The sequence below is a fragment of the Schistocerca piceifrons genome, chromosome X (genome assembly GCF_021461385.2).
Source record: "Schistocerca piceifrons isolate TAMUIC-IGC-003096 chromosome X, iqSchPice1.1, whole genome shotgun sequence".
Classification (NCBI taxonomy): domain Eukaryota; kingdom Metazoa; phylum Arthropoda; class Insecta; order Orthoptera; family Acrididae; genus Schistocerca; species Schistocerca piceifrons.
In genome coordinates this window covers 209,699,709-210,577,521 of record NC_060149.1, presented here as the reverse complement: position 1 = coordinate 210,577,521, position 877,813 = coordinate 209,699,709, and the positions used below count along the sequence as shown (strand labels likewise).

The 877,813-nt window shown below is 42.0% G+C and overlaps 1 protein-coding gene and 3 pseudogenes across 1 annotated transcript; all 4 read right to left on the bottom strand.

The window, feature by feature from the left end:
* Positions 1 to 2,623: 2,623 nt before the first annotated feature.
* LOC124723106 (collagen alpha-1(XI) chain-like) lies at positions 2,624 to 546,123 on the bottom strand. Its single transcript, XM_047248286.1, has 29 exons — positions 546,046 to 546,123; positions 307,293 to 307,493; positions 271,893 to 272,049; positions 210,100 to 210,262; positions 203,883 to 204,110; positions 199,423 to 199,650; positions 195,904 to 195,978; positions 191,477 to 191,587; positions 183,181 to 183,316; positions 179,835 to 179,959; positions 174,430 to 174,627; positions 173,070 to 173,375; positions 128,697 to 128,858; positions 125,027 to 125,071; positions 124,346 to 124,399; positions 122,591 to 122,743; positions 113,483 to 113,734; positions 111,430 to 111,591; positions 107,645 to 107,806; positions 100,674 to 100,890; positions 88,373 to 88,533; positions 81,387 to 81,656; positions 63,090 to 63,251; positions 61,522 to 61,737; positions 52,582 to 52,805; positions 51,595 to 51,791; positions 36,937 to 37,121; positions 21,407 to 21,622; positions 2,624 to 4,389 (listed from the first exon to the last, which is right to left on the bottom strand). Exons 1-29 carry the CDS (start codon positions 546,116 to 546,118, stop codon positions 4,246 to 4,248), a joined length of 4,983 nt encoding a protein of 1,660 aa, XP_047104242.1. The 5' UTR covers positions 546,119 to 546,123; the 3' UTR covers positions 2,624 to 4,245.
* On the bottom strand, positions 327,437 to 327,554 carry LOC124723494 (annotated as a pseudogene).
* Positions 546,124 to 583,663: 37,540 nt separating the features above from the next.
* LOC124723356 lies at positions 583,664 to 583,781 on the bottom strand (annotated as a pseudogene).
* Positions 583,782 to 779,203: 195,422 nt separating this feature from the next.
* LOC124723536 lies at positions 779,204 to 779,321 on the bottom strand (annotated as a pseudogene).
* Between the last annotated feature and the right edge of the window lie 98,492 nt (positions 779,322 to 877,813).

Genomic DNA, 877,813 nt, shown 5'->3' with positions numbered 1-877,813 from the left:
GCTACGTGTTCTTTTCACGTGGTGTCAAATGGTGAGTGACAAGCAAGTTAGAAATTCATGTGACTATAAAAAAATCAATGTAGGAAATACACAACTTCCTGCAACATATGTTGGTGAAACATCTTGTTGGGAATTCTAGTGAGTTCTGGTCCTATGTAATATCATTAAATAGGTCAAAGGCTTCTAGTCAGTCTGGTGTGGCAATAGATGACAAGAAGAGGAAGACGTAGACGGAGGAGGAGGAGTAGGAGGAGGAGAAGGAGGAGGAGGAGGAGAAAGAGAAGAAGGGAAAGCAAGAGTTGAAGTTTTAAATTCTGCATTTAAAAAAATTTCATTCCCACAGGAGAATACTATGGACACACAGACTCCTATATGGACGACTGTTCTTGTTCTCTATGCACATAAATGATCTAACTGATAGGGTGAGCAGCAGTCTATGACTGTTAGCTTATAACATTGTAGTGTACAGGTAATTGTTGTGATTGAGTGACTATAGGAGGATACAGGATGACATGGACAGAATTTCTATCTGGCATGAGTCCGCAGTTTGTGGTCATGTGGTAGCATTCTCGCTTCCTGCGCCTGGGTTCCCGGGTTCGATTTCCGACGGGGTCAGGGATTTTCTCTGCCTCGTGATGACTGGGTGTTGTGTGATGTCCTTAGGTTAGTTAGGTTTAAGTAGTTCTAAGTCCTAGGGGACTGATGACCATAGATGTTAAGTCCCATAGTGCTCAGAGCCATTTGAACCATTTCCATCTGGCATGAGGAAAAAAAAAGTGAGTTCTAAATGTGGAGGGAAATAAGTTAATGCAGACGAATAGCAAAGAGAACACTATACTGTATGAATAAAGCATTAGTGGTGTGCTGCTTGACAGACACTTCTATTAAATTACTGGGAAGAACACTGCTAATTGATATGAAATGGAATGAGCATGTAAGTTAGATTTTAGGGAAGCTCATCTATAAAAGAAACTGTGTACATAACACTTGTGCACTCCATTTGTGACTACTGTTCAAGTGTTTGGGATCACCACCAGGTCATATTAAATGACACTGAAGGAATTGAGAAGTGTGCTGCTAGATTTGTTACTGATATGTTTGATCTACATGTGAGTGTTAAGGCAATGCTCAAGGAACTGAAATGGGAATACCTAGTGAGAAGATGATGATCTTTTTGCAAATCACTATTGAGAAAGCTTAGAGAACTGACATCTATGGCAGTCTGCAGAACGATCCCACTGGCATCAACACACATCTCGTGTATGGACCACATAATAGAAGACAAGAGAAGAGAAATCAGGGCTCATACTGGAACATACAATGAGTCATTTCCCCCCAGCTGCTTTTCAGAGGGGAACAGGAAATGGTATGACTGTCAGTGGTACAAGGTACCCTCTACTACGCAACTTATGATGGCATGCAGAGTATGTTTGTAGAATAACTGCCAAGCTGGCATTGAGTGAGTCTGTGTTCAATGAAACTGGTGGATGTTTTACATGGAGAAACATTGGAAACCTTAAGTTTTGCATGGTTTAGTGAATACAGTGGCTACAGTAATGAAATGTTCTGTGCTGCAGTGAATAGAAATATAGCCTTAAGTACCTATGCTATAAGGAAAGAAGAAATCTTAGGTTTAAAGAGAGCTGCAGGTGAAGATGACAACGGAGTGTTGATATGTAATGCAATAGTTCGTAACCTGTGGGGATGCTTGCTGTGTCCCAGTTCTACTGGGCTAGTGGAGGCATATGTGGCTGTACTTGAATATACTGATATTTTGTAGAAGCATGCAGGTACAAAGCAATCCTTGGGATTGAAGCAACTGACTCTGCAAGTGTGTTAGGTGTTCATTCACGAAATGACAACACCTGCTAACCATAACGAACCATTAATAGCCCAGCAAGATAACTGTTCAAAAGTTATCATGGATTCAACAACTATTGAATCATTCTAAGGATTATTTGTGTTCAAAATATTTAAAAGGAAACAAACACTGTAAGGAGTCACTATTAGGCTTTTTTTTCCATAGAACATTTTGGAAAGTGATCTCGTTATCCATGTGGTATGTTTGGATTATTTTATGTATGTAATTATCTGCCATGTCAGATCAATATTAATTATGACCTCTGCTATCATGTCTATTGCTGCTGAGGTTGGACCCAGATTTATTCGTGTTACTCCTCCCCCTTTTCTGTTTTCCCTGTCACTATAAACTACTGAAGCTTCCACACATGATTTTGTGCTGCCTCAGTTCCAGAAGAGGATTTTATGGTTCATTCTGTGGCTGAAAATACTGTAGTATGAGGAACATTAACCTGCATACTAAATGTCGTTACGTCAACATCATAGTTCTCTGACAGTTATGAAATAAGATTGAACTGAACTTATTATGTCTGCCAGAGAGTTGAGCTAACTCTAAGGTTATTGGTTTTCAGCCAGGTGAGCTCATTGAAAGATGTGATGTTTCTATGAGCTTGCTGGCTAGAAACAAAAGACCTATTTGTTTGTGGTCCTCCCAAAGCCCACACAGTCAGGTATACTTGAAATATTTATTTAAAGAAGTTTGTTGTGTTGAAATTCGTCAACTTAAGAAGACTCCTGGTATTTACACAGACAATAATTGTGGTACAGCTAGTATCATATTAAGTTTAAATTATGGTTAGAATTGCTTGTACATGTAGTGGAGCACTATTCCTACTCCGAGTTGGTTGTTACTTGTATATTTCATTTTACTGTTACAACATAACAAAAAGTGCAAGTATGGAACATTTCACCATATCCAACATACAAATGTTGTTTGAGAGATGAACTTGGCAATATACGTTCGAACATTTTAGTCAGTTGTCATTCATGAGAACTGCTGTCTGCAGCTACATTTCTATGTCTGTACAAAATGTGTGTGTTTACAAAGGATAATTATTCCACTTATTTCCTAATATGTTTTATAATTAATTTTTATTTACAAAAAGGAAAAAATCAAAAACATATACATTTGTCTAAGAGTTACAATCTTAAAACTAATAAAAATACAAATAGTTTGAACAAAATGGCAGTGCATTTGAAGTAATTCAGTGATCGTTATTACATATAACTGGAATAAAAGTTTTCTACTAGTCAGTAAAATGGGAGAAACTTGTCTTTTCCACCTATGATGTAATTGCATTAGTGGCTGCAGTATCCATTCAGTTTTTAAATAACTCCAGTTATAGGGATAGTATTACCAATCCGTTGTTACATAATGTGGCTTTAGTACAATATGTCTTAACAGACTATAACTTTCTACGCATAATATGATGTTACATAATCGTATCATTATGAACATAAAAATTTCATCAGGTGTATATTGTATTATAACATTATGCATTATATTCACAATGCGTCAAGATGCAGAAGTCTAGAAATGTCACTGTCTTAAAAAAGATTACAAAGAGTTTTCATGATATATCTACAGAAAACCTCACTGAGGCATATTCACTGTGTACCTTCTGGGTATCTGCATATTGACAGCTTTATCAGTGCTATTCCTCATATGGAAATTTAACAAATATTAAAAATTGTATTGTGGATACATATTTAATATTATCATTATTTAACTAAAACGTGGTGATGAGAATTTAAAGTATTACTTCCAGGTCTCATGTTCAGCATCACTTTGTGATGAGAACACCAAATTGGACAATTCTGACACTGACTTGGGATGTAGTACTTGATGCAAGTTATGATATACGAGTCATAATGAATGTGAGCATTATAACTTTACTCTCCCTTAACTCTACATTGTGATCACACAAATGACAAATTGAGTAGTAAATACTGTATCTAAGTAGCAAAATTGCATTTGAAGTATGACTTACGGAATGCAACAATGAGTTTAAACATTACAAACACACACTCTGAGCTGCGTTGAATACGCTTCAAAAGTTTCTCAAGGTAATTCAGTTCTAAGTCTAATATCAATAAATAACTTAAATATTAAATATAATGATTTACTTTTTGGTGCTTCTTTAAAATATATCACCCATTTACTCATTTCTTATAGTTTACTTTGTAATTCAGGCACACTTTCATCTGTTTCAATATTGTAATCTGTTTTTAATGTAATATAAACATCACAATATAATTTCTATTGCATCTGATAAGTTTCACATCACACAAGCAATACAGTTGAACACTACATTTAAATTTATTTCAACATTCATTCAGATATTATGTTCAGTCAATTATCTCCGGAATACACCTATGATCACATCATATGAAGCATACTGGGCCCACCTCGAAGCCAAATGCTTGATGTGGTAGACCATAGTCCACAGGATAGAAATCTATTATGGGAACATTCTCAAGTTTTTTAGTTCTTACTTCAAATACAGTCTCACTTTTGCTTTTCCGTGTCTGAAAATAGATAGAAGTGTGCGTGTTATAACTAACATTACAGTATTGTGGACAGTTGTGCATTTAAAACAAAAGTGCTATAAATTCTGCTCTATGTGCAACATTCAGGTATCAGTAATGTAATATGTGTAATTTGGAACATGAAGGAACCCACTGCAGAAAGATGTGGGTGATTAAAATGAACTTACATTACACTCTACTCAGCTACTGATTAGTGCACACACCCAATTTCAACATCTACAAAGATAGTGAAACAACCCTTTTCTTTGGCCGTGATACATGTTTGGCTTCAAATGCATCTACACAGTAAAGGGAAAATTTTATATAAATGATGAGAAAACTACTTATTGCAGCCTCTTTTTTTTTTAGATTTGTTAATACCTTGCATTATACTGAGTGCAGCAGAAATAAGTTTAACATTTTGTAGTGCAATAAGAATATAAATAAACAAAAAATTGTTTTATTTATTTAAAAAAGCAAAAATAATAATAATAATAATAATAACAATAATAATAATAATAACAATAACAATAAAAATAATAATAATAATAATAATAATAATAATAATAACAATAATAGTAATAACAAAAAATATAAAATATAATAATAATAATAATAATAATAATAATAATAATAATAATAATAATAATAATTATTATTATTATTATTATTATTATTATTATTATTATTATTTCATGTGCTCAACAGCCTGGTGCAAGTCTTTCAATTGGCTGCCACTTCAGCAACTGTGTGCCCCTAACCTTCCCATTTATCCCACCACTCAAAGGGGACCTACATTTTAATGCGGAATCCAAACCACATGTTATTTCTCTGGAACCCTCACATCACAGAGGTGCAGGCTAGGTTAAAGGCAAACTGAAAAACTAGATTGTTCAACTGGGATTTGAACCTGCAACCTTTCGGTATCTGCTAGACTATGAGGCCCAACAAAAAAGCACTTGAGATGAGATTACTTCAGTCAATTCAAGTGACAACCTTTATTTATGCCCCTGATTAAGCCATTCATACGAGGTGTCCACAGTTTTGGGGACGATTATGGAATGGGGACAGCATCATGTCATATTGATTCTTATAATGGTTCAGTTATATTCAGGATATTGTGTATAAATCTAAAGTGTCGAGAGAGAGAGAGAGAGAGAGAGAGAGAGAGAGAGAGAGAGAGAGAGAGAGAGAGAGAGGGGGGGGGGGGGAGGGGGAGGGATAGATAGGTGACCTCATACGAATGAGCAGGCTAGCTATGCAGCTGCAGAAAGGTATCTCATGAACATGTAACTTAAAATCAAGAACAGGTTATGATTCACATTTGAATCAAGGGCAACTGCCAACAAGAACTACTTAGAGGTATAGATAGATATCCTCAATGTAGTGAATCAGCTTGAAACACTTACGGAAGGCAAGGCTTCCAGTCCAGATTGTATACCAGTCAGAGTGTGCTGATACAATAGCTCCGTAGTTAGCAATCATATACAACTGTTTCCCCATAGAAATATCCGAACCCAAAGAGTGGAAAGTTGCACTAGTCACACCAATACCCAAGAAAGGGAATAGGAGTAATCTGCTGAATTACAGACTCTATTCAGTTACGTCAATTTACAGTAGGATTTTGGAACACACATTGTGTTCAAGCATTATGAATCGCTTTGAAGAAATAGCCAACACAGATTCAGAAAACATTATTCTTGTGAAACACAACTAGCTCTTTATTCTCAGGAAGTAATGGGTGCTGTAGACTGGGGACATCAAATTGATATTTTTAGATTTCCAGAGGTCTTTTAATACCATTACTACCAAGTGACTTCTAACTAAATTGCATGCCTATGGAATATCATCTCAGTTGTGTGTGATTGGATTCATGTTTTCCTGTTAGAAAGGTTACAGTTAATAATAACTGAGGAAAAGTCAACAAGTAAAACAGAAGTAGTATTTGGCATTCCCCAAGGAAGTTTTTTAGTCTTTCTGTTGTTCCTGATCTACATAAACAACTGGGGATACAATTTGAGCAGCTCTCTTAGATTGATTGCAGATGATGCTGCCGCCATGTACCAAACTTCATGTAAAGACATCAGATGATCAAACTGATTTGCAAAATGATTTAGGAAGGCATATGAAAGATGCAAAAAGTGGCAATAACCTCTAAATAATGAAACATAGGAAGTTTTCCGCATGAGCACTACAAAAAATTCACTAAATTTTAGTTACATGATACATCATACAAATCTAAAGGCTGTAAACTCAACTAAATTCTCTGGGATTAAAAATTACAAATAAATTAAATTGGAACGAGCATACAGATAATGTTGCTGGGGCATGCAACTTCCTCAACCACCGGCATGGATGCCGGCCTGCACCACCTAATTCAGAACTTGGCTGCATGGTTGGCAACATTTAGCATGCATGTTGACCAGCTGGCACACTTGTGGAAAAGAGGGCAGCAGGTGCTGTAGTGGCAGCAGATTCTGCTGCCGTCAATCCATCTCGTGCAAGTAGTAACGCAGTACCAGCTGTCAGAACGGCACCCCACTGGCACCAGAGAAGCAGCCAAGTGGCTTTCGCTAGTATCATTCCCACTTTGGTGATGAAAGGATGGTGTTGGCCTCCCTTCTTGCACCCAAAAGCCAGCTGCAATCTGGCATAGACACCTCCAGCTGCAGTGCAATATTCAGGCATCCATATGTAATGTAACGAGCTGGAAGTGTGAAGTACTTTGTCAACACAGGTTCTGATCTGTCTGTCTTTTCCCCCAATCCACACTACAAGACTGCCAGAAGGCAGAGGCACTATCTCTTATGGTGGCAAACAATTCAAAAATAAAAACATGTGGCACACATCACCAAAATTTGGACCTCAGACTGCACTGCACATTCTTGTTGAGGTTCACTGTAGCTGATGTCAATGAGCCAATCCTGGGTGCACATTTCCATGACCACTGCAACTTATTAGCCAAAATCATGAATGCCCAGCTGATGGATTTGACAACAAATTTGAAAATAGTGAGACAGTGATGGCTGGTTGCTTTCTTCAGCATTAAACCACTGAGGTATGCAGACATACTGGGCAAATTTCAGAACTGAGTCACCTAAATGCAGGAATGGTGCTGGACTGATATCCAGTGCTACACCTGTAGGACTTTAGTCATACCTTGGTGGATTTAGTTATATTCAGCAAAACTGACAGTGTGAAGGTGTTCATGCAGATCCGTGAGGCACCTGGAGATGTTCAGAAAACAGTGCAATTATCCCACTCTTTGGTCTTTTCGAAAGGATTTACATGACGTTCGGCCTTTTGAATGGTGTCCAGACCTGGAAGCTTCCTCTGGATGGTGTTTGCCTATGCTTACTGTGGTGTTTCGCACATCTCGACAATATCTTGGTCTATTCAAAGTCACCAAAATTTCATTGTCACCACATAATGACCATCTTTTGGTGCCTGAGTGAGGCCAGCATCATCATTAACTCCTCAAAAAGTATACTTGGGGTCACTGAAATTGAGATTCTACGGCATTTAATCAACTCTAGCGGATCCACACACTTACTGGAAAAAGGCACAGGCGATCTTGAACACGCCGCACTGAAAGATCCACAAAGACTCACAGTACTACCTTGGAATGACAAATTTTTATCAGCACCAACTGCCCAATGATGCCACAGTACTGGAAACCTTGACCGTGGCTCTACACAGACCCACCTCGAAGGGAAGAACTCTCACAGAATCAGCAGAGAAAAACTTTACTGAGTCCAAATGGAGCCTCTCAGAAATGACGCTGTTTGCTCACCCTATGCATGATGGTGAAATGACCATGGTCATGGATGCTAGTTTGACAGCCATAGGTGCAGGGCTTCAACAACGTGTCAGTGGTAGCTGCCAGCCACTTGGTTTCTTCTCATGTAACCTATCAGAGTCATAGCACACTGGAAGTGCATATGATCATGAGTTGCTTGCATTGTTCAACGCAATGAAATACTTCTGCCTGTCTCAAGAAGCCTGTCCATTTATGATTTTCACCGACCACAAGCCTCTAACTCACGTGTTTTGGAACAACAGTACCAAGTGTTTGCCACACCAATTCCGGCAGTTGGAGTATATGCCACAGTTCTCCATGGACATCTGCCATATTTCCAGAATTGACAATATCATTGCTGACTGCTTGTCCCATGCTTGTGCCATTCTCTCTCCTCCTGTGAACTTTGAAGACGTTACCCAAGAACAGGTGACTGACAAACAGCTGGACAGCTTCTGGCACAACACTTCAAGTGGCTTACAACTCAAGCTAGTGCCCATTCCCAGCTCTGCCTGCAAGACTTGGTGTGACATTTCAACAGGCACTCACTGCCTGTTTCTCCTGGAGAAATTCTGACACAGTGCTTTTGATTGTGTCCACGGACTTTCTTACCCTGGCATCAACAGCATTGTGTCACTTGTGGCCTTGTGGCCTTGTGTTTCATCTGGGCAGGACAAATAAAAGACTGCTGTTGATGGGCACACACCTGCACTGCACGCCGGCATGTCAAAGTCGGGAGGAACACCTACCCTCCCTTCGGCAACTTTCCTGGCAGCAAACTCCATTCCACACACATCCATGTGAACATCACGAGTCCGCTGCCTCTCTTGTAAGGCAAGCGTTATCTGCTGACAATGGTGGACCACTTCACACACTGGCCGGAAGCTATGGCCATAGTAGACATCACCACTGAGATCGTTGCCACTGCCTCTGTCGAAACCTGGGTGGCATGCTTCAGCTTCCCAGTCATGTCACAATGGATCGTGACTGCCAGTTTGACTGTGCACTGTTCATACACATGATTGTGTGGCATGCAGTTACACATAACTACTAGCTACCACCTGAGGTGTAATGGCATGGTCGAGCGGCTCCATCGAACACTTAAAGCCTCCGAAACTTGCCACGCCACCACCTGGGCAGAAGCTCTCCTACTGGTACTGCTCCCCCTCGAGTAACACAAAAGTAGAGATTGACATTTCACCTGCCGACCTTGTTTACGGACAATCCCTCACCATCCCTGGTGATTTTGTGGAGGAGGTACCCCATGATGCATTGGCTCCTATGGAAGAACGTCTCTGCAGCCAAATGGCCCACCTCCAACTGCATGCACCACCATTGTATTTGTACATGCCAGTGTACAGTGTTGTACACATGTCATGCTGCGTACCAACATGGTACAGTCATCACTTCGGCCACCCTACCACATCACATCAGCATCCATAGCAAAAGAGAACTCGACACTGAGTGCAATGGCAAGCAGATTGAGGTGTCACTCAACCAAGTCAAGCCGGCTTATGTCTTGACTGCTCCTGCTGCCATTCACTTCTTTGACCCAGTGGAAGATTTGTCAATGGACGACACTTTCTCCACCATCAGCCTGTCACGAGCCTGCACCCGTGTCTGCCCAGGACACACACATGTTGCGATCTGCCATTGCTGTGCCACATGCTGCTCAGCCCCACCCAAACTTCTGCAGCCAGCCATCACAGTCACTCAGGCTGTGCACTACAGATGGCTGGTCCAGCCCCAGCACTGCTCCCAGCAGACTATGTCACACTGTCTGCTGCCACATCCATTGCAAATGGCCGTGCTGCATCATAACAACAGTCCAGCCACCGAGTGCTGTAGACACCCTGTCTCCTGTAGGACATGTTGTGAGCACATCTTATCCAGTTGAGGTCTGGCCATCACCTCCCGTGTACCTGGCTGCTTGTCCATTGTAGCTCCAGAACTCATGTTTGTGTCCATATACTTCTGCAGCTTCAGGCATTGAGACCAGATTAATTTCTGTAAAACATGGACCACATGGGTTGAGCTTAAGGGGAGATCCCCAGCAACATATACAAAAGTCTCTTTGGTGCTTTCTGTTCATTTCCACTTTAGCTTCATCACATCCACAAAATACACAGTGCCCCATGATCATGAAGGAAGTGTGCTTCCTTCTGGAGACATGCCAGACATTCTCCTGCAGTCACGTGATTGGCCAGTGAAGTCATCACTGTATTTTGTTAACGCTCCAGGACAATGTTTGCTGGCTGCTGTGGCCAAGCAATTCTAGGCACTTCAGTCCAGAACTGAGCTGCTGCTACGGTTGCAGGTTCGAATCCTGCCTCGGGCCTGGATGTGTGTGATGTACTTAGGTTAGTTAGGTTTAAGTAGTTCTAAGTCTAGGGGACTGATGACCTCGGATGTTAAGCTCCATAGTGCTTAGAGCCATTTTTGACAGTGTTTGAGTGGAACCATTGTGTAAAGGTCTTACTGCGACTGGCAGTTAAGAGACATTGCAATCAGACTTTGTTTTGTCACCTGTTCATTTACCCTTTTGTGTAGAATAAATACATTTATGGCAAACTAATACTTTATCAGTACCTGTCACAACACCATTACCATAGCCTATGTTCTGAACATAGTGTGCGGATGTGACAGTAAGGTTCACTCACTGTATGATTGACATGTAAGTGGCAATACCAACATGTTCCCGCTTTAGATTCAGTTTCTGAACAGGATACTCCAGGTAAACATCCTGGTTGCAAAGGCGCTGGTATGTGTGGACTATGAGGAACAGAACTTAAAAACATCAGCAGATTTGGATGGATGGTGTTCTTTTTATTCTTTACTTTGAAACCATTGAATTAAAGTAACAATCATCATTATGATCAGTGGTTCTCGCCAGACCATGAGAGCACCAAATCTGGAAGCATGTTGTTCACCTTTTGACCATTGTCTCTGTCCTTCAACGCACATGTAGCAAACTTAATGGGGTCCCAAAGTTTTGTCTTGATATCCTACTTTCACACTGAAATACGTGCGAGACATTTTCTGCATAAATGTCAGCTTTTTTTTATAACAAAAATGAATCTGCAGTTTTTTTACAGTCTCTTGATGCCATTTACAACCTGTATGTTTGCCTTTTAGCATACATCTGCCAACACAAACACTTTTGATCGCAGAGGATATGTATGAACAGTTGTGAAACACTGACAGTTGAGATTGTGACGTTACTTCCTCTCTTGTTTTGCCATCTGCCTCCTTAAAATTCATTTTTTCACTTTTAACTAATTACCATTAACATACAGGAGTATAATCTGCATTTTCATAAGAGACAGGTTGGTCCTCAGTTTTAAAGAATATAACACCAGGTCTAATTTTGTGCTTAGTTTTACGTATCTATTTGATTTTCTAATTTATTTTGACTATTCCTAGTTAGTATCTTTTGTTATAGGGTGAAATCAGTAATTGTTTTGTATCTTAAATTCTATTGTTGACTTATAAACATTAACATTTGGAGGAACAGCTAATAGTGTTCCTTAAAGGATCTTTTTGGCTCTATTCAAAAAAAGTTAGAAAAGCCAGCCCCTAATTATTTCCAGAGTAATTAACAGCTTTGTCAAAAGTATTGTTTGCATAATGATATCTGTTAATTTCATCATTTAAACAAATAATTTGGCCTAACTCTTGTAGTAGAAGAAACTGTTAAAAAGATGCAATTTTTTGATGTATTCATTTAATTTAATGAGTTCACTTTTAATTGTAATTTCCATAAATTAAACATCAACAATGTGTAGTTTCAGTGCCTATTATTGTGCAGATACATAAGGGCCCAAATTTTGGTCCCAAGACAGTCAGTCCACAACCCGAGTTTCAGACGCGGAACCAAATTGGTTAGATCAACACCAATGCATCAACTTAACTGTGAAATAAGAGTTACACCAATAGGCTGTGTGTTAAAGCAATGACAGTATCTGTTCAATTATTGAAAGACTGTGAAATATGTGGTAAGGTTTTTACTGCTCGTAGATGTCCAGCAGTAAACTATTGTAGCAGTATGTGGATGTGTGCCTGGAACCTATTAATGAGACTTATCAAAAGGTTAAACAATAGTGCACTGGCCATATAACTGTGTATTATTGGGGGGATGTGAACAGTGAAAGTAAAGAGCTGTGAAACGCAAATGTGCACCTGTCGGCTACAACATTTAAAGTAGTCAGTGTTCATCTTCCACCCCCCCCCCCCCCATTTTTTCAGCCAGTGTAGCAACGCAGTGCATCAACATTAAGGACAACCAATAATGAAATAAAACAGGAGAATGCCCCAAGATGTACAAGACATTTAATAATGAAAGTGCTGCCATCTGCTGGTTTATGATGTCAAAGATTTGTTTTCAACATAAACTGAGTGATGACAGCGTTTCCTATGTATTGAAATGTGTCAGTACATCTTATATTTGTGATTTTTTGTTGATACATAACACATTAAAAAAAAAAAAGATCTCAGGTCATTTTTAGATTCAGTAGACAAACATACATGGTGACAATTATTGATCTATATGAAGTAAAGTCGTCATAACTTCTGAACAGTTCACATTAGGACGTTCAAACTGCACGATTGGCCATTGAGCATGATGGGAATTAGTATGGTTCAGTTTAGTGATGAAGCCCATTTTTCATTTGGATGGGGTTCATCAACAAACAAAACTGGTGCATTTGGAGGACTGAGAATCCCGATTTCATGATTGAGAAGCCTCTCCAATGGATGATTGTGTGATGTGCAATGTCCAGACACAGAATAATCGGTGCAATATTCTTGATGGTGCCATGACTACTGAACAGTATGTGAAGGCTCTGGAAGATGATTTAATCCCCATTATCCAAGGTGATCCTGATTTCAACAAGATGTGGTTCATGCAAGATGGATCTCAACTGCATCGAAGCAGAAGAGTGTTTGATATCCTGGAAGAACACTTTGAGGACCACATTCTGGCTCCGAGGTACCCAGAGGCAAATGGCACGGCCTCGATTAGCTGCCATATTCTCCAGGTCTGAACACATGTGACACCTTTTTGTGGGGCTATATTACAGACAAGATATACAGCGATAACCCCAAAACCACTGCTGCACTGGAAACAGCCAATTAGACGGTCATTGACAGCATCGATGTCTGACCTTCAACAGGTCTTGCAGAATTTTGCTATTTGTCTGCACTACAATATCGCCAATGGTGGCATTCATATCAACATGTCATAACCTAAATCCGAATATCTGTAGTGACATTTACATGTTGAATAAAGTATGTGCACACAGTAATTTGTAACTAATTGCATTTTTTTTTCTTTATATAGTTCAATAATTGTTACCCTGTACATAGGGCTTCCATCATCAAAATTTGAAAAAACATGACATAACCAAAAAAATGCATGCCTGTGCTGTCATCATAGCTGTAATTGTGCAACTGCATGCAGTCATATTGTGGCCAACAAGGTTATGATATTGTGTAGTTGCAAACATAATTGTGAGCAAGGTAGCATGTAAACCATAATCTTGCAAAGTGGCAGTAATGAAATTTCTAGTTGGTGTGATAAATGGCAGCTAGCTCTAATGTAGAAAAATGTAAGTTAATACAGAGTAGTAGGAAAAAGAAGCCCATAATGTTTGAATACAGTATTAGTAGTGTGCTGCTTGACACAGTCCCACTGATTAAATATCTAGGCATAACACTGCAAAGCAATGTGAAGTGGAGTGAGTGGCATGTAACAACTGTAGTAGGGAAGGGGAATGGTCGACTTTGGCTTACTGGGGAGAATTTTTGGAAAGTCTGGTTCATTTGTAAAGGAGATCACACGTAGGACACTAGTGCAAACCATTCTTGAGTACAGTTCAAGTATGTGGGATCAGCACCAGGTCAGATTAAAGAGAGACATAGAAGCAATTCAGAGGCAGGCAGTTAGATTTGTTACCAGTAGATTTGAACAACACGCAAGTATATGGAGATGTTTCAGAACTCAAATGGGAATCACTGGAGGGAAGGTGGCATTCTTTTCAAGGAACACAACTGAGAAAATTTAGAGAACTGCATTTGAAGCCAACTCCCGAATGATTCTACTGCTGCCAAGATACACTGCGCGTAAGGAGAATGAAGATAAGGTATGAGAAATTAGGGGCTCTAGGCAGTCGTTTTTCCCTCACTCTGTTTGCGAATGGAACAGAAAAAGAAAGACTAGTAATGGTACAGGATACCCTCTGACACACACCATACAGTGGCCTTGTGGAGTACGTGGATGTGGATGTGGACATAGATGTAGATATAGAAATGACCAGTTACATTAGTAAAGATTGAATCAAAGTCCATTAATTGCAATTGTACAGCAGGTGCTATAGTGAGAACAGCGTATGCAACAGTTACAAGAATTGTTAGCTGCTCCATGACCTGGGTTACACAGGAGTAACCCAGCTTGGTGTATTTCATCTTCATAAAATTTGCACTGGTTAAAGAACAGAGGTGAAATGTCAGATGCCCAACCAGCCTGGTACAACATATCCCATTGGGCTTCTTGCATTTCACTTTTATTCTTCAACTTGAGCAAATTTTATAAAGATGACTATTTTACATGTCAAGCTGGGTCACTCCTATGTCAGCCAGGCTATAGAACAGCTGACAATTCCTGTAATGTTGCATAAACTGTTATCACTATAATACCTGCTTGTACTATTGCAATAATGGGCTTTGATACAATTTTTACAAATGCAACTGACCATTTGCCTTCCTTATTACTGTCAAATTGTGAGATTATCATTTATAACCTGGCTTGCTAAAGATAATGTTTGAAATTACATAATATCATAACCTTGTTGCTCCACAATACGAATGCATGTAACTGCACAATTACAGTTAGTGAAGATAGTTTTTATGGTTTGTGCAATCAGAAGATGGTTGTAGAAAGCAATAGAAATTAATTATTGTGCTTTAATTGTTTAAGGAAAAAAACTGTGTTCTAGGAATTAAAAAAAAATTAAATTAACTCCCCATCACACTCCTCTCGGATTTAGTGGTTAAAATGGCTCAGTGGATAGCCTGTCAAAACTGAACACATATCAAGCATGAAACCAGGAAGAAGATGTACTGAACTGTGAAAAAGAAGCAAAATTGAAACAGTGAACAGTTCACGCTCAACATATGCAACATCAAGCAAATGCCAAGAACCATAGTGTTGTGGTTATGTGGTCACGGTGTTGGAGTATGAAGTCGGAGATCCATGTTCAAATCTCCCTCCTCCCAATTTTTTTATTCACAAAATTATAAACTTTCTATCCAGTCATTGATATGTCTGTTATCTTTCTGTAGTCATACTATACATTGATTATAGAATATGAGTCATGTGGTAAGAATATATTACCTTCACAAGTAAATGTGATGAATAGCGAGAGCAGGCAATGTGTCACATAGACCTCCCACAGAAATAAAGACAACAAATAAACAGGTGTGAACTATGTTACAACAAAGGAATTTCAGACTGAAAACTTCCAAAATGGAATGCAAAAGTCATAATTTGTGGTTCTTGTGTAGAACAAATAGGAGGTTCCTTCTGTACACCTCGCTTTTGGCAAACAGATGTTAAACCATGACACAGACACAAATTTGAATACAGTGAACACACACATCATGACTGCTATAGACAGTACATAATTTTGAGGGGGAGGGGAAGGGGAACGAGGGAGATTTGAAGACGGATCTCCCCCTTTGCAGTCCAACACTGTGACCACATAATCACAATGCCACTGCCTATACAACTGACGCTCATTGTTGCACATCTTGAGCTTAGGCTGCTCAATGTTTTGATTTTGCTTCTTCTTTCACAGTTCAGTACACTTTCCTCCTGTTTTCATGCTTGATCTGTGTTCAGTTTTTGACGGGCTATCCACAGGGGCCATCTTACCACTAATCTGAGGACAGTGCGATGGGGAGTTTCCGTTGTGAGAATGCTGCCCATATTGTCAGAAATTATTTGAAAAATGTTTCAAGAAATTGTTTGATTACAGTTTCAGATTTGTTTCAAACATTGCTTGCTTTTCCAGTCTGTGCAGGTAATGAGGCACTCTAAATACACATCAAAACATTTGCCACTTGAGAATAGCTTTTTCCTTATCACCTAACTTTCTTAGCAGAGTTTTTCTCTGTAAAATTAAAATAGTTTAAACACTTGGTATACTTCTGTACATAATGTTTTTGAATTTATTTTTGTAAAATGAAATGAACCATTTCTCACAGCTGATGTGCTAAGGAACATGCTGATTCTTTGCATAGACTGGAATAGCTGCAAACTATTGTTAATTATACACTGCTGTGCATAAAAACTGCAAAATCAGGAGGGATAGCAAATAATGGAATTTTAATTGTTCCGTATTGTGGGAAGAATATATAATGAGATTTGTAGGTGATTGGGGCATACTGGGTGTGCAATTTAGTACACAGAGAAGACCTGTCAAGAAGATCATGGCTCTAAGACAGCTGAGCATCTAGTCAAATTGACCTTGGATGACAGATATGGATACTTCATTCAGCAATTGGCCCCAAATACATAAAAAATGTGAGAGCTGCTGTCCTATTTACTGGCAACAGGAACCAGAGGTGATTGTGTTACTTAGCTAATGGCATCCCATACCATCAAGCTAGATAATAATAATGGCGTGTGACGAGGGCCTCCCGTCGGGTCTAGACCGCTTGCCTTGTGCAAGTCTTTCGATTTGACACCACTTCGGTGACTTGCGTGTCGATGGGGATGAAATGATGATTAGGACAACACAATACCAAGTCCCTGAGTGGAGAAAATCTCCGACCCAGCCGGGAATCGAACCCGGGCCCTTAGGACTGACAGTCCGTCGCGCTGACCACTCAGCTACCGGGGGCGGACGTCAAGTTAGATGATGACCCCATATGGTGGTGATGAATGCAGTGTTCATTCTTCTTAGATCCTCCACAGAAGAATAAGTTTATCATGACACTGTATGCAGAACTGGTACTCATCTGAAAAGATGATGTGGTGCCACTCCTATGTCCAGCATTAGCATTGGTCAAACTGCTAATGGCACTCCTCTCTCTGTTGCTGCATCAGTGAAAGCCTCAACAAGGGTCATTATCAAGGAACAAGGGAATTAAAAACATTGGCTTCCAGTGGGCACTGATTTATACCAGTGGGACAAATCGAAAATTTGTGCTGGACTGGGATTCGAACCCAGGTCTCTTGCTTATTAGGCAGATGCACTGGTCCCTTTGCCGCCAAGACACAGTGATCACCACAGCCAAACAGACTACTCTAGCACACCTCTCATCAGACCCACACACTACTGATGTAGTGCTCCTGTTCCTTAGCCTCATTACTCATGACATCTTGTTGATTCCCATAAGAGTTCAAGCTTGGTGTGCATCTGCACTCGGGGGATCATTGGCCATCTTCATCTTAATCATATATATGTGGTGTCTGACATGTGTGAAAGAACAAGCCTGATATATATGTACAGGGAGAACATTAATAAAACCGACAAAATGCAGGGATGGATTTCTGATTGGAAATTGAGGAAAAAAGGTCCTATGAACACGTGTTGGGAAATGGGTCATTGCCATGGTAGATGGCACTGATGAATGAAAGTTCCTCTGACCACGTGTCATGTTTGCAGCCCACAGATGACAATTATGTAGGCTGATGATGTCAGTTCTGTTACAGATCACTTTGTTGGTAAAAGGGACTGATGTCAGAAATCCCATAATTGTGATGGTCTGGTGTAAAAACCATTGACATTATCCTTTCCATAGAGGGAAATCCATTGCTGATAATCTTTGCACTTTCTAGCAGTTGTCATGTAGGATACACATAGTCGTACTTTGGCTTAGACCATGTTGGTGGGCAACTTTCTTGTAACTTATACTAGGGTTCATCTCAATATCCTTTAGAATCTGGTCCTTCAAATCTGGTGTAATCTGGTGTATATACAGACCACTGCCTCCCTGCATGTTCGTCTGTCTGGAAGGATCCATGATCACACAAACACCCAAAAAGGGCTTGAAATTTTGCTTGATGTGGTTAGTGTCTGTGAGGGTATTTGTTGTGGTACAGACGTCCTGCCTCTTGACCATTTCCATATGCATGGCCCTACATGAACATTGTCTCTGTTTGTTGCCAACATGAATAACAGACCATTCTGCTGCGTACAGTACAATGTATCAATCACACAGCCTGCAACATACAAGGAACACACAGCACATGGTCAGAGGAACTTTCAGTTGTCAGTGTCAGCTACTGCGGCAATGATGCATTTCTGGACAAATGTTTGTAGGACCTTTTTTCCTCCATTTCCAGTGAGGAATCCATCCCTGCAGTTCATTGGTTTTATTAATGTTCACCCTGTATAACTAAGATGAAGACGGGCAATGATTCCTTCAGTGTAGATGCACACTGAGCTTAAACTCTTACAGGGATTGGTGAGATGTTGCAGGGGCACTACATCAGTAGTGTGTGGTACAAGTTGAGACTTTGGGTCTGATGGGATGTGGGCTAGGGTAGTCCATGTGGTTGTTGTGACCACTGTGACCGGACGGCATAATGGTCACGATATCTGCCTAGTAAGCAAGAGACGTAGGGTTGAATCCCAGTCTGGCACAAATTTTCGACTTGCCCAATTGATGTAATGCCCACTGGCAGCTAATGTCTTCAGTTCCTTTGTGTCTTGATTCACAGTGGCTGCAGGATAAAAATGGTATCTGTTCTTCCAGACATGTCCAAAAGAACAGGCACCACATATATAAATGATCACTATGCTGACAATCAGTGATGCTCCAGACATCATCACACTATTTGTGTGACTATTTGTCTTGATGCAAATGCCCATTTCCTGACTAACGTACTTGAAATGGCTGCACGATCCTGCACAGCCAACTGAATAGTATGTTTGTCCTCTTGGGTACTACCGTATTTACTCGAATCTAAGCCGCACTCGAATCTAAGCCGCACCTGAAAAATGAGACTCGAAATCGAGGAAAAAAATTTTTCCCGAATCTAAGCCGCACCTGAAATTTGAGACTCGACATTCAAGTTGAAAGAAAAGTTTAAGCTGCACCTCCAAATCGAAACAAAGTTGGTCCATTGTAATATGAGACACAATTTAGGTCGAATGAATGACAATACAGCTACAGTAGTTTGGTTCGAGTCTTAAGCTCAGCAGTTAAGCTTTACCAGGTAGCCATTGCTATGCGTCAGGTGCTCCGTCCGTATTTATATGAGTACCATTCCTTTTTCACGTGCTTCGTCTGGTTTGAATTGACTGCTTATTTTTCTTTGATCTGATAAGTGCCGTTCTCTTTGTTATAGGTGTTTACATCACTCTAAGCTGAAAATGCATTACTGTTCTGTGTCGTGCATTGTTTGTCACATTCTGATAATGAGTGTTTACGGCCTGTCGCCACTCGCGGCTTTTGTGCACGCTACCGCAGCTATCAATTAAAAAAAAAAAGAAAAAAAGAGGAATCGTCTCCTTAGTGAAACAGTGGCAAGAGACTGCTATTTGTTGTTACTTACACTGCAGCTTTCTTTGATAATGATCAACAAGAACCAAATAATAGACTGCGTATGATAGAAGACGTTCTGAACGAGAGTTTAGTGAAAATTTTTCCCCGTTTGAAAATCTTTGCAGATGCCTCTTTAGTACATTACATTCTGCACATAAATTAGAGTCATCTTAGATTTAAAAATCTAGTCAACTGCCGTGCTTCATTTCTGACTGTATCACTATTAGGCATAAGAATAATACGAATAGAAACACGACATGATATGTATATTCTTCCGCGTTTACTGTTGTCTCACTCTAGTTTCGTAGTTTATTAGGCAGACAGGATTTAAATGAGATATCAGCAAACACGAAAGAATACATGACAAAATGTTTATATTCGTATTATTCTTATGATGAAGAGAATAGTGCATGTGATTCACAATTCATAAAAGTTCCTATTAGCAACCATCTCTTCTCACAGGTAGGAAAAAATTCAGAACATAGAGTAATGTATGAAAATGCAGTGGTCGAAACTCGGGGTGGAAAAAAAAAAAGCTCGTCTTCCACCTTTTTTTTTTTATTAAATTTGCTGACGCAGAGGTTTTGGTGCCAGTATTTATCTTTGTGCCTGCAAAGCATGCCTGTGTAGCGCTACATATATTCAACGGCAGAAGTTAATTGTGATGGCACCTACCAACATTTTTCAGAACTTCCGCTTACTTTGCACTCGATTCTAAGCCACAGGTGGTTTTTTGGATTACAAAAACTGGAAAAAAAGTGCGGCTTAGATTCGAGTAAATACAGTATTTGTGTGTGGTGACTGAGATTCTGCATGGCATCGAAAATGGCCCACTTGAACCCACTGGTTCCCTGTTTGCATGACACTCATGGGATCCCAACCTAAACAAGCAGCATTATCAAACAATGATAAACCACACTCTCGATAGGCCACACTCTTGCTGCTGTCCATTTCCAACACATGCTGATAATTGTCTCTCCTCCTAAAACAAGCTGTTACATGACCTCACAAACAACCATCATTTCAATGCAATTTATGAATGAGAAACCCACTGTGTTATCTTATCTCATACTCAAATTGCACTTGGCATTACTCCCACCCACTTTGTGCCATTGTGCTGATATGCTAATCTAAGTATGTTGTACATTTAATGACAATTTGATGTTTGTGGCTTGCCATCTTCATAGTGTTGCAATAGCTGCAGTGTAGTTTACAGTTAATTTTTAACAATGGAAAATCCAGGATGGAATATTGACAATATTATGAAAAGGATAAATGGCTGCTCACCTCACCTCCCCCCCTGTTCACCATCCCCAGCCCCTAATCTGCTATTCCTGTGCCTTCCCACCCCAGCCTTCTCCTTACCCCCATCACCCAGACTGCTTCTCCCATCATGCGCTGCTGCTCACAGTCTGGCCTTGGCAGCCAGAGACTGGTCATGTGTGCATGAGTTGTATTTGTGTGAGTGTACGTGTGTGTGTTGCCTATTCTAATGAAGGCCTTTTTGACTGAAAACTTACATGTTTGACAATATTTCTGTTGTGCCTATCTGCAACTCAGCATCTCTGCTATATTATGAGTAGCAACCTATCCTTTTCATAATATTATTACAGTTAACTTTAATATAAATTTAAGGTGCATTACTGAGATTACTGTTATACTAACCTTGCAACCATCACTAAGGATGTCTGGCTTAATACCATCAAAACTATACACAACCTCATTTTCTCCCAGTAGTTTGATAGCCATGTCATGATTTTGACTTTTGAGACTATACCAAGCTGCTGAATTGATGCATGTATAGGTGAAGTTTTGATATGCATCCTGACTGAGCAGCCTCAAGAATGTCATCTGGACTACTCCAACAGTCTCATAAGTTATCTGTAAAAATAATTTAGCACAGTTTTCAGAATCATTCATACCACTGCTTGATACCATACATTTTTGAGTAAATATAAACTAAACTTTAAAATTATTTCTGAAGGAACAGGTGTATTTTCTATTAAAACATTATCTCAAATTAGAGAAATATTAAGCGGAAATCTTTCAAGACTACTAATAACAACTTTCTGAACTCATCAAGCATGCAATTTTTAAAAATTATGGATTTAATAAAGTGGTAGAAAATGCAGTGATTTGACATTGCCTCATAGAAAAACATTGGGAGAACATGTAGATGTTGGCTATTTAACCAGTACATTGTTCTCAAAAGTTGACAATGCTGCTTACTCAACAACACAGAATTTTGGCCATACTACAACATGTTGGAACTAGATGTTGGTGGAACCAGCATCTGGCACTATGTACAAAAGTTCTACAAGTGTGCTATGCAGAAATAGTTGATAATTTGGTCCAGTGAAACATATTGGCAGAAGTACAGGTCCTAGAAGATTTTTACGGATAATTCTACTCTAAATATACATATAGGTTCCCATAGCCCCAGACGTAACTATTCAGATTGTTAGGATAAATGTTGTGCATGGAGTAGGCCTAATTTGTGAATAAAATTTGTGTGGAGAACAGCGTCATTATCATACTGATGAATAAACCACAGCACAAATTATATATAATATACAGAATTTGGTAGTCATAGTGTTGGGCGTTCTGAAGGTTGTGTACAAATAGTTTGTAGTCCTGCAGCACCCCTAAATGGTTGTGGACCTGGTTGAAGCTGACTCTCTCAATATCACAGCATCCTAAAAATTTTGTGCACTACTAGAAAAAACACTGTATATATAATGAATATCTTTCCATTGCCCTTTGTCTCAGTATAACACATAGCAAGTGAAAGCAACAGTAGCTATCAATGAGATCACAACCAATGAGCCTGACTCATTAGCATAACTCATAAACTAGGTCAAAATGTATATATTCCACAGCAAAAATTTGTCCTCTACCATCATAGAAAGTTTATTGTGGAAGTCCTAAAACACACTGTACATGAAAAAGAAGTTTTATTTTTTTGCTTAGGTAAACTATCATTATTATCATTATCATAACTTTTTATATCACAGTTAGAAAGTAATTTAAATAACTGTTAATCAGTTGCATGTGATGTATAAGCTATTGTGCTTATATGCAGAAATCTCTTGAATAAATATCTAATTTAAAAAAGAGCCATTGTGGGAAATTAATCTTCCTAGAAGAGCAGGTAGATGAATTAAGTTGCAGAGCTCAAAACCTTAATCAGAAAGTCAAACACAGCCATATTTGATGAGTCTCCAATGTTAAATGTCAAAATCATGAATGATTACAGAAAATGCAAAGTAAAAAGAGGCAGTGAAAGAAAAGAACTGGAAAGACCTGACTTATTGACCGTAAAAGCTAGGGTGAATATAACTAGGCAACTTAGTGATGGCAATATAATGGTACATATTTTCATAATTAATCATGTGGAGAGAGAAATCATGTCTGTCTCATAAAAGAATTACATCAAATTCTGAAATATGAGAATAAATAAATTGACCTGACACAATTCCCTAAGAGTAGTATTATTTACTACTATTAGTATTAAGTATTATTTCCTTATTTTTGTACATTTTGCCCCATTAAGTTCACTCTAAACATAGGTTGTTTCCCGTCTAATTACATTACTACTGTCTCTATTTAACATATCTTTATTATGTAATGGAAAGTGCTGGTGGAATGTAAATAATTTAAGAAGTAAAGACAGGTAGACATGCTGAGTCACTTGAAGGCACATAAACAAGAGTGGGAACATTTTTTGCTAGCTTTAAAAGTGCTCTCTCTCTCTCTCTCTCTCTGTGCATAGCTACACTGTGCCAGCACTGGAGCTCAACTGCAGGGGTTGTGTCAAGTAGAATATGAGGGAAGAAAGAAGGCAGGGGGTGGGAGAAAGGGTTCGGGGTGGGGGCGTTCTGACAGCTGGGAGGGAGAAGCAGTAGGTGCACGGGAGAGGAATGTGGGAGAAACAGGCATCGCTTGCACAAGATAGGAATGGAGCAACAACACCAGTGAGTTCCTTCTGGCCACATGCAAGGGGAGTTGCACGCAATGTACAGGGAACTACAGGTCAAAAAGTGTATTCTTTTTGGACTCTCCACAGATGGGTGTGCCTATCATGATGCCATACGCAGAACTGGGACTCATGTGAAAAGATGATGTGGCGCCACTCCTGTGTCCAGTGTTGGATGAGTGCAGCACGAGTGAAATTAGGGTCAAAGGGCAGGAGTGGAGGTGAATGTGGGGCATGGGGTAGTGGAGATTGAGGCCATGAGGATCACAGGATCTAAGGAAGTGTTGCAGAAACAACTTTCATCTATGTAATTCAGAGTTGGAAGCTAGTGCTGATGGGAGGGGGGTGGGGGGGGGGGGGAGGGAGAAGGATCCAGATGGCACAGACTGTATAGCAACTACTGAAATCCAGCATGCTGTGCTAAGCAGCATATTCCATCACTGGGTGGCCAACTCTACTCTTGCTCACATTTTGGCAGTTTTAATTCATTTGGGTTAACAGCTGGTTGGTGGTCATACTGACATACAATGCTATGCAGAATTTACAGTAGAGCTGTATATGGCATGACTCTTTCATAGGTGATCCTGCCTCCGATGGGACAGGACAAGCCAGTGGTGGGACTGGAGTGGAATGTTGTGGGTGGGAGTACTTGACAGACCTTGTACCTGGGTCTTCCAAGAGGATGTGGGCCATGTAGCAAGGGGTTGGGAGTGTGTATGCCATAGGACTGGATAATGGGCAAAATATTTTTCATCACTACAGATGCTCAGTTCATGGGAGGCAGAATTACACTGATGGAAAAAATGCAGCACCAAAAAATAATTAATGTAGAGTAAAGAAATTTCTGAAATGCATATGTCTAGGTAACATATTTAAATCATTAGTATTGCAAGATCACAAGCTAATGTAGATGTGAAATGCTGGTACATTAATAACCAGTGTAAGTGTCAATATGTCGAATACAAGCATTTGCATGCATTGTGTTGTACTGACAGATGTCAGTTTGTAGGATGGAGTTCCATGCCTATTTCACTTGGTAAGTCTATACTGTGATGCTTAATGCTTTTTGTGCATGCAGCTGGAGTTATCGTCCAATGATGTCCCATATTTGCTCAATTTGAGACAGATCTGGTGATTCAGCAGGTCAAGGCAACATGTTGACACTCCCTAGAGCATGTTGAGTTACAACAGCAGTATGTGGACAAGCATTATACTGTTGGAAAACACTGCCTGGATTGATGTCTATGAATGGCAGCACAACAGGTCAGATCACCAACTTGATGAACACATATACAGTCAGGGTGCTTGAGATAATCGAGAGAGGGCTTCTGCTGCCTTATGAAATTGTACCCCAGACCATAACTCCAAGTGTAGGTCCAGTGTGTCTAACTTGTTGGTTCCAGACCCTCAATTGGACTCCTCCTAATCAACCCGGCCATTACTGGCACCAAGACAGAACCATGTTTCATCCACCTTGCCTTCAATGAGCTCTTGCCTGACACCACTGATGTCACAAATGGTGGCGGTTTGGGGTCAGTGAAATGCACACTGCAGTGCATCTGGCTCACAGCTGTTCTCTAAGTAACTGACTTGTAACAGTTCATTGTGCACAGTGGTGCCAACTGCTGCTCAAATTGCTGCTGCAGATGCAGTACAATGTGCCAGAGCCATAAGCTGAATATGATGGTCTTCCCTCTTGGTAGTGCCATGTGGATGTTGGGAGCCAGATTATCTTGCGACTGTACATTCTCATGACCATCACTTCCAGCAATCACGTACAGTGGCTACATTCCTGCCAAGTCTTTTTGCAAGATCACAGAAGGAACATCCAGCTTCTCGTAGCCCTATTATACAACCTCATTCAAATTCAGTGAAGACATAATGATGTCTTTGTAGCCTTAAAGGCATCCCTGACTAAAATCAGCTTACCCACTCCAATCTAGAAGGCCATGATGATTTAAAGCAAACCTAATTTGTATCCTCACAGTGGCGCTACTGGTGCCACTATTACATGACAGGTGCAAAATTTGAATAGATATCATCAAACAGATGTAAAAACACACCTACCATCTTTCGTTTATCAACTCCTCCTTGGCGCTGCAATTTTTTTCATACAGTGTATGTGGACATGAGTTTAGTTTTCATGTGAAAGGTATGGCAGCTATCAAAATGCAAGTAGTGTTGATGGTTAGCAGGCTTGATAAGGACAGAAGTTGCTAAGCAACCATCAGTTGGAGGCCAATGTCCAAGGAGCAGGTGAAGTGGACAGGAGACAAAGTGTTGTGGTTGTGGAGGAATGGGGATAGAGTGTTTTGTCCCTAGCACTAGATCATGAAGATAGAATCAATGAACTGAACCAGAAAAGGAGTTCAGGACTTTGGATAGCTAAGGTGGTTTCCCATGCAGTTGCCCATGGCAGTGCTGTGGATTTATTTGTTTATCTTCCTGTCAAAACAATAGCAGTTAGGTGTCAGGATGCAATTACTGAAATGTATAAGGAATGAGATGATGGTTTGGGACTCAGTAGGATGTTGGAAGAGAGTGTTTGATAGTGGCATGGACATTGACATAGGGGATGTTTGTTTATAGGAAGGTGGCATCAACAGTGATGGATAGGGATCTTGGTGATGATTAAGGGGTGGGAATGGTCGAAAGTTGGTGAATGAAGTGATTCATATATTTAATACAGAAGGTTAGGCTGTGGGTAACTGTTTGAGATGTTGATCCACAAGAGCAGACATTCCACAGGAGGTAGCACAGCAACCAGATACAATGGGATATCCAGGATTGTTGGGTATATGAATTTTGGTAAGGGTATAGAAGGTGGACATACAGGGGCATGGGTGTCCAAAGAAATTTATCAGGGGGAGGGGGGTGCCAAGACTGTAAAAAAGTGCTATTTTGATTATAAATGAGTTGGTCAGTTTCAAGAAGCTACATTACTGTCTCACTGCAATCAGCCACCTGATTTTAAAATTCCTAAACAAGAGGTTTAGCTGAATCAGGGGAGATCATTTCTAAAACCGTGTGAGAATTCCGTAATGAATAAATCTCTCTACTCTACAGGGAGATATGGTTTTAGAGGAGAGATTCTGGGATGGGGTTAAGGATTTGAGTAGCAACTGGAGATTATGCTGGTCTTCTGGGATAAGCTTGCAATGGCTGGACTTGTAGGTGGAAGAGTTGGACAGTTGGTGGATGCCATCTTCCAGATAATCACTGTGGCTCATAGTAACAGTGGTGAGGCCTTTGCCTTCTGGGAGGATTATTAGATCAGGGAATTTTTTGAAGTTGTAGAAGGCTGTTGTTTCCTATGTTGAGAGGTCTGTGATTCTGGAGAGGAGCCTTGAGAAGGAAGATAAGGCCAAGTTGGATATAAGGAATTCCTCGAAAGTAACCAGTGGCTGATTAGATGGGAGTGGGATACAGTCACTGCTGGATGGTGGTATGAAATGGAAGAGGTAAAATTCAATGTTGGGATTTTGGTAGTGTTGATTGGAGGGACTGGTGGAAAAAAGATGTTTATCAGGTTACCTTCCATTAGGAAAGTTGGTGCGCTCAGCGACTGTGATATTATTTATAAATTATAGAGTGCAGCAATCAGTCATCCTCTTTTTTTGTAGGTTTTATTTGGCAAATGCAGATTTTAGCTAGTGCCTAGCCATTATCAATGCACTATTTTCTAGTCTCAATACATGTCAGTTGATCATGGCTAGGCACTAGCCTAAATCTGGATTTGCCAGATAAAACCTACAAAAAAAGGACGACTGAGTACTGTGCTCTAAAATTTACAAATTTATAAAAACGGTGTTTCCCATGTAGGGAGAAGGGGAGTAGATCTTTGACAAGTCCAGCATGATTGAACTTTGATGGGGGGCTGCATGTGAGGCCTTTGGATAGGACTGAAACAGTTGTTGATGCAGGCAATTGCTGAAACTACATCTATTACTACAGTTGACATAATACCACTTGCTATTGACATAGAGCTCTAAGGACCTTGCTGCTGTATGCCCACACCACCTAGCATCATCGTCACTTGGCACATGTGTTTCTGCTGCTATTAACATTACTTCTCCTACAATAATTAAATGTAACTGCTGCTACTACTACTACTACTACTACTACTACTAATAATAATAATAATAACAACAGTAATCATAGTAGTAGTAGTAGTAGTAATAGTAGTAGGCAAACCCTCTTTTGTCATCATGCCTGTTCCAATTTGTCATGGTATAAACCCCACAAGAACCTGGATGTTTTAAAGAATCATGGTTATGTGCATGACCTCTTAACAACCACCCACAACACAAAGAAAGAGAATTAACTGAGATTGTGGCATGCATATCTCTCTTAACATCTTAAATGTGCTCAATAGGATTGAAATCTGGTGGCTCTTGTGACCAGAAAATAGTCCTTATGTCTGCAAAGTGTCCATAAAACCATTCTGACAAAATTCGTGACTGATAAGATGCTGAATTGTCACATTGTAGATAAATGAATCAAAATGATCTGACAGTTTGTGTTTGAAAGACAAATGAAAGCTTTCACATGTACTGTAAGACTTAGTGTTGTATCCCAGGAGGAAACAGAAGACATAAATATGGAGCTGGCTCTAAAGACACATCACAACTTCAAAAAGGGCACCACTGAGGCAGATATACAGCCAGCAGATATAAACAAGGACATGGAGCTGATTAGGGAAATTGCTGATGACAACTTGGAGTGTGCATCCAATTAGTGTCAGTTTGTGAGCTATCGAATATAGCTGAGAAGGCAACACTGGCCTTCACATGATCTCTAAGATATATCAGAGGAACCATGTAACTTAGGCAATCCTACTCAACCAGGGCTGTAAATAAGGCTGTTCAGAACCAGGTACAGGCACTACTCACCATGCTCCATCTGCCTCAAGTTTAATACATAGTTATTGACCTCACTGCGATCTGGACTCTGCTTAAAGATTAACCTTCAGGCTAATTAGTGAGTACTGTGTACAGACTCTGCCCTGGATTGCCCCACAGACTCTGCTTATGGACAAACTGTCTGTGAGTGCTGCCCATGGTTTCTGCTCTAGATAACCCACAGACTCTGTAAGTGATTGTGCTATGGTGAATGTGGGGTAATGGCTTGTGTCACTTGGAGTGGGTGAGGGAAGAGACAGGAGGCAGAGACCTAGAGTGAGGATTGGGTAAGGGTGGCTGAAAGTTGAGAGGGAGAGGCACCAGGTGAGAAGATGGGAACATGGAACCAGAGAGCTCATTGTGCCCCCTGGCAGGGAGAGGTGTGAGCAATGTGCAATAACATGGAGGATTGGATTTGGAGTGGGGGTGCATGAGGGAGGGGGTGGGAAGGGTGCGGGAGTGGGGGGAGGGGGCAACAGGTGCCTCCTGGAATCTGGGAGACAGACTTTTGTTTTATTAAAGAATTCTCACATATTTCTACAGATGATTGTCTATGATTAAACTAAACTGTACATTTAGTATATAATGAGAAACATTCTAGCTTTGGCAAAGACTATGTAACTTGGGTTTGTTCAGTTGGCAGGTAAGTCTAGACAATTATGACTTTTCCCCTGCAAAGTAGTGGTTTCAGCACAGTCATACAATGGTGGTGAATGTGAATATTTACAGTGTGGTGTCACTGCCAGACACCACACTTGCTAGGTGGTAGCCTTTAAATCGGCCGCGGTCCGTTAGTATACGGCGGACCCGCGTGTCGCCACTGTCAGTGATAGCAGACCGAGCGCCACCACACGGCAGGTCTAGAGAGACGTACTGGCACTCGCCCCAGTTGTACAGCCGACGTTCATAGCAATGGTTCACTGACAAAGACGCTCTCATTTGCCGAGACGATAGTTAGCATAGCCTTCAGCTAAGTCATTGGCTACGACCTAGCAAGGCGCCATAGCTTTGATAATTAATATTGTGAAGCATGTATCATCAAGAGCGATGTTCTACAAATGTGGATTTAAGTTAAGTATTACAGCAGCTGCGTCCATTTTCTAAGTTCTTATTTCCTTTTAACTGTTCCAGACCTCACGCCAATCTGCATGAGCTTAACGCGTGCCTTTCGGCTTCCTCTCATTGTGACTTGGCTGTCTTGCTAAGTCACAACATACAGAACATTTCTTAAATAGTTCACAATTATTTTTCTGCCAATTCCTCATAGAACCTGTATCAAGCTGCAGAAAGGGACCAGTCCAACACTACGGCACATGGATTCTGGTGCATATTCCCAGCACAAAATAAATGTGGCTTTCACTATACCTGTCCAAAATATGTTCCCAATTTCCACAAGGATACGTTCTGCTGTTGCTGCTACTACTGCTGCTGCTCTGCTTAATCACAACCATGGCTTACCATTTGTCTGCAGTGAAAGAAGACCTGCCACTCATTGCTGACACCACATTGTGTTTTATGAAGCACAGTTTCACAGTATTCTAGGTGTATTCATCTATACTTCATCGACATACCCAAACGCAACAATGAAAAAGAGAAAATATAATTTTATGTGCCAGGCGAGAAGAAACAAATGAGAAATTATAAGGCAGAAAAGTATTCCACTCCAGCAATTTTTCTTGCCTCATACAAACTATGAACAGAATGAGAAGTTAGATGATGGATAGTAGTTTGATACCCTAGCCCTGTGGGACTCAGACTTTATGGAGTGCAACACAGCTCGAGACACAGTTTAGCAATCCAGTTTCATTGCTGCATAGTAATGTGTCAAACTGGGAACACAAGGATAATGTCAGTTCAGTCCTCGGCTGTTAGGCTGTTAAGAATCAGTAGTACTGGCCAATTCGAGATTTTCTTGGTAGGTTCCCCTACATTCATTACTTTGAATGTTGGCCTGAGTTACATTTCACCCAAAGAACCCACAAAATGTAGCTCTGAAAACAGATTTTGTTAAACTTTAATTATGCTAGCCAATGTTGATAAATAGAAGGCATGAAAATAACTCAGTAAATAAATTAACTTGAGGTGATGTCTAGTTTTGTGAGCAAACAATGTGTTATAGCTGGTATCTGAGTTCAATTATCATTTTTAAAACTTACATCCTTTTCCTGTACTTTGAAGAGTAGTAATTGGTGACATTTATGTGGATTGTTTTTCTTAACATCCAACAGGATTTTCCCCAATCTCCAGATGTTTTTTGGATTTATAATTTATATCTTTTTGGGTTAAACTGACATTTTTGGTGTATGAACAAGACTATCTTTTGTGACTATTTCCTGATTTATTTTCTGTATTGTTGGATGTGTAGGAGTTTATCATATGGGGATGCTAATTTTATACTGTTAAATCAAAGAGGTGGAATTTTAATAATGTATGTTTTCCTTTTAAGTATCAAAGTAATCCATCTTCCAAAAATACTGAGTGAAACCTATGAATTGTTTGAATACAATACATTCAGTATACTTCCCATCTAATTTAGTTCTTAAGCTCACCGAATCAGTTCCATCAAAAATGGCTACTTTGGAATCTTGCCCCTTCGTGGACACTCATGTATGCAAATATGAAATGGTTTTGAGGTTACAAAACATTTTAAATTTGTTAATGTTCAAGGGCAGTATTACAGTTATTATTGCTTTTGTTGATTGTAAATTTATTGTGGATTACAATGAAACTGAAATACTAGGAACAAAATAAAATTTATATTATTTTGTATGAAGACTAAGCAAGAAGTCGTTTAACTCTTATTGATAATAAGACATATTTTTGGTCAGAATTTGTTTAAGGTGATCTTTATTTTGGTATCAGGAAGGGCTGTGACATATTTCTTCATATAATTATGATCTCTACTGCACAGTTCAGATTTAATGATACCAATGCATAATCTGTTTTCACAACATATATATCCTTATGCTGTTTTCTTATCATAATATAATGTTTATTCAGTCATTTGTATTGCAGTGTTTATGACCTATTTCAACAGACAGGTCACTGAAATGTCTGATTTTAAGCTTTTCTGGTGAATCAACTAATTTCAATGCTCTTGGGCTTTCAGCTTGGTGTAGTAATTCATGAAATATCATATTTAGACAGCATACTTTGCAATAATTGTGATTTCTTTAGAATGAGCCTCTTTGCATTCTATATTATATTATAATTGCTATCTCTTGCAACAGTGATAACAACCTTGCCATCATGTTCCTGTTTTCTGCTAAAGACAGAGCAAAAACTCACAGAGAGAGTCTGAAATACACTAATTAGCTCTATGTATATGCTGTATCTTTCAAGTTTCAGTATTCTGCAGTGATCATTATATTTATTTTGGTTCTGGACACTGTCTATGGTGTGAACAGCTTTGTGATTATTCGTTCTATATTCACAATCTTGCTGAAAATGTCATCTAGGATCTAACTGATAAGGTCATGAGACCAGGAAAGATGCTGCAGGTGATATCATGCTGTTAGCAAAGCCACTCATGTCAGTCGTCTGCTGCCATAGACATTAATGCCAAATTAACTGCACTGTCCTGACATATACACTCATCATACTTCAACATTGATTTCTGCCATTATGTCACACAGTATTGCTTGTCTGTTAGCACTGACAACTCTATAAAACACTGCTGCCCTTGGTTATTAAGTGAAGGCTATTGGCTACTGCGTTATCTGTGGTGAGAGGTAATGCCTGAAATTTGACATTCTTGGCACACCTTGACACTGTGGATCTCAGAATATTGAATTCCCTAGTGACTTCTGAAATGGAATGTCATATGCATCTAGCTTCAACTGCAATTCCATGTTCAAAGTCTGTTAATTCCTGTTGTGCAGCCATAATCACATCAGAAACTTTTTCAACTGAATCGCCTGAGTGTAAATGGTAGCCCGACAAGTGCACTGCCCTGTCGTAACTTGTGTACACGATACTGCCACCATCTGTGTATTTACATATCACTATCCCATGACTTTTGTCACCTCATTGTATTTCTCATCACAGTCATCCTGACAATGAACACATTTCTTCCAGTGAGAGTTCAGTTTACTGCTACTGTAACCATAGAATGTTTGACTTCGTTAATGGAGCCACAATCTCATCTGTGCTTTCATTGCTTCATCACTATCATCTACATCTAGATTTACATCTACAAAGGTACTCTGCAAGCCACCGTATGGTGTGTGGTGGAGGGAAGTCCCCAAAGGTGGTCTTTAAGTTCTGGAAACAGGTGAAAATATGATGGGGCCAAGTTGGGACTGTTGGAGGATGATCGGTGAAAGTGAACACAAGGTGTCAGATTGTTGGAGATGTCACAGTGCTCGTGTGCAGTCTGGCACTGTCATGCTGGAGGAGAGACTGTTCCCACGTGTGGAGAAACTCTTTGAATCTGAAGCTCGATAACAGAATGCTGTTTCTCATGCACCAACATAGTTATACACTGCCATGTTACACCCTACTATTCAGACCCTTCTAGTGACAGCAGGCCACAAAAATGTAGACATGAACTATAAAGATATATAATGCTAATAACACTTGAATTATTTAGAAATCTTTATGAGTTTTCACATAAAAAATTTGGGAGCGTTACCTTTTTCCATGCCCTCATAAATTATTCTCTGAAGAAGTACATGCTGAGTAAGTATATTAAGGATGGGAAAGGCCTGTTGTGGTTTAATAAAAGAAATTCAGAAAATGCTGTTGAAGCAGAGAGTGTTGATCCATCTTGGTTCAAAAAAAGGTCAGGGAGGTGTCAACAGGCAACAGTTTGCAAAAATTTGTACATCTATAGAGAGATTGATGTGTGAAGCATATAACAACTTCCAGCATCATACATTAATCAAAGATCTTGCCAATGTAATAGAAGATGAACGATGAGTATCTCCTCAAACACAGCAAACTGATATTCAGACTGGAGAACAGTAATGTAAGGTATCTATCTATCAAGGCTCTATTCTATATTTTCTTTTTTATCCTATGTTAGTGCTCTGGCCATCAACTCTTCATCCGTTTGTTAATAATACATCAGTTTTAATTCAAATTGTAAAGAAAAAATCATTACTGCATCATTAATATACACTAGATAGCTTAGGAAAATGGCTCTAGCCAAATACTTTGAACATCTCAAAAATGCTTACAGTATAGTTCAGGAACCACTATTGAGAAATGCCAGAAACTTAAAGTAAGCCATATAAATAAGCATATAGCAGAATTGGAATTTGTCAGATTTCTAGGACTAAATCTAGATAAGAATTTAAGCTGGAATATATGACTGAACTAAACTGAATTTTAGTTGGAAGATTACATTGTGCACAGCAAGTGTACATGTAATATTGGACATGCCAAAGTCAGAAAACATTCAGTATCACTTATTACCTATGGAGCAGCCATTGTAATTACACATTAATGCCACTGATTACATTTAATGTAATAGGTATTCCTTAATGCTGTAAAATTTATTTTCCATTGGGTAGGCTTTTAATTTCTTAGGAACGTTATAAAGTTATCGTCAAGTGTACTATCATGTAGGTTTTTTGGCAGACTTCTTAATAACTTGATACTTGAGTACCAACGCTCTTTTTGAAGAGTTGTAGGTTGGTGGTGTATGTGTTGTACCTGCCTTTTTCTTCCACCACGTGTTCTGGATGTGGGTATTAGCACTAGTAATCCAATCTGAACTATCTTTTGTGATATATACCGAGGTGACAAAAGTAATGGGATAGTGATAGACACACATGCAGATGGTGGTAATATCATGTACACAACATATAAAAGAACAGTGTATTTGCAGAGCTGTCATTTGTACTCAGGTGATTCATGTGGAAAGGTTTCTGACATGATTATGGCTGCACAACTGGAGTCAACAGACTTTGAGTGCAGAATAGTATTTTGAGCTAGAAGCATGGGGCATTCCATTTCAGAAACAGTTAGGGAATTCAGTATTCCAGGCTCCACAGTCAAGCATGTGCCAGGAATACAACATTTCACGTGTCAGCTCTCACCACGGACATCACAGAGGCCGACAGCCTTCACTTAATGAATGAGAACTGTTGCATTTGCATAGAGTTGCCAGTGCTAACAGACAAGCAATACTTTATGAAATAACCACAGGAATCAATGTGGGATGATGAACATATCCATTAGGACAGTGTTAATGAGCTATAGCAGCAGATGACCAACACAAGCTACTTTGCTAACAGTGTGACATCACTTGCAGTGCCTCTCCAGGGCTCGCGACCATATCAGTTGGACCCTAGATGATCGGTAAACCATGGGCCAGTCAGGTGAGTCCTGATTTCAGTTGGTAAGAGATGACAGTAGGGTGCAGCCATTCATGGACTTCATGTGCCCAAATAATAATGAAATTTTTATGGATGACAGTGCACCATGTCACCAGGTCACAATTGCTTGCAATTGGTTTGAAGAACATTCTGGACAATTTGAGCAAATGATCTGGCCACTCAGATCACTTGACATGAATGCCATGGAACATCTATGAGACATAATCAAGAAATCAGTTCATACACAAAATCCCACACCAGCAACACTTTTGCAATTATGGACAACTATAGAGGCAGCAAGACTCAGTATTTCTGCGGGGGACTCGTTGTTGAGTCCATGCCACATTGAGTTGGTGCACTATGTCAGGCAAAAGGAGGTCTGATATGATAGTTGGAGGTATCCCATGACTTTTTTCATCTCAGTGTAAATTATTGTTTAATATTTGCCCAAAGAAGTAAAAGTTTAGATATCTAGATTTTTGAAGCATTTTGTACATTTTTCAAAAGTTGATCATCTTAAAATTACCCTAACTTCTGACTGGCATTTGTTCTTTACTAATACATACTGTTTAATGTTGTGTAGGCATGATTGTATTCATTCACCTGATTGCCCTCAAATGCCATAGTTTTCCAGCTTTTGTATCAGTATTTCATGGACAGATGACTGAATACTATATTGTACTGGATTGACAGTAGCCAATTCTGTGGATTTACCCTTTTTGGAACCATACTGTGATGGTACAAGGATGTTGTGTTTGTCCAGATGAACAACTAATCTATTATAATTCATAAGTATTTCCAGTTTTCTTAGAAACCTGATATCAATGAAACTGGATTGTACTTGTGTAGGGTCCTTCTTATCCCTTCTCTTGTGTTCTGGTACAATCCTGATTAACTTTAGTTTTTCTGGAAAAATTCCATCTCTGAAGGAGCTGGTTGCTATGCCCAACAATGATGTAATTACTTATTCATTCACGTAATTCATTATTTCGTCACCATCAGCTGATTTATTTGGTACATAACAAATACAATATGTAATTTAATATTTTTAATGAAAATGGTATCAATTGATACTCATTTCATACAGAAAACCAGGCCATATTCTGACCATTCATGTACTGTGAGAAATAAAGATAGTTTATGCTTCTTGTTCATAAATTAAAGCTATATTCTCAGCTATCATAATATGTTGGATTGCAGATCTTCAACATATGGAAAGATAAATAAGTTCTGAACATGAATCGAGACCTACCAAGGAAGAAGCTACATGATACTCTGATACAAAGATGTTACTACCCAGTGGAAGAGCTCATGAAAGACAAGCTGATAATTTAGTCAGGAAATCATTGAATATCAACTTTATTATATAAATATCACTGTTCATTCACAGGAGAACTATGAACTTTAGAATATTGCTCCATCTCATCAGCTATACTTTTTATAAGTGAACTATATAAGTAATTTTTAATGTAACAACAATAATTAATAAGTGTACATTATGATTTGAATAAATTGCTATACACTATTTCCTATAATTTGTTTTTGTAGTATCACGAAGAATCGTGTTTTTGTGTTAATTTTAAGTCCATTTAATCCTGAAATTCTACAGAGTTACAATTTAAGGTTAAAAGGCAAAAATTCATGCTAAATTTTGAAACTGTTCTATTCACAGAATTAACTCAGTCAAGGATAATAGAGCTTCTGTTCTAACTGCATGAGAGAACCAAAAGTGCTCAATAAAACAACAATGTCATCTGTGATTGTCATAGAAACCTTGAGAATGAGGAATATTGGAAGGATGTACAACTTAATAGGTCAACTCTCTCAACTTATGTACTTGTGTATCAGCAATATGCATACATCTTATAAAGTATTTCTTTTTCTGATATTGTACTTCTAGCTATGTAGAATGTGCCACTTTGTCTGGAAATAATAATGAAAATAAAAAATCTCTTATGAAGATGAAGAGATTGTGTAGATTTTGGCAGTCCTTACCCGGAATCCTCCTCGAAGATTGGAATACCACTCATTTTTATCACTTTCCTTCCTCCACTGGATATTTGGCATCTGACGAGAATGTATGTCAGGAAAAACACAGGTTTCCCCACTTCCAGTCATATTGCAGTACACATATATGGCATCATCGGGCATTCCTAAATTGGGATCAATCCAGTACCATCCTAGAAAAAACAGCATTATTTTGTTATTACACTATGAGAGACTGATAATCAACAAAAAGAAGTACATACAGCAAGGTTAATGGCTTATTCTTCCATTCTGTAAAACAGTATTCTATTTCTCATATTTCCTGATGCTTGAGATTAATATTATAATGTCTGGTAAAGCAACAAAACTAAATCAGAAAAACTTCCTGCAAAGGACATACACTTACAATTTCCACCTCTCTTTTTATGGATTTAAAGAAAATTCTGTTAAATGAGTTAAAATGTATTTAAGTAATGAAAAGTCGAATGTTGAAATGAACGTTACAAAGTCTAGGAACTTTACTGGACACACAGGTGATTTTCAAAGTCTGGTTGAGTCTTATATGTTATTCATACCTTACAATAAAATGAGATCATCTACTTGCAATTGATCGCTGCTAGCATGAATGTATGTTGAGAGAATTAGGGGCACTATTAAACCTCCTTGGGACACAATTGGAGTTACTTTCATTTCTGTAGAACGTTTATCATCTAATAAAACATACCAGGTTCCAAGATGAGGAGCCATGATGGCATTTGAAAAAGGTGACTAGGGTGACTGATCCATAGGATATTGGATGGAAGGTGTGCATACTTTCGTTGACTTTACATATTACCAGAGCTTCGTAAGATTTTCTGATAGAGCTTTCGTGAGGATCTGACGGTGAAAATTATTGCACACTTCATGGATATGACACACAAGCTGCCTTAAAGTTTTCTTAATCAATTTCCATGCTAGAATGTAGCAGGGATGTAACAGTCTTTGTTTTTACAACATTAAATTACTGGTACAATGAAACAAATGTGAATCGTTGTCATTTGTTATTACTATACATGTTCAATGCTATTCTACATTTGTTTCATTTGAATCAAGGAATCAAAATTCATTTCTTAAGTGAGTTGTTAATGACTAACATTTCTACCAGACATATATTTTCTTATTTCTTGATGACCTTTTCACTTTTAATGACAATTGTTCCTGTAATAGCATAATTGCTGTTAAACCCTCACTTTTCATTGGAATCAAAACTTTAACTTGTAGTAGTAGTAGTAGTAGTAGTAATTGTTCCGGTGTAATGGCAAGTGCCAGCACGACAATGAAGAATGGAAGAGCAGAGAGCAAACAAATTTTTTTGGATGCAGAGTCCTTACAGCAATACACCACAACTCTAACTTCAGCCTTCACTGGACATAATTATCCCAACAGCATAGTTCAAAAGCAGATTTCATGCGCCATCACACCCAATCTAGGCACTGCTGATCCCTCCAAAAAACAACTTCGAAGCACACCACTTGTCACCCAACATTATCCTAGTCTTGAATGTATTAATCAGCTACTTTGACAAGGCCATGACTTCCTAAAATCATTCGCTGAAATGAGATCCATTCTGTCTGAGATTTTGCCCACCACACTTCGAATAGCTTTCTGTCACCCTTCCAATCTCCACAATTTCCTTGTCAGACCCTATGCTCCTTCTGCACCCATCTGCCTACCCTATGGCTCCTACCCCTGTGACTGGCCCTGCTGCAAGACTTGCCCTATGTACCCTCCTACCACCACCTATTCCATCCCTGTAACTGGCAGAACATATCCTATCAAAGGGAGAGCCACCTGTGAAACAACACATGTCCTATACCTGCTGTTATGTAAATACTGTTCAGCCTTTTACATTGGCATGACTACCACCCAGTTATCAGTCAAGATGAATGGATATAGGCAGAGAGTGTATACAGGCAACACAGAATACCTTGTTGCAGAGCATGCTGTACAACATGATAGCCATGACCTTGGTGCCTCTTACACAATACGTGCATCTGGATTCTTCCCACAGGCACTAGTTTCTCAGAACTCCGCAGATGGGAACTAGCACTACACCATGCCCTTGGTTCTTACCACTCACTTGGCATTCATTTACGTTAATTCCTTCCATCTCAGCAGTTTTTCACAATAACTACTCATTTTTTCACTCCATTTTAGTTTTCTACATCTTTCATTTTCTGACAAGTCTATTTTTCGCCGTCCCCCATCCCACCACTATTACATGCAATGCACTTACCTCTTCACTCTTATTAACTTGTGCACGATGTTTTAGTAGTAATCCCTGTCTTGCATATTACCCTGTCTTCCAGCTTTAAGCTCTCAGGTTTTAAAATCTCATCCAGTGCAGTCTCCAGCAATCAGTCTTTCCTTCTCATCCCATCTGGTTAGTCTCCCTCGACCCAGGGCTCTCAGTGACTTTTCCAAACTGTACCCCTTTCCTTAAACCTCTCCAGTACTTTCCTTCACCAGTGTGTGTGTGTGTGTGTGTGTGTGTGTGTGTGTGTGTGTGTGTGTGTGTGTGTGTGTGAGTGTGTGTGTTCCCCTAACACCGCTTGGTGAGTATATTTTTTATTTATCCATTTCCATTATATAAGCAGTATAAATGGATATTTACAATGTCTAATTGCATATTGTAGAAAAGTGTGGTCTGGAGCAGTAGCAATTCAAACAAATTTTCAGGAGGGCAAATGTCTAGTATTAGGGATATATCACTCTCTAAGCTGTAGGATAAAAGTTTTTCTAACAAAACTTGAAGTATTACTTGACAAAGTCATTAAAAAATTCTTGTACTTAACAGTAGTTGGTGACCCAAATATAAATACATTGAAACAGAGCAGCTGTGCACAATATTTTTCAGGTGTTATAAATACTCTGCCTGACAAAAAAATGTGAAACAATCAAAAAAGGGAGTAGGAAATGAGAAGAAACTCCATGGGTTGAGACAGTATGTGGTGTCATTTTATTGATTACAAAATCAAGTCAAATCTACAAAGAACTTGACAAAATGAGCCCTCTTATTAGTATGATGTTGCACTCCTTGTGGCCTAAATACAAAGTGTGTCACACAGCCACTACTGTTTCCTTTCCTGGCCCACAAATTATGTAACTAGTTCTCGATATCCTGGATACTTGCAATGGGATGGAGGTGATGCCCAAGCTGGTCTCAAACATGTTCTATCGGAAACAGATTTGGGGTTCTTGCTAGCCACAGGAGTACCTCAACATTGTTCTGACAGTTCACACAGACATGAGCCACATGTGGATGGGTATTGCCTTATTGAAAAATGGTGGACAACTATTACCCTGTTGAAAAATGACACCACAATACTGTCACATGAGAGGAAACACATGAGGGTGTATGATGTCTTTGATGAACCACTGTGTCATCAGAGGTCTCTTAGTCACCACCTGTCATGACCTGAAGTCATACCTGATGGCTTTGCACAACATTTATTAAAAAGTTGATTGTTATGTTAATGATGTTGTCCCATACAAATGTGATCTTGTCAAATATTCTGGAGAGATTTGATCTGCCCGACTGGTTGTGTGTGAACCGAGAAATCTGATCTACAAATAAAAAATTAAAACATTTCTGCTCCAGGTTAAAAAATGTGAGACTGCTGGACCTTAACAGTTATCAAAGAAGCAGCTTCACTGTACATGGACTACATCTTAATCATCTGGGTAAGAATACTCTAGCAACTGACATCAACAGAGCTATTGAGGAAACAAAAAGCGATAATTCAAATCTGCTACCTTGTACCTCAGATGTCATACACACGAAAGACAGAAGTGATAATTATATATGCCTGCAGAGCAAGCAAACGGAAATAATTCCTCACTGCAGTGTCAAGACTGTTGATTTTTTAGGATAAAAAAGTCCCCCAGTGTTCCCAATTTAGAAACTATCAATTTGTGTGATAATGTTAACCTTGAGAAGGATATATCCTCTCATGATTGTACTAATGTATCATTTTTACATTATAATGTTGAGGGCTTGGGTAACAAAATCAATGTATTTGAGGCCTTAGTTACAGATCTAGCTCCACATGTAATCATGGTTACAGAGCATCAAAAAGCTAACCATAATATTCAGTATTATAAGTTACAGGAGTATAATCTTACATCGTTTTTTTGTAGAACAGAACATAAAGGAGGGGGTGTTGCTACTTACGTAAGGAAATGTAACCTAATAAGTTCTGTAGAAGAAGTATCATGGGTTAAGGATTATTGTATCGAGAAAGACTTTGAAGCAGTGATAGTTAAGTTAATGATTGTATCTGTCCCACTTATTGTGGTAGGTATATATCAAGCCCCTTCTGGTAATCTCGAGGTTTTCCTGGAAGCACTGGATAGTGTATTGGGGAAGCTAAGCAAGGGTGGCAATACAGTAAATATTATAATGTTAGGAGACTTTAATATAAACACACTAAGCAACAGCCAGGAATGCAAAGGTTTACAAGACTGCATACGATACTATGATATTAAAGATCTACTTGGTCATGTGCCCACTAGAATAACTGAGTCAAGCAGCAGTTCCATAGATCATGTAATGACCAATTATGAAAATGTTGTGTCGGCACAGACTGTAAACGGGCACATATCTGATCATCTAGGACAATTATTAGTGATTGGTTGTCTTAATAAACTTAAACAAAACAAAAAATATGAGAATAGAAGATTATTTTCTGAATACAACATCACCTTGCTAAAGAAAACTTTGGGTCAAGAATCTTGGGAATCAGTTTATAGAGAAAGGGGAGTTGACAGCAAATGGGAAGTATTTGTAAAAATTTTAACTAGACATATTGATATTACTATCCCGGCAAAGAACATCAATATAAATAAAAATAAACCTCCAGTAGTCAAACGTGTAAAACTGGATGAAAAAACGAAAAGACTCAAAGAAGGAATGGAGTATATGTATAAGCTACACAGAGAAACCAGTCTCATTTAAAAAGGATTATAAAAAATATAAATAAGAGTATTGCAAGGAAGTAAGGAGAAGGAAAGTAGAACGTATTAGTAAACAGATCCGAAATTCTGACTGTGTCTCAAAGTCGTGCTGGGCAGTAGTTAATGATATGAGGAACGCTGATTAAAAACTAAAATTAATAATATAGAGTTAAATATACATAATGATAATTTTTCTGATCCTTATATAGTTAGCAATATATTTAATGATTACTTTATAGATGCTATTGAAAATGATACTTGCATGAAACAGGAGAGGCAGTTTAAATATAATAAGGAAAAGGAATGGGACTCTTGTATGCTACCTACATTAACCATCAAGGACGTAACAGAGCTAATTGACAACCTAAAAAAATAAAAGATCAGCTGGATGGGATGAATTCTCTCCTTTTCTACTGAAAAAATGCAAGGGTGAGTTAGCCAGACCATTAGTCCATCTAATAAATTGTGTACTTGAAGAAGGTGTGTTCCCGAAGAAACTGAAACTTGCTATAGTTAAACCTTTATATAAAAAAGGGGAAAGAAAACAACCACAGAACTACAGACCAGTTGCCTTAACCTCAGTGTTTGGTAAATTAATTGAAAAAATAATGCTAGAAATCCTAATTGAGCACTATAATATGAGTAACTTAATAGGAGATTTCCAACACGGCTTTAGAAGTGGTCGGAGCACCATGTCTGCAGCAGTACAGTTTGTACACTGTCTGATGGAGAAAATAAATGAGGGTTACGAAACGGCAGGAGTGTTTATAGATCTTTCCAAAGCGTTTGACTGAGTCCATCATGGCGCTCTTTTAAGTAAACTTGCTTATAATGGTGTCAGTGGGAAACTGTTGCTTTTAATAGAATCTTACCTTAAAGATAGACAACAATGCACAGAAGTTGTGTATGATAATGGAGAGGTAATTGCAAAAAGAAGATCAAAGATAAGGAATATAAATTTTGGTGTGCCACAAGGCTCTATCTTGGGCCCCTTCTTGTTTATTTGCTACGTAAATGATTTCCCAAAAGTATTAGACACCAGTCATCGTATTACTATGTATGCTGATGACACCTCTGGGGTTTGCTGGGCACGTAGTAATGATGACCTAAATTCAGTGGTACAGAATTTTGTTGAAAAAGCCCAAACACATTTTGAAAAAGAAAACCTGAGGGTCAATAGTAACAAAACTAATTTAATTTATTTTGAGACAAGTAGTTCAAATAAAAATACTGTTCTAAATTAGGACATTCAGGAAAATACCTGTTCAGAATGTAAATTTCTGGGGATATATATAGATGACAGACTTTTGTGGAATCAGCAAATAGATCATGTCTGTGGTAAAATAACATCTAGTCTGTATTTACTAAGGAGATTAGTTCAATATTTAGATATTGAAGCAATAAAAATAGCGTATTTTGGGTTGGTGTATCCCCATCTATCTTATGGAATTGTATTGTGGGGTGGGTGTAGTCAATACAATATAAAAAGGGTATTTGTATTGCAGAAAAGAGTAATAAGAACTATGGCAAAAGTAAGACCCAGAACTTCATGTAAAAACCTGTTTATTAAGTTTAATATTATGACTATCTATGCAGTATATATGTTTCAATCAATATTATTAGTGAAAAAAGACAAATAAGTGACAAACAGGAATATGGAAATCCATGATTACAATACAAGACAAAAATCAGACTTTCATATTGTGAGCAGATGATTGAATCTAACAACAAATACCCCATTCATTAAGGGAGCAATATTTTATAATTCTCTGCCAAACAACCTGAAACAGCTTTCTGGTAGAATTTTTAAAAACGAGTTAAAAAAATGGCTTGTATTGAAGTGCCCATACAGTATGGTGCTGACATGATTTGACCTCAGGAATGCTATGTTAAATATACTTAAATGATATTTTACTTAGTAGCATGTAATCTATTTATATTGTGTATCAATAATCTAAATGTAATTATTATAACATTGCCCATAGCCACCACACTTGCCAACAATGCTCATCTGGGGTAGTGCAGACACATGACTGACAGCTGAATACAATGCAGCACCATTACTCAGCTGTCTAAGCTTTCTGGTTGTGGCACAACTCCAAACACAACCATTTGCATTGTGGTGTTAATGGCAACCTATGTGTGGAATGGTAGTTCCCTAGTCCAGCTGCTGCTAATCCCTGATCAATGGTACAGGATGACATAGCGTGTTGTAGGGAGTCTATTATTGTTCATAGATGGCAGGCACATATGTGAAGAGGTTATGATGTGCTTGGTGCACAATACAGTGGTCACACGTGGCTGACTGGAACCTGACAATGTGTGGGCCCGCCTTCATGTTCCCATGCTGTCCAACACTGGTTCATTGTCATATCTGAATGCTCCACAAATCTAGATATTCCATGATTAAATCAGCTGGTCAAATGGAGACCCACAATGTTGCCACTTTCAAAGTCTGTCAGATACTAATAACACCATCCCACTTGAATATGCAGAATCTTATGCCACACAACGTTTGGTGACAACACTAAATACACATTCTACATTCCTAGATTTTCAGAAGGCATTAGACATGGAGCCCCACTACAGACTGTTGACGAACATACAAGCAAAATGCACTAGGTTTGTAGATATGTGAGTGGCTCAAAGATTTCTTAAGTAATACAACCCAATAAGTTGTCCTTGATGGCAACTGTTCATCAGACACAAGGGTATCATCATCAGTAGCCTAGGGAAGTGTGATAGTACCACTCTTATTCTTTATAAAAATAAATTATCTGATGGACAGGTTGATGATGTGTTTGCTGATGATGATGTGGTGTACAGGGATGTGCTGTCATTGCGTGACTGTAGGAGGATGCAAGATGACTTAGACAAAATTTTTATTAGTGTGATGAATGTCAGTTTTCTTTAAATACAGAAAAATGTAAGTTAACGCAGATGAGTAGAAAAACAATCCCATACTGTTCAGATACAAAATTGGTAGTGCACTGCTTGACACAGTGACACTGATTAAATATCTATTTGTAGCATTGCTGCAAAGCAATAAGAAATGCAACGAGCATGTAAGGATGGTAGTAGGGAAAGCAAATGGTCGACTTCAATTTATTTGGAGAATTTTGGGAAAGTGTGGTTCATCTGTAACAGAGGATGTAGATAGAATGCTAGTGCAACACATTCTCAAGTACTGTTAGAGTGTTTGGGATCAACACCACATCTGATTAAGGGAAGACATTGAAGCTATTCAGAGGTGGGCTGCTAGGTTTGTTACTGGTAGGTTCGAGTAACATGTAGGCATTATGGAGATGCCTTGGGAACACAAATGGGAATCCATGGAGGGAAGACTATGTTCTTTTGATGGAACATTATCAAGAAAATTTAAAGAGTCAGCATTTGAAGCTGACTGCAATACAGTTCTACTGCCACCAACATACACTTGCATAAGGACCACAAAGATAAGGTAGAGAAATTAGGGCTCATATAGGGGCATACAGACGGTCATTTTTCCCTCATTCTATTAGCCAGTGGAATGTGAAAGCAAATTACTAGTAGTGGTACAAGTTACCTTCTGCCATGCACCATATGGCGGCTTGTGAAGTATGTATGTAGATGTAGATGTAACATGAGCAATCCTAGTGCAGTCTGGTTGCTGTTACATTCATCACAGAGAACTGCAACACTAATAATTTACATACTCAACAATGGTACATGTGTGTAAGAAGTAACAATGAGATCTGACCATGTCTTCTGGGTGCTCCAATTTTTTTTTTTTTTTTTTTTTTTTTCAAGCAGTGTATGCGTAACATGAATCTGGATATAAAGAGCCCAACAAAGAGCTCAGGAATACCATACACAACAACAGATCATGTTTTTACATACTTACCTTTACATAAACTGAAAGTAAATATAACTAACACAGTCATTTCAGATCATCATGATCAGTTAACTGAGCTACAGGACAAGAAAAGTGAAACTGAGAATGTAATTGTAGAGTAAGGACTGACAAATGCTGGAAATCTCAATATATTGGAAGTGTTACTCAGATAAGATGACTGGAAGGCTGTCTATGACAATAAGATGAAAAGAAGCTGGGAAACTTTCTTTGCAACCTTAATTCACCATAGAGAAATAGCTTGTCCAAAGTTTAGAAGAAAGATAAATGTATGACACAGTTAGAAATGGACCATCACAGAGAGATTGAAGAGACTGAAGAGATTGATGGAAGAGACAGAAAAGTTTTGTATGAAAATTATTAGAAGTATAATAGCCAATCAGACTGTGAAGTTTACAGATGTAGCAAGAAACAATACAGCAGGATTATTAGGCATACAGAATCCAAATATTATGTATTATGATAATCAAAACAGAACCTCTTCGAACACTTCCAAGACATGAAACTCTGGTCACGTGTAAACACAGGGATGAGTCAAACAGGACAGGAACTTGGAATAGGGAAATAAGTGAATGATCCATGTAAAGTGTGTTCCACTTTAAATAATTATATGTGAACATAGTTCAGAAACTAATGACATAAAATCAAGCATTGGCTAAAATGAGAAAAGGTTAACCAAAAATGAAGGAAACAGAGGAAAGAAAAGTTAAAAATATAATTAGATCACTGAAAAATAAAATGACAGAGGGTACAGATGGAATATCTACAATAGTAATCAAATACCAATCACAGTATCTAGAAATTCCTTTAACATCCTGATAAATTCTTTGATAGAGTATAGGGGGAAAGTATAGATTTATAGTGATTACACCCACCTCATCAAAAATAAGAGTAGGAGGAGGAGATAGTGTTTAATGTCTCATTGACAACAGGTCATTAGAGATAGAATACAAGCTCAGATTAGAGGAGAATGAGGAAGGAAATCAGCAATGCCCTTTCAAAGGAACCATCGTGGCATTTGCCTGAGGCGATCTAAGGAAATCACAGGAAACCTAAATAAGGATGGCCGGACATGGGTTTGAACTTTCATCCTCCCAAATGTGGGTCTAATGTGCTAACCACTGCACCCAGTGGAGTGCAGGGTTGGGTGGGAACCTCATCAAAAGTGAAAATATCGCAATTAATCATAGAATGGATCTAGGAAAGGGAAGTCCACCTAAAACATTAGTTGTGAGCTTTGTGATATACACAAACAAAGAATTAGAAGAATGGGAGAAAGTTTGTAATGTATTTCTGGGCCCCTCAAGAGCCTTTGACTGTATATGCCATACTACCAGCTTAGATAAATTACCTAGATATGCTATCAGAGGGAATGCAGCCAGCCTAATAAAATAATTTGTAGAAAACAGAGAACAAAGTGTAGAATTAAGATGCAGGATGAACAATATGGGGTAAACTTTTTATTCTGATTTTGAAGTGCTAAAGTATGTGGTAGCATAAGGATCGATACTCGGCCAACTATTGTTTGTACAGTATATGAATGATATGTCAGCATCAGTAAAAGAAAATACAATAATGTATGCAAATGATAGAACATCCATTGTAACTAGCATTTAATAAATGATTTAGAAATAAGAATTATCATGGACAGAGATAGGGCAGATTAATATTTAAGGAATACAAAATACTTTTAAATTAAAAAAAAAAAAAAGATCTACACGAAAATACTGCCAAAGAGAACAACAAATGAAGAGAGACCAAATATAAAACTTAAGGTTGTGTAGATAATAGAAGTTAACAATAACAATTTCCTAGGATTGACAATAGATTGAGTTATGACTTGGGAAAATCATATTCAAAAGATCTGTTAAATATAAAAAGCAATGTACTTTTAATAAGGAAAATACCCCACACAGTTGATGTAGATACACTATTAACAATGTACTATATAGCAATTCATCCACATCTGTCATGTTGTTGTTGTTGTTGTTCTTATTGTTTTTGTTATCGTGGTCTTCAGTGCGAAGACTGGTTTGATGCAGCTCTTGATGCTACTCTATCCCATGCAAGCTTCTTCATGTCAGAATAACTACTGAAATCTACAACCTTTTAACCTGTTTACTGTATTCATCTCTTGGTCTCCCAAATACTGTATAATAATACAGAATAGGGAAGCAAACATGTATATAAACAGACTGCTAAAGCTGAAAACAAGACAGTTAGATGTATTGGAATATTATCACCAATACAGCCATGCAAAGTCATATTAAAGAATATAAAATTTATAACAGTCCCCTCTATGAATGTGTATGAAAAATTAATGTTTCTCTAAGTAATTTGTGTTCCTACGCTAAATAGATGGTTCAAATGGCTCTGAGCACTATGGGACTTAACATCTATGGTCATCAGTCCCCTAGAACTGAGAACTACTTAAACCTAACTAACCTAAGGACATCACACAACACCCAGCCATCACGAGGCAGAGAAAATCCCTGACCCCGCCGGGAATCAAACCCGGGAACCTGGGCGTGGGAAGCGAGAATGCTACCGCACGACCACGAGATGCGGGCTACGCTAAATAGAGAACTGCACAATTTCATCACAAGAGTCAAAGATGTATATCACATCAACAATACCCAATTAAAACTGGCTGGTAAAGAGCCTGATGAAGCTAGGTGCTTATAATACAACAGATTACCTTGAAGTTTAAAAAAATGTAAAAGTGCAACTGATCCTCAAAACAAAACTAAGAAGGTACTTCAAAACATGTTTGTACTGAGTTAAGAAATATTTTAAGGCTAGTACCAAAGAACTTGGAAGAAACTATGGCAATAAAATAGTATCCTGAGAAATATGCTACATTCACTGTGCCAGTGAGATGCACACGTTCCATTTTTCATATTTAATTGCATTCCAAGCATTGAAATTGAAATTGGGTCACTAATCTAGTAAATTGCATTAATATTAAGGTCTTGTTTTCTATGTTTATTATCTGCACATCATATGTACACTGAAGCACCAAACAAACTGGTATAGGCATGCATATTCAAATAGAGAGATATGTAAACAAGCAGAATATAGTTTTGTTGTCAGCAATGCCTATATAAGGCAAAAAGTGTCTGGTGCAGCCGTCAGATCAGTTACTGCTGCTGCAATGACAGGTTATCAAGATTTAAGTGAGTTTGAATGTGATGTTACAGTCAGCACATGAGCAATGGGACACAGCAAGTGTGAGGTAGTGGTGAAGTGAGAATTTTACCATATGACCACTTGACTAGTGTACCATGAATATCAGAAATCCGGTAAAATGTCAAATCTCCGACACTGCTGTGGATGGAAAAAGATCCTGCAAGAACAGGACCAACAACCACTGAAGAGAATTGTTCAATGAGACAGAAGTGCAGCCCTTCTGCAAAATGCTGCAGATTTCAATGCTGGGCCATCAACAAGTGTTAGTGTGAAAACCGTTCAATGAAACATCATTGATATGGGCTTTCAGAGCCAAAGGCCCACTAATGTACCCTTGATGACAGCATGACACAAGGCTTTACACCTCGCCTGGGCCTGTCAACTCTGACATTGGACTGTTGATGACTGAAAACATGTTGCCTGGCTGGACAAGTCTCATTTCTAATTGTATCAAGTGGATAGACATGTACAGGTATGGAGACAACCTCATGAATCCATGGACCCTGCATGTCAACAGGGGATTGTTCAAGCTGGTGGAGGCTCTGTAATTGTGTGGGGCATGTGCAGATGGAGTGATATGCGAGCCCTGATACATCTAGGTATGACTCTGACAGGTGACAGATACGTAAGCATCCTGTCTGACCACCTGCATCCATTCATGCCTATTGTGCATTCTGACAGACTTGGGCAATCCTAGCAGGACAATGTGACACACCACACATCCAGAATTGCAACAGAGTGGTTCCAGGAACACTCTTCTGAGCTTAAACACATCCGCTAGCTACCAAACTCTGCACACATGAACTTTATTGAGCGTATCTGGGATGCCTTGCAACATGATGTTCAGAAGAGATCTCCACCCCCTCATACTCTTACAGATTTATGGACAGCCTTCAGGATTCATGGTATCTGTTCCCTCCAGCACTACTTCAGACATTAGTTGAGTCCATGAGATGTCATGTTGTGGTACTTCTGCATGCTCATGGGGGCCCTACACGATATTAGGCAGGTGTACCAGTTTCTTTGACTCTTCAGTGTACATCCGTATGTATAAATTAAATGATTTCTGAGGTTTGTTTTATATCCAATTCTATTATACATTATTATTTAAAAACTTGTAAAATATAAGCAAAGTTATTGTGCATTACTGTTATGTTTGCAGAAATCTAAAAATATTTTAAATGCTCAAATTTCAATTTACCCCAGACCTTTAAATATACACTGGCATAGCTAATATTGCTCTGAACAGCAATCAAAGGGTGAATGAAAAAACAAATAAATAAATAAAGTGTAGACTGTGTTACATATTTTTGGGATACTGGTTGCCTTTTCCTCACACTTTCCTTTTTTGTTTCTTAACTGCTCTACCCATTAGCTCTATTTCCACCTGCATCTATACTTTGCAAACAACCATGAACTGCATGGCAAAGCATAAATCCCATAGTGCCAATTATTAGGGCTTCCTCGCATTCCATTCATGTAGGGAGTGTGGGAAGAAAGATTGCTTAAATGCCTCTGTGCATGCAGTAATTAGTCTAATCTTGTATTTGGGACCCCTATGAGAGTGATACACGGGGATTGTAATACATTCCTAGTTTCATAACTTAAAGCTGGTTCTACAAACTTGCTAAGTAGGTTTTCATGGAATAGTTGGTGTCAGTCTTCAGGTGTCTGCCAGTTCAGTTCTTCAGCATCTTTGTGACACTCTCCTGTCCGTCAACAAATCTGTGGCCATTAACGCAGCCATTCTTTCCATCCATTCAATATCTCCTGTAAGTCTAATTTGTTATGAGTGTTGCACACTTGAGCAAAATTCTAGGATGGGACACACAAGTATTTCGTATGCAGTTTCCTTTGTAGACTGGCTTTACCTATAACATAGCCTATGTGATTGTTCCATTTCATATCCCTGAAAACTGTCACACTCGTGTATTTTTATCAGTTGACCAATTCTGACTGTGACTCATTTATATTGTGGTCATAGGATACTACGTTTTTTCATTTTACGAAGTCCACAGTTTTGCATTTCTAATCACTCAAAGCAAGTTGCCAGTCTTTGCACCACTTTGAAATCTTATGAAGGTCTTACTGAATATCTGCATAGATTCTTTCAGATAGTACTTCATTATAAATAACTGCATTGTCTGCAGAAAGCTGAGATTACTATTAATATTGCCTGCAAGGTACTTAATATACAGCATGAACAGCAAGGGTTCCAACACACTTCCTTGGGGTACACCCAAAATTACTTCTACATATGCCAATGACTCTCCATCCACAATAACTTGCTGTGTGTTCCCTGCCAAAAATGTCCCCAGTCTAGTCATAAATTTTGGCTCACACCACATACAGTCATACAATTGGGGTGATTGGCTTCTCTCTGAGCACATTATTAGATTTTTCGGAGCTTTGATTAAGATATATTTTTCGTCTAAGAACTGGGACTAACATAAGAGCCCTTTTATTTGTGGGTACCATTTCTAACAGTCTTCTGCTTTATTATTTTGTTTATCATAGCAAAAAATGTTAACTAGATCCTACTTTTGCAGCATATCTGAAGCGACTGTGAGAATGACATTAATACTACTTACCATCCTTAAACTGAGGATGCCCATAGAAGAGATCCTTGCAAGTTCGTACTGGGTTTTCACGTGTACCAACAGGCTTTCTTATGCGATCCAGGTCTTGTCTCATTGTATATATTGAGCTATACATGTCCAAGAATTTCCCGCCTAGGTCTTCCTTTGGCTCAGCAGTCATTTCTTCCAAAACCATGTCTTCTAAATCCCTAAAAATATTTGAGAGTACCAGTATAGCTACTGATGAATTGACATGAAAAGATATCTTGAGATCATGAATTGAACTGATCAGGTAACAACATGTTATAAAAAGTTGAAATTCCTACCATTTTATGCTCTTTCTAGTGCAATGTATTTATTAATTATCTGTTGATTAATGAAGCAAATGAAAAATATTGACAACATTTTATTGTTTGATTAAGAAGTGTAGTGTGTCAAAGTAGCCTACAAATTATTACAATGTATCATGGCATGAGTGATAAATAGTGTCTCAGGCTATGTAATACATGAAATGCAGTCAATGTATTTACAAGGATAGAGGGAATGAAGGAGGATAAGAGTTTACAACATCACTGACTGTCGGAGAAGAGTGAGATAAGCTAGCAGCTGTGATCTGTTTAAGGAACTAAACCAGCATTCATCTCTATCCATTCTGGGAAACCATAGGTAACATAAACCAGAATTTCTGTATAGGGATTTGAACCCCACACCTTACAGATGTTTCTCCCAAAACTGAACCAATGTCACACCTCACTCAGTTTCTTGTCAATTGTCATCACTCACGTAGCAACAATCTGTGTGTCACAAAAACTGACATAGAGGACCAGCACTTATATGTGAAAACAGGAGTGACTCTTATGCTCTGGATGCTTTAATCAACCACTTCACTTTACCATGACTTCATGTTCATTTTGTTACATTAGTATGTACATAATTAGCATGTGATCTTAATAAAAAAATCCTTTACACTGATACAAGTAAATGATATTGATGACATACTTAAGTGCTCTCTTTTCCCTGCCAGCTTCTCGGTGGAACAGTAGCTCTGGAGGTAAGAGTGGCAGTTCCCCTGGAGGCCCTGGGGGCCCCGGGGGTCCTGCCGGACCTGGCTCTCCCTTCATTCCTGCTACTCCTTCAGATCCTTTTGGACCTGGAGGGCCTTCCATTCCTGGCAGTCCTTGAGGTCCATCACTTCCTTTCTGACCAGCAGGACCCGAGGGACCCTGAAAGAAAGATAATGAAATGGTATTATATGTAAAATAACTAGAAGAAAAACAGGCATATAAAATGCTTGTTAAACTGGTACACATTTGTTATGCTTTTTTGATGCTCTTTATAGAATTAACATGTTTCAACTAGCATCAAAAGGAGTACAGGTTACAGAAAGATTTAAAACAATATGTATCAATACAGACCTGCTTTATGCACAACACAACATACTTTCAACAACAATAGACAGAGCTTGTGCAAGAGCAAAGATCGAGGATTAAACTTGTTAGTTACTTCCTTAGTTAGTTATATTCATTTTCTTCTTATCATAATTGTGAGCTCTGTCTGTGATGTAGAATGAGTCAGTTATCCAACTGCAGTAGGCTACACTCTCTCAGTGAAAAATATGGCTACATGCTGACCATTTACATGATTTTTTTCATTTTTTGATTGGTTAATAAGTACATAAGCATGTTATTTCATTTGAGAGGATAGAGCTTTTCATAATTAACACACAAAAATCAGTTGCTAATAAACAGCAACAAAAATTTTACTGTAATTCTTCTCCTAAAACTGTGAATTACAGACACCATAAAAGTTTTACATTTGCAGCATGCCAAGCAAGAAATACAAACATTCATGAGTTACACACTTTATTGGCTTTGCAAAGATGTATGTCATTTGAGATTCACTTGATAAAAAGTATGTACAATATACAATTTACATTCTATGTAGAAATATGCATCAATATGCTTTGAGATTTTCTTAAACTCAGTTCCTGCCCAACCACAGTCAGTTTGCATTATCCACTCCAGGAATGTGTACAGTTTTCAGTGGTGCATTTATCCTGAATAAACATGCCAGCCATAGAGTTACTTAACAGCTTAACTTAGACCTAAAAACACAATTTTAGCAAATAATGACACATAGGTGTGTCATCTTATGACTACTCCACTGCTGTACATATACAAGGACATGTGCTTGGCTCACTGCAACAATTTGCATCAATAAATGCCTACAGTTCACCTGAAAGTTCAGCAGCTAGATACCTAAGTTCAAGTGAGAATGTACCTTTGAAACATGCTGAAGTATGCTCAACCACTGACCAGTGGCTACTGTCTAGGTTTCCCAGAATTTGTGAGACACAGTTTACAGTGAAACAAATGTGTGAGTGTTACACAACTGTCATATAGACCAGTGGTTCCCAACAGGTCGCCCGTGGACCCCCAGGGGTCCACGAGCTTTGCCAGAGGGGTCCACAAGATGCTATTAGAATAAAAAATATATTTCGTATGATAACAGATTTTTTGTTTTGGCTGCTTCCTGCATGGGCAGAGCTTTAGCGAACACTAACTTCTGTGTCTAGCATCTTCCTAGAGCAAACTCACACTAGCACACTCTAGCGCAAAACTAGAATTAGATAGAGGCAAATAGTTCTGCTGTATGCTGTTAGACTTTGCACGCTGCCTCTCTGCAGCTGATTTTTCAATAATGAATATGTCAATGTTTTTTCTAAGTACCAGAAATAGAAAACGTATAAAAAGATTCTTAATTAGGCTTTTTTAGGTACTTGATACTGTGATATGACAAGGTACCAATCATGCTCGATGAGAGGGTCCTCGAGAAAATTTTGTTGGGAACCTCGGATATAGACCAAGCATCCCACTGCATTTCCTTGGAGAGATGGAGTTACTAATTCTTCCACCTATACATGCGCCTCAGATGGTGTTGAGACAGTATTTGCTTCTGCTGTATGAATCAAGGAATCCATGTAAGCCTTTTGACTGACGAAAACCAAACCTTGCTCATTATGTTCACTTAGTAAATAAATTAAAAAAATTCAACAATTGCATCACTTATCTTCTACAACTACATCTAAAGTTTCATACATACTCTACAAACCACCATACGATGAGTGGCAAGGGGTACCTTGTACAGCTACTGTTCATTTCCTTTCCTGTTTCATTTACAACAACTGTCTCTATGCCTCTGTTTGCACATTAATTTCTCTTATCTTATCATCATGGTCTTTACGCAAAATGTACATTGGGGACAGCAGAATGGTTCTGCAGTTAGCTTCCAATACCAGATATCTAAACTTTCTCAACAGCAGTCTGTGAAAAGATTGTCATCTTCCCTCCAAGGATTATTACTCGAGTTCATGAAGCATCTCCATGTGTTGATCGAACTTACCAGTAAAAAATCCAGCAGTGCACTTCTGAACTGCTTTGATGTCTTCCTTTAATCCAACCTGGTGGGGATCCTAAACACTCAAGCATTACTCAAGAAGGCATTTGCACTAGTGTTCTACACACTGTCTCCTTTACAGAGTCTTCCAATAAACTGAAATCAATCATTTACCTACCCTGCTACTGTCTTTACATGCTTACTCCATTTCAAATTGCATTACACTGTTGTTGCACCTAGATATTTAAATGATGTGGCTGCTCAAGCAGTGCACCACAAATGCTGTATTCCAATATTACAGAATTGTTTTTCTTACTCATCTGCATTAAATTATGATTATCTGCATTTAGAGCTAGCTGCCATTCATCACACCAACTAAAACTTTTGTCACATCATCTTGTATCCTTTTACAGTCTCTCAACGATAATACTTTCCAACATACACAGCATCATCCACAAAGAGCCATACATTGCTGCTCATCCTGTCTGTCAGATCATTTATGTACTGGGAGAATAAGAGCAGACCTATCACACTTCCCTTGGGCACTCCTGATGATACCCTCATCTCAAACACTTGCCATTGGTGTCTTCAAGCCACTCACATGCCTGGGAATGTATTCTGTAAGCTCATACCTTCATTAACAGTCTGTAGCGGTGCACCATGTCAAATGCTTTAAAGAAATATAGAATCTGTGCATCGCCCTTCATCTATAGTTTGCAGGATATCGTGTGAAAAGAAAGGCAAGCTGAATTTTCCATGAGCAATGGTTTCTGAATCCATGGTGATTTGTACACAGAAGCTCTTCCATCTCAAGGAAATTTATATTTTTGAATTGAGAATATGTTTAAGAATTCTGCAGCAAAATATCATTAATGTTGTTGTTGTTGTTGTTGTTGTTGTTGTCTTCAGTCCTGAGACTGGTTTGATGCAGCCCTCCATGCTACTCTATCCTGTGCAAGCTTTTTCATCTCCCAGTACCTACTGCAACCTACATCCGTCTGAATTTGTTTAGTGTACTCATCTCTTGGTCTCCCTCTACGATTTCTATCCTCCACGCTGCCCTCCAATACTAAATTGGTGATCCCTTGATGCCTCAGAATATGCCCTAACAACCGATCCATTCTTCTAGTCAAGTCGTGCCACAAATTTCTCTTCTCTCCAATTCTATTCAGTATCTCCTCATTAGTTATGTGATCTACCCATCTAATCTTCAGCATTCTTCTGTAGCACCACATTTTGAAAGCTTCTGTTCTCTTCTTGTCTAAACTATTTATCATCATGTTTCACTTCCATACATGGCTACACTCCATACAAATACTTTCAGAAATGACTTCCTGACACTTAAATCTATACTCGATGTTAACAAATTTCTCTTCTTCAGAAACGCTATCCTTGCCATTGCCAGTCTACATTTTATATCCTCTCTACTTCAACCATCATCAGTTATTTTGCTACCCAAATAGCAAAACTCATTTACTACTTTAAGTGTCTCATTTCCTAATCTAATTCCCTCAGCATCACCTGATTTAATTTGAGTACTATTTTCTAAGATAAGTCATAGGGTCAGTATTGCCTCAAGTGTTCCAACATTTCTGCGAAATCCAAACTGATCTTCACTGAGGTCGGCTTCTACCAGTTTTTCCATTCGCCTGTAAAGAATTCGCGTTAGTATTTTGCAGCTGTGACTTATTAAACTGATAGTTCGGTAATTTTCACATCTGGCAACACCTGCTTTCTTTGAGATTGGAATTATTATATTCTTCTTGAAGTCTGAGGGTATTTCACCTGTCTCATACATCTTGCTCACCAGATGGTAGAGTTTTGTCATAACTGGCTCTCCCAAGGCCGTCAGTAGTTCCAATGGAATGTTGTCTACTCCCGGGGCCTTGTTTCGACTCAGGTCTTTCACTGCTCTGTCAAACTCTTCACGCAGTATCATATCTCCCATTTCATCTTCATCTTCTTCCTATTCCATTTCCATAATATTGTCCTCAAGTACATCGCCCTTGTATAGACCCTTTATATACTCCTTCCACCTTTGTGCTTTCCCTTCTTTGCTTAGAACTGGGTTTCCATCTGAGCTCTTCATATTCATACAAGTGGTTCTCTTTTCCTGAAAGGTCTCTTTAATTTTCCTGTAGGCAGTATCTATCTTACCACTAGTGAAATAAGCCTCTACATCCTTACATTTGTCCTCTAACCATCCCTGCTTAGCCATTTTGCACTTCCTGTCGATCTCATTTTTGAGACGTTTGTATTCCCTTTTACCTGCTTCATTTACTGTGTTTTTATATTTTCTCCTTTCATAAATTAAATTCAATATTTCTTCTGTTACCCAAGGATTTCTACTAGCCCTCGTCTTTTTACCTACTTGATCCTCTGCTGCCTTCACTACTTCATCCCTCAGAACTACCCATTCTTCTTCTACTGTATTTCTTTCCCAAATTCCTGTCAATTGTTCCCTTATGCTCTCCCTGAAACTCTGTACAACCTCTGGTTTAGTCAGTTTATCCAGGTCCCATCTCCTCAAATTCCCACCTTTTTGCAGTTTCTTCATTTTTAATCTACAGTTCATAACCAATAGATTGTGGTCAGAGTCCACATCTGCCCCTGGAAATGTCTTACAATTTAAAACCTGGTTCCTAAATCTCTGTCTTACCATTATATAATCTATCTTCTAGTATCTCCAGGATTCTTCCATGTATTTAACCTTCTTTTATGATTCTTGAACCAAGTGTTAGCTATGATTAAGTTACGCTCTGTGCAAAATTCTACCAGACGGCTTCCTCTTTCATTTCTCTCCCCCAATCCATATTTACCCTCTATGTTTCCTTCTCTCCCTTTTCCTACTCTCGAATTCCAGTCACCCATGACTATTAAATTTTCGTCTCCCTTCACTACCTGAATAATTTCTTTTATCTCATCATACATTTCATCAATTTCTTCATCATCTGCAGAGCTAATTGGCATATAAACTTGTACTACTGTAGTAGGCATGGGCTTCGTGTCTATCTTGGCCACAATAATGCATTCATTATGTTGTTGGTAGTAGCTTACCTGCACTCCTATTTTTTTATTCATTATTAAACCTACTCCTGCATTACCCCTACTTGATTTTGTATTTATAACCCTGTATTCACCTGACCAAAAGTCTTGTTCCTCCTGCCACCGAACTTCACTAATTCCCACTATATCTAACTGTAACATATCCATTTCCCTTTTTAAATTTTCTAACCTACCTGCCTGATTAAGGGATCTGACATTCCATGCTCCGATCCGTAGAATGGCAGTTTTCATTCTCCTGATAATGACGTCTTCTTGAGTAGTCCCCGCCCGGAGATCCGAATGGGGGACTATTTTACCTCCGGAATATTTTACCCAAGAGGACGTCATCATCATTTAACCATACAGTAAAGCTGCATGCTTTCAGCCGTTTGCAGTACCAGCACAGCAAGGCCGTTTTGGTTAGTGTTGCAAGGCCAGATCAGTCAATCATCCAGACTGTTGCCCATGCAACTACTGAAAAAGCTGTTGCCCCTCTTCAGGAACCACACGTTTGTCTGGCCTCTCAACAGATACCCCTCCGTTGTGGTTGCACCTACGGTACGGCCATCTGTATCGCTGAGGCATGCAAGCCTCCCCACCAATGGCAAGGTCCATCGTTCATGGGGGTAGGATCATTAATGATATTGGTCTGTAATTTTGTGGGTCTTTTCCTTTACACTTATTATGTACAGAAGCAACATACACTTTTTTTCCAGTCACGTGGGGCTTTGTGCTGGGCGAGAGATTTGCGATAAATGCAAGCTAAGTAAGGGGCCAACACCATAGAGTGCTCTCTCTAAAATCAAATTGGGATTTCATCTTGACCTGGCATATTATTCATTTTCAACTTTTTCAGCTACTTTTCAGGTGGGACACTTGTTCTGAAATGTACATGTATTACAAAAATTAAATTTGTAGACAATGTATGGAAAATTGTTCATAATATTCACAGGGGAAAAAGTTGTACCTTGGGACACTTTCAGACTTTTGCCTGTAGAAGTTTAATATAATATTTTCTTACTCCATTTTTTAATGATGACATTCACTTTTTATGTGCTGCAGTTGTTTTCTAAATTTACAAAAATTATTCTAGAAAATTAAGGTTTTTCTAAATGCAAAAACATGCTCCAAAGCACAACATGGTCATTTACCTAGGAACAAATATTCTATTGAAATGTAAAAGCATTGCAAGTGAGAAAATCTTGTCATCTATCTGTTATGTTATTACTCCACTATACACCAATAATCAGTAAGTGAAATCAAATTATGCAGAAGTAATATCAAAAAACAGTTTAAAATTGAAGCTATTGTAAATTAACATTAGTTTCCATTTTTAAGACACATAAATATGTTAATAAATTAATTAAACTCAGTTAACTGGCAAATATGCTAAGCTCCATGGTAAAATACTTTCTGTTTCTAGGTATAAGATGACACAAGACTGGCAAAGTATGGTTTTACTTTCCCCACATTATGCACTGAAGAGCCAAAGAAACTGGTACACCTGCCTAATATGATGTAGGACCCCTGCAAGCTAGCAGAAGTGTCACAACATGACATGGCATGGACTCGACTGTTGTATGTTGTAGTGCTGGAGGGAATTGACACCATGAATCCTGCAGGGCTGTCCATAAATCCGTAAGAGTACGAGGGGGTGGAGATCTCTTCCCAGAGATGTTCAATAACGTTCAGGTCAGGGGAGTTTGGTGGCCAGCAGAAGTGTTTAAACTCAGAAGAGTGTTCCTGGAGCTAGTCTGTAGCAGTTTGAGATATGTGGAGTGTCACATTGTCCTGCTGGAATTGCCCAAGTCCATTGGAATGGACAATGGACATGAATGGATGCAGGTGATGAGACAGGATGCTTACATATGTGTCACCTGTCAGAGTCATATCTAGAAGTCTCAAGGGTCCCATATCACTCCAAACGCACACCTCCATACCATTACAGAGCCCCAACTAGCCTGAACAGTCCCCTGCTGACGTGCAGGGTCCATGGATTCATGAGGCTGTCTCCAAACCTTTACACATCCCTCCACTCACTACAATTAGAAACGAGCCTTGTTCAACCAGGGAACATATTTCCAGTCATCAACAGTCCAATGCCGGTGTTGAGGGGCCCAGGTGAGGCATAAAGCTTTGTGTCGTGCAGTCATCAAGGGTACACAAGGGGGCCTTTGACTCTGAAAGCCCATATTGATGATGTCTCATTGAATGGTTTACACACTGACACTTGTTGATGGCCCAGCATTGAAATCTGCAGCAATATGCGGAAGGGTTGCACTTCTGTCATGTTGAATGATTCCGTTCACTTGCCGTTGGGTTGCACTTCTGTCATGTTGAATGATTCTGTTCACTCGCCGTTGGTCCCGTTCTTGCAGGATCTGTTGCCAGCCACAGCAAGGTCGCAGATTTGATGTTTTACAGGATTCCTGACATTCGCAGTACACTCATGAAATGGTCATATGGGAAAATCCCCACTTCATCTCTACCTCAGATATGCTGTGTCCCATCGCTTGTTCGCTGACTATAACACCACATTCAGACTCACTTATATCTTGACAAGCTGCAGCAGTAACAAATGTGCCAGACACTTGTTGTCTTTATAGGCATTGGCATTTGTGGCACCATATTCTGCCTGTTTACATGTCTCTGTATGTGGATATGCATGCCTATACCAGTTTCTGTGGTGCTTCAGTGTATAACTAGTTTTAAAACATATCAAACAATAGGAAGTCCAGGACGGAATAATGACAATATCATGAAAAGGCTAGATTGCTACTACAGAGTACATGCTGATCTAAAGATAGGTACAATGAAAAAGACTGCACACACACACACACACACACACACACACACACACACAAATTCATGCAAGCACAGCTCACACACACACATGACCAGTTTCTCTGGCTGCTTCGGGCAGAATACAACTGTGTCACATCAAATGGAAGCAGGATCTGTTTTGAGGTTGTATACGGGTGACCTTTCTTCTTTCCAATCACACTATCAATAGACGAAGATTCCACCACTGTCATAATCTACAGCAGTGACCACCTGGTGGAAGGTCTCTACCAATTTTCTGACTCCTCTGCCTACAAACTCTGCCAGTGTGATCTCACCTATCCTTTTCATAACATTTTTGATACTAAAATTAGTCACTAGACTAAAATACTGACCAAAAAACGTCATGTGTTCCTAGGCACACCATCCTTGAGGTACAACACTCTCCCCTATAAATTTTTCTGTTTACCATAGTTAAAATAATGCATACTGTATTCTAATAATGAGTGGCGAATATTTTTAGTAGATTTGTGACTATAAATGTTACTTAAGTTTGGTAAAGAACAGTAAAATGAAGTGGATGTACCAGTCTTACATAAAATCATAATTTAAATTCCATACATGAGAAACAGCATTATTTGGTAAATTACACTAGCTGAACTGCTGAAATATTTATTGACATTGTAATATTTCAACATTATGTTATTAAATACTCACAGGATTTCCTTTGGGTCCCTGAGGTCCTCTTGGTCCCTTGTCTCCTTTTTCACCTTTTTCGCCCTGTGAACCTTTGTGTCCAACCAAACCAATATCACCTCGATGTCCTTTTGGTCCACGTCGACCTCTCTCACCTTTAGGTCCTCTGGCACCTGGTTCACCAACCTTTCCTGGCTGCCCGTCTGCACCAGATTTCCCAGGTGGACCTACATCACCCTGTAATTGGAAATAAAGCTGGTTATGGGCATAAAAACTTTCATGTAACTCTCCTGTCTGAGACATGCATAAGACCATCCATATTCTCTGCAACATTTATCTCTTAGGACAGACAGATGAAACAAACATGGCAGGAGTGTCAAGGTGTATGTAAAAACTGATATATCCAGAGTCTTAAGCACATCAAACCCTACTGAAGAACGGCAGGCTGAATTCATGTTCCTTGAAATAAGTGTGTAGACAGAAGTGCTTAACTGATGTTGTCTACAAGGCACCAGAAACGAGCTCAATGACCTCCTTTCAGTCAGAATTTCATTCACTACAGTGTCAAGACAAATGTGTTGTTGTAATAGGAAACTCGAACATAGACTTGTTGAGAGATACTCCCTCCACAATAAATCTAAGAAGATGGTTTAACTGCAACAACATGAACATTCTTCAATTAGAACCCACACACCATATAGTGCACAGTCACACTCTTATAGACGTGACTGCAACAAAAAAGGTCAACAAAGTAACAGATATAGGTCAAACTTTGGCTCCAGGACTATCAGCACACAATTTAATATTCATGGCCTAATCTGTGCAGCCCCCAATTAATACCATACCAGAAAGCAGTGAAGAACTTATATGTAATTCTGGATGAGCATTTAAACTGGGCAGAGAATACTGTTGCCATATGCTGGAAGACTGCTGTTTGCCTCTATGCCCTCAAAAAGTTTCAGAACATTTTTCCACAGGATGTGAAATGCAGACTCATGCAATCACTCATTCTACTGAACCTCCACTATTGCGATGAATTGAACATTGTACCAAGTTGTGAAAACACAATATATTTAGAACTAACCATTAATGCTTGTGTGTATTATATATGCAACATTTATCAATATGATCACATCATCAGTACTTCATACCCCCAGTTAAGATGGCTGCAGCCAGACAAATTACAGGACCACCACACACTATGTCCTGTCATCCTCATAGTACTTCCCCAAAATTAATGTATGTGGCCAACTCCCCAATGTCAGACAGAAAAGCCAATGCTCCTATCTTCTCCCAGTTATGCTCCATCTTCTTTTTCTTCCCTTCCCTTATATTCTTTAACTATGTGTTACCACATTTACGTTTTACTCCTTTCTCCTCTTCATTAAAACACTAAGCAAAGTCTGCAGACAGTGCTGATGTAAAGAAAAGGCATCAGTATTTAAATTGTAATTTCTCTAATATATTTCTAGCTATAATGACTGTACACAAAGAAATTTTGAGGAAATCAGCAAAAAATTTATCTCTCTTCGCATAATTTGTAACTGCATTAGTCTGTAACATCTTTTCACTTACAAATGTTTACTTACAGCAGGTCCTGGTGAACCTCTGACTCCCTGGGGTCCTGGAGGTCCTGGGTTTCCTTGAGGTCCCACAGGTCCTTGTAGTCCAGGAGGGCCAGGAATTCCTCTGTCACCTTTCTCCCCTGGGCTTCCTGTACTCCCCTGTTGACCTGCAGGACCTTCAGGGCCCTGTAACAAAGACAATACAGATGGAATTCAATGTGTTTTCACAGTACTTTTGTCTTCGTAGTTCATTACAGTATTTTAAGAGGCAAATCTCCCAAAAAAGTCTCTCTCTCTCTCTCTCTCTCTCTCTCTCTCTCTCTCTCTCTCTGTGTGTGTGTGTGTGTGTATGTGTGTGTGTGTGTGTGTTTTAGTGAAATTAAAATATCTGCATTAATATAAACATACATACACAGAATACTTTTTATGATTTTCAGTACTATTTTCCAATTTTTACTGAGATTACTAAGCCCACTCTCTTCCTCTTGGCACTAACTTTTCATATAACGAATATTTTTCCCACAACACATGAAAAATTGTTTATATTTCTTTCTGTTGATGAAACTGGTCTTCTCACAGTAACTGTTTCTTGTTACATCTTTGACTAACAATATGCCATAATTCTTGCTTGGTATTTGATACATCAGTTATGGTTCTTGTAATTAGATTTTATGTATCACTGTCTCAGTCACAGTTATATTGTTTCTTCTTTGAGAAGCTTGTTTTGGAAAACATGTTTCTTGACAATTGATAGTGGAAGCTAACTAAAGTATCTACATTAACATTTGTTATTTGATGTTCCATAAGAAAATTTGTGACTTCTACACAGTTTCTTGTTATGTGCAATTTATCTGTTACAATTAGCTATCATTCTGCTGTTCCATAAAACTGTCAACAAATATAGGTTAAAGATAAACTATTTTCAAGTGGTTGAAAATTTGTTGTGAGGCAATCATTGGAGAAATATGCCTCCACATCAGCAGAGATTGGACAAAATTATATGAACACACACCATCAATGGGTTAAAACAATTTTTTCAATCCAAACAGCCTGAATAGGGCCTACTCCATGACATTTGAATATGATGGAAGATGATAACTAATTCTCAATTAGTTTTACAATGTTGTTGTGGTCTTTAGCAGAAAGACTGGTTTGATGGAGATTTCCTTGCTAGGCTATCTTCTGCAACCTATTTCCACTTCACAACAAATATTCTGTCATTAAACCTCTCAAAAAACAAATTTAATGCAGTTTGAGACAGCAAACAACAAGCTAAAATCTCTTGAAATAGATATCAATGGTCAGAAAATATATGAAACTTCACATATGAGATTCCTAGTAAAACAAATGGATAATAATTTAAGAGGGAATGAACATATTGATTACCTGCTGAAGAAACTAAGATTAACATGCTTCGCACTAAGAGCTATTTCACCCTGTGTTGACAGGTATGTAATTATGTTGTCATATTTTGCATATTTCCACTCTCTGATCTTGTATAGTATAATATTCTGGGTAAATGCTGCAAAACTAGAAGAAAATTTAAAATACAGAAAAGAACTGTGAGGTTGAACTGTGGTGTTTCGAATTCAACATCCTGTAGATGACTATTCAAGAAACTTGTGATACTACCGCTCACAAGTCAGTACATATACTTATTAAAATGATATTTGTATTCAAAAATTAAAACTTTTGCAAACTAACTGTGATACTCACAACCGTGATGCAAGACGGAAGCCAAGCCTTCACAAAGACCTAGTAACTCTCAATATAGTACAAAGAGGAGTTATCCAGAATGGAATAGGAAATTACAATAACCTTCCAATTAACATAAAGAAGGACACTGACAAGCCTCATGTATTCCAGAGGAAACTGAAAAAATTCCTCATAAACCATACAGCGTATATTTTAAATGAATTTTTAGTGCTATAAAATTTGTAAAAGGTGTATTATATTATAAATTATGTAATTTGTATTCCAATGTATGTAATAATGTATATGTTGTTTGTATATTGTTTGCAGTATTGTTACTTTTCTTGAAACCTTGAATGAGATATTGTATATATTTTATTTATGTTATATACAATATTGTTTGCTTTTCTTCTTTTTGGCAGTTTAACACTGTATTCATTGACTTGTTCTACATTACAGTACAATCTTTGTACAAAATGTAATTTAAAAACATCCAATCTACATACTCTGATCAAGTCTTGGTCTCTCTCTAAATATTTATACCTCCAAGCTTCATCCCCACTAACAAATTAACTATTCATTGATGCTTCAGGATGTGTCCTATCAACCTGTCTCTTATTTTAGTCAAGTTGTCCAACTACACTCTTTTCTCCCAAATTTCATTCTGTACTACTCTTTTAGTTACTCTACATACTCAGCTATTCTTCAGCATCTTTCTGAATTAACATATTTCAAAAGCTTCTATTCACTTACTTTTAGTAGTGGAAAGGCCTTGGTGGAATATAAATAATGGAAAGAGTAAAGACAGCAGATGATGTCCTCCTCCAGTGCTCACAAGCACAGAAAATTCACTCTTCTCTCTCTCTACACCTACATCTACATCTACATCCATACTCTGCAAGCCACCTGACCGTGTGTGGCGGAGGGTACCTTGAGTACCCCTGTCAGTTCTCCATTCTATTCCAGTCTCGTATTGTTCATGAAAAGAAAGATTGTCGGTATGCCTCTGTGTGGGCTCTAATCTCTCTGATTTTGTCCTCATGGTCTCTTCGCTACATATAAGTAGGAGGGAGCAATATATTGCTTGACTCCTCGCTGAAGGTATGTTCTCAAAACTTCAAGAAAAGCCTGTACCAAGCTACTGAGCATCTCTCTTGCAGAGTCTTCCACTGGAGTTTATATATCATCTCCGTAATGCTTTCGTGATTACTAAATGATCCTGTAATGAAGTGCGCTGCTCTCCGTTGGATCTTCTCTATCTCTTCCATCAACCATATCTGGTATGGATCCCACACCAGTGAGCAGTATTCAAGAAATGGGTGAACAAGTGTACTGTAACCTACTTCCTTTGTTTTCAGATTGCATTTCCTTAGGATTCTTCCAGTGAATCTGAGTCTGGCATCTGCTTTACCGATGATTAATTTTATATGGACATTCCATCTTAAATCACTCCTAATGCCTACTCCCTGATAATTTATGGAATTAACTGCTTCCAATTGCTGACCTGCTATAATGTAGCTAAATGATAAAGGATCTTTCTTTCTATGTATTTGCAGCACATTACACTTGTCTACATTGAGATTCAATTGCCATTCCCTGCACCATGTGTCAATTCGTTGCAGATCCTCCTGCATTTCAGTACAATTTTCCATTGTTACAACCTTTGATATACTACAGCATCATCCTCAAAAAGCCTCAGTGAACTTTCAGTGTTATCCATGAGGTCATTTATATATATTGTGAATAGCAACGGTCCTACGACACTCCCCTGCGGCACACCTGAAATCACTCTTACTTCGGAAGACTTCTCTCCATTGAGAATGACATACTGCATTCTGTTATCTAGGAACTCTTCAATCCAATCACACAATTGGTCTGATAGTCCATATGCTCTTACTTTGTTCATTAAACAACTGTGGGGAACTGTATCAAATGCCTTGTGGAAGTCAAGAAACACGGCATCTACCTGGGAACCCTTGTATATGGCCCTCTGAGTCTCATGGATGAATAGCATGAGCTGGGTTTCACACGACCGTCTTTTTTGAAACCCATGCTGATTCCTACAGAGTATATTTCTAGTCTCCAGAAAAGTCATTATACTCAAACATAATACATGTTACAAAATTCTACAACTGATTGACATTAGAGATATAGGTCTATAGTTCTGCACATCTGTTTGACATTTCTTCTTGAAAACGGGGATGATCTGTGCCATTTTACAATTTTTTGGAATGCTACGCTCTTCTAGAGACCTATGGTACACCACTGCAAGAAGGGGGGCAAGTTCCTTCACGTACTCTGTGTAAAATCGAACTGGTATCCCATCAGGTCCAGTGGCCTTTTCTCTTTTGAGCGATTTTAATTGTTTTTCTATCCCTCTGTCATCTATTTTGATATCAACCATTTTGTCATCTGTGCGACAATCTAGAGAAGGAACTACAGTGCAGTCTTCCTCTGTGAAACAGCTTTGGAAAAATACATTTAGTATTTCAGCCTTTAGACTGTCATCCTCTATCACAGTACCATTTTGGTCACAGAGTGTCTGGACATTTTGTTTTGATCCACCTACTGCTTTGACTTAGGACCAAGATTTCTTAGGATTTTCTGCCAAGTCAGTACATAGAACTTTACTTTCAAATTCATTGAATGCCTCTTGCATAGCCCTCCTCACACTACATTTCGCTTTGTGTAATTTTTTTTTTGTCTGCAAGGCTTTGGATATGTTTATGTTTGTTGTGAAGTTCCATTTGCTTCCATAGCAGTTTTCTAAATCGGTTAAATTACCATGGTGGCTCTTTTCCATCTCTTACAATCTTGCTTGGCACATACTCATCTAATGCATATTGTACAATGGTTCTGAACTTTTTCCACTGATCCTCAACACTATCTGTACTTGAGACAAAACTTTTGTGTTGAGCCGTCAAGTACTCTGAAATCTTGCTTTTTGTCACCTCTCTCTCTCTCTCTCTCTCTCTCTCTCTCTCTCTCTCTCTCTCTCACACACACACACACACACACACACACACACATACATACACACATACACACACCTTTCAGTATAGTTACATTGTCTTGACTAACTATGAGGGGCAGTCAGATGAAAAGTGAACACCAGCCACAACAGGGCCATGGAAGGGTTCCATTCAAAAGTAATCGCCACATGTGTTAAGACATTCATCCCACTGGGAGACGAGATGATCAACACCTGTTTTGTAGAACATGGTTGGTTACTGACAGATCCACAACTGTACCCACTCTTGCATCTCCTCAGTGATGTCCACACACATCTTTCTTCAGATTACCAAAGATATGAAAATCACACAGTGAAAGATCTGAGCTGTACGTAGGATGTTGCAGTGTTTCCCATCCAAATTGCTGAAGCATAGTGCTGTATCCTGCTATTAGTGGGTGTGAGTGTGAGTGTGCAGAGAGTAGTGTTGCCACACATGTTTACTTAAATCAACTGCCACCTGTATGAGCATGTGCTGCCCCACTAGAGGCCACCTGTAGGAAGTGTGCACACGGCATGGTCTCTATCATGCCATCTACTGGTGGTCATGACTATACACACCTGGAGCAGCACTGACTTGCTCTCACTATGTTATTTTGGTTTGTACCACTCACCACTAACTGCTAAAAACCTGTGTTGAATGTGCATCACACTAAGTTTTCAAAGAACCTCGAAGACTATCTCATGGTAAAGGAATTTTACAGTGTTGAAGAGTACTTACCACATTAAATTTGTATGTATTTTACTTACAATCACTGAGGTTAGAATGTAACAAAAATTATTGGGAAGTATGTGATCCTGAATGTTTTCTACTTTTGATGTGTACTGTACATTCACTGTACACCATGTAATCCTACAGGATCAAATAAAATCCAATTAAATTCTATTCAGTTCAATCAGTTGTTCTGTGTATCTCTTACGTTGCACCTTCTGTATGATTCTTTTGTCTTGTTACGTGTGTAGTCATGAGAGGCTTATTTCCATTATTGTTCACAGGTTTATTAATAAAGCAATATTTGTGTTACTTGGATCAGTTTCATTTATTACTTGGTTAGTACATGACTGGTGATGAGCTTTGAAGGTTTTCCACATGTGCAGTCTTTAATTGTGGTTTCATCAGGTTTTGTCATCATTGACACCATACTACTGGCCCTGATTAAACAGCTTACTTTGGCAGTGACCACTTTGTCAGCTTCCATTAACAGACAGGTACCATTACATCAGTCTGTCCACCCAGTTTTTTTCCAAACGATGATTCAGCTGAGGATTGGGAATCTTATGAAAAATGACTCAGATAGAATATTTTGGCTTTGGTGTGACAGACTGGAATTTGTGCAAAGCCTTATTCCTCTCATGCGCAAAGGCCTTGCCACAGTGGTAACACCGGTTCCCGTGAGATCACTGAAGTTAAGTGCTGTTGGGCGCGGCTGGCACTTGGATGGGTGACCATCCAGCCCCCATGCGCTGTTGCCCTTTTTTGGGGTGCACTCAGCCTTGTGATGCCAATTGAGGAGCTACTTGAATGACTAGTAGGGGCTTTGGTCAAGAATACCATCATAATGACCGGGAGAGTGGTGTGCTGACCCCACTCCCCTCCTATCTGCATCCTCCTCTGAGGATGACACGGCAGTCGGATGGTCCCGGTAGGCCACTCGTGGCCTGAAGACCGAGTGCCTGTGCTTATTCCTCTCATGGATTTCACCTAAGGTGTATCAATTACTGGGTCAGCTTGCTCCTTTACAGGAACCAGTAGGTATTACTTTTGACCATATGTGCAGCTTACTGTCCAACTGCCATCACAAATTAACGCATGTCATAGTGGTACAAGTTGAATTCTGCTGATGCCGTAGGAAACCAAACCAGTCATACAAGGCCTGGGCATCCAAACTTCATGGCCTTAGCCGTAAGTGTCAGTTTGTTACTGATCCCCATAATGACTCTTATGCAGACTCTATGGTGCACAACACAATTATCTCTTTAGCTCCAGATAAGGAGGTATGCCAGAAGGCTTTACTCTGTGAAAAGCTACTGTTGGTAGAAGTTTTGCAAATAACACAATATTTTGAAGTTTCTTGGGCAGCCTTTTAGCAAATAGAAGTGTGGGGCAATGTGGCTGTAGTGTCACAAGATGTGCTCACTAGAATGAACAAGGCAAAGGTGGTGGTAAACATGCAGGCCCAGCACCAAGCACCATCTGACAACATTCCTGGGCATTTTGACTTTACAGAGCACTGAGATTTCTGTAAAGTGCCTTCATAGCACTTCACTCTGATTGTGGTTCCATATTTGAGGAACACATTGATCAGACTCCACAGTCATCACTGGAGGTCATCATGACCTTACTGGACATTGTGTGAATTGATTTGGAGTTTTTCGGTAGGGGAGACATGGGACGTCTCCACTGTTGGCTTTGGCATTTGCCCTTGGTCTGTTGGAATGTTGTCAGATGGGATAATTCTGATGCATGATAATGCCTTCCACTTCAGATAATGCCTTCCACTTCACTGCCTATTGGACAAAGGCTATGCTTTAGCAGTTTCATTGGAAAACACTGCAACACCCTCCATACAGCTCAGACCTTTCACTGTGTGATTTTCACATGTTCGGTGACCTGAAGAAAGACTTGCATGGACATTAATTTCAGTCAGATGAGGATGTGCAAGAGTGGGTACAGTTGTGGATTGGTCAGTGGTTGACCACATTCTATGAAACAAGAATTGATCATCAAAGCTTTCAGTGGGATAAATGTCTTAATGCATGAGATGATTATTTTGAATGGTACCATTCTGTTGTCCCATTGTGGCAGGTGCTTGGTTTTCATTCAAATGTCCCTTAGATGTTGTACTGGCACTGCAGCTTAGTTGGGAGAGGATTTGTATGAGGGAGGTTGGTTGACAGCTGGAAGGGGAAAGACAGCAAACCACAGGATAAAAATGTGGCACTGGAGAGCTTCCGCTGATGTTGCCAGGGGTAGTCGTGTGTGGCACACACTGATATGGAGCAGTAGACTGGGAGTCAGAGAGAGAACAGAGGAAATGGCAGACTACAGCAGGAGGGTGTGAGTGTAGAATGAATGAAGTGGAAGACTTGGGGACAAGTGTGGATGTTGTTTCTTGACAGAGGTTAGTGGAAACTAAGGCTATGAGGATTGCGAGGTTCAAGGATATGTTGTAAGTGTATTTTGCCACTGGGTGATCAACTCTACTCATAACCTAGTTTGGTGGAATTCACTTATTTTTGCTGACAGCTGGAAGGTGGTCATACCCACGTAAAATGCTGTGCACAAGTCATAGCAGAACTGGTATGTGATATGACTGCTTTCATAGGAAACCCTGCCTCTAACAGGATAGGATATACCTGTGACATGACTGGAATGGTACATGCTGGGTGGGTGCATGGGTCAGTTCTTCAATAGGGGTATGACCCATGTGCTACGTGGAGTAGGTAGACCAAGATATTTTTCAGATGAGTTGATAGCAGAATACCACTTGGGAGGAGTGGTAAAGATTGTAAGAATGATGTTTTACATTCACAGACACAAATATATGTAGTCGAAGTCCTGGCAAAGCACATGGTTATGTTCTTACAGTCTGGGAAGATATTGGGTAATGAGGGCATTGCTGCTATGAGCTGCTTTGCAGTGGTGGTTGGAGGACTAGGGACATGTATGGGGATGGCATTAAAGATACGTTTGTTAGCTAAGTTCAGAGATAATTTATACCGTCAAGACCTTAGAAAGATCTTCGACATACTGGGAAAGGGACTGCTCATAAATGCAAATGTGCTGTCTGTGGGTGGTTAGATGGTATAGGAGAGAACTTTAGTGTGGATGGGATGAGAGCTATCAAAATGGAGATATTGTTGATGGGTGGTGGAGTTGATATGGATAGAGGTTTTCATGAATCCATTGTAAAAGTGGAGGTCACGGAAGTTGGCATGCTGCTCTCAGTAGGACAAGGAGAAGGGAATGAGAGAGAATGTGTTGAGGCTGTGGAGGACTGAGCATAGACTATCATGCTACTTGCTACAGATCATGAAGAAATTATCAGTAAACTTGAACCAGACAAGGGGTGTGTGACTTTGGGTGAAAGGAAGGTTTTCTCTTAATGGATCACAAACAGAATGGTATAGGAATTTGCCATGTGGGTGGCCATGGGCATGTCATAGATTTGTTTGTATAGCTGCCCCTCAAAGGTAAAACAATAAAGGGTAAGGATGTAATCTGTTAGCTGTATAAGGATTGTTGTGGTTTATCTGGAATCAACCAGGTGTTGGAAGAGAGTGGCAAAGCTATGGGGAATGCTGATGTATATGTAGGAGGAATCAACAGTGATGTGCAGATATCCAGATGGTAATGGGATGTTGGTGATTGTGAGATGATGCAGTATGTGATTTGTGACTTTAATTTGGGTAGCTAGGCTGAGGGCAATAGGTTGGAAATGTTGGTAAACAAGAGCAAAGATTCTTTCCATGTTGTTGTTGTGGTCTTCAGTCCAAAGACTGGTTTGATGCAGCTCTCCATGCTACTTTATCCTGTGCAAACCTCTTCATCTCTGAATAACTACTGCAACACACATCCTTCTGAATCTGATAAATGTACTCATCTCTCTTGGTCTCCCTCTACAATATTTACCCCTCACACTTCCCTCCAGTACTAAATTGGTGATCTTGATGTCTCAGAATGTGTCCTATGAGCCAGTCCCACCTTTTAGACAAGTTGTGTCACATATTTCTTGTCTCCCCAATTTTATTCAGTACCTTCTCATTACTTATGTGATCTACATATCTAATCTTAAGTATTCTTCTGTAGCACCACATTTCAAAACCTTCTATTGTCTTCTTGTCTAGACTGTTTATCATCCATGTTTCATTTCCATACATTGTTACACTCCAGACAAATACCTTCAGAAAAGGCTTTCTAACACATATGTTTATATTCAACCTTATCAAAATGTCTCTTCTTCATACATGACTTTTTTAGCATTGCCAGTCTACATTTCATATTCTCACTACTTCAGCCATCATCTGTTATTTTGCTCCACAAATAACAAAACCTATCTATTACTTTAAGCATCTTGTTTCCTAATCTAATTCCCTTGGCACCACCTGGTTTAATTCAACTACATTCCGTTATACTTGTCTTGCTTTTGTTGATGTTCACCTTATATCAGTCTTTCAAGACACTGAGCATTCCATTCAACTGCTCTTCCAAATCTTTTGCTGTCTCTGACAGAATTACAATGTCATTGTTTAACCTCAAGGTTTTTAGTTCTCATTCCTGAACTTTAATCCCTACTCCAAATTTTTCTTTGATTTCCTTTACTGCTTGCTCAGTGCACAGAGTGAATAACACCAGGGATAGGCTACAACCCTGTCTCATGCCCTTCTCAACCACTGCTTCCCTTTCATGCCCCTTCGCTCTTATAACTGCCATCTGGTTTCCACAAAAGCTGTAAATTGCCGTTTACTCCCTGTATTTTATCCCGGCTACCATCAGAATTTCAAACAGATTATTCCAGTCAACATTGTCAAAAGCTTTCTCTAAGTCTACAAATTGAATAAACTTATGTTTTCCTTTCCTTAACCTATCTTTTAAGATAAGTCCTAGGGTCAGTAGTGCCTTGTATGTTCCTACATTTCTCTGTAATCCAAACTGACCTTCCCTGAGGTTGGCTTCTGCCACTTTTTCCATTCTTCTGTAAACAATTTTTGTTAGTATTTTGCAACCATGATTTATTAAACTGATAATTTGGTAATTTTCACATCTGTCAGCAACTGCTTTCTTCAAAATTGGAATTACTGCATTCTTCTTGAAGTCTAAGGGTGTTTCGCTTGTCTAATACATCTTACACACTAGATGGAAGACTTTTGTCATGGCTTGCTGTCCTACAGTAATCAGTAGTTATGGTGGAATGTCATGGAGAGATATTTGATATGAAGACACAGATGGATTTGAGGCAGAGGTTATGGGATGGGTCTACAGGTTTGAGTATGGTTTAGAGGTTACACAACATTTCTCACATGGGATCATTGTGGCAGGGATTGTAGGTGGAAAAGTTTGCAGTTGGCAGATAAATTCTGTGAACTAATCACTTTCATTCATCACAGAGGAAGTGAGTCATTGTATGTCAGGAGGATGTTCAAATTATGCTCTTTTTCAAGTTTGTGGATAACTGCCATTCCTTTGATTGAGATGCTTGTGTTATTGAAATTTGGTAGACCTATCATGGGTATATCAACAAACATTGGCAGAAACAAACTGCCCTCATTGGAAGTATGTACATGATGTTGTAGAATGAGATATTAAAATAACATTACAACGTTTTTAGAAGTTCTGGAATCTCAGAAAACTATCAGAAATGTTATATTACAATGCAAGAAGAAGAGGGAAAATCAGTTTATTACAGATAAAATACAAAATATGCTCTGGTACTGAAGTTTTACTAGGCAATTGCTACTATGTCTGACAACTGGGTTCTCTGCACATAATTAAAGTACATGATGAAGGATAATTTTCTTTATACACCATACTGATTGTTCCTCCAGTGCCCTATATATATGGGCAATGACAAAAAAGAATGATGCTATATCTTTGTACTTGGTATCAAAAAGTCTACCATCAGAGTTCCTATGCCATATCCTCACATATCCCATAATCCTCCTACCATCCCCAAGAAACAGCCATAAAGGAGGCCCCATCATCCAATATCGCCCTGGACTGGAACAATTAAACAATGTTTTCATCAGGGCTTCGACTATCTATCATCACCCCCAGAAATGAGGGACATCTGACTCATGATTCTTCCCACCCCTCATAAAGTGGTATTTAAGAGTCCACCCAACCTACACAACACCCTGATCCATCCCTAAGCCACCTGAAGCCTTTGCTATAAGGATCATATATCTGTGAAACACCCAGGTGCAAGACCTACTCAATTCACCCACCCAGTACATCCTACTTAGTCCTCTCACTGGCTTACCCTATCCCACCAATGAAAGCCACCATGTCATGTGCCAACTCTTGCAATTTCTTCACAGTACATTACGGGGGCATGACCACCAACCAGCTGTCCACCAGAACGAATGCCCACTGCCAAACTCTGGCCAAGGGTTGATCACCTAGTGGCAGAATATGCTGCTGAGCACAACATGCTCAACTTAAATGGCTGCTTCACAACCCATTCCAACTGGATTCTTTCCCAGAGCACCAGCTTTTATGAACTATGTAGATAGGAATTATCCTTGCAAAACATACTTTGCTCCCATAATCCTCCTGGCCCCAATCTCCACTAACCCACTGCAGTCACACCCTCTACCCAACATTCTCCCCTCTGTCTGTCCTGTCACACCCTGCCAATCCATACCTCTATGTCACTATCATTGTGCACTGCATGAAATCACCGCCTCTGGTGCCCATATGTTATACTCATATTCCACCCACCTGCAACATCTCCCTCCTCCAATCCTGCCTCATACATGTGCTGTGTCCCTCTGAGCTGTCAGCAACCCCTACCCAAATCTTTTTCCCACTTCCTTCTTCTCAGCCATCCTGACACAACACCTCACCCCAGTCTACCTGCTGATCAGCAGTTCCTTTCTTTTTTGTGCGTGTTCGTCAATGACTCAGTGCTTCTAATATATGGTGAGAGGTCTCCTGTATTATATTTATATCACCTACTGGTTCCCTAATGTCGTAAGCCTCATATTGTCCATCCTTTGTTACTGTCTCATAATTTACATATACTTTGTCTCTCCCATACTGTACATCCAAATCTTTTTCTATAATTCTCTTCTTGACTTTCTTATGCAGATGCATCACAGGTCTTTAACAACTATGTTCATGCCTAACTTTTGCGACAACCGGTGGTATGGGCATTTTGATCATAGCCCAAGCTATCCTCTGAACCTGTGTCACCCAGATTATGGTAAAACATTATCCAAGCAACAAATTACTACATTTCATCTGCAAATCAATTCACCGCTCCTCACATGTTGCTCCCATCATAATTTCATGTCTGTTTTCATCCCTAGCTAAAACCCAGTCCCACATCCTCTTTCTTAAATATTGTCTAAGCCATGGGATTCCTTCACTCCCCTTCAATAACCTAATTATAAAAATTTTCCTTCTCCAGATGTCACCCCCCCCCCCCCCCCCTGCTTTACAGTGACCTTCAGATCTTCAGATTCTGCCAGTTCCTACATCTCACAAAGCTGGTACTACAGAAACAAATCTCAATAGTCCAAGAATCCCAGAACTGTCTCTCCTCCTTCCACAGGATAGTTTTGCTGTGCAGTCCCAACTACCTACCCTACATCTCCCAAATTGAAATGCTGGCTGGTCCTCCAACATCATGGAAGAGCATTCCAGACACCAACTCCAAAAATTATTAAATTTAAAGATGTGCTACTCCCACCTCAAAATACCACTGTCCATCATAACCTAACCTACTCCCAGTCAACACTCTCATCAACCACTCATAGAATCTCTGCTCTTGTTGAGCAACACATCCAATCAATTTCTCATAGCGTAGCCTTGCATATCAGAGATACAAACCACTTCATTCAAGTCTTGGCCATCCCCACCTCATTATCACCTGGTTACTTACTAATTACAGTTGATGCCACCTCCCTATACACCAACAGCCCTTATGCTCATGACACTGCTGCTATTAAACAATACTCTCCCAATATTCTTTTGACTTCAAGCCCACTGTCTCATTCATTATATATCTAAAACTTACATCCACATACACAACTACTTCTTCTTTGAGGGGAAGACACTTAAACAAATCTGTGGTGTGGCTATGGGCACTCACTTGGCACTTTCCTATGCCATTCTGTTTATGGGTCATCTAGAGAAAATCTTCTTAGTCTCCCAGAGCCCCAAATTCCTTGTTTGGTTCAGGTTCATTTGTGATATATTCATGATCTGAACCCAGGGCCGAGACACCTTGTCCTCACTCTTACCAAAACTCAGCATCTTCTTTTCCATGTGCTTCAGCTTGTCCTCCTGAGCCCAGTGTACCACCTTCCTGGACATTCACTTTCACCTCTCTGATAGCTCCATCCATGCCCCAGTTCAGATCAGTTCCATAAATCATGAACAGTACCAGCATTTAGATAGCTGTCACCTGTTCCACACCAAAAATTGCTCCAATTTAGCCTGGCCACCCAGGAATGGCATATCTGCAGAGACAAGAATTCCCTTGCCCAGTGTGCCAAAGGTCACAAAAGCCTTCATAGACAAATACTACCCCCAAACACAGTCCACAAACAGATTTCCTGTGACAAATCCTCAGACAACCCTAATCCTCCCATTACCCCAAGAACCAACCTCAACACCTTCTTGCCCATCTGCTTCACCTTGTCCTCCTCAGCCAGTGTGCCACCTTTCTGGACATTCACTTTCACATCTCTGATGGCTCTATCCATACCCCAGTGCCATCTCAGACTGGAACATCTGAATTATACCCTTTGCCAGGGCTCAGCTATGTTATCATACCTAGAAATTAGACATCATATCCAGAATGCTTCTCAGCCCTCCTAAAATGGTATTCCACTGCCCACCCAGCCTAAACAATGTCTTGGTCTATACCTACACCAATTACACTCCCAGTCTCTTGTCACAAGGGTCATATCCCAGTGGGAGACCCAGGAGCAAGACCTTCCAGATTCACCCAATTAATACATCCTGATCTAGTCCTCTCACTGACTTGCCCTATCTCATGAGAGGCATGATCACTTTTAAAATCAGCAATGTCATTTGCTATCTCTCCTGCAATTTCTGCGGAACATTTTGTGTGTGCATGACTATTAATCAGCTGTCCACCAAAATGAATGGTCACCACAAACTCTGGCCAAGAGCAGCATTTACCAATTGACCACTCAGTGGCAGACCACATTGGTGTGCACAAAATGCTTGAGTTCAATGACTGCTTTCCAACCCATTCCATTGGCATCCCTCTGATCCAGCACAGCTTTTCTGAACTGTGCACATGGGAGTTATCCTTGCAACATATCCTTTGCTTCCATAATCTTCCTGATCAATCTCTGCTAACCCACTACAGTCACATCGCCTATCCAACAGTCTCCGTTTCCTCTGACATGCCAACCATTCCCAATCCATACCTCCATGTTGTCATCATCATGCACTACATGAAGCCACCGGCTCTGTTGCCTGTGTGTTGGATTTGTATCGTGTCCTATCCCACACAACAACTACTGCCTCCCTCTTAGCCATTAGTTACTCCTCACCCAACCCCTCCTCCCATTTCCTCCCTCTTTCTCCCTCTAGCCATACCACCTGATATAACTCCTCACTTCTGTCTACCAGCTGATCTATAGCCCTGGTATTATGGGTCCAGCAAGTGTAATGTACCTGCTCATGTATGAGTATATGAGTATTTGTGTGGTCTCTGCTATTCAGTGAGAGGTCTCCTTTATTCCTGAAGTATTTAAAGCCTTCCAGAACTTTCGTTTGCATATTAATACTAGGTGTATTTAGAGAAAAATTACGGATGATAAATGCCCGTACAAAGAGTAATATTTTTTCCTATTTTCAAGCTACTTTCACCTGGAACAGTATCTCTTCTGGATAGCTTCATGTCTTCTCCATGCCCATAAAAGTTGTAATTAGTGGTTTAGAGGCAGAATTATTCTTTTTAAGACTGGTAAAGCTTATTCCAATAAAAACTGTGTTATAAATGTGGTGCTTGTTTTTCAGACATGTCTGAAAGAACATACACCATTTTTAATTCAGTTGCCACAGACACACACGAGGGCTGTTTAATAAAGAATGATCATAATTTTTTTGACAACATACCTTTACTCATCCTCATAATTTTGATGGTCCTTCTCAAAGTAGTCTCCCATGAATGTGATGCACTTGTCCCAGCATTTCTGCCAGTCTTCAAGTACATGCTGGAAACCATTTTTTGAGGGGTCCTTCAAAATAGCCTCCGCAGCCTTCACCACTGTGTCTGATGATTGATAATGCCTCCCAAGAAGGCGTTTCTTCATGTTAGGGAATAGAAAAAAGTCACCTGGGGATAAATCCAGACTATAGGGAGGGTGAGGGATGCAATTCACGTTGATTTTTGCAAGATATTCAGCAACAACATTGGTAATATGTGGCTGTGCATCATTGTGGTACAGCATCCAGTCTGCTTCACAGAAATGTGGTCTTTTGTATCTAATATGGACATGCAATGTTTTCAGGACATCCCTGTTGTATTGCCTAGTTACTGATGTGTGTGCAGGTACAACATGCTGATAAACCATTCCATGAATATCAAAGAATGAGATGACCATAACTTTCCCAGCAGAAGCAACCACTTTTTGTTTTTAGGGGGTTGGTGATGAAGGAAACTTCCACACTGAGCTTTGCTGTTTGCTCTCAAAATGATGTAGCCAAGTTTCATCAGCAGTGATTACATTTTAAAGAAACTCCAGATCTTCCTCTAACATCAATTTTAACTGCATGCAGACCTGCATGCGAGTGTCCTTTTGTTCAGAAAACAACTGTCTTGGAACCAATCACACACAAACACGTGTCACGTGTAATTTTTCTCTCACCAACATGTAGGTGGCACCCAATGAAATGTTCAGTATTTCAGAAAGTGATCTTAAGGTAATTCGTCAATCCTCTCTTACAATGACAGCAGCAGTGTTGATGTTTTCTTCTGTAAGAGGAATAACTGGAGCACTGGGCCCACCTCCCTTTGACATTGATTGTCTCCCTTCTTTAAACATTTTGAACCACCTTTGAGCTGTGCCGTAGGGAAGAACAGACTCTCCAAAGGCCTCCTGTAGCATTGTATAGGCCTCAGCTGAAGATTTGTTGAGATGAAAGCAGAATTCAATGCCACATATTGTTCCTCACGAGTTACCTCCATTGCAGCGGTAGATGATACTGAACATATCTGACCTTGCCTGCCTCTCACCACAGACTGGAACCAGGAGTCCCAACAATGAAACTACTAAGGTGTGTTTGCTGCACATTAAGCAAACAGAATATTATAATATAAAATTTTAGCATAAGAAATTATGACCATAAAGAAAATTATGATCATTCTTTATTGAACAGCTCTCGTAGATGAAATAAGAGAAGCTCAGACCTCAGCTGCAATCAGATACTGTAATGGGAGTGGTTGCCTTAACAACTTTGGCTCTTCAAGAACACTTCCCATTCAGACCAAATTCTCAACTTGTCACCTGACAGCTAATGATATCTTCATTGTGGATGCACACTACATGTGAACTGTTGAGGGAATAAGATGGAGCTGCAAGCAATGAGGATAGCTGAAATGGACACTACAGGTATAGTGTGCAAAAAGTTGTGAATTTGGGCTGGAAGGGAAGCAAGCTGATGCAGGTAAGGTGACCACTTGCATAACATGGGAAATTCAGGTTAGAGTCCCAGTCCAACACAAATTTTCACTTTTTGCCATTCGATTTTTTTCAATGGCCAATTGCAGCTGAGGACTTAGTTTCCATTATGTCATGTATATACATGAATGTTGAATCAAAAACGGACCCTGTTCTTTCTGACAAGTCCAAAAGAACAGACAACACACATATAATGGTATATGCACCTCATGGTGAATAACGTTTTAAATGTGGGTGCATACTATGTCCAAACTCTTGCAGGAATCAGGTTAAGCCAAGAACAGTGATGATAATGGACAGTGGATGCTACATGTGTAGTGTGTGCATTTGGGCTGGACAGAAAGCATGCTTGGATACCCAAAGTTGTTTAGGCGACTGCTTGCATAATGTGGGAAATCCAAGTCTGAGTCCTGGTCTGATACAAATTTTCACTTGTTGCCATAGGATTTATTTAAGTGCCCAATTGTGGCTGTTATAACTATTGTTTTATTTGTTTATTTATCCAAAAAATAATACCATGCATTAAAAATTTTGCCTTTTGTAGGTGAAACTCTACCAAGTAAGCTATCTGTGAATGTAACAGGGAGCAAATGGAAACTTCAATTTTCCAATACTTTTCTCCTACTATTCCAATGTTCCAAGCTTAGCATAGGCTCTTCTGCATACCTGTCCCTACTAGCACTTCTGAAAGAGTAGTTTAACCAGTGTAGAGGTTTGTTCTAGAATCAATATTTAATTTTGCAGTTGATTTAATGCTGAAATTTGTAATACATGCAGGAGATTCTTTGTACAATTTTGGTAATTAAGAGAGAGGTAATGACTGACTGAAGCTACAAGCCAAATCAAGAAGTATTCTCTTAGGACACAGTATAGCAGCCCGTAACTTGGTCTTTCTCCATTCAAGAACATAGCTTTAACATGTCATGGAGTTTCACTTTGGTTACACTGCATTGTTTTAGTGAATATATATATATATATATATATATATATATATATATATATATATATATATATATATATATATATATCTGTGTGTGCATGTGTGTGTGTGTGTGTGTGTGTGTGTGTGTGTGTGTGTGTGTGTGTGTGTGTGTGTGTGTGTGTGTGTGTGTGTGTGTGTAGTTCACATATCACAGTTATCTTAATACTTGTACACTGCAAGCACTATAAATTTATAATATTTGAAGCTAAATGCTTCATTTCATGATGTGGCTCACACAAGAAGTACATACCACCTTTCCAGGTGCTCCCACGGGGCCCATTTTTCCTGGTGGCCCAGCTTCTCCTGGAGGCCCAGGAGATCCTGGTCTGCCATCTTCTCCATCTTTCCCAGCATCACCCTTTGGCCCAACCAATCCTGGCTCACCTGCAGGTCCAGGGAAGCCTGGTGGTCCAGGATTGCCCTTTGGTCCTTCAGGACCTATTGGACCTCGAGGACCAGGAGAACCCTGTACTCCAGCCTTGCCTTCATCTCCCTTTGGTCCTGGTGGCCCCCTCTCTCCCTGAAATGAGGCATTTGTAAATGAAATGCTATGTTTGGAACATAATGTATCACAGAAATCTGGTTCTTTTGTACTAAGCCACACACACACAAACACACACACACACACACACACACACACACACACACATACACACACACACATATTACATTTGCTTTTATTTTAAAAAGGAATTGCTTTATTTTTTGTGCCAGAGTAGCAGATTTGTATAAGAAAAATTCAGAGATCTATTACCAATATGAAATTACAGAGTAAAAGTACATTCAATATAGTAATTTTTGTGGTCACTGTAATGGGGCATTACCTGGAAGTTTATGCCACACTCTTCAGGAACAATAATGCCACCATGGCAAGCAATAAATGCTTCTGCCACTCCTGATAACAAGTGGGAGTAAACTTCCAGATGGTACACCATTCAAATGAATGCAAAATCTGCACAAAAATTCCCATATTCAATTATTTTCACTGTGTTGTTTCTTTGCAGAACCAAAGACAGTAATACTGCAGAAACTGCCCAATTTGTTACAGTGAAATAAAAAAGAATAACATATTTCCTAGAAAAAATTCAAACTAATGCTTGTATCTTGGTGACAATTTGCAAAATATGTTGTCTTTATTTCATGAGCCTCTGGACACAATTCATATATGTGAAAAGAGATTAGAAATATCTTAGTAGGTCAAAAGTTATATGTGGTAAAAGATTCAGGTATCTCAATCTTTATACTCATACTCAACCCTTGGTGTGCTGCATAATGTACTAAAAGTGGGAAGCACATGCCATCCTTTTTTACACTTATACATTCACATCCTTATAACTACTCTGAAAACCATTGTGAAGTGCACAGCAGAGAGTACTTCTCATTGTACCGCATATTAGGTTTTCTTCCTGTTACACTCATATATGAAGTGTGGAACCGACAAATGCCTCTGTGTGTACTGTAATTAGTCTAGTATTTTTTTTGTGGTCCCTATGGGAGTTATACACAGGTGGCTGCAGTATATTCCTAGATTCCTCACTTAATTTTGGTTCTTAAAAGCTTGTAAGTATGCTTTCAGGTGATAGCTAGGGTCTATATTCAAGCATGTGCCATTTCATGTTTTTTCAGCTTTTCTGTGATGTTCTCCCCGACATCAAACAACGTCTGACCTTCATGCAACCCTCCATTGTATTTGTTCAATATTTACCCTTGGTTTTAATTGGTAAGAGTCCCACACACTTGGGCAATGTTATATGATAGGTAGCATGAGTGTTTTGTGTGCACTCTTCTTTGTAGCCTGAATGCATATTCCCAGTTTCTGGCCTATGATCCAAAGTCTACCACCTGCTCCATTTGCAACTGAGCCTATGTGATCATTGTCTTTCATAACCCTTCAAATTGGTACAGCCAGGTATCTGTATGAGTTAACTGATTTCAACCATGATTCACTGATGTTTCAGTCATAGGATACTACATTTTGCATCTTATGAATACACAAGTTTACATTTCTTAGCATTTATTGCAAGTTGTCAGATTTTGTAAACTTTGAAATCTCATCATGCTTAGACTGAATGTTTGTGTAGCACTTTTAGACAATTCTTCATTACAGATATCTGCTTCATCTGCAAAAAGTCTGAAGTTATCATTAATATTATATACCAGGTCACAAAGACACAACATAAGCAGTAAGTGTCCGTGTATACTTTCCTGGGACACTCCTGAAGTTATTTAAACTTCTGTCAATGACTCTCCATCCTACTTGCTTCCTACCAAGAAATCCTCTATCCAGTTACAAATTTTGTTTGTGTGCCATATGATCATACTTTCATTAACAAGCAACACTGTGGTACTGAGCCAAATGCTTTTTTAAAATAAAAAACGCTGCATTTGCTTGACTGCCTTGTCCACAGCTTTTAGGGGGTCATGTGAGATAAAGCGGGAGTTGGGTTTTGTGTGATTTATGTTTTTGGAGTCCATTCTGGTAGGCGTGGAGGAAGTAATTCTGTTCAAGGTATGTCATAAGGTTTGAGGCCAGAATATGTTCTAAATTTATACATCACATGGATATGGGATGATAGTTTTGTAGATCATTTTTGCTACCCATTTTATAGGTGGGTGTGATTTGTGTTTTCTTCCAAATACTGGGCACAGTTTTCTGTTTATTCTGTATAGAACCTGATAAGGATTCTAGTAGATTCTGACATTTTGTTCAGTTTTACTGATTTCACATGTTTCTCAATGCTATTGATATCAACATTTCTATCAGTCATATTTACAATGGTGCGAGAATTAAATTGGGGAATTACTCTCCCATTTTCCTTTGCAAAACTACATTTGAAACCAGAGTTCTACACTTCTGCTTTTGCTCTGTTACTTTCAATTTCTGTTCCTGTGTCATCCATGAGTATCTGGACATTATAGGGCTTATGTATTGTATTTTTGATAGTCAAATTTCTTTCCTGTAGCTTCTCTCTGTCTGTTCTCCCATTATTTATTATACACTTACAGTGTAGTAAGTACTCACTGTTTCTTTAGAAGTTTCATAACAGAGACTATATACAATGGAGGGTCCTTACATTACAAAGTGTCCTACTATATACATATGTATCCAGTGCTCAGTCATTTATTCTTCTAAACTATAATCACAATTCTCCTACATGCGCCTGCTCTGATTTAAAAGTTTCAAGTTCCTTTTTGAGTTATGGTGCTGCCTCTTTAGCTATTTAACTTAATATGTGAATCTTTCTGTTTGTTCTACTTGTCTACTGTAATTTGATAACCACTGTTGCTGCAACCTCTTCATGGACACAGGTACCAATTTGTATGTGGACATCCTGAAAGTGGTCAGCTATATTTATTGCCATTAGATCCAGTATATTTCCATCATGAGTGAGCTTCTGGACTATCTGTACTAGAAATGTCTTATGATACCCACCACTCATAAAATACTAACTTTTCCAAACAGTTGTTGAATGATGAAGTCGCCTCCGATGACAGTATGATTGGTGAACATATGTGCTAGAGAGCTAAGACTTTCTTGAAAGTTTTTTGTTACATCTGAGGGAGAGTATACTGGTTGATAGAATGATCTAACTAAAAATTTATCCCCACCCTTGACACTGAATATTAACCAAACAATGTCACATGCAGTTTCAATTTTTATCTCAATGGATTAGAGTTTTTCCTCTACTGTAATGAACATTCAACCTAAATTTCTTGCTCACCTATGCCTTTGACATACGATTAGATTTACCCCAAAAATCTCACTGCTGTCAGTTTTAATTTTAGCCAGCTTTTTGTGCCTAATATTATGTGAGCTCCACTGTTTTTAGGAGCATTCAAACTCTGACACCTTTTTGCAAAATCTTCAGCAGGATTTTCATTGTCTAATAAGGGGGTGGGAGAAGGCATTTCTTGGGAACTTACAGCAATGCTTTGAGGCATCCTACAGCTGTCAGTGTCTGTGTGTGATGAATAGTTGCCTAAACCAAAAACCCTCATTTGCACCTCATGTGCAGCACACCCATGTCCTATTTAGAATATACTAACAGTGTGGAATCTATGACACAAGTCAGGGAACTCACAGTCTAGCTTGTCACAGAACCTGTAAGGCCTTTAGTTTAGGCTTTTCATCTGTCTCAAAACCAAGAGGACATGATCATTTCTTGGGATAATGCTGCAGACTGCAAGCTTTACTGAAATTCCATGAGCAATGTTGGTCTTCTAGACATTTTCTACCTGTTGCTGGGATGATCTTAAAGTTCCTACTCATGTAACAATGAGTAATGAGAGTCCTCCTAGACTCTTCAGTATCTGAGTTCAATAAAAAATAAGATACTGTGATGGATTCACTGCTTGCTGTCAAAAAAAATATTGAGTGACAAAATAACATTTAAACTAAACAAAAAGTAATTTGGATTGCTACAAAACAGACAACTATAAAACAGACAAAACGAACACAGTAGCATACAGAACAGGGAAGTGTTAAGAGATGATCCATAGAAAATTTAATAAATAACAGTGTTTAACTTTACTGCAGGAAAATTGAAATAATACTTGCCAGAAAAACAGATGTGAAACTTATAAAAAAGTACAGTTTCTAGATTTCCAGAATGCATCTGACAAAGTGTTCTACTGCAGACTATTAACAGAGGTCCAAGCATATGGATTAGGTTCCCAGATATGTGACTGGCTTGAAGACTTCTGAAGTAATAGAACCCAGTATACTGTCCTTGACAGTGAGTGTTCATCAGAAATAAAGGTATTGACAAGATCGACCCCATGGAACTGTGATAGGACCACTCATTCTCTATGTACACAAATGATTTGATGGACATGGTGAGAAACAATCTGTGGGTGTTTGTTGATGATGCTAGGGTGAACAGGAAGTTGTTGTCATTGAGTAACTGCAGGCTGGTACAAAATGATTTACACAAAATTTCTAGTTGGTGCAAATCAATGCAGACGAGTAGGAAAAACAATCCTGTAGTGTTCAAATACAGCATTGGTAGTGTGCTGCTTGACACAATCACATTGATTAAAAATCTAGATGTAATGTTACAAAGTGATATGAAATTGAACAAACACATAAGTATGGTACTAGGGAAGTTGAAGGGTTGACACTGGTTAATGCAGATGAGTAGGAAAAACAACCCTGTAGTGGTTAAATACAACATTAGTACCGTGCTGCTGAACACAGTCACATCAATTAAATATCTATATATAACATTGCAAAGCGATATGAAACTGAACAAAGACATACAGATGGTAGCACAGAAGATGAAGGGTCAACTTTGATTTATTGAGAGAACTTTAGGAAAGTGCAACTTGTCTGCACAGAAGAATATGTATAGAATGCATGTGAGGCCCATTCTTGAATACTGATCAAGTGTTTGGTATTGCCACCAGGTCAGATTAAAGGAAGGCATTGAAGAAATTCAGAAGTGTGCTGCTAGATTTGTTACTAGTAGAGTCAATCAATATGTGAGTATTACAGAAATGCTTCATGACCTCAAATAGGAATCCCTGGAGGGAAGTTGATGTTCACTTTGCAAAACACTACTGAGGAAGTTTGGAGAACTGGCATTTGAAGCTTAATGCAGAACAATGCTGCTGCTGTCTATGTACAGTTCACCCAAGGGCCATGAAGACAAGAATGTAGTGTTGATATGGAGGCATAGAGACAGTTGCTTTGACTCTGCTCTACTTGCAGATGGAACAGGAAAGGAAATGACTAGTAGTGTAACAAGATACCTCTGCCATGTTCCATACTGTGGCTTACAGAGTATGTATGTAGATGTTGGTGTAGTACAAAGAATTTAATAATTAAAACTCAAGAGACCTAGACAAAGTGTCAGTCAGAGTGCTAAGGAAATGCATAGATTGTATAAAATATTCGTTAGCAAACAAAATAAATAAGTCATTCAGGCCTCGTACCTAATGTATTGTGTTTTGCAGTCATGTTATGTCTTGTGGGCATAATAGTGTCATCTATAGTTGAAGACCTTTAATGAGTTTTAAAGATAACAGCTTTTAGCATAAAGAAAACACATTTTTCATATAAATTATGGGACTGCAGGCAGGTGATGTCACTGACAACCACTGATATTTGCAAAGATCCACAAAGAAGAAGTTCCTCTTCATCTGAATGTGAGTAACATTGGTGCTCCGTTGAGCCCACTAGTTGATCAATGTCAACATCACATTATGAACTTGGCAAATTTCTTATGTTGATTAGGTGGAATGCATTTGAATTACTCTGATATTCTAGTAACTTTTGATGTGGTCTCTCTCTTCAGCTGTATTCCTCTGTATTCATTCATTACAGTTAACTGAGATTAGGTTTGTTGTTGAATTAATGAACTTATTTCAAGATGTGTTGATTTCCACTTGCTTTTCACTCAATGACTAGCATGAACAGACAGATGGAGCTGCAATGCGAAGCCCATGTTCATGCATTGTTTCAAATTTACTTATGGAAAACTTTGAAGAATGTACATTGGAGTCAGTGGCTTTGAAACCTATTTTTTTTTTCTCCGCCAGATATGTACATGATACTTTTGTTGTTTGGCCTCATGTCACTGAGAATTTTAATGAGATTTTAGAACATCTGGATTCAATCTACCTGAATAATGGAGGTGCAAAAGGATGGCTGTCTTCCCTTTCTTTATATGTCGATGGTTGATGGTATATTGAGACTTGCTGTTACTAGAAAACCTACTCACATGACTTATATCAACAGGTTGATAGTTTTTACCATTCAGCTCAGTGTGACGGGGTACTTTGTACCTTGGTTCACAGGGCCCACATCATTTCACACCCTGAGAGTTTGTCAGCTGAGTTAAATCATCTTGAGGTCACCTTTCATCAGACTGGATATAGAGGAAAAACAGATCAAACACATGTTAAGCTATTGACCAACCATGTGCTGGCTGAGTGATGACAATACTGAGTTGGTACCAAGGTTTACAGTCTTTCTGCCTTACACAGGGAGCATCTCCAACAGGACTGGTTGTATGTTTCAGAAATATGATGTGAAATGTGTTTTCAGATCTCCATCTAAGATTAAGGTCCTTTTAGGTTCCATAAAGGATGATCTTGGTTCGCATAAGGTGGATGTCTATCGTATTCCTTGCAGTTGTGTGCTATGAGTTGTGAAGAAACCTATTTTATACAACAGATTTTAAAAGTAAGTATGTGCATTTAAGTGTTACATAAATATGAACCTCAACATCTTACATGTTTCCCATCAATACCAGGGGGCCCAGGAGGTCCTGGATTGCCGGGTTCTCCTTTGAGACCCTGTAGCCCTTCAGGGCCAGGCGGTCCTGGCATTCCATCCCCACCCTTGCTGCCTCGAGGCCCTGGCTCTCCTGGAGGTCCTGCTGGTCCTTCTGGTCCTGAAACATTATGTTAACTGTACATAAGATTCCAATTTATAATGCCAGTCTAGTTACACAATGTATTGCATATAATGAATAAAGAAGCTGGGTTGAATGCTGACAGTCCTCAGGAAGTTATTGCATTTAATGCACTAAAAGCCAGATAAATAGCAGTAAAATTCATGGTAATTTCCATAGATATGTATAGAATATGAGAAGTTCAGCTCAGATATAGGGTGTCCCAGGAGGAGTGGTCAAGATTGGGGAATATGACAGGAACCATTATTCGAAGCAAAAGAGACTAGTAAACATGAACTCTTATATGCATACCATAAGAGCTATGAGCAGTTATTCATCTTTGATACTGTGAAACAAATCTCTTTTACTGCAAGGTCTTTGATTTCCATATTCTGAGAGTTGCTAGTATGGACCAAAACAAGAAAGAAAAGTCCACTAAACATCAGCTCTAAAGTGCATATCTTAATATTTATGAGTGCTTGTTCATCTTAGCTACTGTGAAACACATCTTTTCTAGTGAATAAGTCATCATAGCTGTTGACGTATGCATTTTAGAGCCTATATTTAGTAGACTTTGTTGCTCTGAATGATTATTTATCCCATATCCACAAATACTGACCATTCCTCCAGTGATACCCTGTACATGCTGAAATCCATCTTTTCACAAATGTTGTTGGAACTGACTTATACTTTGATGTAATGCTTCTGCACCATGAATGGACATGAAATTTGCATTTAAAAGTATGGACCTTATAGAATTACAACATGTCTGTGTATTAAAACACAATTTAAGTGGACTCTGGTTGCGAAGTATTTAAAAATGTTTCTAATAGTGTTTCCAGTTGTCCATTTTTGTCATTAAATAATAGTAATATTCAGTAGTTCTATTGCAGATGAATTTAAAAATGAAATTATTTAAATAGCTGACACTCAGTGTGATATATGATCTAAGCTGGAAGTTATACTTGCAAAATGTTTCCATTTGTGTCTTTCCAACAATACAAAATAAAGTTAGAAACTAAAATTAAATTATTGAAATGTGTTAAATTTTTTCCACATTTCAACAGTTGCATACAGAATGAAAAATTATCAAGGTCACTCCGAAAGTTATGCCTCCTATTTTTTTGTGGTGACTTTGGATGTCTGCACCAGATGTCGTTGATGTAGTGCTAATGCTTGAACCTTCCTCTAACATTTTTATGTGGTTCTGTCACTCAGTGGCAGTTGGCACCAGCAGAGGAGTTCCAAAATGAATTCTGATTTGAACAGTTGTATAAAACAGCAATATGTAATTGAATTCCTCATTGCTGAAGAAATTGTGCCAATTGAAATCCATCGATGCTTACTAAAGGTGGATGGAGATGATACAATAGATGTGAGCAATGTGATGCAAAGGGTATGGCATTATAAAGGTGGTGAAAAGGGTGTGCATGACAAGCCATGCCCTTGCCGATCCTGCACAGGTGTCGTCCCTCACAATGAAGAACTTCTTGATCAACTCATCTCTGCTGATTGGTGCATAATGACCAGAGGATTGTCTGCAAAGGTGAATGTCAGCTGTAATGCCTTGGAAACAATGTTGGAACATCTTGGTTATTACAAAGTCTGTGTGAGATGGGTCCCATGGATGCTTAAAGAAGAACAAAGAACACATTGAATGGAAATTTGTCAGGACCTCCTGGACCAATATGAAGCTGTGTGTGATAATTTTCTGAACAGCATCATCACCAGAGATGAGACATGGTGTCACCACTACAAGACAGAATCCAAAAGGCAAGCCATGGAATGGCAACATGCAAACTCTCTGTCAAAGAAGAAATTCAACACACAGCCATCTGCAGGCAAAGTGATGTGCACAGTCTTCTGGGATAGCCAGGGTTGTCCTGGAGCCTGGAGAAACTGTCAATTCAGCAAGCTACAAGAAGACACTGACTAAGCTGAAAGCTCAAATTTCAGGGTAAGACCAGACAAGAAGACCAACTCTCACCTGAAATATGATAATGCCAGGACCCACATCAGTTTTGTGACCACGCAACTCATTGCAAAATTCAGCTGGACTGTCCTACTTCATCAACCATACAGTCCAGATCTAGCACCTTTGGACTTCTATCTCTTTGGGCATCTGAAAGATGATCTATATGGTGAACATTTTCAAGACTCAGATGCTGTTGTCAAAGTTGTAAGGAAGTGGTTAGCCACAGCTGGTTCCAATTCTACAAGGACGGCATGCAGGTTCTGGTTCATCATTGGCAGAAGTGTCTAATGAATGGAGGTGACTATATGGAAAAATGACAGTCTGTAATCAAAATATTGCTCTATTTAGCTGTGCTGTTGTGATTTATGTATTTTCAATAGTTTACATGAATAAAAATTGGAGGCATTGCTTTCAGAATGACCCTCATATATCCACATTAAAACACAATTATCAGAAACTGAGCTAAATTAAAGGTTGCAGCAACATTTTACAAGTTTCTATATAAAAAAAGACAAGAACATTAACATTCTACTAACAAGTACCGAAGCCTTATTGGGTATAGCTGAATCAGGAGATGCCACAATTATACAATAATGACTGACTTTTTTAAATTTCAATGATCATTTTACCAATGCTGAGAGAATGATGAGATAAGAATATGCTGCATTGTGGTACTTGCTTGACTGTGTACAGCACAGGAGGTTATTTCAGTGCTCATGTAACAGTTTGTACTTTGGTTTTTCATAAAAGTTACAATGGTGTCACTGTTATTGCTGTCTAACAGATATCAATGCTTGTCTTTATTTTTGTGTGTTTATTATTTGTAGATTTTGAGTGAAGTAGTCAGAAAGTTAATTAGTTAGTTACATGTTCCATTGATCAATCTGACAGTAACTATTATGATGTGGAATGTGTCAAGTGCATCAGAAATTCACACATGAATCAAGCATTTTTTTAAAAAAAAGCTTGAAATTTTTATTACCTATCCCATTCCCTTAAATGGCACAAAATGCATATATTATACCTACAGATTTATTCATTTCTATTCAAGAATTCATCTATATTATAGAAAGAGTTGTCAAAGAGATATGATTTCAATTTATTTTTAAAACTATTACTGCTGTCCATCAGACATTTTATTTCATCTGGTAGTTTATCAAAAAGTTTTACTGCAGCACATTTTACCCCTTCCTGTGCCAAAGATAGGTTAAGCAGATGATCGTGTAAGTCTTTCTTCCTTCTGGCATTATAATCATGATTTTCACTGTTGTTTTTAAACTGGTCAATATTGTTCAGAACAAATTTCATTACTGAGTAAATGTACTGTGGGGCTGTTGTAAGAATTTCTAACTTTTTAAACAGATGCCTACAAGATGTGCAACTATGAGTCCCACACATTATTCTAACTACCTTCTTATGAGCAGTGAATACTTTTTGCCTATGTGTTGAGTTACTCCAAAATATTATTCCATATGACATCAGAGAGTGAAAGAATGTAAACTATGTTAGCTTGCTAATTTCTATTCCCTCAAAATTGGCAGTTATTCTGATTGCAAAAGTAGCTGAACCTAGTCGCTTTAGGAGATCCAAAATAAGAATTTTACAGTTGAGATTCTCATCTATATGTACACCCAAAAACTTAGTATGCTCTGCCCTGGCTACTGACGTCTGTTGATGTGTTATATATATTGGAGAGAGTTTTGTATGGAGTACCACAGGAATCTGTATTAGGGCCATTACTGTTTTTAATATTTATCAATGACCTACCAAGTCAACTATCTGAAGCAGAGGCAGTACTCTTTGCTGATGATGCAAGTTTGTTTGTTAAAGCAAATAGTGAAGCTGACTTACAGGAAAAAGTCACATTAGCAACAGACGAAGCAGACAGATGGTTTAATGAAAACAGACTCATTGTGAATGCCAAAAAAACAACGTGGATCAACTTCAGACATATTACAAATAAAATATAAACTAACCTTACAGTAGAACTGGGTAAGTGTAAGATTGAGCAAGCATCATACACTAAATTCTTGGGAGTATGGTTTGATGAACACTTAAGATGGGAAAAGCATGTAATATCATTGAACAAAAAATTAAGTCAAACATGTTATATACTTAGAATGCATAAAAGCTCATGTAATATTAAAACAGTGTTATATGTTTATTTCTCATTCATGCTCAGTTTATTAAAACATGGTGTACAGTTTTGGGGGAACATCAGTCTAACAAAACACTCATTTAGACTACAAAAGAAGGCAGTCAGAATAATAAAAGGTATAGGATATAAAGACTCTTGTAGGCATGCTTTCAAAGAATTAAAAATCATGACACTACCATCTTTATACATATATGAAAGCATATGTTTATTAAAAGAACACGAGGAATTTTCTATATTAAACAGAGAATTTCACAACTACAAAACAAGGAATAGGAATGATTTCCACAGAGAAATTCATAAAGCAGCTATGTATCACAAAAGTGTACTATACCAACCCAAAATCCTCTACAGTGCTCTCCCCAAAGAACTAAAAATAATACCAAAACTGCACATATTTAAAAGAGAATTAAAAAAACATGTTATTGAGCAATAGTTTTTACAGTATTGAAGAGTTTATGAATCATTGACAATAAAAGCGCAGTTACTATTTCCCTGACATAATAAATATGTGTAATTGCTCACATTTAAATACTTGCTGCTTCTATGTTTCTATGAAAGTGTGAAACAGTGTTAATGTAAGAATGTAAATAATCTTTGATGTGAGAATCACAAACTTTTTTTTTTTTGTTCATTGTTATCCTACTTGTATATTTTTATGTTAATGTTCTAATAGTTCTATTAAAATTGTAATGTCTAAGTGACAAGTAAATTCAATTATAAATTTTCATGTACATGTATTTTAAATTGTAATGTTTATTGACAAGTCCTATGTCATTTTGATGATGTACTACAAGGACGCTAATAAATTGAACTGAATTGAATTGAATTGAATTGAATTGGAGGAACTGTACTCCTTGCAGTAGAAAGTTCAATGTTCTGTGTTTTTTCAAAGTTCAGAGCAAGCCCATTTGCAGAAAACCAATCAATAACTTTTCCAAAGACATTATTTGTATCATTTTCTATTGGACTTTCTTTTGCTGAATGAATAATGATGATTGTACCATCAGCAAACAGTGTCAGTTTAGCTTTTTGTTTCAAATAAGAAGGCAGGTCATTCACATATATCAAGAACAGAACAGGACCCATGATCAAACCTTGTGCAACACCTAATGAAATTTCACTCCAGTTAGATGAAGTGGGAAAATCCTTTAAATCACTTAAATCATACACAGAAACTTTTTGCTTCCTGTTCTTTAGATATGACTTAAACCATTCATTTTCTGTTCCATTTCTACCATACAATTGCAATTTCTGTAACATAATGTCATGGTTCACACAATCAAGCACTTTGGATAAGTCACTGAAAATTCCTGTTGGTGTCATTTTACTATTTAAAGACTCTATTATGTTGGCAGTGAAATTATAAATTGGAACAGAATTTTTGAAATCCAAACTGTTATTTACTTAGTATCCCATTACTGTTGAGATGGCTAACCACTCCTGAGTACATTACTTTCTCAACAATTTTTGTAAATGCTATAAGCAATGATACTGGCTGGTAATTATTGACATCTGTGGTGTCCCCTTTTTTTGTGGAGAGGCTTGACAATGACATATTTTAACCTCTCTGGGAAAATACATTGAGTTAGTGATGCATTACAGATGGGACTCAGAACATCAGCTGTAACTGCTCCACATTGTTTTAATATCCTTTATTTTTCAAAGATTTAACGATTTTCCTTATTTCACAAGAGGTTGTTAGATGAAAATTAATCTGACCAGTATTTCTCAAAACTGACTCTTCCATGTACTGCTTGGCATTTTCTTTTGAACTATTCTCACCAATTTTTTCACCAACACTTAAGAAATAGTTAACTACATTGGCTACTTGTGTACTGTTGCTTAAGATGGTTTCATTGTCTTAAATAGTAACACCACCTATGCCAGTGGTTACTTTTTCTGTCTCTTTTCTAACAACATTACAAACTGATTTGATTTTATTGCCCGAGTTGTTAATTTCATTTCTAACATATACATTTCTTGGTTTTCTGACAGCTTTTCTCAGTAAGTTACAATAATTTTTATAGTGTAAATTTACTTCTGGGTCTTTACTAATTCTTGCTGCCTCATACTAATTTCTTTTCTTTCTGAAGACACTTTAATACCTGTAGTATTCCAAGGTTTCTTTGAAAACTGTTTCGTGTTACATTTGGTTATTTTTTTGTGGCAACAATGTTAAAAAAGGGATATAAATTTAACAAGAAATACGTTGCATTTATCATTGGCATTTGGATCATTATATACATCTCCCCAGTTAACATTACTTGAACTTTCTCCAAAGTGTTCAATAGATATCAGATTGACCATCCTTACACATTTACTTTATGGTTTCTGAACTGTACACTCTGCTAGATTTTGTAAGTTAATCAGTTGTGCATCATTGTCTGATAATCCATTTATCACAAGGAAAGTATGTTACATCCTCTTGCTGTACAAATGCATTATCTATTAGAGTGCTACTGTCTTGGGCTTTGAGTGTAGGGAAATATATCACTGATTCTGAGTTATATGTCATTAAAAGCACTTCTAGTTCACTTTTCCTATCAGAATTGCTTAGAAAGTTTACATTTAAATCACGACAGATTATTAACTTCTTCTTTTTGTCTGAGAGACAGCATAATAGGGAGTCAAACATTTTTATGAATAACTCCCAATCTCCTAATGGGGACCTGTACACTCTTGTTGATATCAGCACTACATTATATAGCTGTAGTTCATATGCACAAACTTCAAAGTGCTGATTGACACAAAATTTGTAACATTGTGCCAACAGTAGTGTTGCAGCCATGATGTGCCATTGTTGCACTCCTTATTTAGCTTCTCATTTAGTCTCTGGCTGCCTGGGTTAGTACAATATTTTGTGTTATTATATAATTCTATGCTTGTTTTTTGCAGACACAAGGGGAATTTGTCATTGTATGGTAATGAAAAAAAGCTTCATTGGCCCACTGCCAGGTCACTACCCTGGGCTGCAGAATGCTACAATATCTCTTGTGCCTCCAAAACCCCTGGAACCCTGGTGTTTGTTGTATAATTGTCCTAATAATCCACATCATCACATAAAAACAGTCAAATAAAAAATGAGATTTTCACTCTGCAGTGGAGTGTGCGCTGATATGAAACTTCCTGGCAGATTAAAACTGTGTGCCGGACTGAGACTCGAACTCGGGACCTATGCCTTTCATGAGCAAGTGCTCTACCAACTGAGCTACCCAAGCATGACTCACGCCCCATCCTCACAGCTTTACTTCCACCAGTACCTCGCCTCCTACCTTCCAAACTTTACAGAAGCTCTCCTGCGAACCTTTTACTCGGCATGTACCTTTCTAAAACACATTTTATTATTGCCTTGAACTTTTTCCATAAACGCTCAACATTGTCAGTGTCAGAACAGAAATTTTCATTTTGATCTGTTAGGTAGTCTCCGGCGATTGTGTGGTTGAAGACATATGTGACACACATTGGGGAAGAGTACATGTGGTCCATTTGGCATGTTGTTGGGCCCATCTGTACTGTGCTGCATGGTGTTGTGGTTGCAAAGATGGACATCACCGTGGATGTTGGGAGTGAAGTTGCGCATCATGCAACCTATTGTGCTCAGTTTGAGCTGTAACACAACATCCTGTGGCTACACAAAAGGCATTATTCAACATGGTGGCATTGCTCTTAGGGCTCCTCTGAGCCATAATCTGTAGGTAGTGGTCATCCACTGTAGCAGTAGCCCTTGGGCGGCCTGAACAAGGCATGTCATTGACAGTTCCTGTCTCTCTTATCTCCTCCATGTCCGAAAAACATTGCTTTGGTTCACTCCAAGATGCCTGGACACTTCCCTTGTTCAGACTCCTTCCTGGCACAAAGTAACAATATGGAAATGATCGAACCACAGTATTGACTGTCTAGGCATGGTTGAACTGCAAACAAAATGAGCCGTGTTCCTCCTACCTAGTGGAATGACTGGAACTGATTGGCTGTCGGACCGCCTCTGTATAATAGGCGCTGCTCATGAATGGTTGTTTACATCTTTTGGCGGGTTTGCTGACATTGCCAAACAGTCAAAGAGACTGTATCTGTGATACAATATCCACAGTCAATGTCTATCTTCAGGAGTTTTTGGAACCAGGGTGATGCAAAACCTTTTTTGATGTGTGTATTATCACTTCTTATAAAAAAAAAGCACACTGGTCACTTTGAAATACTCTAGTTGGTGCAGAACATGTACCAGGAGGTCATGTGGCCCTCCACTGCAGACATACAAGGTCTGATAAAAAAAGTAAAAGGAATTTTTTTAATGTTGTGGACTTTATACATTTGATTTTCAAACTTTTTTTTATCTTGGTGATACACATGTTCCTGATGTATGTTTGCATTTTCAAATGTTCTAAATATTTAGTTTATTGTTGACTGTCAAAAAGGTAGTATGTGTTTTCGAATGCTTGGTGAATTTTTACTTTCGAAAATGGTGGATCAAAGAATTTGCATTACATTTTGTTTGGAAAATGGAATAACGTGCAGAACTACTACAAGTAGGACAAGGCTTTAAAGTAGCATAAACATTTCAAAGTGGGCTGAGATGTTGAAGACAATGACCACCCTGGATGCCCTAGCACATCAGTTACTGATGACATTGTTGAAGAAGGAAAATTGGCAAATCACCATCAGAAAGGTTGATGACAGTTGACTTGTCCTTTAGCTCATGCCAAGCAACTTTTTGGATGATGTGAGCATGAAACGTGTAATAATAAAGTTTGTTCCAAAATTGTTGAATTTTGACCAAAAATGACATTGCATGGATATCGCTCAGGAATTGCTGAATGAAGTCAACAATGATCCAGAACTTCTAAAGAAGGTTATAACAGGTGACAGAACATTGGTATATGGGTATGATGTTGAAACCAAAGCCCAATCATCCCAATGGAAACTACGTGAAGAGCCAAGACTGAAAAAAAAAAAAAAAAAAAAAAAATGAACAAGCTTGATCACATGTGAAGGTTCTTTGCACTGTTTTCTTTGCTTACAATAGGATAGTGCATCATGAACTACTTCGAAGTTATGCACCATTTGTGTGAAGCAATCCAAAGGAAATGACCAGAACTGTGGCAATAACCACTCAAGGAAACTGCATGAAGATAATGCTCATACTCAGGTGTCAATGCTTGTTCATGATTTTTTGGCAAAAAAACAAAACTGTTATGTTGCCTTGCCATCATTTTTGCTGGAAATGGCCCCCTGCAACTTCTTCCTGTTCCCAAGGCTGAAGAGAATCATGATAGGTCATTGTTTTGCCACCATTGGTGAAACAAAAACAGGATCACCGAAGCAGCTGAACATCATAATGACAACATAATGACAAGCAAGTTCCAGAAAGGCTTCCAAGACTGGAAAAACTGCTGGCACAAGTGTATTATATTTGAGGGGGATTATTTTGAACAGGCCAAATTTAAAAAAAAAACCATTACTTTTTGGTCACACCTTGCACATCATCACAGTGAAGTGGTGCACATGTGCCAATCAGCTGTATGGAATCAGCACAGTGAGAGAGTACCACGTGGAGATATGACAACAAAAAGAAACTACCATCTTTGGACATAACCATGACAACACCATGAATGAAGTTTCCCTGTTTGTGGTGTATCAGTGAGGAACTGCTCAATGTGTCTGCAAGGCAGAGTGGACCACCTGGAGCCATGCAATACACACAAGACAAGTGGTACTGACAGGACCAAAGATAAATGTCACACCTTGTTTGTTTTAAAACCCAACATGAATGCAGGTCCATCTCAGTCTCTTTCTGGGTGAAGATTAGAAAGGAAACTGTATGCAATATGCATTTGGAGTTATGTCCCTCAGAAAATGTTGTTCCTTGCAGTGGTACATATGGCCACACATCTTCAGTGGGCCAAACAACACAGAAACTGGACTGCAGCTGAGTGGAGGTATATAATGTGGTCTGACAAGTCACCATTTTTCTTCGCTTTCCAGAATGTGTGGAGGGTATAGTGGTTTAGGTGCTGTAACTGGGCCCACTCATTCAGGTTACCATGAATGTGAACCCAAATGTTTATTTCAAGACTCTTGGTAACAATATGTTGCCATTTCTTCTACATCTTTGTGATGACTATGCTGTGGACACCTCTGTCTTCCAAGATGACAACAGCTTTGTTCACAGGGGTGATTACATTCCTAGTTTGGCAAACACTCTGGCACCCTATTACACCTCAACTGGCTCACTAAATCACCTGACCTTAATCCCACAGAAAATATCTAGGACTATCTCAAAAAGCAGGTGAAGCATAGCAATCAACATGCCCAGAATTTGGTAGTTCTATTGCATCTAATCATCAAAGAGTGTCTTCAGCTCTAAAACTTATATGGTATACCTGGAGAAGCTTGTGGACCCTTTTCTTTGCCTAAGTAAACCCATTATCAAGGCTAAGGGTCTGGTGTACTTACTAAATCATAAATGGTCTTTCTAGTCCATCACTCTACTGTATGTCACATACCTATCTAGCATATGTCCAACAATGAATATAAATTTGATTCACAAACCTCCATAATTTCACAACTGCAGCCAACTGGTTTCTTCTGACAATGTAAGTGACAAGTACTCAGTCATGGGGTAGCGTTCTCGCTTCCCGCGCCCGGGTTCGATTCCCAGCGGGGTCAGGGATTTTCTCTGCCTCATGATGACTGGGTTTTGTGTGATGTCCTTAGGTTAGTTAGGTTTAAGTAGTTCTAAGTTCTAGGGGACTGATGACCACAGATGTTAAGTCCCATAGTGCTCAGAGCCATTTGAACAAGCACTCAACATTTATTTTGAGTTTGCTGATCAAAAGTATATTTACAAATACGATTCCTTAAGATTCCATCTCTTGAATCAGTATGCACTGATGTAGCAACAGCTCTTTGGTTGTTTAATTTTCATTCGTAGGATACAGGTAAAAAATATGGGGTATTTTTCTAGCCATGAGATATAAGATGTTATATTTATGAGTTGTTATCTAGTTAACTATCGGAGATAATCTTTGGAAAACATGTTTACTACAATACCATGCATATCTTGTCTTTGCCACAAGTACTAAATGTACACTTTTATTTGTGTTTACTAGTAAACTGAAATCAATTATGAGTGGCTTGACTGGAGGGTCCCAAGATATAACCTGTAAAAATTTATGAAACCTTTTTAATATTTACTTTTAACTAAATTCTTTCACAATCTGAAGGAAGGTTGTAGAAACACTCTGTCAACAACAAGGTCATTAAAGACAATGACACAAACTTGTGTTGAACAGCTATGCAGAGCTGCAGTCCTGGCACAATGTAGTCACTGGAACAATGTAGCTACACAGGTGCACATGTGTGTTTGTCACTGGAACAATGTAGCTATACACTTGCACGTGTGTGTGTGTGTGTGTGTGTGTGTGTGTGTGTGTGTGTGTGTGTGTGTGTTTGTGACTCTGAAAAGGATTTGTACAAAGGCTAGCAAAGTTCTTAGTCTCCTTTGTGCATCTTTCAACAGTTCAGCATGCCTCTACAGTATTGTTTGTTGAGTTATTATCTTCACTCATTAAATTTTTTCTTATGTTTATTTAATTCAAATTATGTATTTTTGCTTCATTTGCTAGATCTTTTAGGAAAATTTTTTCTAGAAAAATGCTTATCTGTAAACAGTAAGGGTGTCATAGGAATAATTTTAAAACAAGGCTGGACTTTTGTAGCCTGTCAGATTACACAACCTCTTGATATAACACATAAGCTGGGATACTACCAACAGTGTAGTCATTGTAAAAAGAGTTAAGGAGCCAGGTACAGCCAATATGGATGTAAATTCATAGATTAATACCTATGCTTAGAGCCCACCCATGTTTTTTCACTGTGGTACTGTAATTACTTACTTACATCCATCTTGCTATGATATTTATAAAGTTTCAGGTAATTCAGAAGACTCTTTCCAACTGCATGATTTAGTTTTTGACAAGGAATGATACACACTTTCAAAAGGTATCTTACCTCTGGCTCCATCATCTCCCATCTCTCCTTTGATTCCTGGGGGTCCGGGAAGGCCTTGAGGTCCTGGAGGACCAGCTGGCCCAGCCACACCTGGTGGGCCATCTTCTCCTTTAGCACCCTGTCGGCCTATTTCTCCTGGGGGACCTTTATCTCCTGCTGGCCCTATAGGCCCTGGTTCTCCACGTGGGCCCATAGGACCTGGTGGACCTGATGGGCCCTTAACAAGTAATAGTATGATTAGCTCATTCCTGCACATTTCAATATGTTATTTGACAGATTTATTTATCCACATACATAATTTACAGCAAGAAAATGAAGGGAAAACTATGTATACCATATTTAATGAAATATAGGTGCTGCATGATAAAATTAGTTTTCCATCATTTTATATCTGTATTAAGCAACTATCTCAGTGCTCTGTGTATGATTTTGTTAATGATTTCAATACAGAAGCAATGGACACTTATAAAGTATGTAAACTGTTATACTTCATTTGTGGAACTGTATCATGAATAAAGTGATGGCATAACAAAGAAATCTTCTGGAGAGTATCAAACATTGGAATCTCTAGGTTGGAATATCAACAACACCAGGAAAAAGATAGGTTGCTATGCACCATAAAGATGACACTTTGAGTTGCAGACAGGCACAATGAAAAGACTGTCACACATTTAGTTTTTGGCCAAAGCTTTCTTCAGAAAAGAAAACACACATGCATTTACACAAGCAAGCACAACTGAAGCACACATGACTGCCATCTCTGGTAGCTCTGGTCTCAAATAACATCTTACTGACATATTACAGTGGAATCTAATCAGACTGGTGTCTAACACAGCATTTCAGTGAACCCTGAAGTACACATGGGTACAAAGCTTCACTCACACTAATGATGTGAATTAATTAAAAAACTTCAATTTGTTTGTCATCATAAAAATTGGATTGCTCATTATTGGTAATGGGTAGCCCTCTCTGTTAAGATTTGTTTTCTACTTTGTAGGAAAGCAGCTTGGGCCAGGGCTGCCAGAGATGGTCATCTTACGTGTTTGAGGTGTGCTTGCTTATGTGAATGTGCGTGTGTTATTCTTTCTGAAGAAGACTTTTGGCCAAAAGCTAAATGTGTAATTCTGTCTTTCTGCAACTAATGTGTCATCTTTATGATAAGCAGGAATCTATCCTTTTTCTAATATTGTTCGTATTCCTACTAGAAAGCATGATACTTCAGGTTTCATGTGTGTCACCCATGCCAATGTACAAAGAACGTCTTACTGACATACCACAATGGAATATAATCACTCTAATGGAGTTCAAAATCATTTGGGCGCCTGCTCCATTCTTCATACTAATAGCAATATTATCAGTAGCTTTATATACTGTGAGGCACCAACACCTTTTCCTCCTATAATAATGTAGCATCACTAGTCTGTGTCAATGCTGCTCCAAGTGTGGCTGCTTGACGACTGATGCTGCCATAACAGAAACGTCACTTATATAGCACTTCCTTATTTAATCACAGTGCGGCTTACGCAACCTACTGGAAGTGAATTTTAGCCCAGCAGAGTTCAAGTTATAGCCAATGGCCTTGCCACAGTAGTAACACCTGTTCTTATCAGATCACCGATGTTAAGTGCTGTCGGACTGGGCTAGCACTTAGATGGGTGGCCATCCAGTCTGTTGAGTGCTGTTGGCAAGCTGGGTGCACTCAGCTCTTGTGAAGCAAACTGAGGAGCTACTTGATTGATAAGTAGCAGCTCCGGTCTCTTAAACTGACATATGGCCGGGAGAGCAGTGTGCTGACCACATGCCCCTCGATATTCGCATCCATTGCTACCTGTGGGTTGAGGATGAGACAGCATCCAGTTGGTACCATTGGGCCTTCAAAGGACTGTTCAGACAGAGTTTAGTTCAGTTTAGTTTTAGAGCTCAAGTAATAACTAGGACCTCTGCCTGCCGGGCTCCTTCTTTAATGCTCTTTCTTAATTATCACAGATAAGCATATTACACTGTTCTATGGCACATATACATCAAAGTATGTTGCAGTGGCAGAGAGACTCACAGAGATGCGCAGAGGTGCCTCACACAGAGAGAATCCCAGGGTGCCCCTGAGAGCTACAATACCAAGAAGAATCACTTCTCGGCTATATAAGTGCTATATAACTGACTTTTATCTTAAGATGGCGTCAGTCGTCAAGCAGCCACACTTGCAGCAGCATTGACACAGACTAGAAATTTTGCGTTATTATCGGTGGAGAAGGAGTTCACACCTTACAGTATATAAAGCTATTGATAATATTGCTCTTAGTACAAAAAGTGGAGTAGGTGCCCAACTGATTTTGCGTGGCCCTTCAGTCTTTTGCGGATGCATATTGAATTTCACGCTTACGAATGCAGACGCTAACAGACATGGTAATAGTTGGGTTACTGCGGCTGTAGTATGTGGTCCTAAAGCATGCCCCGTAGCAGGGCTGGAGACTTTAAACAGTTGAGAAATTATTGCTTATTGGACATTCAATGAATCCTGGAGCACATGAAGCAAATAGACTATGTCTCCATTCATGCTAATGATATGAATTAATTAAAGAAACTTCAGTTTGTTTGTCAGTATTGAAACTGGATTGCTCATTATTGTCAGTATTGTAACTGCATTGCTCATTATTGGTAATGAGTAGACTTCCCCAGTAGAACTTGTTTTCTAATTTGTCAAGACACAGTGACATCAGCATGTTGATGAGAAATGTTAGACAATTAAAACTCTACAATCACATTTCAAAGAACACAAAGTGATTAAGTGGTCAGTGTTATGACCTCGATAATGTTTTATAACATTATCTAGAATATTAATTAAAGTGAAAGGTACTATTCACTGATCTAGTCACAAATTCATCTTCTAAAATCAAATTCAACCACAATTTTTCCAGGTGGAGGATGGAATCGTTCAACAAGATAACATGCATTGCAATGGAGTGAGAGGTGTCTTCAGTTAGCTGAAAGAGCATGACCAAGACTTCAAATTATTTCCCTGATCTCATACTGTTGCATATTTGAGAGTAATTTGAAAATTTCTCTGAACTGAACAGAAAGAAGCAACTTAGCTCAGTGAAACTTTTTTATTTTTCAGTTTAGTCCCTCTGTACAATAATGCACCTGGTTCAGCAATGTTCCAGAGCCTTGTTCCTATCTTGAAAATTAGATTCCTCCAAACCTGAAAAATACCCCTCAAATTTGTCTGCTAATTCTTGGTTTGAAGGGAATTTCCATCCACTGAGGAAAATTTTGAGTTTGAGGAAGAGATGGAAGTCTGATGGAGCCAATCTGGTGAATAAAGTGGGGTGGCAATGAGGTTATCACCGCACTGTCCTGTAATTGCTTGACCTGTGGGAAGATAATCTGTCAGCAGAATCCCTTTCACATCCCAGAAAAGTTATGTCATGACCTTTCTAGCTGACTGCATTGTCTTGGATTTCTTTGGTGGTGGTTGTGGTGGTGGTGTTGATGGTGTTGTTGTTGGTGTTGGTTAATCAACATGTTTCCATTGCTTTGAGTGTGGTTTTTTCTTCTTTTTTTTTTTTTTTTTTTTTTGAGCATATTAGTGGCCTCAGGTTTCGTCTGTGGTCACAGACCAGCACAAAAATCTTGTTCATTGCTTTTAAAATGGGTCAAAAATTGTTCAGACATTCCCACTCTGGTGTGTTTCTGATCCTGCATTAAGAGTCTTGGCACCCATCTAGCAGATACGTTTCAAATATCCAATAACACTGTTAAAATCTGATATGCCCATTCTGATGACATCCCTATAGCTTCAGCACTTTCTTGCACTTCCAGTTAGCAGTCCTCCATGACCATTTTGTACACTTTATCAATAATTGTTGGGTAATGGCTCATCTTGGTTGACCACTAGGGTCATCATCTAAGATGTCCCAACCAAATTTAAACTCATTTATGCACTTGGCAACAGTTAAATATAAAGGAGCTGAGTCCCCAAGCGTGTTCTGGAAATTGTAATGCATTTCCTTTGCTTTCATACCATTTTTTATGAAATACTTAATAACTACTTGAATCTCAATTTTTCCATCTTCACAAATCACTACACAGGAACAACAAGAGAGGGATGTCTGTGCCACAAATCCCTACCCAGAGCATTGCTGCATCATACGGTTATTCATAATGGATGACCTACTGCTATTATGCGGGAACCTTGTTGCACTAGCACTGACGTCTGGTGGTGATACCGTGAACTTTTCAGGCTACTCTCATATATTTAGAGTGAATGGCAGTTGTCAAGTAATCTGTGGAATCCTGCTTCCCACAACTTTTAACATCTGTAGGAGGCACTACAGATAGAATGACTTAGGACACTCATGAAAGTATGTCAGGAACTGACTGAGTCACTTCCAGTTCATCTACTTGCAGTATGAGATGCAGCAGTAATTTTGGATAATAGCGTGTGGTAATAAGAGTGAGAAGTCTTTTGTGTTTGTGAAATGGACTTGATGCTTGTATGCAACTGTGATACCAGCAAACTTTTCAATGATGCTCCAAGAAATAAATCTGGATCACAGTGAAGACAGTTGAGCTGTTCATGTTCAGAAGCACTGAAGTAGCGGTAGAGATGTGCATTTTTGGTTTGGAGAGTGGAACTGTGGAGAACATACTAATGACAGGGTTGATACTCACTATCAAAATATTTGCAGGCTGAATCATAACCAAAGTAGAAGCCACTTAGTTGTAACCTAAGTTGAGAATCAAAGAGCAAAGTCCATAGCATACATAAAGGAGAGCTGGGTTGAATACGGGTATCTGAATGCTGCTTACTGATGGCTTCAAATACACACTTCTGTGAGTGTTTCAGTGCTGGGGCAGCCTCTTATTATTCCTGATGCGTCACAGGCCCTGCCTATTATGTTTGCCTTGCATGCCCTGTGTGAAAGCAACTGAAAGTATTGACATGTAGGTTAATAGCATCTGTGCTACCTCATCCAAATGAATATTGCCATTACAGGGTGTTCAGCAATTATTTTTGGTATATTTTTCAATGAATAATCAAAATACATTGTCATAACATATTTCACTAAATATGAGGTAGAAGAGAAGTTGCACATAGCAACCATACTAATGCCTTCTTCTGTAATGTGGATGTTAGTGACATTTTTCAGTAAAGGCAGATTTATAAATATTTTCATAAGAAAACATATGCAATAGATAGCTTTTGTCACAATCAGTCTCCAGCAAAGAACAATGTATATATGTTGTACATTATTATCAGCTTTCACTTCACTCCAATAAATATTTTTAATTAAATGAGTGAGTTAATTGACAGTAGTACACCTTGAATGACTAGAGACTGGACGTTCATATTCACAGCACAAGAACATTAGTGTGTTCTGCATTTCAGTTGTCCCGATAACTTGTTCCATGCATGATGGCACTGACGCAAATAAGGCACAAATGGAATCCTATGGTATAGCCATCCATGCTGTATTCATCTGGTTCCAAAGTTCACCTGTGATGGTGGATGTTGGGTCACAACAATGTACACATCATTGCACAACATCCCACACATTTTCGATTGGCGACAAGTCTGGTGATCTGGTAGGTTAAGGGAAAAGGCTGACACCAAGAATACATGTGTTCATGCAGCAACAAGTGGTCGTGCACTGTCTTGCTGAAAGATGGCATCTGCGGTGTCGTGCAGAAAGAGTATGGCTACGGATCACTGGATTTCATTCACACAGGTCACACTGATCACAGTACTCTGGACATGCACAAACTGCAATTTGTAGTTGTACCCAATAGCAGCACACACCATAAGGCCTTGAGGTGGTGCTGTATGTCTTGTGTGAATGCAGTCAATGTGATGCTGCTCCTTCTATCTGTGGCGAACCCATAATTTTCAAACAAATGGAGCTTGGATTTGCCTGAAAACACTATCTGACACCATTCCTGTCCCCAGTGATATCGTTCCATGCACCACTGCTGTCTAGCATGTTTCTGCACATTCGCCAACGGAAGGCAGAGAAGTGGATGACGCACATGTAACCCATGCCGTAATACACTGCAACAGACTATTGCCCCTGATAGTGTACAGTGTGTTCCACTGTTGTGGTAGAGCCAAGGAGGATGGAAATCTGTCCTGCAATACCATTCGGATGAGGTGTCAATCTTCTCAGGGGGTGGTGTTGATGGTGTGACCTGATCCATCTTGTTTGTTCTATGGCCTTCTGTGAACCATTCTGCACATACCTGTTGCACTGCCAAAATGCTTTGTCCCACATGAACAGCAATATCCCAGATGGAATCATCATATTCTCTCATGCCAATAATGTGCCCTCTTTCAGACTCACCTATTTGACAGCACATTCCACACATATGTCTGGAAGGCATCCTGCACAGCTGTTCAAGTCACATTGATCCATGACCTTTGGTTTATAGTGACAATGAGAATATCTCTAGTCATTCAAGTTGTTCTCTTTTTCCTGAACATGTGTGTATTACTAGATGATAAAGTGTAAAATGATGCAGCATGCTAATGTGTTCCTTTATTTTTTCTCTTGAGATTTTATAAAGTTGTAGATCTGTCAGATTAATACTATTAACAAAATGCTGTTCTAGAATAATGACAAAATGGATGATATTCAAAAATTTCTTATTGTAGGTATAAAATGAATAGTCAAAGAACTGTGGGACAAAAATGTAAAAAAAAAAACCACTGAAATTAAAACGTAAAATGGATGGAAATGAACTTAGTTTCAGTCTAGCAATGACTGGAATATTCAACATAAAAACTGATGAGCAATCACAAATGTGAAAAAAATGAATGCCACAAGCATTTACCTATGCATCTGATAGCAATATATTAAAAAACAGTGATGCAAAGTGGGAAGAGAGAACTAATAACTCTTGATGCAGGCTAAGTGTTCTGTATTATGGCATTCTAAGTGGCAGAATGAATGCTGCCCGATAATCACAGTACTTACAGATTCTCCTCGGGCTCCTTTGAATCCCTTCTCTCCTGGTGGTCCTGTTTCACCTTTGTCACCATCTTCCCCAGGAGGACCCATTGGTCCTGGAGGTCCTGGCAGCCCACGCTGCCCAGGCAGTCCATCCCTGCCTGTAGGGCCAGGCCCCCCTGGTTCCCCCTAAAAATTTAAAAATCACATTTTAGATAGTTCTGTAATTTAGATCCCAAATAATCTCAGTAATTTTGGCCTGTACATCTTCAGTGCAGTAGAGTGATCAATAAAAATAACTGTTGTAAACTGAGTTTTCTCTCTGATGATTCATGACTATAATAGCCAAAGAATTATAATATGCAGCCTTGTGTGTTGTACATTTACATGTTTTGTGACAAGATTCTTATTACTCTTAATGAAAATACGTTAAAAATTTTTTGACTTATTCCACAGTCATGAGGACCATTTTACTTGGGATCTGTGGAAGGTATATTAGCATATATTTTCTTCTTGGTAAATATTTATTGTGTATTCTTGTTTTCTGGCATGTTCTACATCCTTGAGGATCTCCTTGCTATGGACTTATGGAGTGAAAAATACATCTAATCTAATCTAAAAGCAATGCTCCATGTCATCAAGCCAGATTTAAATCACTTTTCTGCCACTTAATTGATAATTTCTTGGAGAGTGCTTTCTTGAAAGTCACAGTAAATGTTGTTATTCATTCACTTAACTTAAATAACAACAGTAATTTCCATGAGTCAGAAAATATCCCAGTTAAATTCCTCAATTGATCCTCAGAATACACATATAAATTCAGCTTCTGATAGTTGCCATCAGCAACTACTTTCGGTGGTAGATACATCTTTTCCTGTCATATTTATGTTTTGATGCATAGAGTATTTGGTGAATACAATAATAAATTCTGCTCCCAGCTTCATCACAAGGTGCAGGAACAAGTAAAATCTTTCATTTATTGATGAAGTTCAGTGAATAAAAATGGAAGCTGTATGGAGGTTATGTCTATGTAAGTACGTAAGGGCAAAACATACTCCTTGATTAGTTAGTTAGCTTCATGTTCCAGGGATCATTTTGAAGATAAATCATAATGATATTAAATGAGTCATTTTAAATTCACATCACAAATTAATTTATAAGTATGACTACATGCTGAACATTTATAAGTGCCTTTTTTATTTTTGTTTTTTAAATGCCTTGGTTATATTTTAACTTACTACCTAGCTGGAACCCAAAGAATTTTACACAGTGTCCCAATTAGTATATGACCATGAAAGTACTTCAGGTACTAACAAATCATTTACACTTGTTTGAAATCACATAACATGAGCCTTTGCAAGATTAAGACTTAAGCTATTTGCTCTGAACGAGTTATAGGCCTGTTCATATATCAGCTGAGTTGTGCCTGGTAAGGTTGATTTTGGATTCTTGATTACTGTGCTTGTCTCATCAGCAAGTATTATAGTCTTTGAACACTCTTTTAAGTCATTAAAAGATCATTATGTAGGTTGAGATCAAAAGTGGTCCCATATTATGTATTTGCAGAACCTTACATATCATGTTCATTTCTATTCTAAGATTACTTTTATGTCCATGGCACAACCTATCAGTATGACCCCTTTGCTTTCTGTCATGAAAGCATGCAAAAGAGATGCTTTTAATGCCATAACACTTTAGTTTTCCAGTTTGAATTTTGTGATCCACATAATCAAAGGCTTTGGCAATGTTACAAAATATACCAATGGCATAATTTTTCTAGTTTTGCTCTGTAAGGACTTTATTTGTGAGATCTTCTACTGATTCCACAAAGGAGAATTATTAATGAAAGATGAACTGAGAATACATCAACAAGTTTTAATCAGATAGAAAAAGTCAGTTCTCCATCCCAGGTCACTTTTTCATAAAGTTTTGAAAAGAGTGGAAGGAGTGACATGGGCCTGAAACAGAAAGTCATTTGCATATCTCCAATTTTGTAGATGGATGTTGTTGAAGAATATTTACGCTTCCAGAATGAGATTTTCACTCTGCAGCAGAGTGTGTGCTGATATGAAACCTCCTGGCAGATTAAAACTGTGTGCTGGACCGAGACTCAAACTCAGGACCTTTGCCTTTCACGAGCAAGTGCTCTACCAACTGAGCTACCCAAGCAAGACTCATGACCCACCCTCACAGCTTCAATTCTGCCAGTACCTCATCTCCTACCTTCCAAATGTCACAGAAGCTCTTTCATATTTAAGTTTGCTAGCTAATGTGCCCTAAGTCATTGATTGCACAGATAGCATAGTCCTGTGAAATTAGTATAAGATTACAATATTCTGCTACACATGTCATCATAGCCAGCAAAGTCTGCCCCGATAGCTGAGTGGCCATCGTAATGTATTGGCGTCCTACGGACCCGGGTTCAATTCCCGGCTGACTTGGGGATTTTCTCCACTCAGGGACTGGGTGTTGTGCTGTCTTCATTATCATTTCATCCCCATCCGGTGTGTAGGTCACCCAATATGGCGTCAAATGCAATAAGACCTGCACCAAGGTGGCTGGACCTGCCCTGCAAGGGACCTCCCAGCCAATGATGCCAAACACTCATTTCCATTTCCATAGCCAGCAAAATCATTAATTTTTAATCATCTGATGAAATTTTAACCTCCTTATGATTTGTATTTTTATGTTTCAAGCACTGTGTGAACAATTCACTCTAATACATCTCCGTGTCTATTAGTGGGTGCAATAATTGCTGACGTGGTGAAGAAGTAATCACTGAATTTGGTGGCCAGTGATTTGAATGTCTCACTATTTGTGCCAGAGCTATTTATAATTGTTAACATCTTTTATAAGCAATTTCTACTATCAGCTGATGGAATTCTGGGTTTAGAAAGCTATGTTAGTATCATAGTAAATAACTCCTCAGTAAGACAAATGGTTCAAATGGCTCTGAGCACTATGGGACTTAACTTCTGAGGTCATCAGTCCCCTAGAACTTAGAACTACTTAAACCTAACTAACCTAAGGACATCACACACATCCATGCCTGAGGCAGGATCTGAATCTGTGACCGTAGCGGTCTCGCGGTTCCAGACTGTAGTGCCTAGAACTGCTCGGCCACTCAGGCCGGCCCTCAGTAAGATAAGACCTCATTCTTTAGTACACTAGTTTCCTGTGCCAAGTAACCAAGTCATTACAATTAACTTACGTGACATACTCATTGATAAATAAGCAGGATATGGAGAAGCTGTTAATCAGTTTTGAATCAGTTCCTCTATATTATCTTGAATTTTTACACCCCTTTTAAAAGCTATAGAGTAAAGAAAATTCCCTTTATTAATTTAAGTTGGAATGTCACACGATGTGTGAATGATAGATACCATTATCAATGTTCACAAAAGCTAAATTATCCCAAAATCAGTTATATTATAGAAGAAGCTAAAGCAAGATATTAAAAAGAAGGAGCCACGCCAGGTAGCTGCACGGTCTAAGTCATCTTGCAATGTTTTGCGTAGCTCCCGCCACCGGAGGTTCGAGTCCTCCCTCAGGCATGGGTGTGTGTGTTGTCCTTAGCGTGAATTAATTTAAGTTAGAAAAAATAGTGTGTAAGCCTAGGGGCCAATGGCCCCCAGCAGTTTGGTCCCACAGAATTTACCACAAATTTCCAAATTTTTAAAAAGAAGGATGAAAAAAACACTAAGATAATCTATAAATGACTTAGCCAAATGTGATTTGCTTAGACTCAATGTTACACATACTCTATATGTAATTTAGCCAAATTCAAATTAAGTAGATTGAATGTAACTTACTCTGTCTCCTTTGGCTCCTGTTGCTCCTGGTGGACCCTGTGGGCCTTTTCTTCCTTCTGGACCAGGTGGTCCCTCCTTACCAGGTTCACCTTGTTGACCTTTGTCTCCTGCGGGACCTGGGGGACCAATTGGCCCAGTGTCACCTTTAAGGCCAGGCATACCCTGTATTTTGAAAGTAGTATTAATACTAAATTTGTAAACTGTAAGATATTTCATATTGTGAAAAATATCAATAGTAAACTTATTCAGTAATATGTTATGTAATATTGTATATTGCCCACATGGGTGAATGGGGTATGTACATGGATCAAGGAAGAAATAAAGGATATTCTAATACTTTTTATTACAAATTTATTTGCAAATATGACCATAAAAAGTATTACAATAGTAACTCAGTTGTTGAGGATTTATTTCCCCTACATACACCACTGGCCATTAAAATTGCTACACCATGAAGATGATGTGCTACAGGTGTGAAATTTAACTGGCAGGAAGGAGATGCTGTGATATGCAAATGATTAGCTTTTCAGAGCATTCACACAAGGTTGGTGCCGGTGGCGACACCTACAACATGCTGACATGAGGGAAGTTTCCAACCGATTTCTCATACACAAACAGCAGTTGATTGGCGTTACCTGGTGAAACTTTGTTGTGATGCCTTGTGTAAGGAGGAGAAATGTGTAACATCACGTTTCTGACTTTGATAAAGGTCAGATTGTAGCCTATCGTGATTGTGGTTTATCGTATCGCGACATTGCTCCTCGTGTTGGTCATGATCCAATGACTGTTAGCAGAATATGGAATCGGTGGGTTCAGGAGGGTAATACGGAACGTTGTGCTGGATCCCAATGGCCTCATATCACTAGCAGTCAAGATGACAGTCATCTTATCGGCATGGCTGTAATGGATCGTGCAGCCACGTCTCGATCCCTGAGTCAGCAGATGGGGACGTTTGCAAGACAACAACCATCTGCACGAATGGTTCGATGACGATTGCAGCAGCATGGACTGTCAGCTCGGAGACCATGGCTGCTGTTACCCTTGACGCTGCATCACAGACAGGAGCACCTGTGATGGTATACTCAACGGAAAACGCCATTTTTTTTGGATGAATCCAGATTCTGTTTACATCATCATGATGGTCACATCCGTGTTTGGTGACATCATGGTGAATGCACATTGGAAGCGTATATTCGTCATCGCCATACTGGCATATCACCCAGCGTGATGGTATGGGGTGCAATTGGTTACACGTCTCGGTCACCTCTTGTTCGCATTGACAACACTTTGAACAGTGGATGTTACATTTCAGATGTGCTACGACCCATGCTCTACCCTTCATTTGATCCCTGCTAATCCCTACATTTCAGCAGGATACGGCACGACTGCATGTTGCAGGTCCTGTATGGGCCTTTCTGGATACAGAAAATGTTCGACTGCTGCCCTAGCCAGCACATTCTCCAGATCTCTCACCAATTGAAAATGTCTGGTCAATGGTGGTGAGCAACTGGCTCATCACAATACGCCAGTCACTACTCTTGATGAACTGTTGTATCATGTTGAAGCTGCACGGGCAGCTGTACCTGTACACGCCACCTAAGCTCTGCTTGACTGAATGTCCAGGCGTATCAAGGCCGTTATTATGGACAGAGGTGGTTGTTCTGGGTACTGATTTCTCAGGATCTATGCACCCAAATTGTGTGAAAATGTAATCACATGTCAGTTCTAGTATAATATATTTGTCCAATAATACCCATTTATCATCTGCATTTCTTCTTGGTGTAGCAATTTTAATGGCCAGTAGTGTATAATGTCAAGCTTTCTTAAAAACAGTGGTGACTTATTTGTCAGCAGTTTTTCTTGTACCTTTCTCTCTGAGTGATGCCTTTGCTCTTATGATGGTAGTTATAGTAAGTGCAGATGTTGACCAACAGGTTACTGAACAGTTAGTCACACTGTTGATGCCTTCCATACTTACTAATAAGTATTGGAATCTCCAATGTATTTCATCTCAGTAAGAAGAAAAAATAGTAAATGATTGTTTCATACTTACCGGTAACCCAGGAAGTCCTCTTTCGCCAGGGAACCCTGGCAGTCCTGGGCCACCTGGAGGACCAGGCTTTCCCTGTGGACCAGGAGGACCAGATGGTCCTTCCTTTCCTGCTTCTCCAGGATGTCCTGGCTCACCTGGCAATCCAGGGTGCCCGGGGTTTCCAGGCTCACCCATAGGTCCAGGCTCTCCCATTGGGCCTGGTGGTCCAACTACGCCAGGTGCACCTGCTGGCCCTGGTGGTCCAGGCTCGCCCTGTAATAATGAATTCTTATTGTAGTGCATATTCACATTACATTCTACAGTCAAAAGTGCTTCCTCAGACAGCAATTACATACAATAGTGCTTGCGTTACCTGCTTTACAATAATGTAGGAAGATTTCCTGAATACCAGGAACTTATGTAGTACTTTTAATAGCCTAGCCATGCAATGCAGTCTGTATAAATGGTTTATTTTGTTACACAGAAATGAGTGTTATGTTAATAATGGAAGATATTCATTGTACATTCAGTGTCTATTAAATGAAGTTACAAAAATGGAATGCTTACTGTTGGTGGTACCAGCAACTGAGTTGTTGCCAGTGCTATTTCTCGCAAATTCAAGAATGTTTAAAATCTTTGTTATATATGCAAATTACAAATTGCTAAGGTGGAAACAGTTGGTGGGAAGGCAACAGACACACACACATTTAGAATCACAATTGAATATAAATTTTTTAAAGAAAAAGTAATTCACTGCAGAATAGGAAAGTATGGGAAACAGGAAATTTAAAGCTAAACAAAAGTGTACCACATTCAACAGTATTACTGCCAACAACAAAGGAAGAAGTCTACAAAGTAGTTAGCAAAGTGAAAAATAAAAATTCAGCTTGTTTAGGTGTAGTTCCAATTTTCTAATTAAAGACTGTATAGAGAGCCTGTTATCACCTTAGTTAATATTATAAACCAGTCTTTCAAGCAGGGTTACTTTCCTGACTACTTAAAATATGCTAAAGTACTGCCTTCAAAAAAGGAGACACAGGAAATGTAGAAAATTATAGGTCACTCTCACTGCTCTCGTGCTTTGCAAAAATAAACCACTCCATCTTCAGGCCACAAGTGGCCCATCGGGACCATCCGACCGTCGCGTGTCATCCTCAGTGGAGGATGCGGATAGGAGTTAGGAGTGGCGTGGGATCAGCACACCACTCCCCCGGTCGTTATGATGGTATTCTTGACCGAAGTCGCTACTATTCAGTCGAGTAGCTCCTCAGTTGGTATCACGAGGTGGAGTGCACCCCAAAAAATGGCAACAGGGCATGGCAGCCTGGATGGTAACCCATCCAAGCACCGACCACGCCCGACACCGTTTAACTTCGGTGATCTCACAGGAACTGGTGTATCCACTGTGGCAAGGCCGTTTTGCAAAAATAATAGAAACTATTGTGAAAGAGCTACTTAAATAAGCACAACCTCCTAGCCAAGGACCAGTTTGGATTCTGAACAGGGAAAGGCACAGAAGCAGCAACAGCATATCTCACTAAATATATCCTAGAAGCACTCAATAAAGGAAACTATACAACAGGTGTATTTCTCGATCTAACCAAAGTGTTTGACACAGTGGATCACAAAACACTGTTGGTTAAGCTAGATGAACTGGGAATAAGGGGGATTGTAAAAAAATGGTTCCAATCGTATCTAGAAAATAGAATACAGATGACTGGAATAACACATTTATCATGTAACTCCAACTGTATTGAAAAAACATATTTCTTTTATTTATTTATTTTATTTATTTATTTATTGTTCCGTGGGACCACATTAAGGAGAAGTCTCCATGGTCATGGAACGAGTCAATACATGAAATTATAACATGATTGTAGAAACAGATAAAATGAAATATAAGAAACATATTCAGTTGTAGATTGTAGAAACAGATAAAATGAAATATAAGAAACATATTCAGGCGACACGTCGTTAGTTTAAATAAAGAAAATCAAGAATGTAACACTGGAATTTGCTTAATTTTTTAGCTCTTCCAGGAGCTCCTCGACAGAATAGAAGGAGTGAGCCATGAGGAAACTATTCAGTTTAGACTTAAAAGTGTTTGGGCTACTGCTAAGATTTTTGAGTTCTTGTGGCAGCTTATTGAAAATGGATGCAGCAGAATACTGCACTCCTTTCTGCACAAGAGTCAAGGAAGTGCATTCCACTTGCAGATTTGATTTCTGCCTAGTATTAACTGAGTGAAAGCTGCTAACTCTTGGGAATAAGCTAATATTGCAACAAACGACATTAAAGAAAATATATACTGTGAGGGCAATGTCAAAATTCCCAGACTATTGAATAGGGGTCGACAAGAGGTTTTTGGACTTGCACCACACATAGCTCGAACAGCCCGTTTTTGAGCCAAAAATACCCTTTTTGAATCAGAAGAATTACCCCAAAAAATAATACCATATGACATAAGCGTATGAAAATACGCGAAGTAGACTACTTTTCATGTTGAAATGTCATTTATTTCAGATACTGTTCTAATGGTAAATAAAGCGGCATTTAATTTCTGAACAAGATCCTGAACATGGGCTTTCCACAACAGCTTTCTATCTATCCATACGCCTAGGAACTTGAACTGTTCCGTCTTGCTTATAACATGCCCATTCTGTCTGATTAAAATATCAGTTCTTGTTGAATTGTGAGTTAGAAACTGTAAAAACTGAGTCTTACTGTGATTTAGCATCAAATTATTTTCCACAAGCCACGAACTTATTTCATGAACTACATTATTTGATAATGTTTCAATATTACACACAAGATCCTTCACTACCAAGCTGGTGTCATCAGCAAACAGAAATATTTTTGAATCACCTGTAATACTAGAAGGCATATCATTTATATAAATAAGAAACAGCAGTGGCCCCAGCACCGATCCTTGTGGAATGCCCCATTTAACAGTGCCCCATTGGGACTGAACATCATTACCACTCTAGATATTGCGGAGAATTACCTTCTGCTTTCTGTTCTTAAAGTAAGAGGCGAACCAATTGTAAGCTACTCCCCTTACTCCATAATGTTCCAACTTCTGCAGTAATATTTTGTGGTCAACACAGTCAAAAGCCTTCGTTTAATCAAAGAAAACACCTAATGTTCACAACCTTTTATTTAATCTGTCCAAAACCTCACAGAGAAAAGAGACTATAGCATTTTCAGTTGTTAAGCCTTTTCTAAAACCAAACTGTACATTTGACAGCAAATTATGTGAATTTAAATACTGCAGTAACCTTGTATATACAACCCTCTCGATAACTTTAGCAAACACCGATGGCATAGAAATAGGTCTATAATTATCAACATTATCCCTGTCTCCCTTTTTATAAAGTGGCTTCACTACCGAGTACTTTAATCGGTCAGGAAACCGACCACTCCTAAAGGAAAAGTTACAGATATGGCTAAGTACTGGGCTAACATACATGGAACAATACTTCAGTATTCTGCTAGATACCCTGTCATATCCATGAGAGTTCTTGGTCTTTAGTGATTTAATTATTAACTCAATCTCCCTCTTGTCAGTATCATGGAGGAGCATTTCAGGTAACAGTCTTGGAACACTTTTTTCTACGAGCGCTATATGATTCCCTATTGGGACTAAGTTTCTATTTAGTTCACCTGCTATATTCAGAAAGTGATTATTAAATACTGTACATATATGCGACTTATCAGTAACACAGACATTCTCACTACGCACTGATTCTATATCCTCGACCTGTCTCTGCAGACCAGCCACTTCCTTTACGACTGACCATACGGTTTTAATTTTATCCTGAGACTTAGCTATTCTATTTGCATACCACATACTTTTTGCCTTCCTAATAACTTTTTTAGGCACCTTACAATACTGTTTGTAATGGGCTACTGCATTTAGATTGTGACTGTTTCTAACGTTTTGATATAATTGCCACTTTGTTCTACAAGATATTCTTATACCTTTAGTCAGCCACCCAGGCTGCCTGTTTGTGCTAGTACCCTGTTTTGAACGTTCTAATGGAAAGCAACTTTCAAAGAGCACGAGAAAAGTCTTGAGCAAAGCATTATATTTATCGTCTACTGTATCAGCACTATAAACATCTTGCCACTCTTCTTCCTTGATAAGGTTTACAAAAGTCTCTACAGCAACTGGATCAGCTTTCCTAAAAAGTTGGTAACTATATTTAACATGTGTTACAGCACAAAAATCTTTTAGGCTTAAAATTTGTGCATCATGATCTGAAAGGCCATTCACCATTTTGCTAACAGAATGCCCTTCTACTAATGACGAATGAACAAAAATATTGTCTATGGTTGTTCTACTGTTCCCTTGCACTCTCGTTGGAAAGAATATGGTTTGCATAAGATTATATGAATTATGGAGGTCTACCAGCATCCTTTTCCTTGCACAATTACTTATACAATTTATATTGAAGTCACCACATATAACTGACCCCAAACATATAAATATAGGCGTACCACAGGGTAGTGTCCGAGGTCCAGTACTATTTCTAATTTATATTAATGATTTTCCACAAAGTATAAGGCATGGGCATACAATATTGTTTGCAGATGACCCTAATGTGCCAATCAGTGACACATCACATGTAGATCTAAGATAGAAAGCTGAAGAAACACTAAAAAGTGTATATGAGTGGGCAGTTAACAACAAAGTCATGCTTAATATTAAGAAAACAAGTGCTATGAACTTTTACATAAATAAAAAACCATATTATAATAACCTGAAGTTAGGTAATGAAACCATATGATGGGTGGAAAGCACAAAATTTCTTGGCATGCAAGTTGTTAGACAGTTGAAGTGGGAAGACCATGTAAAAATACTTCGGAACAGAATCTCTACAGCATTCTATGCCCTCAGAGTTCTTACTTCAGCATTTGATATTTCATGTATTAGATCAGTATACTTTGCATATATCCATTCTGTTATTAGTTATGGGATAATATTCTGGGGAGTGAACAGGTAAAATATCAAAGCTATATTGAAATTGCAGAAAAGAGCAGTACATATAATGACCAAGAGTGGCAGCATGGCTTACTGCCTTGAACTTTTTAAAATGCTGGAAATCTTAACTGTCCCATGTGAATATATTTATCAGAATGTTATGTACATTAAAAAAAATATTGGACACTATGTTAATAATCGTTCTGTACATGGTTACAAAACTAGGAACTGCAATAATTTGCATCTGGATAGAAAAAATAAAGTTAAAACACAACAGAGTCTACTGTACAATGCCATCAAATTATATAATAAATTACCACAAAACATAAAAGACATAGAGACAATCTCCTCCTTCAAAGAAAAACTATAAACGTTTTTACAAAATAAAAGTTACTATACAGTAATGGATTACTTGAATTAAAAAAGGCTACTTAAAATCTGAAAGTTCTGTGTTAAACTATAAGGAGAAATAATAATTATGTAAGACTGAAAAATGTAAATTAGATTATAAGAAAATTTCACTGTCAGCTATTGTGTAAGAAACAAATAAGGAAATTTCACTGTTAACTACTGTGTCAGAAACAAATTTAAACTGTTAAATTGTCTATTATTCAATGATAAAAGCCATACAATGTAAATTGTTTCAGAGATTAATAAGGAAATCAAATCAAATCAAGTCAAACCAAGAGGAAGGAAATCTTGTTCCAAATCCTGGATCAGTAGACACACAATATGAAGCATACATAATGTCTACAGCAAAAGGTTAGATTAAAAATACTTTCTGACTGGAATGTATGTCTTCAGTCAGCCACTGTGCATATAAAAAGAGATGGACTGAATCTCTGACTCTTACCACTCACAACTCTCCAGTGCAGTTTAAGAGACCTTAAAAGTAGCTAGAAGATAATCATGTCAACAAATTACAAGAATGTTTGTAAATTGGGAAATTGTATTACAATATTCTGAGTGGGCATTCAGAGTCTTTTGACACAATTTAGCAGATTGATCTTGGAGAGACTGAAGTTTTCTATCATGCCTCTCCCTATGTAGGGCCTCTGAAGCCGTTTTTCCAAAAACTGCTTTGGTTTCAACTATGCCTTCATCTTATTACCCTTTAATTCACTACCTGTCCTGTCACCCGCACTCATAACTTGCACTTACTGTACAAATGGTAATACATCAGTGGTAATATACAGTACATCTCAGTACAGTGTGATAGATAGGAACCTAGCTATTATCTGCTCAGAATAAGACAGTCAGAACAGAGTTGACATATACAGAAATTATAAATAAAATGAAATGAGACACAAAGTAACTTTTCAGAACTTTAAAAGCGTTCAGTCATCAAAATGTTTAACAAAATGTTTCCCCACAAGCACCCTACCCCTCACTCCCACAGCTCTTAATTAGCTTTCCTTAGGGTCTTGGTAAGACCATTTTCATTTTAAGATAGACACTATACTGTTCAATTAAATTACACAAAATTCAAAATGATGCATATAGTACAGAAAGAAATCCTCACTTTTCGTGGTGCATCAGAGATTTGCACATGGTATGTTGGTGGACTGAGGCATATGCCCATTTGCAATGTATTGACAAACCTGCATTTTTATCAAGGCTGTATACTGTGGTATGGAGGGCTGGATAGTAATGAGTGAGATGGTCAAGACTACTGTATTCATCATTTTTTTCAAAGATCATTTTACTTTTACTTCTTTGATTATAAATAATAATAAAGGGTTATACTAATAAACTCAATTTTTCATATAAAATTAGTAATTCTCTAGAAATTAAATCTGGCAACAAGTATATAAAATAAGCTCTTACATGTGCCAGTGATGGTTCACCTCTCAAAGAGACAGTTGTAGCTGTAGGGGGGTGTTCACCTGTGCTCACAATACTTCTATTTGGATAAGCAACATCTTTATAAGATTTTTTGCTTTTCATAGAAGGCAGCAGTGTCAAAAAAAATGAAAGAATAATAAATAAATCAATCAAAAATAAAAATAAATTGTAGCCCTAGCTTGCTTTTCATTTTCTTTCCTTTACTTCATTCTCCTTTTTTGATGATATGCATCAGACAGCTTATTTGGTATCTTGCAGATACACATTTCCATTAGTTGGATTGCCAAGACAGTAAAAATAAGCTTAAGTTCACAAAAGAGTGAACTAGCAGACACATAATAAAGTGTTAGCATGGAACAAGACCACTCTAGGAGAACAACTGAACACCGCATGCTGGAAGGAAATGTTTCTACGACATTGTTTGGATGTCATTGTCTGCTATGCAGTGGCAAAGCTTAGGAGGAAGGTGCATCAGCTGGTTAAGGTGCATGACTCTGTGTCCATAAACAGTTTATTTCTGATCACTGAGAATTGGCAAAGCAGTTCATATGTTGCTGTGAAGAGCAATTGGAATATATTAGTCAAAATGCTCTGAATTTAATAATATTCAGTTAGAACAATTTTACTCACATCATAAATATTACAACCCCTTTTCACAGCTGAAAGATAGCATCCACACATACATGCAGTGGACCTGGATTCAATTGCTGGTGACAGCATCAATTGAAACTGATGTGCCTGTCACTGAAATGGTGTCAGATGAAAAAGTTTGCACCAAGCTGTGAGCCACATGAGATTCATTTATCTATAAACATTATAATAAATATCTTGTTATTTTACATACAGGGCAGATCACAATAAACAGCAAAATATGAAACATTTTCTTTAAATTCCCATCTAATTAGACTTCAGTTTCACCCATGGCCTGACTTACCTTGCACAACATTGGGGAAAGTGTATATGCATGATGGGGCAGTGGACATTTTTCAGCTGAGATAAAATGACATCTAATGTGCCAATGTGGGCCAAGATGGATAGTCAAGTACAACCTGTACCGTGGCCACCAAGGTCACCTGACCTTAATCTTCTGGATTTTTCTGTCTGAGGTCATCTCAGAAGTGAAGTGTACAGCACTTCCATTAATAAAGTTGAAGAGCTGGAGTGGTAAACTGTACAGTCTTGCCGTGATTTACGAGATGATCTGGGGGTGTTTGAAAGGTTTCATAATTCACTACTAAGATGATTGCAGTATTACCTCCAAATGTGAGGATGTCTTGTGAAACACTTCCTATAACAGGTAAAACTGTACAGTAAATTGCATTGAGAAATGTTTTCCGGAATGAGGTTTTCACTCTGCAGTGGAGTATGTGCTTATATGAAACTTCCTGGCAGATTAAAACTGTGTGCCAGACCAAGACTTGAACTTGGGACCCTTGCCTTTCGCGGGCAAGTGCTCTACCAACTGAGCTACCCAAGCATGACTCACGCCTCGTCCTCACATCTTTACTTCCGCCAGTACCTCGTATCCTACTTTCCAAACTTCACAGAAGCTCTCCTGTGAATCTTGCAGAACTAGCACTCCTGGAAGAAAGGATATTGTGGAGACATGGCTTAGCCACAGCCTTGGGGATGTTTCCAGAATGAGATTTTCACTCTGCAGTGGAGTATGCGCTGATATGAAACTTCCTGGCAGATTAAAACTGTGTGCCAGACTGAGACTTGAACTTGGGACCTTTGCCTTTTGCAGACAAGTGCTCAACCAAGTGAGCTACCCAAACATGACTCACACCCTGTCCTCACAGCTTTACTTCTGCCAGTACCTCGTCTCCTACTTTCCAAACTTCACAGAAGCTCTCCTGTGAACCTTGCAGAACTAGCACTCCTGGAAGAAAGGATATTGTGGAGACATTGCTTAGCCACAGTGTTGGGGATATTTCCAGAATGAGATTTTCACTCTGTAGTGGAGTGTGCACTGATATGAAACTTCCTGGCAGATTAAAACTGTGTGCTGGCTGCTAGTTCTCAAAGGTTCGCAGGAGAACTTCTGTGAAGGCAACAAAAAGTTTTTGCTGCTTATCACTAATGTGTTACCCACAGTTCCTAAACAAATTCGGATGATGCCTCAAAAAGGTGAAATGTGTAAATAAATCTTCTGCTGTCATTGCAAGCTAGACTGTTTCTTCCCACTGATCGTCACATAGTGATAAAAATGTGTGTATTTCTTTTGCTGGCAATTAATTGTAGTTGAAATCTCTTGTTTAAACAATAGTGTGGAAAGATTATAGAAGTTGATAACTTACTGGAGGGCCCCTTTCTCCAGGAGGTCCTTGGATACCATCCTTGCCATTTGGTCCTGGGGGACCCTGTGGTCCAATAAATCCTCTCATTCCATCTGGTCCTTGTGGTCCAGGTTCTCCAGGAGACCCAGGGGGACCAGGTTGGCCAGTGTCACCCTGAAAGTATAAGAAGTATACAAGCAGTTATTGCCAGTTGGTCCACATTTATATACAAATTTATAGATTTTGTAACAGCTTCTGTGGTTGATAAACCAGATAGCTTTTCTTTGATAGAATATCTCTTCTTTTCCCATTTATATATGTTTCCATCAACGGATAAGAATTACTACTGGAGACAAGGATAAGAAATTAACTAATGGCTGGAGTAAAAGATGGAAAATCAATCAAAATTGTCTGATTACTAGAGTTTTCATAGAGGCTGTTGCACGACTAAGAGAATATTATACAAAAAAGATAATACACATCCTTCTGGGATGGTAGACAGAGCTTTAGGTGAAAAATCAATTAACATGGGTAGCAAAGGATCTAGTTAATTATCACATTTTTATTACATTATTTGGTAAGTGATATGATAGTAGTGACACAGTAAAGTCATTCAGCATCACAGTTTTTATTGGATTTACAAATATAAAATCTGAGATATATTTGGTTAATATATCTAATATAGATAAATCAACAAGTGAAATCACACTTAACTTCATTTTCTCATTCCCAGTGTCTATCACATTTAGCCTCAAATGCATGAGAGTTAAAGTAATTAACATCTCCTGTAATTTAAAAGACACTTATAGGACAGTAGGTATAACTGTAGCCAACTGATCATTTACAAAATGAATGGATGAACCAGCCACCCAGAGAAAACACTTAGATTTCTTACTAGAAATTTTGGTAAGAGGTCAAACACCACACAATGAATTCAGTTCATTGGCAGGTAAATCAGGGAAGATCAGACAATAAGTTGCATCCCTCTTGTGACATCATGAAAGATATTCCATTGCAATTTGGCATACAAAAATCTGAACACTACAACCCCTGCACACTGCTAGGGTACTTGAGAAGAAATCCATGCATTGTAAGTCAGCGGTGTCCTGTTTGAAGATGCAATAACATCACACTGTCATACTCAAATAACCTGCAGAAGGAATTCCAAGTGGCTAATAGGACATTACTCCCAGTCATTTTCCCCCCTCCTGATGAATGCTCGAAAGACTCAATAGCAATGTTATAAAATACAAGGAAATGAAGCATTGTGCCATACACTGTTCTATGCAGACATATTTAGCTGTTGTGTTCATGAACACATTTTCTCCAATCCCAATGTACCCTGATACACAGAAGAATGATGCCCCCCTTGCTGTTTGTGTTCTGAACTTGATTCCCTTCACAGAATGGATGCTGGAAAGCTGCTCCAAAGCTATAAAAATTGCATGAAACTCTGCACTGAATGTTGTGAATTTATTTGGTAAACAGGCCTTGGGAGTTAGGTGCAGGGGTATCTTGGAGCAACCAACAAAGTACACCAACTTAGTTAGGACCATCACCATAATATATTAAATGGTGTTAGAGCACAGATAAAATACAAGGAAATGATGATTTAGTAACTTCATCAATGAGTAGGATGATATGCCATTTTCACAGTCAACAATTATTCTGTGTAAAGGGGCTATTAACATTGTTAATACAAACTATCTGACATTTACTACTTGTAATGTAATTGCTCCTTATAAAACTCAGTTTAAAGCTTTTTTTTTTACTTACCTTTGGTCCTGGAATACCTTCTACACCTCTTCTTCCTCTTGATCCACGGAAACCCTGTAATTATTTTAACGTGTTAGAATATGCATATGCCACAACAGCAAAAGAAAAGGGTAAAATTCAAATAAACATTGCAAAAGTTATTTTTCTCTTCAAATGACCATAGAATGAAGTGTGAGACATCAAAAGGATATTACATTGGAGATATTCAGATTCAATTCATTAGATTACAACTGGCTGCAAACAGATCTCATAAGACACAATTTATTTCCGAAGTGACTTTATTAGCACAATTATTCAGTAAGAAAATATAAAATAAAAGGCTGAAAGGCCACAAATGGTTTGAAGATGCAGGATGAGAAAACTCATACATCATTCATTCAATCTTTTCATGACATAATCGATCAGTTCACTTACAAGTATTCAAGTAAATCACTGACAACACACATCTGATTACAAAAAAATATGGAAATAGACCTTTTAAAAATTTTGTTAATGATTATATTTAAGAACTAGTCTATAATATAGGAGATGCTATCAAGAAGTTGTTAAAAAGCATTTAGCTTCATCTCCACTCTGAGATGTGTTTCAAGTTAGTCACTGCTTTAGGAAAATTGTTGAGTAGGTGAACTGAAGGATGGACTGCTTCATGCAGTCCTCTCATACAACAAAATGACTACTTACTCTAGGACCAGTTTCTCCTCTCTCCCCAGGCTGGCCAGGATTTCCCTGCAAATGCAAAGATTAGTTATTGCTAATATTATAATGCTGTCATAGGGAGACTCTGTTTTCAGAATAGTAACACAAACTTAAGATTTCTTCCGTTAATTGTAATTAATGACAGAGATAAGCAATGTCCCTGCTGCTACAGTAATTTTAAAACATACTTGTTGATACAAAACACCGTTATTTGTCACAAACCTGAAGTCTGTGACATTATCATTACAATAAAACTAAGTTAAGTAAATGGGGATTCTTGAATTTAACCTATTTATGTGCACCTGTAAAACTGGAGACTTTTTTATTTTTGTTTGTAATGTTGTTGTTGTGGTCTTCAGTCCAGACACTGGTTTGATGCACCTCTCCATGCTACTCTATCCTGTGCAAGATTTTTCATCTCCCAGTACCTACTGCAACCTACATCCATCTGAATTTGTTTAGTGTACTCATCTCTTGGTCTCCCTCTACAATTTTTACCCTCCACGTTGCCCTCCAATACTAAATTGGTGATCCCTTGATGCCTCAGAATATGCCCTAACAACCGATCCCTTCTTCTAGTCAAGTTGTGCCACAAATTTCTCTTCTCTCCAATTCTATTCAATATCTCCTCATTAGTTATGTGATCTACCCATCTAATCTTCAGCATTCTTCTGTAGCACCACACTTCGAAAGCTTCTGTTCTCTTCTTGTCTAAACTATTTATCGTCATGTTTCACTTCCATACATGGCCACACTCCATACAAATACTTTCAGAAACAACTTCCTGACATTTAAATCCATATTCGATGTTAACAAATTTCTCTTCTTCAGAAACGCTTTTCTTGCCATTGCCAGTCTACATTTTATATCCTCTCTACTTCAACCATCATCAGTTATTTTGCTCCCCAAATAGCAAAACTCATTTACTACTTTAAGCATCTCATTTCCTAATCTAATTCCCGCAGCATCACCCGATTTAATTTGACTACATTCCATTATCCTCTTTTTGCTTTTGTTGATGTTCATCTTATACCCTCTTTTCATGACACTGTCCATTCCGTTCAACTGCTCTTCCAAGTCCTTTGCTGTCTCTGACAGAATTACAATGTCGTTGGCGAACCTCAAAGTTTTTATTTCTTCTCCATGGAAATTAATTTCAACTCTGAACTTTTCTTTTGTTTCCTTTACTGCTTGCTCAATATACAGATGTAATAACATCAGGGATAGGCTACAACCCTGTCTCACTCCCTTCCCAACCACTGCTTCCCTTTCATGCCCCTTGACTCTTATAACTGCCACCTGGTTTCTGTACAAATTGTAAATAGCCTTTTGCTCCCAGTATTTTACCTCTGCCACCTTCAGAATTTGAAAGAGAGTATTCCAGTCAACATTGTCAAAAGCTTTCTCTAAGTCTACAAATGTTAGAAATGTAGGTTTCCCTTTCCTTAATCTATTTTCTAAGATAAGTCGTAGGGTCAGTATTGCCTCAAGTGTTCCAAAATTTCTGCGAAATCCAAACTGATCTTCGCCGAGGCCGGCTTCTACCAGTTTTTCCATTCGCCTGTAAAGAATTCGTGTTAGTATTTTGCAGCTGTGGCTTATTAAACTTATGGTTCGGTATTTTCCACATCTGTCAACACCTGCTTTCTTTGCAATTGGAATTATTATATTCTTCTTGAAGTCTGAGGATATTTCGTCTGTCTCATACATCTTGCTCACCAGACAGTACAGTTTTGTTAAGCCTGGCTCTCCCAAGGCTGACAGTAGTTCCAATGGAATGTTGTCTACTCCCAGGGCATTGTTTCGACTTAGGTCTTTCAGTACTCTGTCAAACTCTTCACACAGTATCATATCTGCTACTTCATCTTCATGTACATTATCTTACCCCTAATAATATATGCCTCCACATCCTTACATTTGTCCTCTAGCCACCCCTGCTTAGCCATTTTGCACTTTCTGTCGATCTCATTTTTGAGACGTTTGTATTCCTTTTTGCCTGCTACATTTACCGCATTTTTATATTTTCTCCTTTCATTGATTAAATTCAATATCTCTTCTGTTACCAAAGGGTTTCTATTAGCCCGCATCTTTTTACCTGCTTGATCCTCTGCTGCCTGCACTATTTCATCTCTCAAAGCTACCCATTCTTCTTCTACTGTATTTCCTTCCTTCATTCTTGCCAATCGTTCCCTAATGCTCTCCCTGAAGGTCTCTACAACCTCTGGTTCTTTCAGTTTATCTAGGTCCCATCTCCTCAAATTCCCACCTTTTTGCAGTTTCTTCATTTTTAATCTACAGTTCATAACCAATAGATTGTGGTCAGAGTCCACATCTGCCCATGGAAATGTCTTACAATTTAAAACCTGTCTTACCATTATGTAATTTATCTGATACCTTCGGGCATCTCCAGGCTTCTTCCATCTATACAACCTTCTTTCTTGATTCTTGAACCAAGTGTTAGCTGTGAATAAGTTGTGCTATGTGCATAATTCTGCCAGGCGGCTTCCTCTTTCATTTCTTCCACCCAATCCATATTCACCTACTACATTTCCTCCTCTCCCTTTTCTTACTGTTGAATTCCAGTCACCCATGACTATTAAATTTTCATCTCCCTTCACTGTCTGAATAATTTCTTTTATCTCATCATACATTTCATCAATCTGTTCATCATCTGTGGAGCTAGTTGGCATATAAACTTGTACTACTGTGGTAGGCGTGGCCTTTGTATCTATCTTGGACACAATAATGCATTCACTATGCTGTCTGTAGTAGCTTACCTGCATTCCTATTTTCCTATTCATTATTAAACCTACTCCTGCATTTCCCTTATTTGATTTTGTATTTATAACCCTGTATTCACCTGACCAGAAGTCTTGTTACTCCTGCCACTGAACTTCACTAATTCCCACTATATTTAACTTTAACCTATCCACTTCCCTTTTTAAATTTTCTAACCTACCTGCCCAATTAAGGGATCTGACATTCCACACTCCGATCCATAGAACGCCAGTTTTCTTTCTCCTGATAACAACATCCTCCTGAGTAGTCCCCGCCCGGAGATCTGAATGGGGGACTATTTTACCTCCAGAATATTTTACCCAAGAGTATGCCATCATCATTTAACTATACAGTAAAGCTGCATGCCCTCGGGAAAAATTATGGCTGTAGTTTCCCCTTGCTTTCAGCCGTTCGCAGCACCAGCACAGCAAGGCCGTTTTGGTTAGTGTTACAAGGCCAGATCAGTCAATCATCCAGATTGTTGCCTCTGCAATTACCGAAAAGGCTGCTGCTCCTTTTCAGGAACCACACGTTTGTCTGGCCTCTCAACAGATACCCCTCCGTTGTGGTTGCACCTAAGGTATGGCTATCTATATCACTGAGGCATGCAAGCCTCCCCACCAAAGGCAAGGTCCATGGTTCATGGGGGGGGGGGGTTGTTTGTAATAGCATGACAAAATCATTCATATCTCTCATATTCTATTCACTACTGCATATAGTTAAAATACACTCTTCTCACATGAAATAAGTAAAGTAAACAAATTAATGTGTGTGTATGTGTGTTTGTTTGTAATTGTGAGAGAAAGAATATGCCTGTATGTGCACATGCACTTTTGTGTATGTACACATGATTAGGTGTGGCTCAGTTTGTCCTTACCCTGTCACCTTTGTCACCAGGTTGCCCTGTTTTTCCTTCAGCGCCTTTGTCACCCTTCTCTCCAGGAGGTCCAGGATAACCTGCAAATCCTGGCATACCTATCTTGCCCTTCTCCCCTGGGAAACCAGGTGGACCTGCCTCCCCTCTTGGTCCATCAAATCCCTACAACAGCAATTTCCAGTATCTGTTACTGCAAATTATGAAACAATATTTAATAAAGTAACATATCTTACCGTCTGATGTCATCACTAACTATACCTAAAAAATACAAAAAGTTACAATATTATGATGTTTGTTAAAAGTAGAAATAATGACTTATCAGAACTGTAAACTTGTTGCCAAAAATTATATTTTCTGATACAACACAACCAGAAAATTTTGGTCTTAGGCACCATATTCTTGTGAAACATGTACACTTAAGAAAATGGACATCAACAACAATTCTGCACAAATGCAGTTTTTAAACATACAAAACAAATATGATAAGTGAGATAATTCATGAAAAGTGAACAGTTTTAGCTAGATGGAGTTCGCTTTTAGTCTTTACTGAACAAACGGTACAAAATTAAGAAAGTTGCAGGCTCTTATTAGTTGTAGTCTTATACTAATTACGTTATGTTGTTCATCTGATGTGCCTTCTTTACGCTAAGTCTCTGCTTAGTAAATGTGTATTAGGATATCAGTAATTTACAATCCACTTTGAGGAGCAGACTTGGGAAGATCAATGGATGTATCAGTGTAACAGAGCACTAATTAATACTACAATGTTGTCTAGTGACAATCACACATATAATGCCAGAAAAGAAATAGCTCACCTGCAAAAACTACACTGATTTTGATCTGATGATGGCATATGACATCTCGGGTATAGTAGATGCACTGTTAATGATTTCAGTTTCATCTGCCAACAGGTAGCATTGTGGCATAGCTACCAGAATGCCATCTGTGTCAACCCTTTAATAGAGAATGTCCACAGCCAGAAGGCTCAGTGTGGTGCAAACGTGTGAAGCAAGCAGGCAACCATGCCACTACAGCCAACTGAGTGAGTTTGAAAGTGGACATATTGTGGCCTTCTGAGTGGCAGGATGGTCTTTTTGCAGACTTGCTACAAAAGTTGGACATGTTGTGTCAATTGTGCATTAGTGGTCATGTGAACATTCTTACACCCATAGAAGAGGCTCTGGACATACATGCAGCACAGATGCCCCCCAGAATCATCATACAGTAAGAGCAGCTGTGGCAGATTGTATAGCTACCACACCACAGACAAGAGGGCTTGTGAGTCCAGACATGTCAACATGAACTGTTAAAAACTGTTTATTAGAAGTGGGACTATGAGTACACATCTCTACTCCATCTTTCACTCTCACTAGAACATCAATGTGTACAGCTCAACTGGTGCCATCATAGTATCACTTGGGAGACAGAAGGGAGTGCTGTGGTCTTCAGTGATGAAAACATTCTGCCTTCATGCAAGTGAAGGTCATTTGCACATGCAATGTAGACATGGTGAGTGCTGTCTCATAGAGTGCATTCATCCAAGATACATGAGCCCCATCCCAGGCCTTACGCTCTAGGGTGCAACAAGCTACCCTCTTGTTCACCTTTGGCATTTCTGGAGGGGGCACTAACGTGCACTTGGTATATGCAGAATGTTGTTTGACCCATTCTTTTGCAGTTCTTGGAGCAGGAAGGTGATATGTTGTTCCAAGAGGATAATGCTCATCCACACACTGCCATGAAACTCAACATGCTCTGCAAGACATGCAGCAACTTCCCTGGCCAGCATGATCTCGAGACTTGTCTCCAATTGCACACTTGTGGGTTATGATGGGACAAGAAGGGACTCATGCAACTCGTCAACCAACAACTCTTATAGAACTGCTTGAACAGGTCAGGCAAGCATGGCATAATGAATCCCAGGACAGTATTTGCCATCTATATGATTGACTGGATCCCTGAATGGAGCACCTCATTGGCACCCGTGGATGCTACACCACATGCTGATATGGGTATTTCAGCATGGGTTAATAATACCTAGTACCTGAGAGCCACCTGTGTTATTGATCTGCAAATGCAATAATTTCATTTTAATTGAATCTACTATGGGTCTGGGGGACATAGAAAAGCACAGAGAAACCATTTGGCTTCAAAATGTTACTTATCCTGTTTAAGATTTTTCTTATAAAAGGTAATCTGCACTATTTCATTTCCACTTTGGCTGTGTTGTTAACTGGGACCTAGCTTGTTTCTTCATCTTTTCACTTAGAATTTTGTCAATGATGTTGTGGTCAGATTCATTATTTATGACTATTGTTTTCATTGTATTACATTCTTGGTCAAAATCTTCTTGGGACATGGAGATAGAAAGGAGGCAGTGGCTCATGTGGTGGAATGCTACATGTTTATAGGCTGTAGGATGTTGGGAGGAAGCTGAGATAAATGTCAGTGAAGGAGCCTTTTTGATAAATTTTAAATGTATGGTTGCTGTCTGCTGTCTTTAGGCTGGAAAAAAGAGCAGGTGATGCCCGTATATAAGAAGGGTAGAAGGACGGATCCTCAAAATTGCAAACCAATATCCTTAACATCAGTTTGTTGCAGGATTCTTGAACACATTCTCAGTTCGAATATAATGAATTTCCTTGAGACAGAGAAGTTGCTGTCCATGCATCAGCACGGATTTAGAAAGCATCACGCCTGTGAAATGCAACTCGCCCTTTTTTCACATGATATCTTGCGAACCATGGATGAAGGGTATCAGACAGATGCCATATTCCTTGACTTCCGGTAAACATTTGACTCGGTGCCCCACTGCAGACTCCTAACTAAGGTATGAGCATATGGGATTGGTTCCCAAATATGTGAGTGGCTTGAAGACTTCTTAAGTAATAGAACCCAGTACGTTGTCCTTGGTGAGTGTTCATCGGAGGTGAGGGTATCATCTGGAGTGCCCCAGGGAAGTGTGGTAGGTCCACTGTTGTTTTCTTTCTACATAAATGATCTTTTGGATAGGGTGGATAGCAATGTGCGGCTGTCTGCTGATGATGCTGTGGTGTACGGGAAGGTGTTGTTGTTGAGTGACTGTATGAGGATGCAAGATGACTTGGACAGGATTTGTGATTGGTGTAAAGAATGGCAGCTAACTCTAAATATTGATAAATGTAAATTAATGCAGATGAATAGGAAAAAGAATCCCGTAATGTTTGAATACTCCATTAGTAGTGTAGCGCTTGACACAGTCATGTCAATTAAATATTTGGGCCTAACATTGCAGAGTGATATGAAGTGGGACAAGCATGCAATGGCAGTTGTGGGGAAGGCGGATAGTCATCTTCAGTTCATTGGTAGAATTTTGGGAAGATGTGGTTCATCTGTAAAGGAGACCACTTATACAACACTAATACACCCTATTCTTGAGTACTGCTCGAGCATTTGGGATCCCTATCAGGTCAGATTGAGGAAGGACATAGAAGCAATTCAGGGGCAGGCTGCTAGATTTGTTACTGGTAGGTTTGATCATCACACGAGTGTTATGGAAATGCTTCAGGAACTCGGGTGGGAGTTTCTAGAGCAGAGGAGGCATTCTTTTCATGAATCGCTACTGAGGAAATTTAGAGAACCAGCATTTGAGGTTGACTGCAGTACAATTTTACTGCTGTCAACTTATATTTCGCGGAAAGACCACAAAGATAAGAGAAGAGAGATTAGGGCTCGTAAAGAGGCATATAGGCAGTCATTTTTCCCTCGTTCTGTTTGGGAGTGGAACAGGGAGAGAAGATGCTAGTTGTGGTACGAGGTACCCTCCACCACACACCGTATGGTGGATTGTGGAGTATGTATGTAGATGTAATGTCCAGGAAAGACAGAAGACAGCAACCATGAATTTAAAATTTATCAGAAAGGCTCCATCACTGACACATTCATCCCAGCTTCCCCCCAACATGCTACAGCCTACTAACATGGAGCATTCCACCATGTGAGGCACCGCCTCCTTTTTATCCCCATGCCCCAAGACTTTGACCAGGAATGTAATACAATAAATACAATAGTCACAAATAATGAATCTGACCCCAACATCACTGACAAAATTCTAAGTGAAAAGATGAAGAAGCAAGCCAGGTCTCTGCTGTCTTCAGTTAATAACACAGCCAAACTGGAAAAGAAATGGTGCAGATTATCTTTTGTATGGAAAACGTCAAACAGAATAAGTAACATTTTGAAGCAAAGGGTTTCTCTGTGCTTTTCTATATCCCTCAGACAATAGGTAGTTGCTTGTTCAATGCAAAAGATAGACAACCAGCCATCACAAGAAAGTAGGGTTTATAAGATCATATGCTGGGAGTGTCAATCTTGCTACGTTGGATACACTGGGAGGTCAATCTGCAGCAGGCTTAAGGAACATAATAGAAGCTGGAGACTGAAGAAACCTGATTCAGCTTTTACAGAACATTGCCTTAACAAAAACAAAAAACACATAATAGATGTAGAAGCCTTACACATAGAGGAATAGGGGGCAAAACTCAGTCAGTCAGAAATTCTAAAAACAGATGTGTATATTCCCACATCCATTATTAAATGAGAGAACCCCATTCAATTATTCACCTCTTTTAGATAATATCACAACTCCTACATAGAAGTAAAACTTTGGACCTCAGTCAATGAGTAGATAAAAAGCTCTAGGCTGACGCATAACATTATTCCTAGGTATGTTTAGTCACTTTAGTGTAATATGTAATTTATAACAAAAAAAATGCCCACTGAAGTAATTTTACACTTAACCAAGGACTGCTACGTTAAGAAGTTGAGATGTTTATCTTTGCCTTATCATCTTGTTAATCTTTGATTTTTCATATATTTATTAAGATGGTATCTGTTCTTTTGGACATGTCCAAAAGAACAGATACCATCCGTGACCAAGCAGCTCGTTTGAATGAAATTACAATGAAATCAAACCCTTAGCTGCTTACAGGCACTGACATATGAGTATAATGGGCAGGGACACTACGAGTGTAGTGCGGGACAATACATTGAGAATGTGGGTTTCGCAGGAGGCGTGCCAGAGATAAATCCCTGCAGTTGCGCTATCCTCTGTGTCCTCGGTGGCTCAGATGGATAGAGCATCTGCCATGTAAGCAGGAGATCCCGGGTTCGAGTCCCGGACAGGGCACACATTTTCATCTGTCCCCGTTGACATATGTCAATGCCCATAAGCAGCTAAAGGTGTTGATTTCATTGTAATTTCATTCAAACGAGCTGCTTGGTCCCAGTGGTATCTGTTCTTTCGAACATGTCTGAAAGAACAGATACCATCTTAATAAATATATAGTTAAGGCTAACCGGCCACATGACCATCTTCTTCTTCTGTGCGAAGGGGGCACTACGAGTGTAGTGCGGGACAATACGTTGAGAATGTGGGTTTTGCGGGAGGCGTGCCAGAGATAAATCCATGCAGTCATGCTATCCTCTGTGTCCTTGGTGGCTCAGATGGATAGAGCATCTGGCATGTAAGCAAGAGATCCCAGGTTCGAGTCCCAGTAGGGGCACACATTTTCCTCTGTCCCCGTTGACATATGTCAATGCCTGTAAGCAGCTAAGGGTGTTGATTTCATTGTAATTTGATTTTTCAACTCTGGAATCAGTAATGTACTTGAAAATTGGCTTATAACCAGAAACATAGGTTGTGCAATAACCATAATAAAATTTGCGAAACAAGGCAAGAAACAATGTCTGTTTAGTAATAATTTCATCTGTTCCATATGCACTGTTGCAGCAATAAATCTTGAGTGAATTGGAAAGCTGTAAAAGAAGTTACTATTTTTTTTCTGGCATTGTATTTAGTGGACAGGCATTCTCAGAGTCAAAATATGAATGTGACAGTTCATTTACAGGATGTTTAAGGATGCTGTATAACAAATATTTGTATTAATACTAGTTCAGATTACAAATCATTTTGAAGAATGAGCTATTGTACTCTTATAAACTTGTATTACTTGTTTGAAAGTAAAACTTTAACTGCAATTTGGTGATGATGTAAAAAGAACTGTCATCTCTTTGGGTATGTTGAGTCACTTGAATACTAATTTATCCATCGGGCAAGTGCGTCTGTGTGTATAGAATGCCAACCACAAATAACATTGTCTTGTACCATTCCATTGTTGTTTCACAATTCTGAACCCATACCTACCCCTTCATAAATGCTTCAGCTAACATAGTGATAAGCTGCATTGTCATATGTCCAAGTGGGCAGCAGTAATATAAAATAAACAGTCTGCTGGGTGAGAGAAAAACTTAAGATCTGTGGAAGAAAATGATCCTAATTCCAAGCTAGCAGCACAGTCCCACAATGAAGCAGTTGTCTAAGAGATAATTAGTAATTGAATAAGTGTTTGGCAGGGATTTGATGCGACTTTACTGTTTACTGCTCTGAGGGTGTCATTAAAGTGGGATAACACTTGTATGAGGCAACAGAATGGAACATGGATCCAAGAAAACCTAAAGTGAGATGAACATGTAAGTTTCATCAATAAGAAATTAAGCACCACCTGCTATTGCATGGAAATTCTTGCTGGCTGGATGACACAACGAATGATAAAACATATATATTATGCACAGGTGGAATCACTGTTGACATATGGCATAATTTTTTGGGGCAACTCAGCCAGAAATAGAAGTTGCTTTATTGTCCAAAAAGAGTTATAGGGACCATAGGAGATGTAACTACTAGGAGCTCATGCAGGCCATTGTTTAAGAACCTACAAATTCTTCCAGTACCTTGCTTATACATTTTGGAAGTTACATGTTTCATTGAGAAAATAATGGACATTGAAGACCAACTGGTGCAAAAAAAGAAACAGTTCATAAATAAAATACATGACAGAAAATGGAACTGCATAGTGAACATGCAAAAACAAAACTTAGACACGATGGTTTCCTACTAGTAGGAAAAAAACTTTAGAACAAACTTCCACACCACATTAAACAACAAAAAAATTTATAGAATTTTAAAATGGCTCTAAAAACGTATATTTTAAATAAACTGTATTGTAGTGTCGATGAAAATATAGAATCTCACACAATGTAGAAGCTAGTGAAGCTAGCTGCTTCCTAAAATCTGATCAGTGTTTAGTGCATGTCATATAAATTGTAAATATTTTCTAATCTTTAAATTTCTGTCATTTGTACAAATGCAGAAACAATAAACTATAGTCATGAAGATGCCACAAAAACTCTAAATATTACTCTGCTTAATTAATAAGATTAATTGTTATTAGTTCATGATTCAATGTAAATTTCAAAAATTTCAGTAATCTGCGTGTGTACATTTGCTTACAGTTTTATGTACATGTAAACTTATTTATGTTGTAGTAGATATGAAATTCATAGTCATCACACATGAATTCACAGTGTCTCATCTCATAAAAATTGACTTGTCTGATATCAATTTGTAACTATGTACAAAAATGATGAAACAGACCAATAAAACAATCAATAAATCAAAATGAAAGTTTATTATATTACTGTGTAATTAAATACTGATTTAGTTAATATTTTATAGGTTTATTTTATCATTGTTTAATTAAACTGTGATTTTGCTCATACATGTTTACCTTGGTAACTTAAAGACAGCTATTTTTTACATGTGTAAAAAGTATGCCGTGCACCAACTTGTCTTATGAAAATCAGTGCACCCGCTTGGGTGTAAGGAAATAGAATGATATAAAGCTACACAAACTTTTCAATCCCAACTTTTGTGTGTACCCAGGTTATGGCATGGTAGGATTTGATGATTTAATTTTACAAAGTAGTGAATTTTAGGAAGATAAGAGAATTTTTTATTATTATATTAAAATAACATGCCAGCTGATATATTTATTGGTTAGACTAACTGTGGCTGCAGTGGAAGATCTGAAAATAATTTCATAAATAAATAGAACTATTAATTGCCAGAACATCTGTACTGTGATCCTGGCATGTAACAAAATTTCTAATGAAACTAGTAGTGATCATGGTGTTCTCCTATATATGAGATATTTTTGTACCAAAGGGAATATGTTTTAGTTGAATAAAAGCTCAATGAATTGTGTTTTTGCATTCCATTCAGTGAAAAAAAAGTGCATTAATGTGCTGTGGTTGATGTGGTGAAATATCATTATATATGGTGCAGAATGTTAAGAGTGGCAATTAGTGCGATAATCTGCAACAAATACATTTAAGAATTTAAGCTTTCTACTAAACATAATTTACTCACAACATACAGTCCAAAAAATTCCAAGTTGGTAACACACTGGTGAAAATCAACATTATGACCATGTGCTATATAGCATGTTGCTCCACCTTTAGAACCCAACAAAGCAGCAATACTGAGTGACAGGGGTTTGACAAGTCCTTGGTAATTTTCTGGAGGTTTGTTTCATGTCCTGCAGTGGTAGGCACACATACAATGATCGACAATTCCCAGGTAGCATGTAAGTAATACTTTATTGGCACAAGACTTGAAAGCAAAGTTCAACATAATGTAGATTCTGATACACACAACTAGAAAGATCCTCCTGATCTGATATGAACATGGTGAAGATAAAATCCATCATGACATTGGTCATAATGGTCACTACTAGGCACAGGTTTGCAGCCTAAGGTCCACAGAAGAATACCAATCAAGGGACACAAGTCCAGGGAGGGCCAGTGTCAGACGAGGTGAAAGCTCCGAGGGTGATGGATGGTAGCTCAGTGTGGCTGCTGTAGAGTATCTTCCATGGTGGCTGCTGAAGAGGCATTATGGTGTGGTGTAGATCCAGAGGCTGTGCTTGGTTGGGCAGAGTCACTGGCTGTGACTGTAGTGAGCTTGGTGAGAGTTCTGATGGATGGGTCTCTGGGTCCAACCATTATAAAGCACAGATAGTGAGTGTGAGCTGCCTACTAGCAATTGAGCAGTGACTTAGATAGGCAGCAGGTGGAAAGATACCCACACAGTGCTGGGTGAGCATACCTGTAGATGTAACATAGTGCCATAATTGCACTGTCACTATTATCAATGTGCATGCTGCTGGCCGCAAGGCTGGCACTTCTGGTGGTACCTGTTAGAGGTGAGCTCACCAACAGACATGCTTATGTTTATTGGCTACAATGTTTCCAAAACATGTGGTTTATTTATATTGCTCAGCATGTGTACTGTCTCCAGAGTAGAAGAAACTGTGTCAGTGGAGCCTGCTACCTGCTAGTTGTGGGTACTGTGCCAGGTGCCAAATAGTCAATGAATGGCTGTATATAATAGTATGTGGCACAAGATGTCTAAACACAGGTCATATGATTTTCCTAAATTATGGGCAAGTGGTTCATTGGTGTGGTGCTTGTGACCAATAGTGACCCAGATATGTTTCATTGGGCTTCAGTCAGGCAAATTTGGTGGCCAAGTCAACAATGCTAGTTCACTGTCTTTCTCCTCTAACAACAGTAGCTTGATTATGTCATTGTGATATGGACAGTTGTTCTACTGGAATACTCCATCACCATCAGGGAAGGCATCATGCCTGAAGGGATGTAAGTGGTCTACAATTATATTAATATAGTCTGCAGCTGTCATAGTGTCTTTGGCCCCATGGAAGCCCATGTGAATGTCCCTCATGGCATAATACTACCCCCACCAGTTTGTATCCATGGCACAATGCTTGTTTTGAGCAGCCATTCACCTGGATGACAGCAGATCTGGTCATGACCACCAATCTGGTGTAAGAAAAAACATGATTCATTTGACCAGTTAACATGTTTCCACTGACCAGAGGTCCAGTTTTGTTCTCTGCTGTAGAACCCCATGCTCAATAATGTGCACTGAGCAGTGCACTCCAAAACACTTCTTCCTACAACAGCACAATACTCTGTCATTATATCTGCCACAGTTTTCTGACTATTCTGCTGTACAGTGTGGGTAGCCCCCAACTTCCATGTTCTGCAATGAGGCATGGATGTCCAACACCTTGTCACCTACTCCTATTTTCACTGCCCTTCAACAACTTTCCATACCCTCTCACAACATTAGTGAGTGAACAGCTGAACAGATTCATTATTTCTGAGATGCTATTTCCCAAATGCTGAGTAAAAACAATCTGTCCTTTTGCCACCATCATCACTAGAATGATTCCCCATTCATCTCTGCCCTGGTTACATACTTTCCCTATTGTGTCACATATCTGCAACACCACCAGGTGACATTCAGTCTTTTGGCTGGCAATGGTTCTAATGCTTTGGCTCATCAGAGTATGTTGTAACTAACTAACAATGTGATGAATTATTTGTTGATGATGCAAAATACGAAGTTATCAAGAATCTCAGCATTGTGTTACATAATCTAGTAACATGTTTCACACTGAATTGTGAAATCTTACATTTCTCAACATTCAAAGCAAGTTTTCAATCTTTGTACCACTTTTAAATCTTACCAAGATCTGACTGAACATTTGTGGAGATTTTTTCACACAGTAAGTCATTATAGATCATTTTGTACCAAGGTACCCTCAATCTAGTCACAAATTTAATTTAATGTGCAGTACGATCATATTTTCATTACTAAACATTACTGAGGCACCGAGTCAAATGTTTTTTGCAAGTTTTCAGGATGTCATGTGGACTGGGTTTCAGTTGCACAGTATTTTTTGAATTCATTATGGTTGCTGGGGCATATCAGCCATATGCTGACCACATTATTCTCCTGCACGTTTCACCCTGCAGGTTTGCCTACCCTTGGCTCACAGGCATTTCTCTCCTGGAGACTGTTTACAAATATAACAATGGTATCACATATTGTGGATGTGATATTGCTTTTTAAAAATCTGTTGACACACCAATTGTTATAACCATTATCAGGGGGCAGCAGCTATGATCCCAAGCAGCACATGCATCAGCAAGATGATGGTACTGCTATTGAGGAACCAATTCCCATCTGCTGGTCATGTGGTCTTCAAACTCCCACAGATATCCTTCCACCTGTTGGATATTTAAGGTAGAGAGCAACATCCAGCAGGCAGCTTCCCATTGCCCACTCAGTTCTAGGCCAGGAGTCAGCTGCACACTTAATCCCATCAGTCGGAACCTCACCAAGACCATCCTGGATGCTTGCATCTACACTGCTACACTGCATCATGCCATACTCATCTCCACACTGCCTATGTGTTGCGCCATTTGTGAAACGTGATGTCACACCACACCACAGTGCAAGCCCAATAGCACTCACTGGACTGACAGGATTGCTTTTAAAGCAGCAGACTTTTTTTCTGTTACTCTTACATGATCATGGACAGTCTGTCAGCTTTTAGTCAGAATCAGTTTTTGTGAACTTGTGCTGTGAATAAAAGGGTTCTTAACTGCAACCTGGGAAATGTCACTCACTGTAGTGTGCATCACTCACAATAGGCTTCAAGAGTGGCAATGAAGTACAATCATATTTTCTGCTGCACTCTCACCTAAACAGTGGCAATGAATGTTAATTTCTTCAGTACTGATTGTTTTGGTTCCAGGACTTCATTCCCTGTGCCCTTGGGCTCAACTGGGCTACCTTCCACTCTACATTGTGTGTCTTTTTTCTTACGTTCCACAGCATTGTGGCTAGTTGGTTTCACAATCTGTTTCTTCTGAGCTTCAAGTGATCATTGCATATTTGTGCTTTACAATTCTTGTTAAGGTACTGGAGCTAGTTGGTTTCACTATATGTTGCTTCTGAGTTGCAAAGTGGTCATGCATATTCATGCTTTCCAATTCTTGTTAATGCTCTGTGTACAATTTTTACACTTCTGTGGACTGTGTGGACATGGGCTACTGATTGTTTATGTTCACTTTCAACTTTGTGTTTTTGGAGGTCATTTCATGTGGTGAAACAATATTACAAGAAACGATTTGTCACTGGCAGGTGGTATTATTGCTCATTTTTCATGGTTGATCCAGTGTCAGACATGGCTCCAGTGCCTCTACTGGCTCCAGCACCAGTTAGAGATCTCATTCATCATACGGTCTCCACCCTCCTCCAGCTCTGCTTTATGCTCCCACTAGCATGACTTATCCTCCTGTCAGGGGTGGCTCTGCCTGGTTCCAAGCTGGTTACTAGACTACTTTCTATCCTCAATGCAACTCATCTCATCCACTCCCCACCTCCAGCAACATCCAATGTTGCTCCACACACTGTAGTCATGGTCAGGCCTTCTCCTGAGGTTGGTGTCACCTGGACATCAGTTCGTGACAAGGTGTACATCCATGTGCCACTGCTCTGGGGATAACCTGCCATTATTGTCCTGCCCAATTTTGATGCCTCCTCCTTTCATCCATGTCCTACACTGCCCTGCCAATTTGCACCCTTGTCAAAAAGATGCAGCCATGGCCAACCTTCCATGCTATGTGGCACAGTCCAGGACACATCATCTGTCCCCATGCACACCACTTTGTTCTTGCTGTACCTGACCTCACTCGCTCCCCACTCTGGCTGTAAGCCTGACACTCCTTCTGTCTTCCTGCGCCTTCATCAGGATGATGCAGCCACAGCCAGACAACTTCACATGGGTGGTGCACCATGTCACTGACATCCCTGCTTACATTCCTTCCCACCATGTCCAATGCTGCACCAATGCATGGCTTTGCCATGATGTTGCAGCCATGGTTAGCCCTCTTCACACAGCACTGCAAGTTGGCTGCTGCTTAGATGCTGCCCTTTCCTGGACACACTCTAAGCTGCTTGCCTTCTGCTCCTCTGCCATCCCCCTTATTAAGTGAGGAGGGGTTTGGCGTATCAGCCATGCATCAACTACATTATGCTTTCAACAAAACATCTTCACCCTGCAGGTTCGCCTACCCTTGGCCCACAGGTATTTCTCCCCCTTGACCATTTACAAATATCATAAGGGCATTGCATATTGTGTGCACGATATTGCTTATGAACAGTCTGTTGACACACTGACCACCACAACACCAGCCATTATCATGAGCAGTATGCTCATCAGCAGGATGGCAGTGGACAAATTTCTGTCCATAGGTCATGTGGTCTTCAAACTCCCATGGATATCCTCCTGCCTGCTGGACATATAAGACAGAGTACAACCTCAAACAGGCAGCATTCCATTGCTTGCTCATTCCCTGGCCAGGAGCCAGCTGTATCTTGCAGCCCATCAGTTGGAACTTCACAGAGACCAGCCCAGATGCTAGCATCTACATTGCCACACTGCATCATACTGCATTCACTTCTGCACCATCTACATGCCATGCCATTTATGTGCCATGACACTGAACCACACCACACTACTGGCCCAACAAGAATCACTGCACTGCAGTACAGACATCACTCCAACAATCACTCTGGATAGGACTCCACAACAGGATTGGTATTTGTTTGTGTTAATCTTATGTGATTAAGGACAATTTTTCAGTCAGCCAGAACCAAACTTTGCTGTGAACCTGTGCTGTAAATAAAAGGGTTCTTAACTGCAACCTGGGAAACATCACTCACTGTAGCATATGTCTCTCACAACATGTTTGAACAGCACACATGGAGGAAGTCACTCTAATTGAGATACATCATTGTGTCTGACCTCAGTATACACTGAGGTGACAAAAGTCATAGGATACTTCTTAATACTGTGTCAGACATCCTTTAACATAGTGTAGTGCAACAACTCGATATGGCATGGACTCAACAAGTCATTGGAAGGCCCCTGCAGAAATATTGAGCCATGCTGCCTCTATAGCCATCCATAATTGTGAATGTATTCCTGGTGCAGGATTTTGGACATGAACTGACCTCTTGGTTATGTCCTATAAATGTTTGATGGGATTCATGTTGGATGATTTGGGTAACCAAATTATTCACTCAAACTGTCCAGAATGTTCTTCAAACCAATCATGAACAACTGTGGCCTGGTGACATGGTGCCATCCATAAAAATTCCATTGTTGCTTGACTACAAATGGTCTCCCAGTAGCTGAACATAATCATTTCCAGTGAATGACTGGATCTGTTGAACCACAGGACCCAGTCCATTCTGTATAAACACAGCCCACACCATTATAGAGGCACCATCAGCTTGCACAGTGCCTTGTCAACAACCTCAGTCCATGACTTTGTGGGGTCTGCATCACACTCGAACCCTACCATCAGCTCTTACAAACTGATATATCTGACCAGGCCATGGCTTTCCTGTTGTCTAGGGTCCAACTGATATGGTCATGAGTCCAGAAGAGGCAATGCAGGCAATGTCGTGCTGTTACCAAAGGCACTTGTGTCAGTCATCTGCTGCCATAGCCCATTAAGGCCAAATTTTGCCACACCTCTTAATGAATGTGTTTGTCATACAGCCCACATTGACTTCTGTGATTATTTCACACAGTTTTGTTTGTCTGTTAGCACTGACAACTGTGCAAAAATGCTGCTGCTCTTGGTTGTTAAGTGAAAGTCTTTGGCTATTATGTTGTGTGTGGTGAGAGGTAAAGCCTGATATTTGGTATTCTCAGCACGTTGAATTCCCTAATGATTTTCAAAATTGGAATGTCCCATGCATCTTGCTCCAACTACCATTCCATGTTCAAAGTCTGTTAATACACATCACACAGCCATAATCACATCAGAAACTTTTCCACATGAATCACCTGAGTACATATAACAGCTCTGCCAATGTGCTGCTGTTTTATACAGTATGTACATGATACTACCACCACATGTATGTGTACATATCGCTATCTCATGACTTTTTTGTCGCCTCTGTGTATGTTCTATATTTCTACAACAGACTGTTGTTTCAAAGACTGTACAGTAGTTTTGTGAATGACTATTGTTGCCCTTCTGGTTGACATGTGTCATGTGTGCTTTCTGCCAACCTCTGGGCACTGTTTTTTGTTTGAGGGATCTGATATACATTATGGTTGAAAGAAAAGCTGATTTAGCTGCAAATTTCTCACAGAACCTGCAGGGGTTCAGTTAGGTTGTGTAGCTACTGATTTAAGCTGCTTCACAATGCCACTTACATTAGTATCTATATCCCTCATACCTGTAGTGGTGTGAGAATTAAACTGGAACAACAATCCAGTTTCAAACATTGCAATACAAAGGTGATACAGGAGTTTAGGATTTTTTAATTTTTATTTGCAAGCATCAGTTTTTATGTTGTATAGTCATGGACAGCACAGTTTTCAGCTTGTGCAGCCTGCGTGTTGCTTGCTGGCCAATACAGTCTATGGCCAGGCCAGCCAGGATGAGGGGCTGAATGCAGCCTGCCATGCCACAGACAGTGAGGTAGGAAGCCAATCCATCAATCTACCAGCTTGCTAATGCACTGTGTTGGTCTCTCTGCTTGTAGTAATCATCATACCCACTTGTTTATTATTCTGCGGTGCACTGTGTATCTGTCAGCAGTGTACTAAACCTTGTACAAAGGAAATCTGACTCTTTGGCATCATGTACTATGTGATTAATATTGAGAATCAACGGGCTCTTTCATCGTGATTATCAGCAATTTCATCCCAAAAGTATGAAGTGCCTTTAATTACATCAATTTATGGTTGATCTGCTGCATTTGGAAATTAATAAGTTGATTAGAAGAATCTGTAACTAGTTGGAGGTAAAACAATGGATGAACTGGCACTATAGTGAAGCATGCAATCTCTTAAATTCAATGAAACTACTGCCAATGTCTCCTGCATAGTTAATTGATATGGCAAGAAAGGAGTATAAATTCAGGGCTTTGCAGATGAAGGCAGAATATAACACAACAGAGGCAAGAGGTTGGCCCAAAGCCAAAACCTGGCAGGCTAGAGAAGAGACAAGTCAGTGTGGTGCATCAGTATGGCCAAGTTGGCCCAGTGTGTTACCCTCAGCTACAGGGTCTGGTGCACCACTTGTGCTGCCCCATATGGTATGCAGCACAGGTGAGATGGTGAGACAGGGGCTTGTCAGGCTGAAAATTGCAGTGTGCAAGACTCTAATGTCATACATGAATGTCTGGACATTAACTTTGGTACCACTGACAGCCTTTACATATAGTTGGGATTTGTTTGGATTTTATGAGATGTCTCTCCATAAGATTCTGTTGCAGTACTTGTTACAGGCTTTATGCATTGCTCTTTTGATAATCAAAGATATTTCATTTAGCACCTCTCTATCTATTCTCCTATGATTCATTTCATGCAGTAGACATTAATTCTTTTATAAGTTTCTTTGTAGAGACTGTATACCATGGGGCATACATGTAAATTGTGATTTTACACTTTCAAACAATTCCTTAGATCAAACTGTTCAATGAGTGGAAAAAAGATGGAAATATTGCACCAATTCCATAAATAGCTACATTACAAATAAGGAAAAATGATTATCCAAACCAGATGTTGATGCTTAAATTTGCACACTGTGCAAATGTAACTCACAACTATTTTACTGTGAAATACACTGACTCACAAAAAAAGTGAAGCATCCAGAAGAAATGGTTAGATGTCAATGTAACTTCATACACATACATACCATTGGCTAGTATATAAATGATTAGAGATGTAATTCTCAGTGACAGGTAGAACTGTCACCAGAGTGTGTTAGTATTGTTCCTATTTAGTGTTGCTACCATCGCTGGTATGGCATGGCATAAGGGGGTGGGAACAGTGCCAGATGTTGATCACTATGAAGGACTTGGAGATGCCACATACTTGTGTGAGACAGCATTATCAGCACCAGACAGAGTTTGAAATGGACCTCACTGTATACCCCCATTAGGCCAGCTGGTCAAATTGTGCAATATCCAGATTTTTAGGGCATCCTGATGTGACACTGGTCTGATATTGGACTGCATGGGAACATAAGGACAGACATACTACTGGTCAGCCACATCTGACCATTAAAAGGGAAGATTGCCTTTTTTTGCACCAACCATACCATAAACTCTTCAAATCTGCACCTGCCATCCACATCAAGTAATGAACTCCCTGCACCATTTTGTCTTATCACACACCATTGGTCAGAGACTGGTAGCTGGACTATGTAATTACCATCCGACGCTTAGGCTGTCTTGAATACCACAAGACAAGCAACTGCATTTGGAGTAGTGTCATGACTAGCAGCTGATGAATGCAATCACACTGTGTTCAACAATGAATCATGGTTGTGCACTACCCCATATGACCATACTCGGTGAGGATACCCGTGACCTGGGGAAGTCCCACCTTTCCAATGTTTTGGAGAGGTACAGTGGTATAATTGCTGGAATCATGTTGTGGGGAGCCACTGAGTATAATGTCAGGTAATGGCTGGTACTGATTGAGGGAACTCTGAATGTGAACCAGTACATCACAGACATCTTGAGTTGTCTTCTGTTACTTCTCATGGGACAGTATCCCAATGCCATTTTTCAACAGGACAATGCTTGTCAACACGGGACATGTGTCTCTATGAACTGTCTGTGTAATGTTGACTTACCCCCATGACCAACAAGAATCCCAGATCCGTCCCTGACAGGCCACATGTGTGACCATCTAGGACATCAACTCAATCTCAGTCCCTGTATCAAAGATATCAAGGACCAGTTATGACAGTTGTTGGCCAGCTTCCCCCTGCATAGGCTTCATGACACCCTTCAAAATTGAGTCAGCGTATGCATCCAGGCCAGAGGGGATGCAACATCATACTGATAAGTGAGCTCATAGTACCAAGTTATTTGTAAATTTCATCTGATATTGTAATCACAGAAGTAAAATCACATACCAGTACCCTCATTTCCTCCTCTCCTTATGGGTGCTTCATTTCTGTTGTCAGTCAGTATATGCTATCCAATACATTGAAAAATCTCCAAAAATTCTAAAAATAAAACCTTTATTTATGCAGATATATATTTAAATTAGGTAGAGTGGTTGTCTGAACAACAATACTACTGTGGAAATTGTATAAAGTACAACTGAAGATTGCAACTAGTATTATGAGATTCATTTTTCATAGCACTCAACATTTGTTAATACACAACATATAACAACAAAATACACAAGTTTTAATACAATCAACATAAAAAGTGTGTTTAAATTTCTTCTTTATCACAGTAATCAATATATTTGTCATAATCATAATCAACTCCAAATCCAAAAGCAGTGAAGTACGACACTTAGCACTGAAAGAATGTTATTACAGACAACAACATACAGACAGAACTGAACTCCTGGATAGAGAGTGCTCTCTTTAGAACAAACACAGAATATTCCACAATATGCAAGTTTCAAAAGCATGCAGAAACGATAAACACTCAGTAAAAAAATATTTGCTGGTGGTTGAGTTGGAATGGTAACCCACAGCATTCAAGAAAGTGATGCTAAGTACTACAACAGATGGTATGCAGCACAGCTTGGGCTCTGCTCTCCCTCTCCTGGAGAAACAGATTTGCCATTTAAGAAGTTCTCATTCAAGCAGACTACAGCACCCTGGATATAGATCTTGTCAATGATCTTCTGTATGGCAGCACTGTTGCATCTTTCTGTTCTGGTCATGTAGTCACAACCTCCTCACTATGATGAGCATTGAAAGTAGTTTTGCTATGATTTTGCAAGGTTTTGTGGTTCCGCAGTCAGTCTCTTTGAATAAGAAGCCCTCATTATCAATCTGTGCTTCAGCACTGCAGTAGGGCTTCATATAGAGGATATGGACAATGTCTCTGCAAGTTTATTATTTTGATGTATGGTCATAATCCGTGACTTTGTATGTGACATCTGACTAGCAACAAAGTAAATGACACAGACAAAAGTAGCACTTTAGTAACTTTTCTGATAATCTCACTTTGTGCATAAGTGTAAAAATCCATGCATGACTCCCTGGCTGTATCTTACTGACTGGTGTTTGGCATCACATCATAGTGCTTTTGGTCTTTCTACTGAGTGTCCAGGGTCTGTATGCTGACCACTCGGGTTGGTTCTTCAGGCCTGGGTGATGAGGTGTTTCGCGTAGCTATCCTGAGTATCATCCAGTTGGTAATAAACTGTATTTCATTACAACTGCAGAGTAGATAGAATGGTGTGAAACCTGTAGCATCTCACTTTGCAGTGTTGTATGTGAATGTCATGACAAGCAGTACTGTATCTCAATCAGTGTTCAACATCAATGCATGCTGAGAGTGTATCTGCCAATGTCTTATTGAAGCATTCTGTGAGACCATTTGTCTTTTAGTGGTAGGCTGTTGTCTTCATGTGTATGAGGCCATAATGTGAAATTACTTCTGATACTAGTCTCAACTAGGAAACTTTTCCATGATCAGACACCGTCATATGAGGCATTCAGTGCTTCAAAATGATGTCATCTACAAGGAATCTTGCAATTTCTGGAGATTCAGCAATTGTCACAGCTTTGGTGACAGCGTAGTGAGTGAGGTAGTAAGTGCAGACTGTAATCCATTGATTTCTGTTCACTGAATCTGACTTCTTCACACTGGCCGGGGTGGCTGAGCGGTTCTAGGCGCTATGGTCACAGGTTAGAATCCTGTCTCGGGCAGGGTGTGATGTCCTTAGGTTAGTTAGGTTTAAGTAATTCTAAGTTCTGGGGGACTGATGACCACAGCAGTTGAGTCCCATAGTGCTCAGAGCCATTTTTTGACTTCTTCCCCAAGAGGTCAATTGTAATTCGATGGAATGGCATTGTTGCAAGCAGAATGCCACAGAGGTAATTGTGGCACATGCTTCCATCCCTTAAATTTCTTACATTGACTCACATTGTGTGTAATGGATTAGTAGAGGCCTGGACAGTGACACCTGTTCTGATTCTATCCAGAGTCATCATTAATCCCAAGAGGCCCCATGTTGGAGGAATGTGTAAATACTTTATAATAGCTGCTGTAGATGAGCTGGGATGATGAGCAACCATTTCCATCCCATTGGATCATAGCTCCTCTGTACAACATTCCATTTATTAATTGGAATGCTCCTTTGATCAGGTCCTCATCCTTCAATTCTTCTATGTTTTTCAGCAATTCTGGATCTTCCTTCTGTTCAGCAGCAACATCATTTAATGCAGTGATGACTGAGATTTTGTCCACACTGCTGTGTTCCAACAAAGGATTACTTGAAAGGCAGTTGGCATCCTTGTGTTCACATCTGTTTTTCTATGCCTCCCAACATCATACTCCTGAAGCCTCAGTGTCTATATCATCAGTCAACATGAAGCATCCTTCAGGCTAGTCAGTCAGAATTGACAACGGCAGCCCACCACAGTGGTGAATGGTTTGCCAAATAAATACAACTGGAACTTCATGATGGCTCAAACAACTACAATGCATTCTTTCTGGGATGTAGGATAGTTCCTCCTGGACCTGGAGAATACACTGGAAGAATAAGCTATCTCCTTTTCAGCACCATCCTGAATTTGCACTAGAGCTCCACATATCCTATAACCACTAAGATTGGTGCAAACTTATGTCTCAGCATTCCCCTCATACAATACAAGCACCAGAGAAAACATTAGCACCTCCTTAACAACAAAGAAATTTTTTCTTGCCCCTCAGTCCAGGAAAAACTGGCATCTCCCTGCAGTAGTTTTTGCAGTGGATGTATTTAATAAAGACGTCCTTTATGAATTGCCAGTAGTACTACCACATTCTGAGGAAACTACTCACATCACATAGTGTGCTGAGGAGTCAGAAAATCTCTGACTGCTCTTATTTTCTGTGGACTGGGATTGACTCCACTGACATTCACTAAGTACCCAAAGATTTTTATTTTTTGGGGGGCAGACAGCAACTTTTTCAAATTCAGGTGGAGGGCTGCAGCATGTTCAGACGTCAAGATGGTTATCAGGCATCTCAGATCTTCTCTAAATATCTTACAATGAACAACAACATTATTCAGATTACAAAGACACATTGGCCTTTTAAGATGTCAAAGCATGTTAACCATCATATGCTCAAAGGTGTAGGGAGCTATCACAGTCCAAATGGCATACCTTTTAATTCCTAGAGGTCATCTGATGTTATGAAATCAGTCTTTTTCTGGTCAGCTTTGTCAACCTCACTTTGCCAGTAACCTGTCTACTTATCTATAGTTGAGAAATACTTTGCTCCTTTCGAGCAGTCTATGTTGTCATCAATGTGTCACAATATATAGACATATTTCTATATGAGTTTCTTCAGCTGTCAGTAGTCAACACAGAAACACCACATACTTGCCTTCTTCTTCACAAGGATCACAGGAGACGACCAAGGGCTCTCTAAAGGTCCAATGCCATTATTTTGCAGCATATTTTCCACTTCCTCCTGGGCTGAGTTTCATTCAGCCAATAACACCCTATAAGAGCATTGGCTAATTGGTGGATCATCCCAAGTGTTGATACAGCATTTTACAATTGTCTGCTTGGTGTGTCTATTCTCAACTCTGGATTTGAAAGCACCCAAGTACTGGTGCACACATTTGTCGACACCATTCTTCAGTCAGGCCAGATCATACTGGCAGTTGGATAGTAGCTTCCTCCCTTGCAATGTCTGTAGTGGCAGTGGACCACAATTCTTCATTGATGGCATTAAGCTGCCCTTCTTAGACTGGTTCAGCAACTGCTATGCGCATAGGGATGAGTGAGCCATGGTTGCTCATGGCAGTTAGTCATCCAAAGTTCTCCTTGACCATCTACAATAAATATGATCATCACCAGCATGTAGATCTCTTTTGTGAGCATGAGTAGCTTTTTAAAATCAATAAATGCTTCATAGCTTAACTGGGCATCTAGATTGATTATTGGAACTCATCTCATAGACGATGGTGTTATAACAACATTTTCAGAGACAAAAAACTGCCTAGAGCAATTTTTGTTGTGTTCACTTACTGGAAGAGTTTCATCAGTGTGGAGCTGTGCTCTTACACAGTCTATGATTGCTATCATTGGGGCCAGAAGTTCTACCTGAAAATAAAATTATGACCACATTCTATTAAAACAAAAAATTCAAAAGGCTGTGTCCTGTCATTGATAGCTATTCTTGCAGCACATGTTCTGGTTGATTGAATGTATTTTTCATTTGCAAACATCAGTACAATCACTTCCATATCACAGAACATAGTCTTCTTTAGGTGACAATGTTAAGCATTCAATATTACAGAAAGTGAAGCCCAAGCCAACTAGTGCCCAGAGAATTGGCCTTCAGTCATGATGTCAATGAGATATCCTGACATATTGGTGAAAGTTCTCCAAGGAGGATTTTCATCTGTAGTGGCCTCACCTTTTTCGATAGTTGCCTCACTTATCTTTCTTCTAGTAGGAGGCTATACAATTGGCTGGTACTTCTGTATGATCACTGGGAGTGGCTATGTTGTGTTGGGGACTGACTCATCCATAGTACGGCAGTGAAACGTGTCCTATTGGTTGACTGTAATCATTTGCAGCTGACTGGCATGAGGAGGACTGTTGTGATGGTTGGTGTCCTGTGGTGAAATAGTTGTTGAACACTCATCTTCTACAATGTGTCCAGGGTGTCCACAGTGAAGACATACTGGCATGTTGTCATCCATTCTCCAAATATCTGTTTTTCTGTGGGGCATTGTACCTGATGGAGGAGTGGGTTGTACCTTTGTCTGTCTGATGCTGGGTTGTTGTTTGATTGCTGCAGCACAAGTCCAAGTTGGCTGAGTTCATTAGTAATGACACAGTTATTTAAAGACATTAACATAATTTAAGACACACACTTTCAAAATGTAAAGGCACAGCGTATGTTTCATTTGTTGATTTTTAAAATTTCATTTAGTAATTAAGTGTGAGGTATTTTAATGTGGTCACAGAAGTTACATAATTGTAGTAAGTAAAGCCATGTTAGTGGTGTAGGGAACTGTTTGCATAAATCTTTTCATTTTTATTCTGAGAGAAGTTGTAATTGCAAATAATATCATTTGTGATCCATTCTCTCAAAACTTAAACAACACAGAAACAGTAGTATTTATAGTAAGAAAACCAAAAAACATAAATATTTTTTGTGACATCTGAAAGAGAACGGCACCTGTTATGCAAGGACTATTTACTGTAACATCAGTGAGTAGTGTGTCTGTGGTGGCTGCCATGTGATGCTATACAAGCATAGTAAAAAGATATGGCCAGACTTTGACGAAGCATTTCTCATATGTAGAGGAAGAAAATATGTTAGATGGACTTTTGTCTAGAAATGTTTTGTTTCCATGTTAGAGCTGTTTTCTACTTATCTTCATATTCACATTAATCATGGGAAATACACAGGAAAAGAATGTATCATCACAATATGAAATACTTTCCTAAATAAAATGTTTGAAATGACCTCCTTTAGCAAGAATACATGCATCAAGCCATTATTGCATTGAAACCCTAATGCACTGCTGCATGTCTAGAGAAACGCATATTGTTACACTGCCTTCCACAGTATGGGCACAAAGACTCTGTACATCTTGTTCAGGAGTTCTGTACACAAGAGCTTTCAAATGCTCCCCACAAACATAGGTCAAGTGAGTTTAAGTCTGGAGGGTATGAAGGCCAAGGAATTGGTCCACCTCCACATACTCATCTGTCACAGAACCTGTTATTTAGAAGTCTATGAACTTTAATACTGAAATAAGAAGAAGTCCATCATGCATGTAGTACGTGTTTTGTCACATTCATAAAGGCAAATGTTCTAGCAGAACAGATAGAGTATTGTGTAAGAAAGTGTGGTAGGTTTCTCTGTTGAGCCTGGGTGGAAGAACATGAGGCCCTAACAAACAGTGACCAACAACAATGGCTCAAATATTCACAGAAAATCTTTGTTGATGATGTGATTGCATTGTTTTATGAGGATTTGCAACAGCCCATACATGCTACATGTGAAAATTTAGAATCTGATCATGTTGAAATGAGGCCTCATCTGTGAAGAGCACATTTGCACTAATGCGAGGGTTGACATGTTGTTGAATGAACCAATTGTAGAAGTGTGCCCAAGCAAGAAAATCAGCTGATGATAGTGCTTGCACACACTGTACATCATGTAGATACAGCATGTTCTTATGTGGCACTCTTCAGTCATGTGGCCAACCTAAGAATTAATACTTACCATGCATTCTAACCAAGTGTAAGTAAGAGTGTAGTTTCAGCATTTCATGTAATAAAATGTTCCATATAATGCTGTTATGTTCTCTTTTTTTCATGCTTTCCATGATAAATGTGATTATGAAGAGAAGTAGAAAATTAGCTCTAACATTGAAATAAAGTGTTTCTAGACCAATGTCCATCTAATACATTTTCTTCCTTATGTGTGAGGAATGTTTTCTGAAATTATGATCATACCTTTTAGTTACATCCTATACATTGTCTGAAGTGCAGTGGAATGAAAACCTGTTATACAGAAGAAAAATGTGGCTTGTTATATTTGCAGAGGTGTTATACTAATGAGGGGAGAAGTAATTTATTGCCCTGGATGCAAAAACACACCACAGAAATGCCACAAAATAAGCAATGTCTACCTCAACAAAGCAACAATCCATCCAAGTTTGAAAAGCTGTAGAGTGCAGTTTCTCAATGAATATGTCCATGTTTCTTTCAATATATAATTCCCTAAACTCAGAGTGATGAAGTGGCTTCCTTTTATTCTGCAACCCATCACCATAAAGTAGTAGTAAAATTGGCACTTAAAAGGCTTGCAAAGTCACTTCATGGAAATATCACCAACACTGCAGTTCAATGTAGTATGTTTCATTAGCTGCAAAGGTATCTATTTTATTAATATCAATGTTGCTTAGTGGATGAGTAATTGAGTAGTTTTTACAAACAAGTGTGTGAATGATTACTTTTGATATTATAGTGTCATATTACTATGTGATTCAGTGCTACAGTAAATTAGCAGTGCCTCTGTCAACCATCCAATTCTCATCAATGTTTATTTTCTCTTTAAAAATTCAAATTTCAAAATTCTGCAAACACACACAAAAGCAAGGTTCTACAACTGTATGTGACTGCAACTATTTTACAGTAACACAGCATTGGGTACTTGGCTGCATTCACAGTCATATCTTTTAATTACTCATGATAATTAAATAGTAAATTCTGCCAACAAAGTTATACATTCCTCATGGTAGGTATAGCTGGTGGTGGAAGCTGGTGTTAAAGGTTGATACAACTCTTCTTCCACATTCTCTATTACCTCCTGACATATATTGGCCTGAAAATCATGACTGCTATCTCTTGTGTACTTGGTCCAACTTTTCTGGCTGTATCTCTTCTCTTACTATCTGGGAAATGAGAGAGGTGGGGTAATGGTGGTCTTCAACAATTGCTGTAAGGACCACATATGACAGTTGGTATTACTTCTTTTGTCTGATTCTTTTCTGTTACATTACCTTGATGTGCTTGCAGCACATGAAGAATTCCAGTTATGTTTTAACATACTTCACCAGAAGAGCTTGGTACATGTCTTCTGCTGCTCCTTTCATCAAGTGTGAGATTTTGTTAGCTTTTTTTCATATTTGGATTCACAATGTGGCACAGGGCCAAAACATTCTGTATGTAAGACTGTGTCATTTCCTCATGATGTCATGATGTTGGGCCCTGTCCTACAATTGTGCTTCTGCTAAGCAGACATGCTGCTGATCATCACCAAATGTTTTTTTCAGCTCATCCTGGAATTTGTTCTGCTATCGATTTTTTCTGTATTATTCTTGAACCACTGTTGAACTATGCCATCCAAGTAAAGGTACATATCTTCCAAACACATCATGTAATCGCACTTGATTTATTTGTTGGTCAGTCAAATCCTTTCACCCATTTTGATGGGTCCTGACCAGCATCTCTGGAAAACACCGTTGGATGCTTGATGTACAACTGACTTGCTCCAGTTCTGGAATACATTTGTCTCCCAAATATATGGGCAGCAGGAACAATGTGCTGCTTGTATTCTGGTTCCTGTCCATGTAGGCAACAGATTTTATGTTGTGTAACTGGAGCCATAGTGATGTAGAAGTTTTGAAGTATCTGATGTCTCCACCAAGCAATGCCATTTTACAGCCACAATCAAGTGAAAATCTGAAAACTGAATTATCAGTGAAGTATAGCACTTAGCACTAAATGCATGTTTATTATGGACACCAATTGACAGACAGAACTGCACTTGTCTGTGAAGAGTGCCATCATTTATACAAACATAAGAAATTTTGAGAGCCTTCCAGAAATAACAAACACTACATAACAAATAACTGCTGCTTGTCAGGTTTGAACTGGCAAACCACCACATGTCAGTAATTAGTGCTTACTGCTGCATCACAGCGCATACACCACAGCTCAGACATACACATACCATAAGCACCCCAAAGAGGTTGGTAGCTAGAATAAAAAGCCACTGGTTAGCAGGTAAAGGCCTACAAAGAAATAAAAGGTTGTGCCATTGTAACATTACGAGTCAAGACAGCTGTAACGGAACTTGAATAGCGTAAAGTTATCGTTAAAAACGCACGCCGCACGATTTGTTACGATTTGGTCGGCCATAATAGTAGTAACATGCTTTTCAATACAATTAAAATGTAACGGCGATACCTGTTTAGCGTTATTGGAAATAATATGTAATAAATTAATGAGTAAGGTAGCCGATCCTATAAGAAGAGGTAAAATTGGGCATATTAAGGTGTTTTGCTTTATATCGACTAAGCCGATGATATGGCGTCTTTTTTTTTCCGTTTACTCTTAGAAGAAAAAAAAAAGGAAAACAAGTAACGAAGTGCTAATTGTGCGTTGTGAAAAATATAGGGGCGAATTTTAAATAGCTACAGTGTATAATCAGACTAACAAATGGACATTCAGTTACGTGAAATAGCGAACAGTGAAGTGTGGTCATTAAATTGAGTACACCTACAGGGCGGTCAATTCCGGGATAAGTCTATTCGCATCTCACGAGGGATGCGGTATTGAGACCGGTTTTTTTTTATTATATCACGGAGAGCGGGCTTCAATTTATAAAAAGGAGAAAAGCTGTATCATTATCATTGACTGTTGGTGTTAAGCAACCAAAACTGTTCAACAAAGGGTTATTCTCGTTGTACGAAGCCTTTATAGACAATCGTTATGACAATTTGCTTTGAAGGGATCTCGTTACGAGTTAAGTTTTGGGGACCTGGTCAACAAGGTATAGTTCGTAGATCTTAACTACTGCAGCTATTCTGGAATCAGGTGCTACCGTGACCGTTGTGTGTTGTCAATGGCTCTAAGATTGACGCGCCTTTCCTCTTGGTATAACGGTGTCTCACGGTAACCACGACAACGCCGACGGCAAAGGAAGATACGGTAGAAGTGGCGCCCAACGTGGGGCTCGATCGAGGAGGATTGCTGCATCGAGTCGAGTGTCATCCGGATTCACGAACTCTTAGAGTTGGAAAATATTGTAGCAGCCAGTGAGTCTGTCCAGTGAAAGAGGTATTCTTCAATAATCGCTAAAAGTGAGCAATACTACCAGGTATGATTAAAATAACTGTATAATTATAAAAAAAAGGAAGTTGAGACTTGTGATTTCGGTAGATAAATATATATAAATACATAGTGAAAATAAGTGTATGTCTTGGTAGTGAATAATCATGTCAAAACGAACGAAAAGAATACATGATAATGTGCAGTTGAGTAGAGTAATGAGTAGAGAGAGAGAGGAAAGTGAAGAGGATAGGGATGATGTATTCCATGAGCTCAATGTGGGACAGGAGACATGTACAGATAATAATACAGTTATTGATTTAGAGCCGTTAGGAGATTCAAATACAATGATAAGTAAGGTAAGCAGCGTGGGAGAACATAAAGATCTTGAGGTTTCGGAAGTAGATCAGCAAGTTGATCCTCAAAATGGAAATATTAATCAAAAAATGTTTGATATGCTGGTATCAATAAATACTCAAATGGGTGTAATGAATGGAAGACTTGGTTCACTAGAAAAAGATAATAAGCAATTAAAAGAGGACAATCAAAAGTTAAATGAAAAATTTGAGGCCAAATTTGGTTCATTAGAAGTTAAAATGGATTCTTTGCAAAGCAAACTGAACACCTTTGATTATAAACTGGAAAATACTAAGAAAGAATTAAAGGCGGACTGGGAGACTCAATTAAATGCGAAATTTGGAGAACTAGATGTAGAGTTTTCTAACACCTTAGAAAGGCAACATAATAATTTAATGGGAAAACTTCATGACGTAGAAAAGAAATATGAGGTAGTTTTGAAGAGTTATGATGGCCTGTCCAATAGGATGGTTAAGTGTGAAAGCAGCTGCTTCAATGCTAGCGCACAGATAGAAGAGCTTTCGAAACAAATAGTCGAGTTTGAGTCTGATGCTCGTAAAGGGATTGACAAGTATTTAGTAGATCAAACTAAAAGACTTGACGAAGATCTAACTGAATGGATAGAAATAAAAGGAAATGAAATTGTAGACAAGGTTAAGACTACTATTGGATCCCAGCCAAATGAAAATATCAATGAGCACCTAAGTAGAAATGATGAATTAATTAAGCTCTTCACTAGCAAAATTCAGAAAATAAAAGAGAAAATAGTTGATGAGTTACCTAAATGGCAAAAGGAAACCAATCATAAATTGGCGGAGTTAGAACGAAAGTCATCACAAAATTTGTTGACAGAGGACGAACGTTCGGAGAATAGGTCGAAAAACAACCGAACATGTGATAATACGAAGTACAATTGTGGTGAAAATTTGCATTGGGAAGTTGATGATTCGGTTGGTAAAGATGATGATTCTTTTGGTCAGCGAGGATATTTATCTTCTTTAAAGGTAAAGTAGACAATTCCCAACATTCTTCACTGAAAAGAACAACCTGCATCCGAAAATCTTTATCAATAATTTCAAAAGAATATTTCCGCGTAGCTGGTCAGAACACGACCGACTTCAATTTATAGTATCCAAAATTACCGGAGAAGCCGCATTATGGGCCGCTGAAGTAAGTGAAAGTTGCCATACTTGCGCTGAGTTTGAACAACTTTTTTTGGCTAAATACTGGTCGTCGAGTAAACAAGAGAAATTAAGAAAAGAGGTTTACCAACCTGAGTATTTTAACAGTAGAAGGAGTACTTTAAGGCAATATTTTGAAAAGTACATAAATAAGACACGTTATTGGAGTGATCCAATTTCTCACAAGGAAGTGATCAGAATTTTGAAGGGAAGGTTGCCCATAAATATACGTGAAAAGTTAATAAATGTTCCTGACCACGATGTAGAACAATTCTTGTCAGTGATTGACTCTATAGATATGATTATGGAAGACGCAAGACAAATGAGTAGTAATCAAATGTCGACTCACACTCATAGTAATATGAATAATTATAATTATAATTTAACGTATGATAATAATAATACCAAAAACCAGGTCAAACCCGCATCACAGGAGCGTGGACAATCTTCATCCTATGGTTGCAATAAAAACAATGATTATAATAAATATAGAAGAGATACTTACTGTGCTAGAGGTAAACCTCGATGTGGTGACGTGAATGTGCATAGTAGTGATATTAATAAGAGTAACAGGTACCCAAGTGATGAACCCAATTGCATTCGACCTTGGGAAGATAATTCGAAGCATAATGTTCATCGGCAGGATGGAACAAATGCCTCGAGTCCTCATCCAGCACAAGGAGTTATACCAATGGGCAAAGGAGCCTCCAATGTGCGACGGGGTGAATACCATAACTCGGATCATACTGTACGGATTGTGGAAGTTCATGAACCCCCACCGATGACTCAACGAGATAGATTAAACTAATACCAGTCACCAAATGCCTTCCTAGGATGACTGGAAAGGAGAAGGAAGGCAGGCATCAATTTGAAGTGAGAGTATTAAGGTACAATAATGATCAGGATATAAGGAATGAATTAATTCAAGAAAAACCTGAAGTTTCTAATAAATGTCGACAAATTTTACAGGCAATAATTCCAACAAGTATAAATAATGTTGATGTTGAAATATTAATTGATACTGGAGCAACTATTAGTGTCATGACATTGGACTGTTTAAAACAGATAAGCCGAGGGGTAAAAATGCCCACTTTTCCTATCACAGGATGTACCGTGTCTGGCGCATTCAGCGCAAAAATGCAAAAAGTTGTGAAACAGGTACGTGTTGACGTTACAATACAGGGTGCTCAAATAGAAAGTACATTCCTGGTTGTTCCTATAATGACAGTACCATGTATCTGGGGTTTGGATTTTTTATGTGAGACCGGTGCAATCATTAATTTAGAGAAAGGTGAATGTATATTTAATTCCAATGGTAATGTTTTGACAACCACCTTGAGAAAGGGCCGAGTAATTCCAAATCAATTGTGTATGAATCTAATGGTAAAATATGTCAGTATTGATGATGAAAATGTGTATGATATATGCCTTATTGAATGTTCTGAAGAAATGATGGATAAAATGTCATTGCAGGAAAAGGTGTTAGAATCAGAATATTTATCTGTTATCCAAAGGGATGAACTGTACTACTTGTTGGAAGCATATCAGTCAAGTTTTAGTAAACGTCCGGGTGTAATAAAAGACTTTGAATACCATATAAAGACGTATGCACATAAACCCTTTTGTCGTACTTCCTATTCTATCCCATGGACAAAGAAAGAAGTAGTCAGAAAGGAAATCAATAAAATGTTAGAATGGGGTATTATTGAGCCCTCAGATTCTGAATATTGTAACCCTCTTGTGGCGGTAATTAAACCCAATGGTGACATCAGATTGGTGTTGGATGCCAGAGAGATCAATAAGATCATTATACCTGTACAAATGCGACCAGAGAACCTAGAAGAGTTAGTACAAAAGTTTTATGGTGCCCGCTTCTTAACTTCTTTGGATATGCGTAGTTCATATTGGCAAACTAGAATATCGAAAGAATCTAGAAAATATACTGCATTCGTTTTTCTGGGCCGAAGTTACCAGTTTACTGTCATGCCATTTGGGTTGAAAATAAGCGGTGGTGTTTTCATATCGGCATTAGATACCGTACTGGGCAGAGACCTTTTGAATGAAGTTACTTTATATGTGGATGATTTGCTAATTGCTTCTGAAACTTGGGAGGAACATTTGGACTTATTAAGAAGAGTTTTTGCGAAATTTTTGGAATACGGAGTTACTGTAAATTTGAGAAAATCCAAGTTTGCTCATAACCAATTGAAATTTCTTGGACATATAATCACTCCTGAAGGGATAAAACCAAATCCTAAAAAGATGGATCCGATTAACAGATGTGCTTATCCAAAAAATAGGACAGAATTAAAGTCATTTATCGGCTTAGTTTCATTTTTTCGACGATTTTTACCCAATCAGTTAGGAAGCCAAGACTGTTTGTTATGGCTGTTAAGAAAAAATGTCATGTGGGAGTGGAATTCCGAATGCACGCAAGCTTTTGATAACATCCGCAATGCTTTAACTAATGCTCCACTGTTACATCATCCGAGACTTGATCAAGATTTTTATATTGCTGCGGATGCTTCTGAAACAGGATTGGGTGCCACTCTTTTCCAGATGGACAATCCAGAAGATATCAGTACCATCAAGATAATTGGGTTTGCCAGCAGAACACTCTCTAGCTGTGAACGTGCATATTGTACTACTGAATTGGAAGTACTGGCCGTGGTCTGGTCCCTTAGAAAGTTTCGCTATTTTGTATATGGAAAGAAGATCATTGTATTCTGCGACCACAAAGCTTTATCTTTTATTTTAACAGGAAGGATGTTCCATTCACGTTTAACCCAGTGGGCCTTGCTACTGCAAGAATATGATATTACGCTCAAATACATCAGAGGGAAAGACAACATCATAGCCGATGCTCTTTCAAGACTACCGAAAAGAAAGAATGATGACGAGTGTGAAGAACGGACTATTGACTTTAAAGTCATGAATTTATCAAAGCAATATTGTGAGAGGCAGATTTCACAGCTATCTCGAAGTCTTCCACAACTGCAAGAAGATGATAAGTTGTGGAAAGCCATTAGGCATGCTGTTGAAAGCAAAACGCTAAGTCACTCTCAAGAACAGTATCAATTAAAATCCGGAATATTGTATCGGAGGAAGAATGAACAAGATGTTTGGAAAGTTTGTGTTCCAAATAAATATTTATTATCACTAGCATGGTACACTCACTTGAATTGGGGTCATTTTGGTTCCGCTAAATGTACAGCCAAAATAGCACAATACTGCTATCATCCAAATTTGGGACGTATAGCTACAAATATTATTAAGAAGTGCAAAATATGTCAGAAGGCGAAACCCATAAACTATTGTCGGAAGATAGAATTACATCCTATCATCCCACAACAACCTTTAATGTTGGTGTCATGTGATGTCTGTGAGCCATGTCCCATGACACGTGGACGGTTCAAATATGTATTGGCTTTCTATGATCTCTTTTCAAAATATGTGAAATTATATCCTTTGAAAAATCTCCAAGTTCGACCCATGTTACGCAAATTTATCAACAACTATATAACTGAGCTTGGCAAACCTATAATGATCTTGATAGACAACACTGCTTATTATACAAGCAAAGTATGGAGAGACACTATGAAAGAACAAGGAATCCAGCACATTTACATCTCAAGATTTTACCCTTGTGGAAATCCGGTCGAGAGAATCTTCCGAGAATTGAACCAATTTTTACGGACGTACATACCCAAACAACATTATAAATGGATCGATTGGATTTATGAATTTGAGAAAATGTATAATGACTTACCACACTTATCGACAGGTTATTCACCTAACCAAATAGTATTTGGTGAAAGTACTGTGCCAGAATGGATGAAGAAATTACCTGTGATAGAACAAAAGATTACCAAGAAAGAAGATATGGTGAAGAAGGTCTACGAAAACCTGCAGCATCAAGCACAATTGAGAAAAACCCGTTTTGATAAAAATGTGAAGAAAGTAGTCACATATGATGTAGGGGAAGAAATTTTATTGAGAAATCACCCAAAAGCATCAACCAGGAAAAGACTGAATAAGAAATGGCAATATTTATATACAGGTCCATATAAAATAATGAAAATACCTCATGAAGGGAGCTACCTCCTGGCAGATTGTAATACTGATGTAATTAAAGGCTTGTTCCATCACATAGACCTGAAGAAGTATTATCAATAATGAGCAAAATATAGATTCAAGAAACACTGAATGATACCAAGACTACACTCAGTGGACTAAATAAAAGCACCAATGGATAAATACGTACTTATACTAACTTACAAAGAAAATTAAAAAATGTACCGATGATTTCCATGAGATACCTTCTTGGTATCAGTAACAATGACGACGCTGAAATACGATTTATCCTCTCACCGAACAGCGAGGATGGATGATTTAAAAGTGGAATTAAGAGGAAAAGAAAAGGACCAAATCCTCTCTGGTTAAACAAGTGGCCTGATAAGGGTTTTGGCCTAGGATGCCAATCGTCGAACCTGGCGGTGATCACTGCCTTGCACAGTCGGTTGAAGAACTGGGGGCTTCATCCAATAAAAAAAAATGTGGTGTGAATATGAAGTGATTAGTGCGAAGTGTTTCTAAGACAACCTATAAACAAATGTGGAATTTAGTTAAGGGCATTTTGTCTAGGCCCATTAACTCAACTTAAATATTGTAGAATGTATGTACTGACTTGTTGAGTGAATCTGAGAGTGAGTGTATTCGCCGAAACAAATACCCTCTCCTGTCACAGTACACAAAAAAAAAATAAGCCTGTTCTGTCTGGAACCCTCTTCAAGACATCACAGTCTGGGGGGCTGTGTAACATTACGAGTCAAGACAGCTGTAACGGAACTTGAATAGCGTAAAGTTATCGTTAAAAACACACGCCGCGCGATTTGTTACGATTTGGTCGGTCATAATAGTAGTAACATACTTTTGAATACAATTAAAATGTAACGGTGATACCTGTTTAGCGTTATTGGAAATAATATGTAATAAATTAATGAGTAAGGTAGCCGATCCTATAAGAAGAGGTAAAATTGGGCATATTAAGGTGTTTTGCTTTGTATCGACTAAGCCGATGATACGGCGTCTTTTTTTTCCGTTTACTCTTAGAAGAAAAAAAAAGAAAACAAGTAACGAAGTGCTAATTGTGCGTTGTGAAAAATATAGGGGCGAATTTTAAATAGCTACAGTGTATAATCAGACTAACAAATGGACATTCAGTTACGCGAAATAGCGGACAGTGAAGTGTGGTCATTAAATTGAGTACACCTACAGGGCGGTCAATTCCGGGATAAGTCTATTCGCATCTCACGAGGGACGCGGTATTGAGACCGGTTTTTTTTTTATCATATCACGGAGAGCAGGCTTCAATTTATAAAAAGGAGAAAAGCTGTATCATTATCATTGACTGTTGGTGTTAAGCAACCAAAACTGTTCATCAAAGGGTTTCGGTGAACGAGTGGTGAATGCGAAATGAAACTGTGAACGAAGTTATGTTTAATAAAGCAGAAGAGACAAGACAGTTTGGTCGTATCTGTTATTATTCCATAGACCGTAACATTTATTCTCGTTGTACAAAGCCTTTATAGACAATCGTTATGACAATTTGCTTTGAAGGGATCTTGTTACGAGTTAAGTTTTGGGAACCTGGTCAACAAGGGATAGTTCGTAGATCTTAACTACTGCAGCTATTCTGGAATCAGGTGCTACCGTGACCGTTGTGTGTTGTCAATGGCTTAAGGTCATCATATCTCATGCTCTAAGATCGACGCGCCTTTCCTCTTGGTATAACGGTGTCTCACGGTAACCACGACAACGCCGACGGCGAAGGAAGATACGGTAGACCATGTATCGTCTCTAGTAGACTCCCTTGGCTACTATTCCAGTTTGTTCATCTTACATTATTTCTGTGTCATGATACCACCCTCTGCTTTTGATGTGAGAAAAGAGAGTGCTTTTTTTTCTTTTTTTTTTTTTGAGGGGGGAGGGGGGGGAGGGGGAAGGGTTGCCAAAGGTATCAGAGTATATGAGAAAATTGTTCTCGCAGTCACAATTCATCAATTCATCTGCTCCAGTGCCTTCAGAAAGGTAGAGAGCTTAGCAACAAAAACTATAAGTTCACTGATGGTTGGAAATCATGGATGCAAAACAAAGAAATAGATTGGACAATAAAGGTACACACCTCCACACTCAGAGGGGATTATACAGGATGGTCCATTGATAGTGACCAGGCCAAATATCTCATGAAATAAGCATCAAACAAAAAAACTACAAAGAATGAAACTCTTCTAGCTTGAAAGGGAAACCAGATGGCGCTATAGTTGGCCCGCTAGATGGCCCTACCATAGGTCAAACGGATATCAACTGCATTTTTTAAAATAGGAACCCCAATTTTTTATTAAATATTCATGTTGTACATAAAGAAATAGGAATGTTTTGGTTGGACCACATTTTTTGGTTTGTGATGGATGGTGCTGTAATAGTCACAAATGTGTAAGTATGTGGTATCATGTAACATTCCACCAGTGCAGACGGTATTTGCTTTGTGATACATTACCTGTGTTAAAATGGACCATTTATCAATTGTGGAAAAGGTATATACCGTGTTTATGTATGGCTATTGTGATCAAAATGCCCAATGGGCATGTGCTATGTATGCTGCTCGGTATCCTGGACGACATCATCCAAGTGTCTGGACGATTCACCGGATAGTTACGTTATTTAAGGAAACAGGAAGTGTTCAGCCATATGTGAAACATCAACCACAACCTGCAACAAATGATGATGCCCAAGTAGGTGTTCTAGCTGCTGTCATGGCTAATCCACACATCAGTAGCAAACAAATTGCATGAGAATCAGGAATCTCAAAAACGTCGGTGTTGAGAACGCTACATCAACATCGATTGCACCCGTACCATATTTCTATGCACCAGGAATTGCATAGTGACGACTTTGAATGTTGTGTACAGTTCTGCCACTGGGCACAAAAAAAATTAAGGGATGATGACAGATTTTTTGCACACATTCTATTTAGTGACGAAGTGTCATTCACCAACAGCGGTAATGTAAACTGGCATAATATGCACTATTGGGCAACGGAAAATCTATGATGGCTGTGACAAGTGGAACATCAGCGACCTTGGTGGGTTAATCTATGGTGTGGCATTATGGGAGGAAGGATAATTGGCCCCCATTTTATTGATGGCAATCTAAATGGTGCAATGTATGCTGATTTCCTACGTGATGTTCTACCGATGTTACTACAAGATGTTTCACTGCATGACAGAATGGCGATTTACTTCCAACATGATGGATGTCTAGCACATAGCTCACGTGTGGTTGATGTGGCATTGAATAGCATATTTCATGACTGGTGGCTTAATCGTTGAAGCACCATACCATGGCCCACACTTTCACCAGATCTGACATCCCCAGATTTCTTTCTGTGGGGAAAGTTGAAGGATATTTGCTATCGTGATCCACTGACAATACCTGACAACATGCATCAGCACATTGTCAATGCATGTGCAAACATTACGGAAGGCAAACTACTCGATGTTGAGAGGAATGTCGTTACACGTATTGCCAAATGCATTGAGGTTGATGGACATCATTTTGAGCATTTATTGCATTAATGTGGTATTTACAGGTAATCATGCTGTAACAGCATGCGTTCTCAGAAATGATAAGTTCACAAAGGTACATGTATCACATTGGAACAACTGAAATAAAATGTTAAAACCTACCTACGTTCTGTATTTTAATTTAGAAAACCTACCTGTTACCAACTGTTTGTCTAAAATTGTGAGCCATGTGTTTGTGACTATTACAGTGCCATCTATCACAAAGCAAAAAAAAGTGGTCCAAATAAAACATTCATATACATGTACGTACTACATGAATATGTAATAAAAAATGGGCGTTCCTATTAAAAAAAAACCACAGTTGATATCCGATTGACCTATGGCAGTGCCATCTAGCGGGCCAACCATAGCGCCATCTGGTTTTCCCCTTCAAGCCAGACAAGTTTTGTTGTTTGTAGCTTATTTGTTTGATGCTCATTTCATGAGATATTTGGCCTGGTCATGGTCAATGGACCACCCTGTATATACAATGCTAAAATCATTGTTCATGTATGAGAAGCATTATAAAACAAAGAACTAAATCCTAAGAGGGAGAATTTTTATGTAGTGAAACCTACAATAATTCTGAGACTCTTTAAAATCTAAGAATGTAATTAACTCAATCATTATTATAAAATGTTACTAATAGCCAGACCTATTCAAAAAATGCAAATGATTGCACAAATCCCGAATGGCTTCACTGCTGACAGGCAATTACTAAAAAATCATTCAATGTGTGAACAACAATATAGCATAACACTGCCTGTGGAAGGGTATATGCTAAACATAGCAAATGTTCTGGAAATAGGAACTGATCTAGTCCTTATATCCAGCCTAACTCCCTCTAGAAGGAATGCACCAAATAGTTTTATGTATGATGCCAAGAAGATCCATGAAATTAATCCCCTTAATTAAGCTGGGTTAAAAAAAGACTTTGTATGTTGGCCATCATTAAATAAGCAACAAACAAAAATAAAATTGTGTGAAAAGAAGAAAATCTGATGTAGAAGTTCTATTTAATAGTGAAAAAAACATTAAAGCAGCGCAATATATTGGTATAAACAATGAACTCTAAGAAGAGATTTTTTCAGAGAATTGTTTCTTATTACAAACTTGACTAGTACAAAAATCTTGAAGTTAAGCTCTAATACAGAATATGATCTGTCTTCAAACTGAATTCATACACAGTTCACAAGGGTGCAAAACATCTATAGCTGTGTATATGTATCTAGTGCCATTGCAGAATGCTTTGTAGCTCTTGTGGTATCTATAGAAGGATTAATTCCTGCCTGATATCAAATGAAATCATCTTATAAGTGATTTATGTGACTGAGATCCTGGGTATCTGCTCATTTCTTTAGGCATTCTCCTCTTCAGTTTATTGGTATACAATATACTCTGTGCGGACAGCAATCATGATGTTGAAAAACAAATCCTCTTGATTCATGCATTAACAGCTTAACACGACATTCAAAAATGTTACTCTAATGCACCTTGAGAAACGTTTCTCCCATGCTAGAGCAAACAGTGATCTGTGCATTTTTAATGTAGATATCTACAACTATGCATACCTAGAACTCTGTGCTGATCTATTTCAGTGATCATGTACCAACAAGGATGCAAAATATCTGAATACAGTTGTTTTGGTATGATGTATTTCTTCAAATGGTTCAAATGGCTCTGAGTGCTATGGGACTTAAATGCTGTGGTCATCAGTCCCCTAGAACTCAGAACTACTTAAACCTAACTAACCTAAGGACATCACACACATCCATGCCCGAAGCAGGATTCGAACCTGCGAGCATAGCGGTCGTGCGGTTTCAAACTGTAGTGCCTAGAACTGCCCGGCCACTCTGGCTGGCTATATTTCTTCAAGAACTAGCATGAATGCATTAAAAAGAAGTGACCAGTTTACTCTATGAGCATTTTATGTGAACCAGAAAATGTTTCGTAATACAGACAACCAATTACAAACAATGATCTTACAATACTGGTTTTCTTTCTACAGGTTCCTGTCTTGTAACTCATACCATCACATTTTATCAAAGAAATACTGGTCAGCTAGAAACTCTAATGTTATTACTCAGTAGTTCTGTGTGGAACATGGTGGAAACAGTGTCAGAACTGCTGTGATTGATGCCACACATGTCTTCCAAATGGTTATTTTAGGTTAGTGTCAATGTTTCCATTAACTCTCTTATTTTTACAAATAGACACGGATTTGTTTGTGTCTTAGTTAGAGCTGAATTTTGTAATTACATTATTTTATCAGTGACAATTTGAAAAATCCATAGATAAATAACAAAATTACAAAGAAAAAATATTACAATCTGGCATGGATAAGTACATCAGTCATTATATGAAACTGTGGCTTTTGAAGTTCAAATGGTTCAAATGGCTCTGAGCACTATGGGACTTAACATCTATGGTCATCAGTCCCCTAGAACTTAGAACTACTTAAACCTAACTAACCTAAGGACAGCACACGACACCCAGCCATCAGGAGGCAGAGAAAATCCCTGACCCCACCGGGAATCGAACCCGGGAACCCGGGCGTGGGAAGCGGCTTTTGAAGTATTTTCCCATTGTTGTATTGTATTTACAGGTGCAAGAACAGGCAAGAGCAGCAAAAATATGAAGTTGTTACCATACTTTCCAAAAGTCAGTTATACCAAAAGTTGCACACATTATGAACATTGAAGAATAGTAGTATTATTTCAGTCCCTTGATTCTACATCTGAAATACAATGATATTGCAATGGCTATCCAAAGACTTAGTTACTCAGTGACTTAAGGAACTGCAGGGGGGGGGGGGGAGGGGGGAGGAAGAGGGGGTGGAAGAGGGAGGGGGGAGTAGAACACATCTGGAAAGAAGGCTTTGATTTTGATCTGATGATGGAATATGCCACATGGGGGATATTAGATATACTGGAAATAGTTTCCAACGTTGTCTGCCAACAGATAGAGTAGTGGCATAGCTACCAGAGCACCATCTGTGTCTTCCCTTAATATGGAGTGATCACAACCAGAAGGCTCAGTGTGGTGCAAGCGTGTGAAGCAAGCAGTCAACAATGCCACAGAGATGCACTCCTGCTTCCTACAGCCAACTGAGCAAGTTTGAAAGGGATGAAATTGTGGCCCTCTATGTGATGAGTTGGACCTCTTTGAGAATTGCCACACAAGTTAGAAGTGCTGTGTCAGTTGTGAAATGATGATGATATCAGTGATCACGTGAATGTTCTCACACACGTAGAAAAGCTTCTCGATGTCCACACAGCTGAGATGTCCCCAGGAGTGCTGTATTGTAATGGCAGCAATGCCAGATTGAACAGCTACCACAGTGCAGTTAAGAGGGCTTGTGAGCCCAGATGTGTCAACGCAAACTGTTGTGAACTAGTTATTAGCAGTGGGACTATGGGCAAAGACACATATAACCTGCCTTCCACTCACACCGCAGCACTGACGTGCAGAGCTCAACTGGTTTCATCAAAGGATCTCTTGTAGAATGGAATGGGATGCCATGGTCTTCAGTGATGGAAACAGATTCTGACTGCACACAAGTGATAGTTGTTTGTTCATACAGCATAGACCTGGTGAGTGCTGTCTTGTAGAGTGCATTCATCTAAGACATATTGGCCCCACCGCAGGCCTTATGGTCAGGAGTTCACTAAGTACAATTCTTGTGCACCTTTGATGTTTCTGGAGGGGACTCTAACTAATGTTTGTTATGTGCAGAAAGTCGTTAGACCCATTTTGTTGCCATTATTGCAACATGAAGGTGATGTGTTGTTACAACAGGATAATTCTCACCCACACACTACCTGTGAAACTCCCTGTGCTCTGCAAGACATGGAGCAATTTTCCTAGCCAGCACAATCTCTGGACTTGTCTCCATTGAGCACATGTGGGGCATGATGGGAGAAGAAGTGGCTCATGTGACCCATCAGTTAACTCTTACAGAACTATGTGAACTGCTTGAGCAGGTGTGGCATAATGTATCCCAGGACAGTGTCTGTCATATGTATGACTGACTGGATGCCAGGGTCAGTGTCTGTATTGCTGCCTGTGGAGCCTACACCATGTACCAATATGGGTGTTTCAGCATGGCTTGATACCTAGTACCTCAGAACCAATTATGCTATTGATCTGTAAATGTAATCGTTTCATGACCTCCATGTGCACTGTTGCAACAATAAATTTTGAGTGAATTGGAAACCTCTGAAAGGATATACAATTTTTATTTCTCTGGCAGTGCCATGTTGTCTAACTTTGCACATACTCATGATACATACACGTGGACTATTCTACGTGGTGCTGCAAAAAACTCTTTTTCTGTATCATACGGACCCTAATTTTGGATGCTCATCAGCATTAATGTGATCATGCTGTTAATTAAGTTAGTCTCTATCCCCCAGTATTGTCTTCAGTCTAGGATTGCTGAAGCATTGGTACATCATAAAACAATTCTCTCTGTAATGACTTTGATCCATTGAGTTCTTATTCTGCATTCTTTGTTGTGACATAATTCTAGTCAATTAATAACTGCACCAGCAGACATAACACTTGATACCATTAAATCTGCTATCAAGTATTGCACCAGGAAAGCCATGCTGTGGCCTCACATACAATATTGCCTAATTTATTTACTCCAAGAGACCAATGATGTTGGTGTATTATGCATGATCAGAGTCATGCTCTAACAAAACTATGGTTCAGCAGTTTTGGTACACTACATAAATCATGCAGTAAATGATAGGATTAACAGTAGTACTGGTAGCATTGATAGGAAAAGAAACATAAATGAACATGTAAGGGAGAAACCGGGCACCAATGACTTGTCTTTGTTTTTTGTTTGTTTGTTTGTTTGTTTTGCACATAATTAGAGCTGCACATTATTCAGTGTAAATTCACTGTGTGTTTATTTCCTTAAAGACTACAAATTGCCTTTTATAAGCAATAAAAATTAGTTATATGCATAACTTCTGCACTTTTATTTAATTAAAGCAATTACTTTTGATGCAAGAACAGTTTACATGCACAAACATAAAAAACATAGTTTTTTGTTATTTTGTACTTAACAGAACATTCTTTATCATGATCGAAGGCAATATCAATAAATGCATTAGTAGTTTATGAATAACAGGAATATGTGTAACATAAGTCCGATGCAGTACTGACACAATGTTTGATATATTTTTGTTTTGTGACGTTTTTTATTTTACCTTTTTGTTGAGGAAATTGCATTTTCCAGTGCCATATGTAATTTATTTATTTTCACTACAACATCCCTCTGTTTCACATTAAAAATCAACAATTTTCAAATTCTACACCCAGAATTCCAAATTTTGTATAAAATCATTTTTAAATAACAGAAAGGAGGATAACTACACTGATGGAAAAAGTTGCAACACCAAGAAGGAGTTGTAAGATATAAATGAACATTAGTAGATATGTTCTACATCCGAAAGATGATGTACATTCCAATTTCGTGCCAGTCACATATGAGTGGTGCTACTAGTGCCACTATGAGGATGCAAATCAGGTTTGTTTTAAATACACACTGTAATGTTTGTCAGCATTAGCTAACTTTGAGATTGGACATGGTGAATTGACATTAGTCAGGACAGCATTTACGGCATCGAAGATACTACTATCAGCAACTCACTGCATTTGAATGAGGTTGTGTAATAGTGCTACAAGAAGCTGGATGTTCCTTCTGTGATACTGCAGAAAGACTTGGCAGGAATATAGCCACTGTACATGATTGTTGGCAGCAATAGTCATAAGAATGTATGATCACAAGAAGACTGGGCACTGGATGGCCACATGCTGTGACCAAGAGGGAAGACCATCATGTCTGGCATATGGCTCTGGTGCATTGTATTGCATCTGCAGCAGTAATTTGAGCAGCAGGTAGCACCACAGCTCCATATGAAACTGTTACAAACTGGTTACTTCAAGGACAACTCTGAGGCAGATGCCCTGTAGCATGCGTTCCACTGACACCAAACCACTGCCATGTGCAACTTCAAGCCAACGCTCACTGGAGTGCAGGGTGTAGGTCTGTTGCATTTTCTGATGAAAGCTGGTTCTGTCTCAGTGCCAGTGATGGCCGTGTGTTGGTTAGATGAAGGCCAGCTGAGGGTCTGCAACCAACCTGTCTGTGTGCTAGACACACTGGAGCTACGCCTGGGGCTATGGTCTGGGATGTGATTTTGTATGACAGCAGGAACACTCTTGTGGTTGTCCCACGCACCCTGACTGCAAACGTGTACTTCAGTCTGTTGATTTGACCTCCATTCATGAACAGAATTCCAGGGGCATTTTCAAACTGAACGACTCTCTCACGTACTCAACAGTCTCTTCACTAACTCTTGGTCATCCTGTTCTCTTCCCTTTACAAAGGCAGCCAGTATCTTCAAATTGATGATACCATCTACGAATGTTATTATCTCTTGTAGGATCACAACCAAACTTCAGCTAGAATGCACATTGCACAGTAACTACAGATTCGGTCTTTGCAAACTGCAAAACACAAAATGCTTTCTGTTCTCTATTCGCCATCTTCACTACTACTGCTGTCTAGTGGATTGTGGCAGAAACATTACGCACTGCGCATGTGCACTGACACCAAACACGACTGTTTGAGTTGCCCTTTCATTTGACATATCATTTTTAACTGTAAGTTTAATTTAATAAATATTATAAAGTGTTAAAGCCCCAATATTCATTTATAAACACCCTGCATATCCTCATTCAGTTTCTAGAAGGTTCACCATTTCCAGATTTTCGTAGAATCTAGTATGACATTAGCCACATACGTAAAAATAGTTATCTTTATCAGGTAGTATGCGATAGGTAGGTAATATCCCTTATGTATGGGTACTATAGATATGACCTTAATTGACCAAGCTACCAGGAAAACTACCATAGTCTAGGCTTACTTATGACAGTCTGCAATAGCCTAAAGAAGTTTTACAACTCTGTGTATGAGTCATGAATAAAGTGGCATCCTCGGAGTAAGGTAGTGCAGTTACATGACCTTGAATCATGGACTGTAATTGGTTAGTATAGACTGAATGATAATCTCATAGATTTCACTCATCACATTCATTACTAAAATTACACATTACCTGTCTACACTGATTACCTCAGACCACAAATTACTGCTGCTGTGTATGGGTGCTTCATAGAAATATATTCTATAGGTAGTAAAGGTACTGTATTTCTTAAAATGAGTATAGAATGTTGCCATATTTATTCTTGTATAATATTCAAATAGCAAGGGAAAAACAATGAAAGAAAAACTGAAAATGCCTGGTATGTTGTATTTAATTGACACGAGTGCTGTAGAGAATTGCAACTGTAGCTGAGATGTCAATTAGCCAATTTTGTGTGATTAAGTGTTCATTATACAATTCTCTGTAATTACAAAAGCAGCTTATTAGTCACATATACAACGTTAATGTTTAGGAGAGTTATGATTTCAAATACTTCCTCTAGTATATGATAATGGTAATTTTGTAATGCAGAACATTGATTACTCCCCTGGAATGCTACTTGTGAAGCACAAAACACTGGCTTATTGTTATACTTGATGAGTGTTCAGAGTCAGTCTTTGTGAGGAACTGTTTAAATGCTTTAAAGTATGTGTCTAGATTCTTCCTGTAATATATCTGAATACTTACTTCAAAGTAAGTGTAATCCAAATTACTTCATGTGTGGCAAAGTAAATATACTTAATACAATGAAATTATGCATGTTGTAGGTGCCAGTATACTGTACTATAATGTTTTGTATTATACTTTTCTTTACCTTACCTTATCTGAAAACAACAATATCAGATCATAATTAATGTTTGAACCAACCTTTGGACCTTCAGGCCCTTCAAGTCCAGGTATACCTTGTGGACCAGTGGCTCCTCTTTCTCCTTTCATCCCCATGTCTCCTTTCTCACCATCAGCACCCCTATCTCCTTTGTCTCCTTTGTCTCCCGTACTTCCTCTCTTTCCTTCATCTCCTTTCACACCTCTTGGTCCTGGAAAACCAACAGGACCCTGAGGTCCTTGTGGACCTGTGTCCCCCTTTGACCCTGGGCTGCCTGGATTTCCTGGATGTCCTGGGGACCCTTCTGATCCTGGCAGACCTGGTATTCCAGGCTTACCTTGAGGTCCCTGAAATTGGAAATGAAAAATGGAAATGACGTCCCATGCTTCTTTACAGAGTGTATGGGAACGATGCGGGAGACCCGCACCGCCTTACTAGGCGAGGTCCTAATGGAGGTGGTTTGCCGTTGCCTTCCTCCGACCGTAATAATAATTTATAATTTGTGGGATGATTGTTACTGTTCCTTTTGCAGGAATAAACAGAAAAATTAAACACTGCACTTTCCTCAAATTATTTTCATTAACCAAAGTATTCAGGCATAATAATCTGTATTTACAAATCACAAAAACAATAACAGCTATGAATAATTTCCACTAACCAAACTACTTAGGCTTAGATTAAGCAGCCAAAACTCTCCAAAGAGCATTTTTGGACAAATATTTATCCTTAATCAACTATTTAGCCCAAATAAGTGACATTAAGTTGTTCCACACAGTAAGAATGAAAGTGTTTTATCAACCCTCTGCAAAACACTTTGTGTGAATTGCACTCTAATCACGTACATATAAATGCCTAGATACCTTCAGTAATCTAGTGCTTTGAAGATTATGAGCAAAAATCAGAAAGAGTCTCAGGAAGAACAGAAAATTAAGACTAAGTTGGGAAGCCACAATTCCTAAATCAGAAACAACTGTTTTATTTTAGAACATCATTTCAAGAGAGAGGAAGAGGGAGGGAGGGAGGGAGGGAGGAAGGAAGGGAAGGAGGGAGGGGGGGAGGGAGAGAGAGAGAGAGAGAGAGAGAGAGAGAGAGAGAGAGAGAGAGAGAGAGAGAGCAACTGGGTAACTCAGGAATGAGTTAAAATAAATTTAATAGAAGCATATATCTGGATGAGGAATGGAGATATAAATGAACACTGTTAGTATACCATATTTCATGAAAACATTAGAAACATCACAAACAATAGTTAATAATTTTAACATCAGCAGAAAAATGTACCAATGATCATCCATGAAAACATCTATGTAAACATTCATTACTTATTAGATTAACCCTGGATGAAAGAACAACCCATTTCACACATAGAGTTTATGGTCCTTGTAATGTGCTCTTCTTACTTACAGCCAGTCCTGGAGGTCCAAGTTGTCCTTGTGGCCCTGGAGGTCCTACTGGACCAACAGGACCAGTCTGCCCTGGGGGTCCAGGCTGACCAGGTGGTCCATTATTTCCTTTCGGCCCTATAGGGCCTTCACTGCCAGGAATACCTGGAGGACCGGGAAGACCCGGAAAACCTCTAGGCCCTGGAAAACCCCTTGGTCCCTGAAATCACATATCATGAAGAAATACAAATTTGAATCATTTGTTAAAAAATATGTAATGTCTGTCTAAACAAAGAAATTTAATTTTTAAACACTTAAGAAATTCAGTATAACTGCACATATTAAGTAATTCTTCCAATATTTATTTCTTCTACTTTAAATTTTGAGGTCTTTGTGTAAAATATATGTGTGAAATAATAAAACTGAGGCATATATTTAGTGATTAATCAATTAAATAAATTTGTGATATATGTACTATATGGTTACAAAGTCTTGATAATGAAACAAAGGTAAATTTTGCTTAAATGATTTTATTATGTCAATGGAAAATCATAATTATTTGTGTACTCATAAAGCTATAAGCTCCATGATTTCATTCACTGTAAAAGAAGTAACTAATTTTTAAATTACTGGCAACTTTACAATATGAGAAAGCAATTGCTTTGATATTAACAAGTATTTTTTTCCATGTCAGTAGAATGTTACACAAGAATACGGACCCTATTTAATTAGTTTTGACCTCATGAAACAGAAACTGAAAAAGGATGAAGTATGTACAGATTTAAACAGGAAGTTATACAGTTTACTAACACAGGTTTGTGTGTCCTTCTTCTGCTGCATGACAACCATCTACGCAGCAGCTGCCCTCATCTGTTGTGTTACCAAATTTACCATAGCTGAGATGCACTTCTGCTGGTCAGCTATAGTTATTAAAAAAAGTTACAGGGTGTGAGATCAGGAGATCTTATTGGTAGCAACATAAGAGCCAGGTTTTTTCCCAGTGTGGCCTGTCCATCACTGATAAAGGGATTGATTCAAAAATTCTTAGACATCAAGGTGCCAACAGGGTGGTGCTCCAGCCTGTTCAAATAATGAACTCTTTTGAATCTCTGTTAAATTGACAAGGGGAGGCCACAATGTTTGGATCACAGATTTACTTCAGACTTTGTACACTTTTTGTAGCCCATGAGAACAAAATAATGAACAAGTAGCAAGGTGTATTATTTAGGTGATTTTGAGAAAATTGCAAGAGAATTTTATATGTCAGTGATTTATTGGTGTGTTGTGGCTCCCTTAGCATGAGATGATGGCAGTCATGTGGTTAGGATTCAAGCTCTGTAATCAGTAGATTGCTGGATCGAGTCCAGCTCATATGTATACATTTTAATACTAGTCACATTATTTCATACATATTAAGTTAGAAAGGTAATATGATGAAAAGATCCATTTATTTGCATGGAATTTTATTGAAGTTCCAATGGTAATTGATTGTTTTCTAAATTATATTATCGCAACAATTATTACTAGGTGGTTATAATTACACTTTCCCTATCTAACATGTTATAAAATGGAAACTAATTACCATATGAGTACAAAACTTGGTGTATCAGTGTCAAGGACATGGGGAAGAGAAATTAAGCAGAATCAGTTCAGCTGAAACAATTTTAATGTGCTGCCATGGTATGTCATACCAAAAGGTGAATAAGGCACCCACCAGTGTCCAGAAGAGTCTGAAAGTGCAGGATTACATTCTGCACACAGAATGAAGCATGTCTGTAGATATGCTGGCTACTTCTCTTGATATGTTGCACTACAGAACAGCACATAGCCCCACAACCAGAAATCACAGGGAGTGAGATTAGGTGATTGTGCTGGCCAAGCATTTTGAAACAATCGGCTAATAATTCAATCATTTCCTAATGTATTTCAGAGAAGCAGGTGAACTTCATGAGCGATGTGTAGTGGGGCCACATCTGGCATGGAAACTGTTGAGTTCAATGCATTTCTCTCCTGTAGGGCAGGTGTGACATGCTAGTGAAGCATATCAAAGTAATGGTGGCCAGTCACACTGCACATCTTTGGTCCCTGAGTGCCAACCTATTCAAAAATGAATGGGCCAATGATGAACATAGCCATGAAGCAACACCATATGGTGATACATTCACCATACAGAGGAACTTCATGCACAGTGACTGGAGGTGAAGATCCCCACACTTGGCAATTCTGTATGTTCACCTCATCCATCAGAGAAAACTGAGCTTCATATGTCCATAGGATAGTCCAGAGCCAGCCATTGTGAACTTCAGTCCTAGGGAGAAAGTGGAGAGCAAAGTCAACACGTCGTGCGTTGTGTGCTGCAAGCTGCTGTACAATATGGATCTTGTAAGGATACCATTTGAGAATGGTTTGAAGCACCTTTTGCAGTGTGGACTATGGGATGTTCAACTGCCGTGAAACAGCACAAGCACTACCTGATGATCAAGAATTGCACACAGTGTTGCCTGCCATAATAACAGCACCTGTGGTGCAACTGGTCATTGGCCTCTTTCCGGAGGGATGCCCAGTTCTCCAGTTGATTCGAACTTCTTCGAAAAAATGGTTCAAATCGCTCTGAGCACTATGGGACTTAACATCTATGGTCATCAGTCCCCTAGAACTTAGAGCTACTTAAACCTAACTAACCTAAGGACAACACACAACACCCAGCCATCACAAGGCAGAGAAAATCCCTGACCCCGCCGGGAATCGAACCCGGGAACCCGGGCGCGGGAGAACTTCTTCATCATGCCCCGCACAGCAATACCCTACTCCTTTTGTCCAAGCTATGTTGACATGTCAACAAGTGCACTGTGGCTGATCAGGCATGTGAGGCTATGAATCATGAAGGCTGATCATGGCACCTGGTGTCCATAGATGGAACTGGATGCTGGTGCTGTGATGCATCAAAATCAAGAAACCCTCTACTCTGGACATTAATGCTACCATGTTTGATACTAGTATGGTAATTAGTTTCCATGTTATAACATGTTAAATAGGGAAAGTTCAATTATAACCATGCAGTATGTTTATAATTATAGACAAGTAAACAACCAAACACATGAAGTTTTCATGAAAATGTATGCCGTCATGATTTCTAAAATCCTCCATACCTGCAATCAAGGCAGGTACCAGAACTGCTTAGCAACTGGACTCTTTGATCTGCAGATACAGGTTTCAAGGATGATGGAAAGGCTTGGAAACGCCAAGTCAAACACCAATAAATAAAGGTGAAAATAATTTCATTCAATAATAGAATGAGTTACAATGTGCCAGAATATGGTGGTAATTTATGATTAATCATCAGATGTGCTTTTGACATTACAAGTTGTAGGATGATATGTTTCATACAGACATGGAAAACATAAATTAAAATGGCATCTATTACACTGAACAAATACAATTTTCCTGAATGCACAAGGAATTTTCAGATTTGCCGCAGAAAAACAAAGCTTATTGTCATTTTTAAAAATCTTGCTTTCTTCCATCAAATTAGATGTGAACCATGTGTGACATTTTCATAAATATTGTTGTTGGAAATTGATGATATACAATTGAATGTATTTTAATAGCTTCTTCATGCTTCATGTGAAGCAATTTCTCATTTGTTGTCAATAAAATATGAACTGATTTGAAGCTGCTTGATAAAGTTTTTAACTTGCCTATAGACATAAAAGTCGCATAATATTTGTTGTAATAATAAAAATTAGTAAATGACCAAATAACATTGGAAAGTCAATAAAAGTTTGTGGAAATACATGTGTCTTTTCATCATATTACCTTTGAAATTTAATGTGAACAAAATAATGTAGCAAGCGTTGAAAAAAACGTAAATTCAAAAAACTAGATGAGTGGACTCAATCTAGCAATCCACCAAATATGGAGCTTGAATGCTAACCACATGACCACCACTCATGGTTGTAGTGCATCAATACATCCCTGACACACATAATTTCTCTTGCAATTTTCTCGTTATTATGTAAGTAATACACCTTACCAATTGCACATTATGTTGCCCTAATGTACTATTAAAAGTGTACAAACTTTGAAGTAAATCCATGATCTGATCGTGGCCTCCCTTTGTCAGAAAAATCCCACTGTTCTAACATGTCCGGGTATGTTATTCTACCAGTTACCTATGCAAAAATGAATGGCCCATGAAATTTGTTCTGCAGTAAGGTGTAAACATGCTTAACATCACTGAATCTTTGTTATGTGGCAATGTTTAAATGGGATTTCACAGACCCCCAGACCCCATATGCAAATGTTGTGTCTGTTCACTTTGACTGAGATGAAATATCATTTTTCTGCTAAAAATTAAGTGTCGTAGTAAGATTTCTCCTCCATATTTCTTACAATGCCACAAAATTTAACAGGTCTACACTTTCTTCACCATTTTTAACAAGAGTTGCAAAAGTTGTAAGTGGTACAGCTTCTTCAGCAAACGCCATCTTAGACATCATCATATAGTTAGTTAAGATATTTGTAGTTCTCTGCTAACTCTAATGGTTGACGTATTTGGACTATTCACAAAACATTTTTGGACTTGTGTAGCATGCTCATCTGACACATGTGATCAGAATATATGTAGTCCCTTCCAACTTCATCCAATTTGTTGAAATTACTTAAACCAATGACTTATCATTTTCCTAATTGTTGGTTTGATCCTGAATAAGAGACAAAATGCACTCTGTGTACAGTCATCCACAAATGGGGTTGTATCACCTATAAAAGTTAGTTCTTGTGGCATGAAACATTTCAAAATTGACCAACTCATTTACATAAAAAATGACAATTTCAGAGTCTTGGCACTCGCTCCCTCACCCCAAATCAATATCTGCAGACAATCATATCCCTGCGCTGGAATTGCCAACCCACTTCTGCTGGACTCAGGAATGCAGAATACCTTGGTAGCCATGTTATTCAAAACTGGCATGAACTGTCTGTCTGCCAATGTTGAGTACCCCAGAGATTGGTTACACAGCTATCAGCATTCTATCAATGGTAATAAAAACTTTAGATCCCCTTCTTTAGAATGGTGTGTAGAGCATACATATACAACTTATATTTAATGAATAAAAATTTATTAAATCAGGTTCATCTTTTTGAATAACCTGTAAATGTGCTCATCGATATTATGGTGGAATAATGTAGGAATTTAGAGTTTGGTGACTTTATCTTGGCATAACATGATGTCATATGGGAAAAATTTACATAACTATAAAATATGTCCTGTATAAGTCAAACAAAATGGGCCTTGCATTTAACATCATATGTATGAAGGCAGATGTTATCACTACTGGCTGATAATCAATAAATAAGTTTTAATCTGTTATTTATGGGTTCATGGAAATATGAAGTTATGTGAACAATTTCACATGGACTACTTACCAGTTCACCAGGCAGTCCTGGTAAGCCACTAGGTCCTTCTTCACCCTGCATTCCATCATGTCCTGGAAGACCAGGTGCTCCAGGACTACCAGGATAGCCTCGATCACCTTTCTCACCAGGTAAACCTGTTTTTAATATAGGAAGATTAATAATAAACTATATGCAAATATTTTAATGTAATACATACCAAAAATATGAAATCAAGATTTAATTACAGAGATAATGAATAAATTGGTACATAGTGCCAATATTTTTTGAATTTTGGACAGGTCTATATTATCTCAGCTGTTCTTCTGAAAAATTTCATACAATTTTATACACAATATGTTATATTGCCAAAATTTATGAAAAGGAATTACTTTATTTTCATTGTTACAATTGACATGTACTAGCTCTTAATGTACAGTTAAAATTTTTTTTTTCTTTTTTAGAAACATTTGAAATTATGAAATATTTGGTACACTTAAAATTTCTATTACTAATTATACAATTGAGTATTGTTTATTATGTTTATTTCTAGATTCACTTATAAAATAATAATCTAAACTAACAGAAATTAATTTGTCAAGAAAAATCATAAGTCCTTTGGAACATTGTTATTACCATAGAGTGAGGGAGTAGTAAGTCTGCCTCTGATGTGATCAGACATATTTTTGTATTTTGGATGAAGAATGTAATTTCAGCTTTGTTAATGTGAAAATTCAAAAGACAGTGCAATATAGTAAAATGAGAGACAATAAATTATTGTAAAAAACAAAGATTCTGCAATATTCTTCAAAATTATTTTGATCAACTGAACAGTGAGAATTTCAGCTTCAAGAATCAGACCCCTAGACATGAAAAATTGGAGCCAACTGTGTGAGAAAAGATAAGTAACAAGTTTATTGTAAACCTTACTTCTCTCAATTTTTTTGAAAAGACTTTACCATAGTGGACAGTAACAACAACAAAGAAGGGAGGGGTAAATTACAACACTCAAGTACTGTCAACTGAACCACATTGGGGTAGTACAACAAACACAAGTTAAAAAAATTGTCATACAAAGAGGTTGATGCCAAATTATTGTTCCAAACATAAGTACAATGGCCATCACATGGCAAGGTCAAATTTATTTCTCTGACACAGTGGTTTTAGCAAGATCTATAATGACTACACTAGGATGTAGATAGAGGCCACAGAAAAAGGAGGACTGAAATTTGACAAATTGTGGACCTATTGCTAAATGAAAAATGCAGTGTCAAGTCTTCCCTCTACAAGTTCCATTTGTGCAACTCCACAATCTTGGGCAGTGATCACATGACATCACAAACTGACCATTGTGTGGATACTTTGTATACTATTGCCAGAGGGGAGGGGGGAGAAGGAAGAGGGCATGGGGGGGGGGGGGGGGGGGCAGGAGGTAAGGAAAAAATTCTCAACTTGTGATAGGTACCAAAGAGTTAAAGTCAGTAATCAGACGTGCACAGGGTTCATGCAAAATATCACATCAACGCGACAAATAGATCTTGTAGCTATGGATATTTATGGACTCTTACCAAAGGCTAAGAGTTTTTTAAACTACAGATAAGGGCCATAAGAATATCAGGAGTGATTACTCTGGGAATAAACTGAATGATGTTCCACTTTTGACAAACTGGCCTTGTATTCAGGAGTGTGGAAATCCATATCCTCATCCAGCCATACTGATTTTGCTCTAAATTACTTCAGGCATATACCAGGGTGGTTCCTACTACAAGAGCACCCAGTGTCAAAAGCTACTTAGAGAAAATATAAAACTTACATAAAGGACTGGGACAGTAGAAAGGAAAGTATAATAAAAGTGCTTAGAGAAATTTGAGGTATGGAGTTACTGTTAATTCAAGCATATTGACTAACAGATGAATCCAATTACAAAGTGTAACTTGAATATTAATTATACTGCTTGCCATTCTTAAGGCCAACAGAAGAAAAGAATGTATTATGATAGCACAATTGATTTTAAAAAAAAAAGAGACATGATTTTTCTGAAATTTTGTTAAGCTCGATGATTCAAAATCATACGAAACTCTTAGATCTGTTATGAAGCTATTTTCCATGTATTATAAAAGGCTTCTACCAGCCCAAGATCACTTATAAGTACACAGTAAGCCAAGTAACAAAAGAACTGAAGTCAGTAACATCTCAGTGTGACACACACACACACACACACACACACACACACAGAGAGAGAGAGAGAGAGAGAGAGAGAGAGAGAGAGGAAGGGAAGTAAGAGAGAAAAGAGAGAGAGAGAGAGAGAGAGAGAGAGAGAGAGAGAGAGAGAGAGAGAGAGAGAGAGAGGAAGGGAAGTAAGAGAGAAAAGGAGGGAGCTACCTTCTACTGACACTGCAGTAAAATAACCTGACAACAAGAAAGAGTGTGAGTGTGAGTGAGTGAGTGTGTGTGTGTGTGTGTGTGTGTGTGTGTGTTTTTACATGTGTCTGTAGCAATAATGAGCTTCATGTAAGTCACCAAAGTTGCTTTAGATGATCAACCAGGTGCGTTAATAAATATCATTTAAATTAAATGCATCACACTTCTGTAATATTTGAAAGAACTTGATATTTGCATTGCCCACTGTAACAGGAGTATGTGTGTGAATTCCTAAGGGACCAAACTGCTGGGGTCATCGGTTGTAACAGGAGTAATAAGACATGCAGTCTTAATGTGTCTTGCAAGCATTTACCTTTCCTGTATCATACTTTACAGTATTATGTAAAAACATATGAGTAATTTGATAAATGAATAGTGCTGTCTTACCTATACAAATTATCAGCTTCTATGACATTTGGTCACCTACAGTAAACAAAGCGCATGAGAACTGAGTAGTGACTATAATTTTTCAAAACAAATTCATGAAAGAGTATCCACTGAGTTCATTAAAATGTTGGTATTTATTGCGCATCCACTTTTAGCCGCTACAAAACGTTGTATGAAAGTACTCCTTTGATATCATATTGTGCAGTCTGATAATCTATTGTGGAAAGGACTTAACTTGATATGTAAATAACTTGAAAGACTGTAACAGATTTATTGGGTCTGTGGCATACATTAAGAAATGTGGTCAATCCCCAACAACCAGAATGGAAGAAAATATGTTTGTGAGGGAAATGCATAGAAATTCAACTATCTTAAAGAGCAACATTCCTTCCACTCCATCAACAAGATATTAGTACTAGCTATGCAGAACTATGCAATTTTCAAAAGAATGTGAATGTTAGCTTACTATTATGCTGCAACTCTCACTTGTTTCAATGCGTAGTGTATTTCAAAAGAATATTTTTGAATTATGTCTTGTGGGTTGAGATTGTTTGAAAGATGGATTACTCACCTGGTTGCCCTTGTATCCCTTGTTCACCCTTCATGCCCATTGGTCCTGTGATACCACGTTCTCCATCCCTGCCTGGCCTTCCTCTTCTTCCCTCTCTCCCTGGTAGCCCCATCATTCCCCGCAGACCGCGTGGACCCTAAAATGAAATGATGTGGAGGTGATTATCTATCATCTATTTCAGTAGTTTACATAAAACATCAGGCTATGTGCATCTGAATCTACATATAATTTCTGAAAATCAGTCCTGTTGTTCAGTTTAAGATAGAAATAGGTTTTATAGGTATTATGACTATCAAATGTGCTTCTCATTCCACAGAGAGATGAGTTCTTAGAACACTAAATTTGTTTATATGATCCTGTACATAGTGCAATTTAGGCTTGTTCACCAGTCTGCTGGTATGAGCTGGCTCATGCTCACACCTTAGCAGTGAGCATCTGGCCAGCTCACAGTGAATAATGGTAGGGGAAGAAGGGGGGGGGGGGTGGGAGAGGAAGGCAAGGAAGAAATGGAACAAGGCAACACAGCACGATGAACTGTTGCCAATGACTCTATTGTATGGCCACTAATGTTAGTTCTACGTAGACGCATTTCTTCATGGTGGTTAATTAATGCCTTTCATGGCAAATTTTTTTCCTACGACTGCTGCATTGATGATAAATAACAGTGAAATGAAACTTAAATTTCTTTTAATTGATGAGGTGAAGAACATGGGGCAGGTAAGTATGAAAAATGATGTTTCTTATGACTGGTGAAGTCTTATGATGAATGTTGTATTTGGACAAAGTTTAAATTGACATCAATTCTCTGCCTAATTCTGTAGTAAATAGATATTTGATATGTACATACAAATGTGTGTGGTTATCTATACTAGATGAGCAGTTTGGGAAAATTGACTAGTTTGTTATTTGTTCATGGAAATGATGCTGGAAAAACATCAAAATTTCTGCAGGAGTTGTTGGATATGTTGGATGGATTAAATCATGAAGCCATGAAAGGAAACAGCTTGTAGAGATAACTCATGTTGTAACTGGTACATTTAGCAACCATCAGTCAGATTTATTAGTGATCAGACATGGAGTTCCCCATGGTTCTATATTGATTTCAATCCCATTGTTACTATGTGTACATTATTTAGATACAAACAGTAGTAACAGAAAACTATATCAATTTGCAGACAACACCAACATCTTAATTACAGGAATTGCCAAAGAAGTGTTTGGAAGCAATATAAGGCTGTCGCAAAGAATATAGTAATGAATGTAGTAGAGTACTTTGATTCAAATAGTTTGATAATATATCTGGAAAACGACTGTAACAATGGTCATTATCACCACCTGGAATAGGACACAAGCTAATCCTCATACTGAAATAGGTGAATAAACAATCAGAAAAACAGAGAGTACATAATTTCTTGGGGGAATGGATGCCGTAATATGGGGTAAAGTGATACAGTTTGTAAATTAAAAACGTATTAACACATATAATTTTTTTAAAAAATCTATTTATACAAATGGCTGATTAGATCTATGTTAGGAGTATCTGTCCATATAATTCTATTTAATTTTCTTATTTTCTTTACTTATTATTTTTTTTTAAAAAAACCCTTGCATCACTTCACCCCAGGTAATGGCTGTTGTATCATGGTCTAACAGAGCCAGGGTGAACTGAAATATATAGTACCGGTATAACCAAACATAAAGGATCGTTTGTATGTACCTCCTCTACCAGCTGATCTACCTGACTTAAGAAATAGGATTGAAGCAGTTGTTGCAATAATTACTTCAGACACACAAATCAAGATTTGGGAAGACCTTGCCTATCAACTCAATGTGCACCTGTGTGGTGAATGGTGCTCACATTGAACACTTGTAAGGAAAACTGTTTGAGCTGCTCTCTCATTTGATGTATTATTTGTTATTGTAAGTTGAATGTAATAAATGTTACAAAGCCTTAAAATCCGGATATTCATTTTGAAACACCCAGTACAAATACTAAGAAACTACATATTATATGATAATCTCAGGGCCATATATTTTGCTTATGTTCACTTGGTATTGAAATATGGTGTTGTATTTTGGGGAAAATGAGGAGCAAGTCTGAAATCATTTAGATGACAGCAACATATTAATGGACTAATGGAAGGGGTAGACCAAAGATCATCATGCAGGGAAGTACACTGGTGTGCAAAAGTTAATGAACGGATGAAAAAACGTCTGTAAATGAGTCTGCGATCATGTTATAGCACTTTATTTGTAAAGGTTGTCTTGATCACAAAAATTTTACAATTCACAGTTACTTGTTTTGGCTACTGCCCTCTTCAGATCACAAAATACTCTGATGTAGGAATTAACATCAAAATCTATATACACCGAAGAGCCAAGGAAACTGGTACACCTGCATAATATTATGTGGGCTCCCTGCGGGCACCCACAAGTGCCACATCACTACATGCCATGGACTCAACTAATATCTGAAATAGTGTTGAATGGAACTGACAACATGAATCCTGCAAGGCTGTCCTTAAATCCTTAAGACTACAAGGAGGTGGAGATCTCTTCCGAACAGCATGTTGCAAGGCATCCCAGATATGCTCAATAACGTTCATGTCTGGGGAGTTTGGTGGCCTATGGAAATGATTAAACTCAGAAGTGTGTTCCTGGAGCCCCTCTGTAGCAATTCTGGACATGTGGTGTGTCACATTGTTGTGCTGGAATTGCTCAAGTCCATCAAAATGCACAACGGGTATGAATGGATGCAAGTGATAAGACAGGATGATTATGTACACATCACCTATAAGAGTCGTATCTAGACAAATTGGGGTCCCATATCATACGGGAAAATACCCACTTCATCACTACCTCAGAGATGCAGCATCCCATCGTTCATGTGCCGACGATAACACCACCTTCAAACTCACTTCAATTTTGATAACTGCCATTGTAGCAGCAGCAATGAATCTAAAAACTGTGCCAGACATTGTTGTCTTATACAGATGTTGCCAACTGCAGCACTATATTATGACTGTTTACATATCTCTGTATTTGACTATGCATGCCTATACCAGTGGCCGAGCAGTTCTAGGCGCTTCAGTGTGGAACCGTGTGATTGCTACGGTCGCAGGTCTGAATGCTGCCTTGGGCATGGATGTGTGTGATGTCCTTAGGTTAGTTAGGTTTAAGTAGTTCTAAGTTCTAGGGGACTGATGACCTCAGCTGTTAAGTCCCATAGTGCTCAGAGCCATTTGAACCATTTGAAATAGGCACTGACACAAACAGAGACAACACTTTTAATCAAAGACAATAATTACTCTGACACCACTATGATTTTTATAATCCTCTGGAAATTAAAAAAGCAGGGTGTGGTTCTTAATGGGGTGTGCAATCACCACAGATAGCAATGTACACTCTGCAATGTTTTCCCATGCTGGCCACAAGGTTGATATGCTGCATTACCAAAATCCACAAAAACAAAAACTGAGAGAAATAATTTCAAATCAACCATGGAGGATTACTTGGTCAAGTACCTATACAGTAAGGGAGTATCTATAAAAGTAAAACTGTAGCACCAGTGAACATCATATTTTTAAAATGTGTAGGGTAATAAAATACAGCATAATATTGCTTTTTGTTAAAGTGAGCTGTGTAAAAAATGTCAAGAAATGTATATATAACTTAGGAATGGTCTCATATGTTTTGCACTCTGTGCAGTCCTAGATCCGCAGGAATAGTAATTTAGAAAAAATAAATTACTTACAGTAAATATAGAAAAGTATGAATTACACTCTAAACTTTCAAACAACAACTTCACTGTGATGGAAGCTTCATCTTTAGTATAAAGTAATATTGGTCTAAACCATTAGTTATTAAACAAAGTGAAAGATTTTGGAACATCAGCTATAGAAATATAAGCATTCTAAATAACTGTGGTATGCCCATAGAAGTATCCTGATGAAGGCACAAAAATCTTCCTTCAAGGCCTCAAAATTGCACATAGTGCAAGAAATAAGGTAATGAATCTATTATTGTCTGAGAACTGAGAAATCACAGTATGTTACCCTACATGAGAAATTTCTTGTACAAAGTCAACTATAGATCACTTAATAAATACTACCTATCAGAATCAGTATGAATCATTAGTACCGGTACTTAAGATAGGAGTGATAACTTACACAATAACAAAGCATCAATCTACAAAAGTGGAACTCAAGGCATTTAGACATAATTTAAATGAAGAATCATAGGAGCACATTTACAATCCAGGTAGCGCATTTGGAAAATTTACAACATCCATGGACATAGTTAAAATGTAAACAATATTTTGATACAGATTTTTCACTTAAACTCAGAAAGTTAAAATAACCTACAGAAACATCTGCATCACTACTGGTATAAGAAAATCATGTGCTCAAAAACATTTCCTCTGCAGATTTTCTAAAACAGGTGTTGTGTTATAACATCTCAGTTTGATAGATAATTTGGAAAGTACAAAACCAATACTCAGGAGAGTTATAAAAAGTACCAAAATGTAGTAAAATGACAGTCATAAAATGCACCTTATAAAATGAAAGCAACAAATTAAATGCAACTGCACAACAGCTGCGTTTTACATCATCCATCCACTGCCAAAGATGATATAGTGATGCAAATGCGTGTTATGAATCTTGTACGACAGACAATTTGTTGCTGTTTGCTTTATTTAGCTCTAAGCTTCATGACTTGTCTAGTTTCAGTCTTTTTTCTTTTCTGTTTAAAATTGATTTTGTATTTGTGTAGCTTTTCTGTACATCCAACAATAGTAATCATTTGATCTTGGTAAAGCTATGATACTGGAGACTTGTGTTTGGCAGGTCTGCAGTCCCAGTGCTTTATCTACAACTAGTTACTGATTTGTGTTGTCCAGATGATAGTGGCTGTTGGTCTTCAAGTCAGATGTTGATGCTTCTTTTAATATTTCCTATCCACACTTGCCCACATGTGCAGGGGATTTTGTATTCTGTTGCTGTTGCAAGCAAAGAGCATAGATCCATTATGGTCTTCAATAATTCATGCAACTTTTTTGTCATTTTAAACACTGTGTCAATACCATGTCTTCTAATCACTCAGGTGATGCATTCTATGATTGTGTTTATGAATGGGCAACATGGATAAATAATGTGTTATGATGAACACTAGCATACTTCTAGTTCACCTGATACAACTTGTATTGCTATATTAAAATATATTTTTGTTTTTACATGATACTTTATAAGTTTTGAAAACTATGAAACTCAATATTGTCAATATTACCCTAATAGATTAGTAGCCCCAGTTTTTCTATTTACAGTAAGTTATTTTATTTTGTTCAAAATCTTGATACAGAGCATATGTGGATTAACTAATTTTTTTATGTTAAAAAAAAAAGTTCAAATGTGTGTGAAATCTTATGGGACTTAACTGCTAAGGTCATCAGCCCCTAAGCTTACACACTTCTTAACCTAAATTAGCCTAAGGACAAACACATACACACCCATGCCCGAGGGAGGACTCAAACCTCCGCTGGGACCAGCCGTTTTATGTTCAAAATACAGAAATTAAGATGGAAACTTAAAACCCAAGCACACAAATAAGACCTATTTTTTGTAGTTGCTTTGTAAGTACTGTTCAACGTATAAGAAGGAATTTACCTCCAGCATGTGTGACCTAATTTGCAGTTTTAACCATATTTCATGTTACAAATAATTAAGTAGGTTAGGAATGAATCCAATGCTTCATCAATATTTGTGCATTCCCTCTAAACTGTTACCATTTAATGCACAGGTGCCTTAATGGGAGAAATGTTGCAATGGAGAGCAAGATGTGTTGCCCCATCTATGTTGGAAGAGTCATGAAATATGAAGTTTTTGCATCAAAAGACATGTTACAATGCAGTTTGTCATGTTTTATTTCATAGTTTTGGAATTGTGCAAACTTTAATGAGGGTTTAATGATTGTAAAGGTGATATTTTGAAGTAGCTAACAGAAACTTGTCCAGTTATATGTGAAGTCTGTCATCCCTTGTAACATGAACCAAATCTGTTATAATGTTATTTATTATGATTTTTAAATTTTTTAGCAGATTTTAAATGCTTATAGATGTAAGTAGCCAGGTGAGTTCCAAGCCTCTTACTGTAAATGTCATCCTGTCAGTATCAATAGTCTGACAAGATATCAGTGACTTAAGATTGAAGAGAATGATAGTAGATGCAGGACCATTAAAAGAGTGGAAGAAATCCCTTGGAGAATGTTGTAATATACAAAAATAAATGATAAAGTGTACAAACAAAATTTTGTCAATAAAATAAATATAATCTGAATATTGTAATCTTTATTTTAATTTTTGACTTCATATTTTAATTTTTGTCTTGACAACCCCTTTAACTAATTTAATTGCACATAACTACTATTTACTTCAGTATAAAACCAGAAAGAAACCACCTAAACACACAGTAGTAAATGGAGACAAAGAAAGGAAGAACAATAATATTATCCTGGATAACAAGAAAGAATTTCAGGGAAGGGAAGACCATTGACTGGAAAAATAATTTGACACCAACTGTTCTGGCAACCCTCAGATCTTATTGGGAAAACAGAAGGGCAGATCATATTAGTCAAGGAGCACTACTGTGTGAACACAAGTTAGAATACAGCGTGCCACAGGGATTGGAAATGGACGCGCTCCTGTTTCTAGTTTTTGGAAACGACTCAAGCTCTCATGAACAGTTCTTGCAATTTTCAGGTAACAACACTGTACTGAAAGGGCATCAATGCCAGCAGGGCTCAAGAAGAAGCAGATGCTTTGTTTGATGTGACAAAAAAATGATCTGTTACAAGCAAAATGAAAGCCAATGAAGAAAAAACACAAAAATTGGTATGCAGCCTCAGTGATAAAGGGTGCCTAAACTGTGCAGGGGTTGTAGACTTCTGGGGTTCATGATAGACAGCAATCTCACTTGGCAAGAACACACTGCACATGTGTGTGATAAACTGTCAGGTGTCACATATGTCCTAAGAAAACAGAAACATGTAATACCTGACCAGTATCTCCTAATAGCGTATTACCCATTGTTTCACAGCCATACTGGCTCTGGCCTGTTACTATAGGGTCAGAATCGGAATCACAATCTTATTATCTCATGATGTACATACATAAATTATTTATTTAAAGTACGGGAGACTCATCAAGATAGATAATGTGCCAGATATATATATGATGTGTGGCACAAAGAACAAAAACAACCTTAATGTACAAAAATCACTACACATTTGTTTATTACTCTACAGAGAAATCTCCATCCTCATTATAAATTCCATGAGTGAATAATAACATTTTTGCACTAGAATGGCACATAATCTTATCTTCAGTAAACATAGTTCAATACTGTGGAAGTTTTTCATTTTTAATTTATTATAAATTTTCGTAGTAATGTAATGAGTAGTTTGGGAGTAGAGTTTTAATTTATGAGATGGAAACATGAAACTGTCATTGTTTCTTGTGTCATACATTTGTTGAAAATGGTTTTCTGTAAATAATTCTGGAGTGGTACAGATAAAAACAAACAGTTCATAAATGTAAATACATGGAGGAGTTAAACTTTTTAGATTCCTCAATAAAGGTCACTCTACAGACTGCATGGAAGTATTACTACTAAAAATAAAAGCAATAATGATCATAACATCAAGCAGGAGGCAGGAACACTGTAGGCCATTATTCACAACAATGGGAACAATAACTATTTATAGTCATTAAGCATTGTTGTGTCTTCTTGATGTTAAGGAAAATCTAAAGTTCTTCAGCAAGAGGCATGAGATACATGACTACAACACGTGCAAAAAAGAGAGCATAAATGTACCAATCTGTCAATTGTCCAGAAAATTGCACTGAAAGTGTTCAGATCACTACTAGTGGAAGTGCAGATCCTGCCACTGGAGAGGTTCAAAACAAAATTTCTACAAACATAAAAATACATACACTATACTCCATTCACGTTTTTTGACTGTGAAGAAGGTGACCGAATTTACAGAATTTTCTCCAAAACTAGTAAATCTGTCAGAGGAGTAAACTGTCGACAGTGCATTAAACTTATCTATCTTAAAAGGATTAATCTGTTCAAATTTTTTGTAATACTATGTGTTATTTATATAGTAATATACCAGTTTCAAAGCTTTTGATGCAGCCTAGTCAGCCACAGCTAGTGAATGACACAGACTTGTAATAAATGGTAAATAAATAATGCACAAATATGCAAAATATATTGTTTATATGTTTTTGTAACCTCACCGGTTCTCCAATGTCCCCAGGTTCTCCCTTCTGTCCTTCTGGACCAACAGGACCTTCAGGTCCTGGAATGCCTGTTAATCCCATTGGACCTTCAGATCCTCTCATAGCCATCTGAAAAGATGAAAAGGCACAGATCATTTGGTTTGTAGAATGGTTATTCTTGAGGTGTAGTGTATATGTTTTGAAGGTCCATTTTCTTTTTAGCAGTCAATTAAATGAAATATAATACTCCAGACATTTAATGAAACTGAACTATCCTCTTCTCTTTGTTCTTAAAAAAACTACAGTGTATTTGTGGAATTAAATACTTTGTCATTTTAAGTACAGATTTCTGTCCATTGTATCTATGTAAATTTTTTTGTGCTTTGCTCAATATTGTGCCTGAAGGAAATACGTATGGTTATGCCTAATATGTTCAGAACAGCAATTCTGAGGAAAAAATGTTATAATCAAAATTGAATAAATATATGTTTGTGTACTTAAGCTACTAAATATTTTACTGAAAACATATATGCAACAGATTTTGATCTGGCAACTGTGACTTTAAGCTGTGGGTTTAACTCAAACTGTTCAGCAGATATAATTCAAGCAAATATTAAAAAAAATATCTGAACAAACTTTTTAGCCAGCAGTTACTATTCATACAGGAAAGGCCTAACATAATGATTATTAATACAAACTCAGTGTTTTGTTGGTACTTTATAGTTATCACCTTAACTTTTTTAATTTCAGAAGAATGGAAGACCAAAAAGATGGCACAAATTGACTGTGAAAAATGCAGGTTGATTTCTGAAATTGTTACTTAGTAAATATAGACAATAACATAGAAAATAGCGTGATTATATTCAAACAAAACAAATGAAATGTGAATAATGTGCTGTAAACTGTTTGTCTGCAGCTGGCTGTTGCAAATGTAGCATTGGGTTCCTGTCTGCTTTCATTGTCTTCTTTCTCTTGGGGTTCAAAATAGTTTTTATACATTTCACACTTTTGTATAGTTTTGACTTCCTTTCACTTTTATTATATTTCATGATGAAGCAATGATTTGTCATTATTGTCAGCAGATACCTGGTCATATTAGAACATTAAAATCAGTTTGTTGTCAATATCTAGAGCACAGTTGTCAGTTACAACACTCACTCAAATGTTTAATGTGGTTATACTGCAATGCTTGAAGCTGAAAACTAAATTATGTATGTGTAACTCAGGTATCAACTGAAAGTTACTCGGTCACTGAAATCAGCTGTGATTTTCTTTTGATTTGGTTATCATTTTTGTGACTAAATAAAGAGATTTTGAGTGACTGCAAATGAAGGAGGAAAGTTCTGGTAGAAGTAAAGGATTTAGGAGTGAAGGTGACCACTCACTGAATAGCAGAAGTATTGAGTCAGACAGGCACAAACAAAGGAGAAAGAAAACTTGCTACCATTTCGAATTACTCCCTTCTTGAGCTATAGCACACACATAAGCCCCCCCCCCCCCCCCCCACACACACACACAAACACACACACCGGCACCCATATATAGTGCTGCTTCCCTCCGAGCTGCTAGCTACTACTCACCCCAACCTGTCTTCCTGCCTCTCACTTCTCCCCTCCTCTACCTACCCAACCCACCACAAACCCATCTCATCCACCACAACCCCAACCCCAGTTCACCTGCTGAAACGCAGTCATGACACTGTGCATCCAGCTGCCACTATGTAGGGGCACAGAGGTGTATGTGCATGCATGTATGCATGCATGTGTGTGTATTTCTACTCTTGCTCAAGAAAGGACAGACTCTGAAAGATAGTAAGTTATCTTTCTCTTTTGTGTGTGCCTGTTGATGACTCAAAGCTTCTGTTATTCAGTGAGTGGTCTTCTTTATTCCTAAATTATTTACATTTTAAGTGTCTGTTATATACACTCCTGGAAATGGAAAAAAGAACACATTGACACCGGTGTGTCAGACCCACCATACTTGCTCCGGACACTGCGAGAGGGCTGTACAAGCAATGATCACACGCACGGCACAGCGGACACACCAGGAACCGCGGTGTTGGCCGTCGAATGGCGCTAGCTGCGCAGCATTTGTGCACCGCCGCCGTCAGTGTCAGCCAGTTTGCCGTGGCATACGGAGCTCCATCGCAGTCTTTAACACTGGTAGCATGCCGCGACAGCGTGGACGTGAACCGTATGTGCAGTTGACGGACTTTGAGCGAGGGCATATAGTGGGCATGCGGGAGGCCGGGTGGACGTACCGCCGAATTGCTCAACACGTGGGGCGTGAGGTCTCCACAGTACATCGATGTTGTCGCCAGTGGTCGGCGGAAGGTGCACGTGCCCGTCGACCTGGGACCGAACCACAGCAACGCACGGATGCACGCCAAGACCGTAGGATCCTACGCAGTGCCGTAGGGGACCACACCGCCACTTCCCAGCAAATTAGGGACACTGTTGCTCCTGGGGTATCGGCGAGGACCATTCGCAACCGTCTCCATGAAGCTGGGCTGCGGTCCCGCACACCGTTAGGCCGTCTTCCGCTCACGCCCCAACATCGTGCAGCCCGCCTCCAGTGGTGTCACGACAGGCGTGAATGGAGGGACGAATGGAGACGTGTCGTCTTCAGCGATGAGAGTCGCTTCTGCCTTGGTGCCAATGATGGTCGTATGCGTGTTTGGCACCGTGCAGGTGAGCGCCACAATCAGGACTGCATACGACCGAGGCACACAGGGCCAACACCCAGCATCATGGTGTGGGGAGCGATCTCCTACACTGGCCGTACACCACTGGTGATCGTCGAGGGGACACTGAATAGTGCACGGTACATCCAAACCGTCATCGAACCCATCGTTCTACCATTCCTAGACCGGCAAGGGAACTTGCTGTTCCAACAGGGCAATGCACGTCCGCATGTATCCCGTGCCACCCAACGTGCTCTAGAAGGTGTAAGTCAACTACCCTGGCTAGCAAGATCTCCGGATCTGTCCCCCATTGAGCATGTTTGGGACTGGATGAAGCGTTGTCTCACGCGGTCTGCACGTCCAGCACGAACGCTGGTCCAACTGAGGCGCCAGGTGGAAATGGCATGGCAAGCCGTTCCACAGGACTACATCCAGCATCTCTACGATCGTCTCCATGGGAGAATAGCAGCCTGCATTGCTGCGAAAGGTGGATATACACTGTACTAGTGCCGACATTGTGCATGCTCTGTTGCCTGTGTCTATGTGCCTGTGGTTCTGTCAGTGTGATCATGTGATGTATCTGACCCCAGGAATGTGTCAATAAAGTTTCCCCTTCCTGGGACAATGAATTCACGGTGTTCTTATTTCAATTTCCAGGAGTTTACATTGCATTTCTTTCGTATCTTCAGCAACCTATAAAGCACGATTGGATACGTATCATGGATTACATGCCATTGATGAAACTTCTAACAGTATGTGTGAGCTATGTATGATACATACTGGTACTACTTAAGAAGGAGCTTGTTTAGCCACAGAGATGATAATGATATAAAAAGAAAACCAGGTTCTTTGTAACTATTTTACATGACTTACCTTGTTAATGACTGACACTAAGTTTATACAGAATGTCAAATTACACACATTTAAGCCATCTAGTTTCTAAGCCTATTTTATCTGACAACCAGTTTCACCATTTTACTATGCCATCTTCAGGCCCCTGACTGATGTGTAGGTAGATTCTACCTTGGTTGTGATCAAAACAGGGACCAGCAATAATGGTATTAGTAGAGTTTTGCTATAGCCATCGGCAGATGGTGGTTGAAGTGATTGCTATAGCAAAACTCTACTAATATCAGTATTGATGGCCCCTGTTTTGATCACAACCGAGATAGAATCTTCCTACACATTGGTCAGGGGCCTGAAGATGGTGTAGTAAAACACTGAAACTGGTTGCCAAATAAAATAAGGTTGGAAACTAGACAGCTGAGAGGTGTTTAGTTGGACATCCTGTATCAAACAGCCAAGTCCCGAACCATCTCTAAAAATATGGACATATAGAAACTTAAGTTTATACAGTGTGTTTAAAGACAAAAAGTTGTCAACATACACAATGCATATGTAGTAATAGAAATAAAGAACTGTTAATTGTTTCTGAAAATTAATAATGTTTTTAAATTTTCATCATATTAGGCTGTAATGATCTCACTTCAGTCTGTCTGTCAGTGATATGTAATTTCACAGAGAAAAGTCACAAAGAAATCTCACATTTTATTGTAAGTAGGGAATACAATTACTTCAGAAAATCAATTAAAAATCAGTGTACATTTTGTTAAATGAGGTAAGAACTGTGGTAGTCAGTCCCTACATTGAAACGGATATAATTATTTGCAATGCATATTGTTGTTCAGAGAGCTCACAATGTTACTTTGTTTTATAGTTTCACAACAGTAAGGTTCCTGATAGCAAAATTGTAAATACTTACCATATGTTGTGATAACATTTGTCGAAACTGCTCTGCTTGGTGATCTGGACCCTTTTCATTACCTTGAATGTTCATCTACAAGAAAATGAAATACTAATTTGAAAAAATTACTTCCTGTAATATATCTTGAAAAATATTTGGAGGGAACTGAAGAAAATATAATCAGTCCATAACAAGAACACAAGCAGCTTTTTACCAATTAGGGAAAAACTCCCAACTTTATGAATATAAGAGACTGATGATAACTACTTTTGATGATGCTACTTGCAATTGACTCACCACAGCTATTCAACAAGTTAACAGTTGATCATATAGACAGAGTCTACAATTAATGCTCCAGTTATATTTGATTAGTCAGAGGTAACACAGACATAATTTTTCTGGTTGGCTTTTCGGTGACATGTGCTTAAAAAAAAAAAAAAAGTATTTGAGTTGATAAACAAACCACAGTTCTTCCAGATATAAACCTAATGTCTTAGTCTTGTTTCATGTTACTTAGCACTACAACATGTATGTTACCATAGCTGTAAAACTATATGACATTATCAGTGATACACAATTTTGGATATCTTATAAATTGTTTGCAGAATTACTGGAAATTTATAACGAGTATTATCTGCAAAATGGCATTTATAAGAAAGTAAGTGGTACTAAAGTATTTTAGAGTAACCACAACATGGAGTCACAGCAAAACATTAGTAAAATGAATGTATTACTTAACTGATAATGTTAATACAGTGCACATTTCCTTCTTTTTTTTAGGATGTCTTAAATCTTGACTTATACAGTAGCTGTGCATATCTGCATCTACGGACATACTTTGCAATCTATGGAACTGTGCATGACAGAGGGTATGTTGTACCACTACCTGTCATTTCCCTTCCTATTCCACTCGCAAACAGAGTGAGGGGAAAATGACTGTCTATATGCCTCCATATGACCCGTAATTTCCTTTGCCTTATGTTCATGGTTCTCACTTGAAATGAACAATCGCAGTAGTAGGATCACTCTGCATTCAATTTCAAATACCAGTTCTCTAAATTTTGTCAATAGCTTCCCTCAAAAAAACATCGTGTTTCCTCCAGCGTTTCCCATTTGAGTTCTCAAAGCATTTCTGTAATACTTGCTTGTTGACTGAACACACTGGTAACAAATCTAGCAGCTTGCCTCTGAATTGCTTTGAACAAGTGTTCTATAAGTGGTATCTTTTACATATGAACCACTCCTTCCTAAAATTCTTTCAATAAACTGAAATCAATCATTTGCATTCCCCACTACAATCACCGAGCAAGTCAATGCATCACTTAGCACACAATCCTTACATGATCAATCCATTTCATGTTACCTTGAGGCATAATGCCTTGATATTTAATTACTCTGACTGAGTCAAATAGCACACAATTAATGCTGTGTTCAAAAATTCCAGGGTTGTTTTTTCTACTTATCTACATTAACTTACAATTTTCTACATTTAGAGCTAGCTGCCAATCATCAAATCAACTAGAAATTCTATCTAAGCCATCTTGTATCCTCCTACAGACACTAAATGATGACATCAGCAAACAGCTGCCCAATTGCTACTCACCCTATCTGTTAGATCATTTATGTATGTAACTATAGAATAACCATGATCCTCTCACACTTCCCTGGAGCACATCTGAGGATACCCTTGTCTTTGATGAACATTTACCATCGAGGATAACATACTGGATTCTATTGCTTACGACATCTTCAAGCCACTCACATACCTGGTAACCTATTCCATATGCTCGTGCCTTCGTTAGGTAACCTATTCCATATGCTCATACCTTCATTAACAGCCTTCAGTGGGGCATTGTATCACACACTTTCTGGAAAGTTTCTTGGTGGAGTTTGGGTTATGTCACAGTGTTGACAGTTCTCTGCAACTTTACAAATCCCATGGAGGTATCATGCTTTTTATTTATTCCTGCCACTAATCAGCATTTCTGAATATTTTAAAATTGTTGCTATGGTGTCTGTTTCTTTTCTGAAACCAAAGTGATATTTGTGCAGTGCCTCTTCATTTTTCCTTTCAATTCTTTTGCATATTATACTAATAAGAAATTTAGAAGTGTGAGATCCAAATGTTTTCACATGTACCTGGTAATGCATTCTTTGGTAATATAATGATACTGGTCCTCTGGAAATCAGATAATGATTATTCTGTTTCATAGATTTTGACATCAGATGACAGGTGTCTTTACCTCCTACTAATTTTAGTAATTCTGAAGGTATGTGACTGTCTTCTGCCAGCTTGTTTGAAAACTTACTATTCAGTCTTCTTTCAAAATTTCACCTCATTACTGAATAACCTACTTCATCTACATCAAGCTTCTCTTGCCCTGCTATCATCATTTCCATCATGAAGTCCTTTGACAGTGACATATGTGAAGGAGTTGTTACAGTGCTTCATCTTCTATTTGCTTACTCTTGCACAACAGTTCCTTATCACCTGCTCTTCTTATGAGGTGTTATCCAGTGTCACAGTGATTAGAAAATTTTATTGACTTCTCTGTTTTTGAAAACACTTTTTTACAGATTCAGCTAGACTATTTTGCAACAAATATTTTACATTTACTATAATGTCTATCTCTCTGACATTTAAAGCACAAAATGACTGATGTCTCAAGCACCCAAAAGATAAAAGGAGCCAGTTTCTGAATAAAGCACATCATAGTGTACTTTTAAAATCTGAGCAAAAGTACAAGTGATTCTAAGAATTTCAATATTTAGTAGTATTTCTTAAGAAAATTCAGATTTATATCTTCTATTCATTTTTTGTGTTATTTCCAAAATTTCCACTTTGATTCCTCATCATCAGTTCCTTTGTCTCCTTTCTATAATTCCCTGTTTTGTTTAAATTGCTTTTTCTGTTGATGTGTTTAATATATAATGATTTGAGACCTGTGAAATAGGATGGATACAATGCAATTTTACAGTCTCTGATGATAGTGCTTACCTTCCTTGCTTTGTAAGTTATTCCAATCTTTTGGGTTATCATTTTCTTAGTGGCTTGTTTCATTTTATTTATTAGCTTCTGGGACCACCTCTTTCTTCATTTTCTACCACTGTTCCATTTACTGGAGGTATTCAGTGTTTTTGGAAGCAAACTATAGTTGACCCCTTATTAGTGTCCCATATTTTCCAGACTAACTTCCTCTGCTTTCAGACATCCAAAAACCCCTTTTTTCTATGACTAAAGACATAGTGCAACAGGTTACTACAAAACAGATACATGAATCACAGTAATTTATAGTATGGTTTCAGTGTACATTTTATTAACATCTCACTGGATTATTTTGCAGATTTTTTTAAAAAACTATGGTTATTACTAAGAGTGAAGCTGGTCACCATATTAAAAATCTGCATAGGATATTCCCTAGTAAGAAGTCTTAAAAAAAATTTTTATGCCAAAATTATCCTTTATCCTAGCAGATTAATATGGCAAGACCCACGAAAGTCAAAGTTATTTAAGAACATATGTGGCGCATAACTCACAGGAATTAGGAATACATGTCCTGGAGGCCCTGGAATGCCATTTGTTCCTCCTAGTCCATCTCTTCCAGGCTGGCCCTTGGGGCCTGGTGGTCCTGGGGGCCCAGGTGGTCCCATGTATCCCCTCGGCCCTGGTGGGCCACGCACAGGAATGACGGTACCGTAGCCACTGTAGCTTGTTTGTGCATCATAGTCTACTCCTGACCAGTTTTCTTCTCCGGATCCTTCAGACTGAGACAGACAATTAAACATGTGCAAGATCTACATAAAAAAGGTCTACAGCATGATAACAAGTGGTATGTCGAACAAATAAAACTAGGTTAAGAAGTTTGAATCACTCACAAATTCTGTCAGGTTATTGAACATGAAATGTTAGACTTCATAGTGAAACATCAAGTAATAACTTGATTTAAAGGAATTTATATTGCAAACAAATAGTAGATTTTAATGCTAAAATTTACAACCAATGAGATACTTTTCAGTAACACACTTCCATTTCACTGTTCCAGATTACACTTAAAGAAATTGAATCTGCCTCTGTGATGAAGTCTTTCCATGTTGAAAATATGCTCTGAATACATTAGCTGTACTCTGTCAGCTTGAGATCTGGTGTGTGTCATGTTTGTTTCAAGCTTTGTAGTTATCCCACTGTTCCCCTCATTATATGACATCTGATATTGCTGTGAGGCTCTAAAATGCCATCACCATTGATTGGTTTTATCCAGTAGGTGTAATGTGATTTCAGTTTTTATTGGTTGATTAAATTTCCAGAACAACTAGTGCAAAGTATTAGTAACAAATAAAGGCTTCTTTTCATTTCCAGGAAGAGACGTAGAGTTCAGCATCTAGCAATTGGTGTTGGTGATCATTGAAAGTAAGTTCTCTTTTATGTCAGAGTTTTTGCATAAAAAGGAAAGTTTTGCCTTCCATGTTATAAACAAAAATTATGTGCTGCCTATTAGTGTACAGTCCACTGAGTCCAAGTGGAACCTTATTGACAAGTCTGTGAAAGTGCCAGGAAACAGCAAAGTGTTCAACAGTGCCACTGGTGCTATGAGTCTGCTAGCATTCATAGTCTGTCACTGAGGAAGCTTGCTATGGCTACATCTACACCCCACAAGTCAACTTACAGAATTTGGGAGAAGGTACTTTCGGCACCACTATCATTGCTCATCTTTCCTTTCCATTCACAATGATTAAGGAAATTGTAAAAATACACTTATTTAAAACGGCAGCTAAAAAGTACCTGTTATGCAATACATTTTATACATTGAAAGATTACTTAGCTAAAACAGAGTAGAGGTTTGTTATACAAATAAATAATAATAATAATAATGGTTATAAAATATCCAGTATTCCACATAACACCTTCACTTTATGTTTTTTTCCTTCTTTTTTCCTTTCTAGAAATATATACTCCCAAGCTATACATAGCACAATACTAACACCTCTTCCTCTTTCTGAGCTCAACATCTCACACATTACACAGGGATGCTTACTCAGTTTTTCAGGATAGCAAATGGGAAGTTGCAGTATAGAAAATAGGCCAGAGATTACACCCCAACTATATTGTGTGTGTGTGTGTGTGTGTGTGTGTGTGTGTGTGTGTGTGTGTGTAGTGAGTGAAGTGTTATGAAACAATGTGTGTATAGTGTGTGCAGTGACTGATAGTGAGATATGAATGAAGAGTGTGGCATTACATTATTTAATACATTATTTGTAAAAAAATGTATTGTATACCAGGTGTAAATCTAATGATTGTCTCAACTAGAAGTCTGTAAATATATGTGTATATGAATTAGCTTATTTTAAATTGATCTAAATTTGTAAATACTTTGACATGTTCTAACTCCTTTTAAAAAGAGATCAACAGATGAATAAAGCTTCTACTACTACTAATACTACTACTATCAGTAAGCATCCATTTGAGTTTGAAATGCTCTGATTCTGTCTACATGGTCATTTCATCAGGTACGTAGGAGGAAATAATATGTTGCCTGACTCTTCTCGGAATGAGAACTCCTAGACGATTAACTTTTTGTTCCAATAGATCCATTATGAGGATATCCTCCAAGATATAGAACATGCTAGAAAACAAGAATGCACAATGAACATTTACAAAGAAAAATGCTATACTAGTGTACCTTCCACAGATCTGTCATGGGCATGGAATAACTCAAAAAATCTCATACATATTTTCGTTTAAAAGGTAACAGCAAGCTTGTCAAAACATATGTACTGGTAAATGTTCTAAACCCCTTGGTGCTTATTATAATTTAGAATTTTACCAGCAAATTCATCCATGATGCATAACACCTCTCTGGTAGTAGGTTTGTTGAAAACTGCTCCAGTGTTCTCATTCTGATGCACTACAGTTTACTTTGAAGACTCATATTACTAAAGTGCCGTTTGTAATGTTGCCTTATGAACTTACTTGTTTGCCTTGTTACTTATGCCATACCTTTTCAATCAGACAAACTAACCCTCAGCTGACATATACTGCCCATGGTTGCATGGGGATGCCCATTGTACACAATATCAGTCCCATAGCCTTTCAGGTTTTTGTACTAGAGACCTACTGACAAACTTTACAATTCCATTCATATTCTTCAGACCACATGAAGTTATTGATAGATGAATTCCACAGTAATTTGATGAAGATCCTCATTACCAGTGAGATGTAGCAGAAAGGACCATTTTTCAAGAAATTACATGAACATTGGCTCACATGTAGCAAAAATTCTTGAACATTGCTTGTTGTTGTTGTGGTCTTGAGTCCAGAGACTGATTTGATGTTGCTCTCCATGCTACTCTGTCCTGTGCAAGTTTCTTCATCTCCCAGTACCTAATGCATCCTGCATCCTTCTGAATCTGCTTAGTGTAGTCATCTCTTGGTGTCTCTCTATGATTTTTACCCTCCTCGCTGACCTTCAATACTAAATTGGTGATGCCTTCATGCCTCAGAACATGTCGTACCAACCGATCCCTTCTTCTAGTCAAGTTGTGCCACAAATTTCTCTTCCCCCCAAATACTATTCAATGCCTCCTCATTAGTTATGTGATCTACCCATCTAATCTTCAGTATTCTTTTGTAGCACCACATTTCGAAAGCTTCTATTCTCATCTTGTCTAAACTATTTATCGTCCATGTTTCACTTCCATACATGGCTACACTCCATAAAAAATACATTCAGAAACGACTTCCTGATATTTAAATCTATACTCGATGTTAACAAATTTCCCTTCTTCAGAAACACTTTCCTTGCCATTGCCAGTCTAAATTTTATATCCTCTCTACTTCGACCATCATCAGTTATTTTGCTCCCAAATAGCAAAACTCATTTACTACTTTAAGTGTCTCATTTCGTAATCTAATTACCTCAGCGTCACCCGACTTAATTCGACTGCATTCCATTATCCTCGTTTTGCTTTTGTTGATGTTCATCTTATATCCTCCTTTAAAGACACTGTCCATTCCGTTCAACTGCTCTTCCAAGTCCTTTAACATTGCTTATCAGAGATTAAAAGAATTTATTTACAGGATGATCGTACACAAGAACTATTAATTAAAATTTTATTAATACCTTCAGCTGCCAACAGGCGTCGACATATATCAACGAGGCAGGTGAGAATGTGTACCCCGACTGGGACTCGAACCCGGGATCTCCTGCTTACATGGCAGATGCTCTATCCATCTGGGCCACCGAGGGCACAGAGAATAGCGTGACTGCAGGAACTATCTTGCGCACGCCTCCCGAGAGACCCACATTCTCTCCTTGTATGTCCACACGCTACATTCGTAGTGTCCCACCCCAACACACTCAATACTCGTGGAAGACATTCTTATCAGGTCCTGTAAGAGTTCGAGGAATATGTGTGCATCTGCACAGAAGAAGAAGGTCATGGCCGGTGTTGCCAGAACTATATACTTATATGGGTATTGTGTCTGTTCATTTGGACATGTCTGAAAGGACAGACACTATATCCATTTAAGTACATAGTTCTGGCAACACCGGCCATGACCTCCTTCTTCTGTGGGGATGCACACATATTCCTCGAACTCTTACGGGACTTGGTAAGAATGTCTTCCACGAGTAATGAGTGTGTTGGGGTGGGACACTACGAATGTAGTGTGTGGACATACAAGGAGAGAATGTGGGTCTCGCGGGAAGCGTGCACGAGATAGTCCCTGCAGTCGTGCTGTCCTCTGTGCCCTTGGTGGCTCAGATGGATAGATCGTCTGCCATGTGATCAGGAGATCCCGGGTTCGAGTCCCGGTCGGGGCACGAATTTTCACCTGTCCCCAATGATATATATCAACGCCCGTTGGCAGCTGAAGGTATTAATACAATTCTAATTTCGTTCTAGACGGCTGCAGATCATCAATGGACAGACACCATAGCCATATAAGTATATAGAACTATTAATGGTTATTTTCGGCATTTAGCTCTGTTGATACTCACGTATGGGGGCGAGGGTGGGATGGTTGTCTGATCCTCGCCAGCATCGTTGAAGTCAGCGTCCCCCTCCCCTTCCGCGTCTGAGTCGCCTTCGCTGTCGCCGTCGCCGTCATCATCAGCGTTGCCCTCCAGAGCGCTGTACCGAGATTCTTCGCAGTCCACGGAGTGGTCGCGGCACAGTTCGTACGCCTCGTCCGGCACTGGTGCTATGGCCAGCAGCTCCACGTCCCCCTGCACACCAGGACACGAGTCACACACCGTACTTTTCTCTCCTAAGATGATACAAGGCGTAGTACCAAAGACTTAAAGGACAGCAATCACGAGGTAAAACTAGTCTTTCGAGATAATGTAGCAAACTGCGTTTAGGTTGCAAGACGAAAAATATTTGCTAAGATACAAAGCGAAAAGCTACCAGCACTGCAACTAACACTAAGAGCAGAAGGTATGTCACAAATGACGGCAGACATTCGTGCTTTCACTTACCAAGCGCGACGACGCATTATTGGTAAGACGTTTTTAAGTAGGGGAAAGTGGGGCAAGGCAGCCAGGGTTGTTAAAGTATCCATTACATTTTTTTTTCGCTGAACATTGCTGCTGCCTGCTGAGAAGTGATCATACTACTACACTTTTGCCTCGCTCCTGAGCGGATGACGCTGGGAACGGATGTATGCAATCGCCTCGTAGCACTGTGGCTGCTGAGACAAACCCCACCATCTTCCACATCTACATCGTTACTCTGCAATGCACACTTAAGTGCCTGGCAGAGGGATCATCGAACCAGTTTCATATTACTTCTCTGCCATTCCACTCTCGAATGGCGCGTGGGAAAAAGGAACACCTAAATCTTTCCGTTCGAGCTCTGATTTCTCTTATTTTATTATGATGATCATTTCTCCCTACGTAGGTGGATGTCAACAAAATATTTTCGCATTCGGAAGAGAAAGTTGGTGATTGCAATTTTGTAAATAGATCTCGCTGCAAAGAAAACCGCCTTTGTTTCAGTGACTGCCACCCCAACTGGCGTACCATATCAGTGACACCCTCACCCCTATTGCGCGATAACACGTAACGGGCTGTCCTTCTTTGCACTTTTTCGATGTCCTCCGTCAATCCTACCTGGTAAGGGTCCCACACCGCGCAGCAGTATTCCAGCAGAGGACGGACAAGTATAATGTAGGCTGTCTCTTTAGTGGATTTGTCATATCTTCTAAGTGTTCTCCCAACAAAGTGCAGTCTTTGTTTCGCCTTCCCCACAATATTATCTATGTGGTCTTTCCAATTTAAGTTGCTCGTAATCGTAATTTCTAGGTATTTAGTCGAATTGACAGCCCTTAGATTTGTGCGATTTATCGTATACCCAAAATTTATCGGATTTCTTTTAGTATCCACGTGGATGACCTCGCACTTTCCTTTGTTTAGTGCCAATTACCACTTTTCGCACCATACAGAAATTCTTTCTAGATCATTTCGTAAATGGAATTGATCGTCTGATGATTTTACTAGACGGTAAATTACAGCATCATCTGCAAACAATCTAAGGGGGCTGCTCAGATTATCACCTAGATCATTTATGTAAATCAGGAACAGCAGAGGGCCTATGACACTACCTTGCGGAACGCCAGATATCACTTCTGTTCTGCTCGATTATTTACCGTCTGTCAGTACGAACTGTGACCTCTCCGAGAGGAAATCACGAATCCAGTCACACAAATGAGACGATACTCCATATGCACGCAATTTGATTAATAGTCGCTTGTGAGGAACGGTATCAAAAGCCTTCTGGAAGTCGAGGAATGTGGAATCGATCTGAGATCCCTTTTCGACAGCACTCATTACTTCATGGGAATAAGAGCAGCCTGCTTACACCTTATAAGAGAAACAAATGTGTAATCGGTTAATGCGATGCACAAGTGACTCGGAAGTGTATGCCGAGACGCCAGAAGGATCAGATACAGCCTCTTCGGTCATTGGTGTAAGCAATATTAACAACCACTACGCTCAACACCGCACGCAGATCAACACTATATTCACACCAGTTACTTATTATTACGCTACACAATAGTGTATCGTGTAGTTTTAATGTTGGCAACAAAAGTTAATATTCCAGAACGGTACGAAGGCAGCCGACTTCCACCGAGCACAGTGGGGCCAGTAGAGATGGGCAAACTGAAACACGTTGCTGTTTCGAAACAAATGAAACAGTACAATGTAATGTTTCGATACGCTGTTTCTAAACAGTGAAACAGTTTGTGTTTTGTAATCTAATATACCTAGACATTTTATCATCTTGAATGTCTACTGTATAGGTATGTCCATATAAACACAAATGAGGTGCGAGAGCGCTAATCATATCGCAGAAAGTATGAAACTATCACTTAGGCCTCTTGGCAGTTTCGTATTTCATGCAGCAAATGCGCTGCTTTCGTGTCGTGTGACTTTCATACTTTTCAATTGGCTGAGGACAGCCATAGCTGAAGACAGAAGAACCACAACGAACGGAACTGGAGGTGGGAGCGAACTGCAGAAACAACGGATATGGTACTGGGATTCCCACATTCCGCTAGTATGGGAATATACCCATCCTGCTAATTCCCATGCACACAAAGGGAACCATTGAGGATAATAGGCACAGTGACTATAGACTCACAAATAATGCCAAATAATTCGAATAAATAACAAAATATAACAGAAAAAATTTTGTCTTTCAAGGTGTTTCGAACCGTTACTATAAATTCACCATGCTTCCCAGCCCTTCCCGTTCACCATTACACTATCAGTGATATGTCAAACAGATTGCTTGCAATTATACCTACATTAAATTTATGTATATGTATAATAACTGTCACTCTACGCCTTTTTTTTATTCAAAATGTTCTAGGCTTACTTGCGTTTCTTAATATGATTACTGTACTTGAACAGAGAAACGTATTTTATAAAAAAAAGTGTAATTTAACTGAATGATTTTCACATATTTATTATTGTGAATGTGAATAGTATGCGTTGTTTTATTGTTTGGTTAATGTTTATGAAGCAAATGTTACGGCATTTCGGAATAGGACAGTCATCTAGAAACGAAGCTTTATTTTCGGATATCTTAAGCTTCATGCTATTGCTTGTCAAAACGATTTCGACACTCTTGAAAGTGTTTCACGAATTGGTATGTTGTGTTTCAGTACCTGTGCCGAGCCCGAATCTCGTACGACACAGAGCGGAATGAAACATCACTGTTTCGATACAATCAGTCCGTTCCAAGCACAGGTGTACTGAAACAGCCTTATTTTGAAACAACGAAACAGTTTATGTGTCTGGCTCGAGATCGAATCTAGTCCGGATATCCGAGACAGGGGCGGAATGAAACACCTTCCGAAACACTGAAACAGTTCCACGTATCGATACACTGTATCGAAATATAGAAACAGTGGTCAAGTCTAGGGGCCAGGATAATGTGTGCTACCATATGTATAGTTCTCACATACACCATCGTTGCTGTCAACGAGTTTCACAGTGGAAGATCGTTCTGTAATTTCTTTTTCGAAGAACTTTTCTGATTTTCAGTCGTCTGATGTAAGGTAAGTCATTTACGATATTCTTGTTACGTCACTCACACACAGAGTTGTGCTTTCTTACAATTTCAATGTTTAAACAAAGTATTTGGCCTACAAATGTTGTTCCTTGTTATTTATTTCAGTTTGATAGCTTCATCTGGGGACCACTAATGCGGACATGGCGTCCTATCGGGAAAAGTGGACAGACCGTTCATCGGGAAAGGTGGCCAAGGTGTTTACCCGAAAAAGAGTTGTTTACTTCCATTTATCACGCATAATACTACAGATCATATTAACTTCTAAACCCTTTTATACAAAAGTCTATCACACATTCTATCCCTTTGTGACGATTTTGAATTAATTAATTTATATTATTTAAAACCATGTCTGCTCTGTCATATTTGACCTAACACAAAAATATGATTCAAAATGGTCTGTTGTAATTGCTTGGCATTGTTTCAGATAGTATAAGCATCAAGATGCCTAGAAAATATCTCCAGAAATCAGAACAACAAACATGGGATCCTGTTGTGATCGCACTGGGCGCGTTATCCTCTTAGGCGAGGAAAAATTGTCCCTCTTACACCCGAGATAATGCTTTGCGTTTAATCACCTCGCTGTCGTCGGAGTAATTAAATATAGAACAGATAAGCATCTGAGATCAGGTTGGAAGACAGCGATGGACAGGCTCCTGGGAATCATTTCCGACTGCTGTCTGAAGTAAATCGAGTTCCAAGCAGAGAAATACATTAAATGCTCGTACTCAACGCAATGCAATGTAAAACGAGAGCTCGACTATCTTAATCTAGCAGCGCAATTTAGTACTTACTTCTCAAGCTGGTGGTTAATCGTTAAAACTTTTGCAGTCATCTTGAATAATGTTGAAGTTCTAAAGACGACCTGAGTAGGCTCCTTATGAAAACTAATCTGGTGTATCTGCGAGTTAAAATGAAGCAAAAGAGCGCACTACCACATCATACTTTAACTACTACTTACTTTCAGCCGAGACAGTGAATAACACGAAACTGAGATACATAAAAAAGGAAGCGTCCACCCTAATTCAGCCACAAAGAAACAAGCGAAACTCTATCAATGTAAAAGTTGCGATAACGTATTTTTTCTCTTTGACGGAGTGCACATTGCGAGAAACATCCGAGACAAAATAATGCTGTGTTATGGACCTAGATTCGAACCCAGATCCCTGAGTAGTGCACTACTGACAACACATCCTAGTTCATTAGTGTAGAACAAGCACTTGTATGAGAAACAACATAGCAGAAATATTCTGTAGAGTTTTGAAGGTATACAGAGGGGCAATAAACTGACCCTTCTAAGGGTTCTATTAGGCATGCTGGGATAGAGAAATTGGTTGTGCACTGCACGCGAAATTCAGAGATCGAGTTGGTGTCCGGTTCGGACACTCAGTTTTAACTTCCTACAAATGTTCAATAGAAAGAATGTTGATCTTCACCGACTATCAAATACTGCAGCAAGACTGTGTAGGTCGTGTTTTTATGCACAGCTCTGTGAACTGCTAATACTGCAAAGAAAATGCCGTGGTTTGGCAGTGGAGGAGATACGCAATTCACTAAGTGTGACACTATGGGACAGCGGCTACAGGAATACATCTGTCAATCTAGAATTGAAAACTTTGTTTCCTCGATTCTCGCGTTGCGTGATAAGCGTGTTAAAGGCACCTACGTAACACTTCTTTTTCACAAATCAAGCTGTCGACTTAATGGAAAGCTCATCAATAAATGTAACATGTACCAGATAAATTATATTTTTGAGATTATCGGTCTCAGCTATGATTTTTTTACCTTTAGTGCCACAAAAACTGCAACATGATAGCCATTATGCAACACTATACGCAAGCCACTGTATGGTGCATGGCAGAGGGTATACTGCACCGCTATTAGTCATCTTCTTTTCTATTCCACTCGCAAATAGAGAGAGGGAAAAACGACTATCTATATGTCTCAGTACGAGCTGTAGCCTCTCTTATCTTGTCTTTATGCGCGTTGGTGGCAGTAGAATCGTTCTGCAGTCAGCCTCAAATGCTGGTTCTCTAAATTTTCTTAATAGTGCTCCTAGAAAAGAAAGTCGCCTTCCATCGAAGGATACCCATTTGAGTTCACGTAACAGAAATATCCGGAATGACGTCGTGAAATGAAATCATCGCATTGGTTTACGTAAGATGCTCAGATGTGGCGGGCACAAACCCATGTCAATTAGCAGATAGATTATAAAATTAGCTATTCTGGGATGGTACACACTATCATATCTCAACCCAGCCACCACTTCAGGTGACTTTCCGCTCTCCGTACAGAGGTAACCCGCTTACACAACCGTCCAATCTGAAAGGTAACTAACACTCACGACAGTACAATTCTTTAAAGCAAACCTGATTTGCATCCTCGCAGTGGCGCTATTAGAGCCACTCTTATGAGACTGGCGCGAAATTTGAATAGATATCATCTTTCAGAAACACACCAATCAACTTTCGTTTACGTCGCACAACTCCTTCTTGGTGTTACGAAATGTTTTGGTCACTTTATATTCGTGTATATCGCCCCTTGGCTGTCAGCAACAGATGCAGAAGTAAGGTCTAGTTACAATGTGATTGAGATACAGAACATTGGTGTTCGGCTTGGCGCACGCAAATAGCGACTCACCGCGTAGAAATCCTCGTCCTGCAACTGCTGTCCCAGGAAGAGAACGCCGTCGTTGCTGATGGTGGAGTCGAGCGAGCGGCGCAGCTCGCGGGTCACCGTCTGGCCGCAGTCGGTGATGAGCGTCGCCGCGTCGCCCTTCACGCTGAAGCCCAGTCGGTGCCACCTGCAGACACGCGTTCACAAACCTGCTAACGTTCCGTACAAGCAAACACAAATACTTTTATACGTAATTTATAGTTGAATCTCAGCTAAATACCACACCTGGAGTATAGTAATGTAACAAGGAAACTTTTGTACGAAGAAAGTTGTTTTTGGTATGTTGCTGTTGTGGTCTCCAGTCCAGAGACTGGTTTAATGCGGCTCCCCGTACTACTCTATCCCGTGCAAGCTTCTTCATCTCCCAGTACCTACTGCTCCCTACATCCTTCTGAGTTTGTTTAGTGTATTCATCTCTTGGTTTCCCTTGACGATTTTTACCCTCCACGCTGCCCTCCAATACTAAATTGGTGATGCGTTCATGCCTCAGAACATGTCCTATAAACCGATCCCTTCTTCTAGTCAAGCTGTGCTACAAATTACTCTTCTCCCCAATTCTATTCAATACCTCCTCATTAGTTATGTGATCTACCCATCTAATCTTCAGCATTCTTCTGTAGCACAAAATTTCGAATCCTTCTATTCTTTTCTTGCCTAAACTATTTATCGTCCACGTTTCACTTCCATAAATGGCTACACTCCATATAAATAGTTTCAGAAATTACTTCCTGACACTTAAATCTATACTCGATGTTAACAAATTTCTCTTCTTCAGAAACACTTTCCTTGCCATTGCCAGTCTACATTTTATATCCTCTCTACTTCGACCATCACGTTATTTTGCTCCCCAAAAACTCGTTTACTACTTTAAGCGTCTCATTTCCTAATCTAATTACCTCAGCATCACCCGATTTAATTCGACTACATTCCATTATCCTCGTTGATGTTCATCTTATATCCTCCTTTCAAAACACTGTCCATTCTTTTCAGCAGCTCTTCCAGGTCCTTTGCTGTCTCTACCAGAATTACAATGTCATCGGCGAACCTCAAAGTTTTTATTTCTTCTTCATGGATTTGAATTCCTACACCGAATTTTTCTTTTGTTTGCTTTACTGCTTGTTCAAGGTTTTTGGTACAAGGTGAACGAATATTTTGATCTTTTTACGATATCAACACATACCTCATTATCTCATAAGGTTAGAACGTAATTCTCGTAGGGGTGCACTTTGTCCGCATTCTAATGTTAAACTTTGAACAGAAACAAATGTACACTACTGGCCATTAAAATTGCTACACCACGAAGATGACGTGCTACAGACGCGAAATTTAACCGACGGGTAGAAAATGCTATGATATGCAAATGATAGCTTTTCAGAGCATTCACACAAGGTTGGCGCCGGTGGCGACACCTACAACGGGCTGACATGAGGAAAGTTTCCAACCGATTTCTCATACACAAACAGCAGTTGACCGGCGTTGCCTTGTGGCTCTGAGCACTATGGGACTTAACATCTGAGGTCAACAGTCCCCTAGAACTTAGAACTACTTAAACCTAACTAACCTAAAGACATCACACACATCAATGCCCGAGGCAGGATTCGAACCTGCGACCGTAGCGGTCTCGCGGTTCCAGACTGACGCGCCTAGAACCGCTTGGCCACACCGGCCCGCCGTTGCCTTGTGAAACGTTGTTGTGATGCCTCGTGTAAGGAGGAGAAATGCGTACCATCTCGTTTCCGACTTTGATAAAGGTCGGATTGTAGCCTATCGCGATTGCGGTGTATCGTATCGCATTGCTGCTCGCGTTGGTCGAGATCGAATGACTGTTAGCAGAATATGGAATCGGTGGGTTCAGGAGGGTAATACGGAACGCCGTGCTGGATCCCAACGGCCTCGTATCACTGGCAGTCGAGATGACAGGCATCTTATCCGCATGGCTGTAACGGATCGTGCAGCCACGTCTCGATCCCTGAGTCAGCAGATGGGGACGTTTCCAAGACAACAACCATCTGCACGAACAGTTCGACGGCGTTTGCAGCAGCATGGACTATCAGCTCGGAGACCATGGCTGCGGTTACCCTTGACGCTGCATCACAGACAGGAGGGCCTGCGATGGTGTACTCAACGACGAACCTGGGTGCACGAATGGCAAAACGTCATTTTTTCGGATGAATCCAGGCTCTGTTTACAGCATCATGATGGTCGCATCCGTGTTTGGAGACATCACGGTGAACGCACATTGGGAGCGTATATTCGTTATCGCCATACTGGCATATCACCCGGCGTGATGGCATGGGGTGCCATTGGTTACAGGTCTCGGTCACCTCTTGTTAGCATTGACGGCACTTTGAACAGTGGACGTTACATTTCAGATGTGGCTCTACCCTTCATTCGATCCCTGCGAAACCCTACATTTCAGCAGGATAATGCACGACCGCATGGTGCAGGTCCTGTACGGGCCTTTCTGGATACAGAAAATGTTCGACTGCTGCCCTGGCCAGGACATTCTCCAGAGCTCTCACCAATTGAAAACGTCCGGTCAATGGTGGGCGACCAACTGGCTCATCACAATACGCCAGTCACTACTCTTGATGAACTGTGGTATCGTGTTGAAGCTGCGTGGGCAGCTGTACCTGCACACGCCATCCAAGTTCTTTTTGACTCAATGGCCAGGCGCATCAAGGCCGTTATTTACGGCCAGAGGTGATTGTTCTGGGTACTGATTTCTCAGGACCTATGCATCCAAATTGCGTGAAAATGTAATCACATGTCTGTTCTAGTATAATATATTTGTCCAATGAATACCTGTTTATCATCTGCATTTCTTCTTGGTGTATCAATTTTAATGTCCAGTAGTGTAACATCGGGTTTGCTCAAAGGAAGCATAATACAACCTTTAATGTCTTCATTATCTACTATCTGATCGGAAGCATCCAGACAACTATCAGAGGACGTAAATATGAGATGTGTCCACCCTTCGCCTTTTTGATTGCTTGAACTCTGCTGGGGATTATTTCAGTGAGGTATCTGAATATCTGCGGAAGAATGTAAGGCCATTCTTTCTCGAGAGCCGAAACCAGACAAGACAGTGATGTAACGATGTCGACGTACTAACTCACTCCATAGGTGTTCCATTGGATTCAGGTCGGGACTCTGGGAGGACAGTCCATCCTAGGAATGTTATTATCCACAAACAATTGCCTCACAGATGCTGTTTTATGAAAGGGTGTATTGTCTTAGTGATACAATCATCGTCTACGAACTGTTCTTCTACTTTAAACGGTACACAAGACTCTTACAAGTATTCATTTCCTTCCGCACTTACCGTTTTCTTAAGTGCAATAAGGAGCCCAAACCCTAACCGTGGAAAACAGCCTCTACTGCAACACTCCCTTCTCCGCCCTTCACTGTTGTCACTACACATGATTGCGGGTAACGTTCACCAGGCATTCACCAAACCAGACACGTCGTCAGATTGTCATACGGTATTGTGTGACTAATCACTACAAATCTCTCGTTCCCAGTCATCCACTGTCCAGTGGCCTTGCTGTTCACATCACCTCAAGCTTCGCTTAGCATTGACTACAGAAATGCGTGGTTTATGGGGGTCGTTCGACAATCTTTTAACTCGCCATGCACAGTGCTAGCTGGACTGCTGGTAGCACTTCGGAACTCAAGTGTGATTCCTTCCGCTGATTTCATGGGATATTTTGCAACAACCCTCCGTAACACCATGAGGTCTGTCTGGTCGTGATTTACCTGTGGTCGCACGCTTTGAGGCGTCATGTCACGGATTGCGCGGCCCGTCCCGCCGGTGGTTCGAGTCCTCCATCGGGCATGAATGTATGTGTTGTTCTTAGCATAAGTTAGTTGAAATTAAGTAGAGTGTAAGTCTAGGGACCGACGACCTCAGCACTTAGGGATTCACACGCACATTGATTTACCTATGATTGTTCCTTCGCATTTCCACTTCACATACACATCACCAACAGTAGTCTTCGGGGAACCGTTAAAACGGTTGAAATGTCCCCGATGGATTTGTTACTCAGGTAACATCCAATGACTAGTCCATGTTTGAATTCACCGAATTCCTCTGACTGACCAGTTTTCCTGTTACTGCTTCTCTACTGGTAACACAAAACTCCGTGTCTCCTTTATGTTGACGGATCCGGCTCTCGTGACTTCTTGTGGTCAATTCCACATTACTTACGGGTGGCCGGATACTTTTTGCTCAGGTACTGTATATAAGTGATTTATCAGACAGGGGCAGCAGCACTCTAAAATTTTTCTTTGTCGATGGTGTTGTGTATAGGAAAATATTGTTAGACGATTGTAAGGAATAACAGAAAGACTTGGACAATATTTTCTCTTGGGATTGTGAATGGACAGTTCCCTTTAAATGTGGATAAATTTAAGAAGATGCACACACCAAAGAGAAGAAAGCATGTGGTATTTTATAACGAGATTATAGATGAACACAGCACATCACATGGCGCAAGTATTTAGTGGTAATGCTAAGAAGCGACGTCAAATGGGATGATGACGTTAAAATCAGTATTAGGGTAGTCGAATGGAAGAGTTAGATTTGTTGGAAAGATTCTGGGAAAGTGCAGTGCATTTGTAAAGGAAATATCACAAAAGACGCTAGTGCAACTATTTCTAGATTATTGTTCGTGTGTTTGAAGTCCTTAACAAGTAGGTATGACAACAGACACCTAAAGAATTCAGAGATGTGGTGTTAGGTGGGCATAGGCAACAAGAAGGTGTAACAGAAATGCTTGGAGAATTTAAACTGCAAACTTTGAAAGAAAGATGAGGCAGTTCTCACGAAACCGGGTCAGGTAAATTTAGAGAATCCGTAACCGAAAAGACTGTGGTACCATTACGTTGCCTCCATCCTTTATCTCGCGTAGGGAGCACGAGAACAAGAGAGATTTGGGCACGTATAGAGACATTCAGACTGTCCTATTTTCCTTATTCAGTATGTGAATGGAATAGGAAAGTTAATTATTGGTACTGTATGTCTTCCGCCAAGCACTGTACTTGCTGGTATTAAGTATAAGCTGCTCAGTGCCGTTTCTAGAACCTACTTTTACAGGGTGGTCAGAAACAGTTTGAAAAGCTTGTAAGGGTGTTGCAGGGTAGGTTGTGCTGAGTGATAATTGTTAAGAAAAAATTCCGGCGTTTCCGAGCTAATTAGCATCGAAGTTAGGCAATCAGGCTGTTGAAGGCGCAAATTCAAGCGGCCCGATAGATACGATTAGTCTTTTGTTCTCACAAAGTGGATGATAGTACGCAAGACTGCTCAGCCTTTGGATCGGATTCGATCCTTACTACCGGCCAATGTGCAACTTTTGTATTGCTCTCTTGTTCGGTTTCAAGAAAACAAACGAAGAACACGTTTGGTGACACAGTCTCTTGAGGGCCGCTATAATTGGCGCGCTCAACGACCTGATTGGCTAACTTCAGTGTTAATTAACTCGGAAACAGCATAACGTAAGGATTTTTTTTTCTTAACAATTATTTCTCACCACACTCTAACCTGTAGCACCTTTACAAGCTTTTCGGACTATTTGTATTTCAAATGTTAACATATTTTTGGTTCACCTTGTACTTTGTCTTACTGTTGGTCTCTTCACATTGAGACTGCACCCTCAGGCATGAACCTTGACAACAACACAGGGAAATAAAATTTCCAAATATAGATGTAGATCTGGTTGTTCTATACAGGGTGTTACAAAAAGGTACGGCCAAACTTTCAGGAAACATTCCTCAGACACAAATAAAGAAAAGATGTTATGTGGACATGTGTCCGGTAACGATTTATGTCCATGTTAGAGCTCATTTTAGTTTCCCCAGTATGTAATGTACTTCCTCGATTCACCGCCAGTTGGCCCAATTGAAGGAAGGTAATGTTGACTTCGGTGCTTGTGTTGACATGCGACTCATTGCTCTACAGTACTAGCATCAAGCACATCAGTACGTAGCATAAATAGGTTAGTGTTCATCACGAACGTGGTTTTGCAGTCAGTGCAATGTTTACAAATGCGGAGTTGGCAGATGCCCATTTGATGTATGGATTAGCACGGGGCAATAGCCGTGGCGCGGTACATTTGTATCGAGACAGATTTCCAGAACGAAGGTGTCCCGACAGGAAGACGTTCGAAGCAATTGATCGGCGCCTTAGGGAGCACGGAACATTCCAGCCTATGACTCGCGACTGGGGAAGACCTAGAACGACGAGGACACCTGCAATGGACGAGGCAATTCTTCGTGCAGTTGACGATAACCGTAATGTCAGCGTCAGAGAAGTTGCTGCTGTACAAGGTAACGTTGACCACGTCACTGTATGGAGAGTGCTACGTGAGAACCAGTTGTTTCCGTACCATGTACAGCGTGTGCAGGCACTACCAGCAGCTGATTGGCCTCCACGGGTACACTTCTCCGAATGGTTCATCCAACAATGTGTCAATCCTCATTTCAGAGCAAATGTTCTCTTTACAGATGAAGCTTCATTCTAACGTGATCAAATTGTAAATTTTCACAATCAACATGTGTGGGCTGACGAGAATCCGCACGCAATTGTGCAATCACGTCATCAACACAGATTTTCTGTGAAAGTTTGGGCAGGCATTGTTGGTGATGTCTTGATTGGGCCCCATGTTCTTCCACCTACGCTCAATGGAGCACGTTATCATGGTTTCATACGGGATACTCTACCTGTGCTGCTAGAACATGTGCCTTTACAAGTACGACACAACATGTGGTTCATGCACGATGGAGCTCCTGCACATTTCAGTCGAAGTGTTCGTACGCTTCTCAACAACAGATTCGGTGATCGATGGACTGGTAGAGGCGGACCAATTCCATGGCCTCCACGCTCTCCTGACCTCAACCCTCTTGACTTTCATTTATGGGGGCATTTGAAAGCTCTTGTCTACGCAACCCCGGTACCAAATGTAGAGACTCTTCGTGCTCGTACTGTGGACGGCTGTGATACAATACGCCATTCTCCAGGGCTGCATCAGCGCATCAGGGATTCCATGCGACGGAGGGTGGATGCATGTATCCTCGCTAACGGAGGACATTTTGAACATTTCCTGTAACAAAGTGAAGTCACGCTGGTACGTTCTGTTGCTGTGTGTTTCCATTCCATGATTAGTGTGATTTGAAGAGAAGTAATAAAATGAGCTCTAACATGGAAAGTAAGCGTTTCCGGACACATGTCCACATAACATATTTTCTCTCTTTGTGTGTGAGGAATGTTTCCCGAAAGTTTGGCCGTACGTTTTTGTAACACCCTGTATATGGAACTTGTGATCGCTAACGGCTAATTACAGAGTATATCCTGTAGAATGTTTTCCAGTGATGTTAGCTGCATAACAGTGCAGACATGAGTAATACAGAATGCCGCGCTAACTGATCTGCATTTTTATATGCTATCCTAAACGGTAACAAAGTCGTAGTATTAATCTGTGTTTTGCAAGGTTTCTTTGGCTGTATTGTTGTCAAGGTTCATGCCTGAGAGCGCAGTCTGAAGGTGAAGGGACCGAGAGCAGTAGCAAGTACAGGGTGACCCAAAAGTACGTTAGAATACTGCTGCGCGGTGTGGGATCCGTACCAGATAGGAATGACAGAGTACATCGAAAACGTTCAAAGAAGGGCAGCACGTTTTGTGTTATTGCGAAATATGCGAGAGAGTGTCACAGAAATGATACAGGATTTGGGTTGGACATCATAATAAAAACAAAGGCGTTTTTCGTTGCGACAGGATCTTCTCACGAAATTCCAATCACCAACTTTCTCCTCCGAATGCGAAAATATTTTGTTGACACCGACCTACATAGGGAGGAACGATCACCACGATAAAATAAGGGAAAAATCTCAAAAATTAAACTACTGATTTAATTCAATTTTTTACACGTTACTATAATAAACGTTTGGACAAACATAGGCTATGTATTTTTAGTGTGCAGTGTGTATCCAAAAGAATCATCCTATTTGGCATGTCTATATTTCTGTAACTAATAAACATATGCAATGAATTTTGTTTTTTGATGAACGGGAACTCAAAATGTTTTTTTAATACATTTTCATAGGTGTTTTATATGCTCCCCTTGAGATGCACGGCACATGTCAATGTAATATTCAAATTGTAGCGAGCATGTTTTGAGTTAAAGCTTCCACAGCTGCTGTTATGCGATGTCTCAGTTCATTCATTGTTGTCGGTAACGAAGCACATAAACAGAGCCTTTATAAACCCTCACAAGAAATAATCACATTCAGTCAGGTCCGGTGACCTTGGAGGCCAGTAATGTAAGGCTGAACAGTTTGGTCCAGTGCGACAGATCCATCGTTCAGTAATCCCTTGATTTAAAAATTCCCGCACTTCTAGATGCCAGTGTGGTGGTGCCCCATCCTGCTGGCAAATGAAATCGTTCGAATCAGTCTCCATCTGTGGGAAAAGAAAGTTCTCATTCGAGTCCTCCCTCGGGCATGGGTGTGTGTGTTGTCCTTAGCATAACTTAGTTTAAGTAGTGTGTAAGTCTAGGGACCGATGACCTAAGCCTTTTGGTCCCTTAGGAATTCACACACATTTGAACATTTGAAAGTTCTCAAGCGCCTCGAGATATGTGCTTCCTGTAAAAGTGTTCTCGGCAGAGAAAAATGGACCTTTTCCCGTGTAACTGCACAAAATACATTAAATTTTGGAGAGTCTCTCTTGTGTTGTACAACTTCATGTGGTTGCTCCTTACCCCATATTCTCACATTATGACGGTTCACCTTTTCATTTAAATGGAATGTTGCCTCGTCAGTAAACACTAAGCGTGGAAGAAAACTGTCATCCTCCACCTTGCCAAAAACGAAATTACAGAACTCCACACTTTCTTGCTCGTCACCTTCACGAAGAGCTTGCAGTAGCTGAATTTTGTATGGTTTCATGTGTAAACATCGACGCAACACAAGCCAGACGGACATAGGGCACGTTGGCCGTCGAGCTGCCCGGCGAACGCATTGCTGCGGATTCCTTGTGAAACTATGGGTGATGCGTTCGACGTCTATGTCAGACACTCGGGGACGGCCCGGCGATTTGCCTTTACACAGACAACCTATTTCTCGGAATTGTTCATGCCATCGTCTAATGTCTGTGCTGTAGGAGGATCCACACAATACCTAGTACGAAAGTCACGCTGAATAGTTATTACTGACCCGCACTGCACGAAACGTAGACCACAAAACGATTTCTGCTGTCCGGATACCATTTTTACTACAAATATCAAAAAAAGTTTTGCATCACCTCGGTTCCGAGAGTTCCGAAACCTGTACAGAAAATTAGAATAGAGATCAACATAAACATCATTTCAACCTTTTTTATTGCTCATGAAAACCACATAGTGCATGTTGTACCACCATACAGCGAGACCTTCAGAGGTGGTGGTCCAGACTTCTGTACACACTGGTACCTCTAATACCCAGTAGCACGTCCTCTTGCATGGATGCATCTCTGTATTCGTCGTGGCATACTACCCACAAGTTCATCAAGACACTGTTGGTCCAGATGGTCCCACTACTCAACGGCGATTCGGCGTACATCCCTCAGAGTGGTTGGAGGGTCACGTCGTCCATAAACAGCCCTTTTCAATCTATCCCAGGCATGTTCGATAGGGTTTCATGTCTGTAGAACGTGCTTCTAGTCGAGCGATGTCGTTATCCTGAAAGAAGTCATTCACAAGATGTGCACGATAGGGGTGCGAATTGTCGTCCATGAAGACGAATGCCTCGCCAATGTGCTACCGATATGGTTGCACTATCAGTCAGAGGATGGCATTCACGTATCGTACAGCCGCTACGGCGCCTTCCATGACCACCAGCGGCGTACGTCGGCCCCACATAACGCCATCCCAAAACAGCAGGGAACCTCAACCTTGCTGCACTCGCTGGACAGTGTGTCTAAGGCGTTCAGCCTGACCGGGTTGCCTCCAAACACGTCTCCGACGATTGTCTGGTTGAAGGCATATGCGACACTCATCAGTGAAGAGAACGTGATGCCAGTCCTGAGCGGTCCATTCGGCAAGTTGTTGGGCCCATCTGTACAGCGCTGCACGGTGTCGTGGTTGCAAAGATGGGCCTCGCCATGGACGTCGGGAGTGAAGTTCCGCAACATGCAGCCTACTGCTCACAGTTTGAGCCGTAACACGACGTCCTATGGCTGCACGAAAAGCATTATTCAGCATGGTGGCGTTTCTGTCAGCGTTCCTCCGAGCTATAATACGTAGGTAGCGGGCATCTACTGCAGCATGTCATCGACAGTTCCTGTCTCCCTCTCTCTCCTCCATGTCCGAACAACATCGCTTTGGTTCACTTCGAGACGCCTGGACACTTCCCTTGTTCAGAGACCTTCCTGGCACAAAGTAACAATACGGACCCTATCGAACCGCGGTATTGACCGTCTAGGCATGGCTGAACTACAGACAACACGAGCCGTGTACCTGCTTCCTGGTGGAATGACTGAATGACTGGAGCTGATCGGCTGTCGGACCCACTCCGTCTAATAGGCGCTGCTCATGCGTGATTGTTTACTTCTTTAGCGGGTTTAGTGACATCTCTGAACAGTCAGAGGGACTGTGTCTGTGATAAAATATCCACAGGAGTTCTGGGAACTGGGGCGATGCATAACTTTTTTTGATATGTGTAGAACCGAAGTGGGCGCACACTGCTGCTCCCTAGCGGGAACCATGTAAAACTCGAGAGTTTGCTCTTTCGAACAGTACGTTGTTCATGCACATATCTAAAATAACATAATAGTTTTGACTTTTTAAGTCGGATGATTCTTTTTGATAAACCCTGTATAAATAAACATAAAGCATATAATAGTAAAACGCCGTCAGCAAACAAAAATGTTGTATTTATGAGTTATCGACTTAAGTTTAGAATATTACTACAGCATCTGAGTTTGCAAAAACAGTAAACAAGACTCGAGGTCAGAAGAGGGGGGAGGAGGAGATTGACAGAGAGGTTGGAGGAAATGGACACAGAGAGTGGAAAGGACGAGATGGACAGAGAGAGGGGGCAGGAGCAGATAGATAGAGAGAGTGGGGAGGAGAAGATGGACGGAGAAAGTGGGAGAGAGGGAAGGAAAAGATGAGGAGTGGGAGAGGTGATGGACATAGAGAGGGAGAGGAGGAGGAGATGGATAAAGAGAGAGTGAGGACGAGGTGGACAGAGATAGGGGAGAAGGAGATTTGGACGTATACCCACTTCCCATACATATTTAGCAATTTTCGTTTACCCAGACTGAGTTACAGGAACTTGTGGCCGGGTACACCTAGTATGTAGTAAAATAATAACCACTGTTTGCAAAAATCGAAGAGTAATTAAAAGAAGACCATCTCTTGGTAGTACTGTTTGTCGCATTTTTGTGTCCTGTGTCCGACTGTATAATACACAAAAGATGCTCGAAACTAGCATACGACATTCTCAGAAAGTTTTAATCGGAGCGAAGTCCTCTGATTTTATTTCATTCAAAGAAAGCAGGTGTTGTCAGGTGTGAAAATTATCGATCTATCAGTTTAATATGTAACGGCTGCAAAATACTAACACGAATTCTTAACACACTAATGGAAAAAACTGGTAGTAGCCGACTTCGGCGAAGATCAGTTTGGATTCCGTAGAAATGTTGGAACACGTGTGGCAATACTGACACTACAACTTATCTTAGATGATAGATTTAGGAAAGGCAAATCTATGTTTCTAGCATTTGTAGACTTAGAGAAAGCTTTTGAAAATGTTGACTGGAATATTCGCTTTCAAATTCTAAAGGTGTCAGGGGTCAAATACAAGGAACGAAATGCTTTTTACAATTTGAACAGAACCCAGATTTCAGTTGTAAGAGTCAGGGGGCATGAAAGGGAAGCAGTGGTTTGGAAGGGAGTGAGACAGGGTTGTAGCCTATCCCTGATGTTATTCAATCTGTATATTGAGCAAGCAATAAACGAAACAAAAGAAAAATACGGAGTAGGAATTAAAATCCGTGGAGGAGAAACAAAAACTTTGAGGTTTGCCGATGACATTGTAATTCTGGCAGAGACAGCAAACGACCTGGAAGAGCAGTTGAACGGAATGGACAATGTCTTGAAAGGAGGATATAAGATGACAATCAACAAAAGCAAAAAGAGGATAATGGAATGTAGTCGAATTAAATCGGGTGATGCTGAGGGTATTAGATTAGGAAATGTGACACTTAAAGTAGTACATGAGTTTTGCTATTTGAGGAGCAAAATAACTGATAATGGTCGAAGTAGAGAAGATATAAGATGTAGACTGGCAATGGCAAGGGAAGCGTTTCTGAAGAAGAGAAATTTGTTAACATCGAGTATAGATTTAAGTTTCAGGAAGTTTTTACTGAAAGTATTTGTATGGAGTGTAGCCATGTATGGAAGTGAAACATGGACGATAAATAGTTTAGACAAAAAGAGAATAGAAGCCTTTGAAATGTGGTGCTACAGAAGAATGCTGAAGATTAGATGGTTAGATCACGTAACTAATGAGTAGGTACTGAACAGAACTGGGAAGAAGAGGGATTTGTGGCACAACTTGACTAGAAGAAGGTATCGGTTGGTGGCACATGTTCTGAGGCATCAACGGATCACCAATTTAGTGTTGGCGGGCAGCGTGGAGGGTAAAAATCGTAGAGGGAACCAAGAGATTAATACACTAAACAGATTCAGAAGGATGTATGTTGCAGTAGGTACTGGGAGATGAAGAAGCTTGCACGGGATAGAGTAGCACGGAGAGCTGCATCAAACCAGTCTCTGGACTGAAGACCACAACAACAACAACAGTGTTTCTTGATGACTTAAATATGTACATCTCTGTATCCATTTCTTCACCTAAACATTTCGTCTCTTCTTCATTTTTCGCAACAGTTTCTCTTCAATAATAAAAACAATAATAATAATCCAACAACAGTAGTGGCTGCTCTGTTTTTAACCACGACACTATACACTTCCACTTCCCTATCTCACTACGCAACTGTAGTGGAAACGCTTCTGCAAGTACTCGTAGCAAGTTCCGGAAATTAACTTTCCGAAGCGACTTGCAGAAATGAACTTGCGAATCGATCATAATGATGAATCCGGGGCTCTGAGTGTCTCTGTCACGATTTCTCGCTCCTCTCAAGAAAGTAAACAGGAGGAACCGATTGAATATATCAGTAACCTCAATTTGCAGTAGGACTTTAGAGCATATACTGTACTCGAACATTACGAATCACCTTGAAGAAAATGACTTATTGATACATAACCAACACGGATTCAGAAAACAGCGTTCATGTGCAACACAGCTAGCTCTTTATTCCCGTGAAGTAATGAGTGCTGTCGATAAGGGTTCTCAGATCGATTCCATATTCCTATATTTCCAGAAGGCTTTTTATTCTGTTCCTCAGCCGTCCGTGGTGGCCGAGCGGTTCTAAGCACTTCAGTGCGGAATCGCGCGACTGCTACGGTCGCAGGTTCGAATCCTGCCTCTGGCATGGACGTGTGTGATGTCCTTAGGTTAGTTAGGTTTAAGTAGTTCTAACAAGGGAACCTCCCCATCGCACCCCCCTCAGGTTTAGTTATAAGTTGGCACAGTGGATAGGCCTTGAAAAACTGAACACAGATCAATTGAGAAAACAGGAAGAAGTTATGTGGAACTGTGAATAAATAAACAAAATATACAAACTGAGTAGTTCAAGGGAAGATAAGCAACATTAAGGACGAAAAGAACGTAGGAGCGCCGTGGTCTCGTGGTAACGTGAGAAGCTGCGGAACGAAAGGTCCCAAGTTCAAATCTTCCATCGAGTGAAAAAGTTTAGTTTTTTATTTTCAGTTTATGTGACAAACTCTTATGTTTTCATCACTTTTTTGGGAGTGATTATCACATCCACAAGAAAACCTAAATCGGGCAAGGTAGAAGAATCTTTTTACCCATTCGCCAAGTGTACAAGTTAGGTGGGTCGACAACATATTCCTGTCATGTGACGCACATGCCGTCACCAGTGTCGTATAGAATATATCAGATGTCTTTTCCTGTGGAGGAATCGGTTGACCTATGACCTTGCGACAAATGTTTTCTGTTCCCATTGGAGAGGCACGTCCTTTCGTCTACTACTAGCACGGTTTTGCGATGCGGTCGCAAAACACAGACACTAAACTTATTACAGTGAACAGAAATGTCAATGAACGAACGGACAGATAATAACTATGCAAAAATAAAGAAAGTAAAATTTTCACTCGAGGGAAGATTTGAGCCAAAGACCTCTCGTTCAGCAGCTGCGCACACTACCACGGGACCACGGCGCTCCTAATCTCGCGTACTCCATTATGTTGCTTATGTGGCCCATTGACTACTCAGTTTGTATATTTTGCTTATTTTTTCACTGTTCCACACAACTTCTTCCTGTTTTCTCGATTGATCTGTGTTCAGTTTATCAAGGCCCATCCACTGTGCCAACTTATAACTAAATCTGAGGGGGGTGCGATGGGGAGGTTCCCTTGTAAGTTCTAGGGGACTGATGACCTCAGATGTTAAGTCCCATAGTGCTCAGAGCCATTTGTACCATTTTGCCATCTGTTCCTCACAAGTGGTTATTAATCAAATTGCGTGCGTATGGAGTATCATCTCAGTTGTGTGACTGGATTCGTGATTTCCTCTCAGAGAGGTCACAGTTCGTAGTTGTAGACGGTAAATCATCGAGTAGAACAGAACTGATATCTGGCGTTCCGCACGGTAGCGTCATAGGCCCTCTGCTGTTCCTGATTTACATAAATGATCTAGGTGATAATCTGAGCAGCCCCCTTAGATTGTTTGCAGATGATGCTGTAATTTACCGTCTAGTAAAATCATCAGACGATCAATTCCATTTACGAAATTATCTAGAGAGAATTTCTGTATGGTGCGAAAAGTGGTAATTGGCACTAAACAAAGAAAAGTGCGAGGTCATCCACATGGGTACTAAAAGAAATCCGATAAATTTTGGGTATACGATAAATCGCACAAATCTAAGGGCTGTCAATTCGACTAAATACCTAGGAATTACAATTACGAGCAACTTAAATCGGAAAGGCCACATAGATAACATTGTAGGGAAGGCGAAACAAAGACTGCGCTTTGTTGGCGGATCACTTACAAGATGCGACAAACCCACTAAAGAGACAGCCTACATTACACTTGTCCGTCCTCTGCTGCAATATTGCTGCGCTGTGTGGGATCATTACCAGGTAGGATTGACGGAGGACATCGAAAAGGTGCAAAGAAGGGCAGCTCGTTTCGTGTTATCGCGCAATAGGGGTGAGAGTGTTACTGATATGATACGCCAGTTGGGGTGGCAGTCACTGAAACAAAGGCGGTTTTCTTTGCGGCGAGATATATTTACGAAATTTCAGTCACCAAATTTCTCTTCCGAATGCGAAAATATTTTATTGACATGAATGGCAAATGCAGCCCATATTGCTGAAGAAAACCATTCAGTGGGTAACATTGAGGACAACTTCAAGATTTTACATCTAACAGAAAAAGGGGCCACTATGAATATATTAGAAGAATTAGAAATACACACACACAAAAACAGCACCCCAGACTATATCCTTAACGAACCAACAGAGTTGGCTAACGCCCCTTTCCTGAAAAATTTCCAAAAATTACTTTCCAGCCTCCAAAGCAAATAATATTAACACACCTATCTGCAGATCAAGTAGAAAATTTATATGTTACTATAATTCTCATGCTGCCAAATGTAATAAAATAGTGTACTATATTACCTATACAGCTCTAAATATATATAAAAAACTTTATAATTAAATTAGCAATAACAGATTTATATATATATATATATTTTAAAAAAATTCAATCTCTCTACACTAATGTAAAAGACATTACAGTTTTGTAAAAGAATATATGATCCTTTCCAAACATAGGACATCATCGTCAAATGTTACGATATAACATAGCATCTGTGACACCCATATGTTTGTAAGCTCTTTGGATGTACCAAAACATGTGGTGCGTGGTTGGAATGAACTCAGTGACAAATCTAAAGTGTACAGTGAGAACTATTACGTGTGCAACAACGAGGATGCAGTGGGAATGCATTTACATCGACTGGATGAACGTTATAGAAACAATCACTCGAAACCGACGCTTCACGTAAGTCACATGCAACGAAAATCTGCAACGCAACCATCTGTGTGTGGCGTGTTTGTAATTGTGTTTTATTTATATTTTAGGACAATTAATTTGTAAAAAAACACACCAAATGTAGAAAGAAAGCGTGTAAACCGTCTGATGATGAATCGCAACGATTCGAAACCGGTAACGGTTTCCTTTGAATAAAGGAACTCAAAGTAAATTTGTGGCTGGTTGCTGTCCTAACACGATCAACATTTGCCATATGTTTGTCTGGCCCCTCAACAGATAGCCCTCCGTTGTGGTTGCACCTATGGTAGTGCTGTCTGTATCGCTGAGCACTCAAGCCACCCCACCAACGGCAGGGTCTTTGGTTCATGGGGGGTGATACTTGTATGAATATCAATTTGTGATGGATTTGCATAACCCCTTCGTGGTGCTTCGGTATTTCTTTTTCGTATAGTGTACATACAATGCAGTCACTGAGTCAAGAACTCCAACGAAATGCTTTGTAACGACCCAGAAAAATCCGAATGTTATTCGTGTGAAAACACCCCGAAAAACACTTTGGCGATCATGGTCTACTTTAAATGTAATTAATTAAAGATATATAAATACCGCAGAATGCCAGGAGATGTCTATGGACACAAAACAGTAATGCACATTAAATGATGACTTTTCTTTAACTATAAAAAATCGATTGTTGGTGGTGTGTCGAAGGGAGGGAGTCCGACGGTATAAAAGGATGTGAGGAGCATGGTGATCGCGTGCACCCAACTACAAGCATAATTTCTACCCCTATAGAAACACTAAGTGTTCACAAAGTTCAACAATGAGATATAAGATAACCAGTGAAGGTCAACGGCAAATCACACCCAGATGACTGCAGGAACAGTGCGGCAGCGATAAACCTGCAACACCACCGAGACCACCTTCATTAGACGTCAGTTTTCGAATCGAAAACTGTGTCAATTTGTACGGCAATTTTGCCATGTCGCCTAAAGGTAGTGATAGAAAAATTTCATGAAAATTACTGCGTAGGGACCTTAATCAAGCTGAACTTTGAATATGTTCTGTAGGTGCAGAAATTAGAACTTTCCTTGATTGCGCGTGTGATGGTCGCAGAATAGTGCAGAAATTATTATATGTACAATTTAGGATTTAATACGCGCATGGGTATTTGGTCTGAGGCTGCGAATGAACTATACTTACTTCATTTTGGTTAGACATTGTCAAGCCACGCGGAGAGACCGCGGGGTTAGAGGCACCATGTCCCGGATTGCCCGACCCCACCCGCCGGAGGTTCGAGTCCTCCCTCGGGCATGGGTGTGTGTTGTCCTTAGCGTAAGTTACTTTAAGTAGTGTGTATGTCTAGGGACCGATGACCTCAGTAGTTTGGTCCCTTAGGAATTCAAACATTTTATACACTGTCAAACGTGGCGAGCAAGTCCGAGTGTTGAGGCAAGGAACTAATCAAACGGCAACCAGATAAGTGTAGCAGGATTTCGCTGGTGAAGCTATCCACAGAACAAATTCATCTGAGGGTACAGTACAATACTGACAGGTATTCGTGAAAATGTGTAAAAGTGAATATCGTCTTAAAATACTCTATTTATCCAAACGTTTTCCAAAACCCCACTAAACGTCCTCTGTGTGGCGTCATGCTATGCAATCGGCGACGTATAAACGTGGACACAGTGCGTCAACGTCATAGGCTTGCGCAATATAGCAAAAGATCGACAGAGAGAATGCTTATGAAAGACGTGTGTTAGTAGCGCCCATGTTTCGATACTCCTATAGAGAGATTTTACCGGAGGTATATCTGTTTGGTCCAGTGTCAACGTTGTTAGTGTCAAGTGGAAAGATGAAGGCATCACGGAACCCAGCAATTGTTCGGTCTTGTCTATGAGATAAACTGATAGGCATCGCCGAACATTAAAGCGTTCTGTGCGGACTATTCGTCAGACATCCTTCTAAACTACAGAAGAGGGATTACATTCCTTGTCAGGCACAGATGTCATTGACAGAACGATTCGACTTAACTTACTCCGTGTCCACTATTACGCTCCTGTCCAGGGTTCACTGACTACAAGAATAAAAACAAAAGGTCGCTTATAATGGTGTAAACATCGCCATTTTGTGTCTGGCGCAGTGGTAAAATGTTTTGTGGAGTGATGAATTACGGTACCTTGTGAAGAACTCATAGGACTCAGATGGGCGTGTGCTGACGTGGCCTATGCCCGATGCACGGTGTGTGTTGTTTACCCGATTGTATTGCGGAGACAGTGAAATTCTGTGGAGGTGGTGCGTTTCTATTGGGCAGTTCTGTTTATATCGGGCTCGGCCCATTAGTTTTGGTAGACACCAACAGTAAAACAGGTGTTTATGAAAAGGAAAATTAGAAATGTAACATCCTTTCGATGCTAATTTCAGTGGAGCCGGAACATAAGATCGATCTCAACAGGGATGGCTGGAATCGGCGACAGCTTAATCGAAGGAGTTACCCCGGTTTAAAATGAGTTGCACAAATAATGCAAATCTAATTCAGGATGACCGAACTGGAATGTGGGTCGCGCTCTTCCGAAACAGAAGTCCAATACGTCAACCTCTGCGCTGCTTCGCTAGATGCAGGTGTTTATGGAAACATTTTGCATTACTGCGCGCTTCCCACTTTTGACAACAGTTTAGAATCGGGTCTTTCCCGTATGTGCGTGACAATACCACTGTCTGTGAAGACATTTACAGCATGGTTCGAAGAAAATTGGGTAGGATTTGTGGACTGATCTGTTTATGTGTGATGTAATATGTAAATTGAAAATAAAGAATAGAATTTTCAAACGTATCAAGTCGTCTTTTATTTATTTTTCGTTCATACTGGGCCAAAAGCTGAATAATGTCGTAGTAATTTTATTTTACTCTAAATTCTTGTCACGTATTATAAATACAGAATTTTTATAATTTATTTACATTTTTCGTGTGTATATAGTGCTAACAGGGTCACAATACTTCAGTTTCTTTGAAAAAGATCAGAATGGCCGAAAAATGCCACTCTTCTGTCAATTTTAAAAATATTTGGCTCAAAATATTTTTGTGAATACATTACGTGATAACCAACAACTCCATGTGTGGGCTTGAAAAAATATTGATATTATTTCAAAACTTAAAAATCAAATAGTATGAAAAAATTTTGTTTAGCAAATTGGATTTACCCACTGAACTCAACATGCCAAGACATGTTACGAAACAAATTTTCAGTCCCCTGCGACTTTTTTGCATCTAGGTTGAAATTTCCTCCTCAATGAACTGATCTAAAGCAAGTACAACTTTCGCACAGCAATCATACTTTGCACTAATCTCTTAGCCGGAAATTAATGATTTCTTTCTGGATATCACTCCAACTATTTTACATAACTGTAAACAATTAGTAGTACGTAAGTGGAAATTCTTATAGTGAATCCATTTTTACATGAAACCTTAGGTTTTCTATGATGATATATTTCTGTTTTTCTCAGGTCATTAAAACCGAATGTCAAATCGGCACAAAAGAGCATTTTCGACACCTTCTAATTTTTGCGTTTAATCGAAGTGCCAAAGCCACAGAAGCTGCTCGAGAAATTTATGAAGTGTATAGCAAAGAAACGATGCCTCTTAGGACGGTTCAAAGTTAATTTTAGTGACTCCAAGACAGAAATTTCGATTGCACAGACATGCATGATCCACCACGATCTGCCTGATCGGACCCAAACAGTGAAACAGAGAATGCAGAACTATATGTCCAACAATTGCAACGACTCAGCAACGCTGTCCAGAAGAAACGGCCTGATCGGCCACATGGCGTCCTTCTGCCCCCACATCAGCAACGAAGCCATTCAAACGCTTGGGTGGGACGTGCTGCCATGTCCTCCATATTCTCCCTAATTGGCACCTACGGATTTTCATCTGTTCCGATCTCTCTTGAACCCGTTGCGTGATATTTCGCTTAGTAAGTGCGTGGAATTGAAAACTTGGCTGAACAATTTTTTCGAGTGAAAACCAAATGATATCTACCGTCGAAGCATTGAACAGAATGTTGAAAGTTGGGAAGAAGTTATAAAAGCAACGGAGAATGCATTATTGATTTATGTGTTATTTATTTCCTGTTTATTTTTGTGGAAACCTAAACGATAAAAAAAGCCAGGATTTAAGGGCCAACCCAGTACAATAGCTGAACACGAATTATAACAGGCGACACGTCTGCTAACAAGAGTTGAACCTGAAATTGTTCTTTTTTATTGAACCTAGGCTCGGAAAAATAATTCAAAAATCTCTAGTAAATCTGATGTTGGAGCATCTTAAGCATTCAAACCAGACTGAATGTTTTTCCGGAGCGAGGTGGCACAGTGATTTTAAGAGTGTGGCTTAAATCCCAACTGGTTATCCAGATTAAATGGTTCAAATGGCTCTGAGCACTATGGGACTTAACATCTGAGGTCATCAGTCCCCTAGAACTTAGAACTACTTAAACCTAACTAACCTAAGGACAACACACACATCCATGCCCGAGGCAGGATTCGCACCTGCGACCGTAGTGGTCGCGCGGTTCCAGACTGAAGCGCCCAGAACCGCTCGGCCACCCCGGCCGGCATCATCCAGATTAACTATTCCCGTAGTTTCCCTAAGTAAATGCCCGGATGATTCCTCTGGAAAACAACTCGGACGATTTCTTTCCCCATCTTAGCTCATTCAGAGCCAGTGATGCGTCTCAAACGCCTTCGTAATCGAAGGGACGTTACACTGTAAGGTTTCATCCTTCTGAACTCTCTTAGTGATCAGTATACAGGGTGGTCAGAAACAGTCTAAAAAGCTTATAAGAGTGTTTCAGGGTAGGTTTTGTTGAGAAATGATTGTTGAGAAAAAATTGGATACATTGCGCCGTTTTCGAGTTAATTAGCATTGACGTAAGCCAATCAGCCGTTGCATGCTCAAGTTCAAGCGGCCCGCCAGAGACGATATCGCCAAACGTGTCCTCCTTTTGGTTTCCTAAAACCGAAAAATAAAGCGATACAAAAATTGGATATAGAAAGGTAGTAAGGATTGACCACGATCAAAAGGCTGAACAGTCTCGTGCGCTATCATTTACACTATGAGAGCAACTGACACTAATTGTATCTGATGGACCGCTTGAATTTGCGACCACAGTGGCCTGATTGGCTAACTTTAGCACTAATTAACTCGGAAATGGCGCAGAGTATAGAATTTTGTTGTTAACAATTAATGACGATCAATGAGATATTGTCACTCCTCGCAATGAAACTGTTTAAGTTGATTGAGGTATGTTGGAAGTGAGTAACGGAACATTTTTCCCCCTCTTTGTAGATTACAATGGTACCATAATATGCAAAAATGGAATATTCTGTACACGAAATATAATTTGTGCGCCTTTTGCTATTAAAGTATCTTCTTTCCGTTTATCTGGCATTCAAAACGTTTGGCGGTGGTATCCCCTACAATGAACATTTTCCAGAATGAGATTTTCACTCTGCAGCGGAGTGTGCGCTGATATGAAACTTCCTGGCAGATTAAAACTGTGTGCCCGACCGAGACTCGAACTCGGGACCTTTGCCTTTCGCGGGCAAATGCTCTACCATCTGAGCTACCGAAGCACGACTCACGCCCGGTACTCACAGCTTTACTTCTGCCAGTATCTCGTCTCCTACCTTCCAAACTTTACAGAAGCTCTCCTGCGAACCTTGCAGAACTAGCACTCCTGAAAGAAAGGATATAGTGGAGACATGGCTTAGCCACAGCCTGGGGGATGTTTCCAGAATGAGATTTTCACTCTGCAGCGGAGTGTGCGCTGATATGAAACTTCCTGGCAGATTAAAACTGTGTGCCCGACCGAGACTCGAACTCGGGACCTTTGCCTTTCGCGGGCAAGTGCTCTACCATCTGAGCTACCGAAGCACGACTCACACCCGGTACTCACAGCTGTACTTCTGCCAGTATCTCGTCTCCTACCTTCCAAACTTTACAGAAGCTCTCCTGCGAACCTTGCAGAACTAGCACTCCTGAAAGAAAGGATATAGTGGAGACATGGCTTAGCCACAGCCTGGGGGATGTTTCCAGAATGAGATTTTCACTCTGCAGCGGAGTGTGCGCTGATATGAAACTTCTTGGCAGATTAAAACTGTGTAGCTCAGATGGTAGAGCACTTGCCCGCGAAAGGCAAAGGTCCCGAGTTCGAGTCTCGGTCGGGCACACAGTTTTAATCTGCCAGGAAGTTTCATATCAGCGCACACTCCGCTGCAGAGTGAAAATCTCATTCTGGAAACATCCCCCAGGCTGTGGCTAAGCCATGTCTCCACTATGTCCTTTCTTTCAGGAGTGCTAGTTCTGCAAGGTTCGCAGGAGAGCTTCTGTAAAGTTTGGAAGGTAGGAGACGAGATACTGGCAGAAGTAAAGCTGTGAGTACCGGGCGTGAGTCGTGCTTCGGTAGCTCAGATGGTAGAGCACTTGCCCGCGAAAGGCAAAGGTCCCGAGTTCGAGTCTCGGTCGGGCACACAGTTTTAATCTGCCAGGAAGTTTCAATGAACATTTTGTTTATGCAGTTCCATTACACTGCGCTGTTTAGAAGCACATTGAGTTCCTTACGTTCTTTCATGGCAGTTGGCTTCTTATTAAAAATAATAAGCGACGAGTGAATAACCTACATTGAAGAGATTCGTATTGTGACACAGTTTATCGCTTGGGCAGTCTTACTACAATGTACGAAAACAATGAACTAGAAAGAAAACAACGACGAGCCTATAATCCATTATTGTGTACAGCTGACGACAATTTCCTGTGAACGTTGTATGCCGTCATGAAACTAGAAACTGTAATGTGTCTGCCCAGGAATGGGCTCAGAAAGTGGGGTAAGACCCATCTCATCAAACAATAGGTACTTTGAGCACGCTTCATTTACCTGGGAAAGGGACTATTACGACCGGTAGAGGAACAGAAAATGGATGCAATAGTCATTCGGAACTCGACGACCTGTAACCAAGCAGACTGCAACTTTTATAGCAATGTCCCCAGGTCGATATTGAGTTGATCTTGGGAAGAAACCTTAGTGCAATAAATTTTCGCTGTAGGATGCTTTTCGAGCAGGATGTCACAATGTTAAGGATTTGTAGCGAAATTCAGGAACACCTGCGGAGGATTCACGGCTGTTGTAGAGATTGACAGCTGATCGTTAACGTAAAGGAATGTAATGTATTACTTATAGACATGCGTAAAGGTCCGATATTGATTGATTACACGATTGTCTAACAGTCACTGGATATCTGAGGATAGGGGTGTGGAGTGATTTAAAGTGGAATGTTTACATAAAACTAATCGTGGGGAGGACAGACATCAGACTGACAGGGCTACGGCGCCTACTCTTCACCACCGATTTCGTCCAAATTTATTTTGCGTGTAGAACTCGCTCAGGAATGAAAGTGATAGAAGTGGGAGCTCCAGATGACCAAGAGTTTTTTTAAGCATTTTGGCGCGGGAAGGGCGAGGCATAAGCCATTTATGCTAACGTAGTTCCAAGGCGGTGTTCGGCAATCTAAGAGTCTTGGGGTCGAATCCCTATGGAGACGAGGTACTGGCAGAAGTAAGGCTGTGAGTACTGGGCGTGAGTCGTGCTTTGGTAGCTCAGATGGTAGAGCACTTGCCCGCGAAAGGCAAAAGTCCCGAGTTCGAGTCTCGGTCGGGCACACAGTTTTAATCTGCCAGGAAGTTTCATATCAGCGCACACTCCGCTGCAGAGTGAAAATCTCATTCTGGAAACCTCCCCCAGGCTGTGGCTAAGCCATGTCTCCGCAATATCCTTTCTTTCAGGAGTGCTAGTTCTGCAGGTTCGCAGGAGAGCTTCTGTAAAGTTTGGAAGGTAGGAGACGAGGTACTGGCAGAAGTAAAGCTGTGAGTACCGGGCGTGAGTCGTGCTTCGGTAACTCAGATGGTAGAGCACTTGCCCGCGAAAGGCAAAGGTCCCGAGTTCGAGTCTCGGTCGGGCACACAGTTTTAATCTGCCAGGAAGTTTCAGTGTTTTTATTTATTTTTCTTAATTTTTAATTTTTACGTTATGTACTCTGCAAATAAGCCGAAATAACTATCGATATATTGTATTTAAGAAGAAGACGAGAACTTCATATACAAAATCAAATACTTTATTATTTTACAGCTGATGATTTTTATATGCTGAGGTGCAGGGGAAGCACTAATTTTCTCGGCATCTTGCACACATTATAAACGCCGTATTTTTACAGTTACATGGGTGTCTTAAGGTTTCTATAAAAAAGGTTTACATTTATAAAATATTCTCTCTCACTGCACAGTTTCGTACCAAATCACGTGTAGTGCATCATTTCGCCAAATATTGGTGAGGATAGCTGTTGACATAAAGTGGAACGTATTTTGATGCAGTCTTCTTGGGATGCGATTTATTTTGCTCTGTTGATGAGATAAGGGCAGTTTTGAAGCTTTCTGATCAAATTATTTACCCGACTATAAAGACAAACATGGCAGGTTTCCACTTGCTGAGCGCGTTTGAGGGGAATCCTACGTTGGAAATCCACTTATAATCCCACTTTTTCCTTTGTCTTTCCCTTTCAGGACTTTTATGAAAGACATTAATAACCACCATATATTGAACACTAATTTGGTTTATCTACAGAATACTTAATGTTAAAAAGGTTCTATGTAGGGACTCGCTCCCACGACCATCAGATTACGGTTGTGTCATGTTCAAAAATGGCTCTGAGCACTATGGGACTTAACTTCTGTTGCCATCAGCCCCCTAGAACTTAGAACTACTTAAACCTAGCTAACCTAAGGACATCACTCACATCCATGCCCGAGGCAGGATTCGAACCTGCGACCGTAGCGGTCGTGTGGTTCCAGACTGTAGCGCCTAGACCCGCTCGGCCACTCCGGCCGGCTGTACTCTGTTCGCTGTGCAAATCACTGCCTGGAATCCAGGATTACATAAATGCCTCATGCCTCGTCCGACCCGCGCTAAAAATGTTACTTTTTCTAAACGATTGCCCATCTGAAGTTCCCGCATCTGGTGCCAAGCGCAACATGTTACATAAATTTTGACGAAATTGGTGACGACGAGTAGGCACAGTCCCCTTGTGAGATTAACTTGCTCCTCAGAATGGGACACTTACCAGGTAGGATTGAAAGTGGAAATAGTGAAGATCCAAAGAACAGTAGCACATTCAGCCACACATTCGTTTAGAAAGCATGAAAGCGTCAGGGAAGTACTCATCTAGCTCCAGGGTTCAAAAGGGGCGTAGTGCACCACCGTGTGATTTTCAGCTAAAATTCATAGATCATACTTCCTTAGGACAGTCAAGCTCATTCTGCCAAAGCGGAGCGGCCATGAAGGTATAATAAGAGAGATTCGAGATTACACGGAGGCTTCCCTACAGTTGTTCTTCTCTTGCATTATTCGCGTCTGGAACAGGAAAAAGGGGAGGGACGCTAGTGATAGCGGTTCACATTGTACCGCGATGTTCACCATCACATGCCATAAGATGGCTTGAGGAGTATATACAGATTTAGATATACATGAATAGTGGAAATGTCAAACGCTGTAGGTTCTAAATCTCTCATTTTTCAGGAGACCAACAAACAAAAGTATATCTCCAGAATGAGATTTTCACTCTGTAGCGGAGTGTGCGCTGATATGAAACTTCCTGGCAGATTAAAACTGTGTGCCCGACCGAGACTCGAACTCGGAACCTTTGACTTTCGCGGGCAAGTGCTCTACCACCTTTTTTTTTTTTTTTTTTTTTTTTTTTTTTTTGTAGTGCGGACGTCGCAAGACACCCGTTTCAGTTCGGAGTTGATCCATTAACTCAGTTTTTTTATTGCAGAGGGCAACTAACCCTCTGACCGAACACGCTGAGTTACCGTGCCGGCTAACCGTCTGAGCTACCGAAGCGCGACTCACGCCCGGTCCTCACAGCTTTACTTCTGCCAGTATCTCGTCTCCTACCTAGTTTCAAAAGTATATCTGTTTGTAAGTACTTATTTGTATCAAAAAAATTGAGAAGGTATTCTGATAACACAGAATTATAATGCTCACCTCATCACTAAAAAAATAATGAGAGAAATAATAAAATAAATAATTTATTGCCGGCCGGGGTGGCCGAGCGGTTCGAATCCTGCCTCGGGCATGGGTGTGTGTGATGTCCTTAGGTTAGTTAGGTTTAAGTAGTTCTAAGTTCTAGGGGACTGATGACCCCAGAAGTTAAGTCCCATTGTGCTCAGAGCCATTTTTTGAATAATTTATTAAGAACGCTTTTAGTGCCATACCAAGGAACTGACCGGTTCTAAGTGCCAATAAGAAAGCTTTTGTTTCAAATGCCAGTAATAGTGATGTATTAGGTTTTATTTGCGATAATTCAAGTGTAGAAATACGGCAGTAATCTTTTAACTAGCAGAACATAGACAATAAACGTCATTTCTCAACTTTCTTAAAATTTTTACAACAGAATAATAAAATTAGCTACATGAACAAATGTCTCAGTATTGAATTTGTTTTTTATACAAGTTCATTCTTCATATTAGATGCGAACTTTACTGCAGTACTCCTTGTGCTTCTGAGGAAGAAATAACATTGTCAAGAAGCCTTTTACGACTGATAAACATGGCTGGTCTTTCAGATAAAGTGGGGCACGGTATACGTCAGCCATGGTGTTCCCTCTACTGATCACGCTGAATTTTTTCCATTCTTCTCTTTCAGAAAGAGAAATTTCAACAGCTGTTTGAGGTGGAAGATTATGAGACACTTTGATCACACTGCATTTGGAGATCTTACGCATCTGCATTGACAACAGTGTTTCAGCAGTGTCTTTAAAATCAAGGAAGTCAATTGTAGGCACTGGAATTACATGGATTGGGTTCACAGTTTTAGCTGATTCAACACGCTTGTGTAAATCTTACGGAACAAAGGCCCTGCTGACCTTTCTTCCTTTCTCTGTGATTTCAGAATCTGTGACTCAACGTAAAAAGCTGAGCCCACTCACCAAAAACTTATGTGTTTTCTCCTCAGATCTTCTCAGGCTAAATGGAGGACATTACACATGGCACTTGGAACTCCACAGTGAAGCACTGCTTGTCACTAAGACCATGCGCCACCTAGTGATGCATATTTCAAACATTTTATCCATGATCTGACATTTGGAAAAAGTCTAGGGACATTCAACAGAGTACAGAGAACACAATAACACTGAAAATTCGTTTTGTGAAAAATTACATGTAGAACCTTTGAGACTTCCACGGATTGGTATGATGGGCATTAGGTGGCGAGGTTTTAAAGTGTAACTTTATTGACTTAGTGGCATGTCCTGTGCAGGGGGCCGGCCAGAGTGGCCGTGCAGTTCTAGTCGCTGCAGTCTGGAGCCGAGCGACCGCTACGGTCGCAGGTTCGAATCCTGCCTCGGGCATGGATGTGTGATGTCATTAGGTTAGTTAGGTTTAAGTAGTTCTAAGTTCTAGGCGACTGATTACCTCAGAAGTTAAGTCGCATAGTGCTCAGAGCCATTTGAACCATTTTGTGCAGGGGTTTGCTAATGCCAGTACAGGAGACAGAGAATCACGTCTATTTACTTTCTGTTACAGTTGGAAGGAAGAAAGATTACGGTTTAACGTCCCATCGATATCGGGTTCAGTCCGCAGCTCGTGTTCGTGCGGTAGCATTCTCGCTTCCCGCGCCCGGGTTCCCGAGTTCGATTCCCGGCGGGATCAGGGATTTTCTCTGCCTCGTGATGACTGGGTGTTGTGTGATGTCCTTAGGTTAGTTAGGTTTAAGTAGTTCTAAGTTCTGGGGGGCTGATGACCATAGATGTTAAGTCCCATAGTGCTCTGAGCCATTTGAAGCATTTGAACGATATCGGGTTCATTAAAGACGAGCACAAGCTCTGAATGGTTGAAGGATGCGGAGGGAAAGTGGTCTTTCCGGTTCAAAGGAAACGTTCAAACGTAGCTCAAGAGATCGTGGCCAGGATTACTTACGAAGTGGCTATGAGACAATGGTGACAGAACTGGTTCTAACAGCCGCGGCCGTTCTGAGGGCCATCTGAACCGACTCACTGGCTCTGCCGGCCCACCCGCCCGGATAGCCACAGGTGTTAACGCAACCGCTTCAGCAACGGGGAGGTCACGGATCAAATCCATCTGGAGGATCAACGACGATGGGCGGGTGTGCTGACCAACCATGATGTGGTTTTAGGTGGCTTACTGCATCCAAGTAGGTGAATAACGGGCTGGTTTCCATGTCCCTCTTCAGATACACGTCACGCAAACATTTAGAAAACTTTCTCACGCTTGTGCACAGCATTTATTCTGTACACAGGTAGATAGGGGACATTGCTTTTGTCCTGGGAGGATGTGGAAGATGAGTAGGAGAGTGAAGATATTAACGGTTTGGTCTCCTTGAACACTCAGCCGGCATCTGCACCTGCCGGTCAACGTTGTCAGCAAGCATGTAGCTGCGTTCCGCCGGGTACCACACGTCGCCCTGTGGTGCAGTGCACTAACCGTTGTTGTTGTTGTGGTCTTCAGTCCTTAGACTTGTTTGATGCAGCTCTCCATGCTACTCTATCCTGTGCAAGATTCTTCATCTCCCAGTACCTACTGCACCCTACATTCTTCTGAATCTGCTTAGTGTATTCATCTCTCGGTCTCCCTCTGCGATTTTTACGCTCCACACTGCCCTCCAATACTAAATTGGTGATCCCTTGATGCCTTAGAACGTGTCCTACCAACCGATCCCTTCTTCTAGTCAAATTGTGCCACAAACTCCTCTTCTCCCCGATTCTGTTCAATACCTCCTCATTAGTTATGTGATCTACCCATCTAATCTTCATCATTCTCCTGTAGCACCACATTTCGAAAGCTTCTATTCTCTTCTTGTCCAAACCATTTATCGTCCATGTTTCACTTCCATACATGGCTACACTCCATACAAATACTTTCAGAAACGAATTCCTGACGGTTAAATCTATACTCGATGTTAACAAATTTCTCTTCTTCAGAAACGCTTTCCTTGCCATTGCCAGTCTACATTTTATATCCTCTCTACTTCGACCATCATCAGTTATTTTGCTCCCCAAATAGCAAAACTCCTTTCCTGCTTTAAGTGTCTCATTTCCTAATCTAATTTCGTCAGCATCACCCGACATCATTCGACTACATTCCATTATCGTCGTTTTGCTTTTGTTGATGTTCATCTTATATCCTTCTTCCAAGACACTGTCCATCTGCTCTTCCAAGTCCTTTGCTGTCTGTAACACAATTACAATGTCATCGGCGAAACCCAAAGTTTTTATTTCTTCTCCATGGATTTTAATACCTACTCTAAATTTTTCTTTTGTTTCCTTTGTTGCTTGCTCAATATACGGATTGAATAACATCGGGGAGAGGCTACAACCCTGTCTCAGTCCGTTCCCAACCACTGCTTCCCTTTCATGTCCCTCGACTCTTACAACTGCAATCTGGTTTCTGTACAGATTGTAAATAGCCTTTCGCTCCCTGTATTTTATCCCTGCCACCTTCAGAATTTGAAAGAGAGTATTCCAGTCAACATTATCAAAAGCTTTCTCCAAGTCTACAAATGCTAGAAACGTAGGTTTGCCTTCCCTGAATCTATCTTCTCAGATAAGTCGTAAGGTCAAATGGTTCAAATGGCTCTGAGCACTATGGGACTTAACATCTGAGGTCATCAGTCCCCTAGAACTTAGAACTACTTACACCTAACTAACCTAAGGACATCACACACACCCATGCCCGAGGCAGGATTCGAACCTGCGACCGTAGCGGTCGCGCGGTTCCAGACTGACGCGCCTAGAACCGCTCGGCCACAATGGCCGGCTCGTAAGGTCAGTATTGCCTCACGTGTTACAATATTTCTACGGAATCCAAACTGCTAGCCGTAAAGATTTAAAACATGTGAAAAGCGACTCTAATAAATGAATGGAATGGGCAATAATTTTATCAAATGATAACTAACTACGATTCGTGTAAGAGGAGACGTCCCGGCCGTCGTCACTGTCAATAAAATTATTCTAAGCTGTTGACCGTATTGTCAATATATAAAATTGTCCGACGTTTCAGCCAATAGTGTAAGTGGCCTACTTGAGGAGTTTGTGCTAAGCTGACTGCTGAATGAGACTTTAGATTTTCTATAGTAGCGGAAGAAGCTGTTTATGTAATTTGATAGGGTACATGAGGATAGGAGGAGGGCTGTTAGGCGTTCTTTATTGGTCTTTATGTTGTTCCTTGTCATTGGTGGGTAGCTGTGACGTAGTGCTGTTTACTTGTTGCCAGGTGCGGCCTGCGGCTTGCCTGCGCTCTGTGTACGTACGACCACCGCGGTCTCCAGCGCGCCTGTGAGAGTTGCTTTGCGGGCGCATTTATTTCCTACTGCCGAAAATGAGCTTCAACTCTATTTCATGAAATATTTTCTCCGAGAGGCATCAAACTGTCCTCCGGTAGCGTTGTCACTGCTGGCAGCCAGGATACCGGGAGTCTACACCCGTCCTCTCTGTTCACGTTGGCGGGTCGCTTCACTATTCCTATCGCTTGTCTAATCTTCCTCTTCAATGTGAATAGCTGTTTCGCCAGTACGCTATTCACAATGCGGTCAACAGCCCAGAATAATTTTATTTACTATGATACAGTTTTTAATGGCTTAAATACTGTTGAAGTAATGAGTGTAGTATTGATTTCTTACGCGGTTAACTATAATACACTACTGGCCATTAAAATTGCTACGCCACGAAGATGACGTGCTATAGACACGAAATTTAACAGACGGGAAGAAGATACTGTGACATGCGAATGATTAGCTTTTCAGAGCATTCACACAAGGTTGGCGCCGGTGGCGACATCTACAACGTGCTGACATGAGGAAAGTTTCCAACCGATTTCTCATACACAAACAGCAGTTGACCGGCGTTGCCTGGTGAAACGTTGTTGTGATGCCTCGTGTAAGGAGGAGAAATGCGTACCATCACGTTTCCGACTTTGATAAAGGTCGGATTGTAGCCTATCGTGATTGCTGTTTATCGTATCGCGACATTGCTGCTCGCGTTGGTCGAGATCCAATGACTGTTAGCAGAATATGGAATCGGTGGGTTCAGGCGGGTAATACGGAACGCCGTGCTGGATCCCAACGGCCTCGTATCACTAGTAGTCGAGATGACAGGCATCTTATCCGCATGGCTGTAACGGATCGTGCAGCCACGTCTCCATCCCTGAGTCAACAGATGGAGACGTTTGCAAGACAACAACTATGTGCAGAAACAGTTCGACGACGTTTCCAGCAGCATGGACTATCACTTCGGAGACCATGGCTGCAGTTATTCTTGACGCTGCATCACAGACAGGAGCGCATGCGATGGAGTACTCAACGACGAACCTGGGTGCACGAATGGCAAAACGTCAGTTTTTCGGATGAATCCAGGTTCTGTTTACAGCATCATGATGGTCGCATCCGTGTTCGGCGACATCGCAGTGAATGCACATTGGAGGCGTGTATTCGTCATCGCCATACTGGCGTATCAACCGGCGTGATGGTATGTGGTGCCTTTGGTTACACGTCTCGGTCACCTCTTGTTCGCATTGACGGCACTTTGAACAGTGGACGTTACATTTCAGATGTGTTACGACCCGTGGCTCTACCCTTCATTCGATCCCTTCGAAACCCTACATTTCAGCTGGATAATGCACGACCGCATGTTGCAGGTCCTGTACGGGTCTTTCTGGATACAGAAAATATTCGACTGCTGCTCTGGCCAGCACATTCTCCAGATCTCTCACCAACTGAAAACGTTTGGTCAATGGTGGCCGAGCAACTAGCCCGTCACAATACGCCAGTCACTACTCTTGATGAACCTTGGTATCGTGTTGAAGCTGCATGGGCAGCTGTTCCTGTAGACGCCATCCAAGCTCTGTTTGACTCAATACCCAGGCGTATAAAGGTCGTTATTAGGGCCAGAGCTGGTTGTTCTGGGTACTAATTTCTCAGGATCTATGCACCCAAATTGCGTGAAAATGTAATCACATGTCAGTTTTAGTATAATATATTTGTGCAATGAATACCCCTTTATCATCTGCATTTCTTCTTGGTGTAGCAATTTTAATGGCCAGTAGTGTATATACTATCTGTTCAGTCCGCCCCGGTAGCTGAGTGGTAACGGCACGGTAGCTCAGCGTGATCGGTGAGAGGGTTAGCTGCCCTCTGTTATAAAGAAACTGAGTTAATCGATCAACAACGAACTTAAACGGGTGTCTTACGACGTCCACCCCGAGCAGATGCAACGAAAAAAAAAGGGGGGGGTCAGCGCGACGGAATGTCAATCCTAAGGGCCCGGATTCGATTCTTGGCTGGGTCGGAGATTTTCTCCGCTCAGGGGCTGGGTGTTGTGTTATCCTAATCATCATCGTTTCATCCCCATCGACGCGCAGGTTGCCGAAGTGGCGTCAAATTGAAAGACTTGCACCCGGCGAACGGTCTACGCGACGGGAGGCCCTAGTCACACGACGTTTCTTTTACTATCTGTTCAAATGTATCCGGAAACCTGTTATTGGACAACCAATAAATCCCCGATTCTTTAAGGAATAGAACTTCCTTGTAAACCGACGGAAAAAAAATCGTACTACCAAGAAGGCGTTGTGCGACATAAACGAAAGTTGGTAGGCGTGATTGTACATCTGGAAGATGATGTATATTCAAATTTTGTGCCAGTGGCATGATCGTGGCGCTAGTAGCACCACTATGAGGATGTAGATCACGTTTGTTTTAAAAACACGCTGTAATGGACGTGAGCGTTAGTTACCCTTGAGACTGTACACGATGAGTTGATGGAGGCAACAAAGACGCCATTATCCACACCACACTGAATTTGAACGAAGTCGCCTAATAAGGCTACGAGAAGTTTGATATTCTTTCTGTGATGCCGGCCGCTGGTGCCCGAGCGGTTCTAGGCGCTTCAGTCTGGAACCGCGCGACCGCTACGGTCGCAGGTTCGAATCCTGCCTGGGGCATGGATGTCTGTGATGTCCTTAGGTTAGTTAGGTTTAAGTAGTTCTAAGTTCTACGGGACTGATGACCTGAGATGTTAAGTCCCATAGTGCTCAGAGCCATTTGAACCATTTTTTTCTGTGATACTGGAGAAATACTTGGCAGGAATTTAGCCATTCTACGTGATTACGAACAACTTAAATTGAGAGGAACACATAGAAAATGTTGTTGGGAAGGCTAACCAAAGACTGCGTTTTATTGGCAGGAAACTTAGAAAATGTAACAGACCTACTAAGGAGACTGCCTACACTAGGCTTGTCCGTCCTCTTTTAGAATACTGCTGCACGGTGTGGGATCCTTACCAGATAGGACTGAAGGAGTACATCGAAAAAGTTCAAAGAAAGGCACCACGTTTTGTATTATCGCGAAATATGGGAGAGAGTGTAACAGAAATGATACGGGATTTGGGCTGGACATCATTAAAAGAAAGGCGTTTTTCGTTGCGACGGAATTTTCTCACGAAATTCCAACCACCAACTTTCTCCTCCGAATGCGAAAATATTTTATTGACACCGACCTACATAGGGAGGAACGATCACCACCATAAAATAATGGAAATCAGAGCTCGTACGGAAAGATACAGGTGTTCATTCTTTCCGCGCGCTATACGAGAGCCGGCCGTTTTGGACGAGCGGTTCTAGGCGCTTCAGCCCGGAACCGCGCTGCTGCTACGGTCGCAGGTTCGAATCCTGCCTCGGGCATGGATGTGTGTGATGTCCTTAGGTTAGTTAGGTTCAAGTAGTTCTAAGTTCTAGGGGACTGATGACCTCAGATGTTAAGTCTCATAGTGCTTGGAGCCATTTGAGCTATACGAGATAGGAACAATAAAGAATTGTGGAGGTGGTCCGATGAAGTATCTGACAGGCATTTAAATATGATTTGCAGAGTATCCATGTAGATGAAGATGTAAATGTAGATTGCTGGCAGCGGTGGTCACGAGAATGTACAGTCGCAAGAAGCTCGCGTTCCGGACGTCCACGTGGCACTACCGTGAGGGTAGACCATCATGTTCGGCGTAGGTCTCTGGCGCATCGTCCTGCATCTGCAGTAGCAACTTGAGGAGCACTTGGCACCACAGTGACCCAACCAACTGTCATAAATTGTTTAGCCGGCTGTTGTGGTGCAGCGGTTCTAGGTGCTTCAGTCCGGAACCACGTGGCTGCTATGGTCCCAGGTTCGAATCCTGCCTCGGGCATGGATGTGTGTGACCTTAGGTTTGTTAGGTTTATGTAGCTGTAAGTCTATGGAACTGATGACCTCGGATATAAGTCCCGTAGCGCATAGAGCCATCTGAACCATTTGAAACATAAATTGTTTACTTCAAGGACACAGCCCAGGAGCGTCATTTCACTGACTCCAAACCACCGCCATTTGCGACTTCAGTGGTTTCAAGCGAGAGCTCACTGTAGGGGGAGGGTGGGGATCTGTTGTGTTTTCTGATGAAAACTGTTTCCGCCACGGTGGCAGCGATGGCCGTGTGTTGATTAGGAGGAGGCCAGTTGAGGGCCTGCAACCAATCTGTCTGCATGCTAGGCGCACCTGGAGTTATGCGTTAGAGTAAGGTTTCACATGACACCAGGAGCACTGTCATGATTATCCCACACACCCTGGCTGCTCATTTGTAAGTCAGTATTGTAATTCCACCTGTTGTGTTGCCATTCATGAACAGCATTCCACCGGGTGTTTTCCAACAGAATAATGCTCGCCCACATACTGCTGTTGTAACCCAACATGCTCTACAGAATGTCGACATGTTGCTTTGGCCTACTCGATCACCAGATCTGTCTCCAGTCTAGCATATGTGGGGCATCATCAGACGACAACTCCAGTGTCATTCACAACCATAATAACAGTCCCTGTTATGAACGACGAAGTGCAGTAGGCATGGAACCCCGTCCCACAAACTGACATCCGGCACCTGTACAACACGATGCATGTGCACTACTGGCCATTAAAATTGCTACACCAAGAACAAATGCAGATGATAAACGGGTATTCATTGGACAAATATATTATACTAGAACTGACATGTGATTACATTTTCACGCAAGTTGGGTGCATAGATCCTGAGAAATTAGTACCCAGAACAACCACCTCTGGCCGTAATAACGGCCTTGATACGCCTCGGCATTGAGTCAAACAGAGCTTGGATGGCGTGTACAGGTACAGCTGCCCCTGCAGCTCCAACACGGCACCACAGTTCATCAAGAGTAGTGACTGGCGTATTGTGACGAGTCAGTTGCTCGACCACCATTGATCAGACATTTTCAATTGGTGAGAGATCTGGAGAATGTGCTGGCCAGGACAGCAGTCGAACATTTTCTGTAACCAGTGGCACTCCATACCATCACGCCGATTGATACGCCAGTATGGCGATGACGAATACACGCTTCCAACGTGCGTTCACCGCGATGTCGCCAAACACTGATGCGACCATCATGGTGCTGTAAACAGAACCTGGATTCATCCGAAAAAATGACGTTTTGCCATTCGTACACCCAGGTTCGTCGTTGAGTACACCATCGCAGGCGATCCTGTCTGTGATGCAGCGTCAAGGGTAACCGCAGCCATGGTCTCCGAGCTGATAGTCCATGCTGCTGCAAACGCCGTCGAACTGTTCTTGCAGATGGTTGTTGTCTTGCAAACGTCCTCATATGTTGACTCAGGGATCGAGACGAGGCTGCACGGTCCGTTACAGCCATGCGGATAAGATGTCTGTCATCTCGACTGCTAGTGATACGAGGCCGTTGGGATCCAGCACGGCGTTCCGTATTACCCTCCTGAACCCACCGATTCCATATTCTGCTAACAGTCATTGGATCTCGACTAACGCGAGCAGCAATGTCGCGATACGATAAACCGCAATTGCGATAGGCTACGATCCGACCTTTATCAAAGTCGGAAACGTGATGGTACGCATTTCTCCTCCTTACACTAGGCATCACAAAAACGTTTCACTAGGCAATGCCGGTCAACTGCTGTTTGCGTATGAGAAATCGGTTGGAAACTTTCCTCATATCAGTACGTGGTAGGTGTCGTCACCGGCGCCAACCTTGTAGGAATGTTCTGAAAAGCTAATCATTTGCATATCACAGCATCTTCTTCCTGTCGGTTAAATATCGCGTCTGTAGCACGTCATCTTCGTGGTGTAGCAATTTTAATGGCCAGAAGTGTACGTTTGCATGCTCGGTTTCAACAATCCGGTGGTATACCGATTATTAATGTGTCAGTCTTTCACATTTGCAATGGCTTATCTCGCGCTTACATTAACCTGTGATCTTGCAATGTCGATCACTTAGATAAGGTACCCAGAGAAATGTATTTCCGAAATTTCATTACTCAACATTAATTACTTTTGGTGTTGCTATTTTTTTCGGTCAGTGTATAAAACAGCTTCAAATATTTGATTACTTTACAAGTATGGTAATGAGTTAAATATTTCACGTTAAGCATGTAAGCGAGATGAAGTTTAGGAAAGGTTTGTAATTATGGTTAAAGTTTGTTGAAGAGGAGTACAAGAAATGCGTTTCACATTAGCGAAGATGAAAAAGTGCTCATAGCTCTTAAGGCATGCCCTGTAGAGCCCATGTTTGTTGCTGGTCAATTTTTCCTTGTTTTGGTCCATATTACCTCCTCCCAAACTATGGAAAGCAAAGAGTTTGCAGTATTAGCGATTTGTTTCACAGTATGGAAGATGAAGCAGCGCTCACAGCTCTTGAGGTATGCATTTTAGTACCCATGTTTACTAGACATTTTTGGCTTCGTATGAGCGTTCCTCTCAAACCCCTGAATATTGACCATTAACCCTGGGACACACAATATGTCTACCTTTACTGCAGCTGACACAACTTACCTTGTTTATACATTTGACTATTAATGACACACCCCAAGTATTAATTAAGTACTGATTAATATTTAAAGAAAGCATATTGTAGTTTAGAGAACTGAATGTGCATGTACAAGTGGAGCAGTCTTCACGGCCGGCCGCGGTGGCCGAGCGGTTCTAGGCGCTTTAGTCCGTAACCACATGGCTGCTACGGTCGCAGGTTCGAATCCTGCCTCGGGTTTGGATGTGTGCGATGTCCTTAGGTTAGTTTGGTTTACGTAGTTCTAAGTCTAGGGGAGTGATGACCTCAGATGTTAAGTCCCATAGTGCTTAGAGCCATTTGAACCAGTCTTCACGAGGATGCAGTGCAACAGAGAGGTGAGTAAAGTTCGCATAGGTCAGCGGACGTTACCGAAAATACCGATCGCCCGATCTTGTTGTTAACAAGTCACCGTGTAAGCTGGTGGTGGCTCCATAATGGTATGAGCTGCGTTTACATGGAATGGACTGGGTCGTCTGGTCCAACTGAACCGATCATTGCCTGGAAGTAGTTATATTCGGCTACTTGGAGACCAGTTGCATTCATAGACTTCACGTTCCCAAACAGTGATGTCACTGCACCACAGTTGTTCGCGATTGGTTTTAAGATAATTCTGGACAATTTGGGAGGATAATTTGGCCACCCAGATCGCCTGAGATGTTTTTTTTTTCCTTTATTGATTTTCAATTCCCCCCGAAGGGGGCGGGCTGGCAGCAGCTTAGTACGCTGCTCTACAGCCTACAGAATTTTATTTAAAAAAAAAACGGAAGAAGAAAAGAAACAAGAAAAACAGGCGACAAAACGGTGACGTCAAGTGTAAAATGGCAGAAAAATGCGGAAAGTTAAAACAGAAACCAAAAGGGGTTGGCAACGTTAATAAAAGACACAGGAATCAGACAAGTAACATAGCGCACACACAATTAAAAAAACATGGCGACAGTCTGGTTTCTGTTCGCAAGAGATAAAAGGCACACTCAGCGACAGTATGATGGCTGTTCGCAACACTTCCCAAAAAAACACAACACGGAACACCCACTGTAAAACACTCACTGTAGAACACTCAATGTAGAACACTGCACGAAAGTGGCGGCACAAAGATGACACTCCAGAGCCAGAGGCAGATGGGGGGGGGGACCTGGAGGAGGGGGAAGAACAAGGAGGGAGGAAGGAAAAAAACGAAAAATGGGGGGGGGGGGACCAAGGAGGGAGAGGACTAATAAAGGGGGAGAAGGGCAGACGTGAGAGGGAATGAGAGGAGGCAGAGGAGGGAAATGTAAAAGGACTCGCGGGAGAGAAGGGGGCAAAGAGAGGGGAGGTGGGGAAGAAAGAGGATGGAAGGGGGGAGAGGGAGCCCGGGAAAAGGACAGAGGAAAGGAGGGGGAGTGAGGATCAGAGTTGATAGGAAGGTTAATGGAGGGAGAGAGGGCATCATCCGGGAGGGGGAGCTGATGGAAGCCACCTTGGGAAAGGGGATGTAGGGTGTAGAGATGGAGGGTAGGGGGGACACAACAGTGAAGACGTGGCAGGGGGCGGGGATGGGAGAGGAGAGGAGCAACCAGGAGGTGAGGGGGTTCAAGGCGGCAGGAGGTGTAGAGGATGCGGATATGTTCGAGGGATAGGAGCAGATGGTGGAAAGGAATGAGATCATAGAGGATCCGCATGGGGGACGGGAGGTGTATATGGATGGCGAGGCGGAGTGCATGACGCTCAAGGATCTGGAGGGACTTATAGAATTTGGGGGGGCCAGATATCCAGGCAGGACTGGCATAACAGAGGATGGGACAGGTTAAGGATTTGTGGGTGTGGAGGATGGTAGAGGGGTGCAACCCCCATGTCCGGCCAGAGAGGTGTTTGAGGAGTCGGAGGCGATTGTGGGCTTTGGATTGGATGGATTGGAGATGAGGGATCCAGGCGAGGTGACGGTCAATGGTGAGGCCAAGGTAGGTGAGCGTGGGGGTGAGGCGGACAGGACGGGCGCAGACAGTAAGGGAGAAATCCAGGAGCCGGAAGGAGCGAGTGGTACTACCTATGATGATTGCCTGGGTCTTGGAAGGATTGATTTTCAGGAGCCACTGGTTACACCATGCAGCAAAAAGGTCAAGGTGATTCTGGAGAAGTCGTTGGGACCGTTGGAGGGTAGGAGCAAGGGCGAGGAATGCGGTGTCATCAGCATATTGCAAGAGGTGTACTGGAGGGGGGGGGGTTGGGGCATATCTGCCGTGTACAGGAGGTAGAGCAGAGGGGAGAGGACAGAGGCCTGGGGCACACCTGCAGAGGGGTAGAAGGTGTGCGAATTGGCATTATGGATGGTAACATAGGAGGGGCGGTGGGAGAGGAAGGAGGCCATCAGACGGGTGTAGTTGATAGGAAGGACGTAGGTTTGGAGTTTAAACAGGAGACCGGGATGCCAGACATGGTCGTAGGCCTTTTCGAGGTCAAGGGAGACAAAAATGGCTGAGCGACGGGAGTTAAGCTGGAGGGAGAGGAGGTGAGTGAGGCAGAGGAGTTGGTCATCAGCAGAGAAGGAAGGTCGAAAGCCACACTGGGTGTTGGGGGGGAGGTGGTTTTGGCGGAGGTGGTGATATTCGCGCTGGGAAAGGATGGATTCCAAGAGCTTGCTGAACACCGATGTGAGACAGATAGGACGATAGGAAGAGGCATCAGATGGAGGCTTGTTGGGTTTGGAGAACATCAGGATACGGGAGGTTTTCCACAGGTCGGGAGAGAAGCCAGTGGCAAGGATGACATTGTAGAGGGTGGCAAGGATTGAAAGGAAGGAGGGAGGGCAGTGTTTGAGGTGGCGGTAGGTAATGCAGTCGAGGCCGGGAGCAGTGTTGCGTTTAGTGCGGAGTGTGAGGCTGATTTCCTGTGTAGTGATGGGAGTGTTAAGTTCAGATGGTGGTGTGTGGCCCAAGTACTGGAAGCTAGGAGCAAAGGGAGGAACAGAGGTATTCGTACGGTCCATGACGTCAGGGAAGAGGGAATAATCAAAGTGGGGATCATCTGGGATGGAAAAAACATCGGAGAGGTGAGAGGCAAAGTGGTTGGCCTTACTGTGGTTGTCAGGAAAGGGAGGAGAGGGTACTGGGGGGTGGGGCGGTTCCCAGTAAGGCGGTGGAAAGCAGACCAATACTTGGAAGAGTTTATGGGGAGCGTGGTGTTGAGTTGTGTACAGCCCGAGATGAATCATATTGAAAATTTATTGGACATAATCAAGATGTTAATTCGTGCACAAAATCCCGCATCGGCAACACTTCCGCAATTATGGACGACTATAGAGGCAGCATAGCTCAATATTTCTACAGGCGACTGCCAACGACTTTTGATACCATGTCACAAACAGGGTGGTCCATTGATCGTGGCCGGGCCAAATATCTCACGAAATAAGCGTCAAACGAAAAAACTACAAAGAACGAAACTAGCCTAGCTTGAAGGGGGAAACCAGATGGCGTTATGGTTGGCTCGCTAGATGGAGCTGCCATAGGTCGAACGGATATCAACTGCGTTTTTTTTTTTTTTTTTTTTTTTTAATAGGATATCCATTTGACCTATGGCAGCGCCATCTACCGGGCCAACCATAGCACCATCTGGTTTCCCCCTTCAAGCTAGACGAGTTTCGTTCCTTGTAGTTTTTTCGTTTGATGCTTATTTCGTGAGATATTTGGCCCGGTCACTATTAATGGACCACCCTGTATAGTTGCTGCAGTACGCCGCGGAATAGGAGGTCCGACACGATATTAAGAGTTATCCCATAACTTTTGTCACCTCATTGTCTGTGCACAATGATATATCAGATGAGTTTATATTCTGTTCCCTTCTCAGTACCTCAATCTTCCCAGTAGGTGTCTTGTTTACAGTTTATTGAAACTCATGGCACTGCCTAAGATGCTGTGTAATGTACCTCGAGTCTAAGCTGTTTCCTTGATCATAAACATAATTATTTAGCGCAAGATGGATAGTTACAGTCTGTTGTCACGTTCTTACTTGTTACACCAAAGACAGTGTGATTTTAGTTACAGTTTGAGAGTGATTACATCATATATTCATTTACTGAATGTTTGTAGTTTTACCGTTAAATCAATGATCTTCAATAACACTGTGTATTCATTAATCATTTTAATATTAGTGACATTCAGCCTTATCCAATCACCGTGGAAATGCTTAATGGATCTCAACGATACAGCATATAATTTCTCCACAGAACATTTGGAAAGTCCACGTCTAAAAAGGAGTCCCAGTTTGTGATGTATTTCTGCGCACGCTAGGTCCACGGATGTGGCTGCGCCCCACACCTATTACCTGGCTCGCCCGTATGACTGCTCGCCCGCGTGAAAGCTACTGAGGTGAAGGAACTCGCGAGCCCCCGTGGAAGGCGGGTGATGGATGGGGGCGACGGCCGTGCGCACGATGATGCAGTGCTCTCCCGTGATCTCACAATCTACCACTCTTTAATTAGCTCCCCAAGGCGGAGTGCATTAGGTAATAGAGTGTTCCAGAATGGGGCTAATAAAATGGCTACTAGATAAATAATTTTCTTCAGGAAGGTATTTGAGACAATTCCGTATTGTCGTTTAGTGAACAACATACGAGACCACCGATTATCGGATCAGACCTCTGACTGGATTCGCGACTTCCTTGTCGACAGAGCTCATTGCATGACTCTCAGCGGAACAAAGTCTGCAGATGTATAGGTATTTTTAGGAGTATCTTTGGAAATGTGATAGGACCATTAGTACAGTGACGGAAAATAAATCGCAAAGCCAACATGGAGTTGTGCTACATAAATAAAAATTTGTAGACGTCTTTTTCCATATGAAAGATGATCTATATTCAGATTTGGCGCCAGTCGCGTGAGAGTGGCGCTAGTAGCACCACTATGAGGATGCAAATCACGTTTGCTTTAAATACACTCACAAACGGTCGTGAGCGTTAGTTACCTTTCAGATTGAACTTGGTGAATTGATGTTAGTCAAGAACGCCTTTAAGGTGACAAAGACGCCATTATCATCAGCTCACTGAGTTTCAGTGAGGCCGTTTAATAGGGCTACGAGAAGCTGGATGTCCCTTCTACGATATTGCAGAAAGACGTGGCAGGAAAGTAGCCACCGTACCTGGTTGCTAGCTGCGGTTGTCACAAGAATGCACGATCGCAAGAAGACCGGCCTCCATACGGCCACGTGACGCTACCGAAAAGGAGGACCAACGTGTTCCGTGTACAGGGTGGTCTTGATAGTGACCGGACCAAATATCTTACGAAATAAGCATCAAACAAAAAAACTACAAAGAACGAAACTCGTCTAGCTTGAAGGGCGAAACCAGGTGGCGCTATGATTGGCCCGCTAGATGGCGCTGCCATAGGTGAAACGGATAACAACTGCGTTTTTTAAAACAGGAACCCCCATTTTTTATTACATATTCGTGTAGTACGTAAAGAAATATGAATGTTTTAGTTGGACCACTTTTTTCGCTTTGTGATAGATGGCGCTCTAATAGTCACAAACGTATAAGTACGTGGTATCATGTAACATTCCGCCACTGCGGACGGTATTTGCTTCGTCATACAGTACCCGTGTTAAAATGGACCATTTACCAATTGCGGATAGGCCAGTATCGTATTGGTGTATGGCTATTGCGATCAAAATGCCTAACGGGCGTGTACTATGTATGCTGCTCGGTGCCCCGGACTACATCATCCAAGTGTCTTGACCGTTCGCCGGATAGTTACGTTATTGAAGAAAACAAGAGGTGTTCAGCCGCGTGTGAAACGTCAACCAGGACCTGCAACAAATGATGATGCCCAAGTAAGTGTTTAAGCTGCTGTCGCGGCTAATTCGCACACCAGTAGCAGACAAATTGCGCGAGAATCAGGAATCTCAAAAACGTCGGTGTTGAGAATGCTACATCAACATCGACTGCACCCGTACCATATTTCTATGCACCAGGAATTGCATGGCGACGACTTTGAACTTCGTGTACAGTTCTGCCACTGGGCACAAGAGAAATTACGGGACAATGACAGATTTTTTGCACGTGTTCTGTTTAGTGACGAAGCGTCATTCACCAACAGCGGTAACGTAAACCGGCATAATATGCACTATTGGGCAACGGAAAGTCTACGATGGCTGCGACAAGTGGAACATCAGCGACATTGGCGGGTTAATGTATGGTGCGGCATAATGGGAGGAAGGATAATTGGCCCCCATTTTATCGATGGCAATCTAAATGGTGCAATGTATGCTGATTTGCTACGTAATGTTCTACCGATGTTACTACAAGATGTTACACTGCATGACAGAATGGCGATGTTCTTCCAACATGATGGATTTCCGTCACATAGCTCGCTTGCGGTTGAAGCGGTATTGAATAGCATATTTCATGACAGGTGGATTGGTTGTCGAAGCACCATACCATGGTACGCACGTTCACCGGATTTGACGTCCCCGGATTTCTTTCTGTGGGGAAATTTGAAGGATTTTTGCTATCGTGATCCACCGACAACGCCTGACAACATGCGTCAGAGCATTGTCAATGCATGTGCGAACATTACAGAAGGCGAACTACTCGCTGTTGAGAGGAATATCGATACAAATATTGCCAAATGCATTGAGGTTGACGGACATCATTTTGAGCATTTATTGCATTAATGTGGTATTTACAGGTAATCACTCTGTAACAGCACGCGTTCTCAGAAATGCTAAGTTCACAAGGGTACATGTATCACATTGGAACAACCGAAATAGAATGTTCAAACGTACCTACGTTCTGTATTTTAATTTAAAAAACCTACCTGTTAACAACTGTTCGTCTGAAATTGTGAGCCATATGTTAGTGACTATGACAGCGCCATCTGTCACAAAGCGAAAAAAGTGTTCCTACACCTGGAGTTATGGTCTGGGGTGCGATTTCACTTGACAGCGGGAGCCCTCTCGTGGTTATCACACGCACCCTGACTGCACGTTTGACCATTCCACTGGGTGTTTTCCAACAGAAAGACACTCGTCCACATACCGTTGTTAGACCCTAACATGCTCTACAGTGTGTCTACATGTTGACTCGGTCTGCTCGATCACCAGATCTGTCTCTAATCGAGCACATATGGGGTCATCAACGGACGACAACTCCGATTTTATCATACTCAACCAGTATTAACCGTCCCTGTACTGAAGGACTAAGTGCAACAGGCATGGAAATCCATCCCAAAAACTGACTTCCGGGACCTGTACAACACAATGCATGTACGTTTGCATGCTTCCATTCAACATTCTGGTGGTTACACCAGGTTATTAATGTACCAGCACTGCATCAGCATTTGCTACGGGCTATCTCGTGCTTATACAGGGTGGTCGGAAATCCCGTTACAAACTTCTAGCACCTGTAGAGGGTAGTGTGAACATAACATTTTGAATAGGAACCTATGTCCGGAAATGTATCGTTTCCCTTCTACGATAGTTTCAATGCACATGATTATCTCATCCACACCCACGTGAGGAATGTACTTGGGCGTGACCCAGTACAATTGTTGCAATCCATTTGAAAAGACTACTGACTCGTTCCGTTATTACTTACGCATTTGCATTACAACTTACACCTTATGGTTTACATTAGTCGACAACAAAAAGAACCCAGCATCTGCGACACCAGCCGCAACGTACCGATGCATTACAACAGCGGCTAGATGTGGCGACCACCATCGTTGTTACACACATTGTACCTCCGAAGCATGTTCTGGTACACTCTCTCCATCCCACCTGGCGTCTCTTTAATGCCTTGTGCAACGGCCAGAACTCGTGCCAGCAGATCTTCCTCTGTCTCTACAGGTGTCTCATAAATTAGGCTCTTCATACGACCCCACAAGAAGTATTCCATAGGGGTTAAATCCGGCGATCGTGGCGGCCACGCGGTTGGACCACCACGGCCTATCCATCTTTCACCATACCGTCTGTTGAGACAGCCAGTGAAAAGTGAGGTGGTGCTCCATCATGCTGAAACTACATTTCCTGGCGGACACTCAAGGCCACAGCTTCCAAGAACGGGTCCATTACGTGTCGTAGGAAGACTAAGCATGCGGGACCCGTGCGCTTGGATGGAAGGAGGTATGGTCCAATCACATGACCGTCCAGAATAACAGCCCACACATTAATTCCAAACCTGTCTTGAAATCCCTGAACATGCGTGGCAATAGGGTTTTCGTCCGCCCAGACATGGCTATTTCGAGCATTCAGAACACAATCCCTTGTGAATCTACATTCATCTGTGAAGAGGACTCGACGTGGAAACAGGGGCGCATCGATGCAACGGTGCAGGAAACATGTGCAGAGGGCGACGCGTGGTGGAAAGTCTGCTGGACCCGTAGCGTGTACCCTTTGTTAGTGGTACGGATGTAATTGTTGCTCATGCAGGGCGTTCAAGACGATACTGTGACTAACAGCCATTGCACGCGCAATTGTTCGCGAACTCGTTGACGGGCTATCTTCTATGCGACGCAGTTAACTTTCTTGAAATTCGGGAGTGTGGCATTGCAGTGGATCACCACAATCCTCCCTCCTTACGGTGAAGGTACCCGTTTCTCGTAGCCGTTCTATAACTTGGGCAAACAGTTTGTGCGATGGAGTGTGAAGGTGCGGAAAACGTTCGTGATACAGCCGACTAGCAGCTCTTCGGTTACCTCCAGCTTCGCCATACACAAGGAGCATGTCTGTGTATTCCGCAAATGTGTACTGCACCATGCTTCCTCTACCGGTGATGCACGGGTATTGACTTGGCCTGACAACAAAGCGGACAATAAGTGACATCTGGGGATCGTTTGACGTAGTACACGTCATCGTGTCTACCCTGTTGCATATCAAGACAGGGAACTCTGAGACGTTTCTCTTGCCCTAAGTAGACGTTGACGAGGTACACATCTGAATTGAAACTGTCGTAGAACGGAAACGATACTATTCCGCCGGCCGGAGTGGCCGAGCGGTTCTAGGCGCTTCAGTCTGGAACCGCGCGACCGCTACGGTCGCAGGTTCGAATCCTGCCTCGGGCATGGATGTGTGTGATGTCCTTAGGTTAGTTAGGTTTCTAAGTTGTAGGGGACTGGTGACCTCAGATGTTAAGTCCCATAGCGCTCAGAGCCAGTTTTGATACTATTCCGAACATTCCTATTCAAAATGTTCTGTACTCACTACCCTCTACATATCCTAGAAGTTTGTAACGGGAATTTCCGATCACCCTGTATTACCCTGAGATCTTGCAATGTCAATCACTTAGATATGTTACGTAGAGAAATGTATTCCCGAAGTTTAATTACTTACGTTAATTATTTTTTGGTGTTGCGATTTCTTTCCGTCAGTTTATTTACAATATACACAAGTGATCTAGTGGATAAAGTCGGAGGCTCCGTGATGTTCTCCGTAGTTGATGTGGTTGTCTATAAGAAGGTGGCAACGTTGGAGGACAGTAGTAATTGCACGGAGACCTGCAAGGTTTGGCAGTTGAACCTAAACATAAATACACTGCCTGTGCAAACAAGTGCAGCTCCCAGAAGTGGAGAAGGAAACAAAAAGAAGCATCACAGGTTGTGAGGGTGTGTGATGTTATGACAGTGGTTACTGAATGAAGTGAAATTTGCAGAAAACTTATCAGTATGACGCTGCATGCCTTGTGGCTTGAATGTATGCACTGATTCTGTTTGGAAGGGTGTCAAAAAGCCGTTGTATACTGCCATGAAGCAAACTGACACACAACTGTTGTAACTGGTCTTTGATATCCTTGATACTAGCACTGGGGCGTCTGAGCTCGTCCCATACATATTTTATCGGGAACCGATCAGGGAACTCGCCGGTCGCAGTATCACGTGTCATGGGTGGAGCAGCCCTGCCCTTTTCAAAAATGGCACCAGGTTACTGTCGCATGAGAGGTGACACATGAAGACGCATGAGGACGTTGGCGTACCGTCGTGTCGTTAGAATTACCTCAATCACTACCAGCTGTGACCTGAAGTCATGTCCGAAGACTGACCACACCTTGGGCCCAGGATTAACACCGCTGTTCCGCTCCAAAATATTGGAAGAATGTGATCTCACCCCAGGTCTCGCCATACTAGCCGACGATGGTCATTTGGGTAGTGCAGCACGGCGATTCATCAGTAGACACATGCTTCCCGGTTACGGCACCGCCCTAGGCGCATCCGTTTGTGTTGTGGTGTTGATGGCATCCTTAGCATGAGACAAGTCCGTAGTCCATCCGTTGCTAATCTCCGACCGATGGTGTGCGGGTGACACAGAATGATTCAGGGAATCCTTTACTTGCTCTCGGATGGCACGCGTAGTTGTGAAGGTTTTACGCTGCTCGTGGTATGTAATACAGCTCTCCTCGCTTGAGATGGTCAGCCGGCCGCAGTAGCCGTGCGGTTCTAGGCGCTACAGTCCGGAACCGAGCGACCGTTCCGGTCGTAGGTTCGAATCCTGCCTCGGGCATGGATGTGCGTGGTGTCCTTAGGTTAGTTAGGTTTAATTATTTCTAAGTTCTAGGCGACTGATGACCTCAAAAGTTAAGTCGCATAGTGCTCAGAGTCATTTGAACCATTTTGAGATGGTCAGTAGTTGTGTACCAGGATCTTGATGACAAGTATACCAGCTCTTTAGTTCCTAAGCAGTCAAACATCGGGCCAGTGTCACATCTTAATGTATGACAAATCTGGATATTGGACTAATCGACCAGCCAGCCAAATCGAGACCGACAATGAACCCCCTGTCAGGTGTTGATAACACACTCTCAGGGGATTACGTGGCATCTCTATGCGCTTCAAAGTGATTTCTCAACATGTGACGATGCCCCTTATATACCCTACCAGGCCCAATAACAGCACTAAACACGAACACCACTATTGCACTTTGGTTGCTGTGCTACCCGTCACACAGAATTGCAGCTCCAATCATATACAAACCTGCCGTGATATCTACGTGTATGAAGTTATGCTGATATCCGATGATGCCTTTTTATTGCTTCACCTTTGTCAGGCAGAATAAATGTACCCTACCGAACATAAATAGGTGAAGGAAATAACTACCACTGGAGTCATGACAAATCAGTGGAAATAAGAGATTATCGTAAAATATCAAGGAGCAACCATCTGGAACGACCGGAAGTGGAAGTACTACATACAACAAAGTGTATGTCAGGCTGACATTTATTGGGAGAACCTTAAGGAAATGTGATTCATCCACGAAATAAGTGGCTTGTAAAACACTTTTTCGACCAATTTCTCGTCAGACTGGGATCCTTGCCAGGTTGGTTTAACAGAAGAGGTAGAGAAGATCCAACGAAGGACGGTGCTCTTCTTCACAGCGTCATTTATTTGGCGTTACAACATGAAAGACGTGCCCAACAAACTCCAACGGTAGACGCTTCGAGGCAGCCGTTGTGCATCACAGAGAGGTTTACTACTGAAATTTCGAGAAAGTACGTCCTAGGAAGAGCTGGAAGACATATTACTTCCTCCCACATACGTCTCGCGAAATGACCACAAAGAGAAACTACAGCTAATACGGAGGTTTAGCATCATTTTCCCACGCGCCATTCACAAATGCAACGGAGAACTGGGGACACGATAATGCTATCGGAAGAACCCTACGCAACGCACAGTATGATGGGTTACGGAGTGTAGATGTAGATGTGGATTACTTAAATAAATGAACATTACAATACAATAGCTCAAGTCTCCTCTATTGTCGCGGATGTGTCAATTAAATTGTCACTGACAGTTTACCTTCATTGGCAGTTTGTAAGTTTCTCTTGACAGTAGATCAACACAACATTACAAAGTTCACCGATTTCATACATATTAAAATACAAAGGGGAACTAAGAGACGTCGATGCTCAAAGTTAGCGTAAGGAGGGCTATGCGTGAAGCGTTCAGTGAATTCGAAAGTAAAATTCTATGTACCGACTTGACAGAAAACCCTAGGAAGTTCTGGTCTTACGTTAAATCAGTAAGTGGCTCGAAACAGCATATCCTGACACTCCGGGATGATGATGGCATTGAAACAGATGATGACACGCGTAAAGCTGAAATACTAAACACCTTTTTCCATAGCTGTTTCACAGAGGAAGACCGCACTGCAGTTCCTTCTCTAAATCTTCTCACAAACGAAAAAATGGCTGACATCGAAATAAGTGTCCAAGGAATAGAAAAGCAACTGGAATCACTCAACAGAGGAAAGTCCACTGGACCTGACGGGATACCAATTCGATTCTACACAGAGTACGTGAAAGAACTTGCCCCCCTTCTAACAGCCGTGTACCGCAAGTCTCTAGAGGAACGGAAGGTTCCAAATGACTGGAAAAGAGCACAGGTAGTCCCAGTCTTCAAGAAGGGTCGTCGAGCAGATGCGCAAAACTATAGACCTATATCTCTGACGTCGATCTGTTGTAGAATTTTAGAACATGTTTTTTGCTCGAGTATCATGTCGTTTTTGGAAACCCAGAATCTACTCTGTAGGAATCAACATGGATTCCGGAAACAGCGATCGTGTGAGACCCAACTCGCTTTATTTGTTCATGAGACCCAGAAAATATTAGATACAGGCTCCCAGGTAGATGCTATTTTCCTCGACTTCCGGAAGGCGTTCGATACAGTTCCGCACTGTCGCCTGATAAACAAAGTAAGAGCCTACGGAATATCAGACCAACTGTGTGGCTGGATTGAAGAGTTTTTAGCAAACAGAACACAGCAGGTTGTTATCAATGGAGAGACGTCTACAGACGTTAAAGTAACCTCTGGCGTGCCACAGGGGAGTGTTATAGGACCATTTCTTTTCACAATATATATAAATGACCTAGTAGATAGTGTCGGAAGTTACATGCGGCTTTTCGCGGATGATGCTGTAGTATACAGAGAAGTTGCAGCATTAGAAAATTGTAGCGACATGCAGGAAGATCTGCAGCGGATAGGCACTTGGTGCAGGGAGTGGCAACTGACCCTTAACATAGACAAATGTAATGTATTGCGAATACATAGAAAGAAGGATCCTTTATTGTATGATTATATGATAGCGGAACAAACACTGGTAGCAGTTAGTTCTGTAAAATATCTGGGAGTATGCGTGCGGAACGATTTGAAGTGGAATGATCATATAAAATTAATTGTTGGTAAGGCGGGTACCAGGTTGAGATTCACTGGGAGAGTCCTTAGAAAATGTAGTCCATCAACAAAGGAGGTGGCTTACAAAACACTCGTTCGACCTATACTTGAGTATTGCTCAACAGTGTGCGATCCGTGCCAGATCGGGTTGACGGAGGAGATAGAGAAGATCCAAAGAAGAGCGGCGCGTTTCGTCATAGCGTTATTTGGTAAGCGTGATAGCGTTACGGAGATGTTTAGCAAACTCAAGTGGCAGACTCTGAAAGAGAGGCGCTGTGCATCGCGGTGTAGCCTGCTCGCCAGGTTTCGAGAGGGTGCGTTTCTGGATGAGGTATCGAATATATTGCTTCCCCCTACTTATACCTCCCGAAGAGGTCACGAATGTAAAATTAGAGAGATTCGAGGGCGCACGGATGCTTTCAGACAGTCGTTCTTCCCGCGAACCATACGCGACTGGAACAAAATGGTTCAAATGGCTCTGAGCACTATGGGACTCAACTGCTGTGGTCGTAAGTCCCCTAGAACTCAGAACTACTTAAACCTAACTAACCTAAGGACATCACACACATCCATGCCCGAAGCAGGATTCGAACCTGCGACCGTAGCGGTCGTGCGGTTCCAGACTGTAGCGCCTTCAACCGCTCGGCCACTCCGGCTGGCGCGACTGGAACAGAAAAGGGAGGTAATGACAGTGGTACGTAAAGTGCCCTCCGCCACACACCGTTGGGTGGCTTGCGGAGTATAAATGTAGATGTAGATGTAAACACGTCGAAAACAAACTTCTGGACTGAAATTTTTAGTTAGTAAGACAGTTACTTGTTCTGAAGGCCATATTCATGATATACATTATGATGTCAACAGAATGAACATAGAAAACACACACACACACACACGCACACACACAAACACTTCAAGAACTTCCTTTTGGTAAAGAAGAAGTTGTTGAAGAGAAACATCTTCAATCTACATTTGAAAGAACTGCTATCTGTCAGACATTTTATTTCCATTGGTAGATTGTCAAAGAGATTTGCAGCTGTATATTTCACACTTTTCTCTGCCAAAGTTAGATTCATTCAATCGAAATGCAAGTTAGTTTTTCTTGTAGTGTTGTACTTGCGGATATCTCTGTTAGTTTCAAACTGAGATTTATACCAGGCTGATCGTATTATTTCGTCCAATCGCTGTACATTTAATGGACTTTATAGCGAAGTAAAATGGATACGATGGAGGTATATTACTTTCGAATAGTGTACTCGCTGGAACAGAACGATGATTTACTCCCTACACATACATGTGTTATCAATTGAAGACATAAAGTCTGTAAATCAGTCCGCGATCATTTTATTTATAGCACTTTTTTTCACAAGTCCGTCTTGCTCACATAGATTTCTTTACACTTTATGACCGGTTTCGGCTTTATATCAGAATCTTTTAACGATCTGAAGATGGCGATAAGCCGAAATCGGTCATAAAGTGTAAAGAAATCTATGTGATCAAGACGGACTTGTGAAAATAAAAGTGACATGCATGTGTTTCGAACCCCGATAACGTACGCCTGCTGTATCTACAGTTTGATGAAAATATTCCTGATTCTGTGCCTACTCAAAGTATCTCTTGATTGATGTGCTTCAAACGCCTCTTGCAAGTAAAGTGTTAAAGCACCGAACGTACTGCCTTCACGTAATTGGGAGCCAAAGCAGTTACGCAGCATTTGAAGCAACAGGTTGGCGGCTCAGTCTTGCAACTGTGAGGTCTGATCTATGTCAGCAACAGTTCTGCATGAAGAACTCCAGAGGAGTTGTGATGTTAAGATTTTCATGTGCGTGCTCATGAACGTCAACGGTAGTTATGAAATTATAACATTATGAACGAAGAACTGCAGTGGAATGTAATGTACAGGGAATAGGCAAAATAATGTGAACAGTGATAATAATGGGATGGTTGTGTTTGACGATCAACAACGCAGTTAAGGCACGTGTCGCGCTGGACTGTGCGTGTTCAGTACATCAGTGCAGGTTGTTTAACAGTAGTGCACACTTCGTATTTGTATTCAGAGACCGAGATCGAAGTGCAATGAAAGACTTAATAGAGTTCCAACGAGGGCAGGTTGTGGGGGCCCGATTAACTGCAGCATCAGTAAACAAGACAGCCAAGTCACTGAATGTTTCAAGAGCAACTGTTTCAACAGTCATGACAGCCTTCACAAAAATGGAAAGACATCATCGCGTAAACGTAATAGTTGGCGCAAATCAAAACTAAATGATAGAGAGCGTCATACGCTAACACGAATTGTGTCAAAACAACACAAAAAGACGGCGGCAAAAGTGACTGCAGACCTCGACAGCCATGTTCGAGACCCCGTATCTATCGACAGTGTCCGCCGAGAATTCCATATGGTTGAACTGCTATACCGAAACCATTAATGATGACGACCAACGCAAAGAAGAGTAAAACATGGTGTCAGGGGCATAAATCCTGGACGGCTGATCAGTGGAAACACGTCATATTGTCAAACGAGTCAACGTTTTCGTTATTTCGAACATAGGGCCGGGTTTACGTCTGGAGAACGCTACAAGAAGCCCACAATCCTGATTGCTTGATTCCAACGGTTAAGCATGGAGGTGGAAGTGTGATGGTGTGGACAGCCATATCATGGTATTCTGATGGTCCCATCATTACTCTCAAAGGCCGTGTTACAGCCAACGATTATGTGAACATTTTAGGTGAACTGGTGCACACCACGATTCAAATGTTGTGCCCCAACAATGATGCCATATTTCAGGGCGGTAATGCACCGATTTACACAGCCAGGAAAGTACAATCGTGATATGAGGAGCATACAACTGAAATGCAGCGTCTTCCCTGGCTAGCACAGTCCCCGGATTTGAAGATTATCGATCGAACCCTTGTGGGCCGCGTTGGAGCGCAGACTCCGGAGCATATTTCTGCCTCCCTCGTCACTACAGGAGTTATAAGAGGTTCTGATCGAAGGGTGGCAAAACATTCCGCTGGAGACTATACAATCATTATATGCCAGTATTCTACGAAGAATCGCAGCTGTATTACGGGCAAATAGGGGTCCAACCCCTTATTAATGAAACATTCCCAAGTACAAGTGTTCACATTATTTTTCCTATCCCCTGTATATTGACGTTGTCAGTCAACACATAACGGAATATAACAGTGTCACAAACAGCTTGAGGAGAAAGCTATATTAACCCCTTAGTGCCGAATGTCGTAAATTCGCATCATACCAATGCTGTGCTAATAATTGGAAGGTTAACTGTTTTAGAGCGGCACTCTCTCTGCATAAAGCTACCAACGCTTTTGAAAAATGCTGCTCTCTCCAGAGTATTTCGAGTACCTCTAAAGCGCCAAGATATTTGATTTTTATCTTTTATCTAGAAACTTACACATGTGTTACGGGATTAAAAGAGCGTCTTTGTTGGAACCATAGGTCTTCTTTGTCATTCCAACATAACGAAGAGAAAATAAACGCCCCTTTACACGGGTGCTAAGGAATTCAGCAGCAGCCAGTTTAACAGACACGTTTTATCATTTTAGAGTCACCATGTAAACGTTAGCGCAAGCAGCTATACGGGTGTTCAGCGCATAGACGAATATCTGTACTGCTCATTTGATCGAATTCATGTAGTGCTGGGTATTTGCCAAAAGCTTCAAACATTGCTTCGTATAGTATTGAAATCATTGTATTTCGCTACTGGATTGAAGTCTGCCTTAACAACGCACCTAATGGCACCACTGAAGAATAAATACCTTTGTGCGAAAAAGTGGCTAGCTACACAGTCGTGCTTTGCTCACAAAAACAGCCTTCATAACAGTGAGACCAAAACACGAAGCTTCCTTGTATCTGTATAATTATAAAATCATGGCGTGAGACCACGAAGTTAAAGGTGACTCTCCCGTCTCTCTATAAAAACGATACCACAGGTCTTGTGCAAGTTAATGATGAAAGAGAAAGTGTTTTTTTTTCATTTTTCATGTTTTACTTTTCGTCCTTGGAGTGAAAGAGAGACATCAGTCTCATTTAGTTTAGCAGAAGGCGACAGCGATTTCTATCGTCGATTAGCATTACATATAGTGGCCTACTTGCGTTTTATGATACGACGCGTAATCTGTATGCTAAACAGAGGACTAGGGGAAGGGGCCTTAGTTTGACAGAAGACTTGTGGAAGCTGTATGAAGTCGTTCTCAAGTTTGTTTAGACGTCACCGTCGGAATATTTCCAAGCCATGGACTCGAACAGTGTAGCAACAGTATGCCTTCATATTCCTGTGAATAATTAAACATGTCCACGGGTAGGATCCGAAGGGTGGAACCAGTGTTATGACCTTCAGGATGCAGAATTTATTTATTTATGTATTTATTTATTCTTTGCTTTTAAGCCTATTATATGGGAATCTAACAGAACCGATATAAATCATATCTTCGCGGATAATAACAAATTTATGTACAGTATTAATGATTTATTCCTAGTACTTACACAGCAAATAACGGACAGCTGAAAGGTGGAAGGAATGTGCAACAGGTTAGGAAATACCCTCAAAAGAAGAAAACCGTAGGTATCGGGCAGGAGATCTGGGTGGCGTTTCTGTTGCCCCTCGACGTCCAATAACTTTCCCCTCCAAATACTTCGCCAACGCAGTTTCGCACAGCTGTTGCGTAATGCGCCGGGGCATCTTGTTGAGAGTAAAGTGAGATGAAGTCGTCGTAGGTTATTTGTAGTCCCAGAATGGGATAGGTTGTCAACATTTTCAGGTAGTTCTCTCCAATTGCTCTTACATCAGACAACAGAGGCTCAGTTGCTCCGGACGTGAGATACTATCCCATACGTTAACAGTTGGCTGATTTAACTGCCTCTAAAAACAAGTCTTTCGTTCTCTGTATACCAAGACGTACAATTTCCTGTTGAAATGACCTGATAATCTGAAAGTTAAGTTGCCTCATCACTCCAAATTATCTTACAAAACAACTCATTATCACCTTCTCTAAATTCATGTAACACTGTCTCGCAAAACTGAAGCCTACGATCAGGATCGTCGTCCAATAGCCCATTTATGAGATGAGGTACGTAATGTTCGAATTTGGGTTTATCTAAAACTCTCGGCGCAGAACTTCTAGAAATATCCTGTTCGAGAGACAGACTACGAGTAGACTTCTAGCGCTCTGGATAACAGCTTCTACAACTTTCAGCTTAGTTCAATCACTTGTGACGGCATACCTAACCTGTGGCAATACACTGAAGCTCCACTTTCCGCAAAATATTTCCGTAAATTGAGACAGCCTTCCTTGTAGGTGGAACAGTGTTGAAATTATAATTCCACTCATTTATTATTAACTGATACCACGTTCTTAAAGCAAAACTCTTTCTTCATTAGGAAACATATTTACAATAGGCTAGAACCAATAACGAACAATGTCAATGATGTTTGATCAGGTAGCAGTAAACTTTGGTGTTTCTAGCAATAATTACGAGGGGCGTTTGAAAAGTCCGTGCAAAGATAAAAACTACTTACGTGTTTGGGTATACCTTTATTTTTCGACAGTCTCCTTTTAGGCTTATACACTTCGTCCAACACTGTTGTAATTTGATGATCCCTTCCGAATAATAGGAATTGTCCAAGTCTGCAAAATAGCTATTAGTTGTTGCAATCACCTCCTCGTTTGAATAAAATCTTTGTCCCGCCAGCCATTTCTTCAAATTGGGAAACAAATAGTACTCCGAGGGAGCCAAGTCTGGAGAATAGGGGGGATGTGAAATGAGTCTGAATCCTATTTCCATTAATTTTGCAACCACATCTGCTGAGGTGTGTGCTGGTGCATTGTCATGATGGTAAAGGACTTTTTTGCTGTCCAATCGCAGGCGTTTTTCTTGCAGCTCGGTTTTCAAACGGTCCAATAACGATGAATAATATGCACCTGTAATAGTTTTACCCTTTTCCAGATAGTCGTTGAGAATTATTCCTTGAGAATCCCAAAAGACACTCGCCATAACCTTTCCGGCCGAAGGAATGGTCTTCGCCCTTTTTGGTGCAGATTCTCCCTTGGTAACGCACTGCTTAGATTGTTGTTTGGTCTCAGGAGTATAGTAATGTATCCATGTTTCATCCACAGTGACGAAACTACGCTTAAAGTCCTGCGGATTCTTCCTGAGCAGCTGCAAACCATCCTTGCAACACTTCACACGATTCCGTTTTTGGTCGAGCGTGAGTAATCGCGGAGCCCATCTTGCGGATAGCTTTCTCATGTCCAAATGTTTAAGAAAAATATTATGTACCCGTTCATTCGAGATGCCCACAGCACTAGCAATATCACGCACTGTAACTCTTCTGTCGTGCATCACCGTATCATGGATTTTATCAATTGTTTCTGGAGTCGTAACCTCCACAGGGCGTCTAGAAAGTTCAGCATCACTTGTGCCCATATGGCCACTCTGAAAATTTTGAAACCACTTATAAACTGTTCTAATCGAAGGTGCAGAGTCGCCGTAATGTTTATCAAGCTTCTCTTTAGTCTCCTGAAGCGTTTTGTCTTTCCTAAAGTAATGTTTAATCACCACACGAAATTCTTTTTCGTCCATTTTTTGACAATCACTCGACTACCTTGAATCACACGAATGCCAAACACAAAGAAATGGACCAATACGTATGAAACTTGGTATGCGTTCTTTCCAAAGATGCTACTAACTAAACATGATCTCGATACGCGCCGGTGGTGCCATCTCTCGGACTTTGCACGGACTTTTCAAACGCCCCTCGTATCTGGCAAAAAAAAAAAAAAAAATTATAGCAGTGCACTCTGTAGTTTCTATATCAAAAAATGATTACCTTAATGTTGTCAGTGAGTTACGATGGGTAATGACTTTTGGACCACCCTGTATATATGCTCTAGGGTACTGTGTGCTCCGCGATACATCACTGCCGCTTTCTAACATTCAAGGAATAATTTAGTATTTATTCATTTATGACACACTATCAAACATAAACAAGGATTTTTAACGAACTTGCTGCTTTTCTCTAAAATAAAGTATCGATTGTCCCTCCTAAGAGTTGTCAGGTGCATTTTATCACTACTCATCACGTCTTTCATGTGATATCAAGTGCCGACGGAAAGCGTCAATTTGCCGTTTTGTTTCCCATTACAGACAAATTATTTTTAAAGCGGATGTACCTGTTTGATACAGCTGTCAGAAATTAGTCTGGGGCAACATTTGCCCTATCGAGATGTATTAATACGGAAGTAAAACACGAAGAATAACTAGTACTCCAGCAGCGATCGAGCAGTATTGCTGCATGACGGTAACAGTCACTGCGGGACATTGCGGTACTGGTTATTCTTCTTGGACCACTGTCCCTGTTAATGCGTATCGATGAAACGAATATCGCACTAGACTAATTTGGGAGAGCTCAACTGTACGGGCACGTAAAATTCCGCTTTTAAAAATAATGTTGCTTCTAACGGCAAACAAACCGACTCTTTTCATCGATATTGGGCGTCGCATGAAGGACACGATGGGCTGATTCCAGCTACAAACTACAAAAACTAAGTTGCAATTATCTGACGAAACACCAGAGGAAATGCACCTTTCTCTCAAAGGGATGGGGGTGGGTGTGGAAACGAAGCGTAACTCACGACATGCAAATCATTCATCCAGTATATGAAAATGAGAGCATATGTACAGTGTAGTCACAAACAGTCTGAAAAGCTTGTAAGGCTGTTGCAGTGGCGGTTGGACCGAGAAATAATCGTTAAAAAACTCGATACGGTGCTCCGTTTCCGAGTTAATTAGCACTGAAGTTAGCCAATCAGGCCGTTGTGGGTTCAGATTCAAGCGGCTCGCAAGATAAAGTTAGCGTTAGTTGTCCTCATAACGTAGATGATAGCGGACTGTCCAATTTTTGTATCGCTCTCTTGTTTGGTTTAAGGAAACCAAACCAAGAATACGGTTGGTGACACCATATCTGGCGGGCCGCTTGAATTTGCACACGCAGGGGCCTGATTGGTTAACTTTAATGTTAATTAACTCAGAAGTAGCGAGACGTATCGAATTTTTTTCTCAACAATTATTTCTCAGCACAACCTACCCTGCAACACACATACAAGCTTTACAGACTGTTTCTGACCACCCTGTACATATAGACTGGGTGATTCAGTTGCCCGTACTGACTCGTTTTACGTAACCTGCAGTACGTCAATATCAGGAACGTATCCGGGCAGGCGAAAGCCATGCAATCGATACAAATTCCCTCTCAAAGCTTTGGCCGACTGTTAGCAAATGGAATTATACTGTAAAAAATATATGTGAAGACTGGCCGTGACTTACTTTTGTCATTCTTACCCAAGTGTCTCCAATCTTTCTTTGTGTAATTAACAGTGTAGTCATACAGGTTTTGGATGTCTCTGTAAGTTTACTCCATTTGCAGCGCTTAAGCTTTCGTAAATGATTCAGAATTTATATACCGGGTAGTTATTAATTGCACTCTTCCCATTTTTATACCTCCTTTTCATTTCGTTGGTTCTGATGGTGAAACGCACTTTATAAGGCGACTTTTCCATCTACGAAAGGTTAAGTGCAATAAATGAAATAAACTGAAAAAGACATGCGAGACTTGTATGACTACTCCCATAATTACAAAAATAGTTTATTGGAGACACTTGGATGAGTGCGACAGAAGTAAGATATCTTGATCCAAAAATACCGTGCAACCCATGGCCAAACCTTAATTGTATATTTTACATTGTGATTCCGTTTGCTGACAGTCGCCCAAAGCTCTGAGATGGGAAGTTGTGTCGATTACGAGGCTGTCGCCTGTCTGCATACCATTCCTTTAAGCCACTCATCGATTTCAACCAAACAGCGGAGGAAAAATCCCATTTAAAGGTTAAATAACTTCTGAAGTAGTGTTAAACGATTGTTCCCCTAACTAACATTCCTTTTAGTAGCTAGTAGAGAATCAATGCATATTACAAAAGAATGGATGTAGGTACATGTATACGTATGTTTCACACCTCCTCTTAAACCACTGATTTTACAAAATTTGGTACACACAGCACTCACTGTCTGGAAAGAACGACTGTGGAGGTAAGAAACACCTACCTCTCAAAGAGGCGGGGGTGCAGGTGGAAAAGAATCTCAGCTCACGACGTGCAGATGGCATACTACGTTCATCCAGTATTTGACAATGAGAGCACTTAGTGACTTGAAATGAGCTTTACACAAATTTTCGAATCTTTGCGACAATTTTTCTCGCTTCTACCTTCCACAAAATGATGAAAAAAGGTCTTCGCTTACTACATTTTCGCTGTTCATGCAGTAAAACTGCTGCGTCAGGCATGACCTTTTAATTTATTGCTTCTTCACTAATAATTATACTTACAATATATTTTGCAGATAGTATTCACACGTACTACTGGACGTACCTGCAAATTATGGCATTGTACGATGCATAGTTATGAAGATATGATGTCACAAACATTGAGCTGCATGAAAACAAAACTGCAGGGCGAAATTCGCTAAAGATGTAGGTGGAATACGTGAACAAATATGTGTAGAAAATTTTAATATATGTTTAGTAAATGTGACATGTGAGTATGCAGGCAAAGCCATGGGCAAAATGCTCCTTCTATACCCATGGCTCGATTTCAAACAAACTTTGTACAAATATTACTTAGTACACGGAAGAAATACTGTCGGGGTAAGAACCAGGAACCCCCTACAGGGGTGGAGGTAGCAACATAGAGAGAGAAGGGGAAGGAATAAATCGACAGAGAGGGGGAAGGAGATGATGGATACAGATTTGGGGGAGGAGGAGAACGGTAGAGAGAGGGGGAGGAGGATATGGGCAAAGAGAGCGGGAAGGAGAGGATAGACTAATGCAGTCGGAATAAATGCAAACATAAATACATACCTGGGCAACTACAGGTACGGAATTGACACCATGAATCCTGCAGGGCTGTCCATAAATCTGTAAGACTACGAGAGGGTGGAGATCGATTCTGAACAATACGTTGCAAGGCATCCCAAATACGTTCAATAATGTTCATGTCTGGAGAGTTTGGCGGCCAGCGGAAGTGTTTAAACTCAGAAGAATGTTCCTGGAACCACTTTGTGGCAATTCTGAATGTGTAGGGTGTCGCATTGTCCTGCTGGAATTGTCCGGGTCCATTAGGATGCACAATGGACATGAATGGATGCAGGTGATCAGACAGGATGCTTACGTACTTGTCACCTGTCAGAGTCATATCAAGACACACCAGCAGGCCTATATCAATCCTACTGAACATGCCCCAAACCATAATAGAGCCTCCACAAGATTGAACAGTCTCTTGCTGACACGCAGGGTCCATGGATTCATGATGTTGTCTCCATATCCCTATACGTTCATCTGATCGATACAATATGAAACGAGACTTGTACAACCAGGCAACATATTTTCAGTCATCAACAGTCCAGTAGTCTTTTTTAGCCTTTTCCCATTGGCTCATGTATGTGTTTAACTCATAAGACACCTCATCCCTCTCCTCCCTGTGTCCACTTCTTCATTCCACTGTCGACATCATCCTCTGACCTCTCTCTGTCTATCTCCTGTGCCTCATTCTCATTCTCTCTTCATCTCATCCTGTCCCTCTCTTTGTCCATATCCTCCACTCCCTCTCTCTGACAATATCTTACTCCTCCTGTCTCTAATGATATCCTCTACCTCTCTCTTTCCATCTCCACCTCCCCCTCTTCCTGTTTTACCTGCCCACTACCCCTCTACACCTTCCATATGCCTCACACATTTTCCCCTCCTCTCCTCTTTCTGTAGATTTCCTCCTCCCTGTCGCTCTGTCATTTCCCTCCTCTGTCCATCTCAACCTGTACCCACCCATATTCATATCATAAAGCAGGTCAATACTACCCCCACAACAGTCCTGCCATGCAGGGTAGGCTACCCATAAGGGGCCTGAAAATTATTTATTTGCCAGTGACATACAGGCCACCATACAAAGCATGCTGAAACCATTCCAACAAAATATGCTTCTATATAACATACCTGTCATGCAGGGCAGCCTATATGCCAGAGACTGAGCAAAACCCTTTGTTTTCCCCTGTCTGCACTACTATTGGGGCTAGGAGTATATGAACCCCACAGTGCTGATACTTGTGAGGCTCCGCAGCCCGTGGTCGTGCGGTAGCGTTCCCGCGCCCGGGTTCCCGGGTTCGATTCCCGGCAGGGTCGGGGATTTTCTCTGCCTCGTGATGACTGGGTGTTGTGTGATGTCCTTAGGTTAGTTAGATTTAAGTAGTTGTAAGTTCTAGGGGACTAATGACCATAGATGTTAAGTCCCATAGTGCTCAGAGCCATTTTTGAACTTGTGAGGCCTGCTGTTTGCCAAGTTTGGTTGAAATCGATCCAAAGGTTTGAGAGGAGAATTAGGTCGCTAGTTTAGTACTAATGATAGGCAACCATAGTAAACTTAGTAGACTTACTCTCCATCGGCAGTGGAGACTCCGAAGCTGATGGAGTTGTTACTGCCGTCAGCACCGTCGTCCTGGTAGAGCAGTGTCACATCCTTGCCCAGCGACACACTCAGCTGCTCGTCGCCCATGTCGTCGTAGATGGTGAACAGCACCGCATGCTCCATGCCTGCAGCACAGTGCCCTTGTCTCAAATGCTGAACTGTGTACTCCATGGCACAACACAGCTGCTTTCAAATAGTCAAGATATAATTTCTCACTTACTCATTTACTGTACACTATAAAATGTAAAAGCAAAATTTTAACTAATGCTCTATTTTTTTGTAAGTAAGGTTGTATATATTGATTAATACACTCCTGGAAATGGAAAAAAGAACACATTGACACCGGTGTGTCAGACCCACCATACTTGCTCCGGACACTGCGAGAGGGCTGTACAAGCAATGATCACACGCACGGCACAGCGGACACACCAGGAACCGCGGTGTTGGCCGTCGAATGGCGCTAGCTGCGCAGCATTTGTGCACCGCCGCCGTCAGTGTCAGCCAGTTTGCCGTGGCATACGGAGCTCCATCGCAGTCTTTAACACTGGTAGCATGCCGCGACAGCGTGGACGTGAACCGTATGTGCAGTTGACGGACTTTGAGCGAGGGCGTATAGTGGGCATGCGGGAGGCCGGGTGGACGTGCCGCCGAATTGCTCAACACGTGGGGCGTGAGGTCTCCACAGTACATCGATGTTGTCGCCAGTGGTCGGCGGAAGGTGCACGTGCCCGTCGACCTGGGACCGGACCGCAGCGACGCACGGATGCACGCCAAGACCGTAGGATCCTACGCAGTGCCGTAGGGGACCGCACCGCCACTTCCCAGCAAATTAGGGACACTGTTGCTCCTGGGGTATCGACGAGGACCATTCGCAACCGTCTCCATGAAGCTGGGCTACGGTCCCGCACATCGTTAGGCCGTCTTCCGCTCACGCCCCAACATCGTGCAGCCCGCCTCCAGTGGTGTCGCGAATGGAGGGACGAATGGAGACGTGTCGTCTTCAGCGATGAGAGTCGCTTCTGCCTTGGTGCCAATGATAGTCGTATGCGTGTTTGGCGCCGTGCAGGTGAGCGCCACAATCAGGACTGCATACGACCGAGGCACACAGGGCCAACACCCGGCATCATGGTGTGGGGAGCGATCTCCTACACTGGCCGTACACCACTGGTGATCGTCGAGGGGACACTGAATAGTGCACGGTACATCCAAACCGTCATCGAACCCATCGTTCTACCATTCCTAGACCGGCAAGGGAACTTGCTGTTCCAACAGGACAATGCACGTCCGCATGTATCCCGTGCCACCCAACGTGCTCTAGAAGGTGTAAGTCAACTACCCTGGCCAGCAAGATCTCCGGATCTGTCCCCCATTGAGCATGTTTGGGACTGGATGAAGCGTCGTCTCACGCGGTCTGCACGTCCAGCACGAACGCTGGTCCAACTGAGGCGCCAGGTGGAAATGGCATGGCAAGCCGTTCCACAGGACTACATCCAGCATCTCTACGATCGTCTCCATGGGAGAATAGCAGCCTGCATTGCTGCGAAAGGTGGATATACACTGTACTAGTGCCGACATTGTGCATGCTCTGTTGCCTGTGTCTATGTGCCTGTGGTTCTGTCAGTGTGATCATGTGATGTATCTGACCCCAGGAATGTGACAATAAAGTTTCCCCTTCCTGGGACAATGAATTCACGGTGTTCTTATTTCAATTTCCAGGAGTGTATATACTCTGTGATTAAAAAAAGAAGCACCCAGAAGAGGGGGGGGGGGCGAAGGAAACAAAATTACACTACATGGGTTGAGAGGGTATGTAATATTATTTCAGTAATTACAAAATTGACTCAAATTTACAAATAACTTGGCAGTATGAGCCCACTTATCAGTATGATGTTGCACCCATGTGTGAAATTGGTCCACAACTGTTGTAACTGCTACTTGAAATCTTGGATACTGGCATTAGGACGGAGCTGACGTTTGAACTGGTACCATTCATGTTCTGTTGGGACACATTGGGCTCTTACTGGCCACAAGAAGACCTCATCATTGTGCTCACAGTTTTTAACGACATGTACCATGTGTGGATGAGCATTGTCCTGTTGAAAAATAGCACCAGGATACTGTCGCATGAGAGGTGACACACGAGAATGTAGAATGTCCACGATGTATCGTTGTGCTCTCAGAGCTGCCTTAGTTACTACCATCTGTGACCCGATGCCATACTCGAGTGTGGCTGTGGTGCTTAGATAGTTGGCTTTTCAAGCCGGCTATCTGGGCAAGCACCCACGCCAGCAAAAGGTTGGCGACAGAAAGAAATCGCGCGTAATCGGTCACAGCCATTTGCGCCATGCACTATATAAAGGGGTATGTTAGGGTCTTAGTAACCATGTCTTCTGACAACTTACTGAACACTGAGTCTACCTCTGACCTCGCCGAAGCTGAACTTAGTGAATTTTTCGGAAGTACACTACGAAATGGTTTCTACTTTGTACAAATTGAGCAGATTTGTAATAAAAGGACACCTGGACAATGCTCTCCATTCAATTGACAAATATTCCGGATCTGTTGAAATAGGATATTATTTTATATTTTAGAAATGAAAAAATCAGTTATATTCTTTCACGTTATCGTTTATCACCAGATTATATTTTTCACAACTCAGAAAATGTACCTATGTTGCGAGAAATTGTAATAGAAGCTTCTATGTTTGGAAGAAAGTTTCATAGTTCAGAAAAGAAACCTTGGAATGAATTATGTGTATTAGCAATGAGTGATATTGAGCCTTTCAATTTCTTTAACAGTGTTTTCAAAATAAGTGTGCAGTATTATTGTATTAAGATCAATAATTCATACTTGAAGAATTCAAGATAGAGAATAAATATTTGTGAGCGGTGTGTAAATGAAATGCTTTCTGTACGACCCAGAGATCTAATTTATAGAATGTTTTGTGTCGACATCATATCACTAGTTGTTAATCCTTTGGAAGTTGTGGAAGGTGTATTTGCACCACCCATTGTAACTAAATATAATTATTGGTGCTCATTTTGTGCAAACACCCCACTATTTCGTAGTGTACATTGTGGAGGTTGTCTAGGTGCAGTTTCCGATTCTGATGTAGATGATGAGTTAATGTTTGATAATTTGTTTGCAGAATTCTGAAAATGGAACACATAGTGGAATTGATAACCTTGATGTGGACGATGCTGGAAGCCGAAGTGAAGAAACCATCCCTGAAGCTCCTCACATACCTGGTAACGAGTATCCTGTCATCACTGGGAGAAGACGACCTTGGGACCAGGGGACCCAGGGGGGGGGGGGGGGGGGAGATCGAGTGTATGATCAACATGAATCATGACGCACGTGCGGCCGCACATGTGCGTCGATTCGTTGACCATACTCCTCATACCATGACACAATGAGTAACACTACTGTGCCTCATCAAAACATTACAAGAATGTGACCTAGCTCTTGGTTGCCAGCACTTGTCATCTAGGTTAGTGCAGAACCATGATACATCGCTAAATACAATACGACGCCATTCATCAGTAGTCTATGCTTGCCAGTCGGGGCACCACTCCAAATGTTGTGGTGTTAAGGGCATTCTTAACACTGGACAGTAATTCCCTATTATTGCTGCTGCTAGTCTCTGACTGATGCTGTGGGATGACACAGACCGTTGCAGGGAGTCCTTTACTTGTAATCTCTTAGACTTTCTTGGTGATTTGTTGTCATACCGTTAAGATCAAGTGTTCTGCCAGTTTTCCTAGTCGTAACTACACGATATTTCGACACCGTAACTCGATGTCTTCATCAGATGTTCCCTGATCTGTCTGCGTGGCTGCCCGGGTCCAATATTTATGCCTGGGCGGTGCCTGGAACACTGTCTGCTGCCTGCTCCGGATCAGGTATTCCATCTTCGATCTGCGACCACAAGGCGCGTATCCGCACTGCTACAGGTGCTCCCTATTCCATCCGCGCCCAAGGCGGCTGTCTCCCGCAATGGCGACCGTCTCCTGGTGTTCCGTACTCGGTCCACTTCCACTGCAACAGCCTATTGCGGTGGAGACCGCCGTCCGGTGGTCTGTATTAGTTCTTCTCCCTAAGGTGGAGTCCCTGAGGTCTCAGGTTGTTGATGTTGCTCCGTATCTCGTCCTCACCCGCTGTGGCTATCTTTTGCAGCGGTGGCCACCACAAGGTGCTCTGTGTGTGTGGTATGATCCTTTCATTTACACTTGCAGTTGTCTGAGGTTCATTACTGGAGTTGGGAACTTTTTCATTGATGACACTATTTCGGAATCTAGGCTTCTGGGACATCCTGATTTTATCGTAATCCGTGGTGCGTTCATGCTCCAGGCAGTGTTCTGCTAATGCTGATTTTGAGGCTAGCCCAAGCATCGGATGTCTTTGGTGTTCTTCACGCCTTGTGTCCACTCTTCTGGTGGTCTGGTCGATATAAGACATACCGTACTCACTAGGCGTGTTGTAAATGCCGGGTTTTCTTCAACCCAGATCATCCTTGACCATTGGTGATTTTATAGGGTGGGTAGAACACGCTTTTGGTTTCATGTTTTTTCATGATTCTGATGATCTTGGCAGAGATAGGCCCTGCATGCAATAAAAAATCTTCCTCCCTGGCCTCTTCTTCTTGTTCCTTTTCCATTGTATCAGGTCGTCTGGTGGATGTAACATATCTGAAGAAACACTTCAGCTGGTAGGTGGCAGCTGTAAGGGACTCATTCTCGAACTTCTCCATAAACAGATTCAGCACTACCAGAGACAAGTGGCTACCGATCGCCACACCTTCAGTCTGCTCACAGAATTGGAGTCCACATAGGATGACAGTCTACGTTAAAATATCATTGAAAAGATCCAGGATAGGCCCGTCAAACTTCTCATTGATCAAATCGAGTGGGTCTTGGAATAGTAGCCTGGTGAACAGGGACACCACATCAAAGGGACAGATTGGACGCTGTAGGAGGGGGAGTTGACAAAAATATTGTCTCTACGGCTTTTACGAAGCGTTAGGCGTAGTAATGTGTTGTGTTTTCAGTGTTTCCGCACTTCTGGCAACCCTCTGACAGCGCCCCACTTGTAAGAATACTGGAATTGACACTGTTCTTACCTGCCTTCCTTATCTTTCGGGTTGAACACAGTGAAGCGGCCACGCGGGCCAGGTCTTCAGTTTGCTTCTCCGGTTGACACCTATCAGGTTAAGGACAGAGGGGGGGGGGGGAGGGGGGGTAACAGAGGACTAGAGCCAGAATCTGAGAAGCTAGTTCCACAGCGAACTTCATAAAGACGTAAGTTACACAACGAAAAACATGGCATTTCTGACTGATGCACGAGAGTTCTTTCATGAAGTATTGGCGAACGCTATAGAAAAATGTTTTAGTGTGTTTCACACTGTACTCGTTGTGAAAGTGCGATGGGAAGAAGCAGATACGGTCTCTAGGTTCACAAACGGTTTCTGAAGTGCCGAAGATCTCACGGTCGAGTCTGTTAGCTCGGCACACTTCTCACTGCTCGCCTGGTAACGTAAACAAATCAGGCACTTTTGTAGGAGCGAATACGCAGGTCGTAAAGGCTTTGAGTCCTGGGAAGAGACGCGACCAGCTGGTGCGGTCCGTTTGTGTTGTTTTTATCGCGAGTAGAGTAATAAACACGCAGATGGCTAGACGACCGAGTCACGGCCTCTGAAGATGCATCGCACGAAATACGGCCGCGGAGGCTTACGAAACACCCGGGGACACTCGCAGTGGCCGAGTTTGTTTTTGTAGCGCTTTCAGTGTCTGCAGGGCTGGACAGGCCTACCAGCGGAAATGTCACTCGCTCCAAAACCGAATGAAACCGACATATTGGCATATTACAACTTACTTTTCATCACGTGTGTCTTGGATCTTTGTCGTCAGTTGTATTATTTCACATACGTTATTACATCAGTGTAAAGAGTAAGGGTAATGATAACATGTTAATGGGTGTGTCTAACTGATAAATGATCTGAATTGTTCCCATGGAGCCGGACGGTGTGGCCGAGCGGTTCTAGGCGCTTCAGTCTGGAACCGCGCGACCACTACGGTCGCAGGTTCGAATCTAACCTCGGGCATGGCTGTGTGTGATGTCCTTAGGTTAGTTAGGTTTAAGTAGTTCTAAGTTCCAGGGCACTGATGACCTCAGATGTTAAGTCCCATAGTGCTCAGAGCCATTTGAACCATTTGTTCCCATGGAAGAAAACACAGGGAGAAGTGAATGAACCGAAATTTAAGAAATTAACATGTATGAAAAACGCAATTAAAAAGAACATTTCCTGTTTATTCAACTCTGATATAGATTACTACTAAAATGATGGAGTGTTTAAAGGGTCCTAAGCCAAAAAATATTTTCGTAAACCCTATCTGCAGGAATAAAAGGAAATGCATGTAGAAATTTAATTTAGAGGTACTTCATGTCTTGCTATATTTCAATTAATTGTTTACAATAAATTCTGAATAAGATAGAAATCGGTTTTATATCCGAAACAGATAACTCCTAAGTGTAAATACTGTAATTTACCCCAGTATAGTTATCGAATTTCGAAGAGTGAAATGCGACTGAATTTGTCTCTGGAACCAACTATACTAACAGCAGAATTTACGAGTCACTTCTGGAGAGGGAAGTTGATGCCCGATATATGTACAATTAACATAGCAATGACGAGAGGCTGTATGCCGTTTAGAGACGAGTTTCTTAAAACTGATTAAGGTGAAAAGGGAAATGAGATTTGTAAATGGTTATGGTGAACGAATTAGATAAATCATTTTGTATAATGCACAAACGCCTGACACTGACGTCAGTTGTAAAGTACAGAATTTTGTTATTGTTTGTGAACCTTCACAATCAATAACCCTTCGCGATTGGTTTGAAGAAGATTCTGGACAATTCGAGTGAATGATATGACCGCCCAGATCACCAACATGAATCCCATAGGTCATTTATGGGACATCGTTCCATAAATTCTACTCCGGCAGCACTTTCGCTATTATGGACGGCTATAGAGGCTGAATGGCTCAATGTTTCTGCAAGGGACTTTCAACGAATTGTTGATTTCATTCCACTTCGAGTTGCTGTACTACGCCTGGCAAAAGGATGTCCGACACGATATTAAGATGTATCCCTTGATTTTTGCCACCACAGTGTACATGCCCAATACGGTGTAGGGATACCCGCACGGATAGCCGTGAGTGTTGAAGCGCGGGGACCTCATCAGACTCCGGATCCACTCCGCCTGGCGGATTAACGATGAGGGAACCCGGATGTAGTTTTTAGGCGGTTTCCTACAACGCATGAATACAGTGGCACACAATCTACTCCTCTAGACCTGCACCAAGAATGTGGCTGTGTCGTCATTAGCGACCTCGGCCTATGGACGCCTCACGTCAGTAGGGCCATCCCTTGAAACACATGAAACACAACAGAAAGATATGGAACTTAGCATCCAAATGGTTCAAATGGCTCTGAGCACTATGGGACTTAACATCTGAGGTCATCAGTCCCCTAGAACTTAGAACTACTTAAACCTAACTAACCTAAAGACATCACAGACATCCATGCCCGAGGCAGGATTCGAACCTGCGACCGTAGCGGTCACGCGGTTCCAAACTGAAGCGCTTAGAACCGCACGGCCACACTGGCCGGCGAACTTAGCATCCATTCTGGTAATAAAGAACTGTAAAACACCACTTTTTGCTCCGTTTCCAGTTAAATCTCGGCAGTGAAAGTGTCACACAACCGGAAGGATATGAACTAGCTACTTTCGGGTCGAACTGTACCGCAGTTAACCATTCAGGTAATAAGGCCAGTTGTTGACAAGAGGCACACAACTGTTTCGGACGGGCCATGGGGACACCACGAAGAATTTAACAGAATGGTAGAAGTATCGTCAACGTCCTGATGCCGGTGGTGTGTGTGTGTGTGTGGGGGGGGGGGGGGCGGGTATGAGACAATTTTGTAAATGCTCAGTGGATGAATAAACAATTAACAAACGAAGGTAGTCAGCAAGAAAGTATGTTTTTTTTTAATTGTTTGGCAGCGTAGGAACCGAGAATACCGCAAAATATGAATGGTACGTAGGTATATATGTTAGAGTACAAGCTCAAACTGTGAAAGGACGTGGAAGGATATTGGTCATACTTTGGGAAAAAAACCACCTCGGCACTCGCCTTACCAATACAGGAAAATTATGGAGAATCGTAAACTGGCTGATCGGAGGGGGATTAAACTGCTTCCCTCTCGAACAGGTGTCCGTTGGGTTGCCATTACGCCACTTCGTTTGGTAAGATGCCTGGTCCAGCTTTCACTGTCGGCTACATCCATAGATCAATAATGACAGGGAGTGGAGCGAGCATGGGACAGTATCTGCAAGGACAGCATGTAACACCTATGTCCGCCTCACTACACAACAACAACATGTCTTATTTATAGCTGAACACGAAGAACACATAATTTATTACGTTCATTTATCAGTTGAGAGAAGTTCATCTTTGATCAATGGCCTCCCACACAGGCTCAGTAGAATCGACAACAGGCACATTTAGAAGCCAAAACACCAGTTTGAATCTGCTCCATCGTGGTTCTTTACTGGTGGTACTGACAACTTCCCGACTGGGAAATGCCATTTGTAATGAAGAAGTCGACGGCCATGAAAGGATGGAGGTCGTTCTCCATAATATTAATGTAGATCACAGTTTTCATTGTGTCTTTTGTGCAACCGCAAGCACCGTCAACTGTCACCACCGGTCAATAAATGAAGAGCGTTCAATACGTAATGCAACACATCTTTTGCCCGCCAATTTTGGATGATAAAATGTGGAATTTCTTGTGGGACATCGTGAAATATTCCCGGTTCAGTTCCTATAGTTTCATGAAGTTCCAGTAAATGGCGGCGTTGTACGTAGCTTTCCAAATGGCGTCTGAACCGGAGGTGCGTTCCAAACAAAGAGCTGCCATTGAGTTTCTTTCGGCGGAAAACAAGAGTATGACTGTTATTCACAAGAGCTTGCAGAATGTCAGTGGACAAAAGCACTGGGAGTCGTTGGGCGAGGCGTCTGTTATCATCGCAACAAGGCCGAGCAAACTTGTCCGATCACCTGCGTGCCGGCCCGCCGCCCCGCAGCTGTGACTCCTGCATCGTTGAAATGTGCGGACACTCTCACTCGAGATGATCGACGGATAACAATGAAACACCTCGCTGCTCAACCGGTCGTCTCTGTTGGTAGTGCTGATACACGTGTCCACCAGTTAGGATACTCAATAGTGTGTGCCCACTTGGCTCCTCACCCCCTAACAGAAGAACATAGCGATTTCTTGCACGTTACGCAGCTGATCGTGATAATTTTTGGTCGAACGTCGTCACAGGCGATGAAACATGGCTCCATCACTTCGGACTGAAAACAAAACTACAATCCATGGTGTCGTGGCACGCCACCTGCCCTCCGAAGAAAAAGTTCAAAGCCGCAGAGTTCTGCAGATGCTGGAGTATCACTAGTGCAATAAGAGACCTTTACATTATTTCTCACACGATTTTGATGTATTTGTGTTTGTTCGAGCCCAAGTACTTTCCTGGTAAGTCCAACCCATGGGATGCTGTGCTCTAAGACGACATGACCTCTATTCACACAGCCCGCATCGTGTAGAACTAATTTTGTGAGTACGAGGATGAACTGTCGCATCTCTTCTGGCCACTATAGTCGCCAAATGACAATATTATTGAGCCTTTGTGGTCCACTTTGGGGAGAAGTGTGCGTGATTGCTATCCATCTCCATCGCTGTTTCTGTAACTTGCCACTATTTTGATGGAAGAATCATACAAAATCTGTATTTATCCATTCCGAGACGATTGTAAAGCATGGTTAACTTGAGAGATAGCCAGATACACTTCCTTTCGTCGCCCCCTTACTCCACGGAAATAAATATGTGTACACGAACTGTCTGCGTGTAGTGTTACTGTATTCATGGGAAAGAGAGCGAAAGTTTTCAAATCGTGGAACTGAGGCGGGACTTGTGTACCATCCCTGTATTTATCCACTGGGTTGTGGGAAACCGCCTAAAAACAACATCGAGGCTCCTTTGTCGTTAATCCGCCGGACGGATTGGATCCGGGGTCAAAGCATCTCCCCAGCGCTTTAATACGCAAGGTTATCCGGGCGGGTGTTTCTACGACGTATTAGGCATGTACACTGAGGTTACAAAAGTCATGGGATACCTCCTAGTATCGTGTCCGCCTCCTTTCATTTGTATTTTAGTCCACCTTCTGTATTTGTATATTTCCATTGATACTTTTGATTATTATATGTGTAGTACATCGCATACGACCGTAATCATATGGTCATACACTAACCGACAGATTGCTTCTGACAACAATTTCAGTATTTTGTACAGCTTTGTTCAGCTATAAATAAGACATGTTGTTGTTGTGTAGTGAGGCGGACATAGGTGTTACACGCTGTCCTTGCAGATACTGTCCCATGCTCGCTCCACTCCCTGTCATTATTGATCTATGGATGTAGCCGGCAGTGTAAGCTGGACCAGGCATCTTACCAAACGAAGTGGCGTAATGGCAACCCAACGGACACCTGTTCGAGAGGGAAGCAGTTCAATCCCCCTCCGATCAGCCAGTTTACGATTCTCCATAATTTTCCTGTATTGGTAAGGCGAGTGCCGAGGTGGTTTTTTGCCAAAGTATGACCAATATCCTTCCACGTCCTTTCACAGTTTGAGCTTGTACTCTAACATATATATCTACGTATCTACGTACCATTCATAGTTTGTGGTTAGCACACTGGACTCGCATTCTGGAGGACGACGGTTCAATCCCGCATCCGACCATTCTGCTTTAGGTTTTCCGTGATTTTCCTAAATCGCTCCAGGTAAATGCCGGGATGGTTCCTTTGAAAGGGCACGGCCGACTTCCTTCCCCGTCCTTCCCTAATCCGATGAGACCCATGACCTCGCTGTTTGGTCTCTTCCCCCAAACAACCCAACCCCAACCATTTATAGTTTGCGGTATTCTCGGTTCCTATGCTGCCAAACAATTAAGAAAAAAAACGTACTTTCTTGCTGACTACCTTGGTCTGTTAGTTGTTTATTCATCCACAGATCATTTACAAAATTGTCTCATATATGTCATCTTATTCGGATCAGAAAATTTTGGAAAGTAGCTACTTCATGCATATGTATCAATCTACTGATTGCTGAGGCGTGTGAACAATCGAGGAAATGAGTAAGAGGAGACAGCAGGGAAGAAGTCCACCAGGGATCACGATGTGACACAGTGTACCAATTCTTACGGGCATATACCCACACAAATAGCGCTCAATTCCTAACTTCCTCGTCGGAGGTTCGAGTCCTCCCTTGGGCATGGGTGTGTGTGTGTTATCCTTAGTGTAAGTTAGTTTAAGTTAGATTAAGTAGTGTGTAAGCCTATGGACCGACGACCTCAACAGTTTGGTCCCATAGAACTTACCACAAATTTCCAATTTTTCCTAACTTCCTAGAGGAGTTCACCAGTGATCAATGGCTTCTCACATGCGTTCTACAGAGTCGGTGACTGGCAGATTTAGATGTCAAAGCATTAAATGGAATGCGCTGCGTCGGTGTTTTTTTGCTTGTAATTTAGGAAATGTTCCTACTGGAAAATGCGTTCCGTAACGATGAAGATGACAGCCACGAAGGGATGTAGCTCGAAACCAAGTTGTACAGCCCACTACACGATTGTGCTCTGATAGGGGTAACGATTCACTGTTTTTGTACTGACTTTTTTATATTCACATCCCTTAAGTCAGATTTCATAGTTGTCTAGACTTCAAATGGCTCTAAGCACTATGAGACTTAACATCTGAGGTCACCATTCCCCTAGACCTAGAACTACTTAAACCTAACAAACGTAAGGACATCACACACATCCATGCCCGAGGCAGGATTCGAACCTGCGACCGTAGCAGCAGCGCGGTTCCGGACTGAAGCGCCTAGAACCAGTCGGTCACAACGGCCGGCTTGTCTAAACTTCCATTCAGAAAAGGGAAACGAGAAATTTTTATTCCGTTATTTGGACTTTACAGCTTCTTACGTAGGTTTTACAGAGCAAAAACATGGCGTCTGAAGGAGGCCGCAACATAAAATAATGGACGATGTTCTGCAGAAAAAATATTTTGTGGTAAGTTCCAAACTGCTGAGGTCATCGGTCCCTAGGCTTACACACTACTTAATCTAACTCAAACTAACTTTCGCCAAGGACAATACACACACCCATGCCCGAGGGACGACTCTAACCTCCAACGAGGGGAGCCGCGCGAACCGTGGCAAGGCGCCCGAGACCGCGCGGCTACCCCGCGCAGCAAAGGAAAAAAAAAGAATTCTTAATAATCAAGAAATAAAACGAGCAGTATAAAGCAGAGAAGATGGCTATAGCAACAAGGCACAGTTTTTGCAAGAACAAAATGACGAGAGACGAGATTACGTTGTACAATGAGCGTCTTTACATAATTCGTATGACGTATCATTGTTTTGAAAAGTATATGAGTTTTCAATATGTGAATAACCTCAATGACAGAACAATGTCTGATACCTGTGCTTATAGCCGTAGTATCCTGATCTGATAAGCTGGCAGGCGGCTCTGGCGCCCATACAAGTAAGAGAGTGTGCTGGAAAGGAATGCCTCTGAACTTCTTATGTGAAGACTCTTAAATCTCTTTAAATAAAACATACTTTATTAACATTCTTTATGTCTACATATTTACTTCTCAACATAGGCATACTGGCGACGAACACATTGCTCGCAATGAGAGACCATTTTGTTGATACCATCACTGTAGAGTGTTTGGCATTGTTGACGGAGCCACAATCTCACCTCTGCTTACACCGCCTCATCACTATCAAAGTAAAATCCTCGAAGGTGTTCTTTAAGTTTTGTAAACAGATGAAAATCGGAGGGGGACAAATTGGGACTGTGTGGAGAGTGATCGATGACAGTGAACCCAAGGTGTCAGACTGTTGTAGCTGTCGCAGCGCTCGTGTGTGGTCTGACATTGTCATGCTGGAGAAGAGGGTACTCCATGTGTGGACGAACTCTTCGGATTCGAAACTGGATTACAGCATGCTGTTTGTCACGCACCGACATAGTTACATTAGACACCATCATGTTACACGCTACAATTCCGAGACCTCTAGCTGCAGAGGGCTGCAAATATGTAGACACGAAGAATAAAGATATGGAACGTTAATAACCTTTGTTTTATTTAAAAATCTTTCAGAGTTTTTACGTAAGGATTTCTGAGGCATTACTTTTCATAACGCCTTCGTATATTGTCAGTTGCCTTTGACAGTTCTACATCTACATCTACATCCATACTCCGCAAGCCACCTGACGGTGTGTGGCGGAGGGTACCTTGAGTACCTCTATCGGTTCTCCCTTCTATTCCAGTCTCGTATTGTTCGTGGAAAGAAAGATTGTTGGTATGCCTCTGTGTGGGCTCTAATCTCTCTGATTTTATCCCCACGGTCTCTTCGCGAGATATACGTAGGAGGGAGCAATATACTGCTTGACTCCTCGGTGAAGGTATGTTCTCGAAACATCAACAAAAGCCCGTGCCGAGCTACTGAGCGTCTCTCCTGCAGAGTCTTCCACTGGAGTTTATCATCTCCGTAACGCTTTCGCGATTAATAAAAACTGGAAAATCAGTCGGTGAAGATCTAGTGTAATACAGAAGAAGAACGAAAAGGTTGAGTCACCTGCTCTGCTAAACTCTAAAAACTCTAGCCTGACAGATAACACTGAGGTGACAAAAGTCAAGGGATAACGATATGCATATATACAGATGGCTGTGCTGCGTGTGGTAGCCGTGCAGTCTCAGACGCCTTGCCATGGTTCGCACGTCTCCCCCCGTCGGAGGTTCGACTCCTCCCTCGGGCATGAGTGTGTGTGTTATCCTTCGCGTAAGTTAGTTTAAAGTTGGATTAAATAGTGTGTAGGCCTAGGGACCGATGACCTCAGCAGTCTGGTCCCGTAGGAACTCACCACTAGATGGCTGTAGTATGGGGTACACAAGGTATAAAAGGGCAGTGCATTGACGGAGCTGTCATTTGCACTCACGTGATTTATGTGGAAAGGTTTCCAGTGATTCTGGCCGCACGAGGGGAATTAACAGACTACGAACGCGAAATAGTTGTTGGAGCTAGACGCAGGTGATATTCTATTTCGGAAATCCTTTGGGATTTTAATATTCCGGGATCGACAGTGTAATGAGTGTGTCGAGGACACCAAATTTCAGGCATTACCTCTCACCACGTACATCACAGTGGCCGACGGGCATCAGTTAACGACGGAGAACAGCGATGTTTGTGTAGAGTTTTCACTGCTTACGTGTAAGCAACACTGTGTGAAAGAGCCACAGAAATCAATGTGATACGTACGACGCCGGCCGGAGTGGCCGAGCGGTTCTAGGCGTTACAGTCTGGAACCGCGCGACCGCTACGGTCGCAGGTTCGAATCCTGCCTCGGGTGTGGATGTGTGTGATGTCCTTAGGTTAGTTAGGTTTAAGTAGTTCTAAGTTCTAGGGGACTGATGACCTCAGATGTTAAGTCCCATAGTGCTCAGAGCCATTTGAACCATTTTTTGAACGTACGATGAAATTACCCTTTAAGACGGTGCGACTAAATCTGTCGTTAATGGTCTATGGCATCAGACGACCGACATTAGTGCCTTTGATAAAAGCACGACATCGCTCGCAGCGCCTCTTCTGGACTCGTGACCATATCGATTGGACCCTAGACGACTGGAAAACCGTCGCCTAGTCGGATGAGTCCCAATTTCAGTTGGCAAGAGGTGATGGTAGGGTTCGAGTGTTGCGCAGATGGCGGCCGATGTGGCCGAGCGGTTCTAGGCGCTTCAGTCCGGAACTGCGCTGCTGCTACGGTCGCAGGTTAGAATCCTGCCTCGGGCATGGATGTGTGAGATGTCCTTAGGTTAGTCACGTTTAAGTAGTTCTAGGCGACTAGTGATCTCTGGTGTTAAGTCCCCTAGTGATTAGAGCCATTTGAACCATTTTTTGTTGCGCAGATCCAGCGAAACCATGGACCCAAGTTGTCAAAAAGGCACTGTGCAAGCTGATGGTGGCTCCTTAATGGTTTGGGCTGTGTTTACGTGGAGTGGACTGGGTCCTCTGGTCGATCTGAACCGTTCATTGAGTGCATATGTTTATGATCGGCTACTTAGAACCATCTGCAGCCATTCACGGACTTCATGTTCCAAAACATGTCACTGGGTCACAATTGTTCTCGAATGGTTTGGAAAACATTCTGGATAAAGGGGGCGAATAATTTGGTCACCCAGATAGCCAGCCATGAATTCCATCGAACATTTGTGGGGCATAAACGGGAGGTCAGTTCGTACACAAAATACTCCACCGGCAATGCTTTCGCAATTATTATGGAGGTCTATAGAGGCAGCATGGCTCAGTTTTTCTGCAGGGGACGTCCAACGAGTTGATGAGTCCATGGCACGTCGAGCCGCTGCACTACGCCGGGCAAAAGGTGGTTCGACACGGTATTAGGAGGTGCCCGTGACTCTTGTCACTTCATTGTAAACAGAAGTCTCCAGGAAACAAAGAATCTAAAAGTTCGGCCGTACTTATCGTTATCTAATATACACGACAGGTTCCTACTTAAGTCTGCTTTTCCAATTAGTTTAACCTACCACAGCATATTCTCCTAGACCATGGGCCCCTCGTCGACCCATAGTTAAACAGCTCTTTCACCGTACTGTTAAATGACAGCCTGCAAGGAATGGCATATTGTGTCGCATTGCGTTCTTTGACGATCTTTTCTGCTTCCATGCACAACTGCTCATTTCCTTGGATAACTACATGCCCTTGTGATCAGCAGAATGAAACAGGATAAAAATAAGTATCCTGTATATTTTAGATAATTATTCCTCATAGAGCAATAATCGAGTATTTGCATGACGCTGATCGAACTGGAGCATAGTTTTCTGCATTATATTAATCCTAATATAAACTCCACAGTGGAAAAAGAGAAAGAAGGTTCAGAAATGGCTCTGAGCACTAAGGGACTTAACATCTGAGGTCAACAGTCCCTTAGACTTGGAACTACTTAAAACTAACCAACCTAAGGACATCACACACATCCATGCCCAAGGCAGGATTCGAACCTGCGACCATAGCAGCAGCGCGGTTCCGGACTGAAGCGGCTAGAACCGCTCGGTCACAACGGCCGTCAGAAAGAAAGTGAAATTTATTTTTGGAACAATTGACATTTTTCGGGCGGGAAGTCTACAAGAAGTCCATTTACACAGAGAAACACCTTCATAAAAAATCCAATCACCGCACCGAGCAGAGAAGAAGAGTAATTAAGACACTGGTAACTAGACTAAAGAAACATGTGGACCACGGTACTAAGATGAAGATTTGATTATTTATGAATTACTTTCAGAAGATATGGCAACTCTGACAAAGAGATAAAAAGAGCACACATAATACCAGCAGAGTGCTAGAAGACAGTACTGATATAGTGTTTAAGCCGACTAGGACAACGAGTGAATATTTATGAGGTATCGCGTATCGGTACCACCCCACAGGCATCAAAGTTGGCAACGGAATTGCAAGTTTCCGTCAGATGTCGATAGAGGGCGTGTGGGCTCATTGAGTCACGCCTCCAGCCACTCAGGACTACGATTACACTCTGCCGCCATAATATACTGCGGCTATCGGTAGCCACACGGCCCACTAACACGTAGGAGCCACTTCGCTATGTGATGCTACGCCTAGTCGCCGCTCTGACACATTGTTCATGCTTTAGTTCAGGGAGTCTCATTCTTGTTGACGTTGAGAGCGGGACTCTATTCCCTGCTGCATTGTTTGTAATAAGTCTCTGTGCACAGGGAGAAATACCTGTCAAGTACTTTTTCTGTTAACTGTGATAATTCGTTCGTTAATCATTCCTGCTCCTGTCCAGCTTTAGTACAACGACAGTTGACACACCACTCTATACCCCACCTCTCCTTACAGTTGTGTACAAAAGCGTGCACAACAATTTCAACAATGCAAAAGATCCAGCCCACTGCTTGTCACGGCAGAAATGTACAGAATTCGTTGCACATACGAACAAGAGTAAATAAGAGTTACAAAGAAACAACAATACTCAGATTAGAGAACAGAAGAGTAATTTTCATTTGATTGTGAGCAACATGCATAAATAAGCAGTAGCAGTTAATGCACTGGAACCAAGCAACCACCAAATTCGATTACCCAGTAGAATAACTTGATCAACGACCAGTCATTAGTATACTAGAAGAAACATAAATGTCATAGAAATTCAAAATCAGAAAAAACGTTTCAATACTGTTTTTGTAAAAATAAAACTGACCCGGGAAATACATTGGCTCAAAAAAAAGTGTAGTACTCAAAAGGCATAGTCCGATGTCAGTGTCACTTCGTAGACGTACACACCATAGACAGACATGTAAATGATGTAGAGTTGCATCTCACTGAGACAGGTAGTGTGGCCACGAGGGTGCAGTAGTGTTCTTAGTCAGTAGTGTTGTTACCAGGCCTGGTAGTGTATACAAGGACCGTGAACAGCGTCAGATATTGGGTGAACACTGAATGGCGTGGAGACGCCATGTACTCGTGCAAGACAGCGTTATTAGTATATGACAGAGTTTGAAAAATGCCTCATTGTGGTTGGCCGTCTGGTCGAATCGTGCAATATCCATATTTGTGAGACATTTGGTAGTGACAGCAGCCCAATGTTGGCAGAATTGAAAAGTGAGGGCAGGCATAATCGTCGTCAAGGCTACAGTCGACCAACTGATGAACCCTCTGCCAGGCACTTACATGTGATTTGCAGAGTATCCATGTAGATCTAGATGTAGATTGCAGCTGTACAGTAAAGGATTCCTTCTCCTATATACATGCTGTTCTTTATATTTACTTCCATCCAGTCTCTGTACAACTGGCGATCCTCTTCAGTTCACTACTGCCTTCAAGCACTGCTATCTCCTTATCGTCAGTGGCGTTGTCTGTGAACAGCCTACATCTACATGTAAAAACATATTCCATAAGCCAATGCACAGGGCATGGCGGAAAGCACATCGTAATAGTATTACAGAGCTCTACAAAATTCAACTATGTAAAATCTTCGAGCACCAAAATAGGTTATCCTTTTATATTTCTCCCTGATGAACACGAATCTGTCATTGGTTTTTCCATAACATACAGAGTTTTTGTGTAAATTGTACTAGTCACTGTCTAATTGTATTCGGCTTTTGTGTTGCTTAAACAATACGGTTTTGTCTGTAAATGCTAATTTATCAACAGAAAGATCATGAACTGCTAATGATATATGTTTTCACACATATCTAAATTATTTTTGGGGTACTTTGCTGCGCCTCTTATGTGCGGCACTACTATCCTGCAGTAGTGTCCAACAATACTCAACCACCATACCTTTTGCACATTGCCCCTGATAGCGTTGCTCAAATGTAGGAACGGTCTGGTGAAATCTTTCCCCATGTTCATCGGAGACTTGTCCAAGAGCACCACAGAAAAAAATCCAAGTGTGTGTGAAGAACGTGCAGTGTTAACAACATGTCACAACCGCGACTGAGGTAAAACTGAAGTAATTCGTTGACTAACACAACACTATTGTCTGCTCTCTAGTTTCCAAAGAAATCACAACACAGTTTCTTGAAAGAATTCCAGCAGTCCAGTTCAAGAGAGCCCAAAGCCGTGACAAAATCAGGATTGTGAATAAGCTGTCTAAGTTGAGGGCCAAGAAACGCTCCTGCTTTCGCTTTGGCTTCATTCGATGCAGGGAATTTCTGACGTAAGGACATAAAAACAGGTCCATCGTTATCCACTGCAACAACGAAAGACTTCATAAATTCAAGTTTTATATGAAGTGATGGTAATAAAAATCTTTGAAGATCACCAATAGAAAGTTTTCTACGTTCTTCCGACCAGGTTGTGTGCGGGCACACTAAATCCGTCTGTCATAATGACTTTTCCGATCACGGCTATCCCACTCGCAAAGATAACAGCAATGCTTAGTATACCCAGATTGTAATCCTGTAAGTATCCCAGTTACTTTGAATTCAACACAGATTTGCCACTTGCTTTATTCAACAAAAGTTCCGTACTGCTGTGTGTTTCATTCAAAATGTGGTATAAGCTACGGGAACAGGAGGATACAGATTGTGAAGGAGTACCTCTCTGAGGCTAGTTTTTGAGTCATCAACGAATAATCGCCATTCCGCTGATATATGTTTAATTTCCACAGCATTAAACAGATCATTCACGTCATTGCAGTAACAGAGTGAGACTTCCAGATGAAAGAATGGTGCAAAGGCAGCCTGACGACTTCGCGAGAAACAAACCCTAGCATCTTTGGCTAGTAAATTCCACTGTCTCAGACGCGAACACAAAAGTTCAGCTTGTGTCTTAGAAAGATTCAGGACTCTAACAAGATCATTCAAATCATTTTGTGTCAGGAGATGTGGCGTAATGTAATCGAAATAAGAACTTGCATTCCTCACGTCTGTTCTAGATGCAACCTGAACTTCAGCTTCCGATCACCAGTGTCTGGAGGAACGGGGACAGGCAAGAAAGAACTGCGCGGTGCGGGTAAAATAGCTGACTTGATGGAGGGATACTTTATCGTCTTTCTATCCTTACCGTTCATCCCTGCTATTTTAACTATTCAGAAACAGCAATCGTCTACGTGATTGCTCGGTTCCTTCCATACCATGCGAATAGCAAAGGGCATTGCAACTTTACCTTTCTCCTTCATGCAACCATTGAGACGAGACGAACAGTTCACACAGACAATATATGGTACCCATTTTCGGTCCCAATCACCTAACTTGCACCCGAAATAAAGATCATACAATTCTTTCACTACAGGTGACACATGTCGCCTGCATGATTTAGTAGTGTACTCCCCATAGGTGTAGCAAAAATTATTTGGGTGATTTAAACATACCTGTGACACTGTACAAACACTAACAGAAATGCACCACTAAAACAAAAAGGAGCACTCAGCACAAGGTATATTTAGATTGCACGCACGAATGAACAGCCAAACAAATGAAGCATTTCCTCACAACTGGTAAGAAGATGATATTAGGGATCAACAGACAAAGAGTCGCACGCACTGTTTCCATGTTCAAAAAATTAATTATAAGAAAACTTTTCGGCAGTCGTGACATGAAGGCGACCTTAATAGATTGCATTTCTTAAAAAATCTACCTATTTACTTTTTATAGCCCTTCTTACGTAATGAAGTATTTTTAAAACTGAGAGTGCTGAAAAAAAAAAACAAATAAGTTATTCGTGCTTGGGGGGTCAAAATACATAAGAAAAAACCATGTATATTTTTGAAAATTCTTCATTGTTGATCAGTGTTACGATTTTTTCCCTGTTCCACTCTCACATACTGATTGAGAACAGTATTATTGTCTAGATGCCCATAATCTCTGCCTTATCTTACTCTTATGATCGCTACGTCAGATAGATGGTGGTATCACAGTCTTTGTTGAATGTAGTTTTTCTGTTACATTTTTCGAATGAGGTGTACCAACTTGACACGATTCTAACAGCCTGTTGCAGCTTCCATCAGTATACAGCGGGTTATTTATATTGCTACTCTGGCTTCATGGGTCAACCACAACAAAACCAATGACAGTGCCATTTTATTCTTGATCAGAGATCTGCAAACATCATTACAATAAGCAGCCTATGCTTTGTACACATGCCGTTACTCTCCACACCAAAACATCCACATAGGCAGGAACTTTAGTATACATATTCAAGTATGCCAGCTATATTGCATTCTTGTGCTGTAAGGTGATACCCCCAGTCTATTGGCAACGTATTTGATTATTACGATCCCATACAGGTACCACTGACTGACTGGCAAAGTTACCCTGACATTGCCCTCATTACAAAATGCATGCTGTGTGGAGTTCTGGGTCGCAGACCTATGTTTGGACTGTGTACCGCTTTCAACTTGTCCAACAAGAACCGACTGGTTTTAACTTGCTCACAGCATCCTATCAGCCTAGACTGACATGTCTGAGCAAGTTCTAACTTGTCCACTTTGGGGCAAGTAGTTTAAACTTGGTAGCCGTCCTTACCACAACAGAATAACGTGGGAAGTAACCAGTGTGTGGAGAGGTTGTGTGTATATAGACCCACCAGTTTACACATCTAGTTAGCTGTCAAAGCACAGTTTCCATTCACAGGTACATTTTATTTTGCTTTGATCGATATGCCTCAATGCTGAAACTACGCCAGTCCTCGAGTTTGCGGCCATAATTGAACTGAAGATTGTACAACAATGTAGAAAAGTTTGGTTCAAATGGTTCAAATGGCTCAAATGGCTCTGAGCACTATGGGACTTAACATCTACGGTCATCAGTCCCCTAGAACTTAGAACTACTTAAACCTGAGGACATCACACAACACCCAGTCATCACGAGGCAGAGAAAAATCCCTGACCCCGCCGGGAATCGAGCCCGGGAACCCGGGCGCGGGAAGCGAGAACGCTACCGCACGACCACGAGCTGCGGACAGAAAAGTTTGGTTCAAACAATTATAGTGGAGGAGCTTGTGTGGCAATCAACCGACATCGAAAGTCATCCTACCACAGGATACAACCTACATGATGTAGGAAACATTGTATTCTTGAGCAGAGGCGTCAACACCAGCAGCAGACGTAACAGCAGCAGTTGCTGAGATACCCATCGATAGTAACAGTGTTTGGCGGTATAGAACTAATAGTATTGGAATATGAGACTGCAGATAGCGTGTGTTTAAAAAAGCCAAGTTGTTCAAACAAACAAAAAATGTATGATGCTATATACACTCCTGGAAATTGAAATAAGAACACCGTGAATTCATTGTCCCAGGAAGGGGAAACTTTATTGACACATTCCTGGGCTCAGATACATCACATGATCACACTGACAGAACCACAGGCACATAGACACAGGCAACAGAGCATGCACAATGTCGGCGCTAGTACAGTGTATATCCACCTTTCGCAGCAATGCAGGCTGCTATTCTCCCATGGAGACGATCGTAGAGATGCTGGATGTAGTCCTGTGGAACGGCTTACCATGCCATTTCCACCTGGCGCCTCTGTTGGACCAGCGTTCGTGCTGGACGTGCAGACCGCGTGAGACGACGCTTCATCCAGTCCCAAACATGCTCAATGGGGGACAGATCCGGAGATCTTGCTGGCCAGGGTAGTTGACTTACACCTTCTAGAGCACGTTGGGTGGCACGGGATACATGCGGACGTGCATTGTCCTGTTGGAACAGCAAGTTCCCTTGCCGGTCTAGGAATGGTAGAACGATGGGTTCGATGACGGTTTGGATGTACCGTGCACTATTCAGTGTCCCCTCGACGATCATCAGTGGTGTACGGTCAGTGTAGGAGATCGCTCCCCACACCATGATGCCGGGTGTTGGCCCTGTGTGCCTCGGTCGTATGCAGTCCTGATTGTGGCGCTCACCTGCACGGCGCCAAACACGCATACGACCATCATTGGCACCAAGGCAGAAGCGACTCTCATCGCTGAAGACGACACGTCTCCATTCGTCCCTCCATTCACGCCTGTCGCGACACCACTGGAGGCGGGCTGCACGATGTTGGGGCGTGAGCGGAAGACGGCCTAACGGTGTGCGGGACCGTAGCCCAGCTTCATGGAGACGGTTGCGAATGGTCCTCGCCGATACCCCAGGAGCAACAGTGTCCCTAATTTGCTGGGAAGTGGCGGTGCGGTCCCCTACGGCACTGCGTAGGATCCTACGGTCTTGGCGTGCATCCGTGCGTCGATGCGGTCCGGTCCCAGGTCGACGGGCACGTGCACCTTCCGCCGACCACTGGCGACAACATCGATGTACTGTGGAGACCTCACGCCCCACGTGTTGAGCAATTCGGCGGTACGTCCACCCGGCCTCCCGCATGCCCACTATACTCCCTCGCTCAAAGTCCGTCAACTGCACATACGGTTCACGTCCACGCTGTCGCGGCATGCTACCACTGTTAAAGACTGCGATGGAGCTCCGTATGCCACGGCAAACTGGCTGACACTGACGGCGGCGGTGCACAAATGCTGCGCAGCTAGCGCCATTCGACGGCCAACACCGCGGTTCCTGGTGTGTCCGCTGTGCCGTGCGTGTGATCATTGCTTGTACAGCCCTCTCGCAGTGTCCGGAGCAAGTATGGTGGGTCTGACACACCGGTGTCAATGTGTTCTTTTTTCCATTTCCAGGAGTGTATTTTGCCATAGAATATGCCAAAGAACTGAAAGTGTAAAAATGCATTCAGTGAAGAGGCAGAATGTATAAGTTAACATAATGTTCTTGTAGGCGTTGAACTGGATGACTGCATAGCTGCATGTGAACATAATGACATACATGCAGAATTTGACATGTGAAAAGGGCAATTATTTGCTAAATATTGCCTTATGGCGAATGGTTATGATGAAAGATGTATAAGCATTTATTAATAAGTGTCTATGTATAGGAAAGTAATGAAATTAATATTGTTTTTATGAGTTACAACATATGTCTAATCTCCAGTCATGCATTTCACTGTATTTCCATTTACTGATTTCCTGTACGTGACATAACTCCAATTGGTTACTACAACATGAGAGATGCACAAAAGTATTTGTGACCTAAAGCATAAGAATGGCTGCATTCAGCATTAACAGAAATGTGTGTACACAGATCGAACTAAGCTTGTTAAAAGTGCTGCTTAACCTGTAAGTTATACCAGTAGTGTCAATATGTGCGCCATGTGCATTTTTTTAATACTATGGAACAATTCAATGTGTTTTATACTTGAAATACAATTTTTAAAATACATGATAGAATTTTTTCATATGTGATCATAAATCTATAACCATAGTTGCCTATTGCAACAAGCAACATGCATGTGGTTTTTTTTGTACGCATAGTGTTATTCTGTTCACCAAAACACCTGCTTCGGGAAGAAAGCCAAATAGGCGCTTCAGTCTGGAACCGTGCGACCACTACGGTCGTACGTTCGAATCCTGCTTCGGGCATGGATGTGTGTGATGTCCTTAGGTTAGTTAGGTTTAAGTAGTTCTAAGTTCTAGGGGACTGATGACCTCAGATGTTAAGTCCCATAGTGCTCAGAGCCATTTTTTTGGTTTCCTCTTGTTTCCATTGAGTTTTTGTTTGGTTTAAAATTATGGCGTTTTTGTATTTAGTGGCTTGTACATTGGTTGTCCTGTCCGCCTCCGTTGCTGCGTGGTCATTGCGGCTGAATGCCATGCGGAGGACCCGCGTTCGGCTCTCGGTACTGCCACAGATTTTTCGTTTCAACGAGTATTGGTACTGGGTGCACTCAGCCTCGTGAGTTTAACTGAAGAGCTACTCTACTGATTAGTAGCAGTTACAAGCTCAAGAAATCCGACAACGACCGGGAGAGCGGTGTGCTGACCACATGCCCCTCCATACTGCATCCAATGGCCCCATTGGCAGCGGATGACCCGGCGGTCGGTCAGACCCAACTAGCCCGTCTAGGGTTGAACGCGGAACTATGCCTACCTTCACTGATCGACCAATGTGTGTCTGTATGGTTGAAATAATGGGCTGTTGTTGTTTAAGGAATACCTTATATTCCTTGCATCAGACAGTGGATGCATTTGGTGCTGTGCAAAAGGTTTCTGCCTCATGTGTCTTCTCTGCGCTTTCTGCAGTAATCTGTCTCTTATGTGTAATGTTAGTGTCCCTGTCGTGCTGACATCAGATTAGAAATGTGAAGGTGATGAAACTACCTGTTAAGATTTACGAATTAGATGTCAGTGTAAATCTAGCAACTGTCTCAAGATCCTTCTGACTTTCATCAGTATATTTAAAACATCAGTGGTGCCTTACCCCTCACCCCTTAACTTTTAGATTTCTATGTGCGTCTCTTCTCTGAACGTTAAAACACTCTTGCTACACTATGTGATCAAAAGTATCCGGACACCCGAAAAACATAAGTTTTTCATATTAGGTGCATTGTGCTACCACATACTCCCAGGTACTCCATATCTGCGGCCTCATTAGTCATTAGACATCGTGAGAGAGGAGAATGGGGCGATCCGCGGAACTCACGGACTTCGAACGTGGTCAGGTGATTGGGTTTCACTTGTGTCGTACGTCTTACGCGAGATTTCCACACTCCTAAACATCCCTAAGTCCACTGTTTCCGATGTGTAAACATGAAGGGACACGTACAGCACAAAAGCTTACAGGCCGACCTCGTCTGTTAATTGACAGAGACCGCCAACCATTGAAGAGGGACGTAATGTGAAATAGGCAGACATCTAACCAGACCGTCACACAGGAATTCCAAACTGCATCAAGATCCACTGCAAGTACTATGACAGTTAGGCTGGAGATGAGAAAACTTTGATTTCATGGTCGAGGGGCTGCTCATAAGCCACACATCACGCCGCTAAATGCCAAACGACGCCTCGCTTGGTGTACGGTGCGTAAACATTGGACGATTGAACAGTGGAAAAACGTTGTGTGGAGTGACGAATCACAGTATACAATGTGACAATCAGATGTCAGGGTGTGGGTATGGCGAATTACAATGGTTCAAATGGCTCTAAGCACTATGGGACTTAACATCTGAGGTCATCAGTCCCCTAGACTTAAAACTACTTAAACCTAACTAACCTAAGGACATCACACACGTCCATGCCCGAGGCAGGATTCGAACCTGCGACCGTAGCAGCCGCGTGGTTCCGGACTAAAGTGCCTAGAACCGCTCGGTCCCGGCGCCGGCTTATGGCGAATTCCCGGTGAACTCATCTGCTAGCGTGTGTAGTGCCAACAGTAAAATTCGGAGGCGGTGGTGTTATGGTGTGGTCGTGTTTTCCATGGAGGCGGCTTGCACCCGTTGTTGTTTTGCGTGGCACTATCACAGCACAGGCCTACGTTGATGTTTTAAGCATCTTCTTCCTTCTCACTGTTGAAGAGCAATTCGGGAGTGGCGATTGCATCTTTCAACACGATCGAGCACCTGTTCATAATGCACGGCCCGTGGCGGAGTGGTTACACGACAATAACATCTCTCTAATGGACTGGCCTGCACAGAGTCCTGACCTGAATCCTATAGAACACCTTTGGTATGTTTTGGAACGCCAACATCGTGCCAGGCCTCACCGACTGACATCGATACCTCTCCTCAGAGCAACACTCCGTGAAGAATGGGCAACCATTCCCTAACAAACCTTCCAGCACATGATTGAACATATGCCTGCGAGAGTGGAAGCTGAATTCCAGCATTACCGATGCACTTGTAAGTCATTTTCAGCCAGGCGTCCGGATACTTTTGATCACATAGTGTATAGTTCAGACTATATTGAAGTCCATGGTTATTATATAGGGTGGTCAGAAACACTCTGAAAAGTCTGTAAGGGCGTTGCAGGTTTGTATCTTACTGAGAAATAATTGTTATGAAGAAAGTTCGACACGTCGCGCCGTTTCCGAGTTAATTAGCATTGAAGTTAGCCAGTGAGGCTGTTACGAGCGCAAATTCAAGCGGCCCGCCAGAGACGGTGTCACCAAACGTATTCAACATTTGGTTTATTAAAACCGAACAAGAGAGCGATACAAAAATTGTACATGAGACACTAGTAAGGATTGAGCCCGATTAAAGGCTGGGCAGTCTAGTGCGCTATCATCTAAGCTATGAGAACAACTGGCACTAAGCACATCTGGCGGACCGCTTGAATATGCGTGCGCAACGGCCTGATTGACTAATTTCAATGAAATTAGCGCGGAAAAGGCGCAACGTATCGAATTCTTTTCCAAACAATTATTTCTCAGCACAATCTATCCTGCAACACCCTTACAAAATTTTCAGACTGTTTTTGATCACCCTATATGCTCACCCAATATTTTTACCTTCTGTATCTGCGTGGCCTGACGGCAGCCTTCTACCTATACTAGCATTATACCATTTCTTGAACGTTTCACCGACTTCCAAGGGCTACTATTAATAGGAGACCTTTATTAATATGAGAGAGTGAAACCTTTTCAAACAATTCCTCCTTTATTTTACTTATCAAGAAGCTATTTTCGGTAAAGCTTCGTGTTGACAAACGTTTTCTGAGGTCATGGTCTCGCTGGGCAAAATACTGCCTGCTTGGATGAGTAAGTGTTGTTGCTCCCAGACCGTTAAACTATCCAACTGAGTGAGTTTTAATTATAACAACTGGAATATACGGCGTTACCACGTGCAGCTAGGAAATGCGGTACATCCATCGGGTATAGGAAGACATTTTTAACTGTTAACAGAGCTTTCATATATGCTGTGAACATCTCTGTCTCTGATGTTCTACTGTACCTTATACCATACACAACACAATACTCTGCGTTTGTTTCTAAAAGCCATAAGCAGAAGGAATTGTATTTATGCTACTTTTTCTACAGCTGCATCTGTATAAATACCCCGCAAGCTACCATACGATGCATGGCGGAGGGTACGTTTCAACATGACTAGTCATTTCCTTTCCTGTTACACTCGAAAATTTAGCGAGGGAAAAACGATTGTCTATGTATTTTGTTATAAATCCACAAAAAATTTTATTAATCAGCTAGTTCATTTAGAACAGCAACGACCGTCTTCAGACCGAAAAAAATAATACACAAAGGTAGCTTGATGTACATTGTCTCCAAATTAAATAAAATATAGAATCAGAAATGATTATTATCAAAAATGACAGCATTTTCGTATCTGAGTGAAGCCAGTACATTAGATAATCCGTGTACTGGATTCACCAGCTACGGAAATGCTGTCATGCTTGCTAATAATGATTCTTGATACTGTAATATGGAATCAGAAATCATATTAGCAAAAATGAAAGCATTTCCCTGCCTGATTGACTCCATTACTTTACATAATTAGTGTACTAGATTAATTCAGGTACGGGAATGCTGCCATGCTTGCTAATAACGATTTCAGGTTCTATATTTTATGTAATTTGGAGCCATTGTACATCAAGCTGCCGTTTTATGCTATTCTTTTGGGTGTGAAAATGGTCACAATGACCTAAATCAGCTACTTGATTAATAATATTTTTGTAGTCCATGACTAGGTCTATAACAAAATAAATATTTCCTGGATGGCTGTAAATCGGTCTTGCGAATATTTTTACAACTCGTGGACTGTCTATGTGCCACTGTACGAGCCGTAATTTCTTTTATCTTGTCCTCGCCCTCCTTATGCGAGATGTTGTTGGTAGTAGAATCGTTCTGCAGTTAGTCGCAAATGCTGGTTCTCTAAACTTTGGCAATAGTGTTCCTCGAAAAGAACGTCGTTCTCCAGGGATTCCCATTTGATTTCACGAAGCATTTCCGTAAATACTCGCATGTTGATCGAACCTTCCGGTAAGAAATCTAGCAGCACGCATCTCAATTGTTTCCACTACCTCCTTTAATTAGATCTGGTGGGAATCCCAACCACTCGAGCAGTATTCAAGAATTGGTTGCACAACTGATCTGTTTGTGGTCTGCTTTATAGATCAGCTACAAACACTCGAGCAGTACTCAAGTATGGGTTGCACAACTGCGCTATTTGTGGTATCCTTTAGAGATCAGTCATATTTTCGAAGAATTCTCCCAAAGAACAGAAGTCGACCATTCGCCGTACCTACTACTGACCTTATGTGCTCGTGCCATTTCATACCGCTTTGCAACGATACGCTCAGATATTACATCGAAGTCACTGCTTCAAACAGCACACCACTAATACTTTAATCGAACGTTGCACAATTGTTTTTCCTGCTCGTCTTCATTAACATACATTTTTAGCAAGCTGCTATATACCACACCAAGAAAAATTCTGTCTTAGCCACTCTGTATCATTCTACCATCACTCAACGGCGACACTTTCCCGTACATTCCAGCGTCATTATTGCAGCAGGCACTTGTGCTTAGGATGACAACTTGGAGTCATCATAGAATATTTAGCTCACAATAATAGCCAACAATAATAGTAATATTATTAGCATTAGCAACAGCTGCTAGAGTTGTCGTTGTAGGTGGTGTGCGAGTTTGAATTATATCAGTAGTTGTAGTTGCAGGTACTGTAATACAAATAATAGCTGACGTATCAAGAGTCAACTGCAGCGCAAAACACAACTTAAGGGGATAGTCTAGTAAAAAATGAAACTTTTCCCTAATTAATCAACTGGGCTCAAATTTTCAACATATAATTTTTGCATGTTGTTAAATATAACTACAAAGTTATAACTCAATCTATCCAACCGTTTTTGAGAAATTATTATTTTATTTTGAAGGTTTTTTAAAAAATCTTCTTTTATACAGTAAATTTACTTGAATGAGCTTGAAAAATTTTACTCTGTATTTAGTAATATAGACAAACAGTTCTGTGTAAGTTTTAGTGAATATCTTTTACGGCGTCATTAAAATTAATTTTCAAAGTTCTGAATATTTTTATTGAAATAATCAAGATATTCACATATCAATATTTTCTTTTCTAAACTTTTTTTCATAATTATACTCAAGACTGTTACTACTGATAGTAAGAGCTATCTCAAAAAATTTCATTACATTTAGGGAATATTTACTATGAAAAACTTATATTTGAATGCTAAATTTCACAAATTAGAGAGACTTGCAATTAAAGCTACGCAACAGAATCATTCCCAGGCCCTTGCACTTCAGTACGCCTGGGCTGTAATTTGTTCTTTTTTGAGCTACCTCAGCTTGTATGGTCGTCAATTTTAATGCATGTCGTCGTCTTTTTTCAGATTCTAGGAACCGTTTGGCCTTTTGCTTCCTTCTTCGCTCGTCTTTCATTTCACCGCTTCAAGTCCTTATTGCTGGCAGTGGAGTGGTCTCTGTTGTTCTTGTTGCTTCTGTCAGATAGCACATTTGATTGAACTGTGAAACGGCTTCTGTCACAGATAGTTCTACTTTTCTTTTCGATATAAATACATTCTTTGGACACTTTCGTCAAATTATACTATGTAAACACTCATTTGCATTTTGTGTCTTTCCAGCAGTGCATCTGGAGAGAACTATATCAGATGCCAGTCTCTGATAAACATTTATCATTGTAACAACAACAGCTGGTCTCAGAGCACTATGGATAGCAGTTTTATGTGTTTCTGTTTGTTCTCCTTTGGCTAGAGCACGATTAAAGAAACACCAAGAATTCTCGCCTTTTGGATACTTCATGTTTTGCGGTTTCTCATCAGTGCTTATGCAGTGGTACAATGTTGCGTAGACTGCACTTTTCATTGCCGTAGTCTCTGGAGCATTTTCAACAATGGCTCTTCTACACACATAAAAAAAGTTTGACATCAGCTCGGTTCCGAGAGCTCCGGAACTTGTAGAGAAATTTGGAATAGAGATCAACATAAACATCATTTCCGCCATTTTTATTGTTCACGAAAACCACACATTGCGTGTTGTACCGTCATACAGCGAGACCTCCAGAGCTGGTGGTCCAGATTGCTGACACACCGGTACATCGAATACACAGTAGCACGTCCTCTTGCCTTGATGCATGCCTGTCTTCGTCGTCGCATACTATCCACAAGTTCATCAAGGCACTGTTGGTCCAGATTGTCCCACTCCTCAACGGCGATTCGGCGTATATCCCTCAGAGTGGTTCGTGGATCACGTCGTCCATAAATAGCCCTTTTCAATCTATACCAGGCATGTTCGATAGGATTCATGTCTGGAGAACATGTTGGACATTCTAGTCGAGCGATGTCGTCGTTATCCTGAAGGAAGTCATTCACAAGATGTGCACGATGGGGGCGCGAATTGTCGTCTATGAACACTAATGCCTCGCCTGTATGCTGCCGATATGATTGCACTATCGGTCGGAGGATGGCATTCACGTATCGTACAGCCATTACGGCGCCTTCTATGACCACCAGCGGCGAACGTCGGTCCCACATAATGCCACCCCAAAACAGCAGGGAACCTCCACCTTGCTGCACGTCTACGACGATTGTCTGTTTGAAGGCATATACGACACTCATCGGTGAAGAGAACGTGATGCCAATCCTGAGCTGTCCATTCGGCAAGTTGTTGGGTCCATCTGCACCGCGCTGCATGGTGTCATGGTTGCAAAGATGGGCCTCGCCATGGACGTCGAGAGGGAAGCTGCGCATAATGCAGCCTATTGCACACAGTTTGAATCGTAACACGACGTCCTGTGGCTGCACGAAAGCATTATTCATCATGGTGGCGTTGCTGTCACGGTTCCTCCGAGTATATTCCGTAGATAGCGGTCATCCACTGGAGTAGTAGCCCTTGGGCGGCCTGCGCGAGGCACATCATCAACAGTTCCTGTCTCTCTGTATCTCCTCCATGTCCGAACAACATCGCTTTGGTTCACTCCGAGACGCCTGGACACTTCCCTTGTTGAGAGCCCTTCCTGGCACAAAGTAACAATGCTGACGCGATCGAACTGCGGTACTGACCGTCTAGGCACAGTTGAACTACAGAAAACACGCGCTATGTACCTCCTTCTTTGTGGAATGACTGGAACTGATCGGCTGTCGGACGCCCTCCGTCTAATAGGAGCTGCTCATGCATTGTTGTTTACATCTTTGGGCGGCTTTAGTGACATCTCTGAACAGTCAGTGTCTGTGATACAGTATCCACAGTCAATGTCCATCTTCAGGAGTTCTGCCAGAACCGGGGTGATGCAAAACTTTTTTTGATGTGCGTATAATAATGAGTCAATTTCACAATTGTTTCTTCTTTCAAACTTCCATGTGCTTTCCCACCGAGAGTCACGTTTTGTGCCCGATTTCCCTTCACCACATTTCTCAGTCCTGTCTCAAGTTGTTTTGCAATATGATTCACGCACTCTTCCTTCAATATTTACATTCAGTTGAACTAATTATATGTTTTCTACATTTATCTTTTGAATTTCACGAAACCCTTTCGTATTATAACAGTGCGTATACGAAACAACATATTTAGGATGTTTTTTTTTACGAAATTCAGTATTTTATCCCTTTAAGTCATCATCTTCAGACGTTTGACAACCACTGTTGGATATAGACCTTCTACAGACTTTGTAAACCTTCTTTCTCAGACACGCTGGGAGCTCGATACTGAAAATTCCAGGCCTTTTTACTCTCCAGTTGTGCTTCTCATACGGTCGTCCTCTTCAACTGCCCTAAATACAAGAACTCATCAACTGATTCTGGGACTTCTTTCCTCATTTATACTATTTTATTTTCCATATCTTGGTCACATACTGAGTAATTCTGTTAAATTAACATTCAAGCTTACTTTCAAATTTGCTGTATCAACTTCTTCGCTATTTGCACTACAACAAGCAGTAGGATGTCATCCTCAAGACGAAGGTGGTTGAGAATATTTTATTAACTCACATTCAGCCTTCCTATTTCCAGTTTAATGAATGTATTCTTCAGTGTAGTAACATAGGTTGAATGAATGCCTTCTTTCTCTAGGCCTGTTAGTACAGATTTTGTTCGCTCTGAGTCAAAAGCTTTATCTAAAACTATAAATCCCAGACAAAGTGGTCATTCATATTCAGTTATCTGACCCATTATTTCGTTGATGGCTTGCATATAGTCCACTGAATACACACTTCTAAAGCCAGCTTGATCTTATTTGCCAGCCGGAGTGTCCGAGCGGTTCTAGGCGCTACAGTCTGGAACCGCGCGACTGCTACGGTCGCAGGTTCGAATCCTGCCTCGGGCATGGATGTGTGTGATGTCCTTAGGTTAGTTAGGTTTAAGTAGTTCTAAGTTCTAGGGGACTGATGATCTCAGAAGTTAAGTCCCATAGTGCTCAGAACCATTTTTTGATCCTATTTCCGATTAACATCTAATGTGTTTTTACTATATGGTTGGCGACAATTGTAGCTAATATCTTAAGCTTCACTGACAGGAGGGTAAAATGTCTACACTTTTTAATGTTTCCTTTCTCGTGACGTCGAACTGTCTTCCTCGGGAGACATTCTGCAGACAGTTTTACAAGTTCCTTTTGTAGTTAGTTTGGTTGTTTCAAGTTACAAGGATCAATTTGCACGATAGATCTTAATGATGTGAAACGAGTCATTTTAGATTCTCATCGCAGACCTATTTGAGCATGTGGCTACATTCTGGACGTTAGTAAGTCCTAAGCCCCACCTTTTACACCTTACAGTAATAGAAATTCTTCTACGCTATAGAAGATGTCAAGGAATACCTTTCCTCCGGCTTTAATCATGTTGAAATTCCGTCATTTCCAGCTGCATTTTCCTTTTCTCATAACGGGAATGCCTTTGTATATCTCATCAGGCATAATTTCTAGCATGACTTTATATTCATTATTGACCATGTCTGATTCTAACTCATCTCTTGCACGATGTGAACATTACAAGAAGATTTGGAATGCTTGTACAATTGTCTCTATTACTAATTATTCTCCTGTTTCTATCTTACTGATGAAATGTGCTGTCTTCTTCGTGTTCTTGTTTATTGCTATTCCACTTATCATATTTTCATTGATTGTTCTCACATCTCCTTGAAGACATTTCAATATGATCTTGTTCTATTATCGTCTTCGTGAAACTCTCTATGTTTAATAGCCGCCTCGGTCGGTTTGAGATTTTCTTTCCTTTAGCTATTTTCGATATCACATCCACGATGTACCAGAAATTGTATAATTATGATTTATGTGGGAAAAAGAGGGGGTGGGTACTAGATTCGATCCAAATGTGGCTCAGTGCTCTCTCTTCATTTAACGTAACTTCTACGATGTGATCATTAGTGGTCGGAGGTGTAAATGCAGGACATATGAGAAATCTTTCCAAAGTAACCTTTTCTGTCTTCAACTTAAGCGATTTATCATATCTACGGAAAACCTAAGTTAGGACAGTTGGACGGGATTTTAAGCCTTGCACTTCCCGCATGTGAATATAGTGCCTTAACCAGTCAGTTATATGTGCAGATCTGTCTCGATATATGCATAATACGCTGAATTATCCTCTATGTTTTCGATATGAGCCTAGAAGGACTTCGGCGAAAGATGGGATGTCCGTATAGTAATGAAAAAAATGAGAATCATACGTGTAGCTATTCAGAAAAAAAACACTGTTTTGAGAAATTTATTTTAGGTTTCTTCGATAAATTAGAAAACGTCTTCTAACAACGCTACCACAACAAAGGTCAAAATTTAATAATGATTGTGGTGTTGCTCATGCTGCTGAATACTGCATTTTCGGGCAACAACAAAGTTATTATGTGGCAGGTGTCATTAGAGCACAGTTAATAAAGTAATTTCTTGTAATAATGAATAAACTAGGCACTCATCTTTTCGTGTTTCCCACGCTGGTCTCGTTGTAAAATAGTGGCTCAATCGTCAAAAATGTAGGTGGTGATGATTGCAAGCTCGGATGCAAAGAGGCCTAGGTTTTATTCTGCTATATTCAAAAGTTTTATAGATGTGTTTCACAAACCATTCTTGAAAATTACATTTTTGCAGGACAATGGTGATGTAAAAAAGTAATTAGCACTCCGAATTTAAGTTACACTTCCTTTTTATTGCTTTTGTTGCAATATCACGTAACACAAAAAACATCACTTCACAATACAAAACATACTTGAAAACATCTTCCTCACTGTTAACGTTCACATTTTATAAACTGACTATAATATGTGTCTTTCCAACATGACGTCCAAGACTTGACTTTTTCAAGGTCCGACTCCCTAACTAACTAATAATCGCTTACGCGCCCAAAAATCAGAGTTACAAGTACGTCAAAGATCATAGTGACAAAAGAAAGAATACACACAAGAATAATATCACTGCAATTTAAACATATCGATGAATCAAAGTACTTCTACATTAATGAAATCAAATCTGAATGTTGTCTGAGAAATATGTCAACTACTTTACAGAAACACAGTAGAATATTACTGGCATCGAGAGGTTCAGGTGAGGTGTCGTAATGGTTACGTAATTCAAGTACCATTACAGTCTTCAGATACTCTTATCAGACGAATGGGGAATAACGATGAAATTAAGCAGTGGAGGTGAAACAGAGAAGACGGCTGGGCAATAAGGTGGAATATACGCCTAGTGCAGGGATGGCTATAGCGCGCGGTCCACAGGGTTCCTAAACTGAAGCATTTGTCGTACTATATTAGTAACAGTTGTCCTCTGTGGACACAGGGGCATATAACCGTGACGTGTGTGTACGTGTGTTTAGTCGGACGTTGCACTGCGCCAAATAGGCGTGTTATTAGGAAAAACAGCGAACATTTAGGAGAGTGAGACTCACCGGGCTGCAGGCGTGTGGTCATGAGGATGGAGAAGTCCTTGGGGAAGCCTTCCGGGAAGAGCTCTGCGGTGTGGACGCTGCTGAGCGCGTGCTTGCTGATGTGGTAGGCTTCCGCGCCCGGGCACCTGCCCTCCGTGCGGTTGACGCCTCGCGGCAGAGCGCTCAACAGCGCCGCCTCCAGCACGTCCACCACGCCATTGCCTGCAACACAAAGCACGCTTTTCCCTCTAACATTCGTCACGTCTATAGCTATATACAATAATTTCACTAAAGCACATTGTGTGATGCATATGTACCTCACAGTATACAGGGCATCCCATTTATCTTGCCTCCCAATGACTTTGTCCAGAAGGTAAATAAAACAATTGTTTACATAAAAATAAATTTTTGATATACCACGTTTTTAAATCGGACTAGACAAGCAATAGAGAACATGTTCTCTTCCTCCCTCACTTTGCTCAGCCGTGCCCGTCCGCTAGAATTTAGTTTAAAATCAATCGCAAAATTTCTGCCTAACAGACATAAAGGCATGAAAGCGAAGTTCCATGCGGCTTTTCGACGGATGATGCTGTAGTATACAGAGAAGTTGCAGCATTAGAAAATTGCAGCGAAATGCAGGAATATCTGCAAGGGATAGGCACTAGGTGCAGGGAGTGGCAACTGACCCTTAACATAGCCAAATGTAATGTATTGCGAATACATAGAAAGGAGGATCCTTTGTTGTATGGTTATATGATAGCGGGACAAACACTGGTAGCAGTTACTTCTGTAAAATGCCGGCCGAAGTGGCCGAGCGGTTCTAGGCGCTACAGTCTGGAACCGCGTGACCGCTACGGTCGCAGGTTCGAATCCTGTCTCGGGCATGGATGTGTATGGTGTCCTTAGGTTAGTTAGGTTTAAGTAGTTCTAAGTTCTATGGGACTGATGACCATAGATGTTAAGTCTCATAGTGCTCAGAACCATTTGAACCATTTTTAAGGCGGGTGCCAGGTTGAGATTCATTGGGAGAGTCCTTAGAAAATGTAGTCCATCAACAAAGAAGGTGGTTTACAAAACACTCGTTCGGCCTATACTTGAGTATTGCTCATCAGTGTGGGATCCGTACCAGGTCGGGTTGACAGAGGGGATAGAGAAGATCCAAAGAAGAGCGGCGCGTTTCGTCACAGGGTTATTTGGTAAGCGTGACAGCGTTACGGAGATGTTTAGCAAACTCAAGTGGCAGACTCTGAAAGAGAGGCGCTCCGCATCGCGGTGTCCAAGTTTCGAGAGGAGATCACGAATGTAAAATTAGAGAGATTCGAGCGCGTATGGAGGCTTTCCGGCAGTCGTTCTCCCCGCGAACCATACGCGACTGGAACAGCAAAGGGAGGTAATGACAGTGGCACGTAAAGTGTCCTCCGCGACACACCGTTGGGTGGTTTGCGAAGTATAAATGTAGATGTAGATGTAATAAAAACGTGACTAACAGTATATCAAACAAATGTTGTTTGCCTACCAGCAGGATATTAACCAGCACGATTACCTTTCTTGCAACTTCGTTCGTTACGAAGATACGAACAGCAGTACGGGAAAGTCGGATGAAGTACTCACGGCAGCAAAAGCGACCTTTGCCTATTTTTTTGCTCTGATCAGTGTTACTGTGCGGTCAGAATAGTTATAGTGTTCACTATTATTGTTGTCAGTCAGTTTTAGAGAGGCAGCTCGTTCCGACATTTTATAGTAAAAACGTTTCTGATCTTTTATCGTCTGAGACAAGGCAATTGATTTATATTATTCTTGTTACTTCACTTATACGTAGAGTAATACTTTGGAACAGCGTCTTTTGGATTAGAAATTCAATTCCTTTTTGTTTCTTTCGGTTTCATAGGTTCATGTGTAAACCGCTAATACCGACAACGTGCCCTATGGGGTAAAAATAGCGATACTACTCGTCGGAAATAACAGTTAGATACTTTCTATTTATCATACATAGTTCTACAGATCGCACTGACTTCTAACCCTTTTATATACAAAGATATCATCCGTCACTTTATCCCTTTGTGACGATTTTGAGTTAATTAATTCATATTATTCAAAACTTTTCCGTTCTATTTGGTGTAAGGCAAAATCCGATTGGAAACGGGCTGCTGCAAGCAGCTTGATATTATTTCAGAAACTTTGACATCACGATGCCTCTAAAATACATGCCGAATTCAGAACAAGGTGATGTAACTCGTCCACTTGTTGGAGTTTCCAGGGTACTAGAACCCTATATAGTACTTTAAGGAAATGGTCCGTCGGAAACAGTATTCGGACGCACAGTATGATCGACCAGGAACTGGTACGGATTTGTATCTCAAAGTTGCAATGCCGAATTCAGTGTAGAACCACAGTTGCAGCAAGAAATATGAAGGAAGTATAAGCATTTGAGGGAGCTTTACAGGAATTAGGATACTATAGGGATATGGAATTGCAGGAGCCCATGTGATTTGTGCAGAACGGTCCGCCCGCCCCCCCCCCCCCCCCCTCCCCCCCTGCCCACCCTTGGAACAGCGTGAACTCGACAGTCAAAATTGGTGAGACAGGCACACTCCAAGGCTTGACGGTGGATGATGGAAAAGCCATGCGAAACGTGAGCATTGGCTACCACGCAACAGGTGAGACGAGCGTCGGCACGACAGTAGGAGAAATGATGGAGGTCATTCCTATCGAGTGGGAACTGTGGAGATCCACAACCCAAATTCACAGCTAAATAACAACCAAAATGATACCATGTGAAGCTCACTAGCGGAGAGCGTTCCAGACATGCCCATCGAATACACAGACTTGCCATGAGTATTTCTCATTCATTTTGACAAGAAGCTGTGAAGGACGCAGTCAGGGGAAGAGGATAATGAAGGAAGTATGTCCGATACTATAATTGATAATGAAGTGAACACGTCCTATCCGATAACTGATATAGAGATGAATGGAAATGTGATAGCGTGTATTTTAGACTCAGTGAGTCAGGTATCCGTGCGGGATAAAATGTGTAGGAGACGAGTATGGCCTATTTTCAGCATGCGGATAATGAAGGTGCACGGAGCCATTATATTTTTAAAGGAGCAGTCATAACGGAAAGAGTTTAGGTCGAATTCGTGTAGACGCTATCTTGGGAACGGATTTCGTGTGGTGTGGCGTTTTTGTGAAAGGTTCTCGTCAGTGAAATTTGAAGGTCAAGACATCCGGTCGAAGTTAAAGAAGATTCGAAGAGAGCTAGAAAGAGGGAATTTGAATCGCTAGGTTTTCCGATTGCCATAGAGACCGAGACAGGCGTGTTTGGTCACGAAGAGGAGCCGCGAACAGTCAATGAAGAGACAAAAGCAGAGAAAGGTCCAATCATGGATTATGTGAGTTATGATGATGGGCGAAAAAGGCAGAGGCAATAGCAAGTGTACTCCGCGATCTGTTGCACACTGCGGAAAAGAATGTTGCGGCAACAGAAAATTGTGAGGGTGATAGTGAGAAAAAGGAAAAAGGACAAAAGCGAATATGAAGACGACTGTGAAGAGTGGGAAGATGTTACTCGGGCGAATCGGACACCGAGGAAATGGAGTACACGAGCTATAATATGGGTATGAATTTGGTCCAGTCTCTCATATATTTGATTTCAGTGGATTTTTAGCTGCGCGTTGCGGTTACCAAATGGAAATTTGTGGTAAGTGCTGTGAGACCAAACTGCTGAGGTCATCGGTCCCTAGGCTTAGACACTACTTAATCTAACTTAAACTAACTTACGCTAAGGACAACACACACACCCATGCCCAAGGGAGGACTCGAACATCCGACGGGGGTAGCCGCGCGAACCGTGGCAAGGCACCTTAGAGCCGCGGTTACGGTCAGAGAATGGGGGAGTAATCCCGCAAAAGCGTAGAGAAAATGATAAAGAAGATTGGAAAGGAATATCCACACGTAATTCTGACAATAAAGAGACGATATATGTGGCGTGCATTGCGCTCTCGAACGGATGTCAGATTTATGGATGCGTTGCTGGCACACCCAGAAAAGGACTAGGATAGTGAATCTGGCGGAAAGTGGCGACACAACCGTAAGAACAGGAAGAGGTAATCCGGCACCACTGTTTATAACTGTGAAGAAGAGGAGAGGCCTTCGCCATGAAGAATGAGACAATGATGATCAAGATGACCCATGGGGTAATCTATTTGAATTGTTGCACAAGCGCAGTATTTTTCAGTTTTGTAGATGGTGAAGCTATTCAAATTAGAATGTATAACAAAGTAAAAAAGAGTGCAGTGTAGATAATAACATGAACAGAAGACTAGTGTGGGCACCACAATGTAAAATTTGAAGAGAGAAGAGGTAAAAACGATGAGAGATCAGACAAATTCAAAGTTGTGTGTAAGTCAATTAAAAAAAAAAATAATGTTTGCAGTCGAAGAGAAAGTACTTCTGTATTCAAGGAGAAACCAGAGTAGTAAAATTTTCAGAGACGTACCAACTTGCCTCGTGATCCGTTATCATATACGTTTAAGCTCTATATTAATGGTACAGAATAGTGTACCCGTGTTAATTTTACTCGGGGTTACATGTTAGTGGTTTTTGTGTGAGGAGAGCTCCGGTAATGTAGGTTTAATTCGTGGAGACAGTGTGGACGACATATGAAATAGAATAGTTAAGTAAACCACTTGTGGCGAGTACCTAAAGTCAACGTGAAGCGTAGGTATATTGATGATTCTTTGTTGATGTAAATTGTTGCATTTATTTTGTGTCACGTGATATGCGTGATGAAGAAGAGAGAATTAGTGGCTGCCAATACCGAAGGAGCGCTGAGACTATGGCGACAATGAAGCGATTTAGGGATCTTATATGACGAAGCGAGCTATGAAAATTATATGATGAATCGAAACTGAAGCTAAATGATCCCAATGGCAAATTAATATCATGTGGATTTGTATCTAACCATGTCTGTTGGCAGGAAAAGTATCTGCGAGATGAAGGATTCCAAGTGGAAAATACATAAGAAAAAAATGGCTCTGAGCACTACGGGACTAAACATCTGTGGTCATCAGTCCCCTAGAACTTAGAACTACTCAAACCTAACTAACCTAAGGACATCACAAACATCCATGCCCGAGGCAGGATTCGAACCTGCGACCGTAGCAGTCGCGCGGTTCCGGACTGAGCGCCTAGAATCGCTAGACCACCGCGGCCGGCCATAAGAAAAAGACAAGTTTTGGATACATAGTATTACGCACGACAAACGGAGGTCTGTTAATGAAGCAGTGCAATGTTGATGAACCGACAAATGATCAAAGATATACTGCAGGAATGAAAAATATTAAGTAAGGAGAAACACACTAAGGTAAATCAAGGGTAAAATATGCTGTACCTTATGTGAAATGAGTTATTACAAGGAGTTTTTGTGAAAAGATGTACGGGGAAGAGAAAATATTGAAATATTAACAGGAAGGCGAGAAAAGGAGATATGATGGCAACTATTTCCCAAACAGGTAGTATGAACACTTTTAGCGTAGAGGGCCATTTTTTATGAAATAAATTTATCCTTTGCACTCAATTCAACTAATGCATATGAGCATAAGGAAGTTTAGTGATGTCTCAAACGACCGACCTCTAGTACCATCACGTACTCAGATATAAAAAAAGTACGTTAAAATTCTATGAGCGTGTTGAAAAAATGGAACCAATAAGATTAGCTAGGCAAGTTGTGGAAATCTACGACCTCGGCGTAAAGATAAACTTGACACAATAAAATGGATTGGAGCAGTAAAAGAAGACCTGAAGGAAGCAGGAACAACACAGCTTGATGTAGAAGACATAAAAAGCTTTAGACAGAAGGAGACAAGCCCGTTATAGGACAAAGGAACTAATATGAGCACCAAGAAAAGCCAAAACAAAACCCTTTAAATACCCATTGTTGTACATCGTGTGGTCCAGTAGTTTCCAAATGTGAATAATAATAATAAATAATAAAAAGAAGCACTACAGTTCTTTAAAAATTGGTGGACCTGCACTAGAGAAAATATATAGCGGAGGGAAATGGTGTTTGTGTGTGTGTGTGTGTGTGTGTGTGTGTGTGTGTGTGTGTTTGTTATGGGCTTTCAAAGGCAAGGTTATCAAGGCCCTGAAGGAAACGTTAGGTGTTGTGGGTTGCAGGGTGTGGGATGTGGGTATAAGCATAGGAATATGTTGGGTTGTATCTATGGAGATGAGGATGGGGTGGATGGTCGGAAGACAGAAAGAGAGCACGGGATTGAGGTGTAGGCAGGGATGTTGTATGGAGCGGAAAAAGATAGAGGAAGATGAAAAAGAAAGAGGAGCCCTGATGTGGGGTGAGATAGGTGGGGAAAATCTATAGTTGATACGATGGATAAATATCGGGGCGAATTTCATAACTGGTAGAGGGAGTTCGTTGGCGTTTCGTTGGGAGTCGTTATGGAGCGTGTGTAGGTTTGGTGGAATGTGTAGGTATAGGTGCCGCAGCGTAACACGAGGTGAAATTAGGGCGGAGGTAAAATGGTTGCTGGAGTCGAGTTTGCGGATTGTGTACGGGTTGACAGGTGTTAAAAGTGAATGATGAGAGATGGGTATTTAACGAGATGGGGAAAAATCCATATGGTGGGGAGGTAAGCGGATGCAGAAAATGAGGAGTGTTTTAGGTACAAGGATTTGGAGGGAGTGACAGAACTTTGGTGGGGCAGATAGAGATGCAGTATTGGCATAAGAGAGGATAGATCGGGTCAAGATTATGTAGCTGTGAAGGATATTATAGGGATATAATCCTCATGTTTGGCCAGTTAGCTGTTGTGGTAGTAGAAGAACCTGCCACCTACTCTGAAGCTAAGTAACGGTGTCAAATACTTAAAACATTTCGGTTTATATAATTAACTCCTTTAATTTTCTATTCGTTCGCCAAGTGAATAGAAGGCGTACCCATTTAGGGGCAGGGGAGTGGAGCTTCCCCCCCCCCCCCCCCACCCCTCCTGGTTAAAAAAATCTGATATTTGCAAACTGATTCTCATCCCAACCCACCACACTGATGGATGTATGTATTCAGCATCGGTTTGAAGAACGCCCAGAGATGTAATGAATACGGAGAAATAGCAAGTGTACCGAGAACTGTCATGAAACCTCAAAACTATTTCCTTTTATTATTATTGTCTTCCTGGATGTGGTCCTTTTATGCGAGTAAATAAAATGCTGTTTGGTTTTATGCCATATGCGTTTCGCTTTCTTCTATCTGCGAAGCATCATCAATAGTCTGTACTACATATTTGTTGAATATATGTAGTATAATGTGTTTCCAGATATTAATAAATATCTGGAAACACATTTATGTTAAGGTATATTTAAAAACACATTTCTACATGGATACATGTAACATGAACTACGGTCTGCTGAGATTCCGTTGCAGACAAAAATAAACGAACCGTGAATATTATAAAATAAAAAGCCTTTTATTTAGTTGCATAGCGCAACCACGTCTCCAAGAACATAATAATAATATAGAAGCAACTAAGGACCCAGAAAAAATAAAAAGATGACTCGTTATTCGCAGCTATTCGTCTCGCGACTGAAAATGCGAGATGACTGGATTCTAAAAGCTTCTACGTTCAGTTAGCGATGTCTTCTTACCTCGTGCTACCAGCCAATGAAAAAATCCAAGTATTCGTATGAAATTGAACGTTTACTGCCTGACAGCAAACTAGTATGTACACATTGCATACAAACTATTCTCTCTCAGTCAAGCGCACTATGGGCAGTAGGTACATACTATAAAGTGACAGAATTAAAATGCGTAGTGATTAATAAATACAGTTTTTCAATAATTTTCAGTTTTTTTGTAAGGCTTTACTACTCGGCTCCTCAACGCTCTTGAGGTGAGAGTTTATAAATGTAAATGCAATTTACAACAAAAATTATGTTTGTTTGGATGACCAGTTGATTCCAGTCACATGTTAGTTACACACACTGCTAATCGGAAGTCGTACCGAGCGATGGGGCAGCACACAGGACTCATTCTGAAGGGGCCCATAAAAAATACCCCCCCTCCCCCCTCCACCCCGCAACAAAATTGTGACGTCACATTTGTCGGCCTGTCCGTCATACTTCGCGAACGCTCGTCTCTGGAGCATGGTTGGTTGATTTGAGGGAGGGGACCAAACAGCGATGTTATCGGTCCTATCGGTTTAGGGAAGGATGGGGAAGGAAGTCAGCCGTGCCCTTTCAAAGGAATTATCTCGGCATTTGCCTGGAGCGATTTAGGGAAATCACGGGAAACCTAAATCAAGATCGCCAGACGCGGGTTTGAACCGTCGTCCTCCCGAACGCGAGTCCAGTGTGCTAACCAATGCGCCACCTCGATCGGTGCAGACCCCATGGAAAATCATTATGTCAATGGAAAGGTACCCACTAAAGGTCTTAACTTTGTTGTGTACTATCGAGAGCTTGTACGTATTCAAAAACGCAGCTAAGAATTATTAAATTTGTCTGTAATAGTTACTCACTCTTCCCTCCCAAAGACGGCTGCCGGCATTCGTAAGACCTGCAGTGTGGCGTGCTGTGACGTACGCTCCGCGACCTTTCCTCTCGTAGGCCTCGCATTCGGAAGGACGACGTTCCAAATCCCCGTCCAGCTAATCAGATTTCGTTTTTCCGTGATTCCTTCCAAATTACTTAAAGCAGATGTTGGTACAGTTTCTATGAAAGGACAGGCCGATTTCCTTCCATTAGTCGAGCTTCTGCTCCTTCAGTGAGGTCGTTGTGACGGGACGTTAAGCACAAAGTTTCCTTTGTTTTCGAAAGTCCTGACAAACTACCTCCTTAATAAGTGTAGTAGCAGCCAGATTTTTCAGTGTTTCTGTATGGCAGGAAGGATCCAGTTGGTGAAGCAAACAGCTCTGCCTTGCAGAGCAACATTTCTACTTGGACGGCCACCTTCCTTAGTAGTTATTACTTTCATACGTTTTTATCTTAAATTTACTGCAGTTTAAGAGCGTTACACACAAAAGCAGAGGGCAAAACAGGTGACACCACAGTAGAATTTCTGTGTAGACAACGTGAATGAAATTAAGTGAAGCGGAAAGAACGCGGATGCTGCAAAAGGAAAAGCGGCTACCCAGGGGCTAAAAAATCACCAAGACTGAAAGTAAAGCCATGTTTTTTCCGATTAAAATCTCTGATAGCAACGAGGGGAAAACCTGATGACTTCAAAAAGTAATACAAAAAGTGCTTGTAAAGTAGTTATAAACATCGTAAGTAAATTCTACATCACATTTATAAAAGAAACCTCTTCTTAATTGATAAGAATCGAAATGTAGTATCGTTTTGTGTATGCTTTAGTTATAGAACTACAATTGATGTACATCGTCAATAAAAGCGAAACGCGTCTGGTGTAACGCTATCCTCAATTATAGTACGCTTAAGATAGAAGAATCACACAACAACTGAAAATTTATATTTACTGTATCTTAATGATAAGTAATAAAAATTCAAAAGAAAACTGGCTTAAAGCATACTCAGGATGTGCACGCAAAAACTGTTAGTGATAAAAGAGCAGTGCAAGAAGGTCGTTCGTAAGGCAGTAGCAGGAGTCTTTTACGAGCGATCGGATGTGGTGGACGTGCCTAGAGATATCCGATTAATGGTGTGATCCACAAGTGGAGGTGATTGTCGCTATGTATATCTGTCGGTCAATCGAGGGCAATGGACCTGACGAGAACGAACGAGAAATGCACATGTTTTTGATTGAAGGCAGTTCTGGCTTCCTTTGCCGCATCGTAAATATAGTAAAATACGAACAGTCAGCTCCACTCCACTTAGCGATGTAAAATCACCACTGCCACATTAAAGTTTAGTTCGTTTAAAAGAAATAAAGCGTATCTAAATGTTATTCCTGAAAATTTTTAAAATCATTTTCCAGTTCGAAATACCAATCACAGAGTCCATTGTTATATAAAGAAGCAAGACTAAACAATAGCTAAGTCTCGACAATGCATTTGCCAGTATTACTTAAACGTATTTGCTTTGGTTTAAATTTCGCTGGCCTGAATTGGCCAGCAGCAAAGTGGTTCTTATATCCGATTGGTTAGCTAAAATCATTTGCAGAACAGAGAACGATTCATTCGGCTTTACAATCATAGTTCACAAATGATTGTATTTAAAACCTTGTTTTATTCCTGAATGTGAAAGTGGATTGAAACTGCTGATAGGAATGAAATTATCTGTAAGATTCATTTTTGCCTCTTCCATGATTACAATTCTCGTTACACGAATGGCAGTGTAGCTAATTGCTTGTAGTCAGCCACAACCAGGCCTTTCGGGTGTGAATACAGATTTTTTAGCTTCAGCTTCGTGGCTATTTTAGAAATTAATCAAAACCATTTCATAGAATTTAAATATTTCTGCAGCACTTAAGAGGCGTAATCCAGCAGTTGTGATCACTTAGGTTATCTAGGCTCGTCCGAAGCCTAGATTCACAGTACACTTGACCTACTAATTATTCACCTGTCCTGTAATTATCTGTGCTGCTGCGATACTTGCCGGCAATATAGCATTTTTGGTACATCAGATGTAATCGCATGCATTTTGGCATTCAATTTTAATAGATAATCTGATTTCCTCGGTTATAGAAACAATTAATGATATATATTTGCAATTGAAGTCGCTGTTTACTACCCGGTTTCAACCCAACAATACTTCAGTTTGGCCGGCCAGTGTGGCCGAGCGGTTCTAGGCGCTTCAGTCTGGAACCGCGCGACCGCTACGGTCGCAGGTTCGAATCCTGCCTCGGGCATGGATGTGTGTGCTGTCCTTAGGTTAGTTAGGTTTAAGTAGTTCTAAGTTCTAGGGGACTGATGACCTCAGATGTTAAGTCCCATAGTGCTCAGAGCCATTTGAATCATTTTTGAACTTCAGTTTGCACTCGGAATCGTCATTATCTTTACGACACTAGTTTCAATCTGGTTATCTTCACTCCGGTATATTTCCCATGAATTTTAATGAATCTTAAATCAAATATTGTTTGACGCAAGTGCCATTTCTTATGATGCGTGCTGAAAAGTTAATTTACACTTAGGCCATTAAACTTTCGACGCATTTCGTTCATAAATTATCATTACTTTACTTTCCCCTGAACTCTTTAGTTAATATTTGCTTGTATCACACTTCGATTTCTTAACTTCCCTCAACATTCCTCTCATTTTTTATAATCACAGAATTCGATATAACTCGTTTCACTCCAGATTCTTTCTACCTGCATTTGCGTCACGCTTCCGTAGTCAATCCCCGACTCCAACTGTTATTCCTATTGACTAATTTAAAATACGCGTCCACTCACCTCGCAAATATCTCATTGTCGAGGCGAAAACGCCGAGCGAGTGTCTGTCTCCCGAAACAAATTGGCACCCCAGTGAAGGTGGTACTCTCACAATGGCCAGCACTTTATGAGACTCATGAGAGTAGAATAACCGTGCAGTCGATTGGTTATGTAATCGGATCGTTTGATCACTAAGGCAAATGTGTTTAATGCACAAAATAGTAAGCTTAGAGACTGATGGCCTTAGTAGTTAAGTCCCATAAGATTTCACACACATTTGAACATTTGAACAAAATAGTAGAAGCGAAGTGAGGGAGGAAGTATCCTATACTCATCAATATCTTCAAATATTGCGATCTTTCTCAGTCAAATTTGGGACAAGAAAGCAACATGCAGTTTACATAAGTTTCTAACTGAGAATCACACTCATTTGCAGAAGAACCGTAAATATTTATTCTGTGTGCATGTGGAGGAGAAGAGGCGGTAGAAGCGAAGTGAGGGAGGAAGAATTCTATACTCACCTCTGTCTTCAGATATTACAATCTTGCACAGTCAAATTTGGGACAAGAGGACAAGATATACTTTACATCAGTTTCTAACTCATAATCACACTCACTTGCAACAGAACCGTAAATATTTTTTTCTGTGTACATGTAGAGAAGAAGAGGCGAGTATAAAGCTTAGTAGAATGATTGTGGAAAACGTTGATTAGTCCAAATGTGTCATTCTCAACCATGGCCAAGCAGGAATCTAAGATTGTAATGCCGCTTAATATCCATCCTTCGTTTGTTGGAACACGTTCCACGTCTATTGCCTTTAATGTTTTCCGTTGCTCTTGACCTCACGCAAGTAGGTTTTATACGAAAATTTCAAAACGAGGACAGTTCCTATAGGTGCAGTTTGCTTCGCTAATACATCAATTTCCTCATTATAGTGGATAACAGCTTGGGAATCCACTCACAGCACACGGACTGTCCATTTACTGACAACATATTCCAGCCCCACATCCAGTGTTTTGTCCCATCTCCGAAGCTGAAAATTTTTAATGATACTCGGAGCTGGACACGATTCATATGTTTAAGAAGATATATGAAGATACGAAAGTGAGTGGTTCCAAAATTGCCATTGTCTTCACTGTAAACTCTGAAGTGCTATTAAGTAGTTTTAAGACTTTCATGACTTGGATCTGAGGGGATAGAAAAGAACATTCAACATACTCCTCCTGAGGAATTTTGGAACGATCTATATGCAGGATGATCAGAAACAGTATTAAAAGCTTGTAAGGATGTTGCAGGATAGATAGTGCTGAGAAATAATTGTTAAGAAAAAATCCGATACGTTGCGCCATTTCCGAGTTCAAAATGGTTCAAATGCCTCTAAACACTATGGTACTTAACATCTGAGGTCATAAGTCCCCTAGAACGTAGAACTACTTAAACCTAACTAACCTAAGGACATCACACACATCCACGCCTGAGGCAGGATTCGAACCTGCGACCGTAGCGGTCTCGCGTTTCCAGACTGAAGCGCCTAGAACCGCTTGGCCACAACGGCCGGCATTTCCGAGTTAATTAACACTGCAGTTAGCCCGTCAGGCCGTTGCGCGCGCAATTCGTATCAGTTGTTTTCACAGCGTAGATGATAGCGCACGAGACTGCTCGGCCTTTTGATCGTGTCGATCCTTACTTACGTCCCAAGTCCAATTTTTGTATTGCTGTCTTGTACGATTTTAGGAAACCAATAATAGGACACATTTTACGACACCATCTACGGCGGGCCACTTAAATTTGTGCCTGCAGCGGTTTGCTTGGCTAATATCAGTGCTAATTGGCTCGAAAACGGCGCAACGTATTGAAGTTTTTCTTAAGAATTAGTTTGCAGGAAAACTTCCCTGCAACAGTCTTACAAGTTTTCCAGCCTGTTTCTGAACAGCCTGTATATAAAGGTATAATTGGGCCTCTGAGCTTCGACGAGACGATTAAATCTGCAATTTATATTTTTATTCTCCGAGCTTGTCATATTAAAATAATAGACTGGAATCTGGCAGCTGGGTGTGTCAGGAAGCAAGGTATGAGTCCAAATTTCAAAACTGGTACAAAGGGCAGAAATTTTTATTTCTACTTTTGGAGGCAGTCCGTAATTGGTAAATGAAGCATCTGCTTTGATAGACAGTACTATCCACGATGCAATCCCTTGAATGAAAAAATTATCTGACGCCATTTGACGTCTCATGCTCAGGGCATCTCTCCTGCCTCCACTAAAATTGTGTTTGTAGGCATCGAACGCGTGGCTCCACGACAGGCACGAATGTTTCTCTATTGAAGAGAATCTTATATAGTGAGAGAAATGTTAGGTGCATTGTGATACAGTGTGCAGCCACAGTATAGTTTAGATCGAATAATCCCTCGGTGCATGGTCAGTATACACACATACATAGTCTGTATACCGTAACATTTTTGTGGAAGAATGACTGTTCGACCCTACATCGTGAGTATAGAGAGTATAGAAATGGGGGTTTGAAACTGCACTCTGGGAAAAATCTTGGGAAACAAGAAGAGGTGCGAACATGTTTCCTTCGTATCTGACATAGATTGATCTTGAAGTGAAGAAGGTATTGATGCATCATATTCGAAGGAATTCCGAATTACGTTAGCTTGTTCAAGAGAATCGGTATATGAGCGTGGTCATAAGCTCGCATAACGTCAATAAATCAGCGACGACGTTTTTTTTTTTTTTGTTTGAAAGGATGTGAGGTAGTATACATAGCAAGTGAATGCATATTCATAGTCCCTTTGCCTTTTCTCGGTCCAAATTAAGTCGTAGGCACCAAATTACTATTTTCATGCCATAATTCGTGTTTTTTCTACACAAAGTGACAACGAGAGCGGTCAATAGAAGCGATATTTCGATCTTTCCCACATTTCAAAACTTTAGTTATAGCTTGCGTTTTCCATGATTCCATTAGTTCCAGTTTCATCGAGTACTGATTAAAAAGGAACAAAAGCAGATCTTTATCTTCCGTGCGGAGTTTCTCACGCATAGAACGATGAAAAAAGTGAATAGCAGCACACCTATCACTCGATGATTTAGTAGAATTATTTAGTTCTTGTTAAGAGAATGGACGAAGCAGGATATGATGATTGTAATCTCCAGCAGGAGTTGTATGATTTGGGAATGGCACCGCGGAAGGAGTGAGCGTATCGATAAATTCTTCTGTCCACGCAGTTGTAGTTCAAAGAATGAATAGCAGTCGGCTGTTTCTAAAAGCATTGTTTTATATCAAATGCTTGTCGTACTGGTTGATTTACTGAGCGAAGAACAAAATTTAATTCACTCTTCCTTTTTTTGCTTTTCTCAGGAATTTATTAATGGGCGCATTTACTTTTCTCTTTCAAGAAGTTAATCAAGACAGAATTCCGGCGATAGGTTTTCAAAGGGAGTGCACGTTTCGCAATTTCCATACACCACCCGGGGTTTTACCAAGGCGGAGGATTTTTCTTCATAAAAGTAAACTCTTTTTTTTCTTTGGAATGGTGACATCTGCTGTGACTTCCATATCATTTATTAAAGCTTGGTATGCGTTTTTTCCTGTAAGTCATTCCACATAATTTCCTTCGAACTGTTTGCTTTTATTTGTCTCAGCTGGCTTACTAGTAGCGTAATACAAACTTTTTACTATCAACGTTTACATTAGTTTAGCAATTTACTGGATCTGTAACGTGCCAATTACAAAATTCAGTAAAATAGGATGTGCAAAAGGTTACGTTTATTGCAGAATTACTGAAAGGTGAAGATACCACAGCAGCAAAACCATCCTTGACTGTCACTACGTTTTTTTCTTTGATAAAATTTTCCTTCTTATGCTCCATGATGTCAATTCAGGCCTCTATCTAATATAAAGGGAGGCCGAAGCTGGTTTATTATGTGTCTCCAGTCACCTTACACGATGCTTGAATGGGGAGCTTTACACACTGAGACAGCTGCAAAAGTTTTAAGAGCTGATTAAATTTGCGTGACGACTAATTAAATTTCGTTGTTTCTTGCGTTAAATGGATATTTTTTACTACGGCACTGAATTTTTTTACAAATACAGTAACGCGACCTTTCACACAAGGCTGATTTACGAATATTTCTCTTTGCAAACTCTCTTTGTTAGAGTTAGCTGATTTTACGTTCCACTGCAATATTTTTATAGGGTTCATAATTTAGGCAGGAAGTGAATTAAATATGCTTGTTACGAGATGCCTGTTACTGCTATTGTTCATAACATTGTCTTACTATGTATTATGAATGACAATATCAGTAACGTTCACCAGAGAGTGCTGAAAAGTGATTCTTCCGAATTTTCTGTGTAGAAAATCAGAAAGATTTTTAAATGAAGCAAACGTTATTAACGTTCTACATTTTTATTCTTCATGTCTACACACATTTATTTCTTAACATTGTCATCCTGGTGACGAACCATTTCTCCCAACGTGAGAACAGTTTGTTCACACTATCAGTGTAGAATGTTTGACTTTGTTGACAGAACCACAGCCTCAGCTGTGGTTGCACCGCTGCATCACAAAGTGAAGGCCAAGGAGGAAGGTGTGCTTTAGGTTCTGTAAACAGATGAAATCGGACGGGTCGAAGTCGAACCTGTATGAAGGATGATCGGTGACTGAACAAAGGGGTGGGGTGGGAGGGGGGGGGGAGAGTTGCAAATGTCGCAACGCTCGTGTGTGGTCTGCCATTGTCATGCTGAAGGAGGTGGTGCTCCGTGTGTGGACGAACTCTTCGAATTCGAAACTCTATTGTTTCACCCTGTTCCTCACGCACCGACGCAGTTACGTTACACACCATCATGTTATAAGCTACAGTTCGGAGCTCTCTAATGATAAAGGGCTGCAAATATGTAGACTTGAAAAATAAAGATGTAGATTGTTAATAAAGTTTGTTTTATTTAAAAAACTTTAAGAGTTTTTACAGAACTAATTCGGAGACATTACTTTTCAGCACGCCCTCGTATTATCTCACCGAGCAGTTCAGCATGAACTAGTTGATTTGGTACTTGCGAAGTTGTTACCCTCTGGGTACCAAGCAGATAGGGTTTCTGACCTATACACTAGCTGGTCAAAAGTATCAAGACACCCCTACGTAATGCAGAAATTACCACTAGATATCACGAGAAGCGGACCCACCAGCACAATAGAAGCAGTGGAGCATTGTATTGTTAGTAGAGAAACAGTAACAGCAGAATGGACCGCTCAGGAGAACTCAGTGAATTCCAACGTAGACTGGTTACTGGATGTCACCATGTTAATAAATTCATCAGGAATATTGCAACCCTCCTAAAGCTGCCCAGGTCGACTCTTGGTGATATGACTGTGAAGTGAAAACGAGAAGGAACAACCACAGAGAAACTAAGACCACGCAAAACTCATGTACAGACGGACAGCTACCGTCGAGCATTGCGAAGCTTAAGCAAGAACTCCTCTTCAGGCCACAAATGGGGGTGAAGCTGACTCCTGCACGTGGTGCCCCTGCATAGGTACTGGACTAGATTCTCCAGTACTGAACTGAACGTCAGCATTCCAAAAGCATTGCATTATAGGTTTCACTATGAATGGAAACCAAAGGTCTTTATCAAGACCTCACCTTGTGATTGTATCAATCAACATAGAAGGATTGTCTGTTGCCAAAGAAGAACTCCTGCAACATATTGCCAAGGAACCTAGGTGTGATATTTTATGTATACAAGAAACCCATCGAGATGACACCATGAGAAGACCAAAAATCCTTGGGATGAAACTGGCAGTTGAGCGACCCCATAGACAATATGGCAGTGCTATCTTTGTGAGGAACGATATAGCTGTTCTCTCTACCTCACTTACAGAATTCAACAATATTGAAATACTGTCTGTAGAACTGAATGGTTGTATTGTGTCGTCAATTTACAAACCCCCAGGAGCAGATTTCCAATTTTCACCTACAGACAACTACACCAATCAACAAGCTCACTTTATTGTTGGAGATTTCAATAGTCATAGCAGTGTTTGGGGTTATGCTGAGGACGACAGTAATGGTGAAGCAGTTTTGACTTGGGATGATACCAACCATCTTAATCTTGTCCATGATAATAAACTCCCACCATCTTTTAACAGTGGGCGTTGGAAACGTGGGTATAACCCCGACTTAATTTTTGTTAGCGAGAACATAGCTCACCAATGCAGAAAAACTGTTCTAAATCCGATACCAAATACTCAACACCGCCCCATAGGCTGCCAAGTGTTTGCAGCCATTACTCCTAGAATCACATCATTCCGAAGGCGATACAATTTCAAGAAAGCAGACTGGCAGAAGTTTGCTGATCTCCTTGACTCAGAAGTTTCACGCATAGAACCCTCAGTTTCCAACTATGATGAGTTTGTAGAAGCCGTGAAAAGATGCTCAAGACTCTCAACTCCCAGAGGCTGTCGAGTTAACTACATACCTGGCTTGACAGAAGAATCCGTGAAGCATCTACATAACTATATCCAACTTTTCAATGATAATCCTTACAGCACTGAAACCTTAACTGCTGGCCAAAATTTATCCTCAGCCTTAGCCAAATCCAAAAAAGAACGATGGATAGAGCTACTCGAGAACCTTGATATGTCTAAAAGCAGTCAGAAAGCCTGGCAGTTGCTGCGACGCCTGAACAACGACCCTGTCCACAATCATGGCCATGCAAACATTGCACCAGATCAAATTGCTCATCATCTAGTTCAGAATGGAAGGGTCAATTGTTCTAAAGATAGAACAAAACTCAAAAGAGAACCTGAACGTGAAAACAACCATATATCAAATGACTTCATCTTACAAGAACTCAGAACCGCAATTCAGAAATGCAAAAATGGTAAAGCGCCTGGTCTAGACGACCTAATGATTGAGCAAATTAAACATTTTGGTCCCATCACGGAAAGATGGCTTCTGCAATTCTATAATGGTTGTCTGAAGCGGAAACAGATCCCTGCCATCTGGAGGAAAACTAAAGTTATTCCCTTACTAAAACCTGGAAAGGGTGCAGCTGATCCCAAGAACTACCGACCGATTTCGCTCCTTCGCCATTTGTATAAAATCTATGAAAGAATGTTGCTAAATAGACTCACTCCCATTGTTGAAAAACAACTCATACCTCAACAAGCAGGTTTCCGACCTGGAAAGAATTGTACAGCACAAGTCCTTAATCTGACTGAACATATTGAAGAGGGATATGAAAAAGGATACATTTCCGGGGCTGTCTTCGTGGATCTCACAGCAGCATATGACACCATTCAACATCGACAATTATTGCACAAAGTCTACTACATCACTAGAGACATTAATTTCACCAGAACTGTGCAGACACTTTTGGAAAACCGGCGATTCTACGTGGAGTTCCAAGGAAGAAAGAGTAGATGGAGAAGTCAAAGGAATGGCTTGCCTCAGGGTAGTGTCCTTTCCCCCATATTGTTCAACATATTTACAAATGACCAGCCTCAACCTTCTCTTACAAAGAGTTTCATCTATGCAGATGATCTTGCCTTAGTCACACAAGCCAGAGATTTTGACACAGTAGAAAACCAGCTTACTGTTGCTCTCAAGGACCTATCTGAGTACTACAGAGTCAATAACTTAAGACCGAACCCTGCTAAAACTCAAGTTTGTGCTTTCCACCTACGCAATCGAGAGGCCTATAGAAAACTTACAGTGTTTTGGGAAGATCAAGAGCTTGAACATTGTTTCTACCCCAAATATCTGGGTGTCACCTTAGATCGAACGTTGACCTACAGAAAACACTGCACTAACACCAAGCAGAAAGTTGCTGCTCGTAACAACATCCTGCGGAAGCTCACTGGCAGTGTTTGGGGTGCAGATCCCAAACTACTAAGAACATCAGCCTTGGCCTTGTGTTATTCCGCAGCTGAATACGCATGTCCTGTATGGTACAAGTCATCTCATGCAAAGCAGGTTGATGTGGCCCTGAACGAAACCTGCAGGACAGTAACGGGATGCCTCAAAGCTACACCTATTGATAAACTCCATAAACTAGCAGGTATTGCTCCTCCAGACATAAGGCGTGAAGTCGCAGCCAAACTTGAGAGACATAAAGCAGATCATAACACCGATCACCTGCTACATGGATACCAGCTACCAATTAGTAGACTCAAATCTAGGAGGAGCTTCATGAGAACTACTACACCCCTCACCGGTCGGACTGGAGCAGCCAGACTATCTCAGTGGACAGCAAAATCTGACAGTAACGATTGGATGACTCCTTCTGAGACCCTTCCTCCTGGTGGAAATCAAGTCTGGACAGTGTGGAAGTCTCTAAATCGGCTCAGGAGTGGCGTCGGACGAACTAAGGACAATCTGTTTAAATGGGGCTTCATGAAGGAATCTTCCACCTTGTGTGACTGCGGAGAAGAACAGACAACCAAACATTTAATTAACTGTCCTAGATGTCCTGTATCATGTTCCACACAAGAGCTTGTTGATGTTTCAGACAATGCTGCTGCCGTTGCACAATTTTGGGCTAATACCGTTTAGTTTGTTCTTTTATGATTTGACCTGATTTGTTATATTGTATATATTGTAAATATTGTTGTAATGTTTTTGACTCGAAATAAATAAATAAATAGGCCACAAATGGTCCATCGGGACCATCCGACAGCCGTGTCATCCTCAGATGAGGATGCAGATAGGAGGGGCCGTGTAGTCAGCACACCGCTCTACCGGTCGTGATGATGGTTTTCTTGGACCGGAGCCGCTACTATTCGGTCGAGTAGATCCTCAATTGGCATCGCGAGGTTGAGTGCACCCCGAAAAATGGCAACAGTGCATGGAGGCCCGGATGGTCACCCATCCGAGTGCCGGCCACGCCCGACAGCGCTTAACTTCGGTGATCTGATGGGAACTGGTGTATCCACTGCGGCAAGGCCGTTGCCACATTTCGAAGCTTCATTATAAAAAATAGCATGAAGTCAGCGAAAGGAATCACGAGTGAGTTGCAGAGTGCTACCAACAGTCCAGCTAGTACAAGGACTTCGCAAAGGCACTCAAAATGAATGGGGTACAGCGGGCGGTCAGAGCTAAGGTATGATAACACAGCATCTATGAGGAAATGAAATGAGGACAATAACATTTCTGACATGGACTGGCGCGCGCAGTATCCCTACCTGAACCCAATGGAACATCTTTGGGATGAGTTGGAACATCGAATTACCTCCAGGCCCAAGACACGTCAGTTGATGTAGACGAGGACAGTACGTGCCACTTATGATGGGCTGTGTGCCCAAATAACGCTCTGGCAAATAAATACTTTTGAAATGCCACACATCTGTATACCAGGCTGTCTTTTTATCAAACTTATTTGGCAACTTCATGTTTGAGGAGGACCTCCGTTTGTGCTTACAAAGTCAGTTGACAGAGTGGACTGGCGGAAGGAAAACTGGTGATGAAAGTCATCGAGACTGTAACGTGACGAGCGCTCAAGCAGTACCGTAAGACGGCCAAGTTAAGCCAGAGAGTGAGGCGTGGCGTGCCAGGTAGACGGCTGAGGCGAGATAAACGTGCGACATTGACGGATGTCAGCGAGGCTCTGCCACAGAGCATAGCACGTGCGGCCCTTAAGCTACCTGCTACGAACACAGGAAGCACACGCGACTCGCAGTGATCAGTGGGTAAGACCTGATCGATATTTTGGAGTAAATTATCAATGCTGATGAAACAGCTGAAATGGCGGAAATTCATATATTCGGTAATAATGTTATTAATGATTATTCCGTCGTCGGGGGACCAAAGTCATGTAGAACTTTTTGAAACAAATTTACCCTACATCTACATCTACATTTATACTCCGCAAGCCACCCAACGGTGTGTGGCGGAGGGCACTTTACGTGCCACTGTCATTACGTCCCTTTCCTGTTCCTGTCGCGTATGGTTCGCGGGAAGAACGACTGCCGGAAAGCCTCTGTGCGCGCTCGAATCTCTCTAATTTTACATTCGTGATCTCCTCGGGAGGTATAAGTAGGGGGAAGCAATATATTCGATACCTCATCCAGAAAAGCACCCTCTCGAAACCTGGACAGCAGGCTACACCGCGATGCAGAGCGCCTCTCTTGCAGAGTCTGCCACTTGAGTTTGCTAAACATCTCCGTAACGCTATCACGCTTACCAAATAACCCTGAGACGAAACGCGCCGCTTTTCTTTGGATCTACTGTATCTCCTTCGGCAACCCGACCTGGTACGGATCCCACACTGATGAGCAATACTCAACTATAGGTCGAACGATTTTTTTGTAAGCCACCTCCTTTGCTGATGGACTACATTTTCTAAGGACTCTCCCACTGAATCTCAACCTGGCACCCGCCTTACCAACAATTAATTTTGGTTACTTGGCTGCATACACTCATTTATTTCACATAATAATTATTTTTGCTTCATAGCCATTCGTAAGTGCAATTTTAAATCTCAGAAAATATCCGGCCTGCCTAAACGATTCGTCATCGTCGAAATAACATTTATCTGGGCTGATAAACCAGCCGTTGTAATAAAAGACATGCGTACATATCAGGGACAATAATACGACTGAAATTGTGCATCGCAAATAAAAATTAACAAACCGTAATGCACAGTAGATAGCCAATACACTGCTCTGACCTGCTTTCATCACGTGAATGCATCTGGTTTATAAGACCAGATAAATATTGTTTCGACGATGATATGTCATTTGGAGACTTCGGACATTTTTTGACATTTCAGATTGCACTTGAGAATAGCTATAAAGCCGAAGCTATGATTGTGTGAAATAAATAAATACAAATATACAGTCAAAACGGGGAAATTTATTTAAAAACTGTTATTAATATTGTGGGCGCAAAGGTAGAGTCATGTGAAACTATTTGAGCTGAATCAGATTAAATAGGTGTCTACCAATACCGTACCACACATAATTAGTTATAGTTAACATAAACACATTAAATTCACTAAATTTATGAAAATTAAAAGGGCCAAAAATAATCTGCAATATCCTGAGAGACTCCTTTTACACCCAGGTGAGCGAGCACTATTTATTGACACTATGTAATAACATATAATTATCTTAATTCAGCAGAGCTGCAACTAATTAATACTCATCAATGAATTGTAATCAGCGTTAATTATAAGGTTCCTATACACAGTGACTCAGCCACCTCTGCCTACGAGTTTATGCAATCTGCAATGCCTTCAAATACCATTAACGAGATTTTCATATTCTCTCCTTCACTAAGTGCAAACTGTTAGTCCTACAGAAAAAAATGAACAGTATCTTTTTGTAGGAAATTTAATGTAGATAAGTTTTGTACTGGTACACGTTTTCGAATTATTCAAGAAAAACACAAAAGTGACCTGCAAACGGTTTTTTTTTATTAACTCGAAAACCGTGGCCTTCAGCGACTACGTATCCCAGTACAAAATTTGACAACGTTAAATTTCCTACAAAAAGTTCCTGTTCATGTTTTCCGTAAGACTAACAGTTTGTGCGTAGCAAGCGAGAGAATATGAAAATATCGTGCATTGTGTTCGAAAACGTTGAGGATTGCTTAAAACCCATGGTATGGGGAGCTGACTCGTCCTGTATACGCAAACGCATCAGCCTAGAATAGTGTTAGTCTATAGTCGTAATACAGTGTTTAGATATACGTATTTTTGTTGGTATTCCACGCACTTAAAAGACAGGAAGTCATGTGTTTCGGAAATAAATCATGAACAATACGACGTACGATAAACACAGAACGAAAGATTGAAGTTGGAATGGATACCATATACGTAGTGATAGGTACCACGACTGAAAAGCTGCAGAATAAAACTGTTTGAAAGTCAGAAATACTAGTACCATTATTACTCCTAAACTATTTCAACAAATTATGTCAATTACGAACATATCTGCAGTATTAGTTTCCTGTTAATGTTGAATTTTAAGGATTATTTTAGTAAATGTGTTTTGAGCTCGAAATAACCCCTTGACTGGTGTAGCGGAGGTATGGGCCTTATACACGGCGATTCACCTACCTCTACTGCTATCGTTTTATGCAATCTGCAGTGTTATAGCTGGCCTTTATAAACTACACGCGAGATTTTCATATGGTCTCGCTCGCTACGCGCAAACTATTAGTTTTAGAGAAAAAATCAGCAGATATTTTCTAGGAAATTTAATGTAGTTAAATTTTGTATGGGTATACGTTTTCACTGAAGGCCACGGTTTTCGATTTATTCAAGAAAAACCTACAAAAGCGATCTTCAAACGCATCTCCACCTCACACTCATCCCCTACCAGCCAGGATTTCTAGTATGTTGTTCGTTGCACTCTCTCTTACCACGGTACAAAAATTTCCGACTTCACTTACTATTCCCGATATTCGACTTTTTCGGTTTGTATTGAGTGGGCTATTATAACACCAGCATTGTAGTGTACTTCGTCAACATTATTAATTTAAACGCGCTCTTGAGGTTAATGAACAAAAAACGAGTTTTGTAAACGTTACGCCAAAACTAATGACGTTGGAAATTCGATCCAAAGTTAAGCGTTACAAGCCCAGTAGTTTCGAAGTCAGGAGGCCTGCCGAATACAACGATGTAATTGTTTATTTTATGTTGTTAAAATTCCCAAAATTATTTGGTGAAATTTACACAAACGTGAGTTTTAGAGTTTTTAAGTTCTCGACTAGGCCGGTGGCCGGTGGCGTAATAAGGCCAGTCAGTGAAGACCAAAGAAAAGTCGAATGTGGGAAATGACTCGTGCAGACGCAAGTATTTGTACAGTGGTAGGAGGGAGTGCTATGAACAACATACTAGAAATGCTGATCCGAGGGAGCTACGTGAGGGAGTGGGGATGCATTTGAAAGTCACTTCTTTACGTTTGTCTTCAATAACTCGAAAACTACGGCCTCTATCCCAAACAAAATTTAACCATATTAAATTTTCTACATAAAGGTCCTGTTCATTTTTTCTGTGAATTAATAGTTAGCGCGTAGCGAGCAATAGAATATGAAAATATCGGGCGTGTTCAGATTTTACATTGCGGTTTGCATAAAAAGACCGCAGTAGGGGCAAAAAAAAAAAAAAAAAAAAAAAAGATGGCTCTGAGCACTATGGGACTTAACTTCTGAGGTCACCAGTCCCCTAAAACTTAGAACTACTTAAACCTAACTAACCTAAGGACATCACACACACCCATGCCCGAGGCAGGATTCGAACCTGCGACCTAGTGGTCGCGCTGTTCCAGACTGAAGCGCCTAGAACCGCTCGGCCACAGCAGCCGGACGAAAAGGTAGTCAACTGTTCGTTCTTCGTTGTTTACAGACAGTGTCAACAGCATCTAAAAATGGTACAGCACCCATAATGCATATACGAAGACGACCAAGGTTGCATCTGAAAGAATATAACAGCGAAAACATTCTAAGACCTGCCATCGTTGCAGACACCAGGAGAGTGTTCCGAGATAATGTAGTTTCGCTGAAGGCATAATGAAGTTGGTGTGGCTTAGATACGAGATGAACAAGCACCGTCCAGCACTCTTCACACGAATGGACGTTTAGAGAACGCGCTGATCAATAGACTACAGGTCACTCCACGGGTGACAGTAAACGTTTATTGATTTCCCGGGAAACTGAATCCAGATATCACTCACCAAACTACCTTAGAAGTATGAATGTCATTCCAGGCGGAATTGTGACCCTGAAACTCTTTAGGGTGAACCTGAACTTCACAGACGAAATTTTGAAGATTGTTCAGGGTTATTTTCCAAGTATTGTGGAACGACGAACCCGTTGTGTACGGTGACTCGTTACACAGTAATTCAGTTTCGTTAGTTTTCTTACCCCTGCTTACACCGATAAGCCGAAACGTAATGATCATTGCTCGCCGTGACGCTGGATGACCAACTACGAAAAGAGGTAGGACAGTGAAACTACCACTAGGCATAAATGGTTGAACGTCCACGGCTCTTCACAGAACACGGGGTTCGGAAACTTGTCTGCTCTGTAAAGTAGAATAGATGGTGATCTGTGGATCTCTTCCGAAACAGCACAATGCCAGTGCACGCACATTGTTTCAGAGCACACCGTTCATTGTACACTGTTGAAGAAGGAGCTCCGCAGCTGACCACCGCTACATGTTCACATGTTGACCCAACAACATTGTCAATTACGATTGCAGTTGGCACGGGACCATTGGAATTCGATCGTCGGTCAATGAAAACGTGTCGGCTCTTCGAGTGAATCACATTTTTGCTACACTAGATCGATGGTCGTCTCCACAAACGCCGTCATCGAGGTGAACGGCGGCTCGAAACGTGCAGCGCGCCACGGACGCAGATTGGTGGGAGCAGTATTATGCTATGGGAGACATTCTACTGCGCTTGCATGGGACCTATGGTAGTAATCTAAGTCACGCTGACAGCTGCGAACCACCTGCATCACCTCATGCTGTCTTCCGCGACAGCGATGTGCCATCTTTCAGCAATATAATTGTCCATGTCTCTGAGACAGAACCGTGCTACAGTGGTTTGGGGAGCTTAATAGTGATCTCACGTTGATGTCTCGGTCACCAAATCCGTCTGATGTAAATCCTTTGGTACCCATCTGGGTCGCTATCTGGCGCCATCACCATGTACGCAAATCAGTGACCCGTTATTTACTCGAATTACATGACCTGTACATAGACATCTAATGTCACGTCCTCCACAAACCTACCAACAAACTGTCAAAAATGGTTCAAATGGCTCTGAGCACTATGGGACTTAACAGCTATGGTCATCAGTCCCCTAGAACTTAGAACTACTTAAACCTAACTAACCTAAGGACAGCACACAACACCCAGCCATCAAGAGGCAGAGAAAATCCCTGACCCCGCCGGGAATCGAACCCGGGAACCCGGGCGTGGGAAGCGAGAACGCTACCGCACGACCACGAGATGCGGGCAACAAACTGTCGGAGCCCTGGTACGCAGAATCAGTGATGTATTTCGTTCCAAGAACAGAAAAACAAACTTTCAAGCTGGTGATCATAAGGTTTTGGCTCATCAGTGTATGTTTATATCTGTACTGCACTGACAATATGTGGACAGTTTTACAAATATCGACGACATGCGCTGTGTGTCTTGTTTGGAAATCAGCTGGTCCAATTCACTCGCCGTACCTGCAGCTGTCAACAGCAATGGCCACTTTACTCTTCACCCTCATGCTTGCATTCAGTACTACTCGGTCCTTTCCTGGGTTTGTTTCACCGGCAGTGTCAGTTGTACGTTATCAGTGATAAGAAGCAGTGTGGATAGGTTTATCGACGACGAATTCACCGATAGGCACTTGCTGTATGAGTTCACTGAATGCAGTGGAAGAGCTGCTCAGTGACCCTTTGCTGAGCTTTTGCAGCAGCGATTGCAACCACGTCACAATACATTTGCATCCGTCTCAGGGTTATTGTAATACTCTGCGTTTTGTTTTGTACGTTTTGGTGCTTGCGTATTACAGATATTTTCATTGTCGTGAAACTATTTTCACAGAAACAAAGGTATCTGTGGGAATACTTCGTTATGAGTCATTGGAGACCACGGCCCCTTATACCAAACATCTTTAACAAAATAAACCGGAAGAACCTCCGAAATACGAATGGTGGAATTCAGATTCACACAACAGAGTAATCATATTTTTGATGTTTATATAAAGCCTTCAGCAGATTTTTTAGGTGACGACTCTTCATCAAATAGTACTAGTTTCTTGGGAGAAACCGTGAAAAGCAAACAATTTTGTATTTAGAGTGCCCAAGTCAATCTCCCAACCAGAATTTCAGAGAGAATGATGATTTCTGAGCTGATGGTAGTTTTGAAAGAAAATTATCACTCCCTTACTGTGGAGCTACAGACACTATTATTGCAAACAGTATTCTGTTGCTATTTTGGGTAATCGTATTATGAGAAACGTATCTTCGTGTGTCATTTATGCCGTGTTACGTATGCCACACGTTGATTTATTGTCATAAAATTCCATACATAAATTTATGAGCTAATGTTAGATTATTATTTTTCCATAATTTCTGGAAAATAGTTTATGTCTACATCTCTTTCAGCTTTTTTACAGAGCATTCCCTTGAGTTGATCGTAATCTCGAGACTGTTGATTAAGAATGTTATTACAGAGTAGCTGTAGGTACCGAAACACCACAATTTCTCGCGAGTTATATGAATAGAACTGATTTGTTTCTATGGAGACTACATATATTTCGGTCTTGAAACTGATTTGTTTCTATGGAGACTACATATATTTCGGTCTTGAAACAACAAGCAGTTTCCTGTTAGCGTTCAATGATATTAGACGGATGGCATCTCGGAGAGACATTTACCTCAGTAGGAATATACTGTGACAATGTAATGCATATTTTGCACTCCTATTTTAGGACAATCGTTTTTGCTACTGCACTCATTTAATAACTACATCGTACGCTAAACTACACTGAAGCTCCTAAGAAACTAGTATAGGCGTGCGTATCCAAATACAGAGATATGTAAACAGTCAGAATACGGCGCTGCGTTCGGCAACGCCTATATATGACAAGTGTCTGGCGCAGTTGTTAGATCGGTTACTACTGCTACAATATCAGGTTATCAAGATTTAAGTGAGTTTGAACGCGATGTTATAGTCGTAGTGATGAAGTGGGTATTTTCCCGTACGACCAATTCACAAGTGTATCGTGAATATCAGGAATACGGTAAAACATCAAATCTCCGACATCACTGAGACCGGGAAAAGACCCTGCAAGAACGGGACCAACGGTGTCTGAAGAGAATCGTTCGACGTGACAGAAGTGCAGTCCTTCCTCAAATTGTTGCAGATTTCAGCGCTGGGCCATCAACAAGTGTCAGCGTGCGAACCATTCAACGAAACATCATCGATATGGGCTTTCGGAGCCGAAGGCTCACTCGTGTACTCTTGATGACTGCACGGCACAAAGCTTTATGCCTCACCTCTGCCCATCAACACCGACATTGGACTGCTGATAACTGGAAACATGTTGCCTGGTCACACGAGTCTCGTTTCAAATTGTATCGAGCGGATGGACGTGTACGGGTATGGAGACAACCTCATGAATCCATGGACCCTGCATGTCAGCGGGGGACTGTTTAAGCTAGTGAAGGCTCTGTAATGGTGTGGGGCGTGTGCAATTGGAGTGATATGGGACCTCTGATACGTCTAGATACGACCCTGATAGGTGACACGTACGTAAGCATCCTACCTGATCACTTGCATCATTCATGTCCATTGTGCATTCCGACGGCCTTGGACAATTCCAGCAGGACAATGCGACTCGCCACACGTCCAGAATTGTTACGGAGTGGCTCCAGGAACACTCTTCTAAGTTTAAACACTTTCGCTGGCCACCAAACTCCCCAGACATGAACATTATTGAGCATATCTGGGATGCCTTGCATCGTGTTGTTCAGAAGAGATCTCCACCCCCGCGTACTCTTATGGATTTATGAACAGCCCTGCAGGACTCATGGTGTCAATTCCCACCAGCACTACGTCAAACATTAGTCGCGTCCACGCCACGACGTGTTGCGGCACTTCTGCGTGCTCGTGGGGGCCCTACACGATATTAGGCCTATGTACCAGTTTCTTTGGCTTTCAGTGTGGAATATTTTGGACAAAATGCAAATGAAACGTAAACGATTACTGAGTGCTCGTATGCTTTGTTGGCTTCTGGAATTAAGATGTTCCAGAAGTATTTCAAGAAACAAAGATATGGAGCTCTGACAAACGTTTGCAAATTTCTTAAAGTTGGAACTGATTCGTAACATTTCAATGCATGACGTCAGCGAAGAGATTCAAGTCTCGTGCTATTGAAATATTTTCGCTTCTTAAACTATCAATGGTGTCTCATAACACAAGTTTTAATTACAGTCATTATGTAGGCTAAATAGTTAGCTTTTATCGTAGACGTGCTCCAGACTCATATGTGCTGCAGCAGCGCTGAATCTCACATAGTTTTCTTACCGTATTTCTTCTTCCAAATACAGAGGAGTAAGTTTACCTGGAAATTTCAATATTCGCTTTCGAAGTCTTAAAAACTTGGCCGCCCACCTAAGCATACACAGCAGGCGTACTGTTCTGGAAAAGTCGCGGGAGCACTTTGAGCAGAAGAGTAGGCTATTTATTTGAAAGTAAGAGAAAGAGTTTTAATGCGCATGCCTGAGTTATGGGTGCACTTAACATGTCACAGAATGTCAAGTTTGCTCTTTTACAAGGAGCCTTGATAGCACGGTTGAGCCACGCTAGAAGAACTCTCTATCACGAGAAAAGGGTAATGGAATGACGTTCAGGAATGGATTGCACACGCCCCACACCGTTACAGAGCCTCCACCAGCTTAAACGGTCCCCCGCTGACATGCAGGGTCAGGAACGAACACTAAATCGTAGATTTAGTCACACAACTTTTTTAGTACTTTGATACTTTTGTAGATTTATAATATTTTAAAGTTTTGAGTGATAAAAGTGCGTACCACACTAACATTCCCAATGATGACAGAAAGAGCCAAAGCGTCATTCAGAGATATTCTAGTAGTGAATGTTTAAAATTTCGTCTCAGATATGCCTGGCGTCAGTATTGGCCCCTAAACTATCCGATGAAAAACGGTGATGTAAGAGTGTGTCGAAAAATGGTGCCTATACCTGAACAGATAATACTTTCGGAAGATGGACTGAAAATACTTCATTTTGTATTATCACAGTCTACGACAATTAGTCGCGGAACTCAATAGGGCAACAAATGCAACTGTTAACAGATGAAGCGTTGTAGAGCTCCAAGCGTCTGGTGTGTAGTAACACAAGAATTACATGAGATAAACTGAGAACTTGCTATTTTTAATGCTGTAATATCCATAATTACCAGTCACTAAACGTGGCGGTGATTTTTCCAACACGAATGGGATAATATAATGTCAACATATATTAATAAAATCTGAGTGTAATGTAATATATATCGGACACAGTGGCGAAGTCGTAACCGTATCCCGAAAATCCTTTTAACAGGAGACATGAATTGCGACCTGATGTATTTAGTTTCAAAAGGAACTGTTTACGACTATAACCGCTTTCTTGGTACATAGTTTCTGATCGTTGACGCCAATTGTAGGTCGCTTCACGAGTTTCTTTACGGATAGTAACCCATTTTAATACATTCAGAACTACGTACGAATTTTACATTCTTGGAGATTAGCTTCCACATCTTCTTATAAAAGCCATTTTGGCCTTGTCCTTGCTTTGCGTGAACCTATCATGCCTATCTGTTCTGCTTGCCAGATATCAAAATGTAGGATTCTCCTTCCCGCCAGTTTCAATTAGGCCTCCAGCATGTCCAACTGTGATGCCTTCGTTTTATTTACGTGCATATCTCAAACTACAGCTAGCATATGTTCCATTAAATTTAGCACAAAACTTACTGTAGTCCCAGTTCACTTTAGGCTATCACTGCTGTATCATCAGTTAATCGTATTGGGCTAATTTTCTGTCCTTGGTAAAGCATAACAGAACCTCATGTACACAAAATCCATCTGACAGTTTATAACGACTCTATAAACATCGAACTACGACCTAATTTTCATTTGGAAAGTGCTTCTCCACGCCATAGGAACATCGTTTCGCAGTATGTTATACATGCCAGCCACTTGGCGGCGCTGCAGTAGCGAAGTTGCAGAAAAACTTCGAGAGTTCCGTGACCATAGAGCATTAATATCTATGGAGTGAGAATTTGGACACGCAGAACGAGAAATCGGTCCCCAACATCCCCTGCTGCTCCAGGCGCGTGGTATTGGGACGGCGCATGTTACTCCGTATAGCGCTTAGCGTATTTTGAGTGTTATTACTTCGCTAGAAAAGATAGATCACCTCCAGAAGTATACTGAAACTTTGTATATGCATCTTATAGACATCTTAACAACTTTATACCTGGAACTGAAACAGTTTTAACGCTGTGAAGAGGAAGATGCTACGGATCTACACATACCAGAACATGATAAATTCCTTTTTATTGGAGATTTTCTTGATTTCACTTTCGTTAGCAGGTAGTGCTGGTAATCAAAAATTGTTGGCACAGCATCAGACTTCAACCACGCATTTCCAAACCTTTCCCCATCAAAGCATTCTTCAGCGAAGTGTTTAGAGCACAATTTTGAATATGTTGTGGGACGAAATTCTTTCCTTTTATATTTTGGAGTCACGTTTTGACTCTCTGTTCATCTTTCGGGAAACTAGAATACAAAAATTACATAATGCAGGAAACTGTCACATGCAGAAGTATACACAAGGGTTTAAGAATCTGAATAAACTGGAGGAAATTAATCACACTGTCTTATATAAATTTTATCTGCAGATGAACACAGCACGAATACGTAAACACTGACTGGCAGCTTAAACGCACTTGCAAATTTATCTAGCATTTCTCTCGTAAACACATGGAAAAAAATCTCTTCAATACAAGACATTATAATACCACGTCTCGATATTTTTAAACATATAAAGCGCCTCACATCAATATGATATTCACTATTAGAGATTTGTTGTACGTACGTATTATAAGTAACTGGTCCCCCTTTCACGTACTTCTCTTTACATCCGTAGCAACAGCAGTACTGCACCATCGCTGTTATTATTCCTAAAACGTGTAGAAACGTTTGTAAAAACAGGTGAATACGTGGAATGTTAAAGTTTCGCTGTTACCACAAATTGCAGATAAGTAGCTACGTCCCAACACCACGTGATTAGCCCGGTTTGATGTTGAGAACATGGGCAGTAGGCTATGCTCACTCCATAGATATTTATACTCATGTCCGTGACTCACTATGTTAGACTCACGTATTATTCTGTTCTCTTAATACTGTGTCCGCCTGCTTAGCTGAGTGACAACGTGCTTGTTTCCCGTGCAGCACTCCCGGGTTCGATTCCCGGCGGGGTTGGAGATTTTTCTCCGCCCGTGGACTGGCTGTTGTGTTGTCATCATCTTCTCGTCATCACCGACGCGCAAGTCGCCCAATGTGGCGTCACCTGCAATAAGACTTGCACCTGGCGGCCGAACTTATCTAGACGGGGCCTCCCGACCAACAATGCCATACGATCATTTCATTTCAGTTTCTTAATACTGTATCCAGTGTCGGCTACAGTACACAGTAGTACCCACAGAGGGCGCTATGCACCACGCGGTCTCATAGTTATGACCATAGATGGCGCATGTAAGCGGGACAACATTATGCTTCCGCCACAAAACTCACAAAGAGTCCGCTACATCCGTAGATAGCAAGCTATATCTGCGACAACAGAGGCGAATGTCACCAGGGACTACATCTGTCATCCGCCAAATACTTCGCAGATGGATATTGTTCCGCCGTTCACGGATAAAAGCGGCACCTGCTCTAGACCACCTGTTGCATATCATCACTTGTCGGAGATAAGCAGTTGTCGCAGATCAACAACTGCCGTCCAGTTCCAAGTGCTCAACAGTTATTTCCCGCTACCGCAGCTTTAGCGAAGCTATCAATGGTTGATCATCGTAGGCTATGTTCAACGCTGGGTGTCAAGTGTTTATTATTAACTGAGTCTGATTTAATATACTGTTTCCGACAGCAGTCAAGACTGGACAACTATTAGATTAGTTGGACAACTTTCACTGATTTATTTAACAATGAAATTCGCTAAAAAGCCATGCAGTTGCGATGTTATTTTATTTTATTTTATTTTCGCTGCCACTTTCGACAATTCATTGTGCCATCTTCAGACCCCATATGCACTTCTAAAAAATAATCAATATTGGCATACTGGGGCCATATGTTTGTGGCTATCGTCAATTCGTAGCTCAAAATTTTCCTTCGAAGACATGACATGACTTCGATTACTTTTGAGGGGTTCATATGGGGTCTCAAGACGGCACAATGTATTGCCGCAAGTGGTAGCGAAAATAAAATAAAATAACGTATCAACTGCACGGCTGTTTGGCGAGCTTCATTGATAAATATTTGACCAGCCGCTGTCCCATGTCCACAATGGGGCAACAGAAACATTCCTTGATTTAGGTTACACCAATCTGTTTTTATAGTTACGATACGTAAAGTTCAGAAATCAATCAATAGCCGAAAGCAGATGGATGCAAATCTCAAAACTTTTCGAGAAAATTGGTTTTGAACTTTTCCAACCGTCTTCAATTCCCTAAACAAGATCGCGGCAGTGTGAAAGCCTACAGTGTGTGTAGCTTGGGTTCGATTCCCCGCTGTGGTAAACCTTTAAACAAAAGTGTATGCTCCCTTAGCATTTCTGTGAGACGCAATAAACATAACGACGAAAAAACTATGTTTGTTAATAATCTACTAAAAAGATCGGTAGTTAGGAATTTAAATTTTCAGTGAAAATTGGATTTTTGTGTGTGATCTGCAATTAGCAATAAGGGGATGTGCATTTTGATTAAAAACCATTAAATATGTGTTAATTACCATATATCTGATGAATTTTATGTTTGAATGGCATAGGTATTCGAACTGATAAGAGAAAAGAAAAAATAATGATCGAAAGGAGACTTGAATAAGGTATTACCAGCCTCGAGAGCTGCTGATTTTTTTCTCATCTTCATGTATTTTACACTTTAAGGAAAAGCTAGTTGAATAGAAAGTGCACCACTATTTGGAAATTAGCATCTGAATGAAATCCAACCGAGGTCCACTATGTGGCAGCCGAGCATTCTACCAGATAGCTACGCTGCCTGCAGAGAAAAAAAATCAACTATACTTTGGGGTGTTAAAGGGGATCGGAAAACTTCAAAATCCGTTTTATCGAGAATATTTGAGAGTTGCATCTAACTGCTTTGGAAAAGTGATAGTTGAGATCTGAACTTCTCATACCATAAATTTGAAAAATTACAAAACCCATGTGGTCTCCTTGTAAGTTCAGTGCTGAAAAGCAATGTCTCCGAACTTTTTACGCCAAACACACCCTTTGCTTCATCATGACAATGCCAGACTACAAACGAGCGCTGCCACATCTGCATGGGTCATCGGCGCGGAGGTCCATCGTTGGAGTTTTCAGTGCAGTGTGTGTTCAGACACACTTTTACTCTGCCCGGCATTAAAGTCTGATGTTAGTTCCGCCACAGTTCGCCGCCTGCCCTGTTTTACCAGTCTGCCCAGCCTACGACGTTCGACATCTGTAATGAGGGGTGGTCGCCCAACCCCACGACGTCTGGATGTAGTTTCACCACATGTTGAAGACACTCACCAAAGCACTCCTCGAACTCCCGAAGTGCAGTTTCGAAAATGCCTCCAGTTCAGCACATGCTGCTCTCGGTCAAACTCAGACTGCGCGCCTTCCTCATTCTACACACGGACATCACGCTTACTGTTACTACATCCACCGTACGTCATTCCCGCCAGGTGACGCTGCTATCTCCCGGGCGGGTTTGTATCGTTAGCAGGTCGGTGTTCATAATATTCTGGCTGACCATTGTACGTTATGAGTCTTACAATGAAGATATGTTACCTGTCCCGCGCGACCGCTACGGTCGCAGGTTTGAATCCTGCTTCGGGCATGGATGTGTGTGATGTCCTTAGGCTGGTTAGGTTTAAGTAATTCTAAGTTCTATGGGACTGATGACCTCAGAAGTTAAGTCCCATAGCGCTCAGAGCCATTTGAACCATTTTTTGTTACCTGCCACAAAATTTTTTAAATGGTACTGAGGTAAATAGTTGTAGAATTCTTGGGTCTTCGTTATATTACAATAGCGTGAAATAAATTATTTTCTTTTTAAAATAAAATAAATGTTTTAAAATTAACCCAAAACGGTTTATAGTCATTTTCTGTGGGGAAAATCTGTGTTATTGAAGATTAATCTGCCCTACGTCGTTTACAGCTATTTCAGCCACGGTCTTTAAAGACAGCTCAGAGAAGAAGGTCCAATGTCTTATCGCTATGCTGTTCATTTTTGGAACACAACCTACGACCAGCTTGGAGACAGAAGTAATGGCACTTTCTCCACGACCTGACCATCATTTTGCAGGACAATGCTCAAGCACGGACAGTGCAAGCTGTTACTGATTTGTTTGACTGATGGGGCTGCTAAGTGCCATACCACCTACTGCACTCCCCTGACTTAAGCCCTCGTGAGTTCAACTCGATTTCTTAACTGAAGGAAACATTTCACGGCATTCGCTTCAGAACTGCTGCAAATTCGTCGGACAATAGACCGCTCCGCTCGAACTACCAACACAACTGGCACTGTTAACCTAAGTGTGTCCTACGACTTCCACGTCGCTGGCAACGGGTTATACACAATGCTGGTGACTACTTTGAAACACGTATCTATTCGGTACGAGCTGTTCCAACCCTCGTACAATGTGGGCCTACAGCACAGATAGACCTGACTCACCATAAGATCAAAAGATGTCAGAAGCATACATAAATACCACAGTTTCACAATCGACGATGGTTTTCTTTAGTCCTTTATCGTTCTCAGCGCCTTTTATCTTCTCTCTCTGTTTTGTTTCCAATGACACGTGGATAAGGTGTTCTGTATATTACCCGCGTAACATCATACCAGAATGATAAAACATGGGCCAGTATCACCTAATCTAAACGAACAATAGAGGTCTGACAATAATAACATTTAACATCCTTCCACGTGAAAATTATAAATTTTTGCTGTCAAAATGATCAGTTTTCTACTTGATATGATTTATTCACACCTAACAGACGGAGTGGTCAAACTGCATTAAGGAAACATTCCTCTGTTTTAGCGGTAGCGTCATATTTTATGAAGAAAGACATTTTTATCATCTGGAGATGACTGTTGTTGTTGTTGTGGTAAAATCACGGGTTTGAGCAACTCTTCATGCTACTCTATGCTGTGCAAGCTTTTCATCTCCGAATAACTACTGCAACTTACATCCCTCTGAATCTGCTTACTGTATTCATCTCCTGGTCTCCCTCTACGATTTTTACCCCCCACACTTACCTCCAGTTCTAAATTGGTGATCCCTTGATGCCTCTCTTAGTCAGCTTGAACCACAAACTTGTCTTCGCCATAATTTTATTCAGTACCTTCTCAATTGGTTACGTGATCTACCAGTCAACTCTTCAGCATTTTTCTGTAGCACCATATTTCGAAATCTTCTATTCTCATCTTGTCCAAACTACACTACTGGCCATTAAAATTGCTACACCAAGAAGAAATGCAGATGATAAACGGGTATTCATTGGACAAATATATTACACTAGAAGTGTCATGTGATTACATTTTCACGCAATTTGGGTGCATTAATCCTGAGAAATCAGTACCCAGAACAACCACCTCTGGCCGTAATAAGGGCCTTGATACGCCTGGCCATTGAGTCAAACACAGCTTGGATGGCGTGTACAGGTACAGCTGCCCATGCAGCTTCAACACGATACCACACTTTATCACGAGTAGTGACTGGCGTATTGTGACGAGCCAGTTGCTCTGCCATCATTGACCAGACGTCTTCAATTGGTGAGAGATCTGGAGAATGTGCTGGCCAGGGCAGCAGTCGAACATTTTCTGTTTCCAGAAAGACCCGTACAGGACCTGCAACATGCGGTCGTGCATTATCCTGCTGAAATGTAGGGTTTAGCAGGGATCGAACGAAGGGTAGAGCCACGGGTCGTAACGTATCTGAAATGTATTGTCCAGTGTTGAAAGTGCTGTCAATGCGTACAAGAGGTGACCGAGCCGTGTAACCAATGGCACCCCATTCCATTACGCTTCCAATGTGCGTTCACCGTGATGTCACCAAACATGGATGCGATCATCATATGCTGTAAACAGAACCTGGATTCATCCGAAAAAAACGAAGTTTTGCCATTCGTGCACCCAGGTTCGTCGTTGAGTACACCACTGCAGGCGCCCCTGTCTGTGATGCAGCGTCAAGGGTAACCGCAGCCATGGTCTCCGAGCTGATAGTCAATGCTGCTGCAAACGTCGTCGAATTGTTCGTGCAGATGGTTGTTGTCTTGCAGACGTCTCCATCTGTTGTCTCAGGGATCGAGACGTGGCTACACGATTCGTTACAGCCATGCGGATAAGATGCCTGTCATCTCGACTACTAGTGATACGAGGCCGTTGGGATCCAGCACGGCGTTCCGTATTACCCTTCTGAATCCACCGATTCCATATTCTGCTAACAGTCACTGGATCTCTACTAACGCGAGCAGCAATGTCGCGATACGATAAACCGCAATGGCGACAGGCTACAATCCGATCTTTATCAAAGTCGGAAACGTGATGGTACGCATTTCTGCTCCTTACACGAGGCATCACAACAACGTTGCCGGTCAACTGCTGTTTGTGTATGAGAAATCGGTTGGAAACTTTCCTCATGTCAGCACGTTGTAGGTGTCGCCACCGGCGCCAACCTTGTGTGAATGCTATGAAAAGCTAATCATTTGCATACCACAGCATCTTCTTCCTGTCCGTTAAATTTCGCGTCTGTAGCACGTCATCTTCATGGTGTAGCAATTTCAATGGCCCGTAGTGTATTTATCGTCCACATTTCGCTTCCATACATGACTACACTCCATACAAATACTTTCAGGAAAGGCTTCTGACACTTAAATGTATACTCGCTGATAACAAATTCCTCTTCTTCAGATATGCTTTTCTTGCCATTCTCAGTCTACACTTTATATTCTCCCTACTTCGACCATCATTAGTTATTTTGCTTCCCAAATAGCAAAACTCATTAATACTTTTAAGTCCCTCATTTTCTAATGTATTTCTCTTAGCATCACAGGATTCGACTACATTCCGTTATCCTCGTTTCGCTTTTGTTGATGTTTATCTTATATCCTCCTTTCAAGATACTGTCCATTCCGTTCAACTGCTCTTCCAAGTCCTTTGCTGTCTCTGAAAGAATTAAAACGTCATCGGCAAACCTCAAAATTTTAATTTCTTCTTCGTGGACTCTAATTCCTACTCCAAATTTTTGTTTTGTTTCCTTTGCTGCTTTTTCAATACACAAACTAAATACCATCTGGGATAGGCTACAACCCTGTCTCACTCCCTTCCAAATTGCTGCTTCCCTATCGTGTCCCTCGACTCTTATAACTGCCATCTGGTTTCTGTATAAATCGTAAATAATCTTTCGTTCCCTGTATTTTGCCCCTGCCAACTTTAGAATTTGAAAGAGAGTGTTCCAGTCAACATTGTCAAAAGCTTTCTCTAAGTCCACAAATGCTATAAACGTACACTATGTTATCAAAGGTATCCGGACACCTGGCTGAAAATGACTTACAAGTTCGTGGCGCCCTGCATCGGTAATGCTGAAATTCAATATGGTGTTGGCCCACCCTTAGCGTTGATGACAGCTCCCACTCTCGCAGGCATAAGTTCAATCAGGTGCTGGAAGGTTTCTTGGGAAATGGCAGCCCATTCTTCACGGAGTGCTGCACTGAGGAGAGGTATCGATGTCGATCGGTGAGGCCTGGCACGAAGTCGATGTTCCAGAACATCCCAAAGGTTTGCTATAGGATTCAAGTCAGGACTCTGTGCAGACCAGTCCATTATAGGGATGTGATTGTCGTGTAACCGCTCCGCCACATGCCGTGCGTTATGAACAGGTGCTCGATCGTGGTGAAAGATGCAAATGCCGTCCCCGAATTGCTCTTCAACAGTAGGAAGCAAGAAGGTTCTTAAAACATCAATGTAGGCCTGTGATGTGATAGTGCCATTCAAAACAACAAGGGGTGGAAGCCCCTTCTATAGAAAACACGACCACACCATAACACCACCGCCTCCGAAGTTTACTGTTTGGTACTACACACGCTGGCAGATGACGTTCACCGGGCATTAGTTATACCCACACCCTACCATCGGACGGCCACATTGTGTACCGTGATTCTTCACTGCACAGAACGTTTTTCCACTGTTCAATAGTCCAATGTTTACGCTCCTTACACCAAGCAAAGTCTCTTTTGGCATCTACCGGCGTGATGTGTGGCTTCTGAACAACAACTTGACCATTAAATCCAAGTTTTCTCACCTCCCGCCTAACTGTCATAGTACGTGCAGTGGATCCTGATGCTGTTTGGAATTCCTTTGTGATGGTCTGGATAGATGTCTGCCTATTACACATTACGATCCTCTTCAGCTGTCAGCGGTCTCTGTCAGTCAACAGATGAGGTTGGCCTGTACGCTTTTGTGCTGTAGGTGTCCCTTCACGTTTCCACTTCACTATGACATCGGAAACAGTGGACCTAGGGATGTTGAGGAGTGTGGAAATTTCGCGTAAAGACGTATGACACAAGTGACACCGAATCATCTGACCACATTCGAATTCCTTGAGTTCTGCAGAGCGCCCCATTCTGCTCTCTCACGATGTCTAATGACCACTGAGGTCGATGATATGAAAACATATGTTAACTAGTTTCAGAGACAAATATCGCTAGCATCAGTGGGTTCTTTGATTCTAAAACAAGCAGAAATAGTGTACTTATAAAACATTATAAACATTGTTACATGTGTAGTCTTTTCTTGTAAATATTGCTTCCATGAATAATTTCATAGTATCTTATTTACTACACGTCACAACATTGTTTTACAATTGTTGCCGCAGTTTCCCGATTATTTTCTGCGTTTTTTTGTTGCCGTTTTTCTCGGCATACATCATGTCATTTGCAACAGTACGAGTTGGAATTAGTATACAAAATTCGAAAACGTGAATGTATGCCAGCGCTATAAAACTGGGATTGCGGTATTGTTTTGGATACAGTTTTGGTGTATACTAGCGGTGTTACGTAGTTTCTTGTGTACTCACATTTGTTGGACGGCTTGCAGCTACCTCTAGACACAGAGAAACATAACTTTCGCACCTTGTTCATTATCCAAAACATTACGCCATCTTGCTGTTTGGGTGTTTGGATTACGAATAATGTGCGAAAGTTATATTTCTCTGTGTCTAAAAGTAGTTACAAAACCGTCCACCGAACGTGAGCACATGACAAACTACGTAACAACCTAGTACACACCAAAGTTGTATCCACAACACAACGGCAATCCCAACTGTATAAAGCTGACATACATAAGTTCACGTTAGTGTATTTGTTTACTAACAGCAACTCACAGAGTTGCAGATGACACGATGTATGCCGAGAAAACTGGCAACAAAAAAGGCAGAAAATATGATGGAAATAGCTTCAATAATTGTAAAATCGTGCTGTGGCGTATAGTAAATAAGGTATTATGAAATGATTTGAGGAAAACGATATTTGAAACAAAATAATACGGATGTAATAATGTCTTACATTGTTTTGTAAGTATGCTATTTCTGCATGTTTTAGAATGAAAGAACCCACTGATGATGACGATATTTGTCGCTGGAACTAGTTTGAGTGAATAAATAAATAACAAAAGAGTTTTTGCACCAAGGCGGATCCACAATCCCACGTTGCTGACACTAAAGCAAGTGAGAGGCTGGGCAGTAACCCACTGGTATGGAGAAGCAGCGAGGAGGCTGCCGCCTTCAACGTCCTCCTCTGCTGAACGGATCACCATGAGAGGTGTTTTGTCGCACGTTATTCCATAATAATTAATGCAGAACATCCGCGCAATCTGTGGATCAGTTGCTTTACGCTGTCTCGAGATAAAAATTCACCCCAGCCTCATCGTAATTAGAAAAATCATAAAAAAGTGAGGCAAAGAGATAGGAAATTTTAGGGAATTCTGACAGTTCTAACCTCTGGACAACGAAAAACTTCCAGACGACCTCAAAAGAAGAGAGATGGAATATACTATGAAACGACGTCCAGTGTCAGAAAAACTACTGTAGTTATAAGAAGGTCAGGCAAAAAGTCATGAATCAAGGATTGTTGCAGTCTACCGTTGAAAGTTGGCGAGTTAGCTGTACAGGATGTTAAAAGAAAACAATAACCTAGTAGAATCATTAATAACATGAAGTAGAAGGCATTTTCTGCGGAATTTGATGCCTTATTTTAACCAGAATTAGCCCGGGCACCAGATTTTTAAGACCATATGGCAGTTAAACTATGGGCAGTTCCGAAAGTTTTCGGGCTCACCCTATTCCGAATATATTACAAGACGCAGTAAAGCCGAACTCGAGTTGTTTTTTGTGCGATAGAGGTTACTGGAACAGTAATGGCCAGTCTGTCACACACTGCACTAATTGTGATGAAAAAACTACTGCTGCGCTTCACTTTTACAATAGTGCCATCAATGCAGAGGCTGTTATTGATTTTTACTTCACTCCGCGACCAGATGAACTGTCTGCTTAGTTAAAATGGTGAGAGCTTTCTTCAAATTACACCCTTCCTACAGTTGTTACCATATGAAACAACTAGGCAGGGGACGCAATATCTGGCGAATACAAGTATAAATGTTCTGAGTGTGTGAATTATGTGGGGATTATTACCATAAGGAAAATACGGCAAGGTCGCATTCAGAATTCAAGTGAACATTTCTTATGACTGAAAACAGGCGATTTAAATTGTGCTCTTGTCCTCCTGATACACTACCGGAAAAAAATTGGTACAGCCTTTAAGAGGTTTCCAATTCACTCAAGATTTATTGTTCCAACAGTCCACACGCAGTACATGAAATGATTGCATTTACAGATCAATAGCACAAGTGGTTCGGAGGTATCAGGTATCGACCCATAATGGAACACCCATATCAGTACGTGGTGTAGCCTCCACGGGCGGCAGTGCATACGCTGACTCTGGCATCCAATCGATTGTACAGGTCGCGAATACTGTCATGGGATACGTTATGTTACGTATGCTCGACCTGTTTACGTAGTTCTGTCAGAGTTGTTGGTTGACGAATCGCACGACTTATTTCTCGTCCCATTATATCCTACACGTGTTCTATTGAAGTCCAAAGATCGTGATGGCCAGTGAATTTGCTGCACATCTTGCAAGGTACGTTGAGTTTCTCGGGCAGTGTGTGGGCGAGTATTATCCTTTTGAAATAGCACATCACCTTCCTGTTGCAAGAACAACAAAAGAACGAGTCTAACAACAGTCTGCACGTACCGAGCGCTGGTCAGCGTCTCCTCCGCAAACACCAAAGGTGAACGAGAATTGTAACTTATCGCCTCCCCCCCCCCCCCCATGCCATAAGGTGGAGGGCGGGGGGAGGAGAGGGAATAACTGTGTCTTGGACGAATGCCCTCTACGAGACAGAGCTTACCAGGTCTACGTCGTACCATCACTTGCCCGCAGGCAGAATCTGCTTTCAGCGCTGAAGATCACGGTTCGCCTTTCTATCTTCCGACGGATCCTCTTACAGCAGCAGCAGAGCCATGCACATCGATGCTGTGACGTGAGTGGAAGACGGAGTAGTCCTACTGCTAATAACCGGTTCGCAACAGTTCGTGTTGACACGTCTGGGCTCACAAGCCCTCTTATCTATGCTGTGGTAGCTGCTCGATCTGCCACAGCTGTCCTTACAATACGACGATCCTCGCTTACGTCTGTATTGCGTGGACATCGAGTACCTCATCTACAGGTGTGACAATGTTCTCGTGGCCACAAATACCAGCATCATTGCACAACAGACGCAACACGTCCAACTTGTGCGGCAATTCTCCACTCGGAGGGCCGCAATTTGACCCCTTTCAGACTCGCTCGGTTGGCTATAGGAAGCACGAGCGCGAGTCTGTGGTATGGTTTCCTGCTTGTTTCACACGTCTGACTCACACTGAGCCTTCTGACTGTGAGCATTCCCTATTTAATGGTAGACATAGATGGATATGAGATGGCTATGTCACTATGCTATCTGTTACTGAACGACGTTGAAATCATTGTCACTACATCTACTATCCGCCAGGTGGCATATGGCGTCATCGGACAAGATTCGACGTCGTCTCTCCACGTGTACTAATTTTTTCCCGACAGTGTCTATCTGTCTCTACGGGCCCTAGGAGATTTGATCCGCTCACGTATACCGCTGTGAGCTTGCGTCTACCGCCTCCCAGCACGAGTACAGTCCGCCCCCGGTAGCTGACTGGTCAGTGCCACAGAATGTAAATCCTAAGGGTCCGGATTCGATTCCCGGCTGGGTCGGAGATTTTCTCCTCTCAGGGACTGGGTGTTGTGTTGTCCTAATCATCATCATTTAATTCCCATCGACGCGCAAGTCGCCGAAGTGGCATCAAATCGAAAGACTTGCACCCGGCGAACCGTCTCCCCGACGGGAGGCCCTAGTCACACGGCAGCCCCACAGGCGCTCCACGTCTGCTTCTTGCGACTCTACACCAATCAGATGCGAGCGCCAATTCCCGGAGCAGCAGCCCCCTCACCCGGCTCCGGACAGCAGAAATGGTTCAAATGGCTCTGAGCACTATGGGACTTAACTTCTGAGGTCATCAGTCCCCTAGAACTTAGAACTACTTAAACCTAACTAACCTAAGGACATCACACACATCCATGCCCGAGGCAGGATTCGAACCTGCGACCGTAGCGGTAGCGCGGTTCTAGACTGTAGCGCCTAGAACCGCTCGGCCACTCCGGCTGGCGACAGCAGAAACTTGACAGTCTTATTCCAACTTTATCTTCATTCTCTCTCTGGGGTCTTTAATCTTCCCGTTGTCGATGGGGCGTCAAATCTAACCTTCCTTATACGGTGTCTTGTCACGTCCTGCCCAGAATAGCTGGGGATAACCTCAACTAGCGACGGTGCCGATGGACTCGAGCCCTAGGCAGCCGTCACTTACCGCTGCAGACGTGACCTTTCCGTCTTCTCTAGCGTCACCGACGACATTAAAAGACGAGGTCGAATTGTAGTCTAATTTGATGCTAGTTCCAGAGGATCAATCCACGTCCATCCAGGAAGCTCCAAGTCGTCATCTGCTTTCACACAGAAATAGTCACAAGCGTGTACGTTTTCGCCCACATGCGCTGTCTGGGGGGATGAATGCTGTATCCTGGTCGAATTTCGAATTCTGACATTGACGCCTCCTCAGATGAGGCACCACTCTAAGTAATACGAGGCCTACTTTTTTTTTCAAGGTTAGATCGGTCGCCAAATGGAGACGACGGTGAAAATCAAAAATGTTCTATTTGCAACATTCAGCTACATCTTCCAGCAGCTATTGTGCATTGTTACCGCTCCGACTTAGACTTCTGTCGTAGCGTGGTAGCAAATTTCCAATACCATCGTGATAGAAGGCAGCCGCCTGTGCTTTCCTCAAATTCTCTACGGTGGTCTGGAGTAAGACACTGACTGAGTGACTATCATAGTAGCTGAAATACGGGACAACATCTATTGAACAGGCGATAAAGGTTCTTCTGCACTGGCCGTTCTTGTCTATCGCTACTGAATAGGGATAATTTTGATTATGTTTACTGGTTATCGCTCTTGACAGATCTACGGACATTTCTGTCAATGTTTGTGGTGTTTTGGCGCTTGTTTATTTTGTATATTTTCTACTTCTTGTTCCTGGAGTCGTTGTTTTTTCTTGGTTTTACTAGATTAATGATTAGAGCCTCGGGGGATCACTGATATGAGGTAATGAATTATTCAGTGCTCCATAGGAGGCTGCGAAAATATACACTGTGAAGAGCAAAGAGAGTGAAAATCAATGATGACCAAGGGATCGATGGAAAGAGCTGTTGGTGGCGATTAGAGAGAACAAGAATTTAGCGATGCTAGCAGTTTTAATGACTGTGAAGCTTAAAAAGGCATTCAACAACTGGTTACTGACACAGGTGGCAAACTTTTACGAGTAGGGTACACAAAAACTGTTCACATACTACGTTAATTTCCACAATATTGGAAGCACTTATGTAGCTATGTAATTTTCAGGATAATGAACAAAATATTTATTGCTATTTGCGATTTTTTCTATTTTTTAAAAAGTTGCGTCGTAATCAACCTATAATTTACGACTCTTATATGCATACGATTATCACCTTGTAGTACACTGGGCCCATGTGATGCCAAAGTTGTTTCGACTACACTGCATGACATTCACTGGGAAGCCCTTACAAATCCTCCATTCAGTCCCGATCGTTCCCCATGCGATTTCCATATTTTTGGAGCCCCGAAGAAAGACATTCGTGGTCGTCGATTTGCTTCGGACGAAGAGGTGCGCGCTTGGGTTCAGTCATGGTTCTGTGTAAGCTACTGCAAACATTTTTCCGTGAAGGCGTTGACCGTTTTGTATCACACTGGGATAAATGTATTAACAGTCATAGCGATTACTTTGGATATAATAAACAGTTTACTTACTTTTTTCCATCTGTTTAGTTTTCATTTCACTGTCCCATATAACATTCCTTCGTTTTTCCTATGGCATGGAATTTGAGCATGAAAACAGGCCACGTGATCGTACTGGCCTGACTTAATAATTTGCGGACGAGTCTCTCTTTCTCCTGAGCTGTAATTATACCCACAGTAAAATTAACGGTAATGTTGGTGAGAGCTGTGTTCCAAAAGCATTGTTTAGGATATGAGTCGGGGTACTATTAAGTACTCGTATTTTAGCGGTTAGGTGATCCCTGGCGCTAAACGTTGGGCGTAGTTTCGAAAGTTATGGAACTTACAGTGGAGTTGTAATAGTCAGTGTCAGACTCTACTTTCGGCACCTTCCGTCGTCATATTCCAGTGTCGACGGGACGTTAAACCCTAATCTTCTTTTCCTTTACTAAAGTTATTCTTACTCTTTGCTACACTTGTCTAGCCCACAGCACTCATCTCTTAGCAACTGGCTCGTCAGTGTGCTTCTGCCGTCAAGTTTATGTCGAGTGTGTTTGGTGGGCGACACAATGAGCAAATTCGACATCTATTTGATACGGTACTCTAGTAGCACGTCAAGATATCTTCAGGTAATACTGGCTACCTGGTAGTAAGAGATGGTACTGGAAGCAAATTTTAGTCATTTATTTGTATCTTTACGAGGTGCATTCAAGTTCTAAGGCCTCTGATTTTTTTTTTCTAATTAACTACTCACCCGAAATCGATGAAACTGGAGTTACTTCATGACCTAATCGCCCTGCAGACGTACACATTTTTCACAACGCTGACGCCATGATTCCACGGCAGCGTCGAAGGCTTCTTTAGGAGTCTGTTTTGACCACTGGAAAATCGCTGAGGCAGTAGCAGCACGGCTGGTGAATGTGCGGCCACGGAGAGTGTCTTTCATTGTTGGAAAAAGCCAAAAGTCACTAGAAGCCAGGTCAGGTGAGTAGGGAGCATGAGGAATCACTTCAAAGTTGTTATCACGAAGAAACTGTTGCGTAATGTTAGCTCGATGTGCAGGTGCGTTGTCTTGGTGAAACAGCACACGCGCCGCCCTTCCCGGACGTTTTTGTTGCAGTGCAGGAAGGAATTTGTTCTTCAAAACATTTTCGTAGGATGCACCTGTTACCGTAGTGCCCTTTGGAACGCAATGGGTAAGGATTACGCCCTTGCTGTCCCAGAACATGGACACCATCATTTTTTCAGCACTGGCGGTTACCCGAAATTTTTTTGGTGGCGGTGCATCTGTGTGCTTCCATTGAGCTGACTGGCGCTTTGTTTCTGGATTGAAAAATGGCATCCACGTCTCATCCATTGTCACAACCGACGAAAAGAAAGTCCCATTCATGCTGTCGTTGCGCGTCAACATTGCTTGGCAACATGCCACACGGGCAGCCATGTGGTCGTCCGTCAGTATTCGTGGCATCCACCTGGATGACACTTTTCGCATTTTCAGGTCGTCATGCAGGACTGTGTGCACAGAAGCCACAGAAATGCCAACTCTGGAGGCGATCTGTTCAACAGTCATTCGGCGATCCCCCAAAACAATTCTCTCCACTTTCTCGATCATGTCGTCAGACCGGCTTGTGCGAGCCCGAGGTTGTTTCGGTATGTTGTCACACGATGTTCTGCCTTCATTAAACTGTCACACACACGAACGCACTTTCGACACATCCATAACTCCATCACCAAATGTCTTCTTCAACTGTCGATGAGTTTCAATTGGTTTCACACCACGCAAATTCAGAAAACGAATGATTGCACGCTGTTCAAGTAAGGAAAACGTCGCCATTTAAAGTATTTAAAACAGTTCTCATTCTCGCCGCTGGCGGTAATATTCCATCTGCCGTACGGTGCTGCCATCTCTGGGACGTATTGACAATGAACGCGGCCTCATTTTAAAACAATGCGCATGTTTCTATCTCTTTCCAGTCCGGAGAAAAAAAATCGGAGGCCTTAGAACTTGAATGCACCTCGTATTATTAACCATGACATGAATTTCGTGATTTTTGGATTGCCCATTCTGATAATGAGGCTGTGTGTGAATGGGTCCTTAATTCAATGACCTTTTAATTCTGAGGTTATCAGACAACGCAGAATAGCAGAAAGTTGAACTCACTGTCTCAAAGGGGAATGGCTAAGTTTCAACAACTCTTAAAACTTTTCACTATACTTTAATCTCCTGCCGCTTTGGATCACCTCAAGCTTTTTGAAGTATGATACTGAAACAATCATCACAAAACAAGCAAGGCTACGTGGTTTTGTCCACTAAGGTCACACTGTGGCAAAAAGCAAATCTTAAGCTAATACATAGAACACCGATATGAACAGTTGTGGAGCATGAATATGGCATTTATTCACCGCAAAGCGGTATAGACATCAAATGCAAGATGTTGATGAGGAATATGTGTGACACGTCAGTAGACTACCAACGCTCAATTCATTCGTTTTCGACTGCAGAACAAACCCATTATATGACCATTGAGCCCTGAAAGAGTCGGCGAAAGGTCCAGGAAAATGCATTCTTCGTTGTACAACGTTTTCAACAAATGGCAACTATGGTATTAGTATTTCAGTACACACAGATGACAAAGATTTGTTTCTGAAAACAAAGATTTTATGGACTCAGGTAAGAAAGCCAACATTATCAGTTTTTAAATTTTTATTTTGATTGTGATAGTGCTCTTCTGAAAATTGGAACTCGCAAATATAACTGTGAGTTTTTCATCTGAATAACAGCAACAAAGGAGGACAATGAAGACAATATTCAGCTCTTGTTCAGCTTTGGTACATTCCTAGATTTTGAGCCGGACTGTGCAGTGAAATTCAAAGTTGAAGACCATGCACTACCTGGATAGTTTCGAGAACCAGCCTGGTATCCTTTGCACCTCTACTCGACGTCTGAGCGCCTCCACAAAAGAGCACTGAAAAACCATGAGTTAAAAAGAGGCCACAAGAACAACGGGCGGAGCAACAAATAATATTTTCGCGATGTCTGTGACGAACCAAGATTAATGAACTCTGTTGCGCAGTGAGCATAGTGCATTCATTCTGAGTTGAGAAAATGAGAAAAAAATCAAGAGAAAGCGTGTTTGCGTTCTGATTTTATACGCTGAAATCAATGGAGTGTTTTTAAAGAGAACAAATCCTTAACTGTTGTCGTGAAAAACTTCATAATTCTAATTGTACTACCAGACAAAGACTGATGAACTAATACACATTGTGAGTGTCATAGAACAGGTAAGATCCTATTGACGAACCTGGAATTATCAGCCTATAAAATTATGGAATATCCACTCATCATGTTATTCCATATGCAATTCAATAATGTCATATGGAATAATGTTTTAGAGTAACGCTTCTTCATGGAAGGAAGTCTTCATTGTTCAAAAACGTGCTCTAAGAATAATGTATTGTGCTCACTCACGATCATCTAGTAGACATCTGTTTAAGGAGTTAGGCATTTCGGCTACTGCTTCTCACAATATTTATTTCCTCATGAAGTCCGTTGTAAATAATTACCTACAGTTTAAAAGAAACAATTGTCTAAATAATTACAATATCGGCAGAAAAAATGACGTTCTTTACTTCACATTAAGGTTGTCTTCAGCACAAAAAAGGGTGCAAAATTTTTGATCACTTAGCCAACGATATAAAATGTCTGATAGAAAGAAAACTAAATTTGCAAACAAACTCAAAAAGTTTCTCCTTGACAAGTCCTATTCTGTAGAGGAATTTCTGTTATGATAATTTATGAAAGGTGATGAGTAGAAATTTCTAACACACATCTGTATACTTAAAAAAACAGCAAATGGTTAGCATGCAGCCATATTAAAAAAAATAATTTGTGAAGTGAATATAAAACGACTCGTTCTACTTCAGTACTATTTATTGTGCAAACGATCGATTGAACATGAAACCAACCAACTACCCGTGATTAAGTCAATTCAGTAATAGTAAGTACAGTTGGTTCATAAGCATGTTAATAAAATGAATTATTTGTTTTTCCTTTCACTTTCGAAGGAATATCGTTGTAGATACCGAATATATAGTGATCAACGAAGAAAATTTTCCAACGAAATAGGGAGTGTTGGCGTTTCTAGAGCAGAACCAGAACTACTTCGTAACTGAACTCATACCATGCTGTAAATGTTCAGTTCCATTACCATTAATTATGTTTTAAAACATAGAAATGCTACTGATACACTGCTGCTGTTTGCTGTCACACCGTGGCAGGTGCTCATTGAGTTTTATTTGTTAAAAACTGCAGTTATTTGATCATGAAGTAACATTTATTTGTTTAATATTTGAAGCTAATTCCTTAGAGCAAAGAATAATGGTTGGCGAATCTGTAGTTTACATAGAGTACAACTGAATTCTCATTACAGAGTTTCTGGTTTGTAGTGCTGCCCGAGTAATTCTAATTTTGAATGTGAATTTACATTCGGTAACGTATTGTTTTCGTGTACAAGAGAAATTGCTAAATGAAATAGCGATAATAATTTACCGTGAATCTAGTAATTATTACATATGTAAAGACTTATTGACGAGGCAACACTTTAACACATAACTTGTGTAATGTAACTTTTCAGCTTTTTAGTTTCATATTAGTTCTAAGTTTGTAAGTAGGCTGTTTAGGTTTTTATGTTGGTAACGCCACGTAGCGCTCTGTATGAAAATCACTGACTGTGCTGTGTGCAGTCTGTGGCTAGTTTGATTGTTGGAATATTTGCTATTGTAGTGTTGGTCAGTTGGATGTGAACAGCGCATAGCGTTGTGCAGTTGGAGGTGAGCCGCCAGCAGTGGTGGATGTGGGGAGAGAGATGGTAGAATTTTGAGAGCGGACGATCTGGACGTGTGTCCATCAAAAAGAGTAAATTTGTAAAACTGGATATCATGAACTGATATATATCTATTATGACTTTTGAACACTATTAAGGTAAATACATTGTCTGTTCTTTATCAAAATCTTTCATTTGCTAACTATGCCTATCAGTAGTTAGTAACTTCAGTAGTTAGAATCTTTTATTTAACTTGCAGTATTGGCGCTCGCTGTATTGCAGTAGTTCGAGTAACGAAGATTTTTGTGAGATAAGTGATTTGTGAAACGTATAGGTTATTGTTAGTTAGGCCCATTCTTTTGTAGGGATTATTGAAAGTCATATTGCGTTGCGCTAAAAAATATTGTGTGTCAGTTTAGTGTTGATCAGAATAAGTAAAGAGAGAAATGTCTGAGTACGTTCAATTCTGCTCAGCTGTTTGAAAATCAAATAACGTAGAAGTTTACCAGCACAGTAATTCACTAATTTTTCTAAGGGGAAGTTTCATAAGTTCAGCTTGCCATATTCCTCATCTGTTAATTTTATTTATGTTGTGTTGTATCTAGCCTAGATAGGAGACCGAAATTCTGCTACAGATAATCATGATTATGGCATGAGAATCTTAAGGTCGCAGGCCAATACATAAAATACCTTTCTTTCGTTTCTGTGTGACTATTCTCTGTGCGTTTTATGTTAAAGGAGAAATGATGTTTGACCTGCATTACTACGACTACATAAACAATCCTCTATTTTTTATTCGTCACCTACGGTGCGTTGTATGTAATATCGTTGGCTATTCGTCACAAAATGGGAAGTGCGCCATGAGTATCATAAATGTGTCAGCTATTTGGTTCCGATGACACCCGTTTTTCATGGAGAAGAACATGTGTGAACGATTCTACTCTTTAAAAACACCGGTGCTGGGATTCACCATTAACCGTCATGTCGTGATACCAAATGTAACCTTTTGCTAGGATTCATGGCGGAAGGTCGTGAAAAGAAAATCATGGGCATAAAGTGAATGCTTCTATTTCACAATTAGAAAATACTCAACGACTGTTGGGGTTGAGACACTACAATTTCTTTCCTTTGCGCGTTATGTTAATCTCTAGTCCTACTTTGTTATATTCCGCTTTAAGTTAGAAATTTTTGCCTCTAAATCAATGCATCTTAGCAGTATCCAACATTAATGAAGAATTTAATTTTAAAGAAAGAAAGAATAGGGTTTCACGCATTGCAGACAAATATATCTTTAGAGATGGAGTACAAGCTCCTGTTGGACGAATACGGTGTATGAACCGGCCGTGACCTTTTAAGGACAACCATTACAGTATTCGCCTTACATGATTTAGGGAAACACATAATATCTGGATGACAAAAGAGGTATTCGAATTCTCTCCTTCTAAATTCGAATCCAGTCTCAATCACTGCCCCTCGCTCTGTGAACTTCATATAGGACCTTGTCCAAGATACGGGAAATTTGGAGGTCGAAATAAAATGATGTATATTTTCCCACACCTGGTGTTGTGATTAGTATGAACTTGGTCACGTGCAGGATAGTCAGTAAAAGCGACAAGGAGATCTAAGCTCTGCTATGGTTATACACTATGGGTCGAGAAGCGTGAGGACGTCAAACTAAACGCACTCGGTTACTTATTTGTTTGCGTTTATGTTACTACTGATACGATGCGTTAATGTTGTATACATGATTTGTTTAGAAAGAGAAAATGTAGAAGTAGGAGTAAGAGTAAATACTCCGTTACCGACATTATTTCATAATGAAGACTTTAGGAAGGGCACTAAATGCAATCATCGACCTGGTTTATTAATTATAACGAATTGATTTATTATTTTAAAAATTTTGGAAAACTTTAAAAAAACGTTGTATTTAGTCCATATAATTCTTAAAAATATTGTAATTACTATTACGTAAACTGCAGGTGGCAAGAGAAGAAAGCAAAGGAAACGGAAGGATCTACATTGATGCCAGCTGCATGGGACTTTATGCGGAATCTGCGGCGACGGGCGAAAATATTGGCACGCCGGGATTAGAAGCCAAAATCTGTTTACGAGGCAGTTGCGTTAACCATTGCACCACCCAGACACAGTGTTTGTCACACTTGCGGGGATTATATCGGCACGTCCCTCGGCCGACCCACATTCTCACGTAGCTCCACCTATCCACAGTTCCATCATGCTCCCTACTTTCAGATCAACGTAGGAGGTCGAACGTAGTTGTGCCGGCCGAAGTGGCCGTGCGGTTAAAGGCGCTGCAGTCTGGAACCGCAAGACCGCTACGGTCGCAGGTTCGAATCCTGCCTCGGGCATGGATGTTTGTGATGTCCTTAGGTTAGTTAGGTTTAATTAGTTCTAAGTTCTAGGGGACTAATGACCTCAGCAGTTGAGTCCCATAGTGCTCAGAGCCATTTTCGAACGTAGTTGTGAATCCTCACGGAAGGTGATGGATTCATGGGCAATCGAGGTGAATCAATTATATGAATTCGTGACAATACAAATGGTACAGTCACTGTGTCAATGATGGTATTTGCAGTTAACTGTAACTAATGTAAATAAAAAAATACACAGTAATACGATACGATTTTATTCTTATTATTTCCTTAAGCTGGCTTCTCCGACCCCAGGTTCCCTACCCCAAATTGTTCAGTGGAGCATTCTCTACATCCTGTTACATTTTTGCACGCTCTTATAGAAACACCCTGCATATAGTGCGCATAGCTGTTTTGGATTTAGGTATGCCTATTGTTTAACATATCACAATACTTTCTCAAAGTATAAAATTTCTGTCACACTTGTGAATTTTTGTTCTTTTATGGGTCACAGGAATCAAATCAGTTGTATAGCCGATACTGCAGCTGGTCTAAGATGGCAGTGTCTATGCGCTCGTTAAATTCAGAATATGTGATGTTCTGACTGCCAATGTTAAGACAATATGTTCAGTCTTTCACGTTTACCGGAATTAAGATGCAGTATTTTCACGACGCAAATGGTCCTTCTACAATGTTCACCGTATTGTGGGAGGATTTATCTGACAGCGTTCAGTCTCGTTTTCTTTCCGTATTAGTACATCATCATTCTACTATTATTGCTTTACGTTTCACTGGCGTTATCCAACAATACGCAGCAAGGCAGTGCGATATGAAGCTCACATTATCCACAGCATCAGAAAGTAACTGATCAGTGCACTGAAATATGCTGCGACTTGAAATTAGTGCGCAGTAGGAGACAGAACACCAACGCATTCGAAAGCCATAAAACATGAAATAAAACATTTCGCTGTTTGCTGCCTACGCTGCGATTATTTTACGAAGGAAGGGTGCTGAAAGCGCTCACAAGCAGCCGGCACGGCCGGACTGAATGGGAGCTAGACGAGTAATGACATCAGTCGGTTGCGCAAGCGTGTGACGTCATTGATAAACCTGTATTCACTCGCTGCTTTTCTGACCAACCAAACGCTTATGACATCCCACCGACAAATATTTTAGCAATTTTTCCTTTAAAAATGGCGGAATACTCATTTCGAATAGTGGCATGCATCAATGAAGCATTCGCTCTAAGATTAGGTTTCATTAAGGAACTCAGTATACTCGTCTACTTAAAATTAACTGGAGTTCACGGGAAGCGATTACCGTTGACTTAGCAAATAAACCAGTAAGCAAGTTGTCTATCTATTCCCATCACTCTGAAGTTGCAGGTTTTTTAGAGTTCAGTACCTCAATCCGTAAAAATGTATCTCTTATAGGACCTCTTTGTTGTCCGTCCGGCTATTAAGAACCGTTTTTCTCAGGAACGGTTAGAGGTCTCTAATTGAAATTTATGTCAATACTAAGGTCTACGGTCTCTTGGCAGTGTAAGGAACTTAAGGTTCTAAGTCTACGTGACCAAAAGATACGACCATTTATGCTACATATTTTGATACTCGCAAACTGTCACCAAAATCTGTAGGTTACTTCCATTTAACCTAGAATCACGAAACTTTGCAAGAAGCGGGGTTTCCAAGTACAAGTAAAGGAAAAAATCCTAAAATTGTTACTCTATAACTGTATCACATAAAAACTTTTTTTTTGTACTCCTCTTTAGACATAGGTGGCCCTATCATGTCGATATCCACACTGCTCTCTTCTTCCAGAATTTCCCCCTCATTAGCAATATCTTCTCCTTCATATAGTTCCTCAATATACTCTTTCCTATGCGAAAGATGGAAAGAGTATATTGAGGAACTATATGAAGAAGAAGATATTGCTAATGAGGGGGAAATTCCCCCTCATTAGCAATATCTTCTCCTTCATATAGTTCCTCAATATACTCTTTCCTATGCGAAAGATGGAAAGAGTATATTGAGGAACTATATGAAGAAGAAGATATTGCTAATGAGGGGGAAATTCTGGAAGAAGAGAGCAGTGTGGATATCGACACGATAAAGCCATCTACATCTGAAGAGGAATTCAACAGTGCCTTGAATGATCTAAGTAATTGCAAAGCGACAGGTACAGATAACATCCCAGCAGAAATACTGAAGGAAATTGGAGAATCAACAAAAGAATACCTATAATGGTTCTGAGCACTATGGGACTTAACATCTGAGGTCATCAGTCCCCTAGAACTTAGAACTACTTAAACCTAACTAACCTAAGGACATCACACACATCCATGCCAGAGGCAGGATTCGAATCTGCGACCGTAGCGGTCGCGCGGTTCCAGACTGTAGCGCCTAGAACCGCTCGGCCACACCGGCCAGCGAGTACTTATATAAACGTATTAAAGAGTACTATGAAGATGGAAAAGAACCACCTACAGATTTGCTTAACAGCCAAACAATAATAATCCCAAAAAAAGGAAGTGCTCTGGACTGTGAGAACTATAGAACTATCTCCTTACTATTCCACACTTCCAAAATAATGTTAAACATAATAAAAAATCGAATAAAAAAGAAAATTGAGGCACACCTAGGAGAAGACCAGCTTGGTTTCAGATCCGGAAAAGGAACTAGAGAGGCAATACTAGCTCTTAGGATGGTATTAGAAAGACGAATTGGAGTTAATAGGAAAACCTACTTGATCTTTATAGATTTACAAAAAGCACTTGACGTGGTTAATTGGAAATTGTTATTCCGAACAGTGAAGGAAATAAATCTTGATTGGAGGGACAGAAGATTAATCTGGAACCTGTGCAAAAGGCAGGAAGCAGAGACAGAAGTGAATGGTGCGAAGAAGAAAGCAAAAATAAGGAGGGGAGTAAGGCAAGGATGCCCATTATCACCATATTTGTTCAACTTATTTATTGAGAAAAAAGACCACTTATATCGCACATTTTTATACACGCAAACTCATTCATTAAAACCTACAGATAAACTACCTGTCTACATAATTAAGCTTATACGGAACCCCCAGAGCGCGAATCCTGCTCGCACTTGGACAATTTTTTATACTCAGTGCCAGGATTCGAAATGAAATTTCAAACAAAATTGGTAGAGAAAAAAGTACAGTAATAATAATCGACACCATTCGTTGCTGTATGCTACTGCTAACGACGCAATGTAACGGTTCGCATTATCATGACCTTCTACTGGTGCGGAGAGTATCGGCGGTTTTCATCAAACCCGCAGATTCGTGCGTGGAAACAGTTTGAATCAGGAGCTGAAATATCTTCACGGGTCTGTTGCCCTCGCTGGGTCAGCAGTGTTTCACACAGCTCCTGAAGAGTACATGGTGTGTGATTTATGCTGCTAACACGACGACGGAGATGGTTCTGAAGAAGTTTAATTATTTTCCAGTACGAAAAGTTTTTGGGCTAGAGAAACACTTTTGATGTCTTGAATGAGCCCTTGCATCCATTTGCGGACACTACCGTCCGTGTGCCAACGCAGATGATCTTGCTGAATGATCCAATCCTCGACATGAAATACGGTCAACATGGTCTCTGAGGATGTATTTGCAATCACATCAGTTATTAGCAACCTTCCCGTGTATTCGTTCCCCCCGATAACGCAACGGAAACATTTCCCAAGTCCTAACGCCATTCTTCTCCCAGTCTTGTTTCCTTCTAGCAGTGGTTGCGGAATGCATTTTCACCAACTTTTCTGGACAGAGACAATCCGACGGCCATTTGTCATATGAGTCAGAAAACTTAACTCAGCGAAGAAGGTTACTTGTCTCTAATTAGGAGCATTCCAGTTTCGGTTCTGCGAAAATTAATGTTTCTTCCATCGATGCGCCATTGTTAGATTCGATCCACTCGTCATCAGCTCCGGCAAGTAATGCGGAGCAGGGTTCGTTGAACTGGCATAATGGGCACAAGTCCGACAGACGATTGATTTATCTGTGCGTCTATAGTTTGGTCTCCTTAGACCACCCACAAAACGTTTTCACATAAAAGACACCTAAACAGTACACAAACTTCGTTATTTGAAAAATATTGTCTCTGGCCGGAAAGCCAATGACATTTCTGTGGCAATCCCCCACCAGCTGGGAGTGTCGAAAACACTAGTTCCTGCCTAGTTTTCCACTTAGTGAGGCCGTGATAAATGTCTCGTGCCTTGCCATTCGCACCTGTATGAGCCTCTAAGCACAATACAGCATCGTTCCTGGTTTCGTGTCCCGTAGCCTGTTACTGCATAAGATAGTAGTACAATAAATCGTTGCAGATAGTGCGGCTTTGTACTAGGATCGTGGGTAGTGACAGGCAACGATATCGTAAAATGTCTGAGATACCTTATACCAGTTTATTACGACGTTTACGACTGGCTAAAAACATGTAACAACACATCCTGTCGTCTGGCATCCCGGTCGGACGGAAACGAGCAGGCCACCCGGCAACCACCACAAATGGAAGTATCGACTGAACAGTTATCGACTCTTGCATTACGAGCTTTACCAATGATGGTAGTGAGTACATGGACGGACCCACAGCAACCAGACCCGCAGAAAAGCGGCGGGCTGCAATTGGCGCCCACTTTGTCCTGAGACGGCTCCGAGTTCACATTATGCGAGCTACCTCTTCTACGCGTCTATTACAACTTTGGTAGCAACCCGGCCGCACGTTCTCACCGCACCATCGATACTGGCATCGATACCCACGTACTTGTGGTGTAACACTCGCTGTACACTCAATTCCTCGAGCCCTTTTCATTACAGGGCGTTGGAATTTGTTTATCGACGACCCGGGCCAGGTTTTGAACTTCATCCAGTCGTCACCATCTCTTCAACCGTCTTCTCGCCGACTGTGAAGCGATGATATTATTTGTGCGTAGACAACGCCGTAGTATATTCCGCCACCGTTTTCCCTTGCACGGAAATATAACGTTACGTGCATAGTTTTACAACCGGCTGTAAATTTTTTTCGCTCTCGAGGAGAGAAGTGTTCTATTTTGGGTTCCACAAATTTTCTCCAGCACCAGAACAATTTTTATTTAATTTGTAATTTTATGTTTATGCGATACATCTACATAAGGACCTTGTAGCTACCGACACAGTATATTCAAACGAGAAATATACACTGATCAGTTAAAACATGACTATCGACCTATTATCGATATAAACTCGTCCATGCGATAGCAGCGTCACCTGACGAGGAATGACTGCTAGTCGGACACACGAACGGTGTATATAGTATCAGTGAGCGTGCTGTCTGTGTGTAGAATGGGGATGGTGCCCGATCTATCTGAGTTTGATCGAGGGAAGATTGTGATAACCCGGAGGCTCTGAACGAGCATTTCAGAAACTGCAAGACTTGTCGGGAGTTCGAGGAGTACTGTGGTGAGTGTCTTCAACACGTGGCGAAACTAAGGTCAAACTACGTCCAGCTCGTGGGGTTGGGCGGCCACCCATCATTACAGATGTCGGACGTCGTAGTTGGGGCAGACTGATAAAACAGGACAGACGGCGAACTGTGGCGGAACTAACATCAGAATTTAATGCTGGGCAGAGTAAAAGTGTGCCTGAACATGCAGTGCACCGAACACTCCTAACGATGGGCCTCCGCAGCCGACGACCCATGTATGTGCCAATGTTAACACCACGACATCGGCAATTACACCTGAAATGGGCACGTGACTATCGGCACTTGACGTTGGCGCCGTGGCAGAGCGTTGCATGGTCTGATGAATCCCGACGCCTTATTCATCATGCCGATGGGAGGGTGCGAATCCGTCGCCTTCCAGGAGAACAGCTCCTTGACACCTGTACTGTGGGTCGGAGACGAGTTGGCGGCAGTTCCATTATGCTCTGGGGTACATTCATGTGGGCATCCATAGGTCTAGTGGAGATCTTGCAAGGCACTGTGACGGCCAAGAAGCACACCACATGGGTTGCAGACCACGTAAACCCCTTCATAACGAGCGTGTTTTCTGAAGGCAGTGGCATTTTTCAGTAAGATAACGCGCGATGTCACGAGGTCAGGAATGTGATGGAGTGGTCGAAGAAACACAATGGAGAGTTCCAGTTGACGTGCTGGCCCCCAGCGTGCAAGATTTGAACCCAATCGAACATATCTTGGATGTGTTTGAAAGTGGCGTCAGAGCTCGTCTCCCTTCTCCCCCGGAATTTACGAGAATTAGGTGACTTGTGTGCGCAGATGTGGTGGAAACTCCCTACAGCGACCTACCAAGTCCTCATATCCTTCCATGCCACGAGTAGCCGCTGTTATCCGTGCCAAAGGTGAGCATACTGGCTATTATGTAGGTGGTTATAATGTTCTCGCTGATCAATGTAGAATATAATTTATGAAATATACGTACGCATGACCGAGTGTGATTCCACTTAGATCTAGGCGCTGTATCACTAAATTTCAAAGCCAGCTTTTAAATTATTGATATGTGGTACATATGACCCCGTTTGCTTATTTTCAGTAGCGCAACACAGTTTACAATTTTATTTTATTCTGTAAACAAAAACTTTAAGCAAATGCATTAAATAAGAGTCTCTGGTAGATATCATCATACGGAAAGTTTTCGATTTATCAACGAATTTGTTATTCGCCGGCCGGTGTGGCCGAGCGGTTCTAGGCGCTTCAGTCTGGAACCGCGCGACCGCTACGGTCGCAGGTTCGAATCCTGCCTCGGGCATGGATGTGTGTGATGTCCTCAGGTTAGTTAGGTTTAAGTAGTTCCAAGTTCTTGGGGACTGATGACCTCAGCAGTTAAGTCCCATAGTGCTCAGAGCCTTTTGAACCATTTTTTGTTACTGAATAAAACAACAAATTTACTGTTACCATCACAGTTTTGTTTTTATATCCACAACGCGTTGCAAAGACTTAAACCTCCACCATCAGATGGATTTGTATGTGTTAACCGGACGTGTGTGTTTGGGGTAGTCTGTGGCACTGTCTCCAGCGGTCACAGCCTCCTTTCTCTGTTGTAATACATCACGTACAAGCTCCCATATTTGGCAAACAAAGCTGGTGTTTAGAAAACTCTCAGCTTAAATGTGATGTAGAGTGGCATTCAACAAGCAATGCGACGCATTAATTTTTTCTGGTTGGTTTTATTCAGCATTCCAATACACCATATTATCCCCCACTCTTTTGGCTACAAAACTCTATTTTTCAACATAATCTCCCTTCAATGCGTCGGCCTTACACTTCTTTACTGGGAGTGCCTGTATGCCTACATGGTACCATTCTACTGGTCGACGTCGGAACCAGCGCCTCGCTGCATCAATAACCACCCCCTCATCCATGTACTGCTTCCAGCAGAGTGCATCCCTCATTGGGCCAAACAGATTGGAAGTCTGAAGGTGCGAGGTCCTGGCTGTAGGGTGGATGAGGAAGAACAGTCCAATGAAGTTTTATGAGCTCCTCTCGGGTGCGCAGAGTTGTGTGAGGCCTTGCGTCCTCATGAAGAAGAAGAAGTTCGTTTGCATTTTTGTGACGAAGAACACACTGAAGTCGTTTCTTCAGTTTCACCTCGAACGAGAGTGTCCGCACGTTACAGCATTGCAGGAATCACAACTGTCTGCGGCCAGACAGGTGCGCGCGACATCGTTTCGATGATGACAGATGCCTCGCAAAAACTCACCGCACTTTAATTCACTGTCAGGTCTCCGTATACATTCTGCAAGCGTCTATGCATACCTGCGATGTTCTCGTTTTCCGCCAAAAGAAACTCTGTGACAGCTCTCTGCGTGGTATGGACCGCCGCTACAGAAGGCATTTTCAAGGCTACGTATAGCGCTGCCACCTAGCGGAACTTCGTGAAACGGTAGGGGTTGGAGCGGGAGTATTCCACGATGTCCCACAACAAATACGCATTTTTTCATCCGAAACTGGCTGAGAAAAAATGTGATGCATTAGTTATCGAAGCCCCTCGTATTACGACGGAGAATGGACCCTGAGACGACTGGAGACAGTGCCAAAGCCTATCCCAAAGACTTAACGCAGCACACACACGTCATACTAAGACATGTAAACTCATTTTATGATGGAGGTTCAAACCTTTGAGACGCGTTGTGCATATAAACAGTGACTGGTAGCAGTAGACTAGTTGTTTCATTCGATATCAATAACAGTCACGATGAAGCCTAACCTAAAATGTTCGAATTTAGCATTCTCTATTATTAACATTTTGGGTCTGGTGTGTAAATGTTTAGACGTTCCCGTTCTATATAGTGTGGAGTGCGTGCTTCTCAGGCAAGCGCTGTCACGAGATCGACAGCCCCATCTCTCTTCTGCTTGCAGGAAAGGTGGTGTGGCGCCGTCAATTGCCCTTTTGTTTCCGGTTGGAAGTGATGAACCCGTGTTTCATAGCCTGTGACTATGTTCGCCACAAATTTTCAAGATTAGCTTCATAGCGCGCAAGCAATTCCTCACAGGAGGTTGTCTTTCACCACTGGAAATATCTTCCTCTACACGGTAAAATGAATTAATCAACTGTCGTCCACACTACGCAAACTAGTAACGAAAATGATTTATTTATGTGACCTGAGGCACAATCAAGTTGTGGCACGTTTTTCATTGGCAGGTTTCAGTCAAAAAGTTGAAATTTGGAAAAGAAAAAAATAGAAGGAAGCCGTAGGTTCAATCCCTAATCGTGGGTAGCTGGAGTTACCTGTTTCCCTTAATAAAAAACATTTAAAAACCCCGTGACCATCTTAGAAATAAAAAAAGAAGAAACAGCAAATACAAGGGACGTCAACCATTACATCACACTTTAAAAATGGACGAGTCTTCCTTACGCCAGCAAAAGGAAATTTTCACTGTCAGTTATAGGAAGATATTTCAAAAATACGTTCACATTCTCATATGAAAGAGTAATTTTTTAATAAAATAGAGGGAACTCTTCTACTTGAAGCATATGAAATTATGCAACAATAGTGAGCCACTTAAGACCGATGTATCACTTGACAATTAGCACAACTGGAAAGTGATGGAGAAAATAAACAGAAAACAATTGCAACCTTGATAGAATTATTAAATCCTTTGTGTAACTGGAGATCTGTACTATACGATGACATGTCCGCCTGACTGTAGGCTTTTACCGTCAGTGTTGATTCTGGTATAATACCAATGGGCGTATGATCGCGTTTAAACGTAAATAAAACTAGCAACGTTTCAGCTACTGTTACAGACAGTCCGAGTCACCTTCATGTTGACTGCCTGCAACACTAGCTGAGACGTTGCTTCCTTTTTACATTATGACATTGAGTGGTTACACACCAAAAAATAATATTCCTGATAATTTATTTCTGTTTAATTATGTCAAGTGTTTTCCGTAACGGTAATTTATGAGGCTAAAACAAAAGCATTTGTTACGCACCCTTATAATAGTAGTACACCATCAAGCGAACACACTGAGTATCAGTGGAATGTAAAGCATTTATTTCTTCCGTTTCAGGGAAGAAAAGTAGAAGAATTCTACAAAATTCAGATAATGCGAAACTATAAACCAAAATAAAAAAGACATTCTAGAAACGCATTACTGAAAATTTGCTTGCACTATATATGATTTTCTACATTTGGAAGTTGAAATCTGCAAAGGAATATCTTTTTCTAAATTCTTACATTATAACGTGTGACACTTTTTACAAACATTTGATATTTGGTGATGCTTAATGTTCTTTTGTACATGGTAAGTTACTAACTATTTTTTGATAGGTGGCAAACACTGTTGTGCATAACTTAAGGGCGAAAATACACTCCTGGAAATGGAAAAAAGAACACATTGACACCGGTGTGTCAGACCCACCATACTTGCTCCGGACACTGCGAGAGGGCTGTACAAGCAATGATCACACGCACGGCACAGCGGACACACCAGGAACCGCGGTGTTGGCCGTCGAATGGCGCTAGCTGCGGAGCATTTGTGCACCGCCGCCGTCAGTGTCAGCCAGTTTGCCGTGGCATACGGAGCTCCATCGCAGTCTTTAACACTGGTAGCATGCCGCGACAGCGTGGACGTGAACCGTATGTGCAGTTGACGGACTTTGAGCGAGGGCGTATAGTGGGCATGCGGGAGGCCGGGTGGACGTACCGCCGAATTGCTCAACACGTGGGGTGTGAGGTCTCCACAGTACATCGATGTTGTCGCCAGTGGTCGGCGGAAGGTGCACGTGCCCGTCGACCTGGGACCGGACCGCAGCGACGCACGGATGCACGCCAAGACAGTAGGATCCTACGCAGTGCCGTAGGGGACCGCACAGCCACTTCCCAGCAAATTAGGGACACTGTTGCTCCTGGGGTATCGGCGAGGACCATTCGCAACCATGAAGCTGGGCTACGGTCCCGCACACCGTTAGGCCGTCTTCCGCTCACGCCCCAACATCGTGCAGCCCGCCTCCAGTGGTGTCGCGACAGGCGTGAATGGAGGGACGAATGGAGACGTGTCGTCTTCAGCGATGAGAGTCGCTTCTGCCTTGGTGCCAATGATGGTCGTATGCGTGTTTGGCGCCGTGCAGGTGAGCGCCACAATCAGGACTGCATACGACCGAGGCACACAGGGCCAACACCCGGCATCATGGTGTGGGGAGCGATCTCCTACACTGGCCGTACACCACTGGTGATCGTCGAGGGGACACTGAATAGTGCACGGTACATCCAAACCGTCATCGAACCCATCGTTCTACCATTCCTAGACCGGCAAGGGAACTTGCTGTTCCAACAGGACAATGCACGTCCGCATGTATCCCGTGCCACCCAACGTGCTCTAGAAGGTGTAAGTCAACTACCCTGGCCAGCAAGATCTCCGGATCTGTCCCCCATTGAGCATGTTTGGGACTGGATGAAGCGTCGTCTCACGCGGTCTGCACGTCCAGCACGAACGCTGGTCCAACTGAGGCGCCAGGTGGAAATGGCATGGCAAGCCGTTCCACAGGACTACATCCAGCATCTCTACGATCGTCTCTATGGGAGAATAGCAGCCTGCATTGCTGCGAAAGGTGGATATACACTGTACTAGTGCCGACATTGTGCATGCTCTGTTGCCTGTGTCTATGTGCCTGTGGTTCTGTCAGTGTGATCATGTGATGTATCTGACCCCAGGAATGTGTCAATAAAGTTTACCCTTCCTGGGACAATGAATTCACGGTGTTCTTATTTCAATTTCCAGGAGTGTATTTCGCATGATGTGTCACTGCCAAGTAACATAGCTAGGTGAAACTTGGACCATGCATAGAAAGAACTGCTACAGTATAGTAGCCTACATAAAGTAATTGGAAGAAATACGCTATGAGACGAACAGAAATGACACTTTTAATCAAAGACAATAATTACAGTGAAGTCACCGCGATTTATGTCCGCCCCGATAGCTGAGTGGTCAGCGTGACGGATTGCCGTCCTAAGGGTCTGGGTTCGATTTCAATTCTCGGCTGGGTCGGGGATTTTCTCCGCTCAGGGAGTGGGCCAATGACGCCAAATGACGCTAAATGCTCATTTCCATTACCGCGATTTATGATGGTTCCCTGGACATTAAGAAAGGCGAGGCATGGTTCTTAATAGCGTGTGTGATTACCACGGACGGTAATGAAAACTGTGCGACATTTTGCCATGCTGGCCACTAGGTTGGTAAAGAGTTCTTGTGGTAGGTTGTTCGATTCCTTCATCAGCGTGGTTGACAACTGTTGGATGGTCCATGATACATTTGGACATGCTGCAGGAAGTTTCTCCTACATATCCCATACATGCTCGATGGGTTTTAAGGTGTGGGAACGGACAGGCCGGTAAATTCTCCTAATATTCTCTCGTTCGAAGAGTTCCTCCACCTGCACTGTTCATACTGTCGCCAATTGTCATCCAGAAATATGAAGTCAGGGTCGAACGGACCCATGAAAACACTCACGTGGGGAAGGAGTACAGTGTCATAATAACGTTAGGCGGTGAGTGTATTGTGTTCAAAGATTTACATGTCAGTGCGCCCCCGCAGTATTATGCCTCCCCACACCATAGCTCGTGGAGTAAAAGAACGTGTTCGACGATGTTCCTGTGTACATTATATATCCTCAAGTGGAGAGTGGTGGGAGTACATAATGAACTCCGGAACACTGATGAACATATTCGTTTTGGTGGTTAAGGTGTTTTAGCGTGGGGAAGCCTAATGTTGCGTGGGTGCACTGACCTCCAAATATTTGAACATGGTACTCTTTACCGGTGAACGTTATTGACTCTTTACTGTTTCCCCATGTGCGTTTTTTGAGGTGAGCATTCGGCCCTGGCATCATTTTCCTGGATGACAATGCGCGACCGCATCGAACTGCGTAGGTGGAGGAACTCTTGGGACGGGAGGATATCCGGAGAATGAACTAGCCTGTCCGTTCCCCCGACTTAAATCCCATCGAGCACGAATGGGATGCGGCGGGGGGACGTACTGCAGCAAGTTTTCTAACAGACAGGGAGCAGTATGTCGTCCTGAATGGGGTGACTTCAACAGAAACAAGCGTAACTTCAGGTGTGCCCCAGGGTAGCGTAATAGGTCCTCTGCTTTTTACGATTTACATAAACGATCTGGTTGATGTTATTGACAGCGGCCTTAGACTGTTTGCCGATGATACTGTAGTCTCCAGGAAAGTAGTATCACACGAAAGTTGTGAACAAATCAATGAGGATTTGCAGAAAATAAATGCGTGGTGTAATGACTGGCAGTTATCTCTCAATATTAGTAAGTGTAACGTACTGCGTGTAACAAGGCGAAATTCCCCATTAACGTACGATTACAAAATAAATGCCCAGTCTTTGGAAGCGGTAACGTCCGTCAAGTATCTGGTTGTGACAATTCGAAATGATCTCAAATGGAATGATCAGGTTACACAAATAACGGGTAAGACGAACTCTATATTGCGGTTTATTGGTAGAATCCTGAAGCGATGCAGTCCTTCAACAAAGGAAATAGTTCGTCCAGTCTTGGAGTATTGTTCGTCTGTATGGGACCCTTACCAGTTGGGTCTGATTCAAAAGATTGAGAAGGTCCAAAGAAGAGCGACAAGATTCGTGACTGGTACATTTAGCCATCGCGAGAGCGTTACAAATCTCATAGAAAGTTTGAAGTGGGACACACTTGCAGATAGACGGTGCGCTGAACAGAAGGGTCTGCTCACTAAATGCCGAAATCAGCGAGGATGTGGAGCACATATTATTACCACCAACTTTCAAATCGAGCAATGAACGCCATTCACAGGCCGGCCGGAGTGCCCAAGTGGTTCTAGGCGCTAACTTCTGAGGTCATCAGTCCCCTAGAACTTAGAACTACTTAAACCTAACTAACCTAAGGACATCACACACATCCATGCCCGAGGCAGGGTTCGAACCTGCGACCGCAGCGGTAGCGCGGTTCCGGACTGAAGCGCCTAGAATCGCTCGGCCGCAGCTGCCGGCAGTACTTGATATCCTTTGTATGTCTGTGCATCCCACTTAAGTTTCGTGTTTGCTAGGGGATCGCTCGTTCATTTTCGACATGTGGACCAATTTTGGCATTGCCTAGCGTTTACTGTCTTATAATATTTCTCTAAACTGTTGAGACTTCTGTTAGAATGGTTGCTTTCAAAAGACTACGGTGGATCACTGCCTTGCTGATTTTGTGCTTATATCTAACGACCACACACTAGACAACACCTTAAATTATAATATTACTTGTTTTGTTGTGTTGCTTACTCGTGTGTTTGCTAGCTTTGTATAGAAAATCTATTTTGTCTCGGACGTAATTGTACCACAGCAAAAGTGTTCTACTTGGCTGTCACATCCGTTGTGGTTTTCAGCGAGACATAGTGGCTACCACAAGTTCAGCTGAGACAAGAGCAGTTACAGGAAACTGGCTAACGGGACAAAGGCTAAAGATATTTCCATTATTGTAATAGGGTTAATGGAGCTTGCAGTCGTCCTAGAACAGGCGAAAGACGTAGAAAAACTAGTTTTCTGTGTTCTATGGTACACATGTGATTATTATGAAGAAGAGAGGGAGTAATTGAAATACCCATTACTAATTAAATGACTTGATAGAAAGAAGAACACGTACACTACACCACTTACTTTCATTCTGAGGAAACATACAGGCTATTAATTAAAAGAGAAACGAAATACAGTATAAAGGATACTACCACGGATATTTAAGCAAGAAACGTCCGTATTGTTCTTAATATACACTGCCTAACAAAAGTGAAGCACCCAGGAGACATGGTGAGATGTCAACGTAATTTCGTACATGTCCACATCGTTGAGGGGTTGCATGAAACTTGCTTTCCGCAAAGCCTTGGCAGGCATCCCCAACTTGAAAATGGCACCTGTATCTTTTGTGAAAGACGCCTACAACCGTTTGCATGAGCAAATATCACTGTAAAATTTCAAATTTTTGGTGAACTTTAAGTTGAAAGTTTGAATAACTTACCAGGAATGGTAAGGGAAATAAGACGTTGCTGTGAGACAAAGAATTTTATATAACAACAACATTTTATTTAATAAAATCATGAAAATAACTCCTTGATGACTCACTTTCCTTAATGGTACGGTTATATGGAATGCTGTCATCAGTGATACAAAAAAAAATTGCAATTTATGCAACCCGACTATATGTCCTAACTAAGATGACTATAGGAGCCATCACGCAGAGCGTCTATACTCACCAGAGCCTCAGCAGGGAACGTCTAACCGTCTCCCCTCTTCCGGGGTCCACACACGGTGGCTGGAAGGGCTCAGAGAGTCTGCACAGCGGCTATTTGCCAACCTAATGGGACCTGCTAACGCGCGGGAAACGTATGGCTCACCGTTCAAGTGCAGTCGCACTCTACTTGATACAATAGTTGGCTAAACTGCATCTCCACGTCCAGTGAACCCACAGCAGACAGCTCACGCATACGTCAGCAGAAGACCCGCATTCACATTTGCAGACTATACTAAGAGTGATAATATAATTCCGGATTAAAATTCCCCGAGTGTTGGAAGGGCACCCAGGTGTGTTTTGAGCATGTGATTTTTGTAACAATCCATGAAGCGGTTCACATGGAGCCGTCACAGAGTAAATGATTAGAGTTGCAATTCCCCGTTACAAGCAGAACGCCCAGCAGAGTGTATTACTGTCGTTCTGTTCCCAGGCCTGTATATAAGGGGGGTGAACAGCTTCATATGTTGAGTGGTCTCTGTGAAGGACACGGAGATTCTGTGTACTTGTGTGAGACAGCGTTATCAGCACTTGACAGTTCGAAAGGTTCCTCATTGTTGGTCTCCATTTGGCCGACTGCTGGTATCGTGCAATATCCAGATTTCTAGGGATTTCAGACGTGACAGTGGTACGATGTTGGACTGCATGTGAATGTGTGTGCAGGCATTTCGTGGTCGTTGCTCCGATCGACGACGTCTGACCACCACAGGAGCATAGCCGTACTGCGCACCAAGTGCGCCGTAACCGTTCCACATCTGTCAGTATCATCCAAGAACAGGTAACGGACTCCCTCCAACATTCTGTATCATCCCGTACCATTGGCCGGAGACTATCAGCAGCCGGGCAAGCGAATTACCGTCCTATGCGTAGGCTGCCGCTACCGCAACACTGCATTTGAAGTGTTGTCGGGATCGGGAAACATGGAATGCTCATGAATGGTGAGGCATTGTGTTAAGCGAAGTATCACGGTTCTGCAGCTCCGCGGATGACTATCGTCGGCGACTGTGGCGACTGCCTGAGGAGTAGTCCCATTCTTCCAATGTTTAGGATAGGCTCAGCAGTGTTATAGTGGGGGGAGCCATCACGGCTGTTAGTGATTGAGGGAACTCTGACGGTACAATGGTATGTTGCGGTCGTGCTGCGTCCTTATATGTTACGTTTCATGAAACAGTGTTCAACAGGACAATGGTCGTCCACGCATGCCACTTGGGTCTATTCAATGTCCGCGTAATGTTGAGGTGCTCGCATGGCCAGCAAGATCTCCAGACCTTGGCGACCTTGTTAGCTATCGATGACCTACGCATTGTTCATTGAATCTCCTTCCCTACAATATTTCTCGCTTTAGCAGTTGGTCTATTTGACTCTTATAAAAAAATTTCGTCCACTAGTTCGTGATCTGAATTTGAACTTAAGCTCGAACATATTAGTCACATAAGAACACACTAACCGCTATAGAACGTTGTAAATGGTGTGAAACGTGTACTAGGTTATCATGTGACCCGCCACTGCTCTCCTAAATTGTGGCAGTCAAGTAGACTTGTCTTCATACAGTAGTATAGATTAATACTATATGCACTGAAATGAGAACCAGTACATAATTCGTTGTAAATAAATAAATATTATTAAATTTTCTATTCCTGAAAACGTTTAAATTAAAAAAAGTCTCCTATAACCACCAACAATAAGCGGTAGATATATCATTTCTTCAACACTTTGATCAATATCCTGAACATCATTTGAGACAAGTAACCTGTTTCCTATGCACCTAATAACGCCACAGTTCCTGTGAAATTCTGTGTCGATTAAGTGAAAAAACTGGCCCCTATTTTAGAAGCTAGCAATTTGCCATAGATTTCTGAACAACGGAGCGTCCTATGTAATTAGAAAAATACTTAAGTTGTTTAGTTTTTAAAAAAGGGCCAGAAACGAACGCACAGAAACACAACTCTACATTACTGACGTCTGGTTATTTTACGATTATAGTGAATGTGTTATAATGACATTTGATATTACTGAGACCGAACAGCTACTCAGTACCCCACAAGTAGACACCGTGTGACACCTGGCTCGGTTGAACATTGACCACTAACAAATGGAAAGCAAGAAAAGACGCAAGGACAAAAATGGAAAAACAGAAACGAGCACTCTAGTATATGGCCAGTCTTATATACAAAAATCTATAGAGGCTGAACCGGACCGTTCGCAACAATGTCAGGGAACGGGGAAGGTGCTATTTCCAATATTGCGGCTTTACTGCGACTGTCATAAAATCGACGGAGGAAATGCGATTGGACATTTCCTGGTCAGCGGCAAAACCGCACTAAAGCGTTGTCTCCAGAAAAGGTTAACATCATGCCTTCTTGCAGCCAGAAGTGTAAGGATACAGGAGACACGCTTATGTGTTTATTTGCTATTTACATATATTATGCTATTTACTGGGTAATGTACGTCGTATTGCCCATAAATGATACAAGAAAATAATTTTTTCTGCTCAAAAAATATTTCAGTAATGTTTATGTGTTTATAACATTTAAAGAAGGTAAGATACGCAACTGTACGGTTTAAAAGTGCTCTGATACTGCTCCTACACGGTACATATGATACAGAAGAAAAATGAATATGCTCTCTTCTGCAATTAGTATGTCCACTGCTTAAATTTCTCATTACGACTGAATATGCTTATTTGGTTCTTGTCCCATCTCCAGTACTTACTAATGCCAATTTTTTCCCGACGTCTTCCCTTTCACCGCCATATTATTTGTCAAATTTTTCTTGATCGCTGGGCTCCCTAGCTTTGAATCGCTTCACGTAGGTATACTTCAGATTGCTGTTGTTTTATGTTTTACCACTGACAGCCTTACCTATCCAGCAACAGAAATACTGTGTACGATATTAAAATAGCCATTATGTAGTTAATGTTGCGATGTTTGTTTCGAAATGAATAATGAAGTACCTGCCGACCAATCGTGGGCCCTGCCTACGTCTCCCGAGAAAAGGTGGTTAAATACCTGAGCCGCTCCTACTTTCATGTATGCTTTGTACAAAGTACACGTGTAACCCCTCCACTGCTTGAAGATGGCGTCCTCCTCTGCGACGGTCATTGTACTAGGCTGTGCCAAAGCCTTTTATACAAATTTTCCAGCGAAGAGGTCCATGATTTCCAAATTAAATATCTCTAAAACTAACATCGATAGACGAGTGCAGCAAAAAATATGTTTATTTATTGTGAAAGCTGTAAGAATTTTATACACAAGTTATACAGAAGTTTCGGAATAGTTCGAAAAGTTGCTAACAGATGGAACTCTACGCTGTGCAGCTCATACAGTATCAGCGTGGATAATTAGGTGACGCAAATGAAAAATGAAATTTGCCATCACATCCTGCGGTGTCTGAAACGAAATGTATCCTGATGCCACACAGATCACCGATTCCAGCTCGTCCAGCGTGGTGGGGTGGGGTTCTGGTAGACAGTGCCTTTCATTGTGCCCCACAAAAAGTAGTCACAAGAAGTCAGATAGGGCGAATACGGAGGCCAATCCATCCCTGCACCAGTAAAGTTGCAATTATCCAATACAATATCTCTATTCCCAAAGTATCCACCAAGGAAGCAAAACACCTTTTAGAGGCGATGTAACCTGGTCCCATCTTGTATGAACCACTCGGTGCCGGTCGATCCTCCAACGCCAGCTGTTTGGCGACGAACTGTTCCAAAATTGCAACTTAACATTCAGTCGTGGTGGTTTCTCATATGAAAAAAGATCCAATAATGCATCCGGAGCACAAACAGTAACTTTGGGAGGATACAGTGGTTTCACTACACACAAATGGGGATTTTCGGAACCCCAAGATCGCCAGTTTTGTTTATTCACGGCCCCATTCAGGTGCAAGTGCGCTTCATCTGTGAACCAAGTGCAGCTAACATTAAATCCTTCATTATCAGTCGTTTTGAGGATCTGACTCCAAAGTTGGTCTTCTGCCTCACAGCTCTTACAGGTACTTGGTGGTGGCTTGGATTTTGAATGGAGACGTGTAAGCTATGTCTCAGTATCTTCTGCATGCTGGAACACTTGAAACTGGTCTCTGCTACAATTCTTCAGACAGATTTCCGTGGATTTTGCTGAATAATTCCAGAAACTATGGCGACATTTCCAGGCGAACCCACAGGCCAACTAGGGCCAACACTCCATGTTACACCATCAGCCACACTGCCTGCCTGTTGGAATTTGTCGAAGAGTTAGGGCCTGTGGTATTCCAGTACTAGAACCAGAACAGCACGATGTTCAATGTAATGTATGATTTCAGCTTCTTCCTTTGGTATGTTAACCTCCTTTCACCGTTCAACCGTGGAACTGGTTACTCTGGTTACTCTGAGATGCGGCGCGCTATTTATATATGTTACAGTCAAAACCCGTTTTTAGTTAGATCGCGTTCTTACTAGTTAAAACTAGTTTTTACTGAGCTACTTCATCAAAACGCGTTTTGCCTAGTTAAAACTGGTTTTAACTAACTTTCGCTTTTGACCAGCAGTAAATTCTAGTTGTAACTAAGGCTATCAGTATCAGCGAGTTTCAACTAGTAAGAACGCGTTCTAACTAAACTAGACAGAACTAATTTTCACTAAATTTATTTAGGGGCAAATATTGAAATTAAGAGCAACTACGTGTTGATTGACATAAAAAACAACATTTTTGTATCGTGCAATGCAATATTTATTGGAGTATTGATCATACATCCAAACACATTCCAGATAGTGAAAACAAGAAGGGGCCGACACGAAAATGGCGAGTGTTGCTGCAAACTGGATGACAACGGGAAAAACATAAGAAGAGAAACGCGTGTTGTATTGTGAAGATTGCGATGTTGGATTGTGTGCACTACAATGCTTTGAGCTATACCATACAAAGAGTCATTTCTAATAAATATTCTTCAAGAAATTGTGTTTCCTTTAGATCTACTACTAAAACCCTTCCTCATTACATAAAAGTTAATAATAAATAATTTTTAATTCTGCAACAGCGTTACTACTGTGAAAACCTTCGAATTGTTAGGTATTCAGTTGTTAGATAATCACTTGCCCCCACAACAGTCGCACATAAGCGTGTCAAATACGCGCCGCTACAATAAGCTCTATAGGCACGGTAAGAATTACACGTGCGGGATCATTTCTAGGCGCTAAAACTCCCCGCCTGCGCAGCGCTGCATCGGCCGACAATAGCCCGCCCCTGGGCGCTTTTCTCCGCAACAAACAACACGGTCGAGGGGTTAAGCAGATCAGCTTGTACGTATTTATCATGGCAGATCTAAATCAAGAAAGGCGATGGAAAGAAGAATTTGTGAGAAGGATGTTGCAGACTGAAGAACACGACAAAAGAGGAAACCACTATAATGTTATGACAAAAGAATCTTACCGTAAATTAGTGGATGAAATTGAAGAAGCACAACCAGCTGAGAAAAAGACACAGAAGCAGTACAAAAGATTACATCGATTCAGGGTTATTAATATTTGTGGGACCAGGAAGTTAGTGACAAGAAAAGAGCCTATGAAGTACTATTTATGTGTCGAAGAAATTTTTGACATTATTGAAGTAGCTCATCAGGCCGTTGGTCATGGAGGTCGAGACAGATTAAAGGTTGAAACTTCAAGAAAATATGCAAACATAACAGTGGAGATGATAAATATTTATCTGTCTGTGTGTGAAACTTGTCAGCGCAAAAGGAGTATTAAGAAAAGGGGGCATGTTTCGAAACCTATACTTCATTCAGAAATGAACAGTCATTGCCAAGTTGATCTGATCGACATGCAAACTCAAGAAGATCGTGGATTTAAGTATATAATGGTGTATCAGGACCAATTGACAAAATTTGTATTGTTACGTGCACTGCAAAGCAAGAGGGCAGAGGAAGTGGCACACCATTTAGCGGATATATTTTTGACATTTGGTGCTCCTTATGTTTTACACTCTGACAACGGTAGAGAATTTGTTAATTCTGTCATAAACGAGCTAGCTGTATTTTGGCCTAAGTCTAAACTGGTTCACGGAAAACCGAGGCACAGCCAAAGCCAAGGTTCTGTTGAACGCGCCAACCAAGACGTTGAAAAAATATTGGCTTCATAGATATCCCACCAACTGGTCAAACGGTCTTCGCTTTCTACAGTTTATGAAAAATATGCCATATCAATCTGGTATCAAGGAAACACCTTACAAACTATGTTTGGGGCAGATCCACGAGTAGGGCTTATGACTTCGAATTTGTCTCTAGATGTTATTAAGGAGATACAAGATGAAGATGATCTTAAAGAGGCTTTAAATAAAATTGATGTGCTAGAGGCAATAAATGAGACACCTGATGAACTGGAGATAGCGGTTATGGCTAGTAGCAGTGGACAGATTACAGCTGCAGCCAGACAAGACGATGCAGAAGCTTTGCCCAGTACAAGCGTACAGTCTCCAACAACAGCAGCAGCCAATCAAGAGGATCCAGAAGCCGTAGCTAGTACGAGTGCAGAGCCTCAAATAACTCCAGCTTGTCACGAAGATCCAGAAGCTGAAGCTATTACGAGACGACGATCTCAAATACGAACAGCTAGAGAAAACGCTCATGAAAACCTGCCGAAACAGGCCAGAAGAATGAAGATGGCTTCAGATACAATACACGCCACTGTAGAAATCAGTGACAATATAATTATACCGATTCCTGTTATCGACAGAGCAAAAGCAGATCTCCCCAATATTATTGGAGTTGTTCTTCAGAAAGATGAACAGGGCTTGCACAAGATTGGTAACGAAATATGGGGTACTCGACAAATTGTATTGCAGGTGTGTATTTCTGAATTGATTTCAATAATTGAGGGCAAATGTCAGACATATTCATTACTTCATTGATTTAATGCTCTGAAAGTGTTGCTAACTTTTCAAATAATTAATTAATATTTTAAGTTTTATTACTTATATTGTAATATATTTTATAATATGTATAAAGTACCTAATCGCCTTTCAATCAAGCTGATTAAAAGTTCTCTTCCAGATCCGAATTCGACGTGTCAAAAGAGAAATTATTGCTGCTGGAAGACGTGCCAGAGACAAAGGTAACATTAAGAACTGCTGCTAAGGTGGCAGCCTTAGGATCAGGACAAGGATTTGTACGCTGTGTGTGTAAGAAGGCATGTATTACAAAAAGGTGCTTTTGTAGGAAAAAAAGTAAGCTTCGTAACTCAAAATGTCACGACAGATTGGCTTGCAATAACAAATAATCAAAATTTAATTGTTAAATTTGTTGGTACATTTCTCTTTTACCAAGACTGTAGCAACTTTTGTCAAATGTATGAGTAATTAATATAATTTTACCGTATGATTATTTTGATTCCACTTTCGTAACTAATACTGTTAATATGGCTCTGTAATGTTCCTTCAAATGTTTCTTCAGTGTATGGTTATTTTTGTATTGCTGTAGCTAATTTAAATGACATAAATGTATGATCAATATTCTCAATAAATATTGCATTGCACAATACAATAATGCTCTTTTTTATTTCAATCAACACGTAGTTGCTCTTAATTTTAATATTTGCCCCTAAATAAATTTAGTGAAAACTAGTTCTGTCTAGTTTAGTTAAGACGCGTTCTAACTGGCTGAAACTAGTTGATACTGATAGCCTTAGTTACAACTAGAATTTACTACTGGTCAAAAGCGAAAGTCAGTTAAAACTAGTTTTAACTACGCAAAACTCGTTTTGACGAAGTGGCTCAGTATAAACTAGTTTTAACTAGTAAGAACGCGTTCTAACTAAAAACGTGTTTTGACTGTAACATATACACTACGTATTGCAGTTACAGCGCCATCTGTTAGCAGCTTTTCGAACTATTTATAAACGTCTGTTTGAAATTCTTAGAACTTTCACAATAAACATACCGTTTATTGTACTTGTCTATCGCTCTTAGTTTTCGAGATACTTAATTTTTAAATCAGGGACCCCTTCGCCCGGCACCCTGTATTTGCCATTATAAAATGTTCGACAAAAAAAAACTACCCCTCTTCCCCTTACTTTTTGTGATAGAGATAGTTTGGGACTAATCCCAGAGACAATTTGTATCACTCATGCACCGTCATTTGCTTATGTCGTCCATGATGTGTCTTTCCAATGCATTTGGAAGGAATGTTAAACTTTCTCTATGTGTTAACTTTATTCCATACACATTGCGATTTCAGTGTTAGATGCTTCCTAATATCTGTTTTAGACCCGAAGGCTCATTAATTAGCTCATACACTCTCATATTTCATTTCGTTAATTAATAACACACGGACTTCTTTCACGTGTATTCCTGTAGGGTAGAAGCAGACTCCAGTAGATTTAATAAACGAAATCACAAAGAAATGATAACTCAAAAAGTTACATGCTACATATGATGAAACTTATCAAAAGATAGATTACATGGCACTGGATATAAGATTCCATGTTAGAATGTTGAAACCGTCTGGGAAGCACAAAAGGGGTGTGTCATTTTGGTGTATCACGAGGAAAGTCGCTTCTCAAAATGGGCGCCAGCAGAAGGCATAGAGCGACGTATGATATTGTGAATGATGTGTCTATGTGCTTTGTAGGGTACGAATGGTATTCGTGTTGTAGACAAGCGCACGTCATAGCAAGAGTTAAGAGAGGAAGACATTCTTTATTTCATTCACGACAGAAAATGAAGCTCACCACTTCATTTACTAAAGTGTTAGCTGATGAACATACGTGTACGGGAGACGAGGTATGCATCGTCAAACGTTTTCATCTTGTGCTATAGAATCACTTACTAACTGTAAACGAGCTACACATGAATCGAGACACTTATATCTATGGACTTACTAACTAATACTTCCATGCGCAAAGACGTGATTACAAGAGGATACATATAATTGTATACCACACCGAAAACGCAAGTGCGGCCTTATCCGGAAGCAAAGCTTTCACTGATGTTTGTCTGGTGATAAAAGGTTTCAACTTCCTCCTCGCAAAAATAAGGATGTTGCAATTTTACAAGTTAAGCGCGAACCAATTGCAAACGCTTTCTTGTCCGCAGAGCGCTGAGCTATGTACTCTCTTACACATGAGACCTTCACGAAACAACCTGTGCTTAGTGCTCGATGATATCTTTCATATGGCGTCTGCATTAAGAGCAGACAGTGGCTGGTATGGGGAGGGGGGTTCATATTTATTCAAGTGCACAACAACGATGCTCGGTCATTGACTTGCATAGCAGACCTTGGTGGTCACTGGATGCATCTTTTAGACCCCGAAAATTTGATTAGAATTTTTTGTCATTGTTTTTAAAACGAGAGAACAAATATTTAATCAGATGATCATCTCTGTCTGATTTTGACCTATCTCCAATCTCTCATACGTTGTCCATCACAGAGTAAATGATATCGCTACGCTACTCGACGTTGGTCCCTAATTCTGGAAACGAGTGTATTACAGGTAGTGCTTCACTTTGCACCTTTATGTGCGCCTATACGGTCAGTGTAGCAGTTCCTCCTTTTTATACAGATTCGTCACGTGTTCCACGTTTTTGAACTTGTGCGCGCATCTCCTAGTTCCTTAAGTTCCAATAGTCGAAGTATGGTATCGTCGTATCCTTTAATAGCTTCACCATTTACCACAAATACGAAGTACTTGTCGAAATTCTTAACTACATTATCGTTAAAATATTTTTTATTATTTTTTAACGTTGGATACCCATTATTACCTTAACTTACTGCTCGCTGTTCTTGTTGACTGTTCCTTCGCAACATGATCCACATCGTGTTTTGATCCGTTGCTTCTCTTTTTCATTAATGCACTACTTACGAGATTTAGGACAATACTATTGTTATCTTCTTATTTGATATTTTAAGCTCCTGTTTTCAACATTAATTAATCAGCCTGTTATTGGAGCTCTTAGTTCTATTCTTTCCAGTAAAATCTCTATTCCTATATCGTAGAAAGTCGGCTCACATTTAGAACCTCGCTAACATCCGTACGTTAGCCGCACCTGTATGTTAGTACAGTAGTCAAACTATTCTCTGTCTGATCATTTTCGTCTTTTATGAAGGTGTAACGAAGACGTTTTCCAATTTGTTTTCCGCCAAACTGCGCAGAAAGAGCGGGAGACCACAAGTTATCAAACGCTCCCATAACGTCAATCACTGCAGCAGTCGCATGTTTTTGAGCTACGTTGTTTACAGCTTCCTGGATACTCTTTATCAAATATTCCATTAATCTTCTCTTCGTGAAACGGGCCAGTTAATTCCTTGTATTCTCTCGGGCATGGGTTTAATAACGTTTCTCGGACGTTTCATAGTGTATTCAGTAAACATAAGGGTTGGTAAGATTTATGTGAGCGAGGGGCTGGAGATTATGTTCTTTCACTTCTTAAGGACCCCAGCTTCCACGTTTCTCTAGATCCACGTAAGAAAGAGCACCTAGTCTGCAGCGATGAAAGCCTTAGGTTTTAGGAAATATTTTTGTGCTGTTCTGACGGTAGTTCCACAAGTTTTCCGGTGGAACAGTTACTACCTTCCGTTCTGCAATCCCCAAGAGGTAAAAATTGCGGTTCTGGAACTTTTAGTTAGCCGAAATTAGCACTGAAATGTAAGGCGCGACATCACATTTACAATTCTTCTGGAATCGTTCTCAAAATTATATACGAGGTTTGGAACTTTAATAGCGGCAACTATTTATTTACAGCTCGTACAAAATAGATACGTGTTTCAAAGTTTTACTGACCTTCAAAGTAGTCACCAGCATTGTGTGTAACCATTTGCCAGCGATGTGGAAGTCGTAGGATACTCTTAGCAGTGCCAGTTGTGTTAACAGCTCGAGCGGCGCGGTCTATTGTCCGACGAATTTGTAGCAGTTCTGAAGCGAATGCCGTGAAGTGTTTCTTTCAATTTCGAAATAGAGTTGAACTCTCGAGAGCTGAAGTCAGGGGAGTGCAGTAGGTGGTATAGCACTTAGCAGCCCCATCAGTCAAACAAATCAGTAACAGCTCGCACTGTACGTGCTTGAGCTTGTCCTGCAAAATGATGGTCAGGTCCTGCAGAAAGTGTCATTACTTCTGTCTCTAAGCTGGTCGTAGGTTGTGTTCCAAAAATGAACAGCTTAGAGACAGAAGTGATGACCGTTTCTGCAGGACCTGGCGATCATTTTGCAGGACAATGCTCAAGCATGTACAGTGCAAGCTGTTACTGATTTGTTTGACTGATGGGGCTGCTAAGTGCTATACCATCTACTGCACTCCCCTGACTTCAATTCTGAAATAGACATTCTGAATCCGTCGGAACAAATCGACGAGACGGCTGTTCTATCAAGTCCAAGACAAGAAATATTTCACGTTCGGCGATAAAATGTGATTATTACATAGGTACAAGAGAACCACAAATGAACCAGTCGCTATGCAGTACTTTAGAAAGCAGCCTGTTGTGCAGAAGTTAAGGACGAAAGTAGCTTTCGCGTGATGGGTCACCGACAAGTAACATAGCTCGATGAAACTTGGACCATACATAGAAAGAACTGCTATCGTATAGCAACCTACAGAAGATAACTGAAAAAATACGTAATGAGACGAACAGAAATAACACTTATTAAAAGACAATAATTACACTGAAGTGACCGCTATTTATGATGGTCTCGTGGACATTACAAAATGAAGACACTTTTCTTAATAGAGTGTGAGATCACCACGGACGACAGTGTATGCTCTGCAATGTGTTCCAACGCTCCCACAAGGTTGGTAACGTGCTGTTGTGGTCACGTGCGCGATGGGATTTAAGTTGCAAGAACGGCCAGTCCACCCCATCCGCCCTGTTTCCTCTCGTTCCAATAGCTCTTCCACCTTCGCAGTTCGAAGCGGTGGCGCATTGTTATCCATAAAAATGAAGTCAGAGCCGAATGCATCTCTGAAAATACGCACATGGGGAAGGAGTGCAGCGCCACAATGACCAGAGAGTGTGCTGTGTTCAAGGATATCGAGGTCAGTAAGCCCACGCAAAATTATTCCTCCCTACACATAACTCCTGGACCATCAAAATGAAAATGTTCAACAACGCTGGACGTACCTTCATATGGCGAGAGGTGGGAACAAGAAAGGCAGGCCTTACCACGAGACGTTCTTACCAACCTTGTGTCCAGCATGGATCATGGGAGTATGTAAGGGTTGGTGACCACATTTAGAATATTAGTGCGACCCATTCTTGAGTACTGCTCGAATGTTTGGGATCCGTTCCGGGTTGGATTGAAGGAGGTATGGAATCAATTCAGAGGTGGGCTACTAGATTTGTTACTAGTGGATTCGAACAACCAGCAAGTATTACGGAGATGCTTCGGGAACTCAAATGGGAATCCCCGGAGGAAAGGAAACGTTCTTTTCGAGGAACATTGTTGAGAATATTTAGAGAACCGACATTTAAATCTGTATGCAGAACGATTTCGCAGCCGCAACGTACGTTTCCCGTAAGGACCACGGAGATATGATGAGAGAAATTAGGGCTCGTATGAAGTAATATAGACAATGGTTTTCCCCGAGCTTTATTTGCGAGTGAAACAGGAAAGGAATTGGCTAGAAAGTGTTCAGGATAACCTCCGCCGTGCACCGTATAGTGGCCTGCGGAATATGTATGCAGACGTAGATGTAGATGCAGGAAGTAAGCCGGCTGGCGAAAGTGCGTTCGAAGATTCAGGGATAAACTACCAAGATTGGAAATCAGAACACTCGTATGAATATTACCACAAACTAATAGAAGCATTCAATGTACAGCTGAAATAAATATTCAGACTAAAACAATGCAGAGTGGGTATGTAATAAATCACACCACACATCCGTAACTCAATAAAAGGGAAACCGAGACTGTCCCATAGATTTAACATAGCAAATGACGAATCGCGTGAAACTCCATGGTGCTGGAAAAAATCTGGTGAGCTTTCAAAAACATCGCTGGGATGAAACAGTAGTCTACTGCAGCGACTGTGGTTTCTGGTGCTATTATCACTACAAACAGCAAATAGAATAGGCAGGTCTCTCGTGACATCTTAGAAATCGTGTATAGATACCCGACTAAAGTTGTGTTTCATAGCGAACACAAGGGAATGATAAATAGAGAAACTGATGCAACTATAGTCACATGAGGGGCTAATGAAAGTAATCAAAGAGACTGACAGTACAGAAATATTGTAAACCATCACCTCACGGAATAAAACGATGAACCTAGAAGTGACCAAAGAACACCTCTACAAAGCGCCAAAAAATCACTCTGCCCTACACTACCGAATCTCTTCAACGTTGGGTTCGAATTAGGGACTTTTTCACATATACACTCTGGTAAGCTTGCTTCGCAATACGGCAAACTGGTCAACAAAATGAAAGAAAGGAGTGAATATTAGACTTTAACGTCCCGTCGATGACAGCATTAGAAATGGAGCACAAGTTCAGATGACTCTGAGCACTATTTGACTTAACATATGAGGTCATCAGTCCCCTAGAACTTAGAGCTACTTAAAGCTAGCTAACCTAAGGACATCACACATATCCATGCCCGAGGCAGGATTCGAACCTGCGACCGTAGCAGTCGCGTGGCCTCCGCGGCCGGCGAGCACAAGTTCGACTTAGTTATGAATGAGGAAGGAAATCAGTCGCACACATAGAAAGTAACCATCCTGGAATTCGCTGTAAACGATTTTGAGAAATGACGGAGAATCTATATCTCGATCGCCGAAAGAAGATTTCAACCGCCGTCCCCACGAATACGAAGACAACAGACGTCTACAAGTAAATTTCACCGATTTCTACGATCGAAAACCTTTCGAGTCGCTAATCAATAGCAGGGCGCCGCAAAACGCCGAAAAATGGGGATAATAATAAAAAAGGCTATTTTCTGACAAGAACATAAACAACAGATCGAATCCTGGTTCTTACAAGTAGAATTATATATGACCTATTCAATGGAGCATCTGATCTTGAACTGTTCCTAGATATGTAGCGTGTTTTCTTCAAAATTTGAGTTTTGTTTCCAGATTGTTTTACACAGATTACTGATCTGACAAGCAGTATACTCACGATAAGAACCACACTGCCGTTCTAGAAGATAGAGTTTCGGGTATATTCTTACGTGAAACTAGCATCTTTAACGCACAGATCTGCCCCCTACTTTATGCAATATATGTCCATAGCATATCCAATGAACAACCAAACTGAACGAAAATATCACATCTATGCTGATAACGCTATGTATTGCTCATTTGCAACCTCATTTATAGAAGTTATTCGAACTATCGCCGACTAATGAAAATAGAGAACTGGATGCAAAAATGAAGGGTTCAGTCTAATCTAAGGAAAAGCAGAAAAATGTAAACTTCTTACATCGACACAAAACCCAAGGGGAAACATCTGAAACTAAAGTGTTGCTAATCCTATAAGAACAGTCAATAACACTAACGGTAACGACTAAATAACACTTGACGAAAGCACATCGTGGAAGCCATACATCACCAGCACCATAGCGAAAGCCTGTGGCCGCGCGGAATGGCCGCGCAGTTTCAGGCGCCATGTCACGGGTTGCGGGCCCCTCCAGCTGGAGGTTCGAGTTCTCCCTCGGATATGGGTGTGTGTGTTCTTCTTAGCATAAGTTAGTTTAAGTAGTTTGTAAGTATAGCGACCGATGACCTCAGCAGTTTGATCCCGTAGGAATTCACACACATTTGAACATTTGAAAGCCTGAGGAAGAGTAACCTTAGGAAATATGACGAAATCACAACTGCGGTAAATTGATGAACTTTTAGTCGTAAAAACTTTCATGGGTTCAGAGGTCGAATATGGGTTCAGGGCGCGCATGATGATCGAGCACACGCGGAGAGCATTACAGCCAATGACGGGGGAATCTGAAATTAGCAGTGAAATTGCATATACAAACGAACAAAGAGACAGTTTACGAAGAAAAACTAATAAAAGGTAATAGAAGTTTTTTGGGTTTATCGTTCTGTCGACAACAAAGTCACTCGTGCAGGGGCTGTAGAAAGATGCGAATCCATGGAAGCAAATTTAGCCCTCCATTGCTAGAATCAGGACACCACTACGAAGGTAGTACTGCAAGATCGATCACCAAGACACTACCAAAAAATCTCAACTATAAATTTGCTATAGTGATCACAGCCCTCACCATTTAAAAGTACATTACAGAATAGCTGTAAAACACAGATGACTAGTGGCGGCCGCTGTGGCCGAGCGGTTCTAGGTGCTACAGTCTGGAACCGCGCGACCGCTACGGTCGCAGGTTCGAATCCTGCCTCTGGCATGGGTGTGTGTGATGTCCTTGGGTTAGTTAGGTTTAAGTAGTTCTAAGTTCTAGGGGATTGGTGACCTCAGATATTGAGTCCTATGGTGTTCAGAGCCATTTTTGAACAAATGACTAGTTACGACATTTAGACTAATAAAAGTAGAATGAAATGAAACTACTTCAACAGATATTATTGAATGATTCCTTGGCGATTTTCTGCAGCCGTAAGATGAATATCGCGGTAAGGCCATCATCATCAACTAAATGTGCAAAAGATGTCAGTAAGGACCTAAACAAGGGGAGTTACATTCCCAAGAAACAATAAGCAAACAATAGCAATCCATCTTTGACTTCTAGGTATGGAAAGGGGTAAAAACCTAACCACCACAAAAAAGCACTAATTGCAACTATCGGTAGAAGTCAATGACCCTGTACTAAGCGGGTGTAATCAGTTTAATGTTCTTGAAAGATTATAATCAACGTTTTCTAGGACGCAAAATGGATTTACTTATTGATTACCTTGGAAAGTGGAAAACGGTAATTATTGGAAACTACGAATGACTGATCCACCAAACGGTTGGGAAAATACTTGAGTAGTAACCTGGATTATAAAAGAAAGACACTTCTTTATCAGGATTATGTATCTGCTCAGAAAGGTATTTTGTGAATGGGAAAATCTGAAGCTTAGATTGTTGGAACAACTATAGTTTTGGCATCCTGGGGCTTTCACCTATTTCCACATCTAAAAAAGTATGTGACTGTATATCGTTTAGAGCACAATGGAATAGCTACTGCAGCTGTAGACGCGTATTTTGCAGACATTCGGGAATCACACTTGACAGTTGGAAATAAAGTTGGACAAAATACATTGGCCTAAAAGGCAACTACGTCGTTAAGTACGACCATTTTTACCTTCAGAACACTGTTTGGTACTGTTAAGATGAGTGATACTCATTTCCTACGCGACTAACCTTAACCTAAGTTAAACTACTCCAGATACAACTCGTATACATTTTTCACTTTGGTAAACTCAACGCATGAGTAGATGCGACGTAAAACATTGCGTGTACGAAGTCACTCTTATTGTACAGTATCTTCATATCGCGATCTGTAGGAAATATTTGAAAAGCATAAATTACTCCAATTTATTTGTTTATGGCGGTAATCTACGTGAAAATGTTTAATGTAAAGATATTGTCCTGAAAATGATTAACGTGCCTCAGTAAAAAAGTGTGTACGGTAATATCATGCCATAAACCATTACCTTTAGTCCCAAGACAGCAACAAAAACAGATGAACGACTAATCTTGTACCCGTACTAACTATGTTTGAAACCTTCACATGAGTCTTGGCAGTAGATGCTACAACACGTGAAATAAAAATTTCTTACACTAAAGTTAAAAAATTGGTATATATCAGTCTGTGCTCCAAAGTGAGATTCAGTATTTAAGGATTGGTGAGCAATTGTTCACATCGTCGAGGGGCAATCCCCCGTCATCACGGGCGCCCTGCTAGGAAAGATGGACACAGAATTATTCTAAAATTGAAGGCAAGCCACCTTCCTTGGTCTCAGGATAGAAATGCTCTCTCTAAAGCGGAGGCCTGGCCCTGGAGTCTCACAATGGGCTTTGATGTGGCTACTGAAGTTGTTGGATGCTCGCTGACCACATGATGTGGGGCCTATGTAGCCGAACTGAAGGTTACGTCTTTCAGGTGATCGCTGTCTGAGAGACGAGAAGCTTTTAGTCGATGACATGCGCTGGCTGATTCACTTGATTCACGATGCAATGTCTGAAGCTTCAGTATCGTCCACGGAGGCAGGACAGTATCAGACGGCGCATCTCCGTCAATCGGCCAGTTCGTTGCGCAAATAGCATCCTGGATAATCGGTATGATGTCTAAATTGTATGTTACGTTCCTCGTACGTATGATGTGCTGTTTCCTTGATCAACAGCAGCGCTGGACTTTACCAACTTCCGACGACTGCCTGCGAGTCGTCGGCGGACATGACACTACTTGTGAGAGTGTTCATTTGCTCCTACACCACGCCGGACTCGAAATCAGGGCGCCAACATACCACGCTAAGAACGCACACCATGCTGTCATACGCCTGGACATTTACCACTGGAACTAGACGCTCCAGAATACGACCGCTGGATTCCTATTAGGTTCATCGAAACTTTATCGAGGAGTTTGACGAGCAGCGGCCTTGCTCTCTTGTTTTACAAACTGCTCCGGCAGTGAGCTAAGCTGACTTTGTGATGACCTGGGTTTCACTCGTAACTTTACTAGGGTGGTTACCACAATAGCGTGTAAGATGTGAACAACTGTGCTTATAAGGCAGGTAGACTCTGAACTCGCCCGAAAACACTACACGCCAACGACTGCGATCACGAGCCAGTTGCAGCCTGAGTCGTTTGTGATTTCTAGACAATGTCATTTGGAATCACACAATTAACACATACAAATACCTGCGTATAGAAATTTGTAGGTATATGAAATGAACACACAGGCTCAGTCGTGAGTAAAAGGGATAGTAGACTTAGATTCATTGATAAGATATTGAGAAAATACCAGCAGGATACTAAGTAAATAGCTTACGAAACACTCGAGTGTCTGGGACCCATAACAAAAAGGGCTAATAAAGCATATTGAATGTATACAAAGAAGGGCAGCGCGCATGGTCACAGGTCTGACTGACCCACGCTGAGATCACCGTTGCCGCATTTCGATCGATACGGGAACAAATAAAACCTCTGTGAGATGCGACAAGATACGTTTAAGCGTCTCTGAGCTCACAAAGAGTTTGAGGGTGGTTTGATTTCGAGTGCCTACCAACATGGCAGTCGTTCAAGTGGAACTACAGATGTGTTAGGTCGGAGGAAGTATTTGAAAGAGAGAAACGTGGTGTGCTGAATTAAAAAAAAAAAAAACAAAAAAAAAACCGAAGAATATTGAACAGTAATCACACGTAGAGAATGCCGTCCAAGATTGAAGCATTCATGAAAGACTGGGTTTTATTTGAATCTCGTGGCATGGCCACGTGGGTTAGCCGTGCGGTCGGGGGCGCATGGGTAGGTGTGTGTGTACTCCTTAGCGTAAGTTAGTTTAAGCTAGATTAACCTCAGCAGTTTGGTCCCATAGTCCTTACCACAAATTTCCAGTTTTTTTTTCTCGTGACATGGTTTTATTCAAACTTCAATAATACCTCTCGACAAAGGATATAACAAACTAATAGGTGCATTTCAGTCCATTGAGATCAACGAAATCCGTTTAACGGATCAAATAATACTAATAATGAAACAAATCATCGACAAGGAGAGGAGTAGTTATCAATGATCTTTGCCAAGCGAAAAGGAACCTCATACATGAGACAGCATCACGGGTATAATGAAAATCTAAATTGGCAGAACAGTAAAGAGGAGCATTAAGTACAGATTCTAGGCATATACTGGAACTCCCTACGCATCGCTCCCATAGAGTATGCGAAGGTAGATTGGACTAATTACAACGCACACAGAGGAATTAAAGCAATCATCATGCACGATGGAATGGGAAGAATTCCTAATAACTGGTACAGTTGGGAGTCCCCTGCGCCATACTTCACAGTGTTTTGAAGAGTATAGATGCAGATGTAAATGTAGATGTACCTGTACCTCTAGAGTCGTTCGAAGACGGAAGCTCTACCAGTCCAGTTGCAGCGGATGGTATTGAACTGATGAGTACTGGCCCACACTATTGTCAGTGTTCTAACGTTGAACAAACGCTGTGACTGAAGCAGTATAATTGTCATTCCGTGGAGTGTCACGCTGTGTCTTTCAGGTACTGCACACCTGCTCTTTACTGTGTGTTCCATTCTTCTACACATTGTGGTGGCCAAACTTGTCGGATTTTCATATATACAGATGGTATCGCGTACACAAGGTATAGAAGGACAGTGCATTGGCGAAGCTGCCATTTGTATTCAGATGTGTCGTGTGAAAAGGTTTACGACGTGATTATGGCCACTCGATGGGAATTAAGAGACTTTGGTCGCGGAATGTTAGTTGGAGCTAGACGCATGGAACATCCTATTTCGGAAATCGTTACGGAATTCAATATTGTGTGATCCATAGTGTCAAGAGTGTTCTGAGAATACCACATTTCATGCATTACCTCGCATCACGGGCAACACAGTGGCCGGCGGCCTTCACTTAACGACCGAGAGCAGTGGCGCTTACGTAGAGTTGTCAGTGCTAATAAACAAGCAACACTGCATAAAATAACCACAGAAATCAATGTGGGACGCACGACGAACGTATCCGTTAGGACAGTGCGGCTAAATCTGGCGTTAATGGGCTATAGTAGGAGACGACCGACTCGAGTGCCTTTGCTAACAGCACAGCATCGCCTGTAGCGCTACTCCTGGGCTCGTGACCATATTGGTTGTATCCTAAACGAATGGAAAACCTTGGCCTGGTCGGATGGGTTACGATTTCAGTTGATAAGAGCTGATGGTAGGGTTCGAGTGCGGCTCACACTCTACGAAGCCATGGACCAAGTTGTCAACAAGGCTCTGTACAAGATGCTGGTAGCTCTATAATGGTGTGGGCTGTATTTACATGGAATGGACTGCGTCGCCTGGTCCAACTGAACCGATCACTGACTGGAAATGTTTATGTTCGTGGAAAGGGAAAAATGAGATTTTGTTCTCGCCTGGTGGGGAATCTTGGTTGGAGCATGTATGCGGCAGCACGTGTTTCCGAGGGATGCTATGGCGGACGCGGCTTATGGATAGAAAATCCAGCAACACTAAGTGTGGCTTCTTAGGGGGAACATGGAACTGTGTACCCAGTAAAAGATAGCGATGACTGGCCACACAGGGCTGATCAGTTGGGCGAGTGTATCCTATGTGAGGACATCACACTTCTAGAGTGGTCACACCTCTCTCCAAGCTTAAAACACGTATCTATGTCTAGACGAGAGATGGCCAAGATTTCGGCTCGCGGACAATGCCCGGACTCAAATACCAAAGCACTCAGCCTCGCATCACATTTCCCTGATTGCCACACCGCCAGGAAGAGAGAAAACAGTGAATACCTTAATATTTATTGTATGTTCATCGTTACATTCTACACTGAAGAGCCAAACAAACTGGTACACCTACCTGATATCGTGTAGTTCCCCAGCGAGGACGCAGAGGTGCGCAACACGACGTGGCATGGACTCGACTAGTGTATGAGGTAGTGCTGGAGGGAACTGACATCATGAATCCTGCAGGGCTGTCCATAAATCCTTAAGGGCAACAGGAGGTGGAGATGTCTTCTGAACAGCACGTTGCAAGGCATCCCAGATATACTCAATAATATTCATGTCTGGGGAGTTTGGTGGGCAGCGGAAGTGTTTAAAGTCAGAAGAGTGTTCCTGTAGCCACTCTATAGCAATTCTGCACTTTTGGGATGTCACATCGTCCTGCTGGAATTGCCCAAGTGCGTCGGAGTACACAATGGACATGAACGAATGCAAGTAATCAGACAGGATGCTTACGTACGTGACACCTGTCACAGTCGTATCTAGACGTATCAGGGGTCCCATATCACTCCAACTACGCACACCACACCATTACAGAGCCTTCACCAGCCAGAACAGTCCCCAGCTGACATATAGGGTCCATGGATTGTGTCAATACCCGTACACATCCATCGACACAATTTGAAACGAGACTCGTCCGACCAGGCAACAGTTTTTGCCATCAACAGTTCAATGTCGTTGTTGATAGGCCCAGGCGAGGTGTAAGGCTTTGTGTCGTGCGGTCGTCAACGGTACACGAGTGGACCTTCGGCTCCGAAAGCCATATCAATGATGTTTCGTCGAACGGTCCGCACGCTGACACTTGATGATGGCCCAGCATTGAAATCTGCAGCCATTTGCGGAAGGTTTGCACTCCTGTAACGTTGAACGAGTCTCTTCAGTCGTCGTTGGTCTCGTTCTTGCAGCTTCTTTTTCCGGCCGCAGCGATGTCGGAGATTTGATGTTTTACCGGGTTCATGACATTCGCCGTGAAATGGTAGCACGGGAAAATCCCCACTTCATCGCTACCTCGGAGATTCTGTGTATCATCGCTCGTGCGCCGACTATAACGCCACGTTAAAACTCACTTACATCTTGATAACCTGCCATTGTAGCAGCAGTAACCCATCTAGAAATTGTATATGTATCTCTGTATTCGAATACGCATGCTTATTCCAGTTTCTTTGGCGCTTCTGTGTATTTGCTATTAAAACCAGCGAAAGTTTAAGTTAGTATGCACTATATGATCATATGTATCAATATATGTCTATGTAATTAGTTACTGACCACTAGATGACACGAGCGGAGGATCCGCCAGTATAAAAGGAGTCAGCAGAGAAGCGTTAACTGCACAATGGGTCGGTCAGGAGATTTTTACTTATTTATTGCTTAAGTAAAGACTTGCTGCCTGTTATAGCAGGTCGTACATTGTGTGACTGGGCAGGAGAGCTCAGTGATTTCGAACATGGAGTAGTCGTCGTATGTTACCTGAGTAACAAATTTATCAGGCACATTCCAACTCTCCTGAGGCTGGCCAAGTCGACTTTTGGTGTTACTGAGAAGTGGAAATGCGAAGGAACAACCACAGTTAAACCGAGACCAGGCAAACCTCATGTACAGACCCGGAACCGTCTAGCATTGCAGAAGGTGGCTGTAAAAAATCGTATGAAATCAGCGGAAGGAATCCCTCGCAAGTTAGAAAGTGTTACCAAAACTCCAGATGGTATAACGACTGTGCATAGGGAGTTAAAAAGAATGGGGTACAAGGATCAAGCAGCTCATAAGCCACACATTTCTGTAGTCAGTGCTAAGCGACGCCTGAAGTTGCGCAAAGAGTGACGTCCGTGGATAGTGGACGATTGGAAAATGCGATTTCGAGAGATGAATCTCGCTACACCTCGTTCGAAGTGATGATGTTTTGTTTTGTGAGGCGCTCAACTGCACAGTCTCAATTTTTACACAGTCCTATTTTTACGCAATCCAATCTAGCCACTGTCACGAATGATGAGGATGATTATGAAATGATGAGGACAACACGAACACTCAATCCCCTGGCAGAGGAAATCCCCAACCCCGGGCCGCGCGGTCTCAGGCGTCTTATCACGGTCCGTGCGGCTCCCCCCGTCGGAGGTTCGAGTCCTCCATCGGGCATGCGTGTGTGTGTTGTCCCTAGCGTAAAGTTAGTTTCAGTTATATTAAGTAGTGCGTAAGCTTAGGAATCGATGACCTAAGCGGTTTGATCCCATAAGATCTTAAAAACAAATTCTCAAATTTTCCCAGCTCGGCCGGGAATCGAATCTGGGACCCCGTGATCCAGAGGCAGCAACGCTAGCCACTAGACTACGAGCCGCGGACTCCGTTGGAAGTGATTGGGTTTTGGGACTGCCTGGATAACTTATTTGCCATCATGTGTAACGTCAACAGTGAAACACGGATGTTGCTTACAAAACAATGGTGAATTGTGATCACCTGAAATAAATTCTGAGAAATGTAGATACTCATTCTGCAACCCTTTTTATGTTATAAATTTGCTTTATGACTACCTGTAAGTAGCATGCTACTCTTATACAGGTCGCGCGGGCTAGACATGCGGTCTGAGGCGCCTTGCCACGGTTCGCGAGGCTCCCCCCGTAGATGACGACTGTTTTATCAGCATGACAAGTCACCCTGTCATGAAGCAGCATCTGTGAGACAATGGTTTGTGGACAGTAACATACGTGAAATGGACAGGGCTGATCAGAGACCCGAGCTGACCCCAATGGGACGCCTTTAGGGTGAGTTAGAACAATGGTAGCCAGACGGGTCCCCACTGCCCACTAGTGCGCGTTCCAGCTTTGACGGTGGGCGGTAGGCGGTAGGGGTTTAAAACATTTTCACTGGGCTTTCCTAAAATTCTGAGATAAAGTGTTCCGTAATTTATTATTATTATTCTATGCTTTACCTTGCTGTAAGTCTGCTTTATAAATTTTATAAAGTAAAGTTATTTCCTTACTTTGTAAATCACCAGTACTGTGGAATTGGTGGGCCTCCTCAGCCATTTAGATACCTCACTGGAAGTATTCCCAGCAAAGTACATAAAGGCGACTGGCGGACACACCCACAATTAATGTCCACTAATAGGTGCACAGGTGCTTTTTGACCAGAGAGTGTATTTCAATTTATCTTCCGTGAACTACGTTACAGCTGTGATGAGCAAACGTGGGGAATGAATCCATACATAATTGTTCAGGAAAGTCCCGGAAAACGTGCGTGAGGATAGTGCAGCAGGCCTGTTAACTTTCTGCTGAATATCACTTCGCATGGTGATAAAATATTGTGCCACAATAGCCTTTTTGCATCAAATTAAAACTATATATGGAAATTTGGAAATTTGTGGTAAGTACCTATGGGACCAAACTGCTGAGGTCATCGGTCATTAGGCTTACACACTACTTAATCTTACTTAAACTGACTTACGCTAAAGACAATACACACACCCAGGCCCAAAGGAAGACTCGAACGAACCTCCGACGGGGGGAGCCTCGCGAACCGTGGCAAGGTGCCCTAGACCGCACGGCTAGCCCGCGCGGCCTGTGTAAGAGTAGCATGCTACTTACAGGTAGTCATAAAGCAAATTTAGAATACAAAAAGTGTTGCAGATTGAGTATCTACATTTCTCAGAATTTCTTTCAGGTGATCACAATTCGCCATTGTTTTGTAAGCAACATCCCATTAACAGGAATTTTATTTTGTACGAAGATTCAACACATTGTTAACCGTAGCAAGGAGAGAGATTTGGTATCCACTGAAGGTAGCTCGTACCATTATTAATACCATGTGCCGCTACTTCAGAGTGTGCCAAGCGGTATACATTGCAGAGTAGTGCCTGGACTGCGCCTACACTTCACCATTCTGCCTTACGAGTACAGTACAAAAAAAAAAAAAAAAAAAAAAAAAAAAAAAAAAAAAAAAAAAAGAAAAAAAAAATAATAATAATAATAATGGTTCAAATGGCTCTAAGCACTATCGGACTTAACATATGAGGCCATCAGTCCCCTAGACTTAGAACTACTTAAACCTGACTAACCTAAGGACAGCACACACATCCAAGCCCGAGGCAGGATTCGAACCTGCGACCGTAGCAGCAGCGCGGTTCGGCACGGAAGCGACTAGAACCGCTCAGCCACAGCGGCCAGCACCAGTTCAATACATCGAATTAAGAAGATAGTCCACACAACTAGATTTATTTCGGCTTAAAATGTTTTCTGAGATCTCTGCTTTATTGCAGTGTTCATCACTAGTTCGCCAGAAACTGCGTTGTCGGGTTACAAAGCAATTTGTGAAAATGTGTGTCCGAAAGCCTTTCTCAGCGTGAGAAAAAAAATCAACATCGCGGCCAGTGTGGCAGCATGTAATTACGACGTGGCCTAACAGGCTCTAACTTGCTATCGGATCGGCCTGTTAAAACTTATACACACAAAAGCGGACGAAAAGCGTGTGGAGCAGACCAGTGGATGACAGCAGCTGCCAACGAGGCCAGCAAGAACACCATGTCCACGAAGAAGGTGGAGAAGGACCTCCTTTTGGATCTGGCAGAATTTCCGGGAAACATAACTCTAGAACATTCCATACAATTTTGATCTGAATCTGATATCAGCATTCTAAATGGAATTCTCCGTCACCATACGTAGCCGTTTTGGAATATCTTCGAAAGTCTAATTTCTGCGCACGCCTTTGTCTCGATTGTTTGAGGGTGTTGTTGAGATAATTCTTATTGGAAGACCATGCCCATTTATTCATTCCCTCAATTTATTTTTGAAAGCGTACACTATCGCTGCCGAACTCATCAGTGAGGCTTCTCCCATCTCCTTCATGACAAATACAACTGTTTTCAGTATTCATATTACAGTTGAGTATTTGTGAATTGATATGTCCAGCCTGTACGTATACACGTGTTTATGCATTGTCACGAATCTGCTTCACCTGCTTCTTCTCCTCTGTTCTCGTTACTGCAAAAGAAAAGATTAACGCTCACTTCCTGTTCAAGTGCTGGAACGCTACACGCTTGGCAAAGAGGATTTTTCCGAGCAAGAGACTCATTATGACATAGATCTGGCACCATAAGCTGAATCTGTATATAAAATTATGGGCGTATGCCGCTAATGACTTTACTGTCGATAGAACGTAAAAACATTCCTTCTTTCAGGCTGAAGAATCTCTTATCGTTCCAATGTTAGTCGACTTCATTTCTAACTCTTTCTCGGCTGAAGTGTTGAATGAGACGGCTTACGTGTCCGATCTTTATTCTGCGATCCTTACATGAATGGTGTACATTTGTTATTGCTACCTGTTCGGAACAGGTTGTCTGAATTGTGTGACTACTCTGCTTTGAGAATTTAACACTTCCTAGGATAACATGCGTTTCGGGCACGAATAGTAGTACCATTTTTTGTTCGATATTTGCTATTAACTCTTATAATTGGAGACTGATCTCTAACATAAAAAGCACAAGTCCGCTTGTAAACAATTTTCCTCGAATTTCACATGGTGTGAAATATTTTGCAGCGATAATTTACTGACACAGCTGGAACTGCTCTCCAACCTTTCATGTCCTCATTAAACGTCGATAAAAACTTCCTACCTTTAGTGGGTGGCTACACTTAGTACATCTCTATCTTAAAATATAGTTACCATAAACAACTCCAAACTACCACACTTAAAAATCGAAACGGTTATTATAGTAATCTTCTTGCAATAAGTTCGATACAGCCTTGAGTTTCTTTTCTTCATTTTATAAGTAGTTAGAAATTGATGAAACAGTGAAATTAGATAGTAATCTATAACGTAAAAAGTTACAAAAAATTTTCATGTAACTTCTAATGAGCAATCTTGAGGTAGTTTACAATCCTACAACTTAGGATACCCTTAAACTGATAGTTCATCTGTATGAGTGTTCCACATGAACAGAACTTTTGTAACACTATTGGTGAGCGATCGAGATGATTATTGTTACCAGATCACGGCCAGTTATTTCTCATATTGTAGTACAATGTAAGAAATGATCTCGGGTCAACGTCAGTAGAACTGTCGAAACACTAAGCGTCTTGACATTTGGTAAATTTTGAGGCAGTGTTTTCGTTGATAACGGTCCACGTACTAAGTTCATATCTAGAGATCGTACACGTTATCTGGTTTTGTGACTATCAAATGCTCTCCGAAAAATATCTACAAGTAGGAGGTAGTGATATAAACGAAGTATTTTTTCAGAGAGATACTTTGTGAATGAATAATGACCACTCTGGCTGTTTCCCATAGAGCAGGGACTCTTCCTTGTTACAACGCGTCGTTTAGCATCATCCTTAGAAAGGGGGTGATATGTGTGACAGTACTTTTAAGCGTTTCCTAATGTATTCCATCCATCGTGATTTAGCTTTTCCGTGATTTCCCTAAATCGCTTCCGGCAAATTCTGCCAGGGCACGGCCGACTTTTCTCTGTTTGCTTCCTCCCCCTCCCCCCCCCCCCCACCACCACCCAAATCAACCAACCAACCATCCAGGCCGGGCATCTTTCTATTTTTAAGTCTACTAGTGTTAGCGCTATGTCTTCACGGGAGAAGGGGGTGATAACACCATCCCCTGCCCAAATATTGTTCATTTGGTCATGTAAGTTCGTATGGTGTTGCTGTTCATGTGTTTGCTCATCAGGGAGAAGCTTACTCAGCCCTGTGTCGTCGTAACGTCTGCAAGTTTTAATGTTGACAGAACTGTTAGGGTCTTAATTCGTTATGTCTGTAACTGAAATGGTTCTCCACGTACGTTGTTCTCCAATTGTGTCTTAACAATGTTCTCTCAATGGTCTTGTCTTACTGTGTTTAGTTCTTTTTTGTATTTTTATTTCACGTCACGGTATGGTTCAAGTATAAGCTGTCGTTCTTGTCCTGTCTTGGCTCTTTTTTAGTATCTTCTTTTGTCACGTGAGTGGTGGCTTTTTGTCACGTGGCTAAACAGCAGCCGTTCCATCAAACTCGACATCCGACTCAGTACAACAATGCTTACGGTCGGAGGCTACCTGAAAGCTACATCAGCTCAATAGCTGCCAAATGCAAGCCGTATCTTTAAACCTGTACTCAGGAGGTAGGAAGCTACAACTATAAGAAGATACTGCACGACTCCGAGCTTCCCAGTCATGGATATACCCTAAGTGCTACATCTGACAGGCTAATATCAAGACAACCAGCAACAAAAACTGCTGTTGAACTTCTTGATGAAGGATTATTATTACACAATAAAGGATAGCCAAAAAGGCTCCGGCATACAGTATCATTAGTATAAATCGACCTAAAGACCCACGTTAAACTCGCAAGCTTCAATTTGCCTCGACCCACGTGGAAGACATCTAACAGAATCCGTGCAAATCAAGGAGCACGCAAGAACTTTCTTTTCAATTGAAAGAAAGTGCCCGAATCATCTTGCTCACCGTCCAATACACAGTGCAGCAATCTGCCACAATACAATGTCCAGTCACATTAATGTGACTACCTGTCAAAACCCTTTTGCAACCGAGCGAGGTGGCGCAGTGGTTAGACACTGGACTCGCATTCGGGAGGACGACGGTTCAATCCCGCGTCCGGCCATCCTGATTTAGGTTTTCCGTGATTTCCCTAACTCGCTCCAGGCAAATGCCGGGATGGTTCCTTTCAAAGGGCACGGCCGACTTCCTCCCCCGTCCTTCCCTAACCCGATGAGACCGATGACCTCGCTGTCTGGTCTCCTTCCTCAAAACCAACCACCCAACCTTTTGCAACGTGGACCGCTGCAAGAAGTGCAGGAAGAAAGTCAGTAAGGTCCCGGAAGGTACTAACAGGGATGTGGAGCCACTGGGTTTAAATCTGGGAGTTTCGTGGCCAGGAGAGTAAGGTAAACTTGTAAGTAGGCTGTTTATGTTTTCTCTATGTAAGTAGGCTGTTTATGTTTTCTCTATGTAAGTAGGCTGTTTATGTTTTCTTATTGGCAACGTTACGTAGCGCTCAATATGAAAATCACTGGCTGTGCTGTGTGCAGTCTGTGGCTAGTTTGCATTGTTGTCTGCCATTGTAGTGTTGGGCAGCGGCAGCTGGCTGTGAACAGCGCGTAACGTTGCGCAGTTGGAGGTGAGCCGCCAGCAGTGGTGGATGTGGGGAGAGAGATGGCGGAGGTTTGCAGTTTGTCATGAACTGATATATATATATTATGATTTGTGATGATATTAAGGTAAATACATTGTTTGCTCTCTATTAATATCTTTCATTTGCTAACTACCCCTATCAGTAGTTAGTGCCTTCAGTAGTTTGAATCTTTTATTTAGCTGGCAGTAGTGGCGCTCGCTGTATTGCAGTAGCTTGAGCAGCGAAGATTTTTGTGAGGTAAGTGATTTGTGAAAGGTATAGTTTAATGTTTGTCAGGGCCATTCTTTAGTAGGGAGTTTTGAAAGTCAGATTGCGTTGCGCTAAAAATATTGTGTGTCAGGTTAAGGACAGTCATGTATAATTGTTCTAAGGGGACGTTTCAAACTCCTGGTGCTCTTTGACTTACGCACTTATAATAAGATCTGTGCGACACGTTGCCTTGTCCTACTGGTAGATGCCATCGTGCCGAAGAAAAACAAACTGCAGGTAGGGGTGTACATGCTTCCCAAGGATGGATGCATACTGGCGTTGATCCATTGTGTCTTCCAGAATGACCTAGAGAAATCCACGGAAACATTCCCCAGTCTGTAACGCATGCAGGGTGTTTACTTACAGACATTTCACGCCGTACACGCCAACAGCCATCTGTCCGGTTGAGCATACAACGTGGTTCATCTGGAAAGGTCACCTGTCGCCAGTCAGTGGCTGTATAGTTGCCGTACTGGCGTGCAAACTCCAGGTTTCGCCACCAATGAACAGCAGTCAGCATGGGTGCATGAACCCGCGGCTGCTGCGGAAGCCCATACGCAGCTACGTTTGCTGAACGGTCGTTGAGGAGAAACTGTTGGTAGGCCCATGGTTTAATTGGGCGGTTAGCTGCTCAACAATTACACGCCTATTCGCCCGTAGGCATCTCCGCCGCCGTCGTTAAGCCCTGTCATCTAGGGCCCATGTTGCCACATACACTCCTGGAAATTGAAATAAGAACACCGTGAATTCATTGTCCCAGGAAGGGGAAACTTTATTGACACATTCCTGGGGTCAGATACATCACATGATCACACTGACAGAACCACGGGCACATAGACACAGGCAACAGAGCATGCACAATGTCGGCACTAGTACAGTGTATATCCACCTTTCGCAGCAATGCAGGCTGCTATTCTCCCATGGAGACGATCGTAGAGATGCTGGATGTAGTCCTGTGGAACGGCTTGCCATGCCATTTCCACCTGGCGCCTCAGTTGGACCAGCGTTCGTGCTGGACGTGCAGACCGCGTGAGACGACGCTTCATCCAGTCCCAAACATGCTCAATGGGGGACAGATCCGGAGATCTTGCTGGCCAGGGTAGTTGACTTACACCTTCTAGAGCACGTTGGGTGGCACGGGATACATGCGGACGTGCATTGTCCTGTTGGAACAGCAAGTTCCCTTGCCGGTCTAGGAATGGTTGAACGATGGGTTCGATGACGGTTTGGATGTACCGTGCACTATTCAGTGTCCCCTCGACGATCACCAGTGGTGTACGGCCAGTGTAGGAGATCGCTCCCCACACCATGATGCCGGGTGTTGGCCCTGTGTGCCTCGGTCGTATGCAGTCCTGATTGTGGCGCTCACCTGCACGGCGCCAAACACGCATACGACCATCATTGGCACCAAGGCAGAAGCGACTCTCATCGCTGAAGACGACACGTCTCCATTCGTCCCTCCATTCACGCCTGTCGCGACACCACTGGAGGCGGGCTGCACGATGTTGGGTCGTGAGCGGAAGACGGCCTAACGGTGTGCGGGACCGTAGCCCAGCTTCATGGAGACGGTTGCGAATGGTCCTCGCCGATACCCCAGGAGCAACAGTGTCCCTAATTTGCTGGGAAGTGGCGGTGCGGTCCCCTACGGCACTGCGTAGGATCCTACGGTCTTGGCGTGCATCCGTGCGTCGCTGCGGTCCGGTCCCAGGTCGACGGGCACGTGCACCTTCCGCCGACCACTGGCGACAACATCGATGTACTGTGGAGACCTCACGCCCCACGTGTTGAGCAATTCGGCGGTACGTCCACCCGGCCTCCCGCATGCCCACTATACGCCCTCGCTCAAAGTCCGTCAACTGCACATACGGTTCACGTCCACGCTGTCGCGGCATGCTACCAGTGTTAAAGACTGCGATGGAGCTCCGTATGCCACGGCAAACTGGCTGACACTGACGGCGGCGGTGCACAAATGCTGCGCAGCTAGCGCCATTCGACGGCCAACACCGCGGTTCCTGGTGTGTCCGCTGTGCCGTGCGTGTGATCATTGCTTGTACAGCCCTCTCGCAGTGTCCGGAGCAAGTATGGTGGGTCTGACACACCGGTGTCAATGTGTTCTTTTTTCCATTTCCAGGAGTGTAGTTGCCTCGGCGCAGCACGCGAGCTCTTTACAAACTTAGCCGTTTTGGAAATCCTTCCACCTTTGGCCCGAAAGCCAACGATCATACGCTTTTAAAAGTCAGATAAATTGCTCCGTTTACGCACTACGACAACGTTATCTGCACTGTTATCCGCTCTCTCCGACACACTTTATATACCCTCCACTGATAGTGCTTCCAACTGCCGTCTGTGAGTGTTAATCACTCGTTGACGTCGAAACCGGACCGTGGTCACATGAGGGTAGCTGAAACATGTATCCTATTCAGGAAATGCGAAGGACTTCCCGACACTGACCCCAGATGCAGTTGATTGAATTGAGAAGTTAAATGTGATGTTAAAATTGTCTCTATTAAATTATTGTATCACATATGTGACATATTTCCACTTATCTGTTTTTCCATTGGTACTATTAAAACTGATCATATGGTATTATTGGCGGGGAGACTCCGTCTGGGTTGTTCGGCCACCAGCTGCAAATCCTTCTATTTGAAATGACTTCGGCGAATAGCACGTCGATAAAGATGAGAAGAAATGATTGGGCCAACACGGTACCTCGTCCTCGAGCGAAGAAAATCTTCGACCCGAGGAATCGAATACAGAACTCCGAGATGTAGAGGCAACGATGACAAACAGTAGACCATAAGCTGTGGACATTAATACCATTGTCTTGCATCTATAACGTAATGTGTAATAGTGCCATAAGTTTTGCCAGACACGAAATAAATAAATTGTGACATTTACCTAGTTATATAGCTTTTACTTGGTTCAAATGGCTCTGAGCACTATGGGACTTATCTTCTAAGGTCATCAGTCCCCTAGAACTTAGAACTACTTAAACCTAACTAACCTAAGGACATCACACACATCCATGCCCGAGGCAGGATTCGAACCTGCGACCGTAGCGGTCTCGCGGTTCCAGACCGTAGCGCCTAGAACCGCGCGGCCACCCCGGCCGGCTATAGCTTTTACTTTTATCAAGAAAACCCTGATGATAAAAGTACAGTGTACAAAAAGAAACATGTGTCTTTGTGACAAGATTTATGCTTACTAAACGCAGATTTTGTGTTTAGCAACAGGCGGGTGAGTTAACTGAACAACTGCATTAGCGATGCAAATAGGCACAAGTGACTGTCAGTTTACTATAACCTTTGGAGAACGTACTGTGAAACTTGCTATGTAAAGTGCTAGAGAAATAACTAAGTACTGACACATTTACTTTTTTTCCTTGCCATGTTGGCCAGTCTTGTTCACAGATTGATAAGTGGAAAATGAAAACCGCGACGATGGAAAAACGTATCGACTGTGACTTCGTTCAAGAAAATAGTTATGTCAACTTTTTTATACAGCAACAATGGCGCGGGAAGGAGGAGGGGGCAGACAGCAGAGGATCCTCACTAGTACTGAAACAGAATTCGAACGTAGAAGTATGCGTTGGGGGATAGGTTCTACAGTTATTGGAACGCATGCACGCACCAAAGCTGCTACTCATTTGCGATCTTAAGGAGTATGCAGCAGTCTTATACAACGGGAAAATCTATATTCACAACAAGGATTGGAGGGTTTACGGCCAGCTTATTACGACAAATCTCTAAATTTAGCTTCACACAAAGGAGCTAATGAGTCAAGTTTGTAGGAGCATTTATCGTGTTAATTATCCTTCAGATGCGTGTAATTGGGTTGCAAACGTTATAAGAAGCTACCATTTATCAGGATCAGAGAGGGAAGCTGCCAAAAATGCGTTGTTGGCCCGCTATTCGAAATAAAAGGCTTTATTTTAGAACGAAATGTCATTATATTTACTCCTTGAATAGTACTTATTGATATAGATACTTTAATAGGAAAGAAACTGAGTGATGTACATACACACATACATTTTGGAGTTCAAATATATGTTAACTGTTAGATTCAGTTAATGCTGTGGAGATAATCAGTAACCATAATGCTGTTATTGCTCCAATAACTAAGATTGTAGTAATAAATCTTACGAAATGTCGTCGGTCATTTCACATAGTTCGCTGTACTGAATCGAGAATGTATCCACACCGTGTAATGGCCTACCATGAGGTAAAAACTGGTCGTACCGTTGACAATAAATTGATTATAATTGAAGCAGTCGTGGTAGTCATTAATAGACAATGGTTCTGGATCAACTCGTAATTTCCTTTCATGAAGAAACTGATAGAGGTAAGTGATTTCTGAATTTACAATCAACTAAAACCCCTCAACAGAGGAGAGGCCGCTGAACCTGAAAGGCTACTTGTCGGATATTAAGGAATTAATCAAAATAAATATGTGCCACTCACCAGGGTAGCCGAGCGCGCTAACGCGCTGCTTCCTGGACTCAGATAGGCGCGCCAGCCCCGGATCGAATCCGCCCAGCGAACTAACGACGAGGGCCGGTGTGATGACCAGCCTGGGTGTGGCTTTTAGGCGGTTTTCCACATTCAGTTAGGTGAATACTGGGCTGGTCCCCACGTTCCCCCTCAGTTACACGACTCGCAGACATTGGAAACGCGTTCGCACTATTCCATGGCTGACACTAGACACAGATAGCTGCGGTACACTGATTTCTTCTCAGGGGGTCTGGGGTGGCGACAGGAAGCGCATCTGTCCACCCCTTAACAGTAATATGTCACGTCCATTTAACCATAACAGTAGACCCCGAAATTTGGGATTAATGCTTGGAAAGAAAGAATCAAAAGAAATATGTGCCATTCTAGTTACCGTTTGCTGTAGGTCGTTGGAGCAAAGAAGCACTCCAAGCGATTCGAAAAGACGGCATCTAATTTCCTTTGTCAAACACGGTCGTCCGACATATGCCTGTAACTACAGCCTGACATCACAGACGTAAATCGGTTTTAAAGTTTTGGATCGTATTTATGGTCCCATATAATGAACTTTCTAAATTCCGGAGGTCTCCATTGCAGGGATCGTGTGGAACTCACTCTATTGGTCCGTAGAACTCAAGAGAGATTAAATAGCGGCGCTAGACTGACACAGTGTTCCGTTATACTCGCGTGGTATTCTATATGGTTTCGCACTATCGCTCATGAACAAGAACAGTGTGTCGGACTGTCATTATGGCAAGATTGCGAACTTCTCAGCAAATAGACTGAGTATATCATTCTCAATGGAGAAAAAGACTACCATGTATAAGTAGCTTCTGTTATATCCCATGGGGAAATTGAGTGGGAGGCAAGAGGCGTGTGCCATAGGAGCGTTATTCTTCACAATATATTGTGGCGTGCTGTATGTCATCCGCCACGGTGTAGCTGGCATTCGATGTGGGGTGACTGGTCCGGTTGACGACTCTTGCAGTTATGGATCATTTAATATTTGTAGTTCGCGGACCATACGTACGAAATAATGAATTTACTAGAACATTCTATGTACGAATAAATAGGAATATTCTCGGCTGAGGCAGGCAGTTCAGCTCCGTCTGTGCTTCCGTGTCTGCTTAACAAACGTACTCTCTGTATGAAGCGTTAATTATTGTTGAAGGGCCTGCTGTCAAAAGTGGTTTTACATTGCGGATTCTAAGTGAAAATAGACCAAAAAAGCACCATGAAGGTATTGTCCGAATGGGACGGAAATCAGTGGATGTGGTGTATAAGTGCAGACGAAGAACGGATTATAATCTCAGAAAAGATGGATAATTTACTAAGGAGAAGGAGCTGCACAAATTGAAGAACTGAATGACGCGTTGGTGTTCACCTCTGGCACCTATGTAAGCAATTATTCGGCTTGGCGTTGATTGGCGGTGTTGTTGTACGAGGTGCATTCAAGTTCTAAGGCCTCCGATTTTTTTTCTAATTAACTACTCACCCGAAATCGATGAAACTGGCGTTACTTCTCGACGTTATCGCCCTGCAGACGTACACATTTTTCACAACGCTGATGTCATGATTCCATGGCAGCGGCGAAGGCTTCTTTAGGAGTCTGTTTTGACCACTGGAAAATCGTTGAGGCAATAGCAGCACGGCTGGTGAATGTGCGGCCACGGAGAGTGTCTTTCATTGTTGGAAAAAGCCAAAAGTCACTAGGAGCCAGGTCAGGTCAGTAGGGAGCATGAGGAATCACTTCAAAGCTGTTATCACGAAGAAACTGTTGCGTAACGTTAGCTTGATGTGCGGGTGCGTTGTCTTGGTGAAACAGCACACTCGCCGCCCTTCCCGGACGTTTTTGTTGCAGTGCAGGAAGGAATTTGTTCTTCAAAACATTTTCGTAGGATGCACCGTAGTGCCCTTTGGAACGCAATGGGTAAGGATTACGCCCTCGCTGTCCCGGAACATGGACACCATCATTTTTTCAGCACTGGCGGTTACCCGAAATTTTTTTGGTGGCGGTGAATCTGTGTGCTTCCATTGAGCTGACTGGCGCTTTATTTCTGGATTGAAAAATGGCATCCACGTCCCATCCATTGTCACAACCGACGAAAAGAAAGTCCCATTCATGCTGTCGTTGCGCGTCAACATTGCTTGGCAACATGCCACACGGGCAGCCATGTGGTCGTCCGTCAGCATTCGTGGCACCCACCTGGATGACACTTTTCGCATTTTCAGGTCGTCATGCAGGATTGTGTGCACAGAACCCACAGAAATGCCAACTCTGGAGGCGATCTGTTCAACAGTCATTCGGCGATCCCCCAAAACAATTCTCTCCACTTTCTCGATCATGTCGTCAGACTGGCTTGTGCGAGCCCGAGGTTGTTTCGGTTTGTTGTCACACAATGTTCTGCCTTCATTAAACTGTCGCACCCACGACCGCACTTTCGACACATCCATAACTCCACCACCACGTGTCTCCTTCAACTGTCGATGAATTTCAATTGGTTTCACACCACGCAAATTCAGAAAACGAATGATAGCACGCTGTTCAAGTAAGGAGAACGTCGCCATTTTAAGTATTTAAAACAGTTCTCATTCTCGCCGCTGGCGGTAAAATTCCATCTGCCGTACGGTGCTGCCATCTCTGGGACGTATTGACAATGAACGCGGCCTCATTTTGAAAGAATGCACATGTTTCTATCTCTTTCAAGTCCGGAGAAAAAAAATCGGAGGCCTTAGAACTTGAATGCACCTCTTATGTCTTCCTGTAGGATTTAGTACCAAATTCTGCCCAGTCGGCGTGTCAGATCGTCAAAATCCCGAGCTGTTTCGGGGGCTGCCCACAATTCTCCAAACGTTCTCAATTAGAGAGATCCGGCGACTATTCTGGCCAAGGTAGGATTTGGCAAGCACTAAGACTAGCAGCAGAAACTCTCGCCGTTTGCGGCCTGCATTATCTTTCTGAAATGTCAGACCAGGATGGCTTTCCACGAAGGGAAACAAAACGGGGAGTAGAATATCGTCAACGTACCTCTGTGCTGTCAGGGTGTCGCGGATGACAACCGAAGAGGTCCCGCTATGGAAGTAAGTGATGCCCCACACCATCACTCCTGGTCTTCCGGCCATATGGCGGGCGACTGTAAAGGTTGGTATCCCACCGCTGTCTGGGGTGTTTGCAGACACGTCTTCGCTAATCATCGTGCCTCAATTCAATTGCGGGGCTCATTACTGACGACAGTTATACTCCAGTCAACGAGATTCCAGGCCGAAGACGTGTCTGGATATGCCCTGGACAGCGGTGTCAACCAGGAGTGATGGTATGAGGTGCCATTTGTTTTCACTGCAAGACGCCTTTGATTTTCATACGTGGCACCATTACCGCACAGCATTACGTCGATGATATTCTACGCCAGATTTTGTTGCCCTTCTTGATATGCAATCCTGGGCTTACATTTCCTGCCCGCCCGCACACGGAGAGAGATTCTACTGTTTATCTTCGTGCTTCCCAAAACCTACCTTGGTCAGCAAGGTCCTCGGATCTCTCCCTAATTATTAACGTTTGGAGCAGTATGGGTAAGGACCTCCGACAATTTCGGTATTTTGACGACCTGACGCACCAATTGGACAAAATTTGGCACGATACCCCTCAGGAGGACATCCAACAACTCCATCAATAAGTGCCAAGCCGAATAACTGCTTGCATAAGGGCCAGAGGTGGACTAACACGTTATTGACTTGCTTAATTTGTGAAGCTCTTTCTCTTGAATAAATCATCCAATTTTTCTGAATCATTTGTTTGTCTGTACATGTAGACACATCTACCAATATTCGTCATATTAAGATACTTCTTTATGGTGTGTCTTTTTTTTTTGTCTTAGAGTTTATATAACTGAGTTTGTGTGTAGTACTGGAAGCTCCTAGGGACCATTCGAACACAATCGAAGCTTGGAGTAATACTGGCAATGGCCATCAAAATAAATAAATTATATACGTATTTTTTTGTAAATAGGCTGAAAGATACATTATTTTTTGATAATGCCTATGACGATTAGTCACTTAAACGCGTCTCAAACGTTAAATATTCATTGGTATATGTTTGGAGCGATTTCAGATGGATCGGTCAAATAAAACTATTTTACAGGAGAAGCAGACACCAGAATCACGTTAACTGGTAGATTTATAAGGAAATGTAATTCGCCTATAATTAAGTTTACATGAAATGTTGTCGGTAGACGTATACGAGAGGTTTTCAGGTCAATACGGCACCTTTACGCGTATGATTAATACAGAAGTTAGAAAAAATTCAAAGAAGAGGTGCACGATCTTCACGTGTCTATGTCGTCAGTGCGAGAAAGTCATGGAGATGCACATACAACACAAATGGCAGGTTTTGCAGAGGAGGCGCAGTGCTTCATGGAGAAGATAAAACTAAATATACTAATTCCTCGCAAAAATATCTTGCAAAATGACCGGAAACATTCAGACAAAATAATTTGGGCGTATACGGAGGATTACCGACAAGCATCCTTCCCACGCCCAAAAAATGTAGAGACCAGGAAGAGGGAAGATGGCCACAAGCAATATAATATCTGAGCATACATCGAAGGAACAGAGAAGTATGTAGCCAACAAAAAGAGAAATAATGCAGGTCACTTATACACACTGCTATAATGATCATGCTAGTGAACCCACACATGAGGTCCCGCCTCAATTTTTGTATTCTATTAGCAGATTTTCGGACTAAAAATAGACTCTCTAGAATTTGATTTATAAGAAGTACTATATCTTTCGAAGAGACAAATATTACAATTAAATTGCATATAAGCCTACAAAGTAAAACAAATTATGCCGAGTACAATCAATAATATCATTATATCTATAACAAATAATAACAATAATATTAACTGAGCCGCAGCTGAGTGCACGCGGAGAGAATATCAAGTTCAGTAGCGATGTGGACAGTGTGTGGAGCGGAAGAGTATGACAAGGATTCGATAAAATTCAGTACACATTTTGGAACATAATCGCGTATCACAATCGAGAAATTGCATTTTGTTTCGTATTATTATTATTATTGTGCGATTTCTCGATCGTGATATGCGATTTTGTTGCAAAATTTGTGCTCAATTTTATCGAATCCTTGTCATACTCTTCCGCTCCACACACTGTCCACATCGCTACTGAGCTTGATATACTCTCCGCGTGCACTCAGCTGCGACTCAGTTAATGTTATTCTTGTGTTTGATGTTATTCATGTATACTTTCACGATTATCATTTCTTATTTCTGTTCGTTTGCTGTTGTGTGCATCTCCCTTTCACTTTCTCTTTGTTTCAATATTACATCGTGTGTACACATATCGAAAAGGAAGTCAGCGTATAAAATATAAGGATAACCACATTGTCAGCGACTCCAATCCGTCAGCAGAACTATCGTAGATGACCGAAGTTTTAGAGCTTATTTTTGACGTTCTGTTTTATCTCTGAACAGCCGACCACTGTATGTAGCTCTGTGAGGTATTATACACTGTTTGAGCCAAAGTATCCGGAGACCCCAATGTAATGTGGAACTGACCACTAGATGTCACAAGACACGGACTCGCGCGTATAAAAGGAGGCGGGGAGTATTGAGTGGTCAGTGCATGGAGTGCAAATAGCGCTCTGTGTCGACTACACGACCTGGCAGATTAAAACTGGAAGGTAGGAGACGAGGTACTGGCGGAAGAAAGCTGTGAGGAAGGGGCGTCAGTCGTGCTTGGGTAACTAGTTCAAATGGTTCAAATGGCTCTGAGCACTATGGGACTTAACATCTATGGTCATCAGTCCCCTAGAACTTAGAACTACTTAAACCTAACTAACCCAAGGACATCACACAACACCCAGTCATCACGAGGCAGAGAAAATCCCTGACCCCGCCGGGAATCGAACCCGGGAACCCGGACGCGGGAAGCGAGAACGCTACCGCACGACCACGAGCTGCGGACGCTTGGGTAACTCAGTTGGTGGAGCACTTGCCCGTGAAAGCAAAGGTCCCGAGTTCGAGTCTCGGTCCGGCACACAGTTTTAATCTGCCAGGAAGTTTCATATCAGCGCACACTCCGCTGCAGAGTGAAAATCTCATTCTGGAAACATCCCCTACGCTGTGGCTAAGCCATGTCTCCACAGTATCCTTTCTTTCAAGAGTGCTAGTCCTGCATGGTTCGCAGGAGAGCTTCTGTAAAGTTTGGAAGGTAGGAGACGAGGTACTGCCGGAAGTAAAGCTGTGAAGAGGGGGCGTGAGTCGTGCTTCGGTAGAGCTGTAGAGCACTTGCCCGCAAAAGGCAAACGTCCCGAGTTCGAGTCTCGGTCCGGCACACAGTTTTAATCTACCAGGAAGTTTCATATCAGCGCACACTCCGCTGCAGAGTGAAAATTTCATTCTGGGTGTTTTATTTAAGTTCGCCCAAGTATTGTAGCGATGTCTAATATGTTTTTATTTTGTGTTTCTTTTCTAAGTTTACCTTTTTTTTTAAGAAAATTGAGTTTTATAGTGCTATATGATATATCTATTTTTTTTTAAATTCTTAGTACAGAGTCCCTCTGTTTCACATTACAAAACAACCATTTTCGAGTAGAATCCGAATTAAACATTTACCATTTAAATTTAGCTGTAAATACTGTTTATTTTTAAGTAACAGACAGGAAGGTAGCTAGGTAGAACAAAAATGTTCTGTAGCCTACGCAGCCCTTCATATAATCACACTCAGTTTTTAGACTATCCACCTTTTGCGGTTCCTAAGGAAATCTGGTAAGATACTGATCGCATACGCAAACAAAGGGATCGAAATGAGGTAACGCCCAATAGATATGCAACACACCTTACGTACCGGTAACGCGGTTATGATCTTAACTGACCAAGGCTACTAGGAAACTACCGTACTCTACACTTACTTATGATAGTCTGTCGTAGCCTATGGTAGTGTTTTACAACTCTACATGTAATACATAGTCACAAGCAATGTGAGTTGAATTTTATGCGATATGGTCAAACCCAAGCTGATATATATGCAGAAGATAATTACTTTGCAGACTGGTCATTATGTTCGAAATAAGAATGTGTTCTAGAATTCCGCTACAACTTCGTGGATCAGTTTTACTATGTTTTTCTTTAAGGGGGGAGGGGGGTAATTAAAGGCTGATTTAGAGCTCAGGAACCATGCCAGTGGTTACCTCGAATGATATCTTGAAACCATATACAGCCTACATCTGTATATTCGCAATGAGATTTGAACCCTGATCCTCTGGATTTAATTTGAGGCCAGCACAAAATACTATCGGAGAAGTACTGTCATCCGCGCCATCAGTGTAATAGATTAACCATTCTAACACTCTTGGTGTCAGAAAAAACAATTTTTCAAGCTCAATCACGTCATGAACGATGCTTGATGTAATATCTTCGCATAATAAGTAGGAAACTTGAAAATTAACGTCACCAATTACAGTAAATAAAGAAGGTTTATCATAAGTTGTGCCTTTGATTAACTGCTAGTAATTGGTTATGAATACCATGGGAAATTTGAATGACATGGAGACATCGAATCGTGAACTGATAGTCTTCACACTACTTATATTCCTTTCACTATGATATCGCAGATGCGAACACGATACTGTCTTTCATCCACGATTATTCTCTTTCCATGCTCATATTAGTTCGCAACGAAGAAAGCTGCTTGTCCGGCAGCAGATATAGAAGACTTTCGTGTTAGTACGAATCTGAGGTATTTACAGATTTTGCATATGTGTATACCCTTTATGTGGCTGGTGACACTGGCAATTTGATCACCTTCCCCTCGAGCTCCTAAGTATCAGACAATAGCAGATGCAACAGTTGTTCAAAAAGTGGCATTTCTTTGTAAGCAGAAAACCCTTGTTTTCTTCGTAGAAGACATAGTTATTCGTTGCCGTATCCACAGAAAATATCAGTTGCCTCTGTTACTCAACAGAAAGTTCAATTTGTTGTCAACAATCTGTAGGAAGCTGAAGTGCCCTTTGTCTTCTGGCCTATCTACTTAATAAGGAATTCCTTTTGAATTACTCAAGCTACGGCGAGTTATTATATTTCTGGAACGCACATGATTTCTAATCAATATGAAGAAGTATGAGATTTCTTTCTCTCTCTCTGTCTTTCTTTTCTGGAGTTATTCCCGCTTGGAGGTCGAATTCCGTGACTGGATCGCGCACCGTGAATCAGGCATTTGTTTCTGTGGTCCAGTGTGTTCTTTCTTGGCACAGCATTTCTTCAACAAATTGGGAGAAATTCCTATCGCCGTTAGTCTTTTCTCATGTCAATGACCTTCTCAGTGATTATCTTACATTAACCTGTGACGTGTTGTTTTACCTGAGCCGACAGCGAGCAACCAGTAAGAACTTCGCGTAAAAGGGTATGGATAGCAGTTTATTAGCGACATTCAGGATTTAGTTATCAAATAAATGGTCGTTCATTCGAGGAACGGGTTTAGAATTTTGTTTGTTTCCTTGGCCGGGAAACTAGGTCCTACTTATTTTAGTTATTTTATTCGGATTGAACATATAGCGGCTTCACTTAAAAAGAAAGAACGTACATCGTTTCATTATAGCAATTATTGCTTTAATACCTTCTAAGATGAAGAGTTATCGAGAGTTAATCGTACAGAAAAATAGATGATTTTTTTGGGTTTTCTCGCCGGATCTGTTGCAGTTTGTCGATTGCAGGAGCGGCAATTACGCATGCGTGGAGAAGCATTCATAGTTGGAAGGAAGTAGCACTCTTAGCGCCCGCAGCTAGGAGCCGAAGAGAGGCCTTCCGCGCGCGTGCAGTGGCCTATGACTGTGTTGACGAACGTTGCTGCTGTTAAAAGTTCAATTAACTCTCTGCTAACCCCAGAAGTATAATTACCAGTGAAATACCTTGGTTACAATCATTGGCCGAAACACTTATTCTTATATGTTGAACTGTTTGTGATATTTGTTCACGTTACATGGGACACATAGTATTTTGAAAGCAGCACTGTTCTGTTGTTTTTGGTAGTATTTGAAACGTTCAGAGCTGGTGAGTTGATCGACTTCAGACTCTTCCAATTTCAAAGTTCTCGCCGAAAATAGTTACAGATTAGCAATCAGGCACACAAGAATTTGCCAGTACGAGAATGTCTCCAAGGTTTTGCTAGATGCTTCAAAAGATTCATCTGATTTCACAAGACTGTATCTAATGTATTGACGAAGATACACGGTCCAATCACATAACTTTTGGGCCAAAATTGGAAGCATTCCCGAAACAGCTCAGTTTGTAAACTACTCGAGTGCCGCTGTTAAAATATACCGTGCGTGGTAAAATGGCGCTGTCCAAAACTGGCACCGAGGCAATTGTGGTGTCACGGGCCATACGTGACGGGGTGAACGATGGCTGCGGAGATGTATACGGGCGAACTGACGAGCAATTGTTGAGCAACTCATCGGCCAGATGAACCTAGTGGCTGCCAACAGCGTCTCCTCAACAACCGTTCGGCGAAAGTTGTGTATGCGCCTTCGCAGCAGGTACGTCATTCATGCACCTATGCTGGGTCCTGTTCATCGGAAACGAAGGCTGGAACAGCCAGCCGAAGTGGCCGTGCGGTTAAAGGCGCTGCAGGCTGGAACCGCGAGACCGCTACGGTCGCAGGTTCGAATCCTGCCTCGGGCATGGATGTTTGTGATGTCATTAGGTTAGTTAGGTTTAACTAGTTCTAAGTTCTAGGGGACTAATGATCTCAGCAGTTGAGTCCCATAGTGCTCAGAACCATTTGAAGGCTGGAACTGGTACGCCAGTACCAAAACTGCACGTCCACTGAGTGGTGACTGGTGGCCTTTTCAGATGAATCCCGTTTTATGCTCCGTCGAACGGATGGCCGCTGGCGTGTACGGCATGAAACGTCTGAGAGCAAACACCCTGCAACAATCGTCGAAGCGTTATGGTCTAGGGAATGTTTTCGTGGCATTCCTTGCGTGACCTTGTAATTCTGGAAGGCACAATGGATCAACACAAGTATGCATCTCATCTTGCGGACAATTTCAACCGCTACATGCAGTTTGATTTTCCTCGGCATGATGACATCTACTAGCAGGACAGTGCAATGTGCCACGCAGCTTACAGTGTACGTGTTTGGTTCGGAGTGCACCAGGGTGAGTTGACCGCAGTCCCCTGGCCGCCAAACTGCCCCATTTTAAACCCAGTCTAGAACTGTGGGACCATCTCGATTGGGCTATTCTCGCCCTGGATCCTCAACCGAGAAGTCTAGCGCAGCTGGCCACAGCACTGTAGTCAGCACTGCTCCACATCCCTGACGGCACCTTTCAGAACCTCACAGAGTCTCTTCCTGCACGTCTCGCAGCGAGTGTTATTCATGCTTTTGACCTTAATTTAATTGGGCCGTGCAGAATATTGGGGTGAATTTTATATTACGTTTTAGAAGTGAAAGTTAACTGAGGCACCAGTTGGACGTTCTTGATTCATGTCGTCACTTGCTCTTTCATTACGCAACGTACATCGAGTCGAGATGACTCTTACACAGCAAAAAAGGCACTTTCGTTCACCGTTTCACCGACTGCAGTTCAGTTACAAAAGTACGACGTGATTGTGGTCAGAAGCACGGCACTGCACGTCCTACAACTCAGAGCATTCGACGATCATACCAGTAGTTTCCAGACAGTGGTTATCTATGTAAGGTGCTCATTCAAAACGTAGAGCACAAATGGTTGAAATGGCTCTAAGCACTATGGGACTTAACATCTGAGGTCATCAGTCCCCCAGACTAAGAACTACTTAAACCTAACTAACCTAAGGACACCACACACATCCACGCCCTAGGCAGGATTCGAACCTGCGACCGTAGCAGCAGCGCGGTTCCGGACTGAAGCACCTGGAACCGCTCGGTCACAGCGGCCCGCTTTTCGAATTGCAGTTGGTACTTGGACTATATCTGATCCTCCACAATCGTGCTGTATGAGTGCTGGAACATACACCCTTACCTATCAGAGACAGATTCTCTACTTACTGTGCTATACACATGTGATTTACAGCCGTTACTCTGTAGGTAAGCGATTTTTTAACATTTCCTTTCCCTCTGGGATGCCAATCCAGCGTTACTAGGGCGTGTTAAAAGGTAACTTCTCTGAATTTTTAATATGAAAACGCTAGCTTTTTACACTACTGGCCATTAAAATTGTTACACCACGAAGATGACGTGCTACAGACGCGAAAATTAACCGAGAGGAAGAAGATGCTGTGATATGCAAATGATTAGCTTTTCAGAGCATTCACACAAGGTTGGCGCCGTTGGCGACACTTACAACGTGCTGACATGAGGAAAGTTTCCAACCGATTTCTCATACACAAACAGCAGTTGACCAGCGTTGCCGGGGGAAACGTTGTGATACCTCGTGTAAGGAGGAGAAATGCGTACCATCACGTTTCCAAGTTTTATAAAGGCCGGATTGTAGCCTATCGCGATTGCGGCTTATCGTATCACGACATTGCTGCTCGCGTTGGTCGAGACCAATGAATGTTAGCGGCATATGGAATCTGTGGGTTCAGGAGGGTAATACGGAACGCCGTGCTGGATCCCAACGGCCTCGTATCAGTAGCAGTCTTGATGACAGGCATCTTATCCGCATGGCTGTAACGGATCGTGCAGCTACGTCTCGATCCCTGAGTCAACAGATGGGGACGTTTGCAAGACAACAAACATCTGCACGAACAGTTCGACGACGTTTGCAGCAGCATGGACTATCAGCTCGGAGACCATGGCTGCGGTTACCCTTGACGCTGCATCACAGACAGGAGTGTCTGCGATGGTGTACTCAACGACGAATCTGGGTGCACGAATGGCAAAACGTCATTTATTGGGATGAATCCAGGTTCTGTTTACAGCATCGTGATGGTCGCATCGGTGTTTGACGACATCGCGGTGAACGCACATTGGAAGCGTGTATTCGTCATCGCCGTACTGGCGTATCACCCGGCGTGATGGTATGGGGTGCCATTGGTTACACGTCTCGGTCATCTCTTGTTCGCATTGACGTCACTTTGAACAGTGGACGTTAGATTTCAGATGTGTTACGACCCGTGGCTCTATCCTTCATTCGATCCCTGCGAAACCCTACATTTCAGCAGGATAATGTACGACCGCATGTTGCAGGTCCTGTACGGGCCTTTCTGGATACAGAAAATGTTCGACTGTTGCCCTAGCCAGCACGTTCTCCAGATCTCTCACCAATTGAAAACGTCTGGTCAATGGTGGCCGAGCAACTGGCTCGTCACAATACGCCAGTCAGTACTCTTGATGAACTGTGGAATCGTGTTGGAGCTGCATGGGCAGCTGTAGCTGTACACGCCATCCAAGCTCTGTTTGACTCAATGCCCAGGCGTATCAAGGCCATTATTACGGCCAGAGGTGGTTGTTCTGGGTACTGATTTCTCAGGATCTATGCACCCAAACTGCGTGAAAATGTAATCACGTGTCAGTGCTAGTATAATATATTTGTCCAATGAATACCCGTTTATCATCTGCATTCCTTCTTGGTGTAGCAATTTTAATGGACAGTAGTGTAAATAAAACAATTATTAATATTCTACATCTTTATTCATCATACCTACGTATTTGCAGCTCACTACCGCTAGAGGGCTCAGAATTGTAGCGTGTAACATAATGGTGTGTAACGTAACTATGTCGGTGTGTGAGAAACAGGGTACCGTACTCGATTTTTGATTCGAAGAGTTCGTCCACACATGGAGCGTCCTCTACATCATGACAATGCCACACCACAGCGCTTAGACATCTGCAATAATCCGATGCCTTAGGTTCACTGTCTTCGATTCCGATTCTGACGTCTGTAACTGAGGCGCCAAAAGGAGGAATGAAATGTGGTTAACTTTGGGCGTCACGACTGCTCCAGCGTGTGACACGTTCATAGTGACGTTGGGCAGAATGGTTATGAAATGTAGTGACTATGTGACGACATTAACCCACCCTACATCTCCCATAAACTTCTGAGCTCTGGTGTTCTTTTTCCGCGTGTGTCGACACCTTCCTGTTTGAACAGTCGCCGAGCTCTAGAGTGACGTCACAGGGTGCCACATTTTTGTAATAGAGGAATGTTGCAGGTGTCTTTGAACCAAATCGCAAACTTGTGCGTAGCAGTGGGAGACAATTACAGGGTTTCGAAAAAGTGACCTTTTACAGGTGTTGTGCATTATAAATCTTCCTGGCAGATTAAAACTGTGTGCCGGACCGAGGTTCGAACTCGGGTTGTGCAGTATAGCTTTGGACATTCTTCGTTCCTGTCAGATCAGAACAACGAAAGAGGTGGAGAAGTTGAACCCAACAATATGGAGCATTCAGGAGAAGTCGGCGTCAAATTCCCATCCAGCCATCTACATTTAGGTTTCCTGTTGCTTCCTTAAATACCAAATGAAGCTATTTCTATCGACAGTTGCTGCCCTCATAATACCGTCCCTTGCGGACGAAATATTCCTTAATTTGCCTAAGGTATAGGCCAGGAAGGTTGTTCATAAAAAGACAGCCGATTTCATTGACCATGCTTGTCTAATTCGAGTTCGTGCTGTATCTATATGGTCTTGTCATTGAAGGAAGATTAAATACTAATCTTCCTTTTTCTATGAGAAAGTCCAAAGATGTGCGGGAGTTTCAATGTACTTGTTAAGTAACCACGTTAGTGGTGCACAGTGTGAGGTAACGGGCGAGTTGTGGCGCCCTGAAAATATTCTAAGTTCGGAGTTGGCGTGACCGCGTGAGCCGCTCGGCAGGCCGACCGCGTGGTGGCGGACAAGAGGGGGAGCCCCAGAACGTGGTCCAGCGACCGCGTGGCTGGGAATTCCATGGTGACGCTGTGTCAATGAAGGAGACGTGCCGGGGAGTGCCAAAGACGGTGGAATTTGTGAAACCTTAATGGCAGACATTTCACAGTGCGTATAGAAATTAATAGTAGCCAGATGAATCATGATACCTCAAAAAGAAACATGCACATTACCGTTACTTGCACGACGATTCTGACGGTGTAATCAGATTTTCAATATCTTTATTAGTTTAAAGTTTAGTATCTGACGATAAATTATACAAGTAACACCCAGCAACGAATTTCCAAAATCTATTCCAAAATCTAAACGGTTCATCCGATTTTGTCGATCAACGTGTCTTTAGAAAGCTATTAGTGTAAACAAGAGACATTAGGCTACTGGCTTACTTCTGTTCTATTCCCTTGATATACGTTTATTTAATGTGTATATGTATTTAATAATGTGTGTTAGAGCATGTTTATGGTCCAGCCATTGGAATATTTATTTAATTTCAAGTTATGTAAATGTAAATCCAGTATTTCGAATGTGTTTCATTATGTTTGTGAGTGTGCTTTGGCTTGGAGACAGGGCAGGAGCGCTCTAGCCAATCACGGCGATGGTTCCAAAAAGGACACGTGGAGAGACTGTTTGGAAGGAAGGGCGGCGCGAGGGACAGTAAGGGAGAGGACACGAGAGAATCCTGGACAGTACGGCGCGACAGACGCACAGTGGCGGGAAAGACTTGGAGAGAGGAGCAGTTTGCGTGTGGTCGCGGGAGATAGAAATATTTAGTAGTGCCGACTTGTGCACTTGTGAGATTGCCGTGGCTTCTGCAGTGAAGACGCAGTATGCGTTTGGAAGTGAATATCTCGCGAGCTATGTTGTTGTCCATAACTAATTACGTTAAGTAGGAATCTATTGTTTACCTGTTATTCAACTTATAATTTATTTAATTGCTGTACCATCGACACCAATAAGTGTTTTACAGTAATAAAGGTCATTCTTAAAGGTACTTCTGCTATCGCACCTATCATTTAAAGTCGTTAAAATAGTACCTATAGAATTTACTTAATTGCAATCTTTCATTTATAAATTTCTATATAACATTCAAAATTCGCAATTGCCGAGTGATAGGAACCTTCGACGTTTCGATTCATATATATATATTCATGTTGTATACTGTAGACTTAGCAGTATTTGGCTTGCAATGCGGCAACTACGTATCCCTGCTCCTAGACAACGAAACAAGACAAAACTTGTAATATTTCAACTCTGAGTCTGTGGGTACGTAATTGAGGGCCACACAATCACATCATTTATTATTGAAAGCCCGCAACAGGTATTCGCCAAATAGACCAGATATACTCGAAACATCGAAAGAAGTCTGTCCTGAGAAGGTTAATTTAAAGTTACTTCAGATGAAGAGAATCACTGTGGTGAAGTTACAGAAATAAAAATTCCTTATCCTTCCTTATGTGAATGAAGTGTTGATTAAATAGTACTGTGGTTTGCGAAGTATTGGTATGAATGTGCAGAAACATAGGGGTCACTTTTGCTGAACGTCAGGTTTCGTATATTGTGGTTGTATGTTCGAGAATTTTCGAGTCATTTTCTAATTTTCATTAACTGTCTGGTTCTGGGCTGGCATCCACACCAGCTATCAGATGTAGCTCAGGGAATATGGAAAGGTAGAGGTTTGCGCGGTTATCAGACATTGTTCCTGCTGAAAATATATCTCAGGTTTAATATACATTAAACTCACACATTCACTTGTACAATATGTTTAATATTGCTTCCTTGGTGAGTACATACGGCTCGGGTCTGCTGGGCTCAGCCGCGCGGGATTAGCCGAGCGGTCTCAGGCGCTGCATTCATGGACTGTGCGGCTGGTCCCTGCGGAGGTTCGAGTCCTCCCTCGGGCATGGGTGTGTGTGTTTGTCCTTAGGATAATTTAGGTTAAGTAGTGTGTAAGCTTAGGGACTGATGACCTTAGCAGTTACGTCCCATAAGATTTCACACACATTTTTTTTTGCTGGGCTCATGCGTAAGATAATTTGGTGCAAATATGGTGCGAAAAGCAACAGCAATGATAATGGAGACCATTATGGACGAGAACCTTCAACTATACTACGTACATAACTGTCTTCACTGTTGAGACATGGGACCAGTTTTTCTACCTCTACAACGAAGAAAATGTCAGTCAGTGTCGATATTTTATTTTTAATTTATTTACACTAGATTAGAGTCTGTTTCCAAATATTCTACTATATTCCGTATGTTATGCTTACAGCTATATTTTTACATTGCTTTAAAGTTAAATAATGACCCTGCGGTGGGAAGCACAGAAAAAAATTATTACTACTTCTGTTACAATTACTGCTGCTGCCACCATCATCACTACTTATGTTATTTACATTACACATACGTATGTCTATTTACCTAAATAATTTTTTATTTATACTGCTGTTATGATGTATTAACAGAGGAACCCGTCTGTCTGACAGTTTTTGGATCGGAGATTGCTCACAGTCACTCAGTGGAACCTCGATCCTTTGTTCCGCTGTCGGCGTCGTGGGCACTGCAGAGGACATTCTACATGAATCTGAATTATTAGTCCATTTCAGTTAAGATATAAGTCTTTGTCTGCAAACTTTTCGTTTGTTCTCCTTGATAGCAAGAGATAATCTCCTGATACTAGGACGTGCTGTGGTATTTAATGTCGACCGTGATCTGGGTAACTACGACCACAACCATAGATGGAAGCATAACAGACCAAAGACATTACTGGCTAGGAACTGAACATCTATGGTCCATAGAACGCTAACACGACAGTACTGGCGAGCCCCTGCAACACAGTTATTACTGGAAACCCAGATGTGCGACTAGCCGAAAAACAGGCAACCGCAGGGAAACCATACTGTACACAGCACGCAAACCAGCCACACACACCCCCTGCACCGTCTGTGAGCCGATCTATGACCGATCGCCCACTAATTTACAACGACCTTGAACTGTTGCAGGGACGCAGCAACTGCAGCAAGCGCCGCAACAAGCTCCAACAACGACAAAGGTAACGATGCACGATACCTCGAACTAACACAACCACACCTTGCATGCACTGTCGCAGATAGCAAGCCGCTACTGCCCTTACTACCCGTCCTACTGTCGCAGAGGTTTTTTTCCCTTGACCCTTGACTTGGCACTTATTTTTCCTCTGCCCTTACAACCGCTACCCTTCAATCGTTTTCGACAACTTCTATCTCCTGATGGACCATGTTAATGAGTAATCTTACCCAGACGCATGGACAACATCACAGCCCGCATCCTGTGACGCCTGATTCAACAACTAACATGTTTACGGAGGTGACAGTAGAACTTTTGGTTTGGTCACCACGTTGGTGTGGGCGTGGAGGGGCCCCATCCTTTAAAGGATGACGTCACGCGTCACCCCGATCCCTTGGCTTTCATGGGCGCCCAGAGAAGTACATAGTACTTATAATTAAACTTTCGCCCCCATAAAAAACGAGTGATCGTAGGACAGTAAAACTGTGTGGGAACACTTGTAAGGACATGCGCAACAGAAGTGATGAACGAAACATCTAAAGAAATAGATTTTAATTTCCACGTGGCAGGGTAACATTTGTTAATTGCATACCAATTATACGTTCCAGGTTACAAATGTTGCTCAATGTGACGACCATATGCATGCACGATCGCCTGGAACCGCACTGGAGATCCTATTTCACAATTATTCTCAGTGCTTTTCGAACAGTGAACCATGGAATGTTCTGCTGTCATGGCACAGCTCGTACACTGCTTGAAGATCGCACATCCCATCCAGCATTCTAAGCCATGGCACCAATAACTTCTTCAACAATTCGTGGCGCAATTGGCCGTCGACTTCTCCTAGGAGTAATTCCCAAATCGCCAGCTAATTCAAACTTTTGAATCATGTTCTTTAGCCCCCGGGCAGAAAGGTGACTTCTTTGTATTCCTTTAACGCACCGACACTCGCGAAGAGCAACAACGCTGTTGCCGCACCAGTACCGGCGCCTAACGGCAAGTCGTAACACTAATACCTCAAAGAACGCAAATCCTGCAGCGCACAGTTTGAACATCATTCGTATAGAGTTGGATACCCATACGGTAAACAGTTTTCCGTCTCCACTGGCTCAACTACACAAAGTTTAATTATAATCATCCTGTACTTCAACGGCTCTGCAGTTCTAATAGCACAGCAGCAGAGTTTTGGTTCAGATGATGATGTCCCTCACAGGTCCCTTTGAGCACTGAAAAGAGGATCTCCCAGGCTGATTCATGACGCACAATCTCCTTAACGTCTGATATTCCATGTGAGTTAATATCTTCCGCCTTGCGCTATTCACGTCCGGATACAAAGGGAATTTCCAGATATTGTGCTCTGGACTTCCTCCTGTTCCGCAGAGAAACTCTTGCCTCTTTCTTTCTGATTCAGTATACACACGAGGCATATTGACCAAGCCCGTCAGAAAGTTCTCCCTTGAAGGATGCAGATTTCGTAATTAGACTTTGTTTGATGTTTAGGATGAAGTTCGTCTGCCTTTTTCGGCGTCCTCACGGCGTTCGTATTAGACGGAGAAGGTTAGATTTTGTACTTGGTTTTGGCCAGTGACTTTCACCTCAATAAGGTTCTGATGTTCTTGGTAGTAATTTCCCTATAATAGAAGCTTACTTCTGAATTTGTAGCTCAAATGGCGATATTGCAAACATTACTTGAAGTGCCTGCACAGGCACGGTGCCAAAGCTCCAGACAGCCTGACGAGTACTCATCGTTGTATTCTATTGAAAATTGAAAAATTAGATACTAACATCAACAAGATACATAAAAATATAAAATTCGCAATTCAAAGAGAACATAATAACCAAATTAACTTTCTGGATACAACAACCAAACACCAAAACAGTAGGCATGTATTTGAAATTTACTGTAAACCCACAGCAACTGACATCCTTATTCCCTAATCCCCGAACAGAATGACCTAGTAGATAGTGTCGGAAGTTCCATGCGGCTTTTCGCGGATGATGCTGTAGTAGACAGAGAAGTTGCAGCATTAGAAAATTGTAGCGAAATGCAGGAAGATCTGCAGCGAATAGGCACTTGGTGCAGGGAGTGGCAACTGACCCTTAACATAGACAAATGTAATGTATTGCGAATACATAGAAAGAAGGATCCTTTATTGTATGATTATATGATAGCGGAACAAACACTGGTAGCAGTTACTTCTGTAAAATATCTGGGAGTATGCGTGCGGAACGATTTGAAGTGGAATGATCATATAAAATTAATTGTTGGTAAGGCGGGTACCCGGTTGAGATTCATTGGGAGAGTCCTTAGAAAATGTAGTCCATCAACAAAGGAGGTGGCTTACAAAACACTCGTTCGACCTATACTTGAGTATTGCTCATCAGTGTGGGATCCGTACCAGATCGGGTTGACGGAGGAGATAGAGAAGATCCAAAGAAGAGCGGCGCGTTTCGTCACAGGGAGGAGGAGGAGGATATTAGTGTTTAACGTCCCGTCGACAACGAGGTCATTAGAGACGGAGCGCAAGCTCGGGTGAGGGAAGGATGGGGAAGGAAATCGGCCGTGCCCTTTCAAAGGAACCATCCCGGCATTTGCCTGAAGCGATTTAGGGAAATCAGGGAAAACCTAAATCAGGATGGCCGGAGACGGGATTGAACCGTCGTCCTCCCGAATGCGAGTCCAGTGTGCTAACCACTGCGCCACCTCGCTCGGTTTTCGTCACAGGGTTATTTGGTAAACGTGACAGCGTTACGGAGATGTTTAACAAACTCAAGTGGCAGACTCTGCAAGAGAGGCGCTCTGCATCGCGGTGTGGCTTGCTCGCCAGGTTTCGAGAGGGTGCGTTTCTGGATGAGGTATCGAATATATTGCTTCCCCCTACTTATACCTCCCGAGGAGATCACGAATGTAAAATTAGAGAGATTAGAGCGCGCACGGAGGCTTTCAGACAGTCGTTCTTCCCGCGAACCAAACGCGACTGGAACAGGAAAGGGAGGTAATGACAGTGGCACGTAAAGTGCCCTCCGCCACACACCGTTGGGTGGCTTGCGGAGTATAAACGTAGATGTAGATGTAGAACAACCCACACTCGCAAAAGCAAGCAACACTTCATTGACTCCATGGACTCAACACAGACCCATTCAACAAAGAAAACTACCAAAAACAACTTGACATAATAATGCAGACAGCCAAAAACAATTGTTACAATAGTAACATAGTTACAAAACCAAACAACAAAATTAAAAGTAAAATAAATGCAGAAAATACAAAACCACAGGCAACACAACAGAACCAAACACAATCACAAACATTCAGTACCATAACAACTACATGGAATAATCAGGAAAATAAAAAAGAGAACACAAGATGGTACACAATGACATACAAACACAAACTCACACGTAAAACCACCAACATTTTTAAAAGACAAGGAATAAACATAGCATAAACAAGAGGCAGTTCTGTCCAAAAATACACACCAAAACTGACAAAAGACCTAGATATATACCATAAAGCAGGTATATATCAATTACAGTGTAACACCTGTGATGGCAGATATATAGGACAAAGACGCAGAACATTTGATGGCAGACACAAAGAACAAATCAAATGGTTCAAATGGCTCTGAGCACTATGGGACTTAACTGCTGTGGTCATTAGTCCCCTAGAACTTAGAACTACTTAAACCTAACTAACCTAAGGACATCACACACATCCATGCCCGAGGCAGGATTCGAACCTATGACCGTAGCGGTCACGCGGTTCCAGACTGTAGCGCCTAGAACCGCACGGCCACTCCGGCCGGCACACAAAGAACACATGAAAGTCTGGAAATATGGGACAGACCACTCCACATTCGCAGAAAACATATGAGAACACGATGACAAACCAGCTTCTAGAAAAGCGGACGTAAAAAGAATTAGAATCAATAATATAGAACACCTGCTAACCGTGCAAGAAAATTACCACATTCAGAAAACCAAAGCAGAAAGGAAACCTCGTTGAATGATCAAGAACACATGACAAACAACTCCTTATTTACACTAACAAATAAAATAATAGAATAACACTACAACACAGAATTATTGTCATAATAATAGTACCATCCAACCCCTTTCCACTCACTTGTCCATGAACTCCTCCACAGAACGTTTAAACCAAAATTCAAATCAGCCGAACACCAAAACTTTCAACCACTCTCTGACAGCTATTAAATTCGTATTCAGCTTTCTGCAACTCGACCTAAATAACCCCCCCCCCCCCCACCCACCCACCCACCCACACACACACACACACACACACACACACACACACACACACACACGCACATGCACACAGACGCAGAGAGAGAGAGAGAGAGAGAGAGAGAGAGAGAGACAGACAGACAGAACGAAAACGAGTAGACGTTAGTTTTATGCATATACTACGTTGGGTTGGAACTGTATATGCAAACAAACGAAACAGGATGAGACATAAAGTGAACAAATAGCAGTTACGACTCACAGTTATCGATGAAATATCTACAACTAGTCACAGAAGATTAATAGTGCTTCATAGCAATAAGCGCAAACAATATGAAAATCGCGAAGGAAAAATTTCGTAACTTGGAAACGTGCTTAAGATTCGTAAGTGAACTTATAGTGCGACCTCCACCATGTGACCAGATGAGACGAAACGCAGATGCCAACCAAAGAAGTGAAGAGCTGTAAGTAATTACTTATTTACGTAAAAAAAGAGACGTGTCGTGTTTTATAATCTACAAATATCGCGTATCAAAACAAAACTGTACCGTTCTAGTTTCCACTGAAGATGTCTCAAAGTAAAAGGTGAAACCCGTCTGGAGGAAATAAAGTACATTACAACAAGTATTAACAAAACGAATACTGTATTTCTGTACTTGCTGCGGATCATGATCACTCAAATAAACTTGTTCCTGTGAAATGCATCTTCTGCGAAGATACTTCTCAATGTAGTAGATATTAGTGAGTCTTCTCGTTCCGTTCCCACATGGAGCGCGGAAAGAATGACTGCGTAAACGTCTCCGTGCGCAGTCATTAGTCGAATCTTGTATTCTCAATCCCTACGGGAGCGATACGCAGGGGGTTGTACTATATTCACGGATTCCTCATATAAAGCTGATTCTTAGAACTTTGTAAGTGAACTTTGGCTAGATTGTTCGCGTCTGTCTTCCAGTTCAGGATATCCAGCATCTGTGTGACGTTCTTCAGTAGGTCAAACAAACCTGTGACCATTCGTACTGACCTTATTTCTATGTGTTTCATATCCTGTGTTATTCCTATTTGGTACAGATCCCACACAATTGAGTAATATGCTAGAATGGGTTGCACTAATGTTTTGTTAGTAATCTACTTTGTAGGCGGCCTGTATTTTCTCAATATCGCATCAATGAACCAAAGTCTGCCACCTCATTTATTCACGACTTAGCCAATCGGACCCTTCACTTTCATTTCCGTACAAATTGTTACACCCAGAGATTTTTTTATTAGTTTACTGATTCCCAACGTAACTCACTGATATTATAGTCATAGGTTACTACGTTACTTCGTTTTGTGTAGTAAAGAATTTTACTTTTCTGAACATCTGAAGCAAGTTGCCTGTCTTTGCACCACTTTGAAATTTTGTCAAGATCTAACTGGATGTTTGTACAACTTTCTTCAGACAGTACTTCATTATTGGTAACTGCATCATACGCAAATATGAGGTTACTATTTCTATTGTCACTGATGTACAACATGAACAGCAAGCGTCCCGACACGCTTCCTTGTATACGCCTGAATTTCCTTTTACATCCGTCATTCACTCTCCATCGAAGTTAATATGCTGCTTTCTCCCTACCAAGATATCCTCAAACCAGAGACAAATTTAGCTTCATACTCCATATTGTCGTACTTTAAAAAATAACCGCAGATGTTGTACTGGGTCAAATGCTTCTTTTTTTTTTTTTGATCCGTGGCTTTCAGAAAATTACGTGTGAAAAGCGATGTTCTTAGAAATGTATTAGAATCTATGCTGGCTGGCATGGAGGAGGTCCTTCTACTAAAGATCGCCTGTTTCATTACATTTGAGCACATAATATGTTCTAAGGTTCAACGATACATGGACGCCACTAATATTGGACGGTAGCCTTAAGGATCACTTCTGCTACCTTTTTTTGAGATGGGTATGACCTGTGCTTTCTTCCAGATACTGGGGACGGTTTTTTGTTCGAAGTATATTATGGTTGAAAGAGAGGTTAATTCAGCTTCAAATGCTGTATAGAATCTGCTAAGGATTTCATCAGGCATACAAACGCGCTTCATTTAGCACTTTTTTTTTTATAGACAACCCAATGCTTTGTTTTACGTCTATTGTACAGTAGCCGCTGCTTCCTAGAAGTTTCTTCACAGGGACTGTACAGGGGGTGTCAAACAGTAACGGGAATTTTATAATTTCTCTTGTTGTATTAGCCTTGTTTTCGTGATTTTTCCGTTTTTGTGTTGGTAAACATGTCTGAAAAGTGTCTGTACGCTTAGCAACATCGGATATTTCTTCTTGTATATGAATACTGAAAATTGAAACCGATAGCTGTATTGTAGTTCAAAAGCCGTTTATTCAAAACATGCTACCTGTTTTGACGCGAAAAATGGTCATCTTCAGGGCCCTTACATGGAAACGTACATAACATGATACTAAAGTGTAACGAGAGTACTGACAACGAAAATAACAGTTTGTGACGAAAATAGGGATAAATTGCATCATAAAATTAAATAATAAAAATGTACTCTTGGTAACCATACATAATAAAATTCAGCATCTAATTTATACGATGTCAGTATTTCGAAGAAGACCGTGAAGACGATGAAGATGACGAGTGTCCCGGAACATCATTAATCGATGAAATCGTGGAAAAAGTGAAATAAATTATTGCAAACGATCGCCAAATCAAAATCAGAGCAGTTTTTGATGATACTAAAATATCAGATAGCTCAAGTCATGAACTGTTTTTCTGATTATTTTGGTATGAAATGTACGACATACAAATTTGTCCCAAAATTGTTCAATGTAGAAGGAAAACTACGTCCAATGCAAGTTTCTCAGGAGTCTCTAGATGAAGTCAACAACGATGCAGAACTACTGATACGTGTCATAATAGGCGATAAAACATGGGCTTACGGATATGATGTCGAAAATATGACTCAGTCATACAAGTACAAATATTCTGTATCGCCAAGATCGAACAAAGCTTGACAACTGCGGTCAAATCTGAAGGTTATGCTCACTTACTATTTTAAACGCACAGTGCGCCATGAGTCCTTGCCACAACGTCGAACGACCACTAAGGAATACTCCTCACAAGTTCAACATCGTTTGACTGAGTCACTCCGAAAAAGAAACAAAAACGCTCCTATTTGTAGCAAAACAATTTGTGGGTTTTGCAGGACGATAAAGCAACTGTTCGCATTTTATTGATTCTTAGTGAATTTATGTCCAAAATCAATACTGTAATGATGCCCCAGCCACCAAATCGCCAGAGACGGCCCCACGCGTCTCCTCCGATGATAACAAAGTGTTGGGGGACATACGTGCCAGCGAACTGAGGTTTTCCCTAAAGATTTCTTTTAAATCTGGGGTAAGTTTAGTGGTCGATAGATAGATCCAATTATGAATTGATGCCCACGCTTAATACTGAGTCTTGCCCAAATAATGTAGTATAAGCTTCGATTCCTGTCTTGGTGGGGTTAACTTTCTTGTCTATTGCGACAAATACATCACCCCCATTTCCAATTAGCCTGCCCTTTCGATATACACTTAGATTTATCTCAGGTATGTCACTGCTATCCAGCCACAATTTCTGTACCTAGTATTATTTGAGTTCCACAGCTGTTTGCAAGTAATTCAACCTCTGACACTTTGTTGCGAATTCTTCGGCAGTTCATAGGTTGGATTTTAATGCTCTCGTCCGGAGTGGGGGATTGGGGGGGGGGGGGGGGGGCGTTTCTGTGGATTTTACGTTAATACTTCGGGGTCTGCTACAGCTATCATTATAGGGACTCGATGGAGAGCTGCCTAGTATAAAAAAAAAACTTTTTGCACAATCTACACACCGTCGGCTACCTGGGTAGCAGACTCTTATGGGTAGAGCTAATCTGACTACAGAGAGTTTTCTTCGAAAATGTAAATTTAATTATGTTCTATAATTTGTTGCGTACATGTTGCCCTGAATTAGTAAAAGTTATGGAAAATATGCGAAAATTAAACTCATGCTGGATATAAATACAAGTTTCAAAAATATTTTCAAGAAACAGACTAAAACGTTTGATGAAAGCGTATCAGTCTGCATACTACCTAGTGATACACTTAATAGCAGAAAGAGGAATAGGTGTGTTTTTGAGTTGGAAACTCTTGACAACAGGCAAAATATTAAGTAAGACATCTCATTTTTTCAGTAATGGAGTATATACTAAGTACAGGCTAACAATTATTGAACTACCGGACGGATTGGCCGAGGGTTCTAGGCGCTACAGTCTGGCACCGCGCGACCGCTACGGTCGCAGGTTCGAATCCTGCCTCGGGCATGGATGTGTGTGATGTCCTTAAGTTAGTTAGGTTTAAGTAGTTCTACGGGACTGATGGCCACAGCAGTTAAGTCCCATAGTGCTCAGAGCCTTTTGAATTATTGAACTATATGAAAAAAACGTAAATTAGTTATAAACTACGGTGTGCACACACTTTATTCAACATCTAAACGTCGCTGTAGATATTCGAATTTAGGTTATGATATGTTCGATATGCCTGCCATTATTGGCAATGACGTGGCGCAGACGAATAGCGAAATTCTGCATGACCCGCTGAAATGACGGTACATCGATGCTGACGATGATCTCCTGAATGACTGTTTTCAGTTCAGCAATGGCTTTAGGGTTATTGCTGTATGTCTTGTCTTTAATATATCCCCACAAAAAGGAGTCACATGCGTTCAGATCCAGAGAATATGGCGGCCGGTAGAGGCCCATGCCAGTGGCCTCTGGGTATCCCAGAGCCAGAATTGGATCCGAAAAGTGCTCCTCCACGACATCAAACACTCTCCTGCTTCGATGGGGTCGAGTTCCGTCTTGCATAAACCTCATATTGTCGAAATCAGGAAAACTTTGGTTAATGGGGATGAAATCATCTTCCAAAACCTTCACGTAGCGTTCGGTAGTCACCGTGCCATCGAGGAATACCGATTATTCCGTGACTGGACATTGAACACCAGACAGTCGAGGGTGGAGACTTCTCGACCGCAAAATGCGGATTCTCAGTCCCCCAAATGCTTCAGTTTTACTTATTGACAAACCCACCCAAATGACAGTGGGCTTCGTCGCTAACCAAACCGTATTCACATCAAAGTCCTGTTCGTCAATTCTGTGGACAACAGTGTCGGCGAAAAACAACCGCTGTTTCATGGCCCTGAGACTTTTTCATCCTTTCTGCAGGACCGAAATTGCCAACACTGTCATCACGAACGCTAGCTATTCTCTTAAACTGGCGACTGAAATTCTTGAATGTTAGTACACTTGACCTCATTGTCTGCAGCTTGAACTCGATCATAAACTTCCTTTGAGCCGCAGCAGGGCTATTATTGCTCGCATAGTAGGCCTTCACAGAAGCTATAAGCTCAGGCACGCTATACTGGGACATTTTCAGGTGGAAATGGCAGTCAACAACAAGACGTGTGTTCATGCGCGTACTAATTCCCATCATGCACCGCGGACAACCGTGCAGTTTGAATGTCCTAAAGCAAATTGTTCAGACGTTATGACGATGTTATTTCATATAGTTCAATAATCATCACCTTGTAAGAACATAATGACATTTCAGAAAGAAACGAAAATCCTCTCAGAGAACCACTACGCGTTCAGGAATCAATTGTGTGAACTACAGTCCACTTTTTCACATGTGATGTCTTGAAAAAATTAGCCGCTGGTAAACAGGTGAATTCCATCTTCCTAGATTTACGACAGGCATTCGACACTGTGGCGCACTATAGTCTGTCAACTATGCATTAAATCGTACGTGATATATATAATAAGTATGTGACTGGCTCGAAGAATTTTGGATTTACGGAACACAATTCGTTATTATGGACACAAAATATTCAACAAAAACGAAACTAATATCGGGTGTTGTCCAAGGAAACTTAACAGGACTGCTAATATCACTATATCTGAACGTTTCATCAGAAGGGGCAGTGCTACTCACAGACTATTCACTCACGATGCAGTGTTATATAAGGAAGTATCATCGGTAGATGGATGAAAGGAAATAGAAAACAATTTACTTAATAATTCCACTTAGCGTGTAACTGCCAAATAATGCCGGTAAACAAGGGAAGAACCCGATAGGAAAGATTATAAATACACTATGTGATCAAAAGTATCAGGACACCTGGCTGAAAATGACTTACAAGTTCGTGGCATCCTCTATCGGTAATGCGGGAATTCAGTATGGTGTTGGCCCACCCTTAGTCTTGATGACAGCTTCCACTCTCGCAGGGACATGTTCAATCAGGTGCTGGAAGTTATCTTGGGGAATGGCAGCCCATTCTTCACGGAGTGCGGCACTGAGGAGAGGTATCGATGTCGTTCGGTGAGGCCTGGCACGAAGTCGGCGTTCCAAAACACCCCAAAGGTTTTCTATAGGATTCAGGTCAAGACTCTGTGCACGCCAGTCTTTTACAAGAATGTTATTGGCATGTAATCACTCCGCCACAGGCCGTGTATCATGAACAGGTGCTCGATCGTGTTGAAAGATGCAATCGCCATCCCCGACTTGCTCTTCAACACTGCGAAGGAAGAAGGTGCTTAGTACATCAATGTAGGCCTGTGCTGTGATTGTGCCAAGTAAACCAACAAGGGCTGCAAGCCCCCTCCATGAAAAACACGACCACACCATAACACCACTACCTCCGAATTTTACTGCAGGCCATACACATGCTGACAGATGATGTTCACCGGGCATTCACCATACCCACACCATGTCATCAGACCGCCACATTGTGTACCGTGATTCGTCACTCCACACAACGTTTTTCCACTGATCAATCGTCCAATGTTTACGCTCCTTACTCTAAGCGAGGCGTCATTTGGCATTTACCGGCGTGATGTGTGGCTTATGAGCAGCCGCTCGACCATGAAATCCAAGTTTTCTCACCTTCCGCCTCACTGTCATGTTACTTGCAGTGGATCCTGATGCAGTTTGGAATTTCTGTGTGATAGTCTGGATAGATGTCTGCCTATTACACGTTACGACCCTCTTCAACTGTCGGCGGTCTCTGTCAGTCAACAGATGACGTTGGCCTGTACGCTTTTGTGCTGTAGGTGTCCCTTCACGTTTCCACTTCACTATGACATCGGAAACAGTGGACCTAGGGATGTTTAGGAGTGTGGAACTAGGGATGTTTAGGAGTGTGGAAATATCGCGTACAGACGTATGACACAAGTGACACCCAATCACCTGACCACGGTCGGAGTCAATGAGTTCCGCGGACCGCCCGATTCAGCTCTCTCAAGATGTCCAATGACTACTGAGGTCGCTGATATGGAGTACTCACAATAGGTGGCAGCACAATGCATCTAATATGAAAAAGTATGTTTTTGGTGCTGTCCGGATACTTTTGATCACATACTGTAAGTAGTAGATTCCCGCCACCGAAGTCCAGCGGAAGGATATAACTATCTCGGTAAGACATCGAACCATGCGCCCACCGTTGTATCGTGTTGTTACTAAACTTTGTGCATACTTCCACCATACTGGCTTTACGTGTCTATATGTACAATGAACTATCACGGCTTATGTACTAGGTGATTTGGTCAAGGAATTTGTCGTCCTCATTGTCCGTATTATTTCTTGGGTCAGTTTCGCCATCTTACTCTGAAATGTCTGTCATAGTGCTTGATTGCTCTTTCCTGAGTCTCACGTCAAGTCTATTTTGTCATTATTTTGTGTACTGAAGGTGCAGGGCTTTTGAGATTAAGTCTGTCGCCCTATCGATTTTTTTTCATGCTGTTTCGTGTACAACCGCATTGTATAAGTCGTCGTATGTTTGCTCAAGTCGTCTGACATGAATGAGAAATGTGCAGTGTATAGAGACCTGCTCTGGGGAATCTTTCTCCGCAGAGTACATTCTTCCCTTTCAGTGAGGCGCTTGCGATGTAAATGCATTGGGTAAGGGCCATGTTCAGTCAGGAAGTGGACTACGCCTCTGCCTGGGTCGATGTGTCTCATTTCTAAGCGTTCCCTGGCGTTGGGGAATAGTCTTCGACGCTTATCACTGCTATCTAACCGGCTCCGCTTCAAGTGGTGTTTGTCACTTATTTCTTCCTCTGTTACGGTAGTTACCTCGTTAAGTCTTTCCATCTTGAGCCAATACCTGCGACCCGATATCTGTGGCGTAGTCCATCAGCTGTGGTTCCCATGACCACACACAGGGCTTCAACTGATGTCGGAAAACTTCATATGGCCTGAGCAACACACTTATTTGCCTTCGCCTAAAAACTGTTCTGATGAGAGGACCACATGGCAATCGGATTTTTGTATTTTTTATTTGTAGTACGTGAAGTTCAGAACTCAAATATCAGTCAGCAAAACCGTTTAGATGCAAATCTCAAAAATTCTTGAGACAATCGACTTTTCAGTTTTCCGACCGTATTTAACATGCTAAAGCAAAGTCAATTTTTCTCAAAAATGTTCAAATGTGTGCGAAATCTTATGGGACTTAACTGCTAAGGTCATCAGTCTCTAAGCTTACACACTACTTAACCTAAATTATCCTAAGGACAAACACGCACACCCATGCCCGAGGGAGGACTCGAACCTCCGCCGGGACCAGCCGCACAGTCCATGACTGCAGCGCGTAGGACCGCTCGGCTAATCCCGCGCGGCGACAATTTTTCTCTAAAGGTCCTGTGGCTGTCGTCTACCACGTATGTGGTTCGGGTTCGATTCCCAGCCGTGCCGAAATTTTAAATAAAAGTGCATCATCCATGAACATTTTCACGAAGCGTAAAATACATAAGAATAAAAAAGAATTTAATATTTATTTTTTTAAAATTTAAACAGCCAGGTATAGAAGATAAGTAATTAAGAATTTATAATTGCAATGAAAAGTGGATTCTTGTGTGCGATATGTAACTAAAAATACGTGCATTTTTCATAAATATAGTAATCAGATATGTTTTAATTAACATATATTTGATGAATTTTATATTTAAATGGCGTTGCTATTGCATCTGAACGAAAAATAAAGGAAAAAACTAATGACCGAAACGGGACTCGGACCAGCGATTACCATTCTCGACTGCTACTGATTTCGTACCACCTTTATGTATTTCAAATTCACGGAATTGCTAGCAGAACATGCACCTGTGTTTATAAATTTGCATCAGCCGGGAATCGAGCCTATGAACTTTACGTGGTAGACCTGCATCCTACCACACAGCCACACACCCTATCGAGAAATAGCCATCCTAGCTTTAGCATATTAAAACCGGGCCGAAAACTTCAAAGTCGATTTTCTTGAGACTTTTTGAGAGTAGCATTAAACTATTTTGGGAGAAATTGTTTGTGTTCTGAAATTCACTGTATCATAAATATAAAAAAATTACAAAAATACGATCGTCATATGCCCTCTTGTGAGTAACAAAGCTCAGGGGTGTGTGCGCTGACCGCAAAGCATACGATCGAATCAAACATCGCGCCATGATATGTGTGAAGTGTGACAAGTGGTAATCTGAAGTGTTCAGTGTTTACTCTGACTACTTTGTGAAACAGACTTTACGCCTCATTCGAAAATATTGTACGTAGTTATGAAAGTTAATTTGGTCGTCACTGTGTATGCCAAGTTACCGTGTTGTTATACTGCGTGTTACAGAAATGTTGTCTAGTTTGGTCACGGTGTTCATTTGTGGTTTACCTTTTATCATTAACTGGACTGTTTTGTTAGCCCGTATGTTAAATTTATTGTTTCCAGACCAATTGTTTATCTCAAACTCTCTCTCTCTCTCCCTCTCTCTCTCTCACCCACACACACACACACACACACCCAGACACACACACACACACACACACACACTCACGTACAAATATAAAATTTATTCTGAATATTATTCAGTGATATTACCTTCAGTTCGCAGATTTTTTCAACTAAAGGGCGTTTCATTCCATTCGTGCACTGCATGTCTGTTGAGCAGACGCTATAATGTAGTACATGTGTTATGTCACTGGCCGTAGCGTCGTCGGCAACTGTGCCACTTGGCTTTTGCACCCTGAAATGTTTGACTGACCCCGCCATTACCGGTGCCGCCATAAATCTAAATTGTCCGCTAAATAATGAAGTAGTCTGTCACAATAACGCCTTCAGTCCCCTGCGAAAGAGGTCTATAGCGTCAAAGCATTACATGCTACAACAACGTGAAGATAAGCAAATACGTGTGGAAAGCATGATTATGGCACAGTTATCCTTTGCATATTATAAAAACATGTGTACACACACGGAAGTCTCTCTTTTGGATTAGGAATGCCGACCTCAGAATGTGGGTTCAGTGGCCGCAATGATGGCCACATATTGGAAGGAGTGGAATTCCAATTTACATGCAGCCATCCAGATTTAGACTTCACGTGGTTTCCCAAGAATGATTATTTTGCAGGAGAGGGAAAAGATTTCATTTTTTATCATCATCCTGTCTTTAATAATCTCGACGTTGACAGGATTTTAAAGCCTAACTTTTCTTCTTCAGTACCACGTGCTAAGTAGGAAGTATTTTAAAGTTTATGGCTGAATTAATAGAAAGCACTTTCATTCATTACTCACTTGATGAGTTTTTTGCGTTTTATGTTATCCCACGCTGTGCCCATTGCGCAACAACAGTGGCGCATTACCGGAAGGGAGTATGTGTTGCGGGTTTCCTGTAGAGACCTTTCTGCTGCGACATGGATATCAGACGCAACACAGTGTGCGATTGTAATGGTGCGGAAACTGGAAACGCTCTCCAAAGTTGAAATACGCTGGACAGTACGATTCTTGTGGGCAAAAGTCTAAGGCGTACAATTCAGGCGATATACGAACCAAATGCAATATCGAGTCCAGTAGTAATGAAATAATGCCAACAATTTGACCAAGGCTGCATAGATGTGGATAATGCTGATCAGGAAGTCCACATCATGCACCATACTCTTTACATCGATTCGGCAAGTTGAAAGAACAATTTGGGGGACGAGGCGGAGATTTTGAACGATAAGGAAGTCCACACAGCGATGCTCGAATTGGTCGATGACCAAGAAGCGGATTTCTGTCATCGAGCAACAGAATGATTGGTAGAACGTTTCGACCACCATTTACAGAGATCTGGTGTCTATGTTGGAAAATAGCCATGTATCTGTGCCACTTTGAGGTGTAGTGCAGCATTCAATAAAAGTTACTTTGCCTGCCATAATATTGCGTAATATACTTCCTGAAGTACCCTCGTATGAGGCCATAACGAGTCTTAACGATTATGTGGTAGTTTACGGTACGAATGGGATTCTATTGCATATAGCGTGCGACAGGTATATATGTGGCGTAAATACAACACTTGCTGTTAGCTTGACGTGTATGTTTGCGCTGAATATTAAAGAGTTAAGGATGTATATAAGTTTAGGGGAAATATGCTAGGTACATTTTTCACGTTTACAGCTATAATTTGGAAGGAGAATGCATACATTGGAGGGTGAAGAGGGTGTGAAAATAGTTCCGGCGATGTAAATATTTAAAATAACCACCGACAAACGCTCCCAGTAATTCAGCTAGGTCATACCCATTCGGATTTTTGCACTGCATGTTTTGAGGCCTGCATCACGAAAACACACTATCTGTATTTTCTCGATTTATTTATGAGTTGTTATACTTACTCTGCCTGAGCAATGAATCTGCCGTCCTTCTTAGACGAGCCTTGACATTTTCTTTGAAATACAGATTTCCAATTTCTTCTTCCTCCTTTCACATTCACAACGCTTTCTGCTTACAGTAATTATTCCTAGTATTTCTCATGAAGTTTCGGCGTAGGCGTCAAACTCAAATCAGACATTAATGCGCATTCTTCATGACTGTAGATTACATGACATACACTGTCTGATCAAAAGTATCTGTACATACATTAGCGGACATTAATATGGGGTGTTTCCACACTTCGCTTTTGTGACTGCTTGATCTGCGCTGTGGACACATTTAGTGAGGTGTTTGAATGTCTGTGGAGGAATGGCAGCTCATTCTTCCTCAAGAGCCGATATCAGACAAAGTAAGATGATGGACCCTGGGGTTGGAACGAAGCCGACATTCTAAATCATCCCATTGGACGGCCAGGAGAGCTGGGTTCAGGTTAGGTCGCTGGTCAGGTCAGTACATTTCAGAAATCATTGTCTCAAAGATACTGCTTTATGATAGGGTGCAGTGCCATGATGACACAGACATCGTCTTCGAACTGTTCCTCTACAGTACACATTACAAAATTCTATAAAATGTTCAATGGTTCAAATGGCTCTGAGCACTATGGGACTTAACTTCTGAGGTCATCAGTCCCCTAGAACTTAGAACTACTTAAACCTAACTAACCCAAGGACATCACACACACCCATGCCCGAGGCGGGATTCGAACCTGCGAACGTAGCGGTCGCACGGTTCCAGACTGCAGCGCCTAGAACTGCTCGACCACCCCGGTCGGCTACAAAATGTGTTCAAATCGTTCCGCATTTAGAATTTCGTTAAGCGTAATAAGGAAACCACACCCTGACGACGAGAAACACATCCATAGCGTCACATCACCTCCTCCGTACTTTACTGTTGGCGCTTCACATGACGGCAGGTTCTCCGAGCATTCGTAAAATCGAAACTTTTCCGTCGGACTGCCACAGGGTATAGCTCGATTCATCTTGATTTATTCGTTTCATTTCATCCACCATTCAGTCCACAGCTCGTGGTCTAGTGGCTAGGTTGCTGCCTCTGAATCACGATTTTTCACCTGCTTCGAGATGACTGGGTGTTCGTGTTGTCCTCATCATTTCATCATCATTCGTGAAAGTGGCTAGTTTGGACTGAGCAAAGGTTGGGAATTTGTACGGGCGCTGATAACTGCGCAGTTGAGCGCTCCAAAAACCAAACATCATCATCATCATCATCTAGATCATGGGGTCCCGGGTTCGATTCCCGGCCGGGTTGGAGATTTTTCTCTGTCTAGGGAATGGGTGTTTGTGTTGTCCTTATCATTTCATCATCATCAGCAGCAGCAGCATCATCATTATTCGTGACAGTGGGTAGACTGGACTGCTTAAAAATTGGACTATGTAAAAATTTGGGCTTTGTACGGGCGCTGATGACCGGTCAGTTGAGCACCCCAAAAACCAAACATCATCATCATCATTCAGCGTCCAGTGGTGTCGCTCTTTACACCATCTCAAGCGTCGCTTAGCATTCACTTCTGAAATATGTGGTTTATGAGGAACTCCTCGATCATTGTATCCTATTCTTTTTAACCGCCTACGCACAATAATTGTGCTATCTGGACTTTGGGTAGGACTTTGGAACTGACGAGTGATTCCTTCCGTTGATTTCGTGCAATTTTTTAGACCCACCTTCCGCGATGCTCGACAGTCGCTGTCTGTCAGTACATGAGGCCTGCCTGGTCTTGGTTTAGCTATAGTTGTTCTTTCGCCTTTCCACATCACAATCACATCACACAGCTTGGGCAGTTTTAGGAAGGCCGAAGTGTCCATGATGGGTTTGTTACTCAGTCCAAAGACTAGTCCACGTTTGAAGTCACTCGGCTGTTCTGATCGACCCATTGTGCTTCTTGCAATGACGTCGCAATGCATATCGCCTTCTTTTATAGTGGCGGGTTCGCCTCTCGTAATATCTAATGATCAGTTCCACATTAAGTAGGGGTGTTAGAATACTGTTCAACAGGTAGCGTAGTCACCATAAGTCTCCTAACCCATAAATTGATATTTATTGCACAATTATCACTTGTTCTTAAAAAAATAAATAATGTGCAAAATGAGCAGCTACCTAGAAACACAAAAATTTATACTGTTGTATTAATAAACGAATATAAAAAAATAAATAATGTGCAAAATGAGCAGCTACCTAGAAACACAAAAATTTATACTGTTGTATTAATAAACGAATACTTTGTGGGGCAATTTTTTTGTTCTTGGTCATGTACTAGCTCTATGACTGGTATAATCAAAACTGCATCAGTGGCAATGGACGAGCGTTCTACCACAGATCATTCTTGCGCTCCGCCAGAATATGTAGTGCAAAAGGACGAAAGAGGAGAAGCGAGACTGGCGATATAAATTCTTATACGAAGGACATGCAACATACCACGTTATTCCCCACTATTTTGGCTACAAAACCCAATTTTTAACACAATCTCCGTTCAATACGACGAACTTACATCACTTTACTGGGAGGGCCTGTAGGCGCACTTGGTACCACTCCGTTGGTTGACGTCGGAGGTAACGTCTTGCTGCATCAATAACCTTCCCATCATCCACGTACTGCTTCCCACAGAGCGCATCCTTCACTGGGCCAGACAGATGAAAGTCGGAAGGCAATAAACCGAAGTATACCTTTGAGTACCCAAACTGGTGGACGAGTGTTTCAGCACTAGCAAAGGAAGCGTCCAGTTGTGCAACGAGGTGTTTGATTGTGATCCGTCGATCACCTCGATTAGACTGTCCGCATTACTTATTGAACGCCACTCTAGCTTACAAAATATTTTTAGTTAGTGATAGTCGCCTTGCAGTTAAGACCCATTTAAGACCACACACTTTTGAATATGTTGATTTCACTACTTAATATATTCCTGCATGACTTTTCCGTGAGGATTCGCAGGAAGTACATTGTTTTGCAATCCAGTATGACGCAAGAACACCGTCTGTAATAAACTCAATGCAATAAACTGTATGTAGTGCAAGGAGACGTGCGCCACGTGTGGAAGAGTATTGTCATATTGATAAATGGCACCACGTTACTGTCGCCCGCCCGGCTAGCCGCGCAGTCTAACGTGCTGCTTCCAGAGTGTGAAGGCGTGCCATTCCCCCACGAAAAGGCCCAGTGGATTAGTGTCGAGGTCTGGTGTGCTGTCCAGCCTGTGGATGGTTTTTAAGGCGGTTTTCCATCTACCTCGGCGAATGCGGTCTGGTACGTCTTATTCTGCCTCAGTTACACTGTGTAGGCAATGGCTGTACAAACACCATTTCCACGTACACGTACACCATAATTATTCTACCACGCAAAAAATTGGGGTTACACTCGTCTGGTATGAGACATGCCTAGGTGAACACATATTTCGACAGGAATTACTCAGGTGTCAAGTATGAAAGAGATGCTGCCGCCTCATCCTTGCGGGACCCAAACTTACACCTACACATTGCTTGGCAGCTGACAGCAACGTAGTCACTTCGCGGGACCACCGGTGCATCCCAATTCTTGGGGACGTATGCAGAGTTGGCGGCGTCGACGTCGGGCGTCGAGTGGTGGGATGTGTTTCTCATGAGCGATCTTTTGTTTAAACTATATTCCATGGATTTCACCGACCAATAGGATGCTGAAAATTAAAATAAAACTACCCCATACATGTGAAGAATATCGATTTAATTAATTTGCATAAATTTTTATATCATTGTGGTGTCAGTGGTACAACAGTTAAGGGGAAGATGCGCCTGAAGGGTGACATGGAGCAGAACAGCAGGTTAAGTGCAGAACAATAGCTTAATAAAACGCATTAATGCACCAGAAATGGCCTTCAAAAGCATGTGAAGTTCAAAAGGTGTACCAGAAAATGGTGGGAGGACATAACTAATTACTTAATTTGGTATCAAAGGCGGTACAATAGTTTAAGCAAATGGGGGTGATATGGAAAACCACTTAACAGAACAATAGGTTAAGTGCCTACAAAGGGCTGAACATTAGGTTAAGACACCCAGAGTACAGTGCCAAACATTAGGTCTTGCAACATGGTTGACCCATGTAATTACTTCTTACAAGACCTACATGTTTCCAAACAGCAGAGAATGATGATCAAGAGAAATCCAACCCCCACAAACTAATTTTTTATAAATAAACAATATACCCTTGAATTTCCTGTTATGAGATCCCTCCCCTCCACCAAAGAGCCACCAATTTCCACATATTCCATACAGTGCCTTGAATCCCCTAAATTGTTGAAATAAACAGTATTCCACACATTTTCTAAATTGTTTGAACAATATTCCATTCACAGCAATCGATTTCCCTCTATATGACCGATAAACTGAGTCTTTTTCCCGCCAGCTTCGGGGAGGGAGGGTGGGAGGGGAGGGGGATCACCAGAGAGGGAGAGGTTAATTGATTGACTAATTTAATTAAGTAGAAAATAAAACTGATAAGAGTGAGAGGGGCTATTCCAGTAACTCAGACCTGGAAGTGTACCTGTAGCAGCGAGGGGGAGGGGGTGGGTTGGAGGTTTCCTGAAGCGGAGGGGAGTGGGAGTAGGTGGGGAAGCAATAGGTTAAGTACCTGTCAATCAAAGGAGAACAATAGGTTACGTACCTGTCAGTCAAAGGTGAACAATAGGTTTGCCCCCGAGTGCATACCTGCCCTTGCTGTAGGCAACCCACAGTAACAACATGGACTGGCACCGCCCTTGTTCTACTATTTTCATTTGCAATCTATGCTTCATGGTCACAGCACCACACCAAACTCAGCCAACTCTAGTGTTAATGGTAACCTGCGCATAGAACAGTAATTTCCTAGTTCGGCAACTGCTGGGATGACGTAGTATATTGCAGGGAGTCGTTTACTAATTCTTGAATGACAGGTATTCATGTGAAGGGGATACGACGTGCTTGGTGCAGAATATGGCGATCGGCGTTTGTGGTGGTCAGACGTGGTCGACCGGAATCTTGAAGACGAGTAGCCTGCTCTCATGTTCCCAGGCACCCTAACATTGGGTTACTTTTACATCCGAATTCTCCACTAATCTGGATATTGGTCAGGTCGACCAGCCGGCGAAATGGAGACTCACAAATTGAGCCTTACAAATTCTTTCAGGTTTTAATAACGCTGTCTCACACGAATACGCAGCACCTTTCTCGTTCTTCACAGGGATCACCCAACATCCGGATGCGTGCATACCCCCTACATAGCCTTACCATACCTGTCAACAACACTAAACATGAACAATACTAATGCACTCTGGCTGCCGTTTTACCTGTCACAGAGAATTACAACTCTAATAATTTACATACCCACCGATGGTGTGTACGATTGCGAAGTTGCATAGAGATTACATTATGTCTTCTTCTGAGTGCATCCCCTTTTTTCTGGTAGTCCGTATTGTGCCAAAAAAGGACATGAACACAATCTTCAAACTGTAGTCCTGCATGTCAGGATTGAATAAGACTGCAGAGAATACTGTAATGTACCCGTTTTCCCGCAGGACTGGGATTCAAATTCTTGTGCAGCTATGATTTTCATTTTTTGATAAAGTTTCTTTAAATTATCTCAGTTGAACGCCGCGATGGTTCATAAAGTAAACAACGACCTCTTCCATCTCCCTTCTCTCACCGACTTGGAGAAAGCTTTGTCTATTTCGATCCCTATGCTTACATCACTGTATGTTGCAAGCCATCTCGTCGCTGAGACATCCCCATAAGGCCGTCATTTCCCAAACCGTTGTTTTCTGCTTTTTAATGGAGCTCTAAAAGCAAGTTCGACAGTCAATCTGCAAACAAGCTCGCACAGGTTTCATCAAAAAGTTAATTTTTCCCAGATGTATCTATTATGACTGGTGGTTTATTGCCTTGATATTGCAACGTCCAGTTTATTTGTTGCTGTTTGTTTTGCTGATAGTTGTTTGCGTATACATTTAAAGGAATTTGAGTTTTCCATACAAGTGCGTGACACTCTTTTCACCAGCAAGTATTTTTCCCTACATTGTTGATTTCATTCCGCCCACACTGGGGTTGACCTGGCAGCAGCAATATTGCTGTTCTTCAGCCTAACGGCATTGAAAAACTGTCACATAGTTTTGTACTATCGAAATGAATAAAATAACAGGATTAAAGTACAGTAAAATATCTTTTCATGGTATTACAATGAAATACACGGATGGCGATGATATACCTGGTGCTATGACAGATAAAGAAGAGAAGAGGGGCGGAGCAGTGTGGGTCAGTATGAATGGATCACTTTTTCAAGAAGCGGAACGAAAATTTTCAGCCACACAAATCTTGTCCACGGTGAGATCCTTCTAGGATTCTACTATTAAGGAATCTGAGAAAATATGTTTGGCAAAAGATCTTATTAATCTTTCCACTGGACAAAACGCGGAACCGTTGATTTCTTTAATTTCTTCGCAAAGAAAGAAATCGTAGGCCTAATGAACGACAAGAAATCGTAAGCTTAATGCACGTCTAACGACAATTATGAATGGGAAGTTTGCTGCGGAGGTCAGTTGACTCGGGGTAGTGGATACTGGAGACTTGATCTGGTGAGTCGGTTAAACGTCAGCACGGTATTCTTTTTTTTTGTGGTTGGATATGGAGATTTTGAAGGTGGAGGGAACGGAGAGCAAGTTAGTATAGCCGTGGCAATAGCTCAGTGTTGGAGAGGATAAGGGAGACAATACAGTTTTGGCTTTCAAGGTTACAGGATGTGTAGGATTTCCGAAGATGTCTCAGGGTGGAGAAGGGGAAATTTAATCAACTGTTAGAGGGAAAATAGGGGAAAGGAAAGATGGATACAGAAGATGAAGTGGAGTTCTTGTTCCTCTACGATTTGAAAGTAGTGGTAAAATTTTGCGTGTGCGGAGGTCCAGTCTACGTTAGCAAAGGTAAGGATGGGTCGGATAAGGATTTCCTAAGCACGTAACCCCAATGTACAGCCTGTTGGTAAGTTCAGTAATTTTAATCTGTAATGGGCTTTTTTGGAATTCCTTGGAAATTTGTGGAAAGCTCCTATGGGACCAAACTGTTGAGGTCATCGATCCCTAGGCTTACACACTACTTAATCTAACTTAAAATAACTTACGCTAAGGACAACACGCACCCACGTCCGAGAGAGGACTCGAACCTCCGACGGGGGGAGCCGCGCGAACCGCGGCAAGGCGCCGGAGACCACGCGGCTACCCCGCGCGGCTGTGGGTTTTTATTGGACAGTTACTAAGATGAGGATGATAGCTTAGTTTGCGGTCGAGGTTTAGTCCAAGATACTTCAGTGTGTTAACAACATGGATGGGATAGTTATGGATGGTGTAGTGAAATTCGTGTAGCGAGAAACGACGGGTAATACAGCTTTTGTTTACTGCTTGTGTTTGGCGATACTGATTTTGTGGTACCACGTGTTACACCAAGAGGTGAAGCAATTGAGAATGGTCTTGAGGGGCCGTTGGGAAGCCCGGAAGGTTGGGTAGAGAGCAAGGAAGTCGGTATTGAGGGCGTGCTGCAGCAGACGGATGTGGGCAGGTCGTTGGGGAATATCAGACTTCTTGAGGAGTTAGTGGTAGTAGACTACATACATGAGGAGCTCCTTTTCGGGAAGATTTCTGCACGCAGCGAAAAATAGATTTGCGTTAAATGCAGGGTTTTTAAAAAAGGTGTCACATATTTCTATAGGAGGTAGTACTGGTCGAAACTAGAGAAAAAATTCCTATAATTATATGTCCGGAAAACAATTGCTCTTGAGATGGGGGCCGTTTTAATTGCGACGAGAAATGCGTAGTATTGAGTGGTATAGGCCGTTACAAGAGACAGCATAGTAAATTACCACAATAAGCACGTTTAGACACAGGAAAATCTTCATGAACTCGTGGAAGTGGGGCATCAGGACCGCTTCGTATTAATGTTTGGGCAGGAATTGTCGGTGACAGATTCACAGGGACATGCACTTTACCAAACAGATTAACAGGTGCTGTTTATCATTGATTTCTGTGCAATGAAGTACCAGCACTATTGGAAAACGTTACTCTTGTAGGAGGACAACGACTGTGGTATATACACGACGGGGCATCACCAAATTTTCTACGAATCCTGCGACAGTACCTCACTGCAACAGTTCACGGGCCATGGATAGGTCGAGGATGTCCAGTAGCATATCCTCACCGTTCACCGGGTCTGAATGCGTTGGATTTCTGGCTACGGGGACGTTTAAAATCGTAGATGAATGTCCAACCCATCGACAATGTGCGAACGCTAAAGGAACGTGTTACCAATCAGTGCGAACGATGCTCGTGTACTTCACAGAGTGTATGATTCACTGAGAGGAACAGCTGAAGGAGGTATCACGTTGTATGGTAACCACATGCAGCACTGTCTGTAGTGTCTACTTCTACGTAACAGGCGCATGGTAATAAGAGTGCAGATTGGCCCATATCCCAACAGTTACTGGTTTCCGGAAACATCACTGTATGAACTTTTCTTCTAGTTTGGACTAATATTAACTGCTGTAGAAATGTGATATTTTAGCACAGTCATCCGGCTGGAAATGCGAGAACTTTTCATCAATAGTATACCCCGGAGGAGTCATCATTCATACATATCCATAACATGCATTACTTGTAACTGTAACGGAAACGAGCCCGAATCTCGTGGTCGTGCAGTGGCGTTCTCGCTTCCCACGCCCGGGTTCCCGGGTTCGATTCCCGGCGGGGTCAGGGATTTTCTCTGCCTCGTGATGGCTGGGTGTTGTGTGCTGTCCTTAGGTTAGTTAGGTTTAAGTAGTTCTAAGTTCTAGGGGACTGATGACCATAGATGTTAAGTCCCATAGTGCTCAGAGCCATTTGAACCATTAACGGAAACGAAATCCACAAAGATTACCAACCTAGCTAATGAATTTAGTATTTTAGAGTAAGGAAGAACGCATAACAAGCATATGTATAATGTCATAGCTCAAGTGCTGATCAGAAACGTCTGATCCGTGTTTTAGAGTAGTAGGGTTATTTCAATGATTTTCCTAAATCATTCATGCTGTTTCCTCCACAGTTCCTACAAATAGGCCGGTAAGTGCTCTGTATGACCAAGTCGTCAAAGGGACATCTTCTTTGAAGATTTAATGTTTACTTACTTCATTTATGAGCTACTATTAACAGTACCAAAATTTTCTGTGTTAACGGTATTCGTAGGCTGTTTTATGTATCTCTCACGCCAGTTGCCTCACTTATTCACAGATGCTAACCACGCCGATGTTGACGTGCTCGATGTGGGGAGGATATTCAACTATTTCTTTTATAGTTAAATATTTAGCGATGATATTCTCATGGATACCATGCGCCATTTCTATACATCTCAGGGTGCTAAGGAAATAATCATCTCTTTACCCTGACTGCTACGCATGTTCATTGACAGAAAAGCTCACTGAGAAAAAAATAAGAATTTACATCTACATCTACATCTACATTTATACTCCGCAAGGCACCCAACGGTGTGTGGCGGAGGGCACCTTACGTGCCACTGTCATTACCTCCCTTTCCTGTTCCAGTCGCGTATGGTTCGCGGGAAGAACGATTGTCTGAAAGCCTCCGTGCGCGCTCTAATCTCTCTAATTTTACATTCGTGATCTCCTCGGGAGGTATAAGTAGGGGGAAGCAATATATTCGATACCTCATCCAGAAACGCACCCTCTCGAAACCTGGCGAGCAAGCTACACCGCGATGCAGAGCGCCTCTCTTGCAGAGTCTGCCACTTGAGGTTGTTAAACATCTCCGTAACGCTATCACGGTTACCAAATAACCCTGTGACGAAACGCGCCGCTCTTCTTTGGATCTTCTCTATCTCCTCCGTCAACCCGATCTGGTACGGATCCCACACTGATGAGCAATACTCAAGTATAGGTCGAACGAGTGTTTTGTAAGCCACCTCCTTTGTTGATGGACTCCATTTTCTAAGGACTCTCCCAATGAATCTCAACCTGGTACCCGCCTTACCAACAATTAATTTTATATGATCATTCCACTTCAAATCGTTCCGCACGCATACTCCCAGATATTTTACAGAAGTAACTGCTATCATATAATCATTCAATAAAGGATCCTTCTTTCTATGTATTCGCAATACATTACATTTGTCTATGTTAAGGGTCAGTTGCCACTCCCTGCACCAAGTGCCTATCCGCTGCAGATCTTCCTGCATTTCGCTACAATTTTCTAATGCTGCAACTTCTCTGTATACTACAGCGTCATCCGCGAAAAGCCGCATGGAACTTCCGACACTATCTACTAGGTCATTTATATATATTGTGAAAAGCAATGGTCCCATAACACTCCCCTGTGGCACGCCAGAGGTTACTTTAACGTCTGTAGACGTGTCTCCATTGATAACAACATTCTGTGTTCTGTTTGCTAAAAACTCTTCAATCCAGCCACACAGCTGGTCTGATATTCTGTAGGCTCTTACTTTGTTTATCAGGCGACAGTGCGCAACTGTATCGAACGCCTTCCGGAAGTCAAGAAAAATAGCATCTACCTGGGAGCCTGTATCTAATATTTTCTGGGTCTCATGAACAAATAATTCGAGTTGGGTCTCACACGATCGCTGTTTCCGGAATCCATGTTGATTCCTACATAGTAGATTCTGGGTTTCCAAAAACGACATGATACTCGAGCAAAAAAACATGTTCTAAAACATGCTGAACAGAGAGTAATTCCATGGGGTTTCGTGACTGTAGCTGAAAGCCGTCGATTACTTGCTGCGTTATTTCGCCTGAATGCAGGGCAACCATCTTCAGATGAGTTGTACAACTGGATACAGCTGGTGTACGTCACTATGTTTATACTAAAAATTAGAGCGGTGACACACGTGTCTTGGCTGCGTGTCCTCCCTTTGTTGAATTTAGCGCCTTCTCTTGAATACTGCTCCATCTGAGGCGTGCAAGTTCCTTCCGAACGGAGCTATTGTACGCAATTCAGTGGTCAGACTCACAAAATTAATTTTCTCTGGACGTGGTGTTAGGCGTAAAATTTATCAATATGTCCCGCACCTTATCCCGTTGAAAGCCACCATTACAGGAAACGATAGCTTCCACCGAACGTACTTCCACATATTCATGAGTAGTCGAATTCCAGAAAGACCTCGTCGTGGCCAAGATTTCCGGGTCAAAAGAATCCATGAAATATTCCGTGGACACACAATGGCCGACTTACTGGGCTGCGAAAGTCGCGTGTGGCGATATTACGCTCCTTTCGTGTATTGTGCATGTGGTCTAGTGCAAATGGCCTAAATGGCTCTGAGCACTCTGGGACTTAACATCTGAGGTCATCAGTCCCCTAGAACGTAGGACTACTTAAACCTAACTAACCTAAGGACATCACACACATCCATGTCCGAGGCAGGATTCGAACCCGTGACTGTAGCGGTCGCGAGGTTCCAGACTGAAGCGCCCAGAGCCTTTTGGCCACACCGGCCGACTTGTTGTCTGGCTACTGTAGGTTTTTCCACAATGAAATGATATTCTGTAGGTCAGCAACCCACCATCCCGGATTATCCATTGCCGAGCCATTAAGAGCTAAATTAGGCAAGACTCTAAAAAGACAATTGTTGTTCTTATTGTTGTTGTTGTGGTCTTAAGTCCGAAAACTAGTTAGACTGAGCTCGCCACGCTAGTCTATCCTGAGCAAGCCTCATCTCCATATAATCACTGCAAAATACTTCTATTTGAACCTATTTACTGTACTCAAGCCTTGGTCTCTCTCAACATGTTTTACCCCTCACAATTCCCTCCATTAATAAACTGACAAATTCTCGTTGTCTCAGAATGTATCCTATAAACTGATCTTTTTTTTTAGTATCTTTATGTTATAAATTTGTTTTTGTTTTTTTTTCAATTACGTACTAAAGTAATCTTCCGGCTACTTACTAATAACAGTACTCTTCTCAGCTCGGTAAAGAAGGATGATCAGGTTTCTCGAAAGGCTCGAGTCTACAGAATACCATGTTAATACTACAAAGCCCACTTAGGGCAGACCTCGTACGCAGTACATGAAAACTGCGTAATCGTGATCTTCACATTCGCCTTTCTCGGCTGAGTAAACCAATCATAGCCAAACACAGTACCTTCATGGTCCATTCCATGTGTTATTTAGCTATGGAAATCATGACCGAGACGAGATCTTCTGGAATTCAGTTATTATACAATCAGTGGGAATACATTTGGTGGCAGATATTGTAAGCGGCGATCAAAAAGTCCACATTTGAGGGTACTGCTGCAACGTAGATGCAATATAACGCGACTCAAATGCGTGTATGTAAGCTTCGAGATGTAGGTAAGTGATTAGTGTGGCATTAGTGTGTTTCCGAAGAGCTTGCAGTAAATGCGGAAACGTGTACTATGGCGACGTTACTACCAAACGGGTTCCAAATAGGACCATCATGCTCTTATTCTTTTCTGGGCTGCTGGAAGGTCAGCCGCTGTGGCCGAGCGGTTCTAGGCGCTTCAGTCTGGAACCGCACGACCGCAACGGTCGCAGGTTCGAATCCTGCCTCGGGCATGGATGTGTGTGAAGTCCTTAGGTTAGTTATGTTTAAGTAGTTCTAAGTTCTAGGGGACTGATGACCTCAGATGTTAAGTCCCATAGTGCTCAGAGCCATTTGAACCACTTGAACCTGCTGGAAGACAAGTACCAGTAAACATCCATCGGAGAATGAAGAATGTGTATGGCGCAGAATGTCTGTCGAAAACCACCGCTGTCGAATGGTGCGGTAATGGGTGCTGCTGCTTCATGATAACGCAAATCCCCACATCACAAACATCGTAACGCCGAAGTCGCGCCAAGTCAAGTAGGAGATACTTGAGCACCCGTCCTATAGTCGATATCTCTCCCCATGCGATTACGACGCCTTCGGTCCCTTAAAAAAGGCCTTGAAGGGTCGTCGATTCATTCCGGACGAGGATGTACAGCAGACAGTTACGGATTTCTTCACGCAGCAGGACACGTTGTTTTAGCAAATGGGTATCTTCAACTTCGTGCGTCGGTCGGATGATTGCCTCAGTGTTCATTGCGATTTTGACTGATCGGCTATCGGTTCTGGACTATGCGACCTTCGAACAGAAACTTTTTGATCGCCGTCTTACATTAATCGTAATGAAGGTTTTCAACTGGATAACGTGTAAGATCCGGTGATTGCCGTGCAGGGTAGCTGTGCGGTCTCGGGCGCCTTGTCACGGCTCGTGCGGCTGCCACCTCGGCCATGGGTGCGTGTGTTGTCCTTAGCGCAAGTTAGTTTTAGTTAGATTAAGTAGCGTTTAAGCTTAGGGACCGATGACCTCCGTAGTTTGGTCCCACAGAACTTACCACAAATTGCAATTTTGTCATATGATGACGTGGCTGGAGACCGTGGCTGTTATTTGAAGACAAATGTTGATGGTGTTGAGACAGCAACCAGCCACACATTTATTTTCAGTTCCTTTATTCAAAAGGTACCGTTACGGGTTTCGAATCGTTACAATTAATTTTCAGGCGGTTTTCATGCTTTCATTAGAACATGTGGAGTGTTTTTTTAACAGATTAATTGTCCTAAAATATAAATAATACATCATTATAAACATACCTCACAGATGGTTGTGTTATGGATTTGCACTGGATGTGACTTACGTGAAATGTCGGTTTGGAGTGTTTGTTTTCATAGTTTTCGTCCAACAAATTGTTCAAATGGCTCTGAGCACTATGGGACCTAACAGCTATGGTCATCAGTCCCCTAGAACCTAGAACTACTTAAACCTATCTAACCTAAGGACATCACACAACACCCAGTCATCACGAGGCAGAGGAAATCCCTGACCCCGCCGGGAATCGAACCCGGGAACCCGGGCGCGGGAAGCGAGAACGCTACCGCACGACCACGAGCTGCTGTTTCGTCCAACAGATGTGCATACATTCCCACTCCATTCTTATCGTTGCACACGTAAATTTTTCTCACTGACCACTTTAGATTTGTCACAGAATAGATTTCTAACATGCACCACATGTTTTGATAGATACATCATTTGATAGATACATCATGTTTGTAAGTACTTTGTATCTATCAAAACATGCAGTGCGTGTTAGAAACTTATTCTGTGACAAATATAAAGTGGTCAATGAGAAAAATTTACGTGTGCAACCATAAGAATGCAGCGGGAATGTAGTCACATCTGTTGGACGAAAAATATGAAAACAAACACTCCAAACCGATATTTCACGTAAGTCACATCCAATACAAATCTGTAACCCAACCATCTATGTGGCGTGCTTATAATTATGTATTATTTATGTTTTAGGACAATTAATCTGTAAAAAACGCACCACATGTTGGAATGAAAGCATGAAAACCATCTGAAGATGAATCGTAATGATTCGAAACCTGTAACGGTACCTTTTGAATAAAGAAACTGAATATAAATTTGTGGCTGGTTGCTGTCTCAACATTTGTCTTACCACAAATTTCCAAATTTTCCAGCGATTTCTTCAGTTTCATTAGAAATAAAGGCAAATGCCACTCTTAGCGACAGTTAATTTTCATGTGGCCGGTCACTGAGTTATAACTCTAAAGGCCTGCAATTCATCAGACAGCGCTCATGCCATAGCACCGTTAAGCATGCACCAGCACACCTCATCAATATTCGACAGAGGGCGGTAATGCAGTCAAGACTTATGCGCATTCGCCACCGCAACAATTTATAATACAAACTTAGCGGCAGCTCCATGTATTTCCATTTGTAAAACTCACCTGGTGGTGACTGTCTGGTTGTTAGTCGAAATATGGGAAAAAGCTGATGCCGTCCAGCTATACTCCGAAACCTCATTACACCGGGAAAACGTAAAGATTTAAAAAGATAGTTAATTTGACGTTTATCTCTGAATTTATTGCTGTCTGTTCGGATGCACACAGGGAAAAACCATAGGCATTTCCACTGGAGCACACATTTTGATTTCTTTCGTAGGGTGCGATTGGAATATTGCCGAAATATTGGGCTGTTTTTTATGTCAACAAAATTTAAAATGGTTTTTAACTGATTTAACAGAAATATTTATTGTTGCAGTGCCAATATTATACTCGTAAACAATCCACAAACAGAGCCAGAACTGTTTTAGATAGTGTTAATTGACAGATTTTCTGTCTTTTGATGGTAACAATTATTTTGATAAAATGTAGAGGTGTTTTGCAGTAAGATGTGAGGCAATAAGTGAAGTTACTACCAGGAGGTGTTGAGAAAAGTTGTCCATATTTCACCATTTTTATAGATTATGTTTACGTTCTACTGATTCAGTATCCTTTCGAAATCTAACCTGCCATTAACTGAGGTAACAGTTTCAAAGCAATTTTCAGCTGCTTTCTGAAATCCATACTTAAGTTAAACATAAATAATAAGTCTATGTAAAACAAAGAAGGGCTAAATATATAATTTTTATCCTTCATTGTACCAGAAGTGATATTAGTTAGTTTTTGCAAGCACTCTTTTATCCGTCCACATGGGACGGGCCTTGAGAGACTACATATATACCCTTTACCATCGCTGATCACTCACAAAATGTGCAAATCTCAAGCAAAATAATTTCATATATTGGTAAAATCTGAGGCTATAGTAGCGAATTCTCAGTGGCATCACTGGTATAGCTTTTTCTTAAAAAAAAGAAAAAGGCGCGAAGAGTATTTGTGACCGCCGGTAGCTTTCGTTTTGTCTCTGTTCAAAAGTATGCCATTTGATTATGAAGGTTGTATTGAAGTATTGTACATACACTACTAATTCAGGTTTTCCTGTTTATGACAGTAAAAATAATTATAATGCGTATGCTCACGACGTCTCTTACCTGAGGTAGTTTATTTATTATAAAGTGCTTATTAACAGTAGACGTTAATGAAGTAGCTAAGTACTGTTCTTGAGGGAGTTATACTTAATTTATTGTGCTAATAAAAAAGCTGTCTTAATTTGCAGTTGCAATCTGTTTACCACATAATGCTTAAGACATTTGACTGTGTACTGACAAGAAGAAGCCGTACACGTCTTTTTTTTTTTTTTTTTTAAACCATTATATGAACTAAATTCGTATCTTGGACATTGCGCGCATTGGAGAGTGACTGACAGCAATATACATCACAAAGTTATTTGATTTTCTGTGCTATACGTAATAGTTTATTCAGGGTATCAAAGCATAGAACGATTGAAAGATTAAAGGAATTATAGCATCAGTACATGGCTTAATCCCTAATCGAAGAATGGAAGACACTGTGTAACGAACATTAAACTGTCAGAGATGAATATCACTGAAGGAGGTCTTGCTTAGCAGAAAGCGCTGAAACAAACACAGGAGTGAAGTTTCTGAATAATTTTGATCGATTTTTGACTGTAGAAGTAAGTGACAGCAGTCATTAAGAGAATGAGGATTTGTAATCCCTTCTGTGTCTATATTCCTGTCGTTTTATTTCTAAATTACAAACACGATGGTACACGTAGTTGGTATTAGCTTCCTCTGTCAGATACGAAAATATGTTTCGTGTCGTCATGCTTCACTTTAAAGCAGTTTTCCGTGCTGACCAGAGTGTAAATGATGGCATATGACTCACGTAAAACTTGTTGTAGGATGAAAATATTATTTGTTTTAGTGTCACCATAAAACGTTTTCAGGAAGCCACCTACGTATTCTTTCTTCCACACTTCTTAATTCTTATTGAAATACTTAATTCCAGCAGACAAAAAAAAAAAAAGAAAACATTGTAATTCCTAATCTTGAGGTAAATGTATAACGGGTAATCAATTGAAAACGTGTGAGACGGAAAAAAGTAAATAAACTTTTGTTATTGCAAAAGTAATCACCATAACTGTTAATTCATTTATCCCACCGTGAGATTAGATGGTCAGTGCCTTCATGGAGAAACGTTTACGGAACTTTGATTTACCCTGGCGTGCACCTCTTCGTTCGAAGCAAACCGTCAGCCACGAATGTCTTTCTTCAGTGCTCCAAAAATATGGAAATCACATGGAGAGAGATCCGGGCTATCAGGAGAATGTGTAACGGTATCCCAGCGAAACTTCTGCCGCGTACTCTAAACAACCTTGGCAACATGTGGGACCGTCCCCAAGTTGCCAAGGTTGTTTCAGACGAAGAGGTGCGCGCTGGCCTACACTCGTGGTTCCGTAGGCAACCGGAAACATTTTCCATGAATGAGTTGACTGTCTTGTTTCGTAATAGGGTAAATGTATTTATAGTTATGGTGATTACTTTTGAAATAATAAAACTTAACATTTTTTCATCTGTCTCGTTTTCATTTGACTGCCCCTTATAGAACTAAGTTTTTTCACGACTGAGTGGTAGTAGCAAAGGAGAAACGATTATAGTGGTTTTACGGTGATCATACATCAGAAGAAAATGAACAGATTTCTAATGGGATCGAGTTCTAGAACCATTTCAATGAAAATATGGAAAGCAGTGAAGAAGTCGAGTGAATCGTCTTACGATTCGGTGGGAATTTGCTTTAATTACTGTCCGAGTATCATTATTTTGGTGTACCTAGGATTCTCATAGATCAATTGAGGTCACTGAGAAAATAATTTCTTTCTTAAATCATTGCCAGTTTTTGTGCCTCGCTCGTCTTGAATACATTGTCATCTGTCCTATCGCCCCCCGCAACCCATGAAGCGTCATCGTGGATAATTTAAAATAAAATAATATTTTTGACGTTAGTTGGAATCTATATAACACGCATCTGTAAAACGTCGCATTACATCAGGAGGAAAGATGCTCAGGGTTTTACGTCACGTACCGACGAGGGGGTTATAGGCGAAACTTAAACTCTGATTGCGAAAATAAGAGCGTGAAAATTTCATGTGCTTTTCAAAGGAACCTTCGCAGAACTTGTCTTAAGCTGTTAAAGGAAAGCCTTAGAAAACCTAACTCTGGTTGAATGGAGGAGGATATCAATCGTGCTCATCATGAACAGGAGTCCTGTGTCCTACTAGGGCAGCATTAGATTAGAGAAAATTATTCTTAGCCATACTTCATTACGTCAATAGATGAAAGAGATTACCATAGATCAGTTTTCATGTAAACTTTGAAAATCAGAAAGTCAGTTCATTGACGGAGTTACCACAATGAGGCAGTTAAGAATTTATGTCAGGCTCAGATTCAAACGTGGGCCCTAAGCTTATAGCGAGCAGTCGTCTTGACCAATTATGTTACCCGAATATATCTTCAAAACCCACTAAAACGTTCAATGTCGTTTGTATTTCCCTCTTATTACTTCGCAACCCTACAACCATAGGTTCTCTCATGAGGTGCGCAATGAACAGGAAATGCATCAAGATGGTGATTTAACGTCCCATGATGACTACTCATTAGGTGAAGGATGGAGAAGGAAATCGTCCCAGCCCTATTCAAAGGGACCATGTTGGTAGCCGTCTTAATCGATCCAGGGGAACCATGGTAAAACTAAATATGAATGACTGGACAAGAATTTGTATCCCGCCCCTCCCAAATGCGAATCCACTGTGCTAACCACTGAGCCATTTCCGTCGTGCAATAAATACGAAAACTAAGATGTCATTCCTGTGTAATAATAATATACGAATTAGAAAATAGACTCAGAAAAAACTAACTGAAACAAACGAACGGTGGAAGTGCAAATACAAGCAACAGATACTTTACGACCTGAATGAAAACGATACCCAGAACCGAAAAATAACAGTTGTATGCGAATGAGATTTTTACTCTACAGCGGAGTGTGCGCTGATATGAAACTTCCTGGCAGATTAAAACTGTGTGCCGGACCGAGACTCGAACTCGGGACCTTTGCCTTTCGCGGGAAAGTGGTCTACCATCTGAGCTACCCAAGCACGATTCACGACCCGCCCTCACAGCTTCAATTCTGCCAGTACCTCCTCTCCTACCTTCCAGACTTCACAGAAGCTCTTTTGCGAACCTTGCAGAACTAGCACTCCTGGAAGAAAGGATATTGCCGAGATATGGCTTAGCCACAGCCTGAGGGATGTTTCCAGAATGAGATTTTCACTCTGCAGAGGAGTGTGCGCTGATATGAAACTTCCTGGCAGATTAAGGAAGATTGGAAGGTAAGAGACGAGGTACTGGCGGAATTGAAGCTCTGAGGACGGGTCGTGACTCGTGCTTGGGTAGCTCAGATTGTAGAACAATTGCCCGCGAAAGGCAAAGGTCCCGAGTTCGAGTCTTGGTCCAGCACACAGTTTTAACCTACCAGGAAGTTTCACAACAGTTGTACGTGTTCGACGGGGCACTATATACAGGATGCATATTAAGTAAGTATACAGACTACAAGAGATGATCACCAACAGACAAACGAACAAAAAAGTTGGTAGCAACGTATGTTCGTAAATGAACAGAGTGTCTGTAGTAAAGAAATTAGAACTGGTATGTTAGACTACACATGATATGATATTAATTTACAACTGGCGATCAAAAAGTTTCCGTTTGCGGGCGTTGCTTCAGCGTATATGCAACATAGCGCGACTTCAGTGAGGGTACACAAGCAACGACATGTGCGTGTGGTAAATGCGGAAACGTGAACCATGGCGAAGTTACTACCAAATGCGTCCAAACAGGACCAACGTACTCTTCATGCCAGCACGCACTGGATTGCCCAGGGAGCCCGTGCCCCCGCTACCCCTTCCCCAGAAATGCTTTGCATTATATTAGATACAACGAAAATTAGCACCAAAATGCTTTCATAATATTATTTGTTCCTGATTATGACTGAAAATCAATTGAAAGGAGTATCAGGTGCCAAGAAGTTGTCGAAAAATAATTATTATTTAATTACAATATAAAAAGTCACACTATGTAAAATAAGCTTTCTGATTCCGCCCCACCCCCCCTGCTCTCCGAAAAATAATCATGTGTGCGCGGTTCTGGCGCTGTTTTTCTTTGTGGTGCCGAAGGTCAAACATAGGTAGACCTCCATTGGAGAATGGACACGGCGTTTTACTAAATAATTATGGTGCGCCAGTGTGATAATTGCCTCGGTGTTCACGGCGATTTTTCCTGATCGGCATACCGATTCTGGACTGTGCGATCTTCGAATGGCAAGTTTTTTGTCGCCGCTTATATTATTTAATTACTGAAGAACAACGTTATTCTCTGTGTTGCAGGTTGTGTAATTTCAGCCGGCCGGAGTGGCCGAGCGGTTCTAGGCGCTTCAGTCTGGAACCGCGCGACCGCTACGGTCGCAGGTTCGAATCCCGCCTCGGGCATGGATGTGTGTGATGTCCTTAGGTTAGTTAGGTTTAAGTAGTTCTAAGTTCTAGGGGACTGATGACCTCAGATGTTAAGTCCCTTAGTGCTCAGAGGCATCGGACGAGCCATGCGAGCCATGTGAACCATTTTTGTAATTTCAGACGAGTACAATTGTGCGTTATTTATTCTAGGAGCAAGCCGAGAGATTTTCGTCTGAAGTCAAGAACGTGGAAAAGGTCTAGACGTCGAACAGATTTACCGACCCTCTTACGCTGATAGATAACACCGCCTAACTCCCAAAATTTTTGCATCAATTTTTCATTTTATTTCCTTTATTTGTGGGCGTCAATTATCCCAGAGAGATGAACAACGTAGTCGACCCAAGAATGTTGGTAAACTAGCTCGGGAACAACAGGTTCTGCACGATAGTGAGACGAAGCCCAGAACCAACTCGAGCACGTGGTTCGCCAGCCTGGAGTAAGCCAAAAGACGGTGTTGTCTAGTCTACATAAAAACAGATACCATTCCTATCACCTGCAGAATGTGCAAGGATTCTCAGCAGGGATTTCCCTCCTCGAGAAAAGTTTTGTCGACGGTTGCAAAAAATAGGGGGGGAGGGGGCTGGTTGAAACGTCGTACAATCAACGGTTTAGCATTAATGTTTGGGCAGGTATTACTGGCGACCACCTATCTGAACCATTTATTTTACCAAAACGTGTTAATGGAATCATGTACTTGGAATTCCTGAAGAACATACTGTATCTTCGACTGAAGAATGTGGCTTACGTATTGTGGAGCACCAGCCCAATTTCTTATCATTGTTCGCCGACACCTCAACAACATCTTCCCAAGGTCTTTCCTGGACACTTCGATTATGGGACTTAAACACCCTCGACTTTTACTTGAGGAAGCATCTGAAATTTGTCGTGTGTGCGGAACCAGTTGCGGAAGTGAAGAGCTTCGAACAGCGTGTTTGTGATGAAATGCTGCTGCAGCCTGGAACATTCGAAAGAATGTGGCAATCCATGATGCGACTAGTGAATTCTTATATTGCATCCCAAATCTGCACGGTGAATAAATTTTGCAATTGGGAAGAAATGAATACGATATAATGTTAATATAATGTACCTGTAACAATCGCTTCATTACATACTCACTGTCCGTTTCCGGGCGTTTGTTGGTCTGAACGTTTTTATTGCTTTTACTATCAGGAAGAAACTGCTAAATATTGCCCTGTAGTTAATTATCACTGTGTGTATTATACCGTCACACATCAAGCACTCACATTAGAGCACATCCAGTTACACACTATGGAAAACCATAATACAAAACAGCGTAATCGGAGATACAGAGACTAGTTTCAAAATTTCGCAACTCTAATCTTATCACAGTCGAGAATGCATGTTTGCATGCTCGAGGGATGAAATTAAGTATAAGTCGAAACTAGACATAATTTGAGAGTGAAAATGTAGGCAGCAGCTGAAGGACAAAATCAAGCATTTAAGTTAATTATTCCTTTTTCTCGTTTTTTCACTTTCTTCTTTCATCAAATGAAGAAGATTTTAATTTATCAACTAAAAGGTTTATAGTTATGGAAAAACTGAAATTCTGACCTCCATTTTAGGAAGAAAGAATACCAATTTTTAAATTCCAGCAGAACTTTTGTTTACGGGAATGATGACCTTCCTTATGAAGGTCTGTCTATATCTTTTTTTATTTGTTTATTATAATTATTATTTTTATTTTTGAATAAAGACGATTTAATTTCGAAATATTGAAGCAAAATATTTTACACTCAAGAATAGATAAAATTTTGGAATCCCATTTTACGAAGCAGTTTTAAGTTATGAAGAAAACGCTTTAATTTCAGAAAACGAAGATATTATTTACAAAGGCTGATAGTTTAATTTCAAGAAGAAAATTTCATTTTCCCCTTTTATGAAAAGAAAAAAAATGAAGAGGGCACACCGAGAAAGCAATGTGAATGATTTACGCTTTCTTTCGCCTCGTCCGGTGCTTCATTCAGATATGCGAGTCGCATTGTAACGATGCATTCATTTGGTAACGTATTACATTGAATTGAAGTCTATTTGTGAAATTATTACAGCTTTGTCTACGAATTCTGCCACGGAAGTACTGCAGATAACTGAATGTTTATATTTTGGCTTATAATTCCAACTTGGCTAATGTACTTTCCTCGTATCAGGGCAAACTTATTGGAAAAACCACATTGTTCGGAACAAAACCTATACTAGTAACACAGTGTAGAAAAGTCAAAGTATCAGGCTTAACTAATGGTAAGTAAGACAAATATAAAACTGGAATATAACAATTAAGCTGCACTGTAGACAGATGGGCACAGACTTCATGACTCGATATTCAGAGTATCTAAGAGCTTCGAAGAGTGAGTATCGACACTCCAACTTTCTAGCTCATCTCCTGTACGTAATCATCACTAGCAATAAAACAGATTTTCAGGTAACAACATATGTTTACATAGGACCTAATTATCTTAAGGGCGAAAGATTAAGAACTGCACCTCCGCAGGTCAGTGGTCAATGCGTATGGCTACTACGCGAAGGACCCGGGTTCGATTTCCTGTACTGCCACGGATTTTTTCTTGGTGTGAGGACTGGAACGGCGTGCACTCAGCCTCGCGAGAGAAACTCAGGAGCTGTTTGAATGAGAAGTAGCGACGCCAAGGCCGCAAAAGCCGACGGCGGTCGGGAGAGAGAGGTGTGCTGATCCCCTGCCCCCCCCCCCGCCCCCTCCGCCCCACCGTAAACCATGCCACAACCGATGAAGCCACTGGCACAGGATACCCTGCAGTCGGGAGGTCCCCATTGGCCCATCAGGGCCAGATAACGGAGCTTTGTTGTGGGTTGTTAAAAGATACAGAAACCAACTGCCCAATCATGTGCATCAGTTCGTTCATATCACAGGCGACCTATAAATTCTTTTAGACCCACAGCTCCAGAACTGTGTCAGAATGGTTTAAAGGTAACATTATTGGAATGAGGCTATCAGGATGCTCTCCAGGTCACTATTCGCTCTCGTATTGGGCGCCTATGGGGCTCCATGTAGCAAGACGTGAGAACCTTGGGCCAGACTCGTTCCATTGGGCGGTCATGAATGAGGATATATACCCAATCCTTTCGGTGTCTCCTGTAGTTCTTACCGCGAAGTGTAACCACAAAGTCAGAGAATAAGGTAGATAATAGCTTCATCTTATTCAGTTACTGTATGGTATATGTTCAGATAAATGAAATAGTGGTTCATGTCCGCCGATGATATCTGTACTGCTAACTTTTAAGGGTAAGGCCGTACGTGTTAAGTGGTTTTATACGGCATGTTATGATTTTCATGCATATGAGTATGTTTGTGGTAAATTTCCATTATGAGCGATTCTGGCCGCTGCTGATTGACGACATTGGCCCATTTCCCTGAGTCACTTAAGGTAATTGGCGGGATGGTTTCTTTTAAAGAACACGAATGATTTCCTTCCCCATCCATCTTCAATTTGAGCTTGTGCTTTGTTTCCAACGACCTTCATTTATTCACAGGAGGGGTTCTATATAACGCGAAATTTGCATTATACCTCGTGTTAACAGCTTTCATAGGGAAGGGCTGGTGGTGCTTTGAACGAATCTCGCACCACGTTCGTATTTGCCTGATATGATGAGAGGAAATCAGTGAAAACGTGCGCCGATCTAAATCCCGCTCGTCGTGAATACAGGTCCAGGATAATAATCAATGGGACACCTCGTTCGGTGATAATGATTGTAGTGCACTTGGATGTTTGCGAACAAGTACATCGCGTATCATATTTAGCAGTCGAAAACATATCTCTTTCCCAGTTATCACCATTCTCGGGAATAATGATGGTATTTTTTATTTTGCAGTAGAGTGAAAGTTCATAATCAGGCAGGTAGCTAAGTATCCCTTGATTCTTCGGTACAGAACCGGGTAAATAAAACACGTTTCTGTAAGGACTCAGAGTGCATGACGGAGGGTAATTCGTATCTTTGTTTATCCGTCATTTTCCTCTTCCACTGGCAAATGGAGTGGGAGGTAGGGGGGGAGGATAGCGTGGTCTTCCGAAGACGTCTTTATCTCTTACCGCTCTTACCGTTTTCTTGTAGCCTTTCCGCGAGATATACAATGGTGGTGTTAAAATCGTTTGATTATCTGTTTCCAGTATTCGCTATTTCAGGCTCACTAATAACGTTTCGCAAAACAATGACAGCTATGTAAGATCGCTGAACATCCTCGTTACGCACTCTTACTGACACCGGTCAGCTATTTATTTAGCGCACATAATTGAATGCTTTTTATCTCTCCCTTTAGTCTGACCTAGCGAGGATACTAGATACCCGAGTACTACTTAAGAATAGCTGTTACCAAGGATATAGAACGTTGTCCTCCCTGCAGCTGAACTGTATTTTCTAATGTTTGTCCCAATAAATCTAAGTAGTCCGTCACCTTCCCCATCCACTGTAACTAATTTTACGATTTCTTCTATCTTAGCATTGCTTCGTAAAATTACCCTACATATACTTAATCGATGCGAATGAGTCCAGAGTGACATGATAATTCCTGAATAAGTGAAATTAAGTTGATTTTCAGGCTGGAACATAATTGATGCAAACGAAACAAATACGCCGACAGCTTGTTACTTGAATTCGTATAAAAGCCTTAAATAACGTAGCTGGCAGGCTATAAACAGGGAAACCTTCATTTCGTAAATTCTGTTAAAGAAATTTTACGAATTAACTACCCACGTATAAAGAAACTCATTCAACTATGAAGAGCATAATACATACCACACCTGAACGCACAACTAAAATTAACATCGATGTTTGGAAAAGACACGTTTGTTTTCTACTCTCAGTTCGTAAATAGCTTTTAAAGAATAAATAAGTATGATGGGTGCGATAAACTTTTCCCTGTTCTATGATTTGTGGAATGTAGTCCAAGATGATAAACGGTCAATACTTCTTTGTGATTTTATTCATATTTGAACACACTGCGTTCGTAAATGCTGCACTAACACGGAAACATGTGACTATGAATTTCTAATCCTAGAATTATTGCATTACGACACAAGGGCGATGATGAACTAGTGATTAACACAAATGTATGGTACATAATGAAAACCGACTCTTGTCATTCGTTTTATTGCTCAAGACGGCAAGAACGTACGTGTCAAATCGAGTAAAAAGTCTTTATTGTTCTATCAATTTTAAATTCTGGACTAGGGTCTGATACCGATAAGACTACGAAGATCCTTCGCTACGTTCGATAATCTCCTAATTTTTCTAACAGAACACATAGAAATCAAACCCCGTGGTAACTACTGGGGCTACAAATCATGGCTAATGTCAAATCTGCAAGGCCATTGACTTGACATTTGGTTAGTGGCGTCATCCTGTGACACGTCCTTCACAGGCTGTTGACTCCAGATGACGCAGTAATCTCGCCGTCTGAGGCTGCGGCCGCTCTGTTTACACCACGCCGCGTCTAATTAAAGCTCTCCTCTTCGCCTCAAAACATATTCAACTGTCCCATATATGTTTCATTACAAAATGGCCAATGAACATTTAGTTTATACTCAAGCGTTAACAGTTCTTTCTCCAGCATAGTGCTGCCTTAAAAATACATGTTGTCCATAAAGTCCTTTCAAAAAAATTATAACTTGTAAGCCATTAGAGATTTTAGTAACCTGGACATAGAGGTTTGTGATGTGGATCTTCTTTTTTTATACGATGAGTAAGACTTTTACGTCTTTACATATGCACACGGTGTTCGGAAATTCCTGTTACAAACTTCTAAGACTTGTAGAGGGGAGTGAGTACATAATATTTTGGATTGGAACTCATCTCCGGAAACGAACCTTTTCCATGCTACAATTATTTGAAAACACGTTAGTAACGCGACCACTTTTACAAGTAATTCATTAGGCGGAAACCAACACATCATTCGTTTTACAGTTCCACTCATTAAAAGTCAAAGAAATTTCTCGTGTGCTCGTTGGCGGGTTCTCTTCAACGTGATGTAGTTACGGCCTCTTCCAGTTCGGGTGTGCGGCACTACCGTCACACCTGATGACGGTGAAAGTTCCTTTTCTGGAAGCCGTTGCTTACCTGTGGCGCCGGCCGAAATGGCCGAGCGGTTCTAGGCGCTGCAGCCTGGAGCCGCGCGACTGCTACGGTCACAGGTTCGAATCCTGCCTCGGGCATGGATGTGTGTGATGTCCTTAGGTTAGTTAGGTTTAAGTAGTTCTAAGTTCTAGGGGACTGATGACCTCAGAAGTTGAGTTCCATAGTGCTCAGAGCCATTTGAACCATTTTATCTGTGGCTAAAAGAGTATGCGATGGAGTCGGACGTTGTGGACAACGATCTTGTTAAAGGCGACGAGAAGCTCTTCCATTAACATGAGACCTTTGTCATTCAGAAGGACCATGTCGGTGTGTTCTGCAAACTTGTACTCAGCCATGCTTCTCTGACACTCAGAGACACGTGAATGAGGCTAGAACAGGGTCAGAGTGGTAGGACTGACGTCAAATGACATCAGCCGATCCAACGTAAGCCCCCCCCCCCCTCCACCCAACAATGCCCACCCTGTTGTATATCTACCGACCAAACACGTTTACAAACGGCTGTAGAATGGAAACAGTAAGTTTCCGGACATTGGTTCATATTCAAAATATTATGTACTCATCCCTCCTACAAGTTCTAGAAGTTAGTAATGGGAATTTCCAAACATCCTGTATTTATATCTTTATTTATACTTATCTTTATATTTTTCTTTAAATATTTGTGATCTGTCTGTAGTTTTTATTTGTATTGTTCTTGCACATTTACGAATTCATGTGTTTTACTGTGATAGGGGACTGTCCTATGTTTTATGAGGATTTTCAAGAAGTTTTGACTACTATATACTATGGTCAGAGAGGTTACTTTTTTGAAGAGAGTTGTAGTGTCTGTTGGACAGTCTGACTATGTACTTGGTTTGGAAAGGATGGAAGCTGCCTGCCTTGTAGTGCAGGCAACATTATTTGAAAAGGATTTTGTACTAATATGTTTTGATGAAAGAAAATGAGGTTATATTAATGGAAGAATGTCAAAAACCAATGTTTAAGGTAGCCCAGTTTTTTATTTAGTTGTAACTGTGTAGTTTCTTATTGTTAGGACACTGTGTATCTAGAAATCTTATAGTGAAGCACATGTACTTCTCTGACAGTTGGAATATGTGTCAAGGAAGGCAACTGTACAGAAGAGAGTTATTAAGAAATAATTTTTCTAATTTATCTGTCTGTGAGAACTTTATGAAAGGGGTATATTCTTGTCATGGCTTAATGAAGCATAGTTAAACTTAACGTCTTTGTTCTCTTTTATCATTCGTTAAGATTAGTTCCCCATTTTAATTTACTTTCATGACTTTGTTTGCACACTCGCATTGCACATAGCGAGTTGTGTACTGAGAAACATTTTTATGAGAATTGATGTGATGCCGTCTTGCATTGCACATCGCAAGTAAGGTCAAGGAAATATGATTTTTGGCACTCACTGCATAATTCCAAATAATGACGGATTGCAGAGCAAACGAGCGTTCCGTGCGTGCAGGTTGGCCCATAAATTTAATTACCGTCAAAGTTCATGTCCATTGTAAGGTACACTGATTGTCAGAATGTTTTTGTGAAAATATCAGTATTAGTTCTGAGGCTTAATACCAGTAATAGATTTCAGTATAGTGTTATCTTGTGAATTTTCAAGCAGTATTATCAGAAAGTCAGATGCATTAATCTTTATATTCATTTGCTCTGTAATTACAATAGCAGTTCTGGTAGAGTGATTGTTTACTTGACTAATATAAAGATTAGCTACATGCAGGCCCAACATTTTCAATCTGAGTCATTTGTTTTGCAGTCAGGCAGCATACGTAAATTTAATTGAAAACAGATTGCTTTCTAGCATCACTTAGTTCTGTTGCCCTGGACTGAGGTTTACGCATTTCGATATCAAAATAAGTGTTGCAGTTTTTTCAGATTCCAACTTGAGACTTAGAAACACGAGTTTAAGTATAGAACCAAACTTTCAAATGGTGACATTTATAAATTGTGATTTGTGTCCTATGCAATATAAAATAAATAAGTATTAGAGATAGAGACTCGTTATTTATTGTAAAACGTTCAGCAGCTCTGAAACTCTGTTTTCTCCTTAGTTCTTTGTTGCAGGTTTCACATGGATTGCACCAAAATGGCGACATACCTGTAGAAAGCGCTAAGTGTCATCTGGTTCGCAGAATCCAAATCTGTGACAACGGTACTACGGAATAAGCGGCACCAATATGGGAGGACACCACTGACAAAAACAAGCATAATGAGGTGGTTCAAACAGGCAGCTTCAAAGACCTTATCCGAAGTGGACGTCCCCTGTGTCGCAAGCAGGTGCTGACAGAGTGCGAGCTGCTTGTCAGTGCAGCCCCCATGTAAATTCGTTGTGCATTACGTGAACTGCAGCAAGTCATATCATAAAACGTGACAGAAGCGGTTACGCCTTGTTGCGCACAAAGGGAAAATGGTCCAGGCAATTCAGGCAAATGATCGGCCGCTGCGGTATGCCTCCGCGTGTTCCATGCTGGCCTTCATAGAGGCAGGCAATGAGTACCTGAAAATGTGCTATTGTCAAATGAAGCAATGTTCCATATTTATGAACGTGGGAATCGCCACAAGATTAGGATTTGGGGCTTCGGAAACCTACACAGTGCACGTGAAAACATCCGTCACAGCTCTCAGCTTAATGTTTCGTGTGGCCTGATTCACGATAGACCAATTTTCCATTGCAGAGAAAACCAGAACGGGAAATGTTTACCTGGACATGCTCTAACTGTTTCTGCTACCACATGTCGAAGAGCTGCAGCCGTCCATTGTCTTCCAGCATGACAAGGAGACTGACGTTCATAAAATGCTAATGATACATTTCCCGAGAGGTGCTTGGGCCGTGAGTGTCCCATCGCATGGTTCCCGCGCTCTCCCGAAGTCACGCCGTTAGACTTCTTTTTGCTCGGTTACGTCAAGTACCACGTGTACGCAACAGCAGTCAGTGACATTGCTACTTTTCGTGCACTAGTCAATGAAACACTGAGAGCTGTTGATGCTGCAATTTTCACCCTACATGGGTGTAACTGGACTATCGTATGGATGTTCTACATCCATATCTACATCTACATTTATACTCTGCAAGCCACCCAACGGTGCGTGGCGGAGGGTACTTTACGTGCCACTGTCATCATCTCCTTTTCCTGTTCCAGTCGCGTATGGCTCGCGGGAAGAACGACTGCCGGAAAGACTCCGTGCGCGCTCGAATCTCTCTAATTTTACATTCGTGATCTCCTCGGGTGGTTTAAGTAGGGGGAAGCAATATATTCGATACCTCATCCAGAAACGCACCCTCTCGAAACCTGGACAGCAAGCTACACCGCGATGCAGAGCGCCTCTCTTGCAGAGTCTGCCACTTGAGTTTGCTAAACACCTCCGTAACGCTATCACGCTTACCAAATAACCCTGTGACGAAACGCGCCGCTCTTCTTTGGATCTTCTCTATCTCCTCTGTCAACCCGACCTGGTACGGATCCCACACTGATGAGCAATACTCAAGTATAGGTCGAACGAGTGTTTTGTAAGCCACCTCCTTTGTTGATGGACTACATTTTCTAAGGACTCTCTCAATGAATCTCAACCTGACACCCGCCTTACCAACAATTAATTTTATATGATCATTCCACTTCAAATCGTTCCGTACGCATACTGCCATATACAGGGTGGTCCCGAATTCATGGTACAAACTTTAATGGTAGGTACAGGACATTGTAACAAGGATTTATTGTATAGGAATGTATAGTCGCAGGTGACGCGGTGAGGCGTAAACAGGGGAAAGAGAAATGGAGTGATCGGTTGGTGTCACTGCCGGTAGAGGGCAGTAGATGAACATGATGTATCGCAGTAGGGACAAGCGCCATTCACAATTGTGCTGCCGTAGACGATGGGTGACTTTACGTATGCAGAAAAAGCAGACATGCATTACATGTACGGCCGTGAAAATGGTAACGCCAGAGCTGCGTTACGAATGTATCGCGCGGAGTATCCTAATCGACGAATGCCGGATCATAGAATTTTTCAACGGTTACATCGTCAACTTTGTGAAACAGGTACGTTCGACGTCAACAGACATGACGCTGGTCGATTAAGAGCTGTACGCACTCCAAGACTGGAAGAACGCATCTTGAACATAGTGGCTGATAGACCCGAGTCAAGCACAAGAACTGTTGCGCGTGACGTACATGTGAGTCATCAGACTGTATGCAGAGTGTTAAATGAAAATCGCTTACACCCCTTCCATTTTCAAAAAGTACAAGCATTGAATCCGGCAGATTATCCTCTTCGCGTGAACTTCTGCCAGTGGTTGTTGCAGCAATGTGCGTTGCAGCCGGATTTCGTAGGTCATGTGCTATTTACAGATGAAGCGACATTTTCACGCGAGGGTGTCTTTAATGCGCACAATTCCCATGTGTGGGCAACAGATAATCCACATGCAACGCGTCCACATGCGTATCAACAACGTTTCGGTATTAATGTGTGGGCTGGTATTGTGAACGACTTTTTGATTGGGCCATACTTACTACCCACGCGACTCTGTGGCGAAAGCTATCTTATTTTTCTGCAAGAAGTGTTACCAGAACTGCTGCAAGATGTTCCGCTCGCCATTCGTAACCGCATGTGGTTTCAGCACGATGGAGCGCCAGCACACTTCAGCACTGCTGTACGGAATTACCTGAATGCCACGTTTGGTGCTAGATGGATTGGGCGTGGTGGACCAGTCCCTTGGCCACCCCGATCTCCTGATTTCTCTTGCCTCGATTACTTTTTATGGGGACATCTTAAGAGTCTTGTTTATGAGACTCCAGTTGACTCAGATGAGGATCTCGTTGCTCGCATATCTGTAGCTGCTGCAGGTGTGCGTGAAATACCAGGCATCTTTGAACGTGTACGCCAATCGCTGCACCGACGCTGTCAAGCATGTATCGCTCATGGTGGACGCAATTTTGAACACTTACTGTAAACATGACACTTGTCAACAACGATTTCAATAAAATCTTTCGTTTTCCTTTCGGCCGTTATTTCCCCTGTTTACGCCTCACCGCGTCACCTGGGACTATACATTCCTATACAATATATCCTTGTTACAATGTCCTGCACCTACCATTAAAGTTTGTACCATGAATTCGGGACCACCCTGTATTTTACAGAAGTAAGTGCTACCAGTGTTTGTTCCGCTATCATATAATCATACAATAAAGGATCCTTCTTTCTATGTATTCGCAATACATTACATCTGTCTATGTTAAGGGTCAGTTGCCACTCCCAGCACCAAGTGCCTATCCGCTGCATTTCACTGCAATTTTCTAATGCTGCAACTTCTCTGTATACTACAGCAGCATCCGTGAAAAGCCGCATGGAACTTCCAACACTATATACTAGGTCATTTATATATGTTGTGAAAAGCACTGGTCCCATAACACTCCCCTGTGGCACGCCGGAGGTTGCTTTAACGTCTGTAGACGTCTCTCCATTGAGAACAACATGCTATGTTCTGTTTGCTAAAAACTCTTCAATCCAGCCACACAGCTGGTCTGATATTCCGTAGGCTCTTACTTTGTTTATCAGGCGGCAGTGCGGAACTGTATCGAACGCCTTCCGCAAGTCACGAGCAACGAGAGCGGCACACAATGATATTATGGAATAACACAAAAAATACTTCCAGAGCTACTAAACGTTATACAACAAACCACGGTACTCTAACAGTTTCCAAGTTGTTTTCTCGAAATTATAGCGGAACATTATGGACATCCTGTGCATTATGTACAAAACATAATGGGGACAATTACGTACAGTACCAATTGCAGATCTGAACAGACAGGAACCGGAAACGACTGTCACACCTTATCAGTGACCATCAGTCTAAAAACCCTATATGAATTACTGATGTAAGTGAATGCTGGACAATAAAAGCAATTTCCAAGAGAACATTGCGAAAGAAACAAATGCATATAATTGACACTTGGAGAAGCGTGCCTCGCAAGAGACATTTGTTCACAACGGCATATAAATCTGCACGTCTTCAGTGGGCCAAACAACACAGGAGCTGGATAGTAGCTGACTGGATGGGTGTATTGTGCTCTGAAGAGTCGCGATTATGTTACTTTTCAAATGACGCAAGCTTCCGAGTGCACCGACTGCCTAATGACGCGTTTAACCCGCAATGTGTGGAGGGTATAGTTCAGGTCGGAGGTGAAGTTTCGGGGGTGCTTTACTACTACTGAGGCACAGTCTTCAATATTACCATGTAAATGAACCAGGATGTTTATTTCAACATTCTCGGTGACTAAATGGTGCCCTTTCTTCTATATTTTCATGACGAGTATGCTGTGGAAATGTTCAAATGTGTGTGAATACCTAACGGACCAAACTGCCGAGGTCATAGGTCCCTAGACTTACACACTACTTAAAGTAACTTATGCTAAGAACAACACACACAGCCATGCCCGAGGGAGGACTCGAACCTCCGGTGGGAGGGACCGTACAGTCCGTGACATGGCGCCTCAAACCGCTCGGTCACTCTGCGCGGCGATGCTGTGGAGAGCCCCCCAATACAAGATGACAACAGCCGTGTTCACTGGACTGAAGGCATATATTTCTGGTTTCTCGAACAATCCGACATTCTATCGCACGTCGACTGGCCTGCAGTGACTGGCTTGGACATTTTCTTGATCTTAATCCTATAGAAAATGTCTGGGGTTATTTGGAACAGGCGGATGAAACGTAAAGACCAACATACCCACAATTTGGTAGTTCTATGGACTCCAAACAACAATATGTTGCTTCAACTGGATATGACATACCTGGACAAGTCTCTGGATTCTCTTCCTCTCCGAGCCAAGCTCATTATCAAGGCACTCCTCCCCATTACGAGTCCAGTGTCGTAGCCACCGTACTACCTCACTCCGTATTCTTTCTTTTCCTTTGACAATACGCACACAGCAGCCACACATGTCCTATGTTTTCTAGTATCCCGTGTTACTTTCAAATTCAAAAGATTTCAATCCCGTCCCCCACTTCTGTGGCATCATAGAACATTGTATCCCATCGTGTGATTTGTCCCCGAACATCAGGACCGTCTTGAGGCTGTGACTGTTCTCATTCGAAAACAACTGGCCTGTTCTGAATTTACGAATGCATTCTGCTCCACCTCACACAGTTTCATACTTGAGCTACTGTGTATGCTCCCGTAGGAACAATTCCATACCAGTGAAGACAAATAATCTCTGCTAACAGTCCAAAATGCCACGTCTGCGTATCCACCTCTTCTTGCTGTCATATGATACTTTGCAGAATAACGGTAGTGGAATGGCTCAAAAATGGTTCAAATGGCTCTGAGCACTATGGGACTCAACTGCTGTGGTCATTAGTCCCCTAGAACTTAGAACTACTTAAACCTAACTAACCTAAGGGCATCACACACACCCATGTCCGAGGCAGGATTCGAACCTGCGACCGTAGCAGCAGCGCGGCTCCGGACTGGAGCGCCTAGAACCGCACGGCCACTGCGGCCGGCTGGTAGTGGAATGGCGCTCTGTAGTATCGAAAATACTCTCTTCCTTGTAAACACATTGGGAAATCCGCAATGATACACTAACAAATCGGACAGCTTCATTCACGTTGCAATCATGGGCACGTCCAAACACGATCGCTCCTTTCTGTCATTCTGTTACGTCCCGCCGCCAACCCATCTTGCTGAACTAATTCCATACAACAGACACAACAGACAGGCACACATCACTTAACTGGTACAACTTATGTAAGCGTTGTGGTGGGGGGGGGGGGGTGGAGGGGGGGGGGGAGGAGCGTCATATGACGGCCTGATATCAGTTCTACACAATCTCCCACAGCGCTCCAGAACAACTGGTGTGGTCTTTTAATGGAGCGAGTAATAATTTGTCTGCTGAGCTGATACAGGGTGCCCCTCCGGAGAGTTTTCAGGTCAGTTTTCTCTTGTGTTTTGGCAGATATTTGCAATTTTGTTTTTGAAATGTGTAGCTGGAGTCAGCCCAAACAAATCGTGTCATACATGCGACACCCAGTTTCGATGGAAAGCATCGGTTTCTTTCTCGCGACAAACAAAATTATTTTTAAAACGAAACTTAATGTCCACATTTGATACAGAGGGCCCAAATAAGCATACTGCGATATTCGTACGTCGATATGTATTAACAGGGACAGTAAAACGCGAAGAATAACCAGTACTCCAGCAGCGTTAGCACAGCCGTCGCCCGCGATGATAGCTACCGCTATGCAACAGCGCTGTGTACTGGTTATCCTTCGTGTTTTACGTTTCTTTTAGTACATACTGATAGAACGATAATCGCACTAGGCTAATTTGAGGCTGCTATTTCGAATAGGCACGTAAAATTCTTCTTTAAAAATACTTTTGTTTGAAGTAGGAAACAAACTGACGCTTTCCGTCCACACTGGGCGTCACATGAAAGACGTGGTGCGCAGTGTTTCCCTGGGTTGGCTACAGCTTCATATCGCAAAAACGAAATTGCAAATATCTGGTGAAACATGAGCAAATGCTTCTGAATACTTGTAGGAGGGAAGTCGGTATACCCGGACTTTGCATTCTCTTCCTTCCTGTCGTTCCATACTCGCCCATAGCAACAAAAATGCTGCACTACACTGCGAGACAGTTGCAAATCCGTAATCTGTGTTTCTAACTATGTATACTTGGTGTGGACCTTTGTCCTACTGCCATCACACATCAGATGGAAGTAAGATCTTAATGATCGAGCATTATATTATTTGATCCTCTTGACATGGACATAAGACACCATACAGTGTTGTATACAGGGTATAGAAAAGGGACGTCGACTCGAGTAAAGGTTTTCCAGTAACCGTTGGTCGGAAATTCAGCGTTGTTGAGCTACGACCATCAAACGACAATCAGTCAGCGCCCAGTGGTAGCTCGTGTCGTACGTGATCGTGTTTCCGCATGGCAATCAGTACGGTTTCTCTGACCAATCTGCTACTGTGTTATGTTGTAGTTGTTTTGCTCCAGTGCACTTGTTGTCAACTTTATAGTGATGTTGGTGGCAGGAATTTCGAGCTTTAAGTGTACAAAATGCGGTTTGAGAAAAATTGTTTGAACCATAATTCATATTATTTTTTCACACCATTGTCTTAGTTCAGACTGACTGATCTTCTGTACTTGCTGGAATAAAATCTCTCTGTACAGTAGCAAAAATTAAATATGTGGCATTAAGATTTGATTATTAATAACATTGTTCTTAATAGTACCACATCTCGAGTGTCTTACTGCTATGATCTTTCTGCTGCGCACCTTGAAGTCTTAATAAAAGAGTGGCATTGCGGGACTTTTGGCGTAATTGATTTAATAGTCAGGCTTTACCCAGTAAGCATCAAAGAAAATTTGATGCGGTCCGCCACGAATTCCTCTCCTGCGCTAACCTCTTCATATCAGAGTACCACTTGCATTCGACGTCCTCAGTTATTTGTTGGCTGTATTCCAATCTTTGTCTTCCTCTACTGTTTTTACCCTCTAGTAACATGGAGGTTATTTCGTGGTGTCTTTGCACATGTCTTACGATTCTGTCTAATCTTTTAAGTGTTTTCCATACGGTCATTTCTTCGCCGCTTCTGCAGAGAATCTCTTTGCTCCTTACCTTAATAGTATACCTAATTTTCAAAATTCTTCAGTAGCATCACATCTGAAACGCTTCGATTCTCTTCTGTTCCGGTTTTCCAACTATCCATGATTATGTTCAGCTAATGTGATTAGTAACTGCATTTTTAACGTAAGAGGCAATAGTTGTGGGAAGTTAGTTTAAATAAAACACACACACACACACACACATTTCCGCCCGTTCGTCGGTGACTGGCTGTCGTATTATGGCCTTTGCTCCACAACGATGCATTTCTGACCTATGGATCTCTGAAAATTTATCTCGATTCTTTGTCTCCTGTCCGGCTCTGACCTTATTAGCAGCTTGTTTTTCTCCGCAAAGTATGTTCTAGACGGATTTTATTGTGTGTCACATTGGCTTTGTTTGCGTAGAATAATGTATTAATTTGACACAGCTGTTGATACAACAGTTACCAGACGTATTGTCGTAATAATGACGTATCTATTAAACTTTGTGCCCTATTGTTCGAAAAAAACTGGAATATTATTAACCACGCTGAAGATTACAGATCTATTCCAAAACACTGGAAAATTACCTTCAACACGAAACAAATGTGTAACATCCAGTGCGAAGACGTTTTTGTTTAAATTTAAGTGCAGATGTAGAAGTTGTGCTAGATTTTCCAGGACTACCCGGCCGGATTTTGACACTGCGTGAAACAAAAGCACGCTTCGTGCAGTGAAGTATGGATCTTTGCCGAAGCGATCTCTAGACGCACAAATTACCTATTACATTGTGTGCTCCATCTCTGAACGGTCGAGCGCCGCCACACACGCGACTAGTCGCTTCTCAGCAGTGTAACTGTCCGCTCACAATAGCCATAGATTCAAAAATGAAGCAGTTGAATACTGAAACAAAACAATAGATGCTGACAACAATGCTTTTCATCAGCTTCAAAGGAGGGATACCAATAAAAGAACTTTTTTCCTCATACAGGGTGGAGAAAAATTGTGCCACGAAATTTTAACCCTGGATAGCTGATGCCAGAAGGAACCAAAATTACCTATGTCGTGTAGGTCGATAACGCACCATTTTTAAACTACGGAAACTTGGCGCCACGCACTCCGATTGGCCGTGGGATTGCTCTGTTGCCGTTCGTCGGTGACGAGCAACGCTATAGTTGTCGGTTTACACACACAAACGTTCCTCGTCCCGTCACTGACCCAACATCATACGCACACGTGTCGAATAGGTCTGTTTGTCTCCACCTCACGTCAGAGGCATTCACACGTAAGCTTCGCTTCGCAACACACACGCGTCATCTGCGATTTAGTCATACAGTAAGCATGGCGGCACGGTATTCGTTTGAAGAACAACGGGATATGGTTTTTGTTTATGGACTAGCCGGCGGTAATGCGCATGAAGCTCGACCGTTGTATGAGGAATGGTAGGCAGCAAGACGCCACCCACACCCGCAGACGTTTACAGCAATTCACCGGCGACTTGGCGAAACGGGCTCGTTAGCTGGATATCATGGAGATGCTGGAAGACCTCGAACACGACGGAATGCTGCATTTGAAGAGACAGTTCGCGAGCGCTTCGAGGAAGCACCTACGACAAGTACTCGAGCGGTTGGACACGATATGGGGGTCACTCATCGGTTAGTCTGGAAGGTTCTGAGGGATGTCGGCCAGCATCCAATTTGATTCCACCCTGTCCAAGACCTATATCTTGTGGCGGACTATGAACATTGGCTAGTGTTTTGCCGGGCGTTTCTGCGACGAATTGCACGAGATCCCAAGTTCCCCGCCATTGTGTTGTTTACCGACGAGTGCACCTTCCATCGGAATGGCCTTTACAACACTCGAAACGTTCATGACTGTGCAAGGGGAAATACTCACGTCATGTACGTCCACGGACACTTGGAACGATTTTCGCTCAACATTTGGGTAGGCATTGTGGGTGACCACCTGATTGGGCCTGTCCGTTATGATCTCGACTTACCGGGGCAGATTACCATCACTTTTTTCAAGAAACACTACCCGGTCTGCTGGAAGACATTCTCCTGCACATACAGATATGCATGTGGTTGCAGCATGATGGGGCGTCCGCACATACCGGTTTTGCTGTGAGCGGATCTCGACTTACCAGGGCAGATTACCATCACTTTTTTCAAGAAACTCTACCCGGTCTGCTGGAAGACATTCTCCTGCACATACAGATATGCATGTGGTTGCAGCATGATGGGGCGTGATCACCAGACCTCTCGTCACCAGACTTTTTCCTGTGGGGATTCCTCAAAGTTCTAGTTTACCCACCCAGACGCGAACCACCTAGAAACGAAGAGGAATTAATGGATCGCATTCAACATGCCGCCAATCACATCAGGGCAATGCCAGGAATCTTTGAAAGAGTTCGGCAAAACACCCTTCGACGTTACCAAGCTTGTGTCGCGTCAGAGGGTCGCCAGTTCGAGAACCTGCTTTAAGTAAATAATGTTCTAGCTACAAAAAAGGCCCTTTTCAGGGCCGACACAATTTGTAAAAGACTTTCTGTACGCTAACTAACAGCTGTTGACTGTTTCGTTCCCGGTACGCCTTCTCATGAAACTACAGTGGATGTGTCGGAACCCCGGCGGATTCGCCCACAGGCCCCCAGAGTGGAGCGCTACCACCGAGCGTGTGGGCCGCCCTGGATACACCGCGATCTCTGGCAGGCAAAGCATTCTCGGTCATGCGTTGTCCAGAGCGCACGGCAACAAGGCAATAGCGCTGCCAATTAGGGCGCATGGCGCCAAGTTTCCGTAGTTTAAAAATTGTGCATTGTCGACCTACACAACATTAGTGATTTTAGTTCCTACTGCCGTCAGCTATCCAGGGTTAAACTTTCGTGACACAATTTTTCTTCGCCCTGTATAAAGCAGAGAAAGGTAAGAGGACTTGTCGGACATCCTACATACTGGGTGATCAATAACTGTCACATATTCATAGAGCAGGTAGTACTGATCAATACTAGAAGAAAAGTTCCGGAGATCTGTTGAGTTATGGGCCGTTTTACTTGTGACGAATAATGTGCAGTATAAGGGGCAGTCAAATGTAACCGAGGAAAATGGAAAAAAGTAAGTAGACTTTATTTCAAACGTTATTGCCATAACTACTAAAACATTTATCCCACTAGGGGACAAGACTTCCAATGTCTTCACGAAGAAATGTTTGCAGTTACTTGCGGAGCCTTTATTGTACCCAGGGATGCACCTCTTCGAAGCGTGTCGACGGCCACGAATGTCTTTCTTTAGGACACCAAAAATATGAAAACAGCATGAGGAGAGCTCGGGACTTTTTGGAGGACATGTAAAGGCTTCCGCGGGATTTCCAAAATTTTTGAGCCCCGAAGAAAGACATTCATAGCCGTCGATTGCCTTCGCAGTAACAGATGCACGCCTAGCTACAATCATGGTTCCGTAGGCAACCGAAAATTATTTATCCATGAAGGGACTGACCGTCTCGTATCACAGTGGGATAATTTTTTAACAGTTATGGCGACTACTTTTGTCATAATAAACAATTTACGTACTTTTCCCCCCTCTGTCTCGTTTTCATTTGACAGTTCCTTATATGAGACAGGATTCACAAGACATAGCATAGTAAATTAACGAATAACGCACTAGTGAGCAGATACAATCCTTCGAACAATCAAGGAGGTAAGGCACCAGGATTTCTTCAGTGTTAATTTATGGTCAGGAACACTCGATGACAGAATCTTAGGGACATACACTTTTCCAAACAGATCAACAGGTACCATGGATCATTGATTTCTGAGCGATAAATTCTAGCGCTATCGGAGAACGTTATCCTTACAGAAAGCCAACGACTGTGTTGTATATGCGACGGGGCATCACCTAATTTTCTATGGATCCTGCGACAGTACCTTACCGCTGCGTTTCATCGGCGATGGGTTGGTCGGGGATGGGTCCAGTAGCATGGCCTCCCGTTTCATCGGACCTGATGCTGTTGGATTTATGACTATGGGTTCTTTTCAAGGCGTTGGTGGTATGCCCGAGCCACCGACAATGTGAAGATGCTACAGGAGCGTGTGACCAATGCATGTGACGCAATCCTTTTGAAAGAGAGCGTGACTCACTGCGAAGGGTTGAAAGCTGTGTCAGGATGTCTGATAATCATATGCTGCATTGGATACAGCATTTACTTCTACGTAACAGACAGATGGGAATGAGAGGACAGATTGGCCCATATCTCAATAGGCATCAGTTCCCACCCGTATGATTAGTGGAACTTTTCTTCAAGCTTTGATCAATACTGCTTCCTGTAGCAATCACGAAAATTGACATGGTCGGAAACACACAATATTAGAAGCAAAAACGTTACAGTACACATGGATATGCAAACGAGCCGTTTTGCGAGACCGTCACCTCCGTGTGAAGTATTGTCTTACTAAAAACGTATATGAAATGGAAACTTATTGATAAGTTCCCATCTAACTGAGCTCAAATTTCACCCATCATGCTTGTACGTTTGGGGAATGTGGTATGATGGGACACCGGCTCATTTTATTGGCAATTTAAGACAATTTGTAACTTATGAGTACGGTCCAGGATGGATTTGTCGTGCAGGGTGTGTACCCTGACCGCCAAGATGACCTGACCTCAGTCAAAAGTGTTTTTCTGTCTACCATCTTAGAATTGTATTGAATTCCCAATGATATGGTTGAAGCAGTGAAGCAACGAATTCTACAGCCTTGTCAAGATTTACGATATGATCCGAGGGGTACTGAAAAGAATTCGTAACTCATGGAAGTGCAAAGACGATTACAATATTGCCTCCAAATGCAAGGATGAAACATGGAACATTTCCTTTATCAGGTACGAGCGTACATTAAACTGCAACATGTAACGTGATGAAGTAGTACTACTGGATATTTCTGAACGAAACGATAATGAGGGTAAGGAGAGCAATGAGAGAAACGCTCAATGACTTTGAAAGTAAAGTTTTGTCAATCGATCTGAGTAAAAACCCTAAGAGGTTTTGGTCTCACTTAAAATCAGTAAGCAGTGAGAAATCCTCTTTTCATTCACTCAGTGTCCATACCGGCACCGAAACGAAAGATAACAGAGAGAAGGCGGAAATAATGAATTTGATATTCCGAAATTGTTTCACCGCGGGGTTTCGTCACACGGTCCCTCCTTTCAATAATCTTATGAAGATCGAAATGGCAGATATAGAGATACCCGATCGCTGAATTGAAAAGCAGCTACAATCGCTTAGTAGTGGAAAGGCATCTGGACCAGATGAGTTATCTATAAGATTTTACAACCATTATATGAAAGAAGTTGCAGCCGTTCTTGCAGCACTTTATCACACATCTTTGGAGCAACGAAGTGCACGCGAACTGCCGTTTCGTGAAAAAAAAGAAAGGAAAAGGCCGAGCCTACCGAGTATCGGACGAGATTCGTGACTGAATTCAAGATTTCTTTGCAGATAGAACTCAACACATCGCTCTTAACGGAACAAAACCAACAGATGTGAAGGTAATTTTGGGAGTACTCCAAGGAAGTATGATGGGACCTTTGTAAGATATGGGTTCTGCTTTTTTGCAAACACAGCTGTTTTTTATTTTACCCAAACATGTTTCAGCCCCACTGAGCCATCATCAGTGGGATTTTGTTTATTGAAATCTGTAAAAAGTGAACATATGTTAGATTGTAACTGATTTAACAAAGTGTGGCCTAAAGAAAGATTTTTTTTTTCGTTTTACTTCTAACAGTGATTTTACATTCAGTGGTTTTGCAGGACTAACTGTATGGTATCCTGCACTAATAGCTTGTCATCTGCAAACCAAACGAACTAAATGTGAATTTCATCGGCGAGTTAGCACATTCTTTGGTTTTTGAAAAACGTAATTTTGGCGTCAAAATGTTTTGCGTATATATTTGTTACCACTCACGTTTTGTAGTGGCTGATCCTTCTTCTTTTGCGTTCCGAGAACACTGCACAAACATATTAATGTACTTTGTGCCATTACCGTTTACAATGTATATAAATGGTCCAGCAGAAGGCATCGGATGCTCTTTAAGCTCGCAGATGATGTCATTATCTGTAAGAAAGTAGCAACGCGAAAAGACAGTATCGAGACGCAGAATGAACTGCAGAGGATTGATGAATGGTACAGGTTCTGGAAGGTGATCCTGAACGTAAATAGATGTAACATATTACGCATACACAGGAAAAGAAATCCATACTTTACAACTACACTATTGATGTCAAATTGCTGAAAAGAGTGTCTAACCTAAGATCTCAAGGAGTAACTATCCAGAAAGATCTTAAGTGGAATGACCACATAAAACAAGTAGTAGGAAAAGCAGATGCCTGACAGATTTATGGGAAGACTCTTAAGCAAATGTAACTCGTACACTAAATAAGTGGCTTACAAGACGCTTGTTCAACCGATTCTTGAGTGTTGTTCATCAATATAGGATCCTTGTCGGATATGACTGATGAAGAGATGGAGAAGATCAACGAAGAGAAGCGTGTTTCGTCACGAGATCGTTTGGTCGGCGCGAGAGCATTACAGAGATGCTGAACAGACTCCAATGGCAAGCACTACAAGAGAGGCGTTGTGCATCGCAAAGGTTTAATATTAAAATTCCGAGAAAGTACCTCCTGGGAAGAGCAGGACAACACATTACTTCCATCCACATACGTCTCACGAAGTGATAACAACGAGTAGATTTGAGGAGTTAGAGCTAATATGGAGGTCTGCCGATAATCATTCTTCCCACGCGCTATTCGCGAGTGGAAGAGAGGAGGCGGGATTAGTTAGCGGTACCAGAAGTACCCTTCACCACACACCGTTAGATGGTCTGTAGAGTATGATGCTGATGTAAATCAAAGTAGGGCATGGGTGAAATTTGACCGCAATTAGATTCGATAGTGTGGTCAGTGGCAGCTCGTTACACAAATTCACAGTTAACTCGTAAACGGTTCATTCGAGAACCCATTTTCACTGGAAAGTTTCTGTCTCTATTATCGTATATCTTCACCCATATCGAATTTCGCTATTAATTATGACGCTCTCTATATACTGTAAATAGCAGCAGCGGCCTTATCACACTTTCGGACGCTACCTTTGCTTTTGACGATGCCTATCCATTATCAATGAGATACTGAAATCTGTCTGCTAGAAAGTCTCCAGTTAAATGACATATCTGTATATTATGTACGAAATAATATTTTATTTTCTGAGCAACATTGCGGAACTGTGTCGAAGGCTTTCTGGAGACGAAGAAACATAGCGCAAACCTGAGTATCGCTGGCCCTTCCTTCTGAATGAGATGAACGAACAGTCAAGTCGGGTTTCATGCGATCGGTACTTGGGGAAACCATGCTAATTCCCATACGGGAATTGTTCGATCTCCAGAAAATTCGCTATTCGCGAGCTCACTGTATGTTCCGTAATTATAGAAGAAGGCGACGTCAGTCCCACAGGCTTATAATTTTGTAGATCCGTAGTGCGACACCTTTTGTAGACTGGTACAACGTGCGTCTTTTTCCACTCACTCGGTAAGCTCTACTGTTCCAGTGATTTAGGGTAAAATGGTGCTAGAAGAGGGTTACACCGCATATTCAATATAAACTATAATAGTCACCACATCAGGTCAAATCAGGCGATTTGAGCTGTTTTTCAATTCGAAGGTCACTTATTTCTATATCTCTCATTTTCGAATTCTTGCAAATATCTACTGTAGGAATTTTTCGTTTCGAATACGAGTCAAGTGTTTTAAACTTTATTGGTTCTCGTCGCTCGGAGCTTAACGATATCAAGTTGCCACTTTTAACGTAAGATGCAGGCCTCCACTGAAAAATTCTTCTTATTTGTAGAAATGGGTAGGATAACGTGTGAACTTTAGTGAAACCAGTATTCTGAATGAATAACTGTGTTAATTTTAGATCCTCCCGTGGAAAACGGATCCAAGTAATCGTGTAGTATTTCTAATTTGTTATAAAGACATTAAGATTAGTAATCACGAATAATACTTTTTTATGAGGTAACTGTAATTTCTTTGACGTTTTATGCGTGTAAGTAGGTCAGATTCTTGTGATGGCAATCGGTGACTAGTAGGCGCGCCTGTAAGCAAAAAAAGGATGCGCTACAAAGGACCGACAGACGAGGCCTGCACTTCTTGCACGCATACCGCCAGACACTCACATCCGGAAGGGCAAACGCCATTCCTTTCCTCATCGCAAGGATTCCTTCCTGCTGCGTTACGCACATGTTACTACCGCATAATCGCAAGAAATATACACCACCCTCTCCACCATCACTTGAACAACTATAATACACCAGTGTGAAAATACAGCGGGGTCAAAAAAAAAAATGAATCCACTGTTTAAAAGCCCATAACCGGCAAACTAATTGACGGAGTTGTCTCATCTTTGGTAGTGCAATAGTTTGTAGTTCCGGCAATTGCCACACAAGTGTTGTATTGCGTTGTTTTGTTTTGTCAGATGACAGTCGCCAGATAGTCAGTGTTGTGTTCTTAGTTGCAACTAGTTACTCGAGTAAACGTGGCTGGCGCAAGGCTTACATTCGATGAAAGGAAGTAAATTTTGAAGTGGTATTTTAAGTACGGAAACATTAATGAGGTTCAACGGCAATGGTGAAATGAGTATCAAACAGAGCCACCGACACGTTTAACGATTCGTCGCATTCGAGAAAAATATGAAGCCGAAGGCTGTGTTAAAGATGTACACAAACAACGATCTGGACGACCTGTAACAGTAACAAGTCCAGCTAACTCCCGTCATGTGTTACAACAGTTCACTCGCTCACCACAGAAATATGTGAGATAGTGCGCCGGTGAAACTGGAGTGAGTCGCTCAAGTGTTCGGCGAATTTTGAAGACAGCAAAGTGGAAGTGCTACATCCCACGATTGCTACACGCAATGAACGAGGACGACCTAGATCGGAGAATGGAGTACTGCGAATGGTTTACTAACATGGTGCGCAACAATGAAGAGTTTGCGGAGATGATTGTGTGGTCTGATGAGGCACAGATCAAACTCAATGGTACAGTAAATCGCCACAAATGGCCGCCGAAAATCTGAACGTCCACGTAGACTAAGCCGTGAATTTGCCAGGAGTAAATGTGTGGTGTGGGTTGTCTTACCGGGGCTTGATTTGGCCATTCTTCTTTGACGGCACAGTTACTGGTGAGGTGTAGCTTCAGAAGCTTCAGACATCCATTTTACCTGCCATCTGAGACTTGTATGGAGACGGAGGAGTTTACTTTCAACAAGATGGTGCCCCAGCCCACTACCAAAATCGTGTTAGGGCGTATCTCGACGAAAATCTACCAGGAAGATGGATAGGCCGTAGAGGTGCTGTGGAGTATCCACCACGTCTCCAGACCTAACTCCTCTGGACTTTTACCTGTGGAGGACGTCGTTTATCGACAAAAGCCACGCATATTGGATGACTTCGAGAATCCATCGTACATGCATGTGCAAATATCCAACTGAACACGTTGCAGTCAGTAGTTCGTGCTGCAGTTCGACGGCATCGTTTGTGTGTGGATGTTAATGGTGACCATTTCGAACACCTACAGTAATATCTTTAAGCTGGACATTAAGCTACACTTTCACCAAAAATGAGACAAATCCATCAATTAGTTTGCAAGTTATAGACTTTTAAACAGTGGATACATTTTTTTGGACCCCTCTCGTTAGCTGGACACAAGGAAACTGTTTGAAAATAGTTAACTGAAAAAGAAAATAGATCAGTAGTGGTGAACCAAGACAGTTTTGCTCTGTTATCAAATATTGTTGTTTTGTACTCCCACACAGAATGTAGAACCTGCTATTAATTTAAAGAGTGAGAGAAAGAGAGAGGAAGAAAGAAAGCGGAAGCCATCAAAATGAAAACATTTGGTTTGATTACAATTTACGCAGCTTTCAGTTCAATTTTGAACTTACGTTATCCGTGTGGCTGCGTTTTTCTTATAGCACGCGTGCCTTCCATAGGAAATGGAGCATGTGTGGCATAGGCTGCATGTTCAGTCTGATTTTTGAGGCAGCAGTATATATCGAGACGACGAACTTCCGTTTTCAGAAAGCTATTTAAATGAATGTCCCCTGCGCGATAGCAAAGGTACAAAGTAACGAAAAATAAGGTTTCATTTCTGTCATAAACAGTCAATAACTCAAGCAAAAGTTATCCGATTAGTTCTGGTGAAATAACGCATTTAGAGAGATCTGAAAATTTCATGTGTTGTTTTTAAGAATTGAATGTGCAAGTATAAATTTAATTTTCTCTTTTTTTTCTCACTAAGGTGAGTGAAATGGAGGAGCTTACAATTTGCGCTCCATTAAATTTGCGCAGACTAGGATGGACCAGGATAGTTGTTGTTTATTGTGTCAAAAAAGCCCAGGCAGTCGCAGGATGTAACTTAAGGAAATAATGAGCGATCTATGTAAGCATGGGCGAATACGAACGCTGTCTACGCTATTGTGCCACGTCGCCGGCCGGTGTGGCCGAGCGGTTCTAGGCGCTTCAGTCTGGAACCGCGCGACCGCTACGGTCGCAGGTTCGAATCCTGCCTCGGGCATGGATGTGTGTGATGTCCTTAGGTTAGTTAGGTTTAAGTGGTTCTAAGTTCTAAGGGACTGATGACCTCAGATGTTAAGTCTCATAGTGCTCAGAGCCATTTGAACCATTTTTTGTGCCACGTCACTCGCTACCGGACCACAAGCTAAACACAGCGGCGTCACGTTAGTTTACCTTCGTATTGTCGCCTCTGAGTACAGTTGCGCTTCCTGCATAGAATGAGTGAATAATTAAATAGCTTGCAGTCGGTTAAATGTAGAGACACTCACCTATGTCCGTGCTCAGGCTGCTAGGTCGCTCTGAAACGGGGTGCGTGAAAAGTACGAATAAATAAAGTTCACTGGCAGAAAGTGGTTGCCGAATGTAGAAGGGCTGTCAGAATGCAAACCTGGTCAACAAAGCTGTATAAGTACGCTCTGGGTTGCGTTTGAAATTTCTCCACAATGTTCCACGTAGTGAGACCAAAAGACAATGTTGACAATAATCTGAAAGTCGGTTGTAGACTACAATGTCGAAACACGATGGAGCTTTTCGAGGAGAGCGAACTGTGCCCGGTACCGAACGTCGTCTTCTCTCTGCCTTTCTTTCTCTGCTTTTCCACTTAGACATTAATATAGTAAGTTCTGACGCAGGCAATGTTCAAATGCGTCCAGATGTAACATCTCACATCTAAAAATCCTGCATAAAATGGCTCTGAGCACTATGAGACTTAACTTCTGAGGTCATCAGTCTCCTAGAACTTAGAACTACTTAAACCTATCTAACCTAAGGACATCACACACATCCATGGCCGATGCAGGATTCGAACCTGCGACCGAAGCAGTCGCGCGGTTCCAGACTGTAGCGCCTAGAAGCGCTCAGCCACTTCTACTCCTGCATGTTTTGCGCTACAAGCACTTATGGAAGAAAGGATATTGCAGCGATATGACTTAGCAACAGCCTAAGGGATCATTTCCAGAATAAATTTCCGCTCTGCAGCGGAGTTTCATTCTAGAGATAGTGTCCTAGGCTGTGGCTAAGCCATGTTTCCGGAATATCCTTCCTTTCAGGAGTGCTAGTACCGCAAAATATGCAGGAGAGCGTCTGTGAAGTTCGGAAGGTAGTAGATGAGGTACTGCACGAAGTACAGCAGTGAGGGGCGGGGGTTCGTGAGTCGTACTTTGATAGCTGAGTCGGTAGAGCACTCGCCCGCGTAATTCGAGTCATTGTCCGGTACACAGTTTTAATCCGCGTACAAGTTTCAAATCACCGCACCCTCCACTGCAGAGTGAAATCTCAGTTTGGATACTGAAGGTCTGTTATAAGGATTGCAAATATTGTTTCTCCACAAAAAATAAGCGCAACGGAACGACTTAGTCTGTACACTTCTAAATAAATTAGTTCATGGTAAATATAGTCTCTAATGCTATGCGACTGTAGCACGTGTTTCTATTAAAAAAGTAAATTTGAGTAAATAACTCGGTCACGCGATCATATTAACGAGAAATAATCAAGGTACTGTATTAAATATGACAGAAAATCAATTCTGAGCTGCGTGTGTAGTACTGAAAAACATTTTCATGTCCGAAATACCTTCCTGTCTGAAGGAAAGACCTATGTCTAATGTGTTATTCTGGTTTAGATATGGCAATTCTATTCAGTGTGTACAAATGGGACTTGCATGTGCTTACGCTAAATGGTTACGTGTTTGCTATTGTTTTGTGTGTAGGAACGAATTTCGGACCTCTGCTGTGGTTTAGGCATCAATTTGAAACGAACAAGTAGGTTTTAAGTTCGAATAAAAGATACGAGATAATGACTACTATCTGAATACCTTTCAAAGCGCTCCTCTCCGCCCCATACGCTCTCACACACAAACATAGACACGTACGTAGCTACCAACGAGTTCGTGTTCAGTGTAGGTATATACAGTAAGCACAGAACGCAATAGAGTGTACCTTAGTTGTCAACAAAATCTCATATGTACACTATTTCAACAAAAGTATCCGGCCACCTTTTAGTGGACATTAATATGGGGTGTGTCCTACTCTCGCCTTTGAGATGCCTTGAACTCTGTTGGGGTCACTGACAATGAGGTGTCCCGAATATCTGTGGAAGAATGGCGGCCAATTCTTTCTCAAGAACTGAAACCGGAGAAGGTTGTGAGTTGGACGCTGGGGTCTGGAACGATGTCGACTTTCTAAAGCATCCCAAAGGTGTTCTGCTGGGTCCAGGTCAGCACTGTAGGCAGGCCAATTTATTTCAGAGATGTTACTGTCTACAAACCATTTCCTCACAAATGCTACTTTATCAGAGGTGCATTGTCATGCTGATAAAGTCATCGACTCCATATGCAGTACACAGTGCTGTAAAATACATTCAGATCCTTTCGCATTTAAAGTTTTCTTAAGCGCAATGAAGTGACCACACTCTAACCACGAAAACAACCCCCATACTGTAACATCACTCTCTCCGTACTTCACTATTGGCATTACACATGGCGTCAAACAACGTTTTACAGGCATTTGCCAAATCCAAATCCTTCCATCGGACTGCCACAAGATATTACTCGTTTCCAGTCGACCAATGTTCAGTGCCATCTTTCTTTATGCGCAATGTAAGTTGGAGAGAGTGGAATCGACCTGCGGTCAGCTTCAAATGGCGGTTCTCTAAATATTCTCAATAGTATTCCTCGAAAAGAATGTCGCCTTCTCTCCAGGGATTCCCATTTGAGTTCCTGAAGCATGTCCGTAACACTTGCATGTTGTTCGAACCTACGAGTAACATATGTACCAACTCGACAACGAACTGCTCCGATGTCTTCCTTTAATACTTCCTAATATGGATCCCAAACACTCGAGCAGTGCTCAAGAATAGGTCCCAGTTGCGTCCTGTACGCGGTCTCCTTCACAGAATCACGACACTTTTTTAGAATTCTCCCAATAAACCGAAAACGAATATTCGCCTTTCATATCACAATCATCACATGCTCATACAATGTTCTACCGCTTTGCAACGTTACGCCCAGATATTTAAACGACGTGACTGTCAAGCAGAGCACTATCAACACTGTATCCGAACACAAAAGTTTTATTTTTCCTACTCAACCGCACTGACTGACATTTTTATACATTCGGAGCTAGCTGCCATTCATCATATCAACTAGTAATTTTGTCTAGGCCATCTTGTATCTTCCTCCTACAATCACTCAACTTCGACACCTTACCGTACACAACAGCATCATCAGCAAACAACCACAGATTGCTGCCCACCCTGTCCGTCAAGTCATTTGTGAATATAGAGAATAATAGCGCTCCCATCACACTTCCCTGGGGCACTCCTGACGAAGGCCTTGTCTCTGATGAACGCTCGCCGCCGAAAACCACATACTAGGTTCTATAACTCAAGAAGCATTCGAGCCACTCACATATCTGTAAACCTTTTCCACATACTCGAACTTCCTTTAACAGCGTGCATTGGGGTATCGTGTCAAATGCTTTCCGGAAACCTAGAAATATGGAATATGCCTGTTCCCCTTCAACTATATATCGCAGTATATCATGTGAGAAAAGGGCAAACTGAGTTTCGCACTGGCGGTTCTTTCTAAAACCATGCTGGTTCGTGTGCATAAGAATTTCGGTCTCAAGAAAACTTATTATATTCGAACTGAGAACGTGTTCTAGGATTCTGCAGCAAACCTATGTTAGGGATACTGATGTGACTTTGTGGGTCCGTTCTTTTGCCCTCCTTGTACGAAGGAGTCACCTGCGCTTTTTTCCAGTCGCTTGGGACTTTGCACTGGGCGAGAGATTCGAGATAAATGCAAACTAGGTAAGCGGCCTATGCTGTAGACTACTCTTTGAAAAATCGAACTGGGATTCCATACAGACCTGACGACTTACTTGTTCTCAACTCCTGTAGTTGTTTCTCTACCCCAGGGATGCTTATTATCACGTTGTCCGTACGGGAGTCCATTGGATGGTCAAACGACGGTATATTTTTACGACTCTCCTGCGTGAACGATTTCTTGAGCGCCAGACTTTGGCTTTCGTTTCGCTATCTTCAACAGCAACACCAGATTGGTTAAAAAGGGTTTGGATGGAAGTTTTGGACACATTTAGCGATTTTGCATAGAACCACAATTTTCTCGGTTCTCTGCCAGGTCTTTTGCTAAGGTATGACGGTGGTAGTTGTTGTTTGCTTCGCGCATAGATCTTTTCACGGACGCGCGAATCTCTTCTAACTTTTGTTTGTCGTCATTTCCGCGTTCTCTTTTGAACTGAGAGTGCTACAGCCTCTGCTTCCTCAGCATTTTCCGAATCTCATTATTAAACAATGGTGGGTCTTTTCCATCTTTAATTCACTTACTAGGCACATAATATGCTTAAAATTTGCACCTAGTTCCTCTGTGTCCATCTTCATGGAACTAAGTGATGTCAGTTCACCGTGTAAATGAGATTCTAACAACTGATTAACTGCTCTTTCTAGCAGGAACACTCTCGTAGCCTTCGTAACTGATTTAACAACTTTCGTAACCATAGTTGCTACAATGACATCAGGATCGCTAATCCCTGTTTCTATACTGATGTTGTCGATAAAGTCTGACCCATTTGTAGCAACATGATCTAAGATATTTCCACTGCATATGGGCTGACGTACTAGCTACTCAAGACAGTTTTCAAAAAAATGTGTTCAAAAGCACTTCGCATGACTGTCTGTCTGTACCCTGTGCAATGATTCAAGTCTGTACTCGGTAGGTTGAAGTCACGTCCAACTACATCACATTCACATTACCAGTAGATAACCTGGTTAGATTTAGAAGGATTGAAATACCTTTGATAGACTTGTTATTCATGTGACATCCAATGACTAGTCAACGTTTGAGCTTTCCTGACCCACCAATTCTGATGTTACTGCTTCTCTTCTGACCACACAACAGCCTCCACCCACTCTTATACTACTGGATACGTCTCTTGTGACATATAGTCGTCAATTCCGATATGCATTAATCTGCCCGGTTGCTTTTCATCAGAGAGTTATTCACTACAGGAAATAAAAAGTTTGCTTACAGGAAGTTCATCATTGTAGGAGTGTAAACGCTTTTATACCTGATTGGATAATAGATAAATTCGCATATATGATCTACATCTACATCTACATGGTTACTCTTCAAGTGCCTGGCAGAGGGTTCATCGAACCATTTTCATACTACTTCTCTACCATTCCACTTTCGAATGGCGCGTGGGAAAAAGGAACACCTAAATCTTTCCGTTCTAGCTCTGATTTCTCTTATTTTATTATGATGACCATTTCTCCCTACGTAGGTGGGTGTCAACAAAATATTTTCGCATTCGGAAGAGAAAGTTGGTGATTAAAATTTCGTAAATAGATCTCGCCGCAAAGAAAACCGCCTTTGTTTCAGTGACTGCCACCCCAACTCGCGTATCATATCAGTGACACTCTCACCCCTATTGCGCGATAACATGAAACGAGTTGACCTTCTTTGCACCCCTGCGATGTCCACCGTCAATCCTACCTGGTAAGGATCCCATACCGCGCAGCAATATGCCAGCAGAGGACGGACAAGTGTAATGTAGGCTGTCTCTTTAATGGGTTTGTCGCATCTTCTAAGTGTTCTGCCAACAAAGCACAGTCTTTGTTTCACCTTCCCCACAATATTGTCTACGTGGTATTTCCAATTTTAGTTGCTCGTAATTCTAATTCCTAGGTATTTAGTCGAACTGACAGCCCTTATATTTGTGCGATTTATCGTACACCCAAAATTTGTCGGTTTTTTTTTAGTACCCATGTGGATGACCTCGCACTTTTCTTTGTTTAGTGCCAATTACCACTTTTCGCACCATACAGAAATTCTCTCTAGATCATTTTGTAATTGGAATTGATCGTCTGATGATCTTACTAGGCGGTAAATTACAGCGTCATCTGCAAACAGTCTAAGGGGGCTGGTCAGATTGTCACCTAGATCATATATGTAAATCAGGAACAGCAGAGGGCCTATGACACTACCTTGCGGAACGCCAGATATCACTCCCGTTCTACTCGATGATTTACCGTCTATCACTACGAACTATGACCTCTCTGAGAGGAAATGACGAATCCAGCCACACAACTGAGGCGATACTCCATATGCACGCAATTTGATTAATAGTCGCTTGTGAGGAACGAAATCAAAAGCCTTCTGGAAATCTAGGAATATGGAATAGATCTGAGATCCCTTGTTGATAGCACTCATTACTTCATGGGAATAAAGAGCTAGCTGTGTTACACAAGAACGATATTTTCTGAATCCGTGTTGGTTATGTATCACTAACTCATTTTGTTCAAGGTGATTCATGATGTTCGAGTACAGTATATGCTCCAAAATCCTACGGCAAATTGAGGTCAGTGATATGGGTCTGTAATTCAATAGGTTACTCCTATTTCCTTTCGTGTCCGCCCCGATAGCTGAGTGGTCAGCGTGACGGATTGCCTTCCTACGGGCCCGGGTTCGATTCCCGACTGAGTCGGGGATTTTCTCCGCTCAGGGACTGGGTGTCGTGCTGTCTTCATCATCATTTCCTCCCCATCTGGCACGCAGGTCGCCCAATGTGGCGTCGAATGTAATAAGACCTGCACCAAGGCGGCCGGACCTACCCCGCAAGGGGCCTCCCGGCCAATGACGCCAAACGCTCATTTCCATTTCCTTTCTTGAATATTGGTGTGACCTGTGCTACTTTCCAGTCTTTAGTAACAGACCTTTCGTCATGTGAGCGTTTGTATATGATTGCTAAGAAAGGCGCTATTGTGTCTGCATACTCTGAAAAGAACCTGATATGTATACCATCTGGACCGGAAGACTTGTCTTTCTTAAGTGATTTGAGTTGTTTCGCAACACCTAATAATCTACTTCTATGTCACTCATGCTAACAGCTGTTCTGGTTTCGAATTCTGGAATATTTACTTCGTCTTCTTTCGTGAAGGAACTACGAAAAACTGTATTTAGTAACTCTGCTTTAGTGACACCATCATCGGTAACATTTCCATCGCTATCGCGCATTGACGGTATTGACTGTTTTCTACCACTGGTGTACTTTACATACGACCAGAATCTCTTTGGGTTTTCTAGCATATTTTGAGACAATGATTCATTGTGGAAACTATTAAAAACATCTTGCATTGACATCTGCACTAAATTTCGAGCTTCCGTGAAACTTAGCCAGTTTTGGGGATTTTGCGTTCTTCTGAAATTGGCATGCTTTTTTCTTTGCTTCTGCAATAGTGTTCTGACGTGTTTTGTATATCATGGCGGATCAGTCCCGTCTCTTATTAACTTATGCGGTATGAATCTATCTACTGCTGTCGATACTGTATCTTTGAATTTGAGCCATATCTGGTCTACATTTACATAATTAGCTTGGAAGGAATGGAGACGCTCTCTTATTATGGCATCAAGCGAATAACAATTGAAAAGCTGTGTATCCAACAGATATGATGTGTTATAACCAGTTTTTTCGGCCGTATGTGCTAAACAGCTGAGCAGACTACAGGATAGCGTTCTGTTAAGTCTTTTTCGTTTGTTTACCGGAAAATAATTTAAATGAAAATGTCGTGTTTTGCAGAGAGCTTGGCCTGAATCGCATTGTCCAAGTGGCTCAATGAAGTTTACTGATGTCCGAGCTGACGGTGACGTGCGCACACTTAGTAACGCACTTCAGGATCTGACTTATTGCAGTAGTTTAAGGGAATTAATATTGCTTGAGCTACTGTTGTCGTTAGTTCTCAGATTAAGAAGAATTTGCTTCTGTTTTTCTCCGATGAGGAAAATTAATTCCTTATGGACGTAGACATAAAAATGCTAGCTGCAAACAGCGTGAAACATAGTTCATGCGACGAGCAGAGACAGAATTTCAAGTGCCGTAAGAAACTCGACGGTAGAGTTTATTCAACAGATTCGGTGGTGAATATGCGTGTTCGACTTTTAGAGAGCAATATCAGTGGGATACCAACGAACCATATGCGGAGATACGTAATATACGTTGTGGGTTTTAGGTCATGTATACACCTGCTATGTGAATGCGCAGCAGTGTTTCCAGTGATCAGAAATCGGTCAGCAAAACCAGCACCATTGCTATTCGTCTGGTAGTTTATCTAGACCACTGATAGTATTTCTGAGTATTTCAATACCTACAGCTTTATCAGGAGCGAGAGGACGCTGAATTTATAAAGTACACGTCGCGACCGTTCAACATGTACATTGTTCCCGAAGGCTACAAAACTCACTTAATCTGAGGGTCATCCACCCACGCAATTTCAAACGAAAAGACGTTCCCGTCACATTCATTGATAAATATTTGAGTTACTGGAATTTTCAACACATTCCGGAAAGATCATTTTATTTGTTGTGGATTTACATTAGTGCTCTTTATGAAACAAGACTCCCGCTTATGCATAACTGCTAAAAGCACGTTCACTATCATATCGGATAACAATAAAATGTATTTTTTGCAGTAGCTCAATGTTTAAATAAACATTTGTGTTTAAGAATTGTCATAATGATGCCAGTCAAATTCTTGCCTCTTAGTTCAGGAGCCATTCTGAAAAAGAGAAGTCATCAGCCCCCTTATTTTCGCTTACTGCTAGTTTTGTTAACGTTGCTATATGTCCGTGCGAAGCTGGTGTGACGTATTGGATACGCAGTGTGCTTTAATGTATATGCATATACGAAGGTTGAAAAATAAGAGGGAAGGTTGAAAAATAAGAGGGAAGTTAATGACTTAACGTCTCGTCGACAGTGAAGTTATTACATTCGACATTTGGAGCACTAAATAAAGGGTTTCCAGATGAGGATTTGAAGCGCACCTTCCAAATACTCCTCACTGGATAATAACTCAGCTGCGTGGGATAAACTAACTTTTTTCCTCTATGAGAGGAAATATACAACTTCTAATAAAGACTTTATAAAGCTTTATAGAGCATTTACTAATTTCTTTCTCGCCTGGATGTGAATTAGTAATAGTTTCCTTTTTCACATAAATAAATGCTTGAGTCAGTATTGGTCAGTCTCATTCTCGTAATTCACGAACTCGTAGGGGATGATTCTGAATGACAGTCCAAAAGGTCAATTGTAAACTGGAACCGCCAGATGAAGGTTTGATACGAGTAGCCTTAAGTCTGCAGAGACCTATTATGCAGATGGTGTGTGAGAGCAGTCGCAAGGGAAGAGCCTTCTCAATGGCCTACTCTCGCTCTTAGCTGTATTATATTGTATATTATTATATGAAGCACTTGATCGGCAGAGGTGGCATAATGATAGAGCATAATATAAGTAGCTGGGATGAATTGGATTTCTTAAAATCACACCAAGCAAATATCGAAGGGCTACTAGAAGAAGACCACAACCTTTCATTTCTTTCGTGTGCGTTAATTCTGAACTAATAATGACATAAACATCAGCCCCATGTCTTCTGGCTAAGGAGCGAAGGAAAGAAGGAAGGAAGAACACTGTCTACCACACCTCCGATGACGAAGTCCTTACACGGCGACAATCAGTTCGGATCTGACAATGATGAAGAAAGAAATCGACCATGTTCTGCTCAAAGAAACTATCACAGCATAGGTTTAATTGATTTGAGGGAACAATGCTAAATGACTGCAATGTAATTTTAACACAACTTCTCCCGAACGCCATTCATGGGATTGGACTGTGAGATTTGCGGATGGTGCAGCTATCCAGGGAAAGTTTCTAGTGTGCGTAGTTTACTGTTGCCTTCCTCTGACCTGTTACTAAATGTCTGTTGAGCATTTTATCGTGTGGATGACTGAACGGAGTCCTCGTGTAGTGTAGTGTCATAGTGGGTCAGTATGGAATATAAGGAAGGGAGGCCAGGAAAGCTAGTGGCAGAACATACGGCACGTTACCTTTTCCCGAATATAACAAGCTGGATCGCGTAATTCAACGTTCCCATCCAATGGAAGGATCAGTACCAAACTGAAATTTTCTCAGCAGATTGAAATTGCGTACCGGATCTGGATTGGAACCTGGTACCCTTGCCTTTCTCGGGCAAATGTTCTACCGACAGAGCTAACCAATTAGGAGTTACGACCCACCCTGACAGCTTTACTTCCACTAGTACCTTATCACCTACCTACCAGTTTCCATTCTGGAAACACAAAAATTGTCGAATGCTTTTAATCCGTGCTGAATTTCAAAAATGTTTTTTTTTAAATTTATTGCAAGACATTAGCGCCGGATTACAAGATCAGGTTCCTTAGATAGATGCCTCCTCTCCCGTTTCTATTTACAGCCGATGAAAATTTATTGTATGACCTGGATACGAGCCGTCTGCCGCCGTGTCGAGCATCCCCGCACTAGCGTGTATTAGGATATAAAGGAATGAAGGAAGATATGGAGAAAAGAGGAGCACATGTATGAGTATTAAAGCTTAGATGGCAAGCCCGTACTATGCAAAGAAGGGATGGCCGAAAGGCAGAAGGAATACATAGAACCTCTACACAAGAGAAACAAACCTGAAGACAATATCATAGAAAGAGTAAAGGATGTAGATGAAGATGAGATGGGTGAAATGTCGATGAGAGAAGAATTTGACAGAACACTGAAAGACCTAAGTCGGAACAAGTCCCCTGGAGTAGACGACATTACCTCAGAATTACTGGGTACGTTGAGAGAGTCAGCTATAAAAACTATTCCACCTGGTATGAAAGACGCGAAATAACCTGAGATTTCAATAATAACGTAATAACTCCCATTCCAGAGATCGAGGGTGCTGACAAATGTGAATATTATGGAACTATCAGTTTAGTAAATCATGGTAGCAAAATTTCAATTCGAATTATTTATAAAACTCGTAGAAGCCGAGCCCGGGGGATATCAGTTAGGGTCCTGAGAAATCTAGGAACACGTGAGGCAATATTGACTCTCCAACTTATCTTATAAGACAGATTGAAGAAATGCAAACCTACATGTATAGAAGTTGTGGATTTAGAGAAAGCTTTTGACAATGTTGATAGGAATACACCCTTGGAAATTCTGAAGGTAGCAGGGATAAAACACAGAGAGAGAAATGCTATCTGCAGCATGTATAGCAACCTAAGTGCATTTGTAAGAGTTAAATGCGATGAAAGAGAAACAGTGGCCGAGGAGAGAGTGAGACAGTGTTTAGTCTTTCCCCCAAATTATTTAATCTCTTCATTCAAAAAGCAGTAAAGGAAACCAAAGAAAAATTTGGAGACAGAATTAAAGTTCATAGAGAAGAAATAAATACTTGGCGGTTTCTCGCTGACATCATAATACCGTTAGAGATGGCAAAGGATTTAAATGAGCAGTTGAACAGAATGGATAGAGTTTTCAAAATAAGTTATAAGATGAACATCATTATAAGTAAACCAAGGGTAGTGGAATGTAGTCGAATCAAATAAAGTGACACTGATACAGTTAGATTAGCAAATGAGACGATGAAAGATGAATTTTGCTGGTTTTTTTTCAGCAAAATAACTGACGACAGCCAAAGTAATAGAATACAAAATGTCAACCGATAATAACGAGAAAACCATTTCTGCGAAAGAGAAATATGTTAACATCGAATGTAAATTTAAGTGTTGTGAAATCATTTCTGAAGGTATTTGTATGAGATGTAGCCTTTTACGGATCTGAAACGTTGACGATAAGCAGTTCAGTCAAAAAAGAGAATAGAAGCTTTCGAAACGCTCAAGATTGGATGGGTAGATCGAATAACTAATAAAGAGGTACTGAGTCGAAATGAAGAGAAAGGAAATTTATAGTACAGCTTGACTGATAGTAGTCATCAATGAACAGGACACATTTTGAGTCATCAAGGAATCGTTAATTTGGTGATGGAAGGACGTTTTAGGGTAAAAATTGTAGAGGGGGATCAACGCTTGAGTGCAGTTAAGCAGGTTAAAATGGATGTAAGCTGCAGAAGTTATGAAGAGATGAAGAGGACTGCACATAACAGAGTAGTGTGGAGAGCAGTGTCATACCAGTCGTATAAAGGAATGAAGACCATAACAACATCAACAATAACAATAACTACGACAAAGATTTAAATTCTCGTCGATGGGAGGTAAATAGAAATGGAATGTATTGGATAGTTATAACTGAACTGATGGTGTTCCGAGTACTGAATTGTATTGGAGGAAGCCGATACATGTTAGGTATGTTCATTAATCAATGAGCTCGCGAAATATTCTGAAAAAATTATAATCCCATTTTTTGCCACCAGGTGAAAATATGGCGCTGAAAGCAGCCAAAATATGATGTGGATGCAAGAAAAGGGGAACATGATCAAACACGTGATAACGGTGGTTCTGGCACGTTTATTTGGATATGGTCACAAGTTACGGCATGCGTTCAGTATGGTCTCCCGACTCAGCAACAGGCTGCATCCGATGTGGTCGACAGTTGCTCGCAGCATATCCTGTGTAACCAGACCGATATGTTGTTGCATGTTATCCTTTAGATCAGGAAAAGCAGGGTATATCCCTGACAGCCACGATCTTTCAGATATCCCCAGAACCAGAAGTCACATGGATTTAGGTCGGGGGATCTAGAAGCACACCCATCTTGAAATTGCCTAGAGATGACAAGGTCATACTGAAGATTTCTCAAAGCAAATCTTTCACCTGGTAAGCGGCATATAGTGTCGCCCCATCTTGCTTGAAAAGAGTATTGTGGACAGAGTTGCGTTCTTACAAAACTGGAATCGCGTGTTGCACAAGTAGGTCCTTACAACGTACAGATATCACTGTACACCTAACAGGTCCACGAGGTGTCATCTCCTCGAAGAAAGGCGGTCCGAGAATGAAGGAGTTTCTAAAAGACACCACTCAGTCACATAAGCTGAACACGGTGGTTGGTCCTGCACAACATGTGACGGAATAGCACTCCACATGCAACATTTCCGTGTATTCACGGCACCGTACAGAGTAAAAAGTACCTCGTCCGTCCAAAGAATATTATCTGGCCATATGTAATCCATTTACATGCATGCCAAAAGACAAAGGGCAAAGTCATGGCGTTCTAGCCTATCTTGGGGCTTCATTTGGTATACATTCTGAATCTTGTAAGGATACCAGAGTAAAATGCGCCGCAATATCTTTTGAACTGTTGACCAGGTGAGAGACAATTCCTGTGACACTGTGCAGAATTTGAGGCATGTGCTGCACGGTCAGCTATAGCTAGAACAACTTCATCAACAACTGCCACGAGAATGGGTAAGATTTTTCTTTCGAATTCATCGAATCCTTCTCGCATAGCTCTTGTTTCACTGAATTTGAATCTTCTGTGGATCCTTTTCTACTTCCTTAGTTACTTCCTAATATTATTATTGAAGCATAGTTGGTCCATCCCTTCCATCATAATGTTTCATGACAGCAGTTTATCTAGCACATTAGCCTGTAACACTTCTGAATTTGTGCCAGAGATTCTCAGTTTTGTTCTCCTCAGAACTGAATATTTGCTAATGACTGCTCAAGTAGTTTCTAACCAATTCCCTGTCCCACTTCTACCTTTCTTAACTTTCCATTAGACACCGGTGATCAGTAATTCTACATTTCCACGTGGCAGGCTGTACTATGCTCCTGGCTCTATAGCACGATCTGAGAATTTACGCGTGTTACTTTCCAGGGTGTTTGTGAAGCGTTCCATCCCTCGACGCATGATGTGAGTTAGCCATTGTGCCAACCGATTAATATTTTAGACTCGCCCTTGACGCTTATTTTCACTAAAATTATCCTCCATTCCGGCTCTGCGTTTATCTCGGTAATCGTATCGAATATATCTTTGCCTTATACCGTATGTTTCGTGCCATAGATCTGATGATGGGGTTCTCCCGAAACGCGACATGAGATGATAAATAAAATTATTTAGGCGATCAAGAGAAATGTTTTACCAGTCCTACCGAAGTTCTTTACGACAGTAAATATGTCACCAACATTGCTGCCCGACCTATCTTTTCGACATATATCCCATTCCGTGTTCAACATTTCACAAACCAGTAACGGTTCCGCAGTTGACTAATATTAGGATTAAATTTTCTTTTGTGACCTACAAATATGTTCATTCCCCTTCACAACATCGTTTGATGACCCGCTCATGCTTACTTGGTGTATATACTTAGCTGCTCATCCAGTATTTGATTGTAAGACGTTGACCTCCCCATGTGTTTCCGCTTCAATAGTTCTGCTAATACATCTTAACGCGTTAATAATGGTACATTGACAAAATGCGCTTCAGTGTTGCATTTTTTCCATTATACACATGGACATCACATTTGTAATGACTATGCCCGTGCCTACTATGGTTGTGCGAAATTATTATTACAGAAGCGATCACATGTTGCTTTTTCCTAGACACTCATGTGTGGATCGTAATATGCTATAACCACAACAGTATCATTGTGATGTACTTTGATAATTCCCAAAGGGGCGAAATTATCTAATTGCTAAGAAATATAATAAATCGTTTATTTAAAAATGAAAGAACAGTCTCCGCAGGAAAATGACCTCGTTAAAGAAATTTACGAAGGCTGTCGACTTACAACTAAAAATACTAGTGAAACAAGTTTATATTTAAAAATTAACTACATCCTTACAGGCTCTGAAGATGTCTTCCACAGGAGGGGACGAAACATAGGTACAGAAACATGCCTTAGACTGCAGCCTAATGTCCACAAAACTAAAATCATAAATACCGGTCCTGAGAGCCTGCTTTTTATCGCCTATCTTGTTTTGTTGTAAACGTTATGTTAATGTTGAAAAACCTCAGTTACTATTTATTTAACTTATTTCTTCATCTTGTTCACTTAAAATCAAGCATCCTAAATAGCTCAATTTGTTAACATAGTTGATTATGTATTTTTCACGTACAGTCATTGAAGTAACTGGATTTTCCCCCTGGAATGCCGTTACTTTAGATTTGGTGGAAGGCGTCTCCTGGTTTTAAACCGAATTGAATAGTTGATTCGTAAACAATTAAAGTTCAATGCCGTTGCCTGCAAGTAATACTTGATCATTACAAAATAAAATTACGTTTAAGTATGAGCTGTCAATTTAAAATATTAGTACTGTTTTGCCAGTCTTATAACAGCATCGTTATAGAGCGTATACCAAAACGGAAAATAAATGGCTCTGAGCACTATGGGACTTAACATCTTAGGTCATCAGTCCCCTAGAACTTAGAACTACTTAAACCTAACTAACCTAACGACATCACACACATCCATGCCCGAGGCAGGATTCGAACCTGCGACCGTAGCAGCCCCGCGGTTCAGGACTGCAGCGCCTAGAACCGCACGGCCACCGCGGCCGGCAACAAAACGGAACTGACAAATTTCAAAAGTGAATTACTCCGGAGAATTTGAGGAATCACAGTTTCAAGTGCACTTGAGGAACAAATTTAGGATGGGGATCCATGTCCGGAAGCATCAAAGGATGCAACAAGGCGTCAGTTATAGGGGCATACGCCGGGCGCTGGCTCACTCTTCGGGCATCAAATGTTAGATATAAGGCTGACGAGACGCAAATCGAATTCGTCGCAATATGTCTGACATTAATCAGGACGTTAGACAGAGCATAATGTGTCCGGCGGTTGTCACAACAACAGTGGAGAAAGCAGTGTGTAAAAAACTCACGTCCGCCGATGAAGAAATGAGATGCAGTATCACAGAATTAAAATCAACAACAGCTGTCAACATAAGCAGTTTAGTAGATACTATCGGTGTATCGAAGCAACTTAAGTCACTCAGTAAGGGCAAGACTTCTGCTCCAGACTGTACATCAATTAGGTTTTTTGACGAGTATGCTGGCCAAATAGCTCCATTTTTAGCAATCGTTTACAACCCCACTCCTAACAAAAGATACATATCTAAAGACTGGAAAGTTGTACAGATCACAACAATGCACAAGATAGGAAATAGAAGGAATCCACTGAATTACAGACTCAGAGCAGTGATATCGATTTGCAGTAGGATTTTGAAACGTACTGTGTTCTAACATTATGAAATACAACGAAGAAGACGATCTGTTGACATAGATAACACAGATTCAGAAAATATCGTTCTTGTGAAACGCAACTGGCTCTTTATTCACACGAGCAAACGAGTTCTATTGACAGGGGATCTCAAACTGATTCCATAATTCTAGATTCCAAGTACGCTTTTGACATCGCTCCTCATAGGTTCCTTCTAACCAAATTGCGTGATCATAGAGTATCGTCTCAGTTGTACTGTCGGATTCGTGATTTCCTGTCAGGAAGGTCGCAGTGGTATCTGGGGTTCCCAGGGAAGGCCCTCTTCTGTTCTTCACGAATATACAGGATTAAGGAGACAATATAAGCAGCGCTATTACACTGTTGCCGGCCGATGTGGCCGAGCGGTTGTAGGCGCTACAGTCTGGAACCGCGCGGCCGCTACGGTCGCAGGTTCGAATCCTGCCTCGGGCATGGATGTGTGTGATGTCCTTAGGTTAGTTAGGTTTAAGTAGTTCTAAGTTCTAGGGGACTGATGACCTCAGAAGTTAAGTCCCATAGAGCTCAGAGCCATTTGAACCATTACACTGTTCGCAGATGATGCTGTCGTTCACCGTATAGTAAATCCGCCAAAGGCAAACGAATTATCAAATGATTTACAGAAGATATCTCCGTGGTGAGAAAAGTGGCAGTTGACTATGAACAAGAAAGGGTGTAAGATCCTTCCCCTTAGTACTAAAAAAATTAACTAAACTTCGGTTACACGATAAGTCATAAATATTTAAAGATTGGTGATTCATCTAGATACTTAGGGAATACGATTGCGAACAACTTAAATTGGAACCATCACATAGAAAATTTTGTGGGAGAGGCGAACCATAGACATCGTTTTATTGTCAGAACATTTACAAAATGCAACAAATCTAATAAAGACACTGCCTACACCACGTTTTTCCATTCTCTTCTGAGGTATTGCTGCGTGGTATGGGATCCTCACCAGACAGGACAGACGGAGGACACCGAGAAAAGAAGGACAGTATGTTGTGTGTTATTGCTAAGTAGGGGAGAGAGTGTTACGCATATGATACGCGAGTTGGGGTGACAATAAATAAAATAGAGGCGCTTTCGGTTACTGCGAGATCTTTTCATTATATTTCGATATGCTACTTTCTCTTAAACATGCGAAAACATTTTGTTGACTTCCTCCTACTCAGGGAGAAGTTGCTGTCGAAATAAAATAAGAGAAATCAGAACTTGCACGGAAAAATCGTTGCTGATGAACCGGTGTTTCAGGCTGACTGCAGAACGATTCTACTGCTGCTAACCTACATTTCGAGTAAGGATGACGAAGATAAGATTAGAAAGATTAGGGCTCATACGGAGGCATATAGACTGTCGGTTTTCCCTCGCTCTATTTGGTATTTGTGAGTGGAACAGGAAAGGAAATGACTAATAGTGGTACAGGGTACCCTCCGCCACGCACCATACTGTGGCTTGCGGAGTATGTACTTAGATGCAGAAACGTAAGAGACGAAACGATACATGCATTTGAGAGAAGTGAAAACTAGCAATGACCCTCACATCAACGCTCTCATTCAGAACTCCAGTCGTTTCCCGTAGGTCACGCAGTCTACTTAAGCTATAATTCTTATAGCAATAACGAATTATAAGCTTCCTGCAATTTCCAAGCAATTGTATTCGGCGAAGACTGTGCGACAGTTCTACTACCGCCATCGGATGACTCGCGTAGTGATCACGAGAATAATGTAAGTGACTGTTGTGCATTATCATCGTGGGTCGTCAGGAGACTGATGATTCCAAAAAAGAGCTCATACGTAACCATGCAGACAATAATTTTTCTGTTTTTCAGTGCGAAGATGGAATAAGACAGAAATTGACAGAAGTTCGCTAATATTGAAATGAGGACCCCTCCCGCACTGGATGCACAGTACACTAGCTTCTGGGCTGTATAGGTAGGTGAAAATCATCATTAAAGGAAAAGCCATATTTTTCCGTAGAACTATCACACAGCTAAGTTCCATCACGTGTATAATTTAGCTAAGGCTTTATGCAGAGTGGTCAGGAACAGCCTGAAAAGCTTGTAAGTTTATTGAAGGGTAGGTTGTGTTGAGGAATAATTGTTAAGAAAAAATTCGATACGCTGCACCGTTTCAGAGTTAATTAGCATTAAAGTTAGCCAATCAGGCCGCTGCGCGTGAATATTCAAGCGGCTCGCTAGAGACGGTGTCGCCAATCGTCTCCTCCGCTTGGTTTCCTAAAACCGAACAACAAAGCGAAGCAAACATTGGACACGGGACGGTAGTAAGGATAGAGCCCGAGCCCAGGGCTGAGCAGTCTCGTGCACTATCATCTACGGTATGAGAACAACTGACACTAATTGTATCTGGTGGGCCGATTGAATTTGTGCGCGCAACGGCGTGATTGGCTAACTTAAGTGCCAATTAACTCAGGAACGGCAAGACATATCGAATTTTTCCTTGTCAATTATTTCTCAGCACAGCCTAACCTGCAAAACCCTTACAAGCTTTTCAGACTGTTTCTGACCACCTTGTATACACTGCTGCCCTTTAAAAACACCAGAAAGAACGGCAAATAACGAAATTTTACTTCTTGTACGTAAAAAATATAGAAGGAAGAATACGAGATTAAATTTGTAGATGGTTTGGCCAGATCTGTTAGCAGCAGTGTATCTAACCTGACTGGGCATCGAATCGAACTGACCTTGGAGGACAGATGTGATACGGATTTCCTTGCTGCTTGAGCTTTCTGCCAGATTTCATCAACTGCAGTGGCTGGCGAGTGTTATCGTGCCAGTCTCGGTAACCTATGACCAGATGTTTTCAGAGGGTGACAGATCTGAAGGGATCACTAGCTATGGCAACAGTCGAACACAAACTGCAGCCAGACAGGTGAGAACATCATGGGCAGCAGGCGGTCTTGTGCAATCGTGTTGAAAGATAATGACACTCAGGCCTCGAAGATAGGGCACATCCATAGGCTTTAACACAGGAATGTACTGCCTGCCGTTCAATTTACCTGCTACGCGAAACAGAGGTGATCGTATTGTGTCCCCAATGGCACCTCATACTGTCATGTTAGGTGCTGAGCCTATATGACGGTGAAGAATGGAACTTGGCAATTTCCTGTCCGCTCGGTGCCTCCAAGCGGATACATCCATTGTGATGCTACACGTACATCTACTTTTACTTCTGCATCATATTCCAAAAGCGAACTAACGGTGAGTGTCATAGGGTACTTCTGGTAGCACTAACTCATTCCCCCCTCCCCCCGTCACCGGCCCCCCTCCCTTTACCTGTTCCACTGGCGAATGGTGCGTGGGAAGAACGTTTGTCGGCGTGTCCCTGTATTAGCTCTAATTTATACAATTTTCTCGTCGTGGTTATTTCAAGAGATGTATGTGGGAGGAAGTAAAATGATGACCGACTTTTCCCGGAAAGTGCTCTCTAGAAATTTCAATAGCAAAACGCCTCCGTGATGCACAACGCGTTTCTTATACCTTCTGACACTGGAGTTTGTTGAACATCTCTGTAACACTCTCGTGCCGACTTAACGATCCCGAGACGAAACGCGGCATTCTTTTTTTTATCTTCTCTATCACTTCTATCAGTATTACCAGGTAAGGATCCCAGACTGATAAACAATACTCAAGAATCGGTCGACCAAGCGCCTTGTAAGCCATTTCCTTCGTGGATGAGTTACGTTTCCTTTAAGATCCTTCCTGTGAACCTCAGTTTGGCATCTGATTTTCCTACTGTTTGTTTTATATGTTCATTACGCTTAAGGTTGGTTTGGATAGTTACTCCTAGATATTTTATGGTAGACACTGTTTCCAGAAATTTTGACATCATTAGTTTAGTTGTACAGTAATGGATTTCTTTTCCTATGTACGCACAATATGTTACATTTATTTACGTTCAGGGGCAACTGCCAAAGCCTGCACCATAGATCAGTCCTCTGCAGGTCATTCCGAAAATCGATACTGTTTACTGGTGTTGCTTCTTTTCCATAGACAACCGTACCACCTGCAAACAGCATTAAAAACATTCCGACGTTTTCTAATAGATCATGTATATACATTACAAATAGTAACGGTCTTCTCACACTTCCTTGGGGATACTCCGGAAATTACCTTTACGTCTGTCGATTTCGTTCCGTTAAGAGCGAGATGTTGAGTTTCGTTTGTAAGGAGGACTTGTATCCAGTCGGAAATCTGGTCCGATACCCGATAAGCTCGTGGTATTTTTCACTAAACGGCAATGCGAAACGATGTCAAATGCCTTCCTGAAAGCAAGGAACACAGCATAAAACTCACACCATTGTCTACAGTGCTATGGACCTCATGGAGGAACAGAGCAAAATGATTTTCGCAAAATCTCTGTTTGCGGAATATAAGTTGATTTTTATAGAGGAGATTTTTCGTTCTCCAAAAACGCCGTAATACTTGAGCACAAATTATATTCCACAACTGTACAACAATCAGAACTCGTATTAAATGGCAACAAGGGCTACTGGTGGGTATAGTGTTGTCATTGACCCACCACTGTCTTGTGCTGCCACGTCGAAGAAAGCCGCACAATAATTGCCATGTTAACATTCCGTGATGCTGCAGACGTAGTGGCCGTGTGGATACCTGACTTGCTACAAACAAACCCATTTTCTCACTCAACATAAATGAAGTGGTTGTACGATCTTATACGACGTCCTCACGGGTGCTAGTGGATTGGAGACATCGAGATGGGGTTCGACTTTGAATACGACCCTCCCGAACCAATCGATTCCATATTCGCGTGACGACCGAAGGCTCCTGACCAACGCGAGCAGCATTATCGGGGAAAGATAAATCGCGGTCTTTATAGGGCATGGTCCTGTCGCTGCCGATTTCCGTCATGTTCTGCTAGACATTTTGCTTTCTTTCGCGAGACGTAGCACGATTTTCTAGCAACCGACAAAGGTTCAAACGATATTACTATATGAGATCTCTACGTACATAATTTAGATGGCATTAATTCTCCTTACTTTGTGCTGTTGCACTGAAATACTAATCATTTCAATGTCTAAGCGTGTAGTACATGCCATGCCAATTTGACGTTTGTTGCATACCACTTTCATGGTGTTGCAATTTTGACGGTCAGCGGTGTAGCCCTTTGATATTTAATGCCTGCAGTGTAAGCGGTATAACTGGGGTAGTACAAGTTCTTTTAGCTTTATAGTATTCAAAAATTACCCAGCAACCTGCAGTGAAAGGTAGGGTATAATTTCTGCAGTGTTAAATTAGCACCAGCTAGAAGAACCTAACTATGAGTACATGTCACTTAGGCCTTCTTTCTGTTACAATTTTCCGGACTTCCTAAGGTGCTTCAGTCTCCTAGATTAAGATTTTCCGCATTTTCTTTAATTAGTTTCGGGTGGATATTCTGTAAGGCAGCCATTTCCTTTAGGTCCGGATGATTTCTGCATTTTAGGAGTTTTACCATCTTCTGGTTGATTTATGAACAGCTTCGTTTTTATTGTGGTGTTACTGTTACTCTTCAAGGACAAATGAAGGCTGAGGATTGTGTAAACAGTTTAACTAACTGATTATATTCTATGGTGCGTACGATATTTTGTGATAATAATCACGTTTTCCAAGATGACAATGCCTCATTTAACTTTGCTAGTTGTATTAAACTTGGTTTGAGATACATAGGTTGACTTTCTGCAGCCGTCGTGGTCTTAACGGTCACCGGATTCAATTTTAAAATATATCTGTACTTCAATTTAACGCAGTTCTAGTCCCCTTTTATCACTGTTGGAACTGAGGATTACAATGTATGACGTATGGAGCTTAAGTACACTGGAAATAATAAATGAAGTGTATGTATCTATTGCTCGTTGAATAGCAACTGTACGACTACTGACAAGAAACAGAAATTGTTTTTGTGAAGACACTTCACTATGGGCTTGCATTGTAACCCAAAGTGTAATCGTCTGTTCTTCAGACAGTCAAGGGGGCGCTTTAGCATCCGTAGTCTAATGGGCAAAAGAATGACGTGTAATGTCGGCCTTGGGCGTCACCTCACGATTAATAATGTCTTGAGACTTAAAGAGAACAGTGTCTACAATGGTAAGTTATGGAATGGAAGGAGAAACAGTGATGTAATCTGTAGTTGTACTGTCATTCACAATTCCACAATTCAAATGGCTCTGAGCACTATGGGACTCAACTGCTGAGGTCATTAGTCCCCTAGAACTTAGAACTAGTTAAACCTAACTAACCTAAGGACATCACAAACATCCATGCCCCAGGCAGGATTCGAACCGGCGACCGTAGCGGTCTTGCGGTTCCAGACTGCAGCGCCTTTAACCGCACGGCCACTTCGGCCGGCGATTCCACAATTGTGCGGCCTGCTACATATGTTAGTATTTCATTTGAGGCGTAGCGAATAATTTAGAATGAAATGATCACATAGATAACGTTGTGGGAAAAACAAACCAGAGACTGCGATGTATTAGCAGAACACTTAGAAGATGCAACAGATCCACTAAAGAGACTGCTTTCACTACGCTTGTTCGCACTCTTCTGGAGTGCTGCTGTGCTGTGAGAGATCTGCATAGGACAGGATCGACGGTAGACATCGACAAGGTTCAAAGAAGGGCAGCTCGTTTTGTATTATCGTGAAATAGGGAATAGATTGCCACGGATATGATACGCGATCTGGGGTAGCAATCATGAAAACAAAGGCGTTTTCTCGTTGCGGCGGGATCTTCTCATAAAATTTAAAACACCAACTTTTTCCTCAGAGTGTGGAAATATTTTGTTGGCACCCAACTTCACACAGAGAAATAATCATCATAATAAAATAAAAGAAATCAGAACTCGCACGGAAAGATTCGAGAGTTCTTTTTTTCCTGCGTACTGTTCGAGAGTGGAACGGTAAAGCAATGGCTTGAAGGTGGATCGATAAACGCTATGTCAAGTACTTGACTGCAAATTGTGGAGCAATCATGTAGACACGGATGATGATGTAGCACAAGCTCGACTGGACGAGGATGTTAAAGGAAAAATACCCACTGCGACATTTTATGAATTAGGAAAATAGCGGAAAACATACATCAGGATGGCTGTATGGAGATTTGAACTCAGCTTCTCCCAAATACGACTCCAGTACATTAACTACTACCATTTCACTCGATGTGTGTTGTTCTGTCACTTCATACGCGCATACGTCTGACGTATAAAACACACACACACACACACACACACACACACACTTGCGCGGTCTCTTACCTCATAACTTCTATCCCTTGGTTATAAATAGCTTTTAGATCATTCACATTCTTGTATAAGTGTCCGAGTAGATTATAATTTTCTTCTCCATTTGCCTCTATTTCGTCAGTACTTCTCCAGGGTTGGCACCACACTTTAATCCCGTTATACTGAAAGGCTAAAATCAGTAAAAACTGCGTTTTTATACATAAATTCTTATGAAATTGATAGGAGTGAATTTGTGTTGATAACGGAAATTAAGACCAAAAGGTATGTAAATGAGTTGGCGGTCAGCCGTGCCCCAGAGTTTTGACCGTTTCAGATTAGAGACTGTGATGGATGTTCGTCATTAAAAACGAACTGTTAAGAGCACACCGTCGGCCCCACGGGTCTACGTACGCACAAGTGGTCGCATCAGAGTTCATAACAATCAGACGAAGTACATTACGCGCGCCGCCGAGCTGCACGTGGCGACAGGCCGCTTTTATAAATAGCCGCTCATGAGTACGAATGCGAGTATGGCATTTTGAGGCTCGGTTGGAAGTGCAAAAAAGCAATGACATGGAAGCGAGGTCAGACTTGAGCTGTTACGTCACCAGTGCTGCTGCTAAAGTACTTGGATGACGAGCGTGGCCAGTTCGCCCGCGACTCACTTGGCGCTGCCTCGCCTCCTCACACGAACAGAACAGCACGCCGATTCTGAGTAGCCCTCTGCCTACGATCAAAAGCAATTTTACATTTTCGTTGTGGACTTTTAGTGAATAAACTGGCTGAATGTATTAAATACCAACAAATCGAGCAGAGTAAGTGGGAAATTTTTATCTGTAGCAAGAAAACAGTAAAATACGAAACACTGGAAACCTGTCCTCACTTCTAAGAAAAGGAGTTCGCAGCATATATTTCACTCGTGTGTATTTCAGGCATTACACCTAAGAACAGAGATAATGTAAGTTCAACTACTACATTGTGGTCTGTGGTGTAGACGGGCGAGATATTCTTCCGAACAAAACGAAGTTAAGCTTTGGCAAATTCATTCCTTTATTGATACTATTAGCTCATTTCCACAGTTGCGAAATTATAGTTAATTCATTACTGCTAACGATGGGCATGAGGATCAGCTATTGCTGTAGATATTTGGTTTATTGCTCTGAGAAAGCTCCACCGGACCAGTATGCTTGGACGATCAGTGGTCAGAACCGTAATCAGATCGTGAATTCCGAAAACTGAAGACTTGCAGACTTGCCGTTCTCGTTTGTTTAACGTTAATTTGACGTAAAAGTACTAAATCACCCTCTATATCACGAGTGCGGAAAACAATTCGAGGTGAGATTTAGATGAATGGTCCATGTTACAGTGAGAAGTAGACAGTTCAACATCTAAGCTTTAATAGCAGCATGTCTCGCATAAATCCAAAACGTCGTTGTTACTAAGGGGAATGACAATCATTCAATTATCGTTTGAGTGTAATGCTTCGTTTGGACAATATTGTCGTCGCCCCACAAAGATCTTGGTATGGAGATCGTTACCTTGTCGCCGCTATTCAGTTTGTGCGTCTGTCGTCAGACTTTGATAGAAGAAAAATAATTTTATTTGCGTTTTTTTTGTATGCTTTTCCCTTCAACGAAATTAACTCAATAATTCTTTTATACATGAATCAACACCCATGATGAATTTATTAAACGAAACTATTTGTCCTACAAGGCTGTTTGTTATTCATTATAATTATTTATGCGCCACGGTTGTCGAATTGTGATTACTTTGTCATTTTCAAATCAACCATCATTCGCACTAGAGAATAATGTAACTTTTGTATTGTTCCTGTGTTATTACACAGGAACTAACAGTGCGTACGATCATTATACCAACATCCTTGATTCACACACGTTTGAACTATGGTTCCCTCCAAAATGATGAACTAGTCAAAATTGGCGAAAGTGACGAATAAATAACGTTCTAACGTTGTTTTACGGCTGCGGATAAGATTCCTAGAGGGAGAAACTATACAGAATCAGTACGGACAACGTCAGCTATCTGATACAACCTAGAGCAACGATACTTGTCGTGCCTTAAGTACTTGAAGATTTCAAACCAGTACAATTCTCACCCAAAGGTAGAGACCTCACTGCAACCTCTGCATCTCACGTATCACGTCAGACGGTTTATCAGTATTCTCATTCACCAGATGTATTCCCTTGCAAAATAGCAACGCGTAGCTTGGCGAATACCATATACACTACTGGCCATTAAAATTGCTACACCACGAAGATGAAGTGCTACAGACGCGAAATTTAACCGGTAGGAAGAAGATGCTGTGATATGCAAATGATTAGCTTTTCAGAGCATTCACACAAGGTTGGCGCCGGTGGCGACACCTACAACGTGCTGACATGAGGAAAGTTTCCAACCGATTTCTCATACACAAACAGCAGTGGACCGGCGTTGCCTAGTGAAACGTTGTTGCGATGCGTCGTGTAAGGAGGAGAAATGCGTACCATCACGTTTCCGACTTTGATAAAGGTCGGATTGTAGCCTATCGCGATTGCGGTTTATCGTATCGTGACATTGCTGCTCGTGTTGGTCGAGATCCAATGACTGTTATCAGAATATGGAATCGGTTGCTTCAGGAGGGTAATAGGGAACGCCGTGCTGGATCCCAACGGCCTCGTATCACCAGCAGTCGAGATGACAGGCATCTTATCCGCATGGCTGTAACGGATCGTGCAGGCACGTCTCGATCCCTGAGTCAACAGATGGGGACGTTTGCAAGACAACAACCATCTGCACGAATAGTTAGACGACGTTTGCAGCAGCATAGACTATCAGCTCAGATACCATGGCTGCGGTTACCCTTGACGCTGCATCACAGACAGGAGTGCTAGCGATGGTGTACTCAACGACGAACCTGGGTGCACGAATGGCAAAACGTTATTTATTCGGATGAATCCAGGTTCTGCTTACAGCATCATGATGGTCGCATCCGTGTTTGGCGACATCGCGGTGAACGCACATTGGAAGCGTGTATTCGTCATCGCCATACTGGCGTATCACCCGGCGTGATGGTATGGGCTGCCATTGGTTACACGTCTCGGTCACCTCTTGTTCGCATTGACGGCAGTTTGAACAGTGGACGTTACATTTCAGATTTGTTACGATCCGTGGCTCTACCCTTCATTCGATCCCTGCGAAACCCTACATTTCAGCAGGATAATGCACGACCGCATGTTGCAGGTCCTGTACCGGCCTTTCTGGATACAGAAAATGTTCGACTGCTGCCCTGGCCAGCACATTCTCCAGATCTCTCACCAACTGAAAACGTCCGGTCAATGGTAGCCGAGGAACTGGCTCGTCATAATACGCCAGTCACTACTCTTGAACTGTGGTATCGTGTTGAAGCTGCATGGGCAGCTGTACCTGTACGCGCCATCCAAGCTCTGTTTGACTCAATGCCCAGGCGTATCAAGGCTCAGGATCTATGCACCCAAAATGCGTGAAAACGTAATAACATGTCAGTTCTAGTATAATATATTTGTGCAATGAATACCCGTTTATCATCTGCATTTCTTCTTGGTGTAGCAATTTTAATGACCAGCAGTACACATCCCATCATCAGTGTTTTCAGGAACAGTGGTATAGTGTCCTGTTCACGAATGAGAAGCAGTTTGGTCTGAAATGTGATCTACGCCATTTATTGATCTGGCACGCCCCTGGGACACGACATAACCCTGCCCGTATTGTAGAAAGGGACCGATTTGGTGGGGCTAGTATTCTCTTATGGATCAGTATCACTTTAGGAACGTCAACGCCACTGCATGGTTCAAATGGCTGTGAGCACTTAACTTCTGAGGTCATCAGTCCCCTATAACTTAGAACTACTTAAACCTAACTAACCTAAGGACATCACACACATCCATGCCCGAGGCAGGATTCGAACCTACAGCCAAAGACCGGTCTTCATATACCTCATATTCGTGTCGCGGTCTCACGTTTACAATGTCAGGCCACCTTTTAGTGAATAAATTGCCGTCGTGATCAAATTTTTTCACGGCTCTCAGATATTCCTCAGCTTAAGGATAACAGTGTGTTTCTCAGAGAAATTATCTGTGGTCAGTTTTCTTCACACTTTTGTCCACAGCCATCAAAATCTGTTAACAGAAGTGACCTTCCTAAAACCTAACACACATGCTTTGACCAAAAGCTTTCCTACTGCACTGTCTCGTTGAAGGTCAGGTAGATCTGTCGTCTCGTTTTACCTGCGCTGGCCCTTAGGTGCACGGATACATAACACGTCGCCCAGGCCATTTCAGTAACAACCGAACGTTGCAGTGCGTCAATGATCCGCACCTAACAGAAGAGTGTTGTTCTGAATCGCTCGCCTTTCCGTGATTCCAATTTTGTTGTTTCTGTTTGCTTAAATTCTATGAAAAGCAAATACTTATAACTGTCAATGAAACTTTTGTATTTACAACTTCGTTTGATGAGTATAGCGAAGTGTGATTAAAGGCAAACAAATTATTCCTCATGAACTTGTGTACTGGCCGGATTGTGAATTCTTGTAAACATTTCACATTTCGCTCTGGTATTCTAGGGGCAACAAAAACACTGAAAAGCACATGTTTCACCTCCATATCGTATAAATATCATTTATTATCCTTTGTTTGCTTTGTATTCTGCCTGACAACTTACTTTTCTGTTGTCTTTTATTATGTTTTTCTGTCCTGTGTTTGTGGAGAGAATTCGTAGGGACAGATTTGTTGTATGTGTGTCCCACATCAGCAACATCTTTCCTTTCCTTAATCCACATCATGAATGACCTCTGTAGTGTGTGAGAAATTGAGGGTTTGTATGTACCGGTAGAAGCCAGAGAAGTTTCTTTCTTTTCCACGTAAAGTCGTGGCAATTTTTAGTGATCAGACATGTCCTTTAGCCTGGAGTGGTGTTAAGCCACGGTCCTCCTGCTCTTTTCAGCGGTTTTCAATTGTTCAAACACTCCCCGACTCTTCTGGTCCAACACTCCCCCCACCCAGTAAAAAGACAGACCCCAGCGCTAACGACCGGTGGTTAAAGAGTTCTCTGGTTGCTCTCTTTCTTGGGACGCCGTCATGTGTATTCGTGCTCCTCGGAGAATGCTTTATCCTAAGTTTCAAGTTGTTCGAAATGAGTTAAATCTTCGTTTGCAGTGTAGGTAAATGTCACGCTTTACTCGAGTTAATAGTCATAAGTTTTATTCACGAAAGACTGAATTTTTATTAAAAAGTTTCTCAGACTGACGTTAATGTTTTATCTTTATTCTGGGTCTGATGCTGAACACATGCCTTCAGCATGTCCGTTAGTTAAACTCAGAACCTACTTCCATGTTTATTAATTAAGTGACGCACACTTGTGTTGTGCAGAGTGAATACTTTACTCAGTAAAGTTTTCTCGTTTTCATAAACCAGGAGTGTGGCCTCTGTACAGGCTTACCATCATGTGAAGTTCTCAAGTCCTTCAGTTTACTGATCACCTCCAGCGGATTATCTATAATTTCTGTTTTCACTTTTAATTATTCTAAACGTCATTCTGGTTCCTACATGACAGTTTGAGCCTGCAGTTCTGTGTGGTACTGAGCACCATTTGAGTTTGAGTAATGGATTCCCACTAGGAGACTGATTAAAGGAATCGTTGTCAATTCACTGAGTAGATCGAATACCCCTATGCATATTCAAATTTATGGATTTTAGGCTTCACCAATTTTATTGCAGTTATACGGTTTAATGCTGGATCTATTGTCCACTACAGTAGGCCAACCTAACTGCTTCACGCTCAACTCCTTGAGCAGAACATATACCAATATGTATGGGAACGTTGAGATAGATTGGAATTTATTAAAATTATTGGCTTTTATGAAATATAGTGGAATCTAGTGGACCTGGATTTCTGTCCCTTGAAACCTCCCGCTTTGATCATAGAGCATGCTGGTATCAATATGTTGTATAATCACTCTAGTAGTTTCTGTTGTGAACAGTCGTGTGCTGTGAGACTTAGAATTATTCTCGTTGTAATGTATCCACACTCCCTATTTCCCCCCATAGGGTTCACACTGTGATGTTAAAGTTAAGGACTGCTGGTATTAATCGCCGATATGTCTTACGGAAGCATGTTTATCGTTTTTCTTGATGCACGATGTGTGCTGCGAGAGTGAAGAGTTTTCTTTGTAATAAACGTCCATTTGTAGACTATGAGTCACTTTTCTCTCAAGTAACTATGGTTTGCCGTTTCCCTGCATTCCTCGTAAAATCAGTAATAGAAAGAACATTCCATTAGGAAATGTTTGGCAAAAATACAAAGGAACATCATCATTTCATTGTGTCGAAGTCTTCAAGCTGGGATTTCGCAGGACACTGTACATACAGTGGGAATGAAGCATAGAAATGCCACTTCCGAGAATTTGCAAGAGTAATAAATCTCTTCAAAATTTCATGGTATATGGTGAAAGAGATATCCAGGAGAATAACTGTCAAACAATAGTAAGAGTTAGAATATACGAGTAGATGCAATAACAACAAAAGATAGGGGATCTCGTTCAACACTTAAGTGTGTGTTACGACGGTTAATGTTGCATATCTAGTATAGTTCTAAAGTCCTACCTCCTGGGTTTTAAGTTGCTTAAACACTTAAAAAATTGCACTATCTACTGAGTATTTCTGGGAACTAGGGCCGTTAATTTCATTTTGCTCATTGGTAAAGAATTGCGTCTGTGAAGCATTGCAATTATTGTCTCAGTTCATGCTTCAATTTAAACAGTCGACTTTTCACAATCTTGTTGTTCGACACAAGTAGACTACTTTAGAATACTACGTGTTGACAACGGGTTTTCTCCACCTTTATCCATAATATTATACATACTACGTTACAGTTTACAGAGAGTAAGCTAAAACCACGTACGGGAAATAGTCCACAATGATCGATGACAGCAATAAAATCTACATTAACATGCTTAATCTACAGATCACTGTAAACTGGTTGGCAAAGAATGTTTCACGTTGTACATCTTATGAATTCCTGAAAATCACCGTTAGTAGAACTTTGCTAGAATGAAAGTGACGCTCTTGCGTTATTGACCCACACTGCGAAGTTGTTGTAGATAATCACATTCCAATAACAGTTTGAAATTCATCTTCTCATAGTATCCTGAAAGGTATTCAGGAATGGATTCGACTTGTATTTCCAACTGTTCATTTAATGTTACCATTTATAAGAAATTTTGCTCAGAACAGTAGCCAAGCATTTGTTAATATTTTAATCTGTGCCATTACGTTATCAGATCGGTTCTGGTGCCACCAGCTTCGTCATAAATACATTTACACCATAAGTATTGCAGTATGAGTGTTATGAAGCAAGGCGCATGTATGAGTAGGAAGAGAAGTTTATTCACTGCAGTGTGTTGTTTGCGCCCTCGGAAATAGCTAAGACACTATTACAAGAGCTATTACAGAGAGGATGTTATGACACGAACCCAAGACCAAGCAAAAACCGCATGAGCTCTGTAGCGAAGCAGACGATGAAAAAGAGGCCCAGTTGACATAAACATACAGGAACTATCACACCAAATTGTCCCACACACGCACGGTCCTACAAAAATATGCATAGAAAATCAGAAATTAGTTTCAATGAGTGTCAAGTGGAAAGAGAACGTGTACGAACTGTGTACTCTACTGAAACATTATCATACCAACACTACTATCAGACTGGAACTTTGCTATGTTTCCACTACGTATCACCGGTAACAGGATATCTCAATTTGTATGTGTCTTTAAACACTATATATTGAGGAAGTAACCAAGTTTACTACGAAAAAGAATTTTAAAATTAGAGAACTGCGATCAATTATGAGGTCTGGAACTAATATTTCACTCTGCAGTGGAGTATGCACTGCTGTGAAATTTCGTGGCAGATTAGAACTGTATGTAAAACCATGACTAGAACTTCGAACGATGCCTTTCGCGAGAAACAACTATTACAGGCCGAGCAACGTAGATACAGCTGAATAGATCAGTCGGTAACAACATTGTGCGCGGAAGGTTACGTTCCGCCCATGATCTTCTACATTACATTGCATTTTATTTATCGTTTTCTATTGATCCCTTGGAGAGGAGTCTCTGGGATGTAGATAGAGTCAAAGTTTTTTTTTACTCAGATACATGGATATTGTACAGCTCTGATACATGGATATTGTACAGTTCTAATGCAGAAGACAGAGTTATGAGCTATAATCCTTGTGAAGATATTCATCGATGGAGTAGAAGGAGTTGGCCAACAGGAAATTTTTTTAATTCACTCTGGAACCGATCTTTGTCACTTACAAGACCTTTGATATGCTCTGGTAAGTTATTCAATATATGAGTATCCATGTGTTTGACTTCTTTCTGTATTTTGTACTACTTTTAAGCTTTTATATTCCTTATACAGATTGTTTTTGGTTCTGGTATTATAATCATGTTGTGCACTAATTTGTGTAAAAGGAGACACGTTGGAAATGACAAAGGACATCAATGAGTATATGTACTGAGAAGTAGTAGTTAGAATACCAAGTTTCTTAAAAAGGTATCTGCATGATGATCTAGGACTGACACCTGATATAATTCTAATGACTCGTTTCTGAATTTTGAAAATGTTCTTTTTGTAAGAGGAGTTTTCCCAAAACATGATTCCATAACTCATTAGCGAATGGAAGTAGGCCGAATAAACTAAGATCTTCGTTTTTAAATCACCTATTCCTGCTATCATGCGTACTGCATATGTAGCTGAACTAAGGCGTTTCATTAAGTCCAGAGTGTGAGTTTTCCAATTTAGGTTGTGCTCAATTTGTAGCCCTAAAAATTTGACACTGTCTACAGCTTTAATTTCATTGTTTGAATACAGTATACTAATAGGGACAGGTATTCTTTGTGAGGTACTAAACTGTATGTACTGGGTCTTGTCAAAGTTCAGTGACAATCCATTTGCTGTGATCCACCCATTGATACTTACAAATATTTCATCAGCTGATTGCTCAGTGAGATCACGGGTACTGTTTTTTTATACCAATACTGGTATCGTCTGAAAATAGGACAAAATTTGCATTTTGTGACACTGCATATGGAAGGTCATTAATATGTAATAGGGACCTAAAATAGAGCCCTGGAGCACCGCTTGCCTGATGGTTTCATATTTTGAATGACTATTGTTATGTGGTAAGCCCGATACAGACGACACACTGTTTTCTATTAAAAAGATAGGATGAGATCCCATAATATTTTAACTGTTGTATAAGGATATCATGCTTAACACAATCAAAAGCCTTAGCCACATCACAGAATATTCCAAGTGGCAATAACTTTTGATTTATTGATTGTAATATGTCATCTGTAATAGTGACTATTGCTTGATCAGTTGACAATCCTTTCCGAAATCCAAACTGATTGCGAATGAGAATATTTTTCTGTACTAAGTGTTTATAAAGTCTATTCTACATAAACCTTTCAAACACTTTTGAAAATATTGCCAATAATGAAATGGGACGGAAGTTTTCCACTGATGATTTGTCTCCTTTTTGTGTAATGGTTTGACAATAGCATATTTAAGCCTATCTGGAAAAGTACCACTGTGGAGGGATTCATTACATAAGTAAATCATGTTCGTCTACATCTAATATCTACATACATACTACTCAAGCCCCCGTATGGTGTGTGGTGGAAGGTACCTTGTACCACAACTAGTCATTTCATTTCTTGTTCCACTCGAAAACAGAGAGGGTAAAACGACTGTCTATATGCGTCCGTTCGAGTCCTAATTTCTCTTATCTTATCGTCCTGGTCGTTACGCGAAATTTACATTGGCGGCAGATGAAACGTTCTGCAGTCAGCTTCAAATGCCAGGTCTCTAAAATTTCTCAATCGTTTTCCTCGAAAAGAACATCGCCTTCCTTTCAGGAATTCCCATTTGAATTCCATCGTCCAAACTCAAAAAGTTGCCGTCCCTAAATACATGTACATAAACCGTCTTTAACCTATAAGCGGTAAGTGGACGGTGTTGGCCAGTACAGTCTTAATCTTCCCCTTAAACGATTATCTTGCTACACATGGGTTATATTTTATACGTTTTAACAAATCTGTAGGGGGACATTTCGCAGATGATGTAGTTATTTATGAGGAAAGTTAACCTAGCCCAGATTGCGTTAGTATCGAGTTAGATCTGAACTAAATACCAGCTTGATGATAAGATTGGAAGCTACCTTCTGATGCAAGGAAATGTCGGGACTGGTGCTATGGTGTGAGAGTATCTGGAAACCGAGAGGTCGCGGTATCGAATCCCGCTCGGACCACGGAAATTTTCAGCTTGTCTATACACTAGCTTTCACTTTTTAACGGTATGAGGAGTCACCAGGAAAGACATTTGGTTCAGATTTCACGTTAAACTGTAGGTCACCTTTCATTGGTTGGATAACTGGAGTAGATAAGGGACAATTCTGCAAAGTGGCATCCAGCCGAAAGACTTACACCCGGCTATTGAGCCACATGAAATCAGCGCACCCTCTGCGGCAGAGTGAAAATTTCATTCTGGAAACGATCCCCCAGGCTTTGGTTGAGCCATGTCTCCGCAATATCTTTCCTTTCAAGAGTGACTGTCCCACATGTTAGGAGAATTTCTATGAGATTGGGAAGGTACGAGATGAAATACTGGTGGAATTAAAGTTTTGAGGGCGATCGTGAGTCGTGCTTGGACTGTTCAGTCGGTACAGCATTTTCTCGTGAAAGGCAAAGATCCCAGTATCATCATCATCATCATTAACATTATTATTATTCTTATTATTATGTAGGAAAACGCTATGTTCTGCACTTCGCGAACGTAAAAGCATTGAATTTTTTGACTGCATGGTTAACAAATCAAAACTAGAGCTAGTCGCGTCGTACAAATATATGGGACTAAATCTATAAAGATGTGAAAGGGAACGACCTCATAGGTTCGGTTGTAGGCAAAGCGAAAGGCTGGCTTCGATTCATGGGTAGGATACAGAGAAACTACAGTTTGTCTGCAAATGCACATACTGACGAAGCTTATTGGACCCAGGCCGGGCTAACATGGGATGCTCAGAGCATACAAAGTATGGTTGGACAGATATTTACATTATAGTGTGGTTCATGTGAAATTGTAAAAGAAATTTTAAAAAATTGATTCTCATACACTGCGAGAGAGACACTGTACAACTCAGGAGAACTTTCTTGAAAAACTCATCGACCCAGCACCCATTGAGGTGGTGTATTGGCCAGTCAACGCACGAGCATTCGTAGCACCAAAGTTCAAATTGCCTTCCAGTCATCCACGTTAGGTGAATAATGGGATGGTTCATACTGAAATACAGCCGGTTTTTCTTCTTCATAGTTTTCTGTTCCGAGCTTGCAACCCGTCGCTGATGACCTCATTGGCAACAGGACGTTAAATCCTAATCCCTTTCCTCTCCTCAGAGAACCAGCTTTCAGGACGTAAATAACATTCTGCAGCAGCCTTTATATCAATTCTCTAGGGACTAAGCAGGTAAAACTGAGAGAATAACAGCTCGTACAAAGGCATGCAATAGTCATTCCTGCTACGTTCCATGGACAAATGAAAGAAACCTTAGGACATAGTAGAAAAGGCACGTTCTACCGCACTCTTCGTAATGAGCCGCTGAGAATAGATATAAATGTAGAAGTAAGGCAGTGAACAGTATGATTGAAAACCGGTAACACCGGACCATGTCTTACAGGAATGTCCCAAATTTGCAGACACAGCAAGGTCTTCGTTCCAGGTTTTAATTGACAAAAGTATCTACGATACAATAAAAATGAAAGAGTAACACTCCGAATTTCCAGCTGATGCTATCAGAGAAACTAAAGCGTAATAATAGCATTCAATCACTCAACGAAGACGAGTGCGCCCTTAGAACCAGAAAGAGGTCCTGAAGCTCTATGGTCGCTTGGCCCAATAACATAATGGTGAAGTGAGATGGGCATAACATGGCACGGGGGAAATCATTGGTAACACGTGAAAAGTGAAGCGATGCGTAATATTTAGCGTGCTGAATAACTGTTGACATAAGTTGTACTCGTATACCCGATATATTGCAAAATGGTTCGTTCAAATGGCTCTGAGCACTATGGGACTTAACATCTATGGTCACCAGTCCCCTAGAACTTAGAACTACTTAAACCTAACTAACCTAAGGACATCACACAACACCCAGTCATCACGAGGACGAGAAAATCCCTGACCCCGCCGGGAATCGAACCCGGGAACCCGGGCGTGGGAAGCGAGAACGCTACCGCACGACCACGAGCTGCGGACAAGATATATTGCATTACAATAAATAAATTAAGAATGAATTAATTAATAAATAAAATTAAAATCAGTCAAAATAAAGTACGTGGACAGGCGAAATTCGCTATGTGTGTTTTATATGGCTGCGAAAAACATTTAGTCAAAAATTGGGTTCATTCACCATTTACCGTCCGCACAGACGCACGTAAGTGCTGAGTTCACTGAGAGTTTCTTATGACAGAATGTCACACGTTCCAGTCTGGCCACAGGAATAGATCTGAATTTTATCCGTATGTCCATCCGTGTAATCTCCGGAGTTGCCCTCCAGAGGGGTCTATATCTGATGTTCCAAGATACAACGTCTAGTGTGGCCTTCGAAAGTCGACTAGTGGGAACGTAAAGAGTCATTGAGCAAGGACAGTGTGATACAAATATAAACAAATGAGATGAATTTTCCAGTGGTCATATAAATCATTAAGAAACTACATTACTAGCCATTAAAATTGCTACACCACGAAGATGACGTGCTACAGACGCGAAATTTAACCGACAGGAAGAAGATGCTGTGATATGCAAATGATTAGCTTTTCAGAGCATTCACACAAGATTGGCCCCGGTGGCGACACCTACCACGTGCTGACGTGAGGAACGTTTCCAACAGATTTCTCGTACATAAACAGCAGGTGACCGGCGTGGCCTGGTGAAACGTTGTTGTGATGCTTCGTGTACAGAGGAGAAATGCGTACCATCACGTTTCCAACTTTGATAAAGGTCGGATTGTAGCCTGTCGCGACTGCGGTTTATCGTATCGCGACATTGCTGCTCGCGTTGGTAGACATACAATGACTGTTAGCAGAATATGGAATCGGTGGGTTCAGGGGAGGGGGGGGGGGGTAATACTACGGAACGCCGTGCTGGATCCCAACGGCCTCGTATCACTAGCAGTCGAGATGATAGGCATCGTATCCGCATGGCTGTGACGGATCGTGCAGCCACGTCTCGATCCCTGAGCCAACAGATGGGGACGTTTGCAAGGCAACAACCATCTGCACGAACAGTTCGATGACGTTTGCAGCAGCATGGACTATCAGCTCGGAGGCCATGGCTGCGGTTACCCTTGACGCTGCATCACACGCAGGAGCGCCTGCGATGCTGTACTCAACGACGAACCTGGGTGCACGAATGACGAAACGTCATTTTTTCGGATTAATCCATGTTCTATTTACAGCATCATGATGGTCGCATCCGTGTTTGGCGACATCGCGGTGAACGCACATTGGAAGCGTGTATTCGTCATCGCCATACTGGCGTATCCCCCGGCGTGATGGTATGGGGTGCCATTGGTTACACGTCTCGGTCGCCTCTTGTTCGCGTTGACGGCACTTTGAACAATGGACGTTACATTTCAGATGTGTTACGACGCGTGGCTGTACCTTTCATTCGATCCCTGCGAAACTCTACATTTCAGCAGGATAATGCATGACCGCATGTTGCAGGTCCTGTACGGGCCTTTCTGGATACAGAAAATGTTCGACTGCAGCCCTGGCCAACACATTCTTCAGATCTCTCACCAATTGAAAACGTCTGGTCAATGGTGGCGGAGCAACTGGCTCGCCACAATACGTCAGTCACTACTCTTGATGAACTGTGGTATCGTGTTGAAGCTGCATGGGCAGCTGTACCTGTACACGCGATCCATGCTCTGTTTGACTCAATGCCCAGGCGTATCAAGGCCGTTATTATGGCCAGAGGTTGTTGTTCTGGGTACTGATTTCTCAGGATCTATGCTGCCAAATTGCGTGAAAATGTAGTCACATATCAGTTCTAGTATAATATATTTGTCCAATGAATACCCGTTTATCATCTGCATTTCTTCTTGGTGTAGTAATTTTAATGGCCAGTAGTGTATTTGTTGTATCCACGTAGACACCTCCCACAAATGGTATCAAACTGCGCTAGTGCACTGCACGAACGTTCAATAAAATAAAAGACTGCGTTATTTACTTCGTTCTGCTGGATCTGCTGGATCTAACGCTATCAGACAAGTCATTTTTATATAAATGTCCTTAGACACTCCCCTGAGGTACGTCCGAAGCTACGTTCACACCTAACAATATCACCCCGTTAAGAACAACGAGCTGAATTCTATCTGCTCAATCTAATCACAAAACTGGTCCAATATTCAGTAAGTTCAAAATTTATTTACTGGGGGACACAAAATAACTGTGTAGCAGGCCCCCTGGATATCAAGGAACGCTGCATCAGCCTGGGAGCCGCTATTTACTGCCATCTCGACTTCTCAAGCTCACTGTTCGAGGAATCCGTGTTAATTCCTACAGAAGAGAATTCCGATACCTAATAAGGTTCCATCACGTTCTATGATTCTACATCTCATTGATGTCAGCGTTGGAAGTCGATAGTTAATGCACGCTTATCCCACAATTCTTCTTGAAAATTAGAGTGATCAATGGCTTTTTTTTCCAAGCGCTTGGAATGCTTTGTTGGATCCTGCTACCTATGGTAAACTGCTACCAGAAAGGGAGCAACTTCTTTCACATAGTCTATGCAGTCTCGTGTACGTATTCCGTCAGGTCCAGATGTCTTTGGCAATTTTAGTTCTTAAAATACCGTGATCACTTATGTTAATAGCTATCATTTCAGCATACGCGCGATGATTGAAAAGAGGAACTGCAATACGATCGATCTCTGTGAAACGACTTTCAAGGATGGAATACAGTATTTCGGCCTTCTGTATGTTATTCTGCGTCTCAGTACCAGTATGATCACTGAGAGGAATCGAAATGACTAGAAGTGGTACGCCTTACCTTCCGCCGTGCACCGTACGGTGGCTTGTGGAATATTGTATGTATGTACGGCCGAACGGGGTAGCCGCACGGTCTGGGGTGTCTTGTCACGGTCCGCGCGGCTCTCCCCGTCAGAGATTCGAGTCCTCCCTCGGGCATGGGTGTGTGTGTCGTCCTTAGCGTAAGTTAATTTAAGTTAGAATAAACAGTGCGTAAGCTTAGGGACCGGTGACATCAGCAGTTTTGTCCCGTAAGACCTTACCACAAAATTCCAAATGTATGTACGTAGAGCGATTCAAGAGGTAATTTTGATCCTTTTACTGCTTTCATATACGACCAAAGCCTCTTAGGATTGTTCATCATTTGGATGCATAAAATTAACTTTAAAAGTCAATGACTACATCTCGGATTACTCTGTTACTCTAATTTAGGCTTAGATTAGATTTTGATCGTAAATAATGATATGTCTTTAAATCTATGACGAAGCCCACTTTGATTTCGTAGCACTTTTCTAACACGGTTATTCAAACACGACTGGTATGTCCCGTCCCTGAGAACCTTTCCTGAAACATAAATGTCAGAAGCGTGTTGTATTATACTGTCGAATTTTACTTACAGTGGCAAACCAGGGTCTTCAGACTTCCTTTGATTACGGGATACACAAAAATTCCTTAATATCAAAAGGGTAGCAGTTTTTCAATCAATGCTTCTGACTATTCTATGCTAAATAATGCCCTCAGTTGTTTAAGGCATTACGGATGTCCGATGTTTATTACTACTGTTAGGAGATTTTGCCATATAAACAAGACAGTTCATTTCTGTGCCATCAATAACTCTTGAGCCTTTTTGAACTCATATTTTTTCATAATCCAAACGAAGAAACGTTAGGAATTAACGCCCTGTCGACGACGATGCCACTGAAGACTGAACAAAATCTGTGACTACGTAATTATTGGGAAATAAATTAACCCGAGCCTTCCAAAGAAATCATAGCGGCATTTACCTTAAGCGATTTAGGGAATCTAAGGAAAATATTAATTTTGATGATCGAACATTTAATTGAAAACTGGAGAAAAGCCGATGTAGTCTCAATATTTGTAAACTAAGGTATCGGTATGTTGTATAAACTCGTTATAAACTTATTTTTCTGCATTTATGAAAATTGAAGATTGCAAAAGGATATGTCATGTTTAGTATTGCCTTCATCATTCGTGTGCCACATTTCCAGTTACCCTCCTCCGCTATTAAGAATTCAGCTTCATGAAGCTAATCAGGGGAGGTTGTTTTCGAATCACAAAGGCTATCAGGAACGAACTATCACGAAAATTTCCAATCTAATACAGATTCTATTTCATCTTAGTTTCTCCTGAGTACGTTAGATGAAGTCATCAGTAGAAAGCTATCTAGGTGCAGCTGAAGTCAGATCTCGAAGAAGATGAATGACTAAGATGTTGAATCAGACTTAATGTGACGTTGTAAGTTTGTCCTTGCTTCCTGGGTAAAGAGCGTCATAATCTCTAGTTTCAGTCCTCTGTCAAAGTAAACATTAGAAACAATTACACTATGCGCATACAGGTAGCACGACAATAATACACACTGTTGTCCAAAATTAAAGCAACAAACCGCTATTTCTCCTTGTTGTATAATCATACAAAATGTCAACAGATGTCAGTGCAATCGTGTTCTTCACGGAAGTTGGCATTCCGTCAATGGACAACCACGTCAACGATTACATCAGGGCACCTACTAAACGGCTTAGTGTTTGCCGGGTAGTCTTACATCCACATCCACAATGGGTGTGTATACAGTCACATACGGTGTAGTATGGCTCAAAGAAGATGCCTACCAGACTCTCTGAGATGGAGGACCATAAGAAGAATGGAAGCAGCACAGCCGCTAACTGATGTTCTGTTGTTTCTCTGGTGTGGCAACAATTTATAGAGGCCGAATCAGTATCCCAAGACCAGGGAACGGTCGACCACGTGTAACGGCACGACGGTGCTGCCTTAGTACTGCACGGCAACTGGCATCTGACCTCGCAGCATCCACTGGACGTGGGTATTGAGACAAACGGTGTTCAGAAGGCTTCGGCAGAGTAGCCTTTATTGTCTGAGACCTTCTGTATGTGTACCTATGATGCGTCTTCACGGAAGGGAACGTCGAGAGTGGAGTCGTCAACAATCTAACTGGACGGTTGAGCAGTGGGCACCAGCCGCTGTGGCCGAGCGGTTCTAGGCGCTACGGTCGCAGGTTTGAATCCTGCCTCGGGCATGGATGTGTGTGATGTTCTTAGGTTAGTTAGGTTAAAGTAGTTCTAAGTCTAGGGGACTGATGACCTCAGATGTCCATAGTGCTTAGAGCCATTTGAACCATTTTGAACAGTGGGCCAACGTTCTTTTCGCAAATGAGTCTCGATCTGGTGTGGAGAGTGATTCTCGACGTATTCGCATCTGGAGGGAACGTGGAGCACGATTTCGGAATCCAAATATTGTGGAAAGAGTTGGATATCGAGGAGTATTCTTAATGGTGTTGGCAGGGATTATGTTGACTACTCGAACACTTCTTCATGAAATTGTACGAGTGAATCGGCAAGGTTTGACTGCTGTCAGGTATCGCGACGAGATCTAGGGACCTTATGTGTGGTTGTCGCAAGGTGGTGTGGGCCCGGACTTCGTATTGATGGACGATAATGCCCGACGTCATAGAGGACGGGTGGTTGATGCTTTCTTGGTAACGAAAGATAACGCACGCATGGCGTGCCCTGTTCGCACTCCCGATTTGAGTCCCATAAAGCATGTCTGGGATGCGCTAGGGTGACAGGTTGCATCACGTCATCATCCACAAATCACTCTCTAAGACTTGCGAGCAGCTCTGCGGAAGACGGAAGAGTGGGCGTTACTTTCTTAACATGAGACTGATGACATCACTCACAGCACGCCCCGTCGTTGTCAGGTCTGTATTGCAGCCAGACGTGGTAACACTTCGTGCTGAGCACATTAAACAGTTGTCGGAATGTGTTTGCAAATCCGTTAAGTTTGACAAAAAACGAAGAATATTTTCGTCTACCGTTATGCATGTTGCAGTTGTTTACGTTCTGTGTTCTTTACATTGTTTCTAGCCGGCCGGAGTGGCCGAGCGGTTCTAGGCACTTCAGTCCGGAACCGCGCTGCTGCTACGGTTGCAGGTTCGAATCCTGCCTCGGGCATGGATGTGTGTGATGTCCTTAGGTTTAAGTAGTTCTAAGTCTAGGGGACTGATGACCTCAGATGTTAGGTCCCATAGTGCTTAGAGTGATTTTTCTAGCTTGCTATCACGTGTTTACAGTTTTGTGGCAAGATAAAGGCAATCTTGCAAAGTTTCCGTTGTTGCTTTAGTTTTGGACACCAGTGTATTTCTCAGGGAGGGTTGCATGCACAGGATGAGGCAGCTAAGACATGCCATCTTAAACATATTGAGGATGAAGAAATATGTCGAAGCGCGGTTTTCGCTACGTTATACTGGACAATATGGCGAATTTCCTGACGTTCGCAAGTAATTTTTATGTTTTATAGCCACCAATCACGACACCGACTTGTTTTTATTCTAATGGAACTTTTTGCATCTTTTCTGTGACATTTGAAAGAAGCTTCTCAGAGAACTTCAACGTTATAACATGTATGGGATTTGATCAAATGGTAATAAGACAACAGCGTGGCAGACCACTATGCGTCCGTCATGAGAAGAGGTTCCACAAACCTCTGCCCTGTTATACCAAGTATAAGCAAACACGTAACGCAAGTTTGGTTCTTGTGTTCACTAGTGCCCTTGGAGCCCATCAGTCTGTGCTCTGCTCCTTTAGCAGTCAGACAACTTGCTCGTAGAGCTATTGAGACATTCTCTATGTATACGGCAGTCGAAAAAGTGAATACTGTTTATGGCGAACGTCGCCAAACTCTAAGAGCAGCAGTGATGTTGTGTGCTGAAGACTAGCCAGTGTGTGCCAAGCACTCACGATCTGTCTTTGCAAATATTATAAAGAAAAGTTCTACAACTGGAAGTGTAGAGAATAAAATACGCTGAAGAAAAAGAAGAGCAACTGGTAAAAGAAATGAAAATATTTAGCAATGCAAATGTCACGAAGAGACATCTCGAAAGTACAAGAGCGATTAACCGAACGAGTGTTCTGTGAACACTAAATTCCATCGCATTTCATCCTTTTCACATTTCGCTGCATCTACAGCTCCATGGAAATGACTTCCAAAATTAGTTACAGTTCTCTGGATGTTATCTTTGAAAAGTGCAAAGTGATGTGGCATATCTGTGTAAAATTTTGTTTAAGGAAGAACCTTCGTTTACAAACCTTGGACAAGTCTATCTTCGCAATACATACAAAATGTCAGTTGAAAATTCACGCTGGCTCAAAGAAGTAGATAAAAACAACGCTCATCGTTTGGTGCGTGTTTTCAACACCTGCATCATTGGTCGTTGTTTTATTGATGGTAATCCAAAAACAAAGTAGTATCTCGAGATGCTAAGATATGTCGCTGCTGCAGTTATAGGACAATCAGTGTGGTACCAACATGACGATGTCGTTCCTTTTTCTCACATGTAATGACAGACCATCTTAAGATAACATTTGGAGAGCATCGAAACGGTAATTCATGAAACGCGAAATGATCTGTACATTAACCAAACTCAACATTTCTGTACTTTTATCTGTGGCGAAAATTAAAATAACAGGTGTAGTAGGAAACACTTATGGCTCCGGAAGGCATAAAAGGCCTTATAACACGAGCCTGTGCTGCCTGTAACTCCAGATGAAATTCAACGTGCAGTATTGTTTCTCAAGAATCCCTTTATAGCGTGTAGTAATGCTCATGGTCAACATTTTGAGTATTTGGTATGGCGCCGTGATAATAAACACACGAATGTGCTTGTTCACATTTGGTACAGTAAGGCAGACGTTCGTGGAACCTTTCGTCCTGACGGTGAAACAGTGGTTTGCATCGCTGTTATCTTGATACTATTTGCAAAAGTCACATACTTATTATGTCACTGAAGTTCTCCGAGAAGCTTCTTTCAAGTGCCACAGAAAAAAATATATACAGGGTGTTTATAAATGAATATCGGGATTTCAACGCTTTATAATATTTATTACATTAAACTTGCAGTTATAAATGATATGTCAAATGAAAGAGCAACTCAAATAGTTTTACCAAGAACCTTATAAATGTTAAATGTATGCACCATTTGTCACACAGCACATATCAAGTCTATAGCCGAGTTATTCCCAAACGTTGATAAGTGCGTCTTCAGTGATTGTAGCAACAGCAATGGCTCTTCCCTCAGTTGAAGGAAAATGAGTCAGAGAACATTTTCCAGCAAGATGGTGCGCTACCTCACTGGCACAGCGAAGTATGCGATTGGTTGAACTTCACTGTACCCAAGCGCTGGATAGGCCGCAGGGAGCCCAATGACAGGGCTTCCTTTGCATGCCCTCCACGTTCACCCGATCTTTCGCAATGCTATTTTTTCCTTTGGGGCTTCATCAAGGATCGTGTTTATGTGCCTCCGCTATCAGCAGACCTCCCTGGATTAAGAAGCCGGATTGAAGCAGCTGTTCCTACAATCGCTGAAGACACACATATCAACGTTTGGGAAGAACTCAGCTATAGACTTGATGTGTGCCGTGTAACAAATGGTGCTCACATTGAACATTTATAAGGTTCTTGGTAAAACTGTTTGAGTTGCTCTTTCATTTGACATATCATTTATAACTGTAAGTTTCATATAATAAATATTATAAAACGTTAATACCCCAATATTCATTTATAAACAGCCTGTATTTCCGTTAGAAAAAAAAGTCGGTGTCGTAATTCGGCGACCGTAAAAGATAAAAATTCTTTGCGAACGTCAGGAAATTCGCCATACTGTCCGCTATAACTTGGTAAAAACCGCACCTCGATATATTTTCTCATTACCTCTATATGTTTGTGATGGTATGTTGTATCTGCCAAATGCTGTATATCTATATTAAAGTCTAAGACAGCTAAAAAGGATTTCTGGAAGTTTTCAGTCTCTGGAAGAATATTGAAAAAGTACGTACTTCTGTAAATAGCTGAATAGCTTAAGGCACGATTTGGAACAACAAGACAGTGCAGAGGGCTCTGTACTCTTCCCTCTAGTTTAATTTTTTTAGTTTGCGGTTTAACTATTCTTCATCGTTAATAAGTTATTCTTATGGAGAATAATGCCGGCCGGAGTGGACGAGTGGTTCTAGGCGCTACAGTCTGGAACCACGCGACCGCTACGGTCGCAGGTTCGAATCTTGCCTCGGGCATGAATATGTGTGATGTCCTTAGGTTAGTTAGGTTTAAGTAGTTCTAAGTTCTAGGGGACTGATGACCTCAGAAGTTAGGTCCCATAGTGCTCAGAGCCATTTGAACCATTTTTTTGGTGAATAAGCCAGTGGTAGAGGATGTGAACGCGTGGTATATATTATAATGGGCTGTATACTCCGTGCTATTAGAACTGACGAGAGGTGAGAAATTTCCATAAACAATACTAAAACGTGGTGGCATATGACTAATCCTCGTATGTAAGACCCTCGGTTTTAATTACGATATCTCTTCTTCCTCTTATGAATTGTACAGCTGACATTATAGATCAAATTTGCCAGACGGTCCAGTGAATGTGCAGTCTGTCTTGGTGTGGGACATTTTAGTTGGCGTTTATACTTATCTACACTTGTGCTCAGCTGATACGAAAAAATGTGTAGTGTTATGTATGGCAGACCTAGTACATAATTCGTATATCACCTAGAAAGTAAGGGCCGCACGGGATTAGCCGAGCGGTCTGATGCGCTGCAGTCACGGACTGTGGGGCTGGTCCCGGCGGAGGTTCGAGTCCTCCGTCGGGCATGGGTGTGTGTGTTTGTCCTTAGGATAATTTAGGCTAAGTAGTGTGTAAGCTTAGGGACTGATGACCTTAGCAGTTAAGTCCCATAAGATTTCACACACACACACTTAGAAAGTAAGTAAAGACCTCGCCAGGTGATGTTCTTCAGCACATGAATCTTGATCTGTCCAGATACTTCTTCTGTGCACAGAGGACAATGAGAATTCTCTGTCAACAACACGTGTATGCGAAACATAGTATCGACAAGAAAATACACTCCTGGAAATGGAAAAAAGAACACATTGACACCGGTGTGTCAGACCCACCATACTTGCTCCGGACACTGCGAGAGGGCTGTACAAGCAATGATCACACGCACGGCACAGCGGACACACCAGGAACCGCGGTGTTGGCCGTCGAATGGCGCTAGCTGCGCAGCATTTGTGCACCGCCGCCGTCAGTGTCAGCCAATTTGCCGTGGCATACGGAGCTCCATCGCAGTCTTTAACACTGGTAGCATGCCGCGACAGCGTGGACGTGAACCGTATGTGCAGTTGACGGACTTTGAGCGAGGGCGTATAGTGGGCATGCGGGAGGCCGGGTGGACGTACCGCCGAATTGCTCAACACGTGGGGCGTGAGGTCTCCACAGTACATCGATGTTGTCGCCAGTGGTCGGCGGAAGGTGCACGTGCCCGTCGACCTGGGACCGGACCGCAGCGACGCACGGATGCACGCCAAGACCGTAGGATCCTACGCAGTGCCGTAGGGGACCGCACCGCCACTTCCCAGCAAATTAGGGACACTGTTGCTCCTGGGGTATCGGCGAGGACCATTCGCAACCGTCTCCATGAAGCTGGGCTACGGTCCCGCACACCGTTAGGCCGTCTTCCGCTCACGCCCCAACATCGTGCAGCCCGCCTCCAGTGGTGTCGCGACAGGCGTGAATGGAGGGACGAATGGAGACGTGTCGTCTTCAGCGATGAGAGTCGCTTCTGCCTTGGTGCCAATGATGGTCGTATGCGTGTTTGGCGCCGTGCAGGTGAGCGCCACAATCAGGACTGCATACGACCGAGGCACACAGGGCCTACACCCGGCATCATGGTGTGGGGAGCGATCTCCTACACTGGCCGTACACCACTGGTGATCGTCGAGGGGACACTGAATAGTGCACGGTACATCCAAACCGTCATCGAACCCATCGTTCTACCATTCCTAGACCGGCAAGGGAACTTGCTGTTCCAACAGGACAATGCACGTCCGCATGTATCCCGTGCCACCCAACGTGCTCTAGAAGGTGTAAGTCAACTACCCTGGCCAGCAAGATCTCCGGATCTGTCCCCCATTGAGCATGTTTGGGACTGGATGAAGCGTCGTCTCACGCGGTCTGCACGTCCAGCACGAACGCTGGTCCAACTGAGGCGCCAGGTGGAAATGGCATGGCAAGCCGTTCCACAGGACTACATCCAGCATCTCTACGATCGTCTCCATGGGAGGATAGCAGCCTGCATTGCTGCGAAGGGTGGATATACACTGTACTAGTGCCGACATTGTGCATGCTCTGTTGCCTGTGTCTATGTGCCTGTGGTTCTGTCAGTGTGATCATGTGATGTATCTGACCCCAGGAATGTGTCAATAAAGTTTCCCCTTCCTGGGACAATGAATTCACGGTGTTCTTATTTCAATTTCCAGGAGTGTAGAATTTCAAGGTAGGAAAATTCATGCTATTGAGTTGCGCTCGACATAACTGCGTACGTATCTAGATCCGGATGAAATTTGCACGCGTGATGTCACGCGCAAATGACGGACTGATTCCATCATAAACGCTAATGACTACTCTTCACCCGTTGTTGGACAATATTGCTTCGTCTCTAATGACTTCTTTGATTTTTAACTCAACTAATGGGTACTGATACCATCGTGGTGTCATAGCTCTCCTGCTTAGCCGAGGACGCTAATGAACACTAGAGCGGTGGAATTCAATGCGAAAGTAAAGTACAAGTACTGGTGAGTGATCATTATGGGCCAAGTCGAGATGACTGGAATATGTGTCGGCACCAAGTTTCACTCACTCCATTCTGTTCATTCCACACTCGGACGTAGAAACACCACACAGCGTACGGACTCACGAAAGTCATCATTAGGAGACATATACACATTTAACATATTCCGCTGAGGAAAACTGAAGAAAGGAAGATTGGTCAGATTTTCAATGTTACACCGATACAGCGTTCGTTACACTTAGAGTTTCTGGACAAACTATACCGGCATTCATCTGCAGTGGTTTAGGAAAACCACGGAAGAAGCTAAATCATAGGCGTTTAAGGGTCACTCCTCCCGAATACGTATATCCAACTGTCTTAAGCACGGCGCCCATCTCGCTAGTCGAGGGATGAAAATGGAGCACTCTTTTGGCGCCTCCAACTAATTATCTCGGCAAACATTGGCGATACAGTAACGGACAGTTGTTTCCTGCCTAGCGCTTCTCAACACGCTGTTGATTGTTTAGCTGCCTTATGCTGTTCAGCTACTCTAGTTGTACATTGTGCATCTTCATGTTAATAATACTATAACTTTCCTGTCTAAAGATAAAATAATAAGATGAAAAGTGAGATGTGCGGAGTATTTGCCTAACAAGGAGGGCCGATGGTGAAGACGCGGCCGCGAATAGCGCGAGCGCTGGCGTGCCGCACGTGGCAGAGCTAGCGGCGGGCGGGCAGTGCCAGTGAATGGGCTGCGTTATGGCCCGGCCAGAGGTTATCGCTCGCCACAAAACAACTCCCGGCTAAACATTTCACGCACTCCCCGGCCACACGAACGCGTTAATGCACACGTCGCTTCTTCTGCTTCGACATCTGGCAATTTTCGTTATAGCCATGTAACATGCGACCCAGTCAAGAAGAGCCGGCGGCTCTGGAACGTGGCACGTCTTGTTTAGCCTCTCATATAACTAATTCCTCGTCGCAGTCATCATTCACAATGTCATTATACATTATAAATGACCTAGTACATTATAAATGACCTAGTAGATAGTGTCGGAAGTTCCATGCGGTTTTTCGCGGATGATGCTGTAGTATACAGAGAAGTTGCAGCATTAGAAAATAGCAGCGAAATGCAGGAAGATCTGCAGCGGATAGACACTTGGTGCAGGGAGTGGCACCTGACCCTTAACATAGGCAAATGTAATGTACTGCGAATACATAGAAAGAAGGATCCTTTATTGTATGATTATATGGCAGCGGAACAAACACTGGTAGCAGTTACTTCTGTAAAATATCTGGGAGTATGCGTGCGGAACGATTTGAAGTGGAATGATCATATAAAATTAACTGTTGGTAAGGCGGGTACCAGGTTGAGATTCATTGAGAGAGTCCTTAGAAAATGTAGTCCATCAACAAAGGAGGTGGCTTACAAAACACTCGTTCGACCTATACTTGAGTATTGCTCATCAGTGTGGGATCCGTATCAGGTCGGGTTTACAGATGAGGTAGAGAAGATCCAAAGAAGAGCGGCGCGTTTCGTAACAGAGTTATTTGGTAAGCGTGATAGCGTTACGGAGATGTTTAGCAAACTCAAGCGGCAGACTCTGCAAGAGACGCGCTCTGCATCGCGGTGTAGCTTGCTGTCCAGGCTTCGAGAGGGTGCGTTCCTGGATGAGGTATCGAATATATTGCTTCCCCCTACTTATACCTCCCGAGGAGATCACGAATTTAAAATTAGAGAGATTTGAGCGCGCACGGAGGCTTTCCGGCAGTCGTTCTTCCCGCGAATCATACGCGACTGGAACAGGAAAGGGAGGTAATGACAGTGGCACGTAAAGTGCCCTCCGCCACACACCGTTGGGTGGCTTGCGGAGTATCAATGTAGATGTAGATGTAGATGTAGATGTAAAGATGGTGTGCAGCTAATCGAGTCAGAAAGGACTTAAACAAACTAAACAACCGGTAATTCCACTTAACTGCTTTGACAAAATTCTATTAATATGAACTTTTATGAAATACATTTTTGACTGTAATCCATGCAGTATAACTGTGTTCTTAAAAAGCTATTACAGCTCCAGCAGACTCTCAAATAACGTCAATTTCAATAGTGCGAATAGCCAGCAGTTCCGCTCTTAGGCATGTGGTGAACAATAAGATGTTGTAATATCCATACAGCTTACCTAAAGTTGTGCTCTACCAAAACTGCAATACAGTAGTTTTGGCACAGTACATAAATGACATAACAAATAGGAGTACCAGTACTGTTGGTAGCGTTGGTAGAGAAAGAAACGTAAATGATTGTGTGTGTGAGAGAAACTGGTAGCTGACGACGTCTCTTTCTTTTTGCTTGTTTGTTATGCACATAATTAGAACCGCACATCGTTCAGTGATAGTTCATTGTGTATTTTATATTCTTACAAAAATGATCTGCATTTTACAAGTACTAAAAATTAGTTGATTGCGTAAATTCTGTGCTTTCCTGTAACCAAAACTATTATTTTTGATACGGGTGCAGTTGACATGCACAAACATGGAAAACTACCACACCTATGCTAACTTATGACAGTCTACGACAGCTTACGGTAGTTTTACAGCTCTAACGTTGCCCCTATGAGGCTGCGGTAGTATTAAAGTTTCCGCTAGCTAAATCGGGATGAATAACCTTTAAAGCCGATTTAGTGGAAAAAAAAAATTTTCACTTGGAATGTTGCACGTAAATATAATTTTAATTGTTGCTAGATTACAAAAATTTCCCAGGAACTTGAAAGTCGGCCACACTTTTCTTTCAGTGAAAGATGAGACATCCCAAAGTAATGTTACTACCTATGTGTTGATAGGACGAAACGCTGTTTCCTCGTAAAATGCAGTAGGCTTTATATGTACAATGGGCGTGCTCCTGGTATTTGTTAAATTTTTCGGGAATCGCCGTGAGCAAGCTGTCATGCTGCTTAGAGAGCTGCATCGCCCAAGAGCGAAAAACCGTACTGTTGTCTTATTTTTGAAGGCAGTATATTTGCACTTCTAGAACAAGCGTTGTGGTATAGAAGAGATAGATTTGGAAGGAAACTCGTGTTGCCCTAGGTGAGTTAATAAAATCACCTTAAAAGCTACACAGTATCAAAGACATACTTATGTCCTTTTTCTCCAGTCAGAAAGAATGTATATGTTTCTTCTGGATCGATAGCATATTCCATGACTTTTCTGGTGCGCATCCGGCTCGAGCGGAGGGAGTGGAGGGAGAAGGAGAAGGATTAGGATTTAATGTTCCGTCGACGACGAGATCATTAGAGATGTAGCATATAAAGTCGTCGAGGGGAAGGATACGGAAGAAAATTGACCGTTTCCCCTCAAAGGAACCCTCCCAGAAGTCGCCTTAAGCGATTTAGAGAAATCACGGGAACAGGAATCTAGATGGCCGTATGGGAATTTGAACCGTCTTCCTTCCGAATGCGAGTCCAGTCGGCTAACCACTGCATGACCTTTCTCCATGTACGCATCGGGTTATCATTACAACTTTTCCCCGCATTTCTGCTAAAAACTTGCAGGCCATGTCAAGGCATGTCGGTGGATGACTGCTAAATGTGCCTACTTATCCTTTCCTTCGATGAGGTGGGAAGACGGTCGGTAGGTTTTTCAGTCGAAATACCGGAAGAAGTCATAATTTCCTGGACGAGCACCCGAAAAAGGTGGAATAAGGATGATCGAGTCGAGTCACGCACGCTCCAGCCTGCTTCAGAAGGTAGTGCGCCAACAATGAAATATGTGAGAGACATTATTAGGCAACCATTGTGGCTATGGTTAAACTCTGTGTCTGTGTTTTGAGCAGTAGGGTGATTTCCCGAAATCCGTTCCCTGTATCTATTTTGATCTATGATTTTGGATCAAAAATTATAAATGTAAAAGCAATATGGCCACAGATTCCCAGAATAAATCTAATAGCTTGTTGTAATCTTACGTAATGGCATGACAACGTTACATTCTTACTTAACTCTCTTATATCAAAACCATTAACAGCTGTTCCCTTCCTCAATAATTATGTAAACTGTTTTCTACGGATGTATACTCAAGAATATCGCAACTCTAAAAAATGGCTCTGAGCACTATGGGACTTAACATCTATGGTCATCAGTCCCCTAGAACTTAGAACTACTTATACCTAACAGAGAAAATCGCAACTCTGCCTGTAAACTATTTCACTCACCAATTGAATCTTTGTTATGCCGGCTGCATTAATGTTTCTAGTTTTTACAGGCATTAATCTACTTTTATAACAGTTTGACATACTTCTCTTTTTGCGCATGTAAGAGTGGAAGTGGACGGTTATTTGTTCGCGCTAAGCCGATTAGTAGATAGATTTCTAACTAAAAACGTCTATCCTTTACCTTTTATTTGTTTTTCGTGCGTAAGACTGAACAATTTAATTTTTGATTTTTAATTTTTATTTTTGAGGAATACAGATCTTTGTGAATAGAGGTTTACACTATGAGTCGTGTTCGAAAAAAATATTGTATGGATATTTTTCTCAGTACTTCCAACTATCTTAAAAGTAATGTTTCAGTTTACATCAAGTACTTATAAAGGATAGGCTTGTATCTGAAACTATAGTATAAATATGAATCTCAGTAAGAAAAAAGTGAATTTTCTGTCGTTCGACAAGCTCCAGAGCGTCATCGCTCAACTTGCTGCCATAACAACTTGTTATGGAGTAGTGCCCGCCTCACAAGGTAACCAACAATATGTGATAGAGTTTTCCTGATCTTGCCGTAATTTATCAACCCTAGAGAGCTTTATCATTTATCCCACCCCCTCCTTCCCCACTCATTTTTACGAACTTTCAACTGTAATAATCACTACAGCGGCTTACCTTCATGTTGTTGTTGTTGTTGTGGTCTTCAGTTCTGAGACTGGTTTGATGCAGCTCTCCATGCTACTCTATCCTGTGCAAGCTTCTTCATCTCCCAGTACCTACTGCAACCTACATCCTTCTGAATCTGCTTGATGTATTCGTCTCTTGGTCTCCCTCTACGATTTTTACCCTCTACGCTGCCCTCCAACACTAAATTGGTGATCCCTTGATGCCTCAGAACATGTCCTACCAACCGATCCCTTCTTCTAGTTAAGTTGTGCCACAAACTTCTCTTCTCCCCAATCCTATTCAACACCTCCTCATTAGTTATGTGATCTACCCATCTAATCTTCAGCATTCTTCTGTAGCACCACATTTCGAAAGCTTCTATTCTCTTCTTGTCCAAACTATTTATCGTCCATGTTTCACTTCCATACATGGCTACACTCCATACAAATACTTTCAGAAACGACTTCCTGACACTTAAATCTATACTCGACGTTAACAAATTTCTCTTCTTCAGAAACGCTTTCCTTCCCATTGCCAGTCTACATTTTGTATCCTCTCTACTTCGACCATCATCAGTTATTTTGCTCACCAAGTAGCAAAACTCCTTTACTACTTTAAGTGTCTCATTTCCTAATCTAATTCCCTCAGCATCACCCGACTTAATTCGACTACATTCCATTACCCTCGTTTTGCTTTTGTTGATGTTCATCTTATATCCTGGACACTGTCCATTCCGTTCAACTGCTCTTCCAAGTCCTTTGCTGTCTCTGACAGAATTACAATGTCATCGGCGAACTTCAAAGTTTTTATTTCTTCTCCATGGATTTTAATATCTACTCCGAATGTTTCTTTTGTTTCCTTCACTCCTTGCTCAATATACAGATTGAATAACATCGGGGAGAGGCTACAACCCTGTCCCACTCCCTTCCCAACCACTGCTCCCTTTCATGCCTCTCACCTCTTATAACTGCCATTTGGTTTCTATACAAATTGTAAATAGCCTTTCGCTCCCTGTATTTTACCCCTGCGCCCTTCAGAATTTGAAAGAGAGTATTCTAGTCAACATTGTCAAAAGCTATCTCTAAGTCTACAAATGCTAGAAACGTAGGTTTGCCTTTCCTTAATCTAGCTTCTGAGATAAGTCGTATGTTCATGTTGAAATGATTTGATAGTATCTAATGATGAGCACGGCTTAGTTGTCTAGACTTTTGGAAAGATGTTGAAGTGAGTATGAAATCAAATGAGTTTTAAAGCCTGTAATTCTGAATGCGATTCGAAACAAAAATGAAATTTCACAATCAGATGGTTTCCGCACATCGCTGAGTATTTTCTGTGCTTCAGAAATTTTTGCCTTTGCAAAAAATACTTTGATGTACACATGAAGTATGGTATGATTGGACAAAACTCTATTACGCTGCTGGGCTGCCCTAAGACATTTCTTAGGAAATTATCGTCAGCTTACTGTTGAATGCTGGGCGGTGTCCGAATAATCACGCCTAGTGCTTGAAGGGAAAAGAAGTTATCCAAATAAATACTTCGGTGCAAGATTTTCCTTCATTATGTGCAGATATCCTTGCTATTTTCCGTCAACAGTCACTCCCAGTTTCTGCGATTTAGATATTCCGTACTACCACTAATTTTTGTTAACAAATCTTACGGGAGATTTCTGCAATTGATACAAACCTCATTCGTGCCCACGGACGGAAATGAAACCGCGACCCCATGGTTACCGGCACCTTGCATTACAGAGAACGACTATGTGTATTACACCATTTGTGTTGAAAATAAGTAGATGCTACAGCTATGCTACATTTTCATTGTCGATAAAAATCGAGAACTGAAGAGTGCAAATGGAGAAAGTTCTAAGTGCGAAATGTGACATTTGTTAGGAGAGTCAAAAAATAATGTATCTCTTTTTGCATATAACTGATATGTACCCAAAAATTAAGAAGGTATTGTGGTACCTCACCACTGCAGAAAAATAACAAGGCAAATTAGAAAATAAATAATTTTTTAAGAATTTTCTAAGTGCCATACCAGGAAATCGAGTGGTTCTACGCACCAATACGAAAGTTTTTGTTTCATGTGACATAACACAGTGACACTACGTTTAATTTTTTTTGGTAGAGAAATACAGTGGTAATATTTTAAGCAGTAGACCTGTAATAAAAAATGTTTTTCGTATCTTTCAGATTTATTACAAAACAATAACAAGGAATAAATTCAAGGAAAAATCTGTCAGTATTGACCTGTGTTTCGTACCCAAAACCATTCTTGAAAGCAGATGGTGCCAAGTTTATTGTAAAACTCCTTGTACTGTTGAGGAAGAAATGGCAACATCGCCAAGAGGACTTTCTGTTTTGCAGCGGATAAACATGGATGCTCTTTCAGACGAAGTGCGACATGACATACATCTACCATGATCTTTCCTCTTTTCAATACATTGACATTTTCCATTCTTCCGTTTCAGAGCAAGAATTTTAATACCTACTTGAGATGGATGAGTATGAGACACTTTGACCATACTTCATTTGGATATCTTACACCCCTGTATTGACAGCAATGTTTCAGCGGCATCTTTAAAGCCACTTGTATGCATTAGAAATGCATGGAATGGGTTCATAGCTTTAGCTGACTCAATAATCTTGTTTAAATCTTTCCTTGCTTACCTTTCTTTGTTTCCTTAAAACTGGAAAATCTCTGTCGCAGGTCAAAATGCTGAGCTCACTCTCCAAAAACTTGTGTTATCTCTTAAAACCATCATAGGCTAAATCGAGTGAATGTTGACGCATGACACTTGGGATTCCAGAGGGAATCAATATTTTAGCACAAGGACCATGCGAAGTCTAATAATGAATGTCTGAAACATTTTCTCCGTGACCTGACACTAGGAACAAGACCAGGGATAGGCAGAAGAATACTGAGAACGCATTAGCACTGGAAACGCGTTTTGTGAAGGAATGGCACTTTCGAAGGTTTCCGGTTCCACTCTTCAATTTATTCTGTGCATAGAAATCTCGCACTGTTATAGGATGCCCCAGAAATGTTTTAAAATCTTTCATTATTAATATGGCGCATTAATGAAACACCAGAACCATTTTCTTTGGTTAGGAATTAGAGGTCCTTGGCAATTGCTCTTGAGCATAGCTACAGAAGTTCTGCGCTACCCGGCGAAATGGTGGAATTATGAAAGAAAAGTTATAGTCTGCATCCGTGGTTACCAAAAGTCGATGTCTTCAATGGTACTGTCGTCAGATTGTCAAAACAACGATTTTACTGGGACGGTGATAGAGCGTCGTGTCAGTACCACAGCCTTGCCTGTTTGGTGTGGAAGAGTGAGACGTGGATGTTCACTTTCTTATCTTTCATTGGTACAGAGGGTTGTACTTGCGGTTCTCCGCCTCCTCCTACTATTCAAAGACGGAAACCAATGTGAAAGCTGGAAGATAGGTTTATGTTACTGATGAATACTTCAATACTATCCTAAATGTGCACATTAAATGTGTAAATTTGTACCATAACTTTGTTTTCCGGGTAGTACTGAATATAGATGTAAGTATTAAATAGTTAGATATCGTGTTCCGTGCTGCTTAAAATTTGTGAAACGTCCAGTTCAAACATCAGCGAGATTTCTCTGGATTGTTTCACAGTTATGCTACAGCGCTAGGTACAGTAGTATCTTTCGAAGCTTTGCCGGCCTGATAATCGCGTGGCACAAGTCCAAAAAACACGACCACTTGCGTGGTTGCTCATGTTCCTTGTCACGTGTGACTGTCTGTCTTATTGTGTTGGGACAGTTTCATATAAGCACATTCCACGAATTTTTGTGCTAGCTGACACCTATTCACTGTTCTGTAATTGCAATAGTTATTTTATACATGGTAATTCATCGGTTAATTCACACATTGTTGTACGAATATCTGAGCGTTATGTCAGTAGTGCTGCGTGAAATTGGCTTAATATGCACTGAAAATTACATTTGTACCAGATGCGTTGTGATAAATTGTAATTTTTAATTTAGCAGTAAAATGCACTTTGTATCTGATGAGGTACGAAAAACAGTAGATTGAAAGATTCTAGAAATCTGTTTTTAGGCGTAAATATGAAAACAGTTCCTTGAGGCGATACATTGTATCATATAATTTTCAAAATTTTTATGATTAGAGTTTCGTGACATACTAGTAGATTTTCTTACTTTTGTCGTATGGCTAGGGCCCCCCGTCGGGCAGACCGTTGGCCGGGTGCCGGTCTTTCAATTTGACGCCACTTTGGCGACCTGCAGTCGATGAGGATGATAGAATGAGGACAATACAACACCCAGTCCCTGGGCGGAGAAAATTCCTCGACCCAGCCGCGAATAGAACCCGGACCCAGAGGATTGACAATCCGTCACGCTGACCATTCAGCTACCGGGGGCGGACGTTCTAGCAGATGAAATGTAGCGATCAAGAGTTTTATTTTTCGATGCTATAAGCATTTTGAAACGTTAATGAAAATAGAAGGTATATTATTTACGTTAATACGCTAAATTTCTAAATAAAGCAAGCAAGACCTGTTATTTCTTTTTAATATCGAAGAATACTATCTCCTACAATAATATAAGGGGCATTCAAAAAGAAACGAGCCGGAGGCATAATTACAGAAACCAATACCTGTATGTTAAAAGTATTGACCCTGGATGTTGAGACACTTGTCCCACTGTGACACAAGGCGGTGAATGGCTGTCTCATAAAATTCCCGGGGCTGCGATGTTAACCAGTTCCTCACGTACAGATGGACGTCGTCGTCCGAGGTGAATCGTTTACCCGTCAGAGCCTTTTCAAGGGGACCAAAAATGACGTAATCACAGGGAGAGAGTTCCAGACTGTATGGAGGGTGGCCGAGAACCTCCCATTTGAATTTCTGCAGGAGTGCCGCGACTGTGTTGGCCATATGAGGCTTTGTGTTGGCGTGGAGCGGAATGACCCCAAGGGTGTGATTGCCTGGTCGTTTTGATTTGATCGCTTGGCGATGAGCGGTCAAGGTTTGCGAGTAACACTGAGCATTCACTTTTGTCCCGTGCTGCAGGAAATGAATCAGAAGGGGGCCATCTTGGTCAAAAAAGAAAAGGCTCTGAGGAGCAAACGATTCACGTCCGACGACGATGTCGAGCTGTACGTGCGGAATTGGTTAATATCGCAGCTCTGGAAATTTTATGAGACAGCCAGTCACTGCCTTTTGTTGCAGTGGGAAAAGTGTGTTGACAGCCAGGATCAATACTTCTGTCATCCAGGTACTGGTTTCTGTAATTATACCTACGGCTCGTTCTTTTTGAACACTCCCTGTATACAGCAAGCCGCCATAAAATTTCTCCTTAAATTGTATCACAGCTACGAATACGTTGGCAACCACCTGTTGGATGCGAAGCGTAGCGTAGCTGAAAAAGATGTCTTGTAGGGACGTCGATGTAAGCGAGGTTAACTAAAGATAGAACCGACTCGCTCTAATAGGTCTTCGGGTCCTGATTCTTCCATTGACACTCATTGAATCGTCGGTGCGGCGCGCTTCTAAGAATTTCACGAGCTATAACTTAGCGTGAGACGTATCTGATACCAAGACTGTTTCTTTTTTCTTATCGGCGGCTGTGTACCGAGTGTCGAACATATGTGTGACTCGTAAGATAAACGTTCTCAAAATATTGAGAAAATAAATTTAATAAGACAAAAAGATGGAAAGCCCCCTCTGTGGTAGGAAAAGTCTTTCGCGGTACGACGTGAAGACTGTCACGTTATAAAGTTGCATTCTTTGCTAGGAATTGGCATATGTCGTTCGTGATGTTTCGTATTTATTTATCCAAGGGCGCTCCCAAGCCACAGAAACAATTTTGGATACTATCGCGGTTTCCAGTCTCCCTGTTGTCCCTGCGGAGAAATAAATCGTTTGCAAATCAGAGCGTAGGTAGTTTAGCTATTGAGTTCCAAAACCAGAACTGAGAAAAAAATATTTCGTAAAGGGATAAAAAACAACAGTTGTTTGAAAACGTAAATCTATCGTGCCGCTCTTTCACCTAATAACGACAAATTTCTGCTTAATCCATGATGTTGTCATAAGTTATCTAGATCTAGTGATCGTTTTGCTCATACAAACATTGCAAGTGACTTGTGGGACGCTTCGTTAAAGCTATGTCGCTTAATCTTCTCACACATAGTCACCCTGTTTGCAGTTATTGCCCTTACTTTCGTGCAGTCTTCAGAGAGATTTGTCGGTCATCACCCGTTGATAACAATGTACTTCGAAATGGCTTACTTCCACGCCATCCCATTCTAAATCCTGCATTATAGTATATTACGATTTCCTGATCACAAGTTGTGCCGTATCAATTTTTTGGCCAGACTCGAGCCTGTAAGCGAGTAGGTGCCGGAGGCGGCGCAGACTCACCGGCTGTTGCGGTCGCAGCGGCCAGCAGCAGTAGCAGCAGCAGCAGCAGCGGCGGCAGCGGCGGGCCCGCCATGGCTCGCCAGCACTGACTGCGCCCGCACACGCTGCCGCCCCGCGCCGTGGTGCGCACCGCGCATGCGCCCTACCCTCACACACGCACACGCGAGAAAAAATTCCGACTCGGGAACAGTCTAGTCCTCTTCACATGTGCCACCATCTGCCAACATCACAGACCTGCGGCCGCGACGCTCCTCGCACTGCACGGGTGCAACGCCCTCCGCTTCTGCACGCACCGACTAGGGGCCTGCTTCTGGACGACGTTTCGCAACGGCAAACCACGGCTTACACAACCTCTCTTTACGTCACTTGCGCTCTCTAACAAACTAAACCCTTAAAGTAGGAGAACAGTAAAAAATGGTTCAAATGGCTCTGAGCACTATGGGACTTAACATCTGAGGTCATCAGTCCCCTAGAACTTAGAACTACTTAAACCTAACTAGCCTAAAGACATCACAAACATCCACGCCCGAGGCAAGATTCGAACCTGCGACCGTAGCGGTCGCACGGTTCCAGACTGAAGCGCCTAGAGCCGCTTGGCCACACCGGCCGGCAGGAGAATAGTAGTAACATCGGATAAATTCTAGTGTCCGATACCACCCGTCGGCTTTGACCAATGACGTCATACGTAAGGCAAAGATGCTGCGATGGATAATCTATGAATCGAACGGATTATACTCGTAAACAAATGAATGTAGTATGCCATAAAATAATACGTTTAATGCGACTATTATTTACGCGCGAATTTCATTTAAACGAGTTGAAGATGACCGAAATAAATCAGAACACGAGAGCAATTACGAGTGCATATATTATAAAATATAATAGAACAGCGTTGTGTAGAACCTGTTGCCAGCTATGTGGAAGGCGTATTATACCGTTAGCAGAGCCTGTTCTATTATATTTTCCACACGTACTGCAAAAACGATCTAAATAATGAATCGTCGAATAGTTGGAATCGGTAACTAGAAGCAACCTATGTAGGAGGTCATTTCTAGTTACCGATTCCAATATTACTGTTTGTTGCGCAAAAATCTTACATCTGAAACGTGCGTAAAAAATGATCTTGTTAGTGAACTGCAGAATACGACTAGACTTTCAAAAAATGAAAATCTTTACACACATTACTGCGCGCGCAAAGGAACAAAATGCAAAAAAGACCAAACCTTGCAACCGATAACTAGACTACACGAAAGTCACACCAGCTGCAGTAGCTCCAAATAACACTCAGTAAAATCGAGACACCAGGAGTGACAGTAAAAATAAGACATGTGTAGCAAAAACATCAAAAAGGAAAACATAATAGTCGCTACATAAAAAGAAACTTACCGCATATGAACTTTCAAAGGAGTCAAAGATCGAGGCTAAGAATGAAACAAGAACGTAAGAAGAAATAATAATGTTAGAAGGTCAAACTGTAATGAAAGAAGGAAAATCCAGAATAACTAATTAAAAAATAATAAGAAACACAAACTCCAGGCACGAATGAGTTACCACTCAAATCATTCTTCCCGCCCTCAATCAGACGCAAAATTTTAAAATAATAAAAAAAATGAAACCTAGAGTCAATCACATAAACCCTCAGGTAAAGACACAGTAATACCCCTCGGCCCACCATTGTAACCAGAAAATAATAAAACGACAGAAAAACCTCCCTCCAGAGAAACCAAAAAAGTAGCAGTCGCGCAACACAGTAACGTAAAAAAAACGCAACGTAAAACAAGAAAAAAGTATCAGACCCACCAACACCTAACTAACAAAACGAGGCCTGTACATTTTGCTGACTACTTTCATAAATGCAACAGAAATCTTTCTCTTTCCCCGCAATGACGCCCAATGATTGCAAAAACTTTATAGTTGATTTACGGTCACTCATTTTCTGAAGCAGAATTTTCGCAGTAAAAACAACTGACTCATCCATAACGAACAGCGTGAGAAATCAAGACCTTATAAATCACGACTACTTTCATTAACAAAAGATGACCCAAACAAATTATGAGACGAAAACAAAACAATCTACATCGAATACAAGCGTAACGAGGAAATCCAGAGAAATCATTTAACGTTCATCGACAGCAATCTGCGGCACAAGCAAAATAACATCACAAATTACGTCATTGGTAAAAGCTGACGGGTGGTATCGGACACTAGAATTGACCCGTAACATCTACATCCACATTTAAACTCCGCAAGGCACCCAACGGTGTGTGGCGGAGGGCACCTTACGTGCCACTGTCATTACCTCCCTTTCCAGTTCCAATCGCGTGTGGTTCGTGGGATGAACGACTGCCGGAAAGCCTCCGTGCGCGCTCGAATCTCTCTAATTTTACATTCGTGATCTCCTCGGGAGGTATAAGTAGGGTTCAAATGGCTCTGAGCACTATGGGACTTAACATCTGAGGTAATCAGTCCCCTAGAAGTTGAACTACTTAAGCCTAACTAACCTAAGGACATCACACACATCCATGCCCGAGGCAGGATTCGAACCTGCGACTGCAGCGGTCGCGCGGTTCCGGACTGAAGCGCCTAGGCCCGCTCGGCCACAGGGCCGGCTATAAGTAGGGGGAAGGAATGGATTGGATACCTCATCCAGAAACGCACCCTCTCGAAACCTGGACAGCAAGCTACACCACGATGCAGAGCGCCTCTCTTGCAGTGTCTGCCACTTGAGTTTGCTAAACATCTCCGTAACGCTATCACGCTTACCAAATAACCCTGTGACGAAACGCGCCGCTCTTCTTTGGATCTTCTCTATCTCCTCTGTCAACCCGACCTGGTACGGATCCCACACTGATAAGCAATACTCAAGTATAGGTCGAACGAGTGTTTTGTAAGCCACCTCCTTTGTTGATGGACTACATTTTCTAAGGACTCTCCCAATGAATCTCAACCTGGTACCCGCCTTACCAACAATTAATTTTATATGATCATTCCTCTTCACATCGTTCCGTACGCATGCTCTCAGATGCTACCAGTGTTTGTTCTGCCATCATATAATCATACAATAAAGGATCCTTCTTTCTATGTATTCGCAATACATTACATTTGTCTATGTTAAGGGTCAGTTGCCACTCCCTGCACCAAGTGCCTATCCGCTGCAGATCTTCCTGCATTTCGCTGCAATTTTCTAATGCTGCAACTTTTCTGTATACTACAGCATCATCCGCGAAAAGTCGCATGGAACTTCCGACACTATCTACTAGGTCATTTATATATATTGTGAAAAGCAATGGTCCCATAACACTCCCCTGTGGCACGCCAGAGGTTACTTTAACGTCTGTAGATGTCTCTCCGTTGAGAACAACATGCCGTGTTCTGTTTGCTAAAAACTCTTCAATCCAGCCACACAGCTGGTCTGATATTCCGTAGGCTCTTACATTGTTTATCAGGCGACAGTGCGGAACTGTATCGAACGCCTTCCGGAAGTCAAGGAAAATTGCATCTACCTGGGAGCCTGTTTCTAATATTTTCTGGGTCTCATGAACAAATAAAGCGAGTTGAGTCTCACACGATCACTGTTTCCGGAATCCATGTTGATTCCTACAGAGTAGATTCTGGGTTTCCAGAAATGACGATACGCGATCAAATAACATGTTCTAAAATTCTGCAACAGATCGATATCAGAGATATGGGCCTATAGTTTTTCGCATCTGCTCGACGACCATTCTTGAAAAGTGGAACTACCTGTGCTCTTAACCTGAATATAGAACTGACGGAATGAATATCTGGCATGGAAATCTCTTCTGAGGTCATGAACATAGGTCCTTTTTTTATCCATTGTTAGAGAAACACGTCTTCCAGACTATCTACCCCATCATAATTTTCCATATCTACCCATCGTCATGAGAGGACTGAACACAAAATATCCTGCCTTCATCTTATTAATGTGTAACACCTTCACGAGCTTCAGGAACTTCACGGTAACTAAAATGTCGTCGTCGATTGCATAGTAGTATTTAGACTGAGGTGCCGAAAGTCATGAATACATCCAATTATCGTGCCGGACCTCCTTTTGCCGGGCGTAGTGCAACAAATCCACGTGGCACGAACTTAACTTGTAGTCGGAAGTCCCCTGCAGAAATATTGAGCCATGCAGCTTCTATAGTCGTCCTTAATTGCGAAAATGTTGCCGGTGTAGAATTTTGTTCACGAACTGACCTCTCAATTATGTCCCATAAATATTCGATAGGATTCATGTCGGACGGTCTGGGTGGCCAAATCATTAACTCGAACTGTCCAGAAAGTTCCTCAAACCAGTCGCGAAAAGTTGTGGCACGGTTACGTGACGCACTGCCATCCATAAAAATTCCATAGTTGTTTGGGAACGTCAAGTCCATGAAAAGCTGAAAATGGTCTCCTAGTAGCCGAACATAACCATGTCTAGTCAATGATCGGCTCAGTTGGACAAGAGGACAGCCTACACGATTACGGAGCCATCACCAGCTCGCACAGTGTCTTGTTGCCATCCATAAAAATTCCATAGCTGTTTGGGAACGTGAAGTCCATGAAAAGCTGAAAATGGTCTCCTAGTAGCCGAACATAACCATGTCTAGTCAATAATCGGCTCAGTTGGACAAGAGGACAGCCTACACGATTACGGAGCCATCACCAGCTCGCACAGTGTCTTGTTGAAAACTTAGGTCCATGGCTTCGTGAGGTCTACGCCACACTCGAAACCTACCATTAGCTCCTACCAACTGAAATCGGGACTCATCTGGACAGCGGACTGTTTTCCAGTCGTCTAGGGTCCAACTGGTGCGATCACGAGCCCAGGAGAGGCTCTGTGGGCGATGTCGTGATATTAGCAAAGGCACTCGCGTCGCTTCTTTACTGCCAGAGCCCATTAACGCCAAATTTCGCCGCACTATCCTAACGGATACGTTCGTCGTACGGCTCACACTGATTTCTGTGGTTATTTCACGCAGTGTTGCATGTCTGTTAGCACTAACAATTCTAAGCAACCCCCACTGCTCTCGGTTGTTGAGTGAAGGCCGTCAGCTACTGCGTTGTCCGTGGTGGGAGGTAATTCCTGAAATGTGGTATTCTCAGCACACTCTTGACAGTGTGGATCTCGGAAGACTTAATGCCCTAACGATTTCCGAAATGGAATGTCCCAGGCGTTTAGCTTCAATAACCATTTCGAGTTCAAAGTTTACCCGTCGTGCGGCCATAATCACGTCGGAAACCTTTTCACATGACTCACTTGAGTACAAATTATAGCTCCGCCAATGCACTGCCCTTTTTGTGTGGGCGATACTACCGCCACCTGTATATGTGCATTTCGCTATCCAATGAGTTTTGTCACCTCATTGTGTTTGGAATTAAAATTGTTTATACAAGAGGGGAATCGGGTCTCGTCTTCAGCTTCAGATTACAGAAGAAAAGTCAGGATATTAAAATATGTATAGTTACATACAATAACTGATCAGAAGTGTCTGGAAACCTATTAGTGGGTATTATTAGGGGTTGTGTCTACTCTTCCCTTTATGATGGCTTGGACTCTGCTGCGTACACATCCAGTGAGGTGCCTAAATGTCTAGGAGGAATGGCGGCCCATTCTTTCTAAAGAGCCTAAACCAGAGAAGGTAGTGATGAGGGACTCTGGGGTCTCGAGCGAAATCGACGTTCTAACACATCCCAAAGAGTTTCCAGTGGTTTCAGATCCAGACTCTGGGAAGGCCAGTCCGTTTCAGGAATGTTATTCTCCACAAACTATTGCCTCAAAGACGCTGATTTACTACAGGGTGTACTGCCATGCTGATACAAACCCACCGGAGGTTCGAGTCCTCCTTCGGGCATGGGTGTGTGTGTGTGTGTGTGTGTGTGTGTGTGTGTTGTCCTTAGTATAAGTTAGTTTAAGCAGTGTGTAAGTCTAGGGACCGATGACTTCAGCAGTTTGGTCCCTTAGAAATTCACGCACATTTGAACATTTGATACAAACAATCATGGTCTCCGAACTACTCTTCTACTGAAAACATTACATAATGTCGTAAAATGTGTTCATATCCGTCCACGTGTGCCATTTTCTTGAGCTCAATAAGGGGACCACACCCTAACTACAAAGAACATCCCAATACAATAACACCGATCCCTCCGTACTTCACTGTTGAGACAGAACATGATGACACGTGACGTTCTGCACGGGTATAGCTAGGTTCATCGCAAAAATCATTCATTTCTGCCATCCACTGACCAGTGGCTTTGCTCTCGCTACCACGTCAAACGTCGCTTAGCACTGACTAAAGAAATGTGTAGCTTATGAGAAGCTGCTTCATCAGTGAACACCATTCTTTTTAACTCCGTACGCACAGTCATTGTACTAGCTGGAGTGCTGGTAGGAATTCGGAACTTACCAGTGATTCCTTACGCCAATGTGATTCGAGTTCTTACAACCATCTCCAGAAATGCTCGACGGCACCAGCTGTTAGTACATGAAGCTGAATGGCCTTGGTTTAGCTGTGGTTGTTCCTTCGCGTTTATATTCCATGATCACATCACCAACAGTCGACATTGGCAGCTTTAGATAGGTTGTTACTGATGGATTTGTTACTCAGGCGACATACAATTAGTTGTCCACGTTCGAAGTCACTGAGGTCTCCCGACTGACACATTCCGCTGTTTCTACGAGGGTGAGTCAAATGAAAACCTTAAATATTTTTTTTTAAATATTACTTATTGTGCAGAAGTGGTACAAAGCTTATCACTTTTCAACATAATCTCCACCACGCTCAATGCAAGTCCTCCAGCGCTTACAAAGTGCATAAATTCCTTTAGAAAAAAGTTCTTTTAGTAGTCCGCGCAACCACTCGTGCACCGCGTGTCGTACCTCTTCATCAGAACGGAACTTCTTTCCTCCCATTGCGTCTTTGAATGGTCCAAACATATGAAAATCACTTGGAGCAAGGTCTGGTGAGTATGGTGGATGAGGAAGACACTCAAAATGCAGGTCTGTGATTGTTGCAACAGGTTTAGTCCCCAGTAACGATTCTTGCAAGGAAGCCATCACCTTCTCGTTCAAAGCGCCTAAGAAGTTCTTCACAAGTATCAACACGTCGTTCTCTCATGTCAGGAGTCAGGTGCCGTGGTGCCCATCTTGCAGACACTTTGTGAAACTGGAGCACATCATGCACAATGTGGTGTGCTGACCCATGACTAATCTGTAAACATGTTGCAATGTAATTCAGTGTCACTCGGCGGTTTTCCTTCACTATGGCTTCAACTGCTGCAATATTCTGTGGGGTCACAACTCGTTGTGCCAGACCTGGACGAGGAACATCTTCCACTGAAGTCACACCATTTGCGAACTTCCTACTCCATTCGTAGACTTTCTGCTGTGACAAACATGCAACATCGTACTGAACCTTCATTTGTCGATGAATTTCAATAGGTTTCACACCTTCACTACGCAAAAACCGAATAACAGAACGCTGCATCTGCACTATGCTGCCACCTACAGGCAATTCTGCACGCTGTTTGTAGCACGCTTACCAACTTACAGGATAACGGCACGAAATGTCGATTTGTTATTACAAATTTAAGGTTTTCATTTGACTCGCCCTCGTAAATCTGTACTGACAACAAAATACTTCCCGCCTCCTTTTGTACTGGCGGGTCTGCCTCTTGTGACATTCCGAATAACATAGGAGTGTACAGATACCTTTGAACAGATAGTGCACTTAAGCAGCTTGGTCACTAGTTTTGTATAATAAATCAGTACTCACACATACACCGATGAGCCATCGCATTATGACTACCTGTTTAATAGCGTGTTGTTTTACTTCTCAAACATAGTAGAACAGATATTCTGCTTGGCATAGAGTCTACAAGTTCGTGACAGGAATCCAGAAGTATGTGACACCAAAAGTCAACGCACAGGTCAACCCATTCCCGCAAATTACGGGGTGATGGTTTACGGGCACGAAGCTGGCGTTCGATGTCTGTTCCAGTGGATACAGATCAGGCACATTTCCCGGCCAAGACATCAATGTGAGTTCAATATTATGCACCTCAATCCACTGCAGCAAGATTTTCACCTTGCAACACGGACAGTTATCGTAATGGAAGATGTCATAACCGTAGGGGGAGACTTCAAGCATGAGGCAATGAAAGTTGCCCGCAGTAACATTCATGTAGATCACTGCTGCCATGATGCCTTTGATTACCACCACAGATCCCATGGAAGCCCAACTTAATGTACCCCACAGCAAAATTCTGCCATCACAGGCCTGCATCTGTGGCGCGGTGCATGTTTCCTGCAGTCATTCGACTGGATGACGGCGTGTAAGGACCCATCCATCGACCTGGTGTAACAAGAAATGCGATTCATTCGACAGGCGACGCATTTCTATTGATCCACGGCGAAAACTCAGTGATACTGTGAGCACTACCATAGTAAATGACGACGTCGTTTGGTCAAGACAGGAGCACGTAGGGGTTATGTAGTATGGAGCTCCATGTTCATCAATAGCCATTGAACTGTGTGCTCCAAAACACTTGTGCCTGCACCAGCATTGTATTCTGTCGTCAGATCTGCCACAGATCGCTGCCTGTCCTGGATTACACAGTGGGGGATCCTCCGACCTCTACGTTTTGTCATGAAACGTGGTCGTCCAATACCATAAGACGTACTCGTTATTTCACCATGTATGTGTTAAATCGGGGACCTAGAAACGATGGAGAGGCTTCGTCCCGCCATAGCCTTCAGTGGTTCATAACCCCACAACAGGCCACCGCCGCCCCACACCGAACCCAAGCTTATTGTGCAGCTCGGCCCCCAGTGGACTCCCCCCGGGAACGTCTCATACAAGACGAGTGTAAACCAAAATGTTTGCGTGGTAAAATAATTATGGTGTACGCGTACGTGGAAACGGTGTTTGCGCAGCAATCGCCGACACAGTGTGACTGAGGCGGAATAAGAAGAATCAGACCGCATTCGCCGAGGGAGATGGAAAACCGCCTTAAAAACCATCCATAGGATGGCCAGCACACCGGACCTCGCCACTAATCCACCGGGCGGATTCGTGTCGGGGACGGGCACGCCTTCCCGCTTGGAAAGTAGCGCGTTAGATCACGCGGTTAAAAAAAAAATGTTCAAATGTGTGTGAAATCTTATGGGACTTAACTGCTAAGATCATCAGTCCCTAAGCTTACACACTACTTAATCTAAATTATCCTAAGACCAAACAAACACACCCAAGCCGGGACCAGCCGCACAGTCCGTGACTGCAGCGTTCCAGACCGCTCGGCTAATCACGCGCGGCTGATCACGCGGTTAGCCGGTCGGACTGTTTAACCATGCTTCAACCACTTTTCATAGGTGCTCGTGGGACTAGTACTCCAACAGGCGACCAGCTTCGCCGTGTCAAAAACTCTCTTTTCCATACTCAGGTTCAAAAAATGTACCATTTGTGAAAACCGCTTATATCAGTGGATTTCCGCATTTGCGGCCCATATCTTTGCTATAATAACTGCCCATTCGTCTCTCTTCCACTTACATTCTTTCCTTATGAGTCACGTGTCCGTAGCACCACCAGGAAGCAGTCAACTTTGCGAAGGGCAGTGGTCATAATGTTATGCCTCGTCAGTGTAAGTAATAGAGGTTTGTCGGGGAGGCGTACAGGATTCGCATCTCTCACGATGTCTTCCGAGATATCTCATTTGGATTATGGTCGTATGAGCTGAAAGAGGATAAGAACATAAGCCACGCGATGCGAAGGAGTAGAAGAGCACATCCTCTTGTGTGTAGGCTGTTCCTCAGACCATTGTAAGACATTTTTGATTCTAGAGCGATGAGATGGTAATCCGTCTAGCTGCAGATACAGACTGCTGCTATCATTAGCCAGTCCCATGCGAATCACGCACTCGATTTCATCTCAAATGGTTCAAATGGGGCTGAGCACTATGGGACTTACCTTCTGAGGTCATCAGTCCCCTAGAACTTAGAGTTACTTAAACCTAACTAACCTAAGGACATCACACACATCCATGCCCGAGGCAGGATTCGAACCTGCGACCGTAGCAGTCGCGCGGTTTCGGACTGAAGCGCCTAGAACTGCTCGGCCACAGCGGCCGGCAATTTCATTCCATATAACCTTCCATCATATGAGAATACTTCCAGTACCCGACTGACGGGTCTCAGTCAAGTGGTACAACAGATTACTCTATTTGCCATGGCGACAGCACTCTGCTCATGAGTATTACACCTCATTTACCACATGGTTATGCTAAACAACTCCACCAGCACCTCACAACTGACATACATGTCTTCTGCGTGCTTAATTTTTATTGTCAGGCGGTATACTGAATCTGATCAGTTATGGCTTTATATTGAATTTCGCGAGTGTGGAATAAAATTTTATGTATGACCGTAATAACGCAAGTCAATTTCATTTTTTCGTTCGCGTTTCTTTAAAACCCATAGGCCGCAGTTAGTTTTGAGTAGACAACCAGTTATCTTCAGACAACTGAAACATACATTCATGTAAAAATTTGACGAACAGTTCATACGAATACCTATCCCACTGCGGGAACGTGTGGTGTAACTTGTAGTCTGAACGAACGTGGTAAGAATTACCTTTCACAGCACTTATGAGACGTAATGAAGAAGATAAGTGAAGGAAATATAATAATTACCGCCTTGAGTCTACAAGTAATACTTTGCAGAAATACTGAGACACGTTTTCCACAAAACTCTGTACATTATCAATCCTGTTGCGCGTTTCACTATGCCATCGGAGCTATACAACACGAGACTCTGATGTGTGATGATACTTCTAAAACATGTTAGTTCCTTGCCTCGTTCTAAGTACTATATTTTTCTAGATCCTCTGAGAGAAATGTGACAAATTGTTGTATACCACTAATGAATAGTAGATCCATAGTTCTATTTTACCGCCACGGTACTATTTACGTATTCTGAATGAAATCTGTAAGGCGTTGATCCAAGAATATAAGCATTCTCAAATAAACAGCATGGATACAAAAACCATCGTCCGTAGCCCGTTGTCGTGCGGTAGCGTTCTCGCTTCCCACGCCCGGGTTCCCGGGTTCCATTCCCGGCGGGGTCAGGGATTTTCTCTGCCGCGTGATGACTGGGTGTTGTGTGATGTCCTTAGGTTAGTTAGGTTTAAGTAGTTCTAAGTTCTAGGGGACTGATGACCATAGATGTTAAGTCCCATAGTGCTCAGAGCCATTTGAACCAAAAACATCGGTAATGTAAAACTGAACTCACATTTTTTTCACATGACATCCTGAAAGCCATGGACCAAATCAGTGAGATACGTGCAGCGTTTCTTGACTTAAAGTATTTGAATCTGTTAAACGTCTACGTCTATTCTCGAAAGTACGATCTTACGAGATTTCGAGCAAAATCTGTGACTGGAGTAAGGATTTCAGGATTTCTTGGTAGGGGGTATGCAGCATGTGTCCTTGGATGGAGTGTCATCGACAGATGTAGCTATCTCTTCAGGTGCGCCCCAGCGAAGTGTGTTGGAACTCTTCTTGTTAGTGTTGTGCTCAAATGAGGGTGCAAGCAATATTAATAGTAGCCTCAGACTTTCCACAGATGATGCAGTTATCTACGCTGTCCAGTCGCTTTAAGGTAACCACTGACTACGCTCGACGTCAACGTGCAATAACCACTCATAAACTGCAGGTGGCAGCACAAGTATTGTAGGGCATATAAAGCGTGTCGGGGGGACGTGGAAAACAGTGTAGTCAGTGTCGTAATGCGGAGACGGAATGATTTATCCGAAGTCCAAAAGGGCATGACCATTGGCTTTTGGGCCAAAGGTGGAAGCATTTCCGAAATGGCGAAATTTATAAACTGTTCGCGTATTCCGTGCACGGCAAAATGGCGCTATTCGAAACTGGCGCCGATGCAACGGTGGTGCAGGACCGACCATAGATGACAGGAGTGCCTGATGAACCGAGGCGATACCAACAGTGCCTCCTCAACGACCGTTCAATGAACGATGCTGCGTTTGGACCTCCACACCAGGCGTCTAGTTTAAGCACTCGTGCCCACTACTGTTCATCTCACGCCAATACCGCTACATGATGTCCACAGAGTGGCGACAGGCGGCCTTCTCATACGAATCAAGTTTTACGCTCCGTCGGACAGGTGGCCGATTGTGCGTACGGACTGAAGCTTCTGAAAGCAAACACTCTGCAACAATCGTCGGAAGGACCCAGACCGAAGAAGATAACGTTATCGTCTGGGGAATGTTTTCATTGAATTCCCTGGGTGACGTCGTCATTCTGGAAGGCAGAATGGAGCAACAACAAGTGTGACTCCATCTTCGGGAATTATGTCCACCGCCAAATGCAGTTAGTTTTTCCTCCTCATGATGGTACCTACCAGCAGGACAATGCAACGTGTCGCACAGCTCGCAGTGTACTTGCTTCATTCGATGAGCACCAGGATGAGATTACATACTCCCCTCGCCACCAAAGTCATTAGATGTAAACCCAATCGAGAATCTATGACAACAACTCGATTTGGCTGTTCGAGTCAAGGATCCTCAACCGAAAAACATACACTCCTGGAAATTGAAATAAGAACACCGTGAATTCATTGTCCCAGGAAAGGGAAACTTTATTGACACATTTCTGGGGTCAGATACATCACATGATCACACTGACAGAACCACAGGCACATAGACACAGGCAACAGAGCATGCACAATGTCGGCACTAGTACAGTGTATATCCACCTTTCGCAGCAATGCAGGCTGCTATTCTCCCATGGAGACGATCGTAGAGATGCTGGATGTAGTCCTGTGGAATGGCTTGCCATGCCATTTCCACCTGGCGCCTCAGTTGGACCAGCGTTCGTGCTGGACGTGCAGACCGCGTGAGACGACGCTTCATCCAGTCCCAAACATGCTCAATGGGGGACAGATCCGGAGATCTTGCTGGCCAGGGTAGTTGACTTACACCTTCTAGAGCACGTTGGGTGGCACGGGATACATGCGGACGTGCATTGTCCTGTTGGAACAGCAAGTTCCCTTGCCGGTCTAGGAATGGTAGAACGATGGATTCGATGACGGTTTGGATGTACCGTGCACTATTCAGTGTCCCCTCGACGATCACCAGTGGTGTACAGCCAGTGTAGGAGCTCGCTCCCCACACCATGATGCCAGGTGTTGGCCCTGTGTGCCTCGGTCGTATGCAGTCCTGATTGTGGCGCTCACCTGCACGGCGCCAAACACGCATACGACCATCATTGGCACCAAGGCAGAAGCGACTCTCATCGCTGAAGACGACACGTCTCCATTCGTCCCTCCATTCACGCCTGTCGCGACACCACTGGAGGCGGGCTGCACGATGTTGGGGCGTGAGCGGAAGACGGCCTAACGGTGTGCGGGACCGTAGCCCAGCTTCATGGAGACGGTTGCGAATGGTCCTCGCCGATACCCCAGGAGCAACAGTGTCCCTAATTTGCTGGGAAGTGGTGGTGCGGTCCTCTACGGCACTGCGTAGGATCCTACGGTCTTGGCGTGCATCCATGCGTCGCTGCGGTCCGGTCCCAGGTCGACAGGCACATGCACTTTCCGCCGACCACTGGCGACAACATCGATGTACTGTGAAGACCTCACGCCCCACGTGTTGAGCAATTCGGCGGTACGTCCACCCGGCCTCCCGCATGCCCACTATACGCCCTCGCTCAAAGTCCGTCAACTGCACATACGGTTCACGTCCACGCTGTCGCGGCATGCTACTAGTGTTAAAGACTGCGATGGAGCTCCGTATGCCACGGCAAACTGGCTGACACTGACGGCGGCGGTGCACAAATGCTGCGCAGCTAGCGCCATTCGACGACCAACACCGCGGTTCCTGGTGTGTCCGCTGTGCCGTGCGTGTGATCATTGCTTGTACAGCCCTCTCGCAGTGTCCGGAGCAAGTATGGTGGGTCTGACACACCGGTGTCAATGTGTTCTTTTTTCCATTTCCAGGAGTGTAGTTCAGTCGGCCACGGCACTGGAATCTACATCTACATCTACATCTACATGATTACTCTGCAATTCACATTTAAGTGCTTGGCAGAGGGTTCATCGAACCACAATCATACTATCTCTCGACCATTCCACTCGCGAACAGCGCGCGGGAAAAACGAACACCTAAACCTTTCTGTTCGAGCTCTGATTTCTCTTATTTTATTTTGATGATCATTCCTACCTATGTAGGTTGGGCTCAACAAAATATTTTCGCATTATGAGGAGAAAGTTGGTGACTGAAATTTCGTAAATAGATCTCGCCGCGACGATAAACGTCTTTGCTTTAATGTCTTCCATCCCAACTCGCGTATCATATCTGCCACACTCTCTCCCCTATTACGTGATAATACAAAACGAGCTGCCCTTTTTTGCACCCTTTCGATGTCCTCCGTCAATCCCACCTGTTAAGGATCCCACACCGCTCAGCAATATTCTAACAGAGGACGAACGAGTGTAGTGTAAGCTGTCTCTCTAGTAGACTTGTTGCATCTTCTAAGTGTCCTGCCAATGAAACGCAACCTTTGGCTCGCCTTCCCCACAGTATTATCTACGTGGTCTTTCCAACTGAAGTTGTTCGTAATTTTAACACCCAGGTACTTAGTTGAATTGACGGCCTTGAGAATTGTACTATTTATCGAGTAATCGAATTCCAACGGATTTCTTTTGGAACTCATGTGAATCACCTCACACTTTTCGTTATTTAGCGTCAACTGCCACCTGCCACACCAAACAGAAATCTTTTCTAAATCACTTCGTAACTGATACTGGTCTTCGGATGACCTAAGAGAACTGCTCAGATCGTCACCCAGGTCATTTATATACACTCCTGGAAATGGAAAAAAGAACACATTGACACCGGTGTGTCAGACCCACCATACTTGCTCCGGACACTGCGAGAGGGCTGTACAAGCAATGATCACACGCACGGCACAGCGGACACACCAGGAACCGCGGTGTTGGCCGTCGAATGGCGCTAGCTGCGCAGCATTTGTGCACCGCCGCCGTCAGTGTCAGCCAGTTTGCCGTGGCATACGGAGCTCCATCGCAGTCTTTAACACTAGTAGCATGCCGCGACAGCGTGGACGTGAACCGTATGTGCAGTTGACGGACTTTGAGCGAGGGCGTATAGTGGGCATGCGGGAGGCCGGGTGGACGTACCGCCGAATTGCTCAACACGTGGGGCGTGAGGTCTCCACAGCACATCGATGTTGTCGCCAGTGGTCGGCGGAAGGTGCACGTGCCCGTCGACCTGGGACCGGACCGCAGCGACGCACGGATGCACGCCAAGACCGTAGGATCCTACGCAGTGCCGTAGGGGACCGCACCGCCACTTCCCAGCAAATTAGGGACACTGTTGCTCCTGGGGTATCGGCGAGGACCATTCGCAACCGTCTCCATGAAGCTGGGCTACGGTCCCGCACACCGTCAGGCCGTCTTCCGCTCACGCCCCAACATCGTGCAGCCCGCCTCCAGTGGTGTCGCGACAGGCGTGAATGGAGGGACGAATGGAGACGTGTCGTCTTCAGCGATGAGAGTCGCTTCTGCCTTGGTGCCAATGATGGTCGTATGCGTGTTTGGCGCCGTGCAGGTGAGCGCCACAATCAGGACTGCATACGACCGAGGCACACAGGGCCAACACCCGGCATCGGACACTGAATAGTGCACGGTACATCCAAACCGTCATCGAATCCATCGTTCTACCATTCCTAGACCGGCAAGGGAACTTGCTGTTCCAACAGGACAATGCACGTCCGCATGTATCCCGTGCCACCCAACGTGCTCTAGAAGGTGTAAGTCAACTACCCTGGCCAGCAAGATCTCCGGATCTGTCCCCCATTGAGCATGTTTGGGACGGGATGAAGCGTCGTCTCACGCGGTCTGCACGTCCAGCACGAACGCTGGTCCAACTGAGGCGCCAGGTGGAAATGGCATGGCAAGCCGTTCCACAGGACTACATCCAGCATCTCTACGATCGTCTCCATGGGAGAATAGCAGCCTGCATTGCTGCGAAAGGTGGATATACACTGTACTAGTGCCGACATTGTGCATGCTCTGTTGCCTGTGTCTATGTGCCTGTGGTTCTGTCAGTGTGATCATGTGATGTATCTGACCCCAGGAATGTGTCAATAAAGTTTCCCCTTCCTGGGACAATGAATTCACGGTGTTCTTATTTCAATTTCCAGGAGTGTAGATCACGAACAGCAGAGGTCCCAGGACGCTTCCCTGGGGAACACCTACATGGCTCCAGAACCCTGTCGGCACCTTCCAGAACCTCACTGACTCTTTTTCTCCACGTCTTGCAGCGGCCCACACTGCAAAAGGAGGTTATTCAGGCTTTCGACAGGTGGTCACATTAATGTGACTGGATGTGTATAATGAAGTACTGCCGGAAAAAAGCTGCACATACAGTGTTTGAGATATTGATAAGATTTAAAAGCGGTGCAAAGACTGGAAAGTTCTTTTAAATGTCCAAAATTATAAAATTCTCTAGTTCACAGTACGAAAACATGTAGTATCACATACCTACAATATCAATGAGTCACACTTGGAATTGCCCAACAACTGAAATAACTTTTAGGGATATGAAATGGAACGGTCAACTACGCTCAGTGGTAGGTAACGTTGGTGGTACGCTCCACTGATAGAATACTGATAGAAATGCAGCGAGTCTGCAAAGGTAATTGGTTACAGAACACACGTGCTGCGCATTCAAATGTTTCCAATGGCTCTGAGTACTATGGGACTTAACATCTGAGGTCATCAGTCCCCTAGAACTTAGAACTACTTAAACCTAACTAACCTAAGGACATCACACACATCCATGCCCGCGGTAGGATTCGAACCTGCGACCGTAGCGGTCGCGCGGTTCCAGACTGAAGCGCTTTGAACCGCTCGGCCACACCGGCCGGCCTGCTGCGCATTCTAAGTGCGTGGCACGCATACCATATACGACTGGCAGGAGATATTGAATGCATACAGGGAGGGATGGTAGATTTGTTTAACTGTCGAGAGAGGGGCACGAAGATGCTAGAATATCTAATGATCAGACGCTTGAAGATAAATACCAACTATACCGCAAAACTCAAGTTACGAAGTTTCGAGAACCAGGAGTGAAATATCCAGAAATTCAGTAAAACCCTTACCTGTCGTTCCCGTGCGTACCGCAAAAACAGGATTACACTGATTTCAGTACCCACAGATGCATTTCAGCAATAATTCTTCTTTATCTTGATGTATTATCCTCGAAAAATGATCCCATATGGCATTATGGAATGAAAATATGCCCACCTTTTTTATTATTTATCACCTGTGTCTGACGACATCCGTAATCTAGTTTCATCTCACAACACGCTATCACATTTTATAGCTCCGATGACATAGTGAAAAGCGCAACATATGTAACAACCGCACAAAGTTATGTGGAAAACTTTTCTCAGTATTTCTGCAAAGTGTTAGCTGTAGACCCAAGGTGATAATTATTCCATTTTCCTCACTATCTCCACAATTACACCTCATACGTGCTGTGAAATGTCCCACTTATTACTTCTTAACACTTTCCTTCAGATTAAAGATTACACCCCATATTCATGTGGTGGAATTCATATTACCTGTTCGACAAACTTTTGCAGTAATGCGTTTTCCAGCCATCTGAAGATAAGTGATTAGCCACTCAAAATCAAATGTGGCCTATGGGTTTTAAAGAAACATGGGCCAAAAAATAGAAGTTATTGTTTGACGTTACTACAGTGGTACATAAAATTTTATTCCACGCTCACGAAATTCAGTATAAATGTAAATTAAATCTACTGCCTGACACCCAAAAGAAATGGTTGGATGTCACTTCCGAGGTGCTGGTTGAGCTGTTTAGCATACTACTAAGACGCTCGAATTCGATCCCTCGTGATCAAGGGAATCTTCCCATAAGATCACGCAAATTTTAATGAGATACGAATGTTACACAAAAGAAATGTCTTACTGAATGATAAATAACAGACGTCGCTCAGTCAACCATGAAAATACAGGTACCACACTACACCTGGATATATTAATAAAGAGGCACATCTACCAACAACAGAAACAAGCGGTTACCGTAACAACTTGATTTATTACCGTAAAGCATTAAAGAAAGAACTCGGAAAAATTGGTATTAATGCCATCGGAATCACCAAACTGCATGTTGGAAGCAACCAGTTTGCTGTGAATGTTAAAACTGTGCAGTTAGCTCCTGAAGAAAGTTAACTAGCATCGCGTCCCCTTCGATTCGGTGATTACATCACCAACTCATTCTTACGCATTGGATAAGTAAATGACCGTATAATGAATGGACACGAATTATAATTGTGAAAGCTAATCTTCGTGCAGATGGCTGATTACAATAAAAATACAATCATGAGAATAAATCGTGGATGCGGCCAATGACTGCAGTGATAGTTGATGGTTAAAGAAAGAACTCGGAAAAATTGGTATTAATGCCATCGGAATCACCAAACTGCATGTTGGAAGCAACCAGTTTGCTGTGAATGTTAAAACTGTGCAGTTAGCTCCTGAAGAAAGTTAACTAGCATCGCGTCCCCTTCGATTCGGTGATTACATCACCAACTCATTCTTACGCTCTTATATGGCGTGAGTGTGGAAGACGTCAGCAGCAACAGCTGACAGTTCTGAGTCCATTTCACCTTCTGTACACAGCAGTAAAACAGAGACATCCTTCTGTACAACCACAAGTTTCAGCTCATCAGTCGTCTGGCAGCAAGGAAGTGTACTCATAGACAGTCTGTTTGCAAGTGTCTTCTATGTTAGCCCCCTGAAATTTGGCGCCGGCTGCTGTGGCCGAGCGGTTCTAGGCGCTTCATTCCGGATCCGCGCTGCTGCTACGGTCGGAGGTTCGAATCCTGCCTCGGGCATAAATGTTTGTGATGTCCTCAGATTAGTTAGATTTATGTAGTTCTAAGTCCAGGGGACTGTATGACCTCAGATGTAAAGTCCCATAGTGCTTAGAGCCATTAGATTTTTGAAATTTGGCTGTTTCTACCCGTGTGGGAATCTTGACGGTCAACTGGCACGGATCTTGCGATTTCCGACCAGCAAAAATTTTGTAAATTAGTTAAAAAAACTTCCACTCCCGCGGATTTTGTTATCATTAACCAATGATGCTGTGGCGTTGACAGGAAGGCAGAAATGCTCTCCCACTCTGCGACAGAATTCTGAATGTGACGAATCAAAGGGCTTACATGTAGAAGTGTTCTACAGCAATAAGTATTATGAGTCAACCAGAAAGCTGCAAGTAAAACGGTGGGTCTCATGCTCTACCCTTTCTGCACCTGGCGTAGATTTTATCTTTCCTAAAAGGTTTCCTCCTAGTATCTCGAACAATACAGTTTTATAGCAGATAGTCGTCCTTCTGGGCCTCTCGGTGTGCAGACGTGGAACGAAGTGAATTCTGCTTCGCCTACCTGGTCTCAAGGGTAGCTTACAGCTTTGAAAAAATATATGACTCTCCCTTATCCTTTTCGGTAAACTACCGTGTTGTGGGCTAACTAGGAAAAGCATGGCTGTAGGAAATGACAGGCCTTCTTGCAGTAATAAACTGGAGGGAAGAGAACAAGAAAAGCAGCTGAGTATTCACTTGTAGTATTGAATATTGTCTGCCGTTATATGCGGCGTTAAGCGGTCGACTACATTGACCATGAGAATGTGCATATAATACTACGAATGACGTTGGGTGTCAATTTGGGGGGTCCGCAGCTCGTGGTCGTGCGGTAGCGTTCTCGCTTCCCACGCCCGGGTTCCCGGGTTCGATTCCCGGCGGGGTCAGGGATTTTCTCTGCCTCGTGATGACTGGGTGTTGTGTGATGTCCTTAGGTTAGTTAGGTTTAAGTAGGGGACTGACGACCATAGATGTTAAGTCCCATAGTGCTCAGAGCCATTTGAGCCATTTTTCAATTTGGGGGATAAGCTGCCTATAACACATTATAACTTCATATGTGTACATACTATAGGCGCATATGTAGATAATTAAGGCTGCAATCGTCTGTGAAAAGTAGAATGGTCACCACAATGCATTAGTGTTGTTCGTGTTTAGTATTATAACCAGCTTGTAAGAATATACACTCCTGGAAATTGAAATAAGAACACCGTGAATTCATTGTCCCAGGAAGGGGAAACTTTATTGACACATTCCTGGGGTCAGATACATCACATGATCACACTGACAGAACCACAGGCACATAGACACAGGCAACAGAGCATGCACAATGTCGGCACTAGTACAGTGTATATCCACCTTTCGCAGCAATGCAGGCTGCTATTCTCCCATGGAGACGATCGTAGAGATGCTGGATGTAGTCCTGTGGAACGGCTTGCCATGCCATTTCCACTTGGCGCCTCAGTTGGACCAGTGTTCGTGCTGGACGTGCAGACCGCGTGAGACGACGCTTCATCCAGTCCCAAACATGCTCAATGGGGGACAGATCCGGAGATCTTGCTGGCCAGGGTAGTTGACTTACACCTTCTAGAGCACGTTGGGTGGCACGGGATACATGCGGACGTGCATTGTCCTGTTGGAACAGCAAGTTCCCTTGCCGGTCTAGGAATGGTAGAACGATGGGTTCGATGACGGTTTGGATGTACCGTGCACTATTCAGTGTCCCCTCGACGATCACAAGTGGTGTACGGCCAGTGTAGGAGATCGCTCCCCACACCATGATGCCGGGTGTTGGCCCTGTGTGCCTCGGTCGTATGCAGTCCTGATTGTGGCGCTCACCTGCACGGCGCCAAACACGCATACGACCATCATTGGCACCAAGGCAGAAGCGACTCTCATCGCTGAAGACGACACGTCTCCATTCGTCCCTCCATTCACGCCTGTCGCGACACCACTGGAGGCGGGCTGCACGATGTTGGGGCGTGAGCGGAAGACGGCCTAACGGTGTGCGGGACCGTAGCCCAGCTTCATGGAGACGGTTGCGAATGGTCCTCGCCGATACCCCAGGAGCAACAGTGTCCCTAATTTGCTGGGAAGTGGCGGTGCGGTCCCCTACGGCACTGCGTAGGATCCTACGGTCTTGGCGTGCATCCGTGCGTCGCTGCGGTCCGGTCCCAGGTCGACGGGCACGTGCACCTTCCGCCGACCACTGGCGACAACATCGATGTACTGTGAAGACCTCACGCCCCACGTGTTGAGCAATTCGGCGGTACGTCCACCCGGCCTCCCGCATGCCCACTATACGCCCTCGCTCAAAGTCCGTCAACTGCACATACGGTTCACGTCCACGCTGTCGCGGCATGCTACCAGTGTTAAAGACTGCGATGGAGCTCCGTATGCCACGGCAAACTGGCTGACACTGACGGCGGCGGTGCACAAATGCTGCGCAGCTAGCGCCATTCGACGGCCAACACCGCGGTTCCTGGTGTGTCCGCTGTGCCGTGCGTGTGATCATTGCTTGTACAGCCCTCTCGCAGTGTCCGGAGCAAGTATGGTGGGTCTGACACACCGGTGTCAATGTGTTCTTTTTTCCATTTCCAGGAGTGTATAAGGGGTCTGAACAGTGTCAAGTGTTGAGTGATCACTCCGAAGGACACGGAGATGCCACGTAATGGCGTGGGAGTGTAATCAGCACCTGAAAGACTTTGAAAGGGTGTTCATTGTCGGTTTCCAGTTGCCTGGCTGGTCAGGTCGTGCAATATCCAGATTTGTGGGACATTCGGATGTGACAGTGGCGCGATGTTGAACTGCATGGGAACGGGAGGGCTGGCAGACTCGTCGCAAAGATTCAGGTCGGCCACGTCTGACCACCAGAAAGGAGGACCACTATATTCTACATCGAGTACATCATAACGCCTTCACATCTGCGCCTGCCACCAGAGGTCAAGTAATGGACTCCTTGCAACATCTGTACAATTGAAACTTCCTGGCAGAATAAAACTGTGTATCGGACCGAGACTCGAACTCGAGACCTTTGCCTTTCGCGAGCAAGTGCTCTACCAACTGAACTATCCAAGCATGACTCACGACCCGTCCTCACACCTTCAGTGCTGCCAGTATCTCGTCTCCTACCTTCCAAACTTCACAGAAGCTCTTCTGCCAACCTTGCAGAACTAGCACTCCTGGAAGAAAGGATATTGCGGAGACATGGCTTAGCCACAGCCTGAGGGATGTTTCCAGAATGAGATTTTCACTCTGCAGCGGAGTGTGTGCTGATATGAAACTTCCTGGCAGATTGGTGGGAGAGTAGTAGCAGATCTACTAAGGAATTACCGTCCCATGCGTACGGAGAAATTCTGCTGTTACGCAATTTGGTGGCATGAGAAAGCCGAATATCAATATTTAGGTGACGGCCAATTGCAGATCATCACTTACTCTTTTCATTTTATTCGATATGTCGGTATTATCTTCTTCTTCTCATTCTCATTTCAGTTCCTACAGGTACATATTCACTAAGTCTCAGCAGCACAAAATTCCCTTTCTGAAATTAAGGGTGCCGTGAAGTTCATTGGATAATGGATAGTATCTTAAAAAAATGGCATTCTGCAGTTGTGCAGGTTAATCGAGTGTCGATATCTCGTCTAAAGGTCTCTCGTTCCTTCACAGAGTAAGCATTCCATCCATCACGTAATTCGTTTTGCACAATCAGAGACACATTACATGAAGCATTAAATGGCCTGTCACAATTTAGAGGTTTCTTGCGAGCTGCAACACACTGTGGGTCGTATAAAGCTCTCTTCCTTATTGGATATAAGATCCGTCTGTTACGAAAAACACCGTTTTTCAAGTGACCCAAACAAGTTTCTGCAACTCTGTGACATCATCAGTGGGTTTCCTTTATTCAATCTGTAAAATGCCGACATGTTTTAAGTGTTAATTAATGTGAGAAAACTAGACCTAAAGAAAGTTTTGTTTGTTTTCGTCAATAACTTATTTTTACATCATATTGTTATACAGGACCACTTGTACTTTAGCAAGTACTGGTACCTTGTCATCTGCAACCAAACGATGTTAATGTGAATTTTGTTGGTGAGTTAACACATCGATTTTTGCGGAGACGTAATTTTGATGTTTCGAGATATTTCGCACATATATTTGCAATTACGAGTACTTACCTATTGCCTTGGCAGATCCTTTTTCTTTTGCGTTCTGATGCGTTATTCAGAACCACACGCAAATGCTACACATTTTTTGCAGAATTTTGTTCGTAATAAACGCTTTTCACTTACCCAGAACACAGTGCAAACGTTGTTATTGTGTGTCCCATCCCACTCGGCATTCACTTGCTCTCATTTGAGTTTGGCGCCGAACCAGAATTTTGTTTACTTCCTATCTCTTTCTTTCTGTATTTGTGTGTGTGTGTGTGTGTGTGTGTGTTCGTGTGTGTGTATGTGTGCGTGTGTGTGCTTTTTAGCTGTTTGTGTTGTCTTTTCTGTAAAGTTCTTTCATTGTGTTAAATATTGTGCATTTGGATAGTCTTTAATGTTTATAATTCCCGTCGAGAAAACACTGCTCTGCTAAACTTAAGGACGAGGTAGATAAAGTAACATAACGTGTTTACAACTTAATGGAAATGAATGAAAGTGAGGAAGCGAGTTGCCAGAAGTTCCCCAGTTGTTAACAGAAAGCTGCACGTGACGTGACTATAGCGTCAAATAGGGATGATTGCTCTGCAACACGACACAGATGAATGAACTGGAAAAGACAGTGTGTGTGTGTGTGTGTGTGTGTGTGTGTGTGTATGTGTGTGTGTGGTCGGAGACAACATTAGGATGGTTTCACACTGGGAAGAATCATCGGGAAACTGGAAGGATGATGTCTAATGTGTGTAGCCAGGAGTTTGGTATTGCTCACAGCATTGTTTACATTCATGGGGAGCGTTCCGAACCACAGACACTGCTGTACGAAGCAGAGGAGGTGGTTGACCACGGTCAGTTACAGCAGCAGATGATTGCTAAATTGTGCAACAGGCAAGGGAGAACCCACTGTAAACGGGAGCATTTGCAACCACATTTAACAGGACTGGAAGGCACACAATCTCACACTCCACAGTGACAAGACGACTACATGGGGGTGGTGGCTTTGCCCGACGACCAGTACATCGGAGGCACCGTTTGTGATGGTGCCAAGAGCGTAGGGAAAGGACCAACGAGGAGTGGGATAGCGTGTGGATGAGAGCAGATTCAGTATGAGTAGTGATTCTGGACGTACCGTCATATGGCCAGAGGTGGGAACACGTAATGCACCCAGGAACATTATCTAACACAATGGTTCTAGTGGTCCGGGTGTAATGGTGTGGGGAAGCATAATCTTGCATGGGCGTACTGACCTCCAAATCTCCGAACACGGTACATTCAGTGGTCAACGTTATTTTGACACTGTACTTCTTCCATATGTCCGTCTTTTCAGCATTACGTTCAGAACTGGCTTCATTTTTATGGATGACAATTCAAGACTGCATCGAACAGCGCTGGTGGAAGAGCTCTTCGAACGAGACGATATTCGGCGAATGGACTGACCGGCCCGTCCCCCCGACTTAAATCCCATCGAGCACGTATGGTTTGCGTTCTGCAGACGTTGCCACATGAACACCTCAAGAACTTTGTGGTCCGAATGGGAGCTCAGATGGTTCAAACGGCTCTGAGCACTATGGGACTTTACATCTGAGGTCATCAGTCCCCAAGAACTTAGAACTACTTAAACCTAACTAACCTAAGGACATTACACACATCCATGCCCGAGGAAGGATTCGAACCTGCAACCATAGCGGTCGCGCGGTGCCAGGCTGAAGCTCCAAGATCCGCTCGGCCACCACGGCCGGCTCGAAAGGGAGCAGGTTGCAGAGTACGTACTGCCAGAATGAGATTTTCACTCTGCAGCGGAGTTTGCGCTGATATGAAACTTCCTGACAGATTAAAACTGTGTGCCGGACCGAGACTCGAACTCGGGACCTTTGCCTTTCGCGGGCAAGTGCTCTACCAACTGAGCTACCCAAGCACGACTCACGCCCCTTCCTCACAGCTATACTTCTGCCAGTATCTCGTCTCCTACCTTCCAAACTTTACAGAAGCTCTCCTGCGAACCTTGCAGAACTAGCACTCCTGAAAGAAAGGATATTGCGGAAACATGGCTTAGCCACGACCTGGGGGATGTTCCCAGAATGAGATTTTCACTCTGCAGCGGAGTGTGCGCTGATATGAAACTTCCTGGCAGATTAAAACTGTGTGCCAGACCGAGACTCGAACTCGGGATCTTTACCTTTCGCGGGCAAGTGCTCTACCAACTGAACTACCCAAGCACTACCGCCGTTTGTAGCGATCACACACTCTATTAAGAATATGTCCTGCCTTTTGTAATGTCCAGGAGACCATCGTAAATCGCGGTGACTCCAGTGTAATTATTGTCTTTGAATAAAAGTGTCATTTCTGTTCGCCCCATTGTTTGTTTCTTTCAGTTACCTGTCTGCCTACATAGGTAAGTGGTCGTCAGCGCATCTGGCTGCCATGCAGTGGGTTGGATTCCCGGCCTCGTCGAAGATTTTCTCCGCTCGGGGACTGGGTGTTGTGTTGTCCTCGTCATTATTTCATCATCATCGACACGTAAGTCATCCAATGTGGCGTCAACTGAAAAGACTTACAATTAGGACGCCGACTTCCCAGGTGGGGATTTCCAATCATCAATGCTGTACTATCATATCATTTAAAAAATGGTTCAAATGTCTCTGAGCACTATGGGACTTAACATCTTAGGTCATTAGTCCCCTAGAACTTAGAACTACTTAAACCTAACTAACCTAAGGACCTCATACACATCCATGCTCGAGGCAGGATTCGAACCTGCGACCGTAGCGGTCACGCGGTTCCGAATCATTTCATTTAATTTTAAGTTATATGCCGTACTATATTGTAGCAATTCTTTCTTTGTATGGTTCAAGATTCATCGAACTTTGTTACTTGGCAGTGATACATCATGGGAAACTAACTTTTGTCCTTACGTTTTGCACACAGGTGTATTTTTATATAAAGGAATGGGGACAGTGGTGTAATCCCGATTAACTGGGTAACTGAGCGTCGACTCATGGAAAGAAAGTGTGGTGTCACCGCCAGACACCACACTTGCTAGGTGGTAACCTTTAAATCGGCCGCGGTCCGTTAGTATACGTCGGACTCGCGTGTCGCCACTATCAGTGATTGAAAACCGAGAGCCGCCACAGGGCAGGTCTAGTCTAGAGAGACTTCCTAGCACTCGCCCCAGTTGTACAGCCGACTTTGCTAGCGATCGTTCACTGTCTACATACGGCCGCGGTCCGTTAGCATACGTCTGACTCGCGTGTCGCCACTATCAGTGATTGAAAACCGAGAACCGCCACAGGGCAGGTCTAGTCTAGAGAGACTTCCTAGCACTCGCCCCAGTTGTACAGCCGACTTTGCTAGCGATCGTTCACTGTCTACATACGCTCAATTTAGCATAGCCTTCAGCTACGTCATTTGCTACGACCTAGCAAGGTGCCATATTCTTCAAGAATGTATTCTGAACAGATAATATTGTGAATCATGTACCGTCAAGAGCGACGTTCATCATTAATGGATTAAAGTTAAGTATCAAATTAATTATGTCCACTTTCTGAATTCTCATTCCTTGTCATGTTCCAGACCTCACGTCAGTATAGTTCTTCCCTCCTCACGCCAGCCTGCGTGAGCTAAAACGCGTGCATTTCGGCCTCCTCTAATAACACGGTGTTGGCTCTTCTGCCAACTACAACAGAAAGTTTAACACAACTCATGTTAACGGTGGTCGTTGTAGCATGCCAGGAACTTACGATTACTGAGAACTAGCGGTGCTGACCAACCCCTAGGTTGAGAGCTTCGGGTTCTCCAGACCAATACCCAGCCAACAGCAGCCGAGTTGCTTGTGGTTCTCGTCATTTAACACGACCTAGGGGAATGTGTAGCTTATTAAACGCTACTGACCTGGCGTTTCGTTTCGATGACTTCGATGTATTCGTGTAGAAGGTAGTATCGTGTTTGTTGGTGATACTTAGAGAGAGACGTGAGAAGGTGAAACCTGATAACGGCACATATTCTACTCCCACCGAACTTAACGTTCCCATCTGATAAGCAATGTCCATTCCATCTCTGTATCAAATACTGAGAAAGATCTGACTTGAACTTTGCTGCGTAGTCTGGGGCCCAAAAATGTTACACAGATACGCTCCTCATCCTGCCACCCAAACAGTGTAATGAAAAATTATTCCAAAACATGAACAGCTTGCCTTATGGTCGGACGCCACTGTATTACATGCTATCACTTTGGCTGCGGCAGGAAATAAGATTAGTGCTCAGTGACGACAGAGTATACCGCTGGATAATACTGGACTGACTCATATCACTATACTATATTGTTTAATTTTTCTGTCACCATTTTGTGGTTGTTTTATTGTGAGTACTGGACATGTGTGCTTGGGAGAAAGCTTCGCGTCTTCCTCGCCGGTAGGGTGAGCTACTGATGTGGTCTCAAGCTCGTGCTTGTCGGCAGAAGGAGGTCAGTGTATATCATTAGGAGGGGCGAGCATCTCCGGGGAGATGGGCAATTTTTGCCGAAATTGGCGGAGCCAGCACGTGTCCTCACTCAGGGCAGAGGATGCCGTGCCGCCACTGCCGTCCCTAGCATAATTAAGCATAACATTTTTGCTTTTTTATACGAACATCAAAGAACGGGACGCTATGACAACAGCCGACCAGTGTGGCAAAATCGGCTGCTTTCGCTCCAAAATGTTTGTGTATTCTATCGAATGAGTCGTTCCTGCAGCAGTAATTAGCGCGAAGACGCCAACCAGTCGAGGAGACACTGATCCAGGCCAGTACCAATCTGCTCCATGGAGAGTTTTTTTTTTTTTTTTAAGGTTGGCACTTAGGATTTTGAACAACATTCGGGGAAATTCATCTCCCGGAGGAGATCTTGTTGTGTTGTCTCCATACAGTCTTTCAGAGCATTTGGTGCCTCCCCCCAGTGTTAGTGTCATTTTATAGTTTAATTTGAGTTTTCAGGAAGTTAATTTTATGTGGATTTTATGTAAATTTTATGTGAAGTATGTTATTCATTAAAAGCGACGTTCAAGAAAAACACTCTGTTTAAAAGATGCACCAAATCCACATTTTTGAAGATACGGCAATGAAATTCTGTACCATGCTTTACGTGAAGTATACACATTTACTATCAAGTTGCCTGGATTATAAATATTTAACTTTTTTACGGAATTCAAAAATTTTATTTTCAAAAAATAATGTATATAGTCTAGTTTTTTCTCAGAAACTATTCAAGAGATTTCTACAAACTTTCCTGTGTTTCATCTCTTTGCAAGTAGTAAGTTTCTCTCATGAGGTTCTTTGAATGTATCGAATAGGAGAATTTTAATAATTTTTAATTATAATTGTATAAGTATAATACAAAATTTATGCTAAATTTCAAGCACTTTGCCCATATCACAGCTTACACTCATAATTTCAAAGTTTACCCTTGAGCAAATATTTATTTGGTTTATAGAAATAAGTATGCAAAATTTCATAAATCTAGCCCCAATAGATCTGAGAAAAAGGAACATAAACCTTAAAAACATAATTTTCAGGGAGTCAGTTTAAAGTTCTGCCTACCGGTTTTCTTATATCACCTCTTCAGCTCTTCAGAAGGCCCCTGATTTCTACTCAGGCTCCTCTTTTCAGTCAAGGATTCTCTCCTCGTTTCTTGTTTTCTGCCTTCCTTCCTTCACGAGATCTTCAGCTGACTTTTCAACTGCAGAGAGGTCCTGTAAATCAATTTTTCTCAATTTTATCAACAACCTTAGTTTCTAACACACGGAACAGAGTCACAGTTGATCTGTAAAGCCGAAGAGTATATATCACAGCCTTCTAGATGTATCCACTGCAAATTTGCTTGACAGTAATCCACGGAACCGTTGTTCATCGAACTGATATTGAAATGTTGCTTCAAAAAGTGGGCTTTTCTGGAAGGTCGAGTCATACATTTAATTATTTTTCAGGCACTTCGGATGGGATTTCATCATTGAAGCGTTGGGAACTTATCCTCCATGAGCTCCACTAATAAATAAAAAATAAATTGAAAATTGGCAGTTTCAAGAACGTTCCTCTTAAGAAATATTAATAGCTGTTACTCTCAGTTTTGGCTTAGGTTTCAAGATTATTTAAAAATTCAGAGAAGGGAAAGAGCGTTGCACTCTCTTGTCTTATGGGGTTATAGATTCATTTCCTGGCCATATAGAGTTGTGTCGATTTCTCCTTTGCCTATAACTTTGGGCTGCTTCATGGTATTACAGCTAACGACCTTGCAGTAAACAATAAGCCACAACTTTCAAAGGCAGGAAATCAGATATGTCCTTTGAAAGGGACCATGCGACATTCACCTTAATCACATTAAGGAAACATCTGAGAACCTAACTCTTGATAGAAGTGTAGAGATTTGAACCCTACCCCAGCTGAATATGGTTACATTGCTTTAATGACTGATTCACCTCGCTAGGTAAGACAGCGGAGGCGGTAAACTAAAATAGTGCTCCGTCATCAACTATCTCAGTGTATATAAGAGTATCATAGTGAACGGAAAGATCTGAAACCATATACAATAATACGACAGGGGTCTTCATACGACAGGCTGTGAGTTTTAAGGATACTCTAAGTAGTGACCTACAGATTAACACTACTGGCCATTAAAACTGCTACACCACGAAGATGACGTCCTACCGACGCGATATTTAACCGACAGGAAGAAGATGCTGTGATATGCAAATGATTAGCTTTTCAGAACATTCACACAAGGTTGGCGCCGATGGCGACACCTACAACGTGCTGATATGAGGAAGGTTTCCAACCGATTTCTCATACACAAACAGCAGTTGACCGGCGTTGCCTGGTGAAACATTGTTGTGATGCCTCGTCTAAGGAGGAGAAATGCGTACCATCAAGTTTTCGACTTTGATAAAGGTCGGATTGTAGCCTATCGCGATTGCGGTTTATCGTATCGCGACATTGCTGCTTGCGTTGGTCGAGATCCAATGACTGTTAGCCGAATATGGAATCGATGGGTTCAGGAGGGTAATAGGGAACGCTGTGCTGGATCCCAACGGCCTCGTATCACTAGCAGTCGAAATGACAGGCATCTTATCCGCATGGCTGTAACGGATCGTACAGCCACGTCTCGATCCCTGAATCAACATATGGGGACGTTCGCAAGACAACAACCATCTGCACGAACAGTTCGACGACGTTTACAGCAACATGGGCTATCAGCTCGGAGACCATGGCTGCAAATACCCTTGACGCTGCATCACAGACAGGAGCGCCTGCGATGGTGTACTCAACGACGAACCTGGGTGCACGAATGGCGAAACGTCATTTTTTCGGATGAATCCAGGTTCTATTTACAGCATCATGATGGTCGCATCCGTGTTTGGCGACATTGCGGTGAACGCACATTGGAAGCGTGTATTCGTCATCGCCATCCTGGCGTATCACCCGGCGTGATGGTATGGGGTGCCATTGGTTACACGACTCGGTCACCTCTTGTTTGCATTGACGGCACTCTGAATAGTGGACGTTTCATTTCAGATGTGTTACGACCCGTGGCCCTACCCTTCATTCGATCCCTGCGAAACCCTACATTTCAGCAGGATAATGCACGACCTCTTGTTGCAGGTCCCGTACGGGCCTTTCTGGAGACAGAAAATGTTTGACTGCCGCCCTGGCCAGCACATTCTCCACATCTCTCACCAATTGAAAACGTCTGGTCAATTGTGACCGACCAACTGGCTCGTCAGAATACGGCAGTCACTACTCTTCATGAACTGTGGTATCGTGTTGAAGCTGCATGGGCAGCTGTACGTGTACACGCCATCCAAGCTCTGTTTGACTCAATGCACAGGCGTATCAAGGCCGTTATTACGTCCAGAGGTGGTTGTTCTGGGTACTGATTTATCATGATCTATGCACCCAAATTGCCTGAAAAGGTAATCACTTGTCAGTTCTAGTATAATATATTTGTCCAATGAATACCCGTTTATTATCTGCATTTCTTCTTGGTGTAGCAATTTTAGTGGCCAGCAGTGTATTTTCAGTGAAAAGAACTTTAAGTCGAAGAGGGAAACTTGTTTTACTGTCAGATCAATCACATTTCCGTCGATTTGAAGAAGACATACTTCGCCATGATCATCATAGATTTCACGTACTGTTCTAGCAGACTGCCATATTGCAGAACTTGAAAGCTAATCTGCAGTCAGTTGTGCCGTGCTTTTCTTTTTTTTCACAAAGATTAGTTGCCCTGTAATGTAAGTGGAAAATTTTTGTGCATATAGGACTGGAATTGTGATAACGTAGACAAGGAACGCTTAGGAGCAATAGGAAATTTTGAATTGTGCTGCTGAATCCCATCTCGAACAAGTTCAAAACCTCTAAGATCGTCACTCAATCTGGCTATCTGCGGCGGTTGTTGTGGTAAGAAACGTTGCACGCTACGAAAAACGTTGCGCTTTACAATTAGGACTTTCACTTCGACTGCATATTTCAGACGATCGGTCTGTTCAAACAAGAATGCCTCGAGTCCCACACTTCGTTTCCATTAGGTTTCAATGTCTGCAAATGAGAAAGCGAAATGAGGGCAGATGACCAATGTCAGAACCACAAAGCATGTACGATCTCGAATTGAAGTCGTTTCCGTGTAAGATTAGAAGAGTGTTGGCCATGGAGAAATACGCTGATAATGAAGTAACATGTAAACTTACGACGATTATGAGCTACTACATAACTAATGCTAGTATGAACCAGTTCTGAGATAATGTAGCGCTTTGTGTGATAAGAGCTAATTAGTCCTACTGTAGCAGAAATCTGTCATGTAATTAGTTGTTTTAACTGGCAACACAAACGGAAGCACATAATAATTCTGTTGAGATAGGCGCACAGTAATTTGTAGTTGAGTTACGTCAGAATTAATTCTCTACTTTCTCATTGCGTTATGAAGCGATCAAGTACCCCAAAGATATACCTCTGGCTGCAGTTCAGAAACCAACCACTTCACTGCGAATGTGCTTTTATTAAGTTCAGACATATTTTTGCTGTAGGTCTCCTTTTAAATTACACTCAGCTCTACAGGTCTACAGTCATGAGCCTCTAGAGACCTTGAGATTATTGTCATCAAGTCTCAGGATAGAACTACCAAGGCTTCACAAAGATTCGATGCAATCTTGAGTGTTTACAAATGCGAATGTAGATGTATTAGCAGACGTATTACACATTTCAACGAGTTCACGAACTGTGAGGCTGTTGCTTTCCATTAACAACACTGCCACTGATGACACTGTTCTCGTTATAGTCTTAACTATGGAGAGAAAGAGAGCGAAAAATAAAAATCATTTCAGGAAAGGAGGCAGTTTTCTTTTCGGAAAAATGCTACAATGTACTCTATCACATACTTCACCTCTGTCACAGATATAGAGGTACATCTTATTATAGGTCTACAATGCCATTGGTTCTCAAGACGCTGAATGGTTCGTTCGCTGTTACAGTGCTTCGTATTTAGCGGAATGTTAGTAGATACTCGACACCTTTCATGAAAGTACCTTTTTAGCATTTAAAAGATGAAGTGCGATAAAAACAAAAAAAATGGCTCTGAGCACTATGGGACTTAACTACTGTGGTCATCAGTCCCCTAGAACTTAGAACTACTTAAACCTAAATAGTGACTCATGGTGTTTAGCGATGAATCACGGGTGTGCACTATCCCGTGTAATCTTCGTTGGCGAGCATGGTGGTGACCTGGGGGGCAGGTCCCATTCTTCCAATGTTTTGTAGAGATACAGCGGTGTTGCTCTTGGGGTCATGGTGTGGGAAGCCATCGAGCATGACTTCAGGGTTGGTAGTGATTGAGAGAACGCTATCAGCAAAACTGTATATCATGTACATAATGTGTCCTCATATGTTACCGCTCATATGATAGTATCGTGGTGCTGTTCTCCAACAGAACAGTACTAGTTCACTCAAGGCATGTGTCTCTAGCGACCGTCTGAGTTACACCCGTGACTAGCAAGATCCACAGATCTGTCCTCGATAAAACATCTATGGTTCCACCTAATAATTCCGACCGAGTGCCAGGATCCAGGATATCAAGAACCAGTTGCAACAGTTGTGGGCCAGCTTGCTTCAGGAGAGGATACAACGACCTTAATGATACCCAACCAGCAGAGTCAGTGCATGCATTCAGCACAACATTGTGATAAAGGGGCTCATACTGCCAAGTTATTTGCAAATTTGACTCGATTTTGTTATCACTAAAGTAGCATCGCATCTCCTTACCCCAACCCGTGAAGTTATATTTCATTTCCTGCTCCCCTTCTGCGTACTTCTTTGTCTAGTATGTATTGGAAGCGGCACAGTAGGAGCCGAAGCTCTGTAAGAAGTAGGAAGACGATGGAATTTCAGTTTTTTGTTTTGTTTGCTAGCTGTAGAGGTGCTTTCCAAAAGTACTGGAAAGGTAAGAGAAATGCCTTTAGCTCTCATACTCAATGAAGGTATAAACCTAACCTACACCTACTAGTGATGAGGAGCGGGCAACGTTTCAGGTGGACAACGTAGGTGGGGACTGAACGTTTTCCAGAATAAGGCATCGACCTGTACCAAGTACCACCGGTCTCCTTTGAGGACTGAGAGTGGATAAATGTAGGACACGCCCTGGCCCTTGGGATAGGAACCTATTTCTGAAGGCGGTTGTGCCACCAATGCCAGCGGCATGGAGATGTGGAAAGCAATGGGAAACTACCACATTAAAGAACAAGTTGGTTATCCCATGGTAGAATCTAATGATGAATTAATAACATATTTATTTTTCAGACTTTCTGATCATGGGTTTTGGAGCCCAAGGTCCGTCAGGAGAAGGTCGTCAATCCAAAGAATCCTCGCAAAGGAAGAAAGAGAGAGAGAGTGCGAGAGACAGAGAGAGAGGAAAAGTTCGTATTGCCACATGGAATGTGGGAAAACTTTTGAATCTTGAAAACTCGAGGAAGTCAAAAGACTATGATAAAGTGTCAACTGTATATTCTAGGATTGTGTGAGACAATGTGGGCTGGAAACAGTGCCTTTAAATCTGAAGATTTCAGCATAATTTGTAGTGGAAACCAACAGTCAGGCAAGAATGGAGTACCTATTGTATTAAAAAAAATTGATGCATAATGTAACGAACATCTACTATGTGAGTGACAAGATGTTACTGATAAGAGTTAAAAGCTAGCTTTGTTGACATAATAATTCAAGTATAGTTACCAACATCAAGTAGTAACGATCAAGAAACTAAAAAACTTACGACTCGGTCGAAGAGTTAATGGAAACTTTAACCACCAAAGACAGTGTTATTCTCAAGGAAAATTTTAATGTGTTAGTAGGTATAGAAGAGGTCGACAAATGTGCTGGTGAGCTCGGATTGGGAAGAATGAGTTCAAGTGGAGAGAAATTATTAGAATTTTGTGAACCACATGAGAGGGTTATAGCAAACATACATTATGAAGGTCCAAAGAGAGAGACATCTGGTGGTAGTGTGAGATGTATGACATTATATAATACTAGAGCAGTGCTACTGGAACTAACTGAACTCTAGTCGTGTTATCCAGATGTTAACAGGGATAGTGTAATATCAGATTTCAGAAACACCAGCTCAAATATCCAAAGAAATGGACACTATACATTGAAGGATGCGGAGATTGGTCAGGGATTCAAGCATGAAACAGTGGAATCAGACAGGAAACAATGCAGCTGAGATATAAAGACAAATACACGATGTTTCATTTCGGAACGACGTTCTAAAAATGTGGGGAGACGTTCCTTGCACTAAAACAGGAAAAAAATGTCCGGTAAACATGGGATCTAAAATGTATGCTTTATGAGCTATGAGTAATTGTTCATCATCGATACTGTGAACCATAGCTCTTCTACTGCAAGCTCTTTGCTTTCCATACTTTGGGAGGAGGTAATATGGACATAAAGAAGAAAAAAATGTCCAGTTAACATTGTCTCTAAAATGCATACCTTAAAAATGTTACGAGCACTATTCATCTTCACTACAGTGAAATACATCTCTGCTACTGATCAAGTCTTCATAGTTCTTAAGGTATGTATTTTGGAGCCCGTGTTCACTGGATTTTTTTTTCTTGATTTTGTGTGAGGAAGCTGGGCCCAAATTTTTCAAATGTCATTTTCAAACACCCTGTACAACAAATGCAACCCCAGACGTATTAGACAAAAGGAAGTTACAGCTTAGGAAGACTTGTACGATCCCAAAATTATTGGAATTTATTGGCGAAAGCAACAGCCTAAAACAAAACAAAAAAAAAACCTATCAGTATAAAGCAATAAAAAACAAGATAGCAATAGTGTGATGTTTAGAGAAAAAATTGCTGGAAAAATTAGTAAAGAAACAGAAGACGATGTTAAATGTGGCAAACAGAATGAACCTTACTCAAATATTAAATAGCTACAACACAGGAATTGAGCCAAGAGTAACATACTGAGAGTTAAAATGGGGAACTGCTATTTGACATACAAGATGTAAGTGACATGTGAAAAGAGTATGCATGTATGTCTGAAGGACACTGCATTAGACTATACAGACACTGAAAAATACAAAGGCTGCAAATGCTGACATACGAATAGGCAGTAAGCAGGTCCAGAAAGTAACCGAATTAAGCAACCTGGGTAGCATTGTGAAGGAAAACAATAGATGTCTCAAGGAAATCAAGATAAGAATAACACTGACCAAGACTGCTTCCCAAAATAAGAAGAATCTTCCACTGAAGAAGCTCATCAGCTTCTACACTAAGGAAAGATCTGTAAAGACATCTTGGGTTGTCGGGTGTTCTGCCGGATATCAGCGTCGTACTTGCACGATATTTCGATCACGTGGCTCGTGACCTTCATCAGGTGCGACCTGAGACTGCTCCTCGAGTGGACCTGGTCCAGTATTTATGCCTAATGCCTTCCCCCTCCACCAACGGCTGCAGGCGCTTCCTGTGTGGAGCGGCAACGCTCCAACAGGTCGTGGTGAGCGGGCGCGGACCGCAGGGGGAACGCTTGGTACCCCAGACCGTAGATGAAACCCCCAGGAGCGGGTTTGGTGGGCGCGGACCGCAGAGGGAACACCTAGAACCGCAGCGGATGGAAAACGGAGCAGCAACGCTCCAGCAGGTTGCAGGGAATGGGCGCGGACCACACAGGAAGCGCCTGCAGCCGTTGGTGGAGGGGGAAGGCATTAGGCATAAATACTGGACCAGGTCCACTCGAGGAGCAGTCTCAGGTCGCACCTGATGAAGGTCACGAGCCACGTGATCGAAATATCGTGCAAGTACGACGCTGATATCCGGCAGAACACCCGACAACCCAAGATGTCATTAGATCGCCGGGAAAGCCTGAAGAGTTACATCTGTAAAGACCTTTGTGTGGACTGGCCTGACATATGGGTGTGAAACCTGGACGTTAGCATAGCAGGAGAAAGAACGTCTTCAAGTTGCGGTAATGTGGTACTGGAGAAGAATTACAGGGACTAGCTGGACTGATGGAAAAACGAACAGGAAATAGGAGAGAAGAAAGATAACTGAAAGTTATAGGCCAACGCAAAGAAAAGCTCGCTGGACATTTAATCAGCGAGGCTATTCTTCTTCGAAAGCTTAGAACACAAGATTGTAGGGAAGAAAATGACGGAACGACCCTATTTAAAAAAAATTATTAATGAGATATGATGTTGACCATACATGATGATGAATAGGACTGCTGAAGAGAGGAAGCTGTGGTTTCAGAGACTAGACTCAGCATTTTGAAATAAGAATATCGTAAAGGTTTACCGGAGACGTCTCTCTAATTTTTGGAGGGATGGGAACTAGATTAGGTGTAAAGGTTGCAGAAGGCAAGGCGCGAGGTAAGATCTTCAGAAAGTAGGGAAGGAAGAATAGGGTTTAACTTCCCCGTCATCAATGGAGTCATTAGAAACAGTGTAAATGATCGGATTCGACAAAGAGCAGAAGGAAGTTGACTGTGTTCTTTTCCAGGAAAAATCCAGACATTTGTCATGAACAATTTAAAGTTGTCAGAGGTGTATTACGTTTGGGTGGCAGAACTGAACTCCGCTATTTCATAAAGCACACACACACAAAATGAGGTACCACGAAGGAATTTTGCGAATGGAACGGAAATCGGTAGAAGTGATGTAAAGACAAATAAATGATAACAATTTCACAAAAAATTGGATGATTTGCTGAAGAGAAAGAGCTTCACAAACTGAGCAAGTCAGTAACGCGTTAGTTCGCCTCTGGGCCTTATGCAGGCAATTTATAGACTTAGCACTCCATCTGCAGGCCACAAGTGGCCAATCGGGACCATCCGACCGCCGTGTCATCCTCAACTGAGGATGCAGGTAGGAGGGGCGTGTGATCAGCACACCACTCTCCCAGTCGTTATGATAGTTTTCTGCGACCGTAGCCGCTACTATTCGGTCGAGTAGCTCCTCAAATGGCATCACGAGGCTGAGTGCACCCCGAAAAATGGCAACAGTGCATGGCGACCCGGATGGTCACCCATCCAAGCGCCGGCCACGCCCGACAGCGCTTAACTTCGGTGATCTGACGGGAACCGCTGTATCCACTGCGGCAAGGCCGTTGCCAATTAATAGACTTGACACTGATTAATAGAGTTGTTGGTTGTCCTCCTGAGGGATATCGTGCCAAATTCAGTCCAGCTGGCACTTTAGACATCAAAACCCGGAGCTAATTGAAGGGACCTGCCCATGTGCTCCAAACGTTCTCAATTAGGAGGAGATCCGAGGATCTTTCTGGGTTAGACATTGTTCGGCCAACACGAAGACAAGTATCATCAACTCTCTGCATGTGCAGGAGGACGTGATGTTGCTTAAATGTAAGTCCAGGAGGGTTTGCCAAAAAGGGCAACAAAACACGCTGAATATCGTCGACGTACCTCTGAGCTGTAAGAGTGCCGCTGATGACGTCCAAAGGAGTCCTTCTATGCAAAGAAAAGGTAACCCAGACCACACGTGAGGCTGTCGGGCCGTATGGCGTGCGAGAGTCAGGTTGGTATCCTACGGCTGTCTGGGATGTCTCCATATACGTCTTCGCTGGTTATTGTGGGGTGAGTTCGAGGCGGGAATCATCACTGAAGACAATTATTCTTCAGTCAATGAGATTCCAGGCGGAAGACGTGTGTGGAGACGCCCCAGACAGAGGTGCGATACCAACCTGACTGTCGCGCTGCCATACAGACCAACAACCAGTCTCTGGTGCCATTTCTTTTCATAGCAGAACTTCTTTGGTTGTCTTCCTTGGTACCCTTATAGCATAGCGGTTCGTCGACATTATTCCACACCCAGTTTTGTAGGCCTTCACGCAAACCATCGTGGAATTACATTTGAGCAAGGTAATGAGCTTCTGTACGAGGCGAGAGTTTCTGCTGCTTGCCCTAGTGCTTGCCAAACCCAACCTTGACCATCAAGGTTCCCGGATCTCTCACCATCTTGGAGCGTTTGGAGCATTATGGGCAGGATACTCCAATCAACTCGGCGTTTAGATGACCTAACGCACCAACTGGACAGAGTTTGGTACGATATGCCTCAAAATGACATCCAACAACTCTATCAACCAATGCCAATCCGAACAACCGCTTGTATAAGTGCTAGAGGCAGAACAACGATTTATTGACTTGCTCAGTTTGTGAATCTCTTTATCTTGAATAAATAATCCAGTTTTTCTGATATTCTAATCATTTTTTTGTCTGTACATGTACATCACGTCTACCGATTTCCGTCTCATTCGGAAAATTCCTTCGTGGTGCGTCTTTTTTTGTGTTCGAGTGTACATTCAAATATTTCTAGGGAGTGCTACAATTTGGGAGGGTTCAAAGCATGCTGATAACTGCAAGGCTATCTAATAAAGCATATGTAGTTTTGGATCATGATTTAGGATGACATGCCTTCTATTGTACGACTGCATGCCAGCTAGTAGGTAAAGTCGCACTGGAAGCGTCATAAAATCAGTTGTCTACTTGACAAACTCGGCGCTGCATCCACGCTAATTGCCATCGATGTTTTAAGTATTTACTATTAATTCCAGGTCACCAATATCAAATTCTTATGCACTCAATTATAGCGATACTTAGGCAGTTTGCAAACACATTTTGGTGGACAATCTCCTAATAACAATCATCTTTAGACAACATGAATAGTATTTTGTAAGCATTTAACATATTTACAGAGGTGCGTGAAAGTTTCATTGCAATTGGAAAACATGTGGCGGATGTAGCTCGTAAAATAGTTTCTGCATTACTGGTTTACGGAGCAGTCAGCGCTGACGTTTATGGAGAATCGCATTGGAGCGAATATGTTTTGCCAGCAGTGAAAAAGATCCTGGAGACAGAATATGAGACCATATTTCCCAAGGCATACGTCATGGCGTAGAACTGTGAAATCATATTTCACATTTTTCGCGTTTTTAAGCGTAGCAATGTTATGTATGGCCCCGACCGTACATTATCGCAAGCAAAACGTCGCCGCGCCGGACGCAGACGCCATTAGCATTTGTAGCATCCGTGCTACTCTTATCTCCGGCACCTTATCTGCGAACAAGTGGGCGTTCTTCAAATATATTTCCGTCCAGTCCTTCGCAGTACGCCATCAAATACAGTTATGGAAACAGAATCGTCAATAAAATTATCGCTACGTTAATTCTTATTTACACGCCTCTGGAGTTCCTGTATATCTACTCCATTCGATTGCAAAAGACAGCAATTGACTATTGTCTCTCTCATCGATTCCAAGCCGTAAAATGTTTTCCACTATTTCACTCACTTGAGTTTGCTTATTTATTTTCCGTTTTGTTGTTCTCTGTTGATCACCTGACTGGTGTATGAAAGCTACTTTCTGTCAGCTAATGACATGCACTACTTTGGACTAAAGTACGTCACGTTTGTCTGTACAGTTGACAAGTGGACGAGTTAAAATCTTCGATACATACACTATACGATCAAAAGTATCCGGACACCTGGCTGAAAATGACTTACAAGTTCGTGGCGCCCCCCATCGGTAATATAGTGTTGGCCCACCTTTAGCCATGATGACAGCTTCCGCTCTCGCAGGCATACGTTCAGTCAAGTGCTGGAAGGTGTGTTGGGGAATTCCAGCCCATTCTTCACGGAGTGCTGCACTGAGGAGAGGTATCGATGTCGGTCGGTGAGACCTGGCACTAAGTCGGCGTTCCGGAACATCCCAAAGGTGTTCTATAGGATTCAGGTCAAGACTCTGTGCACGCCAGTCCTTTAAAGGAATGTTATTGTCGTGTAACCATTTCGTCACAGGCCGTGCATCATGAACAGGTGCTCGATCGTGTTGAAAGATGCAATCGCCATCCCCGAAATGCTCTTCAACAGTGGGAAGGAAAAAGGTACTTAAAACATCAATTTAGTCCTGTACTGTGATAGCGCCACGCAAAACAACAAGGGGTGCAATCCCCCTCCATGAAAAACACGACCACACCATAACACCACCGCCTCCAAATTTTACTTTTGGCACTACACACAATGGCAGATGACGTTCACCGGGCATTCGCCATACGCAAACCCTACCATCAGATCGCTACATTGTGTATCGTGATCCGGCACTCCACACAAGGTTTTTCCACTGTTCAATAGACCAATGTTTACGTTCCTTAGGCGGCCGGAGTGGCCGTAAGGTTCTAGGCGCTACAGTCTGGAACCGAGCGACCACTACGGTCGCAGGTTCGAATCCTGCCTCGGGCGTGGACGTGTGTGATGTCCTTAGGTTGGTTAGATTTAATTAGTTCTAAGTTCTAGGCGACTGATGACCTCAGAAGTTAAGTCGCATAGTGCTCAGAGCCATTTGAACCATTTTTTACGCTCCTTACAACAGTCGAGGCGTCGTTTGGCATTTACCGGCGAAATGTGTGGCTTATGAACAGCAGCTCGAACATGAATTCGAAGTTTTCTCACCTTCCGCCTAACCGTCATAGTACCTGCAGTGGATCCTGCCTATTACACATTACGACCCTCATCAACTATCGGCGATCTCTGTCAGTCAAAAGACGAGGTCGTCCTGTACGCTTTTGTGCTGTACGTGTCCCTTCACGTTTCCATTTCACTATCACATCAGAAACAGTGGACATAGACATGTTTAGGAAGGTGGAAATCTCGTATACAGGCGTATGACAACGTTCGAAGTCCGTGAGTTCCGCGGAGCACCCCATTCTGCTCTCTCACAAAGTTAAATGACTACTGAGGTCGCTGACATGGAGCACCTGGCGGTAGGTGACAGCACAGTACACATAATGGGAAAAACGTATGCTTTTTTGGGTGTCCGGATACTTTTGATCACATAGTATTTCTCCAGCATATACTTCAAATTCGACAATGTACTTCAGGACGAAATTCAAATATTAATGCACTTAAAAGAAGAAGATAAATGTCATGGAACGACTTACATTCTTTCGGTGGTGAGGAAGATCTCGAGACGATTCTATTCTGTTACACAATATCATCATTATTTTCGCTATCGGCACTTTCCATCTTATTACGTAGTGGCTAAATCTTTGCCAGTCACGATTAAAACACGGGAGGGATATCAGCTATGTTGTTGTTGTGGACTTCAGTCCTGAGACTGGTTTGATGCAGCTCTCCATGTTACTCTATCCTGTGCAAGCTCCTTCATCTCCCAGTACCTACTGCAACCTACATCCTTCTGAATCTGCTTAGTGTATTCATCTTTTGGTCTCCCTCTACGATTTTTACTCACCACGCTGCCCTCCAATGCTAAATTTGTGATCCCTTGATGCCTCAGAACATGCCCTACCAACCGATCCTTTCTTCTAGTCAAGTTGTGCCACAAACTTCTCTTCTCCCCAAACCTATTCAATACCTCCTCATTAGTTACGTGATCTACCCATCTAATCTTCAACATTCTTCTGTAGCACCACATTTCGAAAGCTTCTATTCTCTTCTTGTCCAAACTATTTATCGTCCATGTTTCACTTCCGTACATGGCTACACTCCATACAAATACTTTCAGAAACGACTTCCTCACACTCAAATCTATGCTCGATGTTAACAAATTTCTCTTCTTCAGAAACGCTTTCCTTGCCATTGCCAGTCTACATTTTACATCCTCTATACTTCGACCATCATCAGTTATTTTGCTCACCAAATAGCAAAACTCATTTAGTACTTTAAGTGTCTCACTTCCAAATCTAATTCCGTCAGTATCACCCGATTTAATTCGACTACATTCCGTTATCCTCGTTTTGCTTTTGTTGATGTTCATCTTATATCGACCTTTCAAGACACTGTCCATTCCGTTCAACTGCTCTTCCAGATCCTTTGCTGCCTCTGACAGAATTACAATGTCATCGGCGAACCTCAAAGTTTTATCTCTTCTCCCTGGATTTTAATACCTACTCCAAATTTTTCTTTTGTTTCCTTTACTGCTTGCTCAATATACAGATTGAATAACATCGGGGATAGGCCACAACCCTGTCTCACTCCCTTCCCAACCACTGCTTCCCTTTCATGACCCTCAACTCTTGTAACTGCCATCTGGTTTCTGTACAAATTGTAAATAGTCTTTCGCTCCCTGTATTTTACCCCTGCCACCTTTAGAATTTGAAAGAGAGTATTCCAGTGAACATTGTCAATAACTTTCTCTAAGTCTACAAAAGCTAGAAACGTAGGTTTGCCTTTCCTTAATCTTTCTTCTAAGATAAGTAGTAGGGTCAGTATTGCCTCACGTGTTCCAACATTTCTGCGGAAATCAAACTGATCTTCCCCGAGGTCAGCTTCTACCAGTTTTTCCATTCATCTGTAAAGAATTCGCGTTAGTATTTTGCAGCTGTGACTTATTAAACTGATAGTTCGGTAATTTTCACATCTGTCAACACCTGCTTTCTTTGGATTGGAATTATTATATTCTTCTTGAAGTTTGATGGTATTTCGCCTGTCTCATACTTCTTGCTCGCCAGATGGTAGAGTTTTGTCAGGACTGGTTCTCCCTAGACCGTCAGTAGTTCTAATCGAATGTTGTCTACCCCTGGGCCTTGTTTCCACTCAGGTCTTTCAGTGCTCTATCAAACTCTTCACGCAGTATCGTATCTCCTATTTCATCTTCATCTACATCCTCTTCCATTTCCATAATATTGTCCTCAAGTACATCGCCCTTGTATAGATCCTCTATATACTCCTTCCACCTTTCTGCTTTCCCTTTTTTGCTTAGAACTGGGTTTCCATCTGAGCTCCTGATATTCATACAAGTGGTTCTCTTTTCTCCAAAGGTCTCTTTAATTTTCCTGTAGGCAGTATCTATCTTACCCCTAGTTAGATAAGCCTCTACACCCTTACATTTTTCCTCTAGCCATCCCTGCTTAGCCATTTTGCACTTCCTGTCGATCTCATTTTTGAGACGTTTGTATTCCTTTTTGCCTGCTTCATTTACAGCATTGTTATATTTTCTCCTTTCATCAATTAAATTCAATATTTCTTCTGTTACCCAAGGATTTCTACCAGACCTCGTCTTTTTACCTACTTGATCCTCTGCTGCCTTCACTACTTCATCCCTCAGATCTACCCATTCTTCTTCTACTGTATTTCTTTCCCCCATTTCTGTCAATTGTTCCCTTATGCTCTCCCTGAAACTCTTTACAACCTCTGGTTTAGTCAGTTTATCCAGGTCCCATCTCCTTAAATTCCCACCTTTTTGGAATTTCTTCAGTTTTAATCTACAGTTCATAACGAATAGATTGTGGTCGGAGTCCACATCTGCCCCTGGAAAAGTCTTACAATTTAAAACTTGGTTCCAAAATCTCTGTCTTACCATTATATAATATATCTGATACCTTTTAGTATCTCCAGGATTCTTCCATGTATACAACCTTCTTTTATAATTCTTGAACCAAGTGTTAGCTACGATTAAGTTAGGCTCTGTGCAAAATTCTACCAGACGGTTTCCTCTTTCATTTCTTACCCCCAATCCATATTCACCTACTGTGTTTCTTTCTCTCCCTTTTCCCACTCTCGAATTCCAGTCACCCATGACTATTAAATTTTCGCCTCCCTTCACTACCTGAATAATTTCTTTTTATCTCATCATACATTTCTTCAATTTCTTCGTCATCTGCAGAGCTAGTTGGCATATAAACTTGTACTACTGTAGTAGGCGTGGGCTTCGTGTCTATCTTTGCCACAATAATACGTTCACTATGCTGTTTGTAGTAGCTTACCCGCACTCCTATTTTTTTATTCATTATTAAACCTACTCTTGCATTACCCCTATTAGATTTTGTATAACCCTGTATTCACCTGACCAGACGTCTTGTTCCTCCTACCACCGAACTTCACTAATTCCCACCACATCTAACTTTAACCTATCCATTTCCCTTTTTAAATTTTCTAACCTACCTGCCCGATTAAGGGATCTGACATTCCACGCTCCGATCCGTAGAACGCCACTTTTATTTCTCCTGATAAATACTCATACTATTTTGGGAGTGCTTTTTTGTTTGCGAGCACAACCAGGTAGCTCGTTTTATTTCTGTCGTCTCTATCTTTGCTAATTCAGCTGTCTGTTTTTTTTCTAAAGTGTATTGTAGTGTTATTACTAATTATTGTATTTAACTTACTAATCAACGGCAAACCACCTCCACTGGGACCTTGCCTAGTACGGCAGTGCGGTCCCCCCATCGTCTCCTAAGCTCTGTTACGGAGTATGGGACTTCATCATCATCAACTTACTAATATTTCTCTTATTCAGCAATAATTTTTTCTTATGTTTTTTTTCTGTGTAACAAATTTTTCTTACATCATTTACGTAAATATTTATTTTCAGTTATTTGAATCATCGGCAGTAGGTGCCACTGTAGATGATGGTCTGTCCATCAGGTTCTTATTCGCTCATGCTCAACTTTTATTTTTATGCTCTAGAATTTGCAAGTAACCCGATCTTAATTTGGTTTAATTTTTTTGCATTTATATTTGTTACATGTTTAATTTTTCGGCTATTTTTAATAATAATTTATTTTTGTTGGTGATAGAAATTAGCCTGTGTATCTTTTACGTTCTTATTGGATATGAAGTGTTTCGTTATAATTTAGTCTATTAAGAGTAAATAGATTCACAGTCATCTATAGAAGCTTACACATTTTTTCCTTATTTATTTCTGCATTCCTTAACGTATGACTGCACAAAATGTCAATCCATCTTAAGAAAGTAGGGCGTGGATGTTTTACGGAGCTTTCATTTTATGAAGTCGAACTTAGAAGTTAACTAGTGTCCAAATTAATCGTTGTTTCTCTTGTAGTTTTAGATTTGATTCTATAAGGAGGCCAGTCTTTACAAGAATGTTTCCATCTCCTCAAAAGTCAACCATCGTTTTGAGCGGATGTGACTCGTAACTGGATTAAATTTTTGTAATACGTTCCATTTATTACAGCAGATTTAAATTATTTCTAACATTTTAAGATATTTAAAATTGCCAAAGTATCAACTTGGACAAAAATCCTTTAAATATCTGGAATATCACAGGAACATTCAATATTTTACGTGAAGTACGTTGTAATTTTAACTGTAACAGTAAGAAAGGGTCCATGAAAAGATTCTAAAAGACTCTTAATTAAGTAATTCAAACTTAAAGCTGAAGAAATATTTTCAAACGACTTTTTGAAATTCAGTTTACTTTCTATTATGGGCACCAGAAGATGGCATCAGTTTTGACTGCAGCAGTCATGTTACCAAGAAACCAAATTGGAATCAAAAATTTTAAAAAAAATCAATAGCCTTTCATAGAATTTAGAAACGTAGTTAAGTGGATATTGATACAAACACCATGTCCTATGGTCTTTATCATTCAGGGAATTTTAAAGAGGTAGGAAAAGAAATATTCTATGAGGAATGGAGTTTTATTACGGCGGGAGAACAGAAATTTGGAATCACAATACTCTGTTATTATGTAGTCACTGGATATGCAGCTTGTAATGCACTGCACGTATTTGTTCAAAGTAATGTATGAGCATTAAGATCACTGGAACCGATTTCTGAATAAACACATAGAACGCGCCTTTGAGCAGAAAACTGTGGGCTATAGAAATATACCCATTATATTTACTAGGTATAACTAGGTGCCATACGCAGGAGTGCTTATATCCTGTGAAGCAAGCTTGACTGCAATTAGTCGAATACTACCTCTGCAACGTATCAAGCAGTTCCTACACACAACATATTTATTGGGATGGCATTGTGATACAAGATGTCTAACTCTCACATTTATAAATAACTAAGGGAAGAACGTGCTACATTCGTTTCTTCAAACGGGCTCATATCAATCCAATCCGAAAAGAATGGTTACATGGCATCAACAGGATTTGAACCAAGTACTAATGAATATGCATCGGCAACGTTGTTGCTGTGTCAAACACATCGCAAAAAAGGATATTATCGCCACGAAAATGCTACAAAGTCTGCTTTGAATTACTGTGGGGAAGAAACTGGAGAACACACTAGTCAAGAAAAAGACTGGTGATACCAGACATTAGAAGTAATAGTAAAGATTCTGTTTAATTATGAGAAGAAGAATATTTAAAATGCAGACGAATACTGAAAATGTTGGACATAAAGTCATGTTCGGCATTTCGTCGAAACGGAGGGGCAAACAATGTCTGAACGTGTATTGGAACATGATAGAATGCAAAATAAAACAGAATGAGAAGTATGAAGACAGAACCAGATGGAGTTCTTCGGTTTCTCGTTCAGCTAACAGATCATAAAGACGACAACCCGGTAATGAAGTTGTATGGAGCGTATGGATCAATAAACAGGAATGTAAAATAATTAGAGGGAGGCGACTAAACATAGTAAAACAACAGTTTTACTGTGTGATCCGCGTTAATCCGTGCACTCGGTATTAATATGATGTTGCTGGTACAGGTATCTACAAATAAAAACAGAACATTACACAAACATTAAACGACTGCAGTATCTCGCTTTGCGTACTGCATCCATTGATGTAATGGAAAGTTTTTCTGAAAATCTTTTTTCCTAGAATCACATCTTTAAAGCTGTATTATTGTGTTTTCTTCAAACTTCCTGGCTCATTAAAACTGAAATACCAGGAATAACAACGTTATATAAATTTTGATGCATAGCTCAGCTATTACCATTATATCGATCAAATTATTTACATTAAGCAAGGAATTGATAATAACGATAATAATGATAAAAAGTCGGCTACAACGATGTATATTTTGCATCCACAAGAAGGCATTATTTGTTTTTAAAAAAAAACAACGGAAATTGATTTTAAGCTCTTATTAAAGAGCATTTTCTTTGTGCCATTTTAATGTATTGTTTGAACTACTTTTAAGTTTAAATTTGATAAAGAACAATGTTTTAATAGCTCTAGGATTTAAGTTTTTTTCTAAACTAAGGATTTCATGTGTATTGCAAGGAAGTTAACTCGTAATATTTTTGTTAATAATGTGAATAATTGATTCAAATTTTTTAGACGAAAGTGATTTGTCGAATTTTTGTTAGTTAAACTGTACATATAATAAAATTAGAAGTGAGGTGCAAAACATATCATTTTCGTTTCTTACACTTCATAAAAATTTAAAAAAAAACAACGAAGTTACACCACACAATCGTTTTTACATGTTGCATTCTCATATGTAATCTCGAAACAGTCTGCATTCAAGTCTATTTTCTTTCTAACTTTACATAAATCTCCCAATTCTCTTGTCCATCAGAGAATTGTGTTACTGACGCGAATAGGTACTCTTTGTCGTCTTTTTCGTTCTAAACCTGTCTCGAGAGCCATATGGAGATAATTGTTGACTGACAGTACACATATTGCTCCTAGATGATATTTAAGACTCCAATGTTGCAAAAATGAGTTCCTGTATATTGGTGCCCTTGACTTTGGTGGTAAAAAATTCAAGCGTCCAACAAGCCAGGCAGAGGTATTGTGTTTAGCGTCAGGGAAATTTCCACTCTGTTCGCAAAACTTGGTCAACGTTTATCATATTTATGGACAGTCTCGTGAATATTCTAGCCAACACCAAATATTAATCGTTTTCTTGCATAGATATACAAAGGTAGACAAAAATGTCGAAACATCAAAAACTCAATACATTACCATGTTTAATACGGTGTAGGAAACCCTTTGACGTTCAAAAAAACTTTCAGATATCTCGGAATTGGTAAATACGGGTTCTGTATGGTTCTCAAAGGAACCTTATACCATTCTTCCTGGCCGGCCGGTGTGGCCGAGCGGTTCTAGGCGCTTCAGTCTGGAACCGCGCGATCACTACGGTCGCAGGTTCGAATCCTGCCTCGGGCATGGATGTGTGTGCTGTCCTTAGGTTAGTTAGATTTAAGTAGTTCTAAGTTCTAGGGGACTGATGACCTCAGATGCTAAGTCCCATAGTGCTCAGAGTCCATTTTTGAACCATTTTTGAACCATTCTTCCTAAAAAAAATATAGTGGCACTCTGAGGTAACGATGATGGAGGTGGATGGCGATCACCCACCCTTCTCCCCAAAGTAGACAAAAAAGGCTCAATAATATTGAGATCTGCTGACTGCGGTAGCCAGGGGAGATACAAAAATTCACAAAACCAGCCCTGGACGATGCGAGCTGTGTGAACAGGGGCCCTGTCGTCTTGAAATACAAGATTACCGTTCGAGAACAAACATTCTACCATGGGATGCACCTTATCAGCCAAAATAGTGACATTATCTTTGGCAGTAATGCGTCCTTGGAGAGTAACCATCGGCAAGTGGAATTCCACGATATGGTCGAACGCCCCCTCCCTCCTCTCCCCCCCTGTTTAACGCGGGGGACGTTAACTCAGCCAGAAGTTGGAAATAGAGTGAAACAAGAGTCAACTGATCCAATGACTTTCTCCATCCTTCCATAGCCCAAGTTTTATGGCTTTGACACCATATTTCCTGTTATGGCATATCCATAGCTGATGATTGATTATGGAATTCCAGCTCGCTCTGTAACTCTCTTCTTAAAGCGCGCCCTTCGTGTTGTTTTGATGCTGACAGGATTCGCCTGTACGACATTCAGTTCTGCAATGACTTTGCACCTCATCGGCCTCTTCTTTTTCGTTACAATCTTCTTCAATGATCGTCTGTCACGATCACTCAACACACAATTTCGTCGACGTTGTGACTTAGCGGACGATGTTTTTCCGCTTTCCCTGCACCCGATATGTGTATTTGTACTGTGCAAACACATTTGCAACACTCAAGTAACGTTTGAACACCAGTACCAACCGTTAGAACACAAAGGTTTCTATTTACATCGTATAATATTGTATGTGTCCTCAGGGAGTCACACCTAGTGATACGTGGCTGGCGACCACGGGGCCCCGAGCTGAGTCCTGGCATTGCTTCCACTTACTTATGCCAGGCTCCTGACTTTTATCTTTCCTATCTGGCCACCCTCGGCCAGCTCTTGTTCTTTTCCGACCCTGACGCTATTAGGTTTCGAGGGCTAGGGGTCTTTAATTTTCCAACCTATACTTCTAATGCAGCGTCTGACCCGGAGCGGGCGGCTGCAAAAGGCGTCTGTATCCCATGTTAGGGGCGGCCTCCAGAACTGCGGAAGGCAACGGAATACCACCGCAGATTATCTTCCCTGCATAATGCAGTCTCCATTTTATGCAAAAAAAATGGCTTCCTCTCATGTTAAATCAGTGTCCGGAGGTAAAATAGTCCCCCATTCGGATCTCCGGGGGTGAACAACTTGAAAGGAGGCAAAAAATCAAAACGAGAATTGGTACCTGGAATGTCAGAACTCTGCTACAAGCAGGAAAACTAGAAAACCTTAAAAGAGAGATGGAAAAGAATCATATGGACCTCGTAAGAGTTGCTGAGGTAAGATGGAATGGACATGGAGAGTTGCAGTCAGATGAATATGTATTCTACTACTCAGATGGAGAAGTAAAAGGAATTAATGGAGTAGGAATGATTATGACAAAGGAATTAGCTAAATGTGTGGAATATGTAGACTATGCAAATGACCGGGTTATTGGTGTAAGGCTGAAAGGAGCACAAAAAGATTTACTGATTGTCCAGGTGTATATGCCAACTTCAGAACATGATGACCAAATTGTAGAGGAAACGTACAATGTAATAGAGAGAATAATGGACGAAAATAAAAAATGCTGCAAAATAGTAATGGAAGACTGGAACGCCATTGTGGGAGAAGGGAAAGAGGGAAACATAGTAGGCAGTCATGGTCTTAGAAAGAGAAATTACAGAGGTGAATGGTTAATTGACTTCTGCAGGGAAAGGCAGCTGATAGCGGCAAACACATGGTTCAAGAATCATAAGAGGAGGCTCTACACTTGGAAATCACCAGGGGATAAATATAGAAACCAAATCGATTTTATACTGGTAGAAGAAAGATACAGGAATGGAATCAAGAAGGTGCACACATTACCAGGTGCAGATATTAATAGTGACCACAACTTACTTGTGGCAGAAATAGAAATAAGAATGAAAAAACTGAAAAAGGCGACAATGGTGAAGAAGTGAGATCTAGAGAAGATAAGGTCCAACAAAGAACAAATTACAGAAATGCTGTCTCGGGACTTTCTAAACACATTACGAAACAAAGAAGCACCCGATAATACCAACGAGTACTGGAATATGCTGAAAGAAGGAATCATTAAAGCAGGACAGCAAAATATAGGATATGTAAAAGGGAAAAGGTCAAAAAAACCATGGGTCACACAAGAAATGATTTCCAAGATGGAGGAGAGAAGAAAATTGAAAAACATGAACGCTGAAGATGCAAGAAAGTTATACCGAGGGTTAAATAACGAACTGCGAAGAGAAACAGAGCAGGCTAGGAAAAAATGGCTAAAAGAGGAATGTGATGAAATTGAAGAACTGGACAGGAAGGGAAGATACGACTTACTATACAACAGAGTAAAGACTATGACATGGGAACAAAACAGAGCAGGAAGTGCTACTATGGAAATTTTGAGTAAAGACGAAGAGGTAGTGTACAAAGATCGTGACGATGTCCTCCAGAGATGGGAAGAATATATAAAAGAGCTATATGACACAAATAGCAAACCAGAAAGTCTGGAACTTGAATCACACAACAGTGTAAGTGATGAAGAGAAAAGACCGACCATCATAATGGAAGAAATAAAGTCTGCCATTGCTGCAATGAAAAATGGCAAAGCAGTAGGTACAGATACAATACCGGGAGAAAGACTAAAATGCTTGAACCACAATGCAATAAGAGAAATATTGAGGTTATGTAATAAAATATATAACAGTGGTGAATGGCCTGAGGACTTTTTGACAACAGTAATGATTCCATTACCGAAAAAACAAGGAACCAAGAAATGCAGCGAGCACAGGACAATCAGCCTCATTTCACATGCAGCCAAAGTGATGTTAAGAATAATTAATAAAAGACTTGAAAAAGTAATAGAGGAGAATCTCGGCGAGGAGCAGTTTGGCTTTAGACGGAATACGGGCACCAGAGATGCAATAGGGCTCCTACGAATCTTGGGAGAAAGGTTTATTGAAAAAGGAAGAGACCTATATATGTGCTTCATCGATTTAGAAAAGGCATTTGACAATGTGGTTTGGGACAAGCTGGCGACTATTATGAGGGAAAAGAGTGTGGACTGGAAAACCAGAAGACTTATAAACTCATTGTACCTTAATCAAAAAGTTTCAGTTAAAGTGAGAGGAGAAAGTACAAACTGGATCAGACTAGGGAAAGGAGTAAGACAAGGATGCTGTTTATCACCTACTCTTTTCAACCTGTACTTGGAAAATATGATTGACCAATGCTCATTAGATGACAAAGGAGTAGAAATTGGAGGAATAAGAGTAGGGTGCTTGAGATTTGGTGATGACATGGTCCTTCTAGCCACAGGGGAAAAAGAATTACAGGATTTGGTGGACACCATTGCAACTAACGGAAAAAATATGGAATGAAAATTAACACAAATAAAACAAAAGTATTGGCAATAGGAGGAAATAAGGAAATAAAAATGGTGCTGAATGGAGAAACACTAGAACAGGTGCAAAACTTTAAGTATCTTGGAAGCAGGATAGACACCGACTGGAAGTGCACCACAGAAATTAAAACAAGGATAGCAATGGCAAAAGAGGCGTTTTATAAGAAAAGGAGAATCTTCTGCAGCGTTCTGGACAGAGAACTCAGAAAGAGACTCATAAAATGTCTTGTATGGAGTGTTCTTCTATATGGCGCTGGAACATGGACTATGAGGAAAAAAGACAGAGAAAGGCTGGAGGCTTTTGAGATCTGGACATGGGGGAAGATGGAAAGAATAAGTTGGATGGACAGAGTAAAAAATGAAGAAGTACTGAGAAGTGTGGGAGAGAAAAGGCAGTTACTAGATGTAATAAAGAGAAGAAAAAGAAAGTGGATTGGGCATATATTAAGAAAGAATGACGGACTGATAAAAACAGTTTTAGAAGGTTATGTAGAAGGGAAAAGGAAGCGAGGAAGGAAGAGATTCCAGATACTGGATGACATGATGGACGGTACAACATACAGCAGCCTTAAGAAGGAAGCAATGGATCGCAGAAAATGGAGAGGCAAAGGACCTGCTAAAATAGCAGATAACTGATGATGATGATGAATATTGTATATATTGTATGTTAACCGGGGACCTAGAAACGACGGAGTGGCTCCGTCCCCACGACGACTACCGCAGTCCACTTCACCCCTCCGCCGCCCCACACCGAACCCAGGGTTATTGTGCGGTTCGGCCTCCGGTGGACGCCCCAGGGAACGTCTCACACCAAACGAGTGTAACCCCTATGTTTGCGTGGTAGAGTAATGGTGGTGTACGCGTACGTCGAGAACTTGTTTGCGCAGCAATCGCCGACATATTGTAACTGAGGCGGAATAAGGGGAACCAGCCCGCATTCACCGAGGCAGATGGAAAGCTACCTAAAAACCATCCACAGACCGGACCTCGACACAAATCCGCCGGGCGGATTCGTGCCGGGGACCAGGCGCTCCTTCCTGCCCAGAAAGCCGTGCGTTAGACCGAACGGCCAACTGGGCGGGCATTTACATCGTAAATGAAATGTAGAATCAAATGCGTCGTTTCTTAATTGCAGAAACAAGCACACTTGATATTTGCAATTACAGTGCCATCTACCACGAACGCGAAAGAACGGTTTGTGTAAACTGTACGTATTTTTTAGCTTAGAATCCGAATATGCGATAAAAATGGAGGTTTCCCGTTGGAAAATACGAAGTTGACCCCACCCATGCAGGAAGGGTGGTTAGGATTTGCCATTTGTAGCACAGACAGACGTCACCGTTACTGATATCAACCGTTCACCTAATGCATTTTTCTATTTTTCTTCTGTACGATGTGTCGTTTTCAAGTTATTTATTTCCAGTTAAAACAAATATCCACTATACCGCTACAATCCACATTCCAAGCAGCCCTCCGTGGCTTGGAGGCATTCATCTTTTCCACCATTGATCGGAAGGAACTGGGCTGACATCTGCGCATAGTCATCGCGATTTACGTTTTCATGATTTTCATACAATGCTTAGGATAACTGGCAGGATGGTTCCTTTGTAACGGCATTGCCTATTTATCTCCGAACAAAGTAGCTCCTTCTCAATGCTTTCTGAGAAATGCTAGGTATTCTGTTATTGGGGCCTTGTACAAGAGAACCGACTGGATGGGAGGACGTAGTGGATTTACGCCTGTGGTTTCCATCATTACGCTTTCGCTACTCAGACTGCTCTTCTTTCAGATTTACAGGCAAAGCAGTCTCATAAGGTAGGAATACAAACTGTTCTGTTTATTACTACTTAGAGGATACAGTATCGTGTTAACTAGAACATTATAATTGTCTTCTTTTATGAGTTTCTCATAAGTTCAATCGACACTCGTCAGTGAACAAAGCTTTACATGTGTTACCAGTGTATTGAGATGGATGGGTTTGACTGCCGAGGGAATAAAGCGTTTTGTTAAAGCAAGCCTAAATATTAGACGGAGCGAGATCAGTGACCAGAAAAAATTAACTACATTTTATTATATTGTATGTGTTCTTAATTCTTTCCTGTGTGTAGCTATGGCGTGGTAGATGATAAGACTGTGCAGTTCATTACACAGTGGTGTGCATTAACTAACAGTATTCATTCTCTTGTATCTCGTAACACCTATAGAGAGAAACTGAGCCCGTTATAACAAGTGTTACACAGCGAATTACAAGTTCAAGTTTATTGATGTTGCTTGCAAGGAGAAAAACTTTTCAGGTATCAGCTTGGTTTTAAGAACCATGTGATACAAACAAAACTTTCTCTTTACCTATGAAATCTTGAATGTAGTGTTGGCCTTTGGAGAGACTGTCCGTGTAGGACAAAATGTTTCCAGAGTTCTCCGAGTACTGTAGATGGAGACGAGTGTGATGGCGAGCAGATCGTGTCTGTGTCTTTCATCCGGTATTCTTCAGGCGCCAAGACTATAATGTGCGGTTTGGCTCAGGTGAAATTATAAGGGGACTATCTGTTGATCCTAGCATCGCGTTACCACAGTGTACAGCTACACGGTACAGTCATATTAATGTGACCACCGCATATGTTTGAGGTCAACGAGCAATAACCACTCACAGACGACGGGTAGCAGCATTAGTTGTGGAAGATATGTAAAGTGTGTCCCTGGTACGCAGAAAACCGTGCATTTGTTGGCCATGCGGAAACGGAGTTATTTGTCTGACGTCCAAACGGGTATGATCACTGGCTTTTGGGCCAAGAGAGGAAGCATTTCTGAAACGGTACGTCTGTAAACTGATCGCATGCCGCCGTGTTTAAAGTGTACTCTGCATAGCAAAATGACACTGTCCAAAACAGACCCCGATGCTGCTGTGGTGCACCACGGATCAGAGATGACAGGAGTGAACGAAGGCTGCGAAGATGTGTGTGGGCGAACAGACGTACGACTGTTTAGCAACTGACCTCCCAGATGAACCAAGGGGCTACCAACAGTGTCATCTCTACGACCGTTCAGCGTACGTTGATACATATGGGCATCCGCAGCAGGGGCCTGTTTCATACATCCAACCTGACTACTGTTCATCGGCGACGAAGACAGGAATTAGCACGCCTGTACCACAACTGGACATGCACTGAGTAACCACAAGTAGCCTTCTAAGATTTTTAATTTAATCGTATGGCTAGGGCCCCCCGTCGGGCAGACCGTTCGACGGGTGCCGGTCTTTCAATTTGACGCCACTTCGGCGACCTGCAGTCGATGAGGATGATGATGAGGACAGCACAACACCCAGTCCCCGGGCAGAGAAAATTTCCCGACCCAGCCGGGAATCGAACCCGGGCCCAGAGGACTGACAATCCGTCACGCTGACCATTCAGCTACCGGGGGTGGACAACCTTTTCAGATGAATCATGTTCCATCGGACTTATGGTCGTTGGAGCGTACGGGGTGAAACGTCTGAAAGCAAACGTCCTGCAATAATCGTCGGAAGGGTCAGAGCGGACAGCATTCCCTGGGTAATCTCGTCATTCTGGAAAGCACAGTAGATCAACACAAGTATGCCTCTATCCTTAGGGGCCATGTCCACCTCAACGTGCAATTTGTTTTTCCTCGGTACGATGGCATCTGCAGTATGACAATGCAACGTGTCACACAGTTCGCTCTGTAAGTGCATGGTTCGAAGAGCACCAGTGTTCTTTGTACTCCCTGATCATCAAACTCCTCGAATTTAAACCTAATCGAGAATCTGTGGGCGTGGCTCCACCTCCCTGTCCGTTCCGTTCGCTCTGACTCTCTTCCTGAACGTCCGCGCTTTTGACAGATGGTCAGATTAATGTGACTGGGCACTGTATAGTGTAATCAAAGAACCGAGGAGAAGTCTCAAATGGGGGCTTATAGACGATCATTTATTCTTATTACTTTCGTGAATGGAACATAATAGTAAGTAACTCACATAAATTACTCCTGCGATGTAATGTACAGGTGATCCTGCAGTATTATCATATAGGAAACATCCATGTGTCAGAGAAAATGGAATACCATTTACAAAATGTTTGTTTTCATTTCCTCATACATGTATTCATGTCTTTACCAGTAGGCTTTTCGGTATGGATAAGTACTGTGCATAACTTAATCATAGCTAACACTTGGTTCAAGAATCATAAAATAAGGTTGTATACATGGAACAATCCTGGAGATACTAGAAGGTATCAGATAGATTATATAATGATAAGACAGAGATATAGGAACCAAGTTTTAAATTGTTAGACATTTCCAGGGGCAGATGTGGACTCTGACCACAATCTATTGGTTATGAAGTGTAGATTAAAACTGAAGAAACTGCAAAAAGGTGGGAATATAAGGAGATGGGACCTGGATAAACTTAAAGAACCAGCGGTTGTACAGAGTTTCAGGGAGAGCATAACGGAACAATTGACAGGAATGGGGGAAAGAAATACAGTAGAAGAAGAATGGGTAGCTCTGAGGGATGAAGTAGTGAAGGCAGCAGAGGATCAAGTAGGTAAAAAGACGAGGGTTAGTAGGAATCCTTGGGTAACAGAAGAAATATTGAATTTAATTGATGAAGAGACAAAATATAACAACGCAGTAAATGAAGCAGGCAAAAAGGAATACAAACGTCTCAAAAATGAGATCGACAGGAAGCGCAAAATGGCTAAGCAGGGATGGCTAGAGGACAAATGTAAGGATGTAGAGGCTTATCTCACTAGGGGTAAGATAGATACTGCCTACAGGAAAATTAAAGAGACGTTTGGAGAAAAGAGAGCCACTTGTATGAATATCAGGAGCTCGGATGGAAACCCAGTTCTAAACAAAGAAGTGAAAGCAGAAAGGTGGAAGGAGTATATAGAGGGTCTATACAAGGGCGATGTACTTGAGGACAATATTATGGAAATGGAAGAGGATGTAGATGAAGATGAAATGGGAGATACAATACGGCGTGAAGAGTTTGACAGAGCACTGAAAGACCTGAGTCGAAACAAGGCCCCCAGAGTAGACAACATTCCATTAGAACTACTGACGGCCTTGGGAGAACCAGTCCTGACAAAACTCTACCATCTGGTGAGCAAGATGTATGAGACAGGCGAAATACCCTCAGACTTCAAGAAGAATATAATAATTGCAATCCAAAGAAAGCAGGTGTTGGCAGATGTGAAAATTACCGAACTATCAGTTTAATAAGTCACAGCTGAAAAATAATAACGTGAATTCTTTACAGATGAATGGAAAAACTGGTAGAAGCCGACCTCGGGGAAGATCAGTTTGGATTCCGTAGATATGTTGGAACACGTGAGGCAATACTGACCTTACGACTTATCTTAGAAGAAAGATTAAGGAAAGGCAAACCTACATTTCTAGCATTTGTAGACTTAGAGAAAGCTTTTGACAATGTTGACTGGAATACTCTCTTTCAAATTCTAAATGTGGCAGGAGTAAAATACAGGGAGCGAAAGGCTATTTACAATTTGTACAGAAACCAGATGGCAGTTATAAGAGTCGAGGGGCATGAACGGGAAGCAGCGGTTGGGAAGGGAGTGAGACAGGGTTGTAGCCTGTCCCCGATGTTATTACATATGTATATTGAGCAATCAGTAAAGGAAACAAAAGAAAAATTAGGAGTAGGTATTAAAGTCTACGGAGAAGGAATAAAAACGTTGAGGTTCGCCGATGACATTGTAATTCTGTCAGAGGCAGCAAAGGACTTGGAAGAGCTGTTGAACGGAATGGGCAGTGTCTTGAAAGGAGGATATAAGATGAACATCAACAAAAGCAAAACGAGGATAATGGAATGTAGTCGAATTAAGTCGGGTGATGCGGAGGGAATTAGATTAGGAAATGAGACACTTATAGTAGTAAAGGAGTTTTGCTATTTGGGGAGCAAAATAACTGACGATGGTCGAAGTAGAGAGGATATAAAATGTAGACTGGCAATGGCAAGGAAAGCGTTTCTGAAGAAGAGAAATTTGTTAACATCGAGTATAGATTTAAGTGTCAGGAAGTCGTTTCTGAAAGTATTTGTATGGAGTGTAGCCATGTACGGAAGTGAAACATGGACGATAAATAGTTTGGACAAGAAGAGAATAGAAGCTCTTTGAAATGTGGTGCTACAGAAGAATGCTGAAGATTAGATGGGTAGATCACATAACTAATGAGGAGGTATTGAATAGAATTGGGGAGAAGAGGAGTTTGTGGCACAACTTGACAAGAAGAAGGGACCGGTTGGTAGGACATGTTCTGAGGCATCAAGGGATCACAAATTTAGCATTAGAGGGCAGCGTGGAGGCAATTATTCGTAGAGGGAGACCAAGAGGTGAGTACACTAAGCAGATTCAGAAGGATGTATGTTGCAGTAAGTACGGGGAGATGAAGAAGCTTGCACTTGATAGAGTAGCATGGAGAGCTGCATCAAACCAGTCTCAAGACTGAAGACAACAACAACAAGAATACTTTGTGGATATGTCATCTAGTAGAGCTCTATTGATATCAAAGAGACACTTTTGTCACATTGTAATATAAAGTAGAAGGACGTCCAAAATATTTTATTGTGATTTGGTAGACGATAATAGGCGAAAGCTGCAGAAATGACGTAACTAGGTGATACCACGATATTGTATTTTGTGATGAGCAATTTTGTCTGCAGTTATGAACTCTTGGCATGGGTAATGGAACTCACGGATATTAGGATATTATCTGTCAGTCAGTGGGAACTGAATTTCTCTACGTGCCAATATCTGCTCGGAGGCAAGAAGAGTGCTGGGAACTACCAGCTCTGTAGCCAAGATGAGAGATGATTGGTAAACAGAAAGGTTCCAGTGAAGAAGCGAATGCTTGATCTGTGGACCCGCACAAGGAATTATTTGAACATTGTGAGTAAACGCTGGTTCGCTCTCAGAGTTCTTGGCCCACGGCAGAGGGGTAGAGCGATAAAATACCGAGTAATGCGTCTGTGACTGCTTATCAAGACTTCCAGCAAATCCCACTCCGACGTCCTCGGAGGGCAAATGCCGCACAGCTCCTGGGCGTTTCATCTAGGTTGTAGCACACGGAAGGCAGTGAACTGCCCAGTCTCTGGCGACTTCAGACTGGGACATTCTTTCTAAAGGAGAGAACCCTTAGAGAAAAACAGTTCGATCTGGAGGGCTAGAGGTGATAGCCCCTCCAGCAGCCTAGTTCTGCTCAGTGCTCGTAACATAATCAAAGGACAATTTGCTTTTTATGAACACTCAAGCTGCCTCGAATAGGACTGATGATAGTTCTAATGCCCAAGGAAAAAACAACAGAAATTATGGCGTTAGACAAAGAATTAAAACGGTAGTGTGGAATTTCAAAGAATTGTGTCATGTAGAATTGAACGACAGAAAGAACTGAAAGAAATGCAAGTAGATTTGTCAGTAATATCTAAAACGAAGAAGAAATTAAATGATTATGTGGAGTTTTCAGATAACTTCATGATGTATAGTAGAACACCGCATGAACATCGTACAGTATCAGGGGCAGTTATACTAACCACAAAGCTATAGAAAAAACAGATTACAACATTTGAATGAGTGAATGATCGGATAGAAAAATTGAGAATAAAAGGAAGCACCTAAAATTTTGTGTTAAAATGCAGAAATACAGAAATAATCACATTCTGGTAATAAGGGATCTGAATGCTAGAGCAAAGAATATGAGACTTACAGTAGGCATATATTGAATTCAGATACATCTTTAATAGAATTCTGTAGTTACACTAATCTAAAAATAAGACTTTAAGATATTCACAAACGTAATTTGAGACGTCTAAGTAGTCGACCCATCATTGAACACACTATAGCAAATATGAAATTAGCCAAATTATGGTGCAGTGAACAGTCGTAATATGCATTACTTGGCTGCAGAAAACTGGAGGTGAATATGTCACGTCGACCGTCAAAAGACGTGTTCCATTAATGTGTGGTATGAAATCCTTGTACATGTACATGGTGCACACTACTTCGCAGATATTCAGGGCAGATGAGATATATCGAGGTTTTATCTCCTTTTAGCTCCTTGAAAATATCAGTCAAGACGGAGGCCGTAGGTGGATGCAGCACTATAATCACTCAGCCCATTATGCGCGTGATGTTATGCAAGAAATGAACAACAGATTTGTTCGAAAATTATTTGGACACCGTGATCCTCAGGAATGACCTGCACGGTCTTCCGATTTAATGCCAGCACCTAGACATCTCGTCTGTAGGGCGCACTGAGTTCTGCGTTGAGGGAATGGGGCCCTCGTATGAACATCTCACTTAAATGAATATTTCATCACCAGAACATCAATCTGAACACAGCCAGTTAAGTACGGCATGTTGCATCCAACTCCAAAGTTTTGAACGTTTCTAGTTCCCTATCTAAAATTGATCGAAATTTGATTTAAATTGATTTGGTCATTGTTCGTTTACATACACATGACAAAAAATATGTCCTATTTAAAAAATTATAGCTCGTTACTGTAACTGCCTCTAAAATGACTAAATAAGTTCATAAGTCCACAGAATGAGTAATATTTCTTACGTTTACCTTTCTAAATAAATATTCCATTCACTTATTATTTTGTAAGCTACAACGAAAAATGCTGATTCAGCCTGTATATCTCATGGATTCAAAACAATAACCAGAGCATCTATTTGTACGATGTATCAGGAATTAGTAAACTTCTAATTATCAGGCTTGCAGAATTGGGTACTGTACACGTTCTTATTAGTGCTGACGGAGAAACATTTTTCTTTATTTCTGGCTTGGTAAAACTAATATCTGTGATGTTCTTATTCTCTGAAAGAATCTGAATTCACTCTGCTCAGTCTTCTGATGCCTGTTGTCTTTGGCTCTGGCTTTTTTTCTATTAGGCTTGCTAATATCTTATGGCCAAAGGTTCTAAATTCTTTAGTAACTTTTTGACCACAGTCATTAGCTAACTTTAGCACAATTTTTACTTGCAAGTTCGACAGTACTTACTGTAATCGGAGGTGAGAAAAGTAGAGCATAATACTGAACGTCTTTTTTCGTATAAGGTTTGACCGTTTTTTCGTCAACACAAGTGAGAACACATAGTCGGGCCTGTTTCATGGTTTCTAGATTACATGTTCACCTAATGTGTGATACATCGTACAGTGAAATGGTCTGGTTGTTGTTTGGATGTCATATAACACATACTCAGAGATTTGTCCAGTTGAAAATAGCTATAAAGCTAAAACAGCCAATAGTGGTTTACATATACATTGATTTATGCCAATATATGGGCTTCGCCGAAAATTACGTCTTTCGAGCAACGAATTTAATGCAGTCACTACTGTTTTGTATGTGTTAGTTCTGGAGAAATTCTTGTCTCCACGCCTCGATATGCACGAATGATCCATCTAAGATAAGGAAAAGGATGCAGAGTATTTAGAACAGTGGTTGTTCGTTAAGAACTAGATCCATTTCTAAGCTACTGAGAGAGCATGGTCAAACTTCCACCAAGTTGTATGTTAGGTATGTGCAGGCACACCACAGGAAGAGCTCCTATGAACGAAGAGCTCTGTACGAGCGGAGCGCGGAAATGGCTGTCTTCCAGATGTTTCTGCAGGCCGCACACGCTTTGTTTGCATGCTGTGTTTACGTCGCTGTGTGCACGACCCGGCGGGCAAGAAGGGCGATGTTTCCGTTACTCGCGAAGGCTGTACATGCAAAACCATAGTCACAAGAAAAACAAAATTTCCGATTTTTATATTAGTGATGTGTCTTTTTTTGTCTTCTGACTTCGTGAAACACACAAGTACATGTTTAACACTCTTAGACAGGGAGTTCTTGAGAAAATAACGCAACGTAGGCGTAATAAAAAAAATTTTCTTAGGAAAAATTACAAAAAAACACCTTAAAGCTAAAGGACCATTACACCTCACTACTTAGTTTATTAAATCCACACGTAAACAACGGTACGTACTCTGCTCACAGCGCAAACGGGAAAACAGCTGCCGGCCTTGGTAGCCGAGCGGTTCTAGGCGCTTCAGTCTCGAACCGCGGGACCGCTACGGCCGCAGGTTCGAATCCTGCCTCGGGCATGGATGTGTGTGATGTCCTTAGGTTGGTTAGGTTTAAGTAGTTCTAAGTTCTAGGGGACTGATGACCTCAGAAGTTAAGTCCCATAGTGATCAGAGCCATTTGAACCATTTGAGAACAACTAAGAAGGTTTTCGTTCCCATGTCTCATAACTCATACAAACAAAAATCTCTAACAAAAACCTTAACTGCTCCTGCAGAGCGTAATTGTATTGCAGGGTCTATACTCATGAATACTGGTATCGTCTACATACAAGGGTCACTCCAAAAGAAATGCACACTATTTTTTTTAATCCATTTTTTATTCTACATGTTTGAAAGTTTTACACTGTGTAGACACATCCTTTAGAAACAATATTTTCATTTCTCCACATAATTTCCATCCATCTCAACTGCTTTACTCCATCTTGGAACCAGTACCTGTATACCCGCACGGTAAAACTCTGGATCAACCTGTTGGAGCCGCTGTTTGGCAGCGTGCACAAGGGAGTCATCATCTTCAAACCTTGTTCCACGAAGAGAGTCTTTCTGTTTCCCAAAGAGATGATAGTCACATGGAGCCAGGTCAGGACTGTAAGGCGGGTGTTTCAGTGTTGTCCAACCGAGTTTTGTGATCGCTTCCATGGTTTTTTGACTGACATGTGGCCGTGCATTGTCGTGCAACACCAAAACATCCTGCTTTTGCCGATGTGGTCGAACACGACTCAGTCGAGCTTGAAGTTTCTTCAGTGTTGTCACATATGCATCAGAATTTATGGTGGTTCCACTTGGCAAGATTTTCACAAGCAAGTGTCCTTCGGAATCGAAAAACACTGTAGCCATAACTTTTCCAGCAGAAGGTGTGGTTTTGAATTATTTTTTCTTGGGTGAATTTACATGATGCCACTCCATTGATTACCTCTTCGTCTCTGGAGAAAAATGATGGAGCCATGTTTCATCACCTGTCACAATTATTCCAAGAAATTCATCTCCACCATTCTCGTACTGTTCGAAAAGTTCGCTGTATACCGTTTTTCTTGTTTCTTTGTGAGCCACTGTTAACATCCTGGGAACCCACCGGGCACAAACCTTTTTTAATGCCAACACTTTCAGTATTCTCCAGACACTTTCTTCCCCTATACCAACGTAGCGTGACAATTCGTTCACTGTGATGCGTCTGTCAGCAGTCACCAATTCGTTAACTCCCTGCACATTGTCTGGAGTGTGCGCTGTACGAGGCCTGCCGCTGCGAGGAGAATCCTCAATATTGCCGTGCCCGCTTTAATCACGTAACCTGCTTGCCCACCGACTAACTGTACTGCGATCGACAGCAGCGTCTCCATACACTTTTTTCAACCTCTTGCGGATGTTTCCCACTGTCTCGTTTCACAGCACAGGAATTCTATGACAGCACGTTGCTTCTGACGAACGTCAAGTGTAGCAGCCATCTTGAAGACATGCTGTGTCGGCGCCACTCACGGGAACGGGTTGAACTAAGTTTGAAAACAAGCGGGAAGGATGTATCTACACACTGTAAAACTTTCACACATTCAGAATGAAAACTGTATTTTTACAAAAATAGTGTGCATTTCTTTCGGAGTGGCTCAAATGGCTCTGAGCACTATGGAAGTTAACTTCTGAGGTCATCAGTCCCCTAGAACTTAGAACTACTTAAACCTAACTAACCTAAGGACATCACACACATCCATGCTCGAGGTAGGATTCGAACCTGCGACCGTAGCGGTTGTGCGGTTCCAGAGTATAGCGCCTAGAACCTCGTAGTTAAAAGTTATTCCTTACAATGTCAACTCTGCAGTTGGAGCTTTGTTAGAATGACAGTCTGTACCAGGGATATCGATTGCTTAATGTATTACAGTGTTTATCTCATCGAATGAAAGTAATGAAAGTATGTCTGCTGGCCACTGCCTTGGAAGCAACAGGTACAATCCAATCACGGGCATGCGCAGGCCGTATTGCGTATCTGTGAGCCCCATTGAATGGTCCACAAAACATCCTGTATTCTACTTTCTGCACTCGGCATTCTGCATTTGGATGATGTTCCCTCCGCCTTCTGGATGCGGTTTTGTTCTTGATGATTGGTCTCGTTGCTTGTTGTTGGACGCTGGTATTTGTAAAAAAGTTCCCGATGGTTTTTATTAGGGTACGCACTACAAGAAGTATGGTGAGTTTGAGGCATTCATTTAGTAGCTTGGAGTAATATTCTGTCTGCAAACTTTCAGGTCTTTAAATGTGCCTTCACTTATGTTCAGAACTTGCTGCACTGTTCACTGAGGCATCGTGGTCCATGACCATGGTACACAATCGGTTATCCACTCATTCACCCACACTGAAGGTGAATTGGCTGTATCTCACCACCATTAATTTAAATATGTCCAGGATTTGTTAATACTTGCACGCTTTTTCTTTGTTCAGTTTTTCATATATCCAAGACTTTCGTACCACGTGGTAAATCACAGGACAAGTGTAATCTTTTATTACTGCTTCTGAATTAAGAATTAATAATCATAAATTTAACTAAAGCATCTACAACTTATTTTCATTTCTAACTCATGAAATACATGCTACATCTACATCTACATGGGTACTCTGCAAATCACATTTAAGTGCCTGGCAGAGGGTTCATCGAATCATCTTCACAATTCTCTATAATTCTAATCTCGTATAGGGCACGGAAAGAACGAACACCTATATCTTCCCGTACGAGCTCTGATTTCCCTTATTTTATCGTGGTGATCGTTTCTCTCTATGTCGGTCGATGTCAACAAAATATTTTCGCATTCGGAGGAGGAAGTTGGTGATTGGAATTTCGTGAGAAGATTCCGTCGCAACGAAAAACGCCTTTATTTTAATGATGTCCAGCCCAAATCCTGTATCATTTCTGTGACACTCTCTCTCGTATTTCGCGACTATACAAAACGTGTTGCCCTTCTTTGAACTTTTTCCATCAATCCTATCTGGTAAGGACCCCACACAGCACAGCACTAGTTTAAAAGACGACGGATCAGCGTAGTGTAGGCAGTCTCCTTAGTAGATGTGTTACATTTTCTAAGTGTTCTGCCAATAAGACGCAGTCTTTGGTTAGCCTTCCCCACAACATTTTCTATGTGTTCCTTCCAATTTAAGTTGTTCGTAATTGTAATACCTAGGTATTTAGTTGAGTTTACGGCTTTTAGATTAGACTGATTTATCATGTAACCGAAGTTTAACGAATTCCTTTTAGCACTCACGTGGATGACCTCACACTTTTCGTTATTTAGGGTACTCTGCCAGTTCCCGCACTATTCAGATATCTTTTCTAAATCGTTTTGCAATTTGTTTTGATCTTCTGATGGCTTTATTAGTCGATAAACGACAGCGTCATCTGCGAACAACCTAAGACGGCTGCTCAGACTGTCTCCCAAATCGTTTATATAGATAAGGAATAGCAGAGGGCCTATAATACTACCTTGGGGAACGCCAGAAATCCCTTCTGTTTTACTCGATGACTTTCCGTCAGTTACCACGAACTGTGACCTCTCTGACAGGAAATCACAAATCCAGTCACACAACTGAGACGATATTCCATAAACACGCCATTTCACTGGAAGTCGCTTCTGTGGTACAGTGTCAAATGACTGTACCAAAGTGCTAAAATGAGACTGCATATGTTCTTTTATATTCATTTTCAAATCTGAACTTAATTCAGCCACAAACTTTACTCTGAATTAGTCAATGTAAAGATTAATTGCAATTAACAAACGCTTTTTAAAAATTGTAATCAGCATAAATATTTTCAATTTGCGACGGTACCTAACGGTTACTGCAGAGAAGCTGTTCTTCCAAACAGCTCCCCATACTAGTAAACCAGTTGCATCTTTACCTGTGGTTATGCGTTATGCACGGCTCTGTTTAAAAAGAATAGCTCGATGTAGTCATAGAGTCGAGCCGCGCACGTCTGCTTCCATGCCCCGTTGCTAACACGCTTAAAATAATAATCTGTAGCTTTGATCTTGCAGTAATATAGTCTGTGCATGGACCAGAACTACGAGTTAATATATTAGACAGAAATACTAAATAAAAGTTTAATGAATAATTTAATAACAAGTGTTTTGTTATAAAATCTGTAACTGATATGGACGACAGAGGATTATGTTGAATAATGTTTATTCAAGGAAGGACATTTCAAATAAATAGAAAGTGGTCCTACGATATTCAGTTATAACGTAGACAGAAAATACCCTTATCAAACTTAGCAAAGTTACTTTTTGAGCGATATGAGAATGGTATCAAAATCCACAAACTAAATATTAACCAAAGACATACGAAAAATAAGGCCATTTCATGAACGCAGTACACGAAAGATTCACCAGCTCAAAATAGTTCAGAGTTCAACATGATGATTGACAAATTAACATACGCAACCCGAAGAACAGTTACTCATACTCTGTCTATTCCCAGTCCCGTAAATCAAGCGGAAATAGAGTCCTACTCTGGATTACATTCAGACCTCTCTAAAAATAATGTCCCTTCAAATGTTAGAATATTGCTGCGGCCGCTCACCACCCAGAAACAATCAGGTGTGTCTTATCCCAGAACTCGCCACAAAGTTCCCCTACCGCTCCCTTAAGCACTTCACTCAAAAAGTCCCAGTCTCCTCGTGACTCCAGTAGATTGACTTTTTCCATTGGCCAACCCACCAAAATCACATCGCTCTAGACATGATTTGACTCATCTTGACCACTTCCCGGATTATGTTACAACAACGTTTAAATAAAGAAATGGTACAAATATTCTGTCACACTCAGACAATTTACAGTAATTATAAATAAAGGTTTATCTATATATGTAAATATGCCAGTATTCTTCCGCAAGTGCGCTCACGTTAAGTGACAAGTAAGTGTTGTTAAATATTATTCGAATAATTGTTTATGCCTTCTTGAAAGAAGCATCTTTTGGTTATCTTTTAATTGTGGCGTCTACTAATACACGTGACTGACCACTTTTAAATTAGCACAGTCTTCTAATAGCACTTGCAATCAACATTTAAATCAAGTTACTGGCAAAATAGTAAGCTGTTCATTAAATAAAAACACAAGTATGACCAGATATGAGGTACTGATGCTGTATTCATTTGCTGTGTAAATGTGGAGAATACGATGTTCTGACAAACATTTGGTTCACAAAAAAAGAAATAAAAACGTAATAGCTCTAGAAATAAAATGGATACAGATACATAACTTTCAGAGATGATAGCTACAGCGCAATGCTATCATCTGAGATATCGTATGCTGAAGTCGCATGAATCGATTAAAAGTTGTTAATTCAGAGGTTCACTGATTAATCGTTTATTTACTGTAAAATATTAACTTCTGTTATTTTAATTATACTGAAATGTTATTGTGTCATTGACAATGCCTCATTGTTCTGAGATCGCCAATGTTTTCAGACTTACATTAATATTTGAGGGTAGATTATTACAGACTCTCAAAGAGCTGTTAGAAGCCATCTTTCAGTTTGTATCAAAGCCCTCAATTGCTGGGAACATAGCCAGCGCTCTTAAGCGATCGATATGTGGTTCAAATTCCCCATATTAGGATGTTCCCCTACATCCGGTTCTTCGCTGATCCCCCTGAACCTGGCTCGCCTGAAGCGGCTGCTTGACGTACTCGTCCTGCCGACCCGCAGCCAGCCCAGTAAACAAATGCACGTTACTTTGTATCATTTCCAGGCGGCCGATTTGCTCGCCCTCATGCGCGTAACGTTACACACCCACACTTAATGTGGTACATTAGCTCGCACCAAATCTGACATTCTTCAGGGTAAATAAATACACAACATACATGAATAGAATAGGTCGAAGTTTATATGTTTCGCAGTCCAGCCGCCTCTGCAGAATTCCTTGTTCGCTTGGCCCCTGCGCCGAAACAGGCGTCAACCCGCTGTCACCGTCAAAGCGTTAGGACGATAGCTGTCAAATTACAACTGTGGTACAGTTACCAATAATCATATGACATCCCTAACCCCATTGATCAGGAACTGAATGTCCTCCCCAGTGAAATCCATACATTCATAAACACGATAGCAAGCAAAGCTAATTTATAGCATAGGCAAAACACTTGATTCAGCTCGACATTTCAAACATCCTGCCAAGGTTCCCACTAGAAAACACGCCTTTCGTACTACGAAATTCGTTCGACACCATAAATCAACTACTATTTTACTACTCTGTGCAAATATATCCCCTTTAACTTTTATTTTTAACTCAGCGGATATCTGGATCATAAATGGAGCAAATGTTCACTTATTTCTGCACTAAAATGCCACACCATAGAATTAACCCACATCATATATATAAACACGATAGCAAGCAAAGCTAATCTATAGCATAGGCAAAACACTTGATTCAGCTCGACATTTCGAACATTAGGGAATTAGAATTAATGGAAGAAGGCTTACCAACTTGAGATTTGCTGATGAAATTGCCTTAATGGCCAAAGACTTCGCAGAGCTCCAGAACTTAGGTACAGATCTTGCATCGGAATGTCAGCTGGTTGGCTTGAACATGAACCTTTCCAAAACAAAAGTAATATCCAACAAATGGGTCCCAGCTGGAGATGTGAAAGTCAAGGACAGTCTACTAGAAGAGGTCAGTGAATATGTCTACCTTGGCCAGATTATAAATATGAAGGGAGACATAAGGCCAGAAATCTATCGACGCATCAAGCTTAGCTGGGAAGCATTTGGGAAGAATTCAAAAGTATTCAGATCAAAAATGCCAGTAAATCTGAAGAAAGCAGTATTTGATCATTGCATTCTTCCTGTGATGACGTATGGCTGCGAGACATGGACACTGAACTCATTCACAAAAGGGAAACTTAGGACAGCACAGAGAGCCATGGAGAGATCAATGCTGGGCTATACAAGAAAGGACAGGAAAAGGGCAGATGACATCCGGTCTGTGACGAAGGTTATTGGCATCTTAGAGAGAGTAGGCTCCTTGAAATGGCAGTGGGCTGGCCACGTTGCAAGAAGAAAAGACAACAGATGAACGAAGCTAGTACTGGAGTGGAGTCCGAGAGAGCACCGGAGGCCTAGAGGAAGACCACCAGACAAATGGGACAAAGACATCAAGAAGATCGCTGGTAACACCTGGCAGAGAACTGCCCAAGACCGTCCCACTTGGAGAAGACTTCTGAAAGCCTACCTGAATCCACGACTCGAAGAGGCCACATCATCTAATGATTGAATTGGCTGATGATGATGATGATGATATACCCCTCCCCTCCCCCCAAAAAATGGGTTTATACTTTGAATGTAACTACATGTTTTACTCCCAATTTTAATGAGGTCTGATGACCTCCAAGCACCAGATATTGTGCGAACCATAATTACGAATAAACTACACATATCGCAGGAGAAACCCATCCAAAAACAAGTAATGTTTATGAATAACCCCTTGAAATTTCCCCCCCTAATTTACGTACAGTATAATTTATTCCTGTCTTTCGAAAATTGTTGTTGTTGTAGTCTTCAGTCCTGAGACTGGTTTGATGCAGCTCTCCAAGCTACTCTATCCTGTGCCAGCTTCTTCATCTCCCAGTACTTACTGCAACCTACTTCCTTCTGAATCTGCTTAGTGTATTCATCTCTTGGTCTCCCTCTACGATTTTTACCCTCCACGCTGCCCTCCAATGCTAAATTTGTGATCCCTTCGTGCCCCAGAACATGTCCTACCAACCGATCCCTTCTTCTTGTCAAGTTGTGCCACAACCTTCTCTTCCCCCCAGTTCTGTTCAATACCTCCTCATTAGTTATGTGATCTACCCCTCTAATCTTCAGCATTCTTCTGTAGCACCACATTTCAAAGAGCTTCTATTCTCTTCTTGTCCAAACTATTTATCGTCCATGTTTCACTTCCGTACATGGCTACACTCCATACAAATACTTTCAGAAACGACTTCCTGACACTTAAATCTATACTCGATGTTAACAAATTTCTCTTCTTCAGAAACGCTTTCCTTGCCATTGCCAGTCTACATTTTATATCCTCTCTACTTCGACCATCGTCAGTTATTTTGCTCCCCAAATAGCAAAACTCCTTTACTACTATAAGTGTCTCATTTCCTAATCTAATTCCCTCAGCATCACCCGACTTAATTCGACTACATTCCATTATCCTCGTTTTGCTTTTGTTGATGTTCATCTTATATCCTCCTTTCAAGACACAGTCCATTCTCTTTAACTGCTCTTCCAAGTCCTTTGCTGTCTCTGGCAGAATTAAAATGTCATCGGCGAACCTCAAAGTTTTTATTTCTTCTCCATGGATTTTAATACATACTCCGAATTCTTCTTTTGTTTCCTTTCTTTCGCAAATAACGAAATTAATTATGTTCTACCGACCTCCGCGCATCAAGAGTCGTGTGGCCAATATCGACACTCTCCTTAAACTAAATTGTCCCTCAATACTTTAGCACTTACATCTTAAATTTACAGAATTACTCCTTACACAAAGCAGAAATTACCCCTCCCCCTCCTCTCAAATTCTTACAAACTACCCATGAAATACACTTATTAATACACTTATATTAATACACAACACCTTTTTGATTCACAAGGTGCAACTAAGCCACCGTTGCCTCTTATAACATTGATCTCGCCGGTGTGAGTGTCTTCTGAATCTTACTTTTTTGCGTTTTTTCACCTGCTCAAATTTGAGCCCTCTTTCCTCGTTCCCTAACGGACTCTTTACGTTTACTGCTGGAACACCATTTTTAGATCCGAGAAACTCACACTTTTTTCTTCATCAAGATTGTTTATTTCACTTACATCCTGCATATTTTTAATATCTACCCTCTTTTAAGACCTGTTCCCTCAAAAGATAATTTTAAATATTCCTTCCCTTTTCCTCCACATGTACGGTAAACGTTATAACTTCAGAACGATGCTCAATCTCATTATCAGAATCAAACAATTCATTAAACATTTCCTTTGCCCCGGTTTTGCGTCCCTTCCCTTCAAGCCCTCTTGCTAGTTTATATTTCTCTCTGTGCCCACCGGTGATGTAGTACCATTTCCAATCATTTATAGAGTAGACAGTGTCTTCCTTGCCTTACTATTCAGTACTAACATAACCTCCTAAACAAATACTTCCCCCTTATCCACTTCTATATTCTTCCGATTTATCTCTAAATCATCTGTAGGCTTTAATTTGCTCTCAGAATCCTTCGTTTCAACTTCCACGTAAGCACCAAATATAATGTTCTCTTCCTCCGAAGTAATGATATCAGTAGCTGCAACATTCTGACAATTAATCACACAATTTACAACGTCGTCTTCCTTGCACAAAACGTCACTCATTTCTGCCGATTCACTGCAACCTTTATCAGAGTTAACTCCATTAACATCTGCTGAAATCTCATAACATTCATTATTTAAAACCTCCATTACATCGGACGATACGTTATAGAAATCTCCACCAATAACCTCGTCAACCCTCTCAGATACAACACTCAAATCTCCGTTACTGCATCGCTCCATAGCAGAATTCACAGCACAATCGAATTCAGCCAATTTTGGACTATCCCTGTCTCCGTAAAATTTTCTCTCTTCTCAGATTTCTCCGACAAAAAAAATGGTTCAAATGGCTCTGAGCACTATGGGACTTAACTTCTGAGGTCATCAGTCCCCTAGAACTTAGAACTATTTAAACCTAACTAACCTAAGGATATCACACACATCCATGCCCGAGGCAGGATTCGAACCTGCGATCGTACGGTCGCGCGGTTCCAGACTGTAGCGTCTAGAACCGCTCGGCCACTCCGGCCGGCTTTCTCCGACAGTTTGCTTTCTGATCCACTACCTAACACATTAATTTCACATTCATCCTTCCAAATCCACGCATAACTCATGCTTCCATCAAAAGTCATTGGTTCACTTCCATCACCAGAAATAAATGCACAAACTCCTTCCTCCGAGATACCTAAAACAGTAGCCTCACCTTTCGTAACTTCAGCCTCTAAAACGTCACCTTTGCACCCCTTTAACAATAAATCACTCACTTCCGCCGATACGTAATAAAATTCGTCACAAGATGACGAGACTATTGTTACGTTGCCTTCATAAATACCTTGATATACTTACGTAGATACACGACAAAATTTTTCTCCAGCTGACGAAACTACTGCTTCGCCGCATTACAGATAGCTTCACCTAATTTCTCCGATACAAAATCACCTTCATTGCATTCACCTACATTCCTGTAATTGTTGTTACTGACTAGTGCCTCATTAGAATTCGTCATACATTCAACCGCCACTAAATACAGATCCGCCTCTGCCTCTCTTTTGAGCACAGAATCTTTCAACAAACATACGTTCATTCCATCATTCATTTCCATTTCACAAAATAAATTTTTCAGCTCCGTATCCTCATTACAACATTTATTTGCGCATTTTACAACCTTTCTTGCTCCCTCTTTACGGTTACGCTACTTAAAATTATTCCCCATTATATTCTTACATTTTATAATCTCCATCTCCAACATTTGTGGTTTCTTTATAGAATTTTCAACGCCCACAGAATTTTTAAAATAACGTGTCCTTTTCAACGCCGGTTTATTTCACCATCTCCACCCTGAGATACGACAGTCGCTAGCGTCTGATACTGCATTTCGTCAGGCTCTTGCCCCTCAAATTTTCGTTCCCGGTTTTGATTTCCGTTATGAATGTTTCAGTTTCCGTTTCCCCCTTGAAAATTATTATTACGGTGCTAATTATTTATGTTATAATCATTATAATTATTGTGGGTATTACTATTGTTCCTGTTCTGGTACCCATTTTCCTGTCTACTCCTCCCATTAAGAGGCTTCAGCTGCAACACTTGTTCAAACTTCTCAATAAAATCTAAAAACTCATCAATGGAATTTGTCGGTCCGTGGACAAAATCCCATTGTAAATATTCCAGTAACCGTCCCTTGAGCGTCGTGATTTCCGTCAAGACTCCCAGCGGACGATTTAAGTGCGTCAACTTAGCGAGCTCACGCACACAAAAATCTCGCGTCGACCCACTTCCGTGTTTGAAACTAGGTCCGTTCAGAACCTAAATCTGAAACCGCGTTTGCTTCGCATCACTTGACAATTCGTTCAGAAAAAAATTCTCAAGCATTTCACAGGTAGTAAATGAAGGGATCATTAGATTTGCTTGTGATTGTGCATTGCCATCAAAATGTCTTTCACGGATTTGATATTTCCCTCTCCCGACATTCCTCTCACAAGACCATCTTTACACGCAGCAACAAAATCAACTGGATGGTATTTTTCACCCTTTGTCATTCATAAACACCTGTCATAGTAGGAGCCTGTTTCGTTGCTAAAGAATTTAATTCTGCCCTCACGTCTTTAAACAGCTGTTCATGCTGTTCAGCTTCTTTATTTAATCTTCATTCAAAATATTCTCATTTTCCAGTACCTCCTTTTCACATTCTGCTACTTCGCCTGACAAACTGTTAACAGACTTATTAGTCACATCCTCAAGTGCATTTATTAGCCTCTGAACACAAATTTTCACTTCGCCGCCCAATTCGTCCTGTATCTTTTCCAACTTGTCCCCGAAATCTTTTCCACTGTTCGACTTTGGTGTAAACCGGACCAACCTTCTTAGAAATTTTGCCTACATCTGCCCCTATGACTTCTATTTTTGAATCAATCATTCCTATCTCTGTACCCAAACCGAGCGACGTGGCGTAGTGCTTAGACACTGGACTCGCATTCGGGAGGAAGACGGTTCAATCCCGCGTCCGGCCAACCTGATTTAGGTTTTCCATGATTCGCCTGAATCGCTCCAGGCACATGCCGGGATGGTTCCTTTGAAAGGGCACGGCCGACGTCATTCCCCACCCTTCCCTAATCCGACGAGACCGATGACCTCGCTGTCTGGTCTCCCACCCAGACAACCCAACCCTCTGATTCAAACGACCCTCTCCCCGCCCCCCACACCTTTTCGGAGTTCTAATTTGTCATAATTTTCCTTTAACCATGCTACTAAATCATTCACAATTACAGTACTGGCCATTAAAATTGCTACACCAACAAGAAATGCAGATGATTAACGGGTATTCATTGGACAAATATATTATACTAGAATTGATATGTGATTACATTTTCACGCAATTTGGGTGGATAGATCCTGAGAAATCAGTACCCAGAACAACCACCTCTGGCCGTAATAACGGCCTTGATACTCCTGGGCATTGAGTCAAACAGAGCTCGGATAGCGTGTACAGGGACAGCTGCCCATGCAGCTTCAACACGATACCACAGTTCATCAAGAGTAGTGACTGGCGTATTGTGACGAGCCAGTTGCGCGGCCACCATTGACCTGACGTTTTCAATTAATGACAGATCTGGAGAACGTGCTGGCCAGGGCAGCAGCCGAACATTTTCTGTATCCAGAAAGGCCCGTACAGGACCTGCAACATGCGGTCGTGCATTATCCTGCCGAAATGTAGGGTTTCGCAGGGATCGAATGGAGGGTAGCGCCACGTGTCCTAACACAGCTGAAATGTAACGTCCAAAGTGCCGTCAATGAGAACAAGAGGTGACCGAGACGTGTAACCAAAGGAACCCCGTACCACCACGCCGAGTGATACGCCAGTATGGCGATGACGAATACACGCTTCCAATGTGCGTGCGTTCACCGCGATGTCGCCAAACACGGATGCGACCATCATGATGCTGTAAACAGAACCAGGATTCATTCGACAAAATTACGTTTTGCCGTTCGTGCACCCACTTTCGTCGTTGAGTACACCATCGCAGGCGCTCCTGTCTGTGATGCAGCGTCAAGGGTAACCGCAGCCACAGTCTCCGAGCTGATAGTCCATGCTGCTGCAAACGTCGTCGAACTGCTCGTGCAGGTAGTTGTTGTCTTGCAGACTTCCCCACCTGTTGATTCAGGGATCGAGACGTGGCTGCACGATCCGTTACAGCCATGTGGATAAGATGCCTGTCATCTCGACTGCTAGTGATACGAGGCCGTTGGGATCCAGCACGGCGTTCCGTTTTACCCTCCTGAACCCACCGATTCCATATTCTGCTAACAGTCAGTGGATCTAGACCAACGCGAGCAGCAGTGTCGCGATACGATAAACCGCAATCGCGATAGCTGCAATCCGACCTTTATCAAAGTCGGAAACGTGATGGTACGCATTTCTCCTCCTTACACGAGGCATCACAACAACGTTTCACCGGTCAACGCCTGTCAACTGCTGTTTGTATATGAGAAATCGGTTGGAAGTTTTCCTCATGTCAGCACGTTGTAGGTGTCGCCACCGGCGCCAACCTTGTTTGAATACTCTGAAAAGCTAATCATTTGCATATCACAGTATCTTCTTCCCGTTGATTAAATTTCGCGTCTGTAGCACGTCATCTTCGTGGTGTAGCAATTTTAATCGTCAGTAGTGTACAATTGCATTTCTAAAGGGAGTAGACTCATATCCCCGACAAGGAAACCCCAACTGCGACGAAATGTACGGTTGCTGCAGAGTAGTTGTTCTTTCAAACAGCCTCCCAAACGAGGAAACCAATTGCGTCTTTACCTGTGGTTAAACGCTCTTTAGGTACTTGGGCTATGCACGGCGCTGTTTAAAAAGAATAGCTCGACGTAGCTATAGGATCGATCCGTGAACGTCTGCTTTCACACTCCGCAGCTAACTCGCTGCAGATAATAACCCGCTGTTGTGTTAAATATTATTTAAATAAGTATTTATGCCTTCATTACAAAAGTTTTTTCTGGTTCTCTTTTTAGTTGTGATGTCCACTAACATTTGTGGCTGATCACTTTTAAATTATCACAGTTTTATAATAGCACTTGCAATAAACATTTAAATCAAGTAACTGTCCAAATAGTAAACTGTTCATTAAATAAAAACACAAGTATGTCATGATATGAGGTACTGATACTGTATTCATTTGCTCTGACAGACATTTTCTTAATACAAAACGTACAAAAACGTAATAACTCAAGAAATAAAATAGATACAGGTACATAGCTTTCAGAGATAATTGCTATAGTGTAATGCTGTCATCTGAGTCATCGTATGTTGAAATCGCATGAAGCTATTAAAAGTTGTTAATTCAGAGGGTCACTGATTTAACGTTTATTTGCTATGAAATATGTTCGGAAAGTAAGAAAAGATCAGTCACGAAATGGAAACCATAATGCAAATCCGATGAAACTTTGCACAGATGTGTTGGGATGTGTCTCTATTATGCCAGTATATAGTGTCACGTCGCTCTTCCCAGTTCTGAACACAGTGAGTGCGTAGAGAGTTAGCTAGAAGTTGTAACTAAATAGTATCTCCCAGCAAGTGTGGCAGTTCGGCAGAGTGATTGTGGTGTCACCGCCAGACACCACACTTGCTAGGTGGTAGCCTTTAAATCGTCCGCGGTCCGTTAGTATACGTCGGACCCGCGTGTCGCCACTGTCAGTGATTGCAGACCGAGCGCCGCCACACGGCAGGTCTAGAGAGACTTCCTAGCACCCGCCCCAGTTGTACAACCGACTTAGCTACCGATGGTTCACTGACAAAATACGCTCTCATTTGCCGAGACGATAGTTAGCATAGCCTTCAGCTACGTCATTTGCTACGACCTAGCAAGGCGCCATTACCAGTTACTATTGATAGCGTGAATAATGTACCATCCAGAGCGACGTTCACCGTTAGTGCCGGTCGCGGTGGTCTAGCGGTTCTAGGCGCTCAGTCCGGAACCGCGCGACTGCTACGGTCGCAGGTTCGAATCCTGCCTCGGGCATGGATGTGTGTGATGTCGTTAGGTTAGTTAGGTTTAAGTAGTTCTAAGTTCTAGGGGACTGATGACCACAGATGTTAAGTCCCATAGTGCTCAGAGCCATTTGAACCATTAATGGATTATTCCACCAGCTACGTCCGTTTTTTCTAAATTCTAATTTCCTTGTCCTGTTCCAGAACTCACGCCAGCCTGCGTGAGCTAAAACGCGTGCCTTCCGGCTTCCTTTAGTAACACGGTGTTGGCTCTCCTGCCAACCACAACAGTGATTTCGCCGGATTTCATCCAACCTCACACAATGTAAATGCCATGCATTTCTTTCTACTTGAAATTTCTCCGCCTCACACTGCAGGGGTGAAGAGGATACTCCCGCAACGTTTTCGATGGAAGTGTTTGGACACCCTCCATACAGCCTGGACCTGACTCCCCTTGATTTTCATCTCTACTCAAATGAAGCACTGGCTGTAAAGAAAACATTTTGGCACAGACAGTACAGCGCGGAAAATTGTAGGGAATACAGGAGGCTGCCTTCTATCACATGGGCATTGCAAAGTTGGTACAAAGCTACGACAAATGTCGAATTCGGAGCGGCGACTACGTAGAGCAGTAGCTGGAAGGTGTAACTAACTGCTGCAGATAAGACAGTTTTCATTTTCACTGTGCTTTCCATTTTGCGACCAATCGTCCCTTACTTACCGAATAGTCCTCTTAGTAACTCAACACTTTCCCGATTTCACAGTGGACACTTTCAGTTCGTCTGTTTGTCTGTGAGTGTAATGCACTAGTCCTGAGTTTCTTAACGTGTAATAATCGGGACAACTGTTTTGTTAAATATGACCTAAAATTATACATTAGTATCTAGTGGCAAACCATCGTTTGTCAACAATTTCTGCTTGCTGCTTGGGTATTGTTATCAAGGACACGAAATGTGGAAAATTATCGATTATTGTTAGCACCTAACGGTTTGCTGCCGGTGTTTGAGCCAATGGTCTGAGTAAATCTATGGAAATCATCTGTAATATTTTATCTTCCGCTGGTAATCTTTGCAAAGGATTCTTCTGGTGACTCAGTTCCATTCTTTGCCTACATTGGACACGATATTTTATGTTTGTGGTCGACATCTTGTATTCATGTAATTCACCAATAATTTTGTGCAACTGTGCATTCCCTGTCTTGACGGTCACTATGCCTGGCTACATCTTAATCAAGATCCTACCTCAATAATCTACGTCAACAACTTGTTTTATAACTTTGCTAGTACAGTTGTGTGTAGCACACATCTTGTCTTCCTGTACAGCACTCTGCCTCCTGTGCTGAATTGTGGCTGCTTAGCAAACTGCTGACAATTTGGGTCACCACTTTTTGTTTCTGTCCATTCTCTCACGACGACCGCGGCACATTCCACGGTGCATATTTTTGGACTGCCATCATCTGTGTTTCTGCGCAATTTACCCAGTCGACATACTACCTCAAAATCGAATTCACCCAGTCATAAGACCCGTATAGTTCAATTATTAGTTCAACATTTAAGTCGTAGTGCCTATTTCAATGCCCTTCGATCAGTTATTACTTTAAAGCATTGTCCATACCAATAGTAGTGGAATTAAGTTACTCCTTATATTAGCACTAGCATTTCTTTCTTAGTAGTCAAATAAATTTTTTCTGCCTTACTAACTTGCCAGGACACAATTGCTATGGGATGTTCTTGTCCATTTACCTCCTGGCGTAATATGAAAACTAAGGGAAAATTGCTAGAATCGCATAATAATACAAACTACTATTGGTAATCTGAAAAACCGAGAACTGTAATAGAGATCAATAAATCTTTTAGTTTTACAAATGCCGTTTCACAATCTGGCGACCAGTGAAACTTTGCTCCTTTTTTAAAATAATTATGTGAGGGGTCTTGCAGTTTCAGTGAAATTTGGAATAAATTTTCTAAAAATATTGGCTAGGCCTAGATATGACTGAAAATCCTTCTTGGAGTAGGTGTCAGGAAATTTTTGACAGTATCGGCAAGTTACAGATTGGTGTGTACTCCTTGCTGGCCAATAATATCGCCCAAGTAATGGTTTTCTAATAATACGAAATGGCAATTTTCTGTGCTGAGTGTTAACTGTGCTGTATGTAAATGGCCAAAGACTTTGTGCAAACACATTATATGCTCCTGGATAGCCTTGGAGAACATAATGATACCGTCTAAATAGACCATGCACTGCGGTGGTTTTAATTCTCGTAATACCCCATCTAAGTTGTTGTCACATTTTTCAGTCAAAAATGTATGCGATAATATTGATAATAACGAGATGGTGTTGAGAATGCTGTTTTTAGAGGACTTACCTCTAATTAACGCTCCTACTTCGTAGTTCCACAGTTGTAAAATAACGAGACTGGCCAAGAATATCTAAGGCCTTTGTTATGTTAAACTGCTTCCTGGCTCAAGTAATCGTAGTCACAACCATACCTATATCTTTTACTGCCATCTTATGATTTATTTGGGACAATGACAATTGGTGTGGACCAGTGGCTATTACTCTCTTTCATGATCCATCTTGATGTTGCCGATCTGAACACTCCATCATGACAATTTGAAAATTCTGCAGAACTCTATACGGTTTCCTAAAGACAGTCACCTCATTACCATTAAGAATGTGAGGATAAATTATTAGCGTGGCAGGCAGTGGTCCAGGAGAACAATTAACTCAGTATATTCTGCTAATAGTCTCTCGATAACTTCCTACCCCTGTTCTTCTAGATGTTATACTTTCCTCTGTGATTAAAGTGACAAACTATGATTAAAGTGACAAACTCTCTTGGCATTTGCATAAATTGAAGTGCAATCTCTATCTAATTCATCTTCATCCAGTGCTCCTAAGCTGACTATCAAAGTACTATTTGACTGCTTCACCTCTTCAGAACTAAAGTCATCAAAGCTGACAGGCACAGCTTTGCCTCCATCAGTTTTCCATTAATAGGACAAAGTATGTCACATAAAACATTGTGTTTTCTGTAATTCTTCATTCTCTTGCAAAGGCTAAACTTTACTCAGAGAGATTTCTGACAGACCAGCTCCTACGTCAAACCACATAAATTTTCCATTACCTTTCAGTATGATATCCTACAAAATGACTTTAAGGGGCCTTGTAGAGAGTTTAGCTAGCTGCCTATGGTCTTGTGGTGATCCCTCAGAAAGTCCTGAACTTCTGTAATAAAAACACGATAAAATAGTCTTCCATCTACTTCTGCTATATGCTTTCTAACTTCATGAGAAATTCGGAGATCTGAACTGAGTATGACTTCACAGCCACTGCCAACCGTTGGAAGAACTTATACACTAATCTCGAAGCTACTTCCCTCCACACAGAATATTATCAAGTCAAACCTAGTGAATCAATATAAACCCCTTATATGCAGCCTAATTACAAATATGGAGGGTTCAGTCCTGGTTATTCCATCATACGTGCTGCAGGTACTTGAGATCCTATATCTAATAAAAATTTATTTTCTTTGCCTTTCACCTAACCGGTCAGAATAAAGTCTGCCACTAATTCTGCACAGAGGCGACCTGTGCTAATTCTCATTGGGAGCATTGTAGAGTAGACACACCGGCTTCTAGCCCATTTAACAGCGGGTTACAAGGTCCACACTGTGACCACCTTCCTCATTTCTGTGAATGGTTAATCATAAAATTTCCAAAACATTTACGTCCACAACTCTGTCGTTCCCTGCAATTACACTTCCTGTGACATGAATGACCACATCAGCAAGTGGGCTGTTGCGGTTTCTGCTGCCTCGTTCAGAGTTTTGGCAATTCCATACGAACCATATGCGACATTTCTGGTGGCAAACACGTTAAAACGTATCGAGTGCTGTCCGCTCAGCTCCCTGTGATATGGCCCTATTAATACTGTCATCCTCAGTTAGCTCATGTATAGTGATATTAGTTTTGCGAATGCAGTCTACAAAATTCTCTGTCGGTTTCTCATATTTTTTAAATATCCTGTCAAGCCGCTCACGGTAGTATCTCGATGTATTTTTCCTCCTGAATCTGTCTACTAACTCATCTCTGAAGTCATCAAACAACCATGCTCCCCTTAATTTGTCGTACCGCATTACATACGCCTCAGTGTCTCTTGCTAACTACATTCCAATGGGGTAAGATAAAGTTCAATGGAACTGCAATCCCACGATGTTCTTAGAATAGGATTGAATAGTCCAGGGGTTCAGCAGTATCAACGATTGGCAATAACGCCGTTCTGATGGACGTCGCATTGCGAACTGTTGTTTTCGACCGCGAAATGTGTGGGAATCAACGCCACAAGGGAAGGGGTAGCTACATTGACGCCCGTTATGCTACCTACTGAGGGATTTTCGTGTCGATTCTGATACGTTTTCCTGAGCCCCCCCACAAGAAACCGCGTGATTTCCACTCCGTGTGTCGCGGTTCTGATCTCCATCGCAGAGGCGTCAAAAGATGCGATGGAAAGTGCATAAAAGGAGGTTTGACTACCTTCGCATCGAGAAACATGTCCACGATGGCGTAGGCAGAATTGTGGTGAAATCTGATGCCAATGTAACATCATTAAGCCATCCTTCACCTTACATCATACACCTCACATGAACTTCTGACCTCTTTTCGCATCTCGACACCACGCTGTTTGAAGCGTCGCCAGGCCCGAGGGTGACGTCGCAGGGTGCCACACTTTTGCATCATTACTGAGGAATGTTGTATGCACCTTTGAGAGAAATTCAAAGCCTATGCGTCCAAATGGAAGACAATTACGGAGTTTCGAAAGAGGGATACCTTTTTTGTACACTGTACAAGATACGAAATCTCATGCAGAAAATACTTCCAGTTAATTATAAAACTCGCATTGCTCAAAAGATTTAGAGGAATGACCAAACTATTCGACTATATCCTAGAGCAAATTTGTGTTTTGGTCAGGATGAGCTACAAGCACGTAGTAATAATTGGTAAGAATTAGGATTTTAGCAGTCGTCGTGTTCTATGTTAACATTCACTTTTACTATTAAAGCTGCCGCAACGTCTCCGCTATGTAATACATTGGAATTTGTGGCATGGTGAACCATAGGAAGGATAAAAGTTACAAAGTCACTACGTGATGCAGTAAATATCACTGGATGCATGTACAGCTTCTTGCATATGCTTATCTCTTGAGACCAGCTAATTACATATAAACTGCTACAAATCATGCACAACGTGGAATGGTGCAGCGTATCATCCAATCTGTCCTCAGTCAGCCAGAGAGGTAGTGCTGGAGCCTCACTTGAGAGAGAAGCTCTCTCAAACTCCATTCGACCGCGCTAATTTCGGGATTTTCGTGCTTTGCGTAAATGAATTAAGGCAAATTCGTGGATCCTTCTATTGAAAACGGCACTGCCGGTTTAATTCCTCGTTCTTGTCCTATATGAGCCATACTTCGTCCCTGATTACCTCGTTGTCGAAGGGCCTCAATAACTCTAATACTTCTGTTTTCTTGTTTATAATCATCTTCAGGCAGATGTGTCATTAGCGACAAATACCATAATGGCCGGAGATGCTGAGCAGAGGAAAATCATGAATGAGGACACACCCTATAGATACTTGATTATTTTTCTCTGACGAGTAGCTATTTGGGGTCAAGCCTACAAGTAGACGTTTCCACGTCTAAAGAACTCGTGGAAGCGTATCTATGCTTCTCCGCGTGTCATCGCATTACAGAGGAAGTGTACTGATTATCTGTACGCAGGTGAAAGTTTGTGGACATGTATGTATTCATGTGAACAATTTTAAGGGTTGAAAGCGCAGGGATGAGACACACCGACGTTTCCATCTACCATTGCTGGTACCACTGACGGCTCTTACCTTTTTATGGACTATAGTGTTTGTCTACACGAATCTCAGTCGGTGAACGGCGAACAACAAGTTGTGCGTCCCACAACCTTAATATTTTCTACTTATTGGGTTTCAGTTTTTGGGATACCTATTCTTTAGCTTGTGGTGTTCTCTGAGCACGTGTAGTGTCTCTAGTTTATTAGCGGCACTCTTCGGCTGTAATCACTGGTCCAATGGACGTACGAGGGCGGTTTAAAAAGACGTGTTATGTGCTACAGCATATGTTTATTATGTCATTACAAAAGTTGCATTTTTTCTCTTTTCAAATGACGGAGGAACGCGGGAGAGTGAGCGACGATTTTGAAATCCAACCGCGCTGCCCAGTAGATGGTCGCTAGCCGCCGCTTGCTAAAGTCCGACGCCCATCAAAGTTACGTAGACATATTGTCAGCGTTTGTTCCATGTAAATTATTCACTGAATTTTGTATCTTGTTATCAGTTACGATGTATAACAATTGACCACATTTTCTGCATATGTGAGAAAGGTTGCATCCATTTTACTAATAAATTAATAAACGCTCGAGTTTAAACGTGAGTAAATGCTTCTTATTAACGTCGCCATTTAATCTTTTTGAAGAATAATAATACGATTTATTGGCACGACGTTGTGGAATGTTTCAAGAAATATGTTTTAATTTTGCACTAAGAGAAGAAAGTGAAGGTAGACTGATGGAAAAATTTCCAGCATTAATAAATAATGAATATACAGTAACGTATTTACGGAATATACTTGCCTAGTTACCATATTTAGGTGATTAACGATGAAAGTTCACAAATTAATGTGAGCGCGAGGAAAGCCATTGGAAATGTGAAATTCTGGTACATTAATATCCGGTGTAACCGCCAGAATGTTGAATGCAAGCATGCAAACGTGCATGCTTTGTAGGGCAGGTGCCGGATGTCAGTTTGTGAGATGAAGTTCCATGCCTGTTGCACTTGGTCAATACAGGGACTAAACTTCCTGGCAGATTAAAACTGTGTGCCCCACCGAGACTCGAACTCGGGACCTTTGCCTTTCAAAAATGGTTCAAATGGCTCTGAGCACTATGGGACTTAACATCTATGGTCATCAGTCCCCAAGAACTTAGAACTACTTAAACCTAACTAACCTAGGGACATCACACAACACCCAGTCATCACGAGGCAGAGAAAATCCCTGACCACGCCGGGAACCGAACCCGGGAACCCGGACGTGGGAAGCGAGAACGCTCCCGCACGACCACGAGCTGCGGACCTTTGCCTTTCGCGTGCAAGTGCTCTACCATCTGAGCCACCGAAGCACGACTCACGACCGGTCCTCACAGCTTTACTTCTGCCAGTATCTCGCCTCCTACCTTCCAAACTTTACAGAAGCTCTCCTGCCAAACATGCAGAACTAGCACTCCTGAAAAAAAGGATACTGCGGAGATATGGCTTAGCCACAGCCTGGGGGATGTTTCCAGAATGAGATTTTCACTCTGCAGCGAAAGGCGAAAGGCAAAGGTCCCGAGTTCGAGTCTCTGTCGGGCACACAGTTTTAATCTGCCAGGAAGTTTCATATCAGCGCACACTCCGCTGCAGAGTGAAAATCTCATTCTGGAAATACAGAGACGGTTAATGCTGCCTGTGTATGACGCTAGAGTTGCCCAACGACGTCCCGTACGTGTTAGATTGGATGCAGATCCCGTGATCGCGCAGGCCAATACAACATGTCGACACACTGTACAGCATGTTGGGTTACAACAGTGGTATGTGGGCGAGCGTTATCCAGTTGGCGAAAAAACTCTGGAAAGCTGTTCATGTATGGCAGCACTATAGACTGGTGTGCAAATTTGTTGACAAGGTGTCTGGGGTAACCACGAGAGTGCTCGTGCTGTCATACGAAATCGCACTCCAGACCGTAACTCCAAGTGTTCGTTCAGTGTGTCTAAGTGGCAGGCAGGTTGATTCCAGGAGCTCGCCTGGCGGCATTCTAACCAACACACAGCCGTCAATGGCACCGAAGTAGAACCCGCTTTCATCAGAACACCTAAAAAACCTCCTCTCCGCCCTCCAGTGAGCTCCTTCTTGACACCACATAAGTCGGAAACAGCGGTAGTTTGGAGTCAGTGGAATATACAATACAGGATGTCTGGCTCCGAGTTGTCCTTAGAGTAACCAATTTACAACGGTACGTTGTGCCAGTGTGGTGCCAACTGCTGCTCGAACGGCTGCTGCAGAAGCAGTTCGATGCGGCAGAGCCATTTCCCGAACACGATGGCCTTCGCTCCCGGTAGTGCCATGGGGCCGTCCGGGCCTGGTCTTCTTCTGACCGCAGCTTCCCGAGACCTGCCAGCAATCATGTATACTCCAGCCAAGTCTTTCTGTCGTCTCGCGCATGTAACACCTCCCGGTAGTGCCATGGGGCCGTCCGGGCCTGGTCTCCTTCTGACCGCAGCTTCCCGAGACCTGCCAGCAATCATGTATACTCCAGCCAAGTCTTTCTGTCGTCTCGCGCATGTAACATCCGTCCTCTCCTAGCCCTATTACACAACCTCATTAAAATTCAGTGAACTGCTGATAATGACGTCTTCGTAGTCTTACAGCCATTATTGACTAAGATTAACTCACTACGTCGAATCTCCGAGTTATACGTCGTTCAACTCCTACTTGGTGCTGGGATTTTTTTTCGTCATTGAATTTACAGCTTATTTATGCTGAAGTGAAGATTATTGAATGAGTGCAGACTTTTTCTGTATGCAGAAACGAGGGAATTAATAATTCTGAACATTACATCTACATCTACAATACGGGCCATTAAAATTACTACATCAAGAAGAAATACAGATGATAAACGGGTATTCAATGGACAAATATATATTATACTAGAACTGACTTGTGATTACATTTTCACGCAATTTGGGTGCATAGATCCTGCGAAATCAGTACCCAGAACAACCACCTCTGGCCGTAATAACGGCCTTGATACTCCTGGGCATTGAGTCAAACAGAGCTTGGATGATGTGTACGGGTACAGCTGCCCATGCAGCTTCAACACGATACCACAGTTCATCAAGAGTAGTGACTGACGTATTGTGGAGAGCCAGTTGTTCGTCCACCATTGACCAGACGTTTTCAATTGGTGAGAGATCTGGACAATGTGCTGCCCAGGGCAGCAGTCGAACATTTTCTGTATCCAGAAAGGCCCGTACAGGACCTGCAACATGCGGTCGTGCATTAACCTGCTGAAATATATGGTTTCAAAAAAATGGTTCAAATGGCTCTGAGCACTATGGGACTTAATTGCTGTGGTCATCAGTCCCCTAGAACATAGAACTACTTAAACCCAACTAACCTAAGGACATCGCACACATCCATGCCCGAGGCAGGATCGAACCTGCGACCGTAGCGGTCGCGCGGTTCCAAACTGTAGCGCCTAGAACCGCTCGGCCACTACTGCCGGCTGTAGGGTTTCGCAGGGATGGAATGAAGGGTAGAGCCACGGGTCGTAATACATCTAAAATGTAACGTCCACTGTTCAAAGTGCCGTCAATGCGAACAAGAGGTGACCGAGACGTGTAACCAATGGCACCCCATACCATCACGCCGGTTGATACGCCAGTATGGCGACAACGAATACACGCTTCCAATGTGCGTGCGTTCACCGCGATGTCGCCAAACACGGGTGCGACCGTCATGATGTTCTAAACAGAACCTGGATTCATCCGAAAAAATGACGTTTTGCCATTCGTGCACCCAGGTTCGTCGTTGAGTACATCATCGCAGGTGCTCCTGTCTGTGATGCAGCGTCAAGGGTAACCGCAGCCATGGTCTCCGAGCTGATAGTCCATGCTGCTGCAATCGTCGTCGAACTGTTCGTGCAGATGGTTGTTGTCCTGGAAACGTCCCCATCTGTTGACTCAGGGATCGAGACGTGGCTGACGATCCTTTACAGCCATGCGGATAAGATGCCTGTCATCTCGACTGCTAGTGATACGAGGCCGTTTGGATCCAGCACGGCGTTCCGTATTACCCTCCTGAACCCACAGATTCCTAATTCTGCTAACAGTCAGTGGATCTCGACCAACGCGAGCAGCAGTGTCGCGATACGATAAACCGCAATCGCGATAGCTGCAATCCGACCTTTATCAAAGTCGGAAACGTGATGGTACGCATTTCTCCTCCTTAGACGAGGCATCACAACAACGTTTCACCGGTCAACGCCTGTCAACTGCTGTTTGTGTATGAGAAATCGGTTGGAAACTTTCCTCATGTCAGCACGTTGTAGGTGTTCGCCACCGGCGTCAACCTTGTGTGAATGCTCTGAAAAGCTAATCATTTGCATATCACAGCATCTTCTTCCTGTCGGTTAAATTTCGCGTCTGTAGCACGTCATCTTTGTGGTGTAGCAATTTTAATGGCCAGCAGGATACATATACATCGATATTCCGCACACCACCTTACGGTGTGTCACTTCCCCCTTTTTCCTATTCTTGTAGCGTCTGGTTCGCGGGAAGAGCGAGTCTTGGTAAGCCTCTGTGTACGATCAAATCTCTCTAATTTTATCTAAACGGGATTTTCGCGAGATATACGTAGGAGTAGGTAATATATTGGTTGACTCTTCTAGGAACGCACTCTCTCGGAATATTCACAGCAAATCATACCGTGGTGCAGAACGACTCTCTCGCAGTGTCTGCCACTGGGATGACTACGCACCTCTGCGACACTTCCGCGTTTACTAAACGAACCTGTAACGAAACTTGCCGCTGTTCTTTGTATTTTCTCCATTTCCTCAATCAATCCAATTTGCTAGGGATTCACGACTGACGAGCGATACTGAAGTATTTGTTGAACGACGCATCGATCCTCTGCAGACCTCTCTGTATTTCGCTATTGTATTGAAGTTATGCACTACTAAGCAGCGACTGTAATATTTGAATTTACTTGACGACTGTTGATGAAGGAAATTACCTACAGTCGTCATGATTCGTTTAATTCTCCTAGCAGTTCGGTAGTTTCTCGTGCATTTCTGTACCGTGAAATTGAACTTTAAAATTTCCTCCACACCACAGTGGTGACGCCTTTGAGGTAGTCTATCCGCTGTAAAGCTCTCGGCAGAGCTACACAGAGTACTTATACGTGGTTGTCCATTGTAAGTTACTACAAATCTAAATCCGAAAATTGTATTCAAAAATATTTTGTGATTTCCAACTTAACTGTTCGCACAATATTTTGCAAGCAGAACTCACCTTCACATTTAAAATTTTGCGTCGATTACAATGCCGAAGGGTAGCAGTGGCAGAAGTACGGATTTTTATTCGAGTAGTGTATTAAATATTAGGATATTCCTTATTGACGTGACAGTGTTAGTTATAGCAACATCATAACGGGTATGTCCCTGCACCTGAATTTTGAGCAGACAGAGCTACCTTCTATGAAGCTACAGGAATAATGACAAGCAATCATTTGAATAAGTCCGCCTCTGTGGCTGGGCGTTCAGTAAATCTGACAACCATACCTGTGTTCCATTTTCGGTACTGCCTGGGATTTTTCCTTAGTGGAGGGACTGAAGTGGGTTACACCTAGCCAGCTGATTCCAACTGAGGAACGAGCAAAAGCAGTTCCAGTGGCTGTAACGCTGACAATTACAGGGAGAGCGGTGCGCTGGCCACATGTCCCTCCAAACTGCATCCAAATTACACAATAAGCTGAGGATGACATAGCAGTCGTTCCCGTAGCATGGTCCTGAGGGCAGAAACGAGGAGATCGTAATCATTTTAAGAAATAAATCCTTCGTATTCTCCAAATTTCCATCTTATAGTTCAGAGAGTGTCATATTGACGAAATTTCTGCCGAAAGAAATCTTGTTAGCATTTTATTCTCACAGTCTTATGAGGTTGGATAAACACTCGCGAGAAATGCCTGCTTGAACGTGAATGTAGATACTAGCAAAGCGTGCAATTTGTGTTGTTTTTTAGCACGAACGGCACCAGTGCAATGTCCTCAATACGTTGCATCAGTCGTGGTCAGAACAATATTCCGTGTAGTTTTGAGCGCATTATGTTGGAGCTAAGTAAATTCGAACATGGGAAATTTGCAAATGATCGTATTATTGAGTTCTCCCCTTATCAAGGTAGTCAAAGTGTTTGATGTTTCAAGAGGCGCCCTTTCGAAGATTTATACCGTATGCAGGGAAAGCCTAAAAATATCATCCGCTAAGTCATAACGCGAACGAAAGTGTGTGTCCAGTGGTCGTGTCGGACGGTTATTTAAGAGGACTAAGACGAAAAATAAGAAGATAACAGGTGCAAAAGTCGCTGCAGAACTGAATGTCGCACTCGCGAACCCTGTCGCCACCAAATCAATACGAATGGAGCTCCATAATCAATGAATTGCAGGGATTAAAAAACAACTCATCAGTGAAGAAAATTGGAGTGGCCGTGCGGTTCTAGGCGCTACAGTCTGGAACCAGGCTACCGCTACGGTCGCAGATTCGAATCCTGCCTCGGGCATGGATGTGTGTGATGTCCTTAGGTTAGTTAGGTTTAATTAGTTCTAAGTTCTAGGCGACTGATGACCTCAGAAGTTCAGTCGCATAGTGCTCGGAGCCATTTGAATTTGAAGTGAAGAAAATATCCGTAACAGGGTAAGATGGTGCCGAAGCCATAAAAGCTGGACTATGGAGCAATGGAAGAAATTTATTTTGTGGGATGAGTGTTGTTTCACAGTGGTTACGAATTGTGGCCGATTGTATGTCCCAAGAGTAATACAAGGGGGGGGGGGGGGGGTTGGGTAGCCATATCTTGGTATTCCATGGGCCCGTTTGTGACTGTACGAGGTTACATTACTGCCAAGAGTTATGTGATTATTTTGGCTTATCAGGTGCATCCCATGGTACAGTGTTTGTTCCCAACTGATGATGCTGTGTTTCAAGACGACACAATTAGTATAGTCCATTACTTGTTTTTTGATCACGTGGATGAATTGTCGCATGTCCTTTGACCACCAAAGTTACCAGATCTCAATATTATTGAGCCTTTGTGGTCTACTTTGGAGAGAAGGGCGCGTGATCGTTGTCCACGTTCATCATCGTTACCTCAACTTGACATTACTTTCAAGAAAGAATGGTCTAAGGTTCCCTTGAAAACCATACAGGTCCTGTATGTATCCATTACGAGACGACTGGAAGCTGTATTGATTACTAACAGTTTTCCTACACCGTATTAGGCATCTTAATGTGACGAGTTCTGGTTTTTCCAAATTTTTGTCCACATTGCGTTAACTTACAGCTCCGTTGAAGACTTAAAGAAGACTATAATGTAACGCAGAATCGAGGTTTGAGAAATTTCTCTGATGTACCTGCAAGTAATAACACGCCATTACGATTTAGTTGCGCTGAAATAAAGGAAACACAACGGAGTTGTGGCTATTGGTACGTATTTATAACGATTAACACTTCCGAGATTTGTTGTCTATAGCCACAGGAGTCATATCTCCTGAACAATATGTTGTAAAATTGTATAATTTTTCAAGTACATTCAGTAGTATATGTGGATACTATCTAGAGAATCTGGTGAAGATATAGTAAAGATGTAATAAATTAAAACGCCCTGCCTGTGAGATTCGGCTCCGTTTCTAAACTGTTAAATCTGGTGTGCCGGTGACGTATGCAGCAGTCAGGACGTTCCTCACGATGTGTGAGGTGTCTTCAAAAACGAATGTAGTGTCGGACGAACCTCAGAGCAAATGGAAATTGTCTGTTCACGATATGAGCAAATATCGGCGGAAGTTCCTGCACGCTATTTGCGACGACACCGCTATTCGCTTGTGATCATGAGGAAATACTCCAAGTCCAGAAACAGGTTCAGGTAATAGATATTTGCGAACAATGGCAGTTGACACTTGGTTAAAGTTTTACGTAGTTGCACGTAAACAGACCAACACTCCGACAACACTGACAACTGGGAAGTTCGGCCGCCGAGTTGCAAGTCTTTAGTTGAAGCCACATTGAGCGACTTGCATGTTTCTGATGGCGAGGACAGTCCCCGTGCGAGAAAATCTCCGAGACGGCCGGGAATCGAAGTCGGGCCCACTGCATGGCAGTCAGACTTGCTACCCAATCCGCTAAGAGAGCGGACACAAGATTATACATAAATTTTCAGGCAAATTCATGTCAGTCACAAGTTTAAATAAAACTTTGATTGATGCTTTGAAGATACAAATGAAGCAAATGTAGGGAAACTAGCATAGAGTAGCAATTTAATGGAAAAATTCCGAGAAGATGAAATAGTCTTCTCAAACGGGAAATCTCGTGCACAGATGAAGGTTTAATCTCTGCGGCAATATAATGTAGTCTTTCTGGGACACAAAACACGTCCACCGTAGTAGGTAACACAATAGTAAGACTCTAGACTTACATTCGGGACGACACCAGTTCGGATTTCATCTGGACATAAAAAAAGTTTTCTTTGGTTTCAGTCAATTGCTTAAGAAAACGGCTAGATACTTCTCGTGAAAAGACACGAGAAATTTCCTTCCCAATCCTCATATAGAGATTGTGCTTCTCTGCGTTTAATGACGTCAACGTCGATGAGACGTTAGGCCCTAATTTCGCTTTCTTTCTGTTCCTCGGAACTATCGCCAAAGCCTTGAAATAACACTTCGTGGTATATAAAGTTTTGTCGAGTCTGCAGTATATGCCCATTCTTTGTCAAGGTCCCCAACGAGTCTAAGGTCAAAAATAGGATACAACTGATACCTTTGTGGCGTTGCAATAAAACTTAATCAAGAGATTATACTCTGATCACAATCCAACTGCGAACATGAGTAAACAGTTACGTGTATAATCAACACCACCTAGAGATAAGGCCATATTGCTGACGTATGACGTTACGCTCTCGACGCTACATAGATTGCGGTAACTCATTTATCACAGTACTTTGGCAAATGATAAATACCAGGCTGTAAATTTCAGTATGATGAACCATTTGATGTGAAGAAGTTACTTAGAATTACATTTTTCACAATTAAAACAATTAGAAGTCTTTTTTCGTTCTTTTTTCAAATATAGGGTGATTTTTCCCCGTGTACAAATCGATGAGAGGATACGGAACAAAAAAGGTCTAATGAACCCATGTCCGGAAATGCATGGTGTCCGTGCTAGAGACCATTTATTCAGTCATACTTTGTTACAAGACTGCAGTCTAATACGAGCTCTACCAGGCAGCCACAGTTACAGTATGTGCTAAAAATCGTTTCCATGTTCCTCGACGCATGTGTGTACGCGTCGTAGCACGTTCTGTCTCATACGTTCACATCGTCCATGCTGCATCCGAACAGTGTCAAAGGCAGCATAAATATGCTGCTCCATTGTCTCCACATCTGGAATGGACTCTGCATGCACGATACTTTTCAGATGACCCTATAACCAGAAATCGCACGGGTTGAGATCCGGTGAACGAACAGGCCATGCAACTGGACCGCAACGTCCGATCGATCGACCACGGAAGACACGACTGGGATGTGTCCGGAAGTTAACGGCCAGCTGGGCTGAAGGACAATCAAGCAGTAGTGACGCAATCCTTTGAATCATCAGTGGGACGTCTTCCAACATGGAAGGCAAAGTCATCCGCAGGAAACGCCCATAGTTCCGACCCGTTAGGCGATTGGAAGGAAGATTGGGCTCAGCCGGCCGGTGTGGCCGAGCGGTTCTAGGCACCTCAGCCTCAGTCTGGAACTGCGCAACCGCTACGGTCGCAGGTTCGAATTCTGCCTCGGGCATGGATGTGTGTGATGTCCTTAGGTTACTTACGTTTAAGTAGCTCTAACTCCTATGGGACTGATGACCTCAGATGTTAAGTCCCATAGTGTTCAGAGCTATTTGAAGACTGGGCCCAAAATACCGTCACCAGTTATCCCGGTCACACATCCCGGCTACACCAATGCTGATAATTCGCTGTCATTATACCATTGGGGTTCTGCGTACTATCCCACAGACGACTGTTATGGAATCTGGAGATATTACTCCGCGTAAAGGTGGCATCATCTGTGAATAGGATGGATGACACATATCCCGGAATCGTGATTGTCTGGTGACAAAACCAGTTATAAAACTGCTCCCGATGTGGCGAATCTGTCGATTGTAACCCCTGCACACACTGTAAGTGATAAGTGTAGTAACAGTTCTCATGGAGAATGTTCCACACGGTCTTTTGGCTTACCCTGTACTGGCAGGACAACTGCCTGGTGCTGACACGGCGGTCACCTTCCACAGGGTTAATCACATTTTCCTCCAAGTCTGATGTCAGAACATTTTGGGTATGTCCTTCATGATTTCCTGCTTCCTGAAATGACCCTGTTTCAGAGAAACGATGAAACACTGCTGCGAACATTGAATGCTGTGGCTATTGTCGGCGGGGATAGCACTACTGATACAACCTTACTGCCCGCCGCCCGTTGCCATTTGCCTTTCTGTAGGTAAACACCATGACGGCAAGCTCTCGATTCGAATACGAGACCATTGTGTACAACGCTGTAGCACATCCACTACAAGATGAGCCAGCATGAGAAGTGTGTCGGACACAACTTTACCAACTATTAAGGCAGGAGAGGGCGCTAGGACATGACGTATGATGAATAGTACCACCCTTTAGGAGGAAACCATGTATACTGTAATTGTGGCTGCATCGTACAGCACGTATTAAACCGCATTCTCTATAACAAAGTATGATTGAATATATGATCTCTAGCATGAAAACCATGTATTTCCGGACATAAGTCCATTAGACCTTTTTTGTTCCGTATCCTGTCATCGATCAGACCCTTCAGTCTGTACAGGGTCGAAAAAATGACGCTGTACATTGTGCCAAACGTAAAGTAGTGTGCCTAGTTGTACCAGAGTTATACAGTATCACTGATAAGATTCGCGGATGCCCTTTCTGTCCTCACTGTTAGCGAGAAAGAATTTATGGAAGTGGTGAATGGAATGAAGAGTGTAATAAGTACACACAGTGGATTGAGATAAATTGAAGAAAGGCGAAAGTAATGAGGAGTAGCGTAAATGAAATTAATACAGACTTACATGGAGGTGAATCATGCTCTGCGGGAAAACCTAAAAAGAAGAGAATCGATGTGTTAGAGATGTGGTGCTGTAGAAAGATGTTGAAAATGAAGTGGACTGATAAGATAAGAAATGAGAAGATTCTCCGCAGAAGCAGATTGTAGAGGTACAGGTGGAAAACATTGATAAGGATGGAAAATATGCCAGATGTGTTAATACGTGAAGGAATAGCTTCCGTACTAGACGGAGCCGTCATAGGTAAGCAATGGGGAGGAGGACAGGGAATGAAATATACCCAACAAATAGCCGGCCGATGTGGCCGAGCAGTTCTAGGTGCTTCAGTCTGGAACCGCGCGACCGCTACGCTCGCAGGTTCGAATCCTGCCTCGGACACGGATGTGTGTGATGTCCTTAGGTTAGTTAGGTTAAAGTAGTTCTAACTTCTAGGGGACTGATGACCTCAGATGTTAAGTCCCATAGTGCTCAGAACCATTTGCACCATTTGAACCACCAAACAAATAAATGAGGACGGCCGCGCGGGATTAGCCGAGAGGTCTAAGGGGCTGCAGTCATGGACTGTGCGGCTGATCGCGGCGGAGGTTCGAGTCCTCCTTCGGGCATGGGTGTGTGTGTTTGTCCTTAGGATACTTTAGGTTAAGTAGTGTGCAAGCTTAGGGACTGATGACCTTAGCAGTTAAGTCCCATTAGATTTCACACACATTTGAACATTTTGAAATGAGGACGTCGGGTGCAAGTGCTACTCTGGGGCGAAGAGGCTAGATCTAGAGAGAAACTTGTGGGGTATGCATCAAACTAGCCAAACGACTGATGTAAAAACAAGAAAAAGAAAGAAAACAACTTTTAAATTTCGTGTCACGTATACATGTCTCTAAGTATAAATTTTCGCTGTCCAGACATCGATGATTTCCATATATCTGCGTTCTATTTTCGTGGTGACTTGATAACCGTACACGTAGCGTAGTGGAGAGTGCTGTACCTAGATATCAGTGTACCAAGGAACACACTCTGCTTCTGGGTCGGTACTTCAGTCTAGTGACTGATTCTAGAATCACATTAAGAATGTGCACTAGAGACCGCCATACTGTTAGAACTATTTGTGTAATAAGTAGAAGTTAAGACATACTTCGTCTGTTGTGCATCATTTTGTACGTTGAAACAGGAAGTTTGTTTAATGTCTTAACAATTTTACCTGTCTTGTAAATGTAAATTTTTCCTAGTTCTCAATAGTTTCAGTTTCAAACCGTGTTTAACTTGTAACAGGATTTTGATAATACTTCTGTTTATTTCGCTTTGAGTTATTGATTATTAGTATGTAGTAGAGTAGTAATGTGACAGATAGAAGACTAAATACAATATTGACACGATTTTCCCGACTGCAACGTTTTTAAATTTCAGTAAAATGTTTGTTCCCACGTACATGACCACGTTGTACCTTGCAACATATTTTCACGTACGGAAAGACGTTACTTTTTTGTAGTAATTTTTGTGTTATAAGAAAAAGACAGCTATTCATAAAAAGTGAATGCCATCATTTAAAAATGGAGGAAGAAAGTATATTAAACTTCTGTTACAGGGCTGGCCAGAGGCGATAGTCTGCAAAGTGTACCAAAGTACAACACTCTTCTCTACTATATAGCTCAGGTACATCATTGTAGTGTTTACGATTTAACTTTCATTAAAAGGCATTGGTTCCAATATTGTTTGTAAACAAACAAGAGACCGAAGTGTTTGAGCGGCCATGAAAAAGGTAGTGCTGGGGTGCAATGTAGCTATTGTGATAGATGGTTTCATTGGAGGAAATGTGGCTCTCCGATGCTATTTCATAGTTTGTGTACGACACAGCATAAAAGTTCAACAGGAGGGAAAAATTAGGGCGCTTATAGTAGAGCTTTACAATACTAGGAAAAAAGTGGAAAGGTTAAGGGGTAGAGGGTAATGAGAACTCGAAAATGATAGCAGAAAATGAGGGCCGCAGAAAGAGAACAGTCTCTGACAGGTTTGTCACTGTCACAAAAAATAGTTTTGCCCTGCTACCTCAGTTAGGTAAAGTAGAGTCTCGAGTGGATGTAGATGTAGCCTAGACACAAGAGGGTTTCAACAGGAAACCAATGTTTACAGAAAAAGTAGGAAAGAAGAGGAAAGTCCTGCTGTTAGGTAACAGTCAGAGGAGAGGTGAAGGCCAGTCGTTACATTTAAGTCTTAGCTAAGTGTTAGAGCATCGGAAAAATTTGTACAAAGATTTTGGAAACTGCCTGATCATGGGTCAGTAACAGGTAGTACATTAAACCCATTCATCAATATTCAAATAACGGGCAGAAACACGTATTACATCTACTCAAATCGTAGCTAAATTCAGCTAAACAAATGAGAATAATTTGATCTTTTAACGCTTTAATATTTTGATACAATCCTCTAGTCACTGGAGTAAGGGAAGCAGGTATTTTAAGATAAACTCATATTTCAGGCTATCAGTATTAAAAGAAGTAAATACAATAGAAACGTTTCTACCTCAAAAGCCTGCAGATAAAAAGTAGGTTAAAATAAAGTCGTTGCATCAAAATATTAGGGGGTTGAAAAATAAATCAATGGATATCCGATTGGTTTAGCTGAACTGTACCCTGTAAGTCGTGTAGATGCAATGCATTTCTGAACATCGTTTGAATACTGACGGATGGGTTTAATATAACTACCAATTACTACATGTTAGGTGTGTAGAAAGGAAAATTTCTCACATTAAGAAGAAATACAAATACAAAAATATTGATACACATATATTTTGCTGGGATCATCATTTTGAAGCTTGTGTTGCAGAAGTAGTTATTCTTGGAACGTTACTAACAATAGTCACAATATACAGAACATCATCTGGCAACTCTGAGTTATTTATAAAAAACTTACTGGAATATTAAACTTCTTGAGCTCCAAACACAATGAGGTAATATTCCGTGGAGATATTAATTCAATTGTTTTAGCATATCTGTTCTAGAGCTAAATGTGATGACATTGGTCATCTCATATAATCTAGCTTCCCTCCTACAGTTTGCATCAAGATCTATGGGATCCAGCAGCATCGTTACTGACAACATTTTTATAGATACAGTTAGACTGCAAACTCATAGTGGAATTCCCATAGTTCATGGCCTTTCAGACCACGATATTCAACTACTGACCTCCAATCTCGGATTGCATGACATAAAGAGAAACACCTGGAAAACAGCAAAGATAACAAATGAATAGGCAGTGAGGAATTAAAAAGAATTGGCAAAATTCAGACTTTGGAAAGGTGTGTGAAACATCCCTGGTGTAACGGAAAACTATAATGTATCCTGTAACATAAACATACGCTACTTTCGAAACTATTTTCCTAAGAAATTTTCCAGTGATAGCAGAGTAAATGTATCTAATCGCTGGAATACAAGTGGGATCAGGATATCATACAAAAATACTGATGTACTTGGCGTCAGGTGCATCGACGATGACAAGTTAAAATCAAATTATCATCTGTACTGTAAAATTGAAAGCAAAGTCGTCATAGCATCAACATGTATGAGTATTCAAGGAAAAATAAGCTCCTCCAGCAACAACAGAAAAACTATTAGCAACATAATAAAAACGAGACAGAAAAACATGCCAAGAAACTAAACATTTCTGTAAATGTAGATAATGAACTGATCAAAGGTAGCCCAAAAATTGTAGAAAATTAATAACTTTCTTCTGTCATTAGCAGATAATTTAAGTTTGAACACATCCTTAGCAGATAGCCTACAGTTCGTACGAAAACCCTTCCAAAAAATGATAAAATTAAACTTCATCCTACATCTCCAAAATAATATTTTAATCTTACTAACTTCCTTAAATATCAATGTTCAAGTACATTATGACGAAGTCAGTAGCAAATTAATGAAATGTTGTTCAGCTGAAATAAATAATGTATTGAGTTACTTATGCAATGAATCATTTCACAGTGGTCTTTTCCCAGAGAGACTTAAACGTACTGTTGATCGTGCGTACCATGATATCCTAAAGCAAAAGTTAAGATATTACAGAATAGTAGGCACAGCAGTATATGGTTCAAGGCACGTTATCACTGAATGTTGACAATACTCAGTACATGCACTTCAGTATGAGGCGTTGCCTCCTCTTCGTCTCAAAGGCGTCAACTCTCTGGTGTGGACGTAATTTTACGAGGGTGAGTCAAATTAAAATCTTAAATTTGTAATAACAAATCGAAATTTCGCGCCGTTTTCCTGTAAGTTGGTAAGCGTGCTACAAACAGCGTGCAGAATGGCCTGTAGTTGGCAGCATAGTGCAGATGCACACATACCGTCTAAGTATCAGTATAAAGATGGCCGCCCCACTTGGGACTTGCACCAGGGGAGAACAGCGTTCTGTTATTCGGTTTTTGCGTAGTAGAGGTGTAAAACCTACAGAAATTCATCGACGAATGAAGGTTCCGTACGGTGATGCATGTTTCTCACAGCATCAAGTCTAGGTATGGAGTAGGAAGTTCGGAAATATTTCAATTTCAGGGTACAGATACGGCGTTCAAATGCATGAGAAACTACCGAACTGCTAGGAGAATTAAATGAATCATGACGACTGTAGGTAATTTTCTTCATCAACAGTCGTCAAGTAAATTCAAATATTACAGTCGCTGCTTAGTAGTGCATAACTTCAATATAATAGCGAAATACAAAAAGGCCTGCAGAGGGTCGATGCCTCGTGCAGGGAGTGGCAGTTGACGCTCAACGTAAGCAAATGAACGTATTGCGATTACATAGACAGAAATACCCTTTACTCTACGATTTCACTTTTGCAGAAAAATCACTGGAAGCAGTTACTTCCATAAAATATCTAGGAATAATGTGTACGGAACGATAAGTAGCTCACAGAACAGTCGTTCGACAAACACTTCAGTATCGCTCGTCAGTTTTGAATTCCCAGCAAATTGGATTGGTAGAGGAAATAGAGAAGATCCAAAGAACAGCAGCAAGTTTCGTTACAGGTTCGATTAGTAAGCGCGGAAGTGTCGCAGAGGTGCGCAGTCATCCCAGTGGCAGACACTGCGAGAGAGTCGTTCTGCACCACGATATGATGTACTGTCAAAATTCCGAGAGTGTGTATTCCTACAAGAGTCAGCCAATACATTGTCTACTACTACGTATATCTCGCGAAAAAGCCATGAAGATAAAATTAGAAAGATTTGACCGTACGCAGAGGCTTACCAAGACTCGCTCTTCCCGCGAATCAGACGCTACTAGAATAGGAAAAGGGGGAAGTGACACACCGTAATGTGGCTTGCGGAATAACGTTGTATATATAGATGTAGATTTAATGTTCAGAATTATTAGATCCTTCGATCCTGCATACAGATCAAATCTGCACTCATTCAATAATCTTCACTTCAACATAAATAGTCTGTAAATTCAATTACAAAAAAAAAAAAAAAAAAAAAAAAAAAGATCCTTACACCAAGAAGGAGTTGTACGACGTAAACCTTTGAGAGCCGACATAGTGAGTTGATTTTAGTCAAGAATGGCTGAAAGACGACGAAGACGCCATTATCAGCAGCTCGCTGAATTTTAATGAGGTCGTGTAATTGGGCTAGGAGGGGATGGATGCTTCATGGACGAGACTGCAGATAGCTGGCACGACGCAGGAAGGTACGGTCAGAAGAAGACCAGGTTCCAGAGCGCCACATGGCACTACCGAGAGGGAAGGCCATCGTGATCGGGAAATGGCTCTGCCGCATCGCACTGCTTCTGCAGCAGCCGTTCGAGCAGCAGTTGTCACCCCGCTGACACAACGTACCGTTGTAAATTGGTTACTTTTAGGACATATACATCTACATCTACATGATTACTCTGCAATTCACATTTAAGTGCTTGGCAGAGGGTTCATCGAACCACAATCATACTATCTCCCTACCATTCCACTCCCGAACAGCGCGCGGGAAAAACGAACACCTAAACCTTTCTATTCGAGCTCTGATTTCTCTTATTTTATTTTGATGATCATTCCTACCTATGTAGGTTGGGCTCCGAGCCAGACGCCCTGTAGCGTATATACCACTGACTCCAAACTACCGGTGTTTCAGACTTCAGTATTGTCAACAAAGAGCTAATTGGAAGGCGGAGAGGAAGTTAGTTAGGTTTTCCGATGAAAGCCGTTGATGGCTGTGTGTTGGTTAGAAGGCCGCAAGATGAGCTCCTGCAATCAGCCTGCCTGCGGCCTAGACACACTGAACCAACACTCGGAGTTATGGTCCGGTGTGCGATTTCGTATGACAGCACGAGCACTCTCGTGGTTATCCCATACATCTTGTCTGCAAATTTGCAGACCAGTCTATTGTGCTGCCATTCATGAACAGCATTCCAGAGTTTTTTTCCCAACAGGATAACACTCGCCCACATACCACTATTGTAACCCAACATGCTGTACAGTGTGTCGACATGTTGCATTGACCTGTGCGATCACGAGATCTGCCTCCAATCGAACACGTGTGGGACGTCGTTAGGCAACTCCAGCGTCATACACAGGCAGCATTAACCGTCCCTTTATTTATTAATGCTGGGATATTTTCCATCAGTCTACCTTCACTTTCTTCTCTTAGTACAAAATTAAAACATATTTCTTGAAACATTCCACACTCGTCGTGCAATAAATCGTAGTATTATTCTTCAAAAAGATTTAATGGTGACTTTAATTACAAGCATTTACTCACGTTTAAACTCGGGCGTTTATTAATTTATTAGTAATTTGGATGCAACCTTTCTAACATCTACAGAAAATGTGATTAACTACCATACATCGTAACTGGTAACAAGATATAAAATTAAGCCGATTGTTTACGTGGACGATATGTCTACGTAACTTTGATGCGCTACGACAAATTAAGGGGAGAATAGTTGTTTGATAACTTCAGAGAGTTAGTAGGCAGATACAGGAGGAAAAATACATCGAGATACTACCATGAGCAGCTTGACGGGATATTTCAAAGCTGGCCGCTGTGGCGGAACGGTTCTAGGCACTTTAGTCCGGAACCACGCGGCTGCTACGGTCGTAGGTTTGAATCCTGCCTCGGGCATCGATGTGTGTGATGTCCTTAGGTAGCTTTAAGTAATTCTAAGTCTAGGGGACTGATGACATAAGATGCTATCTTCTTCAGATAAATTAATGTCCTTTTTATAGCTGCCCATCTCAGGACATTTCCAGCAGCTTGACAACCTAATTAAACTTCGCATTAAAATGGAGCCTTACTATGTGAGGTCACATTACTGACTTTCTTCTAACAGAACATCTCTCATTGTAGACCACTGTACAGATTGATAGATAAAATTTTAAATGAACTTATGTCAAAACAATATTACCTTCTGTAAACTAGGAATTTGTTTATAAGTGGTCCCCCCTCCCCATAGTGGTTAGAGGCATTTGAACCATTTTTGATATTTGAAAAACATGAGAAACCGGTAGAGAATTTTGTAGACCGCATTCGCAAAACTAATATGAGCTAACTGAGGATGACATTACTAATAATGCCATATTACAGGAAGCCGGCAGAGAGAACTCGATACGGTTTACCGTGTTTACGTCAGAAATGTCGCATAGAGTTCGCATGGAATTCCCAAATCTATGGACGAAGCAGTAGTAACCGCAACAGCCCACTTGCTGGAGTCGACCACGGGAAAAGAATTGATATCTAACACACATATCAGCTGTTTTAGATGTGGTCATTCATGTCACATGAAGTGTAATTGCAGAGATCGACAGAGTTGGGGATGTAAACGTTTTGGAAATTTTATGATCAACCATTCACAGAGACGGGGAGGTGGTTACAGTGTGGACGTTGTAACCCGCTGTTAAATGGGATAGGAGCCGGTGTGTCCACTCTACAATGCTCCCAGTGAGAATTAGCACAGGTTGCCCCTGGCAGACTTTACTCTAACCGGTTAGGTGTTAAGTATCGGCAGCAAGTATCATGGAATAACCAGAACTGAACCCACCGTATTGGAAATTAAGCTGCATAGATAGGGGTTATATTGATTCACTAGGTTTCACTTGCTATGATTTTGTGAGGAAGTTAGTGTATAAGTTAGCCCAACGGTTGGCAGTGGCTGTGAAGTCATACTCAGTTCAGATCTCCGCATTTCTCATCACACTGAAGTTAGAAAGGATATTGTAGAAGTAGATGGAAGACCATTTCATCTTGTTTTTCTTGCAGGAGTTCAGGATTGTCTGAGAGCTCACCACAAGACCATAGGCAGCTAGCTAAACTCTGTACAAGGCCCCTTAAAGTCAGTTTATAGGATATCATACTGAAAGGTAATGGAAAATTAATGTGCTTTGACGTAGGAGCTGGTCTGCCACATAACTCTTTGAGTAAAGTTGAGCCTTTGAATGAGAATGAAGAATGAGAGAAAACACAATGTTTTACGTGACATAGTTTGTCCTGTTAATGGGAAACTGAGGAAGGCAACACAGTGCCTGTCAGCATTGATGACGTTAGGTCTGAAGAGGTGAAGTAATCAGATAGTACTCTGACAGTCAGCTTAAAAGCACTGAATGGAGATGGATTAGATAGAGATTGCACGTCAATGTATGCTAATGCCAAAAGAGTTGGTCACTTCAATCACAGTGAGGAGAAAAGTTTCAAATCAAGGGGTAGGATATTATCGAGAGAATATTAGCAAAATATGCTGAGTTATTTGATCCTCCTGGACCATTGCATGCCACGCCACTAATTTATCGTCACATTCTCAATGGTAATGAGTTGCTTGTCTGTAAGAAACCTTATAGAGTTCTGCAGAATTTTCAAAATGTTGTGGTGGGGTGTTCACAATGGGAACTTCGAGATGGGTCATGAAAGAAAGTAATAGCCACTGGTCCACACCAATTGTCATTGTCCCAAATAAATCATCAGATGGCAGTAAAGGATGTAGGTATGGTTGTGACTACGATTATTAAAGAGAGAAAGCAGTTTAATATAACAAAGGCCTTAGATATTCTTGTACAGTGTCGTTATTTTACAACTGTGGACCTACAAAGTAGGTATCGTTAATTACAGGTAGGGCCAGAAGGTCCTCTAAAAACAGCATTCTCAACACCATCTCTTTATTATCAATATTATCGCATGCAATTTTGACTGAAAAATGTGGCAGCAACCTAGATGGTGTATTACGAGGATTAAAACCACAGGAGTACACGGTCTATTTAGACAGTATCATTATCTTCTCCAAGGCTATCCAGGAGCATATAACGTATTTACATAAAGTCTTTGGCCATTTACATACAGCACAATGAACACTCAACACAGAAAATTGCCATTTCGTGTTAAAATAAATCCATTGCTTGGGCGATATTATTGGCCAGCAAGGTGTGCACACCAATCTGTGACTTTTTGATGCTGTCAAAAATTTCCTGACACCCACTACAAGAAGGATCTGCAGTCATATCTGGGCCTACCCAATTTTTGTAGAAAATTTATTACAAATTTCACTGAAACTGTAAGACCACTCACATAATTATTGACAAAAAGGAGCGAAGTTTCAACGGTCTCCAGATTGTGAAACAGCATTTGTAAAACTAAAAGTTTTATTGACCTCTAGTACAGTTCTCGGTTTTTCAGATTACCGAAAATAGTTTGTACTATTATGCGATTCTAGCAATTTTCCCTTTGGTTTCATATTACGCCAGGAGGTAAATAGACAAGGACGTCCCATACCCTGTGTGTCGAGGCAAATTAGTAAGACTGAAAAAATTTGTTTGACAACTGAGAATGAAACGCTAGTGCTAATGTAAGGAGTAAGTTATTTCCACTGTTATTGGCATGGACAATGTTTTAAAGTAATAACTAATCAAACGGCACTGAAATAGGCTGTACGACTTAAATATTGAACAAGTAGTTTAACTAGATGGGTGTTATGACAGGGTGAATTCGATTTTGAGGTTGTATGTCGACTGGATAAATTGCACAGAAACACAGATGATGGCAGTCCAAAAATATGGACCGTGGAATGTGCCGGGGTCGACGTGAGAGAATGGAAAGAAACGAAAAGTGGTGATCCAAATTGTCAGCAGTTTGCTAAGCAGCCACAATTCAGCACAGGAGGCAGAGTGGTGCACAGCAAGACAAGACGTGTGCTACACACAACTGTACTAGCAAAGTTATAAAACAAGTTGTTGACGTAGGTTATTGAGGCAGGATCTTGATTCAGTTCTAGCCAGGCATAGTGACCGCCATGACAGAGAAAGCAGAGTTGCACAAAATTATTGGTGAATTACATGAATGCAAGACGTCGACCACAAACGTAAAATACTGTGTACCATGTAGGCAAAGAGTGGAACTGAGTCACCAGAAGAATCCTTTGCAAAGATTACCAGCGGAAGATAAAACATTTCAGATGATTGCCATAGATGTACTCAGACCATTGGCTCAAACACCGGCAGCAAAGCGTTAGGTGCTAACAATAATCGATAATTTTCCACATTTCGTGTCCTTGATAACAATACCTAAGCAGCAGGCAGAAATCGTTGACAAACGATGGTTTGCCACTAGATACTAATGTTTGAAACACCTGAAACAATGATAATTTTATGTCATATTTAACAAAACAGTTGTCCAGAATATTATACGTTGAGAAACTCAGGACTAGTGCATTACACTCTTAGACAAACAGACGAACTGAAAGTGTCCACTATGAAACTGGAAAAGTGTTGAGCTACTAAGAGGGTTATTCGGTAAGTCAGGAACGATTGGTCGCAAAATGGAAACCACAGTGAAAATCAAAACTGTCTTATCGACAGCAGTTAGTTACACCTTACAGCTACTTCTCAACATAGTCGCCGCTCCGAATTCGACATTTGTCGTAGCTTTGTACCAACTGTGTTTCCCTACAATTTTCTGCGCTTTATTGAAACTCGTTGTCTGTTCCAAAATCTTTTCTCCATAGCCAATGCCGAGCGACCGCTACGGTCGCAGGTTCGAATCCTGCCTCGGGCATGGATGTGTGTGATGTCCTTTAATTAGTTCTAAGTTCTAGGCGACTGATGACCTCAGACGTTAAGTTGCATAGTGCCCAGAGCCATGTGAACCATAGCCAATGGTTCATTTGAGTAGAGATGAAAATCAAGGGAAGTCAAATCCAGGCTGTATGGAGGGTTACCAAACACTTCCACCGAAAACGTTGCAGGAGCATCCTCTTCGCCCTTGCAGTGTGTGGGGCCGAGAAATTTTATGTAGAAAGAAATGCATGATATTTACGTTGTGTGAGGTTGCATGAAATCAGGCAAAACTCTCTGCCGACCTGCCACACTTGGTGGGAGATACTATTTAGTACTTCCAGCTACTTCTCTACTCGCTCACTGTGTGCTCAGAACTGAGAAGGGCGACGTGACGCAATATACTGGCATACTAGAGACACTGCCCAACACATCTGTGCAAAGTTTCATCGGATTTTTACTATGGTTCCCATTTCATGACTGATCTTTTCTTACTTTCCGAATAGCCTTTGTACTTAAGAGTCATCAGGCCTGGGACGCTCTACTCCTTAATGTAGTGGCGGCATATAACTCAAAAATTCATGAGAGTACAGGCTTATCCTCCTATGAGATTGCTTTCAGTCAGAAAATTCCGTCCTCTTTTGAGCTATGTAAGACCCCCCCCCCCCAGGATAAAATATGCCAGTAGTGAAATTTTTCTCGAAAAAGTTTAAAAAATATTTGGCGCCGGGTTAAAAAGATGAAAACTAAATCCTTGGAACGATAGAAAATTACCCACATCTAAAAAGCAAGTATCCTCTCAGACAGTGGGTTATGCTAAGTAGCCACTATGTACTAAATGGAAAGATTAAAAAATTTGTTATATGTTACAAGCAACACTATCAAATGACAGAAATGTTGTCAGCAATTGATATTAAAATACAACTTCCAAAGCACTTCACAGTGATCCATCTAAGTCATGTTCATCCTTTTAAAAATGGAACTGCAGTGGCCTTGCCTTCATTTCTGGCGGCAGCTTCGGGACGAGGATGGTTGGGGGGAGGGCAAAAAGAAAAAGAAGGATAACATTAGGTAAGAAAAACTATTATAGTTATTCCGACAGAATGCTATGCGCTTAGGCCACGATCAGAAATAAGAAGCTAGCAAGATAACTGGAGACACAATATGTATGTGAATTTATGTATTTACTTTCTAGGTTTATGTGTGTATAGGTGCTATGATTATGTTTGTTTTTATGAAAGAGGCTGTCAAGTAAGCGTAAAGGGAACATTTTGTTCATGTACTAGGCGAAGGATCATTTCAGCAACATCTTTACTTGCAATGTCTTTAACGGTTGTAGAAACTTAGTGCTTTGGCTGACACGAGAACATCAGGGCTGCGTGGTACTTTATGCTTATTAATTTGTAAAGAGTACACTTCTGTTTGATGTGGAAGTAGTACCATTCGATGCAGGCTTGTAACAGCAGGTACGTTGCCTCTGAACTCGAGTGTGCATTAGTCGTGAGCCTTTAACTTCAAGGGAAAAGATTTTTTTGCTGTATTAGTTTCTTCAAGAAAGATGATTCGTAGTAGCCAGAGAGCTCTACACACTGCTCTCCATTCAGGAATTACCGCACTGTTGACAAGGTCCAATGACAATCTGCCCCACAGGATGGGTACACACCATTCCCAGGTCGGGTGTTTACCTTATTCCTTCCCAGAAATCTCTGACGGAATGTCCTAAAGAGATAATCACACATAACAGAAATTTTTCCAAAGGATAGAATTAAATTGATTATACTCTGTGGTAAACCCAGTGATAACCATTTTTACTTACTGGAAACAAGGACGTTACAGTGGTGCACAGAGAGTAGAACAGCAAGGTCTAGGTTTAGAGATGAATAGCACCCTATGCAATATTTCCAGATAAACTTTACGATTACTTGCCACCATCACTGGAAGCACCACCATAAATAACCGAGCGAGGTGGCGCAGTGGTTAGACACTGGACTCGCATTCGGGAGGACGACGGTTCAATCCCGCGTCCGGCCATCCTGATTTAGGTTTTCCGTGATTTCCCTAAATCGCTCCAGGCAAATGCCGGGATGGTTCCTTTCAACGGGCACGGCCGACTTCCTTCCCCGTCCTTCCCTAATCCGATGAGACCGATGACCTCGCTGTCTGGTCTCCTTCCCCGAAACAACCAACCAACCACCATAAATATCAGCCACACATTAATTTACCTACCAGACCTGCTGTTGGAGATCCCATCCTCTGAAAACCTGACTAATTTGAATAGCAATTTAGACTCGACACTGTTCGCCTACATGTGTCAGATGTTAGCTATGCAAAATGTCCACATAGCAATGGAGCAGCGTCAAGAGCATGTAAGAAGGTATGGTACAGAATATCATCACCAACTTAAAACTGTAGCAAATGTTTGCACGATTTTGCCCATAACTGTTGCTGCTTACAAACAGCTCAAGCAGAAAACTGGACAAATTCCATCCTTGTGAACGTTCAACCTACAGGTTTATACCAGTAATGACAGAAACAATGAGGAACAGTCTGACAAAAGACAGAATCAATAATGAACAATAAAGACAGTGATACCATACAGCACTACCTGTGTTATTCTGATTGGGTTGCCAAATTGCTTATGCATGTCCAAAGTAACTTTGCATTGTAATCATAATAATACAGGCACTGAATTATCGTGAGCCGATCATTGTGACCGAGCGGTTCTAGGCGCTTCAGTCCGGAACCGCGCTGATGCTACTGTCGCAGGTTCGAATCCTTCCTCGGGCATGGATGTGTGTGATGTGCTTAGACTAGTTAGGTTTAAGTAGTTCTAAGTATAGGGGCTGATGACCTCAGAAGTTAAGTCCCATAGTGCTCAGAGCCATTTTTTTTCTGCAGTATCTTGTTTATCTGCCGATACCGGCCGAGCGACCTGTACGGGAATACACATAATGGACGTACGAGTACAGGTCTGAGACGCTTGGTTGGCGACATATGGAAGTTTCGGTCTGACCATGAGTCGTGCACGGATACCCAAAATGGTAAGGCGACCGCTCGCCATAAACGGGAAATCCAAGTTCGAATCTCGTCTTCATTTCATTCTACAGCTGATGGTTGTCCTCATTCGCAATTGCGAATTCAATTAATGTATAAACACAGCGTGTGTGTCAAGTCCTAATTAAGTCGCAAAAGAAGTGTAAATTGGGTAAACGACCAAGTGTCACTGGAAGTGAAGTAAAGTATAAATACTTGTAAATGAATCCGTGCTTACCTTACAGCCAGTTTTCAACAAGAATCCAGAGAGCTAGATTTTTCTTAGGGGGCCAGGGGAGAGGGGGCGTGGGCGAGAGTGTAACGTGACAGATCATAGCACTGTTTAGAGCTGGAGACAGAGTGCCAGGATGCGAACATTGGCCACCGTCAGACGGTTCCCTGCTTGTTCAGCAACTTCAACAAGTGAAAGACGCTTCCATGTCGTCATACTTCCACGTGTCAATGGCCTGGGATGCTGATCCACGTTCAGGAAGTTTCTACAACTTTACTGACTACCGCGTGACCACACTGGACCTCGGTCATCGGCCTGTGTTCCAGACATTCCCGCGTGACACAGAAATGTGACCTCTTCTGCAAATTCAGCCTTGAGCAACTCTGAACCAAGAGGTGGTACTCGAACAGCTAGGCAGTAACTCGTAGCTATCACCGTCAAGGCGGAGCAGGAGATCGGCGTAACAAGAGACGCCGTGACGCCGAGTTTGCTGCTCTCGCCATCGACACTAACAGCATAAACATTTAATGAATTTAATTAACAGCAGTACAGGGTTTCTTGTATCCACGATCTGCCTTCTATGATGCACTAGTACCCATCTTCGGCAGAGAATCACTGCCCACACCTAACAAACCTGGACACCTAGTTATACTGCTAAACTCCGAGCTTACAAGAAAATTTCATAAGATCGTACACATTGTTGTACCGCGCCATGTACTGGGAGAATGACCTGTAGGGATAGGTCACTTGTAGGGTATCTGACGCGCTGGAAACGTTTAGGGTACTCGACAGCAATAGACAACTAGCAGACTTCATGTGTATGATTTCATGCAAGTCCGCAGCTCGTGGTCGTGCGGTAGCGTTCTCATTTCCCGCGCCCGGGTTCCCGGGTTCGATTCCCGGCGGGGTCAGGGATTTTCTCTGCCTCGTGATGACTGGGTGTTGTGTGATGTCCTTAGGTTAGTTAGGTTTAAATAGTTCTAAGTTCTAGGGACTGATGACCATAAATGACAAGTCCCATAGTGCTCAGAGCCATTTGAACCATTTGATTTCATGCAACTTTAATAAAGGACAGACTGAGATAAGGCAACAGTTGGAACAAGTCTAACAAACATGTTAACCTTTTCGCAGAGGCATTTTGTGGCGTTCTTCTAATACGGAGTTCACTGGAATGTGAACTGCTAAATTGAACATAATTTCATAAAGATTTCTTGAGTGGTGTGAAACTGTTAATCACACATTTGGTGATTTCTATTGCATTCCGTACTAAATCTAGCCATGCAGAACGTATTTTCTTTTTCTATGTCTTTCCAGGATGCAGCCATAGTTTATGGCAACTTTATTACGGACCATTTACACTGTCGTGGCTGCTTTTTTCCCAACCAGACATGTAGAACTGTTAGAACAATAGCCTACCTACCATACAAGATGAAAACTGTGGTGTCACCGCCAGACACCACACTTGCTAGGTGGTAGCCTTTAAATCGGCCGCGGTCCATTAGTATACGCCGAACCCGCGTGTCGCCACTGTCAGTGATAGCAGACCGAGCGCCACCACACGGCAGGTCTAGAGAGACGTCCTGGCACTCGCCCCAGTTGTACAGCCGACTTTGCAAGGAAAGGTTCACTGACAACTACGCTCTCATTTGCCGAGACGATAGTTAGCATAGCCTTCAGCTACGACCCAGCAAGGCGCCATTACCAGTTATTATTGCTATTATACTTCTGTATCATCAAGAGCGATGTTCTACAATTATGAATTAAAGTTAAGTATTCCACAAGCTATGTACTATTTTTGGCTACTATAATTCCCGTCATTGTTCCAGACTTCACGCCAGTCAGCGTGTAATTAAACGCGTCCATTTCGGCCTCCTCTAGAAAAACAGTGTTGGCTCTTCTGCCAACACTACAAAAACTATGTCATAGTGGTATAAACCACCCCCCCCCCACCCCACCCCCCTGAACTATGGGCTTTGCCGTTATTGGGGAGGCTTGCATGCCTCGGCGATACAGATGGCCGTACCGTAGGTGCAACCATAACGGAGAGGTATCTGTTGAGAGGTCAGACAAACGTGTGGTTCCTGAAGAGGGACAGCAGCCTTTTCAGTAGTTAAAGGGCAACAGTCTGGATGATTGACTGATCTGGCCTTGTAACATTAACCAACATGGCCTTGCTGTGCTGGTACTGCGAACGGCTGAAAGCAATGGGAAACTACAGCCGTAATTTTTCCCGAGGGTATGCAGTTTTACTGTATGGTTAAATGATTATGGCGTCCTCTTGGATAAAATATTCCGGAGGTAAAATAGTCCCCCATTCGGATCTCCGGGCGGGGACTACTCAGGAGGACGCCATTATCAGGAGAAACAAAACTGGCGTTCTACGGATCGGAGCGTGGAATGTCAGATCCCTTATTCGGACAGGTAGGTTAGAAAATTTAAAAAGGGAAATGGGTTACACATAATGGGATTTAGTGAAGTTCGGTGGCAGGATGAACAAGACTTCTGGTCAGGTGAACACAGGGCTATAAGTACAAAATCAAACAGGGGCAGTGCAGGAGTAGGTTTTATAATGAATAAAAAAATATGAGCGCCGGTAAGGTACTACAAACAGCATAGTGAACGCATTATTGTGGCCATGATAGATACGAAGCCCACGACTACCACAGTAGTACAAGTTTATATGCCAACTAGCTCCGCAGATGACAAAGAGATTGATGAAATGTATGATGAGATAAAATAAATTATTCAGACAGTGAAGGGAGACGAAAATTTAATATTCATGGGTGACTGGAATTTGATAGCAGGAAAAGGAAGAGGAGGAAACATAGTAGGTGAATATGGAATGGGGGTAAGGAATGAAAGAGGAAGCCGCCTCGCAGAATTTTGCAGAGAGCATAACTTAATCATAGCTAACACTTGGTTCAAGAATCATGAAAGAAGGTTGTATACATGGAAGGTACGTGGAGATACTGGAAGGTTTCATATAGATTATATAACGGTAAGACAGAGATTTAGGAACCAGGTTTTAAATTGTAAAACATTCGCAGGTGCAGATGTTGACTCTGACCACAATGTATTGGTTATGAACTGTAGATTAAAAATGAAGAAACAGCAAAAAGGTGGGAATTTGAGGAGATGGGACGTGGATAAACTGACAGAACCAGAGGTTGTAGAGAGTTTCAGGGGGAGGATTAAGGAACGATTGACAAGAATGGGGGAAAGAAATACAATAGAAGAAGAATGGGTAGCTTTGAGAGATGAAATAATGAAGGCACCAGAGGATCAAGTAAGTAAAAAGACGAGGGCTAGTAGAAATCCTTGGGTAACAGAAGAAATATTGAATTTAACTGATGAAAGGAGAAAATATAAAAATTCAGGTAAGATAGATACTGCCTACAGGAAAATTAAAGAGACCTTTGGAGAAAAGAGACCCACTTGCATGAATATCAAGAGGTCAGATGGAAACCCAGTTCTAAGCAAAGAAGGGAAAGCAGAAAGGTGGAAGGAGAATATAGAGGGTCTATGCAAGCGCGATATACTTGAGGACAATATTATGGAAATGGAAGAGGATGTGGATGATGATAAAATGGGAGATATGGTACTGCGTGAAGAGTTTGACTGAGCACTAAAGGAGCTAAGTCGAAACAAGCCCCGGAAGAAGACAACATTCCATTAGAACTACTGATAGCCTTGGGAGTGCCAGCCCTGACAAAACTATACCATCTGGTGAGCAAGATGTATGAGACAGGCGAAATACCCACATACTTCAAGAAGAATATAATAATTCCAATCCCAAAGAAAGCAGGTCTTGACAGATGTGAAAATTACCGAACTATCAGTTTAATAAGTCACGGATGCGAAATACAAACACAAATTCTTTGCAGACGAATGGAAAAACTGGTAGAAGCTGACTTTAGGGAAGATCAGTTTGGATTCCGTAGAAATGTTGGAACACGTTAGGCAATACTGACGCTATGACTTATCTTAGAAGATAGATTAAGGAAAGGTAAACAAACGGTTCTAGCATTTGTAGACTTAGAGAAAGCTTTTGACATTGTTGACTGGAATACTCTCTTTCAAATTCTGAAGATGTCAGGGGTCAAATACAGGTAGCGAAAGGCTATTTCCAATTTGTACAGAAACCAGATGGCAGTTATAAGAGTCGAGGGGCACGAAAGGGAAGCAGGGGTTGGGAAGGGAGTGAGACAGGGTTGTAGCCTATCCTCGATGTTATTCAATCTGTATACTGAGCAAGCAGTAAAGGAAACAAAAGAAAAATTAGGAGTAGGTATTGAAATCCATGGAGAAGAAGTTAAAACTTTGAGGTTCGCCGATGACATTGTAATTCTGTCAGAGGCAGCAAAGGATCTGGAAGAGCAGTTGAACGGAATGGACAGTGTCTTGAAAGGTCGATATAAGATGAACATCAACAAAAGCAAAACGAGGATAACGGAATGTAGTCGAATTAAATCGGGTGATACTGAGGGAATTAGATTTGGAAATGAGACACTTAAAGTACTAAATGAGTTTTGCTATTTGGGGAGCAAAATAACTGATGATGCTCGAAGTAGAGAGGATTTGAAATGTAGACTGGCAATGGAGAGGAAAGCGTTTCTGAAGAAGAGAAAGTTGTTACCATCGAGTATAGATTTAAGTGTCAGGGAGTCGTTTCTGAAAGTATTTGTATGGAGTGTAGCCATGTATGGAAGTGAAACGTGGACGATAAATAGTTTAGACAAGAAGAGAATAGAAACTTTCGAAATGTGGTGCTACAGAAGAATGCTGAAGATTAGATGGTTAGATCACATAGCTAATGAGGAGGTACTGAGTAGAATTGGGTAGAAGAGAAATTTGTGGTACAACTTGACTAGATGAAGGGATCGGTTGGTAGGACATGTTATGAGGCATCAAGGTATCACCAATTTAGTATTGGGGGTAGCGTGGTGGGTAAAAATAGTGTAGCGAGACCAAGACATGACTACACTAAGCAGATTTAGAAGGATGTAGGTTGCAGTAGGTACTGGGAGATGAAGAAGCTTGCATAGGATAGAGTAGCTATAGAACTGCTTCAAACCAGTCTCAGGACTTAAGACCACAAGAACAACAGTGGTATAAGCAGCAACCACTCAACGTTATTGTCAAAATGTCCTCAAACGTCAACCCTCCTAAACACAATTTGGATTTCACTGAGTACCATCTCATCTCTCATTGACCACCTTCTTCTAACCCATTTGTATTGATTTATCTGTGAGTGGACATTTGATACCATCTGTGGGTACCTAATTACTGAATACTTGTACCTCCAATCATCTTGCATCTCAATTGTAAACCAATGACATATGAGGTTGATGGTATTAACAACCTCTTTTCTGTAAGTTATTTAAAATATTTGTATAAAAGCCCAAGATACGTGTTGAGAACATAATGTGTCTAATGTAAACATTCTGGAGGTACCTATTATACCTGAACTTCAGGAGCCGAAGAAAATGAAGAAAGAGAAAAAATGCGATTAAGGCGTTTCTTTGCTAAGAATGTTGGTTGAAAGGCATCTACAAAATATATCGAGAGCTTCAGAGTAATCAAATTTTTAATACATCCGTGACTTCCTGTGGGCATGAGCGGACGGATATAAATCAGTGAGAACAAGTTAATTGTTAAGCAGTCATTACAGAAAGGTAAAAGGAAAGTTAAAGTTTAGTATTCCGTCCACAACGAAGTCATTAGGGATGAATCAGAAACAGGAACTGTATATGTATGGAGAAAGAAATCATCCGCGTCTTTTTTAAAGGATCGACATAGCATTCGTCTTCAGTGAACCAGTGAATTTGCAGAAACGTAAATCTAGAGTCAGACCCTTTTTCTCCCTAATGCGAATGCAGTGCATAACCACAACGCCAACCTTCTCGGTGGGTCACTACAACAAAAGTACTAAAGTATGAGAAAGAAGATGGGGTAAAAATGGGCATTATTCTTAATTAAACCGTCCCAGCACTGTCCGAAAGTGACTTAGAGAAAGCACGAAAATCCTCAATCAGAATAGCTATACAATCTCGAAAACGAGTTCAGTATCTTCACTACTGTGCTACCTCGTTCGACGGTAGAACTCAAGAAAGTAGCAATAGGGTAAAATTTGTAGACGGAAACCAAGAGAAATCGTGGTCCAAGTGATGGAAGCTATCAAGTCAGTGCAAAAAAGAGAGCGCCTTCTAGAATAAATCACACAAAATATAATACAGGCTGATTCAAAAAGAATACCACAACTTTAAAAATGTGTATTTAATGAAAGAAACATAATATAACCTTCTGTTATACATCATTGCAAAGAGTACTGAAAAAGGTTTTTTTTCACTCAAAAACAAGTTCAGAGATGTTCAATATGGCCCCCTCCAGACACACGAGCAATATCAACCCGATACTCCAACTCGTTCCACACTCTCTGTAGCATATCAGGCGTAACAGTTTGGATAGCTGCTGTTATTTCTCGTTTCAAATCATCAATGGTGGCTGGGAGAGGTGGCCGAAACACCATATCCTTAACATACCCCCATAAGAAAAAATCGCAGGGGGTAAGATCAGGGCTTCTTGGAGGCCAGTGATGACGTGCTCTGTCACGGGCTGCCTGGCGGCCGATCCATCGCCTCGGGTAGTTGACGTTCAGGTAGTTACGGACAGATAAGTGCCAATGTGGTGGCGCTCCATCCTGCTGAAATATGAATTGTTGTGCTTCTTGTTCGAGCTGAGGTAACAGCCAATTCTCTAACATCTCCAGATACTGTAGTCCAGTTACAGTAGCACCTTCGAAGAAAAAGGGACCAAAAACTTTATTGGCTGAAATGGCGAACAAATGTACAACTAAATGAAACTTTATAGCTCCCTTAATTCGCCGACAGATAGTGCTTAGCTCTGCCTTTTGTCGTTGGAGTTTTAAATTCCTAAAGTTGTGGTATTCTTTTTGAATCACCCTGTATATTCCACTGTAAAGCAAAATAACAGTAACAGCAAATTTTAAACACTGGCATAGGCTATCACAGTAACTGTTACAGCTGGAAACTCTTAAAAATCCGCAGTCACTACTTTTTGTATAAACAAATAGTTTGACTGTGCCGTACGATTCAGTGCCGCAGGAAGCTTCCGTGTGCTAAAAAAATACACTGACGGAAAAAAAGCGAAATACCAAGAAGGAGTTGTGCAACATAAACGAAAGTTGGTAGACGTGTTTCTACATGTAAAAAATGATGTCTATTCAAATTTCGCACCGGTCGCATAAGAGCGGCGCTACTAGCGCCGATATGAGGATGAAAATCAGATTCGTGAGCGTTAGTTACTTTTGATATTGGACGTGATGAGTTGATGCTAGCCAAGAATGGCCTTAAGGCAACAAAGACACCATTATCAGAACCTCTCGAAGTTTGATCGAGGTCGTGCTACTAGTAGCTAGATGTTTCTTCAGCGATACTGCAGAAAGACTTGGCAGGAACGTAGCCACTGTACTTGATTGCTGGTAGCAGGCGCCACGGGAACGTACTGTCGCAAGAAGACCAGGCTTCAGACGGAAACATGGCACTACCTAGAAGGAAGTGGCGTATGGGTCTAATGCATTGTACTGAATCTGCAGCCGGAATCTGAGCAGCAGTTCGCGCTACACTGACACAATGAACTGTTACAAACCGGTTATTTCGAGGACATCTCCGACCCAGACGCCCTAGAGCGTGCATTCCACAGTCGAGTCAAGTGAGAGCTCACTGGAGAGCAAAGTGGAGGTATGTTTTGTCTTCTATTGGAAACTGGTTCTGCCTTGGTGCCAGTGATGGACGTGTGTTGGTCAGAAGGCGGGAAGTTGAGGGTCCCCAATCAACTTTTCTGCATGCTAGACACACTGGGAGTTGTCGTCTGGGCTGCGATTTCGTATGACAGCAGGTGCACTCTCGTGTTTATCCCACACACTCTGACTGTAAATACAGTACTGGCCATTAACATTGCTACACCACGAAGATGACGTGCTACAGACGCGAAATTTAACCGACAGGAAGAAGATGCTGTGATATGCAAATGATTAGCTTTTCAGAGCATTTACACAAGGTTGGCGCCGATGGCGACACCTACAACGTGCTGACATCAGGAAAGTTTCCAACCGATTTCTCATACACAAACAGCAGCTGACCGGCGTTGCCTGGTGAGACGTTGTTGTGATGCCTTGTGTAAGGAGGAGAAATGCGTACCATCACGTTTCCGACTTTGACAAAGGTCGGATTGTAGCCTATCGCGATTACGGTTTATCGTATCGCGACATCGCTGCTCCTGTTGATCAAGATCCAATGACTGTTAGCAGAATATGGAATCGGTGGGATCAGGAGGGTAATACGGAACGCTGTGTTGGATCCCAACGCCCTCGTATCACTAGCAGTCGAGATGACAGGCATCTTATCCGCATGGCTGTAACGGATCGTGCAGTCACATCTCGATCCCTGAGTCAAATCCAGGTTATGTTTACAGCATCATGATGGTCGCATCCGTGTTTGGCGACATCGCGGTGAACGCACATTGGAAGCGTGTATTCGTCATCGCCATACTGGCGTATCATCCGGCGTGATGGTATGGCGTGCCATTGGTTACACGTCTCGGTCACCTCTTGTTCGCATTGACGGCACTTTAAACATTTAAGATGTGTTACGACCGGTGGTTCTACCCTTCATTCGATCCCTGCGAAAATCTACATTTCAGCAGGATAATGCACGACCGCATGTTGCAGGTCCTGTACGGGCCTTTCTGGATACAGAAAATGTTCAACTGCTGCCCTGGCCAGCACATTCTCCATATCTCTCACCAACTGAAAACGTCTGGTCAATGGTGGCCGAGCAACTGGCTCGACACAGTATGCGATCACTACTCTCGATGAACTGTGGTATCGTGTTGAAGCTGCATGGGCAGCTGTACCTGTACACGCCATCCAAGCTCTGTTTGACTCAATGCCCAGGCGTATCAAGGCCGTTATTATGGCCAGAGTTGGTTGTTCTGGGTACTGATTTCTCAGGATCTACGCACCCAAATTGCGTGAAAATGTAATCACATGTCAGTTCTAGTATAATATATTTGTCCAATGAATACCCTTTTATCATCTGCATTTCTTGTTGGTGTAGCAATTTTAATGGCCAGTAGTGTATGTACGTCAATCTGGTGAGTCCACCTGTTGTGCTTCCATTCGTGAACAGCGTTCCAAGAGGTGTTTTCCAACAGTATAACGCCAGCCCACATTCCGCTGTTGTAACCCAACATGCTCTAGAGAGTGCCGGTATACTGTCTTAGCCCGCACGATCACCAGATCCGTCTGCAATCGACCACATATGGGACATCATCGGAGGACAACTCCACCGTCATTCACAGCCAGCCTTAACAGTCCCTGCACTGACTGACGAAGTGCAACAGTCGTGGAACTCCGTCGCACAAGCTGACATGCGGCAGCTGTACAACACAATGCATGCACATCTGCATGCGTGCATTCAATACTCTGCCGGTTACACCGGTCATTAATGCATCACCATTTCACGTTTGCAGTGGCTTATCTCATATGATCTTGTAATGTTAATCACTTAAACATGTTACCTAGACAAATGTATTCCATAAATGTCATTACGCTACATTGATTTTTTTGTGTTGCGACTTTTTTTCTGTCAGTGTAACAGCAATTGAGAGTTTTCTATTACACAGAGTTAGTTCTGTGAATAGACAACCTCATTTTAAAATGGGTATTACTACTAATAGTTACAGATATTCATTAGTTGTGTATTTAAGTTCGTTTAAATTCCAGAAGCTCTTTTACAATAAGCCCGCTGGTTCACGATCATGAACGCGAAATTCATTTGTACTGTTCGGTTAAATACGGTGAAGCTTGCGTACTTAGTGTCGTGCTCGTTGCCCAGAGAGTCGCTTTGCTGTTCACAGGTAGATGAAATGGCTGTAAGTGGCTCATTTCGCGCGGGCAGCGGAACCTATTCAGCTGAAGAATAACTTCATCAGTGAAACCCCTGCTCCTCCTGTTGCCGCTTCGGAGTGACGTATCACTCTTCATTACGGAGTCAATTCGATTTCCTTTGCTTTGTTGGAGGTACTTCCTGTGTTCTCGTTTTTGCTGCAGAATTTCTCTTTTCGCTCTTTAATAACTTCCTACACATTATTCACAGAGAGGTACACTAGCAATTCAGATTTTTCATTGCATTTAGTTACAAGTATTTCTTTTACTTTTCAGAATATTTCTGGGTATTATGTTAATGGGACCTAGTTTCGGGTACCCTTCATTCCCACAGCAACTGACATCCGATAGATGCCTTTTAAATTAGTTGTTTACCTTTGTGCAGTCGCCGTTCTTTGATACTAAGGTAAGAAACACTTATGCTACCGGTCCGTCCGCGTCCATACGTATTCTAGAATTCAGGCATCTACCAGTAATTCTAGAAGCACCATAGTGGAATTTACTGATGAACGTGAAAAATAAAAATCTGAACCTTCATACTAAGAGTGCAAAACACAATCTAAATGTTGACCTGAAAATAATATTCACTTTGGTTTAGGCGAAAACTTGAGTCACTCAAAAAATATGGACTTTAACTGTATTTTATGAAGAAACGATGCACGGCGATGTAAGGATTTCTTCAAAAATTTCGTAGCTTGGAAGTATTTCGATCTCATTTCTGCTGCTCAGCGCTGTGTCTCCACATAGAGGGAAGACCTGACATGCTTATTGCACGCAGCGACTTTCCCCTTCACTCTTTCAAGGCAACGTCCTGCTTGAACATTTCCGCTGGAAATGTCTTACAAAAGCTGTAAGGCTTGAGTAGAGTGTGCAGATTAGTGTCTGGACGCTGAAGGCGCAACAGCCCACGGACGTCCGCTAGCGACACGTGGGGCCACTCCAGGGCCTCGTTGGTTCTCTACAATTTGCGCGCACGTGGGCGAGGCATCAAAACTTAAACCGGCGCAAAGTTCCGGAACATGGACCAGGAAGACCGTACTAAAGTAAACTTGGTGTGCAAGAGCACAACCACTGAACTGTTGGTGCAGCGAACGATCGTCGCTGGTAGCAAGACAACCGCCCCGAAAATGACCGCCCTTGGACGTTGCGGCTGCGAGTTCGCCTACAGTCCACCACCAGCAATAGAGGGTGAAAATTCGACAATGCCAGCCACTCGTGCTGGCGAAACGTCAGAGAAATTGTTGTGGCTTGGCAAGACAGCCAAGCCACTATGAGGAAGCCGAAAGGCACGCGTTTAAGCTCACGCAGGCTGACGTGAGGTCTGGAACAGGACAAGGTAATTATAATAGCCAATAACGTACGTAGCTGCTGGAATACTTAACTTTAATCCATAATTGGTGAACATCGCTCTTGACGGTACATGTTTTACAGCATCAATAGTAACTGGTAATGGCGCCTTGCTAGGTCGTAGCAAATGACGTAGCTGAAGGATATGCTAACTATCGTCTCGGCAAATGAGAGCGTAATTTGTCAGTGAACCATCGCTAGCAAAGTCGGCTGTACAACTGGGGCGAGTGCTAGGAAGTCTCTCTAGACCTGCCGTGTGGCGGCGCTCGGTCTGCAATCACTGATAGTGGCGACACGCGGGTCCGACGTATACTAACGGACCGCGGCCGATTTAAAGGCTACCACCTAGCAAGTGTGGTGTCTGGCGGTGACACCACAGAAATCATCAGATGAACTTCGGCCGCAAGAACCCGAGATAGAAGCCAGCAGGCAGTTTGTACACTCCCTTACTTACCGCTTATGCCCACTACACTACGATGAAGTAGCGTAATCTTGCCTTTCTTCGATCTCATGAAAGCTTTAACTGTCAATACGTCACTCTGTGGCGTTTAATTACAACCAGCCGTACCAAGAATGACGTGTTTTTATAAATCATCAATGTGACATTACCTTGAAACGGCATGCTTTCATAACAACCACGTTATGATTCAAAATTGGACACTTTCGTGCTTAAGGATACAGGGTACTTTTCTGGCTCAATATAATGTAAAAATCTACACCTATTTCTTTCAGGCACTGTTTATAATGTATATGTTTTACAGATTTTTTGTTGATATCAGGTAATGCAGCACACTTTCTAAACAAATTAGAAGTATTTTTATTATTTTTGAACCTGCTAAGAGTTATTTTAAAAAATTACAAACAAATTGATGCAATTTTTTTTCCAAAATGCTTTTTCAAATTGAGGTACCATTTCATCCAATGTTGTACATTTGAAGGAGACCAAATTTTTACCAGATATGCATGACATGTTGGCTGAGGTACTAGACCTGTTTAATTCCACCTTTTATGTATATTACAAGGGTAAAAATATATCGCATCTTACATTTTAATTTTTATAATTTTTTTCCTAATAAAAATGTTATTTTTTCTATAATTTAGTTGATTCTGCAATAAAGCTTTGGTCTAATGCATAAGAATGGACTGTTGCAAGTTACAGAAAAAATTAGAGAAATGATTTATAAACTTTAGGAAATATTTTTATCTGACTTCTGAAAAATACAACTTGCGGAAAATTGGGAATGAAGATACAAGTCCAATTAAACTGGGCCTCAGAACGTTCCTGAAGCATAGTCTTCATACTGTAGCATTTCTTCATCTTCAAGCTTCCTCTTGGCATTCCTTTTAGCACTTCTTGCTTCTTTGGTAAGTTGAAGAGCGAATCTTTCAGCTTCGTGCACCCGTTGCCTGTCACACGCAAGTTATTGATCTTCCATATTGGAGCCACATTTTATGCCTAAATTTCTCAGGACTTCCAACCTTCCTATCACTCCATCACTGAAACATATCACTGCATCTAGTACACCAAATTTTAATGTATTTAGTCCCACAAAAAAAATTTTGGGTAATCTTTCCCATATGCAATGGTTGAAACTTCCATTTGTATTCTGAGTGCGCCCATGAAGACATTTACTAAGCAAAACAGGGTCACTCAGGTTTCTAAAAATTAGTTTTGTTTCATTCATAACAGACTCAGGAAGAGAATACTCATGATGGCATATTTGACCACTTTCCTTTGCTTTTTTGAAACCACACCAAGCATGATGGCTCATACAGCTTATCTCATTGCTGTAACATCATTCAGAGGTGCAGTTCGTCTAGTGGCCAGTCCATAATAACTCTGAAGAAGGTCTATTTCAGTTTCTGTCAATTTGCTTCGGCCAGACAGAGATTTTCCATCAGATATGCAACTTTCATTTCTCTTCGTAGCTTCCTCAATCTAGCACCCATCCTCTTTTGCACATGTCCACAACACTCAAATTTTGTTACCAAGGTATCACCATAAACATTGAACTCATTAATTTTATTGAAAGCTTTATCCAACGTTATAAACGGGCACCGACCTCTGAAATATTTTTAGAGCTTCGTTCATTCCATACCTCCACTGTAACCATCATAATTCTTAGAACACTGATGTTCAATATGTACTTCAGTGTTACCATGGCAGGTGTGGCAGTACTTATATAAGCACTCAACATCAACACCTTTTCCATTCTCTAGAGAAGTAACACTTAAAACACCATTCAAGGAACGATGTCCTCGACGTTGCCATGTCCCATCAAGTGATACAGCAATGCCCCTGGTTCCACTAATATTTATAGTTTCCTCTACTGCACGTTTCATAGATACTCTAGACACAACCGTCAAGGCACCTTAAAGTATTTTTATGTACTTGCTGAACCTACTGGGAGAAGGAGGAAGGTCCATCAAACCACAAAACGTTTGAGCAGCCATTTTTCCTTTTTCCTACTGCACGCATTGCATACAGTAACTTCAAATTCACATCATATGAATTATTCACAATGTTCGAAGTCATTTTCCAAGTATATTTATTGCAGCATCTACACGGAATAACTAATTTTGACGCTAAACCCTTCCTGCTACTCTGTTGTTCATTTATTTCCAGACGGCCTACACCATCACATTGTTTAACATTTCGCCACTTCCTTTACCAAAGAAGATAAGATGTCCACAGCAACAACAACAAATCTACTACAAACAGCATCATTGTTAACACAAAAATTTGAATCACCAGGAGGCGTGCCATGTGGGAGTTTCTTCAAAGAAGAACTGATACATAGGTTACTTTAAACAGTGTGGCTTGCTTTGTTTGTTAACTGGTTACCACGAAACTTCCTTTTATTGAATTTCTTGATGCGTGGCATAGTTCGTATTTATTGCACACTAGAGGATATGTACTTCCAGAAATATAAGTAGCACTTGGGCAACAAACATTCAGTAACTCGAGGGCAAACTGCTTCAGCGAAACAAAAGTAAATACTAGCGTAGATAATCATTTACAGACACTAGAAACCTGCACTGTTACCAACATATACAATGTATCATACGTACAATCGCTAGAAACAGAAAGTTCACAGTTATTTTCGAAATAATACTGGTTTCTGTGACAGAAATAAAGAGGGTGTGGCAGCATACATGACTGTAACTTTAAAATTTGGTACATATAGGCCATTTTTCATTTGAAATCCTATAATTTCTATATCAATGTAATCAGGAAAGACTATAGAATTTAACTAATTCATAAAAATATTTCGAGTTTTCCACCGTTTATAAGTACCCTGTATCCTTAATAAAGGAGCCTGTGACGAAATGCGCTTCCTCTTCTTTGGAACTTCTCCATTTCAATCCCATTCTGAAACGGTTCCAGACTGTCGAGCAATAATCAAGTAACAGCCGTACGAGTATTTTCTAAGCTACCCCCTTTGTGGGTAAATGTGAGTCTAGCATGATTTCTCTGTAATTTAAACATGTGACCATGTTAATATAGTGCAGTTTAAGAGACTATTTTAATTTGCAGTAAAAGGAACTGATTGCATAAAGTACTGTTCCTGCTTGTACGCCGAGGTGTTTGCGATCACGTTGGTACAGCAGGGTGACTTCTTGTCCCATAAATTAAAAACCACACAGGTTTGATCTTACTGGGGGCAACCAAACAAAGTGGCATATAAAGCAAATACCTTTCAGTTCAGCCCCACGTGTAACATAATTGTTAACAATCACCTATGTATTGGTAAAGACATGTGTTTTCAGAGGCGAATTTTTACGAAGAAGGGAGGTCATTGCTTAACATTCCAACTTCGATGTCACTAGCTATGAGACATAGGCTCGTATTTGAGAACGATAGAACAGGAAATAGATTGACTTCTTCAGAAATATCATGTCTAAAGTAATTAGGTGCGACCATGGACTGGCTGGACTGGAATTTGAGATGCGCTCCTACACAGTGCGAGCTCAGTGCCCTAAGAGGAGACTCCACCTGAAAACTTAAATTTCTTTTCAGAAGTAATTTAATGAGTATTACACACCTTTGTAGGTTTACTCTTAGATGCCAAAATATTTGGCAGTATTCGAATTGCAAGAACTAGGTGAAGTACCAGGAACTCACAGTGATAAAATTCACACCCCTCATAGTACCGATTTTGTGGGGAAGATAGTACCTGTCTATAACTTTTAGTATCTAAACAGAAGTTACTTTTGGGTCTTATAGAAACTGTTTCTCAGTTCAGTATGGGGTGTTTGAAGACTGTAGAGAGCAAGAGTCCCAGCACTCCTTTATCATCACACCAGAAGAAGATTTGCAGACCACAAGATGCTTCCTGGAGAGGGAAAAATTCAAGAAAAAGGCTTCCGCGATCTTGAAATTACAATAATAAGAAAACTTACAGGACCAGGAAGGGAAAACGTATCGTGCTGGTGAATTTAAATGGGTGCGTCTTCTATCAGGTCATTTTCCCCTAAGTTTGTTTTTCTAAGTTCAATGCCAACTTTTTAACCTAAACACTAACTAATTTCAATGAAATTTTTGCAGGAAGTAGTCTTGAGGTATTTCCATACTTCTATGCATTAATGTTATCGAAAACGTACTTTGTATGTTTTGTTAATACGTTTATGTACCGACAGTTAAAGAAAATCTAAGTCCGAAACTTGAAAAAGTACTAAAAATAAATTACTAACGTTTTTCATAAAACGAATGCGTAGAACTATTGAATTATGTCTTGTGAATTCACCTAAAAAATTTGGAATTTGGAAATTGAGGAGTCAACAGCAAAAGTTAGTTTTCAAGAATATCGTTCAAAATCATATTAAAAATTGAAAACTCAAAACTCGATAAAGTTCTGGACTTCAAAAGTTGGGTATTGTCACATCTTTACATGGTATACAGGATCTTAAAATTTGGTTGTATCTGGCAAAGTAGAAGAAAATTAAATTCTCGGGTGGAGTCTCCTCTTATGCACTGTGTCGTCTCACTCTATGAATTTATTCGCCGCATCTTTCCCTCAGCCTGCTTTTTGAATGTTTATTAATCTTCATGCAGAAAAATGCTTGCATTATCATAAACGAATATATTTTTCCTAGATATTAATTTAAGTAAATGGTGAATTGTCCAAATGTAAAACAGATAGTTCTTTAAGACGTTGGACCTACTAACCATGTATGCTCGAAATGTGTACTTGTCCAACAGTTAGATTTCTAGCCTCAACGGGTTCATCATTAGTTGCCAACGTTACCACAGCATTATTGCATGAAAAAAGTTCAAATCATGATGAAAGTCGTTAAGTCGGATAAAATAAGCACAATTTCTAGCAAAATTCTTATAAAATATGCATGAACAATTTGCAGCAAAATTCTTGTCTGTTACCCTTCGTAGAAAGCAGACTGGCAGATTTTTTTCAGGGCTGCAAATATTTTTGTTTTCATTCGTAGAAGGTTATTAGACAAAGACAGTAGGGACAGACTCGTTGAATTACGAACGTCACAAGAAATCACCCTAAAAGTGAGCTCTGTATCCGCAGTATATAATAACGTTGAACACTGAGTATTCTGATTAGAATGTTCACTCATATGTTTTCGCGCAATAGAGCATCATCATAAGCTGACCACAGAAACAAAATTATTCAGCCTATTGCTGAAACTAGTGACATCCGTAAGCGAATGCAACTGATATGAAATGACATGGAGCTGGAGATCACTGCTCCGTTCGAGTAGACTATTTTTCAGTGTTCACGAAAGTCATATTACGCTGCACTCCTCTTTTTCGCTTTGTGTATATGTGGTTTTAGACCGATGCGATGGAATGGCCAAAATAATAGTTTGTTTACGGCAATCTATGATTATCCTGTGATGCAAAAGGCGGATTTCTCAAATATATTGCTGACTACTGTCCTACGGGCTTAGCAGAAGTTGGAGAAACACGGGTCTTCAAGGAAACTGCGTCAGAATCCAGAACCACGACGGACAGGAACATCTCGCTGTTGTCCTGGCTTGTGGCTAAAACCACTTCACTACGAGGCAGGAATTGCTGAAGGACGTCCGAAAGGAGCAGAGTTGCTCAAAAGAGAACTTCATTCACTCACTGCTAGCAACGTTACCTGATTACAGGAAGTAAAGTTGCACCAACGGTAGAATTCGGAAGACTTAGCGTGTTATCTAGTCCAACAAATCATGTTTCTCTGTGTGATTAGCACCGTTTTGGATCTACATAGGTAGACTTCACGCTATCTAGAGAACACCCTAATGTTCCTGTGATATTTTGATTCCACGAAAATGCGTCGTTTAGTTGAAGTGAGAGAGAGACTTTAAGTAAGACTGGATTGAGTGAGTCGATAGTGGGGCAACCATGTTTGCTGCTGCCCATCATCTCAGCGAGAACATGTTACACAAGTTGACAGTTTCGTGACCACTGGGTTCAAAAGTAATGACCGGGCATGAGGAACATTCAGGAGTAATTAAGACATTCACAGTGACCCAAAATGTTCCAGGATTTGAAGTCTCAGGGACGCCCAAGAATAATACTTCAAACTTCAGGGACGGCAAGCGCTCAATAAACAGCTTTTGTGAGGTGGTGCTGCAGAGCTTGGTAGATTTCAAGAATTTTGTGCAACACGCGTCACGTCGAATCCAAGTTGTTGCCAAGACTTGTCATACGTTAACATGACGACAACGACAACGTTTTTATCTGAAACTTCCTGGCAGATTAAAACTGTGTGCTGTACCGAGACTCGAACTCGGGATGCAGGAGAGCTTCTGTGAAGTTTGTAAGGTAGGAGACGAGGTACTGGCGGAATTGAAGCTGTGAGAACGGGTCGTGAATCGTGCTTGGGTAGCTCAGATGGTAGAGCACTTGCCCGTGAAAGGCAATAGGTTCCGAGTCCGAGTCTGGGTCCGGCACACAGTTTTAATCTGCTACGAAGTTTCGTATCAGCGTACATTCCACTGCAGAGTGAAAATTTCATTCTGGGAACATTTTGATCTGCTGACACTATAAGATTACATCGAAGCATTATGTGGCTTGAATTCGATAAAAATAAAAGAGTGTTATACGTACTACAATACTTCAAGCACTCAAAATAATTTTAGAACATTTCTGAGGGCGCCGGTGAATTCACGTGTCTGTTTTTAGTGCCTTCATTATTTGCTGCAAGTGCTGAAAGTTTGACATTCATCAAAAATAAATTCCCTCATCGTTCTCGTTTCCAGACACGTAAGTGAAGCAAAAGGTTTTTCTTCTACGTCTTTATGCTTTTTTAAACAGCACGTTCTACTAGTATATAAATGTACAAGTTTTCACGAGTCTTACAGCTTTCATAACTACATTGTGAACATTAATAAAACCGACGAACTGTAGCGACGGATTCCTAACAGGTAATGGAGGAGAAAAGATCGTATGAACATGTGCCCGGATATGCATCGTTGCCACGACAGATAGAGCTGATGACTGAAAGTTCCTCTGACGTGCCGTGTGTTCCTTGTGTGTGTTGTAGGCCGTGTGGTTGACGCAACGCAGTGGAGGTAGCAGAATGGTGCAGTTTCATGTCGGGAACAAGCTGAGATGGTGTTTGTTTGCAGCCAAACAGATGGAAACGGTCGAGAGGCAGCACGGTTACACCAAAACAAGCACCTCACAGACGCCAACCACATCACACAACATTTCAAGCCTTTTTTTTTGCCGTTTGTGTGATCATGAGTCCTTTCAGACAGACTTATGTGCAGGGAGGCGGCGGAATGAGCGTACACCAGACTTGGAGGACGGGTTCTACAGGACATATAGAACCCGGTCATCCAGAACTGGTTTACGCATAGTCTGGTGTACGCACAGTATGGTCCAAGATGGGTCGGTTGAGCAGGGCCTGTACCATCGCCTCTAAGATCACCTGACTTCACTCATCTGTATGTTTTTTATCTGAGATCATCTCAAAAGTGAAATGTCCAGCACTCTCGTTGATACTGTTGAAGAATGGAGGTGAGAATTGTACAGATTTTTCAAGATTTACGAGATGATCCGGGGTATACGAAACTAATTGGAAAGGTCCACCCAAACTCGAGAACAAGAGTTCAAATACCTCTTTTATTAGGTACGTTTTTACAGTAAATTATGACATGTAACGTGCTGGAGTAATATTGAATTTCTCGTTAAGCTACGCCATCAGTGAAATTTGCATGCGATGAGATGGGAACTTAACTGAAATGTTTTCGTTTGAAATACTGAATTCAGTGGTGAATCGTAGCCACATATCCGTAATTATTTCGCAAACGTTTCATTTGTTGACCCATATTTACGGCAAAGTCTTTGGTTCTGTTATCGTTTATATTTACACCCGTCGGTTTTCGCTGTTATTTGTGATACACCCTGCATCATGGATAGAAACAATAAAGAGCCAAACTGTTTTATAATACAGGGCAAGTGTTGCTTTGTTTTCGGTGTTTAGATTCAGATTCTACCCCATAATGGATAACGGATTGAAAGTGATGATTGTGTGGGTGTGGCTTGTATTCTAGATTAGAGTTTACTTCCACTAGTATGGAAACCTGCCAGCCTACGTACGCTCCTGTACACTAGAACACTTAGTCTGCTTCCTAGACTACGGCACTTTAGAACTAGAGGAAGTTACGGAACTTCCTGCCAGAGCCGGTTTACAATCTCGTGAAGATGTTTTGTGGGGGTCTCTCTCACGCAGTAGGTTAGCCTGCATCGAAGAAGGCTTACAGCAATAATCCGTTAATCAAACATTTAAGCTTTCGTTAAAATGATATTTCTGAAAGACAAATAAACTGCTTTAAGGGAATGATAGAGAAATAAAACAGAAAAACCGGCGTAACGCAATTAAAGAAAAAGCAATTTTGCCGACACTTGAGTTACCCCATCGGTGAAGTCCAAAATATCAAGTCCTTAAAAAGGCAGTCTGCTTGCGTCATCTGCAAACAGCAGACCGCTGCATGTTTGTGAGTAGGACGGCAGTTAATGCTGCGAGAGCGAGAGAAAACAGCTGCGATAAACAGCTTAGTCGAATGGTGTCGAGACATTTACTGGATGAATCATGATGAAGGACCATTATCAAGTGGTGGTGGATGAAACTCAGAGCTAACAACGTGCTTAAAAGTTCGTCTTTAGATTGTTCGAAACTGGCAGTAATTTAGAACTACCTGTCGGCACAAAAGAGGTACAAACAAACGTATGTCGATGACGATTATTCGCTATTAAGTACACAAAGGAGTAAGTAAGAAGTCAACCGATCCCAGTTACTGTCGGCCCTTGTTGCAGCCACTGGAAGAGTGATAGCATCGAGTGATGTGACTGGAAAGCTTTTCGAAGAAATTTATGGGAAGCGACTAGTTAACTGTGTACTACTCACTCTCGTCAAACAGGGGGCATTTTCTGTGAGCGTGCGAAACTATACATTCGACTGTAGATCGTTATCTACAATTATGAAACTCCGTTTAGTCTGCAAAATGACAACCGTGTTTTGAAAAAAATGGCTCTGAGCACTATGGGACTCAACTGCTGTGGTCATAAGTCCCCTAGAACTTAGAACTACTTAAACCTAACTAACCTAAGGACATCACACACATCCATGCCCGAGGCAGGATTCGAACCTGCGACCATAGTGGTCGTACGGTTCCAGACTGTAGCGCCTTTAACCGCTCGGCCACTCCGGCCGGCGTGTTTTGATGTTGCGAGAAGTTGGATACAGATCCGTAATCAAACTGTCGCTATTTCAGTCTGTGAAGACGGAAAACTATTTACCCGTCGGTACCCAGCTTTCTAGGAATAGTGTTCAGAGTGTACACTGCAAGGTTTACGTTGTTAGTAATATTAGTGTCATGATTTGCCGCTAGGGGCGATACTGGTACGGCGAAGTAGGGTTATAACCCAAGCATCAGTGCATTACATCTGCAGACAGTCAAGACGGGTCTGGACAGGGTGAGCAAGGATTTACTCATAAAACTGTTTTATCAAAACAATAGAATATTGAAGAACGTGATTCGGAAGTTCGAATTAATTGACGATTTGGGATTGTTCCTGGGATAGGTCGAAGGCCAACTGTGCCACAAATTAACGAAGAAATTACTGTTGCTGTGACTGAGAACTCGGGACGCAATCTGCGATCCTTAAGCAGTACACGAGCCATGTCACGACAGCTGAATATTCCAAGGTCCACCATTCGAAAAGTGCTGCGAACAATTGTGAAATGGTATCTCTAGTGTGGTTACAGGCTGTTGTGGATGCAGATGGTCGTCACGAATAGCAACGTTTGTAGCCTGTAACGTAAATGATATGCAGTTAACAAATGTTACCCTCTCATTTGGAAATTAAAATGCGTTTCTTTCACTGGTTTATTCGTTATATATTTTCTGCTCGTCCTTACAAATGTTTCGACGAAGTTTCATTGTCCTACGATCACTCGTTTTTCATGGGGCTGTCTGAAGTATCGGAAGTTTAATTATAGCCACCCGTATTGTGTGCTGCATCCTTAATTGGTCGTATCGACGTTCTTATTTCTTCGCGTAGAACGTTAACTCTTCAGGTCTATAAAGACAACATACCTCATGTGCATGTATGTCCTCACGACGGTGCTGCACTTGACAGTTTCATTTTATTACACAGCAATGTTCGACCTTTCACGTCCCGCCTTTTGAACGGATATTTTGAACAACTTACCACGTGTTTGCCATGTTATTGGGAACAGTAGTGCTCCTTGCAGCCATCCTTCTCAGATGGTTGTACAGAATCTGACTTCTTAAGATAAATGTAAAGCAGAGTCTATGCCACAAGCCTGTGACCGGGCTATTAGCTCAACTACAGGCAGAACACAGCCGTTCTTCCGGACGTGGAGAGACTGGAACGAGAAAAACATCCCGCCCCTACCTGTTGTTGAACTCTGGGCCTTCAGGGCACGGGGCTAGTGTTATACCCGCTAGACCACCACGGCCGCAGGATCTCAAGATAGTGACGTTTAGAACAGATAAAGCTTTCAAACACAATCGTACTACGTTTCGTTGACTGTGCCATATTTTTATTAACGATAAGAACACTTAGTGTTATGTCTGACAGGCGTATTTTGTACGAGAGCTTACTGAAAAGTAGTACCTTCGAATTCTTTATGCGGAAACTTAATGATTTTAAAATAAAGAAAACTTTGTTAACGTTCCACGTCTTTATTCTTCATGCTTACATAGTTATTTCTTAACATAGTCACCCTGGCGACGAACACATTCCTTGATGAAGTGAAACAGAAATTGCGACGTCGGTCGCAATGGGGCATTGAAATGAGTTCAATGGTGACAAGTGAAAAGTTGAACCGGACCGGACTCGAACATGCATTTCCCACGTGACCGGTCGCTTTAACGTCTTCGGCTATATGAGCACACTTCCCGTCCAACCCCAATTTTTCGCACAGTACTTACTTAGCGTCACCCGCACACCATACTCATTGCTCGCTACCTCAATCCGATTTCCGCAAGAGCTCGCAACAGAAAGTGCATCCACATGGAAATGATCTTAATGGCAGTCGAAGCGTATATTTTTCTATTTATATGTGTTGTCCGTTCTTTCGGATATATCCGGAAGAACAGACACAACATATAAAGAAAAAAGGAACACATTTCTCCCAAGGAGAGCCCAGTCTGTAATACCATCTCTGCTGAGTGTTTATCTTTGTTGACGGAGCCAGAACCTCAACTCTGCTTGCCCCTCCTTGTCACTATCAAGGAGAAGTCCTCGAAGCTGTTCTTTAAGTTTTGAAACATATGAGAATCGGATGGGGCCAATCGGGACTGTATGGAGGGTGATCGATGACAGCGAACCCAAGGCGTCAGATTGATGCAGATGTGGCAGCACTCGTCGGTGGTCTAGCATTGTTGTGCTGAAGGAGAACCTGCTCCATGTGTGGATAAATTCTTCGAATTCGTGCTTTCAGTTTGCTGAGGGATTACAGCAGTCTGTTTCTCACGCACCGACATAGTTACGATGTTACACGCTACAATACGGAGCCCTCTACTGGCAGAAGGTAGCAAATTGCACCAGCGAAGCCGAAAAGTCGACCAAGTAATATGCATGACATGTAATATCTCAACCAATATTGATAAGAGAATAAAAAATTGTAATATCTCAACCAATATTGATAAGAGAATAAAAAATTTGGAGGCATTAATTTTCTGCACGCCGCCGTACTTTCCAAATATGTTATAAGTTCGAACATAAATTCATTATCTGCAGCTAGGCTTTCAGCAGAGTTTTCCAAAGCTGTGATATCGATAAATTACAGTGGCATGACTTCGGTAAGCCGATAGCTACGTTGGCGAGCCATGCTCCTCCCTGTCACTTAACACCTGCTCACAAGATGACTTGTAGCAGTGAGTTTTAAAACACTCGCATCGTTTTTTTTAAGACGATGGAGATTTCTTGAATTTGTGGGCTAGCAAAATTCCATCATGTCCACGTTGCATCCATCGAAATACTGTGATAGACTTGGGAGAGAGGTGGTGACGTATTGTCTTATGAATTTAAAAGTTTGCAGATGTATTGTCCAGGCGAGAGAAGATATACATCATGTGGTAGCACGTCTGCATGGGATTCTAATAACAAGAAGATTTCGACGAAACCATGGCCAACATTTCACATTTCAACGACATTTTTGACGGTTCATCAGTTCAAGTGATCATTTCCTAACCTAAAAGCACCTGTCTAAGAGTCTCTACTTGCCTAATAAACTCTGTGTCCTATGAAATACCTTTAATTGAAGTACTGGCGTAAGGCAGTGGTTTGTACGTTGTATAAATAATAAGTAGAATTGTACGATTATCTGTGTGTTTTTGATGTGGAACTTTGTACTAACAATTAATCTTCTGTTCTATGACCCTCCTAACCTGTAAAAATCTGAGCTAGTTGATGGCAGCAACTTTTACCCACACACAACCCTCAGCTGTTGACTCTGGCAAGGAAAATGTTTCATATGAAACTCACGGTAAATCATTGATACGATGGCCAGTAAGAAGCTCGGTTATGACTACGGATGGTTATTTGGAGGTTTAGGAACTAAACAGCGAGGTCATCATTCCCCTCTTCACGAGATTGTCCGTTTGGAGTTGGTGACTTCAGCCCGCAATATGGTCGAATTCTGAGAGCTAAAATCGAGACGTTAAAAGCAACGCTGATGCCAACGAAGAAAATTTCTTGTACTACCGATGGAAGTATCTGAGACTATGTATAGAGGAGATGAGGGCTCCCGCGGCTCATCTGTGACGAAATGCATCTCAGCCTGGTCTGATCATCCACTGACTCGACGCAGTACCAGCAGGAGCGACAATTTTAAAACTAGGTGAGGTAAATAATCAGGTCAATAGATGAGTTGGTACAGTTGAACGTCCCTCAGGGATCCGCATGCGACAAGAGGTGTTCCTCCTGTAAGCACCCCATACCCGACCCAATATATTCAAAGTGTTGAAGTTGGTAAAAGAACCTACTCTTTAGGAAAAAGCTTAAAAAACTGTTCCACTGTTCTTCAACATCGGCAAATATCAGGGATAAAGAATCCGTAGGGTCTTACATTCATCGTAGGAGGGTGTGAAGAGGCACTACTATAAAAGTAAAGTAGTGTGTGACAGAGTAATACTAATCGCATCTAAAAGCAATTAAAAAACATCGTAAAAAAGGGATGTCGAGGGCGGAGGTAGGTTAGAGGGCCTTACGGCTCAGTATGTGGTGCGAGGCACCCCAATCCAAATGTCCCTGACACAGCCTCTAGAGCAGTTTGAAACGTTGTATCTTAGAACAAAAACTACTTTCTCGGAGGAAACGAAGAACCAGTTCAACAGTCCATTCGTCGTTCACCAACACTGGAGGCACACAATCCGATAGACCATGCAAGTGAAGAGACAGAAGGAAGGGACATTCCACCGGGATGTGAAGTAATGTCTGTAAGGCTCCGCAACCACAACGTATGGAGGTGACAGAGAACGGTGGATTCCTTCCGAGAGGAACGGAAGCAGAAACGCCATGCAGCCGTGGTCTCCGTAGTGCGGAGTAATTATAGAAGCCAGTGGCCCACCAAATGTTGTTCCATCATCGACTGACTACAGGCTTTATTTGCACACCAAAATCCGCACCTGGTATTGTTAAAGCGAACGTTGGGTGAGTAATCACTTCTATAGCTAAACGGTTGGCCAGTTCGTTTCCCTGGATAGACAAATGACTTGAACCCAGAGAGAGACAGCTGAGCAGATAGTACAACTAAAGTCAGAGAGAAGATTTTGAGTAGCAGATACCACAGCGTTAGAAGAGCAAGATTGATTATTAACCTGAAATATGGTCGAAGCAGATGTGCTTAATAAATGGCCGCGCTCTTCTAATGGCTATAAGCTCCACCATAAAAACATTACTTGTCCCCAGTGACGAATGCTGTTCCTGGCCGGCGGGAAATGTAAGAGAATATTCGCCGGCCGCTGTGGCCGAGCGATTCTAGGCGCTTCAGTCCCGAACCGCGCTGCTGCTACGGTCGCTGGTTCGAATCCTGCCTCGGGCATGGATGTGTGTGATGTCCTTAGGTTGGTTAGGTTTAAGTAGTTCTAAGTCTAGGGGACTGATGACCTCAGATGTTAAGTCCCATAGTGCTTAGAGCCATTTTTTGAAGAGAATATTCCATTCGATCCATGGTTTCAAGTAATGTAAATAACGGTAGCCACACCACGGAGCTGTACCAAGCCAAAATTGCCGCTTAGCCTTGAACATTGCACCCGTAGTTCAGTCGCGCGGAAACTAGGGCCCCGTGAATATGGAATGGAGTAGCGCAATCTGGGCCCAAAAAGTTCGGGCAAGGAAGTAGAGAGCGTTGAGCTTTCACATGCAGCTTGACTTGAGTTGACGAGTGTGAGGCAGCCATGTCAGCTTTTCATCAAATCAAATCAGCATAGCAACATCCAAGAACTGGGTTTACAAGTAGAATTCCGGGTTGGGATTAATCGTGGTATACAGGAAAGCAAAATCCACTTTTCGTGTGAGAAAATTGGAAGCCATGGAAAATGTTGGAAGCTGACGCCCTTCTGATGGCTCCTTGATGCTGGCATTCTTCCAGTGCTACAAATGGAGAGCTATAGCAAATGCGAAAGCCATCGACTAGCAGCGCATGGATATTCAACTGTCAGACGGGCGTCATTAGCTCACTGGTAGCGATTAGAACGAGTGAAACACTCAATACGGAACTCTGAGGGATCGAAACTATGGGGAGGATGAAACTGACGAAAGCACTATCATGGAGGATGAGTAACATTTGATAACGTCAAGCGGTGTGATATGTCCAACAAGAGTCAAAAAGATTGCAATGAGATGTTAGCATTTACATAAAGCTGCCGGATTTCTGGCTCCAATCTACACAGGTAGTAGGTTGTAGATTGTCCATACCGGAAACCATATTGATAGGAGGACAAAAGGCACTGTGATTCGAGAAACCAGCATAATCGTCAGGCTACCATCCTTTCAAGTAGTTTTCAGAGCACGTTTATGAGGCTAATCTATATGTAGCTGTCCACGGACATCGTACTTTGGCCTGGGTTAAGAATTTGGATGGTGACACTATCTCTCCATAGCAAAGGAAATACACTTTCTATCCAAATGGAGTTGGAGATTCTGAGAGTAAATTTAGTCTGAATCGCATTCAGATATTGGCCCATGTGTCTATGAATCAAATTAGAACATGGGGTCATATCATGAGACGAGTCAAGAAGCTGAAGCAGCTGATTGTCAGTGAAAAGTTCATTATATAATACAGGGTTACGGGGAGTGACGCTTATGAGGATAACTTCTCCTTCGCTGTTCGGAAGGTAGCCATGTAAGAAGAGGACGCCGTCGCAAAATGGGTTGCGAGGTGTTCAGAAAGGATTGGTGCATCAGTAAAAATTTCTCCATGAAGAAGGAGACCTGAAACAATTGTTGATCTTGTTTCAAATGGCTCTGAGCACTATGGTACTCAACATCTGAGGTCATCAGTCCCCTATAACTTGGAACTACTTAAACCTAACTAACCTAAGGACATCACACACATCCATGCCCGAGGCAGGATTCGAACCTGCGACCGTAGCGGTCGCGTGGTTCCAGACTGAAGCGCCTAGAACCGCTCGGCCACCGCAGCCGGCCACTTGTTGATCTTCGCTGGCCCACTGGACTACAGAGTTTGGCCCGTACATGGTATGAATAGACATAAGATCTCAAGGAGAAGACAAAGTGCACCCAGGGTTTTCTCTTACTATATTTAATTAGATAGTGAGCCTTTACAGGAACCCACTTTAAAGTGATGGCTGTCGCTTGAGACGTTGCAGGGCACTTCGATGGACCTGAGTAGCTACTGCAATGCCTTGGTCCATAAAGGTACTGGCCGCCGGTAGAGTTGGTCCTTAGAAAGAGGGATAGTAGTCCAAGCGACACGGGTGATAGTGGTGGAGACGTCGCCAACAGCCTCGTCGATACAATCAGATGGGAAGGGGACGGAAACGACATAAGAGATATACAACTGCCAGATGACCTTTCGAAGAACACAACGTATCAATTAGTACGTCGGGCGGTGAAAAATAAGTGAGAGGATCACTGAAAAGTGATTATTGTCTTAAAGATCATGGTATAGCGACCATTATCGTGTAACTACGAGATTGGGGGAATAGATCGTAAGATCAAGAGCCTAAAAGGTTCCATGGGTGGCACTAAACTGGGTAGGGGTACCGCAATTGAGAACACAAAGATCAAGATCGGAAAAAAGTTGGTCAATCGTAAAGCCCCTATCAGACAGCGTGGTACTCCTCATTGCATTGAAATCCCCGTCTAGGAGAAAGGGGAGAGAGGGAGTTGTCGGATTAAGGTATCCATGTCAATGTACGTAAGTGGCCTACTCATGGTTAAACAAAGATCGCAGATAGTAATCGCTGGGGGCGTTCGCACTCGCTTTGCCATCGTTTCCTATGTAGTATGTAGGGGAATCCACTCACTGACGACATTTGTGCGAACCAACATACAGACCATTCCAGAGGCTCTCTCTTCACCAGTAGAGTTCAGACAGAAGGCACGGTAATCTAGATGCATTGGAGAACAGTAATCAGTGAAATGCGTTTCTTGTAGAACGACGCAGTTCTCGGAACAGCACTTGTTGCACTTCTGTTAGGTGACAGTAATACTCGCGAAGTTCCATTGAATTACCACGTGAGGAGATCTTGCGCCTCTAGAGTCAACGGAGTAGCTTTTTCCTGATATTTGTACTTTTCCTCCTTGACTTTATATTTTTTTTTCAATCTCCGATCGGTCGCGAATAAAAACTGCATTCAGAATCTGGCGAAGCACTTTGCAGATGTGTTGCATAGGCAGCGTCTCTAGTATGCCCGTCTATCACGTCGTGTCACTCTTTTCAGTTCCGAGCGCACAGCGAGCATGTAAGGAGGCCTACAACAATGATGTCTCCCTCCAAGTGTGAAGTGCCTTCTGAGGGGTTTTGCCTGATTTCATGCAGACAACATAAGGTAACAGTCAGGCGTTTCCTTCTTCATGTCAATTCCCTGCACACGGCAGGTGCAATGAAGACGCTCCTGCAGCGATTTCGTTAGGAAGTCTTTGATCACTCATCATACAGCCCGGACTTGGCTCCCTATGATTTTCATCTCCTCGCTCACACGAGGACAGCGTTTCGGCACAGACAATGAGCGGCAGACTGGCGTAGGGAATTTGGGGAAATCTCAGGTGGCTGCCTTCTGTGGCGAGGCTATCGGAAAGTTGGTACCACGCTACGACAAATTCCTTAAGTGGGAGCGGCAACTGTGTTGAGACGTAGCTGGAAGGTCTAGCTAAATGTTGCAAATAAAATATTTTTGATTTACATTGTGGTTTCCATTTCGCGACCATTGAAGGTTGAAAAGAAAGTAGCCCTCGTACTTTAGAGTGTAGAGACTCTTGTGAGGGTTTATCCACGGTGAGGACGAAACTGAAGAGGAGCGAGTAGCCCTGTGACCCGCAGTCTGTGGTTCCTTTAGCCACTAGATGGTGTTGGATCACTGATATGTAGATTTCGGACAGACGGTTCCCTAAATTGAGCCGACTCACTGGTATGAGCTACTTTCCAGGCCACGGACAGGGTCGATGTCCTCAAAGGTGTTGCTGCAGGAATAAGAAGAGGGGATGACCAATCTCCACCATGGGATAACATACTTGTTGACTACTAGATGCCGACGGCGAGAGAATGGAGGAACGTACTCGAGGTATGCCGCTGCCTGGCAACGGAAATGGGAAAAACCTAGTCCATTGGGACAGGATACAAGCGATCACACATTTTTCGAATTTCAAAGTGTGAGACAATCGGAGTCATTAAATTCCTAGGTTTTACATTCCGTAATTAAGTTAGCATACTTCGGGAATTAGGAGGACGGCCATTATCGCCTTCACAGCGCAATGGTATATAATTATTTTAACTTTCTCAGAAAGCGAATGCCCCTCAAAAGCGAGGATGAAAGCTCCTGTGTCAACCGTGTTGTCTCGTGTGCCTCGACATACATGACGCACGAAACTGGCCTATCACTTCTTTGAGTTTTCACTTGTTTCCTCATCCGTCCGCAGCATTAAGTATCAGTGAAAAATGAAATCCTTTGCCATGTTCTGATTCTTATGGGGCGTTATGGTGACAGATATGTAACCATGTTTCTTGCAAGAGACTGGCGCTCGGACAGAGTAGAAGCTGCTACTATAATTGCAACAGAACCACTGTGTAATATTTTAGATTTTCTCCGCGTGAATGATTAATGGTGTGCTTAAGCGTAGAAAGCCGAGTCATTGTTTCCATTTTATGGACAAAATTTCGACGATCGACCCAATCATCTTCAGGCGCTGTGAGTCTTGTTAGTTGGCGTCCAGAGATTGAGTACACACTCCAGCAAGACTCGGACCTGAAGGAGATGGCTGGGTCGATAGCCTAAATTCTGCGCATGAAATGGAAATAACTGGACTGTATGCCCGGAAGCACACCATTATCCAACCAATTTCTAGTTTATTGAGGGTAGAGATTTTTTCCCTGTACATGTTAAATATTATAGGCTTAGTATTTAGAAAGGAACCTCCGTCGCCGGCCAGGCCGGCCGAGCGGTTCTAGGAGCTTCAGTCTGGAACCGCGCGACCGCTACGGTCGCAGGTTCGAATCCTGCCTCGGGAATGGAAGTGTGTGATGTCCTTGGGTTAGTTACGTTTAAGTAGTTCTAAGTTCTATGGGACTGATGACCTCAGAAGAGGAAAATTCTCACGTTCATAGCTATCTGCATGGAAATTGTCAGATCTGTCTGGAGAGGTTGCCAGAGCCTCCGTCCAACGGCTGATAACTTACATTTCTCACAGTGCGAAATATCCGCCGTAAAGGCGCCTCTTCCGATCCAAGTCTCTTCCTAACAAACCATAGCATTGGACCCCTGGTTTGATGGCACCTAATCCTCGGCTTGCACGAGGAGGTAACAGCTCGGGCATTACTTCGTAGTTGCTCCGCTACCACTGTGCATGTATCTGACCCAACATACTGACTGGCTACTAGGCTGGGTATTGGGCGACTTTCCCTACACAACCCTCACTTCTGTAAAAAATTAAAAAAAGGTGGAGGTCAAACTCAGACGTCCAGATCAAACATGAATTAACCCAGAGGGTGGGATTATTGATAGTTGGGAGCTCTAACGTTAGGGGCGTTATGGGGCTCCTTAGGGACATGGTTGCCAAGAAGGGAAAGAAAACCAATGTGCACTCCGTGTGCATGCCGGGTGGAGTTATTCCAGATGTGGAACGGCTCCTCCCGGATGCCATGAAGAGAACAGGGTGGAGCCAACTGCAGGTGGTAGCTCACGTCGGTACCAATGATGTCACTTTGGATCAGAAGAGATTCTTTCTGGTTTCGAGCGGATAGCAGAAGTGGTAAAGGCTACCAGTCTTGCTTGCAGGGTGAAAGCAGAGCTGACCATTTGCAGCATAGTCAACAGGACCGATTTCGGACCTCTGGTACAGAGCCGAGTGGAGGGTCTGAATTAGAGGCATAGACAGTTCTGTGACCGTGTAGGCTGCAGATTTCTCAACTTGCGACAAAGGGTGGTTGGGTTTCGGGTTCCGCTGAATAGTTCCAGGTGTCTACTACACGTAAGAGGCGGCTACACGGGTAGCAGGGGCTGTGTGGCGTGCACTAGTCGGTTTGTTAGGTTAGATGGTCTCGGGAAAACACAAGAAGGTTCAAAATGGCTCTGAGAACTATGGGACTTAACATCTGAGGTCAGCAGTCCCCTAGAACTTAGAACTACTTAAAACTAACTAACCTAAGGACATCACACACATCCATACCCGAGGCAGGATTCAAACCTGCGACCGTATCGGCCGCGCAGTTCCAGACTGTAGCGCCTAGAACCGCTCGGTCACACCGGCCTGCAAACACAAGAAGGAACTCAGTCACAAAGGGTGCAGGCCGAACACAGGAAGAACATAGATACTGGAACCATCGGTAAACAGTTGTAAATTGTCATAGCTGTGCTGGGAAAGTACCAGAGCTCCAAGCGTTAATAGAAAGCGGTGATGCTCAAATCGTTATAGGCACTGAAAGGTAGCTAAAGCCGGAGATAAGCTCAGCCGAAATTTTTGCTAAGAACCTAACGGTGTTCCGAAAGTATAGGCTACACGCGGTTGCCGGTGTCGTGTTTGTTGCTGTTAGAAGTAGTTTATCTTGTAGCGAAATTGAAGTACATAGCTCCTGTGAGTTAGTATGGGCAGAGGTCATTGTTGGCAACCGGAATAAAATAATAATTGAATCCTTTTACCGACCTCCCAATTCAGATGATACAGTTGCTGAAAGGTTCAAAGAAAACTTTGATTTCAAACACGTACTCGACGCATACGACTATAGTTGGTTTCACAGACTGCATTTAGCACAATTTCGGATGATGTTTTATGCGTACCTCTGGAAGTAAACATGTATTTTCGCCAACATAATCGAGGGTAAATTAATTTCGAGCAGTTAGTTCATGAGCCCACGCGAATAGTAAACGGTTGTGAAAACACACTTGACCTTTTAGCAACAAATAATCCTCAGCATCAAAACAGATACAGGCATTAGTGAACACAGGGTTGTCGTAGCGAGACTGAATATTATAACCCACAAATCCTCCAGAAATAAACGAAAAGTATACCTATTCAGAAAAGCAGATAAAAATTCACTTGACGCCTTTCTGAGATAAATCTCCACTCCCTCTAAATTAATAATATAAGTGTAGACCAGATGTGACTTGAATTCAAAGAAATAATGTTGGCAGTAATTGAGAGATTTATACCAAATAAATTAACAAACGACTGAGCTGATCCTCCTTGGTACACTAAACGGGTCAGAACACTGTTGCAGAAACAACGAAACAAACATGCCAAATTTAAACAGACGCAAAATCCCCAAGATTGGCGATCTTTTACAGAACTCGAAATTTAGCGCGGACCTCAACGCGAGATGCTTATAACAGTTTCCACAACGAAGCTTTGTCTCGAAACCTGGCAGAAAATCCAAAGCGATTCTGGTCGTTTGTGAAGTATGTTAGCGGCAAGAAATAATCAATGCCTTCTCTGCGCGATGGCAATGGAGATACTATCGAAGACAGTGTTGCCAAAGCAGAGTTACTAAACACAGCCTTCCGAAATGCCTTCACAAAAAAAGACGAAGTAAGTATTCCAGAATTCGAATCAATAACAGCTGTCAAAATGAGTAACGTAGAAGTAATTATCCTCGGAGTAGTGAAGCAACTTAAATCACTTAATAAAAGCAAGTCTTCTGGTCCAGACTGTATACCAATTAGGTTCCTTTCAGAGTATGCTGATGCATTAGCTCCACGCTTGCCAACCATATACAACCGTTCGCTCGACGAAAGATCCGTACCCAAAGACTGGAAAGTTGCACAGGTCACACCAATATTCAAGAAAGGTGGAAAGAGTAATCCACTTAATTACATGCCCATATCATTAACGTCGATATGCAGCAGGATTCTGGAACATATATTGTGTTCAAACATTATGAATTACCTCCAAGAAAACGGTCTATTGACACACAGTCAACATGGCTTTAGAAAACATCGTTCTTGTGAAACACAACTAGCTCTTTATTCGCATGAAGTATTGAGTACTATTAACAAGGGATTTCAGATCGATTCCGTATTTCTGGATTTACAGAAGGCTTTTGACACAGTACCACACAAGCGGCTTGTAGTGAAATTGCGTGCTTATGGAATATCATCTCAGTTATGAGACTGGATTCGTGATTTCGTGTCAGAGAGGTCACAGTTCCTAAAAATTGACGGAAAGTCATCGAGCAAAACAAAAGTGTTTTCTGGCGTTCCCCAGGGTAATGTTATAGGTCCTCTTCTGTTCCTTGTCTATATAAACGATTTGGGAGACAATTTGAGCAGCTCTCTTAGGTTGTTTTCAGATGACGCTGTCGTTTATCGACTAATGAAGTCATCAGAAGATCAAAACAAATTGGAAAACGACTTAGAAAAGATATCGGAATGGTGCGAAAGATGGCAGTTGACCCTAAATAACGAAAAGTGTGAGGTCATCCACATGAGAGATAAAAGGAATTCGATAAATTTCGGTTACGCGATAAATCAGTCAAATCTAAAGTCCGTAAATTCAACTAAATACCTAGGAGTTACAATTATGAAGAACTTAAATTGAAAAGAACACATTTTGTGGGGAAGGCTAACCAAAGGCTGCGTTTTATTAGCAGGACACTTAGAAAATGTAATCTATTAAGGAGACTACTTACACTTCACTTGTCCGTTCTCATTTAGAATACTGCTGCGCGGTATGGGATCCTTACCAGATAGAACTGACGGAGTACAACGAAAAAGTTCGAAGAGGGCAGCACGTTTTGTATTATCACGAAATGTGGGAGAGAGTGTCATTTAAATGATACATCATTTGGGCAGGAGATCATTAAATGAAAGGCGTTTTTCGTTGCGACGTTATCTTCTCACGAAATTTCAATCACCAACTTTATCCTCCGATTGTGAAAATATTTTGTTGACACCGACCTACATAGGGAGAAACGATCACCACGATAAAATAAGAGAAATCAGAGCCTTAAATGTGATTTGCAGAGTATCCATGGAGATGTAGATGTATTGTAAAAAAGTTTTAAAAAATAGGAAAAGCCATAATCTATGTCCCATATACAAGCCAGCTTGACAAGAAGGAATATGTCCTACTCCTAAGTCTGAAAAAATATTAAGTCAGAGAGGAAGACTGAACCGCAGGAAGGAAAGACGTACTACAATTCCCACTCTTATTCCAGAAGACCACTCTTGTTCCTTACACACGGCATCTCTCCTAATAGTCGTGGGGCGCATTTTCCCTTGTGTTTCTGAAGACATTTTGTTTCTGCAATGTGTAGATGGAGTTAGCCCAAACAAATACTGCACACAGTGTCGACAGAAAACGTCGGTTTGTTTCACGTTGCAAGCAACATTATTTTAAAATAAGAATTTTATGTGCACATTCGATAGAGAGATCCGAATATTAGTCTAGTAAACAGGAAGAATAACCAGTACTCCAGCAGCGCCTGAGCAACACTGCTGAAAGGCGGTAGCAATCAGCACGGGTCAGTTCGATGCTGTCGCATGCTGGGGTGCTGATCATTCTTCATGTTATATTGTACCTGTTAATACATGTTGATAAAACGAACATCGCACCAGACAATTTTTGGACCGCTCTATAGAATGAGGATAGAAATTCTTAAAAAAAGTGTTTTTAACGGAAACAGGCCGATTTCTTCCATCGATACAGGTTGTCGCGTGGAAGATGTAATGAGCAATATTTGTTTCGACTGACTCCAGCTACAGGTTTCAAAAACGAAACTGCAAATTTCTGCCGAAACACAAGAGAAAATGTGCCTGAGGACTCTTAACAGGGCCGCACTGTATATGTGAATGAACTCCCATAAAATATTCAGCGAGCAGAATTGGTGCGTTTTTTGGACGATACTAGTGTTGCAATGATAGGATGGTAAATGATATTTTCCTAAAAATTATAAAATGGTACTCAGAAAATGGACTCTCCTTAAATTTTGAAAAACGCTCTATATTCAGTTCTTGGCTTCAAATGGCTCTGAACACTATGGGACTTAACATCTGTGGTCATCAGTCCCCTAGAATGTAGAACTACTTAAACCTAACTAACCTAAGGACATGACACACATCCATGCCCGAGGCAGGATTCGAACCAGCGACCGTAGCAGCAGCGCGGTTCGGACTGATGCGCCTAGAACCGCTCGGCCACAGCGGCCGGCTTATGAAACGACAGGCCAACCGTAGCGGTCACGCGGTTCCAAACTGAAGCGCCTAGAACCGCACGGTCACACCGGAGAGCTATATTCAGCTCTTTACAAATAATAGTAACAGTAACACCAACAACTCATGTAGCACGTGAACAGGAGTCAATAAATAGGGTAGAACGTTTCAAATATTTGGAGACACAAACTGACGACAATGTCAGCTGGCAGAAGCATGTTACGAAGCTTCTGAAGCAATTAAGTTCAGCTACTTTTCTTCTTCACATATTTGTTGGTCACAGAAACAAACGAATCGGTCTACTGACATATTCTACATATTTGCACTCATCAATGTCTTCTCGAATAATCTGGGATAACTCTTGACTTAGGAGGAGAGTAGTGATAGAACGAAAGCGAGAGCCGACCGGAGTGGCCGAGCGGTTCTAGGCGCTACAGTCTGGAACCGCGTGACCGCTACGGTCGCAGGTTCGAATGCTGCCTCGGGTATGGATGTGTGTGATGTCCTTAGGTTTAGTTAGGCTTAATTAGTTCTAAGTTCTAGGGGACTGATGACATCAGAAGTTAAGTCCCATAGTGCTCAGAGCCATTTGAACCATTTGAACGAAAGCGAGAAGTAATATGTAGTGTTTACCCGCTGGCGTCATTTAGGTCCCACAACAAGAAGTTAGAGATTTTAACTGCATCGTCACAGTACTAATTGTGATGAGTCACAAATGATCCATCACAATTTGAGAAGAATAGTGATGTCCATACCTACAACACTAGAGGAAAAAGTGACTTTATTACCCGTTATTGAAGTTCCCCGTGGCTCAGAAAGGAATTCAGTATGCAGCTATAGAAATTTCTATTTAGAAAGTGGTAGACTTCTGAAAAAAAAATAATAATACGGAAGTTTTTAAGCTTAGTTGCATTAGTAAGATGAAAAGAGGTGTTCATTAACATTAACACAAATAATGTAAACATATCCTGTTAACTAACTCGTCCCACATTATGCTGATAAAAAATCGTTCAAATGGTATATGGCACATGTAACTAACTAACTAACAGAATGCAGAGTCTTGTGGCGGTAATATTTAGTAAAATGTTCTCGGGCTTACAGGTGGTTAAAGTGCCACGAGCCAGGTGGTTAAAGTGCCACGAGCCCGAGTAACTGTAATGCCTCGGGATACCATGCTCGTCATTCAGGGACTTAGAAAAAGATAATAGCCTCTAGGCTATCGATTTCATTCCACATTTGTCTCCATAATTTCACTGTCATTAAGTCTGAGGACATCTCATAAGTTACACGTTGTGTGCACTGATATGGCCAGGACAATATCTGAGGGTATCTCAGTCACGTGCAACTCTTGCCAAGCTCATACCCCGAGGCAGCAGAGATTCTCTCTCTTAAATATGGTTATTCTTTCTAAATGTGTTGTTCATAAATGCATTTATGTGGTACCTAAAGATATTGGACTCGGAGTTTAAAATATTTGTTTACTGATGTTAATGCGCTTTGGCTAGATGGGAAGAAGTAAAGCGTACTGAAGTGGCTGATAGCTAAAGATGCCAGCAACGAGCCTAAGGAAATGACGACACTTTTATTTCAACAGGTTAGAAACATATTTTCTTTCTTTCACTTCGTTTTTAATCTAACAGCTTCATCAGCTCTAACGTACGGGTGTCACGAGATTTCGATCGATGTACACACTGATTTGATCGTCTCTTGAATAAGATATGCAGTTATGATCCTCTCAAACATATCGTTGTGCTCTTTCGTTCGTTTGCAGAGTTATCTCGCTGCTACTCAGTATTGTACTGAACTTTCTTGATTCTGCATCCAATGATTATAAACCAAATTTCAGTAAACGTGTAGTTCTTACAAAATCATAGTGTTGAGATTAGATTAGATGACTAAATGTACTATCCGTTCCCTTAGATCCACAGTCAGGAGATCTTCCAGGATTTAGGACATGTCCACAAAACAAGAATACACAGTTAATATTTACAAAGAAAACAAAAAGATATGCTAATGCACCTTCCATAGATCGCAGATGAAATTATCATCATAGATTTGAAATAAGTCAAAAAATCTTAAACATATTTTCATTTAAAGTATGTTATCAAACTTGTCACAAAACAAGTGAATGATCCGTACACTGAGATGCATACAACAATTCTTCGTCTATTGTAGCCATGCAGCATCAAATAGAAAAATCATTTTACAGCACTTATTTACAATGGTCACATTTATGCACTGAATTTGTGCAGGAGTCAGATTGCACGTAATACTTGCATTATTTGATATTATTAGTAACATATACACATTAGTCGGCTCTGCTAAGAAAATCATCAGTGGAGTAGAAGGAGTCGGCACCAATAAATCCTTTAGGCACCTCTTAAACTGAACTTTATTGGTAGTTAAACTTTTTATGGCTACCAGAAAGTGTGTTTTCCTGAGTAATGGACACATTTCTGGACCAAAGTAAATGAATGTAAATATTTTTGAGGATTACTCTCATTTCTAGTATTGATTCCATGAACTTAGCTGCTGGTTTGAAAACGAGACAAATTTCACTAAGGAACAGAATTACTAGTAAGTAATACTTGGGTTTTCTAGTTTCCTAAACAGACTTCTGCAGGACGTTCTTGAGCTCACACCGCAAACAACTTTTATTACACGTTCTTGGGTTCGGAACACGTTAGCTTGGCTTGACGAGTTAGCCCAAAAATAATCACATTGTACAGTGAGTATCTCGCGAATTCCTAATGTGCTGAGTTATTTTCGTGACTAAAGATGAAACTTACGTATCCCTTGTGGACAAAGTGAAAGCAGAAATTTTCTGCCTACATTCGTTTACAAAGCAGAAAGTCGTTGAGAGACACTTGACGAAGAGCGCCTGTCACAAAGTATACTGCAGCCCGCATGACATATAAGCGAGTTTGACAGCGTGATACAAGGTGCTGACGGCTATACACGTCCCCTGCTCTGGAAAAGAAAATCTCTAATCGAAACGAGTAGCTATTTAACTGGGTCTGTCATTTTATTTGGCATAAATTGTAGGCTATTTATGAAGCAAGGGAATTAATTCATTTTATGCGAAAAGGGTCCTTACTGAGTACACATAACTGTAATTAATCCCAATCAGAGACATAATATCATCCATCGGATTTTAAAGGAGAAACACGACCCGTTATATTAAGTATTATTACATACGTAGAGTAACGATGGTAGGGCTGTTTTCAGAAGGTAATCTTAAAATACCATCGAAATATCTAACAAATACCACCATCATGTTCACCGTACTTCTCTGTCTGCCCAGTCGTTCCCGTAAATTACAGACCAATTTACAAGATTGGGAATGTTCACCATCACGATGCGTTGTAAGAATTCACTACAGCAATGAAGTAATGTTGTTGCAGTATGAGTCATTGAAAGATTGTCAGGTCTGAAAGTCGATAGAAGCTTGTAAGCCATAGGATAGTTACTCATTTACTTAATCATTAAATTGTGTGTAGAATCATTGCACTCTAGTGTTAATTAGCGTACCACTTATGTTCTTATACACACTTGATTTTAGCTCTACTATATCCTTAACAGAACTGTGGTAGATAAAAGGTTATTGAGTACGCCGGCCGGAGTGGCCGTACGGTTCTAGGCGCTACAGTCTGGAGCCGAGCGACCGCTACGGTCGCAGGTTCGAATCCTGCCTCGGGCATGGATGTGTGTGACGTCCTTAGGTTAGTTAGGTTTAATTAGTTCTAAGTTGTAGGCGACTAATGACCTCAGAAGTTAAGTCGCATAGTGCTCAGAGCCATTTGAACCATTTGAGTACACAGAAAAAGGAAAAACATCAATTATCCCACATGAAGTTACTATTTAGTTTCGAAAGTGAGGTATTGTTAGTGGAGGAAGAACTAAGTTAGTTCCATAAACGTATTTAGGAAGGCTATTTCATCTTAGAGTTTCGGTAATTTCTGAAATGTCCCATCTTATCAAACAACTTACTTAATATTGACTGAATATTCTATCAGTGATTTTCAGTAAATCAAGAAAGTGTTTCCTATTTAATACCATTTATTCAGTTTCTCTGTGAATTTTCAAAATACACGCCCATCAAAAAAAGTTTTGCATCACCCGGGTTCCCAGAATTCCCTAAGATAGACGTTGAGTGTGGATGTTGTATCACAGACACAGTTCCTTTGACTCTTCAGAGGTGTCACTAAACCTGCCCAAAGATGTAAACAACCATGCATGAGCAGCGCCTATTAGACGGAGGGGATCCGACAGCGATAAATTCCAGTCATTCCACCACGAAGGAAGTACACGGCTCGTGTTGTCTGTAGTTCAACCATGCCTAAACGGTCAATACCGCGGTTCGGTCATGTCCGCATTGTTACTTTGTGCCAGGAAGGGCTCTCAACAAGGGCAGTGTCCAGGCGTCTCGGAGTGAACCAAAGCGATGTTGTTCGCACATGGAGGAGATACAGAGATACAGGAACTGTCGATGACATGCCTCCCTCAGGCCGCCCAAGGGCTCCTACCACAGTGGATGACCGCTACCTACGGATTATGGCTCGGAGGAACCCTGACAGCAACGCCACCATGTTGAATAATGCTTTCGTGCAGCCACAGGACGTCGTGTTACGACTCATACTGTGAGCAATAGCCTGCATGATACCCAACTTCACTCCTGACGTCCATGACGAGGTCCATCTTTGCAACCACGAGACCATGCAGTGCTGTGCAGATGGGCCCAACAACATGGCGAATGAACCACTCAGGATTGGCATTACGTTCTCTTCACCGATGAGTGTCGCATATGCCTTCAACCAGACAATCGTTGCAGACCTATTTGGAGGCAACCCGGTCAGACTGAACGCCTTAGACACACTGTCCAGCGAGTGCAGCAAGGTGAAGGTTCCCTGCTGTTTTGGGACGGCATTATGTGGGGCCGACGTACTCGCTGGTGGTCATGGAAGGCGCCGTAACGGCTGTACGATACGTGAATGCCATCCTCCGACCGATAGTGCAACCATATCAGCAGCATATTGGCGAGGCATTCGTCTTCATGGACGAAATTTCGCGTCTCCATTGTGCACATCTTGTGAATAACTTCCTTCAGGATAACGACATCTCTAGACTAGAGTGGCCAGCTTGTTCTCCAGACATGAACCTTATCGAACATGCCTGGGATAGATTGAAAAGGGCTGTTTATGGGCGACGTGACCCACCAACCACTCTGAGGGATCTACGCCGAATCGCTGTTGAGGAGTGGGACAATGTGGACCAACAGTGCCTCGATGAACTTGTGCATAGTATGCCAAGACGAATACAGGCATGCATCAGTGCAAGAGTACGTGCTACTGGGTATTAGAAGTACCAATGTGTACAGCAATCTGGACCTCTGAAGGTCTCGCTTTATGGTGGTACAACATGCAATGTGTGATTTTCATGAGCAATAAATGATGTTTATGTTGACCTCTATTCCAATTTTCTGTACAGGTTCCGATACTCTCGGAACTGATGTGATGCAAAACTTTTTTTGATGTGTGTATAAACAGTTGTTACTGAAAATTTTATTCATTCATGTAGAACCTCGTTACCCAGACCTTTATATATCCTCACTCAGTTTCTACTTTGGAGACGATTCGTCACTTCCGGTTTTTAGGGGAATCTAGTAAGACACTAATTGCATACGTAAAGAAAGCAGTCGCTAAGAGACGACGCCCAATTTGTATGCAACATACCTAACTCACAGGTAACGCAGGTACGACCTTAACCGACCAAAGCTACCAGGAAAACTACCGTAACCTACGCCCACTTGAGATAGTCTTCTGTAGTTTACGCAAGTTTTACTTCCATCGATATACGTGAATAAGACATATAAACTAAACTGTGAATGAAAAAACAGTTTATCATGCAAAAGCACAACACTACTCAACCAGATGCTGTTAGAACAGAAGACAAATGAAAATGGCGAGAGGACAAGAAAATATTAACGTCGAATAATTTTCAGAATCAGCAGACTATAGTATTTCTAAGTGCATAGAGTCTGAGCAGTGTAATGTGGTACTTCAATACTGCATATTAAATGACTTGTCCTCAGACCGGACGTTAATCATTATTTTGAAGTGAGTTAATAGGTGGAGTGCCTTAATTTTCCGCATTTCAGAATGACACTATGGAGGTCTGGTCGATTCATGTCGTATCGCTTCCGCTAGATCGATATTTTCTCCTTTTCATATTCTGTGCTAAATTTATGTTTATTTCAGTGCTGAATTTTGAAACTTAAAATGCTTTCCCTGACACAGAGTTCGCCTGAGAGTTAAATGTGAAGAGATTTTATAGATGTGTACATTTCAACGGAAATATATTTGTGTATAGAAGGAAACATCCCGTTATTTTTTTTTCGTGTCTCTTTGTATTTATCATATTTGCGCATTTCTGTGTGCATGTCAAATGATGGTGGTACTTAGTACAGAGAACGAAACAGTAAACGTCAGTTAAACTTCTTGTTGTAGGAAAATGTCTTACACTTTAATATACACCATCCATTTCGGAATGGAGTGGATCTGAAGTTAATGGGATGTAATAATTGGAGCAAGTACTGCAGGAAAAACCTGGGAGATATGGAGAACGTTGGGTTCAATTGTTAACTGTGACCAAATGCACCTCTTTCTCTCGTAATGGGCGATAAGGAATCTACATAAGAAAATTCTTCTCATTACACTGTTCATAGCTGCAATCCCTTGGATCTGACGGAGATTTTCGTTAGATTTCCTTTGGTTATCAGGCGAACGCAGGGACTGCAAAGTTCTGTCCCAATATTCACCACAGTTAACCGCGTCCTGAAATTTTATCGAAAAGAACTAAGTTGTATAATAGCCCACTCTGGTATCGTGAACAGGGGATGAAAGAAACTGAAAATAAAATAAACAGAGGGTGGCACTCGATATTTACCTTACTTTATATAATTCGACAAAATTGCTCTAATACATTAATTGCTGGCGAGTTTTCAGATGTACTTTTCAACTGGGTAACAGTTGTTGGGCGAAACCCTGTTGAGCAGTCAATTTGGCACTGGTAGTGGATACGTCCATGCAGTTCACACGTTCTCGAATGTGCAACTGAGAAGTACTATAATATTCGCGTGAAACTGCACTCTTGCTACTTCTATCAACGATGCAGCAAAGGTATAACAACTAAATTAATCATTTCATTCATTACGTGCTCAGCATTGTCAGTAGCGAGATATTTATTGCATTCAGTCATTAGGAAACGTGATTTATTCACCGTCAGGAATAGCTTTTCGAAGAGTCGTAAACGTATTCAGAAGAATTAGTTTCCATATCGAGCCATAACAGGTATTCGTGTAAGGCATTTCATACAATTTCTTGGCGCTCTTTTGCTCGTGAGAAACTGATAGCCGAATAACATCATCCTTACGGTTTCTGGACTGTGTCTTTATGATATTTTTTTACTAAGTGTGTTTTTACCCGCTTTCTTCGTTGCGGCTGGAGTCTGTTCGCTTGTTGTTACGTGTATTCTTCCTCTAAGACTTTTTACAATATGGGCATCCAGAATGTACGAAAAAATTCTAGGGAGACGGGGAGCATCTGTGAATTGCGCTGTGGTCGTTGACCTTGCTAGGCTGACGCAGTCTCGCCAGTGCTTTCGTCAGCGTTAACCACATGTTCTTCGCTTATTTGGGTGTAACGGTTACGTTAATGTTCTAAAAATAATCACACTGGTTTGTTCATATAAATTTTGCAAAGAGCTGTCGGTGTCTGTATTAATAATAGGCGGGTTTTCCGTTAATGTCATATACATTTCAATGTCACTCTGCTAGATACCGTACACCATATCGATTAGTGGATAATCGGAAGGTGATTCAACTAAATAACTCCGTCTACAGTTGCTTCAGTGTAAGTAAGCGACGCATTTCTTCTCGTTTATTAGAAAACGTTTCACTGTTTAAATCATATTGTTCCTTGTTCTTCAACAACAGCGTTCGCGAATCTCTACAATCCAAAAAACAGATATCAGAAGAACACGGCTAATTCAAGATTTTGCTCCGTCTCTAATGACCTCGTCATCCACTGCTCATTAACCCCTAATCATTTTGCCTTTTTTACGGGATATATTTGGTTGTCATCCTAGAATGATACTAATATTACTTGCGAAGGATTTTTTGAATGCAGTAACAGCATTATATACAATTTTAAGTTATGAAAATTTCACATAAACTGAACTTCTTTTGCTAGTGTTCAATTGGGTAAGAAATGACAAAAATATTTTTATATGATTACAAATTAACAATTTCCGTAATTTTTCCTTTGCTTGTACTGTGAAGCCTTGTTTGTCGAAATCATGATTCTAGGTCAACGGGAAACACGCTACTGGTTTAAATGAGTTTGCTAGTGTAAAATATTTGACATAAATCGCCTTATCTTTCGACTGCATTGACGTAGAAGCTTAAAGGTTTTACACCACCAAAGGACCATAGACCTTAATATGAGAAATAAATTTCAACTTGGTACGTCAACCTGTTCCTGCGTAAAAGAGTTTAAAAGTCGAACAGACACATAGTCGGATAACAAATGATAAAAAAATAATTTTTTCGTATTATATATTTACAAATTAGCAAGTTTCGTAATTTTTCCTTTACTTCTTACCAGATTTCATGATTCTAGGTCATCGGGAGGTACCACATAAGTTTTGATGAGTGAGTTTGTATCAAAATATGTGACGTGAATGGCCGTATCTTTTGATTGTATTGACTTATAAGGTTAAATGTGTTACACCATCAAGAGACCATAGACCAGGAATGTGACATAAATGTCAGCTTGACACTACTACCCGTTCCTGAGATAACGGAGTCTTGATTGCATTGACTTATAAGATTGAATGTGTTACACCATCAAGACACCATAGACCAGGAATGTACTTTATTTGATTGTATTAACTTTACTACATCGCCAGTAACTTAGAATACAACGTAAGTTTCAAGTTGATACGTCTGTCCCCGTTCCTGAGGAAAAGGAGTATTAACGGACAGACAGACATTCAAATAGATAACAAATGGCCAAAAAAAATTTTCGTATGTTATAATTACAAATTAAATTCTCCGATTTTTCCATTAGTAGTACTGTGAAACCTTGCTTCTTGACGAATTTCGTGATTCCAGGTCGACGGGAAGTACTCTATGAGTTTTGATGAATGGGTTTGTGAGTATGAAAATATGTGACATAAATGGCCGTATATTTTGATTGCATTGACTTAGAAAGTTAAATCTTTTACACCGTCAAGAGACCGTAGACGCTAGTATATGACGTAAATGTTAACTTGATACGTGTATCCGCTCCCGAGAAAAGGGGTCATAGCAGACAGACGGCCAGACAGACAGTCAGATAACAAATTATAAATTTATCCATGTTATAAGGATGTCTTTTGAGGTCTGCGACTGTATTATAAGATTATGTGAAATAATTTATACTGCTGCAGTCACTTTTTACTAATATTTTATTAGCACAATGCATTTCGGCAGCATGCTGCCATCATCAGGTGCATTATACAGTTACTTATGCATCAACTGATGGGTTATGTACATTAGCTGTGTGTGTGACAGTAGGGTTAAGGATCGAGAAATGAACATTTCTATTGGCGATTTCATTTTCTGGCACACAGAGCACAGTAACAGGTAAATCACAACTTAGCATTTCCACAAACATCTGTATACATCTTTCCAAAACTTTTTATTCCCTTGCTATAATTATAAATTAACAATTTGTGGAATTTTTACTTTAATTTTACTGAGAAACTTTGCTTCTTGACAAATGTCATGATTCTAGATCAATATGAAATACCCTATAGGTATTAAGCAGTGAATATGCGAGTCTCAAAATTTGGGAAATAAATGCCCATATCTTTTGATTTCATCAACTTGGAAGCTTATATTTACCACATAGCCAAAGGGCAATATATCTTAGTATTCAACATAAGTATCAAGGTGATACGTCATCCCGTCCCTGAGAAAAAGAGGTCTTAAGAGACGGACGGACAGACAGTAAGTCAGATAACGATTGGCAAAAAGAAATTTTCGTGTGTAATTATTACAAATTAATAATTTTCCGGTTTCTTACTTTAGCTGTAATGTGAAATATTGCCTCTTGACAATATTCATAGTTCTAGGTCAACGGGAAGTTCCTTATGGGTTTCGATGAGTGAGTTTGCGAGTATCAAAATATGTGTCGTAAATGACCGTATCATTTGATCGCACTGGACTAAAAGTTTCAATTTTTTACTGTGTCAAGGACCGTAGACCTTAATGCGTGACATAAATTTCTACTTAATACGTCGAACCATTCTTGAGAAAAGGGGTTTTTAACGGTCGGACCGACAGACAGACTGATAGACAGACGCACAAAAAAGTGATCCTTTAAGGTTTCCGTTTTTACCGATTGAGGTACGAAACCCTAAAAAGAACACAAGACACTTAATTCCTGGTGTCTCTGACATCATACGCTTGGCTTGAATTCGAGAAGTTACTGAGCTATTCCTTCATACAAACATCAACAAAGTATAGACCTACAATTTCTTCAAAATCTCTTCCTGTACAAGCTACTTTTACAACATCATCTTAAGTACATGCAAGTGAAGTATTGGTAAATTTCATTTGTAGATTGCAACGTGTTTCCGAGGGCAGAATGCGATAGTGACCACCAATTAACTATTATTGAGCTCCAAAGTAATCCGTAAGCAATAGAACTGCAACAAAAATTATGACGAATTTTATTGACAACTTGAATTACAAACTAAAGAAAGATTTCCGGATCTGCAACACACAACGAAGCCGCGAAGCAAGCACTATATATCTCGCGAAAAGACAATCAAGGTAAAATTAGAGAGGCATCCACGTAACAAAATGAGACAATGACGTAACGAATACATTGCTTCCTCGCACGTGTATATCGGGAAAAGACCATGAAAGTAAAATTAGAGAGATTCAACCTCACAGACAGGCTTATCAGCAATCGTTCTTCCCGCGAACCATTCACGATAGGAAAAGGGGGAAATGACAGTGGTGCACAAAGTATCCTCTGCCATAATCGATGAGCAGCGATATCTTCCAGAACTGCCTCAGTATCATGTTCAGAGGCAACCATCTCATACGTTTGCATCCGTTCACCGAATTTCAAAGAGAACGGTGATTTTCATGGGCGTTGGAACAATGTAATGCGATATCTCGAATTGCGATGAGTCGCGATATCCAAATCGAGCAACATTGTCGAAACTGTTCGTCGAAAGTGATGGGTGTAAATCAAACTGAGCTGGCTTGCGTCCTAGTCAACAGCATGAGACGCCTTGACATGTTGATTACTTTTCAGGATGATAATAAACTATCGAGTCTGACATGCTCTGGGGAAGTAACTACACAGGCTGTTTCTAAATGATAGCGACGAACTTCAGAGTATTGAAGGGAGTGCGTACAGGAACAAATTGATTATAGGAGCGCATCTTTTGAAACGTCGTCCAACGGCGCCACAGAGCATCGGATATATTGGGATCAAATTCTGAATCGCCAGAATGAAACTCACAGCACTTCTTTGTATTCAGACATTTGAAGCATGTGATTTATGTAACTCTTGTGGAGCCAGGTGAGTACTTATTTTGCAGGAAGAATGCAGGGAATGAAGATGCTGGCAACATGCCATGCATCTTCAGGTAAGCCAATCAATAGTATGCAAGTATCTAGCATGCTCCAGTATTGAACGAAGGCACTCCAGAAACTTCTCCCTTTGATTCTGGCATTTCATGCTCATTTGTCGAAAATATGTGTGGTACTGTACAGAGATCGCGTTGTCACACCAAAGTTGGCAACGCGAACCAATACCGCAGACATTAGCGAGGCCTCACTGCAATGCGAAAAGATGTATGGGAGGCACTCCTGAAGACCACACCTCTCCTCTCAACATAGCAGCGCCCTCACACTGAGGTCAATATAGTGTCAAACTAGCAAGAGCTCTGCCCAGTTAGAGATCTCATCTGGTGCAGTCAGCATCGTCGTCTAGGACCAAAGAATAGTTAAGTTTCAGATGAACTTGTAGTGTTGTTAATGTTGAACGTTGTACCTCAAGGGAACAGCTTGTTATTTGGTGCATAAAGTGATTCCTTCCTAGTCCACGACAGTTGTAAATTATTCAGCAATTCTGTGGCAAAGAATTGTGTCAAAGTTAAGTAAATCTTTTATTCATCTATGTAATAAAGTGAACTATTATTTCATGTGTTCTGGTGTGCTGAACCTTCTCCAGCAGCAATCAAAGAACCCACAGTTGTGACCGGACGAAATAGTTTCGCCTGGTCACCACAAGATGTGTTTTCTATAGTTTCATATTTATATCTACATTTTCTGTTCTTTATTTTAAAGAAAACTGTGTACGCCTTCAAAATTTGTTGTTTAAGAATCTTGACCAAATGTCACAAGTCCAGTGCCAAAGTGATTTGTGGGTGACGTATTTTAAAGTATTGGTCGTCATATATCTGATGCTCTGTAGTGCCGTTTCCTGACATGGATTCGTATCCTCATGTTATTTCTTCATGTACGCTCTACAATGCCTCAACGTCTTTCGTTATCCTTTCTGAGGAGAGTGAGTAGTAATCTGTACGCTGTACGTATGGCGCTCTCTTCTGTCGTTACCAAAGGACGCTACCTGAGCTGAAGAGGGAACGATTATTAGATCAAACATCACATTATTTTTGAAACTAAGATGTTAGTGGATAATTCACACACATTTATAATGGAATTTTTATTTTCACGGTGAACGAGATGAACACCACTGCCCATAAGTGCCCGTGCAGTCCGTCAGCATTTTGTTAAATTGGAAGAGTGTTTTTTGTCACGCTTATCAATGAAATAATTACCTACAATTTAAATTAATAAGCCTTCGTAATTATTTATTAAAGTAGCCTTGTGTCCCGACTCACCAGAACGTACTGAGGCTATTCGTTCAGAGTGTCTGTTCATAAATCATATTCTTTCAGACGTTCCCGAAAGAACAGATACCATTTTGATACTGTAGCCATTATGAATAAAGACACAAAGGACTTAATGACATTAGCTGCCTATGGACATTGATTTAAATCAACAGGGAAAGTAGAAAATTCCGCACATTACGTTTGTAGTGTGTCGATAAGTTGAGAATTTGGGTCTGACGGGAGACGTGCTAGGGTAGTCGGTGCAGTAGTGATAGCCACTGTGTCTGGATAACCAGTGTTCAGTGCATCTGCCTGGTAAGCAGGAACAACCTGGCACAAATTTTCAACTTTCCCATTGATTTAAATCAATGCACTCTGGTACCTAATGTCATTAATTCCATTTTGTCTTGATTCATAGTGGCTGCAGGATCAAAGTTACACCCCATATGTGTGTTCAACGTTAGCATCATCTACGCACATTAATCTGAAGGAAGAAAAGATTTGAATTCAGATGGCCTTAACGATGGTGAGAGACGTTATCAGAATTTAACCGAGGGTAACAGAGACATGTAGTCACTGTTTTTACAAATAAAATCATTTTACGACGTTTGTTCAGAAAGTAAGTTCCGATCGGTCGCGAAATGGAAATCACTGTAAAATCCGGTAAAGACTTGTACAGATGTGTTGGGCAGTGTCTCTAGTATGCACATAGATCGGGTCGCGTCGCTCTTTTCAGTTTTGTGTGAACAGTGAGCACGTAAAGATGCGTAGGGAGTAGCGTCTCCCGCCAAGTAAGAGGGCCTGGTTAGAGATTTCGCCTGTGTCATGCAGCCCACATAACATAGCTGTCGAGCAGTTCCTTCTTCATGCCAATTCTCGGGCGTACACTGCAGGGGCAACGAAGACGATCTTGAAGCGTTTCCGATGAGAAGCGTTTGATCATTCACAATACAGTCCGTAATTGGCTTCCCTGAGTTTCATCTCTGCTCATAAGAACCGCTGGCTATGAAGATTAAATTTTTCCACAGACAACGAGCTGCAGACCAGTGCAGATAACTGGCCGAAAGCGCAGGCGACTGCTTTCTATTACGAGGATATTGGAAAGTTGGTACAACACTACGACAGCACTCGAAGTTGGAGCGGCGACTATGTAGAGAAGTAGTGGGAAGGTGTACTTAACTGTTGCAAATAAAACGTTTCACTGACAGCCTTGGGAGAGCCAGGCCTAACAAAACTCTACCACCTAGTGAGCAAGATGTATGAGACAGGAAAAATTCCCTCACACTTCAAGAACAATATAATAATTCCAATCCCAAAGAAAGCAGGTGTAGACAGATGTGAAAATTACCGAACTATCAGTTTAATGAGCCACGACCGCAAAATATTAACACGAATTCCTTACAGACGAATGGAAAAACCGGTAGAAGCCGACCTCCGGGAAGATCAGCTTGGATTCCGTAGAAATGTTGGAACACGTGAGGCAATACTGGCCCTACGACTTATCTTAGAAGAAAGATTAAGGAAAGGCAAACCTACGTTTGTAGTATTTGTAGACATAGAGAAAGCTTGTGACAATGTTGACTGGAATACTCTCTTTCAAATTCTGAAGGTGGTAGGGGTAAAGTACAGGGAGCGACAGGCTATTTACAATTTGTACAGAAATCAGATGGCAGTCATAAGAGTCGAGGGGCATGAAAGGGAAGCAGTGGTTGGGAAGGGAGTGAGACAGGGTTCTAGCCTATCCCCGATGTTATTCAACCTGTATATTGAGCAAGCAGTAAAGGAAACCAAAGAAAAATACGGAAGAGGAATTAAAATCCATGGAGAAGAAATAAAAACTTTGAGGTTCGCCGATGACATTGTAATTCTGTCAGAGACAGCAAACGACCTGGAAGAGCAGCTGAACGGAATGGACAGTATCTTGAAAGGAGGGTATAATATGAACATCAACAAAAGCAAAACGAGGATAATGGAGTGTAGTCGAATTAAATCGGGTGATGCTGCGGGAATTAGATTAGGAAATGAGACGTTTAAAGTAGTAAATGAGTTTTGCTATTTGGGGAGCAAAATAACTCATGATGGTTGAAGTAGAGAGGATATAAATGAAGACTGGCAACGGCAAGGAAAGCGTTTCTGAAGAAGAGAAATTTGTAAACATCGAGTATAGATTTAAGTGTCAGGAAGTTGTTTCTGAATGTATTTGTATGGAGGGTAGCAATGTATGGAAGCGAAACGTGGACGATAAATAGTTTAGACAAGAAGAGAATAGAAGCTTTCGAAATGTGGTGCTTCAGAAGAATGCTGAAGATTAGATGGGTAGATCACGTAACTAATGAGGAGGTGTTGAATCGAATTGGAGAGAAGAGAAATTTGTGGCACAACTTGACTGGTGGATGGGATTGGTTGGTAGGGCATATTCCGAGGCATCAAGGGATCACCAATTCAGTATTGGAGAGCAGCGTGGAGGGTAAAAATCGTAGAGGGAGACCAAGAGATGAATACGCTAAACAGATTCAGAAGGATGTAGTTTGCAGTAGGTACTGTGAGAAGAAGAAGCTTTCACAGGATAGAGTAGCATGGAGAGCTGCATCAAACCAATCTCTGGACTGGAGACAACAACAACAACATCAATGAAATAAATGTTTACAGTTTAAATTAATAAAATTTCGTAATTATTTATTCGTCTAAGCATGTAAACTCCGAATTTAACATAAATACGTGGTTTGGACAAAAATATGGAAACACCGAACAAACATAATGGTTGAACATAAATGCAAGTGCTAGTCAAGCCTGCAAATGGTACTGTTGTATTAGACCGACCACAGCACCTGCATAGTGCACTAAATACGTAGCAAGTGTCAGTCGTGGTCAGAGCACTGTTCTGGGTAGCTGTGACTGCATTATGTCGGAGCTAAGTATAGTCAGACGAGGCAAATAGTTGATGCTCGTATGGTGGGCTCTTGAGTAACCAGCGTAGCTGAATTGTGTGGTGTTTCAAGAGGCATCGGATCGGAGATTTACACGGCATTCAGGGAAAATAGGAGAACGCCATCCTCTAAGCCACCACGTGGACGAAAGAGTATGTTTAGTGATTGTCACGGATGGTCATTGAAGAGGATTGTGAAGAAAAATAAGACAACGGCAGTTGTAAGAGCCGCTGCAGAATGAATGTGGCACTCGCAAACCCTGTCAGCACAAGAATAACGGGAAGGGAACTCCATAACCTGGGAATTGCAAGGCGAACTGGAATTGTAAAACCATTCATCATTGATGCAAATGTCCGTAACAGGAAAAGTAGTGCCGAAGCCATAAAATCTGAGCTATGGAGCAACGAAAGGAAGTCATTTGGTCGTATGAGTCTTGTATCACATTCTTTTACAATTTATGATCTATTTTACGTCTAGGATATGCCGTCCAAAGCCTACGATGCAGACAGCTGTCTGCCAAGGGTGAAACATGGCGAGGGTACGATGATGATTTGAGCAGCCATGTCGTGGTATTCCTTAGGTCCCATAGCTACTCTGCAAGATCTTATTACTGCCAAGGATTACGTGACCATTTTGGCTGATCAGGTCCATCCCATGGTTCAATTTTGGGTCCTCAATGGTGATAGTGTGTTTCAAGACGACAGGGCCCCTGTTCACAAGCCGGCCGGTGTGGCCGAGCGGTTCTAGGAGCTTCAGTCTGGAGCCGCGCTACCGCTACGGTCGCAGGTTCGAATCTGCCTCGGGCATGAATGTGTGTGATGTCCTTAGGTTAGTTAGGTTTAAGTAGTTCTAAGTTTTAGGGGACTGATCACCTCAGATGTTAAGTCCCACGGTGCTCAGAACCAATTGAACCATTTTTGAACCCTGATCACACAGTTCACATCGCCCAGGGCTGATTTTGTAAACACGAGGATAAATTATCGTCTGGCCACCACAGTCACCAGATCTCAATATTACTGAGCTTTTGTGGTTTACTTTGGAGAGAAGGGTGGTGATCGCTATGCACCGCTAGCATCTTTATCTGTACTCTCTACTGTTTTGCGGGAATAGTGGTACAATATTCCATAGAAAACAATAAAGGACCTGTATTTATCCATTCTGGGAGACTGGAAGCTGTCTTGAATGTAACGGTTTTCTTATACCATATTATGCATGGTAATGTGTATGTTTTAATGTTTCCGTTTTTTCCCCTCTCCTGTATGTTCTGCTCAGGAAGGCTCATTCATTAAGAGCAGCGCAGAACCTTCGCCACACTGATTGGCTGCAGTCGATCGTGCATGAATTTACCTTCACAGAGAACCCGGGCAGACAATTACACGCGATGAACAATACCTGTGATAGTACACACTAAAGAACAACATAAGTGCATACACTAGTTATATTGATGCTGGCCAGTAACGAGACAACTGACAATCACTGGTTGTTTTCAAAATGACCACCGGCAGTGGTAATACTCGCTTCCAGTCTGGTATGGAACGACTGCGGCACACGGGCTAGCATTTCAGTGGAGATGCCCGAGTAGGCAGCAGCATTATGTCGTTGCATATCATCGGGTGTAGTTGGCTTGTTCTTGTAGACATCGTCTTTGAGTTTTCCCCACAGAAAAAAGTTTACAGGCGTTAAATCCTGGGAACGAGCCGGCCAAGGTACATGACTTCTGCGTCCAATCCAAAGATTTGGAACCAATTTGTGAAGACATGCTTCAGTACGGCTTGTATTATGGGCCGGACAGCCACCACGTTGGCACCACAGGTTCCTCCTAGTCTGCAGATGAACTTCTTCTAGCATCTGTGGAAGATGATCTCTTAGGAGGCTGTGCTTGTTCAGTCTTCCGTCTACGATAAGGAATACCACACAATCCATGACAAGAAGATTGCAGCACTGCATTGATACCAATGATCATCACTCAGAACCCGTTCTGTAAATGGACATTCATGCCATCTTTTCGACCTTCGTTGACCTTCAAAGACCTTACTGTTACATATAATTGGATTCATCTCGATAGCCGCTATCAGAAAATAAGTACCAAACTATAGCATCCCATTCAAGAAAACAAAGTTGACCTTTATATCTCTGAAGCGACTCCACCTAGCAACAAAAAACCAACATCATATTACGGCCCCAGTTGTCCCTCGCAACATTTGTCCCACAAACTTTTCAGTTCCTATCATACTTTCGGAGTTATTCTTGGTGGCAATAATACATTTTCTATGTCCATCAGATCATTGTTTATCATAGTATCATGTAAAAATCTGAAGTAAATTCACCAAGAACTTTCCGATATTTCTGGAAACGTTTCCACTTTATATGCTACATACATAGTTATATATTAAAAAGTATAAAACTTACGTCTCTCCTAATGTTCAATAAGATAACATGTAAAAATTTGAAGTAAATCAATCAAGAACTTTTCAAGAGTTTTAGTAACAATGTTTCCTCTTTATATATTATGAAAATATTTTTTTTAAATATATAGTTTATGTCCGTATGAATGTTCATTACAGTACCATGTAACAATCCGAAGTAAATTGGTCAAGAACGTTTCGAGAGTTTTGGTAACAACGTTTCCCCACTGTATATTACATTTATATATATTGTGCAAATTAAAAAATATATATATTGCCTATGTCTGACCGATTTGGAAACGAAATTTTTGAGATTGTCGGTAGAAATGTTTCCTCTTCATATATTACATCTATAGTCTGTGTCTGTCCAAATTATCGTGTAAAAATCTGAAGTAAATCGGTGAAGAATCTTTAGAGATTTTTTCTAATAATCTTTCCAATTTATATAGTGTATACATACTTATAAACCATATATTTTAAAAAAATGTGTAGCCTATTAGTGTATCGTGTGAATATTTGAAGTAAATCGGTCAAGAAGTTTTCGGGATTTTTGTTAAAAACCTTAGACTATTACTTGTCTTCATTTATAAGTACAGAGTTTATAGGTATACAAATATAGCTTATGAATTTTAAAACGTTGTAGCCTGTCTGTCTGAAGGTTTTTAGAGTATCGTTTAAAAATTTCAAGTAAATCGGTGAAGAACTTTCCGAGAGTTTTCCAAAAACCTCTCTAATGTGTGTGTGTGTGTGTGTGTGTGTGTGTGTGTGTGTGTGTGTGTGTGTGTGTGTGTGTGCCTAAGTCCACCCAAGAATGTTGAATTACTCCTTGTATTTATGTAGTAGTGTAGACCGCTGTATCGCAGCATCTTTGACACTCATGTACTTCGTTAACTCGATATTTGTTTCCATATCTTGTAAGTGAGTGAAAAGAAGTGGTGCACATTGGAAATTCGTTTTCTGACCAAGCAAAAGTGTTTATAATGCAAAACGACGTACGTTTATGCAGAAACATCAGCGCCAGAAAGTTATAGGGAAATGCAGAAAGACCGGCGGTGCATTACTGGTTTTTCCTTTTTTTATTGCACATACTTAGAACCGTACATCTTTCAGTACTAGTCCATTCCCACTGAGTATATTATAGCCTCACATGCAATACGTTGTCTTTTATAAGTAATAAAAATTAATTGATCGCGTAACTTCTGTGATTTTATGCAACAAGAGCAATTACTTTTGATGTAAGTGCAGTTTACAGGCACAAACTTAAAAAAATATACAGGGTGATTATAATTAAACTTTCAGACCGCTGTAGAAATAACACCACTGGCCAGAATGACGTCAAATTGCAACGGAATATTATCGGAGAGGGGGGAAAACGTACGCCAGTAGAAAAATAAATGGTTACAAAATGTAGCAACAGATGGCGCTGTAAGAATCATAATTTAATTGTGATAGACTACAAATGATAAATGAATCATACAACAATGCTTAAGGTGTTCGTTTGACGTTAAACAGACTGTACTACTCAGTGTGCATGAGTGCACAGGTGTGATACTGTTAATTACGTAAGCCCATCCACCACGGCCAGGTCATATCACATCTGATGGGAAAAATCGGTTTTTAATTGTCCTGAGGCCAAAAACCGCATAAAAAGCATCGCTCATACCGGTTTTTAATTGTCCTGAGGCAAAAAAGCATAAAAAGCATCATCCACGTCGGTCTTTAGCCGTCCCCAGGCCAAAAACCGCATAAAAAGCATCAATAACATCAGGTTTTGATTATCCTGAGGCCAAAAACCGCATAAAAAGCATCAATCACATTGGTTTTCAATTGTCCTGAGGCCAAAACCGCATAAAAAGCATCAATCAAAATCAAATCGTATTATTAATTTCCGTGTGAGTGGCGCAAAACACGTTCACTATGCTGTCCACCGTTTTCTGCAACAAGTTGAAATCGAGAAACAGCATGTTCCACACCTGATCGAAGTGTTTCCGGGGTCACTTTCAGAAAGTCTTGCGCAATTCGTGCCTTCAATGTAGCTAAGTTTGCAATCGGAACACTGGACACAACATCTTTCAGATAGCCACACAGCCAAAAGTCACACGGATTAAGATCAGGTGATCGGGACGGTCAAGTTGTAGGGAAATGGCGGCTGATAAATCTAGAATTTCCGAAATGGCGTTTCAGCACCTGCTTAACTGAATTTACAATGTGCGAAGGAGCGCCATCTTGAATAAAAATGATCCCGTCCACACGTTCACGCTGTTGTAGAGCTGGAATGACGTGGTTCCGCAAAAGACACTCATAGCGCTTACCAGTGACGGTACAGGTAACAGGTCCGGAAGCTCCTGTCTCTTCAAAAAAATATGGCCCTATGATAAATTATGCTGTAAGCCTGCACCACACAGTGACCTTTTCAGGATGAAGTGGTACTTGTCGATTTGCGTGTGGATTTTCCGTTGCCCATATTCGACAATTCTGTGTATTGACATATCCTGTCAGATGGAAGTGGGCTTCGTCTGTCCACAAAATCTCCCACGGGCAATCGTTGTCCACTTCCATGCGAGCAAGAAATTCTAAGGCAAATTCTTGTTGGCAGGTCAACAGGAGGCAACTCGTTCACATGGGTAATTTTGAATGGATGGCAAAGAAGGATGTGCTCACGGGTATGTTCAATGTTCGGGCAATTCTCTGTGCACTACACGTTTGCACATCACCACTCGTCTCCTCCTGCACTGCTTTGGCCAATGCTTCCACTGATGTCGAATCAATTCGTTTCCTCCCTCTACCCGGTTGCACACCAAAAGAACTCGTATTTTCAAATTTCCGAATCATTTTCTCCAGACTCACGGCAATCATCAGACCAACTCCTTTTTTCAAACCCTTCAGTGTCCGGAACTTCTGCAGAGTGATATGTGCACAGTCATCATTCTTATAATACATCTTTACAAGCAGAGCGCGATCCTGCTTTCAGACAGTCATGGCGAACATCGCAGACGCGAAAGGGGGAAAAGCTCTTTTTTTTCCTGTATTGGATTTCGATTCCCCCGGAGGGGGCGGGCTGGCAGCAGCTTAGTACGCTGCTCTTCAGCCTATAGAATTTTTAAAACATAAGAAGATAAGAAACAATAAAAGCAGGCGATAAAACTGTGACGTAAACTGTAAAACGGCAGAAAATTGTGGAAAGTTAAAACATAAAACAAATGGTGTGCGAATAGCTGTGTACCCGGCGTGTTTATACTAACTTCAATGGGTTGTGCGCATGACAGGCGTTTTAATTTACGTATTCTGACACATACAGTGCCAGCTACTGATCAATTTTCACACAATTCTTTTTTTTTTTTTGCCATACGTTTTCCTCTTTCTCCGACAATATTCCGTTGCAATCTGACATCATTCTGCCCAGTGGTGTTATTTCTACAGCGTTTTGAAAGTTTAACTTTAACTATAATCACCCTGTAAATAATGATAGTTATTTTATACTCAAGAGAAAGTTCTCCATCATGATAAAAGGCAACAAGTGTTTCTTGTTATTACTGATAAATGCGAAAGTTGTTTTTGAGTAGCAGAAACATATTTAATATACTTTCGACGAACTATTCGAAGTATTGAAGCGATATTTGTTATATTTCTGTTTTGCAGTTTTTTATTATACCCTTTTTACAGAAATTGCGTTTTCTAGCGCTCTATGATAAATGTGTATTGTTTTCTTTATTTTTACTACAGAATCCTCCGTTTCACGTAAAAAATCCACAATTTTCAAATAAAACCTGTATTAAACAGCGATAATTTCAGTTTTTCTACACTCCTGGAAATTGAAATAAGAACACCGTGAATTCATTGTCCCAGGAAGGGGAAACTTTATTGACACATTCCTGGGGTCAGATACATCACATGATCACACTGACAGAACCACAGGCACATAGACACAGGCAACAGAGCATGCACAATGTCGGCACTAGTACAGTGTATATCCACCTTTCGCAGCAATGCAGGCTGCTATTCTCCCATGGAGACGATCGTAGAGATGCTGGATGTAGTCCTGTGGAACGGCTTGCCATGCCATTTCCACCTGGCGCCTCAGTTGGACCAGCGTTCGTGCTGGACGTGCAGACCGCGTGAGACGACGCTTCATCCAGTCCCAAACATGCTCAATGGGGGACAGATCCGGAGATCTTGCTGGCCAGGGTAGTTGACTTACACCTTCTAGAGCACGTTGGGTGGCACGGGATACATGCGGACGTGCATTGTCCTGTTGGAACAGCAAGTTCCCTTGCCGGGCTAGGAATGGTAGAACGATGGGTTCGATGACGGTTTGGATGTACCGTGCACTATTCAGTGTCCCCTCGACGATCACCAGTGGTGTACGGCCAGTGTAGGAGATCGCTCCCCACACCATGATGCCGGGTGTTGGCCCTGTGTGCCTCGGTCGTATGCAGTCCTGATTGTGGCGCTCACCTGCACGGCGCCAAACACGCATACGACCATCATTGGCACCAAGGCAGAAGCGACTCTCATCGCTGAAGACGACACGTCTCCATTCGTCCCTCCATTCACGCCTGTCGCGACACCACTGGAGGCGGGCTGCACGATGTTGGGGCGTGAGCGGAAGACGGCCTAACGGTGTGCGGGACCGTAGCCCAGCTTCATGGAGACGGTTGCGAATGGTCCTCGCCGATACCCCAGGAGCAACAGTGTCCCTAATTTGCTGGGAAGTGGCGGTGCGGTCCCCTACGGCACTGCGTAGGATCCTACGGTCTTGGCGTGCATCCGTGCGTCACTGCGGTCCGGTCCCATGTCGACGGGCACATGCACCTTCCGCCGACCACTGGCGACAACATCAATGTACTGTGGAGACCTCACGCCCCACGTGTTGAGCAATTCGGCGGTACGTCCACCCGGCCTCCCGCATGCCCACTATACGCCCTCGCTCAAAGTCCGTCAACTGCACATACGGTTCACGTCCACGCTGTCGCGGCATGCTACCAGTGTTAAAGACTGCGATGGAGCTCCGTATGCCACGGCAAACTGGCTGACACTGACGGCGGCGGTGCACAAATGCTGCGCAGCTAGCGCCATTCGACGGCCAACACCGCGGTTCCTGGTGTGTCCGCTGTGCCGTGCGTGTGATCATTGCTTGTACAGCCCTCTCGCAGTGTCCGGAGCAATTATGGTGGGTCTGACACACCGGTGTCAATGTGTTCTTTTTTCCATTTCCAGGAGTGTATAAATACTTTTTATTTTTAATAACGGGTAGGAGGATAGCTATGTAGAACAAATCTGTCCTATAGGTTACCCAGTCCTTTATATCGTTAAGATGTAATGCCTGACAGGTATGCAACGTAGTCAACTTACAGTAAACGCAGGTGCGATCTTAACTGACCGAAGCTACCAGGAAAACTGCCGAGGTGTATGCTTAATTATGGTAGTCTACGGAAGAAAATGTTCAAGTGTGTGTGAGTTCCTAAGGGACCAAACTGCTGAGGCCATCGGTCCCTAGAGTTACACACTGTTTTAAACTAGCTTAAACTATCTTATGCTAAGAACAACACAGAGGGAGGACTCGAACCTCCGACGGGAGAGGCCGCGCAGTCCGTGACATGACGCCTCAAACCCTGCGGCCACTCTGCACGGCAGCCTACGGAAGTTTTACAACTCTACATACAATACAACACGTATAGTTCTACATTTTGCAATACTAATGCATCGTTCTACAACTATAATTGTTTGACAGTCCATTCACTCGTCCTCTTGGCTGTCGTTCTTTGCAGGCCGCTTGAAAATTTCTTCATAGTAAAGAAGGTGTTCGTCAGGCAGATAACGTTGGAAGTTTTTCAAGTCTTTTATTGTATTAGATTTAATTGGAACCTTTCCTGATTGATAAGCTAGTTTTTCTGTCGCTGTCAACCGATTGCGTTGGAGGCCGTGACGAAAAGTGTGACTAATCGGTCCATTGATCCTTTTACAAACTGTAATACAACACTTTTCTTGTGTTATAAATAACAGCGTGTGATAATGTGCTGATAGAGGATGTCGCCTTCCCTTGTCTTCCAGCACTTTGAGTTCCTTCAGAAATTCTGGTCTTTATGTAGTGCGGCTGCCACCATAGTGTGAAGTCTAGTGTTTCAGAAGGAGCAACCTCTCTAACGAGAAATTTATCTGGTTTAGAAATTGTAAGGTTCTCTTCGATGACGTCATGCGCAGTAAACAGTATGTGCTGACGCCTTAGTTTCCTTTCTATAACGCCAAAATCACTATCGCAGGGTAAACAACTGCGTCCTGTCGCAGGAAATTAATGTTAAATTTACCAGAATCGTTTAGGCACAACAGAAACCTTCTGACAAGGGGAGGCTGCCAATTGTGAAATTCAGATTCGATTCATACTGCACATAATAAAAGCTCATGGCCAGAGGTGTAATGTGGCAAAGCAGCAAGATGCACTTCTCAGCCGATGTCGAGAAAGTCGACAGTTAAAAGAAACCGTTGCGGTGAAATACTCTCTACGATTAATAATTTTCTACAGCGTCGTGGCGCAATGGTAAGCGCTCTGGTTCATAATCCGAATGTCGCCGGATCAAATATCGCGCCATGCAACATTTTTTTATTATTTGTTTTTTGAAATTCAAATGTACACACACACACACACATATATATATATATATATATATATATATATATATATAATTCCCGGCAATCAGTTGCAACAATTATGCATATAATAAGTCGTTTGTCATGGAAAAATAATACTTGAAATAAAACACAATATCACAAATAATATTCAAGTGGATACAATTTATTGAAAAGTTCGGTATACACTCGCACATAATTAACAATTAGTGACCAGAAGTAGCTGGAGTATCGCACGAACCAGAGTGATAGTTATCATAGAAACATGGAAAGCAGAAAACAGCACGAAATGGAGCGCATCGTCGATTTCATTAATGTCTATCAGTTCCTCGTCATGAACGAGGGTGTTTTCGGCGAGCATTTGCAGCGTATTCTGGAACATTTCTTCCCCAATTACCATGGCTTCTTCGTTGACTGATGATGACGGTTGTGCTGCGATGCGATTACTGTTACGAAGGAGGCTTTCAAAATACACCAACGCATCTTTCAGTTGTTGTTTCGCCACTTCACTGTATATAAAATCTTCTTCGATCACATCACTTCCATGCGAAGGGCCCGGATCAATCTCTAATTGTAGCGGCTCCATTTTTTCGTTTGTTTAACAGGGTGTACCAAAGCCTCACGTACACACTGATATTCGACGATGTTATAAGTTGCGCTAGGGACCGCATCTACCTTCTTTCGAAGTTAGCAGGCAACTACGCTGTTATGCGGCGGCTCGTTTCGGCCCATTCAACATCTGTCCAAGTGTAACGAGCGAGTAACAGAGTTTATATTTCATACCTGCCACAGCAAATTTGTGTTCATGGGGTCTCTATTCTAATTCGAACGTTTGACTTACACTATACGTATTTGTTTCGGAATATCGTTTCTACGTCTTCCGTTAACTATACGTGGTAAACATTATGAAGACAATTAATAACATTTGTGAAATACAACTTTGTTTGGGGAAAACATAATGATGTTCGAAGTCGCCAGTTTTTCCACGACAAACGACTTTCTACAACTTATTATATGCATAATTGTTGCAACTGATTGCCGGGAATTATATATATGTGTGTGTGTGTGTGGATGTATACATTTGAATTACAAAAAACAAATAATAAAAAAAGTTGCATGGCGCGAGACTCGATCCGGCGACCTTCGGATTACGAACCCGACCGCTTACCGCTGCGCTACGACTCTGTAGAAAATTATTAATCGTAGAGAGTATTTCACCGCAACGGTTTCTTTTAACTGTCGATTTTCTCGAGAACGGCTGAGAAGTGCATCTTGGTGCTTTGCCACGTTACACCTCTGGCCATGAGCTTATATTATGCGCAGTATGAATCGAATCTGAATTTCACTATTGGCGGCCTCCCCTTGTGATAGTGTGATTCTTATTCTGAGTTGAGCAGCTGTCTAATAATAGAAGAAGTTCGGTGTGTTCTTGTGGTCTTGGAAGCCCTCATTTGATGATAAATAATCGGCAAACACTACTGCTAAACTATAATGCAATGCATATTTAACTGCATGGATAGCAAAGACAACAATATGCAACAGTTAATTGCAGAATATTGTTTTCTTGTGCACACTAATGATAACGCTACGTAGTGTGGGCTGATGCCTCTTTCCTTTTCAAATGGCATGAGTCATTGACAGATGCACTTATAAAAATAGCACTGTTTTTCAGATTTCTATAGAATGTACACTAAACGAGTGACTGATACTCCTTTAATGTCAGTTTTTGCAGATACGAAGTGTTAGTATCTGAAGCAATAGCAAATTCAATATCACCAAATTACGGGCTGATGCCTTTTTAAAAATATGCGATTCGCGTACCGATCGCTTGTGGAACGGTAAAGGAGAAAATGAGAGTAGCGCTCAAAGTACGTACAAAGGGCGTTCAAAAAGTTTAGCACAGTCGTCTCTAATTTTTTTATTTTTTGTAGGAGGAGAATGAAATTTTTTGTGAACTTACTTGGAACATTTAGCTACAATTTGGTGTACAAAAGTATTTTCTTTTATTTAGACGTGATCCATAATGGACCATGAAGTAGATGTCAGATTGTGACATCGGTCGGTGATATAGTTCCTCTTCAAGACCGGCGATGACTCTGCAACATCGATTCACAGGAGGTTGCTCCCTGTTTATGGGGAGGACACAGTTGATCGCGTCAGTATCCAGCGGTAGTTGCAGATGTTTAAAGAAAGTTATTTCTCTCTACTGGACAATCCACGATGCGGTAGACAATCGACGGCAGTGAGTGATGTGTGTAAGGAGACCATTGATCAAATCATCCAAAATGACAGATGTGTGACGACACGACAGCCTACTGAAATGACTCGATTGTCATTGGGTAGTGCGGTATCACTGGTACAGTCACTATGGTACAGAAAAATCTGTGCACGTTGGGTGCCTAGATTATTGACAAGAGAAATGAAAACGACGAGGAAGAAAGTGTGAGAGGGTCTCATAAAAACCTTTACTGAAGAGTGGAAACGGTGTTTTGACGGCCTCATTACCCAGGATGAAATATGGTTGTTTTTGTCCGAACCTGAGAGCAAAACGAAATCCATGGAGTGGCGTCATCCGGGTTCCCCTCGGAAGTAAGAAACCAGGACATACACGAACAGCAGGCCGAAAGGTGATGGTCTCCTTCTGGGATCAGAATAGTGTCAGTTTCATTGACTTTTTGGAACCTGGCTCCACAATTAACCGGGATCGTTACTGTTTGTCATTGGGCAAGCTGTGACGTGTCATCAAGACCCACATACCCCAGCTTCAGGGTCAGCTCATCAGACCAATGCCGAACCCTATACAGCTCTTATGGCGCAGGAGAAAATCAGGAAAATGGGTTAGAAAATTGTTCATCATCCTCCCTACAGTCCGGTCTTGGCTCAGTCTGATTTTTACCTCTTTGGTCGTCTGAAGGCCCACCTGCGCGGTAAAAAATTTGATAGTGAGAAAGACCTTATTTCCTGTGCCACGCGATGGTCTGAAAGTCAATTCCCAGAATTTTACCAAAGTGCATTTACATAATGGAAAGAACGTTTGGCCAGATGCGTCGCAGATAATGGAAACTATATTGAGTAGGCTCAATGTATAGCTAAATGTTCCAAGTATGTTCACAAAAAAAATTCATTCTCCTCCTGCAAAAAATAAAAAAATTAGAGACGACTGTGCAAAACTTTTTGAACGCCCTTTGTACAATCGGCCATACAATGTAATATTTACATGTATACGGGAAGCTGTACTTTGTATTGCAGCATACAGGCTGTGGTATGGAACAACGCCGACAACGATTAGTACCAGGTGGCTATAATTAAAGTGCACTTACTCAACCCAGGTCCAATGTGGTTGGCAATTGTCGTATGGCAGCGAAACTTTGTAGATATGCTAATGCGTTCATTCAGAACCGATTTACACTGAAGTAAATATTAGTTCCAATTTTGTCCACCAGATGTATATCTACTGCTGTACAGTGTTTATCTGACGGTATGAAAGCCACGCCGTCATTTGACAAGCTAGAGCGCAAGTGAACAGAATGGCTACCGAGAAGAGAGACCGTGCGCTGTTACTGAAACTATCTTACGTGAGTGGCAGCAATTGTAATGCTACATTGAGAGAATATCGCCGACTGAGAGGTCTGAGGAGAGGCACGATGTCATTAAAGGGTTCAAAGAAAACGATAATGAAATTGGAAAACACTGGTGAGCTTGGTATGGCACCTGGAAGAGTAAGGTGTCCTATCCCAGTGGAAGAATTGAAGAGGTTGCTGTTGCTGTAAGTGGCCATGAAGCACGTACCACGTGTAGTGTTAGTGCTCGTGCAACGTCACGAGAATTTTCCATCCCTTGGTCAACAATTCGGCACTCTGGTACCCGTACGAAATCCACGCGGAGCAGCAACTGAACTCTCACGATCCGCAGCAACGTTCTGTATTTGCGCTTCAGTTTCTGACACGGATCGCAGTTGATGACATGTGTCCAGACAATACTCTATGGAGTGAAGAGGCACATTTTACATTAAAGGAAGCTTTGAATACACAGAACTGACGAATATGGGGTACTGTTAAATCGCGTGTTGCTCACGAAGAGCCATTGCAACCGCAGCATGTGACTGTGTGGTGTAAATTCACAAGCGCCTTTATTCTCTGTACGTTCTTCCTTGAAGAGAATACACACAGAGGGCCTGTCATGTGTACCGTGACGTCTGCACTTTATCGAGATCTCCTTGTACAGCATGCGATTCCTGCTTTGGAAGAGCTCAACTGCGTGGAAACTACTGTTTTTCGTGAAAGATGGGGCAACACCACATGTCGCTCGCCCAATGAAAGATCTGCTTAATGTAACCTTCCAAGAACATGTTATCTCCAACGGTTTTCCAGGTGCATGGCCTGCAGGATCAACTGATCTGAATCCATGTGACTTTTGGGTCTGCGGGTATCTAAAAGAACGCGTTTACCAGAACTCTACCTCTTCTATAGGCCATTATATAGGAACACGTTGCTCAGATTCCACTGGAACTAGTGCGATCAAGTGCTGATCACATCGTTTTACGGATGCAGCAATTCGGTGACGTTTCTCCGGTGTTACTCAACAAATCGTGTAAGCGGCAGTTAATGATAAAATCAAAATCACGCCTTTCTCTCTTGTTTGACCTTTTCCGCCCACTTCACGTTTCTAATCTGTTACATATGGAAACATTTCTATAGGTATTTTCATGTATTAGAAGCGCCAGATTTACACAGGTGGCAAAAATTGGAACTAATTCTTTTTCAGCATAAATTGGTTGCGGATTAACGCATTAGAATATCTACCAAGTTTCGCTGGGGCACGATAATTACAGCCCACACTGGACCTCTGTGACAAGCTTATACGGGATGTCAAACCGGTCGGTTTTCAAGGAGGAATCACTATCCTGAAACGTGTTGCTTGACTTCTGTGGAGCGTTGTTTGTGAACAGTGGTGTCAATTTCTTCGGACTGTTTTATATGTGGTGTCTGTTCTTTTGGATGGTGTCTGAAAGAACAGATACCACATACATACAATATGTAATCAAAAGTATCCGGACACCTGGCTGAAAATGACTTACATGTTCGTGGCACCCATCATCTGTAATGTTGGAATTCAGTATGGTGTTGGCCCACCCTCAGCCTTGATGACAGCTTCCACTCTCGCAGGCATACGTTCAATAAGGTGCTCGAAGGTTTCTTGGGGAATGGCAGCCCATTCTTCACGGAGTGCTGCACTGAGGAAAGGTATCGATCTCGGTCGGTGAGGTTCCAAAACCTCCCAAAGGTGTTCTATAGGATTCAGGTCAGGACTCTGTGCAAAAAAATTTTGGAAATTTGTGGTAAGGTCTTATGGGACCAAACTGCTGCTGAGTGCTGAGGTCATCGGTCCCTAGGCTTTTAATCTAACTTAAACTAACTTACGCTAAGGAAGGGCTCGAACCTCCGACGGGGGGTGGTGGTGGAGGGGGGGAGGAGCCTCGCGGACCGTGACAAGACGCCCTAGACCGCGCGGCTACCCAGTGCTGCTAGACTCTGTGCACGCCAGTCCATTACAGGGATGTTATTGTCGTGTAACCACTCCGCCACAGACAGTGCATTATGAACAGGTGTTCGATCGTGTTCAAAGATGCAATCGCCATCCTCGAATTGCTCTTCAACAGTGGGAAGCAAGAAGGTGCGTAAAACATCAACTCCATGAAAAACATGACCACACCATAACACAATCGCCTCCGAATTTTACTGTTGGCACTACACACGCTGGCAGAAGACGTTCACCGGGCATTCGCCATACCCACGCCCTCCCATCGGATCGCCACATTGTGTACCGTTATTCGTCACTCCACACAACGTTTTTCCGCTGTTCAATCGTCCAATGTTCACGCTCCTTACACCAAGTGAGGCGTCGTTTGGCATTTACCGGCATGGTGTGTGGCTTATGAGCAGCCGCTCGACCATGAAATCCCAAGTTTTCCCACCTCCCGCCTAACTGTCATAGTACTTGCAGTGGGTCTTGATGCAGTTAGGAATTCCTGTGTGATTGTTAGGATAGATGTCTGCCTATTACACATTACGATCCTCTATGACTGTCGGCAGTCTCTGTTAGTCAACAGACAAGGTCGGCCAGTACGCTTTGTGCTGTACGTGTCCCTTCACGTTTCCACTTCACTATCACATCGGAAACAGTGGACCTAGGGATGCTGACTGTGGAAATCTCGCGTACAGACGTATGACACAAGTGACAGCCAGTCCGTGGGTGCCGCGGATCGCCCCATTCTGCTCTCTCACGATGTGTAATGACTACTGAGGTCGCTGATATGGAGTACCTGGCAGTAGGTGGCAGCACAGTGCACCTAATACGAAAAACGTATGTTTCTGTGGGTGTCCGGATACTTTGATCACATAGTGTATCTATAACAATCAAGTGACGAAAAATGGTTCAAATAGCTCTAAGCACTATGGGACTTAACATCTAAGGTCCTCAGTCCCCTAGACTTAGAACTACTTAAACCTAACTAACCTAAGAACATCACACACATCCATGCCTGAGGCAGGATTCGAACCTGCGACCGTAGCAGAAGCGTGGTTCCGGACTGAAGCGCCTAGAACCGCACGGTCACAACGGCCGGCTAAGGTGACGACCAAAGATCCATTCTTTCACTGCGGATGCAAACCAAGTCCGATCTCTTTCGGGAATTCGAAATGGCTAGTAAAGGCTTCATGGATAGGTGGCGCTACGCTGGTAGTGTTTATCAGCCTGGGAATATGGGTCAGAAGCGAAACGTGCTCGGATGGCCGAGGCGTCGGTTTGCCTTCGGCAGGGCTCCAGTGCGGACACGTGGATGTGTTCCACACGCGGTACAACGCTTGTCTGTGATTGTGTTTATACCGTTCATTACACACGCGCCAGCTATACTAGCAAGACCACATGGCGAACCAATATCATAAAGAAGCGCTATGATTCACTTTTTGCCCTGACTTTGCCCACCCAAAGCACTCGATGTGGAACGTTCCTTAAGAGACGAGGTGGCGCAGTGGTTAGCACACTGGATTCGCATTTGGGAGGACGTCGGTTCAAACCCGCGCCCGGCCATACGGATTTGGGTTTTCCAAGATTTCCATAAATCGCTTCAGACAAATATCGAGTAGTTCCTTTTAAAGGGTACGGCCGATTTCCTTCTCCACCCTTCACTAATCCGAGTTTATGCTTCGTGTCTGATGACCTCGTTCTCGACAGGATGTCTCCTCCGAGGTGAAGATATCAGCATCGTACATCATAGGAATACAGTTTTCCATCGTCAGCAGCACAGTGCACATGGAGATTATCAACGACTCCACGTGAGACAAGATCATCAGAGAAGCAAGTCGAAGACTCCGCTTCTGCCACACAGATGGCAACGTAGGCACTGTGGCAGTCGATCACGCTGTTACGAGCGTACGAACATTTAAAGTTTTCGAGCTGCCTTTTGATCTACCTGCTGAAGCTATGACAAACGTCCTCCGCCTCTACGGCATGGCCCTCGACCATGTAGCCGAGAAATGGGCACAGTTCAGTACATACCTTGAATTCTACCGGCCGTTCGTGACCTGATGATCCAGCGGTGTACCGAAATGTTCCAGGAACTGCTCACACACAACTATCAAGTGTCATCGGCCTTCGTGTCTGGCATTTTAATTCCAGTACATTAACCGTCGCGGGGTCCGGAGATAAGAAACTACTGTCCGCGTACTCTTGTCGACGCTGACTATGAGACCCATGCGCGCCTATTGGCGGTACGCACACACTCGGTACTGCTCTCAATCCTTTCACCGGACCAGACGTGGCATGGCCTTGGCGCCAACCAACAAACTGCCACGGGCGAATTGCGGGATCTCGTCGCGTTTGCCACGTCCTGCTGCCTCCGTGCGGCTCTGGTATCAATCGACTTCGATAGTGCCTTCGATAAGGTCCGACACCAGTTACTTCCATCGGTGGCGATGTGTATGGGATTCCCTCCCCTATTCGTCGACATCCTGAGACGCCTGCTTACCAGTGTCACATTAAGTATTCAAGTCAACGGACGGCAGGCGGGACCGATTCCAATACGTCGTTACGTCAGACGAGGCTCACCGGACTCGATTACACAGCCGTACGTTCTGTTGTCGGGCATTAGCGGATGACCGCCTGCTTCTGGCACGTACACCTACGAAAATATGTAACGTTACCGCATGGAGCCGACAGTATGGAATTACCTCGGGAAGCATCCTCAATGTGGCCAAATCAGCGATTATGAACACCGGCCGTGGCCTCCAATTCAAAGGGGCATTGCCGCTGCCCACAATGGATCAACTCCATTACCTGGGTATTACATTTACGGGAGACACCCACCACCCGGCAGTGTGCGCCTACAGTCGATTGCTGCAGAAGATACGAGCCCACATCCAACACAACATCCACCACACCCTGAATCCAATCCAGAGAGTGGCCTACTTCAACACCTGTGTCAGTCCCGATCTGGTACACATTGCCCAAAACTTCCCTCTGGCAATCGTCCTAGTACGAGAATTCCAGGCGGCCTTTGGTACTTGATATCTGCAGAAACCATCTATACGATCCGCTACGACGCCCTTAGCCTCCCCTTTTCAGCAGAAGGACTTGGTCTCGACCATGTTAGAGCCAGGACACCCGCTTTATACTTAACAATTATGACAAAGCGTTGGCGCGGGCCTTCCACGTCACTAACACGCAGCCTCTTGGAGGTTTCTATGTCGGCCTCCCCTTCCTCGCCGGTCAGCGTGGCCCAGATTGCCTCAACATATCGACCTACTTTGTCTAACTCGGCTACGTACGTGTTACCCTTCCGACCACGCACGCACCACGAGCTAAAGACTTTTACAAATTGTTTTCGCAACGGATCTCCCGGAATACATTGTAGGACCTCCGCCCAGATATGCATTGGACAACAGTGTGGAAGAACGGTCATGTGCCCTTGCTTACAACTGATGACCGAGCCGTGTGGTACCACGTCATTAATGGTAAATACCCGACGAACCAGCGACTTCACGGCATTGGACTGGCCGAATCACCGTTACGTACCCGCTACCGCAATGAAGATACTGATGAACATTGACTCACATGTCCAACGACGCACGATGTATAGCAACAAGTGCAACGGATACTGGTATGTTACCTCTGTCCCCCGCCAATGACTGTCAGCCAGCAATTCCTTCTCCTTCCGAGGAATACACATTTTCCGCTTATTAAACACTACGTTATTACGTGGTTCAAGGGCCTAACGACTGCATACCTCTTCAGTGACAGGACGCACTCCAAGCTCAATTTTTGGGTTCCTTGTATTAGATGCTCACATCGCACTTGAACGAACGCCATGCTGCTGACTTCCATTTGTTAATTACCTACGCAGTGTAATTTACCACCTCCCTCCGTCAGTTGGGGCACACCTGACATTCTATGTGCCTGACGCCTCACGACACCCTTTTTCGGAACGGTACGGTGTAACACGCTAGTCCCTACCAGCGAACGGGAGACGCGCTCTAAGTGCGCGCTACATCTCCCAACTGATCTTTTTTTGTTTCCTCCTTCATTCTTCTTTTTTCCCCAATATTAGCGGACCTTGAGCCATTAGGTAAGTATTCATAATAAACAAATAAAAAGATATTCTACACAGTTCCTATAAAGTTATGCAACCTACTAGCCACCAGTGTGCGGTAGATTCGTGAACTGCGCCTAATACCTTGCACAGATCTTCTTCTAGTCCTTTGTAAACATAAACACTCGAGCTAACATGCCAAAGATGTTCGGGCTCACATGCGGTTCCTCTTCGTCGAAATGTCTTGTCTCAAACTGTCTAGCGGTTGAACCGCACGTGTCACATTACACACCCTAAATTCGACACATGTGACTCTTTGGTTAAATTGTCTGGCTGATGGAAAGTTTGCGAAATACAAAGTTAACATAACATATAATAATAGTAATAATAATAACAGGAACTAAATTAAAGACCCATAAATGATGTAGGCCACACAGTTGCGATTTGGTTAGAATGATGTTTATTCAGAAAGCAAACTAATAGCGAAAGTGGTCGTATTTAGAGTTACTGTTACACTCGAGCGCATATCTATTTGACACAGTTCGATCATTCAAGATCTCATCGCGAAATACAAGTTATCTACGTGGAAAGTTAGAGTTCACGCCAGGCGTGCGGCAGTTCACCGCTCAGAGACTAAGTCCCGCGATACCACCGTGAAATTTTCTAAGTCGTTTCACTTCCTAGCTGCCTAAAGACCGACCGTCCGCTTTCGCGTCTGCATCCGAACTGACTGCTTGGTGTCTCCAGCCGAACTGTACTCTTTGGTGTCTAGACCAGAATTGTATCCTGCCCGTCCCCGGCCGCGTTTCCCGCGCGCCGGATATCCTAGAGTAGTTCCCTTTCATGAAGCCGTCCATCTGATTCGCTACAGCTTATTCTACATTATTTTACATTTTAACATATTCAAATAATCAAAGCTTGACCACTTTCACGTTCTAAATAAAGTAACAACAATATCCATTACATAATTAACGTTAAATTCTTTGACATAAAACCAATACAATTTCCTTCTTAGCTTTGAATGCCACGGCCAGTAGCCTTGCACCAATGTGCTTTCTGATAAATAAATAAAGAGCAAAAGTAACTATTATGCACTAAACTTTACAACAAATATTCTGTTACTTAATGATTCAATAAGTTGTCATGATGTCATCGTTCAATGTGTTTTGTGTGGAGGAAATGATGATCTGATGCTTAACTGTAAATACTGAAAATTTAAATTTACTATATCTTTTAAACAAATAAAGTTACAGAGTTGATATTTACAACGTTTGTCATTTTAATGATGCCTTCTACATGAAATGTCAATCGTTAAGATCGACGAAAGCGTTCATATTTTAGCATTCAGGTCTTTGTTACTAAACTTGTTAATTTCACTTTAACAGTAAATCCCAAATTATTATAGATATGATCAATATTCATGTTTTATTGGGATCACCATGAAAATTTATGGAGGATGGCAGATTAAAATTACTGTGACTTGATTCCCTGCATTATTACAGAATTAAATAGTTTCCATAAATGTTTATCTTTATGGTCGACCTTAGGTGCGCCATATTTAACACTGCTACGTCCCCTTGGCCACAAACGACTTCTACTGGATTTCCCTATGACGTAGGTTCTCGTGAGTCTCACTCTCACACTACAGCGCTAGGGCCTCAATAGACAATAGACGCCTGTGAGTTTCCCAATGTCGTGGTGAATCTGCGCCCTTTGTGACACGCAGTCCTGGGTTCGTTTCACAATTCCTGTAAGCTGACTCTTTCGGCCATATATTTAAATGAGAGAGCAGTGCTCGTTAACTCAAAAACACCACTCAAGGATTAGGCCTTTCATCTGTTTCAACTGGCCGACAACTGCCTAGAAGGCAGTGCAAGGAGCGATCTTTGATCGTGGGATATGCGATCAGCAAGTCACCAGTCACCCCAACCATTCAAGCAGTTTCTCATTTTGCCTCACGAGGCTGAGTGGTCCCCGCTCCCGATCACCCTACCACGGGAAAAAAGAATTTACCAGGTTTCGGAATAGAACCCGGATCTTTCCGCACCGAAGAAAGCGGTGCTAACATTTTTCTGTTTTTGTCGTCTTTCTTTCAATCTGTTTCTTCGTCCTTTGACGTTAGCGGTTCCAGGCGGATGTCGCATGACATCTTTCAGATTCCCTCGTTGAGATTTGTGCTCTGTTTTTTTATTACAGAAGGTGGCTAGTCCCAAGACCGAAAACGTAGTGCTACTGTGCCGCCATTATGTTGTTACAGAGGCAGTCACTCTATTGCTTTGTACTCGTAATCACTTGGTAGCTGTATTGCTTGAGAGTAAAGTAGCGTTGTTGACAGCGTTATGCATTTTTTCAGTAAACAAGCAATTAAATCTGTGTGCTGGACCGAGACTCGAACTCGAGACCTTTGCCTTTCGCGAGCAAGTGCTCTACCATCTGAGCTACCCAAGCACTACTCACGCCCCGTCCTCCCAGCTTCACTTCCGCCAGTACCTCGTCTCCTACTTTCCAAACTTTCCCGAGTTCGAGTCTCGGTCCGGCACACAGTTTTTATCTCCCAGGAAGTTCCATATCAGCACACACTCCACTGCAGAGTGAAAATCTCATTCTGGAAGCAATTAAATGAGCGATATGCTGCTTGCGTACAGAGATTTTGACGGCAAGCCACCAACCGAGTAAAAGACTGAAGCTTCAGCCGCCTGTCACCACGTGCGTCAGTCGCTACACCGGCTGTTTGAACGGGTCGGTGGAAGAAAACGTGCTAACCGACAACAGCATATTTTGCGTTATTACGTGTTACATGCACGGTTAAAATCAAGGGCCGGCCGCGGTGGTCTAGCGGTTCTAGGCGCTCAGTCAGGAACCGCGCGACTGCTACGATCGCAGGTTCGAATCCTGCCTCGGGCATGGATGTGTGTGATATCCTTAGGTTAGTTAGGTTTAAGTAGTTCTAAGTTCTAGGGGACTTATGACCACAGATGTTGAGTCCCATAGTGCTCAGAGCCATTTGAACCATTTGAAATTCAAGGACAAGAACATAAACACAATTATACAAATAAATTTACATAGAAAATAGTTATCTCTATCGGTGCACGTGAAATTACTTGTTGTTAGATTATGGCTCATTCGAGTATACAACAGGTAAAGTGATGAGACTGATCTTCACTAAATTGAGGGTTGGCACTTTCTTCCTTCGACCTCTTCATTTGTACTCTGTTGCCAAGTTGGAGGTCACAGTTTTAAGACGTTTGTAACGTAGTTCACGTTGTGACGCGTTTGTTGGGCTCCTTAAAGAAATATAAGGCACCGACCCATCAGCATATCCGAACAGCTCTCTCACACTGACGCCCCACAGCCCTCAAACCATTTTCAGACGTGGTTTCCGTTGATCAGTTTACTCTCCTGCTCAACGTACGAGGAGACGTCAGAAAGTAAGTTACACGTGTCGTTCCGTGCTAAGACCATTTCGCAACAAGACTGGAATACTGTTAGATGAGAGTACATGTCCTGGGTTTCCTGTAGACACAGTTCTGCTGCGTTAGGCATAACAGGGCATCACAATGCGAGAGTGAAACAGCGTGGTATCTGGAAACGTACTCCAAAGGTGAAGTACGCCGAACGTTACGATTCTCGTGGGCGAAACGTTTAAATTGCAAACAGAATCCCCGTTAAATTCTAGCAGTATGTGCGCCAAACGCAATGTTGATAGTAAAACGGTGCCAACAATCTGCCCAGTGCCGCACAGAAGTGGATGATCGGGAAGGAATGCCATCGACATCGACCACAGGCAATCGAGGAACTGATTAGAAACGATTGTAGATACTCCGACAACGAGGACGTTCACACTGCGGTTGTCGAATGGCTCCGTAACCAGTGACTAGATTTCTATCGTCGAGGAATTGAACGATAGGCAGAACGTTTCGACCGTTGTTTACAGAGGCTTGGGGGCTGTGTTGGAAAATAATATCATGTATCTGTATCACTCTGAAGTGTACTGCAACATTCTATAAAAGCTACAGGGCCCGCCATAATAACGCGTAACTTACTTTTAAAAGTCCCCTCGTCTTAAGCCTTCTGCAGGCGCAGTGCGTGCAACCACTTGACGCACATGCTGAATGGGTTGCATAACGAAGTAGGATACGAAACAATCCGAAGAAGCTTTGACGCTACGTTGTCAATCTCCGGTGACCCTAACGCCTAAACTCTGCATTTTTCGGAAGGAGATAAGTATAATTTCAGCAGCTTGGGAAGTCTAATTATATTTTCGGAGAGCTCAGTAGGTTGTTATGTTTTAATTTTTCTAACTTGGTGAATGTTCTGCTGCTACGTATGCAGGACGTACTGAGTGACCCGAAAGTCTGTTAACATTTGAAATTGCACTAATTCATAGAATAATGTGAGTAGAGAGGTAAAAACTGACAAACGTGGCTGACACAGTTGAAATCAAAAATTAGTGCAAAAACTGGCCAGCAGATGGACCTGGACACCAATATGGCAGTGAGGTCTCAGTTATGTGACTGGATTCATGATTTCCTCTCAGAGAGGTCACAGTTCGTAGTGACAGATGGTAAATCATCGAGTAGAACAGAACTGATATCGGGCGTTCCGCAAGGTAGTATCATAGGCCCTCTGCTGTTCCTGATTTACATAAATGATCTAGGCGATAATCTGAGCAGCCCCCTTAGATTGTTTGAAGATGACGCTGTAATTTACCGTCTCGTAAAATCATCAGACGATCAATTCCAATTACAAAATTATCTAGAGAGAATTTCTGTATGGCGCGAAAAGTGGCAATTGGCACTAAACAAAGAAAAGTGCGAGGTCATCCACATGGGTACTAAAAAAAATCCGACAAATTTTGGATGTACGATAAATCGCACAAATATAAGGGCTGTCAGTTCGACCAAATACGTAGGAATTACAATTACGAGCAACTTAAATAGGAAAGACCACATAGATAATATTGTGGGGAATGCGAAACAAAGACTGAGCTTTGTTGGCAAAACACTTACAAGATGAGACAAGCTCACTAAAGAGACAGCCTACATTAGACTTGTCTGTCCACTGCTGGAATATTGCTGCGCGGTGTGGGATTCTTACCAGGTAGGATTGGCGGAGGACATCGAAAAAGTGCAAAGAAGGGCAGCTCGTTTCGTGTTATCGCGCATTAGGGGTGAGAGTGTCACTGATATGATACGCAAGTTGGGGTGGCAGTCACTGAAACAAAGGCGGTTTTCTTTGCGGCGAGATCTATTTACGAAATTTCAGTCACCAACTTCCTCTTCCGAATGCGTAAATATTTTGTTGATACCCACTTACGTAAGGAGAAATGATCATCATAATAAAATAAGAGAAATCAGAGCTCGAACGGAAAGATTTAGGCGTTCCTTTTTCCCGCCCGCCGTTTGAGAGTGGCGGTGTGGCCGTGCGGTTAAAGGCGCTTCAGTCTGAAACCGCGTGACCGCTACGGTCGCAGGTTCGTATCCTGCATGGATGTGTGTGATGTCCTTAGGTTAGTTAGGTTTAATTAGTTCTACGTTCTAGGCGACTGATGACCTCAGCAGTTGAGTCGCATAATGCTCAGAGCCATTTGAGAGTGGAATGGTAGAGAAGTGGTATGAAAATGGTTCGATGAACCCTCTTCCAGGCACTTAAGTGTGAATTGCAGAGTAACCATGTAGATGTAGATGTATAAAATGAGCTGTAGTGAGGGAAGGAGTCAGATCTCTCCTAGCATGGCTGGAAGTCGACTTCTGTGCAGGACGGCGCCTGACCCGGTATTGCTACACGTGTGAAACATTTCTTGCGCATATCGTCTGGTGATGATTGCGTGCTGAGCCGACACGTCCGTCAGGCTTGGCCTCCCAGGTCCCCAGACCTCGGTCCGTGCGATTATTGGTTGTGAGGTTACCTGAAGTCGTAGGACTACCGTGATCGTCGGACCTCATTACTAAAAGACTACATCCGGCGGCAATTTCTCACCATACCATACCTTCTGACATGCTGTATTATGCTGTTCGCAACACTGTCCCTCAATTACAGGTAAAGAATATCGCCTTTGCTAAAAAGCTATTGTTGTGCTAATTATTGTCTTTGTATACTATGATGTTCATTTGTTGGTGATTTTCTGCACTTTTTCGGTTTCAGTAAAACCCCATGTTATTTAAATCTTTCCTCTCTACCAACATTATTCCGTGAAGTATTGAATTGTCAAGTGTTAACGGACGATTGGGCCACCATGTATACGGAGTACATTTGGTGCAAGAATAGCCCTGTGGCTTTTGTCCGACGGCTAAAGAAGAACAGATATTTTACGGGAAACGTTGAGGACATTGAGGAAATAGTAAAAAAGTTCAACGACGCACATAATAAAATAGAATTTAACGTGGAGTATGAAACTGACAATTGTTTACAGTTCCTGGACCTGAATATAAAAAAGCAGGGCAACAAACATGCGTTCTCCGTTTATAGAAAACAAACTACGACTGATGCCGTGATCCCGAATGATTCATGCCATCCGCAGGCTTCTAAAGAAGCTGCTTTCCGTAGTCTCGTGCATAGGGCAGTCAATATACCTATGAGCGAAAAAGATAGGGAGACTGAAATTAATACCGTTAAGAGAATAGCGATGAATAACGGTTACAGAATAGATATGGTTAAAAAACTGTTACGGAAAAGTAATAAGCACAAAAAGAAAAAAAACCTGATGGAGAGAAAGAGAAAATTATCACTATGCCATACTACGGAACAGTCTCACAAAAGATAGCAAATATTTTTAAGCCATACGATGTTAAAATAGCTTTTCAGACTAATAACCTAGTGAGGTATAGCCTTAAGCACGATATTGGCGAGAAGAGAAATAAGTTTGAAAGATCGGGAGTTTATGAGATTCAGTGCAGAACTTGTGATGCAAAATATATAGGGCAGACAGGAAGATCATTCGCGATCCGGTATAAAGAACATAAAGATGCGTTCAGGTTAGGAAATTATGACAAATCAGCTGTTGCGAACCATATATATGAAACAGGCCATCCCCTTAATAGCATAGAAGATAACGTGGAAATATTGCATGTAGAAAAGAAAGGGAGGAAACTTGATTTACTGGGGGAATTCGAGATAGCTATCCATGAAAAGAAACAAAGCAATATTCTAAATGCACAAGATAATTTTAAAGAAATGAGATTTTTTAGCGGGTTTTTAGAATTATTTTAGGGTAGGTATGCGACTTTAAGTTGGTAGCATGTCACTGACGGAGTTGCTAGAGGCTAACGATGTCAGACCAATGCAATAAGGAAATAAGGCGCCCAATAGCATAGCGTTACTGTCAAGCACACGGCTGTAACCACGCCACAACACCTAGGCACGTCAGTCCACAACAGCTCCCGAGCCGGCACAGTGCGACAGCATACTTGGTAGCTATGGGACGGCCATCGACTTGTGTCAACAACTTCAATGTAAGACGAGGACCCACAGTCCAATATATCTTTAATTCTGTTTTACTATATGGACTTCCCAATTGTTTGTGATGGTGTTTTGTAATTTTAGTCCGTTTAATTTCATGACATAGACTTTACAACCTGATGATGAGAGCATTGTCTCTTGAAACGCGTTGTTAAAATATGTGTATAAGAATCGCGGTTGAATGCTAACAGTGATAACCAGTATAACGACAACTGCTACCTCGACTCCATAATGGATTATATTAAATATTTTTTGTTTATTCTGTCTGTATTGTTTCGTATTTCCTGTTTCTCTTGCCTTGAAAGCCGTCTGATCTTGGTATTTTATACTTAAAAAGATTTATTTCTATTATTTCCGTTTCACTGATATTGCTTCTTTCTTTCTTATTTCTGTAATCCATGCTATTGGCCGGCCGCGGTAGCCGAGCAGTTCTAGGCACTTTAGTCCGGAACCGCACGACTGCTACGGTCGCAGGTTCGACTGCTGCCTCGGGCATGGATGTGTGTGATGTCCTTAGGTTAGTTAGGTTTAAGTAGTTCTAAGTTCTAGGGGACTGATGACCTCAGATGTTAAGTCCCATAGTGTTCAGAGCCATTTGAACCATGCTATTGTCGATCTCTTTCTCCGAAAACACAGGAATGTCTATTTGGCAAGCCTGTTTTTCATTATTTGGCAGTGACGTCCATAGATGATTACTCTTCGTTTCACCACTACTTCTGATATTTTACCCATATTTTCGAAAATCTCCTCGTTATTCCTCATTTTCCAACATCTTTAGTTTGTACTGAATACATTGTTTTTCTAGTAATCCGTCTTGCAGGTACGTCTGTTCTGTACGGCATATCGTTTATCGTTAAGCATTGACATACGTGTAAGCATTTAGCTCTCAACACTGTGGTGTAATGTTTTAGTTCTGTTTCCCTAGATGGGCATATTTTACCATAGATATTTTTTTTTGTGGAAGACTCTTTCCGTTTTATTAAATATTACATTTTTCTTGTCCATTCTTGTTTTTAGTTTCTCCAAGATACTTAAATTTACTATCTCGCTCTATTTTTAACTATTCGTGTTTCTTTTTTAGTTTTTCATCAATTTTGTTTTTAGAGCTGAAATATTGAGACCAATACTATTCACTATCATTTCCGAAAGTTTTCTTTGTGTAACTGCTTCTGTCGCATATTCTAAAAGTATTGAAAATTTGTCTACAAAAACCAGGCAATTTACCTTAATTCCATTTGATTTCCTTTGTTCAGTTTTGTGATTTTTTAGCTCCAGATTCCTAATCCTTACAAATTTTTCGAAAACGTAGTTAAACTTTAAAGGTGTTGGCTATTTCCTTTCCTGACATCAATTTTTATTTAAAATGGCTGAGATACTTCCACAGTAAATTTAACTTCAGATGTCGTATATGTGATACTTCCACGAATTATATTTGCTAATTTTGCTTTAACACCGAATTCTCTAATAATCTTTGCTATTGTTTCTCTGTCCACCGGACTAAATGCCTTCTTGAAATGAATAAATTATACTGTTATAGAGGTTGCTGAATAACATTTCTTGGTGGGATATTGATATTAACTGAAAAATCTGTTATGTGCAGGATCTCCTCTTTTGAAATCACTCTGATTCTCTCAGTTGTTTGTCTAAAGTTTCTTCAAGTCAGTTCATGGAAATTTTGCTGATGTTTCGTATGCCACTGGCAGAAATAACACTGCTCTGTATTTACAGACACTCTGTCTCTCCCCCTTTTTGTGTAGCGGTTGGTTGTACTAGGGTAGATGCCCCAGAAAAATTCACCCTTTTCAGGTCACTTTCTGTCAGAAACATGTGTCTTTGTTCATCACATGCAACAGTTCCATACTGCAATACGGAATTTAAAACGAAAATTCTGCCGCTGCGCAATTCTTTTTATTCTCCACGTTTCAGTTTCGTGTAACTCTAAACATCAAATAAAGAAATTCACAACTTAATTAAACACAGCCCAAACTGAGACGTAGTGTCGTTCTTTTGTAGAAGTTATTTTTCTTCTCTTATACAACCTTATATCTCATTTTCTGCAATGACTTCCGCAACAGAAAATTTTCTTTTGTAATGCAATATCTTAAAAATTAACACAGACACGTTTCACATTTATTCTAACACTTACCAATGTTTACGTTAGTCATAATACTACTTCATGTTATGCTATAGTTTTTCTATAACACTGTTTGTAAAACTGCCTCTGACCTAGGTTTTAAACAATAATGTTCATTATTTTCTCTTCTTATACTATTTTAAATTCTTAATATTGAATCAGTGTATAAATCATTACGTTGAATGAAATTTAGTTCGCGTATTAATTATACTGATAAAAGAAGGCTTCGATATGAAAAGAAATAACACGATATTGGATTTCCAAATTCCGTGTATGAAAAACACTACGTTTTACGATAAGAGCATTTACACGTCGTGGCACCGAATCAAATTTGGATTTTGTGCTTGAGGAAAAGTGCTCTAGGTAGCTTCTATCCCAGACCAACGTTTAATTATAACGTGTACTGTATGAATGTCACGAACGAGACGCAGGCTACTGAAATGAGAGAAAATTAGAGACCAGTCAACAGGCCAAGTAACCAGCAATAATGATCATGCAGAGAAAAAGTATTGAACGTTTCTTGCGTCTTGTTATTATTTACTGTCTTGCGGGAATGTAGTTTCAAGAACATACAAATCTTAGGCATATTTTCGCGATCTGTAAACTCCCAGACAAAGCAGACGCCGTTTGAAGTACCTACAATCTGCCACAGTTGAGATCGGCCATAATTCCCAACTGTACTCCAGATCATAATTTAAAGTGGTATTCCGGAATGACACTGCGCGACACTTAATTTTATAGATTACCCAACTGAAATAATATTTGCTTAGGCAGTGGACTCAGATGACCAGCGCTCAATTATCCAACCAGATATCGTGATTATCGTTACCTGTTATTTTCGTAAATCACTGGATGTGAGCCCCAGGATGGTTTCATTCGATAAAACCACAGGTGATTTCCTTCCTCGTGATTGTCAACATGAACTAATGTCTTATCTCCAATGGTCCAGATATAGATGTAGCCTTCCCTTGCTATTTCCTAGTGCTCTACATGTACTCATTGTCATTGTTTTTGGTTTTATTACTGTATGGGGAGACAGTTTCAAATCTTCAGCACTCTCTATCGAGATAAAGCTTGATGTGGTTATATATATAGTATCAACCTACTACCCACATCAAAAAAAGTTTCGCATCATCCCGGTTCCCAGAACTCCTGAATATAGACGTTGACTGTGGATGTTGTATCGGAGACACAGTCCCTTTGACTGTTCAGAGATGTCACTAAACCCAACCAAAGATGTAAACAACCATGCATGAGCAGCGCCTATTAGACGGAGGGGGCCCGACAACCGATCAATTCCAGTCAGTCCACCAGGAAGGAGGTACACGGCTCGTGTTGTCTGTAGTTGAACCATGCCCGTGGTTCGATAGCGTTCGCGTTGTTACTTTGCGCCAGGAAGGGCTCTCAACAAGGGAATTGTCCAGGATTCTCCGAATGAACGAAAGGGACGTTTTTCGGACATACATACATACAGAGAGACAGGAACTGTCGCTGACGCCTCGCTCAGGCCGTCCAAGGGCTACTGCTGCAGTGGATGACCGCTACCTAAGGCTTATGACTCGGAGGAACTTTGACAGCAATGCCACCATGTTGAACAATGCTTTTCGTGCAGCTGCAGGACGTCGTGTTACGACTCAAACTGAGCGCAATAGGCTACATGATACCCAACTTCACTCCTGACGACCATGGCGAGGTCCTTCTTCGCAACGCGGTACAGATGGGCCCAATAACATGCCGAATGGACCGCTCAGAATTGGTATCACGTTCCATTCACCGATGAGTGTCGCAAAGGCTTCAACCACACAATCGTCGGAAACGTATTTGGAGGCAACCTGGTCAGGCTGAACTCTTTAGACACACTGTCCAGCGAGTGCAGCAAGGTGGAGGTTCGCTACTGTTTTGGGGTGGCATTATGTGGGGCAGACGTACGCCGCTGGTGGTCATGGAAGGCGCCGTAAAGGCTGGACGATGCTTAAATGCCATCCTCCGACCGATAGTGCAACCATATCGGCAGCATATTGTCGAGGCATTCGTCTTCTTGGACGAAAATTCGCGTCCCCATCGTGCACATCTTGTGAATGACTTCCTTCAGGATAACAACATAGCTCGATTAGAGTGGCCAGCATGTTCTCCTGATATGAACCCTGTCGAACATGCCTGCGATAGATTGAAAAGGGCTGTTTATGGACGACGTGATCCACCAACCATTCTGAGAGATCTACGCCGAATCGCCGTTGAGGAGTGGGACAATCTGACCAACAGTACCTTGATGAACTTGTGGATTGTATGACACGACGAATATAGGCATGCATCAATGCGAGAGGACGTGCTACTGGGTATTAGAGGTACCGGTGTGTACAGCAATCTGGACCACCACCTCTGAAGATCTCGCTGTATGGTGGTAAAACACGCAATGTGTGGTTTCATGAGATATAAAAATGGCGTAAATGATGTTTATGTTGATCTGTATTTCAATTTTCTTTACAGGTTCCGTAACTCTCGGGACGGAGGTGATGCAAAACTCGTTTTGATGTGCGTATAATGTCAAATTTCATGTTCCAGTACCGTCTTTGACACAAGCCGTACACCCATACTAACTACCGTATTCCTCACTATACAAACTTAGCAACGTCTTCATACTATGCTTTTTGCCTGTAACTGGATATAGTAATAATTTAGACAACGTTTTCAACAGGTGACAATACGAAACTTTCAGCACTCCGTTCTAAACGGAGCAGCTTCATTCCATTATATCGTAAACGTAATATAGCCAGGTGGAAGTTGTTCTATACTAAGAGATTTCTAACTCATTCTTAGCTTATTTCCCGGCAAGTGATGAAATTTTCACTGGAATTATTAGTAATCCATTCAAAGGTGTATACAGTCCCATTTAAAATAAACCTAGAATAGAATTTCACAGAAGACGACGCATTAGATATTAGTATTAGCTAGAATAAGAAAAAAACGACACCCGGGTAAGGATTCCGATTTAATAATGTGTTATACAATTGAGCAACAAAGTTGTTTCGTTGTAACTTCAAATTTGCTCGCCGTTTCAATGTAATTGTGCTCTACATTGGCTACACAAAAAAGTGGCTTCAGTATTACAATTTAAAATGATCGTCTTTTGAGGCCGCATGGAGTTGGAAACTACGAAATCAGGTGACGGCAAGATGGTGATGGTGAGAGCCTTGTTAGTTTATACAAGGTGATTTTTTCAACCGTGCACAGACTCTAGGGATTGATCGATGAGAGGATACGGAACAAAAAAGATCTGACGAACTCATGTCCGGAAATGTATGGTTTCTATGCTAGAGATGATATTTTCAACCCATGCAGCCACAGTTACAGTATGTGTTGAAAATGGCTTCCATGTGCCTCAACACATGCGTTACGTGCCGTAGCACGTTCTGTCTCACACGTTCACATCGGCCAGGCTGGATCCTAACGGTGTCAAACGCAGCATGAATACGGTGCTCCAGTGTCTCCACAATGGAATGGGCTCTGCATACATGATTCTCCTGAGATGGCCCCATAAACATAAATGGCACTGGTTGAGATCCGGTGAACGAGCAGGCCATGCAACTGGACCCCCTCGTCCGATCCATCGACGAGGGAAGACACGGTTAAGATGCGTCCGGAAGTTAACGGCGAAGTGGGCTGGAGCACCATCAAGTAGCAGCCACACAACCCCTCGAATCATCAATAGCACTTCATCCAGCAGGGGAGGCAAAGTCACGCGCTAGAAACGTCGATATTTCCGACCTGTTAGGCGACGTGGGAGGAAGTCTGGTCCCAAAATAGATCGCCAGGTATCCCGGCCACACATTCCGGCTACACCGATGCTGATGATTCGCTGTCATCATACCATGGGGGTTCTGCATACTATCCCACAGATGACTCTTACAAAAGTTGAAGATACCACACCGCGTAAAGATAGCATCATCTACGAATAGCATGTATGACACAAATCCCAGAATCGTAGTTGCCTAGTGAAGAAACTAATGACAGAAGTGCTCCCGATGTGGAATTTTTGTCGCTAATAAGTCCTGTACACGCTGTAAGTGACAAGGATAGTAACAATTGCCATGGAGAATGTTCCACACGGTCGTCTGGTTTAACCTGTACTGGTAAGCCGACTTCTTGGTACTGAAACCATGGTCGCCTTCCACAATGTTAATCACATTTTCCTCCAAGTTTGTGTCCGAACATTTCGGGTACGTCCCTCATGATTTCCTGCACCTATAACGACCCTGTCTCAGACAAACGGCGAAACACTGTTTGCAAATATTGATAGCTGTGGTTGTTGTCGGTGGGGGGTATGTCTCCTGATACAACCTTGCTGCCCGCCGCGGGTTGCCATTTGCCTTCCCGTAAGTAAACAACAGGTCGACAAGCTGCCGATTCGAATACGGAACCATTGTGTGCAACGCTGTATCACACCCACTACAAGGTGAGTCAGCAAGAGAAGAGAAACGGACACAGCATTACCAGTTACTATGGCGAGAGAGGACGCTAGGGCATGACATATAAGGAACAGTAACACCTTCTAGGAAACAATCATGTATACTGTAACTGTGGCTGCATGGTACAGAAAGTATTAGACCGCAGTTTCTATGACAAAGTCCGCCCCGATAGCTGAGCGGTCAGCATGATAGATTGCGGTCCTACGGGCCAGGGTTCGATTCTCGGCTGGGTTGGGGATTTTCTCCGCTCAGAGACTGGGTGTTGCGCTGTCTTCATCACCATTTCATCCCCATAAAGCGCGCACGTTGCCCAATGTGTTCGTCGAATGTAATAAGACCTGCACCAAGACGGCCGGACCTGCCCCGCAAGGGGCCTCCCGGCCAATGACGCCAAACGCTCATTTCCGTTCTATTACAGAGTATGATTCAGTAAATGGTCCCTAGCATGGAAACCATGAATTCGGGACGTAAGTACATTAGACCTTTTTTGTTCCGTATTCTCTCATCGATCAGTCCCTAGAGTTTGTACACATGGAAAATATCATCCTATATACAGATTTGAGTCAGGAGCATCGTTGTTTTCCGTAATTTTAACTAAATCGCATAACCTGTTACACTTCATTTCTCTCGAAGATGTAGTGGATGCAAGGGAAATGACTTAGCTGTTAATTTCGCGTAATTTTTACACATCAGAGACAAATTATTCAGTATCTAAGATTTTATGTAGCCGACAAATTGGTACGAATGCTCATTGGCAAGTTGTTTTGGGGTGCGTACGAGTACTGCAGATATTTCTCCTAAATACGAAACGACAAAATGGTTCAAATGGCTCTAAGCACTATGGGACTTAACATCTGAGGTCATCAGTCCCCTAGACTTAGAACTACTTAAACCTGACTAACCTAAGGACATGACACACATCCATGCCCGAGGCAGGATTCGAACCTGCGACCGTAGCAGCCGCGTGGTTCCGGACTGAAGCGCATAGAACCGCTCGGCCACCGTGGCCGGCTTATGAAACGACAGGCCAATGGTATGGCCGCAGTCGTAACGCCGGTTCCCGTCCGTCAGATCACCGAAGTTAACCGCTGTTGGGCTTGGCTAGCCCTTGGATTGGTGTTCGTCTGCTCTTCCGAGCGCTGTTGACAAGAGGAGTTAACTCAGCCCCTGTGAGGCCAATTGAAGTACTACTTGATGGCGAAGTAGCGGCTCCGGATACGAAAACTGACAACGGCCGGGAGAGCGGTGTGCTGACAGCATTTCGCCCACCCCCTCCCCTCCCTCCCCCCCTAAAAATATCAGAATCCAGTGACGCCTGTGGGCTGAGGATGACATTGCGGTCGGTCAGTACCGTTGGGCCTTCAAGGCCTGTGCGGACGGAGTTTAGTTTTTATGAAACGATGCAATCATGTTGGACATATGAAGATATAATATTCATGTCAAGAAACTAAAGCACGTCTGGTGGTAACGTGATACGGATCACATGCTGTATAGGAATCATATTTAGTCTAGCACGGCAGAGCTTAGAATAAATTTCTTTTATTTCAATCTGTGATCAGAAAACTGTTGGTCCTTCGCCTACTGGTTTCTGTCAGCGATCACCGTCTTCAGATCTGTAGCAAAATATGGGAAAACCGAATATAACTAGTGCACAGTCTACAGCTGAAAACAATAAAATATTCCATAATGAAAAGTTGTGCTGTCATACATCTGGAAAACATGCGCATTGCAATACAGCGGGGCATCCCCATTCTAAATGGTCAAAAAATACACACATAATCAGCTTGGCATTGCAGCACATATTTACAATATGGTGTAAATTAGGCCACAGTGCCAGCACAGTCATCAACTAACTGAGGTACAGTATGCAGAAAAAATGTTTATCTCGTAAGCTTGTTAATTGACTACACTGTAGGCCTATACACTGATCAGCCAGAACATTATGACCACCTACTTAATAGCCGTTATTTCCACCTCTGGCAGGGATAATAGCGGCGACGCGTCTACATCTACATCTACGTGATTACTCTGCTATTCACAGTAAAGTGCTTGGCAGAGGGATAAGTGAACCACCTTCAGGCTGTCTTTCTTCCGTTCCACTCTCGAACGGCACGCTGGAAAAACGAACACTTAAATTTTCTGTGCGAGCTCTGATTTCTCTTATTTTACCGTGATGATCATTTCCCCCTATGTAGGTGGGTGCCAACAAAATATTTTCGCAATCGGAGGAGAAAACTGGTGACTGAAATTTCGTAAGACCCCGTCGCAACGAAAAACGCCTTTGTTTTAATGATTGCCACTCCAATTCGTGTATCATGTCTATGACACTATCTCCCCTATTTAGCGATAGTACAAAACGAGTTGCCCTTCTTTGTACTTTTTCGATGTCATCCGTCAGTCCCACTTGATGCGGATCCCACACGGCACAGAAATACTCCAGAATAGGGCGGACAAGCGTGGGGTAAGCCGTCTCTTTAGTAAACCTTTTGCACCTTCTAAGTGTTCTGCCAATGAATCGCAGTCTTTGGTTTGCTCCACCCACAATATTATCTATGTGATCGTTCCAATTTTGGTTATTTGGAATTGTAATCCCTAAGTATTTCGCTGAATTTACAGCCTTCAGATTTGTGTGGCTTATCTCGTAATCGAAATTTAGCTGATTTCTTTTAGTACTCATGTGAATAACATTACACTTTTCTTTGTTCAGGGTCGTGGCATGGAAGCGCTGAAACCTTCGTAGGTCGCTGGAGGGATCTGCCTCCACGTCTGTACACACAAGTCACCTACTTCCCAAAAATCCCGGGGAGGGAGGCGAAGAGCTCTGACTCCTCGTTCAGTCACATCCCAGGTGTGTTCGATCGGGTTCAGTTCTGGCGAGGTGAGGGGGTCAGCACATGATTGGAACTCGCCTCTGTGTTCTGCGAACCACTCCATCATACTCCTGGCCTTGTGATATGGCGCATTATCTTGTCGAAAAATGCAACTGCTATCGGGAAACATGATCGTCATGAAGGGCTGTATATGGTCTGCAACCAGTATACCATCCTTCTTCGGCGTCATTGTATCTTGCACGAGCTCCACTGCACCATGAACGAATGTTCCCCAGCGCATAATGGAACCACCACCAAGTTGCCTCCGTCCCGCAGTACAGGTGTCAAGAAGCTGTTCCCCTGGAAGATGACGGATTCGTGCCCACCCATCGGCATGATGAAGAAGGTATCGATATTTAGCCGACAATTCAACGCCCTGCCACCGCGCCAGTGCCCATTTCGGTCGTAGCTGCGGATGTCGTGGTGTTAACATTAGCACATGCATCGGTCGTCGGTTACGGAGGATCGTAGTTAGGAGTTTTGGTGCACTCTGTATTCAGAAACACTTTTACTCTGCCCAGCATTAAAGTCTGATGTTCTGCCACTGTTCGCCGCCTGTCCTCTTTTACCAGTCTGCCCAGCCTACGACGACCGACATCTGTAATGAGGGGTGGCCGTCGACCCCACGGCGTCTGGATGTGCTTTCATCTTGGTTTCGCCACCTGTTGAAGTTACTCGCTACAGCACTCCTCGAACACCCGGCAAGTCTAGCAGTTACCGAAAGGCTCGTGCCGTGTCTCCGCGCTATCACAACCCACCCTCGCTCGAACTCAGATAGACCGCGCGCCTTCCCCATTCTACACACGACCAGCACGCTCCTTGATACTACATACGCTGTGCGTGTGTCTGGTAGCAGTCATTCCTCGTATGGTGGCGCTGCTATCACCTGGATGGGTTTATATCGATAGTAGGCTGGTGGTCGTGATTTTCTGGCTGATCAGTGTCCACTATTAACAATTACAAAATTTTACCAAGTCCAATAAAATGGAAAAGTACAACAGGAAAATGAGTAGTGGAGTTAAAAAGTGCATGAGTTGTTACAGTAATAAAATATAATACATTAAAAAACACGAAAAAGTTAAATTGTAAATTATTGAAAAGAAAATGCCTAGGTGACAATATGTGTTTCTGTGACACTTTTGCGGTGATTTTATATTAAAAATAATAACTCCAGGCTTCAAGACTTTGTAACTAAGAGTATAAGAAGCCGACCTTCCGTAAGGTACTGGACGGGGCACAAGTGGCGGATAGTGAACGTTCCATCAGATTCTGCGAATACAGAAGAATTCTGGTTCAAAAATGGCTCTGAGCACTATGGGACTTAACTACTGTGGTGATCAGTCCCCTAGAAATTAGAACTACTTAAACCTAACTAACCTAAGGACATCACACACATCCATGCCCGAGGCAGGATTCGAACCTGCGACCGTAGCAGTCGCGCGGTTCCGGACTGCGCGCCTAGAACCGCTAGACCACCGCGGCCAGCGAAGAATTCTGGAACTAACCCATCCAGTCTTAACACTCTGAGTTCACTCAACGAGTCTACTCAACCCCAGCTGATTCCAGGTACAATCATCATGGAACATTTTGGTACCCACAGTATTACCCTAGGTGGTCAATCTACAGCCAGTATTACTGACACAACTGGTCTTTAGGATTCTTGGGAAGCCAGGTTAAAACGCAATGTGATTTAGTAGAGGAAGTCGGAGTGTTCTGGCAAACTTAAAAACCAAAACTAATACATTTTTTGCAACACTTAACATACAAACACTTTTGCAACCAAGTAAAGTTTATAACTTGAGAGATACTTTAAAAGAACAGAAGATTCAAATTTTGGCACTTCAAGAAACCCGGATGACGGACAATAACATTATGGATTTCGGCAATTATCGCCTTTTTAAAAGTAAAGCTGATAAAAGAATACTTAATAATACACCACATCTGGGAGTTGCTTTTGCAGTCTCCAGAAATACTTTAAATTCAGTAACGGAGATAAAACCCATTAATAATACACTAATGAGAATTTCTCTTAAATACGCAAATAAAAGCGGCAGCTGTGGCCGAGCTGTTCTAGGCGCTTCAGTCCGGACCCGCGCGGCTGTTACGGTCGCAGGTTCGAACCCTGCCTCAGGCATGGATGTCTGGGATGTCCTTAGGTTAGTTAGGTTTAAGTGGTTCTAAGTCTAGAGGACTGATGACCTCAGAAGGTAAGTCCCATAGTGCTTGGAGCCATTTCACTGATGACCTCAGATGTTAAGTCCCATAGTGCTTAGAGCCATTTCAAACATTTTTGAACGCAAATAATGCATACCATATGCCAGTCAATAAGAATAACCGTAGGAAACCTGAAGACGTTAATGAAACTTGGGAAACGTTAGAAAGCATCGTCTCGAAAATTTCTTCAAACTATGTTAAAATTTTAATGGATGATTAGGTAAAGAGAAAAAATATAAGAAAACGGTGGGTTGATTTCCTGCGCATAAATGGATAACCAAAATGGCCAAAGACCTGTTGAAAGGTGCAAAAATTTTAACCTTAAAATCATGTCAACACATTTCAAAAGGAACTCTTCAAACCAAAAAACTTAGCGGGAACCCAATACGTTTAATGGGGAATTTCAGATCGACGAGGTATCAGTTTCATACCCTAACTACAAACAAATTTTAAATTTCCGAGATAGGAAAAGGTCTAATATTGATTCTGGCCATTATTTAAAGCGAATAAAAGTAAAACTTCAACCTCAAAACAAAAAATGCTACCTCAAAATTTGACGCTGCTAAAATAACCCTAACTCTAACAAGCGAATTTGACAAAAAGCAATTCAACAATCGACAAAGCGTAAAAGAGAAGTTCATCAAAAGAGCACAAAATTTAATTCCGCTTAGAAAGAAACAAAACCACCCCTGGTGGAACGCGGATTGTGAAACAGTAGCTAAGTCTAGGCACGAGGCACTCAAAAATTGGAATAGTAACAAAACTGAAATTAGATACAACACCTTTCTAACTGTAAGAAAAGAAACATCTAAATTAATTCGACAGACTAAAAGAAACTACGAAAATGCCCAACTTTTAGAAATCGAAAAATACTTCCAAAAGAACAATACAAGAAACTTATATAAAACATTCTAAACAAAACAAACAGGTTACCAACCTCAAAGACTTTGCTTCAAATATGGAAATGGCAGTTTGACTCTTAATAGCCTGGAAACTTGTAAGGTACTCGCTAATTATTTTGAAAAACTATTAAACTGTCCAGAACCAGCGAATAAATTCCAACCACACCAAACTAATAACGCCAGCCTAACTCTAAAGAACCTGACGAAATCGAAATAACTAAACAAATTAAGGGACTCTTCCGAAGAAGAAGGTATAACTGCATAACTAATAAAATAAGCTGGCCCTAACACTGTAAAACAGATCACTCAACGAATAGGACATATCTGGCAAACTGAGAAAACACTTGATGACAAGAAACTTCCCTAATTCATACATTACATAAAAAAGGTGACAGAACCGATGTTAATAATCACCGAGAAATCTCTCTTCTCCCAGTCACGTACAAAATTCTCTCATAATGTTTACTTGATGGAGCCCAGGAACAGCTGGAACTTAAAATTGGTGAGCACCAAGTAGGCTTTAGACCAAACAGTTCCTGTCCGGAACAAATTTTTAATTTGAAGCTAATCCTTAGACACCAAATGATTTCTAGTAACAATATTATACACATTGTGATCAAAAGTATCCGGACAACACAAGAACATACGTCTTTCATATTAGGTGCGTTGTGCTGCCACCTACTGCCAGGTACTCAATATCAGCGACCTCACTAGTCATTAGACATCGTGAGATAGCAGAATGGGGCGCTCCGCGGAACTCAAGGACTTCGAAAGTTGTCAGGTGATTGGGTGTCACTTGTGTCATACGTCTATAAGTGAGATTTCCACACTCCTAAACATCCCTAGGTCCACTGTTTCTGAGGTGATAGTGAAGTGGAAACGTGAAGGGAGACGTACAGCACAAAAGCGTACAGGCCGACGTCGTCTGTTGACTGACAGAGACTGCCGACAGTTGAAGAGGGTCGTAGTGTGTAATAGTCAGGCATTTATCCAGACCATCACATAGGAATTCCAAGCTGCATCACGATCCACTGCACTTACTATGACAGTTAGGCGGAAGGTGAGAAAACTTTGATGTCATGGTCGAGCGGCTGCTCATAAGACACATATAACCCGGTAAATGCCAAACGACGCTTCGCTTGGTGTAAAGAGCGTAAACATTGGACGATTGAACAGTGGAAAACCGTTCTGTGGAGTGAAGAGTCACGGTACACAATGTGGCGATCCGATGGCAGGGTGTGGGTATGGCGAATGCCCGGTGAACGTCATCTGTCAGCGTATGTCGTATGACCAGTAAAATTCGGAGGCGGTGGCGTTATGGTGTGGTCGTGTTTTTCATGGAGGGGGCTTGCAACCCTTGTTGTTTTGTATGGCGCTATCACAGCACAGGCCTACATTGATGTTTTAAGCACTTTCTTGCTTCCCACTGTTGAAGAGCAATTCGGTGATGGCGATTGCATCAGCAGCGCGGGGTAGGTTCGCGGACTAAGGCGTCGGACGTTCGAGTCCTCCCTCGGGCATGGGTGTGTGTGTTGTCCTTAGCCTAAGTTAGTTTAAGTTAGATTAAGTAGTGTGTAAGCTTAGGGACCGATGACCTCAGCTGTTTGGTGCCATAAGACCTTACCACAAATTTAAAAAAAAATTGCGATTGCATCTTTCAACACGATTAAGTACCTGTTCATAATGCACGGCCTGTGGCGGAGTGGTTACACGACAATAACATCCCTGTAACGGACTGGACTGAACGGAGTGCTAACCAGAATCCTACAGAACACCTTTGGAATGTTTTGGAACGCCGACTTCGTGTCAGGCCTCACCGACCGACATCGATACCTTTCCTCAGTGCAGCACTCCGTGAAGAATGGGCTGCCATTTGCCAAGAAACCTTCGAGCACCTGATTGAACGTGTGCCTGCGAGGGTAGGAGCTGTCATCAAGGCTAAGGATGGATCAAAACCATATTGAATTCCAGCATTACCGATGGAGGGTGCCACGAACTTGTAAGTCATTTTCAGCCAGGTGTCCGGATACTTTTCATCACATAGTATATGTACATTTGTGGATTTTAAAAACACCTACGACTCAGTTGATTGTGAATCTCTTTCTCGAAAATTAAAAGCTAAATAGTAAAACTCTAAAACTGATTAAAGAAACGTTAACCGACAGTAGCTCTAAAGAAAATTCATGGGAGAAATTTCTGAATCATTTGGTATAAATATTGGTGTTAGACAGTGAGATCGACTCTACCCATTACTGTGATGAGTAACTATGAAATGAAATTCGAAGGTTCAGTCACATTCATGTGACCAACGCACCGCGACTTACAGTAATGTCTAACAGACGTCAGGTGGCATCGCTAGCTGTGGAGGGTATATAAAATGTGTCAGGGGGAAAGCGGTAAACAGTGCAGTAATGGTCGTAATTCTGAGACGGTGCGATTTACCTGACGTTCAAAACGGCATGATCGTTGGCTTTAGTGCCAAGGGTGGAAGCATTTCCGAAATGGCTAAGTTTGTAAACCGCTTTAGTTAAAGTATAGACTGCATTGCAAAATGGCGCTATCTAAACACGGAGATGCGGCAACTGTGTTGCACCACGGGGCATAGATGGTAGTTGTGAACGACGGCTGTGGAGATGTGAACGGGCTAACAGACGTGTGAGTGTTGAGCAACTGATGGCCCAGATGAACCTAGGGGCTACCAACGGTGTCTCCACAACGACCATTGAGCGAACGTTCCTGCTTATGGGCCTCCGCAGCAGACGCCTGATTCATGGATTCATGCTCACATCTTTTTTTTTTATTTAGCGTATGGCATCTACAGAGTAAAATTGCACACATACTATTAATTAATATAATAAACGAATTACAAATATATTATTAAATGATTGATTGCAAACAACAATATGCGAAAGATTAGGGAGACAGCAACTACAGCTATTACAAGTCCACATCTAAGCAGGTCACCCACTGTACAGCACGTGGAGTAGCATTCATGATATCCCTTCATTCTCCTTCAAACCTCCTCGCAGGACATTCGAAGATCAGGTGAGGGATTGTTTGTTCTTCTGCTCCACAGTCGCATCGTGGGTCATCAGTGAGTTTCCATTTGTGGAGAATGCCTTACACCTGCCCTGGTTAGTCCTCACACGATTAAGTCTGCACCAAGTCCTTCTGGGCATTTTCATTCCTTCCACCGGTATCGAAGGATCAACAGCAGTGATGAGAGGATGGTGACTATTCAGCGACCAGTATTGCCTCCATTCCCTTGCTATGTCGTACCTTTCTGGGAATTTGAGGACTTCGTCTTCCCATATAGGTTTCCCGGATTTTAGGCGGGTAGTTGGTAGATTGTCCAATATTTTTCGGATAGGTATATCTTCAGAGTCAGAGGATTCATTAATTTTCTTCCATTCTCGGATAGCTGCTTGTTGCCTTCTGAGGGAGGGAGGAGCTATATTGCAAAGGGCATGAAGCCAGGGAAGTGGAGTTGATTGCAGAGTTCCTGAGACAATCCTCATGGTGGTATTAAGCTGGACATCTATATTTTTCGTGTGTGTGCTCTTGTACCAGACTGGGGCGCAGTATTCTGCCACCGAGTAAACAAGAGATTGTGCTGCGGTACGTAGGGTGTTAGCTTGAGCTCCCCAGGAGGTTCCAGTCAGCTTTCTTAATATGTTATTTCGATTTTTTATCTTTTGACTGGTTATTTCTAGGTGTTTTTTTATAGGTTAGTGACCAGTCAAGAGTGATTCCTAGATATTTTGGATGGCTGGTGTGCGTCAATCGCTCATTGCAGATGTTACTCGCAACTCTCGTCTTGCCTCATGATTGTTCAGGTGGAATACGCTTACCTCAGTTTTATTTCGATTTGGGCAGAGCCTCCATTTCGTATAATACTGGTTAAGAAGTTGAAGGTCCGTTGACAGAGTAACTTCCCCCTTTTCGGATGTCTTGCTCTGAGTGGATATTGCAATGCCATCTGCATAGCAGAATTTTTGCGATTTAGTTGCTGGCATGTCACTCGTGTATAGTTTGAAGAGAAGGGGAGCCACCAGTGATTCCTGTGGGAGCCCATTGTTTATTGAGTAGGATTTACTCGTAGATTGACCTACGTTCACTCTGAAGTAGCAATTTTTCAACATGTTAACTAGAAGCTTAGTTGTCTTGCGACAAGGGATCGCTTTTTTCAGCTTGAGTCGAGAGGTACGAAGTGTAGACGACCTCCAAGACGATGTACTCCGGGCAAGGGTCGGTGACGACGGAACGGCAAACAGTCTACACACTATGCGATCGAACTAGAATGAATTTCTCTCACGGCCAAGAAAATCTACAGAGGAAAATGGAAAATGCTCACTGCTGATCATTAGCGACGAAGTTTGGAATTTGCGCACCAGTACCGCAACTGGACGTCCACCGATGACGACAGGAGGCCTTTTCAGGTGATTCACGTTTTATGCTTCATTGGCCGTTGGCATATACGACGTGAAACGTCTGCAAACAAACAAAAAATGTTCAAATGTGTGTGAAATCTTTCACTGTGGTTTCCATTTCACTACCGATCGGACCTTCGTAAATAGGCCACAAAAATGTGTGTGAAATCTTATGGGAGTTAACTGCTAAGGTCATTAGTCCCTAAGCTTACACACTACTTAACCTAAATTATCCTAAGGACAAACACACACACCCATGCCCGAGGGAGGACTCGAACCTCCGACGGAACCTGCCGCACAGTCCATAACTGCAGCGCTAGACCGCTCGGCTAATCCCGCGCGGCTGAAAACAAACAACCAGCAGCAATTGTCAGCAGGGCACTGCCAGGAGGAGGGAGCGTTATGGTCTGGGTAATGTTTTCGTGGCATTCCCTTGGTGATCCTGTCATTCTAGAATCAAAACAAGCGTGCCTCTATCCTAGTGCATCACGTCCACCCCTACTTGTAGGTTTGTTTTACCTTTTCATGGTGGGCTCTACCAGCGGGAGAATACAACGTCTCACACAGCTCGCAGTGTACCTGCATGGTTCGAAGACCACCAGGTTGAGTTTACCGTAGTCCCCTGGTCACGAAACTCCCCGGATTTAAGGTCAATCAATAGTCTGTGGGACCACTTCGATCGGGCTGTTCGAGCAGTGGAACCGCGGGACTGCTACGGTCGCAGGTTCGAATCCTGCCTCGGGCATGGATGTGTGTGATGTCCTTAGGTTCGTTAGGTTTAAGTAGTTCTAAGTTCTAGGGGACTGATGACCTAAGATGTTAACTCCCATAGTTCTCAGAGCCATTTGAACCATTTTTTGTTCGAGCAGTGGATCCTCAGCTGAGAAACTAAGTGCACCTGGCCAAGGCACTGGAGTTGACATGGCTCCACATCCGTGTCGGTATCTTTCACAACCTCACTGACTCTCATCCTGAATGTCTCGCAGCAGTCCACGCTGCAAAATTAGGTCACTCAGGCTTTTGGCAGGTAGTCAGGTAGTGACATTAAGGTGACTTCATAGTATAAATAACCGAGTTTATTAACAGTAATTGATATCAAACTTTGTGAAAGAATTCTGTAAAGGCTTACTCCTGATATGATAAACATTAATCATGAAACGAAGTAACGAAATTTTAATAAACTGTGCTTGGCAAAGTATATGATATTCAGGTATGTGATTGTAAATTCAGCTTTATAGCATACTCAAACTGACTGATCAAGATCCGCGACTCGAAAGCACCGATTGCTTATCGCGCTCGAAATATAAGTGAAGTTACTGTGCACTTGTGGCCGGCCGGCGTGGCCGAGCGGTTCTAGGCGCTTCAGTCTGGAGCCGCACGACTGCTCCGGTCGCAGGTTCGAATCCTGCCTCGGGCATGGATGTGTGTGATGTCCTTAGGTTAGTTAGGTTTAAGTAGTTCTAAGTTCTAGGGGACTCATGACCTCAGATGTTAAGTCCCATAGTGCTCAGAGCCATTTGAACCATTTTTTTTTTGTGCACTTGTGCCTGCCCCAGGGGACAAATGTAATCTAATCATGTAACTGTTGAGGGGTCACTAAGTTCATCAGGACCAATACTGCAGCTGTTGCACGTAAATCTCATCATCACTGAAGTGTGAATGTGTTGGCAGCTGGTAGTCTTGCTACGTGTGCCTGTTTGGGGGCAGCTGCTGCATCCTCCTCGGGCGCGGTCTGAACCAGTAGTTCGCAAGGTGAAGCGTCCTGGTCAGTTGTCTTGATGCAAAGCAGAATCCGAATGTTGAAAGAGTGCAGAGTATCTCTGTTCTGCTAAAGGTTTCCACTCCTCAAGTAGCAATTGCCACTCAGAAAGTTAGTGCCCCGCCAATGAAAAAATTAGGCTGACGCCATTGTACTTCCAACAAAGCAGAAAATATGTGTAGCGAGGTCCCACTTCCAGAAACTTGCGTCTGAACATTTTACGTCACAGTGTTGCAGCCAGTACTAACATCTTACTTTTCGCACCTCTAGCGCGCTGTTTTGTGGCCAATGCGATGTTGTCAAATGCCAACCTTACTTTTACTTTGCATTCCGAGGTTTGAACAATTTACCTGACTTATTGTTATAACTTATTTCAATTTTTTCAGCATTTTTTTTCTTTATTGATTTTCAATTCCCCCCGAAGGGGGCAGGCTGGCAGCAGCTTACTACGCTGCTCTACAGCCTACAGACTTTTTTTTAAAAAAAGGAAGAAAAAGAAACAAGAAAAAACAGGCGATAAAATGATGATTTAAAGTGGAAAATGGCGTAAAAATGTGGAAAGTTAAAACAGAAAGGAAAAGGGGACGGCAATGTTGATAAAACACACAGGAGTCAGACAAGTGACATAGTAGACACACAATTAAAAAAACATGGCGACAATCTGGTTTCTGTTCGCAAGTGGTAAAAAGCACACCCAACGACAGTATGATGGCTGTTCGCTACACTTCCCAAAAGACACAACACGGAGCACGCACTGGAAAAACACACTGTAAAACACTGCACGAAAAATGCGGCACTAAGATGGCACTCCCGATCCAAGGCAGATGGGGGGGGGGGGGGACCTGGAGTAGGGGGAAAAACAAGGAGGGAGGAGAGGAAAAAACGAAAAGGGGGAGGGGGGAACCAAGAAGGGAGAGGACTAATAAAGGGGGAGAAGGGCAGACGCGAGACGGAATGAGAGGAGGCAGAGGAGGGAAATGTAAAAGGACTCGGGGGAGAGAACGGGGCAAAGAGAGGGGAGGTGTGGAAGAAAGAGGATGGAAGGGGGGGAGAGTTTTCAGCATTATTCCTGACGCCATTATAAATTTCTTGCAACAGAAACTGAAACTGAGTACAAGAAAGTTTGTTACTTATCTAAAAGATAGAACCATTTTAACCCTGGTAGGCTCTCAGTTTTATTCCTTTAATGCACCATGCACATAAATTACATTACTGCCAAATTTTGGCATTAGGCCATCATCAGATATCAGTAATATCAATAGATAAAACATATTAGATGATAGTCTCGCACATAATCAGTTTACAAGACTAACTTTCACAGCACATCCTGTAGCCAAAAACCTTGCTAACAGGTAGTTTACTAGCCATTGCACATTCGTTTACCCGCATACCGTGTACTTTTCCGCACTCATACATACACATAACTGTAACAAATCGCGGGAAACATTCATCAAGCAATGAGTATGCAAAGACCTGTCATTCATCAGAGACGAAAGTGTCGCCAGAGGGAACTGCTGTCATGTGGTCACAGTCTTCCGTACATGTTCTTAATTCTTATTAATTTTCATACATGATGGACTTTAACATGTTTATAATCTTTACAGGCATTATCCGACTTCCGTTATTGCTGCAATAACGCTACGTTGTCTTATTACAAAAAAAAAAAGGTTCAAATGGCTCTGAGCACTATGGGACTTAACATCTGAGGTCATCAGTCACCTAGAACTTAGAACTACTTAAACCTAACTAACCTAAGGACATCACACACATCCATGCCCGAGGAAGGTTCCGAACCTGCGACCGTAGCGGTCGCGCGGTTCCAGACTGAAGCGCCTAGAACCGCTCGGCCACTCCGGCCGGCTGTCTTATTACATTTTTCAAAAAATGGGTCAGTTTTATATACCAATGCGGAAAATAACCTATATGCTTGTTGTCATTAATGAGGTCATTTTTAAAAAGCTGTAATAAGACCACGTAGCATCATTGCATCAATAACGGAAGCTTAATTATGTCTATAATGAATATACATATGTCAAAGTCCATCACGTAAGAAGTTTAATAAGGATTAACAATCTGTACGCAAGGTTGCTGAAAAGCACTCAGTATGCTGCTATATGACTGTGCAAGGGCTAGAAAGCTACCTGTTTGTAAGGTTTTTGTCTACATGACGTGTTGTGAGAGTAGTTCTTGTAAGCCGAGTGGTATGTGCAAGACCATATCTGCAACAATCGACGTCTGTATATAGGGTGGTCCATTGATCGTGACCGGGCCAAATATCTCACGAAATAAGCGTCAAACGAGAAAACTACAAAGAACGAAACTTGTCTAGCTTGAAGGGGAAAACCAGATGGCGCTGTGGTTGGCCCGCTAGATGGCGCTGCCATAGGTCAAATGGATATCAACTGTGTTTTTTAAAATAGGAAGCCCAATTTTTATTACATATCCGTATAGTACGTAAAGAAATATGAATGGTTTAGTTGGACCACTTGTTTAGCTTTGTGATAGATGGCGCTGTAATAGTCACAAACATACGGCTCACAATTTTAGACGAACAGTTGGTAACAGGTAGCTTTTTTTAAATTAAAATACAGTACGTAGGTACGTTTGAACATTTTATTTCGGTTGTTCCAATGTGATACATGTACCTTTGTAAACTTATCATTTCTAAGAACGCGTGCTGTTACAGCGTGATTACTTGTAAATACCACATTAATGCAATAAATGCTCAAAATGACGTCCGTCAACCTCAATGCATTTGGCAATACGTGCAACGACATTCCTCTCAACAGCGAATAGTTCGCCTTCCGTAATGTTAGCACATGTATTGACAATGCGCTGACGCATGTTGTCAGGCGTTGTCGGTGGATCACGATAGCAAATATCCTTCAACATTCCCCACAGAAAGAAATCCGGTGACGTCAGATCTGGTGAACGTGCGGGCCATGGTACGGTTCTTTGACGACCAATCGACCTGTCGTGAAATATGCTATTCAGTACCGCTTCAACCGCACACGAGCTATGTGCCGGACATCCATCATGTTGGAAGTACATCGCCATTCTGTCATGCAGTGAAACATCTTGTAGTAACATCGGTAGAACATTACGTAGGAAATCAGCATACATTGCACCATTTAGACTGCCATCGATAAAATGGGGGCCAATTATCCTTCCTCCCATAATGCCGCACCATACATTAACCCGCCAAGGTCGCAGATGTTCCATTTGTCACAGCCATCGGGGCTTTTTCGTTGCCAATAGTGCATATTATGCCGGTTTACGTTACCGCTGTTGGTGAATGACGCTTCGTCGCTAAATAGAGCGCGTGCAGAAGCTCTGTCATCATCCCGCAATTTCTCTTGTGCTCAGTGGCAGAACTGTGGACGACGTTGAAAGTCGTCGCCATGCAATTCCTGGTGCATAGAAATATGGTACGTGTGCTGTCGATGTTGATGTAGCATTCTGAACACCGACGTTTTTGAGATTCCCGATTCTCGCGCAATTTGTCTGCTACTGATGTGCGGATTAGCCCCGACAGCAGCTAAAACACCTACCTGGGCATCATCATTTATTGCAGGTCGTGGTTGACGTTTCACATGTGGCTGAATACTTCCTGTTTCCTTAAATAACGTAACTGTCCGGCGAAGAGTCCGGACACTTGGATGGTGTCGTCCAGGATACCGAGCAGCATACATAGCACACGCCCGTTGGGCATTTTGATCACAATAGCCGTACATCTACACGATATCGACCTTTCCCGCAATTGGTAAACGGTCCATTTTAACACGGATAATGTATCACGAAGCAAATACCGTCCGCACTGGCGGAATGTTACGTGATACCACGTACTTATACGTTTGTGACTATTACAGTGCCATCTATCACAGAGCGAAAAAAGTGGTCCAACTAAAACATTCATATTTCTTTACATACTACACGAATATGTAATAAAAATGCGGGTTCCCATTTAAGAAAACGCAGTTGATATCCGTTTGACCAACGGTAGTGCCATCTAGCGGGCCAACCATAGCGCCATCTGATCTCCCCCTTCAAGCTAGACAAGTTTCGTTCTTTGTAGTTTTTTTCGTTTGACGCTTATTCCGCGAGATATTTGGCCCGGTCAGTATCAATGGACCACCCTGTATAGGAACCTGTCTGTCTCCACAGAAAACGAAACGAACACTTTTAAATGTGACAAATACATAACCAATATCACGTAGGCAATTTAAACAACTGTAATACCCAAGCATAATGTTATCCACTAATATGTCTTACCTATATTCTGTACTTCTGGTATTATATTGCAGACATCTGATAATGGCCTATGGCCGAAACCTGTCAGTAATGTGATTTATAAACATGGTGCATTAAAGGAATAAAACTGACACCTTACGAGGGTTAATATACACTCCTGGAAATTGAAATAAGAACACCGTGAATTCATTGTCCCAGGAAGGGGAAACTTTATTGACACATTCCTGGGGTCAGATACATCACATGATCACACTGACAGAACCACAGGCACATAGACACAGGCAACAGAGCATGCACAATGTCGGCACTAGTACAGTGTATATCCACCTTTCGCAGCAATGCAGGCTGCTATTCTCCCATGGAGACGGTCGTAGAGATGCTGGATGTAGTCCTGTGGAACGGCTTGCCATGCCACTTCCACCTGGCGCCTCAGTTGGACCAGCGTTCGTGCTGGACGTGCAGACCGCGTGAGACGACGCTTCATCCAGTCCCAAACATGCTCAATGGGGGACAGATCCGGAGATCTTGCTGGCCAGGGTAGTTGACTTACACCTTCTAGAGCACGTTGGGTGGCACGGGATACATGCGGACGTGCATTGTCCTGTTGGAACAGCAAGTTCCCTTGCCGGTCTAGGAATGGTAGAACGATGGGTTCGATGAAGGTTTGGATGTACCGTGCACTATTCAGTGTCCCCCCGACGATCACCAGTGGTGTACGGCCAGTGTAGGAGATCGCTCCCCACACCATGATGCCGGGTGTTGGCCCTGTGTGACTCGGTCGTATGCAGTCCTGATTGTGGCGCTCACCTGCACGGCGCCAAACACGCATACGACCATCATTGGCACCAAGGCAGAAGCGACTCTCATCGCTGAAGACGACACGTCTCCATTCGTCCCTCCATTCACGCCTGTCGCGACACCACTGGAGGTGGGCTGCACGATGTTGGGGCGTGAGCGGAAGACGGCCTAACGGTGTGCGGGACCGTAGCCCAGCTTCATGGAGACGGTTGCGAATGGTCCTCGCCGATACCCCAGGAGCAACAGTGTCCCTAATTTGCTGGGAAGTGGCGGTGCGGTCCCCTACGGCACTGCGTAGGATCCTACGGTCTTGGCGTGCATCCGTGCGTCGCTGCGGTCCGGTCCCAGGTCGACGGGCACGTGCACCTTCCGCCGACCACTGGCGACAACATCGATGTACTGTGGAGACCTCACGCCCCACGTGTTGAGCAATTCGGCGGTACGTCCACCCGGCCTCCCGCATGCCCACTATACGCCCTCGCTCAAAGTCCGTCAACTGCACATACGGTTCACGTCCACGCTGTCGCGGCATGCTACCAGTGTTAAAGACTGCGATGGAGCTCCGTATGCCACGGCAAACCGGCTGACCTGACGGCGGCGGTGCACAAATGCTGCGCAGCTAGCGCCATTCGACGGCCAACACCGCGGTTCCTGGTGTGTCCGCTGTGCCGTGCGTGTGATCATTGCTTGTACAGCCCTCTCGCAGTGTCCGGAGCAAGTATGGTGGGTCTGACACACCGATGTCAATGTGTTCTTTTTTCCATTTCCAGGAGTGTAGTTCCATCATTTAGACGATACATTGAGGCTGTGGACCCATACATGAAGAAATCATTGTCCGCTAATTAGTTGCAAACGTAATTCTAAATTCCAGTTAGTCTCACCTTTGGTTTTCATTCATGAGGCAAGGGTTGAGAGCTGTTTAATGTTTACTTTTGCGTAGGTTGTTGTGACCCCTACTGTTAGACGCTGTTTATAAAACATAATTAATTACCTCGGTACTTACTTGCTGCTTCAGTTTACATAACCTTTTGACTCTACCCTAAGCCAGATATGGCACTAGTTTCACACGCTGCGACATATTTTCGAATAAAACGGTGATACAGAAAATGTAAAACAAATTCGTTTTATTTCCGTCTATGATAACGAAAGTCTTTAGACTACCAGTTTTGGTTAGCGATGACATCGTCATCTGCAGCAAAACATTGGATAACTAAGTACAATTAGTGGATAGTCTATACCTTAAAACAATAAAATATGCCATAAGATAAGTTGTTATGTTTTGCTACATGTTGTGAAGACAAGCTGAGAGCACTCGGCCTGACAGTGAAAGATAGTGTTTATATGGCATCAAAAACACACTTGATTTTCGATTTAGTCCTGTTTTAAGTCACTGCATCGCGTCCAACATTTTTCCTGTAAAAAGGTTCATTCTGTTAAGTACAATACTGGAACGTATTCTATTGATTAATTAATAATTTTGAGATTAGTAATTAGGGATTGAAATTTGCTGGCACCGCACAAGAGGCGCAACAATACTGAGTTCGCTCGGAAGCGTGTGTCAGCTAGTTTACGCACAGTGACGCACACTCCAAACAGTCAGGCTTACGATTTTTCATATACACGTATGGATACGGATGTAAGAAAATATGTCAGATCAGATGAAATATGTGTTTCAGTTATTCGAGCTTAATATCCTTGTTCCCATTAATAAAGCACCTCCGTAGGTGTGAGCTTTGTCTTCATGATAGAGAAGATATAACCTTTCTCATTGTACTCTTTATTTGTAGGTATTAAGTGTGCTTATTCTCTCCTGTAGGCTTACTTCCATCATCTGCAGCTTTTGCCAAATGCAACTGCATGGGGAATTCTACTGATTATAACTTCCCTTAAGAGTCTATGAAGACCACACAAAGTATTCGAGGCATGCTGAAAGGAACATCATATTATCAACTTCAAAATCATTTTCACGTTCTAAATACCGTACACTGAACAAAAGATTTAGAATAGCTATGCAAAATTCAAATTATTATAAATTAAAAGTTTCAAAAAACTGTCAGGTTCTACAGTTGGATGGGGAGGATCGATTCAGCAAAACAAGCAATATAAAATAAATGCACACAAGGATTATAGTATTATTAACTACTGACCAATAAATGTATGTTTTTCAGTAACAACTATTTGCAGTAGGCTACCAACAAAAGCCTACCAGTTCTACATTGATATTGCAAATTTTCCTAATAATTTATCTTTTGGATCTTCTCCAGTGTGTTCCTTCTATAATTAAACTCTATGAAAACGCACAAGCTGCATATACGCCTGCTTAATATTGCAGTTCTTTTTACTCAAGGTGCAAACAAATGGAAAAATATAAACAGCGTCCTAAAATCCTATCACAACACGTGTCTTATTTACCAGGACGCTCTTATTCTCATATAATTCTTTCGAACACTTAATCGCGCACTGAACCGTGCCTTTTCTATTGATCTTTGAATCTATCGCTCCCGTGAAACGCACTGAAAGCACAGCTCGTCACAGCACAGAGTGCATCCTTAATCCGAAAAAATTTATGATCTTGGAGGTATTCTTTCGCGTCTGGAAACAAAAGCGGGATCAGATGTGTCGAATGTGGCATCAGCTGATGAATTTGCCTCTGAGACAATATATTCACAGCCAGGGGCATTGTCTTAACGCGGGACAAACTCTGTTGTGCCTGTTGTTGTCACTTTACTATCATTTATTCTCTGAGGCTATGCACGTAGCATGCCAAATATTGGGCGCCTGTTCACAAAGTTATTTATGATTTCAGTACGTCATTCGAATTTCCTGCCCAGTAGCCAGCATACCTAACGCGATTTCAGCTTAATTATTGACGTTATACTAATTTTATCTGGGAGATACAGCGTGCTGAATGTTGAAAGTTTTTCTAATCTCCCGCTTGCACTCAGAATACAGACGAAGATCCTTCCACTCTCTTCGGAAAGAGATTTTATTGACGCCGTGTTTTCGTACGTCCGTTGGGTGAATTCAAACAGAATTCATAAAGTATTGGGAACATTAATTTTAGGGACTGTTGGTTGCTGAGTTAGTTGTTTATTCAACCACTTATCGTTTTTACTCTGATAGTAACCCCTTAATACCGGAATAGATTCATACATGAAAGAAAACTATCAAAGATCATATTTTATAGCTAGTAATGAAGTGTCATAGAGCAGAAAAGGTCAAACCTAAGATATGTTACACTTGTCAGGTACAATTGACAATGTCGCAAATTTGCAACAACAGGCATTTGAGAAACTTAACACTTGCATCACTGCATTTAGTAAAAGATTGTTATTTAACATTTTGAAGGTGTATTGATAGGATTTACATGGTTGAAAATGAAAAATACATGGTGACATACACTTTTAAACAATTGCATATTATACGATACAGCGTTATAAGTGAAATTCTCGGAAACAGTTTATTCTCTCTTCTAGACGCATAAGAACGGCAGACTTACTACACATGAATATTGTCTGTCCTTTACAATTGGGTCATTTTCATATTAGCCTTTTGTCTGTAACCCACTAAATCAGTTCAGGAAGACTTGTGTGAAACTGGTTTTGTTGGATCCTAATGCCTCTTCTCTGTCAGTTGATCTGTCCTTATACGGCCGGAGGTCTGTCTTTCTTTCTATTTCACATGTCTTTTCCCTGCTCGCAGCGTGCCTCTGCTATTCTGCATTTGAATTCTAATAGATCATTTTGTTTATTACGGGTAATTTTTAAACTGTCGCAGTCCCTCTATGCAGGTGGTACACGAGCTTTGAAATCTCCATCTGCATTTCGCGGAACATAAAACATTGGGAATCTATCTCTAATAAAATAAGAGCTTTATAGTATTAGCACTTCATTAGAATTTCCACATCATAATAAAAGAAAAATGTAATCAGGCAAAACAGTGTTGAGGTCGAAAGTTCATACTAATTGCTGTAAATCTGTAATAAATAAAGGATATATATACGTAAATAATGAACACATCTGGTCACTGAAGTATTCTGGTGTTACAAAATTGACGGAGATCCGAAATGTGAAATAATTTGGGTGAAGGTCACGGTTAAAGCAGGCTCAGACATGGTAATTGGATGTCTCTATAGGCCCTCTGGCTCAGCAGCTGTTGTGGCTGAGCAATTGAAGGATAATTTGGAAAATATTTCGAGTAGATTTCCCCACCATGTTATAGTTCTGGGTGGAGATTTTAATTTGCCGGATATAGACTGGGAGACTCAAACGTTCATAACGGTGGCAGGGACAAAGAATCCAGTGAAATTTTTTTAAGTGCTTTATCTGAAAACTACCTTGAGCAGTTAAACAGAGAACCGACTTTGTAACTTCTGGTGACAAACACACCCGAATTATTTGAAACAGTTAACGCAGAACAGGGAATCAGCGATCGTAAAGCGGTTACTGCATCGACGATTTCAGCCATAAATAGAAATATTAAAAAAGGTAGGAAGATTTTTCTGTTTAGCAGAAGTGACAAAAAGCAGATTATAGAGTACCTGACGGCTCAACAAAAAAGTTTTGTCTCAAGTACAGATAGTGTTGAGGATCAGTGGACAAAGTTCAAAACCATCGTACAATATGCGTTAGATGAGTATGTGCCAAGCAAGATCGTAAGGGACGGAAAAGAGCCACCGTGGTACAACAACCGAGTTAGAAAACTGCTGCGGAAGCAAAGGGAACTTCACAGCAAACATAAACATAGCCAAAGCCTTGCAGCCAAACAAAAATTACGCGAAGCGAAATGTAGTGTGAGGAGGGCTATGCGAGAGGCGTTCAATGAATTCGAAAGTAAAGTTCTATGTACTGACTTGGCAGAAAATCCTAAGAAATTTTGGTCTTATGTCAAAGCGGTAGGTGGATCAAAACAAAATGTCCAGACACTCTGTGACCAAAATGGTACTGAAACAGAGGATGACAGACTAAAGGGCGAAATAGTAAATGTCTTTTTCCAAAGCTGTTTCACAGAGGAACACTACACTGTAGTTCCTTCTCTAGATTGTCGCTCAGATGACAAAATGGTAGATATCGAAATAGACGACAGAGGGATAGAGAAACAATTAAAATCGCTCAAAAGAGGAAAGGCCACTGGACGTGATTGGATACCAGTTCTATTTTACACAGAGTACGCGAAGAAACTTGCCCCCCTCCTTGCAGCGGTGTACCGTAGGTCTCTAGAAGAGCGTAGCGTTCCAAAGGATTGGAAAAGGGCACAGGTCATCCCCGTTTTCAAGAAGGGACGTCGAACAGATTTGCAGAACTATAGACCTATATCTCTAACATCTATCAGTTGTAGAATTTTGGAACACGTATTATGTTCGAGTATACTGACTTTTCTGGAGACTAGAAATCTACTCTGTAGGAATCAGCATGGGTTTCGAAAAAGACGGTCGTGTGAAACCCAGCTTGCGCTATTCGTCCACGAGACTCAGAGGGCCATAGACACGGGTTCACAGGTAGATGCCGTGTTTCTTGACTTCCGCAAGGCGTTCGATACAGTTCCCCACAGTCGTTTAATGAACAAAGTAAGAGCATATGGACTATCAGACCAATTGTGTGATTGGATTGGAGAGTTCCTAGATAACAGAACGCAGCATGTCATTCTCAATGGAGAGAAGTCTTCCGAAGTAAGAGTGATTTCAGGTGTGCCGCAGGGGAGTGTCGTAGGACCGTTGCTATTCACAATATACATAAATGATACTACGGTATGTTGATGATTTTCACTTATGGACCGTCTGACAGCAACTGAATAAAACACAATTTTAGTGCCATACGCGTTTCGCCTTTATTTTCTGCAAGGCATCATCAGTGGCCTGTAATATGTACATATGTTAGCTATTTTATTTACATTTTTGTCACTGTGCCTATAGGTTATAAACAGTTCTGGTGGTTGGTATTTCCTATTAAGTAGTAATGTTTTGAACTGTACTTACAGGTTGCGTAGACAGTTTCTTACATATTACGCTCCTGTTGCATTTTTGGTCTTGTTCTTCTTCCTATGAGCGCCAATTTGCTGTTTTTTCTGCATTCCACAGCACTATGCACTGAACGCTTTTTTTAATGCAATGTTTTGGTTTCTGTTGCCGACTGTCAAATGTTTTTGCCAAAGATCGAATATTACTGCCAAACTTATGAGTGTAACTATCGAAGTATCTGTGGTCTGTTCGTGTATGCATTTGTGTGTGCGCTTGTGTATATGTGTGTGTGTGTGTGTGTGTGTGTGTGTGTGTGTGAGTGTTTTTTGGTGTCATATTATTTTATTTTATTTTATTTTATTGTATTTAATTATTTATTTTTGTTTATGTCCTGTGTATGTGTGTGTGTGTTTTGGTGTGATATGTATATATATATATATTTTTTGTGCTGTGTATGTGTGTCTGTCTGTATTTTGGTGTTATGCATTTTTTTTTTTTTTGTAGGGGGGGGGGGCTGTGTATGTATGTGTGTGTGTGTGTGTGTGTGTGCGTGTGTGTGTGTGTGTGTATGTGTGTGTGTGTGTGTGTGTGTGTGTGTATTTTGGTGTTATATACTTTTTTTATGTTATCATTTCCTTTATTAAGTGTAGTAAGAAGCCTGTGCTGATGTGTGTTTGTTCATTTATCACATGTTTGTTTTCTGCTATGGCTTTCTGGATGTGGAAGTTTTCTTGCATTTGTATAAGATGTTTGTCATGGTTGCTTATTCTCATTATTTTCATTTCTTGTTCCATGTTTGTAGGATGATGGTTGTAGTGTTTTAAATGCTCTGCAAATGTGGAATGGTTTGTTTCATACTTCCAACATCTGATATGTTCTTTGTATCTTGTTTCAAAATTCCTGCATGTCATGCCTATGTATACTGCATCACAACTTTGACATTCAAGTTTATATATTCCTGATTGTTGGAATTTGTCCCTCTTGGTAGCTGGCTGGCTTAGGTGTGATTGAAGGGTTTGCCCAGACTTATATGCTATTTTGAAGCCCTGTCTCTTTAGGATGTTTGCAACTCTGTGTGTTAGTTTATGTGTGTAGGTCATGGTGTACCATCTGGTTCTTTTCTGTGTGGTGTTGTCATTGTGTGTGTTTGTTGAGTGTGTTTGTAAGTTTTCAGCTTGTGAGTTCTTTTGTATTGTGGAAATGTTGTGTTTGTTTTTTATTTGTGTTTTTATTTTTTGATTGAGCCTGTGTACCACATGTGTGTCATACCCGTTGTTCCTAGCTATTTGTATGATCGTGTTCATTTCTTGTTCATAGTTTCTCTTACTAGGTGGGATTCTGTTTAATCTATGTAACATGTGTCTTAGTGCTGCAAATTTCTGGCTTTGGGGGTGGTTGGATGTGGAATGTATTATTGTGTCCGTGGCTGTTGGTTTTCTAAAGATGTTAAATGTATGTTTTCCATTTTCTTTTTTAATTGTAATGTCAAGAAAATTTATTTGATTTTCTTTTTCTTTTTCAAGTGTGAATTTTATGTTCTTATGAACTTTGTTTATTTCTGAATGGAGTTCATCTATTTTTTCACTTGGCTCGTCTACCAAACAAATAATGTCATCCACGTATCTGTACCAATATATGATTTTGAAACTTTCATTTGTGGTTATCTTATCAAATATCTGATTTTCAAGGTGACTGATGAAAATGTTTGCTAGTGTTCCTGATATTGGGGATCCCATGGGCAGTCCATCAGTTTGTAGATAATATTCTTCCTCAAACTGAGGAGGACAGGACCAAAAAATTGAAGATGTATATACATAAATGACCTTGTGGATAACATCGGAAGTTCACTGAGGCTTTTTGCGGATGATGCTGTGGTATATTGAGAGGTTGTAACAATGGAAAAGTGTACTGAAATGCAGGAGGATCTGCAGCGAATTGACGCATGATGCAGGGAACGGCAATTGAATCTCAATGTAGACAAGTGTAATGTACTGCGAATACATAGAAAGAAAGATCCCTTATGATTTAGCTACAACATAGCAGGTCAGCAACTAGAAGCAGTTAATTCCACAAATTATCTGGGAGTTGCCATTAGGAGTGATTTAAAATGGAATGATCATATAAAGTTGATCGTCGGTAAAGCAGATGCCAGACTGAGATTCATTGGAAGAATCCTAAGGAAATGCAATCCGAAAACAAAGGAAGTAGGTTACAGTACGCTTGTTCGCCCACTGCTTGAATACTGCTCAGCAGTGTAGGATCCGCATCAGATTGGGTTGATAGAAGAGATAGAGAAGATCCAACGGAGAGCAGCGCGCTTCGTTACAGGATCATTTAGTAATCGCGAAAGCGTTACGGAGATGATAGATAAACTCCAGTGGAAGACTCTGCAGGAGAGACGCTTAGTAGCTCGGTACGGGCTTTTGTTGAAGTTTCGAGAACATACCTTCACCGAAGAATCAAGCAGTATATTGCTCCCTCCTACGTATATCTCGCGAAGAGACCATGAGGATAAAATCAGAGAGATTAGAGCCCACACAGAAGCATACCGACAATCCTTCTTTCCACGTACAATGCGAGACTGGAATAGAAGGGAGAACCGATAGAGGTACTCAAGGTACCCTCCGTCACACACCGTCAGGTGGCTTGCGGAGTATGGATGTAGATGTAGATGCAGAAAGGGTGAGCTACGGGTCGCAGGGTGTCATTCACGTAGGTCACACTCGTCGCAGAGCTCTGGACACGCACAGATTATGATTTTTGGTTGTACCCAGTAGCATCCCACACTGTAAGCCCTTGAGCTGGCAGTCACTGTGATGCCGCACACCCTGCCTTCAGTGAATGAAAATGCGGCCTTCATTTTCAACCAAACAGAACCTGGATTCTTTCGAGGAGACTTTTTGATGCCATTCCTGTACCCAGTGACGTCGTTCCATACTCCAGTGCCGTCTAGCACGTTTCTGCACATTCATCGAAGGTAGGCGGAGAAATGGACGACGCGCACCTAACCCACGCCGTAAGAAACGGCGACGGACTACCATCCTTGACAGGGTACGATGTGTTACTGTGTTCGACTGTTGGGCCAGAACCGAGGAGAACGCGCCGGCCGCTGTGGCCGAGCGGTTCTAGGAGCTTCAGTCTGGAACCACGCTGCTGCTACGGTCGCAGGTTCGAGTCCTGCCTCGGGCATGGATGTGTGTGATGTCCTTAGGTTAGTTAGGTTTAAGTAGTTCTAAGTCTAGGGGACTGCTGACCTCAGATGGTAAGTCCCATAGTGCTTAGAGCCATTTGTACCATTTTTTTTAGGAGGACGCAGATCTGTCCTGCAATGCCATTCGGTTCAAATGCCTCTGAGCACTATGGGACTTAACTACTGTGGTCATCAGTCCCCTAGAACTTAGAACTACTTAAACCTAACTAACATAAGGACATCACACACATCCATGCCCGAGGCAGGATTCGAACCTGCGACCGTAGCAGAATGCCATTCGGATGAGGTGTCGATCTTTTCGGGGAGTGGTCTGGGTGGTGCGACTTGAGCCATCTGGTCGTGTTCTACGGCCTTCCGTGAACCATTCTGCACACACCCGTTGCACTGCCGAAACACTTAGTCCCACGTCAGCAGCAATTTCCTGGCTGGATGCATCTCATTCTCTCGTTCCAATTATGCGCCCTCTTTCAAACGCACTGATTTGACGGTACGGTTCGCACATACGTCTGCGAGACATTCTGCACGTTTTCTCAAGTCACACTGATCCATTACCTTCGGTTTATAGCGACAACGAGAGCCGCAGGCACATTTTACCGGTAGGTGATCTTGCGCCGCGTTATCGATAACCCGTGTGCCGACATGGTTCACATGCTAATCAAATGGTTCAAATGGCTCTGAGCACTATGGGGCTTAACATCTGAGGTCATCAGTCCCCTTGAACTTAGAACTACTTAAGCCTAACTAACCTAAGGACATCACACGCATCCATGCCCGAGGCAGGATTCGAACCTGCGACCGTAGCGGTCGCGCGGTTCCAGACTGAAGCGCCTAGAACCGCTCGGCCACTCCTACCGGCACATGCAAATCATTTCTGCAGAACATACTAATATACATGTCCTGTGAATATGAGCGTCCTATCTCCAGTCGTTCAAGGTGTTCTGTTTTATCTGAACATGAGTTTATGTTATGTATTATTAATGAAATATACCTTAAATTTCACCTTAATCTGTTAGTATTAATTTCTTTGGTTTTTTAATCATACAATTTTATTAAAACTAAACTAAACTCCTCCCGAACAGGCCATTAAGGACCAACGGTACCGACCGGCCGCCGTGTCACCATCAGCCCACAGGCGTCACTACATGTGGATATCGAGGGGCATGTGGTCAGCACACCGCTCTCCCGCCCGTATGTCATTTCACGAAATCCGAGCCGCTACTTCTCAATCAAGTAGCTCCTCAGTTTGCCTCACAAGTGCTTAGTGCACCCCCTCGCCAACAGTTCTCGGCAGTCCGGATGGTCACCCATCCAAGTGCTAGCCCAGTCCGGTAGCGCTTAACTTAGTTGATCTGTCGGAAACCGATGTTACCACTGCGGCAAGACCGTCGTGCAACTTTATTCCTCAGTAAAAAATGCTGCTTTGAGTTTTCGTTTATTTTGTTTTGGTGAATGCAAATCAAGTCTAAGTCGTGTTCTATTACAATGAAGAAATTGTCTGTGAAATAACTATTAATATTTTCTTAATTTACGAGGGCGTACTGAAAAGTAATTTGTTCGAATTTTTATTCTGTTCTCACTGTCGGTTGAGGTATTACATGTCTTGCATATTATTCAGTCGACTTTCCCGCTTCGTTGACACAAGTTGCAGCCCTCTGCCGCTGGAGGACTCCGATTTGTAGCGTGTAACATGGCAGTGTCTAACGCAACTGTATTGGTCTGCTTTAATCAAGTTTCGAATTCGAAAGATTCGTCCACTTATGTACCATACTCTCTTTCAGTATAATAATCCCAGAATACACACAACGGATGCGACATCTGCAACAATCCGACGACTTGAGTTCATTGTCATCGATCATCCTCCATACAATCCCGAATTGGAGCCGTCTCATTTTTATCTGTTTCCAAAACTTAAAGAACACCTTCGAGGACTTTACTTTGATGTGATGAAACGGTGCGACCAAGGCGAGGTTGTAGTTCTACCAACGAAGTCAAACATTATACAGTGACGGTATCGACAAACCGGTCTTTCGTTGGGAGACGTGTTCTTCGCCAGGGCGACTATATTGAGAAATAAATATGGAGACATAAAGAATAAAGATGTAGAATGTTAATAACGTTTGCGTTACTTAAAAAGCTTTAACAGTTGTATAGTCTGTATTGTGTGGCAATGACTGTCATATGTTGCCGACAGGTTTCTATAAAGGATGGCCCTTCTTTGATAACAATTGTCCATTTTCATTAAACTTCAACTGACAGTCAATATTCATGGATAAATATTTGTGTTCATCGCACACACAATGAAATTAAGATCTACGTTTTATTCGGCAGTATTATACTCCCCTTTAAACTGAATATCATGTTACTTAGTTTCGTTATGTTCAATGTTAGTTTGAAGCATACTGACTAACTGTATACACTGACTATGTCATTTGTATCCTCTACCAAAGATTATGGTGTTCTTTCTGTGATTACAAAAATTTCATCAATAGCACAGATTTTTTTCTTTGCCCCTGCCACTGTGTCTACAATCATTTGTGTATGAAGAACAGAATGGGTGCGAAGAGGACACTTTTAGAAACTCTTAGATTCTTTGTATGTTAATTTCAACGTGTAATGAGAACCAGTGATGGCTACGTAATGATTAAACCTTCTGTAACAAATTTGTAGGGTTCACAGTGCAAAACATCTTGGGCAGTTCTAATTAGTTATTACTTAAAATATCATGTACAACTGTTATAACCTCCAAAACTATTGAGGTTTTCGTGGCCACTTGTTGACAAACTCTACTGCGTATTATTCTTCAGGTCTGCTTCAGTAACTGAACAGTTCTTAATTCAGTAGGTCACATATCATATGCAATGTATTTGCATGGTAGCAGCAGAGAGATGGACCTCTATGTCGAAAAATTCTGCACTGCCTTTCTGAAGTAGAGGCATAGCTCTTTTCACCTTAACGAAATGACTTATTTATCATTATACTTTAAAGTTCTTAATTGCTTTCACTACACAAATTACATATTCATGTATATCTCCCAAAAGTGATTTTTTTCTTCAAAATTCATATTGCTGTTTTTCTGGCTTCATCCATTCCATGGTTAGTAATACTTTCGTTGTATGCCGGGTGCATAATTATTTGAAAGAAGCTATATTGTTGTTGGAACTTTTTTTCTGCAATATAATAATATAAGCTCTGCTATTCTGATCTCACATAGGCCAGTCGGGGGTGAGCGACCTCCATGTCTTCCTCAGCCAATGGCGTTATTTGACCGTGGGATGGAGGGGAGGAGGATCAACACACCACTCTCCCGGCCTTTGCCGGCTTTGAAGACATTGGAGTCGCTACTTCTCTTGCAAGAAAAATGTCTGGTAGTACCGGGACTTGAGCTCAAATCCTCCACAAAACAGTCAGTCGTGCTCGCCACTCAGCTATGATGGCGAATATTTTTTATTTTATTTTATTTTGTTGTTATACATGGTGGGAAACAAAAAAGTGGCTCAGAAAATACTTCATGCATCGTAATATAGGTAACTCAAATGACATGAAAAACACCTGGAGATGATGATGTAAGTTGGGTAGCCAAATTTAACCCCTAAATATAGTCGTGAAATGTATGAGGACTATTCGTTTTTTGATGTCCGAAATGAGAACCACAGTGAAAATAAAAAATGTTTTATTTGCAATAGTTAACTACAGCTTCCAGCTACTTCTGTACATAGTCACCGCCCCGACTGAGAAATTTGTCGTAACATTGAACCAAATTTCCAATACCCTCGTCATAAAAGGCAGCGGCCTGTTCTTTCCGCCCGCATCTCGTGGTCGTGCGGTAGCGTTCCCGCTTCCCACGCCCGGGTTCCCGGGTTCGATTCCCGGCGGGGTCAGGGATTTTCTCTGCCTCGTGATGGCTGGGTGTTGTGTGATGTCCTTAGGTTAGTTAGGTTTAAGTAGTTCTAAGTTCTAGGGGACTGATGACCATAGATGTTAAGTCCCATAGTGCTCAGAGCCATTTGAACCATTTTTTGAACCTGTTCTTTCCATCAATTCTTTACGCTGGTCCGCAGCTCATGTGTGGCAAAATGTTGTCCTCATAGCTAGCGGTTCATGTGAGCGAACAGACGAAACTCAGAGGATTCCAAGTTCAGGCTGCATAGTGGGTATCAAACACTTCCCATCGAAAACGCTGCAGGATAATGATGATGTTTGGTGTGTGGGGCGCTCAACTGCGCGGTTATCAGCGCCCATACGAATTTCCAACATTTGCTCAGACCAAAGTCGCCACTTCCATAATGATGATGAAATGACGAGTTCAACACAAACACCCAGTCATCTCGAGGCAGGTGGAAATCCCTGACCCCGCCGGGAATCGAAACCGGGACCCCGTGCTCGGGAAGCGAGAACGCAACCGCGAGACCACGAGCTGCGGACAACGCTGCAGCAGCGTCTTCATTGCCGCTGCAGTGTGGGGCAGACAATTGTCATGAAAAAGGCAATGCATGACAGTTACGATATGTGGGGTGCACGAAATCAGGCGAAATCTCCCAGCAGGCACTCATACTTGGCGGGAGACACTATTTTCTAGGCATTTTTACGTGCTCACTGTACGATCAGAACTGAAAAAGAGCGACTTGATACAGTCGGCGGGAATACTAGATGCACTGCCAAACACATCTGTGCAAAGCTACATCGGATTTTCACTGTGGTTTCCATTTCACTACCGATCGGACCTTCGTAAATAGCCCACAAAAATGTGTGTGAAATCTTATGGGACTTAACTGCTAAAGTCATCAGTCCCTAAGCTTACACACTACTTAACCTAAATTATCCTAAGGACAAACACACACACCCGTGCCCGAGGGAGGACTCGAACCTCCGCCGGGACCAGCCGCACAGTCCATGACTGCAGCGCCCAGACCACTCGGCTAATCCCGCGTGAAATAGCCCTCGTAGTATTCCTTCTACAGATGTGGGTCCACTAGATCCAGATATTTTGAGATGATGATGATGATGATAAAATATACGAAAACTTTGTTATTAATCTTTGAACTTCAACATTAACGAACGTAGACTTTAGCAAAATAAAGAATAAGAACTCTGATTTTTTACTATAATTTGCACTGACATAAATCAGTCGTAGATTAAAACTGAAGAAACTGCAAAAAGGTGGAAATTTAAGGAGATGGGACCTGGATAAACTGACTAAACCAGAGGTTGTACAAAGTTTCAGGGACAGCATAAGGGAACAGTTGACAGGAATGAGGGAAAGAAATACAGTAGAAGAAGAATGGGTAGCTTTGAGGGATGAAGTAGTGAAGGCAGCAGAGGAAGAAGTAGGTAAAAAGACGAGGGCTAGTAGAAATCCCTGGGTAACAGAAGATATATTGAACTTAATTGATGAAAGGAGAAAATATAAAAATGCAGTAAATGAAGCAGGCAAAAAGGAATATAAACGTCTCAAAAATGAGATCGACAGGAAGTGCAAAATGGCTAAACAGGGATGGCTAGAGGACAAATGTAAGGATGTAGAGGCTTATCTCACTAGGGGTGAGACAGATACTGCCTACAGGAAAATTAAAGAGACCTTTGGAGAAAAGAGAACCACTTGTATGAATATCAAGAGCTCAGATGGAAACCAAGTTCTAAGCAAAGAAGGGAAAGCAGAAAGGAGGAAGGAGTATATAGAGGGTCTATACAAAGGCGATGTACTTGAGGACAATATTATGGAAATGGAAGAGGATGTAGATGAAGATGAAATGGGAGATACGATACGGCGTGACGAGTTTGACAGAGCACTGAAAGGTCTGAGTCGAAACAAGGCCCCCGGATTAGACAACATTCCATTAGAACACTGACAGCCTTGGGAGAGCCAGTCCTGACAAAACTCTACCATCTGGTGAGCAAGATATATGAGACAGGCGAAATACCCTCAGACTTCAAGAAGAATATAATAATTCCAATCCCAAAGAAGGCAGGTGTTGACAGATGTGAAAATTAACGAACTATCAGTTTAATAAGTCACAGCTGCAAAATACTAACGCGAATTATTTACAGACGAATGGAAAAACTGATAGAAGCCGACCTCGGGTAAGATCAGTTTGGATTCCGTAGAAATGTTGGAACACGTGAGGCAATACTGACCCTACGACTTATCTTAGAAGAAAGATTAAGGAAAGGCAAACCTACGTTTCTACCTTTTGTAGACTTAGAGAAAGCTTTTGACAATGTTGATTGGAATACTCTCTTTCAAATTCTGAAGGTGGCAGGGGTAAAATACTGGGAGCGAAAGGCTATTTACAATTTGTACAGAAAGCAGATGGCAGTTATAAGAGTTGAGGGGTATGAAAGGGAAGCAGTGGTTGGGAAGAGAGTGAGACAGGGTTGTAGCCTATCCCCGATGTTATTCAATCTGTATATTGAGCAAGCAATAAAGGAAACAAAAGAAAAGTTCGGTGTAGGAATTAAAATCCATGGAGAAGAAATAAAAGCTTTGAGGTTCGCCGATGACATTGTAATTCTGTCAGAGACAGCAAAGGACTTGGAAGAGAAGTTGAACGGAATGGACACTGTCTTGAAAGGAGGGTATAAGATGAACATCAACAAAAGCAAAACGAGGGTAATGGAATGTAGTCTAATTAAGTCGGTTGATGCTGAGGGAATTAGATTAGGAAATGAGACACTTAAAGTAGTAAAGGAGTTTTGCTATTTGGGGAGCAAAATAACTGATGATGGTCGAAGTAGAGACGATATAAAATGTAGACTGGCAATGGCAAGGAAAGCGTTTCTGAAGAAGAAAAATTTGTTAACATCGAGTGTAGATTTAAGTGTCAGGAAGTCGTTTCTGAAAGTATTTGTATGGAGTGTAGGCATGTATGGAAGTGATACGTGGACGATAAATAGTTTAGACAAGAAGAGAATAGAAGCTTTTGAAATGTGGTGCTACAGAAGAATGCTGAAGATTAGATGGATAGATCACATAACTAATGAGGAGGTATTGAATAGAATTGAGGAGAAGAGGAGCTTGTGGCACAACTTGACTAGAAGAAGGGATCGGTTGGTAGGACATGTTCTGAGACATCGAGGGATCACCAATTTAGTATTGGAGGGCAGCGTGGAGGATAAAAATCGTAGAGGGAGACCAAGAGATGAATACACTAAGCAGATTCAGAAGGATGTAGGCCGCAGTAGATACTGGGATATGAAGAAGCTTGCACAGGATAGAGTAGCATGGAGAGCTGCATCAAACCAGTCTCAGGACTGAAGACCACAACAACAACAACATAAATCAGTCTCAACTAAGGACATGCCATTGGAACAAATACGTAGATACTACTAAATAAGCTTCAGAAAACGAACTAAACCTTTTTCTTGTATTTTAAAATGTCCTTAAAAGCACCAGAACAAAAACTTACAACCTTCTTCTACAAAAACATTTTTACAATGTTCAAATTGAACCAAGTTATGTGCACGCATTTGTAACTATGATGCAATACACATTGTATGTGTGATAACCGGGTCCGATCTAAGAGAGGGCCTGATGACCTTAATCAGATCAGATTAAACAAACAAATAAATAAAAATAAAAAGTAATCACATGGGTAGAAGTCAGGAGTGTAGGGCAGATACTCGAGTGTCACCCACTTTAGTTGGCATGACTTCTAAGTTACGACATTTGCAGAAATGGGACACACGTTATCAGGAAGCAGCAACATGCCATGGTGCATCATTCCACAACAGTTGTTTCCAAAGACATGCTGCCCCACACACTTTCTCCGATGGATGTCTACCTCTACCGGTGTTTGTGATTCGGCAGCCAAGAAAAGAATAATAGCACGCTGGTCCTGTTTGAAGGCATTCGGTGGAATCATCGTGCGAGAGTTCGGTCGATATGTGTGTTACAAATAAATTACACATGTGCCCTCTAGCTGCCATCGAACTGCCGACTATATGAAATCTTCGTAAATCTTGATACGAAGCCAACGTCTGCTAAACCAGTATTCCAACAACTTGGAGTTACAGTCGAGCTTTTTCTACAATGAAAATACATCAGACAAGAGATTAGCATTCGTCTTTGTGTCAGACCTGGCCTGGCCGAGATTTGCACTCCCGGAGTGCGCTGGCGCTCCGCGAGCATAGCTGAGTCTGGTTGGTGCTCTGGATTCACCCATCACTGCGCTATTCCGAGCAAGTGTGCGAGTGAGACGGCTATATCCTGAGGGCTGCACACACGGGGAACTTAGGAAGATTTGTTTGCAGTTACTTCTGAGAGGCGAATATTGCAGCATAAGTTTATAAGCAGGCGTTTATCAAGTGTGTTTATTTCCAACTTTTTATTTTTCTGGCAAAGCAATAACTTATATTACTTCAGTGATTCTCCCCTTGCATTAAGACATTTAATGAATTCAAATAACTGCTGTCTACCATAAAAGATTTTGTCACCAGTTGTGTGACCCCAAACTCAATTTTTCCCCTAACTGTCACCTTCAGTTCAGCCAGCATTCAATGTCGTTGGTCAGAAAATAAGTGCAGCATTTCGTCATTGTAGCTGGGATTGTAATGACATATCTATAAGTGTTTTTACGGTTCATAATAGTGTTACGGCATAGCATGACATTTAAACGATGCGAAAAGTAATTCCCATTCGGCATTGAACGCTGTGCCTTCTCCACTTTTTCCTGTTTTCGAAACATACATAGACGCTATAGTATTCCTAATGCAGAACGTACATCTAATTTTAAAAAAATGTGTTATTGCCACCAACTCCCTTGCGACTACTGTGCTCTAACAGCGCCTGGCTGCAGCCTTCATTTCCCTGTTCCTCCTCGCCCGTAGCCCCCCTCTCCGCTCCGCGGGGAACACAAGGCAGGAGCACGGCGGAGCGCTCACGCTCACGGATCGCTGTTTGGCGCGACCTGTGTTAGACTGGCATCCAGTTCATATTATGACACTTAATCAATTAAACATAATGCTATTACATAAAGATTCAGTATATATTGGCATTATTGCTGTATGTTATGTTCAGGTCGTTGATATTCCTTCGAGCGTGCACGGCGCAGCAGTCTCTTTGCTGTTGTGAAGAAGCGCTACAGCTGTCGTCGCTGCACAGCGTCTGTAAGGAATATCTCATGCAAACTACCACGACAGAACGCGCTCCATAATATACCAACATACACGAAAAGGTAGTCCTAACTCTCGAAATGGTTTTTCTACTTAACTTTACCAAACTGCACAAGCATCTACGCTCGATCATTTATATATCAAGCTGGTACAGGATTTTCCTCTTACTCAAATGCTTTCCTTTTCTGCAAGTCTTACAAATAAAATGGCTGATAATCATGTATCTTCTCACCTGCTGCCCTTCTCCAAAATAAATGAACAACGTCAAACTACTTAACTACTTAGCCAAATTTAATAAATAATGAATTAACTCATAAACAACATCAGTTATTAAGATTATAAATGCTGGACTGTCGTTCATTATATATATATATATATATATATATATATATATATATATATATATATATATATATATATATATATATATATATTGTGGGTGTGTAAGTCGTTTGACTATTACACCCGGTTACAAAAGGGACTAGATAAGTAATTAGAAAAACAAAAGAGATAGCTGGCTTCTCCCATGAAATATGGCAGTTCCATATAATATTTGATATTAAGCTGGTCTAATTCGTCTTTGGGACAGTTATCATGGTCGTTAAAGTGTTTCATGCCGATCTTAACATGTCTGCATTTCATACCAGTACAATAAATCAAAATGTAAGTTTCTAATGTTATTATGATACTCACTCATACTCGATGTAGTTCCCAATTAAAAGTTACACTACTAGGGACAGAAGCATTCTAGGGCTGCACTGCTTTGGGCTAGTCTTGTTATTACAAGCTGCATGGATCAGATATAGGGAAGGGTTCATACGATTGAGCTATTGCACATGGAGAGAGGGAGGACAGAATCTGTACTGGTTCAAATGGCTCTGGTAGTAAGGGGATTGAGGTAGAGTCAAGCTCCCGTTATTCTTTCTATAGAATAGATGAACACTGCTAGTCTCTGTCCTAGCAACGAAGAACCCCCATCTGGAGAACAGTCCGGAGTGAGGGGTTGGAAGGGTACCAGTCTTTATGGTCTGTCTTCCGTCTTTCGTAGGCCCTTACGCTCCTACTTCTTCATTTCCCTTTCTTTATTCCCCTATTGGAGTGCAGATTCGGTGTGGCCGAGCGGTTCTAGGCGCTTCAGTCCGGAACCACGCTGCTGCTACGACCGCAGGTTCGAATCCTACCTCGGGCATGGATGTGTGTGATGTCCTTAGGTTAGTTAGGTTTATGTAGTTCTAAGTCTAGGGGACTGATGACCTCAGATGTTAAGTCCCATAGTGCTTAGAGCCATTTGAACCATTTCTGTAAATTCCTTAGGCAAGGACAACAGGTACAAAACCTACAACGCTTCGGACAGTCTCTACTGTCCTCGAACTGTTACTCCAGTCTACAGTTAAAACAAAACTTACTAAACACCAATTGGGTAAACACCCTTTTAGAAAAATTTAAAATCGGTTGGGTCACTGTCCAATCTAACATTGTATGGTAAGATGACTTATGAACCTCAATATCAATATACACAATACAGCGAGTATATATGAAGCACCGCTCCTTTGACAGGGAGTCCACTAACAAAATACTTCCTTCCTACTGTACCACAGTCGCAGAAACTTTAGACTATACCTCCAGCATGTCTTTGTACCTTGGTACAGAATCATATTTAAATAATTATAATCTTTTCATTAGACAAACTGTAGTCCTTTCTACAAAAAGCCAATAAGTTGTCAGAAGTTTTGTAAATATACTATTAGATTCCAAGTTTTGAAGAATGGAATTCCTATTAGTTATCATCCCATCATTCAGTTACGAATGGTCTCAGAACTTGAATATTGTACATACCTTTATCTTTCCCCATCCCCGGGTCAGGAAATACACACTAACAAGGGGAGGCCGCCAATTGTGAAATTCAGATTCGATTCATACTGCGCATAATACAAGCTCATGGCCAGAGGTGTAATGTGGCAAAGCACCAAGATGCACTTCTGAGCCGTTGTCGAGAAAATCGACAGTTAAAAGAAACCGTTGCCGTGAAATACTCTCTCCGATTAATAATTTTCTACAGCGTCGTGGCACAGCGGTAAGCGCTCGGGTTCGTAATCCGAAGGTCGCCGGATCTAATCTCGCGCCATGCAACCCTTTTTTTAGTATTTGTTTTTTGTAATTCAAATATATATATAATTCCCGGCAATCAGTTGCAACAATTCTGCATATAATAAGTTGTTGAAAGTCATTTGTCGTGGAAAAACTGGCGACTTCGAACATCATTATGTTTTCCGCAAACAAAGTTGTATTTCACAAATGTTATTAATTGTCTTCATAATGTTAACCACGTATAGTTAACGGAAGACGTAGAAACGGTATTCCGAAACGAATAAGTATAGTGTAAGTCAAGCGTTCGAATTAGAATAGAGACCCCACGAACACAAATTTCCTGCGGCAGGTATGAAATATAAACTCCGTTACGCGCTCGTTACACTTGAAGGACAGATGTTGAATGGGCCGAAATGAGCCGCCGCATAACAGCGGAGTTGCCTGCTAACTTCGAAAGAAGGTAGATGCGGTCCCTAGCGCAGCTTATAACATCGTCGAGAATCAGTGCGGACGGGAGAGCTTTGGTACACCCTGTTAAAAAAACGGAAAAATGGAGGCGGTACAATTGGAGAGCGATCCGCCTTCACCAACATGCATAAGCAATTCATTAATTGTTTATATATATATATATATATATATATTTGAATAAAAGACACAATAAAACAAATAGAATTACTTAAAGAAACTGCTGAAAAAGCAGGCTTGCAAATTTCATTTGAAAAGACAGAAATCATTACAAATATCAAAAATCCACCAAAGAAAATAACTACGAAATACGGGAAAATACAGGTATCTAAACATTTTAAATATCTTGGTGAGCTAATTCAGCCTGTGGCAAAAGGTCATCCAGCCTGCAGGGCTAGAATACAAAAACTAAAAACAGCAACTCACTACTGCAGACAAATGTATTCAAAAAAATGTATATCCAAAAACATTAAACTCAGACACTACCAGACTGTCATTAGACCGCAGATACTATATGCACCAGAAACACTGGCAAATTTTACATACGCAGAACAGATAGAAAATCGTGAAAGAATAATTGTGAGGACAATTCTTGGACACAGGAAAATAACAGATGATCAAGGCAAGCCTGTATACAGATTAAAAAGCAACAAAGAAGTGTATACGAAGTGCAGCAAAATTACAGACGAAATTAGAAAAAGAAGATGCTCCTTTTATGCTCACATCATGAGGATGAACCCGAATAGGCTTACAAAACAAATATTTTCGTACATCGCAAATCTAAAAAATAAAAATTTATGGTTTATCAACACAGAAAGAGATCTAAAAGAAATGGACATAGATCAGGAAACAATATTTAACAGAAACCTTTTTAGAAAAAAACTGAATTCATTCACGGGTTTCGGTGTGAAAATTAAGAAGATTTGTGGAACTAAATGGTCTGAAGAGAGAAAAGCCGGCTTCAGCGCAAGAATGAAAGAAGTGTGGACTGAGAGAAAGAAGACTTCCCAGAAGCGCAAGAAATAACTGTTTTCACAGTCTTTAACGGCCAAATTTGTATAATAATAATAATATATATTTGAATTACAAAAAACTAATAATAAAAAAATTGCATGGCGCGAGATTCGATCCGGCGAACTTCGGATTACGAAACCGAGCGCTTACCGCTGCGCCACGGCGCTGTAGAAAATTATTAATCGTAGGCAGTATTTCGCCGCAACGATTTCTTTTAACTGTCGATTTTCTCGACAACGGCTGAGAAGTGCATCTTGGTGCTTTGCCACATTACACCTCTGGCCATGAGCTTTTATTATGCGCAGTATGAATCGAATCTGAATTTCACAATTGGCGGCCTCCCCTTGTATGACAAAAAAAGAAAGGAACCCGATGCACCATGGAGCAGTTATCCGAATTGGACAGAAATTGGTATATGTACATGTGCAGACAAACAAATGATTGTAATTTCAGAAGAATTGTCAATAACGCATTGGTCTTCCTCAAGCCCTTATGCGAGCAGTTATTCGTCTTGGCGTTGACTGATAGAATTTTTTGGTATCCTCCTGAGGGATATCATACCAAGTTGTGTCCAACTGGCGTGTTAGTTAAATCCCAAGCTGGTTGGTGGGCCCTGCCCATATATTTCCAACGTTCTCAATTAAGAAGAGATCATGTGACCTTGCAGGCCAACGTAGGGTTTGGCAAGCAAACTCTTGCCGTGTGCAGGTTAACATTATCTTGCTGAAATGTAAGCCCCAGTTGACATGTCATGAAGGTCAACAAAACGGAAGTATAATATCGACGACCTGCCGCTGTGCTGTGAGGATGTCGCCGATGACAACCAAACAGATCCTTCTACGAAAGGAATTGGCACCCCAGACTATCACTCCTGGTTGTCGAGCTGTATGGCGGGCGACGGGCAAGCTGGAATCCTACTATTGCCTGGGGAGTCTCCAGACACACCATCGGGGGTCACTTCAAGGTGAGACTCTTCACTGAAGACAATTCTGTCCCAGTCAATGCGATTCCAAGCCGAATACATACCTAGAGACGCCCGGGACAGTGATGAGATACCAAACTGACTGTGACCTGCTGTACAGCCCGACAGCGCCCTTTGGTTTCCATCTACGGCACCCCTATAGCACAGCGATACGTCGACGATATTCTACACTCTGTTTTGTTGCTCTTCATGACAAGCCGTCCTGAGCTCACATTTCAGGAAGATAATGCCCGCCCACACACGCAGCAGAGTTTCTATTGCTTATCTTCGTGCTTGAAAAACCCTACTTTGGCCAGTAAGGTCGACAAAATGTCTCCCCACTTGAGAACATTTTGAGCATTACAAGTAGGGTCCTCCAACCATTTAGGGATTTGACGATCTAACGCTCCAGTTAGATAGAATATGGCAGGAGGACATCCAACACCTCTTTCAGTCAGTACCAAGCCGAATAATTACTTGCATAAGGGCCAGAGGCGGACCGACTAGTTACTAACTTACTCCGTCCGAACAGGCCTTGGAAGACCCAACGGTACCCACCGGTCGCCGTGTCGTCCTCAGACCACAGGCTTCACTGGGTAGGGGCATGTGGTCAGCACCCCGTTCTCCCGGCCGTATGTCAGTTTACGAGACCGAAGCCGCTATTTCTCAACCAAGTAGCTCCTCAGATTGCCTCACAAGGGCTGAGTGCACCCCGCTTCCCAACAGCGCTTGGGAAACCGGATGGTCACCCATCCAAGTGCTAGTCCAGTCCGACAGCGCTTAACTTCGGTGATCTGACGGGAGCCGGTGTTACCACTGCGGCAAGGCCGTTGGTAGTTACTAACTTGCTCAAGTAATAAAAGTTTTCCTCTTGAATAAATCACCTATTTTTTTCTGAAATTGCAATCATTTGTTTGTCTACACATCTACCAATTTCCATCCCATTCGGGTAATTCCTTCGTGGTGCATTTTTTTTTCTTAGAGTGTGCTACTGCTTTTGGTTGTGGCGTTTTAGTTACTAGAAATTGTCTCTATTACAGTGGATAGAAATTACTTATGGCACTATCACTTTTAAACCTTTTATTAAGGTTTTTGACTGAAACCAAGTCTCCTATCTGGTATTGTATTGGGGTACTTTCCTCCCACCTTTTCTTCCTTATCTCTACTTGCCGTGTTAACGATTCATTAATATTATTATATAATACTGGTTGGATATTACCATTCCTTTCTGGCCATTGAACCCACCTCAGAATTAGTTTGCCTTGTACTTGCTCTTCAACTATTTCCACTTTAGAGACTTTTGTGGCAGAGTGTAGCAGCTCGTTCAGTCACGCATGACACTTGCAGTGGGATTGCTTTGAGGATGGTACTTCGAAATTAAAATGTAATTTACGTTTTCCCATGCTAGAAATTCTTTGAACCATTTGTTGGACAATAGGTTCTTAGGTTTACCAACATTTTTAAAGTAATGATCTCCTAACTTAGTTATCACGTTATTGGTCGTTGCTCTTTTAAGTGGATATAGTTAAACCAACTCAGACCAGCATTATAAGACAGCAAAAATGTGTCCCACTATTTATCAGCCTCAAGACAATGGATCATAGATGTCCAATGCCGAAACTCCCTTAGCTTTCTTGGAATAATTGGATACGGAATGCACTTTAACGTTTGGATGAATCTGTCTAGATCTTAATATTTTCCCTGCTTGGTGAGTGATATTTCTGATGTAATAGTACATATTTGTATGCATGATACATTTCTTAGAATCAGCATAGCCTACATGTATATACCAAGCTAGTAATTTTATGGTATCTTCTCGTATGCATAGTAACCACTTTGTGCATTGTTCTTCCTGTGAAATAAGATTCCCTTGTGTAGTTTTCACTGGTCACTGGTATTTGCATTGTTTTGTTGTCAGTTATCAATATGAATTCTCAAATGTGCATCTTACCTTTGCTCTTTTTCTAAATTGCAACAGAAAGTTCTTATGTCTTTTTCATATATATCAACCCTTAAAAATTAATTGCAACGTTTCGTCTTTCTTTTACGTCTTGATTTGACTGAAGGCCTACTGGTAGTTTACATAGTGTACCTGATACTATGTTATCTTGTCCCCTTATTTATGTAACAGAAAATCTAAACTCATGTACAAAGAGAGCCCGTCCTGTGAGTCTACTATGTCGTAGTTTTCTTTTCAGTATAAATTTTAATGCACTATGATTAGCGTGCATTATTAAACGCCCATAAAGATTCTTTTCCTGTTAAGGTGTAGTTCCATTCATGCTGTATAAATCAATCTACTATCAAAAGATATTGGTCTGTTTTATATTGTGTTGTGCATATTATATTCCTGAAATATGTGACATCCTAGATCGTAATCTGACAGATCGACTGCTGAATGGAAAGGCAGAGAGAAGTAGTTGTTGCCGAGCGGTTCTAGGCGCTTCAGTCTGGAACCGCGCGACCGCTACGGTCGCAGGTTCGAATCCTGCCTCGGGCATGGATGTGTGGGATGTCCTTAGGTTAGATAGGTTTAAGTACTTCTAAGTTCTAGGGGACTGATGACCTATGATGTTAAGTCCCATAGTCCTCAGAGCCATTTATTATGACTATGTACCTTGCCCCTGCAAACTTTGTTAACGTTTCATTTATTATGAGTGCCCTGTTTCTTCCTGGTTCAGTTATTTTGTTGACAGTGCATGTTCCGAATACCAATCGTACAGTTCTGTCTGGTTTTTTAACGATTACTAAAGGATTATTGCAACAACCACCAGATATTTCAATTATATTCCACTGTAACATTCTACTAATTTCCTTTCATATCAATAGCTTTGTAGATACTAGCATAAAATATGGTCTTATGCAGAATAGACGGTGAGGGTTAATCTTTAAAGTACAAACGAAATCTTTAATAATTCCTCATCTCATTGAGAAGACATTTAATTGTTTGCATAATAAAGTAATTACATCCTCTTTTTAATCTGCGTTAACGTTTTCTGGTTTATTTGTTTTGTTGATTTGTGGTTTTTGTCTGTCTCTAAATCTTAATTGCATTATTGGTGATTGCTATTTCGTCGTAATTCAGCTTCTGTGATAAGATTTAAACTCAATCTGTGAGTAGTTATTTGTTCGAAGTACATCGTAACTATTTCTTCTTGTTGGCTATATGGAAATGTTGCTGCTCCATTATGGAGATTTAATGATACCTGTTCTGAAAGCCAGTCTACGCCTAGAATTACAGGTACATTTAAACATGCAACGATGAACACTGGTTGCTCAGGTGTATAATTATTTAATGTGAATGTAATGAATAACTCATCATGTACTACTGGTTTACCCATTATTTTTGTTATTCCTCTTACCTTTATTCCTGTTACTGCTGAGCGTGGAAGCAATAAGTTATTTCGTTCCAAGAAATAGTGATCAGTCACTGGAACATCGCTACCCAAATCTAAAATTATTCCTACTTGTTCGTTTCCTACTATACCTGTTACATTTGATATTATACAGGGTGACTCACCTAACATTACCGCTGGATATATTTCGTAAACCACATCAAATACTGACGAATCGATTCCACAGACCGAACGTGAGGAGAGGGGCTAGTGTAATTGGTTAATACAAACCATAAAAAAATGCACGGAAGTATGTTTTTCAACACAAACCTACGTTTTTTTAAGTGGAACCCCGTTAGATTTGTTAGCACATCTGAACATATAAACAAATACGTAATCAGTGCCGTTTGTTGCATTGTAAAATGTTAATTACATCCGGAGATATTGTAACCTAAAGTTGACGCTTCAGTACCACTCCTCCGCTGTTCGATCGTATGTATCGGAGAGCACCGAATTACGTAGGGATCCAAAGGGAACGGTGATGGACCTTAGGTACAGAAGAGACTGGAACAGCACATTACGTCCACATGCTAACACCTTTTTATTGGTCTTTTTCACTGACGCACATGTACATTACCATGAGGGGTGAGGTACACGTACACACGTGGTTTCCGTTTTCAATTACGGAGTGGAATAGAGTGTGTCCCGACATGTCAGGCCAATAGATGTTCAATGTGGTGGCCATCATTTGCTGCACACAATTGCAATCTCTGGCGTAATGAATGTCGTACACACGGCAGTACTGATGCAATGTCGCCGCAGGCTGCCACAATACGTTGTTTCATATCCTCTGGGGTTGTAGGCACATCACGGTACACATTCTCCTTTAACGTACCCCACAGAAAGAAGTCCAGAGGTGTAAGATCAGGAGAACGGGCTGGCCAATTTATGAGTCCTCCACGTTCTATGAAACGCCCATCGAACATCCTGTCAAGGGTCAGCCTAGTGTTAATTGCGGAATGTGCAGGTGCACCATCATGCTGATACCACATACGTCGACGCGTTTCCAGTGGGACATTTTCGAGCAACTTTGGCAGATCATTCTGTAGAAACGCGATGTATGTTGCAGCTGCTTGGGCCCCTGCAATGAAGTGAGGACCAATGAGGTGGTCGCCAATGATTCCGCACCATACATTTACAGTCCACGATCACTGTCGCTCTACCTGTCTGAGCCAGCGAGGATTGTCCACGGACCAGTAATGCATGTTCCGTAGATTCACTGCCCCGTGGTTTGTGAAACCCGCTTCATCGGTAAACAGGTAGAACTGCAATGCATTCTCTGTTAATGCCCTGGCCGGCCGAAGTGGCCGTGCGGTTAAAGGCGCTGCAGTCTGGAACCGCAAGACCGCTACGGTCGCAGGTTCGAATCCTGCCTCGGGCATGGATGTTTGTGATGTCCTTAGGTTAGTTTGGTTTAACTAGTTCTAAGTTCTAGGGGACTAATGACCTCAGCAGTTGAGTCCCATAGTGCTCAGAGCCATTTTTGTTAATGCCCTTTGACAGAATTGCACTCGATGATTAACGTCATCACCATGTAATTGCTGATGTAGCGACACATGAAACGGGTGAAAGCGGTGACGATGCAGTATGCGCATGACACTACTTTGACTCAGTCCACCGGCTCTCGCAATGTCCCGTGTACTCATGTGTGGGTTCATGGCAACGGCATCTAACACACCAACTGCACCCGCTTCTCCTGTGACGGGCCTGTTACGGAGCCGTTTGCGTGCTACGACCATACCTGTTGCATACAGTTGGCGGTAGATGTTTTGCAATGTGCGGCACGTTGGATGCTCTCTGTCCGGGTACCGTTCTGCATACACCTTGCAGGCTTCAGCTGCATTTCGTCGACACTCGCCATAGATGAGTATCATCTCCGCCTTTTCAGAGTTCGAATACACCATGGTCACAGTTCCTACAACACTACACTACCACAGACGTCTGGTAACACGGTGTACTACAGTTGGTCTGCGTGCGGAGACGAATGCAGAATAACAATAGCAGCAAGCTCTACATGCGGCTACATGCGGACACTGCGACAGCTAGACCAAACCACAACAGTGCACTACAGCTACACTCGTAAACACAGTCGTCATCGTAAACATGTCCCTGCGGATGCTGATCGCCGACCGTGGCCCGTGTTTGTTGCAACACGCAACTGAACGTCGGAGGTTTCAAGCGTCAACTTTAGGTTACAATATCTCCGGATGTAATTAACATTTTACAATGCAACAAACGGCACTGATTACGTATTTGTTTATATGTTCAGATGTGCTAACAAAACTAACGTGGTTCCATTTAAAAAAACGTAGGTTTGTGTTAAAAAACATACTTCCGTGCATTTTCGTATGGTTTGTATTAAACAATTACACTAGCCCCTCTCCTCAAGTTCGGTCTGTGGAATCGGTTCGTCAGTATTTGAATTGGTTTACGAAATATATCCAGCGGTAACGTTAGGTGACTCACCCTGTATATTCTTTTATTGATTGTATATTTTCTTGTAACAATTTTTTAATGTACTGTTATGATCATACCTAATCAAACGTGAAGCAGTTTGTTGTTACTCGTTTTGCATTGCTTCAGAGTACTGAGTCCCTTCCCAGGAGCATATTAGTTTTTCCTTTCTGTGTTTATATTATTGTTGAATGCACTTTTATGCTAGTTTCTGTTATTATTTCCCTTTCTGTATCTATTTCCAGTTCGAATATGATCCTGACCGTTTTGTCCTCTGTTTCCTACATTTGCAGTGTCTTCTCTAGTTAAAGGGGGTCCTCTATTGTTATTGTTATGTTGGTTAGCGTTGTTGCTAATGTTGCCTGTTTGCCATCTCCCCGACTGTATTTCCACTGTATCTACTTATTCTAAGCATTCTAATAAACTGTTGACATTTTTTCAGTCCTTTCATACTAGCTTGTTTCTCACTCTCCATGGTAATCGGCTAACTGCTACCTCCAGTAGGTGTTCTTCCCCTATGGAGCGTCTAAAGACGTTGCCTTGTTAATGTTCTATTCTACGAAATCCCTTTAGCTATTCCGTGAATTACTGTTATAAGGGTTGGAACCTTAAAGTTCGAGTCGTAATTACTTTTGGGCGCCTTCGCTCCGTTATTTAAAAATGTTCAAATGTTTGTTAATTTCTAAGGGACCAAACTGCTTAGGTCATCGGTCCCTAGACTTACACACTACTTAAACTAACTTATACTAAGAACAACACACACAACCATGCCCGAGGGAGGACTCGAACCTCCGGCGGGAGTGGTCCGTTATTTAGATTTGAAATCAGTTTTGAACGTGTGATAAGTTGTAAAATCATCTAATTGTAGCATGCCCCATATATTCTGCGTCGCCTGTCGTATGACTTATTACAAATCGTATCTTACTATGAGCTGTCCAAGATTCTGGTAACATACCCTTAAACCAGGTTAGAAACAGAACCGGATGGATGTCTCCAGAACGTAAAAATTTTGACAATTTTTGACTGAATTCTTTATGTAGTATCGTAGTGAAAAAGTCGCATTTATTGCTTACTATTCGTATTGTTTGTTAACAGATTTTCCATTTCCTCTATTAATTGGTTTTTTGTTTCTTCTAAAGATAAACTGTTACAGCGTGATCCTTTTGTAGTGGTAGTAAAATTCCAACTACTATTAGCTGTTGAAGCTTTCTCACCTACGAGCGTAGCTGCTAGATACGGACAGTGGTGGGCTCGCGCGTGCCTGGCCGAAAGGCGAAGGTGGGATCTGGCCGCGTGGCAGCTGCCTTACCCCTTTCCAACAGGTACGGGGTGCTTCCTAGTGGTGATGACATCGTTTCCAAGCCACCACAGGATGCCTCGCCTGTTGGGCCAGTGGCCGATTCTCCGGCAAGGTCCCGACAGTCACAGAGGGCGGGCCTATTAGTTATAGGGAGCTCCAACGTTAGGCGGGTTATGGAGCCCCTCAGGAAAATAGCGAGTAGGTCGGGAAGAATGCCAGTGTGCACTCGGTGTGCTTGCCGGGGGGTCTCGTCCGTAATGTGGAGGAGGCCCTTCCGGCAGCTATTGAACGCACTGGGTGTGACCGGCTGCAGATAGTAGCACATGTCGGAACGAATGACGCCTGCCGCTTGGGTTCTGAGGCCATCCTTGGTTCCTTCCGGCGGCTGGCTGATTTGGTGAAGACAACCAGCATCGCACGCGGAGTGCAAGCTGAGCTTAATATCTGCAGCATAGTGCCCAGAGTCGATCGCGGTCCTCTGGTTTGGAGCCGTGTGGAGGGTCTAAACCAGAGGCTCAGACGACTCTACGACTATAATGGTTGCAAATTCATCGACCTCCGTTATTGGGTGGAGAACTGTAGGGCCCCCCTAGACAGGTCAGGCCTGCACTACACACCGGAAGCAGCTACTAGGGTAGCAGAGTACGTGTGGCGTGCACACGGGGGTTTTTTAGGTTAGAGGGACCCCCCCTTGGGCGAAACGATAAAATACCTGACGGCTTACCAGAGAGGACATTATCATCATTGATAAAGAACGTCCGTCCTCAGAGACCAAAAACAGGAAAAGTTAACGTAATATTGGTAAACTGCAGGAGTATCCAGGGCAAGGTTCCTGAATTAGTATCTCTTATTGAAGGAAATAGTGCGCATATAGTATTAGGAACGGAAAGTTGGTTAAAACCGGAAGTGAACAGTAACGAAATCCTAGACACAGAATGGAATATATACCGCAAGGATAGGATAAACGCCAATGGTGGAGGAGTATTTATAGCAGTAAAGAATTCAATAATATCCAGTGAAGTTATTAGCGAATGCGAATGTGAAATAATCTGGGTTAAGTATCAAAGGTGGGTCAGATATGATAGTCGGATGCTTCTATAGACCACCTGCACCAGCAACCGTAGTAGTTGAGCGCCTCAGAGAGAACCTGCAGAACGTCGTGAAGAAGTTTCGTGATCATACTATTGTAATAGGGGGAGACTTCAATCTACCAGGTATAGAATGGGATAGTCACACAATCAGAACTGGAGCCAGGGACAGAGACTCTTGTGACATTATCCTGACTGCCTTGTCCGAGAATTACTTCGAGCAGATAGTTAGAGAACCAACTCGTGAAGCTAACGTTTTAGACCTCATAGCAACAAATAGACCGGAACTTTTCGACTCCGTGAATGTAGAAGAGGGTATCAGTGATCATAAGTCAGTGGTTGCATCAATGACTACAAGTGTAATAAGAAATGCCAAGAAAGGAAGGAAAATATATTTGCTTAACAAGAGTGATAGGGCACAAATCGCAGAATATCTGAGTGACCACCATCAAACGTTCATTTCTGAGGAAGAGGATGTGGAACAAAAATGGAAAAAATTCAGAAACATCGTCCAGTACGCCTTAGATAAGTTCGTACCGACTAAGGTCCAAAGCGAGGGGAAAGATCCACCGTGGTATAACAATCATGTACGAAAGGTACTACGGAAACAAAGAAAGCTTCATCATAGGCTTAAGAGTAGTCGAATCATAGCTGATAAGGAAAAGCTGAACGAAGCGAAAAAGAGCGTAAAGAGAGCAATGAGAGAAGCATTCAACGAATTCGAACATAAAACATTGGCAAACAATCTAAACAAGAACCCTAAAAAGTTTTGGTCATATGTAAAATCGGTAAGCGGATCTAAATCCCCTATTCAGTCACTCGTTGACCACGATGGCACCGAAACAGAGGACGACCGAAGAAAGGCAGAAATACTGAATTCAGTGTTCCGAAACTGTTTCACTGCGGAAAATCGTAACACGGTCCCTGACTTCAGCCGTCGCACGGACGCCAAAATGGAAAATATTGAAATAAACGATATCGGAATTGAAAAACAACTGCTATCACTTAGTAGCGGAAAAGCATCCGGACCAGACGAGATACCCTTAAGATTCTACAGTGATTATGCTAAAGAACTTGCCCCCTTTCTATCAGCAATTTATCGTAGATCGCTGGAAGAACGTAAAGTACCTAGCGACTGGAAGAAAGCGCAGGTCGTTCCCATTTTCAAGAAGGGTCATAAATCAGATGCGAATAATTATAGGCCTATTTCGCTTACGTCAATCTGTTGTAGAATAATGGAACATGTTTTGTGTTCTCGTATTATGACGTTCTTAGATAATACAAATCTCCTCCATCATAACCAACATGGATTCCGCAAACAGAGATCATGTGAAACTCAGCTCGCCCTATTTGCCCAAGAAATTCACAGTGCCGTAGACACTGGCGAGCAGATTGATGCCGTATTCCTGGACTTCAGGAAGGCATTTGATACGGTTCCGCACTTACGTTTAGTGAAAAAAATACGAGCTTACGGAATATCGGACCAGGTTTGTGATTGGATTCAGGATTTCCTAGAAGAAAGAACACAACATGTCATTCTTAACGGTTCAAAATCTGCAGATGTAGAGGTAATTTCGGGAGTACCGCAGGGAAGCGTGATAGGACCTTTATTGTTTACAATATACATAAATGACTTAGTTGACAACATCGGTAGCTCCGTGAGGCTATTTGCAGATGACACGGTTGTCTACAAGAAAGTAGCAACATCAGAAGACTCGTGCGTACTCCAGGAGGACCTGCAGAGGATTAATGCATGGTGCGACAGCTGGCAGCTTTCCCTAAACGTAGATAAATGTAATATAATGCGCATACATAGGGGCAGAAATCCATTCCAGTACGATTATGCCATAGGTGGTAAATCATTGGAAGCGGTAACGACCGTAAAATACTTAGGAGTTACTATCCGGAGCGATCTGAAGTGGAATGATCACATAAAACAAATAGTGGGAAAAGCAGGCGCCAGGTTGAGATTCATAGGAAGAATTCTAAGAAAATGTGACTCATCGACGAAAGAAGTAGCTTACAAAACGCTTGTTCGTCCGATTCTTGAGTATTGCTCATCAGTATGGGACCCTTACCAGGTTGGATTAATAGAAGAGATAGACATGATCCAGCGAAAAGCAGCGCGATTCGTCATGGGGACATTTAGTCAGCGCGAGAGCGTTACGGAGATGCTGAACAAGCTCCAGTGGCGGACACTTCAAGAAAGGCGTTACGCAATACGGAGAGGTTTATTATCGAAATTACGAGAGAGCACATTCCGGGAAGAGATGGGCAACATATTACTACCGCCCACATATATCTCGTGTAATGATCACAACGAAAAGATCCGAGAAATTAGAGCAAATACGGAGACTTACAAGCAGTCGTTCTTCCCACGCACAATTCGTGAATGGAACAGGGAAGGGGGGATCAGATAGTGGTACAATAAGTACCCTCCGCCACACACCGTAAGGTGGCTCGCGGAGTATAGATGTAGATATATGGACCTATTTTCGAAAAAACTCTTTAGGCTTAGTGCGCAATTCTGAGCATTTGTAGTCTACGTTCTAATTATAATCAAAGAGAAAACATCTATATTCTCATTTGTATATTTATGTAATAGTGTTTTAGAGTGTTTTAGTGTACGATAATTTTTTTCTAAAGCCTCAGTTCTTTGCAATATTTTGTCCTGCTCTGTCTTTATATTAAGTACGTATTGACGTTTACCGTCATCTTACTCTCCTCAATTTCTAATTTCAAAAACACGAACAAATCCTAAGTTTGATTGTGGCTCTAATCTATTTATTCTTCCTTTAACCTGGGCAGCGGAGTCATTAATTTCAATATCCAGGCCACTGAATCCGGTCTCTAAATTTGTAAACCTGTTACCGATTTGCGTCAATCTGTCACGTTGTGAGCCTCCGTCATCCATTTGCGCGACTCTGTTATTCATATGTGTAAATTGTTCTAAGACCACCTGCGTGAGCACTTTCGTGGTCATATCCCTCTCTATAAAATCCATGTTAATAGTATTAGGAAATTTACCTGTTTCTATGTTAATAACAGCGAGAGATAAATATGGTTCAAATGACTCAGAGCACTATGGGACTTAACTTCTGCGGTCATCAGTCCCCTAGAACTTAGAACTGCTTTAACCTAACTAACCTAAGGACATCACACACATCCATGCCCAAGGCAGGATTCGAACCTGCGACCGTACCGGTCGCGCGGTTCCAGACTGTATCGCCTAGAGATAAATAAACATATTAACATATAAACATAATTCATAACTGTCTTGTTTGTCGTTATAATCGCTGAAGATAAGTATGTTGCGTCGTAACAACTGACTGTAGAAGTCTATATCTCATGCACCAGTATCTGTATCTGAATCACCACAAAATCATAACAACTCACTTAAAAAAATTATTTCACCCACTAGGTTGATTTGTCATGAGTTGTAAAACTACCTTAGCCTACCGTAGTCTATGAGAAGTAAGTGTAGACTACGGTAGTTCCCCGACAGACTTAGTCAGGTAAGGTCCTACTCATGTTACCTGTACATTAGATGTGTTGCATACCTGTTGGGCGTTACTTCATTTCGATCACATTGTTTGCGTGTGCATCAGTATCTTACCACACTGAAGAGCCAAAGAAACTGGTACACCCACCTAATATCGTGTAAGGCCGCCACGAGCACGCAGAAAGGCCGCAACACGACGTGCCATGGACTTGACTAGTCTGAAGCAGTGCTGGATGGAACTGGCACCGTGAATCCTGCAGGGCTGTCCATACATCCGTAAGAGTACGAGGGGGTGGAGATTGCTTCTGAACACCACGTTGCAAGGCATTCCATGTATGCTCAATAATGTTCACGTCTGGGGAGTTTGGTGGCCAGCGGAAGTGTTTAAACTCAGAAGAATGTTCCTGGAGCCACTCTGTAGCAATTCTAGACGTGTGGAATATCGCATTGTGCTGGGATTGCCCAAGTCCGTCGGAATGCACAGTGGGCATGAATGGCTGCAGGTGATCAGATAGAATGCATACGTACGTGTCACCTGTCGGAGTCGTATCTAGACTATCAAGAGTTCCGTATCACTCCAACTGCACACGCCCCACACCTTTACAGAGCCTCCACCAGCTTGAACAGTCCCCTGCTGACATGCAGGATCCATGGATACATGAGATTGTCTCCATACCCGTACACGTCCATCCGCTCGATACAATCTAAAACGAGACTCGTCCGACCAGGCAACATGTTTCCAGTCATCAAAGATCCAGTGTCAGTGTTGACGGGCCCAGGCGAGGCGTAAAGCTTTGTTTCGTTGAATCTGCAGCAATTTTCGGATGGGCTGCACTTCTGTCACGTTGAGCGATTGTCTTCAGTTGTCGTTGGTCCCGTTCTTGTACGATCTTTTCCCGACCGCGGCGATGTCGGAGATTTGATGTTTTACAGGAATCCTGATGTTCACGGTACACTCGTGGAATGGTCGTACGGGAAATTCCCCACTTCATCACTAACTCGGAGATGCTGTGTCCCATCGCACGTGCGCCGACTATAACACCATGTTCGAAATCACTTATATCTTGACAACGTGCCATTGTAGCAGCAGTAACCGATCTAACAACTGCGTCAGACACTTGTTGTCTTATATAGGCTTTGCCGACCGCAGCACCGTATTCTGCCTGTTTACATATCTCTGTATTTGAATACGCCTACCTATACCAGTTTCTTTGCGCTTCAGTGTAGATTCCCCTAGAAACTGGAGCGGTGAACCATCTAGAAACTGTCTGAGGATATATAAAGGGCAGCGCACCCTACGGAACATTTTCGCTCTACGTAGTTATCCTCCAGTCTGTTACTTCAAAGTAAACAGTATTTACAACAAAAATGAAATTGTCAATATTTAATTCAGGTTTTATACGAAAATTGTACTATTGTAACGTGAAACAGAAGGATGTTGTAGCTAAAATTAAAAACAAGCAGTACAGTTTTATCACGTAGCGATAAAAGACGAAATTTACTAAAAAAATAAAATAAAGAAACTGCAAAGCAAAAACATATCAAACGTCACTTCAGTGTTTCGTCGACCTTGTATAAAATATGTTTCTGTTATTCATAAACAAGTTTCGCACTTATCAATAGTACCAGCAAACTCTTGCCTTTGATCATGATCAAGAATGTTCCAATGAGTACAACATAACGACAGTAATTATGCAGATTTTTTTATGTTTGCCGATATAGACTGTATTTGTATCAAACGTGATTGCTCTAGTTACATAAAAGCGCGGGAGATACGCGATCAATCAATTTTTCTTACTTATAAAATGCAGTTTACACTTTTAAGGATATAAATACAATATGGAATTAAACTGAACGATGTAGGTTGTGTTTATGCGCAGAAAAAAAAGACACCGAGCGTGGTGGCACAGTGGTTAGCACACTGGACTCGCATTCGGGAGGACGACGATTCAAACCGGCGTTCGCTCGTTCTGATTTGTGTTTCCCGTGTTTTCCCTAAATCGCTTCAGGCAATTGCCGCGATGCTTCCTTTGAAAGGGCATGGCCGACTTCCTTCCCCATCCTCCCCTAATCCGATGGGACCGATGACTTCGCTGTTTGATCCCCTACCCCAAATCAACCAACCAACCAATCATACATTCATTTATGTTTCTTTTCTTAACAATGCAACCAATACTATCGGCGCTATCGGTAACCCTACTATTTAATAGGACATTTATGTGCCGTACCAAAACCAGAGCGTAACTGTAGTTGTGACTCATTGCGTCGCGTTGTCAGCGACCCTGCCTTCTGCTAGCTAGTAGCTGCTACTGCCGTCGCTGAGTACTGCTAGTGCCTTCTCGTGGTGATACGGGGAACTGCAACTCCACTGCCAGCCTGCGTTGCACTGCCCGACACACCCAACAAACCGGCCGCTCTTTCTGGTACTACTACCTCAAAGCGTCGTTGACTTCTGCCTGCCTTTGCACATGTAACTCAAGTTTGTCTTGAATGCGATTGGATATTACTTTACTTACCTTCGGTTGAACTAGCTCTATCGTTTGTGAATGGTCTTCACTGCTCTTATCTCTTTAATTTCGGTTAATAAGCACTTGTCGAATAGTATTGTTTCGTGGTAATCTCGCTGTTTACTTGCGTAGAAACGTTATGTTGATAACGTTTTTAAGGTAATATTTTTCTGGATTAACTTCAAAATGAACTGTAAATGTCCAATATACTGTATAATTCTTCTTTTAATGTGGTTTATATCACTTTCCTTGATAAAAACGATCTATTGTAGTATCAGTCTTCATCACCTGGCAAAAATCCTCGCAATTAGTTTCCTCTTCTTGGTTTTTAATTCTCAGTTTAATTTTTTCCTTGTAGGTTCGTTTTGCTCTAGCGTCGCCGCGTGCGAGATTTCTGTCGATATGTTTGTTACTAATAAACTACACATCTGCCCTGTAGCAGTCATCGCACTCCCGGCAAGACGAAATCTTCTTAAATGGAGTTACAATCGGACTTCATTACGCGTTGACTATCCATCAGGCAAGAGATTAGCGAGTGTCTCTATGTTAGACTGACATCCAGTTCGTTCTAGTCGTTGGTATTCCTCGGAACCGGACATGGCGCAGCAGTCTCTTTGCTGCACTTGCGATGACGTCAAGCACGGTGTTATAGGTATCGTCGCCGCACGAAGTCCGTAAGGAATACTTCATGCAAAGAAATACAACTGCCACGAGAGAATTCACTCCGTACTAAACTTACATAGTACATAATAAAGACAGCTCTAACTTTTTAAATCACTTTTCTACTCAATTTCACCAAAACGCACCACTATGTACCATTGTTTATTTATATATCAAGCTGGTACGGGATTTTCCTATTAATCAGACTGTTTGCTTTCTTAAATTCTTACCAACAAAATTGCAGAAACTCTCGTACCCTGTCAATCGCCACAGTTAACGTTTCCGCGTTTACCACTCGTACGTCGTAAAGACACGAATGTCACACTAATCCCTTGCCTACACGTCGGTGCTTATATACCCTCATAAGAGTCGCACTAAAGAGCATATACTTGGGGCTTTCAATACCTAATACAACATATTTTTCTGGAAGCCGTTTATTCAGAATTCCAATGCGCCATATCATTCCCTACTCTTTTGGCACCAACCCCTATTTTTCAACTTAATATTCGTTCGCGCGACGGCCTTACGCCACCTAACTGTGAGGGCCTGTTTGCTCGCATGGTACTACTCTTCCAGTGGACGTCGGAGCCAACATCTTGGTGCATCAATAACGTGAGGGCCTGTTTGCTCGCATGGTACTACTCTTCCAGTGGACGTCGGAGCCAACATCTTGCTGCATCAATAACGTCCCCATCATCCACATACTGCTTCCCGAGAAATGCATCCTTCGTTGGGCCAAACAGGTGGAAATCGGAAGGTGCGAGATCAGGGTGCATGAGGATGAACAGTACAATGAAGTTTTGCGAGCTCCTCTCCGATGTGCAAACCTGTGTGAGCCCTTGGGTTGTCAGGGAGAAGGAGAAGTTCGTTTGCCTCACCTCGAATGACAGTGTCCGCACGTTCTAACACTGCAAAGAGCCACAGTAGTGTGCGGCCGGCCGGCACGCGGGAAATCGGACAGGTTTGCGCGACCTTGTTGAGTGATGACAGATGACTCGTTCTACGACTCACCGTGCTTTTGTTCAGTGCCAGGTCACCGCACACTTTCTGAAAACACCTATGAATATCTGCGATGCTCTGGCTTTCCGCCAAAAGAAATTCAATGACAGCTCTCTGCTTGGAACGCCCCTCCGTTACAGACGCCATTTTGAAAGCTACATATAGCGCCGCCACCTATCGGAACTTCATGAAACCGTAGAGGCTGAAACGGGAATGTTCCATATGGCCCACAACAAATTCCACATGTTCTTAACCGAAATGGGCTGAGAGAGAGAATGTTTCGCAATATTTATTGTATACCCCTCGTATGCTGCAGTAACGTTCTCCAGTGGGAAATTTTTGATCACCCCTTATAGAGTGATGTCCCTACCTAATATGGTGGAGCTGGTATGGAAGAACTCAGACAAGAGCAGTGGGGTTTTCAATGATTTGAGTATTAATGCCATTTTGTCATACGATGACGAGGTTGGAGACCGTGGCTGTTATTTGAAGACCAATGTTGGTGTTGAGACAGCAACCAGCCACAAATTTATTTTACGTTCCTTTATTCAAAAGGTACCGTTACCCATTTCGAATCATTACGATTCATCGTCAGACGGCTTTCATGCTTTCATTACAACATGTGCTGCGTGTTTTACTGATTAGTTATCCTACACTCCTGGAAATTGAAATAAGAACACCGTGAATTCATTGTCCCAGGAAGGGGAAACTTTATTGACACATTCCTGGGGTCAGATACATCACATGATCACACTGACAGAACCACAGGCACATAGACACAGGCAACAGAGCATGCACAATGTCGGCACTAGTACAGTGTATATCCACCTTTCGCAGCAATGCAGGCTGCTATTCTCCCATGGAGACGGTCGTAGAGATGCTGGATGTAGTCCTGTGGAACGGCTTGCCATGTCACTTCCACCTGGCGCCTCAGTTGGACCAGCGTTCGTGCTGGACGTGCAGACCGCGTCAGACGACGCTTCATCCAGTCCCAAACATGCTCAATGGGGGACAGATCCGGAGATCTTGCTGGCCAGGGTAGTTGACTTACACCTTCTAGAGCACGTTGGGTGGCACGGGATACATGCGGACGTGCATTGTCCTGTTGGAACAGCAAGTTCCCTTGCCGGTCTAGGAATGGTAGAACGATGGGTTCGATGAAGGTTTGGATGTACCGTGCACTATTCAGTGTCCCCTCGACGATCACCAGTGGTGTACGGCCAGTGTAGGAGATCGCTCCCCAAACCATGATGCCGGGTGTTGGCCCTGTGTGCCTCGGTCGTATGCAGTCCTGATTGTGGCGCTCACCTGCACGGCGCCAAACACGCATACGACCATCATTGGCGCCAAGGCAGAAGCGACTCTCATCGCTGAAGACGACACGTCTCCATTCGTCCCTCCATTCACGCCTGTCGCGACACCACTGGAGGCGGGCTGCACGATGTTGGGGCGTGAGCGGAAGACGGCCTAACGGTGTGCGGGACCGTAGCCCAGCTTCATGGAGACGGTTGCGAATGGTCCTCGCCGATACCCCAGGAGCAACAGTGTCCCTAATTTGCTGGGAAGTGGCGGTGCGGTCCCCTACGGCACTGCGTAGGATCCTACGGTCTTGGCGTGCATCCGTGCGTCGCTGCGGTCCGGTCCCAGGTCGACGGGCACGTGCACCTTCCGCCGACCACTGGCGACAATATCGATGTACTGTGGAGACCTCACGCCCCACGTGTTGAGCAGTTCGGCGGTACGTCCACCCGGCCTCCCGCATGCCCACTATACGCCCTCGCTCAAAGTCCGTCAACTGCACATACGGTTCACGTCCACGCTGTCGCGGCATGCTATCAGTGTTAAAGACTGCGATGGAGCTCCGTATGCCACGGCAAACTGGCTGACACTGACGGCGGCGGTGCACAAATGCTGCGCAGCTAGCGCCATTCGACGGCCAACAAGCGGTTCCTGGTGTGTCCGCTGTGCCGTGCGTGTGATTATTGCTTGTACAGCCCTCTCGCAGTGTCCGGAGTAAGTATGGTGGGTCTGACACACCGGTGTCAATGTGTTCTTTTTTCCATTTCCAGGAGTGTAAAATATAAATAATACATAATTATAAGCACGTCTCAAAGATGGTTGAGTTACAGATTTGCATTGGGATGTGACTCACGTGAAATGTCGGTTTGGAGTACTTGTTTTCAGAGTTTTCGTCCAGCAGACAACGTTTGCAGTTTTCGCCGCATTCACATCATTGCACACATATAATTGCATAATTGAGCGCTTCAGATTTATCACTGAATGCATTTTCACCACATTTTTATCGTTGCACACGTAAATTTGTATCACTGAGCACTTCAGCTTAGTCACAGAACAGACTTCTAACATGCACCGCATGTTTTGATAGATACATAATGTTCACAAACATATGAGTGTCAAAGATGCTATGATATATCGTAATATTACAAAGATGCTATATGTTTGGAAAAAGTTCTTATATTCACTTATGCAACTGAAACTCAGCAAAACTAGACACATGTGAGAAAAATGCACTCGCATACAAGGCAGATAAACTGATAATGAAACAACTACATACAAATAATACCCGCCAAAACACTGAACTTAAAGATTTGAAAAATATTAACAGCAAACTATCTGAAAGTAAAGCACTCATAGTAAAAGCCGACAAAGGAAATTTTTAATCGTAATGCATGGAAGAGAATACATAGAGGAAACCTACAAGAAAATTCCAAACTAAACTCCGTAAGCTACTACGAAACTGTAACTTTTTACTGAACAAATATGAAGTACGTAGCTGTATAACAATGAATCCCTCAGCACCAAACTTGCGTTCACAGCCAATGGTTCACAAAGAAAATTGTCCCATTCGCCCGATTGTTAACTCAAGAAACAGCCCTGCATACTTCATAAGCCGTAAACTGAAAGACCTCATTACCAAATACTACACATTTGAAAAATAACTACACCATACGCAACACACATGAACTCATAAGCTCAATTAAAGACATTCACATCCCACCAACAGAAAAATTAGCATCACTAGAACTAGTCAACCTATACAGGAACATCCCTGTCAAAGAGACTATTAACACTATAAGAAACAATCTGCTTAAATATAAGAAAATTAGTATTGCAGAGATCTACGAACCCATAGAAATACTTACACTTAATCTAGAGCGTAATTACTTTAGCTTTAACAACAAGCTGTACCAACAATATGATGGTTTGGCAATGGGAAGGAGCTTAGCTGGAATATTGGCTGATATTTATATCAACCACATAGAACAAAAAGTCTTCTCAACCAACCAGCACATCTCAAACAAAATAATGTACTACAGAAGATATGTTGATGATACAATCTTGCTTTTTGATGGTACAAACAATGGAATTGATACATTAGCAGCAGATCTAAGCAAAATGCACAATCATATTAAATTCACAGTTGAACATGAAACAAATAAAAACATTAACTTTCTTGACCTGAAGATTTGCAATAGTAACCATAAACATCAATTTAGTATTTACAGAAAACTTACCACCACATATGTTACTATTGACAACTCATCGTGCAACCCTCTCCAACAAATAATGGCATATTTCAGAGCCATGGTACATCGAATTAAAAAAGTGCCAATGAGTGACACAGACCAACAAAATGAAATCAATATAATTAAAACAGTTGCTCATAATAATGGATATAAACCCACAAAAATAGAAAAACTCCACAACAAAATGCAAACAAAAAACACAGTTCCACTAAACAGCAATCCACACAAGCCAAGTCATTGTGCCACAGAAGCCAAACCTAAATATGCTGCTCTCCCATTCATAGGCCCACTATCACACCAAATAGCAAACTTATTTAAAAAAAAAATATCACAATCAGCTTTTCCACAAATAATAAATTACAACAAAAAGTAATCCATGATGTAAACACCTCCAAGAGCCCCTACAGTAAATAAGGAATATACAAGCTCAAATGTGATGCATGCCCAAAATTCTACATTGGACAGACAGGCAGAAATTTCGAAGTTAGATACAAAGAACACAATGATGCATTAAGGCTTGGCAACTTGAACAAACCTGCATTTGCAGCCGATATTGCTGAAGAAAACCATTCAGTGAGAAACATTGAGAACAACATAAAAAATTTGCATCCAGCAGAAAAGGGAGCCACCATGAATATATTCGAAGAAATACACTCCTGCAAATGGAAAAAAGAACGCATTGACACCGGTGTGTCAGACCCACCATACTTGTTCCGGACACTGCGAGAGGGCTGTACAAGCAATGATCACACGCACGGCACAGCGGACACACCAGGAACCGCGGTGTTGGCCGTCGAATGGCGCTAGCTGCGCAGCATTTGTGCACCGCCGCCGTCAGTGTCAGCCAGTTTGCCGTGGCATACGGAGCTCCATCGCAGTCTTTAACACTGATAGCATGCCGCGACAGCGTGGACGTGAACCGTATGTGCAGTTGACGGACTTTGAGCGAGGGCGTATAGTGGGCATGCGGGAGGCCGGGTGGACGTACCGCCGATTTGCTCAACACGTGGGGCGTGAGGTCTCCACAGTACATCGATGTTGTCGCCAGTGGTCGGCGGAAGGTGCACGTGCCCGTCGACCTGAGACCGGACCGCAGCGACGCACGAATGCACGCCAAGACCGTAGGATCCTACGCAGTGCCGTAGGGGACCGCACCGCCACTTCCCAGCAAATTAGGGACACTGTTGCTCCTGGGGTATCGGCGAGGACCATTCGCAACCGTCTCCATGAAGCTGGGCTACGGTCCCGCTCACGCCCCAACATCGTGCAGCCCACCTCCAGTGGTGTCGCGACAGGCGTGAATGGAGGGACGAATGGAGACGTGTCGTCTTCAGCGATGAGAGTCGCTTCTGCCTTGGTGCCAATGATGGTCGTATGCGTGTTTGGCGCCGTGCAGGTGAGCGCCACAATCAGGACTGCATACGACCGAGGCACACAGGGCCAACACCCGGCATCATGGTGTGGGGAGCGATCTCCTACACTGGCCGTACACCACTGGTGATCGTCGAGGGGACACTGAATAGTGCACGGTACATCCAAACCGTCATCGAACCCATCGTTCTACCATTCCTAGACCGGCAAGGGAACTTGCTGTTCCAACAGGACAATGCACGTCCGCATGTATCCCGTGCCACCCAACGTGCTCTAGAAGGTGTAAGTCAACTACCCTGACCAGCAAGATCTCCGGATCTGTCCCCCATTGAGCATGTTTGGGACTGGATGAAGCGTCATCTCACGCGGTCTGCACGTCCAGTACGAACGCTGGTCCAACTGAGGCGCCAGGTGGAAATGGCATGGCAAGCCGTTCCACAGGACTACATCCAGCATCTCTACGATCATCTCCATGGGAGAATAGCAGCCTGCATTGCTGCGAAAGGTGGATATACACTGTACTAGTGCCGACATTGTGCATGCTCTGTTGCCTGTGTCTATGTGCCTGTGGTTCTGTCAGTGTGATCATGTGACGTATCTGACCCCAGGAATGTGTCAATAAAGTTTCCCCTTCCTGGGACAATGAATTCACGGTGTTCTTATTTCAATTTCCAGGAGTGTAGAAATACACACACACAAAAACACCACCCCGACAACATCCTTAATGAACAAAATGAGCTGACTAACACCTCTTTCCTGAAAAATTACCAAAAATTAATCTCCACCCTCCAAAGTAAATAGTATTCCTGCACCTATCTGCAGATCAAGTAGCAAATTTATCTGTTACTACAATTCTCATGACGCTAAATGTAAATGAATAATGTACCGTCTTACCCATAAATACGGGGTGTTTCACTAAATCTGTTTGCCTCTGTAAGTTACGAAGTAATAGGCGACGTAAATATTTATTGCAGAAGGTCACCATAAGAAACGTTACACTGTCTGCATAGCTAAGAATATAGTTTATTGTGTTATTATCCAAAGAGTTACAGCAAAAAGATACCATTTTTAAATGGAACAATAGTTGTTTCTATCATGCACTGGAATCAGTAACACCAGCTGTGTATACATCAGTTTAAATTACATTCCTATCACTTTTAGTTTGGAAGCTACAACTCTTCAAAGTTTCAGGGGCAGATACCACACACACGCTACGCATAACGTAATGCACCTTTTAAAAGTGACGCGGCTGAGTTGTAACGTTGCCGGTGTCACGGAGCGAGAAGCCTCCTCTATGCGCTGTTAGACTGCCAACTGTCGACACACACGGCCGTTTACCCGACAGTTCGAGCCACACAAACAAACGAGGCTCAATATACCACAGTTACTGACATCGGATGATGATGGCATACACGAACAACGAGTACGTTGACATGTTGCTGATGCTCGGCGAGTGCCGACACGATGCCACTGAAGCAGCCATGGCGTACGCCGTGAGATGTCCTAGGCGAAGAGCTCCAGCAGCCATTACGTTCTTACGTGCCGAACAAAGACTTCGGGAAATAGGCAGCTTGGTAATGCGCCACAGTAACGGACGAAGAACTGCAAGAAGTGAGGAGACGGAGGTGTTTGTTTTAGCTGCAGTACACCACACACACGAGAGTCCATATGTCGATGCAGCACGATGGTCACCCAGCCCATTCTGCTTGTGCTGTTGTGGAAGAACTAAACAACAGGTTCGCAGGAAGGTGTTTGGGACGTCATGGTCCTTATTCATGGCCCGCAAGGTCACCCGATTTACCACCATCAGATCTCTTTCGGTGGGGATATCTACAGGATCGTGTTTATGTCACTAAGCCCACATCCCCAGATGATCTAAAACGGCGCATCGAGGATGCTTGTTGCTGCGTGTCACCGGCGGTGTCACATCTCGTCAGCAGATCCTTTAGAAGGCGCATTGGGTTGTGCATTCAGCAACATGCACACACATTTGAACATCTCATTTAAATCAACTTCCCACCGCCAGAACATCCATCACCCACCACACAGCCATATATTATGTACAGCGTATGGTAGCTGCCCCTGAAACTTCGAAGCGTTGTAGCTCCCAAGCTAAAGGTAATAGGAATGTAATTTAAATTTATGTATGCACAGCTGGTGTTACTGATTCCTATGCATGATAGAAACAACTATTGTTCCATTTAAAAATTGTATCGTTTTTCTGTAACTCATTGGATAATAACACAATAAACTATGTTCATAGATCCGCAACAGTGTAACGTTTCTTATGGTGACCTACTGCAATAAATGTTTCCGTCACCTATTACTTCGTAACTTACAGAGGCAAACACATTTAGTGAAGCACCCTGTATACATAATAGAAAGAAAGATTTGACATGGAACATATTTATAATTGGTGTAGCAGTATTCGCTCTAATATTCACAAAATCAATATCTCTCTGTACTAGTGGAAAAGGCGTTTCAGTTGCATAAGTGAATATTTGAACTTTTTCCAAACATGTAGCATCTTTGTAATATTACGATATATCATAGCATCTTTGACACTCATATGTTTGTAAACACTATGTATCTATCAAAACATGCGGTACATGTTAGAAGTAACTAAGCTGAAGTGCTCAGTGATACAAATTTACGTGTGCAACGATAGAAATGTGGTGAAAATGCGTTCAGTGACAAATCTGAAGCGCTCAATTATGCAATTTTATGTGTGCAATGATGTGAATGCGGTGAACACTACAAACGTTGTCTGCTGGACGAAAACTATGAAAACAAGTACTCCAAACCGACATTTCATGTGAGTCACATCCCAAAGCAAATCTGTAACTCAACAATCTTTGTGACGTGCTTATAATTATGTATTATTTATATTTTATGATAATTAATCAGTATAAAACGTAGCAAATGTTGTAATGAAAGTCGTCTGACGATGAATCGTAATGATTCGAAACCGGTAACGGTACCTTTTGAATAAAGGAACTTAAAATAAATTTGTGGCTGGTTGCTGTCTCAACACCATCAACATTTGATTTAAGTATTATCTAAAAGTGAGAAGGTGATAGGGGTGTGTAAATGCTGTAAATGTAAATAAAATGGGTGTTTATAAGGCGGCGTGGTGTGCTTTGTAATTGGTTTCCAAGTTTTGTCCAGGCACTGGGACGGGAGTGGCTCGGTCGTACCGCGCTCGAAGCACGGCTGGCAGGCAGAACGTCGCGAGGGCAGTTGTGGGCGCAGGCCATTCACCCGACCACAGCAAGGGGGGAGAAGACGTCACGCCTATGGGATGCGGCCGGCAGTGCCCAAACGACAGAAGTGGTGCCAGGTGAAGACGGGCGGCTCGCCCGAGGCAGTCGGTCAAACGCGCGGCAAGCACGCAACCTACACACGTGGACGATGCGATCCGCACAAGACGGACAGGCGGCGACGAGATGAGAGAACAGCCGGACAGCGCCGCCGTTGAAGTGAAACAGCTGGACAATCCACGGAAGCTGGTCTCCGTGGGAGGCGGCAAGTCCGAAAGACTGCCCACAGGAAGCCTGAAGACTGTAACAATCGCCCGTGGTCGAGCCGCCCACGCATAGCAGAGGCGGACACCAGTGAGCAGATGAGCATCTGAGATAAATAACCTTTCACAGGACACGTCATGAGCACTAATGAACTCTGAAGGCCTGCCGGGGTGGCCGAGCGGTTCTAGACGCTTCATTCCGGAACCGCGCGACCGCTAAGGTCGCAGGTTCGAATCCTGCCTCGGGCATGGATGTGTGTGATGTCCTTAGGTTAGTTAGGTTTAAGTAGTTCTAAGTTCTAGGGGACTGATGACCTCAGATGTTAAGTCTCATGGTGCTCAGAGCAATTTCAACCATTATTTAACTCTGAAGATGGTGTGAGGTGAAGTGGAAGCTTTGCAGACGGGCTTCCGCGAAGACTCGAGTTGGTTGGCTCAAACGCTTGTTAAGTGTCAGTGGACAACGTTCGACCTCTGCCAAACGACTGTGTTTTCACTGGCTCAGTGAAAAGTTAAACTTACAGTATATGACACAGGTATGGACAATAGTAGAACTGTGAGTCTACTATGTATGTGTTCCAAAACGAATATGCGTATTGCTGGTGTTGTCGAAAGGATCGAACGCTTCTCCACGGCTCGGTTATTGGGCGAACAAATACCTTGTCTAGTTTATATCCATTGCCGCTAGATCTACATCTACATCTACATCTACATCCACACTCCGGAAGCCACCTGACGGTGTGTGGCGGAGGGTACCTTGAGTACCTCTATCGGTTCTCCCTTCTATTCCAGTCTCGTATTGTTCGTGGAAAGAAGGATTGTCGGTGTGCCTCTGTGTGGGCTCTAATCTCTCTGATTTTATCCTCATGGTCTCTTCGCGAGATATACGTAGGAGGGAGCAATATACTGCTTGACTTCTCAGTGAAGGTATGTTCTCGAAACTTCAACAAAAGCCCGTACCGAGCTACTGAGCGTCTCTCCTGCAGAGTCTTCCACTGGAGTTTATCTATCATCTCCGTAACGTTTTCGCGATTACTAAATGATCCTCTAACGAAGCGCGCTGCTCTCCGTTGGATCTTCTCTATCTCTTCTATCAACCCTATCTGGTACGGATTCCACACTGCTGAGCAATATTCAAGCAGTGGGCGAACAAACGTACTCTAACGTACTTCCTTTGTTTTCGGATTGCATTTCCTTAGGATTCTTCCAATGAATCTCAGTCTGGCATCTGCTTTACTTACGATCAACTTTATATGATCATTCCATTTTAAATCACTCCTAATGCTTACTCCCAGATAATTTATGGAATTAACTGCTTCCAGTTGCTGACCTGCAATATTGTAGCTAAATGATAAGGGACCTTTCTTTCTATGTGTTCGCAGCACATTACACTTGTCTACATTGAGATTCAGTTGCCATTCCCTGCACCATGCGTCAATTCGCTGCAGATCCTCCTGCATTGCAGTACAATTATAGATGTCGGTTGTCTTCTGTTTGCTTGGTTACCGTCACATGTTGCGAAATGGCTACTCCGCAGCAGAAATCATTTTGCGCTCTCGAGTTTGCGAAGTGTAATTTCATCATTACGATGCAAAGACGTTTCAGTTGGAGGTACCAAACTGATCCTCCGAATGGAGGGAACCTTCGCAAATAGTATCGACAGTTTGTAGAAGCAGGATGTGTGTGTAAAGCGAAGAGTTATGAATGCCCACGTGTTTCCGACGAAAATACCGCATGAATTCAAACAGCTTTCCATCGCAGTCCTACAAAATAAGCTTGTCGGGACTGCCTACAACAAGAGGTTGTCGTGTTTTGAGACGCCGGCTAGTTATGAAGCCTACAACTTACAGCTGTTTCAGACTCAACATCATGACGACAAACGCAAACATTGTGGCGTTTTCTGACGTGCTTCAGAATGCAACAGAAAATGACAACACATTCGCACAACGCATTGTGTTCCGTGATGAAGCAATTTTCCACCTTATTGTGATAGTAAACAAACACAATGTTCGGATATGGGGACTAGGGAACCATCATGCACACCATGAAGATGTACGAGATTCACCCAGCAACAGAGTGTTACGTTTTACCAAAACTACGGTTCACTAGTTCCGGTACACTACAGAAATGACGTAGTAACTGGTAGAATTACGGGTAAAATTGTTAATATTGGTAGGGACAGAAACATAAACGAATGTGTAAGAGAGAAAATGGGATCCAACAAATTCTCTCTCTTTTCTTGTTCGTTTGGTAGTTTGTTTTGCACGCAATTAGCACCGCACATCATTCAGCGTTAGTCCATTGCGTATTTTACATCCTTACAGAATATAAATTGCATTTTATAAGTAATAAAAATTAGCTGATCGCGTGATTTCTACGCTATTGTGTAACCAAAGCAATTACTTTTAATGCAAATGCAGTTAACGTGCACCAGCATAAAAAATATATATAATTGTTGCTGTTATTTTGTAGTCAGTAGAGCGGACTTTATCATGATTAAAGGCAAGAATTTTTTGCTATTATTGACAAATGCGAAAGTTGTTTATGGATAACAGAAACATTTTTAATGTAAGATCGACGAAGGATTGAAGCGATGTTTGATGTATTTTTGTTTCGTGCTTTTTTTTAATTGTACCTTTTTGCAGAAAAAAATTGTTTTCTAGCTATATATGATGAACCTGCATTGTTTTCATTTTTTCTAAGACATCCCTCTTATTTACGTTATAAATCAACAATTTTAGAATAAAACCTGAAGTAAACATTGAAAATACCAGTTTTTTTTAATAAATATGTTTATTTTGAAGTTGCAGACAGAAGGATAACTCTATAGAACAAAAATTTTCAATAAGTTACCTGACCCTTTACATATCCTCACACATTTTCTAGACGGTCCACCGCTTGCAGGTTTTAGGGGAATCTAGTAAGACACTGGTCATATATGTAAAAAAAGCGATCGTTATGAGGTAACGCTCGATAGGTGTGCAGTACACCTAACGAACAGGTGACGCGAGTGTGACTTTAGCTGACCAAAGCTACTAGGAAAACTACTGTAGTCTACGTTTACTTATGGTAGTGTACAGTCGCCTGCAATAGTTTTACAACTCTAGCGATATCCCACTCATCTATTTACCTCCATTCCTTCTTTGATGGAAACACGATTAATAGTTAGCAGTGATTTGTTATGTTACAAAACTAGTTCTTTCCGAGGCTGAACGAGGACAATTTCATTTCTTCATCCCCCGCCCTACACTTGAGTTGCCAATTGCGTGAGCATTTCAATGAAACTCTACCGAGCTGTTGGCTTGGTCGTCAAACATCCCGCGACTTAGCACTTCTCAGCTGGCCTCCACAGACATAGGATCTGATGCCCTGTGACTACTTTCTGTGGGGTTTCATTAAGAAAACTTTTATGCACCAACACCACCACACAACCTAGAAGAGTTGAAGAACTGGGTCAGTACTGCCGTAACATCAGTGACGATGAACACGTTCCCCGAGTATGGGAGGAATTCGGGTATCGATGTGATATTGTTAGTGTCAATGGTAGAGGACATACTGATCATATGTAATCTAAATTTAAGAGGTTCGTAATTATGTGTTCCAAGTTTCATAGTTATATGTCCAGAGTTGTAAAACTATTCCTGGCTACTGTACACTACCATAAGTAAACGTAGACTACGGTAGTTTTCCTAGTAGCTTTGGTCAGCTGAAGTCACACTTGCGTCACCTGTACTTAAGTGTGCTGAATACCTATCGAGTGTTGCCTCATAACGATCGCTTTCTTTACATATACGATTAGTGTCTTACTAGATTCCCCTAGAAACCGCAAGCGGTGAACCGTCTAGAGAATGAGGGCCAGGTAACTTACTGAAAATTTTTGTTCTACAGAAATATCCTTCTGTCTGCTACTTCAAAATAAACGTATTTATAAGAAAACTGATATCGTAAATATTTACTCCAGGTTTTACTAGAATATTGTTGATTTATAACGTGAAAAAGAGCGATGTTGTAGCAAAATTGAAAACAATACAGTTTAATAAATATGTGCATCCAAAATATGTATATTCTTTATGAAACACCCTGTACTTCAATCTGTTACAAACTATTTAACACAGGTGTCGCGAATCTGATGCAATTTTGAAAAGTATCATGTAGTGTTTTACGTAAAGTTCTTTGTTTAACGAGTCTAGTTTTATTACAATGCGTTCATCATTGTTCAAATACAGGGTGGCGCACGAAATGTGGTACCAATTGTTTCTTTCACAATTTACGACGCACATTAGGTATCCCGTTGGGATCTCTACAGCAGTACTAGCAGAGCTTGGAAAAACAAATGAGTTACGAAATGACGTCTAATTCACGATACTGCCGCTAGTAGACTAGTAAGCAGCAATGGCTGACAATGGAAGACTGACGACACAGCAACGATCGGCAATTGTGTTACTTTTTCATGAAACGAAAAACCTTGTTGTGACTCAGAGGCGTTTTCGACAACAGTTTAACACACGATAGGTACCTTGCAAGAAGATCATCCACAGATTGTACGATAAATTTGTACAGGAAGGAACAGTATTGGAAGCGAAGCGACCTCGACCTAAGCCTGTTTGTTCGTCGGAGAATATTGAAGCGGTACGAGTTGCTGTACAGAGAAGTCCCGGGAAATCGTGTAGAAAGGCAGCAGTGAAACTGGGAATATCCAGACGCTCCGTTCAATGCATTCTTAACAGTGACCTCCATATGTACCCACACAAGATGACCTGTGCACAGAAGCTCACTGAAGAACACAAGCAGCAGAGACTACTGTTTGCTCAGTGGGCGGAGGATAGGGAAGAAACTCTCAGCAACGTTTGGTTTTCATACGAGGCGTATTTTCATTTAGACGGTGTGGTTAACAAACAAAATGTACGCTTTTGGGCCACTGAAAACCCACAAGTGCTTCATGAGCGACAACATTACGCTCCGAGGATTACAGCGTGGGCAGTAATTTCCAGTCACGGACTTATTGGACCCTTTTCTTTGAAGAAACAGTGAACAGCGAGCGTTATTTGAGCATGCTTCGCAATAGCTTCATTCCACAGCTTCTTGCTACTGCCTTGCCCTTCAACACGCAGTGGTTCATGCAAGATGGAGCAAGGCCACATACTGCAAACACTGTGTTGGAGTTTTTACACGATGCGGATCATTTCACTCAGGTTTCCAGGTCGCTTGAATGACGGACAAAATTGGCCCCCCAATAGTTCAGACCTCTATCCATTTGACTTTTTTCTTTGGGGGTATCTAAAGGAAAAAAATTACGCAAAACGTCCACGCGATTTAATGGAGCTCAGAAGACTTATTCTTCAAGCTTGCAGTGAAATTACGGAAGACATGTGCCGTAGGGTAATCAGTAACTTCAGTGTTCGTTTGAAGGAAGTTAGGAAACGAAATGGTGGACATATTTAGCATGTGGTGAGTTAGAACAAATCTCCATGGACGGCTCTTCATCGTAGTATATGTTCCTTTCAGATTGTATTGACAATAAAGTTCATATTCAAAAACAACATGGTAACACATTTCGTGGGCCACCCTGTATATATATGCTAATGTTTGAGCTCTTATGTGAAGTTCTTTGCTTATTGTGAACAATTTCAGTCTGATATACAAGTACACACATGTCAGCATTTTACATTGTGTGATCATTATTTGACCTACAGGGCACAGAAAGCAGAACAATTAGGATAAGATTATTTAGCAAGGACTCTATATTAGATCTTTTCTCACTGTGTGACGATAAGAAGCCTATGTCTCAGAACAGTGCTTCTTTTAATACCTATACCTCGTTATTGCATTAGTAGAGTTCCTTTGAATTTTGGTTACAAATAAGTATGGATTAGTAGTGGTTACAACCGCGAACCGTTGACGAAGAATAAAGGACGTGTGTATGAGTAGTAATGGTACTGAACAGAGGTTGTCTAGCCACGAAGCAGAGTGAGAGGAAGAATATGGACTATTTAAGGTCTCCTCTGCAAAACAAATATTTGAAGGTCATGCTGCATAAACTGTTATTGTGAATGATGGCGTGGGGGAATGTGGAACTGATCAACTGTAACGTCTAAATAAAGAGACAACCAACCTGCTCCACCATTCACCCAAAGAAAATAGCTGTCGAATAAAAATAGCCTCGGGCAAGGATGTGTGTAATGTCCTTAGGTTAGTAGATTTAAGTAGTTTCTAAGTCTAGCGGACCCAGAGCCATTTGAACAATTTTTTGACACTTAAACAGCTTTGCCCATTTTTGAAGTGTTGAACGACAGGGCAGAGGATACTTGAGAGCCCTCTTCCGCACTGCTCTGACGTTATTACGACGATCTCTTTCTGTTATACCGTCTTCTGTGAGCGCAGAACCTGCGGCATGTTTATTTCCGTGCCAGTTAGGTATTTTCTGGGATGTAACTGCTTCTGACTATAGCAACTTCCTTATTGGTAAATCCAACAACTCATTTTACATACTTGCCCCGTTTGTAATGCTGTGGACGAAAATGTTCAGAACATATCCTTACATTTCTAATATCGATTTTGTTCTTCAGTTTAGAAAGAGACAACCTTTCACGTTGGAATTACATTACTGGCCATTAAAATTGCTACACCAAGAGAAATGCATATGATAAACGGGTATTCACTGGACAAATATATTATACTAGAACTAACATGTGATTACATTTTCACGCAACTTGGATGCATAGATCCTGAGAAATCAGTACCCACAACAAATACCTCTGGCCGTAATAACGGCCTTGATACGCCTGGCCATTGAGTCAAACAAAGCTTGGATAGCGTGTACGGGTACAGCTGCCCATGCAGCTTCAACGCGATACGACAGTTCATCAAGAGTAGTGACTGATGTATTGTGACGAGCCAGTTGCTCGGCCACCATTGACCAGACGTTTTCAGTTGGTGAGAGATCTGGAGAATGTGCTGGCCAGGGCAGCAGTCGAACATTTTCTGTATCCAGAAAGGCCCGTACAGGACCTGCAACATGCGTTCGTGCATTATCCTGCTGAAATGTAGGGTTTCGCAGGGATCGAATGAAGGGTAGAGCCACGGGTCGTAACACATCTGAAATGTAACGTCCACTGTTCAAAGTGCCGTCAATGCGAACAAGAGGTGACCGAGACTTGTAACCAATGGCACCCCATACCATCACGCCGGGAGATACGCTTCCAATGTGCGTTCACCGCTATGTCGCCGAACACGGATGTGACCATCCACATGCTGTAAACAGAACCTGGATTCATCCGAAAAAATGACTTTTTGGCGTTCGTGCACCCAGGTTCGTCGTTGAGTATACTATCGCAGGCGCTCCTGTCTGTGATGCAGCGTCAAGGGTAACCGCAGCCATGGTCTCCGAGCTGATAGTTCACGCTGCTGCAAACGTCGTCGAACTGTTGGTGCAGATGGTTGTTGTCTTGCAAACGTACCCATCTGTTGACTCAGGGTTCGAGACGTGGCTGCACGATCCGTTACAGCCATGCGGATAAAAAGCCTGTCATATCGACTGCTAGTGATACGAGGCCGTTGGGATCCAGCACGGCGTTCCCTATTACCCTCCTAAAGCGATAGGCTACAATCCGACCTTTATCAAAGTCAGAAATGTGATGGTACACATTTCTCCTCCTTACACGAGGTATCAGAACAAGGTTTCACCAGGCAACGCCGGTCAACTGCTGTTTGCGTACGAGAAATCTTTTGGAAACTTTCCTCATGTCAGCACATTGTAGGTGTCGTCACCTTGTGTGAATGCTCTGAAAAGCTAATCATTTGCATATCACAGCATCTTCTTCCTGTCGGTTAAATTTCGCGTCTGTAGCACGTCATCTTCGTGGTGCAGCAATTTTAATGGCCAGTAGTATATATCGCGCTGGTACTGGACACCACCCTCTCTCTTCCTTTCATTCCACACCCGTCCATAATAGACTGCTAACACAATACTACAATGCACAAGCGCCCGTAAGGCATCCACACCGCACAGATGTACTGCTGATACTTTGTAATATGACCGAGCGATCTACTTCCAACACAGTCTTGCCCAGGACAGCAATTCTCAAAATTTCAGAGACTTCATTACACTGACCTGGAGATCTTTTGCGGGGACGCAGCGACTCAGCTGAAAAACGATAAACAATGAAGTCGGCCAGTCTTCTGAAGAATCGTCCTGGAGTTCACAAAAACTTGGGAAAACGACTGGAAACGTAATTTAAGATTGGAAATTGAGAATGTTATATGAGTCCCACCAGAAAACTTCTCCCCGTCTTCACCATTGCACCACATCGCTGGTTCACTGATAATTTACTGCCTAATTTATTGCTACAGTCATGGTCGGCAGAGACGAACAGTTTTTGCCGTGTATCTTGTAGGATTAAAACTGTGTTTCGTACAAGGGTTCGAACCCAGATATCGTCCTTCAATGGGTTGCACCCTACCAACTGAGATATCCGGCCAAGGTTCAGTGTCTGAGTCAAAGCTTCAAACTGCATAACATCATTCAGTAATTCTGGAAATAATTTCTATCCTGCAGCTACGCCTCGTTCCACTACATCATTTCTCTCTGGAGTGTTAGTCCAACACTGTATGTTTCGAAAAGTATTCCAATATCCAGGTTCACATTTTAATCTACGAAGAATCTTCATTAAAGCCAGTATTCTGTTTTTGGGATGGTAGCTTTTACTAGAATACAACTGAGGAACGTCAAAACGAGAAATATGGACGTGATTACTAAATCCGTGTGATTTCAGTGTGTCAGTTGACCTATGAATGGTTTTTAGGTCGTCTTACACACACATCCAGAAGAGTGTCGGGATAGTCTCTGACTTTCGCCCCAGCCGGTCTCCGTGCCGCCACGTGCACCCAGATCTTTTCACATTTCAGATTGTAGTAATACGTGCGTCACAGCTATTTCTGTCATAGGAGACTGACAAGAGTAAACTATTTCCATATCAAGCTTCCTGGAATAGTACCTGAATATTGGATGTAATTTTACGTGACTCAGTGGCGAATTGCAACACTTATGGTCAAGATGATTTAATTGCTCTTTTAATCTTATATATAAAAATCTTTGTTGACAAATAAGTTGGATAAAAATGTCGTAATACGAAATTTATGTGAATGTACTGTAGAACTATTGCTTTGTCCGAGATTAAAACGTGGAAACAATCACGTCATCTTCGTGGTGTAGCAGTTTTAATGGCCAGTAGTGTATAAGTCTTTCGCAAAGTGATGATAAAGAACGCTCCCGGTTTTACGACGGTAAATAAAACACAAGATTAGAAAAGATATCACTTCGTATCAGAATACGCCACAGGTCACACGAACTACATACACTCAAGTGAGCGAGATCAGAGTACTACCAAGAAAGGCGTGAGTTCAAAAAATGGTTCAAAGGGCTCTGAGCACTATGGGACTTAACATCTGTGGTCATCAGTCCCCTAGAACTTAGAACTACTTAAACCTAACTAACCTAAGGACATCACACACATCCATGCCCGAGGCAGGATTCGAACCTGCGACCGTAGCGGTCACGCGGTTCCAGACTGAAGCGCCTAGAACCGCACGGCCACACCGGCCGGCAAAGGCGTGAGTTCCGTGGACACAGCGCAGTATCTGCCCAGTAGCGCCTCGCCTCGCCAGGCCTGGCGACCGGCAAACGAGCGGGAAATTGGAATACACCCCGCTTGGTTCACTATGCACACCATCCTTCCCACTCACACATGTACCCTCCGGCAATCTGCGTGCCTGCCGTGCAGAACTGAGCGCGGACAGTCTTCTGGTGAACAGTAGAACGCAGGAGGTAGCAGTAGTGGCAACGTACTGCCACTGCTGAAACAGCAACAGGGTGCAGTCAGCGGATGATACGCGCCAACTCTCCGCTACTTCTGTTTTCCTGGGCGGCAGCGCAGGAGACGTGCGGCTGTGCTTGCTCACACGCAAGAAGAGGAAGGAACGCGTGTGTGTAAGCCCGCCTCCTCCCTCAGCTTGTGCGCACGATAATCCCACACACACACGCAGATTCCTTGCCTGCGTCGGCGTGTAGAACGAAGACGCACACACATCGGCTACTCTACAATCTTTCTCAAACGATATTACGGAAACTGCTGGATGAAAAATTTTGAGTTTTCTGTTATTTACATAGTCTTATATATCACCTTCAAGATGAACTGCCTATCTTTTCATTAGTTGTCCTAGTTCTTGCGATATTTAGGGATTAAGTACCTCACTACCCGAAATTCGAATAGTTTGCAATGAAAAATACGGTTCTCTAAGAGTTGCTTTTGGTTCATATAATAAAGTCGTCAAACGTAACCAACAGACTGAATTTTTCTTCAGAGTTATCTATATCTGTCTCCAGTCTTGAGAAAATGGATTTTATGTATCATACTTCCACCAGCACACGCAACGATATGGCTATAGTGAATTATTCACAACATCCATCATATTTCGTAAACGGTTCGAGATACCGAAACGTGTGTTCAGTAAATGAAAAGAGTATTTTGCAATGTAGTTACTACGTGGAACTTTCTTATATATCGCCTGAGACGTAACTACAGATTTTTTCAGTGGGATATTTTCTCATTCATTTCGAATACGTACATCATTTTATAGAATAATATTCATAAAATATACGCTAATTGATTTGTAATCATTATTTTTTATGAAAAACGCACGCACATTTTCTTTCTAATTCCATTTCACATGCAAAATTCCAGATAAAATTTTGTTAACACAGATTGTTTAAATTCAAGAAATATTATATTTATTAACAATACTTTATAAAATACTGATAATTAAAAAATTGCCTTTGCAATGAACTTCGGAATTTTGTATGCAGTATGTAATTACAAAGAAAAAGACGTCCATCTTTATTAAATGAATGATTGGATATATGTTAATTAGCATGTATTTGATTAATTTTAATAATGGAGGCATTCGAAAAGAACGGAAAAATAACATAAAACAAGACCAAGACCATATTCGAACCCGCAATCCATTGATTCCCTATTTATCATTCTCCAGCACTTACGAGTAAGCCATACTGCATGTTGTACGAATCCTCTTGGGTGTTTGCATGTTATACTTATTTGTCAGGAACTGTAGACAATCATTCCTCCTAATTTAGTCTTTATAATCGGCAGAACTGACGAACCACTAACAAGGAAAGGAACGATAATCCTCCACGCAGCATAATACAGTTTTGTAAGGTAATGAAATTTTATATATTTAGTTTTGAGTATGCAGTAACACAGTGTGGTTTTTACTACTTCTAACAGTATCGTCCCTTGGATGTAGGCACCAACTACCTTCCATCAGATTTAATGTATAGGTTGATTAGGTATACCCGATTTGTGATATTGTGTGTGGTTTTTAACCCTGATACAGACAAGTTAAATTTTGGAATCTATTTTGTCAAACGATGTCAGACCTTTTGTCCTGTAACAATCCAAGTATTTTTAACTACGTCAGTAAGTGAGAATTGTAGAACAGTTGAGAAGTTCACTGATTTTGAAGTTAATGTAAAATGTTTCATGTTAGAGTTTGTGAAGGAGAAACTTTATTTCGAATACAATTTTCGAATTGAAGAATTCGGTCTTAGCACATCCTGTTATCAGTACCTCATCCTCTACCATGTCGTGTGACATTCTTTGTATTAAGCTATTTCACGGCCGGAATTGCACTTCGCTGAGCAAAGACTGAATATTTTGTATGCCTACTGTGGAGAGAACAGAATACCAAGATTACATCCGTTGCGACTCTAGAGCTAAAGAAAATTTATTTCATTGTTTATTTGCATATGGAATTTTATCAACTCATTGCACAGGGCCATAGAACTCGGTGCTCACAAGACTGAATAAATTTCAGAGGAATAGATTTCGTTATAGGCATTCGTTATAGGTTTTCCAGATTAAGTTGTTTAATTTTTCTTTGGATTACAGTAAAACTGATTAAGCACACCATTTGCACAACAACACATTACACAGTAAATTTCCGTAAGACAAACATTACGCATTGCATATGCAATAACAAACACGAATAAATCATTATGAAAGAACGTTTATACCATTGGTGGCTGAAGATAGGCTTAACTGTGAGACTGAAGTAACAATACATGAATGTTAATAACACTCCTCCATGCCCGTTAAACACTATAGCTGCTACTTTTCAAAGGCTGTAAAATGTAAACAGGTTTTGTGCATGAGTATGGTTTGTACATAAGTTTCCGGTATCTTACTTTTCTACGGCTTCAAGTGGTTTTTAATCAATTGACATCATCACGCCTTTTCAGCAAAACGAAATACAAACAGTCGCTAAGATTTGGCAACGATCCTTTCTTTTCAAATACCCTGAAGGGAAGGAACTTTTATGCTCAACTTTGTAGCCCCAACGACACTTCACCTTAGCTGATTACGTGTTAATTGCATCTGGAATCACTTAATCCACAGCAACGGGCTATATTACTTAATTCTGAATGATGAAAACAAGAAATAGCCTGTTCAGTAAATAATTAAACGAATATATTCGATGTGGTTGCAGTAGTTATTGGGAGAAGAAGAGGCTTACACAGGGCGTCATGAAACCATTCTTTAGACTGAAAACCACAACAACAACATGTATATTGTTTATTTTAACTTTGGCGTACCTCTTGAGATGTCTTTATGTACCTATGTTGGTAGGGCTACCCTCAATGGTACGTGTACCCCGGTTGTATACCACTGCCTTATTTCAACTAACGAAAGTACTACAAATCTCACTCATAAGAATGAATAGATAGCTCAATCAACTGCAATAAAGTAAAGAGTGATTTCAGTTGAAAGGTATTCAACAAGCATTAAAGAAAACTTCCGTTATAGAGGAACTTTGTCGACTGCGGACACAGAACTGACATATTCGCATCCCTCTGTCAAGCTGAAAGCAAACCAAAATTCTGACGTATAAGGGCCTTCTTCACTACTGTCTAATATCACACCTGTTCTTGCCCATTACACCTAATAATGTACTTCTCCCTGGACTCTATAATTGTTTTATTCATTTGAATCAACATTCTGTTTCCGGCAGCTGTTTTCGGCATGTCATCTCTCTGCAATTCTTGGCCATTGTACCTAACGTTGCAGATCGTATTCCTGTGATGTCACTTGCCCACTGAGACACCTTGAACAACCCAGTTCAGTTTTTAATTTTATAAATTCAGACGATGATGCAGAAAATGGCCACACCAATAAACCTGTTCAGAGCTATTAACAGACAGTTTATCATATAGCTGTTACAAAACTTTATCATATTGTGATTAATTCGTTCTATTTGTCTATGGTCTAACGTTGTCCGCCGCTTTCTTCAGTTGCGTGCAAATGTTCTGAATGACTCAGTGTAAAAGACTGTACTGGCATCAAAGAAACGCTTAGTTCGAAACTACGCCTTGAAAAGGAGCTACAATTATTATTTGGGTGTTTCAATCTAATATCAGTAGTCAGTTTTCCGACTCTTATGCAGCAACATAGTAGTAGACTGAACGATAACATTCTTATAGACTATGTTCAGACTGAAACAATTAATGTGTACCCTGTGTTAATGCACTGTCTGATCATAATGCACAATTAATGCAAACAAACAAATGCCACCATACAGCCCTGAGGTACGTTCATACAAAGCAGTGACGCTTATTAATGAGAATACAATGTTTTAAGAGTAAGCTAAGGTGGACGGTATGGGATGATGTATAAAACGTGGTCAGAAACGATCTGAAAAGCTTGTCAGGGTGTTGTTAGGTAGGCTGAGCTGTGAAATGATTGTTAAGACAAAAATTCGATACGTCGCGCCGTTTCAGAGTTAACAGCATTGAAGCTATCCAATCACGCCCTTGCGCCCCAATTCAAGTGGGTCGCCAGTTACAACTAGTGTCAGTTGTTCTCATAGCTTAGATGATAGTACACAAGACTGCTCAGTCTTTGGATCAGGTTCGATCGTTACTACCGTCCCATGTTCATCTTTTACATCGCTCTCTTGTTTGGTTTTAGGAAATCAAACGAAGATCATCTTTTGCGACACCGTCTCGGGCTGGAGGCGCAACGGCCTGATTGACTAACTTCAATACCAATTTCTTCTTAACGATTATTTCTCAGCACATCACATCCAGCAAAACTCTTTCCGATCACTGTATATAGAAACTGATGCTAATGTCAAATTCATTTTATTCCTTAGTAAATTTGTGTCAATATTTAAAAGTTGCTTTCCTAAAAAATTATCCAGAAGTTCCATTAAAATAAAGTAAGCTCTGGGCAACCAAGGAAATTACAATCTCGTCTAAGAAGAAGAAGAGGGAAATTTATAGTGTGTGCTCAAAAATTCTCCTTACTACCTTCTGAGACCTGTAAAGGGGACTGAGTAGACAATATTTTGCACTGGAACTCCTGTCCGGAAACGTACCTTTTCCGTGCTACAGCCATTTTCAAACGTGTTTACTAAGTAGGTATGCAGCAGGGCATTCATGGCACGGGAGGGGGGAGGGAGGGTGCTTACGGAGGAACCACTGATGTCATTTGATGTCTGTCCTACCTCTCTGACCTGGTTCAAGCCTCATTCACGTGTCTGTAAGTGTTAGAGAAACATGGTTGTATACTCGTTTGCAGAATACACCGACATGATCTTTCTGTACGGCGAAGCTCATTGTAATTTAAGAGCTGCTGGTTGCCTGTATTAACATCGTTACCCACAACGTCCGATTCCATCACGTACCCTTTTCGCCACAATTTCGCAACCGCTTCTAGAAAGGGGTACCTTCACTATCAGCAAGCGTGATTGTGGTACTCAGAGGAGACGCCACACACCCGAATTGGAAGACGCTGTACTGCATCAAGTGGAAAGGAAGCCATCAACGAGTACACGAGCAATGTTCTGCATCAACAGCAACTACATCCATACCACCTCCAAAGGATACAGTAACTAATGCCAGCCGAGTTTGCACCACGATTAAGTATCCATTTTCTTTCTTAGGTTATTAATGAGTGGAATTTTAATACAACGGATGTGCTGTGTCATTACTAGTAATTTACTTGTAAAATTAGTCACGTTACAACATGTTTTTAAATCACTGTAGCACTGAAACAGTACGTTCCGGACATGGTTTCCAATTCAAGATGTTGTCTACTCAGTCCCCTCTAAAAGTCCTAGAAGTTTGTAAGGTGAATTTTAGAGCACCCTGTAAGAACACCCGAGTAAGTCAAGGTCCGACATTACTTGTATACCACAGAAAATAATATAGTATTTTAAGGAATGTCATAAGCTGTCCAGAAGTATGCACCTCCTGACATAAATAAGTACTGCAGATAATAAGATAAAAACTATATGGGACATTGTGAAACTGGAATCAGGACAGCCAGTCAGTGTAACAATTAAACGAAATGACGATGTTGTGACTGATTATTCACAACCTACGAGTACTTTTAACAATTACTTTCTGACTGAGCTACAGGAACAGGACTCAATGTTTCAGTTTAAGAAGCAAGAGTATATACTAAAAAGGCCATTGCAGAAATATTTTGGTAACTCTAAGTAGCAGCAACATTCTTCACTAAAATTAGTAGAACAATAAAAATTGTAAAAAACTAAAGCTCATGTGGTTTTAATCGAATTTTAAACAGAATTTTGAAAAGTTGTTCCAATTTAATAAGTAATATCCTTAGTGACATATGCACTGCATCACTGGCACAGGAAATTTTTGCAGTAAAGTTAAAATCTGCAGTTGTTAAGCCACTTATTAAGAAAGGTGACAAGACAGACTAAAACAATCATCATCCAGTTTCCACACTGACATCTTTTTCCAAAATTTTCGAGAAAGTAATGTACTCGAGAGTAGTCGAAACACTTCACAGTTTGTATTCCGGAAGTGTTGTTAGGCTGAGAATACTATTTATACTTTCATTCAGCGAATAGAACAAACGTTAAATAATAAAATATCTCCTCCTGGTACTTTTTGTGATCTTTCCAGTGAGTATGTTTGTGTAGATCACGTTACTTTCTTAGAAAAACTCAAGTTTTACGTAACTGATGGCTTCACGCACAGCTGGTTTGAATCGTTCTTAACAAACAGAATGCAAAAGGTTGTGCTGAGTAATTCAATCACAGAGGGAGTCCCACAGTGTTCAATGTTGGGTCCACTCCTAGTCCTTAGACATATGAGTGACCCTCCACTCAATATTCAAACAGCAGAACTGATACTATTCGAAGACAATACTGGTGGTGTAATAAATTGTATTAATGCGATATCAACAGAACAGATGTTAAATTATGTTTTGCAAAGAATTATAAAGTGGTTCTCAGAAAATGGACTCTCCCTAAATTTTGAAAAAACACACTGTACTGAATTCCGTACAACAACTAGTCACGACACCAACTGATGTAGCACATTATTAGGAATCAAGAAGAAGGGCAGAATGCGCCAAATGTTTGTGTGTATATATTGATAAATACTTGAACTGGAAGAAACATATTACTGAGCTTCTCCAAAAATTAAGTTCAGCTACTTTTGCTGTACGTATAATTTCTAATCTTGGAAACAAACTTATCTACCTACTGACATATTTTGCGTACTTCCACCGAATAATATCTTATGGAATAATTTTAGAGGTGTAACTTATCACTTCATAGAAAGAAAATATTGATTGCACAAAAGCGAGCGGTAAGAATAATATGTGGTGTTCACTCACATACGTCATGTTTCAACCAGGCCGTCACAGTAGATACACTGACCGATAAAAATCGCAACACCAAAAAATAATTAATATAAAGTAATGAAATTTCGGGAATATACACTCCTGGAAATGGAAAAAAGAACACATTGACACCGGTGTGTCAGACCCACCATACTTGCTCCGGACACAGCGAGAGGGATGTACAAGCAATAATCACACGCACGGCACACCGGACACACCAGGAACCGCGGTGTTGGCCGTCGAATGGCGCTAGCTGCGCAGCATTTGTGCACCACCGCCGTCAGTGTCAGCCAGTTTGCCGTGGCATACGGAGCTCCATCGCAGTCTTTAACACTGGTAGCATGCCGCGACAGCGTGGACGTGAACCGTATGTGCAGTTGACGGACTTTGTGCGAGGGCGTATAGTGGGCATGCGGGAGGCCGGGTGGACGTACCGCCGAATTGCTCAACACGTGGGGCGTGAGGTCTCCTAAGTACATCGATGTTGTTGCCAGTGGTCGGCGGAAGGTGCACGTGCCCGTCGACCTGGGACCGGACTGCAGCGACGCACGGATGCACGCCAAGACCGTAGGATCCTACGCAGTGCCGTAGGGGACCGCACCGCCACTTCCCAGCAAATTAGGGACACTGTTGCTCCTGGGGTATCGGCGAGGACCATTCGCAACCGTCTCCATGAAGCTGGGCTACGGTCCCGCACACCGTTAGGCCGTCTTCCGCTCACGCCCCAACATCGTGCAGCCCGCCTCCAGTGGTGTCGCGACAGGCGTGAATGGAGGGACGAATGGAGACGTGTCGTCTTCAGCGATGAGAGTCGCTTCTGCCTTGGTGCCAATGATGGTCGTATGCGTGTTTGGCGCCGTGCAGGTGAGCGCCACAATCAGGACTGCATACGACCGAGGCACACAGGGCCAACACCCGGCATCATGGTGTGGGGAGCGATCTCCTACACTGGCCGTACACCACTGGTGATCGTCGAGGGGACACTGAATAGTGCACGGTACATCCAAACCGTCATCGAACCCATCGTTCTACCATTCCTAGACCGGCAAGGGAACTTGCTGTGCCAACAGGACAATGCACGTCCGCATGTATCCCGTGCCACCCAACGTGCTCTAGAAGGTGTAAGTCAACTACCCTGGCCAGCAAGATCTCCGGATCTGTCCCCCATTGAGCATGTTTGGGACTGGATGAAGCGTCGTCTCGCGCGGTCTGCACGTCCAGCACGAACGCTGGTCCAACTGAGGCGCCAGGTGGAAATGACATGGCAAGCCGTTCCACAGGACTACATCCAGCATCTCTACGATCGTCTCCATGGGAGAATAGCAGCCTGCATTGCTGCGAAAGGTGGATATACACTGTACTAGTGCCGACATTGTGCATGCTCTGTTGCCTGTGTCTATGTGCCTGTGGTTCTGTCAGTGTGATCATGTGATGTTTCTGACCCCAGGAATGTGTCAATAAAGTTTCCCCTTCCTGGGACAATGAATTCACGGTGTTCTTATTTCAATTTCCAGGAGTGTATTTGTCTAAGTAACATTTTTAAGTGAGATCAAAGGTTAATATAAACGAGAGATAAGACATCGCAAATGTCAAATGCTGGTTCATCAATAATCGGTGTAACAGCCAGAATGTTGAATGCAAGCATGTAAACGTGCGTGCATTGTGTTCTACAGATACCAGATGTCAGTTTGTAGGATAGAGTTCCATGACTGTCGCGCTTGGCAGGTCAGTACAGGTACGCTTAATGCCGTCCGTGGATGACGCTGAAGAGGTCGTCCGATGATGTTCCAGATGTGCTCGATTGGAGACAGATCTGGTGCTCGAGCAGGCCAAGACAACATTCGACACTCTGTAGAACATGTTGGGTTACAGAAGCGGTACGTGGACGAGCGTTATCCTGTTGGCAACACTGTCCAGAATGCTGTTCATGAATGCCACCACAACTGGTCGAATCACCAGATTGCCGTACAAATTTGCAGTCAGGGTGCATGAGATAAGCACGAGAGTGCTCGTGCAGCCATGTGAAATAGCACGCCAGACAATAACTCCAGATGCCGGTTCAGTGTGTCTAGCACGCAGACAGGTTGGTTGGAGGACCTCAAGTGACCTCCTTCTAACCATCATACGGTCACAACTGGCACTGAGGTAGAACCAACCAGCTTTTATCAGGAAATACGACAGACCCCACCCTGCCCTCCACTGAGCTCTCGCTTGACACCACTGAAGTCGCAAATGCCGGTGGTTTGGAGTCAGTGGGATGCACGTTACAGGGCATCTGTCTCGGAGTTGTCTTTAAAGTAACCGAGTTGTAACAGTTCGTTGTGTCGCTGTGGTGTCAACTGCTGCTCAGACTGCTGCTGCAGATACAGAACGATGCGCCAGAGCCAAACGTCGAACGTAACGGTCTTCCCTCTCGGTAGTGCCACTTGGCCGTGCACAGCCCGGTCCTTTTGCGACCGTATGCCCTCACGACCACCGCTGCCGGCAGTCATGTACAGTTTCCATATTCCAGCCAAGTCTTTCTGCAGTATCGCGGAAGGTACACCCAGCTTCTCGTACTCTTATTACACGACCTCGTTCAAACTCAGTGAAGTGTTGATTATGACCTTATAGGCATACTTGACTATCACCAACTCACCACGTTTGATATAAAAGGTAACTAACTCTCACGTTCGTTACAGCGCATATTTGAAGCAAACTTGATTTGCATCGTTATAGTGGCGCTACCAGCGCCACTCTTATGCGATTCGCACGACATCTGAATAGAAATCACGTTTCAGATGTAAAAATACCCCTACCAACTTTCGTTTATGTTGCACAACGCCTTCTTGGTGTTCTGATTTTTTCCCGTCGCTAGTGAAATTCGTCATAAATAATCCATTACAGTTTGAGAAGCACATTGATATTCACAACTACAACATTAGAGGAAAAATGAGCTTTATTGCCCATTTTTAAAGTTGTCAGTGGCTCAGAACGGAGTTCAATATGAAGCAACAAAAATTTTCGATCATTTGCCCAATCTACATCTACATGATTACTCTGCAATTCAAATTTAAGGGCTTGGCAGAGGGTTCATCGAACCACAATTATACTATCTCTCTACCATTCCACTCCCGAACAGCGCGCGGGAAAAACGAACACCTAAAAATTTCTGTTCGAGCTCTGATTTCTCTTATTTTATTTTGATGATCATTCCTACCAATTTACGTTGGGCTCAACAAAATATTTTCGCATTCGGAAGAGAAAGTTGGTGACTGAAATTTCGTAAATAGATCTCGCCGCGACGAAAAACGTCTTTGCTTTAATGACTTCCATCCCATCTCGCGTATCATATCTGCCACACTCTCTCCCCTATTACGTGATAATACAAAACGAGCTGCCCTTTTTTGCACCCTTTCGATGTCCTCCGTCAATCCCACCTGGTAAGGATCCCACACCGCGCAGCAATATTCTAACAGAGGACGAACGAGTGTAGTGTAAGCCGTCTCTTTACTGGACTTGTTGCATCTTCTAAGTGTCCTGCCTTTGGCTGGCCTTCCCCACAATATTATCTATGTGGTCTTTCCAACTGAAGTTGTTCGTAATTTTAACACCCAGGTACTTAGTTGAATTGACAGCCTTGAGAATTGTACTATTTATCGAGTAATCGAATTCCAACGGATTTCTTTTGGAACTCATGTGGATCACCTCACACTTTTCGTTATTTAGCGTCAACTGCCACCTGTCATAATGTGATATGTTTGACAGATGGGAAAGCATATTTTAAATGTAACTTAAACGTTTCCTCTCCAACAACTCTTTCTATTCCACTGACAAATTTCTACATAAAAACGTGTAGCCAGTAAAATAAAAGAACTTTTTAAGTGTAGTCGCATGAATAGGACTAAAAAGATAAAGTGTTCATTAATGTTAGCACTAATCGAGTATACATATCCTGTAAATTGACTCGTTCCACAACATTTCGATAAAAGAATCGATTAAATAATCTATGGAACATGTAACTATCTAACTGTTAAGCCATGTACACATTTCAGTAGGTCTGAGTACAACGAAGGATACGAAATTTTTTGACAACAGTAATATCTTTCCATACATGTCGCACATCTGGTTTTCAGTAATCAAGGAAGTGATATAGATCCATATGTAATTTAGAAACTTCGACAGAAATTGTGGCTTTGACTGAAGTGTAGCATGAAATACGCCTATGGTCATGTTATATCGGGGATCTACTTACAAAACGAGTTTTTGAGCATAATCCAAGATCATTCATTAGCCTACTTCGTATCAGTCCCTTGGAAACCATGAATATAAAATTTTACTAATAACAGGGCTCAAAGACATCCATGTCTGACAGATAGGAAGGCAAATTTTAAATCTAACTCAAAAACTTTCTCCTCGACAGTTCTTTCTATACCACTAATGAATTTCTACATAAAAACTTGTAGCCAGTAAAATCTGATTCCCACACTCTATGAATGGAACAGTTACTGCAATATACACACATCAAAAGTTTTGCATCACCCCGATTCCCAGAACTCCTGAAGACAGACGTTGACTGTGGATATTGTATCACAGACACAGTCCCTTTGACTGTTCAGAGTTATCATTAAACCCGCCCAAAGATGTAAACAACCATGCATGGGCAGCGCCTATTAGACGGAGGGGGTCCGACAGCCGATCAGTTTCAGTCAATCCACCAGGATAGAGGTACACAGCTCGTGTTGTCTGCTGTTCAACCATGCCTAGACGGTCAATACCGGGCTTCGATCGCGCCCGCATTGTTACTTTGTGCCAGGAAGGGCTCTCAAAAAGGGAAGTGTCCAGGCGTCTCGGAGTGAACCAAAGCAATGTTGTTCCAACATGGAGGAGATACAGAGAGACAGGAACTGTCAATTACATGCTCGCTCACGCCACCCAAGGGCTACTACTGCAGTGGATGATCGTTACCTTCGGATTATGGCTCGGAGGACCCCTGACAGTTACCCCACCATCTTGAATAACGTTTTTCGTGCAGCCACAGGACGTCGTGTTACAACTCAAACTGTGCACAATAGGCTGCATGACGGGCAACTTTTCTCCCGACGTCAATTGCAAGGTGCATCTTCGCAACCACGACACCCTGCAGCGCGGTACAAATGGGCCCAACAACAAGCCGAATGGACCGCTCAGGATTGGCATCACGTTCTCTTCACCGATGAGTGTCGCATATGCCTTCAACCAGACAATCGTCGGAGACGTGTTTGAAGGCAACCCGGTCAGGCTGAATGCCTTAGACACACTGTCCAGCAAGTGAGCATGGTGGAGGCTCCCTGATGTTTTGGGGTGGCATATGTGGGGCCGACGTACACCGCTGGTGGTCATGGAAGGCACCGTAACGGCTGTACGATACATGAATGAGATCCTCCAACCGATAGTGCAACCATATTGACAGCATATTGGCCAGGTATTCGTCTTCATGGACGACAGTTCACGCCCCCATCGTGAACATCTTGAGAATGACTTCCTTCAGGATAACGACATCGCTCGACTAAAGTGGCCAGCATGTTCTCCTGACACGAACCGTATCGAACATGCCTGCGATAGATTGAAAAGGGCTGTTTATGGACGACGTGATCCACCAATCACTCTGAGGGATCTACGCCGAATCGCCGTTGAGAAGTGGGGCAATCTGGACCAACAGTGCCTTGGTGAACTTGTGTATAGTACGCCACGACGAATACAGGCATGAATCAGTGTAAGAGGACGTGCGACTGGGTATTACAGGAACCGTTGTGTACAGCAATCTGGATCACCACATCTGAAGGTCTCGCTGTATGGTGGTACAACATGCAGTGTGTGTTTTTCATCGGGAATAAAAAGAGCAGAAATGTTGATCTCTATTCCAATTATCTGTACAGGTTCCGAAACTTCCGGAACCGAGGTGATCCAAATTTTTTTTTATGTGTGTATGATGTAGCAGGAGGTACCGTCTGGATTTCACTTTAAAAGCTTCGGAGACAGTAAGCTTATTATTTGTCGAAATTTTTCTAATCGCTCATCTTGACTCGCGAAAGCCTGAAGACTTGGGAGTCGCAAGTGTATACCGCCACAACGTAGTTTGGTAATTTGCCGATAGTCAGCGCTAGTCGCAAACATGGCGAGTTCAGGTGCGGAGCGAGCTTTCTGTGTGTTGGGAGTTCGACAAAAACAAGTGTACTACAGCTGTTCAACGGACGTTTAGAAACAAGTACGGTAAGAAGCCACCAACAAGGAAGGCCATTTACCTCTGGCGCAACAGATTTGTTACGATGGGTTACTTGTGCCCAGCAAAGAGAAGCGGACATCCCAATGTGAGTAAAGTGAATGTGGAGCGCGTACGAGAGACATTGGAAATGGCTCCAATGACAGTGTGGAAAGTCCTGCGACAGAAGCTGTCTATGAAACCATTCAAATTGGAGCTAGTGCAGAAGCTCAATGACGACGACAAAGAAAAGCATTTTGAGTTTTGTTCGCAGTAGCAACAATTGAATGAGGATGGGGATGGCATTGTTGATTGCTCAATTTTTAGTGACGAAGCCACTTTTCGCACTGATGGAAATGTGAACAGGCATAACTGTCGAATCTGGAGTACAAAGCATCCACAGGAATGCATTAATTTGAGAGTGATTCCCCATGGTAAATGTTTTTTGGGCCTTGTCACGTCGAAGACTGTACGGGCCATTCTTCTTCTCCGAGAGCACTGTCACTGGATATTCCTACTTGGTCATGTCACAGCAATGGCTGATGCTTCAAATGCAGTCGGATCCTCCGTTCATCATTCAGCAGGATGGAGCTCCACCCTATTTTCACCGTTAGTTCCGTGGGTACCTGAACACGGAGCTGCCGCATCGATGGATCGACCATGCTACAGAAAGGGACAGGTGTTTCATGAAATTGCCTCCCCGATCATCAGATCTCACTCCGTGTGACTTTTTTTCTGTGGGGATACATTAAAGATCTGGTGTATGTAGCGCATCTGCCATGTGATGTAGCAGAGCTCCGGGAGAGAATACGGGAAGCGACTGCCACAGTCAACGATGCCATGCTGGGACGGGTAAGGCAAGAGTTCGATTACCGTATTTACATCTGCCGGGTCACTCATGGTTCGCATATCGAATGTTTGTAAAAAATTAATTTAAAAAAAATGTGGACGTGACCCCATTTCCAACTCACCGATTCAGTTGAGTTTAGAGACGTGTAATTTGGTTTGTGAAATGTTAACAAGATTGTGTGAAACTGAGAAAAAATTATATTTTGAATATTAAGAATGATTAGTAACATTGAATGTGATTTATATAGGAGTATGTATTATTACACCAGATGATTTTACAGTTCGCTATTTTTTATCAGAAAAATTGCATAGTAAAAAATAGCTCGCATCCCTTGAGACCCCAGACTTCATTATTTCAGTGACGTAGAGTCTTAGCCTATTTCTCAGTAGTTCCATTAAAGCCTCAGAGCAAAAACATTGAAATTAATATCAGTGTGCTACCTATATGCTGGGACGAAGACATTATTTGAAGACACCAGTTTGGTGAACACTTTATAAATTCAGTACGACCTGATACTCCAGCACCAACAGTGGGAAGCAAGGAGGAGTTTAAAACATGAATGTAAGCCTGTGTTATGATAATGCCACTCAAAACAAGAAGGGGTGCAAGCCCCCTCCATGAAAAACACGACCACACCACAACACCACCGCCTCCGAATTTTACTGTTGGTACTACTCACGCTCGCAGATGACGTTACCGGGCATTCGCCATACCCCCACCCTGCCATCGGATCGCCACATTGCATACCACGATTCGTCATTCCATACAACGTTTTCCCACTGTTCAATCGTCCAATGTTTACGCTCCTTACATCAAGCGAGGCGTCGTTTGATATATATGGTGTGACATGTGGCTTATGAGTAGCTGCTCGACCATGAAATCCAAGTTTTCTCACCTCCTCACCTCCCGTCTAACTGTCACAGTACTTGCAGTGGAACCTGATGGAGTTTGGAATTCCTGTGTGATGGTCAGGATAGATGTCTGCCTATTACACATTAATACTCTCTTCAATTGTCGACGGTCTCTGTCAGTCAACAGGCGAGGTCGGCCTGTACGCTTTTGTGCTGTACGTGTCGCTTCACGTTTCCTCTTCACTGTCACATCGGAAACAGTAGATCTAGGGTTGTTTAGGAGTGTGGAAATCTCGCTTACAGACGTATGACACAAGTGACACCCAATCACCTGACCACGTTGGAAGTCCTTGAGTACCGTGGAGTGCCCCCTTCTGCTATCTCACGATGTCTAATGACTACTGAGGTCGCTGACACGGAGTACCTGGGAATAGGTGGCAGTACAGTGCACCTAATATGAAAAACGTGCCATCTGTGGTAACACCGAAAAGAGACTCTTAATCGCACTCGCGCTGATGACTGACTTTATTTTATATTCAGTTGCGATAGATATTTTAATATTCGCGAGAAGCGCCAATCTTGACAGGGATTTTAACCCGCGCAATATCTGAACTACTGCGGCTCTTGGCTCAGTACAGTTGTCATCCATTTTTATGAACTGTTTTTCGAGTCCCCTCACAGTAGATTGGATGCTGTGGTTCCCTGAGGATCAGCTGCAATGCTCCTCTTACTGACAAAGGCCACCTCACGTCTGCTGCATGACGCAGCGCTGGCTGTTGAGAGTAGGCCCTGCCGCTGACCTATCGCCGCGTTCTGCTTACCTGGCAGTTACAACTGGTGCCGCAGCGATAAGCATGCAGAGCGCACACATACGAGCTTCTAAACTTAAACTCTTCACTCTGTTGAACGTGCGGATGCTGAGCACCGAGTGCTGTACACTATATACATCGATTGAAGAAGTGTCTTCTTCACAGCGAAATCAAATGTAATTTATGCCCAATAAATAAGAAATACCTAGCGGTATCTATTTTTTGAAAGCACAGTTTTCCATTAAACTACGTCTCAGATGAACTAAAAAGTCACTCAACAACGGGGCGCCGAATGTTCAAGTACCGCATTATCGCTTCTAAGTCCCCCTAGTGGATTTTTTGCAACAAGCATGATTGTTGACTCGCGTCTGTGTAAGACAGAATTTCGTATTACGCAAAGCGTTAGTAGGAGGAAGTAACCAATTTCTCCACTTTACTTCCATCGACCGGTCTCCGAATTTTAAGAATAAGTTTTTACAACACTCATTACGACTTGCCTACAGCGCCTTCCTCTGAAAAGTTAAGACGAGAATTTAGCAAGTGATTTCCTCATTAATCGGCTAGCGGTTCCTTACTATTTTTCCAAGCAATCTCATTTTTGCCTTTGCCTTCATCAGTTTGAGACTGATGTGGTCATTACATCTTAAATCGCTCCCGACAGATACCTCTAGGTATTTGACAATTTTAGCTAATTCCAGTAATTGGTCGGCGATAGTGTTGGCAACGAAAATCGGATATTTTGAGCTGCTACTATAGCTCTCATTATACTTGGCTATTTTGAGGGTCAGTTAACAGCCTTTTCATTTCTGTGTACAGGTGCCATACCTGTTACGATACTGCACACATGCGCACATACACGCGCACACATACACACACACACACACACACACACACACACACACACACACACACACATACACGCCACAGTCTATCCATATTAGAGATAAGTAATACAACTTTTATACAACCGGACTCTTTCGAAGAACTGCAGCTTCCGCATGTCGTAACGTTGTACCGCGGTCTGTTAGTTGCTTTAACCCCCAGCTGAAATTGCGTGAACTATAGATTTCCTATTTAAAACAAGTTGCTTTTTCCAAGTTCCACTAGTGGAAGCTGTATATGTCAAAGACATAATTCCGTTTATAAAGTTAATTATAGCTCTATGGGAGCAAACCACGGTTGGTTCATCAATTCTTGAGTTTTTCTGAGAAATAGATGCTTCCACGGAGTTAAGTTGAAATTCTAAATGAATATTAAAAAATGTATACACACTTTAAGGAACGGAAAGCATTACTTATGTGTTTATTTTACATTTAATAATTGATCACACATGTTGTACAACCTTCAGTTTAGCACATGGTTACTTCAAATGTTCAAAAAGTTCACCGCTGGTGGCTATCCAAAAAACAGAACGGCGAGTGGTCGCATCAACTACGTCAGTCAATGTTACAGTGGAGATCGCTGCGTATGTCACTGTAATCCCCTGGCGAAGTTCCTCCAACGTACGTGGCTTACGTCGATAGACGTTATGTTTGACAGTTCCCAACAAGTAAAAGTCCATAGGTGTTAGATCTGGCGACCGTGGAGGGAATTCAATAGGCCGTCTTCGTCCAATCCAATGCCCCGGAAAACTTTCATCCAGGATAGCTCGTACGGCTGGGTGGTAGTTTGGTGGCGCCCCGTCCTGTTGGTAGAAGACCTCTACAACAGGTCCATAAAGCGCACGTATATCTGACAAAATTGATGTGCGTAACATTTCCAGGTACACTTTTCCAGTGACAGTAGCATCAAAGAAAAAGGGTCCTACTAAGCCCACACCACACGTGAACCCCTGGTAGATTGACCGCTTTATCCACATAAACATGCGGATTTTCCGGTGCCCAATACACACTGTTATGTTGATTCACGGTTCCATTAAGTTTAAATTGTGCCTCGTCACTCGACACCACCTTCGTCACAAATTGTTCGTCGGCAGTTACCATTTGCTGATACCATTCGCAAAATTTCATTCGGCGATCAGGATCGGCATCATTAATCTCGTGCAGTAATCGTGGAATGTAAACTTTCCACTTTGCAGCTCTCAGAATTCTTCGTACAGTTGTACTGCTAACCCCCACTTCAGGTGCACGTTGCATAACAGACTTCTGTGGAGAATTAACAAACGTTTCCAAAACGAGAGCCGACGAAGCAGGACTTGTAGCTGTACGCTTTCTTTCTTTGTGAATATCACAAATCGTTCCATGCAATTCAAACATGTCAATGATGCGTTTAATTGTTAGGCGGGTAGGCGGTTCTGTTTCAGACTCTCGCCTCCACTGACGTTGCACTTCAACAGCGTTATCAAACTTGAAAAACCACTTCACAACCATTTTCGTTGCTCCAATGTCAGTCGTGCTCCAGCCATCTCGTTTTCTCAATACCGAAATGAAAGTACTAACATCTGTTTAGCCAAATACACTCGTAATTCAAATCGTACTGCAATATCGATATCTCGATAGAGCCTGACAAAGAGTGGGTACAGTTTTCTGACGGACTCTGTATATTTTACAATTATTGTTTTGGTTTATGATAACGAGGGAAAGGACATATGCATCATCGCTATCATAATATCCACCGTATTTCGCCATCACAACATTATGGCTAGTTCAGAAATTTTATGAAATTATTTCTGACAGAAGTGTGAAGCAGCCAACGCATGGTAAATTTGTACTCACTACGCTACTTTCATCCTAAAATTGCAATACTGAATAACAATACCTTCTTCCCCATGAGACACGTTACGTAAACTTACGACTAGGAATTTTGTAAGGCAAACGAAAAATAATGAAATATTGCCACTTTCCTATAAAAAATGCTCGACCATAGAGTAATATCACTTTCAAATATTACTTCTTTATAATGGAGAAACAGGTAAGAGTAACAGAACAAAGATACACGTTTAAAAAAAAATGCCTCTGAGCACTATGGGCCTTAACAGATGAGGTCATCAGTCCCCTAGAACTTAGAACTACTTAAACCTAACTAAACTAGGGACATCACACGCATCCATGCCCGAGGCAGGATTCCAACCTGCGACCGTAGCTGTCGCGCGGTTACAGACTGAAGCGCCTTAGAACCGCTCGGCCACAACGGCCGGCAAACATTTTTCAGTCAATGGCTATAATGACTAGGAAATTTATCCTTGAACCACAAAACATATAAATCGTGAGTAGTTTCCAATCACTTAAACACATTCCAGCCACAAAAACAATTGAAAAAAAAGAGTAATGGTACTTCCTGGCAGATTAAAACTGAGTACCGGACCGAGACCCGAAATCGTGACCTTTCCCTTTCGCGGGCAAGTGCTCTACCAACTGAGCTATCCAAGCACAACTCAGGCCCCCTCCTCCCAGCTTGAATTCCGCCAGAACCTCGTCTCCTACCTTCCGAACTTCACAGAAGCTCTCCTGCGAAACTTGGTGAACTAGCACTCCTGGAAAAGAGGAATGTAGGAGACGAGGTACTGGCGGAATTAAAGCCGTGGGAAGGGGTAGCTCAGTTGGTAGAGCACTTGCCCACGAAAGGCAAAGGTCCTGAGTTCGAGACTCGGTCCGGCACACAGTTTTAATCTGCCAGGAAGTTTCATATCAGCGCACGCTCCACTGCAGAGTGAAAATTTCATTCTGGAAGAGTAATGGTGTTACGAACTTCTAAATGTGGGTTATATTGCCTTACCATCCTCCGAGCTTTGACCTAACAGTTACAGAGGGACATACAGATTAACAGTGCAACTCGGCATTTTTCACATAAGAAATCTTTGCCTGAAGTGAAAGAAGTCATGAGTGGCAGAAAAATTTCTAGAAACGACGTCGGAGCTTTGTAGTGATGAAGGTAAAATATTACAAAAAGTGGTTCCTAAAATTCAGTAATAGCCCTATACAAATGAACTATATATGCTACGAGATTGTTGGTCCAGAAGGGCATACCTGTAGGAGTTACCAAGTCTGTAAATTAAGGACTGTACTCTTGACGTCCTACTTACAGGTGAAATATTACACTTTTACTACATGTAAGAGGAAAACCGTATTATAGACGGCTAGGAGCTCTTACTGCTGGTCCAAATAATATATTGATCATCGATTGTGTATTGAATACTACTCTTAACACCGAGATCGAAGCTCGGAGGTGACGTTTCGCATGCAATTCCTTCCGCTTGTCTCGCTATCTGTTGGCTTCCATATTAACTTGTTTAGGCGTTTTGTTTCTTTCCTTTACTTTTGAGTCTCTAACTTCTGCCAAAATCTTATCCGAATTTCAAAACTGCCAATATCTTTTTAGGGATTCCAAATTGCATCTTTCTTCATTACAACAGAACTAACTGTGAAACACTACTTTTAATACTTTGTTTTCGTGACACAGAAATATTTACACGCAGAGTTTCATGACATCCTACAGACTAACAGAACTAAGCATTATGACTCACAGTAGTGTGCAGTCCTTTAGAATTGACGCTACTTCCGTTGCTTGAGTGTCTTTCACTGCTTAGTTATCTATGCAGTTCCTCTTCCGATTTCAGGAGATCGATTGAATTCTATTTATTTATTTATTTATGCAGCTACAACTGAATCAACTCTCTTTTCATCCTGAGGCGGGTTGTTATATCCTATACATTCTATATTTTCTTCTAGTGCACATTTGATATATAATACGAATGAGAGTCAATAAATTAGTCGCAAACTGCGATGTAGTCACCAGAGCCGCATGTACCAGCCTGAAATTTATTTTCTTTTTCAGTATTCTCCCATTGTAAGCTTAAATACTTATCAGATCGTTCGATAAGGCGTTAAAAATCTGCAGCATAGAATTCTTGTGGCAGCGTTCGCGCCTAACGAGTGACCTCTCTGCGTGCATACAAGTTTTTTTGGTCCCTTAGACTTCTGCAACCCACAAGATCGATGTGTACTGGGGTAGCAACATATCCATAAACGGGGAAACAATGTGCGATCACTGGATTACCAGGGCGGCTAGGACGCTGCTTGTTTGTGACTTTTTCTTGTCCTTTCTTGTCCTCTATCCAGTTCATCACATTTCCAAGAAACACAGTTCTTACCGTGTAAGGGACGAACTTCTCTATGGACAATCCCTCGGCTCACAAAAATAGTGTTGTTCTAGTCGGGTACACAATCATAGCACACGTGCCATTTTGGCCTGACTGAAGGTCATTAACCATTGGCCACCGAATACCGTGTATCGGCTACCTTCCATGCGACATACGTATAGACGCGAAATTTAAAACGATATGCAGTATTCTGGCGTTTGTGACTTATTTATTGAGCCACCCTAGTATTAAACGAAATTCTACAGATTTATTAAAAGAAAAATGTGAAATTTAAAAAAAGAAGAAGATTGAAGTAGAAGTGAAAGAAAAATTCACGCTCAGAGGACACTCTGCCCCTGTTCTATTGCAATTACATTGCAATGTTAATCAGCAATCTTGGAATTGACCAAGATTGCTGTTCATGAAATTCTTTACAGCTACGTTTATTGCTGTACTAAACTACTGCCACATGATCCCGCGTGGCTCAGTAGCACTCTAGCCTTCGCTTTGCCACTTGGATTCCTATGTGTTAAAGTTTTTTGAAGTGTTATTTAAACCAGGCCTACTCAGGAGGAGGCTAAGCGACCACGAGCGCCCTGGGTAGTGAGCGCTAGCGGAAAAATGCACCGGTGAGACGTCAATATGTGGCGCAGGGGAAGTGCAAATTCTTCGCTGTCTTCACAGTGACCACATGTTTAGTTAATCGTAGCCTTAAACACATGTATATACAGGGTGAAAATTATTAAAACCGACAGACTCTGGGAGGTTGCACGGGACACCAAAGCAAATATTTTTCTCTAATGTCATAATTTCCAGTGGCCATCACTCTTCAGTTGTAATGACTGCTTTGTTGTTCTAACAGCTCCTGTTACACTGGTATAGGGCACACTTCACTCTTCAGTTGTAATTGTTTCACATTCACATGTAGTTGTACATGTGATGGGGTCTTCTACAGCCACAGTTCACATGTTTGGATTCAGTTTAATTCAACTTCCACATTTAATCGCGGTCATCAACTGAGGTTCTACGTGAATGTGTGCGTAGGTGTTGTTGGCGTCTGTTTGATTGGGCCATATCTCCTACCTAGGCCATTACATGGAAGTCCTTGTTACAAATTCCTTCGCCAGAGCGTTGTCAAAATTGCTGGATGACTTGCCACTCGTTACAAGACGGCACACGTGGTTCCAACATGACAAGGCGCCGGCACGTTTCAGTCATCCTGTGAGCTGATTCTTGAACCGACAGTTTCCAGAAAGGTACACTACTGGCCATTAAAATTGCTACACCACGGAGATGACGTGCTACAGTCGCGAAATTTAACTGACAGGAAGAAGATGCTGTGATATGCAAATGATTAGCTTTTCAGAGCATTCACACAAGGTTGGCGCCGGTGGCGACACGTACGACGTGCTGACATGAGGAAAGTTTCCAACCGATTTGTCATACACAAACAGCAGTTGAACGGCATTGCCTGGTGAAACGTTGTTGTGATGCCTCGTGTAAGGAGGAGAAATACGTACCATCACGTTTCCGACTTTGATAAAGGTCGGATTGTAGCCTATCGCGATTGCGGTTTATCGTATCGCGACATTGCTGCTCGCTTTGGTCGAGATCCAATGTCTGTTAGCAGAATATGGAATAGGTGGGTTCAGGAGGGTAATACGGAACGCCGTGCTGGATCCCAGCGGCCTCGTATCACTAGCAGTCTAGATGACAGGCATCTTATCCGCATAGCTGTTACGGATCGTGCAGCCACGTCTCGATCCCTCAGTCAACACATGGGTACGTTTGCAAGACAACAACCATCTGCACGAACAGTTCGACGACGTTTGCAGCAGTATGGACTATCAGCTCGGAGACCATGGCTGCGGTTACCCTCGACGCTGCATCACACACAGGAGCGCCTGTGATGGTGTACTCAACGACGAACCTGGGTGCACGAATGGCAAAACGTCATTTTTTTCGGATGAATCCAGGTTCTATTTACAGCATAATGATGGTCGCATCCGTGTTTGGCGACATCGCGGTGAACGCACATTGGAAGTGTGTATTCGTCACGCCATACTGGCGTATCACCGAGCATGATGGCATGGGGTGCCATTGGTTACACGTCTCGGTCACCTCTTGTTCACATTGACGACACTTTGAACAGTGGACGTTACATTTCAGATGTGTTACGATCAGTGGCTCTACCCTTCATTCGATCCCTGCCAAACCCTACATTTCAGCAGGATAATGCACGACCGAATCTTGCAGGTCCTGTACGGGCCTTTCTGGATACAGAAAATGTTCGACTGCTGCTCTGGCCAGCACATTCTCCAGATCTCTCACCAGTTGGAAACGTCTGGTCAATGGTGGCCGAGCAACTGGCTCGTCACAATACGCCAGTCACTACTCTTGATGAACTGCGGTATCGTGTTGAAGCTACATGGACAGCTGTACCTGTACATGCCATCCAAACTCTGTTTGACTCAATGGCCAGGCGTATCAAGGCGGTTATTACGGCCAGAGGTGGTTGTTCTGGGTACTGATTTCTCAGGATCTATCCAATCAAATTGCGTGAAAATGTAATCACATGTCAGTTCTAGTATAATATATTTGTCCAATGAATACCCGTTTATCATCTGCATTTCTTCTTGGTGTAGCAATTTTAATGGCCAGTAGTGTAGATTGTAAGAGGTACTCCTGTACTATTGTCTACTCTGGACGTTTGGTTGCCCAAATTGTAGCAGCAGCAGGAGAAATTAAAGGAACTCCTGCCGTCTTCGACCGTGTTACAACGCTCCCCACCATTGTGACCTCTGTTTACAAGTCAAAGAAGGCATTTTGAACCGCTACTGTAACTGGAGTAATAGTATTGTGTTAATCTTGTTATCTCTTCGTAATAAAGAACTGACAATTGTTTGTGTTACTTTTTGTTTGTTACATGTGCGTCACAGGAAAACACATTAGAAAAAATATTTTTGGTGACCCATGTAACTTCCCAGAATTTGTTCGTTTTATTAATTTCATCCAGAGAAAAGTATTTCTAGTGGTTTAAAAATTGCTGGCTGGAATATATAACATTAGAGAAAAATATTTGTTTTGATGTCTCGTGCAATCTCCTACAGTTTGTTTCTTTAAATGATTTCCACACTGTATACTTAATGGAGTATTACCTACATTGGAGAGTAGGTATTTTAAAATCGGTGAAAAGCAACATTATGGCCGGATTAGAAACTTCAGAGCGTAGGTCAGACACACCAGTATTAATTTACAACAGGCAGGCTGCCCAGCTATAGGTAGAACTTATAGACCTGCAGTGTGACAGGCAGTTGCGTGATAAGTTTCATAACAAAATAAGTCTTGTAGGCTAGTATAAAATTTTCTTCAACATTCATTTTCAGGATTTCACAAGTTTGCAGTTACGATTACGTCAGTATTTGGACTTACATATTTGTGGCAGCAACTTTGTTTCGGAGTGAAGAGAAAGAAATCGAGGCACGGAAGCTCACTGACCGTGAGACGTAGCTTACGAGCTTATTTTCGAATTAGTAACGCTCACAAAGTGGTACCAGACACTCACGCTTCCGTGAAAATTAAAACAAGTAGCATTCATTAGATTCCAGCGTTTAAATGTTTAACCTGTGACTAAAATAGTCACTAAATACATCTACATCTACATTTATACTCCGCAAGCCACCCAACGGTGTGTGGAGGAGGGCACATGCCACTGTCATAACCTCCCTTTCCTGTTCCAGTCGCGTATGGTTCGCGGGAAGAACGACTGCCGGAAAGCCTCCATGCGCGCTCGAATCTCTCTAATTTTACATTCCTGATCTGCTCGGGAGGTATAAGTAGGGGGAAGCAAAATATTCGATACCTCATCCAGAAACGCACCCTCTCGAAACCTGGACAGCAAGCTACACAGCGATGCAGAGCGCCTCTCTTGGAGAGTCTGCCACTTGAGTTTGCTAAACATCTCCGTAACTATATCACGCTTACCAAATAACCCTGTGACGAAACGCGCCGCTCTTCTTTGGATCTTCTCTATCTCCTCTGTCAACCCGACCTGGTACGGATCCCACACTGATGAGCAATTCTCAAGTATAGGTCGAACGAGTGTTTTGTAAGCCTCCTCCTTTGTTGATGGACTACATTTTCTAAGGACTCTCCCAATGAATCTCAACCTTGCACCCGCCTTACCAACAATTAATTTTATAATTTCATTCCACTTCAAATCGTTCTGCACGCATACTCCCAGATATTTTACAGAAGTAACTGCTACCAGTGTTTGTTCCGCTATCATATAATCATACAATAAAGGTTCCTTCTTTCTATATATATGCAAAACATTACATTTGTCTATGTTAAGGGTCAGTTGCCACTCCCTGCACCAAGTGCCTATCCACTGCAGATCTTCCTGCATTTCGCTGCAATTTTCTAATGCTGCAACTTCTCTGTATACTACAGCATCATCCGCGAAAAGCCGCATGGAACTTCCGACACTATCTACTAGGTCATTTATATATATTGTGAAAAGCAATGGTCCCATAACACTCCCCTGTGGCATGCCAGAGGTTACTTTAACGTCTGTAGACGTCTCTCCATTGAGAACAACATGCTGCGTTCTGTTTGCTAAAAACTCTTCAATCCAGCCACACAGCTGGTCTGATTTTCCGTAGGCTCTTACTTTGTTTATCAGGCGACAGTGAGGGACCGTATCGAACGCCTTCCAGAATTCAAGGAAAATGGCATCTACCTGGGAGCCTGTATCTAATATTTTCTGGGCCTCATGAACAAATAAAGCGAGTTGGGTCTCACACGATCGCTGTTTCCGGAATCCATGTTGATTCCAACAGAGTAGATTCTGGGTTTCCTGAAATGACATAACACGCGAGAAAAAAACATGTTCTAAAATTCTACAACAGATCGATGTCAGAGACATAGGTTGACGTCAGTTTAATTTTTGGCCGAAAACGACATTCATAATAAGACTACATCTGTTGCAAGAAAGATCAGGTTCCATACTTAGCTCCGTTTTCTTCGACTCATCATTTAAAAGAAATGTAAGTTTCATTACACTGTCATTTTTCATCAATAAGAAATAAATTTGCCGCGAAAAGCATTGATTATCCATCGTGAAGTGATACATCTCCCAAAAACTAATACCAGCAGCCGCAAAACTGACTCCTTGACAACAGTTCCTCATATGAAGATGGTATCTGTTCTTTCGGCCATTTCCGAAAGAACAGATATCATCGGTGGTCATGCAGCTCTCTTACAATGAAATGATAATTAAATCAAGACCCTAAGCGGTCAACAGGCGTTGATATATATCAACGGGGACAGTTGAAAATTTGTGCCCCGACCGGGACTCAAACCTGGGATCTCCTGCTTACATGGCAGAAGCTCTATCCATCTTTTTTCCATCTTTGTTCGTTTTGACTGTGAGCACTACGGGACTTAACTGCTGAGGTCATCAATCCCCTAGAACTTAGAACCACTTAAACCTAACTAACCTAAGGACATTACACACATCCATGCCCGAGGCAGGATTCGAACCTGCGACCGTAGCGGTCACGCGGTTCCAGACTGCAGCGCCTAGAACCGCTCGGCCTCTCCGGCCGGCTGTTCGTTTTCGTTCGTTGCGTCTGCTCGGGGCGGACGTCGCAAGACACCCGTTTCATTTCGTCGTAGATCCATTAACTCAGTTTTTTTTGTTTTTTGTTTTTATTACAGACGGCAGCTAACCCTCTGACCGAACAGGCTGAGTTACTGTACCGGCACCCATCTGAGCCACCGAGGGCACAGAGGATAGTGCGACCGCAGGGATTTGTCCCTTGCACGCTCCCCGTGAGAGCCACATTCCCAGATTAATGTCCACACACTACATTCGTAGTGCCCTGCCCATTACACTCATTACTCGCAGCAGACAATCTTACCGAGGCCCGTATGAGTTCAGGCAATGCTTGTGCCTCCAGCACAGAAGAAGCAGGTCAGTGTCCGGTTAACCTTAACTATATGAAGATGGTATCTGTTCGGACATGTCCGAAAGAACAGATACCATCGGTGACCATGCAGCTCTCTTAGAATGAAATGACAATTAAATCAAGACCCTAAGCTGTCGACAGGCGTTGATATACACCAACGGGGACTCTGTAAGATTGTCTGCCGCAAGTAATGAGTGTAAAGGGAAGGGGCACTACGAATGTAGTGTGGGGACATTACGTTGGGAATGTGGGTCTCACGGGGAGCGTACAAGGCATAAATCCCTGCAGTCGCACTATTCTCTGTGCCCTCGGTGGCTCAGATGGATAGAGCGCCAGGCATGTAAGCAGGAGATCCCGGGTTCGGGCCCCGGTCGGGGCACAAATTTTCAACTGTCCCCGTTGATGCATGTCAACACCTGTCGACAGACTAGGGTGTTGATTTAATTATCATTTCACAGTTCCTCATGGCGAGCTACGGTGTTCCGATACCTCCTTCCCTCTCGTATTCTGCCCCTACCATTACTCGCCGTGAGCTGGTTGTTTGCTCACTGCTGAGACGCGAGAGCGGACCCAGCTCGCACTAGCAGATCGGTGAATAGGATTGATTTTAAAAACTGTAGACTCGAATTGTACGCCTCATACAATTAGTTAGCTTACTGAACAATGTCCTATTCCTACTCAACATCATGATCATTATCATACCTATCCGAACACAGAAAATCCGATGAGCTGTCCTCGCGCATTGTTTCCTTGAAATTCTTCTCGACATGGTTCTGCTGTTAGTGTTGTTCTTGTACTCTTAAACGCCGAACCTGTTTCATCTTCTTCCATTTAGCTATCAGATATATATTAGCCTCTACTACGGCATCGATATCCCTATGTTCCTTATTATAAAACTGATACTGCAGTGCTCTTGATATTCTATTGGCAGCAGAGATAAGCTACTACCATCATCTGGTATCCTGGGCGATTCTGTCGAAGTTCACGTTACCCGCTCCGTTCCTTTTTCTATTTTGTATAAATTACAGAGAAGCACGAAAGGTTTAGGTGTCTATATATCCGTAGTCACAAAGAGTTGTTGCGTGTCTTCCTGTTTTGTATAGGTGGACGGCGTAGGGACCATATCCAGTTATGAAGGACACCACTCGAGCCACCCAGGTGAAACCTGTTCTCCAGGTCTGGAGCTAGATTTTCTGATATTTACTCCTGTAATCACCTGCACTCGGTCAAGTCTGCCTTGATTTAACTTGTACTTCGCTGCCCTATATCTTACCTGAATTTAGATTTGGCAGATCCCCAGTGTCACTAGTATAGACTTGACATGTTGTACCAGTAAGCATCTGGAATATGCTCCTATGCGTGCTTCTAGGGCCTAATTCATACAGGAGTGGTGTGGCGCGAAAGCGTTACGGTGGCGAGATGGGGACGTGGCGCTTGCGGGACGTGAGCAATGCACGTTAAAATGATGCTGTAAGATACAGGACGATCGTGCCACCATGTCGAACCACAAAATCACTTGTTTCGGTGAACAACAAGCGAAGCACAAAAGCTCTTCTATAATGAAAGGAAACGTCGAGTTAACATTTATCAGTGGAATGATGATGAACGCAAGGCAGTGAGGGGTAATGACTACTATAATATACTGAGGAGAAATTGTTTTGTTTCTCAAGAACTGCCACCCAATCGTGTCAGTTCAAATGGTTCAAATGTCTCTGAGCACTATGGGACTTAACATATGATGTCATCAGTCGCCCAGAACTTAGAACTACTTAAACCTAACTAACCTAAGGATATCACACACATCAATGCCCGAGGCAGGATTCGAACCTGCGACTGTAGCGGTCGGGCGGTTCCAGACTGAAGCGCCTAGAACCGCTCGGCCACACCGGCCGCGATCGTGTCAGTGACCAATGTTATAACTGCATTCCGTAATGACAAAACGTTACTAGTGATTTGCCTAGCCAACAAGGTGTAGCTATATGTTACATATTTGCGAAGTTCTAATTTAGTAGTGTAACATCTAGTCGAAACTCGTATGTTTTGATCGTAATTCCTATTTATTGTATGAATTCATGAGAAGTGTTCAAAGTATTAGGACAATATACCAAAATGTGATGGTTCATAAATATTCACTATTGTCGACCCGAAATTCCTCTTTGCAGGGCATAATTTTCTACCATGTGCTAGAAATTTTTTTCTTATATAGAGGAACAAAAGATCCTTACACGTATGTCATCCAGACAACTAGATTCCAGTCATCGCTAACGCCAAGACTACGGATTCCTTGTCTGCAAGATAGAACTAGTGAATTTCATAGATGTTAGGGTGCTAGACGAAGAGTTGCACAGAGGCTCATTCAAAGTAACGGAGAATATCTATCTGCAAATTTCATCTGACGACCCTACTATACTAAGGTGAACACAAAGAAGCCGAAGAGGCACTGAGGAAGGAAACATGCCGCCAGATAACATTTCAGCTTTCTCTATCTTCTATGACAAACTTCTGGCAATAAAAAGTGCCAAGAACAATGCCTTACTTGACATGTGGCAGTATATCAGAGTTTTATATGAGCAAATAACAAGCGAGTAGTGGATTTGCACGTTTGCCTGGCTAAATCCATTGACTGAGAACAGAAAATGTAGTGCTGACTCTACATATATAGTGTAATTCCAACAGGCACGGAGTTAAATCTTTTGCTGCTGCTTGTGCAGATTTTTATTGTTGCGCACATTATGTGTTTTGACCTTTGTTGTTATGGTTTCTCAAAATAAACTTTCTGTTTCTGCAATAAGTAACACAGAGAAACCGATGTGTCTCAGTAGCACAATGTTGTAACTGAGCAGATACCTTATCATCCAAGAAGGTGACATACGCCTTTGTGCAACAACTGCTAAACAAAAATATGCCTGCATCAAGAAAGCCCCAATAAGTAAGCATGAAACAGTTTTTTTATTCTCGTGTAAAATTTGCTTTCTGTAAGTTACATTGTTGATCGGGTGAACAATTTCTGAATCATTGTGTACAATATCTGTTAATAATAAGATTTATTGGCTAATCCGTTTCGTTTAGTTCTCCAGCGAAGTTCTGCCGTGGTTTGTCTTGAACATTGCGACTGCAATTCTCTGCATGGTTATTATCTTCTAGTTGAGGAAACGTTTCTATTATTTCTGAAAATTTTGCGTTAAAATCTAAATCATCTTGCATTGTGACACTTAAATTTAATGAACACAGTGGAGCTCCACTTGAACATCTCCTCAACGCGTCGCTTCGGTGAGCGATTCGTGGCCACAAACGGATGTGGCGCGGACCACGGAGCGACGCGTCTCCATCACGCCTGTGTGCACTATTTCATTTGTTATATGGAGATGGCCACAGGTCCGCCAGATGTCCCTGCCAGACGTCTGCGCAACGTCACTTCTGTGTGAATAGGATATTTGACTGTTTTTTGGCAATCGTCTTAAATGGTTAAGTATGTCATTTTATGCTAATAACATGCTTTTTTCCTCATGAATTCCAGTATTTAAAAAAAACGGAAATGAAATTCGAATAATCTGAAAGCCCGATAAAACGCTCCATTTGAATAATGTGATGATTGTGACGTCACTGACTAGCATGATACTCCTACTATCGTAAAGCTCATTCACAGTGATATCTTGTTTTGGAATTTACATTTCGAAAAATTGGTTACAAATGGGGTGGAGTACCACATTGTTGAAATATATCTATAAAAATTTCTGAAAAATTCTTTTTGAGTGTTCTAAAGGAGGAGAAGACGCGTAAAATGTGGTTACAACTCGATGTTAGAGATCCAAATGATATAGTGTGTTTTCTATGAGATTATGTTAATGTACGTAAATACTCCATTTTATTCACGTTGTTACTTGAAGCGTAATAGGTAACATGCTGGACTACCAAGGCAATGTTTGCAAGACCGATCCTCATTGGGAGCAAGCCTTTTTTCTGTTCTCTTAGCTTGATAATATTGCCTTCTTCAGTTTATTTTATTCGTAATACAATCATGTAAAAGTTTTAAATTCTGTGTCATATTATATTTTAGTTTCTATTTTCATTTATGAGTTTTATTTCACACCTGACCAGTTTGACATTAATCACAAGGACGGTGTTAAGAAACTGTAGTTCATGTTTGCCGTAGCTCTTATTCTGAAGATCCTGAGAAAACATTTAACAATTTCTAACCATATCATTCTTCCCAAACAAGTCATTGAAGATAATAATTTGCACTTACTACTGTCGCCAATGTTCCTGTTATAAAGCTGTATGATTCTGAGAAAGATAAAAATTGAACATTGCTTAGAATCTGCGTGGAAATGTAATAATACAAGGGCGTTACTATGAAATGAAAGTTGGTCCTGCTTAAGCACTATTAAATCACAGTGTTTCAGCAGCAGTTAAGTATGCAGTAGAACAACAGATACTTCAAGGTTCTGCTGCGTCAGCTGTATACTTCCTGGACATTAAATTAATGACCTAGAGGAACACAATAATGGCAATGCGTAAAGCTGTGGAACGCAATGACGGGATTCTCTGCAGTTCCCCACGAACGTTATTACGCAGCGTGAAAATCTGGAAACTGAGAGTAGAGGTACCTAGTAAACAGTAGTAGCTCTGGCAACAACCACGGCAATTAACAATCAGAATTATCTTCTGAATGAAGAAGTTTCCACTATGTTTTCTTGTGCAAGCATCCACAAGTTAGCCTGGAAAACCTTGTCAGCATGGTCCGAGCGAATAATCGAGTTCCAGATTCCTTCAGTTTTATTACATTTCTGTGTCTTATTGTGTGTCGCTATGCAACGCAGTTTTCACGTTTCTTGTTTCTGAAACATAAAGATTTGGGTTATTTTGGAAGAACGAAGAGACCACAAACGTATCAACGTTCAGAATGTTTCTACTATCAACCTACACAAAATTCATTTCAATTGTTACTTAAGAATTCTAAATGTGTTTTCAGCTAGTAAATAACTGAACTGTTTGCAGAAAAAGTACGGAAGAACAATAGTAACTTCTGTTAATACTACTATAACACACGTATACCTTCGTCTTCAACTACCCTGTGACGTCACCAGAGCCTCAGCCAATTACAGAGAGTTTTCATCACGGACCAAATCCTGAAATTTAATGATTTTTAAGCTTTAATTACATAAAAATAACAAACATTTTGTAAGAGTATTGACCGAAATGCTATTTAAATCTTATGATCATTCAGAATAACAACAATCAGAATCATATTTTTAACATAATAAAATAGCCTATTGAGCCTAATGATGAACCGCAGCAGCCGACGTGCCCCTACACCAATTGAGAAGCCAACTATGGCACTGACAACAGCGTACTCATACGCCCTAACGGCATGTGACAGAAGAATTTTATTCATGACACCGTCTAGCACAAATTTATGCACAGTTTTCACGGCTTTTTCTGTGGGTAGCTTAATGTGTCTCACAAAGTTATTCCTTTCATCCAGCTGGATTACCAAATACACTCCTGGAAATGGAAAAAAGAACACATTGACACCGGTGTGTCAGACCCACCATACTTGCTCCGGACACTGCGAGAGGGCTGTACAAGCAATGATCACACGCACGGCACAGCGGACACACGAGGAACCGCGGTGTTGGCCGTCGAATGGCGCTATCTGCGCAGCATTTGTGCACCGCCGCCGTCAGTGTCAGACAGTTTGCCGTGTGATACGGAGCTCCATCGCAGTCTTTAACACTGGTAGCATGCCGCGACAGCGTGGACGTGAACCGTATGTGCAGTTGACGGACTTTGAGCGAGGGCGTGTAGTGGGCATGCGGGAGGCCGGGTGGACGTACCGCCGAATTGCTCAACACGTGGGGCGTGAGGTCTCCACAGTACATCGATGTTGTCGCCAGTGGTCGGCGGAAGGTGCACGTGCCCGTCGACCTGGGACCGGACCGCAGCGACGCACGGATGCACGCCAAGACCGTAGGATCCTACGCAGTGCCGTAGGGGACCGCACCGCCACTTCCCAGCAAATTAGGGACACTGTTGCTCCTGGGGTATCGGCGAGGACCATTCGCAACCGTCTCCATGAAGCTGGGCTACGGTCCCGCACACCGTTAGGCCGTCTTCCGCTCACGCCCCAACATCGTGCAGCCCGCCTCCAGTGGTGTCGCGACAGGCGTGAATGGAGGGACGAATGGAGACGTGTCGTCTTCAGCGATGAGAGTCGCTTCTGCCTTGGTGCCAATGATGGTCGTATGCGTGTTTGGCGCCGTGCAGGTGAGCGCCACAATCAGGACTGCATACGACCGAGGCACACAGGGCCAACACCCGGCATCATGGTGTGGGGAGCGATCTCCTACACTGGCCGTACACCACTGGTGATCGTCGAGGGGACACTGAATAGTGCACGGTACATCCAAACCGTCATCGAACCCATACTTCTACCATTCCTAGACCGGCAAGGGAACTTGCTGTGCCAACAGGACAATGCACGTCCGCATGTATCCCGTGCCACCCAACGTGCTCTAGAAGGTGTAAGTCAACTACCCTGGCCAGCAAGATCTCCGGATCTGTCCCCCATTGAGCATGTTTGGGACTGGATGAAGCGTCGTCTCACGCGGTCTGCACGTCCAGCACGAACGCTGGTCCAACTGAGGCGCCAGGTGGAAATGACATGGCAAGCCGTTCCACAGGACTACATCCAGCATCTCTACGATCGTCTCCATGGGAGAATAGCAGCCTGCATTGCTGCGAAAGGTGGATATACACTGTACTAGTGCCGACATTGTGCATGCTCTGTTGCCTGTGTCTATGTGCCTGTGGTTCTGTCAGTGTGATCATGTGATGTATCTGACCCCAGGAATGTGTCAATAAAGTTTCCCCTTCCTGGGACAATGAATTCACGGTGTTCTTATTTCAATTTCCAGGAGTGTATCTTTTACAATAATCTATGTTGCTATAGTATAGACACTTTCTAACCCGGAGATCCATGAGACGCTTGATCGGCGCTGGCCACCAGACGTTTTCGATTGCGCACGTGATGTTAATGGTGGTTGCTATAAGGTACTACTGGAACCATCAACAATTTCAGAGACCGAGTGGTTCCATTACCAAGAGATCTGACTTTCTGGGAGCTACACTGACACCGGCTAAGTCCCAGGAACTCCTTATGTGCCCGCAACGTATCGCACAACAGGCGCTCAGGCATATCGGTCTGTAGCTCTTCGGAGCAATCGGGTCCTATCTGTCTCATGCTTATTAATATGACTTGTGACACTTTCCAGCTCGCCGGAATGCTTCATTCCCTTAAAGCCTCGTTAAATAGAGAGGCCAAGTTTGGTACTATAAGCGGTCGTATCCTCTCTATAATTTTGGAGCATGTTCCGTCCAGACCAAGTGCATTAGCGTTCTTTAATTTAACAAGCTCATTCACTACATCCTCCTGGGAAAATGGCGTTAGCTAGCTCGTTATAATGTAATTCTAATGCTTCGCTGAGCCTTACATGATGTTCATCGTCGGTGTTAGTGTCATTAGGCACTTCGCTGTGTCCTTCCAACCTGCTGTCAAAATTCCATCTGCTCTTCTGATTATGGATAGAACTGATGTACCTGCAGCTTTCTCCGTACGTAACCTACAGAATTGCCCATGTACTCATAATTTTTCCGGTGTGCCCGTTTTGGTTTTATGTTAGCACTATTTCATGATATCTTTAAATACTCTGTACAGTTTTAACCTTCTAGTTTTTCCTTGCCCTAGTGAACGTTGATACATTCTCCTTGCGGCCGTAAGCCACCATCTTAAGTGTGAAAACTCAGTGCGTCATTGTGTTTTTGGCGGTATACCGACTCGTTTCCTGTGAATATAGACTTTTTCAGGTTTTTAAAAGTACTGTGTAAACATCTGTCTACCCATAAACTACATTAAGAGGTATCGATCTAACGGAGGGAGCAACATCACCGTGAAATCGTTTTAAAGTAGGTCGAGCCTTGTCGCCTGCACTGTATTTGTCTACGATAATGACTGAAGCAGCCGAAATGAATTAAAATTTGTATTTCGGCCGGGACTCAAACCGGGGTTTTCTTGCTTGCTAGGCGGAAAAGCTAACCATTACACCACCGCAAGACGATGGTCAACATTGCTGCACGATCTACTTAAGCTGAGTGCCCTCCCCAATACAAACTTCATTTTTCCCTTACATATTGTCACTACTGCCAGCCGCTCCTATATTAGTAAGCACCCCAGCATTGGACGTAATGGGACGTCCTTGAACCATTGGTGAGCTTATAGATCTTTTAATTAAATGTTTTCGTGGGACATTTAAGTCTCCTTTTAAGTACCATCGTACTGCGGTGGTGTAATGGTTAGCATTGCTGCCTGGCATGTAAGAACACCCGGCTTCGAGTCCCGGCCGCAGCACAAAATTTAATTCATTTCATCTGCTTCAACCATTATAGTAGATAATAAAAAGAGACTTAAATGTCTCAGGGAAACATTTAATTATAAGCCCTGTATTTGATTCCCTAATGTACATTGTCGGTATTAGTCTCATCAGGGAGAAGCAGGCACTTCGCTGTGTCCTTCCAACCTGTTGTCATAATTTCATCTGCTCTTCTGATGGTGGATAGAACTGATGTACCTGTAACTTTCTCCATACGTAACCTAGCTTACCTGGCTAACGTAGCTTACATTCAGCTGCACTGCGATCACTTGAAGTGCTGAAGCATCTACCAGACTTCCACCCTGTAACTCTAGCAGCTACTGGCAACTGTTATACCTATATCAATGCCCACTAGACCATACCTAGGAGGATGTTCCTTTATATTCAGAGCTATCAGATTCGTCTCGTCTATTGGTTCCAGCAGGAGCATCATTCTTATCAGGTTCAATGGCTGTCCCATAGGCTTCACTTTGGATTTCAGTCAGCAACCAAAACAAGAAATGCATTGTGACTCTACTTTGTCATTGTATGGTGTAATACAATGCGAGTATTTCATGTAGTACTCGAGAAAATCCATCTGGTATTAAGATATTTTACTTCCGTAGTAAACATGTGCTGATCGCACAGCTGTGCTATCTTGGTTGCAGTACAACGTCCATTAAGTACGACAACAGCTGACTTTTGGCTTATCATCTATTATGATAATGGTTTGTTGGAGGAAGCCAGATATCCTTGGATTTACGCAATACGGCACCTGAAAGCATAACGTGTCCATTCAATTTTCCTTAATGATATTTCGGTCATTTCTAATGAGCTCTTCCTGGCATTTATCAGTAGTGAGCGTAACACACAAGGCGTATCTTATGTACACGAAGCACTTCGGTGCCTCTAGAAAGGATGGAAGTATACTCCTGCGTAAGCTTTCACGATGTCCGTGTACAGTATATCTACCTCCAAGACTTCAACTATCCTGATAAAATTAGGTTTCACTGTTCTCTTACATGGGTCGGTAGATTATGCGCACAAAGCACCATTCTGTCTATTTGTTCACTCGACGAAGACCAAAAATCGTCGACTGGGGGAAAAATTCGCGCAGTCGCAAATTTTTGAGCAGTGGAAGGAGGAAGTTTCATGTACAACATACTAAATATCGTGATCGGTGTGCACTTGGGGGTGGGGGAGCATGTATAGGTCACTTTTTTACGTTTTTGAATATGTCAGAAACCGAAGCATGTATCGAAAATGGTTCCCAGTACAAAATTAAACTATATTAAAACTGCTACAAAGAAGTCCTATTCATTTTTTCTCTATGTCTAAAAGCTTCCGAGTTGCAGAGGTTGGAAAGCTCGCACATAATTAAAAATAGTGTTTTAATGGTATAAAATAGACGTTTACTGTTAAATAAAGTGGATTAGGAACAAATACCAAATATGTGTACCACATCTAAGTGCAGTATGAAAGATAAAGTGTATTCCGGGACTTTTAACAGGGAAGAACGGCGGGGGTCTAGGTTAGGAGAATGACGACAGGTAGGTAGCCGGATTATGGTCATACACTACTTCCTTCACAAGTCTGCAAAATGAAGAGGTAGCAGGAAATTCCTCGTTCTCTCTATCGCACTAGGTCATGAAAATCAACTTCAAGGTGCTTCAAAAAGTTATATCGACCCTTCTGCAGCTCGCCTTAAGAATTACTTGTGACACAGTGCTCTGACATTTACGAGTCGGGGGGGGGGGGGGGGGGTTATTTTGCACCACATTTGTTAACACAGCATTGAATACAGATACGAGCTACTAATGACACAAAAACAAGAAAAGCTTATGAACAGATTCTACGTTATTGTTGCACTGTCGGCATTAATTTCATAACATTCGTCCGGAGAAGCGTCATTTGGCTCAGTTTTCTCCGAAATGCTATGACGTAAATACGATATGTGATCCACAAAACCACCATAAATTCAGAGCTACATTGAAATCAGCAAAGAACGAACGTTCATCCTGCTCTCTAGAAGATTTGTATGGCAAAGAATTTATGCCTCAGTCTTTTGCAGCACGAAGCTATTGATTTGAACCGGGAGGCACTAACTTCTTATGCCGAGTGGCAGATGATACCAGAGTGGAATATACACAACACTGTCACATATTAACTCTCTTCAAATGTTTGTTACTAACAACGACCAGCAATCTGAGAGCAGTTAGAGGAGTCATAAAGGCGTGAATATTATTGACCCATCAATTCGAGGAATATCAGTCAGGGTTCTAAAGAAATGTAGAAACATTGACTCTATGACTTATCTTGCAAGATAGGTTGACAAAGGGCACTTCTCGATTTGTAGCATTTTTAGATTTAAAGAAAGCTTCTGACGATATTGACTACAATACAGTATTTGAAATTCTGGAGGTAGCTAGGGTGAAATACAAGGAGCGAAATATTATCTACAGCTTGTACAGAAACCGACTGCTGTTGTAAGAACCCAATGGTAAGAAAGGAAGGCAGTTTTTGAGAACGGACTGAGGTAGGGTTGCAGTCTATCGCTGATGTTATTCAATTTGAACATCGACCAAGCAGTAATGGTACCCACAGAAAAATTTGGAAAGGCAACTAAGTTTAGGCACAAGAATAAAAACTTTGAGGTTTATCGATGACATTGTAAATCTGTGCGATAGAAAAGGACTTGGAAGATGGTGTGGTGTGTTGTTGAAATAAACAGGGCTATGCTGAGGGAACTCAGGAAGCAAAACTGTGTGACGAGAGTATACAAGACAAGGATAAATATACAGTTTTAACAATGATAAAGAAAATGGTGCCCCTGAATTAAGAATAGCCTTCAGCATGTCTGTCATGTACCAACTAATGACAAAAACGACGCAGTAAAGGATAACTTCTGTCATACAGGACAAAATACCAAAACATGGTGTCAGGATAGTAATAGAGGATTTTAATGCAAAAGTAGGAAAAGAGTATGTTTTCAAATCTTCTATTGGAAATTAAAATTTACATAAGAAAAGTAATGACAATACCATTCGGCTGATAAATTTTACTACATCAACGAACATGATTATTAGCAACACTACAGTCACTCATAAAAGTATACGTAAAGAAACCAGGATTTCAAATGATAAGAAAAATGCAAATCAAATTAGAAAGGCAGTCAGAGATATACGACGCTTCCGAGGAACAGAAATGTGGTCAGAGCACAGTCTGGTAGTAAGTGTAATGGGAAACAGGTTGAAGACAGCACCTAAAACCAAAATTAGACAAGGAAACGTCACAAAATTTAAAATGGAAAATGTAGTAGGAACAGAAGAAATACTAAAATACAAAGGTGAAGTTTCAAACCGGTATCAGGTACTAAGCAACTTGGGAGAAAGTCACGAAATGACTAGTAATAGAATAAAACAAGTCATACTCACAGCTGAAAGTAATTACCTACAGACAGTAAAACAAGGTAGGAAGGAATGATTTGATGTAGAATGTGGGGAAGCTGAAAACAGGGAGATCCCTACAAGCAAATAAAAATCCTGAAATAGAATTAGCTTATCTGCAGGCACAAAGGCATTCTAATAAAATAATTCATAAGAAAAAGATAATACCAGAACAACAGATTAAATCTGTCCACGGATATCACCAAAATAATAACATTCGGGGAATGTATAGCACAGTCAACGAAATAAAACGAGATTTTAATAATAAATCTAAGTGATGAAGGGTAAGGGTGACAATATGACTACAAAAGCCGGCAAAAAAATTTTTTTGAAAGTTTTTTGAAATTTGATAACTATCTTTTATGTACTTTTCAGCGCTGATTTCAAAAATGCAATCCATTTTTTCTATAACGTCAGGTTTTCTCACAAAAAGGGAGTACTTTTGGGTACAATAACAAAATTTAAGCAATTTATCACATTTTTCCAACGTTATAAATTTTATTATATTTATAAATCATGTTATAAACTACACTTCCAGTACACTTCCATTTCCCTTTTAGCTCATAATATCTTCCATCTTCCTTGATATATTCTTTCCATTTCTTTGATATCTTGGTGGAATCTTTTGCCCTGTTCTTCACTTACATCACGAAGGTTTGCTGGGAAGTAGTCAAGATGTGAGTGGAGAAAATGAGCTGTAATGCTCATGTTACAGCCCAGCTTCTTAAGGTTGTCGAGCATGTCTGCGACGATTGTCTTGTAGTTCGGATCCCTTTTGTTTCCTAGGAAACCGGTAACAACTAATTTAAAAGATATCCGTTCTGCGTTTTCTTTTGTTTCCATTTTGTCCCCAAAGTTGGGATCTGTCATTAGTTTTCTAATGTCTGGTCAGACAAAAACTCCTCCCTTTAGCTTTGCCCCGGATAAACCAGGAAACTGTCCACAAAGATATCTGAAACACTCCCCTTCTTTTGGCAGTGCCTTAACGAATTGTTTCATCAGCCCCAACTTTAATGTGAAGTAGTGGAAATAACACCTTTTTGGGATCCACAAGGCTTTACCTCTCAACATTTTTAACCCCTGCCTGTAAGGTTTTTCTCAAGGGCCAAGCTTTTTTATGTAGTATTGCTTTCTGTCTCTACTGTCCCATTTACAGAGAAAGCAAGGGAACTTTGTATAGCCACTTTGTTGACCAAGCAGCATTGAAATCACTTTTAAATCACCTCATAGTGTCCATTTGTGGTCTGAATAGCAGAGTTTGCTTAAAACGAGTTGAAGGTTTTCGTAACATTCTTTTAAGTGAACCGAGTATCCGACTGGTATAGAAGCATACTTACTGCCATTGTGTAGAAGTACGGCTTTAAGGCTTCTTTTTGAAGAATCAGTAAAAAGTCTCCAATCATCAGGAGCATATTCTATTTTTAAATGTGTCATAAGGCCAGGAACATCACTGCAAAACACCGGGTCAAAAAATGGTTCAAATGGCTCTGAGCACTATGGGACTTAACATCTGTGGTCATCAGTCCCCTAGAACTTAGAACTACTTAAACCTAACTAACCTAAGGACATCACACACATCCATGCCCGAGGCAGGATTCGAACCTGCGACCGTAGCAGTCGCGCGGTTCCGGACTGAGCGCCTACAACTGCTAGACCACCGCGGACACCGGGTCACCTTCTTGAGAGAAGAAAAATTCAAACTCCTTTTCCCTCGATCGATACCTAGAAAAGGATGTACCCGGAGCCAACATATGTTTATCTTTCAATCTAGATCCTAAAACCTCTGCCAGTTCTTTAGAAAGGCCTAAGTCTCTAACTAAATTGTTCGGTTGAGATTGTGAGAATGAAATTGGATCGGTTGTGCCAGGATCGTAGCAATTTCTGTCTTCTTCACTGTCACCCTGCTGAGCCAATGACTCGCGATCATCTATATCATCCAAAGAATCTGGAGGAGAGGGTATTGGAACTTCAGGTCCATGAGGAACATGGAAACCTCGTACATTGCAATAACAAAAATAGCAGTCATCACTATGATTTTTGGGCTCCCTCCAAACCATTGGTATTCCAAAACGGAAGGACTGCTTTTTACGTTGAAACCATTGCCTCAGTTCATCAACACACACTGAACAAACTTTGTGTGGGGCCCAAGGCTTATCTTGATCGCCTAACGTTATACCAAGATAGGCGAAATATACTTTTTCAACAAAATCGGAAATGTTTCCTTTTTGCTTTTTAGCGGTATAGTTACCACAAATGTAGCAGAAGCAATCTGGCGAGTTTATACATCCTCTGGTAGCCATTGTCCAATGTCCATAAAACAACTTCACAGCACAACTACTTTAAAGTACTAGTAACAACAACACGCGAACAGCACAGAGTGAAGAGGTACTGTGAACTGAAGAACAACAGCAGAAGCTCACTGCTTGGTGATGGTGTGGGAAGGGGCAGCGCGACAGACAGGCACTGACATGAAAATACTGCTGGTTTCTCCTAATTACTCTTTATTTTACGTATATCTAGTATAAAAGCGGCTAAATAACAGTTTATGGAGAGCCTAAAAACCAAAATTCAAACTCACTAGAGTGCTGAAATAACGAAAAAAGCTAAAACTATACAAGCAGTTTGTGAAATAACTGTACGTGATGGAATTTTTTCACTATTTTCCCCGAAATCAACGTTGAAAACAAAATAAAAATCACTTAATAAATTTGAAACAATTTTTATGGCGCAGACCTGTGTTATTGAACCATGCAAAATATTTTTACAGTCTACTAAATTATTTTGATGGACAATTACCAATTACAAATTTCCGCAGAAACCTTAATAATTACCAAATTCCAGAAACAACATGTGAAGAGGTGCTGTGAAGTACAAGGGCCTAAAAAATGGCAAGGCAACTGGAAATTCTGAGAGTGACGAAATTCCAGCTGGGATACTAAACTATGGAGGAGAAGTGCTGCATAGATGTTTGTTTCTTCTGGAAAACTGAGACCATACCAATAGAATGGAATGAATCATTAATAGTCTCGATACATAGAAAAGGAGACAGAGAAGACTTCAGAAACTATAGGAGAATATCATTAGTTAACACAAATTATAAAATTTTATCCTTTCTATTGCGAAACCGTTTAAGGGGCTCCGGAAAGGCTCAAAATCATGAAAAGTTCAATTTTTACTTTTTTGCGTTTTCTGAATCTGCAGACTATTACCTTTTAATAGATATATAATTTATTCAATTCCGAAGACTACGATTAGTTTTAAATTTTTTTTGAAATGTGTTCTACATGGGCGTGACCCACTGTGGCGCTGTTAAACTGCTGTCAAATGGTGTTATTATTAACGTCCGTGTTCATCAGGTACATTTTAGTGATGTGAGATAAAGTATGTGTTGTGGCTAACCTGTGATGGTTCAATATATATCGCTGGTGTGATTGTCGATTGTTTCATGTTTATTTACTCTGTCGTTATCTCGAAAATATTCGTAATTAATTCTGTTTCTTGAGTCTCTGTTTTGTTGAAGTATAATAATGAGTAAAAGTAAAGTTATTATAAATCCTCTGAAGGCTTTTAAGAAAAGGAGAAATGTTGGAAAGCCAAAGGTATGTGTTATTACTGTAAACAATAAAGACGATAACCAAGTGAGTGAACCTAACCTCTCAAGTACACCTGCCCATAACAGTCAAAGTGGGAAAGAAAATACTTCACAGAAGAAGCTTGGTTCAATGAGTGAAAACTGTGAATGTTTTATGGGCGAATCGGATGTGAATGAAATATTTGATATGTCGGTTCTCAAAGGCATTTTTTCAAACTGTGTAAGATGTATTCATTGTAGTGAAGTTGGTCTGGAACTCTCCATAATAAAGCACGTAGGACTTGCTAGTGAAATACAACTGAAATGTGATAAGTGTTCATACATGACCACCTTTTGGAACAGTGTTGCAGTAACTGCAACTGAAGAAAATGGTAGCAAAATCTACGAACACAACAACGAGCGATGCTTGCTTTAGACAAGGAACGCCTTCGGGCTGCAGACAGGGCTGTAAAGAGTCTAGAAATACAAGCAACAGTAAACAGGAGGAGGGACAAGAGGAAGCTGGAGGAGGAGTTTGCAGAGGATGAAGATAATCCATCCTATGGACCTGGAATGCACTAAAAAGTTAATCCAAACTTTGTCGCTCGATTCCCAAAACTTTTATTTTCTCATACTAATTACATGTTTTCTAAGGATCTTCCAAACATATTTGTTTCAAACTTTCAGTAAATGTTACACAGTACCTTCTGCATAATTTAACACAGCCTTTTTCCAAAAAACTGTATATTTTTGAATATATAAATAAAAAATTGCAAAAAAATGTTGTGAATTTTCATTACAATTGAAAAAAAAATCATCTTTAATAACTGAACTAAAATTTTGTAAAATCCCTGTGTTAAGTTGTAGCCCATATTCCAATAAATAATCTGTAAAAAGTTCAACTTCCTACCTCAAATACTTTGCGAGGAAAGATGTAATTTATAAGCGTTATTTTAACATTGCAAGTATAGGGCGTTCCGGAGCCCCTTAAAAACTTCTGCAGAAAATATAATCTGAGATTATCAGAACGGCTAAGAAATAGATCCTTTACTGACAATACATCTGTAATCCAAACAATAAATGAAGAAGTATGGGAAAGTAATCAAAAAATACATTATTTGTTAATAAATTTTATAAACCTTGTGACTTCATACATAGCTAAAGACTGTGGCATGTAATTAAGGACTTGGAATTTCCAATTAAACTTATAAATCTTTTTAAAATGTGCATGGATGATAATATTAGCGGAGTTAGGCAAAATAGAATAAAATCTGACCACTTTAAAAAAATAGCTGCTCTAATATATGGTGGTGCTCTGCCCTCTCTTCTCTTTGCGTTATGCTTCGAGAGGGTTGTGAGGAAACTCAAAGTGGGATCCTCCACACAAATAAAGTTAAAGTTTTAGCGTAAGCGTATGATATAGTTCTCAATGGAAAGAGTGAAAGAGTGATTAGGCCGTTATTTGTAGAGCTCATAGAAGAAGCATCCGAGCTTTACCTAAAAGTAAATGATCAGAAAACAAAATACATGACAGTTCAAAGATGTAGAAATGAACAAGACAACCTAACGCATCTAATAATCGGCAAACATAAATTCGCAAGCGTTGAACAGCTGAAATTCCTTGACACAACCATAGACAGAATCAGGGACAAGTTGAAGTGAAAATGAGACTGAAAAATACTAATGTAGTCTACTGCTCAAAAAAAAGAAAAAACTTGTAGCATCTAAATTACTGACCAGGAAAACTAAAATGAAACTGTATAACAGAATCATCGGAGACCAGTCCTAATCTATGGAGTTTAGGTGAAAGGGAAGAACGCAAATACATCTATTTAAAAACGAAGTTTGTAGGTAAATCTGTAGCTCATACTATGATAAGACACATTCTGAGGCATTAAGGAATAGACAGTTTGGCAATGGAGGGAAGTGTGGGTGATAAAAATTGGTTGCAGTAGTTACGTATAAAGTTGTGAAAAGAATAGGCCTTTGTCGTAAGTTACATCAAACCACCGTTTATACTGAAGACCATAACAACTAGAAAGGAGCGCTATTTGACGACAATTGATCGCTTGTACTTAGGTAGGACGAGAGTAATTCGAAGACATCCCCTGATCCGTGAAAAAAGCGTTATGGTTTATAAATTCTGGAAGTGTCAGTGTGCGCTCCCTTATAAACTCAGACAACTGCGCAGTTCTGTACTTTGTCATTTATAGACTAAATTTGTTATGGACTTTTCTTGTTTTCATACACAGGTCAAATTCCAGAGCTCACCATGCGCACACACACGCGTGTAACTGTGTGTGTGTGTGTGTGTGTGTGTGTGTGTGTGTGTGTGTGTGTGTGTGTGTGTGAGTAAGTGGGTGTGGTTTACTCAGTAAATTTAATCCACCAATTAATTTTGACGTAAATGTATCTCGTTCATGCAAATGTCAGCAAGTAACCAAACGTTGGATATCACATTCGGTGTTTATCGACACATTGTGCGAAACGTGTTGCAATAGCCAAGTCTCCATCTTTTTCATTTTCATCCAGTACTCATTACATTAGGATTCGTAGCTTTATTTTTTAATAATCCTTAAGCTTAATCGTATAAAGTGACTTCTCTGAAACCGCGTTTTTGAAGTTACTTTATGTAAAAAAATGTACGAAGTAATAAACAATACTATGAAATAAACCAAAGGAATCATGATACAATGCCATCTCATAATTTTGGAACATTCTCAGAATGTGATGGTCATATGTACGTAAATCAAGAGCGACCCGTTAAAGAGATGTGGTTATTAACAAAAATGATCTCATGTGTGTGACCTCTCGTCGGCTAATTTCTGAAACGTCCAGGATAAAATTATAGCACTTCCAACATTACTGTATGGTTATTAATATGGACCAATTGAAAACAAAAGTCAAGGAGTATAAATTCGATTTTGAAGTCGTGCCAAAAGACTTAGTCTATTAAATCACACACAAAATGACAAAATAAGGGGAGAGCTAAACATTTATCTAGGGGTAAATCAGATCACTGCCAACAGATCACGTTTATTAAAACGTATGCGAATGGTGTAGGAAGGAAGAAGACCTAAATAAAAACAGATTAATCACGTTATCGATGGAGCGGCTCATCGAACTGGAACAGGTTAAGAGGCCACACCTGGTCGGAATATGATGACAGTGATGACAACTGAGATAGTTGATTTCACAACGTATGCGGAGACGAGTACACTGAGGTGTTAGATCAAGACTGAAGGCAATAAAACAGAAAGAGATGGAGAGACAGAGAGAAAGTACGGCTTGCAGTATGGAGTAGTTGGAAGATAAACGAGACGAATGCGAAACAAGCAAATAAGAGTTACAAATGTTGTGTGTATAATTAGTCTATGTATCCCCTGCCCTGAGGCCTAATAGCTTAAAATGGTCGTCTTCACTAACTGTTTCACAATTTTGGGAGAATACTGCACATTCTAAGACCAAATAAAACGACGCACCACGAAGGACTTATCCGAACGGGACGGCAACCGGTAGATATGACGTACATCAACAGACAAGCAAATGCTTACAAATTTCAGAAAAATTGGATGATTTATTCAAGGGAATATTGAGCAAGTCCATAACTGCAAACAATTACTCGCCTTTTATAGATTGACAGAGTTGTCGGACAGAGTTGAGGAATATTGTGCCAAATTCTGTCCAACTGGTGCGGCAGATCGTCAAAATCCCGATCTTTTGCCTGTCCCTGCCCACAATGCTTCAAACGTTCTCGTTTGGGGAGAGATCCTAGGACCTTGCTGGCCAAGTTAGGCTTTGGTAAGCATGATGACAAGCAGTAGAAATTCTCACCGTATGCGGGAGGGAATTATTTTGCTGTAATGTAAGCCTAGGGTGGCTTGCCACAAAAGGCAACAAAACGGGGCGTAGAATATCGATAAGCCTTTCGTGGTGTCTCGCTTCTTGTCTTAGATTGTACATAATTTTTGCAATAATTACATGTCAGAACGTACATGCACAGCTTTTTGTTACACTGATCTTATGGATTACCCAACGAAGTAGATCATTATCATTACTTTCTGCCAAAGCAGAGTTACTAAACACAGCCTTCCGAAATGCCTTCACAAAAGAAGACGAAGTAAATATTCCATAATTCGAATCGAGAACAGATGCTAATATGAATAACGTAGGAGTAAATATCCTCGGAGTTGTGAAGCAGTTTAAATCACTTAATAAAAGCAAGTCTTCTGGTCCAGAATGTATACCGATTAGGTTCCTTTCGGAGTATGCCGATGCATTAGCTCCATACTTAACAATCATATACAACCGTTATCTCGCCGAAAGATCCGCACCCAAAGACTGGAAAGTTGCACAGGTCACACATATATTCAAGAAAGGTAGTAGGATTAATCCACTAAATTACAGGCCCATATCGTTAACGTCGAAATGCAGAAGGATTTTGGAGCATATATTGTGCTCGAACATTATGAATTACCTCGAAGAAAACTGTCTATTGACACACAGTCAACATGGGTTTAGAAAACATCCTTCCTGTGAAACACATCTACCTTTTTATTCACATGAAGTGTTGAGTGCCACTGACAAGGGATTTCAGATTGATTCCGTATTTCTGAATTTCCAGAAGGTTTTTGACACTGTACCACACAAGCGGCTCGTAGTGAAATTGCGTGCTTTTGGCATATCGTCTCAGTTATGTGACTGGATTTGTGATTTCCTGTCAGAGAGGTCACAGTTCGTAGTAACTGACGGAAAGTCATCGAGTAAAACAGAAGTGATTTCTGGCGTCCCCCAAGGTAGTGTTATAGGCCCTTTGCTGTTCCTTATCTATATAAACGATTTGGGAGACAATCAGAGCAGCCGTCTTCGGTTGTTTGCAGATGACGCTGTCATTTATCGACTAATAAAGTCATCAGAAGATAAAAACAAACTGCAAAACGATTTAGGAAAGATATCTGAATGGTGTGAAAAGTGGCAGTTGACCCTAAATAACGAAAAGTGTGAGGTCATCCACATGAGTGCTAAAAGGAACTCGTTAAACTTCGGTCACACGATAAATCAATCTAATCTAAAAGCCGTAAATTAAACTAAATATCTGGGTATTACAATTACGAACAACTTAAATTAGAAGGAACACATAGAAAATGTTGTGGGGAAGGCTAAGCAAAGTCTGCGTCTTATTGGCAGGACACTTAGAAAATGTAACAGACCTACTAAGGAGAATGCCGAAACCACGTTTGTCCGTCCTCTTTTAGAATACTGCTGCTTGATGTGGGATCCTTACCAGATAGGACTGACAGAGTACATCGATAAAGTTCAAAGAAAGGCAGCACGTTTTGTATTATCGTGAGATGTGGGAGAGAGTGTCACAGAAATGATACAGGATTTGGGCTGGAAATCATTAAAAGAAAGGAGTTTTTCGTTGCGCCGGAATCTTCTCACGAAATTCCTATCACCAACTTTCTCCTCCGAATGCGAAAATATTTTGTTGACACCGTCCTACATAGGGAGGAACGATCTCCACGATAAAATCAGGGAAATCAGAGCTCGTACGGAAAGATATAGGTGTTCATTCTTTCCGCGCACTATACGAAATTGGAATAATAGAAAATTGCGAAGGTGGTTCGATGAACCCTCTGCCAGGCACTTGAATGTGATTTGCAGAGTATCCATGTGGATGTAGATGTAGGTGTAGATACGTCTTTCACAATAATACTGTGTCATCTGCAAAGAGAAATTTTTTAGTCATGTCATTCTTAGCAGCATTTCATTGATTTCCATACAGATTATAAAAATGGAAGTGTGTATGTATGACTGTCTGTTCCACATCTCCTCTTAAATCGCAGGACTGATTTCAATCAGGCTTTGCACACATATCATACGTCATAAACTATGGGATAGCCGGCCGCTGTGACCGAGCGGTTCTAGGCGCTTCAGTCTGGATCCACGCTGCTGCTACGGTCGCAGGTTCGAATCTTGCCGCGGGCATGGATGTGTGTGATGTGCTTAGGTTAGTTAGGTTTAAATAGTTCTAAGTCAAGGGGACTGATGACCAGAGATGTTAAGTCCCATAGTGCTTAGAGCCATTTGGACTATGAGATGCGTGAAAAACTGCAGCATCATGCTTGACGTTAACATTTATTACTTCTATACGACTAATTCTATTTGCAATATATTTCTCAGAGAGTATCCACATGTGCCGTAAAATGTACCTACAAATTTATACCATGGTGTCACACTTATTTCGGCAGATATGACGTCATAAACATTAAGTTGTGTGAAAAACTGTCGCATTGTACATGACTTTTAAATGTATAACTTCTTTGTCACTAAATCTATTCCCAACAAATTTTGTGGACAGTATCCACACATGCGGCTGAATGTACCTACAAAACCATACCACTGTATGACCCATAGATCAGGAGATATGACACCATAAACATCGAAATGCTTGAAAAACGGCCGCATCATGTACGAGGTTTCAATTCATGACTTCTTTCCTACTAACTGTATTCGCAACATACTTCACAGACACTATCCACATATGCTGCTGATTGTATCTACATAAATATATCATTGTGCGGCATATAGTTCAAGAGATATGACGTAATGAACACTGAGCTGATTGAAAAAATTCCGCATCGTGCATGAAATTTAAATACATTTATTATTTACTACTAAGACAAGCATATAGTCGAGTCAGCTTAAGGAAACCCCTTACATCTGGAAGCGGTTTCGACAGTTTTCAGCTACGTAGCGCAAACGGCTGTAGACGAGAAAGGTACAGAGCTATGAAGAGGTGTTGCCATAGAGACGTTTGCAGTACCGCGTTGTAGACATGCTAAGGAGCTTCGCCCAGCGTACAGAAACTGTCCGGAGTTTATTCATGACTGCTTCACAATTTCAAATGTGCTTTAACGAATACATGGAAATTAATTTTTTTCGATATTACACTACAAAAACAGTTAATTTTTTGTTTTCGTTTCTAATAGAAAATTGGCAAAAGTGAATGCCCGATCTCTCAGCTAGTATACCAATGAGGGATAAGAACCTAGAGTATAAACCTGTAGCAGCCCCCACTATACTTGACCACGGACAAATCCAAACCTCTTCCCTGTTTGTTGACACTGGAGGACAACCTTCGGTTTCCTGCTTTCCAGATATGAAGTTAATCACTGTTCCACTTTTTCCTTAATCCCATAAAAGTTCCCACTTATGCAAAAGTATAGAATGGTTCACTGAATCAAACGCTTTCGTTAAATCAAAGTAAATACCTACTGCTCTCAAACTATAGTTCAGCACTAATGGTGCCTCACAAATAAAATAATAAATAGTATTTTCTATTGATACTCCCTGAAACCAAACGGAGAGTCTGTGTGTGCTGAGATGTGGAATTACTATACTATACATTGCTTTCTAAAAACGTGCGAAAACACCGCTAGCAAAGAAATTGACCAGTAATTTTCCACATTATCTATTTCCCCCTCGTTATAAAATGGTATATCTAACAGTTATTTCATCCGCCAGGAAACTGACCACACTGAAAGATGCACAGCACAGGTTACTGAGTACAGAACAAATGTACGATACACCGACCTTCGTAGTCCTACCCGATATTTCATCATGTATTTGCTCTTCAGTGATTTAATAAATGATTCAGTATCATCTGTGTTTGTTTCCGATAGCTGCATGTAATATACATTCCTGGAAATGGAAAAAAGAACACATTGACACCGGTGTGTCAGACCCACCATACTTGCTCCGGACACTGCGAGAGGGCTGTACAAGCAATGATCACACGCACGGCACAGCGGACACACCAGGAACCGCGGTGTTGGCCGTCGAATGGCGCTAGCTGCGCAGCATTTGTGCACCGCCGCCGTCAGTGACAGTGTCAGTCAGTTTGCCGTGGCATACGGAGCTCCATCGCAGTCTTTAATACTGGTAGCATGCCGCGACAGCGTGGACGTGAACCGTATGTGCAGTTGACGGACTTTGAGCGAGGGCGTATAGTGGGCATGCGGGAGGCCGGGTGGACGTACCGCCGAATTGCTCAACACGTGGGGCGTGAGGTCTCCACAGTACATCGATGTTGTCGCCAGTGGTCGGCGGAAGGTGCACGTGCCCGTCGACCTGCGACCGGACCGCAGTGACGCACGGATGCACGCCAAGACCGTAGGATCCTACGCAGTGCCGTAGGGGACCGCACCGCCACTTCCCAGCAAATTATGGACACTGTTGCTCCTGGGGTATCGGCGAGGACCATTCGCAATCGTCTCCATGAAGCTGGGCTACGGTCCCGCACACCGTTAGGCCGTCTTCCGCTCACGCCCCAACATCGTGCAGCCCGCCTCCAGTCGTGTCGCGACAGGCGTGAATGGAGGGACGAATGGAGACGTGTCGTCTTCAGCGATGAGAGTCGCTTCTGCCTCGGTGCCAATGATGGTCGTATGCGTGTTTGGCGCCGTGCAGGTGGGCGCCACAATCAGGACTGCATACGACCGAGGCACACAGGGCCAACACCCGGCATCATGGTGTGGGGAGCGATCTCCTACACTGGCCGTACACCACTGGTGATCGTCGAGGGGACACTGAATAGTGCACGGTACATCCAAACCGTCATCGAACCCATCGTTCTACCATTCCTAGACCGGCAAGGGAACTTGCTGTTCCAACAGGACAATGCACGTCCGCATGTATCCCGTGCCACCGAACGTGCTCTAGAAGGTGTAAGTCAACTACCCTGGCCAGCAAGATCTCCGGATCTGTCCCCCATTGAGCATGTTTGGGACTGGATGAAGCGTCGTCTCACGCGGTCTACACGTCCAGCACGAACGCTGATCCAACTGAGGCGCCAGGTGGAAATGGCATGGCAAGCCGTTGCACAGGACTACATCCAGCATCTCTACGATCGTCTCCATGGGAGAATAGCAGCCTGCATTGCTGCGAAAGGTGGATATACACTGTACTAGTGCCGACATTGTGCATGCTCTGTTGCCTGTGTCTATGTGCCTGTGGTTCTGTCAGTGTGATCATGTGATGTATCTGACCCCACGAATGTGTCAATAAAGTTTCCCCTTCCTGGGACAATGAATTCACGGTGTTCTTATTTCAATTTCCAGGAGTGTATTTACCAGCTGTTATGAACATATTTACTTTTATCAGCAGATCGATGTCTTAACTTCCGCCTATTGTGAAGAAGTGATTATTAAAAATTTTGCGTAAGTCTTGTGGATCACTAACAGTTTCATTCTCACACAAGGTAGGTGTATTATGTTGATCACCCATATCCTGTTCTAATACCTCTTCCACACTTGACCATATAGTTTTAATTTTCTTCTTAGAGCTTTCTATGCTGCTGGTGTAATGCATAGTTTTAGCCTGTCTGATGACATTCGTCAGCACTTCGCAGTATTTCTGGTAGTGAAATTCTTTATCTGGGCTGCGACTATCCTCCATATTATAATACAGCTCCACGTTTCCTACTACACGATATTTTAATGCCATATCATACAGATTGGTTGGTTATTAATACTGCATATCTGTTTGCTATTTTTTAATGGGAAAGAGCTGTCAACGAAAGTGCTAAAGATTTGTAGAACTGTATTATATTTGTCATTCAAGTTTTCTTACAGTAGACTTCTTGCGTAGTTTGCCTTTCGAGACTGGGTTTAAATGTCTGCATTGCAAGAGGACTCATATCTCTAAATCTTTTGTTTACTACTTTTGGGTGTGGCTCTGCCTTGATTCCTTTCAGTGTTTGTACCTGTGCATCCACCTACCCACACACAGACCCACCCACCCACCCACCCACCCACCCACACAACCACCCACCCACCCACCCACCCACCCACCCACACACACACACACACACACACACACACACACACACACAGATATGCACTTCACGTAGTTTCCACCTCACAGAAGAGAGATGCAAACCGTGCTACAACCGTTCACAGAAGACGCAACTTGTGCTAAAACTGGGTACCACAGAAATCATATTAGCAATAGTAGACAGAAACTGTCCGTAAAAGACACGGGAAATATCAGAATTAAACAAAATAACAGAACACGTTGTTAACAGCGATAAGTAGCTGATGGCGACGCACAAAAGAGTATCTTACTGCTGCTCGATACGAGACCCAAACCATAAGTTCATTTGCTAGGAGGATTTGCAGCTTTAATTTCGTGATATTGGTTACCAGAAAACGGAAGTACAATCTTAGGTTAAGGAGTACTGATTTAATGAGAGGAAAAGAATCCCAGATATTATTGTTTCAGAAATAGCGTAACGGAGATCCTGTGTTAGTGGTTTATTTCGTTTCAAACTTGACCGCACGCGGTAAATATTGAACTACCTACTGCTCAAGATATAGCGTAGTCTTTACACGTGTATTTTGCGTCAACAAAATTAAATGTGCCAGAGGCGAAGAAACCAATTACTAATTTAATGTACGTATCTTCTGTCAACATGTAGCTATTGTATAGAAAGGAGCAGAAACCTTGCCATTTTGATTATGTTCTGCTCGAAGTCTCAATACACATATGAGGAATTACAAACAGCTGCAGCATTGGTGAGAGAGCATTCCTGTCGCCATGGCAAATTAGGCAGCAAGGCATGTCGCGTGGAGAAGATGACGTCAGATCGTTGGTGAGGCAGTCCAGTCCGAAGTGGGCCAAAGGAGCGATATCATTGCATTTGATCGCAATCAGATCGTGAGTGTCAGACGCAAAAGATACTCCGGCGCCGAATGGGAGTTTTCTTGCGCCACCCTGTCGCTTACCTCGAGTCGGAAAAAACAGCCACAGCCACACAACTGCAGTGGTTAACAACATATTGCTTATATGGGTTACCGTCGACCATCCAGGGTACAAATGGATTACAGAATAGCAAATCAATAGCAACTCAGTGCTGTGCAACGAGTAAGAAGTCTTTCCATACATCGCTATGGAGTGCTTTAATCTCTGCCACATACATTATATGATCGAAAGTATCCGGACATCCCAAAAACATACGTTTTTCATATTGGGTGCACTGTGGTGCAACCTACTTCCAGGTACTCCATATCAGCGACTTCAGTAGTAATTAGATATCGTGAGAGCAGAATGGGGCGTTCCGCGGAGTCCACGGACTTCGAACGTGGTCAGGTGTTTGGGTGTCCCTTGTGTTATACGTCTGTACGCGAGATCCACACTCCTAAACAACCCTAGGTCCACTCTTTCCGACGTGATAGTGAAGTGGAAACGTGAAGGGACACGTACAGCACAAAAGCGTACAGGCTGAAATCGTCTGTTAACTGACAAAGACCGCCGACTGTCAAAGAGGATAGTAATGTGTAATAGGCAGACATCTATCCAGACCATCACACAGGAATTCCAAACTGCATCGGGATCAACTGCAAGTACTATGACACTTAGGCAGGGGGGTGAGAAAACTTGGATTTCATGGCCGAGCAGCCGCTCATAAGACACACATCACGCTGGGTAATGCCAAACCACGCCTCGCTTGGTGTAAGGAGCGTAAACATTGGACGATTGAACAGTGAAAAAACGTAATATAGAATGATGAATCATCGTACACAATGTGGCGATCCGATGGCAGGGTGTGGTTATGGCGAATGCCCTGTGAACGTCATCTGCCAGCGTGTGTAGAGCCAACAGTAAAATTCGGAGGCTGCGGTGTTATGGTGTGGTCGTATTTTTCATGGAGAGGGCTTGCACTCCTTGTTGTTTTGCGTGGTACTACCATAGCATAGGCCTACATTGATGTTTTAAGCACCTTCTTGCTTCCCGCTGTTCAAGAGCAATTCGAGGCTGGCCACTGCTTCTTTAAACACGATCGAGCACGTGTTCATAATGCACGGCCTGTGGCGGCGTGGTTACACGACAATAACATCCCCGTAATGACTGGCCTGCACAAAGTCCTGACCTGAATCCTATAGAACAGCTTTGGGATGTTTCGGAACGCCGACTTCGTGCCAGTCCTCACCGACCGGCATCGATACCTCTTCTCGGCGTAGCACTCCGTGAAGAATGGGCTGCCATTCACCAAGAAACCTTCCAGCACCTGACTGAACGTATGCCGGCTAGAGTGGAAGCTATCTTCAAGGCTAAGGGTGGTCCAACACCATACTGAATTCCAGCATTACCGATCGAGGGCGCCACGAACTTGTAAGTAATTTTCAATCAGGTATCCGGATACTTTTGATCACATGGTGTATACAGCATCTGATCAAAAGTATCCGGATACCCCCGTGTAATGCGCAATAGACAACTACATGTCACTAGAAGTGGACCTGCCAGATAAAAGGAGGCGGGTGGTATGGTGTTGTCAGTAGACGAGCAGGAACATCTGAATGAGTCTGCCAGGAGGGCTCAATGGCTTCGAACATGGACTAGTCACTGGTTGTCACAGGAGTAGCATCCATCAGGAACATTTCAACCTCTTTAAAGCTGTTCAAGCTGACTGTTAGTGTTATGATTCTGAATGGGAAATGTAAAGGAATAAGCACAGCTAAACCGAGACCAAGCAGATATCATGTGCTTACGGACGGGGACTGTCTAGCATAGGGTGGTTGTAAAAATTCGCGTGAAATCACAGGAAGGAATCACTCGTGATCTCCAAAGTGACACCAGCCGGCCAGCTAGCACAATGACCCCGCGTAGGGCTTTTAAAAGAATGGGGCAAATGGTCGAGCAGTTCATCGCAAGCCACATATTTCTGTAGTCAATACAACGCTACGCTTGAGGTGGAGTAACGAGCGACACCACTGACAGTGGACGACTGGAAATAGTGATTTGAAATACTCTCTTGTCGGTTGTCGAGGCGAGTTTCCCGGTTGCTGCATCTACGCTTCCATTCATTGTCTCGCGTGGATACGATCCCCCTTGACTGACTGGCCCGACTGCTACACATTCATGAATTTTCAGTAATTTTGTAGCGCCTGATGCTGTAGCTGCCAGCTGCCGAAACCGGTCGTTCAATAGAAAAGACAAATTATTCACAACTGAACTGTGTTTTCATTCCATTACAATAAATATAGTGTGTAAACGCTGAAACACGAATACCTCACATATTTATTTTTAGGCTTGAAAGAGGTATTTTCTAGCTTCAGACCAAGTAATTTCGTTTTGACATTAACGAAGGTATTTAATACACCGGATTAGTCTGAAGGTTTGCAGTGTTTGTAATCTCAATAGCATAGTGAGGCCGTGCGCGTGACATTGTGCCAGACACGCACCATTAACTTCGTGGGAATGCGCTTAATTGCCGTTAGTGGCATGTTCGTTCTAGGATGCCATCACATACGCTTTTGTGTACACTCTTCCACTGACAAGTTCAGAGGACCGTAAATTCTCGTATAGGTCCTCATGTGCTAAATATTTCACACAACAAAAAGAGACGCCCAGAAAGAAACATTATGGAAACAGCAAAAAGTTTTAAAATTCATGTTGTACAGCAGGATAATCAAACTTCCCAAGAAATTCAGTGAGAATTTGTAGTAATGTTAATCGACTTCTGCATCAGTCGATCCCGATACTGTTTGGTGTAGTGCGTCAGAAATAATTTCAAACGTGTAATTCAATTTCTATTCGTCCTTTGTTAGACGTACTTTCGTAATATGAAACTCATGACATAGTCACATACGAGAAGTACCTCAAATGTCTGCGCGTAACCGTACTTTATGAATAGAGGCACTTGTTTCTTGCAGAGATCGAAATCGTGAAATTATTACGAGATTTTAAAGATCTTGCTCAAAACGTGAAACTATTTGACTTTAAGAAAAAGCGCGAAATGATAAATGAAATTGTGTGAAATCACATCATTTGAAGTTAATGACTGGAATTCGATTCAAGTTATGGCAATCAATTCCAGATATCGATGGCAAATGGTTCCACAAGACTTTGATATGTATCGATATCTTATATCGTATCATTTCCTGCGCAGGGAAGTAAGACACTGAACGATGCACCGCGTATTATATTAGTGACAGTTTTTGCTAGAGGAAAATAAATTTCATCAGTAGGATCTTGCGTGTTTGAAAAAACTAGAAATATACTTCCGTGCAAATAATGCAATAGCACTTCCCATAAGAAGAATAAGGAGAAGGCGCTAACGAAGACAAGTGTCAAAAGACAAATTACTCTCACAGACGCCAGTGCAGCGGCAGAACGAGCGAACAGTGATAAAGAAGAATTCATTTTATCAACAACTCGAGCTTTCATCGAGGCTAATATTCCACTGGAAAAAGTTGATAATCGAAGATGAGAGAGAGAGCGTAGATGAGCAGATACGTATAACATTTTTGGAGGGGAATAAATTTGAGTTTAACTTATATTGATAGCGGTTCGATTGCGGGGCATCGGAGCAGCAATTTTCCTAGTGTTATTAAAAATAGACAGATGTGGCTTCATGTAACGAAATGTAGCTGGGAGGGAAGATAATGCCTTCATGCTTGCCTACAACCCACCCTCCCGCCCCAAAAACTATTCTCAATGTTGCAGCAAGAATGGGACTGACCTTATCAATCAGCAAAATTCGGACTTTTCTGTGCTGCTAACTGTCACGCTGCAGAAATTTTAAAATATAGAAACAGGGTAACCTACTGAACTTAGCCAAACTGTCAGGCATCAGGATTTTATAATGTTTATAGCATCAAGTGTGGGGATAATGTAACGAAGTTGGCAACCCTCTATTTACATGTGAGTCGGCCGCAACGGCGTCCGATCGCCGCGTGGTCGCTAGGTTGGCAATCAGAAGCCCCGAAATCGAACCAATACCGATATTTTTCGTAATATCTCTTACTACGTTACTACATTTACATGAGAATTGGAACAGAATTGAATACGCTTTCCGTACTTAGTACGTTAATTATTATTCTGATATTAAGCATGGCAGAATACGAAGATTAGTGAGCTGAATTGCAATCACAGGCGCAATACATACGGCGTAAATGACGATCGAACATCCGCACGAGCATTTTCAGATCGATTTCAGTACTTCTCAATGTTTCTCACCAACGAATACCAAAAATTGAATACAGGAACTGTTAACCTGCCTTTAGTCCCGCGCACCTCTCAGGTACTCTAGCGGTTAGAAGTCAGCACTCCCGAGTTCCTTGTCACTTATTTGTTTCACTTTATAATTCTGTAAGTTTATTAGTATGGTATCAACGTTCGATAGAACACTTGTTAGGGGTTGCAGATATCGACCGCAGTCCGTAACAGATATCGCTGGTCCCCTGAGTCGCGACTAGCGCCGCTTTCGCTGCTCAGCGGCTTGTGACGAGTATCTAGCGAGCTATCGTCCTCTCTTGCTCCGGACGTCAACTAGGAATGTAACATAGCCTTCAGCTGATAGGAAGTAACCTCTAACAAGGTGCTTAGTCAAGTATGGCATAAGTAATGCCTCTCTAGACATGTTTGTAATTGTATGTATGCAGCATATGAAGAAGCCTGAAACACAAGTTAAGTACAATATACATTATTTTTTACCAACGACTACTAATTATTTCAGTCGTTGCACATACAGACTATGCAGCCAGCTCCTTACCGACTTCACTGCCAAGCCTGCAATACATGTTTCTATTTAGCACTGGCCATCTGTCATCATAACAACAGAAGACGAGAATCATAGCAATTACATGTCCGCCCCTGGTGGCTGAGTGGTTGCCGGCGCGGTAGCTCAGCGTGTTAGGTCAGAGGGTTAGCTACCCTCTGTAATAAAAAAAACTGAGTTAACGGATCAACGACGAACTGAAACGGGTGTATTGCGACGTCCCCCCCGGGCAGATGAAACGAACAAAATGAGATAAAAAAATGTGGTCAGCGCGACAGACTGTCAATCCTAAGGGCACGGGTTCGATTCCCGGCTGGGTCGGAGATTCTTCTCCGTTCAGGGACTGAGTATTGTGTTGTCCTAATCATTATCATTTAATCCCCATCGACGCGCAAGTCGCCGAAGTTGCGTCAAATCAAAGACTTGCACCAGGTTAGCGGTCTACCCGACGGGAGGACCTCGTCACACGACTTTTATTTATATAGCAATTACATACATAAAATTGGTTGTTTCGTACTTTATCTATGAGTTTACAAAGCGCCCACATAGTTGGAAAGTTTTGCTAGTAAAAACTGATATACACCCCAACAAGGGCAGCGCGACTATGGATGAGAGGCAAAGGGCGCGACTTTCGGAGGGTTAATCAAGCTGGCGATCGTGAGATTATAAGTTAGTGCTACAACTACTAGGCTTACGCTGATGAGCCAAAACATTATGACGACGCGTTTATTAGCGTGTTTGGCCCCTCTGGAACGCTATACAGCAGCAGTTCTGCGTGGCATGGATTCGACAAGTCCTTGGTACAACTCTGGAGATATGTGGCACCAGATGTCTATGCGCAGGTCACGCAAGTCAAGGACCAGTGGTTTGTGTTGTGGAGCTGACGTCAGATAACCTCCCAGATGTGTTCTGTCTAGTTCAGATAAGGTGAATTTCGTGTCCAAGGCGTCAGCGTGAGTTTACCATCATGCTCCTCAAACCAATGCAGCATGATTCGGATCTTGTGATGTGGACAGTTATCCTACTGGAAGATGCCATTGCTGTCAGGAAAGACATCAAACATAAGTCTAAATGATGTTCACGTAGTCCACAGCTCTCTTTGTGCCTACGATTATTAGCACAAGTCCCATGGAAACCTCCCTCCCTCTCGTCTCCCCTCCCCCTTGGCCTGTGTCCGTGACGTGGTGTATACTGAGCCCAATGTTCGACGATGTGCGCCGAACGGTGTACCGCGAAACAGTTGTGCCAGGAGCAGCAGATCTGCTAAAATCGCCACCTATCCTGCTTTCCTGCTTTATAGAGCGGACAAGCTTCCAACCTCCACGTTTTCTGATGACACGTGTTCATCCAACAACTTGTCGCCTGCTTGTGGTTTCGTCGTCTTTCAACCACTTTCCACAAATGGTCACGATAACAGCACGCAAACAACCGGTCAAAAATGGTTCAAATGGCTCTGAGCACTATGGGACTTAACATCTGAGGTCATCAGTCCCCTAGAACTTAGAACTACTTAAACCTAACTAACCTAAAGACATCACACACATCCATGCCCGAGGCAGGATTCGAACCTGCGACCGTAGCGGTCGCGCGGTTCCAGGCTGAAGCCCCTGAACCGCTCAGCCACACCGGCCGGCCAACCGGTCATTTTCGACGATTCCACAATGGTCGTTGCCACGCACCGGGCCCTAACAATTTGCCCTTTGTCAGAGCCGCTTATGTGAGAGAATTTTCCCATTTTTTTTATATATATCATAGCTAGAAGTATTCCCCAGTCGTCTCTAGTCCGCTTGTATTTTTACTTGACCACATTTTATGCCCGCCAAGCCACGAGACGGAGTTCCGTCTCGCGGTTTGTAGTGCTCAAATGTTTCAAATGGCTCTGAGAACTATGGGACTTAACATCTGAGGTCATCAGTCCCCTAGGACTTAGAACTACTTAAAACTTACTAACCTAAGAACATCACACACATGCATGCCCGAGGCAGGATTCGCACATGCGACCGTAGCGGTCGCACGGTTCCAGACTGAAGCGCCTAGAACCGTTCGGCCACGTGTAGTGCTCAGAATGTTTGGGTTAAGAAGAGTATATGTAACAGAAAATATTAACACCATAGCCAACATAATCATCTTGAAAGATTTAGCAACTGCATTGAAATTTAAGATAATCCTCATTTATTGTTCCGTCTAAGTTGCACATTTTTCATTAGATTATATGCCGGCCGCGGTGGCCGTGCGGTTCTGGACGCTTCAGTCCGGAACCGTGGGACTGCTACGGTCGCAGGTTCGAATCCTGCCTCGGGCATGGATGTGTGTGATGTCCTTAGGTTAGTTAGGTTTAAGTAGTTCTAAGTTCTAGGGGACTGATGACCTGAGATGTTAAGTCCCATAGTGCTTAGAGCCATTAGATTATATGTTAGATCACTGTGGATCATCTTCATTTCTGAAACGAAGTACAACTAAGTATGTACCAGCCCACTCGGCTAGCCGCGCAGTCTAACGCGCTGCTTCCCGAGCGGGAAGGAGTGCCGGTCCCCGGCACGAATCTGCCCAGCGCATTGGTGTCGAGGTCCGGCGTGTCGGCCAGCCTGTGGATGGTTGTTAAGGCTGTTTTCCATCTACATCGGCGAATGCGTGCTGGTTCGCCTTATTCTGCCTCAGTTACACTATATCGGCGATTGCTGAACAAACACTGTCTCCACGTACGCGTACACCACGCAAACAATTGGGGTACACTCGTCTGGTATGAGACGTTCGTGGGGGGGTCAACTGGGAGCCGAACCGCACAATAACGCTGGGTTCGGTGAGGAGCGGCGGTGGAGTGGGTGGACTGGTGTGGCCTGCTGTGGGGTTGTGAACCACTGAGGGCTACGGCGGAAAGAAGTCTCTCCGTCGTTTCTAAGTCCCTGGGTTAATACATACATACATACAAATATGTACCATCTATTATTTTGCAGTAATTAGAAAAGAAAAAAATGTATATAAATGTAGATTTTAGCTAATTAGTTGCGTCAGCAACCCGTCTTGCGTACCCATAACTACTGCATCTGGCAGCTGTGGTAATTGTTTCAAATACGTATATGTGGGAAATAGGGGAGGTGGGGGAACGGGAAGTGGATTGAGACTGATTTGGGAGGGGGGGGGGGGGAGACCAGAAACAGTGACGAGTGGTGGGGATGTCATGAGTTTAACAAGAGCGGTTGTGCTAATATTATAAAACGTCTAATTATGTAAATATTCTCGTTGAGACGATAGATATGTAGAATGTAAACGGCATAAAATAGTGAAATTAGGAAATTGAGCCGGGGGACTGGGAGTGGGCAAAGAAGACAAGGGAGAAAGGGTGGGAGGGAGGGATACTGGCAACGATACTACGGGTTTAACAAGAGACAGGGTTTATACTAAAACTGCAAAAAATCCATTGTGTAAAAAAAAAAAACTTCCGTTAGAATAGCAGGACAGATGCTTAAAACAGCAAAAGGGGGATAAAATAGTAGGTTATAGAAGTGGAAATAAACTAGCGAAATCTTAATGAGTATATTAAAATACTGAAAGTGTAAAATTTGAAATTATAAAGTCATAAGGTCTTACCCTGAAAGAATAAACAGGGAAATGGTGTAAAAACATTTTACCGTTAAAATATTGGAAGCATAGGCCTAGAACAATGGATGTATAAGTAGTGAAACACATCAAGATTGTAAAATTACAGAAGTGGAACTATGCAGAGGACTTAGAACTGCATGAAGTGTCATTAAATGCTATAAATTTTAAAAACATTGACTGTATAAAACAGTTAATAGTATAAATCAATAAATTGTAAAAGTGAAATATGTGCCAAAAATAAAGTTATAGGGGACAGGATGTAACACTTTTTTTAGTTAATTAGATAGAGTTCTGCTTCGTGGAGTCGTACAGCTAGCAATTTCGCAGAATGTACGGAAGCCAGTGTACAAGCCGCGCCGGGCTGATGCTGGGACGGTGTACGAGTCGATGCGCTGCCGCTTTCTCTTCTCGGTGAGTGGGGGTGTCGATTTACGTGCGCGGCGATGAGATGGACGATTGGAATAGGCTTTCAAGGTTTCTAAAGATGCACTGTTAATAAAATCGTTCTGCTAAATAATATGTTGAGAGGCTCGTGTAACCGGTGTGTAAAAATCTCAGTTTCTTCCAACATTGTCAGGAGGTGTCTCTTATAATATACGTTTTTATCTGTGCATCTGTACTGGTATTTTAAAAGAAAGCTTTTACACAACGGACTTTTGCAATTTTAGTATAACCCCTCTCTTGTTAAACCCAAAGCATCTCTGCCACTATCCCTCTTTCCCACCCTCTCTCCTTCGTCTTCTTTACCCACTTCCAATTCCTCTCGCTCCATTTTTTTAATTTCACTATTTTATGCGGTTTACATTTTATGTACCACACCAACTGTTCTACACTATTAGTGTCTCAACGATAATTTTTACATGATTATAGGTCCTATAATTGTAACACGACTGCTCTTGTGAAACTCATGATATCCCCACCACCCCTCGCTGTTTCCGGTCCCCTCTCCTCAATCAGTCTCACTCCATTTCTCCTTCCCCCCTCTCCTCTACCTCCGACATATGCCTACTGAAAACGTCTGACCACTTTCGGGAGGACGACGGTTCAGACCCGCGTCCGACCTTCCTGATTTGGGTTTTCCGTGGTTTTCCTAAATCGCTTCAGGCAAATGCCGGGGTGCTTCCTTTGAAGGGGCACAGCCGACTTCCTTATCCTTCCCCAACCCGATGGGACCGATGACCTTGCTGTTTAGTCCCCTCCCCCAAATCAACCAATCAACCAACCAACCAAAAAAATGACCGCAGTTGCAAGACACAATAGCTCTGAGTAGACAAGACGGGTTGCTGACACAACTACTTAAGCAAAGTCTACATTTAGGTACGATTCTTTTCTTTTCTACTTATAGTAAAATATTACGTGGTAAGCATTTAGTTTTACTGAAGATGATCCAGAGTTATCGAAACATGTAACCTGATCAAAAATGCGCAAAGCAAATTGAACAATAAATGAGAATTATGTTAAAAGGAAAAGTTGAGAAGTTGAAAACACAGTGCCTCTGACTGCTCCAATTCGCCGGCCGGAGTGGCCGTGCGGTTCTAGGCGCTACAGTCTGGAACCGCGTGACCACTACGGCCGCAGGTTCGAATCCTGCCTCGGGCATGGATGTGTGTGATGTCCTTAGGTTAGTTAGGTTTAAGTAGTTCTAAGTTCTAGGGGACTGATGACCACAGCAGTTAAGTCCCATAGTGCTCAGAGCCATTTTGCTCCAATTCGAAAAACACTTGGACTAGTTAACAGCCACTGAGACGCTGAGAGATGTAATACGTGATGTACTTGTATGAATCACAGAACCAGGTTTCTGGAAATTGTGGTTAGACTCCGAAGTGGGTACATGACATTATATCTGCTGTTGTACAGGACTCTCAAAGCAGCGGAATTCACAACCCATTCTTAAGACGACTTTCCAATAAATTGTGTATCGAATTACTAACTCAATATATACTGGCGTACGTTAGACGCAAGAATTCGTGTAATAGGATAAACACAGAAGCAAGAAACAGTCTACCATCTGACACTCTAGTTAACAGCGCTATGCTGGCGCAATGATCTGTAGTATGCAGCATGAAGCATACTACTATTTTCGTGTTAGTAGACGTATGAAGACGGTTATTTAGCATTTTAGTGTTCATTGTGACTGACGCAAACACAATAACTATTACATTTGCAAAAAGAAAGAGATAGTGCTCCGTGTACAAAGGAGAGAATATCTACAGCTCGTGGTGGATAAAGACACAGAGCTCACTGACCAAGCCGCAAAGTACTCTCTCATTGCGCACAATGAATCGCTCGTCCCTTCCTGACGTGGAGTGAGTTGATTTTATCAAATTTTATTCTTCATTGCCAGGTACTTTCAGAGTAGCACTCGAAGCGGTATACTTCTTTGACGCACAGTTATTGTCATTCCTTAAACCATTTAAATGCTGCATTTTAAATGTAAGTATAAATTTATTCAAATATTCATTCGTGTAGAACTGAAATGAAGACTTGTACGTAGTAGCGTGAAGCACACACTTCGCCATGAAGCTCCACGGAACTATGAAGAATAAATTTGAGAGTGGAAAACAGTAAATAACAAATGTTAAAATGAAACTTCCTGGCAGATTAAAACTGTGTGCCGGACCGAAACTCGAACTCGGTACCTTTGCCTTTCGCGGACAAGTGCTCTACCATCTGACCTACCCAAGCACGACTCACGCCCTGCCCTCACAGCTTTACTTCTGTCAGTATCTCGTCTCCTACCTTCCAAACTTAGTTCTCCTGCGAGAAGAGCCTCTGTAAAGTTTGGAAGGTAGGAGACGAGGTCCTGGCAGAAGTAAAGCTGTAAGGGCGGGGCGTGAGTCGTGCTTCGGTAGCTCAGATGGATGCCAGCACGGTAACTCAGCGTGTTCGGTCAGAGAGCTGGTTGGTCTACGTTAAAAAAAAAATGATTAGAAGGATCAACAAACGAACTTGACTGGATGTCATGTGACGTCCGGAACGACCAAACACAACGATCAACAACGAACAAAATGGAAAAAAAAATATGGTAGAGCACTTGCCCGCGAAAGGCAAAGGTCCCGAGTTCGAGTCTCGGTCTGGCACACAGTTTTAATCTGCCAGGAAGTTTCATAAAAGCACACACTCCACTGCAAAGTGAAAATTTCATTCTAGAAATGTTAAAATGTTTTCGCTTAAGCAGTGAGAGTGATGTTGCTAATTACTGGTACAGTACATTAATGAACAAAGACAACTGCAAATGCCTTTTTAAACAGTCTTCCATAATGAGTGAGTTTTGATGCAAGGCCAGCAATTTCATTATTGCAATACTAAATGGAATTTTAAGACTTTTACCTTTTATTCTGCCTGTTTGTTACTGAGCTTCTTTAAGACCAAATTCCCTGGTTTATTGTCATTCACCGGCCGCTGTGGCCGAGAGGTTCTAGGCGCTTCAGTACGGAACTCCGCGGCTGCTACGGTCGCAGGTTCGAATCCTGCCTCGGGCATGGATGTGTGTGATGCCTTAGGTTAGGTAGGTTTAAGTAGTTCTAAGTCTCGGGGACTGATGACCTCAGATGTTAAGTCCCATAGTGCTTAGAACCATTTTAACCATTTTATTGTTTTCAATTAGAGGTTATTTCAGTCTTTCCTGTACATAATTCTTTTTTCGTAAAACTAAATCCCGTTGTTCTATGCATGTTGAATGTATGTTTGATAAATTTCAATCGATGATGGAGTAACTATTCGAATATACACTCCTGGAAATGGAAAAAAGAACACATCGACACCGGTGTGTCAGACCCACCATACTTGCTCCGGACACTGCGAGAGGGCTGTACAAGCAATGATCACACGCACGGCACAGCGGACATACCAGGAACCGCGGTGTTGGCCGTCGAATGGTG

Bases quoted from the DNA above. Each gene is read 5' to 3' on its own strand.
- LOC124723106 (XM_047248286.1), bottom strand. From the start codon at position 546,118: ATGGCGGGCCCGCCGCTGCCGCCGCTGCTGCTGCTGCTGCTACTGCTG. The intron at 210,263-271,892 runs GTAAGTCTACTA...GCGTGTCTGCAG, and splicing joins GTCTCCACTGCCGATGGAGA to GTGGCACCGACTGGGCTTCA. The intron at 122,744-124,345 runs GTAAGTAAAAAA...TTATACTTTCAG, and splicing joins AAGGTATTCCAGGACCAAAG to GGTGACACTGGCCAACCTGG.